The sequence below is a fragment of the Podarcis muralis genome, chromosome 12, assembly GCF_964188315.1.
Source record: "Podarcis muralis chromosome 12, rPodMur119.hap1.1, whole genome shotgun sequence".
NCBI classification, from domain to species: domain Eukaryota; kingdom Metazoa; phylum Chordata; class Lepidosauria; order Squamata; family Lacertidae; genus Podarcis; species Podarcis muralis.
Genome location: NC_135666.1, coordinates 11,963,437 through 13,098,659, shown reverse-complemented (window position 1 = coordinate 13,098,659; position 1,135,223 = coordinate 11,963,437). Strand labels below are relative to the sequence as shown.

General features: G+C 43.7%; 7 protein-coding genes, 3 long non-coding RNA genes and 1 pseudogene across 20 annotated transcripts in view; 5 read left to right on the top strand and 6 right to left on the bottom strand.

Annotated features, from left to right (window-relative positions):
• Positions 1-145,795, top strand: part of LOC114607742 (uncharacterized) — a 166,373-nt gene extending 20,578 nt beyond the window's left edge. Inside the window, exon 4 of one of the 2 annotated variants that reach the window (XR_013394776.1) lies at positions 145,592-145,795. This is a non-coding gene — a long non-coding RNA (uncharacterized LOC114607742). Of the gene's footprint in view, positions 1-83,524; positions 83,924-145,591 lie in introns of those variants that run through there. The other variant, XR_003709217.2, reaches the window with a different exon arrangement.
• Positions 6,629-13,203, bottom strand: EN2 (engrailed homeobox 2). The gene is made up of 2 exons (XM_028751173.2): positions 10,143-13,203; positions 6,629-7,419 (listed from the first exon to the last, which is right to left on the bottom strand). The coding sequence occupies exons 1-2, from the start codon at positions 10,729-10,731 to the stop codon at positions 7,103-7,105; spliced, it is 906 nt and encodes a 301-aa protein (XP_028607006.1). The 5' UTR covers positions 10,732-13,203; the 3' UTR covers positions 6,629-7,102.
• On the top strand, positions 24,315-28,646 carry LOC114607739 (uncharacterized). The gene is made up of 2 exons (XR_013394775.1): positions 24,315-24,572; positions 25,651-28,646. It is a non-coding gene; the product is annotated as an uncharacterized LOC114607739 (long non-coding RNA).
• LOC144329295 (uncharacterized) lies at positions 49,274-62,009 on the bottom strand. The gene is made up of 2 exons (XR_013394777.1): positions 59,085-62,009; positions 49,274-49,563 (listed from the first exon to the last, which is right to left on the bottom strand). It is a non-coding gene; the product is annotated as an uncharacterized LOC144329295 (long non-coding RNA).
• Positions 86,192-99,803, bottom strand: INSIG1 (insulin induced gene 1). 2 transcript variants are annotated; one of them, XM_028751171.2, is made up of 6 exons: positions 99,631-99,803; positions 96,055-96,461; positions 92,430-92,554; positions 91,026-91,192; positions 89,989-90,088; positions 86,192-89,197 (listed from the first exon to the last, which is right to left on the bottom strand). In XM_028751171.2, the coding sequence occupies exons 1-6, from the start codon at positions 99,786-99,788 to the stop codon at positions 89,168-89,170; spliced, it is 987 nt and encodes a 328-aa protein (XP_028607004.2). In that variant the 5' UTR covers positions 99,789-99,803; the 3' UTR covers positions 86,192-89,167. The 2 variants fall into 2 exon arrangements, with proteins under 2 accessions (XP_028607004.2, XP_028607005.2); XM_028751172.2 differs by having other exon boundaries at positions 99,499-99,638.
• Positions 145,796-197,494: 51,699 nt separating the features above from the next.
• On the bottom strand, positions 197,495-207,923 carry HTR5A (5-hydroxytryptamine receptor 5A). Of its 2 annotated transcripts, none has more exons than XM_028750985.2 (3): positions 207,097-207,923; positions 204,019-205,305; positions 197,495-197,983 (listed from the first exon to the last, which is right to left on the bottom strand). In XM_028750985.2, the coding sequence occupies exons 2-3, from the start codon at positions 204,760-204,762 to the stop codon at positions 197,651-197,653; spliced, it is 1,077 nt and encodes a 358-aa protein (XP_028606818.2). In that variant the 5' UTR covers positions 204,763-205,305; positions 207,097-207,923; the 3' UTR covers positions 197,495-197,650. The 2 variants fall into 2 exon arrangements, with proteins under 2 accessions (XP_028606818.2, XP_028606819.2); XM_028750986.2 differs by lacking the exon at positions 207,097-207,923 and adding an exon at positions 206,571-207,088.
• A 19,403-nt stretch (positions 207,924-227,326) lies between these two features.
• On the top strand, positions 227,327-250,616 carry PAXIP1 (PAX interacting protein 1). Its single transcript, XM_077936746.1, has 21 exons — positions 227,327-227,580; positions 229,439-229,573; positions 230,630-230,673; positions 231,872-231,935; positions 232,046-232,159; positions 233,526-234,146; positions 235,483-236,221; positions 237,132-237,226; positions 237,684-237,779; positions 238,636-238,773; positions 239,737-239,858; positions 240,218-240,402; positions 240,865-240,908; positions 241,619-241,686; positions 242,984-243,086; positions 244,066-244,234; positions 245,039-245,139; positions 247,179-247,313; positions 247,404-247,479; positions 249,292-249,356; positions 249,983-250,616. The coding sequence occupies exons 1-21, from the start codon at positions 227,488-227,490 to the stop codon at positions 249,992-249,994; spliced, it is 3,219 nt and encodes a 1,072-aa protein (XP_077792872.1). The 5' UTR covers positions 227,327-227,487; the 3' UTR covers positions 249,995-250,616.
• Positions 250,617-269,606: 18,990 nt separating this feature from the next.
• DPP6 (dipeptidyl peptidase like 6) lies at positions 269,607-780,574 on the bottom strand. Of its 6 annotated transcripts, none has more exons than XM_028749895.2 (26): positions 780,177-780,574; positions 428,877-428,991; positions 423,341-423,439; positions 396,505-396,599; positions 395,964-396,038; positions 371,008-371,060; positions 354,506-354,587; positions 339,604-339,724; positions 313,802-313,956; positions 312,722-312,819; positions 303,679-303,802; positions 302,574-302,612; positions 300,327-300,434; positions 299,108-299,199; positions 297,984-298,031; positions 296,759-296,877; positions 287,578-287,625; positions 284,148-284,246; positions 282,696-282,765; positions 277,288-277,482; positions 276,940-276,994; positions 275,714-275,825; positions 274,932-274,990; positions 273,994-274,066; positions 273,774-273,847; positions 269,607-271,916 (listed from the first exon to the last, which is right to left on the bottom strand). In XM_028749895.2, the coding sequence occupies exons 1-26, from the start codon at positions 780,234-780,236 to the stop codon at positions 271,770-271,772; spliced, it is 2,415 nt and encodes an 804-aa protein (XP_028605728.2). In that variant the 5' UTR covers positions 780,237-780,574; the 3' UTR covers positions 269,607-271,769. The 6 variants fall into 6 exon arrangements, with proteins under 6 accessions (XP_028605728.2, XP_028605730.2, XP_028605727.2 ...); XM_028749897.2 differs by lacking the exon at positions 780,177-780,574 and adding an exon at positions 725,930-726,400; XM_028749894.2 differs by lacking the exon at positions 780,177-780,574 and adding an exon at positions 683,419-683,847.
• LOC144329331 (uncharacterized) lies at positions 606,210-608,373 on the top strand (annotated as a pseudogene).
• A 217,666-nt stretch (positions 780,575-998,240) lies between the features above and the next one.
• On the top strand, positions 998,241-1,107,230 carry XRCC2 (X-ray repair cross complementing 2). 2 transcript variants are annotated; one of them, XM_077936745.1, is made up of 3 exons: positions 998,241-999,262; positions 1,104,674-1,104,755; positions 1,105,587-1,107,230. In XM_077936745.1, the coding sequence occupies exons 1-3, from the start codon at positions 998,474-998,476 to the stop codon at positions 1,106,294-1,106,296; spliced, it is 1,581 nt and encodes a 526-aa protein (XP_077792871.1). In that variant the 5' UTR covers positions 998,241-998,473; the 3' UTR covers positions 1,106,297-1,107,230. The 2 variants fall into 2 exon arrangements, with proteins under 2 accessions (XP_077792871.1, XP_028606628.2); XM_028750795.2 differs by lacking the exon at positions 998,241-999,262 and adding an exon at positions 1,097,536-1,097,691.
• On the bottom strand, positions 1,052,006-1,079,707 carry ACTR3B (actin related protein 3B). Of its 2 annotated transcripts, none has more exons than XM_077936744.1 (12): positions 1,079,469-1,079,707; positions 1,072,113-1,072,168; positions 1,071,526-1,071,650; positions 1,070,160-1,070,270; positions 1,069,707-1,069,802; positions 1,067,176-1,067,283; positions 1,065,342-1,065,485; positions 1,064,001-1,064,174; positions 1,060,907-1,060,999; positions 1,055,788-1,055,913; positions 1,054,372-1,054,455; positions 1,052,006-1,053,009 (listed from the first exon to the last, which is right to left on the bottom strand). In XM_077936744.1, exons 1-12 carry the CDS (start codon positions 1,079,510-1,079,512, stop codon positions 1,052,704-1,052,706), a joined length of 1,467 nt encoding a protein of 488 aa, XP_077792870.1. In that variant the 5' UTR covers positions 1,079,513-1,079,707; the 3' UTR covers positions 1,052,006-1,052,703. The 2 variants fall into 2 exon arrangements, with proteins under 2 accessions (XP_077792870.1, XP_028606345.2); XM_028750512.2 differs by having other exon boundaries at positions 1,052,769-1,053,013; positions 1,079,469-1,079,698.
• Positions 1,107,231-1,135,223: the final 27,993 nt, after the last annotated feature.

Below are 1,135,223 nucleotides of genomic sequence, written 5' to 3'. Positions count from 1 at the left end.
TGGGTCCTGATACTGTCAAGTATGTATGAGAAACCAGAGGAGATCCTTCACTCATTTCTGCACTGGAATTTAAAAGAAGTGGACTGTGATCCACAAAAACTTATAATAAATTTGTAAAGTCTTTAGCAAATCTAGTCTTTGGTCTTTAAAGATTCTTGGCTGCTTTACCTTTCCAGTGTACAAGAAACAGCAGCAGAGAACAGGTCAGAGCTGAAATTATGCATTTTATAATTTTGGCTTCTTGCTCTTGATAATCTCTTACAATGCTCAACATCCCAACTGCCCTCCCCGCCAAATAAACCACTGTAACTATTTATAAAGGTATAATGAATTGGAGGCAGTTGCTTTTGACTGAAACACCTCTGTAGAAGATACCATATCGTGTAAGATACATGAGACAAAAAGGAACTGGGCAGTCCTGAGGCTTTTAAAAAGAGACCACAACTGATGGACTTCGGCAAAACTTCAAATTTTTCCTTCTTAAGAAGGTCTGTTGGGAGATTCCGTGGAGGAAATGAACGGGTATCTTTCCCAGATTAAGGTACCCCAATTCTACGAAATCAGAGTTCGACAAAAGATTGGCATCTAGTTGGAAGAAGTGGAGAGGAAGAAAATAATCGGGATTGTTCAGGAGAAGTAAAGCAACATGAGACAGCAAGTAGATGCCGCCGTCGCTGGCGATGTTGCCGCTAAACCACGGTGTCGCTTGCCAAGGAAATCAAGACGCCGCCGAGAAAGCTCTCTGCAGCCTGGCAGTTGGATCTAGAGATTCAGAGGAGGAAAGATGTCCTGGGAAAGATGGTAGCATTTACATTGCAACCGCAGCGTCTGTCAAAGCGTGAAGGAAGGGCCTAATGAAACAGCTTGTTTTCCACACAGAAGAAAATCCAGAAAGGTTTTTCTAAATAAAGTATTGTAGGCGGACCCGATGCTGTAGAAGGACTTGTGTTGGCGCTTGGAGCAATGACAGTTCTGCATCCGACCAGCTGGTCTGTTGCTGAGCCTCGCTTCTCTTCCTTTCCCTAAATATTTATTAACTGGACAAATGCATGGTGTATTTCCAATAGACCCAGTAGTGTCGTAGGCATAGGCAAATAAAATCACGCGTGGTTCTAGGTACTCTTGTGTGTGCCTGGAAAGTCCGTGCTTTACAGAAGTTATAGCATTAAACTATATCAAAAATACAAAAGCTACAAATTCAACAGTGAGAAGGAAGGTGGGAGTGGAAGTCCATATTAGGAAGAAAGAGCATTATTTTTATGTTAGTCTTCTTAAACTGTAATCATTCTGTCTTGGCTGAACTAAATCAATGAGCTGGTGTTGATTTTACTATTAAAAACACTAAAACGAGCCTAAACTGGCATATCAACGAAAAATGCATTACGATGCTTTAAACAGGAGCAGCAAATGGGGCCAACGCGATCTACCAGATTGTAAATCACAAGCCACTTACACTGGAGTAGCCCTTTTGGTTAAATGGGAAATTTTACGCAAATTGATTGCATTCTTCCTCAGTTTGTTCCAAAGCAAGTTGTATCTTGGTCTGCAACTCAAAAAAGACCAAATGTGAAGAAGTGGGAGAGAAGAAACTGTGTCAACTCTAAGAGGCCGGGATCTTAGGGTCAACCAAGCTGGATCGCGCAAGTTTCTTCTTGCTCCCTCCAACTAGGTCACTCTGGCTCCCACATGGTTGTACAGAAACATAGCTGTACCGCCGCCCAAGCACTTCCTCGTAGTTCGAAATTTACCCTAAACCTAAGGTAGGCTATTGCTTAGAAAATCACACCCAGAGTCTACACTAGTTAGCCCAGTGCTGGTGGGTGAGCCCTGGGGACTTCCCAGCACCTTCTCACACCACAAAAGAGCTCCTGGGATGTTCCAGGAGTCTGAAATCCTGGCCACAGTTGAGGTATTTAAACCAGTAAGTCAAAAGGAATGCCCCGCTTGGAGCCAGGTACTGAGGCTTTCAGATCCTTTTCCAGCCTTCAAGAAATGACTTGGTCTTATCAATGCCTGGATTTTCCTAGGCTGTTATCCGTATGAAAGTGCTAGAGAAATCTTAGAAAACATGCATTACTTCTTCTCCCAGATGTCATAAAATTATTTTGCTTGGTTATTTTGTTGAAATCAGTCTGAATGTTTACCAAATTAAGTTGTGCCATCTTTACATTATCTCCTTACTTAGCATTTCATAGTTAGAGATGCTGGTCTAGAAATCATGATATCCCAGGGGCACTTTGTATGGCTGCATGGGCGGGGATTGAATAGACAGGTCGGATATTAAATCAGCGGGATGCAGAATGACTTTTTGCCACAACCCCAAGCTTGCTAAATAGTTTCGCCCTCTGAGGGGGCGACTCACTGACCACTTGCACAGAAGTAGTCTTATTACCCTTCGTAGGACTGCGCTAGTGTAAATAAACAACGAATCCATCTCTTTTACCTTATACCTATGGCACAATAGGGCAAGCACATTTGCATATATAGTGCCTGGAATATTGCCTGTGTGGGGCATTATAGAATGCAGTATTACTATGGAGCGGTTCCTGGAGCAGATCGTAGTGTTGAAAAAGAAATTGCTTATAAAACAAGCTACCTGCCTGAAGTTAAGATCCATATAAAACTTAATTGCATATTATTATGCTTTTAATTTTCAAAAAACACTTTTGTCAGATGATACGTGATATCACTTTCTTATAGGGCTTGCTGTTTGATATGATTAATTTATTTCCATGAGAAATACCATTATTTGTGAGTGCTCTGTTAAAATCCTGGAATGATAAAAACTTTTTCTTAAGCAATTAAGCGTTGTTAAGAAAGTAAATTCTGTTGTAATCAATGGAACTTACTACCAAGTAAATTGGTTTGAGAGTAGATTACAGGTGTAGATTGGTCGCATTCGTCTCAGAAACCTTCTAAGTTACGGAATTTAAGATCCGGATGGTTGTGTGCCTGCAGATACTTTTAAATGTGTGCATGGCTTCATTTCTACATCCTGCACCCTCAAGTTAAACTGCAACCCAATTAAAACTAAGTAGTAGGATTTAAGCTGATTTGGTCCCATTGATTTTAGTGGGACTAAAACTGGATTTAAATAGAAGCACTTTGGTTTAACTGGGCTGTAGGTGATCATATGTACAGTTAACTTTATGTATCTGCCCACGCATTACAATCTATATGCATTCCTAAGATGTAGAAACACACCGTATTTTCAGAGTTAATGCAGTTTTACATGTGAGCACGTTACAACTGTTGTGTTATTTGGCTGACTTGAGTGTAGTAGTGATTTATGCAATGAACATATCTGTCGTTGTAGAGTCTTTATTTTTAGGGGGGAAGCGAGTTAAATTAGAGGTTTTGTGGTTTGCCTTCGCTTTCATCCGGATCCAGTTTTACAAGGGCTGAAACTTTCAATATGCAGGACGTGCCCCTTTGAACAGAACAGCCCACACTTGGCCCTGTTCGCTTTTTCGCTTTCGCATTCCTGTTTAAAGGCCTCTTTCTCCGCGCGGAATGGCAACGTAATTCTTGATGGCCTGTTGTAAGCTTGCAGTTCAAGCTGCCTCAAAACATATTCTTCCTCCTCCTAATACTGCTGATTTTTTCCGAAAGGCTTAAGTTCTTGCAGTTTCCCATTCCAACTGCAAACTTTGTGCGATTGTGGTAGTTTCTGCGGCTGCTCTCTAAGGCTTCAATCCTATGGACATCTGCTTGGGCGTAAGCCCCATCGAACACAGTGGGACGTACTTCCGAATAAGCAAAAGCCCTTTGGATCGGGTTGCACAGACTCCCTGTCAGCCAATGCGTTTGCATACTAAAGGCTGCCCTGTAAGGTATTTGTATCTCGATGGGTGTGCTGAAATAATTCCCCTTTTCGTGCAATACACTTGTACAGCTCATGGAACTTGAGTGGCTTCATGTTGGTATTTTCTGTCTGGATCTTGAGCAGACAGTATTTCCTGCAAGACTGTTATGTTCTCCAAAAAGGATACGACAGCCTGCTCAGTCTCTTTAAATATTAGTTTTACAAATATTCCTGCTTTTTTTGGCATATTGTCTAAAGCCACTGCAATGAATTGATTGTATATATTAACGGTCTATACAGTATTTGCTTTGGGAAGTTGCAGCGAGGTTTAGAAGAATTCAGAATGCAAGACAATCCTATATACTCAGAAGTAAGTCTCACTGAGTTCAATTGGGCTTACTCCCAAGAATATTGGACTTTCTTTCTTTCTTTCTTTCTTTCTTTCTTTCTTTCTTTATTGTGTGGTAGGTAGAAATGCCAAATATGTTTTAAGAATTATGAAAAAGCAAGTTCAAAGATACCATTTGTGTTTAACATTTTGAAGCATTGACCTCTTATAGCAGAAACAAGGTCTAGTAGTATAATTTTGGTCTACAGCCTCTTTTTCTTTTTAAAAGAATCCTCCTTAAGAAATATTGCCAAAATATTTGGGAATAACATCTCTTTTATTGCACTAAAGCAAATGAGAACCACATTTATTTTAAATTCAGAATATTAAATTCAAATTGGATATTATTGTCTTTGGATTCGTATTTATGAATTTATATAACTTTAGGTTTTGCAAACATACTTTTCTAAATCACTTTCCCAGCTGTTCAGACATTGAAATGTATATATATTCACAAAAGAGGAAACTTGTTATATGTACAAAACATATTGTACATATATTACTGTCATGTTATATATTACTAGCCCTGAATGCTTCCAAGTTCTAATGTTTAAAAGTTTGCTTGCCCTTCTCATGTACAGATGTATTATCTAAAGTTTCTTAATTATTCAACAAATCGATTAACCATCTGGTAGCAAAATTGTTCTTCTTCTAACTTGACATTCACAACTCTTTTACACCTATGTACAATTCCCTTAGGACTCAGGAATCAACTTTAAGGACTATATATTGCTCCGGTTCAAAGTTTTGATGCACGCATTCTAGATTTCATAATAAATGTGGTTTTTTTTATTTAATGCAGTCTTCAAAGATTTAAACACACAAAATGCAGTGAAATTGTCCACAATTTTGAGACCACAGTTGTAAATAGAAACATTCATATTTCATAAGTTTATAAATATTTGATACTGCGAATTGTAAATGCACATGTTTTATAAACTGAAAAACACCTTTGTTTTCTTGCTAAAAGGCAATGTCATTGATTTCTGTCTCCTAAGCAGCTGATGGTTATTCACAGAATTTTAAATTACAGCATTGGTTGTATACTTTCTTTTCTTTCTTTTCAAAGTTGATACTACTATGTACAATATGTGTCTACTATAATTGTGAAATAAAGAGAGTTTTTAAGGCAAAGCGAGAAGTTTAACCTCAACAATCAAGAAGACTATAGTCCTGAATAATTGTACAGCATCCTCCCATGCGAGACCTCTGGCCAATATTTTGGAGACTTTTCCTTTCCCCAAGAAAAGGAGAAGGGTTGAAGTGTGGGAGAAAATTCTGAATAAAATACAAATAATTAGCTTCACTGTATCTCACATTAGAATCAGAAAATTTAAAAATGTTGGGCAAGGAAAGGGGGGCAATAAGAAATACACAAAAATCATTATGACTTTTATGAATTCTTCACAATTCTTCATAATGTATGTGCTCAATTAAAAATCTCTCCCATTTTCGGGAATGAAAGGCAACTTTTTTCCAACATGGGCTAGTGATTATTTCCCCTTAAAAGAAAAGGCCAGTTTCTAACCAAGCGACTTTAGAGACAACCCTAACCCTCCTCCTTTTATATCCTCTTGCATAATAGAAGTCAGTTAAGCTGAAAAGGTGCCCTAACTCTCTCTCCACCCTCCCTCCTCTAGATTTGTTCTTTTCCTGAGCCAGGCTGGTTGCATGGAAAAGCCTTCCCTAGCCCAAAAGCTAGTGATGCAGACTCCTCACCCCAACTCTCTTATGTGCACAAACATATACACACACACTGGCTCCCCGCCCCCACAAATGCCACAGGGGCCTGGTACATTTGTCCACAGCACTGCAAAGCTAAAGCGCCAGGCCAAGCTGCTTTCTGAGCAGCACTTTAAAAAGAAGCAACGAGCAAGCGCCAAAGCAAAACAATGTAGGGAACTAGCAGATGAGCTAATGGGACACAACAGCAAGGCAAGCTCCGAAGCGTGTGGGGTTACCCTCCCTCTGGCTTCTCACACTGGGCAATGTCCATCCTAAAACTACAAAGAAAAGACCTTCTTCCCTTTTTACTTCCCAGGACACGGTCCCGGAAGTTACGAGGTTTTATTCTAAACTTTTCCCATCACGCTCCTTAGGCTGGAATAATTACCGAATTAACATGTCCTTGATTGAAGTCGGCCACTATTTGTTTACCAACTTTTTCTGAGTCTCTAAATACTACCTCCCCTCACTCACACACACATCCTTTACTCCAGTCTAATGGAGAAATGAGGATAAATTCAAGAAACGTTCCTAAGGCTTAACATCATGTTTCAGTACTTCTTTCCCCCGATTTCTGAATGTGTTACTTGCAAACGGGCAGCATGTTTACATAGTTAGCTTATAATTTATATTGTGATAATTAAAGTTCTTCTATACCCATCCCAAAGGTAAACACAAGAGGAAGAAAAGAAAAAAAGAAACGTTAAAACTCATAGAACAAATAGGAGAACTATTTATTCGGTTCACAGCCTCGTGAAATGCAGCAATAAAAATCTTTGGACTTCAGCAAAAGTTGTCTTTAATATTTTGAATTTCAAAAAACAGTGTCCAATGTCCATTTAAAACAGTGCTTAAGTCTATAAAAAAGTAACTTAAGCTTTTAAAAAAATTGATAAAGTTAGCATCTAAAATTTCCATAGAACAAAAAGAAAATCAAAAAATATTTTATAATCAGATATTTTGGATATTTTTTTTACAACACCTTACCTGTAAATTATATATATACACAGAATATTGCAGAATTATATCTAATACACAATATTTCCCCACTATTTATGCTGGTATAGTTTTTTATACACTGGCCCTTATTTGTTTTTTGTTTTTAATTAAATTATTGCATTGTATAAACTCTGACTCGCCCCTTCCCCTCCCCTCCCCTGGCTTAACATCCCCCCCCCCCCCATCTACTCGCTGTCTGACTTGCCGTCTTTCGAGGCCGTGGAGTGGTTGTACAGTCCTTGTGCCATGAGGTGAACCGCCAGGGAGTTCTTGTTGCCGGTGGCTTTCTTGATTTTGGCCCGCTTGTTCTGAAACCAGATCTTGATCTGAGACTCGTTGAGGCTGAGTTCTTGAGCCAGGCTTTGCCTCCTCTGCTCTGTCAAGTATCTGTTCGTCTGAAACTCCGCTTTGAGTCTTTGCAGCTGCTCCGCCGTGAAGGCTGTCCGGGGACGTTTGTCCTCCTTGTTGGGGTTCTTCTTCTTTGGTTTGCGGGATCTGGGGCCTGCGGTCCGTGGCGAGAGAAGGAGACACAGAGAGCGAGAGAGGTTGAGTGGAGGGGCGCTTTGGAAGGGAGCCCAGAACGTGCCCTGGCTTGGAAGCTTAATTCAATTAGCAGCACCGGGCGAGGGAATTTGGGCGGGGAGGAGGGAGCGAGAGACGCAGAAAGAGAGTCTCAAATGTCCTTCGCTTTTCGAAGCTACGTGCCAGTTGGTTCCCTCTGCCCCTCGGGGACCAAGTTCAGCGCATGCCACCAATGCCCCTCTCGCTTTTTCTCCAAGCAGGGCCTTCCTCGTCAAATGGAAAGGGGCTGGATCGCCACCATCCCGAGGGTCGGTGCGAGGTGGGGTCCAAGAAGAGGGAGGGAGAGCCAAGGGGGAGAGGCGGACCCAGGCCAAGGACAAGGGGGCCTTTGCCTTACCCAGAGCAGTGCCCTCACACCACACCACCCCCCAAGTTCACTGCGTGTTTATCTCTGGGGATGAGGGGGTGTGGGGAGATAAGCAAGCGCCAAGATGGCCAGGGACTGAGCTCCATTTCTGCGGGAGGCCTGCGTGGGGCTCCTTTTCTCTGCGGAGGAGGCGCGTTTCGGGGACCAGCTCCACGCAGCCTCTACCACCCTTTGTTATGGGTGGCTGTGCCCGCTCCCCGAGGGGCTTTGCGCACCCTCGCCTGACCTTCCTCGGGGCCGTTTTACCACGGCTGCTGCCCCCGGGGCTCCCGCGGTTTGCGAGCGCGCAGCCTTGCTCCCCCGCCAACCGGGCTGCTGGGGGCGCGTCAGCCGGAGGGCAGAGCTCGCTTGCTCCCGCTTGCTCTCCCTAGCGACTAGGCCCGTCTCGGGCCGGGGCGACGCCGCAGCCTGGCCTAGGCCACAGCCTGGTTCTCGAGCTGGGTGCCAAGCCACGATGGCGCTCTCCCTCCTCCGCTACTCACGTCCATGGAAGCCCCTCAACTCAACCCGGCTGTGGCAGGCCTGTCCGAGAGGCGCTTCTTGGCAGCGCCTTTGCGGCCTTCCCCAATAATTACGAGGCTGGCGGACTGGGGTGGGGGAGGGGAAATCGCCTGAGAAAATGACTTGGAGATCCCGGGGCGACGGGGGGGGGGAGGGAGGGGGGGGAGAGGGAAGTTTTCTCTCACGTTTTCAAAAGGTGAACCAAGCGGAGCTTCAAAAAGGAATGGTGAGAACAATCTTCACAACAGCCTCTTCAAGTTTGCCCCGTTTTTTTTCCTCCCTTAACCCCGGAATGCACTAAATGTAAACAACACAAACACAAATCCGCCCTACTTTCCTTGCCTTTGGAAAGTAATCAGAAAAATATTCGGGATTAAATTCTCCCCTAGACAGGAGCTTGCACAACTCTCATCCTTCTTGCCAGCTCCATACTAAAATGGTAAACAGTCGCCTTTGCGACACTGAATGCATTTTCCCCTTCCTTAAAAACAGAGATATAATGCATTCATACAAAACTACAAATTAGAACTCTTCTTTTCCTCTAACAACATTGACCCCCAACATTTTAGAGATACCCTTTTTCTTCTACAGTGCAATGCACATTAAAATTTAAACGTTAGTTTTAAACTAGATCGCCTTGCAATTTTGTATTCTCCAAATGTTACACTTAAGAATGGTAATTATTCTGATGGGAAATATTCTCCGTCGTATTATAAGCATCTTTCGACAGGCTTTAACTTACTCGGTGGTTTGGGCCATGGTGAGAATCTATGATAATTTAATATTAACAAAGAAAGGGACTGGAGAACAATGGAGTAAATTTCGAATCAGACGGGAATATTATCCGGCAGCGAAGGAGGTTGCTGTCTCTCTAACTCATTTTTAACACCTATGAATTTATTCGACGATAAAATATATTGGAAGCAGGGTGGAAAGTCCTTTCGGAAAAATAAAACAAAAATCGAGATCCAATTGTTTTAAAACAAGAAAATTCTATTGAGCGAATTTGCAATTCTCGTTCAGGAAGACTAAAACACCCTCAAGTGTTCCAGGCACTCGGCGGCTCCTCGTCCCGGCTCTCTCTTCCCGAGGCAGGGCTGGAGAGATCCCCACTTCGCTCCCACCCCTGCAAGCAAGCAAGTCTTCCTTTTCAGCGGCTCTGCAATAACTTCCAGGGCCTTTTCGAGCGCGGCTGCTCCGCACGAGAAGCCAGGGAGAAAAGAAAAATACTTCCAAGGCCTGCTTATTTCTAGAGGCCGGAGAAGACAACTTCACAGGTCGGGCCTTGGCGACCAGCAGCTTAGCTAGCCAAAGAAGGGGGCAGAATAGGACGCCTCCAAGGATTGCTACTGACTTCTTTTCCATATTATCTTCTTGGTAAACGGAGAGAAGGGGAAATGAAAACAAACCCCACCTTGCAAACAGCCTCCTGGGCTTCAGATCCCGGCTATTTCTCCCAGCTGCCAAGAAGGAAATCGCTTTGTGTGCGGCTCGAGCCTTCGGCTCTTTCTCCCCGCGCCCTCCTGGAGTTTCGTCCTCACTGTATCAAAATCCCTCCTACGCCTGCCGCTGCCTCCCCACGTTTGTTTCAAAGCAGATAACTTTGTAAAACTGTCTTATTTTGCAAAGGGTGATTGCAACCCGCCGCCCCCTTTCGCCGCGATCGCCTTGCAGCCAAGTCGCCAGCTCTTTCGCTCGCGGGCGGGAGGTGGGTGGAGGGTCCAGAGACCCTCTTCTCGAGAGGCCAGCGACCTGGTCCAGAGCTGTTTGCTTACCTGACGAAGGCCTGTCCGAATAGCGGGTGCAGTAGACCCAGGCTGGCCACAGCATGGGCTGCGCGCTGGGGAAGGAGCTGGCCTGGGAGCTGTCCGAGTCGGAGCTCAGCGACTGATCGCCGCCGCCGCCACCGCCGCCGCTGCTGCCACTGCCGCGGGACTTCAAGGCTCCGTCGAGCGCGCCAGAGTCGCCGCCTTTCTTAGCCGGGGCTAGAGCTTTGGAGCCGCCGCCGCCTCCTCCTCCTCCGTCGGTCGGGGAACCGGAGGCTGGCGCCGCCGAGGGGCTCCGGGCGGTGAGGAGCTGCTGCTGCTGTTGCTGCTGCTGCTCCGGGTTAACGCTGCTGCCGCCGCCGCAGGTACCGCCGTCTTTCCTCCGGCCGAACTCCGGCCGCAGGATGTTGTCGATGAAAAAGTTCGTGATTCGGTGCGGCGGGTGCTGGTGCGGATGGTTGCCGGGCTCCTGGAGCGCCCGGGGCAGGAGCATCGCCCTCCGCCGGCTGGGCTCCCCGTCGCTGCCGCTGCTGGACTCCTCCGGCGGCGGCTGTTCGGCGCCTCCTTCGGCGCCCGGGCGCTGCTCGTTCTCCTCCATGCCGACCACGGAGTCCCCAAATGTTGTTCCCCTCCCGCTTTTGTCTGCGCGCGCTTCGGGGCTGCTCGGTTTGGGTTACCCCCCTCCACACCCCCTTCCGCCTGGGTCCGCGGAGCAATCCAAATCCAGACTTTGCAAAGCGAGCCAGATATAACTGAAAATATTTTAGATATATATATGTTGCCGCCGCTTCTCCTTCTCCCTTCGGCTGCTGTAGTTGGTTCCTCCTTCTGCCCCCTTCCAGCCTTTCAGTTCTGCAGCCCCCTCCTGCGTTCTTTGCCCCGCAATGTATTCATCATTAGGACTTTCATCCGCCACCCCCGCCCCCACTCTTGTCCGGCTTCCGAGGCTGGAGAAGAGACTGGCGGCAACCTGACAAAAAAATGGTGACGATCCTTCCACGGGGGAAAAGTCAATGGAGCCCCCTCTGCTGAGCTGGAGAAAGTGCCTTCCTCCTCTCTACAGCGCACAAGGCAAGCGCAGGCTCGAGACACACAGAGGCATCTGGACAATCACAGCCGATCTCTGGCTTCCTCCCTGCCTTTGAGCCAAATATTCCAAGTTGTACAGGAGGAGATAAGAGGGGAATCTCTCTCTCTTGCTCTTCCGGACTCGCTTTCCCTGGCTACCTATAGTGGGGGTGTAAATTTAGAAGCCACTTAAACTGAACCTGAAATACTTTCACTCTGGATTTTTGTTCTTATTTTTAATAGAGCTCCTCAAGTGACGTTGCAAGGCCGGTATCCTAGACACGTGCCTTTGGCCAATGACAGAAGAGCCTTTTGCACACGTGATACAGTAGCACTCTAGTAAATGACAGGAACAGCCCCCCTCCTCTCGTTTCCCAATGCCCCCACCTCCTGATTTTAAAGCTGCAGCGTCCTCTGCTTCTCAAGAGCCTTTTTTAATATATATAAAAAAGAAGGAATGCAGGAATACCTTCGTCTTCTAAACAAGGGATAGATTCATCACCCCTTGTCTTGCTAATCTGTTTCCTTTTATATCTTCGCCTGAAGAAGGGCTCCAGTACACACTGGTGGGGGTGGGGGGGTTCCTATATTGTTTACAATTGGAGTTGGGAGGGGGAAGGAGAAGACAGAATGAGAGGGGGCGAAATCCCACAATTCCTTGCAAAATGCATAAATAATATTAAATGAACCAGAGCGATACAAAGGGACTTTTTTGTGTTACCGATTTATTTTTGGGGGGGTGGGAGCGAGAGGAAGAATCAGAGGCAGTTAATTTTAAAGCAGACTCTCTCTTTCGCCGTCTTTTTGTCTTACTATTTCTCTGCGCGCGCGCACACACACGCACACCAACCAGTCCCAGCCCCCTCTTTTGTAATCCCGGAGCCTCGCCTGCAGGAAAAGACGGGCAAATATCGGGGGTTCCTGTTGGGGGGGGGCTTTTTAAATGCCAGACTGCACTGGGGCTGCTATTATTGGTAACTGCAGTGCAATAAACATAAGACGGTATGATAATTGATTCATTCAGCTGAAAACTGGACAGGAGCCTTTGATCATTTATTCCAGCTTCAAAAACAATATTAAACAGAGAGGTTTCCCATTGACAGGCAGGAGGACGTGAGAGTCCCCCTTCCCCCAAGCAGCTCTAATCAAAATAATCAAGCGATAGGGGTATTCACACACGAACACACACACACGCGCGGAATAGATACAGCCCTCCCATTTTTAATCTTGTTAAAAAAAATCTAAATAATAAGAACTCCAAATGTTGCATTAAGGTCTGTCTGGAGTCTGCAAGGAGTGCTCCTCACCGGAGTTGCAAAGAAGGCCCCCTCCACGGGGCCAGCCCTCTCCTTGAGCGTCTCCTCCTTCGGCCTGCGAAGGATTTTTCCCTCCCCAAACCTCCCGCTAAACACTCTGCCTGCAGACAGAACCAAAATAACCATCTCTTCCATGCCATCCGCGGGATCTTTGCTTGGCTGCTCTTGAATTTGTGAAAGTCACCCAAAGGTCACTGAAACGCTGGAGGGTGAGTGCAGCTTTAAACACACACACCATAAACCAGCCGAGGAGGAGAAAGCGATGGTGATGGCGATGATGGTGATGAGAACAACAACCTTGAGAAAGCAAAAGAAAAGCTTTTGTCAACAAACTCTGACGATGGGGGAGGGGCTGGAGAGTGACGGCACATGATCCAGTCAGCGCCAAAGACAAAAATGAAGCCAAAACATCCACGGCGGCGTCCAGGCAGCTGCTCCTGCCCCCTTTTGAAGATTTCCAAGGCAGACGTTGCCCACCCTGAGGCGGGCCGCTCAGCGCCTTTCGCCTTCTCTCCCGGAGGCCCGTTGCAAGTGCGGGGAAGCCAAGAGGTTGGGTGGGAAGAAGGGAAAGCAGGGTTAGGCAAAGCCGGGACAGAAAACCTGGGAAGGGTTGGGAGAGAGCAAGACGCGAGGATCGGAGGCCAGCGGCCCCGAGGGCAAGGAGCTGGCGGCGGCGGGGTAGGTGGGTGGGTGGAAGGCTGGGTCCCTAACTCCCCTCTCGCTGAGTCTCCACCGGTCTCGCCCTGGTGGTAGGCTTCGGACTTCTTTTTTCTTTGGGGGCGTCCTGTGGGTGGTGATTAATCCTGGAATTGCTTCAGATTAAAAGGGAGCAAAAATTGGGGGTAGCAAATCAAGCAGACCTTTCGGAAGTCTCAGCTGAAGACAAAAAGATAAAAAGCCTCACAAACATAATATATTAACGTACTACATCGCTCTCATCGAGTATTTATCCGTGCTGTTTAGTGTTGTCTGCGGGTCTGTTTGCTTGCTTTTTTTAAAAAAAAAATTAGCATTGGTAATGCTGGACTATTTTTAGCGCTCGACAGCTGGACTCAACTGGAGAATGCAAAATACTTGAGGGGGGGTTAAGACACAAGTCATTTCAGCAAACTGCGTTGCTCAATGCAGTATTGTGAATTTTAAAATAAATAGGTTACTTCAATTGGGCGAGCACGTCAAGTCCCCACACGCTGGTAATTGGAAGTGAGCCCCGTTTAAATAAACAATGGTAGCCTCCAAATTTTTGAACATTATTGAGTTAGCGGGAAGTAATCTGGAAGATTTTATCTTTCTGTAACTCAGAGCCTCCTTTCTACGACTTTGTTTAACTGTTGCTTTTGCGTAATCCAAAATGTGATACTGATTTCTGTTTGGATTTTTGCTCCCACCACAATTTTTAAAATCCTGTATAATTTACAGTATCTGGGCACACAAAGAGATCAAGTATCCCTGATCTAAAGGGTTTGTGCTCTAACAAGCACCTTGAGGTTAATTTCTTTAAGAGCCCCATGGAAAGCGATTAGGCTGTCTCCCAAGAAGTATTTTCTAATTACTGGGAAGACCTGGCTTTCCTCGTACCCCATAATTAAACGTGTCCAAGGTGTTGCACTTCAAATATTTCCCTTCAGGGCGGACCCCAAGTTATTGACTTGAGCTTAAAATATCTTGAAGTAAACATTAGCTGCCCAACGTATCAAGTAACACTTCTTGTCACTTAGCGCTGACCACACTTTAACATTTCTATTTGCTAAAATTACCTTGAGGTACTAAATACTCGACTACAGGCGAAGAATTCCTTCGGTAAAGTCCAAGGCAGATGATTAACAAAGGCTGTACACAAAACAGTTATTGCAATGGACTCTTCGTTTGGCTTAAATCCCAGTTTTATTCCCCTCCCCCGCAAAAAGACAGCAACGAGAGGGAATTCTGGGAGAAAGAATGGGGTGGTAGTGGGGAGTCTTGGAAAAATTAGTCGAGCCTATTTTCCAAAATACCTCAACATTATATCTATTTTATTCTAAAAAGCTGTCTGCAACAAGTTTTGTTTCAAAATGAAGTAAAATATAATATAATTATAATAATATAATATAATATAATATAATATAATATAATATAATATAATATAATATAATATAATATAATATAATATAATATAATAATAGTGTTGAAGTTGTTTATAATTGTAAATTGTCATAAGAAGAGACCAGGAAATTTGTTTTGAGAAGTTGGAGCTCTTTCAGTTTCTACTATCGAAAGAGAAGATAAGGTGATTGTGACGCAAATCTGCATGTGGAGATTTTTAATACGTGTATTTCCTCCCCAGTAAATACGTTGATGTCAATTTGTGTTGAGCAAACCGTCCCCTTTTTAGACTAACCCACAACCCAATTAAACCAGAATATCTGGCTTTGAAACCATTTACTCTTCTACCCTAACCGTATTTCTCGGAAATACACTTCAATGGAGTCAATGGGATTGAGGTCCTTCCGGTCAATATGTTTCGAACTGGAGCCTAATCCAAATACAGGCAATCAACTGGCGTCGAGGGCTGCAGCCTTTACCAACGCAGTTTCTTTTACTAGGGAACTTATATGAGCCACACCCAACATATCAGTCAGGAACTAGTTGGGCCGGGACAGTGTGTTTTTACTTTCGCTAGCACACATTCTTCGCAGAGAAAGTCGTTCTTAGCTTGACTGTTGAGGCTTCACTGGCCCTGCAGTTGCCTTACAGTGGGCGTATCAGTAGCGGCCTGCCAGGCGTTGCTTACCTGGCTTCCCAACTCTGCCTCAGGTCGCTGCCGGTCACCAAGAAAGAAAGGGGACCCTGCTGCCTTGCTCCTCCCCCTCTCGGTAACCGGCAGGGACCTGCGGAAGAGTTGAGAAGCCAGGTGAACAACACCTCCCTCCCTGCCAGGACTGCCCCACCGGTGGAAGAAGGAAGAGGAGACCCACGGGTATCGCAGACTGTCCTGTAGTTCTGTGGGAAACGCTGGACTGTCGTCCTGCAGGCGGGCTAAAGCGAGACGATTTGTATCGTGACTCCGCTAACCTTGTCTCTAACAGCTTGTACTGGCTGATGTGGTGAAAGTTACAAGTAATGAAAGCAATCAGACAGATCAGACTTTCTCTGGGCTCGTTTGTGGCAACGTCAGAGGAGATGCCCTGATCCTTCTGAAAGCTAATTCATAAAAGGGTTTTTGGGGAGTGGGGTTGAGGGAGAGAATAAAGGCAAGGCTTAGCAGAATCTGCAGAGATCTGTCTGCCTTGTAGCCTGGGACCTTTAGGGTCCAACATTCAGGAGGGGAAAACGAGAACCTGGTCAAAACAAGAATCAATTATATATTGTTTTAAATAAATAAAAAACACAAACACGCCTTTGCAACCCCATTTCTGTAACAAAACGCGAAAATATGGCCAATATTGTAGTTGGTGTACACCAAATTTCGCAGTGTTTTATCAGATTTCCATCTCACAAAACGCCTGGAATACCCCGAACACCTTCACAGAAAAACCCACATTTTAAGGTAGTTGATGAAAGGTCAGATCGAGCGCTAAGTACCGGTATGTTGGGTTTGGGAAACATCCACATCCAGTACGCAGGCACAGCCACCCCGCAAGCCATGGAGTTACCTTCAAAGTGAACAGCTCAATGGCGATTGCCATGAAACAGATCTACAAGACAAGAAGTTACTTTAAGCCGGTTTTGCAAACAGTTTGGAATCAACACTCCAAGCAGAATAGAGTGAAAGGTGGGGGGGGGGGGTGTCGTATGTATTTTGTATGTTAGAAAAAAAGTAATATATATCGCTTTGGCTGTGGTATCGAAATCAACAATAAATCAACTCTGTACCCAAGACAAAGAGGGGAGAAATTCAGAGAGTGAATGTAGCGTCAAGAAGTCGAACAGCAAGACGATAAACAGCAAAATCGTTTTCTTAAGGGTCATTGTTATTACCCTATTGCAGAGCATTTCAGGGCTCTCTCTCTCTCTCTCTCTCTCTCTCTCTCACACACACACACACACACACACACACACACACGAGAGAGAGAGAGAGAGAGAGAGAGAGAGAGAGAGAGAGAGAGAGACTGCATTCCTATACTTACCTAGGAGTAATCCTCATTGAATTCAATAATAGTTACTTCTGAGTAGGCATGTGTAGTGCAGCAGCCCGGTCCACAAATAAATTAGGCCCCTTTACTTGACAACTGCATCCTAAATAGTACCTTCGTCTGAAAACGTCATAAAAATACCAGTGGTCTTTATTTGTAAATCAGGTGTTTAAGACCATCCATGCCTTCATTTTTCAGATTTGTAACTCGCCTTTCTCTACGGTCATATACTCAAAGCGGCTTACAAGTATAGAACACAGCAATAACATTGGGAACTAGAATGCAAGAAAACAGTAAACAAAAACAAAAGCAGCAAATGCACCTTGATCTTAAACGCATTACCTGGGATTCATTTCCACTGGTTGGAAATATAAGACAGCACAACAAGTGCCATAGGATACAATATAACTTAGGGTAAAACGCCGTCCTCATTCAGGTAAATCGGAACTGTCTTAGCAAGACAATGCAGTATTTCAAAAAGTGATCCCCCTTAGGAGAAGTCTGACCAGGTGTTCCTTTCGCAAATAACTTTTAATTGAGAAGTAATCCCCAGCTGTACTAGGGGGTCAGGGTACTTCTCTACGTGTGCTAAACACGCATGATATTGCTTCTTCTCTCAGTCCATCCTTCCAAGTCTGATCATCCACATCCAGCAGGTTCTAGGTGTATAAGATTGAATTGGCCCGTAAAGGTACACAGGGATTATTTTGATATGTCCTTAGTCAGCTGCGCTCACTTTCACAGTATTTTAGGATTCTCTTCGGAATAGGAGAAGGGGCTCTTGGACTTCCGATGTGCGCGCTTATGTGTGCGTGTGTATGTACAGTGTGTGCGTGTGTAGCGAATATTAACAGCAAATTCCTTATTAACACAGATAATGTACAAAATGCGTTTTGGGGGTGACAAAGCATATTTACGATTTCCTGCTGACCCAAGGCATACAGGGGATATGAAGGATAGAGACTTCTAGGGACACTAGATTCTGCTCCGCATGAGGAAGAGAAATGTGGTCATTCCAAACCGTGGCGGTGGGGAGAGAGAAATAAGAAATGGGGAACATATTTCAATACAGATAAAGTCTTAAATCAGCTTCAGGCTGCAGCATAAAACAAGGAAGAAAACGATCTTTGCTCAAAAATACGTTATTCCTTGCTATTTCTATCAATAGCTTCTGATACGTTGTTCTATGTAACCTTGTCTCTCACACAAATTAATCTCTCCGTCCATCAAATTTTCTATCTGGCTATCTAGCTTTCTAGCTATCCAGCTAAATATCTAGCTATCTATCCTCTTCCTGAAGTTCTTATCAACTTCTCAGACTTTCGGTCTATATGCATACCTCTCCAGCAAAAATTAATTCCTTATAAAATGAGAACTATCCGAGATTATTTGCTTATCTTAAAGTATATATTGTGTGACGTAATTGTTCAAGGGTAACATATATAATTGCACATTCATCTTCAAAGGGCACATGCCTCTGTGGAACAAGGTAGCTATATTAGAAATAATTTCATAATGATACTTCTTAGAGAAGTGAGAGATAAACTTTGTGCACTGGATATAATCTGACTTTACATTAGCAGTCGATACAGAATTCAAATATGGGGCAACTCTGTTCCCCCCGCAATACTATTAAGTTTCGCCTGAACATAAACACTGCTAGAACGGTGCCTGTTCAGTTAAACACTGTAACACGTTACTTTTAATACCAGAAAGAAAAACCATTGCTTTCGAGCGAAATATGAAAGAAAGAAACACTATTATGTTTCTTTTAACTTAACTAAATCATATTGTTCCAATCGTGATAATAATTTCGTCTGCCTTTTAAAGTATATTTACAGCAGAAGACTGGTTTAAGTCTTGGAGACTTGCATTTCTTATTTCTTTTGTTACTTTTCTAGTCGAAGACCTAAAAGAGCGAGAGAAATCTTAAAATATGCGCAAAACTTGCTTCTTTCGCACAAGCTCTTTACTCTATATCCTCCCAGCGCCCTGCTCGTCATTTTTAAGGGTCTTGCATAAAGTTTCGTGTGTTTTTCCTAGGGTTTAGAAGAACTAATCCTTATAGACACAACAGTTTCTGTTGTGACGGTAGAGTCGAGCAATTCTATACCAGTTGGAGTATTAACAGAGTCTTGGAAAAGGAAAAGGAATCTCGTCCTGGACTTCCCACAAATGTAGCTAATTCCCTTAAACTCCTTTGGATTTACACCTCGGTAGTTAGTGGGAGACAGAAGCAGTCCTTGCTCTCATTAACGGCCTGATTTCTGTTCCAACTGCCACACCAGATAATCAACTTTTATGGTCTTCCATACATTACTTTCCAGCTGTTTAAGACCGTGGGGGCGGGGGGTAGGATTCTAGCCAGGGTTTGTGCACTTGCAACTCGATTTACAGTAGAAGTTTAACCCTGTCTACTCAGAAGTAAGCCCTAGTGACTTGAATGGGGCTCACTCACTCCTAGGCTGCAAACCTCTTATGTGGGAATAAATCCAATTTAATTCAATGGGTGCGACTTCTCAGTAGACACACTGCACAGTAACACGATCTGTCCTTTCATTCGCAGATTTTTCTAGTTTCCATCTCATAAGATATGCATAACATATAGAAAGAATATTTTGTGCATGTTTTGGAATGGAAAATTCGAATTCGCACCTCGGTTTCATTAGATCCGCCGCAATTCTAACAGCTCAGATGAGAACTAGGTTCTGGCAGCTTTTTAGAGATGTCAGTGCAGCCACAACTGGTATAAAAATTCGAATTGATTTTCCACACGTTAATTTTTTTTTTAAGTAAAACCCAAACAGATTGTATTTGACGCACTACAGAGAACGCAGACTACGGTCCATTAGTGCCACGGAACCCGAGAGGCAGACCTATCCCTACCTCGCAAGGTGCTGGGTAGCACTCACCTCAGGGAATGGGTCTAATCTCTCTGGAGGGAAACATTGCCCCTTACTTCGCTTTACTGGGGTGGCGGCCCAACTGGTCTCGTTTCTCGACCCTGCCAGGCTTCGACAAGAACCTCCACTGAAGAACCCAGCTGGATTTCCAAATCCATCCAACTTGCGATCCTAAGGGCAGAAGCAAAGTCCCATGAAACGACTTTAGGATAGGGCGCTATTGCTTGTTACACGAACCCCACAATCCCTTTAACTCCCCGACTTCGCTTGAAAAAACGCACATTTAGGGCAGAGCAGGGTTCAAGAGAACCTGGGTTTAAGCCCTTAGAGCTCTATTGCAGTCAGGGATACTAACACACCCCAATGCTAATTTCGGAAATTAACCCTATTCAACACAAGGGGGCTTGCTTCCAAAGAAACATGCTTAGGATTGGAGTGCTTGTGGTTAATATCCAAGCGCTATACGTAGTTTCAAAGGATAGTGAATGGAGCTGCAAGCTTTCAAACAGATACACACTTTCCCTAATATCTTTTTTTGTGGGGGATATTTGACGGCGAAGGAAGATAGCAAAACTAACAACAACAAAAAACCCAATAGCGCTAAATCCTCACGCCTGGAAATGACAACATCCACCTTGCTTGGTGTTTCCATTTCTGCATCCTTTTCAGCACCAATGAACCGCGCAGCCGGATCCTATGCAAGTCTGTAGCGATAAAATTAGCCCTGAGTTTGGTGCGACTAACTTCCAGGCAGGGTACATGAAAGGATTGCAGCCAACGGTAGTTTTACAAAGGGAACCATGCTTGCCTATCATTTAAACCTGCAATCCTAAACATATCCCCACAGGCCCACTGGTTGCCCTGAGGTTTGCTTCAGCTAAGTTTGTTGTCCATCAGTCTGTCGTAAAGCATTTTCCCATACCCTGATGCCCGGGAGCATTTCTTTACTTCCATGGAATTTGTTTAGGATGGGAAAGTCTCAATTCGATCCTCAATAACCGGTCTTTCCCTGGGTTATTATTCTCCTCCCCATGCTTAGTCGTTAGACCCCCCACACCACCCAAAAATCTGGAATTCATATAGAATACTTTGGTACAGAAGGTGTGTTAAGAATTATCAGAGTGCTCCTCAAAAACTCACAATTCTATCTCTTATCCAATATGCCCCTCCCACACATTACAGACAATCGTCTCAAATTTGGGCAGGTTTCGTTTCCATTTATTATCATATGACCTGAGCAGACGCTTGGAAAAAAAACAAAGATGTTTCATTCAACACAAATGAATTTTTTGCTTCCCAGTCTTTGTATAGGTTCGAGTTGTATAGGATCGCATGGAGTTTTGATCCCGCAATATTCTCGTTAATTTTTGCTGTCCATATGTAGAAAATGCAGCCCGTTAAAGTGAATGAATGTCGTCCCAAAACTTAAATAATTGTTAATATATTTAAATTAACAATAGTCACATATATTATTCTTTTGCGTTGGCTACAGCGAATGAATGAATTAAATATCTAAAGTAAGTATTCTCAGGACCTGAGTGTTAATCATGGGAAATACAAAACTATTTATTTTCCAAAGCAAGAAAAAAGTCGGTAACTTAAAAACAAGGAAGCAAACAAAGACGGTCTAGAGCTGCGATCCACAATGTATTTAAGCCATAACCTTCCAGTTTAATCAAGGGGAGACTGATATAAATGAGATGCGGGTCGGGTTGATGGATTTTCCTCCAAAGAAAATAAGATACTTCATTGCTTTTTATATAATTGTCAACATAAGATCGATAAAAACACTATAAGTAGGTAAAGTTTGGGTACAGATAACCCCGCTTTTTTATAGCAGTATTTTAAGAGATTTTTGAAGCGAACGGCTTTTCTAAGCCGATCCATAACTCGGCGAAATTACAACACCAGTATTGGAGTTATTTCACATCGTATTGATTTTGTCTTAATTGGGCTGTGGTTCGTGTTGTGTATTTTGAACCCGGCCTAAATGCAACACGTTTGCTTTCCTGCTTCTTATATCTTTTGGTTTTGCCTGTCCGCCTGACTCAACTTCAGCGGATCCGCAGCTTTGCGAGCTGGAAGCCGCGGTAGCTCGGCGCGGATGGGCGCGTTGAGCCAGTCCACGTGCAAACAGCTTTCATTGATAGAAGCAGCTCGCGGGAAGGCGAAGGGGAGGAGAGGCTCTTCGGGCAGCATCGCTATTTCTCTCCCGAAGAAGGACAGCCATTGGCGGGGGAAGTTTTGCAGAGGAGGGCTTGGCATTTGCCTATATGTAGAGGCATCTAATGCAATATTCATGGCGCAGCGTCACAGGCGATTCTGCCGGGTTCAGGGCTACCTTCGAGGCAGCCCCCCCCCCACGCTATAGGAGGACTATCCTCTTCCTTCCAACACTTTTTTGTGAATGAACGACAGCACCCCCTCCTCCTTTTTTTGCCAGCTCACAGATCAGAGAAAGCAGTGAGATCACTGCCTGGATCTGGTCCGGTGCTTCGCCGCAATCTCTTCTCGCTTTCAAAGCAGGGTTCATTCAAGACCTGCCAGTTCCGCTCGCCTGGGATAGACGTGGGGAGGGGGCGACTTCAAAGCCAGGTTGCAATGAAAAGGTTGCACTCCCCCCTTCAGAGGGGGCGCATCTTGTGTACGTTTTCACATTAATCGGGGGCGGGGGGCGGGGGCGGATTGGCGACTTGGCATAAACTGCTGGCTACTCCATAGCCAAAAGACATTGCTACAAGCCACCACTTTTTGCGCTGACATATGATAAGCCTGCCCTCCCCCCCCCCCCATTCAGCTTCCCCCACAGGCCATTCCTAGAGTGGGTGGAGCTTTCGGTTACTGCGTAAAGGGCGCGCCTGCACTCTTAGACTCCTCCAAAGAAGTATAACACCCCTTTCCCTCCCAAATCTTATTTTGTCGCGAGGAAAATCCGCAATATGGGGCGACTGCTGAAGTCAAGCAATTTTAATTTATTTATTTTTAATATACTTAGGCTGCAATCCTACACACATCACCTGGAAATAAGTCCCATTGAACCCATTGAGGATTATTTCTGAATAGGCAATGATGGGAAGTAAAATTTCCCTGAAAGCAACGAGACTTCCTTCCTCATCCTCTATATCCGGCGATGCCATATTCGCCGCCCTGTCCACAAAATAAATATTATGGCTGCTGTCTGTAACCCTATATTTGGGAATGATGTAGAGTAAGTAGCTTGCACCCGTAGCCTCTTCGCTGTGTGCACTTGCAGACCGCTAGCGGGCTTCCTTGCAACAATGACTTGGAGTTGGGTAGATCAGCATTAGCTCTTCCGCCTTGTACTTTTTTTTTTTTTTAACAGTACAATCCTATTCATGCATCAACTCTTTTTAGAATTTCGGTTGCACAGTAGTAAGATCCTAAAACATGTTTTTCTCATAAGTAAGTCCTACACTGGGACTTCATCCTGAAGAACAGGATAATGCTTAGTTTCATTGGTTGTATGTTTTTATGATTACCCTGCTTTGCTGTCCTTTTCAGCTAATTTTTGTAATGCTACTTCAATTGTTGAATGGCAGCGTATAAATCTTTAAAATAACCACCACACACTTGCATATACATGCATATTATGTTCTGCGTACGCGGTCTTAGCAGCAGATAACATTTCCTACAGAGGGTATAATGTTGGATGTATGCAGCAGCACAACCGGAGGCCTTCATCTGCCCCAGCTGCAACAAAACATGTCTCTCCCTTTAACGGGCTCTACAACCACAGCAGGCGCTGTAACTCTCCAACGGTTTGACTTCACCACCGAAGATGCACTCTTCCATTGTCTCCAGAGACAGACGATGCAAACAAGGTTACCAACTCACAAAGTTGTTTTGGGATACTTCGCTTTTGTTTTCACACATGTTCAGCACAATACTATGCATCTCTATCCATTGGGTCCATTGAGACTTACTCCCAGTAAAGTGTGTATAGGATTTCAGCCTTAATCCTAATTCACCCTACTTTTCAAACTCATCAAATAATTGGCCTGATCGGATACCCTATGGAACTTAGTACTTAGGTTCGTCCCATGTAACGGATGTAAAAGAAAAGCTGAGAAGGAGAGTCTAAACTGACCAAAGGGGATAAACCACACGTTGATCGTGCAGGGATTTCAGCAAGCTGAGTAGCCAAATATCGACGCGGCCGGATGCCCAGGAAAGTTCTGAAGCCTCTCCGCAGCTCCTTATCTGCTAATGAGCCTGTGTAGGATAGCAGCCTGCAGGTATAGAAACACATTGTGTGCTACTTGGCTGGATTCGTTCTGGGCATCTTGCAAGAGTCTCCGTGATGTGATCTCTCACATTCATTATGGCATATTACCTTCTATTGCACGTTTCTCAGCAGATAGTTCTCTGCGGTTATTCGCTTTTATTTTCATTTTTTTTTTAAAAAAAAATCTTTGTCCTCGAGGTTCTTCAGGAAGTATTTATCTTGTCTGTCTGAGACGCAGCACTCCGTAGCTGTCAATGGAAAGCCTCAACCATCCGTGCCCCTCTCCCCGTTCTTCCCAGCCTAGCCCGGCCCACCTTTTTTTTTTTAATTAAACCTTTTCAAGTTCCCTTCTGTTAAGGAAAGTGTCTAAACAAACAAGCCTCCCTGAAACTAAACGCTAGAAGAAGAGAACCGCCGCGCACCCTCGATTGTTTTTTAAAAAATAGCGAGGGGGGAGGCATTTCCCCATGTCGTGATTATAGTTCCAAAAGGAAATTGCTTTTATTTGTGAATGAGACTTTCAATAGGAAGGGACATGGAGGGGAAAAGCTCCTTAAGGGAAGGAGGTCACGGGGTTAGAGGGCGGATTAAAGGCCCCCACCTGTCTCGAAATCCCGGACAACCGTCCCAAAATCTGAAACATGGAGGGATCAAAACCGGACTTTTGGGACGTAGGGTGAAAAGGGAGTCACGGGAGATTTTTCAGCCTAAAACAAAAACATGAAGTCTGGGGACAAGCGACTGAGAAACCGGGACGTGTCATTCAGGTCCTGAACTCTTCCCAAGGAAATTCAGTGAGTGATCGATAAGTGTGTGTGTGTGTGTGTGTGTGTGTGTGTGTGTGTGTAGAAGAAAGAGGGTTTGGGGGTTCATTTAAAAAGCAGGAATTATATACACACTTACTTGGGAGTAAGTAAGCCTCACTGAAACCAGTGAGACTTCCTTCGGATGAAACGTGGCTGGGCTCTGGCTGCAAGAGCTGGTTTTATTTTCTTACGCTTTACCTCGAGTCTGAGCTAAAAAGAGGGAGTGGGGAGAGCTTCCTCCTTTTAGGCCTAAAAACTATGAAAAAACGGAGACCGTGCACAGACTCTGCCCAGCCGCTTAAAAACCTCCCTGCGGACTAGCTCCCATCGCCTCGTTTTCCCTCCGTCCTCTCCACGTCCGTTGCTGTTAAACTACAGCACTTAGACTGAATAGCCCGTCGCCATCCAAGTGCTAAAGAGAAATGGGGTGAAATGAACTCAATGCCACTTCCTTCACGAGAAAGGTGCTGGTGACTGAAGTGCTTGTCCTGTTGATTTTTCCTTTCGGTTGCTGTTAACTTTGTTTGTAATCGTGTATTCCAAAAGTGACCTGTCAAGGCGGCTTACAAATAATAGAAAGCGCAGAGAAAGCAACAGCAGCAGCACACCGCAATCACCTGCAACATCTGCATAGGCCGCAACACCGCCTTGTCGGTTGCTGTCTGGTAGAGAGTCCAAATCCACAATCGCTTTGGGTATTGGAGCGTAGCTAGTTCCAGGCTGCCTCGCTACAGAAAGTGCCTCTCGCCTTCACCTCAAGCTCCAACCTGGTCTTCCTCTGCACGTGAAGGACCAGGAGTTGATGGGGCTTGGTTCTGCCAGGATCCCAAAGTCCTGAGGAAACTTTGGTGAGAGCCTGAAGCGGAGATCTGTCAGTGCCTAAGAACTTCTTACCGCAAGGAGGCCGGAGAAAGAGCATAACGGGAGAGCCCCTTGCACTGTTTTGTGGGACAGAACTTTTTCCCACAGCCCAGAACAACTTGACAGATGGCCTGTGGGGTAGCCTAGGCAAGGCAGGAAGGAAAACACAGACGAGGCTGAATTTCTTTGTTTCTGTCTCCGCCAGGAGCCTTCTCTTTCTTCGCTTGGTCAACAAATAAACGGTGAAGGGAAGCCCACTGCGTCTCCTTCCGGATAGCTTTTGTTTGTCTGGGCAAGGCAAGGCACCATTTCCAGCATCATCTTAGCAGCCGAATGGATCGCTTTTTCTCCTCTTCATTGCAGATATAAATATGCGAAGCCCTTCAGGAGGAAGGAGCCATGAGTTAAAATTCTGGTTCCATCCAAGCCAATTACAAAACACCTATTGATTTTTTAGCCGAGCCAAAATTTCACCCATAATCCTTGCCCCTGGGACACAGATTCACGCGCCATTGGAGCTGGACAGTACCTCAAATGAGAGTCTGGCACAACTCAGGAGGAGGAAGTGAGGATAAAATGGTAGCCTCAGGGGCTGCAACTGATTTGCATAATCAATTTAATTTTTGCCATCTTGGAGGACTCCAACCACCAACCGCTTGAGCGGTCACACTCATCAGCCTACAATATCCTTGTTCTAAATGTGATAACCTCAGGTGTGGAAAAGGCTGCAGCCCTTTGACAGATCTTACAATATGGACATTACCACTTCAAGCAAAGACTTTTTTGGGGGGCACATCTGTTTTGAGATGCAGGCAATATAAACTCCATGAAATTTACACCCTCTGTGCCAAGATGTCATGAGAGTTATACCCACCTGTGTAAGCCAAAACCACAAAACTTTAAAAATTCCCTAGGAGTGTTTTAATGGAAAGAAGGAAGAGAGAGCCCATGTTACAGTTTCAGGCAGTGGAGAAGTTTTTGACTTAACAATTTTTAAGACAAATTGAGAACAAGGCCTCAATGAGATCATCCACTGATGTGGGGTAGAGAGGCATCCTTTCCACCCGTCCAGGGGTGGTCCTAGCTTGACAAACAAAGGAATTATCTATGGTGAATGCTTTTATTATTCTCTCAGACAACAGCAACAAGCCTACAAGGTCAGGAAGGCTGGCTAGGAGTGCAGGTAAGTTGTCAGTTGTACATAAAATTAATAAAGAAGGTTTTAAAAACCAGTATAATTTTTTATCACCAGAGCATATCACATGGTAGAAAGAATGTATAGAAAGGCCAGTGGATGTTTCCCAGGATACATCTAACATAGTTAGCATTTTGGATGTGATGCCTGCATAGAGTTCCAATAAATGAATCCAGAGTTTAATTCAGTTTAGCATTTGCATCCATTGAGGTCCAAAGGGACCTAAAACAGACTTGAAGCTTGTTTAAAAATCCATTGATATTGGATGAGAATGAGGAGATTAGAGAGCAACAGAAAGGGTTGTGTAGTCAGCAAATACAGGTGTTTAGCCTATTAAACCTGCAGAGTTTAGTTCTCACCCAAGCCGTTTCTCTACTACAAAATTTTATTCTTACTGAAGAATCCACCATCAACTTGTGGGAGCCTCATATTCCCTGCTAATGCTGGAAGCTTCTTCATCTGTGATTTCCTATAAGATTTCTTTTGGTGTTAGAATGGATGAAATTCTTTCCCCTACCCCAGATTTTGAGGCTTTACTTTTTTCTTCTCTCAGATAACAGAAATAAATTCTTGACTAGAAGATCAGTTGGAGACAGAGGTAGACAAATAGATACACCCACCCACCTCTCAGAGAGACAGGGCTGGGATCTGTGAGGTGGCAACTCACTTGCATACTCTTTCAGCAGCCTTTGCTAAAGATCCTGGAAATCAGTCACTATAAATATATGGGGGCTTAGACTTCTCGCTGCTCTGTGCTCTTCCCACTAGTGGGTCAAAAGGATTCCAGGAAAGAGAGGGAGGCAGGCAAAGGCTACCTTGGAACTTTGCACCAGCTGGACTTTCCTACCCCAAAATACTATGTACTATCAACAGTCCTGTGTGAAGGATTCTGGTGGCTTTTTATATGTTTTATATGTTGATATGTTGATATTGGTCATTATGTTTATGTATGTAAAAGTTTCTTGTAAGCCACATTGGAAGAAGCTATATTCTGAAACTCAGGATATAAATAACTGTACTAAATAAATAGTTGCATGCTGCAAATTGTATACTAAGTAGCAGCACGTCATGGGAACTCCGGCAAACTTCAAAGAATAAATGAAGGAAGAAGCAAAGACCACTTCAGCAGTAGTGGTAGAGGCTAAGATGTGATGAAGAGCTAAGAAGACAGACAGTGAGGGTTCTTTGGTGGTGCCCTGAAATGTGTGTGCTCTGCTTATTTTCTTGTCTGTCAGCATAGACTACACTTGCAGAAAATGTCAGGTGATTGTCTGCTGGGCCAGTAAGTAAGAAGGCAGCAGTGATGAGTTTCCATTCTTCATTTATGAAGACAATGACTTCTTGGGCAGGACGCGGGGTATTACAGAAAGGACAAAAGCAGTCAAGAAAATGAGAACTGTAGGATTGGGAAAACTGCATTGAAGACCATGACTGTAAAGAACATGACTATAAGGCAGCATTCTGAACCACTGGAACACAGTACAGTGGTACCTCAGGTTACATACGCTTCAGGTTACATACACTTCAGGTTACAGACTCCGCTAACCCAGAAACAGTGCTTCAGGTTAAGAACTTTGCTTCAGGATGAGAACAGAAATCATGCTCTGGCGGTGCGGCAGCAGCAGGAGGCTCCATTACCTAAAGTGGTCCTTCAGGTTAAGAACAGTTTCCGGTTAAGAACGGACCTCCAGAACGAATTAAGTACTTAACCCAAGGTACCACTGTATCTCTCTTTCCAGTGTCTCTGAGGAGCTGGTGGAAGACAGCAGCAGCAAGCTACATTAGCTAGGAAGGAAGACTCTCAACCCTTTAAGGACAGAGGTGACTCAATCTCCATATGCAGGAAGAGGAATAAAGTGGTGGTAATAATGTCTGGGAACTCCCTATTGAGAGATGAGTCTTCTGTGTTAAGTGAATCTGTTAACTTCTGAAGTATACTGTATCTCAAGTATTGGGACCCAGGATGTGATTGATAATTTACCAAGTTTTATCAAGCCCACTGATCATTATATATTTTTGCTCATCTGCGCAGGAATGAATGACACCACCAGGGATTACTATGAAAACATACCTGACTATAAAGTTCTGGGGAAGAAGATAAAGCATCTTGGGGCTCTGGTAAAGTTCTCATCAAGGTAGAGGACTACACAGAGAGATCACAGTTCAGGGGAACTATTCTCCTAAGTAGCAGCATGTTTCTTGGACTATTGTGTAAGCTTCCTAAAGAAGGAAGGTAGGCTGCACCTTGGGAAATGTATCTGGCAGAAGAATGGCAAACCTGAGCAAGAGGGGCATAATCAAATACTGTGTGGGATGGCTCCAATAGCCAAAAGCTAAGTACAAAATGAAGCACTAAATATATGGATGTGGCTGCTACTGGAGAAACTGGGAAAGTTGAGGAGATGCCCAGCAAACCCTATGCTAAAATAGCAGGAGAGATATCAGAGTAGAATATCCAAAGCTTCAAACTTCTATGCTAATGCATAGAGTATGGGAAATGAACAAGATGAACTTCAACTTCTTGAACGAGAAAGTAAATACAAATTGATCCACATAACTGAGACTTAGTGGGACATGATTAGAAAATAGCAATTGAAGGATGTAGCTTGTTCTAAAAAAAACCCCGATTTTCATATGCTGAAATAAATGCTAGGTAGAATTAAATGGCTATTTCTACTCATGAGAAAAGAAATCCAAGACAGGTGACAGTTCCCAAATAACAAATTACTAAAGGCACAATCACCAATAATTCCAAGGAGAATGAAAAATGTAGGATTTTTAAAAAGTCTGTGTGGCTGCACAAAAAGCTGAAAATAAAAAGGACATTCATGAGAAGAGGACTGAAGGATAAGTTAACAAGGATGAGTACAAGCAAGGCTTTTCTTTTTAGTTGGAAGTTGCTGGAACTCAGTTCTGGCACCTCTCAGGTGCCATAAAAAGCGAGTGGTGAGTTCTGGCACCTCTTTTTCTAGAAGAAAAGCATTGAGTACAAGTATCCTAGACTTGTTGGAACAGTGTCAGCAAAGCTAAAGCTCAGAAAGAATTGACGGTGGCAAGAAAAAGTGCCTTTTGGGGCATGTTCAGAATAAGAGAAGAGGAAGGAAACGGGGTATGTAGCTCAGTAGGAATTGTGAAATGTTAATGGGTGACAGCAAGAAGGTGGAATTGCTGAATTCCTATTTTTGCCTCTGTCTTTTCCCAAGGGGGAATTCTGTGCTAACCTGCATAATAGCATGACTGTTGAGGAGTCAGGACTGCAGTTCAAGTTTAATAAGGAGTTGTCAAAAAATATCTAGCTATTTTAAATGAGTTTTAGATTTCAAGGCCAGATGACTTGCATCTAGGGTACTAAAGAACTTGTTGATGTACTGTCAGAACCTCTGACTATCATCTTTAAGCAATCTAGAAAACAGGTAAAGTGCCACAGGACTGCAAACAAACATGAGGAAAGGAGAATCTGGCAACTTCGGGTAGTTCATTCTGACCAATTCCAGGGAAGATACTTGAACAGATTATAAAGAAGTCAGTTTGCAAGCACCTTGAGAACAATGAAGTTGTTAGTAGAAGTCAGCATGAATTTGTAAATAATAATGCCAAAGTAATTTAAACTTTGTTTTGATCAGTTTAGTAGATGGTGGGAATGCTGTAGATGTAAATTATCTTGATTTCAGCAAAATTCCCAGTGATATTTTGGTTAGCATAAACATTTAATAGTTGTGTAGAAGAGAGGTTTTAGGCAGGTGCAGCTTGTCATGCAGGAATATATTGCACCAGTTAAAATTTGCATCCACAATACTACTCAATTTCCTAAAACGTTCTTAAAGCAGAAAATGTCATCCTTTCAATTCCAACAGCCAGCTTGTTGCAAGAGTTTAATGGAATAAGTACAATAATATGCTATCCCCCAGAATTATTTTGTTGTCCTTAATGGCCATGTTGGAATTTAGGTCAGATGTGATCTGAAGCAATAAATAGCAATACAATTGCACTATGGTTTGTCATGTTGAAATGCTCCCATTGCTTGGAAGAGTGTCCTCATCTAATTAGTTACTTTGAGAAGAATTCTTACCCCATTAAGATATAATCTGATTTCAACAGTAGTTTTGAAATTGAGAATGCCCATGTTGCGTATAAAGTTCATTTATGCTTTTTGCTGCACAGGACTGAGGAAAATACATGATGTTTTTTAATGTCTCTTTCATATCTCAGTTATATATAAATGACTTTCGCCACTGCTGATGAGTAAGGAGAATTGGTCAAACTTTCTGCTAGGAAAAAAATATCTCAGCAAAAGTTATTTAAGCCAGCAATTTATGCCTTGGCATGATCTCTTGCTGCTTTTCTTGAACTGCTGTTATGATCACTTTAATTACCATTAATGTTTTTGTTGACCTGTTTTTCACCCTTTGTGAGAATCTGTAAGATATGGTTTCTGCTGTTTATCATTTTTTGTATTATATCTTCCTTGTTAAATATTGTCTATGGCCTAAACAAAACTTAACCCAATACATATATTAAAGTAGGCATATGAATATCCACTCACCAGGTGACCAGTCAAGATAGTTCAGATTTATGAATTTTATCTACTTTCTTTTAGGTCATGACTACCAAAGAAATGTGTTGGCTAGTAATTTCTGTGGATTTATTTGCATGACTATAAATATATAGAAGACTGCCATCCTTTTGCTCTGGCCACTCTTCAAATTTACTGCCGTTTTGAAAAATGTTTCTTTTTGTCTAAATACTCTAAATACTTCTTTTTGTTCTAAATACTCAGCTATTCTTCTCCGAGCTAATAATGTCCTGATTTCTCACATTTCTAGTCTTGGAATATGAAATCCTGCTGTGTCAAATGCAAGCCCTGAGAGAATAACAGACTCCCCAGGTGCTGAATGACATTTACAGTGTGACGTATGCAGCTGGCATTCTGCAGCTTTTCCTTCTCACTTCTGTTACTCAAAATGCTCGTCATTCTTTTCTCTAAAGTGCAGCAATTTCATTGTCGGTGATCTTCAGGGTGTGTGTGAGAGAGTGGAAGAGAGGAAGACTGAGAGGGAATACACTCCATGGGGGAGGATATTACTTTCCTAAATATGTGCATTTAGATTGTCCAAGGGAATTACTGACATTAGATGTATGCACTGTTTGTTTCCAGACTTTGCCAGTGTCATTCTGTGCAAAGCAGGAGTCATGTACAAATGCCAGCCATACCTAATGGGCATGCCATTTCAGGCTTCTCCTGCCAAGACACCCACTGCTCCAATGATAGAAAATGATATTAGTGTACTTCCTTCATATTTACCAAGAAAAGGAAGGGGAGCTTATTTAGTGGGAGTCACTACACTCTCACTCACATAACACTAACAAACTACATTGGTTTATTTCTCTCAGGCTTCTAACTATGTAGCAGCAGCTTAATTATTTCTGTTAATATTTTTTTAGCTTGCACACTTCCATTTTCCCCCACTGTTCCATTCCCAATAAGTCAAAAATTGAGACGGATGCCAAACTATGCTTCCCATATAAACTCAAAGTTTGCCTTCACCCACGTATACAAAATCAACTCCATGAGAAGGAGCTGGTGAACTGGGTGGCATCTTATTAACCAGCTGCTTGTGCAACTCCTCTTCATCCATCAGCACTGATGTTTTTATTTATCAAGTCAAGTTCATTAAATGCAACCTATTCCTTAATGCAAGCACCCAAGATATAGGTCTGAGTCAAACACATCTGAAGCAAAGCAGGAAAGAGTGAACCAACAGCCTCTCACAGATGACTAAATGTATAATATATTTCATGCTCCAGGAAACCTTTTTACTTGCTGAATCCCCTTCACTGTCCAATGATGTATCTACCTTTTTCATTAACATGATTGTTGCCAGAGTGCTGGCTATTGTCTCAGCATATCTTCTTATACCCCTCTGACACACCCTTCACTCCATGTGACTTGAATTTATTAGCACATCACCAATAGTGCCAACCTAGCAGTTCGAAAGCACCCCCGGGTGCAAGTAGATAAATAGGGACCGCTTTCTAGCGGGAAGGTAAACGGCGTTTCCATGTGCGGCTCTGGCTCGCCAGAGCAGCGAGATCACGCTGGCCACGTGACCCGGAAGTGTCTTCGGACAGCGCTGGCCCCTGGCCTCTTGAGTGAGATGGGCGCACAACCCCAGAGTCTGTCAAGACTGGCCCGTACGGGCAGGGGTACCTTTACCTTTACCTTTACCTTTAATAGTGCTTTTGTGGCAAAACCATGGTGCACAGGATGCAGACCCTCAGCACTTTTGCAGTATGGTGATGGATAACTCTCTGGCCTCCCTTTCCAGTGTATGTACCCCACCATGAAGACAGAGGCATAACAGGGAGTGATTTTATCCTGAGATTTTATCCTGGTATACAGCAATGATGATGATGATGATGATGATGATGATGATGATGATGATGTTGATGTTCTATCACGTTATTATTATTTTAGTTTGTAAACCACTTTGGGATTCAATTGAATGAAAAGCAGCATAGAAATATAATAAAGCATCAAATAAAACCAAACCCTATTTTGTGGGTAGTCAGAGGACCAAATCCACATAATATCCTGGTCCTTAAAAATCCTGTTGGAACTCTTGCCTGTATGGCATTGTGTTCCACCAGCTTTTGCTTAACATAAAAATTTTCATCAGGTTGGATGCACAAGGGGAAAAACATTATTTAACATCCATGTTGAGAAGAACTCTATGTAACTCAAAAGCCTTACATGCATAGATTTGAGCACTAGTTTGAATTAATAAAATATACTGGGAGAAATGAAGGAAATGAGACACTGTAAACTTGAACTATGTTGAACTGAGAGAGGAATAAGGCTACACTAATTCTCAATCCCCTTTTCAATTTAAATTTATATCAGATAGATCAAGGGGAATTTAATAATCATGAATGAAATAAGCTCACACAACTTTGCACATAATCTCAGTGGCAAAGCTGGTAAGAGATTCCAGCTCTCCTGATAATATTCAGTACTGTGCCCTAGGCACTTGAGGCCACCCATATCCTTCTGCTAACTAATGTTTCTCACAGGACAGCAGTCTAGAAGATGAGGCAAACTATTACATTTAGAAAGCACAATCTATCAGTGTCTCCTTGCAAGACTTTTTGAAAGGAACAGGAGCTGTGAAGAAAGCAGGGTCATTTTCATTCATTTCCAATGGAACTTGCTTGGGAAAACTTTGGGGTCTGGGTAAAAGATCCACTTGTTCTAAGATTCCTTGCTCCCTGTAATTTTCTGCTACAATCAATGGCAAATAGCGCTACTCAGTGCAATTTCTACATTATAGTGGTTCTTGCTCACCCTCGCCCTTGGGAACTCCAGAGTGTGTTTGGCTTTTCCAGCAGCACCCACTCATTGATCTCTTGTCTTAAACAATTTCAACAGGTGTGTCTGCTCCTTGGCAAAACATTTCCGCAGATGAATGCCCCAAGCTGTTCAGGCAGATAGTTATTCTTTAATATTATAGACTTCCATAAAGCATGCTTTGTATAATAACATTTGTGTTTACAGAATGTTTGACATTGCATGCTCCACAAACACTGAAGGCCAATTAAGAAGTAACCCTTTCCAGTGTCTACCTTGTGGGGATTTTGGAAGGGTGCAGCATGGGCAGAGAATAATTTTGCTTCTTCCAATGTGCATGTATATCTTGAAATACTGCATGGGAGCACTTCATAAACTGTTTTCCTTACTTCCCAGTCTCCTGGAATTAACTCAACAGGTCTTGCATCCCTAAATATTAAATTTGCACTCTTAGTTGACTTGATGGAATCATTCTTGCATTAATCTGTGTAGCACATGTATGTTGTATAGATAAGTCCCAATTTAAATGAGGGTTTCACTGACTAATTAGCAGACAGAAAATCAGTCCATGTGCATTTGGGCATAACATTTATTTGATAATAAGGATAACAACATTTATATATATATATATCAAAAAGGAAAATCCATGTTACTGCAGAATTGGGTATAAGATATCTTCAACTATTGGTGCAAAGAAATAAATTAATATTCTGTTTTTGGAGACTGTATCTGTGACATGAAGATGCAGATGCTCCCCCTGAAAGTTATTCAAAGGAATAGGGGTCAATAAATTCTCCACTACAGTCTGCAAATGATATCATATCATTTCCTTGCAATTCAGGTGGAAGAAGTTATAGTTATGGCAGGAGAGCATACTTGCTGACCGCTAATGGCCACTGCTGCAACGAGGTAATATTATACCCTGGATTTAACAGATTTCCCAGTCCCTTCTTTAGACTGCCTTGCATATGATGTCAATTGTGAATTAATTAATTAATTAATTAATTAATTCTCCCAAAATCTCATGCTTTACAGCTGCTATTAGAGCAGGAAATAAATACAAAACAAAACATTTCCCTGATTAAAAAAAAAAGATGAAGTCACAATCTGAGTATGTGCATTTTAAACTCACTTAAATCACAGCACCATCATGATTACAGAAATAAAATGGAATCTGCTTCTGTTGTCCTGATTCTAAGTACATTTATTTGGGAATGAGCACAGTTTTGTTGCAGAAAATTATAGTGTGTTTTTAAAGTAAAAAATAAAATAAAAAATTGCTCAGGACAAAATCATTCTAAAATGGATTGCAATTACCTGCACCAAGACCTGCCTCAGAGGCCAGGAAAACCGGGAATACTAAAAATAGCTTGCCACGAGTGAGCTGCCAAACCATTGCCACTTTCAGCAGCTTGACTATGATTTGTTTTTTTAAACGATAGCTGGCTCAGGTGCTGATGCTAGACGTGTTTGCCACTGCTCTATCATCTGCCACTTATTTGTGGTGGACATGTGAGGCCCCATGGACTGAGGAGCCCTCGAGGTCCAGCCCTAGCTGCACCACTAATCATGGATGATGTTCTTCATCAAACTCATTCTAGCACAATTCATAGTATCGTTGTGCTAACCAGAAGGGCTTCTAGCACTTAAGGAGCAAGTACACCAACTGCTACCTTGGTTGTGTTGTGGGATATGGTTACATAATGTGTCTTCCTGCAGAAGTTACAAGTGAGATTACGGCAATGCAACATTTCTAATAAATTACTTCAACAACCCCTCCCCCAATACCTTATTATACGCAAAAGTTCAGAATGTTCTCATACATCATTTTTCAGTTCCTACCTTCTTCCACTGTGTGGATGCGCAATTTCCTTTTATAAGTTGGTGGAAAACCTATGAAAGCTTTTATATTGTACTTTTTTAAACAATTGAACTGGTTTCAGCTGTCTCTGGTTTTATGCAATTTGATTGCTGTTGCAATCTCTTTTTTGTTGTTTTTGCTGTTGTTTTAACACTAGCTGATAAGTGAGATTTTAAAACGTTAATTTATAGTTATACCTTGGTTGTTATTCAACTTGTAGTCTTTTGTTGAAAGATTGGATATAAATATTTAATAATGTTAATTATAACATTAATAATAAATAAATAATGCAGACATGGGTAGGACTTATCTTAGTATTATTAATTCTGTTACAATTAAATTTTAGTATGCAAAATCCTTTCCAATTGTTCATTCTTCTCTAGTTTAATATTCCAGTTTAATGTTTCCATAGGAAGTCAAACCCTCCTCAGCAGAGCTGCTTTATTTTAAAATTCAACATAAAATTTAGCACAAGCATCAACTTGTTTATGCAAGTGAATTGGGGAAGGTTTTACACAATGTAGGTCATAGATCTGGGTAAGTGGTAGAGTTCTTGCCACAGAGATACACTAACACAAGTTACTGTGACTACCACACTGGATTCAGATTACTGTATGAGGAATTTTATGTAACAGGGTTTGGAGTTTTTTGTTTTATTTCAAAATGTGTGTTGGACAGCAGTGATTGAACTCATAGGTCACAATATATTCCTCTCTATTACTACTGTACAGCTTCCTGTGTCGATTTTACAAGTTTAAGAATGACTTCTGAGTTAATATTTTGTGACATTTGCTTAAAATTTAATCTTTCAGCAAACATTCCTGCCAGGAAACTCATTTATCAGACAGTCTCTTGGGGAACATGCATTAAAAGGGCATGGATAGAGCTAACACAAATTCCAATTTCAAATCTGAGTGAATATTGAAATATTCACCTGGTTTCAAGCAGGGTTGGTCCAAGATAATTTTGCAACTCCAAACAGCTGCAGTGCACAATCTGAGCTCCATGATTTTAAAGAACTTCCATTCATTTCAGCAAAGTGTGTGCAGGAGAACAGTCTGGTAAATTGTGTTCTGTGTTTGTCAGTACTAGGATGGGGAGTCATTTGGATCTTCTGTCCGAGGCACCAAAATATATTGGCTGGTGTTTGCTACCTTACTCTTGAAACATTTCATAGCACCCCTTCATGTGACCCCCCTCTTTTCAAACTGCACGTTGTGTGACCACTATCTGACAACCCACAAAAGCTCCATTATTAAAGTGCACTGTCCCAATAACATCCATGTGAAATACAGATTATGTTGGGGACATCCATTGCTGCAAATGATGTACAAAATATGCAACATAAGTCAGCTAATAAAACTTCCAAACACTTTTATTAACAGTGGAGGGGGGAAAGCAGTAGATGATATATATATGATGCTACATGTTTTTACCCAAAAGTCTCAGACAACATTATAAAAAGCAGACACAAACATGCTTAATGAGAAAGAAAACAGGAAATCTTCATGAGGTGGAGTTGTGAAGAAGAGAAGAGGTGGTTGCTCTTTTTTCTGCTTTACTTATGGAATTGACCCATAAGGAGTGTTGGGGGTGTCTTCTCTTCCTCTTCTTTAACTTTAAAGGCATATTCTGTGTTTTCTAAAGCCAAAATCCCTTCCTGAGGAGAAGATTGATTTAATTTGATCGGGGTGTGAATGGGTGGGTGAAGCAGAGTAGATTTCTGCAGGCCACTGTGAGTCCTGTGTTAAGCAAAAGAGGGGCGGTTCAGCAGGTCTAAGGCTGTTTGATCTGCCTTGATCCCCCTTCACAGAGGAAATGAAGCGGCAGTAACTTTGCTTCAGCACAGTGGATATTTTAAAAAAATGTTTTAGGGAGATAATTTATTGGGCTTAATTGCTCTTTAATCCTCCTCATTGGCCTGTCATAGAAAAATCTTTTCTGAATGAAGAAGCCAGCTTGAAAAGGCCATGAGGGGAAGGCAAGGGACAAGCAAGGTTTCTTCCTACCTCCATTGATGCAATCATTTCTTGGTACAGGACCTGACCAGTTCAATGAGGCTCCTTGCCCAGCAGAGTAATTGGATGCTATTGGTGCCCTTTGTCTTTTGAGACTCTACTGACAGGTTTACAGAGTAATCCTACACATATTTATTCTGAAGCAGGTATGTCTTCTATGGGCCTATGGACCTGCTCCCAGGAAAGTTTACAGCTTTAGGCCAAATTCCTGAATGTAACTTATTGGAAAGTATGGTCTGTTAGAATCAATCAGATGCTACTTCTGTTACAAAAAATTCAAGGCAGATTCTTTTTCTCCTCTTTCAAAACTCTGTGTTTATTTCTCCAGAATTGAACAAAATAAGGGAATGCAACATGATTTAGGGGGAGAAGAAATCATTTGGGTCACAGCAGACCAAATTTCAATTTTTAGCTGTGGTTGTAATGTGGTCATTTGCTGGACAAAAGCTCCAACCTCAGCCCATAGAGGAATAGTAGTATCATACCTGCAATGATATAAGAACTATCCAGACACTGGTCATCCAAATTATTTGGATGTATTCACAAAAATAATTTTCCCTAGGTAAATATTTACACATTCATATATAGTAGAACTCTTACCTTAGGAAAAAGAAAACACTCTGGCAAAAGCATTAGAGTGAGATAATCTACCTGATGGCTCATATCTGAAAACATGAGCTGCAGAGCTTTCACAACGGGGAGCTGAAACTTGAGAAGCCTGTGTGTGCTTGTTGGAGATGGCTAGTAGCAGCAGCAGCAACAAAAGTTGCAGGGAAGTTCTGCACTGATGAACAAGCTTAGGATCTCCCTCTAGGAGCAGAGAGAGGAAGGTTTATTGAACTGCATAAAGGACTGAACCTCATTGCTTGTTTATAAAGTGTTGCTTAGTTATTTTTTAATGTTTATTTTACTGTTTTGCGGTAAAGCTTTGAAACACATTATTGTGGAGAATTAATTTCTCCACAAGGTCCAGATCAGGAATTCTGCTGAATTCTAAGAAGTCCAGGGAGAGAAATCTGCTCCCCACACTGTGTAGGCCCTGTACTTTGCACAAATGCTGCTTGGCATCTCATCAGTTGGGTGGTATCTCCTGCATTCAATGAGGTGCTACTGAGAGCCTTCGAACCATCAGATTTTCTAAGTTTCAGGTGTTGTTAGATTACAGCTCCCATCATTCCTCACTATTGACTGTGCTGGCTGAGACCGCTGGTGATTGGAGTCCAACAACTGCTGGAGGGCTATAGGTTTTCCATCCCTGTTTTAATTCCTCTTGGGCAGCAACAAATTTGGGACCCTTGATGATATTATACTATGAACTAGCACCAATATGATATCTTCTATTTTTCACTCAGACCCTTTTAAAGTCAGAAGTGCTTTCAGTCTCATGTGAATAGCACAAAACCTAAAAGGCAGTTTGATGTGATCTACACAGCTGTGGGGATACTTAAGGTCAAACCAACGGAAGCTTGTTTTAAAAAGAATCACTGTCATGGTAATATTGCCAAAAGCTGTGGTATAGGGACATGTAAATATGTAGTCTGTTTTCATGTTAAAATCTGTTGGTTTCAGTAAACATAATTCTGGGGGTATCATTTAAGTAATTTGTTCTGCATTCCAAAATTAGGTTTTTTTTTCATATTTCACTGCAAGTCTCAATCTTATAGTTCCTGTAATCCTCTCTTATTCTGATTTTGCACCAAGGAAGCCATTTGGTAGGGAAATCATGCTTCTTTTATCTTGCCTTAAACTATTGCTTTGAAAGTTCATTTTCTGAAAGACTTGGCCTATGCACATGCCCATCTTCTACATGTGTTTAGGACTTAGGATTGCACTGTCTGGCCCTGCTCATGGCATCCCTGTTGTCCATGTACTGGACATCTGCACAAGGTCTTACACATTAAGGGACCACCCATGTATAGGCACAAACTGCATATATAGGCACAAATTATTCACTATAGGAAAGGGGCCCAGTGATTTATGGGGTTTGGCACCATCAGCGAGGCAGGAGCCAAAGCAGGAGTTGGGGAGAGGAAGGGTCTAAACTAAGAGGTCAGAGATGGAGGTGGGTGCATATGACATGTCAGAGGAAGAGGAAATGGTGGTTCAGGCAGATGGGCCAGTCAGAACCTTGCCATCCCCTGCTCTGCTGTCTCCTAGAATCAGGAGGAACCTGAAGAGAGAAGAACGGCGACTTCTGTGTAGGAGAAGCCTCAGGTTGCATGTGCACATCCCATCAGATAAGGGTACATAAGGTGGTGGTGAGGAGCTTGGTCCCACTGTTGCTGCAACTGCTCTGTGGGGCATGGACCTGGGGAAAGCTGCCTAGAAAGCTGTGTATCCATTGAACTTTAGGAGCTGCTGTAAGTGTGCTTGGATGTTTGCCTTCCTTGGCTGGTGTGCTGGGATATTAGGAAAATGAAATGCTTCTGAACAGTTGTTTGGAAACCAATGTTTCTGAAGCACAGAACAGAATTCTCATCCACACTGGCCAGGCTATATGCTCTGGTTTCAATTTCTTTTATGCATGTGTTACAAAATGTAAGCTAGCCAGTGAACAGTCTTATGGAAACAAGGCATTTTATAGAGACCTTCCCAGTGCTATTTTTCTTGAAAAATGAATGCCTCCTATGTTCTCTTATAATGGCAATGGTGCCCACCTGAGAGGTACCAGAACTGGGTTCTAGCAAGTTCTGGCTGGAAAAAAAAGTCCTGGTGCTCCCATACTTCAGTCCAATTATTTGTTATTTATTGATTGCACACACACACGGCAGGCACCTCATTGTATTGTTTCCTGTGCCTCCTAAAACCTTTTTTGTTTAGGCTAGCCTAGTCAGATATGTAAAGCTGACATGAATTTCAATAGATAGTTTTCATTTTTAACTATTGATTTTCTTTATATTTGGAATCATTTTTAGGCCAACTTATATTCAACTTCTGACTTTTATAGATAATTTTAATACATATTTTATTTTTTTTGTAAACAACTTAGAGGCTTTAACAATTAGCTATTCTACAAATATTATTAAATAGATCTTATGTCCAAATGATTTCAAAACAAAAGAGTCAAGCACATGCTCAAATCTTCAGTTAAAAACAATGGCGCCTAGCTTCACTTTAGTGGAATTATAACCATTGTGTATTTTTTGTTAGCTCCTGGTGTTTTAATTTGTTTTTGTGTGCGTTTGCACTTACACACGCACCAGTTCCATTAATTCTTTTTAGATTTACTTTCATAGCATTTTCTTTTTGTTATATACGACTGAATCTGTCACCTCATTTTATTTATCCTTGTGAACGGATATATTTAACAAACGGCCCACAGGTTTTCATGTTACACCTCCTATGCTGTTCAATTCCTGTAGCACATTTGGTCAGTTCAGTGCTCCCATCAAAACAGCAGAGGGAGCACAAGACATTTTCCAGAGGGTACTAAAAATACAGAACCGTGAATATTTTATTTGCAGCAGAGATCATTCACAAATAGCCCTTAGGCTTATTTCATAAATGAAAATAAGAATGACCTGCTTATGGCAGGAGCCATGTACGAAAAATACCAAGATAGACAGAAAACTGGTATAGAAGCATGTACAGAGTGGATGTAGTATACATATGTGGCATTAGCTGGAAGACTCAAACAAATTCTGGTTAAATTATCAGAGAACATTGTAGAAGCCAGTCTCCGTCTGTCAAGTCAAAGGATTGTAATGGATTCAGAGCTCTGAAGGAGGAAGAGCAAAAAATGTTTACCCTCCTCCCCTTTTTACTGGTTAGTGTAAGGGGAAAGAGACATGTACACCCAGAGCCTCAGTGAAAGCTAGAAAGTGCATGCCTCTCATTATAGATACGCTAAAACTATTGAAACTCAACATAAGCCACACATTTCAAGGATAGGTGATGGAATGCAACAGTGCAGCTTTCTGGGAAAAGTCTCCATGAAGGACTACTAGAGTTCAGCATACTGAAATCATGTACCGAATTCATTCCGTTAATGAATACTATTTCCCCCTCAAACCAGCCCCTAAATGACTGTTTCTGCAGTAAGAAATGACAGCTGTTGTGTGGAGGTAAAGGATCTGTAGAGATGCAATGGCCAGATATCTTCCTCTCATCTGGGTAGATTGTGTGACATAGGAGTTAGGATATCTGCTGTTCCTAAGAGGTTAAACCATTCTTGTCATCATGAGAGGCACATTCCCTGAGCTGACATGTTAGTCAAAGCAAGACAGTGAATCATTAAGTTACATTCCAAGTAAGAGACAGACAGAGGTGCCTCTGTGAGATTTACAGTGCCTCAGGTGAGATGTATAACAGAACCATATGCATTTGAGGGGAAGCAAAACTTCTCAGAGCTTGAAAATTAGCAACAGCATACAACATATATTAAAAGTTCATAAAATACAATTCTATAATGGCTAAATACTTCTGTAGGTTTTTATCACTCCAGTGTATCCCACGAAGTGGGATCTTAGTATCCCTGTTTGACAGTCCTTGAAGCAAAATTATAAAATATAAGTGAAGGTATGTGCCCTAAGGGCCATTTCACATGCTATGGGGTGGTGAAAAGGGGCAGAGAAGCAGAGAAACAAGAAGCATTAATGGCCACTTAGTATTTTCATATGTTTTTATTATAACACTCCGAAGAAAGGATCCTTGTATCTTGGTTATAGAAAAATCGCTGAATGCTGAATAATCCCATAGGGTTTTTTTAAATTAGAGGAAGCTTCCATGTGTGATTTTTCTTATATAATAAGAATAATAATGTCTGCCCAGCTGTATACTCATAGCTAAACATATTCAGTGACAGTCATGAGTGATGATGCATACGCTATTACCTAAAAAGAGACCATATTTGTTTAGGAAAATATATTACATATGTGTGGTCCACCCCATAGGTAAAACACAAGAGTATTTAGAACTGATGATGAATCTATCATCTATTTTCCCTAAAAGAGGCAGGTCGGTAGGGAGATTTTCCTGCTCTGATATCTATTCCAGGCTGACTATTATGCCTGAACCTTGTTATTATGAGTTCAGAAGGAGAAACCCTTTGTTGCTTAGTTTTTGTGCAATTTTATTGACCTATCTAGATGGAAATGGGATGCGGGTGGCGCTTTGGGTTAAACCACTGTGCCGCTTGGGTTTGCCAATCAGAAGGTCGGCAGTTCGAATCTTCGTGATGGAGTGAGCTCCCGTTGCTCAGTCCCTGCTCCTGCCAACCTAGCAGTTCTAAAGCATGCAGTGCAAGTAGATAAATAGGTACCGCTCCAGCGGGAAGGTAAACGGCATTTCTGTGCGCTGCTCTGGTTCGCCAGAAGCGGCTTAGTCATGCTGGCCACATGACCCAGAAGCTGTATGCCAGCTCCCTCAGCCAGTAAAGCGAGATGAGCGCCGCAACCCCAGAGTCGTCTGCAACTGGACCTAACGGTCAGGGGTCCCTTTACCTTTTTATCTAGATGGAAAGAAGGTCCACTCCATTGGTTCTGCCAAGAGATGTACCTTTGACTGGATTCCCTGCCATTGTGGGTGTTTCTGAAGTAATGCAGGACTTTAAGATGTGGCATCACTACACCACACTCATGTCCACCCTCTCTTTGCCTGCTTTGTCAGAACAAGTTGCCAGCAGAGCATCCAGCTTTATCAGTGTAGGCAGAATGACATACTGCTTCATAATGCTGCTTAGCTGGTGTAAGTGTGACATAGTATTGTGCCCTAAGCAGTGGTTGTGCAGTAGTGCGGGCCCTGCTGGCAGAGTCTAGTGGAGGGACGCTTCCATTGTATCCAACCACAGCACAGTTCTCAGGGTTCAAGATAGCTCTGTAAGAGGGCAAGTGATTGGAGAAAGTACGATGGCAAATTTTCAGGACTCTAAGAGCTTTCCAAACATTTCATGTTGGTGACACACTTTTGAGAGATGCATCATTTTGCGACACAGTAATCCAGTTTTACTAGCAAACCAGAGGTTAAACTAACCCCTTTCCAGCACGGGGAGGAGCACGGGGAGCATTTGCGCGACACACCTACACACTGCAGCCAACACACTAACGTGTCACTACACACAGTTTGGAAAGCTCTGCTGTAAGGAAAGGGTTCTTTTAAAAGGAGTTCTTACACTTTAAGAGGTTGTAAATTTTGTAAATGTCAAATGTAAGAGGCTTCTATGCCTTTAATGTCTATTTAGCATACAGATATTTAGCATACAGATACTTATTGGCATGAATATGAATGAATACATTCTATTTCAAACAATGTGTTTGTTTTTGTGAATGTAAGTTCTTTTAAACTGTTTTTAATAGCGTTTTAATTGTTGTAACCCACTCTGGAACCTTAGGATGAAGGGTAATAAATTAAAACAACAACGTGGAGTACTATTTTCCTGTTCCAAACATTCTTTTATAGTATATTTACAGTCCACTTACAGTATATATGTCTACTTAAAAGTAAGCAAGCCTGAATAGGATCCATGGGGTTTAATGTTAGGCAAATTAATGTTGCCAAGAATAAAATGTAGATTTTAGATAGCAGCCACCAAACATTCCTGGGCACATATCCCTGGTACAAAACCTGCCTCCTGGCACCAAACAGTGAGTATCTTCCTATGAAAACTGGCATCATGTATGCATAACTTTTTCATTAAAAAGTAAGATTATTTTCTATAGGCTTTTTGTCTGTGATTAAAGGAAAGTGTGATAAAAACAGCTAATATTAGATTATTTTTTATTAATAAAAGCTGTTTTCTTTTTGCTTTGTTTTTTTTAAAAAAACCCACAAACAAACCTCAAAATAAACAAACTAAATAGAATGCCATGATTAGTTTCTTTCAGAGAAAGCTGTCTTTTCATCCCTCTCTCTGCACTTCTGATGTGTTCAGTCCCCAATTTCCAAGGCTGGGAGTTGAGAGGTTGCACATAAAACCCTAGAGGTGAGGAGCTTTGATATAAGTATCAGCTCCAACAATTGGGATTTCTGCTACTTCTTTTTTTAAAAAAAGTGGCAAATCTGTCATAAAGTACTTACTGAAGATCCATGCTGAGCTCAAGGGTAAGCCCTGTGTGTTTATTAAACCTATGGCTTTTCAGGGGGGAAAGTGTTGGGCTGAATTGCAATAAAGAGCTGGTGAGAAATCCTCTGGCCGGGTTTACTGAATTATTGAATACAAGGATAAAGTGTTCATACTTGGCTTCTTGTGTTGTCTTGTGTCTAAGTACTCAGCACCATGCAGTGTATAATGGTTACTGTAGCAAACACTTAGGGCTTTGTTTGGGCTTATAAACAAAATCTGCATACTCGGTCTCCCCCCCCCCCGAAGGTCTTGCAAAGCAGCAAATATAGGAGATATATACATATATTGTGCAAAGGCCACGTGCAGGAGTGTGTTTCTAAAAGTAAATTCCCATCACAAGGTTCAAGGATTAGTTCATACAATTAGTTCATGCAATTTCCATTCGTGCTATTGGCAAGAAGCAGTGCATTTAGATAAGAATAAATGCAAAATACATATGCCGAGTTAGCAGGTCTAACAAGTAAAATAAGAGAGCAATAAATCAAGTATATAAAAAGGAGTGGGAAAACTTCGTGGAGTATTTGGAGGAGTGGAAAAACTTTGTGGAGTATTTGGAAAATAACTGTAAACAAGTGAAAATGCTAGCAGCATTAAGGTAAATTCCACAGTATAATATACATCATCATCAACATCAGCATCATCATCAGCATCGAAGAATGAGGGGAGAAAGTGATCTAAATGGATATATAAGAATACACAGGAATGGTAGGGAAATTAAAGGAACCAGGGAAGGGGAAGAAGGGAAGCCATTGAATGTTTTTATTAAAAGAAATATATCAATGGTGGAAATGTATGCTTGAATGTGAGTGTGATTTTGGAAATGGTAATAATGAAAATTACAAATAAAATTTTAAAATGAAATAAACACAAAATACTACACTTTGGCCATACTGCTAGGATTGGCAACAATTCTGACCATAATTTCGAGGACACTCATTTGATTTATAGAATCATAGAATTTGAAGTGACTTCAGAGATCCGACCCCTGTCCGATGCAGGAAGCCCCACTATTACAGGATTCTTGTTGGGTGGCTGTATACCCTCTGCTTTAAAACCTGTGATGAAAGGGAACCCACCACTGTTGAACAGCTACTACTATCAGGAAGTTCTTTCTAATGTTTTGTCTTAATTCCTTTTGCTTGTATTTTGAACCCATGGGTTTGCCCTATCATCTGGAGTAACAGAAAATAAATTTGCTCTATCATCTGACAGCCCTTCAAATATTGAAGCCCTATCACACCATCTCTGAATAATCTCCAGGCTACACATATTCACCTCCTTCAACTATTCCTCACAGGAGCTGGTCTTTTGGCTCCTCACCATCTTTGTTGTCCTCCACTGAAAACTTTGCAGTTTTCTGATATCCTTAAACTATGATGCCAAGGACTGGACAGAATATTTCTGGTAAGCAGAATAGAACAGTGGGTTGTAGTCAGTGCTAGTCCCACTCAGAGTAAACCCACTGAAATTAATGATGTGCTTAACTTAGGTTCATTTATTTTAGTGGGTCTACTCTGAGTAGAACATACTTGGAGATAGCATGGACTGATCAAGAGCCTGGATGAGTGAGTGCTGTACAGTATTGTTGTTTAGAAACAGGTGCTACCCGCCACAGAGGAGTGTGGATTTGCAATCCTGACATTCTTGTGAGTGAATCTGGCAATTGAGCACATCACACTTCATCTTTAAAAGTTTGGCAGGCAGGGCATAGGAGCTGTTAGGAGATCAGTTGTGCCAATCCAGTTCTGAACATGTCCAATTCCTGAACCCCTGAGTTGTGACTCCAATGCCAAGCCTCTACTGCTACTTGCCTGCCTGAATAAAAATCTCTTTCTTACCTACATGTAAGACCCTTTGCTTGTGTTACAAGAGGCAGGACAGCTGTAATGGAGACAAGCTCTTGAAATTTGGTGGGTTTCCCATTTTCCCATAAGAACATGCCTTAAAAGCTGCTGTTTTTCTGCTGATAAAATATGGAAGTTTTTGCTCAAATCTTGTGTTCCTCTTTCTACAAATGGGGAGACACCACTTTTTTACAATTGTGCAATATATCTGTATTGGAAAAATAGATATCTCTGCAAAAGAAACACAAGCACGAGGGAAGATTTGCAGACTGTATGCTACAAATAGGTGGCAACTGTGCATCTAGTGCACTGACACCTGCCTGTTTGTATCTGAATAGGACTGATATGGGTCAACATTGTGTATTTTTTCTCTGCCTTCCTTCTATGTGCTTTTTTCCTAGGCGGGTTCACCCCAAGTTAACAGAATCTGGCTCTAGGGGTGGGGAGGACTTGGGGGGATGATCTAAGAGGGTTAGAGTGGCAAGTGGGGGGGGGATTCCATGCCTACCCCATCCTACATCCTAACCTTGCTTTACATAGGATTGTGGCATGCCCACATTTGAAGGGATGGGTTTTTGCTGCCATTCTGTGTCAGTCGCATAGGTTTGGGATGCTCCTGGTTCCATCCATGAAGCACCTTGATTTTCAGGATGTAATTCTAGGTTTTGATGAGGAGCTTCTGGTACCTAGTGAGAAGGCTCCAACAATTTCCTTAAGATTTGGACTTAGTGTTTGTCTTTGTAAGGAAAGGCAGCTATAATTATGCCAGCAATGTACTCTCTCTTCTTCTTATCCCAGTGTCATGAGTCAGCCAAGAATACTGAATACTATTCTAAAAACACATTTCCCCCCTTATGAACATATATGTATTTTTTGGAAAATGCCTCTTCATTAAATGGCTTCACTCCTGTAACAGCAAACTCAGGTGGTGAGTGTTAACAGGCATATAGCTGAAATGCGATAACATGTCTGAGGGAACTGCAAGGTTTGCAGGGATGTAAGAAGAAAGTTTCATAAAAAGCTAAACATGGGGGGGGGGGGGCACCAAAAGCCAAATTTTGATATGTGGAATATTTTGTGTCCAAAATAAAATCAGAGGAGAAATAGATTTGAGCAGTGTGCTTGGGGGCATCATTTGAAAGACACTGAAGAAAGGTTCTTCTGTTGGAATGTGAGCATTCACTGCAACATTTTATGGTGGGTCCCACTTGTGTAGTACTCAAGAGTCAAAATGAGTGGTCTGGGAAGCGGCCCCTCCCCCAAGTTTGGACATTTTTGTTTAGGTCTCACTGTTGTCTAGTGATTCCACATGTCTGTGGCTCAAGATATAGTTCAAACCTGAAGATGTTTTGTGTCAAATATACCTAAACCTGTGTCTTCCTAAGTGTTGATCTTTGGGTCAATACTATTCCAACAGGCCTCACAAGAAAATCCCCAGCAAAAGCAAACAGATGTGATAGGGATTCTGCAGAGAAATCAACTTCATCTTTCTTCTAATCCTCCCTACTGGGGGAAATGTGAGAAATAATAACTGCAAAACCACACACAAAAGGAACTGTAGCTTCAAAAGTCATTGTCACATGATGTCTTACCTAGAGGTTCTACAATAATGCCTTTGGAGGTGCATGGACTACTTCATCCAAATAATAACTGATCCTGTGGTATCACACAAGCCTGGCCAATGTTGCAATATTTAAACCAAGCTTCCCTTCTGACTTCAAGCCTGATCCTGTATATATGTGGTTTATTGTCCTGCAATATGAAATGACAGATCTGAATGCAGATCTGATGCTGGCAGATAGTGTACTTTCCTCCTCTCAACATTTAGGGCTGTCAACAATTATTACGACTGAACTGTTCAGTCATCTGGTGGGATTCCAGGTGGCACACCTAGAATGCGCACAAATGCATAAGGCACTTTTAGATCCAAGACCTTTAATGAACGGCAATGCCGATAAATGTGAGCTTTTGGAGCAAAAGGAGATTAGAAGAAGTGCAATTACAATAAAACTATTATTTAATTTGAGAAGTGTGAAGGCAGTAAAGAGAAGTCTATGTAATTACTAGGCAATGAGGTTACAACTCTATAAAACTTCACGATGCCCATTTATCGGAAGGCAGTCTTCTGTTCATAGCAATACCTCCAGTAGTGGCAGATGTTCACTTCTTCAGGCCCATGCAGGAGCCCATACACCTTTAGCCACACTAGCTGAGATGTACTTCTGGCTTAGTGGTTGAGCGTATATCTCAGGTACTAAAATTGCCGTTGGTGGAAACCAAAGGCTGGATATATTTCTTCACTGAAGTTAATAACAGAAGAAACTGGACCAGTAGTAATTAATTGTCAGCTCCTACCACTACTTATATTGTTGCTAATAATGACTGGAGTGTTTTACAGTGTTTTCCTTCTCAACATCAATTGCCGCCACTGTTATAACTCTTTGTCTAGTTGTGTATTATAGGCCTGTGTCTGGAAGTGAAAAATGACTTAAGTGTGTTCTAGTGTCATAATGCAAAACAGAAACATGTTTATTTGTAAAGGCATATACAAACATAAACAGTAAATATTATTAGTACAAACTACATGTGCCAATAACATTTTTTAATGTACTCTTACCACTGTAAATGCAAAAGCAACATTTTCATTTGTGTCTAGAGAGAGAAAGGTGTATTAGTCTGTTGCAACAAAACCAACAGTCTTACTTCTGCATTCTAGAAATAACAAACAGGTCAGCCTCTACACAAAACAATACATGGACACAAGCTTGACACCAGAAACGTCAATATCCAAAGACCTGTTATAGTTCAGAATTTATCTGGTTAAATTCCCTGGTGTGTGTCACCTGCTGACGTCAGCTTACAGCTGGGCGGAGACAGAAGCTTTAGAAGCTGGGCGGGACTATTCCCTGTTTGTCCAGTTCCCCCTGTGACTCTGAGGGGAGAAGGATGTTTGCAGCAATGGCTGCCAGCAGTGACGGACTTTTGATGCTGAAATGTTGTAATAAAGAGCTGTAAATAGACGAACCTGTCTATGTGTGCTTACAAGGAATACGACTGCTTTACACGCTGTGTTTCTACTCTGCTAAAAGCCGTGACGGAGAAGAGACAGCAGGAGTTATTGCGCAGCTTGGGAGGAAGCGTGCCGGACCGCTGTAAGTGATTGATTGGGACCGTAAAGCTGTCTGAAGTCACGGCTCTATCGATCGATTTATCCGAACAGGTTATGGAGGTCAGCCAACGCCTGTAAAACAGTCGTAAATCAGCTTCAGGAGGCTTTGAAGCTGGGTTCTGAGGAACGGGAGCTGACCGGATGCCGGAGAGCAAAATGAGTAATTGCCTGCTTCTGAGAGGCATGAGGAGCTGCTGAAAGAGAGCTGCTGGGACACAGAGCTAAAAGAAAAAAGCAGCTGAGAAATCGTTTCTCCGGACAGGTGCTGGATAAGCTGTAAGTAGGCTTGGGCCCCCCGGGAGAACGGGAGAAGATGGCTGAAAGCCAGGATATGCCGGTGGAGCCTTTAACTCTAAAGAGTTGGGCAACCTGGAGCAAAAGAGTGAAGGGGTGGTTCCTGGTCCATGGGCTTTGGGAAGCATGGCAGAGGGAGCCCCTACCACCAACCCCCAGCGCTAAAGCGGCTGGAGACGTTGCAGGCTGTGAGGCTGCGTTGCCTGAAGATAGCCAGCAGAAAATGCAAAGAGAGCTGGAGATGCTCAAAGCATGCGTTGATGCATCACTGAGACCCCACCTAGAGGGTGTGAAATCAGCGTGGGCCGCCTGGAATTTGCTGAAAGGCTTGTGTGAGGCGTCAGCGAAAGGCCAGAGCCCTGGAGGAAGCCCTGGAGAGGCAGAAGGATGCCCAGAAAGCCCAATGGGGGCTGGGACAGTGTTGGGGAGCTGTTGTAATGCTTCTACACGTCTGTGTGATGGACTGAGTCCTGGAAAGGCTGGACTGGCAGGCCCTGTTCCCGATGTATTGGCCTCTAGGAGCGCTAGTGAGCAGATCGGGGGGGCGAAGAGTTCCAAAGGCAGGTTTGAAAAACTTTCCCTTTGTGCTGAAGCGGAGAGCAGCTTCAGGGGGGGCGAGGCTGGTGGGAGGCGCCGTTCCAGAAGGAGTAGGGCCAAGCCAGCTGGGAGCCCCGGGCAGTGTTTTTCCACTGGAGTTCGTCGATGCTACGTGTGCAATTCGGCGCAACATCTGAGTGGCAGTTGCCCCCACCGGTGCAGAGAGCCGCGGCAGGATGTTGTGAAGGACATTTCCCATGGGAATCAGGCGGGTTTCCATGGCAACAGGCCTGGGAAGACAGGCAGGCGTGGAACTGAGCCAGGTGGCCGTGGTAAACAGCAGGGAGAAGAGTCTTATCAAGTCTCAGCGAGTATGGCAGTGTTTGAGGAGGGCCGAGTGGAAAATTCCGAGATGGCCTTTGTAATAGACTCTGCAGCTAACCGCAACATGGTTCCAGAGACCCCTGCAGTCGAGAGGTGGAATTGCACGGCAGTTCCGAAGGGACAGTGTGATGGCCTGGGATTCCGAGTCTGAGAGCGATCCGGAGGAATCCCAGCCGGCACAGGAGTCCCCGCCTCCAGGGCCGGCTGAACTGGGGCAAGGCCTAGATGCTGAGGAAACTCAAGAGCAGGCACCAGGTGAAATCATTCAGGCCCCAGAGGTGCTGGAAGACTCAGTGGCTACAGGTGAGCCTCCCCCGGGGCCCAGTAACCCTTCGGCCTCTCCTGATCTGCAGAGGCTTAGGGCAGAGAGGCGAAGGGAACTGGTGTCTCCCAGGAGGAGTGCTCGCCTTAAGGCCAAGAGAGGCGGGGCTTCTGGGGGCCGGGACCGCCCCCGGCCTTAGAAGAAGATAAAGGTCAGGCAGCCCGGTCCCAGGTTGCGGGAGCAACGTCGTTGTGAAGTATCTGCTTTACCCAGTCCTTGTTCGGCACTCCCAGTGTGCCTGTTCCTCGCCCGGATTCCTGCTTCTGCCTTACCAGTGTTCCTGTTCCTCGCCTGGACTCCTGCTTCTGCCCTACCAGTGTTCCTGTTCCGCGCCTGGCTTCCTGCTTCTGCCCTACCATCGTTCCTGCTACCCCGCCCGGCTCCCTGTTGATCTTGGCCTACGGTAATAGTACCTTATCCCCCCTGGGACCAGCACAGTTTGCTCCCGCCACACCCGCACTCCCTCTTTGTTGGGGTGCGTTCGGGAAGAGTCAGAGGCCATGGCTAACCAAGCGGCTACATTGTTGGCAATAGCCCAGGAGAACCAGGCCTTGAGGCACACCGTGCAGCAGCTCAGTAACGTGGTTACGGCACTACAGCAGCGTTTGGACGCCCTACCGGCTCCTGGGGCCGACGCCCCGGCTTCTGGCAAGTACCCAGTGGCCTTGCCTGAGAAATTTGATGGGGCTCCGGCCAGCTTTCCCATGTTCCTTGCCCAGGCCAAGCTGTATATTCAGGGGCGCGCCCGGAACTTCCCTGACGACCGCACCAAGGTGCATTTTTTGATTAGTTTGTTAAAGGACCAGGCGGCCAAGTGGGCGTTGCCGCTGCTCAGGCAAGACTCCCCCTTGCTGGCAGACTACGGGGGGTTTTGCAATCTGTTGGAGGCCGCGTTCGGCAACCCTCAGAAGGGGAGTCAAGCCAACCGGGCGATTCGGCGGTTGAGACAGGGCAAGTCCAAGGTGGCCGCATACACCACAGAATTCCGGCTGCTGGCACAGGACTTGACCTGGAACGACTCTGCTCTTCGGGACCAGTATCTCGAGGGGCTTTCAGATGAGATACTGGACCAGCTGGCCACAATGGAACGCCCCACCACGCTAGACGCCCTTATTCAGCGGAGTCTACAGATAGACGATCGGCTAGAGGACCGGCGTCAGCCTCGGGGCCGCCGGCACCTCCAGTTCTCGGCCCCAGTGTCTACCAGCAGCCCCACAGGCCCAGCTGAGTCATTGGAGGAACCCATGCAGCTTGGGGCAGTGCGGCCACGCCTCTCCCCCGCAGAGAAGTCGCGGCGTCGGGAGGGGAATCTATGTCTCTATTGTGGCGGAAGCGGACACTATGCACGGTCCTGTCCTGAGAAACCGCCAACCCCAGTAGTGGATGGTCCTGGCTACCTGGGGTCCCAAACAGCACAGAATGGGGCCGCACCAATTGAATTACAACACCTTATGGTTCCGGTACATCTATACCCTCCAGGAGGGCCATGGATTCTTACCCATGCTCTGGTGGATTCAGGGGCAACCCGCTCTTATATGGACGCTGCTTTTGCTGCCCAGCATCGGGTGCCACTTCGGAACAAGCCAGAACCGGTACAGGTGGAGGCAATCGACGGACGGCCACTGCGTTCGGGCGCCGTTACTCAAGAGACCCAGCCCCTGGTCCTGTGCCTCCAGCAGCACCGTGAGATGCGAACTCTGGATATTGCCTCCATGCCCCGGTTCCCCCTGGTGCTTGGGATGGACTGGCTAGAGGCTCACAATGTGCAGATTGACTGGGTCAAACGGACTGTACACTTCCCAGACCCCAGTTCTCCTGCTGAGACTGAGATGCTAGCAGCTGCGCCCACTGAGGAGGCTGCTGCAACGCTCCCCGCTGAGTACCGGGACTATCACGACGTGTTCGAGGAACGGGGGGCAGACCAGCTGCCGCCGCATCGGTCCTTTGACTGCGGCATAGACCTCCAGCCCGGAGCGCCTCTACCGGTGAGTCGCTTATACTCGTTAACAGAGCCAGAGCGCGAGGCTTTGCAGGACTTCTTGCGCAAGAACCTGGAGCGTGGGTTCATTAGACCTTCTACCTCGCCCACTGCTGCGCCAGTGCTCTTTGTTAAAAAGAAATGTGGGGAGCTCCGCCTTTGCCATGATTACCGGGCCCTGAACAAAATTACCATCCCGGACCGGTACCCCTTGCCCCTTATTTCGGAGTTACTGGAGCGGGTGCAAGGGGCACAGGTGTTCACCAAGCTAGACCTCCGGGGAGCCTACAATTTGATTCGGATCCGCGCCGGGGATGAGTGGAAGACAGCATTCGGCACCCGGTACGGACAGTTCGAATACCTGGTTATGCCCTTTGGTTTGTGCAACGCGCCTGCTGTGTTCCAACGGTACATCAACCACGTGTTCCAGGACTTGCTAGACAAGTACGTGGTGGTGTACTTGGATGACATTCTGGTTTACTCCCGTGACCCGGCGTGCCACGAGGGCCATGTCCGGACCGTGCTGCAGCGCTTGCGCGAGCATCGTCTGTATGCAAAGCTCAGCAAGTGCGAGTTCCATCAGCAGTCAGTGGACTTCCTGGGTCATCGACTCTCACCAGGTGGGGTGCAGATGGATCCTGGGAAGGTGGCAGCGGTTCGAGAATGGGCGGCACCTCGGAACCGCAAGGACCTACAGCGTTTCCTGGGGTTCGCCAACTATTACCGGACCTTCATTGCGGATTATGCTCACCGCACCACCCCGTTGACCCGGCTTCTGCGCCCCAAGACGCCGTTTTCCTGGGACAAGGAGGCGGAGGAGGCATTTCAAGGGTTGAAGGCCTGTTTCCAGAGAGCGCCAATCTTGCAACATCCGGATCCTTCTCGACCCTTTGTGGTAGAGACTGACGCCTCCAGTACGGCTCTCGGTGCCGTCTTGTCTCAGCAGCACGAACCGGAAGCGCCACTCTTACCCTGCGCCTTCTATTCCCGCCAGCTCCTTCCAGCGGAGCGTAACTATACCGTGTGGGAGCGGGAACTACTGGCCATCAAGGTGGCCTTTGAGGTTTGGCGCCACCATCTTGAAGGAGCAAGACACCCAGTGGAGGTGAGAACCGACCACCGGAACCTGGAATACCTCCAGACCACCCGCAAGCTGAACCAAAGGCAGATCCGGTGGGCGTTGTTCTTTTCCCGGTTCCAGTTCCGGATCCGCTACATCCCTAGCTCCCAAAACCAGAAGGCGGATGCCCTGTCCCGGAAACCTGAAGACAACGCAGACACGGTTCAGCAAGCAGCACCCACCACGATCCTACCACCAGCTGCATTCCTGGCCACCCAGGAGGTTGAGCCACTGCAGGCTCGGGTGCGGGAACAGCAGCGGGTCGATGATTGGGCACAGGAACGACTCCGGGAACTGGCCGAAGGATCATGCCCTCAGTATCCAGGGCTGGTCTCGCATCAGGGTCTTCTGCTGCACCACGGGCGCCTGTACATCCCACCAGGGCCGCTGCGGGCTGAGGTTCTCCGGATGACCCATGACGCTCCAGCGGCGGGGCACTTTGGGCGGTATCGGACCACCCATCTGGTAAGCCGTGAGTTTTGGTGGCCCTGTTTGAAGGCTGACGTGGCTCGCTACGTCGCTGGTTGTGACGTCTGCAGGCGGGCCAAGGGGCCTACCGGGCGACCCCCCGGCCTTCTTCAGCCGTTGCCGGTTCCACCACGTCCTTGGCACACAGTTTCTCTAGACTTTGTAGTGGAGTTACCCCCGTCTCGTGGCTGCACCTGCCTTCTAGTTTTCTCCGACCACTTCACGAAGATGGTGCACTGTGCCCCCTGCCCATCCATACCCTCAGCTAAGGAAACCGCGCAGCTGTACCTTCAGCATGTCTTCCGCCTGCATGGCCTACCTGAGCGTGTAGTGTCCGACCGCGGCGTTCAGTTCACGTCCCGGTTTTGGCGTGCTTTGCACCAGGCCCTCGGAACAGAGGTCTGTCTCTCATCTGCTTACCACCCACAGACTGATGGCCAGACGGAACGGGCGAACGCGGTGCTGGGACAGTACCTCCGGTGTTACTGCAGCTACCAGCAGGACGACTGGGTCGACCACCTAGCATTGGCGGAGTTCGCTTATAACAACGCGGTGAATGCGTCCACCCAGCAGACCCCGTTCCAAGCCAGTTATGGCCTTCATCCACGGTTGTTTCCGGATGTGCTGCCGGCATCTGCGGTCCCTGCGGTGACAGAGTGGCTTCAGGAGCTCCAGTCCCAGCAACAGCTGTTGATGGAGCAGCTGCGCCAGGCCAAGGAGGCGTACAAGGTCCAGGCCGACCGCCACCGCCAGGTGGGGCCGGAACTTCACGTCGGTGACTTGGTATGGCTTTCCACTCGCCACCTCCACCCTTCTCGACCTTCGCGGAAGCTGGACGCCCGGTTCACCGGCCCGTTCCCTATCGTGGACCAGGTCTCGCCTGTGGCATTCCGTCTCCGGTTGCCAGCAAACCTGAAAGTTCACCCGGTATTCCACAGGTCCCTTCTGAGTCCGGTGGCCCCACCCGACGAGTTCCACCCGGACCGTCCCCGACCGCAGCCAGTTTTGGTGCAGGGAGAGCCTGAGTACGAGGTGGAACGCATTCTGGACTCCCGATACAGCAGGGGAAGGCTGCAGTATCTCATTGACTGGAAGGGGTATGGGCCAGAGGACCGTTCCTGGGAACCAGCGGTCAACGTCCACGCACCTGCCTGCATCCGGGAGTTTCATGCAGCGTACCCCAGCAAGCCGGGTCCGGACCCTCAAGTGAGGGGGGGGCCTGGGAGGGGGGATGGTGTGATGGCCTGGGATTCCGAGTCTGAGAGCGATCCGGAGGAATCCCAGCCGGCACAGGAGTCCCCGCCTCCAGGGCCGGCTGAACTGGGGCAAGGCCTAGATGCTGAGGAAACTCAAGAGCAGGCACCAGGTGAAATCATTCAGGCCCCAGAGGTGCTGGAAGACTCAGTGGCTACAGGTGAGCCTCCCCCGGGGCCCAGTAACCCTTCGGCCTCTCCTGATCTGCAGAGGCTTAGGGCAGAGAGGCGAAGGGAACTGGTGTCTCCCAGGAGGAGTGCTCGCCTTAAGGCCAAGAGAGGCGGGGCTTCTGGGGGCCGGGACCGCCCCCGGCCTTAGAAGAAGATAAAGGTCAGGCAGCCCGGTCCCAGGTTGCGGGAGCAACGTCGTTGTGAAGTATCTGCTTTACCCAGTCCTTGTTCGGCACTCCCAGTGTGCCTGTTCCTCGCCCGGATTCCTGCTTCTGCCTTACCAGTGTTCCTGTTCCTCGCCTGGACTCCTGCTTCTGCCCTACCAGTGTTCCTGTTCCGCGCCTGGCTTCCTGCTTCTGCCCTACCATCGTTCCTGCTACCCCGCCCGGCTCCCTGTTGATCTTGGCCTACGGTAATAGTACCTTATCCCCCCTGGGACCAGCACAGACAGACTATTAAGTTTGCAAATGGACAGAAAACTAGAGTTTCCAAGTGTACTAATGCCTATCTTTCTGTTTTACAGGAAACGGTGGATTTTTGTATTGTTCCAGAGATTCAACATTGTTTGTTATCTGTGCCTTATTTGTTAAGTAAGGGGTTCAAAGTTTGTTTTGAAAATGATGTCTGCACAATCTCCAAAGGGGGGAGGTTACTGGTCGAAGTGAAAAAGGGACAGAATGATCTTTTCATTCTTAAAACGTCTCTTGGAGGTGAGGGGAAGGTTGAGAAAGCACAAGCGTTGCGTGCTACAGTTCCCAACCAGCGTGCTACAATTCCCGCTCATAATGTTACATGTGCATGCGTATGGCATCAGAGAACGATTCACAATCCTTTAGAGGATTTGCAGGTGTTACCTGAGGTTGTTACAGGTTGTAAGATTAAAAATTGTCAAAGTGCCATTAATTGTGACACTTGCAAGCAGGCAAAGGTGAGAGGGTGCAGTTACCCAAAGGTGGAACGTGTAGCCGCTAAACCTTTTGAGCTGGTTCACATAGATTTGTCCGGTCCTGTCAAGGCACCAAGTCTAGGGGGGGCCAGGTTTCTGCTAACTTTTCTGGATGATTTCTCGCAGAATTCTTGGGCTCACGGTCTCAAATCCAGGGAGGATGCAGCACAGCTGATCAAGAGCTGGATTGAGGGGGTGGAACAGAGGTTCTCCACCAGGGTTCAAGCTATCATCAGTGACAGAAATGCTAAGTACACTGGTTCTGCTTTGCAGAAGTTCTTTCAACAGAAAGGGATACGACACACAGTTCTTTCACCCCAGCAAGGTGGAGTGGCAGAGCTGAGAAGTGGAGCTCTGATTAAGGCTGCACAGGTGATGCTAAAAGAAGCCAGGTTACCTCCTGAGTTTTGGCTGGAGGCTACGAGGGCTGTGTCATTCACCTGGAATCGTGTCTACAACTCATTGGTAGGTGACACACCGTTCTCTTTGTTAAATGGCCGAAAACCCCAGGTTCACTTTCTGCGGACGTTTGGGACTCCTGCGCTTGTCTCTGTGCCTGAGGCTTTGCGAGGGCCAGATGGAGCCAAAGTCCAGAAAATGATCTTCTGTGGGTATGAGCCAGAAGCCCGTGCATGGCGATTTGCTTACCCGTCAGGTGATCAGAGTAAGGTGCTGATCAGTAAACACGCTGAGTTCTTAGAGGAGGAGGTGAAGTCAAAGACTCCTGTTAGGCGTGATGTTCTCTCAGATTGTCTCTCTGATCCAGAAGACAGTTCTGATGAGGCAGAGGAAGAAGGGGCTGAGGCTGCTGATGACGACCAAAGTCAAGAGCAAAGTCAGGAGCAGGATGAGGTTTCGGTAGCTTCTCCAAAAGATGTTAAGAGAGCACCCAAAAGCGAGCCTAGTTCTCCTGTGAGTGTAATGGAGAGGATTCGAAAACGCTTTAAGTCAGAAGGAGAATCCCATGATGCAGAGGACACACCTGCTGATCAAAGTGAGTCAGAGGGAACACCTGAGTTTGTGCCTAGGAGGTCCAGTCGCCCAACAAAGGGTGTCCCACCAGAGAGGTATCAGGCCACAGGTGCGTGGATAAGTTTCGCACAGTGCGATTCTGAAAGTTGTGAGGTGGTTCCACAAATGCCAAACAGGTTTGCCAAGGGAAGGCGCAAGGCATTGGGGAAGGAATTGATCTCACAAGGTATTACTGAAGATGTTGCACAGGTATCACGCAGGGACACAAGGGGGGGTGTTATAGTTCAGAATTTATCTGGTTAAATTCCCTGGTGTGTGTCACCTGCTGACGTCAGCTTACAGCTGGGCGGAGACAGAAGCTTTAGAAGCTGGGCGGGACTATTCCCTGTTTGTCCAGTTCCCCCTGTGACTCTGAGGGGAGAAGGATGTTTGCAGCAATGGCTGCCAGCAGTGACGGACTTTTGATGCTGAAATGTTGTAATAAAGAGCTGTAAATAGACGAACCTGTCTATGTGTGCTTACAAGGAATACGACTGCTTTACACGCTGTGTTTCTACTCTGCTAAAAGCCGTGACGGAGAAGAGACAGCAGGAGTTATTGCGCAGCTTGGGAGGAAGCGTGCCGGACCGCTGTAAGTGATTGATTGGGACCGTAAAGCTGTCTGAAGTCACGGCTCTATCGATCGATTTATCCGAACAAGACCAATGGGGGCACTTTTCAACCTCTTCAACCAACTGTATCTGGTAGCCATCCTTGAACAAATAACATCAAAGGGAGACTGCTAATTATAATTCATCAAGTGGTTCAATGTGAATTGAATTGGGGCCCTTTTTATATTATATTTTATTTTTAAAATCACACTACCAGTGACTTACCAATGTCAGTATGTCTGTGTTATCAACAATGAATGGTTTTTGGCTTGTTTTGGTAGTCTCGTAATCTGGTGTGTGTAAATAAATAAATAAATAAATATCCTTTTTGCTGACTGAACTAATATTCCTTCCCAGAAAGAAGAGCTTCAAAGTATCCAAATCTTATATCTTCATAAATGGTGCATACAAACAAATAATACAGTAAGTCCTCCTCTACTTCTCCACATAAGCAAATTATCAGTTTAAGAGGAATTTATTATAATAGCCAATAAAAAAGGTAAAGGGACCCCTGACCATTAGGTCCAGTCGTGGCTGACTCTGGAGTTGCAGCACTCATCTCACTTTATTGGCCGAGGAAGCTGGCATACAGCTTCCGGGTCATGTGGCCAGCATGACTAAGCCGCTTCTGGCGAACCAGAGCAGCGCATGGAAACGCCATTTACCTTCCTGCCAGAGCGGTACCTATTTATCTACTTGCACTTTGACATGCTTTCGAACTGCTAGGTTGGCAGGAGCAGGGACCGAGCAACGGGAGCTCACCCCGTCGTGGGGATTCAAACCGCCGACCTTCTGATTGGCAAGTCCTAGGCTCTGTGGTTTAACCCACAGCGCCACCCGCGTCCCATAGTAGCCAGTAAAGACGGCTTAATACATTTTCTGGAAACAGAAATGATGTAAAATAGTAAGCATATGCTCCTAACAGCACATTCTAATTCTGGATTAATTGATCTGGAATGACTACCACCTTCAATTGTGCCATCACTACTATAGTAAAGCCACCACTTCACAAACAAATATTTATTCAAAAACTGGAAACAAAGCTGTGCTATTATTTCACTACTGTGCATGTACTAAGCAGTAGCTCGAAAACACACATTAAATGGGCTATAGTGAATTTGGGGTATTCCTTCTCACTTTTTTGCCCTAGTATTAACTATACAAATTCCATTTACCCTGCTTGGATAGGGGGCGGAGCATGTAGTTCTTTTGTTTACAACAAAGTTTGCTGTCAGTATTTGGACTGTTCTACTGCAACATCCATCCTATAGGTTGCAGGAAAGTGTATGAAGTTATTTCCTTGAGAAAACTGACAGCAGCCTCTAGGCTAAACTTTTGATCCGCCAGTTTTCTGCCATTTTCAAAACAGCAAAGATTTGCAGTTCTATGTGCCCTCATTGCTTATGATGGCAGATCTGCAGGAGGGAAGGGCCTGAAACAAAACTGACAATGTGACAGACAAAATGGGCAAACAGAGCACAATTTTTGAACCTAATTGTCACTTATTTAAAGAACAGCAGTATCCACAAATATGAGTATTGAATTGTACTGAACTAAGTCTGTTCGGAGGCATAACTTAAGAAGGTATGTAATTTCATAGGCGAACAAAGGGATGAATTAATGTACAAAGAAGTCAAGATTTTTATCACCACTGTCACAATTCTATGCATTTCTACTCAGAGGCAAGTCCCACTGAGATGAATGGGACTTACTTCTAGATAAGTGGTCTAGGATTCTAATCTTATGTATTGTCTTTCAGAAATATTCATGGGTAGAGGTTTGATATTTATTTATTCATCTATTTTACAACTTTATGAACAGCCCAAGACCAAAAACAGTATACAAGAAGACTGTACACCCTGTGCACCTACTGTACATATGCTTCAGTTACTGCCACTATCTTATGAAAATGATTCAAAAACCATATCAAAAAATGTATGGAAGGGTTCTTACACTTAACATTTAAGGAGCATGCAGTATTAATATGTGTGGTGCTAGCCAGGATGGAATTTAGGGCAGGCGACCCAGGCATCCACCTGGAATACAGAGTTTGTAGGGGCTGTCATGGGCTATTATGCACTCAGCAACTGAAACGCATAATACAAAAACTTTGTATGGCTTGGATAAATACAGATTATAGCAACTAGCATGCAAACACCTGCCTTAAATGACTGGGATAAATCATGCATGCTAACTGTGACTCAAAGTTGTAAAATGGGCTACAAATGAAATAGAAAACAAATTATTCAAAAGTTTAACAGATAGAGAAGGTGCCAAAAACGGCTCCTTGCTTGCAGCGCCATTTCCTCTAGAGCTGGGTCTGAGGTTAACACTAAATTTAATAGTATCTGGTGTGTTTCTGAAACTCTTTGAATTGTAGTTCTCTATACTTCTGGATACTATTTGTTGCTTGCCTCCTTTAAAAAAAATGATAACCCTTTTTTCTACCATATGTGCTGAATATCAGTTGAGCTAAAAAGTAACTCATCTAGGGAGGAGAACTGTTTTAAGGGTTGGCATTGTTGAATGAGTGTTTTGCATTGTTGTAGTCATAAAAATATCCCTTTAAAAGTACTTAAATAAAAATGATTTGAGAACAAGGAGAAGCAGTCCTGAAGGAGAGAGGCAAAGCCTTCACTCTTGTAACAGTGTAACACTCAGCACCCCAAATACCCACTCAAGGCAATGGATGCAAAGCATGCTGATGAGCCACCACCATCACTATTATGCAAATATCTTTGTGTAATTTTTACTATTTCTGTGATGTTACCAGAGACATCAGGGGTAGAAGCCATCATTAGTCAAGCTCATTTTCCTTAAGTAAGTAATGTTGAATGTCAGCCACTGATTTCATTTCACTTGGTAAATAAGTTAAAATGTGTAGTTTATCGAATAATAATAATAAAAACCAAAGTTTAAGAGAAAGTTTATGAAATGACTGCTCAGCTTGTTTAAATCAGTATCTGGTTTCAATGGATCTGCTATTTTGACGCCATTCATTTAATCACATCCTTGCCCATGCGGAAAGACTGGGCTCCCCCCCCCCCACCTCCAGAGCAATGAAATTCGTATAAACAACTTCCCAGTCATGAGGGACAAGGGATTAAGAATTATGGCTAACACAACTTGATACCTCAATGGTTGTTTTTAAAGAGAGTACAGCAGACTTTTCCAGACTTTTAAAAAACAATATTGTACAGAATTACTAACCTTACTATAATATTAAATGATTTTATTGCCTATTGTATAAAAAAGACATTGTATAAATAAGGCAGTCTTCCAAGAACGGTTATGCTTTTTGCGTCTCAGCTGACTGTAATGCTGACTGCATCTGCATGCGTTTCACTGAAAAGAATTCAACAGAACTTTTATTAGATGAAAACAACTTGCGTTTGTACATTTTCTCCCAGCCCGTCACAATGTGGCACTGGGATGGGTAACTCTAAGGCTGACACACGGAAATACCAGTGGCATGTAAACAGATGCCTAATGCTGCTCTGAGTGCCATTGATTTCAACAAATTTCTAGATCCTATTTTGGAGGTCCAGTTGCTAGTGTCAGAATCATCAGGGGGCTCTTAACCAAACTTTGACTGTAGATGTTGGTGTTACAGCTGGTTTTTCTTCTACCAATTCCTGAATATATTTGAAAAATAAGATGTAGCACCCACCCTCAGCCTTTTCCATACCTTAAAAACTTGCATACATTATTTGAATAGTGACTATGCATCCACAAGACTTGTATAGGGAAAGGAAAAGAAGGCAAGCCTATATAAGAGCATGAAATCCAACACACATTGCTTAGAAGTCTAAATAACTATTGCCTTTAACTGCTTTTTAAGGATGCACAAAAAGGAGACTTGTTTAAGAATTAAAAGATTTGTGTGTGTTATATTTCCTAAAGTATCTTTTCTCACACTATGTTGAAGACCTCACCCAAGTGCCATTAAATTAATAAAAAGCAGCTTTTAGAACAGGTATTGCCCCCACTGCAGAGCATCTACGGTAAGTATGCATCCAAGGGTGCAGCTAAGAGCTGGGATTAACCAGGGTAGGAAATCAATGATATTGACAATAAAAACACATAGCTTCTCTCCTGAAACTCTGCTTGACAGTGTTGAGTCTAATTATATAATCAGACCAACAGGACATATTTTGCCTTTGGTTGTGCCTTAAAATCCACATTAAAATCAATGATGACACAGAAGCGCATTATGAGGGTGAAGTCAGGAAGGTTTCAGCAGAGTCTGAACTGGGGAAACTCTACTGGAAGCTCCTGGGTGGTGAGCAGTGCTCCTCTTATTTGACTCAATTAAACACCATTTATAGTTAGGATATAGTTTGGAACCAATTGTGCTTTGCGGGGAGTGCAGATTATGGTATAATATCAGTATCAATGTTTTTAAAGGGAGGAGCAAAAACAAAGTAAAAGACACCACACATCCAAACCCCCAAGCTCAGGGTGCAAGGCTGAGTTGCAAATTTTATAAGTGGTGTTGTTCATATTTATTTGTTGCATTTTTACACTAAGTTGTCTCAAAACGACTTGCACATTGTTGGATGTTTCGCATGCCCCATTAAAATCACACTGTCCCCACCAACCAGCCTTTTAAAAGGCTTTTCTGGCATGATACCCCCATAAGCCCTGATCTGGTGCCAGTAGCACAATATCTCATTCCCATGTAATGGCTGAGGGTAGTCTTGCTGCAGGGGACAAACAGTGTTCCCTGCAACTTGTAATAAACAGAACTACGTATGTGCTGCTTTTAAAATTGTGGGAAGAACACAGCCTGAAAGGAATTGTTTTGATATTAAATACAAATAAAGGGTCTTGAAATAGTTGGACAGAGCAGTGGATAGCTTGGAGATTTTCTAAGCTATTGCTGGATGAGTTTAAGCTGAGATGTAGTGATTGGCCCAAGGCTATTCAGTAAGCTCTGTGGTTGAGTGGAAATTTGAAGGCGAGTCTCCAAGGTCCTAGTTTGAAACTCTAACCACTACCCCACATTGGCTCATACACATGGGCAAAATGGAAACCAACGTTTTGGAGCTCATTATTTTACTGGATTGTAAGCACAAAAGGGAGATGATGATAAAATTAATTTGCTTAAGTGCTTGAGATACAGTGATCTAAAACCCTGATGACAAAAACTGATTGCACAGTTTTATCTCCCACATATTGAAAAGTTACCTGTTCATTTTAAAAGATCATAAGATTAAACAAAGGAAAAGAGAAAGAAATCAGTTTGTTTGCCTTCAAAATAAGCTAGAGCCTTTGGCTACTCTGCCATCCCTCTTTATGACTTCTGCTACTCATCATTTTGGCCTGGTTAAAAACTTCCTTGAGATATACTATGGCAGGGCTGAGTCAACACATTTTGTTGCCAGAAATGGACAATGATGTCCTCTCTATTCTGTATACAAAGCGAACCAGTTTGGCAAATTAATCTTACTTCAACCCCTAGGAATGGGACAGAATTTTCCACCACACCCAAGGCTTAGTTCAGGGAGGCTCACACAACAGAATTTACTCTCCATCCCTCAGCATCTGCCATCTGAAGTGGCCGCCTTATTTTAATGGTAGAGCCAGCCCTGTACTGTAGAGAGAACGAAGCTTAGAATGTCTACCTTTTCTTCTATACAGTTCTCAAGCATATTTCAAATGCTTTATGAAAACATCCTAAAGGTTTAGAACTGCCAACTGGTTCTGAGAAGTTGCAATCAAATATGCGTGTTTTTCACAGATCAGTAGAAACCGGACTAAATTCTAGGGCAGGCTGGGTGTCTCTGTTCAGGCCAAGCAAGAGGAGGCAGCTTCAGCTCTCTTGGTCTTGAAGGGACCAAGATTCTGCATGGGTCAGTAGGTGGCATGTGAGCCCTGAGGAAAGGCTGCTGCTCTCAAGAGCACCGCACAATCCTTCTCCGGCAGAGCTGAGCTGAATTCTTGAGAGTGCATTTAAAGATGATGTAACAGACACATATGAATTGCAAAACAGACCCTTGGGGGATTATAGACGCAAAATGTTACATGATAGTGTGTTTATGTATGAGTTTGACTATAGAAGCATAGCTAGCATTGCATATGTATAGATGTATACGCTATACCGGGCTCCTCCATTTATGCTTTTGCACAGGGAAAAGACCTGTCATCCTGAGGGGGAAGTAAATGAGAAGCATACAGCCAGGCAATGGAACCTCTACCTGCTATCACTCAGCAGCTCCCCTGAAACAGCATGGCTGCTGTTAGTATTTCTTCCCTATCTGCCCTTAGACAGATAGGAATAAAAAGTGGGAATAAAAAGTGTGCAGTGCGGCAACAGATCACAAAATAGGAGTGTAATAGAACAAAAGGTGATGAGAACAATGGCCTAATAAGGTTGGGGATATACTATCCTAGAGCAATGCTAGGTGTCTGAGGGTGAAGATCTAGAAACAGCTGAAGTGTAAATGGATATGACTTACTTTTGAGGCAATCTACTTCAGGGATTCTTATAGAGCAATGGTTCCCAATTAGTTAAGTACTGCAGACCCCGTTTTTCAAAAGCTAAGCCATGGACCCCATTTTTGAAAAAAATGATATCTCTATGGTAGCTTTTGTTGCGAATGGTACCTGGGACCCCCCCCCGGGGGGGGGGGGAGAGGGGGTCCACAGACCACCAATTGGAAACCATTGCTGTAGAGCAAATAGCAGCTAGAAAGCAAATAAATGAAATAAATAGTCATGTACATGTGCATTGGTAACCTCAAGGCTTGATTACAATAACATTCTTTATGTGGGGCTGCCCTTGTATCTGGTGAGGAAGCTGCAGTGCAGAGTGCAGCAGCCAGACTGCTCATAGGAGAGAGCACGCTGCACTGGTTGCCAATTTGCTACCAGGCCAGGTTCAAGGTATTTGGGACAATTCACAAAGCCCTAACCACTTGAGCCTAAAGTACCTTAAGGACCCTCTTGTTTCCTGTTGCCCCACCTCAAACACTGAGATCGGATGGGACACTTCTGGTGCTTCTCCACACCCCTGAGGTTCAGCTGGCCTTCACTAAGGACTGAGCCTTTAGCGTGGCAGGCCCTGCCCTACCAAGAGAGGTTCAGCAGGCAGGATCAGTCTCTTCTTTCAGATGTCTTTTGAAAGCTATATTGTTTAGGCGGGCTTTTGCAATATGAATTTTCTCTTTTTAACCAATCAGTATTTACTAATTTTTATGGATGCCTTTTGCCGATTTCACTATTATATGTGGATATATTTTTATGAAAATGTGGATTATAAACAAGTAAATAAGTAATTTTTAAAAAGAAACAAACAGGAACTTGTGTAAAAATGGAAACATAACAAGCATGAGCATAAGCATTGGAGGTAATATTTTAAGCTGGCTTGTTGTTGTTGTTGTTTAGTCGTTTAGTCGTGTCCGACTCTTCGTGACCCCATGGACCAGAGCACGCCAGGCACCTCTGTCCTCCACTACCTCCCGCAGTTTGGTCAAACTCATGCTGGTAACCTCGAAAACACTATCCAACCATCTCGTCCTCTGTCGCCCCCTTCTCCTTGTGCCCTCCATCTTTCCCAGCACCAGTGTCTTCTCCAGGGAGTCTTCTCTTCTCATGAGGTGGCCAAAGTACTGGAGCCTCAGCTTCACGATCTGTCCTTCCAGTGAGCACTCAGGGCTGATTTCCTTAAGAATGGATGCGTTTGATCTTCTTGCAGTCCATGGGACTCTCAAGAGTCTTCTCCAGCACCATAATTCAAAAGCATCAATTCTTCGGCGATCAGCCTTCTTTATGAACATTTAAATAATTAATTGCAGCACACCTGAGTGCCGCCACCATCAGGTGCAGAATATTGGAGATGGAGGCAGAAAACCCCACACGTGCCTCTTTCCCTTAAAGCTGCAGCCACCATTTGTTGCCCTTTCGTGACACCCAGCACAGGCTGCTAGAGGAAGAGGCTCCCCAGCGGGCTCGCTTGGCGCTCAGGCCGCCGGCTGAGGTGAGAAGAAAGGGCTGCGTTGGCGCCATTTTCCTCCCCCTTCGCTGGCCTTAATGAGGCCAATTATTACTTCAAGTGAGGGAGCTGTGGGGGGCAGGGAGACCTGGAACTAGTACAGTTTCTAGCTGTGGGGCAGCCTTGGCTAGGGAGGGAGCAGGGAAGGAGCCAGCTAGCCTCTTCGTCCACACTCGCGCCCAGGGCGAGGAGGGGCCGCAGTTCCCACCTCAAGTCGAAGCGAAGCGGAGGAGGAGGAGGAGGAGGAGACGGGGCCGCCCTTAAGGCAGTAAGGGAAGCAGGCCTGTCCCTGGTCGGTCGCCGTCGCCTCCTTCCCTCTTCCCGGCCCGCTCTTTTTACGTTTGCGGGCGGGGCGGGGCATGGAAGTTGCCTTTTGTCTGGCCGGGGTCAGACGGAGCTGTTTTGTTCGATAAAGCTTTAACGCTTCGTGAACACGCAGAAAAGGCCGAGCCCAGCTCCACTCTGGCCATCGCCATTGTTGGGCGGCTTTTAAAACAAGGCAACCCTCCCTTCCCAAAGAAAAACCACCACCCAACCACCGGCTGGTTCGATCCCTGCGAAACCTCCAAGTTCATACCTCGCCCAGCTTCCTGTTAAGTTAACCAAGAAATGCCAGGCGAGAGAAAATGCACACCATAGGAGCCAACTCCTAGGGGTCGAGATCCGTTCGCCGCCTCCCCCGCCCCAATAAAAGATTTGAGGGCTCCCCCCCAAAAAATTGGTGGGCATTGCCATTCAAAGGGTGTGTGTGCACTGCGTCATGTGATCGATTATGCGGGACGAGGCTCACCTGCCCCCCCCCCCGCAATATTTTATTCAACTTGGCACTCCTGGACAGGTGGAAGTAGAGACGTGCAGGGTGTGTGTGCTAGGGGTGTGTGGAGAGAGGAAAGCAGTGCCCTCTTCCTGGGGAAGAGACAGAAGGTGGCCCATTTCAGCAGCACTGTGGGCTTCATTGTCTGCAAAAATGCGCCTGGCTCGTAATGCTCCAGTTGGCAAGGAAGCCGGGCGGGGGCGGCGGGAGGAGAGAGGCATCTCCTGCAAGACGCTCTTCCGAATGGTTTATTTAAACAACCCAGAAGGAGAGGAGTACGGGTGGGAAAGCGGGGTTTCCTCCAGCCAGGCTCCTTATGAGCTGGTGTGAAGGATATTTCCCTGTTTGGCTTCTGCAACGGGCGACCGCCAAACCAAATAAGTCAAGGGGGGGAAAGAGGAGGCAGGGAATTGAATGTGGTCTGCGTACGTGTGTGTTTTTGTCTGCAGCGAAGTTTCCCTTGAGTGGTTTCATTTGGATTCTGTCTAGCCTCGCAGGCTCCATAATTCTTAAGACCTCCAAGCCTGCACCACCACTGCCCCAAGGAAGAGACCCTTCCCCAGCTTTCTTGAGCTATGCCGACTGAAAAGGGAGAGAGGGAGAGAGAGGGAAGGAAGGAAGGAAGGAAGGAGAGAAAGCTTAAAGCAATATGTGTATCCTGTAAAACGTCCATTCAGAAGTATGTCATTAGAATGCACGGAGATCATAGGTTAAATATTTCGACAAGGTAAGTAGGATAAATGGCCAGGGATATGATCTGGTATATTTGAATATCATTCTTATTTAATGTGTTATATAGCTGCAGACAGGAAAGTGCCTAGCGTTGCTTCCGTCTGAACATGCTTGTGGGTGCCTAGGACAGCGTTTCTCTGTGCCCAAGGAAAATATTTTTATTTCATTTTTATTTATTTTGGCGGGGGGGGGGATAGGGAGCGAGAGCGGAAAATCCTTTGCAAATAGAAAAGAAGACCTTTGCAACCAGAGCATGTTTTTAAAAACGCTGTCTGCAGAGAGAAGCCCAGGGGATTGGCTCGTTGGGCCTTTGTTGGTGCCTCTTTGCCCCCTGGCGGCCATTCGCCGTTAGGGCAAGAGGAGGCCTTCAGTTAAGAATTTCAGAAACCCTGCAAAGTGGGATCCGCACCGCACTTGTCGTCATTGTTTTGGCTGCTTGCAGTTTAACTCCCAGCTGGAAATTTAGAAGGCAGACCGATGAAATCTAATGGTCGCGGGCGGGCGAGATAGGTGGAAGGCGTAGCTCTCCTTGAATATCCTACCTCTCTCTCTCAGATGAAAAAGCGGATGCTTTCCTTCAGAACTTCGTGTCTTTAAACATTTTTTCCCTGTAATAATAATATTTGTTTCTGTTTGAATTTACGTACTAAATAAACGGTATGTGGGACTAAACAATATTTCGAACGTTTCACGCCGCATAATTCTGGAAAAAGAAATGTCTAACTTAAACTGCATCCAAATAAAGTGACGTTGGCTGTAGTCACCTGGAAGTAAGTCCCACTGAATTCAATGGGGCTTACTTCTGAGTAGGCCTGTATAGGACAGCGCGGCGAAGCTGCAATTCTACTCACACTTCCTAGGAAGTAAGTCACGAGGAATTTAGTAAGATTTCCTTCTGAGTAGACATCCTTAGGGCAGCCCCACCTTTGCTTCCGATTAAGTTTATCTGTAAGAAATGGGACTTCCGATGACACTTGTGCATTTGGGGCCTCGACTATAAGCGGGTTTGTTTGGAAGTTGTTTCTTCATTTTATGCAAGAAATTTCGATGCTGCCTGCCGACATAAACAATCCCAGGGCGGTTTACACATACCCGTTGCAACCACCACTGCGTCTTACTTCCAAGTAATAGTTTAGAATGCGGCGAAAAAAATGGAAAATTTATGTTTGCAGGAGGGTAAATGTATTTGAAAGTACAAAAATGGCCCTGACAAAGACACGTTTGCTTGCTGTTTCAGAAAGGTTTTATACTGGTGTTTTTATTTTCCATAGCGAACATTGTGATGATATATGGGATAATAAATGTGCGAATCAAACAAAGTGGCCTTTAATATATACCGGGTGTCATTCAACAGAGTCAACCCCAGAGAAGACCCATTGAAATCTATGTGTCAATTTAAATCAGTGGGTCTACTCTGAGAATGGGTTTGTCGGATACCACCCAGTGAGTTCCATTTTCAGCTGCGACCCCAATAATCCACATAGTCAACATGATTCCAGCCCAATCCTATTAACACGCTTACTCGGAAGTAAGGCCTGCTTAATTCCTCCAGACATGCCTTGAGGAAACGAGTAGGATCGGGATACAAACCAATTTACGTGGGGTGCAAACGGCATAGGCAGACCACGGGCCCAGCCCCACCGCCTGGGAATGATTCTCCCAGCCAGCTCAGGGGAGGCCAACTCAGGTCAAAGTTATCATCCGCACATGGAGAGTGGAGCGAGCTGATGCAAATTCGCATCCGGTTTAAAGGGCTTCAAGGAGTCCGGGGAAAGAAGAGAGATATATAGGTGTCCCCTTGCTATCCTGAACCCACTTCCCCGCGGAACTTGCAGCCAACTTGCTGCGGCGTGGACAGCAAGGAGATCAGGCTGTGCCGGGGCTTCCTAGGCTCGGGGATCTAACCGAGGCACTTTATGTAGATCACTCGGCGTGTCTCTCCGTCTCCCCCCTCCCCTTTATTAACTCTTGCTGCCATGGGATCGCGCCATTTCGGAGTGCCTCCCTTAGCACACCGACCGACCTGCGTACCTGCTCACGTACCTACCTTCTTGGGGCCTGTAGCAAAGGAGAGCGACGCAGTTCTCCTTCGTTGCGCCGGACAACACCCTCGAGCAACTCGGGCTAGGTGGCTCCCCCCTCCGGCTGCTTTCCTTGCTGGAGACGCTTGACTGCTGCGGACAACATTTGGCAAAAGTCAGGGCTGCGCGCAAGCTCGCAGATAGCGCAAGCCAGCCGCCGCCCCTTTCATCTTTCCCCACCGACCCCAATGGATGGCCCCCAGCCCCCTCCCCACCTGCCCCAGGTGCGCGCATCTCCCCCGTCCTCCCTGAGCAGCGCCGTCATCCTCGCCCGGCTTTCTGGCTCCAAGTTCAATACTATGGGTGACATTTTAATTTTCTCTCTCCTGCCAAGCCGGGGAGCTTTGCGCGTCGCGGGGACAAAGCTGGCCAGGGTCACGGCGCCGCGGCCTGCTCTGTCAGCCCGTTCCGAGGCCTCGGATTGACGGACGTCTTTATCTGACACCGCCCCCCCCCACCCCAGCAGCTCCAGCTCCTCTCCCCGCCAGGCCAAGGATGACACGGGGGTCGATCGGACGAGCCCCGGATTTGGGGGCAGTTGGAGACGACGTGAGATGGATCAATTTTTCTCTATCTATGAACCCACCAGTCCACATTCTCTCCTCTCCTGCAGACAGCTGGCTTCCTCATTTCCATCCCTCTTTGGCCTTCACTGCCCTCCTGGGCCACAAATTTAGGCGCATTTCCTGACCACGTTGCCGCCTGCACGCGCGGATCTGGTTAGGTGGAGAAGGCTTAAGTGTGGGCGAGGCCACTCCGGGCCACAGGTGATCCCAGTCCAGTATTTCAGAATGCCACGGCCCTCCCCCCTTCCAAGCATTTCCCCCTTCACTTCGAATTCCCCTCGCCAATACTTCCCAAGTTCTGTATAGTTCCAATAATTGATTTTTTATTCAAGACAGCCTGCAACTTTGTACCAACTTACCTGGGAGTAAGCAACTGAACTCCCATAGACTTGCTTCTGAGCATACGTATTTTGATTTATCCCTCTGCTTTATTATCAGTGCGGCAATGACACACAGAGGCACCCTAGATAGGTTTACTCGGAAGTAACCACCGTGCTCAGCAGCAGCCTTGATTTTGGAGGAAGAGGAGGGACTATCAGCCAATCATGGGGAAGGAATATGGTACTACATGCTGGGGGGGGGGCATGGGCATAGTCAAGGGAGGGGCAGCTGCCCCAGTGTAAATCAATACAAAATACTTAATTAACTGAGGTTCTGCCGCCCCAAATATAGCCTGCCCCCCAACATAAATCCTGGCTACGTTCATGTTGGGGGGGTAGAGAAAATAATGCCCATTTCCTCCTATCGTTCCCGATCTAAGTAAACCGATTTCATTCCTCTGCTCAGCTGAATGAAGAATCTCTGGCTTTGTTTCAGACAAAAAATTAATCAGCTTTTATGCTTCCTTTTGCTGATTGGATTCACAAATACGAACGATGTACATGTTAATAAAGCAAGAAAGCTGAATAAAAATAACAATTGACCTGATAGCTAGGGTGTGTCTTAGGAAATTTCGATAGTTAGGAACTTTGGAGTTTCCTATGGACTCCCAGGGAACGCCTAACCTTCCCTTTTTAAAGAGAAGGGGGACTTAAAAGTGTTTGGCTTTCACTAGATTTGGTTCTTTATTTTTATTTTTCCTTCATTGTTTGTCTGCAGAGGAGTGGAACTTGGCAAAATTATGATGCAAAGTATGCATCCGGACAGTTAATAGTCCCTTTAAACAGCTGGATTCAGCTTCAATCGGTTCATTGGAAATAAATCGGTTTCTTTGGTCACATTTAACCGTGTTATGACACGAGACGACAAAAAGAGGCTGGAGATGTACAACGTAGTCATTTGTGAGAAGATAAAATCTAAGACCTTCGCTTTGAGAAGGCACCGAGTGCCATCCTCTTGAATCCATTATTTTGTGAAGATGGTGAACCAAACCGCTCTTTTGCTTTCTGAACAGCACTGGAGAGGGAGAGAACGAGAGAGACGAGGATAACGACCCGATACTTTCACTGAGCAAAATAAAATCGATGCCGCTCCTTGGGAAAGGGCCGCCATAAAGTTGGGGAACGTCTAGGAGCGAATGGGGGTCACCCGGTCCGAGCAGAGGCGCCGGGCCTTGAGCAGCAGGCGGGTTCTGTCGATACTACTGAACTGCGGCTGGGGTCGATACAGTAGGTTTGCCTTGGCAGGGCGAAGAACTTATCAATAGGGATTACGATCAAGTGTGTGGCGAGGTAATAAGGACGACTCTGTTGGAGCGCGGGCTATCAAACGGCAACCCTCACTCCAACTCCCCCCCCCCCCCCCGCGATGGGGAGTGCACATCCAGAGACCTATGAATATTGGATGTCTGCTACATTCAGCCCGGCTGATCTTACTTGCAGGACTCTTGTTGGGGCAGAATTTTTCATCAACCGGCTGATGACATTTCATTTCTTGCTGCCCCTTATGGGGAAGGGCGCGCGCGGAAACCCACACAATTCAGCGACCCAAGGGGCAAAGTTTGGATCTCGAAGTTTATTTTTTTTTAAATTGCCCATTTTTATATTTATTTTTAAAAGAACTGGTTCCACCAAATACTCTGCTTTTTCCATCATTAAAGTGCCTGAACCTTTCACATTGCCACACCAGCTTGCCCTTGCGCGCGAGGGAGGGGGATTGAGCGCATCTAGGAGGAATCCCTTTTGAAACCGCATCCAAGCCACTTCCCCTGGGTAGTCTAAAAGGGGCCGGGGAAGTCGCTCATTGAATATGCACTGTAAAAGTTTAACCGTGGTTGCAGCCGTGGGTTCAAAATTGCAAAGTTAAATATTTGTTTTTAATTTTCTGGCTCAGAAATTTTAACTACCAGTCAGGGTTCCTCCTGCGGCTGCTCTAATGGGCTTGCATAAATAGTTTTGTTATTACCACTTGTCTGCTAAAACAACATTGGCTTCGCATCCTGACACATCGTATTTAAAATCCTGGCAGCCGGGAGAAATCTCTCATCTCGGGTGTGCGTGTGTGTCGCGGGGTGGGGGGAAGAATGGAAATGAACTTGCTTCCGCATTGAGGGCGGAGGAGGGGAAGAAAGCTAGGTTGATAAATTTATATAGCCAGTCCGAAAAATTAACAAAACACACCGCTTCTATTAGTTTTTAATTAGGGTTTGTGATTTTCGACATGTTTAAAGGACAAGACTGTGTGCTTATGGAGAAATATTTCAGCAGGAAATTTATTTGATTAAATATATCTGCTGTGGGGTGAGATCCTGACCAATTGAAATGGAAATAGGCAGGGACGACTTTCACTACATTCAGTGGGGCTCGGATTACACCGAATAAAGCCAGTCTTTTTAAACAACGTCCCATTTTAGAGCGATTGTCGAACGCCTAAATTCACTATTAGAAATCGCCAAAAAGGCACTCTCATTCTACCTGCGTTTTAGGCGAACTCTTCTAACTGTCCCTCCTGGGCAAATATGGGCTCTATCCTTAAGACATTACTTAAACGCTTTGTTTGAATTTCGGAACGAATCTGGTGTGCACAAGAGGCATGGGAAATGTGAGGTTTTGGCTTTGGCGTTGTATTGCTATTAGAGATGCTTGTGGACAGGTTCTCAACTCAGGGGAGACATCCTCCTCCAGGGCGTGGGCGCCCTTCGGACAAGAAAGGGAGCTGCTTACGAGTAATTCCGGTTGAATTGTGCCCCTGGCCAGTGGCAAAAATCTCCCTCCGAAAGGAATGGGCCGCGGCTGCACACTTGATTTGCTTATTAAACTTAGCTACAATATATATACATTTCAAAGCAACAAAATCGTTTACTGTGTACTCAAACAACCATTGTACAGTAGTAGAAGTTTCCACTGGGAAGCAACCAACTCCTCTCCAAATCACTCCTTCCAAGGCTTGCGCTTCGTTGAACTAAAGTAATTTACAGTTGACTGGCCCTGCTTCGGATGGCGCTGTTGGCACTTTCCAGAGGCCCCGGGCTTTGGGGCGGAATCTGGCACGCACCAACTGTATGTCTGTATACCTCAAGCCCAGTTGAAAAGCTAAGAAAAGAGGGGTTCCCCTCTGCTGATAGTTGCGCAGCAGATCTGAATCTCCGGGAGCAACCATGAGTTGCAACAGGGCTTCTAAGGAGGAAAAGTGGTGCCTTCATTTCGACTGGGATCTTGGGCACATGCGGGGAGCGAGAGTGGGGAGAACAGTTAAATGGTTAAAATGCCCTGCCCTGGTCAGTTCCGTTTGCACGCACGGGCTGGGGTGTCCAGTCTTCCCCTCCTTTTCCGCAGGGCAAGACGCTGCCATACTGTCGATTCTTTTCGAAGCCGGAAAACCATTTGCTTTAAGACTTGGTTAAGACTTGCTTAGGGCTCTGTTGTCTTTCTGCTCCGCCCGGTTTGATCAGCCGATTCTATCGGCCTTTTCCAAAAGCTGGCGGCTGTCATCAAATGCTGGGGCCCCCTCACCCCGATCCCGGCAAGCGACTCCCTTGCTTTGGCCAACTATGCTGGGCAAGCTGTCGGACTGCGCGTTCTTCTTCGCGCACAACCGTGATGGAGATGAGCACTTGTTTTAAGACGCTTTTAAAATACAGTCACAACCACTGGAGCCAGATGCCCAAGACATGCCAGGCAGCTGCGGTTCCTGCAGCTCCACGCGCCAACAGCGCCACTTCCCTCGCTAGCTATGGCGGCTTCTCGCAGAGGCCAAGATCCAGGACCCGGTTAAGCCCAAGTGTCTCGTTTCCAAGGCGCGTGTGACACACCAGTGGCATTCCCGAAAGCAGTGGAGAAAGGGGCTAAGAAGCGATTGTTTTGGGGAGAACGCCGGCTGCCCAAATCGGTACTGCGTCTGCACCTGGTCGGGCTATTGGGTCCGGAAGAACACGTCGGACAACGGGAGAGTTGGGGGGGACGGGACCTGCCCCGTGGTTGAGGGTTTCGCTTTCAGTTCAGCAACTTTCTAGCCCTCGACGTTCAACCCATAAGTCATGAGAGAGATTCTTTTCTTACCCTTCCAGGAGTAACAAATTAGACGGCCCTGACTCCCGCAATTCTTTAATCCGAGGCTTGTTTGCTACTCAGCCGTCAGTTCTGATCTTAGTAAAATCCCTGTTCTTATAATCTACAAAAGGGGAAGTGAAAAGGGTCCTTTTGGGGATGGGGGGTATTATCCCAAGCAACCCAGTGACCTAAGCCTCCACCTCCCTCCTCTTTCTGTGTCTCTCCCCACCCCCGCCCCCCGCCCCAGCTCCGTATCTTTCCTAGGTCAGTGCAAAACGAACTATTAGGGGAAGCTATTGATCGCCCATCGCGAGGGCTCCCCTTCCCTATTCAGCCGGCCCGGCGTAATGAATTCGTCCATTTGAAAACATTACAAGGAATATTGGAGATTGACTGGGAGAGGAAGTGACACTTGACCCCTTTCGGATCCAGCCGCACCCGGCAGCAGAGGAGAGGGGAAAGAGCGCTTTCAAAATACGAGTCTACCCTGCTGGGAGGCAGCAAGCGCGCCGCCGATCTCTCCTCTTCCCTCGCTCCCTCGCCGCCGCCTTTCAGTCAGAGCTAGTGAGTCGGCCAAGCTCAGCAGTCCTGGGTCGGGAAAGGCTGCTGCAACAATGCGCGGCCCAACAACAGCCAAACCGCAGAGAGATTGTGTGGCGGCGGCTGGGTGGAAGCACTTCCCGCTCCCACTCACCAGGATCGTGGCCAGTTCTGGATGGGGCGCAAAAGATGCACGGCCAGGCATTCCGAGAGCAAGAAACCCAGAAGCCTGCGGAGCAAACGATGGCTTCCCTGAGTCACCCCAGGCAGCGGCTTGCCAAGGTCCATCACTGCCCGCAGAAAGGAGGCGGCAACTTGGCTCCTGCCTCTTTGCTGCAGGGAGGAGCGGGTCCTCCACCGGGGTGCCTGGCTGGCTGGAGGCAGAAGCCCGTGCCCTGCCTTGCACGCGCGATGCCCTCACATCCTGCCAGTTCCTCGCTCAGACAAGAGGGTCTTGCTCTCCCTCCCGCCCATTACTCAGGTCGGAGTAGGGCTGAGCAGTTAGGCAGCAATCCTATACAACTAACCTGAGAATAAGCCCTATCGAACTCCATGGGGTCTGCAGAGGATTGCAATGTTGGTGGATTTAGTTTGCATCGCTCGTGGAACCCTCTGCAAACCGTGCATTGTATTTCTGTGTATTGAAAACATGTCCAATATATGGCGGGGTGGGCTGGGCTTACTTTCTGAGTACGGTAATTTGGAGTGGCGCTCACTGGATTGCTTTCTAAAAATAAGAAAACCGCACCCCAAAATACTTCAGGGAGCAAAGGACCCGGCCTGTGCTCCAGTCTACGAGGCTTGCCAGGGTTCTGGCATCCCTTAACAGAGGAGATTTGTTGGGACCCAGTTTCACCCCAGATTTTGCGTCTTGGCCAGGCCTTGAGCTTGCACCGGTTAACTACGGCAGGGAGAGAGGCGTGCAGTCACACTGCTCACACCCCAGCCTTCTGGGGCCTTTTAGCCGTTAGTGGACTACAACTCCCATCGGTCCCTGCAGGGCCTGGCTGTGGCTGGTGGGAGTTGCGCGCGCACGGACATCAACAGGCGTCGGAACTCTGTCTCCTCCTTCCAAGGAGATTTTGGTCCTCTGTATGCATCCAGCCGGGTTATCTGTGGCCAGTGGCGTAGCGTGGGGGGTGCAGGGGGGGGGCCCGGCCGCACCGGGCGCAACATCTGGGGGTTAGGGTTAGGGGGCGCAAATCCATGGGTTAGGGGGCGCAAATCCACGGGTTAGGGGGCGCAAATTACTTGCCTTGCCCCGGGTGCTGACAACCCACGCTACGCCACTGTCTGTGGCAGTACCTCTCTCCTTTTTTGCCAGTCTAAAGGTCAAACTGTACGCTTGATTTTCTCGGCTGGATTTCAGATCCCTTTTCTCCCCGTCGCCCCATCTCTGTCCCAGTCGCGTGTGAACAGAGTTAAACCATTCAGCGAGGCACGCTCGTTCCGTAGAGGGCTCGGATCCGGCGAGTTAAAGCGAGGTCCAGCCGTCCAATTTTGTACAGTCGGGAGGACGCAGGTTGAATTTGTTAAAAGAACATCCCCCCGGTGCTGGTTTTCTTTAAAAAGTAAACAAACACTCGTTTTGGCTAACATTGAATTATCCACTCAGTCTCCTACCCCCCCCAAAGTTATTCTGACTGAACTAATCGACATGACACCTCGTTTCGCAAAAATCCAATTAATTAGAAAGAAAAGCAGAACGTTCTCGCCTCTCTTAAACTCTTCCCCAACCTGCAGGACTGGCGTCAAAAGGGTATTTCTTGCTGTTGGCTAGTAATTTCAGCCCCTCTTCATCCAGGAGACGACACCTATTCACTTCCAAGTCCAATTCAAGGTGCTCGGCCCTATCTTTAAATGCCAAAGAATATCCTTCAGAGCCGCATCGTATCCTTGACAGGGGTGGAAAACCTGTGGTCCTACAGCTGTTGCTGGAGCGCACAATCTCTGACGGTGGTCCATGCTCACAACTGGGGCTGATGAGATTTGGAATCCAGCCATATCTGGAGGAGAACCATGGGCTCCCCACTCTTGTCAAAATCTCTGAGGCCCTTTTCTAAGTTCCTTCCTTAGTGGAGGCACTTTACACAGTAACAAAGGAAAGGGTCTTTTCTGTGGTGGCACCTTGACTTTGGAATGCCTTCCCAAGAGGTGTTGCCGTAACAATATTTTCAGCTTTTCATTTGCCCAGGCAGTTAAAATGGCTAAGTTAATTGTCATTGACGCCTCTCATGTTGCTAATGGATTGTGAACGTTGATGATGATGGTTTTGTATTTGTATTTTTGTATTTGGATTTTGGATTTGTATATATGGCATGAGCAGGTTTATCCATGCCCCTAGGATCTGTTTGGATAAAGGCTGGTCTAGAAATATTTTAAATAACTTAATAATAAAATAAGAAAGTTGTTTGGTTGCTCACCAGAACACCACACCCCTGCCCAGTTCAGCTAAATATTTTGCTATGTGAATCAGCCTGTTTCTGTGACCTGAGTTATCTGACCAGGTACCACTGGAATTTTTGAGTGCACAAGAGGAGTTAAGGTCATATTTTCTTTTTCTTTTTAAAAAATATATGTTTTAATTAAATTTTACATAACAAAATTCAATTTAAACATATCAATCACCTTTACATTTAGGATTCTCAGAATCCCTTGACTTCCATCTGCCCTTCTCTGGTTTCCATTGTCCATTTCTTTTTATTCAACTTATCCTCCCCCCCCCCCAACTTATTGTATCTATTATTAACTTTTCCGGTATATTTTGTCTTTTACAAGTATTACTCTAATCCTGCCAAAGTTTTTAACTGTTTACAATGCTCTCTTAAATAGACTATAAATTTCCCCCCATTCTTTCCTAAACTTCTTCTGGTCCTAGTCTCTGATTCTCCCGGTCAATTTCACCATTTCGGCATAGTCCATCATCTTCATCAGCCATTCTTCCCTGGTTGGAACTTTGTCTTCTTTCCATCTCTGGACCAGTAGTATTCTTGCTGCTGTCATCGCATACATAGTCTTTTCTGCTGTTTCGGAATCCCTGTACCTATAATACCTAACAAAAAAGCCTCTGGTTTTTCCACAAATGTTATTTTAAACATTTTTTCCAACTCATTATATATCATTTCCCAGACTGCTTTTGCTACCTTGCACGTCCACCACATGTGGTAGAAAGTGCCTTCTTTTTCTTTACATTTCCAACATATGTTAGAAGCAGTTTTATACATCTTTGCTAGTTTTACCAGTGTTAAGTACCATCTATACATTATTTTCATATAATTTTCTTTCAATGAGCAGCATGCCATCCAAATCTATTGCCATGACCTTCAAGGTCTAAAATACTTGTGCTTTTCAAAGTTATCCATTCCTTTAGCCAGCAGAGACAGGACACCTCATAATACAATTTTAAATCTGGCAAAGCGAAGCCCCCTCTTTCTTTATCATCTGTTAATAATTTATACTTAATCCTTGGTTTCTTCCCTTGCCAGATAAATTTAGTTATATCTTTTTGCCATTGCTTGAAGTGTCCCTCCCCACTGGCCACAGGTATTGTCTGAAACAAAAACAACATTCTTCGCAATACATTCATCTTTATAACAGATTTTTTTCCCCAACCCAAACTGATAAATTCATTCTTCCCCAAATCTCCAAATTCCTCTTTATCTCTTTCCAAGTTATTACATAGTTATCCTTAATTATATTTATGTTCTTAAGTTAGCCATACACCCCAAAATTTCACCCTTTTAAAATTGTTAATTGCGTTGCTAGTTGTAATTCATTTATACTTTTTTCAGTCATATTTTTAACCAATACTTTCATTTTTTAATTATTTAACTTAAATCCTGCTACCTGTCCAACTTGTACATTTTATCCAGCCCCCTTGGTATACTCAGTTTATACTCTTTGCACCCAACTGTTACACCTTTTATTTCTTTTTCTGGTCTTATATTTCTCAACAGTATATCCAATACTAAAATAAACATTGATGGCGACAGGGGACAACCCTGTCTTGTCTCTTTTGTAATTGTACATATTTCTGATATTACATTATTCACTAATAACCTTGCCTGTTGGTCTGTATATATTGCATCAATTCCTCTTAAAAAAGTTTCTCCAAAATTCATCATCTCTATAATTTTTTTCATGAGACTCCAAGACACATTGTCAAAGACCTTCTCTGCATCCACAAGAATCAATGCTGCCTGCTTTTCATTCCTGACCTCCAGATATTCTATTATATCAATTATATTCCTTGTGTTATCCTTCATCTGTTGGCCAGGAAGAAAGCTGGCTTGATCATGGTGAATTAACTCTTTAAGCACCCCTTTCAAACAGTTTGCCATAATATTGGCAAATTGTTTATAGTCATTATTCAGCAGAGATATTGGCCTATCATTTTTTTACCAAAAGTAAATTTGTGTCTTGTTTCAGGAGTAATGTTATATATGCCTCTTTCCATTATTCAAGAATTTTCCCTGTGATCAGTATCTTGTCCATTATTTCCCTCAATGGTTGTATCAGAAAGTCCTGTAATTTTTTTAATAATATTTGGCTGATAAGCCATCTGGTCCTGGAGATTTGCCTATTTTAGAGTACTTGATCCCTTGTTGTATCTTTTGAATCACTATAGGTACATTTAGATCATTCATTTTTTCCTTCAGAATTTTAGGTAAATTACTTTTCATTAAATATTCTTCAATTATATCTTTATTTTCTTTGCCGGCTTAATATAACTTTGTATAATATATCACAAATAGTCTTCTAATGTCCTTCGGGTGATCTATTATTCTATCTTCTACCTCCAATTTATTTATCATATTTTGTCCTTGCTTCTTTTTTATTGCCAAGCAAGCAAGTTCCTTGGTTTATTTGCAAATTCAAAATTTCTTTGTTTCAACCTTTTAAATTTTCCATTCAATTTCTTTGTTCACTAACATTGAAAATTGTGCCTGTAACATTTTTATGTTATGTTTTATTTTGTCCTTTCCATTCCACTCTTTTTCATTTTTTATCAGCTCCTCTATAATTTCTCCCCACCCCTTCTCGGATTCATTTTTGGTATGCACTTTGCTGAATAAAAAAAGCCTCTCATTACTGCTTTGCTTGTATCCCATACAATATTTCGTTCTGTCCCTTTATGCAAATTCAATTCAAAATAGTCCTTCAGGATTTCCCCCACTTTTTGCATAGTTACTTGGTTGTCTAGAAGACTTTCATTTAGCCTCCATCTGAATGTGGAGTTTTCTTCTCCTTTTAACTCTGGTAACACTGGGTTGTGGTCTGATAAAGTCTTTGGTTGTATTTTGGTTCTTTTTCTCAATGTTAACTCATTTGATAGCCATATCAAGTCAATCTTCTGGCAGACTGATTTGGCTCTGATTAATGGGTATATTCTTTTTCAAATGGGTGTCTAAATCACCAAACATCAGTCAATTTTAAATTCTCCACCAAATTGAAAAAAGTCAGAGGTAGTCTTTCTTCTTTTGAATCCATTTTTCTTATTGTCCTATCCATTTCTAATGAGACTACCCCGTTTAAGTCACCCATTAAAATTATTTTTTGATCCATGAAATCAAACAATTTTTCTTCCAATTCTTTATAAAATTCCAATATTTTATCATTTAGTGTGTAGATTCCAATTATCAATCCCCCCCCACCTTGTAATGTTATCTCATTAGCAATCATTCTTTCATCCTCATCTTTAAATAGCTGTTTGGGGTTGTATTTGTCTTTTACATAAATTACCATGCCTCGTTTTTAGAATATTAAACACCATTTCATATCAACAGTCAAATAATGCAAACTATCAACTGCCAGGTATCAGATAGTGAAATCAAACATCATAACCAATATTGTGAAAACATTCAAAGAACATTCAAGCACCTGGAATTTGTTTGGTATCAACCTTTATAAAGGATAAAGCAGGGTATAAATTCATTTCAGCTCCATGAACCCCATTCAAAAGTCTATGAGAGATGCTCAGAGGCAATTGTAAGGGCCTTTTGGGGAAATGATCACATTTAAATGAACTTCTCCCCTTTCACATTTAGCTGTTCCTTAAAGAAGGAAGGTGATCTGGAAAATCCCCATCATGGCCTTCTTAGGAAGGAACCCACCACTGACCACCTGGGGAAATCTTCTGGAGCGGAACTCATATTACCTTAACTTGGGGGGGGGGGGGAGAGAGATGTATGGAAGCTGTAGGGAAGTAGCAGCAGCAGCAGCACCACCCCCTCCTCTTCCCAGAGCTGAAATGTTCATTTCCAGGCTGATTAATTAGAATGATGTTGTGCCCCACCCTCCCATCATTATTAGCTACACTGGCTTCTGATTAATTAGGCACTGGAATTTGGAGTCATATATTCGTTAGCAGATTGCCTGATTTTGTTTTTCTAAAAATATCCATGGGGGACCTTTTCCTGAGGAGCTTCATGGAAATTTTCTAACACACACCTCCTTCCCAGCTTGTTTTTTCTTCCTCTTTCTGCAAACTGCTTCCCCCAACCAGCAAGGAACCATCCTAATGACTGGAGAAAGGCAACCAGCGCCTTTTGTGCTCTTGAGGCACTCAAAGTCATTTTTGTCACGTGGTTGCAGAGAAAAGGAGGACTGCTCTCTTTAGGGCTATAGCCATGACCATTACCCAGAACCATCCAAATGCCACAGATCAAGGGCCAGGTTCCTAACTCGCAGGGAAGTCTACTTAAGGAGGGGATGCACGACTGCCTTCTTCAAGGGAGATTGTACTGCTCCCTTCTCAACTGAAGCATCCCCCTGGATCCATCTAGTCAACCCAAGTTTTATCCCCTTCTCTGGGAATGATGAGAGTTGGCATACAATAGCATAGCTTCCCTACCACTGGTCTACCCAGTGGCACAAAGTCAAGAGATAAAGCCAAAAAACAACAGCTGGAGAGTATCTGTTAACCATTTCCATGGTTCACTTCATCCCATCTTAAGTAACGGGGGGGGGGAGGGGCTGTATCACAATTCCTACTTCTGTTCTCTGAAGCCATTGACAAGAAGCTGATAGGCCTATAATTAAGTTTGGTTAGTAGCTCTGGGACACCCTTTGGATGTGTTTGGGAATATTGTCTGAATTCCTATGTGAGCAGCTGTTTGCTTGGTGGCATTTATATCTCCATAATTTGCCAGTAAACTGAAACCACCACAGGATAGCAGGAGGTGTTTGCCAGGTGCTAAAAGTGACACCAGAAACCAGGTTGATGTCCTTGGTGGCGCAGGCCCCTTTCCCTCTAGGATGTTTGGGGTTCATGTGATGCCTTTGGAGAGGCAGCTCAGGAATACTGGAGCTTAAACATCTTCCTTCCCCACTCCAGGTGTTCAAGCTGCTTCTCCAACTGACCAGTACAATGAAGCAAGACACATTTCTTCTGGATCCAAGAGTTTTGCAGATCAGAGAAGAATATGCAAACATTAATTTTTTTTCCAGAGCCCAAAGTGTTACTGAAGCAGTTACTGAAGCAATTAATTTTTTCTCCCCTGGTAGTCCCCACCCATTAGTAGTCTCAGTACAGAATAAATCTTTCCCTTTTGTAATCTTTCCCAGATGTTTGCTATTCATTTCTTTCTATTGAAGCTTCTGCTTCCAGAGGGCCTCCGTTAAAACGCATTTAGTCAGCAGGTACAACATCTGCCACATTCTTCTTCACCTGTGCCTCCAAGGTAAAGCCCCTTGCTTTCAGGCTTTGAAATAAGCATCTATTTCCCCCCTTTATGGGCTATGTACACAATGACTTGCAATTAATTTCAAAACCAGACTTTTCAGACAGGCCAACAGATTGCTCAGTTAGGGCTGGGCTCGGTTCAGCTGCTGATATACAGCAAAGGTGAAGGGAGACCAATCCTCACAGTGACTTCTGCACCACCAGGCCAAAGGGCATTGGGGTCTTCAGCACAGCACAATTGGGCCTCCCTACATTATCCTCACAAGAAGTCTGTGAGGTAGGTTAGGCTTGGAGGCAGTGCCTGGCCCAGCGTCCCCCAGTGTATTTCATGGCAGAGCAGGGATTTGAACCCAGGTCCTAGTCCAACATTCTAAACACTATGCCACTGGCTCTGTCACACCACAATACTCATTCTCTCTTCTCTATAGCATGGAAGTATTAGGTTATATACAGCTAGGAATCCCCCCCCTTCATTTCATGTTTTATTGTAAACATTGACATTTCAGTAGTTTGGTGGTCCTGTGAGAGAGAGAGAGAGGAGAAAAGCTATCCATACTTGAGGTTTTCATGATAGTATGTTTTTGTCTGAGCCATTTGGTTGAAAAATAAAGGGATTAGCATTGTGTGCTTTGCAGAAGACAGATTTTGTATGAGTTCTTTGGGCACCAGGTGACAGGAAGCCCTAGGACCCTAATGAACTGCCATTTCCCCTTCTTTACTGCACTTTCTCTGTTTCAAACAGCTATGTGGGAGACAAGAATCCAACAGGTTAAACATTTTCTAGAATGGCAATTATGGAGAAAGCTTTCCATTGAACAGGAAGCCTAGAAAGATTGAAAAGGACTCTGCATGGTTAACTGTGTTAAAGAAAGCATTCCCTTTGTATTTTGGGAATGAAGAACTTTTGCACAGATCAAACTCTCTGTAGATGTTTCAAGCTGACATGGACTCAATTAGTCACCAGAGGGAGCTCTTGCAAGCTGAAGAAACATTAGAATGATCATGACAAAAGGTTTCCCTTCATTTTTATCAAGTTAAACCTACAGGCAAATATAAGAAACTGCAGGGCATGCCATTTCAGTTGCTCAGTCAGAAGGGGCAATCTGCTATTATGATATCCATGGGCTATACCAATATTCTTCAGAATGGGAATGAGATAACAGCACTGAGGCTTTCTTGCAATAAATGGCTAGCGAAGACACCTCTGAGGGCCAGAATACATTTTGCTGGGTTGCCCTTTAAGAGGTGTTGTTCAAGGACAAAGCTCTGTATGTCAACTAAGGTTTTTAAGTTCATAAACACACCAGTTGTGAACTTCATAAACAACAAATGCTTTTCAGGGTGTAAAAAGTATTCGACAAAACCAAGACGGACAGTCATATCCACACCTGTTTAAGGCTGGTTTTAATTTTTCTCAGGGACACAATCGTCTAGATATTGCTGGACTACATCTTCAAGCAGCCCTTGGCAGCAGAGCCAATGATCAGAAATGGTAACAGCAGTCCTACAACTGGAGGGCCACAGGTTCTCCCACTGGAGACTGGTATTGGTTAGGACATCTGGCCTTGCCCTACTGTTTCCTTAAAGCATTCAGTTAGGAAGGCTATAGCCTTTTCTATTCCTGGTCTACAGCATTTGTTGCCATAGCTAGTGTGTATATGTTCAAACTTAGTTACCTATGTTTGCTTCTTGTGTCCACTGGCCTCCATCAGCACTTGAATATAAAACTTCTTTCCAACAGCGGTGGAAAGTGAGTTTTCTTCCTAGCTGTTCAAGAAAGCCAGTCCTCCTTAAGTAATGGCAGTATGGTGTTCCTAGCTGATGGGGTGAGAATAGCTATCTCAGAAAGATGCAATTTAGGCAGATACCTGGCAGCCAGCACCACTGGATTATTTAGCCTGGTGAGACACGCAGCTTGCTTCCATAAGGAAAATAGCCTCCATGGACTCTTCCTCGAAAATACTTCCAGATTTGCGGAGTTCGTAAACCAAATTGTTTGTAAACAGGACTGTTCTTAAACCGAGGTACCACTGTACACAAGTTAGATGCCAATACGAGATAGAAAGACTGTCCTTGGGCATCTGAGTAATAAGTTTGTACATAACTAAACTGCCTCAATTTGGATAAAGATGTAGAGCATGCCATTAGATAGCTTGATAGAATGCTAATTGTGGAGCTACCTGCCTCTTCACAGCTGAAAAGGCAGTTAAAATGAAGTGTTTGAGACAAGTTATTTAAGGTTTTAGCACTTTCCCCGTCAGATCATTCATTGCTGTCGTTCAAAAGGATTATAATATCTAAGTAAACAAGAGACAGAAATGGTTGTTTGAAACCTTTAATTTTTTTTAAAAAACCACCACTCACACACATTGTTGAAAAAAACTACCGAGTCTGAGAATCAAAGGATTCCAACCCAGAATAGTGCAATTCTCCCCCAACACATATTTTTCCATATAACACAAATTCTGATCACTTTGGTTCAGATACTTACAAGTATTGGCAAGATTGAACTTCTAGTGTATATTTTGGCTGTCTTGTCAAAACACCAATTTACAAATAAAATACTTATTGATTTCATGATTACATATTTACAGTTACAATTGTCCTCTTTAGTTACATGGGGTACTAAGGTGTTGACATGGAAAAGTAGTTATTTGCCTCCTGTGCCACAGTATCTCAAACTAAACTTAGAGAATACGGTGGCTTTTGTCTTGCAGATACATTTTCACGTGGGTATATTCACTTGAGAAACATCATTGGACTATTTAGATTGGTAAAGAAAGGGTTTTCCCCAAACCTTTTAAAAACCAATAAAGGCTGCACTTTATTATTCAGTAATACCACAGACTGTAATAAACGTCCTTCAGTGTAGTTTGTACCTTACTGCTTCAAGTCTTCCCTATCTCCCCTTTAAGAACAAAGAAACCACTAACATTTTTTAGCATTTTCCAAAAATATTTCAGATAGAGTTGAATGAGCACTCCTTACCTCACCTACAAGATGATCTGAAATGAACTCCTGTGTGCAACGAGATGGGAAAGTTGTTCCCTTACCTACCTCCTTCTGTCATCTTGTATATCTGATTGCAGTGTGCAAGGGGACTATGAAAGGTGTAGCTCTCTGGAGGAATGCTGCACTGTAAGGGCTAGTGGAAATATGAAAACAATTCTCCTCTAGCTTGGATTTTAATCCCATCAGGAGAAGAATTTCAGAGCTTGAAAATCTTGCTTTTCCTTTGCAGTAGGCTTTTACAAACCCATAAGCCCCTGAAGTTGATTTCTAAGCATCCCTAGGGTTTTTGGACAATGATTCTCAAACTATGCTCCTGAGAAGGCACAACACACCAGAGGTGGTAGGAATTCCAGAGTGGGGAAAATATATTGCAGCAGATAGAACCACTTTCCTCCCAGCAACAGAGCATAGTGTGGCAGTCACCTCAACTGCTATGGTAACCATGGACGCTACCACATAGTAGGCAATATATGGGAGTTTTGGAACAGAGACAGCTCCGCACCAGATGCCTGGTTTTTGGAGGGAGTCCAATATGTTTAGTCATTTCAAAAGCCAGCATTACTACCCCAGTCACAGAACCTTAGAACCACAGCAACAAGATGCATCTATATTGCTGTGTATAAGGATTCTGTGTACCCACATACCAAAGATCCAAGGGCTATCAGTAGGATGGGGGACCTGGAAGGTGCAGAAAATTAAGAAAGAGACCAGAGTTCAAACAGTTTGAGAAACACTGCTTTTGAGGAGGTTTCCTTGAACATAAACTGGAGGAAGGGTTTGTTTAGACTCAGTTTAGAACCTAAACAAATAAGAAGCCGCAAGAAGCTAAAACAGAAGAACGTCTAACTGCCTATTACAGAAAAATAGTCAGAAAGAGTCCCAGTTGTACACCATATCTACAAGACTGGAGTATTTCTTTTAAGACCAGGGTTTAGTAGACGATACAAACTAGCATTACTAGATAAATTATTGCTGATTTTTGCCTCCATGCAGCATTGAAATGAGTTCAAAACTCTTCTTCAATATCACCAAGAAATACTAAAGAGGAGACAACAAGGCTCAGATTTCTCTCAACTGTACATTGCACTTTACATTAGGTCAGCTGTTGTCTATATTATTTGAATGAATATTGTGCTCACCATGAAACTACTAAGAAACATCCAACGTGTATTGTAGTGACAAGCACTCTTCCTTACAAGGCAATCACAGATTGCAAGTTCTATAGGGTTGCGAAAAACAAACACTAAGCAGTGATCTGCTCCAAAACACACTGTAAAGCAAAATTCATTTAAGATAAGCCTTAAGTAACACTGTTGGCCTGCTCTGCACCTGTCATGGCCTCTACTGCTTGGGCCCTGAAACTAGTCCAGTTGCTATATAGTTTAACAGGAATCACATAGGAATGCCCTCCTCTTAGGCTGGTGTAACACTCCGAGGACAGGCTTATCAGTCAAGTCACTTGAGGGCCTGCCCAACAGAGTTGCAGTGACATACATTACTGAGCAAAAATCAATTTTGGCTGTGTGTATCCAATAGCAGGGAAGTGGTAAGGGACCATGCTATCAGTTTGATAAGCAGCTGACAGACCTATTGCTTTTCTGTCTGCAAGATAGTTTGCTTCCCACTTCCAAGGAGAACAGGTTTTCAAAAACCACAAATCAAAGCACTTCGGATAAGTACTCCTGTGCAAAGCACACTGAAATAGGTAGTTCCTTACACGTCTCTCCTTTATTTCAGTGGAGAAAGCGAAGAATGTTTTCCAAGCGAACTGTGATTTGTGCCTATAGTTATTATTCCTTCGTACAACATCTGAAGGATTGTACCTTTTACTCTAATCGCCTTCATTTTAAGGCAACCCTATGTTAAAAGAACATTTTGATAAATACTATTCCTATTAAACCCATCCATGTACTCCACCTTTCAGCACCAACCAACTTTCTTTGGGCACTTGTACAAAGCTTGTAATTATAAGTTTTGTTTCAAGGCTTTGAAATATGGCAGCTGGTTCAATGACTTCCAACAGGAACCTAGCACTTGGGAGAATGGCCACCAAGCATGGACTTGCTATGCATTATGTCTGTACTGACTTCTCCCACAGAACAGTCAAACCCAGAGGCTTCTAGGAAAAAACATCAAGGTAACCTCTTGGCCGCTCTAAGGTGAATAAGCATCTTTTCACCAGTCATTTGCGCAGGAAGCTCACGCAGGTTATTCAAGAAGAAAAAAATTCTAGTTCAGATTCAAGAACTGATCTTCGCCTGCCTTCAGTGCAGATCCAAATATTTAGTCACTGTGAGGCTTCTCAGGAACACCCTGTGGTCAAAACCAAAAGTGTTATTGCAGTTTAATGTTTAACATTATGCTGAAACCTAGCTGCATTCTTGTAAACAAGCTAAACCTGCACCAGCAGTTGGTACGTCCAGGAGAATGGGGAAGAGACTTACCATCACTGCCCTCCCTGACATTTGCCTTTTGCTACTGTATGCCTCTGGAGTAAGGATATGGGAGCCAGATATGTGGGTACCTGCCGCCACAATGTGGATGTGCTATGTCATACGCACACACCTGCATGTAGTGCATCATGTGATGTCATGTGCACTATGTGCAGGTGTGTGTGTGTGACATTGCACATCCACGTTGTGGCGGGGGGCAGCTCCTCTTCTTCCTCCTCCTCTGCAGCCAGCAAGGCACCCTTTTCTGTGGGGAGGGGCTCGGACTTGGAGGCAGAGAGACTCTGCCTTCGCTCCTGAGCTTCCCCCACTGGAAAAAGGTGTATTGCTGGCTGGCTACGGAGGGTGGAACTGAATTGCTTCTCTCTTGGAGGCAGCACTGCTGCCACCTTTTCTCATTGACATTGTGGGTGCCAGGTCCCCACAATTATATTATTGTGGGTGCTCAAACATCCATGGTCCCCTGGAGTTGGTTCCCATGCACCCAAAAGACCAAGGCTAGGATGATGTACTTCAGGTCACGTAGGTCACGCCCTCGTAAAGTACCAGTTACCCTTATTAGTCACCAAATAACATGTTCTGCATACAGGTTTAACACTCATCAACTTAATTTCCCTTTTTAAAACGGCTAAACACAGATTGTATGATAATTACCATAGCTAGCTGCCGTCCTATGTTTCCTACAGTCACACCTCCCGAGAAAAATATGCATGGTAACCAAGACCGGATGTAAAGGAAATCTGGGGATGTATACCTAAAGAAAGATATAAGAAAGTGAGACATGCCTTCAGTTTTAATATCTGTGCAACAAGGTTTGTCTTTTAATATGAACACTTAGCTATGCTGGAACATTCTGTGAATTTCGATATTGCTATCTTACATTTTGTCAGCAGAATTAAATATCTGATTGTAGAAGGTACAGTTCTATTTGTACAGTCACATCCTGTATTATTACCACAGGGGTGGTGAAAGGGATTAAACATCTCATGCTGTGTAAATAGGGAAAGCTTACAGAATGCTTAGAGGGATAGAAATTGAACAATTCATGTCTTCTCTGCACAAATGTCTCTTTCCTATTTTCTCAATGGAACACACCTAGAATGAAGCTTAAAGTGATCCAGGTAAAAGGTAAAGGTACCCCTGCCCATACGGGCCAGTCTTGACAGACTCTGGGGTTGTGCGCCCATCTCACTCAAGAGGCCGGGGGCCAGCGCTGTCCGGAGACACTTCCGGGTCACGTGGCCAGCGTGACATCGCTGCTCTGGCAAGCCAGAGCCGCACACGGAAACGCTGTTTACCTTCCCGCTAGTAAGCAGTCCCTATTTATCTACTTGCACCCGGGAGTGCTTTCGAACTGCTAGGTTGGCAGGCGCTGGGACCGAACAATAGGAGCTCACCCCGCCGCGGGGATTCGAACCGCCGACCTTTCGATCGGCAAGCCCTAGGCGCTGAGACTTTTACCCACAGCGCCACCCGCGTCCCCACTTAAAGTGATCCAACCACTTAGCAAAAAGACATTGTAATCTTGTACAAGGCAGCAGCACACTATCATTAAGACAGAGTGGCTTATAACTCTCATTTTTTTAGCAGCAGAGTGGGCACACACCTTTGCTTAAGAATGCAAGTCAAATTTAACTAATTATTACTTTAAAATAGTTAGACAATTTAAAGTCACAAGATGGGATACTTACTGATAAACTCCATTATAGACAAGGAACTGTGTAATCAGAGTAGCTACAAAAGCTATTGTAATTCCAAGACCAAGACCACTTCTTGAACGATCAAATGTCCACCAGAGACCCAGTGACAAAGCTGCCAGGGTCAAAGAGAGTTGGATATTGTTTGCAAAATCCAATTTCTGAGAAGAAAGTTAAGGAAAATTCTGCAGCCTTGAAGTCTGACAAGTTTCTTCTTGCTCATCATAACAATCTTCAGACACAGCCAGATTTAGTTTTCTGCTTCAGTGCTGTTAGATGGTGTCTACACCATCACCCCTTTCACATTTTATTTGTCTCTTGTGTTGCATACATTCCTCTTTTGTACATGTATACCTGTATATGCAGTATACAAATGCAAAAATCACTTCAAGCAAGGGTCAAAAGTAGCAAATGGGTACCATTAGCCTGCAGGGGACAATTTTCCCCATAGCTTCTGTCAAGATGTAACGAGGACCATTGCAAGTAAATTAGTGCCTCTTCAAATAAGGTGCTAATTTTCTTGTAATGAAATTCAAAGTGAACTCCTGGGACATATTTGAAGGAGAAGCTAGTGCAAAAAACACTAACAAGCTTTATTTGAGAAAAAGGCAAATGCTACATATTCATGCATGTGCCCTACTCGACTCTACTAACAAGTGAGGATTTGTGTGTGTGAAAATTTCAGACCACCGATTGAGTGAAGTCTGTGACATAATCTAATTCTATCCCAACATCCCAGATCTGTTATTCTGCTAAACAGGCTGGGCTGTAGCAAACTAAGTTTTACTCTGAGTAAACCCACTTGAAATTAATGGACACAATTAACGTAGGGTCTCATCTGAGTAACTAATGGAAAGGATTACTCAATGGGTCTACTCTGAGTAAAATTTAGTTGGCTACCACCTGCTCTTTTATTTTAAATCTCCTTTTACTCACAGCACTACTAATTTTTTGTGTGTCTTATAAACCACCCTAATCCTCAAGACCTTTTAGCTACCTTAATGGAGAAATTTGTGTTAACAGCAGCTGCAGCCCTAAGAACAGCAAATGCAGCTGATACAATCAGCAATGTCCTACTTGCCACTATCAAGCCCTTGTCTCACTATGGGCAGACAAGTGGTTTCTTTGTGACAGTCCAAGAAGCCTTATCCCAGATCCTTCAAAGCATTTCCTAGTACAGGACGTTGCTGTGAGACACACAATCCATTTCAAGTGACTATTCTAGAGGCACAAGTCCAGAAATAAGGATTTCAAAATGCAGTCATTTCTCCACATTCATGCTGAATTTCTCCACATTTCGGTTGAAGTTGGTCAAGTATAGACTGACAAGAACTTTAAAAATAAATTCCATTATAATTACACCAGATATGGACATTAATCACATCATTCTAAGGATACAGCACTTGCATGGTTAATGCCGACAAAGACTGCTATACATCGCATAACACTGGCCCATTCTCGCTTGAATTTGTGAGGCTCACCAAGATGACTGTCAATGCAGGGATACAGCAGGCCAATAACAGCTGTAAAAGAAAAAGGAGAAATTGTTCATATAGTTTTAATATCCAAGCTGTTGTAAATATAAATCTGTTCAGCACATGCCAAAGTCTTATGCAGACTAGAACCCATTTTCCCTACTGTTGTGTCTGCTAATGATATTTCACAAATTGTACCGTGTTTCACATATTCTTATGTTATGCTTCAAGATGTGGGACTATGGTGGAACATGTATGAATCTTAAAGTTACAAAAGGAACTCATTTCTTCCTGTATATACTACACTGCTTATATTAAAAAGAAGTTTGTTTCTGTTCCTTGGTAGAAAATGTAAGCCTCAGGTAGAAGCAGAATCAATATTTTAACAGTAATAATTAGCTGCCTAGACCAAGAGCCCAAATTTCTTCTGACTTTTTATTAGAGATATTTCACACATACACCCTCCCTTCCTCTGAAAAATATATCCACATGGAACACATTTAAGTACTACTGAATTTTTTAAAAATTCAAAGTTCAGGCATTTGACTTTCGCAGCACTTTTGCTAGTTAACAGGTAAACTATTGGCTGTAGGCACCACTGAAGAATGCATTCTAGAGCAACCAGCCAGTTTTTATTAGCAGAAGTTGCTTCCAATCATTCCAGTCATTCAGATTGTTACAGGACAGTGTACACCAGGGGTGCCTAATGTGTGGCCCTCCAAATGTTGATCAGCTCCACCTCCCAACATCCTTGATCACTGGCCATGCTGAGTAAAGCTGATGGAAGTTGGAGCCCAATACTACCTGGTAAGCTGCCAACACATACAGCAGCTGCTTAAATAGCCTCATCTGGTGACTTGGTTCCCACTCACTGCCACATATAAAGCTATTTTCCACAGTGTTTTTCCCCAGTATGAAGCGTTTCCTTATCAACATGGCAAACTGATGCTGGGCTGGAAACTCTTAATGCCAGACAGAACTATTGCTTTACATGTTTAGTTACAACAACAGGAGTACAGTGGTACCTCTGGTTAAGAACTTAATTCGTTCCGGAGGTCCGTTCTTAACCTGAAACTGTTCTTAACCTGAAGCACCACTTTAGCTAATGGGGCCTCCTGCTGCTGCCGCACCGCCGGAGCACAATTTCTGTTCTCATCCTGAAGCAAAGTCCTTAACACGAGATACTATTTCTGGGTTAGCGGAGTCTGTAACCTGAAGTGTATGTAACCTGAGGTACCACTGTATATTAAAAGGCTAAGTCCATTTCAACTGGCCTCTGAGTGACAGCAGTTAATATACAAGCTAGAACAGGGGTCAGCAAGGCTTACTGGGCATAGGTTGGATCACTCCCGCGGAGATCCTCCGTGGGCCGGACCGGTGCAGCGCAATGTCAGAAATCACGTCTGTGCATGTCTGCGGCACCCGAAATCACTTCTATGTATGCCCAGACGCCGAAAATCGAGCCTGTACAGAAGTGATTTCTGGTGCCGCGGAATAGTCCCTGCGCTGTGCTAGTTTAGAGCAGCGCACGGGGGCTCACCGAGCGGGCGGCTCGGTTCGGGGGCAGCTCATGGGCCGGTTAAATGGCCTCCATGGGCCTTAGGTTGGCGACACCTGGGCTAAAACTTGGTTTTGTTTCATTTCAGAGGGCACACAATACTATGGGACAAACACTGGCTGTTTCTGTGTAGCATATCTGAAGTTCACTGCTTTACTCATGATGCAGTAAAAGTACCCCTGCCCGTACGGGCCAGTCTTGCCAGACTCTAGGGTTGTGCGCTCATCTCACTCTATAGGCCGGGAGCCAGCGCTGTCCGCAGACACTTCCGGGTCACGTGGCCAGCATGACAAGCTGCTTCTGGCGAGCCAGCGCAGGACACAGAACGCCGTTTACCTTCCCGCTGGTAAGCGGTCCCTATTTATCTACTTGCACCCGGGGGTGCTTTCAAACTGCTAGGTTGGCAGGTGCTGAGACCGAGCAGCGGGAGCGCACCCCGCCGCGGGGATTCGAACCGCCGACCTTTCGATCGGCAAGCCCTAGGCGCTGAGGCTTTAACCCACAGTGCCACCTGCATCCCATGATGCAGAGAGTCTCATGATGCAGAGAGGTGGCTAAAACTAAAGCCACCCGTTTTGAGAAACACATACATATATATCCTGCTCTAGAGCAACACCTGCAGCCAAAGAGGCAGGTGCCACCCTGCACTAGCAAGAGCTGTTTTGTACTGCAGAAACTTATTTGAAAATTTTATGTTGCCAGAAAATAACATCTCGAATTCAGACAGTAATCAAAAGGAATGGCAGTAGCCAGTACGGTTCTGAGATTGGGTTAAACCTTCATTGGGTTAAAAATCATAGAACTGTAAAGTTGGAAGGGACCCCAAAGGTCATCTAGTCCAACTCCCTGCAATGCAGGAATCTCCGGTAAAGCATCCATGACATGATGAATTTTTGGGGTAGCTTGATAAATTTTGGCTTTTCTCCTTCGTCTTTTTTCTATGTTGCTCTCTTCAAAAGTTTTACCGATTGAGAAGCATGGGTACCCCCCATAAAAATTAATAATCTGGAAAATATTTGGACTTTATGATGTGTATTGATATAATTTGGAATAATTGGTATGATATGTGTAATTCGATAAATGGAAACTTAATAAAAATTATTTTTTTTAAAAAAAGTTTTACCAACATAAAGATTCATGTTTACACTTCAAACATTTCTGCCAAGCATTGCAACATTCTACTTAATAGAATACAGCTGTGTTTTAATGCTCCCCTATAGTGCCATTTGAATCCACTGTGTAGTTAAGCAGCAGGAGTTGTTTAACATTCAGCTATTTGTTCTGCTTCTTTATATAACAAAATAGATTTCTATTTTAACTAAGCGTTTTGTCCTAGGTATGCTACAGCTTTTGCAAGGGGGCAGTGCAGGAGGAAATCCCCTTACATTTCTGCTGGCAAATGAAGCTGCTGCAGCTGCTCTCAGAACAGGCAGCTAGCCAAGCTTCACTTCCCATCCTCTGCTGCCAGAACATGTGACTTCCTTGTTTTTGATTCAAGTATGTGGCATGTTCAGGCAGGCAACCAATAGGAGCGAGAACATGCGACTCACCAGTTTCAAAAGGGAACCAATCATAAGGCAGAGAGTGGTGATGAGTCACGCAAGCTCCTGTGCTAAAACTTTGACAGACAATAGCTTGGAGGAAACTCTTCCCTAATTCCAGGGCTAACCACAGTGACAACTCTTAAAGCAGCATCAGCCCACGAAGTAACCTGCTATACATCCCTGCTCTTTCCTAGACGACAACATGCTTCTGCTTAATCCGATTGTTCTCTCAATTTGCTCAGTAGCTAGATGGCATTAACAAAGCATGCAGACTCTTAAGTCATGGCCAATCCTGAAAAGAGTGCAGCAGACTGAAGAAGCAAACCCCAGCAAGTTGCGGGTCTCAAATACCACCCAGCGACAAAATACAACCCAACATCTAGAACTGCCAATGCCTTCTTTCCACAACGATTCCCAAACAACCAAAGTTTAGTCTGGTGACTTACCTGCTGCTGTCCCACAGCAAGGGGGCACCCACCAAGCAGAGGAGAAGATTGTAGAAATGACCTCCTCGGGGAAGAGTGTTACGTTCCTCTGGATCTGCAGCAAGTTCAGCACCAGGGCGAGGAAAGTGCCAACGACAAAGAGCACTAGGCTCCGTTGCACTACGTCCCTGCTCAAGTTCAAACTGCTGCTGGTGCCACTGCCAAGGTTTGAGCTGCTTGGGTTCCGCATGCTGTGACTCACTAGTTTTAGAGGAGAACTCGAGACAGACGAGCTCAACATTTCGCCCACTTTGGCTGCCAGCCCTGTGGCACTTCCACCTAAGGGGGTTCTCTGCCTTCTCCTGGCAGTACAGGAACAACTCCAGGTATGATCTTCTGTTCTGGACACAGGCTTCTCCATGAGATTTCTGAAAGGGGCATCAAGAAGTTATTAGTGCCAACATTAGGATGCAAAGCCAACCATCAAGTATGCCATGTGCTTTATCCGTGTAACTACTAATGGGTTGTACTTGTCTACCATGAGATATAGGAATTTTCTTTACAAATGAGAAGTCAGGGTCAGAAAAACATATGAAGAAAACCCAACAATCCTATGGTCATCTTCAGTACTTTAGGAAGTAAGAATATTCTATAGCCTTGCTTTGGACACTAGAGAATAGTTAAAGAGTTCACTTCCAGGTGAGGTGTGGAAGCCCAAGACAATTTTTGAATACGGGTAATACTCCACTGATGGATAGGATGCACTGTAGTTAATATAGCATAGTAGCTAAGAGAATGAGTTGCAACCTAGGAGGTCATTCATTTAAGTGATATCTCAGTCATGATTCAGAAAGTGACCTTAAGGAAAGAAATCTCAATTCTCATCCCATGATGTTGGGATAATGCTTGTTTACCATGCAGGGTTGTTGTAAGGATTGTTCTCATAATGTATGCAACTGTCATTCTGAACACCGAAAATGCTATATCGCTTGCCATTACTATTACTATTGCAAAACATTCTAAGCAACAGTATATGTAATGGCTGGAGCGCTTGACCAGACTGAGGAAAAACAGGTTCAAATCCCCACTCAGCCATGAAGCTCAAAGTGTGACCTTAGGCCAGTCACCCTCTCACAGTCCAACCTATCACATAAGGCTGTTTCAATGATAAAATGAGAATGGGACAGGGGACCATGTGCACTACCTTCAGCTTCTTAAAAGGAAGGGTAGGAATATCTACCTAGAGCTTTAAACATGCCCCTACATCATGACAAAATTATAAACAAGCATATAATAGCATGTTTTCAGACATTGCACATGAAGTTGTCAATTGCCATACAAACAGTGATGCTTATATAGTGACAAAAATACTGGATCCTTTAGATTCTTATACATATTAAGAGCATCAGTGACCTGGGACAGTTGATCAATACTTATAATACAGATTTTCAATGGCTTGGTCTAATAGCTAAAGAGTTCACAGTTTCATTTTCCCCCTCCAGCAGATTACTAACATCTCCAGTGAGTTGGCCCTTCCAATTCAGAAGAGAGAAAACTTTGAAGTGCCTCAAAAGAGCATTCATTACATACATGATCCAGAATCCATTCTGATGTTGTAAAACTAGACATGCTAGATGATCAAAATAACACATTTTGCTTTATAAGAACCTATTGCTTTCATAGCAATTTATACAAAGCTACAAGCAGCCCTTGTTATTTGTATAGACACAATATGAAGACAATGCCCTGATCTGGGAAAACCTTTAACAGACTACCTATACTGCTGTTAAGATGTCCACGTGCCTATTGGAACTTGCTAGGATCTTCCTTTTGGTGTTTGGGCAGCGGCTTCCAATACTGCCTTCTTTTAAAAGAAAGCAGTTTTGCTACACCTTAAAGACTAAAGTTTTATTATAAAATATGTTAGTCTTTAAGATGTCAAAAGACTGCTGTTGTTGCTGCAGCTGACTAACATGCCTGCCCCTGGAAATTATTTTAGTGAAAAGTTTTATCAACTGGATATTAATCTTTATCCACCTGAAGCTAACATTATTTCTGCTACAGTCCCCTGCCCTGGGAGGGATTACTTGAATTGTATTGCTTCCAGGGATCTCCTACTGCTGGAGGGCAATAGGTCCAATTTTTCTCTAGAATCAATAGCTTGACAATTCTCTTTCCCACATATGAGAGCTGGGTGCAACCCAAACCAAAAGTGCAAGCATTCCTAGACTGCTTTCATTCCTGGAAAAATTTCACCAGAGAGAAACTAGCCTTTCAGAAAGCTAGGAGTATTGAATGCCTATCAGGAGCAACTGATAGTTGCTCTATGATCTGTCCTCTACCCTTGTGTTAGGTTTTTCAAGTATCTATTTAGATCTTCCATCCCCATTTATTGAAAACACTTGGGGAGGACTTAAGTACCCGCTACCCATTCTTTCTGGAGAACTCTTAGATCTTCACCTGTAAAATAATGACAACAGGGTCAAAACTCCCAAGTGCTGAAGATTCACACATCCCTTCCATCTCTAAAAATCACAATCCTATGCATGCATACTTAAAAGAAAGACCCACAAGTCCGTGACAGCTGCTTCCAAGGAAACAGACAAAGAACAGAATCATAGAACTGTAGAGCTGGAAGGGACCCTGAGGGAGGGTCATCTAATCCAATCTTCTGCAATGCAGGAATCTCAACTAAATCATACATGACACGTGGCCATCCCAGGCCTTTTGCCCAGTTTGCTGCCTATGTGATGATTTGTGTGTGCAAGTACTCCAAAACCCACCCTGCCTTCCCCCGGCTCCTACAGATACATAACACCTTCATAGGATATGCCTGTTGCAACCAACCAAGGTGGGGAAGGTGCTGGCAAGCTTTTATCTTCCACACAGCTATATCTGGGGCTCACTACTGCTTCGAGGATCCGCCTAGACGGGATCAAAACGAGGGGAACATTTTCCACCGTCGTCCTCCTCCAGCAGCGGCCAGGCTAGATGACCGCCGAATGTTTTACTGCAAAAGGGCGCCTTTCTTTCTTTTTGTGCAAGGCATAGAGAACAAATGCGGGAGGGGGCGAGAGATAGGGCTGCGTGCTCGCGTCTCCTACTTGTTGGGTATCCCTCCTCCTGCAGGGGCAGGGGCGAAAACGCAGCAAAGGGGCTGGAGGAGCAAAGCTTTGATCCCCAACCCGCGCTCCCCGGTGAGAAGACCACTAAGGAGGGGCGAAGGCCGCAGCCATTTCTCTCCTTCCCCCATCCCCGCCATAACCTCCTCCTCCCCCATTGCTTGCCCGGCCCCGTCAGCACCTACCGCCCGGAGATAGACTCCCCCTGTATAGGGAGGCTCCGTGCCTGGGACTTACGGTCCTCAAGGCACCCGCAGCCGCCTCCATGAAGCGGGCAGGCGGGGGTGGCAGCCCCCCCCCGCCGCCCCTTTCCCCTACCCTTCGCTCCTGCCCGCCTGCCTACCTGCTCAGCCGGGCTCCGTCTCCCTCAGCCGCGCAGCTCCCTCCCTTCTCCCCGCTCGCGCGCCACCAGCGCCTGGCTGAAAGGCTTATAAAGCGGCAAGCCCCGAAGTCACGTTACTCGCAGCCGACCTACCCGCAGCCGCAGGGCCGGCCGCGCCAGAGCCCTCCCTCGCCTCTCTCCGCGGGAGGGGGCGCCGCGGCGCTGACGACTGTATCGGCGGCGGCGGCGGCGGCCGAAGGGGCGGGGGGAAGCCGACAGGGAGCTTTCCTGGGTAGCCCCGAGAACAACATTTCAGTCTGGTGAGGCCGCTCCAGCCAATGGGAGGCAGGCGGCCCATATGACGTCGGGGACACACCACTCGCCCGCCCTCAACTGACAGCTCGCGCGCTGACAGGGCGGGAACTGGGGTTGGGTGAGGTGGCGCTTCCCGCGGGGAGGGGGAGGGACGGGGACGGGTGTCCGAAGGGCGCGCTCGCGACGTGCCGTGGCGCGAGGCGGGTTCGCTCCGCACTGAACGTTCCATCCACAACTGCCAGTTGGCGGGCCTTGCGCAGCGCCTCCTCCCGCCCACACAGTTCTCTCGTGTTCATAACTAGGGGAGGCTTCGGTTTCCATATCTATCTATCTATCTATCTATCTATCTATCTATCTATCTATCTATCTATCTATCTATCTATCTATCTATCATTACCTAGCCGTTTTCTGCTTTCAGGGAGTAATTGGGTTGGCTCCTCTTCGTCGTCCCTCTTCTTATTATTATTATTATTATTATTATTATTATTATTATTATTACCACAATAACCCTGTGAGGTAGAGAGAAAGCGGCTGGGCTCAAGGTCACCCGATGAGCTTCACAGCTTGAGTTGGGGTTTAGCACTAGGCGAGGGTCTCCCTTGAGGCTTATTAAACATACTTAAGACTGCAGTCTGTGAGGCTTTTTTTATTTTTAAACAAAACACCTTCGCTTTCTTTCTGTTTGTACCCTAAAAATCGCCCTCCCCAAAATTGCCCTCCCACGGAGGATTAAGACCTTTAGAGGCCCTAAGCACTTAAAAGGTTTGGGTGCTCCCATATAGATCTAATTCAAAAGATAAACAACAATAAACCGTAAAATAAACTTCCATTTCTTTAAATGAAATGAAACCTACAGTAAGATGGAAAGTAGTGTTTATTTTTGTATACTTCCACTTTGCTTATATTAGAAAAGTTTTTATCCTACTTTTTCTAATTGCAAAGACTTTTATCAGATCCTCAAAACGAATCATACGTAACACATCTGATTCTATACTTAGTAGAGATAAAGCCTGTCTTGTTACATAGTTGTTTGATTGGGATTTTTAATATAGTTCATATGAGAAAATGAAGGCTCAGCTGAGCATTTTGAGACCATTAATGTTAAAAATCTGGCAATGGAAAATTTCTTTGGTATCCCCCTTTCCCTTGATGCCCTAAGCACGTTCTTGTTTTGTTTAATGGTTAATCCAGCCCCGCACCCTCTTCAGGCTGTGCTCCCCTTGGAGGAGATGAGCTCTGGATTAGATAGTTGTGTTGCTGGGGTATGTTGTTGTTGTTGCTGCTGCTTTTAAACACATTGATTGGAAACTAAGCAATTGTATCTGACCCCCCCCCCCAAAACCAAACAGTGCCCTCAGGGTAGAAGACACTTTTGCAGCTCCTGGGTGACTTGAGACTTCTCAGATCATATGGGAGACATCGATAATATGCTTCTTTCCTATACCAGCATTGGCCCAGGTTTCGGGAGAGGGCTATGTGGACGTGGGATGGGCTCTTGAGGGCTTTGCTATCCAAGAGCCACCGGAAGACCCATGCTGCTGTGTTTAGCACACAACAGGAAGGTAATGACATGAGAATTTTACCACTCTATTCCTCTACTTCCTCAGATTTCCTGAAGATTTCTGATCCAAGTGCAGATGCATGGTTAAATTCTCGTTACTTAAGATGCAAAAGGTGGTCAGTTACCCATGTGGTTGTATGCTCATCATTTAACATGTGCTCATCTGCATCCACACAATTTTTAATTTTAACAAAAGCCCTGAAATCTGTTTGCAGTGCCAATATAGGAGGCTTCTTCATGCACCTTTTCAGGCAACCTGTGTTTTTAGTCACAATACCACAGGCTATACTAGGGCTTGGAAAATTCATTTTAAAAATATTTTTTTTTAAAAAATAATTTTTATTGCATTTTTTCAGACATAGACAGAAAAAAAGAAGAAAAAAAAAGGAAAGAAAAAAAAAACAAAAAGCAGATACAAAGAATCATAACCTTTCAACAACTTATTTCTATCGAGCTTCCCCACATCTCCCGCACAATGCATTCTTAACAATAAATTTATCAGCAAATTATAACCTTGTTTCGTGTGTTTCTTTTATACTTTCAATTGCAGTTTAAGTTTAAATCCCTTGTTGTCCATTTACTCTAAAAACAGAATATATTATCATTTTTAACATTTAAACATTGATTCTTTCAATAATGTTATCCAATTCCGTAAATGTTGCATTCTCATTGCTGGGGCTAGCATTTCAAATTATGCATCATTTTATAGTTCATATAACTTATAAAGTTTTTGCAAGTAATTCTTGAATTTTTTCCAGTCCTCCTCCATTGCTTCTTCTCCCAGGTCTCGGATTCTGGCAGTCATTTCGGCCAATTCCATGTAGTCAATCAGTTGCGTTTGCCACTCTTCCAGCGTGGGTAAATCTTGAGTCTTCCAGTGTTTGGCGATCAAAATTCTTGCTGCAGTGGTAGCATACATAAAAAACGTTCTATCCTTCTTTAAAACCTTTTGGCCGACAATACCCAAGAGGAAGGCCTCCGGTTTTTTAGGGAAGGTGTACTTAAACACCTTTTTTAACTCGTTGTAGATCATTTCCCAGAAGGCCTTCACTCTTGGGCAAGTCCACCAAAGGTGAAAGAATGTTCCTTCAGCCTCTTTGCACTTCCAACATTTGTTATCAGACAAATGGTATATCTTAGCAAGCTTGACTGGGGTCATGTACCACCTGTATACCATTTTCATAATGTTTTCTTTCAAGGCATTACATGCCGTAAATTTCATACCGGTGGTCCATAACCTTTCCCAGTCTTCAAACATGATATTGTAACCAATGTCCTGAGCCCACTTTATCATGGCTGATTTAACTGTCTCATCCTGCGTATTCCACTTAAGCAGCAAGTTATACATTCTCGATAAAACCTTGGTCTTTGGTTCTAACAATTCTGTCTCAAGTTTCGATTTTTCCACCTGGAATCCTGTTTTTTTGTCCAACTTAACCACCTCGTTAATTTGGGCATAATGAAACCAATCTCGCACCTTATCTTTTAAATTTTCAAAGCTCCGCAACCTCCAATTGTCACCTACTTTTTCTATTAGTTCCCAATATTTCGGCCAGCCGGTCTCCATATTGGGTTTTTTCCACGCCTTAGCCTCCACTGGTGATAACCACCTCGGAGTCTTACTTTCAAGTAAGTCTTTGTATTTCAGCCAGACCATAAAAATTGCTTTCCTGACAATATGGTTTTTGAACATTCCATGTGTTTTTGCCTTGCCGTACCACAGATAAGCATGCCATCCTAACGAGTTATTAAAACCTTCCAGGTCTAGGACATCTGTATTCTCTAATAGAATCCAATCTTTCAACCAGCAGAAGGCTGCCGCCTCATAGTATAACCTTAAGTCTGGCAGGGCAAACCCCCCTCTTTCTTTTGCATCAGTTAGTATTTTGAACTTAATTCGGGGCTTTTTGCCCTGCCAGAAATTCATTTTAAAAATAAACTAGTCCAAGTTCAACATGTTCACAAAGGAACTAATTCCCGTTCATGTTTGTCCCTTTACAAAAACAATTACTGTAGTTTGGTTCACATTCAGTTCAAGTTCATCCAAATGATCCTCGGCAGTTTTTCAGCGTTCAGAATGTTACAAGCTGCTGTGCTGAAGTATAAAATATGCTTTAGAGGACTAAGAATACATCAACACACAGATATACTGTATGTATACACACAAAATTGTTTATTTTTTCCAATTATTCTATTTAAGCTTAAAGGCCAAAGTATCTAAAAAGTGGAAAAAAACACATGTAAGAGAACAAACTTGAAGATAAACTAGAAATTGTTCAAAGTTCTTCCCTAAAACGAATGTACCGTAATTCTCTTTCAGTTCACCCAGCAATTATGGGAACTACTTCTAGGTGTAGTTCAGAGATCTTTGAACTTATCCAGTGAACTTTATTAAACTGAAATAGTTCATTCAAAGCACTTGGATTTCTATGTTACTGTATATGCTGGTGTCACATACTGAAGTAGTTTGAAGTGCAAACCTATTCTGTAACAGGCAACTCCCTGTTTGCGTGGGATTTGCGTTCTGGGTTATAGTGCTTGTGTGAAACCGCATATAGTTGGAAGACCCATTAAAAAAGCCTGCAGACACCCTGTTCGCCCCTGCCCTGCCCTCTTCTACCCCTTTTTGTGACATTTTCAGGTGACTTCTGGGTTCGGCATGATGTACATGTATGTGGTCATGCAAATATTGGACATGCCGAAAACGGTTGCTGCCTGTATGTTGGGAGTAAGTCTGAGTTCAGTGAAACTTACTCCCAAGTAAATGAGTTTAGATAGCGCCTAGAAAAGCCTGAGTATTTCTTTAATAAATAAAAATTACCCAATGTTCTTTGTACTAGAACAGGGGTCAGCAAACATTTTCAGCAGGGGGTCGGTCCACTGTCCTTCAGACCTTGTGGGAGGCCAGATTATATTTTGGAAAAATATATATGAATGAATTCCTATGCCCCACAAATAACCCAGAGATGCATTTTAAATAAAAGGACACATTCTACTCATGTAAAAACACACTGATTCCCAGACCGTCCGCGGGCCAGATTTAGAAGGCAATTGGGCTAGATTCGGCACCTGGGCCTTAGTTTGCCTACCCATGTACCAGAACATATGAGGCAGTGGTAAGGTGTAGGTGAAAGTTCTTCTGTACAGTAGAACTTTACTGGTTTAGGTATTACTAAATACAAGGACTTGGGAGATTAACAGCCTCATCTTGTATGTTTCTTCCCCTTGTCACACAGATGGATTGAATTGGGATCTGGAATTCTGAGGTTATAACACAAACAGTTCAACTAGTTTTCAGGACTCAAAAATTCTAAACAATTCTAGTTCAAGACTAGAGAGTTAAGGTTAACTTTCCCATTTTTTCCTTAAGGCCAGCTTTTCCATTACTTCATTAAATGTTTGTCTGACAGGAAATCGGTAGAACATAGTTCATCACTTAGAAAGCATTGGTATGCAAAGCTAAACGTGACTGTAAAGACATCAACTCTGGGCAAAGTTCATCAGAGTTCTTAACTTCAGTGAACCTTTGTTGCAATGAAGCAATAGGGAAAGCTTGCCAAAGAACACTAAAAGGGACAGACCATTTATCTATTAAAATTAAGGCTCACCCAACCCAGGCCTCAGAAATGGTAGTAGCTTTACTGGGTAAAGGTGAACGTTATCCCGTGGTCACTGGTGACTCTTGTATATGTGTCATTGCAGTTCATTCTGGTCCTCCGGCAGGCTGCATGGTAATTAATTCCTTTCCCATGTCTCAGCTCAAATGCAGGTGACTTGCCTTTCTTTTTTCGTGAATACTTTTGTTGTAATTTCTGATTCTCTAAAAATAAAATTGATAATTCTTCTTGTTTCCATTTCCATATTGATTATGGGTTGTATCCAACATTAGTAATAGTCAGAACAGAACTACATGAATTAATACCTTAGGTTTATTCCTTTCAGTGGGTCTGCTCTGAGCATAATTTATTTGGATACAACCCTATAATTTTATCACAAGTCTGTATCTGATATATGAGAAAATCCTCGCTATTTGACAGAACCATAGTAGCTCCCCTCCCACCTCCGCCACCACAAATTAGGAGAGTTTATATCGAGGTACTTATGGGCTTAGGATCTATTTCAGACAATGCAGGAAGTGCTGGTAATAAAGCTTTTGCCAGTTAATTAGTAGGTGTATGGGACCAAAGGTGATAAAGAGCACTCCATGCCAGTGGGGTCAACTGAGTCTCTAACGACAGCAGTGGGGTGCTCCCTGACTATGTGACTGCTCCAGTGGAGGAGTGCAACCTTATCCAGAACAGGCAAGCACTTCAGTTTCCAGACCCGGGAGCCACCCACTCACAGGATCTTTCTCTTCTTCTTGTTGTTGTTGTTTAGTCGTTTAGTCGTGTCCGACTCTTCGTGACCCCATGGACCAGAGCACGCCAGGCACCTCTGTTCTCCACTACCTCCCGCAGTTTGGTCAAACTCATGCTGGTAACCTTGAAAACACTATCCAACCATCTCGTCCTCTGTCGCCCCCTTCTCCTTGTGCCCTCCATCTTTCCCAGCATCAGTGTCTTCTCCAGGGAGTCTTCTCTTCTCATGAGGTGGCCAAAGTACTGGAGCCTCAGCTTCACAATCTGTCCTTCCAGTGAGCACTCAGGGCTGATTTCCTTAAGAATGGATGCGTTTGATCTTCTTGCAGTCCATGGGACTCTCAAGAGTCTCCTCCAGCACCATAATTCAAAAGAATCAATTCTTCGGCGATCAGCCTTCTTTATGGTCCAGCTCTCACTTCCATACATCACTACTGGGAAAACCATGGCTTTAACTATACGGACCTTTGTTGGCAAGGTGACGTCTCTACTTCTCAAGATGCTGTCTAGGCCTGTCATTGCCCTTCTCCCAAGAAGCAGGCGTCTTTTAATTTCGTGGCTGCTGTCACCATCTGCAGTGATCATGGAGCCCAAGAAAGTAAAATCTCTCACTGCCTCCATTTCTTCCCCTTCTATTTGCCAGGAGGTGATGGGACCAGTGGCCATGATCTTCGTTTTTTTGATGTTGAGCTTCAGACCATATTTTGCGCTCTTCTCTTTCACCCTCATTAAAAGGTTCTTTAATTCCTCCTCACTTTCTGCCATCAAGGTTGTGTCATCTGCATATCTGAGGTTGTTGATATTTCTTCCGGCAATCTTAATTCCAGTTTGGGATTCATCCAGCCCAGCTTTTCGCATGATGAATTCTGCATATAAATTAAATAAGCAGGGAGACAAAATACAGCCTTGTCGTACTCCTTTCCCAATTTTGAACCAATCAGTTGTTCCATATCCAGTTCTAACTGTAGCTTCTTGTCCCACATAAAGATTTCTCAGGAGACAGATGAGGTGATCAGGCACTCCCATTTCTTTAAGAACTTGCCATAGTTTGCTGTGGTCGACACAGTCAAAGGCTTTTGCATAGTCAATGAAGCAGAAGTAGATGTCTTTCTGGAACTCTCTAGCTTTCTCCATAATCCAGCGCATGTTTGCAATTTGGTCTCTGGTTCCTCTGCCTCTTCTAAATCCAGCTTGCACTTCTGGGAGTTCTCTTTCTCTTATCAGGATTCATTTTCAGTTCATTAGCTGCATTCTAAACCATTCCTGTTTGTCCGCACTGGTTCATGGACATGCACACTCCTTCCTTACTCAGATGTTGCAGAAAAATAAAGCTGTCATCTACTTACTGGTGACACTTGCATCCCAAATCATGACCATTCCCAATGGCTGCAAATAGATGCTCAGTAGCATTGGGGATAATATAGTACATTGCAGCATTCTGCTGTTCAGCTGCCAGGAGGCTGAGATGCATAGCTCATCCACACTCATGCTTGTTCTACATCTCCTTCCTCATGTCCTGTGATTTCTATGCATGGGTCAAAGAGGGTTGTTGTTGTTGTGTTTTGCCCCACTGCTTTCCCCACAAAAACCTGCTGTTTATCGTTGAATCAGAACAAACACAAATCCACAGAAAACCCAATTGGTATTGTTACAATTCAGCCATAAACTTTCCAAATTTCCTCCTTGAATATTATTTGATACATATCCTGGTGGTTTAAATTTTCTTTTTCGAGGTGATATGCAAGTGGAAGCGTAAGAGTTCATTGACTAAACTAAGGTCAGTATCCTTCTGATACACTTGCATCAACATCTCAATGCTGTTGTGAATCTGTTCCTTGGTTGCTTGCAAAAAGGAAAAATTGCTAGCTACACTCCTATACAATGATGTTCTTCTGTCTAGTGTTTGGCCTCAAGAGCAACCATGACAAAGATAAGTGAATTTACCCTAAACTTGTCTCTTGAAGAAAGTTTGTCTAAGGCTTGGGTGCTGTCACATCATAGGCTTGTTTTTTTGTTTTTTTTTTTTTTGGTACTCTGCCTTATTTTGACAGTTTTATACTCAACATCCAGTAGAGTAAATTTTGCTTGCTGTTCAGTTTCATCAAAATTAGCTTGAATGTTTGATATGAACTGCAATAGCTGCTGTAAATATTTGCACATGTGCTGAAAGAAATTTGCAAACTTTGGTGTGCCTTGCTGTAGCAAATGGGTCCATAAATCCGGCACTATCTCTGGCCGAGTATGGATTTGAAGCTAACTATTTGGATTTGTGGACGCGGGTGGCGCTGTGGGTAAAAGCCTCAGCGCCTAGGGCTTGCCGATCGAAAGGTCGGCGGTTCGAATCCCCGCGGCAGGGTGCGCTCCCGTTGCTCGGTCCCAGCGCCTGCCAACCTAGCAGTTTGAAAGCACCTCCGGGTGCAAGTAGATAAATAGGGACCGCTTACTAGCGGGAAGGTAAACGGCGTTTCCGTGTGCGGCTCTGGCTCGCCAGAGCAGCGATGTCACGCTGGCCACGTGACCCGGAAGTGTCTCCAGACAGCACTGGCCCCCAGCCTCTTGAGTGAGATGGGCGCACAACCCTAGAGTCTGTCAAGACTGGCCCGTACGGGCAGGGGTACCTTTACCTTTTATTTGGATTTGAATCCAGTGTTTTACCAATCATGCCAAATGCCCTACACTGTACTTCAGTGCACTACACAAATCAGGCTTGATATATGAATTTTAAATTGTCTTTAGCAGTACACACCCCAGTGTTTGGAAGCAGTAATTTTTGTCCTCAATAACAGGTTGGTTTTAACAGTTAATTGTTATCCTTTGTTGTTGCCACTGCTGTTGTGTTGTTTTCATCTTTTACTTTATTTTTAAACCTGTATTTAGTTCCATTTGGTGGTTTCCCTGCCCCCCCCCCAGAACAAAGCAACAAAGGATAATTAAAAAGATGCTTCAGCCTGTGCATCTGTGCAAATTTCTATCATAACTCCTGTATCATTAACTCATCACCATCCCACACACAGCTGTGAACGAGAAAAGTTGCCTCTGCTGTATCCTCGAAGTTCAAATGTCATTAGCAATCAGCAAAGCTGCTCTAGCAAAATGTTGAAATGCTCTCTCCATGTGATACTGGATCCTGGAGCTTTCCAGTCATTCTGAGTGGCTGTGTGGCTTCCTAACCTTTTTGCAAGAAGTAAGAAACCCACTTAAGGTGTTCTGTGCAATGGCAATGAGATAGTCCAAGAACCCATCAGCAACAGAAGATTGGCCCATTTATACATCTTAAGAGACCTGTGACATTTCTAAAGGCTCCAGTCTTAGGAATGCTGCTGGCGTGTTTCAGGGATGGCAACTCTAACACATCAAGTTTAGGACGCCATATTTATATCATAAGGAGCACTGATGAATCTGGTGCCAGCTTGTAGAGATCTTCTCGTATCATAAAATAGCCAATATGACTATGTTAGAGGGGCCTGATGCCAAGTCAGACCACATAATGTGGTCAGTACCATTGCAGTTATCTATTATGGTTTATAATCAGGTTTGTTTGTTTGTTTGTTTGTTTGTTTGTTTACAGAAATATGAGGTGTGCAGCTAGCATGTATATATTAGCAGGATCGTTTCTCTTTGTTTGGCTGAGTGGTTTAAGAGGAAGTGACCATGCTTCTGGAGCTAACATAAAGGGGCAGGGGAATGCCTGCAGTTGCACTTCTGGGAGATCACAGAATCCATAGCATCAGAGAATGCATAGCGACTGAAGGGAGGGGCAAAAGGAGGGGGAAGCTGGGGTAACTGTCCTAAACATTAAAGGGGTGTGTGGCAGACTAGCCCTGTGTGACCCAGCAACCAGTGAGAGCTGGTGAGACCAACAATCTGGAGAGAGAGAGAAGAATGTCAGATGCTGACAGTTAAGGACTTTCTGCCAGTTCAGCTTTCACAGAAGTACATCTTGCTGATGAGAAATCATAAACATTGCCACATATAGCTAAGTCTAGACCTCTATGGAAGGACAGATCGTGAAGCTGAGGCTCCAGTACTTTAGCCACCTCATGAGAAGAGAAGACTCCCTGGAGAAGACACTGATGCTGGGAAAGATGGAGGGCACAAGGAGAAGGGGGCAACAGAGGACGAGATGGTTGGATAGTGTTTTCGAGGTTACCAGCATGAGTTTGACCAAACTGCGGGAGGTAGTGGAGGACAGAGGTGCCTGGCGTTCTCTGGTCCATGGGGTCACGAAGAGTCGGACACGACTAAACGACTAAACAACAACAACAACAACAAAGACCTCTGTTGTGTGAAAAGCCGGGAGAGTTCTATCAATTAATACACCCAACATATTGGTCATGTTTCCAAGTACCCATCTTCAGTGAGGGTGTCTATCACAGAGGGAACTTGACATAGGTCTGCCACTTACAACTGTACACCCATGATAACACAGTGTCTGGTTCCACTGGCAGTCTCTCCACTGTTATGTATTTATTTTATTCAACACCATAAATCCTATAGAAAGTTATCAGTGAAGAGCAGCTTCATAAGGCAGCCAGAACAGAGCACCTGCAGGGTAGCTCAGGGGGTAGAGCATGAGACTCTTAATTTCAGAGCTGTGGATTTGAGCCCCACATTGGGGGAAAGATTCCTGCATTGCAGGAGGTTGGATTAGATGACCCTCATGGTCCCTTCTGACTCTATTCTATCTTTTGTGTGTGTGTGGCATTGATCCAAGTGAACAATTAACCATGTTCTGAACTCATTCCCATGTGTAACATACATGGGTGTTCAAAGTGCTCCTGTTCTTAGGTAACAGCAGAGCACAGCAGGCCTGGCCAGTGGCCTGTAAAATGGAAAACAATATGCTCAGAAACAAACCCAGTACAATAGTGAGGGGGTTTCTCAGAAAACAAGCTGATGTGGAAAGTTTTCTGAAAACAAACAAAACACACCAGCATTGTATACTAAGATATCAGTGGACTCCCTCTGCGTATGACAGAATTGCCAGACTTTCCAGTCACAAATCCAGAACTGCAACTTCAATGCTGAAGCAGATCCTTCCTCTGCTGTACACACCCTGTGGGGAAAGCTTATCAGATATGCTGAACCAAAAGAAATGTGTGTCCTGGAAAGACAACAACTTTCTGCCCCAAGCACTGAGAAGCTGCTGTGTATTTTTAAACCCAATCCTGATGTTTCTTCATGAGAGTTTCTCTAGCCGGGAGATGTGATAACCATCTGTGCATTGGTTCCTATGAGGCACAATGAACATCCTGTCCAAAGAAGAGACCCAGATAGGGTTGCCTATTTTCACTTTTCAAAACGTGAAAATCTGGACACAAAAGTGTTGGGGTTTTTTTGGCCAAAGTTGTTGAGCAAAAAGAATTTGCAACCTCCCCCCCCCCCCCGACACTTCTGACATGGCAGCCCTACAGAAGATAAACTTGTAGCAAAAACTTTGCACAATTTAATCATTTTCAGTTTTATTTTGCAAACTTTTTAAAGACTTCTTTGGTAAGGCAGTATTATTATAATTTATTAAATTTATTGCTTGGTTTTTTCTTTACCAAGGTAACTCAAAGTGACATACAAAGTGAAATTAGCAGAAGAAAAACAAGAAAAAATCTAAAAGACAATCCTATTTTTAAAAGGATTAAAACATCCTGCCCACTCGAGACCACAGGCAATTAAGAGCCAAATGCCTAGCAAAAAAAGAATGGTTTTGCCTGGCGACTAAAGCTCTGCAGTGATGGCACCAGGCAGGCCTCCCCAGGGAGAGCATTCCACATGCAAGAAGCCAGCACTGAAATGGCGAGGGTCCGCCCATTTTTGTCTTGCTACCCTCTGGACCTCTCAGGAGAGGACATGCAAATATGGTTTTAAGGGCTGGGTTGGTTCATATGGGGTCCTAAGCCACATATGCCTTCATAGGTTATAACCAGCACTTTGTATTGGGCCTGGAAACAAATTGGTGACCAGTGCAATTGGGCCAGGATTGGTGTTACGTGCTTATACCGTCTTGCAACCTGGCTGCTGAAAAGAGCACCAACTGCTGTTGCTGAATGGCCTTCAAAGGCAGCCCTACATATAACACATTGCAGGAATCTTATCTACAGTTTACCTGAGCATAGACAACAGTAGTTAGGCTGTCCCTATCCAGATTAGGGCGTAGATGGACCACCAGCCAAAGCTGATGAAAGGCACTCCATGCCACTGAGGCTACCTGAGCCTCAAGTAACAATGATGGATCCAGGCGTAACCCCAATCAACACACCTCCTGCTCCTTTAGAGGGTGTGTAACCCCATCGAGAGCATCCAACCAGTGTATGGAACTACCCACAACAATAACTTCTTAAAACTATTGTTGAAAAGCCTAGACAAATTATAATAATAATTAGGGTTGCCACATTTCAAAAAAGCGAATATCTGGACAGAAAAGTTGTTGAGCTCTTTTGGCCAAAGTTGTTGAGCTTTTGCAAACATTTTTTTTAAAGCTTTTCCTCCATTTTTAAAGGAAATTGCCAAAAACACCACTGCCCTGTGCACTGAGATCATGCACTGATGCTATTTTCTCAGTACCTTCCCTAGTAGAAGTGAAGCAACTGGCAACTAGAGAGTGCCTTTTTGGGAAATGACTTCCCAAAGAAAACTAACTTGCCTCCTGTGTTGCTTTCTTTTAGACCAAATTGTACTCATGACAGCTATTTAAGTTTATTGTGGTGATCTTTTACCAGATGGCTTATTTTTCACTGTGGTTGTGTTTGGAATTTACATATCTGTGAACCGCCCTGGAATCAATTTAATGAAGTCAGGATATATATGTCTTTAATTAAATGACTGACAGCTTATATATGCATTTAATGAATCTTCTTTGCAGAGGAGAGCCAAGTTCTGCAGTATAAACAAACAATACAATTCAATATGTGTGTCAATGCTTTCTTCTGCACGAGGCTTTTGCATATTTTAATTCCAAATCTGACTTTCTAGTTATACTTGTTACAGAGATGTGGACTGTTTGGGGCAGTTGGGCGGATGCTGTTGAAAGGCAGCCTTACGTGTTTGGCTGTAGGATGGTGAAATGAACATGGCCAGAAGCCATGAGGAAGAGTCGGAGGAGACATGCAGGTTCAGGATCCCCATTCTCAGAAGACTGAAGACTTTGGGGATCTTTAGAAACATTTGTTTAAATGCTATTCATAACTAGAAAAGTAAGCTATAAACCTGGTGTGGGGAGCCTGAGGCTCAGGGGTCAAATGGAACCCTTCAAACCACTATACCAGGCCCCCCAAGAGGAAGAGATCCCCTCAGCCACACTACCTCTCCCAAGGCAGTGGTGGCCAAATTTGGCCCTCCAGCTGTTTTGGGACTACAGTTCCCATCACCCCTGGCCACTGGTCCTGTTAGCTAGGGATGATGGGAGTTGTAGTCCAAAAACAGCTGGAGGGCCAAGTTTGGCCATCACTGCCCTAGGCCATAGCCCTCACCAGCCCATTTTCATACATTCCTTATGTGCTTATACCTGACTAGAATGGGTCCTTGAGCTCTGATAAAGCCTCTTGATTTCCTCGGCCGAGTATACCTGAAGGATCATCTCCACCCCCATCGTTCAGCCCGGACACTAAGGTCCAGTTCTGAGGTCCTTCTGGCAGTTCCCTCACTGCGAGAAGTGAAGTTACAGGGAACCAGGCAGAGGGCCTTCTCTGTAGTGGCGCCCGCCCTGTGGAACGCCCTCCCATCAGATGTCAAGGAAATAAACAACTACCTGATTTTTAGAAGACATCTGAAGGCAGCCCTGTTTAGGGAAGTTTTTAATGTCTGATGCTTTATTGTATTTTTAATATTCTGTTGGGAGCCGCCCAGAGTGGCTGGGGAAACCCAGCCAGATGGGTGGCGTATAAATAATAAATTATTATTATTATAATATATTATTACTGGACGAAGGATAGAAAGGAATGTGTAGGAATGAGGGAAGTGTCCAAAGCTAACATTTGCATTTTGTTGCTTTTCTCACTTTTGCTTCCGGTCTTGCCCACTGCTGGGAAGTGCCCCCACGACCTGGAGGCTGCCCAAATATGAATGCAGGTCCTGTTCTGAAAAAGGTAGTCCTGGGGAGATAATGCATTCAAACCCCTACTGATTTGTGTTCAAATCCCCATCTCTTAGTCCAGCCTACCCCACAGGGTTGCTATGAGGAGTGTGGGAAGGGGAGGAGATCTATGGATGCTTTTCTGGTTGGGAAAGCACCCAGACACGTCTATATTTTCTGCTGAATTAGGATTTGATTTTGATTATTTAATTTCTATACCCCTTAATATATTAAAGATATATCTAAGCAGCATACAAAAAAGCAACAACAACAGACAGCTTGAACAAAATATTACAGAAACACACAGCTCCTGTGTTCCAAATCTGTTTATCATCCTGATTGCTCTCTTTCTGACATTTTTATCCTTCTGGAAAAGAGGTGACCAGAGCTACAGGGTACCTCAGCTGTGGCAGTGATCACTGGCAAACAGTTTCCCCAATGAGACCTTCAACCACTTTTGTAAACAACCTGGGCGACTGCACTCTCCACTGAGTGGCGTGACAAATGCAAACGACTGCTTAGTCACTCCAGTGAAACAGCATGCCAGAAAAAAGTGCAATATGCAGGAAGCATCCTACCTCTTATTAACAGTTTTACAAATATCCCGACTTGCTTCTGAAAAGCAGCCACGGATGTGAGTCAAATTGGATTGTGGCAGTTGTGGCAGTGAATGAGAATTATGCAACTATCATAAAGTAACTTGCCTGAGCCTTTGAACAAACATTGGGGAATAGGGTAGCCCAGCTTGTCTTTTGTTGTTAACACATCTTGAAACATCCATTTTGGCTTGTGGCAAACTGGACAGACTGCTAATATGAACCAAGGAAGCTGTTTTTAGGAAGAATTGCTTGTTTATCTCTCCCCACCCCCCATTTATATTTTATTAAATTTCAAGTTTCACATAATATTTTTTCCCTTTTGTTTTGTCGACTTCCCATCCCGTTTCCCATACTGTTTTTTTACCCCCCACCCTTGCTGCACCCAATCTTTTCTCTCTTATATATCATAACAACAATAGGAAGAATTGCTTGTTTATCACCAGCATAGCAGTTGATGCAGAGCGTATCTGTTAGTCAAATGAGAGGTTATCATGCTTAAAAGCACGCCACAGGCAACGTGGAGTTGTTATTCGTCCAGTGAGAAAATTAAGAGCTCTTTGTTTTTCAGAACCTGACAGTGCAGTTTTTATGTAAGCAAAAAACTACCTGAGCTCACTACGCACAGAAACATTAAAGGACGATTTGAACCTGAGCCCAAACTGGCTGCCAGTTCTTGAAACAATAATAAACAACCCCTGATACCTGAGCAAGCTTGGAGTGGAGAGCAAGTATAATGTAGCGGTGAAAGGGCTGGACTAGATCAGGGGTTGTCAACCTGGTCCCTACCACCCACTAGTGGACGTTTCAGGATTCTAGGTGGGTGGTAGGGGTCCTATGACACAAGCTGAATCCTCCTTCCATTGAGCACTGGTGGGCGGTAAGGAAATTTTACCATCAAGAAAGATGCTTTAGTGGGTGGTGGGTATAAAAAGGTTGACTACCCCTGGCCTAGATGAACATTTCTATTCAATTGCAAAATGTGCTGGCTAAGTGATGGGGCACAGTTGCTATCTCTCAGTTTAGCCTACCTCACATGGTTGTTGTGAAGATAGCATGGGCCATTGACACACAGTATTGCCAAAAAAGAGGAAACACATCCGCACAAAAGAGGGCACAGATATGCATAAGAATTGCACATGCTTTTTAAAATGTATAGATGCTATAATTTAAATAATGCTTTGCATGTGGAAAATCCTAGGTTCAGTCTCTGGCATCTCCAGACTGAGGAAGACCCCAGCTTGCCTGAGAGCAGCTGCCAGTCAGAGGAAATAATGTGGAACAAGGTGGTCTGATTCAGTATAAGGCAGCTTCCTGTTTCATAGAGGGTTTTTTCAGGGAAAGGGAGAGAGAGGTCTTGGGGCAAAGATTAGCAATTTTTGCAAGGTCTGGGGACGGACTCTAGCAGTTTTGGGTGGGTCTGTGGACAGAGCTTGGCATAAAAAGGTGGTTATTCTTATAATGTCACACTTAAAAAAAACAGAAATAAAAATTGGAGTGGCTGGCAGGGGTGGTGATTTTGCCCCTTTCTGCCAACTTGTCTAACAATCAATCAATCAATCAATCAATCAATCAATCAATCCGTCCATCCGTCCATCCATCCATCCATCAAACATACAAAATCTTAATTTCCTTAGAAACAACATTTTAATTTCTTAGACAATTCACTGTATAGTGTGCTAAGTTTGTAGAGGCTTTTTCATCATTATCTAGAATGATCACACACAGCCTCTTCTCAATAGCTCCTAAGCTCTTCAGTAAAAGAAAGGCAAGGACTGTGACTATGAAAATGGCACGTGAAATCAAAGAGGCCTCTCTGTTCTGTCTATGACTAAGGTGGAACAAGTAGCTGCATTTTCTTAGTGGAGTCCTTGAAGTATTCAGCTGGTGGGAACCCAGCCAGAATGAATGGGATGAAGCAGGTAGAACAGTCGGCGGCGGATCATCGCCTAGCATCCTCATGGTGTGGGTGGGTGTTGTGCCACAGACAGTTTGGATCTGTGCTTTTACCCTGTAACAGCAGCAGCAGAAAGGCATTGAGGAAGAGGCTTCCCTCCCTCTCGGTTTATCTAGACAAATTACAGGCTGCTTTCTTTTAGCACCACTGGTGGGGAAATGGACTAGAAAGGGGTGTGGGTGTGTTTTGCAAGACGAGGAGCTACCTCTGTGGCCATTTAAGCTAAGGGTGTCAGGCAGCAGAGGTGCCCGAAAGGGAAGTAGCTGCAGAATAGGCAGTGGAGTGCCTAACCTACCTCACAGGGTTGTTGTGAGGATAAAATGCGGAGACAGAGAACCATGTATGCCACCTTGAGCTCCTTGGAGGAAAGGCGGAATATAAATGTAATAAATGAACGGTTGGCATTCACCCCTGTCCCGCCATCCACCCGTAGAAGAGTTCTAAGCAAAACCCAAGAATATGCTGCGGATGTGCATTTCAAATTGACGGTCTGGCAACACTGTTGTTAGATTTGCTCTCCGACCCCCAGAAACAGCAGGGATTATAGCTTCTGTTTCTTGCCACATGCCTGCCACTTCTGCCTTGCTGCCACCCCCCTGCCCTGCTGAGGTAGGCAGCACAGCTCCCTCTGAAGTGCTCCAGGCACTGGGGTCATCATAAAAGCTGAACCCCACATGGGAAGGCCAAAGAGTGAGGGAATACAACCCAGGGCTGCTGTCCAGTCTGAGGCTGCGTACACACTGCATCTTTAAAGCCTATTTGAAGCTCATTCTTTCCCTCAAAGGATTCCGGGCTCTGTAGTTTGTTCAGGGTTGCTGGGAGAGGCAAACCACAGTGCCCAGAATTCTTTCAGAGAAAGAGTGTGTTTCAAGTGTGCTTTACAGGTATAGAGTGTACGCAGCCTGGAAATAGAATGAATCACAAAATCTGCACACTGAAGAATCACTGGATCACCCTTCTCAGCATCCTGTTGCTTTTCCAGACAAAGAGGAAGTTCTCCACATGAGACCAGTCACCATTTCCTTCGCTTCTTTTACTTCATTTAATTTAATACATTTTTTGTATTGCCCTATTCTTGGGGACAACAGATTGTACTCAGTAGAATACCAGATCTGGTTGGTTAGGCTTTCATTTTTTTATCTCATTTTGGGGCATGTATCTTGCTTCCTTGTTGTGTATATTTTCTGTTATGTACTAAGCTTGGATCCTAGAACAATAGGCAAGTAGGATCCTAGAATGCAACTACTGATTGGCTTGCAGGAAAAGACCAATCAGGCTCCAGGAGGAAGTTAATCAGCCTTTTAGGCTGGTAGGATCGTATATTTCATTATAAAACCAGTCAGTCAAACAAACAAACAAATGCCCTTGCCTAGCCTAAGTCCTTTGAGTCTCTGATACTCCTGTTTTGCTGACAGAACCCAAGAAAGAGGCATTTGATCAAACTCGGTCAGAGAGTTCATGGTCTCCCAGCTACAAGCCAAACACAACCCAACACTCTCTCCCCTCTGTTTATCTATCTTTAGCAAATGAGATTCCTGAGGTAAAGCTAGATGTTGCTTTTCTGCTTTGAAAGCATTTCCTGGGTTGTTGGAAACAAACGAACAAAAGTATCTCCCTTCCTGAGATTAGTATTCTGTGGCTGCTCCCTGCCTCTGACACGTTGTTCCTCCTGTTCCTCCTGTGTAAACACACCATAATTAGTAATAATCTAGCAGGCTGTCATTGACATCCTCTGTCAATCACCTATGGGACAAATTCCTCCCCCAGGCCTTAGCTCAGACTGCTCTTTCCATCACACTCTGCACTGACTGAGTTTCTCATCTTATTATGGTGATTTTCTCCCTCAAATATTTGACTGGCCTCTATTTTGTTTTCCTCTGTCTATGGTGGGCAACTAATCCTCAAAGCACCGTGCCGGCACAAACCCCACTGGCATGGGAAGTGGTGTGTGTGTGTGTGAATTTGCTGGCATATTTTTGGACATTTTATAATGTCCCTCATAAATTGGGTCTATTGTGGGGTTGTTTTGTTTTGTTTTGTTGCGACTTAACCACCAGGGCACACCTGCACCAAGGGTTCTTCAAAATGTAGTGTTGCCTCATCATCTATCTGACCATCCAAACACAAGGAGACCAGAATATATGTCTGTGCGTATCTGAGGTGCATTAGGGGAATTGAACCCTTGACTGGCGGGATACCCGGGAGTTGGCAGTACCAGGGTCATTGCTGGTTGAGCCACTCGGACATCTGATGGTGGTGCTGTAGAAAATATATGTTCTCTCCTTGCAGGAGTAAAAATAGGTGAGGGAGAAGACTAGGTGAGAAAACGGCTCAAGGGGAAAGGGTTAAGTAGTCCCTCTCCTGCTTCCCAAACCCATTCTTCAAACTGCAGTCACAGTGACAGCAACTTACAATGAGCCAACAAATGGTCTGCAAAATCTGCAGTTTACTTGATTTCCCTTTAGCTCTTATTAATATAGGTCGGATATAGGTTAATGTGATAAATCGAACCAGAATCCAATAAAACGTTCTGCTGACATCCGAAAGCTTTTCAGATTCTCTGCGCCTCTGGAGAACCATTTGTCAAAGTAAGAGAGTGAGTGAGTGAGTGGAAGATAAATTGTTGGCTCTGCATTGTAAGTTTCACAAGATGATGAGAGGCTCCTTTCCTCTACTTGGCTAGCTCAGGAATACCAAAACATTTTAAAATCATCGTCAGCTATAAACGTACCACATGAACTCCAGAAGGCTAGTACAAATCTGCAGACCCCTGTGCACCTCACCCTGTCCTGCCTCGAACAACCTCAAAGCAATAGGTTTGAGGAATGCTCCACTTTTATCACCACAACACTCTTGTGAGGTAGAACAGTGATCCACCCAAGAGGATCTACACAACTGAAACTTCATGCTGACAGGAGATTTGACTCTGGTTCACCCATATGAAGGCACAAGTTGCCCCTTTGACACTCATATTTTTATTAGAATCCAGAGGTCTTTCTCCTTGCAGATAGAGTACTGTATAGTAAAACCCAGCGGCTTTTTTGTGACATTGTTCCTCCCACCCGCACTGGTCTTTCCTCCCTAGATTTCAGCCTGCTGAATGGGGCAAGATGTCAGCAAGGTGAATTGGGAGGTAGCTGTACTGATCCCCAGCTTTTCCACAGTGAAACTAGCAGCTTGCTTGTCTGAGGATCTCAACATTTTCATGTCCGGTCAATCTGACTCAGAATCTTATGGCGTGTATGGAAGTGTTGCTGTAAAAGTTGGGCGCCACGCCCACTTTCTGCCGAGCAGTAGCAAGATGTTTAATGGCCAGGTCATTTTGCATAGGCTAGCTGGAAGCAAAACATGTTGCCTAATAACCAATGATAGTCGTACAATCAGTCTAAATATATTCTATTATAATTCTTTGGGTGTGATGGGTGTGCCATTTCCAAAATGCCCGTGACCATTTAAAGTGATATCACAATGCTTTAAAAGTACAGTGTGAATGTGGCCTAGATGCTACTCAGTGTGTTGTTTTTTAACACAGTTTTGTCTGAGTCTTTGACTTTTCCAAACACATTTCCCTTTCAAAGAGATGAATAATAAAACATCCTTATACTTTGCAGCAGGTATTTGGCTAGGCCTAAGAACAAGAATCCTGGCCAAAGTTACTGGATGTTTGAATTGGCAAGAGGCCACCATGACGCACAAGCCAAAGTGTGTTGCTCTTTAAAAGCACATGTGCATTTGCAGCCCACAAGAAGGACAGTCATTAACATTTTGTCGAAGGCTTTTTAACGCTCTTTGGCAAAACACTTTACGGAAGGATTGTTACAAAAGGAGGGAGATGTCCCGAAATGTTTCTTATTCCATCAGACAATCCATTAGGTTCAAAATACAAGATACCCCTGCTTCACACTGTTTGGCTTCTATTAAAAATATGTCAATACAGATGACCATTCAGAACATTAGTACCCCCTTCCTCCCCCCAACTGTTCCTGCAGGAGCACCTGAAGGACTACCTTTCTCTATTCCACTCAGGGCAAGGTGCTCCTTCAGAGAACCTTCATAGAATTGGAAGGGAACCTGAGGATCATCTAGTCCAACCCCCCCTGCAAGGCAGGACTATGCAACTGTCCCTTCTGGGGATCGAACCTGCAATCTTGGCATTATCAGTACCATCCTCTAACCAACTGAGCTGTGCGGTTGATACAGTGCTTTTCTGAATAAACAAGTTGTCTTTTACATTCTATTTTAACTTCTTTTAAAAAAATTGATGCTTCTTGTAAACATAATCTTCTGTAAACCACCTGTAAAGTGGCATATAACTGCTGTAAATAAATAATGCCAGATAAACACGACAGGTACAATATTTTCTGAAAGGTCATCAGGGAAGGTAGGGGAATGAAATTCCGTAGCTGAGGCAACCAGACTCCCTAAACCATGGGTAGGCAAACTAAGGCCTGGGGGCTGGATCCGGCCCAATCACCTTCTAAATCAGGCCTTTGGACGGTCCAGGAATCAGCGTATTTTTACATGAGTAGAATGTGTCCATTTATTTAAAATGCATCTCTGAGTTATTTGTGGGGCCTGCCTGGTGTTTTTACATGAGTAGAATGTGTGCTTTTATTTAAAACGCATCTCTGGGTTATTTGTGGGGCATAGGAATTCGTTCATTATTTTTTTCCAAAATATAGTTCAGCCCCCCAGAAGGTTTGAGGGACAGTGGACCAGCCCCCTGCTGAAAAAGTTTGCTGACCCCTGCCCTAAACAGTTTGAACCCTCACATATTCTTTTGAAAGCCTAAAGAAGATTTAAAATTAGCAAAATTCTTCATGAGGGTCTTCATATCCTTAGGTCATCACTAAATTCTGCCTAAAGTAAACTTGCAGGGGCCCTTCCAGACGCACATTTTTAATTGCAGATTTGTGATACTGTACTATCTGGGTGCGCATATGTTGCTTCCAAGGCTGCTTATTGCTTCCACCTGCAAGTGTTTGGCTGGTCAGACTGCTTTGTTTCCAGTCAGTGCATATCCTGCTGAAATCCTGTAACTTTATATACCACAAATGTTCTGGTGTAATTTTGCCCTGCTTTTCTTGTGCCATGGTCTCTCCAGACTGCAATAGAGTTGTAGCCCTGGGGAAGCATCGCAGAACACCCTGTAGCGGTGGCGGTGGCGGGGGGGGGGAGGATCCACCTAATGCATTATCACCATGTCAAGAACATGGTGCAGAATAATACCCACAATAAAATGCCAGTCTGAAGGGCCCTGAGGTGAATTTAGAGATTTCTGTTTGGGCAAAACATTTCTGCAGAATTTCAAACAAGTGAAATTTCTGAAGGATAGATATTTCACACACCTGTGATGAACTGAGTGTGCTTCAAATAATTATATACCGCCAAACATGTTTCTAGGGTGGTTTATATAAAGATTAAACACCCCACCCCCACACAAACTATTTTGAGCAAACCCAAACTACAGGAGAAAAATGATTTTCCATGCCATAACAGAATAGCAGCAATGAAAACACTTGAATTTCGAATCACCTGAGAGGGTAAGCATAATCATGCAAATGTCTTTGCCTGTCGCCAGAAAGATAATAATGCCCGTAAGCCTCCCACACATCACCTTTGAAAAGGCTCCCTCTCCAGTCACTGCCTGTCTAACTTCAGAGGATGTCTGGAGGAGAGGATGTGTGCAAGTAGATTGGTGTGAGTGCAGTTGCTCCTCAAAACCACAGTGTCTCTCCCACTGTTTGCATCCCAGAGTCCAAGGCAGGAGAACAAGTTAGAGATGGATTTTCAAATGTGTCCTTCCCTCATGAAGCCAGCACCAGTTTAACTATTTTGACGCCGCCTTCAATTTCCTGGATCTCTTCTAAAGACTAAAGTTTATAGTGTTACATTGGCTGTCTTCTAGTTCTCTGGTAAAGAGGCCAATCTTAAGTTATATGTATTTATTTTTCAATATTATCTGCGTATAATTTGGCCCCTGATGGAAGATTTGATGTTGAAATGCCTTTGGCCTTTGTTCTGACTTTTAGAATGCATTTATATCCCTTTATGGGCTGTTCTTTGGCTTCAGGAGTGCAGTGTAACATTTCACAGTTGGAATGAAATCTTATTTCTGAGATATATATGCATTTGTGTATGTGTGTCTTTTACCTAAACTTTATGTTTTGGCAACTGAGCTCAACAAAACTGAAAAAAAGAGAAGTAGCAAACTATACCAGCAGATGTTGGACAATGGCCAAATGTTGCATATATATGAAATTCAGAAAGAAGAAAAGTTTGAACAGGAAAAGCTGTTTTCCTTTTGACATTTGAGAAATGCAGATGTTGCAACAAGATCTCATTGCTTAATAATAGTTACATAAAAAATTCCTTTTTGTAGCACAAAGAGGAACTAAGAATTGCCATGTATTCGTTTCAATGTTCTAGTATTATGAGAGTAGAAAAATATCTTCGTTTCCCCACATAATACATAATTTTATAATTTTCTATCCTATCCAGCCCAGTCTTTTCTAATAACCCCAAATACTTTTTAGGGACGCGGGTGGCGCTGTGGGTTAAACCACAGAGCCTAGGACTTGCCGATCAGAAGGTCGGCGGTTCAAATCCCCACGACGGGGTGAGCTCCCGTTGCTCGGTCCCTGCTCCTGCCAACCTAGCAGTTCGAAAGCATGTCAAAGTGCAAGTAGATAAATAGGTACCGCTCCGGCAGGAAGGTAAACGGCGTTTCCGTGTGCTGCTCTGGTTCGCCAGAAGCGGCTTAGTCATTGCTCGGTCCCTGCTCCTGCCAACCTAGCAGTTCAAAAGCACGTCAAAGTGCAAGTAGATAAATAGGTACCGCTCCGGCAGGAAGGTAAACGGCGTTTCCGTGTGCTGCTCTGGTTCGCCAGAAGCGGCTTAGTCATGCTGGCCACATGACCTGGAAGCTGTACGCCGGCTCCCTCGGCCAATAAAGCGAGATGAGCGCCGCAACCCCAGAGTCGGCCACGACTGGACCTAATGGTCAGGGGTCCCTTTACCTTTACCTTTACTTTTTCCCTGGGACAGTCAACACACATTGCATGTTGGGTGATTTGATGGTGGGCAGGCCCTGTTTCAAAGGAATGCAGCCAGGTGAGTGAGTGGCCAGCACATTAAACAAAGGGGCTGCATTGCCCCACGGCTATCATACTACCTTTGAATCCATGGACTTCCAGGGCCTGTCTGGATGGATGCTCTCATCCTGCCCAGTACATCCAGTTGGGGTCCTGGAAGGAAGGGTGAGTCAGTGGGTCCTTGGCCAGCGCCCTGCCTGGCTTCTCTCTAGAGCTTATCCTGACTCCTGGAATGTGTTCATATGAAACCTATGCCTCCTAAGGAGGCTTGCTAGCACATTCCCTACCTTGCAGTGCTGTCATGAAAATAAAGGGGTGTGTTCACATGCTGGTTAAAAAAGCAACCCCCAGAACAAGAGCATAGCTGTCAACCGTCCCTTATTTGGCTGGAAAATCCCTTATCCCAGCGCCGTGTCCTGCTGCTGTCCCTTATTGATGATGTCCCTTAAATTTCCCGGGTTTCAAAGGAAGCAGCTCCTCTCCCTCCCTCCCTGCCGGCCAGGGAAGAGGCAGGCTCCAACTGTGTTGCTTGGATGTGTTGCTCACCCAATAAGGAGTCTAAGAATGACTGGGGGGTGGAGCTTGCATGCCTTGTGCCGATCAAATCGGCCACGTTGCCTGGGGACTCACCTTTGCTCAGCGCTTCCCAGCGGAGAGGTGATGGTGGTTTTCCTTGCTGCATCCCCTTTGCTGGGTTGCTGCGCTGTGGGAACCACCAATTGAGGCTTCGTTTGGCTGCTGGCTGGGCTTTCTGCTTTTGGCTCGGAGGGGCTCAGAAGTCGAACATACCTGTGCTCTGAAAATCCCTTATTTTGGCTGCTGATCCCTTATTTCCGAGGCTGCTGGTCCCTTATTTTCAAATCTGTAAGTTGACAGCTATGCAAGAGAGTGCTCCATATCTAAAGCTCCAGGTCACTTCACACTATCAGCAATGAAGCTTCTCTTGCCTATGGAGCTCTCTGGTCATGTGTAGAGTTCTGCATGGGGGAGATGATCCTCAAGGATTCTGTGGCCCTAACTTACCACCACCCCACTGCCCACCAACCGTGTGCTGCACATTTGATTTGAAAATCTGGGGATCTGACTAGAGCTTGTTCTCACCAGGGATGCATTTTAGCACTAGTAGCAATGTGCTTGATGATAATGAGATTTTAACTGGAGGCGGGGTGGAATTGCCAAATGGATGAATGGCGAGAAGATGTCTCAGCATTTCACTCTGTAGGAGTAGAGCTAAGGCTAGCTTAATAGCTCCAGTGCTAACATAATTCTGGGTTATGTTTGATTAATGAAGAGCAAGGCAGGGGAGCCCAATGAGCTCTGGAATGCCATTCAGAGAGTTACATCAAAACTGACAATTAATTACTCCATCTCTAGTGCCTCTCACATTAAGTACTGTTAGCCCAAGTCAATTTTTATTAGGTCTACTTGTATTATTTGCCAGTGGTTTGGGATCTTACTTCATTGCCGCTCTGTGTGTGCGTGTTTTAAATCCTTTTCATTTTAAGAACCAGAGGAACAGCACCGTCTGTTCTGTTTAACACAGAGCATAGTCATCATTAGCAGAGATTCATACAGAATCTGTTGCACCTGATAAGCCTACAATGAACACAATTCTGCTACTGTTGATTAATGCAAATAATAAAATATCACTGTGTACTTTATTAATTTGCTGTATCCTTGTGGTGGGATCCAGTACAATGGTGCTTTCCCCAGTATTTTATTACCATAGAATGCTCAAATTACATGCGTTCTGAAAGACAATGTTTTATAGTACATTCAAAGTTTGTCTCCCAAACACCTCCATTTTGGAACGTTTTGGCTCCTGAACACTGAAAACCCAGAAGTAAATGCTCCGGTTTTCCAATGTATTTCGGAAGTCGAACGTCCAAGGCAGCTTTTGCTTGAGTACAGGAGGCTCCTGCAACCAATCGGAAGCTGCGCCTCAATTGTCAAACATTTTGGAAGCCAAACGGGCTTCTGGAATGGATTACGTTCGACAACCGAGGTTTGACTGTATGTCATTCAATATTCATTCCCCTCTCCTTTGAAGTTGTACAATAACACTAGGAGCCAGCCTTGATTATCAGAGCCCTCAGCCCCACTTGTCAAAATGATAGTGCAACTTTTTAGATGAGCACTTCTTAAGACAGTTAAAGTTCATTTCCAGAACTCAAAATCACACACTAAGGAACGCTTTCTATAGCTTTCCCTAAAGATGGGGACCTGTTCTGAACTGCAGGCCCAAAGCAGGTCCCGTGGGAGTGGCTGGGTGCAGACATACAAAAAATATATATGCCCCAAACACCAGAGTGAGCAATTCTAGTGCTTTATTAAAGAAAGACGTAGACTTACAGCAAATCAGCCTGCCATGTCTCCCAGCCTTTTCAGACGAAGGACGGACACCACAGCAAGGAGAACGCATGTTAATGCCCAAACAAACATTCATAATTTTTTTTATACACAAAGCAGCATACATCATTTCACCTGACTAGATGAGGGCATAGGTGACAAATGCCCAACCTTACAGAGCCCAGCACCCCAAGCCCAGAGATATGGATAACATCAAAGCAAGCCAATTAATTTATATCAAAGCAAGTGAATATAAACATATATCAGCTCATTGCTACAGCAACTACCAATTAATTGTGAGGTTATCTTGACTACCAAGATGGTGTTGGCAGAGCTTCTGGAACAGTTCACCTTTGGTTCAACACAGGACCTCCAAGGCATTCATGACTTCTTGTTGGCATCTAAGGTAGGCCTGGGAGAGACTGAAACTGGTCAGTCACTGTAGACTAGAGCTGGATGGAGCCAATGGTCTGACTCAGTACACAGCAGTTTCCAGTGTTCCTATTTATAGTTATCTGATAGATGGATGGCTGACTTGAAATGGACATCTGTTCATTTAACCACTCAAGACAGGCAGAATTAAGTTCTAGAATATGGTGAAAATTGTGGTCAAATTTCAACATCAAAACCCAGATTTTGAAAGTTTGGTAGCATTTGAATGTTTCCAGAAATGTTTGCAACAGTTTACTTCTGCATGGAAGTAGGCATTTATTCACTAGTTCATTCTCATTTACAGTCTGTTCCATCTCATTATTAGCTTAACCCTTTAAAGCCATTCAAAAGGAACTTAAATAGAAACAAGCAGAAGATCTGTGAAGTTCTTGAGATACATGTATAGCAAAGGGGCTTCTTGGAGTCTTCTCTGGTGCATCAGGGCCAAAATATTCTCACATGACTGGTTTGGCAGAAAGCCCTGGTAAGGAAGTCCAGTTTGCAGAGCTTTGTGGCTGGGACCCGACCCTCCTTCTGGCCTCATCTTTTCGGCAGCCTCAGCACTAAATGAACAAACACTTGTCTTTTACTTCCTGTTTCTCAACATTTCTAGAGTCTCTTTCCATGCTCGGGCTTTAAGAGCCTAGTTCTGCAAGCCAGAGTTAAGGCCGATACTGGAAATCAAAAGGGAGATGAAGTAATAGCGCCAAGGATGCTCTGCAGCTACTAGATGTCACGTGTTCATTGAAGGCTTTGAGTAATTACAGTAATTTCAATGTCTGTCCAGCGACTATAAAATAACAGAAACACCTGATCCAATTAAGACTGTGAATTATACAATGATGGCGCAATTATTTGGAAAGCGAGTAAAGCCATTCATGGGAAAGAGTGAGCACTGTGTGTTAAAGGTCTCAAACTCTCTGGGCAAAACGTACTAGGAATTCCTCTCCGTCTATGCCCCCACCCTCCTGCTTAGAGTACCTTATAGAATTACAGAGTTGGGAGGGCCACTGAGAATCATCTAGTCCAGGCTTCCTCAACCTCGGCCCTCCATATGTTTTTGGCCTACAACTCCCATGATCCCTAGCTAGCAGGACCAGTGGTCAGGGATGATGGGAATTGTAGTCTCAAAACAACTGGAGGGCTGAGTTTGAGGAAGCCTGATCTAGTCCACCCCCCTGCAATGCAGGAATATGCAGATGTCCCATATGGGGATCAAACCTGAAACCTATCAACACCACACTCTAACCAAATGAGCTATCAGCCACCTGAAGCACAGCAGCCGGTGACTCCATACTGGTGCCCTTCTTAAGGAAATCCCTTCCAAGGGAAACCAACTTTTGGGATCTCCTCTGGTCTTTAGGAGACATGTCAAGAAGCCCATCCTTTCCTGAAAGCCATTTGACTCAGCAAGTGTGATTGGCTGGAAGAAGGTGGTCCCTTAAGCATGGTCAGAAAAGAGGAAATGAATCACCCCAAACAGAGGACACAAATGTGTGGAACATTTGAACATGCTCATTTAGCTGAAGATTTGGAAATAATTACTACAATTTAATCTGAAATACATCTCACCATAGTGAAGAAGGCTGTGACCACGTGACATGTGCCTGCTCAGCCTGTTGCCCAGATGCTCACTGTTCCTGGACAGTTTCACAACCTCTGCTCTCCTTTCTTATAGATTGTAATCCTGAAATTGGATTTGGGTCAGATAGCCCTTCAAACAGAGAACATGGCAAAACAGAGGAGTGACCTTTGGCAGCCTTTCCGAGGGAAGAGTGTCATCTGCCAAATAGGACACTGTGGCCACTCTAGCTGGAAGCTGCTTCTAAAACAATTGGATAAATTGATTGGCTGGCTGCCAATCTGTTCTGAATGTGGCTTTTGTGCATGCTAGCTACGAATGGGAAATGCTCTGGTCCTGATCAGGGCTCCACAGTCAGCCTGGGACTCCAGCACTTGCACTATTTACAGCTCAGGGCTAACAGAGTGTGTGAGAGGGGGAAATCTCAGGAAGGAGAAATATCTTTGCTTTCCACCCTCCTGAAAACTTCTGTTTCTATAACACTAAAGAACCCAAGTGTGGGGCTGGATGCTGTTTGTGTTCAGTTTACCCAGTAAAGTTTCTTTGCTCTCTGGAGTGCACCTGCATTACAGTATTCCTCTAAACTTTTTTTTACCATTCTTCTTCTTATTATTATTTCAGTGCAGGAATCTGCTGCAGCACAGCTGAACCAAATCTACTCAGGTGTGTGCACCCACCCACACCCCAGGCATTTTGGGCTCATCCATACTACTGTTTAATGTGGATTGTAAGCTTCCTGCACCTCCGTTAATTATCCATTGTCCATAAGATGTTCTCCTCCAAGGACCTGTCCATACCTCAGCTTCATGTGGATTCCTTTAAGTCCCCCTTGACCATGCAGCATTCTCCTCCAGCTACTGCTGTCCTGCATGCTCTCCTCCCTAAATCCGGGTGTCCCCTATGCAATCAATGTAGCTCTCCTCTTTGGATTTCAAAGCATAGGGAATATCTGGAAGGGAAAGTGTGAGACAGCAGGAGTTAGAGGAGGACGTGGTAAGGGAGAGGGGGACTTAAAGGAACCAGGAGGATTCCTTCAACCTGGATTTTCTCATACCAGGAGGGGTTCTTCGAAAAGGAGAAGCTATGAGAACTTCTGGAATGAGGGAGGGGAAAGTGCGAGAAGGCAATGATTTAGTTGAAAATATGATATGGACAACTGAGAATTAGTGGAATTACAAAAAGTTTACCATCCACACGTGCCAGATCAAACCCTATGGAGGCCCCTAGGCAGTTGAAATCTCAGGGCCCCCTTCGTGCTCGTGCTGTCGTGGGATAGCATTGAACTAAGAAGGCTTGATTGTAAATTTATTTCAATATCAAATCAGTATTATTTTGGTCCATTGTCTCGGGGGCCCCAAAAGGTGTACGGCCCATAGGCCAGTGCCTACTCTGCCTATTTGGTAATCTGGCACTGCTATCCACACTAAACGAAACTATGGATGAGCTCTTACCCCTCCAAAGAACCTCATCTTTTGAAAAGCTTGTCTAAAAGTTACAAGCTGAAGCGTTCAACCTTGCACAATGGTTAATTTGGCCTGTTTTTCTTCTACAAGCTGCCTGTCCTTTAGTGAAGAAAGAGGACAAAAGTGACAGAAATAAAAGACCACTGAAATCAAGGCTTACAACGGCAGCTCTCAGCGCAACCAGCTTCCTTCCTGGTCTCGCTGCAAAATGCCTTGATTGCCCTCTGTTGTATCCTTTTAATCCCTGCAAGCAGTGACGCTTCTGCAAAGAGCAGGAGGCGAGCCCTGATCCTTCCCAAGGCAGCTTGGCCGAGCTAGTGGGCGAATCGTGAATGGACTCGGAACCAGGTTGCTTCCTCTGTGTTCTTTCTATCGAGCCCTGTGAATTGTATCAGGAGATTAGATAGAGTATCTGAGCAGGGCATAATGTCGCATTGTAGAAACTCAAATTATGTACTCAGAGTGAGTTATTCTCAAACTTGTGTCATTGTGTCAGATTAGACCTGCTTTTAACCACGTTTTTATATCCTCTGCTTGGGATACAGTACTCCTTTTTCGAAACAAAAAATCCCTAATAGTCATTAAGAGGCAGCGCAGAATGAGAAGTTCTTTTTAAAACCTTTACCCTTGTGAGATTTTCCTGGTAAAAATCCCTATTATAGCAGCGAGGGTTTTGCTAGGGTAGGGTGGTGGTGGGAGTTAGCAGCCCATGCAGTTAGCAGCCTCTCACCCTTTTTTGAACACCCTCCCTTCTGGAGTGTTCCCTCGGCCTCCTCCTCTTTCCTTGGGAGTCCTCTGGGCAGCTGCAGCTGCCCCTCCCCCCCGGGCCCTGAGCTGCCCCTACCCCAAAGAGAGGTACCTCCTCACACTGCCCCACAGGGGCCTGAGAAGCACCCCCTAGCCAGCCCCAGAGGTACCATTCACCTAGGAAACTTGTAGCCAGGGCTGCTGCAACTAACAGCTGTACAAGCCTCTGGGAGGGAGAGACATGAGAGGGCATCAGAGGAAGGGAGGGAGGGAAGGAAAGAGGAACAGATGCCAGTGTTGCCCATGGCACTCATGGCCATCAATCAAGGCACCCTAGGGTGCCATGGCACAGTGGTTGAAAACCACTGTCCTGCACAGTTAAGGTAAAGGTAAAGGGACCCCTGACCGTTAGGTCCAGTCGCGGATGACTCTGGGGTTGCGGCGCTTATCTCGCTTTATTGGCCAAGGGAGCCGGTGTACAGCTTCTGGGTCATGTGGCCAGCATGACTAAGCCGCTTCTGACGAACCAGAGCAGCGCACAGAAACACCATTTACCTTCCCGCCGGAGTGGTACCTATTTATCTACTTGCTCTTTGACGTGCTTTCGAACTGCTAGGTTAGCAGGAGCAGGGACCGAGCAACGGGAGCTCACCCCATTGCGGGGATTCGAACCGCCGACCTTCTGATTGGCAAGCCCTAGGCTCTGTGGTTTATGTGTCCCATGAATCATAGAATCATAGAATGGTAGTATTGGAAGAGACGCCGGGGTCACCTAGTCCAACTCTTTGAAATGCAAAGTCCCTGGTTGCCAGGGATGATTGGGACTTAACATGGAACTTCTGCCAAGGTGAAGCAATGGGAAGGCACTTTCCCTGCCCTGTATTTCAACAGTAGCTATGCTCTGTGCATCAATAGGGGCCTGTGTCTTAGATGTGCATGTCAAATACATGTTTAACATCAGGACTAGTTTAAGGAAGGACTGCAACTCAATGCTAGAGCAGCTGCTTTGCATGCAGATGGCCCTGGGTTTAACCCCTGGCATCTCCAGGTAGGGCTGGGATAGAATCTTGCCTGAAGTCCTGGAGGGCCACTGCTGGTCAGTTTAATATCTAATATCTAACTGCTGCCTAAGGCCTATTAATTTGTTCTGTAATGGCTTGTTCCAAATTGGTTGGTGTTCTACACACTTATTTAATTTGTAAAATTACTTGCTATTCATGTTTAATCCCCAGGATTTATTTATTTATTTTTTAAAAAACAGGTCTTTTTTTTTTTAGAACAAGTCCTCTGATAACTACCTTACTTGTACCCCACATATTTGACCAGCTTTCATTGGGGTTTTTACATCAGGGTTGGCACTCACTGGGTGTTCACTTACTGATTTTTTTAAAAACCAAACCAGGTGAAACAAACAAACAAATTTATCTTTGAATAAGATTTGTTCGGCCAAGAATAGAATGTATAATCTTCAGCATTAGTATTAAAGAAATTCCCTGCCTCAATGATATATAAATCAAAGGATTGAAGCTACAAGTAAGGAGATTCCGACTAAACATCAGGAAAAAAATTCTGACGGTAAGAGCTGTTCAACGGTGGAACAGACTCCCTCGGAAGGTGGTGGACTCTCCTCTGCTGGAGGTTTTAAAGCAGAAGTTGGATGTCCGTGTACCGTGGATGCTTTATTTGAGATTTCCGGATTGCAGTGAGTTGGACTAGATGACTCTAGAGGTCCCTTCCAACTCTACAACTCTATGGTTCTATGTCCTTTGAAAACAGTTTCCAGGAGTAAACCACTTGTATTTTGATGTTGTTGGTGTTCTATGCAAACTTTTATATTGGATTCCAGGAAAGTCTCCTCCTTTAAAATAGTACAGTGGTACCTCAGGTTACATACGCTTCAGGTTACATACGCTTCAGGTTACAGACTCCGCTAACCCAGAAATAGTGCTTCAGGTTAAGAACTTTGCTTCAGGATGAGAACAGAAATCGTGCTCTGGCGGCGCGGCAGCAGCAGGAGGCCCCATTAGCTAAAGTGGTGCTTCAGGTTAAGAACAGTTTCAGGTTAAGAACGGACCTCCGGAACGAATTAAGTACTTAACCCGAGGTACCACTGTACTTCAGAATGCTCTTCAAGTTTGTCAAGAAAATTATGGTAAATGTTTGGATCAGAATTTGGGGCCTACCAATTAGCTAAAGTCTTATTGTGTCCTGTTGTTTTAACTAAAAGATAAACTAGTATAGTTAATGGGTTTTTATTTTCAGAATGAAACCAGTTTATTGAGAAGCACTTTCCAGGATTTTTTTAAAAATATGCAGGAGAAACAAGAGGGGGAAAAGCACTTGGTTTCCATTGATTTTAGAAGAAAATGTCCTATGTACATGGCCCTACACTGGAAGTGAAACAGAATAAGCTCTCTGTTGCACTTCCCAGCATCTTTCAGTACCATCAACCATGGGATCCTTCTGGATCATTTGGCTCATATTGGGCTGGAGGACACCATACTTGGGTGGATCTGGTCCCACAAATAATGTGTTTCACAAGTTGCGAAATGTTGTTGCAGCCTTTTGAGCCATAGTTCATATAATATCTAAGGCTGGCTTACTGGGGCAAACTTTGTGACAGCCCCAGTGGTGCCAATTTCTTAGGGGATGGGGAACTTGTGGCCCCTGGACAACCCCCTCCCATCCCAGCCAGAATGGCCAAAAGTCAAGGTTCAGTTATGAACTCCCTTTCACTAGAGCAAGGATGGGGGACCTGTGGTGTGTCAGATATTGTTGGACTGTAACTCCAGGGATCTCAACTAAAAGCATCCATGACAGATGGCCATCCAACCTCTGCTTAAAAACCTCCAAGGGAGGAGAGTCCACCACCATCTGAGGGAGACCACTCCACTCTCAAGCAGCTCTTACTGTCAAAAAGTTCTTCTTGATATTTAGTCAGAATCTCCTTCCTTGTAACTTGAATCCACCGGTTTGGGTCTATTTTTGGTAGTGCTGATTCTAATTGTTTTACTGCTGTGGTTTTTAAACTGTATGTCAGGATTTGCATTTACATTGTTTAGGTTTTGCATTCCTCCCAAGCAGCTGGTTTTCCCGTGAGCCGAAATCAGCAGCAGGCGATGTAAAACTAAGGGGGATCTTTGCAAAAGCTCAACTTTAAATTATAATATGAAAGGCTAATATTAGACACAGCTCCATACATGACACACTTTTTGTAGTGCAGTGCCACACTCAAGCCATGTTATCCTGACCATTAATATGAGGGTTTTTTTTATTAAAGATTTTCTTGTTTTACAGAAGTAAGTGTAATGCCTTGTATTTTTTCCATGTAACATTTTTACAAATCTGTTTCATTTGTTGAGACATTAGGGGGAGAAGAAAAAAATAAAGAAAAAAAGGGGGGTGGAGGGAGGGAAGATGGGTGAGGTCGGGTGGCGATCTTTCTATTATGCTTAATGTATGTAGGGTTTGGTGTCAGCGTTGCTTGTGCTGTTCACTTGTGTTCCTTTGGTGGTGAGAGAGGTTGGGGTTGGCCTGTGGTTGTTTGTTTGTGATTGGCTGTGGTGATCTTTGTTTTCGTGTGTGAGTGGGTTGGGTGGGTGTTTTGGATCAGGTTAGCCATATTGATTTGTATGCTGTTGGTGGATTATTGTCATTGTCTTGTTGGGCTGTGTATGTGATAAAGGGGAGCCATACCAGGATAAAGGCGTCTTCTTCTGTTTGTCCCTGTGTCAGTTCAGGAGTAAGCATGGACCAATGGTACCAAATAGTATGGGAAACAGCCCTACTAGAAAAATTAACCAATAAAGTAAATTAATATGAGGTTTTCATCCTGGCTGTACCAGAACCAACTAATTCCTGCCTCTGGAATATTTCTATGAAACACATTTGAAAGGCCCCTCTTCCTCACTTAGAACCCCAGGCAATTCCCTTTAAGTCAGTGGGAAGGCTTCTGCTGGTCCCTCAGGGACCCCAAAGAGGTCTTGAACTCTATCTGTTTGTTCCATTTCTTCCCCACGTCAGATGGCAATTTTTCCCGTGATTTATTATAAGCCACATGCATTTATCCAGCATGACATTTTAATCATGCAAATAAGGATTTCGCTAATGAATCGAAAATTAATTTGGCGACTGCTGCTGTGTACACAGTGACAGTTTTGCTAATGTTATTACACTTGTAATATGGTCAGTGGCTTCTCTGTAATTGCTATAAAGTGTTGCATTTAACACTTAGAATAAAGGTTACATTTATTTTTATTTATTTTTTTAAAAAACCACATAGTTGGAATGATCCCTAATTTAGTTTTCTTGGGTCTTGTTTACATCTTGCAATACCATCCTGTACCAAGTGGGAAGGAAAATGGACCAGATAATCCACTGCAGGAGCGGAAAACCTGTGCCCAGGTGTTGCGGGACTCCAACTTCCACCATCCCTGACTATTGACCTTGATGCCTGGGGGTTGGTGGGAGTCATAGCTGTCAACTTACAGATTTGAAAATAAGGGACCAGCAGCCTCGAAAATAAAGGATCAGCAGCCAAAATAAGGGATTTTCCGAGTGCAGGTATGTTCAACTTCTGAGCCCCTCCGAGCCAACGGCAGAAAGCCCAGCCAGCAGCCAAACGAAGCCTCAAGCGGTGGTTCCCACAGCGCAGCAACCCAGCAAAGGGGATACAGCAAGGAAAACCACCGTCACCTCTCCGCTGGGAAGCGCTGAGCAAAGGCAAGTCCCCAGGCAACGTGGCCGGGCACAAGGCATGCAAGCTCCACCCCCAGTTGTTCTTAGACTCCTTATTGGGTGAGCAATGCAGCCAAGCAACACAGTTGGAGCCTCCCTCCTCCCTGGCCGGCAGGGAGGGAGGGAGAGGAGCTGCTTCCTTTGAAACTCGGGAAATTTAAGGGACATAATTAGTAAGGGACAGCGGGACACGGCGCTGGAATAAGGGACTTTCCCGCCAAATAAGGGACGGTTGACAGCTATGGTGGGAGTCCAGCATCTTGTTCTCACAGTGGCCAAGCAGATGCCTGTGGGAAGCTTGAAGCAGTTCTCTTGGGATTCAGCCAGACTTGTTTGCAGCCCCACTAGCTGAGATCTTTATAGGTAAAGATGTGTGGGTGTGTGGAATTGAACCCAAGGCTTCTTGTTTGCCATTCAGATGAAATTAAAATCAAATCGTATTTTTGCAGTGTTCTGATTTCGCCCACTGGAGAGACCAAGTAGCTGAAACCTGTGCATCGAAGCCCTGAAAACTTGAAACGGAATCAATGCTAGTGGAATGATATTGACTTGTGCTGCCTTCTGACCATTTCCTCCCCCTAATCCTGCCAAAAAATAAATAGATATATATTAAAAACGATTTGTTGATGCTTGGAGTGCTGGGGGTGGGGGGTTAGGATTGGCATTTTTGAGACCTGTCAAGCGGATGGAGCCGAGATATTTTGAGCCTGTCTTAAGCAGGGATGATGGCAATTTAAAAAAGATGTTTTCCCCTCCCCTGTGTAGTAGTGAGATGTCAATTGGTGGTTTCGATGGATAGGGACTGCTGGTGGAGAAATGGTATTGAGCAGGAATAAACTCTAATCCAGCATGTGTGAGTGTGGCATTTTTAAAAGACAGAATATAAAATTCAAACTGCCTTAACGGTTTGAAGGAAATAGCACATGGGAGAAAATGTTTTTGCCTGTATCCTGAGAGCCTTCAGCCTAAAAATGCATCTGTATTGGAAACACAGCTGGTGGGCCAGATCCTTTATGTCTCTGCCGCTGGGCCAACTTTGACTGGTGGGCAACATTACCCTCCTCATGTCACCATTTATTTATTTTTTAAAAATTGATTTTCCCACACTTCCTCCCAGGGGAACCCATAGAAGCAAACACTTCTGCGATTAAAAAAAATACAATGAAAAATAACATTTAGACCTTTAAAGAATAATATATTTTTTAAAAAAAATCTCAAACCAATTGAAGGACAGATGTCACCAAATAATGTGCCTGGATAGGCCCACCAAAACAGAAAAAGGCTTTTCAGGAGGTGTCTAAAAGAGCACAGTGATGGAGTCTGCCTAATGTCAATAGGCAGGGAATTCCAAAGTACAGATGGTGCCACACTAAAGGAATGAGTCTGTCCAAACTCCATACAGAAATGATTCCATTTTCCATAGTTCAGTTGGTGGAGCATGAGATTCTTAATCTCAGGGCTGTGGATTCCCTCATTGCAGGGGGTTGGACTAGATGACCCTTGTGGTCCTTTCCAACTATTCTATTCTATTCTATTCTATTCTATTCTATTCTATTCTATTCTATTCTATTCTATTCTATTCTATTCTATTCTATTCTATTCCATTCCATTCCATTCCATTCCATTCTATTCTACTGATTCCTTTGCCCTCTTGCAAAGCCCTGCTGTCCCTTTGTGGTGCTTGCAGAGGCACAGAGCTTTGCTGACCGGCAGTGCCTACAAACCTCCATTTGGCAAGGAGCCACATCTTTACCTGCCCCACACCTGACATCATATATGACAACAGGTGTAGGACAGGTGGGTGTGACTTGGCTGAAGCAGCCTTGCAGGTAGAATGGGGGAGCCTGGTGGGCCTAATTCGGCCTCCAAGCAAGCGAGTTCCTCCACTGCTCTAGAGACACAAAATATAGGACATGCAGGGGGGCTGGGACAAGGCCCAAATCTTTCATGCCAGACCCACAATCCACTTTCCCTTCAAAGGAAAGAAAAGTGACAGAAAACTGCACTGGTAAGTGCAGACTAACAGTTACTGGTTGGCAACGTTGTATGGACCTCTGTGCAGATATACCAGGATCAGTGTCAATCGACACACATCATATAAGCTGTGCAAGTTCTGTGTGAACAGATCAGCATGAATGCTCAAATAAACAACTGATCTAGAAGCTCCCAGAGGGCGGGGGAGAGAGAGATTATATACAAGATTTTGGACAAGGTTTGTTTTAATTTAATATGTACATATGTTCTTGCCAAAAGATTGGGGTGGGTGTGGGGAAATCTAGAAACCGTATACCCAAATACCCACTTGCTCAGACTTACATTGTGACCGCAATATCCACAGGTTGTTTTTCCCCTCTGAAATTTGACCTAAATTTGCACCTAGATTTTATGCAAATATATGCTCCGGGTCTGTGCTCTGGGTCTTTTAGCAATGCCCCTGAATTCATTGCACTGAAAGTTTTCCACCTAACAGGCACCTGCTTGCACTAGGGAGGTGACTGAAGCACAGTGATGACACCCATCACACATGTGTCAATAGCAGTTACCTGGAAAATGGACACGGGTGGCACTGTGGTCTAAACCACTGAGTCTCTTGGCTTGCCGATCAGAGGGTCAGTGGTTTGAATCTGTGTGATGGAGTGAGCTCCCGTTGCTCTGTCCCAGCTCCTATCAACCTAGCAATTCGAAAGCATGCCAGTGCAAGTAGATAAATAGGTACTGCTGTGGTGGGAAGGTAAATGGCATTTCCGTGCACTCTGGCTTCCGTCATGGTGTCCTGTTGCAGCAGAAGCGGTTTAGTCATGCTGGCCACATGACCCAGAAAGCTGTCTGTGGACAATTGGCCTGAAAGCGAGATGAGCGCCACAACCCCAGAGTCACCTTTGACTGGACCTAACCTTTTTTTACCTTACCAGGCAAGTGGGGAAGAATGAAGGGATGCTATATCTGTGGGCACTTCTGGATTACCTGCTTATTGATTTGTTTGCAGAGACAGCAGGTGGCACTGGTTATCAGCTTCCTTTTCCTTGGCCTCAATACTGCCCTTGTAGCAGGAGGATGGGGGACACAAGGAGAATTAGTGGACTCCAACTGTCGTTGGTCCGGCCCCACCTACTGTTGGCCTCCCTAATTTCTGCTCCACTAGTCTCTTGGGCACCAGTCACCACTGCCAGAATCTGCAAGGAAGGAATAAGAAAGAGAGGAACCCTGGGCTATGAATCTAACCCTGGGCTATGAAGTTCATCTACCACTTTTTATCATTTATCACTTTTTATGTATATCTTGCTGCCTCTCTATTTTGGTTCATGTACACTGCAGTGGCAAAGAAATGACACTAGATAGCACACTCTACTGGTCATGAGAAACCCACTCAGAAATTGCATTGCTGTTCTCTGCTAAAGAGAAAGGCTGGCAGTCTGGGGGTGGCTTTGACAGGCTTCAAAAATAAATAAATCTACATGTTATTTCTTGCAGCACAGGGAGAAACAGTTGCTGCTTTTTAGCGGAGGTGCTAAGTAAAGACATTGTTAAAATGTGTGCCAGCCCCAAAGAGCAGGTACCGGTATATTTCAAACCCATATTCAGGCAATATCCTTCCTAGGCCAACCAAATACCATAAAGGCACTGCCCTAATATATCGTATTTTGGAATTGTTATGAGCTAACCTAGCCACCTCAGGCAAGGGTCCACCAGCATCCTACCCGTCCATCCTGAATGGTAAAAAGGATGGATGCTATCAGGTCCAGCTCCGAGGGCCTTCTGGCAGTCCCCTCACTGTGAGAAGTGAGGTTACAGGGAACCAGGCAGAGGGCCTTCTTGATAGTGGTGCCCTCCCTGTGGAACGCCCTCCCATCAGATGCCAAGGAAATAAACAACTATCTGACATCTGAAGGCAGCCCTGTTCAGGGAAGTTTTTAATGTTTTTAAGTTTTTGATGTTTTATAGTGTTTTTAATATTCGGTTGGGAGCCAGATGGGCAGGGTATAAATAATAAATTTATCATCATCATCATGGTGAGAGCCAGTGTGGTGTTGTGGTTAAGAGTGGTAGACTCGTAATCTGGGGAACCGGGTTCGTGTCTCCGTTCCTCCACATGCAGCTGCTGGGTGACCTTGGGCTAGTCACGCTTCTGTGAAGTCTCTCAGCCCCACTCACCTCACAGAGTGTTTGTTGTGGGGGAGGAAGGGAAAGGAGAATGTTAGCCACTTTGAGACTCCTTCGGGTAGTGATAAAGCGGGATATCAAATCCAAAGTCTTCATCATCATCATCATCCAACCCCCTTCCCCATATGCTTCTTCAACTGGATCATTCAGATCAGGTGCCCTAAGATGTTAGCTTCTGATTTTCTGGGGTGCTTAGTATGAAATAAAAGGGGGAGAAACCCAGGGATTCTCCAACAACTCACCCTCTAGACTTCACAGGCTGCTTGAGGGAGGGAACTGGGCTGTGTTCCCCTCTCTCTAACGGAAGTGTGATATGCAGAAATAAGAATATATGAAGAATGCAGCTGGACCAGGCCAAAGGCCCATCTAGCCTAGCATCCTGTTCTCTCACAGTGGCCAACCAGATGCATTTCTAAACTGTATGGAATCAGCTGACGAACAGTATCCACAAGGTTTCCCAAAGCTGGTTGACTCATACCCTGTTAACTTGAAGATGAATCTCTGTGCAGAGTTTAATGGAATGGGAAAAATGAAATTCAGTCACATTGAACTTCATCTTTCTTCTTCTTCTTCTTTGGCGATCACTTGTAGCCCAGTAAGATTGTCTTCCAAGAACACAGTTATAACAGTGAGTCCGTAAGTGACTGTGGAGGGCATATGGAAAGCTCTTTAATTTGAGTAGGCTGAAAGCAAAGAGTAAGGTTACCGTAACTTCCGTCATAGAGCTGACGTATGCTGACGACAACGTAGTGTGTGCACACTCAGAGGATGACCTCCAAACCATCCTAAATATCTTAGAAATCTCACCTAACTCTTGCATTAAAATCACACAGGAGGATAATTTTATCCTCCTTAGGTGTCTCTGATAGGATGGTATCCAGTTGAGAGTAAAATTGTTCTTTAATGTCTTCATCGGCATCCAGTGTTGGTGCACAAGCGCTTAGAATAGTAGCCTGTTGGTTTTTGGCATATTTCATTCAAAGGGTTGAAAGTCGCTCATTAATGCTGGTAGGGACTTCTGACAAGAGCTTCACAAGATCGTTTTTGATAGCAAAGCCTACTCCATGTATTCAATGTTCTTGTTCAGGAAGACCTTTCCAGAAGAAAGTGTAGCCTCCTTCCCCCCCCCCCTTCAGTTGTCCCTCACCTGCTCTTTGAGTTTCTTGACACGCTGCAATATTGATGTTAAAACATCACAACTCTCTTGCAGTGATATCAGTTCTGCATTTGGGATGCTCGTTATCTGCGTTATTCAACGAAGTCTGTATATTCCATGTTCCAAAGTTCAATTGTCTTTTACGATCGCTGGGTGGTGACCCCACTGGGCATGGTAATCCAGTCAGGGGGAAAGGGAGGCAGACTATGTTTAGGGCACCTTTTCTAGCCCCTCCCCCTTTTCGGGCTGAGCAGAGTGGATCCTAAATAGGGCTGCTCAGTCATGAATACAGCTGCCGAGCTGCTCAACTGCCTCGTTCCTTGAGTCAGAGTGACTGAATCTGTATCCACTGCCCATGTGCCCCTTCATGACTAGGGGCTTCCAGATTTCACAGTCCTGCCCCGGTTACCATTTGCCGATCGCCATGGGACTTTTGGGGTTTGGGTTTGGGATGGGTTTTTGGAAGATGCCTGTGCATGAATTTGTTTTATGTGTGTAGATCAGTGCATGCTGACCAACGCATAGTCTTCGCGGTAAGGCTCTATTCCAATGGCATGAGTATCACGCTGACCAATAGATTCTTATCTGCTGCAGCCTTCATCCGCCTTCACAGCCATTGTAACATACCATTTGTTATCTTCCACCTGTTCTGCCATTGAGGTCTTCTTGGATCATTCTTGGTCTAGCTCCTTCCCTTTGACTTACCGCCTTGGGTGACCCTGCTGAGAGTACGAGATTCCCAATGGCTTCGCTCACAAGGGTCATAGGAACATGCAAGCCCACTCACCACGACTAGGTGATGATCCAGCGACACAATAGCGAAAGGTGGAATACACTGCATTTCCAAATGTAGAGATCACACTGTGTATTTTTGTCACATTGTTGATGACTAACATGCTCCACAGAACACTCGTTTTCTCAGCTGGAAATAATAACCACAACCCAGAAAAAAAACAACAATGTGTCGGGACAGACTTGATTCACTTTCACTGCTGTGTATGGAGGTGGACATGTTTTGTCAAATCAATAAGGACATCTAGGAAGAAGCTGGTTTACTTTCAGCATACATGTACCTTTTGTGTCATTTTGTAAAGGAAAACTTTATCTTATGCCTTTTTTTATTATTTTGAATTACATCTGGGGGGGGGACACACACCAAAAACCTTTCAGTGCTCTGGGCTTTGTTGTTGTTGTTGTTTAGTCGTTTAGTCGTGTCCGACTCTTCGTGACCCCATGGACCAGAGCACGCCAGGCACTCCTGTCTTCCACTGCCTCCCACAGTTTGGTCAAACTCATGCTGGTAGCTTCAAGAAGACTGTCCAACCATCTCGTCCTCTGTCGTCCCCTTCTCCTTGTGCCCTCCATCTTTCCCAACATCAGAGTCTTTTCCAGGGAGTCTTCTCTTCTCATGAGGTGGCCAAAGTCTTGGAGCCTCAGCTTCACGATCTGTCCTTCCAGTGAGCACTCAGGGCTGATTTCCTTCAGAATGGATAGGTCTGATCTTCTTGCAGTCCACGGGACTCTTAAGAGCTCCGGGCTTCCAAAGGTCTTAATCAGGCCCTGAGTTCTAGTTTTATGAGAGGGAGAAAAACTTTTCACTGGATTCTTACTCCACACCATGTACAATTCTCTGCCCCCTTATCACACTCCCCTTACTTATCTTTTATCTAAACTAAAAACCCAAAATGCCTTAAGAGAAGCTTTTTCTTTAGCTTGGGATGAAATATTTTGACCTGCTAATGGCCACAGACCTTGTTAAACTACATCGAACTACATCCAAGCTAACAACAGCAACAATGATTTTATTTTTATTATTCCACACTAGATATAGCCTTATTTATAGCTCCTCTTCCTGAACATATCTTTTGATATAGCTTCAAACAATCCCATTTTAAGGTTTACTTGTAGCAAAAGCTTATACGAAAAGTGTGAGCTCCTTGCTGGACTCTAGGGGGTGATGTTGCTACATAGCTGTGTGCCTGCATAGTGGCTATATTAGGAGGTCGCTTGGTTGCTTGACTGAACGTTTTATGGAAAGAGCAAACTCGCAGCGTTGTTTCCTCGTTTCGTACCCTCCTCTAAGCCTGAACAATGGGATGACACTGAGGTTTGGTCCCATGGTCCCTGGGTCAGATCTGTCTCTTGGCTTGACACCTTCCCTGCACTTATCAACTTGGCAGCAGCAGAGGATTGTAGAGGATTGGCAGCTTTGGCAATAGGACTACCCAACCTGGCTGCTTTAGGTGGGTTATCTCAGCTAAAACGTGTTGCTGACCAAAGCTGCAGTTTTTTGTTGCTCCAGCACCACTAAATGGTCAAAGGAATCCCTTTCCCCTGTGTTACAGAGGCTTGACTAACCTCAACTGGAAGTTGGGCATTTAGTATCACTGATTCCATGCTGTGGGACACTCTTTCAGCAGAGATTTGGCAGGTGCATCTTTGCTTGTGACTTTCAGGAATCTTTTTATGTCAACAGGCCCACACAGCTGTTTCAGTGATTATTTTGTACTCTTTTTATGTGGTTTTCTATTTTATTGTACAGTGGTACCTCGGGTTACAGACGCTTCAGGTTATAGAGCTTCAGGTTACAGACTCCGCTAATCTAGAAATAGTACCTCGGGTTAAGAACTTTGCTGCAGGATGAGAACAGAAATTACACTGCGGCGGCAGCGGGAGGCCCCATTAGCTAAAGTGGTACCTCGGGTTAAGAACGGACCTCTGGAATGAATTGTTCTTAACCCGAGGCACCACTGTATATATACTATACTATCTTGCTAATTTGGGGTGTCTGGGGTGTTAGGGGAGGGGTAGTACCTCTGGCGAGGGACACGTCTTGCTCAGTGGTGGAACATATGCCCGTGCTGCCCAAGGTGGCCGCGCTCTTGAGGGGGGCAGGGCGTGAAGGGTGCCCTCCCAGGCACGGGATAGCCGCTCGGGTGCTTGGAGCGGTGCTTGTGCCCTGCAGTCAGGGGCGGAGTGAGTGCCCACGGGGGCGGAGCAAGCCGCCGATGGCAGACATTCAGCGCGCCACCCGCAACTGCCAAATGCCACCCTACTCAGTGAAGACACCTGGGGCGGTCCACCCCCACCGCACCCCCCTCCTCCACCCCTGGTCTTGCTTCTTCTGGGGTAGTTTGTCTACCTTTGAACCCCACTCTGCACTCAGCTCTCACCTGTGGCTCCTAGAAGCTGTCAGCATGTGACAACAGCCGCCACCATAATAATAATAATAATAATAATAATAATAATAATAATAATAATTTATTATTTATACCCCGCCCATCTGGCTGTGCTTCCCCAGTCACTCTGGGCAGCTTCCAACAAAATATTAAAATACAGTAATGCATCAAACATTAAAAGCTTCCCTAAACATGTCTTCTAAAAGTCTGGTAGTTGTTGTTCTCTTTTACATCTGGTGGGAGGGTGTTCCACAGGGCGGGTGCCACTACTGAGAAGGCCCTCTGCCTGGATCCCTGTAACTTGGGTTCTCGCAGTGAGGGAACTGCCAGAAGACCTTCGGCGCTGGACCTCAGTGTATGGGTGGAACGATGGGGGTAGAAACCCTCCTTCAGGTATACTGAACCAAGGCCACACATCAGGAAAGTCTTGACTGGCTGGCTAAACCAAGTGAGGATAGCCAAAGGGCCTCAAACCCTCAGTGATTTGGGGGCTTCCCCTGCATGAGAAGACAGGCGCTGGCAGATTGAACACACAAGACCAATAGTGGGTCTAACAGTTAAGAAGGCAGTTTCTGCACATGTTGTAGAGGGAAGTGAGGGGCAGATGGGGCTTGTCAACCTGGGAAGGTAGCCCCTCTAGGAGAAGGAAGACTCTTATCCTAAACCTCTGCTACCTTGTGGGATATCTTTGGGAGAAGAAAAGGCTAAAGAGTAAACCCTACACAAATCCACAGTGGAGTCCCTAAGATGGGTTCGATGGCGCCTTGTACACCTCCTTTTGGCAACTCCTGCAGCCAAGCTAGTCCTGGTGTCTTCCTCTGCTTGCCCACATCAGCAAGGCCAAAAGGGAAGGGTCGTATCACCTGGGAAGCCCAGGACCTCCAGACACACTGCCCAGGCTTGTGCTCCAGGGAGGTCACTTTACTGCTGCTAACGCAGCAGTTGGACTTCACCCCTTGAAGCGCACTCCATTGTCTTGAGACAGATGGATGCCAACAGCAACCTTGATATTGGGAGCCTAAAAACACTTTAAAAATAAATAAATAAGGAAATGCTCACTAGCTATACACTTCCATCAGCACAAATGAATGCCCTCATCTGCCCCAGCTGCAACAAATAAATATGCATAGCATTGGGCTGATTAACTGGATCCCATGTTGTAGGCAGACCATGTTCGACCATTGTAGCACTGACCGTTCTGACTGGCAGCAGCTCCCTGGGGTTCCAGGCAGGAGAATTTCCAAGGGGGCAATTGAACCTGCCAGGTAATAAAAAGAACTTGGAAATTCCTGCTTCAATGATCCCAGTGCCAGTGAAGTATATCACATAATCACAACTTAAGGAAGGAAGTGCCTATGACTTGATTGAACTCAACAGGCAGAAATCTCCAACAAAACTGCCGCCTTCTGTTTCAAACCAGCTGCACAGAAGGAAAGTTTAGCTGTGGGTAGCGGGGGGGGGGGGGGGGGGGAATGACACACACATTTGAGTAGCCTTAGGCCAGGGCATGACTCCTGCATCTATTTCCCTGTGGGCATCCCTGGAGATATTGCACAAAGCAATGTGACAAGCAGCCCCAGTAATTGGAAAGGATTGTTTTTTCCTGTCAAGGACAGTTAGCTTTGCAAACTTTGGTGGCGTTTCATGAGGATTTTTATTTTTTTTAGGCAGTGGAAGCTGGAGTGCTCTTCCTGACACTCCAACCCTCCGTAACAGAGTTTCTGTTCAGTGCTAACCTGTTGGGCTTTCCAGGATCTGAGCTTGCTCATGAAAAAAACATACCATCACTTTCAAGGCAGACTCAGAGCCCACTGCATGAAGTATATCTCTCTGGCAACAGAAAAGAGGCATCAGTTCCAGTATAAAAATTCACTGTGGGGCTTAAACTCTTTCAATGGGTGATTTCACAGATTACATTTTTGCAGCTGTAGGCACCCTTGATGATATATGTGTGCTGCACACCTAAAATATTATGGGGCGAATGCAACCACTTTGTATGTAAATGCAAACAGGTGTGATACAGGTGCACTTGGCAACCGAGTCTGGCTGCAGCTCCCTAACAGATACGCACTTGGCAGCCAGCCCAGGTTTCTTAAAACTTAGCATTGCAGCAAATACTCTGCAGTAAACAAATGGATTTGCCTGTCTGCTGCCTTCTGTTCATCTTCAATTCCCGATAATTTTCTACAAATGTGATCACACAGTAGCAAATGTACCTAAATATGTCACAAACAGGATGGGTGGGGAGAATGTTAGCTTATTATATTTTGCTGTGCATGGACCAGAGAGGGAGATAATGTTCCAAGGAGGGTTTTTTTTTTTTTAAAAAGGATTATTATTATTATTATTTTCACATATATAGCAAAACCAGAAGTGAAGCTAAATATAACAAGAGAAAAATCAACCTCCTCTTCCACCTGCACTAAAAGCCAGGTAAGTAATTATATTCATTCTCTTATATAATCACTGTTGTGTGTAATTTGCCTTCTGTGTTGCTTTTATAGAGACTTTATATAGAATGTCGTCAGAGCAATGTCATTGTCTTTATTGGCTAGAGGAAAGCAAGATATTTGAAGGCAGCATTCACAGTGGAAGCCCAGCCATGACATCCAGATTTGTACCGATGCCAGTGATAAAGGTGTCTTGTAGTCCTGATCTATTCGCATACATAAGAAATAGCCTCCAAAGAGCACAAAATGTGTCTGGTTTCTTTTCCCCCTTTCATAAGCACTGCATCATGGGACATTTTCTAAACAGTCGCTGGTCTCCAGACATTCTTAAACCATAGGTTGAGTCCCCAAGTATGAGATCTTGACGTGTAGTGAGGAAAAAGCCCATAGGTACTAGGGGGAGGGAAGTGGCAGAAGGTGATGATTTAGAGGTAAGGGGGGGGGGACACTTCTGTACAAGCTAGCAGGTTTTTTGTTTTAAAGGGACATGCCCTTTTCTTAGGTCAGCCTTTGCCAACCCGGTGCTTTTCAGATGTTTTGGACTACAATTCCCAGCAGGCTGGGGCTGATGGGAGTTGTAGTGCAAAACATCTGGAGAGCACTAAAGGTAAAGGTAAAGGGACCCCTGACCATTAGGTCCGGTCGTGGCCGACTCTGGGGTTGCGGCGTTCATCTCGCTTTATTGGTCGAGGGAGCCGGTGTTCAGCTTCCAGGTCATGTGGCCAGCATGACTAAGCCGCTTCTGGTGAACCAGAGCAGTGCACGGAAATGCTGTTTACCTTCCCGCCGGAGTGGTACCTATTTATCTACTTGCACTTGGTGCTTTCAAACTGCTAGGTTGGCAGGAGCTGGGACCGAGCAACGGGAGCTCACCCCGTCGCGGGGATTTGAACTGCCGACTTTCTGATCGGCAAGTCCTAGGCTCTGTGGTTTAACCCATAGCGCCACGCTGCACCAAATGTTCAGCAGAGGGTTCCGAAATGGAAGCCAAACACTGTAGATTGTGAGGCTGAGACATCTCTGGATTCTAACGAAGAGAATCACATGCCGAGGTGATGCTGAGACCGGTCCCCAGCAGGCTCACTGCACTGACGCCTTCAGTGTCCCACCTGCCAGGCCTCTTTTTGACCCGCGAAGCAGCAGCATCTCTTGAAATGTTAGTGCCAGGTCTTTGTAAACCTGCTGCGGCTTGATGAGATTGTCTCCTGCCGGGGCGCTAATTTTCTATTCTCAGCTTCCTTGCGGGATGCAATTAAATGAGGAAAGTTTTTGAAAGTCACTTTTTGTTGCAGGCTCTGTAAGAGGGAAGGAGACTGCCCCAAGCAATGGATTCATTGTAAATAACAAATGCTCTCCAATTATCTAGAAACGGTGGTTTCAGTTTTTTATTTGAAAGTGAATGTCTCCCTCTCTCTGTGTGTGATATAAAGCTTTTGCTTACAAACGTTGGAAGGAGAAAAGCACAAGGAATTATATTGGAATTATCACCAGTTACCCACCACCCACCCCCAATCCCTGCCTTACCAAAACTTAATCAATTGCCTGTCAAGATTATCTGCACTTACATTGTATTCAGTTCTTTCCATTAACCAATATGTCATGTGCTGAGGGGCAGGTCTCTCTTTGTTGGAAGAAAGGATAATACCTTGCATTTGCACAGTTTTGTGAAGTGCTCCAAGTACATCCCAGCCACACAATTCTCTCAGTATATTTTTAACAATTACGGTGCTGGAGGAAACTCTTGAGAGTCCCATGGACTGCAAGAAGATCAAACCTATCCATTCTGAAGGAAATCAGCCCTGAGTGCTCACTGGAAGGACAGATCGTGAAGCTGAGGCTCCAGTACTTTGGCCACCTCATGAGAAGAGAAGACTCCCCGGAAAAGACCCTGATGTTGGGAAAGATTGAGGGCACAAGGAGAAGGGGACGACAGAGGACGAGATGGTTGGACAGTGTTCTCGAAGCTACCAGCATGAGTTTGACCAAACTGCGGGAGGCAGTGGAAGACAGAAGTGCCTGGTGTGCTCTGGTCCATGGGGTCATGCAGAGTCGGACACGACTAAACGACTAAACAACAGCAACAACAATACTTTTAATTATAACGGACTATTACCGAGATACTTCATTCAACTGGCATTCTGAGCATGTCCTGGAATTATGGGATTCCTTTAGTTTCACTCTGCAGCAGCAGTGGGGAACTCTTCCAGCCATGGGCACAATTAGGTCTGCCAGGCCTCTGAATCTGACCTGCAATTTGGACAAGCCAGGCCTTTATCTCAGTCACCTGAAATCATATGGCATCGGGAAAGGAGAGATTTGTTACCTTGGTTTAAACACCAGCTGTAAGGGATCTCTGAACTCAGGGAACCAGGCAGAAGGCCTTCTTGGTAGTGGCGCCCACCCTGTGGAACGCCCTCCCATCAGATGTCAAGGAAATAAACAACTATCTGACTTTTAGAAGACATCTGAATGCAACCCTGTTTAGGGAAGTTTTTAATGTTTGATGTTTTATCATGTTTTTAATATTCTTTTGGGAGCTGCCCAGAGTGGCTGGGGAAACCCAGCCAGATGGGTGGGGTATAAATAATAAATTATTATTCTTATTTACTATCATCATCATCATCATCATCATCATCTCCTCAGTGTTGTGGTGCTAGTGCTAAGATAGGAGACAAAGCTCTGGTTGCTCTTTGACAGGGTCAGTATAAGAGGTAAGTGAAATGCCGTCTGATCTTTAAGAGCAAAAGGCATCATTTCACACTAACATCCACTCTGCTTTTTAAAGCAAAATGCTGTTTGTTTGTTTGTTTGTTTGTTTGTTTTCCTCTTGATGATCATAATCACCACTGTTTCCATTCCACTGCGGTTCAGTTATTACAGCCACAACCCCAAACTCTTAGGTCATGCGAAACTTACAAAACTCACTCCTTCTCTTGTCCTCTCCTTGGAGCAAATCACTGCTAGTGTTTCTTTGCTTCTGTTTCTATCGCCTATATATCAACAGTGAGATCCTCTGTGTCCATCTACTATGTTGAAGCTTTTGGTCCAATCAGGGTGGCTTTGGTGCAGCCTGAAATATATTTGTACCAGCACTTAAAGCAATCATAGGCAAACTCGGCCCTCCAGATGTTTAGGGACTACAACTCCCATCATCCCTGACCACTGGTCCTGTTCGCTAGGGATGGTGGGAGTTGTAGTCCCAAAACATCTGGAGGGCCGAGTTTGCCTATGCCTGACTTAAAGTCTAAATGATTCTGCCAACACTGCACTTCACGCTGCAAGGCCCTTTTACTTGCTGGTACCATTTCGATTCTGGAAAGAAATAAACATTTTTTCCTTCATTTTTGTATTCCAATTGGGATTCAGTAATTCTTCCTAATTCTCCTAAGTAATTATAGTGATTAAAGGTGCAGCACATTATCCCCATCACATGCAATGAACTCTGGATAAAGGATGCCAAATATCCTGCTTCCATGAGTATACCCAGGTTAGTATTATCTTTATGCAGGGACACATGCAGGCTTGGCAACACGCCCCTGTAAGGTAGGGCAACGTGACTACCCACATATTACAGATGCTGGGCTAAGAAAGAGAGTGCCTTGCCTGTGAGGCCACCTTTAGAGTTCATAGGAGAGGCAAAAATTGACTTTCCGCTTACAGCTCCGTTTCATAGCCACCGCACTGCCAACATGATTACAGGCACAGCTGTGCGTTTTCTGCATTAAAGGATCCAAATGGCAGACCAAGGAAATTGAAAATGAGTCTCTTTCTCTGCAATTTGCTCATTAAAATGTGTTGCCAAGATTCTGGTTTTCCGTATATTCTGATAGTGGCTGTTGTTGCAAGAACAGTGGGTAGGAGATGGGATAAAGAGGGTCACATGCAACCCCATCTCTGAGTGGTGAGAGACTGCTGGGGATTCAGCACTTACTCAGAGCTCTGTCTCATTGGAATCAAGGTCACTGGAGGCTGACGTTCTCTGGAAGGGGATGGAGCCCAGAGGAGTTTGTTTTTGAATCAAGAGGCCTGAAAGGTCTCAGTCTGCTCTTCCACTTCCTTAGAGCAAGTAGCTCACTTGGAGCTGCCATGGGCTGCAACCTTTGCCTTGCCTCCTCCATGGGATCTAGTATTGAACCAAAACACAGCAGGAAGAAGAGTTTGGATTTGATATCCCGCTTTATCACTACCCGAAGGAGTCTCAAAGCGGCTAACATTCTCCTTTCCCTTCCTCCCCCACAACAAACATTCTGTGAGGTGAGTGAGGCTGAGAGACTTCAAAGAAGTGTGACTAGCCCAAGGTCACCCAGCAGCTGCATGTGGAGGAGCGGAGACGCGAACCCAGTTCCCCAGATTACGAGACTACCGCTCTTAACCACTACACCACACTGGCTCTCAATATAGAGAAGCTTGCAACTGCTGGGCTTCTGGGAAAGGCTGGTGATGTACACAGGAGGTCAAAGGCATTCTGGATGTCTCCCTCCAGCATGACACAAGTTGGCAGGGGGAACTGGAAACTCTTGCAAGAGCTCAGCCACATGTTTGGCATAATGCATGGAGGAAGATAGGGTAAAGGGAAGGATTTAGCTGGGGCAGCCTGGTTACTATACCAGGAATTTTAAATATATAGCACAAGTCTGCAGAAAGAAGGCTCAGTTTGGTCCTGGCTAATGGCCTGGCTAATGTTGCAGTATTCTGTTTCCACTTGCTGTTGCAGGGATGGATGGGCTGGTTGGGAGAGTTCCCGTCTCCTGCAGCTGTAGAATCACAGAATGGATCATTTGTTTGGAGTGACTCCTCTGCGGTCTTCTCATTTATTTATAAAAATGTTTATACACCACCAATTCACAAAAACTGTACATGAAACCATACAGCAAAAACCATATTAAAAAGTTAAAATTAGAAATCATATGTGGGACAATGCATTCTTAATTGCCTGCATAAGCTTGATGGAATAGAGAAATATTCAGCAGGCATATAAAAGTTGGCAGAGACAATGTCTGCTGAATCTCTGTTGGCAGAGTATTCCAGAGGACTGGCCCAGTGACACTAAAGGCTTGGTTTCCTGTTGTTGTCAAATGAGCCTCACCAACTCAGGGAAGCACCAGTGATTGAGCTGAGGCACAAGAGTTTAGGCAGTCCCTGAAGTATCCTGGACCTAAGTTGTTCAAGGCTTTCTAAATTAACACAAGGACCTGGATAGCTCAGTTGGTTAGAATGTGGTGCTGATAACACCAAGGTTTCAGGTTCAATCACTGTATGGGACAGCTGCATATTCCTGCATTGCCGAGGGTTGGACTAGAACAGGCACCCCTGAACTTGGCCCTCCAGATGTTTTGGAACTACAACTCTCATAATCTGGCTACTGGAGTTTTCCACCACATCCGTAGATATCTGACGTCATAGGGAGGGATGTAAGAAGACATTGTTTCCCATTCTGCGCTGTATTTGTCACTGCAGCACTGTTTCAATTCCACTGCAATACATCTTCCACCCAAACCTACATCATTTGTCTCATTGTCTGCCATGCTGAAATTGCATAATATATGTAATTTACATAATTATGTGATTTATGTAACTTATGCTATCATTATGTTATTCTACTCATACTCATACAAAGATGATATGATGCAAATGGGGGGAAGCCATAATGGGCTGAAAGTAACAGCTATGGCCAGTGCCGATCGTATTTCCTGGACCGAATTCTATTCCAGACTTGAGATGAATAAACAAACATGGGCAATTTCCACTTCCACCTCCACTGGACTTTTCTGACAGTCCTAATCATAGGTAACATGGACTGCTAAGTGTGGTTTGGCTGAATCTGGAAAAGTACAATGGGTTCCCACCCCTCCCACCCCTCATATTAAAAAAGAACATTCTTATAAATGCAAAATGTAACCTTTGGCTTCTGTTTGCATTTGATTCACGCCTTTGCCAGCAGTGACAAGCTCTGGTATTTTTTCCGTTTCAGTTCCTTTGGTGGAATTAGAGTACCAGTGCTTGTGACAATGGAAAGTGGGAACAAAAGCTCTAATGAGCCGTTTTAGAAACACAGAATGCAAGGGGGTTCTGCAAAATGGTGAGATAATTAGAAAATGGAGCAGAGCTGGGGAGAGAGCGAGCCACATGCTTAACCCAGTGTTTAATCAAGAGCTGTGGTGTTCAATCTTTCATGGAACTAAATATGAAAGCAAGGGAAATGGCAGATTGGAGGAAGGAAAGACAGAGAGCCTGCCTTTGCGTCCAGTGCTAAAAATGCCCCTGTTATTGTAGCAAAGCATGAGATGTGCAGCCTGGAGATTGGATGTGTATTCTGCAGAAAATATTTACTGAGTGCACACACTGAAGAGCACAGAAATGTCAACAATGGAGCAAACCTGTTGGACAAATGAAGTTCCATCAATCATTGTTTAGCACCAGACCAAAAATAGGTTAATGCAGTGGTTTTCAAGCAGTGTGCTGTGGCATCCTGGGGTGCCCTGAATGATGGTCAGGGGTGCCACGGGCAACACTGACCTTTGTCCCTCCCTCCTTCCTTCCTTCCCTCCTCTCATGCCCTCTTGTGTCTCTGCCTCCCAAGGCTTGCACAGCTGTTTACTGCAGCAGCCTTGGCTATAACCTCCACAGGCGAATGGTGCTTCTGGGATGAGATACCTCTCTTTGGGGTGGGGGTGGGAGTAACTCAGAGACCAGAGTCAGCAGCAGCTGCTGCCTGGAGGAGTCCCAAGGAGAGGGGAGAGGAGAGGAGGCTGAGGGCACATGCCACAAGGGAGGGTGTCTGAAAAAGGGTGAGAGGCTGCCAGCTCTGCAGGCAAAGGGTGACATAACTGGGTTCCTGGGCCCCACAGGGGTGCTGCAGAAAGAATGTAGTTGGTTAAGGAAGCCATGGACTCAAAAAGGTTGAAAACATCTCAGTTAATGTCACACCACAGCGGCTTAAGTGCAAATGTGTTGCCTTCTGTTTACAGACTGAAAACAGTCTTGTCCAGAACTCCACTGGGGTAAAGAGCACCCTTCCTGGTCCTTTTTGGGCCAGTGAAAATATACATATGGAGCTGTCTCCAAAGCCCTTTGCAGATGTTTCAGTAGTGGGACATGGAATTATCTACATGGGTTATCTGATTAGTGAACGTTGAACATATGCCTAGTGAAATATACTCAGAGTCGAGTGTGAATTTCATGCTCTTTATTCAGCTCATAGTCGCAATGAATGAATCTTTCCCCAAAACGTTTAGCTATATATACATTATTTACACAATGGGCCCCGAGTGATTGGCAAATTCCAGGCTGCTGCTGTATGCCAATCAGGTTGCAGATTCACTTCATCCAGGAGCCTGATTGGCTGCTCCTGCAGGCCAATCAGGTTGCTGATTCATTTCATCCAGGAGCCTGATTGGCTGCTCCTGTATGCCAATCAGGTTGCGGATTCACTTCATCCAGAAGCCTGATTGGCTGCTCCTGAAGGCCAATCAGGTCGCTGATTCACTTCCACCTGGAGCTGGATTGCGTTGCTCCTGCGGACCAATCAGACTGCTGCATTCTGGATCCTATTGTTCTAGGATTCAGCTCAGTACATAACACCTAGATTGCTCTCTTTTGGACCCAGAGTAAGCTGCAATAACACTCTCAGAATCTGTAGAGCATTGTTGTGAGCTGTAAGGTACAGTACTGTTATAGCCTAATCTTTATCCCCTCTGTTACTCCCCTTCTCCCTCATCTCCTACTTCCGCATGTGTTAAATGTGTTACATAAAGGGGGGGGGGGGAGAAGCAATAAAGTATTAATTTGAAAAATAGCAATAACCTGATCAGCCAAGGAAATAATTATGCTTTACTAGTGACAATATCAGTGCATTATGCTAGGAGCATCTTCAAAACAGAAGGACTTCCCATTATGATACTGGGATTGTTTGCTTTAAATGTGTAAACAACTACATATTTGTTACTCAGCACCATCTGGATAGGCCCTAGGAATGAATGGCAAGCTTAACAGAAGTTAACCAAGTCGGTATTAGGTCAAAAACCAATATAAATTTGTATCATGGATATACCCAGAATGGTGAGACATTTGCCATGCTGGGTATAAACTGGAATAAAATATGCAGGATCCCTTACCTTGATTGCTGAGTTTTGCCTCCCAGTAGGGGAAGGGCTGTAACTCAGTGGTGGTGCATCGGCTTGGCATGCAAAAGGCCCTGGATTCAATCCCTGACATCTCCAGGAAGGCCTGTAAATGTTCCCTGCCTAAAAACCTGGAGAGCCACTGCTGGTCTGTATAGACCTGATGGACCAATAGTCTGATCTGGTCCTAACCTGGGGAGAAAACAGCAAAGACCTGAAAAGAGAGCACAGCAGAGGTTATATTTTCTGAGAATCCTCCAGAAAAATAATCTCTCAAAGGACCTGTTGATGGCATTTTACCATTGTATTGTTGAAAGTGTATTAACTTATGGTCTGTGTGTGTGGTTTGGGAGCTGCACGGTCAGGGAGAAAACAATGCTGTCCAAGGTTGTAAAGACTGTGGAGAGAATAATTGGGTGCATTCTTCCCACCTTGGATCAAATCTATGCTTCCAGGTGCCATAAGAAAGCTGCAGAGATAGTGCAGGACAGTGCGCACCCCGGAAATGATCTCTTTCAGCTTCTGCCTTCTGGAAGAAGGTACAGGGTTATAAAGACTAGGAATAGCCGCCTGAGAAACAGTTTCTATCCAAATGCGATTTCGGTTTTAAATGCAGTGTAAGGTAGTCTCTATGTGAGTATATGGTATTCAATTATGGGATATCAGAGTTTTTAGGGGTCTATCCAGGCTGGGATAGTTGGGATAGCAGGCTTGTTGGTTTTTGAATGTCTGATGTAGATTTTTCAATTTTGTTGTTCTGTATGGGACAATGGCAATAAAGATTATCGTATCGTAGAAAGCAGAGTCCTATGTTCCCAGTGATGTCTGGACATTTGCAGAAGCAAATGGTCCCATGTGGACTCATCTCAGAAACCATGCAGAAAAACGTGCAGACCGAGATTTTGCGAGGTATCTGGAAGAAATCTGTGCTAATGGGCCCACGTTCAACCAGAATTTTTGAGAAACAGGAACTGCGACATGTGAACAGTCTGCTGTCTCAAGAGCACCCCCCCCCAAAAAAAAGCCTTTCTGAAAGTGTGGTGTTTGAGGGTGGAGGATCAATGTTGATTTTAGCTCGCATTTTGACAGCTCAAGGGTGCGCAGCGATATACAAAATGTACATCAAATGCACCCGATTGCACTAGCAGAAGCAAAACAAAATAAAAGGAGATCCTTGGGGAAATTAAGATGATCACAATACTCTAGAGAGGCAAATTAAATAACTGCAAGGCAATTGGGGAGGTAAGCGGCACCATTCAAAGGCATTTGCAAAGGAACTCTTGGGACTGTCAGTGCTTAGCAGGGATGGGCATGGATGGGGAAAGGCTGCAGCTCAGGGGAAGAGCGTCTGCTCTGCCTGCAGAAGGTCCTGGGTTCAATCCCAATGGCATCTCCAGGTATGTCTGAAGCCCTGGAGATCCTACACTAGCAGTCTGTGTAGACCAGGGTTTCCCAAACTCAGATCTCCAGCTGTTGTTGGACTACATCTCCCATCATCCCTAGCTAGCAGGACCAGTGGTCAGGGATGATGGGAATTGTAGTCCAAAAACAGCTAGAGACCCAAGTTTGGGAAACCTTGGTGTGGTCAGTGCCAATCTAGGTAGGCTAATGGTCTGATTCAGCATGAAGCATCTTGCTGAGTTCTGTGTCTCTTGCAATGGGACTGGATCCCAGAGGGTTCTAGTGTATTGTGGCAAAGCTGTATTTTGTGATGTTGTAGAAATGTGAAATTGCAAAAATGGGACACTGAAACTGACAGATTCCTAGCCACCCACCCACCCACCAGTACCTGAACAGGCTGGGTCTAGGTACATACTTTTTTTCTTCTGTCCCACTACTCTCTTTAACAAAAATTGATAATTCCTTTCTATTCCTTACCAAATCATACATTACAGTAATTCAGCAGCTCACAGGCTGAGAACTGCCATAATCATAGTTACATTTCTCACACGAATTTCCCACTGGCAGTGCATCAGATTAAGTGTTCATAGTAAGTAGGAACTGTGCATGACTATAGATTTAATATGCCACTGTGGCATGCCTGGCTGTACGGGTGTCAAGAAATAAATGAGGAGGATATTGTGTCTGCTGCAGGGACTGGTTTAGAGTGATTTGATTCCCTGAAGATACCTTTCCGAAACTGTGGCTTTTAAATCTCATACTGTGCCTGGAAATTAGGCCGCCACTTTTACTTGCAAAACAAGAATACCTGGAATATCCAGCAAGTTTTACTGATCGAAAGAGGAGGTTGGAGGATTGCAATCGTTCACCCTGGGTGGAGGATCAAAATGTTGAATACTGCTCTATGACTGGGGGTGGGGGTGGGGGAACTTGGTTCTGTGTATATTTAAAGAGCAACCCATGTAATTCCTAATTTGCACTTCCTAAAACAACAAGCAAACTGAAAAGCATCCTTCCTCCAAAATTCACACTTCTCTGAATTTTGCAATGAGGTTCTCTATCCAAAGTCCAATGCCTGAGCCCAACCAGTCATGCAGAGCCGCTACTCACGAGGAAGTACATTGAGATTTCTTTACAAAAATGGCATTCTGCATGTTCTTGCCAAAGGTAGAAGATGCAGTGCCAGGGCAAAAAGCATAGCCTCATCTCACACTTTAGACAGGATTATGCCCTACATGTAAGTAATGCAGGGATAGTATTAGGAATCCTACAAGCAGATGCAATGTGTTTTTGTGCACAGAGAACAGCTCCCACAGTGCTCTCCTGCCTAACTCCTGCCACAACCATCCATCATAATGATTGGGCATCCTGCTAGTATATGAGATAATTGATAATCTGGCCACAATTTGACAGTACTCAGAATCCGCCACAACAGCTTCCATTTGCCAAGCAACAAGACAGGCCCTAGAGATACCAGAGAGAGAGGATGCTTTCTGTTGTTATTGTGCGTTGATTCATATTCTGATATTGAACAGAGCCTGGGTCTGTCCGTCTGACTGTCTCTCTGCCTCTCTCCATCCTGTTAGGGTATTCTTTTTCACCTCGTTGTTGGAAGTAGAACAGTCTGTTCTCAAAATACCCTGGCTAACAACCTCAATACGGCAGCTTCAGGTCAAATACTGGTGTTTGTCACCGGTATGTCCTGAGTGGGCATGATGTGATATCATTCCAGACCAAACAATTACATCCATAAAAACAAGAAGACTCCTATATTCTCATGGTATGTGAAAGCAATTTCCGCCCAAACTACAGTGGCTAGGAAGCGATGAAGGATTGCTGGAGCTGTTCAAAGACCTGCATTGACACACAATTGTCTAAAGACCACTTTTTGTAGCAAATGAACTTCAGCAGCATGGACTAAGCCACAGCTGTTAGCTCCAGAAATATTTTCATCCACAGGGAAGGACTTGATTGCTCTCTTCTTCCAAGAGAACTTGGGAACAATGCATGCCCTTTTTTGATGCCTCTGGTGGACGATCAAATGATTTCTGGGAAAAATGTATGTTTTATTCTAGGATGTCAAAGGGCTGGAAATACCTTCCTTTCTTCAGTTCACAAGGACTCTTCCGATCAAGTACAGTGGTACCTCGGGTTAAGTACTTAATTCGTTCCGGAGGTCCGCTCTTAACCTGAAACTGTTCTTAAGCTGAAGCACCACTTTAGCTAATGGGGCCTCCTGCTGCCACCGCGCCACCGGAACACGATTTCTGTTCTCATCCTGAAGCAAAGTTCTTAACCCAAGGTACTATTTCTGGGTTAGCGGAGTCTGTAACCTGAAGCGTATGTAACCTGAAGCGTATGTAACCCGAGGTACCACTGTAGTAGTAATTCTATTCCTGACAAAAGAGGAACCATCAACTACCACCAAATTTAATGCCCCCCTATACGAAACCCTCATCAGGTCAATGCTGCAACTGCTTTGTGTTCGTAGCCCCACACAAAATCCCCAATGACAAATGAGCAGGGCTGCTTGGCACCTTTTTAAAAAACCAGATCTCCTTCTGTGACTTCAGCAGCAGCTGGATACCTGGTAATTTGGATGGGGAAGCTTGCCCATCATTTTCTTATCTCTACCCCAGGGGAAGTTTTACATTGTCAATGTTCAATGGGTCATGCATGGAAGCAGAGTCTGTAACAAAAAACAGAAAAGTGCCTGGCAACTCTCTGATCTGAATAGTACATTCTCTGGGTGGTGATGGTTACATTTGTTAATCAACTTATACACACACACAAAAGTCTCAAAGTGACTTAACAAAACAGAATGCAAACTGATAAAAACTACTAATCAAAACCAGAAAATGCACAATACTGTACCTAAAATGCTCATCCAATAACATAACAACACAGACAAGTCCAGTAAGACCAGTAACCAGAAACTTTATTGTCTTTTTTAAAAAACATAATTTTTATTAACAGGCCAATCCAATCACATTATTTCCAAATCATATTACTTCCAAATTATACAGCCAGATTTTTAAATTTTGTTGGGGGTACCCTTACATCAAGCTCCAAACGAGAATCAAAACATCACTTCTGTTACTGCTTTTATCAAACGATTCTATCCAGCTCTGTCCAGATAGTCTCTTTATTACTTCTTCATCTTCTTGTTGTTATCATGTATTCCTTTCTTTGCAATCTCTGATAATCTTCGCAAGCAGGTTAGGAACAAACAACATCTGCGTGGATTTTGCACACTCCAAAAGTCATATCTCATAAGGACAGCCGCCATTACTCCCCTTCTTCAAAAATTTATCCTCGGTCCGTCCTATTAATTTTCCCAAGCTTGCCACATATATCACAAAGGGGCTCTGCCAGGTTATCACATTCAATCCATCATCTACATTCCAATGACCCTGGTCCTCCTCCCCTCGTCTTTCTTTGACAAGCCTGTCTTAGCAAGACGCCATTAACAACTGCGTCATAGAATTTTCCTTCCGCACTCCATATTTACTAGTCCTCTCTCCACTCAATAATTCACTCCACACAGCTCTTAAATTCTTGGTTGCGATTAGTAAAAGGCGATGATTCGTCTCTCTTGGGGTGGAGGTTTATAAATACTCACATGAGGCAAAGAAAATAAAAGTTTTTTACTCCACCCCCCCCTCTTTTTTCGCTCTGCACATACCGCTCCGCACATAATGGTGGTTCAGCACTTGATTTATTTGTCTCCTCCCGTCGCTCCAAACACAGAGATGCATTAATCAGCAGCCTTATCTCTCGAACTTTGCTTGTTGTAAGTGCTTCAGCTTCATTCCAATTATATATTTCCAATTATAATTCCGAGCTGAAGCTAACCAGCGTGCGCTGATTGGAATCGGCGTCAGGAAGAGCTGACTTCATCGAGGGCTCGTGCCAAGTGACCGGCACCCCCGACTCTCGGATCTGGGGGTGCATTGTGGACACCGCTGGCAAGGCAGCCCCCCCATCTCCTTGGGGGGGTAGGAAGACTGCATACTTCCCATAGCAGCCTCTTAATTACCTCGTATGGGTCAGAGAGATGTTATTGTCAGCCATCTTCCAATGCGCCACCTGGTGGCCCCCCCAGAAGAAACTTTATTGTCATTTTTGCTTTGCATTTATGTACTTATGCCTAAATTGGGGTTTTGTTTTTTTAAAAAAACTTTTTATTGGGTTTTGTAAACAAGTATCATAGGAATAACCAACAATACAAATAAATAGACCAAGTCTTTCCATATCATTTGTGTATCACAAAAATAACACAATAAATTTGCAGTAATATTGACAACATATGGTTCATTATTAGTGGTCAATTTACAAGTTATTGGTTCATGAATTGTTTTAAACAAAAACAAAGGGGAAAGAGCACAGATAACATTCAACATTGCATAGCTAAAAGCCTAATCAGGAGCCCTTGTGGTTGTGCATAGATTAAATATGAGTAATAGTCATTTTTTCTCTAATGTTACCAATGAAACAATATAAAGTGGTGGTATAGTGATGAATGTGGCAGGGGTTTTAAAATGAGGGTAATAATCAATGTTAAGTTTAAATTTAGATCTACCAGATTGAGCCAAATGCTGATGGAGGGCAGGATTGTTCATTTTCTGGAATACTGGCATACATTATGAAATTAAACCACATCGGGGTAAAGTCGTCTTTCTTGATCTGTCCACATGTCAACCGCAGTTTATTTGTTGATCTCTCAAAGGGGATTGTGGGGTTTTATTTACAGATGGGTGTGCCCTTTATGCAGTGGGGACTGGTACTCAGTATGACTGGTAGGGCGGAGGGCAGGGAGTCTAACAGGAAGTGCAGCCTCAGTCAATGACCAGGAGAGCCATTTCCTGATTGGTTGTCATTGAGGTCGGTGGGGGCCAGCTGAGGGCAGACTGAAGTTGGTGACACAGTGCTCCATTCATTTTAATGGACCAGCCTCCACTGCCTTTACAACTGATACACTGTGCATCAGTGTTCTCAGATATCTGCACCCATGTACAAAATGCAGGATGACAAAGGCCCCTTCTCAGATATTTTTGACAGACAAAATGTTTGTCCCACCCAACATAAGCCGTGAAGCGCCTTTGCTAATTAATTCTGGCGGTCTTGACTATGCTACCACTCAGTGGATTTGTAACTGGCTGACTGACCGAACCCAAAGGGTGCTCATCAATGGTTCCTCTTCATCCTGGAGAAGAGTGACTAGTGGGGTGCCACAGGGTTCTGTCTTGGGCCCGGTCTTATTCAACATCTTTATCAACGACTTGGATGATGGACTCAAGGGCATCCTGATCAAATTTGCAGATGACACCAAACTGGGAGGGGTGGCTAACACCCCAGAGGACAGGATCACACTTTAAAACGACCTTGACAGATTAGAGAACTGGGCCAAAACAAACAAGATGAACTTTAACAGGGAGAAATGTAAAGTATTGCACTTGGGCAAAAAAATGAGAGACACAAATACAAGATGGGTGACACCTGGCTTGAGAGCAGTACATGTGAAAAGGATCTAGGAGTCTTGGTTGACCACAAACTTGACATGAGCCAACAGTGTGACGCGGCAGCTAAAAAAGCCAATGCAATTCTGGGCTGCATCAATAGGCGTATAGCATCTAGATCAAGGGAAGTAATAGTGCCACTGTATTCTGCTCTGGTCAGACCTCACCTGGAGTACTGTGTCCAGTTCTGGGCACCACAGTTCAAGAAGGACACTGACAAACTGGAACGTGTCCAGAGGAGGGCAACCAAAATGGTCAAAGGCCTGGAAACGATGCCTTATGAGGAACGGCTAAGGGAGCTGGGCATGTTTAGCCTGAAGAAGAGGAGGTTAAGGGGTGATATGATAGCCATGTTCAAATATATAAAAGGATGTCACATAGAGGAGGGAGAAAGGTTGTTTTCTGCTGCTCCAGAGAAGCGGACACAGAGCAATGGATCCAAACTACAAGAAAGAAGATTCCACCTAAACATTAGGAAGAACTTCCTGACAGTAAGAGCTGTTCGACAGTGGAATTTGCTGCCAAGGAGTGTGGTGGAGTCTCCGTCTTTGGAGGTCTTTAAGCAGAGGCTTGACAACCATATGTCAGGAGTGCTCTGATGGTGTTTCCTGCTTGGCAGGGGGTTGGACTCGATGGCCCTTGTGGTCTCTTCCAACTCTATGATTCTATGATTCTATGATTCTGGCACATAACAGCCGATGCCTGTGCCACTGGTCTTTGGGAAATCACAGTCAATTGGCACCCCGGCACCCCAATGCAAAGAGACAGAAAACCAATTTCCTCCCCATCTTAATTTGACTGTTCTGATCTCTTACAGTAAACACTAAGCTGCTTCTCTAGGAATAAAAATGTCATTTTCATCCTGAAAGCCGGATGTCAATTTTAATTAAGCTGCTTATTTACAGATCTATATCGTGATTTGTGCCTCGCGGAGGAGCTCAAAGCAACGGGTGGTGTTTTTCTCTCCTGGTCTTTGCTTTCAGAGAAAAATAGCTGGTACAGTTTGTACAGCTACAAAGGCCCCTCTTTGTACCACATGTTTTCCGTCGCAAAAGGAAGCCTCTTTGAAAAGTGACAGACCTAGGAAGATGGGGAAATGTAGACAGATTTCTTATGAGATGCTATTTACCCTTTAAAAAGTATAAAGGATGCTGTCCTTCTTTAGAACTCATTCTCCTGGCTATCTCTGGTACAGAAACACTATCACATCCAACCCATATATTTTAAAGCACATTAAAATCGCATTGTTTCCCCCAAAGAATCCTGGGAACTGTTGTTTACCCTTCACAGAGCTGAAATTTTCAGAGCACTTGGCAAACTCCAGTTCCCAAGATCCTGGGGCAGAGGGCGCTGCAGGGGGTGGAGCCACTTCCTGTCCCTGAAATCCGCAGCTATGGAATTCTGGCAGTTGCTCAACAACTTTGATCCACTCCAGGCGCCGGTGGGCATTGCTATGCTGCTGATCCTTTGTGAGATACCATGGCCTTAAAATGTGTGCTAAACATGTGTTGGATGTTAGAATTCCTGATCTATGATTGCAGTCATGGGATTTTTGTCTTTCACATGACGGTATATGTTTTGACTCCACAGAGTGGGAAGTGATGGAGACAGGATGTTTGTGTTACTGTGTTCCGTGAAGTGGGACTATTGCCCTTTGTTCTTTTTCTCTTTGTTGTCTGATGCTAGAGAGAGAGGGAGCCATGTTGCAGTGCTCCTTGCATGTTTATATGTAAATAAAGTAGATTAGCCAAAATGCTGAGTTGCTGAGGTCTGTCATGCAAAATGCGCAAACTCTGCGGATCCCTAAGTGTGCCGGTGTCGGTTGGCATTGGTCGCTGTGATGTTCGGGCAGAAGAAAGCTTATGAAGCTCCTGAACGATTGACCAGGAGGGAGGGAACATGCCAGTTGGGCATGTGTCTCTGCCAGGGTCCTACTCGAGTGTAGGCTGAACTGACAATGCTGTGTGAATGTGAACTTTCTGACAGTAAGAGCTGTTCAGTAGTGGAATGGTCTCCCCACTCAGTGGATTCATGTAGATGTTAAACAGAATGGGGATAAAATCAAACCTTGAGAAACCCCACAATGAAGGCTCCACTGGGCCAAAGCATCACCCTCTGGAAATGGCCATCCAAGTAAGACCAGATCCATCACAAAGCAGTACCACCCACCTCTACCTCAGACAGCTGCTCTAGAAGGATACCATGGTTAATCTTCTGTAGATTCTGATGGATCCGTAATTCTAGACCTAAGATTACTGATTCAGGGCACTGCTGTCTTTAACAAAAAACTGTTTTTGATTTTTGGTTTTACTGCTATGATACTATATGCTTGTAAGATGATAGTTATACCCTTTAAAAAGAACTAAATGCAGTGAAGGGGGGGAAATTCTAGGCATGGAAATGGTAGTTGAAGTCAGCAGAACAGTTAGAGAGTTTATGGCTTCTGCTTCATCACTTCTATAAAAATCGGACATTAATCTCCTTACCTGCCAAAAGCAAGGTTTCTTTTCCTGCTGAGTCAGCAGGACCTGGGCAGGGGCTGAATTACTTAAATGAGTGATGGGAGCAGCAAAGCTTTGCACTCCGTGCAGGTTGTTACTGCCCCTTGCAGAAAGAGAGCTATTTATTTGCAAGTGGCATAATCGCATGAGACAGTTAGGAGAACTCCTCAAGAGAAGTGACAAGATTGGCTCTTGCATTCCCATCTCCTGGTCTGTGGCTCCTGTCAAACTGCATCAAAGGTCCAAAAGAAACAGGCAAGTTTCTTCTGCAGTGACTGCCTGCATCCTTTTTACACAGAAATGCCGATCCTATGCAGTATTAGCTCTGCATAGGATTGAGTCTAACTCTGTATTGAATTATGCTGAGAAAACATTGCAAAGCCCTGGCTGAGTTACCTTTGCAATCCAGGCTGGGGGACTGCAATTTCCTAGCAACCTAGACTGAACTCTGTCACTGATTTCTCATCTAGCCTCAGGCAAATATTCCTGTAGACAGTAGGGGCCCAGTGAAGAGGATGGGTGCTACAGCTTCATTTCCTCCTGCTGCCTCTGAACATTTAATGGAACAAGTGGGATTTGGGGGCTGAAACCTGACAACCTAAATGAATGAAAACAATGTGGTAGCCAATGTGCTAGAGACTTCCAGAAAGGTATAACCAGTGGGGGACCTTGGGGTCTCAAATTTCAGCAGTGCCTGCAATGCCAATATTCAGCACCCCCTGCCCTCCATTCTACATCATAGCTGTGGCGCTCCCAAGGCTCCATGCCCAGTGCGATTGAACTGGCCGTGCTCTCCTAAATTCGCCTCTGGTATAACCCGAGTCCTCATTGAGCTTGCTGGTTCAGAACTTGAGGTTTTCACTGTCCCTTTAAAACTTTGGTTTAAATGGGAGGAGCAGCAATCGTGGTTTTCGTCATAGGCTCCTTCCCAAGGACCAAGTAAGTGAGGGGCACCAGCAAAAGGATGAAGATGCCACAATAAATTAGTAGTTTTAAAACAGGGTGGCTATTATTTTTTTTTAATAGACCGAGGGCCACATTTCATTCTGGGAAGCCTTTCAAGGGCCTTATGCCAGTTGTGGGCAGAGCCAGAGACATAAATAATTGGAGTTGTTGTTGTTTAGTTGTTTAGTCGTGTCCGTCTCTTTGTGACCCCATGGACCAGAGCACACCAGGCCCTCCTGTCTTCCACTGCCTCCCACAGTTTGGTCAAACTCATGCTGGTAGCTTCCAGAACACTATCCAGCCATCTCGCCCTCTGTCGTCCCCTTCTCCTTGTGCCCTCCATCTTTCCCAACATCAGGGTCTTTTCCAGGAGTCTTCTCTTCTCATGAGGGGGCCAAAGTATTGGAGTCTCAGCTTCAGGATCTGTCCTTCCAGTGAGCACTCAGGGCTGATTTCCTTCAGAATGGATAGGTTTGATCTTCTTGCCGTCCATGGGACTCTCAAGACTCTCCTCCAGCACCATAATTCAAAAGCATCAATTCTTCGGCGATCAGCCTTCTTTATGGTCCAGCTCTCATTTCCATACATCACTACTGGGAAAACCATAGCTTTAACTATACAGACCTTTGTTGGCAAGGTGATGTCTCTGCTTTTTAAGATGCTGTCTAGGTTTGTCATTGCTTTGCTCCCAAGAAGCAGGCGTCTTTTAAAATAATTGGAATAACAAATGCAAATTTCACCTTTGTACAGTAGTTTAGCTTCTACACTCACCTCTTTATCCTCCATTCATACATGCGAAAGGCATTATCAGAGTTCAAGGAAACATTCCAGCCAGGCACAACCACTCACGGTGGGCAGGGCTTTTGAGGGGTGTGGCCTGGAGAGAGTTCCAAGGGCCACGATAAGCCTGGAGGGCCACATCTGTCCCCTGGCATTGAGCTTCCCCACCCCCGTTTTAAAGAGATAAGGCAAATCTCCAGACTCAGGAACTCTGGTGCTACTGATGATCAGGGAATTCTAGCTTGTGAAAAAAGATGGGTGGTTCTCTTTCAGTCTAGGAAGTGTTTACTATAAAGCCTAGATAGAGTGGGATGGAGTGGAGGAAAGATGACAGGCTCTACATTTTAAGGAAGATAGGAGTGAAGGGATGCAGCCAGACCTGCTGCCATCTAGGCTGGCTGAGAATAAATATGAGCCTCACCCAGTGACACCTTATCAAAGAGAGCAATGCTCAGTGACTGCAGCTTAGTGTCTGAGGGGAGTTGAAAAAACCGATTGCACATTTGCACACATTTGAGGGAGGTGAAATGAGGAAATAGCACTTCTTCCAAACAGTATTCAGCCTGATGGGGAAATCCAAGCTGTTGCCTTGACAACATTTCACTCTTAACATTTTAAAAAGACCACTTTAGCAAGGGGTTATCTGTAGCATATTATGAAGGGAAACTGCCAAGGGAATCTAAAGGTGTCAAGGAGACCAAATGCTGCTTGGCTTCTTGAACAACAATGAAATATTAAATGAAAATCCTGCAGATATTTATGCTGAGCTTCAGGACTAACACATGTTACTTAGCATATTTTTTAAAAAAACACAACGTATGTATTTTTTATTCTAAAATTGAATTGTATGAATAAGACCCAAATACTCATTGACGTGTAGGTGAGTTCAGGCGTGACCCAAGATTGAGATTCAGCTCAAAAAGGACTTACATCAGGAACAAGAACAAGAATGACAAATGGGGCACTTGGCCCAGTATACATACCTTAAGCCGGCCCAGACAAAACACACACACCGCCTGTGATAGGTCACCCTAATGCTGCAATCAGCGAATCACAACTCTGGCCCTATCTCAGCAGGGATTGGCTGCCTTCCAGCTCCTAACAATGTCATTGGAGGGTTTTAGAATCCTCTCTGTCTCTTGTTATGCAGATGAAGTTCCTGAGCTCCAGGAGGCCTGAAGGTCTAGACCTGCATTGCATGCATACAGCCTGGCTTTGGCCTACAATGCCTGCATACGTAACACTCATCACCAGTAAATTTTCTGTAGCTTTAGTCTCCTTCAGACATGCTAAGGCCATGCTGGCTGGGGTTGATGGGAGTTGTGGTCCAAACCACCTGGAAAGGTTCTTAAGGAATGTGTGTGTAGGTAGAGGGGGAGTTGGATTGCAAACCATCTCCTTCCTGGTTACTTGAATCCATTGGTTCAGATCCTCCCCTCCAAAGCAGCAGAAAACAAGTTTGTTCCATTTTCCATTTGACAACCCTTCCGATATTAGAAGATGGCTATCACTTTACTTCCTCATCTTCTCTTCTCCAGCGTAAACGTACCCAGCTCCCTCAACTGTTCTTCATAAGGCTTGGTTTCCAGACCCCTGATCATATTGGTTGCCCTCCTCTGAACACATCCCAGAAGGCACCTCCGTGAGCAGGTGGAGATGAGTGGAAAAGCAGCTGTGTGGAGTACCTGGCACAGGGATCAGCCCACGGCTGCCCAAGGTGCTCAGGTGAGGTTCCAACACCACACCTGAGCTGCCAGTCCCAGCACCTGCAGTGTCCTGTCTTTGCACCAGCAAGTCTGGTTTGGCCTGTTCTCTTGCAGCTTTGCCTGTGGTGGCTCACCTCATGTGGTCTCCCCCTCCCCACCATTCCTTTTTATGGCATCTTCCAGAAAACCCAGCACAGCACAACATGGAAACTGGCACTTATATGCTTGTTTCACAGTACTTTACCTAAATTATAATGAATCGCTTAGCGGCAAAGCGCTGTGTGCATTGGAGCAGGGGGAGCTTGTAAAACCCCCGGTTTCTCAGGTTCTCCAATTTTATATAAATGTGTCTTAGCAGTTGATTACATCTCGGCAACAAGTTGATAAGAACTACATTTTACAGGTACTTCACTCTCCTTCCTCTCTCGCTCCCCAATTCATATTCAGATCCCACCGCTCTCAAGTGCTCTCTGCATGCCTTTCTTTTGGAAACATGGTTCTCAGTTTTGATTCACTGGTATTTTCTCCACATGACCTAGATAGTGAAATGTCTTACGAAAGCCAAGACATGATTAGCTACCTGCGTGCGTGCTTGCATATCCAGAATTTAAATGAATCACCCACGATCACTGCAGGGCACAGCATCTGCAAATGATTTTGAAATCGGTAAGCTTTCTGGAACAATTGCTGGGTCCTTGGCATTTGTGACATAAAGGTTCACTTCCCCCTCCTGCACTGAAATCCCTGCAACAGGGTGGCATCTGGTCCCCAAACTTACTGGGAGCCCCTACCCATCCGTTACCCCAGGAATGGAGAACCTCTAGCCTGAAGGCAAAAACTAGCCCACTGGGGATTCACATTTGGCATGTGGTGCTGTTTTCCCCAAACCACAAGCCCCTATCCTCCCTCTGACATACTATGTGACATCAGGCAGAGATGTGGTGCCAGGGCATAATTGTGAGTCCTAAAGTGCGCTCCTGGTTGTGTCAAACCCTGCTGAATCAACTGTGTGAGCAAGTTTTCCCTGACAAACTTGTTCGTACAACCTATTATTATTATTATTATTATTATTATTATTATTATTATTATTATTATTACATTTCTATACCACCTTTCATCCAAGAATCACAGGGCAGTTTACCATATAAAAACAGAAAATGTGTAACGTAGCAACAAGCAAAAACAAGAACCCCCAGACCACACATAGTTTAAAAGGCCATAGATTGTTTAATTAGGCAAAGGCCTAGGTGAAAAGGAATGTTTTTGCCTGGTACCTAAAGATATGTAATGAAGGTACCAGGCAAGCTGCCCTTGGGAGAGCATTCCACAAACAGGGAGCCCCTGCAGAAAAGGCCTGTTCTCATGTCCCCATCCTCTGGACATCTCGTGGAAGAGGCACACAAAGAAGGACCTCAGATGATGATCTCAGGGTCCAGAGGCAGTCCTTGAGGTATTGTGGTCCTGGGCTGTTTAAGGCTTCATAGGTCAAAACCAGCACATTAAATTGGGCCCAGAAACTGATTGGCAGCCAATGCAGTCAGGCCAGGATCAGTGTAATATGCTCAAACCATTTTGCCCTGGTGAGCAATCGAGCGGGTGAATTCTGCACCAGCTGAACTTTCCAAACCATCTTTCTCCTGCTGAGCATCCCACCATCTGGGGAATTTTCTGGCTTATATGACTGGCACCCCTGTCAAAGCCCTAGCCCAGGGGTCTGCAACCCGCAGTTCCGGAGCCGCATGTGGCTCTTTTACACCTTTGCCACGGCTCCAGGGTGGATACTAGCGAGGGGAGGAGGCGCATTGTGCGCCCCGACACTCCCCACTGTGGCGGGCGCTGTACTGGCTGTGACGTCGCATGGGGGCGGTGCGTGTGTTAGTCATGCACCGTCCTGACGTCACCTTCCCGCCCGCCCGCTACATTGTAAGGGGCATGTATGCTGGTCACTGTTTTGAAGGGGAGTGAAGAACACACACACACACAAAGGTAACTTGTTAATTTAACGTTTATTTCTATGTGGAGGAGTAATTCTGAGGGTCAAACAAAGAAATAATAAAAAAGTGACAAAAAAGTTATTTTTATAATGACGAGTTTTGCGGCTCCCAGGTTTTTTTTCCTTCGGAAACGGGTCCAAGTGGCTCTTTTTGTCTTAAAGGTTGCAGACCCCTGCCCTAGCCGAACTCTGGAACATCTGAATGGCTCAGTCTATTGCAGTGTTTCCCAACCGGTGTTCCGCGGCACACTAGTGTGCCGCCGGACGTTGCCTAGTGTGCCGTGGGAGGGAGGCGGGCGAGTCGGGCTAATCCTCCGGCCCCGCTCCCCCGGGGAACGTGCCCCGTCATCCGCTTCTGCCTTGCTCCCTGTGACAGGAATTCCCCAAACTGCATCAGCATCTGCCGCTTGCCCAGCAGCCCCGGCGCTGCCTTGCGCCCGGCGCCCCCGCCATCCTCGGCGCAGGGAGCGAGGGGCGCGCAGGCAGGCGCTGCCCAGCGGAGCGACGGCTCCTTCCGAGCGGCTGGCAGTGTCTGGGCATGACTGGCCTCCCGCCTGGTCCCGCGGCGGCTGCAGACGCGGCCGAAGCAGCGCAGAGAAGGAGACGCCCGGCCGCCCAGCCCCGCCCCGCACGCTCCCACTCTCTCTCGGTGGCCGGGGAGCGGGGCCAAAGCGGGCCCCCACCTGAGTGGCGGCTGCGTGAGCCAATAGGCGAGCTGGGGCAGAGGGGGAGGCGGGGCTCCGGAGAACAAAGGAGGGAGGGGGCACCCGGGAGAAGGGGGCGGGGCGGGAGGAGCGGGGAGCATGGCGCTGCGCCCGGGACGCCCCAGTTCCGCCGGGTTAGAAGCCGGCGGCCTACCTCTGCTGGCCGTGGAAGGCAGCCGGGTCTGGGTCGCGCCCCGAGAGTGGCGGGGTCCGCGCACAGCCTGCCCTCCAGGCTGGGAAGTGGCTCCTAGGCTCCGCCTGAAGCCACGCAGAGCCCGCAAGGCGCCCTCGGCGCAACTTGGCCGGGGCAAAAGGCGAAGCTCTGGAGGGAAAGGCGGCCGGATTCCCCTCCTCGGCGGGTCCGGTGGTCTCCCGCCTCCTCTGAGGAAGGGTCTCTTCTTCAGCTTTTCTGATCCTTCGTGGCCCCGTTGGGAGAAGCCGAAATAAATAATGGCCGTGCCATTAAAGTTCTCTCTTTTATAAAAGGGATCCTAATAGAATCGTAGAGTTGGAAGGGATCCCCAGGGCTATCCAGTACTGTACAACCCCTGCAGTGCAGGAATCTCAGCCATAGCATCCATGGCAGACAGACATCCCACCTCTGCTTAAAAACCTCCAAGAAGGGAAAAACCTCCCGAGGGAGACCATTCCCCTGTTGAACAGCCCTTACCAGCAGAAGGTTCTTTCCCATGTTTAGTCAAAATCTTTATTGTAACGTGAATCCACTGGTTCGAGTCCTACCTTCTCTACCTTCTATGCTGTTACTATTTTTTTTTTATTTTTTTTACATAAGTAAAAAGTGACCTTTCCCCATCTGGCATGGTGGTGTGCCTCGAGATTTTTTTCATGAAACAAGTGTGCCTTTGCCCAAAAAAGGTTGGGAAACACTGGTCTATTGACACAATTGCTCCTGGATGGCCCACATAGAAGACTGAGTGCTTCTGAATCCACTTCCTGACCTGTCTCAAAGAGAGGAAATTAGAGAGGGATAGTTTGGAGTGGCTCTGGCCCCATCCTCTGCCAGCTCTGGTCTTGTCTGCCATTGGCATGTGGCACCCAAACATGTACCACCATGGGAATACAATCCTTGATGGAATAACCCCCCCCCCGCAACCTATGCATATCCCTGATGTTTGTGCAGGATCAGACAGGTGAAGGAGACACGCCTTATGTTACGCACAGTAACTCTGGTAACAAAGCCCTAAATGTCTGAGTCACAGCCTAGCTGCAATCTGATTTTGAGTTTCTTATCTATCTTTTGTTGGAATCCTGACATTATTGGTTTTGATAAACACACTTTTATATCCTCTCAGTGTGAGCTGTTGTGACACCGGAATGATGCAATATCTCTCAGGTCAGACCTGAGACAATTTTTTCCTGATGAAACTGTCAAGCCTTGTCCTTTCAGATTTCTCAGAGGAGACAGCAGTCATCTCAGCAATTTCCACACTGCACTCTATCACCCTACTCTAAAATTCACCCCTTGATTTAACTATCTCACTAGGCCTCCTGTTGGTCTGGGCAGAGAGGTAATTGACAGCTCCCTTACTCTCTGTTTTTCTTTTCTTTTTGAAGTTTCCTTTATGTTCCTGACTATCATTGTCTTGCAAAGTTCTGTTATTATTTATTTGCGGTCCTTGGGTGACACATCTTGAATTTTTTAGGTCACTGAGAAGCAATTATTGTTTTTCCTCTGTCACAAGAAGTACACACGTAGGCTATCTATTGTAATGCATCGTACATGGAGATGCAATTTTGAAATGTTCAGAAACTTCAGCTGGGGCAAAACAATCACCTGATGCTGTTTTCAACAGAAAAATGAAATTACTTGAACAGACTTCTTGCCTTTGCAGTGTTTGGCAAATAAGTTAGCAAAAGTTACTGGTCCTCAAGCAATTTTACCAGCTCATGCATAGCCATTCAAGGTAACTCGGTCACCAAGAAAAGGAAAACTTCTTGTGGGTAGGAAAATGATGGAGAAATGTATTGAAAAGTGTATAAGGAACAAATTTTTGACAGTCTGGGTTCTGTCAATTGCTATTCTGTCTATGAATGTGAACATAGGAAGGATTGAAATTGGATGAAAACCCCAAGGAAATTGTGGTCTGTGTTAAGTGAATGCACTGGAGGAGAGGTAACTCAAATTTCACTTTAGCCACCAGTTCTTTACGTGGCTTTAGGCATGCAAATTTTCTAATTGTAAAGAATTTTTTGTATGGAAAAGCATGCATGCATACAAGTTCTCACCTGCCATGGTACAGCCTAGATACAGGTGCAGCACCTCAGTGAGAGGTAGAAATCAGTCTTGGCACCTCTGGCAACCTGGTATAAAATTAGAAAGCTTCACATTCCTCTCCTTTTGTTCCCACCTGTCTAAGGACTATGGAGGGAGAGAACTGTTTGTTCCAAATCACACACTTTGCTAGAACAATCAATCTGTCAAAAGCTGTCAGTCCTCTGCAATTAGTTCCAAAGTTGATTGACTTACATCTCCACCTTTGTGTTTACTTTTCATTCCAAAAATTAAATACCAGAGGAAGGCTTCTGTCACCTACTTTAGGATGAAGTTTGTCTGTGTGTTGTCCTTTGCTCAAACAGTGGTTGTGTACGCACTCCTGTTTACTCTGCATCCAGTCCACTCCCGCATCCAGTCCACTCCCGCCACTGGTTTGGGAAGAGGTTATGATGTTAGCTACAAGTCACATCTATCCAGTATCTATCCTATCATTTATTATGAAACACGCTGTTTTGATGCGGCTTTCCCCCCAAACCAATACAATCTGAACTGAGAAAAAGAATGACCTTGCCACCTTTCAAGATGGCACTGTGTACACAGCCAGCAACAAGGAGACATGCTATCCCAAGCTGCTGGATCTCTTAAGAAAGAGGGAAACGAAGCCTGATTTTTCAGTATGTGACATGTGCTGCACAGCTGGTTCAAATGAGTTTAAAGGTAAAGGTAAAGAGACCCCTGACCATTAGGTCCAGTTGTGACCGACTCTGGGGTTGCGGCGCTCATCTCGCTTTATTGGCCGAGGGAGCTAGCGTATAGCTTCCGGGTCATGTGGCCAGCATGACTAAGCCGCTTCTGGCGAAGCAGGGCAGCGCACGGAAACGCTGTTTACCTTCCCGCTGGAGCGGTACCTATTTATCTCCTTGCACTTTGACATGCTTTCAAACTGCTAGGTGAGCAGGAGCAGGACAAGCAACAGGAGCTCACCCCGTCACAGGGATTCGAACCGCCGACCTTCTGATCAGCAAGTCCTAGGTCCTGTGGTTTAACCCACAGCGCCACCCGTGTCCCTTCAAATGAGTTTACTTGGTGCCAAATGCTGGGCTGATGTTAGCAGATGCAAGGCTTTTGAATTGGCTTGTTTGCAACAATGGCACAGCAAAATGGCATCCCACCAGGCCACATGTACCAGGATACCACCAGCAGCAGCACCAGCAGCAGCTATGGTGACATGATGCCAAAGAGGTCCGGACTCCTGTACTTTCAGTAGTTGTTAAAACTATTTGTTGCATGCCAAGCTACACCTGTTGAACACCCCTCTTCTATCTACACAGTTATTAAAGGTGCAGAAGCCCAGTCCCCTTACTGACAAGAAAAGCCAAGTTCAAACAAAGCACACACGAGTTTGGCGCACCAGTAATTAAAATTCTGGAGGAAGAGAATAACATTTTTCTTTGAGGTTCCAGCAAAGGGATCAGCCTGAAGTGACCCAGCTATAAATGCTTCCAGCCCACGAGATCTGTCATGCACTTAAGTGTTCTGTAAAGGCGCCAATTTGCCTTATAACTTTGGTGGCTAGTAGCAACGTCCCATTAAAACGGAAGCCACTTTATTAAAGCTGTCGACACACAACTGTTTATGTAACCCCAAGTAATATTTGCAGGTGCAGTCAGGAAACAAATTTCCATGAAGCTATGGTAGTGTACCCACTCACACAATGGCGAGAAACTCGTGACATGAAGTGACTGGCCAGTAATTATCGGGTGTCAAATAGATTCAGACCATCAATCGCTTAGAAACAACCCACTATCTCATAGCAAGCAAGGGAAGGTGTGCTAAGTTTCCTTTGTGCAGTTATACAAAAGGTACGCACCGATAATCATTTACCAGAAGTGGGGCTAATAGTTCAAGCTTTTAACTTTTGTTCCGCATCACTGGAGTTCTTCCTCCACACATCAATACAATCACACGCTTCTTTTAAAAAAATATTTAAAAAAATCCCCATGTTCCCCTTCTGTTATTTTCTTATTAAAAATTTCCCTCTCACTGCAGTTATTGTATTCCAGCAGTGGGCTCTGGTACCCAATGGGACTGTTAGATTGAGGTGGAGCCAATGACAGACAGAGCCTGATTGGATGTAGGCAGGCAGGTGGAGGAGGTGAGTAGCCTCATTTGCCCTGATGGACCAGGGCTGTAGTTGCTGTGGTGGCTCTGGGATGAGGAAAGGGCATTCTGCACACAATCAGAGGAATGATCCTGTCACTCTAAGACAGGGGTCAGCAAACTTTTTCAGCAGGGGGCTGGTTCACTGTCCCTCAGACCTTGTGGAGGGCCGGACTATATTCTGAAGGGGGAAAAAAGAACAAATTCCTATGCCCCACAAATAACCCAGAGATGCATTTTAAATAAAAGGACACATTCTATTCATGTAAAAACACACATTGAGAAGGCGATTGGGCCGAATCCGGCCCCCAGGCCTTAGTTTGCCTACCCATGCTCTAAGATGAACGGGGTAATTAGCTCTCTAGCCACATGTTATGAGTGATTCATATGGCAGGGCACACCACTGCCCTCTGAAACCTGGTCTGACAGAGCAGCAGAACTGAAATTCCATGCATGTTTGCAATTTGAACAAGTATACATTCAGATTCCTAAATAAAAGAGTAACTCACACTGAGTAAATTCTGGGTGAATGCATAGTGATGGGAAAAAAGTTAGCTCTGACTCATCATTATGACATTATCAGCTTACGTCTTTCCAGAGATCCCTAGGCTATATTTTTCATGAACTTGTCACTTTTTTTTTAGCCATAGATAGAATACCTTCGGAATTATTTAAATGTATATATACAGCTTGGAAAACTGCAGTAGAACAGGGGCTGGGAACCTTTTTCAGTCTGAGGGCCACACACTGGCAGAGGAAGAGGAATATGGGGGGCTTGCCGATCAGAAGGTCGGCTGTTCGAATCCCCGTGATGGAGTGAGCTCCTGTTGCTCAGTCCCTGTTCCTGCCAACCTAGCAGTTTGAAAGCACATCAAAGTGCAAGTAGATAAATAGGTACTGCTCCAGCGGGAAGGTAAACGGCATTTCCGTGCGCTGCTCTGGTTCTCCAGAAGCGGCTTAGTGATGCTGGCCACATGACCCAGAAAAACCATCTGCGGACAAATGTCAGCTCCCACGGCCAGTAAAGTGAGATGAGCGCCTCAACCCCAGAGTTGTCCACGACTGGACTTAAAGGTCAGGGGTCCCCTTTACCTTTACCTTTACAATACATGCCGCCAGGTCAGATCTGGCAAAATGGGTGTCAACACCGTATGACTACGCTGAGTTGCCAGTCGATGCTCTTGCTGCTGCATTCTCCACTTAGCTGCAGTTTCTGGAGCATTTTCAGGGGCAGCCCAAGATAGAGTGCATTATCGTAGTCTATATGGAAGGTACCTGGAGCACTCAGTAAGGATGTCTTGGTAAAGCTGCCCTGATCCAGCAGGCCACTGCTGTTGATATGCACATGCATTCATTTGCATTGTACAGATTATGCGCCATCTATTTGAGGACAAGTTCAATCTAATTCATATAAGCTTCCATGATGTACCTCCTGCTGACTGTTTGTACTGTGCCCATATAAATAAAATATCTGAGCACCTGTAGTGCAAATGAGGGAGGTGATCAAAGCTGCTTCCCGTACCCCATTCATAAAAGGATATTGCCATGCACAAAAGTTTTGAATGTGCCTTTTCAAACCTCAATTTAACTCCATAAAGATTTTAATTAGCTGCAGTCAGAAGATGCACTGTTATGTTCTAGCATTATGTGATGGTATGCTTTGATTCGTTTCAGCTTCTCACCTTGCTGTGCGAAATGAATGTTTACAGTCATGGGAATGTGGAAAGGCAGATTTTATTTTTTAAGTAATTATAAAATATAGAAATATGTTTTGTACCAAGTCAGACAGTGATATATGAACTGATAATGATACTGAACTAGGCTGACTAATGGTCTGATCCAGGAGGGCTCTTCTCATGCTCTTATTCCAATTCAGGTAGGAAGGAGCCAAATTGCATCTGGTCTGTCAGCCAAGCTGATTAAATGGACTTAGGTGATCCATCTCTCTGCTGCAGCCAGGTGGAATACTAACAGATCGCCTATTACCTATCGTCTAACTCAAATAGTGACAGATCACCTATTACCGTACCTATTCTTTATCTCAAATGTCTGCAGCATTTCTTTGTTCTTTCGGTACATTTCCCCCATTTTAAAGTTCCATTTTGTCGCATGTTAAATTTGCCTATCTGTTTATTTCCTGAGACATTTGCGCCCTCGTCACGTAGCATGAATATTTCCTTGCTAGAATGCACATGCTGATATTTGGCCTTTCAGCGGAATTAGAGCAAAACCTCTGAACCATCAGAAAAAAAGAAAGAAACCAGGACTTCTTCTTCTTCTTTTTTAAAGCGTTATTTTTGGCCACAAAGCTCAAGGAAAACATCAAACTCTTTTAATGACTCAGAGGATGCTAGACATCAAAGGCCCCAGCAAGCCAAGTGAGAAATAAAACTTACCCTAAACCCCGCAGGACAACTGGCTTCTCTGCACCCTAGTAAAGATTCTTGCAATTCTCCTTTCACAGACTTGATGACCTTTCACTCCTGGTTGTTCAGTCTGCAGTTTGCTTGCAATGGGGGTGGTGGGAAATTCCGGTGAAATATCCGCTGAACTTGCTTTTCTGAGTTTAAGTAAGGTAGCTGTATTCCGAGCTATCATAATTTCTAGATACTGATCCAAGGACTAAAACTGTTTGGTCCTCTCTAATGGATGTAGAGTCGCCAGGTCAGGAGCATCCCAGATCCTGAGATTTCAGGGACCAAACCTGAGATCTAGGGACCTTGATGTCATGGGGCAGTCCCTGGAAATGATGGTTAACTGGGAGATGGGAGAGGAGGAAGAGGGCAGATCCTTCAGAGTGTCTAGGCTATAATTTGTGGCCAGCTCCTGCTGGGTTGAAGTTTGTAAGTTGCATGCATTGTTGTTGTGGTTGGCGGTACTCTTGTCCACCTTCTCCACTCAGAGCCTCTAGATGAGCAAATTCTGAGAAAACAGGGAAGCTGAGTCACAATGGCTCCAGAGCAACTGGTTGCACTTAGCCGAGGGAAAGCTGAGCTGCGGAACTCCTTTCCACGAGGAAAATGCTGTGGCAAAGCGTTTAGCCATTTCTAGAGATAGTGGTAGAGTCAGCAATTGCATTCTAATTATGCCAAACTCTGCTTCCATCAACATCCTTTTGGGAATGTGGGGCCCTGGGAGTAGAAAGTTTGCAACACCCTGCTCCCTGTTGGAAGGGCTGCCAGTGGGACAGATCCACCCACTCAATTCCTCCAGCATGCTCAATTGCCACTGCTTCTACTCCTGCTCAGTTGTAGCACTGCTTTCGGCTCAGTGCCATGCCAGTGAGTTCTTCTGAGTACACAAATTCCCAATCCAATTGCATTCTCTCCTTCCTCCTCCTCCTACTCTCCCTTTCACTGTCTTTCTTTTTTGCTCCTTTAAATAAATAATAAAAAACTAACCTATTTCTTAGGGATGAGTCTCCATTTGAAATGACCACAGAAGTAAGCAAACGACTGGGTGTCCCACCACCTCTCTGAGAGCTCCCATCATCCCTGCCTGGTGAGGTCATATCCAGGATTTTCTTAGTGCTACATTCTGGCCAAGCAAGTCAGAAAGTGCCGCCTGCAAGATAGACGGCTGAAGTAAGTACAGAACATCACATTACTAAATGGTAGTAAGCACGATGCCTTTCCCCCTATTCTTCCGGCAAGAGCTACAAATCACCAGTTTAATATGTGACGAGAATACCCAAGGTAGATCCTGACTATGTGGGGACAATAAACTTTCTCGCTGATGCTGATAGGAGAGTCATTATGTGCACAGCAGGAAGGCTTTGGAGAATTTTATGCTGACTGTTTTTACCATTAATTGCAATCTGCCAGCCTCATGTTGGGTGAGGTGGCTCACTGGGAATCAGTCCTGAAATATGCCTTGAACTGTTGTCTAGAATGATGTCAGGCCAGGGGTTTAAGCCTGTGTCCTCCCAGCCAGCTCTGCCTCAAAGAGAGAAATCCAGGTAGACCAGCCCCTACCAGACCAACTAAGTGACATAAATCCTATAAGAACATCCTACTGGATCACAACAAAGGCCTAGCCAGTCCAGCATTCAGTTATCACAGCAACCAATCAAATGCCCCTGGGGAGCCCACAAACAGGGCATGAGCACCATATCCCCATCTGCAACCAATATCCCTGGGAACTAGTGCTCAGGCATGCAATAACAGCTTCTGGGTCAGGACTTCTTGTTGGTCTGAGCACTGAGGATGTCAAATATTTTCTGTTCACTACTGGAAATGGAACAATGGCCATGCTGCAGGAATGGGGTTGGCTGGTGTTCTCATTCTCCCCACCCCACAACACCGCAATGTTAGGAAGCTTCTTTGCTAAAAAAAGAAGAAACAAGCAAGCCAAGATTTATCCAATGGTTACAGATCATGGCTGAGGAAGAGAGACCTTGACTAAGTTCCTGGGTTTGGACGACAGGCTAAACCAATCTTTGGCTTAGCTGTCCCACCAAACCTGAAAGAACTGGAGAGGAGCAAAATAAGTGTGAGTTGTGTAAGTTTATTTATGTGGTCCTGGTAGACCATAGTTTGACATGTTAATAAGACTACTGAATGGCAGAGCCTTGGGTTCTTCTGAAACAGCAGTAGCACTAAGTGCTCCCCTTGGAAGAAAACTAACCATGTTCTCTTTACTATCTGCATCCTTTAAAAATCTTTCAGCTCTCTTCCTCTCTGTTGTAGTCTCTGAGTTGTGAGACTGCCTTCTTTGAAATCAATGATTCTTTCCAGGGTTTGGATTAACTGGAGGGCAGTCCTACCCATTTTGTTTCTTTGACATTTTAAAACCACTTGTTCGTTGTTATCTCAGATTGTTCCGTACAGTACAGTCAAGGAAAGCATTAATAATTTTGCCTGCTGACAGCTAAAGAGGTAAGTGCGTAATGCAGCATAATGCAGAGGGCTCTGTTGGAATTTTAAGGCACTTTTGAAAAGAAGCCGTAACTTTTGATAGGGAGATGTAAGTAGTACTTTTATATCAACCTTTGCCAACCTGGTGCCTTTCTGCAGAGGCAAAACTAGGCTTTATTTCACCTGGGTCAAAGACCCCGTTTGGCACCCCCCATCACACACACACACACACACACACACACACACAGTCTGGGGGCCTCGATGGTGCTCTTCTGGAAGCTTCACCTGAGGCAGAAAACCCCCTCCAGCTACAGCTCTTCTTTCTGATGCTTTAGACAACTCCTAGCAGTCCCAGCTAGCACAGCTTCATGGCTGGGATCAGGCAGGGTTGTGCGTACCCCACATCCTGCTCTGTGCCCACATACAGCCTCTCAAGGCTGGTGTTCATTGTTTGTATCCTGTAACATGTCATTGACACAATAATGATGCATGAATGGTGGATTTATTCCGGACCATCCACACATCATTCCCCTTTCTTTGTTGTTGTGATGCTTCCGCAATGTTGCCACATGATCGCTGTCTAGAGGGGCACATTTGTGTTGTGATGTCCTGTTGCAACAGGACAGGCACCAACTGGCAATGAAGCAGTATGGCTGCCCCCAAAGCTTTTGCAAGTGCAAACAGCATTGCAAGTGGGATCTTGCATAACCACCCCAATATCATCACGACCACAAATCATATAGAATGCCAAAGAAAAATGATGCCCTCATGTGCTATGGAAGATGTTGCTGCCCTCCACTGTTGTTGTTGTTGTTGTTGTTGTTTATATACCAACTGTCATCTGAAGATCTCAGGGCAGTTCGCAAGATAAAAATACAGGATAGAAGCACAAAATAAATAGTCAAAACAAAAACAAAACAATAACCCCAACCCCCACAAACACATTTTAAAGGCTGTAGAATATTAATCAGCCAAAGGCCTGGTTGAAGAGGAAGGTTTTTGCCTGGCACCTAAAATGTATAGTGAAGTTAAGTCTCAACTTTTGTACCTGGAGTGAGGAGAGGCATCCTCATATCTTGGGTCAGCCTTGCAATGCGGAGACCAACTCATTGGCACACCGTCCTTGAAAGAGCTCTCTCCACTAACTTCTGGCTCTTGGCTTGGAGAAGGGGAGCAAGGCTCACTATGAGGTTATACCTCTTGCCTACCAGGAAGGACATTCTGACAAGGGGAAGGCCATCTTGGTCCCATTGATCAGCCCATTGATCAAGCTCCAAGGCTTGATTTCTTCTTCCCTCCCCATTCCTATTCCTTATTCCATTTGTATCATGTCTGTTAGATTGTGAGCCTGCAGGCAAGGAGGGCCTTATTTATCTTCTCAATATTCATGCTTAGAAAATGTTGGGCACTTTGTAATAGGAAGAGGAGGAGAAGGAACAGCTGTTCCAAGTGGAATCAAACATTGTAAAGAGACACCGACTCCCCCATCCTTTCCATCACACACCTTTCAGAAGCTTGTGAGTGCCGTCTTAGCAAACAACTGTCATTCCGCTGTTGTAAGAAGAACTGTCATTCTATATTAAGTGAGTGTGGGCAGCTAATTAAACAACCTCACATTTCACGAAGGGCTTGTTTTGATAGAGAAAATGGGCTGCCAGTGACGAGAGAGAAACTTATGAAGATCCTCAGTTCTCTGCCTCACAAGGCCATTTCCCACATCCCATCAAAGTAAACGCACATATTTGCCACCGTCTTCCATTCTTCAGGATTCTGCAGCTGCCTGGCAAGGTACCTGTAAGATGCATGTGTTTGCACACTTAGCTGCTTTTGACACCAGGAATGTGGGGAAGTTCTCCTTCATAGCCCTGTGGCAGTGATGAAGTTAACAGGCCATTGAATCATAGAATCATAGAGTTGGAAGAGACCACAAGGGCCATCGAGTCCAACCCCCTGCCAAGCAGGAAACACCATCAGAGCACTCCTGACATATGGTTGTCAAGCCTCTGCTTAAAGACCTCCATTAACTCAGTGCTGAATTTACAGACTTGGAGAATGCTTCTTGCAATCAAAGGTTGACCTTTGTGGTCTCTTACACATCGTATATCCTCAATTATCCAAGTACCAGTCTTCGTATAGATAAAACAACAACACCAGCACACACAAAGAGAATATGAGCAGGCTAGGAAGACCACAAAGTTTTAAGTATGAGAATTTTTGTTTGTTGGGGGGGGGGGGGACAACACACCTAAGGGGAGGGGGAGTAAATGAGCCCCAATGCAGATGGAACGTGTTCAATGGCTGGCTATAGAATCCCGGGAGACTGTTGGGGTTTTGTTTTGGGAAAGCCGGGGGGAATGGGATGGAGTATCCTGAAAAAAGGGCATGGTTGGAGCTCGAATGTAAACAGGAGCACTCCACATGACAGTGTTGTGTTGTACAATGCATTTGTTTGACTCTAATGAGTTCACTTAAAAATCACCCCCTATCAAAAACAAATGACCTAGTAAATCCCAATAGAATTAAGTTCTCAGAAAGCCTAAAGTGATACCATGTTTTCTTCTCCTGTAACTTCTTTGTTGCAAATGTTAAGGCCAAACTCTGAATTTTAAGCAATAACCTTTTGATGCAGTCCCACATTTTTGCTTGTATTCCCCTCCCCACTTTGCCCTTCTCCAAGATGTAGCCCCTGAGAATTCTCAGTACTGCAGAAAAACATGAGAGTACGATGGTGGGAAAGCAATGAAATTATGTAAGGATGTTGTTAAGCACTTTTCTGAATCAAGGCTGTGAGGGTTAAATGGCAAAGGGAATTCAATGCTTCGTTTATTTGGGAGCAAATTTCCTTTCAGTTTTCCGACTTTACGAATAAATCTTTTTACAAATGAGCTATATTCAAATGAAGCAAGGTTACATTATTTTGGGTTTATGAAAGCATAGTTTGTGGCAGGATCTGAGTCAATATTTCAGTTCTCTCTCCCCCATTTTCCATAGTTTGGAAAATGCATGTGGCCTAATCTCCAGGTAGACCAGGTAGTAAGGTTGCCAGAATTCCACACTCCCTTCTGTGCCTTTAGCAATGACTTGATTAGCCGCAATTAGCAGGTAAAAATGTTTTAGGTCCATGCCTTGAAAAACTTCACTTAGTAATTCCTGCAGTAAATCAGGCTGTGGCTCAGGGCACAGGTGCAAGGGTTGATTAAAAAGTTGGCAACCCATTCTGGCATGTGACAGCCACACATGCACAGGCTTCTCAGTTCTGAAGTCTCACACTTTACTGTCAACATCCACGCATTATTTGTGAATGGTGATGCATAATGTGTCTGTCTGGCGATCACTGCAGAAACATGCATTGCTGTCAAATACATTAGGCACGAGGGCAACCCACATGCATGGCCCTTTAAGCTTTTAAAAGGGTGGTGCAAGAAGAACTTTGCAGTGCTCATGCTCAGTAGGGTTCTTTTGGGGTTTTTTTGTTTTTTTGTTTTCTAGTTTCATTCTGGTACATCTTGCTGGAGGAGGTGTATGTTACCCCCACCCCACAAGACAACCCACAGATAATTTGGGATGTTCCCTGTAGAGAATTGTGCTGTGTTAGCTTGCATGATGTGGCTATATGCACTCAGGTTTTGGGTATTTCTCCAGTATTGATGGATGGCAAATTCTGACTGGATGCAGTGCCCAGATTATACAGAGAAAAATAGGTAAAGGTAAAGGTACCCCTGCCCGTACGGGCCAGTCTTGCCAGACTCTAGGGTTGTGCGCTCATCTCACTCTATAGGCCGGGAGCCAGCGCTGTCCGAAGACACTTCCGGGTCACGTGGCCAGCGTGACATCGCTGCTCTGGCGAGCCAGAGCCGCACACGGAAACGCTGTTTACCTTCCCGCCAGTAAGCGGTCCCTATTTATCTACTTGCACCCGGGGGTGCTTTCGAACTGCTAGGTTGGCAGGCGCTGGGACTGAGCAGTGGGAGCGCACCCCGCCGCGGGGATTCGAACTGCCGACCTTTTGATCGGCAAGCCCTAGGCGCTGATGCTTTTACCCACAGCGCCACCCGCGTCCCACAGAGAAAAATAGGGGGCCCATAATGAAATCTACAGACCACCTTGACACCCGCTCCAGTTTTATCTAAATTATTATGCATTCCATACATAGCCTTAGAAAAGCAATAGCTAAGGCATCTATCACAAAAAGGCAAGGAGACTGGTGCTACAATTTGATCAATGATGTTCCGCCTTATGGGGGAAGTCGATTTGAGGGTCTGATATGTTCCATCTCTGTGACTCTGTGGCCATAGCTAAGTGGTAGAACACACACTTTATATGCAAAAAGTCTTATGTTCAATACTTTCATCTCCAGGTTAAGGTTGCGGGGGGGGGGGGAACCCTCCTGTCTAACAGCCTGGAGTTGTTGTCATCTGTTTGTCTTGAGAGACAATGGAGGAGTGTACCTTTGAGGGTGAAGTCTAACTGTTGGAGAGTTACAGCGCCTGCTGTGGCTGTAGAGACCAATATGGGAGAGACATGTTTTGTTGCAGCTGGGGAAGAGGAAAGCGTCTGGTTGTGCTGCTGCAGATGCACCATGGGGTATCTTTCCTCTGCACTCTTCCCAGGAGGTCATTCCTCCTTGTCTCCAGGCACTGCGGCCGCCTGCAAGGAATTCCCACATGGCAGGGGATGTTGCCAGCCTTCATGGGTCTGGTGCCAGAAGCCAGCTCCCTGTAGAGCATGTTCATATTCCATTCTGTGGACCAAGCCAGTATAGACATAGCTGAGAAAGGAGTACAAACATAGTGGGAATGTGGGATTGGGAGAGTGCACCTTTGCTTGAGATTCTGTCCTGCCATGCCCTGCCAATCAGTATAGACCAGAAGTGGGGCATCTGTGACTCTCTAGATGTCTCTGGACTACAGCTCCCATCATCCTTTGCCATTGGCTATGCTACTTAGGGCTGATGGGAGTTAGAGTCCAGCAGGTTCAGCAACTCTGGCAAAGACAGTAGTCAGCTAGATAGACCAAAGGACTGGCTTTGGAGAAGGCAACTTCCTCTGTTCAAATTGCTTTGTTTATTTTCCTGCAGCTCATCTCCAGAGGGGCACATAATAACACTCAAACAAATAGTGGGAGGCAGGCAGTCCTCCTCTGTCTCTTTAGATGACAAATTTGATTGCTGAAGTGTGACTCTTGCCTCAGCAGAGCCCCACGGAGAGACATTAAGCATTTCGGAAGCATTAGAAACATTTCTAAAAGGTCTTTTTATGTTTGCTGCCAGAGAGCTAGCTGGGGTGGCGGGGAGAGAAATCTGGCCTTGAAAAATGAGATTCTTATTTCATTTCTTGCTATTTGGCCTTCTCAGCATAAAATACAGTTTGACGCATTTGTTTTGTTCCTAGAAAGAAATGTGTGAGCAGAAACTTTTGTCATGCAAACAGAGAGGAAATAGATGATCATTGAAAGTATGCCTTCCAGCACTTGGTGATTCAGGGCAAAATGCTCCCATTTGACTTGGTTGCTCCTTACTGCTAGATGTCCTCCTTACTGTTAAGAGTAGACAGGAACAGTGAACCAATCCAGAGGATCCTTTCAGGCACCGTTGCTCCGGTGCACACATGGAGCTCCCCTGCAAGCAAGAACTTCCCCATTCAGTACAATGGCAGGTTTGGCTATATTGCACACATTCCTCTCTCATGCATGAAAATGCCTAAACAATGAATTGAATGAAGAAAACTGCTCACTTGAAGCTCTATATATGCTTTGGAGCACCCATGGAACACTGGATTGCATAGCAAATATTTCAATATTTGCTTATATTTATAAAGCATGTGCTTTCTATTCAGTGTCACTAACCAAAAGTATTTCTGGTTGCTCATAAATATTCAATCACTAGCATGTTAAGATACCCAGAATTAAGGGCATGATTTCAGCCAAAGCAGCATTCTAAGAACTGCTAATTAAATGCTTAGCTCTCCTATTGAAATCAATGGGCAAACTGTGCTTAAAGTTGGTCGGATGATGGATCATGCCTTGGGTTTATGTGGTGGCTCCAGATTACAATCCTACATGGGTGTTAAAAAGAGGGCAAAGGCATTGCATTGCTGTCCACTCTTACCTTGGAGTAAAGGTAAAGGTACCCCTGCCCATATGGGCCAGTCGTGTCCGACTCTAGGGTTGTGCGCCCATCTCACTTAAGAGGCTGGGGGCCAGCGCTGTCCAGAGACACTTTCGGGTCACGTGGCCAGCGTGACGAAGCTGCTCTGGCGAGCCGGCACCAGCGCAGCCCACGGAAACGCCGTTTACCTTCCCGCTATAAAGCAGTACCTATTTATCTACTTGCACTTATGGGTGCTTTCGAACTGCTAGGTGGGCAGGAGCTGGGACCGAAAGACGGGAGCTCACCCTGCTGCGGGGATTCGAACCACCGACCATGCCATCGGCAAGCCCTAGGCGCTGAGGTTTTACCCACAGTGCCACCTGCGTCCCTTACCTTGGAGTAGGCTTCACTAAACACAGTAGGACTTGCTTCTAAGCAAAGCTGTGGGCTACATGCATGCAAGCTGCACACTTCTAAATAAATACATATCACCACATTTTAAGATAAAACACTAAGACTAATTCCCATTATATTTTTGTTTGATCAAACCTTAGTTCTTGAAAGGCTGTAGGAGCCTATGTTAGAAAGCCAAGACCCACATTATGCATTATGAACATTGCCACTGAAGCCCTCTTAAACCTGCCATTTGGAGTACCCAATGCATATGCCCTGTTCCTTTTCCAAATTGTAGTTGGCCTCTTCAAAGGGTGCACAGAGCATTTTAACTAACTTCCTATCATTGGTGCCAAGCAACGGCATAGTTTGAAGGGCAGCCGACAAGTGTCTTCTGGCTGACAGCTGACACATTGATGCTACATGCCGGCAATTACAGGGCAGAAAAAGCGAGAGACTTGTTACGTAGGTGGGGAAGGAAGGGCTGAAGTTCTCAAAAACAATGATCTGCAAGTGGAATAATAAGGAGCTGCAGGAAATGCCACTCTGCTGATTGGAAGACTAGCCCAAAGGTATGTCTTGAGCTGGACTTGACTTGTGCTATGAACAATGTATAGCCAAGCAGCAGCACCTAGTTCATATTTGTGAAAAGGATGTATGGGCGACGAAGCTACGCAAGGATACATTTTAATGAGGCTGTATCTGCTTTTTCTTCTCTAGATGACAAGGACAAGTACAGTACATCTATGCTGCTTATTGTGACCCCTCTACATTTTTAAAAAAGTGATGGGAGTAGTACGGCAAAAATGGCAATACTACTTAGCATTTTTGCCATACCACGAAGAAAAGTTTCCAAATTTTCTTCTGAAACAGTATCTCAGGTTCTTGTTCAGTTGCTTTTGTGAGTTTTTAGCTCTGCCCAAGTTTTTAAAAATGGAGCTTAAAACACAACGCAGTTGAACATTCCCAGTCTCCCAAAAACCTGAATTTTGAGGTTTTCTTTTGAGTCCCTTCCAACTCTACAATTCTATGAATCTGTTTAACAGCACTACATCATGCTGATGAAGTTGCACATTCATCTGGAAGCTGAGATTAGCACCTGCCAGCAATAGGGAAGCTCACGTGACCTAATCTGAAAAGCTTTATCAAGCCCAGCTATCCCTGGACTTTTGCCCTGGCCTCATCTTTTCTACCACTGCAGAAAGCAAAAGAGAACAGTGCAAGCCTCTATCTTGTTAACTTCTTGAGTATTTTTAACCGTAAGCAGAAATGGAAAGGCAAAGCTTGGTCTGCCCCTATGCAGACCTTGGCCATTGCCTAGAATGAAACAAAAGGCCCACCTTGTGTATTACATAGGTACATCTTCTGCTTTTGAGTTCAGGAACAATGTCACAAATGCCACCTGGGTTCGGAGGATAAGGGCGCAGAGATTGATGCAATGAATGATACCAGTTTTCAAAAATTATTCAAATAATTCAAGAGCACTCAATCATACAAAGTGTTCACACATGTCCGCAAGGGATAGGAACTTAAGGAAGCTGACTGATACTAAGTCAGAACATTGGTCTGCCTAGCTCTGAATTGTCCACACTGATCCCCAGGGTTCCAGACTGGGGTCCCTCCCAGCCCTACCTGGAGATGTTAAAATGTAATAAATAGAAGCCACCCATCTTTCTCAGAAGCCATTTGTTATTTTCTTTCCCGCCCCATCTATTTGGACATCTGGATTGCAGAATATTCCCTGTTGCAGCGATGGACCAGAGGCACAATAGTTCCAAAAAATGAACAAAGCTGAATTCCATTAGCATTGTAGGAGACCGAGAACTGTTGCTGTTGATCTCAGCCAAACACTGTCAGCTTCAATTCCTTTGATTCTTACTGCTAGAAGCCCAAATCACCCCTTGCTGTGAATTATATCTCCTCGCTTTCAGTACTAGGTTGGTGGTAGGAAGCCTTGTTGTCTGCTTTTCATTGAGCTGAAAAGGAGAAGCTGGCATGCTCCTTCATGGCATCGTGTCCCTTGATCTCAGGCCCACGGGCTCATCAGGTAACTGTGTTGAATTCTAGTCTGCCATTAATTGCCCTAAGTTAAGTGCCCTCTGCTCAGTGAAAGGTTATGTACTATATCAGAGGTCAGCAAACCTTTTCAGCAGGGGGCTGGTCCACTGTCCCTCAGACCTTGTGGGGGCCCAGACTATATTTTGAAAAAGAAAAGAAAAAAAGAACAAATTCCTATGCCCCACAAATAATCCAGAGATGCATTTTAAATAAAAGGACAATTCTACAGTACATGTACAAACACACTGATTCCCGGACCATCCACGACCAGATTTAGAAGGTGATTGGGCTGGATCTGGCCCCCGGGCCTTAGTTTGCCTACCCATGTTGGGAATGGTGAGACAAGGTAAAAGGTAAAGGTAAAGGACTCCTGGACGGTTAAATCCAGTCAAAGGCGACGGTGGGGTTGCAGCGCTCATCTTGCCTTCAGGCCAAGAGAGCCAGCGTTTGTCCACAGACAGCTTTCCGGTCATGTGGTCAGCATGACTTAACCGCTTCTGGCGCAACAGGACACTGTGACAGAAACCAGAGCGCACAAAAACACCGTTTATCTTCCTGCCACGGTGGTACCTATTTATCTACTTGCACTGGCATGCTTTTGAACTGCTAGGTTGGCAGTAGCTGGGACCATAGCTGTCAACTTTTCCGTTTTCTTGCGAGGAATCCTATTCGGAATAAGGGAATTTCTCTTTTAAAAAGGGAAACATTGACAGCTATGGCTGGGACAGAGCAATGGGATCTCACCCCGTCGTGGGGATTCGAACTGCCAACCTTCTGATTGGCAAGCCCAAGAGGCTCAGTGGTTTAGACCGCAGCGCCACCCGCGTCCCTATGAAGGGTGAGACAACCACTTGGGTCTCATGAAATTATTCAGTAGTGGCTGCTGCACTGGGGCAAATGGGGCTCTGCCCCACCAACCTCAGTCTTCCCTCAGCGACACCTCACCTACCTTCCTGCCTTCTTACTTACAAGCTGCCCATCAGCTTCCTCCTCTTCTGTCTCTGTTGCCCTTGTGTAACTCTGCATGGAGGAAGATGGGGATAAAACTGGAATCAATTTGCTCTGCCTGCCATTGGCTCCAGCTTCACCTCCCATTGGTCTCTCTGTCGTTGGACTGATTGATTTGAGTTATTATATTTCTAAGCAACTTTCCGTTCCCATGAATAGAAAAGCGGTTTACAAACAATAAATAACAACAATATAATGGTACATCGAAGACAGGAGTGCCTGGCATGCTCTGGTCCATGGAGTCACGAAGAGTCGGACACGACTTAACGGCTAAACAACAGCAACAACAATGGGACATCACAAACTCAACGTAAATCATATGGAATAATTAACAGATCATCGGCAAAACAATTACAAAAAAAGCTAAACAGCACAATTACAACAATAGGATTCGCAAAGTACTGCAGCATTCATAATCTATAAAAAATTAACAAGATTAACACTATAGGAGCCAAAAGATAAACTAAGCACTGTTTGGTTCATACAGACATTTTCCCCACCCCCATGACAACATACTCCTTCACTCTATTCAGTTCATTAAATGCACATCCACATAATGCCCATGGCAGCAACTCCCTTCTGATTTTGTTCCCCCAAATATATATCTAATTCAAAATATAAACAATAATACAGTAAACTGTAAAATAACATTTTATTTTTTGAAATGAAACAAAATCTACAGTAAGGTGGAAAATTATGTTTATTTTTGTACACTTCCACTTTATTTATATTGGGGGGGGAGGGACTCCTACTTTCTCTAATTGCAAAGTCTTTGATCAGATCCTCCAAACTAATCTTACACAACTGGCTTCTATACTTAGTAGAGATAAGGCATCCAGCCTGCCTTGTTGCATAGTTGTTCTGTTGGGATTTTTAATATACGTCAACTGAGAAAATGAACGCTTGGCTGAGCAATTTGTGACCATGAATGCTAAAAATCCAACAGTGGAAAATTTCTGTAGTGCCCCCCCTTCCCTTGACGCCCTCGGCAAGTGCTTATTTTCCTTAATGGTTAATCCATCTTGTTGTTAGTAATAATATAAATAAATAACAATAGTTAATAATAATATAAATAATATAATACAATTATTATTACTACTGTTATTATTGGGATTGTATTTACACTCCCTGGGAGGGGTGCTTATGGAATTTTCTGTCTCAGGTCAACTTGGTCAACCTCGGGTGCTATGCTCTTGGGGGGGGTGTTTTAAGGGGGAGGTGGCATGTCCTGTTCTCCAGGAAGCAAAATGTCTTGGCTGCTTGTTTCTTACCATTTGCACATTTAGCCAACCTTGTGCTCTCCAGGCATTTGGGACTATAACTTCCCAAGTGGGACTGATGGGAGTTGTAGTCCAAGACACCTGGAGAGCATCAAGTTGGCAGAGGCTGATCTAGCCCATGAGTAGTGACAACTTTTCCAAGTTCTTTGGCAGAGAACTTGGAGCTTCTTTCAGCCTGCCTACCAAAATCCGGTTGACTGGAGGCCGAGCCTGGAACCTTCTGCATGTGAACCATGAGCTCTGCCACTGACCTATGGCCCCCATCCAAAGGCCTTGGGTGAGTCGCATACTGACTACCCATTGAAAAATTGAATCATATCCCCTGTTTTATATTTAGAAGCATACAAACAACTAGTGGGAAGGCTTTCGTCTTAGGAAATCATACCAGAGTAGATGGTCTCAAACAGCCTTTCCCCTTCTCCCAGTAATTGAAAATGCTATTGTTTTCAAGAGGCAGCCAGCAATTTTGCAGCTAAGGCATTTCTGAAATAGATACTAGAGGATGCTCGACAAAATGAGCATCAAGGCCTTTTGGTGGGTTGTTAGCTAGCCATTAGCTACTAGACCTCTGCCAGCTTGAGTAGGGCCTGAAGATAAATGGTTTAATAGCTGGGTTTTGGAGTATAGCCAGTGCAGGAGACAGTTTTGAATGTTTGCCTGGCTGGGCAGAGACATGGGGGACTTCATAAGCTACATGTTGCTTCTGGGGAACTGACACCCAGTGCTGGATTTATACGCGACAGGTTAGGGCCACAGATTATTAGTGGCCTCTAAAATCAATCTTTTAAAAACTAATTTTCAAGTTTTATATAATCCGTAACAAAAAAGGAAAGAAGAAAAGCAGACTCTGTTAGACAGACACTATTGTTCTGGTGTGAAAAAAAGATATATACCTAATGGCCATACAGCTATTTGTTGCAACTATTTTATAAATCTGTGCAGAACTAACTTATCAAAGTGTCCATAAGCTGCCAAAGAGCTCTGGTGAAAGGTGGGGCTTGTCTCAGGCTACAAGGCCTCTTAAACTTGGCATTTCTCAGGCTCCCTATATACATAGTACTTTCTTCACAAGGAAGCTGACCATGTAAAAAAGTCTGCTACCACTCAGGGAAGATCTAATGAAAATGGATGGGCAGAGTATTCAGGGAAGGCAAAATAAAGTAGATTTGAAGATGTCTACTACCTTAGGTGGATTTAATTCGGGGGGGGGGATAGAGTTTCAGGTATATTTCTCACCTAACCCTACCTGTAGATAATGAGGATTGAGCCCAGGACCTTCTACAGGATGCTGTACCACAGAGCAACAGCCCTTCCCTAGCAGTGAGCCCCATTGTACTTCTGAATAGACACATATGCATATAGGATTGTGCTGTAAGTGAAACCTCTCTACCTGGAGCCAAATTGCTGCTGAATATGAGTGGCAGGGGCTCCAATACTTTGGCCACTTCATGAGAAGAGAAGACTCCCTGGAAAAGACCCTGATGTTGGGAAAGATGGAGGGCACAAGGAGAAGGGGAGACAGAGGTGGTTGGATAGTGTTCTCAAAGCTACCAGCATGAGTTTGACCAAACTGCGGGAGGCAGTGGAAGACAGAAGTGCCTGGCGTGCTCTGGTCCATGGGGTCACGAAGAGTCGGACACAACTAAACGACTAAACAACAACATGAGTGGCAGGAGCAATATCAGGAGAAGGCTATTGCCCCCACAGTTCTGCCTGTTTGTGGGGTTCCCCAAGACCTAAGCCACTGTGGAAAATGGGGTGCTGGAGTGCATAACCCTTTTGCTTTGATCCACTTGGATTCTTATGCTCTTACAGAAAGCCAGCCAAGAATTAGTTTGCAGCATTTGCTTCTAAGCACCGTTTTTTGTACTTTTTCTTCCACAAAGGAAGCCAGTGCAAGCTAGAAGCTGTGTCTTAAAGCTGCTGTTTCCCTGAGCCTTGATTATACGCATTCAGTTATGTTCAGCGGCTGTGGGGGGTTGTACTAGGCAGCTTTCAAAACACAACCTCCAGGCTCTTGCTATTAACTTTCAGTCTGTAACATTCTGTACTTTTAACATTCTGAACCATCTGAGCATGTGAAGAGAAATCTTAATCTCCCAGTTGGGTAAAGGTTAGCTAAGTTGTTCCTTGAGTTCTCTTGAGCTTTGAAGGAGCAATAATAATACCCTTTCAAGATATTAAGTTAAAGAAAAACACGACTGCGATACTGCCTCACAGTCTTAATCATTCTTTTTCCTCTTCAAAGTGCTGTTGAATGGAACCTGTGGACTTGAGTATTGCAATGCTATTCGTTTACAGGAAAGGTTAGACGTGATTACCTAATAATAAGGACAACAGCATATGGCAGCTAGATACAGTGGTGGAGCTGATGGGGTGGAAGGCAGGGAGAGCAGCAGTGAGTGGAATCAGTCACAGGCAAAGCTGCCTCCTGATTGGTTCAAAGCAAGAGGATAGGGAGGTGGGGGCTGGCTCAGGGCAGACTTACGTTAGTGGGGCGGTGCTTGAGTCAGCCTCCACTAGCTGGAAATTAATCCTTAACCCCTACTGGTGCCCTCCAGATGTGCTGACTGGGGCTGATGGGAGTTGTAGTCCAAAACAAGTGGGCACCAGGCTGGAGAAGAATGTGTTGTACCATTGCCACTGCAAGCCACAAAACAGACCTGTCCTCCAGGCCAACACAATGTTCATGGAAGAAGAAGAAGAAGAAAGAAGAGTTTGGACTTGATATCCCGCCTTTCACTCCCCTTAAGGAGTCTCAAAGCGGCTAATATTCTCCTTTGCCTTCCTCCCCCACAACAAACACTCTGTGAGGTGAGCGGGGCTGAGAGACTTCAGAGAAGTGTGACTAGCCCAAGGTCACCCAGCAGCTGCATGTGGAGGAGTGGAGACACGAACCCGGTTCCCCAGATTACCAGTCCACTGCTCTTAACCACTACACCACGCTGGATGGGGAACTTGGAGTCCTCTACCTGTTTATTGCACTCCAGCTCCCACCTATTGTTGATCTGCCTGGATCCACATACAATCAGTCAAGTTTTGCCTGAGCCTGCTCCTGTCCAGTCTCTGTTCCAGACTTGGCCCTGACAGGAGGGACAATGTTTTTATTTTTTATTTAAAAAAATATTAACTCTTGCCAGTTCAAGTCCAGACATTAGCATCAGTTTATATAGATGCACTAGCCTTAGCTCAGAAACTATTCCGTTCTCTTGAATGCAACACACTCTTTACTATTCTGTCTACACATCTTGTTTCACATTTGAACAACTGAGTTGTGCTTCAGTCTGTGTGTAGGCAGGACTTGCATGCCCATTATACCTTTAGGTAGTCCTCTTTTTTTCTTGTTTACTCCTCTATCAAAACTTGAACTACTATAGAATGTACCCTTAGCACAGTTGTTCAGCAAGCTACAATCAGTTCCCACTCCCCAGCCCTTCATGCAAAAATCAGAGAGTCCTGGGGATAAAGGAGAAATTCTCCCTTATCACATGCTTAAGTTGAAGTGATATATTTTTATCCTTCGCTGGATTTAAAAGCCTGATATCTCAAAAAGCTGCAGCAATTGCCTGCTTTGCTTCAGCACAGACAAGATGCTTTCGAAATGTGCCCCAGACTGCTACGTAGTTCTTATCCTCAATACGGCTACTTGGAAATACGAACCATTTGATTTCCCTGGACATTGGGTGTTTGCAGAGAGTGCTAGGTTTTGTGTGTCGGTGCTGGGATTGCACAGCAGCTACAAGCTTCTGCAACAGACTTAGTCTGGTCGGCACCACAACACATTTGTTCCATTCACCTCTGCTGGCGTTTCTACTGCTGGCACATAAGAAAAACTTCAGCCAAAGGTAATTATCTTTTGGTGCGCTGTTCATTTCAGGTGCTGGGAAACCAATGAATCACATAGAATGAAAAACATACTTTTCCATATATTTTATTTTCCTCCAATACTTCTAAACTGCACTTTCATATAAAATGTCACAAGGTGGTACACAGTTTAAAACATAAAATTACAATAAAAACATCAAACACATCAGTAAGAGCTGGTTGGCAGAGAATCTCAAGTTTGAAAGGCCTGCCAGAATAACACAGTTTTAATACTCCGTGGGAATAATACTCCATCAGAAGACCTCAGATACTTAAAATTGCATAGCTGCAGATTTTTGTCCAGAAATGTTTTATTAGTACGAGCCTGATTCAGTCATGATGTTCACTTTTCCTATGCATGGAGTGCATACTTAGCACATACTTTACATTGTGCAGATTCTTCATAAGTTGCGTGGCCCAGGATTCAGACCTGCTGGTATTTGTGGATGAGTCTACTAACATGGATGTCAGAAATGACTGGCTGCAGGAAACATTCATGGAAAGAACCTCCAGTATCATTGCTTCACCAGAGGCTCCCTGGGAGGAAAGACCCATTAGATAGAGCTGCAGAGCTAGAGGAGTTAACTCTCCTCTTGACTCAGAGAACCCCTCCTCAGACATCTGTATAGTGTTTGAGGCAACCTCTGCACTAACCATCCAATTCCAGCTGGAACGACCTAGCTGCTCTGGAGAAAAAGAACGTGAGAAATAGAACAGGCCTCCTTTAAGTCCCCAGACTTTTTTTCTTAGGGTGCCGAGCTTGATACACTAACCTGATTGCAGGCCTACAGTACACTCACTTTTCTTATGTGATTGCAACCTTACAAAGGCAATTGAAAAAATCAATAAATAAATCAGAAAAACACAGGGAGAATCAAAATATGTGGTAGGAAGAGAGTGGTAGGGAGAGTGGGAAACAGCAGTTAGCAATCCCAGCAGCCATTGCACTCACCCTGGGAGTGTTCAGGCGTTGTCAGAGAGTCAGAGAGATGGAGATTTGGAGAGAGAAATTGGGCCTAGCAAGAGCACAGAGAGCAAGTGGAGGTGGTCTGAGAACTAGGGGAGCAGCTTGCAGGTTAAGGGGCCTTCCTGGCTTTATGCATTTTGCTTTTGCAGTTCCTGGGAACCGAACCCTTGCTTACGTTGTGGACTTACTATACAGTACTTAAATGCACAGGCTGTTGCTGGAGCAATTTTCCATACTCACTGCTCTGGATTGCCTTGTATTCTGACCTGATTCTGTTAGATGAGCTCTGCAGTGAGCTGACCATGGTGCTGATCTCTAGCAAACTAATCTGCTCTCCTACCTAGACGGCACCTCCTTGGGGACTATGCCTGGGACAGTATTTGTATATACAGTGGTACCTCGGGTTAAGAACTTAATTCGTTCTGGAGGTCTGTTCTTAACCTGAAACTGTTCTTAACCTGAAGCACCACTTTAGCTAATGGGGCCTCCTGCTGCCGTTGCGCCACTGCTGCACGATTTCTGTTCTCATCCTGAAGCAAAGTTCTTAACCCGAGGTAATATTTATGGGTTAGCGGAGTCTGTAACCTGAAGTGTATGTAACCTGAAGTGTATGTAACCAGAGGTACCACTGTACTACTCAGCAGGGCTTGGCCATGGGATATATAATAATAATGTGCACAAAACAGAATTAATACGGCATTCAACTGCACTTCAGTATGCATGAAATAATAAAGGGTGAAACATGAGGGGAATTGTGGAGAACAACATAGCTGAAACCAGTTGACAGGTAGAATGGGTAGAATGGAATGTTACCCAGTTGTAGCTAGAACAGCAGGTGGTTTGTCTAGATACCAACTTATTATTTGCCTTGTATTCTTTCTCATTTTAATCTGTGTGTGCATGTCAATTTAAGGCCACTTTCAAGGCTTTTCCTTTTTGAGAGACAGTGCGATGTAGTGATTAGAGTGTTGGACCATGGAAGATCCTGGTTCAAATCCCCACTCAGCCATGAAGTTCAGTGGGTGATCTTCTTGGGCCAGCCACTGCCTTTCAGCCTAACCTACCTCACAGGGTTGTTGTGGAGATTAACTGAGGAGGGGGAAGAACCATGTATGCCACGTAGAGTTCCTTGGAAAAAAAGGCAATTGAGAAGGTTGTGGTGGAACAACTGCAAGCATTCCTGGATAAAATTGATTATCTGGATCCATTTCAGTCTGGTTTCAAGCCTGGGTTTGGGATCAGATAAGCTTTGGTTGCCCTGACAGATGTACTTTATAGAGAGGAGGACAGAAGAAGCACAATCCTGCTCCTTCTGCTTGATCTCTGTGTCTTTTCGTACCATTGGCCATGGTATCCTTCTGGATGGTGTGGGATGTATGGTGGCTCTGCTACTTCTTTCAGGGCCGTGAGCAAAGGGTAGCACTGGGAGAGTTGCTCTTTGGCCTCTGGTGTTTAGGCTAATGAGTGCCACAAGGCACTATTCCACCCCCAGTGCTGTTTAGTATCCTTATGAAGCCATTGGGAGTGTTCATTGGGAGTTTCAAAGTGAAGTGTTAACAATATGCTGATGATACCCAACTCTGTTTCTCCATTACATCTGAGTCAGAATCCTGGACTGGTACATAAAGGCAGTGTGTTGGACTAGATGAGGATCCATAAGCTGAGTTTGAAGCCTGGAAAGATGGAGGCCTCCTTGTTCAGGGTGATTCTCGTGTCCAGGAGAAAGGTCAATGGCCTGTTTGCGATGGGGTTGCGTTCCTTCTGAGGTCCACAGCTTGGAGCAAACTCCTTGATCCATCTTTGTCACCAGAGGCCCAGATATGCTCTGTGGCCAGTAGTGTCTTCTGATATACCAGCTGTGACCATTCTTAGACTTCAATAGTTGGACCACAGTAGTCCATGTATTGTTAACCTCAAGACTTGGTTACTGTAACATGCTTCATGAGGGGCTCATCCAGAAGCTGCAGCGAGTGAAAATTGCAGGGAACAGACTGCTCACAGGCACAGATTACTGGCAACATGTTACTCTGCTGCCGAAAGAGCTGCTCCAGTTCCCAGGTTCTTGTGTTAAGCAACCTGAGCCAAAAATACCTTAAGGATTGTCTGAATCCTTAACCACCAAGATCCTCTGATAAAGCACTTCTAGTGCTTCTGAAATTTGGTCAGTCTTTACTAAGAACAGAACCTTTTGTGTGGCAGGTCCTACTCAGTGGAACTCCCTGCCACTAGAGGTTCAACATGTTTTTATCTTTGTAAACTGCGTAGAAGCCTATCTTGGCATTAAGCAGCTCATGGATTCATAAATAATAATTCACATGGGGAGGGGGGAGAGACAACCTGCCTGTCTCCCTCCCTCTGGGACCCCAAGCAGCTGTCCACCCCCTCCAGTCCTGCAGTCCTGGGCTTCTTCTTCTTGGATCCTCCATCCCTATCCCTTTAATCCCATATACTGCACAGCCCAGGAGCAGGGAAAGGGCTGGCCTGCAGGCAGGCTTCCCTGTGCATGCCTGACCAAGCCACAGAGTGCTGGCCCACCTCTGTATTTTTATTGCAGTTTATAGTAACTTAAATTGATGGTTTCCTTGTAGATTTTTATTAAATTTGTGCTTTTTAAAAAGTTGTATACCACTTAAGAGATTTATATATTAAGCAGAGCAGTATAGAAATTGTTGGTGTTGGCATCCATCTGTCTCGAGAGACCTGGTTTTCAGTTAATCAGTAAGTTCATGATAAAGAGTGGGATGGGGAACCTCGAGTTCACGAGGTCCACCAGGCCTCAAAGTGTGACTTCAGGTGTGGGGCAGATAGAATAATAGAATTGTAGAGTTGGAAGGGACCACAGGGGTCATTTAGTCCAACCTCTAGAAATGCAGGAATCCTTTGCCCCATGTGGGGCTCGAACCCACAGCCCTGAGTTTAAATCTTGTGCTCTACTGACTGAGCCAACTCTTGAGATATTAAGTGAGGCTTGGCCAAAAAGGGCTTTGTAGGTTAATGTTTCCTCTCCAATAAAAGGGTGTGGGCATGAGAAGAAATTGGCATAGCTCATTACACATGGCATCACACATTACTTCCCAGGGGGGAGACCATTCCATGGTGCTCAGAAACGTTATCTTCCACACAACATGAGCAAGGGAAAGCAGGTAATCCCAATAATAAAATGTTGCTTCTTTGTGCTGGGAAAACACAATCTCTTCACCAAGTACGTGCTTCAAGAAAGAAGTCTGAATGCCCTGTGACAATTGAGCGTTTATTGTGATATAAACTGATCATCTGGAAAGGCCTCACGTGCCTTTAAGGAGCCCTCCCCCCCTGCTGCTATGTCTCTTTAAGTAATGTAGGGAAGGGGAAAGTTTTTAGAAAGGCCTTCCTTCTTCCTTTGCCCTCCTCGCTTACTGCTGCCTGGAGAAGAGGTTCCGGAAAGCGTTGTTGTAGTTCTTGTTGAAGGCCGTATAGATCAGAGGGTTGAAGAAAGAATTGGAATAGCCGAGCCAAAGGAAAATGCTTTTCCAGAGCGGAGGTATGTCACAGGAACAGAGGGGGTTGATGAGTTCTGTGATAAAAAAGGGGATCCAGCACAGCACAAACACCCCAATGAGGATGCCCACCATAAGGGCAGCTCTCTTCTCTTTCTGCTCCCTCCACGTGTCTCCGTCCGTCTGGAAGGTGACCGTGGCGTGCCGGGCGGTGAACACCATCTGCGGCTGCTGGGAGGCTTCCTTCACCTGCCAAAGACAAACATAATCTTCAGATGCATGTGTGTGTGTGTGTTTGTTTTGCTGGCCAGCCTGCCACCTGCCAGTTGCCAAACACAAAATCCTGTGTGCTGCATGCTAATTTGCAAGATGATGCCCAGCAGAGGTTTGCCTGGAGTTTTGCAGTGGGGTGAGAGTTCCAAGTAGGTGCGCGCACACAGCTGAACACCTCCTATGCATACCCTCAATTTGGGGGGGGGGGGAGAGCAATATCTAGTGGTCACAGCCTCAATTTGGCTTGCACTCCTGAAGCATCCACCTTTCCACCCCCCTCTTACCTAAAAAGACACCACACCTTACCTTACAGAAGGTGGTGGAGGAGGTGGGGAGCCCCCCTACAGATACCCAGAGCACCATTTTTTCCTGCTGGGGGCCCCCTTTTGCCTTGGGAGAAGAGGGAGAGCCAAACACTCAAAAGACCTCAAGTACTTTCATGGACTGCAAGAAGATCAAACCTCTCCATTCTGAAGGAAATCAACCCTGAGTGCTCACTGGAAGGACAGATCCTGAAGCTGAGGCTCCAATACTTTGGCCCCACCTCATGAGAAGAGAAGACTCCCTGCAAAAGACCCTGATGTTGGGAAAGATGGAGGGCACAAGGAGAAGGGGACGACAGAGGACAAGATGGTTGGACAGTGTTCTTGAAGCTACCAGCATGAGTTTGACCAAACTGCGGGAGGCAGTGGAAGACAGGAGTGCCTGGCATGCTCTGGTCCATGGGGTCACGAAGAGTCGGACACGACTAAACGACTAAACAACAACAACAACTTTCAGGGCAAAGGGTTGGAAGGCCACCGGCTATCCAGAGCAGTTGTCCACCTTTGACTACCTCTAGTTCACACCACAATGCAAAAGCTAACCAGCGGAGAGTTATGCAACACCCCAGTGGAATGGGGTGACTTTTTTTTGCATCAATCACTGTCACTGCTGGGAAAGGCCGGGGGCTGCAGGCAGCCCAGCTGCCCAAATGAGAAGTCCACACTCCCTGTTGACAAGATCACCTGGTCCACAGGGAGATGTTTTCTACCAAGTCAGCTCATCTAACTTAGTATTGGTGACACTGACTGGCAGAAGCTATCTGAGGGTCAGATGGGGGGTCTTAGCCCTACCTGGAGATGCCAGAGATTAAACCTCATACCCTATGTATGCAAAAGATGGGCTCTACTACTAAGATACAGATTCCCTGCCCTGGATGACTTGTGCCCTACAAAAAGAAGTGTTTAACCTGCCCCGCTCATTTGATGGACTGTACATGGATCATGGATCACTGCCTGGTCATGGCAAAGGAGCTTGAATATCTCAGAGAAGCTATGATCTATGCCATGCAGAGCCACCCAAGACAGACAGGTCATGGCTGAGAGTTTAGACTAAATGTGATCCACCTGGAGAAGGAACCGACAATCCAGTCCAGTATCCCTGCCAAGAAAGCTCCATTGACAATAACAACAGGTATATAAAAGTCGAGTGCCTGGCGTACTCTGGTCCATGGGGTCCCGAAGAGTCAGACATGACTAATCGACTAAACAACAACACTAAAGTTACATCACTGGCAGATTGTATTTTCCCCCACCTATAAGATTTCCAACATTTTATTTTTGCCCCCCAATGTATTTTTCGTATTGATACGTTATGCTGTGACCGCAGCAACCTCACGCTTTTCTATAACGTTATGCACTCCTATGCATTAGATAAACAAGCAGCATCTATGGAGAGAGGCAGTGTACTTAGCAGATCCCTTATACTGAGATTATCTCTGGTGTGACTGCAGTTGGAATACTGTGGGTCGTTCTAGTCGCCTCGCCTCAAAAAGGATATGGCAGAGTTGAGAAAAGTTCAGAAAGGAGCAACTGAAATGATCAAACGATGGAGCAGCTCCCCCTACAAAAAAAGGCTGCCACATTTGGGACCAGTTGCAGATGGGTAGCCGTGTTGGTCTGCCATAGTCAAAACAAAAAAAATTCCTTCCAGTAGCACCTTAAAGACCAACTAAGTTAGTTCTTGGTATGAGCTTTCGTGTGCATGCACACTTCTTCAGATACCATATCTGAAGAAGTGTGCATGCACACGAAAGCTCATACCAAGAACTAACTTAGTTGGTCTTTAAGGTGCTACTGGAAGGAATTTTTTTTGTTTTGACATTTGGGACCTTTCAGTTTAGAGAAAAGGCAAGAGTAGGAGGTGGTGTGTTTATGGAAGTTTATAAAATCATGAATGGGATGGAGAAAGTGGATAGGGAAAGTTTTTCTCCCTCCCTCATAACACTAGGACGTCTAATTAAGCTGAATGTCAGAAGATTCAGGGCAGATAAAAGGAAGTATCCATTCATGCAACACATAATTAAAACTAGGGAACTTGCTCCCACAGGAAGCAGTAACGGCCATCAACTTGAATGGCTTTCAAAGGGAATTAGACAAATTCATGGAGCGTAAAGCTATCCATAAGGGACGCAGGTGGTGCTGTGGGTTAAACCACAGAGCCTAGGACTTGCCGATCAGAAGGTCAGCGGTTCGAATCCCTGCGACGGGGTGAGCTCCCGTTACTCAGTCCCTGCTCCTGCCAACCTAGCAGTTCGAAAGCACGTCAAAGTGCAAGTAGATAAATAGGTACCGCTCCAGTGGGAAGGTAAACAGCATTTCCGTGCACTGCTCTGGTTCGCCAGAAGCAGCTTAGTCATGCTAGCCACATGACCCGGAAGCTGTATGCCGGCTCCTTCAGCCAATGAAGCGAGATGAGCGCCGCAACCCCAGAGTCAGTCACGACTGGACCTAATGGTCAGGGGTCCTTTTACCTTTACCTTTAAAGCTGTCTATGGCTACTAGCCATGCTGGCTAAGCTCTTGTGCTCAGGTCCTGATGAAGGTTTCCCATGGACATCTGGCCTGCCACTGGGAGAAGAGGATGCAGAACTAGATGGGGCATTGCTAGATCCAGTAGGTTCTTCTTATGTTCCTCAGCGTCCACTGATTCCCCAAAGTCTTCCCCACACCCCAATTTGTAGCTTCACCTGTTCTGTGCTTTCCATCTCTCCGGCCCCTCCACTCCTCCAAGCCTGCCTGAGTTTTCATTTTGTTTTATCCTCTGGGCAGGGAGAATGTCAAGCCTTTGTGGTGTACGATGCCTAGCACAATAAAGATGCTAATTAAATGTTAAATAGGAGCTGCAGTATAATGTGCTGCTGGCCAGCCGGGGCTGAACTTGTGAGATTAAAAAGCAGGAGGTGCCAGGTCCCAAAGGGTGGGTCACAGCTGCCTTGGTGTGGGTCGCTTCCTAAGTGCCGTGTATTGTCAAGCTGCCAAATGTAGCTGTTGGCTGCAAGATGGTACTCTGGCGTGGAAGGCTAAGGGGCCAGGGCTGCGGAGGATCAACAAATGGATTCTTAATAAAGACAAGATTCAATTGGGATGTTCTGCAGATGAACCAATTGTTAACTGGTGACTTACGGAGTTTATGCAGAGACACTGAAAGGAACCCTACATAAATGGGCTGGGTTTTAAATTTTTGGCACTAAAATGAAAGTGTTAGCTTCTGTATAGCTCAGTTAACTGCCAAGGCTCATGGGAATGAAATATTTACAGACAATATTTAGATATTGCCTTTCATTTTGGCCACATTCACACCATAGGTTTATAGCACTATGATGCCATTTTTAACAGTCATAGTTTCCTCCCCCCCCCCCCAAAAAAAAGTATTCTGGGAACTGTAGTTTGTTAAGGGTGCTATTCCCATCTCAGAGCTACTGTTCTCTCAGTGGTTTAACAATCAATCCCTCTTCATAGGGAATTATAGCTCTAGGAGTGGAATAAATTCCTTGAGCTGAAGGAATTGGTGGCAAAATTTGCAAAGGGGAAGGCATGCAAAGTGAGATGTTGATGTGCCTGGAATTGAAACTTTAAAGAGATGTAAATTTTGACATCACAATTCGCAAGATTGTTCAAAATGATTTGGGTGCTGAAACATTTTTTTTAAAAAAAAATTGCATTTGAGAAAGGTAACCAAAGATGGTTGTGTTACTTATTCTTGCAATTTAAAGTAGATGTGGCAGTTTCGAGTTTTGTGCTGTTCACTTTTTCTGCAAGACATCTGTTTTTGAAAATTGAAGTTAGCAACTGGCAGGCGGGTGAGCAAGCATTTAGCCTTGCCAAGGGCTCAGAGTAGCCTGGCACCATGCAAAGGTCCCTGGTTCAATTCCACCCATCTCCAGGTAAGTGCAGGTGCCAACTTGGATAAAATATTGTGGGGGTCCAGGTAAGCCCCACTCTGCATAACCGATCACATGAGTCAGTGCACACACACCATTTGAATGGGAATGCCCATTACCTTTGTGGGGGCCCAGCCCCCTCAAATATTTTATTGTGGGGGCCGAAGCTCTCACAGCACCTAGGAATTGGCTCTTGTGCCAGGTAGTGTTAAGAAAGACTCCAGACTGAAAACCTGGAGAGCTTCTGCCAATCAGTGTAGGCAGCACAGAGCTACACAGACCAGTGATCTGACTTAGAATCCATTTCATTTGTCTTTAAAATGTTCCCCCATTACCACATCTCTGTATCAATAAAAGCTTCTGTTGATACCTGCCTGCCTGTCTGACAACTGTTAAAGGCACACTATCCTGTCTGTAAAAAGGTAGCAATTCTAGGATTAGTCTTTTTAGCAGCTATTCCCTACCCTTGCTATTTTCTTTTTCTTTTTAAGGCTGCTTAGGTTTCTAGTCCATATGACGCCCTAAAACAAACAAACAAGATTTTCAGTGGATGCTGTGTCCTAAATAAATGAAACCAATGACTTCCGAGGATACTGACGCTTATTTTCTGCCTTACAATTTCAAATTATTTTGTATGGATAGTCTTATGGTCCCAGACCTGTGTAAAAAGAAAAGCCTTTTGTGAGCTCTCCCTTGAGTGCTTTTAGGTAATGCATCCACAAGCAAAGACAAAGGGCTTGAATTGTGTAGGTTCTCCTATGTGTGAAATGTATCTCAGTTTTCATCCTGTTGGCTTAATTAAGGGATTAATATGATATACGCATAGCAAACTCATTCTTCATGCATGGAACCTTATGAAACCAAAACTGCACACCCACACACAAGAAGGGAGGTATAAACAGGCTTCAAGAAATGGCAATGTTTGCAGAACTACAAGAAAGGTACCATATTTTGCGGGGCTGGGGGAGGACTATGCAGGAGAGGGCAAAAAGCAGCTCATTGAGAACTGAGCAAGATCAGTGGACAAGGAATGCTGGATAGTAGGTAGCAGATTGGAGAATGGAATGGAATGGAATGGAATAACAGGGCATGGCTTGTTGGCTGGCTAGAATCGTGAACAAAGCAGCACTGGTCCAGCCCCAAAGAGAAAAAGAACGAAAGCCCTGACTGATGTCAAGAACATTGTTAAGATTAAACTTAAATATCTTTAGTGGGAGATAGCCCACAGAAGCCAATATGAGTCTTTTAATACTTGACACTTTCAAGTGTTCCAAGTGCTTCATAGATATTATCTTTGCAACAACCCTGTAAAGAAAACCAGGATTAATGCCTCCTTATTTCAGATTGAGCTGGGGGGGGGGGGAGGTGATGAGAAGTAAGGCAGAGGGAACAATGACTACCTAAGGATGGCTAGGGAGTTCCTGGCTGAGATGAAATATGAGCCAAGGGCTTGTGAGCTCACACACTCAGGCAGCAGACAGCAACAGCCATTGCATAAGATAAACAAATTCAGCAACTCGCTGTTAGCCACTGTGCTCAGGGCTCAAAGTGGTTGTTAGTCAAGGCCAGCCACAGACATTTGGGTGCCCAGCACAGAGCAGCAAGCAGTGCCCCTCCCTGAGTACAGTACAGTACAGTACAGTACACAAGGCCACCAGAAAAGTCCACAAGCGCCTCTCCCCAGTACTAAAAACACAACAACAGTAATAAATTATGGACAGCCACTTCACCCTGCCTAACAGAAGGTCTGCTGTGTGAATGTGCTGCCCAATTCTAGAGCAGACAGCAGCACCTGATGAAAAACTAACCTCCAGGGCTTCAGGTGTGATAGGAGTGATGGAGTTGCTTTTCCGGGATCCAATGCGAAACTTGGCTGCCTTGTAGATTTTCCAGTAGACAAAGAGCACCACGCAGAGGGGCAGGTAAAAAGCCCCAAAGGTAGAGAAGATGGTGTAAGAAGGCTCCTGGCTGACTTGGCATTCCTCGTTGCCCTCCGAATAAGTCTCCCCCCAGCCAAAGATCACTGGAGCCAGGGAGATGATGGCCGAGAGGACCCACGTCAGAGCAATCATAATGTTGGAGATGCGCCGGCGGGTCCTCAGGGTGTACTCTAGGTGGCGAGTGATGGACCAGTAGCGGTCCAGAGCGATGGCCGTGACGTTCCAGATGCTGGCCGTGCAGCACAGCACATCGCAGGAGATCCACACCTGGCACAGGATCCGCCCCAGCCTCCAGCGCCGCCCGGACAGTTCGTGGACCAGGCTGAGAGGCATCACCAAGGCAGCCACCATCACATCCGAGATGGCCATGGACGCCACCAGGTTGTGAGGAACCCTGTGGAAAGTGCGGACACGCAATATGGTCGCCAGGACCAGCACGTTCCAGAGGAAAGTGGCAATCACCAACATGGCCAACAGAGTCAAGACGAGGACGCTAAAGATAGACAAGGGTCCACGGGCGCCAGGGTGGTCCAGGAGGGAGCTGGAGCCCGTCCAGTTGGATTCTGCTGAAGTAGTGACTGAGAAGCAGGTGAAGTTGGGGCACCAATCCATTGTGCAAGGATGGGCAGTAGAAAGTTTCAGAAGGCAAAGTGGAGTGAAATGCTTCTTCTGGTTGTAAAAGGTGGTCTCCTCGTTATCCCCCAGGTTATATAGTTAAGGAAAAACCATTGTTCATTGGGGGGGGGGGGTTGCCAGGTTTTTTATTCAATCCAGAGTTTATCAGTTAGGCTGTTGTGACTTATCCTGGCTTGTCACCTGAACTGGGATCCGTTTATGAAATCTTCATTGCCAGGAAAGGCAGTGTCAATGGCTGCTGCCTTGCATTCCTTATTGTCATTTTTTAAGTGGTATTTGTCACAGCTTTAATACTGCCTGGTTTGCATACTGCCTGGTTTGCAAACCTCCCAGAGAATATCAACTGGTGGGTGGTGATATGCTTTTAATAAGTAATGATAATAGCAATAGTATTTCAGGCTCCAGAGCTCGGTCACACTCCTGGTTTGTGAAGCATCGATCCAGCAGGTGAAGGCCCGGGATACACACTAAGGAAATATTTGTGAGAGATTCCAAATTCTGTGTCGGAGTTTGCCGCATCTGTAAATTGAACAAAGAGAACCTGCATTAAGAACGAGACACATTCCACTGGAGAATGCCAAGTCTTCTGCTTTTCTGAAGCATTTTTGCAACGTTAGAAAGTTAACACATTGGTTGCAGGAAGTTTAGGGCAAAAGAGAAAGCAAGAGATAATGCCATTGCAGTGGAGGAAGGAGAAGAAAAAAACCATTACAAATACTGTACCAACAGTTCTGACTTTGTAGCCTCCTCTTCCCTCTCCCTTCACTTCTGTCTCCTTCTTTGAGAAATCTTAGATTTAATGTCATCTATTCTTGGTCAGGTCCATGCTTTACAGAAACAGATGTATTATACAATACAGGATCCTGGTGTGCCTTTGCCACATTTGCCACGGAGAAATCAAAGCGTGCAAAAACAGAATTAAGGACCCAGTCTCCCCTCCGGGGTAGATGGCAGGGCTCTCTACACAAGCCTGTGAGCCCTGTCAATTTTAATTCAGGTGCTAAACACAGACACCACCACCTTTGACATCTTTCTGAGAATGCAATAAAAAACAACAACCCAACTTGGAAACTTCTAAAGATCAGAGCCAATGATAGCTGCGGCCATGACAATTTAGACCAGGCTGACTATACTGTCTCGCTTTCCAGTGGGCATTTGTAATGCAATTGAGCAAACGTTGCCTGTATATTGCATTACAAAGCAACCAAGACAAGTTCTGTTGGGTGTGAAAATGCACTCTTAGGGATCCCTTTTGCATCTTCCACAAAAGCAGCTGAAAGAGGATGTTGGCCACTGCTTTCGCCAAAGCACTCCACAGGGGAAGATCAGCATTTGGAACATCTGCAACAGGAGATCACCTTGTCTGCCCTGGCTGGGGATTGACAGGAGATGCCGTTTGAAACACCTGTAGGCACCAGGTTAGTGAAGACCAGGACTTTTTCCCCAGCTGGAACTCAATTCTGACACCTCTCAGGTGGGCACCATTGCCATTCTAAGAGAACAAGGTTCATGGTGAGTTCCAGCACCTCTTTTTTTCTAGAGAAATAGCACTGCCAAAGACTACCCTACATAATGCCTGTGGGATCCTGGTGTGTTTGTGTGTGATCAGACAACCGTGCCACGGGACAGAGATATGGGCTCACACAAGGGTGATTGCACAAGCACACACAAAGAACAGACCAAAAAGCAAACGGCAAGTACGGACCCTGCAAAGAACTCTGCAAACACGAGGCTTCCCCCAACCCCAGGTGTGTCCCAGCCCCACCAGCACCTGAGAGACTCACCGTGGATTGAGAGTCCCTCGCTCTCATCGAACTGGGTACCTTCCATCGGATGAAGGTATCTTGCCACTGCCACAATAATTCCGCTAAAGCTGAACGCTGTTGTGCGCCCTTGCTCTGCTCCACGGGGCTGCAGCCTTGCCGTGCAAGTCCTAAGCACGCTTCCTCGGAAGGAAGCCCCCTCGAGGGTGTTTAGGATGCCGCTGTTCACTCAGCAAGCCCCGAGGAATTCGATGGCACTTGCTGCCAGACAACAGCCTGAAGTCGGAGAGGCGCAACGAGACTTTCTTTTTTTTAAGGCAGCGTTTCCAGGAAGGTAGACCCCGCTGGATTCAACGGGGCTCGCTTCCAGGAAGGAAGACAGGGTCGTGCGAGCCTGAAAGCCACGTTGAATTCGGTAGGACCTCCCTACCGTGTGTTTTTGTGTCCACACACAGCCTAGCGCTGCAACGCGGGTCTCTCTCTGCGCCCTTCCCCCCTCGCAACGCTTTATTTGGGAAACCGCGCCCGATCCACGCGATGGCAATACCTGCGGGGCGCCTGCTCTGCGGCTCCAGCGGCTGCGCTGCAGCAGCAAAGGGAAGCCGCCCTCCTCCTCCTCCTTCTTCTCTTCCTCTGAGTCCGCTGTCTCGCTCCTAAGCCGAGGCGCGCCCATCAGCTGACGGCGCCCGCCCGGCTCCCCAAGGGCTCCTCGCGGTCAGGAGGGCGCCTGGTCCCGGGAGGGGCTCCCTTCATCCGCGCATCGCGCGCCTTTCCGCCTGCCTCCTCTCCGACCTTCCTGTTCCAGGCAGAGAGAAAAGTCTCCCCAGCCCCGCCGAAGCTCTGCGAGCGCCGTCCCTCTCCACTCCCACGGCGTTGGTTTTTCCGGGGCGGGGGAGCCTCGCAGGCGCTCGGCAGGAAGCGCCGCAACACTTTGGCCCTGGGAGCCGCCTGCTTTGCTCCAAGTAATAGCAATCTTCAGGTATCCAAAGGGCTCTCATATAGAAGATAAGCAAGCTTGTTTTCTCCTCTTCCGGAGAAACAATGGCTTCAAGTTGCGGGAAAGAAGATTCCGACTAGACATACGGGAAAACTTTCTGACAGTACAAACAGCCAGCGGTTCTCAACCTGTGGGTTCCCAGATGTTGTTGGACTACAACTCCCGCCATCCCTGAGCTCTGGCCTTGCTAGCTAGGGGTGATGGGAGTTGTAGTTCAACAACATCTGGGGACCCACAGGTTGAGAAAGGCTGAACAGTGGAACGGACTTCCTCAGGAGGTGGTGGACTGTCTCTTGGAGGTTTCTTAGCAGAGGTTGGATGGTCATCAGTCATGGATGCCTTAGTTGAGATTCCTGCATTGCAGGGGTGGACTAGATGGCTCTTGGGTCCCTTTCAACTCTACGATTCGATGATTCTAAGTCAGACTGCTCAGTATTATCTGGCCAGATGCATCTCCAAGGTTTCAGGAGAGAGAAATGTGCAGGGGTGGGGAATTTGAAACTGGGACCTTCTGCCTGCAACCCAGGTGCTCTGCCTCTCAGCTATAGCCCTTGGAGCTTACAGGCTTCCCTCCCTCTTTTTGCACACATTAAAACATATACAGTGGTACCTCAGGTTACAGACGCTTCAGGTTACAGATGCTTCAGGTTACAGACGCTTCAGGTTACAGACTTCGCTAACCCAGAAATAGTGCTTCAAGAACTTTGCTTCAGGATGAGAAGAGAAATCGTGCTCCGGCAACGCGGCGGCAGCAGGAGGCCCCATTAGCTAAAGTGGTGCTTCAGGTTAAGAACAGTTTCAGGTTAAGTATGGACCTCCGGAATGAATTAAGTACTTAACCTGAGGTACCACTGTACTCGTTGCAATACAACAAACAGTTCTGCAAACATCACCACAAAAGCAAAGAGAAATTGATGGAATGATGAAACTCCACAAAGGGGAAAGGCCTGAGAAAAATTAAGGGTGTTTGCCTGGTGCTGGAAAGAGAATGGTGTTTGGGAGAGATCTGCCACCTCCAAGAAGGGCTTCCACAAATGGGTTGCCATATCAGAAACTGCCCTCTCCCCAGTCATCACCAACTTCACTTCCACTGTTGATGGGCAGTCAGAGAAGATACAGGAAGCTGCCATTGTTCTGAGATTTTTTGGGGTTAGGCTGAATGCCCAGGCCCTCTTATAATTCTTGGAAAAGTCAGACTAGCTTCCTGGTGATGTGATAGCCTGGGTGATGGGCCATTAAGAGGAACAAGGGAAGGGGCTCTGTGAAAGACAACAAATGGGTAGGGCCCCCTCCTTCAGCTCCAAGGTCCTTGGAAGGACAAAGACAGAGTTAAGAGCAGAGAGAGCTGAGCGATGTGAACTAGAAGCTAGAGGAGAAAAGGCTGCAGGCTGGGAAGTCAGAGAGTAGAGCCATGCCTGAGTTCTGTTTGAATCCAAGGCTGCAGCTATTGGGGAAACAAAGCCCTCTGGGGGTTTGTATACACATCAGGTTGTATAAACATAAACCACATGTCCTAAAGACACCGTCATCTCTGCTGTCCCTCATTCCAAGGAAACACGAACCCCGTCTATGTCAGTACTGTCAATGCCAACTGGTGATGGTTTCCCAGTTTCAGGGAGACATTCCCAGCCCTGCCTGGAAGCAAATATGGGAGCTTCTGCATAAAAGGTGCTGAGCTACTCTCCATCCCCAAGATGATTGACATGCCAGGGCCATGAAAGCAGAGGGTCCTCCTGGGTACAAGAAAGCCAGGATTAGCTGTAAAGAAAAGCACCAGCACTTTGAACTGGGCTCACTGGCTGGATGGCTATGGAACTGCTCTGTGGTGTTTGCAGTGCGGGAGCAAGGCAATAGTAAAAAGGTAAATGGACCACTAATCATTAAGTCCAGTCTCAGACGACTCTGGGGTTGGGGCGCTCATCTCGCTTTACTCGCCGAGGGAGCCGGCATTTGTGTGCAGACAGCTTCTACGTTATGTGGCCAGCATGACTAAGCCGCTTCTGGCAAACCAGAGCAGCGCACAGAAACGCTGTTTACCTTCCGGCCGGAGCGGTACCTATTTATCTACTTGCACTTTGACGTGCTTTCGAACTGCTAGGTTGGCAGGAGCTGGGACCGAGCAACGGGAGCTCACCCCGTTGCGGGGATTCGAACCGCTGACCTTCTGATCGGCAAGCCCTAGACTCTGTGGTTTAGACCACAGCGCCACCCGCGTCCCTCAAAGGCAATAGTAGTAGGAGTAATATTAATAATATATAGGCTGCTTAACACCCAGATGGCTTCTAAGCAGTTTAGAAAACATAGAAACCAATTAATTGCACAACATGATCAACAGCACTGGCCATCAGTTCCCCATCTGGCTTTCTGGGTCAAGGCTCAGAGCTGACTGTGGAAAATGGTGAGACCATTGCCCCTGAGATGGTTGCACAAGAACTCCCAGAGGAACCTTCCAGACCACCAGAGCCTGGACTCTCACAGATCTGGAAGACCCAGATGCCTCCCACCACACATCATCAATCCAGGAATACACCAGGAGGCTATGGAATGAAGCTGGAGTGTTCATTTTTGGGCCAGAAGGTTGCCCTTTAAGGCTCTGTAGTTCTCTCAAGGTGATGGAGCTTGAAGAAGCTAGTCTGGAGACAGAGGCATAGAAGGCCTCAGTCTGCCCCCAACCTGTGTTGGAGCAAATTGGTCACTTGGAGCTGCCAGAATATGACACCTGCAAGCTTGTCCTCCAGTTGCTTGTGCTGGATTGCAGTGTCTGGATTGGCAAGCTCCTTGTTGTTCTCACACCACTCGCAGGAGCACAATGAATCAAGCAAAGTAAACCTGACAGATGCAGATTGTTTAATTTGCATAATTTATACAGGCTAGAAAAGTTCGCTCTGTAGTTTGATTTTCTAGCACATACATGACAATGGTCTTACCTTTTGAGAAAATAAATGATACGCTGCTCAGAACCTAGCTATTTTCTAAAATGCTGACTATAAGGTTTTGAAGCACAGCAATTCATATCAGGCTATGTGATGCTGTAAATGTTTTGCCCTGTGCAAGATTAATATTTGGGTTTAGGGGAGGGAAATGATGATGATGATGGGGATTGTTTTTATCAGTGCTTTGTGATTTGTTGAGTTTAGATTGCTTCAATGGTTCTGTAACATATTATAAACACATTTGATAAAACAAACAATCCTTGAATCAAGAAGGCTGAAAAATGCAGTGAGAAATTATTGTCTGCTAGGATTTGGTAACTAAAAAGTCATACACAAGTTTTAATTTTTTAATTTTTGGTAAAGCAATGCTGTCAGAACCAACTGTGGAATCTGCCAAGGAGACAGATGGCCTTAATGACAGAAAACTGATGGCACTCTAAAACTCAATTACCATTGATTTGGGGGAGCCTTTCTTCTTAATGCCAAGATGTGGGGCTGATTTGTTTATTGCCAGGTTTTTGGCACCTTGGAGGACAACTGGCAACAGAGCCAGTAAACAATTGACATCATGGAAAATGATTAACTTGAGAAGATCAAAGGGAGAAGCAGCTATACAGGTGCTTTGATGGCCTCGTTATCAGTCGTCTTTACAATGCTTTGAACTCAGCACTTTCATGGGCCTAGTTTGACATCTATTTTATGCCATCAGAAGCTTTTCTTTTCCTCCACTTTCCTTCATAGTGAGAATTGTGTGCTTAGACTTTAGAAAGAATTTTGTAGAACTATTTCTCCAGTTGCTTCAAGTGTATTAAAATCATTACATTTCCATCCCATCCCATCCACCCCCATCCTTCCAGGAACTCACAAGGAATTTCATGGCAACCTTGTGCCATAGGTTAGGCCGAGAGAGTCCAAAGGAGAGATGACTGAAAAGCTTATTCAATACCATATGCATTGTGTATGTATCTTTTACATTGAAATGTGTATTTTTATGTGCACAAAACATGCATGGCAACATCTAGAGAAGTACATGATTTGGAGTTGCATTCCAATCTGCAAGCAAGTCAGCAAGCATAGGATTGGGTGTGTTGGTCCATTGCAAAAAAACAAACAACCAAACAAAAAACAGAGCAGGGCTGGTCCATAGGGAATCTGAAGGTTTATAAGGTAGCAGAATTGCTCTCCATCTTTGGAATGGATGTGATGACATAAAAGATGCTGGAAATATTGTTGTTTAGTCGTTTAGTCGTGTCCGACTCTTCGTGACCCCCTGGACCAGAGCACGCCAGGCCCTCCTGTCTTCCACCGCCTCCCGCAGTTTGGTCAGGCTCATGTTTGTAAGTTTGTAGCTGGAAATATTACAGGCAAGTAATTTCATGTTTTCTTTGGAGGGTGGGGGTGGTAAAAGTTATCAAAATATGTTGTCAGGTTATGAAATGTCTTATTAAACTTGATCCTGTGTTCTTCTTACAGGAATTGCTTTCACTGACTGGGAGGTAAACCCCATTTATTTCTGTAGTACAGTACTGGTTTTGTTTCATATATTATGTTTTGTGATTTTTGTTTGTTTAACAAAGGGCTGAATCCAGACTAGGTTTGTCACACTTCAGTCCCATTGAGCCTGCAATCCTATACACAACGTCCCTATACACAAAGTCTCACTCCTTCTCTGCAGGCATGTGTAGGATTGCAGTGTGAAGCATGACTAACTTAGTCGGGATGCAACCCACAGAATAGAGCATGCCACAAAGAGCAAGTCAAACTTGCTCAGTGATTGACAGAGGTTTCCAGAGAGCAAACTGACATTATGCATACTGGTAGCATTGAACATATGTATACACTCTGACGCTAGGAACAGAATTGTGGCTATGGGAGATCTAGTGCTTATATAACAAAGAGCCTTGTGGCACCTTCAAGAAGAACAGTTTCGTTGTAGAGCATTTTTTTTTAATGGCTGTGGGGAAAATGGCATTGTCTTTGCAGAAGAAAAAAGCAGAACTATTAGCAGCTTAAAATGTGGGGATGTCGTTTTCCTCCTGCTGTGTTTCAAATGGCATTTGCACTTGCTGCACACACAGAGGGGATGGGTCTGTCTTCCCCCAATGTGCATTATCTGATTTATTTCCCCATGCCGGCAACCCTTCCATCTCCCACTCCAGGAAGCTGTGATCTATACATGCATTGTCGACTGTGCATTTGGACTCTCTGTCATTGGAGTTTCTTAAGCAGAGGTTGGGTGGTCATCTGCATGGATGCTTTAGTTGAGATTCCTGCATTACAGGGGTTTAGTTGAGATTCTCTGATTCTGTGTGGAAAGGCAGTTTGAGCTGCATGCACTTCAGGTTAACTGCAGCTTGTGTTTTCCAGTGGGATGGAAGCTGGTTCAAGGCAACAGACAGGAGCATTCCTCCAGGATACATATGGATTAAATGTCCTGTGCACTTGGCTTCAGACACCAGCAGTGGGAGCCCATACTCAGGTTTTCTACACGCACTTGGAAGCATAGCCAAAGAAAACGCTTCACTTGCCATCCTTCCTGAGCAGGTTAAATCAGTTCTGAAACTATCCTGGAGGGAACTGTAATTACACCCGTGAGCAGCTAAGTGAGTTAGCCCAGCTTGGAAGTGAAGACACAGGCAAGCGCCAGTGTGTCTAATAAAATGCAAATCTCATTTTCTGTTTGTTGCGTGCGCCGTGAGATAACTGCTTTTGAAGAGTATAAAAAAATGTGATTTAATTCACGGGCATTTAAAATACAACAAGGCCAGCCAGGTCTTGCTACGCAGCAGCCTGGGGGCCAGAGAGGAGCAGCAACGTGTGCGTGCAAAGTGGGCAGAATGGAGGCAGGAAAGGAGAAGAAAAGGGCGCAGCAAGATGACAGGGAAATATAATGGAGCACAAGGCTGCATTAAAGCATTCCTTTTCCAGTCCTTCCATGCACCGGGAGGCAAACAGTGAGTGTTTGACACCCAGAGGGAAGATCATTACGGCAGTTGCATATTCAATCAAATGTCACACTCAAGGGTCTGGCTTCTTGCTTCCTGCTGCCACAGCAGTAGTAATTTATGCTGCACCTTAGCTTCTTCCAACCCTCTGGGCAGCATCATAACATGGAACAAAAGACAGTGATGGCTCACCGCCTAGCATCCAAACCAAAGTGGACACACGGCTCTGATTCGCCCCATCCTCACAGTGGCAAAATCTGATGTTTGTAGTGTTGGCCAGAGGCGGACTTTGTGTTCTCAAATTTCAGCGGCGCTCCATGCAGTGCTAAAATGTGGTACCCACAGTCCATTCTACAGCATTGTTGTGGCAGCCCCTGCAGCATGGCAGCCAGGACGGCTACACCAGTTGTGCTACCCTAAAACCGCCTCTGGTGTTGGCCTGTACCATTACAGGCTGCATGTAGGTGCGCAAATGTTTGGATGGTGAAATGTTGTTAAGGTCTTGGAAGAGCAATGTAGGTTGCTAGGGAGGGGTTTGCAAGCCAGGACCTTCAAGGCAGCTCTTTCTGAATGACTGGGTCTAGATGGCATCCTCACAACGATTCTTAAAGAACCCAAATGTAAAACTGCTGATCTGAGTAGCTCAGTCAGTACAGCCTGAGTCTCTTGATCTTGGGGTTGTGGGTTCATGTTGTGCAAAAGATTCCTGCATTGCAGGGGGTTGGACTAGATTTCCCTCATGGTTCCTACAGTTCTATGGTTCTAACAAAGATATGTAGCTTTCTCACAAAGTCTGCCTGCATACATTGGCTACTTTCCAGTCCTCAGGTGACACCAATTTTTAAAAGGATATCTGAGATGATGCAGAAAACGGCCGGCTGGTTAGTTCAATATCTGTTCCAGAAAAATTGGAGGAAAGCATCATTGCCAAACATATAGAATAACAGGGCTGTGCACAGACTAACCTTTCTGTAGCAAAAAAATGTAGTTTTTTCTTAGTATGCAGTATGCAGTCAACATGCTATTTTCAGTCTAGACTGATGCAATATCCTTCCATCCACCTGGGCAGGTGCGGCTACTTGATACATGTTTGAAAACCCTCCCTTTGGTTAGGTCACATGTGTCTTTTCCTCCTTGCACAAGCCCAGGTGAATGAAGAAGGAAGAGGTGGTGACTGAGGTCTTGGTGTCTGCCTGTCCCCAGTGTCATTAGGTAGGATGGCCTACACCTGTTTTCAACTGACACACTTCAGAGCTGTTACGGAAATTACTCCTTTGCCAAGTTCCTCCATTCCAACGCCATTTTGCCTTTGGAAAAATGACTCTTTCCCCTGCCACCTCCCCAAGCTTGAAGATATGTATACACACCTCGCACCCCAGAAAATGCCCAGAGGTGACAATTGCTGGGCTCATTGTTCTCCAAGGGATGCCAAATCACATCACCAGACTTGCCTCAGGCTCCAGACATGCAAAGGAAGTTCTAGTGTAACTTTGGGTGGTGGGTACTTAAGACATGTTTGCCTGTGCTAATCTTGTACAGTGGTACGTCGGGTTAAGTACTTAATTCGTTCTGGAGGTCCGTTCTTAACCTGAAACTGTTCTTAAGCTGAAGCACCACTTTAGCTAATGGGGCCTCCCACTGCTGCCGCGCTGCTGGAGCACAATTTCTGTTCTTATCCTGAAGCAAAGTTCTTAACCTGAAGCACTATTTCTGGGTTAGCAGAGTCTGTAACCTGAAGCGTATGTAACCTGAAGCGTCTGTAACCCGGGGTACCACTGTACTTGGGTGTTGCCCTGACATATCTGTCAATGCTGATCTTGTGCAACCCTCCCCTTTTGTGACATGCTAGTGATGTAGCAATGATGTATTGATGAGGATCTAAGTCAGGGGTAGGCAACCTAAGGCCCAGGGGCCAGATGCAGTCCAATCGCCTTCTCAATCCAGCTTGCAGACGGTCCGGGAATCAGCGTGTTTTTACATGAATAGAATGTGTCCTTTTATTTAAAATGCATCTCTGGGTTATTTGTGGGGCATAGGAATTCGTTCATTCCCCCCCCCCCTACCAAAAATAAATAAATACTCTGGCCCACCAAATAGTCTGAGGGACCAGCCCACTGCTGAAAAAGGTTGCTGACTCCTGATCTAAGTCTACGGGCTGCTGTTTTGCTCCAAATTGCTTGGCTGGAATGTCCATCTTTTACTGACCACATGGACCCGCGGTGGGACTTGTACCCGACGAGCTGGGCTGCTGAGTAGTCTCTCAACCCGGAATTTTCCTTAACAGAGCAATACAGAATTAATCTGCAGTAAGCTTTTATTTTTGGAATGAAACTATTTTCTCAGGGAGTGCTCCCCCTACTGTTGGTCTCTCTGCCTTCTCCCCTAGCAGTTCCAACGTGCACCAGCAGCCACCCTGCATTTCCATCACAATCTCATTTGCTTTTCTTTCTTCTAAAATAAAAACTCAGATATACTTTTACTGCTCTGAATGAGTCCAAAACACACACCACTGTTCATTTGCTAGTTCTTATAAAAGCAACTGAGGATCACATTCACTATTTCCACCCCAAAAATATATACTTGAAGTGCATCTAACCAGCAGAAATGCAAAATAAATGAAATCTTGCAAATGGCTGGAGCTTCCTTGCCTCTTCATTACTGCTAATGTGTGGAGATGATTAAAAGGGCTTATTCATGATGCCAAATCAATGCTTCTAATTTTTGTACCGAAAGCGAGCAGTTAATTAGGGACCGAAAGGGTTTGATATGCAAGTGAATAATGTTTTCTACCTACAAGATAATAAAAAGGGACTTGTTCTTAAATAGCCATCCTAATTAATGACGCTAAAGCAAAAATTTGAAGAATCCAATTGTTGGCCTGTTAGGAACCAGTGGGGGGGGGGGGTAGAGAAGACACATGCCCTTGTGGCAGCAGATTCAGAATATTTCTCTAAATGCTTCTACCAACTCATAGTGGATTCTTACATTTGGTGGAGTGGGAGCCTTTGCCTGCCTGCTCTTTTCTGTTCTGCCTCTTCACACACTTCTGAGATAGCACGAGAGGCTCAGCATCACTCCATAAAAGTCCTCGTACCTTCGGGACCGCCTCTCCTGGCATGCCCCACGGAGGACCTTATGGTCCGCAAATAATAACATTTTGGAGGTCCCAAGCCTCAAGGAGATTAGACTGGCCTCAACCAGGGCCAAGGCCTTTTCGGCTGTGGCCCCGGCCTGGTGGAACGCTCTGTGAGAAGAGACCAGGGCCCTGCGGGATTTGACATCTTTCCACGGGGCCTGCAAGACGGAGCTGTTCCACCAGGCCTTTGGTCAGGGTCCAGTCTGACTCCCCTTCTCTCTTTATAAGAACTTGCATGAAAGTGGCCCCCCAACTTTTCTCACAGGCTCATATAAGTTCAGCACAAACAGTTGGGCCTGGTGAGCATTTAAGGTCCCCAACCCTAATCTGCAGGTTGCCATCTAATTGGATTGTATTCTGATCCTGATCTGATTTTAGGATGTATATTTAACTGATTGTCTGATTTTATGTTAATGTGTTATACATTTGATGTTAGCTGCTCTGAGCCCGGTTTTGGCCAGGGAAAGCGGGATATAAATAAATTATTATTATTATTATTATTATTATTATTATTATTATTATTATTATTATTATTATTGGATCAGGCTGATGACACACCTAGTCCAGCATCCTGTTTTCATTGGCCAAACTGATGCCCACGAAGGACATGAGAGTTAACAGTTCCCCACTTGTGATTCCCAGCAACTGGTATTCCATAGCTTCCAACTTTTCCCACTGCAAAACAGGGCACAAGTCTTCAGGACACGTTCCCGGGCGACTAATGTGACCCACGCTTCTCTCTCCTTCAATGACAGAGCCCCTAGAAAAACCCCTTCAGCCGTGCCCATTGTCTGCATGTGGTCCCTGACACAGGTTGCCTCTGAGAGAACAGAGAAAAGGTTGCCCATCTCTGTCCTGTAAGAATCAAGTCTTAAGCAACAGTCCTAAGCGCACCAAGTTACTTTGGGGACAACACTGGTTGTTAAAAAAGAACACTGTTGCACTCAGTTTCTGCTGGAGGATTTCCCATTGGGGTTTTGGGTTGGTCACTGTGAAAACAGGATTCCAGACTAAATGGATCTTTGGCCTGATCCAAAAGGGCTTTCTTGTGTCCTTAAGTGGTTATGACTGGGCTGGGGGGCTTATGAGACATTTTTTTTTTTTGAACCCTTACTACTTAGTTGTAATCAATTTCTCATGTTTCTAAGCTGCCCTTCCTCCCAATAGCTCAGAGGGGCATTTTATGATCACAATCCCCTTTGCGAGGTAGGTAAGGAAGATAGCAATTCTGCCAGGATCTCCAGTGAGCTTTGTAGCTTGCCAGCAGCATGCCAATGCTAAGGAAACTTAGATTTCAAAAGCATATTGTGATGAATCAGTGCAACAGATAAATATATTGAATGAACAATATTTGGGTTGCAAATTCACAATATTGTTGATATTCAATGGGCACAGCTTTAACGAGCTTTCTAGTAGCAGAGCTAGGAATCGTGCATGTTGTGTCCAGCAGGGGGCAGCCGTGCACACACATCTACCCTGGAGAAAGAAAAATCGAAAGTGGGGGGACAGTTTTAAACTGGAATATTTTGTCCAATTCTGGTTGCCACATTTCCAGAAGGACATTGACAAAATGGGACAGTGTTCAGAGCAGCAGGAAGATGAGGGGTGTGCAAACCAAGTCCTATAAGGAATGGTTGGAAGGCCTGGCTATACACAGTTTGAGGGAAAAGCCCTGAAAGTTCCAAGCCGCTGGTCTATATACCCCTCCTTGTTAAATAAAATCAGAAAAATGAGTACAGCAAACTGTTGGAGGAAATGTGATCATTTTTGCTCCCCCCCCCCCCCCAATTTGTGGTGAATCTGCCCCTTAGTTAGTCAATTTGCGGTAAATGTTTCTCAACAAGTGGAACAGATGGCAAGCCAAAAGTTTCAGTTAAATCCCCCGCTCACTGTTCTTTTGCTATTTGAATTTTGAGGCCCGGGACTTGATCCACAAGGAACTTCCTGTTTAACTTTTGACAGCAGACTGACTTACAACTGCAAAGCATTGCAGAACTCTGAACGCTGAACTGATGCGAGGCAGGCAGCAGCAATTGTGGAATGTGGTTCCTGTGGTCAAATCAACTCACTGGTTGTGTGGCGGTGGAAGCGGGGTATGTGTGTGTGTGTCAAAATGTAGACAACTTCTATGCCGCTTGGCTTCCCTTTATTAATTCTGCAGCAAGGAAAGAAGAAGGGTTGCAATCTCCATGAACCCATGGGCACCCATTAAAAGAGCATTTCGGTATAAAAGGTACAAGCTGTGTCCACCCAAGCCAAACCAGTTGAGCATAGTCGATGGGTCTCAAACCCTCGGTGAGTTAGGGGCTTCCCCTGCATGAGAAGACAGGCTCTGGCAGATGGAGCGGACGAGACCAATAGTGGATCCAGTGGTCAAGAAGACGGTTTCTGCACGTGCTGTCAAGGGAAGCGAGGGGCAGATTTGGCTTGTCAACCTGGGAAGGGGGACCATCTAGGAGATGGGAAATCCAGATCTGAAATCTTTGCTGCCTTGTGGGATATCTTTGGGAGAATAAAAGGCTAAGAAGTTAACCCTACACAAATCCAGAGTGGAGTCCCTAAGACTGTTTGGATGGCGTCTTCCCTATCTCCTTCTGGCACCTTGTACGCCTCCTTTCAGCAACTCCTGCGGCCAAGTTGGTGCCAAATGTCTTGCTTTCCTTTCCTTTGGACCACATCAGTGAGGCCAAGGGGGGGGGGGGGTCTTGTCATCTGAGCAGCCCAGGACCTCCATATATAATGCCCAGGCTTGAGCCCCGGGGAGATCACTTCAGTGCTGCTAACACAGCGGTTTGACTTCAGCCCCAAAGCAGTGGCGTAGCGTGGGGGGTGCAGGGGGGGCCAGCCGCACCGGGCGCAACATCTGGGGTTAGGGCAAATCCACAGGTTAGGGGGTGCAAATCCATGGGTTAGGGGGCGCAAATTACTTGCCTTGCCCCGGGTGCTAACAACCCACGCTACGCCACTGCCCAAAGGCACACTCCATGGTCTCTTGAGACTGATGGATGCCAACAAGAACAAAAGACTATTTACTGACTCTTCAACAAGTACCAGGTACCCAGAATAATGTGCCGGGGAGGGGTGGCCTTGGCTCCCACAGCACCAGCAATACTGATCCATTCTTTATTAAAAGAGTACAGTGGTATCTCAGGTTAAGAACTTAATTCGTTCTGGAGGTCCGTTCTTAACCTGAAACTGTTCTTAACCTGAGGTACCGCTTTAGCTAATGGGGCCTCCCGCTGCTGCTGCACCACCGTCATGCGATTTCTGTTCTCACCCTGAAGCAAAGTTCTTAACCCGAGGTACTATTTCTGGGTTAGCAGAGTCTGTAACCTGAAGCGTCTGTAACTCGAGTTACCACCGTTAGGGAATTCTCAGCTAAATCAGCCCTCAGTTCAAATCTATAGTGGAGGACTTCAAACGTCCCGGTGCCTCACTCCATGATACAGTGGTACCTTGGTTCTCAAACTTAATCCATTCCGGGAGTCTGTTTGACTCCCGAAACCGTTCGGAAACCAAGGCGCGGCTTCCGATTGGCTGCAGGAGCTTCCTGCACTCAAGGAAAAGCCGTGTTGGATGTTCGGCTTCCAAAAAACGTTTGCAAACCGGAGACACTTCTTTCCGGGTTTTTGGCATTTGGGAGCCAATTTGTTCGGCAACTAAGCCTTTTGGGAACCAAGGTTCCACTGTAGTGGGGAAACAAAAGCAAGTATAATAGGAATAAGAGTAGAAGACTGTGGAACAGCTTTCCTAGGACGAATAAATATTTGGGAATGAATGTTTATGCATTGTCTTAGGCTAAAGTTATTTATGAAAAATAATCTTAAAAGGCATTGGAAGAAATGGTTCCAAGGAATATCCTGAAGCCATCTTTTCAAATGTCACTCATTGGTTTTTCACAGACCCCAACCTGAATTTTCTAAATTATATATCTTTTTTGCATGCTGTGTAAGTGAAGGCCATTGGTGAAATGATGTCTTAGAAAGCCTGCTGTTGCTATGATATTATGTATTATTAACACAGATTGAGTAGAGGCTTATGTTCACTAGAGCAAAACAAACAATTTATGTCTGAAATTTAGTTAGAATAGCTTTGAGGGCAAACTACACAAACCAATATAGCTGAATGTGATATGATGTGGGTTTGCATTCTTCCCCCCCCCCCATTACTGTACACCTTTGTAAATTCAAACAGCACACAGATCATTTTAGCATTGTGCAGTGGAGGGATGAGACTTATTGTAGTGACTCCCAAATGCCTGATAAACTTGCATGGGTTCAAGTTGCCAAATGTACAGCAATGTAAGAAGCGGATGAAATTGCTGGGTAATTCTCTCCTTGCTTTGTCCTTCTAGCTCTTTTAGCCTTTAAAAGGAGGCCCATTTTCACTTAGGAAAATGCTCCTGATAAGCTACATTTTACATGGGTCAAACAGGCTAGTCTCTGTGCAAAAGAATAAATGGACACAAATCTGAGATGAGAAATGACAGTGTGGAAAAGCCATTAAGATAAGGATATTCATGACTGACAGCACCATAGCTCAGTGGAAGGTCATCCACTTTGTGTGCAGAAGGTCCCTGATTCAATCCCCAGCTTCTCTTGGTAGGGCTGGGGATGTCCCCTGCCTAAAACCCTGGAGAGTAGTTGGCAATCAGCATAGACAATACTGAGCTGGATGGACCATTGGTTTGACACGGAAGAAGGCATCTTCCTGAGTTTGATGAGTTCCATTGCGTGTTTAGCCAAACTGGCAACAGCCATGCACATCAGGGAGATACCAAAAGTTTCAGTGGAACCCGAGTTTTGCAGAAGCATGGAAAATCTTTGTGAGAGAAACCCCAACACAGTGCAATGAGAACTGAGCCTGCTCAGAGGTCATGGCTAAAAATGGAAGCTGGAGTAGTGGTGGAATAGAAAGACTGGAATCCTGAGTAGAGAGCGCTTCTCACAGCAACATATATTATGACATTTGCTGTTACCATCTTAGAATTGGGAATGGCCCAGTACTCTTGAGTCGGCTTTCCACAGAATTCTCAGGTCAAACATTGAAATAAATGAGGTAGGGTGGAAAAAAAGACCACGTGCTGTTTAAAATCTGCTCTTTAATCTGCCATGAGAGAGAACCCCACTGAGTCATCCCCACCCTCGTACAATCAAGTGGTATACGAAATTTATGAAATAAAGTTATGAAGTAGGTTGGCTACATGAAACATTTATAAGCAGTATTCCAAACACTCAGGGATGAATCTCTGCCCGGGATACAAGCAACTCAAAATGTTCAATGACTTTAGAAGGAAGGAATTCCCTGGGGAAGGAGAGCTGTGTGAGCAACTGAAAATGACTGCAAAAGGGGGGGAAGGGGGGGGAGAGAATTGCAGATTTTGGCTTAAATGTGGTAAGTAATTTTCAAAGGAAATCATTTTTTTAAAAAAGGAGGAGTGTGAATACAGGTAGGAACCAGGGCTGAATGCTGCAATTTGAAAAGGGCTGAAAGCCACGGCAAGCTTTGAGGGGATTGTTTCCTATATTTTTTACTTTGACCCAAACTAAATCGGGGAACCTGTGGTCTTCCAGGAATTATTGGACTACATTTTCCACCATTGCTGAGCATCCACTATGTTGACTGGGGCTGATGGGAGTTGGAGTCCAGCAGCATCTGAGGGCCACAAGTCCTACCACGGCTGAAGTAAAGTCATGTAAATTCACTACCTGGGGGAAGTATCCTATCAGCTTACAAATAATGCACAAATAATGCACTATCTCCAAGCTTTTCTTTGGCTTTTTCTTAAACTGCTAGGGGGAAATACTGTACTGTAAATATTCTCTAAGCATACAGGTTAGGAGTTTAGATTATTTGGCACAGAAATTTGTTATAACAACATTTAGCCTTAAATGGGAAGGGTTCCACTCTAGAGAACTGTAAATAAAGGTATGTTGGAAATAACTTGATTTTCATGTCTCCTCTGTTTAAAATAAAATTGCCTTCTTGCTGTGAACATTATAAAGCTGATTTCTGTTTGTGGTTTTCTCTCTCCTTTGTCTCATCTCATTAAATATCCATGCTCCAGATGGAATTAAACTTCACCCTGAGATCTTTATCATAATTGGCCAAGAAGTGAAGTTTCAGTTAAGATTGACACCTTATTAATAGGATTTTTCCTTGCCGCAAACTGACTTTAGAGATGGCTCTCGATGATTTATACATGTGCAGTGCCCTGACCTTGCATGGTTAACATCTGATATTTTAAAGAGGGCTGTCAAGTTGATGGGATTTTAAATATCAGTTGGATCTCTTATTCTCCTGATTTGTCCTGCTGAATAAATATTGGAAGACCAAAGGGGTTTGTTCTGGCACTGCCCATCATGCTAATCAGGAAGAAGCTCATGCAAAAATATTAGCAATGAGGTGGTGGTGGGGAAATAATATAACACACTTTTCTCAATAAGCTGTCTGAGGTAGGTAAGACATTGCGTAAGATCTGGTGCTTTAGAAATCAGATAAGTACTTTAGTCCTTTGCATCCTTACCTGACAGTGAATACCACTGAACTCAGACTTATTTAGGAGTAAATATTTGCAGAAAGTTTGCAGAGATTTGGACAGGGTGGCTCTATGGTTCTGTCACACACACTGATGGTCATTACAGCATGGGAACTGCTGGCAAAGCATGGCAGTGGGACTACTCACTCCCACCAACAAGCAAAATAATACCAGCAGGATTGAGTTTCAGTTTGTTGCATGCAGATGTTAAACAGCATTAGCTTAACTGTCATGTGGATCCTTAACTGACAACTGAGAGTTAGAATTCTCAGTGTGGAAAAGAAGGATGGGAGATATGCACATTTTGATTGGTGGGTTAAGGTTTAGAATCCTCAGCTAGACAGCGTGATTGGCTGGAGCTGGACTACAGGGGCCAGAAGAACAGTATATATGGCCAAGTACTGGTCAGTAGGTGACAGTTAGTTGGTTGGAGTTGGTACTTGGTGTTTGTGGAGTCCAGCAGAAGACAGCAGAAGAAGAGGATCAGAGGAGGAGAAGGAAGACCTGAGAGGCTGGTGGAGTGGCTTGGTGCCAAAGGCTTGCTGGGGAGAGCTGATTCATATGGCTTAGGCTAGAGACAAGGGGAAATCCTGTTTGCAGCACCGAGGAGAAAAGCGGGAAGCAGGTGGGAATGTTGGTCTCTGCAGGACACCACAGGGAAGCTCCCATGGCACTGAACAGTGGTCTCTAATAACTACTTTCAGGAACTGGCCCTGAAGGTAGAGTAGGACCATGGAAGTATAGAGCCCACAAGCCCAACCCATGAGCTGTTCCAGAGCCACCAAAAGATCAAGAACAATCAGGGTCACACTCCCCCAATCTCTCTCCTGACAGGTTGACCATGGTATTTTCAGTGCCATGACTGGGCCTGAAGTCAGGCTGGAATGGACCCAAGTAATCCATTTCCTCCAAGCATGCTTGAAGCTGGATCGTCGCCACCTTTGTGAGCACCTTGCCCCAAAAGGGGATATTTGCAGTAGTTCTTTAACATTTATGTGTCTAGGGTGGTCTTCTCATGGAGGGAGCGCAGCATCTCCTCCTTTAAGGTGGATTGTTCCTCATTGTACAGCTATACTGAAGCTATTGGGGGAGGAATCGCAAAGAAAAGGGAGTAAAAAATGAGAAACAGAATCATACTGTACAAGTCAAACTTTTGCTTTAGAAAAACTTCCTACCCGTTTCCATGATTTGATTGATTTGATCAAACCAGCTGTGGAAGTCATGGGCGTTCATTTTTTTGAACTACTTTACTCATTGGAATTGAAACTGCTTTTGCTCATTATTGCCCCTCCTTTCTGCTTTGTAGGGTCATCATCCTTAGTGGCCATTCTGTTATCCATTTACAAGCACTAAGCGCCTGCCCAGACATCTATAAAAGTAAGTAATAAACAGCCAGTTATACTCTGTCTAAAATGCACAGCTCTGACAGCTCGCACTTCCTAGCACTAATTAAAGCTCACCATCTAAATGTCTCTTGTAACATCTGTGTGTCTGGCTTCAATCTTTGAACTAGCCATAAACCTAACACCTAGCCCTGCACCCTTCCTTGGGGCTTTCGAAATCTGTTCTGAAGAGGACACCACCTTTCCTGAAAGAACAGCTGTGTGAACCCAGGAGGCTAGATAGCTTCTTCCCACATTGTTTGGAAAGTCTATTCAGCACATAATAAATGGGAAGCTACTCACTCGCAGTGTTCATTCATTGCAAAAGCCTATGTTGGTGTATGTACATATAAGTGGGTTGAGAGGGGGCAAAGGGATGGATGGGGCATTCCACTTTGTCCCCTTCCCTTTATAAACCATCTGTGGGCTAGTTCATAGGGTTGCCATCTTTTCAAAAAGTGACAATCTGGACACTAAAGTTGTTGGGCTTTCTTTCTTTCTTTTTTGGCAAAGTTGTTGTTGAGCCTTTTTCAGTTTTGAAATTGGGCATTTACACTGTCAACATTTGTTGCCATATGTCCGGATTTTCCCAGACATTTAGCCGATTTCTGCCCAGATACTGCTTTCAGATACAGTATTCTGGTACCTTTTGCTCCCATATGTCTGTTATACAGTGGTACCTCGGGTTACATATGCTTCAGGTTACATACGCTTCAGGTTACAGACCCTGCTAACCCAGAAATAGTACCTCGGATTAAGAACTTTGCTTCAGGTTAAGAACAGTTTCAGGTTAAGAACGGACCTCTGGAACGAATTAAGTAACCAGAGGTACCACTGTATCTGGAATTCGATAAAATATGGTTTTAAAATGATGCATCAACAATGTGTATGTCTTTACCAGACAGTATGGCATAGCCAACGTGGTGGCCTCTAGATGCTGTTGAACTCCAACTCTCGTCAAGTCACAGCCTGCACAACCAATGGTCAGGGATGATGGGAGGTGTCCAACAACGTCAGGAGGGCATCACATTGGGTCTTAAAGAACCATAAGAAGGGAGAGCAACCTGGGCATTGCTTGTCAAGATTTAGTTTCTGGACAGCAGGCTAAGGAGGTACACAGGTGACCTGCCGCAGTCTTTCTCAGTGAATTACTGCAATTATTTCTATATTTGCATCTAATGGATATAAAGTTGCTCCTGCAATTTCCATACAAATCTGCATCTTCTTTCCCCGCTCTTTTTTGGTAATGCATTTATTTTCTTTCTTTCCTCTGCTCAAGCATCAGGAGTTAGATCACAAGTATCGCTCCTCCCTTAACTCCTAGTGAAAAATCCAGGTCATGTATGCACTGCTAACTTGCATTAGTTTCATACAGTTTATTACAAATGGAACAGACGCAGCAGCAATCTATTTTAAGGCCCAAGGAGGAAATATTTACACCAGCATCCACTCAAGAGTCTTCATCAGATATTGGTGTCCTTAAAAAAAAAAAAAAGCCCAAACCTTATAGTTATTATATATTATTCATGTAATTTAAGTAGAATTTGCTTTCTTTCTTCTTCTCTCCCCATTCCTTTTCATATTCTGTTTATTAGACTGTCTGCCTGCAGGCAGAGACTATGGTGCTTTTAATCTTGGTATGATGCTTATAGAACTTTAGATGTGTTAGGTGTGTTAGCAATAATTAGCCTAATAGTTTCTTCCCCCAAAGAATCCTGGTAGTTGTAGTTTAGCAAGGATGCTGAAGCTTCTGTGTTAGGAAAAGGTGGCTCATATTGTGCACATCTGTAAATGTCTACTCAGAAGGTGGCCCTGTTAGGTCCAATGGGGCTTACTCCCTGTCAAATGAGTGCAGGAGTGCAGCTTTCAAACACTTCCAGTCCTTCCTACGCCATCGCATTCTGGCCAAGCATCAGCCAGCAGGATTGCACTCTCTGCAATCAGCTCTTGGTGTTTGCTGCCCTGGGCTGCTTGGGAAGGGCAGTATATTAATTAACAAGTGAAATATAAGAACTAGAATTTTTAACTTTATATTTGACTTTATTCAGTAGTATTTTATTCTGAAATGTTCCATTTGATGTTTTAATGTAGGTTGTAAACTACTTTGAGATTTCCCCCTTTAAAATATGAAGCAGTATAGAAACAGAGTACTGACTTGCAACCTAGCTGTATAATTATTATTATTAAATTTTGCAGCTGTACAACTGAGGGCTAGGGAGGTGGAAGGGTGGGGAATTATTATGCATTAATTGTTTTTCTAGCTTTGTAAACTCATAAAATCAAATAAAAATAATTTTAAAAAGAAATGAAATTAGCCAGATCTACCAGTAGATCCTTATTTACTCACATCCCTGCTTTATGGGATAGAGGCCCAGTTGCAGGGTCATTACAACAGAGCGGGTGAAATTAGCGTGGGTGTTTGTTTTTTAATAAGGACCAGGCAGGAGGAGCGAACTAGGCCGCCGCGAGCCACAAGGCAGCGGAAGCTCCTTTCGCGGCGCAAGAAAGCAAAAGGCGAGGGGGCGGAGCTAAGGGCGGGAAGAGGCGGGGACTGCAGCAGCCCGGGCTTGCTCCCTGACTGCCGGTTGCTTTGTTGGTGGGCGGAATCCAGAAGAGTCCATTATTCCCACTAGCGAGGGGGAGCGCGGCTCTCCCTCAACCCCCTCCCCCCCCTCAGTCTTCAAAGACGGTTCAGACTTTCTGTCCGCGCGGGCTCCCCGCTAAGCTGACGGCAGGCTGCGAGCGGCGGGGCCGCCGAAGCACCCCGCGCTCCCTCCCTCCGCGTTGCTGCTTTCCTCACCCGTCCCCCCCCCGCCCTGCCGGAGGGAGATGGTTCGTTCCTCAGCGCGCGCGCGCCCTGATCCCGCGGTTCGGCGGCCGCCGCTGCCTGGGAGGGGGGAAGGGCGAGGGAGACCCGGGGCTTCGCGAGGGGAGCCTCGGCCCAGGACCCGAGGCGGCCGCTCTCCCCGCCCTTTCTCAAAAGCCGCCCAGCCGGGAGGGATCATCCATGGCGAAAGAAGCCGAAGAGCGGGAGCTGAAGGTTCCCGAGGAGATGTTCAAAGATGTCAAGTTCTTCGCCGTGGGAGACATAGGCGCCGAGGTGCGTTGCTCGGACGGGCTCCCCTCACGCGCGACCCCTCGCGTTCGGGCGCCTCAAATGCCCCCCCCCCCCCCGTAAGACGACGCGGGCCACGCGCTGACAGCGGCTCGCGCCGGTTTTTGGAGCGCGCGGCCTCTCGGGAAGGGAGGGGGGATTTGTGGGGCGCGTTCGAACCCCCCCCTCCCCCGCGCGCCTTGGCGGCCGTTAACGGCTCCCAACGGCCGCCTCCTCCCCCCCCACCTTTTTACAGTATTTCTGTTGCCGGTGTCTCGGCGTCCCGCGCGCCTCTTGGAGCCGGGCAGGCCTTACGGCGGCCTCTTGTTGCCTGGCTGACTTGACTGACCAGGGAGGCGGCAGAGGAGGCTCTTTTCCTCCCCTCACGGCTTCCCCAGAGTGTGGGACCTGCCCTGCGTCCCTTCCCTCCTGGCGCAAACTCGCGCTCTCCTCTTTTTCGGCCTGAGTTGGGGACGCGGCCAGGACTAGGCCCCGTCCTCGGTTTTCGCCGCCTGCTTTCCTCCTCTTCACCTGGCAGGCGTCCCCTCCTTTCCCCCAGGAGCTCAGTTTTATAAATCCGAGGGAAAGCGGAAGGAGGGCCAGTTCGAGTAAATGGCACCTAACCGTGTAGGGAAGCTTTTCCCGACGGTAGTCCGGCTGCAGGGGAGAGGCGCGGGTTCCTGCGTGTAAACAAACTTACCCCCGAATTAAAAAAAAAAAGGTTCGTAGGGAGAGGGCTTGGCTGTGTCCCTTCCCCTGAGGTGGTAGTTTTCTGCATCCAAGGCTGTGTAGGGGGAACATTAAATATCAGCCTGGAGTGGTACAGACAACGGGAGATCTTTTCTTCTTTATTAGCTGGCCCTGGCTGCATCAGGGTGTTCACAGCTGTCTTGAGGCAAGGCACAAGTCCCATTAACAATGTCCCTGGTTATTTACATCTCTTGCCATTTTGTCCCTTGATCCTATTTCTGTCCAGCCTTGTAGGCAAAATAATTCATCTCTACCTTCACTCTGATTGTTTTGGTAGCTTTTCTTAAATTCATACACACCCATATCAGTTTCTGGATCCTGGACAAGCTTCTCATCCTTTATTTTCAGTACCCTCTGTGTCTTGCTTCTTGTGTCTTGCTTTTGTGACTTGTTTCACACAAAAATGACTGAAAATGTCTCTCGGAACACCTCGGTTACACTGCCTCTCTTCCTTCAAACCTCTTCTTAAAACACATTTTCTGCAAAATGTTTAACTCAGCTACCAAACCTACATACTCTGTTCCAGCTAATCTTAAGTACATGCAAATGAAATAAATATTCTTCCTCTGTGCACCCTGGCCTCCATTTCTGTCACCTTTCTCTGGTGTAAACCTCTATATCATCCTATATGATAAAGATGTGAACAAATGCGTTATACTTAGATTTTCACACTGCTACTGGAAATCTTTCATATGCAATCCACAATCAGTGGTAAGCCTGCAACAACAGCATCAAAACAATGAAATGGAATAGTAAACAAAAGTGAATTTAGAATTCAGATTCCTTTCATGCAAAAAATTTGATTGGGAAAAGGCAATGAAAAGAAATGTTTGCATCACCTTGCATTTCACTTCCCACTGCAATAGCCTATAATGTGCCTATTTGTGCCTGCTTGTATTGCCACAGTAAAAGCTGGACATGATAGGAGACCAGGGTGAGTAGCTCAGAGTCCCATGGTTGTCTGTTGCAGTTTGGCTGTGCACAAGGAGTGCTTATCTGGGGAAAGATCTGGCTTTAATGTAAACAAGCCTCTAGGGAAAAACACTGGGCTTCAATAGTGTCTAACATCTGCATTTTCCTGAAAGTGAAAACCAAAAGCCCTCTTGTTTTGTAGGTTATTCAGCTTTTGAAAGATGGCAAGGCGAAGGAGGTTTCTTACAATGCTCTGGCATCACACATCATTTCAGAAGATGGAGACAATCCAGAAGTTGGTGAATCTCGTGAAGTCTTTGATCTTCCAGTAGTAAAAGTGAGTACCTACAACATTAGAATTGATACTTTTAACTACAGTAAACCTAATTTAAGTGCAGGACCTTCAGGGTTATTCATATCTTAGAATCAGCACTTGAGTGCAAAAAAAGTGTACTATATGTGGGTGTATCCAGAACCTGAAATGTGAATGCGGCGATCCATTTTACTGTAAGTGTGCTTATGATGAGAGTACTATATATTAATTCAGCACACTCCCTCTCATCCTCAAAATGGAATAATGCTAGCAAGATTGCTGTCAACAATTATCTGGCTGGCAAGGGAAAGATATTGCTTTATTTGTAAAATAATATAAAAATATACATTACCATGAACTTGTAGAAGTTTGCAGGATTCTTATGCAGTGCTTGGGAATGCTAATAACAAGGGAGTGGTCACAGCTCAGTGATAGATCACATGATTTGCATACAGAATGTTCCAGGTTCTGTTCCTCTCCTCTTCAGTTAGGAGTGGGGAAGCCTGCTCTCTGAAACGTTAGACAGCCACTGCCATTGTAGTGTAATATAGATAATATAGAATAGAATGAACCAATGTTGACTTAGTGACCTTGTTTCCACACCCTGATAAGCCAAACTATGACTTACAGAGAGTAGCTCGCAGCTGCTGTGCTCCTCCCTGGTATTTTTTTACTTCTGCACTGTGCTGTGCTAGGCCAAGGTTTGGTTTAGTAGTACATTGTCCAAACCTGGGCTTGTAATAAACCTGTCTCCTCAATAAGCATAAGCCGGCTTTGAAGACATGCTAAACCATACCTTGAATTAGTTCAGCACACAAGTAAAAAGTACTGGGGAAGAGCAAAGTGACAGTGAGCACCTCTCCAGCCTGCATGGTCTCAGTAAGCTTAGTTTGGCTTCCTATGCTGTGTGAAACCAGGGCGCTATAAGGCAAGTTCCTGTGTTCCTGTCAATAGATGTTAAATAGCTGATTGGTTAATTTAAATTTGGTACATATTTGTTAAATAGACAGCTATTTATAGGATGTAATGTGCATTGTCTATTGGCAACTCACTACATGCATTATTTTCACCTGTTTTTAGCCTTCTTGGGTAACTTTGTCGGTTCGATGTGGAGTTCTTCTGCCGTATCCTTTTTGGTTAAAATGTTAACATATGTTATGTTTATTTAAAACTTAATACCAGCAGAATGTTGGCTAGCACAGCAGCTGTTCTAGAGGATTAATTCTTTATATGACTGAGGCAGTGTTAGTGGATGGTTGCCTTGACTGGATAGATGGGAGGTTGCCTGCTCTTGATAGGGTTACACTCTCTCTGAAGACGTGAGTACACAGTTTACAGGTACCATTGCTGTCACTTGAGGCTCAGGTGGCCTCAGTGGTGTGGAGTGCCTTCCATCAGCTCTACCTGGTGGTCCAGCTGTGCCTCTTTCTGGACAGTGATAGCTTAACCTCTGTCATCTACGCTCTGGTAACCTCTAGGTTAGATTACTGCAACACATAATACGTTGGGCTGCCTCTGAAGACGGTTTGGAAACTTCAACAGGTGCAGAATTCTGCGGCCAAGTTGCTCACCAGTGCAAGATGGTTTGAGCATATCATACCAATCCTGGTCCAACTGCACTGACTGCCGGTTAGTTTCTGGGCCTAGTTAAAAGTGCTGGTTTTAACCTATTAAGACTTGTGGCTTAGGACCGCAATACCTTAAGGACCGTCTCTCCCTATATTAACTGCCCCAGACACTGCAGTCATCACCTGAGGCCCTTCTTCATGTGCCTCCTCTGTGAAAGGTCTGGAGGGGAACAACTTGAGAATGGACTGTTACAAGTGTGTACCTGGACTCACATGTGCACAGGCAGCACTTAGGTATGTTCAGTTACAGTGTAGTAGGTTAGAAAGTTAGAGGCAAAGGCTATAAACATGTACCAGGGAGTAGAGTAAGTATTGGGGAACTCAGGAGGACAAACCTCCAGATAAACATGCATAGGATTAAACTATTAAGTGATATGTTTGGACCACCCATTTATTTTTGTGGTTGATGTGTGACTCTAACCTGAATTGGTGAGACCCAAGTTGAAGATTAGGAAACAACCTATTATTATTACTTGTATTATTATTATTATTATTATTATTATTATTATTATTATTATTATTATTATTTGTATACCGCCCTATACCTGGAGGTCTCAGGGCAGTTCACAGAATAAAATACTTTTAGAAGTATTCATAAGATTTTTCTTAGCTATTTGAGAAGCTTTTCGTAAACTTGCACCAGTTATTCACTTTACATCTCATTTATATTATATCCTTGACTTAATTTTGTCAGAGTAAATGGTTTCTCCCCAGAATCCTGTCAGATATTTTTTGGAGTTGCTGCTTGTCTGTCTCAGGTAAGAAGTTTATCCAGATAGTTGCATGTTTGTGCTGATAGCCAAATGATGTGTCAGGAAGTGCTTTCCCCTAAATATCTAGTGGTAATTTTTTTTACCTTTTCTGATAGGTTTCCACTGAAGACCGAAGTACACTGTGGGCTTTGATTACGTTTTATGGTGGAGATTGCCGGCTGAGCCTCAATAAAAATTGCACTCATTTGATTGTGCCTGAGCCAAAAGGGGTAAGAGTTTTATTATGTGGACATATTTTCCCATTTTAATGTTACTTTGCCTTGCTGAGATAGAATCAGCATGATTTATACAAAAAGAGCTTCCCTTGTCAGGTTTTCCCTTTCCTTTTTGGAGGGATCAGTTCGATATGTAGCTGGGAGTGATTTATAAGCTTTTCATTTCAGAAAGCTTTTGATGAAATCAAAGAAAATTGGCATTCATGTTCATGAAGTACTGGTTCATTTGTGTTTTGGTAAAAGATTAAAATATAGGATGGAGAGTAGCAGTAAATTGCTAATTAATTTTCACAGTGGAAGGAAGTTAGACTGGGATCGCCTAATTATTTTTTATTTTGTGAAAAATAACCCAGTATTTAATTTTATAAATGATCTGAGGTTACAGTGGGATAGCCAATTTGCACTAAATATTCAGAAAGGTAAAACGGTGAGCAAATTATAAAGATCTTCTATCAGGCAGCAAATTATTTTGGGTAGTACAGCTAAATATGGATGTGGAACCAAGACAGCTTTAGTTTTTTGCTTATATCACATGAACCTCAGTTTATTCCAGCCTTCTAAAAGTCTGCAAAAGTTACTACCTTGTAATAGAAATCAGTAGCCATTTTTTTGCTGGGATCAGAAGTCGGTGTACCCCTTGCGTAGCAGCCTGTTCTGCTGGGTACAGGGAAGGAACCGAGGGCTGCAAACCTCCGCCAGTCTACTCACCTCCATGTGCTTATGTGCACGAAATTCCTTGCTGTGAATGGCTACCAGGCTAGTGCTTAAATAAAAGGTTGCTTTATTCCTGCTATTTAAGTCTCCAAGTTGCATTTATTTGGCTGGAAAGCCCTTCAGTGTTCTCAAGTACTGTATCAATACTTTTTTCAGCCTGTATTACACAAGAATTGCTGTGGTAGTTAAAACTTCCCCACATCAGGACTGCCTGATCACTAAAGTACCTAAATATAGGATGTTGGCACCTATAATTTCTAACTTTTTTGTATTTAGAAATTTAAAATGCTTATCTCTTTTTGCCAATTTTTCTCTTTGCCTTTCTCTCCCTTGTTGCCCAGCAGGCTGCAAGAAAAGGAAAAGATCACTCTTGTCAGAGGTCAGATTGATAGCTTTCAGAGGGTTTTTGAAATTGGTCTGAGGGCTGCAGGTTGTCCACTCACATTTTAGAGGACTGAGTAACTAACTTTTTAAGGAGTTTATAATCTTAGAAGGAGTTTATAATTTTATTTATTATTAGTAACCAGGAATGTAACTTGTTGAGCTGAAGTAAACCAATATAATTAAAATGAGTGTTTACAAAACTAAACATTAGTTATCTAAAAGCTAAATTGACTCATAATTGGAATGTTTTTGTTCTTCTCAGGAGAAATATGAATGCGCCTGTAAAAGAGAAAACATTAAAATTGTGACACCTGACTGGGTTTTGGATTCTGTATCTGATAAAACTAAAAAAGATGAGGCTTCCTATCATCCACGATTAATTATCTATGAGGAAGAGGAAGAAGAGGAGGAAAATGAAGATCAGGATTCTCAAAATGAAGCCAGCACAGATGAAAAGTTGTCAAGTCCAGCATCTTCTCGAGAAGGCTCACCTTTGGGTGATCGAGCTTTTTCACCTAAATCTATTGATGCTGATAAAACGAAAGGAGAACTGATGTTTGATGATTCATCAGATTCGTCTCCTGAAAAGCATGAAAGAAATTTGAACTGGACACCTGCTGAAGTTCCACAGAATACAGCAAAGCGCAGATTGCCTTCAGGCAAGGATTCTGGATTGATAAATTTGTGTGCCAATGTCCCACCTGTCCCAGGCAATATTTTGTCCTCTGAGATGAGAAGTAATATAATGGCTTCAGTACAAAGTCCTCAAAGTTCTGGACGTCCTGAAATGATGGCTGCATGGAGTCCTGCAGTACGGACATTAAGAAATATTACCAATAATGCTGATATTCAGCAGGTTAATAGACCATCAAATGTTGCGCATGTAAGTATCTTAAAGTACAATTTTTAAAAAATGTTTGGAAGTGAATAGTTTTTATGACTTGGATACTATAAAATACAAAGAGAATTGTTGTAAGGAGTACAACTAGATAACGCATGTGAAGTGGTTTTAGTTCCAGAAAACACTATACAAATGCTATGTTGCACTCACACAATTACAGAAGTTTTAGTACATTGATTGCAGTGGTAACTTGGTTTACAAACTTAATCCATTCTGGAAGTCCGTTCTTAAACCAAAGCGTTCTTAAATCAAGGTGTGCTTTCCCATAGCAGCAGGGGACTCAATTTACAAATGAAACACACTCAGCAGGAAGCGGAACATGTTTTGCTTCCAAGGCAAAGTTCACAAACCAAAACACCTACTTCCGGGTTTGCAGCGTTCTTAATCCAAGTTGTTCATAAACTCAGCTGTTCTTAAACGAAGGTACCACTGTATATGAGTTTAAATTTTCTTTCCGGTGATTTTTGAATCCTTTAATGTAGCTGGGCATAGTCTTTTCATATTTTATCCTATGCTTGTACGTGTGCAGAGCCACTTACTTGCCCTTTTACTTTACCAAGGCCTGCAACATGCAGAAGTCTTCTAAATTAAAAAGAAATAGATGATAGAAAATGTGAAAACATGTTCTTAATTGTGCAAGTGAGCAAATCAGACACAGTGCTGTGGAAATGAGGAGCAAATATGTAATTCATATGCAATTCGAAAGTATTCTTTAGATCAGTAAATATTTTCCCCCATGGTAACTTAACATTCCATGATTACTATTTGAGGGATTCCCTTCAGGGTTTTTTCCTTTAAAAAATTGTATTTCTTTACATTTTGTTGCCTGCCTTAGCCTTCTGATACATCTCTTAGGTGTGGATAGTGTCATTTGGCTGCATAAGTACCAATGCTCATCTCAACTTCAGAAATAGAAGAAACTACTTGAAGAGAAAAATGAGCACAGAGAATTTTTACTGTATATTTCTTTTTAATTATGCTAGCCTTTCTCTTAATGTGTGAAGTGTAGAAGCATAATGCTGTGTTGCATGTTTTATATCACACCTTCTACAACATTTACCTACCTCCATGCGATCTGTATATTGGGACCTCTTGAAAATTCTCCCATTTGCCAATGAATATAAACAAACTTTCTGTTAATTTGTATTCAAAATAACTGTTTTGTGGAATAACTCAATGCTTTCCTCTATTAATTAGACTTCTAATAAAGTACAGTTTTAGTTGAATACATCAGAAAGTTTTCAGATTTGATTTATGCTTTTCTGTTTTCAGTGAAATGTTTTGAAGGAAAGTTGACATGCATCCTTTTGTTTTCTAGATCTTGCAATCACTTTCTGCTCCTACAAAAACTTTGGAGCAGCAAGTAAACCATAGCCAGCAGGGACATTCAAATGCTGTGTTGCTTAGTCAAGTTAAATTGACTCCAGAGACACACTTACTACACCAGCAGCAGCATCCACCTCAGCAGTCACAGCAGCAGCAACAGCAACAACAACAGCAGCAGCAGCAGCAGCAGCAGCAGCACCTCCCTCTCTTGCATCTTCCATCCCAACAAATTGTGCAGTTGCAGCAACAGCAGCAGCCACAGCAGCCTCAGATTACTCAACAGTCTTTCTCTCAGCAGCCTCATCAGTTTGTGCAACAGCAAGTTCATCAACACCAATTCTCACAGCAGCAGTTACAGTTTTCTACACAACAGATACATTCTCAGCAGCAAGTACATCGTCCTCAACAACAGTTGCAATTTCAGCAGCAGCATGCCTTGCAACAGCAGTTGCATCAGCTACAGCAACAGCAGCTACAGCAACAGCAGCTGCAACTACAGCAGCAAAACCTTCAACAGCAGTTACAGCAGCAGCAACTACAGCAGCAACATTTGCAACGAATGCAGCAGCAGCAGCAGCAACAACAACAACAAATGCAAAATCAAGCATCTCAACTCTTGACCCAGACTTCTCAGACATTACAACATCAGGTTCCAGTTCAGCCATCGCAGCATCCTCAGCAGCAACAGTTGCAGCAGCAGCAGCTCTTTGGGCACGATCCATCCATAGAAAGTTAGTAATTTTGTTCTCGTGTATGTTAGCTGAGGCTTTAATTACACTTATATAAATAGTAGAACACTCCCCGCCCCCCTTTCTGACCCAGTGGGTCTACAGTGTGTCTTCCAAATATAATCAAAATATTCATGTTAAAACTGTAAGAGTGACGATATAAAACATTAGACAAGCAGTAAAAGCAGCTGAGATCAGAGCAAGCAATTCCCCAAACAAAATACCAATGGTGATCTGATTGTGACCCATCTTTGTTGACAGCTTGAAAACCAAGAGTAGAGTAAGGTAGAACAAACCACATCTGGAAGTGAGTTTCTCAACATGGTGCCATGGCCAAAAAATTGTTTCAGCTACAAACTTTAATGTAGGAAATTCTTCCAGTTCAAACATTTTCCAAGACTTTTGTATTTGATAATTTACATGTGTTATGGGGCCATTGTCAGTCCTCCATTTCTGTGGACATGCTCAAGTATAGAGCTTGTTGGAATGAACTCATGGCCTATTTTTATTAGACCCACCAGTGCTCTCATTGTTTACAGTCTACTAAGCATTTTTCACAATGCATCCAAATACTAGTGAAGGGCAGTCTCTGCGCGGTGCTCCTTCACTTTTGTATGTACGGTAATGGGCAGAGGGAATAACCCATGCACAGTCCCTGAGGTGATGTGTGCACAATGCATCTGCAGAACACTCTAAATTCAGCCACTTGCTTTCCAACACCGATCTAAAGTTTGCTGGGAAGTGGAGGACCTTGTAGGTGTGCTCATGTTCTGTGAGCTACAGCAAGTTTCACTCTTTGGAGAGATGAGTGTAGCGGCAAATGAAGACCTTTTTACTATTAATGGTAGCCCATTAAATAAGAGAAAATATGCTAGAGTATTTTGTATTAATTTAATTTTTATTACTCTTCTAGTTCCAGAAGACTATTTTCTGTTGGGTTGTGTCTTTGCAATTGCTGATTATCCTGAGCAGATGTCTGATAAACAGTTACTGGCAACATGGAAAAGGGTAATTATTTGTTCTGTTTGTGAATATTTTTCAGTTTTTTGTGTTAGTTTTTCAGTTTCTTAAACAAAAATAGGTATATTTAAAAACCAACAAATTGTTTTCTTTTTGACTTAACAGATTATTATATATATCCCATGTCCATAATATGTATGTTACCAACAAAGCACACAAAACTTCATCTTCTTTGTTCTCCTTTTAACTGATTTTTACTGTTACTAGCTTCAAACATAATTTCTGCCTTTCTTTGTTATCTGTTTATCAGAGGTCCATCTGCCAAAATTTCCCATTACTCTCAGGTAACAAGCTTACCAGTTAGGTTTTGTGCAAAATTCAGTGATGAGCCTGTATTACCTTCACAAGTTTTAAACTATGGCACATATATAACATGGCAAAAAAAATCAATGAGTGTTGTTTGATTAACAAACCTTTTAAGTGTGTCTAGTTTTTATTTTTCTAGATAATCCAAGCAAATGGCGGTACAGTAGATCCCACATTCACAAACCGGTGTACACATCTTCTCTGTGAAAGTCAGCTTAGTAATATGTATGCTCAGGTAAGACCAAATGGCACAAATGTACTTACCTATGTTTGTAAGAGCTGTTCATTTCCTTACATTGAATGATATAATAGTTCAGGAACAATTTCTTACGAAGGTGAAAGTATATAGAAACATAATTTATGTTCTCCTAGTCTTTTGCTGCTAGTAACCTCAAGGCAACTTAAAACTGTAAAATACAATTTTAAGCATATAGTTTCAAACAGCAATAACATAAGATTCTCCGTGCAGTCATGGCCTGTAGCTAGGTCTTCTCCCTCCTCCTGAGTAGACCATTCCTCCTAGGTATTCCCCTGCTGTTAGAGCTGTTTGGCAGCCAAACAAGTACTCATGCTATGACTTTGGGCTTCCCATCTGCTCTGTCACTGCTCTGTCACCACCTTTGTTCTGAGACTCTCTCTCTCCCCCCCCCCTCTCTCTCTCTCTCTCTCTCTCTGTGTGTGTGTGTGTGTGTGTGTGTGTGTGTGGAGAGAGAGAGGCTTGAATAGGAAAGAGACAGAATACAATATAGATAGATAGATAGATAGATAGATAGATAGATAGATATTTAGATATATAGATATAGATATATATAGTGTATCTTTTGGTGCTCTGTAGATTGTGGTAGTTGTATGCTCCCTACAGTTGAGAGTGGCAAACCTAAGGATTAGTGGGCCTATAGCAGAGATGGCACTCACTGCAGTCTGAGAACTTTGGTTCATCTGTATCCCATACCAACCTCATTTTTGTTTGAAAGTGGGTGGCTAAAAGCTTTATAAACCTAAAGCAGCAACATATATATATTTAAAATATTTTCATACATACCTACTAAAATTTATATGTACAGTGACAATGTTTTGCATTTGTGTTTCAGGCTTTGAGAGAAAGGAAGAGATGTATCACAGCACACTGGTTGAACTCTGTGCTAAAAAAGAAGAAAATGGTACCACCTCACCGAGCTCTTCATTTTCCTGTAGCATTTCCACCAGGAGGGAAACCATGTTCACAGCATGTAAGAAATTAACTCTAGCATTTTGCTTGGAAGGTGTTGTTGCTATTATTTCTTTTACTGCAAGCAGCTTTTTATGTCGGAAGATATAAAAATGAGCAAATATGTAACGTCCAGTCTCTGAGAATATTTTACAACTTTAATTGGAATTAATAAAATTACATGATTGAATTCAGGATTTTTTTGTACTGCACCTAAATATCTTTATGTGAATGGGATATATTTCCTTGCTGTGTAATTGAAGTTATCTTTAAATCTCAGGTGTGGAACTGGTTTGTTTGTTTGTTTGTTTGTTTGTTTGTTACTCCTTTTTATGCGAGGATTACTGCATTGTGAAGGGTTTTCTGTTCGATGGTAAATTTGGTTATCACATTGAGAGTTAGGCAAATGGTTCAGTTTATGAAAATGATATCATAAAGCAAGAATGGAGAACAGGGGCCCCTCTAACATTCCTGACCTTTGGCCATACTGACCATGACTGAGATTTGGAAGTCCAACAATATCTGGAGGGGCATAGATTATGAACCCCTGTCATAAAGTGACTAACTGAAAAATGTACCACTTCATATTCAAATGTTTGGTTTGGACCTTATCTGTCAATGGTTGCTTACACCTTGAATCTTCCTAGATCAATTAATAATTCCATGAAATGAACCTTGGAATCCTTTGGGGCTAAAAGGCAGTACGAAAAAATTTAGATAAATAGAAAAACGTCTGGCTGCAGTTATGTGAGAATGAGAAGAGCTACTGTTCCGTAGCATACTTCAAATTAACTGAAAACTTGGGAAGAAAAGGTTACCCATAGTATGTACTTAAAGAATAGGACACTTTTGGTAGGCATTGAAAGATGGGCAAGGAGACACATACTACAAATGACCAAGAGAGATTTACAACTTTTTCTGATAGCATTTATTTGAAATTTCTGTTTACTCATATTTCTGATGGTTGAATCATCTTCTGTTCCAGATAATCTCAGTGACAGGTTTTGTTGATAGTGACAGAGATGATCTCAAGCTGATGGCCTACCTCTCAGGTGCAAAATACACAGGCTATCTTTGTCGCAGCAACACAGTTCTCATCTGTAAAGAGTAAGTGGCTTATATATTTATTTTGATTTTTTTTATTAACCATGATATATAAATAATATTGTTACAATTTGTGAAAATATTAGTGAGTATAAAATTATAAGCTAAATAGAGAAGTTATTACATTCTAAAAAAAAATCCCAATTGGTATTTTTTGTTTTAAACACATCATATATATATATAAATAAAATGTTTCATAAATTGGTTTTATATGTGCAATTGTTTTAAATGTTTATGTATGCAATTGTTTTATATAAGTTTTTATTGTAAATGGCTTTGGGATGCCCCATGGGAAGCGATTCATAAATGAAAATAAATAAGATGTTTAGTATCATTTGTGTCTCTTTTCCCTCCATAACAAGGCCAGCTGGTTTAAAGTATGAGAAAGCCAAAGAGTGGAGGATACCATGTGTGAATGCGCAATGGCTCTGTGATATATTACTTGGAAATTTTGAAGCACTGCGGCAAATACAGCACAATCGATACACAGTATTCAATCTTCAAGAACCACTTGCTCCTAATCAACATCTGGTTTTAAACCTTCTTGGTAAGAAGAGTTGCCAGACATACAGCATAGCAAATGTTAGTTTTCTGCAGTAAAGAAATATATGAATAAATATATATGTTGCTCAGACTTACAAACTTTGCATGGCTTGGGACATGTCAGTATGGCTGTTGCTTGGGTTTCTGATTTACTGTTCTAACTAAGCAAGGTTTACTCAGAAGGAAGCCCCATAGGAAATGACATTCATTCCCTTTAAAGACTTTTAGGATTGCACTGCTAAAATGTTTGTGCAAAACTGGAAGCAACACATGAAATAAAGCGTAGTACATATTTACTTTCCTAATGTGAACTGCGCCACTTTTGCGGTATGTTCCATGCATACTTGTCAGATATGTGTGTGTAATTAGCATGAAAAGACTGTATGCACTGAATTAGTGTGGTGGAATGTAAAGAAAATATATGTCCTCATGTCAAAACTTGTTCTTTCCTGTTCACTGTTCCCAGATGCTTGGAGAGTTCCACTAAAAGTATCGTCAGAACTTCTAATGGTATGTGGATTTGCTAATAATTTATTTACTTTAACTGCTGTTTCAGTGGGAACATCATAAATCTGTTTGGACAAAGGAATATAAATGCTTAAAATATCCATTTGTTTAAGATACACTTATGTTGTCCTTTGTTTAAAATTGATTCCAGGGCAGTTTACATAATATAAGAATAAAGAATCCAATTTTAAAAATATGAATTGCTATTTAAATGATCTTTGAACGTGTTTGGATTTTTGTAGAGGCGTATTAGCAATACAACTTTGACAAGAGTGACAAGTGAAGTTCTTATGGCTGCATCAGGGTGGTGGGAGTACATACATTTGGGGCTGTGGCTTTTCTCATGCTAAACTATAGTTTAGTGTGGCGTTGACACCAGGCTGTGTCTTGAACAACCTTCAGTTTTGATACTGCTTTCTGTTGACAATTTCTAATACAATTATTTGATGACTGATGAAGCATATAAGGTTGCACAGTGTGCACATACACAAACTAATTAAAATATTATCTGAACCTTTCCCCAAAATAGACCTTTTAAACTGCATCTAGGCTCCTATGCTGAGGCATAAAGTATGCTAAATCTGTTTTTATTTTAGTTGCTATGACTAAAAGATTTTGCTGTGAAATAGTAAATAATTATTAGAGGGGAAGTGTGTGTGTGTTTTGTGTGTGTGTGTGCGCACGCTTATATATTTCTATATTATTTGTTGTAGGGTGTGAGATTACCACTAAAACCAAAGCAAAATGAATCGGTAATTCAACCGTCAAGCAAGCGGCCAAGGTGAGAGAGTGGCCATTCTCCAACGTGTCACATTCTTAGTCTATTAAATAAAATTATCAAAACTACTGCTAAAACTTATGGAAACCTCTCTGTCTGGAGTGGCAAACTGCAATCCTAGGGGACGAATGCAGCCTTTTGGGCCCCTCTGTCTCAGGACTCTCTCAGCGTTTCTCAAACTTGTGTTCCCAGCTGTTGTTGGACTACAACGGCTGAGGACCCAAGTTTGAGAAACACTGACTAGGCTATAGGAGTGCCTGGCATGCTCTGGTCCATGGGGTCACAAAGAGTCGGAAACGACTAACCAACAACAGGCTATATTGCCTTCCTAGTTCTCAACCGTGCTTTGCACCTTCCTTGTGTTCTTTTGCCTGGGTGGAATGCGCTCTTGAACTATGATGAGGTCTCTTGTTTGCATTGATGGAAGATTAAGAAATTTGTACTGTGTGCATGTAGAAACCTTTGGGCTGGACCTTTGTGTGTACTTTGCAAAGGTAAGAGTTGCACCTGCTGCTCCAACCACTTTTGCCTCTGGTCCATTCAACACTAGCATGTTGATCCCTGAAGATCCCCTATGAGGGCCCCTTCATGGCCTGAAAAACGTTATAATAATAATAATAATAATAATTTATTATTTATACCCCGCCCATCTGGCTGGGCCTCCCCAGCCACTCTGGGCGGCTTCCATAAAAACCAAAAATACAATAAAATATCACATGTTAAAAACTTCCCTGAACAGGGCTGCCTTAAGATGTCTCTTGAATGTCAGGTAGTTATTTATCACTTTGACATCTGCTGGAAGGGCGTTCCACAGGGTGGGCGCCACTACCGAGAAGGCCCTCTGCCTGGTTCCCTGTAGCTTTGCTTCTCGCAATGAGGGAACCGCCAGAGGGCCCTCGGCGCTGGACCTCAGTCCTGTTAAATTAGACCAAAGAACAGAATACTGTTCCCCAGCCCTGCTCTATATTATCATTCTGCTGATGATTATTTAGAGAGACACTTGTCCTTTGGAAAGTGAATAGTTTGGAGGGAGGAGGGAGGGTGCAAACTAAGTCAAAGTATGTAAGAAAACATGAACCTTGAAATAATGCCATACGTAGGCGCTTCAGAAATGAAATATTCTACAAAAGATGGCTGCACCAGCCAAATTCAAACAAAAGTTGCATATGGTGTGTTTCTACACACTTCATGGACCTTCTCTACATTTAGATATTAATCATGAAAACAGTATATCAAAATTGTGTTGAATTTTAAATCCAAAAATACCATGTTTTGTATTAACAGTATTTTGTATTTGTAGAATTGAAGACTTGCCAACTCCTAATAAAAACGTGACATCAGAATTGACACCAGTAGTGCTCTTCACGGGATTTGAGCCTTCCCAGGTGCATCAGTACATCAAGGTGACTTTTCTCTGTCTTAACAGAACAAACACTTTTGTAACATTTTTCTCTACTGAAAGCCCTGCAAAATGATATAATATGTTCGTCTTGTGATTCTATACCTCAGGTAGCCCATTCATGCAAGCAAGTTACCAGTTGCTGCAACGAAACATACATGTATGGAAACTCTCTTAGATCTACTGTATAGCTTTGTACAGAAACCTAAATCATCATAAGAGCCTGCGGGATCAGACCAAAGGCCTATCTCGGGGGTTGCTAATGAGGGGTACATGTGTCTGTAGAGACCTCTTCTGGCACCCACAGGCTTTCCTCCCTCACCCCCTCATGCTGAAATTAGGCTTGAAAGTAGTCTTCTGTTGTAACTCATAGAACAGGTTGCTGTGTGTGTTTAGTCTTGGTGTTTGTATGGTGCCCATGGCAATTTATTTAGTTTGCAAATCTATCAAGAGGCCCCCAAAATTTGACAATTGTTTGGGCTATCTGGTCCAGTATTCTGTTCTTTGGTCTAATTTAACAGGACTCAAATTTAACAGAAGTCAAAGACTTCTGGTTGCTAGGCTATATGGTATATCTAGGGGTAGTTTCGCACAATTATGTTTGTTGCAGTGACTGCTAATGTAATAGCATAAAAGACATCAGAGGTGTGGCATCACAGACATAGGTTTTATCACCTTACAGCAGCCTTTCTCAACCTTGGGTCCCCAGATGTTCCTGAACTACAACTCCCACCATCCCTGACCAGTGGCCATGCTGGCTAGGTATGATGGGAGTTGTAGTCCAACAACACACAAGGTTGAGAAAGATTGCCTTACATTGTTTTTCAGTGGAGCTGGTTCATGTGCTTGGTTACTGGTGATCAAATGTACGGTAATTATGTGTATGCTTGTGTGAACTAGGCTTAGTTTATCTTGCTTTTAGTTTGATTGAACTATTATGATGTGGCTGGAGGCTATAACCTTTTTTTAAATACCATTTTCAGAAACTCTACATTCTTGGAGGTGAAGTAGCAGAATCTGCCCAGAAATGCACTCACTTAATAGCGAGTAAAGTGACACGTACTGTAAAATTCCTTACAGCTATTTCAGTTGTAAAGCATATAGTAACCCCAGAATGGTTGGAAGAGTGTTTCAAGGGCCAGAAGTTTATAGGTAAGTAATTCTTAAAGTTTGTCAGTATAAGTGATATAAAGAGTCTCTCCTTTAAAACACAAAAATGAAGCATGCACAAAATAGTGTCCTTCTTGCTGTTAAGCAGGGGGACAACACTGAAACAATCAAATAAAAAAATGTTGAAATGGAAGTTTCCCCTGTGACCAGGGGAGTGAGTCAGAGGTGCAGTTTACAAAGCAGTGCTTAATATTTTACAAAATATTATTACTACTACTACTACTATTATTATTACTATTACTATTATTACGATTGTTAATTTATTATGCCACCCATCTGACTGGGTTGCCTCAGCCACTCTGGGCGGCTCCCAACATCCACCTTTATGGCTATGCATGTAGAACTTTAACATCTCTAGTGCCATTTTTAATGAGTGATTTCTTTTTCTAAATTTTCAGTGGTTTTAAAAGTAGTTCCTCTTCACTCAGCAATTTTCAAGTGTTAAATTTTTAAACAAACATAAAATTAAGGCAAGTACTTAACTCCAGCTTCTTATATTGAGTTGTGCTGCTTAATTTAAGGGTCCCAAGCAATTCTTAAAATTAAGCTATTGATTTTTAAAAGAAGACAATCGCTAGCTGCCCCATTGGCATCTTCCTTATTGATGGAACTTACAGTGGGGCAACTGAATCTAAATGCCCAAACTAAAGTAGTAGTATCTGATATGATAGTCTATAAATTCATAAATAATTATTTTTTTCTGATAACAAATTATTTTCTCTGTAGTAGATGCTTACATCTTTTTGTGCTATGAATAGTTACAGTTATATTTTTCCTCCACTTTAGAAGAGCAAAACTACATACTCAGGGATGCAGAAGCTGAAGTTCTTTTCTGTTTCAGCTTAGAAGAATCTCTAAAGAAAGCACAGGAGACACCGCTCTTCAAGGTACATCAGTTTTTAAAAAGCGCTAAATCCAGATTATTTGAACCAAGTGTTTAAACATGAGTGTTACCATCATGTATGCTAGCCTAGAAAAAAAGTATTTGCAACCACTTGTAGCTTTTATTTTGAAATATAAGTAGTTCAGTATAACTAAATGTTGTAGACTGGATTCCACCGAGGCATCACACCAACAGCCTGGTTGTAGCTTCCAAACATAATCATAATTTAGAATCATGCATGTGCTTTCATTTCCCATCTGCTTTGTAAGTTTGCTTATAGCAGTGTCTGCAAACAGAATGATCACTGTTAACTGCCCCCATGATTTGCAAACCCAATTCAAATCATGACTTTGGAATATGGTTTGCTAGCCAATTACAAACTGGTTTATCAGTGCAAAAGTCAGCATAATTCTTCCTTCGCCATAATTTGGCAGGTTTTCTGAATTGACTGTCTTTGAGAAGTACTTGGCCTGTAAATGACTTGTTATATTACTATTTATTTAGAGCCTTAGTACCCCTCTGTTCAGCCAAAAAGTCTCCCAGAGTAGCTTACATACAATCAATTAAAATAAGACAGTCCCTGCCTGCAGGCTTACAGTCTAAAAAATGATACTCAAGGGGAAAGGCAACTTTATGTAATTTATAAAACTCCCAGCACATGTGGTGTCTGCACCAGCATCCTTTGTTATACTTGTCACTTCAGCTAGTTCCTCACTGTCCTGGAACTTAACATTTTTTATTTTTTATTGGCTTTGGTAGGGGAAGAAATGGGAGCTTATCCATGTCGCCTCCACCCCTTTCTGCAGTTCCCAAGACATTGTTCTATCCTGATATCTATCTTTCTTCTTTATGCAATTCCTTGCAATCTGGTTTTGACTCTGTGTCCTTTTGGAACTTACATAATCTTTGATACCGGCAACTATCCACTTCTCTTTTCTTCTTTTAGTTTTCTCAAATCTCCCAAACCTTTGGTTTTATTCCTGCTTCTCAGTCCTTTTCAAGACCACTATTTCTTGATACTTAGCTGTTGGTTATTTTTCTCCTCTAGTTCAGAATCTTGACAGTTCTTTTAGGTTTTTCTATTTTCCTATGTACAAGTGATTATCAAGCCTCTTCTATTCAGCTCATAAATCCATAATTTTGTAATTATGGTCTAAAGCTCGGCTCTTTGTTACCCATTGAAACACCATTTTGAGAATGGCAACTAAGGTTTGACATTCATAATTTAAAAGTAATATTTCAAATTATGAAATTACCAAAAGTCAGCCCTTCATGCATTAACTCTTTACAAATAATGGAGAGTATTTATGCCTGATCATTTTAATGCTTTTCCATCTGTAATTTTAAAACATTCCATTTAATGAATGACTGTCCTTGTAGAACAGAAATAATCTGTCAGCCATGTCGTTTTATACTGCAGTTTGTGTAGGGAACCCAGAGACAGGCTGATTCTCTTCCTTTGTTAAAAATTATAACTGCAAGATCCACTGAAACTTGGTAATTCTTCTGTTTATTGATGCCTCTCTTTACGTTATTGATAAGATAGCTGAGTACTTTCTGTTTTAAGCAAACATTAGGAAGCAGGTAGTAAAGTAAGAACTTGCTGTAGGTTCCTCTGTAAACACAGTCTTATTTTGCTTATATCAAACTGCATTTATTTATTCATAATTCAAACTTGCTTTTATTATTGTAACATTCTTGTCTCCCCACCCACCCACTTTTACTTCTAAGTCTTCTTCTACTTGAGTACAGTGTATAAAAACTATGGGGTGGGTCTGCCTTGATACCTTGTAGTCAGAACCTTCTTCCTCCCTTGTAGAAGAAATTAGCAAGGTATCCATGGCGAACATCAGCTTTAGGGGGGGAAATGATAACATTAGAGAAGAGGCAGGAGAGGGTGAGAAGTTGATATACCAAAAAATGGAATCCTAATTAACAGGAAGTGGACAGACCACACTGGTACCTTGCTCTGTGACATAGTGGTCAGTGGCATAAATGCAGACATACAATGTGTTTTGTGTTTCATAAATGTTTTGATTTTAGGGAAAGTACTTCTATATTACACCTGGAATTTGCCCAAGCCTTTCCACTATGAAATCTATTGTGGAATGTGCAGGAGGAAAGGTATTGAACAAACAACCTTCTTTCCGAAAGCTCATGGAACACAAGCAAAACAAAGTGAGTGTGATCTTGATTGATTTTCTAACATCTTTCTGCTTAGAAAATGTGTCCTTTTGCGCTGACTCAGTTTCATTATTTTTAATACAGAGTTTATCAGAGATTATTCTGATTTCTTGCGAAAATGATCTTCACTTATGTCGAGAATATTTTGCCAGAGGCATAGGTATGTGTTCTTTATACTTATAACAATGTTTAACAATGCAACATGGCACTAGCACTTGAAGGAAAGAAATGTACCCTAGTCTAATAGTTTGGTTATATATCAAATCCTGGATGTGTGGGCTTGTGGGAGATTTTATACATACAATGGGCTTTTGCATAGTATTAGAAGAAAACACCTTTTGCTAGGGGTATCAGGTTCAGATAAATGCCAATGCAAAATGTTGGAGGTGAAACAGGATCTGTCAAACAGGATCAGCGTGAATCAAAATGAAGACCCCTGAAAGTTTCATTCCATTGTGATTCATTATTTGATTTGGTGCTGTTAAAGCCAGTGCTCTGTACAGTGGTACCTTGGGTTACAAATGCTTTGGGTTACGTGTTTTCAGGTTGCGGACTGCGGGAAACCTGGAAGTACTGGAAAGGGTTACTTCTGGGTTTTGCCCATTGCGCAGAAGCGCCAAATTGTGTAACGTGCAGGCGCAGCACTGCAGGTTATGAATGCTGAGGGTTGCGGACATGCCTCCATCACAGATTACGTCCGCAACCCGAGGTTCCACTGTAATGGAGAATCTAAAAAGGGAGCTATATTTCTCCCCCCTTTTCACTTGCTGGTGAAATTTGCAGGGAAAGGAAACCTACCAGAGTGTATTAAGACTGTGAACTTCAGGAAGATCCATTCAGGCTTCTTTGTCCACAGGACTCTTAAATTTATTTTATTTTTTAGAAGCAGGCGCACCAAGTGGTGGAGCCTGAGGGGTCTTCAGCCCCCCCCCATTTTTCAAGGGGGGGCTGGGCTCCCCCAAAATCCTGTGGCCCGCTCTGCCTCCTCCCTGCCGATGTTGCGCTGCGGGGAGAAGGCTGAGAGCAGAGCCCAGCTCTGCGTTCCCCATTCTCCACCCGGCACACAAGTGCCAGCATCGGCGGGACACCTGTTTGTCCCAACTTGTGCACTAGGTGGGGGTGGGATGCTTCACTTGATGCGCCCCGCAATGTGGGGGGGGGGGGCAAGTCAGCGCTCGTGGAAGCAGGCAACCTCAGTAGTCTTAACTGCTTATACTTTACCTTTATATGAAGAAAAGTTCTGCTTATTTATTTGAATGTCCCTCTACCTGAATGAAGTGTACTAGGAAATAATCAAAGGGATTGAAATCCAGACCTCTCTGTCAGCATAAAAGATACCCTTTCACCTGCAAGCTCCCCAGTGATCTTTAGTTTCACTTCTGAGAAAATAAAAGCGGTGTCTGTGTGACATAACAGATAACTTAATGGAATGACTAGGACCACAGTGCTACTTGAAAGGCTGGCAACTTGCTGATCCACCTCAGCATGCCTGTTAACAACACAGTCCAACTCAATAATATGAAAGACAACCTTGAATCACCTCAAATCGCATTGTTATTCAGGCTGCACACAGAGCCAATGTACACCCGTGGTGTATTTATAGCTTTACATTGAAGATGGCACTAGCCCAGCTTATGAGTGGCCACTTCCATGACTTGTCCAGCTCACCAGCTGCAAATGTGTCTGGCACAGGTCTGTTCCTGGCACCCAACTGCCAAGTATCCCTTAGGCACAATGCCTCTTAATCAGAATGTCAGTCTCCTTGAACATTAATGTTTTAGGGACACACACAGTGCCAGCTTCATAATTACCTTGAATAACTGCTGCCTCCGTCTTTCTTACTTTCAACTGGCAACTCCTCAATTCAAGTCCTTTTAGTCAAAACATAAACATTAAAAGATCAGTAGTTGCAATTAATTTACCATGGATGTCTTGATTAAGTTTTATTCCCCCCCCCCTCCTGTATTTCCAGATGTTCACAATGCAGAGTTTGTTTTGACTGGCGTTCTTACTCAGACACTGGATTATGAATCATATCCTTCATATGCTATATAAAATAAGATTGTGTTTTCTGTATTCTAGTCTCCCTTAAAGGGAACAGCTGGCAAAGTTCACATAATTTATTAGCCATCTATAGAGTTTCTAACTAATGAATGTAGATAATTGGAATTCAGGTAAGCTGGTATCACCTTTTACTGTTTTATTCCCTCTTTGCTCTCACAGGCTCATTGAAGTACAGGTTAATAGTTTTCACCTGTGTTTGCAAAAATACTTACTGGTTTTTACAGGAAGTTAGAATTGTTTGCTAGGATTCCCTGAAATTCAGGGCACATGCTTTAATCTTTTGTTGTGACTGTCCCTTTAATAATGTCTTAATGATTTATTCTAAAATATGCTGCCTCTAAAAAAAAAAAGGAATTAACATTTGAATTAAATGTTGAAACACATATATTCTAATCAAAGTATAGCCTGAAAAATACACATCACAGTGTTTTGTTGCTGAGTGCATATTTACCTTAGAAAGTTGTAAAACCATGTTGATGCATTTGGCTTAAGAAACAGATTCTCTCTCTCCTTATGTTACCCTTTTCTTGTACCAAAAAACCGATTATGGCAATCTGCACATTTCAGCATAGCTTTTTCCTTAACCCAAGTGTACATATAAATTCACTTGACTGGAAGTGAAAATGCCTTATTGCTGCAGACTCCTTGAATCCTTCCTTCCTTCCAGCTTTTTCAGCCTGTGGATCAGTTGGCACTTCTGGAGTTCTTGTCCCCTTCCTCCCTTGTTTTGCTGAAGGCCAATGAGCAGTTTGAGGCAGGAGAGCAAACGTTAATTGCATCTGTTTAAGATGTGCAGCATTTTATTATTAAAACATAATTAACTATGTTCTTTGTATTATACTAGAGAGAGGTTACTTTTTATATCACAAATTAGTTTTCCTATTTTTTTTTAGTTGTCACAACTGTTGGTACTTAAACACACAAAATTGGAATGTAAAGAGAAAGGGCTTGTGGTATGTAAATTATGGAAATAAAGTATTTTGTATTTTATTTTATTAAGCTCTGTTTCTTTTATATTACTAATATCCTGGTTTTTGTATAAATATACTTTTAAAATAATGTTTCTTTAAGATTTCGTAGTGGCTCCTTTCCTCTTCTTTTAAATATTGTGCAATTATGGCACTATGGTAAGAGTAAATTACTCTAAATCATTCTTTCAAATGCTGTAAGATAATCTTCCCTTTATTTTACAAGGTATGTTTTAATATTAAAAACCAAGTATTTTAAGCAGAATTTATTGTTAATGTTTTGTGTATTTCTACTGAAGTTAGGTTGAACTCATTCATATCTGCTGTTATAATTTTTCTTGAAATAATTTTTAATGAAATAAATATGCAAAAAATGAATTCACAGAACTAAACTCACTCAAGGTGAATTACATTTGCAAAATTATATTGTACATAATGGAACTAATTATAAATTGAGTATATGTTATTTAAAAACTAGTATCAAACTACTGTTTCAGCAAGAACAATGTCTGGTAAGGTGCAGCCAGTTCCCAAAGATTCTTTTAAAAAGTACAATTCCTTCCATGGATTATCTATGGATCCAATAACAAATCTCCATTCAGTGATTTTGAGGATTTCAATAATTTGGGTTTGGCAGTTACTACAGAACTCTTTAATTTATATAGGTTGAAATAATTAGCATTTGTCTCACCTGACAGCATGCCATGTTTTGTGCATTTGTGTTTCTGAAAGTGAAGGGCCATATATGACAAAAAACCCCCACATGATTCATGTGGAGCAGCTGCAGGTATAAATTCTGATGGTTTAATGTTTAAAACATGGCAGGTGGGACACGGAACACTACTGACAGACTTGCAATGCACTTTGAAGCCATTGTACTAAATGTTAGCGGAAGTTAGTTGATCTTTTCTCACACACTACATTTTTGCAAGGTATAGAAAGTACATACTTTAGCCAACATCTCTTTGTTCGTAACTGCCTTTTAAAGAAACCTCTTCACTGCTGAAACCTGGCAACTCGATCAGCGTACCTTTTTTAGACGTCATTGGCACCATAACTTTTGAAGGTGTTTGTACTTGTGTGCTCACACTGGAAAATGGCACAGCCAGAACAGAAAGTACAGCAGGTCCACCATCAAGGCATTGGCAATGATTTATAGGAAAAGCATATGGAAATACCTGCTGTCCTTAAAATGAACATGCTTTCCATGTGGCTTTCAGTGATGGTTGCCTCTTCTGCAGCATCTGTGTCATATTTCTTGCCTGTAAAACATTTGCCACATTTATGTTCTGTATAATTGCCACACTGAATATTTTATGTATGTTTATTCTTATAAAAGAGTTTTGGAACACTGCATAAAACCATGTCATTTTTCAGATTCAAAAAGCATGTGAACCTGTTCAGTGCTAAACATCTGGTAGGAACCCACCTTTCTCACTCGGTTTAAGAAATAGTAAAATGATCACTGTAAAATGGTCATCAGGTAGGTGAAATGTATTCAGAACTCAGGCCTTTAAATTTCAGGAATCAGGGTGGGGAAGCAGGTAGTCAAAACGTCCACCACTTGGAATTCCTAAACATGTTGCTGCAACCTCTGTTTCTAGGGGAGGCCCCCCTTGGGCCAGTGCACTGGACTTACTTTGTCACACAATTCAGTAAGGGCCACTGAGAACCTAAGAGCCTTTATCTCTCCCCCATCTTTCATCTAATCCACATGGCCCTGCGCCACCTTGCTCATGCTACAGTACAAGGAGATTTTTAAAGGTTGTAATCGGCAAAAAACCAAAAGCACCACAGCATTCATGGAGCTTCCAGTCTACACTTTCAACAAATCCGCTCCACTTCCCAGTGGGGAGGGTTAGGACCGAATGGCCACCCACTCCCCACTGGGGGGGCGTTTCCGGGACTGTTTAAATCAGAGCCGGAAGGCTTCCTCTTTGGCTCGCTTCCTCAATCACCCGACCTCCCTATTTTGCAGGTTTAGGCACTGGCCTTGCTATAGACCTCGGTCGGTTGCCATAGAGGGGCCTGGTAGAAATTTTTCCACTTGGCAAATTGGCACTGGCCATGTGGTTTTTGCCTACCTCGTAGCAATCGTCACAACTTTGTTAGGGTTGTGGTTAGGCATTGTTTGACCTTGTGATGGGGGAGGGGAGGGGAGGTGTGGCCATCACCTGCCCCTCCAAGCTTAAGGGTATTCCGTTAAAGGAATCCAGAGGTGTTGATCTTGTCTGAAGTCCAGGTCAGGGGCCAGGACCATGAGATGACCCCGACAGGGGGAGCTCGAGTTGGTATGCATTGGGCTCCCCCTTCCGGTGGTTTACCCTTACCAGACTTCCTGCGCATCGGGCAGGAGTCAGATATAGTCGGGTCCATTCAGTGCCTAAGCCAATACCGCTCACATTCTGTAATCAATAAAGTTGTGGCCAAATTTGCCCAATAACATAAACCTAATATCTGTGTCCTTGTGTGTGTTACTTCCCAATGAGGGGGTTGCTACGGGGTCTTGACACACAACTCTTGTTCCGTTCTCAACGTTACCAGGGCAGCATTCCATGCAGGACATAGCAGCTATGCTGCAAAGGTAGCGCTTGATACAGACCATTCTCAACAAATACGATTACTCCTTGTACTAGCACAGGGGTCAGCAACCTTTTTCAGCTGTGGGCCGGTCCACCGTCCCTCAGACCATGTGGTGGGCCAGACTATATTGGGGGGGGGGGTGAATGAATTCCTATGTCCCACAAATAGCCCAGAGATGCATTTTAAATAAAAGGACACATTCTACTCATGTAAAAACACTGATTCCCAGACCGCAGGCCGGATTGAGAAGGCAATTGGGCCGTATTCGGCCCCCAGGCCTTAGTTTGCGTACGCATGTACTAGCACCTTCCGCACCAACTCATCGACTTTCACTTGCCTTCGTCTTTTCCTCTGAAAGTGGAAATAAGAAACCACAATCTTCATGGTGCACTGTCCCCTTTCAGCTGAAGCCCAGTGCCATAAGGAATCTGGGGAGGATCCCAGAGGGTCAGAGACTGCCCTCTCCCAGGACTTGTGATAGATTACATCAGGCTGCCTTAGAGCTTCATATGAATTTCGAGGAAGCTAGCTATCTTAACACATTGTACACCAGTAAACCAACATTCATCTCAGTTGCAGTATTGAGTCTGCTAATGCTTTTATGGGTTGCTAATGAGAAAATGTGAACCACAGTTGAATGACCAAATAAACGTAACAGACAACTAATAATGTATTGCCAATTGCTTTGCTTGCACAAATAAAGGTTCCTTATCAGAAGAGCCAGCTGGATCAGGCCAATAGCCCATCTAGTCCAGCATCCTGTTGTCACAGTGGCCAACCAGACGCCTGTGGGAAACCCACAAACACGGCCTGAGCTCAAGAACATTCTCCCTTCCCTTGGCTTTCAGCAGTTGGTATTAGGAAGATTTACTGCCTCCAGCTGTTGGAGGTAGAGCAGAGTCATTGTGGCTAGTAACCACCAATAGCTATGAATTTATCTAATCTTTTAAAGCTGCGAAGTCCTTAATCTCAGGGCTGTGGGTTCAAACCCCATGTTGAGTGAAAGATTCCTGCATAGCAGAGGGTTGGGCTAGATGATCCTCGTGGTCCCTTCCAATTCTGTTATTTTATTTATTAAGTTGGTGGCCATCACTGCCTCCTGGGAGAGTTGAGTTCCATATTTTGACTATGCTCCATGAAGAAGTACTTCCTTTTATCTATCCTTGGTTTTGCATCTAGTAGATCTTAAGCACCAAAGCAGCCTACCATGAGGAAACCCATGAAACATATTTTCCTTTTTAAAGAGCAGATTACATATAAAATTACTTACCTCATACGTGGCCACCATAATAATTTGCATGCTGTTTTGCCCAGAGCCTGCTCACAAAATGCTTCAGGGAGGCTAACTTTGCCCTTGCAGCCAGGTTTTCCTGTGTACATAGATTTAAAATGCATAATTAGTTGCTCATGAAATCCACTTAAATCACCGTATTTTTCGCTCTATAAGACGCGCCAGACCACAAGACACACCTAGTTTTTGGAGGAGGAAAACAAGAAAAAAAATATTCTGAATCTCAGAAGCCAGAACAGCAAGAGGGATCGCTGCGCAGTGAAAGCAGCAATCCCTCTTGCTGTTCTGGTTCCTGTGATAGCTGCGCAGCCTGCATTCACTCCATAAGACGCACACACATTTCCCCTTACTTTTTAGGAGGGAAAAAGTGAGTCTTATAGAGCAAAAAAATACAGTAATTGATGTAGGTAGAAGTGTGATATTTAAGAAATTACAAGTGGATTTAGGCTCTCTAATTCAGTGGTAGAGCTCACCCTTTGCATACAGGTCTCGGCTTCAGTTCCCAACTTCTCCAGGTAGGGAAAGAATGGCTGCTCTCTGAAACCCTTTAGTTTTGGAGCAATGGTCTTTCTGATACAACTGGACTTCCAACCTCACCATTCCTGGCCAGCATGGCCAGTGGTCAGGTGCTAGGTGAGTTTTGGCCCAATATTTGACGGGCCAAACATTCCCAATCTCTGGCAAAGCCATTACAGAGCTAGATGTACGAATGGTCTGACTCAGTATACATAAAATCTTGCATAGAAAACAGAAATATTAACAGTCTTTCAAGTTGTGGCTGTTAAGATGGCTTCAGTTTAGAACAAAGTAGCCCAACAGAGTTGATAGGTGAATAAAATCAGCACCAGCCTACACCACCTGATGTGGCTTCAGTGTGACATGCAAAACAGTTCACAAGGGACAAAATAATAATAATACAGGAGACAGAGACTATGCACTTAATACTGCTCTCAAGGGATTTCAATCACCACCACGCCAGGTATGCTGGCGCAACTATTTCCTTTCAGCAGGAGAGTAAGCAGTTCAAGGAAAAGCAACAAATACTCAGTTTTCCCCACTCAGAATGCCAGTTCTCTATATTGTAATTCCAATTTCTCCAAGTGCCCTTCCTTATGCAGCTAAGAAGAGCAACAGACACATGTAAGAGAGAGGTATCAGCAGACTTGATGACACCAAGGTTTGCAGAAGGACAAAGTAGTCTTTAGAGGAGCAGGGACTCAAAGGTAAAGGTACCCCTGCCCGTACGGGCCAGTCTTGACAGACTCTGGGGTTGTGCGCTCATCTCACTCAAGAGGCCAGGGGCCAGCGCTGTCCGGAGACACTTCCGGGTCACGTGGCCAGCGTGACAAAGCTGCATCTGGCGAGCCAGCGCAGCACACGGAAACGCCGTTTACCTTCCCGCTAGTAAGCGGTCCCTATTTATCTACTTGCACCCGGGGGTGCTTTTGAACTGCTAGGTTGGCAGGCGCTGGGACCGAGCAACGGGAGCGCACCCCGCCACGGGGATTCGAACCGCCGACCTTTCGATCGGCAAGTCCTAGGTGCTGAGGCTTTAACCCACAGCGCCACCCGCGTCCCTAGGGACTCCAAGAGGGGACCCCAAAACAGCTCAAGGAGAACTGAGTTTGCATGCTGAGCAATGCTGCGGAGGGAAGGGGGGGGGAGCAATGTGAGCTTTCTAGAGAACCAGACGAAATGCAAGACCTGCCTGGGGGGTGGCGGGCTACTAAAATTTTAATTGGAACCAAATGGTACGGGTTGTGGGACTATTTTCTGCAGGTCCCAAGTAGTCTAGGAGGAGACGAATACCTGAATGACTGCTGCAAAGGCCAAATCTGAGGGGCAAATTTGTCTTATTGCCAGGTGGACTTGACGAAAAGGTCTTCAACCTATTGCAGAAACCACTGGGTAATTCGGTTAAATGTGGTGCTGAGAACGCCAGGTTCACAGGTTCAGTCCCCATAGGGGACAGCCACATGTCTTATTCCTGCATTGCTGGGGGTTAGACAGATGGTTCTCAGGGTCGCCTTCTAACTATGATTCCATGAAACTGGCCCATGATAGAGGAAAGTGTACTAAAGCTTGTGAAACAGTGGGCAGAATGTGCATCCATCTCCATCTCTCTCTTGCCTCAGGATCACAGGAGCAGCCATCTATTTTGGTCCCAGGTGGGAATGAGCTGCTTGTTGTTGTTGTTGTTGATGATGATGATGATGATGACATTATGCTCATCTGACTGGATTGCCCCAGCCACTTCGGGCGGCTTCCAACAAATTAAAATATAACATCAAAATAAAATCTGCCTACTTGCAATGAGTAACAAAAACACACAAATTTGTCCTTTGCTGCCATCTTGTGTTGGGCTATTGAATAACTCCTAATTATTTGAAGTTTGATATACTGTATTCATCAACCTAGGTGGAATCTACACACGTTTAAAACTTTCTCTTGTTGTGAAAATGTTTTTTTTCCCAAATCACTTTGAAAAATGCATTGAATTTGCTATAGCTCCAAGTTGCCATCTAGTACCACAATTGTATATTTCACTTTACAACACGTTCAAAATGTTTTATTTGAAGCTGTATAGCTGAGTCTCTAGTTTGACTATTTCCTAAATTCACTTTTATATATTAATTTCACTGTTTTATATTAATTTTTGGTTTTGACATTAGAAATGGCAGTGTACAATAGCAAACAATGTACTTTTTGTTATAGAGAAATGGTGCATAATTTCATATACAATTAAAGGGTAAATATTTTAGACCTTCTAAATAACATTTAATGAACTCTGACTTTATTTGATATCTGATCTTCATTGGTATTTTGCTTTGGTTTTTGATAGTTTGCATAATCAGGGTAAATATTATGGTGTCATCCATCACACAGTAATAAGTACTGGACATCATAGCATGTCAAGTATCAAAGCTATGAAATAATATTCAGCATTTACTACAATTTGATCACTGTTGCATCATAATACTTTCTGTATTGACAATATTTGAGACACTGAACACAGTCTTGTTCAGTAGCTGATGGTACTGAAAGCTAGCATTCAATAGTGTCTAGCGACTTACCAACAACATGCACTGTCATTTTTGAGGTAAAATATCATGTTCAAATTTCCAGTGCAATACAATAACTATATATTCGTTGTGGCCATAAAACTTGAGAAAATACACTTGCCATTTCAGATAAGAACAAAAATGATTAAATCATATTGAAATATCACTTAATTTCTGCTTACTCAGATTTCAAATTTAACAGTTTCCAACAGGTATCTGGTTGGCCACTGTGAAATTCAGAATTTGACAAAATTTGAAATTTTGTCACATTTCAAAAGTTTTGAAATTTATTTATTTTTTGGTTCCAGGTGTAGTTTGCTTATTCCCTGACACAAATATGAAATATACCAGAAAAGAGGTACAATGATTATTACTATTACATCTCAAACACCTCCTTGTTTTAAGAATGGCTGATGCATCACTGTTTTTCAAAGAAATGTTCTTCATTGCTAGGGCTGTTTAAAAATATCAAAGTCCTTTTGTGTTATGATTGCTGTGCCAGACACAGTCTTCCTGTGGTTTTACTATTTTCCTGTTTCTTCTGTGGTCCTGCATTAACATTGACAGTTTTGTCAGGCTCACACCAGTAAAACCACTGCAACCTGCCAGATTTCTTTGAGTCTTCATATTAAAATTCCTCTTGTCGTTCCATATTTTTGTCATTCTGTCAACAGCTTTGTGCAGTGCTAGTGGCTTAAGCTGGCTGCTTTCCAAGAGATCAAGACAGAGGACATTGGTAAAACAAAACACACCCAATGCCCTACTTCCTAAAGCCACTCTTATGACAGGGAGGGATTTGATTGGAAAATTTGATTCCATTAATAAAAAAAACTGGCCAAGTTTAACTTGTTTGCCAACTTAAAAGAGAAACCCCAAACTATATACACCTTTCTCTTCAGATATTTGCCATCCAAATATTTTTTTTTTGGGGGGGGGAGGAGTTTATATTGAAAGACAACTCAATATCTTAGAAATATAATTATTCCTAGGATATTTCCAAATTAAAGTCTGTGTGAAGCCAGGACGATCGTTTCACTGTTTTTCAAAGGCACCCCCTCCTCCCCGGATGAGAAGTCGCCTCCTGCAAATAGGGAAATATAAAGCACCATTCCATTAGCCATCTGTGGTGTTTGCCCGTTTGTTTAGAAAATGTCTCTACAGGGGAGAGAGAAAGGGTTAAAATGTAGACCAATAGGAAAGCCGGAGGCGGAGCCTACCTGTTTATAAAAAGGGCTTAGCCCAAGGTTTGGGTGTGGGTAGTTGGTTGGTTGGTTGGTTGGTTGGTTGGTTGGTTGGTTGGGAAAGGCAGTTGGAAAAGCAGTTGGCAGGCAGTTGGAAATAGAGAGACAGTTAAGGCAGTGGGTTCTTGTGTGAGGCGAGGTAGAAGAGATAGAGACAGGATAAAAATAAGACTAAGAAGGTAAAGAGTAACAACATTTTGAATGCAGTTAAAGTTTGTTTGTGTCTGCAATAAACGACACTCTTCTTTGTTGACTTGAGAACCTGACTGAGACGAAGTGATTTACCGGGGAGAACCTGGTTGGTGGCAGCAGATTAGTGGTGGACAGGTCAATAGTCCGTGAGACGACTGGAGGCTCCGTACGAACGCCACACCACCCTTTCTAAGCTAGTCACTGCTGACTAGCTTAGGGGTGAAGGAGCTCTCCTTGCACTTTTGCATCTGATCTAGGATTTAGGGGTGTGCGATCAGGGTGCATGCACTGGGGCACTGAGCCAAGAGGGCACCATCTTAGAGCCCGGTCAGTGAGACACCAGGCTTGGGGAACGAGGCATGAGGGTCTGACAGGGTCCTAGAATCCTCCCGCCTCCTTCCCAAAACCTAGGGAGAATCTACACTCACATTTTTTAACGCTAAAAAAGAGAGTTCAGGAATGGTTCTGATAAGCCATGTGACGTTCATTTTTAATGTTAATAATGTGTTATTAAAATGTGGTGCCAGAAGGCACTGCAGAGCAACACCCCCCCTCCAAAAACCAGGTAGACCTTGTGGAATGGGACTTTTTCTGTCTTGATGTTTTGGAACGGTATCTTTAATATCGTTCTGATAAAAGGTCGCATGTAGATCCAGCCCTCATTAGCACTTTTCCAGCTTTGGGAAGAAGGGAGGGCGGCTCTAGGACCCTGCCAGAGCCTCACGCCTCCTTACCAAAGCTGGGTACCTCCTTATCTGCCCTTTTGAAGTGTGTTGGGGGAAGGGGGTTTATTGGGTTATTTTTGTTTGTTTTTATTTTTAATGTATTTTGTGTTACAATCACCTCAAGACTATAATCGCCTCAAGACTTGTGGGTATAGGGCAGTATACTAACTAACTAGCTAACTAGTTAACTAATCTGGGAAAGCAGCACTAGGGCTGGGGAGGGCACCACATTTTGGCTTCACACAGGATGCTATTGTATCCAAGTCCGCCACTGATTATATGCTGCCCACTAGGTTAATATCAATTTACCATTTTGTCCACTTTCTCTTTGATTTTCTTTGCTACTTTGGGGGAACTTCAAACAGAGCTTGTTCCCCTTTGGTGTGGGGTGAGTTACAGCAAAAGTGTTTTTGGAACTAAATCTTAAATGTATTTAGGAAAGAGATTTTTTTTAAAAAAATAATGATGGCCCACATTTTCCGCTAGGGGGAGTGATGCCTGCATTCAGAGCGACACAACAAAACATCACAACTGGGACTGCAGCAACACTCAGTGAATTGATAGCATTACAAATTGCTCCTCGGTTTAAGAAGCTTCCAGTTAGCCTTTGCAGTTTGTTTTTTTTACAAGGCGCATCTTGCATCTAAAATGGAGCTGAAGAGAGACCCTGTGTGTACAAGACTGAAGGAATAAAGCTTTGTGATGGAACTGAAAGCCTCCTTATCTCAGCTGGAGTTGGCACTAGTCATTATATCCATAAAAATCACCCTTCAGCATCCGACGTCTTGATGAAGTGCTCTCTGCCTGCCCTGCTGGAGCTGACACAGAGCTTGGAAGCTGCAGGGTCACAGAGAGCGGAAGCAAAGGTGGCCATGTGCAAACAGTGGCACACATGCAGACAGAGCCCCAGTTATTTTTTAATTAGGACTGTGGCAATGTCATCATTACAAGCCAGACTGTCAGATATTCAGAAGAAGCAACAATGCCTTTCTGTGTAGGCCAGGGAAAGGGGAGAGGAGGAATGAGCATCCTAGGTAGTATGGTGTAGTGGTTGAAGTGCAGGCCTTAGAGCAGGGAGATCTGGGTACAAATCCTTGATCAGCCACAATGCACTCTCTCTCAGTCTAATTCACTTTGAAAGGCTGTTTTGAGCTTCTTGGACAAAGCATGAGATAAAAGCGCAAATAATAATGAAGTCTCTGACCTGGCATATTTTCCCTCTTCCGTATGCAATGGTTTTGCAAAAGTGGATCTTGATTAGCTATACTAAACTAAGTGATTCTTCATTCTTTCCTAGGAAGCTGCCTTGTTCCAGGTCAGACCATTTGTTCATCTGGCCAAGACCTGCCTACTCATGACTAAGCAGAGAGGCCTTCACCCACCATCACCTGCTACCCGACCCATACAATTTTATTTCATAGTATTGTAGAGGGACCCCCCAGGATCATCTAGTCCAACCCCTGCAATTATCTCCCACTTCTCCTCCAAGGAACTCAAAGTGACATGCATGATTCTGCCCATCCCACTTATTTATTATTGTTAATATTATTAATTGAATGTATATACCGGCGTATGGACGCAGGTAGCGCTGTGGGTTAAACCACAGAGCCTAGGACTTGCCAATCAGAATGTGAGGGTGAGCTCCTGTTGCTCGGTCCCTGCTCCTGCCAACCTAGCAGTTCGAAAGCACGTCAAAGTGCAAGTAGATAAATAGGTACCGCTCCGGCGAGAAGGTAAATGGCGTTTCCATGCGCTGCTCTGGTTCGCCAGAAGTGGCTTAGTCATGCTGGCCACAGGACCCAGAAGCTGTACGCCAGCTCCCTCAGCCAGTGAAGCAAGATGAGCGCCGCAACCTCAGAGTCGTCCACGACTGGACCTAACGGTCAGGGGTCCCTTTACCTTTACCTTATACCGCCCTATACCTGCAGGTCTCAGGATGGTTCACAGAGGAACAACCCTGTGAGGTAGGTTAGGCTGAATGACTGTGGCTTGCCCAAGATCACCCACTGAGAAGCATGGCTGAGCAAGGATTTGAACCCTGGTCTCAGGTTCTGGGGTTCTGCTGGCCTGGAAGAATCTCCTGCTCTGATCCAGCCGGGCTGGTTTCCTATAAAGCTGAAATGTCCCTTTGCTTGCAGTACCTGGGAAGAGAGTCTTCCCTTTTCCACCTGCCTTGACTTGTGTTAACTGTCATGCTGTGTTAATGAGCTTGTTTGTTACATATTTTAATTATGGATGTTTTAATGTAGGCGTTCTCTATATTTTAATTAAAGGTCTATGAGAACCTCAGAAACTGGAGGGGAACAGAAAATGAAAACCATACAGGTTTTTTTAAGTTTGGTAGAAAAGAGCCCGGACAGAGTGTTTGTGAGATTTCTGTCCATGCTGTCTTCTTTCCAAGAAGAGTGGCACAGATCCGGGACCAATTCTTGTATGTTGCCAGCACAGACTCAGGTTGTGATGACTGCCTGCACAGTGGAGATCTCTCTGCTTCACAACCTGACCCCTTCCATCATGCTCTTCTATGTCCAACTATAGGCAATGCTTATAAGTGGTGGTGGTGGGGTATATCATTAACTCATCGCTGTGGGTCTTCGGTTCAGACAGTTGCTTATGCAACTTCACCAGCTGGAGACACAGAGCTGTGGTTTCTGTGGTCAGTCCCTTAGGTGCAGACAATTTAGAGGCCACCTCAACCCCCTCCCCCGTGGTTAGAAACCTAACCACACTTCTAGCCTTGTGGTTTAGGGTCTTCTCTGGAGTAGGTCTAATATAATTCTGCCGTGTCTTTCTGTGCTCAAGTGCTGTGAAACACGACTCTTGGTGCAACATCCGTGTGTCAGAGATAATTCAACCAACTGTGGATTTGCATTGCTGCTTAGACAATATACTCAAGCAGGCAATTTCGTTAGCTAGCCGTGAGTGCACTGGATAATTTCATTAGCTTGATATGCGTGGTTACTTCTTCATTTCCTTCATGTGGTAATTGTTGCCTACTTTTCCTTGGATAGTTTCCTTCGCAGCGTTATCATTAACGTTGGTTCCAGTTATTCTGAAGGAACATTCCCCTCCTCCCGCAACTTATTATTATTGATGCATTCCACTCCCTACTGTCTTCTGAGTAAAATTAGTGCCATTCAGCTGTTTAGTTATAAATAGAAGAAGAAGAAGAAGAGTTTGGATTTGATATCCCGCCTTTCACTCCCCTTCAGGACTCTCAAAGCGGCTCACATTCTCCTTTCCCTTCCTCCCCCACAACAAACACTCTGTGAGGTGAGTGGGGCCGAGAGACTTCAAAGAAGTGTGACTGGCCCAAGGTCACCCAGCAGCTGCATGTGGAGGAGCGGAGACGCAAACCCAGTTCCCCAGATTACGAGACTACCGCTCTTAACCACTACACCACATTCACATCCTGGTACAGGTAGTTTAGTTTTGCCGAATAAATTTTCTGGAGCTGAGAGAGTCACTGTGCAGACCACAAAGTGTCAAGAGACCACAACACTTTTGCTAGATATACAGACTTTGATTCACAGCCAAGATAACAATGAGCAGAAGATTTTGAACTAGCCAATGGTTTATGTGTCTGGACTAATAGGCCAGCTCGTGTTGGCATCTAGATTGATCCTTCTAGTATTTTCTAAATATATATAAACTGCAAATTCTTCTATTCTAAACTCTCACCTGTTACGTTTCTGCTAATTCCTCCTTCTCTAGGCACAATTTGCCCTGTGGCGTACCTTGACTCTTAGCTAAAGACCCAAACACATATTCCTCCAATATGCGTGTTAGCACAGGGGTATATGGATAAAAAACAAATGGCAATCCTTGTCTCACTGACCATTGCCAGCCACTTGAAAGTCCCACACTGCTCCAGGATGACTGCAAATCTGCAAGATGTTATTTTGTGGTGGCAGGTTCAAGAATCTTCTGCCTATTCTACTCAAACAGATTGCTACTGCATGCCTTTTGGGGAGCCCCAATGAATTGGCCTTATGCACAATTGGCATTTGCCCAGTTTAGCCGCCTAGAAATGAAATGGAACAAAGCAGTGCTTAAAAGAAAGTGCTTTGTTTGGCTTTACTGCAGGCATAGGCAAACTCGGCCCTCCAGATGTTTTGGGACTACAACTCCCATCATCCCTAGCTAGCAGGACCAGTGGTCAGGGATGATGGGAATTGTAGTCTCAAAACATCTGGAGGTCCGAGTTTGCCTATGCCTGCTTTGCTGCAATGTGACTAGTCTTTCTTTGGTATTAAAGCGTGTTGCCTTATGGTGATTGAGTTCATCTCTAAGAAAAAGAGACAGTGGCAAATTACGGCACAAGATGAAAAAGTGTTATGGGGAATGGAGGGTGGATTTTGAAGGCAAAAAGGACAGGGGCTCATCATTGCTATGTGTAGGAAATCCCCTTTTTTGGTCCCAAGGACCCTCAGGGTCCTAGGTTGACTCTTAGTGTCATAGACTATTGTAGGTAGTCTACAATTAGTCTATACCAAGGGGGCTTAGATTTTTGTCACAGGATTGGTTTTTAATATTCTACAGTAATTGGTAATTACAGAATTCTTAAATATTCTCAACATATTCTATAGTGTAGGGCTTACTACCTAGCTACCCCCTATTTTCCTAGCGCCTAGTGGTCCCCTTAAGCATCCCACACTGGTCTCTTCCTGGATCCCTATAGGCTTAACAGCCAGAAATGCTCCCTTGCCTCAGATTCTACTTGCAGCCAATAGAGTTTCTTCCTGCCTTCACTGCCTTTTCTTCTATCTGCAAGGTTCTCTGAAACTGAAACACACGGATTTTGTTTGTCTGTGGCACAATGGCCCTTACAAGACATGGGAAACGCCAAGGTTCTCTGTCTTGTTCCTTTGACTCCTTCCGCTTCTCTTCCCTTTCACTCTCAGTTTTCTTGGTGACTTCCCCCTCATCACTCCTGTGTCCTGCATTTATGGCCACTATCAGCATGTGAGCAATGCTCCTCAGCTGTGGCCACCCTGCCACCACCTGTATTTTCCTTGGAGTGAGCTGGGAGATGAAGTGCCTAGAAGCCTGTGAGAACAGCAGCTCCAGCCTTCTCCTTGCATCCAAGCTCCAGGAAAGAAAGCCCTTGATTCATCCAAAGCAAACTAAATTTTTACTAGTGTAGGAGATGGGAATGGTTGCTGGACCACTAAATAGCTGCAGGCTGTGTGTTTCTGGGGACACTGGGTCCTCCATTTCCTTACTGCACAAAGTTTTAAAGGTGAATCAGAAACTGCCTTATATTCCAGGATTCCCTCACTTCCCACCCCCCAATACTAAGGGTTTGTGGACAAACAATTGATGCCCCATTCAGAAGTTGACAAACAACCTATGGCAGCGATTCTCAACCTGTGGGTCCCCATATGTTGTTGGTCTACAACTCCCATCACCCCTAGCTAGCAAGGCCAGAGCTCAGGGATGATGGGAGTTGTAGTCCAACAACATCTGGGGACCCACAGGTTGACCTATGGACTAAATACAGCTAGTGAATGAAGCCATTGAAGGAAGAACTCAGTCCGCAAGAAAACCAAACCAGCTTGTCCTTATTGAATCTCTGCAATTGTGCATGAAAACCATGGACGTGTAAATTCAGACCTATAAAAGTGCTCTGTTGTCATGTCTCCAAATCACCTAGCAGGATATTAAGAGGCTCAGTGATGTTAGGGTTGCCCTCAGCCACCCCTAGAAGCATCACTGGGTGAACAGGGGCTGGTTGCTCAGAAATATTCCCAGACAAATCCCCCATGGCTGGCCTGAGCTGTGTTGCATCATGAAGATAAGAATTAGCCAGAGGAGTCAATCATCTTGGCTAACCGGCTTGGGCATCTTGTGAAAGGGTAGTTAGGAATGCATAGGAAGATTGAACAACTGGCTCAATTAGTTGTTATTCTAACCTGGTCTCCCCCCGACACATTCAGTTCTGCACAACTGAAAACAGCCTCCTAAATGTCACGAACAGACATTATACTGCCAAGGGGAGGGGATTCCTTTTAAAAATGATTATCCTTTCTTTCTCTCTTTGCAAGGAGGTGTCGCAGAGCTGCAGTTTAAATCCTGCCAGGTCCCAGGAGCTGGAGCCGAAACCCTCCGGCAAGGTTGATTAAGTCCAGCAATAGACACCCGTCATCCCTGCAACGCAGTAGGGGTAAAATTAAATGAATGGTAGCTTGTCGTGGCCAGAACTCCAATATTAATAAGTGTCACGCTGAGCTCAATGCACCGGCCAATGCATAATTTATCTGGCTTCATAAATATCAAAACATGCCACAGCTGCTAGGACTTTTGGCGCAAACCCCACAAATATTGCTTTAATTATTCAGTGGCTCGGCTCGGCAGAAGCCAGTCAACCAACCACTTCAAAGGTAGAGTTTAATAAAGTATCATTTGCAAGAGACCATCCAGAAAGGGATGGTGGCACTGCCCTTTATTAAGGGATGCAGTGCAATGGGCTAAAAACCTTATCAGAGGGCAGAAATCCCACAGAAAGAGGCTTAAGGAGACCTGCTCAATGGGCTAAGTAAAACATCTGAACAGTGCCCTCGCTAGGAACTGAGACGCACCAAAAAATAATAACAAAAATCACAGACAGGTCTATTTTCTCAGAAGGAAACTGACTAATGTTAAATAGATTTGTAGGAGACTGGTGGTATAGGAGGGAGGGAAGCCTTCATGATTTAAACATATGCAACACAGGTTAACTAAATACATGTATAAATCTAATATAGAACAAGTATTTACATACACACCCAGCCAACTGAACAAAGTTGTTTAGTTCTTAAGACTGTAAACAATGCTCTCATTTGGAACTAGAAACAGCCGCACTGTTGGAATCAGCTAATTTTAGAATTCTACTGTTATGATTTATATCTCACCTTTTCTTCAAGGCATTTTTTATATTCAAGGCATGCATGGTTCTTCACTTGCCATCTTGCATCTACAAGCCTCCCAAACTCTCCTTCCCTTGCATCACTTAAAAAGCTATGGTTTTCCCCAAAGAACCGTGGGACCCAGAGTTCATTAAGGGTCTCCTAATAACTCTCAGCACCTGCACCAAACTACAGTCCCCAGAGGGCTGAGCCATTACTGTTAAAATGGCATAAGAGTGCTTTAAATGTTTGGTGTGGAAGTCGTAAAGCATTACAAATCATTTAACCTCACCCATTCTCCTGATCTGTCCTTCACCCGAGTCTGTTCCATGGCTATACCTAGCACAGAAGTCTGCCGCCTTCTAGATAATCCTGACCTTTGGCCATGCTGGCTGGGGTTGATGGGTTCTGTAGTCCAACAATACCTGGAAGGCTAGCAGGGCAGCTGTGTCTTCTAAGGTCTTTCACCCTGAACGGTAGCTGGAGGGAACTGACCAGAGCATTGCCCAAACTGTAAGCTCCTAAGTGAGTTTCCTTACAAGCTCATTCATCCTGAGCAAAGCCCCAGTGTGGTCTTCACTGAAAGGAGAGTGTCTGAATGAGACACAGGTGTGTTTGGAAACAGGTGTGCCATATTGGATCACTAATCAGAGAGCTCCCTGTAAGCTGGCCTCTCCAAGGGAAACCCAAGTTCACCAGCTTGTTTTCCTATGCTGAGCTTAGCTGAAAGGCAAGAGGATGTCCTTTTTGTTTCATAAATTCCATTACTTCATATATATTTGATATTCAGGTCTAGAAGGCTTTTCGTTCTTGTCTGTGGCATGAGAAAGGTCCCAGGTTTAATTCTCAGCATCTTCAAGGCAGGGATGAAATGGTTCCTGATCTAAAACCCTGGAGGGCCCCTGGCAGTCTGTAGATAATACTGAGCTATGAGGACCAATGGCCTGATATAATAATAATAATAATAATAATAATAATAATAATAATAATAATAATATCCCACCCGTCTGACTGGGTTTCCCCAGTATAAGGCAGCTCCCTATAGTCCTACATTCCTTTTTTTAAAAAAATCATTTTTATTAAATTTTCCACTTTTAACAATCCAATCAAATCACATTAAATATACATATACATATCAAATAATCCAAATATTCTGCCAAATTATAAATTTTTTAGTAGGACTTCCCATGCTTCAAGTTCGGAGGGCTCTGATCATCTCATATCTCTACTGCTTTTCATAGTCATTTCCGATGGTTCCTCTAATTCTTTCTGTTGTTAACCTTCCTTCTTTCACAGCCTCTGAGTTGTTCCCACAAGCGAGTTGAAACAAGCAGTGATATGTTTCTGTGTGGATTTTATGTCTATAGTCCTACATTCCTTTGCCCAACAACATTTGAAATCCTAGGGAAAAAATGTGCGGGTGTGTTCATGTCACACATGCTGCTGCCACGTCCCTGCTGCAGGAAGCCGGTAACGAGAATATTCAATGCTACACGTTTCCTGTACAAACTGTGTGTCAGTTCAAATACCCAGAGCAGATTGCATTTCAATTGTGAGGATGACAGATGCTACAATCACAAGGAACAGGTTGGGCTGTTGATGAACGAGAGAGAGAGAGAGAGCAGGAATTGGAGCCCGAAGCAAATGAATGATGCTCCTTGCATCTAGACAGACAAGAGGCAGGAACAGCTTGCTGTATCTCACATGAGTGTTTCATTGGGGAGGTGAGGGTGGGTGGAAAAAAAGCCAGGGCTGCATTTTGCGTTTCGTTGCTGTCTGCCCTTTCTGCAGCACACTGTCTTCTTCCAATCACACTGCTCTTGAATGAACAAGAAACTTTGCTAACCCACTGAGGCCAACTGATCTTCACAGGGTGTTTAATGGCATATATATATCCTTTCCCAGTAGTGCCTTGATTGTACCAAATAGTTATATCCAGTCACTGTATCCAACACACACCAACAACCAGAGAATTTATTAAATGATGATACAATGGGTACAATTAATAATGTATTACTAATTAGAACTATTATAGCCAATTATTACTATTTTTGCATGGCTCAGTCTGAAGGGAATAGCTAGTTATTCAACAGACTGGAAAATCACAAATTTACAGATCTCAAAAAGCTCTCTGATATTGAATCAGACCCCAGATTCATTTAGCCCCAATCCTATTTACTCTGCTTTTCAAAACTCTTCATTACATATTTTTAGGGGCCAGGCAAAAATGTCTCTCTGTAACCAGGTCTTTGGCTGATTCAGCAACCTATGGCCTTTTAAATGTGTTTGTGGGAAGAGGGGCTATTGGTTTGCTTTTGCTTTTTTGTGTTCCAATTTTGTATTTTTATATTGTAAAGCACCCTGTGATCTTTGGGTGAAGGGCAGTATAACAATTTAACAATTTAATAAATGATAGTAATAATAATATATGGTCCATGGGGTCAGAAGAGTCGGATACGACTAAATGACTAAACAACAACAATAATAATATAATGCACTTTTGTACTCTATTTTCACTAATCTATGCTTCTATATGTACCACACTCCATGCATTTTTATATACTTTACTTGGCTTGGAGAACTGCGTTGCAGAATTGGGAGAAGTTTGAATTTTGCAGGGTAGCTGTGTTTCAGTTGGCCTATTGTTTCTGAGAATGCATTTGGCAAGTTTGCTGTTAAATGCAAACTGAATCACATTTCTCTCCCACTCCCATAGGATGGGGTCCTGGGAGTTGTAGTCTAAAACAGCTGGAGGGCACCACGTTGACTATCCCTGGTGCAGAAGGCATGTGACAAAGCTGAAGGTGGATCAAAGCACCTTGATGTCAATGGCACTCAGTGTGGGGAAAATGTGAGTGAGAGTTGGGGCCTGTAATGAAGCCCCCATAAGCAGCAAAGGAGGAGCAGGGAAGCGTGGTGTAGTGGTTAAGAGCGGTGGACTGGTAATCTGGTGAACCAGGTTCGCTTCCCCGCTCCTCCACATGCAGCTGCTGGGTGACTTTGGGCTAGTCACACTTCTCTGAAGTCTCTCAGCTCCACTCACCTCACAGAGTGTTTGTTGTGGGGGAGGAAGGGAAAGGAGAATCTTAGCTGCTTTGAGACTCCTTAAGGGGAGTGAAAGGCGGGATATCAAATCCAAACTCCTCTTCTTCTCCTCCATTTGGCTTGCAGGGAAAATATTGAGGCGTATAGCACAGTGCAGACGGTCAAGGATGGTTTCAGTGCCTTCTACAAACGGCCACATATTATTGAACAAAAAGTAAGCACAGCAACCTGGTGGTAAAATAATGCTTTATTTTATGGATGAACAAACACTACTATGGCGCACCTGGGCTTTCCCTCTACAAAAGGTTATGAACAGAGCAGTCAGTGAGCTCCTCTGCTCAAATTCAGTTCAGGCATACCAGCCACAAAAAGTTTATTGAAACCTGGACATCTGTAGCATTCACATGGTCTATTTGGAATTTGGCCGGAGGAAGCAGCATTATTCTGCAATCCCTGTTCACGTGAATTCTGATGAACGATAAATTATGAGAGAGAGAGAGAGGAAGGAAGGAAGGAAGGAAGGAAGGAAGGAAGGAAGGAAGGAAGGGAAGAGAAGAGAAATGTCCTCACTCCCCACTGGAATTATCTCCCATGGTGATCTAATTACCACCAACAGCCAACAGACTGAACCTAAAACGAAACGGAGGAAAACGAGGAATGCTGCGAAAGTGATCTGCGTCGCACTGCTGCCTGAGATGGGCAATTTACCAACAGCCACAATGTAAAAATGTAGAAATTGGCATTGACATTCAAGCTGTCCAAATAATAATAATAATAATAATAGTAATAATAAAGGATCGCACAATTGATATAGTTCGAATGAATACCTCTAAGGGGTCTTAATAAACAAACAAGTGTTATTGCATGCATGCTGAACACAAGACGTAATAATACTGGATTGCAGAAGGGACTTAGGGAGGGAGACTCGACAAATCAAAGACTTACATTCCTGTTATATACAACAAAATGAATTATACAGTATTCATACTAGCTGTACATTTGGTCAGAATAATTTACATTAGCCAAAACAGACAAAGGAAGAAGAAAAGGTGTGAGGGGGTTCAAAATGGTTTGAAATATATTTGTCTCTCCCAGGACTCTAGCGAGCAGGGGTTGGGGCGTGGGGATAGGAGGAGGGAACTGTAGAGAGGAAGAGGGCTGCTTTTAGAAGCCAATGAGGAAAAAAGAAATGCAAACTTGCAATCCCAAAACCTAGGTTTCATCATCACAACAAGAGATAAGACCAAAAAAAAAAAAAAAGCACTTTTGTTAGCACTGATTAAAATGCATACGTTATTGTGATGGTAGTATCTGCAGAGTTGGGATGATTACAGTCAACACAGGTTGGAGCCGTGGAAGAGTTAGGGGAGAAGAAATTGCCGCACAACTGAGTAGGCCGTTAAACTATGTGGTGTGACAACTGTCAGGCAGATCTCGTTGCCCCTCCCCTGCCCCATTACGACTTTGTTGTTTTTTAAAAGCATAGGACAGATTGCTTAAAAGCCTGTTTCATGTTAACAAGACCCAAAAAGCTACGTTGTAATCAGTGCATTAAAGAAATCTCCAGAAAGAGAGTTCCTGCATGTTTTAGGAAGAAAGGGGACCCTACACCATGTAGTCTACTGTATTTAAGCAATTTCTCCCCTCTCCCCTTACCCAGAATACATTGCAGAGCTAAAGGATTAGTACAAGGCCGAAGGAAAAGGAAGTGGCAGATAAACACTATATACAGAAAGACCTATACAGTGCATGAACTTTAATTAAAAGTTAGTGTGACTACAGCAGGGCTTGCTACAAAGGAAACCTCTGCTTAGCGGAGCAGTTCTGTAGCAACGACCAATTATCCGAAATGCAGAGGACAATGGGCAAACAACACATAAATTGGTACCTTGGAAAAATAATTGTGCTATAATCTTTATTCCATGGTTGGTAGTCTTATCTGAGACAATGAGGTGCTAACTAAGGGAACCCTAACACAGACGGATGGTGGGTTTTTCATTCCTACCGCTTGAATACTTTCAATGCAAAGGGGTTTGTTTAATAGTCATCTTGGGGGAATCTCCTTCTAAGTCCAGTTTCCTGATTTGAGCATCTTACTCCAGAAGTCACTTTGTGGCAAGAGAAGACAAGAAGATCCTTTCTTTTCTTTTTCTCATTTTGAACAGCAGTTTCTGCTGCGTTCCTCATGCTTAAATGTTCTCCCGTTCAGGAAAGAGTCATGATCTAGTACAAGCAGCAGGCGGACTGCTTCTCCTTTTCAGTTTTTGTTAAATACATGCTCATGTAATGCTTCTTTCTCCGGGGGGGAAACAGAGAGATTCAGTTGCATATTATTATTATTATTATTATTTATTATAAACTGCCTTGTGCCCATGAGCACAAGCCTGAAGGGTTATTCCTCATCGTCTTCCTCTTTTGTTGATACTACGGGGGGTTTGTCCTGGGGTTTGAAACACTCCGCGAAGAAATTGACCACGGACTTGTACAGGTGCTGTTCCAGGGCTGGGTTGTTGAAGTAATGACCTTCATCGGGGTATATCTGAAAAGAAAGGAAGGCCTCCGTGAGCAGGTGGACAGGTAAAGATGTGCCACAGCTGGAGTTGAAATCCACCTTGAGAAACATCCAAGCTCATCCTCTCAAATCCAGAGCAGCTTTGCTATCCCCTGGGCTAAACGCAGAGATGGTGAGGGCATTTGACCCTTAAGAGATATGAAGTAAGCGGCAATGATTCATTGGGCAAGAGTTGTGGGACATAATATAGAGATGTCTTCGTGGGAGAAGTTGTGGAAGAATAACCCAAGATTTACTGCTTGTAACACTCTAAGAGTGAAGATTATGAAGATATGAAGATTATTTATAGACTGCATTTAACACCAAAAAAAAAGTTAGCCAAAATGTACAAAACAAAGTCAAGTATGTGTTAGAAGTGTAAAAGGATAGAAGGAACTTTTTTTTCCATATGTGGTGGCCTTGTAAAAAAAGCCAAGGGCTATTGGGAAATGATATATAATGAGATTAAAAAGATGTTCTAGTTGATGATTCCCAAGAAACCTGAAGCTTTTCTTCTAGGAATTATAGATAATGATGTACCCAAAGAGTTGGTTAACATTTTTATGTATATAACAACTGCAGCACAAATACTGTATGACCAAAGATGGAAAAGAGGAGAGGTTACAACAAAGGAAGAATGGCTTTTGACAATGATGGAGTACGTGGAACTGGCAAGATGAACAGCAATGATTAGAGACCAAAATGATGAAAAATTCACTGAGGACTGGAAGCCTTTTATTGAGTATCTAAAGAGCTACTATAGTGAGATGAAAATGCAAGCAGGGTTTGAAATATGAGCAACAGCATTATTAAGATAAATAGGTTAAAATTGATGTATTGAATAGTATATGTGAAATGTGCAACATTCAACGGTAAATATGGAAACCATGGAAGGGGAGGACAAGAAGTCAATGGATAAAGTAATTTATGGCCTTATTTACAAAGAAAGAAAGAAAGAAAGAAAGAAAGAAAGAAAGAAAGAAAGAAAGAAAGAAAGATGAACTAATTGGCAACTGGACAGCCACCTCTTTGTCTCAGGCATCCTTTGGCCTAACTGGGCAGCTGTAGCAGGAAGCCAAATGAAGTCTAGACGAGAACTTACCTTTGGATCTGGCTAAAGGGAAACTGCTGGTGGGAGGAGGTGCTCCCAGTGGGAGAGTGTGTTTTCCCGCCAGGCACAGAACTGGGGCTGGTTGGTTAATGACCCTGTTTATGACCATTCCCATGAGGGATGAAGGCCCTCTCCTGTGGGGCAAGCACTGTTGTCTTTCTTCCAAGGATTCTGGGACTGGAAAATACTCTGTGTTGGGACTCGGGGGGCACCTGCTGACGCCACTGCTGCTTCCCTCTTTTCTGGACCGAAAGGTGGATTTTGGGTCTTTTGGGGCTGGGGAAGTGGGAAGCAGAGGGGGGCCACAGAGGTCTTTTTTAATACATTGAATGTTCACAAAACCCCCGCCCTTTTGGGTCTTATTATAGGATGCTTGTGCACCCCTAACAGCTATCTCCTATGGCTTGCTACTTCATTGGTATAGTTGTGGAGTTTGCCGTTTTGAGGCTTTTAAAGCTGCATCCTTCCCTTCAATAGGCAAACCACAGAACAGAACATGCCTATTGATCCTCCTCCTTATAGCAGCCAGTTTCTATGCCCCAGCTTCTACTTTTCCATATTATTGCATGTTTGCAATGTGGGATTATCAATCTCTGGCAGCCACTAAGAGCCATGTGGTCAAAAAGTACACCACTGCAATTTCACTATAAAGCACTGCACTGACTGAATGCAAAGTTGCCTATGCAGATAATGTGCATTAATGAAAAGAACGTGAACACATAACAATACTTTACCTGCAAGCTGTAATTAGCCTTTGCCCTAATTAGGTGTGTGATGAGGTCAGCAGTGTGCTGGAAGTGGATTTTCTCTGTAAAATCAGATTAGGATCATTAAGTGCCAGAATAATAATAAAAACTGAATAATAATAATAATAATAATAATAATAATAATAATAATAATAATTTTAAACATGCAAAATGTACTGCTAACAGATTGTGTTCGCAGAGGCCTTACCATCAGCAGTTGCATGAATGATCAAAAACTTCTGATCTTTCATGGACATCGCTTTATGTGCCAGTTTAGTAGTCTGAGATTAAAACAGAGGTGAGTTTCAGCATTTTATGTCCTTGCACTAATAGTTCTTTGAGAACTTTACTGAGCATGAAAATTAACCAGTGGACTTAACAACAACGAGGCAGCACCTGCTGGGCTTTGGAACTGCCTTCCTATTGACATGCGACAGGCATCTTCACTCGGCTGTTTTAGATGCCTGCTGAAAACTGTTACTGTTTCTGCAAGCCCACCCAGACCTAGAATTTGGACTCATAAAGGCCCTCAGGAGAGGCAGCGCCACTTTCCAATCAAATTCACCTGGCACTATTTTAGTTTCCCTGCCAACCTAGCAGTTCAAAAGCACGTCAAAGTGCAAGTAGATAAATAGGTACCGCTCCGGCAGGAAGGTAAACGGCGTTTCCGTGTGCTGCTCTGGTTTGCCAGAAGCGGCTTAGTCATGCTGGCCACATGACCCGGAAGCTGTACGCCGGCTCCCTTGGCCAATAAAGCGAGATGAGTGCTGCAACCCCAGAGTCGGCCATGACTGGACCTAATGGTCAGGGGTCCCTTTACCTTTACTTTATTTTAGGTTCAGGTACTGCTCACCATTTTTGAGATCTTGTATTATCCAACGCTTAAATTTTTGGAAGCCATCCAGCAATTTATTTATTTTGCTGCATTGGAAGGCAAGATTTAAACCCCCTAAATGGATGAGCACACCTATGATAATGCACGAAACGCACACAGACACAGCCTCTGCCACCAGCGGATTCTCCTGCGACCCAAATTATGTGCCCGCAAGCAGCACCGAGAGGGCAGGGCTAAAAATCAAAGCTGTGTGTTGCATCTGTGCTAAAAATAGAGGCTCCTTCTGCCAGCTCCGTTATCCAAGTCATTACCTCATATGCTTTATTGTCAATCCCTTGTAATCCCAAGTATCTTTCTGAAAAGGCTGAAGCTGAAATAAACGAAGGGAAATCAGTGAGGCATTACCAAGCTCAGACCAATATTTCAAACAGCAAAAAAATAATAAAAATAAAACCAACTGTGCTTTCTTTGGCCTCGTTTCTTCTCTGAGGTGCTTGCAAGCTTTTTAATTTTGGAGGATTTTTGTCACTTTATTTATCTGGGCAAATAAAGATCTTTCAACAAAGATACCATTTTATCCTTTTGGGCATGTCGCTGGCCAAAGCTGAAAGGAATTATCTGTCCCAGACACCACTCAGGTGCTGAGATTATAACTGGAGTTTGTCCCCAAAGTGCCACCTGAAGTCAGGGATGGGGAGGCCACCACCTGGGGAGAAGATGGCCTTCTTAATTGTGGGCTCCTGATCAGGGAAATTTCTGCCTAAGTAGGCTGGCCTGGACTGCTTACTTTTTCTGAGGCCTTCAACTTTATTGCTGCTAGTTTTATCTGCTGCCATAATCCTTACACTGTTTTGCTGATGTTTATTGCTTATGGATGCAAGCAACATTGAGAATATTTGTATGGAAGGGTACCATCCAAACCCAATGCGGTGTAGCGGTTCAGGTGCCAGAATAGGACCTAGGAGACCTGGGTTCAAATCCCCCCGCCCTCAGCCATGAAGCTCACTTAGATTCTCAAAGCCCATGAGCACTTGCACAGTGTGATTACTGAGCCAATGAACCCATCCATGTCCCTGTGTCTGTCAGTATTTACCATATAATCTGAAGTCCGTTAGTGGGGAAAGAGCAGCGCCACAGGAGAAGACAGGGTCTTTATTCTCTTCTCCAGAAAGGAGGATGTAAGAGCTCAAGTAGCCTCCATAATCCTGAGAGGAAAGGGGAAGAAGCAACAAGATGAGGGCTGGAATGTAAAAACAATCCTTCTCAGATGGAGAGAACGCACCACATCACAATGCTGCCCATATTTTAATACCTCAGGAAATGGAAATCCAACAGGGAAAAGTTTCCAAATAAGCGGGAGATGCCCTAAATGGCCTCGGCCCAGTATACCTGAAGGAGCGTCTCCACCCCCATGGTTCTACCTGGACACTGAGGTCCAGCACCGAGGGCCTTCTGGCGGTTCCCTCACTGCGAGAAGCCAAGTTACAGGGAACCAAGCAGAGGGCCTTCTCGTAGTGGCACCCACCCTGTGGAACACCCTCCCACCAGATGTCAAAGAGAACAACAACTACCAAACTTTTAGAAGACATCTGAAGGCAGCCCTGTTTAGGGAAGCTTTTAATGTTTGATGTATTTACTGTATTTTAATATTTGGTTGGAAGCCGCCCAGAGTGGCTGGGGAAGCTCCTTATTCACAGGGTGGGGAATGGGGAAGCTCCTTATTCACCCTGCAGGTGCCATTGGACCACAGTGCCTATCATCCCTGACCACTGGCCATGCTGGCTGGAGCAGATGAGAGTTGGGAGTCCAGCAGTCTCTGGAGGGCCACAGTCATTTTTGTTGTTTGGTTACTTGAAATTACGCCTAGAGATTTAATGTTTTAGGGATTTATTATTATTATTATTTTGCATTTTACTGAATATCAGTGTGGCATCCCCTTTGAAAGGCACACCAGCAAACCTTATGTAGGTTTGAATCAATTCCACTTACAATTCAACAGGCCTCGAGAGAGAGAGAGGGAATGAATATTATCCAGGAATTAATGTGTAAAAATAAAGGCGAGAGGGCAAGGGAAAGCAAAGCCTCACAACACAGTATTTTCTCCCAAACACTTGGCATCTTCCTCTTCCAAGGCAGGATTTACAAGAAAACACAGATTGATGACTTGATTAAAAACCCAAGGCTCTCTCTCTCTCTCAGAATCAACAAGCAACGTGCCGCTGTTAAAAAGACGACCGTAATAAACCGCAGACACGCTCACTCAATCAAGATGCAGATCTAAACTCTTAAGGTGAAGGTGAAGGCTGAAAAGGAACTCACCTTTCCAAACACGCCGACTCTCGACTTATCAATGTATGTGTTTTGCAGCATTGTGCTGAAAAAAAAAGAAAGACAGCAGGACAATTTGATTATCTTAAAGTAAGAGGGTGCCTTGAATATTGCATCCAGGATGCATTAACAGCAGCACAGGCAGAATTCCAAGTTCATATGCAAAAGCATCAGCTGCCAAAAGGCAGAGGCGATGTTTGCTGTCCAGACACCATGTTCTTTTGCAACGCCACCACATTTAAAAAAACGGAATAGTACAAATCATTGAAAAGCAACAGCAGCAATTTCCAGGATGCAGTTACAAACAAAACCAATCCCCCAAAGGATTCTTTCATTCACCAGACAGCCTCCGTCTGGTCCTTTTCCTCGAAAACACCCAACCGCCTCTTCACGTCGTGGAGCAGCTTGGTCCCTTGGAAACCGCTTCCACGCCCATCAAACTTCATCACAATGGCACCATGCGAGCTGACCATGACGCTCTCCCAGTTCACCTCAAACTTTTCCGTCACGCTCTGTGTGCCCGGAGTCCCGTCGCTATAAAACAGGAACAAAGCAAGTGTTATCTCGTTACAATGCACAGTGACAACAAATAGTTTAGGGCAGTGTTCCCCAACCTTGGGCCTCCAGCTGTTTTTGGACTACAACTCCCATCATCCCTCAATAGCAAGACCAGTGGTCAAGGATGATGGGAATTGTAGTCCAAAAACAGCTGGAGGCCCAAGGTTGGGGAACACTGGTTTAGGGAAGCAACAGGAAAGGAAGGAACTGCAGCTCAGGGTTGCATCACGTGCTGTAAAAGCAGAAGGCTCCAGCTGCAACCTCTGGGGTCTCCAGTTGAAAGAGTCAAGGCAGCAGGCAATGGGAGAGACATCTGCTGGGGAGCCACTGCCAGTCAGAACAGACCAGCCTTTCTCAACCTGGGTCTCCCAGATGTTAGACTACCATCATCCGTGAATGACTAGGGCTGATGGGAGTGGTAATCCAACAACATCTGGGAAACCAAGGCTGAGAAAGGCTGGAGCAGATCCACTTAGTGCCCTCCATCAGCCCAAGTCAGCACGGCCAGTGGTCCAGGATTTTGGAAGCTCCAGCCCAAACATCTGGAGGGGAACAGGCCGAAGAAGGCTGGAGTAGACACGACTGAGGCAGATGGACCAAATAGTCTGATATAGGGGTGGGTGAATCTGTCACTTTCAGGCTCTCATTTTTCCAACCCTAAATTCATTTCTCCAAGTTTTTACATCAGCTTGCAATTATTCTCATTTTTTTAAAGTCCTCATGAAAATTGACCAGCATCTGACCAGGACTGACCAAGAGCATTTCCTCCTCCTAATACGCATGTCTATATGCAATTTTGTCAAATACGCACATTTTTGCAGCGCAATCATCTCCCATATAGTGCATTTTCATATACTGCTTTCACTAATACTACATGCGCATTACCCCACAACATGCATTTTTTGTACACATTACTCAGCCGGAGGGACTGCGTTTCAGAATTTGGAGAATTGCGAATTTTTGAAGGATGGTTGTGTTTCAGTTCTTGCTGTGTTTTGGAAAGTGCAAATTGGGCAATATTCACCTTTGAACAGAACTTCTCCTCCACTCCTGATGGTCTGACCTGCTTCCATTGCTCCTTCCTAAGTGCAAGTGAATGCAAAATCCCAACTTCTCACATTTATGGCTAACAGCTGAAAGAGCAGATTGCACATTCATAAAATGTGCATGCGCTCCCCTTACCTGGAGCTCATGAACCTCCTTGTACAAGGCCAGCAGCACATTTTTGTGGGCTAGCAGGCACACATACTGTGTGTCTTCATCCTGCCTCTCCCACCCCCAAATACAAGTCCTGTCCAGGTTTCATTCTGCTGGGAAATGTGGGAGATTGCCCCAGAGGCCCCGTAATGACAGATGCATCTTTTATGCATTTCATGCTGCTTTCAGACACCCCTACTATAGGAAATCAGTAGGTGACATCAGCTGGATAGCTTGGTTGGTTAGGGCAAGGTTGCAGGTTCAATCCCCGCATGGGACAGCTGCATATTCCAGCATTTCAGGAGGTTGGACGAGATGATCCTCAGGGTCCCTTCCAACTCTATGATCTCCAGGCCAACTCTATGATCTTCCAGCTCTATGATCTGCCAGGCCATGGGCCTCAATGGATACCCAAGCATGTTGCTGACTAGTCCTGGAACTACCACTCTGGCTGAGGTGCAAAAGCCCCTCCTCCAGAGCTGACACACAAGCATAGGAAGTCAGAGGCTTCCTGTTGCCCTACTTGTTTAATGGCTGAGCTTATTTTTTCTTTCTTTTTCAGGGTCGCAGCCAAACAGATAAGTTAACAGCAACGTGAAGTGTGATATATCACAATGCGTTTCTTTGCCAAGCCAAGATGTCAGATTTTATTTTCTTCGGGCAACAGCACATTTAACTTTTCGTGGTAGCAGCATATCCACTTCAGATTTCAAAAGGCAGTGATGGGTCTTTGGCAAAGCAGTGTGAACGCAGCAGCAATTTCATTTCGTCTTAAAATAAATTATTTTCATATCACCTTTCACCCTGAGACAAAAAAGGTCCTCAACTAAGTGTGTAACTGCCAGTTACAACAGCTCCTCAAGCAATTTCACCACAAATAATTTTTCTTTATTAAAAATTAAAAAATTATAATTCTATCTACATTAGGCCAGCCCAGAATGTTCTCACAGTCCACTAACTGCAACTTCCTCTCCCCCCAAAAACCCTTGCAAAAAACCAAAAAGGTTTAGGCCCCACTTCTGAAAATGCCCAGGTTGTTAGCTTTGTAGACATGCTGGGAGAAAGAATTTGATGGGAATGGTGCCACGCTATAAGAGGAAGAACACCAGTCTAACCCCCAGTGGAGGAAGCACCCAGAACAGAATCTGAAAATGTATCAGGGTGCAGGAAGAGGCCCACTCTTGAAATTTCCTGGGCTCAGTCTAGCTAGGGCGGGAACAGCAAACCTGTTGTGTTGTTGAATTACAACTCCCTTCACCATCCTTGACCACTCGCCATGATGGCTAGGACTGATGGGAGTTAATTAAGAGGGCTGCCAGTTCCCTGAGCCTAATTTAGGGCTTTGAAAGTTAAATTAGCACAATGAATTGAACTCAGAAGCTCAGTTGGTAGAACATGAGACTCCTAATATCAGGGTCATGGTTTGAGCCCCACACTGGGCAAGAGATTCCTGCATTGCAGAGGCTTGGGCACTTTCAACTATATAATTCTATGGTGCTATGTATCTCAAATGCATCTTCCACCAAGAAAATCTTGCAGGAAAGGATGGGGATGTTTGCTGGATTAGTTTGCTGGATTAGGCAGCACTCAGTGATACAGGAAAATTCTTTTCAGGTTGGTTGGATCCTGTGTGTGGGTTTCTCTCTCCCCCCCCCCAAATCTCCCGTGCGTACAGCTTTCCTGATTTGCATTTATTCAACACACAGCCCAGCAGTGCATCCTCATTCTGAGGCAGTCTAATCAAGTGTCGTTAGCTTGATGAGTACCAATCTTCCTCAAGCACTTGTATAATGAAGCACATTTCCCCAGAGATAATTTTTGACGTGGTACGGCAGGCTTCATGACAGAGCTTTTGTCCTCCCTTCAAGCCAGCTTCGGGGTGACATTTTGGAACACATGGGCAATGTCATGCCCTCTTTTCGCTTGCAAAGGAAAAATAATTGTTTGACTGTATTTATTTACTTTTCATCCTGCCAGCTCCACAATGGCTCAAGGTAACATCCCAGGAAGGATTATGTGAGACCAGCCAGGAAAGCGTTCAGACTCTGATCAGGCCCCCGTATATGCGGGAGAATTGGGCTGTCATAGAATGAAGTGTGCGACTTGTTTGTTGATGACTAGCCCACTTTTGAATGCTCCTTCACATTCGTAACAACACCTCCCTACAAATGGAAAGCAAGCACTGAAAAGGGAGAATATATTCTATCCCAGCCCCCAGCTGCTCTGGTTTTCTATTTGCTGGGAAGTTTTTAACATTGGTGAGCATTTAATAATGTGACTCTTCACCCCAACTTTATATTCTGCCTGTGCCTAAGTTCTGAAGCATGGGAACATCGTGGTTTTGTGCCACTGCTGTTTTTAATTAGCAAATATTTCTCAAGACCAGCCAGCATGAGCAGACTCAGCCCTGCCAATGAGGCAGCTGCTTCATGTGGTGATTTGATTTTTAAGGCTGGTAAGAAAGAGATACATCTTGTCTATCATAAATGAATGGAAGTTGGATAAGAGCAATGGTGTTTGGTTGGAAAATTCCCACTGGATTGTGTTGTATATCTGTGGTGAGGCTTTTTGGAGAATATATATATTTGGCTTAATTTAACCATATGCAATGGATATTAATAGGACCTCTCTTTCTTAACTATGCAACAAGAGGGCAAGTGGCTCAGAAGATCCAGTAAACTTCTGCATCTGCCACTGTCTGCCCTGACTCACGTAGGGAGGGACCACAGGGCACTGGCAGGAAGGGGTGGAGGAGAAATTCTGTCCAGCTTGCATTGATAAGCAAACTGTCCAGCTTGCATTGATAAGCAAACTGTCCAAATCCTTGCTTCCGGAAAGAAGCGAACTGAAAAGCAGCCACCCTTCAAAATCCCAACTTTTCTGAATTTTGCAAATGCAGTCTTCCAGCTAAGCAATGTGCACCCACTAGGCCAAAGCATGCAGATATAAATGTATATTTTAGGGGAAACAACATTCCAAAATGTATTGTGTCAGCCGAAATTGCTTACAAAAATGTGAACATTTCTCAAAACTGCATGAGTTTGTTACAATAAATTTGTACTAAAATGCTGAAGAAATTTCATGAGGATTTCTTTTAATTGCAGGAATGTGGAGGGCGGAATTGAGGACTGGAAAAACGAGAAACCGGGAGAACCGGAAATTGACACATTTGTCCACTCCTTATGGCAGAGCACATACTTTTCATGCAGAAGGTCCCAGGTTCAGTTGATGGCATCTCTAGCTTGAAGGATCAGACAGCAGGCAACGGGGGAAAAAGAGTCCTCCTCTCTGCTGGTCAGAGTAGACAATACTGGGCCAGATGGGGAAACTGTCTGGAAGGCAGGAAGATGGAGTAGTTGCCCTATGCTGAGTCAGGCCATTGGTGCCCCCAGTGTCTGGCTGGCAGGGCAGAGCACAGAGATGCCCACGGGAGGCGGAACAGGAGCCAATGGCAGGCAGAGTCAACTAACTCTTCTCTTGTCTTGCTCCCGGCTGCGTTCTATAAGGGCAACACTGAGATAAGGATGGGGAGGAAGCTGACAGGCAGTGCCACCCTCTGGACTGGCTGAAAGTAGGCAGATAGGAGCTCGTTGAAAACAGCGGTTGGTGGGCAGTGCCCCCTTCATGCTAATGGGGCAGACTCCAATCTAGCTCAGCATTGCCTACATTGCGACTGGAAGAGGCTCTCCAGGGATTCAGACAGATCTCAGCTCTACCTGCAATTGAAGCTGGGACCTGTTCTGCATGCAGAGTGGATGCTCTGGCCCTGAGCTATGGCCCCGATCCAGTATGGCAGTTTCCTGTTTGCTGCAACGGCCCCTTGTTCCTGCTCTATTCTGTCCTCAGCTAGTCAGCTTTTGCCTGGCTTTGCCAAGCACTGCTCCACTCTCTAACCTCGTATGTCCATGTTTCTCCTAGCAACAAGCAAAGCACAGCCTGGCTTGGGTGCCTGGATGTCCTCTGAAAACGATACGATTCATAATGTTACTCACACAACAAGAAGCAAGGGGTAGTGCATGTTTTCGGTGAAGATGGCCGGCTTTGAAATCTGCATCGGCAATTCTAGATAAGAGACATAAGGAAGCACTTAAGTTTGAGGAGGTTGTCATTATGCTGAATGATATTTTTCTTTTGCTGGTAACACGGCGGCGCTTCTCAGTGGGAACAAAATGGCGGTCCATAGACTAGCTTGGCAAATAACACCTTAACAGAATATCTACGCCTTCAAAGAGGAAGCCTGCCCAGCGTTATCAAAGATGACAAGGAATCTGGAGCCAAGGCGCGGTGTGTCGCTTGGTCATGCACCAAACATGCAATTAGTGGCCACTGACATGTATTATTTCCCCCTGTAGGCAGGTGGACGAGCTGCAGAACCGCAAAGCAATATTTTGGAAGCACTAGGGGAGGGAAAGAGAGATACTACGTGAAATAAAAATATCCCATGGCGAGGAGGAGAAAGCTGCTTTCCTCTTTTCCTGCTTTCAGGGTTTTTTGAAGACAAAGGGTTCTTCTTGTGCATTTTAAACACCAGGGGTTTGATTGCAACTTGCCCTGACAGAATAAAACGAAGCAGAAAAGACTTAATTGGATGAACTAAATTAAGAAGGCGCATTTGCAGGAACAGCACACTGGTTGAAGGAATGTGTCTTAGAAGAACAAATAATGGTGCTCCGCGTTTTTCACCCCCTTGGGTGCATATTGGTGCAGACATAAAGAGGCTGCTGCAGGAGATTCTTCCTGCCTTGGTTTATTTTCAAAATAAACTACAGTGTACAAGGACAACATCCTGGCAATCAGTAACCAGATTAGCCAATAGGTTTAAGCGGCTTGCTTTGCAATCTTCTCATGACACTCTTGCCTAATTAATTTATTCCATCAGACTTGCTAATAGATAGCTGATTTGTATCATTAGCCGCAGGACAGCCAACAACACGTGGCTTTAAATATATTTAAACCAAGGCAGAGATAATTCAGCATGTAAGACTGGTTTTGTACATACAGCTAGGTTCCGAGGAAACAGTTGTGCAATTACTGTCAGTATATATTTATGGCTCTGTCCATCAGCACATACCTATTCCAAGGCTCAAAGCAGATGATATATTTATATGTCCGATCGCATTTAATGTGTCAAGTTTTTTTCCTTTTAAATAAGGAGTTGGGAAACCCTTTGCATCCTACTGCAGTTCCTGCAAAAACCACCCTTCCTGAAGAAACTACTGTTGCTTCAGGCATAAAGCATTATTCCTGGGCCAAATAGAAGCTTCAGGGGAGCCACCTTTGTCAAGTCCATGCTGGGGGGCGGGTAAGGGTTAACCCCCTTCCTCCCCACAGAACATGCTCTTAAATCTGATAGAGCCTCCATGGGTTTATTTTTTAATTTGGGGGGTTTCAATTAAAGAGCAGAGACAAAAATACGTAAGACATAAAGAAAAGAAAAACCTTACTGTAATCATGAATCTTGATTTCTGTGTATTCCACTTTGGGCATCTGTCTATCTGCTACTGCTTTCTGGACCTTTTCATTTACCTCTAGGTCAAAGAGTTCTGGAAGAACAGGGAGAAAAAAATAATCCAAGATGTCATACAATGCATTTGTTAATTCTATACTGATAAAGAGCAGCCAATATATATATATATTTCATTATGCAAAACTGGAGGGCGGGAGAAGTGGAGAAACAGAAGCGCAGAATTTGCAAAATGGGCAATAACTAGTTGGAATATGATGGCTATTAGGAAGCTGACAGCGTAGGTGTGTGTTATGAGAGAAGTTCCTGGTATAGCTCAGTTGGCAGAATATGAGACCCCTAATCTCAAGGTTGTAGGTCTGAGCCCCACTCAATGATCCCTGCATTGGTCCCTTCCAACTCTAGTATTCTGTGATTTTGTAATCTCCGAACTTTTATTTTAGCACAAAGCAAAAGTCTGCTGAGTCTGCAGAAGACTGTCCTCTTCAAATAAGCCTTCTAAGAAGAGATTTTTTTTAAAAAAAATCCCAGTCGATACCTGTATTAGATTTGAAATAGTTTTTATATATGTAACCGTTTTAACTATTTTTACACACGTCATGGTTTTTATTGTTATTGTGCAATTGTTTTATATCTGCTTTTATGGCATTGTGGAATTTCTTCAAGATGCTTCATAGGAAGTGATCTATAAATGAATGAATAACCACCGTTCTGAAGCTTCAGCCCAACAATGCCCATTCAGAAAACCAACCAACTTATACTGATCCGCTGTTCGACATTTATGATCATCTTAATTATGTTCAGGAGCATTTCTTCTGCTGCCATTGATCAATACTGGCTGCTCCACTTTTTAGCTACCACTAACTGCAGGTTTTCATTGCGACTTTACTGTGTGGTGCTGTTTCTTTTTCAATTCCTTCAGTCAATCAATAGATAACTCAAGAGAGAGGGAGGCAGGGAGTCCTTAAATCCAGCCCTTCTCACACTTTTCCTTAGCAGCTGATCAGCACTACCGATGCCGCCTCCTCCTAATGCATGGCTTTACCTGGATCGGGGCATTGGAGCAGCTATACTCAGGAACCAACAAACACAGAATCCACGTGGTGCAAAGGAAAGGTCTACATTTGGTGTTCTTCAGAAGAAACACCAGTGTTATCTATCCTCATAATAACCTCAAGCTAAACTGTACTTTGTTGGTAACACTTTTTTTTTTAATCATGTGCATATTTGCAAAGTATTGATGATGCATCCTAGAGATTGATGCACATATTTGACAGGGAAGCCAGTGAGCTAACAGGCTGGGAATTTGGGGAGGAGAGATTTTCATTTATGCATGAATTATGATAATCTATGCATGGACCACCCTAAAAACGGGGGCGGGGGGGGGGCAAGGCTTCTTTCTGCCCTCCACCCAAGTGTATCGTTTCTGCAACTCGTAATCATATTCTGGGCTCAAGTGTTTGTCTCCAATGAATTAAAAAGGAGAAGAAGCTTCACAAAAGCCTGCCAATTCCAATCAGTGTGCCCCCCTCACTGCTATTTCAGCAGGTGGGTTTAATGGTTCAATGAGTATTCAGACTTGTTCCTGAAAAGCCTGCTCTCATCTTTATTGAAATCATAACCCCAGCGAAAGCTCCAAAGCAGCAGACTATTAAGTTTGGTTAAATGTTAGGATCCTCATTTAATTATGGCTCGCACAATTAGCTTTATCAGCAGAAAGAGGCTGGCCACGCCGGGACTCCAGAAAAGCCATTCTATTTGCTCACATAATTGCATCAAGAGGAAGGCGGGAGCTGAGTGGGAGAAACAAGAGGAGACTGACATATCTCCCAGAGAATTCTCAATTTATTTCCCTGCCTTGGGACCACTGGGAACTCTTGTCTGCGCAGTACAAATAGCCGGCTCTTAATTAAATGTAAGCACACCATAATATTTGGTGGGATTTACAGTTATCTGATTGCTGCAGAATAGTCCCTTAATGTGGCCTCGTATTATGAAGTAAATAGAACTTTGCTAAGAGGAGGCCATCACAATGGCTGTCTTTATCCAATATGGCAAGAGAGCACCGTATAAGAACCAGGCATATGATAATCAAATGCAAAGCGAGGCAATTTGGTAAAGCTTTGTGCTTGCCTATATTTATTTATATCACACTTATCTGGGAGTAAGGCTGCGTATACAGCATACATTTAGAGCACATGACTTCCCCCAAAGAATCCTGGGAACTATAAGGGTATTGGGAACTGTAGCCCTGTGAGGGGGGGGTAAACTGTGTTTCCCATTTTGCTTTGGGGGAAGCCATGTAGTTTAAATGCATTGTGTGTATGCAGCCCAAGTCCCACTGAACTTCAGAACAGACACGGCTAGGATTGCAATGGCTATATGGTTATTTTGCTTTTCCTTAGCCTTGGCTTACTCTATCCCATCTCCAGCTTCACCTTCCTCACCTCTAGCCTTGCTTGAATGCATTTTCTCAAAGGTAGTTCTGTGCTGAACTTTTGAAAGGTCTTGGTTTTGCTGCAAAAGTCAGTCATCTGCGGTGAGTGAAAAATCCTTACTTTCTAATCTTTTGTAAAATTGGTTCTGCATCTGTTTGTAGACCATATTCTCCTGGTCTGGTGCTTCTTAAGAGGACATTTGCCTCCACTGTTATTTCCTAAACTCAGCACTTCCCAAACTTGTTGGACCACTTGGAAATGAGGATCATTATTATTTAATGCATCTATAAACCACTTTTCTCCCAAGTTGGGATTCAAGGCAGCTTCCAACATGTAAAAACAACATAATAAAACATATTTAAAAACAACACAATGAAACAAAAAGTAAAAAACAAACTAGTAATTAAACTACACCAGAACACATTTAGAGCCAGAAATTAAAACACAGTTTGCCCAGTGATCAGCACCATTGGCAACTAACTTTCTGAACAGGAAGGCCTTAGCCTTCTGGTGAACAAAGAGGGAGTCAATCTAACCTCCCTTGGGAAAGAATTCCAGAGTATGGGAGCAGCTGCAGAAAAGGCTCTGTTTGCTGGGGATGTCAGCTGATCACTTAATAACTCCCCCCACTTAGTGCCACTATCGTCATCAACAAATCCAGCCCTGTATTATGAAAATCTTGGGCCCTTAGGATCAGGCTGCTGAGAAGTGCCAGGTGATGTCCTCTAGCCTTCCTTTCCCCTCTTCTGTCAACTGACATAATTGCTATTCAACACCCCAACTATTATTCCACACTTCTAAGCAACCTCTTCCCCCTCTTCTTCCAATCTAAACCCAAAACACGGTTCATTATATTGTCTTTCTGCGGGCCTTTGACCTCTGGTGGGATCCGTGCCTTTCTTTCCAATTTTTCCCCTCTCCCCAATTACCGAAGTCTGAAATGCTTTCTCCTACCATGTGATGACCACTTACTTTGTGCATCTGATGTGTTGTGGACTGTTACCAGTGGAACTCTTGGACCTTGAAAACAGGGAGAAAGAAATGCATCACATTAAAAGAGAGAGAGAGAGAGAGATGCATCTAAAAATTATATTTAAGAGCCTGATTCCGAATCCCTTGGAGCCGACCAAGGATTACATTTCATGGAAGGCTGATCTAAGCAGCAAATCACCCAGGGATAATTAGCAACCACCAAACAGAAAGATATGTAAGACAGACAGCCTTTCCCGATGGAGTGCTCAGTGTGTCTTCTCTAATTTGTCAATATTTTAATTAGCGCAAACACAATTAAAATCATTTGCTTTTCTTAGATGATTCCAACATCGTGCAATTTATGCCGCACAAAGCATTTCTATCTTTATGCACCTGATGGATGGGGTTCAAGGGAAATGAAAGCTTTAAAGATGCAAAAATTTCTGGGTAGTTTACTGCTAACAACAACAAGCTGTCATGGCCCCCTGGCTTCAGAAATCACTGCAGGACAGGATGCAGCAAGGTAGATTAATGCAATGTGCTGGAGGTGGAGAAGAGGAGGCAGTGATCACTGCTGTCAAAGAAAGCATGCAGACAGATCTAGACCATTAGATCAGTGGTATAAGTAAACCGCATTGCATTTTGTTTAGGTATACAGTTTTCTTTCCCAGCTTCAGCTCAAGGGAAACCAGAACACAGCTGTTCACAGCACTGATTGGCTGGAAAGAAACCAGTGATGTCACTAACACACACACACACACACACACACACACACACCCCTGAAGCTGTCTTTCAAGGTTGTAGAAATTGATTCTCAAAAAAGTTCAGAATGGAAAGAACTGCATGCTGCATTTTCAAATCACATGTGGTCCTTAAAAAATAAAGAAGCAGAGAGCTACCTGGAATGAAGGAAGGGCAAGACAGACTACCAAACCAGCAGTCAATCTGAATGCCAGCATGTCAGTCAAATGTGTTGCAATGAGCCTGAACGGCAGAAGGAAGAAAGAAAGAAAGAAACACAGGCACCTGCGTTTGCATGTGCATGTGCATCTGTCCCCACTCAGAGTGTGACAAATACTCAAGTGCCCCTGCTTTTCTTCTGTGAAACACTGGCGCATATGAATTTAATTATCCTGCTCACACATTCAAAATGCATGCAGGAAATGTAAATGATAAGCTCTTTGATGACTAAACATATTACGTGGAGTGTGAAATATTCTGTCGGAAATCAGCTTTCACTGTTTGCTCTCTTTCATTCTATTGAGAGGAGACAGGCCAGACAGAAAGTATGAGAATTTTGGAAGCACGCAGTCAATTGCAGCTCCTACTTTGCTTGTGCAGCAGCCCAGTGACTCTTGTTCTAGATCAGTGTTTCCCAAACCTGGGTCTCCTGCTGTTTTTCAACTACAATTCCCACCATCTATGATCATGGGTCCTGCTAGCTAGGGATGATGGGAGTTGTAGTCCCAAAACAGATGGAGGGCCGAGTTTGGCCATCACTGCCCTAGAGCATTCAGGAACATGCCGGATTCCATCAGTCTCCACTGGTGGGCCATCTGAATGGGGCCACCACCCTTACAAGGGGGAATTGCCTTCATCAGTCCAACATTAACCAGATAATGGTCCAACCATGACAAGGAAGTGCACTGCAGGACCCAAAGCTTTGCACACAAACACAGTAGATTTAATCTGACTTATTCACCATCAGTATCATCCATCCTTGAAAATCCCCTTCCCCTCAGGGTGAGAGGACCTCAGAGCAACACGCCATGCAATGAAAGGGCTGGCAGCATTAAGAAGAAAAATGTTATCTCCCTTTGCCTATGTGGAAGTGCTATGCGTGTATGTGTACAAGTCACTCCGAGTCCCAGCCTAAGTCATCTAAAGGCAAACGAAAACAGTGCACCAGGGAGCATCAGGTTAATGCTCTATTTTTGTCACAAATATCAATGGGGAAACGCTGTTTGAAAACTGCACCACTCTCTAGATAGTTGCTTAATTAACAAACATTAATCAGCGAGTCCAATACCGCTAGCCAATTTTTTAAAAAAGAAGTTAAAACATTGCCAAGCGCTTTTGGAGAAACCCGTGGTTTTATTTCCAAAGAGCGTCCAATGTTTTCCCCCTTTTAAAAATCTCGTGGAAATCATGTCAGCGAACTAATCTGTATTCAGCGACAGCTACGAAAACACAGAAACTGTACATGGGAGATGAGTGGAACAAAACGCAACAAAACGCAACGTAAAAGGAAAACCTGCTCTCTTTGGCTCAGCAGCAGTTATGTGCAGCCCATAATTTCAAACCACAAGTGAAACTCCCACTATGTAAACAATGAAAATTGAAATTGTCTCTGCCAGGCTCCAGCAGAGTATCTTTTAAGCAGCAATGAATGATTTAAAAGGGCAGCTGCAAGAGGGAAGAACTCAAAGGGCCTGAGTGCTGCCGGAGTATGATAATTGGCAACGGCCATCGTGCCCCAGCATACAGCTTCCAATATCTCTTTATTTGCTAAGCCATGCATTATGTATAGCTTAACGCACCCCAGTTCATACATGGATACCATATTATCATACTAATAAACAAAGGCGCTGCGAGCGTTGGGGAGCCACCGGCTGTAATTAAAAGATCTGTCCTATCATTGGTGTGTTCAGATTCAACACCAGAGACAGATGTTTGTGGCATGTGCTGGCAATCACCAATATCAAAAAAAGTATATTGAACTGCTTTCCTAAGCCTCCAAGGCATTTATGTCATCCCCCCCCCCTCACCGCCATGTTTCACATGCATCCTTCTTGAAAAGGCTATCAGTCGCTACTAGACACAATGGCCACACTCTTGTTTCCATTCTTGGGGGTATTCTGAATGCCAGATGCTGGTTATTACAGATGGGGAGAGTGCTGTTGTGCTTTTCGGACACGCATCTGGTTTGCCAACTTGAGAACAAGTTGAGGGCTGGATGAGCTTTTCTTTGGCCTGATCCAGCCGGGCTCCTATTCTAAGTATTAAGATCATGTCGTTCCACAGGTGTGCATACAGCAAAGCAAATCAATAACCACCTATGCTGCCCTATTTTCATGCAATTTAAGAAGATGGATTTGTTCTGGCAGTTCAGGGGCTAATTCAGAGATCCCATTTTACATTATGGATGACTGGAAGGAATTGCAAGTGTGCAACTCCCCATTCGTGGGGCAATCTGCTTATCTGACGGAACAGTTCAGGTCTTCTAGGCAGAGACCTGCTCCAAGGACCCTCTTCAGCAGAGGCATGCGGCTATATTTCTACAAAAGAGAGGGTCTTTTCTGTGGCGGCACCCCAACTGTGAAATGTCCTCTCTAAAGAGGCTCACTTCATGCTGACATTAGAAACTTTCAGAGCCAGGTGAAGTCCTTCGTCATTGGCCCAGGCATTTTGGATGGTAGTTGTTGTTGCTAGCATGTGTCTGATTTTTGGAACTGTTTCTTTTCTGTTTTTCTTTCTTTTTAGCTCTCGGGATGTTTGTTTCATCTTGCATTTTGTTATACTCCTTTATTGGTTTCAGATTGCATTTACATGTTGTGTGAATTGATTTTACACACACTTCTATACACTGATGTGGAATCTTTCAATGAAGGGTAGCTAAGAAATATTTTGAGTAAATAAGGAGAAAATACCTAGCTCAACATGCAGATCTCCTGCTCATTCTTATCTGGAGCCACTATACAATCAGGAGGACTAGATGCTTACTTTTTAAACCATCAGAATGAAAAAGAAAGCTGAAATCTCAGTTTTCTTTTAACAGATCTGCATGTCACACAGACAATGTTGATAAAGTGGCATTTTACATTTTGGGGGAAGGAAAGAACTTGCTTCCCCAAAATACATTTTACATTTGGTGGCTTCTCCCTCCTTTTGAGTCCTCCCCCCCCCCCAAACGCAAGAGATTCTTGAGTGCCTGTCTTTAGCATTCCTGCAGCGCTCACAAAAAGTTAAGCAGGTCTCTTGAAATCAGAAAACAATAAACCTAATAAAGACTCCAGCTGGCACAGAGGGTGAAAGATGCAGCTCTTCTCCAAGCTCTAAATCTTGAGGGATGGGAACATCTGCACTTAGACTCTCAAGAATAATGAGTTCAGCCAAGGTCATTCATCAAGCTGGAAATAAACACACACACCCCTCCTGTTCTCAGTACCGTGTGATGACACCTCCATTTCTTCAGCTTTGTTACTGAGGGCACTAGAGGGATTTAGCTGCTATTATCATTGATTGCTTGAAAGGGGAATTGGACCATTTAGGGCAAATCTGTGCTACTGAATTAAACTGGTTTCGCTGTCGATTTCCTCTGCCCAGAAAACCTGGGGACTATCTGGGAGGGAGAGCAACTAGGGATCTCTAACAGAGAACTATCAGCACCCTCTCCATCAACTATTCTTGCCAGGATTCTTTGGCAGAGGCCAGTGTGATTAGAGCTCAGGATTTGACCCAGGAGAAAAAAAAGAGACAGTCATAGAACCGGGAAATTAGACAAAACAAATGAAATACCGTGAAAATCCCTGAAACGAGAAGTAATCGACTAGAAATATTATCTTATGGGAAAAAACCTAAAATTGAACATAAAATTGAACAATTTTGGTCATTTAAGGTTTATGATTTCTCTATTTCCTTCTGAGGAAACTGAATAGTTCAGTGAAATGAGGTTTATAGCCGGCATCCCGTTAAGGCTTTGTTCAATTTTAGGTTTTTCTAATTCTAATTTTAAACTTTTTGATTTATATTATTTTGTTTATTTCCATAAGATAATATTTCTACTTGATTACTTCTCGTTTCAGGGATTTTTACGGTATTTCAGGATTTGACCCAGGCTGAACCATCTTCAAATCTCCACTCAGCCACCAAGTTGACTTGGTAGCCCTAATCCAGTCACTATCTCTTACACCAAGGGTACTGGCCAGACGGTCACAATTTTTGGTTGAGATTTGGGCCGCATTCACACCATACACTAAAAGCGCTCTTATACCACTTGAGCAGTCATGGGGAATCCTGGGAACTGAAGTTTAAGGGTGCTGGGAATCGTAGCTCTGGGTGAGGTCAGCATCCTTATAACAAGCTACAATTCCCAGATACTTTGGAGGAAGTCCCAACTGTTAACGTGGTATAAGAGTGCATTAAAAGTATGGTGTGGATGTGACCTCGATCATAAACCAGGAAATACAGGCAGCACAAGTTGCTTTGCAGCTGTTGTACAACAAAACTGCTTTCCCATAAAATTAGATTATTATTTTTTTACAGTACAGGCCTTGATCGTTTTAGGCTGGTCCAATATGTTCATGACTGCATGCACCGCTGCAACCCGGAAGGTGGTGGAACGGGACCTAATGCACTTATACGCACTTTGCCAATACAATCAGGGGTCAGGAATGTAACCCCCGTGCAAAAGAGCCATTGCCTGTATACAGAAAGTGATGTGGAAATGCATTGGAAAATGTGGGATAGCGACTGATACGTCATCTAACCTCCCCACAAACAAATCAGAATTAATATCAGTACGTAGCCACCATCATCTAACCTCCTTATAAACCTTGTGCAAACAAAATAGGCCGAATGCTCAATAAACAAGCTGTCTGGAAGCAACCTAACTTGCCTCTCAGAGTAGTTATTACCATGTTATGTAATTCAGCTCTAGCTAGCTGGAGAACTCCGTGGTGAATTATTTGCCTCAAGATGAATTGCACAGCTCAGTACCTGTGCGCTCTGCCATACCCCTTTCCTAAATATTTGCAAGTACAGTAAGGAGGCAAAACTGCTGCGCTGCAGAACCATCTGTTCTGGTCAATTAAACGGAGGCACAACGGCCAACCTTCACTCCATGTAAAAGTCACCGTTAAACTAGAAGCCGCCAATCGCTTTTCTCCATTTCCTTTTATTTATTTGTCTTTCACGTCAGCGAACAATTAAGGGTAATTTATGTTAAATTAATGGTGCTTCACACCACAATGAAGTATTTTATAACATACAAACGATTGGTCTGCTCAGAGGAAACAGAAACTTAATGCCGACATCCGCACAAGTGACAATTTGAATTAATCACAGCCTACTTTAATAACTATGTTGTTAAAGGGTGACAGAACAGATGTTCTCTTAAGAGAAAAAAATTAAGTGAGTTAATAGTATCCTACTTTTAATCTGGAGGAGCTGCGTTTGTGAAGCCTGGGGTTTGGGGGCAGGAGACCTCCGATCTGCCCTGTGTTTTAAAGTACTGCTTTAATGAAAGGGAACGAATTACTTTTCCCTCTCAAAGAGTTAACATGAGCCATGCACAGCGGAGGCTTATGACCTGACCATCACTCAGAATTAAGGGTACTAGTCCTCTGGAAAGAGGGACCAGCAAATAAATGCAAAAGATGGCCATGTGCAAAAGACTGATTTAGTCTGGCTGTGCTCTAAAACATCAGAAACTAATTTACGCTTCCCGAGCCACAGGAAAAGTGGCAAAAGGTCACAACTTGCCCCCCAGCACTAATTACATTTCTGTGCTGGAGGACTACACAAAGAAGGAGGTGGTGGTGGGGGAGAAGGACATCTTCATAATCAGCCTTCTGGAAGGGAATAATCTTGGCCGGAACAGTTAACACATTCAGTGACTTAATGTGTAAACGGCAAGCTATAATCCCTCCCAGGGAAGCATGTTAATGCACTGCTCAGTTCTCGACAGGATGAGCAGAGGGGGAATTCTGTCACACAGAGGTTTCTGAGTTGCTTGTTTATCACTGCGTCAATGCACTGGCCTGTCAATACTTTATTTTATGCTGGTACTTTGCAATTAAAGGACGCGGGTGGCGCTGTGGGTTAAACCACAGAGCCTAGGATTTGCCGATCAGAAGGTCGCGGTTCGAATCCCCACGATGGGGTGAGCTCCTGTTGCTCGGTCCCTGGTCCTGCCAACCTAGCAGTTCGAAAGTACGTCAAAGTGCAAGTAGATAAATAGGTACCGCTCTGGCGGGAAGGTAAACGGTGTTTCCGTGCGCTGCTCTGGTTCGCCAGAAGTGGCTTAGTCATGCTGGCCACACGACCCAGAAGCTGTACGCCGGCTCCCTCGGCCAATAAAGCAAGATGAGCGCTGCAACCCCAGAGTTGGTCATGACTGGACCTAATGGTCAGGGGTCCCTTTACCTTTACCTTTACTTTGCAATTAGCTCTGGCTCATTTGCACTTTTCAAAGTGCGGCTGTAGGTACAGACATGAAGGATATTTACCAGTAACAAGACCATTGGAAAATGTCAGAAACTTACGACATTTACCAAAATCAGGTTAACATTTAGGTCTTTGAGAACTATATTCACCGTATCTGAAAAGCAATACCTTTATTATAGTCGGTCCATATTAATAAAGCTAGATGCAAGACATGTGAGTTACACAGAACACTTCCTCAGGTAGGATATTCAAGAACATTTTTAAAAGGGGGAACATTAGGTGTATCTCCTCAAAGGCAGGTGATGTGAAGCCTTGCTTGTGTCTCCCTGCAGCTAGATCCTGTATAATAATCTAATGGGCCGGCACAGCTATCCGGTTTTGCTCTGCTTTGGAGAAAGCATGTAAATAACTGTGAATCAGCTCTTAATAACTGGCATGCCTCATGTTCCAGCTTTATTATTATTAAATATTATTCTTAAAGACACATGTACTATATCTATCAGGCATATCCAACAGGGTAAAAAGAGAATAAATGAACTCTGCAGGAAATACTTTAAAGAGCTTTAGATCTGTAGCTGCAGGGCAGAGTCTATAAATGCCAAGCTTGCGGCAAGGTTTAATTCTAACAAGTTCAACGGTGATATTTAATTCTAACAAGTTCGATGGTGACATGGGTGAGAAACAAGGAATCAAAACAACACATTCACATTGCCTTGAGCAAACATCCAAGAGCTTTCAGCTCCCCTCCTTTACATTGCTGCGCGTTACAGAGACCCTGCTGCAACCTGAACGTTTACAACCCTGCACCATACATGTTTAATCAGAAATAAGTCCCACTGAATTCAACAGGATATACTCTCAAGTAAAACTGCAACCTTCGTCTCCAAGCCCTACAGCATCTAGCAAAGTGTATCAATTTTGCTTGCTAAAATGATGAGAAAGCTGAAAGTCTGTCCAAGCCAGGTTGTCTTGAAAGCAGGCAAATGTTTATTGTGGCTTTCCTCATTTCTTATGGCAGCAAATTCCAGAAGCTGAGAGGTCCACAAACAGCTGTTCTACAATGGAAGGGTTGGCAGGGGCCTTGTTTCCATCTGGCTTAATGCTTGATGGAGTTGCAGGGTGGGGAGAGGAAGCGAAGGAGCAATGGCTGCTTAGCCCAGATCTCATTACCAGTGTTTTACATCATATATCCTGGAAGCAGCTGGCTGCCTAGTCCAGCCTTCCTCAAGCAGGTACCCTTCAGATACCTGGACTTTGGCTCCCATCAAGCCCAGCCACCAAGGTCATGCAGTGGCAGGGACTGGCTGGATGACGAGGAATGGTGTGAGGCACCAGCTGGGGAACCCCCAAGGGACACCCCAGAGGAGGAAGGCTCAGAGCCAAGGGATTGGTGGTGGGACACTGAGGAGATATCAGAGGGAGAAGAGTGGGGTGGTGGTTTTTGGATGCTGAAGAGGCAACGGGGTTTAGTGAGCAAGGAGAGCCTGTGACAGGGAGCGGCTCAGACTCAGAGGCTGAAGCAGAGAATATAGGGAGTCTGCCTCTCTTACTGTGACCAGCTTCCCTGCTGCCTTGTGGAACATGGCATGTGGAATGATGTGCAGAGCAGAACAGAGATTACAGGTACCCAGACACAGTTTGAGACTGCTTGGGAAACATCTGGCAGGGGAGGAGCCTTAGAGGGGGTTGAAGGCGGGGGCCATCAGTCCTGGCAACTGCTCTATAGGGGCAGGACCTGCCGGGAGTGTTGTGTGCCGTTTTCTTGAATACAGAATTTACTGCACTGAAAGACTCTGCTTCTTGTGTGCTGCCCTGCATCTTGACACGCACCCAAGGATGGTGGGAGCTGTATTCCAGCCACACCTGGAGACCACCTGGTTGGGGGTATCTGGCCCAGTCAGCCACGCTTGGCTGCTTTTAAAGCCTTGTACAGCTATAGAGTGATTCCTTTTCGGCACTATTAATAAGGTGGCCTGCTTTGCCGCATGGTTATAGAACAATACGAGAATCCTACCTTCGCAGGTCAGGATGAAATAGGCCATGTTGTGGCTGAAGGATGCACTGAAGTACGTGCAGTTGTTTATCAGGTCACAAGAGAGGCACTGCCTGTTGAAGGGCCCTTTAGTGCTGGCACTGAGAAAGAGGAGAAAACAACACGTCTGATTATTCTGTTGGCGCTGCTTAGAACAGGCATGTGGATTTGTGATGGCAGGACTTTGGACAGAGTTGGGTGCTTTCTCAACCAGGTGTTTAGGGGCTGCAGCTGCCCCTGGGCATGGTGTGATGGTCTAGTCCACAGCAGCTTTGGTTTTTAGAACTGGGAAATGGCCGTGGCTCAGTGGTCAGGAGAATCCCTTTCCCATGCAGAAGGCCTTGCAGCTCCAGGTAAACCTGGAAGAGACCCCTGCCTGAAACCCTGGAGAGCTGCTGCTGCCAGCCAGTGTAGGCAACACTGAGAAAGATAGCATAAGGCAGATTCCTATGTTCCTAATCCAGCCCACCCCCCACATCCCCATCTGAAGAATCTGGCAGGCCCCCGTTTCCTCTGCTGGTGGGTGACGCCTCCTCCTGTTGGGAAGCAGGAAATTGCCCCAAATCACGCACCTGCAGAGGAGTGTCGGCAGCATCAAAAACCAAAGGAAGCAAAAGAAGAGGCTTCTAAACAGTACTGGAAAATACCTTCCAAAAGCGATAGTTGCTGTGACAGCAGAGCCTTGGTCTTATGCCCCTAAGAAAGTTGGTCACCACCTGGGAATTTTATTGCTTTATCAGCACTATTATCATTTGAAAATGTTTTTCCTCCAGTACCATTTCAAGCATTTATCTCTTCGTTACTTTTCAACTATGCAGGTCCGGCCCCTCTTTTGTTCTACTGGAGCAGACCAGAGTGAAGCCTGCTTCGATTCGGTCCGCTCCGGATGCCCCGCCCCCCTCAGGCCGCCGTGGATAGGCCAGAATTTGAATCTGGGTTTGGTAGAACCCAGCAGGCTCCATGACAGCCAGGGGAGCGGAGCAATGGTCAGAAGGACGGCGTGGCTGCGGGAAAACCACTTGTAAATCTTTTGGGAAACTGATTGCTCTTTTGGGAAACTGAGTCCTCCCCCACTTCTGTGACACAATTCCATGTATCTTCTTTAGGCTTACTTTGCACTGAATTTGCTCAGGTGTAAGAAGAACTGATAACAACCTCTTTCAAGGAAAAGTCTGGACATTGTTTCTTCCATGAAAATAAATCATACCTGTATAAATGTCGTGTCCTTGGTAACTCTTCTGTGCTGAGGAAATAGCTAGAATAAAATGCACATAGATTATAACCAGATTTTTGAGAGCAGTATTTCATCTGGGTTATCTGCATAGGCACAAACTATTCAGAAGAAAGGTGGAAGAGATATGCCCCATGGACTCCTTGCACCCTAGAAACATTCTTCTGATGCCTTTTAAGTTCTAATTCCAGTTTTTGTTTTGTTTAAAAGAGAGTCTCTCTTCCTGTGGCTGCAAGTTTGGAATGGTAAAATGAACAGAAAAAAAGAGGCAAAATTATGGGGGGGGGCTTTCCCCCTAAAGCTCATGATTTTCACGTCTACATGATTTTCACCACTGCCTGTCCACATTTGGAAAGAACTTTAAAAGAAAATGCAATATGTTCACCAAATGCAGCTGAACACACATTTGTCAAAATCGTTAGCTACATGCAATTAAATACACAAAATTAGCCCAGCCTTCCAGCTGTCAGATGAAAATTTCTAAAGAAATTTTATTATTCATCAGTTATACAAAGCAACAGAAAAAGAGCTGTCCATTGTACTGGTTTTAAACGGATGTTCTATAAAAAAAAAAAGGCTGGATTAAAAGGCACCCAAATGCTTCAGAGATTCCATGTTTGCAATATGACAGCCCCCACCCCCGAGAAGCAGCATTGAATGTCTTTGAATACTCTTTTTACATTGGAAAAACTAGAAATCAATATAAATTTTGATTAGGACTAGTTTATGCGCATAGCAGTAAGCCAAAGGCCAAGCAAGATATATCCAAAATGCTCCTTAAGCGGCTGTCCTAAAGTTACTTATTCCACAGTAGTATGAATCATTTTAGTTGGTAAAACTTTGGACAGGAGCATCCTCACAATAATACTCTGATTCTTATGCTTACGCCCATTTCACAGAGGAGACTCTTATACTTACCAGAGTAATGCGAGGGAAGCCTAGCTTCTGTATTTAAGCACATTAATATCACAGGTTTCAATCCAGAGCAATGCCCACTGGGTCACACATAAGCGCTCCACTAATCCAGTTACCCTTGCAGTGCTGTCAACTGAAACTTCTAAGACATGGAAGCTGACTTGACACGATTTGGTGTTCCTTACATTTTATGGTGCCTTTCCTCATATCCCAAAATCCTGGTCACATCCCAGTCACCCGATGTGATGGACTGTAAATCATTGCTGCTGCTGTTGGGCTGCCGAGAAAGGAGGAAGAGATGAATTTCAAAACATAGAGCAAGGTGTTCTAACAATGATCAAACATATATCTGCATTATTTTCTTCAGAGCAAGTTTTCCTGATGCATTTTTTTTAAAAGACACTAATTTATTCTTCTTCTGTCCTCCTAGAAGTGAAAATAATAAATTGAGCCAAATTCATGCTTGGGATAGCCATATTTCAGAATTTCTCAAATTGTGCCATGGGGCTTCTGAAGCCTCTCCAAAAGTGGTGAAGATGAAGCAGAGACAGATGAGCCGAGTCTGACCGGGAAACTCTACTTATTGCCCTTCTGTCTCACTCTTTCTCCAAAGAGCTCAAGGTGGCTACAACCTTGTGAGGCAGCCTCTATTGAAAGACAGCGACTGGCCTACAGTTTCAGTGGGAATCTGAGCCCCTTCTCCCTAGCTTAAGTCCAGCACTTTGGCTACAAATGGATGCTCGTTTCAGGGTCATAGAAGTTGCATCTGAAAAACATACAGATTTCTTCTAAGGGGATCTAACCCACCCTGTACCCTAAGCCCTCAGTGCTCACACCCAAAGGAGCCTCCTATCCACTCTCTGTGCAACCCAGTCAAACCTGCTCACTCTGCGGGGCTACAGCTGTTCCTCAGCCCAATTCTCCATCAAAGGAGACCAGTTCATTTTTCTTTGGTTGTCGCCCATCAATCCTTCTTTCTTTGGTCTGCAAATTATGTTTTTCATTTAAACCCCTTTTGTATCAGTGCCAGCAGATTCCACTGACAGCAAGCCAGCCACAGGATTTCCTGCAAAACACTGTTTGTGTATCAACCCACTACAGTACTCAGATGTCATTGTCTTCAACAGATGCACATTTTCTTGGAAATGCTTTGCATGTGATATGTCTAGGTGTTGACTTGTTATATCGTCAAAACTGCCAATGTAAGTGTGTTACAGGGGTGGGGATTCTGTGGTCTTCCAGATGTTGTTGGACTACAACTCCCATCATCCATGACCACTGGCTATGCTGCCAGAGGCTGATGAGAGCTGGAGTCCAACAACATCCAGAGAGCCAATATTCTTGGTAAATTACTTTTCACCCACACCCAAAAAGGCGTTTAGCAGCAGCCGAGCTTTGTCTCACCTGCGATGAAGACATGGTAATGTGGTAAAACTCGCCTCTCCCTCCCTGAGGGATGGCTCGGACAAAGAAGAACCTCCTGCCATCTCTGGAGAAGACGGGCTCTTCGTTCTGCAAATACCAAGCAGTTGCAAATGAATGCACAGATAAATATTCATGAATCTTGAAATAAACCACTCAAGACAGCAACCGTGCCAGTCCCATCCTTCTGCCAGGCTCCTTCAGCCACATGTGGATTCAAACCATGTATCTTCTAGGATTGCGGCTGAAATCCAGCTCAGTGAAAATGAGGCTATCCTTGTGCAAAACACTGTGGGCACAGGTTGCAGCTTTATCAGCCCTTTGCTTTGGTCCACAACGCCCTCCTCCCTTGATTGGTTGCTCCCCTTTCCAGATGCAAAATAAACTGACCTGCTTCTCTTTATATGCTTGACTTGCCTGCCTGCTCTGTCCTTGGAAACTCAGGTCCCATCTGTACTATACAATTTAAAGCACTAAGCAGTCACAGCTTCCCACAGAGATCCCTGGGACCTGCAGTTTGCTAAAGGTGCTGAGAGTTTTTAGGAGACCCCTTATTTCCCCCACAGAGCTGCAATTCCCAGCATGGTCTAACAACCCATCCCTATTCCCAGGGAACTCTGGAAACTGTAGCCCATGGGTAGGCAAACTAAGGCCTGGGGGGCCGAATTCGGCCCAATCGCCTTTGGCTCGCAGACGGTCCAGGAATCAGCGTGTTTTTACATGAGTAGAATGTGCCCTTTTATTTAAAATGCATCTCTGGGTTATTTGTGGGGCATAGGAATTCATTCATTCCCCCCCCCAAATATATTCCAGCCCCCCACAAGGTCTGAGGGACAGTGACCCCTGCTGTAGCCCCATGAGGGGAACAGGGGTTTCTGAATTGAATAACTCTCAGCATCCTTAACAAGCTACAGTATTTGTTACACCTGAGCACATTTAGTCCCACTAAACTATGCCTTAGCATTCACAGGTCATACCCAGGAGCCCCTGACAAGAGCCGTAGTAAGGTAGCAGGGAGCTCCTTCCAGGTTCTAGGGCTATATCTTGTAAACAGCATACAACTGAGCTGGCTGATCCTTAGAATCTTGAAGCCCTGCAATTCCAAAGGCTTCTGCTGTTGCTGTTCATTGAGAAGCGGCTCTGTGACTCTGATCAAGAGAAATAACCCTCAGGAGATTTTGGGCATCGCAGCACTTTGATGTTCAAATATATTATCCCTTTGCACAGTTAAAACAAAAAATCACAGGCGCATACAATGGCCTACAGAGAAACAGCTAGAAGGCACCAATCGTATAGATTTCTGTTAAAAGAGGACACAGCTTAATGCTTTGTTTCTGCCAAAGGCTACCAACTAAGCTGGAACAGCTGATCCAGACTTTGCTATCTGTCTACATGCCTTCCTCTCGCAAAATGCTGGCATTCTGATTGACTCAATGTCAACACCAATAATAATTACTCTGAACCATGGGCTTTTGCTAATCATGGTTCAGAACCAAGAGCTGTTTGGCTGAGGAAACCTGCCCTGTTTTCAGGCAGGGCAGTCCATCTTCCAGTTTGAACATCTCCCTACCCCACCCCAGTGCCCCTGATGACTTAGTGCTCTGGGGGGGAAAGAACCCCTTTATTATGGCATAAGCTTCATAGACTAGAGTCTACTTTCTCCTGGGCCTGCAGCAGCCCTGTTATGTACTGAAGTTCTCACCCTGGGCCAGCAGGGGGATATGTAGATAGTTATGCAAATGAAGGATCGAAAGTGACGTTCAGTGATTGGATAGTTTGTATGCAAATGAAGGATCGAAAGTGACGTTCAGTGACTGGATAGTTTTAGAAAGTTGCTACAGTTAGGTTGTTCTGGAGCTCTATATAAGCAAGCTGACTGAGCCCTTCAGCTCAGTTTTGTTCTGGCCCCGGAATAAACAAGAGCTGTTTGAAGAATCGCTGTGTCGTCTGATATGCCCACCCACAACTTAACAAGCCCACTCTCAAGAAGGCCTCTGCTGAAGTGTACGCTGGCAGTCAACCGTTTTTCCAACCAACTCTTCCATCTCTTTTGCTGCGTCTAACACAAGTGCACAAAGTTAGCATCCCTAGACAAAGAGTAGCTTTATTATAGAAAGGTAGGTTCCTATGTATTGAAGTGTGTGTTTGCATCTCTCAATTTGCCCCTTTGTGGTTCTGCTCTATTGCTTTTGAGTGTGGAACCTTTTATTAAGGAGAGACCACTATTACCTGTCTGTGCAGCCAGGCTACACTCTCATCTTCATGTTTCTGAAACAAAGCAACATAATTAAAATATTATACTGTAGTTTGCATCTATTATACTTTGCTCATCAGGGCAGAAAGCTATTTGACTCAATTCCAACAATGGCTGAGAAAGAACAGAGGAGCCCATCTGAGCATGATTTATGAGCAGGCAACTTGAAAGGCCTTTGCTCTTGATTAAACAAGTGAATGTGTTTAAAGCATGGCAGTAATCTATGTGAGTAACAGTAAGCGGATAATTATTCACATTGTTTGTAAGCAGCCCAGGGTTTTGCTTGGTGGGTGAACACTGAAATCCCCCCTTCTACCACACACCTGAGCCAAGCTATGCCCCAGGCAACATATGAACACCTGTTTGAGTGGGGATCCTGAGTGTCAAATTTCTCCCCATCCCAATTTTTGTGTGGGAGATGAATAATGATGAGTAACATGGCCTGCATCAGGTGGAGCTTTTGCATGGAGGTCTAAGTTGGCTCCTATATTACATCACTGCATGGGGGAGGGGGTGGCCGTATGCCACACCTACACAACCACCCGAAAGACCTAAGTCTTCAGCTGGTGGGTCTGAACGTAATAGCAGGTTGCTGACTGATCTAAGGTAGGCTGAAACAGGAGCACTACCACCATACAAATGCATAGTGAAAAATTTAAGAAATGAGTTCCAAAATCCATGTTTGAATTAAAGCTGGACCCTGAGTCTCAAAAGACTGAAGAGTACTGGCCCAATTGGCACACTTTTAAAAAGGGATCCAGGGGGAATCCTGGAAATTATGGGCCAGTTAGCTTCACATCTGTCCCTGGGAAACTAGGGAGTTTCCTATTTCAATTCCAGTTGCATGCATCTTTTGCTTTCAATGCACACAAAATGTACCACGGGTCGCTCACCTTTTTCAGGCTTCAAAAAATTGGTGCAGGCTACAAACGCCAAACGAAAAGCTACGGGTGCTCAACTGCCTGGCATCAAAACACTGATACTACTATTGAACATTCAACTTGTTTTACTTGTAAGCTGCCCTGAGAACTTTATGTTGCACGTGGACGATACATGCTGCAGGTAAATAAAAATGAATACCTTTGTGCAGACTCCAGTTGTTGCATCACAGAGAGTCAGGATAGAAACATTCTGTGCCCTGTTCAGCCAGTTTACTGCAACTTTGGTACTGGTTGCCCACTTCACCATGGTTATATAGTACTCCCTAAAAAGAAATGAAGGCATGTGAGTGCTACTCTTACATGTACTTAGAACACAATTTCCCTTCACTGTACAGACCCAAATATTTGTTTTTGGAATGTGGACTATTAATAAACTTGATGCAGAATGAGACTACAATATGGCATGATTGTAACAAGTCCAGGATTCATTTTTGTGTTCCTCTCTTTGAACTTCGTCTGAATTCCCATACTACCTACATCATAATCAGGCCCTTGCCTGCTTATTGCTTTTTTATGTTCTCGAGGCATGCAGCGTGCCACTTCTCCCCCTTGAGCTAAGAAAGGGGTAAATGACTTGATAATGAATGAGTGTCGCAGTTGTAAGACTGACAAATCATGCAACATTATCATATTCAAGTGGAATGCACAGGTCAAAGTCATCTTTAAATTATAAGACAATGACTTTTCACAGTGTGTACAGTCCATAAAATTTTTATGAGTTCATTTGTTTGCCATAAAATATGTATAAAGGAGTTGTTGCTCTCGTTGGGATTAATGTGCTGCGTCGCCGGAGAAATCGCTTGCATTCTGGAAAGGATTTGCTGTGCATGCAGAGGAGGAAGGACTCAGAAGGATGAAGACGATCTGATTATCCAGCAAAATAAGAAGACAGAGCACAAGCATTCTGCTGCAGGGCAGAAGAACTGAGTTGCCCATGCCTAGCATTTGAAGTTTGGGAAATATAACGGTGCACTAGAAATTCAGTATCATAAACATTTTTTCTCTCCCTCTCTTTCACATGACAATTTGGCACCAGCATATTCTCTAGGGCAGTGGTTCACAGTTGGTACCATGGAGGCATCAATGTTTTCAAAAGCTTGGCTTTTGAATTAGCAATACTTAGCTAATTGAGCTAAGATGTATGGAAGTGAGAGCTGGACCATAAAGAAGGCTGATCACTGAAGAATTGATGCTTTTGGATTACGGTTCTAGAGGAGACTCTTGAGAGTCCCATGGACTGCAAGAAGATCAAACCTATCCATTCTGAAGGAAATCAGCCCTGAGTGCTCACTGGAAGGACAGATCTTGAAGCTGAGACTCCAATACTTTAGCCACCTCATGAGAAGAGAAGACTCCCTGGAAAAGACCCAGATGTTGGGAAAGATTGAGGGTACAAGGAGAAGGGGATGACAGAGGATGAGATGGTTGGACAGTGTTCTCGAAGCTACCAGCATGAGTCTGACCAAACTGCAGGAGGCAGTGGAAGACAGGAGTGCCTGGTGTGCTCTGGTCCATGAGGTCACAAAGAGTCGGACACAACTAAACAACAGCAAGCTAATTGAGAACCACTGCTCTAGAAAAACAGCTTGTTTTCCTTTTGTTAATAAAACTAAAATAAGCAGAGAATGGAAAACTCCTTCCGACAGCATTAAGAACACAATATAAGGACATAAGGAGAACCTGCTGGTTCAGGCAAGTGGCCCATGTAGTTCAGTATCATGTTCTCACAGGGACCACCCAGATGTCTGTGGGAAACCTGTAAGGGGGATCTGAGCACAACAGCACCCTCCTCTCTTGCAGTTCCACCAACTAAAAACATGCTGCTTCCAACTATGGAGGCACAGCTGTCACGGCGAGTGGCCATTGATAACAAGCTTGCACAATTTAAGAATCAATGTGAAAGTAGGACAAATTGTTGTCTCCTACGCCTTCTAGAAACCCAAAGCAGCTGGAATCAGGAAGTTTTCCAACATGGTGTGATGGCTATATTTATGTCTTTTCTTGAACTTGGTGGTGTGTTGTTGTTTTTTAATCGAAGTAGAGAGAGGCATTCAGACAATCCAAAACTGGGTCACAAAACTAAGGGTTTGATGACGACTGATGAGAACCAGGGATTCCAAATCTTGCACGAGGAATATGTTGGACCAGATCGTACGGTTTGTGTAATTATGATGGTGATGATATATTACTTTCTGGTTCAATATGATTTATTTTCAGTTGGATTAATGGTTACAGTGGATGAGACCCACATGGCAGAGGAGTGGTTCAGAACATAAAAAGAGTCCTGCTGGATCAGACCAAAGACTTATCTAGTCTAGCATTCTGTTATCGTAGTAGCTAAGCAGATGCCTATAGGAAGACCATGAGCACAATTGTGTCTTCCAGTAATTGTTATTCAAAGGCTCAGGCTCCCCAATAACTGGATGCAAATGTCAGAGATTATAAACTCAGAATTAAACATTGTTCTTTGCTCAGTCTGAGATTAGAGCTCATTTCAGCATATATTCTGGACCATTCTGAGGACTATGTATTTTATAAATAGTTCTAAGTCATGTCTAAATAGTTAACCTTTGAATGCCTAGGTCATCTGAGCAGACTTTAAGGTGAGCTTTGAACGTGCTAAATTAAATCTGAGACCTATAATATACTCCACAGAGTGCAGATAATTAACCTTAGCAATATACTGGACACACTAAACAGCACAAGCTCATTGATTCAACTACCCTGGAGGGTATCCAAAGCTTTTCGTTAATCAGGGGTTTCGAAGAAGATAAGCATCGTTTCCATAAGGTTACCCTGACATGAAATCCCACTGCTTTCAAAAGAATTCATTTTCAAACTAAAAAAACTACGGTATTTAGAATCACAGCGCTAAACATTTAATCTTAAATTTCACTGTTTTAACATTTTTGCTGTTTGCTGCCCATGGCTCCTTTGGAAGGGGTGGATACAAATTTAATAAATGATAACAGTAATAAAAAATAAAGGTCAGAAATGGAGGTCAGAATGGAGCAAACATTTGACGTTATGGCACAGGTGACATTAGGTATGGTAACCACCCTGGAAATGGCAATTCGACAGGCATAGTATACATTTGGGGTAAGTAGGTGTGTAGAGCTATACTTGTGGGTCAGTATGATCCAATTCATGTTCTACTCAGAAGAGTTCAGTAGGATTTATTTCCAAGCCAAGCATGCACAGGATTCCAGCCTTAGCATGGCATTACAGTGGTGCCTCGCAAGACGAAAAGAATCCGTTCCGCGATTCTCTTCGTCTAGCGGTTTTTTCGTCTTGCAAAGCAACCCTATTAGCGGCTTAGCGGATTAGCGCTATTAGCGGTTTAGCGGCTATTAAAGGCTTAGCGGCTTAGCTGCTAAAAGGCTATTAGCGGCTTAGCGGCTTAGAAAAAGGGGGGGGAGCGGGGAAAAAATCGCAAGACTAGCAAGATGTTTCGTCTTGCGAAGCAAGCCCATAGGGAAATTCGTCTTGCGAAGTGTTGGTTTCTGCTTTCCTTCACTGTGCAGCGAAAGGGCTTGTCACGAGACAGGTGTTTACATTCCACAGTCTGTACTGTTGGAGTTTCTCACGGGAAAGGGAGACTGGATGTGACGTACACTGGTTTCCTGTTTTTCACTGTGTGATTCTCTCCAAGCTGTCGAGGAGAGAGGATGCATTATCTGCTCCGGCAGAGGCAAGATGTTTTTCTGTAATATAACTGCTTTGAACTGTAAATAAAGCAATATAGAGTATGTAGTACGTACTCCTCATCCTTCTGCTGGGCACGGAACTCTGCTTTACACCAACACGTGGTTATGGGCCCAGAAGTCGAATCGGAGTGCCGGCAAAGCATCGGAATGCAGAGGGACAGATCGGATCGGAATCTGCTCTGCGCGTAAACATGATTGATGAGGTATGTGCTACTGCTCCGGGCAGCCTGCCAGCTTCTAGTTAATGGCTTTATGGCTGGACTTTGAACATTTAAAGCCGTTTTGCCGGGAATACGCAAAAGGCTCCCAGGCACAAGTTACTATGTTGGGGAAATCGAAAGTAACTTTTAAGTGCGCTTTTGGAATGAAGCAGCTGCAGCAGTGACGCAGCAAGATTTAAAGCAGCATATATAACGCTGAAGGCTAATGCCAGAGTCATGATGGCCCTTCAGGATGCTTGTGGGATTCCTAAGCTCAACAAGAAAAACTATGCGGACTGGGTTCTGTATGCAGAGGCAATTCTGCGGAAAGAGGGTTTGTTTGAGGTGATTACAGAAACCCCCCCAGCTCCAGTTACAGATGCATGGAAAGCTAAGGATTCCAAAGCACGGGGAACACTTACATTGATAGTATCCCCAGAAGAGCTCTGTCTATTGCGTGATAAGACCTCAGCCAGAGAAGTTTGGGACTCTTTGAGAGAGGCTCACTTAAGGACAGAAGCTGGATCTACTATGTTTTACTTTAACAAGCTGCATAATATGGCTCTTGCTGAAGGTGCAGATGTGCGTTTACATCTGATGGAGATGCAAAATCTGAGACATGAGCTGCAACAGAGAGGACTCAACTTTCCAGAGGCTGTGTATTCTTTCATGATACTACAATCTTTGGGTTCAGGTTGGGAGTCTGTTGCAACCCAGATTGCTGTGCAGCCAACAGCTCAGCTAACAGTGGACTTTGTTACTGCCGTGGTTTTAAATGAAGCAGATCGCCGGGGTGCTAGCTGCATGGGCAAGGGGGAGTCTTCACAGACGTCATCCCATAGTGCAGTGGAACCACCAGATGGCGCCAAAGCTTTGAAGGCAGTGAAATGCTACTCGTGTGGACGTCTAGGCCATATGAAGAGGGAATGCAGATATCCCAGGGCCAAGACAGAGCAGCGCAGCGAAAGCTCATCGCGTGGAAAAGGCCGAGGCAAAGGCAAAGGTCCGGTGTCTAGGACAACGCAGCACAAGGCTATGGTTTCACGCTTCACTCCAAAGGTTGCAGAGGTCCAGAAGACGTCTAAATCTTTCTTCGTTGTTGATTCAGCGGCGACCCACCACATGTGCAATGATAAAAGACTGTTTGTGTCTTTTACACCGCAGGAAGGTGCGATTCACCAGGCGGATGACCACACTATTCCCAGTAAAGGCTACGGAACTGTTGTTCTTCAAAGTTTGGACTTATCGATACAGAATGTCCTTTACGTGCCAGACGCCAAACATAATCTTCTCAGCGTTGGACAGCTAAATGAGCGGAACATTGACGTGTCCTTCAAGAACAAAAAGTGCATCATCACAAAGAAAAATGACTATGAATTGCATGCTGAATATGTTGATCGTTTGTTTGTTTTGTATTATGATGATGTTGTACAGGATGACACTTGTTGCATTGCAGATTCTAACAAAAGTTTGCATGCAGGATGTATTCATGATTTTCATCGAAAATTTGGACATTTGCATTTTGAGGCAGTATCTAAAATGCCTGCCTTGGTTGAAGGTATGACTATTAAACCCTGCAAGTACCACATGAAGTGCAAAGCATGCGCAGTAAACAAGGTGAAAATGGCTGCGAAAGGTAAGGTGTCTAGTAGGCAAGCTACGGAACCATACCAGATTGTTCATGCTGATTTGGTTGGACCACTATCGCCCTCTTTGGGTGGAAATAGGTACTTCATGGTTCTCATTGACGCATTTTCTAGATATATTTTTGTGTACAATCTCAAGCAGAAATCAGAGGCTTTTCCTAGGTTCAAGGAATTCTGTGCTTGGTTGGAAAATGTGCATGGTAAGAAGATAAAGACTCTTTTCAGTGATCGCGGGGGAGAATTCACTTCTCAGCAGTTTGAAGCTTTTCTGACTGAGAAAGGAATTCAACACGATTTGTCTAGTCCTCGCTCGCCATGGCAGAATGGACTTGCGGAACGGGCAAATCAGACATTGCTTCAAGGGTTAAAAACCTTGCTGCATGATGCCAATCTTCCAGAGAGTTATTGGGCCGAATCTCTCTCGTGTTTTGTTTACAGTTACAATCGCAGGTTATCTTCAGCGATTGGTTGTACCCCCTATGAGAAGATGTTTGGCAAGAAGCCATACGTCAAACACATGAAAATATTTGGTTCTGACATGTGGGTTCATTCACCACAAAACTCCAAGTTAGACAAGCGTGGATTGCATGGTATCTTTCTAGGTTATCAGAAAGGGTCTTACAGAATAATGATGACTGACTCTAAGACAATTAAGCTCACGAGAAGTGTTGAGTACAATGCAAAGTGGGGGGAGAATGTGGGAATTTTCCAATGTTATCCTGATGATGGTGATGAGACTGAGGATAGTCAAAAGCAACCACAACAACCCACACCCACTGATGAAGGTTCTGAGTCTGAATCTGAAACTGAATCGGGTGATTCAGAGGATTTCAAGAGTGCGAAAGCCTCTATGCGACCCTCTGAAAGCTCTGATCGAGAAGAATTGGAGGAACCATTGTTCACAATAGGTCGTTTTTCTCCTAAGAAGGAAGAGGAGAGTGTTGAAGACTTAAGGCTAATTCGTAGGTCACAGAGAGCCACAAAAGGCAAACCTCCAAAGAGATTTGCTGATGAATTTGCTACGATAGCAGTAACAGCTGTTAAAAGCTCCAAGAAGGTATTTGAACCTTCAAGTTTCCAAGAAATCCAGGGTTTGGATTCAAAGGAAGCTGAGCCATGGTTAAATGCCATGAAGGCTGAGCTTGATTCCTTAGAAAGGAACAAAACATGGGAGCTAGTTCCAGTAGTTCCAGGAATGAAACTGCTTGGAAGCAAATGGGTCTTCAAAGCGAAGACAGATCAAAATGGCAAGATAGTCAGACACAAAGCCAGATTGGTAGCCAGAGGTTTTGCACAGGTACCAGGTGAAGACTATCATGAGACCTACTCACCCACAGTGAGGTATGAAAGCATTAGGCTTATGCTCAAGCTAGCTGCAGAGGAAAATCTACACATTAGTCACCATGATATTAATACAGCTTTTCTGTACGGATCTCTAGATGAATCACTTTATATGCTTCCACCTGATGGCGTACAGGTAAAACAGGGATTTGTTTGTGCTCTGAAGAAATCCCTTTGTGGTCTCAAACAAAGTGCACGGTGTTGGCACACAAAACTCACTGAAGTATTGTTTTCTCTAGGTTTTCAGCAAGGGAAAGCTGATCCATGTGTATTTGTCAAAGAGGAGGGGCAAAAGAAACTGTACTGTTTGTTTTATGTTGATGATTTATTATTCTTTTGGAAAGATGTCGCAATGTACAATAACGCCCTAGCTCAACTGAAAGAGCACTTTGACATGAAAGATCTTGGTGAGGTAAACAACTACCTATCTCTGGAAATAGAGAGAGATCAAGATGGTAACATTCTAGTACACCAGTCACGGAAAATTGCTGATGTGTTAAGCAAACTAAACCTGATGGATGCTAACCCTGTAGACACACCGATGACAACAGGTTATCAGGTAGATGACACTGAAGAAGCATTTTCTGACACTACACTATACAGAAGTGTGCTAGGCAAGCTAAACTTCATTGCCAGATGTTCAAGACCAGACATTGCTGTTAGCTGTAATTTGCTAAGCAGACAAGTCAACAATCCTAGTGTCAAGGATTGGAAAGCTCTGAAACGCATAGCGCGGTATTTGAAAGGCACTATGCATTACAGACTGAGATTTAACAATCAGAAGTCTGGTGGTCTTGAAATATTTGCAGATGCAAGTTTGGGAAGTGACACTACAGACAGGAAAAGTACGTCTGGAGTTTGCTACATGTACAATCAAGGTCTGTTTGATTGGTCATGCAAGAAGCAAACAACAGTTAGCTTAAGTACTTGTGAAGCTGAACTGAATGCACTGTCTTATTCACTTAAGGATTGTGAATGGTTGATACAATTGTGCAAAGATATGAGAATTCCTGTCAAATGTCCAATCCAGGTTTACCAGGACAACAAAGCATGTTTGGCTTTGCTGAAGTCTAAAGGTTGTAAGCAAAGCACGAAGCACTTGCAATTAAAGTTGCAGCATGCTAGGGAATGTATTCAGAAGGGACTCGTAACGGTGTCCTATATGCCAGGTAATGAAATTCCTGCTGATGTATTGTCCAAGATTGTGTCAAGGGATCAACACTGTACCTATGTGCAGAAGTTGGGTTTGTACTGATATTGTACGAACACGCTGCCCAGTGATGTTCACAGAAAGGGGGAGGATGTTGGTTTCTGCTTTCCTTCACTGTGCAGCGAAAGGGCTTGTCACGAGACAGGTGTTTACATTCCACAGTCTGTACTGTTGGAGTTTCTCACGGGAAAGGGAGACTGGATGTGACGTACACTGGTTTCCTGTTTTTCACTGTGTGATTCTCTCCAAGCTGTCGAGGAGAGAGGATGCATTATCTGCTCCGGCAGAGGCAAGATGTTTTTCTGTAATATAACTGCTTTGAACTGTAAATAAAGCAATATAGAGTATGTAGTACGTACTCCTCATCCTTCTGCTGGGCACGGAACTCTGCTTTACACCAACAAGCAACTCAAAAATGGAAAACCCTTTCGTCTAGCGGGTTTTCTGTCTTGCGAGGCATTCGTCTTGCGGGGCACCACTGTATTGTGGCACAGCCTTTCCAGTTCTGGTGTAATAGACTCAGCAAGGAGTTGCTGGTTCAAATCATTGCTGAGCCACAAAGCTGGCTAGCCGGCTGCAGCCTAGTCTACCTCAACAGGGTTGTTGTGAGGATCAAATGGGAAAGCCTATTCTTTGCCGAAGAGCAGGATTCAAATTGAATATCAAATAATTTTTTTAACCGATGCCTTTAAATAGACTAAAGCTGTTTGGTCTTTAATTTACAGCCACAGTGCAATCCATAGGCATGGAGTGTTATCAGCTGGATTTTCATTTTAAAATAACCCTTCTGAGACCCCTGGACTGATCTGTGCCAACAAGCGGATGTTTTAATGGCCTCAGCAGGCTAGTAATTTCTTTTCAGTCTAGCAGTTTTTGCAACGGTAGCTAGAGGGGCCATGAAAAATTTGCATAGCCCAAGCCTCTCTGTCATCAAAGCAGATAAGCGCTCAAGACAAGAAGAGAGGAGGGGAAAGACAGTGGCATTAGAAACAATAATAATAGACAAAGGAGGTTTTATGGAAGGAGTGGTAGGTAACAACTTCAGGTCTTTGCCACAAGTAGCTAGTACAGCACAAACCTCATTCTTGAATCATCAGGAGGAGTCATTTCCAGATCATGAGTAGGCCCATTCAAACCAATGACGTGTAAGGAAATGCTCGGATTTTCTGTCCCAACCTAGAAGACAAAAGAAGACAGAATGGTAAAAAAGTGTTTAATAAATGATTTATTCTGTTTGTAAGTAAGAATGTATAAATGAGGATTTTAGTGCTGGACTTGGCAAACTTCAGAACCGGACTAAGGATTAGAAAAACAGAGAGAATGCAGATGTAGCTCAGAAATGTCACGCTACCTATAGCTCTGCAATTGTTCCCCAGTGATTATTATATTTTTTTAAAATACAAAGCCATTATGGTTGCTTCAGAAGGGAAAAATTCCCATGCAAAGTAGCCAGAGTGAAAAAAACAGCTGACAAATAAAAGGTGAAACAGCCCTCTCACCACCCCAGCCCCTCTGCCCCTTCTGCTCAACTGGAAGCCACGGAATGGCTTTGCAGGGAAAACCATCTACGAACTATATATGGTCATACAATTGGATCTCAAGTGATTAGGGCTGTGGTTAAAGATGCCTTGTATTTAATCACTAGGCAAGTGGTCACTGATGAGCAGGAACGAGGGGCTGGTGAGGGCATGGAATCCCATGCAAGAAGGGAGCAGGCATATAAAGAGGGGATGGACTGCATAGAAACAAAGGTCACATTTGCACCACACATTTAAAGCACATTAAATGCACATTTAAGGCACATGAGTTCCCACAAAAGAATCCTGGGAACTGTAGCTCTGGAGGCTACCGTAGCTGTAGCTCTGTAAGCTACAGTTCCCAGGCTTCTTTGAGGAGAGCCATGTACCATAAATATGGGGTGTGGATATGAGCTCAACACAGAAATATAGTGCTTTAACTTTTCTCCAGCAGCCCTCAGCAGGCTAGTAATTTCTTTTCAGTCTAGTAATTTTTGAAGACTTGTTTACTAGGATGACTTGTTTACTAGTATTCCGTGTAAAGCTAATGGGCTTTTCTGGTTACGTTGCTACATGTTCTTGTATTTTAACCAGGTGGAAGTAAAAAGATACAGGTGTTAAAGAGATCAAATCCATCCTACCTTTGGGTAATGATAGGTCTCCACTTTAGGGTAGAGGCTGCCTGTGAACATAGGTATTTCCATAGTGGGGACTCTGGAGTCATTGATAGTTGCATACGCTAATCTTGTGCCATCGGGGGACCACCAGTGTGCAATATGGGTCTTCAGGATCTCCTCTACATAAATAAAAAAAAGAAGAAAAGAAGATCATGAGATCCAAAAAAATTGTTAGCGTGGGAACTTAGGGTGGAGAGCTCTATGTACACCACATCACAGGGAGGAAAATTACTTTGGAAGAGGTTGTTTCTAAGGCTGCGATCCAATGGCCACTTATCTGAGAGTAAGCTCCATTGAACATAGTAAAAGTAAATATTAGGGCTGTGCACTGGATCCAGACGAATCCTGACTCAGTTAGGCCTGGGATTTGGCCAAATTGGGTTGAGGTTGCCCCAGATCATTCTGGGAAGGATTGGGTCCACCTGAAGGGAGGGGGAGCCTGACACTAAGAAGAAGGCACAGAACGAGACTCATAGGAAGTCTGCATGCATCTCCTTCTACCCCCTTCACAACTGCATGTTTAAACATTAATATTAGGGTTCAAAATCCCATGTGGTTGGCAGGGGAAAAAGGAGAGGCACTTCTTCTCTGGGTCCCTAGATCAGATGGGGGGGGGGGCTCATGCAAAACCCAACTAAATAAGCAAGTTTGATATAATCAGTCCTCCATTCTGGGATTAATGCCTACGTAGTGTTAGCTTCTATTCTGCAAGAAAAACATTGGGCACGGAATATTTCATTGGCTCGTTTTCATTTCATTCTTTGAATTTCTCTTTGAATTCCTTTTTTTGAAGCTTTTTATAATCAGGCACGGCTCAGCAATTAAATGCCTGATAGGAATACAACGAGAGGGCTGGCAAGTCCTTGACACTTCAGCATTAATCAGGAATTACTTTATTCTGCAAACATCTTTCTCAGATCTCTCAAGCTTAATGAAGCACTTCAAGAGACGATCATGTGAGATCCCAATGCAGGCTTTCTGGAGGACATTTCCACACGAGAATTTTACTGCTTAGATTTTTGTGGACACTGAAGCGTGGCGGATCTTTATGAAAAGGGGACCCCTCGCGTGAGCAATTCCAGACGAGTCATGTCACCCTGCAGAAATTACAAACATAAAAAGGACCTGCCAAAATAGCAACATTGTGGAAGCATCTTTGTGACTGTACATATGTATGATCAGGACCGAACCAATATAGTTCAGCACCTTAGGCAAACCACAAAATGGCAGCCTCCCCCTCCCCACCAGGGAAGAAAGGGTGAGTGAAGATCTACATAAGGAACAAGGAGGGGACTAAAGAGCTACATCAGGATCTGTTGCTGCTGTGGGTCCTGCTGCCCGAGGCAACTGCCTCACCTTGCCTCATGGGTGTGCCGGCCCTGTGTATGATGAACTTTGCAGGCAACAGCCTGCTTAATCAAATGCATAAAGCATGCTCAGAAAATTGTGAATGGCTATGTGTGTCTGCAGTACAGTGTAATATAAGTCAAGTTAACAAGACCATGGGAACAGCCTCTTGCCCATTTTGCGGTCCTGTATTCCAAATGACCATATAATTTTACAGCAGGGAAGGACTGTAGTTCAATGGTGGAGCATCTGCTTTGCATGCCTCAGGTACAATCTCCAGCATCTCCAGGTGAGTCAGAGCATTGGCCCATCTCCTCTAGCATTTTACAGTTAGTGGGGTGGAGGACTAGACCCGTGACATTGTGAATTCAAAGTTTCACTTGTGGACTGTGGACATGGTGCAGCACAGACCTAGATGCTATGCTGGTTTCAGTGGGAGACCTGTATGGAGAACTAGAATGTGACTTCTTTCTCTCTACTACATGGCAGACCCACATAGAGTGATTTGCAATGATCCAGTCTTGAAGTTACCAGAGCATGGCGTACAGTGGCTATGTCAGCTCTGTACTAAAGGAGCAGGAACAGGAGAAGCAACTGGAACTGGATATAGGCATGTCTACTCACTACTGAACCTTTGTTAATAATGCTAGACCCAAGCTACAGGCCTGCTCTTACCAGGGGAGCACAACTTTGTCCAGAGCAAGTTGCCTGCCAGCCTCTTAAACCCAAGAGCTCAGAGCACACAACAGCTCTGTCTTGTTCAAACTCATTTCTTTTTATTCTGTCACTGCCTGCCTTCAAAAGTCCTACCTGCTTTGATGACTTACACATGGCACATTCTGAGCTTCGCTACCAATTTACAGACTGCCTAGCCCTTTTGTTAGTATTTTCCAGCTATTTGTCTCCCTCAGAACACAGTGCAAAAACTTTATGCAGAATGCCCTATAAAACAAACCTGCAGCACAAAGATAAACTCCAAGGCACTCACAACATTCAATGAAGCAAAGAAAAACGCATTTCAGCTAAGATAAAGGTTGTGGATGGATCCTATCATTCAACCTGTAGGCTTGCATTTATAAGGAGGACATACTTTTCCAGTAAAAAAAAAAAAAGCAATTAGCTTTTGAAACATCAAGGACATGCCTCTGAAGAACAAGGGCAGTCGGAAAGTGACTGCAGAGAGTAAGAATAAGGAGACTGTTAAGTGCTCCACACCTTCAGGAAGTGGGGAAAGTTCAGGCTCATCCCTATAGTGTTTCATTTCCATTGAATGAATGAAAGAGTACTGCAGATGGATGGTGCTTTTGTAATATCTGCTCTACCTACGAACGTGTCAGCAGAGGGGAGTGCAAGAAATAAAGGCAGGCAGGAAACCACAGGGCTGCATCAGATTACAAAACAGCAGGTTGGACTCCAGCAGGCAGGCATCTTCCAGGCTGCTTCCAGTCCAACTAACTCCAGCTTAGACCCTCTCAGCACTCTCTGCCTCTGTCGGTGTCCAAATTAAAAACTGGAACAACTACTAGCTGTCTATCACATTCACAAGGCTAGAGAGAAAGAGACCAGGAGACGAACGACAGCGTTGCACCCAAAATCATTTCGTTACAGGTCCATTTATATTAATGGAGAAAGCCGAACTCATAACATCGTACTTGAGTCCTGAAACACCTTTCCTGTTTGTGTCACTCTACTATAGGTCCTATACAAAAACCACAGCCCACAAGCAAGGTTGCAGTGTCTGGGCGTGTCAGGCTATTGGCATGTCACACTGGTCCACGTTGATTTTGCATGTGATCATATGTTATATGTTTATATCAAACCGAATTTAAAAAACCCAAGCAAAGAGAAATGTTTTACATGTTTAAAAATGCATTTTATCACAAACAGAATATTTAAAATATACATTTTAGCTTCATGCACACATTTATCCTAGCAAAGAAATTTTGCAATGCATTTTGGCACATCTTTGAGTCATGTTCTGCACTGTAAAATCCAGAAGAAATTTGAAGGACAATTACATTCTAATGAAGATATTATTCCAGGAAATGCGAATTCACTTAAAACTGGAGATAGAATTACATTCTTCTTCAACCCTAGTCTGCACCGCTCTCTGTTCTGCCCTGTGTTTGTCTCACGCAGCGCTGTTTCCATTTGGCTGCAACTTGTCTACTGCCACAAAACTACATTATTTGTCTCATTGTTTGCTGCGGCAAAATTACGTAACTTGTGTAATTAATTACATAAATTACATTGCCATTACATTTCCCCTATTCACTTTAGTGCAAATGGATGAAAATGTAATCAGTTATGTATCATTTGTAGACTGAAAGCAACAACAACAACAACAACAGAAAGAGCAAATACTGATTGCATTGACTTCCATTTTGGATAGAGGACAAATAAGCAAATGTTAGCAATTTCTGCTCCCGTTTTCATTGGAATCCTCCAACATCCCTAGCTGAAGAAGGTTTTGTTGTACTGCCACAGAACCAGGCAGGACTGCTTGAGAGGGACCAGTGACTCTAGTATCTGGTTGCTTGTATTTGGTTGCCTAGCACCAAAATGCCTTAAGGGGAGCTCAGAGCTTGACCATTTCATTAAATCACCAAGAATTCAAGGCAACAGAATCCATACAGGCAGATCCCCAGGGATCCCTGCAGTGAAACCACTTTGTGTTGAGTACAGGATGAAATTCCAATTTTTATTGACAAGTCCAGTTGATTTCAATTTGTTGCCATTACAACAAAATTAGCTATCCTTCCACATCAACACTGCTATTGGAGGGCGTGAGCTTCTCTCATTACTATTGCTACTACATGCCAACTAATCGAACAAAGTGTTGCTGTTGTTGTTTGCCTGGCTCAGTTATGTCGTGAGAGGAGTGAAACAGGGAAGGATCATTCCTCACCACTCAAGACTAAAAGTCAGGACAAAAACTCTGCAGATTCTACTGAAAATATCCTTATATACAAATGCAGCAACAAAATAAAAAACAACTTCTGAAGAAAATGAGAACATGGAGGTGAATGCAACTTAGCTGCCAAAGAGCACTTTCCGTTGCCAGCTATTACAATAAGCCAGCTTCTAAACAACATAATAGCGTACAATATTCATTATAAGATGGAGAAAAAGGGCATAGCAGGCTACTGCAAATAAATACAGTAAACAGCCTGTTAGGAACAACACTCTCAGTTGCCAAACATGTAGTGGCACATCTTTAATGGCAAAGTAACTGCTTCAGAGTGGAGCCAGGGTTCCAGGATTGTTCACATAACAACAAAAACAATTTTATTATCTGTGCCCTGCCCATCTGACTGGGCTGCCCCAATCACTCTGGGCAGCTTCCAACAGAAAACAACAAACATTTAAAATTCCCCTACACAGGGCTGCCTTCAGATGTTTTCTAAAAGTTGTATACAGTGGTACCTTGGGTTACATACGCTTCAGGTTTCATATGCTTCAGGTTACAGACTCCGCTAACCCAGAAATAGTACCTCGGGTTAAGAACTTTGCTTCAGGATGAGAACAGAAATTGCATGGTGGCGGCGCGGCGGCAGCGGGAGGCCCCATTAGCTAAAGTGGTGCTTCAGGTTAAGAACAGTTTCAGGTTAAGAACGGACCTCCAGAAGAAATTAAGTACTTAACCCGAGGTACCACTGTAGTTTTTTTTCCTGTTTGACATCTGATGGGAGGGTGTTCCACAGGGCAGGTGCCACCACCGAAAAGGCCCTCTGCCTGGTCCCTGTGACCTCACTTCTCGCAATGAGAGAACTGTCAGGAGGCCTTGGAGCTGGACCTTCCTGTCCAGGCTGAATGCTGGGGGTGGAGACGCTCCTTCAGGTATACAGGGCAGTTCAGGACATCTGTAACAGACTGTATACGGCAACTGAGAACACTATTTGCAATAGGCTATGCCATTTTTTACAGTGCAGGTTGCTCCATGAGTGGGAACGGGGCACTACCGCACCAATCTCAGTCCACCCTCTCCCAGCCGGAACCAGCCTGCCTTACAACCAGGACTTACAACGAGACCTAGAGGTAGCAATGCCTATCAGTTTCCATCTCACTGTTGCCCCTTGCTCAGCAGGGAGGAAGATGAGGTTGGGCACAAAACTAGAATTATTTGGCTGGCTGGCTGTCATTGCCTTTGGTGCTATCGTTGACCTCCCTGCCTTCCACCCTTCCACCCACCAGCCACTGCTGCTGTCTTACAATGTCTCTTGAAGTGTTGTGATGTTTAGAAGCTAGTTCATCTTGATTTTTGGCAACTGAAAGCATTGCTTGAGCATCAAGCAATTAATTAATTAAATCTCATCAATTAATTGGTTAAAATGGGCCGGGCAATAGCTTTTCTATGCCTCTGATTCTGAGACAGGATAGGAAGAGCCAGGATTGCATGCTGCAGAGTAAGTAGCATGCTCTAAGCTGGAGCAGGAGAGAACCAGAAGACAGATGGAACAGAAAATGACTCTAAGGTCTGATAATGAAACAGCATGACTGTGAAGAGGTTAGCTTGACATTTGCAGCCCACTCTTTCCTTCTCCTCGAGTAAATAAAGAGTTGTGCTGTCTATGATGCTATGTTTGTCTTGTTTTCAATTCGGGGTGGGGGGAGGACATAATGGTGTCTGCAAAAGGAAATCCTGACCCACTGTCTTTCAAAACCATCAGCAAGGGTGTGGACAAAAACAATCTGACGGATATTATGCATGGACTTGCAAAGAATGTTTGACCATTAGTTCCTCTCTAATCTTAATAGTTGCAGCAGAATACACCGGCACTCCATGGAGATTAGCAATTGGTTAAACAACAGGGGAGAAGTAAACACGGTTCTCATAATGGAGGGAAGTAAGCAGTGAGCCCCCCCCCCCAATGAATAATCTGGAAGTAATGCCTGCAAATGAGAGCAAATTATTTAAAGATGGCAAAAACCCAGATGGACTGCAGCCTGCTTGGAGTTTATTTCCCCCAGCGTCCTTAGTAATGTAGCATCATCCACAAACATGGACTCATCACTGCTGGAAAATTGTGGAAATGGGCAACGAAATGGCACCTGAGATTATTTTGGTCTGTCTGGCCAATGTTGTAGTCAGAAAAGCTGTTACTTGATGGATGCGTGGGCTGATATAGCTGGGCGCTTACCAAGCACTCCTATATTTTGCATGAAAAAGGACTTGGGTTCAGTCCCTGGTACCTCAAGTTAAAGGGTTATCTGGCAGCAGGCTAAGGAAAGACCTTGGAGAACCGTGGTTACGAAAGGGGATTAGAGCAATTTGTGGAGGATTATCAATGGCTGCTACTCACAGTAGCTACATATTACTAGCAGGATCACAGGCCTCTGGATACCACTTCCTGGAGAACAGCAGCAGGGTAAGACTGCTGTGCTCATGTCCAGCTTGTGGGCTTTCCAAAGACATCAGGTTGGCTTAGAATGGCTGGACTAGATTGGCTTGATCCAGCCGGTCTCTGCTTATGTTCACAGCCAAACATCTGATTAAGCATAAGGCAACTTCATAAGTTTGTTGAACAGCTGCAGATACGCAATGCCATGGTGTGTCACTCAAGACTTGCAGATAAATCTGCAACCAGTGCAAACGCTGGTAAGTATTTGCAAACTTTGCATTGTTGTTATTTTAAAACAATGCTTAATTTCCTCTGAGGGTACAAATATTTTTGTTGATGGCTTTTCTTTAACAGCCGACTTATCTCACCACCAAGCAATCAGAAAACTTGAAATGAGAGAGCTTAATTGGATGGTGAAGTAAATGCCAAATGAGTTTTAAGGCTGCATGCTGGCAGAAGGGGGAAAAAAAGGAAAAAGAGCATTCAGGGTTTTACACATTTGGACTGATGGAAAGTTTTCCATTTCCCTGGTTGCTCCTTTAGAACTGCAGGATGGGACTGCTGTGTTTGGTAACACGGTTCAACAGAGAATATGTAAGAAATACATGCTCTATATAGGAACATAAAGAGCATGGTAATATATTTACTTATACATAAAGACAGCCTGCTTAAGTACTCAGGTAAGCTACTGCAGCTGTATTAAAAATCATTTTGGTCTAACATGAATGTTCAGCTTTGTACATAGATATCAGTGCATGGAATATTGGCGAGGGGGACTGGTGAAAGCTGTCAAATGAAAAAAAATATTAAAGTTTACATTCAATAAAAACCTGGAAGCAATTCTACTAGGGATTCTAACAAATAACATTCCAAGTGAAAGAAGAAGAAGATTTCTCTATGCAGTAACAGCAGCTAGAGTGTTAGTGGCAAAGTATTGGAAGAGCGAGCACATTTCATCAAGAGAGGAATGGCATAACCTCCAGATTATTTATTGGGCGGCGGGGGGTGGGGGGCTCACAAAATGACAGAATCAATAAGAAATAAGTCAGCAGATAATGTTTAAAAAGAGTGGAAATGCTTCAGTAGTTACTTGATGAAACAAGGTTCCACCTCTAAGATTTGGTTCTGTTTGGAATAATTCCGTTTATAGAGACACATCACTCTCTCATACCAAGATGAGGCGAAAATATTAAATACGGGGGGGGGGGATTAAATCAAAATGAACTGTTATGAGGTAGATGGAAGTCCACAACAATTAAAACATGCAAAGAGATTCAATCCATATGGAAAGGTATCCTATATGAGAAATACTACTATAGGACTGAATCGCACTGAATAGTATTGAATGGAAGAATCTTATATTGTTTTTGTCATTGTCTTTATTTTGTCTTTTTTCTGTTTGTTTCTTTTTTCTTTTTTATATGTAGACATGTGGTCTAAACCACAGAGCCTAGGGCTTGCCGATGAGAAGGTTGGCGGTCCGAATCCCCGTGACGGAGTGAGCTCCCGTTACTCGGTCCCTGCTCCTGCCAACCTTGCAGTTCGAAAGCACGTCAAAGTGCAAGTAGATAAATAGGCACCAGTCTGGCGGGAAGGTAAATGGCGTTTCTGTGCACTGCTCTGGTTCACCAGAAGCGGCTTAGTCATGCTGGCCACAGGACCTGGAAGCTGTCTGCGGACAAAACGCCAGCTCCCTTGGCCAGTAAAGCAAGATGAGCCCAGAGTCATCCATGACTGGATTTAACGGTCAGGGGTCCCTTTACCTTTATTTAAGGTTATTATGTCTGATATTATTTGATTTATGTAGTGATTATTAATGCATGTGTCTGTTATCTATGTATTTATTTTTTATATTTGAAATAAAAAATAATACAAAAAAGCTGTCAAGTGCTTTAAAAATGTGAAAGGGGAGAGAATTTGTGTGCCAGTTTGTAATGTACATCTGTACCGTAGGGATAACTATACAGGGATGGTTGTAAGATTTAGAGAAGGCAGTCATCTTCTGTTTAAACTTTTAAATACCTGCTGAAAACCTTTCTATTCCACCAGGCCTGTTCCAGCAATTAAGATTTTAACTTTTTAAATTTTTTTAACTGATTTTAACTTTTTGATGCCTGATTTTAACTTTTTAATATGGCCTTTACTATTTGGTTTTATGTTCTTTTGTTGTAAACCACTTTGCTATATTTTTTAATGAAAAAGCGGTATATGAATATTTTAAAATAATTTAATAAATGATATGTGTGAAGCGATTATAAAAGTGCAATAGGAATGCTCATTATAATTATTGTTTTTGTTACTCATGGCAACAGATGTTATTATTATCATCTCACTTTATAGATAAAGCCATGCAATGTTTGCAAGAAACCCAGGATCTGAACCCAGATCCAAGCCTAAGATTATAATCCAGGGCCACCCTAGCAATCACTGCTGGTTTGCAACAGCCAAGGATCTGTGAATTATTCTAGGGGATAATATATTTGGAATCTCAGCTTTGAATTGGTTATGCACCACTTGTCTTCAACTTTCATGTCTTTGCTTCTTAATATCATTTGATGCAAGGCTTTCATTAACCTTCGTGCAGCAAGATCACGCTATCAGATCCCTACTCCCTGTCTGCCATTGAAAAGGATCAATAGTGTTCTCTTACAAAGAGAAGAAAAACAACCATGTTTCCCTTCAACCTACACAGTTTCCAGTCTCACTGCAATTTTCTTCCAGCATGAACTGCCACTCAGATTTGATGTAGTGCGTGATATATTTATTACAGATAATCTTTGGGTTCTGTAATGGCTAGGTCATGCATTTCAACAGTGCTGAATGGCAGCTCACATGGAGAGGCAATAGACATTTATTAACTCTACATTTCAATATATGAGTGAATTCAGACCAGTAGTTTTTCTGCAATCTAGTTCTGACACCTACAGGAGTACAGTTCAGGACATTCTTGTTTCTTTTCTGCATTATTATTAATAATACTGAAACACCTGCATGTCATAAAAAGGTATAAGCTTTTTTATTGTATGTTTGCAAATATAACTTAAAGGGGGGGGGAGTGGGAGAAAATCATTGCCAGCTGATACTAACAATGCAAATATTCCATCAATCCCAATGTAAAGGTATGGATAAATATATGCAGTCCCTATGTACAAACAGGTATCTAAGTAAGGTTGACGATGATAAGCCATGCAATCAAACATACCAAAAGGCAATAGGATCTTCAGGGTAGTGGATAGTGGGTATTTATCCTTCCAGCCTCACAGTACAAGTCTCTCAACCACCATAAGGGCTCAAGGTACAAGCTTTTCTGCAGTTTCTCTGCACCTAAGAGGGTATGTGGTCTCTCTTCTTGGCCATTGTTCTGCACTCCAACAACGAGAGCTTTTTCACTTAGACTGGGTCAAAGGGTTGTTTTACGGCCCAATTCCTTCCACCAGAAGGTAAAACCTGTCGACATCCTTTGGGGGTCGAGATGCCAGCTGGCTAGCCCTCAGCTGGATCATGCCCTTCCAGCCGTGATGAACCCCTGACCTCTGGTGAGACGCAAATCAGCAACTCAGACTTCAAAGCCTGAGCACACTATATCAGCAGAGCATACTGTGCAAACAGAACAGGTGTGAGGCTTGTGGAAACATACTAACAAGCTACGGATTTCTTAAGCATAAATCAGGACAAAAGAAACATGTCGTCTCTCACTGCCGTCTCTTCAGAGAGAGAGTCAAAAGCAAAAGCAATACACAACGGAAGTTCCCAGCATACTGTGCTGGAACGTAAACAGACATGTGACATGTAACAATCTCACACATCTGCAACTTAAGGTGGAATGGAATTTTCCAACAAAACCTGGCTATTTCAGGACCCCAGCCAGTGAAGCATATAGGGTTGGCTCATGGGGCTGAAGGCAAGGAATTGGCTGCTTGGGCAGCCATCTGGAAGCACAAAAGAGGAGCCCAATGGGGTGGTTTCTTTTAGCCCAGATGACTTGCTCTGCCATGTCACCTTCAACGCTCTTAAAAATCCTGCCTGACACCAGCCCATATCCCATCAATTACTCCTAGCAAAGCGGGCAGTACGTTAATTCCAGAAGGCACATAGCCCAGTGACAGAGTCTTTGTTTTGCATGCAAAACACCCAAGGTTCAATCCCTGGCATCTCCAGACAGACTGTGCTGGGACTGTCCAACTGTCCTCTTGCTTGAATCCCTGAGGAGCTGCTGCCAGTCAGTGCAGGCAAGGCTGATCTGGATGGCCACAATGGTCTGACTCAGCACACAGCAGCTTCCTACCTTTCCACTGTGGAAATAACAAGAGGCTGGAAATCCAGCATGTGTTCAAGCTCACTGGTGCTCTGTTTATTTCACTGGGGCTTAAGCATATTTAGCAATTCACTGAATTGCCGCTGCAGCTGCTTACAAGCAACCTGTATCCCTTTCTACCCTAGGGCGCAGGGTGTACGCACGCATATATACAAACCATTCTCTGCTGGTTTGCTGTTATGTTCAAAAAGTACTGCAGCAAAGGAATCAACTTGCTAGTTTCTTTTTTGGTCCCTTTGCAATAATATCCAAATCTGTTTGTTGTTGCAAAAATCTGTTTTCAAAATTCCTGTTTTTGAAATGCTTATGTGCAACGAAGCACATAAAACCTTGTTAAATCTTGTAAAACTGAAAAAGCAAAGTTGCCTGGCTCAGATGTAATGGAAACCTGCAGGGACTCACACAGGAGGTTAGTTTGCCGAAACTACACCTGGGACCCTGATATTATTTGTTTGCATTAGTGGTACTTTTCCAAGGGAATCTGCTTCCAGAGTGGTCAATCCCTCTTCCCAGGGAACTCTGGGAATTGTAGCTCTGTGAGAGGAGTAGGGGTCCCCCAACAGCTCTCAGCACCCTTAACAAACTATGTAGGGTTCCCAGGAATCTTGGGGGCAAACCAGGACAATTAAAGCTATTTAAGGTTTGGGTGTGACTACTGCAGCAGGACTAATAGTAGCCAAATCAAAGTATGCTATAATTAAGTGAAATCACTAGATCGTGCACCTTTTGACTTCCCCTCCCTTTCAATATCTTTCCCATCCTAATTAAAAAACAAAGCTCGTGTAAAAAACAGAAATTGAAAAAAAGAGAGAATGGATAAACTCCTAACAGCTTCATTCCAACCCTCAAAAGAGTGCCAAAGGAAAAAGATCTAAGGCTGCTTTTGAAAGCTGCTTTAGTCTGGTATGTCCCCAAGGGAAGGGGTAATCTGTATGTTCATGAATGGAATAATCAAGAGCATTTCTCCATCGATCTGAGATGTTGTGACTGCACAGAGGGGATGGCACTCAGGAAGAATGGCAGTCCGTTGGAAAGCCCAGAGTTGGCATAGCACAGTGGGTAGGAAACAGGGCTACAGTATGGTGTGGTGGTTAGAGTGTTGGACTAGGACATGGGAGACCAGGGTTCAAATCCTTGCTCAGCCATGATACTTGCTGGGTGGCCTTGGGCCAGCCACAGATTTTCAGACTAACCTACTTCACAGGGTTGTTGTGAGGATAAAATGGAGAGGCAGAACCACGTACGCCACCTTGACCTTGAACAAACCAGGGAGTCCCTGCTTTGTATCTTGCCTCTGCCATGAATGGACTAGTGGCTGTAAGTAAGCCATTCTCTCTTTGCCTTGGCCTTCCCAACACCATTTGCAATGTGGGGGAAATATATTGACTGACAATAATGGTGGTATGATGAGATGATATGATATGATGTGATATATGATCTATTAGGTTAAAAGAGAGAGAACCATTTCATATGAAGCTGTCATGCTGAGACAGACTACCCAGCCAGGTTCAGTTGTGTTGCTGCAAGGACAACAAATAATAATGCGCATGAAGCCCTTTGAACTCTTGAAAGCACTATGCAAACACTAGGTATTATTATTAGATAAGTTGGGCTGAAAGTGTTTCGGGCTTATATCCAAATTCTAGCATGTTGAACAGTCCCTGGGATAGTCAATTAGTGATGTGATAAGTGCTAGACTACCAGTATAACAGGCAGACGACAAGTCACAGGCGAGCTTTCCATCAGCTAAGTTGAGAAGATCAGAGGCAGTGAACTTACATCTCAGTTGTGCCACAGGTCTGGAGATAGAGACCTGCCCCATGATGGAATGCTCTAATGCTACGTGCACTGAAAAGATCCCTGCACAGGGAAAACCAGCATGTCAGGAAGAAGGCCAGAAGAAACAGGGAACCTTCTGCTTGACATCTTGCTTTCTGTGTGAAGGATTTTATTTCATTTTGTTTTTGAGAGAGGGGGAGCAGACAATCAAAGCAACCTGAAGTGATGTGGTCCAGACCAGGGGGGGGGGCAGTGAAAACGAGGGTGGGGCTCCTGCACTTTTTAATAATTGTATAGAAGAGGGGGTTTCAGTGGGTGCTATGCTTTAAGACTGGGCCACAAATACATCATCAACAACAACCAAAACCATGCCATAGCCACAATAAATTATTTTTCAAAACGGAGAAACCTGAAGTTAATCACAACAAAAATAGCAGGAGATGGAGCTTTTCATTCAAGAAAGAATATAAAATGCTTTGGGTGATTAGGAGAACTCTATGGTTGTTGTTTTTTCCTTATTCTGCTCAGCTTTTGAATGAAATAAAACTGAATAAAACTGTTGATACTATTTTTAGCTGTGGTTGTCCTTACACTTTTTGATGTGCTTTTTACACCATAATTTTAAGTATTATTTTTTTTGGTATCTCAGCATGTGGTGAGTTGTTTTGAAAGGAGTAACCCTAAAGAGGCATCCTATAAATAAAGACTTAAAAATAGGTTAAGGAAATAACCTCCCCCCATAAAAACAAAAATAAATGCATGTGTTGCTTGGTCACCTTGCTTCTCTCCAATGAATTGTTTAATTCAAGAGAAGAAATGGTTTAAAATTAAAATTAGATTTCCCTATCCCCCTGCCATCTCCTGAAATCAGGGCTGCCCCAAATACAGATCAGAAGCAAGCCCTGGAACTTGGCTTGCAGTAACAATCATTTTTAATTAGAGCCATGTTATTTGGATTTACACTGTTCTCACATAATTAGAGAATATTATTCTCAGCTGGAACCTTTTCAAAGAAAAGCACGGTGTGGGAATTATCTTACCACAAGATGGTGCTATGATTTTTAGAATGATCTGGATTAAAGTAGGAAATAAGAGTTGTATATATTGTAGTTGATCATTTACTGACACAAATTGCTCAAATTACCAGCAGAATTGTGTGGGATCTCCACCTTCCTTAATAGTGGGAGAGGGCCACTGCATATCTGTTACAGACAATCAAATACAGTGGTACCTCAGGTTAAGTACTTATTATTACTTATTATTCGTTCCGGAGGTCTGTACTTAACCTGAAACTGTTCTTAACCTGAAGCACCACTTTAGCTAATGGGGCCTCCTGCTGCTGCCGTGCCGCCGGAGCACGATTTCTGTTCTCATCCTGAAGCAAAGTTCTTAACCTAAAGCACTATTTTGGGTTAGAACCTAAAGCACTATTTTGGGTTAGTCTGTAACCTGAAGCATATGTAACCTGAAGCGTATGTAACCTGAGGTACCACTGTACATGAGTGTTGAATGTATGGGTATGTTTAGACTCACATAATCTAAGCAGCGAACCCAATGCGGAAATAAATTCCCTGCACTAAGTTCAGGTGTTCCTTCTCTCCTGAATTGGTTTGCAGTAGAGCAAGGAGGCCACACAACTGTGTCCCACGTCTCTTTCACCTAAACAAATTTTAAGCCCCCAACTGAATAAACTACAAAAATAGTTATACAGGTACAAAGCCAGCAGGAGTGTGGGGGCTTTCTAGTTTATGGAACTGTATGTCACACGCATGACTAAGATACGGTTTGGCTTAGTGTTACGTTTGTATTTGGCTTGCTGGAAATAAATCGTGGGTGTGTCTTTGGTGCAATGAACTCTTAACCTCAGGGAACAGGTTTGTTCCTCTGAGGCCATGGTGGCTGACTAGAGAAGCTGAGAGGCAGAGAGATTAGTGGACGAGGACTTCAGCAATGTGATGCTCCTAGGATGACAGCTCCTAGGAAGGCTTCACACTGAGGAAAAGGGAAACGATCCCTTAGAAAGGACCCATTCCTTGGTGGATGAACAGTTATCCTCTCATGCTGATGATTCTTCAACATTTGGTTGAGGGATCCTCGTAGTGAGTTATCTGATCATTAGGAGCATAGAGAGCTGGGCTCCACTTGGATGGGGATGGATCCAGACTGTTAAAACTTTATAAATATATAAATAAATAAGGTGGCAGAGCAGCTTTTAAATTGAATGTGGGGAAAAGCCAACAGGAGCTGAAGAGGCTTCGGTTCAGAACAATGTCCTCTCACCCAGGAGATGAAAAAACTAGTGAAAAATTAGCTGGGAAGGCAGAGAATTAGGCAGTTTAAGTGTGGGAGCACATAATAACAATTGAGAGAGGCCAAGGCACCATAAGCTAAAATGTAAGTGCCATAGACACTTGGAGAAGGACTGATGGCCAAGGAGATGTGTATGAGAAGCCTGCAAGCAGGACCCGAGTTCAACAGCACTCTCCCAACTTCTGGTTTCCAGCAACTGGTATACAGTGGCATATTGCCTGTGTCAGTGGAGGATACAGATCAGGCATAGGCAAACTCAGCCCTCCCAATGTTTTGGGACTACAACTCCCATCACCCTGACCACTGGTCCTGTTAGCTAGGGGTGATGGGAGTTGTAGTCCCAAAACATCTGGAGGGCTGAGTTTGCCCATGCCTGATACAGATCATAGCCATCATGGCTAGCACCCAATGATAGCCTGATCCTCCACTAATTTCTCCAGTTCTCATTTAAGGCCATCCAAGTCTGCAATCCTCACTGTATCTTGTGGGAGTAATTTCCATTGTAATTATGCACCGGCTCAATTCACATACAGCACTTTGCCAAACCATTGCTTAGCATGAATGTGCAAACATGCAGGCTTCTGGAGAAGAGGTCTTTCTACCAGTGTGCAGGATGATGGCAAAGGACGCTCTCATATATCTCTTCATTTTGATCATCCTATCAAATGGTAAAATGCCCACACTCTATTTTTTTTCTTTTTATTAATTTCATTCAGCTGAAGTCATGCAAAATTCTACAATGATTTGGGGATAGAGGAAGGAAACCCGCTGACATATATACATAGCGCTGCCATATGTCTGGATTCCCCCAGACATTACTGGGATTTCAAAGGTGGAATTGCCGTCCGGGGGCGGGGGAGGGATTTCCGAAAGGTGGCACTTTGTCTTGGATCTTACTTAGGCAAATCAATTGAAAATTTCCTTTTGGGGGGGGGGTGTTTTTGAAAAAGAAGCTCAACGACTTTGGAGTGTCCTGGTTTTTACTTATTGAAATATGGCAGCCCTAATATACACCACTCATTGCGTCAACATGTTACAGAACACAGAAAACCCAAGAGGGAGATTTGTCTCAAGGAGAAAGCAAACCCTAACTTTCTTTCCAGAGAAACAAACAAAAATATTTTGCTTTGAAACCTAAAGGCAGCCTGTGGAGCTTGTAAAATGAGTTAAGGCTAGATTGCTGATTGGTTTTGCTCATTATATGCCCTCCCCCGCTTTCTTACAGGCTTCTAAACATGGTATCATTGAAGTTATTTTGATGGGGTGGGTGGGAAAAGCTCAAGTCTTACCACAAGGTGGCATGTAACATTCAGAAATCTGTGCTCAAGAATGATACAGCCTTCAGAATGAGGCCCATGAAACCATGGTGATGGAGAAGGGAGCTCTGTCATTGCTACTCCAGAAGAAAATTCGCTCTGCAAAAAATAGGGTATGAGAATCCAGGGCATCTCCATTCATTTGCTGGAAGGCATATTCAACATTGGTTTCCAACCTGCATATACCATTTGTTCCAAAATAGCTCAACAGGGAATAAACAGTTCCACGGTTGTATCTAATGGTGCATACTCAAAATCACTTAATGCAGATTAGTTACCCTTTAATGCTTTTCAATCACTCGGTCATACTCTTAGCAAAGGCAGGAAAAAGGTGAATTTGCGCCCACTTTTTCAGTGCATGCTTATGGACCGAGGAACCAGTTAATTGCATTAGTGATTGTGAATATTGAATCTGGATGTAGGTACCTGTTTCAGATTGATTAATGCAGAGCACACAGATTACGTCTTGTGCAAGTGAAGTCAAACTGCAATGACAGGAACATTATTATTATTAGTAGTAGTCATAATAAAAAGAGTGCCTTTGAGTGTGCACAAAATGTTTTTGCTCTCATCACTGAACAGCACCTATTCAGACAGAGGGAAGTCGGTCAGAAGGCACAATTTGCGCTCTGCACCTCTCAATTTGGTAATGTAGCAATGCCACCTGCTTGCCCCAATTTATGCATGTAGACAAGCTCATATGTTCTCAAATGCGCTCTTAAGCCTCTTGTTCCCATTATTGCTAATCGCCATAGATTTGCCAGCATTTTCTAATGAGCAAAGCCCCCAATATTTCAAATGACAAGTGAAGGACTATTGAGCCTTTAAGAGTAGACTGTTCTGGCTTTCAGTAATATGAAACATCAGCTGCTATAAACTTAATGAAGTCTGTGTGTTCAATGACTACTGTTTTTCATGCAGTTGAATGGTGCTTAAAAACCCAGCAGGGACAGATTGTAGCTGCAATATTACTTAAAATTCTCCGAGCAAATGATGCATGCTTACCACCATGGGGAATAATGGAAAAACGTCTGTTTGTTCCTCCTGACCTGCCATCATGACTCTTACTCATGAAAGGAATGAGCACTGAAGATGGTAGGCTGAACCTTCGCAAATGCAGACTGACAAGGCTGACTTCATTAGTGACACGGCCTGACTCTGCACCTGAGTCCCATTGATATCGATGGGATGTAAACGTCTAACATTTCTTGGATTATGCTAAGCAGGCGCTAGGGAGCAGAGTGATCTGTTTCTCTACTGGCATCTTGCTTTTAGTTCTGTGCTGAGATGCCAAGGGCAGCACTGGGAAATGCACTCAATGAGTCTGGTGGCCAAATTTGGCTTGTGGGACGTGACTGCAGTCCACAGTACACAGTATATGCTGTATTGATTAGAGGTTTGGCCTGGGAATAGCTGCGTTTGAATTCCATTCGGGGAAGTTGCCATCTCTCACCTACATCTACCTAGAATCATAGGACTGTAGAGTTGGAAGAGACCCAACCCAACAGTCTCCTTAAAGGCTCAATAGTAGGAATCACAGGGTTGTTATGAAGATGAAGGCAGAAGAAGGGCCATTTCAATTTACCATATTGGCCTGAATATAAGCCTCATTTCCCCCCCAAATTCCGACCGTGAAAAGTTAAAGTGCGGCTTAAATTCACGACCTTACAAAAATGGGATTTTACAGTATCGCTGCTGAAACAGACATACGGTAAAACGGAACGGGTGTGAGTGCCTGCAGAATTTTAATGGAGTGGCTTATATTTGGGTGTTGTCTTTTTATTTCTCTCTCTCCCCCCCCCCCCCAAATTTCAAAGGTGTGGCTTATATTCGGATGCGGCTTATATTCGGGCCAATACGGTAGTTTGATTTGATTTTTGTCATGCTCTTAGCTCTGTGGAAGGTTGTGATATAAAAGTAAATAAATAAGTACAGATTACAGGGCATTAGGTTTCATCAGATTTAAAAATGGTAGCGCTGGAGCTGGCTTAGTCAAGGATTTAACCACTTCCTTTGGAGCATGTGGCACAGAAAGGAGTGGGGCATGAACTGGGCATCTGAAGATGCGCTCAGCTTTTGGGGGCGACAAAATTCTTCTTGGACTAAACCACTTCAGACTGTCAATGGGCAATCATATCACAGAATGCTTTTCCATATATAAATTCTCACCTGCACGCCAACATCCAGATGTCAGGGAGAAGGGGTCAACCACAGCCTTCCCTCTGCAAAGCTCAGTTCCTATGCATGCTGTAAGTGCTTCTCAGAGGTGCATTTGAACCCCACCTTAAAGGTCTGCAGCTGAAGTGGTACCCACCAGAAAACAGTTTTGCCATCATATACGCTGTTTGTGTTGATCAAGTCTCAATCAGATGTGGAGCTCTTTGATGTGTGTGTGTGAGAGAGAGAGAGAGAGAGTGCGCACCTACCTAGCATTTTAAAATTTACAATGGAAGCTGGCATTTGGAATGATTGAAATCAAAGGAAGCTTAGCTCTTTACTTCAGTGGGATGTGCATTAATCCCCAAAGACACAGGAAGCAAGATCATCAAAAGTCTTGACTGTCCCCAAATTTAAAATTGCACACTTAGATCTTTTTCCCAGGCTGCTGTATGAATACTTCATATGACAGTACACTAAATATAGATAGTTAAAAAAAAAAGTGTCCCGTCTGTTTCCTTTACTAAAATACATAAAAGATGCTGCTTGAAACTAAAGCTATTTGACTTGACAAACACGGCAAAGGATCAGGCAACAAACAGAGCAGTGGGAAATTCTAAATATTCACTTTAATATTTCACACTAAGCAGGCTTGATTATTAGCATGGAGACCACATGCAATGTGGGACAAGCCTCCCAAATCTTTAAGAACAGATGTGCAGAAAAGCAAACTTCAGAAGGTGCAAGCTTGTTTTGCAGAGGTGAGAAAACCATTAGGTGCTTGAATTCTGTGTGCTGACATTGCTGGACTACAACTCCCAGCATCCCTCACCATTGGCTGGCTGGAGCTGATGGGAGCTGGAATCAAAGGCCATTTGGAGGGTCACATGTCCCCCAGCCATGCATGGGTGGGTTCCCCTTTGCATCTTGTCACCCCGATTACGAATTTCCTTATTGCATTATTTTCTAACAATTCAGGGACAGGGCCAGCCTTATGTGGCCATAATACTGCACAGTTCTGACACATTCAACAACCAGAACAGTGAGATTCTGGCCTCTTCCACCAGATGTCACTGCGAAGTTGCAATATCAAATAATGATAATGTGAGGCACAGAAACAGATAAGGATTAAGAGGTTACGGAAAAGCCATTGCTTTGCTACGGTAATCTCTCTTTGTTCCTTCCCTCTGGTTCCATACCCTAAAAGCAGAAATGACACAGTAATGATGCTTGAGACACAACCTGGTGCTAAGGGTAGCAAAGGACAAAGAACTGATTGAACACTGTTGGTACAAACACCTGTTTTGCGTAAGATATTTAAATGATAGATACTCCGGTGCTTATGCAGTCTCAAGCAGTGGGGCATTCTGTCCTGCCTTTTTGCACAAACACCAGAGAAGGAGATGTCCACTGGGCACCATTTCAGCATTTGAGCCTGTATTTTCATCCAGCCAAGCTATAACTGATGCTGCTACTGATTTTTTGATATTTGCATTCCAGTGCCACATCCTAAGTAAGTCACAAGGTCTCTTGAACTAGCTCTGTTATTTTTAACCGAGCAACAGGTTGCAAAGAGAATAACGAAAATTCATCTCTTTGTATTTTGGCTCTTTTGCAGGTTTCCACAGGCGAGTTCCTACCTCAATTTATCTGGAGGGCTTCTTAGTTTTCTGAAGTAAAGAGTTTTCAGCTGCTGGAACCCTTATGTGAAAGACTTATAATATTAAACATTGTTTATAGAAGCACACAAAAGGTGCGGGCCTCAACACTTGAAACATCTCAGTCATTCACATTCTTGTTCTTTTTAGGTCATCCAGTGAATGCAATTAATGGCTTTTTGGACATTTGTTTCCTTTGCATTGAAATGAATGAAAGTTCCATACATTACTTAAATAGTTACTTTAAACAGCAGACAGTTAGATGGATAACATAGCATTTGGTAGAAACTGAACTGCAGCAGAATGGAAACAGCATGACTGTGATGGACACATGCTGGAACGGAAATTGCTGCTTTCTTACATCCCCACTCAAAGAATTGGCATCTCTACGAAAGGCACATCTTGCCAACAGCTAGGTATGAGTGGCTATTGGGAGATGGAAGGTTAAGGTAAAATTAGTGCTAACAACAGGATTTTTTAGGCCAGGTACAAAATCTGTAACCACACTTAGGTTGTGGATATTTTGGGACTTGCTTTAATCTGAATGAGGCTCAGAAAGTTGCATTTTGCTTAATAAATGGGGTTGCAAGTAGTACAGATAATTGTATATTTCCTCAATTGTTGTTCTGGGCAAAATTGCTTGTTTTGCAACTACAAACTAACGGTACCCACAATCTTTAAAAAATAAGGATGCACAAGGAACATTGCACAAAGACTGCCTGGGTGGTTGATCATTAGACACCAACCTCTGATCCCTTTGCATCTGAGTGGGCCTGGGTTGTACTGCCAAATTCAATGCAGGATGAGTTTTCTGTGGTTTTTATTCTCGAACAGAGTTTTTTTTAAAGGGGGGTAACTTCCCATATTGCAGGCATGATCTCCCCCAGCTCTCACTATTCTGCAGCTGTGCTAGGTATTCCCCCCTGGGCACTTACACACTGGCAAAAAAGGAGGGGAATGCAATCACCAAGAAAAGAAATAAAGGATGAAAGAGGATACAGATTTGCATAAAATTTACATGGATCTGGAACCCCTTGAATCTCACACGGATCAGAGATTGGGGTGACATGCAAAAACCCTTTGCACACCCTGCAGTCTGCATTACCACCACAAAACCTCTCTTGAAGGTCAACAAATTTTGTCTCTCTCCCTCGCACCAATACCAAGCTGGAGGCCTGAAGTATCTGCCAACCAGGTTGTGCTTCTAATTTAAATGATTTCTACAGTGCATTGCAAACAAACGAACATCTGGAGCTGACTCCACAGGTGGTTATAGACCTTTGCTCTCCCCTCTTTGGAAGTTGCTTTGGTTTTTGTGCTAAAAACTCAAAGGATGCTGCTGCGAAAACAGAAGTTAGATCAGACTGTACAGATGCAATACTAATGTTTATTTTAGCTTCAAAAACCAGGCTTAATCTATCCTTTCATGTTATGTCTCAGCTTGCAAACCTTCCAGCTAAATTCACTAAGTAGATTATGCTACTACATCAGTGCTGATTGATTTGAATATATTTTTGTTCCTCCATACCATCAGGAGTCAACAGTTCAGCATAATACCTTGAAGAAAGTTTACCCAATGGCGGATTTACAAAAGCAAAAAAAGATTAGTCTGAATACCAACGAACTCCTGCATTTTAAACAGAAAAACTCCTTAAATCCGCTTCCGGATTTACGAAAGAAATGGGAGGTGGGTGGGTGGAAGGGAGATAGCCTGATTAATACCAGAACGTGTTTTCTTTACTGTGACAAAAGCACTCGTGCTCCAAGAAAGATGAAAAACCAACTTCCGTCTATTTGGGGTTTGCCATCTGTCTCAGTGCCTTGCTGTGTCACCAAGGTGGTAATGCTGGGACCATAATCTGCAAATTCTAATATGCATATGCAAAGCAACCTTACCCGGAAAAGAAAGCTGGGATCTTGCAAGCATATATTTACCACCTGCCCCTGCAAAAAAAGGAGCTTGACTTTGTTTTTGAAGGGGGAAGCTTGAAAAATAATCTTTGCATCCTACGTGGGAGAAAAGCATAAAGCGGATCATGAACCATGGCAAACAGCCACGTTTGGCTGGTTGCAAGCACTTGGTCTGCTAGCGTAAGGCGATGCAAACTGTCTCCAGGAACAACAAGAACACAAAGGGGACAGGAAGGGCGCCTCTGAGGGTGCTGCTGCTGCTGTCTACTTCATCTCAGGATAGTCATTGATGATATAGCACTGCAATGCTGGCACAGACGGGGAGAAGGTTGAGCATATGTTCGCAACCCACCTCGCCACAGCCACTTGCTAAAGCGATAGCAGGGTAAAAGAGTAATGACACAAGAGTGCAAATTCACAGGGACTGCCAGATCAAGAGGGCAAAAGTAAGGAAGGCAATAAGAGGACTGCTAGCTTCAGGGGAGCTGCAGAATGGCAAATCACTGCAGGGTTTGTGGCACACGGTCACATGTGCTGCCCACATTTAAAGAACTCTTAAAGCACTTTAGCAGCTCTGGCTTCTGCCAAAAAATCCTGGGAACTGTAGTCAAGGGAGCTGAGAGTTGTTAGGGAAACCCTCACAGAGCTATAATTCCCAGCATACATGCCAAACTACAGCTCCCAGGATTTTGGGCAGGGGTCAGGGGGAGGGAAAGTCATGACTGACATAAGAGTGCATTAAATGTAGGCTGTGGGTAGGATCTTTGATGCCATATTTCCCCATCACATGAATAAATATCTCCTTTCATGCATCACGGGGTCCCCACATGCAACGTTCCAGCTTCCATTCTACACATAAAGACATGCACCTCTTCAGTGGTAATGCTCATTTGCACTCACCCCATTTTAACCACAAATACAAACTTCCAAACTGGACCTCCTGTTTCTAGCTGCAGCTGGCTGGGAGCTCTGAGTGACTACACCGACCCACTTTGTTCCCCATCTTTGGTGCTTCCCTGCTGCTAAGTTCTCTGCTCTCACTTTGTGATCTCAGCCAATGGAGGGCAAGCATAACGATGTCATGATGCTATTTAGCCAATCAGATTTAGTCACCTAGTTTCATCACTGAGGGCCCTGGAAGCAGATGCCCCCAAAGGGTGGGAACATGTTCCTGCATTTCTAAAACGTTCTGCGGCTTTCCACAATGTGTTGTGAGGATCAATGAAACTACCCTTCCAGCACAGTGTGTGGAGACAAGGAAGGCATGGGGAGTCATGGCTGTGAGGCAGTTGCACTGGGTTACATCCAGTGCCAGCCCTACTTAGGGTAGACCCACTGAAATGAATGAACATGACTAGCTTAGTATCATTAATTTCATTGGGTGCCTCTCCATTATCAGTCTCTACAGCCACAGCAGGCACTGCAACCTTCCAATCATTTGACCTCACCCCCAAAGATGCACTCCTTCATTGTCTCCTGAGGCAGACGGATGATAAAAACAACAACTCCGAGTAGGACTCAGCTAAATACAACCCATTATTCCTAAAAGCATAGTGCAACAGGACAAGAAACCTTTCCCCGGGGCAACCAGGTGATGAACTGTGACTTTTGGAGATGTGAGGAATGACTGAACGGTCCATGCAGAACAGCACTAGAAGGTAGGGGTCGTTTTCTAGTTGCCTCGGCAACACAGTTGTGTCTTCCTATCCTTTTGGCCCTATGTTTTCTCACATTTTTGTATGCTTTGAAAGACTGCTGAAAGGTGGCTTCTTTTTGTATGTGTGTGTGTGGGGAAGGTTTTCTAAAAAGCCCCCTCGCCCTGTTGATTCAGCCCTAGGGTAGACCAGGGTGAAAGACCTTTATGACTGGATTCCCCTAGATAAACAAAGCGGGCCTGAAGCTGGATGGATGGATGGATGGATGGAGGGGGAGTAATATAGCTGGAAGGGTGAAATGACCTTGTGTTTGGGTGATTCAAGGAGATTTGAAAGCACTGTCTGCAGCCGTTGCTCTGCAATGGCCTTTTCCCAAATGCAAGACCTCTGCTGATGCTGCAGTCATCATTTAATGAAAGCATACGTCCACATTCACTCTAAATGTCACAGGTGTTCCAAAAGAAAGAGAAGAGATGTAGCCTGAAGACTTGGGTGATGCCTTGCTTTAATTAAACACGGATCACATCTGAAAAGAAGAGGGACCTGTTTCTCCAACTTTCATTTAAACAGCATTAAAAATGGAATGGTGACCTTTTCCACAGCTAACTTTTAGTGACATCCCCGCTTCATATCAGGTTCTGCAAGCTGCATTTTAACCTTCTCCAACCTGATGCTCTCCAGATATCATTGGCCCACAACTCTATTAATCTGTGATCGCTGCCCATGGCTGATGGGAGTTGTAGTCCAATGACATCTGAAGGCAAGTGGGTTAGGGAAGGAGACTGCATTGGATCTCAGTGCCATTTTGCTATCTCAGCAGATGAATGTGGCTTTGCTATGCCAATTCCTCATAAAGGACTGGCTTGAAAGTCAATGACAGTTAAAAGAACATTTTGAGCATTCCAGTAATGGAATAAAAATAGGTGTCAGCAACACTGTCCTCTTAGCCTCTGCCCTCTAAGCTTGCTATCACTATAATTTCTCTCAATCAGCAGTTTTCCAGGGGCAGGATACAGTCTCAGAGGACATTTAGTTATCCACCAAGTAAACTTTTTGATGCAGATAACGGCAGGGACAGGTTTGTAAAGCTAGCCTGCTGCCGTGGGCAGGAACATGGAGAAAGGAATCCTTGCTTATTTGCGAAGCTCACTCCAGGATCCTGGGCCAATGATCATATCTCAGGTTAACCTACCAAACAGTGAAGCCATGAGGAGAAAGTGGAATAACCCCATGAGCACTTTAGAGTAAGGGTAGGACATAAATCGGATATAATATAATATTCGTATTTGCCATCTTTCCCCCATCCTTTTCTCCTTTCATCCACTTACTCTAGATTTTTTCAGGCTTTGAGGGGAATGATTGCATCATTCCAAATGAAGCACTGTGTTACTTCAAAGCCCATGAGAGAAAGAGTGGTGTCTGAGAGAGGCATGCATCTAAATAAAAAAGCAATTGGCTATTAAATAGTGGCTGCCAAAACTGTATTCACAACTAACATCTTGCAGCACCTCATCAGTCACACTGGCCAACTGTAGTACCCAAAAGCTTACCAGGAAAAAGTCAGTTTATTATTAGATTCTTCACACATTTTTCAATATAAATGTCAAAATCTTTTTTGACATCAAAGTAAGTGTCACTTAGCAGCACCCTTTGCCACTGGAGGTATATGGACAAGATCCAATTACTCTAAGGAAGGACACCATGCGTACCCAGTGCTAATCAGAAAGAAGGGGCACAGAATATTCAGAATTGAATGAGGGACCAGAGTGGAATGATACTTCTAGATTGATGTGTCATGAAGCCCCTAAGTAGAATTCAAGGGTGTCCAGGAAGCTCTGCCTTTCACAGAAAACTACAGCTTTTGCTTGGGATCATTCATTAAATACCCGTCACTCTCTCTGTGTGCATGTAGTCAACAGACAGGCCCATTGGAAACACTCAAGGGCAGGCAGTGTTTTTATAACTTCCCATCCTACCTTCATACAGCCAGTCGCTGAGTCCATTGAAAATAACCTTGTCTTTCCCAGTGGAGACCACGCGGATGGCTTGCTTCCCCACATGGGCACAGTAGTAGATGTTGTTCTCAAAGATAAATATCTGCACAGAAACATAAGAGAGAACCAATAGGTTATTATGATCCAACAAATAAGACTCAACTGTGATCATGAGTACTGTACACTCATGGAAATAATTGGAGCCACTTTTTGTGTTGCTAAGAGGTCTCCCCCGTCCCTGTCCGCGTTCCACAGTAGAGGAAGTTCTGCCTTGCAAGGCTTCCACCATCACTGATGCCCTACTGCGATGGAGAAGGCTGCCCCTAGGGAAATCTGCTCTCTGAGCAACTCTTTGAAGCAAAGTGTTATCCACATTATAAAGCACCCTTTTCTGAATCAAAACTAGAGATGCGGTTTGAGGAAGGGGTTTTTGCTTAGTGGCAGAAAATGTACCTTGCATGCAGAAATTCGAGGTTCAGTTCTGGCACTTCCGATTTAGCAGAAATGACAATCATTTAGTAAGCAATGGGAAAGGCAAAAGCTCGTATGCTTTTCATGCAGGATAAGTCCCCAGCATCTTCAAGAGAACGGATCTCAGGCTGCAAAAGAACTCCACTCCACAAGCAGTGCCGGATTTACGTATAAGCTAAACAAGCTATAGCTTCGGGCCCCACTCTCTTGGGCCCCCCCCCAAAAAAAAAATTAAAGGAAAAAACCTGGATGTACATTTCCAAAATATAAGATAAAAAACAAATAAAATAAAACCTACATACAGCAACAGTGTTTTGTGTTGTGTAGGCTCCTATGATGTAAGTAATGTAGGCTCCTATGATGCTAGCCTGCTCCCTAAAATATCACTGGTTCGCTCATTTCTATATACAGGGGTATCTTGGTTCTCAAACTTAATCGTTCCAGAAGTCTGTCCCAAAACCAAAGCGTTCCAAAACCAAGGCACACTTTCCCATTGAAAGTAATTTGTTGTTGACAAAGGACAGCTGGACATATAAAGGGCCTCATTATCTTCGGTAGCTCTTAGGGTCTCATCAAACCTAAATCTGGCCCTGTTCACAAGCATCTTGCAGGATCAGACCAAGGCCCACCATCAGAAGAATTTTTGCAGCACATCTCCAGCTGTATAAATGGGTCTTTACCACAAGCGTCCTCTTATTAGGGTTTTAGTCTTGCTTTAAATGTATCTGTTGTCTTTGTGTCTTTAATTATATTGAGGTAGTGGTCTAAAAGGTGATTAATAAATCAATGCAAATAATAATATTATTGTTATAGGTATTATTTGTTATAGATTGGCTATGCCTATTCTGGTCATTTTCTTCTATATAAGAAGGCCTGCAGCAAAAATAAAATAAAAATAACAGAAACAGGATCTGATTAGCAATTAAGCCAGTCAGGATTCACCTGTTGGCTCACTTTTCTGTCCTCTTTGACTAAATGCTGTGATTCCTAATACCAACAGTATAGATCAATGCAGTTGATTCTTGTTGCAGAAAATGTACACTCATTTTACAAATGATAAATTTGCAATATCTCTCCAATTTAAGGCTCCAGGGCTATATGCAATAAACAGGCACGTCAACATCAAAACATTTAGATTTAAGGGTGCATTATGTATGACTTGCAGTAGATGCTTAAGGTTTGGATACTGGACACCCAAAGACATAAAGTTAGGCCTCTGCCCCAGTGATAAAGCTGCCGAGTTCCCCACATCATGCTTACAAAAGAGGCAAGAGAAGGAAATTAGATTTGCTTTTCACTCAGATTTCCTGAACTATAACAGTGTGAGCGTGTGCACACATTTCAACCAGAGAAAAACTGGAATGGATCCCAAAGTGAAGAGAGATTCAAATTTAATTTCAGCAGCTGTTCCAGCACGTTTGCCTAAGGCTAAAAAAATTACAGTGAAACTTTTAACTTTGTTTTTACGTATTTCAAATCTTTGTGGTTTTTGTTTTTTTTTAAAAAAAGGCATTAAAAAGAGCTGTGTCCAATTGATGCTTGCTGGGAGAAAATAAGCCACGGCATACATTAAATAATTTCCTCTTTCCTCTCTTTCAAACCCCATCTTCTTACCTAGATATTAAAAGTATGGTGAGGCACACAGAATAAAACCAGAGAAACGGGATAATGTAGTGTTTAGAGGGGAGGAACTGTAGCTCAGTAGTAGAGGGCATCTTTTACCTGCAGAAGATGCCACAGTTAATCCCAACTACCTCCAATTAATAAGCTCAATTAGCACTTTCGGAGCCTGCTGGAGACATTCTTACTTAGACAAGTCTACCCAGATGTTTATAAAGTTTGTAGGAGTTTTAATTTGTTTTAGTCTATTATATCACGATTTTAACCTTACGTATGTTTTTAATTACGGTTGTAATTTTGTTTAGTGATAGAGTTATCTTTTTTTGCAAACCATTTTGAGTTTTTTCTACAATCAAGTGGTATATAAATTTATTGGAATAAATAAATAAGTTTTGTTAAAAGCACTATCTAACCTTAAGACCTTGAAGAGCTGCTTCCCGTCACAGTGGACAATATGAGACTGGGTGAAAAAACATTCTATCCATATATAAGGGAGTTTCCTATGCTCTTTTTCAGAGTGTAGGATTAGAGTGAAGGCTGGAGCTGGATTCAAAATCCTCCTAAGCCACGAAGCTCATTGGATGACCTTGGACCCACCATATCTCAGCCTACCCCATTTCACGGGGTTGTGGTGAGGATAAAAGCAGAGTGGGAAGACCATGCATGCTACTCTGAATTTTGATCAAGGGTGAGATTAAAATAATTGTAATTATTACAATTGTTATGGCCTTGTATATCTGAAGTAGCGTCTCCATCCCAACGCTCAGCCCGGAACCTGAGGTCCAAAGCCGAGGGCCTTCTGGCAGTTCCTTCACTGCAAGAAGTGAAGTTACAGGGAACCAGGCAGAGGGCCTTCTCGGTGGTGGCGCCCACCCTGTGGAACACACTCCCATCAGATGTCAAGGAGATCAACAACTATCTGATGTTTAGAAGACATCTGAAGTTCAGGGAAGTTTGTAATGACTGATGTTTTAATGTATTTTTAATCTTTTGTTGGAAGCCGCCCAGAGTGGCTAGGGAAACCAAGCCAGATGGGTGGGGTATAAATTTATTATTATTATTATTATTATTATTATTATTATTATTATTATTATTATTATTATTTTAAAAATGGAAGCAATGATACGGCTTAGCATAACATCTGAACAAGTCCAGCATCTTGCAGGCAACCCATAAGGTAAGTAAAGCAGCAATCAAGATGCCATGGGAAGCCGTAGCTGGAACATATTTAAAAGCATTTAAACTTTTGATGTCTATCAACATAAATGGGTTTATATTCTTCAGGGTACCCATGACAAATACATTTTGAGATGCTTCATGAAATATGCTCCTAACATTTTAACTGCTTTGATCATTTTGACATCAAAAAGGGGACAGACGTATCCCAAAATAGCTTTAATTCTTGGAACTGGCCAATATATTATATGAATTACAGGCAATATAACTTTTAAGAGGCATTTGGTTCTCATTATGTTATGCATGCCGAATAATAGTCCATTACTTCCTCTAGTCCCCTCTAAAGAAAGATACGTTTTATGTGAAAACCCATGTCATCACCCAATACGGATGAGTCATTCAGATGCAGGCCTTGGCTGAATGAGGTCTAATCACAGATAAGAGGATCTCGCATGGCTGGGATAAAGTTTAAAGGGTACCACTGCTCTCTCCATCAAATCCTTGGGAGTATGGAATATGGAGCAACCCCATGCAAGGAAAAATAGGACAGCTAATGAAAAACAGATGTGGTCCATGAAGCCAGTGGTTAACATTGTCAGGGCAACATCTTAAAACATGCGTTAGAGGAGGGATTGTCCAAGCACCACCCGTGGCAACCAGCATGGCCAATGTTCAGGGATGATGGGAGTTGCAGACCAGCATGTTGCCAGCCCTCCCTGTGAGGGGGAGGTAGAAAAAAAACCCTCCGGGCTGCAGCAGAGTTTCAGCAGGAAGCAGACTGTTCAGATATGTAGCATTCTGAATTTCTTTATTTCTTTACAGTAAATTAAAACAACAAAGCATAGCTAGTGTGAGCTGAGTGCTTCACACACAAGTCTCCTCTACATGAGAGCGGAGAGAACAAAGAGCGGAAGTTACAGAAGTTTACTTCCGTTCTCGTACAGGAATGTAAACATGGATATCATGTTACATCAGCAATGGGGAATGAAATTACTGACACAGCATCACCTGGATGGACCAAGGTTAACCATCCTCAACAGGTACCTCTGTTGCGGTGGTCTCCAGTAGGCGCTAATAGACCAGGAAAATAGCAGGAGAGGGAAGGGTTACTGCCCCTTCCCCAGAGCTGTGATCCCAGTCACTTTATCAGCTCCCATCACCACTAGGGCTCCACTGAAATACAGTGGTACCTCAGGTTACAAACACTTCGGGTTACAGACTCCGCTAACCCAGAAGTAGTACCTTGGGTTAAGAACTTTACCTCAGGATGAGAACAGAAATTGCGCAGTGGCGGCGGGAGGCCCCATTAGCTAAAGTGGTACCTCAGGTTAAGAATGGTTTCAGGTTAAGAACGGACCTCCAGAATGAATTAAGTTCATAACCAGAGGTACCACTGTAAAAGCAAGGTAAAGGAGAGACTGCAGAAGAGGTAGCTGGAACTTATTTGCAATTCCTGAATCTTCAAGACGGACACAAATAAAGCCATACCTTTATGACAGAAATTATAGCCCTTGCCGTGACAAACAGCTCCAAGGAGTTACCGGATCCCTGTTGCCATGTGAGGAATTCAGTGTTAAGTCCCATTGAAATTAATGGACATGACTAGTTCAAGGGTATTAATTTAAACGAGTCTACTCTGAGTAAAAATTAGTTGACCAGAACCCAAAGTGTTGGAGTGTGTATCCATTCACACATATCAGCAAAGAGATGTGTACCACTTTATCAAGAAATTTTAAATCTCATGCAGCAACCTGATATAGCACAATATAACTGTTGGAAGATTTGGAGGGCTGATGGCATATTCACAGAGACACATTCAGTGACGATGCCAAGGAATGGGCATGTGCATAAGCTCTAAATGGGCTCATGCCATGAAAGGACAAAGCCTGGCAGAAGGATTTCCAGTTGGAGGAAATCAGTTTTAATACACAGCAACAGAAAGGAGATTCACGTATGTGGGTATCTGCCCTAGATGAAAGGGAGTCATCATAGTTTGCAGTTCTAATAACACTTACATAGGAGTAAAAGCCATTCAGTTCACTGGGACTAGCAAGAAAACATGCTGAGGACCACAGTGCAAGATACTCTATATATGTACTACACACATATGCGAACATTTGAAATTAGATTATATCTGGAAAAGTAAAACAGAAGACCAATTTCCCTATTATGGTGGCCATGTGGTATTCTTAAAAAAGAGATCTTCATGTCTGACTCTGCTTCTGGAAACTAGCAAATCAGGTTAGTGGAATTATTAGTTTCAAGTATTTCAAAACAGGCTCTGCAAGGACACCATAATTGTGAAATGCTCCATAGTTTGTATCAGGCAAAGCTGGTGCAGCCTGTGTCTTGTTCTGCACAATGTTTAGACAATCTTCCTTTTCAGGGTTTCCCCTATAGATTTCACATATGAAAACCTACGGCATATTTGAAAGCACTAATGGCACATTTGCAGGCTTCCCATCACCAGAAACTCTCAAAGCATATATGAGTGGCAAAGCAGGAAGAATACTAAATGAGAAACCTCCAGTTGCAGATGGTCACTCAGATATGCAGCCCCTTTCTCACATTCCTTAAGTGGTACAGTCCCATCAGAGCTACTCCACAGACCTTTCTGAAGGTGTAACTTACACAGCATCTTGCCACTGGAACCATCTAGGCCTGGACTGGAATAAAGCAAGAAATATTTCCCAGCAACACAACCTGAGGCTGGAGACTCCCTCTGCACTCCCAGAACTGAAGGCAAGTATATTCATCCCATTTTTGCATCTGGTAAACAGGTGCTGCTTTGTATATTATTTCAGATACCTGTTTGACCGGAAGCATCAGGGAGATATGTCCATGTCCATGCCATGGAAAAGGTAATCTTACTGAAACCACTTTGAATTATTTAAAGAATTATTGTCTGTTCTCAACTTCTTAACTGGAGATTGAAGTCTGAGACTGAAACCTTAATATCTGCAGAAGAAATGCATTGGCCCAGTGGTTTTCAACCACTGTGCCATGGCACCCTGGGGTGCCTTGAATGATGGTGGGCAACACTGGCCTCTGTCCCTCTTTCCTTCCCTCCCTCCTCTGATGCCCTCTTGTGTCTTGGCCTCCCAAAGGCTTAGATAGCTGTTGGTTGCAGCAGCCCTGGTTACAAGCTCTTCAGGTGCCTTTAGGGCTGGCCAGGGGTTGCTTCTCAGGCCCCTGTGGGGCAGTGTGAGGAGGTACCTCTCTTTGGGGCAAGGGGGCAGCTCAGAGGCCAGGGGCGGCAGTAGTGGCTGCCCAGAGAACTCCCAAGGAGAAGGGAGAGGAAGCTGAAGGAACACTTCACAAGGGAGGGTGTTCAAAAAAGGGTGAGAGGCTGCCAGCTCTGCAGGCAAGGGGTGACACAACTGGGTTCCTGAGCCCCACAGGGCTGCCGCAGAAAGAATGCAGTTGGTCAAGGGAGCCATGGACTCAAAAGGAACTGAAAACCTCTGCTTTAGCCACTAAGCTATGGCTTCTTCCTATATGTATTAAGGCTGACATTACTTGCTGAGGATGTGTCTGCTACAGTATTCCAACCAGTTCTAACAGCTTGCCTTAATTGTGCTTACGCTGTAATGTTGGTGAGTTGTGGAAAAGGTGTTTGTTTGTGAGAGTAACTCATATCCTCTTTAAAACTAGAACGATCTCTTGTATATGATTTCAAGCTTATTCTGTGAAAATTGTAAGCCGCCAAACTCAATATATACGAAGGAGATGTGGCAGGAATAATTTTATGGTACTCTAATTCAAAAATTCCTCCTTTCGGAGCAGACACTGAAGAAAAGATGTTTCATTCTTGTATTCTCCATCTACTTTTCAGATGTCATTGTAACACTGATTGTGAGGCCTCCTTTGCACGGCTCAGTCATTCGAGCATTATAAATACATCCTAGAGCACATTTATATGTTGAAAGCGGCCCCCTGCTCCTCTCCCCAGTGAATGTACACACTCTCTCTCTTCAGAACTATAACTTGGGCTTTGCAACCAAGCAGCTGCAATAATTTAGACACATTTAAAGAAATCTCTGCAGCTCATTTCAGCTGCCTTGCAGAACTAAAAAGAGCCTTTCAATGCGTCCGAATAGAATATTGGCTGGATACAATTTTGCATCCCAGGCTTCTAAAGTAGTCATTTTAAATGATAACTGCCTTGTTATATTACTTAAAGTATGTATCAGCAAATGTGTCCTTTATTATGAACCCTGAATTGTGCTTTTAAATTCTGCATGATGGATTATCTTGTATTCTGTAACCTAATATCACTGATGCTTATGTAGGGCACCACTGTAAATTAGATCTCTTCATGTGAAATGAAACATGCTGCTTCATTGATAATATTTTATTACATTAACGGGACATTAGAATAAGGAGAGAAGATGGCTCCGTGGTTAGCATAAATAATGAAGCCCTGGGAGTCCTGCTAGGCAACCTCTGGTGGGATGACTCAACAAGTTCAAGGCAAGGGAGAGATGGAGAACCCATAACAGCATTGCTATGAGGCCTGGGTTCAGATAATGGCTCGCTATCAAAGTCTCACCCTTTCGTTAAGCAAAACAGGATGGGAAGTTTTCTGTCCTTTTCTCACCAGGATGAGCAAGGTCAGAAATGGGCAGGAACTCTGAGGAAAATTGCTCATCTCAAATCCCCTCCTACTAAGGAGGCATTAGCCAAGAACATTATTAAAATTCCAGATTTTCCAGTAGTTGGCCACCTCTTCTAGTTCCAACAGGACAGCACTTACCCCCAAAGCTTCACTTTAAGGACAGGCATACTTTCCTCTTCGCCCCTCTTTCCACTCCTAGTGTGGGTTTATGGCAAAATTGCCACACTCACATTTCTGTAGGCCTTTTAGAACAAGTTAGGGGTTCTTTTACTCTTTAATCAAGGTGTGAATGTAGTGCAGGATTTGCTACCTGCTTAGATTGTAACTTTGTGGTCTGGAGCAGCATTTACCATATATATCGTCAGTCTTATTTCATATAATAAACCAAGCTTTCTTTATTCCTTTGTGTGAGGGCTTCTTGTGGGCATAAGGTTAACACACATCCATAACAAACACACGTCATAATGCCAGCAAAATATCCTAAACCTCTCAGCAGTGTATATATGGACATAAACAAGTGCTGGCGAGTCCAGGTACACACTTGCAATGCTTTCTCCAATTACTCAGTGATGCATTAGTGGCTGCTAGGGAGCGGAATATGAGGATCGACACCACAGTGTCTGGGTGAGATGTTGACAAAAGCTTCTCTCCGGGGAGAATAGCATGGGCATTTTCATCAGGCTACAGTGTGGAGGAAGGAAGGTTTATGTGCCCTGATTCCCCCCTCCTCCTCCATCCCAATGCTGCTATTTAAAAGTGGGCAATTTAATTATATTCATAAAACTAACACTGTGTCTAGCTTGGCACTCAATCCATGCCGAGTGACAGCCAAGTTTCCTTAGCCTTGCCTTAGGACTTTCATGAGTTCAGAGTGTACCCTGGAGTGCAAACAACACTCCTGTGTAGCTGCACATTGTATGGGAAAGTTGGCGATGATGGACGCACTACATTTGCAGCCGTGCTGAGCTTGGCTCCCTTCAGCTAGATTCAGAACTGGGTCAGCAATTATGAGCACCACTGGACTGTTCCAGGACTAAATTATGATTTATTTCTGAGAGTTCCAAATTGACCGGTAATGCTGCCTGCACCTTATTATACTGCCGGAGCCTCAAAATCCCTGATTCCTAGAGATTTAAAAACAATCCTTTTGGGCTCACTTGCTTTGAGCTCAGGTTAGTGAGGTGGGGTGGGTGGGAGGAAAAAGAGACTTAAAACTACATCTGTTCTCCATTTGTAATTGCAGACAAACTTGTCAAGTAAATGATGTTATATTATTAACACATGCGAGCACCACGGCATAGTAAATTCATAACCTGAACCAAGAAATGAGAACTTTGTAAGAACTTTTGTAAGAACTCGGTCGTTTAGTGTGGCAGGGTGTCAACTTTGGAACTCCCTGCCTATTGAGCTCAACCAGGCGGCTTCACTTTACACTTTTTGGTGCCTGCTAAAAACATCCTTGTTTAGACAAGCCTACCTTAGGTGCTTAGAAAGCTGAGGCAATTTTATTCTTTCTCAGTATATTAACTTTTGTATGTTTTAAAGTAACGTTTTGTTTTTTCTTGATTTTACAGTACTGTCTTATCTTTTTGTAACCTGCTTTGAAGTGTTTGGGGTTTTTTTAACAATCAAGTGGTGCATAAATTTTATGAAACAAATAAATAAAAATAAATGAACTTTGGCAGTTAACAGTTACAGTGGTACTTCGGGTTACATACGCTTCAGGTTACATATGCTTCAGGTTACACACTCCGCTAACCCAGAAATAGTGTTTCAGGTTAAGAACTTTGCTTCAGGATAAGAACAGAAATTGTGCTCCGGCGGCGCGGCGGCAGCAGGAATCCCCATTAGCTAAAGTGGTGCTTCAGGTTAAGAACAGTTTCAGATTAAGTACAGACTGAATTAAGTACTTAACCCGAGGTACCACTGTACAGCTGTCAGGAAGCCTGTCTGCCATTTCTGATCTTTTCACCAAAGATAAGCTTCTGAGGAACCACAGCATTCCTTAGAACAGGTTGGAGAGCCAGTGGCCTCCAGATGGCACTAGACCTCAAGTTTCAGCCCCAGTCAGCATGGCCAATAGTCAAGGATGATGGGAATTGTAGTTAAGCATCTTCTGAACAGCCATAGGTTAAGTTACCAGATTTTTTTCGATGAATACAGGGACACTTTTCAACTCCCTTCTAAATAGATGGATTTTGTCAGGGGACTGATTTACAAATCAGTCCCCAGGAAATGGGGATGTCTGGTAACCTTATCATAGGCTGCCCGCCCTAGCACAGTCTGAAAACTACCATTTTAGGTGTTATACAAAATTTCAGGCTCCTCACATCTTCCTCAAGCTAAAAGTAGCCATAATGAGATTCCTCCTTTGCCCTGACAGACTTCCCTTTCCCAATTGTTTAATGGATTGTTTCTCTTGAGGCTATCCCTTTGAAATCTCCTCCAAATGAACAGATAGGTATGGCTATTAAATATTATGATATTCTCCATTCCTGGCTTCCTGCTTACCTCCTACAAGTCACCTAAACCAACCCAATGACACATGGTGGGCTGCAGTTTAATTTTGACTCAGATGTCACCGCAAATGAAAAGATATGAGAGAATCGAATCGTGGAAAGTTAATGGTGCGGGCTCTGTGAAACCCGGCTCAAAAACAAACACACCCGCCAGGTTTATGTTCGTGCACAAATCGAAAGAGCTGGCTGGATTGAAATCAGCAACCAAAGAGCCTTTCATGAGGCTCTTCCCCACTTCCAAAACTGCCCTGTACAACTTCCTCAGACTCATTGAGACCCACAGGCCTGAGTTCAAGTCAGTGAAAAATATAATGAATGAGAAGTGTCAGAAGTGCCGCTGCCGCCTTGCGGTCCAGATGTAAGAGTCTGTGCCTCTAGCAATTCAGTGGCAGAGCGCATGCTTTGTGTGTAGATGGCGCCGTGAGCAATCCCATAAATTTTCACTTTAATGGACAGCAGCACCATGGAAGAGGTATCCGTCCCTGTCTTTGGAATGCTGATGCCCATCAAAATAGGCAGGCGTTAGATGCACCTGGGGCGAAGGCAGCTGCTGTGACTCGGTTGAGAATGCAGCTCTTTAGCCCTTAGCTTAGTTCATTCAGCAACTATTAGGGATGACCAAATCTGTCATTGTTGGTAACTCTCAGTTTCTCATTCCTCTAATCTTAAATTCAGTTGTCTACATTTCCACAGAAGTTTTCAATTTTTAAATAAAAGTCCTCATGAAAACGCACAAACATTTTAGAGCAGGGTTTCCCAAACCTGGGTCTCCAGCTGTTTTTTAGACCAAACTCCCTTCATCCCTAGCTAGCAGGACCAATGGTCAAGGATGATGGGAACTGTAGTTCCAAAACTGCTGGAGACCCAAGTTTTGGAAACCCTGTTTTAGAACAAATTTCTCCAATGTACATGTGTCTATATGCAATTTTGCCCAATATACACAGTTTCTGCATAACAAAATATCTCTCGATAGAACACATTTTTGTATATTGTTTTTCTAACATTATACACTGTACATTGTTATGCAAACTACACATTGCCTGGGTGGAGAAATATACTGCAAATTCGTAGAAGTGTGAATGTCAATTGTTGTCACACTCTCCTTCCACCTTCTCCACATTGCTTGACTTGAGAGCTGCACTGCAAAATACAGTGGTGCCTCAGGTTAAGTACTTAATTCGTTCCGGAGGTCCGTACTTAAACTGAAACTGTTCTTAACCTGAAGCACCACTTTAGTTAATGGGGCCTCTCGCTGCTGCTGTGCTGCCGGAGCCCGATTTCTGTTCTCATCCTGAAGCAAAGTTCTTAACCTGAAGCACTATTTCTGGGTTAGCGGAGTCTGTAACCTGAAGCGTATGTCACCTGAGGTATCACTGTAAGTGCAAATTTCAAATGATGACTGTGGTTCAATTTGTGTATTGTTTTGGAAAACAATGAATTTGGTAGGTTCACCTTTATTTGCAAACTTAATTGAATCCCTACCACGCCTGATTAGGGATTTATCTATGAGAAGCTCAGTTACAGGGAATAAACTTTCCTGGAAGTAGCCTTGTTCACAATTACCAATAGTGCAATATGTGAGCATGATCACAGAATCATAGAAGAGTTGGAAGGGACCCTGAGAGTTATCTAGTCCAACCTCCAGGAATCTCCAAAGGTGGTACCCCATCCAATCTGAAACCATACCAGACCCTGCTTAGCTTTGCAAATGTGCTAGCAGTTTTATTGCTGCGCCACTAGGGTGGTTTGCTTGTGTACAATATAGAGCCACGAGTGAGCATTGGCTGTGTTACAGGGTACATTCTCAAAAGGCCTGGACAATGAGTAATATCTCAGAATCTTCTAGAACACCCACCGTTTCCAAGGCAGGCAAGGAAAGATTGAAAATTTTCACTGAACGCAAACTATTTGTATGTCAGCACCTTAAGTAAACACTGGCAGCACCTGCTGCTTTCACAGTAAGGACAGAAAGGGATACATGCAGGATTGGTTGATCAGCTGTCTTCATCCATGGTGTATCATTCTATTACCTGCCCTAAGCACCAGATTGCAAACTGAGGCTTATTCCTCCCCAAAGCAGGTACTGTGCAGAATAAACGGAGAACACTCTCCCCACAGAGCTTATTGCAGCTTGTGGTCTGCACAGTTGTTTCCATCTGAACTGCTGGTGGAGGAGGGACCCAGATAGGACTTCCTGTGTGCCTAACTAATGCACAAGACTGAAAACAGAAATGCACATAATTTAATCACCCAGTCTCAACCGCAGATGCACTCTGTTCGTAGAAAGCAAAAACAAACAAACCAATCAAAGAAATGAATAATAGTAGTAAATCATTTTCTCCCTCCTAACTCCTTCAAGAGCTCCTGAAGTCAGTCTCTGGTTATTGCAGGAGTGCTTTATTTTATGCACAGCTGCATCATGTGGCACGGTGTTAATCCAATGATCGCGAAGAGCAAAAGGAAACCGACAAGAGATGTGGGGAAACTCAATGCACTAGACTGTCAGCATCACGGAGCATCCTTTGTGGGGCTACCTTTGAAGGTGACCCGGAAACTGCAATTAATCCAGAATGCGGCAGCTAGACTGGTGACTGGGAGTGGCTGCCGGGACCACATAACACCGGTTCTGAGAGATCTGCATTGGCTCCCAGTATGTTTCCGAGCACAATTCAAAGTGTTGGTGCTGACCTTTAAAGCCCTAAACGGCCTCCGTCCAGTATACCTGAAGGAGCGTCTCGACCCCATCGTTCAGCCTGGACACAGAGATCCAGCGCCGAGGGCCTTCTGGCGGTTCCCTCATTGCGAGAAGTAAGGTTACAGGGAACCAGGCAGAGGGTCTTCTCGGTAGTGGCGCCTGCCCTGTGGAATGCCCTCCCAGCAGATGTCAAAGCAATAAACAACTATTTTACTTTTAAAAGTCATCTGAAGGCAGCCCTCTTTAGGAAAGTTTTTAATGTTTGATGCTGTACTGTTTTTAATATTCAGTTGGAAGCTGCCCAGAGTGGCTGGGGAAACCCAGCCAGATGGGCGGGGTATAAATAATAAATTATTATTATTATTATTATTATTATTATTATTATTATCCTTAAAGGATCAGACTGAGCCATCAGCATTTCCTTCTCTCTCTCTCTTCTCTCCATCCCTGCCTCCTGTGCAAAACAGAGACTTCCCCACCCCACGGTTCTATCAGTGGTGAAACTGCTTGCTTAGTCTGCAGGAAGAGGGCCCGTTTCGAAATTATTCAAGGCACATAAAAAGATGAGGAAGCCATGCTACTCCATGAGAAAGCCCCTGAAATTCGGAGTTGTGCAATACCTACTTTGGGGAAGGGATATAGCTCAGAGGGAGAGCATCTGCTTCACATCCAGAAGGACCCAAATTCAGTTCCCAGCATCTCCAGGTATGGCTGTGAGAGAAGCCAGCCTGAAACCGTGGTGCATGGGAAGGCAAACTAAGGCCTGGGGGCCGGATCCGGCCCAATCACCTTCTAAATCCGGCCTCTGGACGGTCCAAGAATCAGCGTGTTTCTACATGAGTAGAACGTGTCCTTTTATTTAAAATGCATCTCTGGGTTATTTGTGGGGCCTGGCTGGTGTTTTAACATGAGTAGAATGTGTGCTTTTATTTAAAATGCATCTCTGGGTTATTTGTGGGGCATAGGAATCTGTTCATTCCCCCCCCCCCAAAAAAAAATATAGTCCAGCCTCCCACAAGGTCTGAGGGACAGTGGACCGGCCCCCTGCTGAAAAGGTTTGCTGACCCCTGCCCTGGAAGGTCCACTGCCAATCAGTGCAGACATTACTGAGCTAGGCGGAGGAATGGTCTGCCTCAGTCTGAAGTGGGTTCCTTTTATTAGAACCAACCACAAATGGCACAAAATAGTGAGCAACTATTGCTCACTTTTCTGACATTTTGGTTGCCTCTTATTAAGGTATTGTCCAGCTGTGGACTCTGGAATGCATAGAAATAGTATGTGCTTTAATTTGTTTACTATAATGCCAAAGGCTCCTATTGCTATGTCATTTTCATTATCCCTGAACCTCCAGTTTCAGGGGCACTCCACCTCTGAATACTCGTTACTGGAGGACAAACAACAGGGAAGGCTCTTGCCTTCGTGGCCTTATTTGTCGGGCTTCCCAGAAGCATCTGGCTGGCTGCTGCTGGGACTAGGCAGACCTCTGATTTTATCTAGCAGAGCAATTTTTATTTGCATGCATTATTTTTAAGCACGTAAATGCTCCCGCAGCCCAAAAGGTGTGTTTGCCACCCCGTTCTTGATAAACTTCACAAACAGCTGCATGACTCCCATTTTACAACTGGAGAAGCAGAGCCAGGTTTGGCCTAATCCACATCTCAGTGCTGCTTCTCATTTTACATGAAGTACTGTGTGCAGGTACCCGACTACCTGCTTGACAGCTGCAGCTCACATTGGTGCAAATGAATTTGCAACGAAACAGCCACTTGCAAAAGGTTTCCTTACCAGCTGTTGGCCTTTGGGTCCCCATCCTGCATACTGAAGCTTTGTATTGCTAACTTCGGGAGGATACAAATTTTGAGGTTCCCTGAAGATAAAAAGAAAAGAAAGGGGAGAAGTAAGAATTTCAGCTGCATTAATACCTGGGATCAAATTTTACAAGAGCCAGTATCCAAAAAGTTATTTTACGGTTTATCTCCAAGAGGTTGTGTGTGTCCAAAGAGCCCTTTTGACCATCCCACTTTTAGCAGCGGACAACCCCTTCCCTGCATTTATCGCCACAAACTTGCAAACACTTTTCCTTCTGGCTTCCATGATGCTGATTACAATGCAGCAAGGTGTGTTGTGTTAGGAGTAGGGATGGGAGGGTGTGTCAGTTTTGGTTCTCTTGGTTTCACATTATTCCAGTAATAGATTCAGTTCTCCACATTTGTGCAGTAATTTGTGGTATCCCCCCCCAAAAAAAAATTCTCATGAGAAAAATCCAGCATTTTAGTGTAAATTTCTTGTCTAACCCCCTGCAATGCAGGAATATGCAGGTATCCTATACGGGAATCAAACCTGCAACCTTGGCATTATCAACACCACGCTGTAACCAACTGAGCTACCCATGTGGCAGGCATAATGTTTTTGCATCGAAAGGGCAAACTATGCTGTTTCAAGAGGCTTGCAGATTATACGGATGGGACAGTGAAATTATATGCATGCCTACGAGAAGGGAGTCCCACTGCGTTCAATGAGGTTTAGCCCCAGATACGTGGATACCAGTCTTAAGTCTGCCATGGTTCGTCTGTCACATGCAGCAACAGTTTTGTGTTAGCGCAGTCACTTGGGTGGCAGGTTGGGCGAGACAGAGGTGAAACCATATGCCACTCTCTTCCTGTACACTTAGCCCATTTTCTCAGTATGTCAACTCGGTTGAAAGGGATAAAACAGAGATAGTAAGTAATGCACCGTGACAGCCCACTCTGTAGCAACTGATGCTAGCAATCTCAAGCCATGTGTTCACCCCCTAAACGGTGTTAATGTAGAACAAGCTGTGATTATAACTGTGCTTAGGAGAAGGGAAGGAACACACACACACAGACACACACACACACCAAGGTTGCTAATTTTTATTGCTGCTGGCAACACATACAAATTCAGGCAAGCTTTTCCTACCAAGAAGGTGAAGCAATGAGGGGAATTTAGGGCACAAAAACAGGGACAGTAAAATTATACCCTGCTTCTACTTCATTGTCCCTTTTTTAGAGGCTGATCTCATTTGAACCAGTCACTTCATCCACAGAGGGGGAATTAAGGCTTTATTCCTGGAAAAACTTCCAACGTGCATTACAACTGCACTAGATGCTCACATTGCCAACTCTATTGCAGGCAAGTGGGAGGTTTCCCTGTAATCAGCAAAGGACTGCACACAACACCAGGTTATCAATTAAATTAAATACTATTCTAATGTATCTAAATGAAGATCGTTCTGTGGAGAGAGAATGAAATGGTTGTGTCAGAAAAAGTTGCCTTGTAGACATGAAAGAGAGTTAGATCCACTTCCCTTAGGTACCCGCACAGACCTCATGAATTCACAAATTCCGAGCAGACTTCCTTCTACATTTCCATGCTTTAGTCAGCATAAAGCTTGCAAATATATTTTAATTAAAATTGGCTATGAAATATCTACCTAGCATCATGGGAGACCCCCACATTTGTTCTACTGCTGTTTAGAATCTGCTACCATAGAAGGAATTGTTCATCCTTTCTAATGCATTTGAGAAAATTATGTGTAGCAATACCACACATATTCTGCTGACTTTTGAAGCTGTGAGCTTTTTATGGTTCTGTACCTTCCAAGCCAACTTGGACTGGGCAGAGGACACCTTCAGACAGACGGCTGTCCTTTGACTGTCTTTCAAGAAAAGAGGACTGTAAAGTAGGACACATGGTAGTGACCCTAGCAGAGGGCAGAAAACAACAACAACAACCCACCCCAAAATCTTCAACAGGCTTTCTGAACACATGATCTTCTCTTGCCTAATAAAAATATTTGGGCAAGCGTTTCCCCTCTTGCTCAGAAAATGTTACAAAATGTTACGTTACACCTCCTATCCCCCATTTGCTGCCATTTTCCAAATCAACAGATTGTACACTTTACTTAAGGCTTGTAACGAAAGCTTCAGGGAACGAATGTAGCATCAAGAAGCCACAGTCCCAATTATTAGCAATCATCCAGAGCACATAACAGACAGGCCCTGTCAGTTCCATTCACTGCTTCATCTTTCAGGAGAGTGAGATTCTATTACTAGGAGAATCTGAAGCACAAACCTGCTTTGATAACGGATAAGGGGTAACATAACACAGATGAATGAAGGCTCCCCCCCTTTTGTAACTGCCATATACAAGTTCTGCTGCTTTTAAAAGCTTTGTTTCCCTCCCTCTTTCTCCCCCGTCACTCTCTGTTATCTATTTTTAAAGATGAAAAATAATTCTAGCTATTGATCTACCTTCTGGTTAATTTTCTGATGCCTGTGGATGAAGCAAGTCTGCAAAACATTTCTGGCTTGTTTCCAAATTCTACAGTGACTTTGCAAACAACAATAGATGAGGGAGAAATATAATATTGCAGCATTCAGGTGAATAATACATTGCCAAGCGATGCCTGGCTCAGCATCACTGCAGGTAACAATGGTTTATTGGTCTCACTTTTTAAAACTGGAGCGATTCCTTTTCAATTTATGATTAGACAAGCTGGAAAGGCTAGAGGCAGAAAAAAGTTTTCAACAGAGTTGAAAGTTCATAGGAGAAGAACTATTGTTACTCTTGATGTACACAGCAATTCATTGTGCCTCTGGTCAACCTCAGTAAGGGAATCTTATTTTTCAAGCATTAGAAAAACCTGCAGAAACAATGTGACCAGGCTGATGTTGGGGTAAGCCTGTAGAACAATGAACATTTTTCTTTATTGTACCAATTTCAACACCTGGAAAATGACTATTCTTTCTTAATGCAAGGTTAGGGAACCTATGGCCATGCTGGCTGGGACTGATGGGAGTTGTGAAGTCCAACTGCACCTGCAAAGCCATAGGTTCCCTGTCCCTGGGCTAATGAGATACCATCTACAATGCTTTCTAATCCTGCTTCTTCTTCTTTCCTTCAATAAGGCTTGAGTCTAAGCCTTTAGCCATGAATTAACTTAAGAGATCTGAGTTACTGTCAAGCCCCAGCTCCTTCCTCAGGGCAGCTTCCCCTTGTGCTGCTCTTTCAAAATATCTATTCATCTGACTCAGAGGTTGAACTGAACCCAGAGTCAACAATCCTTGCCGAGATCAGGGCTTGCTCTAAGTCATGGAAGCCATGAAATGGATTGTCATGTATTGTGGAGGAGTCTCTCCAACCTTGCTCTGCCCTCCAGCCGTTGTTGGGGTCTACAACTCTCATCATCCCTGACCACTTGGCCATACTGGCTGGGGCTGATGAGAGCTGGAGAACAGAATGTGGAGGCTACCACTTGCTGAAGCTTCTGTCTCTTCTCTTGGTTCTGACCTTAGTACAGTGTTTCCCAACCGGTGTTCCGCGGCACACTAGTGTGCCGCGAGACGTTACCTGGTGTGCCGTGGGAGGGAGGCGGGCGCTTTCTCGTTCGCACCCTGCAGCGAGAAGGGCAGCGCAGCGCCGCAGAAGAGGCCCAGGAGGCAGCAGGCGCCCAGCGCGCGCCCGAGTCCCGCCCAGCTCGCCATGTCCGCCCGCAGCATTGGTGACCCGAGCCAGGCTCCGCACGTGACGCCCGTCTTATGGCGTGCGCCTCTGCCGAACGCTCAGCCCCGGCGCGAGCGGCTTAGCAACGCCGTCCAATCAGGGCGCATCTCGGCTGGGCGGCCGCGGCATTCTGGGAAATGTAGTCCTCGGGCAGCAGCGGCATTCTGAGAAGGCGCGCTTCTTCGCCGCTGCGCCTTTTCTTCCTCATTCCTTCTTTGCTGGCAACGCAAAAAGAGGCGGAGGAGGAAGAGCTGCTGGAAATGCCTGCGTGGGCATCGGTGCGCGCAGGAGATTTAGGCCGGGTGGGGTTGTTAGAGTCAAGATTTTATTTTGTTTATGTCCATCTTGCTGTTCGTGATACTAAACTACTCTTTATAGATCTCGTTATAACTTGTGTGGGGATTGCTTAATTTCGTTGTGGGCGCTTTGATACGGTTTCTTATGAGTGCATTTGGGTAATTATGTAAATATTGCCATGTCGTAAGCCGCCTCGAGCATGGTTTTTAACTATGGAAACAGCATGCAAATGACGATGATATCTAGGGAGGTTTCAAAGGCTTTGTAAGCAGAGTGAAGGAAAGAAATCCAGATGTGATTGTTACGCATTGTTTTTTGCACCGTGAGGCCCTCGTAGCCAAGACTTTACCAGCAGACCTAGTTCATGTGTTGGATGATGTTGTGCGCATGGTAAACAGGCCCAGGTTGCGCACTGAATAAAGTATTTTATAATTTTTCATATTTCTGTTTACTTACTATTTCATAATAAAGTAATTATAAAATACTATCTTTGTGTTTATTTGATTCCTATTAAAGAGAGTTACTTTATATATAGTCAATATAGGCACAGAGTTAATTTTTTAAACATTTTCTAATGGTGGTGTGCCTCGAGATTTTTTTCATGAAACAAGTGTGCCTTTGCCCAAAAAAGGTTGGGAAACACTGCCTTAGTATTCTCTAAGAATTAAATTTAACTCAATAAACATTCTTCTATTGTTTCTCTGAGTCTTCCCTTGTGGTCTTATTTGTAGAACACAGGCACATAAACAAGCATTTGGAAGGTGGTCTTGAAATGCCACTGTATCATGGAACGCAGAGCCATGTTTCCAACAATCTCATTCATTTTTCTCTCGTGTTCCAGATCATTTATTATTTTCAGTATTTAACTACTCAGCCAGGGTTCAGTTAATTAATTTGCCTTCCATTCACTTCATTTCTGCCATGATATTTTGATTATAATTACTCTTGTCACTGTGCAAAAGGTGTGAGCTTCACGTATAATCTTCACCCAGAAGATGTGCTGACTTCTCTATGGAAGTCAGCATGCACGAAGATAAGTCAAGGGTTTATTTACATTCTTTCTTAATTTTTGCAAGTGATATCAATTAACGGGGAAGGCGAGAGTTACGGTGTTCTGTTTGAGATAACAAGTTGTTAAAGTGGTTAAGTATATTGCTGTTTAATGGCTGATAAGAGCTAATGGTTAGGAGGTAGTTGGAAACATCTTTGTGATTGAATTAGGGTGATCATTGCTTCTTTCTGCAAAACAAACAAAAAATAAAAATAAAACCAACCCTGCTGTGACTGGGGATACCTCTGTTCATTCTGCTGGACCTCTGCCTCAGAATCCTGCCCTGACAGCAATCCTTGCAATGGACTGTCCAGGAAGAGAGCACTGCTGGCTGGCACCCTGTACAGGAGCACCCAACACTCTAATCTGCTGTTGCAGCCCTGAGGCACCATGAAGATGACCAAGGCTGCAGTCTTACGCTTATTCGTTTGAGAGTAAGTCTCACTGAACGCATATATGCCTTAAAGGTAAAGGGACCCCTGACCATTAGGTCCAGTCGTGACCGACTCTGGGGTTGCGGCACTCATCTCGCTTTATTGGCCGAGGGAGCCAGCGTACAGCTTCCAGGTCATGTGGCTAGCATAACTAAGCAGCTTCTGGCGAACCAGAGCAGTGCACGGAAACGCCGTTTACTTTCCCGCCGGAGCGGTACCTATTTATCTACTTGCACTTTGACGTGCTTTTGAACTGCTAGGTTGTCAGGAGAAGGGGCCGAACAACGGGAGTTCACCCCGTCGCAGGGATTTGAACCGCCGACCTTCTGATCAGCAAAGTCCTAGGCTCTGTGGTTTAACCCACAGCGCCACCCGCGTCCCTATATATGCCTTACTTCTGAGCAAATGTGCTTAGAATTGGGTTTCCTCAAGTCTATGCACTGATTTGATGAATGGTTTATTAGGTTCAGTGAAGTATATGGATGCATATGTAACATTTTGCAAAATTAAAATCTAAAGATGAACAACTACAGACTGAAATCCAAAATCCTATATATGAGTCAATCAGTTAATGAGATTCATTCAGTAGGGACTGGGTGTCCATCAAGTTGGCATGCTGAACTCTAGCAGGCTGGTGCTCAGTTTTCTGCTCAGTGGGATAACTGCATGTGATATAATCAATGTTTGTAGTGCCTTAGCCAATATGGGTTGGTTCAGTTCCCCCACTGTCCTGCAAAAAATATGTCAAATATGCCAGACTGGCTCACTGCTCTTCCATTAATTCCTTGTGCATCTAACTGCCCTTCATCAGAAGTTGGACGGTATGGAGCATGGAGTCTCTTCCCTATGCACTTGGAGTTGTTCATTGCCTGGTTAAACTTACAGATGACTGCCTCTGCTTTGCAGTCTCTCAACTGCATTGGAACTGGGGCTGAAATGAAATGTCCCTATATAATGGCCAAGAAAGCGGGCAGTATAGAAACAAATTAATGTTAGTGGCAGGCTGGTGAGTGTTGAGAAAAACATAAGCTTCCAGAAGGCACCAAGACACTTTGACAGAAAGAAAAGGCCTTGTTAAAAAAATACATGATTTGTTTACTTCAACACTTGCAAATGAGGAAAGGAGAAAACCGACAGGATGAGAAGCACTTCCCAGCAGACACACAGAAGTACAAGGAGAAAGAAAAAACACAGGAACTGTAGAGCTTACCTGAACAGATCATCAAAAAACCCCACACTCTCTGAAACTGTGTCTCAGAGAATGAATGGCATTCTGAATTCTAACAGAGGGTTTTATAACTGGGAGAAAATCTCCCTGACTGGATGATATAACTTGAACTTTGATACAAAACGTGCAATTATTAGTATGTGAAAAAAGGTAATATTCCCTATGTGTTTGTTCAGGCAAGACATGGGTTCCTAAGAATGTAAGGAGAGCCCTGCTGCCTCAGCCCAAAGGCCCATGTAACCCAGCATCCTGTTCTCGCAATGTCCAACCAGATGCCTACAGGAAACCCACAAGCAACACCTGAGCACAGCAATGCTCTTTCCTGGCTCCTTTTTGGACAGAGTTGACTTGGCCACGGTTCTAAAGCAGCTGCATTGACTGCCTGTTTGTTTCCAGGTCAAATTCAAGGTGCTCATGTTAGTGTTTAAAGTCCTAGTTGACTTAGATCCCAAATATCCCCCAAATGACTTAGGTCCCAAATATGTGAAAGATCTCCTCCTTTCCTACAGACCATACCGGATGTTAAGATCAGCACTTGGTAGTTCTTCCAACCCCAGAAAGTTGGGGGGGGGGGATAACAGGAATGGGCATTCCCTGTGGCAACCCTTAAGTTGTGGAAGTCCCTCCCCACTGAGTTGTGTCTCGCTCAGGCTTTCTCAACCTCAGCCCTCCAGATGTTTTTGGCCTACAACTCCCATGATCCCTAGCTAGCAGGACCAGTGGTCAGGGATGATGGTAACTGCATTCTCAAAACATCTGGAGGGCTGAGGTTGAGGAAGCCTGGTCTAGCTTCTTCATTATACTGCTTTCCATGAATGCTGAAGATGCACCTCTTAACAACAACAACAACAACAACTTGATGGAGATAATGAAATAAGCCAGTGTCAGTCACAGAATAGCTGCAGTGGAAGAACAGTCTTCCAGAGGTAAAAGAGAATTTTAGACCACAGCAATGTTTTCATAATGCACGTTCACCCAGGATCATAGAGGGTGTTGGTGGCCATTTTTGCTTCTTTCATGATGGTATTGATGCATTGGTCAAGGTGTCCTCAAACAGTATGCTGCCTGGTGTCCTAAAGCATGTACAAGCTTGCTATGTAACTTGCAAGGCTCAGATCACAGCAGGAGCCAGTGTTTGTCCACTGGGGATACTACGCTGGCAGCCTTCTATTCCTTGTAAAATTCTGGAAGCAATTTGAAAATCTGGCAAGGGCTGGTGAACAATAGGGAGTTACAGTAATCCAGTCTGGATGACACAGAATCATTGATCAGGGCTGCAAGTTCTGCAGCGTAGATAACTTTGGCATCCCAAAAATGTTCTGTAGACAGAGATAAGATTCCCTTTCCTATAAGAGATGGTGGCATCATATTCCTCATTTGGCTTCTCTAATTCAACTTCTGACTCAGCTGCTATAAGCTATGCCTTATCCACCAAAGGGAAGGCAAGAAGCTGAAAGCAACCGAATGATAAAATGAACCACTTAGAAGGAAAGAGCTCTAAGAGGTATTAAATATTGTACAGATTTTGCAGGCCACTTGGTTTTCTGGGCTTCATAGCCACATGCCGAGAAGGATCACTGTTATCTCCAGCAGCATGTTCTAGCATTCAATTGCTGCAGGAATAACTGGCAATCCAGATGTTTAAACATGGGGGGGTTGTTTGCCTATTGAGTTTAGATGAGTTTTGTCAACAATGCCTGATTTGTGAGATACAGATGAATTTTGGCCACTACTGGGAGGAAGTGAACTCTCTGACACTTTTGTGTTTTGTGGAACACAAAAGATATCCAGACCAAACTGATATAAAAGGATTGTCTTGCAAAGAACTATTGGCAATCAGTTTCTGCACAAACTTTAACTAGCATGGAGCTGGAGATTCCGAATCTAAGCTTTAATACTTTGAATTTAATCGTCCTGAAGCATAGCAGCAAATCAAACATTCACAAGGCAGCAAATGCATCACTGGGTAACTCCAATAGGGCACAGCCAGATGAACGTAAAAAGATGTGTTGTTTTTTGTGCAAGACTGAAGGTGGAAGTGGCTGCGTCTGCACCATATTCCTTGACCTGGCTCTGTTTGTGCTCCAGTTTCTTTCTTTCTAGTACCGAAGATTGCGCCTCATTAAATAAATGATGGCTCTGCATAATTAGCCTGGAGTGCCTCTTCCTAATTATTCTTACCTTCCTTCTTCATTAACAGAGTAATTTAAAAAGGAAAGAAAAGATTGGGTTGAAACAGTGCATAGAAAGCTGTCTTCTACAGAGATAGATCATTGGTCCATCTAGTAACAGTGTCCTCCTACACTGGCTGGCAGCAGCTCTTCAGAGTTTCAGCAAAGGAGACTATCCCAGATGTTCCTGGAGTTGAGTAAAGCTGGAAGCTTTTGTATGTGAAGAAAATAAGTGCATTATTTGTTTCTTACTTCATCTTCATATTATTATTCTGTCATCCTCATTTAGTTGTTGTTGCTGGCATCCATCTGTCTCGGGAGACAATAGGAATGTGCCTTCAGGGGTGAAATCCAAGCACTGGAGAGTTACAGTGCCTGCTGTGGCTGTAGAGACCGATATGGGAGAGACATGTTTTGTTGCAGCTGGGGCACATTTAGCAATGCTCTGATAGAAATACATTGTCTGGAGGCCCTGTATAATCCTGTCCTTTCGGTTCTGCGGAAATATAATGGATTCAGCAACGAATGAAAGCAAAGAAGTCCGATAGACTTCGTGTCTACTGTGGGCTTTCTATGCACCTCTAATTCACCACATTATATAGATCACTTGTTAAATATAAAACCACGGCAAAGGAAGCGAGAGTGCCTGACAACTTTCCTAAATCTTCCAGGCTCACTCTGGATACATCTGCAGCCATCTCTCTGGTTTGCCTCGCCTGCTTCTGTCATCCAGAGTTCTCTGCTTTGCATGGAATTCATTACATCATACTTATTGATTACTCTGGTGCTTTTATTCTGCATTGTGGAGTTGCGTTACTATTGTTAAACTGGCTGTTTTGCCCCATTTATTATTGAATGCTGTTGCCTCCCCATAAGACTACTGAAGTTGAGGGGTATTCATCACAGAAACCATAGGAGCCAACTTTGGGGTCCCTTTGGCCCCTCCAATAAAATATTTAAGGGGTCTGCCCCCCAAAGTTGATGGGCATTGCTATTCAAATGGTATGGGTGATACAACTGATTATGTGGGGTGGGGCTTACCTGCCCCCTCTATATTTTATTTGGCATCCCTGACAAAAACAATGAATGCTGATTTGGTTGCAAAGATCCAAAGGGCTGTCACTGCAGAAGTTGGAGCAGGCTAGTCATCTGTTGCTCAAGAGAGCAAGACTAGAACCATTTGTAGGGAAGTACAAACTGGGCTGGACCATAAAGAAGGCTGATCACTGAAGAATTGATGCTTTTGAATTCTGGTGTTGGAGGAGACTCTTGAGAGTCCCATGGACTGCAAGAAGATCAAACCTCTCAATTCTTAAGGAAATCAGCCCTGAGTGCTCACTGGAAGGACAGATTGTGAAGCTGAGGCTCCAATCCTGAAGCTGAGGCTCCAATACTTTGGCCACCTCATGAGAAGAGAAGATTCCCTGGAAAAGACCCTGATGTTAGGAAAGATGGCAGGCACAAGGAGAAGGGGACGACAGAGGACGAGATGGTTGGACAGTGTTCTCGAAGCTACCAGCATGAGTTTGACCAAACTGCGGGAGGCAGTAGAAGACAGGAGTGCCTGGCGTGCTCTGGTCCATGGGGTCACGAAGAGTCGGACACGACTAAGCGATTAAACAACAACAACAACAACAACAAACTGCTGATTGCATGGGAAGTGATGAGCTTTCTTCGGCAGGCACCATGGACAGGGGTTCAATTGGAGGACCTCTAAGGTCCCTTTGAACTCTATGATGTTATGGTAACAATGATCATGGTTGTTGTTGTTGTTGTTGTTGTTGTTCCTGCTGCTGCTGCTGCTGCTGTACTCACGTGGCACAGAGTAACCACCCCACCAAAAAAGAATGTATTGAAAGGGAGGCTGGTTTTCATCCGGTTATGTGCCAGAGTCTGTTAATTTGCACTGAGTCACTTGGCCTTCAAGATGCTTGCAAGAGGCTGGATGGGAAATGGGGAAGTGATCAGGCCTTTTTATCCTCTTCAGTACCATTTTATAATGCCAGCAGAAGAACAGTATGATAACCTGCCACGCTAAAAGAAAATGAACCACAGGATTCTGCACAACACCATTATGACGGAGTAAAGCTGAATGTGTTTTGTAACGCTCTCAATGGAAAGACTGTTTGCATATGAAATAATACATATAAAAGAAATAATAATAATAAATGATGTGCAGTCTGTCGTGCAGTCAAACAGAGAGCTACACAAGGATCCTTGTCCTAAAATTTAGATTCTCCATAACTCAGAAGCATAGCACAGGGCAGTGGAACTGGAATCTGGCGTTAAGAAGAACACCACATTAACCATTTTGTGTGAATTGCTTTGTGGAGCAGCAAGACAGCAGCCCAAGTTACAGAAAGAAGAGAACCCACTAGATGGCAGCCTAGTGCAGCATGAACTTGATCCACAATATTATGGACTGAAAGGGGGGGGGGAGCAAATGAGAAGATGGACACGGGAGTCTGGAGGTTTTTTGCTGTGCTAATAAGCCCCTAATTTGAACACCTGCCGCTGAAAACAAGGGCATTAATGGACCATCCCTTTGCAAAATAAGAATAATAAAAGGTTTTCTTCTGGATAATGGTGGCTCGAACCTTAAGGTTCCACTCAAATGGCTGGAAAGCTCTCAGAGATAATATGAATGATAGGGTTTGCGGATAGAGGCACAGCCAGCAAAAAGGAATCAGAGCTCTATGATGTGTGATAGGGAAGACAGTGGATATTTGGTTCCCTAGCAGCATAAATAAACTGCATAATGGCTTAAATTCACAAACCTTAACCATTTATCAAAAATAATTTTAATAAAATGACACAAGCTAAACTGATTCTAGGAATGTGAAAGGCAGTTTGCAGCACACAGCATTTTCTTCAGATTTTATAAAATCCCTATACAGTGGTACCTCGGGTTACATACGCTTCAAGTTACATACGCTTCAGGTTACAGACTCCGCTAACCCAGAAATAGTACCTCAGGTTAAGAACTTTGCTTCAGGATGAGAAAAGAAATTGTGCAGCGGTGGTGCAGCGGCAGCAGGAGGCCCCATTAGCTAAAGTGGTGCTTCAGGTTAAGAACAGTTTCAGGTTAAGAATGGACCTCCAGAACAAATTAAGTACTTAACCAAGGTACCACTGTATCTTCAAATGAGGGACTGTAGCTCAGTGGCAAAAGACATTATTTGAGTGCTGAAGCTTCTGGGCATCACCGATTTAAAAGGCCAGTTAGGAAGTGATGGGAAAGACCTCTGCAAGAGGCTACAGAGCAGGGATAGCCAACACAGGGCCCTCCAGGTAGTGTTGGACCCCGTCTCCCATCAGCCCCAACCAGTATGGTCAATGGTTGAACAATACAGGAGATAGAGTCCAAGAATGTCTGGACTTCAGACTGGGCAGTTACATGTAGTTCCATTGGGACCAATAGGTTTAAGCCATTTCGACCCATTGGTGTCAATAGGTCTACAGTGAGGATGACTTAGTAGGATGACATCCTATGTTCCTAAGCGCAAATTATAAACTAACAATGGCAGATGAGATGAACCAACTCAAGCAACACAACTGGGAACATCTAAATATGAAGAAAGTTAAACTTGGGATCTGAATGGTTTTTTTAAAACAGCTTCTTTCAACCTTCTGCCTCCCTCATTTCCGCCACCACAATGCAGGGAGGTTTCTCCCATGGAGGAAATAAACCTGCAATACATAGTTCTTGTGGCCTGTGGCCTCAATGTACAAGAACATGTTTATTTATTATTATAACATAATGACCGTTGCTAACAACTCAAACAGAAGAATGGGTTTATCACGTGATTCTGCTTATTGCGTCAATCGGCCCTTGAGATGGACAGCAGAGTGAGAAGGGAATGGAGAGGTTGAGTCAGGGTTGAAACAAGTGTGGCGAGGGATATGGAGTCCAATGCCATGACCATATCAGTAAGTGGCAGCCATGAAGGATATAATAATCTTATTATTTGTACCCCACCCACTCTGGGCAGGCTGAAAATCCAGATTATGCAGACTTCTAACCACATCAGCCTGCAGCTAAACTATTGTAAGCATCCACCGGAATGTGAAGGATCAACTCATGACTTGGCAAAACCCTCTGCATACCAGCAGATGCAAACAACACAACTAGACGTAATGTCACTTCTATACACGGGTATTTCATTTTGCTGTTTTGACTGATAGCCATTGAAAGAGCTATCCTAACCTTGCAGAAGTGAGTATTTTTACCCTTCCCTATATTAAAAGGTCTCAGGGGCAGGTTACAATACCTGAAAGAGCAACAACATTCCATTTTTTAAAATAAAATAAATAAGAGGAAAATGCAAATTTAATATGAAAGGTTCAAACCTACCAGTGGGTTAAGTTTTCATAAATGTCTGGGCAGAACGAAAAAGAGAACTTTTCATAAATGTCTGGGCAGAAAGTCATAGAATCATAGAATCATAGAGTTGGAATAGACCACAAGGGCCATCGAGTCCAACCCCCTGCCAAGCAGGAAACACCATCAGAGCACTCCTGACATATGGTTGTCAAGCCTCTGCTTAAAGATCTCCAAAGAAGGAGACTCCACCACACTCCTTGGCAGCAAATTCCACTGTCGAACAGCTCTTACTGTCGTAGCTTTGTGCAAGAATGTAAAAAAAAGTTGGCACCTAGCGTATTTCCAGGGAAAGCCTTCCATAATTTGGGTGCATTGTCTGAAGAACAGCCCACACTTTCCTGATCGATCAACTTCACTGGGACACCCCGAAAAGGGGGGGGCGGGACTTGCTCCATCTACAGACCAACCCATGCTTACAAAACCTCTTTTGATGAAGAATACAATAGAAATCCAGGGAACACAGATCTGATCTAACAACAGACCAGTGAGTTGCAGTGTGCAGTGAACTACGGCTCTCATCTAAAAAGCCCTCACAGCAGGGAAGAATAGGCTGCTGTTTGAAATGTTGAATCTAATTTACTGTATGTCAGTCACAAAGAATTAGATTTCTCCTTTAAAAAAAAAAAAACCCCTACTGAAATCACTCTCTCTCTCTTGGGACAAGGATTCCCATTTGCTGAACTTTGCAATCAGTAACCAACAAGTAATCACTGTGCCGCCATATAACAGGGAAACCAACAAGCAAGTCTTAACTGCACTGGTTATTTGCTTGTGGATCCAATTCAAGGTGCTGACTTCTGTTGGTGCTGACCTTTAAAGCCCTAAATGGCCTCGGTCCAGTATACCTGAAGGAGCCTCTAAACCCCCATCATTCAACCCAGCGCCGAGGGGCTTCTGGCAGTTCCCTCACTGAGAGAAGCGAAGTTACAGGGAACCAGGCAGAGGGCCTTCTCGGTAGTGGCACCAGCCCTGTGGAACGCCCTCCCATCAGATGTCAAATAAATAAACAACTCTATGACATTTAGAAGACATCTGAAGGTTCAGGGAAGTTTTTAATGACTGATGTTTTAATGTATTTTTAATCTTTTGTTGGAAGCCGCCTAGAGTGGCTGGGGAAACCCAGCCAGATGGGCGGGGTATGTATGTATGTATGTATGTATGTATGTATGTATGTATAAATAAATAAATAGCTTTGAAAACCTAAACATCTTGGAACCATATAGTTGGTAGAGCAGCAGGCTGCCACTGTGCTAAAAATCTGCTGGGGAGGTTTTTCTACAAGTCAGTGAGAGATAGAGTGCCTTCTCTGATATAGCGTCAAAACTGTGGACCACTTTGCCCCTTGTTCTCATTGGCTATTTTAGTTGTTTAGCCATTGCTGTTGCTATTTACTGCCTTTTAAAGATGCTCTGATTATATTTTATGGTGATATGACTTTTTTTGGTCTTATTTTGTATACCACCCAGACGTTTTAAATATTTATTTATATGCATTTATAGCTCATCCTTTGCTATGCTGTCTCAGGGCTGGTTACGCACGGCTAAAAACAGCAAGTAAGCCAAGTAGTGTACAAGAATACTAATCCATCAATTAGGTCATATCAACCACACAGCAAGTAAGACCACGAGCAGCAATGCAGAGGGATTAATGCTCTAAACTCATCCTTCAACCAAAAGCTGAATACAAAAAGGTGCATCTTGGCCCACCAACAAAATGTATGCAATGGCGGGGCCGACACAGAAAAGGTCCTTCCATGCCGCATTGCATGGTACTTTTAAGGTCTACCTCTGCCTCCTTGCATATCTTAACACCCTAGAAGGTCTATCATGGGAAGAGATGAACCTTTAGGTGCTTTGGGGCCAAAACCAATGAAGGGTGGTTTAAAAATATTTTAATAAAGTAGATAATCAGTAAAACTAAAACTATATTTTCAAGGTTGATGCTCACGCAAACGGAAGGATTGAATCAGATGTGCAAATGATTCAGTGTGTGTCCACGCTGCAAGCTAATTTTTCTAAATTAATACCATTTTGAAAGGCTTTTTTGGGATGTGATAAGCCTCTGGACATCTGTTTTCAGAAAGAAATCTCTTTCCACTAGCTGCACCAGCCCCAAATCATATTACTATGTGATCCTGTTGTTACAGCCCCTGTGCAAATCAAAAACAGGTCAGTAACCAATGCACGAGGTGGCGTTTCACCTAAGATGTTATTCTGTGGCAACACGCCAGCTAGTGGAATTGTGTAACTGCATCGTGAGACACACTCTTGGCAAAGCAGGCATGTGCAGAGAGGAAGTGCAGAAGATCAGGTCCAACAAACGACTGGACGTTAAGTTCAAAAGGATGTGAATCCTTCTTTTATGCCAGTTGAATGCCGCAACATGAGGATGACCCAGAAGACGTTTGTTCCAAAACTTCAGAACAGCCAAAAGGAAGTGTTTCTTCACAAAGCACATAATGAGTTTGTGGAACTTGCTTCCAAAATATGTGATCACGGCCTTTAGCTTGGATAGCTTTGAAAGAGTAATAAACAAATTCATGGAGAATAAGGCTACCCACAACAGTTAGTCACGATGGCTATAACAGCAGAAGAGAGTTATTGTGCTTGGGTCCTGAATGTGGGCTTCCAACAGGAGGCAGGATGTTGGAGTAGATGGACCTTTGGTCTGATTCAGCAGGTTTCTCTCACTACAGTGGTACCTCAGGTTAAGTACTTAATTCGTTCCGGAGGTCTGTTCTTAACCTGAAATTGTTCTTAACCTGAAGCATCACTTTAGCTAATGGGCCTCCTGCTGCTGCTGCACCGCCGGAGCCCAATTTCTATTCTTATCTTGAAGCAAAGTTCTTAACCTGAAGCACTATTTCTGGGTTAGCGGAGTGTGTAACCTGAAGCGTATGTAACCTGAAGCGTATGTAATCCGAGGTACCACTGTATTCTAAAATGAAGGATGAAGGAAGGGACGTAGGTGGAGCTGACATCAGTGCAACACTTTGCTGCTCACTATTGGATCATGCCGTTCAACGTTGAGATTCATTGTGTTCCCTTTTCAAGGAAAGGCCCTTATTCCATTATAGGCTCTGCCAGTGTTGAATGGTTAAAGCACCGGGACACGAGCCCACATTGTTTAGGATGGTTCGCTTCCCAGCAGCTCTCCTAATCTGCAGATACCCCAGGTACCACATCATATCACTTACCCATCAGGCAGTTTTCGGAGGACATAAAAAGCTGTATACGAATGCTGATACGTCTGCGGAATGAAATTAAAGTGAGAGAGAAAAAGGGGATTAGTAATGTAAAGTGTCAGGATTCTGTTATCGCTACAGCTCTAGGAAGAGGAAATACCTGGTATTTGTTTTGTGCTTAATTGCATTTGCAAAGCGTGCGGGGGGGATGGGGATACAAAAACCAATTTCGTTCTGTCATAGAGAGGGAGAGAGAATTAATTCACCTAGCGCGGCTGTGTATTCTTTCCACCTCACACCTTATTAGAACGTTTGGCGAGTCCTATCACTCCAGATGCTCTCTGTCATCGCTGTGGATACAGGGCCTTTGATTATGCTAGGGGCACATGCTCCCAGCAATAGCTAAATTTGGAACAAGCTTTAATGAGGACACCTTGGTCCGGCAGAGGCAGGGTGCACAGCTATGACAGGCAAACAGTCCATCACTCTGTTCTATCCCACTGTAAATATGCCCAGGCATTACATCTGCTAGCACAGGAGAGAAAGTCATGGTGCCCTTTTCCAGCTGTGATGTGAGAGTTTATTGGCTTAAGCCTTGCTTCTGAACTGTAGGCTTGATCTCACTGTTTATTATCAGGGCTACCAACTTACAGCAACTCAAAAAAGCAAAAACTCTTGACCCCAGGAACTGAATTCTGGGAGTCCTGCAAGGATGAAATAAAAATTAAAGGAAGCTGGGGGTGGGGAGAGAAGTGTAAACCAGCCATGACAACCAGGTTGCTCACTCTTACTGAGTTATTCAGCTGGAAGGCAGGTCCTTCTAAGAGGCTTATTACTTTAAAAGAACAAAGATAGTTGTTGTTGCTGCTGCTGCTGCTGCTTTTGTTTTTTAAGTATCTCTCTCACCCTTCCTCCCAAGGGAGCCCAGGCAGCAAAGAACAACAGAGTAAAAGCAATACAATTAAAAACTGAACAAAACATAACCTAAACCATTTAAAAACAATTAAGAACATCTACAAACATTGAGAACATCTACAAACATTAAGAACATCTACAAACATTTTTAGATTACCAACAACCAAATCTATTGCGGGTTTGATATTAGAGCATGCGTTACATTTTCAATATTGCTGTTCACTTAAAGATCAAAAGGTTATAATAGTCATGGTCATTTCCTCTCCTGGGGTATCTTAAGAACGGTAGTTTTGTGTAGAGGAGAATTCTCACCATCTTCCTTGATGGAAGCCATGGCAGTTAAAGGAGAGTCACATAGACGTCAACTTCTTCCCCAGGCTCACCTGCAGATGTTGGGGATTGAACTTCTTGCATGCAAAGCGAATGCATCCATTGCTAAATGTCCTCTAATAGACATTGTTGCTCCAAGCAGACTTCCCACTAGGCTTCACTTCCTGGCTTGTAACTCTAGGCCATACAGAATTACCGTAGTTGCATATATCATGGATTACCAACATGGTGTCTTCTAGATCTCAGAATCATAGAATTGTAGAGCTGTAGAGTTGGAAGGGACTCTGAGGGTCATCAGCTATCTCTGGCAAATGATTGTAGCTGATAGTATTCTATATGTGACGCATTGGGAACAAGAAAAATAGCAATGGTTTGAACAGGAATGTCTAAAATTACAAATTTGTAAGATGGAAGGCAGAATTCAAAAATGTTTGATTTATATGGTTTCCTTCTCTACTTACTGATTTTATCACTTAAAGTTGGATATTTGCAATGTTAGAAGACCTGTATCTCAATATGCTGCGCTTAAACAGTTTGTAGTGAATGTAATAGTGTTGCTTCTGCAAGGTTTATAACAATTTAAGAGGGCAAAGCACAAAGATGCTTGGGGAACAATTTTTAATAGACTTTGCCTGGCTTTGACTCAGGGCTGACAGTTAAAGGTTGCTTCCCCTCAAATGGCCCAGTGAAATAATTTAGGCCAAGGGTACTCTCTGTTTACTAGTCCCAGAGGGCAGTCCTTATATTAACAAATACAGACCTAAGTGGCTGTGGTCTCCTTCCCAATCCCTGAGCCAGGATGAAAAGCTAGTTTCATTTCACCTTCCTTCTCCTCCTCATTCCCCAGCCTGTCCTGAGAATGCACATTCAATTGGATTTGGAACAACAGGGAGCTAATTGCTTCCCTGTAAACAACTTCTCTGTAGAACATGCTAAAACGTACTTGCGGTGTGCACTAGTGTCAGAGCCTTTGGTAATGAAATACTCCTGCTTCTAATTGCCATGATGCGTTTTCAATACTCATTAGCAACATTACTGAGCCATCTAAATTGTGGTGCTCAAAATGAGCCAGTTATATGTAGGCCTAACTGGGCAATCCAAACCAAATCTGTCCACATCTCCTCTTTCAAAGCCATCATTTAGAGAAGAACAAACCCTTCTGATGTATAAACAAAATTGTGATGTACAGTTATAACATTTCTCTTCGCATTTGTATCCTGTCCTTGCCTAAGGACCTCAGGCAACCTAATTTTATCCTCACAAAAACCTCTATGAAAAAGGTTTGGGTGATTGCAACCTGTCAAAAGAATGGCTGAAGGATTTAAACCAGGGATGGGGAATTTGAGGTCTACCAGATGCTGTTGGATTTCAACTCCCATCATGGGAGCCAGCAGGGTCAGTGGTCAGCGACAAGGGGAGCTGGAGTCCAAAAACATCTAGGGGGAGGTCACAAATCCTCCATCCCTAATTTACCTCTTCAACTGAAGAGAAGACCCAAAATTCAATTCAACCTGTTCCACTTCAGCTGTGGCTAACTTGTGGGTCTCCATACAATGAGCCCATGAAGACAACATTTTAGTACACATCAGCAGCCGATGCATGGCAGAATTCCCCTTACCACTTGGAAGGATCATAAAGGCACTCAAGATACCTGGATGGTATACCTGTGGGTATAGGGTGGGATTCAAATTTAATAAATAATGACGATGATGAGCATCAGGCTCCTGAAAGTTATGAGACTTGGAATGGCGTGGGAGCAACCTCAGAGGCAGTGGCAAGTTGTTGTTGTTGTTCCCCTCTACTCATCTGCAGCCTAGGCCTTAAATCTCCTTAAAACTGAATGATATTGGTAATGCACATCTTTTCAGAACAGCTTATTGCTAGGTAAGTGTGCATACTATTGGAGCCTTAACTGTCCTTGGCCCAGGTTGCTCACACTTAACTGGATATTAGATGGTTTCTCTTTCGTTGCTTCAGCACATCGCGGGGCACCACCTCTAAAATGAAGCCCCCACAGAGCAACTCAGTCCTTGTTCCTCTTGTCCTGCATCATCCATCAATCACTCAGCCAGCCTGTCACTAGAGGAGTTCATTTTCACTGCAGAATAACAAATGTTATTTCCCCCCCCCCTCTGGTTTTAAATCTTTTCGAGGCTGAAAGGACTAATTGTCAAATGAAAAACTCTCAGCGCTGCCTGGTCATGACATTCTGTAATGAATCGGAACCAATCTATGTCTAAATCGGCTTCATTACCCTTCTGGGATCAGTGCAAAAGCAGGCCATGAACATATACAGGCTCGCAATGTGGAGATACAGTTTTCTTCCATTAGTAAAAGCCTTTACATCATTATTTACTACTACTGATACTACTACAACTACTATCATTATCACCACCAATATTCTGCTCTTCCTTCTGAAGGTTCTCTAAGCAACTTGGGGACATGCTACCAGAAGGCTCTTTCTCTCCTATACATAGTTGCCTGGATCCCAATATTTTCTTGGGGTGCCCTTCTCCAAGTTCCCCCAATTAATTGTGGCAGATGGTTGCCAGGAAGGGTGGTGGTGCCTGATCTATGCAATCCCAGGGATGATCATCTGGTTTCCACACTATGGTCTTTAAGGCTCCAGGTGATGACCTCCTTGTCCTCCTTGTCACTACAACCCATCAGGTGCCTCAGTTTTTGCACCAAGCTCTCCCTTGCTGGTTTAAATTGTTTTACCAGCTGTGCATTTTATGCTGATTTTATGTCTTGCCGGGGACACATGCCAGCATAGAAAGATTTGTTTTATTCTGGTTTTAGCATTTTGCTGTGGCTTGTATCTTTTATGTCTCTGCCAACCACACGCAGAACTTGCTTGCAGGGGTGGTATGCAAAGACAACAAACAAACAAATGGATAAATTTGATGAGACTAGGGAGGATGGAAGTCAGGATCAGGAATAAAGAACTTCAGAATTCTGTATTGAGCCACCTCCTCCTGGAATTCTATCACACGTCTGACTATTATGCCTCATTTCTTCCATTGCGTTGGAGGGGGTCCAACTCTGTGTCTCATTCACCTGAAAACTAAAGATCAGCTGAAGCAACTGTAAGAGCATGGCAGTCTATGTACATACCATTATGGAATGCCCTGCCTCATGACTTTCACTTGGCACCATCTCTCTGGAGATTAAAAAGTGACTCTCCTGTGTTTTTAAGTTTTTGACTACCCTGGAAAGGTGCATATGAAATGGCTGCTTTTCTGAAGGCAACTGACTCCCTCCCTCTTTTATATAAGTTGTTATTTAGGGTGGGCACCTAATTCATCACCAAAAAAGAGGAAATTTTCTAACATTTGCTAATTTATGTGTGTTTTACACACACACACACACACACACACACACACACACACACACACACATGATACAGAGAAGTATACACAAATTTGGATATAACTACTATAATACAAATAGCAAAACATCTTGTCATACTGACCATAGGCTGCTACAGTCCCTCCCCCGATTGCTGAGCTATTTTTGTGGCACATAACAGCACAGACGACCTTCAAGTAAGCCATTTTGGCAGTTTATACAGCCTTAGCGTCTCCTCTTGATGATGACAGACTGTGTGGAGATCCCTTGCCACCTGTCATCATTAATAGGTTTTTCTATAGCGTTGGTGGCAGATATTTCACACAAATCTATTTCTGCCCCTAAAACTATAAAAATGCATGTATTTCTAGCAGTATCTGAGAAGTATTTTCTGCACAACCACATTGCAGACAGTTTTTTTTAAATTAAATCTCTGCTCATGTATTTAGACTGCCATACATGCACACCATTACTAAGGGATACAATGGTTGGTGGTGTCAAAAGCCACCAAGAGGTCCAGGAGAATTGGTAGGACTACAGTCCTCTGTCTTTCTTCTGACACAGGCCAGCCATCAGGGATGTGTAATCTCTTTTGTCTAATTCCTAATTGCTTTGTCACCCCAGGTTCTGGGTAAACTAAGGAGCTGGGCTGAACCAGGCTCCATGCAGTGGGGAAGAGTAGTTGGGAGCTGTTGTGTCAATGTCTACAATAACCTCAGTATCCCACAGAGAAACAAGGGCTTTATCAGGAACACGTCTACTGCAAACTCCTAGACAACTCTGAGAATCAATCTTTCCAGATAGGTCCACTACTCCTTTGGAAGGAAGTGGCCACTGTGAGTTTTACATCTCACCAGGGAATGTTCTGACCACAAAAAATGAATCAAGAAAAAAAACCCCATTCTCAAACCACCATCTTCCTGCTCAGACCCAAAGTGTGGGCAAGTCTATGGCTGCCATTAAAGCTATGAAGTCTTGAGACGCCCGTGGCAAGGCAGTCCTAGAATGAATGTTGAGGTTCTCCAGAACCATAAACCTAGATGTCTTTGGTAACATATCCAAGACCATCTCTGTCAGCTCAGGGAAGGGAACTTATTGGAAATTGGGGTGGTCAAGGTGCCACTTTCTGGGCCATGCATCTAACACCACGTATACTCACAGATAACCAGATCTTATCTTGACAGAGGCACCGGAAATGGAGAGAGATCACTGCTAATCCCTCACCCTAGGCCCTCAATTTTGTTTAGTGCTGCATCAAGAAATGGGGGTAAATTTGAGAAAGCTCAGCTCCTCCAGATCATCTAACTCAGCTAACAGTGATATAAGCCAAGTCAGTCATTCAATGTGGGATCAAGTCCTGTATAAGATTTGTTTTTAATATGGACTGATCTGGCATGTAACAGCAGTAACACCAGGACTGAGGGCAAATTGGCCGAGCAACTCTGGTCTCCTGTACTGGGACAAGGACTGGGAAATGACAGGACACTTTGAGATATACACCTGCCCCCCACCCCATTTCCTTCAGCTAGCTTATCGTACCTCCACTGCCATACCCACTTCTTCCCAAAACTACTTGAATCTGAACAAAACCCCTTCCCCCTTCCCCATATATTATCACAGTTGACCACCAACGTGCCGAATGTCCAGTCAGGTTAAAAAGGGGAAAGGGGGGGGGGCAGTAAATAGATTCAGCTAGGTAAAGCTAACAGATTGATCACAGTAGCAGCAGAATTGCAAAGTTGCAGCGGATGGTAAAATGCAATATATGGAATAGGAAAATAAATCAGTGCAGCAATAAGAGTGGAAGGCAAAGAGAATCCAACAGCTTCTTAAATATAACAATCTTCAGAGCATCTCCTCCCCCCTCCCCAAATAAGTAAATCAAGGTATAAAGTGCTCAGTACCAAAAGTAGACAGGGCACAAGCGCTGAACCTGAGCGGACAAACATTTGGCAGGGGGCAGAAAAAAATGACCACCAGGAGTTGCTGGTTAATGGGATAATTTTTTTTGCAATAAATAAAAATACACCCTGGTTGCATAATAATGTGTCTTAAGTATTATGTAATGGTTCCTGATTTGTAGCAGTATCAATATTGATTTCGATATATTCATATTTGCGTCTCTCTCTCTCTCTGATGCATAGCTACTCAGTATGGCTCAACCTCAAGGTATTTACCTACATGCCTAGTAGGTTCTGGCACTATTTATTATAAACATTTATATTCCACGTTTCATTTGTAGGAAAATACACCACTGGTTTCCAACATATTAAAATAATACAGAAGGAATTAAGATCAATGAATATAGTAGAACAGCAACAAAAGCAATTCCATTGGGCACTGGCACAACACAGATCGCTAAGGGAAGTGTATTGTAATTATTAATGCAAATATACCAGCACATTATTTTTTGCTAACAGTAATATTAATTCCAGTTCAATCAAAAGATTAAACATTTGACCATTTTAACAGCTCAGTTTCTGCAGGTAACTTTATTTAGCATTTCACTCCACACTTTATTTAGCTTCTTTCCCTTGGAAGTCCATGTTGCGGGTGGCCGGCCCCTGAGACACACTGATGTAGCTTTCTCAGGGAACCTGTTTCCTGCTACTATATTGTCATAAGAATCCTACTCGGTTCCTCATTTGTATGAACTTGATTGTTTCGTGTCTACTTTGGAACTCCCTGCCTATTGACATCAAGCCAAGGCGCCTTCGCTGTGCTCTTTTTGGCGCCTGATAAAAACATCCTTTTTTAAACAAGTCTACCCAGACACTTAGACAGTTGAGGCAACTTTTATCCTTTGCATGTTTTAATGTATGGTTGTGATTTTTTCTTGATTTTCTTGTTTAATTTTTATGAACTGCTTTGAGCCCCCCCCCCCTTTTACAATCAATTGGGGTATACATTTTACGGAATAAATAATAAATACCGGTAAGTAGGTTTGCTAGACAGCTGGTAGGGGCAGATGGCCGGCAGCATGCAGACATCTCTGCTAAAACATCTGCACTTTCTACCCATATACTGCTGGGCAAGGTTCAAAACCCTGAGCAGCTGGAGTCCAGGAAACACCTGAGCTTTTACATCCCAGCTTCATCACTGACATCGCTTGCAAGAGTGTGGTTAAATATCCCCTGGGTTTCAGAAGCCTGACCAGCTTCAACTAGAAGTCCGTTATCTAGTGTCTCTGGTAAAAAATGTAGTATACACACTGACAACTGGGAAACACTGGCCTGCAAGCGCTCCAGTTGGAGAACAGCCTTTACCAAAGGTGTCATGGGCTTTGAAGACACTCGAATTCAGGATGCAAGGGAGAAACGTGCTAAGATGAAGGCATGCTTGGCAAATCCACACAGTGATCAGATCCCACCCAGAAACCAATGTCCCCACTGTGGAAGGATGTGTGGATCCAGAGTTGGCCTCCACAGTTACTTACGGACTCATTGTTAAAACCGTGTTTATGGAAGACAATCTTACTCGGCTACGAGGGATCGCTGAAGACTTTGGCGTACTCTCCGAGCACAGAATCCACTGCTAACTTTCAAGCATCTTTTGAACAACTTTTGTTTCAACACCTTAAATCTTCTTAAGAATGCCAGTCATTTTAATATACATATTTGGTATTTTTTTTAATGGTATCTTATGTTCTGCTGTATTTCTTCGTATAGTGTTGCGCACTGCCTTGATATTTTTAACATGAGATGGTGGCGTATAGATTTTTTTTAAAATTATGAATAAATACATTGGGTGGGGGGGGAATTGGACTTTGGCAGGGAAAAGTTTTGCCTCCACATTAGGCTATAAAAAGCATTTGTGACAGCCACCCAAGTATTGAAAGGGAATAGTATTCCTTCCATTATATCTGGTCGTTCTGGTGCCAGACAGAACTGACTTTAAATGTAAGACATTATCTTAAACGACTTTCTTCACCTCACTTGTTTCCACCTGTCGCCTCAGAGATAGTTCACAAGTTATGTTTTTATGGGACACATATTTAAAATGTTTTAAATGCACACCTAAAACCATACCACAGGCACCAGGAAAAAGAATAGCTCAGTTGTTTAGAGCGTGGTGCTGACAACGCCAAGGTTGCAGGTTCGACCAGATGGCTCCAGGAAGCCCAGAAGCACTCTAAATCTTGTGACTCCCCTGTGATTTGTATTCAGAAGCGTGTTGCTACTGATCCTGGTAGTAGCATATTGCCATTATTTAATTTTATTTTAACTTTTTTATTCAAAATTAAAACAAAAGATATTATCCAGAAACATATCATCCTTATTTCTCCCCCATTTTTCCTCCCTCCCCCCCCCCCCCGGCTTCCCTCAGTTCCAGTCTTTGATTTCTCTAAGAATGCTGTTTTCTGCATGTTGCACAGTTGTATAGATCCTCAAACTTTTTAGCTGATTATCATCAATAGAAAAGTTTGTGAATATTTATTCAAAGCCAGCCAAGGAGTCCAGTTTGCTTTGTTGCATCTTCAAATACTTTGTAAAGGGTTCCCATTCATCTTTAAAGTTACCGTTATCCTTGTCCCGTAGCTTCTATGTCAGCATATTGCCATTATGACACGACTGCCTTCATGGCAGGCAAGCAGGCGGAACATATGCATTATAGGTTGTAGCCCTCAATAGCCTTACCCTCCATGAATTTGTCCTCTTTTCCTCTAATCCTCTTTTAAAGAGGATCCCACTGTTGACCATCACCACACTTTGTGCTAGCAAACTCCAAACTTAACTATGTATGTGCTGTGTGAAGAAGACCTTTTGCCTGTCCCAAATCTTCCAACATTCAGTTTCCTTGGATCTAATAATAATAATAATAATAATAATAATAATAATAATAATAATAATAATTTATACCCTGCCCATCTGGCTGGGTTTCCCCAGCCACTCTGGGTTCTAGTATTTTGAGAAAGGGAGAAAAGCTTCTTGCTTCCTTCATTTCATGTACAATTTTATACACACCTATCATGTCCACACTTACACACCAATTCCCACCCCGCCCCCCAACTAAAAAGCCCTAGGCATTCTAACCGTTTCCCATTGGGTAGTTCCTTCAGTTCTGAGATCATTTTGCTTGCCTTTTTCTGCCTCTTTTCCCATTCTGTAATATCCTTTTTTGAGATACAGCAGCCAGAACTCCTCACTGTATAACAAGCGTGCCCTAAGATGAACCTACTTTAAGAAAGATGTGCTTTGGAATCGGTTTTTTTTTAATTAAAAAAAATGGAGTTACATATCTTTAAAATTTTGCATCTTTTCATACTTCACGGGGTCAGGTCGCAGATGCACGCTCATCACCCGCAAATCAACTGAAGATTAATCAACACAGGCAAAACTTTCCCATCGCCCAGGGTTCAGTCTAATGAAACACCTTTCAACAAAGATGGGTCACATATTCAGCTTGGGTCATACTTGCTGTGCTCTCGCCTACAGATGTGGAAGGAAGGAAGCAGTGGGATACTAGCAAGCACAAACAGAGCTCTGCAGTCATCTAACAGCATGTGGATGTGCTCCCCGTATGCACAGTTGAGGGACCTTAACAGTCCACAGATCCCTTTCACATCAAAGAGCCTATGCGCATACAGTTCTAGACATGTAGAGCTTTGCTCACACCTAACATTGACCAAGCACAAGTGAAGCCAGCAGGTGAAATCCCCCTTCACTTTCAGAGAAAATGTGAACAGAGCTGAAGCATTGGCTAATCAAGTGATGAAGGGAGTTGCATGTTAGCCACACCAGTTCATGGACTCCATCTTGCGGAAATGGCAGAGGTATGCCCTCTCTGCCTCCAAGGATCTCATGACACTATTTGGAATCGCATCCAGAGTGGCTGTGTGCCCTTTATTTGTCAAGAGGATAATAATAATTTATTATTTATACCCTGCCCGTCTGGCTGGGCTTCCCCAGCCACTCTGGGCGGCTTTCAACAAAATATTAAAATACAGTAATGCATCAGACATTAAAAGCTTCCCTAAACAGGGTTGCCTTCAGATGTCTTCTAAAAGTCTGGTAGTTGTTGTTCTCTTTGACATCTGGTGGGAGGGTGTTCCACAGGGTGGGTGCCACTACCGAGAAGGCCCTCTGCCTGGTTCCCTGTAACTTGGCTTCTCGCAGATTGTCCTCTATTGGACTGTGTCCTTTATCTGGAGGGCTGAGTCTGGTTTAAAGATGTATAACCCATCAGAAGGGAGCTTTCAGGGGCCTTGAAGTTGTCTGACCAGTTGTCTGCCACACAATGATAGCTCAGTTGGGTAGAGCACGGTGCTCAAAATGCCAAGGTTGCAGGTTCGATCCCCGTAAGGAACAGCTGCATATTCCTGAATTGCAGGGGATTGGACTAGATGATCCTCAGGATCCCTTCCAACTCTACATTTCTGTGATTCATAGTCAGCACCTGGACAGCAGACTGAGGAGCAGAAATGTCCTCACCTGACCTCAGTCTTCTCCACCATTATCAGAGAAATTGTATTTCTATTTAAAGTGATTATTTGTAAACCTGTGTCTATACATATAAAGCCCTAGATGGATTAAACCCAAAATATCCAAGAGACTGCCTTCTTCCCTACAGAACCTTTTGGATATTGTTGGGGGGCGGGCTGGTAGTTCTGCTGCCCTAAGAGGTTCAGTAGTGGTGGCGGCCTGGGAGAGGGCCTCCTTAGTGGCAGCCCCTAAGCCACGAAACTCCTTCCCCACAGAGATGTGTCTGGCACCATCACTGCACAGCTTCCAACTGATGCTGAAGACACACCTCTTTGTCCTGGCTTTTGATACCGGAGCTTTGCATTTTTAGGACCTATCCTATTACTGGGACTGTTATGGGTTTTAGCTTCTTTTAATACTGAGTTTTAAATGGTTGTAACTTGCCCTAGGCCCTGCCGGTGCAGTAATAAGTATCATCACCATCACTTTTCAAATGCAAATGTGCATAATCTTTTGTCTCCTTTTGCGGTGAAGTCTTTGCTTTTTTGCTTTTTTCTGGCAACGCATAAGTGGCCACTCCAACACCATCCCTTGTAACGGGGTTTAGTTTGTACTTTTTAATGTTTGTAGAGGCAATCTGGAGTGCAGGTATTAAGCATACCCAAGCCAACCCGTAGGAAGACTTTAATCCAATCTGCCAACTGGTGCCTATGTTCCCGAGCACAGAGCTGACATGCCAAGCAATTACAAAAGCTTTCTTTTTTTGCTGCCCGGCCACCTGTCCCTCACAGCACCAAGTTAGCTCCACTGGAGTCAAGCTATTGGTAGTGACAGAGTGACTAAAAGGTGAAGCGCTTTCTTTCTTTTTTATTACTCCTTTTCTTTTTCTTCGAATAAATTAGGGGAGCTGCAAAGAAAGCAACAACACCTTAAGGGTCCTTAACAGAGTTTGCTGTGCCTGCTTGCTTCACAGCAGGTTAATTACGAAGGCTCTTTCGCTTCATGTGCAGCACATTGGCTGAATGCTCTGGCCCACTTCAGACAACTGACAGCACCCACCTGAGTCATGGGTGGGAGTGTTCAGGGGCCACACTGTGCTTGCAAGTATGGGTGATCTAGATCAGGGGTGCCCAAACTTTTTTCAAAGAGGGCCAAATTTGATGAAGTGAATATGCGTGAGGGCTGCCCGAAGTTCTTGATTTTTTCCTTAGGATTTTACTCCAAAGTTGTCGAGCTTTTTTTACAATTTTACCCCAAAGTGTGCAAATCACAGTGGTCCACATGCCTAGGAGGCATTGTTTGATAAAACAAATAGGTTATGTTAATGAAATGAAGAAAACGTTTAAATGGGCTATTCCTAAAAGGCCAGAAGTTTTCCTTATAGGAATACAGTGGTACCTCGGGTTATAAACGCTTTGGGTTACAAACTCTGCTAACCTGGAAGTAGCACCTCGGGTTGAGAACTTTGCCCCAGGATGAGAATGGAAATTGCGCACTGGTGGTGCAGTGGCAGCAGGAGGCACCTCAGGTTAAGAACCATTTTGGGTTAAGAACGGACCTCCAGAATGAATTAAGTTCATAACCTGAGGTACCACTGTATGTATGAGCTCCATCCAGGGCTGGTAGATTTTCATACTGTTAATTTACTTACTTCATATATTTATATACTGCTTAATACTCAAGTCAGTCTCTGTGCGGTTTGCAAAATAACAAATACAATATGTATATATAGCAAACAATGAAACAGAGAAACTACAATGCCATAGCAATGCAATGTTAAGCAAAACTACAATAAAACAATAAGACACCCCGTCCCCCAATAAAGCAGCACGTTTTGAATATTTAGGGTCAGCTGTTGCTAAGCAAACAAAGCCAATGCGTGTTTGCCGTTGAGGAAGGCAGAAAAGAGAAATTGCTTTACTCTGAGATGGGCAAAGAATGTCTAGACATAAGTCAAGCAAAATAGCTAATGCAAAGATGTGGCCTAATTTTGAAGGCTGAGCTCTCTCACAACAGAGCTAAACTAGACATTATTTGTTAGCCTAATACATAAGTGATCATCGTAAAGGACAAGCACTCAGTGTTTAACGGTGGTAAAAGCAAGCTGGATATAAGAGATGAATAATTAGAAATGAAAATATGCATTTCCCATTGGCTATAGATTGCAGCTTTTGATCACACACATTATCCAATCTAAACAGAAAAATTCAGCCATGAATTTTGAGGAATGGCCAGAAGGTAGATCAGGAACTACTGCTAGATCTCTAAGTGATTTGCAGTAGAAAGGATTCCCCCCATTGCCTGACGGTGCCAATATACTGAGAACAGAAACAGAATATTGCTCCAAAACTACCTGTTTTAAAACATACAACAATAAAATAAGGTGATGTTGATGTATTGTTCCTCACCTTTCAAAGGCAAGCAGCACCTTCTACACAGTGATTAAGGAAGGTCACTTAAGCAAGGAGCTGTAATTTAATCACAGGGTGTGGCATAGCTTAGCCGTAGTTCCTAAATCAATCCTTCCCCAGCCAATAATTGGGCTGGTTCTAATTACAGCAACGATTAATTTCCTCCATGTTTTTCAGCAATATGCAGTCACATCGCATTAACCAGAAAACAGATAACTTCTATTGTAGCAGCCCTAAAAGTCTCGGTGCATTATGTATGTTCCTGCAGAAATCTTGAATTTCTTAAGTTATTCAGTTGTACTTTAGTTAGCTAACACCACCATAATGGACTGCTAAATTAGAAACAAAGAACAAATAGCTTTATGGAAGATCTGGGCAATTCTTTATCTCTGTCACACCATTACAGCTTTAGCCATTCATAATAAAAGCAATTAAGTATTCTCCGTTTAATATCTCACTGTTGTCACTCAGCAAAGCCACTTTCCCCTTCATTTAGTTTCTGGTGTTCCTTTTATTACCAATTACACAAACTGCAGTGGTTAATTTAGATTACCATAAGGCCTTGCACAGCACTATACAGTGCTTACAAGTTATTAAGATCTATCCACTCAACAATCCCGTGGATCTTTGTACACGGCGTTAGAAGGTCTCTGTTTGCCCAGACAGTTTAAAATTCAATCTGCAATCTATAAATTATCCAGTTAGAAGTCTAGGCACAAAACCTGGCTCAAAACAAAACAAACCCTTCTTACTGTACACAAACATTGGAGAGTCCTTTGGCAAGAGGTGCTGCAGTCATGCAACTTATCACAATTAGGTGGCTTGAGCATGCCCACCAAGACACAGAAGTCTTAGTTCAGGAAACACTGTAACACTGTCTCTGGAGAATCCATCTTTGTAATAGAGAGTGCCAAAAATCCGGGAATGGCTTTGAATAGTGCAGGAATTGACTGCACTCTTACTCTAAAACGAGCTGCCAAGTCTCCACAAAAGACAATGCTGTTGGATTAAATTCTAAACACTTCACATTCCCATTACCTACTTGCCTGAATCGACAGCCAAAACAGGAGACGGGTAGAACATTACTTCTTTCAAACTTTCTTCTAGTGCACAATGATGGGTGCATGTGTCATCCTCATTACTGACTTTCAAGAGGAATTTAGAAACATTCCTTTTTGCCCAGACATTTGCTGGCTGAAATGCAGTGTTCCTGGAAACCTTAAAATCCTTGCCTGAGAGAATGCGATTGTTTTAAGCAGTTTTTGGAATGCTTTTAATGATATTGTTATTGAAGTGGTTTGCTGCTTGGGGCTCCTTTGGGAGGGAGGGAGGGAGGGAGGGAGGGAGGGAGGAATATACCATCAATGGAAATGAGGACGGCAACAATGGAGCTAAGTTAGAGCAATATTTATCATTCCAAAAACCGACACCTGAAGGATAGGAATCTTCACCTTTCCTTCAAAATATTCATTTCTTTAAGAAATAGGATTCCATTCAGATAGAAGGGGGCTATGAGCATTAAATATGAATGCAGATGTGGGAGAAATGCAATGAAAGAGTCCTAAGGCACCAAATAGTAATTGTTTTATTGCAGCACCAGCTTCGGTGGCATCAAGTGGCCTTACCAAGCGGGAAGACAATGAAAGTGATATGGGATAACGTGGTGGAGAGAAACAGGGAAGATATTATGAAAGAGAATCAAGGGAGAAAATCCACTCCACCCACAAGTCAGTTTCCCAAATAAAATAATAAGAGCTCTCGCTTCTTAGTGCTTGGTTTTGTTTATTTGTTTATTTATTATGGTCCAGTCGTTCCGTCGACCAATTAAATTAGCAAATGAGCAAATCAGTAGTTGTGTGCATGTGTGTGACAGGAAGTATCATCTCAGAAAGGGCATTCCTTTTTTTTTTTTTAATGGGGCTTGCCACCTGCCATGCTCATAAACACCTCCATTAAAAAAAAATTTTTTTTAACCCTCTTGCAAAATTAAACAAAGCCTCTTTTAGTCAACCCAAATTTTAACTGATTCATCTATTAAATCACCTACAAAAATAACCACTAACACATAAAGAATATTTAAAAGATTTATTTTTTTAAAAAACTGCAAAAATTAAGACGATCAGGGAGAACTTAAATCATTTTCAGGAACTGACAGGTGTAAAATCTCCGAGCATGAAAAGGATGCCCTTTAAACAAAACAAAACAAAACAAAACAAAACAAAACAAAACACCTGTGAGTGGGCAACCATTTGAGATAAGGGGAAAAGCTTCCATATCAAAGCAGGTGATTCCAGGTAGGTTTGCATCACCTCATCACTTTTGTTACCAATTAATTCCTGGCTGGTTCCTACATGTACTAAAGATTGGGGCACTTTAAATGAAAGATAGTGAATGGATTATATATATATACCGTATTTTTCGCTCTATTGGACGCACCGGACCACAGGACGCACCTAGTTTTTAGAGGGGGAAATCAAGGAAAAAAATATTATCCCCCCCCCAGCCCCAAAGAGCAACTTCTCCCAGAGCTTCTCGGGGCTGCGGGGGAAGCCCGGGTCCCCCCCCCCAGCCCCAAAGAGCAAAGAAGCCAAGACAGCGCGCGGGATCCATAGCCGCGCAACTTCTCCAGCCAGGAGCTAAACCTCTCCAGTGCAGCTAAAGAAGAAGACAAGGCAGCAAGCGCGATCCATCCCGCTCACTGCCTTGGCTTCTTCTTTAGCCTTGCGCAGCATCTTTAGTCTTGCGCAATGGGATGGATTGCGCCCGCTGTCCACCGGGGCTGGACTAGATGACTCCTGGGGTTCCCTTCCAACCCTGCAATTCTATGACCTCGGAAGGTGTTTGGGGTCTCCACCACTGGAGGCTTTTAAGCAGCGGTTGGGGGACCATCTGCCTGGCGTTCTTTAGCTGTGATTCCTACATTGTGAGGGGGCTGGGCTAGATGACACTTGGGTGGCCCTCCCAACTCTATACAGTCCTACAGTTCTGCGGCAGGAGATCCACAGCCACTTCACACAATGCTCACTCCCAATTTTCATCTAAGAGACATGTGGCTTCAGTGTCTAGGTAGGTACCCCCCTACCTGCCACGAGTGTAAGCTGCTCCCCTCCCACTTTCCTCCTTCAAAGCAACTACGGAGGAGGGAAGGAAGAGGACCATGGATCCTCCGCTGCTCGAGGCTGCAGCGGATTCCTCCTCCGTAATTGCTTTGAAGCAGGAAAGTGGGAGGGGGGCAGTTTACACTCGTGTAAGCAGTTCCTCTCCCACTTTCCTGCTTCAAAGCAACCACGGAGGGGGGAAGGAGGGGACCCATGGATCCTCTTCGCTGCTCGAGGCTGCAGCAGATTCCCTCGTCCCGGGCTCCCTTTGAAGCAGCAAAGTGGGAGGGGAGCAGCTTACACTCGTGCAAGCAGCTCCTCTCCCACTTTCCTCCTTCAAAGCAACTATGGAGGAGGGAAGGAAGAGGACCATGGATCCTCCGCTGCTGGAGGATTCAGCAGATTCCCCCCTCCGTGATTGCTTTGAAGCAGGAAAGTGGGAGGGGAGCAGCTTACCCTCCCACATTGCCGCTTCAAAGGGAGCCCGGGAGGAGGGAATCTGCTGCAGCTTCCCCCACCTCCCGCAGAAGCCGAACGCTCTTTAAAGGGGCTGTGCGGCTTCTCCTGGCTTTTCTGGGAGGTGGGGGGATTCCCCCACCTCGTAGAAAAGCCCGCAGGAGCCGCGCAGCCTTTAAAAAGGGTGCCGCTCTTGGGGGCTTTTCCCCCAGGAGGGAGAAGGGACTGCTGCAGCCAGTCAGTCCCTTCTCCCTCCTGGAGAAAAGCCCGCAAGAGCGCACAAAGCTTGTGTGCGGCTCTTGAGGGCTTTTCCCGCCTGCCTCCCCCCTGCATTCGCTCCATAGGACGCACACACATTTTCCCTTGCTTTTTAGGAGGGAAAAAGTGCGTCCTATGGTGCGAAAAATACGGTATATATATAAGTCCATGCCTGTCTGTCAAAGCAGCCAAAGAGAAACCGACTTGAAGAATTATACTTGGGCTTCTATATCCCACTGAGATGATGAGGTGGCCCTCGATCAAAACCCTCATACCAGCAGTTTCATCTATATAAATCCAGCATTTGTCCGTCTCTCACAAAAATATGGGAAAGAATGGCACTGCTTGGTGCCAACCTACTTGAGAAGTTCTCCCTCAGGTTTGATTGGAAAAAATAAATGTGTGTCGATTGCCCTTTTTAGCTATTCTAAAAGCAGACAACAAGCATGCATTATGAACTCATTAGAATAAACACACAGGCACTCCCTATGCACATTTTAATAGAATAAGATGAATGTGTATATACAGGCCTCCCCACACTTGTGTGTGATCAACTCTGCATTAGTGGCTGATACCCAATGGGGCTGGAATGACAGAAGGCAAGGAGTCCAACAGAGGATAGACCTGGAACCAATAATAACCAGGCACAAGTACCGTATTTTTCACTCCATAAGACGCACTTTTTTCTTCCTAAAAAGTAAGGGGAAATGTCTGTGCGTCTTATGGAGCAAATGCATGGTCCCTGGAGCCGAATTGCCCAGGGGCAAAAAGCAGATCATGCTTTTTTTTTTTGAAAGAGGGAAGTGGGTGTTGAAACAAAGCCGCTGATTGGCAAGCGATCAGAGAGGGAGATAAGGGACGCTAGAGATAAAGGAGGCTGCCTGGGAGGGAGAAGGTAAAGGCAGCAAACTTGCAAGGAGAGGAGACAGGAAGACTAAAACAATGAGGACAGAAATTAGAAGAAAAGGAGGAGCAAAAAACTGCTCCAGCTAAGGAAAAGACACTAAGGCAAACAAGAGGGAAGGGGGTGTTGAAAGGAAGCAGCTGATTGGCAAGCAATCGGGGAGGGAGATAAGGGACGCTAGAGATAAAGGAGGCTGGCTGGGAGGGGGGAGGTAAAAGCCCATGGATCCTCAGGATTTTGCATTGGGTCACCCCAAATTCACCATCAGATCACACAGCATTCTAATTTTCTCCCCATCTGCCTCCTACTGTGGAGTTCTACAAGGAAAACACTGAGACTAATGAGGGAGAAGCTGACAGGCAAGGCCATCAGTCCCTTAGACTAGTTGTAAGTAAGGCAGGAAGGCAGATGGGGGGGGGGCTGACTCAGGGGAGACCAATGTTGTTTGCTTATTACTTATTAAACTTACTGGCCGCTTGTCACCCAAAGGGTCTCCAAGCGACTTCCATTGAGAAAATATGCACAAATATGCTAAGAACATAAAAGGAGCCTGGTGGGTCAGGCTGGTGGCCCATAAAGTCCAGCATCCTGTTCTCACAGAGGCCAACCAGATGCCTATAGGAAAGCCGCAAGCAGGATTCAAACACAGGAGCTACTCTCCCCTCCTGTGGCTTCCAGCAACTGGTATTTGGAAGCACTTACTGCCTCCAACTGTAAAGGCAGAGCCTAGGCATCTTGGCTAGTAGCCACTGGTAGCCCTCTCCTCCATATAATAATAATAATAATAATTTATCATTTATACCCTGCCCATCTGGCTGAGTTTCCCCAGCCTCTCACTCCCAATCAAGTGTTAAAAACAGTACAGCGTTAAACATTAAAAGCTTCCCTAAACAGGGCTGCCTTCAGATGTCTTCTAAAAGTCTGGTAGTTGTTCTTCTCTTTGACATCTAATGGGAGGGCGTTCCACAGGGTGGGAGCCACTACCGAGAAGGCCCTCTGTCTGGTTCCCTGTAACCTCACTTCTCGCAATGAGGGAACCGCCAGAAGACCCTCGTCGCTGGATCTCAGTGTCCGGGCTGAACGATGGGGGTGGAGACGCTCCTTCAGGTATACTGGACCGAGGCCACACATCAGGAAAGTCTTGACTGGCTGGCTAAACCAAGTGAGGATAGCCAAAGGGCTTTAAAGGTCAGTACCAACACTTGGAATTTCCCTCCTCCTCTGCTTCCATAAAAGGTGTGTGTGTGTGTGTGTGTGTGTGTGTGTACTTATATAACACATCAATATTCCATACGGCACATTGGGAAAACAAAACCAAAACAACAGCCTTCCCCCATAACAGAGACAGAAAACATTAGCGGCATGCAAGCAACACACAAAACAACAGTCCCACCTACAAACTAGCAGATAAAACTATAAAGCTCAACACAGACCACCCCCTCCCTAGCCCTAAAATATGTAATTCGCAAGGGACTGGTGAAACTGCACCCTGTTTGCCCTAACAGGAACGCCTCTGCTGCTGTATCTGATGCATCGAGGATGATGGCGCTGGTATAAGACACTTTGGGAAGGTTTTGCCCTGAAAGGTGGAATATACATTTTTTGAAATAAATATAAATAAATGAAAAGATGCCACCTCTGCTTTTCTTTTCTTCTTCCTGGTCTCTGTGACTCAGAAGGCAACAAAGGCAGCCTATTCTAAGCTGCTCTCACCTAGTTTCCATTCCTTTCCTCTTACATGATTCTTTTAATATTATCAGAGACATTTTTGAAAAATGAGATCTGAGGGAGAGGCTTCACTTGCATAAGCCAGCAGAGAACTAGGCTTCTTAAAACTACTTGGGGGGGGGGGGGAATGGAAAAACCAACAGCTCCAAAACATTCATCTCAAAGACGCTGCCTACTTTCACTCAGAGGTGGGATAATCTTTTCAGCTAATGCACACTGTTAAGTAAGATTGCAAAGGCGCTCATCTTGCACGGTGGACCCAGCACAGAAGGCTCTGTCACAGCAGGAGCCCTCCAGCATTAAACGACATCATATTAGAAGTTTCCATTGCAACATCACCCGACTAATGGGCAGATTAAGGCCTTCGGTATCCTTAGCAATGCACAAGGGCATTCTCAGCTGCTTTTGTCCAGCTGGTATGTACATCTACAGTGGTACCTCGGGTTAAGTACTTAATTCATTCCGGAGGTCCGTACTTAACCTGAAACTGTTCTTAACCTGAAGCACCACTTTAGCTAATGGGGCCTCTTGCTGCCGCCATGCCGCCGGAGCATGATTTCTGTTCTCATCCTGAAGAAAAGTTCTTAACCCAAGGTACTATTTCTGGGTTAGCGGAGTCTGTAACCTGAAGCGTCTATAACCTGAAGCGTCTGTACCCCGAGGTACCACTGTGTATCTGTCTGTCTGTCTGTCTATTTATCTATCTTATCTATCTATCTTATCATCTATCTACAAATAATAAATTATTATTATCTATCTAAATTCCCAGAGGGATTTAACAACCAGTCCTTCTTCCTTGGGAACTCAGGGAATTGTATCTCTCTGAGGGAAATAGGGGATCGCCGTAGAACTCTCACTACAGTGGTACCTCAGGTTACATACGCTTCAGGTTACAGACTCCGCTAACCCAGAAATAGTGCTTCAGGTTAAGAACTTTGCTTCAGGATGAGAACAGAAATTGTGCAGCAGCAGGAGGCCCCATTAGCTAAAGTGGTGCTTCAGGTTAAGAACAGTTTCAGGTTAAGAACGGACCTCCAAAACGAATTAAGTACTTAGCCTGAGGTACCACTGTATCCTTAACAAACTACAGCTCTCTGGATTATTTGTGACTGCTTAAAGTAGTATGGTAAAGGTAAAGGGACCCCTGACCATTTGGTCCAGTCGTGACCGACTCTGGGGTTGCGGTGCTCATCTCGCTTTATTGGCCAAGGGAGCCAGCGTACAGCTTCCAGGTCATGTGGCCAGCATGACTAAGCCACTTCTGGTGAACCAGAGCAGCACACGGAAACGCCGTTTACCTTCCCACCAGAGGGGTACCTATTTATCTACTTGCACTTTGACGTGCTTTCGAACTGCTAGGTTGGCAGGAGCAGGGACCGAGCAATGGGAGCTTACCCCGTCGTGGGGATTCGAACCACCGACCTCCTGATTCGCAAGTCCTAGGCTCTGTGGTTTAACCCACAGCACTACCTGCGTCCCTAATGTAGTATGATACTGTTTCAAATGTATAGTGCCAATGGGACCACAATCTTAGTGACCAACTGGGTCTGTAGGGAGGAGAAGGCAATTTCTTAGGCATTCTGAGCTCAAGATGTTCAGGACTTCGTACAATAGTAACAAAAGCTTAACCTTGGTATGGTAACCAGTGCAATGTAGTGGTTAGTATGGACTAAATCTTGGGAAACCAAGGTTTGGGAAACAAGTGGAGATTTGATCTCCACTCAGCCATGAAGCTCACTCTGGGTGCCTTTGAGACAGTCACAGTCTCTTAGCCTAACCTACCTTAGAGGGTTGTTGTAGGGATAAATAAAAGGAAATGATGGCAGCTTGTATCCCTTGGAGGAAAGCTGGGATATAAATGTAATAACAAATAAATTAAAATAAAGAATATTGGCAGCCAATGCAGTTCTTTTACGTGCCGGCAGAATGATGCTCTGCTTAGTTCCATTGTTGCTAAATTCTGAATCATCACACAATCCTGAAAATTTAGAATTCCAGCTGGTTTTTAAAAAACGCATGTTTAACATTGCTTTGCCACTTTTTAGATATTCAGTAGAGCTGCCTGTTTCTAGACCTGCAACTCCACTTAAGTCTCTTTTGCTCTGCAGGCAAGAGAAAACATTGTGCCTAATGCACCTGTGATAAGGTGAGGGGATATACTGGCCTTTTAGGTTATTCTACAGATCGATTCTATGCATGTTTGCTTAGAAGCAGATCACCCTGACTTCAAAGGGACTTATGCATGAGTAAGAATGCACAGCATTGCAGCTATATTCTGTAGTCTGGCTTTTCTACAAAATGTGCCAAAAAAGAAAAGAGTTTATAAGGATTTATTTGTCCAGAGGTTTACTCTGCTGATTGCTTGCTATTTTGGTGCTACTGTAATGTTAAATCTCCTCAAAAGAAGGATAGCCATATTCCAGCTGCAAAACATTTTTTATTTCACACAGGACAGGGTAGGGATTACAAGCTTGCACCAAGTAACTTCAAACCTAAATGAATTATGCAACCCATATCAATTATACAAGCTGAGCACAATTTTTCACAATTTATTTTGCTTTGGCTGTTCTTAGGGATGGATAAAGGACTAAAGTCCTATCCTTGGCCTTCAGAATTTCCCTTAGCCCTACTGCCAAATATTATATCAGGCACTTTCAAGCCCAGGTGTTTTCGTTTAATTAAAAAAACCCCCATCTTGAATCTAAGTCGCTTAGGTTGTTGTGGGAGGCAATGGGCAGAAGAATATTGTTATTTGTATGTCTGAAATTTTTGGACATCTGAGGAACCAAATCCAGTAGTAATAAACGTTAATAGTTCATCCTTAACTCTAGCACTGGGAACAGAAGGATTAGAATTAATGTGTTATTTCAGCTGTGAGAGACATTGACATTTACCTTCTGTTTAAATTTATAGAGTGATTTAGGAAGGAGGCAAATTACAGTGGTACCTCGGGTTACAGATGCTTCAGGTTATGCATTTTTGGGTTGCGCACAGCACCGAACCCAGAAGTACCGGAACAGGTTACTTCCAGGTTTCGGCACTCACACATGCACAGAAGCACTAAATTGCGCTTTGTGCATGCACAGAAGCACCGAATCACGACCCACACGAGTGCAGTTGCGGCGCTGCGGGTTGCAAACGTGCCTCCCGCACAGATCATGTTTGCAACCCAAGGTTCCACTGTATAGAAAATTTCACAAAGGGGGAGACTGGAAATCACTGCAGCAAAGACTTGTCTGTACAGCTACAGGACCAACAACCTCCCTGTCTACTGAAGTTTGGTTTATGCCCTTCGCATCTGCTAGATGGCAGTGTGAGCCACTTGGGAAAATACAGATTTTTTGAGACAAACAGAAAAGCCCATTGAAGCTTCACCTGCTTAGTATCACCCACTTTCTGCTACATGTAGTGTATTCAACCAGATGTCCAGGTCCTGATGCACTTGGCTGGACTTCTAGCTTTCTTGGTTTGTTATGGGATTTCTTGGCATTGATGACCTATAATGAGTTTTCAGAGTCAGATTCTATAGCAGTTGGGAGCTTGCTAGAATCATATGAACTGTCCAGATAGCAGGTGTCCTTGTTCCACAGAGCTTTGCCCCTGGACACTCTCCACCCCCTAGGGGCAGGGAAGACTGGAGGCAAAAATGGGATGCAGAAGGCTGTGCTGCTCTGCTATAGCTGCTGCCTCCTCTGACCTGGGTTGCTTCTCTGGCGGTGGTGGGGCAGCTTCCTCTTGCATTTACACTGCCTGAGGCGGCTGCTTCATGCTACCAAACAGGTGGGCCGGCTCTGATAAAGAAGTATTTCATCTTGTCTGTCCAAAACTTTCCAACACTCAGCTTCCCTGAATGATCCCAGGCTCCAGTATTATGCAGCAAAAACCTCTCTCTTCACATCCTGAATAATTTCATGAGCAATTTTATTTCAAGTCCCTCCTTGCACACCTTATTCCTAGCTCCAAACGGTAACTTTTCTTCATGGGGGGTGTGTGGATTCCTCCTCCCTTTTCAGTTGCCCCTTTCCATAGCTTTTCCAGAACTGCCACAACCTTTTCATGATGAAGTTTTTCTGTAGTGAACGCCTTCTCTCAGAACTTTTCATTTGACAATTGGGAGTACACTATAATTTTCCATTTCCGTATCTACATTCCAGTGATGCAAAGAGGAGAAAAGGTCCCTGGGGTAACAGCGTAATTATTGAAAGGTATTGCTTCCCCTTTTCTAAGCCCATTGATTACGAGCCAGGATTTCATTGCATTTAAAAACACTTCTATTCATGCTGTGTTATACTGTGGCTGGTGACAGTACTCAGGTCTCCCTCTCTATATTGGCAAAGGCAAATTTTTATTTCAAACTAAAAAAAACAAACCTTCAAGTATTTAAAAAGAAGATGAAACATTTGACCTTTTTGTGTGTAGTGTTGGAAGTTGTACAGAAACAAAAGTGGAAGAAGCCCAGGTCTATAAGGAGATCTAGCATCTGGGATCTCAAGGCCCCTTCTCATGCACCCAACTAATTCCACAGCAGATATAAAGATAATTGTGGCCTTTGCAGCACTGGCTGTTATGCTCGTACATGCAGATAAAATCAGCAGCACTACACTGGTCAAATGGAGGAACCATCAATTAACATTCATAATGTGTGCTAGTAAGTAATGACCATTTCCCTGTCTTTACTCTAAACGGTGACTGCTTGCTGGGATATGTGCCAAATCCCATCAATGGCAACCAGCATGTCCAATGTCTGACAACATCTGAAGGGCCAAAGGTTGCCTCTCCCTGCATTGAGCATATCCCACTTTGAAAGAAGAATGCAATGTCGTTTTAGCTAATACTCCATCCCTCCTTTTTTCATAGCTTTTGCCAGCTATTCCCTCTTGCTCTCCATTTTGCAGTATTTGATTTTTAAGATACAACTGAGCTGCTATTTTTATTGTCTAAAATTATGTTTGAACAACCCCAAACTTCTTTAGCAACCAAAGTGTACCATTTCTGTAGGCATATCTGGGTAAAATGTAGACTGGAGCTACGGCCATCATGTCAGAGGAGGAAAATGCAGTTAATTATTTGCCTGTAACACAGTCTGTCTACTTACCGGTGCAATTTCATAGGCAAAAAGTCCGTATTTTTTGTCTGGTGAAACTTCATATCGAATAGCTTTCATAGACACCTAAACAGAAAAAAAATGTCACAAGTAAATTCATTTGAATGCATGTGCATAAATTTGAAATCCAAGAACATGACCATGATACATTTGCTTGCTTCTTTTAAGAAGATGAGATAAAGTTGCCTGTGTGTTTCACAATAGAACCTGCCATTATCACTGAATGCTCTGAAGGAAGGGCAGGACCCAAAAGCTAGGCTTGGCTCACATGTCTCATATGGCATACAGACTATTAAGCAGTTAGAAACGGAAAGATCAAAATGCTGCAGCTATCTGTCAAGCCAAGTATGGAATCTGAGCTCTAGGTATGTTAAAAGATCTGTGTTTTGCATTTTCTGCTGCTGCCAAGGCCAAGATATTTAATAAGTTTACTACTTATTCAAGGTGGTACAAGAAGTAAACTAAAGCCATTTTATTGGTCTGAAAACCAGACAACTGTGAAATAAACCTGCCCATTAAATGTGGTACTTACAATTATTTTGTTGTCTATTAGCACCGTTGAGTTGTTTGTTTCAACATTGTGCAGTATCACAGAGCCGTTCCGGTTTCTATAAATGAATTCTGTATCTAAAGATGAGAGGAGAGAACAGAACAACAGTGTGAAAGATGATTTGGGTAGAAACCAGGCTTAGGTAGAAGGCGATCCTGGAAGAAAGACCCTGTAGAGCAGGGATGGGCAAATCTGTTTGGCTCTTTACATTTATATATCTATTATTATTATTATTATTATTATTATTATTATTATTATTATTATTATTATCATGCTGCTCCTCTTCCTCCTCCTGTACATTCATCAGTGTTTTCTCCTAGTACACATTTTTGCATGCAATTTCCCCTAATATAATGTGGGTTTTATGTTATTTTCACCAATATATGCATTTATATAAACACTTTATTCTATTATATGCATTTTTGTAGCTATAACTTGGCCGGAGAACTGCATTGCAAAATTCAGAGAAGTGCTAAATTCAAAGGAGGGCTGTGTTACAGTTTGCCTATTGCTTTGGAAAGTGCAAACCAGGCAAGTCCACCTTTAAATTTGAACTGAATCCAATTTCTCATGGCTTCCCTGCTGGAGAACCTCTGTCAATAAGAACTAGCGCGTTGTGCTTGATGTGCAAATAGTCTGACCTGATATAGGCAGACTTCCTGGGTTCCTAATAGGCCCAGTATGTGTTTGTCATGAATGTGAACTAACTCGGAACCTCTAGGTTACACCTAGAATTTCATGCAGCATTCGGGGCCTTGGCAGATGCACAGAGGTCAGTGTTGAAAGAGTTCCATGAAAATGGCATGTATGAACTTCTATTGCCTTGAAATGCACAGCAATACTGTTTCCAGGCAATTTAACTCAAAGCAACTGGTACAGACTGAAAAGACAGCACTGCAGCACATGTGATAAATAACTGTCCACTTAAAACAGAAAGAAAGTTTGCAAACTACTGCTGTATATACTAGCAATAGCTGAATTCCTATGATCAAAACCAGAGCTTTTAAACATATCTCTTTCCGGTTCCACCCTGCCTGGATTTTAGTTGACCATTCTTTTGTTGGTAGTTAAAGTGCAGTAGGATTTGTTTTCATAATCTCTAATGTAGATTCAGATTCCCACAGGGAGCCTTGAAATGTTCTCTGAATTTGTCCCTCTTCAGCCAGCCCTGCTTGTGTAATAAAATGGCTTTGTGTGTTAAGAGGTAACTAAATCCATGTTACTGCAGATGAGTAACATATCCCCGAGGGCCACAAATCTAGGTATAGTTAAAATATTTTTTGAATGTCAAGTGATTCTTTTGTGAATGCATGTAACACTATCCGCCATACTTTCCTGGTTAGAGATCCATGAAGTGGATATATATTGCTGAAATTTTAATTGCATGGCTCCACATACAATATTTGACTTGTTACCTCTGTATCTCAGGAGCTCATAGTGACATACTGTAACCCTGGGCCATAGGTTCAAGCTTGCATGTTATAAGGCTGGGATGGGGAACCTCTGCTTCTCCAGATGTTGCTGGACTCCAACTCCCATCAGTCCCAGCCAGCATAGCCAATGGCCAGAGATGATGGGAGTTGTAGTCCAGCAACAGAGTTTCACCTCCCCCTGCTTTAAGAACTGGGCCATTGAATATTATTTTGTTCAGTGAAAGACTAAATAAATGTCCGTACTACAGATCAAACTGGTTTTGCCATTGTTCTGCTATCCAGGAATGTCTGAGAACTGTAATTCCGTTAGACAGAACTCAGAGAGTTCTCAGGGCTTCACCAAATCACAATTATAAGATTGTATTATTATTATTATTATTATTTTGTAAAATCCACAACAACCAAAGGGCCATTAAACTTACACAGATTTGTAGCACAAAAAGCACAACAAGAGAAGTGTGTTTGTGAGAGCACAAACTTAATATTGAGTGTATAAAAGAAAATCATGTCGGAAATTGACCATCTGAAATGCAGCCCCCAGTAGCAGAATAACAAGCATGCTAGAGCAGGGATGGGCACCATCTGTGACCCTCCGGATTGTTGGTGGAAATTCCTGGATACCAAGATCCAAGTTTAGGGGAAGAACTCTTTGGTGACAGAATCCCAGGGAAGATTTAAAGTCACAGAATATGCAGCAAAGTAAAGTGTAGACATATAGGCTGTTAGACCTTTAAAATACGCCCTTTAAAGTGACTTCCAAAATCCCCTCTTAAAAACTCTCCAGAGGTCAGATTCAGGTGCTTCAACAAAGGTTGCACAGGTAGTAAAGTTTAGCTTTCACAAACTGGTGAAAAGTTACTAAATTATTGCTTTAGGTCCTCAAGAGTGGCTGGTGAGAGCCATGCGGTCTGAGCTGTAGCAACCAGCGCAGACCTCTTCACATGTTGAGCTTCTCGGGAGGACAGGGGGGAAACAAAGACTTGATTACAACAACAACAACAACAATTTATTTATACCCCGCCCATCTGGCTGGGTTTCCCCAGCCACTCTGGGCGGCTTCCAACAAAGATTAAAAATACATTAAAACATCAGTCATTATAACTTCCCTAAACAGGGAAGTTCCTAGTTTTTCCCAAAGTGAAGGGAAATAGACATTGCTAAGCCTGGCAGGACAGCTTACTCTATGGCATTAACCCCTTCCTGCATTAATTGGACTTAGGCATGTTGATCATATGAGACTAGTTATCCCACCCAGATGTCCTATCACCTTGAGACAGCATAGCCAATGATCAAGGATGATGGGCATTGCAGTCCAACAGCACCTGGAGGTCCACATGTTCCCCCCTCTGGTCTAGAGCAGTGTTTCCCAACCGGTGTTCCGCGGCACACTCGTGTGCCGCGGAACGTTGCCTTGTGTTCCGTGGGAGGGAGGCGGGCGACTTGGGCGGCGAGAGGCGGGGCGGCGGCGGCGAGCATACGCGGGGCGGCGAGCGAGCTCCCTCCCACATCCCATCGCCGCTCGCTTCGGCCGGCCTACTGGAGCGAGCGGCGATGGGATGTGGGAGCTCGCTCGCTCGCCGCCCCGCGTGTGCTCGCCGCCGCCGCCCCGCCTCTCGCCGCCCACCTCCCTCCCACGGCACACCAGCCTACCTCCGTGTGCCTTTGCCCAAAAAAGGTTGGGAAACACTGGTCTAGAGCTACATGAGAAACCAAGCCACATGGTTATCCCCATGGCAATTGAGACAATGTGTTTATGAATGTTATACTCTGAATGATTAAACCATCTTTGAAGGATTTCACTTCTTTTTGGAAATTCGGACCCTACTGAAAAGAAGAGAAGAAAAGAAAAAAGTGAACCATCATTGATCTGCTGGGGCTGTAGATCTTGCTGCTACAGTCAATACGCGTCATCAGCAAAGGGTCGAAATTTAATGAAGAGCAAATTGGCTTGCTTTAAAGAAGCAGAAATTGATCGGCTTTGTGACCCAAAGCAAAACACAATAAGGCTTCAGTAGTCTCCAAGTCCTGTAATCATCGTTGTCCTAAGAATCAATGAGTAATAGGCCTCCTTTTGTGTTTTGAAATGTGTGATTCATATTATTGAAGCTGAATTCATTTTAATAGGGCGTCCCTCAATCAAAGACAGAAAATAACACAGCAATCTTGGTCTGTAATGAATTCTGTCCAGCAAGCTGATGAGAATTTCAGCCTGATTTATAGCTGTCATCAGAGCTGATAAAGGTCACCACTGAATCTCATTTCTTTAAAAAAATGTTTTCAATTTTATAGGGGGCTATTTTCAGCCAAAACGATGCTGAAAATACCTAATTCTCTAAGCAAAGAGCTGTTTGTTCAAGTACATATGAAGAATTATCCTGGAATCCCTTGACTCAACTATCTCCCTCGCTTACGATTTCTAGGAATCTGCCTGATAAAGCTCTTCCATGCCTGCACGTCAGGAAAGAGTGACAATTCCTTCCAATTGCAGACCTTTGCTTATGGGGGCTTGAAGGGGGCATTTTGGATGGCAGATGGATCTGCCGCAGGTGAGAAGCCCTTATGTGCAGGCAGAACTTTAGCTGCAGCACTTCAGATCTTGCCCACTGATGGGTTGTGGTTTTCCTAAGAACATATGAGCCTGCTGGATCAGGCCAATGGCTCATCTAGTCCATCATCGCATTCTCACAGGGTCCTGCGGAAAACCTGCAAGCAAGATTTGAGCACGAGAGCACTCTCCCCTCCTGTGGCTTCCAGCAACTGGTATTCAGAAGCACTGCTGCCTCCAACTGTGGTGGCAGAACATAGCCAATGTGACTAGCAGCCATCAACAGCCCTCTCCTCCATGAATTTGTTTAATCCTCTTTTAAAGCCATCCAAGGGTTGGTAGTTTTAAATATCTGGGCATTTATATCTCTGAGGACCTCTCATGGACTGCAAATATCAATATGGTTGTGAGGAAGGTGCAGGGGAGGTTGTATTTCCTGAGAATGCTCAAGGGACTGAATCTATCTCAGCACCTACTTTTGTCCTATTATCACAGTACCATCGAGAGCGTCTTAACCTATAGTATATTATCGTGGTATGGGAGCAACTCTGAAACGGATACAAAAGCTTTACAGAGAATAATTAAAATTGCCCAGAATGTTATTGGGCTCCAACTACCAACCCTGGATGAGATCTTCACGTCTCGCACTTTGAAGAAGTCACACAATATCCTGAGAGATCCCACCCATCCTGCTCACAACTTCTTTGAACTGTTGCATTCGGGCAGAAGATATAGGACAATGAAAACACGAACCACACGCCTTCTGAATAGTTTCTATCCAAGAGCTCTGATTGCATTAAATAATGATCTCAGGGCCAGTTGCAAGAAATAGCAAGCAGGGAGTAGGAAGGAATGAGATAGGTTTTAGGTTATGTTAGGCCTTTAATAGGTTATGTTATATTCTGGATTATGTTATGTTTTTATAGATTATGTCTGAATAGGATGAGAGTGTTGGAGATACGTGCAAATGTGTATGTGAACCCGGTCTTTGGGTGGGTGTTTGATTTTCGTTGTTGTGTATACTGTGTATATACGGACAATGACAATAAATTTATCTATCTATCTATCAAGTTGGTGGCCATCACTGCCTCTGGTGGCAATGATCTCCACGGTTTAACTATGTGTTGCATAATGCACTCAGTGAATGCTGACAGTCTCAAATGGATATCAATATCAACCAACGTATATTCTATACCTTATATCACATTTTCCGGAAACTGCAAACAGCACTGTGGGTTAAACCACAGAGCCTAGGACTTGCCGATCAGAAGGTCGGCGGTTCGAATCCCCGCGACGGGGTGAGCTCCCGTTGCTCGGTCGCTGCTCCTGCCAACCTAGCAGTTCGAAAGCACGTCAAAGTGCAAGTAGATAAATAGGTACCGCTCCGGCGGGAAGGTAAACGGCATTTCTGTGTGCTGCTCTGGTTCACCCGAAGCGGCGTAGTCATGCTGGCCACATGACCCGGAAGCTGTACGCCGGCTCCCTCGGCCAGTAAAGCGAGATGAGCGCCGCAACCCCAGAGTCTGTCACGACTGGACCTAATGGTCAGGGGTCCCTTTTCCTTTACCTATATATTGAGAGTCGCCAGATTTTGTGTGTGTATACATTATTATTACTTATTAAATTTGTATGCTGCCCTTCATCTGTAGATCTCAGGGTGGTTCACAACATAAAAATACAAGATAAAAACACAAAATGAATAATAATAATAATACCCACAAACTGATAAGTCCCTTCCCCCACCCCAGTCCTATATACTAATAGTAAAAGTGTACACAAGAAATGTAGATCAATAAATCTGACAGCAGCTTGGGGCCCTCTTTAGGGATGTTGCTATGGGGCTGTCATGCTGAGCTCCTGCACTTCTAAAACTTGCATTACGCAGCATTTGAATTACATTTCCCAACTGTCTGGAAAGGCTCGTTCTCTGGCCACAGAGAGGCAGTCTGCTGACACATATCCCAAGGAAGTGTGGTCAACACATTGCCACAAGTCTACTCAGCTCCAGCATGCAGCTCATGTGCTGCTCTATGGATCTGGAGGATGGAAGTATCCCATGGCTGTTACACAAGAGCTCAGTTCTAGGAGACTGGGTTCAAAAATGAATTAACTACTGATCCCACAGCACTAAAACACGGTCAGGACCATAAAAAACCTGCAAATGTTACTTATGATAAAGTACAATGGTACATTGGGGCCAGTAGCATCTAAAATTAGGCTAGGGGCTGCATGTGACACACGGGCCAACAATTGCCTGTCAGTGAGCTAAAACATGGCTGAGTTACACAATACCCTATTGGCTAAACAATGCATGTATTTGGCCCACGCACAAATTGAATGGTGACACAAGGAAGGGGCATAGCTCAATGGCAGAGCAATTCTGTTGCCTGCAGAAAGTCCCAGGTTCACTCCCTGCTGTTCTCCATTAAAGGTAAAGGTACCCCTGCCCGTACGGGCCAGTCATGTCCGACTCTAGGGTTGCGTGCTCATCTTGCTCTAGAGGCCGTGAGCCGGCGCCGTCCGAAGACACTTCCGGGTCACGTGGCCAGCGTGACGAAGCTGCTGCTGGCGAGCCAGCACCAGTGCAGCGCACGGAAACGCCGTTTACCTTCCCGCTATAAAGCGGTCCCTATTTATCTACTTGCACTTAAGAGTGCTTTCAAACTGCTAGGTGGGCAGGAGCTGGGACCGAACGACAGGAGCGCACCCCGCCACGGGGATTCGAACCACCGACCATACGATCAGCAAGTCCTAGGCACTGAGGTTTTACCAACAGTACCACCCACGTCCCTTTGTTCTCCATTAGGGCTGGGAAATATCCCTAGTCTGAAACCGTGGAAAGTCAACAACACTGAGCTAGAGAGGCCAAGGGTGTGATTTAGTATATGGGAGCTTCCTGTGTTTGATTAAACCAGCATTTTATGGCCTCTCTCTTCAACATCTCCCATCTCTTCCTATGAAATGAGAAATGGAAGCTAACGTTCAGGTGGCAAAAGGGACCCAAGGAAGAAAGATGCCAGATTGTCAGCAGCACATCCAAATCGTCGCCCCATCACAGCCGTATGTTCTGTGTGGCTCTAGCCTAGCAATTTGTATTCACAACATACCATTTTTTCACATAAAAGGCATTTGGCCGAGGTGTTGCAGCAGGCTGCAACGGCTGAATGTGTAGCAGGTTTACAGATTAAGAACAAATAAGCCATTTGCCTGCAAGTTCTTGAAGTCCCATATGTAATATGAACGGTGAAGGAAATGGAGGCAATTCTAGTTAAGAGAGGCCGTTGTTGAGTGATAGAAGAGAAGCCCACGACAGGTGGACGAGAACAATCTGGTTTTATTTCCAAATTGCACCAGCAATTAATGCCAGGCAAAAGCCCTAAACTGAGCTAGCACAACTCCCAACGACAGACGCTGATGGAATGGCTTAGCAAGAGCAAGTGCTGGTGGAGACCCAAGAAAATGCGAGCCAATAGCATCACAGTGGACAGAGAAAGACCAAACACATGTTGGTGCCCAAGGCAGAAAATGCAACTGATACCCCCATGGTGGGGGAAAAATATATAATAAGGAACTAAAGAATGACAATGACGATGGTGGTTTACAGAACACTACTGGTGTTCATGGCACTTGAAGAGGAGAAGTACGGTATATGAGTTCAAGCCTCTGCCCTGAAGAGCTTACAATCTAAAATTCTTCACAGGGGAAGCAATAGAGCAGGAAGGAAAAGAAATGGGAGGCAGTGGTAAATGAGGAAGCAGTGTGCAATTGTTTTGGTTGCACATGCTTGGGCTTAGTTGCAGACTGAGCTACAGTAGGATATGCAAACTATGGAGTTATGCCAAGGCCTTCATGATCAAGGTGGGTTTTGAAGGAAGTAAGAGAGGTAGCAGCAGGGCATGAGTTCCAAGAATATGGGGGTAGCAAGGAAGGGAAGGTGGAGTGCTTTGAGAGAGCAGACTAATGGTAGGACAAGGTCTGGTAGCAAAAGCACAAAACTACAGCAGAGGAGGGAATTCTAAGATAGATGTACACAGAAAAGAATAGATGAATCAAAGGTGAGTACACTTCCGTGTAGGAAGGTGGGATAGGAATTGCTGGGAGGAAGTAAGTAAGGACAAAGCGATATAGTCAAGTTTAGATAATCATGCAAGGTTCAGTTTGCATGCAAAGCTTTCCGCCTCCTTGTTTATAAAACTGGAGATTTGATTCTGCCTTAGGCCATGTCTATACCAATGCTTTCTCCAGACAAACCTGCCCTGTGGCAAGGTAGCACACAGGGCAAAGGGCTCCCAGAACTGCCAAGGGAAAGCTGCACACAATAAATAATTCCTCTCCTTTCTGGTTTCCATTCTCTTCCAGGGTCCAAGCATATTTTGGCTTCTCTATATCAAAAGAAGGATGGCAGCTTTCCACAAAGGGATGGCGCTTCTGTCCATTCAAGAGCTTTGAGCACAGCAACAACCCAAGTTCCACAGGTGTAAGCTTCTCCCATTAAATGCCGTCTGCTACAGAACTCCCAAATAACCTCTCCTGCTCAGAAGATGGTCACTATTCAGAGTCTTACTTCTCAATGCCAGTGCTGCAGAGGAATTAGCTGCAAAGAAAGACAGGAATGGATCCTGTAGCTTTAACAGTAAGCCACAAATCTAGTAAGGTAAAGGTAAACAGGGACGCGGGTGATGATGTGGTTTAAACAACTAAGCCTCCTGGGCTTGCAGATCAGGTCGGCGGTTCGAATCCCCACAACAGGGTGAGCTCCCGTTGCATCTGTCCCAGCTTCTGCCAATCTAGCAGTTCAAAAGCATGCCAGTGCAAGTAGATAAATAGGTACAGCTGCGGCGGGAAGGCAAACGGAGTTTCCGTGAGCTCCAGCACTCGTCATGGTCCTCCATGTGTCAGTAGCAGTTTAATCATGCTGGCCACATGACAAAAAAAGATGTCTGTGGACAAATACCAGCTCCCTTGGCCTGAAAAGTGAGATGAGTGCCACACCCCATAGCTGCCTTTGCCTTTGCCTTACCTTTACCTATTCTAGTAGAGGGATTTTCAACAGGGTCCACCTGCTAAGTCATAATGCAGCAAAGGTAGGAAACAGTACATTTTGCAGAAAGAGGAGTCTCATGCATAATAGCAATCTAGCTAGGAAGGGAGCAGATTGCAATGTATGTCTGGTGTGTGCCAATTTACGGAGTTTCCTTTCTGGCCTCAATGGGGTGTTGCTTGCATATAAAAAGCCCCTGGTCTTGCGCGCTGTGCCTGTACCTGGGGCTGGTGGGGAGGGAGGCTTGTGCAGCCAGACTACTGCAATGCAGAAATAAACTCCAGTTTCTTACAGTTCCATTTTATTAGTATGAGGAAGCAGATTGTAAGAGGGAACAGTTTGCTTGTAACATTAGGAACAGAGCCCTTAATTCCTGGAGACACGTGAAATCTTTTTTTATCTCACTGACATTATGGGCCATTATCTTTTAGTGTTTCTTCTTTTCCCTTCGGTAGAGCTTCTTTCCTCCTCCTCCCTTTTTAATATGAATAGGGGCAGGGACACCCCTCTAAACAGTTGATTTGCTGTAATTTACCTAAACAATGGACATCTCATCACATTGGTACATTAAGCCAGCATAACATGGCTTAGTGTGCTTTATTATGCAAGAAGTAGCTTGTTCTCCTGCAATGATTTTGCAAAGTTTTTTGCAGATAAAATCGCTCAGATTCGGGAAGAAGTAGACTCCACCGTGGGAGCAGGGCCGGGGCGGGAGAGTGCTAGAGTTCTGTCTAGTCAAGTTGAGTGGGATCAATTCCAATCTGTTACCGCCGAGGATGTGGACAGGCTGCTTGGACGAGTGAAACCAACCACCTGTCTCCTGGATCCTTGCCCATCCTGGCTTATAAAAGCTAGCCGGGAAGGACTGGGCGATGGGCTTTGTGGGGTGGTGAATGCTTCCCTCCGTGAGGGAGCCTTCCCAGACCCGCTGAAAGAGGCGGTTATTAAACCGCTTCTTAAAAAACCATCTTTAGATGCGGCCACGATGGCCAATTATCGCCCAGTCTCAAATCTTCCATTCTTGGGCAAGGTGATTGAGCGAGCGGTTGCCGAACAACTCCAGGCACGCCTGGAAGAAACGGACCATTTGGATCCCTTCCAGTCGGGATTCAGGCCTCATCATGGGACTGAAACTGCCTTGGTCGCACTGGTTGATGATCTCCGGCGGGCTAGGGACAAAGGTGAGAGCTGTTTCCTAGTTCTGCTGGATCTCTCAGCGGCGTTTGATACCATCGACCATAGCATCCTTCTGGACCATCTTGGGGGGCTGGGAGCTGGGGGCACTGTCATACAGTGGTTCCGCTCCTTCCTCCTGGGCCGTGTTCAGAAAGTGGTGGTGGGGATGAGTGTTCAGACCCCTGGGCTCTCACTTGTGGGGTGCCTCAGGGTTCTGTCCTCTCCCCCATGCTTTTCAACATTTACATGCAGCCGCTGGGAGAGATCATCAGGAGGTTTGGGCTGGGTGTTCATCAGTATGCCGATGATACCCAGCTCTACCTCTCTTTTAAATCAGAACCAGTGAAGGCGGTGAAGGTCCTGCGTGAGTGTCTGGAGGCGGTTGGAGGATGGATGGCAGCTAACAGATTGAGGTTGAATCCTGACAAGACAGAAGTACTGTTTTTGGGGGACAGGAGGCGGGCAGGTGTGGAGGATTCCCTGGTCCTGAATGGGGTAACTGTGCCCCTGAAGGACCAGGTGCGCAGCCTGGGAGTCATTTTGGACTCACAGCTGTCCATGGAGGCACAGGTCAAATCTGTGTCCAGGGCAGCTGTTTACCAGCTCCATCTGGTACGTAGGCTGAGACCCTATCTGCCTGCGGACTGTCTCGCCAGAGTGGTGCATGCTCTGGTTATCTCCCGCTTAGACTACTGCAATGCACTCTACGTGGGGCTACCTTTGAAGGTGACTCGGAAACTACAACTAATCCAGAATGCGGCAGCTAGACTGGTGACTGGGGGCGGCCGCCGAGACCATATAACACCGGTCTTGAAAGACCTACATTGGCTCCCAGTACGTTTCCGAGCACAATTCAAAGTGTTGGTGCTGACCTTTAAAGCCCTAAACGGCGTCGGTCCAGTATACCTGAAGGAGCGTCTCCACCCCCATCATTCTGCCCGGACGCTGAGGTCCAGCGCCGAGGGCCTTCTGGCAGTTCCCTCATTGCGAGAAGCAAAGCTACAGGGAACCAGGCAGAGGGCCTTTTCGGTAGTGGCGCCCGCCCTGTGGAACGCCCTTCCAGCAGATGTCAAAGCGATAAACAACTACCTGACATTCAGAAGACATCTTAAGGCAGCCCTGTTCAGGGAAGTTTTTAACGTGTGATTTTATTGTATTTTTGGTTTTTATGGAAGCCGCCCAGAGTGGCTGGGGAGGCCCAGCCAGATGGGCGGGGTATAAATAATAAATTATTATTATTATTATTATTAATCACTCTTCACTTTAATGCAGCAAGGACCCTTGCATTTAGTATGTTTTGTGCCAAGAACATTCAAGAGCAACACACATTTACTCCAAACAGGCCTTTCCAGAACCAAGCTCTTACAGGACGCAAATTCACCAGGACGGCAAGAAGAATGGGTGCGCTTCAGAAACAACAACAACAATCTAGGATATAATTTGATAGTAATTATAATATGCTAGGTCTGAGTCCAATAGCATCTTTAGAACTAATTCTGTTAATAGATAGGGAGATTTCTAAGGCCATGGCCTCTTGAAATGTTACCAAAAAGCAGCTGGAGGCAGTGCATAAACCCTTGACAATATATATTGCTCTGCCTTAGTTTTAAAATGGACACTTCCTTAGTGTGGCGAGTTACGTATTACCAAAAAGGAGAATTTGTATCATCAAAGAAGAGGGCATGTGGTAATGTCATAAGTTTAGTAATGGTCTGTTTGTTCCTTTTCCACAGGATTTGCCTGGTGGGTACCTATCCCTGGCTCATCAATGGATTTTTTTGGGTTGGGAGGTTTCTTTGTAGTTCACACACTACTCTGGTTTGCTGCTGAGATTATTGCCCAGGAACCTGCCTTGCAAGCCCCCCCCCCCCAATTCTTCTCTGTCCTTTCACCCTTCTACCTTTCTCAAGTAAGAAGCTTCTAGTTCAATTTTCCCAGTCCCTCATGCACCTGTGCGTCTCACCAATTGATTGATTAAATGTTGCAATCCTAAAATCAACCCCTCTTATGATTCTGTATCTTGTTCCTTGTGCTCTTCAGAGCCAGCCAAAGAAGAATTACCGGTAAGAAGCTATTAAGAGGAAGGTGGATTGGCTAACATCAAAGCTTTCAGGGAGCAAAGACAACAGCATCCTAGCCTAACATTTCTACCATCATCTTGCTCCTCTCTATGTCACCTCCATTATGCATTTGCCAGTTATTGACATCTCTCCTGTTACCTCTTCTTCATCTATTGTAGAATGTAAGCTGCCTGTGGAAGGACCATGTCGCCTCTTTTCTGTACAGCACACTCTTGGAAGTTGGAGCTATAGAAAATGTTAAATGGCACTCTTGGGATGCCAATGCCATGCAGCTCATGACCCAGAATTTGTGCACTTCTGACTTCTCTTCCACTCCCTACAAGGCTAAAGTAATAAAACAAAATAAATTGAAAAGGGTGGAATTCAATGTTGTGCTGTGATTAACATTCTTTCTGCACATTCCAGCTTCCCTCTCTTCACACTGAGTGTTGTTCTGGGGGTTCACTTGACCCCCCCTTGGAGCTATTTTTGGGGGGCACAAAGAAGAAAGATGGAAGGGGGAAGCATCATTGTGCAAGCAGGAGTCCTTGTTAGGTGAACCGTATGTTTAAAATCTTCTTCTTCTTTGGCAATCACTTGTAGCCGAGTAAGATTTTCTTGCATAAACACGGTTTTAACAATGAGTCCGTAAGTGACTGTGGAGGCCAATTCTGGATCCACATGTCCTTCCACAGTGGGGACATTGGTTTCCGGGCGGGAGTTGATCACAGTGTGGATTTGCCAGGCGTGCCTTCCTCTTAGCATGTTTCAGCCTGAGTTTGAGTGTCTTCAAAGCCCATGACACCTTTGTAAAGGCTGTTCTCAAACTGGAGTGCTCGCAGGCCAGTGTTTCCCAGTTGTCAGTGTTTATACTACATTTTTTAAGATTTGGCTTGAGACAGTCTTCAAACCTCTTTTGTTGACCACCAGCATTACGCTTTCCATTTTTAAGTTCGGAATAGAGTAGTTGCTTTGGAAGACGATCATCAGGCATCCACACAACATGACCAGTCCAACAAAGTTGATGTTGAAGAATCATTGCTTCAACACTGGTGATCTTTGCTTCTTCCAGTACACTGATATTATTGCACCTGTCTTCCTAAGTGATGTGTAAAATTTTTCTGAGACAACGTTGATGGAATCTTTCAAGGAGTTGGAGATGGTGTTTATAAGTGGTCCGTGTTTCACAAGCATACAGTAAGGTTGGTAGTACAATAGCTGTGTAAACAAGCATTTTGGTTTCCCCGCAAATGTTCCAGTCCTCAAACACTCTGCACTTCAATAGGGAGAAAGCTGCACTCGCAGGGAATGCTGGATTTCGGTATCAATGTTGGCTCTTTTGGAAAGATAACTCTCTAGGTAGGAGAAGTGATTGACATTTTCCAATGTTACACCACTGAGTTGGATTTGTGGCGCTGCAGAGGAATGCTATCTATTTTCAAGTGCAATAATAGTTGATCTACAAGGCGTGTGGTTGTGGTTGCTGTTTTGTAAAAAATATAAAAAAGACACTTTGCCCAGCTTCTTAAGAGCACGCACATACTGCTTATTACTTAAAGATAAATGTAGACAACTGCAATAACCAAAGCATGAAGCTAGAGTTTTAGCTGTGGGGACAGACATATTTTTTTTGCAGTGGTGTACAGGAAGAAGCAACATGATTTGACAACTGATTGAATGTGAGAAACAAGGAAGGAAGATGAGCTAAAATAATCCCCCAAGCCAAGGCTATCTGTCCAGTCAACAGAAGTCCCAAACCTTTTGCTATCAGGAAATTTGTTGCTTCAAATTTCATTTAAAAATGAAGCATGGCAAAGAGTATTTGGAATAAATGAGAAGAGTGCATGTAATGCGTGACTTGCTGAGCCCCACGAATCCCCACTTGTCAGCTAAGCTTCTGATTTTAGAATGCTGTGTTACTTTTATTGTTGTTAGCCGCTCTGAGCCCGGCTTCAGCTGGGGAGGGCGGGATATATATAAATAAATAAATAAATAAATAAATAAATATTATTATTATTATTATTATTATTATTATTATTATTATTATGCAATGAAGGGTCTCCTGAATTTAAAAGATGTGAAAGATGAAAAGCCCACCCCCAGCCTGCATTACAAACCAAACATTGCAGTTAGTTCTGAGAGTGGCAAATCACCAGTATTTCCCTCTTGCCGTCACCCCCGATTACCTCCAAGTCCACCTGATGCAAAGTGCCTGCTCTAGAGTAGCAGCGCAGCAGATGGATGAAAGCACAACTAGCATAACATCTAGGCAGTCAGCTGCAGCAGCACTGCAGTTGACTACCTGAATTTCATGCTGGAGCTGTTCTTTATCCAGCTGCAGCACTGACTTTAGGGAAGTTTTTAATGTCTGATGCTGTACTGTTTTTAATATTCTTTTGGAAGCCGCCCAGAGTGGCTGGGGAAACCCAGCCAGATGGGCGGGGTATAAATAAATTATTATTATTTATTATTATTATTATTATTATTATCATTATTATTATTATTAGACTTGTTTACATGTCCAGTCAGTCATACGCTTTGGTCACCTGCTTCTTAAGCAGTTGTTTGCGGCCACATTTTATTGTTTAAACGCTGATACTTTCTTCGGCAGCTCTTGGAAGAAGCTGTAAGCGCTTCCCTCCATGCTCATTTCCACCACAAAACTGATGGGAGATCAGTTTTATTCATTGACTCCAGCTTGGCTGTCTCAATTCCGCCCTCCCTTTCTTAATGACATTTACGTTCTTTGCTCAAGGAAACCCGGATGCAGTCCAAGCTCTGCAAGACATTACAGTAAAACGAGCCCTTTCCAATTAATTTGAATGCAATTATTACAGGTGCTTAAAATGCACAGACCTATCATAAAGTAGGAGTAATGGTATCATTAATAATGTTTATTCCTTATTGAGTGCCTAAACATTACTAGGTGGTTAAAAAAAATAACCCCTGCCTTATCTGCAGGTTTGCAATCTGAAAAAGAAGCACAGAAGGGGAGGGAGAGAGGAAAGGGAAACAGCAGTAATAGGAGAGGAAAGGTCAAGTAGAACCAATCAAGGTTTCCTGCAGGGGAACAAAAGGTCAACAGAGACCACAGCTTTGAGGGGATGGATTTTGAGGGTTTTTCAGAGAATGAACTTCTTCCAGTGGAGTCAAAGAAGCTTGAGAAAGATGAGGGACATAAGGAATGTTTGATGTTAGGGGGAAGAAAGGCATCAGAAGAGTATAGGAAACCAGATGAGGAATAAAGTAACTATTTTGCAAAAGAAGAGTTTTCCAGATCAGGCTAACGGCCACCTAGTCCAGCATTCTGGTGACTAGGTTTTGCATGCAATAACATTTCAGGACAAATCTTGAGACTCCTGCTTGGGCAAAACATCCAAATAATTTCAAGGTAAGCAAGCCTTTTGCTAAGACTCACAAAATCTGCCAGGAAGCTTCCCTATCCATCTTTAAAATTCACAGCAGGAAAATGGAAGCAATTAGGTGCAGGTGAGGCATACATGGTATATATATATACTATAGATCGCTGTTCTGTATAGTGTACTTTTGCTGGAGCTGACATAAGTTATAGTTTATTTCAGATGTGTGCACACACACAAAGCAAGCTAGGAAAAAAAGTGAGGCTTAAGAAGAAATAAAAACTTGATTCCCTTTGTTGAACTCCAAGGCTCAGTTTGTGTTTCTGTAGCAGATAGAAGATGTGTGTGAGCTACATCTTTCAAGTGTCTACATCAAACACTCTTTCCACTCCTACTGTCATCCTTTATAAAAAGAGGCTCCCTTTGAAAGCACAGAGCAATGGCAACGATTCCATCTTGTCTGACACAAAGAAATGATCGTATCACTATAATCAAATGCGATGCTGTGTCACCAAGGCTCCCACCCCATAATGGGGACTCTTCAGCAGGTTTGAAGACCACACAAAGGTGAGGGACAGAGTTTGAAAAACATGGCTTCGTGGCGAAGGGTTGAAAGATAAGCAAAACTTGTGCAACCCTGGGATGGCAGATCTAGAGAATGCACTGAATCTTTTCCTCCAACTCCGAAATAAACTATATACAGATCCCAGCCTCACCAATATTCTAAAAAGTGGTGGCTCATGCAAATTGAGGCAGCGAGTGGGAAAGGCATGGAGGCCAACAGTAGGGAGAGCCAGAGCCATTGATAGGCAGAGCCAACTAATTCTGGTCCTCTTCCCTGCTGAGTTCCACAAAGGCAACAATGAGGCTGAGGAGGAGGAGGAGGAGGAGGAGGAAGCGGACAGGCAGTGCCATCCCTTGGACTGGCTCTGAGAAAGCAGTGACTGGCTGAGGGCAGAGTGACATTGATGGGGCAGTGCCCTATGTTGGTGTGATACAAACAATGGACTAAATTACACAGCACGTGGTCTCAGGTCTTGAATCAGCACACACCCCACGTCCGCATGCACTGGTTTACCACAGCAACACCAGCAAGGTCAAGCGTACAAACCAACTCGGACTCCGCAGTCATCCTCTGAGGCCCTTCTTTGTGTGCTTCCTCCACATGAGGTCCGGAAAGTGACAACATGAGAACAGGTCTTTTCGGCAGCTGTTCCCTGTTTGTGGAATGCTCTCCCAAGGGAGGTTTGCCTGGCTACTTTATTATATGCACCAGGAGGAAAATTTCCTCTTCAACCAGGCCTTTGGCTGATTAATATTCTATGGCCTTTTAAATATGCTTGTGGGATGGAGGGTTATGTCTTGGTTTTGTTTTAAGAAGAGGAGTTTGGATTTGATATCCCGCCTTTCACTCCCTTTAAGGAGTCTCAAAGTGGCTAACAATCTCCTTTCCCTTCCTCCCCCACAACAAACACTCTGTGAGTGAGTGAGGCTGAGAGACTTCAGAGAAGTGTGACTGGCCCAAGGTCACCCAGCAGCTGCATGTGCTGGTCCCGGGGGGAAGGTTACTGTTATCGTAGTCAAAGTTCAGTCCTGAGTTACTAGCCTGGTAATAGTCCACAAGGTGCGAGGCGAGGTCTGAAACAGGGAGCCGGGCGGAGACAGGAACACTCAAAGATCAGAAGCAGGAAGCCGGGCGGGGAACAGGAACGCTGGAAGGTCAGAAGCAGGAAGCCGGGTGGGGAACAGGAACACTGGAGGAACAGGACTGGATGCTGGCCGAAACAGCTCTTCAATAACGACGTTGCTCCCGCAACCTGGGACTGGGCTGACTGGCCTTTATCTTCTCTAAGGCCAGGGGCGGTCCTGGCCCCCAGAAGCCCCGCCTCTCCTGGCCTTAAGGCGAGCACTCCTCCTGGGAGAAACCAGTTCCCTTCGCCTCTCTGTCCTAAGCCTCTGCAGTTCAGGAGAGGCCGAAGGGTTACTGGGTCCCGGGAGAAGCTCACCTGTAGACACTGAGTCCTCAAGCACCTCTGGGGCCAGAATGGATTCACCTGGTGCCTGCTCCTGAGGATCTGGCACAGGTGCAGGCTCCTCAGAATCCAGGCCTTGCCCCAGTTCAGCCGGCCCTGGAGGCGGGGACTCCTGTGCCGGCTGGGATTCCTCCGGTTCGCTCTCAGAATCAGAATCCCAGGCCATCACATGCATGTGGAGGAGCAGGGAAGCGAACCCAGTTCACCAGATTACCAGTCCACCGCTCTTAACCACAACACCACACTGGCTATTTACTTTGTGCTTTTATCCTGCATTTTTATCTTGTGAACTGCCCTGAGATCTTCAGATGAAGGATGGTATATAAATTTAATAAATAATAATAATGTGACTTGCTGAGCGATTCACCCTCCCATTGGTTCAGGAATGCAGAGACAGGTGTAACATTGCTAGGACATTGCTTTTATTATGTATTGTTCTGTGCTGTTTGTTTTCAGGGACTGACTCTGAAAGTAGCTGTGGGATTTACACAGCAGCGTCGGCTAGCATGGTGATAGTGTTAGCGGATCTCTCTGTACATATGTACATTTACTTCTAAGACCAGAAGAACTGTAGATAGTAGTGTTTCGCTTTGTCTTGTGTCTAGAGACAATAAACACTTTGCTACTTGTGGGAGAGGAGTTTTTCCCTTAACTTCTATAAGAAGTTGTTCTGCGGGGAGCAGGAAATCTCTGAAGACACTGCTGGGGCTCCAAATACTCTGCTGATACATCACACTGGTCGAAGTGTGGTGAGCTACCATCTGATTTCCAAACATCACCAACATTCACTCTAATGGACCCATCTCTACTAATTCATTTCTTTCTTTCTTTTTTACTTGATGGTGCTATCACAGCTTAGGTGCCACTACAGGGAAAAGAAACAAGGACTCTTAACTTCTTGCTATCAAAAGATGAAAGGGAAAGCAAGTCCTTTGTATGAAGCTGATTTCTATAAAGCTTAGAGCTGCTCTGTTTAATCTCAGGAGGAGCATGGCACGGAAAAGAATCAATCTAAGGTTGTGTTCCATCACGCTGTGAAGAAACACGTGTAGCATCCTGCAAGAGGACCTGCTGTTGCTGAAATAAACAAGGTTTCTGATGGACAGTGTATCTGTCATACAATTTTTAATGGAGGGACCATTTCAATCAGGATGCTATTTGGATAATGAGGAATAAATTGCATAAAGAGGCTTGCGGGGATGGTTTGAGGAGTGGGGAGTTAGACTGGAGGTTCATTACTGTCTTATGTGACATGCAGGCACAGATTATTTATTTGTTTAATTTGTGAGTCACTTCCCACAAGGCATCTTAAAGCTATTTACAATGTGACATGTAAAACAGTTGCGTATATAAAAACCGATGAAGATCACATGTAAAAGGGATTAGAAACTACCACAACTATAGATATATAAATGGTTTAAAACAGGCATAGGCAAACTTGGCCCTCCAGATGTTTTGAGACTGCAATTCCCATCATCCCTGACCACTGGTCCTGTTAGCTAGGGATGATGGGAGTTGTAGTCCCAAAACATCTGGAGGGCCTATGCCTGGTTTAAAACAACAACAACGTGTACATAAAATCAGCTCAGATTTAGGACAGATACCAACTGGAAATAAATAATTTAGAAGACTTGTTGAAAGAGGAACATATTTCGCAGGTGACAAAATGTCGTTTTGAAATGCAACGGGAGGGAGTTCAAAAGGGCAGGTCCTACCAAACTAAAGGCCCGATTCCAACATTGTGCAGAATGGTTTTGCTGCTGGGTGCCTTATCCTGCAGAATGCAGTAAATGGTGAAGTATGTAGCGGGAGTGGCAATCTTTTAGTTGCAAGCTGCATAGGGGTTTGTACACCAACACCAGTACCTTGAAGCTAGCCCGGTAGGTTCAAGTACAACCCAAAGAACTTTCATATCATCCAACCTTAAGCCAAAACACAGTGAATCTCCATGGTGTTAACTTGGCAAACCTCAGGCATAAACTGTTGTCAAACTCAACAGGCACTAAACAAAGAAGCCAGCCGAGGAGTTCTGTCCTATCAAATTTGGAACCCCATGACCCAGCTCACCAACTTCTGTGCATCCACCTGCTTCCCTCTTTGTAAGGTCACATCTTTTTCTGCTAATGACTTTGCTACCAGTTAATGTCCCTCTGCCATAAAACCTCCCTTGTCAGTGACCACATTCACCTGGCCTTTCAAAACTGACCTTCACTTCACCACCGTTGCCCTTTGGCTGCACTCTGCTCACTCAAAAGTGATCTATGCTGCGGCTATTTTTAAGCATTAAACGTTTTCAACTAAAGTGTTTTGGAACACACAAGGAACATATGGCCCAATTCATAAGTCACTGAGACTGTGATAGTTTCTGGAAAAGGGTGTGCACGTTGTCTCAATTAATGTATGGAAGCTACAATCCTATTGGGGATAATGTGATCTCCCTCATTTCTTCTCTCTGTCCAGCTGCTGACACTGGTCTGAGTATGGACAACATAATTAGTATGTTTCCATACTGAGGCAACATGGGAACTGGCCACTGGGAAGCCATAGTGGCAACGCATGACAATCGGCTAAATCTCAGACCCAATGCAAAGGTTGGATTAATGATGATACACAGCATCACCATTAACAATTGGCACAATGTTTAGCAGGACTCTCAAAACAGGCCTGGTACAGACATTCTGGATTATGAGACTAACTTTATAAAAGCTGCACAAACTTGGCCAGGGTACCTGTGAATTGCTGCAGTGATCTCTATGTACCGGGGAGATTTGTAAATACGTCCCCAGGATGACAGCAACGAGTGTTAAGTCTATAATAAAGACAAAATCCCCAGGAAGGACCCTCTTAAAGCATTTTTACATTGAGGATTTTTAGGAGTGCTTATTCCACTCATCCAGCACCCATAAGCCCCACCGGGTTGCACTGATCTCTGCCAGTCCACATTGGAAAAAAGGGCTAACAGTAAAGGTATAGCTAGGTTGAATTCCTGAGTTGCTTTCCCTGCTGGCAGCGAAAACAACTACTAAAAGCATGGGCTTGTTAGAAACGGGAGATTTTTGACCCACAAAGGATGTTATGTTAAGACAAGGCAAGTTCAAGTAACACAGCACACTTCTGGGTTTTAAATGTAGGGCACCAATTCATTTTTCAGCTTTGCATCCTTTGGAGGGGTTCAACTGAGTTAGTTAGGATCAGGAAGAAATTTTATTTGGGTCAACTTATCACTGAGTTCCACTGCCCCAAAAACAAATTGCTAGATAGTTCAGACAGGTCCCCCCTTCCCCCCGTGGAAGTCTTTATTTTCTCAAATCACCTGGAATTAATTGTGTGTAGAAGGTGCCTAGGTACATTTCACATTGTTGTTCACACACTGCTTATGGCACAGTATGTAAAATGCATTATTTAGGTGAAAAAAAAGGTAAAGGACCCCTGACAGTTAAGTCCAGTTGCAGACAAGCCTGGGGGTGTGGCGCTCATCTCGCTTTACAGGCCAAGGGAGCCAGCGTTTGTCCGCAGACAGTTTTTCCGGGTCATGTGGCTAGCATGACTAAGCTGCTTCTGGTGAAACCAGAGCAGTGCACGGAAATGCCGTTTACCTTCCTGCTGGAGCGCTACCTATTTATCTACTTGCACTTTTGGCATGCTTTCGAACTACTAGGTTGGCAGGAGCAGGGACTGAGCAATGGGAGCTCACCCCATCGCGGGGATTTGAACCACTGACCTTCTGATCGGCAAGCCCAAGTGACTGAGTGGTTTAGACCACAGCGCCACCCGCGTCCTCATAATTTAGGTTAGGGGTTCCCAACTAGCTAAGTACTGTGGACCTCCTGTTTTGCAAAAGCCAAGCCATGCACCCCTTACTTTTGAAAATGTTGACTATGGTAGTTTTTGTTATGTGAATGGTGCCACAGATCCCCTGGGTGGGGGAACCACAGATCTAAGTCAATCTGTGGGAAAGTAATGTATGGATGGCTCTGCCATGCTTGATAGGGTAGAGAAAAAGAAGGGAAAAGTTGAACTTGACAATCCTTTTGGTACCCTCCGGATTTACAATTCTGTGAACCTGTCAACTGAGAGTGAGTGAGTCCAATGCTTTCTGCATCAGTCATACAAACATTCCCCTCCCATGGGGGGAAGAAAAGTATGCTGCTCGTTGATAAAGATGTCACAGGCTGTATCCAAGAACTGCCCGAAACAGCAGTACATTGGTCTGTTGTGCTGTTGGGAGCTTTGCCCAGGTACAGCTTGAAGTGTTGCAAACAGCAGCTTAACCAGAAACTACCTCCAAATCTCTTAATCTCTCCCACCCAACACAAAGGCTAATGCAGTTCTGTCTCAACTCCTATTAAAAGATGAATGGCACAGCCAACTTGCTAAAGCTAAACTGGCCTGCACCTGGTCAGTTCCAGTTTGGGAAACTGTTCGGGAGTCCCACAAGCAATGCGTTGAGTTTCATGACAGAAGGAAGATCTACATTTGCTAAATAAACAAAGCATGTCAACAAGTATTATTTGCTAACTAGAAGACACAGAGAACTGAATTCCGGCCTACATATAAAGTCTGTATTTCATCATGGAGTGACATCCCCAATGAAAAACAAGCTGTCTATGTGCCACTTTAATTTGGGCTCCCCCCCTTTTTTTTGAAATCCTGAAAGTATTTGTGCATTTTATAAAAGCTCTTAAGTATTATGCAGAGTAAGCCATAAATAATTCATGGCCTGCCCACGCCTCTGAGCATCATTTGAGAAGCCTCCGTGGCTTTATCAGTCGAGTGCAATAAATTCACAATGCATGCTGTCAGTCTGAGGGCACTTACATAAAGCAATGGAAAATAAATAACCTCATTTATTGTGGAATAACTGATGGGACTCCCCCACCCACCCACCACACCCACCGGTGAGCACTCACTCCATATTTGTCAAACAAACCTGTCCCTGACCCCAGTGACCCACTAATTAAGAATCAAACCTGCTTTTAATTGTATAGCCTCATAGTGACATTATATGAAGAAAGAAGTTGCCTTATACTAGGTCAGACTAGGATAAAGTCTAGGCTAAAGTTGTCTACCATGACCTTCATTCAGTGTTCTATGTCAGATAGTTCTTGCACTAGCGGATGGGCGAGTTATAATGTTGAACAACAGAGGAATCCAATGCAACAATCCGTTACACAACAGAGCTACCAGGAACCCACTAATGCACTCTCTTGAGCATGACTGTTCCACCGGTGCAAAATTTTTCACCAGTGGAACAAGTATAGTGCTAAGTAACTTCAACTTAGTGCTGCACTGGATACAATCCCATTTGACTGGCTTGTTACTCTAAGATCCCAGGCAAAGGGTCTTTCCTAACAAGTGCTATTAGATACACTTCAAACTAGACATGACAGGGATTAAACCTGGGCCTTTGTGCATGCAAAGATGTGCTCTAGTGCTGAGCTATAGCGCCTCCCATCCTGGGTTCAGGTTCTTGGTCACACAATATAATGTGTAATATCATGTTGGGAACTGATTAACAGCAAGAGAAGAGGAGGCTTCTGGTCCATTAAGCTCCACATTAATCTGCAAAAGAGCCCCCAGGGTCTTCTTCATAATTTCATTAGTAAGCAATGCACTAAAAAGACAGAGAGAGCTTGTTTACTGCCTGGGATGTTATCTTTGGACATAGACGCCCAGATTAAAATTATTGCTCATCCTCATCAAACCGCCATCTCACAGCTTAGCCTATGTCACAACAGCTCTTGTGAATGGACTATCCCAAAGGCTCTTGGGATCGGGCAGAAAAGCAATCTGCATAAATAAAAGAAGCAATTACTTGCAGCTCATTACTGAACTGCTGTAGTCAGTTTGCTTGTTTGTTCCTGTAAGTCTTCTAGGGTTGATCATGTGGAAGAGAGTTAAGCCACATCCTTAAAGCCTAGTGATATGACTAGACGTAGAATAATCTTGCCAGGGGGTGGCTGGGTGGGGAGCACGGAGAACACTAAAACTGTAATAGTTTGCTTTCCCTTTTTATTTCTAGGGGCTTTGGAGGGGAGGTAGGAAGGGCAAATGAAACATCTGCATAAATAATTTTCTTTGTTGCATTTTATCCCAGTCTTCCTCCAAGACTGGATCTAGACGTGTCAAAGAAGCGATTCAGTTAAACACGTTGTAAACTCATTCAGGGAAATCCGGTAGGGAAATCCAGGCCTCCACAGCGCCATCTGGTGTCACAGTGTTATATCGCATACACAATGCATATAAAACACTTTTCCTTTACCAATCTAGCTGAGCCCCAAGTCACTCGTCTTTTGCCATTTGTACCTTGCCTGTGCATTGAGATAATAACCAGCACTTCTTGATCTTCTGACACTTGGTGGATGGTGAGCCATGAAGGGGTCTTTGCAAGCTTTAATGCTCTGGTTTTGTAAAGTTTCAAACATCTTCTCAGGGGATTTTTTGATATAACCTCTGCCAAGGACCGTTTCAAATCCTTTGAAACGATGCCATTTCAAATTGTTTCCTTGCATTTGCAAATAAAATGGTTTTAATTCATGCACAAATGCACATATTTTTTTCTGCACAGTCTCCAACATTGTTTTCTGCTACGTTAGGCTACCACATAACTGTTTCTCTGGAGAGCCTGCAAGATGAATCCAAGAGACTGGAAAACGCTGTTAGCAAGGAGCTGAAGCCTGCTGGAGACAGGGCAGTGTACCAGCTTATGTCTGGTGCACCATATTGTATTCCCACCTCATCTGCTGTCTTGCTGATGACCTTAAAGATTCATCACTCTGTTTTTGTTGTTTACCCAGCTGTAAAATGAGTGCAATAATAAAACTTGCCTGTCCCACAGGAGTGATGCAATAACTAATTAAGGCTGCAAAATTGTTCCGGTGACCTCTGATGAAAAGGATGGCATTTTAATATTTTTCTGCAAGACGCCCATCCCTGTAATACAGCCCTCATAAATGGGAAAGAATGCTGTGCTATGCCACAGAGACCCTCTGAGCCTTTGTGCCAAAAGTAACTGAAGTCAGAATTTGACACGTCATAATATAAAGCAGCAACAGTGAAAGGCCAAGCCATTCAGTTCAAAAACCTGCTTGACATTTATATAATGGCTTTCCCAGTGACAGTTCGCTATAGATCTTTTTCAGTGCTTGACCAACCTTTGGTCTTTTCAACCTGAACGAAAACGCAGTCAATGAATCCCATTCTGCTAAACCCGCCATACACATGACTCCATTCTCTCCAGCCAGACACAAGAGCCATAGCCATGTGTAACTTTCCCCACCATTTCTTAATAAAAGGAACCCACATTAGAATGCAGTGAAATGAAGAGAAAGGACAGGTGCGATTTGAGGACCTATTCCTGTAGGCTGTATTGCTTTCTCTTTAAATTGTCTGCCCTCACCCCAGCTGCTTTTCTCTTTGCAGAGAGAGAGAGAGAGAGAAAGGTTCATGTGCCTGTCTCATTTCCATCACCACTGCTTTGTGGCTCAGATTTCCCCACTGATTTTTTTTTCCAAAAAAAATTATTAGTTTCCCACAAAATTTTTTAAACACACAAACAAACAAATAAACAAACAAACATAAATCCTAATCTTGTTAAAACTAAACTTATTAACGTTGTTAAGCGACTTCCTTGTATCCCCTTGGTTGAATTTCAGTGTATATCATTTTAACGGTTTTCCAAAACCTATATTCTCATAAAATTAACTTAGTCACTTAACATCTTTCTTGCTTTCCCATTTGGCATTTCAACATGTTAATTTAACACATTACAAATTTAAATCCTAAGCCTATCTGATATTTGCAAGCTTTTCCAATTAGTCAACTGAGTGGTTTATAGCTGCTCTTCCTGGAGTGCCAACAAAGCGCATGTGGACAGAGCTTCTGCCTCACAAGTAGGACTCAGGAATGGGAGGCCTGATGATGCCAATCTGGGTATCTGCCAGGAGGCACGACTGCCCCTGTTCACAGGGGTGATGGGACGGTCTGGAGTTGTGGGTGGGGCGGTCAGCCATGTTACGTCAGGTCCCCTGAATCTGCAGCCTCCCAAGCAAAGCATCTTCCCAATCTAACAGTCTCAGGTTGGTACGAGAATCACGCGAGAACCATTGCATCTTGTATAATCCTTCTCTGTATGAAAGCAGTGCGTGAAAAGCGGGAGTATTTTTTCAACTTATGGAAGAAATCCATTAAAATAAAAATAGAAAAAACAAAAACAAACTATTGTTGTTTCCTGCTAGCTAACATGCGAGTGAGGTGACAAAGGTATTTGGTTGCAAATCTCCATTTTGAAGGGAGAAGCCTTTGTGTCTTTTGTCTCAAGATTGCCTAGAGTGAAGATGTAAATGAAGCTCCCAAAGAAAACAGCTCCAGGTGAAATGGATGCTGTTAGAGAGAGACCTTTGCTTATAGGTCTATTTGGATTATTTCATATTTTGCAAGATGCCGAGCCTGTGCTAGACAGCACAAGACACTATATGGATATTTTTGATGTAAAGTTGATGTTGCGAAGAAAGTTGTGCAAGTAAAACTTTGAATAATATTTTTATGGGTCTGGTAAATTTCTTCTAAAAGGAGTCAGTTTTTATTCTTCAAAAACTGTGCAAAATAAATAGCGAGAGGGGGCATAGCTCAGTGACAGACAATGTGCATTGCATGCAGAAGGTCCTAGGTCCTGTTCCTGCCATCTTCAGTTGAAAAGTCATGGGAACAGCATGTTCAGATCTTGGAGAGCAGTTGCCAGTTCCTAGAGGAACTAAATCCACCCCCCCCTAAACCGGGAAGAAGAGCAGCAAATATTGCAACATTGCACACATCTCAATATCAGTGTAGCGGCAACTGCCTCCTTCCCATGCATCTCAAGGTCCCTTACCTTTTTAAAAAAACCTTCTCTCATCTTGCTATCATCTTCCTACGTGTTTCCGGTAAGTTTTCTTTAAAAAAAAAAATTAAAAATCCTGCGAGAATTACAAATAGCTCCTGTTTTCTATGGCATGACAATAATATACCCCCCTCTCCCTGCTCTGATCTGCCAGCTATTCAGATGAGTCACTTTGGGAAACCTTGCTCAGAAAGCAGGGAAGTGAAACAAAAGGGGTGGTGGGAAAGGTATTTGAAACAGAAGTGGTGCAAGAGGTAACAGAAGTTATTTTCATATATGGTTATAAGACTCACCACTTATCCATTTAGCCTCTGGGTCATGAATTTTGAAATCTTCGCTGAACAGATCTTCCACTGTAATCTTCTTCTTTTGAGACTGGCTATTATCTTCGACTGTAAAACATCCAGAAGGGGGAAAAGAAGAAAAATGCCCATCCATTACTGCTAATTTGCAATTTTATCTGCACATTCAGCAAATGAGACCAGTTATCTCTTTTCATTTTGAACTGACCGATATTTGGGAATATGTGCATGAGAAGCATGGTAGACTTCTACGCCAGAGTAAAAGTTGGTCCTGTGGATTGTGGTCCAGTTCAAGTTGGAAATGGCCTAAGTGTGCATGGAAGCGAAAGCTCCTCTTGCACTGATCCAGCACAGTAGACTGCATGTGAAGCAATAGTGGAAACAGTGCGAGTATCGTGCCCCATGTCTCTCCTGTCCCCAGATGCAGCTGCCCACGTGTTTAATATGGGATGGAAAAAGAATTTATAAAGTAGAATCATGGCATTGGAAAAGACCCTGAGGAACATCTCATCCACCTTCCTACAATACAGGAATATGCAGCTGTCTCTTACAGGGATCTAACCTGCAACCTTGGTGTTATCAGCATCACGCTCCAACCAACTGGGCTATCCAGCAGGTTTTAAACCATAAATCATAGTAGCAATAATTCATTCTTGGAAACCATCTTGGAAAAGTTATCCTGAACTAGCCTTCTTCAGCTTGGTGTCTTCCAGATGTTTGATGCAACCAGTATCATCTGCCCCAGCCAGAGAGGCTGATGGGAGTTGTGATCCAAAACATCTGGAAGGCACCAGGTTGGGGAAGGATATCCTACTCCAAATAGATTTTAGACAAGTGAACACCAAGGTAGCTTCTGGTATGGGATACTCCATCTTAGGAGAGAGGGTTGCATTAAACTGTGGCTTGGGGGCTTTTAAGTAGCTCAAGAAGCCACACTGAACAAATGAAGTGTTGAAGAGCCAGAGGTTTCTTTGAGGTTGTTGCCATATGGTGAAAAGGCCCCCATTCATTTCAAACATCAGCCGTGCAGCTGATTGCACTTATGAACAGGGATGCAATGAGTTATAAATATTAATAATCAGTTTTATTTTGGGCAAATGCTTCAAGGGGTAGTTCAGGTTTTATCTCATAATGTGATAGCATTACAATTTTCCTCCCCCAGATGCATGTTTTCTGATTAAATATACATTAGCTACAGCCATGGCAATTATCCTTTTTTATGTTAACACCGTGCAACTATATATTTTGAATTCCTGCATTTTTATTGCACAGGGACTCATTTTTGAAAGCAAAAAATGGCACCACGCATGATTTCTACCAAATGATTTCTAATTAATGTTCACATTCATTAAGGACAGGTCAACAGAAGAGAGAGAGAAAAATCAATTAACACTTTTGACTGTCAAACCACAAATTACGTGCCCGGAATGGTACAGATGCTGTCACAGCAAAATGGTAGGGAGGGTGACCTCAGCACAGTTTACACTCCCTGATTAATCCCTGAAGCTTCTAGTTTGTTTGCCACTACTTAATAATTCGTCCAGCACAAACTCTGATGATTTCCCACTTGTGGTTGCATAGCATATTTATGCAATAGGCCAATGATGTCACTGTAGATTTCTAATGAACAACAACAAAATGCATCACTCCCCATCCCAAGTCCATTTCCTGGACTGCAGTTGAAAGAAGTGTCCAGGTGGAAATCTGCTAAAAGAAGTGTCCAGGCGGAAATCTGGATGTATGGCAACTGATGTTGGTAGTGTCGTTTTTGCCAATGTTCCTCAAAAATGTCAAATTTCTTTGCCTAACAACTTTCGGCAAAACTAAAAAAACCAACAACAACAACTCAACAACTTTTCTGTCTGGATTTTCACTTTTTGAAATATGGCAACCCTAGGATAATACTTCAGTGGCCTAATAACATGGATCCCTTCCTGGCTGAGTGCCAATTCTGATGACTGGCCTCCCTGGGGATCCTGTGAAATAATACACAGATAGTCTACATAGACTACAAGTGGCATAATTCCTGAGCGCTGGCCCTGCTCATTTGTGGCTGGGGTTGACATCTGGGCAGCCACAGGTTCCCTGCACCAATTTACCGTATTTTTTGCTCTAAGACATACCCCCTAAAAAGTAAGGGGAAATGTGTGTGCGTCTTATGGAGCGAATGCAGGCTGCACAGCTATCCCAGAAGCCAGAACAGCAAGAGGGATTGCTGCTTCCACTGTGCAGCGATCCCTCTTGCTGTTCTGACTTCGGAGATTCAGAATCCCCCCCCCCCCCGTTTTCCTCCGCCAAAAACTAGGTGTGTCTTGTGGTTTGGTGCGTCTTATAGAGCAAAAAATACAGGTAAATGTTTTCTCCAGCTGCACAGGACCCTCTAGCTAGCAGATAACCAGTTCCTGCACAGGACCCCTGGCTCCTGTATCATTTCCACATCAGAGAGACCTACTTTTGGCCCATATTTTCTAAGTGAGACCCATTTCTAATTTTGTAATTGCATATACTGGTTCTCTCTCTTGCTGCTCACATTCTTTCCATTTCCCCTCTTTTTTAAATAAAAAAGTGCTAATTGCACCACCTCTGCAACCCAACTTAAACTGGGCATTAGCCAAGCTGTGGATTTCAGTGCACTATCTACACACAAGTGGTAGATTTAGGGCTGTGTAGGCAGTGTGCATGGGCAGGAGGCTGAGCTGCGGAGGGCAGCTTCTCAAAGCCCGGTAAGCAAGAAGCTGGGTTTGGGGAAGGTGATGTGAGGCATCTAGTTCTCCTGCCTCCTTTCCAAGCCTAGTTAGTTCTTTGGGAAGGAGATGGGAGGGCTCTAGGACCCTGGCAGAGCCTTGCATCTCTTCCCCGGCTTTGGCAGCATGAAACATCAGATTTTGGCCTCCCAGAGGGCACCCATTATTATTATTATTATTATTATTATTAGTAGTAGTAGTAGTAGTAGTAGTAGTAGTAGTAGTAGTAGTATTATACTGCCCTATACCCAGGAGTCTGAGGGAGGTTCACAGAATAAAACCCAAGAAAACCCAAGGAAAAAACACAAAATACTACCCAAGTCCGCCACTGTACACACCCTAATACTGACATTTTCTTGTCCGGGAGCTTCGTTAAAATTAAAACTAAGCTGAAATTTCTCGAAAGACATTTTTTTTTCTAAGAAAATTTATGAGAATTGTTTTCCTCCCTCAACAAATAACTGCAACTTTACAGAATTTTCTCCAGATACCGGCCACTTTTTTTAAAAGCAGGGACCATTTTCGCCCCACAATGTTCTAGGACAATGCCAGGTCCAGAGCACTGTCAAAGATGGAAAATGGTGATCATGGTGTCAACAGTTTTTTAAATGTATCTTTTCAATATCTTTTAATGTTTTTATATTACGTTATCTTTTGCAAACTGTATTTAATGAATGGGGGGCGGGGAGAGGCCTAAGTTGGGGCAGAGCAGCTATGCTCTTGCCATTGCAAATCACGCGAGCACAACATTGAGAAAAAAGTTGGAGAATTACTCAAACCCTATTTAGCAAAATGGTTCCCCCATCCACGAGTTCTCTGTACTAAAACAGAGTGTAAAATTTCGAGAGGACATTTGCACACAGCTCTAAATTGGAACCAATGGGACAGATTCCAAGCCAATGCATTTAGAATCAGGGTGTTTATATCTAAGCACATCAGAGAAGCCTTGCAGCACTAAACATCTTTCCCATTGTTTAGTGCTAACTTGTTATGCAGGCTAAACACATCCCTGTTTAGAGATGCCATAAACAGACTCCATTGAGCCAATTAATGGAGGAGAAAATGGCTTTTTACTTCACTGGTCCCAAGGTACTTCAGCCACTTAAGATCTAGCCATGAAGCATGCATTATTTCGGTAACAGGCACACAAACCACCACTTGCAACATGATAATGGTTTAGTCCTAAGACTTAGCGTGCCAGTGCAGAAATGCTTGGGAGAGTGGGACAGAATCACAGAATTGCAGAGTTGGAAGGGACCCCGATGAACAGCGTGATGCCAGAACTTCATGAGATTGAAATAAAAGGGCAGCATGTCTAAGATTGTGCCTGTGAGGCAAGGAGACCTCAGTTCAAATCTCTCAGCTCATTTGCTACAGCTGGCAGTGCCAGAGAACAATGTTGAGGGTTACAGCCTAACTTCAGGAAAGTGGAACCTGTAGCCCTGTAGATGTTAATGGGCCACAGTTCTCATGTCTGGGGCTAACATCTGAAGAGCCACAGGTTCCCTGCCTGGAATGTTTTTCTACTTAGGGCAGACATTACTTTTGAATGGGACAATTCTGAAGACATATCATAAGATTAGATAGTTCTTCATTCTGTTTCCCCTTCCTTTTCCCCCACTTCTTGAGTGTTAGAACAAGGAATATTCTCTTCCCCCTTTCCCATGAAATCTCTATGTTATTTTTCTGCCTTGTTCTACTTTTGATCTTAGGTTTAAAATGGTATTTTTCTAGCATTAAAGAAAATTATTTGTTGGCAAATGGTTATCTCCACAGCCTTTCTCTTACGTACAGCAGAAAACTGTGTCTCATGGGATCACCCAGCCTAACCTTCTTGCCTTTTTCACTTAACTTTCCAGGGAAGAACATCTTTGCTAGGGACTTACTTGAGCTGAATGAGTTAATTTATCAATGTAGCTGAAGTCTGATAAGGGCGTCACTCTTTCTTTTCCTGACAAGACACCTATGCCTCCAACCTAGGGATGAGGGACAACTGTCAACCTGAGGGCCACATTATATTCTTGGCAACCTTATGGAGGCCGTATGCCAGTGGTTGGCAGAGTCAACATCAAAAGTTGGCAGATAATGAATGTGCATTTTACCTTCGTACAGTATGATGGTTTGTACACATCCACCCACCCACCTACCTCTCTCTAGCCTCCATTCAGGCAAGAAAGAGGCATTATCAGAGTTGAAGGACACATTCCAACCAGGCAAAAATACTCAAGGAGGGCTCATGAGAGATGTGGTCTTGGGAAAGGGTAAGGGTGTGCGTAATGCCCCAACAAGCAGACAGAGAGGTGCAGAAGGTTGCATTTGATCCCTGGGTTTGAGGTTCCTCAACTAACATCTGCTTGAGAGACAGCAACTCAAGGAGAAAACCTCACCCCTTGAATTTCTCTCTGCCATGTAGCTGTTGGGTAGCTGCCTTTCTTCTGGGCAGGGCATAATACGTTCTCTTAGAGAAATAATTGAGCAAGGAAGCCCCTAAACACAGCAGCTCTTTCTTACCATCTAGAGGGCCCTCCTGCCCCAGTAAGACCATTAAATCCTAGTCTAAAATTACCTAACCGCATCACTGTTCCACATTCGGTATCATTAAAAAACACAGTGAAGCACACCCCTGCTTTCAAGATTAAAAGAGCGGGGGAGAAATTTTCTCCATCTGATTGATCTATCCGTCAAGTTCAGTTTAATCAGGCCCCTGCCTTTTTAAAATGCATTTCCAAAGACACTGAAATTACAACAACAGCAGCAACTAAAACTAAAGGTTATATAAATACCTGGTGTCAGCAAGATAACTGAAGTGACAATCAAGGAGCAGATAACCAGAATAACAAGTAACGCAATTGCAATTCCTTTCCAGTTCCTTTGTGGAGGGTTGCTCCCCACCAGCTCCTGCAAACAGCAAAAGAAAAAAGGAACGGTTAAGCAGAGGCCATGAGCAACAAACGCATCCAAACACGATATAAGGTGAATCTAGTCAATTAGCAATTAGGTTCAGTAGCCATAGGGGCAGCTGTAAGCTTGCTTGTTGCAGATGCAAAGATATATTTGCCTAAGTAACTAGGAGAGCAAGGCAGCATGGGACAAACCAAATTGCAATAATAAGAGATTTGGTGATTTTAACCATTGGTGGTTCAAATCTGCTGTACAAGGACCAGCAAGCAGGGGCTTTGGACCACCTGTCTGCCATTGACTGAGCTGCGCTGATGTCGCAATGAGACTTTAGTTTGATGGAAAATAGTTTAGGATCCACTTACATAGTACCTCATCCCTCCACCTTGGAGAACCCTTTATTGCAAGGGTGAGGATCCTGTGGCCCTCCAGAGGTTGTTGGACTACAGTTCCCATCAACCCCAGTCAGTGTGGCAAGTGGTCAGTGATAGGAGATGAAGTTCAACAACATTGAAAGCAGGCTTCATCAACCTTGGCCCTCCAGATGTTTTGAGACTACAACTCCCATCATCCCTGACCACTGGTCCTGCTAGGTAGGGATCATGGGAGTTGTAGGCCAAAAACATCTGGAGGGCCGAGGTTGAAGAAGCCTGATTTAGAGGACCAAAAGCACCACATCCTTCTTGCTTAGCTCCATTCCAGCATGTTGGATAGCCAGCATAATAGAGGCCCCCATTATTTACACTATCTCCTACTCTGTTGCTTTGGTTTGGGTGGCAGGCAGCAGAGGAAGATATTGAAAAAAAGCAAGCAATTTTCTGAAAAAGGAAAATAAGAGGAAGAATGAGTTGGAAAATTTCATACTTTTTTTTTAAAAAAAGAAACCCTCAAAGCAACAAAATTAAGGGGAAATGATCAGCAATATTCATTTATATATGCAAATTCTATGCACTGTGGTAAAGGCATTTTGAAAATTGTAATAGATTCACCCTTCCCCTACCCTTGAGAGGCAAAGAACAACCACTATCTTAATCTCGCAGCAAAGGGCATGGAGATTTAGTGATTTCCCTAATGCGTGCCAATGTTAGCCAAAGAGTCAGGAAAACAATGTGGGTTTTGTTATCTCTGTTCACAGCCAACCCTTCCTTTCACATTAAAAAACAACAACCCAATAGAGGTCAAAAAGGAGAGGGAATCAGAGAGGCAGCTGGTGCCAATGTGAGTAGGCTGCCAAAGCCTAAATCAACTTCTCAAATAATCAAAAAACCCTTTAGACCCAAATGCATGCATGCTGTTGTTTTTGGTTCTTTAAAACTGGCAGAAATTCTAACAGAGAAGGGCAGAAACTATTAGACGCAGCTACTCCTCCCAGCCAGGGACAAAGGCAATGTTGCGGCCCCGTGATCAAGAGAGGGCAATGCTTAATCAGCTGTGAGTTGGCTCACCTGCATTAATGGTTGCCTATTACTGAGACATCAAAGAGGGTGGTTAGGGTGACTTTCAGGACAAACTGAAGAAAAATAGGCAATGCAAGTTTGATCTGAACAACCCTTTTGACTGCTACTGCTACACAATGAGACATCAACACCAGATCTAACACAGCTTCAGTAATGTGTGACCCTGAAATTCTGGATCCCCTCCAAACAGATGCCAAAGTTTTGTGCCATTTTGTGCCATGAACCCCATGTTTTGTGCTGCCCCCCAAGTTACTGACGCAGCAAACCGGGATCACAAGTTAATGCCCCAAAGTCCAATCTTGTTTGATAAGACTCCAGACTGTTGCCAAAGTTTTGTGTTAGTTTTGTGCCACAAACCTCACGTTTTGTGTCACCCCCCAACTAAGTAATCGACAAACGGAGCCATAGGTGTAGCCCCAAACCCAACATTGCCCAATTGGCTCCAAACTGGTGCCAGGGTTTTGTGCTAGTTTTATCCCTGTTTGGTTTTTATTGAATCAAAGGCGATCCAACACATTTTAGTGCTATGATGATAATAATAATAATAATAATAATAATAATAATAATAATATCCAGAGGGCAATGGCACTGTCTCCCCAGTGGTAATAAAAATACAACAATCAACTAAGTAATTGTAATTTTCTACATTTAGGGGGGAAACTTTCAACATGTGGAATGGTAGGCCTCATTTTATGTGAGGTAATTGACATTAGGCAGAATATCTAGCATTTTTGTTACAAGGCCATGAAATAAATACAAAAAAGTTCTGGACTCAGGAGCGCTTCATTTTATGTACTCAGAAGAACAAGGAACAGGAAAGACACCTGGGCCCAAGTAGGTAACCAGTATTTGCGAACCTGACTTTGGGAGCTAGAGGACTAACAGCCTCTGATTTACACAGCCACATTCCTTATAAGGAGAGAACTGCGCACGGTGCATCATTTGTAGTCATGTGCAAGGTTTCCAGAATGAACAGTGGTGTGAGTGGGGCCCATTAGGACTGATATGGCAGAAGGCAAGGAGCCCAACAGCAGGGGGCACTAGAGGCAAGTACTTCTAGTTTTGTCCCCCTCCTCCCCCACTCTGCTGAGCTCTACAAGGACAACACTGAGACCGATGAGGGGGAAGCTGTCAGGCAGGGCCATCACCCCATGGGCCTGGTTCTAAGTACTGTAGGAAGGAAGACAGTTGTGGGCTGGCTGGAGGCAAACTCAGCTTGGTGGGCCAGTGCCCTATTCACCCCTAATGAACCACCCTCCACTGAAATTGAAAGGGGGAGGAAGTGGGTGGACCAGGACCTTCAAATGGAGGCAGTTGAGTTCAACCCTTTTCTACCCACTGGAAGGAAGAGGGAAGCTCCAGTTAGCACTAATGGGAGTTTGCCTGCCCTGGGCTAAGAGTATCTGAAGGGTATTTTTATATAAATATAGAAAATCTAAATGCCATTTGTGTAGGAAAGGGTTAAAACCCACCAGCTATAGCATGCTGTGGACCTTATCCCACCCTTACCTGATATTTATCATTTTCAAAACAGGCACTCAACTACAGGTGATAGCATTTAGCTTCACATGTAGTTTCTTCCTGATATTCCACTTGAGTTAAGAAATTCATCTGGATATCTCAGAGTAGCCTAGATCATCACAATAGCAGCAGTAGAAACAGAAATAATGATACTATACTAAGCACCTAACACTATAATTCAGTGCTTAAAAACAACCAGCCTTGATAGATGCTCAGACATTATTACTACTATTATTATTTTAAAGGGGGGGGACGACCTCACAGGGTGAACAAAGTAATATTAAATGTACATCTAGTTTACATATAAATCTAGAAATCCATGCTGTTATTCTTAAATAAGTCTTGCAGAAGCCAGATCGATGCTCAGTAATATATTTGTTGGGGGGGGGGGAGAAGTCTTGGGGAAAAGATTATAATCAAGCTCTGCTAAGAAATATTTGGCTGAGCTGCTTTAAACTGCACAGCTCAGATTATTTTTCCATCTGCCCTATGTGAATGCTGAAAAGATACACCATAAATCCCCCTTTTATGTTCTATGGGCCATTTGCCATGGGTGGAGATGGTAACAGCACATTATAAAACCAACAGTGCATATATTTGGAGCTGGAGTCTAATCATTTCTGCTTCCTGTAGGAACACCCTAGAAGGTAGGGAAGGATGCTTAAAATAATTTCCATGACTCAAGAATTCTTTCGAAGATTTATGGCTTCCATCTCAATTTCATGATTACCACTGGTTAATTCATTATATCATGCCCACATCCACTCTCCAACTTCTTGAGATTTGATGTGCCCCCCCCTCATTAGGGATTCTTTGATCTAGGTTAAATAAGTCCAGCAATAATTCAATTCTGGCCTCCTGTTAAACATCTAGGGAGCATTGATAGTTCATTGATGGTTCCATCATGGAGTGTATAGGAGGGAACTGTTTCTTTGGAAAGCCTGGCCACCTTGGTTTACATAGAATCACATAGAATTGTAAAAGGTTCCCATCATAAACATCTCTAAGAATTTCTAGCATTGCCTACTTTCCAATCTGTAAAATGTCCATGTTGGGGAAATCTGTGGAAGATAAGGGTATCCATGGTTACTCATCGTGATGGCTACATTGCCTACAGGCTCAGTTGCAGGGACTCATGAACAGGAGACAGGCACTGCAATGTGTCTCTGTGTCTCTGAATACCAATCACTGAGGAACATGAATAGCGAGAGAGCCGTTGTACCCATGCGCTGCTTGCAAGCTTCACAGAGGCATCTGGCTGGGCACTGTGAGAACAGAATGCTGGATCTGATAGCCCTTTGTTCTGACCCAGCAGGGCTCTTAATGTAAGGTTACCAGATTTTTTTCAAAGAATCCAGGGACACTTTTAAAAAAAAAGAGAGAGAGAAAAAGTTTTTTTTTTTTTTTAAATATATATATAAAGAAGTAATATCTTCTCTTCAGTGGTCTCCTCTGTCACACGGCCTTCCTCTGGGCCCCGGCCTGCTCTCTTGGAGTGCTAGCCGCGTGGAGTAGGCTCGGGTTGGGCCTGGGCTCGGTCATGTGTCCTTGCCCTCCTGGTGCTCTCCTACCTCTCCTCCTCAGCGGCGGCAGTGGCAGTGGTGCGGCAAGGTCAGGGCTCCCCTCTTTTTTGTCCTTCCTCTTTCTCTCTCTTCCTTCTCCTTCTCCTCTCCTCCTTCTCCCTGCGTCGGCTCTGGGGTTTTCCTAGCCCCAGAGTGCCGCTGGGCAGTTGGCCAATGGCCAGGAGCTCTCGCTCCAGGCTCGATTTAGGTCGCAGGGGGAGGGTGTCTGCGGTTCCCCCAGTTGAACTGGTGTCCCCAGTTCCCCTTCAGCAGTGGTGCCAATGGCAGTCTCAGCAGCCCGGAGCCAGCCTGGTAGTGCAGTTGGCTATGGCTGGTTTCAGGAGCTGCTCGCTGCTGTGGCACCAACCATTTTGCTTCGCCTGAAGTCCCTATATGATGTGTCGTGTGCCACTGAACCAGTGACGCAGCATTCATTCCCTACTAATAAATCTACAACACTTGCAATATAAATCCGGGGACATTAAATGAAATCCGGGGACATTCCGGGGATGGATTTTGTCCGGGGACAGATTTGTAAATCCAGGGACCGTCCCCAGGAAGCAGAGACATCTGGTAACCATATCTTAATGGCTCTTTACACTCATGCAGCATTTGGATCTCACAGCTGGGGCTGCTCAGGTCAGACTTGAAGGAGCATAGCATGCTCTCCATGCACTTCAGGACTGCAACGCAAGCCACGAACTGCATACACAGTGAGTGCAAGGTTGGTATGGCATGGTGGAGATTATTTATAGACTGCTTTTTAGCCCAAAGTGACAAATGACACTGCTCCCCTTGTAAATCTCTCCTTGACAGATGCATAGTGCTGCTGCTTTGAATATCACCTCAGGTCCCATTTTCAAGGCCTGCTGCATCAGAGCATCTTCCAAGTGGGCGTCACCCGAGAAGAAATAATCAGAAGTCTGGTCCATCTCCCCCAGGTTCCTCCCACTGGGCCTAAGGTGGGCCTTTGGTCTGATCTGGAAGGATGCTTTGTAGTAGCAGTCAGTGGGACGTGGTGAGGTTTTGCTGCTTACTTGGTTTCCCAGTGCTGGAGTTTCTGCTGGTTACTGAGAGGGAGAGTGGTAGGGAAGGGGGGCACAGTGTGGGGCAGTTTAATTACAGTGGTGCAGCCACGCCATTGTTCCTGGTGTTGCCCCCACACCCCACCAACCTCCCCTCTACCTCCATCCTCTTGGTAACCAGCAGCTATTCAGGTATTGGGAAGACACACCAGCCCAATCCAACCTCACTGCTGACTGCTGACTACTACTGTTCCTATGTAAAATTTAGAGCACAAAATATTCCCCTTACATGCATTTTCAGGAGGCACAATCAGAAGTACTACCTTCCTGCCTGAAAAAGATTTTTCATCAGAATGGAAAAATGAAGTACTTAGACACTCTTTGGGGAAACAAGTGAAAGAACCAAATATCAGCATTCAGATAGATTTTTGCTAGTAATTTCTGCAGTACATCTCAGTGCATTAAAGGACTTGTTAATACTTCTTTATTGTACTTTATTTATTGGTAAGAAAAGTGAGTTGCTGGTACTCAGATCTTGCTGGTAGTGCCGGGAGTGCCAGGACAAAATGGCTGCCATCGGCAGCAAACAAAGAAGAGGGGCCAGCTTTTTTTATTTTCTCCTGACCTCAGGCCCATGGGGTAGCTTTGTTTTGCTTGATTTCCAAGGCCACACCATGTACATTGTGGATGACAGGAGTATGAATCTGGGTTTCTCGCATCCAAGCTGAACGCTACAACACCCCCTACAACGTACGACCCTTAAAATAAAAGTTACAAGTTAATAAATTTCTCTGCCACAGCTGCACTAAGGGGAACGGAGAACCTGAGGGTAATTGGGTTCATGGCCGCGAATAAAGTATTTATAGGTGGCCTGATTTAAAGGCATTCAAAGTCAGTGGAAGTTTCCTGGGCACTGTGACAAGCTGTGAGATTTTATAAAATATATTAAAACGGACGATTCCAAGGCCCGATATTCTTACAAATCTGTTGTGCCTAGGGCACTTTTAACGTATTTGTTTGAGAGCCGATCTGGATCTTGGGCTTCATTTGTAAAGAAGTTTCTAGTCCTCACGTATATGGGGGGCAATTATGGAGAACAGTGGTAGCAAGCAGGGAAATGCAGATGTTTAGGCCCAGGAATGAGAAAGCCAACAAAAGGGACCCCATTGTTATTTTTCTTTACAATGTGCTTCATGGCTCATCAATGCAGCACCTATAGGTGCACATGCAGTCAACAGATACATTCCCTGACACCCATCTTAAACCCCACTTGCACTGCCCCCTCCATGCTGAAGTGGGGTTTAAACGAAGCCTTCTCTTGGAGGGTTTGTGTCTGTCATTTGCAGAAGTGCCCAGGGCCCCAAAAGCTTGGCAACCCTTAATGTGGGCAGTTACACTCTGCTCCTGGTTGATCTAACTCTGACTGACCTGGTCCAGCCTTCTGCAGGGTCTCACCTGGCCAGACCAGAGCAGAGTGTTATAATCTGGAACAGAATTTAAGAAAGGGTCTTTCTAGCCCATGTCCCCACATTAAAAAATCTGTTTGTGAGACCAAGCGTGATATAATTTCCAACGTTGCTGTCATGTTCAGTTGTCACTTTGCTGTCACTTCTAACATCTCACCAGGAAGAAATTTGTCACACTTGTTAGTTATGCAGATTTAGTACCACTTCGAAACAGCTGGCTAGCAAAAGTTTTGTAGCAGGCTAAACGCTTCAAGAACTCAGCCCTCCCCAACCTTGGGTGAAGGTCATTAAAAAAAAAACTGTGCCAAAGATCACTGGGTTCGTGGTGGATAGCTCAATGAAAACATCGACCCAGAATGCAGCAGCTGTGAAAAAGCTGGATTCCATGCTAGGGATCATTAGGAAAGGAATAAGAAATTGACAATATTTGCAATGCCTTTATACAAATCTAAAATGTGACCAGAGAATAATTCTAGTTGCAGAAAAGGGTCATCATAACTCTTAAGAGGCTAGAAAAGGACCCCTAAGAGGAAAGGTTGCTAAGTCTGGGACTTTTAGGGTGGGTGGGTGGAAATACATAAGTGGGGTGGACATCAAAGAAATGCAAAACAAAAAACAAACAAAAAACAAACACCCACCCATGTGTGGAGAAAGTGGAAAGGGAAAAGCTTTGGAATAACCAGCCTCATATTACCAACATGCTTAAGTCTAATTAATGCATGAAGGAGTTAATACCATAAAATAAGCTGTCCTGCCGGACTTAGCTATGTTCACTTCCCTTACCTTGGGAGGAAATGGGTAATCAAACTTATTGTTTCCCCAGTCTACATGAGAAGCTCGATATGTGAAGAGGTTTGAGCTGGTTGCTCCAGCTCAGACTACATGGCTCTCACAAGCCACACTCGAGTTCCTATTCCAATAATTTAGAAACTTTCACCAATGTAACTAAGCCAAGCATTACTGCCTAACTTTTTCTGAATGCCGTATGGAAAAGCACATGAACCTGGCCTTTTGAGGGTTTGCAGGGAAACCATTTTTAACTTACCAAACGTGTGGTCTTTTTATATGCTGTGGAAGAGGAAAACTTTGGAACTCACTTTAAAGAGCCTACTTTAAAGGTCTATCAGCCTATCTTTCCATGTTTCACTTGTGCTGCATATTATTGACTTCAAATCTCTGCTGGGGTTTTCTCTTGGCATCCAGGAATTCTCCTTTATGTACCTATATTTTTCCTTGAACCAACAGAAGTTCCCTCCTACACGCTGCATAGTAAAACTGGAATCTGTTGTCACGATGGCCACCAATTTAAGGGATTAGACAACTTCATGGAGACGAAGGATAATAATGGCTACTAGCCATGATGACTACGGTATATTTGTACAGAATCATAGAACTGCAGAATTGGAAGGGACCACAAGGATCATCTAGTCTAACCCCCTACAATGCTGGAATCTGTTGCCCAACATGGGGCTCAAACCCATCACCCTGAGTCTCATGTTCTAGCAACAGAGCTAGACTAGTTTCTACAAAATATATTCAGCATGCCCCTGAATGCTAGTTGCTGGGGAGTTAAGAGAGTGCTTTGGTCCTCATGTCCTGCTTGTGAGCTTCCCAGAGGTCTCTGTCTGGTCACTGCAAAAAAGGAAGTTGTGGAACTGGACAGGACTTGGGTCTGATTCAGCCAGACTCTTGATAGATAGGCTTTCTGGGGAGTGGGGCTCAAATAGTGAGACTTAACCACGAGGAAGAGCTGTCATCCTTTATTGACTGCATCTAATTATACAAAACCTAAAGAAAGAAGGACTAATTCTCCACCATCTAATCTCAAGGAACCCACTTTGCTTTTATTATCGACGACACTGGAGTCCACACTGTTACTAATCCGAGGAAAAAAGCCCCCACACAAATTGGGTGTGCAAAGTTTCAGCTCTTAACAAAGCATCGGCAACACATATATAATGAGCAAGTGATCCTCTTAGACACTTGCTTTGTACTTTGTGTAATGCTGAATAATTAAAGCGAGGCCTAAATGGCCTTTGCGTATTAATCGAAACTGCGTTAAATCTTGCTGCACGGCTTCTCCGCTTTCTTTGTTGTTTGACTCATTTTCTCCTGCTTACATAATAGCTTCAAATTGGCCCAGAATTTGATGTGTAAAACAACCAGTTTCAAAGCTTGAGCACAGCTCTGTTACATCCATATGCAGCACTTTTTGAAAAAGAAGAAGAGAAAGTCAGATTTGTACCTATTAGTGTCTGCTTGCAAAACACCACATTACCCAACCTGCTCAGGTGTTAACTCCCTTCTGTCTGCATCACTTTCTAATACAGAGCCAGAAGCCTGTATTTTAATGTGATAGTGCCTGTTATCCGGATCCAAGATGGCACAGTTTCTGAATGTGAAAAGGATGATCGGATGGATGGAGTCTGGAACCCTTCCAGTGCAGGAGGCTGTCAGTGAAATCATTACTGGCATGTTTATCTCCAACCAGCCAAAAATCTGTCACCTAGATGACCATAGGATACATCTCCAGCCAACTTCAGACAAATGCTCTCCAATCACTGCTTCAATTTGCCCTTTAAATCATCTTGAAAATAAACAAAACATGCAGCTAAAACACACCTTTTGCCTATGACTAACCTCTCTCATTCCTTTTTAAAATTTTATTTTTTCAAAGAATCATATTTATATGCATATTAGTATCTCATGTCCGTTTATTATGGAATGTGGTTGCTGCTCTGCGAAGCATAAGATTGGGCCACAAATCAGTGATTCTCAAAGTCTTTGAGGGGCTTATGGGTGATTTGTGTGTTGCTCATTGAAAGCAAGCGTTGGGGGGCAAAACCTCTGAAACAACAGCTAGATAAGTTTAACTCCTGTTTCTGCAAATTTATTTATTTGTTAAATTTCAACATAAACACCTATTTTCAACTACTGAGTTCTCAAAACAGTTTGCAACATATAATGATGATGTATTTTTTCCCATAGTATAACAAACAACAAATATGTATTTTGTATGCAGTTTGGTATTTAAAAAACAACAATCCAAAAAACAACAACTGAGCACCACAACGGAAAATTTGGAGAAAATCTAAATCCAATCCACACGTTCATCCATGATATTTTAGTTTGACATTAGATTTTTTACTGATTTTTAAAATCTTTTCTGTATTTTATTCCTTGTACACTGCTTAGAGACACTTGTAGCTAAACAGTATATAAACTGTTTAAAGAAATAAGTGGGTCAGGTCAGTTTTTATCAGAATTTGCAAAGAACAAAGCCCTCAAGCTTCTTGCTAAGAAGTCAACTTAGTACAGAGTATTAACAAACCTCTGATGTATTCAAAGGATTTATGTAGGGGAAATGTTTAATGAACATCATTTGCATATCAAAACCAGTTAAAAAACTAGCAATCCACTAGCAATCCCGTGGAAAGAAAAATGATTTAAAAACAGAGGGTCTACCTTTAGCACATCCGAGTGCTACTTCTGGTGCAGGTAAACTTGGCTGCACTCTTGTATCACTTGGCTGTCATATAAACGTATACCGTATTTTTCCGTCTATAAGATGCCCCTTAGTGTATTTTTGGTTTCTATGGAAGCCGCCCAGAGTGGCTGGGGAAACCCAGCCAGATGGGCGGGGTACAAATAATAAATTATTATTATTATTATTATATAAGACACCCCCTGTTTTTGGGGACTCCGATTTAAGAAATTGGGGGAGATGCCCCCCATGTATAAGATGCCCCCAAATTTTGGACACTATTTTTTAAGGAAAAAAACCTAGTCTTATAGATGGAAAAATACAGTAAGCATCTATAACATTGTCCCAGTGAGGAGCAGCTACAGGTCATGCTGCAAATGGTAAGAAAAGATCTAAAATGGAGGGTTTTCAAACACTATTACAGCAAAACCCTTAATTCAGAAAAAGCAGCTGGACTTCCACAACGATAACTAACAACCTGGCCCTTATCTCCGCGGTGCACCACTTGCAGGACATATAGATCAGAGCTTTAGATTCCACACATGCGCACAAACACCCCACCGGGCATCTTAGTGTAGCTGTGATGCACATAAACCTCTCCCCCCCCCCCCAAGCACTGGTGCACATTTGCGCTGGCAAAGTTCTTCTGCCCAGAATCGGACACTACTTTTGCTCGTTCCTTCACTGCAAGCAGCTCAACGGCAGCCATAGGACAGAGGGCTGTAAATGACTGACTGGTAAATGGCCGCCTCTTGGTTTTCTGACCTAGATTTAGGCACATCGAAGGAAGTGAGGAACATCAGTGCTCCCTGGAGCCACAGATGGCCTGAAAAATAATAAACAATCAAACGGGACCTGCAACAGAATGTTGCAGTGCAGAGTGCTCCTGCTCAATGTCAGCTATGCACTTTTCAGGATACACTACTTAGGAGTAGCCTGTGCATAAGGTGAGGAGAAGCCATTTGCCTCAGGCAGCGGATCCAGCCCTCTACCAACCTCACTGCTGCTTGTGCCACGCCCTTGCTGCTGCCGCTGTGTTGTGAGGGTAAAAAAAGGTAAAGAGGCAAAGGACCCCTGGACGGTTAAGTCCAGTCAAAGGCAGCTATGGGGTTGCGGTGCTCATGTCGCTTTCAGGCTGAGGGAGCTAGCGTTTGTCCTCAGACAGCTTTCTGGGTCATGTGGGCAGCATGACTAAACTGCTTCTGGCGCAACGGGACACCGTGACGGAAACCAGAGCGCACAAAAATGCCGTTTACCTTCCTGCCGCAGTGGGACCTATTCATCTACTTGCACTAGTGTGCTTTCGAACTGCTAAGTTGACAGGAACTGGGACAGAGCAATGGGAGCTCACTCTGTGATGGAGCTGGCGGCAGCACGGGCACGATGGCGGGGACAGGGTGGGGACCCATATCTGTGGAATGTGTGTGTCTGGGTGTCAAAATGCCCTGACACCTTTCATTTTGTCTTATCACCCAATTTCCTATTCCCCCTCTTGCCACCTTCAACTATCAGTCAGCATTCTGTAGCCACTGAGTCCTTATTGGTCTGCTTTAGGAGTTCTTTTCTTAACATTTCTTTTAGGGGTTTCTCCAAGCCTGCTGATGCCTCCCTCTTGTAAGTGGCTGGTGCTGTTATGACTGTAAAAGTGGCGGCACTCCTGCCTGAAGTCCAGAAATAGAGGGGGCGACAAGATTCTCCCCAACCTCTCAGTGAATCAGTGCAGTAAATGGATGACACCATGACTTACGCTCGTGACTGAATACTGGAAGGGGATTTGTTGGCACCTGTAGCCCAATCAGGACTCACAGACACAAGGCTGAGACTCCCTTAGAAAGGTCTGTACCCAAGAGATCAAAATGATGAACTTTTTAAACAGGAACGGAGGCCTTTTGTGGACTATTAATAAAAAATACTCTAGTCAAATGAAATCGCAGGCAGGAGTCAAGATAAAAGCAGTGGAAGAAAAATGATAAAATAACAGTAATAGAGAAACTTTTTGCAATAGGTAAAGATATAATGCGGTAGAAAAGGTTTCAGTCAAAACACCGTGGAGCTGGGGGTGGATAGTCAACTTGTGAAACAACGTAATTATTTGATATGAAGATTATTGTGAAAATGTTTGAAAAAATTACACACACACACACACACACACACACCCCCACACACCAAAGATAAAAAGGAAAATAGCGTCTATACCTTCCTGTTCACTTGCTGCGAATTCTAAGGGAGATTATCTGCATTTTAGAAACTATGTATATTAATAGCCCATTTCCCCCTCTCAAATCTAGAGCTCCCTCTTCATTTTATCTCCAAATAAATTGTTTTCACAGCTACCTTTCAGACAGAAATCTGCAGAGCCAGAAGCAACAGTGTGCTGATGCTAGGGAAGAGCTTATTGCGATGCACAGTGAAGATGGGATGCATAATGGGCCTCCGTTTTATTTCTGCAGGTTCGAAAAGTGCCTGTCAAAATCAAGGCAGGAATATTAAGAAGAGAGTCTGTGTTATTTTTTGCTATTTGCTTGCAACAATCATTACGCTGGTAGGCAGGTGGATAATGAATGCTGAAGAGGCCTGCCAGGGTCTCTGCACCTTTGCCCCAATCCGGCAAGGAAATGTCAAAAGTGCGAAGCAGTGTTCTGCACGCGCAATTGCTTAGAGATGCATACCTGCAGCTGATGACAAATGAGCATTTGTTCAGAGGTGACAGTGGTTTGAGAGGGGCCTCTGTGGCCCACGGCCAACTCAGCTTGCTCTCCTGGAAGGCAGGTGTGGTGTCTAGAGTATTGGACTAAGACCTGGAGGACCAGGGCTCCAATACAACTAACTGGTGCTCCAGATATATATTGTGTTCGTGGGTGCAATCTTGAGACACACCAAAAAACTTGCCATGTGTAAACTATGCCTGCATATGTAGTGGTTAGGGTGTTGGAGTCTAAGGTTACCAGATGTCCCCGTTTCCCAGGGAAAGTCCCCGGATTTACAAATCAGTCCCCACACAAAATCTACTGAAGTTGAAAAGTGTCCCCGGATTCACTGAAAAAAATCTGGTAACCTTATGTTGGACTAGGACTCAGGGTAAAGGTAAAGGTACCCCTGCCCGTACGGGCCAGTCGTGACCGACTCTAGGGTTGCGCGCTCATCTCGCTTAAGAGGCCGGGAGCCGACGCCGTCTGAAGACACTTCCGGGTCATGTGGCCAGCGTGACAAAGCTGCAACTGGCAAGCCAGCACCAGCGCCGCACACGGAAACGCCGTTTACCTTCCCGCTATAAAGCGGTACCTATTTATCTACTTGCACTTAGGGGTGCTTTCGAACTGCTAGGTGGGCAGGAGCTGGGACCGAACGACGGGAGCTCACCCCGCCGCGGGGATTCGAACCACCGACCTTACGATCAGCAAGTCCTAGGCACTGAGGTTTTACCCACAACGCCACCCGCGTCCCACTAGGACTCAGGGTACCAGGGTTCAAATCCAAATTCAGCCATGAAGCTTGCTTGGTGCCATTGACCCAGTCACTGTTTCTCAGGCTAACCTAAGCACAGGATTTGTGTTAGGACAAAATGGAGAGAGGGGGGGGGGGAGAACCAAGTAAACCACTTTGAGTTCCTTTAAGGAAAAGTGGAATAGAAATGTAATGTAATGTAATAAAACATTTGTTCATAGGTTTTGTAGGTCTACCTAGTGCTCCAAAATCAGTTTGACCCAAGAAGACAGTGCGGCAAAATATTAGAGCATGTGCAGTGACACATTTTCCACCCTAAGAAGCAATCCCTCCTAGAGTTAATATACTAGCTTTATCTATCTCCAATCCCCATGCAGATCTGCAGCAGGATGCTCATTAAATGAGCTGGAAATGTTTTTGATATGGATAGAGATGCTCTTCCTTGTCCAAAGCATTAGCTGCTTTGCTACACTAGAGCTAGATCGAAGCTCCCATGCCTTCTTCTGTGTCATGGACTGGCTTGGATGCAGGTGGGGGGGGCACCAGCTAGGGAATCCCCAAGAGAACCCCCAAGGGATGAAGGCTCAGAGCCAGGGGACTGGTGGTGGGAGGAAAGAGGGAGAAGAGGGAGCAGGTGGGGAGGTGGGGCTGATGGTAGTTATGAATGCTCAGTTACTGGACAGCCACAGGTTCCTCATCCCTAAACTGAACTAAGTGCCTGACCAGGGATAGAAATATCTGTCAATAATGGTTTGCCTCCATTTTTGCACTTGTGAGCTTGCCTCATTTTAAACTCAGTGTGTGTGTTTGTGTGTGTGTGCGAGTGAAATATTCGTGAAAATTCATCAGCATGTTTCTGTGCAATTTAGCTTAATACATGCATTTTTGAAAGCAATTTTCTTTGAAGACAATGCATTTTGTATGTTATATTTTTTCACCCCTTTAAGCAATTTTATGCACATTTTGCCCCATAATATGCATTTCTGTATATATACTGTAGAATTCTTTTTCTTGCCAGCCTTCATCCAGCAAACCTGCAAGGAGGTACTTGCAAACTAAACTTATCAAAACGCAAGTCACTTGATTGTCACCGAGGGTCAGGGCACCAGCATTTGCTGAATCAGAAAATGAATCATACTGTTTAAGAAAGGACTCATAAAGAGCAAGGGAGTTTTCGTTTAGAAAATGATGGCTTGATGAACGATCTTTCAAAATGTAAACACTCAGAGACTTCCAGTGACACGTTTGACAGGTTTAAGCCAAAAGAAAGTCGCTAATTTATTGCTGCAGAATGTTGTGACAGCACAAGTAGCTTTAGAAAAGGACAGAGAAATCCATGGATGAGTAAGATCTGTCTACTACTACTAGATAATTGTATGGGGAAACTGCATATTCCTGCATTGCAGGGGTTTGGACTAGATGACCCCCAGCGCCCCTTCCAACTCCACAATTCTATGATTCTATGTAGAAGAAGGATTTCGGCACAACAATGCCGGGTGTTCCCTATAAAATCCTTGACAAATTTTCTATATTGTTACACTACGGAAAGCAAAACCTACTACAGATCCTAATGGGGAATTTAAAGCCTTCCAGCTTGCAGCACAACTGTTTGCAGAAAGTGCTTAAACAGCCATGAAAGATGGTAACTGAGCCACAGAAAAGATGCCTCAACTGCACACTGACCTATATTCTGCGGCTTTATGGCACAGTCTTTTGCTCCCCCCATTACATCACAAGCAATATACGACTCACAGTTATATGGGAAGACTGCGTTGAGTCATGGAATATTATTATTCTGAAATGACAAAAGACACTGCCAGAGAGGGAGAGAGAGGCTCCACTCCCCACAGTGGCGTAGCGTGGGTTGTCAGCACCCGGGGCAAGGCAAGTAATTTGCGCCCCCTAACCCGTGGATTTGCGCCCCCTAACCCGTGGATTTGCGCCCCCTAACCTGTGGATTTGCCCTAACCCCAGATGTTGCGCCCGGTGCGGCCGGCCCCCCCTGCACCCCCCACGCTACGCCACTGACTCCCCATTTTGCCAGGCAACCTAACCTCATATGAAGCTGAGAAGGAATAGCTTGCTCAGAACCACCTAGTGAGCTCAAGGTGTGAAATTAGACTTGTTGCGTCATGCTGGAGCAAGGACCAGGACCCAGCGATCCCACTGCCATTTCTGTGTACCACTGTATTGAGCACTACACAATACAGTGGTACCTCGGGTTACAGACGCTTCAGGTTACAGACTCCACTAACCCAGAAATATTACCTCGGGTTAAGAACTTTGCTTCAGGATGAGAACAGAAATCGTGCTCCGGCAGCGGGAGGCCCCATTAGCTAAATAACAGTTTCAGGTTAAGAACGGACCTCCAGAATGAATTAAGTACTTAACCTGAGGTACCACTGTATATTGTTGCAACAATTACAGCAAAAAGCCAAAATACATCGCAAGAATCCATGGATTTCTCACAGGTGAGGGGCCAAGGAAAGCAACACAAGCCTTTTCCCTTTTATGGCATTTGGGTTTTCACCCTTGGGGCCAATAGACTTTTCAAGGCCAGAACAAGGAGTATGGTGGAGTCTCCTTCTTTGGAGGTCTTTAAGCAGAGGCTTGACAGCCATATGTCAGGAGTGCTCTGATGGTGTTTCCTGCTTGGCAGGGGGTTGGACTCGATGGCCCTTGTGGTCTATTCCAACTCTATGATCCTATGATCACATTAATTTTCTGCCCTTCTCTTGCTGCACCCAATCTGTACCAGAGAACAAAACTCGGCTATTACTTCCAATCTCTGTAGCAGCCCAATTAAGTGGAAGTATTAGGCTGGATTGACTTAATCCCAGCGATTCCTAATGGATTAAACAATCTTAAATCTAAGGACTTCAGTTGAAGTATTTTGTGGACTGGAGATTTAGGTTTGGCAGATCACACAAGAGAAGAAGCAAACAACACATTTCAGATTCAGATCAGGCCAGAAGCAATATCCCAGGGCTGTGATTTATTTATTTAATTTAATGAATTCCACACATCTCCTCTGAAGCCAGATTATATTTTAGCTACACAGAGATAATCTGCCAAATGTTATTCATGCCTTCATCGTAGTCAGACTAGATTACTGAAATATATGAGACCACCTTCAGTAGTACAAGTAGCCTGGACACAACATGGATAGTGGCATAAAATTGGGAACGCCAATGGCTGTCTCATTTCAAAATGCCGGAATGCCAGTCATTAGCTTTGCTTGAGCAAACACAGGCAGTAATTTCACATATTACATGAGGGTTCCGTTGCAAGACTTATGTGCATACATAAAAATCACTTATAGTCAGACGCTTGGAGCTGCCCATGGCTAGTGGGTGAGGGCAGGGAGAGAGACTCCCTAGCACGCCCAGAACCTTAGCACCAAGTGGGCGTCCCTCAGAGTTTATTATTATTATTATCCATTAAATTTATATCCCACCTTTGCTCCCCGAAGCTCCTGGATTGGCAAAAAGATACACAATTTGAAAACAAAAACAAAGCAAAAACGTTCCAAAACAGTTAAAACATTCCAAAAACAATTGCAATTAAAACCATCTAAAAGCAGTTACTGTTGAAAACATTCTTCCATCCAATGATCTGGGGGCTGCCAGGAACAGATAACAAATGCCTGGCTATGATAGAATTGTGAAATATAAATCTACTAAAAATAAAAAAATAGTAATGCCTTAAGAGAGAATATTATGAAAATGATATACAGGTGGTACATGACACCAGTCAAGCTTGCAAAAATCTATCATTTGCCCGATAACAAATGTTGGAAATGTAAAGAAACTGAAGTAGGACGTGCCCAAGGATTAAGGCTTTCTGGGAGATGATCTATAATGAAATAAAAAAGGTATTTAAATATACCTTTCTGAAGAAACCAGAGGCCTTTCTCCTGGGCATGGTTGGCCAATTGGTGCCAAAGAAGGATAGAACTTTATGTATGCTACAACAGCAGCAAGAATACTTATTGCAAAGTATTGGAAGACACAAGATCTACCCACCCTGGAAGAATGGCAGATGAAGGTGATGGACTATATGGAACTGGCGGAAATGACCGGCAGAATCCGAGACCAGGGAGAAGAGTCAGTGGAAGAAGATTGGAAGAAATTTAAAGACTATTTACAGAAATACTGCAAAATTAATGAATGTTAGAATGATGTCGGAATGAAGTTAAGTGGTTTTTAGCAGCAATGTTATAAAGGAATATGTAAAAATGGATTGTTAACAGGTGATAATCTAAAGCTATAATATATCAAGATAAAGGATTAAGATAAAAACAAAGAGGGAAAGGATTTGCTGAATTAACTAATTGAACTAGAATACAAAAAAGGGAGGTGTGAGGAGGTCAGGGAAACAAGCAAATGAAAAATAAGATAAGGAAAGATTGATTTGTTTTTAACTGTTTTTATTTTTCTGTATTTTGTATTTTTTTCTTATTTTTGTAACATTTTGAAACTTTAATAAATATCTTTTAAAAAAATTAAAAATAAATAAATAAATACAATAATGGACACCTGTCCAAAGCTTTCGCCTCTTTCCTTCCCTGCTCCGATCACAGTGAAGGCAGATGGGTAACATTTTAGGACAGCCTGCCTCTTGAATCGCATCCTGTTGGTATCATCCTATCTGCTGGACCACTACCTTCCTTTTCCCAGGGCAGAATAATTAGATGCAATGTGCATGAGTCAGACGGTGAAGAAAGGCTACTGATCAAAATCTTTCACTTGGAACTGCTATCGGCTTACCTGATCCAAGAGTAGCAAAATCAGCACCATTTTTTCCTGGCAGACCAGCTGTCTGACCTTGTTATCTTTGAAAATTTGCTAGCTCTTCCCACCTCCTGGAGTAGATAAGGTAAAAGCAGTGTGTTGACTCGCCAAGAATGCAGTTCTTGACTTGTCAAGGATGGTTGCTTCTCTAGTCCAACACGCTAGCTCAGGGTTGGCTAACTCCCCACACACATTTCAAGGGCTATGTGGCCCTGTTACAACCTCGCTGAGGACTACACATATACATGCACAAAAATACGTATACACACCAGAGCACACTCTCACACACATCATAGTAGGGTTGCCAGGTTAGGAGCATCCCAGAATATTTCAGCTCCCAAACCTGAGACCTAGGGGCAGTACCTGGTGATGTCACAGGGGTGAATCTTGGAGATGGAGGTTAATTGGGAGAGGGCAATGGAGAAGATCTGACCCCCTCCCCTCTCCCAGAGAGCCTATGCTATAATTTGCACTGCCTGGATGAAACTTGCAAGCAGCAGCAGCAGCAGCAACAGATAATAATAATAATAATAATAATAATAATAATAATAATGGTACTCTTGACCACCTGGAGATTCAAGCTCTCTACCTGGAAGTCTGGCAACCCTACATCACACCCACAGACAGGCACAGATTTCTCACTTTGCTGACTGATCCATGCAGCTCAGCAGAGGAAGAGGGCGAATATTTTTTCTCCCCGTCATGGCACTGGCCTGCACAGAGATGTTGAAAGTTCTCCACCCAGCCCAGCATTGCATCATTGAGAAAGGCTAAGGGAAGTCTCTCATCTCCTTCATCAAGCACTCTGATCACTGCCAGCACTTGGGAAATTCTGGAGCACACTGAAAAACTCAATAAACAGAAAGAAGTGCTCCACTCTGCTAAGATGTTTCTCAAGCACAGGTAATGCCTTAGCACTTCTTCCTATTTCTGGAACTCTTGGCAAAGAAGAGGAGAGGCGTTTCACTGTAGTCTTTCTGTACCACCACCAATGAAGCCCCTTCAAGCAGAGGCTGCACAAAATCTGTTGAGGATGCTCTAGCAGTTTAGCTCTTGACTATCTGCACTGAGGAGGAGGTTGGATTAGGTGGCCCTCCTCCACCCTCCAACTATACAGAATGAAATCTGGGCAGAATCGAGGCAAATTGTAAGAGAAGAAGAAGAAGAGTTTGGATTTGATATCCTGCCTTTCACTCCCTTTAAGGAGTCTCAAAGCTGCTAACATTCTCCTTTCCCTTCCTCCCCCACAACAAACACTCTGTGAGGTGAGTGGGGCTGAGAGACTTCAAAGAAGTGTGACTAGCCCAAGGTCACCCAGCAGCTGCATGTGGAGGAGCGGAGACATGAACCCAGTTCCCCAGATTACGAGACTACCGCTCTTAACCACTACACCACACAAACCAGAAGCAGTTTCATTTTGCAGTGAAATGAAGAAATAGTTGGTGCTCATATTCTGGGCACCAACACCTCTCTGGAAATACTGAAGAGGCATTATTTCCCCTTTTCTCTGAAATAAAAGTAAAATGCTAGTGGAAGATGGTTAGAGAAGGCAATCACTGGATACTCTTCTGTAGTAACCCCAAAGCACTCTCTAGTTGATTCAGCATCTGGAAGCTGATCGGGATGCCCATGTTTTTAATGCACCGGCTGACAGGTTTCTTTTCGTGTTGCAATTTTGACTGCAGAAGATACTCTTGAGGGGGCATTCATTGGTAGAGACCTGACCATCTGAAACGGTGGCCCACTGTTCACAGACTTGAACCCTTTCCTCCAGGCTGCCATTAAGACATAAGGGTGGTCCCAAGTTACCATCCAGAGATCACAAGAGAAAATGAATGAACACACACTGATTATTTCTTTAATTTCAGTTGATCCAAGGCATTTTGGGATAAGAAATAAAAAGATTTAAAAATGCAAATGGCTCTTCTTCTAGTGGTAACCTCTCCCACCCCACCAAAAAACAAAACCAAAAAGACCCCAACCTCCCACACACTGGAAATTTGATGGCAATGAAAGCTGCCAACTGAAGCAGTCTAATGGTAAGGCCAGTTCTGACCATTGCCATTAGATTCATTTGTGGGTTTTAAAACAATTTATGGTCAAGCAGCACATCTCTCACACAATATTTAAATGGAAGCTGCACACCAATAGCCTCTCATATTTTTTTTTCTACACAATTTGTGAGCAGAGAAATTTGGGAGAACTGTTTCTCTGAATTCCTCCAGGTAGAGGAGGAATTCTCCAAGACTTGCTCAGGAATGGTGCTCATCGTGAGCCGGGGCAGTAGCACAGCTTCTTCCCCTTTCTGGGTTTACATATATATATATATTCATTGCTGCAGCTGCTTTAAAAAATGGCAGTGACAGCAGTTAAATGGGCAGCCTGGCACACAATTTGTATCCTCCCGAATCTCCTGGACCTAACAAAATTCCAGAGCAGCGTGTATGTGTATGGGGTGGTTGTGTTCTGTGTGCGGATTATGGCAAAGAATGGCAGAGAATGTCCTTTGGGGGAGGGCGTGAAGAAAAAAAGACTCTCAGATATTTACTCGGGAAAAATGTTTTTTAAGAATTCACCGCTCAGGTCAAGTTCAGATACCCTTTTAAAAGCACACCTATAAAAATTGTTTTGTTTTGAACAAGGTCTGTGAGTTTTCTATTACTTTCTCTAGGGAGGAAGTGGAGGGAGAAGCTGATAGGAATTGAGACTGACCACATCCCCATTTCCAATCTCCTTTCCCATCAGTTTTCAAACAACAGTGGCGGCAGCAATGTTCTCTTGTGGGAAATAAACACCGTTCAGCATTTCTCATAGCATAATCCCTCTGATGCTGTGGGTCTAGATGCAAGTTTCATGAGCTGAACACATTCAGTCAGTCGCAAAGCAAAGACCATTTCAGAACTGAAGATACAAAGTGGGAAATAATCAACCTTCCAAGGTCTTAGAAAGATTCCACATTATTGACTGCACTGCATGGGCGAATGACAGCAGAAAGATGTACCAAATGCTGTGCTCAAATACAAAGGCTCAAATCCAAGTCGTCCTCTGCCTTTGTTAAAGGAAACATAGGTAAAGGTAAAGGGACCCCTGACCATTAGGTCCAGTCGTGACCGACTCTGGGGTTGCGGCACTCATCTCGCTTTACTGGCCGAGGGAGCCGGCGTACAGCTTCCGGGTCATGTGGCCAGCATGACTAAGCCGCTTCTGGCGAACCAGAGCAGCGCACGGAAACACCGTTTACCTTCCCACCGGAGTGGTACCTATTTATCTACTTGCACTTTGAGGTGCTTTCGAACTGCTAGGTTGGCAGGAGCAGGGACCGAGCAACGGGAGCTCACTCCGTCACGGGGATTCGAACCGCCGACCTTCTGATTGGCAAGACCTAGGCTCTGTGGTTTAGAATACAGCGCCACCCGTGTCCCTTAAGGAAACATAACCTGTGCCTAACCAGCACTTCTTTTACCAGGCAAGAATCACGCATTATATCAGGCATCCCAAAACTCGGCCCTCCAGATGTTTTGGGACTACTATTCCCATCATCCCTGACCACTGGTCCTGTTAGCTAGGGATGATGGGAGCTGTAGTCCCACAACATCTGGAGGCCCAATTTTGGGGATGCCTGTGTTATATCAAGGGATTTTGTGGGGCGGGGTGGGGAACCAGCTGTTACCTATGGAAGGAAACCTTTCTTTCTCACTAGAGACCTGCTCTTAAAACCTCCAGGAGCCACTGATATAAATGGCCATGCTGTAAATGTAAGACCTTAAAAGGATCCAAACATTAAAAGGGGGATTCATGTTGTAAGCATGCTGCTGTCATATAAGGTTGTCATTCAGACATTAGCAACAGTGACAGCATTCTCATATCAGCTGCATTGTTCCTGCTCTTTTTGAAGGCTGGCCTTTCCAGACTCCTCACGTCCTCTCCTCTGTATTCCTTTCATTTTCCCCATCTTTACTGTTTATTTATGGTTGCTGATATTCTGGATTATAATATTAATCATTTAAAGTTTACTCATAATTTGACGCTTAGCTATCAACCTGTATGAACCTGGGAGTGCATATTAAATGGATGGGCAGATTTCAGACTTGATGGGTCTGGTTTTATTCTTTATTCCCTTTTTTATTTTTTCCTAGTATTGCACGTTCCACTAACCAGAGACGGTTGCAAAAGACATACAGTAAAGTTAAAATTAAAGAACAGGGTTTTTCTCAGCACATTCTGAGCCTAGGAAATTGCTTTCATTTCCAGAACTGAAGTGAACTGAACTCGCTGTCCTTTCGCACAAAACTCAGCATCCTTAGCAGACTCATTTAATTCTCATTTTGTTATTGCCTGTTCCAACACAAGATCACTTACCCTACTTTAAAAGATATCTTGCAAGGGGAAGAGCTACACTGAGGCCATCCTCAAGCTGCTGAAGAAACTCCCATTTGCTGCCCTTGCCCTATAAAATAACTGATATGGCATGGGATATTTTTGATATTAAAATGTTTGTGTGGAATACCCTTGATGGAAAATCACCCAGTTACAGCTCTCAAGCAGTGTCCTTCAGGTTAGCACTCTTAGAAGCCTGCACAATAAGCATTCAGAAATCCCACTCCTTTTATTTTGTCACAGGTGGTACATTACATGCCGTATGGGCTAAATGCTAGGCATACAGACAATCGCATGCGGAAAGGAAAATTCATATTCCGCACTGAACTCAAGGAACTCAAGAGTCTTTCTTTCTGGTAACCTCAAGAAGCACAGTACTTTCAAAGAACCCCAAGGAGGATAACATGCCAATGTGCAAAAATAATATTTCAAAATATAAATGAATTTCCAAATGGTTTCCTATCATAAAAATATTTGTGATGTGAATATATATATATATATATATATATATATATACACACACACACACATATATATATTGCGCACAGTAGTAATTCCAGAATGGCCAAACACTAGGCAAAAGATAATAATCAGCCAAAGGCCTTTTCTTTTAGACAATGGTCTTGTCTTTATCTGTTGCCCAGATCCATATGGTGATGATACCTGACACACTTACAGACAAGGTGGTTTTGTACAATGCTTGCTTGGGAGGCAGGGAGTTATAGCACTTCTTCCAGCTAGAGATTCCAGGGCAATTTCAGCTTCCTTCTTTCCATTATTAAGCTCCTCCAGAGGAAAGATCAATTCACGCATCACCACCAGCAGCAGAAAACTTAGCGGCAAGCGACTTCAGAGTACCAGCACTAGGGCCATGTGGGCTGCATTGGACTCACCAAGCTGGCATAATCCATAATGAGTTTTAGGTACTAATTTAAGACTTGATTATTTTAGCGAGCTTTCTTATGCAAATGATTCAGTGTTCTTATAACCTTCTTGTCAGGTGGCCCGTTTTGCACACCTGTTTCTTTTGATGCATTTTGCTTTGATTTGGTTTTAATCGAATTTTTGTACACTGCATGGATATATTTTTATATGAGCTGGTGGTATAGAAATGAATAAAATAATAACCAGGACTTACTCCTGAATAAGTTGGTCCCTATTTTTGCTTTTGGGGTTGTTGTCATTCTTCAGGGTTCAGTCTTTTCCCTGGGGAAGCGAGAGGGTAGATGCATTTTTTCTCTATTGTACACATGTGTTAATGCAAACACATACCAAGGGTGATTTCTAGCTGACTTATACGCAGAGCAGACTGGAATCAATTGACTTCAGTTACTAAACTCAACTAGTTTCAGTGGGTCTACTCTGGGTAGGACAAACTCTGGATACCAAAGCCACAGTACAGTGCACAGCCAGTCATTCTACTCAGGTATGCAACTGAAGTACAATTAATCTACTTTCCCCAGCATACCTTTAACTAAAACAATCACTACCACCCCATGGCTTACAGGACAGGCTATTGCACCACAAATGGTTACAATATACAGGAGACAGGAATGAGCATCCAATGAGCATGTCAGAGTCAATACATTAGAGAGAGAGAGAGGCTTGCGCAGTGATCCTTAGTATGAGACCAGAAGTGATAGCAAGCACATCCCATTTATGAATTACTAGAGGCAATGTTAGGCTTAGGATCATGCTGCAAGCCATCCAAAGAACAAAAGCAACTAATAATTCTCTGATCTCGATTATTAATGAGTAAAGAACCAATCTCCTTCTTTCTGTACCAATATATGAATTTCTGCAACAAGCACAAACATTAAAAATTGCTTGATTTTGAGGCGTCAGAAACTCTATTGCATTTCGTTGGAATTTGCATATGTGTGTGTTTCATAAATGTGTGATACCCATTACTTTATAGCTAGTATCTAAATTCTGGCAGGCTTCTCACTTCACTTAGCTTGGTTATATTTTCCAGGTAATTCTTGGTGGTGGTGACCAGAAGCGCTGCTTTGTAAAGGGCCATGCTGAGTAATTGCCTGCAGCAGTTTTACATGTTCAGCTTATCAAGTAACAAATACAATTACGGTATTTCATGGATAATAAAAAGTGCTGCAACATGCTCTCTCTTCTTTTAGGCAGTAGCCTACTTAATGAGATACTTAAGGTGGACAGAGTGTCATCGGTATATCCTGAAATCAGGTAGCATGGATAATAAACCTTTAAGTTTAAAAGGTAAAAGCAAAAATAAACAAATCCCCTTTCAAACCATCAGGTGCATACTATAATGTGAAGGGCATAAGCTTTCAGGAGACCTACTTTTCCAGGAATGTTGGGAAATTATTGCATCAAGAAGAGGGGTTTTATTCTAGCTGAGCCTTCCTGACATGCTAATTTTCTATGTGCATGGAATTCTTTTGTAGAAATGACATACAATCCTATGAACTCTGGCATTCTGACTGAGAGGTACAGCTCTCTCAGGTTTTCCATCTCAGTAGGAACTAGGCTTTCATCAGCAAATACTTATAGGCTTCCTCCTTCCAGTTTGGATGAAGAGCAAGCACAATTGCTGAGAAGGCCCTCCGCCTGGCTCCCTATAACCCCACTTCTCGCCAGAAGGCTCTTGGAGCCGGACCTCAGTGTCCGGGCTGAATGATGGGGATGGAGACACTCCTTCAAGGATACAGGGCCAAAGCTGTTAGGGCTTTAAAGATCAGATGTCACACTGAGTGTGTGGTTGTTGTAGGCTGGGGCTAGCAGCCTGTACAACAGCAGGGGCAAGGCCAGCCTGTGTAGCCCCTCTCCTCACTCCATGGAGGTGACTATGCGTGAGAGCAGAGTGCCTGATGTTGTATGCCTACTCCGTGCAAAGCAATCAAGGGATATCAAAAGCAGAGAAACGCTCGGATGCAATTCACTTTTGTTGTCACTAACTGTTAAAGGGTGCAAGAAGTCAAGCTGATATCAAATTAAATGCAAAGGGTGCCCTTGCAATAAACAAGAACAACTGTGCAATATTCGGTTACATGCTCCAAAGCTATTTGACCCCAGAGGCACCCTTCGGAATACAAAGGAAAGATAGAAAGCAGTCCTTAACATGTCTGGTTTCTGCATCCATACACAGTTACAGTTCATCTAAAGTGATGGCTGGATGAGGAAACTAAAGGCATGGTTTTGAATAATGTGCGATGGCAGTTCCTCTTAATCATCTGTCACTACTGCAGATGATCAGTGCTTTTTCACTAGCTTTGCCAAGAGGGGATGGAACATCCGAACTCCACTTGAAGAATACTACCAGGCATTACTGTTCCTTCTCTATTGTCTTACAGAGGTAGAGCCAACCCTTTTATATTTTATTATCTCCTTTTGTGCTGCATGAATGAATATCATGCTTGCTTTCAGCTCAATACCTTTGCTATCAGTTATGAAAAACATTTGCTGCAGGGAGAAGCTGGCTTCAGGGCCCTGGTGATGCAGGGATCCAGGCCGTGGAATGGAAAATCAAATGGCTTCTGTAGGGAGTTCTGACCCACAGATGTTCCAGCGCTTGCTCTAGCTTTGTCCAGGTTCTGGTGCTTAGTTCCAGAAAGGCCCTTGAGTTATGGGGAGGTGAGAAGTTGGAAATGGGATTAAAGCAAATGCATGATTCATATATATAGAGAGAGTTGCAGTTAGCATGCCTCCCCAGTCTTTGCCAATTACCACAAGGTGTTTTGGGAAGTGGCAGTGCCTCTTCGCTGCATTTTGACTGATGCAGCATTCATTTCCCAGCCTGGAAGCAGCTCCACCCCTTACAGACCTTTAAATATATGTGAGGAAGCCACAACTGATCTGTGGTACAGTTCTTGACCTGGGCTCCAACCCTCCTCTGTGGTCATGCCACCATGTTCAGGTAAGCAAGAGGAAAGGCCATCAGAGTAAATTCAGATTAGCCATGGGAGCAGGGGCTCAATCGGAACCAGAGACTATGTTCCCACATCCAGAGGACATTAAATGATATAGATATAAGGCTGCATTCAACAAAGTTCTACTCAGAGTATACCCACTACAATTAATAGGTCTAAGTTAGTTATGTCTTTGAATTTCAACTGGTCTACTCCTGAGTAGGAACCAGCACTGGATACAAGCCATAATCTGGATCCTGTGTACTGTTTCCTGTGTGGACTTGGCAGAAGAGTGCAAACGAATGAGATTTTAATATCTTTGCCTGCTTTGCGTCTGCTTGGCTCTAATGAGGAGCTATAAATAGTTAAACGTCTACTTCAAATCATTCATCTTATTACAAGGGGGAGGAGGAATTAAACTTTGGTATTGCTGCCCATGCTGTAATGTCTTATCAATCAGCAGATAATCAACCTTGATATTAACTGAATACCCTTGTGGTATATGACTGATTATATGAGCCACCATACTAATTTGTTCTAAAGAAATTACACCATCATGAATGTACAACATAACAATGCTTTAAAGCCCCCCCCCCCCCAAAAAAAAAACCACACACAGGTGCAACACTTCATAAAAGACATTATCATTCCTGGGGAAAAAATAATATTCTTTTTATATCAATTGATGAAACTCCATTTCCTCTTTCTTAATGGGTTTTGCTGGTGCTTTAAAATTATTACTTCCACCCTTTTCAAGGCTAGTCTGAGAATCATGTAACAGCAGCTCAGTAGTTCATTTTATACACAGTAAACAGATCTGCCATTCCAGTCTATGTGTCCTTAGAACTATAGCCCCTGAGCCAATATATCTACCCACCACCCCATTTCTCCAAGAAAACTAGCGCACAAAATTCCTGGCATTTTCGCATATACCGTCAGAAAGCTTCTATGACATTCCAAGGCAGTCCAATCTCCTTTCCAATTATTGCTGGCTGACCCCATCTCCTACTTTAAATGGGTGCTAAGAGTGCCTCCCTCCCTCCATGAAACCCATCTAATTCAGAGTTTCCCAGTGTCAGTTGACCCTGACCCTGCTGGGATTGATGGAACTGCGAAGTGGGTGAATAAAGACCTATGAGTCAAAAGAGGAGTCAAAAGGCGTCTAGGGGTGGAAAAGAAGTTTACAAGGTATAGTGTGAAAAATTATAATTATTTAGGAACTATGAGCATAGGCATATATAGAGTGCACTTCCCTTGCCAATGAGAAATGTCTGCAAGCTGAAGATGTACCACTTTATCCTAGCATTTGACACATAAGATACAGATCCAAGTTGTGATTGTAATGTGTTTATAACAGTTTCTAATGCTGTGTTTTATATTACTGTAATTTGCCTTGGGAACTTCTGTTGAGGGGCGGCTAATACAATATAATAAATAATGATAATTTCTACATTTTATGATTCCAAGTAATGGTGATTACTAAATGTTGATTAAATATTGGCATTTCTTGACTTTGTTTCATGTGCATCCCTAAGGTTTTTAGGTTGGGGAGGATGACAGCTCTGTAAGCTCATCAAGGGGTCAATGAACTCACAAGGTCTGGGAATCTTTGACCTAATTGAGTGCTTGTCACTCATAGCCACCAGGACTAAAACCTATTCCACTATCACCCTCCTCAACCATCCAAAGATGTCTTACCCAGAGGTGGTGCTGTGTTGGCAACAAAAGGATTCACCAAGAGAATGAGTTTGCTATTAGTATTGCTATAGATGTGGGGTAACAGAGTTTGGAGGTGCAAGGGCACCCATAACTGCTATAGTTAGTGAATGTTAGAAATTAATGAATGGTAGAATTTAGATAGTATTTGGATTATTGAACAGAAGATACCAAGCCAGTGAGAAATACTGGCTAAGCTTCTTTTCCAGGCCAGGACCTCACCGGGGTGAGGGGATAGAAGTTGTTCAAAATGAGTAAAGGTGTTGAAAGCAAGTCATTAACCCATCAATGGAAACCATCAACCAGGCAAGAGGCTCTGCCTATGAGCGGAGGAGGTTGCCAAGCTGATGAGAGAAGTGTGATGTCACACAGGAAAAATGTGTCCTTTTGAAATTTAGAGAAGGGGGATAACTTGATGAGCTTAGCAGGAGGCAGGCTAGGAGAGAGACATGGAGGTGCCTGGGAATTCAATGCTTGTCTGCTGTGAAGGACGGGCTCCTCCTGATGTGCGAATGCCGTGAACTCTATCTCTCCATTGAAAGCTTCTGGTGTAAATATGAGTGAATAAATCCTGTTTCAGAGACACTGAAGACTCTACTTGTGCCCCAAAGGAACACGGATCTTAGCTGAAAGCCGAGACCTCTTGGAATCTCATGCCTTGGCATCTCGCATTGGGGTGGCTAATAACAGTATACAGTATACTATAATGTGCTCCTACAACAGCAGGTCAGTCAATCACACACATTTGAGCTTATGCCTGAGTCCCCTTAACCGCAGCCTGAAGTTCCAAAAAATGCTACTTATGAGACATTCCATGCTTGAGCAGTGCCCATTAGGAGGTAGAGCTGGCAAGGAGAATTCACAGGAGGATATGCAGCTATTCACTTGAAGCTTTCGCATTTCCACCCATGTACAGCAGTTCAGCAGAGAAGCAAAGGAAATGAGACCTGGAGAGTATATTTATCATTTTATCTGCAGCCTGAGGGTACGTTCACATTACCACTTACTACACACCCAGGGTGCTACCACTGCTCATTTTTGAAGCCATATTGACATGACATTAGCCACAATCCACATCGAATCTGCAGTTTGTTTGTACGTTTGTTTCTTTGTTTTTACAAAACCTGCTGCTGTTCGATGCACACACAGAGCCCGCAAAAAAGCCAGCTTCAATCTGATAATAATACTGGGAGCAGAGTAATGTGAACTTACCCTAACAACCATCATGTATGCACAGATTGTGTAAGCACAAGTGACAGTTTAATGAACAGTACAGTTGTACCTCTGGTTACAAACTTGATTGGTTCTGGAGGTCTGTTCTTAACCTGAAACCGTTCTTAACCTGAGGTACCACTTTAGCTAATGGGGCCTCCTGCTGCCGCCACGCTGCCGGCGCCCTTATCATCCTGAGGTAAAATTCTTAACCTGAGGTACTACTTCCGGGTTAGCGGAGTCTGTAACCTGAAGTGTTTGTAACCTGAGGTGTTTGTAACCCGAGTTACCACTGTAGTTTGGGTGTGTGTATATGTTGCAGGGGAAACTCAAAAGACCATGAGCATTGGGTGAAGACATCTCTATCTCCTCTATGAGAAACAAGCCTGCTAATACGGTGTATTAGTGCATATCCTCCAACATTTCTTCAATGAAAATAGGGACGTCCTATTAATAATAATAATAATAATATCCTACCCATCTGATGGGACAGTGGCTTGCAACATAAATAAAAACATAAAAAAATAAACTTAAAAAAGACTCTCCTATACAGGGCTGCCTTCAGATGTCTTCTAAAGGTTTTTAGTTACTTATATCCTTGGCTCAGGGGTCACATAATTCCATCCCTCCAACACTTCTCAGATGAAAATAGGGATGTTCTAAGGAAAAGCAGGACATTCCAGGATCAAATCAGAAACCGGGATAGCTTTTGTAAATCCAGGACTTGCCCTGGAAAATAGGGACACTCGGAAGGTCTATTTGCGAGGCATGTATGTTTGTCACATTTCAAGCCACTAATGTGAGAATACTTAAATCTCTGGTGCTATGCAGACAAGCAGGTAGGAATCACAGAAGGTTTCTCCAGAGCCATTCGGAGCCTTAAAAGCCAGAGGGGCTGACAAAAAGTGCTGCTATTGAGGTAGGACTTTGGAGTAGAGGCTCAGACTGCCCCCAAATACACAGCTGAATATGGAGGAGCAAGTTCCCCAAACACAGAAGGGGCTGGCTTAACATATTTTGAAATAGGTGCAAAAATACATATTTCCATTGGGAAAAGGATGGATAATTAATTTGAGAGTTTAAAATTACCTAACAACACTCAAATACTTGGCACTGGTAAGAGACCTGCTCATATTGGTTTTCTTGATAGGTTTCTTTCAAAGAGCTTCTGGGTTAAGCAAGGGCACAGAGAAGGCATTTCAACTGCTCTGTCTAAAGCAGTGTTTCCCAACCTTTTTTGGGCAAAGGCACACTTGTTTCATGAAAAAAATATCGAGGCACACCACCATTACAGCCCCGTGACGTCAGCGCGCAGCGTCACGCCGGGAGGGACGCACGAAAGTGTAAGTTTCAATTTTTCCCCCTCCCCCTTGCCTTCCTTCTGTGCCAACCGCCAAAAAGCCAAGAAAAAAGCCAAGACTTTAGGGCAGCAGGTCGACACGGAAGAAGCTCCTACCTAAGGACAGGTGCGACGGCCGTGTCCTCTTCTGCCACACTTGGCAGCCCTGCCTCACGGTCGTGACTCCCACCCTGATTTCTCCCCGCAGTCTGTCCCCCGATCTCTTCTGAAGGCTGGGGGGGGGACAAGGGCTTTTCTTCCCACCCCCAGCATTTTAAAAAACCCCGGGACAGCGGAGGACTTCTCCGCTGTCCGGGACAATCTTAAAATGCTGGCGGGCGGCATTTTAAAATCGCCCGGGACAGCGGAGGACTTCTCCGCTGTCCGGGGCGATTTAAAAGCCCCTGGGAAGGCAGGCAGGGGGGACAAAGATTTTCGCCCCCCGCCCGCCTTCAGAAGAGGTCCAGCGCGCCATCCCGCTGTCCCCCGACTTGGCTGGAAGGCTGGCGGGGGGAGAAGCCTGCTCCTTCCCGTCGCCAGCCCCGCAAACTCGGGGGACAGCGGGAGAGGCGCAGCGCGCGCCATCCCGCTGTCCCCCGACTTGGCTGGAAGGCTGGCGGGGGGAGAAGCCTGCTCCTCCCCATCGCCAGCCCCGCAAACTCGGGGGACAGCGGGAGAGGCGCAGCTCGCCCTTCCCGCTGCCCCCCGACTTGGCTGGAAGGCTGGCGGGGGGAGAAGCCTGCTCCGCCGAGTCGCCAGCTCCGCAAACTCGGGGGACAGCGGGAGAGGCGCAGCGCGCCATCCCGCTGTCCCCCGACTTGGCTGGAAGGCTGGCGGGGGGAGAAGCCTGCTCCTCCCCATCGCCAGCCCCGCAAACTCGGAGGACAGCGGGAGAGGCGCAGCGCGCCATCCCGCTGTCCCCCGACTTGGCTGGAAGGCTGGCGGGGGGAGAAGCCTGCTCCTTCCCGTCGCCAGCCCCACAAACTCGGGGGACAGCGGGAGAGGCGCAGCGCGCCATCCCGCTGTCCCCCGACTTGGCTGGAAGGCTGGCGGGGGGAGAAGCCTGCTCCTTCCCGTCGCCAGCCCCGCAAACTCGGGGGACAGCGGGAGAGGCGCAGCGCGCCATCCCGCTGTCCCCCGACTTGGCTGGAAGGCTGGCGGGGGGAGAAGCCTGCTCCTTCCCGTCGCCAGCCCCGCAAACTCGGGGAACAGCGGGAGAGGCGCAGCGCGCCATCCCGCTGTCCCCCGACTTGGCTGGAAGGCTGGCGGGGGGAGAAGCCTGCTCCTTCCCGTCGCCAGCCCCGCAAACTCGGGGGACAGCGGGAGAGGCGCAGTGCGCCATCCCGCTGTCCCCCGACTTGGCTGGAAGGCTGGCGGGGGGAGAAGCCTGCTCCTTCCCGTCGCCAGCCCCGCAAACTCGGGGGACAGCGGGAGAGGCGCAGCGCGCCATCCCGCTGTCCCCCGACTTGGCTGGAAGGCTGGCGGGGGGAGAAGCCTGCTCCTCCCCATCGCCAGCCCTGCAAACTCGGGGGACAGCGGGAGAGGCGCAGCGCGCCATCCCGCTGTCTCCCGACATGGTTTGGAGGCTGGCGGAGGGCTTCCTCCTCCCCCAGCCCCGCAAGCTCCCAGAGCGATACCAAAGCTGCGCGCAGCTTCGGCATGGCTCTGGGTCCCGTTCTGGGGGAGGGGGAAGCTCGGGCTTCCCCCGCCCCAGCCCCACGCCTGGCGGTGGGGGAATAAATTTTTTCCCCTTTATTCCCCCCCCCCCGCCAATTTTTCCCGCGGCACACCAGGCAAAGTCTCGCGGCACAGTAGTGTGCCGCGGAACACCGGTTGGGAAACACTGGTCTAAAGGAGACTGAAGGCTTTGCAAACCATGTGCTTTCCATTCATCTGCTACTGCCACAGCAGGGGTGGGGGAAATAACTAAGTAAGAAAGAAGACAGATGCATGCAAAATGATGCCATTAGAGAATGCTTTGCACTGCCATTTAGTCAAGAATTAGGGCAAATTACGTTAATCTAGCCTGTCTTAATCATTACCATGTTACACTTCAGAGCTTAAAAGATTTAATCCCTTTTTATGAAATTCAATTAGGCTTTACGAAAATTAATCATAAATGTTTTATATAAATGGATCGTGGGTAAAAATAAACTTACATAACCATTTCAGCAGATTTTCTGTCTGCAAAGTGGCAATTTTTAAAAAAATCAATGTCTCATGCCATATTCCTTTGCCGTATTATTTACCACACAAATTGCTTTATCATTTGAATGAGGATATGCCACTGAAGGCCAATTTAAAAACCTGAGGTGACACAGCAAGTTAAGGAAGAACAGCACTATTCCTTTTATATTTTCTTAAAGGGCAGTGCTTTTTGAACCCCATTTGGCGGGAGGGACTTGACACTTTTGCCAGTTGCAAAGTTGGCCCCTATACTTGCAACTCACAACTCCTCATCCGCCACCCAGGTAAGCAAAATATATTGATAACAGTCCAAGGACATATACCAGCCAGGCAAAAGCACTTGAGGAGCGTATGGAGCAGGCTGCTGAAGGCTGTGCCCTAGGGACTCAGCGCCAAGTGCTGGACGAAGAAGCCCAGGGGGCCACACCCCTCAGCTAAATAAACTCCTCCTAAACACAAGGCAAGCAAGATTTTGACACTGTGGGGAAAACACAGTGGCATGTGATGTTAGGATATTTCCGTTCCACCTTAAGAGAGAGCAGGCTTGTGAGTCACAGAGTCTGCGTATTTCCTGTTGAGGATGTTTATGCTTGCTGTTTCCTTTCGATTTCAGTCGGTCAGAGACACTGACACAGAACGGTCATGTTTTCTCTTTGTTCTGTTCAACGCTAAATAAAATCTGTAAATTATGCTCTTCTTCGGTGCAAGCTTTCTGGCTGTGTTTTCTGCTGATAAAGAACAGTGTGCACAAGCCTAGAATGTGGCAATCTATTTCTAAGGCTTCGTGTCGCTAACTGCTGGATCTGCCTGGCTACGGGAGATCGATGGAAGTCCGGCAGCCGGCTTGGGGCCATGATGGACAATATCTCCCTGGCAGTTTCCCAACAACAAGGTTTCGGGCCCAGATTCACAGCACCTACAGGAGAGTAAAGCTGCAACAGACTGCGTTTGAGAGGTATGTGAAAAGCGAAAGCAGCGAGAGCGGAGGCTTTTCTGTTTACCTCAACAAGGAGCCTTTGAACTCCGGCAGGCTTAATTGGCCTGGGAGCCAAGCCAGGGAGTTCGTGATTAATGGGCTGCCGAGATAATAAGTCTTTGAAGGCATAAAGACTTGGGCTCACGTAAAGACCTGAGATGGATCTTTTACAATCCTCAGAAGTAGCTCCGTGTCCACCGAAGCTAAATGGCCACAACTATCAGACCTGGGCAAAATGGTGTGAGAGTTTGCTGCGTCAGTTTAGGGTGTGGCATACCGTGAGTGAGGCCCCCCCAGTTCCTCTGACAGAGAGATGGAAAGCCGATGATTCGAGGGCGATAGACGTAATAGTCTTATCCGTATCTCTTGAGGAAATTAAGACGCTGGCTGGCAACACCACTGCACGTGGAATGTGGTATGCTTTGATGAAAGCTCACAACTCAGTTGTCCCAGCCCAGAGTTTGACTGCATCGGAGGTCCAAGCTGTTTCCCAGAATGCGAGTGTATGCAGGGATGCTGAGGGCACCGGTTGCAAGCTGCAGGGGGAGCAGACTGTGATGTCATCCCAGGCAGCATTCCAGCCTCCAGGGGGAGCCAAGGAGTCGGCAGCTGAGAGCTCTGTTTCTCGTGAGAACCAAGGTCATCGCCTTTGCAGAGGCCGGAAAGGCAAAGGTAAACAGGCGTCTGCAGATGGCCCGAAGCAGAAGGGGGGTGAAGAGCCCACGCCAGTGGAAAACAAGGCTTTGTTAGCTGGCACTGCTTCACCAAAGGCTAAAGGCACGTCTGCTGACCAGAAGCAGGGGGGCAAGCTGCAAAAGCCCACGCCAGTGGAAGACAAGGTTATGTCTGCTGGCACAGCTTCACCAAAGGCTAAAGGCACGTCTGCTGGCCAGGAGCAGCAGGGGGGCAAGCTGCAAAAGCCCAAGCAAGTGGAAAACAAGGGTTTGCTTGCTGTGAAGGCTGCTCCAACAGCCAAAGGCAGCTTTGTTGTTGATTCGGGCTGTACCCGCCACATCTCAAAGGATCGGCACCTCTTTATCTCCTTCAAGCCTCAGGAAGGTGAGATCCACCTGGCTGATGGAAGGACGTTGCAAATTGCAGGAGAAGGGACTGTGAAACTTGCAAGTTTGCATACAACCATCAGTAATGTTCTGTATGTTCCTGGAGCTGCAAGCAATTTGTTGAGCGTCCCGCAGCTTACTGGACGTGGTTTTCAGATTTCCTTCAAGAGGAGCGTCTGTGTCATCAGTAAAGGCAAAGAGGACTATTTGCATGCAAAGTTTATGGATGGTTTGTTCCATATAACTTATGAGGACACTGCTGTTGTATCTAATGCTGATTCTTGTTGTGTTGCACAAACTAACAAAGTTCTTCATGCAGGTTGCATTCATGAAGCGCATCGAAGGTTTGGTCACCTCTCTTGGAAGGCACTGGCCAAGATGCCAGAGATGGTTGAGGGTTTGAACATCAAACCCTGTAAATTTCACATGAAATGTGTATCTTGTGCAGAGAACAAGGTGAAGGTTGCTCCAAAAGGCAAGGAGTCTAGCAGGCAGGCTTCCAAACCCTACCAGCTAGTGCATGCGGACCTGGTTGGGCCACTTACGCCCTCTTTAGGAGGAGCAAGGTTCTTCATGGTTCTAATTGATTCTTTTTCTAGGTACATTCATGTGTTTTTGCTCGAACAGAAATCGCAAGCGTTTCCGAAGTTTAAGGCATTCTGTGCTTGGTTGGAGAATGCTCACGGTAAACGTATTTCCTGTCTTTTTACCGATCGGGGCGGGGAATTCACTTCTCAGCAGTTTGAAGCTTTCCTGACTGAGAAGGGAATCCAGCATGACATGTCAACCCCCAGATCGCCATGGATGAATGGGCTTGCGGAGAGAGCAAATCAAACATTGCTGCAAGGAATGAAAACCTTGTTGCATGATGCCAATCTCCCTGATAAGTTTTGGGGGGAGGCTTTGGGGAATCTGGTTTACTCCGTTAATCGCAGATTGTCATCACCCATTGGTTGTACCCCCTATGAGAAGATGTTTGGCAAGAAACCCAACACCAAACACATGAGAATTTTTGGTTCTGACATGTGGGTACGCACCCCACAAACCAACAAGCTTGGGAAGCGTGGGGCACATGGTTTGTTCATGGGGTACGAAAAAGGTGCATACAGGGTATGGATGACTAACTCCAAATCCATTAAGTTCACAAGGAGTGTTGAGTACAATCCTAAGTGGGGGGAAAATGTGGGAATTTTCCAGAGTTACCCAGAGGAGGATGAAGGTGATGTCAAGCAAGCAGCTAAAGCTGAGGAAGCTGCTGAGGATGATGATGATGAGGATGATGATGATGATGATCAGAGTTCGGATTCCAGTTCAGTGGGCGGCGCGGCTGCTGGTGTCAGTGACAGTGATGACACAGCAGACTACCAGAGTGCAAAGGCCTCAGTCAGACCATCTGATGCGTCTGACAATGAACTGGAAGAACCACTGTTCACCATTGGTCATTTTTCTCCTAAGAAAGAGGAGATGAGTCCAGAAGACTTGCGTCTAGTACGCAGGTCTGAAAGGGCGACCAAAGGCAGACCTCCAAAGAGATTTGCTGATGAGTTTGCTAAGACTGCAACTGCTGTTCTTAGTAGCTCAGAGAAGGTGTGGGAACCTTCAAGCTTCAAAGAGGTTCAGGAGTTAACCTCTAAAGATGCTGAGCCTTGGCTTAATGCCATGAAGGCTGAAGTTGATTCCTTGAACAGGAACCAAACTTGGGAGCTGGTACCGGTAGTCCCAGGTATGAGACTGGTTGGCAGCAAATGGGTCTTCAAGGCCAAGACAGACCAGAATGGCAAGGTTGTCAGACACAAAGCCAGATTGGTTGCCAGAGGTTTTTCACAGGTACCAGGACAGGATTACCACGAGACCTACTCTCCCACTGTCAAATATGAGAGCATTCGGCTGATGCTCAAGATTGCTGCGGAGGAGAAACTGCATGTTTCTCATCATGACATTAATACAGCTTTTTTGTACGGGATTTTGAACGAGGAGCTGTTCATGCTTCCACCTGACGGGATGCAGATACAGAAGGGAATGGTCTGTAAACTGCGGAAATCCTTATATGGTCTCAAGCAGAGTGCCAGGTGTTGGAACACAAAACTCACTGAAACGTTGCTTTCTCTAGGTTTTCACCAGGGCAAGGCTGATCCATGTGTGTTTGTCAAGGAGGAGGGGCAAAACAAACTGTATTGTTTATGTTTTGTTGATGATCTTCTGATGTTTTGGAAGAATCAGGCTTTCTATCAAAGCACCCTAGCTCAGCTGAAGGAGCACTTTGACATGAAGGATCTTGGTGAGGTATCCAACTATCTTTCTCTGCAGGTGGAGAAGGACCAAGCAGGTAATTTTCTGGTACACCAAACACAGAAAATTGCTGATGTATTAACCAGGTTGAATTTGGTTGATGCAAACCCAGCAGACACACCGATGGTGACAGGTTACCAGGTAGATAGTACTGCTGAAGCGTTTTCTGACACAACGCTGTACAGATGCGTTCTAGGCAAGCTGAATTTCATTGCCAGATGTTCAAGACCTGACATAGCTGTAAGCTGTAATCTGCTTAGCAGACATGCCAACAATCCTACGGTTCAGGATTGGAAAGCTCTGAAGCGCATAGCCCGCTATTTGAAAGGGACTATGCACTACAGGCTGAGGTTCACCAGTCAGAAGACTGGAGGTCTTGAAATCTTTGCAGATGCAAGTTTTGGAAGTGACACCACAGATGGTACAAGCACTTCTGGAGTATGCTACATGTACAACCAATGCCTGTTTGACTGGTTGTGCAAGAAGCAAACAACAGTGAGCCTAAGTTCCTGTGAAGCAGAACTCAATGCTCTGTCATTTTCACTCATGGATTGTGAATGGTTGATGCAACTGTTTAAGGACATCGGGGTTTCTGTGAAATGTCCTATACAAGTGTATCAAGACAATAGATCGTGTTTGGCTTTGCTGAACTCTGAGAGTTGCAAGCAAAGAACCAAGTACTTGCAGATTAAGCTACATCGTGCAAGAGAGTGTATTCAGAAAGGACTGATTCGGGTGTCCTACATGGCAGGAAATGAAATTCCTGCTGATCTGTTGTCTAAGGTTGTTAACAGAGAACAACATAAGGTTTATGTACAAAGGTTGCAATTGAGTGAACCACAGGTACAACAGGTTACACGGAAAGGGGGAGGATGTTAGGATATTTCCGTTCCACCTTAAGAGAGAGCAGGCTTGTGAGTCACAGAGTCTGCGTATTTCCTGTTGAGGATGTTTATGCTTGCTGTTTCCTTTCGATTTCAGTCGGTCAGAGACACTGACACAGAACGGTCATGTTTTCTCTTTGTTCTGTTCAACGCTAAATAAAATCTGTAAATTATGCTCTTCTTCGGTGCAAGCTTTCTGGCTGTGTTTTCTGCTGATAAAGAACAGTGTGCACAAGCCTAGAATGTGGCAATCTATTTCTAAGGCTTCGTGTCGCTAACTGCTGGATCTGCCTGGCTACGGGAGATCGATGGAAGTCCGGCAGCCGGCTTGGGGCCATGATGGACAATATCTCCCTGGCAGTTTCCCAACATGTATGACCCTTGTGGTCTCTTCCAATTCTGCAATCCTATGTACTTAAAGTCTCAGTTCAGTTGAGGATGAAAAATTATCTGGTTAACCCAAAGACTTGATTGGAAGGTTCAGTTTAAGGAGCTATTTGAAGGAAGATGTAGCAACTCATAAATGAGCTGGAAGCAAATTCCAGGAAACAGCAAGAGAGGATGGGTGAAATTATTTTACTGAGCAGGAGACTTAAAAAGATTACATTAGAATTTGTTTTCCATGCATTTCTGGAGGAGAAGTCACAAGCAGTGTGGGATCTGTTCTGCAAATATGACATCCTTATGTAACTACAGGTGTCTTCTTGGTTTGTGGATCCCATGTGATAGCCAGACCTCACAGCAGAATAATAATAATAATAATAATAATAATAATAATAATAATAATAATTTATTATTTATTATTTATGCCTCAGGGACGCGGGTGGCGCTGTGGGTAAAAGCCTCAGCGCCTAGGGCTTGCTGATCGAAAAGTCGGCGGTTCGAATCCCCGCGGCGGGGTGTGCTCCCGTTGCTTGGTCCCAGTGCCTGCCAACCTAGCAGTTCGAAAGCACCCCCAGGTGCAAGTAGATAAATAGGGACCACTTACTGGCGGGAAGGTAAACGGCGTTTCCGTGTACTGCGCTGGCTCACCAGATGCAGCTTGTCACGCTGGCCACGTGACCCGGAAGTGTCTCCGGACAGCGCTGGCCCCCGGCCTCTTGAGTGAGAAGGGCGCACAACCCCAGAGTCTGTCAAGACTGGCCCGTACGGGCAGGGGTACCTTTACCTTTTTATTTATGCCTCACCCATCTGGCTGGGTTTCCCCAGCCACTCTGGGTGGCTTCCAACAAAATATTAAAATACAATAGTCTGTTAAACATTAAATTACTGCATTACTGTTTCATGGGATTTTAAAGCAAAACAAAACCCCAGGCCTCAAACAATTCTTTTTGCACATTATCTTCATATGCAGATATTACCTTGCAGAGGTGCCAGGAAAAAGCAATACTGGGCTATCTCCTTTCACTCTTGCACTTTTAACAGGAAGTGTCTCTTAAGAAGTGCTGAATATCAGCCAAGATTTCCAATGATTCTCAAAGTCGCTCCAGAACTGCTGACATCGGCAGGAATAGTGTTCTAAATAATTTATTGACATTTCTACATAAATTAGATACTTGGGGTGAAGATGCCATGAACCTTATGAAAGGCTGAGTGCTTGCTACACGGTCTACAATCTGTCAGCACCACGGACAAGATTCCAAAGAGGCTTCACCACCAGCTATGCTTCCAGCTGGGAGACAGTTCAAAGTGCTCTGGAGACTGCTTTATGTTGGCCACAAGGTCAGCCATAGGAAAACAGGAAGGGAAAATGACAGGCAATGTTAAATGTAAGTTAAAGTGATGCACATGGAGGCAAGCAATGATAACTGTATACGCTGATGGGGTTTGAGTTGGTGACCGCTAACTGGGACAGAGATCTAGGGTCATGGTGGGAAGCTCAGCATGTATACTCAGTGTGTAGCAGCAGTGAAAAAGGCAAGCTCCTTATTAATAAAAGAACAGAACATAAAACCGCCTGCACCATGCCTTTATATAGCAGATCCTTGGGTCCCCGATACTGTTGGGACTGCAGCTCCCATCATCCTCAGACAGGGCAGCCAATTGCCAGGGATGATGGGAGTTGTAGTCCAGCAACATCTGTAGACTCAAGGTTGAAGAACACTGCTATATTGACATCTATGGAACAGCTGTATTTGGAATAATGGTCTGGACAGCCTCTATATTGTTGCATGGGAAAAGGGCATCTGAAATGATCAAGGGACTGGGAAGTCTTCCATATGGGGGTGGGGTGGGGACTAAGGCATTTGGGCCTTTTTAATTTAAGGGATTCGTACAAAGATTACCATAATAAAGGACAAAAGTGGTAAGGACCTAACAGAAGCAGAAGACATCAAGAAGAGGTGGCAAGAATACACAGAGGAATTATACCAGAAAGATATGGATGTCTCGTACACCCCAAGTAGTGTGGCTGCTGACCTTGAGCCAGACATCCTGGAAAGTGAACAAGGCCAGTGGAAGTGATGGTATTCCAGCTGAACTATTTAAAATTTTAAAAGATGATGCTGTTAAGGTGCTACACTCAATATGCCAGCAAATTTGGAAAACTCAGCAGTGGCCAGAAGATTGGAGAAGATCAGTCTACATCCCAATCCCAAAGAAGGGCAGTGCCAAAGAATGCTCCAACTACCGCACAATTGCACTCATTTCACATGCTAGCAAGGTTATGCTTAAAATTCTACAAGGAAGGCTCAAGCAGTATGTGGATCGAGAACTCCCAGAAGTGCAAGCTGGATTTAGAAGAGGCAGAGGAACCAGAGACCAAATTGCAAACATGCGCTGGATTATGGAGAAAGCTAGAGAGTTCCAGAAAGACATCTACTTCTGCTTCATTGACTATGCAAAAGCCTTTGACTGTGTCGACCACAGCAAACTATGGCAAGTTCTTAAAGAAATGGGAGTGCCTGATCACCTCATCTGTCTCCTGAGAAATCTCTATGTGGGACAAGGAGCTACAGTTAGAACTGGATATGGAACAACTGATTGGTTCAAAATTGGGAAAGGAGTACGACAAGGCTTTATTTTGTCTCCCTGCTTATTTAATTTATATGCAGAATACATAATGCGAAAGGCTGGGCTGGATGAATCCCAAGCTGGAATTAAGATTGCCGGAAGAAATATCAACAACCTCAGATATGCAGATGACACAACCTTGATGGCAAAAAGTGAGGAAGAATTAAAGAACCTTTTAATGAGGGTGAAAGAGGAGAGCGCAAAATATGGTGTGAAGCTCAACATCAAAAAAACGAAGATCATGGCGACTGGTCCCATCACCTCCTGGCAAATAGAAGGGGAAGAAATGGAGGTAGTGAGAGATTTTACTTTCTTGGGCTCCATGATCACTGCAGATGGTGACAGCAGCCACGAAATTAAAAGACGCCTGCTTCTTGGGAGAAGGGCAATGACAGGCCTAGACAGCATCTTGAAAAGTAGAAATGTCACCTTGCCAACAAAGGTCCGTATAGTTAAAGCCATGGTTTTCCTAGTAGTGATGTATGGAAGTGAGAGCTGGACCATAAAGAAGGCTGATCGCCGAAGAATTGATGCTTTTGAATTATGGTGCTGGAGAAGACTCTTGAGAGTCCCATGGACTGCAAGAAGATCAAACGCATCCATTCTTAAGGAAATCAGCCCTGAGTGCTCACTGGAAGGACAGATCGTGAAGCTGAGGCTCCAGTACTTTGGCCACCTCATGAGAAGAGAAGACTCCCTGGAGAAGACACTGATGCTGGGAAAGATGGAGGGCACAAGGAGAAGGGGGCGACAGAGGACGAGATGGTTGGATAGTGTTTTCGAGGTTACCAGCATGGGTTTGACCAAACTGCGGGAGGTAGTGGAGGACAGGGGTGCCTGGCGTGTTCTGGTCCATGGGGTCACGAAGAGTCGGACACGACTAAACGACTAAACAACAAAAATTTAAGGGAGGAGTGGTGAGGCAACTGAGAGGGAGAAAACTGAGAGGGAGATGTTAAGAGAAGATTTCATGACAATGAACAGTATGAACACAGTGGATAAAAGTAGATTTTCATAATATTAGAACTTGGGGTCAGCCAAGGAAATTGTGGGACAGTAGGTTCAGAACTGTGAAAAGGAAGTGCATAATTCACCTATGGAATTAACTGCCCAGCATATATATTAGATCAGTGGTCCGGCGAAGTGCAAGTAATTAACTGAAAAAAACACAGCCATCAACACCGCAATTCCTGCCTTCCAAGCTCCATTTTGTATCTCCTTATCTTGTTCATTTGCTGTTTAACGCAGCTTTCATTACTGCTGCTCGTTCCTATAAAAGTACAAATAAATAAGCACCCTTGTGTGCTCCAGCTGAGCATCTTCATAAAACGAAAAGTACAGTTTCCTACTTTCTTTTTTTAAAATAAAAAATGGTTTTAAAATATTGATGCAATTAAAATTAATGTATTGCAACCATGGCCATTTGCTTGCAATATTTCCTACAGTGCTTAATCGGTTATTCTACGCTCACTCGCTCTTTTTTATTTTATAAACAGCCATGTGAAACAATCCATCCCAGAACTTCCTTTACCACTGGAGCCATCTGCTCACAGTCCGTCTTCACTACAAAGCTTCACGTGTCTAGCTAATTACCAATTACCAGTTGATTCTCAGAAGTGCCACAAGAACAATATGAACACCTCGCATATTTACTACAGATAAATGTCAATGCCTCCACAAATGCCAGTCCATTTGACTAAATGTTCAGCTTATCTCCACTACAGCAGTAGTTCCATTCCAGACACATCACAATTCCTCACTATTAGCAGCCAAAATGGGGGGGGGGGGGGGGATGGCAAGAAAAATTGGTGTGCTCCTGTAAATGTGTTCAGATGTTTAAACAAATGTTCAGCAGAAGAATTGCTAAATTATTCATACTTAGATGCTTTGATTGTACAGTCATCTGCCTACTTACCTTGCACAGTGGTGAATTGCTTTTGCGCAAGCAACGTTTTCGAAGCCATCTCAAAAATTGCTCATTTCTCAGTCATTGGCCTCAGAAAAAAAACAGCAGCTAAGTAAACCGTGTTTAGCTCTAAACAACCAAATCCTATCAAGGAAAGTACCTGCAAAGCCTGGCTTGAAAGCTGCATGAGGCAACTGGGGCAGAACTTCATGTTGAATTGCTCTGATGTCGACTCTGTGCTTAGAAATGAATTGCACATCTCCAGTCTATAATCCATTGCACATGCACCCCCCCCCCACCCTGCCATGCTAATTTCTGCAGCAAGCCCTTTTGTGAATTGCTTGGCATATTGGCATTTAGGACACATTGCACCAAGGGTGACTATTGTCAGGATAGTAGAACTGACCAATGAATGTTGAATGATGTTGGATTGAATTTAAGTGGTTTCTAGCTGTAATGGTTAAAAGAATATGGAAAAATGGTTTTTTTGTTTTATATAAGAAAAAGTTTAAGTTCAATGATTTAAGATAGAAAATATGGTGTTATTTAGTTGTAATGCTAGGAGATAAGGATTTGCTGGACAAATAATTTGAACTAGAAAACAAGAAGGGGAGGTATGAGGAGGTCAGGGAAATATGTTATTGAAATTAAGTTCTGAAATTTTATGTGTTTTTAATGTTTTTTCTTTTCTTTTTTACGTTTTTCTCTTTGTTTGTATAAAATTGGAAACTTTAATAAACATCTTATAAAAAAAAGAACTGACCCACACAATATTTCCCATGTCAGTTCATTGTTTTGATGTAGCAAGTCCCACATAGACCTGCATATCAACTAAGACCTCCTCCAAGAGCAGTTTTGTGGAAAATTGTGGAAACCTATTCCTAGGCATGTTCAGCTGCTGCCTTCATTGCTATCTTTTAGGTGGCAGGACAAGGTGTAATGACCCCAAGTCAAGCAGTGACCAGAACACTGAATATGAGACTACCATGTCTATGGCCAGGTGCTTGGCTCTGACCCTGATACTGGTGAACATCGATCCTGAGGCTAGAAGGCAAGATCTTACACTATCAGTGCCTGTATAAACCAGAGTCAGGACCCTCCCAAGTCCCTTGGAGCCAAGGAACTGAACGCTTCCTACAGAATCATAGAGTAGAGAGTAACCCCAAGGGTCATCAAGTCCAACCCCTTGCAATGCAGGAATCTCAGCAAAAGCATCCATGACAGATGACCATCCTACCTTTGCTAAAAACAACAACAACAAAGAAGGAGAGTCCATCATTTTTTGAGGGAGTCAATTCCACTGTTGAACAGCTTCTACTGTCAAAAAGGTCTTCCTAATACAGTGGTACCTCGGTTTTCAAACGTCTCCATTGATGAACATTTCGGTTTTCGAATGCCATAAACCCGTAAGTAAATGCTTTGGTTTTCGAACATGCCTCGGAAGTCAGACATGCCATGCAGCTTCCGCTGAGTGCAAGATCCTGAGGCCTAGCTGCCAGCTATTGAGTTTTCGGTCATCCAGAATGGATTACGTTCGAAAACCGAGGTACCACTGTATTTAGCTGAAATCTCCTTTCTTGTAACTTGCAGCCCTATAGATATTTGAAGGTGGCTATCATATCTCTTCTCAGCCTCTTCTTTTCTAGGCTAAACATACCCAACTCCCTCAACGATTCCTCATAAAGGGGCTTCCAGACCCTTGATCATTTTGGTTGCCCTTCTGGGCACCCGTTCCAGATTATCAATATCCTTCTTAAATTGTAGTGCCCAGAACTGAGACAGTACTCCAGGTGTAGTCTGACCAAGGCAGAATAAAAGGTAAAGGTACCCCTGCCCGTATGGACCAGTCTTGACAGACTCTATGGTTGTGCGCTCATCTCACTCTAGAGGCCGGGAGCCAGCGCTGTCCGCAGACACTTCCGGGTCACGTGGCCAGCGTGACATCGCTGCTCTGGCGAGCCAGAGCCGCACACGGAAACGCCGTTTACCTTCCCGCTAGTAAGCGGCCCCTATTTATCTACTTGCACCCAGGGGTGCTTTCGAACTGCTAGGTTGGCAGGCACTGGGACCGAGCAACGGGAGCGCACCCCGCGGCGGGGATTCGAACAGCCAACCATGTGATCGGCAAGTCCTAGGCGCTGAGGTTTTACCCACAGCGCCACCCGCGTCCCTCAAGGCAGAATAATGGTAATAACAATAATCAGACACTCTGCAACTGCAGTGTGTAATTAAACTGAAATAGCCTTTCATTTCTCCTGATAAGAGCAGGAGAAATGCAGAAAAAAACCACACAAGCTTCCAGATTCTTGCAAACTCCTCCCCAACTGTTCCCCCAGCCACCCACCACACAGAAATTCAAACCCAGAATTTTTTTCGTCTTGCGAAGCAAGCCCATAGGGAAATTCGTCTTGCGAAGCAGCTCGAAAAACAGAAAACCCTTTTGTCTAGAGAGTTTTTCGTCTTGCGAGGCATTTGTCTTGCGGGGCACCACTGTATCTCTAAAATAAGATCCAGAAATTTGTTGGCTACAAATCATCCAAAGTCAACACAGCGACTACATATATACATGCATAAAATGTGTAGGTACAATGAAATGATGGTGCCCCACCTCAAAACAGATAGGCCATAGAATCAGCATGAAAATAAGTGATTGATTGATTGATTGATTGATTGAAGCATTTTTATCCCCACTGTTCAGTCAAAAGAGGCTTCCGGAGCGATTTATAAATGCCAGTGATAAGACAGTCCTATCAGGATCCTTGATCCACTGTGCAGCCATAAAAGCATGGAGGTAACAGAAGGCCCTGCAGTTGTGGTGTACAATAATGTGAGAGTAGTACAACTGCACACCCACCCACAGGATGTTCCATGGAACCACCTGAGCTTCAGCAAAATCCACTTTGAAGATCACTGATCATCCAGCTTGCATCAGCAACGTGTGTGATGTGCCAAACTCCATTCATGACTTTGTTGCAACATGGAGGAATTTCAGAAGTTTCAAGATTATTTTACCCTTCCTGTTCCTGGGAAAGTGTTTCTGGATTTTGTGGGTTTGGGGGGGGGGTTAAAAAATGAAAGCAAGACAAAGGGTTTATTCTGATCTCAGCATCTAAACACTCAGTTGTCCCCAGAAAAATTTTGCCCTGGGAGAACAAACTTGCTGTCATTACTGCTCAGCACGTAGAACCCTAGAGATACAAAAGCAGCATGAGCCAAATACTAGTTTACAGGCTAGCAAAGCCATTGTTATTGTACCTGACTGCTGTGCTAAACACCGTGACAGAAATGCTATGAAATCTTTTCTTCCCCCTGATGTGGAAATATGTACCTCTTCTCCTAGTTCTCTCCAGGAGAAATCTCTCTTGCAGGATTTGCAATTCACACTGGGCTGGGCGCAATGCTAATTCGTAGTGTCACAAACCATCCCTATTTCCACAACAGTGAGAGATTTCAAGGGTTCCAGGCGTTTATCCAGGGTCTGTGTTTCTGTTGGAAATGAGGCACAGCAAGAGACTATGGCGTCTTTATGATATACGGTATTATGTAAACATATATACAACCTTAGCCTAGATGGAGGGAGTGCAGAACATTCACGTCCCAAGAGGGTCCTATTCCGGCCATTGCTGCAGCCTCAGATTCCAGGAACCCCAGACATCATGCCTGACTCTCTCTACAGCATAAAACAGATGACCCATCTGGGGCTCTGCACTCCCTCCAGCTTGCAAAGGGACACTTTTTCCTGTTGGTTACACTGCAATTCTGGAAACTTCCCCCTCCCAACTTTGGGATTATTTTTTGCTAATCGCCCAGAGCTCAGGACAGGGTCTTCCCCCTCTGTGTCTGGAAGAGTCTTTTGCCTCACTGATGGCTTTCACTGTTGGGTTAATAACTGGCCATCTTCTTTTGTCCTCCTAAGAAGTCACAGTCAGTGAGAAACAGCTGATTTTGAAACTATAATAACATTCTTGCACCACATGTGAAAAAACAAAGGTTTGTTTAAGCATTGGGGAGGCTGAGGCTGGGCTGGGCGGTGGGCAAATGGGATTCTTCCAGGCCTCTCTATCTGGTCTTCAGAACAGTCCCCAGGCTACACTGGCCCTGGTTGCGTGGAACTCTGGAAATGCTTTTGCTTGTCTGGGTGGAGGAGAGAGAGTGAAACTACTGACATGTACAAAGGTAATAATTATATTTGTTGCTCCGCCCACTTTGGGTTCTGGCCCCACCCACTGTTCGCATGGGGTCCTTGAGAAGTTGACCAGAATGGAATGTGGCACTTGGGCTGAAACAGGTTTCTTCTCATCCAGGATTTGCATATACCTTTCCTTCTGCAAGGTAAGCCAGGATATCCTGGAGAGACAATATTCTACTTTCCTCCTGAGAAAAAGGATGCAGTGGCTTTGAAATTGTGCAAGCATAGGGTGTTTTCATAATAATAATAATAATAATAATAATAATAATAATAATAATAATGTACTAAAATTTGGCTTTTGGGGAAGGGTTGCTTGCTTTCCAGGGCCTTGTAGATATGGAATATTTTTCTGAAAGCCATGGCCCATCAGGAGGGCTACCCGAGGCACAACGGCAAATTACGCCTCACTCCCCCAGTCAATATGCATAATGTCGAAAGTTATTTTTGCATGTCAGACAAAAAAAAAAAAAATCCCACAAGCCCCTCTCTCCTTCCATGGCAGTAAAAACACAACTACAAATTAAATTACTAACAATGCGCTGCCTTTTTTTACCTTTCCAAAATCAGATGCCTGAGGCTACTACCTCTCTGCCTAATGACAGGGCCAGCTCTGCCCATTAACACTTAACAAGTACTATAGAGAATATAAAATGGGAACTCATGTGCTCTGTTTTCATTGAGTGTGATCCCAGGACTGAGAGGGATTGTTGTATGAGGCCAAGGAGATAGCAACTGTAAAATAGTCCCTGGTGGCGGGGGGGGGGGGGGCAATCCTACCAGAAAAACAAATACTGAGGTGTGTAACCTCCTTCCTGCAAACAGCCCTCCTACACAGCAATGCTCTTACACTTTGTATGTGCTTGCATTCCACACAGAACATGGCCAACTGGGCTCCTTTCTCCCGCCTTTAAGAATCCTTGGTATGTGTGCTCAGAAGATTTCATTATGTGCATATTTCAAGACCTATTTGTCAGACCTTTCCATAGGGGTCAATTCACTGTGAAGGCTTGTTGCCTTCCTTCTGACAGCTGAACGACATAGAAGGAGCAAGGAAAACTATTGCCAGTAATAGGAAAACAAAGCTATTTCTTTGCTAATACGCTGGGAAATATTATGTTTGTCTGACAGTATCATACTGTTGGAGTCTACAAAATGCCTGTACACTATTTGTTTCCTTGCTGTAAGAAACAAACAAACATTCATTATTCTAATTTTGTCCTTCAGCCTCAGTAACCTTTGAATAAGGGAAATGAAACTTTCACAAAACAGCAGCAGCAACAAATTAGCAAGCCGGGGCTACGGAGATTTGTGTACCAGCAGTGCCCAAGAACAAAAATCATCAGTAATTACTGTGGTTAAATTTAGTTTTCTCACTAATCAGATATTACAGGTAATTAGCAGCCATCCAAGATTAATTATGGTTCATTGCATGCTCATATTGTGGCTTCTCAGAGAAGGTTTAACAGTGTGAATTCTTCTGTTGCTCCTCACACCCAGTGCTGGCCGTGTTATAATATTGGATCCTTTTTTTAAAAAAAAGTTATTGTTCTTAACTACACAAGGGAAGTACGTTTTCCCCCATTGGCAATAAAAATCCAGTTCAGATTCAGTCATGAAAGCTAGTATAGAGAGCCCCCGAACAGCATTGACCTTGGACATGCAATACTGACACTTGAGTAACAATAGCCATGGCCTCAGGTTGGCCTCGGCTAATTATCAGCTCCAGGTCACCTGTGGAAACAGGGATGAGAGCAACAAGGCTTCTTTAAGGAAGATGTCTGTGAAACACAGCACAGCAGTATAAATAATGCTAACACAGAGAACAGGCTGAAGGCACAAACTGGTGCTCTGTTGTTTAAAATGACAACTCCCATCAGCTGCATGGCCAATGGCTAGGGGTGATGGAGGTAGTAGTTCAAGAACTTCTGGAGGGCCAAAAAGGTTCCCCACACCTGGCTTAAATCAAGCAGGTAAAGCCATGTAAGTTTCTTGAATGGGAGACTACCTGGGAACTAAACACAATCTGTTCAACGGCAGGGGTCACTCAGAGAAGATTGGGAGCAGCACTCCCACTACTGAGCGATGCTAAATTAATAAATATAAGAAGTAGACTGAACAAGATCCAGTGTTCTACCTGTGAAGGTGACAAAATTCCCTTTCCTTCTCCCTGCACCCCAACTTGCTCCCCCAATGTTCTGTGGCAGACCAGGGGTTGTGGTAGAAGCCTAAGTCTCATTTGTGCGAACAGAGACACTGCAACTAGATATCACCCTCCAAATGCTGGTATGATGGATCATTTAGCTTGGAAATGTGTCAGAAATTTCTACTAACTTCTGCACTCATGGCAATTTGGCCCAATGGTTCACAAACTTCCCACCGACCCTTGTGCACCTTAATAGCACTTAATAAAGTGGGCTTAGTTTATGAAACTGAAAGCTTGTCGCACAATAAGTTTAGACTCCTGATAGTTCTCAAACAAAAAGTAAGTCACACGCTAGCTGCACTTACTCATGGCTTACTCAAACATGTGTGGTAGCTATAATTAGCTATAATGGACATTGCCTCATGGGAAATTACCCAGCAATGCAATCCTAGCAAAGAAGTAATAAGCCTTTAACATGTTCCCTAAATGTGGAGACTCACAGCACTCTCAAAATAATTACAGCTGGTGTTTCAAAAAAGAGAAGAGAAATAATCCATTTCCCAATTTTCTGCTTCCAACACAAACTTTCTCAGTCACATTCTTCCATACATACTAATACTGATGTTAGCAATTTAATCAACTCGCACAAAGATAAATTGGAAAATAGCTGTTTCCTTGAGTAGCACATTATTCACAGTAAGTCAAATCCTAAAAAAGAATCCCAGGGATTTCCAACTCTTGAGTGAGTTTCCACATGCACCTATGCAGGGCCGTCTTTACCCAGGGGTGCAAGGGGTGCGGGGCACCCAGGCGCTGAATTCTGGGGGGCACCGGGCGCTTGCCACTAAAGCCGCCTAAGCTCTTAACTATCTACCTGCTATGAAATAATAATTTTGATCAAGCTAGAAAAACAAAATACATATATACCTAGGTATTACCGAAATGTATACCTACTGTTTCACTAAAGGACCTTCCACTTTGTGTGCTCATTTACCAAACACGCACTGTGCCAGAGGCGGCGCTTGTCATTCACAACAGCGGCGCTTGTCAGACTTGGGGGCGCTGGGCGGATCTTTGCACCCTGGCGGATCTTTGCACCCCGGCGGCGCATATGCTAAAGACTCTCCTGCACCTATGTTTCCAAAAAGCTGGTGTAGCAGTGGCTAGAATGCTATGTTTAGATGTGGAATGGTACATTCAAATCTCTGTTCAGCTATGATGCTCACTGGGTGCTCCTGGGTAAGCTACTGTCTTAGCCTAACTAGCCTCATAGGAGCCTTGTTCATGTGGAATGGGATGTACAGAGAAAATGCATAAAGGGAGCAGAAATTTTGCCTGCTAGACCTGTTTCCGTCCTCCACAGATTTCGCAGATGTTCTGAATGGAGTCTGTGTAAGTGCAGTTGTATTTCTGCAACAAACAGGATTCTCCGGAGTGTGTACTGTCGCATTTATGTAGGTTCTATTCAGATGTTTCCCTGAACGTGCAGTGCTTTGAATTAGTGGATGAGAGATCTCTGACAGGTGGCCATTCAACTTCTGCTCTTAAAAGGAGAGTCTACCACCTTCCGAGGTAGTCTATTCCACTGTTGAACAGCTCTTATTATCAGAAAGTTCTTCCTAATGTTCAGCTGAAATCTCCTTTTCTGTAATTTGAATCCACTGGTTTAGGTCCTACCCTCTGGAGAGGCAGAAAACGAATTTGCTCCATCTTCCACGCGACAGCCCTTGAGATATTTGAAGATGGCTATCATATCTCCTCTCGGTCTCCTCTTTATCAGGCTAAACATACCCAACTCCCTCAACGGTTCCCCATAAGGCTTGGCTTCCAGACCCTTGATTATTTCGGTTGAACTTCTCTACCCATATTCCAGCTTGTCAACATCCTTAAACTGTGGTCTCCAGAACTAGAAACAGGACTCTATGTAGGGTGTGACCAAGGCAGAGCAGAGTAGTGCTATTACTTATGTCCGTTGGCTGATGCATGGAGGGACAGGGAAGCCTTGCCTCCAGACTGCAGTATATCAAAGTGTAAGGGGTGCCATAGACTCTTGGCTGTGTACATTCTGCCTTTCATCCTATTATATATACCAGGGTTCTTTACGCAAAACTTGATTATATCTTCTATGATTTCCAGAGTAATACTGTATTTTCTTTTAAGAAGGGACAGCTAACCTACCACCGCTACTGCATCAAACGATTTAATTTTTTTAAAATTAGGTACCTTATAATAAAATGATTTTTTAAAATAATAATAATAAAAATCTTCATTTTTGCCTAATAAGACCTTCCAAGGCGGCATTCTCCACATGTTGATTATGCATTGTGCCTAAAAGCCTAGTTCTGCGGTAGTCCTAATTTTTTTAAATTATAATTGCTCTGCTGGATAAATGCTTCCGAATGCTCCTAATTTCTGATGAAAAGTGCTCCGTTTGTGTCAGCTCAGTGGGGTGGTTCTGCAGTGCCAGAAATGCCCATTATGCGCAGGTGCTCACGCCACGCTCATTGCCGCAAGGACCACACACCTTCTCCAGTTATTCATCAGCAGGGAGACCAAGGGCTTTTGAGTGACATTTCTGCTTCTCTCAAGCTTCAAAAAGAGGGGCAGGACCAGCAACTCTTCTCCCCTCCCCCGCATCCCCCACCAAGGTCATTCCACATCCATTTTCTTTAATTTCATCAGGACCTCTTTTGTTTCCAGCAAATGGATGACATGGAGAAGGACACCACACCTTTGTTACAGATCTTGTAACTGATCATCCAGGAGAATATTTCAACTGATGTTGGAGGAAAAGAGCCTGATTAATAGGAACCCTGCAGGGATAAGGTTGGTGGGAGGCTGCATTTGAGGCAGTAGCTAGGGCAGAAAACACCCCTGCAGAGAAAAGAAGGGAACTTTCCAGCATGAAATGTATGGGGGAGGGAAAGACGGAGATCTTCAAACAAATCCCACAAATACAAGAAGATGCAAACCAGGACTCAGTCTTGTCACCTAACTGCATCCAATTCTCCCCTGCCAGTTTAGCTCAGTGTGTACCCCGAGGCCAACAGCTGCTGCCTCTTTCAGCAGACCCATCTCTCCCACATCGACAACCCGGCTCCCTGGAATCAAAACACACAGTGCGTGATTTAAAGATCTCCAGGAATAAATGGCATACATGGTAAATAACCTGCAAAAGATATTGCGGAACTACTGACCAAGGAGAAAGAACAAACAACTGGGGGGGGGGGGAACGCAGCCATCAAAGTTTTAAGAAGCAGAAACAAGAATCCCATGAAGACAACAGCCAGAGATATCATGTGCAATAATCCCATGCAGACAAAAAGCAAAGGGAAAACAACAACAACCCCGTAATACATATGCAATTGCAGATTTGTTTAAACAACTATCCTCCTTCATAGAATCATAACATGAAACACAGAGTAGTAGCATGAAGCACAACCTTGCAATCAATTAAAATATTCTAAGATGACAGGGTCTAAACAATAGCAATATCGAAGGACACATCATATGAAACTCTTAAGTAACACTGCGCAGGAGCCTGCAAGAGCCCCCTGGGAGAGATTTCAGCAAGTGCTTGAAACCAAGGGGGTCCTTCCAACTCAACTAACCACTTATTAACATAGCAACAATCCCAATCCAAGCAAGGAGACCCATGCCTCATGTATCACTTGCTGCAGGGGTCAGCAACCTTTTTCAGCGTCCCTCAGACCATGTGGTAGGCTGGACTATATTTGGGGGTGGGGGGAAATGAACGAATTCCTATGTCCCACAAATAACCCAGAGATGCATTTTAAATAAAAGCACACATTCTACTCATGTAAAAACACGCTGGTTCCTGGACTGTCCATGGACTGGATTGAGAAGGCGATTGGGCTGCATCCGGCCCCTGGTGACCCCTGACTTGCTGGATCAGAAACAGCAGACAAAAAGCAGAGGGGCACCATATTTACATCTGAATGTGGATGTTGTCCATCCACAATACTTCATGACTTTCCATGGGATGTGTGTTAAAATGCACATTTGCAATATACACCCCTAGCCACATTCTGACACAAGTAGGCCTGTATTTGGGTTGCCATACATCCAGAATTTCCCAGACATGGCCGCAATTTGGTCGTTGGCAACAGCATCCGGGCAGAAATTGCTGAAATGTCCAGAAAAATCCAGACATATGGCAGCCCATGCTGGAATCATACGTCAACCCTAGCCTGTATAAATACCATTTTTACTTACAATTAGTGGTGCCTCGCAAGACGAAATTAATTCGTTCCGCGAGTTTTGTCGTCTTGCGATTTTTTTCGTCTTGCGAAGCACAGTGTCGGGAAAGTTTTGGAAAAGCTTCAAAAATCACCAAAGTCTTTAAAAACCTCAAAAAAGGCTACCACACCGTCAGTCAAGTCACAACTGTATTAATGGTGTTAAGAAAAAGGAAACAAACTTGCAAGACGTTTCCGTCTTGCGAAGCAAGCCCATAGGGAAAATCGTCTTGCGAAGCAGCTCAAAAAATAAAAAACCCTTTCATCTTGCGAGTTTTTTGTCTTGCGAGGCATTCGTCTTGCGAGGTACCACTGTAGTTATACTGGGGAGCGAACTCATGTGTTCAGGTTGCGGATATTCATTAACTGATAAATGTATTCAGATCCAATGGAAACTTTAACATTTTACAATACAGGTGAGGGACTTGCAAAAAAATTTTGCTGCACATCCATGGTTACCACCTACACCTTCCTTGGGGATTCTCAATTCCACTACACTTCCCCGTTTTCTGTTTCTCCCACTCCTAAAACATTTAGCATTCTGCAGCTACAAAGCATGCTCAGTGAGCTCTTTTTGGCTCTCACTCTTTAGTGGATATATATATATATATATATATATATATATATATATATGCGTGTGTGTTTTGTTCTGCAAACCTGCAGTTTCCCTAAAGCCTGCTGGTATCTCCCCCGTATTCATGGGCAGTACAGGTTGTAAGCAGCAATATTCACAGCCTGGACATGAGATAAAGAGGGAATGAGTGGGGCTTGTAATGAAATGCTGAAGTGTTGAGTGTTCTTGTTTAGTGCAGCCAGGCCCAATTCCAGAACACTCCATTCCATTGCCCTCCCACTCCTGGTTTTCCACACAACTGCCGCCGCCACCAGCAGTTAGTTATGTGCTGTTTCGGCTCCGTAAGAACTGGGCCTCACCTTCGAACATAATACGGCTTAGTTTCAGAAAGCAGGCCAGGCCAGGGTATCACAGAATAAACCAGGCCAGGGTATCACAGAGAAGTGGACACGGAGCAATGGATCCAAACTACAAGAAAGAAGATTCCACCTAAACATTAGGAAGAACCTCCTGACAGTAAGAGCTGTTCAACAGTGGAATTTGCTGCCAAGGAGTGTGGTGGAGTCTCCTTCTTTGGAGGTCTTTAAGCAGAGGCTTGACAACCATATGTCAGGAGTGCTCTGATGGTGTTTCCTGCTTGGCAGGGGGTTGGACTCGATGGCCCTTGTGGTCTATTCCAACTCTATGATTCTATGAAATGAAATATGATATGCAGCAAGTGTAAAAGTGTCTTCTGGAGTAGGTAAAGGCAGAATGCCCATGGAGTGAAGACGGATCACTCTCTAGTGTTCTGTGAAATACTGGGGGGGGGGGGGGGTTGCTGGATTTTTGTCCCATCAGAGTGAGCGTACTTCCAGATGGGGGCTCAATCATATATCGCAATGGCTCAATAACTACAGGTTTGTTGTTGTCTTTAATAATACGTATTGGAAGGGTCCCAGATCCTCAGTTTTCTGGTTTTCTGATTCTCTGCCATAGGTGGGCAAAGCTGAAGGTGGATACAACACAAAAAGAGGACTACTGATTATGGGAAGAATGCATGGGAAAATATGGAGTTTCAGGAGTATCTCCTCAAGTAAAATCCGAGGCAAAAATCACAAATGGGTCACCCAGCCATGAACCAAACTGAAAACTGGGCAATGACGTACAGACTTAAGGGAAAGTGTGGCTGGACCTTAAGGTAGACTGGAAACTGCAACACATGGATTAAAACATGATGAGGGAAAATTACCCAGCATCTGATGCAAGCCTGGAAGGGAAGAATATCCCAGGTCTATCTGCATTACTCCATGGAAGAAGAAAGCAGCCCTTAGTAAATAATGGAAGTAAGTCAGGACTGAAACCAAGACAAGTAAAGAAATCAATGCCACTAAAAGTAGAGCATTCTTACTAATAGCTAGGCTAAGTGTCTTCTGCTGTATCCAGTTCTCTGGTAGATGCTTTTTAAATAATCCGGTCATTGGATGAGACTTGACATGTAATTACTGGTTAAATGGCATTATCTTTCTCACTGAATGCCAAGCAGTCCTAGTTCCTAGGATTAAAAAATTGTCTTTTATAATGATCTAGCCTTGAGTTTGCTGTTTGGAGAGGACTTTGGCTAAAAGCAAGGCTTATACTGAAGCCTGCTGTCAAATGACTTTTATTGTGTGTAACAGGGGTACAAGAACAGCCCACGTGGCAGGGAGCAGACAATGGTGAACAGTGTATCCAGCCCAATTCTTCCCCTTTTGAGGGACTCAGGTCATGAGCTGTTATAAAGCACAAGCCCACCTGCAAATTTCACTCAGAGAATGGGATGCATTGATGCATGCCTGCTGATAAAAAAAGGTGGGCTAGGCTTCCTTTGTCTTCGTTAACGTTTGACTTCTTTGGATATCCTTCCTTTATTCAGTCACACATTAAAAGCAGATTCTACAAGAAGTGTGACTTCTAATGCTCAAATACACTGCAGATTAATTGCCTGAATTTTCCGCTCTGGGGTCTATCTTCGGCTCTTGTGAAAGTCGACCCATGTGCACCTCTGAAGAAATGTGTCTGCAACAGCCAGCATCCCAGTTCCAAGTGATGAATTCAGCAGCAGCAGCAGGGAAGTATAGGAAGCTAAAACAACATTCTAAGGACTACATGTAGGGTTGAAACTATTTCCTGTAACACCTCACCAGGCCCCGCACAGACAGATGCCAGAAGTCCCTTAAGTCCCTTGATGAAGTGAAATTGTATACTTTTGACTGGGAAAGTGGCCAGGGACATCTGACAGCAGCCCTGTTTAGGGAAGTTTTTAATATTTGATGTTTTATTCTATTTTTAATCTGTTGGGAGCCGCCCAGAGTGGCTGGGGAAACCCAGCTGGATAGGTGGGGTATAATTAATTAATTAATAATGGTCCTCACCAGGAACCTGCCATGGGTTGAAAGGCAGGTGAGCTGATTAATTTACCGTATTTTTCGCTCCATTGGACGCAGTTTTTCCCCTCCAGAAATTGAGGGGAAATGTGTGTGCGTCCTATGGAGCAAATACAGGCTTGTTCCATAGCCGCGCGCAACCCCTCCAGCAGGGAGAGGCTGCACGGGGCTATGGCTTCTTTAGCTCCACACAGCCTCTCCTGGCAGGGAGAGATTGCGTGGGGCTAAAGAGGAAGCCAAAGCAGCCAGCAGGATCCATCCCGCTCGCTGCCTTGGCTTGTGCTATAGACGTGCGCAACCCCTCCGGCAGGGAGAGGTTGTGCGCAGCCTGTACGCTGCTCTTTGGGGCTGGGGGGGGGGGAATATTTTTTTTATTGATTTCCCCGTCTAAAAACTAGGTGCGCCCTATGGTCCGGTGCGCCCTATGGTGCGAAAAATATGGTACTTACTGTCTTCAGGAGAATGGTAAATAAAAAAAAGTTTAACATGGTAGGTACAGTGTATTTACTGTGAACTGTAAAAGTCATACCTCAATACCATAAAAATATTGTCAGTGGGTTGAAGTGATTATACTAACTCCTGGGCAGCCAGTTTGATCATCTGAGGTATACGTGCATGAGGATTAGCAACCATAATCACTGGTGCTTATGGAACCATATACAGCTGGTACAGGAAGCCTACCTTGGGGACAGAGCAATAAGGTGCAGGATTAGACTGTGGGACCAACTGGGCTGGAACTTCTCCCACTTGTGGTTCAAAGAGCAGTTCTAAAATGAAGGCACAACATTTTCTGGGCCATTCAAATGCAGGCATTCTATCTCAGGGTTTACAGATAGGTCTTGTGATTACTCCAATATGCCTTGCAGAAGGGCAAGAGACTAGATTGTATCCTTATCCTTATATATTATCATTAAATTTATATCCTGCCCTTTCCTCCCAAAGCAACCCAGAGTGGCAGACGCACAAGGGATAAAACAATTAGAACATCTAAAAACAATTCCAATACAGATGCGGACTGGGAAAGATCTCTGCTTCCTAAAGGCTTGCTGGAAGAGGCAGAATTTAAGTACAGTGGTGCCTCGCAAGACGAAATTAATTCGTTCCGCAAGTCTCTTCGTCTTCGAATGCATTGAAAATCAATTAATGCGTTCCTAGGGAAACCGCCTTCAGACCAGGTCCGGGGACAGTCTGTCCCCCGACCTCTTCTGAAGGCTGGGGGGGGGGGGGACAAGGGCTTTTCTTCCCACTGTCAGCCTTTAGAAGGCTGTTCTGAAGGCTGGCGGTGGGAAGAAAAGCACTTCTTCCCACCTCCCGCCCCGCAAGCTCCGGGGACAGGAGGGCTTTGCTGCCGACCGCCAGCATTTTAAAAGCCCCTGCTGTCCCGGGGCGATTTTAAAATGCTGGCGGGCGGGAGCGAAGTCTCCGCTGCCCCGAGGAGATTTTAAAATGCTGGGGGTTGGCAGCGAACGCTTCGCTCCCACCCGCCAGCATTTTAAGATCGCCCAGGGCAGCGGAGAAGTCTCCGCTGTCCCGGGAAGGCAGGCGGGGGGAGCAAAGACTTTTGCCCCCGCCTGCCTTCAGAAGAGGTCCAGGACCTCGTTCCGAAGCCCGGCGGCGGGGTGAGAGGTTCCCGCCCCCCCCGCCCCGCTTCGGAGCAGCGTTCCGAAGCGGGGCAGCTGGGGCAGGTGTTCCCGCCCCCCCCGCCCCGCTTCGGAGCAGCGTTCCGAAGCGGGGCGGCTGGGGCAGGTGTTCCCGCCCCCCCGCCCCGCTTCGGAGCAGCGTTCCGAAGCGGGGCGGCTGGGGCAGGTGTTCCCGCCCCCCCGCCCCGCTTCGGGGCAGCGTTCCGAAGCGGGGCGGCTGGGGCAGGTGTTCCCGCCCCGCTTCGGAGCAGCGTTCCGAAGCGGGGCGGCTGGGGCAGGTGTTCCCGCCCCCCCGCCCCGCTTCGGAGCAGCGTTCCGAAGCGGGGCGGCTGGGGCAGGTGTTCCCGCCCCCCCGCCCCGCTTCGGGGCAGCGTTCCGAAGCGGGGCGGCTGGGGCAGGTGTTCCCGCCCCCCCCGCCCCGCTTCAGAGCAGCGTTCCGAAGCCGGGCGGTGGGGGCAGGTGTTCCCTCCCCCCCGCCCTGCTTCGGAGCACCGGGAGAAGCGATCTCCCCGCAACCCCTTGCTTCAAAAGAGGTCCGGGGGCCCGGACCTCTTTTGAAGCAAGGGGCGGTGGGGAGAAGCGATCTCCCCGCAACCCCTTGCTTCAAAAGAGGTCCGGGGGCAGCGGGGAAGAAGCGCTGCGCTTCCCGCTGCCCCCGGACCTCTTTTGAAGCAAGGGGCTGCGGGGAGATCGCTTTTCCCCGCAACCCCTTGCTTCAAAAGAGGTCCGGGGGCAGCGTGAAGCGCTTCCCGCTGTCCCCGGACCTCTTTTGAAGGAAGGGGAGGTGGGGAGAAGCGATCTCCCCGCAGCCCCTTGCTTCAAAAGAGGTCCGGGGGCAGCGGGAAGCGCTTCCCGCTGTCCCCGGACCTGGGGCTGCGGGGAGAAGATCGCTTCTCCCCGCCGCCCCTTGCTTCAAAAGAGAAGACCCGCTGTCCCCTGGGCAAGCTTCGTTTTGCGAAGCAAGCCCATAGGGAAATTCGTCTTGCGAGGCAACTCGAAAACGAAAAAACCTTTCGTTTTGCGAGTTTTTCGTCTCGCGAGGCGTTCGTCTTGCGGGGTACCACTGTATGTGCCAAAAATACAACTGATACAGTGCTTGTCTAATGTTTGGTGGGTAATTGCAAATGGTATGTGTCTCAACACTGAAAGCCCGATTCCTTTTTTGTGTGGACCACCCAATAAGATGTATTTGCAGGAGGCCCCCTCCTGCAGAACACAGTGTATGCAAGAGGTGAGACCATCTTTCAGTTATCCCCTTCCCAAGCTGTATAGGTTGTTATACATCAGAACCAGAACATTGAACTTAGCCCAGTACCTAATTGGCAGTGAGTTCAATTCTTTTAGCAGTGGCGTAACATGGCCATGATATTGTGCCCCGTGAGCATTTTGCACTAGTTGCAGTTTCTGGACCAACTTCAAGGGCAGCTCCACAAAGAGCGCATTGCAGTAATCCAGCCCATGGAAGACCGTGGATGTGCTCTTACGATGCTCCAGATACACTGGAATAAGAGACCTATTATAATTCCCAGTTAGAAATCAAGAGAAGTGAAGAACATCAAGCTGTTCTTGTGGATGCTATTTCATGTTTCTTACTGTTCAACCTTTCCCCCTATTACATTTTCAAAAAAAATCCCACAAATCCGCAAAGCGTTATAAACTTATGTCATTTCCCTCGAGTAAGGGACCCATCTGCTTTCCTTATTCTCCTCCACCCCCCACTGTAAAGCAACCTGAGTTTTATTGGCACAATATAAATACCAACAAGAGTGCTTTCAAACACGAACCTTACACTGGTTTGTGCTTAAATCAATCTATAATATGAACGTTAACCTTGCAATGGGCTAAAACGTACCTGCGCTGCCACTTCCACATTCTATCCTGCGTGGCACAAAAACTGCAACAGAGGCTCAGACGTGCTGTTTAGAGGCACATGCGAAAATGTTCAAAAGTTCCTAAACCTAAGGGACAGAAGTAATATCTTTCGTCTAGTTAATGGACAACCTTCTTCATATTAAATGTATTCTATGCAAATCAACATTGCGCATTGGGATTCAAATGTCAGACCAATAAGTTTATAGTAAAGGTTAAGGAAAGGAATGATTAATTAGTGTGGTTTTTTTCCCTTTTGGATTTTTTCTTCCCTGTCAATAAGAAATAGTGTGTGAGCTGCCCAGACAACCCACCTCCGACGCCTGCACACCATATTCCTAGCTCCCTATCACTGAAGTTGAGGTGCAAGTTGATTTTGGCTGCTTTAATTTATTGTTTTAGAATCAAGATTCTGCAGGCAATCTTCTCTTGTCTGTTACCATCTACATTTCCCACAGCTATTTGTGTCTCCCCCGCTTGCCCAGCTTTTGAAACTAATTGGGCCAAGCTCCACATATCTACATATGCTTCTGTGCGTTTTCTTCTTTTGAATTATAATGGGAACTTCAGCATTCCATATTCTGCAAATCACGACAGAAGAAAGGTCGCTGGCTTTTGGGAAAGTTGCACGTTTGTATTAGAGGTTAACCTATGTTGTATTGCTGTGCTCTCGCTCTCTTTAAAGGCAAAGGGGTTACATTATGTTATAGTGGGAAACTGAACCCAGATCTTTAGCATCACAAAGCCTGGACCCTGGAGGCAGGCTTTAGTTGTGCAGACAGCTAAAAGTGGTGTGAGGTGGACATCATTACCCATGCTGCACACACTTGATTCTTTTGTTCCACTGTTTCCTCTGCTCAAAAAGATTTTGTATGTTTTTGAAGCACTGCAAAATATTGTTTAGCTGAGAAGATCAAGGAGGGAATATATAGCAACACCAGTGGCAACAATGCCTGATTCATACCACTTTCAACTCTCTGGAGGGCGGCAAAAAGACTCAACGCTGAAATGCTCCGCTTGCTTCCTGCAATCAGATCTTTTCATTCCTTGAACTGGAATTTGTTGGTCTAGAGGTGCATCTGCATAAAGCCTTTCTGATGACCAGGCGCCCTGATCTTTGCAAGCCACACATAATTTGAACTGAGCCCACATATGTCCAGTAGACAGTGGCAAAAATATGTACATATTGTCATGTTCAGGTGATAGTCTCTGAAGCCACTTTATATTTTTTTTGAAAATAATAATAATAAATTGACAGCATCTCCCACAATTCCTGCTTGGTGCTAGAGAACCAAAAGATGATGCCTAAAACCTAATTCTTATGTGCCATCATGTCTGAAGACCTGTTCTATGCAGCACAGAACAACAATTGGCCTGTCTAAATATTAGTCCATATTCTCCTATACTGTATGTTTTATAAGGATGGAAGACCCCAATTTACAGCCCCAGTACTTTCTCTACACTTGGTGAACTTGGATGAATTCCTTGATTCAGTTTTAATGGAAAACTGCAACTCTGAGATTTCAAGAAAATATAGCCAAATTCCTCACTTGTAGCCATCAAAACTAGGCCACAGTTATTAAAGTGACAATGAGTTATCAGAGTCAATTTTGTGTGTATTTTTAAAAACTGTTTCGATTGTTCTTGTGTTCCGTTGCATTCTTATTTTAAAAGGCACAATATCTGTGCATGGATATTATTCTGCTGTGCTTTGGTTTTTGATAACCCAATACTGTATTTATTGTCTGTAGACCGCATAAACTCAAATTGACTGATGGCTGACTGATAATGTAGGGTGGCACGTTGATTCAATCACTTTGCAGCTGACCTCTGGATCTGCAGTAGTACAGGAATTGCATTAGGGCCAAGATATTTCTTTCTCACTCCCCACTTTCTTCTTCAGCTTCTAATACAAACAACCTGTATTGGGCTAGCTGGTGGAAGAAGGGTCAGGGAGATGCCCAGCGCAATGATGTTACATCTCATATCACTCTGGTGTTGTTAGATGTCACAAGGAGGAATAGATAATAACAACAAGAGACTGGTAGTAGCACTGTCTCTCTGATAATACCTACTCGGTCCTTTGCAGCAGCAAAGTAACCTATACCTTGAATGGATATGCCACTTAAATTTGGGTATCTCCATGGATACCAAATCTCCATGGGTTGCAAATATACTGTATACTGGAAGATTATAACAGATTGCTGAAAGGACTTTGCAAAGTCACATCCTTTTTCTGTTCCTACTTTCATCTTTGGCTCTTCAGACATGTAAAACAGAATGTGAACATTTCTTAAATCAGTTGCAATGGTCAAGTTAGGATTATTATTAATCCCTAAAATTAATTGAAGCCATATTTAATCCTATTTTTGGCAGGGGTATTAAAATGTAAAGATATTGACCAGAAACTCTCAAAGTAATAAAAAATAATAATGAAATATAGGTGTAGTTTATTATTAATTTAGCGGTCAGGCATTTGAATAAAATGGTATTACTTTGGGGGAAATGTTGAGCAGCAATATAAGCACAGCAAGGTCGCTCACATGCATTCTATCAAGTTGCTTTGGTAGGAAACAAATAACAGAAAAGTTATTGGAAGTCACCAGGGCAGGGAAGGGAGAAAACCACCCACAGATTTGCTAGCACACTTGGAACAAATTTATTCCTTTCCTCCACTAAAACTACTATAAGCAAACATATTTTTTTTAAAAAAATCAATATGAGAAAATGCCACAAATATGAGCTTAAAGAAACAAGCATGTTCTCTTGCAGCAAAAGCCAAAATGTTCAGGATTCAGCATGGCAGGCATGTCACTCCACAGTTAATAAACTGGAACATTCTCCCCTTGTCCCACATTGCATGAAATATTTACAATTCCAGTTTGTCTGAGCTGGTAAGCAGAAGGGCAACCTAACTCTCTGGTGTGTAACCCATCCAGCTGCCACTTTCATCCGATAGCAGCTTGTACTGCACGTTGCCCTATGCACATACATTGCTTTCCCCTGCATTATTAAACATCAAAATCCTTCCACACCATCTGAGACATTACAGCCACACATGAAGAGCATCTGCAGTGGGACACAACCAATGGCCCATCCAGACTGATAGCTTCTCTCTAACATTGGCCAGGACTGGGTGTGACATTTAAGGTGAACCCTGGCAGGGCGCTAAGGGATGACTCCAATATTTGCAAAACAATTGCCTTTTTTTTTCAGTAGTCTAGCATTTAGGGATATTTTGGGCAAAATGTTGAGGAAATCAGCACCAGCCTCTATGTGTGTATGAGGCATGCACACTGAATCATTCAGCCAAATATTTGGATATTATTTTAGTAGGTCCCTAGTGGTTTCCCTGCTTTACGAATCTTCAAGAGGCGGCAGGATAACCAGCCTATTCCACACCTCTGAGTTATTCAGGTCAGAGATAGCAATTCATATTGCACTAGATTCTTAGTAGAAGAAGCCTGTTCACAGAAGGTGTTTTAACACACACACACACTCTTCCACCTTGTGCCTTGAAAGTTCTAACGAAAAATATAGTATTCTGGAACTTACCATTGTTAGTTTTCTGCCACCAAGTATAAGGGTATTTCTGCTCTTAAGCAGAACTTCTACAGAAATATTTCTAAATATACCCTGGGTGCGGGTCTACCACTACCTTTGCAATGTCTGTGGCTTGTTTCTATCTTCATCTGGTATCATTTCTAGATGGGTGATGTTACTTGGTGTTATTACTGATTTTGCAGAAATACACCAGATTCAAGCATTTGCACAGAGAAGGTTTTGTGGGGCTTTTTCCTTTTCTTTCTTTTTTTGTTGTTGTAAATTTGATAAAGTAAATAAAGGCAGGTTGGAAAAGAAACCAAGCAATCAACAGGATTCTGACTTGTACGCTCCATAGTGATAGGAATTTGCTGAACTGGAATTTAAGAACCGTGACACACAGTTTCTTGCTCCTGTCTGTTTAGCAGATAAGAACATAAGAAGGGGCTGCTGGATCAGGCCAATGGCCTATCTAGTCAAGCATCCTGTTCTCATGGTGGCCAAGCAGATATCTGTGGGAAACCTGAAAGCAGGATTTGAGCACAAAAGCACTCTCCCCTCCTGTGGTTTCCAGAAACTAATATTCAGAAGAATTACTGCCTCCAACTGTGGAGGCAGAACACAGCTATTATGGCTACCAGCCATTGATGAAGAAGAGTTTGGATTTGATATCCCGCCTTTCACTCCCTTTAAGGAGTCTCAAAGCGCCTAACATTCTCCTTTCCCTTTCTCCCCCACAACAAACACTCTGTGAGGTGAGTGGGGCTGAGAGACTTCAGAGAAGTGTGACTGGCCCAAGGTCACCCAGCAGCTGCATGTGGAGGAGCGGGGAAGCGAACCCGGTTCACCAGATTACGAGTCCACCGCTCTTAACCACTACACCACACTGGCTCTCCTGATAGCCCTCTCCTCCATGAATTTGTCTAATCCTCTTTTAAAGCCATCCAGGTCGGTGGCCATCATTGTCTCATGTGGAAGCAAGTTCTATAGTTCAACTATGCGCTGCATGAAGAAGTGCTTTCTTTTCCTGTCCTAAATCTTCCAACATTCAACTTCACTGGATGTCCATGAGTTCTACAGAGTTATGAGAGAGGGAGAGGGTAACACTTCTGTCCTGAAACTTTCCATATTTTCAGCCCTGCGGCTTTATGAATAAAGACCATGAGTGTGCAACTGCCAGTGATAAAAAGAAAGTGTTTGCAGTTCACATCTATAGATCCATCCACCAATGAAGTTGTAAAACCAGAGTTTGGGTCTTGTTCTCACATTAAATTGTGTCTTATTTGTTTTCACTTCTATGGCTACTTAAAAGCACAGAGACAGCATGCACTTACCCCAAATCCATCTCTGGATTTCTCAAAGTACTAAATCATTTTCACCATTAGAATAAAAACTGAGTTTGCTTTGGTATTTGAAACTGTAGAATGGATTTCCCCAACCTGGTGTCTTCCAGATATTTTAGGCAGCTCTCCTAAGTCCGAGTTAACAGGGCTGTACTGACTAGGGCTGCCGGGAGTTTTAGCCCAAGATATCTAGAACCCAGCAGGTTGGGGAAAGCTTTGTTTCTAGCTGACCCAAGGATATATGACTTGGTTCAGACATATGCAAGGTCTCATCTACTTCAGTTGTTCACAATCCTTATCTTCAAGGAGCGCTCTCTGGCTGATGATTGGAAATGGTGGGCAAATTGTCTCTGAGGGTGCCTTGCCTGCTATTGTTGATTTTCTGATTCCTCAATCAATACAAACCCAAGATTGCAGTCTGTATTCAAACATATTTGGAAGTAATCACCACAGTGGGACTTATGAGTGAACATGCACAGAATTGTTCTGCAGAATTCTAAGAACACAAAACAACTGATCTCCTTTAACATGGTTGTCTGATCATAGATAGCAGACTACATTTTGAGCAGCAACTACCTCTGAAAGACTTTTTCCTCTTACCCGGAAACATCTATGATCAGAACTAACGAATGCATCAGCCTTTCTTCTAGATATTTACTTCCTGCAAACACTTTTATCCAGTATTTGATTCATGGGCTCATAAAACAAGCACCACTAAGCATGCTGACTATGTGCTTATTTATTGCCTTTAAATGACACTGAAGTTAATATACATATTTGCCAAGATGGCTAAATAAATACTGTACTTTTTAATGACAACCAGTGTTTCTGAGAGGCTGCTGAGTGTTCAGGCAACAATGGTGAGCTGAGAAATGCTCAACCTTTCCTACAGTGAAAGTCAGGAAAGGTCCATTAATCAATAAACATTTTACTAATGGACAAGCCTTATGTGCTAAATACTTTCAGAGGATATTTCAGTCAATTTCTCCTTGGATTTTATTCCTTGCAAATTCATGACTTGTTTTCCTTCCCCCTCCCATCTTGCTGCCACTGTGCACATGGCACAATAAAACTCGCCACTGTAAAGAAATGCAACCCTAAAGGCTGGCTGTGTAAAACCTTGCATTACACCTTAAGAGGCAAAGACCACAGGAAAGAAACAGACGTAATTCTCCTGAATCTTGTACTGATTAAGCTTTGTCAAGATTAATCTCTAAGCCTTTACTTTCAGAAGATCATCATTCTAAGAAATGACAGCATGTTGAACTTTTTCATTAACCGCAGTAGAGTGAAAAAGAAGACCTGATTTTCTAATAGCGTAATAGTTTTTTCTGAAGGAGACTGCAATGTGAATTCCAGTAATACAGGCAGGTCCAGCCCTACTGTTAGGCAAAATGAGGTGACTGCCTCAGGCAGTGGATGGGGGGAGGCACACGGTGGTGGTGGATGTGTGGGAGGACAGAGCTATGGGTGTGCCATGTGACCTGCCCTTTAGCCCCGCCCCTGCCCTCAGATGTGGTGAGCAATGCTGCCTCATCACTAATGCTGAAGTAGGATTCAACTGCTACTCCAGTTGGCTTCTACAGTGGTACCTCGGGTTACATATGCTTCAGGTTACATACGCTTCAGGTTACAGACTCCACTAACCCAGAAATAGTACCTCGGGTTAAGAACTTTGCTTCAGGATGAGAACAGAAATTGCTGGATGTTGCCTGTTATTGAGGTAGCTAGCTAATATATAAATATATTTAATTTGAATTGATCATTATAAACAAACCTTGGCTTTTTATCTTACTAATAAATCACCATCTGATATTCAGAAAAAGTACTCCTATCTACTATTAGCAGTTTTCTTTATCTGATAAATGTTTTGTTGGTTTATCATGCATTTTTATCAATTAAATACATAGTTTGCATATTAATAAACAGTGATTCTGAAGCAAAATATTATTGAAAGAGATGAGAGATATTTACAAGTCAGGGATTATGCAAAATTAAAGCTATGCTATGGGCTTTGTGTAATAAGCACAGCATGCATTCACAGTCAACTCTACATTCATTACGGTATCTCTGCAAAACTATATCAACAATAAATCATCTAATAAACTGCATATTCCCTTTCGTCATGTAATGCAATGGAATAACTCTAAGCATGCAGGCGGAGCTTGTGGTGAGGAAGCTCAGTCGAGTCCTATCTTGGTGAGTTCACATGGTGAAAGAGAACAAAGGAGGAAACTTAAGTTCATTCCTTTCAGGAGGTGAGGGGCTGTGACTTGTAGCTGAGTCTGGGAGTACAGATCTGTGATCTTAATCCCTTAATGGATTAACTAGCCCTAAGATTGCTAGTCATGTTTGACTAGAATTTCCCACAAAGCCAAGGGATGAATGTGAATAAGTGCAGTTGTTGTGTCCTTAGATTTCGTTTAGGAGGACTAAGGATGCAAGCACACATTACAAAGGAAACACATTGCTAGCTTTGGCCCGTTAATTTCACTTGGTCTGCTCTAGAGTTGGGATACAATGTATTGCTCCCAGCCCTGTGTTTGCCTTATGATGCTCATGTTAGCATACGAAGCAACAGTGGCGTAGCGTGGGTTGTCAGCACCCGGGGCAAGGCAAGTAATTTGCGCCCCCAACCCGTGGATTTGCGCCCCCTAACCCGTGGATTTGCGCCCACTAACCCATGGATTTGCCCTAACCCCAGATGTTGCACCCGGTGCAGCCGGCCCCCCCTGCACCCCCCACGCTACGCCACTGCGAAGCAGCTTGCATTGAGAATCACAGGTGAGATGAGATGAGATGATTATCCCTTTGTCTTCCCACCTGTTCTCCACTACAACCTCTTCGCATCAAGACTAAAGGTTTCACAGAAGAAGTGGGCTTACTTCTGAGCTGAGGAAGAGAGATGTTGTGGGAGAAAGTGTGAGGCACAAAGAGCAGCAGTTGAAAAAGAGTGCAGTTATACGAAAGGAGAAGGTCAAAGTGAGAGACGATTGAAGGTGGTGGGCAGTGATATGTCGGGCCATGAGAGCAGAAAGACAGGATGTTTTCAAAGGAAATCTGAGTTCTGGTGCAGCATCACTATTTATGGCCTTGCACTGGCCTATCCTTAACTTCACACAGCCCTGTGCAGGAATAGGAAAAATAGAATGAGTGTCTTATCCTTGTCAGTTCTCACTGAGCTACATAAACTTGAGTAGTCAACAGTAGTTTAATTATTTAGGTACAAAAATATTTCTATAATGCTGTATCATAAAAATATATCACAGCGGTTTACAACAATACAAAAACAAAAAACCATACAGCAAAACCATAAAAAGTTAAAAGCAAGTTAAAACCAAAGGAATTAAAAACAAGCACCAGTAGGCCATTTGTGGATGATGCACTCTTAATTGCCTGCATAGGTCTGGCAGAAAAGTTTCCAGCAAGCATTTAAATGTTGGCACCGAAGGTGCCTGCTGGATCTCTAATGGCAGGATGTTCCACAGGACTGGCCCGTGACTCTAAAGGCTTGGTTGTCAAAGGAGCTCCATCAATTCAGGGAATGGCGAGAAATGTTTCTTGACCAAGTGGCAAAGTCAAGAGAGCACCAAAAACTAAGGAATATGCAACCCTCCCGCCACTAAAAATCACATTTAGACTATGCTTTCCGCAACACTGATTTTTTTTCTATTTTTTTGTACATATTATGGGCAGTTTGCAATGTTGCCTTTTTCTCCCCCTCCTTCCTTTCTGAATGTCAACATCTCCAGAAGGACATTCACCTCTCTGTTCCATAACTACATTAAAACAGAGCCAAAAGTGGGAAGTGGGTTTGGCAAAGAAACTTGGTACTCACAAGAAGGGACTCACCTCTGGGAGAGGACAGCCTCGGATTCAAGGCAATATTCAATAGGAGCCCTGAGATCGTAAGCTGCCAGGAGTAGAGACACTGACTTAGCAATCCTTCTGGCCACCTACCTCACCTGACTCTAAACCAACTTTTCCTTGGTCTCTCAGCCATATGATTCAGCAAAAACAATGCTAAATTCCTTGGTGTACCACTTGAAGTTACAGGGAGGGGAGTCACAATTTTGGCTGCCTCCTTCCATAAAACTCTGGTCATGTACAAAAACAGCATGCACTGTGATACCGGGACTTATTTTGTGTGTGTGGCCATCCCAAAATGCAACCCATCTCATTGGATGCATTATTGTACTGAAAGGACTGTCACATGCTTTTGCTAGATGCATCGCCTCTGCAGTTTTTCAGGGAACAAATGAATAAGTTGGTTATTGTAACCCACTCTGATGCATGCTCCGAGTTCCTCTGGCTTTTCTAGGGCTGCCATACACCTGGAATTTCCCCGGACATAGCCAGGATCATCAAAAATGGCGTCTGGGCAGATTTTTCAAAAATCAGATAAAATGTCTAGGAATACTTGGGCATATGGCAGTCCATATCAGAAGTGTTGATTGGTTTTGGCAATTAACTTTTGTGTCTGGATTTTCACTTTTGGAACTATGGCAACCCTACTTTCGGCACGTAGCCTTGCCACTTCATGTGGCTTTGTTCTGTTACCACAGAGACAAGAAATGTTCTTTGTTAAGAAGGATAGTAATTTAAATCTCACTTTTTCTACCATACTGGGGAAGAGGGAGAGATATGTCGGTGCCTTCCATTCCTCTGTTTGTTTAACCTGAACTGTAATATGTGCAATTAGAAGGTAGGAACGAAAACCAACAACCACCAATTTTGCATAGCCTTCTACTTAAGACTTTCATTCAGTTCAGTTAGACTTGCTGGAAAAAGGAGACATGCATCTACAGTGGTACCTCGGGTTAAGTACTTAATTCGTTCTGGAGGTCCGTTCTTAACCTGAAACTGTTCTTAACCTGAAGCACCATTTTAGCCAATGGGGCCTCCTGCTGCTGCTGCGCCGCCGGAGTACGATTTCTATTCTCATCCTGAAGCAAAGTTCTTAACCTGAAGCACTATTTCTGGGTTAGTGGAGTCTGTAACCTGAAGCGTATGTAACTTGAAGCATATGTAACCCGAGGTACCACTGTATTGCTGCTTTAGAACCAGGCCCAGCTGGTCGAAGTAACCCAAGCAATTGCTTGGGACGGCAATATGTTTAAAGGTGCCAACAAAGCACAAAGCGAACAAAAAGTTTTGATTCAGAGTTTATCTGTGGCATTGCAAATATATGTAACAAGCCGTACAGCTGCTCAGGGTAGCAAAATGACTTTGGCTGCCCCCTGCTTAGAGCATATGGGATGAAGCTACCAGTTTTTTATTTATTCTACATAAACAGTGCTAATCTTTGCAGTACATTGCTTTTTGTTTTCTTTCTTTTTTACAAAGAAGGGTACTACTAGCTAAACTCCTAAGGGCATACAAAGTTAACAGCTGCCTCCCTGCTTGCTCAAACGCAAGGATGCTCTCAAACTGTTGAAGAAAAATAGGAAATATGCCCCAGTAAGCATAATCTGTGACAGTGCAAGGTATTAAAATAAAGTGATCAGCCAATACTTACTGCAAGCAACACAGTTTACAGAAAGGGCATACAGTGGCTTCACCATCCTGAAATCCACAAGACATGGTGCCTCCTAGCTACTTTCAACTGCAGTTTGGTTTGACCAACAGGAGACACTCCCCAAATCCATTCCACAATTTAACTTCTTGGTAGGTTCACTGTATTCTGGCAGCAAGATTCTCTCCCTTCATAGTCATTCAACTAAAGAGCCCCAAAGAGGCCTAGACACAACCCTGGGCCAGAATTTCCCAGACCCTCCAAGTGTTCCTACTTTCCAGGGACGTCCCTGATTTAGAGAAGCCACCCCAGTTTCTGATTTCATCCCGGAATGCCCCACTTTTCCTTAGGATGTCCCTAAATTTTCATTGGCGAAATGTTGGAGGGTATGGAGTTATCCGACCCCTTAGCCGCCTGAAGGCAATCCTGTAAAGGTAAGGCTGTTTTTGTTTAACATTTAATATTTTATTATGTCTTTATATATGTTGGAAGCTGCCCAGAGTGGCTGGGGCAACCCAGTAAGACGTGTGAGGTATAAATAGTAAAATTATCATCATTATGGAATGGGACATCCCTATTCTCATTGGATAAATGTTGGAGGGCATGCCTTCAGTGAGAAGGACTTGTTATGATTGTGTAGGTTTAAGGGATGTGTTGCATGTCCCCCATTTCCACAATTGTCAGAGGGAATTGCAATGAATTTTGGCTTCCTTTGGACTAGTGAACACTGGAGACCTAAAGCATTTTTGTAACATTTGCAAATGTCCAAGCAGAGCATAAGGGAAGACACACATAAGACACTCCTGCCAGGCAGCAGATGTATTACTTTATATCAGGTATCCCAGAGAGATGTGTCTGGATTACTCATAGCTCTCTATCTCTCTGCGCTTGCTTCTTCCAAATTGCTCTTCCTTCTGCACACCCTGATAGCAATCTCGTTGTATCAAGACTCTCCTAATTAGTTCCCATCAGCTAATTATTCTGGGCAATTAGCAACCAATGTTCCTAACAAAGGCATGATCAGTATGTAGTCTTTACAGGTGTCACTATGGTTTGCGGAAATTGAAAATTCAACACAATAAATGAAAATACATGTCACTATGGTTTGCAGAAATTGAAAATGTCACCAAGGCTTCCTTCCTTCCTTTTTCTTTTTTAGTCAGGGCCTGTGGATTTAGGGTGGCCACAATTCTGCTTTACAGTCCTCTATTTGAAGGGGTGTCTGGGCCAACTTAGATTTAGGGATAGAAAACTGTAAGGGAGAGCTACAAGTTCCTTGAAGTTGCCCATCAACAGTCACCCAGAGTAAGCAGGCACACATATCACCTGGTCACAGTATTTTCCCTTTTGGTAAGATGTATAGCAGTTGTGTCTAAATTTGCATCTATATGCATAAATCGAAATATGCAAATGTTATGCAAATATGTGCCCTCTTTTGGTTTCTGCTTTTCAGAATGTGTGTTTTTAACTTGCTGGCCTGGTTTGTACATAATACCAAACTATAGTTAGTCATTGTCTTTGACTATGCCTGGCAGAGTGTGTGGCAGAGGCAGGAGATCAGGGAGCTGACCCAGGAGAGGGGACCAGTGACTAAGGGGTGTCATGACACCCACAAAGCAAGAGCCAGGGAAGGAGCCAGAGTCAGGGCAGACCAAGGCAGAGGAAGGTGTGCAGGATGTGGGGTAGGAAGAAGGGATGGGTCAGTAGATTCCAAACTTCCAACACCCGGCTGTCTCCTAGAACCAGGAGGGGCTTGAAAATGGAAGAGCAGCAATGACTTCCGTGCAGGAGAAGTCAGAGGAGGGTACATAAGCTGGAGGAGGGGCGCCCCCTCCATTGCTGCAACTGCTCCATAGGGCTCAGACCTGTGGACCAATGCCTAGAGGCTAGAAGTGCATGTATCCAGAGCATTGTGGAAGCTGCTGTAAGTGTTTCTCTTGCCACCAAAGAGTTAACTAGATGGGTGCCTTCATTATCTTAGACATGCTATGACAGTCATGCGCATGAGACTTCTGCACTCCCCCCACCCCCGCTTCTCCAGCACAGTCATAAGGAGATGAGAAGCCTTTGCTTTCACCTTCAGCTAACCACGGCTACACATTATGTCTTAACCAAGTTGACATTCACCACCGGCCAACCCGTGGAGTCCAAAGAACATACACGGACAATTGGCATACATTTTCTTTTATGGGCAGCAGGTCTGCATAGTTCATGTGTTGTGCAAAAGATAAATTCTATGGGTTTCTGAAAAATGGAGTGGAAAAGGCCATCCCTTCCAAAGTACTGAAGAAGGAAACTGAGCCTTCAGTGCATTCCTCATATTTTTCCTGCAATGCAATCATGCATGATGAGACATTCACCTCTAAATTCCGAGGCCACTTACACTTGTGTAAGCCCTACTGATTTCACTTGGATGACTGTCGTATAGAGAGGGCTTTGCATGACCAAACAATGGGGTTGCGGGGCTCTTGATGTTCTGCCCAAGTTAAGAACAAGAAAACTGCAGATCAGCCACGGTTTAAACTATCAGGCATGTTTAATTAAACTAGTGGTCTGAGTCATCTGGAGCTGAAGCTCCAGATCTTTACATTTCAATGCATAACCTCATGTTTAACTACTAAGACAGATCAAGGGTTTTTATGCAAAAGCATTTGGAGAATTAAGAAGGACAATATAATCACACCACCCCCTTGGCGCTACTTACTGGCCATTTTTAGTTTCCTTTTTGTATTGCAGAAAACCCAATTATACTTTAGCTAACTGTAATGCCTTAGTCCAAAAGTAATGCCATGACGGGGAATGCAAAAAGGGAAATGCTCGCAATGTCTTATATGACAGTAACAGTTTCTTCTAAAGTAGGCATAATCTTCAGCACAGTTACAGAAGTACTCCCATTGCATGACAGGCAATTTCTTCTCAATTAATTTCTATGTAAGGGGAGAGTGCCATTACTTTAATACCAGATCTATCCTCCCCCCCCATCACATAGACACACACAAGCACAAATCCACATGGAAACATTGAACTGTAGACCACTACAAATGACTTCTAAAGTATAATACCATTCAATATATATATATATTTAATCTTTGCTTTTTTTTCATGAAGGGGGGAATATCCCAAAAGGAAGATATGTGAATACTGGGAAATGGGGCTTTCAACTCTTACTAAGGGCTAATGCTTAGTTTATTTGTATGATTGTTTGACATAATTATGTGACAGCAACATCATAGCTGAGAGAGTATAACTATCAGTACTTTTACTTGGAACATTAAAGTACAATTTCTCAGATGCTCGGTAAACAGTTTTTATTTAAGAATTTCAACAGCATCTCTCTTTTGCATCCAGATCCCATCCATATTTACTTGGAAGTAAATCTCAATGATGTCAATAGGATTTCCAAGTAAAACAACAACAACAACAACAACAACAACAACAACAACAACAACAACAACAACGACAACGACAACGACAACTTCTTAATTGTTTATACCCCGCCCAGCTGGCTGGGTTTCCTCAGCCACTCTGGATGACTTCCAGCAAAATATAAAAAATAATAATAAAATGTGAGACATTAAAATAATGCACAGGGTTGCAGTCTGAGTCTGGGACTGAGTCGTTGGCAGATCCGCCCTTACAGAAATACAGTTTTTGGTCTGTTTAGAAATATAGAGAGACCAGCTTCCTTTATATAAGAACAGCAACTTACATAAAGGAGCAGGGGTTGGCTGCCTATTTCTTAAACCAGAACTCTCACAAGAAGGCCTACACACCATTTCACTGCCATGGAAACAGGATGAGCGATCTCAAGGATTGGACCAACTCCTGCTTCCTGTTAGCATATGGAAGCTTTGCACAGACACAGAATTCTTCAGCGTGTATAACAGAGATGAGGCTGAATCTAAAGTGAAGGGCACACAGGCAAAGTCCATGAATGATGCAAATGTTATTTCATTTGAGTCACTTTAGGTGGCAGCTTATTCACAAAGCTTTTAGCAGTGGGAGAGAGGGCCCATTAAGCAGCAGGAGGTTAAGGAAATGTTGCAAAACAAAACAAAACCTCACATCCAAGGCCTTTTGTCTGTTGTTGACAAAAAATAATAATCTTAATTTCAAGATTTTCAGCACGCTTGATCTAACAGCAAGCCTGATGTACAAAGAAACAATATTTTAAAAGAGAGCAAAAAAAGTCAATGGAAGTTTTTTGGTTTGTTTAAAAGAAAGGTGGAATTTCAGAGAAACAAAAGTGCGACAGGGATGGCGGAGGAGCATTGCTTCCCACTTAAGCAGAAAAGCTGATAAAGCTTTTTGCTTCAATAAAATGTCACCCTGAAAAGTCAGGTCCTTGTGTGCTATTTCTGATTGCACTGCACCTAATGAGGATCCAACCATCTGCCTTTCCAGCCTACCTTCAAATACAGACACATACACTTGAGGGAGAGAGAGAGAGAGAGAAGAAAAGAAAAGACTGCAACTCTCAGCATATCACTGGAAGAAAACTATGTTAAGAATTAATTTGTGTCTGGGGAGATCTATTTTAATTAGTCCCCTGTGCTATCCTAGTCAATGACTAAAGCAGCATTGTAATCTCAGTGACAAAGTGCTGGTTCAGACGTAACCCTAAACTATGTTTTAGCATTACAAGAGTGAGCTGCAATGAGTGCAGCCTCAAGGAAGAGTTTGTAAACTTAGACTCCCATTTTAAATTAACTGCAATTTGTGAACCCAGACAAAGTGTGGCTTAATCTTAATGATGATTAATTGAAGCAAGCCAACTTCAAGCCATAGTTTCTGAAGCTGGCTTATTTCAACAAACCATAGTTAAAGATAACCACAGTTCAGACTTTGGATGACATGTCAAACTGTGGTTAACCTAAAATGGAAATGGATGCTTCTGATCCCTTTGCAGCTGCACAGGAGAGGGTAGGGGGAGCATGCAAAATCAGGGGAGGGTGGACTAGGTTCATGGAAGTCCAACAACGTCTGGAAGGCTGTAGGTTCCACCATCTTGGTGCTAAACCATGGTTTATGCCTTACATCTGAACACGGTTAGTGAAAATATAAGAATGTGAAACCTGGAACAGATGGGTTAATCCTTCAGTTTCCAGTGGAGACTCTGCTACATGTGAACACAGAGAGGGATGGCAGGGCTTATTGGGGGAGGAGAGGAAACTCTACTCTGTTCTGCTGCTGTACAGAAGGCCCCTCTGAAGTGTTTGCAACATTCAGCTGCATCTCAGGTGTCTTAGCAATCTTTTCCTATATGTCAGCTATCGTTATCCTTGCCTATTACTCAGGACCAATGAAGTGGCTGTTGCTTTACCAGCAGTGAAAGTTGTTTCAATTGAGTCAAGAAGTCAAGCTGAGAAATACTCATTTTATGAACTGGACCAGAAAAAAACAATCATCCATCTGCTGGTACAAGTATATGGAGGCGATTCTTAGGTCTGACGACTTCTTCTTCCTCTTCTTTAACTGGCTTTTCTCCTGTGCATTTAACAACAGCCCAGGCACACACAAATTAAACAGCTGGCATGAAGCTAAATAGCAAAGGGAAGGAAGGAGAAGCTTCACCTGCTAAATTCCAGTGTGTCAGGGTTGCTGTATGTACATGAGAAGCCAGGGAGTGGGGATGTGGCAGCCCTGCTAAGTGTATGAAGACAAATATAGAATGTAGGTAGGTGTTCAGGATGGCTTGAATAGTCTGTGATTTCCCATTAAGAAAAGCTTAATTAAATTTGGACCATGATTGGAACAGGGTATCTCTATAGTTGCTCACACTTCATTCTTGAACAGAAACAACAATGCTAGATGGTGGTTTTACAGGTACAAGGAAAGCATGGGAAATCTGCTTTCGTTAGTCCAGGCACAACTTGGGGAAAGGAGAAATAAAGTAGTTAGGATGTCTACCCTTGTTAGCAAGCTGCAGATGCAGAACTGGGTTGATTCTAACAGGAAGAGACCCTCTCCCCACCCTTTGTCCCGCCTGGCAGTGTACAGTTAAACACAAAATACCCAGCAAGGTCCTGCACGAAATGCTCCTGCTCTACACATAACATGGGGCTAGAGGCATCATATTAACACACACACACACACACACATATTTATAGAGAATAGGCACATAACAGAATAAGTAGAAAACAGCACTGTCTTGGTGACTTGTATAGAAACACTAGTCACCCACTGCCATAAATGAAAAGCTAGCAAGCAAGCAAACAAACAAACCAACAAACCAAGAGGTATACAAATCTCTACGCTGCTCAAAAGAAAGTCAACAGCATTACCTGTTCTTGTTGCTGGACTGATTTCCCTGAAGCACTTTGCTCCTTAGCTGTTGTCATGTTCACCTACTTGTGCCCACTGCAGTGGCAAACAGGATTTCACAGGTCTGTGTGTATGTGGTTGCTTGAGTGTGCGTGCATGAGAGAGAGAAAGAAAGAGAGAGAATGTGTGTGCGTGTGTGCGTTCAACTGTGCAAGTGTTTCGAGTCACAAAAGCTAAAGGAATACAGATGAGTAACTAGCCCATCACTTAATCACCAGCTGAGAGAGCGGCTCTCTTCTCCTTCCCAATTAAAAATTTAATACCACCAAAATATATACCACCCTTAATCTCTACCCCCTTCTCTCTTTCTCTGTTCTTTCTGCCTCTAAAATTTAAATGAGGAGAGCGAAAGAGGAGAAAGGAGGATGCCGAGAAGGCTTCTTCAATTAGCAACAGCCTCCGCAATCGTCACAGAAACAATAACTGCTTGGCAACCAGGAACTGGCAGCTCGGAGCTAGAAGACCGCGATGTGGTACTCCTCTCCCCCCCCCCTCCACAGCCAGTTGAGGACTGGTGCTGCGCATGCTCACGGTTAGCATTGTAGCAGAAATGTGCAGGGGATAGCTCCAGCAGCCAATTTAAACTCCCGGCATTTGCAATAAGGAATCAATAGGGACAAATGCTGAGCAGGCACCTCAGATAAGCTGCCCCATTATTACGCTCACTCACTCTCAAGCCTGATCACACCGAATAAGCAGCTGTGCTGTGGCTCCTTTTAAAGAAGCCACATGGAGTATTCTCCGGGGAGTGATCTGTTTGTGCGCACCCAGCTGTTTTCACCTTGCCACTAGTCAGAGCACATGTTACAGTTCCCCACAGGGGTCACTCACACAGTAGCAATGCCATTTTCAATGACTTCCTTGTGGTAAGCGTTACGTGTGTCGTGGACCACTGTGTGAACTACTGTACCATGCACAGCACAGGATGATTAATCAGAAAAGCAACGGGGGGGGGGGGGGAACCCTATCTAACTTCTTAAAGATTTTTTGTAAAAATAGCAACAGAACAAGTTCTCCCTTTCAAAACAGTCATGTACATAAAGTTAAGCCAATTTACTTTGGATTAATAAAAACAGAACTGCTATGGACTATTTTGTATTCATGGCAATTAGTAGAGAGAAGAATCTCCATGAAACCAATAAGCATGCATTGGAAGTGCCCAAACAATACCCACACTTCTATTTCATTGCTATTGCAAAAAAGGGGAATTGGATAAAGGAAGTCTCCCAGAACTTAATTAAAGCCAAGGTCCAGGACCAGAATCAATGGCAAATGACAAGAGGGGGGAAAGTTACACATCTCCTTTCCTCTCACTTATCTTCTGGTTCTCAAACACTTCTCTTTTATTAAACAGATAATGTAAAGAACCACACAATTGAGTGACATATGCAGCTTGAACCTGAATACAGTAGCTATAATTATTAGGTTTGGCAAAATCTACCCTGTCCTTCTCAGCTAGAACTGTATATTTGCTGGCGAGGGCCAAATGCAAATGTTTTTTGGGGGGATGGAAGACCTTTTTTTCTTTTTCTTTGTTTTAGAGTGGCTCATTATTATTGTGCACTTGCAATTCATTTCCAGGAAAGATGCACATTCTTGCAACACCACTTTGGAATTATAGTGCACGGAAAGGGAACACTGCACCCTTTCTAAGGTAACCTTCTGACACTCTCTTTTCTGCCACGTACTACATGGCAGCTTCCGGGGGCAGAGCGTCAGCAGTAGTGTCCCCCATCAGATAAGTGGTGTTAGCTGCCTGGAAGGAGACACCAGCAATTTCTGTGGATTTTTTCCGTGTGAGTTACAGTGTGAGGGGTGGAAGTGGAGATTGAATTGTGAAGACTATGCTGTGGTTGTTGGACTGGGGTGGTGTTGGAGTGCACAAAAGAAACTGTGGGCGGCATCGCAGGATTGCCACAAACCACTGTTCTGTAGTCAGTCAGTACCTGCATCTCTAACTGTCATGGCCCTGGCCTCAAGCTCAGAGTTGTTGGAGAAGATACTGGCCTCTGGGGCTTCTGTACCACCAGCTCGGAGAATTGAACCAGCCCCTAATTTGGTTGGCTTGCAGCCAACTGAGCCCATGATGGATGGTTTAAAGCCAGTGGGAACCTTTGCTCCTCCAGATGCTGTTGGACTCAGCCCCAGCCAGCATGAAGGAAAACTCCTTCCAGATATAAGAAAAACTCCTAAACCTCCACTGCCTTCTGAGATATATTCAGGAGAAGAAAAGTTGAAGAAGCAAACCCTACACAAATCGGGAGTGGAGTCCCTAAGACGGTTGGATGGCACCTTGTACACCTCCTTCCAGCATCTCCCATAGCCAAGCTGGTGCCAGACATATTGGTCTGCTTTCCTTTGGACCATATCAGTGAGGCTGAGAGGGGGATCTTGTCATCTGGGCCGCTCAAGACCTCCATACTTGTGCCCCACAGAGGTCACTTTAGTGCTGCTAACTCAGTGGTTTGACGTTGCCCCTGGAGGCGCACTCCATTCTCTCCCAAGACAGATGGATGCCAACAGTGATACTTTTCTGCACCCATTGCCTATGCTTGTTTGTTCTTATTTTTGAGTATGCATCAAACTCTAGAGTTTGTGAAGCCTATATGCGAACTGGTAATGTCCTTCTCACCTCTAAGCCTACTGGATGTCCATGCACTGGGTGCAATGCTTCAACAAAGTTGTCATGAGCACTTTGTGCTGGTTACTCTGTTCAGTGCCACGCTGGCTTGTATAAAGTACTAGCCTTCCTTTACTCTAGAATCTCACTTTTGTGTAGATGCAAATAAATTCTAGAAAGTGGACATGGGCTCTAGGTTTAGGAGGTCGTTTGCCATCAGCTTCTCCTCACTAATAGTGCCTGCTTGCTTGCCAGGAAGGAAGCTGGCAAGTGACTAGGCAGCAGTTATTTCTGCTTCTTCTGCTATTGAGCTTTCCAGAAACCAAGGAAAAGGAAGGGTGGGCAGGGGGAGTGAGCAAGTGGCAATGGATCTATAGGGTACTCTTGGCAGTGAACCGCCTGCAAAGGTGTGGGTCTCAGTAGGTTGTCCAGTTATGCCAACTCCTGGCACTAGCGCCATAGCCACACATTTCTTTGAAGTATTAACCAACTCTATTAGTCTTACATTCAAAATTATATTGGGGGTAGGGAGAGGGGATATTTACATGATATCAACTAAATCTCATTCTAATAAGAATAAATCCCAAACAGCTTGGTTCTTAACCCACTCTGGGATGCCTTGTGGGCAACGAAGAGTGGCCTATACATATTTTAATAACCCAAACGCAATTCCAGAAATGGCAATGTGGTTGAGGCCTATATATATTTAGGGATTAATACATGCACTCATTGTATTCATCAGAGAGACATGTGACAGACCTGCCACCATTAACATTTGACTAAAACAGCCCTTAGCTTATACATGTGTGTGCATGTGTGTTATTATATTTAGAGGGTTCCACATAGCCGACTCCCAATAACACTGAAAGGTAAATAAGGAATTTTAGAAGATAACCTCCAATATTAGGTACACATTAAGCAGACACAATGTACAACGGGGGGGGGGGGGCGGGGAGTGAGCACTGCAATCACTGAATAGGTGAGATTCCAGAGGCATGGAACGCCTATATTTCAAAGCAGATGGTAGTCTAAAAGCATGACATCCTACCCACTATGAGGTGACAGCTTTAGCCACCTCATGGTGTGACCTACACAGTGAGATCTGAATGGAGGGTTGGAGTGGTAACAGGTAGAAAGGTGTTTGCAAAGCTTAGCCTGTATCTAATATCGCTAGGAGGGTGAAGCTTAAACAGAAAAGCAGGAGGTACTGCTTTATACAGTAGGAACATGGGAAGCTGCCTTATACCAAAAGCCAGATTGCTCCAGTATTGTTGACAAGCAGTGACTCTCCAGGGTTTCAGGCAGGTAACTCTCTTAGCCCTACCTAGAGATGCCAGAGGTTGGACCAGGGGCATTCTGCATACAAAGCCGTACTGCTTTGTGTATTCCCAATATTTGAACTCTGAGCATTTCATATTTTTTAAAAAAAGAATGACCAATTTGATTCTTTTGAAGGCAAGGTACTATGTGACTATTAAAACACACGTTTGAAATTCCCAAATGCAGAGCAAAGCATTTGATCCTGTTCATTTACCTTACTGCCATTCACCAATCTAGAAATCTCTGCTAGTTCTAGAAAGCGTTACTTCTGCGCAAGAAAGTGGATTCTCCTGGCTGTTCATGTACCGCATACCACAATTGGAAATGTCAGTATAGAGGCCAGGAACCACTTTGGGGGGCTAGCTGCTTTCATGGACCTATTTGTAAAGCCGAACGAAGCCATGGAAAACTTTCGAAACAAAAGGCCGTTCCTTAACTGGCACTGTGATTTGGGACTTGGAGCCCCATGAAGTGCTTTATACTGTAACAGTGAGGCTCCTATTGTAAGTTAGGTCTTACAGTTACCGCTATTCAGTGCTCAAAATGGTTTCTGCGTCATGGTGGAGGTAGGAGAGAGGCAAACAATTCCATGATTGTTTTCCCGTATATTCTTTCAGCTTTCCATTTGTTCCACAGCAACATTTTCATTTAGCTCCTTCTCTGAAGAAAACAATAATAAGGGGGAGAAATCGTTCTGCCTTTGAGAACATACAATGCTAGCCCTGCACTTTTCTAAGACTGGAATGGCATTATTGCAGTACTTCTCAAAGGCTCATGAATAAACTGAGAATACATGGGATAAGAGGACAGATACTCTCATGGATCAGCAAACTGTTAAAGAGCAGGAAGCATAAATAAACAAACACGTCTCACAATGGACAGACATAAGAAATAGGTTCTATATATCAGGGCTGCAGCTTTTTAACTTATTCATAAATGAACTGGAGTTAAGGGTGAGCAACAAGCAGTCAAGTTTGCTGATGACACTTCAGTAAAAACAAAAAAGAGCCATCAGGATATGTCTCCAAAGTAAATAGGCATTGAAATACCAAATGGGATTCAAATGGAGAGTGAAGCACATGAACAAGACATAAATAAATAAATCATAAATCCACATATACAATGATTGGAGCTGAAGTGGTGATGAGAGACCAGGAAAGAGATGTTGGAATCATGGTGGATAGCTCAATGAAAATGTTGACCATGTCTGAGGAAGCTGTGAAAAGGAAAATTACATTAGGGAAGGGATGAAAAATAAAACATCTCAAGTCATACTACCTTTGTTCAATCTCTCATGAGGCCATACTTGGAACACCATGTTCTGGTCCTCAGAAAAGATATTGTAGAGCTGGAAAAGGTGCTGAAAGGTTCGGCAAAAATCACCAAGAGGCTAAAGTAATTTGCCTGTGAGGAAAGGTTGCAATGGTTGAGGTTTCGTGGTGCATAAAATGGGTGAATAAGAGGGGACATAACAGAGGTGTATAAAATTGTTCATGCTGTGGCTAGGGAAGGATTTTTCCCTCTCTCATAGTACTAGAACATTCAGCCATCCAATGAAGCTGAATTTTGGAAGACTCAGTACAGACAGCAGGAAGTACTTCTTGACATAGCACATAAACTATGAAAGTCGTTGCTACAAGATGTGGTGATGACCAGCAACTGGTGGGTTATTGATAGATGATAGATAGATGATAGATAGATAGATAGATAGATAGATAGATAGATAGATGATAGATAGATAGATAGATAGATAGATAGATGATAGATAGATAGATAGATACTGTAGATAGATAGATAGATTTCTGTACTGCTTAATATATTAAAAATATCTCTAAAGGGTGTACAAAAAAACTTAAGTGGTGTACAGACAACTTTACAAAATATTACAAAATACACACATATAAAAGTGCTGCATTAATACAAAGTTACACACACATATCAGTTTATTTTCCTTTGACACACCCTCCCTCTCAGTCTCCGGGTTTTCATTCCGGGTCCAAACAAACTCTCAGCTCATCCACAAAAGTCTCACAACGAGAAGAGGTCCTAGGAGCAGTGGACATCACCCTCTGTCCTTTATGGGTGAACCTGGGGTAGATGGTACTTCCTCAGGCTGCCCACAGCTGTGTCCCAGTCAGCTGCACTCTCCACAGTCAGTTCCAGGTACAGCAGGTTTGAGTTTCCCAGGGGGTCCAAAGGATTGGAAGAGGGGGCCCCTCCACTCACAGCTATTTCTTTACCTCTCCTCCTCCAGCTGCTTTACTGCCCCATGCTATTTATTTTAGATAAATTCACATGACTACTAGTTATGATTGTCATGAAGCACCTCCAGTATTGAAGGCACCATATCTCTGAATACCAGTGGCTGGGAGGGGACTATTGCACTCATGCCCTGCTTGCAGGCTTTCCCTAGAGGCATCTGACTGGCCACAGTGAAAACAGGATAATGGACTAGAGGGGCCTTTGGCCTGATCCAGCAGATCTCCTATATTTTGAAGACTTGGGTGCTCCACCCACTCCTAAGCTTACGTCTTGGGGAGGCCTGTTAGAATTCCTGATCCATGATTGCAGTCAAGGGATTTTTGTCTTTTACATGACGGTATGTGTTTTGACTCCACAGAGTGGGAAGTGACGGAGACAGGATGTTTGTGTTACTGTGTTCCGTGAAGTAGGACTATTGTCCTTTGTCCTTTTTCTCTTTGCTGTCTGATGCTAGAGAGAGAGGGAGCCATGTTACAGTGCTCCGTGTGTGTTTATATGTAAATTAAGTAGATTAGCCAAAATGCTGAGTTACTGAGGTCTGTCACGCAAGGTGCGCAAACTCTGCGGATCCCTAAGTGTGCCGGTGTCGGTTGGCACTGGTCGCTGTGATGTTCAGGCTGAAGAAAGCTTATGAAGCTCCCGAACGATGGACCAGGAGGGAGAGAACATGCCAGTCGGGCATGTGTCTCTGCCAAGGTCCTACTTGAGTGTAGGCTGAACTCCTGACAGGGCCCATTCATCACTTCCACAGGTGACCAGGTTGAAATCCTTGCATGCGGTTCAGTGCATGCAGCTTCATTTACAGATCTGTGGACTTGGTCACAAATCCAACAATGGAATTAGAAAAATGATGTAACAGGACATGGATAATGCCAACTAAGACAACACACAGGAATGTATCGTATAAAGGAACCCTCTTGAAAATCAGATCGGGATGACAGCACAAGTGTCACCATCGCAAGTCCAGTGTGAATCGATGAGAATCTGCTGCTAGGGGACAGTCATTCGTTTGTCTTTGGTTGCTGAGAGGAGGGAGCCTTCATCCATTTGCTTCGAGATCCTATCTTTCTTTGAATGTTTGTATCCTCCCTGCCAAATAACTCCATGTATTACTCACCCCAATGGTGACCCACTGTACCGTTTGAGAAATAATACCTTACAGATAAAAAAATATTACAGTAATAACATGTGGAAGCAACAGAAAGCCTGGAATACTTTGTGTTAAGCTTAGTGCACACACATCTTCACGCCTGAGAAAGGCAGCAAGTATTTATAGCCATTACCTAGCTGCTACCTCCTACTCAGCTTGCCAGCCTATAAATCTTACTCATGCTGGTGGAGCAGACATCTAATAAACATTTATCCAGACTCACAGAGTCATACCCATCCTTTAACATGTGTGGCTATTTTTAAGGGCTTTTGTTTCCATTAAGTAAGTATATTGTGCTCTAAAGGAGGGGAAATGCAGCACGATTTAATGAAGTGTGTTAATGAGGTTTATCTTGCATTAGCCTTGCCCCTTCATATGCATTCATTATTCTGCCTGGTTCTGCTTCTGGGGAAGGAATCAAGCCCTCTCTGGTTCGGAGATTAAATCTGATAACACCTTTGTTTACTTCTTACATTCCTGACTCCTTGCCTTCTTCAGTGCTCTTCACTCCAGTGCACAGAACTGTATTTACATCCCTGTTTCTTTAAGCCTTTCAACATCCACTGCTTTTGCAAAGCGTTTCCCACACCAGGATTAATTCACTCATCCCAGTGCTCTCTGCTACAGCTCCTCCACCTGTGTATCCCTCATCCTTTATCTCTCTTAGTCCTCTCCATTTCCCCCCCTCTGTGACCACATTTGCAACTCCAGTGGGCAGGGACCATATGCAAATGGGAGTGTTCTGCAAAGCACCTTGGCAAGAAGTTGGCACTAAATAAATGATGTGTTAATACATGCCCTCATTAATATTCCATTAAGTTCATTACAGCACATATAAATGTTCACGCAAAATTTGACCTCGGGGATTTTGATTAGCTGGACCACTAGTACAGCCAAGATCAACTGAGTCACAACAATTCCACTTCATTGAGGAAGAAGCCTCTGCAAATGCATAATGTAGAAGACAGGTAGCCATTTATTTCTCACATTTTTTTTCCTCCCAGAAGCCCCCCAGCTTTATGGCCCACCTGATGCATGCATCCCTCTGGTGTCTAGGGCTTACTGGAACCTTCACTTGGGAAAGAGGAAGGTTAATAGAACATACCATATGAAATCTCCACACATCCAAACATCTTTATTTAGAATTTGTGTCTTAAACACGATCCTTTTCAGCACTTCAGTGTAAAACGCACAGATGCCCCCATACAGAACTACCATATGCACTTGGCATGCACTGTTTCCGATGCTGGTAGCTTAGACCAAGCTGGCAGCTTCCTCTCGGCTTCCTGTGTCTGTTCCAGCTGGTATGACCTTGACAGCTGTAACACAACAGGAGTCTAGTTGTGGCTTGCATATTTATGCTAGGGAGACTTCTGAGGCATCTTACAAATTCACTGGCAGCCCATACAAACTGCAGGGGAGAGAATTCAAAGGATAATTGTCATATAATGCCTTTATTATGACCAAAAGTTAGTGATGCTTCAGGAATACGATTTCTTTGAATTCTGGTGCAAGCTGACCTGTACTTCTCCGCCTGGATCAAAATGTGAGAGCCAGGATGTTGTTATGACCTTATTCTGATAACTTCTCCAAATTTTCAATGCGGTTTTTGGTTCCTGAACCATATCAAAATGCATTTATTTGGGATGGAATTTTAAGAAATGCGTATTTCGAGAGAAATTTATATTTTGTTATTAAAAAAGTTTGAAAATATACAATTGTAACTTTTCATCTGATTTTCTTTAAAAAAAAACAATTCTACATATTAATATTTAAATGGGGTGTAATGAATTAATGAATTAACACGTAGAAAAACTGCACAGACTGGAAATGGATGGATCCATCCATTTCTGATGAGCCACCTTTCAAGTCCCCCACCTGTCTTTTTCAGGACACATGTTGTGTTTAAAAAATGGTGAGGGAATATTATATTTCTGGCCATGGCAAAGCTCTGCAGACTGCAGCTTATAACATGGTGGAGAACAGGAGGCCTAACATAGACATTGTTAGGTTAGAACCTGCTACCTGCAAAGCCAGTTCTGGATTGTACCAAAGGCTCTTGGGATAAAGACAGAATGGCAGTTGTCCCTTTGGAAATAAGAGAAAAGTCAGCACTGAGTATTAGCAGGCTCTAATAAAGGTGTTATACTGATTACTGAACTGTGCACTGGAGTTAGAATGTTTCCACTCTACCAGAGAACATGAATGACAGATGTTTTTCATGGATGGCTCCATCGTAGCATTTTTGGCATTTGGGGGAAGAGAAAAACTGGCATGGAAAAACATTCTGGGGCCTTTGGAGAATTGGTGAGGAGCACTCTTTCTCTCAATTTTTGCCCTTCCTGACACTCAAATGAAGGGATGTACAAGTCCCCTCCCCACTTTAGGGGCACAAAAATGCCTCCTTACCTTTGCAACCCATTAACGGGTGTGGAGGCACCTACTGATCAATGGTACAGTCAAACCTCGGCTCCCGAACGCCTCCGTTTTGGAACATTTCAGCTCCCAAATGCCAAAAACCTGGAAGTAAATGCGCCAGTTTTCGAACGTTTTTTGGAAGCCGAACTGTCTGATGCAGCTTCTACTTCAGTGCAGGAAGCTCCTGCAACCAATTGGAAGCCACGCCTTCATTGTCAAACATTTCGGAAGCTGAATGGGCTTCCAAAACGAATTACGTTCGACGACCAAGGTTTGATTGTATTCCTTAGTGCTTTTGGCACTAGGTACTAAGATCATGGCCATTGGTCCCATCACCTCCTGGCAAATAGATGGGGAAGAAATGGAGGCAGTGAGAGAGTTTACTTTCTTGGGTTCCATGATCACTGCAGATGGTGACAACATCCATGAAATTAAAAGACGCCTGCTTCTTGGGAGAAAAGCAATGACAAACCTAGACAGCATCTTAAAAAGCAGAGACATCATCTTGCTGACAAAGGTTAAAGCTATGGTTTTCCCAGTAGTGATGTATGGAAGTGAGAGCTCGACCATAAAGAAGGCTGATCACCGAAGAATTGATGCTTTTGAATGATGGTGCTGGAGGAGACTCTTGAGAGTCCCATGGACTGCGAGAAGATCAAACCTATCCATTCTGAAGGAAATCAGCCCTGAGTGTTCACTGGAAGGACAGATCGTGAAGCTGAGGCTCCAGTACTTTGGCCACCTCATGAGAAGAGAAGACTCCCTGGAAAAGTCCCTGATGTTGGGAAAGATGGAGGGCACAAGGAGAAGGGGACGACAGAGGATGAGATGGTTGGACAGTGTTCTCGAAGCTACCAGCATGAGTTTGACCAAACTGCGGGAGGCAAGGGAAGACAGAAGTGCCTGGCCTGCTCTGGTCCATGGGGTCACGAAGAGTCGGACATGACTAAATGACTAAACAACAACCACTAGTTGAGCAAAGGAACCAAACTAAAACATCATAGTGACACCTAGTGGTAATGTACAAGCATTGTAAAAACTATTTCAATATTTAAAGGGCCAGTGAAAGTAACCTACTTAAGAGAGTGGATTCAAACTTCTAACCTATTTATAATCATGAGGTTCTATTTTTGCATGGATTCTTGCAATGCACATACATACCACATCTTATCGAGAAAGCTTCATCTTCACTTTCAGAGCAACTCAGAGGTGGCCCTACTATATGTAGTGAGTGTTACTCCCTAGCCGGTGCATTTACGATTGCAGTCTCAAATGCCTGGAGACCATGAACAAAGAGACACTTTGCCCCCCCCCCCTTTTTTAAGGGAAGGCTATTTTTACCCCAGTCAAACCATATTAGGAAAAAAGATCCCACAAGGGATTATGTCAAATTCTATTCTAGGGACATGGTTCAAAAACATTGTTGAGTGAATAAATGCTCAAGAAATAACTAAATAAAACATTTTACAATTCAGCAAGGAGTTCAGTTCTATTCATTGGGTTTGACTAGAGACAATGGTTACCTTTCCCAGCCTGATGCTGGTGTGAGTAAACCACTGAACTGAAGGCTGGAAGGCAGACTGAACCAGAAACCATAGCACCACATAGAGTGGGAGCCAAGACCCCCACAAATGCCTTCCCCTGAGCCAGAGGAACCAAATGTCTTGCCTAGTACCTCACCAGTGGTGCTATGTATCACACTGCACAACTGGCACGACTTGTGCAACTGACATGACTTGTGCAACAGGAGTTTCCCCCTTTCCTGCCCCCATACAGATTTAGGAGGTGCATAGGGGGAGAGTTGGGGAGAGAAACATGATGTGCTCTGAAAAGTGTGTGTGTGTGTGTGTGTGTGTGTGTGTGTGTGTGTGTAAATTTGTGGCAGACTGATGGATACATGGTCTTAACAGCAATGTTTAACTGAGAAGACGGGGGGGGGGGGCGGAGAGACTTTGATAAAGTTTAGCTGACTCCAAGCCTCTGATTCTATAATGAAAATACCATGATGAAAATGTTAGAGCACATAATTGAAACCCATATCTATTTTGGGCAGTGAAAGGCTGAGATAAAAATATTTACAGCATCGTTTACTAAGAACAAAAATTGGTTTCACACTTATCTGGGCATTTCAGTCCAATTTTGTTGCAGACATCCATTAGAGTTATTAGTTGTGAAATATAAACTCATCTGTGCTCAATCTGATATTCTTTTGATGTGACGTCTTATCTCATTCAATATGTTCTTGGAAGAGTAATCCAGCTGCTGGTTATTAATTCTCATTCTAAACAAGCCTCGGCTTCAGCATACTGTACATGGAAATTAAAACTTTTTCCTCCCTTGAGAAATTCAGTATCTTAAATCTGAGTTTATTGCATTTATTGAACCATTTTGTGCTCTTGCCAGTTAAGAATCACCGATGACAGCATTCTTGGAATAAATGTAAAAATAAAATAATAAAAAAGACCCTATGCAACACAGGGTCTTGGGACTATTGTGAACATAATTATTCTTCTAGTGCACTGTGTACAATGCTCATCATGTTGTAGACCTTGGGAGTCTGTATTATAACCTAAATATAATTATTTAATTTCATTCTAATGGGGGTGGGGCTGTCCTCCCCTTCCCCACTTTTCTCTGCCTACCCTACAACCTGTAAATTATGTCTCAAATTTGACGGTTGTGGGGAGTGACATTATCCAATCTACTTCCCTGCCAATAAAGGATCATACTTCTTATTAACCTCTAGCTCAACACAGCCAGAATATATGGCATGGGAAACCAGGTCTTAAGAAGAGAAATTACATATAGTGCATATGCGATTGCATAAACAAGATCAGAAATTGCAAGGCACTTTACAATGCAGGGGGCGGAAATGGTAAGTGCTGCAGCAATGATTTTCTTTTCTTCCCTTGATTGGTATTTTCTGCTACGGATCAGTTGCTTGGCAATTGTGCCAGATGTTTGTATTGGCCTTAGTGTTCCTACTGCAGTGGAATCCCTGATGTCAATGTGGAATTTACTAATCTAAGCCTCAAGGTTTAGGATATAATCCCTTCTCCTCCCCCTGCTGTTAAAGTTGTTCTTCTAAGAAAGCCACAATTAGCACAGAAGAAGAAGAAGAAGAAGAAGAAGAAGAAGAAGAAGAAGAAGAAGAAGAAGAAGAAGAAGAAGAAGAAGAAGCAGCCCACTTTCTGCACTGAGTTATTCTGTGCATTTGGGGCTACGGTAATGTAACTGAATGTCACAGAGTTGATGAATACGACACAAAAGGTTCCGGAATGTCGACCAGCAGAAGGAGAAAGGGTGGGTACAGCAGGAGGGACCCACAGTGAGAGTTTTATAATGGTATTACCCAGCTGTTGTGATATTTTGAAAGTAGGCAAGTTTAAATGCCAGTTTCTCCTTTTATAGTTTTCAGCAGCTCCTAACTGCTAACTGCTGTTTCTCTTCTCCCTGTAACTGGCTCTAGTCAGCAACTTTTCAAAGGCAGCCCCACATAGAGCATGTTACAGTACAATGGTACCTCGGGTTACAGACGCTTCAGGTTACAGACTCCGCTAACCCAGAAATAGTACCTCGGGTTAAGAACTTTGCTTCAGGATGAGGACAGAAATCGTGCAGTGGCGGCAGTGGGAGGCCCCATTAGCTAAAGTGGTACTTCAGGTTAAGAACTGTTTCAGGCTGAGAACAGACCTCCAGAAGGAATTCTTAACCCGAGGTACCACTGTAATTCAAGGGGGATGCAACTCATTGTATCAGCCTGGCCAGATCAGACACCTCCAGGAACTGGGCACATTGCATGCCAGGGATTAGAATAGGCTAGAACTCACCTCTTCAGACTAGCTTTGTGAAGACAGGGGTCTTTTAACATGGGGAAAGATTAAAACATGTGACATGCACACCCTACACATACACATCTCTGAGTGCTGTACCACATGACCCTCCTAAAAGTCCAGAGAAACTTTTAATCAAAGAATCATAGAACTGTAAACTTGGAAGGAACCATGTGGTTTGTCTGGTCCGACCTCATGCAAGGCAAGATTCTTTTGCCCAATGTGAGGCTCAAACCCACAACCCTCAGATTAAGAGCCTACATGCTGTACCCACTGAGCTACCCTTCGCTAGAAGCTGGGCAGGAAATTGCAAGTGTAGCTTTGTGTTATGTGCAACTCTGCTTCACAACTGGAATAGCACACAAATATTTCCTGTGGGATATTTTTGTCCACTTTTCAGTTTCAAAGGTACAAGGGAAAAAGCACTTTGAGTCATAGCACCTCCAGGTAGAAGGGAAGAAACAGCATGAAATGCAATTAAATGTAGTTTAAAAGAATTAAGCACATTTTCCCGCGGTTCACAGAAGACACCTGGCCAAAACAACAATGTTAAGCTTCCCCCCTCCCAATAAGCAATTGTTTTCCTTTTTACAACTTAAAGGTGCCTTTTCGTTTCCTGTCTTTAAAAAATACAGCTTTAAAAGGTTCAGGTAAATGCAGCAGTTTTATGGATGTGGCAACGAAGCTACCAGCACCATGTTGATGCCAGTGCAAAGGCATCTGACATAAATGAAAAATTATACATAGCCATTAGAGCGTAAGTGGGGCTGCTGTCAGTCAGTGCAGCTAATGCAGTACTGCACTGAACCAGATGCAACAACAGTCTGACTTGGTATAAGGCAGCTTCCTATGTTTCTACACCTCTCACAGTGAGAGGTTGGAAACATTAGGTCCCTAGGTGTGCATGAAAATGAATGCATGTACATCAACACTAAGAAACGACACAGTGAACAGACTGACATTTCACACATTACAGCTGCTGAATTAAATATTATGATAATATATTGTAGGACAATTACTGATGACAGCTGTGGGAGCTCTAAGCATATGAAGATGAGGTTGGTTGGAGCTCCTACAGCATTGCCATGCCCTCCACCCTCTGTCGCTGCCCTGTGTTTACTTTTCTGTCAGTGTTTTGCAGAGAGTCCACATAGAAGCCATCACATGGCAAGCTTTCCGGTGGCAACTGCATAGTAAGCAGCAGTTTGAATCCACCCGTAGTATTTTGAGTGATTCAGAGTATTCCCATCATTAATGACTTTATAAATCTTGATCATGTATGTGTTCACCGCTTCCCTCGTCAACTAAACAAAAACGAACAATTCATTAAGCCTTGTTTCAGTAAGGATGGAAGGTTAAGGCTGGGAGGCACAGGTTGCCACACTTTAGCCAGGACCAGATTAGGGTTAGGGGGGACTGCTTTTTATTTCACACAGAAGACTATATTCTGGAAATCATTACCACTCTTTCCTTTGCATTCCAAGCATGCATTCAACCTTAATTCCAAAGCCTGCTGCAGAATCTTATCAGCTCTTGTACCTTCAAGCAACTTCTGACAGCTCTAAAGGAATCAGCTTGAAACAGAGCAGAAGGGGTGGAAGATCTGCAGCAAAATGCTAAATGACACAGACTGTGGGGCATGGAGCAGCTTCTAGCCAGCTCAGCTGTGAGCCTCTGTTGGCAGCACTCACTTCCTCCACATCACCTGACATAGAACCTGAAAGTGGCCAGCGTCACACCAAATTGAAGCTGCACTAAAACTCAAAGCAGGTAGGTTTGCCTGTAGTTAGCAAATAAAAATCTAAAAGAAACTGTCAACACCACAGATAGGCTAGGATTGACCAGTGGAACAGATTAGCTAGGGACTGCTTTAAGGCAGTTTGGATCAAGATAAACATTGTCTTCAATAAAAGCATCCCTAAAAACTAGTTTATTTTGATCACAGCAACATTCATTGCTTTACGCTCAACTTATTAGCAACTTATAGTCATTGTTTATTTGGTTAATATTCCACATGCTGTTTTACTAGTGTTGTATCAAGTGTCAAAATGCCACCTGTTCATTCATCGTATTACTCATGACTGAATATGGACACTCATTTTTTAAAAAAAAATTAATTATGCACCAGATTCAAATTTTGCACTACAATGTACGGAACTCTAGCATAATGTATAAGTTATACCCAGCCCCCTGATGATCACTGAAAAATGTCCTGCTGAGCCCTTTCCTTCTGAGACCTCAACGGACAATGATTGCATGCACACTTTGAAACCTATCTCCACAATGCTCTTTCATAGTGTACAATACATATACAACCAGCACTGTCCACTTAAGGCCTATGAACTTGTGTATGTTTAAATGGCTACTGGGATTTTCAGGGTGTTCCATTCTGTACCAACACACTGCATTGGTGCAATACGATTTTGGAATTGCCCCTACACAAAGTGTGAGTGTGTGTGTTTGCCTCTAAGAATTGAACAGCAGGTGTTCTGGTTACTGCACCCACAGCAACAGACATCTTTTAAATTTCTTATTCTGTACAACACACCAAATTAGATCTCTTGTCATTTTACTGATAACTATTCATAAGAGATCTTGACATCCCATCCTGAGAGCTATAGTTTCTGACTACTGTTTTATGATGCCAGGAATGCAGAGAGGTGTGTGGGGAAACCAGCACAATGCATGTCACACACGGTGATGGAGTGCCTTGTCATTTTTCAAGATGCTCTTCACCACAGTTAGCTTCCTGACCTGACAAGATAGATTCTTTTATGCGGATAATTTCAATGAGGTTACCCTACCTCATCACTTTTCATATTTCTCATGCCACTAATTTCAGTGGCAAATTGATTCAGTGCAAGTTACAGTAAGCGGAAGGTCTGGAACAAGGAGCCTGTTATCAACTCTTGTCCACATGTAGCCTTCACATGTCCCAGACATTCCTGACCTACACAGCATTCCTCTGCAAAGCTTAGCCTTCACTTCAAAGGGAAATGTTTGTAGTCCTCATGAACTGGAAGATGGAATCTGAAGGCAGTGCACAATGGAAGGATAAGCAGAACCATCAAAGGGATTGCTTTGTGAAATAGTTATGGTAAATGTATATATAGCCATTCACTATGGGTACCCTAAGTGTCATAGAGAGACATAATCACCATGCTCTCTCTTGGATGTGTCAACTCTCCTGTAGAGTGCTTGGTTTGTTCCACAATTTTTTAACAGTTCGGTATTTTTAAAGCGTAGGTTCTTTTTTAACAGCCCGACCGAAGAAAAAACACATTGAACGTTGTTGTTGCCTGCAAAAATAAAAAGGCCATGTGTCATGAAATAACCTCCTGTCACCAGAGGGCATCACAAGGACAATATTCCAGTTGTACTTCAGAGAAGGAGATTTGCTGCTTCGATGTCCTGCATTGCAGGTTTCAAAGAACAGAAGCCAAGGGTGGGTGTGGATATATGGGGCAGGGTAATCCAACCAACTCTCACACTATACTGTGGGTGGTGGTGGATTAGCCAGAGGAGAGTCTCAGCTCAGCTTCTCTGGCCACTGAATGTGTGGGCAGCACATCCACTGGCAGCTATCTCTGCCAGCAGAGGTCAGCGGAAAACCTTGAAACAGAATATTCCAAAGGTGGGGAGAGGCAAGGCTGAGCCAACCCAGGATAGGCTGGATTCTGAGCCAGTCTCATAGCTGCTGACACATTGGGCTTGAGTCAAGCCCTATCATCCTTCTCATATGGCCACCATGAGTAGCAAAGCTCCAGATATGCTGGTCACCTTGTCTCGCCACCATGCCTCACAAGCAAGGGGGAGGGAGTTAGGATTGCACCACAAGAGTGTTTTATCTTCACTTATGTGAGGCTTTTATGAGGTAGCATCAACACATAACATATTTGGGCTGCTCCTGTGAGGGATCACTGCTAACGCCTGCTGAACTATTTCAAGCCTACTGCTCATCCTGACCTTCAAAGTCCAGCAGTGTCCAGGACACCATGTCGGATGGTTCAGGAACTGAGACACATCCATGGCTCTGAACTTACTGCTGGTGAACTCAAGGCTGGCTGGCAAAAGCCTACTGAACAACAGCAGGCACACTGAACCACAACCAGAACTTTTTCAGGCATCTTTCCCCACACTCAAGAAACTGAGTGTCTTCTACATCTCCCCAGTTCAGCAATGTAGGGGGCAAACCAGGTGGATGGCCGTGGAGTGCAGGAGATTCGCTCATCTTTAGGCCAAAGAGCTGGCCTCTAATGATCCAGCAAAGGAGGCAGAACATAACAGATGTGTATTGGTTCACATTCACCTTCATCACAGTGAGCTGCTCATTAGGAGCTGTCCTTGGTGCTGTGACAGCCAACCTTGTTTGCCTTGCCCCACGCTCCTCTTCCTCAGCACCGGAACAGAATATAGCATTAGCTGTAATATTAGCTGCTAGCAAGGGGCAAATTGGATCCCCAGGACACATCCAGAACATGCACCAAATCTACTGTGGCCACTATAGCCCCATCAAGAGCAACCCCTCTTCCCAAGAACATCCAGCTAACCCGGCAACATAATTTCTGGCTTGTCTAGATTCAACCTTGGCTCCTTGTCCTTCATTCACTTAAGCACTGTTTCCAAGCATTGCTTCAGAAATGTAAGCACGGTTTTCCCAATAATGGAAGATGGAGCAGACTGGGTGTCGTCAACACAGTGGTTTCACTTAGTGGCTTCGTGGATATGTTGGGAGCATTGGTCAACATTCAGGCATGTCCACATCTGGCCAATGTTGCTTCAAGATACACATATGCATGGTACTTTTAAAAAGAGCATAGAGAGAAGACCCAATGGAGCATACAAACAAGGAGTGATGGTGTCTGGGGCCAAGAAGTGAGAAATGGAACGAAAGCATGATAAAGCAGGGAACACTGTGAAGTTGGGTGAGTCTCCAGCAAAGCTAAGCACACCCACTGTGAATCAGGAATCCATTAAAATAGAACGGGGTAAACCTCAATTATCTTAATAATCATTATCATTAGATGAACTTGGCATGAATCATGACCAATTATTTCTGAACTGTTGCCTACAGTTGATCAGCCAGGCATTCAATGACTAGAATTTACTGCATCTTGTATCTTAAGTAACTATTGAGACTACATTTATCCTATTTCTTCCCCAGCCAGTTTCCCTCCCAATGCTGCTGAGCAACCTTGTACTTGGAGAGTGATTAGAAAATTCTGCCAGTGGATTTCAGTTTCACTTGCTGCTTTCCAACCATCACTTCTTGAGACGTAATTCATCTGGACCTGTTGCCTTGTCAACTTCGAACAGTTCTAATTGCTTGACTATCTGCTGCGGCATAATCGGCAAACCTTTTCACATTCTCCATTGCCCAGAGGAAAATGTATTCTGGGCTGGCAGATGTGACCTTCAGTTTTACTGCAAATGCTGAAGGGGAGGCATTCACCAGATCTTTCAGCTGCCCTGGCCCCTTTGCCCTCCTGGCTGATGGGCTGCCAGGGGGTCTCTGGGGTGTTTCCTGACAAGAGTTTTTCCCGAGCAGTAGGCATGGTGAATCAGCATGCCTGACACTTGCAAATCACATCGGGAACTGCACCAATTGCTGTTAACCCAAAGCAGGATTAGCATGGATGACAGAGTAAAGGGGGGAAAATGACTTTAAGCTATCACTCTAGTTGATATCTCTTTCTCAGTGTGTCTTTCCTCCTACTTGCGCTTTAGTACTGCCATCACTAACTCAGCCACAGGGAAGCTGCATTCTACACACAGCCTTAGGCAACTCATCCCACTACTGTTAAAAAACCCTCAAAGTTAGTTTTTGGGGTTTTTTTAATTAGGAGCCAAAATGTTATAAATATCATCCCCAGTGTGTATGGATATGCTTGTATTTGAGATGTTCCATGGTGGATTTTTCTACACATATTGCTACTGGTCAGTTGAGTATAATTGAGGCAAATTGTTCTGTGCAGTTTATTAATTTCCTAAGAATGCACACACAGTGGTTAATTAGGTGTGGGCACAGATGAGTGTTCTAGTTATGGTAGCAGTGGATGGTTTTCCATTCACCCAGTGCATGGACCACAGGCTCTTTGTAGATGCTGAAAGGAGGGAGGGAGAGACCTCCAGATGCAGGGAAGTTTTTATATTATTATTGAGTTCAACGCATGTGAAACTGAATTCACCTTCAGGGGGAACCACTTTCTGTCCTTTCTCTCCAAACTCTGTTGCAAATTGTTTGGGGTGCTCCTTCATTCCTCATCTTTAAACGCTGACACAACACTGAGATAGAATAGCTCTCATTTCAATGATGCAGAAGCCCACACAGGAACTCCAGGTGATTGAATGATATAGTGTACACACTTCTCATGAGACTCGCCATACTTACATGTGGAGAAACTCTGGCCCATGGCCCAATTTTGACCCAACAGACCTCTTCCATTTGAATCCCTGAGTCTGTTTTATCTAAACCATACCCACCTGAAATCATACCCTCCTGACATCATATGTGATATGCGGTGTGGCACAGTTACTGACGTGGCTACAGAGGAACATCGGGAGCTTAAAGTGAGCTCCTAATTGTTCCTTTTCTGGAACAACACAATCTTCCAAGCCCACCCACCAGCTGATGGGCGAGGGAGCACTCCTTGCTCCAGTGGCACCAAGCAGTTTGCATTGAAACCATGGCTAAAATGAAGACAGACCCTACCAGAAGCATGCAACTAATTATGTTTGATCATTATTTTGCAATCAGTTCTTGCACACATATACGTAGGCAAGCTATTATCCACATATGAAGGCAATATCAGCAACCACATCTGAAAAGGATGGCTTCTGTTTTACCTAATACAGGGGTCAGTTCCCCATTCTTCTTCCATGCTGTAATGCAGTCTATGCTTGATAGAAATTAAGTGTTCTTTATACACCCATCTGTATGTCAGAATATGTGGTTCTGAAAGCTGCTTGCTCCCCCATTGCCTATGATCATTTCTAATTACACAGAATTGCCCAAGTTAAGTCACGTATTTTATTGTGGCCTCTTTAACTGTACTAGATCTATTATTGCACAAAAGATCTCCATCCTCAGATCATATTGATTCATTTCATGCCATTCTCTGCTGCTCTCGGATTACTACTGCTCATATTACTGCAGCATCCCTCATGCGGTAGCTGCTATGCTACTTTTAAAAAGATTATCCATATCCTCGGAGCTTATTTAATGGGCAAAAAATGGCAAAAACATGCCTCTCTGCGATAAGAATATCCCCAGAGAAAGGATTATTCCTAAGCACAGGACACTTGGATTTCTCATGTTCTTTCACTGATGAAATAATCTAAGCATCAAACAGAAGTGCATGCGATGAAGATCCTACAACAGTTTTTAATGAAAATCAGCCTGCATGGACTGCGCTTTTGAGAGAAGCACCAGCAAAGGCAATGGGTGCTTAGTCCTTGTCTCATAGGCCATTTCCCCACACAAGTCACCTCTCGCCAACTTTTTATCACCAGAAATTCCAGATGCATATTCACAATAGCAAACAAACACCTGGAACACCATAGGGAGGGGGGACAGTTTAGGGGGTGATTTTGATCTGAAAACAACCAATCTGGGAAAGTATAAAGCACCTCTACTTTCTACCACTCCTCTGCTCAATTTTTCATTTAAAAGGGGGGGAAAACCACCCCTAGGGCTTCATTACATATAGTTGCACATATAGTTTGGCTTGCTTCTTAATGGAGAGCTAATGCAGTGTATTGGTTAGAGAGCTAGGTTTGGATGTCAGAAACCAGATCAATCTCATGCTGAGTTAGGAAATTTTCCGGGTAGGCATGGGAAAATTGCTACCTTAGTAGCTTGGGGGGGGGGGTTCAACTCTCCTTGAAAGAAGGGGAAATCACATAAAAATCCATAGTAAAGGTACCCCTGCCCGTACGGGCCAGTTGTGTCTGACTCTAGGGTTGCGCGCTCATCTCGCTTAAGAGGCCGGGAGCCAGCGCTGTCCGAAGACACTTCCGGGTCATGTGGCCAGCGTGACAAAGCTGTTTTGGCGAGCCGGCACCAGCGCAGCACATGGAAACGCCGTTTACCTTCCCGCTATAAAGCGGTACCTATTTATCTACTTGCACTTAAGGGTGCTTTCGAACTGCTAGGTGGGCAGGAGCTGGGACTGAACGACGAGAGCTCACCCAGGCACTGAGGTTTTACCCACAGTGCTACCCGCGTCCCCATAAAAAAAAAATCCATACCTTGGATTTAAAATATAAAAAAAAATGTGTTAGAAGGAAAAGCAGATGGGGCTAGAGAAGCAATGGTGGTTGAAAAAGGGATTCCTATTTTGACAGGACTCTTAAGGGCAAGCTACACATGACTGGGAAACATGTGCTACAAAGCCTCCAATGCTCTCTTCTAAAAAAGAAAATTGGTTCCGACCAGGAATTCATAGAATTATAGAATTGGAAGGGACCCCAAGGATCATCTAGTGATCATCCAATCCCCTGCAATGCAGGAATATGCAGTTGTCCCACACGGGGAACGAACCTGCAGCCTTGGCGTTATCATCACCATGCTCTAACCAACTGAGCTGGGAGTTGTGTTCCATAAAGAGAGTAATTTAGAACACAGAAGTTGAGTGGGTGGTAAGAATAATGATGCAACTGCCTTCTTGTTCTCCTGAGCCCTGTCCATCTTGGTTGGTGAAAGCCAGCTGGGAGGAGTTGATGGGATGGGCCCATGGTGTGGTGGATGGTCTTTATGTAATGGAGTGGTGCCTGCTGCCTTTAAACAGAAGGTACTGTACCATCTCCTAAAGAAACCCACCCTGTACCCTATGATTTATTTTTTTAAAAACCTGCCACCTGGATGCAAATACCCCATTTTGGGGTAAGGTGGTTGAGAGGGTGGTGGCCAAGCAGTTGCAGGAATTCCTGGAGGTTACAAATTACTTGAACCCATCTCAGTCTGGGTTCAGGTGCAGATCTGGAATTCAATCAGTCTCAGTCACCTTGATGGATAGATAACCTGTATGAAAAGCCTGTATCTAAAGCTCTTCTGCTTCTGCTTCTCTTTGTGGCTTTTGATGCCATAGATAACAGCATGATATTCTCCTGGACCGGTTCTGTTGGGTGGGTATTTGGGGCACTGTTTTTCAGCGGTTCTACTTATAGAGGGTTGCACTCCATCTGAAGGAACAGGTTTAAGTGTTTGGGAGTGTTCCTGGATTTGTCTTTCTCAGTGGAAGCTCAGGCAGCCTCAGCGACTAGGAGTGGCTTTTACCAGCTATGGCTGGCACATCAACCATGCCCATTTGTGGCCAGGGGTAGGCTCAACCCCATACACCTTGCCTTCTGTGGCTGCAGTGTGGCTGGTCCCTATAGCCTATATAAAGCTGCCTTCTCCCAAGTCAGACCACTGGTCCATCCATTTAGTTCAATACTGTCTACACTGACTGGCAGCAGCTCTCCAGCATTTCAGGCAGGAGTCTCTCCCAGTCCTACCTTGAGATGCTGGGGACTGAACCTGGGATCTTCTGTATGCAAAGCAGATTATCCACCACTAAGCTGTGGCCGTCACTGTTGGATTTTGCTCCAGGAATTCTGGACACCAGAGTCAAGATTAAAGAAGACCTTAGGTGTTCTATTGTCTGCTGAACTTTGCCTAGATAATTCAGGATCCACAGACGTTTACTGAGAGGGGTTTTACAGCTCCCTGGCAGAGCATGGTTTCTCTTAGGCCAACGGGACAGGGAGAGGCTGGAGAATCTGGAGGATGAGTTCTGCTTAAGGAATGAGTATAGTTTACTGGGCCAGAACAGAACAAGAGGAGTACTGTGCTCATAACCTGTAAGAATCTATTCTGTTTTCAGTCAGTTGCAAATGCACAATCACCACCACCAACACACCCATGATCCAGTATCTATCACAAAGGAGCTTGATGGACAGTTTTTGCTTTAAAAGATAGGAATAGCTGATCCAGGTTTCACTGTAGAGCCAGAAAAGGAAAAGAGAGCTGACAGTGGTATATCGGAACGATCGTTATAAATGATTTAAAATCTATCCCATTCTGTTAGCAACCAAATACAGTAATTGGAAATCCATTTATTTGACTTCGCGCTTCCACCAATGCTGCATTATGACAGTGAAAAATATATTCAGTGGGAGAAGAATAAAAAATAAAAAAGTCCAAAGGCAAGCAAGCCAGTGCTGTTGTGTTCACGGTGCCTGCTACTTTCTTGTGAAATCAATTTTCAAAGCCCATCAGGGATGAAGAATGGAATCATAAAGGATTATTTTTATCGCCATCATTGGCTGTTTTGTATAAATGCCTTTTCAAGAAAGATGTTTTATGACAACAACTGAGAATCTATTAAAGTATAATACTTACAAGCTACAATACCTTCAATTTGCGAACAAAATGGAACAGCTGAAGACTAATATACTTTGGGGAGGTTTTTCACTTTTTTGAAAAAAATCCAACAGTCATTCCATTCTAATTTGTAAAACTCCAAACTTTATCTTGATTTACTCAACCAAAAAAAAAGGGGGGGGGGAGAATTGAAAGCACACTGACACAAATGTAAATTGTGTAAGGCATGCGTTTAGTTTATGGCTTTACTTTTCTGCTGTTTTTTTGTGGCAGCTATCACATGCTGACAGTTTCTAGGAGCCGCAGGTAAGAGCTGAGTTCAGGGTGGGGACCAAAGGTGGACAGACTACCCCAGAAGAAGCACAGTGTGTCCCTCACCAGAAGTACAACCCCTCCCCTAAGACAAAAACAAACCAATAACCCCCCCAACACATTTTAAAAGGGCACTGAATGTCATCATGGCACCACATAGTTTTCAAATGCAACACCCCAAAAGTACACACAGTGGCCCCAAATCGAATGAAAGGGCTCCACACTTGCTAAAAGTGTTTGTTCCCTGCTTAGCCATGGGGTCAACAGGACTCCCTTCTCTGCAAAACTGAGCAAACGGGATGACTCCCAATAGATCATGATACAAATATTTGTATGTAATTATTATACTTATTTTTCTAAATGCAACTGCTGGGGATTCCGAATGACAGCAGTGGGGTGTTGGTTTCTGGAGTTCTGGCACCATATATAAAACAAAAGGACATGAACACGCATGATATTCTTGTGAGAAGCTGATGAATGGTGGGCTGCATGAGATTACCGTTGGGTGGATTTATAGCTGACTGAACCCAAAGAGTGCTCGCTAATGGTTCCTCACCACCCTGGAAAAGATGACATGTGGGTTGCCTGTGGGTTCTGTCCTGGATCCATTGTTGTTCAATGTCTCATCCAATCTGACACCAAACCGGGAGGGGTAGCCAATGACACAGAAGACAGAAACGGGATTCAATATGACATTAACAGATTGGAGAACTGGGGCAAAACTAACAAAACTAATTTCAGTAGGGGGAAATGCAAGGTTCTGTGCTTAGGCAGGAACTGTGCTTAGGCAGTTGCACAAATATAAGATGGGGGACACCTGGCTTTCCAGCAGTACATGTGAAAAGGATATAGGGGTCATAGTAGACCACAAGCTAAACATGAGATAAAGCAGCCAAAAAAGTGAATGCTACTCTAGGCTGCATCAACAGAAGTCTAGTGTCCTGATCAAGGGAAGTGACAGTTCTGCTCTACTCTGCCTTGGTCAGACCACATCTGGAATACTGTGTCCAGTTCTGGGCACCACAAATTAAGGATATTGACAAACTGGAATGTGTGCAGAGGAGGGCAACCAAGATGATCAAGGGTCTTGAAACCAAGCCCTATGAATAACAGTTGAAGGAGCTGGGTAAGTTTAGCCTGGTAAAGAGGAGACTGAGATAAAACATAATAGCCATCTTCAAATATTTAAAGGGATGTCACATGGAAGATGCAACAAGCTTTTTTTCTCCTGCTCTGGAGAGCAGGACTCGAACCGATGGATTCAACTTACGAGAAAGGAGATTCTAACTAAACAGGAGGAACTTTCTGAAAGTAAGAGCTGTTTGACAGCGGAACGGACTCCCTTGGAAGGTGGTGGACTCTCCTTCCTTGGAGGTTCTTAAGCAGAGGGTGGGTGGCTGTCTGTCACGCATGCTTCAGTTGAGATTCCAGCATTGCAGGGGGTTGGACTAGATGACCCTCATTGTCCCTTCCAACCCTACAATTCTATGATTCTATGAGTCTACAATTCCAACACAGCAATGAAAAATGTTAGTTATAATCCTAAATATCATACCATTCCCCTAAGTGGCAAGATCAATATTGCACTTTGGCATGTGCGCCAGTGACAGATGGTGTTATTAAAAAAAATTCAAGCAACATACATTTTACACAAGGTGGGGGGAAATATCAAATTTGCATCTGAGCTCCTGTGGGAGAAAAGCAGTGGAGGGAAATGAAGTTAACACAGCAATGAGCTTGGCTATCATCTCTCTCTTTTGGACGACTTGAATGTTGCCTATTACTTGCAACAGTTTCAAGACTGTTATAATTTAAAGAGGTTTATTTATATCGTCTTCTCAGCTGTCTCTTCCATTACAGCATTTTTGTACAAATTTGCCTGCTACTCCTCCTTCATATAGAATTTTGAAGGCTGTTCAGGTTAGTTTAGCTGTTTCTTTAAGTATCTGGTGAGCAGCTAGTACTGCCAATGGGTGAAAGGGTTTGTGTGGGATGAGCTGTGGTCCAGCTCTAAGGGCCTTCTGGTGGTTCCCTCACTGCGAGAAGTGAAGTTACATGGAACCAGGTGGAGGGCCCTCAGCAGTGGCGCCCTCCCATCAGATGTCAATGAGATAAAGAACTATACAACTTTCAGAAGACATCTGAAGGCAGCCCTGTATTGGGAAGTTTGTTTTTTAATTTTTGATGTTTTATTATATTTTTACATGTGCTGGAAACCCTAATCATCTGGCAACCCAGCCAGATGATTAGGGAAGAAGAAGAAGAAGAAGAAGAAGAAGAAGAAGAAGACCTGATTTCTTGCTCAAAGCCACTTCACTACACTGGGTTCACACTGGTTTCAAATACTGCCTAGAAAAATCCGTATTATCTAGATGCCTCTTATATGACCAGATGAGAGCAGAAGTGCCATTGGGCATCTAGTAGACAAAGTGCCATCCGTGGTGACAAACAACATGTCCCTTGCCCATCTCAGCTTTGAAATTTATCCTTTTCTTCAGTGAATGGTACATGCATTATCTATATCTACCTAAGCGTTTACGTTGTGGCTTTTAAAAAACAACCGTGCAAAGCTATCTGCTTCTCTCCAAAGCGGTGCTCCAACCTTTTCAAGAACTTTAAATAAAACATTGATCTATTTTTGAACAATGCACACTCCCCTTCTTCAGGCATTCAAGAATCTTTTGGGGTTTTTTCCTTGGAACTGAAATTGACTAGATTAGCAGCTGCATGCAGCCTGGTTTAATCAATTTCACTTCTATGGAACAATAGTGAAATGGCTGCAGAAAGTGAAGAATGGAGCAAGCAGATCATTTCCATCGAACTGCATTTCCTTCCTTCTTTCTGTTATGTTTCCACTGTTATCAGTGTCTACTCAAGTACAATCGGGTCTAATGCCACCATAGCTGATACTATACAGAAATGTACATAGCAAAGAATACCTGTTTGTGGCAGATTAGTTGAGCTGATGGGTCACATATGGGGGTACTTTATGTGACTTCTGATGTCAGTTTTCAGGTATCAACCTTTTAGAATTAAGGCATCACAGAGCTTTTAAGGGTTCATCCACACTTCTGCTTGTCCCGTGCCTAGAAAGCACAGGTCCAAGTGGTTTTTGACTTGCCCTGCTCCTTTCCAAGGGAAAACCCACTCTTTAGCTCTAAACTGGAGCAAGCATCAATCCGGAGAAAACCCAAATTGCCGTTTGCTCTGAATGAGCGCTAAAGAGCGGTTTTCCCTAAGGGAAAGCAGTGGGACAGGAGGAAGTGTGGCTAAGCCCTAAGTCAAGGTGCTCCAACAAGAGGTTGATTTGCCAAACTTTTGTCCTTTAATGATGGTTTAAATCTTTGCCGTTCTCTATGCATGTATCAATTGTCTCTAAAGAAGCACTGATATGATAAGGGCAGAGATAGACAGCAGCATTAGCTTTACAAGGCACTGGGGGAATCTTTCAGACACGAACCTATAAAAGATAGAACCATCTCTCCTTAAAGCAATCGAGAGGCAGGCTCTTGGCAATGAAAATTAGTTACATACTTTAGACCTCATTTTTAATGTGACAGTTAAAGGAAAGCAGCAGATGTTTTAGGAAAATCAGGGTTAACTGTCCCCTTTATGCTGGAAACTGCATGCATTTAAAAGAATTAAATAGAAGCTGATGCATATAACTGCTGTCTGAAGGGCTGCTGCAAGTCAGAGTAGACAATACCAGACTAATGGACCGGGCTTAAGGCACATCCATTGTTCCTACAGGTCCATGCTGACAGTTCAGGCTGGTACATCTCTTCGACTGGCCAGGACTGCCATGCCATGCTAGATTTTCACAGGCCACTTCCCTGAGAGATTACTGGCTGACAGACATACCTAGGTGTACAGTTAAGTAAACATGGTTTGGCCAGTTCAGTTAATAGCTGCCATTTATTCCAGATTGCCATGGACCAAGGATTATTTGATTTCAGTGTTCAGTTTCCTAGAATTTTGTAACAGTGTCCTAAATTATCTTAAATGCAGGTCCTGGCTAAGGTAAAGGTAAAGGTACCCCTGACTGTTAGGTCCAGTTGCGGATGACTCTGGGGTTGCGGCACTCATCTCGCATTACTGGCTGAGGGATCCGACGTTTGTCCGCAGACAGTTTTTTACCTTCCCCTCCAGAGCGGTACCTATTTATCTACTTGCACTTTGATGTGCTTTTGAACTGTTAGGTTGGCAGGAGCAGGGACTGAGCAACGGGAGCTCACCCCGTCATGGGGATTCGAACTGCCGACCTTCTGATTGGCAAGCCCTAGGCTCTGTGGTTTAGACACAGTGCCACCTGCGTCCCATGGTCCTGTTCATTAAGCCTCATCTCAATAAGGAAGAAAACTGCAACCCTCCCATTGCTCATTCACTCTGCATGTTTTATTGAATTCATTACACACACACATACACACCCCTCTTCTGCATCCCCATCAGCCATGAAAGATTCTAAACTTTAAAAGTAAAAGACTCTCCTTGTGTTTTTGCACAACCCTTCCATTCACCCCGATTCACAAAGCAATAGTACACTGTTGCAAGTACCTGCCTTCCTGTCATTTCCCCCCGCTGTTGCCGCTGTGTGTGTCTCCTTGCCTGACATCTCAATTCCAACATCTGCATTACAAACTCCTGCTAACTTTGGCCTTTGCCTTATTTCATCCTCTCTCAATTTCTCAGCACCTGTTCCTTGACATTCTCTATCTCTCTGTAACACAGATCCTACCCTGGTTCCTTCTGTCTCTGCTGCCTTTACACTTTTCTAAGTGAAATGATTGTATCCTACTGGCTCTTCCGAGCAAGGTAATTGGCAATTACTTATTTTTGGACATATGCGGGAAATCTAGTAAAATATGATTCAAATTCCGTTACCGGCGGTGACAAACCCCTCCTGCAGGTTGAACGGGGCTCATCTTGCATTACAATAACCCTAGCTCATTCTGTTGCAATAAATTGTTAAAAATATTCAGTATGTTGCTCCTTATCACTTCTTTCCATATTCTACAAAGTGTGCAGATTTTTGCTGCTTTCTCGCCTTCTTTTTTAAAAAGTTGGTTTTGCTACCCTTCTACTTCATTTGTTTGGTTTTTTTTAAGTATAGTTTCCCCACTTAAAGTCAGCCTGGAGAATAGCAAATGACCTTTCTCTGATATTGATCAGTATGAATAATACCAAATGAAACTTTGCCTAAAAAACACAACTATAGAATATTCAAGGGGAGGTTAGATGCTTAAGGTTGGGGCTGGGAAACCTGAGGCCCTCCAGATACTGTTTGAGTCTAACTCCCATCAGTCCCAACCAGCATGACCAATGGTCAGGGGTGATGCAAACCCAACATCTGGAGGACCAGATCCCCCTCCCTGTCCTCTAAGGAAGAGCCACCTTAAACTCTCTGTGTGTGATTAGTAGTGACACAACACGACTCTTGGTATCAAGTCCATTGCATAGAGACTATGAGATTTTCATTCCTATTCTGCCTATGATTTCAGCAAATGAATTATTTCAGTGCTGTGACATAAGACTGCTTCTGGCTGTCGCCAGGCAGACATGTCGACCCAGTTCTTTCCTAATGGAGAGCATTGTTATGCTCAGGTCCTGCTTGCAGGCTTCACATAGGCCATGTGAGAACAGGAAGCTAGACTAGATGGGCCTTTGGCCTGAACCAGCATGGCTTTTCTTGTTTGCATGGCTAATGGAACTGGAGGCATGCTCTGGGGTCTGTAGATGAGAGACAGACAACATCTTTTGTGAGAGTTGGAAATGGTTTGAGAGAGACATCCCTTTTTATCTCATTGTCATCTCTGATCAAAAGGGCTTTGCAAGCTTTTGAAATACAGAAATCTGTTTTGGTTTCGCTTTTTTGTATATGTCTATTATATTTAAATGCAATATAAAGAATGTTTAAAAAGAAACATATTTATTAAGGATGAAAGTGGGATGATCCCTTTTCCATTAACACTTTCCGCTCTCTGAAAAAGTTGTCTCTACCCTAAGCTGCTCTGACGAGCAGTTTGGTTGAAAGGTGGGTTCTAAAAGTAATATTGATAGGTTCTTACACACATGTTATTTGTTTCAACCCAACTGACTTGTGAAAAGAGATGTGTTTGTCAGTCATCACACCCTCTTTTTCAGAGGTCCTTTAACCTTAAGCCTTGTGTTAAGTCCTGCTAAGGTTATTATGTGGTACAAACCCATGGGATGGTCTTCAGCAACCTGGTGCCCTCCAGTTGTTTTGGATTACAACTCCCAGCCACATAGCCACACTGCCTGGGGTTGATGGGAGCTTTAGTCCAAACCATGTGGAATGTCAATCACCAGGTTGATGAAAGCTGGCACAGTACTTTGCCATAGTTCCGATCTTCCTGCTACATACAACTAAACCAAAGTATTCATAACTGAAGTAACAGCACAATTCGTTTGCTCCAGTCTCCATTTCCTTCATTTGCTCTGTTGTTTCTCCTGTGCTGAATTTTAGGTGGTAAACTAGCAGCAGGGACTTGTACTCTGCAAAAGACCAAGCATGTGATGATACAATCAATCAAAGTAATGGACAGTGCCTAACATGTGGCTGGAAAATACCCTCTCTGGCCACTTCCATATTTTTGAGAACCCTGGCAAGGATATCATGGAGTGGTTAACTGAAAAGCAATAAACTTTCAGTCATTGCTAGGGAACAGTAACACAGCACCAGCAGCTGCATATCAAGTTTATTCTGGTGGTGCACTGCATATGCGGAGCCACTGGAGGAGAGTGTGCTGTCATTCATCTTCAGTACAAGAACCCTCTGATTGATGGTACTCTGAAAGGTTGCCTGACCTCTCTATAGTCAACTTTATCTGTAGCTGTAAACCAAATATTTAGTTAACCCTATACCCCCCCCAAAAAAATGAGCAGGCAAGTAAAAGTCATTCACATGGACCAATGGTCTTATTTGCTATAACAACTTCTTTTTTTATTCAAAATTAAAACAAAACATATTATCCAAAACATATCATCCTTGTTTCCCCCCATTTTTCCTTCCTCCCCCACCCCCACCCCCCGACTTCCCTCAGTTCCAGTCTTTGGTTTCTCTAAGAATGCTGTTTTCTGCATGTTACAAAGTTGTATAGATCCTAAAACTATTTAGCTGATTATTATCAATAAAAAGTTTGTGAATGTTTATTCAAAACCTGCCAAGGAGTCCAGTTCACTTTGTTGCGTCTTCAGATACTTTGTAAAGGGTTCCCATTCATCTTTAAAGTCACAGTTATCCTTGTCCCGTAACTTATATGTCAGTTTTGCCAGTTCTGCATAGTCCGTCAATTTTTCTTGCCATGGTTCTTTAGTTGGGGTTTCTTCAGTCTTACATCCTTGTGTGCTATAACATATTCTTAAGTTACCATAGATGTGCTGCAGACCACTACCATGCCTGCTTACTTCAGACTCTACCATTCCTCTGCTGGGATAGCTAAATCAGTAAAGCACGAGACTCTTAATCTGAGGGTCATGAGTTCGAGCCCAACTTTGGAGAAATCCTGCATTGGAGTGGCTTGGAAGAGAAGACCCTCATAGTCCCTTCCAACTCTACAATTATAAGATTCTATGGAATCATCTTCACTGGACTGACCACTAGAAGAGAATCATCTTCTATCTTTCCGCCTCCCTGCATGTGACCACATGGGGATACAAACACAGAGAGGTAACGCAGGATGAGGCCAGAGGCCACAGAAGGAGGACTCAGCTATCAGATTACAAGATGCAAAAAAGAAGGGGCCATAGGATGCAACAATGATTTAATGCCAATCTGATGTCTGGCATTTATTGAACTTACAGTTCTTCCTCTGGGGAAACCGTCAAACAGTTGAACTGATATGAAAACATCATTCTGTTCAAATTATTTGCTGTTTTTTTTTTAAAAAGCTGCTCTCTCCAAGTCTGAATGCGGAACGCACAGCATGTAAGATGATAACATTTTATTAAGCAAACTGGCTTCGATCTAAACAAGAGCTGGTGGAAGGAGAAAATGTATCAGTGGTTTTTCAATGAACACCCGCACACACTAGTGACTAGTGGAAGGAGAAGCACCGCATGTGGTCACAGACTGTTCATATCCTGGATGGAAGGTGTTACCTAATAGTGAGTCACATTAAAAAATGAGTTACATCACAATATCTTCTGATGGAAAGTGGATCTCATAGGACCACAGGAACCAATGGTCTGACTCCTATAGGAAGCTGTCTTACAGGAGTCAGCCCATTGGTTCATCCAGCTCAGTACTGTCTATGCTGACTGGCAGCAGCTGGCCAAGATTTCAGGCCAGGTTCTCTCCTAGGCCTACCTGGAGATGTCAAAGATGAGCCTGTGATCTTCTGCATGCATGCCACTGAGCTATGGTCTTTCCTTTGAACTCAGGACTCACTCACACTATGGTTTGCCCTGCAATCTCTAGTCATGGCTTCTACTGCTTTTCTCAGGAAAACTTGCTGTTTACTGCTTAATCAGAACAAACACAAATCCACATAAAACCCGATTGATGTTTGTTCCAATTCAGCAGTAAAGAGCAGGTTTTCCTTGGGGAAGCAGTGGGACAAAAACAAAAACCCAATTGAACCCATGATTAGAAATCATGGGACAAAGGAAAGCACAGATTGGCCATTAGTTCTCAAAATAAGATATATCATAGGATTTTACTCTGTGACTAACAAGCCTTTTAAAAAAAGAAGTAATGCATTTTGTCAGCTTCAGCAAGTATGATGTAGTGGCTGGAATACTGAACTAAGGCTGGGGAAATGTGGGTTCGAATCCCCAATCAGCCATAATGGTTCTTGGATGACCTGGGACCAGACGGTATATTTTAGCCTAATCTACATCACAAGTTGTTGCTGTGAAGATAAACTAGGGGCAGGGTAATCACGTAGGAAACCTTGAGTTCCTTGGAGGGGTGGGGTGGGATATGCATGCATGCAATGAATAAACATATTGAAAACCATATATATAAATTCCATAAATGCATGCTACCATTGCTGGAGGAAATGCTGGTGCTACAGGAAATGCAACAAGGATAGCAGTCTCACATGTGCACCAAACAGTCTATTTGCTATAGAAATCATTGGTGCTTCTTGCAATTTAACATGTAGCACTGCCCTATGATTTGCCTTGCTCAGGGAACTCATATTATATCCAGTCCCACCTAAGAATGAGACAACACAGTTAATTTATAAATGATTGTACATCACTCAATGTCTCATCACCCAATGACTTGCAACTGAACGCATTAATTCAATTCTTTTACTGAAAACTGTTGTGTTAGAGATGACACAAGGGTGATATAGCAACAGGTTTGCTTGCATTTTTCCTGGCAAGGTTCAGGGGCCATTAATAGCTTCACGATGGGCAGGAATTCAAAATGTGAAATCCTTTCCATCGGTGCATGTCCACCATGGAAAAATTAACCTACTGAAAACCTGCTGCAGCTATTAAGAAGAGAGACAGCTTCCTGGAGCAAGCAGGGGGATGGTAACCAATACGGCCACTTGTATTATGGGGTGCCACAGGGGACGGTTCTGTTCCCGATGCTATATAACATTTATTTGTTCAAGGTTATGGTGCTAATATATAGCTCAGGACCAGATTAATTCAGAGACCACCTAATCCCTTATGTACCCAATAGGTCAGTGCATTCTCCAGTAGTTTCTCCTTCAAGTCACAAAAATATTGAAAGTCCGCTCCACAGTAATTCAGAACAGGGGTTTCACTGAGGATGCCCCTGTTCTGTGGAACAGTACTCCTGTTGAGATCTGACAACATTCCCTCCAACTTGGGACGTCCTATTCAATTATCACCATCATCATACCCCACCCATCTGACTAGGTTGCTCCAGCTGCTTTGGAGGCTTCCAGCGCGCATATATATATATATATATTATATATATATATAATTGAACATTTAAAAAAGTTCCCTATACAGAGCTGCCTTGAGATGACTTCCAAAGGTGTATAGTTACTTATCTCCTTGACTTGGGGGTTGCATAACTCCATACCCTCTAACATTTCTCCAATGAAAACAGGGATGTCCTAAGGAGAAGTGGGACATTGTGGGATCAAATCAGAAATCGGGACGGCTTCTGTAAATCCAGGGCTGTCCCTGGAAAACAAGGACTCTTGGAGGGTGTGCGACAAGCACCTACTATCTCTACTTTCTGGAAACAACTGAAGACATATTCATTTCGACAACAGAAAAGGTATGCCAACCTCAGTTTTAAAAAGAAATAGTCTGAGCATGTGCAGTGTTGTTAAATTCAGATTACAGCACCACTACTACAGAAATAAGGTAAAAAAAGTAAGGTAAAGGGCCCTTGGACTGTTAAGTCCAGTCAAAGGCAACTATGGGGTTGCAGCGCTCATCTCGCTTCAGGCCGAGGGACCCAAGACATTTGCTTCAAGAAGATCCACCGTTGTCACACCCAGATAAATTGCACCAACCTTGGCAGGCATGAGCTGAGCTGATGGATTTTTTTTTTTTTTTTACAGTGTGAAGTTATGTGTGGATTTGTAAATAGGAATATAGAATGATGAATAATATCCTCCTTAATGCAGAACTTCAAAATGTATAATTTAGCATTTATATTACTGCTGGCACCACCTATATATATATGCTTTAGTGCACAAAGCAGTCCATCAAGTACATTAGCAAACAAAATCTATATGGAGAACTCCTGGAAAATCAGAAAGCAACTTATGAATAATTCAGGATTCCATGCATTAAGAATTGTCTCGCTAAAAAGGCATAAAGTGCACTTAACTTGTCCTGCAGAAGAAGAAAAAACCCTGACAAATTACCAGAATAATTGTATACAATATCAACATATTATTTCAGTTACTCTGAAGGATAAAAGTTGCTTTCCCTGGATAACTCTGAAGGCAATTTGCAAGCTTGCTCAATTTCCGCTGACAGTAATTTGTGTACAGCTGGTTTGAATTGGATTGGTGTGGGAGAGAGTCTGCAGCAGAATGGAGTCTGGTAGCACACGGTGTTCAAAGCTGGAATCAAGGCAGAAGATGGTAGTCTGCTTACTTCTGACCTGTCTCTTGGACTTCATCCCCTTCCTGCCAACCCTGCAGAAATGAAAGCAGGCGGTGCAAGAGCTAATCTGTGTGTCAATTGAAATTAATTGCCTAAACAACTGTAGGCATTCACATTCAGATATGGCTGGCTATTCTTGGCATGAAGACCCATCAAACACCGTGCCATTCAATAAGTACAGGACACAGTTCACGAAGCACTTGTTTTCTGGACTCTGGACTATTGCCAAAAAACTGTCATTCTCCAAACAAGAAGTTACCAGCTCAAGCAAGAAACAGCAAATTATCAGAATGGACACCAGAGTCCTTTTGTTTTACTAGTGTAATAGATTGGTATTTTTTTCCATTCCAGAACATTGTGGGTCCATAACACGTTCTACAAAGAGGCTCAATACTGTGGACAGACCCCAGGAGTAGGGGAGTCATGCATTTCTGCATGCTGCTCCGCATAATCTAAGTTGGTGATCCTGTTCCTGTTCCTGTTAGTGGTGGAATGCAGGATGGCACATTATCACAAGCATTCACTTTTTCCATTGGAGCAGAATTTAGCTGCCAAATGTATCTGTATGGGAGAAAATAAAAGGGTCTCTTTGGAATGTTCAAGGCACAACTAAATCTTCCCAGTGTCTTGGTTGAAGGGTAGATTTGGCCCCTTCAGCTGTGTTCTAGATGACTTTGTTCCATAGAACTGAATGGGAATCCACTTTTGTTAGAGGTAGGTCACTCATGGCTGACACATATAGCTCACATCTGATTGGTATTCCAGAGAACTGCACTGGGCATTCTTTCAGGGACTCAGTCAGACAGACTGATAAAGAAAAAGTGATTTATATGCATTGCATGTGTGATATACCATTGTGCCACCAGATGGCAAAGTGGAGTCCTGTTTTTCTCTACCTGTTTTCCCTGTTTAAATTTACAATGCTTAAAACTGAAACGTTTATTTGATGTGTCTAGATCCAGCCCAGGACTTAGTAGTCAGCATGGGCACCAATTAAGTGGCAGGCTGGGGTTGCATCCAAGAATCACCATTCAGAAGTCTACATAAGCATATATTGAACAAAATGGAAAACTCACAGCTGACGTTTTTGCATTTCCCTAAAATGTTTTGGGTCATCAATGAAGGTGAGGTTCGGTAACTATGAACTTCATATTCAGGATATGCTCATTATTCTCAGACACGTTCTTCCCTCAAAGCGGTAGCTGGCTAATTATTGCAAAAATAAAATCTTGGATCAATTAAACGATACCAGACTGCTTTCCATCAAATGCCAAGCAGAGCACTTGACAGAATAACGGGGAATGGCTGGATCTACCACAGAAATTAATTGGAAGAATGCTTAATTGTCATCACATCTTGCTCCAAATAAAGAAACATTATGCTGAATTTGGTGACACCAGATCCCAGAAGGTCATAAATGTAAAAGGCCAACTGGTACACTCCTCTACTCTCCCAAAAAAAACAACACACCACTGGGCTAAAAAAATTACTCAAATCATATAACATAGTGAAGCTTCCTGTGTTAATCTCTATGTTTTTAAAAGAAATCATTGTATCATAAAACAAATACAAGAGACATTGAGAAAACTTCAAATGCATCCCATTTGTTAACATGGGATGCAAATACATAAAACAAGCTACAATCACTATTCAACATACTTTTCACCACAAATATTTCCAAATCCTATCTATCCATCCAAAACCCCTACAAAAAGTAGCCATCTTCAAGATCTCATATTATCAAGTGAATGGCTTTGAAGGCTTTTTATGTTATACAACTTGACTGCAATTGGTATGACCTTTGCCCCTGGAATCACTTTCTCTCTCTTGAAGTGCTTAATTTTAATCTTACATGACAGATTTAAAAAATACAGTATGTGAACTATATTTGTCCAATATGTCCCCATAGACTTAAAAGAGAGGGAAACATCTGATTAAATAGTTTGGGTCTCTCCCAGCACCCAGTCCGGTCTATTAACCCCGTGGAATGCCCTCCCATCAGATGTCAAAAACAACTACACAACTTTCCAAAGGCATCTGAAGTAGGGTTGCCATATTTCAAAAATTAAAAAACCAGGGCACCCTGAAGGTTGTTGAGCTTTTGGAAGACCCCAAAAATGGTGGAGCGGTTTTTCAATTGACTTGCTGCAACCTTTCCTCTGGGAATCAAGGTGTGTGCAGGAGCGGAGGAAGGGGGGTGTAGTAGATCCGGACTGCCCCAGGTGCCTGAGCAGCTTCCTCCAGCCCAGAGTGCAACCCAGTCAACAGGTAGATATAAGTAACACAGAAGAAGAAGAAGCCGCCGCCAAGTGAAAAATTAGCAGTAGGCATAAATTGCAATGTACAGTAACCTATTTTCAAGCAAATTCCCTTCCTTAAACTGAACCCAGGTCAACAAGTGAACAAGATGGGTTACAATACTTTTTCCTTATAGACAGCGGAGATTGAAGCGTCAAGGCTGTTACCCCAAAGCAATCTCTAAACCAGTGGTGTAGTGGTAAGCTCTTAGTAACGGAATAGTAAACTGGGCACATTCTCTGATTCACCATCAGAGCCATCCAAATCCCATTTGTATTGAGGTTGTGTGTGTGTGTGTGTGTGTGTGTGTGTGTGTGGAGGGGCTACTTCCCCTTCCCCTATACCACGGCTCTCAACCCCGATTTCTGTGCATGAAAGAATTCCTAATTAAATAAGATAAATCAGTGTTCCGTAATTCACGTTACTCAACCTGTTTTGTTTATCAAGTTTGGCTTGGAAGCGAATAGCCTTTTTGATAAGGAAACCATGTGCATGTGTTTTAATGAAAAAGAGCAGCTGTTGATGCTACAGAATGATTTTATACATATGCTGTCTAATTTCATATCCCTTCTCTTTTTAATTAAAAGGTTTCTTCTCACAAAACCTTCCCGTTGAAGAGATGTATCAATTCAAATCAGGCACTGGCAGATAACACGGAGCAAAAAAACCATGAATCTTTAATGATTAAATATGTCCACCAGGCTGTTGCCTTTCATTAAAAGAAGGGTGGGGGGGGGGAGCACACAAGAAAGAACCCAGCTATCTACTAGGGCATTGCAAAAACAATCAATGTCCAGGTTTTCCACTGCAGACGCCTCAGCAACACTGACGCTTCTGTTGAATGTCAGAAAGCTTTCATCCTACCTGCCCTTCAAATCAAGATTTACTGATCGTTGCCAGCATCTTTCCATCATATCCGTCAGGAAGGAGAGCTGCACACAGGCCAGCGCACCCATGTAATAATTCTCCTTTTGCACGATGGAATTGTGACTCATGTTCCAAAACAGGTACTCAGTACCTTGGCCAACAACCTTTTGTGAGAGTACGTCAGAATCTTATCCCCCCTAATCCTTCAGGGAAGAGGACACTGCCGGCCTGTTCAGTTTTTAATTATGTAGCTTGTTTATTCAGTTGTCCCAGCCTTGTGCTCCATGGAAGCCGGCTGGTGTTTGCATTTTGTAGTGCTTTGAAGTGTCGCATGTAAACTGCCTCAGTGAATAATATACGATTTAACAAATGCCTCCAGGTGCAGCATGCTCCATGACAACCCTTACACAGGGGCCATGCTAATCTCCTCTGACCCATTCCAATTTTTGGTTCTGGTGTATAAAATTTAATTTGGCTGTTTTTTATCTGCTTAGTTGTGTTTGTATGTTTGTACTTTGTACACAAATCACAACGGCCAGCAGCTTATCTAGCTAGCTCAGTGAGAAGAACTACTGTATTCTGTAACAGAATATTCTATCCTTTAAGACTTCTTTCTTTCTTTCTTTCTTTCTTTCTTTCTTTCTTTCTTTCTTTCTTTCTTCCTTCCTTCCTTCCTTCCTTCCTTCCTTCCTTCCTTCCTTCCTTCACTCACTCTCAGGCTTCTTCCATGCTTCTGTCTCTTATCATTTATCTTCTTGCTATTCACATTCTCTCTGCCAGGAAAGCTCTTTCTAGTACAGAGCCCCATTGGGACCCTCTTCTCTGGCATATATCCATAACCCACCTACAGCAAACAGTACTCTGAGCACTTCCATTATCTAAACAGGTATTTGGCTTGTTCTCTACTTAGCCTTTAAACAGAGCTTTAATGATTGAAAATAAATAGTTTCAATTTGACACAGGCTCTGTGACTGAAAACCTAGCAAAGGGCCATCATATTTCTCTCTCTCTCAACCTCCCCCTTCCATTCCAGATTAGCATTGACACCCAGTGTTCTGTTTTGGGGGGACAGGAGGCAGGCAAGTGTGGAGGACTCCCTGAATGGGGTAACTGTGCCCCTGAAGGACCAGGTGCGCAGCCTGGGAGTCATTTTGGACTCACAGCTGTCCATGGAGGTGCAGGTCAATTCTGTGTTCAGGGCAGCTGTTTACCAGCTCCATCTAGTCCGCAGGCTAAACCCTACCTGCTCGTGGACTGTCTCACCAGAGTGGAGCATGCTCTAGTTATCTCTCGCTTGGACTACTGCAATGTGCTCTATGTGGGGCTACCTTTGAAGATGACACGGAAACTACAACTAATCCAGAATGCAGCAGCTAGACTGGTGACTGGGAGCGGCCGCCGAGACTACATAACACCGGTCTTGAAAGACCTACATTGGCTCCCAGTACGTTTCCGAGCACAATTCAAAGTCTTGGTGCTGACCTTTAAAGCCCTAAACGGCCTTGGTCCAGTATACCTGAAGGAGCATCTCCACCTCCATCATTCAGCCTGGACACTGAGATCCAGCGCCAAGGGCCTTCTGGCAGTTCCCTCGCTGTGAGAAGCCAAGTTACAGGGAACCAGGCAGAGGGCCTTCTCAGTAGTGGCACCCGCCCTGTGGAACGCCCTCCCGCCAGATGTCAAAGAGAAGAACAACTACCAGACTTTTAGAAGACATCTGAAGGCAGTCCTGTTTAGGGAAGCTTCCAATGTTTAATAGACTATTGTATTTTAATATTCTATTGGAAGCCGCCCAGAGTGGCTGGGAAAGCCCAGCCAGATGGGCGGGGTATAAATAATAAATTTATTATTATTATTATTATTATTATTATTATTATTATTATTATTATTATGAAGTCCCTGGGGATATTGAGGACACAGACAGGTTGGTAAGATTCTGCAGAAAGGTAAAAGCGACAACACCTCTTCCTGAATCCAAGAGGCCCCACATGATTGTGAATAGACATGAGTATTGTGCTGGTCCATTAAAATTGGCAGACAGCACAACTCCAAAAGCTCTTTGCCTGGCTGGCCTGGGAAAACAGAGATACAGCAATGGGAGTGGGGGTGGCTTAGTGGTACAGCATCTCCTTTGCATGCAAAAGCTCCCAGGTTCAATCCCCAGGAACTCCTGTCTGAAATCGTGGGACTACATAGAACCACAGTCTAACTTGGTATATGGCAGTTCCCTTTGTGTTCTAGTGTTTGTCATCAATCAGATCTAAACTTAAAAGCTGAGCATAACCTACTAGAATTCACAACTTGTTCTTAAAACAGAACTGGGGTATACCTTCCTGCAATCATTTGTTTGCTTCTCCTGCTAAGGGAATAAGATGTCCACCACACAGCTTATCAAACTGCAGTTTTCTTATGGACTGGCTCTATAAATTGATGTAAAAATCAACCAGGTGACAGGACAGGGCACAAGAACTGCTGGAACCACACCATGGTACAATTTGCAGTTGTTGCACAAGTGTCATAACTTTTGAACTAAAACAACATTTTAAATGTTTTAAACAAACTTACTATGGACTATTTTCCACTCCCCAGACTTGATTTTTTCAAAGTTTTACTGAAAGATGTGACAACAGGCATTTTATTTCCTTTGTATTTTGATGGCCCATTTTCACTTTTATCTGACCATCACAAACTGTTATTAGATCAGGTTTTCTTGTACAGATTCAGAGAGTCTGAGGAGTGGAAGGTTGGCAGTTATTAAGGTTGTTCAAAGATATATACGAAAATGACTCCTGGTTTATGGAAGCCTGATTCTGATTATAGGATTCTGGAGCAACTACTAACCACTAACTGTAATTTATATGCCACTGAAGATGACCACAAAGTTGAAGCATATTTGAAATTGCTATTCACCATATACATTGGTGATTACAGTTATTACTCACTGTCTTGCAATAAGAATATTATACTACAGGGAGAGCTCAGAAATTGTATTTTGAAGTCTCATTTTTTAATTACAGGTTTTATGTCTAAATGGTAGTAAACGATCACTGTTATATTGTAATATTGTGTTGTTCTTGACTTTTACGTAGTTTGAGTGAAAATTCTTCTTTTTAGTTTTGGCTTAACCTCAAGAGCAAGAAATCAAGGAAGAAAGAGAGAGAAATTTCATGTTAGAATTAAGTTTGCCCCTGCAGTAACTCCTGTATCAAACTCCCTTAAACACTGTTTAAAACAAAACACATGCATTACTTTCATTAAACAATATATGAAGCAAAGAACTTATGCAAGTGATCAAAGAAGTAATGGCGTCTACGGAACTATTCTCTTCTGTGTTGGCAGATTGAGCCTGGAGTGTATCTTAATCCCCATTCTGTAGCTACTTATGAGCACGAGGACAGTTTTGCCTTGGCTCTATTCTTCCCTTTACCACCAAGGAAGGTGGTTCTTTGTCAATTCTGCTGAAGAATTTAGGACACAAAAGGGACCTTCTGGCCTGTGGATCATGACAACATCAGGTGACCAACAGATGGGCAGCCCCACCCACCTATCAAGGATAGCCCACAGAGGGGGAAACCAGTTCTTGATCTGAACCTTAGGCTGAAAAAGGTTCAGGAGAAGGCGAGCTTGCAATATAACAAGATCTGAATTGAACATTACCCACCCTCAAAAAGAAACGGCCTCCATGAACAAGCAGGGAATTACGCACAAACCTCCACGATACTAATGCTTATCCTTTTCCAGCCTTCGAACATCTACAGTGGAGTTCACACTTCAAAGACTTCCTCTTACTATTTAAGTTTCTACTTCAAAGGGCTCCACACTCTTCAGGGAGGTTTTTGTAGCCCACAGAGAGTTCATGTCTCTTGAGACTGTTCTTCCTCCAGAGTTCATACAACTAGAGCATGACTGCCCCTTTAACACACTTGCACTATCCAAAACTACCTTGTTTCAGGGTAAACAGGTCGTTCCTCCATGGAAACAACTTGGATTGTTTGTTTCAAATATATCTCTCCTTCAAAATAAGCTTATCCATATTAGTAGTTTACTGTGCCCACATCTCATGTTGAAGTAGCCCACAAGCACCATCTGACTTGCACTGAAAATCAGGACAAACCAGACATGGCAAACTGGCTACATATATTTTCTCCACTTGTTTCCACTGTTCATTTACAGAGCACAGTGAAGGTGCAGAGTCTTTACGTGAAAACAGCGAGCAGAGGAGGAAAGAAGCCCCTGCCCACCCCTCTCACATTGGAGTGATTATGGGAGCAGCTCAGGTAGGATCTGGTAGCAATTGGGAATACCCCAAGGAACCTGGTTATGACTAATTTTCCAAAGACTCAAGCATTTAGGACAACAAACAATGCATTACGACAGAGATGTCTTCCATCCACTTCTTCTTCTATTAGCCCTGCATCAGCATTCCTTGAAAGATACAGGACAGATTAGGTCACACCCACAACATACATTTAAAGCTAGGCACATGGCTTGCCCCAGAGAATCCCGGGTACCTTAGTTTCTTAAGGGAGCTGGGAACTGTAGCTCTGTGAAGGGAAATCTACAGCTCCCAGGATTTTTTGGAGGGAGCAATGTGCATTAAATGTATGTTGTGGATGCAACCTAGAAAGACTGGGTGCTCCCAGACAAAACCCAAGGAAATTGCATATATATAATACTGAAGGTGATATACAGGTTCTGATCTTCTTTTGGATGTCGGGAATGCTTCCATCAGTAGTGGCCAATATGTTGTGGTGGAGCTGTGAAGTTGCCCGCTGAATACCAACATTTACTGTAGCTTACCCAGAAGGGGTGGGGAGCAGCAGAGAAGTGGCAGGCTTGGGGATACATGGCCGCACCAGCAGAAGAGCGGGATTGGTTCTGCTGGTGCATCTGTGTAGCCCCACCCTTGCCACAGTCTTTTCCATCCAGGTTAATCTGCAGTTATGCCAGCATTGGGGTGGTGGCTCTATGGCTCTGCCCCACCGCACCAGCCTTTGCAGGTTGCCACCTGTCAAGAGCTGATGGACCCCACTAGTTTATAATGGAAATATAACACAGAAGCATAATAATCAGTAGCATAAGTCACAGGCTATGAATTCCCAGCTAGGTTGCAAGGAATAGGATGTAAAACGACGGCGATGGCGGCAGCAACCTAGGACCACCTGTTTATGATGTTTATGATTCAGGACTCAAAAAGTACTCTTTTGCACAGTGCATAGTTAAACTGTGGATCTTGCTCCCATAGGAGTCAGCATGGCCACCAACTTGGATGGCTTTAAAGTAGGAATGGACGAACTCATGGGGGATAAGGCTAGCAATGGCTAGTAACCATGATGGCTATGCTCTGCTTCCATGGTTGGAGCACTAACGCTTCTGAGTGGAAAGTGCTCTTGTGCTCCATCCCTGCTTGCAGTCTTCCTATCAGCAGATGACTGGCTACTGTGGTAACAGGTTGATGGACAGGTTGGGCTCCTGGCCCAATCCAGCAGGCTTGTCTTATGTTCTTAGGATGGTGTTGAAAGGTGCTAGTCGAAGTTTAATAAACCAAAAGTCCTTCTTGCAGTGTGGACCTAGACCTAAGTAATCTTCCAAACTTGCCTCCTGTTCATTAATGCTCTCCTTACCTCTTCTTCTCCCAGAAGACCAGAGACACCATTTTCTGGGTTCTCTGCAGCCAATAATGTATTATTCAGTATAATAAGAAAAAGCAAAGTATTTGGGGAGTCCACCACCATGAAATGAGGATTTTATGGTGGATCCAGAGCAGTTGAAGCATTTTTTGCTTTGCAGTGCATCATCTCCTGAAAGACAACATAGAACATAAATGGCTGTCTAGGAAAGCTCAGAGAATACAGTGGTATCTCGAGTTAAGTACTTAATTCGTTCCAGAGGTCCGTTCTTAACCTGAAACTGTTCTTAACCTGAAGCACCACTTTAGCTAATGGGGCCTCCCGCTGTTGCGCCGCTGCTGCACAATTTCTGTTCTCATCCTAAAGCAAAGTTCTTAACCCGAGGTACTATTTCTGGGTTAGTGGAGTCTGTAACCTGAAGCGTATGTAACCTGAAGCGTATGTAACCCGAGGTATCACTGTACAGTGGTACCTCAGTTTAAGAACAGTCCTGTTTACGAACGATTTGGTTTACGAACTACGCAAAACTGGAAATAGTGTCCCGGTTTGCGAACTTTACCTTAGTCTAAGAACGGAATCCAAACGGTGGAAGGGCACCGGCAGCGGGAGGCCTCATTAGGGGAAGCACGCCTCAGTTTAAGAATGGTTTCGGTTTAAGAACAGACTTCTGGAATGGATTAAGTTGGTAAACCGAGATACCACTGTACAGCAGTCCAGAAGATGGACAAGAATTTTACTGTTTCCTCCGACCAGAAAAGGAACAGCACCAGGAAGCTCCACCCTGATACAGCTAAGTCTTCTGCCACCTAGTGACTAAACTAAATAATGAGACCATCCTGAAGTAAGACCCATCCGCACATTACCCTGGGATGGTTATCTCATTAAAACTGGGGGAGGGGATGCCTATCATTCTCAGGAGTCAGGGGATAATAGAGTAGGTAAAGCAGGAAGAAGCGGTTTCAATTAAAGAAAAGACACAAAGCCATCTATCCAATCTCTCTGTGTTTCACAGATTGGGAAAGAAGTACAGTACAGCAAGTGGCCATGTGAACCTGGCTTGCTGTGTATATGCTAATAACAGTGTTCGCAGCAGTGGACAGTGGGGCACGTCTTATGCCAAAGAGGCATAGTGAATTGGATGGATGAGCCGGCTGTGTATATCCACGTCTAAAATCAAATTGTGGATTTATGCTAGTGTAGACACTTTGGCCAAAACTGCCAAACAATTGTGGGATTCCTCACCCACACACCCCACCCTTGCTACAGAATCACCAGGCAGATTTCTAAAGCTCCTTCCAACATGCCGAAGATCCCCATTATATAAGATATATTGTGAAGTGTACAGTAACCAGCAAAGACAACTCAAATTCAAACAAAACCTCAAATATGTTTATTAGGGACAAGCTGACAGTGAAATAAAACTTGAAGCCATAAAGAATTCATGAGTAACCACAAGCTGGACTGCAAAAGAAACAGCTGAAAGCCTTTGAAACAAACCTCAATCACTTCAAAAAATATTATTTAAGATGTTGTAAAATAAATAAATATTATTATACTGAATAATGCATAACATCAGCCTCAGGTTTTTGATGCAACATGTGACAGTGGCTGAAATGGCAGGAGAACGACTGATTGGGACAGCAAGGTGCCTATCATTCCCAGGGGATAATAGAATAGATTGGGGGGGGGGGTCAATGAATCAATGCAGTGCAGTATGAGAAGTCTAGTAGTCCCAAGGCAACAAGCAAACCACCACCTTTTCCAAAGTACAAAGAGGCTGTATACACACCATATATTTAATGCACACTTAAAGCACACTACTTTGCCCGCAGAATCCTTGGAACTATAGTTTTCAAAGGGTGCAGGGAACTGTAGTTCTGTGTGGGTAAACTATGATTCCCTGGATTCTTGGGGGAGGGAGAGTCATGTGCTTTAAATGTATGGTATGTACACAGCCGTGGTCTCACCAACCCAGCCAATTTTAATGTGTCTGTGCCAGTCAAGCACAGACTATAATTTTTAACATCAAAGGGAGTGCACAAGCAAGAGGAACTGACATTCCCCTCTGCTTCACCAGCTCATGGCCCATCATATCAGGCACCTTCCCTCAAGCTTGGCCCATTTCTAGTTTTGGAACCAGGCAAAGACAGGGATGACGGTACAGAGGAATCTGGACCATGGATAAGGAAGGGGAGCATTTTCCATCCCATACCAGAATGTGCCTTTTCATGTTAAACTCAGACTAGGGGTGTTTTTGCACAGGAACAGGGCAAGCACGTCAACAAATGCCACCTTCCCAATGACTTTGGCCCCAAGTATATCAGGCTGGGAGAGTGAAGTTGCAGGTGGCGAGAAGCCCAGGGAACAAAGGAGGAGCGCAGGAAGGCACAGTGGTTGCATCTCAAAAGGTTGCCATTCCTGTGGTTCTCGGATGCAGCAGCATGCAAGCGGTCTGGATGAGCCAGGAAACATAATAGGAAGCAAGAGCAGAAGGCAACACGTTGCAGACAGAAGTAGCAGAAATAGAGCCTAGAAATGAAAATGGGTTAACTAATAGTTTTGCGCATTAATAAGTGCCTGGGGAGAAAATATGCTGCCTGTCCTTTAAAAAACAACAACAACAACAACCCCATAAACTCCTATTGATAATAAAGGAACTGAAGGTCTATCTCTGGTGCCCAGATTTGGTTGCTGAGAATCTAGAATGGTATTTTTCCTCCTGCATATATCTCTTCGGCCTATCATTTGGTTCATCCCAGGGCTCATGCTGTTGCACTTGAGAGCCAAAGTCTGTGATAAGAGAGAAAAATAGCAAGCTTGCTAGCAGAAGCCCTGGCTGAATCAAGTGACATAAGAGGAGGGTGGAGAGGGAGACAGAGAACACCATTCAAAGCAGCTGCTTCCCTCCCTTAGCTAAGTCCAAGGAGGCATGAAACAGAGGCTGAACGGCTATATGTTTAACAGAAGGACATGGAGGCAACAGTTTCCCCCACTTTGTCCCCAGCACCTGGTAATCAGAAACTTACTACCTATGAGTTTAACAGGTTCAAATGATGTCATATACAGTGGACACTTGGGTTGTGAACGTGATCCGTGCGGGAGGCACGTTCTGAACCCGCAGCATTCGCAACCCACAGTGCCGCGCCTGCTCATGCGTGGGTTGCGATTCGGTGCTTGTGCGCATGTGCAAAGCGCGATTTAGTGCTCCTGTGCAGGTGCAACCGCCGAAACCCGGAAGTAACCCATTCCGGTACTTCCAGGTTCGGCGGGTCCATAACCTGAAAGAACGCAACCTGAAGCGTCTGTAACCCGAGGTATGACTGTAATGCATTTTGCTAATCATTTAGAAAGCAAGTTTCAGTATGTTTGCTATGGGCCATTGGGTAAGAGAAATCAGTGGGCCCCCTGCCTTGAAGAAAGAGCCCCAGTACACACTTCTCTCTCTCCAAAGAACATCTAGTCTGCCATCCTGATTTTGCAGGACTTGCACTCACACAGCTTGCCTTTGCTACTGATAGTCACATTGTAGAGGCAAGAAGGAGGTAATGGCTGCACTGGGCAACCCCTTTCCTTTCTTCCTCATCCACATTGCTCCTTCATCCTCTATTCAGCAAACACATGGAATCTGTATATTTTTTTAAGGTTGATCTCCCAATTCTGAGCTAGCTTGTACTTTAAGACGGCAACTATCCGAGCCAGAAAGAGGGTAGAGATGCACATTCCAATATTATAATTCACACCCCACTGGAAAAAAATGAATATATGGCACCAATTCTCAAACAATGAAACTTCTCAGGGTGTATCTGTTTTACGCCTATGGCCTCTGATTGGAGCAGGTGATGCATTCACATATCTGCTTAGTTAGATCAAGGAAGGTATCTGAGAAGGGCTGGAGGCCGAAGTGGCAACCCCAAAATCTGAATGCGCTTTACAAGGTTGCCACTTGCTCTAATTCCTGGCTACTGATGGACAGTGGACCTCATTAGGTAGTTCCAGTTATTTGTCGTAACATCAGAACATGCCCCACCTATAAGGTGCAGAATCAAGTTCAGGTAGTCTGAACGCTGAGAACATCCACAGAGAACAAAACAGCAGCTTTTTGGAGGGATCTAGCAAAGAGATTGTTTGGATTTTAAGGACAGAACTCTTATGCTGGGATTAACACTGTCTGCCTGTGTCATTATGTCTGCAACCCCATATTAGCCGCACAGCTTGTACATTTGCAAATCAGCAGATATCACCAAAGGGACCATAAATCTTCAATGCTTTCTTTTCCAAAGGAAATTTACTTTAAGAGCTGCCCTGGACTAACAATTGCACAGGGAAGATAACATGAAACAATAGATTAGTTTTGGCTTACTTGCTCTAAGCTACCTTGAGCACCTTATTACGGTAAATCAGTTTTAAAATAAACGAATTTGAAAATACTTTACTTGGAAAAGGTCTGTGCCTTGCAGTTATAATTTCCAAGCAAGTTAAGTCTCAGAGTTTAAGTGGTTGAAGACGCTGTATGGTACAGACATTGAAGCTTCTACAGCAGATTATGCCCAATTGCTCCTCTACTACATTCCATGGTGGTGACAATATATTTTATTCTAACACCAGCTCTTAAAATCATTTTTGGTTCAACTTCTTTCCCTTTAAGGGAGAAAAAGTGAAATACGTATCACCAAACTTTTCCCCATCTTTCAGAAGTTAACCTATTTAATTTAAGCATGGCATATAATAAGGGCAATGAACAGAATATAACCTCTTTAGAAAACCATGCAAGAAAAAGCATGAAATATAGCACTCTCAACTATTCAGCACTTGCTTTTTACAAAGGAAATTTTTGCATTCAGTGCTGAAAAGGCAAAGCATTCAACTGCAGAACACCTTAATAAAGCTAGACAGAAATAAAACATTTTTACTCTGTTCAAAAAAACCTGAGAACCTAATTGCTCCCTTAGCCTATTTAAGAGAGATTCTTTGGCAAGCAGTAATTATCTTTTGTCACTTGATATGATATAGTATCTACTTACGGGAAATGGATATGTCTTAATTTCTGTGTAAACTACATTTTGTTTTACACAACTAAGATCTGGCATTATTAAAACAATGTTTGCAAAAGCCATAACAGACTTCTTTTTACAACGAAAAACAAATCAAAGCCAAGCAATCTTTCTAATTCGTACAACAAAATGGGAACACTTGCTTTCATATTTTTAAACGGCATTTAGCTATGAAGTCAAATAAAACAGCTGCATTCATGCCACTGATGACACCTCAGAATACTCAACACCCTCATTTATCCAGGAATGCAATGCTATAATAGGAGCACATTCCACTTTCCAGCACCACACCTTGCCAAATAATGTCAACATATAACATTAAGCCATCTTGGAGCCCCGCTACATAAAAATGGGGTCCCACGCATGCAACAACACACATTCTACATTGTCACATTGCAAATTTAAATGTCAGGCTGAACAATGCATGGTGAGGTGGAGGGGTGGGGTCTGAAAAGTTCTCAGCTAAATTCCACTCTATTTAAGCTAAGATATATATATATACATATTAAAATACCCTTCATATTTTGAACAACTGCATCTGGTCCAACCCATTAGCATCCTTTAAGTTGCTTCGCTCGTGCTGTGAGTCATCTCCATTTAAGCTAGGAATTTGGAGTAGATAGCTCTTTGGGAACCAATTGCTCATTGGTGTCGGAACATATACAGCGATGGCTTTGCTCCAGTATTTTGGCAATAATTTCTAGCGATACTGCATGGAGTATCAGTTTAAAAACTTCCCAGTTCTGGGTTGAAAAAGAAAGAGAAAGAAATCATCGTAAAGGGACAGAGACCCAGCCATTTCACTTGTTGCTTGCATCATATAAAAGGTTCTTCTGTCACAAAAATGGCCGGCATGCTTCATTCATTGTAGTCTAGTGGTGGTTTGCATGCAGAAGGTTCCCGTTCATTCTCTGGCATCCACCAAGTAGGGTTGTGAGGACTCCAGAACCTTTGAGATCCACTCCTAGTCATAGTTGACAGTGCGGACCCAGATGGACCCGTAATTTGACTCAGTATGATAAAGCTTTATCGGTTCCAATGCGGAAGCCATAAAAAAAGAGCTGCTAGGATTAAAATGCTCATCATATTAAGTCTAATAAACTTCTGAATGCGGTGAAGAAGAATATAAGCCTACCTAGGGAAAGAGTATCTTCCCAGGTCACTTGATACTTCAAGAGTAACTACCTTTCAACAATACTCCAGACCTTCAGAGTTTTCCTTCCATTAGTTATATTTCAGCCCATGAGATAAGAAGAGAAATGCAACTACACATAAGGTTTATCTATTTTAGCAGCCTTTCCCTTAATAATTAAATATACAGCATCTGGCAAGGAGAATGAGATTGCCTGTAGGATTTTTAGTTGACTGTTGCTTTTTTTAATAAAAAAAACCCAAATCATTTTGTAGTTGATTTTTTTAAAAAAGCACACACAAAATTGTACAACAACACACTGAATAATGTGCTTCTCTTTCAAACTCTATAAAGGATTCTCTGTGGTAGATAAGTATATGGACACAGATAACACCTAAGGCACTAAACACTGGGTGGTGGTTGTTTTGCCATTTTTTGCTGATAAAAAAAAAATGGAACTAGTTTGCAAAGTTGTAAGCATCTGTATAAAATAACAGGAAACCCATGTAAGTTGTTTTTTTATAACAACCTCCCCCCCACACCCACAGCAAGAAAAAAACCCCTTGATTGTAATTTATTACCTATTTCATTACAACTATTTTGGTAAAAGAAAAACGTTATAATTTAACTCACCCTCCAAATTTGTTTAATTCTGCTAGCTCTGGACAATTTTGCTCTGTTCATCCCAAACGTCTTCAGTTCCAATATATATCCTATACAGGTGGAAGTTTGTTCTACAGTCAAGACTGTTTGGAAAATAAGCACGGCAGTAGAGTGATAGGTATATTCTTAAAAATAAAAGGCATTCCTTAGCTTTTACTGCTCCTTCCAATAGCCATGCAGTTCACAGCTCAGCATAAAATAGCCAATAACTGAACTTGGCATTAAGGGGAGGGGGGACGAAAGTCCTCCACGGAGAGCATGGGGCAGCAGGCTTCATCCGACCAACGCTAGGATTGGGTTAGAAGGAAGATAAAGTTGTCCCTGTGCCAGACATCCAACCTTAAGAAGAGGCATGAACTGAAATGATGTAGCTTTCAGACACTGTCAGGCTGAGCTCTTACTTAGGGGCTGTTTTAATCCTGCTCCCCCCCCTTTTTTTTTTTAAATGCAAATCTGCTTCAAGTCATACGGAAATGAAGAGAAGTTATTACAGAAATACTGGAAATAATCTGCAATGAAATAAAGTGATGATAAGGATATATTCCTCATGCGGTAGCTTCTAGGGTTTTACATGTTGCTAATGTTCCTTGCCCTAATTTCAGCAAATGGCAAATGAAGGGATTAAGAGCATTATAAATTGATTTTTTAAAACAGCAGCAGCAGCAACAACAACATAGCTATTTCTATTTCACCAGCCATTTCCTGCATAGGAAATTAAACAGCCTGACCATCCACTTTAGCCAGAAAAGGGTGACCCTGCAACAGTGCTGGATCAGATTGGGAGGGGCTGTGTGTGATCTGCCCTGGTTCAGGAAGGCTTTACTAAATGCTGGATTGTGACAAGGAGGGCAGCACAGATCAGTATAGAATGGAGCTGTTCCTTCTTCTTCCAGTTCCTTGAAACCAACTGGAACCACTTTAGAGCGTCTGTTTTATGAATGCATGCCTCTCCCCACTGTAAGTGTTAGTTCCCATCCTCCATCTGCTTAAAGGTAAAGGGACCCCTGACCATTAGGTCCAGTCGTGATTGACTCTGGGGTTGCGGCACTCATCTTGCTTTATTGGCCAAGGGAGCCTCCGTACAGCTTCTGGGTCATGTGGCCAGCATGACTAAGCCGCTTCTGACGAACCAGAGCAGAGCACGGAAATGCCGTTTACCTTCCCGCTGGAGTGGTACCTATTTATCTACTTGTACTTTGACGTGCTTTTGAACTGCTAGGTTGGCAGGAGCAGGGACTGAGCAACAGGAGCTCACCCCGTCGCGGGGATTCGAACCACCAACCTTCTGATCAGCAAGTCCTCCCTCGGCCAATAAAGCAAGATGAGTGCCGCAACCCCAGAGTCATCCGCGATTGGACCTAATGGCCAGGGGTCCCTTTACCTTAATACCAGGAACAGCTTCAATTGGCAGGCTAAACCAGGTGAGGGTAGCCGATGGGTCACAAACCCTTGGTGAGTTAGGGGCTTCCCCTGCATGTGAAGACAGGCTCTAGCAGGTGCAGCGGTCAAGAAGGCAGTTTCTGTATGTGCTGTAGAGGGAAGGGAGAGGCATGTCGACATGAGAAGGTAACCTATCTATGAGAAAGAAAACCTCCACTGCCTTGCAGGATATCTTCAAGAGGAGAAAAGGTTAAGGAGCAAGCCCTACACAAACGCGGAGTGAAGTCCCTAAGATGGTTGAATGGTGCCTTGTACGCATGCAGCCAAGCTGGTGCCAGACATATTGCCCTGCTTTCCTTTGGACCACAGCAGCGAGGCTGAGAGGGGGGGGGGTCTTGTTGTCTGGGCAGCCCAGGACCTCCAGACACACTGCCCAGGCTTGTACCCTGGAGAGGTCACTTTGGGGCTGCTAACACAGTGGTTTGACTTCACCCCCGGAGGCACATTCCATTGTTTCTCAAGACAGAGGAATGTCAAGAAACTTGGGCACAGAAATGCCATGTGAAAGCCTTGTGGAAGAGGGTGTGAGGTGGGACAGGTTCATCTCTAGCTACCTTAAGCAGTTTCAGAAGCCTAGAAAATCTGGTGGAGGCTCTCTGTGAGATTAGTTGGAAACATTTACAAACGTTTTACATTCCTACCAGCTCAAACAATTAAAAAGTATCCAGCTCAAACAATTAAAAATGAAACCAAGAAATGACAAAATATATATAAAGACGATGAGTAAAGCAGTCTGTGTGTGGAATGTTGACAGTACTAAAAATTAATAGTTTAATATTTTACAGCAGAAGGCAACATGTTTAGGCAACCAGTGAGGTTATAAGCCAAAGGTTTTCCTAAAAGGGAATTACTAGCTAGTATAGAAAGCTAGTGTCAGGGAGTCAGATAACCACTCCCAAAGCAAAGGCGCCACCACAGAGAAGGCTCAAGATTTCACTGCCTTTACCCATACCTGCACAAATGAGAAAGCCACCAGCACTTACGATTTCAGAATTGTGGAGGAACCAGTGTGGTCTAGCGGTTTATGTATTTGCTACATCTTGGGAGACCACGGTTCAAAACCCCACTCAGCTACGAAGCTCACTGGGTGAACTTGGACCAGTCTACGGTCTCTCAGCCTAACCCTACCTCACAGGGATGTTATGAGGATAAGATGGAGAGGCAGAGTGCCATTTTGAACTCCTTGGGACAGAAATGTAATATAAATACTTACATATGTCAAAATCACTGGCAGATGCAGGCAACTCTCCCCACTGCTCACTCAGAAAAGGCAAGTGGAAAAACAAAACTTCATGCAATTACAAGATCAAAATGTGACCAGAAGAGGCAGATTGCTTTTATAAAGTTACTTATTTATTGATAAGTTTCTCTCTGTGTTATGCCTGACGCTTACGGAAGTTTTTCATTAACTCTAGTTATAATAGGAGCCAGGTTTAATATAGCTGGATCCCCACCCACCCACCTCAGGCAGAGCAAAAGTATTACATTTCATTAAATGCTTTGTCTCACATTATTAATGAGTTTCCAAACATTTCTCATTGCTTGTTCAAGATGGGGTCCAAATTTAAATTGTCACTGAAGCCAGAAATGTCATTCCATTGCATCTCATTAAAAAAATATTGTTGGCGGGGAAATGGGGAAAATAATGTATTTCATATTCTTTTGATCCCGGGGAAACCAAAATACAATAATGGATGAAGTTGCAGGTTAGTTATGCTTAAGCCTGTGACAGTCACGCCTAAGCTAATGTTCTAGTAGACAGAGCGATGAGGAAACCCACTTATCATTCTTAACTACAATGCAATATAAGCATTTTTAACATTTTCAGACTTCTGTTGTGAAACAACCAAATGATTTAAGACAGTGTGCAGTTACCCAAAGTACAGGCAGCATGCAGGTACAAGTTTGAACATCCATTAGGACTTCCTGTAGAAAGGTAGTCCTAATGGATGTTGTTGACACCTAAAGTAAATAACAAAAGTTTGCTGGATCCTTGGGAACCAAAGCAATCTGGCTCTACATAAAAGCATTGCAGAGTGCTAACAGGTAATTTATTTATTTTTTTGTTTCTTGTTTTGCTCTGCCTCACACTCAACACATGCAGCCAGACACTCTTACATATACGAAAGAGATCTTTATCCAGGCAAGTAACCATAGTGGCTTGGCAGCAGACACAGAGTTTGTAGAGCCATGGTCTAGGAGTTCAGGCATCATGCAAGACATTCAAAACTGGATGGAAGCAATGAAGGTGTCCCAATCTTGCCTTGCCTTGCCTGCCAAGCTTTTAAAGATGAGGCACGACATGCTCACTCATTCACTTTGCGAAAATGTCAGGATTGCAAGTGCCCACTCCCATCTGCATACATTACCCTGCACTCTGATTCCTCAAGAATTACGAGTAGGGTAACCACAGTGATGTGAGGTGAGAATATTCTCTGGAGAATATTCTTGAGAATGAGAATATTCTCTGCTAGAAAATTCTCCGGAGAATATTCCCCACAAACTGTAAATTCTAATGTAAGAACCAGTTTTACAACCCACATTAAAAAAAAAAAATCTAGTAAATAATAAGTCAAGCTGTGATATTGCCAGTGTAAGTAATGAATAATGATTTTTTTTTTTTTATCCAGTTACATTACTGGGCATTGTGTCATTCACCATTGGCAGTTCTGAAATGTGAGCTACAGAAAACATTTTTTTTTTTAGTTTTAAAATTGCTATTCATTTAATTTGATGAACATTTGAATTTGTATGTATTTCAACTATATGTAATAGCCTTTTTTCTATTTTGGTGTGACCTTATTCTTAGTAATTTTGTACTCTTGGCCATACAGTGTGATTTTTTTTTTTAACAGAAAGTAGCTTTAAGGCTTTATACACTTAAAGTACCTAGGCCTATACAATTATGTGTAACAGCATGTGTGGTGGCCTTGATTTAAACAGTTGGCGTTTCTATATTTTTATTCAGTGCCAGTAACTGTTTTTTGCAGTGCCATTCAATGGTGCAAGGTGCCGTTTACCAGAGATTGCTATAGTGAAATATATTTTCGTATAATGATAATATATTTAATGGCTTCTTTTTTATATGTATACATAGAGTTTTGTCTATCAAACTGTGTTTTAGTCACCAAAACAGTTATTAAGTGTTAGAGCTATTAGAAGCACAAGATAGCCTATTACTGAATTTACTTGTATCAAACCTTAACATGCCAATTGTATTTTTTGACTTGTCCTATAACATGAACATGTTCTAATGGAAGAATAAAATAATGATTTAACTACTGAATTTCCTTATACCAAACCTTAACATGACAATTACTGGTGCCATCACCTTATTACATCATTTTCAATGCATTAAAATGAATATTCTCCTATTTTAAATTAAAATTCTGTAATATTCTCATCAATTGAGAATATTCTTGAGAATATTCTCCAAAAGATTATTCTCCAGAATTTAACATCACTAGGTAATCATACTTAACTGTCGTGAGTCCCACAGCTCTGTCGGGATCAGACTAAGGTTGGCAGATCCCAATACAGGAGGAAAAAGAGACAGAGGACATGGGCTGATTGGCAAGAACCTGAGTGGGGGCAGACGGCTCTACCCTGTGTGCTTTGGATTCTGGATTTAGCTGCTTCAGAAGGGGGGAGCAGGGATGCTGGCCCCTCCCCTGACTTCCTGTCTGGGAAGAGAGTCTCACTGGAGGTTGGGGAGGGCTGTGGGCAGCTGAGGGGGTTGGCAACTCAGGAAGAGGTGGCATTTTATCAGTAGCCTTAACAGGAGGGTACAATGTTGTTGTCTGGAACCAGCACACCATACTTTAAAAGAACATTTAAACCACACATACACCCTGAAAACTGTACTTTGTTAAGAGTTCTGGTAACTGTAGTTATGTGAGGGGAAACCAGAGTTCCCAGGACTCTTGGGAGTACAGTGGTACCTCGGGTTAAGTACTTAATTCGTTCCAGAGGTCCGTTCTTAACCTGAAACTGTTCTTAACCTGAAGCACCACTTTAGCTAATGGGGCCTCCCGCTGCTGCTGGGCCGCCGGAGCACGATTTCTGTTCTCATCCTGAAGCAAAGTTCTTAACCCGAGGTACTATTTCTGGGTTAGTGGAGTCCGTAACCTGAAGTGTATGTAACCCGGGGTGCCACTGTATTTGCATGGTGTGTATGCAACCTAGGTCATTTAGAACAATCTCTGTCATTAAGCTGGCAAGTACAGAGAAAGGGAAATTTAATACAAATCTCTCACTTTCCCATGACCCTTTTTTACTAATTTAATTTGACTATTAGTGGAAACAATAAGGCAGGAATGTGCAGCTAGAATGGTAATCTAGTCTGCTTTATCATTTCAATGAAGCACAGATTACAATGCTCTGCAAGCTTCCACATCATGAGATATTACATTCTGATCTTCAACATTTCCAACAAACGTTAGCTCAATTTTACTTTGAAGAAGAGTTTGGATTTGATATCCTGCTTTATCACTACCCTAAGGAGTCTCAAAGTGATTATCTCCTTTCCTTTCTTCCCCCACAACAAACACTCTGTGAGGTGAATGAGGCTGAGAGACTTCAGAGAAGTGTGACTAGCCCAAAGTCACCCAGCAGCTGCATGTGGAGGAGCGGGGAATTGAACCCGGTTCACCAGACTACAAGTCCACTGCTCTTAACCACTACACCACACTGGCTCTCACACTTTGCTTATGTTTCCCACCCCACTCCACCAGGCACCTCTTGTTTCAATACTTCCAACTGCCAAAAAGGATCAAATATTTTATTTGGCTGCTCTCCCCTACACTGCACCTTCTTGGCAGAGTTTTCTGTATGGTGTGTTGTTTTAATAACTTAACCTCCTGATCAGAGTCAAGTAGAATGTTTCTTATCTGATGTCCTTCAGTTTCCTACCTGTCTATTGCACTTTGCAGGCATAGCTTGTTATGAATGTTAATAGGCTTCAAGCTGAGGCATTATTATTTCAGAGTTGTTTGAGCTTTGATCAAGTTTAAGAATCCTAGGAGTAAATTAGCCTCCCACTACAGGCAAGCAAAATGTATTAAATACCTATCAACACGAGAGCATGGAATGAGCGAGTGGGGCTAATTATTTCTCCAGGAAAACAACTCAGTGCTTCAGTTAGAAGTGTATTTTTTTTTATTTTTAAAAAAGTTTGTATGTAGAATACTAAGTGCTTTCCCATTCTTACATTGTGTCTCCTTAGGGCCCATTCAAATATTACATTCCCACACAAAGACTGGCACAGCATATGTCCACGAGTGAATCCTCTGCTTGCGGGCTTTAATGTTTGCAAGTCACTTACCATACCGAAAAACTGTGATTACATACATTTTGCAGTCCTATATTACTTACTTGGGAGAAAACCCCACTGAACTCAATGGTACTTACAGGATTGCTAGACCACAGATGGAGAGTGTGGGGTGTTGTTGAACTCCCAACTCCTAGCAGCCCCAGCCTGCATAGGCAATGGTCAGGAATAACAGGAGTTATGATGCAGTCACACCCCCACACTCATGCATTAAACCAGGAGCTGCCCTGTTTTGACCAGGCTGAATATCCACTACACAAGGTATAGGGAACATGTGGGCGGGAACTGTAGTGCAACTTATGCAGCGCCACTGGTTCCCCAATCCCTATTTTACCCTAACTGGCTTCAGGACCTTGGAGAACGCCCAGGAACATCAGGAGTTGTTCTCACCAACCCAGCTGAATCCTTGTCTCTGAACAGAGCCCGATGCCTGTCAAGAATCATTGAATCATAGAATGATAGTGTTGGAAGAGACCCTGAGCATCATTGAGCCCAACCGCCTGTGATGAAGGAATCTTAACTAAATTATACATGGCAGATGGTCACCCAATCACTGCTTAAAAATCCCCAATGAAGGAGAAGCAACCACCTTCCAATAAAGTCTGTTCCACCATCAAACAGCTCTTCACAGAACCATGAAATTGTAGAGTTGGAAGGGACCCTGAGGGTCATATAGTTCAACTGTCCTACTGTTAGAAAGTTCTTCCTGATGTTTAGTCGGAATCTCCTTTCTTGTAACGTGAATCTATTGGTTCAGGTCCTAGCCTCCGGAGCAGGAGAAAACAAGCTTCCTCTCTGAGTGAAGTCGTAGAGATCAGACTTTTTCTGAGCAATGAAGCATTGTTTGATAACTTATTGCCTTTTCAGAAGGAAATATCTAGGGCAGCAAGCAGTCTTGAATGACTGTTGGTCTGATTCAGCCTACAGACCCAAAAGGTCAGAGCTGCCAGTCCCTGGTAATTTAACCTTCTGGTATATTCAGTCATGGCTTAAGGTAATCATCAAAGCAATCTAGAGGGCCAGGTAACAACAATGCAAGGAATATGCATGTGGAGACTTTCCATATGATTGATGGTATCAACCTGGTGAGTCATTTGCAAATGTTACAGCCCACTGTGAAGCACTGCAAAGATGAAGCAGTTTTCAACAGACGCCCACATGGTTGTCAAACAATTTGTAGCAGCCCTCAGCACAGCTATATAGAGATGGCATTTCTAATTTTTATTTGATATCTAAGGAACAAACGAGGAGAACAAAATCAAGCAATAGCTGCACAAGGAGCCCAGAAGGCAAGTCAGAAGTTTTCTTTAAAAAATCCAATCCTTTCAAGAAAGATTTCAATAAAAGTGTGTTTTTGAATGACGGTCAGCTTTCCAAATGAACTGTCTTTGGACCCCATCAAACAATCATGGAAGGAATGTTGTCCTGAAAGATGGGAAAGTCATGCTTATATATGTTTATATGATACTGAGGGCTACTTCCTTAAGTCAAGACAGTACAGGGCACTTTGGACCACCTGATCTTCTTAACCATAGTTTGCTTGTTTGTTTTAAAGCAGTTGAATTCCAATATCAATTCCATTTTGATTCCACCATGAACTAGAGGCTCCATGGGTTCACTTTCTCATAGCCTGGCTAGAATGCACTATTTATATATGCTTCTTTATTTTACCCGGGCCTTCAAGGGTGGCTTACTAAACACTATCAAACAAATTAAAAACCTACACAAATATACTACACACACACACACACACACACACACACACACACACCCCTGGCATTTCTAGGTAGGGCTGGAAGAGATCCCTGTCTGAGCTAGATAAACCCATGTCAGCATAAGGCAGCTTCCTGCATGCCTATCAAATCCAGTAGACATATATTTACTGGCCTTTGACATTGACAGATTTACAAGCCTTACAAACTATTGCTACTTTGACATTTGGGGGCAGTTCAAACCATCGTTTAGCATTTCTCTGCCTGAGCCACTGTGAGCCACAGGCTCGCTTGTTCCTCTTGCATGTAACAGAGGAGAACAGGAGCATCTGTTTTCCATTTAAAATGCTGACCTTCAGACTTGGGGAGCTCTGATAATTTTAAACTCCAGCTATGACAATGCCAGGATCATAAACCCATGGATTTGATTTTGGCTTGTTTGAACTAACAAATGCTTAAACCAACCAACCAGAGTTACTCCAGCTCAGATGCAACTGCAAACTCTAGTTAATTTTAAAAGCAAAAGAGGAGACACACACACACACACACACACACACACACACACACACGACAACCCTGATATTTACTATGTCTTGTGCATGCAAGAGTTATGTTTTGGTATTCTTTCTGAGCCAGTCCTATGTGTGTATTGGTCAGCATCTTGATTTGGTTTTAAAACAAGCTGCTTAGGCCTTGTTTTCATAATATATTTCTGCAGGGTCTGAGGTATGGTGGGAAGCAACAGCACTGAGGTATATATATATAGGTTTTATTCTCAAGATGCCCTGGACACAAATAGATGCTTAATGTCTTTTCCACAAGGTCAGCTGCTATGTGGGGTAATTCCACCTCCTATACCTGAAAATGTTTTCCCCCCTGGTACTTATCTGTCACAATTACTTCAAGTGAGTATAGAATCAATACTAATGGCTCAATAAAATACAGATAAATCTGTACAAGGAGGTAATTTACTGTTCTGCTTTAGCTTTAAAAATAGTTGACAAAGTGAGGAAGGCATATAGAAGCTAATAACATTATGAACAATGTGGAGAAATTGAGAATTTCCTTTCTTTTATGAAGTATTTTGAGTTTCGGGCCACTCAGTGAAACTGACTGGCAGTAGTATGTGCAAAGTGGTAAGGAGAAGCACTTCTTCCTTCACACAATGCGGAATTCAATTATGGAACCCATTTGTAATGACCACAGGATGGTTGTTAATAATATTGAATGACAGCTAAATTGTTGTGGGTTGTGCAGGAGGTGTACTTAGTGTAACTGTATCCTAAGACCGCAACCTGTTCAGCACAATAGTTCCACTTGTGGAAAATAGTGGGTTTAAAGGATTTGTCAATATTTCAGTCATGCTGCAAAATAACCTCAGTTTATTCCGTGATAAATTCTGAAAGTAAAGGAGCTCACTCTGAGAACCCACAGTCTCACCTCCAAGGAAAATCACAAAATCCAGCAAGTTGTTAGTCAGTTGTATCAGTGTTTCCCAAACTTGGGTCTCCAGCTGTTTTTGGACTACAATTCCAATCATCCCTAGCTAGCAAGAACAGCGGTCAGGGATGATGGGAATTGTATTTCAAAAGCAGCTGGAGACCCAAGTTTGGGAAACAATGAGATACAGTCATAAAGTGTTACAATTTAAACTGCTAGCATTAAATAGGAACCACGTCAAAAAAGAAGGGAAGAAGTAGCCAGCCTCTGCTTGAGTATTTCATTCATTCTCTGATTTCTTCTGTGTGAATCTGCCACAAACAATAATAAAACTTGAAAGCCTTGCTAAAACTTCATTCACTTGTCAGCTATCTTGGGGCTCCTGCAGATAATGCCATCATTCCTGCTCTGGAGGGGGAGAAATCCCAGAGTGCCACCCCACTGAATGCCTCCTTCACTATGCTACTGATATCATGACAACTGCAGGTTTATTAAATTGGTGGATAAGGGATTGGTTAAGTAACAATATAGTTTCTTCATTCCTCACAAAAAGATGGCACCTGCTAGAAACTGAATTATCAGTCAAAATATATGGTGCTTATTCAATTCTGCCTCTTTTTGTGTCAATTGAGACAACATTCTGAGACAAATGCAGGCTGCAAAGTCAAAGCTGCACCTTAAAATTTTTTTGTAAGGAATGTTTTCTTTCTCCTTATGCAAGGAGTTTTTTTTAATTAATCAATTGGATGATTACAAGTCTGTACTCAAAAATAGAATGAGTGGATTATATTGTATGCAGTAAAAACAACTCTACAGCTAGCGTAGGCTGCAGAAGGAAGCAGACTCAGCAATACAGGAATAAGGAGTTTGCTTCATGGGTTGTCAGTTGGGTCTGACAACTCACCCAGAGGCTGGTTGCACAGAAAATGGAAATATCCAACATTGCTTGACAATCCGGTGCTGTAATTCCACGGCCTGTAATCATGGAGAACAGGCTGATTTGAAGCAGATATTCCACTGCAGCTGATAATAGGCTCCCGCTCAGGAAAGATACGAGGTTGTGCACTGGCAATGCCTATGTTTCTTGAAAACCAGCAACATGTTAAAAAATGCAAAAGCTGAAAGAAGCTCTGCATCTGACACCCTGGGTCGAGTGAGTATAAAACACACCAGCCAAATAATCCCTGAAAACAGCAGAGGGAGATGGTAGGCAGGTGTTTTTCACTCTGCAAAGGGGAGATTAATGAGCTGCAGCTTTGTAACCTTTGCAGAACACTGTTGCATAATATTATCACAGAGAACTGGGCGAGACACTACCTTTCCTTTCCTGTCCCAGATACAGGGTGTGTGTGGTATTTCACACCTCTTGATCTCACATGTCAGATGGTCCAGTGTTGCACTAAGCAGGAGCTGATGAAAGGGCAGTCACATATGGTCCTGTATCCTAACTACAACCCATTCTATTGGCTGGCTGCACTGTCCCAGGCAGGCTCAGTCATAGAATTAGCCATCTATTGTGTCACCCACTGAAAATTTGGTGGCCCACAGAGTTCTCCATTCTACCATTGTGTCAATGTGCATGGTAGTGTCACCAGGTTCCAGCTTAATCAATGGAAGCCTCTCTCCTAGTTTCAATGCCCCTGAAAATCCAAAGGCAACTCCAACATGTTATGAAGTAATTAGTTCTCCCCACCCCCACTGCTGATTAAGAACTATTCATGAAGTGCTGAAACCATTATGAGATGTCAAAAGCACAATACCAGTAAGACAGGGGTTTAAAAGCAAACAGCAGTTCTAAAGCATAATATTTATGTTGTGTATGTATTTAAAGCATTCATACCACAGCCTTTCAGCATGTCTGCTCCCATGGCAGCTAACAGCAGAAAGTAAAAAATAAATTGAAATGGGACATCAAAACAATGAATAAAAGTTTATAAAAATAGCAGATGCAGTAAAAATGTTTTCAGGGTCTCTTGTTACGTAGGCTCCAACCCATTTCTAAATTTGGTTGCTTGCAAATGTAGTTTTAGTGCTTCAAAGGTGAGCACCAGCCAGGGCCAGATTTAGGTTTGATGAGGCTCTAAGCTACTGAAGATAATGGGGCCCTTTATATGTCCAGCTGTCCTTTGTCAACAACAAATTGTCACTATTTTTTGTGTGTGTTGAACGTATGCTATATGGTAATTTATGGAGCTAATAGGTATCTAAAGCCATTTGCACGTAACAAAATATGTATTTTATCAAAGTAATTATTGAACTTATCTTATATTTTGGAAATGTACATCCAGGTTGTTTTTTTCCTTTAAATTTTTGTGGGGCCCCCAACAGAGTGGGGCCCTAAGCTATAGTTTGTTTAGTTTATATGTAAATCCAGCACTGGCAACAGCACCTGAACTGTGTTCAAAATGGCCCTGCAGCCCATTGTAGTCATTTCAAAATGTACAATACGTCTTTTCTTGTGACAGTTCCAGTAGCCTAGCTGATGTATTTTGGACTAGCTGAAGTTTCCAAGTACTTCTTGCATGCCACAGCCTGGGCCCTAGGTGCTTCAGGCCATGTTGTGATCTTCACAACATGGATGGGAACTTTCTCAGGTGAAACCCCCCAATGTCTAGATGTGGACCTATGCAGCAGTGTCTAGAACTTTTGTCTTCAGCCTGGAAGATGAATGGCATGTGAATGGAGCCTTCCCTGACTTCCCACTTCCAATAAACCATGCTCTCTTCTTCTCTGGATTCTATGCTAACTTTCCAGACATCAAGGGGGAATACAAATATTCCACATTAGTCTTGAAGTGGATTATAAGGACATCATCCATCCCTACAAGAGACTGCCAAGTCATGAGAATTAATCAACTCAACAAAGTGAACCACTTCCATTAGTCTTGCACAGCCTCCCACATTATCTGAAACCATAAATTCAAAATATAATTTCCCAGAATGTACCACTTGATATTTGGATGTCACAAACGTGCATGTTTGACTGAGACAGCACATCTTACTTTCTACAAATTAAAACACTATAGGACTTCACAATTAAATACATACCAGCAATAAGTACCTAACATTACTTTGGGGTGGGGGGGTTATTGTTTTGTTTGTCACTGTGTTATATATTTGTGTGATTTTATTGAGAAGGCGATTGGGCCGCATCCGGCCCCCGGGCCTTAGGTTGCCTACCCCTGGCTTATGCCCAGCTGAGTAAGTTTCAGATTGGAGTCCAACAAAACAGTCCAAACGTCTCATCCGATGTAGTGGAGGGTTTTCTTTTATGAGGCCAAGGTGTCCCTGTGCCTTGCTGTGTGTGGTTCTACCAGTGGCGGAGGGGCTTCACACTTGTGAAGCTCCCTGACCAAACTGTGGATGAATGGAAGCAACCCCAGTTGTATTCCTCATGGCAGTAACAAGTATGTACCCCAAATACGGGATATTTGGGGATGAGAAGAGTGCAGAGCTACAATGCCCAAGGTTCCACTGAATCTTGAGCAGGGGAAGCTATAGGCAAATGTGCCTTTCTGTTGCATCAGCCTGGAGCTTGCTCTGTAAAGACATGATTTTTTCATGTCCCCAGCCTCCTTCTGCCCTGAGATGCAGGACTTCAGATTGCTCCACCTGTCAGTCAAAACAGTGCCCGCTCTGGAAAAGGAGAAGGAAGAGAAAGAAATCTGAAACACACCAGCAACCTATATACTTAATAAGAGTGTAAGTAGGTAGGTAGTTAGAAGGCATATCATTTTTCAGTGTCTGTGTTTAATAAACCCAATCATCATTACACAGCTCAGATTAGAGAAAGCATAAAGTATCATTTTAGACAAATCTTGGGCAGGCAGGCAGACTACAGCAACATGTATTATGCAAAAGCCTACATAGCTTTAGCATTTTTTGACAAATCCTGTGCAGAGTGTAATCCGGAATTTACTAAATTCTATGTGATTCTCAGAAAAAGTACTTCGACAGTCTGATTCAAAGCTTTTCTTTTCTAGCTCGGGTGGATTTTATAAGTAAGGCTCTGCTAACATGTGGAGTGCACTTAGAAGTGCCTAGCAGAAATCACTTGTGCGTCACAGCACTCCTTTTAAAATACACCCTTTTCCTTCTCTGAGGTGAACAAAAAATGCTTAGAAAAAGTGTTGGGTGAGGGGTAGAAATTAAAATGCATTTGCCAATTATTGCTTTTAATGATGCATGTTACTTTCCCCCCTGAAATCTTGTAAACTGCACTGAGCACTGGTGTAAACACTGGAGAATCAACCATAAGAAAAAATTCCATCTGTTTATCAGTAAGATTCTGCTATGATGGCATCAATAAATGAATGGAGCCAAGAGCATCTATGGCATTCATGAAAAGCTTTGCAGACACTATTATGGGCTGAATGAGAAAATATTTCAAAAGCTTAATCCATGTCCCCCTTGAGAATCCACGTTCCCATTGAGAGGTCAGTTTCTGGTTTTACTCCTAGATACACGTTCTGGTCATAGCCTAAAGCAGCCTTCACAGATCTGATGCCCTCCAGATGTTCTGCGCTATAACTCCCAACAACCCCAGCAAGCACACTTGTGGGCTACAGATCAGCATACAGACACACACTCCTTCCTGAAGAATCAGGCTGCGGCTGGAATAATACATACCCCCATAACATCTCAGCTGCAAAGACTACAGTATTTGGAAATTGTAGCTGAGACATCATTAGCTGTATTGATTTTGGCCAATACAAGTAATATGCTCTATTTTGACTATTAAAGACTTAACTGGCTTGCATTCTGCATATGTTCAGGAGCAGTTTCTCCTGTGTGGGCCCTCACACACACACACCCTCCAGCACTTGCAAAGCTTGGGTGGCCAGCCTTTGAAACTTCTAGATTATAATATTAAGACAAAGAAAATGAAGTGTTTCTTCACACAACACTTAATTAACTTACATAATTATTTGCCACTGAATGTTACGATGGTTCCTAGCATTAATGGCTTCCGGCTGCGGCACTATTCACACATAACTGGGAGTAATGCATTTATTTATTCAATGAAATACATGGGGTTTGATTCTATGTAAACATGCATACAATCACACTATTAGAAAAGGATTAGACAAATACACATGAATGGGTCTTACTCATAGCTGTCAACCGTCCCTTATTTGGCGGGAAAGTACCTTATCCCAGCGCTGTGTCCCGCTGCTGTCCCTTATTGATGATGTCCCTTAAATTTCCAGGGTTTCAAAGGAAGCAGCTCCTCTCCCTCTCTCCCTGCCGGCCAGGGAGGAGGGAGGCTCCAACTGTGTTGCTTGGCTGCATTGCTCACCCAATAAGGAGTCTAAGAATGACTGCGGGCTGGAGCTTGCATGCCTTGTGCCGATCAAATCGGCCGCGTTGCCTGTGGACTCGCCTTTGCTCAGCGCTTCCCAGTGGAGAGGTGACGGTGGTTTTCCTTGCTGCATCCCCTTTGCTGTGTTGCTGCGCTGTGGGAACCACCACTTGAGGCTTTGTTTGGCTGCTGGCTGGGCTTTCTGCCTTTGGCTTGGAGGGGCTCCAAGTTGGACATACCTGTGCTTGGAAAATCCCATATTTTGGCTGCTGATCCCTTATTTTCAAATCTGTAAGTTGACAGCTATGCTTACTAGTGGCTATTCTGTTCAGTCTTCCCCTGCTGCCTTGCAGGATATATTCAGGAGAAGAAAAGGTTAAGGAGTAAACCCTACACAAATCCGAAGTAGAGTCCCTAAAGTGGTTGGGTGGTGCCTTGGACACCTCTTTCCAACAACTGCTGCAGCCCAGCTGGTGCCAAAGGTATTGCTCTGCTTTCTTTTGGACCACAAGATTTGGGTCATCATATGGGCAGCCCAGGACACAGAAAGGGTGGGAGCTTCGCCATTGTTATGCTGGTCCCAAAATCCTTTTGCCAAGCAGGCAGGCAGGCAAGTGGTGGCAACAACGGCAGAAAATTAAGCTGCTAGACCACAAGAGACCCTCTCAGAAAATCAGCCCAGAGACACAAAAGCCAGTCTTTATGAAAAATCACTCAGAAAGCCCAGCAGTGCCCCATCCACAAGTCAAATTGCAAAAGCAAGAGAGATAGTGAGAGAACTGGACATCTTCATATTTGTTCTCCCCACCACAGGGCTGTCTTTTCTAGCCTCTCCCTTTCTTACTGGTAAAAGCAACACAATGTTAAGGAAGCTCCACTAGAGAGGCAGGAAACAGTACCAGCTGTGCTACTGAATATTTTTTAAAGCATCTCTAGGGCCACTTCTCCAGTGTGGCTCTCTGCTGCCCACCATCCAAGCCCAAGGCCCTGTAGGAAGCTGCTTTTTTACTGAGTCTCACTATTGGCCCATCTTGCTCAATGCTGCCTGCCCTACTCTAACTGGCAGTGGCTCTGTGGGGTTTCAGATGGGGTCCTCTCTCAGCCCTACATGTATATTCTGGGTCTGAACCTGGGACATTTTGTATGCAAAGCAGATGATCTAACACTGAGTCATGGCTCTTCCTCTGTAGATGCCCTGCGCCTAAATGGTATTAGGTTTGTGCCCAGTTTTGGTTTGAGATTACTGTTGTTGTATTGGGAAATGATTGGGGGAGATACTTCCTTGTTGATGCTGATATATCTCTTGATTACATTTGATCTGAATGTGGAACTTGTGCACTTTTTTCTTTTTGCAGGGGTGTGTGTGGGTTGCCTGGGACTGCCTTTGCTCCTACCTGTCAGGTAAGATTCCTAATAGTACAGGAAGCACCTGAAGACATTAAGGGAGTCCCATTTCCTAGTCTGGCTGTGATGCCTGGATTCAGCCACTCTGACATATGCGTTCCACTTCCTTTTCCCAAGCTTCCATGTCTACTACTCATAAATTCTCATTGTGAATACAGTTAATTGCCTGTTAAATTTTTATTTTTCCTTCTGGGAATAATTGGGACTGTGCATTTTCAAAATTAATTAGATTGCAAGCTCACTTCTAAACACCTTGGTGCTACAGCATTCAGTGACAAAATACTTTGAATGGAGATGCATCAAAATGCCTCGTAAAAATGAATTAAGTGAAACTTAATGGGGAATACTGGTTAGCTTTACTGGTACCTCTAGTATTTTTAAACAATGTTCTCAAGCAACTCCCAAAAGTACATAGTGAGAAAACGTTGTTCTTTAAGGGGAATCAAGCATGGGTTAGTTAAAGTCAAGCTTGAATGTGAAGTCTCTGTCAGCTAATTCCTAACAATCAGAATGGCTTGGCATAGCCTGTGAAGTTGGGCTTGTTACATACCTGACTCAAGTGTCACATTGAACTAATGAGTTAAGCAATGAGCTTGTTAATAGCTTTCAGTCACTGAAAATAGCTTTTGCACATTGCAGCTATTGGTGTTCAGTGAATATAATAGCTTTAGCCATTTAAAAGGGGCACTTTGCTTAAATTACTGCATTATATGGTGTAGAAAAAGACTGTTTACATTATCTAATGCCTTCACACAAAAGGTCAGAGAATCTTTCCTAACTAAAATATAAGGGAGGAAAACACTTAGATACCATCTGCCTTTTCCAAGACTCCCTTTTTAATGAATGAAAGCTTCAGTTAGAATGTGAGGAGTAGAACTGGTCCAGCCCTACCATTAGCTGAAGTGACCACCTTGTCTCAGGTAGGAAATTGGGAGGAACAGAAGATCAGCATCCCCAGCCCAGCTAATGCTGTCTCTTGCCACCCACTGCTGATGTTTTGCTCATTCACTTGCATGTTACTGCCAGCTGCCTCCAGACAAACATACCCATGTGTATATATTTGGTCCATGGTGAAGTGGGAGTCAGTGATTGCCTATCCACAAGCACCCGAACTGATTTGCCACTCCAGCAAAATGGCCAGCTGCACTCCTACAGGGTTCTCAGCATCACAAAGGTCTCACTCTGAGGAAGGACCATTGCAGCTGCCACAGGGTTTAAAACCCTGAAGCATGGCTCCCAGCCAGTGTTGATAACACTGAGCTAAATGAACCAATGATCTGACTCAGGCAGCTTCCTATGGTGCCCTTTCACCCAAAAATTGAATTGGCAAGACTAGGGATATCACAGAAGGAGCTTCTATGTCTACCCTTGGGCACCATACAATGATCCACTGCCCTTTAATTAAACTGAGTTCAGGACATATTGCTTTGTTTTCACTTGAGTCAGCATGGTGTTGTTGTTGTTTTTTAAAAAAGTGTCTCGAGAAAATACAGGAGGATCATGCTGTCATTGCCATACCCTTGAGCTTCCTGTATTACTAAAAGCTATGGTATAAAAACAACAACATCATAGCTTTCATCACATGCTGAAGTGTTAGAGCGAGAAAGAACCATTCATTTCCAGAAACTGTGAGAAGATTCTTAAAGATTCTTGAAGCATCGAGGGGCAAGATTGTTTTGTCTACAGCAGCTACGAGTAGCTTAGGAGGACTTATCTATGGGAATGCGCGATTCCTGCAGGGGATTCCTGTGTGCAGGCAGCATGTGGAACTGAACTTTGCCTGACTATCTGTGTGGTTTTAAAGTTGTAAATAGTCTTCTACCAACAAGATTGTTAATACCTTTCAAGTAAGCAATGCTGGATTGAGCTTGATTGATTTCATGAGCATTTTATTGCCATTGGCCCTGCGCAACTTGATCCTTTCAATGCTTAAGCTGTGCGACCGTCACTCTGCTATGCAAAGGAACTAGCATACACGCAAGGAAGTGTTCTGGACCACCCTCAAGATGTACCACTGGAGATCGTAAAATCTTCTTCATGCACTGTGTTACCCTGGACTTTGACACTTGAGGTGTGTATTTTGAGGGTCCAACCTGTTGTTCTGGTTGCAAATTGTGTAAGCAGATTCTCGTCTTGTTTTGTTATATTGTTGTAACCCATCACGGAACCGTGTGGTGAACAGTAGGTAAGAAATCCAGCAAGTTGCTGAATTTTGCTATGTTTTGTTATATAGCAAAAATAAATCTATTCAAACTTTTCAAATGTATGGAACATGAATAGAAAAAAATGTATCATGTGAAACCACTTCTTCACAGCAATAAAGAATTACCTCTGGTTGACAAATGTTTTTCTGCCCTATCAACAGGAAATAGAGTGGGCAATGGAAAACATTGCATTTCATTTTTAGCTTCAAAGACACATTTATTTCCTTTTCCTTTTATTTCTTTGATCAAAGTAATTTTCATGGGCAGCCTTTCGACTCAAGAAACTGAAAGGAATGGTAACATAATGGAACAGTCATAGCTGATCAAAACATGTCAGCATTTATAAAAAGTGCATATATCTTATTATTTATTATTTATTAAATTTATATACTGCCCTGCATCCGTTGACCTCAGGGCGGTTCACAACATAAAATTACAGTATAATAAAACACAAAATACATAATAAAAATAAGACAAAACCCCCCTCCCACAACACATTTAAAAGGGGCCTTATCTTGATACTATATAGATTAGGATTAAGCCAAAGCTACTTGCTGTATTTGTGGCTTATGAATGTCGAAAATATTCTGTTGTTTCAGAGATTTGCAACTCATAAGCCACATTTGTCCACAACTCCATCAACCATCAAATTCCTGGCTTATCCTGGATTCATTTTCATTTTACCTCTGTTCCCCTCCCCCAGGGCTTTCAAAGAACATCTACCCTGTCTTCTGCTGCCTGTAACTTTGGTATTTTCTGCATAGCATGCTATTTGCATACTTTGTACTGCTCCTTTGAGGTACTACATATATCAGATAGCGAATTCAACAAAGGGTGCACACTGTGGAAACAGCTTAAAAAGAGTGCCACCCTAAAAGCTTTCTGTGACATTCAGTGAAGACCCACCACCTGGTTTCCCACTGCTTCTAATTTTGATATTTTCTTTCCAAATTTGCGAACATTGCAGAATTTCCCCTCAGGGCACTAGTTCTGCCAAATTTCAAGATTGGACAAAACCAATGTGCAACAAAACATTTGTTTTGCAGATTTAAAAAAATAAATTCTGTTACTACTGTACATTAAAACAAGCATAAAATGAATGCATAGTGGAAGGGAGAGGACACTTGCATTTTTAAATAAATGCACACAGCAGTCTAGAAGAGAACTAGTTTGGTCCACCATTGTTGTGGCATAAATGCTTGGCACTGCTATATGTATGCTAGTAAAACTCTTACATTTTGTGGACATGCTGAGGAGGATGGTTCAGTTCTGTGTGTGGCTTTCCTTTGCCACACCCTCTCTACATCCACTTTTCTGCCACAGACTCACACTGTACATACAGAATCTCATTCAGAGTCAAAGGATCTGGGTTATTAGGTGTTAGGATGTTAGAATCATTGGCCATGCCTCTTGGGCCTCAGCGTTTATCTGGCATTCATGAGCTAAGACTTAGAAAACATCCAATACTTTCCTGTGTGTGACTGCATATTTCAGAGGAAGTTGATATTTGTGGGCTAGCTACCTTCTGCAGAAGCTTTCCTGGAATTACAGACCTTCTCACTGAATAATCCCAATAAACTTCCAGAATACCCCCAACAAGATTTGAAAACCACCATGTGCATGACTAAATGTTACCTGGTATGTATCCCCATAGTATACCTTGTGCTTGTGGCTTATCAAAGAGGAATTTATTCTGCACAAGGTCACTCCAGAGAAGTCCAGGGGGAAAATGGTCTTTTGCTTTCTCCTAACAATTTTACAGTTAGAAAATATTACACATCCCACTAGCTTGTTAATAAAAAACCATTATTTCCTTTCAGTTTAATTAAATGTCTGTCTAGCTCCTGCAATAGTTCCTACTAAGGGAATAGACTTACCAGCAGCATGTACAACTAGGGGGCTGTATCTCATAAAGAGTTATGTTTGATCCTCGTGGTCCCCTCTCAAAGATGTTAAATATTGGGAAAGCAGAGACATCCTTTTCCTCCTTTAGACACAAAGGCAGCTCAAAAAGGAGAATGTAAATCATATGGGAACCACCAGTTCTGAAAGGAAACTCATTAAATAATACAAGACCTTTTATATAACCAATGCAAACATTACCATTCTCCATTGTTTCGTTATTATATCCAGGACTGGGAAAAACTGCCTGACTAGTTCAGCAATGGAGTCTTCTATTAGATTTTTAACCCTTGCTGGATCTAGGATGCCAGGTTTTAGAAAGGACTCAGGCATCATGCAGACTTCTGCCCACCCATGCTCACAACATTATATACCTGCCTAATGAGGATAACTGGACACAGGTGGCACTGTGGGTTAAACCACAGAGCCTAGGACTTGCCGATCAGAAGGTTGGTGGTTCGAATCCCCGCAACGGGGTGAGCTCCTGTTGCTCTGTCCCAGCTCCTGTCAACCTAGCAGTTTCGAAAGCACGTGAAAGTGCAAGTAGATAAATAGGTGCCGCTCTGGCGGGAAGGTAAATGGCATTTCCGTGTGCTGCTCTGGTTCACCAGAAGCGGCTTAGTCATGCTGCCCCATGACCTGGAAGCTGTACGCCGGCTCCCTTGGCCAATAAAGTGAGATGAGCGCCACAACCCCAGAGTCGGCCACGACTGGACCTAATGGTCAGGGGTCCTTTTACCTTTACCTAATGAGGATAACATCCCACACGTCTGACAAAGTTCGCTCTTGTCCATGAAATCTTATTTCTGGGGGGAAATACACTAGCAATATATTTGACATCATTTATGCAAGCTCTTTACCATTTAGGAGAGGAGATGTCTGTGATCACAGAGAGTATTCAATATATCTATGCCATGTTTCTAAAATGCAATTAAACTTTTCATGCACCCATCTGCACATTTGCCAAGCCTTTTCTAAGCTAGACCACAGTGAGCCAAAGCCACAAAGAAGCATTAAAGGAGCTACCTTTAAGGAGCACATTTGAATACCATTTTTATATCAGTGATACGACTGATGATGTACTTACATCTAAATGTCAAATATAATAGCATTTAGTGGAGATATAAAACAGAAAGGGGCAACTAAGTCGTTAAAAGCAGGTATTGAAGCTACCACAGCCACACTAAAAAACGTATACACCAGCAACAAACCCCTCAAACTCAAGACTGTATTTTTTCCCGTTTGCCAAGAGACTTCTCTTTTTCCCCTCACACTGTTAATTTAGACGGCTTGCTGCAGAGATGGAAGCTGATTGCACCTTGTGATATTGTTGTGCCAGTTGTGCTTTATGACTTGCTAAGAGCACCTGCAGAATAGCGCAGTAATGGGGAGCTGGGAACACACAACCACCCTGAAGAAAAGACGCTTCTTCGCCATGGTTGGAATGGCTATAAGAACAGGAGTTCGAGATGTAATTCTGCACTGAATTGGCAGAGAAACATTTCCACCATGAAGGAGACAGTGCAGATTCAGAAGGTGCCTTGTTGTCTTAATACACCACAGCCTACCATAAGGCCTGCTGGCAAGGATGGAAGTGGGGAACCTTTTTCAGCCGGAGGGCCAGATGCTCTTGTAGGCAAGCTTCTGAGGGCCACATGCCAGAGGGGGGCGGGACCAAAGGCAAAAGTGGGCAGAGCAAAGAATATAAATTTTACCTTTGTACAGTAGTACACACACAACTGCATCACTCCTTTGGAAAGAAGAGCAGGATATAAATAGGAAGGATGATGATGATGATGATGATGATGATGATGATGATGATGATGATGATATCCTCCATCCAGGCAAGCGAGAGACATTATTACAGTTCAAAGATGCATTTCAACAAGGTGGAGACATTCAAGGATAGTGCAAGTTTGGGTGAGGGGTGTGGTCTAGCTAGACTCTCAAGGCACAAATGGGGAAGTTTAAGAGGGGGACATTTGGGCCTAGGTTCCCCTATCCTTGGGATAAAAGATGGGAAACTTATACCTAGCAAACTTAGGGCTAATTAATGCATGAAAGACATTAGATCTGTATTCCTAGACTCCTGGATGAAAGACTTCCTAGAAGGAAGGAATTTAAGTTTCCTTCTTTATTCATTCTCTTTCACCATGTCAACTCACCAAGATAGGACACACATGGGCTTGCTCACTACAAGCTCAGACCATATGCTTAAAGCTATTTCACCAATATTTGTATCCCAGTATTTCTGTCCATGTTTCTTTGCTGCTGCATGGATAAATGCATGAACTTGACCTTTGGAATTTTGGAAGTAAAGCATTTTAAAACTTACTAAGGTGTGTAGTTAGTTCAATTCTAAGAGGAATAGAAATGGAGGAGTGCTTTAGGTGGCTAGAACGGAATCTTTAAAAGGTCTATTATTCCCATGATACACAGTGCTGCATGATTCTGTGTTTTTAAGCTCTGCTATGGGCTTTCTCTTGCTGGAGAGTGGGTTTAGCCCCGTGCTTTGGATGCAAGGATCCAGCCAAGTCTTTTATTGATTACCCTACACGGGGGGGGGAGGGTATTTATATTTCCCCCACAGCACGCACTCATCTCCCAGGTGTTGCAGAGTATTCATCTGCCATGCACACATTGCAAATTTATGTATGCCATAAGCTAATAAGTGCAGCGGGCATTGAGAACAAATGTTTCAGTGTTTTTGTACCAAGTGAAATACTATTCAAGAACATTTTCAATGCACTGTGTTTATGTGTAAGCACTTACACCAGGCATAGAGCCTAAGGGAACGGGAGTCTCAGGAAAGGGGATAGGATAGAATAGCCACAGCTGCTTCAAGCCAAAGGCAGAGGAGCAAAACAGAGGGCTGGGGTGGAAGAGAGGAAGATATTATTATTTAATCCATGTAATTATTTGATGTAGCACCAATATAATAGACTTTAAGGAGAATTATTAAAGGCAATTCAGCCTAGTGGAGTTCAGTTCCCATGTAATGCTCCATTTCCCCCGAGGTTCCAATTCAATTGTGTTATTCATAACTCAAGAGCCTGAGACTCAGTAAGAATCTCTCGGGGGATTTCAGCCTATTTGATTGTTTTAATGGAAGAAAGCTATATGACACCTCTCTCACATTTTGGCTCTTTGTAAGAGCTGCGCTACTTCACTACAATTCCAGTTTCACACTTGGCAAGTCGGTTTTCTTATTTTTATATTCAATGGATAGCTCTTGCAGAACCCTGGCCTGGTTTCTCCCCTGCACAGCAGAGAAAGGTGAAATGTCACGGAAGAGCATGATTGAAGTTCCCTGTATAAATTAAACCAGGATGTTCTTGCCAGACCTGCTAGCACTTGTAATTTTGAGAAGGTGCCACAGAAGACAGGCTTAAGCACATAAAAGGATCTATGCCCCAAATAACTTGCAAACTAATGCTTGTCACTGGGGAAAAGAGTGCACAGGGAGGGGAGTCAGTGGAAAAAGGCAAGTGAATAAGGGGCGAGTGGAAGAAAATATAGTTACGCATGCTTTGAGATTTCATTGATGTTGGGACAATAAAATATTTAAGAAGCTGGACTCACTCCACCGTCACTTTAGTAATATGATATAATACTTATATGCCTGTGGTCATTCTTGTAACCAAAGCTTATGTTTTCTACTTACTTTAGCAGCTCTCAATGAAAGAGCTAAGGGGTTGGATCCAGCCCAGAAACAGTGGGTGCAACAAGGTGTTGAGCATCAGTGGCTGTAGACAAAATATGGTGGCGAACGTCACCCCCCCCAAGTGCAGTGGGAAAGTACAGCCCCACCCACCTCTCACAGTACAGATGAGAGCTGCCTTTGATGTCTTGAGTACACATGCAAACATGGTGTTCCTGAGCCTGCAAAGAATATTGCTGTGCAGATGCTCTCAATGTGTACATCTATCCCAAGGGTAGGTAAACTAAGGCCCGGGGGCCAGATCCAGCCTTCTAAATCCAGCCCACGGACGGTCCGGGAATCAGCTTGTTTTTACATGAGTAAAATCATCTCTGGGTTATTTGTGGGGCATAGGAATTTGTTCTTTTTCCCCCAAAAAAATATAGTCCGGCCCCCCATAAGGTCTGAGGGACAGGGACTGGCCCCCTGCTGAAAAAATTTGCTGACCCCTGATCTATCCCCTTGCTAGACTGAGATGATTAACCTGCATTTCAGTTAGAAGTACAACTGGTACGGCCTTTAAAAATTGCACTCCTTGCCATGTCCTTGCTAGATGCAGCTTTTAAAACTCAGTCTGAACTGAAGATGAGAAAATGCGGAAAGCAACAATCTGCCAAACATTTTTATATGTTCCCCATCTTTTATAAATATGCTATTGTTTCATTAAAACATGGTCTAAAATCATCTCATCACTTGAATATGCAGACAGGTTTCTGTATTTCACTCTTAGCCTTTACATGTTGGATCTTGTACCAAATCTCTCTCCCTCCCTCTCTTTCCCTCACGTAAAAGCATTTTATACTTCAGATGACGTGGGGTTAGGATTGCAGCCTACCTTATTTAGTCCTATGCAGATTTAATAGTTTTAGAGTATAACAGGAGGTATAAGGCTTGTGGAAATCTATTGTGTGTATGTCTCCTTCCATGTTTGGTTTTATTATTTGATTAGGTTGCTGTATCTTCACAATCCCAGAGCAGCGTAGGAAAAAATTCTTACCCTACAATCTCTATTAAGTGGGGGGGGGGGGGCGGACTCGAGTAATGATTTCTTGCATAGACCTAGGAGCAAAAATTATGGATTACATTTCCCACCAGAACTGTTATCTGGAAGCCTAATGGAATTCTTCCTTATGTGCATTTATTAAATTCTGATAATCTAACACTAGTTTGGCAGTCAGGATATACAAAACAAGCTTAAAATCACACCCTCTGCTAAGCTTGTATTAAGTCAAGAATCTTCTGTATCGAATTAAAAGAAAAGCCATGAATACCGAATTCACTGCCACCGACTTAGGCAACAGATTCACCATCACCTAACTTAGCCAACAGAAAAACAGATCATATAGCAATTATGAAGGCAGAGGTCTAATTTTCACACTCTTCATTGTGCACATATAAGCATAGAATTGGAAGGGACCCTGAGGATCATCTGGTTCAGTGCAGGGATATCCAGATCGAACCTGCAACTTCGGTGTTATCATCACTATGCTCTAACCAGCTGACACCTTCCAACCATACTTTGATTTACTTAATCCAGCATTTAACATGATAAACACCTATTTCTTAATATGTGTGTCAGTGTATCTCAACACCCCAGTTCTGAACAATGCATTAATTGCTGCTTTGGTTATAACTGCTTGGTTATAACTGATGTGTAGAATTGTCGTGTCATGTCGTGTTGTGTTTAGAGTTCTGGTCCTGGCCAGAGGCATGGAGTGGACAGACAGAAGAGGCAGAGCTGGGAAGGAAAGCAGAAAATATTTTATTTCCCCACCCATTTCTAGTGCATGAAGTAGCACTTCAGTGTGATCCCTGAAAACAAGAATTACACGTGATTAAAGGTACCCCTGCCTGTACGGGCCAGTCTTGACAGACTCTAGGGTTGTGCGCCCATCTCACTCTAGAGGCCGGGGGCCAGCGCTGTCCGCAGACACTTCCGGGTCACGTGGCCAGCGTGACAAGCTGCATCTGGCGAGCCAGCGCAGCACACGGAACGCCGTTTACCTTCCCGCTAGTAAGCGGTCCCTATTTATCTACTTGCACCCGGGGGTGCTTTCGAACTGCTAGGTTGGCAGGCGCTGGGACCGAGCAACGGGAGCGCACCCCGCCGCGGGGATTCGAACCGCCGACCTTTCGATCGGCAAGTCCTAGGTGCTGAGGCTTTAACCCACAGCGCCACCCGCGTCCCTACACGTGATTAGAATATCCTATAATTCCTTGCGATTAAAGCGGTTTTCCAAAGTCACCCACATGTTACCCAAATCAGTCAAGTGGGTCAAGTAATTATTTTTGATAGATGAGTAAATGGTCATAAGATATCCCCAACACACACCGCAGCTTCATTCAAAACCGAGAGATTAGGCTCTCACGACTAATTTCCATGGCACAATGACAGAGCTGAATTAAATCTTTAAAAAAGGAATGAAACTTTATTGGTCTTCAAATCTGTGCACAGAATATGTCATGAGATGTTAAGACCTGTCACTCTTCCTTAAAAAGGGAGTCTTGCATGATCAGAAAATGGACAGCTGAAGATTACATGAGATAACTAAAAAGGTTTCCATACAGCTTGGATTGCCTAACTTCAGTGCGGGGGACAGGAATAAAATTATTCTTGATCTGCCTTCGATCTAAAGAAGCACTGGCGGAAGGAGAAAATGTATCAGTGATTTTTCAATGAACTCCTGCACATACTAGTGGAAGGAGAAGCACCACATGTGGTCATAGAGACTGTTCATATCCTGGATGGAAGGCGTTACCTAATAGTGAGTCACATAAAAAATGAGTTACATCACAATATCTTCTGATGGGAAGTGGATCTCATGGGACGATAGGAACCAATGGTCTGACTCCTATAGGAAGCTGCCTGATACTGAGTCAGACCATTGGACCATCTGGCTCAGTATTGTATACACCGATGGGCAGTGACTGTGCAGGGTTTCAGGATGAGGTCTCTCCCAGTATGCAAATGTCAGGAGTCCAGGTTCCCAGCTTGATAACACAGTAAGCGTAGCTAATTAAAAAGGATTTATTGCAAAAACAAACAGATAGCTCCGGACAGCTCTGACAAGCCTCTGGCCCCCATTACTCATGATGACCCTTCTGAAGTCTCCTTCTTATGATGACACAAGATATTGAACTTACGAACCCGCCATCTCTTGTTTTGCTTCCTGTCTAACAGCCCTTCCCTGAGCCGACTCTGAGGAGGGATTGGATCAGCTCCCCCCTCCCTTTCCCCAGAGTTTTGACTGGGTTCATTCTCTTATCAGCCGGCATTCCTAAGGGTGGGGGAGTTAGCTCTCTCTGCTGTTCATCCTGTATGAAAGTTAACCCTTTCTGTTCCTGGCTGCTCCCTTTAGTTCTCTGCAAACCTTCACTGAGAGCTGCCTGTAATCCTTCACTGGGAGCTGGCTCATTCCTGACAGCAAAGCAGATTGCCAAGCCACCAAGGTATGTTCTTTCCCCATAAAAATCATATTCAGCAAAAAATGTTAAAATATTCAACATGAACTTGCTAAACTTCAGAACTGAGACTTTCCTGTTGTCCAGCAGGCAGTTTTATGATGTACATTTATTCATTGCCCCATTTTCTGAGGATTTTGTTACATACACCGCTTAAAAATGTGAATAATTGTTGCATAATAAGTGCCTGAAATAATAAACAAAACAGTATAAGCAGGCCAGACTTGGCACTGAAATATAGCCATTGTTGGTGCCAGCTGGGCTTTCTAGAACCAGGGTGCCCCAATAGAAAAGGCTCTTTATCATACTTACACACACACACACACACACACACACACACACAGCACACAGAGGAATGATGTGGAAGGCATTCCGCCCCCCCCTTCCTAAAACAACACATAGGAAGCTGCCTTTACGTTGTGTCAGGCCATTGGTCCACCTAGCTCAGTACTGTCCATTCTGACTAGAAGCAGCTCTTCAGGGTCTTTCCCATCCCTACCTGCAGATGCTGGGGATTGAACCTGTGACCTTCTGCATGCAAAGCAGATGTCCTGCCACTAAGCTATGGCCGCTCCCCAATTGAGTCCTGAGGTTACCATTGCACGAGTCACTGTGGACCTTCAGTTGCCGCGGTTCCACGTTCAAAATGTTATGCATTGCTTTTTAGTGCACCTTCTTAATGGACTGTAGTAATTCTACACCTCATCCACTGGAGATGAAAAACAACTGCAAATGATCTTATTCAAACCTTTCCTTTTAGCTAACACAGAGAGGATCCCTTGCAGCATGCATCTGTGCAGAAACTTTCAGGCTTCCTCTAACAGCAATAAACCTTTGTTTTGAAAGGAAGCAATGAGATTGCATACTTTTTACTAACGAGAAGAATGTACAAGCAAATATATCATCCTGCATAGAATACAGGAACATATTGAATATTTATGAAGGCCGCCCCCTCCCAATATCCTTAGTGAGTATAATCATTTTAAAATCAGACTTCACTTATTAATCACTGGAGCACATCCGACCCAAGTTACTGATGCAGGGACTGGCTTATGGGCAGTGTACCAGACTTTGACAAAGCGCTAAAGAAAGAGGTCATTAGTCTCCCAGAGCCATAAATCTAGGGTGTCCAATTTTCAAACCACTGACAAGCTATCTCCATAAAAATGACTAAATTTCTCACACGGCAAATCCTCCAAAGGTTCAGGACTGGGGGGAAATACGGGAAGATTCATAACGGATCCCTGCTTTTTCAAATACCAGTTTGCCTTGTGATTTACTGTGAAATCTTAAGCAAAATTGTTATCTCCTGGACTAAAATGATTGTTTCAGTCTAAGCTGGACTGCAGGTTTATGAAGTGAGCAACCAAAATGCATTTCTCTCTTTTGGAGAGCAGAATTCCTGGAAGACAGTTATTTCAGTTTTCTTACCTGGCTGATCCATGTTTCTAAGGATGCTGCTAATGACCTGAAATGCCACCCACCTTGTGCCCGTAGTCGCCAGAAGCCATGTTCCTACTCTTGGTTCCCAAATGCAAAAGCAGTGAATAGAAGACTGGTGAGCTTGCAGGGCAGCAGCTGAAGGAGGAGCAAAACGGTTTTCTTGTGTGTGTGTGTTTCTTTGTGGCTGATTAGCTGCTCTCCCTGTGCAAAGGTCAGAGGGGGCAGGGTTTCTGTTGAGTCAGGTGATTAGCTGTGGGAGGAGCTTATCAGAGCTTGCAGGGCAGCGGTTTGATCCATCTTTTAGATTTAGGGGAGCTAGTCTCAAACGTTTGTTGGGGGAGACCTAGGTTTTTTTGGGGGGGTTATTTGTCCTGTCTTCACGCTTTTTAAGATGGAGGACCACTGTAGCCACCCCCAACGACACGTTCTCAAGATGGAGGGTGAGGGAACAGCTGCAGTCGCCTGCGGTTCCTGCGCAATGTTTGCCATCTTGCCAAAGGTTGCAGGCAGCTTTACCTGCAGCAATTGTATGTTGATTGCCCTCTTAGAAGACAAAGTCCAGCAACTGGAGGAACGTGTAGCTACGCTCCAAAGAATTAGAGAGCTGGAGCTCTTCTTGGAAGCAACAGAGAACACCGTCTCCACCAAGGAGGAGACAGGGGACACCCCTGAGAAGGAGGCTAGTTCACCAACACAGGGGCCAGATATATGGAGAAACGTGACTCAAAGAAGTAGGAGGCCCAGGGTTCGCTCTGATTGTTTAGAAATACACAATCGCTTTGAAGTCCTCTCCCCTAGCATGGAAGACGAAGAACAGACTCCATTTGAGGATCTCTCCCTCATTACAGTCGATCAGGTATATGAAGACGAGCAGCAAATTCAGTCCTCAGGGAATGTGCAGGCGACCTTGGAACGGACAGCTCACGGAAGAACCCCGACCAAACCTAAGAGGAGGCGTGTAGAGCAAAACCAACCCCTGTATATGGCGTTCATTGGACTAAGGCTTTCGACACTGTAAATCGTAATGCCCTGTGGACTGTCCTTCTGAAAAGTGGCTGCCCAGATAAATTTGCAAACATCATTCAGCTCCTCCATGATAATATGACAGCAACAATGGCTCTCAAAGTGAACCATTCACAGTCGGATCAGGTGTTAAACAGGATTGTGTTATTGCCCCAACTCTATTCATTGTTTTCATTGCCATGATCCTACACTTTGTCGAAGGGAAACTCCCCACCGGAGTAGAAATCATATATTGAACAGATGGAAAGCTCTTCAGTCTGAGCAGGCTGAAAGCAAAGAGAAAGGTTACCGTAACTTCCGTTATAGAGCTTCAGTATGCTGATGACAACGTAGTGTGCGCATGCTCAGAGGATGACCTCTAAACCATCCTAAATATCTTTGCAGAAGCTTACTAAAAGCTTGGCCTATCACTCAACATCCAAAAAACCAAAGTGCTGCACCAACACGTACAAAATAACCACTCTATGCTTGTGAAACATGGACCACTTATAAAAGCCATCTCTAACCATCAATGGTGTCTCAAAAAAAAAAATATGACACATCACTTGGGAAGACAGGCGAACTACTGGAAGAAGCAAAGATCACCAGTGTTGAAGCAATGATTCTTCAACATCAACTTTGTTGGACTGGTCATGTTGTGTGAATGCCTGATGATCATCTTCCAAAGCAACTACTCTATTCCGAATTTAAAAATGGAAAGCGTAATGCTGGTGGTCAACAAAAGAGGTTTAAAGACTGTCTCAAGGCAAATCTAAAAAAATGTAGTATAAACACTGATAACTGGGAAAAACTGGCCTGTGAGCGCTTCAGTTGGAGAACAGCGTTTACCAAAGGTGTCATGGGCTTTGAAGACACTCGAACTCAGGACACAAGGGAGAAACGTGCTAAGAGGAAGCCCGCTTGGCAAATCCACACCGTGATCAACTCCTGCCCAGGAACCAATGTCCCCACTGTGGAAGGGCATCTGGCCTCCACAGTCACTTACGGACTCATTGTTAAAACCATGTTTATGGAAGACAATCTTACTTGGCTACGAGTGATCGCCAAAGAGAAGAAGAAGAAGAAGAAGAAGAAGAAGAAGATTTCAATATATCCAATTAAGTAACCCTTGTCTTTTTCTATGAAAGGCTTCAGGTATTTTGGGGACAGGGAAGCAGGTGGTGGTAAAAGTATCTTGGTGTTTGAAAAAATGTCACAGGGAATGAGTAGCTGAACAATATGAGCCATATGGAGACTTGTGGAAAGAGAGAAACTAATGCAAGTTCCTTTTTGTCCTGGTGTGAAATTATTTACTGGAAAATAATAATAATAATAATAATAATAATAATAATAATAATAATAATAATAATAATAGAATTTCACAATTCACATGACTAGGGTGCACTTGTCGGGTAGAAAATATTACCACTCACAAATAAATAGATACATTTTCTATTATCCAGAGGGGTTATTTGTAATGACCTTAATAATCTCTTCTTATTATTATTATTATTATACTGTATGTAGCATGCACCAAATTGCCCCGAGGGAAATAGCATGTTACTTTATTTGTTAACCTCAGGAGTTGTCATTGTTTAGAAATACACAATCGCTTTGAAGTCCTCTCCCCTAGCATGGAAGACGAAGAACAGACTCCATTTGAGGATCTCTCCCTCATTACAGTCGATCAGGTATATGAAGACGAGCAGCAAATTCAGTCCTCAGGGAATGTGCAGGCGACCTTGGAACGGACAGCTCACGGAAGAACCCCGACCAAACCTAAGAGGAGGCGTGTAGAAGAAGAAGAAGAAGAAGAAGAAGAGTTTGGATTTGATATCCCGCTTTATCACTACCCGAAGGAGTCTCAAAGCGGCTAACAATCTCCTTTCCCTTCCTCCCCCACAACAAACACTCTGTGAGGTGAGTGGGGCTGAGAGACTTCAGAGAAGTGTGATTGGCCCAAGGTCACCCAGCAGCTGCATGTGGAGGAGCGGGGAATTGAACCCGGTTCCCCAGATTACAAGACTACCGCTCTTAACCACTACATAGGGGATTCCCTACTGAGGGGAACAGAAGCAGTGATCTGTGGGCCTGACAAGATGTCTCGGGAGGTGTGCTGTCTCCCCGGGGCTAAGATCCAAGATGTAACTGAACGACTGCAAGGAATCATAAAACCCACTGACAAATACCCCTTCCTCTTGGTTCATGTGGGAACCAATGACACTGCAAGCAATAGCCTCCAGAAGATCAAAAGAGACTACAAGGCTCTGGGCAGGAAATTGAAGCAATTAAATGCACAAATTGTCATCTCATCTGTCCTCCCAGTTGAACGACGTGGCCCAGGGAGAGAGGGAAAAATAGTGGAAGTGAACAGCTGGCTTCGCAAATGGTGTAAACAGGAACGGTTTGGATTCTTAGATCACGGACTGCAGTTTCTTGAAGATGGACTTCTGGCAAGCGATGGGCTGCACCTCACAACGGTTGGGAGGAATGTTTTTGCCAAAAATCTCAGAAACCTCATCAGGAGGGCTTTAAACTAACTAATGTGGGGGAAGGAGACAGTGCTCCTGAAGGTAGGAGTCTATCAACTGATGAAGATGATCATCCAAATGTCATAGACCAAATGGAGCAAACAGCACGCAGACCTAGTGGTGGGAGGAAAAAATCCTTAAATAAGAGATTAATGGACTTCACTGTCTGTACACTAATGCGCAAAGCATGGGAAATAAACAAGATGAGCTTGAGTTCTTGGTACAGCAAACTAAATATGACATAATAGGCATCACTGAAACCTGGTGGGATAAGTCCCACGATTGGAATGTAATAATGGAGGGATACAATCTATTTCAGAGAAACAGACCAGACAAGAAAGGAGGAGGAGTGGCGTTATATGTCAGGGATGTGTATACCTGTGAAGAGATCCAAGATTTAGAACCTCAAAGCCAAAGTGAGAGAATTTGGGTCAAAATTAAGGGAGAGAAGAATAACAGAGACCTCATTGTGGGAGTTTACTATAGATCCCCAAGCCAAACGGAGGACATAGATGATGCCTTCCTGGAACAGATGGCCAAGCATGCAAAAGGAAGGGAGATAGTAGTGATGGGGGACTTCAATTACCCGGATATTTGTTGGATGTCAAACTTAGCCAAGAGCATAAGGTCAAACAGATTCCTCACTGGCCTTGCAGACAACTTCATTGTCCAGAAAGTGGGAGAAGCAACAAGAGGAATAGCCATTTTAGATCTGGTCCTAACCAATATTGATGACCTGGTTAGTGGGGTAGAAGTGGAAGGATCATTAGGTGCGAGTGATCATGCTCTTCTGAAGTTTACTATACAGCGGAAAGGAGCAGCCAAGCATATTAGGACTCAATTTCTTGACTTTAAGAAAGCTGACTTCATAAAACTTAGGGAAGTGCTGGGTGAGATCCCATGGACAGTAATACTAAAAGGAAAGGGAGTTCATGATGGCTGGGAGTTTGTTAAGAGGGAGATAGTAAAAGCACAACTTCAGGCAATACCAATGAGACGGAAACATGGAAGGTGCCTAAAGAAGCCAGGGTGGCTATCTAAAGAACTTTTAACTGAGTTAAGATTAAAAAAGGATGTGTACAAAAAATGGAAAAGGGGGGAAACCACCAAAGAGGAATTCAAACAAATAGCCAGCACATATAGACACAAAGTCAGAAAAGCTAAAGCACAAAATGAACTCAGGCTTGCTAGAGAGGTTAAAAGCAACAAAAAAGGCTTTTATGGGTATGTCCGTAGCAAAAGGCAAAACAAAGAAACAGTGGGGTCACTCAGAGGAGAAGATGGTGAAATGCAAACAGGGGACACAGAAAGGGCTGAACTCCTCAATGCCTTCTTTGCCTCAGTCTTCTCCGATAAAGAAAACAATGCCCGACCTGAAGAATTTGGAGCAAATGATTCAGCAGAGGAAACACAGCCCAGAATAACTAAGGAGATAGTACAAGAATACTTGGCTAGTTTAGATGTATTCAGGTCTCCAGGGCCAGATGAACTGCATCCAATAATATTAAAAGAACTGGCAGATGTGATTTCAGAACCACTGGCAGTCATCTTTGAGAATTCCTGGAGAACAGGCGAAGTCCCGGCAGACTGGAGGAGGGCAAATGTTGTCCCTATTTTCAAAAAGGGGAAAAGAGAGGACCCAAATAATTATCGCCCAGTCAGTCTGACATCAATACCAGGGAAGATTCTGGAGCAGATCATTAAGCAAACAGTCTGTGAGCACCTAGAAAGGAATGCTGTGATCACCAATAGTCAGCATGGATTTCTGAAAAATAAGTCATGTCAGACTAACCTGATCTCGTTTTTTGACAGAATTACAAGCCTGGTAGATGAAGGGAACACAGTGGATGTAGCCTACCTTGATTTCAGCAAGGCATTTGACAAGGTGCCCCATGATATTCTTGTAAAGAAGCTGATAAACTGCGGTCTTGACTATGCTACCACTCAGTGGATTTGTAACTGACTGACTGACCGAACCCAAAGGGTGCTCATCAATGGTTCCTCTTCATCCTGGAGAAGAGTGACTAGTGGGGTGCCACAGGGTTCTGTCTTGGGCCCGGTCTTATTCAACATCTTTATCAACGACTTGGATGATGGACTCAAGAGCATCCTGATCAAATTTGCAGATGACACCAAACTGGGAGGGGTGCCTAACACCCCAGAGGACAGGATCACACTTCAAAACGACCTTGACAGATTAGAGAACTGGGCCAAAACAAACAAGATGAACTTTAACAGGGAGAAATGTAAAGTATTGCACTTGGGCAAAAAAAAATGAGAGGCACAAATACAAGATGGGGGACACCTGGCTTGAGAGCAGTACATGTGAAAAGGAACTAGGAGTCTTGGTTGACCACAAACTTGACATGAGTCAACAGTGTGACGCGGCAGCTAAAAAAGCCAATGCAATTCTGGGCTGCATCAATAGGAGTATAGCATCTAGATCAAAGGAAGTAATAGTGCCACTGTATTCTGCTCTGGTCAGACCACACCTGGAGTACTGTGTCCAGTTCTGGGCACCACAGTTCAAGGAGGACACTGACAAACTGGAACGTGTCCAGAGGAGGGCAACCAAAATGGTCAAAGGTCTGGAAACGATGCCTTATAAGGAATGGCTAAGGGAGCTGGGCATGTTTAGCCTGGAGAAGAGGAGCTTAAGGGGTGATATGATAGCCATGTTCAAATATATAAAAGGATGTCATATGGAGGAGGGAGAAAGGTTGTTTTCTGCTGCTCCAGAGAAGCGGACACGGAGCAATGGATCCAAACTACAAGAAAGAAGATTCCACCTAAACATTAGGAAGAACTTCCTGACAGTAAGAGCTGTTCGACAGTGGAATTTGCTGCCAAGGAGTGTGGTGGAGTCTCCTTCTTTGGAGGTCTTTAAGCAGAGGCTTGACAACCATATGTCAGGAGTGCTCTGATGGTGTTTCCTGCTTGGCAGGGGGTTGGACTCGATGGCCCTTGTGGTCTATTCCAACTCTATGATTCTATGAGTCAAACTTCAACAAGATTAATTTCCAATATGTTCTACAAGGGGCTGGGAGGAACATGAAGAAACTTGGTGTGTGGCATGTATGTATGGATGAATGAAATGGATGATTGCAGGAACTGTTTTTTTTATTTATTTCTTAGGGTTTTTTTGTGGGGGTGTTTTCTGCCCTGCCTATTTCCCACCCACCCACTACTGGAATATAGACCAAGGAAGGTTGGCCCTAAAACTGAAGGCAGCTCCCCAATGCTGCCTCATTTAATCCCTCGCCCCAATGGCTGTTTCTATTTAATAAAGTAGGGAGATCAAGTTACAAATAGCCTGTATGACTTGTCATTTATTTATTTTTTATTTATGAACAGTATTTACAGGCAGCCTGTCAGGGAACTGCCATCAGTGCCGGAGGGAGAGAGCAAAAGCCAGAGGGATTCCAGAGAGCGTCCAGGGATCGGGAGAAGCAGCCCATCTTCTGGGGAAGAGAATCAGCGTAGCACCAGTGCAGATGGGGGAAGCGGCGAGGCGGTCCCATGACTCCTTGCCTGGGACCAGCAGGGAGAGCATCTGCAGAAAATAGTAGCAGGAGACTCTTTCAGGTGGTCCGCAATTTAACGGAACCACCTTTAACATCGGGGCCTTGTAAAGACCCCAAGATCTCCTGCAACGATTTTGCAAAGTTTTTTGCAGATAAAATCACTCATATTCGGAAGGAGCTAGACACCACCGTGGGAGCAGGGCTGGGGCGGGAGAGTGCTAGAGCTCTGTCTGGTCAAGTTGCATGGAACCAATTTCAATCCGTTACCCCCGAGGATGTGGACAGGCTGCTTGGACGCGTGAAACCAACCACCTGTCTTTTTGATCCTTGCCCATCCTGGCTAATAAAAGCAAGCCGGGAAGGGCTGGGCGATGGGCTCTGTGGGGTGGTGAATGCTTCCCTCTGTGAGGGAACATTCCCAGATCCGCTGAAAGAGGCGGTCATTAAACCGCTTCTTAAAAAACCATCTTTAGACCCGGCCAGTATGGCCAACTATCGCCCAGTCTCAAATCTTCCATTCTTGGGCAAGGTGATTGAGCGTGTGGTTGCTGAACAACTCCAGGCACGCCTGGAGGATGCGGACCATTTGGATCCCTTCCAATCGGGGTTCAGGCCTCATCATGGGACTGAAACTGCCTTGGTCGCACTGGTTGATGATCTCCGGCGAGCTAGGGACAAAGGTGAGAGCTGTTTCCTAGTTCTGCTGGATCTCTCAGCGGCCTTTGATACAATCGACCATAACATCCTTCTGGACCGTCTAGAGGGGTTGGGAGCTGGGGGCACTGTTATACAGTGGTTCCGCTCCTTCCTCCTGGGCCGTGTTCAGAAAGTGGTGGGGGGGGATGAGTGTTCAGACCCTTGGGCCCTCACTTGTGGGGTACCTCAGGGTTCCGTCCTCTCCCCCATGCTTTTTAACATCTATATGAAGCCGCTGGGAGAGATCATCAGGGGGTTTGGACTGGGTGTCCATCAATATGCAGATGATACCCAGCTCTACCTCTCTTTCAAATCAGAGCCAGTGAAGGCGGTGAAGGTCCTGTGTGAGTGCCTGGAGGCGGTTGGAGGATGGATGGCGGCTAATGGGTTGAAGTTGAATCCTGACAAGACAGAAGTACTGTTTGTGGGGGACAGGGGGCGGGCTGGTGTGGAGGACTCCCTGGTCCTGAATGGGGTAACTGTGCCCCTGAAGGACCAGGTGCGTAGCCTGGGAGTCATTTTGGACTCACAGCTGTCCATGGAGGCGCAGGTCAATTCTGTATCCAGGGCAGCTGTCTACCAACTCCACCTGGTACGCAGGCTGAGACCCTACCTGCCCGCGGGCTGTCTCGCCAGAGTGGTGCATGCTCTAGTTATCTCCCGCTTGGACTACTGCAATGCGCTCTACGTGGGGCTACCTTTGAAGGTGACTCGGAAACTACAGCTAATCCAGAATGCGGCAGCTAGACTGGTGACTGGGGGCAGCCGCCGAGACCACATAACACCGGTCTTGAAAGACCTACATTGGCTCCCAGTACGTTTCCGAGCACAATTCAAAGTGTTGGTGTTGACCTTTAAAGCCCTAAATGGCCTCGGCCCAGTATACCTGAAGGAGCGTCTCCACCCCCATCGTTCTGCCCGGACGCTGAGGTCCAGCGCCGAGGGCCTTCTGGCGGTTCCCTCATTGCGAGAAGCAAAGCTACAGGGAACCAGGCAGAGGGCCTTTTCGGTAGTGGCGCCTGCCCTGTGGAATGCCCTCCCATCAGATGTCAAAACGATAAACAACTACCTGACATTCAGAAGACATCTTAAGGCAGCCCTGTTCAGGGAAGTTTTTAATGTATGATATTTTAGTGGGGTTTTTGGTTTCTATGGAAGCCGCCCAGAGTGGCTGGGGAAACCCAGCCAGATGGGCGGGGTACAAATAATAAATTATTATTATTATTATTATTATTACGGGTCCTCTGTTGCCTACGGCCTCCTTGCGCAGAAGGCTTTCGCGCAGAGAGAGTAGGAGGAGACTAGGCGTCAAAGAGCTTCTTTGCTGGAAGAAGTTTAAGAAACGCCCACTGACGGATTCTGCCAGCGATTGAGTCAGCCACGGGTGAGTGGCTGTCCGGACAGAAAAGGTTCACTTTGGCAATCCAGCAAGGTGTTTAAATACAACAATAAACAATAGGAGGAATATAAAATACAGCATAAAAACTCCAGCAGCAGATGGTGGAGTTGGAAAGGAACCCTGAGGATCATCTAGTCCCACTCCCTACAGTGCAGGAATATGCAGCTGTCCTGTTTGGGGATCGAACCTGTGACCTTGACATTATCAGCACCACACTCTAACCAACTGAGCTATCCAGTGATAACAAAAACAACAGCCCCAAACTCTCGAACAAAAGCACCAATATTTTAAACCTTTTTAAAATGTTTTTTAATGTGTTGAAAGGACTGGGAAAATAATAATGTTCTCACCTGGTATCAAATGGCCATGGAAGAGCCACTACACCCTCTTCCTGGCAAATGGGTCACTATTGGTTACTGGGAGGAAGATGGAAGAAGTGGCAGAGAGGTCTGCATGGTGCAAACTCACTGGCAGATTGTTCCAGATTGGCTCTGCCAGTATGTCTGCACTGCGCTGACCTCCCTTGCCATCTCTCCCTCCCACTAAGCAACAGTAATCCACCTGCTCCCAAGCTAGTGTGGCTGCTCTAGCATACCCGGTGTGGCATTTCTACCAAGGGCTTTTAAAACCAAGCTGCTAAGTAAGAAATGGGCATGGAAACCGACTGGAATCTTGACCCCTATACTTAAGAAAGAAAGGGAGAGTTCCCAGGCTATATTTCAAGAGAAGAGCTATAAAATGTGCCCACGGATTTCCTTCCTACCTGCTCTATTTCTCAAGTAACCAGTTTATTGCACTTCTATATCAGCTTCTGACAGAGCAAAGGAGAGATAAGCAGAGCTATGGTTAATTCCTTCCTCAATGGCAGTCTGAGCCCTAACGTAAGAAGTGAGCAATTCTTCAAAGCGGCTATACTTCTGCAATTTCAAAACCCTATCCTCCTGATATACACCTCCATCAAAGTGAAGCCTTGTCCTGCTTAGCACCTACCATAAGCGCACACACGTGAACGCAGCTGAAAAATGAGCCAAGGAACATTTGATTGCCCTAGCGGTGAGAATTACAAGATTATCTAAATCACTTAAATAAATCTGCTTAAAGACATTTGCAGTTCATTACCAATCTGTGTGATCTGATGTTTTCCTCAAGAAGCAGAGCAAAGCAGCTCATCCTCCTTTCAGATACTTAGGGCCCTCCAAGGCAGCAGAAAAGCTATCAAGATTTGCCATTTTGGACAAGCGTGCCACCCCAGCCTGAGGCAGTTTGCACTCCAATTCCCCATTCATATACAACAGGGCTATTCTTTCTGCATGGAGAAATATCCATGCTACTAGAGATGGGAAGAGGTGTTGCCTCTCCACTCTTTATTCCTTTACTGCTTTATTGGATGGCTCTGAAAGAGGATTAGACAAATTCATGGAGGATAAGGCTATCGTAGAATTGAAAGGGACCCTGAGGCTCATTCAGTCCAACTCCTTGCAATGCAGGAATTGTTTGCCCAACTTTGGGCTCGAACCCACGACCCTGAGATTAAGATCTCATGCTGTACCGACTGAGCTATCACAGACCTTAATAGCTACTATTTTATGGTAGCTATGCTCTGCCTCCATGGTCTGAGGCAGCAATGCTTCTGAATACCAGTTGCTGCTGGAAACCACAGGTAGGGCAAGTGTTCTTGTGCTCAGGACCTTCTTATGGGCTTCTCAAGGTGGCATCTGGCTGGCTGCTGTGGGAATAGGATGCTGGACTAGATGGGCAGCTGGCCTGATCCAGCAGGGCTATTCTTATGTTATTACAGTGCATATTCCTTTTTCAACATAAAATAATGCACATATAATGAGGGAATGCACAGACATTAACTAAATGGCAAGAGGGGGATTAAGGAAGAGACCGTTCCTGTTAAGGCAAAGCTGCAGGCAGGAATGCTTGAGGAAATTGAGCTTTGCGAATTCCAGTTTGAACTGACCTGATCTGCCCCTGCCAGACTAATGTGTGGATTGACTCCTAGTGATCTACCAGCTTTCCTACTTCCCAAATGTTCCAACACAGCATTTGGATCAAAAGTATTTTAAAAATACATGTTTAGAGAGAAAATACATTTAGAAATATGCATTTCAAGACAGAACACATTTGAAAATGTGTATTATTAAAAAAAAAAACAACCCACAGAAATGGCATAGAATAGACTTATAAGTGAGTACATGCCAAAGTGACACAGACCTGATATGCGGGATGCTATTTTTATACCCTCCAACATCCCTCAGATGAAAATAGGGATGTTTCTCACTCCCCACCCCCTTCACTGACCCTCCTCAAACCCACCCACCCCCATTTTTGTCTCCCCTACCCCACAAAGCATTTGTTATCAGAAGAAGGGCGAGTGCCACCAGTACACCGATGGGACACAGCACACATAACCTCCACTGTCCTGAGAAAACTCCTTAATCCTGAATTTATTTCATTTTATTCTTTGGTAGATTTACAAAAAGAAAAACACACACCAATAACTATATTTTAGAAACAGGCAAGATTGTATAAGGCTATATCAACCCCCCACCCCTTTATATAAAAAAGCTACAGCAAAGAGCTGCAATGCAAGTATGGAAAATCTAGGGTTTATTTCTAATTCTCTAAGGCATTTCTAAAAGTTTCAGATTCACTTATACAAGCTAAACATTATTTCAGACACACCATCTGCATTGCTTTGTTTTCACTCTAGGCACATACATATCTGTTGCGGAACTCAGTAATGCGATTTCAGCCGTTCCCGCTTTGATAGCATGAGTGGGCAGGAACCACCAAGGAAGGAGGGTGGATGACAATCTCTCTGTGCTAATGCTTTCAAGGGCTATTCAAGCATCAACAAAGCCCTGTATACATTACCAGTACAGTAGAACAGAATCCCTAATGTGTTTATAAAAAAATACATCCATTATTTAAATTGAAGGCTATGCATTATTAATATTGCTCCCATTACTTTCCAAACACAACTCCTTGGAAATATCAATACTCTTTTTAAGCATCTTGTCAAAGCCCATTGTTGCAAGCTTTCCCTAGTATTGCATGGCCTAAACTCACAGGCAGGAGTGGGCAAAATAGTTCAGTGCAAAATTCTGAGTAGCTCCGAGAGTAAGGAAAGGTAAGGATTCTCCCCGTTCTAAGTGTATCATTACCTTCCATTGATGTATTATGCTTGCACTCAATCTTTTGCATTGCATGGAATGTAGTGAGGGTCACTGAACAATGGAAGCATGAGAAAAAGTAGCTAACTCAAACATTGGACATCAAGAAGGCTCTCCAATTTAAATTGAGATATGTTTCTCACTCACTGAGGTCCACTACACCCTTGTACCACCCACTACACACATATTCTAAATTCTCTGTTTGCCATTCAATGAATACTTGACTGAACTTCTCCCTCACCCCTCCCTTCTTAAATCTTCTTGCTCTTCTGTGACTGCTGGTCTCTATGTGGCAACAATTTTGTTTTACCCTATGCAGATAGCATACTAACGCACCGTACTTATTCACAGAGACCTACGCCAGTTGATCCTACTGCTTCATCAGCTGCTCAACACTGGAACAAAATCGAAGTTCAGTGCAAGAGGGATGTTGACAAACTGGAAAGCTAAAATGATGGTTTACTTACTTATATTTATTTTATAGGCCTACGTGTCATTATGAAAAAAGCAAGAGAGTGGTTTACAAAATGAAACTAATGCATTAAAGTAACACTAAAACATAATATGAAGAATTCAGTAATGCAGGTACCTAAGGACCAGTGCCTGGAAAAGGTCATGTGAACAGGAAGGTGACTTGCTCATGTAAAAACCTGCACCCTCGGCATCTGTCATATATATAAGGGGAGACATAATGTGGTGGCAACTGCAGAGAAGGCGCTTCGAGTCACCAAATGTGACAACTCATTAGCAGTCCAGTATCTTATAAGTCAACAACAAAATATTTAACTCAGCTTCGTAAAGAGTACATAGTTCCCTCTGCACTGGTGCAATATGTGCATGATAGTGTGTTTCGGTATGCATCCTAAACACTGCATTTTGCACTAGATACAGATTACAAACTGACCCTAAGGAAAGCCCCACACAGAGTGGATTGCAAAATCCAGTATAAACTTTAGGTATGAAAAACTACTGTCTCCAAGCTGGTGAAAGGCGCTTCAAGTCTCTGAGGACACATGAGCCTTCCGTCAGAAATATGTATCATGGAACACCCCAAAAGTTTTGAACATGCTCCTTCAAGAAGAGTCCAAGACCCTCCAGAAGAGGGAAACTACCAAGATAAAGGGCCTAAGGTGGCAAAAAAGGCAACATTTTATGAATTATAAAAGAAGGATGCTGTGAATGAAAGAACCGCCCCCCCCGAATGCACAGAGCAGCATGCTATACTGTAAATGACCAAACAGAAATGCTTCCTAGCTATTCTTACCTTGGCCTGCTTGCTTTAGGTTCCTCAGCTGTGCTAAAGACCCAGGATGTGCTACCTACCTGATAAGTAACAGGAGCTATCCCTTCAACAAAGAACTCCATAGCCAAAGGAACTGGGGAGACCAGAAAAGCTGGCGGAACTCTGCTGCAGCAATTGCAGTGGCAGAACAGCCAGCATCTTCAAACTAACAGGACATACGTAGAAATTATGTAATATTTATTTTAATTAATTAATTAATTACATGAGAAGCAACAACATCCCAAAACAAGCCATAAATTTTCTGATTGGGGGTTTTGTGTGTTTTTTTTTAATGCTCATTACCCTCCAACTCTGTGAAGGGTTTCAAAGGTTTCTTCGCTCAAATACTCTTCCCGCTCCCTGGGCAACAACGGCAGCAACAACTTTGAAGAAAGAAAAACAACTTCTCTCTGGTATCAGGATTTGTAGACACAAGATTCAAGATGCACCAAAAGCAGCAGAAAGAAGCTGAAATCATATTGAGACTGAGAGGAGCACTGAGGAAGTCACTTTATAATGTCTGACCTTGGAATGTCCAAAGCAGCTCAAGAGGGAAGAAAATGCAAAGCCCTCTCTCAAAGGTGGATCTTAATCCATGTCACAAACAGAAAGGGGTGGACCCTCCCAGCTCTCACCTGGGAGCTTCCCTTTCTTTTCCCAGGCTTCCACCCTGGGAGATCAGGGTCCTTCACCAACAACCCATCCCACCATGTTCAGTTCCTACAGATACTGCATGCATCCTGGAAGATGTGGCCATGACTAATACCCACATCTCTGAAACATTAAGGCATGCGTAGATAGTGACAAGCATTTCCAGGATAGCAAAGTTCTCATCCGGCATGAGCCTCCTTGTCTTAGATAACCCTTTGAAAGCACAATCCCACCACTGAAAATGCAGAAGTATAGCAAACAAGTTTGCGTTCTACACTGACATGACAATCACCTTCCACCAGCAGAATTCTGCCTCATCATCTAAACTTTGCAGAAGTGGCCTACAGTTATTTTAGCCCATGTGGGCAGTGTTCCATTCCTGGGTTTCATTATTCTTCAGAAGACTGTTTAAAGGAAGGCTCATTTCAATATGCGGACAAAAATACGCAGAGAAAAATACAGAGAGCAAAACCAACCCCTGTATATGGCGTTCATTGGACTAAGGCTTTCGACACTGTAAATTGTAATGCCCTGTGGACTGTCCTTCTGAAAAGTGGCTGCCCAGATAAATTTGCAAACATCATTCAGCTCCTCCATGATAATATGACAGCAACAATGGCTCTCAAAGTGAACCATTCACAGTGGGATCAGGTGTTAAACAGGGTTGTGTTATTGCCCCAACTCTATTCATTGTTTTCATTGCCATGATCCTACACTTTGTCGAAGGGAAACTCCCCACCGGAGTAGAAATCATATATTGAACAGATGGAAAGCTCTTCAATCTGAACAGGCTGAAAGCAAAGAGAAAGGTTACCGTAACTTCCATCATAGAGCTTCAGTATGCTGATGACAACGTAGCATGCACATGCTCAGAGGATGACCTCTAAACCATCCTAAATATCTTTGCAGAAGCTTACTAAAAGCTTGGCCTATCACTCAACATCCAAAAAACCAAAGTGCTGCACCAACACGTACAAAATAACCACTTTATGCTTGTGAAACATGAACCACTTATAAAAGCCATCTCTAACCATCAATGGTATCTCCAAAAAAATTTACACATCACTTGGGAAGACAGGCAAACTACTGGAAGAAGCAAAGATCACCAGTGTTGAAGCAATGATTCTTCAACATCAACTTCGTTGGACTGGTCATGTTGTGCGAATGCCTGATGATCATCTTCCAAAGCAACTACTCTATTCCGAATTTAAAAATGGAAAGCGTAATGCTGGTGGTCAACAAAAGAGGTTTAAAGACTGTCTCAAGGCAAATCTAAAAAAATTAAGTATAAACACTGATAACTGGGAAACACTAGCCTGTGAGCGCTTCAGTTGGAGAACAGCCTTTACCAAAGGTGTCATGGGCTTTGAAGACACTCGAACTCAGGACACAAGGGAGAAACGTGCTAAGAGGAAGCCCGCTTGGCAAATGTCCCCACTGTGGAAGGACGTGTGGATCCAGAACTGGCCTCTACAGTCACTTGCGGACTCATAGTTAAAACCGTGTTTATGAAAGACAATCTTACTTGGCTACGAGTGATCGCCAAAGAGAAGAAGAAGAAGAAGAAGAAGAAGAAGAAGAAGAAGAAGAAGAAGAAGAAGAAGAAGAAGAAGAAGATTTCAATATATCCAATTAAGTAACCCTTGTCTTCTTCTATGAAAGGCTTCAGGTATTTTGGGGACAGGGAAGCAGGTGGTGGTAAAAGTATCTTGGTGTTTGAAAAAATATCACAGGAAATGAGTAGCTGAACAATATGAGCCATATGAAGACTTGTGGAAAGAGAGAAACTAATGCAAGTTCCTTTTTGTCCTGGTGTGAAATTATTTACTGGAATATATGTATAATAATAATAATAATAATAATAATAATAATAATAATAATAATAATAGAATTTCACAATTCACATGACTAGGGTGCAATTGTCGGGTAGAAAATATTACCACTCACAAATAAATAGATACATTTTCTATTATCCAGAGGGGTTATTTGTAATGACCTTAATAATCTCTTATTATTATTATACTGTATGTAGCATGCACCAAATTGCCCCGAGGGAAATAGCATGTTACTTTATTTGTTAACCTCAGGAGTTGTCATTTTCTGCAAAAACCTGGGGCGACAGAAAAACACATTCCCACTAATAATTAGCATTTGGCATTAAGCGACGTTTCTCAAGTAGGCTGGCATGGCCTTAAATAGCACATTGAGAAGTATTGGACAATTTTAATAAGAGGCTAGAGCACGGTTTGGCCTCACCTATTAATTTTGCTTTTGTGAGTTTTAAAGTCAGGTCCTCATGGGTGCTTTTTTTGGTTTTGTTTTAAATATTTAATAGCTCCTGCGACTGATGACATGCTTTGCAGATAGAATAGAAAGGATGTTGGGAAGTTTCTTGGTTTGAGAAGCAGTTATAGAGGAAAACTCTGGCTTGGCAAGTCGCCACTGATCAGTTTTGAAAATGAGAACTGCTGGGATTCAAGTGTGCATTTTTTTGTGTTCTTTTTTTAACACATTAGCATCCCACACTTCCTGCAAGCAGCTCAGTATGCTGTACAGAGAATTTGCTTCATTTTACCTCTCTCAAAAAAAACTCCAAAAAAACTGTGTGTGACCAGAAAAAGGGTTAGCTGGTAAGATTCACTGCTTAACAAGATTTAAACCCAGGACTCGCATTGTATGTCCACCATCATTCTATCTATAGCACCATATTAGCTGACTAATGTTTGGGTTGCAAGTCAAGCTCTCCACCCAGGAATCCTTTTCAGCCATCGCAGATTTGCAAGGAGATAGTTGTAGTCAAGCTCTCCATGATCCCTGAATCCTTTTCAGTCCTCACATATTTACAGGAAGTTAGCTGGCAATAGCCTGTGAGAATTATATCAATTCTTGTACATCATTCAATCCTTGAAAATGTCAGATGATTATACTCATGAAACTGTTCCAGGGGCATGTGCACACAGAAGCATTTCAAGAATCTATTTGCAAGTGCCAACTGATAAGTGTGAGAACCGGCCTTCATGGGCCAGAGATGTGGAACTGCAGAGAGTGATTCAGCACAGAACATAGCATGTCCTTTCAGTCAGCCCCATCTGCTCTGAGCTCCTGGGAAGAAGGCTTAGGTGAGATTTACTTTTCTAGTACAGTGGTAGCTCGGGTTAAGAACTGAATTCGTTCTGGAGGTCTGTTCTTAACCTGAAACTGTTCTTAACCTGAAGCATCACTGCTGAAGCACCACAATGGGGCCTCCTGCTGCTGCCACGCCGCCGCCGCACAATTTCTGTTCTCATCCTGAAGCAAAGTTCATAACCCGAGGTAATATTTCTGGTTTAGCGGAGTCTGTAACCTGAAGCGTCTGTAACCTGAAGCGTCTGTAACCGGAGGTACCACTGTATGGCGTGCTGGTTCCAGGCAACAATATTGCATCCTCCTGCTAAGTCTGTAACCTGAAGCGTATGTAACCTGAGGTACCACTGTAAATATATTTTCTCCCTTATTGCCCCCCCCCCACTCCATAACCCATTCAGTATCATTAAGATTCAACTGAGAACATTTTCTCCCCTGAATAAAATATACCCACCACCATGGTCTGGACCAAAATATCTATAACAGCGAAGCTAGAAAATTGCAAGCTATCTGGTCTTTCCTCTCTGTCTCTCTCTTGTGCATGCGCATGCACATGACATGTCACTTTGGGCACAGGTCAGACTCTTGATATAAACTCAATTCCAGTAGCAGCTGTTGTTGTGAGGCAAAGCCATGGAGCTGCCATCTCAACCCTGGCATTGCTGCAGCTTACTCTGATAGGGATGGGGCAGCGTAGTTGCAAGGCTGGGGCAGTGTGGATCTACCACAAGGACTAATCTGGCAGCTGCTGATGCATACATGCGCCCTAGCCTCATTACACTCCAGTCCCATCCAGGTAAACTGCAGTGACTCTGGTGTCTGGAAGGCAGCTACATGGCTCTGTGCCACCACACCAGACATTCCTGTTCGGCTCAGGGAATGAGGGAGGTTGTGCCTTTGAAAACTCAGTATTGAATGCTAAGTATTATATATAAAACATGCTTTGTGTGCAGAAGAACTCTTGTTCAGTTTCCAGCTGAAAGGACCCCGGATTGGGAAAGATCCTTGCCTGAGATGTGGGAGAGCTGCTGCCAGTCAAGGATAATAGAATTAGGCGAGGGACCTATAGTCAGTCTTCACTTGAAGAAAACAATGAATTTCAGTACGCAACTCAACAAATATAAGTCTAACTTTGAAAATCTCCAACCAATATAAGCAAGCATTAATAACACCTATCTATATCCATATTCGAGGGACACGGGTGGCGCTGTGGGTAAAACCTCAGTGCCTAGGACTTGCTGATCGCATGGTCGGCGGTTCGAATCCCCGCGGCGGGGTGCGCTCCCGTCGTTCGGTCCCAGCGCCTGCCAACCTAGCAGTTCGAAAGCACCCCCGGGTGCAAGTAGATAAATAGGGACCGCTTACCAGCGGGAAGGTAAACGGCGTTCCGTGTGCTGCGCTGGCTCGCCAGATGCAGCTTGTCACGCTGGCCACGTGACCCGGAAGTGTCTGCGGACAGTGCTGGCTCCCGGCCTATAGAGTGAGATGAGCGCACAACCCTAGAGTCTGGCAAGACTGGCCTGTACGGCCAGGGGTACCTTTACCTTTACCTTTTATATCCATATTCATAGTTATACCTACACAGTGTTTGATATAATAATAGGCAGCATACAGATGTTTGCCAACACCTCAGGAATGCTGTGATGTTCTGCTTATATTTGGAGCTCAAAGAATTGAGCAACAATGACTGGCTGAATTGGGTCTGCTTTGGTTCCGTGTACAAACCATTATTTAAAAAATGAGTCGTTACCTTTCTTTGCCATTTTGCTGTACAGTCTTGTAAGTATCTGCACGAGTGCGAGAGGTGTGCAGGGGTACACCCAGCCATAGCGTGTTACAAAGGGAAGCAGCCCTTTCGGGGAGGTGGGGTTCCAGTTCCAGAGAAGCCCCCGCAGCAGGAAACAGGCGATAGGGACCCTCCAGGTCTAGCATTTTCCCTCATCCAGCTCACTAAGGGCACTAAGACTTATCTGGAATTTTGGTCACGAGGCACTCTTGGCAAAATGTGACATAGAGTCAGCCTTCTGTCTATTGCCGGTTCATCCCAATGACTTCCATTTGCTGGGATTCAAATTTCAAGGGAAGTATTACATTGTCAAGGCTATGTCGGTGGCCTTGCACTACAGAACCAACTCACCTGGGGTTACACGTTACCTCGGTGACTTTCTACTCATTGGGAAGCCCATTACCGGCGAATGTGCCTCCCTTCTGGAGGCCTTTTCAGCTTTGGCCCAGGAGCTGGGAGTTCCCCTCACGGCAGATAAGACGGACCCTCAACGCATCTTACTTACCTGGGTATAAAGCTTGACACAGCAGCTCAATCTGCCCGCCTGCCAGAGGGTAAAATAGTTGCCCTTAAGGAAACAATTCGTCAAACCCTTCCCAAAATAATAATAATAATAATAAAGTCGCTCTTAGACAGGTCCAGTCCTTGCTAGATCATTTCAACTTGGCATGTAGAGTAGTTTCACCAGGCCGCCCATTTCGCTCCCGCTTAGCCAGGCTGTCAGCGGGCCTCAAGCATCCGCACCGTAGAGTAAGACTCCCCAAGTCGGTCAAGGTGGATTTTGAGATGTGGATCAGATTTCTGGAACACTACAACGGAGTCTCCCTATGGCAGGAAATCCTTAATTTGGCCTCTGATTTCCAGGTCCACTCCAATGCGGCAGGGTCCCTGGGCTTTGGTCTGTTCTTTAAGGGACGTTGGTGCGCGCAACAATGGCCAGCAGAGTGGCAAGGGGAGGCCATCATTTGGGATCTCACTTTTCTGGAATTTTTTCTCATAGTTGTGGCGGTTCACATATGGACCGAGGAGTTCCGGAATCGCCGGGTGTGCTTCAGAACTGATAACCAGGCCGTGGTTAACATACTGGCTAGCAGTCATTGCGTTCTGAGAGGGGTCTCGCCTACTTCGATCATTTGTGCTCCGATGCCTTGCTTCCGGTCGTTAGCACCTTGGGCTCAGCTGCTGCCAGAACCCTTTCCGGATCACCTACGGAACCTTGGAGACGCGAAGTGATCAAGGGAGTATTAGCATCTGTTGCACCCTCTACCCTCAGGTCTTATAAGAAAGTATGGTGCGACTTCACAGGTTTCAGTTCCAAAGTATCGTCCCTTTCCCCTATCGTATGAAACTTAGGTCAATTTGCTGGTCCAAGTTTGAGGCCCGGCTGTTCTCTGTGGCATACGCTATAGCCTTCTTTGGTGCCTTGTGGGTTGGCGAGGTGGTAGCAGAAGCTACCTCGAGTGGAACAACGCGCAGCCACCTCCTGGAGGACGTGCAGGTGTCCAGTTCAGGTGTGATGGTGCGGGTGCATCAGTCTAAGATGGACCAGGGCGATAAGGGCACTGTAGTACAACTCACGGCCTCCGGTCAGAAGGGCCCATGCCCAGTAAAGGACACCAGGCGATACCTTTACCTCAGACCTCCCAGCCTTGGCCCGCTCTTCATTCATGAGGATGGGACCGGTTGATGAGGCACCAATTCACCAGGGCACTTTGCAAAGCGATAGATGCCTGCGCTTTCCCTTCCAAAAGACTACGCGGCACATTCATTTAGGATTGGTGTGGCCACAACGGCCTCATGGGCCTTCCGGCAGACAGGATCAAGGAGATGGGCCGCTGGAAATCTAATGCCTACAAAAGTATTCTGAGAACACTCCGCTTACCTGTCTTTTCTTTCTTTATTCTTAGCTGTCTTCGGTAGTCCAGTGTGGATTTGCAGCCATAGTATCGTGCATTGGGCCCGCCTCCAGTCAGCAAGTTCCGGCTTCATGTCTAATCTGGGGCTACCATCGTGGGTGCGAGTTTCCTGGTTGTTGAGAAGGGGCATGCGCTGGCAAGAACTCATGCCACTGCTGAAGGCCAAAGCTGCGCTGTTGGGCCCCCCAACATTCTAATCATTCAGCTGGGTGAGAGCGACCTGGCTAGCAGGAAGAGTGTGGACTTGCTGTGGAACATGAGAAAGGTCTTGGATGAGTTGGCTGCCTTATTTCCCAGAACAACCCTGTTCTGGTCCTCTCTCTTGAAGAGAAAGGTTTGGCGCGGTGTGCATGACATTATGGCCTTTGAGAAATCCAGTAAACTCTTGAATCACGCGGTAGCGTGCAAAGTGCGTTTTATGAATGGCCTAGTTATATCTCATGATGATATCCAGATTGGTGACCAGACCCTATTCCAGGATGACGGCGTTCACCTTTCAGATTGTGGAAACAACATATGGCTGGCTAACATATCCAATAGTCTCAGGGATTGGTGGCAGCTGTGAGGGTATTGGCGGCGAGCCTTTTGGCTCGGGTAGCGGTTAGACACTGGAATGTGTTGTTGGTGTTTCGGGGGGCAAGGTGTGGCCATCGCCTTCCCCGACAATTTTGGGTATCCGGCGGTCGTGGATCCTGTCCGATGCCCGTGTGGCGGGGGGCCATGGCACGACCCTCGGTGACATCAGAAAGAGAGCCTATAGTTGGATTAGCATCAACAGGCTTCCCCTACTGGTGGTTAACCTCTCCTCAGACTCACCCCTCTATGAGTGGGTGGAGTCTAATGTTCCATGGTCCAATGCCTAAGCCAATACCTTCTCACATGCTGTAATCAATAAAGTTGTGGCCTTTACCTTACCTTACCCTTACTCTTACCTTACCTTTACTCTTTATTCCCCAAGCAGGGATCAGGTCCTCGAATCACAAACCATTATTAAAAAAACGAGTCGTTATCTTTCTTTGCCATTTTGCTGTACAGTCTTAGAACTCCCAGTTGTCCCCTTTCAAAAGAAAATTATTGTTTATGCCAACAAGCATAATTTAGTTTTGATTTTTTTTTTCCTTGCTGAATGGTTTGGGGACGAGTAGGCTATGCTGTGGAAGAAAAAAAATATCTAAATAAGAAGTTGAAGTGTGATACCTTCTTTGATATGATTCTCTCTTTATGTGTGTGCAGTATATGAGCACCCTATGAGAGGGAGGTTGCCATGACAATTACTCATTATTTTCCCATAGTAAGCTAGATACTTTTTACCAAAAAAAAAGAGAGAGAAAATCAGCCAATGTACCTTTTTAGTCCCTAGAGATACCTAATTTATATTGTACACAGAGCTTTCCTTTTTGACACTTCTCTAAATATTTAGTGGACTGCAGAATACCATAATCCCAATGACTCTTAACAAAATGGCCAATGTGCTTCTTGAAAGCAGTTCCCAGCACACGGTTTGAGTCAAATATACTGGCTAATGCATCTCTCATTCCCTTCTATTAGAAAGGCTTTATTGCCGTGATGCCTCAGGCAAATCTAAAATGGAATGCGGGGTGGGGAAAACATCTAAAATATTTTGATTAAGGCAGATGCAAAGAATCTCAGGTAGCTCAGAAATGGAGGTCATTTGCAACTGTAATATGTATATGAAAAACCGAGCATTTCCCTGCCACTGTTCATCATTGCTATCTATATACTAATAAATAGTGATCTGAGTCATCCTGTACATGTGCTTATGTATGAGATACCTACCCATCACACCCACACACATACTGCAGGTCAGGCGTTGGGCAGAATCTGAGTGAGTAGCTTAGAACCCCTGCACAATTCAGTTATACCCTTATTGCAGGTTGAAAGGCTGTGCTGAGAAAGAATGCAGCTTACAGAAGCCTTCAATGTAATCCACTGTTCAATTTCAGGCTGTAGGTGTTTATTTTTAAAAAATAAAAAAAAACATCACCTTAAGACAGACACTAATACAGTGGTGCCTCGCAAGATGAAATTAATTCGTTCTGAAAGTTTTTTCGTCTTGCGAATTTTTCGTCTTGCGAAGCATGGTTTCGGAAAAGTTTTGGAAAAGCTTCAAAAATCACCAAAGTCTTCAAAAACCTCAAAAAAGGCTACCACACCGCGTGCTATGAGTTGCTCCTCGAAGTCAAGTCGCAACTGTATTAACGGTTTTAAGAAAAAGGAAACAACCTTGCAAGACGTTTTCATCTTGCGAAGCAAGCCCATAGGGAAATTCGTCTTGCGAAGCAACTCAAAAAACCAAAAACCCTTTCGTCTTGCGAGTTTTTCGTCTTGCGAGGCATTCATCTTGCGAGGTACCACTGTAATTAATAATAATAATAATAATAATAATAATAATAATAATAATATGCTGCCTATCTGACTGGGTTGCCACAGCCATGCCGGGCAGCTCCCAACAGGGACTCCTGTCTTTGATGTTAATTTTTATTTTTCAGTCCCCTCTGTCACATTCTCAAGTAACACACGCAGACACAGAAGCTCCATGAAAAACTTAACATGCTCAGTTGCAACAGAATGAGGACTGAAAGTTGAAGGAGGAATAGAAATCTAGTAGGAGGGGAAATGGAATGGAGTATCCTGCACAGGGGAAAGTCACACTCCAAAATTTGCTGCAGTTCCCCACCACTCTGTCCTCCATCTCTCCCAACTCCCCCTACTTCATATCCAAATTTCTCTTTTTAGCAGCGGCCGCAAGAGGCCCCATTAGCGAAAGCACACCTCTAGTTAAGAACGGTTTCAGATTAAGAACGGACCTCCGGAACGAATTAAGTTCGTAACTAGAGGTACCACTGTAAATCTGTAGAGCCTTGGCCAAACTCTTATTTTCTTGATCACAAGCCTTTTACAGTTAAACAGGCTTTAAATTGTTCCCCTTCCATATATCTGGTGTGTGAGAACGAGACTGCCACTCTAGTTTGCATTCGATAGTTTTAGCCTAACAGAGAAAAACACATCAAAAAGTGAACCACCTGTGAGGCCACAGACTAAAGATCAGGGGGGCAGAGGGAGTGAACTGTGAGCAGGGAAAGGAACAGCAACAGGGCTGGGGGGGATCTCTGGTGGTCAGCTGTGGGTCCCCCTTGGCATAGGGGCCTCAGCAGTGATTCTAGCCCTGATAGCTAGTATTTTTGGAGGAGGAAGGGCAAGCCACGTGTCTCATATAGCACATTTTCATACACCCTTTACTGTCTTCTAAATGAAAAAGAAGAAGAAGAGTTTGGATTTGATATCCCGCCTTTCACTCCCTTTAAGGAGTCTCAAAGCAGCTAACATTCTCCTTTCCCTTACTCCCCCACAACAAACACTCTGTGAGGTGAGTGGGGCTGAGAGACTTCAAAGAAGTGTGACTGGCCCAAGGTCACCCAGCAGCTGCACGTGGAGGAGCGGAGACGCGAACCCGGTTCCCCAGATTATGAGACTACCGCTCTTAACCACTACACCACACTGGCTCTTATGAGCATTCAAACATCAAATTTGCATCTTTAAAACAACAAGGCTTCTATAAAAACCCTTCTTCAATTATATATATATATATATATATATATATATATATATGCTTTCGTAGATTTTCACGGGTATAGGAATGCAGGTTTTGGTGTCCTCGGGTGTCTTCCCGTGTAAAAGTTGGGGTGTCTAGGCGACGTTTCGACGAGGTCTCACTCGTCATCTTCAGGCTGCTTGAACCAAACGCCTGGCTGACAAAGACCACTTGACAACTGAGTTACAGAATCTCTCAAATGTGTTAATTGCCAATGGATACCAGCAAAACAGGGTTACGAAGCTAATCCAAAAAGAAACACCCCCCAAAAACCAAGACACAGAAGAAAACAATGGCATGGCCCTCCTTCCTTATATCAAGGGCACTACAGATAAAATTAGCAAAATCCTCCATAAACACAATATCAAAACAGCCTTTTGCGCCAACCAAAAGATAGCCAATATCCTCAGAAACCCCAAGGATAAAATCCAGTTGGAAAACCAAGGGGTCTATGAAATACCCTGCAAAGTCTGCCCAGCCACGTACATTGGACAAACAAACAGACGAATAAATGCACGTATCGCAGAACACAAGAATGCCGTCAAAAAAGAAGAAAAAACTTCCTCTCTTTTCCAACACATAAAAGAAACAGGACACGAAATTAATTTTGCAGATTCCAAATTGCTCTCTAACTTGGAACATCACCACAAGAGAATAATCATGGAAGCCATCGAGATAGAGAAACACCCTCACAACATGAACAAGCGTGACGACACATCCCGCTTGCCAGACATCTGGAAATTAGCCCTCCCCACAAAAACTGACACCAGATCCAGAGGCACACAGAACGCCATCACCAATCAACCACACCAGACCCAAACCCAGACCCTCTCCACAGATAAATTACAGACACCATCCAGTAGCCAAACCATGGTGGCACCTCCGGATGCTGCACCCCCCTGCAATCCCTACACAGATCTGGCTGGCACAGGCCACAAAACCACAGCTCGCCCCTATACACGAAGCCAAGCCAGAGCACAACTAAGTGCAGTACAGCCATCTTCTCAGAAAAACTCTTCACAAAGTTCAAGAGGTCAAGACACAAAGGCTTTAGCAACTAATCCACACCTAATGACCCACCTAAGTGGTACTCAGGATATCACTCAAGAAATCACTCAAGATATCCCTCAAGCAATTAAGGAACAAAAGAAGAAAAGACACACTAGCCTGGGAACTTCCTCTCGGCCCAGAACATTGGAGGCTATACACCACACCTCCTCAACAGTATTTATAGGAACTCAAACACTGAGATCCTGCTCTGTTCCAGTAACAAGAAGCCGAAAGCACCAGCCTGAAGATGACGAGTGAGACCTCGTCGAAACGTCGCCTAGACACCCCAACTTTTACACGGGAAGACACCCGAGGACACCAAAACCTGCATATATATATATATATATATATGCATACACACACACACACACACACACATATATATATATATATATATATATAAACAGTGCACATTTCTAAGCTTCTGGTACTTCATAAAAACAAGGATGGCTCCCTCTGGCTTCCACCAAGTGTCTTCCTCAGCTTCTTCCCAGTACCATTTCATTATTGATGGATATGTAATACAAACCACTTTCTTAAAAGAGCAAGCCAAACAGAAACATAGAGCGCAATCCAGACAAGTTAGGCACTTGCAAGACCTACTGATTTCAATCTGAGAGTTAAAATCATTTCAGTTTAACTGTGTGCTTAACTTTGGCTGTACTCTGCTCATAAAGCCAGGTGCGTTAACTTTCTAATCAAGCATCGTTTATCTGTTTTAGGCACCCCACCCACCACAAATAAGTGTAATCGTTCCACTAAAGGCAATGGCAATAATTTAATACGTTTATGTTAGTGGCACTTCTAAGTGAGGACAGAGACTGTTTGCAAATGCAATGCAATGCTGACAATTATACATGCATTAGGCATATATAGAGTTACATTTGAACAGAATGTCGACAATAGCTATTAAGTGGTTGTCTCGCCGTACCTTGTCCAGCTCTGAGTCTTCTAGAACAGCCTTCAATGATGTGGTGCCCTCCAGATGTTTTGAACTACAACTCCCACCATCCTCAAGCAGCAGATGGGAGTTGTGGTTTAAAAAACATCTGGAGAGCACAAATTAGTTCTAGGGCACAAGCTCTCTCTTCTACATTTTGGACAGGTTCAAGTTCCCCTACAGTGTGAGGGTCAATCACTGGCACCTCCAATTAAAAGAACACTGGGAAATGTGGGAATTAAACTCTAGTTCCCATTTAGCAGAGTTTTGTGTAAGTCAGCGCAAAGGGTCATTTGACCCTTTAATTAGTTCTCTCTTTCCCTCCTATAAATTGCGCTAGACACTCTCTTTTAGAGTATAAGTATCCACTAACTTTTACTTACAAATTTGCACTTGCAGATTAAATATACAATGCAGGAAGGTGATACCTCAGTTGCTAAAACATAGATAGATTTGTATCTAAGACTAACAAACCTTTACAGACAGACTGATACTCTGACTCTGAGGCAGACAGCAGCACAACAGACAGCATACCTGCTGCTCTAACTGTTAAGACGGTTCTACTAACTGTCATAACTGTACCAACTGTCCTAACTGCCAGTTTACATATGTGCATTTCGGATGCTAACATCCCAGAGGAAAGACCACTGCCTTCAGATCTTCTGATTGCTGCTCTAAGCCATTGGGAAAAAATCAGCACATACCAGGGGCGGGGATTGGTCTGACTATGCAACCCTTTACTTAATTAATTAGGTAAAGGGACCCCTGACCATTAGGTCCAGTCGTGACCGACTCTGGGGTTGCGGCGCTCATCTCGCTTTATTGGCCGACGGAGCCGGTGTACAGCTTCCGGGTCATGTGGCCAGCATGACTAAGCCACTTCTGGCGAACCAGAGCAGCGCATGGAAACGCTGTTTACCTTCCCGCCAGAGCGGTACCTATTTATCTACTTGCACTTTGAAGTGCTTTCGAACTGCTAGGTTGGCAGGAGCAGGGACCGAGCGATGGGAGCTCACCCCGTCGCGGGGATTCAAACCGCCAACCTTCTGATTGGCAAGTCCTAGGCTCTGTGGTTTAACCCACAGCACCACCTGCGTCCCTAATTAATTACATATAGCTAATATTTCTATTACAAGGGACGCGGGTGGCGCTGTGGGTAAAAGCCTCAGCACCTAGGGCTTGCCGATCGAAAGGTTGGCGGTTCGAATCCCCGCAGTGGGGTGCGCTCCCGTTGTTCTGTCCCAGCGCCTGCCAACCTAGCAGTTCAAAAGCACTCCTGGGTGCAAGTAGATAAATAGGGACCGCTTACTAGCGGGAAGGTAAACGGCGTTTCCGTGTGCGGCTCTGGCTCGCCAGAGCAGCGATGTCACGCTGGCCACGTGACCTGGAAGTGTCTTCGGACAGCGCTGGCCCCCGGCCTCTTAAGTGAGATGGGCGCACAACCCTAGAGTCTGTCAAGACTGGCCCGTACGGGCAGGGGTGTCTTTACCTTTAATATTTCTATTAGAGCGGCCTTGGGAATCCATGGCCCTCCAGATGTTGTTGGACTCCAACTCTCATTAGCCACAACTGGCATGGGAAATGGTCTGGGATGAGAGGAGCTGTAGTCCAGCAAAATCCCCACCCCTGCGTTGGAGGATTATGTTGGGAGTCCTCATGTATATATAACCTGCAGCCAACGCACATCCCTCCTACTGCTTTCATGGTAATATATTGCTAATTCAACATGCAATGAATTACAGATGAGGAATATATTTCACCTAAAATGCAGGAAATGAGATGGCATGATGATGGTGATGAAGGAAGACGGGGAGGATTTGCTTATTGCCCATAGCAATTCCTTCTTCACACGCTGCTATTTTCTAAGACTTTATTCCTCACTCCATTTCTGATTTCTGCACAGCAAACCCTGCCCTCTGCTGGCTAAATAAAATCAAAGCTGCATCTATTTCAGTTCTGTGGTTTTGGACCCTATATTTGCATTTAGATTGCAGTGAAAACACTGGCGCTATTTAGAATGCTTTCGTGGGAACTTCGTATGGTACACTCCGCGGGGCCTTAATCAGGCATAATAAATAAGACCGTGCTTTTTTCAATCAATTTTTCAGTTTCATTATACGGTACAAAAGTGATGAATATGGCGCTGAGATGTTCATATGCAAATTATGCATTTCATATTCATACATCTTATCTTGGCCCCTCCAAAAAAGGAGATCCCTGTGCCCTTGATTTGCTCAAAAAGTATGGATAAACACGAAATGCTTTTTAAAACTTTGCTGAAAAAGGAAAAAAATTGTTCAATGGAAACAAAACAGAGAAAAGAAGCTTAGTACTTCCAACTTTCTAAAGACCCACTTAAAGATACAATTGTATTTATTTATTAAGAATGAAACTGCTTTTGGATAGAACTATATCCAAAACAGATTACAAAAAAATTAGACTTCTGATTATAATGTTTATGTGCTCAAAAGGTTGAGGATGTCCTTGTTGGGGGATGAGGGACTGTGGAAATTATTTAAAATAATATTTGATATTAATATGAATTTATTATAGAGCTTCAGCTGTTAGAATGAACTGTTTATTCCATGTCTCTTTGATTTCATAGAAAACCTCTTAATCAAATGTGAAGTACCTATAATGTAAAAGTATCCTTGAGGACTACTGACTTGGGGAGGAAAGGAAAAATCTGTGTGCGCATTATTGTATCTGAGGAAATGATGGGAATGTTATAGGAAACTGAGAGAACGGGCAGTCTATAATGCATTGTCATGTTTTTTCAATAGGCACAGCCCCATTATTACTCAAATGTATCCACACAGGACACCTCAAGAGCACATTTTACTTGCAGCACGATCTCAAGTATATTTATTATGATGCAACCTCATTGAGTTCAGTAGGGCAAAGGGTTGTATCCAATGCTGCGATATGTGGATGTTCCATCAGCACAATGATTTCTGCTGGTCCAATAGAATGTCCTTCCCCCTCTTGCCCTGCCACATGTCCCCTAGATGTGTTCTAGGGGTTCCCCCAACTCTCTGGAGCAAACTTGGGCAGGGTGCAAGGAACACACAGGGGGAGGAGTGGGGGAACAGTCCCATCGCACATGGAAATCCTTGCCCTGACAGTATGAGTTACAGTGGTACCTCAGGTTACAGATGCTTGACTCCGCTAACCCAGAAATAGTACCTCGGGTTAAGAACTTTGCTTCAGGATGAGAACAGAAATCCCGCAGTGGCGGTGTAGCGGCCGTGGGAAGCCCCATTAGCTAAAGTGGTACCTCAGGTTAAGAACAGTTTCAGGTTAAAAACGGACCTGCAGAACTAATTAAGTTCTTAAGCCGAGGTAAAAGGTAAAGGTAAAGGGATCCCTGACCATTAGGTCCAGTCGTGACCGACTCTGGGGTTGCGGCGGTCATCTTGCTTTATTGACCAAGGGAGCCGGCGTACAGCTTCTGGGTCATGTGGCCAGCATGACTAAGCCACTTCTGGAGAACCAGAGCAGCGCACGGAAATGCCGTTTTCCTTCCCGCCGGAGCGGTACCTATTTATCTACTTGCACTTTGACGTGCTTTCGAACTGCTAGGTTGGCAGGAGCAGGGACCAAGCAACGGGAGCTCACCCTGTTGCGGGGATTCGAACCGCCGACCTTCTGATTGGCAAGTCCTAGGCCAGGGGTCTGCAACCTTTAAGACAAAAAGAGCCACTTGGACCAGTTTCTGAAGAAGAAAAAACTGGGAGCCGCAAAACCATTGCGACATTTAAAACAAATATAACATGGCATATATTGTTTCTTACCTTAATGTCCGATCTGACAGCGGGCAGGAAGGTGACGTCGGGACGGTGCGTAACTAATGCACGCACCACCCCCATGCGACGTCACAGCCAGTACAGCGCCCGCCACAGTGGGGAGTGTCGGGCCGCACAATGCGCCTCCTCCCCTTGCTAGTATCCGCCCCGGAGCCGCGGCAAAGGTGTAAAAGAGCCACATGTGGCTCCGGAGCCACGGGTTGCAGACCCCTGTCCTAGGTTCTGTGGTTTATCCCACAGCTCCACCCGAGGTACCACTGTACTTAACAGTAAACATGTGTAGTGTTTTAAGCGTATATCCACACAGCAGTTTCCTTAAGTCTAATTGCAATGCTTGGGAACTAACCAAAGGAGTGGGAAGCCAGTACTTATGAAGTGCAAGTAGCTCTGGGGAAGCATTATCATAGAGTTATGCCAACCATGCTGGTTGTAGGAATGGGTGGAATTGCTCAGCTCTGCTATTTGAAGTTCAGAATGACTACCTAATCATGAACCCTGACCCTGGAGTCTCACAGGCATGGAGGAACACTCAGGTGAGGTTTGTTTATTTGCTACTTTTATACCCCACCCTTCCTCCCAAAGGAGTCCAGGGCAATAAATACTTCTGTGTTACAAAATACAATTAAAAATGAAAGCAAAACATATTTGAAACATTTTTAATTCCGTGAAAAGCATCTAAATAGAATAGAACAATAAAACTAAAACAAATTTAAGAACAAACATAACCAAATCACATGTCTGGATCAGCCTGCCAAAAGAGAAAGGTTTTCAGCAGCTGTCTAAAAGAGTAGAGTGATGGTGCCGGACTTATGTCATAAAGCACTGGGTTTGGGTGCGTTATGGAAATGCTTCTGCCTGCACCCGAAATGGTTCTAACCTGGATTCTGGTGGGAATGGTACTTCACACATCCTTAACCAGTTGTGGTGCTGGGCCTGTTATGGAAGGCTATGGAAGACACACTAGTCCAAAAAGAAGGCAAGAACATTAACATCTCTCTCAAATAAGAATGGAACAGTATCAGAAAAGTCCTGGCTCCACACAGATGCAAGTAAATCCAGTGCCATCCATATAATGCCATTATTCACATAGGGTCTGTTCATAAATGTCTGCATTTCAAGCAAACAAATTGATTCTAATTGGATTTTTATTCTCAACACCAACAATAGGTGTCCTTGGACTTCATAGATTTCAGCAATGGCAATGTACGATCTAATAAGAAGGGAAAGGTCAACAGTTCACTTCCATTCCCAGTCGCACACAAGGCATTTCGGAGCACCTGAGACAACAAGAGAACCTGCAACTGAGGTCCTAATATTAACAGCCCACACCATACATTGTATCCCTCGCTTGCATGACCACAGGAAGGCACGAGTATCACCCAATGTAATGTTTGAACCACTTTTGCTGCTACTGCAGCTTTGCATTGCAGACAGGAATGGTAAAGCCAGGCTCTTATATGCCTGTTTAAAATCAAGGGTAAAAGAAGATCGAAATGTGATGAGTTTGCAAACTGGTGGGTGGGTTGGCAGAAGATGTGGGATATTATGGCTGGGGAAACATTTTAAAAGCAAAGAAGGCAGTGAACAGGAAGAAGTGTTAGGAATCAAAGGAAGCAAGGAAGAACAGCATCAGAGACAAATGCACAAATTGTCCTTGGTAAACATGCAAGGAACAGGAGTACAATTAGCATTGTGTAATCATTATTGGCAATCTAATTTGGACCATTTCAAGGAGAAAGGATGGAAATTATGGTAACAGATGCACAACTTTATGCATGTGCTGTTTGTAAGTTTATTATAGCTGCAGGCTGAACCAGCTGCAAGTTGTGCGGTATTAGGCACAAGTTAGCCTTTGGCACGCCTCTCTTCCCATGCATTTCAAGCACTTATTTTTATGGAAGGCCTACTAAATTCAAGAAAACTAACTCTCTAGTAAATGCATGGAGGAAAGCAGCCCTAAGCGCATATTCGGACATCAGCTTTTCATTTTTATTTATTTTTATTTTAAATCATGTTTATTAAAATTTCCAAAAATTCCAAAAAGAAAGAAAAGAAAAAGAAAAAGAGAACAGGAACATTTAAAACCATATTTTCATTAACATCTTTTCAGGACTTCCCCCACCCCTCTCCCTATTGTATTCCCTTTCCACTAAATTAGATCCCACAAGTTTTACCCCAAATTTAAAACTTATTATGTTTAACCCAATATTCAAATTTAATTCATCTTATATAACCACTTTCCCTTAAAAATCCACCTTTTTTCAACTTTTAAATTTTCCCTTCCCCTAAGAACGACCCCAGTTCCCTTCCACGATTTCCCCTTTTTAATACACATATAGATTAAAAGATATAAAAGAAAAAGAAAGGTTCAAGATATAATTTACACCCTTTGGATTCCAAATCTCCCTCCCCCCTTTTCCGGTATCGATCCCCAATGACCAACAGCCTAACTACTATCAGCCTGGAATCCTCACACCCCAACCAATCCCTCTTGGTTCCACTTTGCTGGTTTTTCTTGGTAGTCTTTAATTTCAAAACACCCAATCTTAAAGAAGACTCTATCACAAGAAAGTCCATCTTTTCCATTCAGACCTCTATCTTTAAAAGTAATAACTCAAATTCTGTTTCTTAATCCTTTTTTGGTCTGAATGTCCCAAATGTTCTAACTCAACTTAGTCCAATTCTTGTTTCCCTTTGCGTCTTCCCTGTCAGTCCTTTGGCCTTCCTTGGTCTTTCACAATGATTTGGCTCCTCCTTCGTTCTCTTCCGAATCGTCGGGGGTTCCTTGTTCTTTTTCCTCACTTTTCTCAGATTTCTTTCCCTGTTACGCTGCAAAAACATGCTAGTTCAGAAACTTCTGGTTCCTCTACAGAGGCGTTATTTGTTCAGGAACAAAACTTACGTCAAGTCCCTTCCATTCTTCAATAGATATATCTATTGTCTCCTTTAGTGTAGAGCCTCTGTAGACAAAATAAATGATTCATTTTTGCAGCTTTCCCAGGAGATAAGAAGTCCAGTCCCATTCCATGAGTAATTTTCCACTTACAGTTATTTTTGTAATGTCCTGAAGCCCCGGACATCAGCTTTTCAGAGTGTCTTGATTTATGCCTGGGTATTAACTGAAAATATGGGAAGCCAACGAAGTGGGCACTTATACACCGAATCATAGAATTATACCATTGGAAAGTACATTTGTAGAAGCCTCCCATTGTTCCATTACTGTTACGCCAAACATACTCAAAGATCAGTGCCATGACCTAGGGACCTTGCAGTGCACAGTAGAGGACTCTGGTGAGGAAGAGGTTCAAGCTATTTCCACAGATGAAGAGCCACTAGTACCTTAATGAAGGGCCTCCTGACCAGAGGACACAGCACTGCTACCATCCTCTGATTGAGAGGATTAATCTCTTGCAGTATCTCCCAGCTCCCGAGCAGCACAGAAACTAAAGACTGAAGAATAAAGTGAGGGCCCATTAGCCATGCACCTAGCTTCTCCAGGGTTGCAGAGCCCACCACACTCCAGGCCTGCTCGGCCTATATCAGGGCTTCAATTGGATTCAGCTCTCTGCAGAGATAGCATCTGTGGCTAGCTCACTTAGCAGAATGCTTCAACCTGCAGAACCCCTTTAGAGCTGTCCATGGTCCTGTTGTTGTATGTTCTTGGCTTTGCTTTGACTTGAAGCCCATCACTAATCTAGGTGATGGCTTGGTTTCTGGCAGCAAGGCAGCAGTTTAGCTGTGTGCCCACCTTCAAGCCATAGTTTTGTTTGACTGCGGTTTAAGGTGATGTGCCACTGTATTTATTTAAAAGAAAGCTGAATGAGCCATGAAATTGGAATCTCTTCATTCAGAAATGTGTGTGTGTGTGTGTGTGCAACTCACACCTGTCCATTCAGCGAGCATGATTTTTGCTAGCATCCCATTCAGTGTGGCCTTCAGCACAAGCCCATCAAACCCATTTGCAAGTTCTGGAAGGTCTTGATGACACATGTGCCCATGAAGCACTCCAGAAATATGGCCGGATGAAAAGCTGGGTAACTTCCAGACTCTGGAGAAATGAAAATGAATTATGACACAGTCAGAACTGGCAGAGCTTCTGGCATCTCCACCTGCTCCAGTTTCCAGCCAATCAAGGCATCATGGCTGGTGCACAATGAACCAGGTGTGGCTCTCTCTGCACTTTGTTTCCACAATGACAATGCAAGAACTCATGTGCCAAAACATTACAGGCCAATTAACCCTCCCCCCCCAAAAAAAAACATTTGCAGAGGAAGCTTGTAATTAGCAGCCCAAACAAGATGTGAGAGTGGGGGGGGGGAGGATGTTCACGCATTGCTAGCATCTTTTCTATGTGTGCCTATTATGAAGATGTGATTCTTTTGGTACAAGGAGTAGGGTATGAGAGTAATGTTGCTGCAGCCCATCAGCATTTACAAATTATTCTCTTCCAAATCTCTATGATTCTTCAGTGCCTGGCAAAGCTTTGAGTCTGTTTCTCCCCGTTCCCAAACAATTCCCGTCTTTATCTGAGTGCTCCTGTTTCCCCAAGTACATAAATTGTCACCAAGCAGATACTAGAACAGAGCATTTCCCAGCAGTCATCGTAAAGAGCAACTATCAAAATAAGTACTTTGCCAAGATGGCTCTCTCTGTCAGTTTAAGGGACACTTTGCTGATGTACACACTGAAGGTGGGCAATTTATTACTGACTATTGGGTAAAATGTTCTTACACTATCCAGGAGGGAGCTTCTTGCTCTGACCAGATCCAACAGAGCTCATGTTACACTTCTAAAGGATGAATTTGCTCATTTCCCATATTCCCAAGCAGCTGCATTACAAATTAGTCATTTGGCACATCTGGCATGCTTTCATCCTACTCTCCCACCCCTCTGCAAAGCATTGCTAATATATTGAACTAAAACACCATCTTGGCTGTGATTCCTGGAAGACCTGCTCCCTGCCTTGCAGGCCTTTTCCCCACCTGTCCATCTTGGCTTGGTGCAGACCCAGGCCATTGAGCCTGAGCTTCAGCAGCCACCGCCTGCCATGAATCACAGTTCCTATCAGGGAAATAGGCGTGGTATAAATAAAAGTGATGGTGATGATGTTGAACATCCTGAATCCATTCTTAGGCCTGGCTCATCATGAAAGCATGTCACTCAGACACTTAGCACTCAGACACTTGGCACATCACGACTTGTGGCTGAATGGCACATTGCAACTAAAATAACAGTGACTGGGTCGCATGAAAGTAATATCTTTTCCACACATGTAACCCACATATTGACTCCACAAATCAACGAGTACTGAACATGCATGTGTGCACTGACGCATGCACACTAGGTGATACCTTTATTTGCATGTTTTAAAAGCATGGGATGGGTATGGAAACCTTTGACTTCTGCTTGGTTGGAATGCATCCTGCTTTAGAAAATTAAGAGTCTTGTTCATTGCTCAACCCACTTTTACCTCTAAGCCCTGCACACTGCTGGCATGTGGATCTCAGAAGATTGTCTATTAGGCAATGTAGACTAAATAAGTTCCTCCAGTTTTTTTTTTTAAATGATGTGTTCTACATCAGCTTAAAGCATCAGGTGCTGCCTGTAGGCTGACATTTCAATTGCAAGCTCATTATTAGAAATAGGGTAGACTCAATGCGGGAAAATGTATTTTGGGTCTCTGTATTTGCATTTGGATGCTGCAGGACACAATTCTGGACAGGAGTACAGAAGCACAACTTTAAAACAAAAACTTAACAAGAGTGCCCAGCATGGAGTCACCTAAGCCCAGCTATAATTGACAGAGGGCTGGATCTCCAGAGAGCTCTAGTAGCAGATAGAATAATAAAGGTTAACACATAACTGAAAGCAAGAGAAGGATCTCTAGATTAAAGCGAACATCTCACAGGCATATACAGTACACTCAGTCCTCTTAACACACCGGAGGGATAAATGAAGGGAACATCCAGAGATCAAAATTCTGCTCATAGAGAACTATGGAAAGACAAGGCATGGAAAACATGCAAAACATCTTCGTGGTCAAGATTTCTTTCACCATACTGAAGAACATGCCTGACAAGAGCAGCATTTGTCCCAGAGGAAAAGACCACACAGAGAAATTTCTGAGAAATACTGTCAACCTGCTGGTAAATCTGACAAAGCATGATTAATAGTCTAGACTCTAGAGCCTACTGCATGGTGATTACGGGGGAAAACATGGCTACAGAGACAAAAATGTCCAAGAAAACAACACTCGCTGTGATTTGAACCAAAATCTTGCTGTGTTTTCGCTTCACCTTACCAAAAAACAAAAAACAACCCTTCATTTGTTTCTTCAATTACATCTGGAAATTCCTTGAGACTTTAGGACTGCTTGAAGGGGCAACAGTTGCAGAAATGTCTACTTTCCAGTAGTTTAGCATGAAATCTCAGAATGTCTGGATTTTGTCTGCCAGAAAGTCAAGCTTGTATGTTGTTTTTAACCTAAGTATCCACATTTACATGTGTGTTATTTTTACCTTTATAACGAAATCATTTTAGTCATTTCTCAGGCAACAAGTGAAATGGCCCTGATGATCACAAACTATGGAAGTGCAGCAGAGGCTGTTTAAATTCGTGGCTCTGGATTCAGGTATGTAAATTGACCATAAATCCACTGACAGAAGGCTTAGAATTCTCCCTGCACCACACAAATGTTACTTTCAAGCTTTGGATTTTGATAACCATCGCCTTCCCTTACAAACCCTTAGCAATCTCTAATTCAACCCATGGCTATATAACCTCATAATATTACAGAAAGCCTGGTGAATGAGATTTCCCCCGCCCCCTCCTCCAGAATACTCTCTGATAATATACACTTGGAGTGTTTTTAATCAATCCCTTTATGAAGTTACAGAAATTGTCTCCTATTGAACTCCAGCAGAGCAAAGAGAAATTTTACGGTTTGCCAGTAGGCAGATCAAATGAAAGAAATGCAAAATAACGACTTTCAAATTAAATTAGGGCTTTCTCAGGTTGGAAAGGCACACTGTGCTTTTTAACAAGAGAAGAATCCTTTGGGGAATATTGAGAGCAAACTCCAGATGCACAATGCAGCACTATCTAATTTACAATAAATCACAGGATAAGGAGCTGGCAGTGAAGTCCCTCTTACAGCTCTGGGCCTTCTTGAATATTGTATTCCTCCTAAAAGTTCAGATCATCAGGTAAACAGGGGGTTCTTGTAACATGGATTAATGCAACAGGAGCACATAGTCCTCCTCCTCCTCCTCCCTTCAATTGATATATATATTAGGTATAAAAGTTAGGGTATATCCAGGTAGCAGGGGATAAGAAAGAGAAGACTCAGTAGGATCTAAATTCCATCCACTCTTGCACAGTTTCACCTTGAACCAGTTTAACCAAGATAGTAAAGTATTTTAATGGCACAGAGCGTACTTGTCTTTTATTGTTTTAGTGTTAATAGCTACGGTGACAAACAAATTGCTTATTGTCTTCAACCAGAACAAACAAACCTGGCAATGCAACTTCTTGAAATGCAACTTGGATGGGCATTGTCAGGAACATATTAGGGAGAAAAAAATAGTTAAAACTTCCCCTTCCCACCCACCTGCACCTCCTATGGGTCTAGACTCTAAAACTCCCCCCCATTGCTGTTATTTAGATACCAAAAGCCTGGACATTGATCGAGTTGTCTAGTTTGCCATTAATCATACGGTAATTGCAAGCACGCACCATTCTGTGCACAGTGAAAATCACTGATAATTTCAAATTCATGTCCTTTCCATATACTGGGGTTTGTTTGGTTTTGGCACATTTCCACTGCTTTGGAAAGATCCATGAGCATACAAAGTTGAGAAGTGAAGAAGCAGAACTTGTTTGCAGTGATTTTCCTGGGAACCAGAGAGCTACCAGATGACCCAAGATGAGCAATGACAATAAGGTGACACCACATCTCCAAATTTATCATTTATAACTTGAAGAAAGGACAAGTATGCTGCCAGAGATATCTTCTTAATCTTTTGCAATTTCATTCCTCCTCGACTTTCTCTAACCCTATAAATATCCGACTTGTAGCCCAGGCAACCCTCCATCCATCAAGTGCCTGAAAAGTACAGCCTGCATGTTCCCCCAAGACTAACCTTGTCACTTCATCACATTAGCTCTTGTTTCCATCTCTGACAATCTCTGGCCCTCTGCTGAAGAGCCAGAAAGCCACTTGCTTTTGTAACAGAACACTTTTACAAGGGGGTGGGGTTAGGGGGAAAGCAGCAGCATGCCTGTCCTCGCTTATCTGCTATATTATCCTTATCTAATTGCATGCACTTTGGCTCTATCTGACATTTTCCAAACAGCAGATGCTTATTAGCTCTTGTTAGATAAAAGAACGCTTGTATTTAGAGTGATTATCAGTTCCCAGACCTGACTTGCTGTAACAGATGGAGAAACCTTTCGCCCACCTAGTGTGGAAGGCAAAAAAAACTAGCTGGTTTTTGTTGCATTCCTAACAATGAAGTAAGTTTTATTGAATTCAGTGAAGCTTACTACCAGGAAAGTCAGGTTAGGGTTGCAGGGCTGTATCAATACTGAAGCTTATTTCAACTAGGGAGGGGGCACGTCATCTGGGATCCTGTTATCAACACAGCTCCAGTATTAACGAATTATTCCTAGTGTGGTTTTAACAATTAATCTCTCTCCCCAGGGGACTCTGGGGAATGTGAGGGGGATAAGGGTTTTCTGATTACTCTCAGCACCCTTAACAAACTACAGTTCCCAGGATTCTTTGGAGGGGAGCCATGGCTGTTAAAATGACATAATAGTTCTTTAAATGTATGGGATGGATGTGGGCTTGGAATTAAAAAAAATAAATATCAGGAATATGTTATTTTCCACACAAAAATCCACTCCTAGGATTGTATCCAATGCAAATTCTACTCAGAGTACACCCACTGAAATTAATGGACAGGACTAACTCAATTCCACTCATTTCAATGGGTCTACTCTTCAGCAATGCTTGGTTACCCCACTCCCACCGCTTTCCTTCACTTTAGCACTATAGTTTAGCAGGAATAATAGTGTTGTTGCCATTGTTAGACAAGTGAGAAACTCCTGGCCATCTATGTGCAGAGATCAACCAGTTGATCCTAATCTAGCTTCTGAGCACCCCTGAACTACATAGCATGCAGGGAAGGGAAGAGCAATACTAGCATCATCTGCAATACTTATAAACTTATATTATAAACTATATACGATGGTTATCTCAGATTAAGGATTGGGGAAAGCTTCTTAACCCGTATTAAAAAGAAGCTACATCGGGGTACATGAGTTCTGAAGGTTAAGAGAAGTGCTATTTCTCTCCAGTGTGCATTGTCTTTTAATATGTAATTTTATTTCATAATGTGTGTTATAACCGATTTTATTTCTATTATGATTTTTTTTAGGTCAGCTTGTTTCTAACATCTGATCTTATCAGTATTTCTAATGTATATTTTATGTAGAGGTTACAATGATTGTGCAGTATAAAAATCCTGTTATATAATAAACAAACAAACAAAATCTCTATAATATTAACTCTGTAACTAGTTTTCTATCACTCTCATTTTTCTGGGCACTGAAGAATAATGCTGTGTTGCGTTTCACTAACAGTGACAGTCAGTAGCTTAGATGGCTTTTTAAATAGGGATTAGACAAATTCACTTCAAATAGGTCTGTCAATAGCTATTAGCCATGAAGACTAAATGGAATCTCCATGCATGGAAGAAGATGGGAACAGAATGTGGGGCTTCTTAGACTAAATGGACCTTGGCCTCATTCCCAAAGGCAAGTCTTAATTAATTTGGCCTAACGGACCCACCTAAGGCATGGTTTGACTCAGCATGTCATCCAAACCTGTGCTCATGGTTTAGCTCTCCCAGACAAACCATGAGCTTTAAACTATAGGATAAACCTCTGTTACATCTCATGGTATGTCTGGCGAGAGCTAAAACAGGAGCCTAGCTTTGGATAGCATGCTAAACCAAAACCAACAGAGGAGCAAAGCAGCTGCAATCTTCTCTCTGGGAGCCTGTATGTTTGCTTGTTCATGTTAAGCCATGGTTTGGCTTAGTGTGACATGCAAACCAGGCTGTTGTTTCTCTAAATTATTAATAAATATCAATAAATCAAATCTACTCTGCAGCCATACAAATGTCGATGCCATACAAATGCCAGCATGGGTTTCTTAAAAATAAGTCGTGCCAGACCAATCTGATTTCTGTTTTTTTTGATGGAATACCAACTTGGTGGATCAGGGAAATGAGGTGGACATAATGTATCTTGATTTCAGTAAGGCTTTTGACAAAGTCTCCCATGATATTCTCGTGAGGAAGCTAGTAAAATGTGGGTTGAACAAGGTAACTATTAGGTGGATTTGTAGCTGGTTGACTGACCGAACCCAAAGAGTACTCATTAATGGTTCCTTGTCATCCTGGGGGAAAGTGACAAGCAGGGTACTGCAGGGTTCTGTCCAGGGCCCATTGTTATTCAGTGTCTTTATAAACGACTTGGATGAAGGATTTGAGGGGATGCTCATCAAATTTGCAGGTGACACCAAACTGGGACGAGTAGCTAATGCTGCAAAAGACAGAATGAGAATTCTTAACAGATTGGAGAACTGGGCGCAAGTGAACAAAATGAATTTCAGTAAGGACAAATGTAAGGTTCTGCACTTAGGCAGGAAGAACCAGGTGCACAAATATAGGATGGGGGACACCTGGCTTACAAGCAGTACATGGGAAAAGGATCTAGGGGTCTTGGTGGACCACAAGCTACAGTCTGGTACAGCAACAAAAAAAGCTAATTCTATTCTAGGCTGCATCAACAGAAGTATAGTGCCCCAATCAAGAAATGTAATAGCCCCACTCTAGTCTGCCTTGGTCAGACCACACCTGGAATACTGTGTCCAATTCTAGACACCACAATTTAAGAAGGATGTTGACAAGCTGGAACATGTGCAGAGGAAGGCAACCCAGATGATCAAGGGTCTGGAAATTAAGCCTTATGAGGAGCGCTTGAAGGAGCTGGGTATGTTTAGGATGGAAAACAGGAGACTGAGAGGAGATATGATAGCCATCTTCAGATATGTTAAGGGCTGTCACATGGAGGAGGGAGCATGCTTGTTTTCTCCTGATCTGGAGGGGAGGACTCAAACCAATGGCTTCAAGTTCAAGAAAGGGGACACCAACTAAACATTTGGAAAAACTTTCTGACGGTAAGACATGTTGAGCCATGGGACAGACTCCCAATAGGTGGTGGACTCTCCTCCCTTGGAGGTTTTTAAGAAGAGGTTGGGTGGCCATCTGTCATGAATTCCTTAGCTGAGATTCCTACATGGAGGGGTTGGGCTGGATGACCCTTGAGGTCCCTTTCAACTCTAAGATTCTACGATTCTATGGATCTCTGTGGAGACAGAAGGATCTCATGGCACTGCTTCAAATTCAGAAGATTTTTCTCCTTAATACTAACACAGTTGCTGAGCCATCTAGTAAATATTCAAATAATGAGGTTATGATGCCATTTGCAAGGATGCTACATCAGTGCTACAGAGAGATGTGCCAATGCAAATGTTTCATATCCTCTGTGTGTATTTTTTTAAATTCTTGATTGTTTACTGAAAATATAGATGCTTACTGCAGCAGACTGCTAGCCTGAGGGAAGTATTTTCTTATTGTCCTTCATAAAACCTGCATCTTCCTTGCGATTTCCCCAACAATCACTTTCAGAACCTTGAATGCCAGGTTGCTAACACTTTCACTTTGTCCATAATCATTCCTTCAATCTGCTGAAAAATGAATTTTGAAGAACATTCCAATTTGCTTCTGCCTGGGGGTGACCATATTTCCTTCCTACGTTCTCCTGCCAGTACAAGGTAAAGTCTGCATATTATATTTTATATAACTTGTGGACCCATTGCTAGGATGTGCTGTGCAATCACTGCATAGACAAGTTAGCTTCTCACAAGGTGAGGTGTGTGTATGCATGCTTAAAATAAGAGTTGCAAAAAAAAAAACAGTTTTAGAGATAGCAAATAATAATCAAAGACCTAATTACTATTACTGTACAAAGATTTGCATGAACAGGTGTGCTATTTTTAAACCAACAAAGAAACATGACCATGAAATTGATTTTGAGTGGCGGAATGACTTGACTTCATCCAATGTTGACTACAATTTGCTTGCTGATCTCTACTGCTCTGCCACTGAGTTTTACCACTACAGAGAGGAATGTCTGGTGAGACAGTGAAGTCAGTAACATTACAGTACGTTGTCCTAGAAGGCTAGTTAACCTGAGCACCATATATGGGCTAATCAGGCAGAAGAGGACAGATTCCAGGGTCAAAATAAAGCTGGAGAAGGCAAGGTGAGGGTGATTTTAAGCTGAAACAGAGGGCAGCGAAGGAAGCTAAATGAAGATCGGATAACACAGTTGGAGTGCAGGCTATACTTTTTTGCACAGAAAGAGGCTGCATGAATTAGAAGGAAGCTATTCAGAGGGCCTTGGAAGCAGAAGTGATACCAGTGACTTCAATTTTATACACCTTTACTTGAAAGCTTAAGCACAGTGGGACTTCCACAATGCCAGGCATAATTCGGTTATGATATTAAACCAGTTATCCTAGCTTTCAGACCACTATAGTAAGTCTTGATCAGGGATTTGCTTCAAAACGCTTTTTAATAAATAAATTATTTCAGAAAACGATTGGCCTACTTAGGTTGCTCAAATGTCCAGGCCAAAACTTAAAAAAATAAATCATGCCTGGGGTTAGGGAGTAGCAAAATCAGTTGCCTACCAGGGCATATGCCCCACTAGAGAACCCACTAATGTACTAATGGCCTCTAAATCACCATCATATATAACTTACATTTTCTTGCCACTGCAGTGCAGCTGAATGGAAGAGGTGAGGAGTTGGCCACTGCCTGAGCGCTACACAGGCTCAGACCCATGCAGTTCTAGAACTGGCTTGCTTCCTCTCCTGGCTGGTTGTTGGGTCAGGGCTCTTTTACTCTGCAGGTTCTTTGGTTCTCCACACGGCCACCTGACTCTCTGCTGACACTGGGAGGGGAGGTGGCTATGTGCAAGAGGATCTGCTGGGCACTGCAGTCTCTCGTATGGAACCCGATAAAACCCAGCACTGTAGAACAATGCTTAACTCCAAAGCAGCGAGCAGTATTTTTTCCCTTGGCATCATAATTGTTTCACATTACACATTTTTAGGACCTACACAGTCTACACAACTTTGACTTTAAAGTCTGCTTTAAAACACCCCCAATCAACAGCCTGAGCTATTGGCAGCTATTTCTTTGATTCATAACCTGCCCATCTCTTTAAGCCTCAAAGCAAGAAACCGCTTTTATAAGCGAGTGTAAAATATCCACAGTTAAAGGGACAACTTGTGCGCGACGCGAGGTGAAGCCATTTGGCTCAGGTGGCGGATCTAAACCCTTCCCTTGCCGTTGCGCCACTGCCAGCCCTGCTGGGGCTGACCACACCATTGACACAGAGCTGTTGCCCTCACTGCTACTGGATCTGTGGGTGGTGGTGGAAGCATGGAGGACATTTTGGCTACTGTGGCAAAAGGTCTCAGGATAGCCCTGCTAAACAGGGAACAAATATATGGGAATGCAGCCAAGCGGAAGTGTTCTGCCAATCGGTTATAATCAGTGCTTAGCAAAAGTGGCCCCACTTTCCTTAGTGAAATTTAATCTCCATTACAATTAGGAACCTAGGAAGGTATCTTGTGCCAATGAAGACCGCTGGCCCATCTGGCTCAGGATTGCTGACAGTGACTATCTGTGGTTCCCCAGCAGAGGTGGTTTTAGGATAACACAACCGGTTTGGCTGTACTACATGCCGTGCTGCAGTGGGAGCCACAACAATGCTGTAGAATGAAGCAAGGGAGGGCGGCTGAATTTTAGCACCACACAGGATGCCACTGGAATTTGAGAGCCCAAAGTCCACCACTGTCCCCAGGGGTTTCAGCAGAACTCCCTAGACACAACAGTGATTGAACCTGGAATCTTCTACATGCAGAACATGTGCTCTGCCACCAATCTATGACCTTTCCCACTCATCAGTAGTTTTCATCAACTGGTAGCATGGCCCTTCAGTGGGATCTTGGAATGGGACCTCATTCCATGCGCTGTATTGCAATCTCACTAGCCGTTTGGGGCCAGATGGCTTCGTGTTATCATACACCGTTATGCAATACTGAATTAACTCCAAGCTCATTAGCACTTGGCATCCGAGTTCATTATTAGAAGGAGCGGAAGCGCTATTAAGAGTGGCTACTTAGTTTCACATTATTATAGCTTTTGATAGCTATTGCCAACTATATATACAAAGGTAAGGGCCAAACTGGACAGGACATTACCATACATTAAATGTAACTAGCGTCAGATTCAGAGGTGTGATGCAATATAAGGAGCATCTGCTGGAGAAGTTTATAATTCCTGTTCAGCCAGCAGGCCTAGCAGGGATGTAAACATTTCCACTTCAGCTACAGTCCCATGGGAAATCCCATTTGCTTTGGGAGGAGGAGGAAGAGGTTAAATTTCCACTCCATGCTGGCTGGGATCCCAATATTTATAAATACATACATGCAGCTGATGGTATTAGCATTTTTAGGAAAAAAAACCTATATGTTCAATGCAAAGATACACATAGTATCCCATCCAACTGGCCCTAGAAGAGTGCAGAAATGAATGCCAATCTTATCCAGATCATCATCAGCTTCTTATCTTCTGTGGCCCTATGCCAATCGGCAGTCCCCCAGTTTTAGAAGAGGCCACAAAAATACTGCTGGACCATATTTTACTCAGGGAAAATCCCCACTGTAGCAAAAGAGCAGATTATACCAAATGATGAATAAGAGAAGGCTGAAGTATTTGGCTAACTTTATAGACCCGATCTCTGACATTCAATCCCCTTTAACAGAAATAACTTATCATTGTGAATTTAATTTTAAAGGATTACTGTGATTATCGCTTTTATTCTCAATGTTTTATGAAATTAATCAATATTTTGCATTAGAGAGAAGTGCTGAATTTCTCGTGCACTTGATTAATGCATTATTATCATCCCAGTAATTAAAAGTAACAGGGCTATACACAATCAGCATGTACATCTTACTCAGCACCTTTGGCAGTTGCCTGCAGAAATTAAGCTCATTAATCACCCTGACCACAAAGAAAAGTAAGCTGGGGAAAGCAACAGAAAAAAGCTCTGTTTCATTGGTGGGGGGGGGGGGATGTTCAAAGCCAATATCGAGAAAACCATTAGACTATATTCCAATATGGAAAACATTAATCTCAAAAGGAAAAAGTATGAGTGTGCTGCCAAAATTATAAATTAATGTTCTCCTGTTGCACTGTTCTGCAGTTACTTCACATTTCTTCACCAGATACTGTATCATATCCATATCAATTAATCTGGGCAGGCAGGTCTGCAACTAAGGGAGAATGTTTTACACATACAGTATGTGTATTTGCAGTCTCCCAAGTTTGGAAATGAACGTGCCATGCCATACAAAGCTTCATACTATTTACCATTTATATAACTTTTTAGAATTTTAGAATCACAGGTATTAACTCAATTTAAAAAATTCCTCCCAGTAGCACCTTAGAGACCAACTAAGTTTGTTATTGGTATCCTTACAACAATGTTGTCAAATAGACTAGCATTATTCTCTCAGGTGGGGGGGGGGGAGAGAAGGAAATAAGCCCATAGCTGAGATAATGATGGCTTTGCCTAAAGGCTGCCTAGTGAGCCTGGGTTTCGCATATCACAAAGGCGCACCTTTCTTTTTCCTTTCTCTCATGCCAGCGGCTATCACCTTTGCAGGCCATACTTCAGACTCCAGTCTCTCACAAAGTAAGAACTGCTTGAGCCTTTACATCAATTACCTCTCCAAGACTGTGAAATGAACGCCTGTGATGCTGCATTATTTCCTCTATCAATTTTCCGTGGGGGAGAAAGAAGAGTGCAAAACAAATCTCTAACATCTGGCCTTTGTTGTGGTCAGACAGCTGGTTTATTTTTCATTCCGGGTGCTGCTTCATTTGTTCCTCTCTTTTTGAATCTGTTTTAGCTACTATTATAAGCTTCCTTCCAAAGCTAGCAGGTTTTTTTTTAAAAAAAATAATTCTTACAAGCCACTGTGGTGCAGACTATGAATGAGAAGGGGTGGGGAGCTGAGTTCAAGTCTCCAATCAGCTATGAAGCTCATCTTCAGCCAGTCACTCCCTCTCAACCTAACCCACTTCACAGATTAGTTATGGGGATAAAAATTGGGGAGTGGGAGTAACATAACAAGGTTGCTGGGAAGATAAAGGAGGATAGTCATGTACAACTCATTGGAGTGTGAAGAAGAAGAAGAAGAAGAAGAAGAAGAAGAAGAAGAAGAAGAAGAAGAAGAGGAGGAGTAGGAGTTGTTGTTTGGATTTGATATCCCACTTTATCACTACCGTAAGTAGCCTCAAAGTGGCTAACAACCTCCTTTCCCTTCCTCCCCCACAACAAACACTCTGTGAGGTGAGTGAGGCTGAGAGACTTCAGAGAAGTGTGACTAGCCCAAGGTCACCCAGCAGCTGCATGTGGAGGAGCGGGGAATCGAACCCAGTTCACCAGATTACGAGTCCACTGCTCTTAACCACTACACCACAGAAGGAAAGAGAGCACAAATAAAAGACAGAATAAAATAACTGGGAACGTCCTAGCTCACACTCATAGCAATTATGCTAACTTGCTCTCCAGGTGCACCATGTGAGAAAGGCTAGCTAGCAGGGCACAAATGATGAACAAGACAACGTGTTGTGGTGGTTAGAGACTGGAATCTAGTGGACCAGGTTTCAAATCCCCCCTCAGCCATGAAACTCACTGGGTGACCTTAGGCCAGTCACTGCCTCTCAGCCTAACCTACCTTACAGGGTTGTCGTGAAGATTAAATAAGAAGTGGGGCGATCATGTATGTCACCTTGAGATCACTGGAGAAAAAAGGTGGGATATAAATGCAATAAACAAATAAATGGGTTCCCATATAATGGAATTACAATCAAAAAAATAATGTGTAGCTGCTACAAGGAGGAGAAGCTGCATGCTGGATGGGGATGTCCCCAGGGCACGAACCAGTGGTTCACATACCTCTGGTGTAACAAAACAAAGAAGGGACCATGCTCTAGGCTAGGCATGGCCAAACGTGGCCCTCCAGCTGTTTTGGGACTACAACTCCCATCATGCCTAGCTAACAGGACCAGTGGTCAGGGATGATGGGAACTGTAGTCCCAAAACAGCTGGAGGGCTGAGTTTGGCCATGCCTGCTCTAGGCATCCTAACCCAATACTTATTGTAGATATGTTTCATTTTTAAATGAAAACTCAATGAATTGAACAAATACTGAGCTAGTGAACAGGGCATTTTGTGGAACAATATACTCTTAAGCTGTTCCCTTATATGAAGTAGAACCTGTATATCAGTCTCGATATATTTTAATTGGGCTGAACCTGTGTGACAAATGCTCAACCACTTTTATGGGAATGCTCTCATTAAAAACAAGAGCTCCCTCACCCAGTTTTAGCCTTTAATATGAAATTTATATTAGAAGCCTAATCCTTCTATAAAGGGGTTCATAATGCAATCACCAACAGAGCAGCCAGTTATCAAGCATCATTGCATACAATATTAGCAGGATTTAGCAGGATTTTCAGCAGCCAGGATTTCCAGCTACTGTGCAAAGCAGATTCTGCAGAAACCTACCAAAATCACAGCTCTCTGCACCTCATTTAGCTGCTTTTATTGTTGCACATCACCTTTCCTTCCCTCTTAATGTCGAAATTGACACTAATTTACATTAAATCTACATTTAAAAGTCCTTGCTAGCATCACTATTCTGAGCACTGCTTTTGCAAGGAAGAACTTTGATTTCTGTTCTTTGCCATTTTTTACCAGTTTGCCAAGGTCAGAAATCCTGCCTTGGCTCATAAGCCAAACACTCTTCACTAGCTGACAGCAAGCCACTGAAGGCCAATAAAGCCGCCAGTTCCCTTTAAATGACCCAATGCAAAGTATGCCAGCAAGCAAGATCTCCCAGTGGTAGAGCTGGAAAGGTTTCAGTACCTGAGACAGCTCCCCAAGAGAAGCACTTTTCAGAATGATCGGAGACAGGAAGAAAAACACAGGATTTCCACATTGCTGTCACTTAGCACTTGAACACTTAAACAGCTCTTTTTTAAAAAAAAAAATGAATTCATCCTAACCCTGCCAGATTAATACATGTTGTAACTCTAAATAGCTCCCACTTTATCTAAACTTATTATAAGCTTATATGTTGCAGTGTTCTATTTCCAAAAGCCTGGCTCTACACTTTCTCTACCCACAATTCAAATGTTAATACAACATATTCTGATGACATGTAGGTCTGCTTTTGTCTCCCAGATCCTAGAATTTGTTAACTTTGGGGAAGAGCTGAAACAGCGACTAGGGTAAAAGCAGACAGAAGCAGCTAACCATCTAATATACAGTTGTTATATCTGTGACTATAGGAGTAAAGGAGGATGTATATTCTCATTAATAAATAAGAATAAGAATAATAAAATTTTATTCATACCCAGCCCTCCCCAGCCAGGGCCGGACTCAGGGCAGCTGAAACCAAATATAAATTACAATAAAATGGTAATAGAAAACAACAACAAAAAACAAACAAACAAACAAACAAACAGTTAATTAAAATATGGCTTAAAATACAGCTTTAAATTAATTCCCACCATATTGTTTTTAAGCCTTCAGGGAAATTGTGTTTCATGCTCTGATTCCTTTTCTTTCTACAGTTCAGTAGACTATTAGGAAATGGAAGGAATGGACCAGGTGAGAGGTGTGTGTGCCTGCCCAACAGGTCTTACTCACTAGTAAATGTGTTCAAAATCTCAGCCTTAATGAAGCTAACTTGGAAGGATAAGTAGTGTCAACAAAAATGTCATGCACACAATAAATCGACTATTTGTGCTACAGTTTTTGATTATCAGAGACAGCTCCAGACATCTGTCATATTCAGAACTGGGGCTGGGGCGGAAAAAACATAAGCTCCAAGCAAAGTATTACAGAGAGAGAGAGAAACAGTCAGTGGAGGGATATACCTTTCCTTTCTTTCTTTTTAAAAAAGTCATTTCTTTGCTTTATCATGCCGCCATCTAGTGGTTAAAGCCTGAGATAGGATGGACAGCCGTCAGACAAACACAAAAACATTTTCATCGTTTTGTTTCAAAAGGATAACCCCTAGGATTCCGAGTTAATTAAATTTAGATCTTTCTTTACCCTCCACTAAATATTACAGTGATACTAAATAGGATTTAGTTTTAGGATCCTTTTTTTAAGGGAGTGGAAGTTAACTCCCCTTTTCCATCTACTGGTTCTTAGGAAATAGACCCTCCTCCTCTGTGGACTCTTTCCATGAATTTTTGTGCTTATCTCCTTGCTGGGAGGAGGGGAAAAGAGAAGCCCATCCCTCCAGCTACCTCCCACAAAACACGTTCTCGATCAGGAAATAAACAGGCACAAAAGAAAATCCTACGACTTTCCTTGGCAATCTCTCTCTCCGCGGGGATCTTAAGTGAGTGAAGCCGAAAGGAATTGTTTTCCTCCTGCCCCCACCAAGTTCCAGGCAATCACCAGTTTGTGATAATTACTAGTGACTTCTATAATTAAAGGCTGAGCACAGCTGCAGCTCTAATGGAAACTTCAGATGAAACAATGCTGAGAAACACGTATTCTTCGCGGATGGAGCGAAACAACCTCAGACGCGAAGAGCCATTATGGTGGTGCGCCGCCGCCCACCCCCGAAAAAACTTTTAAGTTACACATTTATTTAACATGCACAAAGACACACACACACTACCACGGAGCTGCATCTGAATAGGAAACCTAATAATAAGGGCATCACTACAGGCTAACGGTGGCGATGGTACACAACCTGTCTAATTCTCTTCTTCCAAATCAATCCAAGAGGATTTTAACTCCCCCCCCCCTCCCCGTTCGCGCCATCATCAACCCCAAGCAGCCAAGCAAGTACCCTGGATGAGTCACTCGTTACTAAGGCAATATGCAAATACAAACTCTTTGAAATCTCTGCTCCCATCAGCAGGAAAGAGGGGATGGCGGGGCGGAGGGTGGGGAGAGAGAGAGAGGAAGAGGAAGGGAAACGTGTTTGCTCCAATTTACACTTCAGCACCTCCTTGGAGCTTAATATAGCCTTCCAGTTGCCTGCTTCGTTTCTTGGCAGTTTTAAAGCAGCAAAGGGCGGAGGAAGAGAAGCTGGAGGCTTCGACAAGGGGCCAGAAAAAGTTATCACCGGAAGAACTGAAGAATTTCCTAACAACCTACAAGAGTCAGGGCAGTTTGGTAGGAAACAGCCCGAGCCGTCTGCATTTTGACTCTGTGCTGCTGCTGAGTTCAGTGGGACTGCCTCCCCCCCCCCCGGAAGTTTATGGCCAATTCAGATCAATGGGGGGATGTGTCTCCACCATATCTTCACTCTCGAAAGGGAGAGCGGAATTCCCTTTCTGAGGTGCACAACGTAATTAAAACCCACAGGGTTTATTATTTTTTTAGAAAAAAGAAGCGGAAGAGTGGTGGCTGGCAGCAGAAAGTAGGTTCAGAAGACGGGGAAAGATCTCTCTCTCTCTCTTTCTCTCTCTCTCACACACACACACACAAACACACACACACACGCACACGTGTCCATCGAGGCAACTAAGGACTCCCCTCCTAAAGACCCACGAGCTCCCGCGCTACTTGTGGCAGGTGCTGGAACGCGCCCCCCGCGCACGGCCACTCGGGCAGCCCCAGAGGCTGCGCGCACATCACCTCCGTGGCTAGAATCCCATATGGAGGGGATGAGCCAAAACAAAACACCCGGGTTGGGAGGGGGGGGGAGCAGGCATCACAACGCGACCCAGACAAAAGGAAAATAGGACACCATTCCAAAAAAGGAAAAGGATGGGGAGCAGCAGCAGCAACCCCGAACCCGCATCCACCGAGCGTCACCCAACCCAGGTAGGCAGGGGCTGGCTTACATCTTCTTCCTCGCAGTCACTCCTCCTCGCCTGGTATTGGAAGCGGGGTCGGGGGTTGTCTTGTTGCAATGGACGCGACGCTTTCCCTTCTCCGCCGGCTGCGTTGGCCGCCGCCGCCGCCGCGGAACTGTCCTCTTCGGCGCATTGGGGACCCAGCAGGTGACTCGCCTCGGGAGTCACCGGGAAGGATCTGGAGGTGTTGATCTTCCCGCCGAATCTCTGGTACAAGGAAGCCATTCAGTCAATCCAGGACGGAGGGGGGGAGGTATTCTCTCACTCCCTCTCTTTAATTAATTACTATGATTACTATCCATACATATAAGGAGAGGCTGTTTGTAATCGGCAGATTTGGAGCCTGCGCCGCCTCGCTCTCTTTTCCCCTAGCCTCGGATCGCCTTCTACCACGTCGAGTCAAGCCCTCCTCAATAACAGATCAGTGGAGCTGGCGAAGCGCGCGCTCCCTCCCTCGCGCTCCCTCTTCCTTCAACAGCATTAGGAGAAAACCCAGGCGGGGTGAGAGAAGAGTTGATGGAATAACCCAAAACACACATATACACACGCCGGGGAGCCCCCGCTTGAGGAACGCTGTACAATCCGGAAGAGATCCTGCTTTCACACACCCTCCTCTAAAACGGAGAGAGAGAAAGAAGGAAAAAAAGATGTCCCCAGATGGCGGAGCCGGAGCGGAATTAGACGGGGGTGTGGAGGGAAAGGGGGCTTGGCTGGCTCGCCCGGAGGCGACGGAGCAGCCGCCTGCGAGGTCTCATGCCGGCCGCGTCCGAGAGGCGAAAGTGGCGGCGGGTGGGGAGGGGAGGCCAGGGTGTTGTGCGCGCGTTCAGGGGCCGGGCGGGGGGCGATGGAAACACCAGGAGGGGAGAGACCTCCTTGCGAGCACGCTGCTCGCCCTGGAGAAGGAAGAGGAATCCGAGGCGCGCACCAAGGAGGGAGGGGATCGCTGCTGCTGCTGCTGCTTTCTCCGTAAGGCTTTCCTGGGGAGGGGGCTTGAGTCTCCTTCCCCTTGGAGAACTTGAAAAGGGAACCAGAAGCGAGAGGGTAAGGTGGGGATTCGCTGGCCAAGCAGGGCTTAAAAGGCAACACAGAGGAGGGGAGGCAGAGCCACAACCCAACGCCCGCAGCTTCGTTTCGGTGTCTAATGCCTGTCTTTTGATCTCTGGCAAGAGGGAATTAACCGGGTCCCTTCCCTCCAAGACGCGGAACCGATCCTTGGGGCATCAGGGATTTTCCAGAGCGGCTTTCCTCCTCATCCTCTCTTGTCCCCCAATTTGTCTCTCTCTCCCCCCCCCCCCGGCTTCCTCCTCCCCACAACTCGCTTGTTTAATCAACCAAAGTGTCTCGTAATATTTCGCTCTTAATTCATTTTGCTGCATTAAAACGTGCTTCAGCGCCCCTCTGTGGAAACACGAGCAAACTGTTTCTCCAGGAGTAATCCTCTGGAATAAACAAAATGCGAGACGGAGGAACCTCCAGCCCAGAGCCCGCCGCTGGGGATACTGGGACCCGCGAGGGTGCTGGCTGGCAGCAGCGGCGGGTAAAACAGATTAAGAGGCTCTGCCCTCTTTTCCTGCGCGGCTGCAGTTTAGCCGCTGAGGAGAGAGACTCTGGCTTTGTGCAGCGGCAGGCAGGGCACCCAGTACTTAACGGATGGTCTCTCCGGGCTAATGAAGCCGGGGACTCGCAGGGCATTGGGGGCGCGACTGGTCCTGCGATGGGCAGCTAACGAGGTTACTTGGAGAGAAAAAGGGCGCCCACTCCCAAGCCTTCCCCCGGTCTGGCTGCTGGGTTTCCATAGCAACAGATGCTTATGATCTTTATTTTATTGTTTTAAGAGTCAGGAGTCACGGAGAGAAGGAAAACAGCCCGAGATATCAGTTACACACACAAGCTTCGACCTTCATTCTGCTTGGCGCCTCCTGCACGCGTTGTTGTTTGTAAGGAACGTGAAAATTAAGTTCTCAAGTTGGCCCCTTGGATGCGAAAGTCTTTCCCGTTTACAGAATGCGCAAGTGTGTGATTCTCTCTCATACAGAGAGACACTAGAAAATTATCGCCTTAGAATAAAATCTGACCGATAGAATAAAAAATGGTCTCCCTCCCCCACTTGAACTTTGTCTCCCTTTGCAAATAAAAAGAACGCCCAGCTCTACGATTCTATGGTTCTGTGTCAATAATATCAGTTGTTGTAAGCCTCTTACGTTTTATTTGCTCGTCACTGCAAAATTCCTTCCTCAAAACAAGCTGCTTAATGACGGAGCGTTTTCCCTCTTTGCACCCCAACGACCCCCCCCTCCCCGCAAACTGCTGGTTTTGCTGCACCCTTCAAAGCTGGTGATGGAAGCCATAATAACATTTAGATGAAAACGGAGTACCAGCCCCTCAGGAGGGGCCCCTGCAGTCCTGCTTTCTGAAGTTGAAAGAAAGGAACGATCATTTTGATCTTCAGAGCTCAGGTCTTGACATTTAATTAAAAGAAAGCTAGAAAGTCAACTTGTGACTCTCCGAAGTATTAAGTCAGGCATCCCATCACAAGGTGCACAGACTGCCACATAAACCACTGGAAGTTTCCACAGTCCACTGGCCCATGAGATTGATTCATGGCTGTGCCTTCAACAGACTACACACTGGTGAGGAATTCTTGTCACACCCTTCATAAAAAATAAAAAAAAGCATTTTGGCTGAAGAGGGCCAGCGAAAAAAATATTGTCGCATTTTTGTGTAGAAGCACAGGGCTCACACCTTGCTCTAACCCTGAACTTTCTTAAAGAAGGCACTCGATCCCAGAAAAACAATTTTCCACCTATAAATGGAGGGATAATACTGCAGCAGCAATGGGAAAGCACTGTTCATGGGGTCACCTTTGAATGCAAGTCAGCCCTACACTCAAAAAACTCTTGACTTAAAGGCCATATTAAGTCAATAATCTGAGAATTAAGGCTTGCAGCTCTCCTTATTTTACCCGCAACTCTAATTAGCCTCTACATGTGCCTTTGAATACAACAATCCTTTTAGTAAAACAAACAAAGTGGAAGGCAGAGCCATGGCTACAACTGCTGCAGTCTTCCTTATTTTCCCCAGCACCTAAATCCAAGAGGTTCTTTCTTATTCTACAGTTCTATGCCTCATTCCACACTGTGCTGAAAATGCAAGGCTCATCTGGAGCCGGAAGCCTCTTAATCATTTAATTAGAGAAGGGGACCTGCCATGGTAATTCAGACCAATGGCCCATCTACCTCAGATTTCCTTTCCCAGACAGTGCCAAGGACTGAATTGTTTGATGCAGCCAGAGGCAATTATAGAATTATAACCCTTGGCTGTCACTCATTTTCTGCTTCCAAGAGTCAGAGGTGGAAGGCAACGTCTTAAAGGGGGCAGATTTCCAGAGCTAAAATCTCATGCTTAACGGTGGAGCCTTTCATATCCCAAGTAACTCGGGTGCTGCTGTGCACACACAGTTCTAGCCAGCTAGATCTACTCCCAACTGGATGACAAATGGGAACTATTGCAAGCAATTCCACCATCCCACCCCTTGCAAAAAAAACCAACAATATTTCTCTAGGTGAACAAGATTACAGGAGGGGAGTCCATCGACTCTCCCTAGTGCATAGCATGGCTTATTTGCTGAGGTCATCTGTCACTACTTGATGTGCAGGTATCTTCCTGCACAGTAGCAGACCCCTCTGGTTGTGCGCAGTATGGCATTGAGTTGCTTATGGCAGCGTGTTGTAGTGGTCAGAGTATCAGACTAGCACTTGGGAAACCAGGGTTCAGATCCCCACCCAGCCACTGGATGACCTGGGGTCAGTTGCTGCCTCTCAGCCTAAGCTATATCACACGGTAGTTGCGGGCATTAAATGAGGAAGGGGAGAACTTATGTACCTCACCTTGAGCTCCTTGGCAAAAAGCTGAGATTTAAAAGTTAAATAAATAAAGGGATATGGATGGTCCGGGCTCTGTGGGTTGAAAAAGGATTTGAAATGACCTTTGGCACCTTCTGTGCCATAACTTGCTCTTTTCACCCAAAAGGGACAGTGCCAATCATACTTCCCTGATGGAGACATTTCAAAGTCATGGTGGCATCAGAGCAAAGGCCATTTCCTTTGTATAAACACAGCAAACTTCCTCTAGGAAATAACATGCAGAGAAAGGTGTCAGCCAATAAGCTTAAGGCAGGGCAAGGTGGACTCATGTGAGAAGATGTGCTGCTTCAGGTAATTGAATTCGAAGCCTTTTAGAGCTTTAAAGATAAGTACCAATGTGTTGAAGGGACACAGGTGGCACTGTGGGTTAAACCACAGAGCCTAGGGCTTGCCGATCAGAAGGTCAATGGTTCGAATCCCTGTGACGGGGTGACCTCCTGTTGCTTGGTCCCTGCTCCTGCCAACCTAGCAGTTTGAAAGCATGAAGTGCAAGTAGATAAATAGGTACTGCTCCAGCGGGAAGGTAAACGACGTTTCCATGCGCTGCTCTGGTTTGCCAGAAGCGGCTTAGTCATGCTGGCCACATGACCTGGAAGCTGTAGAGCAAGATGAGCGCTTCAACCCCAGAGTCAAAGGTAAATGGTAGGGGTCCCTTTACCTTTACCAATGTGTTGAAGTTTGCGCAAATAGGCACCCAATGTAGTTCTTTCAAAACTGAATACTTATTTAATTCATTTTTGTTGCACTCTTACAGAGCACGTCTAACCATGTCTACTCAGAAGTAAGTCCTGTTGAATTTAGTGGGACTTACTCCCAGGTAAGCAAGGTTAATATTTCAGGCTAAGTCTGCTATTCTTTGTATACAATCAAACGTTGGCAAAGTTATAAACCAGGGATGTCCAACTCCCAATAGACTGTGATCTACTCACAGTATAAAAAAACTGGCAGTGATCTACCCATTGTCATTGGATGGACAAAAATTGTTGAGCTTTCTGTAGAAAGTCAAAGGTGTTGAGCTTTTTTGGGGAGGGGCAGAGATCTACCAGGAACACCCCACGCGATCTGTGTTGGACATGCCTGTTATAAGCCAATGAAAACGAGTTCTTATCACTAAGAAAAGTTTAGAATACATTAAGACAAGGATCAATATAAGTGCTGCCAAAAAGGAAGAAAGGAAGAATGAATTGCAGACATAAATGGTTTACAAGTGAAGTTTTATGGGAGTTTCGACAGTGACTTTCACAGAGGAAGGGAAAGCATTTTTAAGATATGCAAATGGAACCAAATTCTGAAAGGTAAGTCAAAACAGCAGTAAATCTAGAGATTGCTGTAACTCTGGCTTTGCTACAAAGAAAGTAGAAACTAGTGATGCAATCCTAAATGTAATTACTCAGAAGTAAGTCTCAATGGAGACAATGAGTCTTACTTCCTGGTAAGGTATGCTTCAGTTCAGATTGCAATTTTTTGTTAGCTTGTCATCATTCTCAAAGTTAGAAGTCAAATTTGCAGGCCCCAACAACACAAGTACTTCAAATCAGCATTACTGAATAATTATATAGTGGTACCTCGGGTTAAGTACTTAACTCATTCTGGAGGTCCGTTCTTAACCTGAAACTGTTATTAACCTTAAGCACCACTTTAGCTAATGGGGCCTCCCACTGCTGCTGTGCCACCGGAGCACGATTTCTGTTCTCATCCTGAAGCAAAGTTCTTAACCCGAGGTACTATTTCTGGGTTAGCGGAGTCTCTAATCTGAAGCGTATGTAACCTGAAGCGTATGTAACCCGAGGTACCACTGTATCTGACTCTAAATGTATTATATCATATTTGTTTCAGCTAACATATTTCAAATATGAATAAATATGAATTAAGAAGATCAAACAATCCCCAAAAAGAAATAAATATTTCTAAAGCTTTATTTAAACTATGCCTACATGAATAGTCCCATGCATGGATCACTGACTTGTCATGGCAAAGGGGCTTGAATAACTCAGAGAAGCTATGAGCTATGCCGTGCAGGGTCATCCAAGACGGACAGGTAATAGCTGAGAGTTTAGACTAAATGTGATCCACCTGGAGAAGGAACTGGCAAACCACTCCAGTATTTTGCCAAGAAAACTCCATGGACATAAAAAAAGAAGTTTTTAGAGGAAAGTGAGAGTTTCCAAGGCATGCTCTGGCTCATGGGGTCACAGAGAGTCGAACACGACTAAGACGACTAAACAACAACATGAATACAGTAGTTTTGTCCATATCAGGGCTGAAGCCAGACCTAGTTAAGCTTAGAATAGACCCACTGAAATCAAAGGAATTAATTAGTCAGACTTAGAGTAGACCAACTGAGATCAATGGGATGCAACTTGATTTATTTATTTTATTCATTTTATTTTATTCATTTAAATTAACCACATCCCTACATGTACTCATTAAAAACTGCAGTAGCTACTGGGTGGGGCAGAGAATGCAATGCCAACATATTTTCCAGAGTCTTTCCAGAAAAGGTCTATGGATCTGCTTCCATAGCCCAGGAAAGCTGGGATGGATGATTACTTGAGGACATAATAGAGGCAGCAAAGTAGGAGTTCTTCACTGCCCTTATTGCCACACAGTAGGTGCAATGATGCTCTCTAATCAGTGCTCAGTTGGCCTTGGACCAAGGTCTACAACACCAGTGCTCTAGCCATCCTATCTATTTCATTGCCCATAGCTCTCTAGAAGAGAAGTGGAGAGTGCACTCAGGAGCAATCGTGTCACCAACCCTCCACATTAGCCATTCCATAACAAGATGAGATCCTTCGCAGAATCATCTGCTTTGTCCCCAGAGCACTCAGGAATCCACCAGGATCCACAAATCTCCAGCGGTGGACCATCTTAATCAGTTCCTCGCCCTCACAGAGGGTACAATTGTTGTAAGTCCAAACTCCACAAGGATCTTCTTATGAAGTTCTTTATTTTAAGCACAATAAAGTCTGGATCAGAATTAATAACATTTGGGGATTTTCAGTTGCATAAAAGCAAACATTCTGGTATATGCACTAGTTTCTTCCATTTGTTTCCTGCAGGGCTGAGCCAAGATATTTTGGTCCGTCACGTGCAAAATCTACATTTTAGAAAGGTCATATTTAATGCAGGGCACAATCCATAAGATTATTTTCATCCAAGATCCTGATTGTGGTCAGAAAGAATTGCACACAAGCCTCTTCTCCTTCTCCCAACTTCTCCTTGCATTTTACCCCATAAATGTCTGTCTCTCACTCTGTCTTCCTCAATGGTCCCCCAATCCATCATCTACTTAACGGTCCCTCCTTCTTTGAATTCCTTCTGTAAAAGTAATTTACAGTGCAATTCTATGCATGTTTATTCTGAAATGAGTTCCAATATGCGCAAAACAGGCTTACACACTAATGCAATGGTAAAGGTAAAGGGACCCCTGACCATTAGCTCTGTGGTTTAACCCACAGCACCACCCACGCCCTCTAAATAATGCAATGGTGATTTGCACCAATTTCTCCCATTGCACCTTATTTAAATTGTTCTTTTCTTATTTCCCATTCCTTATTAGAGACTAACAAGTGTGTTTAGGATTTCAGCCTTAAAGCCTGGGCTGCCATCTAACTGACATGGGAGCAGGGCCATAGCTAGGGGATGGCGAAATGGGCCACCACCAGGGGTGCAGGTGGGGGGGGCCACAAAATCGACTAAAAATATGTCCATAAATATGTCTATAAATATTTATAGGTTGGAGGAGAGGCGGAAAGAAGAGCTAATTTGTCCGTGGCTAGGGGGCGCAATCTGGGCGGTTCTGCCAGGGGCACAAGATCACCTAGTTACAGCTCTACATGGGAGCAGGGGAATGATACATCCCAATCCTACAGACTGACTGCAAAATTAAATGCAAACTCACCCCTCACTTTTGAACAAGGCTTGCCAAAAATAACAGATAGGAAAATAAAACCCACCAGAATTCCCTCTCCAATTTCCATGATTATTTTACACAGTGACTAACTACAAGCATAGAAAACAGAATAGAAAGCATTGTGTGTTCTCTTTCTGGGCAATTTATGCCTCTATCTAATTCTGAACTTGGCAATGAGGTGTCGCCTTGTTTATTGCATAAAAATTAATATCAGAGGGAACAGATTGAATTCATCTAGCTAAGCAGCTGGATGGATCCAAATGTGCTTCCTGTTTTCATCGTTCTGACTTAGTAAAGAGCTTTCTTTTCCCCCCTTGTTTTTTGCAGGGGAAACACATGTACTAAATTCACAATCTAATAAAACTAATATGCCTCAGTATTGATGGCATAACTCTATCATGCACAAAATTGGGGCAACAAGAATGTACTCCCAAATGGCCCACAAACTGCTCCAAATTGCCCCTTTAAATGCAAGCAAGCCTTTCTAGCCATCAGGAAAACTATTTAAAAGCCTTCACCTTTCATCCATTAGCCCATTTGTCAATACCACTAGTCCTGCTGAACATGGTGCCATTGGTGCAGTAGAGTCAAAACCATTTGACTAAGGTTGTGGAGGCTGTCAGTTACTTCTCAGAATTGTATCTGAAACAAGCCATGCTGTTGGGCAAAAAAGCAACAACAACACTAATGGAAGGCCCAGTGTGCTAAGGTAGCCAAGAGTTAGCCATTTCCCACCCACTCAGCCCTGCTATGTAGAAATGGGATATGGCAGAATCAAGAGTATAGATCACAGGATAACTGGTAGGGAAGATGGATCACTCAGTCCGATCAGTTGCCCAAAGGCTGCATTTCTTTTCTTTGTCTCTGCCTCTCTCTCCTGGCACCTATCATTCCTGATTTTGAAGTGTTCGCTACTGATGTGTGCTCCCCCCCCCCCCATATAGGAACATCTTTAAAACTTCAGTTAGCATAGACTACCAACACCTGCACGTCCCAGCAAGCTAGGATAACAGAATACCGCAGAAGTTCCTTGTTAGGATGCCTCAGACTTTGACTAGGGACTTTAAGATCTGAAGCTGGAACCTAGCCTTCTAAGCTACCCTAATGCATACCCTCTGGGTCTACAGTCTTCAGCACAGCAGGACATTGGGTATAAGTATTCAACAATGGATGCTGTGTTTGGCAGGCAGCATGGTACTTCTAGAGTGGAAAGGTTTCGCTCATAAGAGCCCGATAGTCTGTTTCCAATGCATCCACAAAGAAAAAACTTCTGCCATCTTCACACACTAACTGCTGACTGTGAGACCTTGTTAGAAAACATGCACTCTGCATTCACTTCCAGATACCCCCAGCATGTGGCTGATATGATTGGATACAGATTGGATAGCAGCCAATACAGATTGGATGCTTGGAATAGCCGAAGGACGGTCTTCAACCTACTGTTGTGGAAATCGAACCACAATACAACTTTTGTTTCATGTCTGAGGCACCTCTTTATTCCAAGTAGAGTTGTACCTTGGATCTCGAACGCCTTGGCTCCTGAACAAATCGGCTCCTGAACAACTAAAACCCAGAAGTGAGTGTTCTGGTTTTTGAACGATTTTTGGAAGCCAAATGTCTGACAGGGCTTTTGCAGCTTCCAATTGGTTGCAGGAGCTTCCTCAAGTCAATCAGAAGCCATGCTTTGGTTTTTGAACATTTTGGAAGTCGAACAGACTTCCAGAACAGATTCCGTTTGACTTCCAAGGTATGACTGTACCTGGGAGAGGCCTCAAACATATGAGAGTCCTCTGAACACCTTACAAAGTGCATAATATTTATATAGCAATTGTCACACAAAGCTCAGAGACTAACTTCCTCGAACGTATTGGAATACTACAGAAAAGTTCAAAGCAATATTGCTGAAATAGTTGTTTACCCTTTAGATTCAGCTTGTGTAGCAGTTATCTTGCTTTTCTGGCCATCTGAGATTACACATGTTAGAACATTTTTGCACAACTTGGTTCTTTGTGGCCAAAGCAGTACATGAATCATCAAATGTCACCCTCGCCCATATCCCATGTCACCTTCACTTTTATTGTTGCTCACAGCAAAGTTCATTATCCTTAATCCTGTAGCCAAACTTCATTGATTGATCTAACACTGCAAAACCCTCAATGTCTTTTAAAAAAATGTACAGTAGCTTTCCCCAACCTGATGCCCTCAAGGTATTGTTGAACTACAACTCTAAACATCACTGACCATATGGCTGGTGGAAGCTGTAATCCAAAACATCTGGAGGGCACCAGGTTGGGGAGGGATGTTATATGCCTTAGACACTGCCTCCCCACTTATGTTCTGAAAAAAAATTTCTCAAAACTGCCAAGAACACTTTCTTAATTATTCTTTCTATATGTTAAATCCATACAGTGCAGACAGGAATTCTTAATAAGTGCCCCAAGAAGTCTTGAGTTTGAGCATTTTCTGGAAGTGATCTAAGGACCATTTCAACGCAGTGGTATATCCAGGACCATGGATTTGCATGGTAATTTGAACTGGACTCTCAACTTCTGGGAAGAAGTTTCTTTTCTTTTCTTTTCTTTTTTTAGAGACAAAGAGAACTTGAGACATCTAATGAGAGAATATCAAAATACCTGAAAATGTCAGGTAATGTGGATAAAAAGCTCTTCCTAAACTTTGAATTTATAATTCTGGCGGCTATGCAAAGATATACTTGCTGTCATAGCAGTGATTTACAAAAAGAAGTGTCTTCAGCTGAGGATGTCAGGACCAAATGTCCATACCTTGCCCTTCTGGGAGGGTGGCAGGAAAACTAGCCCTTCATAGTAGCAAACATCAGTTGGCCATCACAACACAGCTTGTTAAACATCAGTACTACTACAGCGAAGAGAAACCAGGGAGGGAGAAGTAACCAAAGCCTACACACACATATTCACCATCACACTGCTTTCATTCATAAAATGATTTAACCCTCCCAGCACATTGTATCTACCCTGTTGTTCACATAATTGGAGTGATAAATGGGGAAATGAGCCTCATTTTACTTTTGCAAGATGTTTATGGTTATAGACCAGCAGAGTGATTCTACTTTGGGTGTTGGGCAGAAAAGTAGACAGTGATGTTTATTATACATTGATTAATTGATACTAAAAGAATATGTCCTTCAGAATGTAGTCTAGAATTTATGTGTCACTGACTACAAATTTTCTGTCCTTGAAGGCACAGCAGAAAACATTAGGTGGATCATGGCAGGTATGGAGGGAACGGAAGTATTTCATACATACATATTTGCTGTTTATGAAGTAGAACATCAGGTCTTTTTAAGAAAACCAGAATTACAGTTTTGCATAAATAAAGGGAGTAAACCATTTAAGGCTTCTGTCTTTCTATCATTTGCTTTGGGTACCCTTGAAGTCTGTTACCTAAATAACTTTTGAATTCTTTTCTTTTGAACTCACCAGAGCATCACAACATGGTGCAGCACTGCTGAAGTTTGATGGAACAGCTAACTGAAAAGAACAAATATTGCAGATCTGTTTCACTAAAGGCACAGTTACAGCTCCGTGCTATTCTCCCCTCTTGCCTTGTCCCACTTAAAACTCATCCACGAGGGAACCTAAATTCCGCAGCAAGAAACAGCTGAATTCTGCAACACACAAAATATGCAAATTAACCAAGTCTGCTTACTCTGTTCTGTTTTTGCTAGTTATCCAGAGGGTGGAGATATTCAGGGCACCCCACCCATCAGGCCAATATAAAGTCTAATCCAGTCACCAGTTTGGGTTTCTGAGATCCTCCCCATACACAGGCAAACCTACCTTCAGACTCATTAGGGTCAGATAACTTGCTCTTTTAAGAAGAAGAAACATCTTTCTAGCTTGACTTCTCATAGGGGACAGGTACTGTAGTCAGTACCACATTTCATCCTTGCACAGAAGTGGTGGGATGCATACTCTCTTGCATTGCACCTGCAGTGAAATCCTATGCATAAATATTCAAGGAGTCCCAGGTTCAATCCCCAGCATCTCCAGGTAGGGATGTCTGCAATGCTGAAGAGCTGTTGCCTGTCATCATAGACAGTGCACAGCTAGATGGACCAATGGACCAATTCACAGCCGTCCATGGAGGCGCAGGTCACTTCTGTGTCCAGGGCAGCTGTTTATCAGCTCCATCTGGTAGGCAGGCTGAGACCTTACCTGCCCACAGACTGTCTTGCCAGAGTGGTGCATGCTCTAGTTATTTCTCGCTTGGACTACTGCAATGCGCTCTACCTGGGGCTACCTTTGAAGGTGACCTGGAAACTACATCTAATCCAGAATGCGGCAGCTAGACTGGTGACTGGGAGCAGCCGCCGAGACCACATAACACCAGTCCTGAAAGACCTACATTGGCTCCCAGTACATTTCCAAGCACAATTCAAAGTGTTGGTGCTGACCTTTAAAGCCCTAAACGGCCTCGGCCCAGTATACCTGAAGGAGCGTCTCCACCCCCATCGTTCTGCCCAGACACTGAGGTCCAGCGCCGAGGGCCTTCTGGTGATTCCCTCGCTGCGAGAAGCCAAGTTATAGGGAACCAAGCAGAGGGCCTTCTTGGTAGTGGCACGCACCCTGTGGAACGCCCTCCCACCAGATGTCAAAGAGAAGAACAACTACCAGACTTTTATTATTATTAGTGTGTTGAGGATTTCGGCCTTAGGTCTACAACCCCACAAGCAACAATTTCTAATTACAGGCTTCACATGAAAAATGCCCCAGGCTCCACAACAGCTACTTTCATGGGAAGTTGTCTTAACACACTGTTGGTTCATCTTCAGTGGTTTTGCCAGCTTTGCCTGCTCTCCAAAGCAGCTCTCCAAAGTCTCAGGCAGAAATATCTCCCATCACCTGCTACCTGAGATCCTTTTAATTAGAAATTCTAGGGGACTGATGCTGGTCTAAAGCTTAAATTCTTGCATGTAAAGCATCTGTTTCACCACTGAGCTTTGGTCCCTCTCTTTCAAATAAACCTTAAAAAAAAGAAGAACACAAGTATTTAAGGTCAGTATGCATAATTTTAAAAAAATCTTATTTTCACCCTTCTAAAACGTACTACGGAAAACTGTACATACAGATTAGCATCACCACTGGAGGGTGCTCCTGTAGTTCCTAAATTTGAACACAAAGATGTTCTTTTCTACGTTTCTTTCCATGCAGAATTGCACTGCAGTAGTTAATTCAATCAATTTATGCCCCTAACATTTAGAATGAAAAATGCTCTCAGCAAACAAACGTTCTGAACGAGGCAGCTTCAGGTAAGAAGAATTTAAATCAGGAGGCATTTCTTGGTAGCTGAGCTGTCCATGTGTTGTCGTTTTGAGTAAGAGGGGGATTTTCAGGATTCTCCCCAAAACGGAGGACCGTTGTCGCAAGATCTGCAGTAGCTGATCACAAATTCAAACTCAGGCTGCATGCAAGCATTTCCTCTGAATCCCACAAAACAAAATGTTTGCTATTACAGCCTTTTTTTTTTGCTGGCAGCAATTCTGTGGCAATGGGACATCTGAATAGTGTCTGCCAGAAGCAAGAAAAACCCACAGCATGAGTCCCTATGGATAGGCATAAATAAATGGCACAAAATATGAAGTACAAGCACACAAGGCAACAGTTTTGCAGAAGCTATGGTGACAGGGCAAGCGCACACTGCTTATATTGTCTCGGCTATCTTCCAAACTGCTTAGTGCATCTATCTTTCCACAGAAACAGGGAAGATGTACAAACTACACCAAGGAGGAGAAAAAACCCAAAGCAACTCCCATAATCCATGGCTATTGGCCATGCTTTCTGATGGGAACTGTAGTTCAGCAACACCCGGAGGGACGTGGGTGGCACTGTGGGTTAAACCACAGAGCCTAGGACTTGCCGATCAGAAGGTCGGCGGTTCGAATCCCCACGGCGGGGTGAGCTCCCGTTGCTCGGTCCCTGCTCCTGCCAACCTAGCAGTCAATGTGCAAGTAGATAAATAGGTACCGCTCTGACAGGAAGGTAAACGGCGTTTCCGTGCGCTGCTCTGGTTCGCCAGAAGTGGCTTAGTCATGCTGGCCACATGCCCCAGAAGCTGTATGCCGGCTCCCTTGGCCAATAAAGCGAGATGAGCGCCGCAACCCCAGAGTCAGCCACGACTGGACCTAATAGTCAGGGGTCCCTTTACCTTTACCTTTAACACCTGGAGGACCAAAGGTTCCCCAACCCTGATGGAGTGATGATCTTATTAAAACATATTACAGGATAAGTTCCAGAGATGACTTTGAATGTGCTAAGAGACTCTTAAGAGGATTTGCTTTAAAGGGGAAATTGGGGTTTGTTCAACCAAGACCAATGGTGCACCTAGAGTATATCTAAGCAAGTTCTGAATCTGGTTCTTCGGAGTTCTGGGGGCAGTTGCCTTTCTGAGGATTGTGACAGAAGATCCCTTTATTGGAAGCATTCAATTTTTACTAAAGCACAATAATTTTCATTTTATCTATGCAAACATGCCCACCTTGAATCTATATTCTAATTCTGATTCAGTTATTTGATAACTGTGCCTTATGTAGTCAAAAACACAACAGTCAAAGACAAGAAAGAGGTATTGGGAAATCCAGGAGAATGTATTTATATGAAGCAAACCCTAAGCCCTGCCCACCCCACAAAGAAAAAACCAGACAAGCAAGGACTAAGCATTTTCAGTGATCACAATGCTGGCTATGGAGCCAGGAAAACTGTGACCCCAATGGAAGGGGCTTGTTAAAAGAGGATGGAGAGGATGAAAAAGGAGAATGGAGGAAGAGACACATAGATTTAAAAGTGCAGAGAGAACCATCTCGGTGTCTAACAGGTCATTTCCTGTTCCACACTGCAAAGCTATTTCCTGAGCTATTTCCTAAAATTCTCCCTGTATCAATTTCTATGTCCCAGTAGGAGCCCTGAACCCATATTGCAAGTCCCATATGGGGGACGGGAGATAAAAATCCCCCTCTCACACAAAATGCCTGAATATAAAGCAGTATAACAATAGCACAAGTTAGCTGAGTGTCTCACTCCCCAATAATGTGCAAAGCAAGGACTCATTGGTCATGCTCAAAGGTGAGAACCACACTTTGTTGCTTTGCTCACCACAGCAGATAAGTCATGCCTCATATTTTGGCTTCTTCAAATTCATGAAGCTTAGGACTTGTTTGAAAAAGGATGGAATTCGGGAAAGAAGAAGGGCAGGAGGTAAGTGAGCAGCTCCAACGTCAACCTTCTCACTTGAGTTATTCCCGTTGCTAAGCCACTAGCCCTCTCTGCCTTTCTTGCTTTCAAAAGAACATTCAATGTTCTCTCAGTGCGAACACTCTGCAAGCATCAGGGAAACAGATCATCTCCATCCTCAGAATGCAAAGCAAGACAACACCAGGGCACACCAGAGCACAGGACTGGGCCAATTAGTAATCTGCATTTCCTGAAGCACAAAAAAGTATAATAAACCATCTAACATTGCGCTCTCAAGAAATACAGGATGCTAAAGAGGACAAGATGGGAAAACAAGAGGAGATTGCCTGCAGCAGTGGCAGGTAACGTGACTGAAAGGTGAAGGTAAGGGTTTAAAATAACACTGTTTTCTCAGTGTTCTTCCGCCTTTACTTCATTGTCCTCAGCTAGGTGTTTTGCATCTGTCTTTAATCATTTGCACACTGCTGTTTTGTTATGATTATGCGTCCTACTTCTCCCCTAGAAAAACAAATGGATGGGAAGAGAGGCTAGAAAAATTACCTGAGAAATGCACTACCTATTTCAATGAATCAAGATTTAACACAATACATCCAGATAAAACTTTAAGAATCACACAGGTGACACAATTAACAAACGATCCCAAGCAATGTCGTAAACAGAACTGATTACGTAAAAGGTCATTATAATAAAACATGATGCATCCTCCGCTATTAAGCCAACTCACACAGCCGATTAATTTGCTTTGGCTATTTATCCTTGTAATTATAGTTATGTTTTATTGCATCTCACATAGGAAAGAAAATAGGTTTAACAAAAAGCAAAAAAACAACACAGTAGCTTTTATTAACTGTTTTATCGCCACTCAAACTACTCCTCTGTTGTCATTCATTAAGGTCTTTTGATGGCTCTTACTTATTGCATCCCATGTCCATTTTATCTGCTTGCTGGTTTATCTTGTTTTCTTATTGGTTTGCTCCTTTTGTAAATGACTTCAAAATATTTTATTAAAAGGCAGTCTCTAAATATTTTAAAGACACGGGAGTGTACATGAAAATGGGGGGGGGGAGAGAACTCTGGTTCACAATTTGAAGGGTTATTTTCAAAAACTCTTCACTATTCATGCCAACTCACTGCCAGAAACATATAGTTTAAATTGCAAAAGGTACTATAAAAATAAATGGACACTCACACAAGGATGATCAGTTAAGTAGTGGAAGGCATTAGTGATAGGCATTTTTAGCATTTGTTAGCTCTTAAAGTTTCAGTGCTCCTACCATTTAAAAAGCAAATGGCATCATTATTCTGGTCTCCTAATGTGACCAAGATCAATCTAATGTCAGCACATTAAATAGCTTGCCCACTGACGATGCACTTGTGCTGAAAAGTATTCTTGCCTTCTTTATGGTGACTGACATTTAAGGATTTGATCACTTCTTTTGATCTTAATTGTTGTCTGGAGAAACGAAATGCATATTCACACTACAGATTTCATACCAGTCACCCTAAGCAGATAACTCTTTGAACTGTGCATCTGCAAGGAAGTCTAGTTCCCCAACAGAGAATTCTCAGCACCCTCACCAAATTATAATTCCTGAAATTATCTGTGGGGATCCATGCCAGGACACTTAAAGAGGAATAAAACTAGTACAAATTTGTTGTGTAGATATATTTCTGTAGCTCACTGAAGGCTACATCAACTAGCTTGCAGCTTCCTATGGAACCCCCTATGCATGCAGTAGCCACCAGAGCAGGGTTTTACTCTACATGACTACGATGAGTATTTATTTATTTAGTGCGTGTATTTATTTTATCTCACTCTGCCAAGATCACACAATGAGTTTAATGGCTAAGTAGGCATTTGAATCTATGGAGCTACATTACTAGCTGCCCTTCACTGCATGTTTATTGTTAGTTGCCAAGCTATTTTAGAAATCAAAACGCAGAAGGCCAAATTAGTTGATAAATTCACTGCACATTTTCAGCACAGTGCACAGCATTACTTCTACTTAAACCACTGTGAATTTGAAAGAACAGAGAGCACCAAATCTCGCTTAAGACAACCAATGTGGTTAGCTAACACAGCTATAAACATGAATCTGAAGTGTTGTATTGCTCTTTGCTCTTCTCATTTGTAGAAAAGAGGCCTCCTCTATTCCTGGAGTATGAAGTCATAAGGCTATGAAAGCTTAAAATGTATTTACTCTTCTATTCTTCTAATGCCAGGATGGGGAACTTGTGCTCCTCTAGATGTTGCTGGAGTCCAAGTCCCATCATCCCCAACAGCCATGGGGGCTGGTGCTGATGGGAGTTGAATCCAGAAATGTCTGGCAGTCCACAGGTTCCCCATCCCTGTTATGTTTTGTTATCCCTTCCCTCTCTTGGCTGCAAAGGTTGTCCCAGGGTTCTAGTATCACACCACATGGTGAGCTCTTCATCACGAAATGTACAATTCTGTGATGATGCCAGGAGTTTGTCAGGTACACATTCCTTAACTTAAAACATGGTAAGTTTCAGTTATTCCTAAAATATTTTAGCGAGTCGTGCACTCTAAATCTTTTCCCATTTTACAGATTAGTGAACTGAAGCAAAGTGAAGTAAGCCCTGTCAAAGAGCACCGGATGACTCCAGAGGAGAGCTGGCATTTGAACCCAAACTAAAATGTGTTTATTTGATGGTGGAAACAGGTACTCGAAACCAGACTGAAAACAGGGGCATTTCTCAAGCAGTACCACTCAGTGGGTGGGGAGGAAAAATTACATGAGCTAATCTTAGAAAGGAAATAATGTTTTCCCTTTTTATTACTTATCAGCATTTTCATTGCTTTCAGGCTCTAATTTATAAGACATTTATAATTCATAAACATGATAGGCTGCCCTTTGCTAATCGCCTAACTTCCCCATCCATAATTAATGCTCAGATATGAAGTTTAATTATATTTTTAACAACTCATTTAAAGGAAAAGAAGCATGATCAACAACAACAACAAAATCCAGACCTCCCACATGGGCCCAAAGTATTAAATCACCAATGGTGGGAATAATAACACTGTAGTCATAGTTTATCTTTAAAACTTTGGTATTAAACTATTTTTCATCCAATGTCTCAGTGTACTACACAGAACCATTTATCTAGCAAGGCAAAAATGAGGCAAAAGAGTAACCAAGGGAAACAACAATTCTCATGCCAGCATGATGGTCAAAAATCCAAGAGGACATTGCTAAAAAATACCATCTTAATGTCAAGTTAGGTCATGTAGAGAATGGATGAGTGGCTGAAGTGGAAAGGGAAGTTAGGGGTGGCAGTGTCTAGCTGTCCTTCCTTTGTTCCTTCCTGGCTGTGCCATGTAGTTAGCCCTGTACAACTGACTCCCCTTTGCATGCAGCTAGACCCAAGGTCTAAACTAGACCATGGGGGTCACCAATCCTTTCAGGCCAATGGGCACATGTGAACTGTTGAGCAAGTTGCCTGTGCTCCACCTCCCCTCTATTCCTTTCTCTTTCTCCTCCCACAGATGAGACCTACTGCCCAAGGGACATAAAGGGTGAATATAGCAACTTTGCTTTTCTAAGGGATCAGGGTAAAAGGTGGGTCCATAGAATTTAGCTGAACACTGAAAAGCACATCAAGGCGAGAGAGGAAGTGGGAAAGAGCAGCACTCTTCCAGTTTCCCCCTTCAGCTCTAATGCGCTCTTCAAGAGAGAGAAAAGCAACCCCGCCCCACTTCATTACCAAAGGGGCAGTGGGGGTGCTCAGGCTTTGTGGGTGCGAGCAGAAGACCTCATAGGTGCCACCCTTAGACAAGATTCTAGTCACAAACCCACTGAATGGGAACAAGGAAGTGGCGAAGCTGACCTGCAGCACATTTATAAAACAACAATAACAATGGCTCCAATGGTCATCTGTTGTAGCTTCCACAGCTGGGCAACTATGGAATTTTCTCACCCTTAATTCACAATCCCTACGTTTTAGCATCTTCCACAGCCATTTTAATTTTATTTTGATTTCAGGTCAGCAAGACTGACTTTCTAGGATGTGCCTTTTTTACTTTAGCTAATTATAATTAGATCTTGAGCCAAATCTATGTATTTTTGCACATGCTATCACCTGCACAAAGGAAAGCCTCAGCTTGCCCAAAAGAACACAGGGGATTTGCTGAGAACATTTTTTATGCTACTTCAGTTAAATATCTGAGCAAAAGTAAAGTGTGCTATGTGCTGTCCAGGGTCCTGAAGAGAAATGGTAAATGCTTAACCGATAAACTGTCATATAATTGCTCCGAGCGAAGACATATCAGTTTTCAGAACTCAGAGGGTGATTTTCTGAAATCCACTGATTTCAATAGGTCAGCACTGGGCATGACTAACAGTGGGTATCACTCACCTTAGAGCATGTGAGGGGGGGACAAATCAAGTAAGCGATTCAGAACAAAGTCTACTTTAAGGTGTTAAATTTGCTGAATGTGCAATCCTGAACTAGAGCCGTGTGATCTAAGAAACTATAGATTATTTAGTCTTTTAACAGCAAGATAAAAGGGAAAGTGTTTCGCCATACTTACAATGGTGGAACTCTGTCCCTTTTATCTTTCTGCTAAAAGACGAAGGAATTATGGTCACATGACATTTCATCCTAGAATCAATAGAAACTGAGTACAGTACTTGTCTTTTCTACATAGTCCACACACAATCTAGGTCTACTGTTGCATATTATTTTGCCCCTGAAAAGATCTTATTGCGAAACTGGTTTCATTCCAAAAATAAACATTAATTGCAGGTTGATTCTGCATAACTCTGCAGTGTGTCCATTTGAAAACAGGTGTAGGTGGTTCTGGCAGTAGGAGTGGGTGTTTGTGTATACACACCTGCCCAGTGACATTCTATATATGTGTGTGTACCAATATCACAATCACCACTTGTTTCTTCATTCACCTGGGGCATGTGCAGGGAGTAAAAGGTGTGGATAACCTAATCAAGGAGAGAGTTTTCAAGTAACCGCACCCACTCTTGCACATGGTAGGAGCTAGAACATAAATGATTCTGGATTGCAGAAAAACGAAGTTTTTGCGCTACAGACAGGTTAGTATGTATACAGCCAATGTTAGGGAGAAAGAGTTAGCTTCCCAAGGTTTTTTTCTTTTTAAAAAATGTGACCATCAGGAACACTGGGTTTAATAGAGCTCCATATTTTGTTGGCCACAGATGGGTTTATGAGAAAAGAACTGCAATAAGCAGAGATGGTTTAATTTCTTTGCAGACTGTGGCTAGATCAATATCAAATATTGCCCGCAGAGGTTTTGAAGAATAGCACAGTAAGTCTTCTGTATGCCAACCTCCTTGGTAATCTATAGTAAAACTTTCAGCCTGAAGTTGTAAAAATCCCCAACATTTTAGTAAAAATTTGTTTTAGTGTATGTCTCCATTGACTTAAGAGTATTGTATGAATGGTCAATATTTAATCACAGGACACATGCAAGAGAAGGGGAAGGTCGTCTCTGTAGCCCCCCTTTGGGGATGATGGAATTCTGCTTTCCAAATTAATTGACCCCTCTTATGCACAGTTAGCTGCTGCCTATTTTTATTAAAACAAGTTAGATTTCAGCCATTTCAACCAGATAGAAAAACACTCTGTCTTCTGATGGAATGGTGTCAAGTCTCCACTGAGAAGCAATTCCCCTACCACAACATTTGAGCTAAATTCCTCAAACCATCCATGTATCTGAATGGCTTAATTCTTAACACTGAAAAGCAGTCCATGCTTGTGTTAGAGAGACATGACCTGACCAATGGTGGTTTCAGTGAATAGGGATCAGAGGCTTCTTCAGAAACAGGTGGGACTAAGGATGTGCAGTTTCAGCTCCTGTCTGTGGTTGGCAGTTCAAGGCTATAGATTGCCCAGGCCTTATACAAACACCATGGAACTGGTCTTCTGCCCTTCTGCCTGATCAATACAACAGAATCTTCTGCCCACTGTAGTTTAGACTGTTGCTCAGGAGCAGCCAATTTGGTGCTCTCCAGATCTTGTGGGATTATGACTCCAACCACCCTTGACCAATGACCATGCTGGTCAGGGATGATGGGAATTGGCTATCCTTGCTCTAGGTCCAGCCTTGAGCAACAGGCACAATGAATCCTGAATTTCCAGGTCTGGTCTGAATATGCAATACAGCTCACAGAGATTAGGAGGCAAGAAAAAGGCACTGCTTCTGGAATCTGCTGCCCAAGGAGGCTGCTTCCTCAACTCCTGGCAAGGACAACCATGTTCAAAAGCAAGACTGCACAGGAGACTTTGTATCTATCTAGATGGAAGCACAGTATAATCTCCTCACCCCTCATATTCATAAGTTGCAGACACATTTAATGTTCCCTAATAAATACTGAAAAACCAATCTGAAATATTCCCTTTAAGCAGTTGTGACATGCAGCTCAAATCCAAATGGAGACTGAAGCACAGGAGTAGTGATCCACTCCATTTTTAGTCGGGCGTGCCATATAAATTCTATTTTGTGTGCATAGGCAAAACAAACCACTTTGGAAACCAAACTCATCATTTCATTTTCTGGCTCTCTCTTCGCAGAGATGCAGTTTCCTTACAGCCTAAATTCATATTCTCATCATGAATTTCTTCCTGCAGCACTGTATTTGATGGTCTTGAGTTCACCTTGATTTTGTCTACAGATAATAGTATTATAGAAGGTGCAGCAGGGGGGAGTTGTGTTTTCTCTTCCCCACCTCCAGTTTGCCTGGAGCTTGAGAAATATTTATAAAATACCTTTCCATGGAAAGCTTAGACATACTGTTTTTTTTCTATCACTGTCACACACTATCTGCTGTGTATTAGCAAGATGGTTTTGGAATGACACAATCTAGGTTGTTTATTTAGAAAATACAACTGACGCAGCTGCATTCTATGAAGTGTGAAGCATTCTTAGCTCCTACTGACAAACGTGGTCAATTTGGGCATTTAAAGATAATGTACAACCACGTCTCTTAAAATGGTGGTCTTCCTTTGGGAAGGGGGCGGCAGAATAAAATCATGTTTTCAATTAGATACTCTGGGCCATCTCTGCTGCCATTTCACCCTGATTTGCCCTGAGAGAGAAAAGTGGGGCCCAGTGCTCTTGATGCATCCAAGTATTAGAAGTTACAAGTCCTGTGAAGGTGGAATTAAAGGGATGTTTCTATCTTCCACTGGTGTTAGTAATTTCTCTGAATCTAGTGCACAAGCAGAACTGTTAATGCACAGTACATACTGTCATGACATCTTGGTTGGTTTATTGCAGGGGCAAGGAACTTTTGGATCCCCAGCTACCATTGGACTACAACTCCCATCATCCCCAGTCACTGGCTATACTGGCTGAGAGTTCATTGGGAAAGCTGCAGTCTCCCTATCCCTGGTTTACTGCAATGTGATCTACACGGCCATCTTGGGAAAATATTCAGAAACTTCAGCTGACCCATAATGCTGAAGCCAGTTTGTTGGCTTTTTTCTTCTTCTTAAGAGCATATTATTATTCTGTTGCAAAAAGTTTCAGATTAGTTTCCAAGCATGCTTCCATGTGCTGCTTGTGACATTGAAAGCCTTTATAGCTTGGGCACAATTTCATGCAAACTGAAAGGGACATGCGGAAAAGTTGAGAGAATGAGCAAGATAATTCCTCAACCCATACTCAGTTTCTCTACAAACCCTCTCCTTAGAACAGCTGAAAGGGATATATCCTGACTTGTGAGGTGCAATCTCACAGCGACTGTTAAGTGTGGGTGGTGGAGGGAGAACTCTTCTCACTATTGAGCATGCTTCTGTCATTGACCACATAAGGGGCAGGCAGACCCTGCTACATTCTCACCAACCACGGTGGCCTGGAAGGGAGACATGCAAGGAATGAATAAAAGCCGTCCACCTCGGCCCATTGTATTGAAGTTGGGATGTGTGCAATTCAGTAAGGCTCACACAGGAGAAGCTGAAAAATACTCTCTCTCCACCCAATAGATTTCAAGACCCCAGCTCTTTCCATTGACCATAGCTTTACCACTTTCTAGGGCAGCCTCTTCCAGTCAGGAGATACCACTTACAGATGTAATAATGGAGGCTAATGGCCACAGCTGTCACCTGGGCGTATCAAATTCAGTGACCTGCCCTTGAAGATCTTTATATAAGCTCCTATTAAATCAGATCCTGGATCTATTTATTTTCTTTGTGCTTTTGCATATTTTCGATGCACATTGTTTATTAGCATAAATACAGAATTATATTAAGCATAAGTGCAATCTATCCGTATTATGCAAACAGGATGCCAATTTTGCCATTTGACATACTGACAATCAATCTGCTGATGCCCTCTAGGTTTCAAGCATAAGTGTTGATAAAGAGCTTTTTAAAGGCCTTTGATGAGAGCAGCACACCCTGGCAACTGATGCTTTTCCTGACACCATTTCAAAAGGCAGATCAACTGCAGCACAACTCTGTGGACACAGCCGGAGCAGTTTGAAAAACTACTCTTGCACCATTTACTTAAGTGCAGGTAAATCAAGTACAATTCAGCACACTTTTCAATAAACCAGGCCTTTGTTTTGTATTAAATCAGTTTTTTTAAAAAAGTTTGTACAGTCACAACATGATCACACTTGGGGGGGGGGGGTTATTGTTATGATAGTGCACACAAGCATACAAAGAGAATCCAAGATACAATTTCAGTCCTCAACACTAGGGATTGGGTGGGGTTGAAGTGATGTGTGCATTTATTCTAGATGTGTTATATGGCAGCATGTTACTAACCAGCAGATAGCATCACTTGTGAGTATATACTGGAAAAAGCACCAATTAAACACACCAAAAACCCTGCAAAAATGAACAAAAACGAACACCTAAGTCTGCTCCTATCAATGAATGTATCAAGTTCATTTTTGTGATTTATTAAAAGGTTCTTCCCCCCGCCCCTCAAAAAAATCCTCTCTTGATGAATTAATTATGGAACTACACCGTCAGAAGATTATGGGAGAAAATGTGGGAGAAAAAAACTGCATTAATTATGCAACCAGAAAGTTGCACAGCTTCTCCCTAAAATAATAATAATAATATTAATATTTCAATATACCCTAAAGGTCAAGTGCAGGTTGGAAGAGCTTAAAAACTGATGCACACTTTTGAAACAGCTTTCAGAACTTGGGAGCACTGACCACTTTGTGATTGTTGATGTAACAGGTAAATGCGGTTAGCCACTGGGGTGAAGGAGACTCATGTTCCAGAAAGGAAGAAACATGAAATCTTGTAACTCTCTTCCAATTGCTTAAACTTGGTTAAGTGGGCATGACAGCTGCAGCTGCTCCTGAACTGGAATAAGCTGACCACAGCAGTCCAGATATTGGTAATTACAAAACTGAATTACTGCAGGGCACTCTATGTGGACCTCCCTGTGCGGTTGGTGTGGAAAGTTCAGTTGGTGCAGAATGCTATGGCATGACAGCAGACAGGCATGAGATCCTAGCAGCTTGTTTGTATTTGTTTGACTCACACCCTACACCTTCCACCAAAGTTGTCCAGGGCAGAATATTATACCCTCTGCACTAGCTGCCGATTTCTTACTGAGCCACATTCAAGGTTTTACCATCGTTCTTGAAAGAAATGTCTTGTTGCATATTTGCCTACTTGATTGCTTTGAACTGCAAAACCTGAACTTCTGCAGGTGCCAGATAATGTTTTTTTAGGAGTCAATATTTCAGTGTGGCAGCACCTATACTACAGAACTCCCTGGCAATTAACATTAGGAAAATGCCCTCACTATACTGTTTTAGATGCTTGCGGAAACTTTTCTTTTTAGTTCAGCAACCCTACCTAGAGCCATAATTTAGTAATGTATACTTGTTCTTACTATTTTCTGATTTCCCCCTCCCCTGTGTATTATTGATAATTTTTAAAGCTTTATGTACACTGATTATATATGTTTTAAAAAAATTAATTAAGCAGCATCAGTAACAGTTTCCAGTGGGATAACAAATTTTGTGGCAGCAAAATCCACCAAGGTGCTTGAGGACCCTTAAAGTCAAACAAATGTTAGAGCCAGAGAAAAATCTATGTAATATAATTACAGTGTTCATTCAAAAAAAACACTGGTGATAGTAACACAAACCACCTGGCACTGGTGAACTTTATCTTATAATTCAGCAGTTTCATGCTAAAGTCTCCCTCTGAAGGTCTTCTGTTCAAGAATGATCACTTCAACGTCAGTAACAATGTCCTATGTGCTAGAAATATTCTCCCACTTTTTCTGAACATGTAGTAAACATTACTGCTTATTTCCAGAATATGCTTCTATGCCTGATGTAAATCACTACATTGTGAGTCTCTGTCTGGCAGCATTTGGAAGTCAGGGCTTTCATCTAACAAATATTAGGGAACACTTAGCTTGAATAGAAAGGTAACTAACAGATTCACAATGCAGTCCTAAGCGTAAGTCCCATTCAGTTCAATAGGATTTATTCCCCAAACTACACCCTTATGCTTAGATCCAAGATCCCCTAAGTAAATAGAAGATTCTTCCACTTATATGCGACAGGTGCACATGTGTTATTTTCCCCTACCTGCAGTCCTGTGCTGGCAGTTCCCTCAACTCTTATTTGGAGACAAACAGAGAAGGAAGTCTGCAAACCCCCAGCTTCTGTCTGACTCCCCATTTGCACAGCAGGATATTTGGAGCCAAGCCTCAGTGTTTTTTTTACGCTATATATTATGTGTGTTTTTTAAGGCAATGTGTTCTGTTTTCCAACTGATAACAGACATTAAAGGCCTGAATCCAGGAAACTGACACATATGCAGCTGGTTTGGGTAATGTGTGCAGGAAAAAAATGTTATGGAAACCGTAAACACAGTTACGGTTGCTCTTCTGTTTTGAAGCCTGGCATGCTTGCTTGTGGGTGATATAGTGGGGAGTGTGTTGCCTCCCCAAACTGGACCCCTCCCATCTCCATCGCCAAAGAAAGCTTCCATTTATAAATTTCTGGAATGACCCTTTTTTTCGTGCAGCCCCTCATCTCCCAATCTATTTAACAGCTTCTTCCCCCACACATTTTTTTCTCCAGATGGCAGGCATTAAATATTTCCTAACCAAGCAAGGGAGAGGAGGGAGTGATGGAGAAAGAAATTGGAACCAATTCCATGCTACTCATTAGTGCCTTGGATGCTGGGTGCATGAGATATGCCCTGTGGTTCCTCATTTCCTTCCTAGCAATCTGAACTAGCATGAAAAGCAGACTGGAAAAGGACCAAAAAGAATGGGCTGCAGAATAATTCTGCTTCCATATATATGTGCTTCAGACCTAACTGAACTCATTAAACTTGATGCTTATATAACTGTGTGAAGGGCTGAAACCTAAGCTTCAATAAAATTCAAAATTCCCAGACTGGCTTTATATCAAAGGTCCATCCAGCCAGAATTCTGTCTCTAATAAGTGTCCAGTCAGATACCACAGAGAAAACTCACAAGCAGTTTGGGAAGGAACATTATTGTTTGCAGTGATTTCACAATAATTAAGAGTTAAACTTCTGCTAAATATGGATCCATAACTAAGATGGTCAATCACTACTGCATATACACTTGTTCTCCTTCCACCTTCCCACCCATTGAGCCTAATCTTCTTTTGTCAATTATGCTAACCACCACTGCAAGCCTCCTGTGGATATAAAAATATAAGTATTTGATAGAAGATGCGTGTTTAAGGAGTTGCATGCAGATATCTGATGTGAACTCTTGGGGAAAGAGCTGCTCTGTCCAAGTGAAGACTTTCAAGTTCCTTTTAAGAGGAATATCTTCATATCTCTCACACTCCCTCCCCCCAAAAACCTCATTATTATTGGGAAAAGGAAGTGTGTGTGTGTCTATATATATCTATATATATATCCATCTTCCATGGACAGCCCTCTAGATCAGGCTTCCTCAAACTCGGCCCTCCAGATGTTTTGAGACTACAATTCCCATCATCCCTGACCACTGGTCCTGTTAGCTAGGGATGATGGGAGTTGTAGTCCCAAAACATCTGGAGGGCCGAATTTGAGGAAGCCTGCTCTAGGTGTTATTGGGCTCCAACACCCATCAGCATCGGCAAGCACATCTCATAGCCAGGGACTATTGAGTTCAACATCACCTGAAAGACCAGGGGTTCCCCAACCCTGGTCTATTTCCACAGGACTTTTCCTAATATCATCTATGTGGTTGTGTGCATCTCCCCCCACAAGCTTGTGCAACGTTTGCATACCCAGCCACCAGTCATGAAAAGTTCAGCATTTATTGCATATTATCTCTAGCTAAAAAGAGGAGCTGTGAAATGGAAGCATTTTTAGCAGGGAAATGTGAATCGCTCCACTGAGAAATCAGACAAGCTACCCCCACTCTAGGTGGACAGCAAACCTTGAAAGGTCCGTTTCAGCTCTACAGAGAAGGAAGGGCAATTTTAAAGCATCTTGTCAACTTCATCACTATAAGGAAAGATCATAGGCAGGCTGTGACCAGAAGAATGAATATTAAAAGCTGGGGACCACTTGCAGGGAGCAGTTTTATAAAGCATTAATGTTGTCTGTCTACAGCCACCCATCTTCCCTTACCCAATATATCCCATGGTGTCCCACTCCATGAAGCCGAGATCATGCAAGACAATCAATACAAACTGCTTTTTAACTCCAGTATTTCCTACACTAGGTAACTTTGGGAGGTTGCAGAATACAATTCTGGTTTCCCCCAGCTTTCTGACCATCTCAGGCATCCAACTCCAACCAGCTGTCCAACCCCCAATCACCAGATGACAGGCTCCCTTTCTCATGCTGACAGATGGCAGAGCTTCCTTACCTTGTTCGTTAGAGGAATTATGAGCACCAAAAACCTCCTTCCCCAAGGTGTTGCTATACATGCTCAGAGGTACTGCTAATTGCAGGACCCATTTGAGGTTTGTTTTTTAAAAAAACCACAACTTTTATTTTATGTGTTTTATTATTCAGTCAAAATTACTCTGCCTTTTAATCTTTAGTGAGTGTGAATGCAAGGCATTTAATACTAGACTATCTTAGTGTGACAACTACATTGGAAGCCACATATGGCAACGTGACAAGGCTGGGAACTCTTGGGAAATACATTTTTTCAAATTACATCGGGTATAACTAAACAGAACATTAAAGCCACACAGACATTGGCTACACTTTCACTACTTATCTCTCCTAGTGACAACTTGGTACACAAAGACTTTGATTTTAAACATTTCTAGCTGCCACCAAGAGGGAAATTGCGAAATTTTGGAAGGATGCCAAAGGGCTGACAATTTGGGAATGGCCTGAAAGAATATGGCACATAGCTTAGGCAGAAAAGCTTGCATACATACAACAACAAGAAAAGTCTGAGGAAGTAAGATTTATTCATATCAATGTGGTTTATAGCTACTCACTATGCAGTGGTACTTCAGGTTACAAACACCTTGGGTTAGAGTGGGGTAGCATGTGGCATTCTGAATGCCAGACTGATATTTTTAAAATGCATTCTTCCTCTGCCCACCCACCCCCCAAATTTTTATAAATCACAGGAGTTTCAGGTAGCCACTGTCATCTTTAAAAATGGTCTGAGTGACCAGTGCCATGTAGGACCGAAGGAACTAAGCAGCCTTCCATATTTTGGGCAAATCCTGCTTGTTATTTTATCTTCTTCTGCCTGTTTTACTCAAAATAAAAGCTGGTGGCCTTGCAGAGAAGAGGAGAACTTCTCCTTCCCACGAACACCCTTGTACCTCCTTAATTCTGATATTTTGGCTGATTTTTATCTTTACTGTGCAGAGTTGCACAGTTACACTAGCTTAAAGATGGCCACAATTTAGCGGTATATGAATTGTTGAGATTAAATAACTTTACGTATGTACATATGAACCTATCATGAAGATGCTTAATCAGACAATGGAACAATCCCTATTCTGGCGAACCACACATGTGTCCTATCAATCCATGAGCAGCACTGTCTAATCCCACCCGCTGGCATCACACATTCTTGATTAGCTCAACCCCCTGCCATCTGCATGCATGCCACAGACATCTGCAGGAAGGGAATCACTGAGTGTGTACCTGTATTCCTGTAGGTGTTTATGTTGTACAGGTAATTCTCAACTTACACACATCCCAGGGATAGCGCACATACTCAAAAGACACTCTCTCCCTGTGCCTTCAAATGTTCTTCCATGGGTAGTGCAGCTGCCCCCCGGGTGCTCGCGCCCTTTTATTTTTTGGCCAGACACCTAAAGTTGAATTCAAGCAAGTTAAAAATGGCTAAATTGCAAGCTGACTCTATATGTGGCCGCTGGGGCAGAGGCAGTCAGTGCAGTTCGGCCTGCCCAAGGCTACAGGCAGGCTGCCACATTAGTGGGCCCGGAAGGATGAAGAAACCAGGAAAGGAGTTGTTTAACCAATTTGTGCTAGGGTGTTTTATTTTGGGGTGGGGGGTGGGGTTAGTCTAATTTGTAGCACAATTCAGCAACAACTTGTTGTTGTTGTTTAGTCGTTTAGTCGTGTCCGACTCTTCGTGACCCCATGGACCAGAGCACGCCAGGCACCTCTGTCCTCCACTACCTCCCGCAGTTTGGTCAAACTCATGCTGGTAACCTCAAAAACACTATCCAACCATCTCATCCTCTGTCGTCCCCTTCTCCTTGTGCCCTCCATCTTTCCCAGCATCAGTGTCTTCTCCAGGGAGTCTTCTCTTCTCATGAGGTGGCCAAAGTACTGGAGCCTCAGCTTCACGATCTGTCCTTCCAGTGAGCACTCAGGGCTGATTTCAACAACTAGCAGCACTTAAAACCATTGAAATTAAATATCATTTATGATACTGTAGAATATATACAAACTTTAATTTGCACATTTCCTTTATAAATGTAGTGTGTGCATGGCTACAAAACAGCAGGCTCTTAATAATTAAACATCTCTATGTTATTTTTCTTATATTGCCTTAACAGCCTCTTTTTCATAACCTATCACTGAATTACAAAAAATTAAATATTCAAAACTGAGATACGAGAATGTGAGGTCAACAAAGAGGTCTTCTACAATGTCTAATAATGATTGGTGTGTCCATGTAATCATTCTTAATATCCCTTAGGTTCCTTTGTTTTGCATGATCAAATATTCATTTGAAAAGATAAGCACTCAAAAAACAACAAAAGCAGACTCTTTGTGGGCACCATAATGGGCTTTCTAAATGCCAAAGAACTACTATATATTTTTATGCATTAGGAATGTTTGTTTTGTATAATTAAACATTTTATTTTTAAAAAGCTAAGAAACAGAAATAAAAAATATGATATTTAGTAGGGCTAAAAGCCCCCTTTCCATAAATAAAACATGACTGCATATTTATGCGTCCTTTTAAATTTTTTCCCATAACAGTTAATGACAACCATTGTACAAAGTTTGGTACATCGGTGCTTGATTACAAGAAATATACTTTCTTAAAACATTAAAAAATAATAATTGTCCTCCCTCCAGACCAATTAACAATTACAGTGGTACCTTGGTTCTCGAACTTAATATTGTTCCGGGAGTCCATTCGACTCCCAAAACCATTAGAAAACCAAGGCGTGGCGAGACTTCCGGTCGGCGCCAGCGCTTAATGGCGGTCCTTGCCTCGAGCTCCGAGGCAGGACTGCTCCGCGAGTTCGGGTCTGACCCGCTACAGCGAGCGGGGGACCCCTAAAATCACAGGCGCAGAAGCCTGTGAACAAGGAGACTCGGCGGGCACCTTTTGCGCCCCCCGGTACTGCAAAAGAGCCTTTTTAAAGGCTCCGGAGCGGCATCGGGTGTGAGCGCGGTGCTGAGAGTCGTAACCCAGCCCGCGGAGTGAAGCCGCGTCGCCATTGAACGGAGAGCGCCGATTCCTTCCTGAAACTGGAATTTGACCATAAAACCCGTGAGTAAGACTGACAGACGGGAACGGGATATTTAAAGTGAATTTTGGAAATTTGGCTGAAAACGGGAAAGGCATAAAGTAAGGAAGTCTGCCTCCCCGGACTGCATGGCAATTAAAGCAACGAAAGAGCAAAGCTGCACTTAAATGAAGGCTAACTTTTAAGCTGTCAAAACCTGACATCTGACTTAAACTTCCCCCCAGTAAGCAGGAGAAGGGGGGAAGGAAATTGGACATTGTAAACCTGCTTGAAGTAAAGTGAGGATAAAGATCTTTCACTGTCAAAACCCTGGGACGGGCTGCCGAAGTAAGGCACCGGGAAAGTGAACTGTGAACTGTCAATTTAAATTGGATACAAAGTTGGGGTTTTGACTGAAACAAAGTTATGAGACTTTAATGGAGTTATTTTGTTGAACATCTGAGGATATTGAAACTGTAATAAGAACTTTAACTGTGGACTTTTGGACTCTTTGTTTCTGGACTCTTTGTTCTCTGCCTCATGTTTTTTTTTGACTTTTCTAATTGGATACAATTAAATGCTCCCTCTAGAGGATTTAAAGAGAATCTGCTACAGTGAGAGGAAAAGAGTGGAATTCTCCACTTGCAAGCCTTTCCTGTGAGAACTGACCTTGAGGATATGAGTGGCCAACCAGAAGAGATAACAACTAGATCAAAAGCAAAACAAACTCAGCAAGCTCAAAAGAAAAGGGGTTCGATGCAAGGCACAACACCAGCTGGACAGGAAAAAGTGGCAACCGCATCTATGGAATCAATGACACAGGCATTGCTTAAAATAAACCAGTCTTTGGAAGCATTGACAAAGCAGTCAGCGGAGAATTCAAAAAAATTGAATGATTTGACAACAAGACTGGACTTGAACACGGCAAGTGTAGCTTCTAATACAGAATCTATAAATAAATTGATTCAAGAAAATTCTGAAACAAGAAAGATTGCTCAAAGTGCAAAAGATACTGCAGATGAGACAAAGAAGGAGCTTGCACCAATTGCAAAAAAGGTGAATGAGGTGATTGACTATATGGGAATGGCAGAGATGACCGGCAGAATTCGGGACCAGAGGAGTGAGACAGTGGAAGAAGATTGGAAGAAATTTAAAATATATATTAAAAACTGTTGTAAAATTGAGGAGTGCTGAGATGTTACGGCGTTAAGAAACAGAGAATTGCAGCTGTAAATCATAAGTCTAAGGAAATTATAATGAAAATGAGTCAATTAATGAAATAGAGGGTTGCTGAGAAAGGGTAAAAATAAGGATGCAGAAAAAGGGAGGTATGGGGAAGTCCGGGAAGTAAGGTGAAGGAAAGTAAGTTTAAGAAATTATATATGTTTATTTGTTTGTATGTTTTGTTTTGTTTTGTTTTATTGTTTGTTTTTATTACATGTTTGGAAAATTAATAAAAATTATTTAAAAAAAGAAAAAAAAGAAAAGAAAACCAAGGCGTGGCTTCCGATTGTCTGCAGGAGCTTCCTGCAGTCAAGCAGAAGCTGTGTTGGATGTTCGGCATCCGAAAAACATTTGCAAACCGGAACACTTAGTTCGGCAACTAAGCTGTTCGAGAACCAAGGTATGACTGTACTGGTGTCATAAGGCTCATTAATGAGAGACTGATGAAATAGTGGAACGCTTGTTCAGAAAAATTATTATATAATCATCAAATGCTATTAAGCAACTATATTTTCCTGACCTGTTCCTGGAACAGAAGCAACTTTTATGCAGAAGGTAGTAGGGCAATCTGGATTATACCACACCACTCCATTATTAGCAGCACAGACCATACGGTTATGGCACATTTCCCCCACACCAAAAGAATTCTGAGAACTATAGCTTCTTAAGGGTGCTGAGAACTGCAGCTCTGTGAGCAATAAACTACAGCTCCCAGATTCTTGAAAGAGATGTGTTTTTAAAGTCCTTTGCATGGTGCATATGCAGCCCCAGTGTGTTGGATGACTTGATTTAAAGTGCTTTAAAGTCCTTAACTCAGAGATAGGGAGTTCTCTGACTTCCAACAAGCCATGATGTCATTTTTCCTTTGCAGGGCAATGTGAGTTCTAGCCATGCTGCAAAGAAAGATCCAAGCCAATCCAAGCCAGACTTGAAGTCACTGCCAAATAACTGATCACCACTATCTTCAAACAGTGCTTATGACAGGAACTGGCTACACAGCTGAGTCCCCTTAACAACTTTGGCCCAGTATGAAAGATCTCTTCCTTCCCTATATACATACACAAACATAAAGATCCTTTTCATAAACCCAGCTCTATATGCCTCTGCTAAGTGAAGTGAAATGGGTAGTTACAAGGGAGAGGGCCTTCTCAGTGGTGTCACCCCAGCTACAGAATCACCACTCTGGAAAGGCTCTTCTGGGTACCTTCTCTATGGTCATATCAGCACCAGGTGATGACCTTCCCGTTCACCAAGGCCTTTCAAAAGCCTTTAGAACATATTTCAAGGCTGAGTTTATTTCAAGGTTGAGTTTTCCTTCATTTTAGATCATGAGTTTTATCACTGTTTTTAATTTTCTGGTTCTAGATAGAAAAAGTTTTAGACTGCATTCTATTTTATTACTGTATTTTATTTTATTTTGTTCTGTACGCCTCCCAGAGAACATATGTTAATGGACAGCCATAGAATTATGGTAAATAAAATATTAAAGAAATAGATGCCATGACTGGGGACATGTGTTCAAAGCTTTTTTTGCAGGCTTGGTTGGACCAGGAAGCATGGAGATGGATTTTTTATTATTACTGAATGAAGAAGTCACTTCCATCTTATCAGTCTGAGGTGCACAATCACTGGTATTCACTGAAGGTTTCATTTCCTCATTTGGTAAATTGGGGTAGCCATAATGGAGGTCTGTTGCTAAAGCAGGCAGGCTGATAACTTTCTAGCAGCAAGCTTAGTTCCTTTTGCCTTCCTCCAGCTGTCTGTCATATTGCTCCATCACTAATCTTTGATGGCCTATAAGAGGAGTGCATAACCCCCAAGGCACACCTGCCAACAGTCAAGATTTCATCCAGTCCTCTGGGTCCCATCAGCTGCTCAGCAGAGACTAAAGGTTTTGATGTTGTGCAAAAAGTGTAATTGCAGCTCCTTTCTCTACAAAAACTTTAAGCAGAGGGGGGAAATGCTTCAACAGGCTTGTGTTTCTTGCAGGAAGTAGTCTACACAGCTTGTAATTGTATGCATGCAATTTTTAGAATACAATTGCATTCTGACGTTTGAGGATTTCCATAGCTGCAAGGATAAGACTTGCAGTTCTGCTGTGCATTGACCTTATTCATGTTCTTCAGCTGGGATTACTGAGACTTCCCCACTTTTTACTCAGTAAAGACAGATAAAGATGTTGGAGCATATACATGTGTGCCTTCTTAAAAAGTCTATGAAAGGAATGGAAGGTAAAACTCAAGTGGGGTTACTAAGAATTAAATATATGCCTCTCTTTCTATGGTAAATAGCTTTGTGCATGTGTGTGTGTGTGTGTGTGTGTGTGTGTAACTGTGTGTGTGGATCTGAACACACCAACTACTGGAATGTGGCCCTCAACAGCTTTCCACTGGAGTAATGTGGCCCTTCGCTCCAAAAAGGTTTATCACCCTTGGCTTATGGCATTTGCATTGTCACAACCAGGTTTACCTTCTCTCCATCTCCACAGCAACAATTATTCAGTTGGTCTGCGCTTTGGATCCTTGATCAGCTATGCATCCTCAAAAGAAATTTGCAATGAACCCTGATCATTTGTGATTTTAAAAATGGTGGAAGCAAGACCTAGCGGCTGGCACAAAAGACCTGGGACTCACTCCCCCCTCCAAAAAATAAACAAAAACAAAAAACCCACCCACAACATTTCTGCACTGGGCAGACATGCAATGCTGAGGAATTAGCAACTATTACCCTGGACGGCTGTGCCATGGTAGAGAAAGTTATGCCTTGCTAAGAACTCTGAGTGTGCAATACACACACACATTATATGTCTCCATTCCTTGATCTTTCTAAGACATAAAAAAGAGATATGTAAGCAATATTCCACCTACACTCATCAAGAAAGAAACCTCATGCCTTCAAGCGCTCCAGCCAATAGTTGCAAAAGAAATGAATGACTGCAGCTTTTTAATTCTTAGCATTTTATATTTATTGCATGACACTGTGTTGCTGGTAGCAATACCACATGGGTTTTCAGGATGGTTCTGTGCGTAGCCTGCATGCTTTCAAAATGGATAGCAAGAATCCTTGAGGAATGAGTAGATAAGCAAGATTTCACACACACAATGTTTTCATATCATTGTTGACTGAATAAGTGCTATAGTCACTGTTTGCGCTTCTCCAATACACAGAGATCTCTCTGCCTCATTATGCACAGCACTGCAGAAACAAGGAGGGGAACCCATGTACTTCAAGCACCTCAATCAAAAGCCTTAATATAGTTCGGAAACACTGACTTCTGTGATTTCATTCCAATTTCCACTGCACAAACGCCACATTAAGAATTCCACAGGAAATCGGGTGTAAGAAGGACTGGGAAGGAGAGCAAAGTGCTTCATTTTAGAACACCTTTATGCAGAAACAGAATTTCAACAGGAAAGCAGAGAACAGGTTTGGTTTTTCATTGGATTGGCCCATCACCATGGCACTATCTTTCTAACCAATCTAGACCCTACTTTAATGTGCACATAGGTGCATGCACACATGTGTGAAAGGATAGCTACCTTTCATTTCAGCGTTCAGCTAGAGAAATATACTGCATAATAAACCAGAGGTAGTGCAATGTGGTGGCAAAAAGAGTGAGCCATGCATCAAAAAGTCTCTGGATAAGAGATTCCCTGTGCTAAGGACTTCATAAACCAGGCATAGGCAAACTCGGCCCTCCAGATGTTTTGAGACTACAATTCCCATCAACCCTGACCACTGGTCCTGTTAGCTAGGGATGATGGGAGTTGTAGTCCCAAAACATATGGAGGGCCGAGTTTGCCTATGCCTGTCGTAAACCAGTATCACTAAGCTGGTGAATATGGAGAAAGCAGTGTCCCATGCAGAGGGGGTGGAATTAAGGATCACTGAGATAAGCATCTGTGAAACATCTGTATATGTAAAACACACAGCATATGAATGCTGAAGTATTATTATAATCATTCACTTATCGATCAATCAATCAGTCATTTTATTTGTATTCCGCCTTTCCAAAGCTAAATCATGTTCAAGGTACCTGACAACTTATTAAAAAAATTACATAATTACAAGCATAGCAAAAGTGGAAATAAACAATAAACATCAAAAAGTACACAACCAAACTGAACAGTTTCCACATAAATCATAAGAATATCATAAGAAGATATTATTATTATTATTATTATTATTATTATTATTATTATTATTAGCAAGACCTCTCCGCAAAACAAGACCCCCTAAACATTATCCTAGCTCAAGCCCAGCACCCTCAGCTTTTTGTAGTTGGAGTCAGTCAGGGCCCTACCCTCCCAGGTCAGGTGGGGAAAGGCCTGCAAGGCAGGCAGCAGGTCTTCCAGAACTCACAGCCAAGATGGTCTCTGGACGGTCTCTGGCAGCCTCAGCTTCTGCAGCTGGAGTCAGGGCCTAGTCTTAGGCTCAGTCAAGGGGAAATTTGAGTATGAATTTGAAACCAGTTGTGACATTCAGTTAATGAGCATAATCTGTATCCCTTCTAGACAAAAAGTATGGTTTGGGATGTAAAACGGGATAATTCAAGACTGTGCAGCCACAATTTTAATAGGAGATGTACATCATTTGCAAGTACTGAAACTTTTTGCCTCAGAAAACACAATTTCATGTTTTCTACAGAAGTATCCCGCACAAATGATTCACAATTGCTTTCCATTTTTATTGCTTATTAATTGTACTGTCCCAATTTTATATTCTTCCTCCTCTGTAACTGACTGTTGGAAAGGTACAGTCAATGAGACCCTGTAATGGCAGCCAAATTAGTTTCCACTGCACTTCATAGGCGGACAGAGCCAAGTTGAAAAGTGATTCTAACTATGCCCACAATATAAAACTTCATACAATGTAGCCAGAAGCAACACAAGCTGTTTGATCCTTGCTTTGTGGGGAGAAGGACAAAAATGCAAGCCACAGTCATCTCTCCCAATTTCATGCTTTGGGGGAAAATGTTGTTGAGCTAGTAAAAAGGCATGAAGAAACACTTGGAAACATACTCTGTATGCTTTAAGGAACAAAACTGGTGGGGCGGGGCTGGCTAAACCTTGTGCTCAAAAGTGTTGCTGAAATGTGTACACCATCCTCCCCGATCAACAAGAACATCGGTCTTAAAAAGAGCAGAATAGCAGTGAAACAACAAAATATATAAAAGCAATCTCACACTCTCAGAGCTAATAATTTCTGTTCCAGGGACAGAAACTTTCAGCCATCAGATGCCTGGGTAAACAGGGAGGGCATAAAAAAACTGGGGACCCACCACTGAAAAGACCCTGTCACCAACCAGGTAGCAGCAATTGTCCCCACCCCCTCTTTTGCTTATGCTAGAAGGTATTCAATGTCAACCCAAGATATTCAGCTGCCTGAAGCATTATTCAGATGGTGCTAATTCTGCCTTAGGACGAGCCGAAATGAATCTCCTTCCCTGCTGCAAATATGAATACTAGTCTTGCTGCATCATCCAGAAGCCATTCCTACCTTCATGTATTGTTCCCTTCATGGTGCCAGAGAGAGCAGGATGTTGCATAGCATGGGTAGCCCTGAAAGCATTATTGCTGCATGAACTACAGCTTCCCCCACCAGCCTTACACAGATGGCATTATAGTACACATGTGTAGGACGAGGGTGCAATGCAACAAATCTAAGCACACACATCTGGAAGCTGAATTAAAAGAACTTATAGCTCATGCTTGGCATGAATGAAGGGCAGGGTTCAATCCTTGGAATTTCCTTGAATAATAGGCCAAGAAAGACCTATTTGAGAGTTGTCAATCAGAACAAGCTATGGCTTCCGGTCCCACCTGCCTTAATGGGGGCAGCTCCCACAACAGCGGGGGATCATTGACAAATGAAAAAGAAGAATAGCAGAGGGTAAATCATCCTTGCAAATTTCCCCCAGGGATGGGGAATAGGCTTCACTCTCAGTCCGTCTCTGTACCTGGCTCTCGCTCTGGCATGGAAAGGGAGGCGCCAAGTGCAAAAGCACTTCGCCTAGCGAAAACCGTCCTACGCCGCCATTAAGAAGCAGAGACTCTCTGTTTAATTGGATATTTCATTGGCTTTGAAATACTGGCATGTGATGGGAAAGGGTTGCAACAACATACTGCCAAATATACCAGCTACATGAATCAAAGGTTTGAACTGAGATAAGATTTTATTTGATGTGAGAGTCGGTTGGGGAGAGGGAAGCCTGTGGTTTGTTTATTCTAAGCTTCTTTTATATATTTATGATTCGGCAACCCCCTCCAGAATATAAGATAAAAAGATATTTACAAGTGAAGAAGGGACATTGGAGTAGTATAGCTATTAGCAAGCAAAAATGGAAACTGTGTGTGATTTGAAATGAAGAAAGGAGGGGGAGGGGAAGCTCAAGTACAACTGTGTTGGAAAGAGAGAGTAATTCCCCTAAAGTTATAATATAGTAAGATAAAGGATTAAGATAAAAACAAAGAGGGAAAGGATTTGCTGAAATAACTAACTGAACCGGAATACAAAAAAGGGAGGTGTGAGGAGGTCAGGGAAACAAGTAAATGAAAGACAAGACATGGAAAGATTGATTTGTTCTAAATTGTTTTTATTTTTTTTGTATTTTGTATTTTCTTTTTTCTTTTTCTCTTTTTCATATTTTTGTAACCTTTTCTGAAACTTTAATAAATATCATTTAAAAAGAAAGAGAGAGTAATTCCCCTCACCTCTGTTTAAAAACAACAGACAAGGAAAAAGAGACTGAGATTTGTGTGTGCTACTGACAGAATGTAATCTAAGATAAAGTTTAATTGGGCCATACATCTCATGCTGGAAGGAAAAGAATTTGGGGGCTGTGATAAGAATGCTGCAGAGATTCTGGGAGTTGGAAGGGAGTATCAAATCTTTTGAAAACTGCCCACCTTTTCCTAGGTTGAGGGGGAAATGGCAAAGATCTGCAGCATGTTTTACTAGTGAGAGAGAATGGTTTCTAGCGGACTGTTCCCTGTTCCAATACATCGAAGTAAGGGATGGAGAGATAGGACCTCTGAGAAACTTTGAGATTCAAATCTGCCCCAAGCCACGATGTGAGAAAACAACAGCTGGGAAGTGAAATAATTTGGCTATTATTGGGGGTATATTGGTAAACTAATAAAAAAAATTAAAAATCAGAACAAGGTATACACAGCTGAAAGGGCTAGCATGGCTCTGTATAAGGCAGCTTCATATGTTATTTTTCAAGTTCAGAGATGTGTGCCTTGGAATATTAGCTGCTGAACAGCAAGCAATGGAGGGGGGCTGTGTTCTCGATCCACCTATTGACATCCTAAAAGTACTGGGAGAGTCACCATTTACAATGGGATACTGGACAAAATTGACACTTTGACCAAGGAGAACCATTCTTACGTTCCTGAGGAGCTAGCCTTTTTGAACCTATATCCCTGACTTAACAAGTTTGTAGACTTGTCTTCTTCAAACAGATAGGAAGACTTCAAAGAAAGCTAGGAAAGTAAGTTCATTTTTCTGAAAGACTTTCTCTACTTGCTGCAGTCGGTTACACAAATTGTCTCCCTAAATCAATATTGACGTATTTTTCTCCCTCCATCTAGCATGGAGCTATTTTTTATCTAATGGCGCAGTCTGCTGTTGGGAGAGGTTTTTCCTCTGCTGCAATTTTTTATATGGAACTGGAATTCTCTTTTCCCCCATGCGGTTCAGGTGCTCTGAAGCATATTTTATGTAGTGACTAAATGTACAGTACTCCAGTCAGACATCCACATCAAATGCTCATATCGGTCTTCAAATCTATTTCCAGGACTATATATATTCCATGATCATACCGCAGGAACCTAACAATCTCATTCTCAGCCTTTAAAAGTTTCTAGTCCTTAAGACTACAAGGAAAGATTTCAAAGTGTGTAGTCAAATGTCTGGTGAAGTCTCAGAAGCTGATGGGTAAAAGCAAGTGCATATTGTACATGTGCATGATTTCTTATGATGAACACAATGGGCCTAGCAAAAGTGCTCCGTGTATCTCTTTGAGAATAATGCATATTTAATGCAATTATGTAAAGTATGCACATTTGCATAATTCATACAGATCACAGAATTAAATTCTGTTTCAGCAGAATTTGAATATGTAATAAATTTTAATTAATTTTGTTTAGCTCCCGGTCTATATTATTTTACTTATTTCTAATTGGCCAGTACAAAATTCTAGCAATGGCAACACATTTTAATCGATAAATAATATGTTGGGGAAGTACATAATATATTAAGAACTGAAAATCTATTCTCAAAAGACACAATGATTTCTCAAAACAAACTGAATGAAACCAGCCACACACACACACGTAATAATTTATCATCCTACTCCATTACATCCAGAAGCAAGTCTTATAAAAGACAAGCAAACAACAACATGATTTTGTGTCTCATATTCACTGGGACCAATATGACAATTACTAATGATAAATAACATCCAATAGTTGTTCACAGCTGTGCAATAGATAATACCTTGACAGGTCTCGTATCGCCATCAAAATAATTAAATGTGCCATCAAATATTATTAAAAAGCATTTCTGCACATTACCCAGGCATGGCCTAATGCATATAACGTCAACTCAAAATCTCATGAGGTGAAATATTTGTTTCTTTTCTTAAGAAGTGCCTGCCTACTAGCTTGTCTTTTGGTCACAATTCGTCCTGGTGCAGTGTCCCTCCTCCACTGTAGAGAGCATATACACAGAAGTTCTGTGCGACAAGGGCTGAGAGACACAATCCTTCTCTGTGTTGCTCTCCACCTTTTGTACAGAGCCCTGCACAGTTCTTACCACTTCCATTTCCAACAGAGATCAGTGCTCTCCATTGACTTCCCTATGAGAAATTTACATTAATGCAGCAGGGAAAAACAATTGTGACAAAAGCAAAGCATGTGTCTCTGAATTCACTGTCTCCGGTGGGGATGGCAGTCAATTTTGTCCTTTCTTCATGCGCATCCACCTTTACTTTCTCATACAGAAGCGAAATACTTATTTTGCATTTACAGCAATGATGCCTTTACTGAAACATTAGACAAGCTCTCTGTTTGCATCCAGAAGTTAGTAACCTGAAGGCAGTACTCCTGAAGCCCTACCACTCCAGCAAACTCACAAGCTGGTCTTAGACAAGGTGCTATCTCTCTCAGACAAATCTGAAGTCTCTCACCCCTTCCCAGCAACCCACAATAATGGAATCAATGCTTACAGGACTGGTGCAAGACTTACTGAGAAAGTATGCAAAGTGCCTTAAACAATCTAAGGCACTACACACATGTCATGCATTATTATTTTGTGGCTTGACTTTCTAATGGTTAGAACCTGCTTCACATTTCCACATAATGTGGAACAACATAAAGGGGATATAATCAACAAGGAGGAAAACCTTCCTCCTACCCTCAGCATGAATGACCAGAGTTATCTAGTGCAGTAATTTGCCTTCAGTTGACTGTGTTCCTGTATGCACTCAGTTTAGTTCCTCCCACAGAATGGATAGCTCCCATTGATTTATTTGACAGAAATGAAATATGCAGTCTGTCATCATGAATCTGTCCATCAAATGAGAGCACCATCAGATGCTCTGGGTCCTCACCTTTAGAGACACCTTTAGAGGGTGGGTAATTACAAAAAGTGGGACTGTGGGCTTGCCGATCAAAAGGTTGGTGGTTTGAATCCCTGCGCCGGGGTGAGCTTCTGTTGCTCGGTCCCAGCTTCTGCCAACCTAGCAATTCGAAAGCACGGCAAAAAGTGCAAGTAGATTAGTAGGTACCACTCTGGCAGGAAGGTAAAAGGCGTTTCCGTGCGCTGCTCTGGTGTCGGTGTTCCATTGCACCAGAAGCGGCTTAGTCATGCTGGCCACATGACCCAGAAAAACTGCCTGTGGAGCGGGAAAACACCAGTTCCCTCGGCCTGTAAAGCGAGATGAGTGCCACAACCCCAGAGTTGTTTGCGACTGGACTTCACTGTCAGGGGTCCCTTTACCCTTTACCTAATTACAAAAAGTAGTGCCTTTTTGTGTTGGCACCTAAGCTGTGTCTCTTCAGCCTATCCACCTGGTTTCATCTCTTTTAGGTGCCAGGCAAAAGTCCATCCAGTTCTCTCATGCTGTAAATGGTACTCAATATCATGTGTGTTTGGTTTTTAAGCTGCACCTTTTATCTCTGCTCCTATTCTGTTTTTACTGATGTTTAATGTTGAAACGTTATGTTAATGTTTTGTATGACTCCCTGTTTGGAAACCATCCTAGCTCTGAAAGGATGGGAATAAATCCAATCTATAAATCAATACAAACGCCCCCTTTGCTAATATTCATGAACAGTTGTGGTTTAAGGTGGTTTGCTTGCAAAAGTGCAGCTCACATCATTTGGTAGCAAACAAAATGCGTACCTTCCTTAAAACAAAGTCAGTGTTTTTTATAAACCTTTGCTTTCCTGGGCTGAATGCTAAAACATGCCTCATCAATTTTTAAAATTTCCACTTGCAGATACATTCTGTCATAAGGTAACATTTCCAACAAGCCAGTTGTAATATGCATTCCAAAACTACAATCATGTGAGGAGCGAACCATGTGCCCACAGGAAATAGCTTTGAATCAGCTCTGTGTACAAGGGAGAAATTAACTTGGAAAATGCTCTGCGCCGCCCCCCCCATGCCTCTGACAAACCTACCTGCTAGCTTTCACTTGGGAAGTACAGTGGTTAAAAATACAGTAGTACCTCAGGTTACATACGCTTCAGATTACAGACACTTCAGATTACAGACTCCGCTAACCCAGAAATAGTACCTCGGGTTAAGAACTTTGCTTCAGGATGAGAACAGAAATCATGTGGCGGCAGAGGGAGGCCCCATTAGCTAAAGTGGTGCTTCAGGTTAAGAACAGTTTCAGGTTAAGAACGGACCTCCAGAATGAATTAAGTTCTTAACCGTAGGTACCACTGTATTTTTAAATCCAATGATTTGGTTTGGTTTGGTTGTTTTGCAGTTAGACCTGCAGGTGACAAATGCAACTTCTGGAAGTAAGGAACTTTCAGATCTATACCAGGTAGCAGGAGAGTGATCTGGGAAAGAAATCCCTCCTCTCCCCCTTCAATAGAAAAATATTTTATTAGCTGCAAGAGTAATAAAGCAAACCTGCTGATAGCAGGGGATATTACTAGAGTAAAGAGAGACAATAACCACGTTTTAGGCTGCACTGCAGCGACACAAATACACTGGCAATGATTTTGTCAAATCATCTATCTGCCTACCTCAGTGTAATTTCAAATTATTGGCTGTGAACTACTTTGCCAAGGGAAGCTTTTAGAAAAAAATATGCCCCTGGGGGTTCATCTCGCAGAAACAGCAGGTAAGGAAAGGATTAATATATCCCTGCAGCAAATGCAGCTCTGGAGAGTTCCTTTGTACTGGCCTCCAGCTTAGCCTGCTGCAAAGAGAGATGGGAATTGTGTGTCCAAATGTAAAGGGGAAGCACAAGGGGAGGGTGCATGGAGGGGGTGACCTTTCAGTTTAAAGGCAAAGGCTGTGCTCCCCTAGCCTGATCCAAAGGAGCAATCAATATTAATTAAGTGGTGATGCAGTCAATAAAGGTGCTGGGCTTGAGGTTCAGGGGAGTGGTGTTTGGTGAAGTGATTTAGGACTTGGCCAAAGGACTACTCACCGCAGTGCTGCCTTCTGATGGATTGGCCAGTCCTTGGGTGCTGCTTTCCTGCTATGTGACCCTGGGCCCTCCTGTCCTGAGTGCGCCTCACATCTTTTCCTAGCAGCCTCCAGACTGGAGGCTAGGGCTGGCGCCTCAAACAAATAGGTTTGGGTTGATGATTTATCAGGTGAGAAAGGAAGACTGTAATTGACTTCAGAAACCCAGGAGCTAAATTGCTGGCGGAGCTGTTAGAGAAGACAGCAGAGGTTTCAAAGAAAAGCTATATATGCCTCTCTGCCTTACCTATGTTGCATGAGAAGAGAGGAGCCCCACATCGACGGTGTGTGTGCTTGCATACGTGTGCATGTTCCTGTATCACAAAGGATGAGAAGCCCCCTCTCTGTGGTTTTGTTTCCAGGGTGTGTGCATGTTTAAAAGGCATGATTTCCCCACCCGCCAAAGCAGCAGCAGCAGCAGCCTTGCGGAAGTACAGAGCAAAATTGCTGATCCAGAGCTTTACAACAAAAAGAAGGCTGTTGCTGTTGTTAGTTTAAATGAATTGAGTAATTCATCTCTCCCTGCTCTCCCCACCTCCCCTCTCCAGTTGCTCAGCGCACCTCTATACATCATGCACTAAATTTCAGCTGACTCCTCGTTTTAAAGCCTTGGGAGGAGAGAGAAAAAGAGAATGGGGAAGGAAAGAAAAGGGGGAGGGGGAAAATGAATTTCCATAATAATTTGTAGCTGAGCTGAAACAGAACAACTGCAGCCTAGAAATTAATTTATTCCTTCATTCCATGACGTTCTTGCGAGCTCCTCGCTCCTACTCTGTCCTCCACCTTATTAGCATGCACTTAAGCACAAATTGAATTTTGAATAATTCCTGTGCCTCTAGCAAAGTTCCTTTCCCCCTGGTTTTTCTCTCTCACGCCCACCACACCCACTGCCCCTCTGCCACCCACCCCAAACTGCTGCTGTATTTTCCTGTGCAACACTACAGACATCAGCAAATGCAAAAATGCAAAGGCAAAAACCCCCACAAGTTTAACAAAAAAAGAGAAAAGTTTTAACTCTGTGTAACGTGCACTCGGTTACTACTACTCTATGCAGACCAAAGGAAACAGCCATGCATTCAGGATATGCATTCTTAAGACTGCAGAGAACACAGAATTTATTTTGCAACATTTATTTATTTGTTTCAACAGGGACATTTCTGGATGTAGTGCCTTGGAAACATGCAAACCAATGGAAGAACAGTTACCTACCAGTTTACTGATGGCAGAGGCTGCTGAAGAAAAGGTGGTGCTGGTAGTAGTGGTCACTTTTTGGTGCGCTGATATCATCATGGACATGGTGGCAAAAATGACAAGAGATCCCCTTTTACTCTTAAATCAGATCAAAGCCATGCTCTGCCTTTCCACCACACAAAATGCTTCTGGATCCTCTCCTGCACTCAGCATGCCTTCTCCTTTCCATTAGGAAATCATGCCCAAATAATCCAACATCTTTCTCATATGTGGTTTTGCTCCTCTTCCTCCAGGGCTTTGTAACACCAAGATAAAGTAACCTCTCTCCCACTCCTTCCCAATAGCAAGTCCACAGGAAATTTTTGTGAATGGCTTGCACAAAGATGAAATCAAGCCACTTACAGGCACAACTGCTCGCTTCACCCCAACTTAGCTCTGCAAATTCTCTCTGTGATATCTAGCTAGCTAGATATTTTACAACCCACCCACCGTCTCTCCCCCCTCTCTCTTTTCTCCTCTTCCCCAAGCCCACCGGCTCCAAATGCGGCTTATAGTCTTTGGTTGTGATAAACCCCCAACAATATTTATGCTGTTGCCTTAGCCTGTCGTAAATTATTTCAGCTCCCAGGAAGAGATAGCCCCTCTGGCTCTGCTGGGTATGCCATTTTATTTATGTTGCACTTACATACCTGAATACTGAACTCTGTATTTAAATAAGACAACAAATCAATGCTACAAGGAAGGAGAAAGGGGGAGGGAGGGAGACTAGCAAGTCACTAGGTCTTTCCTTTTCAAAGTGCTGAAATAACAAATAGATTTAAATAAACTGTTGAGCAGGTGAGAAAATATCACTGTTGCAATATAGGGGTGTGCCTCTTATATATCAGAGGGAGTGGGCATGAGACTCACCATTAACATTTCAGTTAAGTCTCTGCTATGGGTAGTGCATTATCAATGGGGTATAACCAAATAGGATATTGCTACAGTCAGTATCTCCTGCCAACCTAGCAGTTCGAAAGCATGTCAAAGTGCAAGTAGATAAACAGGTACCGCTCCAGCGGGAAGGTAAACGCCATTTCTGTGCGCTGCTCTAGTTCGCCAGAAGCGGCTTAGTCATGCTGGCCACATGATCCGGAAGCTGTACGCCAGCTCCCTCAGCCAATAAAGCAAGATGAGTGCCGCAACAGTCATCTGTGACTGGACCTAATGGTCAGGGGTCCCTTTACCTTTACAGTCAGTATATCTTTTTGAGCTTGAGCTTCTCAGAAAGGTTGGAGGGTTACCAGTTGGTTCCATATTATGATGGGTTTGAAGGTGTACTCAGGTGGCAATTTAGACCAACTTCCTTAACCGCCCCCAAATGCACTCAAGACACCCCTGAAAGCAGCTTCATGCAAGAATGTTTCCAGAAAGGTAGCTGTGTTTGCTGGTTTTGCTGCAACAGACTAAAAGCCTTGTGGGACCATGCAGACTAGCAAATTTATTATGGCATAAAGTTTTCATGAAATAGAGTTCACGTCTCCAGATGTATGATGCACTATCCTACACTGGCAAGCAGATATATATTTTACTCTACATTGCAGAGTCCCACAGCTATGTGCATATACAACTGTCAACTTGAGAAAATGCTCCATGTATCTGATACAGTGGGCTTTGTCCCATGAAAGCTTGTGCCACAACAATTTGCTAGTCCCTATGAAGTACCACAAAAGTGACTGCTGTTTTCATAGGAAGATTTCCTACACAGGTTACCACACTTTTGTAGCATGCAATGCAGACACTTGTCTGTTCTCACTTGTGTACAGGCAGCAGGAAGCCACAACTGGCAATGAATTCCTATCAAGTTTACCATGCAGCCCAAATGTTTTGCCACGCATGTTTCCTAAATAATATGTGTTCTTTAAATGGTAAGAATGCAAGAAGCGCCTGCTGGCCCACCTAAGCCAGCATCTTGCTCTCATGGTGGTTATCCTGTGGGAAACTCTAAAGCAGAACTCAGGCACAAGAGCATTCTCCACTCCTGTGGTTTTCAGCAACCAATAATAGCAATGTATACAGGAAAATAGTCTTGTGGGAAGCAGCCCTCAGAGGCAAGCTTATTTCTAGTTTTGCTCTTTCTTACTTTTAATTCTTTAATTCTTGAAAACCACACATTTGTCACTGGTAAATGAAGGGGAGCTATGAGCTTGCTGGATGTTCGGAGGTGGGCAGAAGGTGGAGCTTAATTACTCCTTAATAGCTGTACTTTGTCTCATTTGCAAAATAAAAACTTAACAAAAAATTACAGTTTATTGTTTTCAGCTGAAATGAGTAGATACCACAGTGTTTTCCTTTGGTCTCAAGAAATGTCACAGCTATTCTTTCTATAATGAGTTGTGGTGCTGTAATAAAGGGTGGGGCGAAAGCCCTACTTTAGAAACATTTTGTAAAATAGTACAAGGACCTAGGTAAATTCCTCTTGATTTATCTATTTCAGTAACAGAACAGGTGTGAATGCAAATTAAAGAGCTGTCATATAGAAATAACCACGTGAACCACCAAGAGAAATATCTGAGTGAAGGAAAACCCAATGTATATACTCCTCTTTAAAGAACATTGTAAGAACACGTAAAGAGCCCTGATGGATTGGACCAAAGACTCATCTAGCTAGTCCAGCAGCTTGTTCCCACAATGGCCACCCAGATGTCTATGAGAAGCCAGCATCCAGGAACCAAGCAGTTTTGTCCTTAGTTCAATACTGCCCTCTTGCTTGCATGATAACAGGCTATCATGGCTAGAGAGAACTTGTACTGCACAATGCATTACTTGGGTCATACAGAAAACATGTGTAGCACACTAAAATCAGAAAGGAATTACTTTCACTTGTTTTCCAGAACAATAGGTGCACTAGGATCAGGATTTGTTCTTATTGGTCTCTATCTTTCAATAGGAAGAATCGGGTCTGGATACAAATTAAGGAATTTGTCAGATAGCTAGGGATAGATCAGCGGGAAGGGCCATAGCTCAGTGATGAGAGACTGTTCTCTGAAATACTGAAAACCTGCTTCTGGTCAGTGTGAGCAATACAGAATTAGATGGAACAACTGTCTGACTTGGTATAAGGCAGCTTCCTGTGTTCCTAAAAGGTTTTCAACCTCAGGGATTCAAAACCCTGCCTCAAAAGGCATGGCTCAGTCAGCCTGACCACAATAATATCTTTTGTTGTAAGCTGGCATCTGTCTCGGAAGACAATGGAGGAGTGTGCCTTTGGGAGTGAAGTCAAACCACTGGAGAGTTACAGCACCTGCTATGGCTTTAGAGACAGATACGGGAGAGACATGTTTTGTTGCAGCTGGGGCAGATGAAGGCGTCTGGTTCTGCTGATACAGATGCACCATGGGGTATCTTTCCTCTGCACTCCTCCTCTGGCCACTGCTGTGGATCCACGACATGACCGTCTGTCTCCAGGCACTGTGCTCGTCTGCAAGGGATTTTCACACAGCAGGATTGATGCTGCCAGGCTTCTCATTTGCAAACATCTTTGTAACACAGAGTTGGTCTGCCAACAGACCTGGGGATCCTGCTATCTTCCATTCTGCAGCCATGATCAAGCCAGCATAGACGTCACCGAGAGAGGAATGTGAACATGCTGGGAATGTAGGCTTGGAAGAGCTTGTTTGAGACTCTGTTCCACCATGTGGTGCCCGAAATCTTCCACTCCCAAAATTTGCAATGGCTACTTTCAAAACACAATACCAATTGTTACTTTTCTGAAGAGTATGTGCTTCCTCTTATATATAGCTTAAAAAAAAAAATTCACAAGGATTATAAAATTTATGCCACTGTATGTGGTTGACAGAAATACAGGCTCAGGGTATAGCACAAAGGGACATGGCGCTGCAAGCTTGCTGAAGCTAACCTGGTCTACGTATGGTCAGTAACTGTATGTGAGACCACCTGGGAAACTGATATACAGCTCCATGATTTCCATCATAGAATAAAAGCAATATATAAATGCGATAAAATAAATCATATTCCTTAATATGAAATAAAACTGAACGTCAAGAGCAAGATTTGCAGAAGGCACAATCTATCAAAGTAATCTCATGTGTAACATTTGAATGAAACATTGCAAAACATAAAACCACAGCCCTTTCACAAAATACTTTCCGCCTCCAAACAACCAACCAACACATTCCAGATGAGGCACAAATGCAGCATCGGAAAAAAAATATCTCCGACAGAATAAAACTCATCATCAGTTTTATGAGCTATTCCACCCAAAGAGAAATATCTTTATTTTAATACCCAGTTATCCTATGCTTTTTATGCATATAAGCTGCCCATTAAACGAAGCCGTATTGAATGGGAAAAGGGTAATCATAATTATAATACAAACTTGATTTTTCCAGTTTTGTATGACTTATTTGGCATGCTGAATTGCTATGGTATTTGACTGCCTTATATTTCAAATGGCTCTGCTCACTTAGTCTCGCACAGGACAGGGGCCTCGCACGGTTCATTCATCAGAACAAATTGACACATTAGCAGCTTGGTGCATAACAAATTGACTGGCCATTCCCAATTATCTCTACCCTCACAGTTGTGCTATTCTGAAGAAGGAAAGCATGTCCATTATGAACATACGAAGCTGCCTTAGACTAAGTTCCTTGGTGCATCTAGCCCAGTGCTGTCAATTACAGGTGTGGGAAACCTGTGACCACCCAGATGTTCTCCAATTCCAGTTCTCATCAGCTGCAGCTAGCATAGCCAAAGATAAAGTATGATGAGAGTTGGAATCAAGCAAGATATGGAGGGCCACAGTTTTCCCACCCCTAGTCTACAGTGACTAGCAGCTGCTCGCCAAGATCACAATCAGATGTCTTTCATACCACCCGCAACTTGATCCTTGCATCTGAAGGTACCTGGTTTTGAACCCAGAAACTTTTGTGTACAATGTGTTTTACCCCCGAGGTTCCTCTCCAGACTACTCGGGTAGGTCAGTATCTTTAGAATGCATAATAGCCCCATCGTGTCCAGATAGCCACTTTCAGGTAATATTGTTGTTGTTGTTTAGTTGTTTAGTTATGTCCAACTTTTCATGACCCCATGGACCAGAGCACGCCAAGCACTCCTGTCTTCCACTGCCTCCCGCAGTTTGGTCAAACTCATGTTGGTAGCTTCGAGAACACTGTCCAACCATCTCGTCCTCTGTCGCCCCCTTCTCCTTCTGCCCTCCATCTTTCCCAGCATCAGGATCTTTTCCAGGGAGTCTTCTCTTCTCATGAGGTGGCCAAAGTATTGGAGCCTAAGCTTCACGATCTGTCCTTCCAGTGAGCACTCAGGGCTGATTTCCTTAAGAATGGGTAGGTTTGATCTTCTTGCAGTCCATGGGACTCTCAAGAGTCTCCTCCAGCACATCTGGTTTAAAAGGAAATACACTAGCTTCCATAGTTTTAGACTGCACAACCGTTGTTCACATGGACTGTAAAAACTGTTGTCATGTTTTTGCTTACTTGGTTTTGTCAATTGTGGGAGGTCTGTAGCTCAGTGATTTGCATGCAAGAGATCCTTGGTTCAGTTCGTTGTGCTTCCAGGTGGAGCTGTGGGAAAGCTTCTCCTTCATTTGGTCCTTCCTGAAACCCTGCAGATCCACTGCCAATCAGTGTTGACAATACTGAACTAGATGGACCACAGGCCAGACTTGAAGCTGAACTAAAGTTTCCTTATTACCTGGATTTTCTTGAGTTCTGTTCTCTGTTCTGATGGTTGTTTTGGTTATTATGCTGTTTTAATATTGGTCTAAAGGATTGGAACCGTTCTATTGCTTCACTCAGTGAATGGTGGTTCAGACTAGGATTAAATAGATAAGACCAAGCATTCTTCTGGCTTACTTGGTTTGTGGATCACATTTGTAGACATCAACATTTTTTTCTCTTTTAAAATATAAAATTAAAGGTCCCTAAATAAACTTGGTGCTTCAGCCACCTCTAGATCCAAAAGGATTCCTACCTGTGGCGATATCTGCGGGGTGCTCTTGTCAATCACTGCCAAAGTAATCTTTAATATCTTGATCTTGCAGCCTTGTCTTCCTAAGAGACTTTCTCTAAAGTGCAGAAGTAATCGCCGCCAGAGCTGCCATTCGAACTGTTATCAATCCCTTGGCTTTTCTGTTGGACTACTGCTAAGCCTTCCAGCATTTCTTTAAAAATGTAAGGCGCAGAGTGGGGTAGCATGTGGCATTCTGAATGCCAGACCAATATTTTTAAAATGCATTCTCCCTCTGCCCACCCATCCCCTAAATATTTACAAATCACAGGAGTTTCAGGTAGCCACTGCCATCATTAAAAATGGTCCTAGTGACCAATGCCATGTAGGACCAAAGGAACTGAGCAGCCTTCCATATTTTGGGCAAATCCTGCTTGTTATTTTATCTTCTTCTGCCTGTTTTAAAAGGTAAAGGTAAAGGTACCCCTGCCCATACGGGCCAGTCGTGTCCGACTCTAGGGTTGTGCGCCCATCTCACTTAAGAGGCCGGGGGCCAGCGCTGTCCAGAGACACTTCCGGGTCACGTGGCCAGCGTGACGAAGCTGCTCTGGCGAGCCAGCACCAGCGCAGCACACGGAAACGCCGTTTACCTTCCCGCTAGAAAGCAGTACCTATTTATCTACTTGCACTTAGGGGTGCTTTCGAACTGCTAGGTGGGCAGGAGCTGGGACTGAAAGACGGGAGCTCACCCCACCGCGGGGATTCGAACCTCCAACCATGCGATCAGCAAGTCCTAGGCGCTGAGGTTTTACCCACAGTGCCACCCGCATCCCATTTCTGCCTGTTTTACTCAGAGGCAAAACAAAAGCTGGTTGCCTTGCAGAGAAGAGAGCTTCTCCTTCCCATGATCACCCTTGTACCTCCTTAATTCTGATATTTTGACTGATTTTTATCCTTTCTGTGCAGAGTTGCTTGTACACTAGGTTAGAGATGACTGCAATTTAGTGGCATATGAATTGTCGAGATTAAATAACTGTAATTCAAATAGAACAGAATACATTGTGCCATAGTGTGGAAGGCTGTGATCTGCTGACCTTTGTGTCTGCTGTCTGAGATGCTAAATGTTAACTGGCCAATTTCAAGGCTCTCTCCCCTTATGCTTCTTTTTCTTTAAAGTGGACTTATGCAATATTAAAGAGAAAGGATGCCCTCTGACAGAGAGACAACTCCTCTGTAAAGTCGGACACACCTTACAAAGATCTGGCTTTGGGGACAGGAAGACAGGCGGCGACAGGCAAGTGACCTGCCCACCTCAGGAAAAGGCCATGTGTGGAAAGCAACTGTGACTCAAAGAAGTAGCTTAGTTCCACTCTGAGATTTAGCAGTAAAATACTTCATTCCTACACTCAAACTGAAAATGGCTTTTTAAATACTGGTAAGTTTGCAGGCAGATACAATAAGCTTCATGGCAACTAACAGTACTTGGGAGTTGAGTGATCAGATGCATTTGGCTTAGCCTCTCTGGGAGATGCTTAGCAGCAACTGCAATTTTTCAGTTTAGATTTTTCCTCTTTTAGCTGCCTTTTCCACGTCTCCTTTCACCTCTTGGATGCTCAGGAGTAAGCAATGAACTAGATGACTCCTGCTTTAATGGATACTGCTACGTAAATTCCCATCTGCTTTGTCCACAGGCTGAGAAGACAAAAGCAGCAGCAACCTTTGCATTGAGTAAGGGACTGCACGGCAGCCTTCTGAAAAAAGGAGATGCCACCTAATTGTTTCTGCCCAAGGGAACAGAACTAGTTACACCTTTCTCCCGAACAGTTTGAGCTGTCTCCTTCAATCAACCCAGGAGAACTAGCAATAAGCTACTGTTAGATCTTCCAAGAGCAATTTGAAGCAGCAAATCAGCATCTAGAAATGTACAAAACCTTTAAGCAGTAGTGCATTCAGTAGAGGATACAGCCGTAAAGTGTCCGTGTGAGAACAGCCCCCACAAAAGAAGTGGGGATAAAACCTAACTACAAAATCCCGTCCTCTGTACTAAAAAAGCTTGCCCCTAATTCCAGGCATATGGGAGATTACTTCAGTCCTGATTTGTTCACAAGTAAGTACCTCTCCACTTGCTGAAATTAATGTAGTCTCCTTATTATCATAATCATTTCACAGGTCCAGAGCCTGCATTTTGATATTGTGCATTTGCAAAGAAGTGCCAAAGTTAAGCCTTGATTAAACTAAAAAAAAAAAAAATGACAGCGCTGACTACTGGTAATGACCTTGAGTGACTCAGTTTTTAAGGTGGGGGATAAAAAAAAATACTTCAGAGATATAACTCAGAATAGGTTTATAGGACATTGTTTCCAATGAATTCCCTACTCCAGATAATTCACAAAATTTATTCATGAACTTGAAACGGTAGGGATGCAGTGTGGCACTGGGGATGGCAGGTACTAATAAGTAACTGGACCCCTCACATTGCTGGCTGTGGTGTTCTGATTAGTTTTTGTGTTGAACCTTGCCTCAGTCACTGGATGGCAGAGGTCAGACTTCAATACCTGTGCCGCCTTCTGTGGTTAGATTTATACATGTTATGTTACCAAGAAAGCAGCCCCCTCATATACCGTTTAGAGAGGCCATATGTCTTATTTTACAAATGGCACTCCTATATTCCAAGTCTAGTTTAAAGAACCATAATGAGGGTGCTCAGGAGGCCTTGAAATTGACCATTAACCAGACAGCAGGTTAATGAAACATACAAACCACCTGATCACAGTTCGGTCACATCCATCTCCCACTTCAGTGAAATGCGTTTCTACTTGACTGTAGCAACTATTTTGCACAAACGCATATAAACTATAGCATATTCAAACATTAAGCAAATCCATGTCCTCTTTTTGCTAACGCATTCTCTTTTTGGAGACACATGTGTAAGTAGCCAGCCTATCTAAAAGGTAAAGGGACCCCTGACAATTAAGTTCAGTCGCAAACGACTCTGGGGTTGCGGCGCTCATGTCGCTTTACAGGCCGAGGGAGCTGTCAGTTTTTCCAGGTCATGTGGCCAGCATGACTAAGCCACTTCTGGTGAAACCAGAGCAGTGCATGGAAACGCCATTTATCTTCCTGCTGGAATGGTACCTATTTATCTACTTGCACTGTATGCTTTCGAACTGCTAGGTTGGCAGGAGCAGGGACCGAGCAACGGGAGCTCACCCCGTCACGGGGATTCGAACCGCCGACCTTTTGATCGGCAAGCCCAAGCAGCACAGTGGTTTAATCCACAGCGCCACCCGTGTCTCATAACTACAGTGGAGTTATTGCAAAACACATGTGAATTCCATGCTGGCTTTGTTACAGTGAATAGAGAGGGAGGCGATGAGACAAATATATATAATTTAACCACTGTTGGCATTACCAGGTGGCTATGAACATGAGCATGAAGAGAAGGACTGGAGGACATCATCTGTGAGGAAGTGGAACAGAAAATTACTAAAGGGTAGATATAGCTTAAGATCTATATATGACTGTGGCAACAGGACATGAGGCCGAATTTTTGTCAACCTGTTGATTAGGATACTATTATTGCAGGATAGCACAGGGAGTAGCTTGACTCTGCTGGTTTTGCTGAAAATAGCATGAAAGAACAGCTGGCAGAAGGGGGACTTCTAAGAGAGAACTATCTAAGGGAATTAGCCTCAGTTTTATTGACTGAAGACAAAGTGACAATGTTTTAAAAAATAATTCCGGGGGGGGGGGGGTGGATTCAAGGATGCTCTGCCTGTCCCATCAGCAAAGCCTCACTTTGGGCTGACCGGGAGAGGTCTAGATCTTGTTTCCACCGGAGGATGAGAGACATGGGTCATCCTCTTTTGTTACAGCTGTCCAGGAGACACAATGAATTATTGCTATTTGGGAGTTATCAGGTATGGTGGTTGAATTCTTATGGGCAAATTCACAGCAGTGTCGGATGCCCAAGTTCCTTCTTTGAAACATCATCCCATTACATTTAGGATGGGTGATGTCTCTATTATCTCTTGGGTGCCTCCACTGGACTCCAATTTATTTTTATATATGTGTTTATTGTTGATGTATTTTGGGAGTTGGTTGCTTTAGGATGCTTCATGGGAAGCAGTAAATAACTAATAGCCTTTATTGCACTTGTAGTTGCTACATTGGGGAACAAAACTAGTTGTGTGTTTTCCTTTCTGTGGTCTGGATTTTTGTTTCCCAGCCTGCTTAACCCTTACACTTCCCTGTGCCAGTGTTTACAGTGCTGAAATGAATGTGTGAGCTAGAAAAACGGTCAGGGAGTCTTTAATCAATAGTGGGAACCGGGGGAGCCTTAATACATCACATCATGGTGTAACATAGAACTTGGTGAAAAGTCCTTATTTCAGAATGCTGCCTAGGCATAGAACACTATGAAACAGATGCCAGTTCTTTCCAGCCTCATCAACTGGAAGTTTCCTGTGGCCACACTAATTATTCAACACCTTCCAAAATGGCACGGGTGAATAAGCTGGGTGTGTGTTTATTATTTGAACAAAATGGGAAGGAAACGAAACACTTTGGAGGACAGGGTGAAAACGCATGGTGAGAACTACCCACGAAAGAAGAGTGGCAAATGAAATTAATGGACTATGCAGAATTAGATAAGATGACAGGAAGGATCCGAAACCTGCGGGACCAGAGATTCTTAGAGGACTGGAGTAAATATTTGAACTATTTGAAAAGCAATTGTAATAAACAGATTACGCTAGTAGGACTGCAAGAAGTTTTGTAAGGAGGACTATTGCAATGAAGACTATGAAGAGAGTTGGACGATTAAAAGTAATAGAGAAATTAAGAAATGTAGACAAAGTGATAAAGATTGAAAAATCTTCAGATGTGGCCGATGGAAGCCCAAAACATTGTATAAGATAAGAAAAATATATATATATATATATATATATATATATATATGCATAATGAGTTTGACAAATTAGAGCACTCAGTTGGAAGGAACGACGTCAAATTCATATGTGACCTAACTGAAATATGGCAAGAAAAGCTGAAATGTTTGAATACATAGAGTGTGGGGAAATCTGACAAGACATCCGACATTTCTACTAATGTAGAGTCAGCAATGCAATCCTGTTAGAAAAAAGGAAATTCTATTTTTAGTTGTACGTATTAAGAATAAACTGAATGCAATGCCTGAGAAATAATGGCATCAATGTTCTCAGCATATGCTGCATGTCAACCAGAAACTATTTGGTCACAGATGGAAGTCGATTGACATTTGTTGTTGTTTTTGTCAATGGCTGCCATTCAAAAGCCCTGCTTAGCAGCAAAAAATGCCTGCATCATGCAACTCATTTCACATGGGTGTACGATCTGCACGCCTGTTAGCACTGTTCATAGCCGGCAGGGACAGGTGACACGTAAATGCCACATGCATTTATATGGGCCAGGATGGAAGAATATATGTTGAACTTATTATTGCACAGGTGGTATTAAGCTCCAATTTTCTCAAATGAAGTAAGTGCAAGGACAGCCAACCAAACATGTAACTTTCTGCTCTAAATATTTATTATTTCAGAAGAGAAAGTCAACAATGCTTGGATCACCACTGCCTCTTATTAAAACAGAAACAGAAACAGAAACACCTACTGTTTGTGGTCCCCGCTTCTCTCCACAGGAATGTTTGCCTGTATTAATGGGCACAGGCTTGATTTTTAAAAGGCTGTATTTATTTATAACTGGTGTATATATACTATACACCACATTTTAGGGCACAATTAACAAAGGCAGTTTCGTAAAATATAATAAACTAACCATCCAATTAAAATCACATTGCACCCCCTTAAAACTGAACAACAGCAGTTAAAACATTGGCTGCACTTAATAAAAGCAGCAGAAATTAATAAAAACAACCTGTTTTTTTTAAAAGAGTTTTACATACTTAAAAGAAAAACCTAAATCTTTCTAGGGGAGAGAGCTGCTTAAGTGTGGGACCTCTGCCGAAAAAGTTGTGCAATGAATTACAGTTTTCACATGAATAACACATAACCATCCAAATTTGCATTTAATTAAGCAAGCCTATGTGAAGTTCATGTAGGGTCAGGTCACTATGACTCTCCTTATAAGAACATCCCCATTTACCTGAGCGCGTGCACATTTTATTATGTAAATATTTTCACTTTCCCCAGGACATATGGATAAGTGGAGCTGGACTGCAACAGCTTAGAAAACCTTTGGCCCTCCGGGTATTGCTGGACTACATATCCCACAATGCCTGCTCATTGCTCATAGTGGCAGGGGATAACTGAAGTTCAGCAAACATGTTAAGCCAAACCTTAGCAGCAGCATGGTTATGATGAGATAGCATGGTAGGGAGGCACCACACAAGAGGAAAAGCAGCAACTGCAGTATATTCAACATACATTACTTCCGCGAGAGTGGCTTCGTATTTTGATTTTACACAGGTGGCGAGTGTACCTTTACCGCTCATTGCACAGAGCTGCTTATACCGGGGAAGTTTTGATAGGGAAAACAGGATGTTTAGTGGATTTCCTTTTAATAAGATTAAATTATATGATGCATGTAGGAGAGATTAACGTGCTTAGCCTTTAAAACACAAATCACACTCCCTGAAAAGTCTTAAGAGTTTTGAATTAGAAGGATTTGCAAAGCTGAAGTGAGCTTGTGCATCTGCAGCCTCTTGTTGATTGTGGGATTTAATTAGCCCACTCTGGGTCCTGATTGTGTGTGGAAGGGAGGGGAAAATGTATTTTGCTAATTCACTAGCTGTTTTGTGAGGTTTGTCTACCTCTCTCTCTCTCTCTCTTTCCAGAACATGACTGACAGCCTGTTTACAACACATCCCTGATGTCATTCTCCTGATGCTACACCAGTAACAGGATAAACCTCCTTCAGTGGAATCTTTTTTTCCAAGTGCAAAAATGAGAGTGTTAAAGAAGAATTGAAAAACAAGGGTTCTCCATCTGTGAAATCAATATGCCCAGTTTTGTTGGGGTGTAGCTGCCTCTTTGCTTTCTTCTGCTCAACACAGACAACAGAGATTCTTAGATCAATAGCTTCCCTACCTTCTACTAAAGACATTAACATGTGTTATATATATAAAATTTTACAGCTCATACACACATACTCACAAAACTAAACATAAAAGTAACAATACACAATCAAAGAAATACAAATAAAACATAGTATCGTATGGAAACTTACACAGATCAAATAGTCAACAATATATATATATACTGTATCATATTTCAATTCTTCTTTTCTTCCAATTGACTTCCTTCATCCTGAACACAGTTCTCTTTTCGTTTTTGGTAAACTATCTCCTTCTTAGTTCATTATTACCCATTTTCTTTTTGTTTTTAACTTTTATGCCATAATTTATTTTGCAGAAGTTAATCGAAACAAGTCCAAGTATTAATTAGAGGGCACCGCTTTTTAAGGCATTCGCTATATTCTCCCCATTCTTTTTGAAATTTTTGCTTGGGCTGACCCCTAATGGCTTCTGTCAATCTAGCCAATTCAATATAGTCAAATAGTTTATCTTGTCACTCTTTTTTGTTGGTATTGTTTCCTTTTCCCAAATTTTGGCAATTAGTGTTCTCGCAGCCCCTGTAGCATAAAGGAATATTTTCTTATTAACTCTGGCTATATCTGTGTCTAATATCCCGAATAAAAAGCTTATTTTGTTCTTTTTCTTTTTATTTTGTTGCAAATACATACAAATCAAAACTTACAAACTTGAAAAGGAAAAAAGAAATTAAGAAATACTACAAAAAAAAAAAAGAAAAGAAAAACAGAAACATAAATATCATACACTGATACAGTTAAATCTTAATAAAGAAAAAAGAAAATCATAAATAAAATGACATTAAGTCATTCATTATTAAACTAATACTTTACAGATCAAACACATATGTTTTAAACAATTACCTCTTCTGTGTCATCCATTTTCCTAATAAACTGACATTTCTTAAATATTTCATTTCTTTCATGTTTTTTGTTCTTTCGTTCTTTAGGCTTCTGTCAATCTCACAACAGTTCATTATTCCTAATTGAAACTAACTTTATCTGTAATTTAGTGTTTTCTTAACAAAGTTTTGTTCAAACATTTTCTTTAGCTCTTCATACACCATATCCCAGAAGCCTTTAATTTTATCACCTGTCCACCACATATGTATGAGTGTCCCCTCTACTTGACTACACCTCCAACACAGATCTGATTTTGTTTTATACGTTTTACATATTTTGGTTGGTGTCAAATACCATCTGTAAAACATCTTTATTAGATTTTCCTTTGTCACTTCACAAGCCGTAAATTTCCAACTTTCCATCCATAATTTTTCCCATGATGAAAATTCAATAGTTTTACCTATGTCCATAGCCCATCTAATCATTACCTCTTTTACTTGTTCATCCTTAACCTCCCATTCCAGTAATGTTCCAACATAACACGTGTGTGTTTTGCCTGTGCATCAAATTTAAACTGTCCTTTCCTCCCCTCCCCATAATTTTTGCATTTGCTCTGTGAATGACTCAAGAATGGTCCAAAACCCATGGCAAGTTCTCCAGTTATGCTGTGTGGGAACAGCATGCTGTGTGAGAACCACAAGGAGGCAGCTCTGAGTTCCTATTGGAAGAATTATTGGGTGCTAGAAATGCAAGGATGTCAGAAAGTGTCCATTGTACAGTAGAACACATCAATTTACACATCCATTGAGAAGTGAGGCTGTCCTCTGAGTGCACCTGCATTGTGAGACAAGATGGTTTGTACCCGGAGAAAGGGCCTTTTCAATTATGACTCATCTGTGAAATTCTCTCTGCAGAGAAGATTACTTGGCGCCTACATTGCTGCCTTGTTGGTGCCAAGCAATACATTTTTATTCTCTGAGGCTTATTGAGTTTTAATTGTTCTAATCTGCTGTCCTAATTGCAGGTTTTTATCATTTCTTTTACGGTCGATCTGTGCCACCAAGCTGATTTTGATTTGATTTTGTCTTGTTGTTTACTGTTTGGGGAACCATTCCATTGGAGAGCTGTATATAGATATATAAAATAATTGTTTATTGTAAGCCACCCAGAGAACCTTGTGTTGTGGAGTGGCACGCAAGTGTTATTAATAACCAACCAAATAAATACTTCACTGCTGCCACATGCAATGGAACATTTCAGGCAACAAAACTGGTAGAGTAACATTTCCGGGGGAGTCGGGGGGGAGAGATACTAAAAACTGGAATTGACATAGACATTTCCAGTTATATAATTTTTCAGCAGCAAACATCTATCTGAGAATGTCATTTTAACCATTGACACTTGCAGAGACCTCTAGGGGCATCATTTAACAACAGTTAACCAAGACCCAGCCATGACACAGTGTCATGATTTTTCTCCCTTTGCCTATCTGTACATTTTATTTTCAGTAGGATTTTATTTCATTTTTTTTTTTTAATGTTTATTTTGTGTCTTGGGAAATCAGCCTTCACGGACATTTATCACTGGAAATATAATCCTCGTAAGCCAACCTCCATCCACATATCTACAGCAATCAGATAGGCTGGCCTGCCTGGCTCTGTGTTCCACTCTTTCCATTTGGCTTTGTTCAGCACACCATACCAAGATTTTATGCAAGAGTCAATATTTAGAGATTATCACCAGCTTTGTAGCTCAAAAGGGATTTTTCAAAGGAAGGTGTGGGAGCTAGCTTCCCCATTCCCTGGGCTGCCTTATAAGTCAATGGGAGTTAGTTTTTAATGCCTCCCCACCGTCACCAAAAATAAAATCAGCCAGGTTTTAATTTTGCTTTCGTCACTGGGTGATTTTCAATACTCAGAGGCACATAGAGACTTTCCAAGTTTGCTACATTCAACACAGAGTCACACCCAGTCACAACCCCCTAAAAGGAACCTGTCTGCAAAGACAGGTTTGTTGCTTTCATAATTTATACTTGCCTCTAAGCATATACCATTAAAAATGTGTTAAGAGTAAAGGTAAAGCGACCCCTGACCATTAGGTCCAGTCATGACCAACTCTGGGGTTGTGGCGCTCATCTCCTTTTATTGGCCGAGGGAGCCGGCATACAGCTTCCGGGTCATGTGGCCAGCATGACTAAGCTGCTTCTGGCGAACCAGAGCAGCACACGGAAATGCCATTTACCTTCCCGCCGGAGCGGTACCTATTTATCTACTTGCACTTTGACGTGCTTTCAAACTGCTAGGTGGGCAGGAGCAGGGACTGAGCAACGGGAGCTCACCCCTTTGCGGGGATTCAAACCGCCGACCTTCGGATCGACAAGTCCTAGGTTCTGTGGTTTAACCCACAGCGCCACCCGTGTCCCATGTTAAGAGTAGGGGTGGGCAAATCAGTTGATCTTGGGTTCTCATTTTTCCCATCTTAAGTTCAGTTTTCCTTATATCCACAACAGTTTGCAATGGTCCTCCTCGGCTATTCCAAACATCTCTGTCCAAGACTTATTCCACCGTGAGCCGATGCTAAGAGAAAAGCTGTGGCTGGACCAGAGCCACGACCGCTCAAGATTCTACCACCACCTGTGCAGGTGTGCCCTCCCCTGTCTTACTATCTACCACAGTTATAAAACCCACATTATGTGTGGGCAGGCAGTGTCTTGGGGATGCAATCCCTTCCTGACTCAACCAGACCCTCTGCCGTTCTGTCGCTCAGTACTTAGCAGAATCCCTCAGATCAGGAAGACACCGTGAAAAGCCATTTCTATTTTAATTCTGAACACAGGCACACAATCACAGTGTGCCAAAAGGAAGAGACCACAGCTGGTACGGAAATTAAATTTACTTGCATGCTTCCAATAATGTATTAGACACAGTGCAAATGATAGAGGGATAACAATAAAGAAAACACATTGGAAATTTAGGCCTAGCAGGGGACTTAAGAAGTTTAGGGCATTCTATTGAATAAATTTTGTGACTCCTAAAAAAACACACACCCCAAAATGCATTTATTTCTGCTCTTTGTGTAAGCATATGGAAAATAATGATAAACCGGTTCTCTAATGGTCACATTTTATGTCCTCGTTTTAAAAATGGGAACAAACTGTTAGGAAAGGAACTTTAACCCCAATGGTTAGATTTTTCTTTCTCTTCACAGTTGCACTTTTTCAGATATCAAGACATTTCCAGACATTTCACTTTTAAAGATAATTCTGAAACTTAATTTGTTTATTTAAATGTGTATTTTATGCTGCCTGCCATAAAATCCCAAGATGGTATACAGCAGGGGTAGGCAACCTAAGGCCCGTGGGCCAGATGCAGCCCAATCGCCTTCTCAATCTGGCCCGTAGACAGTCTGGGAATCAGCGTGTTTTTACATGAGTAGAATGTGTCCTTTTATTTAAAATGCATCTCTGGGTTATTTGTGGGGCATAGGACCTCGTTAATCCATATATATATATATATATATATATATATATATATACATACATACAGTGATGCCCCGCAAGACGAATGCCTCGCAAGACGAAAAACTCACTAGACGAAAGGGTTTTCCGTTTTTTGAGTCGTTCCGCAAGACGAATTTCCCTATGGGCTTACGAGGCACCACTGTATCCATATATATATATATATATATATATATATATATATATATATATATGCTTTCGTAGATTTTCACGGGTACAGGAATGCAGGTTTTGGTGTCCTCGGGTATCTTCCCGTGTAAAAGTTGGGGTGTCTAGGCGACGTTTCGACGAGGTCTCACTCGTCATCTTCAGGCTGGTGCTTTCGGCTTCTTGTTACTGGAACAGAGCAGGATCTCAGTGTTTGAGTTCCTATAAATACTGTTGAGGAGGTGTGGCCTCCTATGTTCTGGGCAGAGAGGAAGTTCCCAGGCTAGTGTGCCTTTTCTTCTTTTGTTCCTTAATTGCTTGAGGGATATCTTGAGTGATTTCTTGAGTGATATCCTGAGTACCACTTAGGTGGGTCATTAGGTGTGGATTAGTTGTGTATGTATATATATATCTCCATATATATATATCTCCATATATACATACACAGTCCAGCCCATCACATGGTCTGAGGGACGGTGGACTGGCCCACAGCTGAAAAAGGTTGCTGACCCCTGGTATACAGCAATAGCATTCAAAACACAACAATAAACTCCACACACAGAAGCAGTAGTGGGCAGCAAGGTGGGGTTCTGCCAGTCATCTGATCTTTGTCCATATGAGTCACTGAAGAAAACCTGGATGTAGAAGGGTACAGCAGCAGTGAGGCTGGCACAGAAAGGTCAAGTAAGAGGCACAGCCCCACCACACCAGCCACTGAAATACAAAACAGCAAAATGTCCCACCTGACAAAAAAAATTAAACCAAATGGTACTAAAAGCCAGAGGGCGTTTGGGGCAAAGTATCTGTTTGCAGGAGTTGCCTGAACCAACAGTTCCTGCTGCAACTAAAAAGGGAGATGATTTCATAGGGAGGAAGCCACTGCAAAAGAAAAGCTCTTCTCCTTGTCTCTACAAAATAGACTTCAGCAGGCTGTGCCACACCTGGACAGCCCTCATTAGCTGATATCAGTGGCTCAGCAGTTCAGTATGGGGGAAGATGCTCCCTCAGGTGGCTGGGTCCCAAAGTTGTTTAGGACTTTATAAGCCAACAGAAGAACCTTAAATATGGCCTGGTAGCATAATGGCAGCCAGTGAAGTTATTTCATGAATGGCATTATATGGGGGCATGTGAGGATGCTCTGGTCAACATCTGCAATAACTGCAGCTCCTGGAAGCTGCTACTGCATGTACACAATGGAGGGTTTTCTCCACCCAATGAGGAACTCTGAAACAGGAGGTTCCATCACAGGGAGAGAGGGATCTCTCCATGCACAGCTGCATGAGTGTAGACTTTCCAAATATATTCTAAATGAATGTATATAAACTGGGAGTTTATATACTGTCACTGTAATACCACATTCTCCCATATGCAATTGCTGTGCACGCAAATGAAGTCTGTATCTTACTTGTGGGATTCATGTCACCTTCCAGGTCAAAGCTCTCAAGAAGTAGATTATAAAAAACTGGCTAAAACAGGGGTTGAAAAACAACAACAACAATCCAATTCGAAACTAAAAACAGCAAGCTAAAAATGTGTCACCTCAATAAGGCAGAAGAGGTTTTAAGGTCCATTTAAAAACTGATATAAATGGGGCCATGTGAGTGTACCTCTTTCACAATAGTTCCAAAAGATGAGGGGGCTAACACTGAAAAAGTCCTGCCTCTAGTGCTCTATATTTGTCTGACAGAGGGACAGCATGCAGTCTCTAAAGCAGGCAACCCAAGAAGATGAGGTTAATATCCTGGTTCAGTCATGTACTCACTAAATAGCCTTAAGCAAGTCACTGTTGCTTCGCTGCTCCACTAGTAAAACATGGATAAGACAGACCTATTGCACAATTGTAAGAATTACTGAGATAATATACATGAAGTGATTGAAACACACTCCTACGTCATTACTCAAACTGCCTATACAAAAATCCAACCATGGGTAGCGGATGCATCATTAGCACAATATGAAAACATGTAAAATGCATTGCTGTATGCTAATAATTAAAAATGAGGGAGAAAGCAATGTATACAAGCACAAGACACTCAATTTGAAATGAAGACTTTGAACAACCTTATTATTACAGGTTGCCAGTTACCCTGTGGTCATTTACTGCTTTATAGGAAAAAAGATACATACAATCTGCTTTTCCAGCATGTCTTCTATCTTGCAATATAGGTGGTTATAAACAAACACTACAATAATAAAACCAACTTCAAAAATTAAAAAGCCAATAACTAGCTACAAAATGTACCACCTTGTTGTGAAAATTGCTCTAGGGAGAAACCTCAAAAGCCAAATGAAATAAGGAAGGTTTCACAGCCCTTTTACGATGAAAATGGAGAAGAACATTTTCAGAGGCACATAATTCCACATTTGGTGTGTTCATCCATATACTGAAGAATGCTTTCACCAGACCCCCTCCTCCTACCAAATATAAATGTCATTTTAATACCCCTGTTTGTCACCATACTTCATCTGTCTAATAACAATTAATGAGGCTTGCAAAACAGCAATTCCTGAGTGTTGGCTAAGTCAATGTTCAGTCTGAAAATCAATCTTTAGACCGGCCGGGGTGGACAGACTTCAGGCTTGTGAGATCTACTTTGTTCTTTTGCTAGACCCTCACAGTCCACCAACCAGAGTCAATCACTCGCAGTCCTCCAACCAGACTCACAGTGTCATAATTAAAGAACTGTGTGTTTTTCAGCACATCTTGAGCCTATACATTTGTTTTCAGTACCAGAAATGAAATGGAGTTAAAGTCAGTCAGTCAGTCTCTGTCTGTCTGTCTGTCTGTCTGTCTGTCTGTCTCTCTCGCTCTGTGTGTGTGTGTGTGGTTAGCTTTCTTCATTTCAACAGCCCAGATTTTGCAGATGAATAGGAATTTTGTTGCTGCTATGGTTTGAAGTCAGAAATGCTTGTCCATCTGTGGCAATTCACCCAGTCTACCATCTGCACACACTTGTTCTAGTTCATAAAGAGAGGATGCTAAAGTACCCAGGACACACCTTTGTTCCCAGCGATTCCTGACCCCAATTTACACAGCCCTATTCTGCCATCATGTGGCAAATCACCTAGAGGTCACATTCAGGAAGGAAAGCTTCAGTAGGCTGGTTAGTATGAACAGTGACCTTTTATACAGTCTGAAAACGCTATAAACAGCAGAGATCAGCATCATGATACACTGAAGAGGTTTATTCCGTCCATTTCCTAATGTTGCATAATGCTAGATATTGGTTATTATAGGAGCTAGAAAATGAGACAAGGATAATATATGCCAATTTCTGTGCTCCTACGATAACTGCAAATCAAATCAGCAATATCCCAACCACAGTGAGATAACTGACTCAGCTTTTTCTCCTCTTCTCCCCATAAATTTCCTCCAACTTTAATAGCCAGGCTGAAACGCAAATATGCTTTATGTATTTTCTACTGAATATTGGGTCTTTGTGGAAGAAAATAATTGAGATACTAAAAATCTACAAACCAATTGTTTAGACTTTGCTCTTCAGGGTATCTCCATAAAAATGTTTGTAAAACCAATTGAAATGCATTGCTCGGAGCTATAATAAATGTTCAGGAACAGCGTATTAGAAAGTTCCAATTTATATGGGAGAAAAATACGGCTGTGAAGTATTTATGCATGCAGGATACAATATTAAACTGTGGAGCGAAGCTGCTTGCACTTATAGCCACTGAGAGCCTCAGTTACAAATGACAGGATAATTATTTTAAACAGCACTCCACAAGAATACAGTAACAAAAAGGGTAAAGTAATTCATGTTTTGAGGTAAGTGCTAAGCAATGCACCTGTACATCAAATGAAATACAGTACAATTTCAGAGTTACAAATACTTTGGGGATGAAGGGCCATTGGCGGGAGACAGACAGTATATTTGCACCTTTCTCTCCTGAGGAACTTCAGCTTCCTCAGAAGTGATCTGCCACATTATTGAGAAGCCAAACTCTTTCCCCAGGTATCTGATGTTCTTGTTTGTACCTGTTATGAATTCCAGTCACCAGTAGTCTATCCTCTATAAAGTGTGTTGGCAATTTCTATCAGGAAATTAACCTCAAACCCAGACCAAAAAAAAAAAATGTTCAGAGAGGGTTTTCCCCCCCTCCCCAAGCAATTCAACTGTAAAGTGGGATTTAAAATCTCTCAGCTGCCTTAAATCCAAACTAAACCCTTAACACCTACAAAAACCCAACAACCAACTATCTGAATCAGAACCTTGGAGTTTCAATCAGCAGAACCGAAAAAAGTCCCAAGCAGCATGTGAGGATGATTACAAAGATCTGCTCAATTTCTCCAAAGATTCTGGCATTCCTCTAGGGTTATATTTCCAGAGTGTCCGCAGGAAATCAGTGTGTGTGTAAAATTTCAGAGCAAAGCAATTATTATTTTCTATTCAAGATATTTTCTATTCAAGATTTGCTGTTTTACATTTTACTTTATGGTGCAGACCTCCGGAAAGGCAACAACTAACAAAAAGGTCTCTCTCTTTCTTGGGCTCTCAACTATTTATACATCAAAAGAATGAACACGACACCTTTTATAGGTTTACCATCGACATTCCGAAATTCTACTTTCTTGCTGTATGGAAATCAGAGCAGAACCAAATAACTATGAAATAATGGAGCAAGAACTAAAGGAATCTACTCATCCCTGGGTTGATGTACTTCTCTGTTGCATGTATTCCATGCTTGTGGAAATAGAAAGGCTGCATGTATGAATGTAGCAAACACACGTTTGACATCTATGCAATGGCCTCATATTTCTAGCTTTGCCCTGAGGCCGGATAGCTCAGTCAGTAGAGCATGAGACTCTTAATCCCAGGGCTGTGGGTTCAAGCCCCACGGTGGGTGAAAGATTCCTACACTGCAGGGGGTTGGACTAGATGACCCTTGTGGCCCCTTTCCAACTATACCATTTTAGGATTCTATGATATGCTAAGTGTTTGATGAAAAGGACTCGCCCTCAGTCAAGTTGGCTACATGGTGTTAACTAATGGTTTCATCTCCTTTACCTCCTATAGAAAAGAAGTTAGTTTTTAAGGAATTAAGAGATTGCATTAATAGTGTATCATTGTTGCATTATTAACATATGTATCTTGTGGGCCTTGTATTTTGTAACGCCTCTTCTGCTGACTTTACAAAAAACTACTATTATCCATGATAATCCAAGGCATTAAATGGAGGAAAACCTACAACCTTCATTGATGGTTTCCAATGTGACTTTTATATACAAGTTGCTATGGTGTTTTGTTTTGTTGTTTTGTTTTGTTTTGTTTTGTAACATGCTTCTAGCCTTCCTTCAGTTCATTCATGCCCCAAGCAGAAGCTGGAAATGAAAACATAGCTCATACTTACTTTCCCCCTTTTTTAGCATCTGTTGGAAGTGAACTAGCTAAAACGTATCTGCTGTTACTACAATAACAGTTTGAATTCAAGGTCAGGAAATCAATTCCTTGCATGTGGAAGTTGTAAATACCGAAATGATAATTCAAAGCACCTTCTTTTTGGGTGGAGGGCTCCAATTTGGGGGGAGGCTGCCCTACATGACAGAATGACTCTCCCCACTTTCAAAAACTAAGGTATCTGAATGAGATGTTTGATGTGACAAAGTGTCATGATTTCCCCTAGGGTGGCAAGAGGACACTTTTGAATCATTACTTCCATGGAAAATCATCACTGCTGGTTGCAGTGAAATACATTAATAGCCTTTTTTTTGCTTCCTGGGGATAATAGCACTATTAATGCATGTCAGTCCCCCAGCCTCCTCCATGATGAAGGCCTCCTTTATTGATAGCCATTTGTATGTAAGCAATTTTTTTAATAATAAAAACTCTACTGGAAAGGCTGCCTATTGCATGCTAGCAGCAGATTAAAGATGGCCTTAATGAATAAGTAATAAACAACTTTAATTAAAAAAAATGGGGGGTCACTTCAAAATCCTCCCACAGCCTGCGATAAAGCAGTGATCAGTAAGTAATCTGCTTTCTGCAATAGCAGCTCTAATACACTAAGGACTCAGTTCAGCAGAAATACTGTATCATCTCTACTCTGATGTATAATTTCAAGGGTGGGGGGTGGAACTGAGATATTGTATTAGTGAGAAAGGGTCTCACGATCCCTTTTCTTTAAATTACATGCCTTGAGCCTACCTGTATGGTTGGGGGGGGGGGGTGATATAGACTAGCAAACTATAGTCCTAATTCTGGAAAGTGTCTTAAACCAATAATTCTAGTTACAGGTAGGCAGCTGTGTTGGTCTGCCATAGTCGAAACAAAATTAAAAAAACTCCTTCCAGTAGCACCTTAGAGACCAACTAAGTTTGTTATTGGTATGAACTTTCATGTGCATGAATACTTCTTCAGATACACATTTAAACCAATAAGTTTCACTGAATTTCATAGCTTATGCCAATTTTCAAAAACCTATGAACTTTTAATGTTAAGGAACTACAACTCCCATCATCCTTGGAAACTGGGTATGCTAGCTAGACTGAGCTGAAGTGCTATAGTTTCCCTGGCTCTGGCTGAAAGTAAGTTAAGGCCTCTGGTCTATACAGTCCATTCAGCATTCCATTTCTTTATTCCTCTCTTGGACAGTGACACTGCAGAAGGGTTGCTCACCGAGTTCCAAGGGGGTGGCAGTTGCGGCCTGGCCCAGCTTTTCTCCTTGGGACATGGAGGAAACCATTTCCCCTTGCAGTTGGCCATTGGAATCGCCTTGGCCAGCCACAGGGGCTTGCATTCAAACTGGCCAATAAAGGCTGTTGAAGTAGTCCTGGCAAGAGCGGTGGACCAGAGTGCAAAAGTCTTCACTTGGTGCATCACTCCAACCCCATGCAGGCACAATATCACAGTAAAGGGGTCTGGGTAGAAGTTCTGTCCTGAAGCCAAGTGGAGGGCAGATGAGCCATAGAACTTCCAATAGTAGCCTGGAGGGGTCCAGCTTAGTTGACCTGCATCTTGAGATAGTCCTTAACCCAACCATTAGCTGTATTATCTTTGCTGTTTATTTTGTTGCTTCTTCGGGTTGTAAACTGCCTTGTGTATAGTAATATAGAAAGGTTTGAAAGTGAAATGAAATATCTGAGGTGGCTGGCCGTAGACCAGAGTTCTGCTTTGCTCTAAACTTACTCTGTAAAAGCGCCCTGGTCGCTGCCCACATTATATACAAAATAAATATTTTGTATATAATGTGGGTAGCGACCAGGGCGCTTTTACAGAGTAAGTTTAGAACAAAGCAGAACTCTGCCCTGATATTTTTTTTATCTGAATGTTGACAGCAGAGAGGGATAAGGGAACAAATAAATTAAACTGCCAGGGGGTGAATATACACACATTTCTTACATTTATATACTGACTTTCTTCTGTCATGGAACTCAAGGCTGCATAAGTAGGGCTTCTAGGAAGTATTCCATCCAGGTAATCACTATCACTATCATCATCATCATCATCATCATCGTCTGGGTTGCCAGACATGGCTCTCCAGCACTGAAGTGTTGGTGCAGTCCTCTGGAAAGGGAGCAAAACTATTTTTCTCTTTTGGTGAACCTGGTATACATAGACAGACAATCTCAAAAGGACTATTGTGGTTTGTTGCTTTGCTTCAGCCCATTGTGGTCCGCGACCTCCATTCAGCTGGTTTGTGGAAAGGCTGTTGAACAATCAATAGTTATTGTACCTTGCCCCACACTTGATTTCCTCCCTCCCCTCCTGACAGCAGATATTGAGGCCATTCTGGCCAGGACCTGAATAGCCAAGCAAGTTAACAAGGCTCTGATGGCAGTGGTTTTGACAATCATGCTGGCATGGAAGGGAAAACATGTTATGAAAGTGTGAGTTATATGCTTCACTCTGTAGAACAAAAAAAAAAGTTTACTGAGGAGCCCATCAAGACATCCACCAATTTCCAGCTGGTCTGCAGTGGTGGGAAATTTGAGAAGTGCTGCAATACAGCATCCACTACACCACATTGTCCTTAGTTTATTGATGTTTGCATTCTTTATTTCTTGACAAATGTAAAATAATGCTCAGTAGAATGTGTTTAAGCAGGCCAATGTATTGAATTTAAATTTGAAGCCTAATGCATTCTCAAAACCAGAAAAGGTCACAGTTTTCCAAAGTGGGGAGTGGTCTTTCCTACAGAGTTATATGAAGGCTGCATTGACTGTCCTGTTTCCTAGAGTGGTCAGCAAATTCCTGTTGTTTAATAAAACTTTCGCCCAGCATAACTCGCAACTGTTTTTGTTGTACTTCCATACAGTCCCACCACAATCACAGTCTCATAGCTAAAATGGGATAATTAAAAGGAACAGGAATTTGAGAAGAGTAATCATTTGCATTTATACAGCATCTTTCATCCAAAAAAAAAAAAAAAATCCATGTATTCTCCAAAGTACCAATTCATTAAATTTCTCACACAACAAATGGATAAACAAGGAACATTTTAAAAAGTTAATTCCCATAATGGGAATTTTTGGTATTGCTTTTATATTATAAGTATGTGGCTGACGTGGTTCATCTCAAAAACAAACAGAAGCTGGATGCTTACCAGCTGCCTTGCACACTGAAGCTCCCTGCTTCAGTTTGATTGGCTTGCTTAGGGTGGAGCTTCAGGGAGGCAGCAGCAGGTGACCACACAAATTCATGGGAAAATCTGATGAGTGGGAAATAAAAATTTGGGTAGGGAACAGTGCCCATGAACATAGTGCTCCTCCAGACTTCCTTTTGCAACATGCTTTCCAGGTCCAAGCAGTTTCTTCTTTGTCCCACTGCTTCCCCCAGGAAAACCCACTGTTTACCACTGAACTGGAACAAATGGTACAGTGGTACCTTGGGTTACAGACGCTTCAGGTTACAGACTCCGCTAACCCAGAAATAGTACCTCGGGTTAAGAACTTTTCTTCAGGATGAGAACAGAAATCGCATGGCGGCAGCGCGGCGGCCCCATCAGCTAAAGTGGTACCTCAGGTTAAGAACAATTTCAGGTTAAGAATAGGGACAGAGGTGGCGCTGTGGGTTAAACCACAGAGCCTAGGACTTACTGATCAGAAGGTCGGCAGTTCGAATCCCTGTGACGGGGTGAGCTCCCGTTGCTCGGTCCCTGCTCCTGCCAACCTAGCAGTTCGAAAGCACGTCAAAAGTGCAAGTAGATAAATAGGTACCGCTCCAGCGGGAAGGTAAACGGTGTTTCCGTGCACTGCTCTGGTTCACCAGAAGCGGCTTAGTCATGCTGGCACATGACCCGGAAGCTGTACGCCAGCTCCCTCGGCCAATAAAGCGAGATGAGCGCTGCTACCCCAGAGTCGGTCACGTCACGACTGGACCTAATGGTCAGGGGTCCCTTTACCTTTACCTTTTTACCACTGTAATCCACAGAAACCCCAGCTGCTGTTTGTTTCAATTCAGTGGTATAACCAGTGGGTTTTCTTGGGGAAAGTGACAGGATGAAAAATACCCACACAGACAGACGTGGAAAGTGCAGGCCTTTGCCTGGAAAGTGTGGCACAAAAGAAAGTCTGGGTGAGCCCTTAATCTGTATTGCTTCTAAATCCATACATGTAATAGTACTGTATTCCATATTAATGGGATAAAGGCCATGCTCTGCAATGTAGCAAGTTTCCCAAACAGCAAAATTTGTTCAGAAAAAGCTAAGATAAGAACCGTTGCAAATGCCAAATCTGCCCAGGACAAAATACAAATTACAAGTCAATACGGAGCATGCGCTGAAATATTGTGATTTTAGCCCTTGGGTCTAATGCAAGCAGACGCTTCCCTGCATAGGTCAGAGTTCAGGAAACCTATTAAATCAATAGCAAAACTCTTACGAGAGAAGGCTAAAGCAACTTCCACTGCAGGCTCTAGCAAAACTTTTCCAACTACACGTTCAGCTGCTTGAACAGATCAGCCCAATGCTGTTTGCACAGAGACCATCAAATGGGTTCAAAATCAGACTGAACATCCTTTGAACAAATATTTGCTTGACAAGTGCCTTATTTATTTCAAGCAAATTCCAGTTCAGTTTTCTGCCCTTGCCTGATAAGATTTTCCTACTGAGATGTTCTGCCTCTGTCTTCAATATCAGCATTCAGTACAAATACATCTAACACACCATGTAGCTATTAATCCAAAGCATCATTAACCTGTACAGTATTAACCTATAGTTTGAACTAATCTTGATCAACTATTCAAAGTTAACCTAATGGGTAGGGGAATTGACTATTCAATCACTTCACCTTTACCATTGCCAGCTAACCTCGCTCTAACCGAGTAATCTTAAAACTTTTCAGGCGTAAGACCCACCTTCAGCCAAAGCAACCATTTGGTGACCTGGTTCTTAATTTTTCAAAACCATTTTATTTCTTTTTAGAACATTTATTCACTGCCCAGTCAACAAAGTCTGGTTCACACAGAGTTAAAGACAACACACAATTAAAACTCGTTCAACGAATTAATTCAATTTAATGATGAAAAACAAGCATAAGAAGCAAAACAGCATTTAAAATCCAGCAGAAATAATCTGTTCCAAGACAATATAACATGGCTTTAAAATGCCTGTTATGACCCACCTTAGGCTGGGTTGCAGTGCAATAGGTGCCAGCCCACCAGTTGGACAATGCTTTAATCAAGAGATGAACCCTCCAGACATTGCTGGACTACAGCTCCCATCATCCCTGAGCATGCACCATACTGGCTGAGGATGATGGAAGCTGTAGTCCAACAGCATCTGGAGACCAATGGATTCCCACCCCTGCTCCAACTACCCCCTTAATCCTCACAGATCTTCCACTTCCGACTCATTCAGCCTCTTTGCCCAGTATCTTTTGCAGATTGTAAATTCCTCAGGCAGGAACTGTGTTGCTTCTTGTACTCCCCTCAGTGCCTGCTGGCACTGAATGCCTGTTAAATAACTGCAGTCGTCAGTTTGTGAATTAAGACAATTTTCTACAAGCCAATTCACACACGCGTTTCTGTGCATTACTGGATGCACAAAACGCCTCCATTTCATAGTATTGTGTCAGAGGCCAAAGGTGCATTGGAGACATTCAGTCTGCAGAAGCTGTTTTATACAGACAATTTCATGTCTCAGTCAATCAAAAGGAAAACTGATTTGAAATAAACACATAGGGATTCCAGGCAGAAATTCATGACTGGACATAATGGAGGAGAAGGAGAATAGTCTTGATGAAGGTTGTCAATGAAAGCACTACCACAAAAAATTCCAATAAGAAAGAAAAATGGGAGGCGTATTTAAGAAAACTCAATGTGGCTGCACAAAAAGCTTTGTAATGAGCTGTTTGGGTTGGGGGGTATTTTTAAAAGACATGTACAACAAATGCAAGGAAGGGACAGGCAGCCAATGATAAATACAGACAAAGAGCCTTGACTTGTAGGGACAAGGTCAGGAGAACTAAAGCTCAGGATGCCAAAGGATACCAAGAATGACAATAAGGGATTTTCCAGGTGTGCTGAAAGCAGGAGGAAGACTAAAGAAATGGTAGACCTGCTGCTCAGTAAGGATGGTGAAATGTTAATGGAACTGCTCAACTCCTGCTTTGCTTCCTCTTCTCCCAAAGAAGGAAACTTCAACCTCTCATAAGCAGCAGGGCTGCCGAGAGGTCAGGACTGCAGTTAAAAAGTTGGTCAGGAAATGCCTAGCTAAGTAAGCTCAGGGCCAGACGAACTGCACCTTAGGGATACCAAGCAACTCTGTCTACCTGTACAAATCCTGGAAAATGGAATAGATGCCAAAGGACTAGAGACATATCCTCCTCACCACTCCCCCCCCCCCCGCCCCAGAGACTGAGGCAAGGAGTAAACTACAGCAGGTTACATAAGATTAATGTATATAATAATCAGTTATCAAGATAATTAGTACAAACCACTGTATTTTCAAGAATAACTGCTGCCAGATTGATCTCCTCTCTCAGTTTAGTGGACTGTGGGAATGCTATGGACATAGTTTAAGCTTGCTTTCAGCAAAGCATTTGGCAAAATCCCCCACAATATTTTGGTTAGCAAACTGGTTAAATGCAAGGTAGATGATGGCAGTGCCAGCTGGGTTCGCAGGTGGCTGGAAAATAGTACTCAGCATCTTCCATTAATCAAACTGGACAGAGGTTTTGAGTAGGGTTCACAATCATTTTTATCAATGACTCGTGGAGTGGAGGGAATCCTCATTAAATCTGCAGATGGCACAAATTGGGAGGGATAGCCAACACCTCTGAAGACTGGAAGAAAATCCAAATAACCTTGATAGAACAGAAAACAGGGATGAAACTAACAGAGTTACATTCAGCAGACACAGTTACAAAGTTCTGCATTTATTGTTATGAAACTTGTTAATCATTTGTTATGCAAAGGTCTCCAAACATGTTACAATACATTTAAAAAAACATAATACACTAATACATTTTACTGTTAACAGAATCCTTACATTTAGGCAAAGTATGCACAGCTACACACGGAGAATACTAGGCTGGGCAGTAGTATACATGAAAAGGATCTCAGGGCTGTGGTCTAACACATGTTAAACATTTGTCGCAGGACTCATCCATACTTCACTTTGTCTCATGATTTCTAGGCACAGGTCTGAGAGGTTTTAGTTCTGTCCTGCAGTTTTCCCAGGTAAATCCCACTGTTTCGTACTGAATCGGAACAAAATGTCAATGGATTTTTCTGTGGACTGACTTCCAGTCCAATTTTGCAGTAAACAGCGGGTTTTCCTCCAGAAAGCAACTAAAATCTTTCAGACCCATAACTAGGAATCGTGGGACAAATGGCAGTGCGGGGGTGAGCCCTCAGTTGTGATGTGACCTAGAAGAAAAGCAGCAAGCTGGAGAGCTAGTCAGAACAGCGTTTGAGGGCAGTGTTGGGTTTTTTGTTTGAATCCAAGGCTGTCGCTATGGGGAGAAGCAAGACCCTTTTGGAATGCTGATGCTCTGAACCCTTCCATCGCAGGTTCAGGTTGTGTATGTGTGTAAATAAACCATAGATCGCAAAGGCACCACGGTCTCCTCTGTGCCTCATTTACAAAAGGAATCATGGACCCTGGGTAAATGCCTGGAACCCCTGGAATCTTGCACCGTTTGGGAAATGGGGTGGCGTGCAAAAACTCAGCCAAAATATGCAACATCCTCCCAAATTTAGTGTGTGATGTTCACGATTCACTCTGGTTGTTGACACCATTAACACCATTCTCTTTTCATATAAATGCTTATTTAAAACGAGTAACCCAAGAACTGTTTTTAGGGTCCTCTTCTGATTCAGGTTCAACAGAGTGCTCTAAACAATAGTTCAGCTTTGTGCGGGACGGGGGGGGAGAATTAAAGCTTTGGGTTTTGGTTCAAGTTTCGGTTCCCATTTAAATAGGAATTGATGAATGTCCAGAGCATCATTTATATAAATCTCCCCCTGCTTCATGTCATCAGCATGAATCACTTTTGCTTCCAGATAAGTGTCTTACAATGTCCACTGAAACTAATTTGATATACTTCACACCATCTCTGCTTCCCGCCTACAAGGACATGCTGGCTCAGACTAATTACTCTCCCTGAAAAGTGTTTAACCAGGCTGTCTCATTAATATTAGTACAGTCTCCTTAACATTAGTACTATTAAATTCTTTTTTAAAAGAGAGAGAGAGAAAGGCCACAGTGTATTAGAACTATGGTGAATAAGATACCCTGCAAAGTGGGGCTTGCAGACAAAAAACCAAGCAAGATATTAAAGTTTAGTGAAAATCATGATAACGGTGGGGGAAGGTAAACAAGTAATAGACAGCAGAGGGAAGTTGCATTTATCCAAGGCAGATGGGGCAAAAACCAACGCTTTGAAGAGGATAAATGCAAACTTAAACAATCCATCAGAATATTTAACACCACAAATTTAGCAGTGGATGCTATTTAGAAAACTCTAAATACAGAAGGGCAGATTAGCATTGGACTATTGTGTCTATAGTGCATTTTCTTCTTAAGTTACAGTTTCAGCTAACTAGAAATTCATGCAGTCTGATCCTATGAGCGACAGCCCAGCAATGCTCTCACAGTTAAGGTGCGAGGTGGCCTGAACTCTTCTAAGGATGCAGAGGCTGCCATCAGCGATTCCCTCCTGTAATGCAGCAACTGGGTTGTACAAGGACAACTACGTGGCACCAGCAAGGGTTAGTCAGTCCACAATTCACCTCTACATAGTTCCACCCTTATTTCGGACATCATGATATATCAATATATTGCAACGTTTAGTGGGTGATATGTTGCAATGCTGAAAACCAGATATCGCCCAGCCCTAGTGCATGCACATGGCTGAAAGAAGAAACAAGGGCTCATTCACACTTTCATTTGTCATGTGATCTCTTCTGCTTGTCATGTGATTTGCTGCCACAGGCCCAATAGGTGTTTTAGTTTTGGGGGTTGTTGTTGTTGTTGTTGTTGCCCCTCTACTTTCCCAAGGAAAACCCACTGTTTATTGCTGAATTGGAATGAACATCAATCTGCCAAAAAAAAAACCCCAATCAATGTTTGTTCCAATACAGCAGTAATCATTGGTTATTCCTGGGGAAAGTGGGACTACAGAAGAAAATCATGGGACAAATGGCAGTGTGGATGGCATATCTTGGCCACTTGGAAGGGACTCTTACTCACTAAAATGTGGGTGGCTATTTAGTCTTGCACTGAATTTTTTTCCCTAGTATATTTTGCAAACTTTCCAAGATCTAGTCTTTGGTGTTTTTATTTTATTTTATTTTTTCCGAATTGTGAAGAATTATTTTTGCCAAACTTCCTGCAAAATGTTATTTTTAACAGCATGAGTATATACAGTTCATTAAAAGAAACAGTTCTTCCATCCAAATACTTATTCTACCTACCAAATCCTCACAAAAATAATTTCCAGCCCCCAGAGCATATTATAAGAAGGCATTAGCAAAAGCATTTTTCACGCTCTCATAATTAGGTTTTCATTGCTGGAGGAGGAGGAGGGGAAAGCTGTACAAACCCACTCATGGGATGTTGTGGTTGCTTTATCTCTTATAGGAAGCCTATTCAATAAACATGTAGTAAAGAAATAATGATGAAGTGCCATTTCAAAAAAAAAAAATCCCCTTCCATTTTCATGTGGGCATCAACCCTTCACCCAATTTCACCCAGATTTGAAGGGTGTTCCACATATTGTTCTTAGGTGCACACCAAAAATGAAATCTTAAGGGATGACCACTGTGAGGAGCACAGAGAGAAGAAACTCCTTGGTGCATCTGCAGCAGCACAACCAGACGCCTTCATTTGCCCCAACTGCAACAACAACAACAACAACAACAAAATGTCTCTCCCATATCAGTATCTACAGCCACAGCAGGTGCTGCAACCAGCCAACAGTTTGACTTCACCCCCAAAAGTCACACTCCTCCATTGTCTTCTGAAACAGATGGATGCTAATACTCCAAAAATATAAATCATGAATACAGAAAACAGGCATTGTGAGAGGGGCAATAGCCAAGCATACTCTATAGCAAAACTGGGTTGGTTGATGTGTTCTTTGTAAACAACCCAAGGGGTATGTTCTGCATATTCTGGGGGCTACATACAGGTGGTGGGCATGACCAAAGGCAAAAATGGATGTGCCTCTTACCTTTGCACAGATATTTCTACACACACACACACACACACACACACACACACACACATCTCCACATCCAAGTAAACAAGAGAAATTATCAATCAATCAATCATTCATTTTATTTGTATGCCACCTTTCCGAAGTTAAAACCATACTCAAGGCGGCTTACAACATATAAAAAATTACCGTATTTTTTGCTCTATAAGACTCACTTTTTCCCTCCTAAAAAGTAAGTGGAAATGTGTGTGCGTCTTATGGAGCACATGCAGGCTGCACAGCTATCCCAGAAGCCAGAACAGCAAGAGGGATTGCTGCTTTCACTCCGTAGTGATCCCTCTTGCTGTTCTGGCTTCTGAGATTCAGAATTTTTTTCTTTATTGTTTTCCTCCTCCAAAAACCAGGTGCGTCTTGTGGTCTGGTGCGTCTTATAGAGCGAAAAATACGGTACATCATTACAAACATAACAAATGTAAACAACAACACTCAAGTAGGGTTCAGAGCAAGACCAGTGTGGGAAGGAGAGTTTGGCTTAAGGACCATTCCATGGGTTGGATAAAGATCCCTGGATGGCCACATTCAGTCCCTGAGCCTTAGGTTCCTCACCACAGTGCAATGCAACTGCCCTTCATTTTCCGCACCGATGCATTACCCAACTGAATATTGGAATCATGTCAAAGGGGGGGGGGGATGTCCTCATTTCCACAGCCTGTGCAAACATATGTACAACTCAAAATGCCACAAATACCACAGTGGACAGGCCTCTTGTGCAGTTTTCGGATGTTATCGCCCACGTGTTCTTTTGCATAGCTGAAACAATTAGTGTAATTGCAAGGAACTGTTCTCATACGAGCTATTTGGGTGGAAAGAAAGCGGCCAATATGCTAAGCTCAAACCTAGCTAATGTAACTCTATGGAACAGCCAAGCACGATGCAGAGTGCAAAAGGAGCAAAGAGGAAGCAATAAGAGATGTTACAAAAAGCAAGTGTACAACTAGCAAATGTACAGCCAGCAGAGTCACAGTGTACAAGTATTTCCAAGAAGTCTTAACTAGTGAGATATGTTGGGGGGGTGTCATATGAGAAATGAACCTCTCAGTCATCAAATAATCCCAAAAATATTTTGCAATGGTTGTATTCAGTTTATATCCAACATACGATGATTGTATCTAGTGTTTTCTAATGGTGTAAGAAATGCATACTGTCATGTCTGACTCAGTGCTATTTTTCTAGAAAAAGAGGTGCTGGAACTCACCACAAACACCCCTCTTGCTCTCTTATAATGGCAATGGCACCCACAATGAGAGGTGCTGGAACGGAGATCCTGTGAGTTCCAGTTGAAACAAAGCCCTGTCTTACTATATGACTTGTCTTAATTCTGGAATTTGTGGAGTCCTATTAAAGTTAACAGGGCACAGCTAATCGATTTTTTGGTGTTCTGTTGTAAGATTCCGTGTGATTAGGAAATTGAATGGGATGGGGTAATGTTTCTTCACGGCCAATGAAAGAAAAACCAGCCCCATATTTCCCCTGCTATTCAATCATCATTAGCCATTAAAGCCACAAGATAATGAATTCAAACATTTTATGCAATCTTCGGAGAATAATGGAACTTAAAAAAATAGGCCATTATAAAGATTATTTATATGTTCTCACAGGTCATAAACGCAGAATCAACTACATTATTCAGTGTGTAATCTAGCTGGAATCTGAGCCCAGTATCAGCAATACAATCAAGATCTGAAGCAATCATTATGTAGTCACATAGCCTTTGCCATTAATCCCCGAGTAGCCTACAAAAAATGTTGACTGCACCCAGAGGGCAACACTGGTGCTGTTGTCTTGATACTGGAATCAAAACAGACAAACAACAACCCATACATACATACAAAGACAAAAGAATGGAAATAATGACTTAACAAAATTCAGGATATGGCAAAAAATAACATCTTATCTGAGAATGAGAATTATAAGTGAATATGTAAATCAGTTCTGGGTATCCCGGTTGCCCTTTATACAATAATGTTAAGAAAACAATTACCTCCCACAAAAGAAAATTCAAGTAGGTTTTGAATTCAAGTAGATTGGAACCTAGTGGAAATTAGCATGGGGCTGTTAATCCAAGACAACCAATTATACAGTTAGAATTCCTATGCTACCATCACTAAGATATGGCTTGAGTTGATCAGTTTGCATTACTTTTATCATAATGCAATGTTTATTTAAGTGCTGGCATCCTGAGCATCATATAAAAAATAAAATGATAGGACCTCGTGAAAAGGAATTAATATTTACATTAGATAAGGCAAGGTAGGAAGGAGGGAGGGGGAAAGGCTCCCAAATTAAGCTAAAAGAAGACTAATCATATTCGCGCACAGCTCTCTTAAATTCTACAGGATTTCTGCCCATTTAATATTTATTTAGCGACCGCAATAGGAGATGCAACCGTAAGTTGGACAGAAGCCCTAGAAAATAAGAACTCACAAGAACTAGAATGCTGTCCCTATTTGCCATTTACAGTTAACCAAAATAGTAAGATTCAGGAACCAAAGAACCAGTACCGTTCCGTTTGTTACCAGAAGTAGGAGCGATGGAATAGCTATACCAAAATTTTTACTTGAAAGCACTGGGAAGGAATGCACTCCCTGTAGTCACTGCCATTCTACCAGCTCACAGTTTGGAGAGATGCCTTTAACTGAAAGAGAGACAAGCCATTAGGCTAAATTCTGACCTCAATTAAGTCTGTTTCACGTCAGTAAAATTATTCCCTCTTTGTGTGCCAAATTCATAACTCATTACAAGTGGATACAACTGCATAAATTCCAGTGCAATTGTGCCTTTTTGGAAGTGTGGCTCATTGATTTGCAAAAATGCCAGAAAGGATAGCATTTAGTCCCAATAGGGTTTATTACCATCGTAATACTCATCTCACCTCGCAAATCGTAACTGGCTCCTCCTTCTGTGCATGTGTGCAAGAGAATATTTATGCAAGTGGAGATGTCCATTGTCAACATGAAGGTCTTCCAGTTACCAAGCACAAAAAACTGCCTACTAAAGGTGGCCTGAGAGGTAGTTAAGCCCCTAGTGAAAGCAGCTAGTAAGGGCACCAAGTGAGTAAAGCAACTATTGAATGAAATGGGTTTACTCCTGATGGAAGCAATTATTATACCCTACAACCCAACAGCTTTCCTGAATTAAATTTACCCACAGTCAATTCTGAACAACTCAGATTTAAGTTAAAGGAAGATGATCCCGTTGACAAAAAAGAGTATCTCAAATGCAAGAGCTGAACAGGGAGCATTTAAGTTATACCAAAAGGACCGTCTGAAGTGGAGGAACAATGGCAATAGTTTTAAATGATATTGAAAGAATATGAAAATGAAGTAAGTGAGCAATTGTTCACGAGTTCTCCCGAGATTAGTAGTTATATGTTACAGTGATATTCAGCAAGAAATCAACTCAGGGAAGTTAGGAAACTGAACATTAACTCTCAGGGAAATCATCCTTACCTTAGGCAAGAGGTAACACAAGATGCTCTGCAGATGTTGCTGCACTACAGCTCCCAGTAGTCATCTCAGGCCATGAGAGCTGAAGCCCAGCAACATCTGGTGGGCATCATGTTGGGTACCTCTGGCAGTAGAGCTTCAATAGAGACGACGGCATGGAAAACACCCCAGCCCAAAACTATAAGCCAGGGGTGGGGAGCCTCTGGCCCACCATATGTTGCTTGACTACAACTCCCATCATCCCTCACCATTCACAATGCTGCCTGGGGCTGATGGGAGTTGGAGCCCAACGACGTCAGGAGGGACATAGGTTCTGTGCCCCATTATATACAGGGGGGAAACCAAAATCCTCACACCCCGATAATTTCCCACAACATCAAGGATCCAAGTACAAGCTCCTCTTGTTCTTGATTACTCTGATTTAAAACAAAAAATCAGTACTACTCTATATAAATGTATTCAGTGGCCATCTATTATTATTATTTTTACAAGTATTTGCTTCCTCATTGCTAACAATTCCATGGATTGAACTATGAGCATAGCTATAGAGATAGGGAAGGAACCACCCCCTAATCTAGGAACTGAGGTTAGATGAACGTAAGTAGACAAGAGGAGCTGGCTGGATCAGACCAATGGCCCATCTAGTCCAGCATCCTGTTCTCGCAACAGCCAACCAGATGCCTGTAGGCAACACATAAGGAGGCACCAAGCACAAGAGCACTCTCCACCCCTATGGTGTTCGGCAACTAGTATTCAGAAGCATTACTGCCTCTGAACATGGGGAAAGAGCATAGCCATTGTGGCTAGTGGCAGCTTTCTATCTGCCTCCCTGCATTTCTCAAAATCCACAGTTGCCAGACCCACTAAGAGTAAAAATGAAAACCAGCAAGAGTATTGTTAGCCCAGAAATGGAAGCAAGAAGAAATTCTGACGAAAGAAGAACGGCAGATGAAAATGATGGACTATGCAGAATTGGACAAAATGACAGGAAGGATTCGAAACCTGGGGGAACAGAGATTTACAGAAGATTGGAAGAAGTATACGAACTATTTGAAGAGCAATTGTAATCAACAAATTACACTAGTAGGATTGCAAGAAGTTTTGCAGGGAGAAATATATGAAGTGCTAGAAAGCAGATAAAGACTAGAGATATTGGTTATGAGCTTTAAATGTAACAGGGAAAATAAAAAATGCATACTAAGAGATTAGATTGGAAAATTTTTAGACTGGACTTATGGAAGTCAAAATATTGAATAAGATGTAAAAAAAATATGTTTAACTACTGTTGAAAATGGTATGTTAAAAAAACTAATAAAAATTTATATAAAAAAGAGTAAAAATGAAAACAGTGACAGTGGCCACTGTTGCCTAGCACAACCGATTAAAGGAAACACATATGCTTACTCGAGAGCAATCAAACACTTCTTAAATTTCACTACTCAAATCACTTTGGCATGTCTGGGATCTCTTGCTGTAGGGTGGAGTGAAGCTTCTGCATTTCTCCTTCTTTTAAGGCGAGTTTTTTATGCACATAATTCTCCCACCCAACAGTTGGGCTACGTACTCAAAACAAATTTGCGTGTCATTGCACACATGAGGACACTTGGATGTACGTCCTTCTTGGGACGTTTTTAAAACAGAAGTTGAATGGCCATCTGGTCAGTGATTCTTTAGCTGTGATTCCTGAATTGAAGCGGGTTGGATTAGATGGCCCTTGGGGTCCCTTCCAACCATACCATTCTATGGTTTTATTATTTCCAAGTTGCCCGTCTGTCTGTCTGTCTGTCTACACCAGTGGGCGGTGAATGGGCACAGACATCATACATATGGTTACATTTTCAAATTGAATAGAAAGTGTTTTGGCAGAAGGGGGAACATATCAAAACACAGTATTTCTCAAGGAACTGCAGGAAATGTGTGGATTGTGTACACAGTTTCACAAACCAGTCGTGGGAGTGCACTGAATGCAGAATAAACAGGAGCGTGTACACAGCCTTAGTCCCAGGTAGCACCAATGGCAGTTCAATCCTATAAACACACAGAGAGAGAAGAGTCCATGTCCACTCAGGAGTAAACTAGACTGAGTTCAATTAGACTTAGTCCCAGGCATGTGGTGTATCAGGTTGCAACCTGAGCTATGGAATAGAATAGTCTCTACCACAACACAGCAATTATGGAGCTATTTATGTTCTCCATTTGAAGCATATGCAAATTTATTTTAAAAAATAAGTGATTATATGGAAGGAAACCTATGCCACTTACCAAAGCATTCAACTGAAATAATGAACTGACATACTCAGAGTGCCTGGGAGCTTTGCCTCCTTCATGATATTCCCTCTGCTAGTTTGATGAATGAGGAATGCGATAGAGTAAAAATAGAAGCTTTTCCAGGCTGCACAATATGTGTGTGGGGGGGGGGGGGGACACCAAAAATAAATGCAACTTTTATCTGTGTGTCACAAGGTCTAGTTTTTACAAAAGCTGGTTTAATTAAAAAAACTTAAGACATCAAAAAGGTGTAGGGGCACTGAAATATAGTTACAGGGTTTTCATAACAAGACAACAGGCTGCGTTACAGAGTTTTCACAGGTTGTCTTTCACACATGAATGAAATAGTTCAATTTAACAAGAACCTTTCAATGAGAGAGAGAGAGAGAGATCAATAAATACTCAGCAAGTTGTCAGGAAACTTACAATCAAATTGCTCATAGGAATACCGCCCGAAAGCTGTTTGATTACTTTCCACAACCAAGCAGGTAGCAGTGTGTTTATGAACGAAAGACGGACACACACTTTAGAATTTGGAGGGACCCCTCCCCCACCCCTGAGAAGAGCAGTTCATCACCTGCCACCAAACATTACACAGAGTGACTGGAGCATTGCTGATAGGCAAAATTACAGTAGAGATTTGGTCTATCAACTGTTTTCAAGATAAATGTACTATGACATATGTCTATAGGAAAAATCCTGAAAGGGCACAATAATTGGTGAGTGTGTTGTTGTTGTTTTAAAAAAGGAAGAAAAAAGTTTTGTTAAGTGGGCAACAGGAATGAGAAAAGTTCAGAATGGAGTAGAACGGAAACACAATGTGTTGGATACCTTTGGCCTGCAGACCAAATTTGATGTCTCTCCCCAGGACTCACCTCTGGCCAGGTCTCCTTACTGGCTCTGTCTCACCCTCCTCAAGTGCCTTTCCCTAACTGGAACGTGGCCTTGAAAATCCGCTGCTTCCCTGGATGCGGAGATTGCTTGTGCGTGCTTGTGTGTGTGTGTAGGGAACATAGAAGTGTATAGCTTTGCCTTGGCTGAAATGTAGGCTACTGTACAAAGTAAGAGACACATCTATTGTTCTGCCAACTTTGGGGTTTAGTGCCACCGGCATGTGTCCCCTTGAAGGTTGCCCAGCATTCAATGTGGCCCTTAGGCTGGAAAGAAAGGCTCTCTCCTCCTAGTCTAGCCACTTTGGAAATGTCAACATTAACAAAGAATAGATTCCATGGCAAAATGCCCTTTCAAAATTAAACCAGCAGCACAGTACCTTGAAAACATCATTGAGCAGAGCTATTATGTCTTATGTTTTCCAACTGTCCATTAGTAGTGCTCAAATGCATTAGGACAGATGACACGTGTTGCTGCAAACCAGATTACAGGTTGCAATGGCCAAACACCAGCTCCCCTTACAACCAATACAATACTTACTAACGAAGACAAAGCGTAACAGACAAATCAGGGGTAATATTTAAAGCTAAGTGTCAGTACTCCAGACCTGTGACTCAACAATTTTGGCTGAACAGATCTCCACTAAAGTCGAGACATCTGCACGCACTCAGTACAGCCCCACAAGACTTCAGAACAGACAACTGTGGAATTAATGGAGTCTGTGGATCGCAGCCAGTTTTAGCACTGATTTCAATGAAAGAAATTGATCCGGTAGTGCTTACCTCTTGCTCTACAGCTATGTTCCTAGTTCATTCACTATGTGACCTAGAATTAAGTGTGTTGATCTGTTCCACTCTAGCACCTAGCAGAACTTATGGCAACTAACAGGGAAAGAGGAAACCCCTGCCAGAAATAATACAGATCAGTTTCTTTAGCAGGAGCAGGGAAACCTATTCCTTCCCTTTAAAGAGATCATTAAAACATAATGAGCAATAAGTTTCTCTTTATTAATACTGCAACACTGTACATGCAAATCAGGCTAAGGCTGCAGCATAATCAGCTGGAAAGCATGTCAAGCAGGCTAGCTGTTCTTTTAGTCACAGCCAAGTCAAAAGAAGCTATAGTGACCTTTAGAGAGGGAGAGGGTAGGTGGGAGAAACCCTAAGCCTCTGTTTCAAGACAATAGAGATGGCAACAGTCATGTTTAATGCAATGTTCCATTTTGAAAACTGATTCCATAACTTCCTGTTCAGTCCCCTTCGTTGGATTCACAGGTCACATAGTACTGCACCTTCCTGTTGAAAGAAAGGGGGTAGGCAGGGAGCACGATTGTGCTAGAAAGAGCATTTCCTTTCAACAACAAAAAGGAGAGGATCGTGAGTCACCAACAGGGGCTTCAGTGAAAGGACGCAAAGTACTTGAATTGCTGTATTTAAGTACCTCAGAAGAGACAGAGGCCGACCTCCAAGCACGCACGCACACCTTTCACTTAAGCATTAGCCATTTCCTAAGTAATGAGCGTGCAAGATAGTTTGCCGAAAAAAGCAGCTACTAACAGGTAATTTTTAAGCGTTTACATAAAAGCCTCAATAGTTATTTTTTATTAAGTTAAAAGAAGAAACATGTCACCTATGAAGACATCACGTGCCACCAAACAAGCCAGACAGCCACAAGGGCACACACTCTCACAAAAATCCCATCAGCATACCCACAGCCAGTACAGCCCATAAAGCACACCCCCCACCACCACCCGCAACGAACCACTAAACAAACCAAACCCTCCCTCGATGGAAGGAGGGCAAAACAAACGCGTTTCCATCAGCGCCAAGATGGCATCCGGAGCTTCCCCAGGAGAACTCAGCAAATTTTATTGCTAAAAAAAAGTACCCGACCAAGAATAAATAGATGGGAGGGAGGGGGATTGGGAAGGAAGGAAGGAAGGGAGAATTGTTGCTTAAAATAAAGGCAGAAAACGGGAGGTGGGGAGGAAGACCCCCCCCACACACACACACTCCGGTGCTCAAGTTGTCAAAGTTGTCAACGAGGCGCTGCTGCTGATCTTGGTTTCAATTCCCCCAAAATTCAACACCTCCAGACATCTTGTAATCCCCGGGGAAGCGTTCGGCGCTGCCACCTGAGACCAGGCACTGAACCCTTCGCTTTGTACCTTCCGCCAGGTCCGAGTGAGAGAGAGAGGGGGGAAAAAACAGGAACAGCCAGAGCGCTTATCAAACTGGAAACAATGGACTGGGAGGAGGAGTAAGCAGGTGGGGGCGAGGAAGAAGCAAGATCTTTCAAATCCTGAGGTTCAAGTTCAACCTCCGCGCACTCTGCTTCTCCCATATTCCCCGTTACGATAGCTAGATGGAATATTTATATATTCCATCAATCTTGATATAAATATATAGAGAGAATGGGTTTCCAAGCCCACAATAGAAGCATCTACACAGACAAAGATCATCGCCATCCGGTTTGGGGGGGGGGGGGAATCCACCTTAGGCAGACCCATCTAGTATTTAAGGAGGTGGGCTCCAAATGCAAAAAGCGTGGGGGAGATCCTGTGGACTGCCCAGATCACGCTTCCCCTAAGAAGAGGCATTGCATATATATATATAGTATCAAACAAACGCCGAGAAAAGACGCCCCGGAGTTACTGAGGCGCAGGCGGCGGCGGGAGTCGTCGTCACTTACCATCATGTTGCCTTGCATTTTAGCGGTTTTAATCATTGCTTTCTCCTTCATTTTGCCTTTGGATGGGGAGACGGTGCTGATGGAAAGCGCGTGCCTGCCAGTCTCCTTACAATACAGGCTTACTACTTAATAATCCATCGGCTTGGTCACTTTAGTCAGGAAGCTCGGCTTTTTACACTTGCGAGGAGATGTTTATTCGTGGGGAGGGGGGAAGGAAACGGGAGCGGGGAGGAGGGAAAAGAGTTCTGATTTCCAACCCCTTCACCCCCCCCCCTCATTTAAGCTCAACGCCCTTTAAAAAAACAAATTCACATAGGATTTTTTTTGGTGGGGTTGTAGAGGTACCCGCCGTCCTCATCATTCTTCCGCTCTCCCCATTCCCCTTGCAACAAAGACTCCAGAAACGTTTAAGGGGAAGAAAAAGAGGGAGATGCCCAAGCTTTGAATCGCGTCCTGCGAGAACTCTGAGTAAACATTGGCGGTGGGGGGGGGGGGAGAGAAGGAGAGAGAGGAAGCTCGTCCCCTATCGCACACTCGCCGCCACATCACAAACACACACCGCTGTCGCGAAGAAGGAAAGCGTCGCTGTCGTGATAATATGGTGAGGCTTGCCTCGGTGCACGTGCTAAACGCTTTCTTCTCTTTCTCTCTCTCACAGACCACAGACACCGGCAAAAAGAAAAGAGAGCCGCTGCTTTTTATTTATTTTTTAATCAAGGTTAAGCAGATTTTCGGATGGAAAGAATAAAAAAGGGTGATGTATGTATGGGTTGACTCTTCTCCAAACGCATTTCTATTTATGCATTTGCACACTGAGGAGTGTCATGCCAGGGAAGAAGATACAAACCCCCTTTTTTCTGCACATGAAGCTGACACTCTAGGACACTAGGTGCAGGAGCGCCCCCCTCCATCGCGGTTTCCTCCTCTGTCTTCCCTGGCCAGATCAGCCTGGGAGCGAACAGCCAGGAGCAAGCGGGGCCACGTCTGCTGCAAGCGAGGAGAGAGGGAAGGACTGGTATCAATAACGTTGTTGTTGCAGGTTACTATGGGACACCCGCTACGTTTCCATGGTTGCACTCGTTTGGGTCTGCATCTGAATCAGCTGCTGCTGTTCCCACCGCCCGGGAGGGAAAGAGGCGTGGCACTTTCCCCGCAGCACCCTTCCCGAGGTGCCCGTGGGCCGCCAGCCCTCCATACAAACTCCCCGGGTAAGATGCTGTTCCAGTTCCTCCTGAGCCACATCTTTGCTACGCTGCCTCTCTGCTCTCCCTAAGCATCCCTGTCTGATTCCTCCCTTCATTCTATCAAGAATTAGTTCGGATCCCTTTGGAGCTGCTTGCCACGCCCACTTCAGGATCCCTCTTTGTTGTTGCATTTCCGGGACACACACACACACACACGGTGCTCACCGGCCTTTCCCAGCTGCTCCGGAGACACACCCAAAACCCTGTCTCTAGACCCACTTCACCTTTGCGCGCGCGCACGAACACACACACAAGCTGCTGCTGCTACAGCATGCACCGTTCAGTCTTCCCTCCCCATCTTCCCAGGATGCCCTGCTGCTTCTGTAATCCCCTCCATTCATCAATCACCACCGTGGTGGGGGTGTCTTGCGGTCGCTCTTTGCATTCTTCCATCCCCCCCCCCCCAGCTAGGAAGTCATCGATAGGGCTGGAAAGCGCGCGTATCGCTGTGCTCCTGCCCTTATTCCTCCCCTGCCCACACTCTCTGAGCGTCCAGCCGTTCAAAAGCGCGCTCTGTTCTCCTTAAAAACAAAGCGGGGTTCATTTTACAGTCTAGTCACGCCAATAGCTAGAAAATGCTGCGAGGAGAAGACGTTTCGACTGCAGTTTTCTTTTCCCCTTCAGGCGCCGCCAGCAAATGGGAGGACACGCGACTTACAGCTCCCCTGTTGCAGCGCGCGCGCGCACAATTCACTTACCCTTGAAAGAGTATTTGGGTCCTTTAGCTGTTCGGCATGTAACTGAGCCAAGAAGGTAGGAAAACAAGCGGCTGATTTGCAAGAGATAATTGCGGGACCACACTTAGCCTCTCCGAGGAGGGTTTCAGTTTTATTTATTTTTAAAACTATATTCTCTGCTAGAAGCTTAGGGGAGAAAGGTTGGCCGAGAGTTTAAAATCATAACACACTTGGGAAGGTTTATGGTATTAACATTTTTTTCACAAAAAAGCTTGCAAACTTGTCACCTAAATCAGAGATGGGAAACCCCTAGACTAGTCCTCAGTTGGACTCAAGACCAGTCAAAACATGACTCCTTTTCCCATCAGCCACAGCCAGCACAGCTAGTGGTCACACATGATGGGAGTTTTTATCAACAAGAGCTGAAGGGCCACAGGTCCCCCGGCCTAAAGCTAAGTTTTCAGTCAACCTTCCAGATGAAAGAAAAAAACACCTGATCATCTTTAACAGTAAAACCACTTCCCAACCTTCACAAAATCCTGAGCTGCAGCAATCAAGTGGTCCTACTGAAATCAGAAAATTTGCGGGGAGGGGTTTTTTAAATCAACAGAGTAACCAAAGTGCATTTTTGACCCAAATCTGTGTGCATAAAACAACAGCAAATGGTCTGCCCTTCTGATGTGATAAAACATATGAACTTATCACTTAGAAGATGAATGTTCTCTCTTTTTCACTTCCTTAGTAAAGCTAGCAATGTCACATGAGAGTTCATGACAACGATATACATTGGCTTAAGAGCCTTGTAGACCAACTCCCTCCAAGAAGAGACAAACTCAGATAAACTTTGTTGAAACCAATCAACATGAAACTACAGTAATTTTGATTCACTGTCTTCTTTTGAAAGTGGAAGAGTTTTTCTTCTTCTCTCACAATTCCCCAGTGGAGTCATCCAATGAAGTTTTTGGCGGACCATTCAGGACAGACAAAAGGAAGCACTTCTTCACACAGCACATGGTTAAATTATGGAATTCAGTACCAAAGTATGTGGTGGTGGCCACTAGGGCTGGGCGATATCTGGTTTTCAACATCACAATATATCTCCAGCTAAATTTCACAACATCTCGATATACCACAATATATATCTGCAGTGGCGGAGGGTCTTGCTGGGCCTCCCCACAGCAGCAGAGGGTCCTGCCATACCTCATTAATTAATAAATAATAATAATAATAATTTTATTATTTATACCCCGCCCATCTGGCTGGGTTTCCCCAGCCACTCTGGCGATAGAGGGTGCACCGCACTTCCCCGCAACAGCAGAGGGCTTTGACAAGGTGGAAGGCCTTAAAATGCAAGGGAAGTAGTAGTTTTAATTTAAAAAAAATAAACTTCCATATATTATGTTTAATATATTTTCAACTAATTTATGAGTAGTTTAAGTGATTTACAAGTCAAGTTGCATCTACTTCCCCACTCAGAGGTCTAAGTGGAATCTACACATGCATAAGCCCTACTGAGTTCAACTAAACTTCTACCTTCCTGGGGGTAAGCCTCATTGAATTCAATAGGGCTTGCTTGTGAGTAGACACACATTTCCTTGCACTGCTTACTGAAAAACACCCTCACCATCATTCTCACATAGTACCTAACGTCCCATTTCAGCATAAGGCAGGCAGATAAATCTTCTCCCCTCCACCCCCACCCCCAGAAGGGCTCCCCCAGAAGTCCCCATACCACCAATATCTCCCTTTTTATCAAAGGGAGGGAGGGCAAGCAAGCAAACAGTCTCCTTTAAATATATAAAAAACCCAAACCTTCCTTTTTAATATGTCCAGAGCCAGGGCCTTCTGGTGGTTCCCTCACTGAGAGAAGCCAAGTTACAGGGAACCAGGCAGAGGGCCTTCTCAGTAGTGGCACCCGCCCTGTGGAACGCCCTCCCACCAGATGTCAAAGAGAACAACAACTACCAGACATCTGAAGGCCTGTTTAGGGAAGCTTTTAATTTTTGATGCATTACTGTACAGTATTTTAATATTTTGTTGGAAGCCGCCCAGAGTGGCTGGGGAAGCCCGGCCAGATGTGCAGGGTATAAATGCTAAATGCTACTACTACTACTACTACTACTACTACTACTACTACTACTATCCAGGGGAAACCAACATAAACACCACATTGCTTCTTTGTCTAGCCATGGAGGTTCCTCCTGGATTGTTAGCAGGCTCTGCATAATTAGCTGAGCTCTTAAGTGAAAAGATACTGGTGAAGCTGAAAGAGTTTGCTGGTTTATGTGAGGACTTACTGTCATTTTTCATGGGTTAGGAGGGAGGAGAGAGCAAACAAAACTGGAGACACCCCCTGGGAAGCTGTTCAGTCTCCACCTTTTGTTCACAGGTATATTGCCTTGTTGAAACACTTATCACAATGTTCAATACCGGTACTGTATTCAACAGTGTGGCAATTTATTGCACAGCCCTAGCCTGGCCACCAACTTGGACTTGGGGATTAGGCAAAATCATGGAAAATATAGCTATGATGGATATGTTCTACCTCCAATACCAGTTTCTGGGACTATGAGATCTGTAAGTCACTGTGAGCCCCTTGACAGAAAGGTGGGGGAAAATATAATGAAACAGCCAACAATGGGCGCACAAGAGCAAACACAGCTACACACTATATAGTGAATGCGCCAACGTAAATACTACTGTAAGAAAGGTAGTCTCCTAATAACCTCAAGCACATAAAACTTTTTAGCACACAACAAATTTGTATTCTTTTGCTCCCTGGATGCTTTTGCATACCACATGCCGTAGGTCTTCTACCTCTTCTCCCTACCCCACCCTGGTTTATTTCTAATGGAGTCATTGGTTGTATCTTATTTCACTTAATTTAATGTGGTTTTGGCACTGCAGTAGCAATTGCTATGATTAAAAAGAATTTTGTTCTAATCTCCAGGCTGCTGGCAAGTACTTGCTATCACTTTTAATCCCATCTATCAATCTATCTATCTATCTAGATGTTTGTAATTGTGTTTAAGATTCTCTTTTCCGTTTGGGCCAAAGCATTCTCTCTCTACAAATGTCTCTTCCGCTTCTCACAACTGGATATTCTACCCATTGCATTCCACAACACAATGTCTGGCGTTTGCAACTAAAGCCTGAAATAACTTTTAGGCATCAATAACTTGTCATTGCAATTTTTATTTTCCTTATTTTTTCTTTCTTACAATAACACATTAAGGCTCAACTAGTCCAGAATTATCCCTCCATTACATATTGGGGGTGGGGGGGTGGGAAGAGGAAGACAAAATCTAAAGCTCAAGTAACAGTCAGACCATTTGTATATCTATCCTTCTACATTGAATCAAGAACTTCATAGATCATACCCTTAAGCAGGGGTGGTGAGAAACCCATGCCTTGAGAGGAAGACAAAGCAAAGACCCTGTGTGCAAGATACACACAAAGCAGTTATTATACCACTTTCAGCAATTATAGAAGAAGAAGAAGAAGAAGAAGAAGAAGAAGAAGAAGAAGAAGAAGAAGAAGAAGGAGGAGGAGGAGGAGGAGGAGGAGTAGTAGTAGTAGTAGTAGTAGTAGTAGTAGTAGTAGTAGTAGTTTGGATTTGATATCCCGCCTTTCACTCCCTTTAAGGAGTCTCAAAGCGGCTAACAATCTCCTTTCCCTTCCTCCCCCACAACAAACACTCTGTGAGGTGAGTGGGGCTGAGAGACTTCAGAGAAGTGTGACTGGCCCAAGGTCACCCAGCAGCTGCATGTGGAGGAGCGGAGACACGAACCCGGTTCCCCAGATTACGAGACCACCACTCTTAACCACTACACCACACTGGCTCTTCCCCCCACCAAAGAATCCTGGGAGATATAGTTTGTTAAGGGTGTCAAGCGTTGTTAGAAGACCCCTATTAGAAGACCTCACAGAGCTACAATTCTCAGTAACAATCCATTCATCTTGCCAGGGGGATCTGGGAATTGTATCCATCTTGGGGGCGTGGAATAGGGCTTTCCTAACAAGTCTATAGTTCCTGGGATTTTGGAGTATGCCATGACTGTTTAAAGTAGTATTTAGTTGGCATCCATCTGTCTCGGGTGACAATGCAAAAGTGCACCTCTCTCTGACGGTGAAGTCAAACCGTTGAAGAGTGACAGTTTTGTTGCAGCTGGGGCATTAAAGTGGTATAATACTCTTTTAAATGTATAGTGCAGATGAGGCCTAAGGCAGGAAAATAAGTTTAGAATTTTGTACTACAAATGCCCACCCATGATTTCAACAGATGGTGTAGCGTACCCACTGAAATCCCATCCATGTGACACATTTTGAGTTTCAGGAATGTGTAAAATTTCACTGATTGGCTTCCCTCCACTTCCTGCCCATCTAGACAAGCCTATGGACAAAAAAACTGACATGCTCAGATTCTGTTCATGGTGCATTCCAGATGTTGTCCAACTGCCTTTGGGCATGCAAGCTGGGACTGGTGGAAAGCAGAGCCTAACAACTTCTGGAGGCTACTCTGTTGGCTACTCTGTTTGGAGGATGGGGTTATTGGCCATCATCCTGTTGTCGCCCCCCCCCCCACCTGTGTATTCTTAACAGAATAGGGCCATTTGGGGTATTAAATCAATCATGTCACTTTTCAAGACACCAGTTGTCTTCCACCAGCAACTGATCGTCTTGAAAATTGACATGATTGATTTAATACCCCAAACGGCCCTATTCTGCTTTGTCACTTTCCCCAATCCATTATTTCATTTGTTCTTAAGAAAAGAAAAGGGGGAAAAACCTGGAGCATAGTATAAATGAGTCAACACCTCACCATCAATGACAGCTTAAGAGCCAAAATATTCAAACTCACTGCCCAATTCCTGCAAGAACTGCATCAGCAATCAACTTTTATTGGCCTCTGAGCCTTCCAGAAGGCTACTTAGTGAATTCAAGGCAAGGGGTAGACAAATGAGAGATGGCCACAATATTAACTTTTAAGTGTACAGCAAACAATGTGTAATACACTCAAAAGGAGAAAAGCCTTTATTTATTACCTTTTTCTCTAACATTTCCTCCCCAAAGTCCATAGTAGCATACATGGTCTCTTTCCTCTTCCTTTTATCCTTGCAAGCCACCCTTTGAGGTAAGTTAGGCTGAGGAACTGCAGTACACCTTGTGGCCGGGCAGGGATTTGAAGCCAGCCCTCTCTGGACTAAAGACCAGGGAAGGTCAGCGTGTCACACTGTGGGTGTCAGATACACCGCTATACAAAATGTAACTTAACTTGAAGGAATGCCTTTCCCCGGATGTTGCTCCTCATGCTTCCTTTCTCCTACTTCACATGGTCCTCCCTTCCAAGAGTCCATGGTCCGCTTCTCAGCGGCTTCACTCTCCCCATGGCTTTACCAAGTTAGAGAAATTCAAGACTTCTAGAAAACTGACAAAATCCTCTTCATTCAGGCAAATACTGATATTTTACAGCGGCCCTCCCAAACCTGACATCTTCCAGATACAGTGGTACCTTGGTTTTAGAACAGCTTAGTTTATGAACAACTTGGATTAAGAACACTGCAAACATGGAAGTAGGTGTTTTGGTTTGTGAACTTTGCCTTGGAAGCAGAACATGTTTCGCTTCCTGTGAATTGAGTCCCCCGCTGCTATGGGAAAGCATGCCTTGGTTTAAGAACGCTTTGGTTTAAGAACGGACTTCCAGAACGGATTAAGTTCGTAAACCAAGGTACCACTGTATTTTGGAGCATGACTCCCATAAGTCCCAGCCAGAGTGGCAGACTGTCAAGGATGCTGGGAATTGTATTCCAAAACATCTGGAGACAAATTTTCAGTTCATTTTATGATAGCATCTTAGATATTGGTTTTAATTAATTGTGAGCCACAAGAATTTAATTGTGAACACTGCAGAGATTGGCTAGTGAGATAAAACTTCAAGAAATAAAAATAATGAAAGGAAAAGGGGTCAGATTTACTGGCAATAGTGATCTGTCCTGCAGTTATGTCCTGAATACAATTCTAAATAGATGCTACAGCTTCAGATCGTTTATTTAAAGCTGGATTGAATAGCAACGATGATTATAGGTACTAGCTGAATACACAATTGAGTGCTATTTCCTTTAATATGGATTCTATTGGGGAGAAAGTAAACATCTCCCATGCTCTTTTCCAAGGTGAGGCATACCCAATTCTTAATCATCAAGAGCCTGCAATGTGGATAAAATAGCAATGAATTGCCTGCCGATGCACAGAAATAATGATAGCAATTCTGGAAGTCCATTATGCTGTTCTAAGATCCTAGACATCAGACAACACTCCTGAGGGTTATAATTGTCTGGCTGAGCTAACATGCACAGCGGAGACTGGAGGGACGCACAGGAGAATGGCCTCATCCTATAGAAATTCCAGGTATAAAGAACGTACAAATGTGTGAGAGCATTCAACTGTTAGGAGCTTTTAGCACCAAATAATGCACAGTTGTGTTTTTGTACTCCGTTGGAAGTCACCTAGAGTGGTTGGGGCAACCCAGTCAGATGGATGGGATATAAATAATGAATTATTATTATTATTATTATTATCATCATTATCATCATCATGATGCATCATGATGCAAATCCATTAATGCTTAGGGCAGGGAGTCCCTGTCGTAATATTTTGTAGAATATGCACCAGTTTAAAGGGCGTTTCTCCAAAGTGATTCTTTGAACAGCCAGATATACCTCCTGCTTCCCTCGCAAGAAGCAAGAATCTATTTAACTGTGTGAAAGAGCTTATTTGAAACAGTATGTTTGCAGGGGTTCGAAATTAGGAGGGCGCCAGGCACATTTTGCGCCTAAAGAGTCTCCATTTGAGAGCACCTCAAAAAGTCAAGGATTACTACAATGCATGTGTTTTGAAGCCTCAAAGCATATGTTAAGGATAGACATTATGTTAAGGAGATTAACAATAAAGACTAGAGTGTTTTGAAAACTGAAGTGTGGCACCAATATTTTTATTGCAAACACCAAATTAAACAGGTAGGTAGCTGTGTTGGTCTGACGCAGTTGAAATATATATATATAAAATTAAAAATTGTGTGCATACACATGAAAGCTTATACCAAGAACAAACTTACTTAGTCTCTAAGGTGCTATGGGACAATAGTTTTTATTTATATATATATATTGACCAAATTAAACATATTAACAATTTCTGATAAAAATATGATATTAACAATGCGTCTCTTATGTGAATTTTGTATTAGTTCATGCTTTAATAAATAAAAAGTGTTGTCGACACCCTCCCCACCCCCAAATGGCAACTAGACATTCTGTTTTGGCGCCCAGAACCCAGGTGCCATTTGGCTACTAGCTTTTCTATCCCAGTTTCTAACACTGTTTTGCAAACGATCTGTATGCAGTTCGTACAACAATGAATAGGTCCCCTCTTCTTCAGCTCAGGTGGAGGAAGGTCTCGGTCACAAACCATACAACCAAAAATCTCAATTTGGTCACAACTGCAACTTGACAACTAGTTAAATTTGAACACTAATGGCAAGGCTTTTATGGAATGCATGCCTCTGATTGGAAAAGTTTACCAACCCTTGCGCTAGACCAGGCACAGGCAAACTCAGCCCTCCAGATGTTTTGGGACTTCAACTCCCATCATCCCTGACCACAGGGTCCTGTTAGCTAGGTAGGGATGATGGGAGTTGTAGTCCCAAAACATCTGGAGGGCTGAGTTTGCCTATGCCTGTGCTAAACAAAGAGGGAAAGGCTAGCCTGTGTAACAATTTCTGCGTAGCAACTCCAGCCTACTGCTTGTTGTGTGCACTCAATGCCATGATTTCAGAGCATACCACTGTTAACCTACTGTGGCTGTTTCCTACAGCTCTGCCCTCAAACTACTATTTAAAGAACAACAACTGTTTCATTTCCCTACCCTAAGAGATGGATGGTTTAGCAAACAAAGAAATAAGGGTGCTTTAGTACTCCAGATATGCTGGTTGACTGTGCCCTTCAAAGTATCCTAAAGACATTATTTACTATTAGCACAAATTGATATCTCATCAAGGGATGCTCATTAACATCAGCAGCACATCATTAAAAAATCATTTCAGGAGAGGCTGGTGAATGCAGCACACTTTGCTCTCGGACAGCTCCATCTGAAGTCTGCAGAATTCAGTACAGTTTTTGTTTTGCTGTACTGTAGATATTATGCAGTATATCTGCAGATGATTTCAATGCCTGCCAATTCCCATCCATTCACAGCCAAACTCTGGTCCAGAAGGAACAGTTTCCGCCTATGTTTAGAACATTTTTCTGTCAAATTGCAAGGGATTTGTTTAAGTTTCCATTAAAACATCACGACTTCCCTGTCACATTTTGCTGGTTAAAAATATTTATGTAATGCTTCGTTCAAGACAACTCCCTTGCCAAAAAAGGCCACAAAACAATTGCATAAGAATAAACCTAATGTAGGACGCAACATCTGCCTTTACCTTAATGGTGAATTTTTCCTTCCAAACCTTTCCTGCCCTGCCTCTTTTGGTTTTGCAGTCACCCGACTGTATAAATTGCCCATTACAACTATTTCTGTAACCATACTTGGAAAGCAGGTAGGATTGGTAAGGGCCAAACATAGTGTTAAAAGACTGAAGGCCATGGAGCCAGGGAAATTAAACAATTTTCTTGATTAAAACCCCATCTAAAAGCTGCTGTTTGCTCAGAGCAAACCATTACAGGTGTCATGGAGTTATCTGTCTGTTTTGTCCCATAGGGTAAGTAGCAATTTCCATCCCACCCTCCCAGACTCCCAGCCCCATGACACCAATCCAAAAACTGTACCCCCGTTTACATTTGTTATTAGAAAAAAATATTGAGATCTTCCAACTTCACATCTAGTTTGGCCTTCAGGCTAGAGCATTGCTGCCCATATAGACAGACACAACATTTGTGACTGATCTCATACTGGATCCTTTTTTAAATTTAAATGATAGATGTTTGCATCTTCCAGGAAGTAATTCAAATGCTATGGTGAATGTATGTGCAGAGGAGCATACAGGCTGATCCCTGTACTCAAAGGCAACACAAGGTATATGGATCACAACCAACCATACTGGAGATCATAGCAATAGGTTTCCTGGAACTTCATCCCACTGGGATTGCAAGAGGAAGGATGCAAGTTCTGGAGTCGGACCAGAACAGGTGCAGCAGCATACGACACACAGTGAGGTTGCACCACTTACCTGGCTGCCAACCATGAAAGGGAGGGGATGGCAACAGCAATGTTGGTGTGATGTAAATGTGCTGGCAGGAGCACTGTACTGGTTCCACTTGTGTGTTTCCCCTGCCTTGTTTTCTCCATCTTTGTATACAAAAGGCAACTCAGCCAGAGGGAGACTGGGTAAGTGCCACAGTCTCACTGTGCCATTCACAACTGAGCAGGAGTAATGACCAGTGCTGGAGAAGAGGCAGAAACTGTGCAGGCTCACATATACACACAGCACAGTGTTAATGTGGCAGAGGTATGATTATAGCAGGGGCTGGGGAAACTGCTGCCATCTAGCTATTTTTGGACTCCAACTCACATCAGCCCCAGACAGCATAGCTAATGGTCAAGGATGTTGGGTACTGGAGTCCAATTGACAGCCACAGGTCCCTTGACCCCACATTAGAGGGTCTGCTTCTGTGGGCATGGATTTCCCTGTATTAAAATGTAGTAAGTGTCTTATTTCAAAGAACATGCTTTAACAATGTTTAAAGATGGGTGGCCATGACATCGTGCAAATATGGGGAAATGGAACAGATACAAAAAACCTCCCTTAGAATAAGAAATTAGGAGGAGTTACAAAGACAGAAGAGCTAGTTTCATTCCAAGTGTATGAATCACAAATTTACATTTATGCTTCCAGGAAAAATCTGTTTCTAAAGCAAAAGGCCTATACATTTGGATAACATGTACATTATTCACACATGTGGGATTATTTGGTTACATTTTAAAATATATTTGAAAACAATGTGCAATTAAAAAAGCAAATGACTGCACCACAGTTGGCTGTTGCTTTCCTATAGAGAGAAACTGCAAACTGTAGCAATGTGACCTAGCTCCACCTGATCAGGGGGTGGGGGAAATAGTCTAAACTAGCACTAGTGTATAATCTACTAGTTCTCATGCTGCATTCTAAAGAATTCTGGTTTTCCTTTGGAAGCCTATCTGGAGCTTCTCCATGAGAGCATTAATAGTGGCAGATAACGTTCATGTTAAATTGCTCTCTACTATTATCCAATAAGGGACGCGGGTGGCTCTCTGGCCGGGGAGGGCGGGGTATAAATAATAATAATAATAATAATAATAATAATAATAATAATAATAATTACTATTACTATTATTATTATACCACTGTGCCACTTGGGCTTGCCAATCAAAAGGTCGCGGTTCGAATCCCCGCAACGGGGTGAGCTCCCATTCCTCGGTCCCTGCTCCTGCCAACCTAGTAGACGTGAAAGCACGTCAAAGTGCAAGTAGATAAATAGGTACAGCTTCGGCGGGAAGGTAAACGGCGTTTCCATCCACTGCTCTGGTTTCACCAGAAGCAGCTTAGTCATGCTGGCCACATGACCCGGAAAAACTGTCTGAGGAAGCGGACAAACACTGGCTCCCTTGGCCAGTAAAGCGAGATGAGCACCGCAACCCCAGAGTCGTTTGTGACTGGACTTAATGGCCAGGGGTCCCTTTACCTTTACCTATATTATCCAATAGTAAGCCACTGGGAATGTTCAGTACATGCGGGATGACAAGGTCAAATACTCTCTAGAAAAGCCTTTCACAATCTTTGGTTCCTGGATCTTGTGGGACCACATCTCCCATCATCATTGGCCATTGGTCACATGGGCTGGGGAGATGATGATGAGGGTCCAACATCTGGGTATCACAGGCTCCCCACTGCTGCCCTTTCACTCAACAGAGAATTGTCCACTTCTGGTCTTACTATTTGTGTCCCTAGATTGCGATTCTCTCTTTCAGAACAAATGCTCAGTCCATTGCATTTTCCAGCTGGCAACTTTTTTTGTATGTAATGAAAAAAATTAGATATGAAGGAAGACTATGACCAAAGGAGGAGACATTTATTCCCTCCTGTGCATTTCCTGTGTACTCATTTCATGGCTACCCTAATGTAATAAGGAATATGAATGTATTTTTCTTACATTTGATAGGAAGCATGACTAAAATAAAATTAAGCACTGCTTTCTAAGCAATGTGCGTAATTCAGGGGATAATAACGGCTCTCAAGACAAAAACTAGGGAAGTGGTTATGTACTTGCCCCTCTGTAATGTGAGGATATAATGCATGCATGGTGTCCATGCTTTACAAATTTGCTGCAGACCAAGGCTCTGGGAACAGAATTACTGACTGATATTTGTCCAAGCACCTTCACTGAAAAAAATTCATTGATCAAGTATAACTATCCTTCAACTGCACAGCTGTCATTCTACATCCAACAGCAAACTGCCATTTTTACTAAAAGTTTTAAGAAAAGCAACCCCACGATTTGTGCAGGGGTTGCATTCCGGGTCACCGCATGTGATGGCGGAGTATGCAGTGTTCACAATGCGCCAGGCGCATTTTGCTTCTGGTGCAGGTCCAATTGCAACTATGTGGAGATTTCTTGGAACCAGGCTGGCAACCACTGTTGTAAAACCTCTGTCTTAGTCCATCGTTAATACCATTTCCATTTCCACCCTGTGTGATTCTCCTCCTTGCACTGGGACAAGTGATTTGTTGTAAGAGCAAGGCTACAATCAAGCAATGTAGTTGAGATCATAGAATTATAGCACTGGAAGAGATCCCAAGGGTCATATAGTCCAACCCCCTGGTGAATAGACATTCTGCTGTGGTGAATGCAACCTACCTAGATTCAAGGTGCCATTTGGCACCTATAATAATAATAATATAATTTATTATTTATACGCCGCCCATCTGGCTGGGTTTCCCCAGCCACCCTGGGCAGCTTTCAACAGAATATTAAAATACAATAGTCTATTAAACATTAAAAGCTTCCCTAAACAGGGCTGCCTTCAGATGTCTTCTAAAAGTCTGGTAGTTGTTTTTCTCTTTGACATCTGGTGGGAGGGCATTCCACAGGGCGGGTGCCACTACCGAGAAGGCCCTTTGCCTGGTTCCCTGTAACTTGGCTTCTCACAGCAAAGGAACCGCCATAAGGCCCTTGGCACTAGACCTCAGTTACCGGTATATACCCGAGTTTCTAACACTGAGAACACGCATAAGCCTGTTACACCGCCACTTCCGGGTCACCGTGATGTGCGCAGGCATATATCAACTGGACACACATAAATCAGTCACTGCCTGTAATTCATTCCTTAGGTGTTTTAATGAATGTTGGAATCATTAAACATTGGGGGATGTGATTCGATTTATTTTTGTACAATGTAGGCTGCAATTTATTTCTCTCACACACACACACATATATATAATGGTGCCATTTCCATTATTAAATGCAGGAAGAAGTTGTATGTGTCTGGTGCACAAGTTTAGTTTGTCTTATTGTCTTTGCATATGCCGAGTATCAGGTATAGCTAAAAACTGGTGCAATACAAGATATCTTTCAGTTGATACCAGGGCCCTTGATATGGTAAAAAGACTGTTCCCTTTAAATATCTATTTATTTGCACTTCTGGTTCACCTCCTGCACCTCAAAGTTATTTTAACAATAAAAAATGCCAACAGTAAAAGCAGTCAGAACAATTTTATATGTAAATTTTTATACGTAAAATTTTATATGTAAATAGAATTTCAAATCAAGTAGAGACATACAACATTAATAAAATTAAGTCATGTACCATACTGCATTTTTATAAGCAACCAAAATCTAAGAAATACCTACGTTATCCTCCTCTAAGCAAGTATATTGATACTAGGTTTTGTTGGTGGTTTTAGTTTATTTTCAAAATGGTCATTATGCCAGGATATTAACGTGGCAAACCAGCAGAGGGCAAACTCAGTCTGCATATTCTCTCTGTGTGTGTTCACCCTGGAAGTCAGAACAAGCAACTGTTTTGCATATTTATCTTTTATCCAATAGCCAATACAGACACCTGGCAAATATAATGCATCTTATCTTACAGCAAAATGTATCAGCATTAATCACAACTGTCAGGAAACCCAGTTAAAATTTATTACAACCTACAAATCTGAAGGGTGAAGATGGCAAGGAAACTCGATGCAAAGTAATTTTGTCTCATTAAGAACAATATGTTTTATTTCACCATGGTCTTTATACTACTATATTAGATTTGAATTATCTAAATACACATGAATATAAATACAATGAAAACATGTAATATTGTTTATTTTATCATCTATTATGTTCTATAATTTAAGGTATCAGCTTATATAATTGACAATGTCATCTTAGGAACACAGAATCAGACCATTGGTCCATCTAACTCAGGCATCCCCAACCTGCGGCCCTCCAGATGTTTTGGCATACAATTCCCATGTTCCCTAGCTAACAGGACCAGTGGTCAGGGATGATGGGAATTGTAGTCCAAAACCTCTGGAGGGCCGGAGGTTGGGGATGCCAACTGTCCACTCGGACTGGAAGCAGCTCTCTAGAGTTTTAGGCAGGATCCAGCCCATAGTTTCAGCATTCCTAGTCCTGCCTGGAGATGTTGGGGATTGAACCTGGGACATTCTGGATGCAAAGCAGATGTTCTACTTCTGAGGTACTACCTTCCACATTTCGCTTAGCCCACCTGTTAGATCTCAGAGCAGCACACTGTATCCTGAATAACAATACATTAAAAAAAACTAAAGGATCTCACAGGTAACCTCCAAATGGTCCACTGACAGTGAGATGGAATTACAAGGTATGGCATCTTTCCTTACAAATATGGGCAGCTCTCAGCTGCTGGGTTTCTGTCTAGCAGCTCACAAAGCTGTCACTTCCATCCTTCGTTTAAGGCAGCGGTGTGGTCTTCATCAACCTCTCAAATCACCGACCGCCCCCTCTTGAAGGCATCGCACTGTCTGTCCAAATTTCTTATCTGATCCATCATTTCCTGAGTGACAACACTTCATGCAGCAAACATTCTGTCATCTCCAACAAACTAACCAGAAGTGTTTTACATTAATCTCTAAATATGTATTGCATTAAAAAAAAAAAATGTTGACATGGCTGAGGCAAAGATTATAGAAGGAAAATTATATTTCCTCTCTCCCCATCAGTGCTTCCTGTGCAGTAAGAAAAATTGTGCCGAAAGTCCAAAATCTATTACTACTTAACTGTACTACTGAATGGATTTGGTGCAGTTTGTGGAAGATTAAGAGTTGAGTTGATTTAGTATCTTTTTATCCTGCTTTTCCAACAAGAAATGTTGAGCTCAAAGCAGCTCACGATAATCACAACAGCATTTAAAGAAACAACACAACTGCAATCACTATAATATCAAACACAACAGCATATAAAGCAAACAACAGCGAATTTATCAAAACAATTAATGCAATTCAATAAAATCACCCATGAGCCTTCCTCAGATCAGGAAGTGCTGGTAGCCAGGAGTTTCCTGGAGTAAATGTTTCCTGAAAAGAAACGCACATGGAACCAAGCTCAAGCGCCCTGAGAATGAGGCAGAAAAATGGAACACCTTGTCAAAGAAAATGGGAAGACAGATTTTCCAACAGCATTTCTTACAGCCCTGAGAACGGGATCCCAATTAGGTGTTGTATCCCCTGAACCTGATTAGAAACGTGCCCAAGATTATTTTAAACTCAAGAATTTGAACATACCAGTAAGTTAAGTGACCTAGAATCAAAAGTGAAGTTCTGAGATCTGAGTCTCTGAGAATTAAAGGCTTTTTGCCCTCCTTCTTAAAAAGCTTTTTGTTCTCTAGGAAGCTTCAGTTATTTTATATGCCATCAGTTTCTTTCATGTATTTGACCTTGCTTAGAGCAAATGAAAGTTATCCCTTGAAATGTTTCAAGTCTCGAGTGAACTTTTCTTTTAGGCTAGTTACTTCTACCCTGCCTTCACTTATTCTCCCTTCAAAACACCTCTTTAAAAAAGAGGAGGGGGCAGTCGAGTTCTCTCTTTTCAAATTTCAATTACATCCAGGAGTGACACATATGTTGCTACCTTATCCATTCAGAGACACACACTTAAGTATTTCGAGGATGGAAGGGGTTGGACTAGATGAGCCTCAGAGGCACCTTCCAACTCTGCCATTCTATTATTTTATTTGTATGCTGCTTATCCACAAAAAGTATCACGCTGAAAGCAACTTACAACAAAGAAAACAGGAATTCGTTTCAAAATCAAACAATGCAAGAACTGTTTCATAACAACAACAACACAATAGCAGTGCCTTTGCATCAGAGATCAAATTCCCCATCCAGCTTCCCTAGCAAAACGTTGAGTGCACCATGCCAAGTGTGTCTCTATTCCACACCCCAAGCCAATGGCTAAAATACATCTTAGCTTTTACAGCAAATTGCAAACGCAAATGCAGAAAAGCAATCCTGAAAGATGCCACCAACCAACATATGGGGAAATATAACCAAAGGCTTTGCTGGTAACTGTTCCACCCTCCCCATAACTGAAAGCTTGCATGCTCTGTGTTCAAGAAAACACCATCTGAAAGTATGCATCCATCCTTTCTCCACATGCTAATGGAGGTTATATCGTTTGATTGCTAGAATGTATACACACACACAGAGAGAGAGAGAGGTATCATACACCAATTATCAGTTACCTGCTGATCAGTTACCTGCTGCAGAAAACACACTAGAATAAGCCCCTTTTGCATGTTTGCTAGCATGAATCCTCCTTGGGGTGAGAGCTCCCAACCAGGTGAAGTTGTAGTTATCAAGTATTAAGCTTATCACATCCCAGCATTCCTCTCAGTGATAACTACTGCATTCATGAGATAAGAAACCTCCTCTAACTATGGTGGCTATATTGAAGTAGCTATTGCTTGTATCCAAGGTATCAAGTTATGATGACAACCCTAATGTGAGAAGCCTCTCTCTCTCTCTCTCTCTCTCTCTCTCTCTCACACACACACACACACACACACACACACACACACCCCTAAGATTGCCAGATATCGGGATTTAACCACGGTGCTTTGAATATGGCAATGAGAAGTCTCTGAGCTAATTCGGTCATGATCCGGTTCTACGTTTTAATAGCTTTCTAACACCTTGGGCTTTACCAGTTGCTGCAAGACAAAAATAAAACCTGTTTTAAGCTGCTGCAGCTGCAGCAGTGACTTAAACATGGAAATTACTAAGCATGTCATGTCATTATCCATAACGCTCCTCTAGGTTCTGGTGAGATCCATCAGCATATAACACCTACACTCAGAGAGCTCCACTGGCTGCCAATTTGCTACCTGGCCAAGTTGAAGGTGTTCAGCTTGGGTTCAGTTCGCTAGTGAGAGCCCCTTGCCCCATATGCCCACTCAACTGCTTCGTTCTGCACTTGTAAGAAATCAGTCTTTCAGTTTGGCAACACACTTTGGAACTCCTTGCTTACTAGCACCTGACAGATGCCTTACCTGTACTCTTTTAGGTGCCTGCAGAAAACATTTTTGTTTAAGGCAAGCCTATATGGACAGGTCGAACACTGACAGGTGTTTAAATCTGGTTTTTAGCTTTGTTGATTTTAATTTCCCCCCCCCCCCCAATGTTTCAAATAGTTGTTGTAAGGGGGTTTTGGGGTTTCTTTTACTGATATTTTAATTGTTCTATCCTTTTGTACACCACTTTACAATCAAGTGGTGTCAGATGGCAATGGTGGTTGCTCGTGAGTAACCAGGCAGGACTCAGACCTGTCTTTTGCAGGTTTTATTTTGGTGCAAACTATTTACAGTGCAGAGCCACAAGTTCATGTCTGCCTCAATCACTAGCAGAATCTGGGAGTAGTTGTTTCCTGGACCTCCCCCAACATAAAAGTCTCTTACTCCCAGCCTTTTCCTTCCCCCTTTGTGCTTTAGACCTCTGCGCAGGGTGGGAGACGGAAGGGGCATGCTTCCCTCCTGGCCGGCTTGGCCAGGAGCGGTGCTGAGGCTCCTTGCAGCATCCTCAGGTCCTTTTGCCTCTTCCCAACTGGAGGTGTGGCTTTCCTCATCACCAGAAGAAGAACTGCTTCGCAAGATTTTCGGAGACTCCCTGTAACACGACTGCCCCTCCATTTCCTGCACCTGATCCGATGGCAAGTGGAATATAAGTTTTGTAAAATGGATAAAAATTCATTAGCACCTAAACTTGTTGACCTAGACTGACGGATGCCCATACCCACCCACCAACCACATTCCAAGATCTGCAGCTTGAGTTGGGAGAAAATGAAGCCAGGCGTGCATATGGTCAGCTTTCTAGTATTTACACCAGGCATGATCAAACCAGAGGCTTCCCCATTCTCTGCCAGTTGCAAGGGCCAGAATTTTCTTGTTGTCATTCTCACCCTCTTTTTCTTTTTTATTTGCAATTGAAAGAGAGAGAAAACAAACAAGCAGGAATTATAATTAAGATAATGATCATTTGTAAAAATATTTGTACCCCGCCCATCTGACTGGGTTGCCCCAGCCACACTGTGGACAGCTTACAACAAAATATAAAAGCACAGTGAGACATGAAACATTAAAAACTTCCCTACACAGTACAGGGATTCAAAAACAAAGAACTACTGCCAGCTGAGCAGTGGCAATAAAAAATATTCCCTCAATCCTGTTTCAAACATATGAATTAATATAGGCAGGCCAAAGAGGTGTCTAAATGAAACTGATGTGCGTTCAAACTCAAAAAGGGCACTGAGAACCTGAAACCATTGGATGGTAAATGGTGGATGTTCATCCTCCCAGCTTTGCGGTATAAGTCACTTACTGGTAAGCCACCATAAGGGCTCACAAAATCCACTTTTGCTGTCTCCACACCACAGCAATATAATTTGAGAGTGCTTAAGCACACACAAATATCAAGTCAAGGCTGAAATGAGCAATCATTTCCAACTAAAAAAGAAAACCTCACAGGACATGCCATAGCATAAGTGTTTTCAGCATTCCACACCAACATCTATCCAATCTAACCAGCGTTGGACAGTGCTGTTTCCTTCTGCGTCTCTGAGGGTTTGAGTGTGCAAACAATCCCCGTAAGCTCATTAGGTTAAGTTTCAGACCCAGGACCCAAGACTCTCAAGGCAAGATGCCCAGGACAATTTCTGATGGCGCACACACACAAAAAACCCACCCACCCAAAACCCCAGACACTGCAGTGCCACTGTACTAGAACCAAGTACAAACAAAACAAATTGACAAGCGACAAATAAATTGTATGAACGAATGAATTGATGTGACAGTGTAGCGATGTTAGAACCAAACCCAAGTCAAGTGAAGTTTCGCAAACTCTTCTTCAGGCAAGATGTTAAAGGGATAGAAATGCTGCTGGGAGAGAAAGAGAGAGAAAATGATATTCCTCGTACAGCGATGAGCCCTACCTACAGTAGCCTAAGCAGGAGGTCACTACAGCATGTGTAACAACTTCTCAATTTGCTGGGGAGCACGCACAGTACAGCAAGGTTCACTATGGCCAGAATCATGTAACACCAGTTCTGAAGGATTTATACTGGCTGCCTACATACTTCTAAGGGAAATTTAACGTGATAGTATTGACCAGGCATCCCCAAACTTGACCCTCCAGCTGTTTTGGGACTACAGTTCCCATCACCCCTAACCACTGGGTCCTGTTAGCTAGGTATGATGGGAGTTGTAGTCCCAAAACATCTGGAGGGCCGAGTTTGGGGATGCCTGGTATTGACTAATAAAGGCCTACACAACTTAATATATACCTAAACACCTGATGGAGAAACTTTCCCTTTACCAGCCTGCCTGTGTATTAAGATGTGCAGAGGAAGCCCCGTCGTTATGCAAGAAATGGTCTTTTCTTAGTTGTCTATTTTGTTCCCAGAAGTGTAAAGCCCACTCTGCATTTTACATACGGGTGATTTGCATTATGGTGCTTTTCCTGCTCTTCTGTTTGGTGTAATTGGTATGGGGTTTTATTGATAATGCCCTAACTGGGATGTTTGTTTATACTATACACACACACACACCAGATGTCAGCTGATTAAGGTACAGTATATATTAAATAACTGCAATGCAGAGAACTGTGATGCAAAATATTAAGTCAAGGACCAACACACCCTCACTCCTAGCAAGGTGTATGACAAACTGCTTTTGACACTGAGTAAGAGTTTAAAAAGCACTTTGTGTTATGGCAGCTTTTCAATGGGTCAGGGAAAATGCAGCATTCTGCTAAGCTAATGTGAGCCCATGCATAAAGCCAAGGCAATGCTTTGGATTCTAGCCCATAATTACTATTTATAAGAAATCTGATATTTTAAAAAAAACCATGGTGTGTATTTTATGGGCCATAAATGTATGTGAGACAAACGTTTTATAAATAGGAAGTCAAACAAAAAAAATTCAATTAGAGAGTTTCTGCCACCTCCAGATGGCTCTGTCACCATAAGAGCTGTTTGATTTCAGAACAGAGAACTGTGCTAGATAAATATAGGATGAAAACGTAATAAATGAATGTCTCAACTGCAGAGACAAACACAGAAGATAAGTGTACTTCACATTTGTTTGCATTAGAGAGTGAAATGCACAATTAATTTCTTAAAAGGGTTTGCAACAGAAGAGAAGCTTTTATTTAGAACAGAATGGACGAAGTTTGTTAGAAGGAGAATTTAGCATGAGAATTTTGGTTGTTTTCATGTTGTATTTGTCTTACTGCAACTAAACATAAACACGTCTAACTGAAACAACCATATATTTTCTCTCTTCTTTTCCTTTCTCTACCCTTTGAAAGTTTAGGTTTTATGGACTTCAGTGCATCACCTGTTTTCTGCACACAGAGATGGCACCATACAACCCCATCATTAGCTTCTGCATAGGCTTAGACAATACTTCTGTTAAACTCCCAGTGCCTTGAAGTACATGCCAGTCAATTAAACTCTTCACTCACTTTTTTATGCTATAGTACATGGCTTGCTGGTGGATATTTTATTTCTATTTTACTGTGATTACTTGTTTTAAAAAATATGTATTATGGCTTGTAAGTTTTACTGTTCACTGCTCAGAGCACATTAAGTTATTGGGCAGTATACAATTGTTGTAAATAATTACAGTATACTGGTTGGTATCCAACTGTTTGTTCTTCCAATAATGGAGGGCGTCCATCTGCAAAATGGGGAAGCAGTTTTCAGCTATGTGTCCTTCCCCACCCCCTCTAAACACCTCTCATTGCTCTGGGCAGATTTTTTGGGGGGAGAGGGGATGTCTGCAAATCTGAAGGATGGACGGAGAATCATAAAAATTGCCTTCCTTCCACATTCTGCCCTGTTGTGGACCTTGGGATGGGGGATTACGGCAGTCCCAGAAGTCTCTGCACTAGTACTTAATGCATCATTTCAGTTAGTGTAAATGTACTTGGGAAATTTTTTTGCTGCCTAAGCAGCCTGCCCAGTAGTATTTGCTACACGACTGGATTGTTACCCATTATCTCACAGGACTATTAACAGAGAGGATGAAAATATAAGTTACATTCATTCTTACATTTAGCTTGATATAGACAACCATTTGTTTCTGCCTTTTTTACCCTGGCTTATTCAGCTATTTGCTATCAGTTTCTGCTTGATATTTGTTGTATTCCTGTTTCCCAAAAAGTGTAAAGACAGACGTTAAGTGGAAGGAACTTGGTTCAGCTGGTATTGTTGTTGCTCCCTCCCTCCTTAATCTTTTTGTTTTCTTAGCTGGTACTGTTGGTATTGCTTGCTAACATGGCAAGATGAGCACATAGTGGGAATATTTTAGGAGCTTCAAAGCAGTTACCGTATTTTTCCGTGTCTAAGACAAGGGTTTTTTATTATTAAATATTGTTAAAAATTAGGGGTCGTCTTATACACAGGTAGGGACGCTGGTGGCGCTGTGGGTTAAACCACAGAGCCTAGGGCTTGCCGATCAGAAGGTCGGTGGTTCGAATCCCTGCGACGGGATGAGCTCCCGTTGTTCAGTCCCTGCTCCTGCCAACCTAGCAGTTCAAAAGCACGTCAAAGTGCAAGTAGATAAATAGGTACTGCTCCGGCGGGAAGGTAAACGGCGTTTCCATGTGCTGCTCTGGTTCACCAGAAGCGGCTTAGTCATGCTGGCCACATGACCTGGAAGCTGTACGCCGGCCCCTCGGCCAATAAAGCGAGATGAGCGCAGCAACCCCAGAGTCGGCCACGACTGGACCTAATGGTCAGGGGTCCCTTTACCTTTACCTATACACAGGTAGTGCATAGGGGTTGCAGGCAATTGTTGGCAGCTACGAGTAGGATATATACAGCGGGGACTGGACAGGTGATTGGTGTATGTGCCAAGGGCTGTTTGGGGTTGGGTGTTGTTGCAGCTATTGGGCGGGCGATTTCTGGCTGCTGGCGGTGATCGGGCAGACAATTCTTTTCTTATGTGAGGCGTGTGATTGGCAGCTATGGTCAGGCATGTGAATGATTGACAGCAACCCCCCCCCTCAAGAAGATCAAGAAGTCTGGGCATTCCCCCCTCAAAAAAAAAAAACCCTCAACAACCCTGGGCAATCTCCCCCCATTTTCTTAATTCGGAGTCCCCTAAAATAGGTGGGTGTTATACATGGAAAAATACGGTATATTGAGGGTCATTCAAACCTGACCTAAAGTCAAGTATTTACTTTAAACCATAGGTGTTTAGGAAATGCTGACATGTAAGTGTTAAAATTGAATTAAGACAATTCATTATTTAATAATATAATGAACAAATATCTATTTGTGTAGCTAAAGACATTACAAAAACCGGAATACATAGAACAGAATTCTGATAGATAAGCTAAATTCTCCCTAAACTGAAAACTTCCCCACAAACTTTTCTCTTTAAAATTGCTGCTCTAAAGGCAAAACAGGCCACCCTACAGAAATGTAGGGCAATCTGTCCCATTAAAGAGTTAATCAGATACCGAATCCATCTCTCAACTGGGAGATTTAAATCTCTGACCAAGGCTGCTCTTAAGTCCTCGTAGATTGGGCAAACCAGTAAGTAGTGGAGTAAACCTTCAAGAACATTACATCCACGCATGGGCAAACACTCTCTTCATACAACTATGGCGAAGAGCATAGACTGGAATCGCACGACTGTAAAGGATTTTCTCCATTTGACCTTCATGGTGCTGGTTACATAGCGAGGGTGAAGTGACTGAATGTAGTTTGGCATACCAAGAGACACATTTGAGCAGACAGGCAGAAGTGTGATTGGCACAAAACTCACGCTTTAAAATGTAAAATTGCATGTTGTGAAATGCTATCTCAAAGTCTAATGAGCTTAGAATGCCTGAAATGAGGCCATACATGTCAGAAACTTGTGGTATTTCCTGTAATGGCTTCATCTACAAAAATAAGTAATATCTTCTCACATTTAAGAACGGTGACCCACAACATTTTTAAAAATTAGAGGTTATTACTAATTGAGTTTAAGGGGATGAATATTGGGGCCAGTATAGTGAAAATTTTCAGAGGCTTTTGAAATCTTTGACCCTCCTTCATTTGGGATACGTTCAGAAAAACCACTTGGGTAAAACTTTTTAAAGAAAGGCTATATTCCTAAGTAACATTAGAAAGCTTTTGAAGTTGTTTATGGCAGCCACCATAACCCTAACCAAGATCACAAGTTGAGATATAGTAAGAGTACTTGTGAGGACATGTGAGAGGGTGATGGGAGGAGCACCTTTCATGGCATCATTAACTATGATTCATGAAACCTCAAACAGGCATCCCAACAGGGCCATGTGGGCAAGCTGAGTGGGAATAATATTCCATATCCATGTCCCAGATTATCTGAAATTTTGATTGGCTATTTATGGCACAGGGCCTTAAGAAGAATACCAAATCCCAAGAATTTAAGTCAAGAGAGGCTCAAAGGAAATACAGTGGTACCTCGAGTAAGTACTTAATGTGTTCCAGAGGTCCGTTCTTAACCTGAAACTGTTCTTAACCTGAAGCACCACTTTAGCTAATGGGGCCTCCTGCTGCTGCTGCGCCGCCGCTGCACGATTTCTGTTCTCATCCTAAAGCAAAGTTCTTAACCCAAGGTACTATTTCTGGGTTAGCGGAGTCTGCAACCTGAAGCGTATGTAACATGAAGCGTATGTAACCCGAGGTACCACTGTATATGGATCTTGCCCTAATTTCATGTGCATGGCAAACTGCACGGGGGGAGGGAGAGGGAGGGAGGGAGGGAGGGAGGGAGGGAGGGAGGGAGAGAGAGAGAGAGAGAGAGAGAGAGACTAGAAGAGAAGTGAGTAGCAAGGAAGGAAAATGAGTTGGGTCAGAGAGAAATAAGGAGTGATTCAACCATTTTTGCTCCAGCCACAAGCACCACCAGCATGCAGCCTCCCAGCTCAATATCCCCAAGAGAACAGGAAGGGGGGGGGGTTCCCTATCCTCAGTTTGAGGACACATGTCAGAAGTTTCATATTTCTGTTTACACCAGTCTATTTTAGGCTGCTTATTACAGATTTGTGATCAAGCTGGATTCAAGATGCATATTCATACTCTGACAAGTTCATTGCCATGCCTTGAAAAGAAGAATGACAACTAATTTGTAGGGAGGAGTGGTGGGAGATTTGGGGGGGGGGCTGCTGTCAGATATTTTCTAGTAATTAAGAGTCAGAAATTGCCAAGGTCTCTTTTGCTACAACAGGAGCACATCATAAATGTATTGAACATAAGTCCTAGAGCCAACTGGCTGATCAGTGTGATAAAGGCATCCGTGGAGAGTTTCAATAGCCCCCAAAGAAATTAATGCAAGAGAGAGAGAGAGAGAGAGAGAGAGAGAGAGAGAGAGAAGGAGCCGAATAAAATATTCTCTCGGAATCACAGAATGAAGCTTTAGATTCAGATCACACTGTGCATTAACACACGCTTTGTGAGGACCATTTTCATTTGAGTTAGAGAAAGGTCGGTACACGCTTACCTCTTAATGGCCTTGGATCGGGAGCCAACTTAAAGGGATTGGAGGTTCAGACTCTCCACAGTTTAGCCTGCAAGACAGGCTATAACCACACTCATTGCCCCACAACTGACATCAGGTGTGGGACAGATAGAGACGTGCAGAGTCAGGAGCCTTCAAGTGTGTTCCTGGTTGCTCATTGACAAGGGGGCTTAAGTGTCACAGCCATACATAGCGAGAGCAAGCCTTGTGGGAATGGCTGTGCTACTGAGCTCCCCATGGGCAATAAGCAGTAACCTTCAAGCCCCACATGGCCGGGTTTGAATTTTCATTTGCAGAGCCAACTGTTTTCATAGTGACAGTAAGTGATTGACATGGGCATGGGCTCTGCCTGCCAGGGCATGGGGGAACCCCGGATCTGCCCTCACCACCTGCAACTCTCTCTTGCTTTCCAGGCAGCCTTCTCACATGCCACAGGAGAGTGCTCCTGCTGGAGCGTTTCCCACAGGCGTCTGGTTGGCCACTGTGAAAACAGGATGCTGGACTAGATGGGTAATGGACCTGATCCAACAGGCTCTTCTTATATTCTCATATTATGTTCTCAAGTTGGCTACTACCTCAGCCATCGTCTTCAGCACACCACCCATCCCACATCATTCTCTCTTGAATAACTGCTTTTTTTAATTGCAGACATTTTTTGCTTATGCTATTGTGTCTCAATAGCATAAGCAAATAATAAATAACACGAATAAATATTTCCTTTTAACACCACAATATTATGCAGATTTAGAAGTGTTCTATATTGTGAATTGTGTCTGTTGTTCTAATGATAGTCATCATTTATGCATTTCTGATTGTGGGGAAGTAGGGCAGAAAACAGATCTACACACACCTTGGAAACACTCTTGCAAAACACTCTTCATGCAGCGGTTCCTGAGAACCACTACAAAATACAGCTGATGCAAATGAAGAGTTGTGGTCAGAAAAAATTGTGGTGTCTTATTTTCTGAGCATTATCACCTGCCTTGTTTAAATTGCACTGGCTTCCAGTTCATTTCTAGGTCCTGTTCAAAGTGTTGGTTATGATCAACAAAGCTGTAAGTAGACTGGGACCCATATGTTTGAAAGACTGTCTCTTCCCCCATGAGCCTTGCCTTTCAGTTTGCAGACAACTTTGGAAGCCCTGCTGCACATTCACATTCCACTGCCAAGAGAGGTGCAAACTGGACCAGGATTTTATTGGTGGCAGCACTCCATTTACAAAATTCCATCCCAAGATATGGGAGACTAGCCCATTCAGTGTTATATTTTAGGACCTGACTTTTTATCATATTAAGTAGCAAGTCCACACCCGAGTCCATTCCTTTTTTTTCTAGTTTATTGATTAAAGGTTGTTGTTTTCTTTTGTCTTTTGAACCCATCTCTAACCTGTAAGATGGAAAACTTCTCAACTACAAAGTTCCATCTTCAGTTTCCATTTGGTAACACAGTGAATTATTAAGTCTAGATAATTTATTGAACAAAGTCACCACATTATTTCTGTCACACTGAAGAGCTACACTGATGGAAGAAAAAAAATTCATTCATTGCTTTAAGGATGCACAGTTCCCTGAAGGCATGTTAAAAACCAATACAACATCCCCTCTGGGTTCTGAAATATGAATTTTGATTTCAAAGCTTGCTCAAAGTTATTTGGGCAAGAGAGGAAGGCACACATAGGCAAGTATTTCCCTAATGGCTCTGTATTCAAGGCAGCTCCTCTGAATTCCCTTGTTACTGCTGGTAAAAAGGGGGGGGGGGAATAATATTTCAAGCATAAAATATCCACCAGAATTACAGTAATTCTAGGACTACTATATGAAAGTATTGGACAAGGCTAAGCGTGAGAGGCTACGGTCAAGATTTTGATATTATCAACTATGCTAAATCAAATCTAACTTTCTATTAATTTATGAGACTCCGGATTTTTTGAAGAAGCCCAATTTTTAGGAACTTAAGAACAGCCCTGCAGGATCAAGCCAAAAGTTCATCTAGTCCAGCCAACTGGACTCACAGTGTCCAACCAGATGCCAAAGAGAAGCCCATGAAAGCACGACTGTAGTACAACACCCCTCTCCCCACTTGTGATTTCCAGCCACTGGTATTCTGAGTGGGCTGAGTGGGCTAATAGATTTGTCTCCAGGACAATGTTTTATTGTCTTAAGGATAAGAAAGCACAAAGGGAATTCAGCTTGAGTAGAACCTAGTGTCAGGGACTGGCTAGGAGAAGAGTGGTAGGAGGCACCTGCTGGGGAACTCCCAAAGGAAATTGCAGAGGACGAAGGCCAGGGGATTGGTGGTGGGAGAGGTCAGAGGGGGAAGACTGGGAGGAGGTGCCAGATGCTGAAGGGGCAGCAGGGTTTAGTGAGCAGGAAGAACCTGTGACAGGGAGCAGTACAGACTTCAAGTCTGAAGCAGATGAGGGGGAGGTCAAGAGACTGCAGAAGAATCCAGGGAGTCTCCCTCTCCAGCACATGGGTGTGGGGCAAGGGAATGTCTACTTGGAGTTTGTATCCACATGGAACAGTGTGTGCCAGGCATAGGCAAACTCGGCCCTCCAGTTGTTTGGGGACTACAACTCCCATTATCCCTAGCTAACAGGACCAGTGGTCAGGGAGGATGGGAATTGTAGTCCCAAAAACATCTGGAGAGCCGAGTTTCCCTATGCCTGTTGCATGCAGCATGCCAAACACCTCTGCTAAGTGCATTTCACAGTGCTTAGATTCCAGGTGCAGGCCTTGAGCAGGCTAGCTAACAGTAGCTGCCACAAGGTATAAAAAGCATGCACAACAACAGAGGTAGAATTTAAAGTAACAGACGCTGGTCTAAGAAACATACGAGAAGCTGCCGATTGCCCCTTCCAACGGTAAAACAGAACTGCAACAGTTGTTTCACTGCAGAAACTATTTATGGATTCCTGACTTTTAGGAAACTGTGTTCCTTATCTTAGTTTTTAATGAGGAAAAAACTCATTGAGAAGGGAAACTGCAATGCAGTTTGTTTCCTTCAAGCAATGTGCTATTAAATGCATACATCTTAAGATACATTTTTAACATTCAAATGTCTAGGCTTCTTGCATTTACCATAGTCAGCCAGTTGGGGTTCATAGTCTAAAATGGCAATTTCTCTTGCTCACTATTGAATACATAACACTTTAAAAATGACTGAAAGGTAAATTGCAGAAGCAAGGGAAGCATAAATAGCAGTCTCAGAAAAAGAACCAATTACTAACCACCTATCACAGTTGTGATACTAGTTTCACAGCTGAAAACCAGCTGTGACATCTGTTGAAATTACCAAATCAAACATTGCTTTGTTAAAAATGTTATTATTATTTAGCAGGTCTGCAAATTCCAAGTCAGTACTTGAAACCCAGTATAGCATATTCAGTTTTTTATAGCTCCACCCCATATCCCAGTTGCTATATATATATATATATCCAACACATAACATTGTAGAGCCTATTTTCCACAGCCTGCAAACTGAATGACTGTCAGCAAAACTGTGTCATGATGATCAACAGTGATCAAGGCTACCTCGTTGACAGAGCAAATAAACAGATGCATGGAAGTTATGGATCTGTTACAGGTTAAAAACAGCAACACCTAAAATCCTTTCTTCCTCTTTCTTCAAAAGGTTAAATCACAACACTTGTTTGCCAATGCAGTATTTGATCAATAGCTGTGGATCAGAAGTTTCAACATGTAAGATGAAATTAGTTAACACAGCAAGAAGTTGCACAAAGTGGGCTTTATGTGCGCTGCCAAATTGTGCCTCCAGCCTGTCAGCATTTTGTGGGAGGGATTCAATTTGCAGAAAATAAAGTGCTCTATATCCTTACTGCAACAAATCCATATTTAAAAAAATAAACAGACTTTTTGAGGTTAGGAAAGTGACAGGGAGATGCACTGAGCAATGTGGAATGCAGAAACAGTAAACCGAAAGACAAACACCTCACAAGCAAACCAGGATGAATTGCTCATTGTCATAAAATATTCCCATAAACAAATAAGAATGGAGTCTCATAACCACCACATCTGAAGAAGACCACACAATCACAGCCCAAACAGGAATTAAACTGCAGACCTCCCATATCTAAATATGGGACAGACTATTCACTGGTTTTAAATATTTTTTGGGATGGGTCCATGATTTCAGGATAAATTTATTCTGGGGAGATTGCTAGCCTGTGAATAGGGAGTACCTTTTCTTAATAGACTGTACATAAGAAGCTCTAGAATCTTTTTTTGGTCAAGTGGTTTAAAACCACTCCATAAATAAATAAATAAATAAATAAATAAATAAATAAATAAATAAATAAATAAATAAATAAACAAACAAACAAACAAAAAAAATTTCAGGAAGTTTCAAGTCTCACTTTAATGTTATTTATGTATTCACTAGTAGGAATTTAGGAGATATTTTCAGGGAAGGGAATGCAGGGTTTGAAAATGAGAACCACGGAAGCATGGACTGTAAATAGTCAATGTAAACATTACAAGGCTGCAATCCTATGGCAACTTGGCCTTCCAGATATTGACTCCTAACTCCTGTTAGCTCCAGCAAGCATGGCCAATGTTCATGGATTATGGGAGTTGTAGTCCAGCAACATCTAGTGGCCACAGGTTCCCCCAGCCCCTATGCAAAGCCTTCTTGGGCACTTAAAAAAAAAGTATTATATTGAGTGTTCTACAATCTAAATAGTGCACAAACAGTAATTAAAACAAAACAAATAGAGATCTCTTGCAATTTGTTCCATAAACTAATAGATATATAGGGAAGACAAAAATAATGAATGTGAACAAAGATGGGATCACATTATTTTATCAAACCTCTCCAGAAATCTGCATGTAAGACTGGGTTGTTTCGGACCCACAGATGAGCAACAGATAAAATGTGAGAAATGGAAGCCATACATTTATAAATGCATCAGGTTTAGACCGACCCTTGACTTATCTGACATTATGGGTTAGTTTTTCCATCAAGGCTAATCTCCAAACATCTTCATACCAGTTACTTCAAGAAAATTCAATGGACATTTTCCTTGCTACTAATGAAAAGAATACTGAGATTTTTATGGAGCGATTTGGGACCAGTGAAAAGGGAGAGTAAGGCTAATGAGAGAGTTCTGTGAACAGCCTTATAACGTGAAGCCACAGTGCAGGCAACAAAGACTCTCCCCTTTTCTGCCGGCTCTGCTTTGGGCCATTCTTGTGCAGATCAGCATATGACATTTCCCCATCCCACACGTAAGCAATTCCCATCTTTTGGCACAGAAGGAGCTTCTACACCATTCAACGATTCCCGGAGTGGTTTAAAATTCAGCTCACACACCACAACAATACTGAGCAAACACTTATATAGAGTAAGCACACTGTCTACAAAATCACCGAGCGATAGGCTTTTATTGCCAGACATTTCTACATCAAGGAAAAGAACAGCAGTTGCAAATTTGTAGAAGGAAGGGAGGGGGGTGCACACGTGGTAACAGCAACACCCTCTGGTCGAAGACAACACAGGGAAATCATCATTGATACCAAATTTTCTGCAGTATCAGCTACAATGTGCAAATTATTTAACCTGCAAATCACTCCCATGACAGAAATCATAACATGTTAAGGATGAAAACCAGTGTCCACTTGCAGGTTTGCTGTGCGAATGCTGAATATGAAGTTTAGCTCAGCACACCCAGCGGCAATATAAATCCTTCCCTTGTTATGCTCATCATAGGGGCAACAGAAGCACTCTTGCAAATTAAGGTAATGAGAACTTGACCTTCCCAAGATCTTACGTGGAAGGGTGGAAGATAGTTTCTGTTTACACTAATGCAATAGTAAGTCTAGTCCATTGATTCACATAAAATAAGTTAGATTCTATAGACTCACTCTTAGGAAATAATAATGGAAGATACCAGTATGGTGTCAGCAAAATTAGCCAATATCGGAATACACCACTTGAAATCCTAAAGCAGGAATCAAGGCCCTGTGAAGCTCCAGGTGTTGCTGGTCTACAACTCCCATCACCACCTGCGTCCCTATAAATAATTACTAAGCTATAGTAAATAAAAATAACAGCATCACAATACATAAAATACCACAATACATACAAAACCATGTAAAAGGATTAAATTGAGAAACAAAAGACACACAACTTATAAAATTATTTTTTAAAAAATAATCCCTGAGCTCCTCTTCTCTCTTCCCAGCCACTTCTGCTGTTCTTAAAAAGCATGGTCTGGGAAAGGCTCCTGGGGCTGGAGGGTGGGGCAAGGCCAGTGGAAAAAGCCATTGCCTGATGGCCAGCACAAAGTCTCTCCTCCCTCATTTAGGGGAGGAACCCCTTGTAAAATATTGGCATGTGGGAACAGGCTTTTGCATGCTAAGGAAGCAGCATTCAAAAAGCACATGGGCAATATTAGAGTACTCTTGTTTCTTGGCATGATTTCCAAGGGTCTAAAGTTTAGAAAAGAGCGCTACTTGGTTTACAGCTACTGATATTGATTGTTCATGAGTTTGTCAGGCCATTTAAAAACTAGAAAAGCCAATCTCTATACTAGAAAAGCCAATCTCTATGCACAGCCAGAATCTTCTCTGGGGGGTCTCCCAACTCTCAAGAGGATTTTGAGAATGAGAGGCTGCAGGGGACGGGGGGGGGGTGGGAATCTCCATTCCACTAGAGCGGGGTGGCCAACTCTATGGCCAACATCCAAAGGAAAAGCAGGACATTCTGGGACTAAATTAGAAAACGAGACGGCTTCTGCAAATCCAGGACTGTCCTTGGAAAAGAGGGAGACTTGGAAGGTCTGCACTTGTCAGTCCCCCACTTTCCAGTTTACGTAAATATCATAAGCAGGACATCTGGTTTCACTGAACCTTTTCACAGAGAATCATGTATGCTCACCAGTATCTTGAACACTTAATAAAGTAAAAGAAACAGAGAAGGATAGTGCAAGAAGGTGTTCATCCCATTTGTCATGGCTTCAGAAACTAATTTGTGACACCTGGCCACAGCTTAGCAGCCTCACCAACATCAAGATCTGATTAATTACTTTTCTCCATGCCAAGTCCAAAGGATATTACATATTTAATTGCAACAGACATGCCAAGAAAAAAATTCAAGCCCACTGGGAGATTATAACAGAAACCAAAGTGCTACCATGAATCCCAGATAGCGAAGCCATATTAAGAAAAGTCAAAGGGCCAGTTTCTTAGAGGGCTTAAACTAGGACTCAGGAGTTCATGTGGTTCAGGATTTTGTCATGTAAATCAATTTTGTGAGATGTCCTTTTAGATACGGACTTCAAGCCCCTAATGTTGACTGCCTGGGGCACTGGCAAGCATCAAAGCTGCTTCAGAACTGGAATCTCACACTTTCCCTTTCTAACACTCACCATACTGCTGAGCAGCCAACTTTTCAAGCTTAAGTACCATTCTGATGTAGATCATTTATTCAGAGAGCCATTTCCCTTCCCTGGGGAAATGTTGTTGCAGGATGGACACAATCTCACCCTGTGCGCAGGGGTGTGGCTAGCCCCCAAATCATAGGGAGTCCCCTCCACGCCGCGCCCTAGGCCAACCAATCTGGGCAGCTAGGGGGCATGGCATACAACATTTAAGCAGCCCGCGGGCAGGAATGCACCCCCTTATTTCTGGTTCCCGCTCGTGCAGTTCACCATTAACAGAAAAGGTATACCCACTGAATGCAAGTGGTGTAGAAATGTAAATTACTAAGCTCACAAACTGTGCTGTGTACCTGAAGTATCTGGACAGACGTCATTGTCTTCTAGGCAGAAATATATTATTGAGGCAGCTGGTGCCTTTGCTCTCCAACAACCAAGACCCAAATGAACTGAATGCTTCTTGCCAGAGGACCCTCACTGACCCACTTTGGATTTGAAAGGGCATCTCAGTGTGTCCCATCATTCTATCCCCCCCCAACAAGGTGCTTTACAAATAGAGTTTACTTTGTCCTTGTCTCTCTCTGTGCATGGTTTCAGGAAGTTCTTGGAAGTTTCCTGTTCTTTTAATGTAGCTTTGAGAGTTATTGGCTGCTTGGAAAGTTATTGTAATAGATCCACAGGGTGTAAATATTAAACCTAATCTGTTACTAAATCCACAGGTGTTTACACACAAAAACAAGCTATATGCACATGTCCTCATAATGATCTCAGTATGGCTACTTGTGGAAGAGGCTGGTGCTGTGTTGAGAGGCCCTAGGACATGGGTAGGCAAACTAAGGCCCAGGAGCTTGAAGAGGCCCAGTCGCTTTCTAAATCCAGCCTGCAGTCGGTCAGAGAATCAGCGTGTTTTTACATGAGTAGAATGTGTCCTTTTATTTAAAATGCATCTCTGGGTTATTTGTGGGGCATAGGAATGTGTTCATTTCCCCCCCCCAAAAAAATAGTCTGCCCCCCCCCCCAAGGTCTAAGGGACAGTGGACCGGCCCCCTGCTGAAAAAGTTTGCTGACCTCTGTCCTAGGAGGCTGAAGGGACTCCCTGCTGCCACGTTAAAGAAAGAACACTAATGTACACTCTAACAGATCTATGTCCATACGGTACACAGATGACAGAAAGATCATCAGCATCAAAGACCCTTGGGGTCCCTTCCAACTATACAATTCTATGATTCTATACTCATTGATATATACATTGATGGTGCAATGTCACCTTGTATTGTCCTGGTTGCTCTGAAGAATATATGCAAGAGACAGTCACAAGTTCATTGTGAGTTACATGTGGATTTGCATTTATGTAAGCTGTGGGAGATGAGACAGACCTGTATCTGTCCATCACCAGTATGGAAGCAAAGACTTACAGAGGGTAAGGAGAGAGTCACCCCAAAGTCCTCTTATATTCCATTCATTATTATTTGAGCAGCACATTAATATCATATGCTTCTTCCGCTTAAAAGTTCCTTAGGACACCAATGTGGGGGAAAGCTTTATATAGTGACTTTCCTGTAATTTCCCACCCACCAAAGCTTGACAATGAGAAGTTACCTTATCTAAATCTTAGCTTTATATCAAGGTAGTGAAATACTGTATGTGGTCCTCCAAATATTGTTGGACTCTCAATTGCCATCTGCCTCAGACAGCATAGCCAATGGTGAGGAGTGATGGGAATTGAAGTTCTGAAACAGCTGGAGAACCAGAGCTTCCTTGCCCCTGCAATGTGAATGCGCATTAGGGGTCACAAGCGCTTGTCTTAGACATTAGGATTATGTATAGCACTGAAAGTCAGTCCTTAGCAAATGCAACACTGTACATACTCAGCATTAAATGCAGTTTTAATTTGGCTAGTGCCTCCAGCCAAAGCACAAATCAATGCTAACATTCAGGAAATGCTTTGATGTGCCAAGAATATATTTTTTTCAAAATCCGTGTGCGCACTATTGTGTGCCTTATTAGTGATGTGCCTGTAAAACTATCAAGGCTTGAGTTGCCAAAGGGTGGATCACAACTTCAGGAGGATTTCTGATGGGGAATGCTGCTCAGCAATACCACTTTAGCGACAGAATTGACAGTGGGAGAAGAGGGCTGCTAGAGCACAGTAGGGGTAAAAGAAATATAGCTGGCAATAAGCCAATACAGTACAGAATGAGGTTTCCAAATACGTTTTTCATTTATGATTTTAATATTTCTAAATCACAATTATGTTTTGTAGCAATCAAGTCATATATAAATGTTGTTAAATAAACATCTGGAGGACAATGGTCTCCCCATTCCTGGTTTGGTCCAAGCAAACTACTTTTTAATTAACACCATTCCAGGCTCATCTCCGGGTTCCAAAAAATGTTAAGGGTGATTTCCTGGCTACAAGCAAGTCAACCCACCAGTGGCACCTGGCAACCTGTCATTTCAAGTCCCTCTGGGCTCACACACCATAAATATGGAGTACTGTGCCCCTATCCTTTGACCATCCAACAGCAAATCTACATTGAGTAACCCTACATGTGTAATTAGGACTCTCTCCAATGATCTTCTGTAGGATCTTTAGCTTCTTGATTGTTTTAGAACAGGAATGAGGAGCTGATCCGGCCACTTTGGCAGGTGCTGCCTGTCAGACCCCTTGACATCACCATCATGTTGGCTGAAGTGTTGTCCTTTGTAGACTAGCTCAAATTCAAGCTGGTCTGAAAAGGATAAAATACTCCTCTCCCCTGCAAGTCAAATTAATCCTACAGGTGGCAAGCTCTCCACAGCCCCTTTAGAAAATAAAGTACTGTTCTGTTTATTTTTTTTTTAACCTATTAGATCCTATTCTTGGTTTTAAAAATCCTTCTAATTGTGCCTATTGGAAAGTATGAGAACAGCAAGCTTGTTACTACCTCCACCCAAATAAACATACAGCCCTTAATTCTGGCCTCTCCCGTAGCCAAGGGCTGAAGGAAAAATGGAAGTAGTGCCAAAAACAAGTATAAAATGTGTACAGCTGGCCTGCTCACTAGTCCATCGGGACATGGACGGGACATGGAGATTAAAGCAGCCTCTGTCAACCACAGCAGTGCTTGAAGTAGCCTTAACCTAACCTTGTTGCTTCATACTATCCATAGTGACCCTTATTTGAGAAATGTGAGGTCTTATCTGATGCCCCAAAGTGTAGTTAAAACTGCAACAGAGTGTTCTGATTACAATTTCAGCACCATGGACACCTCCATCACAAGGAGGCCTGAAAACCCATTAAATACTTTTAGGTTAGCGAAACCCACTTATAAGCTAATAGTTGATTGACTTTTGATGTTCATGATCACCAAAACAATACAGGTGCCTTTCTGACATACTGAAATGCAAGTCTTAAGGGCTGCAGGCACCCAACCCCTTCGAAGAGAAAGCATGTGGCAGGAAGAGTGAAAGTCTTAATCGTAGACACAGTTGCATATGTGTAAATCCTCTAGAACTCATGGGAACTTGATTTCAAGTAAGCTTACATAAGAATGGCCTATAACCAAGTATCTGTCCCATGTCTGGCTCTTTTCTCCACTCACCTCCTTTTAGATTAATGCACACACTATTAGTGGGGAAGCTTCTCTACCACAAATGCAATTGAATTTTCTCAAAAGCTATTTTGAGTTTTCTGTTTATTGTTAGAAGGCATTCTTAAACTTATCTTTATTGATGTAAAGAAGAAGGCATGTGCTCCTAATACCATCAAGTTGATGGTTTGATTAATACCTAACTTTGAACTTTTAGTTGACTTATCCAAGTTAAAACTTGGAGCCCTGATTATAAGGCAGCAGAAATGGGCATATGAATCAGCTGCTGCTCTGGATTATATCAACTCAGGCTTTGCCCAGTCTTTCCATCTCTAACTGGAAACAACTCACAGCAGAAGTCCTTCCCATCTTCTGCTGACTACTTATCTAGGTAAAGGTAAAGGGACCCCTGACCATTAGGTCCAGTTGTGACCAACTCTGGGGTTGCAGCGCTCATCTCGCTTTATTGGCCAAGGGAGCCGGCATACAGCTTCCAGGTCATGTGGCCAGCATGACTAAGCTGCTTCTGGCAAACCAGAGAAGCACATGGAAATGCCGTTTACCTTCCTGCCAGAGCGGTACCTATTTATCTACTTGCACTTTGACGTGCTTTCGAACTGCTAGGTTGGCAGGAGCAGGGACCGAGCAATGGGAGCTCTCCCCGTCGCGGGGATTTGAACTGCCGACCTTCTGATCAGCAAGTCCTAGGCTCTGTGGTTTAACCCACAGCGCCACCCGCGTCCCTCTGACTACTTATCTAGGAATGGGTTAAAATGCATCTTCCATTATCTGCTGGTCCTGACCAACTGCACCTTTATTTCAAGGGCCTGCCTTCAGAACTGCACCCTTGCCTGAGGAAGCTCTTCAGTTTAGTTTGCTCTGTAAACTTTAACACACATTTTCTGAATCATGTTTGCACATGTCAGTCACCAGCTCCTTCCTATTTTAACAACAACAAAAATCCTCTGCTGTTGGCAAGGACAGAAATCAGATCAGATCAAGTATTTATTATTAGTGAAGGAGACGCCACACACATTCTTTGTAAAGAGAACCAGTGTGAGCATTAAACTCACTTCCGCTTCCTCGTGGGATTTTAATATCCCCCCTATTCTTCATACTAGGTCAGGGACACAGTTTCTATGCCTCTCCTTTGATGCTGCAGTGTGAAAATATTTGAAGTCCATCTGTTTCACCATAAACAAGACCAATTCTGTATTGTTTCTAGCAGTTACTCTAAAGGACATGGCACACAATAAAGACAACTAAAGAAAATGGTGGCACCTTAAAGTCAAACAAATTTATTATGGCATGGGCTTTCATGGCTTTCAGAGTCCATTCATCTGATAAAGGGGCCCATGAAAGCTTATGCTTTTAAAAAAAAGCATTTAAGGTGTTATTTTTTTGCTGCAATAGACTTTAACACAGCTACCTTTCTGGAACGGGTACAATAAGTCTCTTTCCTGGAATCTCCCATCTGCTGCATATGGCCAGGAGCTCCTCTTCTCCTGAGCAGCATATGCATAAGAATCCGGAAAATAGCTTTGCTGCATATTTAACCATTCTGCCTTCAGGTTTCAGTGTTACCCAATAATGACAGTGCTTATGCTAAACACAGGACTTGTGTGCAGCTAATTACCAGCCGTGGCCAGGATCCAAGAAGCTACTTTAGGTTCACCCAAGAGCTTGTACTTGGCCTTGTGGGATTTAAAAAACAAAAAACTTTTCTTCATTTGAACAGCAGGCTCTCTACCACTGTGCTGTAATGCAAAATACTTTCTGAAATTCTACTCCGTTTTTCTTTCTTTTTCTTAAAGTTTCCTACATAGCTTGGGAACTATTATTTAAAATAACACAAGTCCAAAAAATCTCCCGAGTACACAGAGTAGTTTGGCAGATCCTTAGATCTTGGCCTATTTATATGTGCGGCGTATTTTATAATCCTGTTAATATTCCTCCTTTTCACAACCAGCCCATGATGCAAGCCATTCATTATTCATGTTCTACAAGTGGGAAAGTTTGACTTAGAGGAACTGACTTGTCCAAAGCAGCCCCATTTCTTTATGGAGAAGTTTGCTGTGAATCTGTGGCTTTAGCAGTCTTTTAAGTACTGGGTTAAACCACAGAGCCTTGGGCTTGCCAATCGGAAGGTCGGCGGTTCGAATCCCCGTGACGGGGTGAGCTCCCGTTGCTCGGTCCCTGCTCCTGCCAACCTAGCAGTTCGAAAGCACATCAAAGTGCAAGTAGATAAATAAGTACATGACCCGGAAGCTGTACGCTGGCTCCCTTGGCCAATAAAGCGAGATGAGCACTGCAACCCCAGAGTCGGGCACGACTGTACCTAATTACTGGGGCACATTTGGACAAATATTAATACCTTCCTGTATTAGTCAACTGAACAAAATAAGCTGTCAGACCACAGGTTCATCCAGCCTACTCTGTCAGGTAGTAGTAATGCTATCTCCTGCAGTGTTTTGTGAAGAGTTAATTCAAAATAATACTAATCGGGTTTTTAAAATATAAGTTGGAAGCCACATTGGAATAGTATGGACAAAAGAGAGGGTCAAAATATTTAATACTCCCTGCCATACAAGGAAATGTTGCTGCCATCATCAATAAATCTATTAACCTTCTCCTTCTAATTCTCTCCACCACAGCAGCCAGCCATTGCCCCTTCTTTCATGTTTTAATCTCTTTATGTTCTTCTTTTGAATACTCAATTTATCGATGTCCATAGTTCAAATAAAAGAATATTGGTTTCCTAGTTACATGTTTAAAAAAATAACTGCCGAGTCCTCACCTTAGGATTTACTAAGTTTCTACAAGCTAAAGCTTTGAAGATTTTAATTAATTGCTACCCCGTTCATTTAATAATCCCCACTTTTAAGATATCAAAGCAATCTTTTTCACCCACTTTTTAAATTCTGAAGCAAACTCCACCACACACTGGGAATGATAATGCAATTATTCGTGACCAGTTGCTGGTTTTCTATCGTGTCTTGGGTTCAGATTTCAAAGCCAGAATGAAAAGTTATGAAAAGTGTTAATATCTCTAAAAGCTATAATTTAAACGTGTTGCCAGCTATTGAGGTTTTTCTACAATCACTAAAGCTTAAGCACAAAGAACATGGCCCTTCATTACTCGGTCGTTCCATAAACTTGACGATTCCTACTTTTTTGGGAAAAGAGGGCAATTGTCCATGCTCATTAGCACACAAGATGTTACACTTACTACCATGAACTTTTACTGGAATTGAGCATGTAATTCCGGTGCAAAAAGCAGAAATACCCTTTCCTAGCAAACTACCAATACAAATCACAATTCAGCCTTCAGGTAAAGGGACCCCTGACCATTAGGTCCAGTCGTGACCGACTCTGGGGTTGCGGCGCTCATCTCATTCTATGGGCCAAGGGAGCCGGCGTTTGTCCGCAGACAGCTTCCGGGTCATGGGGCCAGCATGACTAAGCCACTTCTGGTGGACCAGAGCAGCGCACGGAAACACCGTTTACCTTCCCGTCGGAGCGGTTCCTATTTATCTACTTGCACTTTTGACGTGCTTTTGAACTGCTAGGTTGGCAGGAGCTGGGACCGAGCAACGGGAGCTCACCCCGTCACGGGGATTCGAACTGCCGACCTTCTGATCGGCAAGTCCTAGGCTCTGCGGTTTAACCCACAGCGCCACCTGCGTCCCTAATTCAGCCTTACCCCAAGGGAAACTTGTTGTCAGGGACTGGCAGGGCTCCAAAGAGTGTGAGGTGGAAGCAGGGGACCAGGAGAGTGATCCAGGAGATGGGGTCAGTGATATATGGGGACTGACACCACCTGCTAGACGAGAGCCAAGACAGAGGGGAGAGTCAGGGCAGTGAGAAATGGAGGTGCACCAGATGTGGCAGAAGAAGAAGAAGCTGTTCAGCCAACAGACAGGTCAATAGACTCCCCACTTCCTCGCTATCTCCTAGAACCGGGAGGGGCTTGAAGCAGGAAGAGTAGCAGCAACTTCTGTACAGGAGAAGTCTAAGGCTATAGGTGTGTAACCCATCAGCAGTGGATACACTCCTGGGGGGGGGCAGGGTCTCCATGTTTCTGCAGCTGTGCTGCAGGGCCTCAATCTGTAGACCACTGCCTGGAGGATAGCAGCATGCATGTCTATCCAGAGCACTGTGGAAGCTGCTGTAAAAGTCCTTTTCTTGTCAATAATGACCGCTCCCCACATTAAATGGGGGCACCCTTTGCGTGGTCACGCACAGCCCCCTGGACCCTATGTGGCACCATTAGCACAGGCTTGGCTTCGCCTCCCCCCAGGTAGGATACCTGGAGGTCTCCGCCTACCTCAGTCAGTTGCCCAATCCCACCTGGGGAGGCGTTGCCAAGGTGATTGAGCCAGGTGGGGGGAGGGACTACCTGCCCACACAATAGGGGGAGGATCTTACCTGGGAATCGTCAATTGGCTCCAGAGCCTGTCCACACAAAGAGTTAACTATCAGACATGCTTTCCTTGTCTATATTGACTGATGGGCCAAAGTACTCCTGAATGTGTGCATTGACATGGGACACCGACCACATCTGATGAGCCTCCCTATCAGCTTGCAAGTACCAAGAGTCACCTTAGAATGCAACTGATTTGGCCCTGCCAGGAAAGATTAGTAGCGATACATAAGCTGTCTTTCAGAGAGGGTATACGCTGTTACTGATCAACTGAGCTTATGCAAGGTAAGTTTCTGAGAAAATCCAGGCTTCCATGGAACATGTTCTGAAACTATTTCAATACACAGAAAACACAACTATAGCAAGAAGATACTGAACGTAAGGAGGCCAATATCTATGTCCTCTGGTGTTGAAAACAAGATATATTTTTATATAAGGAGATAAAATGAGGACTTCATAAATTCTACTTGATTCCAAGGCTGCAATGAAGCAGTAAATTCTGGTGCAAATGTAAGAAATAGCTCGCTTCATATATTACCGCAAATGAATGCTGTGGCAATTCTATCAATTGCAACCTTTAAGGAACTCTCCTCACAGGCTTAAACTCAAAAATCTCATCTGTAAAAAAAATGTACGTAAGTGTCTGGGCAGGCTTATGAAGTGAGCACCTTTACCTTTGATGAGGAGACCCATGCAAAGGTAAACCTTCAGAAACAGAATCAAGTCACAGGGATGTCTCTGTCCAGTTAAGGACCAGCCCTGTTTGCACATTAGTATTCCAGTTACAGTTCCATGCATAGGTAGGCAAAGATGGATACCAAGAGGACGAGTCCACAAAACGTTTGCCTTGCTTATTAGCTAACCATTTACAGTGGTACCTCAGGTTACATACGCTTCAGGTTACAGACTCCGCTAACCCAGAAATAGTGCTTCAGGTTAAGTACTTTGCTTCAGGATGAGAACAGAAATTGTGTGGTGGCGGCGTGGCGGCAGCAGGAGGCCCCATTAGCTAAAGTGGTGCTTCAGGTTAAGAACAGTTTCAGGTTAAATATACGGACCTCCAGAACGAATTAAGTACTTAACCTGAGGTACCACTGTATTTGCAACTGCCAACCCTCTCCAATACAGATAGAGGGCTTGAAAGAAAGGCAGAGCCTTCTCTCATTTGCACTGTTGCATGCAGAACTTAACAATGGGAGAGACTCCTACTGTTTTTTACCTTCAAAGCACAATGTAAATGAGACTTCATGGTGGGAACACGAATCCTACTTGTTGCCAGCCAGCAAGCAGATGTAAAGGTAGTATGTAAAGTTGGCATGTGTTTTAATCTATAATTGAAGCCTCCAATGTATATTTTTAAAGGTTGGTTTAATCCTTTGGGGAGGTTAAACTGTTTCTAATACTACTACTACTAATAATAATAATTTTTACTTATACACCGCCCTCCCCAGCCAGAGCCGGGCTCAGGGTGGCAGACACCAATAAAATCACAGTAAAAACATAATAGGGGAGGGGGGGGAAACCAAATTAAAATACAGGTTAAAATGCAATTTAAAATGCAGCCTCACTTTAAAAGTAGCTAATAGATCAAGACCATAAGGGAAGGGAAACATAAGGGTTGCTTTTCTAGTGTTGTTTTTTTATTGACAATTTTAATTATTGGTTTTATTCTTGACAAACTACATATAGGTTTTATTTACTATTAAGCAGAACATAATTTTGATTTTTTAAAAATGTGTTTAGATTAGACTAGCATAGGTTCTGATTAAAATTATCTAGCTAGAAGCAAGCATAAATTATAAAGTTGCTTCCTTCTCTCCCACAGATATATTGTTGCTGGCACCCATATGTCTTAAGAGGCAATGGACTGCACCTCCAGGGATGAAGTAAAACCACTGCAGTAGCAGTGCCAACGTGATCTCCCTGGGGTGCAAGCCTGGGCAACGTGTATGGAGCTTCTGGGTTGCCCAGACGACAAGACCCCCCCTCTCGGCCTTGCTGATGTGGTCCAAAGGAAAGCAGAGAAATACGTTTGGCACCAGCTCGGCTGCAGGAGTTGCTGGAAGGAAGTATATAAAGGCACCATCCAACCATCTTTGAGACTCCACTCTGGATTTGTGTAGGGTTTACTTCTGAGACCCATTGACTGCCCTCACCTGATTTAGCCAGCCAGCTGAAGCCGTTTCCCAGGGTTTGACTGCTGTCACATGCTAACACTTCTAGGAGCCACAGGTGAGAGCCAAGTGCAGGATGGGGACCAAAGGTGGGCAAACTACCTCAGAAGGAGCATGGTGTGTTCCCCCACCAGAGTTACAACCCCTCCCCAAACACCAGATGATGCTTAACATTAACACTGCTATTCCCCTTTTGCAACTCTACACACACTCAAGATTTTGTCCAGCATGAATGTAACCAGTACAAGGGTATCACAACTGAATTCCATATAAAAGTTGAAAGACCCAGATCAGAATGCCTTAGCATGGCTGGTTTTGAGTCCAAGCTAGTTTATGCAGTGCTGTGCTCTTACAATGCAGAGCCACATTTCACAATTCAATCACAGGAGATTAGGGATCAGAATAAAGTCATATGGCAACCAAATTAACTGTTCTGCTAACGCTAACACAGAGAAAAAGTAAGGCTTTTCTTAACTTTGCTGTCACACATCCTAGAGTACAGCAACATTGATATTCAGATAATGCACTGTTCATTTCTAAATTGCTGTTTTGAGGTCAAACATCAGTAGAGGGCAACTACATTATACCCTGTGTGTTTTTTAAAGTTTTATAATATGTGCTAGAGAAGCAGTATTCAGTGATTCTGCCTGGTTTTAAAGCACCAAATTTAACTTAATTTTGTAAGTGGGAACATCCAATAAAATTTTACTATGTGTTTAGCTCTCATTAAAGATGAAAACCAGCAGTAAAGATCACTACCCAAAAATAAAAGTCAGAACACAACCAAACCTGAATTTGGACTTACAGTACGTCTTTTTATAGACCTCATCCTTATCTCCAATATCAAATAGATATGATCTGGATATGTACAATAAGGGGAACAGTCTGTTCACAGGCAAAATTACAGTTCACTGAACACTGTTTTTAACTACTATTTGAATGACTGAAAACCAACATAATAGTGGCATTTGTGTGTTTTGACAGCTAGTTTCCACGGAACGAACAGACACCAACTGAATTTATGGTTCACATAACAGACTGGAACCCAGCTGAAACCTCAAGGGCCACCAATTTCTGCTATCTGTTACTACAAAAAAAAATGTGAGAGTGGAGAGAAGAGTTGGCAATGGGAAAGATAGTTGGAGAGGCTGGCTGCAAGTTTTACCAAGCAGGCTGTGTTCAAGTCACATGGGAAACACAGGATGATATTGCTAGAAATCATTTCTCTTAAAACAATTTGAACTCTGGGTTCTGGCCCACATTCAACAAGTACCACATATTGTATAAATTACATCATTATGGGGATCATAATTTTCCTGCATATTTTCCTTCAGATATTCTTTTACTTAAAATACAGAACACAGACTATGGTACAGTGGTACCTCGGGTTAAGTACTTAATTCGTTCCAGAGGTCCGTACTTAACCTGAAACTGTTCTTAACCTGAAGCACCACTTTAGCTAAAGGGGCCTCCCGCTGCTGCCGCACCGCCAGAGCACAATTTCTGTTCTCATCCTGAAGCAAAGTTCTTAACCCAAGGTACTATTTCTGGGTTAGCGGAGTCTGTAACCTGAAGCGTATGTAACCTGAAGTGTATGTAACCCGAGGTACCACTGTACTGAGTTTGTTTCCTTCTGTTGACTTCAATAGAACTGACGGCATTGCTAGTCAAGAGATGCCAGTAACAGCACAAGAAGGATGCTTCTATTAAGAAATTATGTAACCTTGCAAATAATTCCCAGAATCAAGATCAGACCACGAACAGCTTAGGATACCTGAATATATTGATGACAGTCATCTTCAACACATCAATGGTTTGGGGGGAAACAGAATCACACCAACTACCTTCCAATATAACAAGCGTCTCAGCCTGGAAACAATTCCAACTCAATACAAATAACCAGATTACTAGCTATCTAGAATCTGGTTTGCGAGGAACACAGAAAGTTGTCTTATGCCAAGCCAGAACATTAGCCTATCTTGCTCAGCCTTGCTTATGCTGACCGGAAGCAGCTGTCCAGGTTTTCAGACAAGAGTCATTCACAGCTCTAACTGGAAATTGTCTGGGATTGTAGATACAGTATTTTGTATACAAAACTGTGCGAGCCCAACATAAACTTAAGATATAACATTACATTGACTGTATATTTCTTCCAACCAATGCTGTAAGGCACAAGAGAATAAGGATAGTCACTCCAAGAGTGACATTGCTAGGACAGAAGCAATTGACAATCCTTCTCTCACTTCCCATCTTGTGCTGCAATTTACAGTACAGTGCAGGAAGGGAAAACATAATCCCCTAGCTGCATGGGCAGTAGAGTAAAGCCATGAGCTTCCTTTCTCCAACGCCAGGAAAAGGAGCAAGCTTTGCTAAGGAAAGCAGTTATCAGGTTAATTCTATTGCGAGGAAAGAGCTGCCTTATTCCCAGTATGTACCTGGCTGAATCTGGTGACTTCCTTATTAGTGTTACTGAGCACAGTTAGCCATATAACTTTATGTATAAAAGGACTCAGATTTCAGCACTGGTTGCAAGTTGTTGGAAATGGGCTACTGGTCATTATCAGGAAAAAGGGGGTTGTGGCAGAACTGTGGAGTTATCTGAACACTTTGAGAAGAGCTCATCTGAGAAGAAGACTTGGAGAGTTGCCAGACTTCAAGACTCTAAGTTGTTGCAGAACTCTGTGCAAATTGTCTTAGAACTCTTGGACCAGAAGGAGAAAAGCCTTCATGTAACCTGTATAGAGTAGTACCTTGGTACTCGAATGGCTTGGCTCCCAAACAATCAGCTCCCGAACTCCGCAAACCCGGAAGTAAGTGTTCCGGTTTGCAAACGTCTTTCAGAAGCCAAACATCCGACGCAGCTTCTGCTGGAGTGCAGGAAGCTTCTGCAGCCAATCGAAAGCCGCACCTTGCTTTTCGAACAGTTTCAGGAGTTGAACGGACTCCCGGAATGGATTAAGGTTGAGTACCAAGGTACCGCCTATATAGTGTGTAACTATGGAGTGTTTGTTTTATGTGTGCCAAGTAGAACAACTCTGCTTAAAACAAGTGTTTTGTGTTGGTGGGCTTAACAGCTTTACTGAAGCTTCCATGGTGCATGCACAGAGAGCAAGATTTATGGGTTGAAGATAAACACATACCCTAACAAACTTCACCCATTTTCAAGCAATCCCTCCAAGCATCAACTCTCTTTAAATTTGATGGGCAAGCGAGGTTGAGAAATTAGCATTTTTTAAGGTTCAGCCTTATGTTGCTAAGGAGGGGGAGTCTGTATCAGGTGTCCATTAGAAAGAGGGCAACTTTGTACTGTATCAGATTAGATTATGAGCCTTTTAGATTTACAAGGTATCCTTTGATCACACAGGTGTTCACAGCTGTCAGATGCTAACACTTTCTTTAAAGAAACTTTCCTCTTTTTTAAATAAAAAAAAGCAAACTGCCAAGTAACAGAGTTCAGTTTTTCTTTTTCAGGAGGTGGGGAGAAAGTACCCAGCATGCTCAGTTAGATTGTGGTTACCTGCCCCCAAGCCATTGGGCTAGAATGGGCTAGAATTTTAAAGAAAGAATCATGCATTGCTCTCCTACAAGGTAATGGGAGGTCTGGCAGCAGAACAGAGAATTGCTGGAACGCAATCATAAAGTGTGAAATAAAATGAGCTTGCAAGAACCACTCACAAAAGTCATTAGTATTAGTCACAGTTGTCAGAAGGAACGAAGGAAACTCTGTAGCAAGTCCGAGTGACAGGTCTGTTACTTCGCTCTCATGGTAGGGATTCCCTCCTTGAAAATTCAAAACATTTCACGTGAACTAGGATGGAACCAGACTCTTCGTGCTTTGAGAAAGAGAGAGAGAGAGATGGTAGAGCAGCTTTTAAACTAATCATTCTGAGAAAGCTGATAGGCACTGACGATTTTGTTCTGGACAAAATCATCCCTAAAAGACAAGGATGGAAATGTTTATGACTGTAAAAATAGGAGAGAGGTAGAAGTAGGCAATAAAAGTACAGTACAGTAGGATATGATAGTGATTCAAAAGAGGCCAAAGTGCATTAGGGAAAGACACATGTGTCAGACACATTGGAGAGAGATGCTGTGTATCGGTGCTCTTAATGCAAATACTAGGAGCCTATAAACCAAGACGGGAAAGCTAGAGAGCACAGATATAGTTGCCATAATGGAAGCCTGGTGGAATGGAGGGGACCAATGAGACACAGTTATCTCTGGAGGAAGGATAGGAAGGAGTGTACTGGAGGTGGTGTTACTTTATAAAGAAATAATAATAATAATGGGTGGTGATATTGTTTTTGTTTGTCACTGCAGTATGTATTTTTATATTGTAAACCACCTGTGATCCTTGGTTTTACAGGCAGTATAGACATTTAATAAATAACAAATACCAATGATGTAATGCATCAAGCAACTCCTTAGAGTCCAACAAAGTAGAAATCTCAGAAGGGGCATTGTGGGTAGCAAAATCAGACCCAAAAATAAGACATTGCCAGTGCTTTCAAAGAAATCAAGGGATGCCTCAAATCTTTAAAAAAAAGGGGGGTTATAAGCCCAGCTCTTAAGAAAATGCCAAATCTGCCACTTGCTCTTCAAAGCTTGGAAAGCAGGACGACAGTGAGCTGGAGGTGGAGTGAGAGATGGGCGTAGCATCTACCACGCACCCTTCACACTGCTGATCCAGACACTTCTCACTCACAAATCAATTTCCCCACGGTTGCCTATAATATATCATCTCTGTGCCCCCCAAAACATTTCATTGTGCATTTTTTTCATTGTAATGCAGAAGAATTGTCCCCGCTGGAAGATAATAGCTACAAGAAATAAATATACCGTATTTTTTGCTCTATAAGACACACTTTTTCCCTCCTAAAAAGTAAGGGGAAATGTGTGTGCGTCTTATGGAGCGAATGCAGGCTGCGCAGCTATCACAGAAGCCAGAACAGCAAGAGGGATCGCTGCTTTCGCTGTGCAGCGATCCTTCTGGCTGCTCTGGCTTCTGGGATAGCAACGCAAAGCCTCTTCAGGGCAGCAGGAAAAACGCTCCCCCTGCCCTGAAGAGGCTTCACGCAGCTGTTCAATCCCTCTTGCTCTTCTGGCTTCTGGGATTCAGAATATTTTTTTTCTTGTTTTCCTCCTCCAAAAACTATGTGCGTCTTATGGTCTGGTGCATCTTATAGCATGAAAAATAGGGTGATTACGCCTATCTTTGTTCTTTGTTCTTTCTTTGTTCTTTAGCTGTGCTCCAGAAGCAGACATCCTGAATGCCTTACTGGGCTTGCAAGAGTATATTACCCTGATAAGAGAGACCTATTGCTCCTTAAGATCTAAGATCTGTGTAAAAGTGGGAGGATTGTACACTAGGGCAAGTTGGGCACCACTCCACCAAGTTCAGCCTGCCTTCAGTGAGCCCCCACCTGTCTACTGCCTTAGTTACAACCAGTCTAGGAGGTGACACTGGCCATCAGCATCCCACTTCATAGTCTTGGTGTTGCCTCTTGTAGAACAGCAGGGAGGGGAATGGAGACAAAACTAGAATTAGTTGGCTCTGCTGTCATTGACTTTAGCCTCCACAGGTAATACATTATGGTTGTGCTTGCAGTTAATATAAAAAAGCATGGGTGATATACTGCAGTGCACTCCAATAACTAAAGAGAGGTTGTCTTGACTGGATGCTGAGGGCCACATGCCTGCTCAAGGAGACTCGCCCAGCCAATACTTAAGGGTCCATTACAGAGCTGGTACTTTAAAAAAAAGAGTTGCCTGCAGCTTTTCAAATAGGGGCTGCAGTGACACTGATATCCCAACCGCCCAGAGTGGCTGGGGAGGTCCAGCCAGATGGGCAGGGTATAAATAATAAAATTATAATTATCATCATCATCCCTTGCCTTGGCACTTTTCTCATGGCATAGCCTTGCTGCTTTGCTGTGTTGTTGCTCTAGTATGTATGCTTTGATGCCAATTTTATTGTTATTCACGTCCAAGGGTTCCTATGATGGATCCATTTGGTGGGATAGGAATTTTAGTATTTTAATTGTTGAATTTATATCCTGACATTCCTCCTGAAGGTGTCCAGGATAGCAAACTCATCCACATTTTTTTCTTAAGGGGAAAAAAACATTCTAAGAACAGTTAATTAAAAATATTCTAAAAGCAGTTACAACTATAAACAATATTCTTTAGCCACCAATTGTCCGGGCAAACTAGAATGTGTTCAGATTCTTCCTGAGAGTTAATAAGGATAGAGATAGATGCACCTCACAAGGAAGATCATTACACAAATAGGGAATCAACACTTAAAAGCTTCTGTCATGGGTCAATGCCAACTGGGAAGGCCCAGTAGTGACACCGCCATCAAGGCCATACTTGCAGACCATAGAGTCCAAAATGTCTGATACTGGGGAAGACATGTGTAGGTATTTGAGTCCCAAGTCATTTAGGGCTTTATGTGCTAGTGCTAACACCTTGAATTGGGTTCACTAGCAGCCAGGGAAGTGCATTCAAGACCAGTGATTCCTGATCCTCTCATGTTGCCTCCATTCACCAACCCAGCATCTGCATTCTGCACAAGCTACAGCCTCTGGACAGTCTTCAAGGGCAGAACTAGTCTAAGCTGGATATTAACACTTCTAGCCAAGAAGCTACTTGAGATTCCAGTGATAGGTTGGAACAAATGGAGAATAAGGACAGTAGGTGTACAGATGTGCTCAATCCTTTATGAAAGCAGTGTGGGCTGGTTGGAAAATAGCTGTTTTCTGTTCTGTGGTGCAGAACCACCCAACAATGATATCTGTTCATTCTCTTACTCATTCTGGATCATCTCTTTTTGTTTTCAGTCCTTTGTTGCATGGTATTATTTCTGAACTTTGACAGGCTTCTTTGCAGCAAATCCAGTCATACAGAAAGCTTTTGTCTTCAATTAAGTATCTTAAATTATGAAAGGGGGAGGAAGTAAACCACTTTTTCAATAGAAATTGTAACTAGCTAGGGCGTTTGTAGAAGCAGCTGTTGTAGGGATTTAATCGTTCACTTAACAAATTCAATTGGAATGCTGACATTTAAGCCACGACTACTATGACTCTTCTCAAACAGTCTTTCATTGAACTTTAAGTTGCTACACTGCATAGCAAATTGGGATGGTTCACTGTGTTCTGTTGTTATTATTATAAACAGACTCTTATTCATCCTAAGGTCCCAGACAGTGGTCATCCCCGCCCCAGCCATCTATGACATTAGAAACTGGCCCTGGGGACTTGTACAAACACAAAAAAAGTATGCAACATAGTGCTTAGCTGCTGCACCTTCCCAGTGAATGGCAAGCAAGGTTTTGCCTATCTTATTTCTGCAGAAGAATTAAATCACACAGATGGGGGAAAATAAGGCAGGAGTGGGCTGGGAAAGCTAGAAAGCTAGCAACTCCACTTGTAGAGCACTGAAGCCTACTTCAGTAAGCCAACCCCAATTTTCACACAACAAGAAATTTGATGCTGGTGGAGAACACACACAAAACACCTTCATCTCTAACACCAGTTATATATTACATCATTGTTGCTTTATTCTGTTTGTAAACCACTCTGAGGGTTTGGTTTTGTTTTTTTACAATCAAGCAGTGTATAAATTATATGAAATGAAATAAGTATGCACCTGTAATTCCTATTTTTGCCTTTTGAAGGAACCTGTCTTTATAAATTTCATAAACATACCATACAGTACCATTTTATGCACCAAGCTATGCATAATATATTTAACGTTCTTAATGTAGCAGAGTTAAGTTTAGGTTTGCTAAATATTGCAAACCTAACTATTTTAATAGTTCTGTTTTTGTCTTGGGAAAAAACTGAGGGGTAAATGGGGAAAGAGAGTTCATGAGTTTTACTCACATCAGGAGTTACTGATCAAATTATTATTTAAGTTTGTATATTTGCATATTTAAACATACCATGATGATCAAAAAGTATCCAAAGCCAAACCTGTCAACTGCATGGCAACTGCTTTCCTAGACTGCAAAACTTGGAATGCTCCCCTATGTACCAAAATGAGCTTCTCCAAGAAAGTTACACAAGAGTTCTTCCCAACATCTAGTTTCTATTTGTAGGAAGTTTAAAAATAAACAATGGACCACACTTGAAGTAATAAATGTTACAGTGTCACCGTAACTAAATGTTTTTCCACAGACCAATGAAGAAATACCAAAAGTGTGTGTGTGTGTGTGTTAGCTATGAGTATGACTTACTGAACAGAACCTGCCTTTGGCCCTTTTTCTGGGATGGGGGCAAGTATCAGAATAGTGTCCTGGGCTCACAAAATGAGAGGCACATAATGCTTTCTCTCCTTTGACTATCAAAATTGTTCAAGAGTCGCAAGCTTTCAAGCCTCATAAACCTCTCTTCAGGTGCTCAGATCTAACCTAAAGATGGTGAAATGTCTTTCACATCCAACAACTGTCTGGTAGCTAGCCAGGAATATCAACAAAAAGGGGCATGTTGTGTTCCATTTGAAGAGGCACTGCCACTTTCCCAGCATTCCAAGGCAAATGTTGTGTACCAGTGAAATTGCAGTTTGTTTCCCCAGATCGCACAACAAATGCACCTGTCTTGTGGCGTGCTAATGTGAATAGCATTCAGCTCCTATTTCTTATTTTGGATAAATATAACCATATTGTATGTATGACCTGTGATAAGAATGGTGGCAGGTAATTTAACTGCACCATTTCAGTCCCTCTTTAGCTTTCTTTTTATATACAGTTATTAAATGCTTTAGAATAGCCTTCCCCAACCTCGTGCTTTCAACTCCCATCAGCCCCAGCTAATGGCTGATGGGAATTGTAGTCCAAAACCTCTGGCAGACATCAGGCTGGGGAAGGCTGCTTTAGAAGCCACAGACCTGCCACTTGCAGTGAGGTTCTGCTTGTATCATCTTTGAATTTCTATTTGCTTATTTTATTTTATATGCCACTTTTCAAAGCAGACTTCTCTCAACATGCCTTACAGTTAGCATAACAATAACATTTAAAGCAAACATCCAAAATGCATTTAATGTTAGACCAGCAGCAAAGTCTAACTTTTAAAAGGTGACCACCAAGGCTACCCTGTTGGGGTTTTTCTGAAGGCTGTGTGCATCCTCTCAACAGCAGTGGGTTGCATATGCATATTGGGGGGGGGGGGGCACACAGGTGCAAAACTATTGGCTAGCACTATCCTCTTTGGCTGAAGACTAAATTATACACAGTGCTTAATACATACAGAAAAACAGATGCCAGTATCACCTTCAGTTTGGAAGCACCTTCCCTAATCACAGTTTATGGGAGCTCTCAGTTGCCTCAGTGACAAGGGAGATGTACACTTTCATATGTTCATCATTTATTCCAGGGTTAGGCCTTGGCTTCCAAAAATGGATGGCGGGGCACAAAAATAACATGACAATCCTATCTGCGCCTACTCAGAAGTAAATACTACAGAATTCAATAGGGCTTGTTCTTAGGTAAATGGAGTTAGGACTACAGCCTAAGCGTTAACTGCAGTATGGCGTGCCTTCAGGTAGGGAAATATAGCTTTGGGATTCAAACTTTAACCCCACTTCTTGCTTGAGCAGGAAGTGCAACAATAACTTTTGAGTTAGACAGGAATAGCTTTGCTTACACTGCCTTGCAAGCCTGGAAGCACTAATGCCCCCAGCCCAAGATTTTAAAAGGTGTAAATTAATACAATGCAGTTCTTCCCTCCTTAACAAGGCTTAAGATTCTGCTGACCTCTGGGATTTACAGCAGAGTAAAAGTGCAGAGGATTACACTCCGAGGACCAGAACTAACAGAGTGTGAATACGGATTCTGTCCAGTCATGGGACTTGGACGATGAGAAGGCTAGATGAAGCTTGACAACAATTCATTACATGATGTAGTATATGTGCACGAACGCAGAGAGCGCTCCATTGCAAACCAGGACGCTGAACTTCCAGAAGTTAACTAGGGAACCAGAAACGGGTGCTTGCAATCGTGCCGTGCAACAAAGCCCCGATTACAAGATGAAGCACACCTCTAATTGCACAGATAAGGCGCTTGCATGTCTTCGACCGTCTTCTGCTCACACTCAAGCAGAAAACCCCAAGGGACGTTTCCTTTGAGCCTCCACTGTATTACATGTGTTCTCATGTAGGCGATGTATCGATTTCAAGGTTCTCCCCTTAGGTCGGCTGGTTTAGCAAATGATCGCAAGCAGATTGGTGGAAGGCGAGCGTGCTCAGCACAAAGTGGGGGGGGGGGAGAGGGGTGTCCAGTCATAAAAGGCAAGGAACCCCACCCCTAGCAACAAAAACACCCTCAGACGCTTCCGAATTCGGGTCGCCCCCTGATCTTGGGGTTGCCCAGTCTGCTCTTCCAAACTCTCCACGAGGAATCGATTCGAAGCAACACCCACAGACACCCCCACCCCTGCTGTTTTACGCGCTACAGCTACAGGCGTTTCCCCCCGACCGCGCGCAGGCAGAGAATCCCGACCTGAACACATTCTGGCAAAGGCAAGCCCAAACTGCAGGCAAAACAGCAGGGCGGCGGCGTGGAAGCCCTGCGCCGTCCCGCAAAGAAGGCGGCGGCAGTCAAGAAGACCATTACGCGGCGGGCGCCGGCCCTCCTTCCTCTGCCCCCCCCCCCGCCCGCTCGCCCGCCTTTGCACCACAACTTTCCCACGGCAACGCTGCCCCTACCTTGGCTCCTTTGCCGCTGGGGCAGCGGACGCTGTTGGAGACTCCGGCCGTCTGGTTCATCTCGGCAAGTTCGCTGGGGGGGGGGGGGGGAGGTGCGCGCGCTGCTCCAAAGTTTTCCCGGCGCGCTTTCTCCTGGCGGGAAGGGCGGCCAGAGAGAGCTGCTGGCCCTCAGCCCCTTCCTTCTCTCGCCGTCTAACGTGACCACCCCGTGGAGGAATCTGCAGTCGCAACCGGCGCAGCCGCCGAGCTGCCTCCTCGAGCCCGAAGGGAGAGCCGCGCGCTTTCAGCGGGAGGAGGAAGCCCCGCGAATGGAAAACCCGGAGGCTCGCACGAGGGAGCGAGTCGTCCCCTCAGAACTGCAGGGAAAGGGGGCTCTTTCGCCCAGCAAAACGGCTTGCCCGCTCTTTGGGTTGGGGGCGGGGGCGGCGGGGAGATTAACCTCCCCAGGGGCCAATGACAGAAGTTTTGGAGACGAACGAGGTTGGGGGAAAGCCGGGGAGACGAGCTGCTGCTTTCGTCTCCTCAGGAAGCCGAGCTGAGGCCCAGAAACGTGCGCCTCAGGAACGCTCTTCAAGAAAATGGGTCCATTTCCCACCCTCGGGGCAGCGCCATTTCCGCCTCCTCTTTAAAAAAAAATATTACGCCCCAGACAGGAGTCTTTATGTCGCGGAAGCTCTGAGGGTTAAACAAGTGTGCCCCCCGGCGGGCGGTTCTCTCAGCTTGGGGCGCTGCCTCTCTCTTACTCGCTCTCTCCCTCCCTCCGCCGCTGCCTCTGAGGCGAGGCTGCTCCCTCCTTGCCAGCCGGCGGCGCCTCTGCCAAAGGCGCGCGCGGGAGGGAGACGGGCTGAGGCGATATTAGTGGGAACATCAGCAGCTGCTACTGTACAGCCAGCCCTTTCCTATCTACTTTAATGCGTGCGCGTGTGTGCGCGCGCACTCTCCCCCGAACTCTCCCGCCCTTTTCTCTGTGGGTTTCCAGCCCTCCCCGTGGGAGGAATTCCTCAATGAGCGGCTCGCGCGCGCCCGACCCAGCGCTGGCCAGAGTCAAGCGAGACGGCGCCGAGGCGGGACGAGGAGCAGAGACAACCGGGTTCAGGAAGAAATTTCCTCTGACTACATTGGCCACTTGCCCTAAGAACTAGAACCCGCGCACGCACTCAGCCCTCCGACGCTGGCCCATGCAAATCTTATTTATGAATCTTTTCCAGCACACTTTCCAAAGACTTATAGCGTGTTTTTCTTATGCAGGGTTGTAGTAGCATAAATGCTGCTGGGCTCAGTGGGATTTGGTATTCCCAGATACGTGTGCGCTGGATAAGTGGCAACAGGTTTTTGAAAACCTGCAAGCATGCACAGAGCTGGATTTTGCAAGAGCTCTAGCTAAGGGGTAGAGATTTTACTTTCTTGGGCTCCATGATCACTGCAGATGGTGACAGCAGCCACGAAATTAAAAGACGCCTGTTTCTTGGGAGAAAAGCAATGACAAACCTGGACAGCATCTTAAAAAGCAGAGACATCACCTTGCTAACAAAGGTCCGTATAGTTAAAGCTATGGTTTTCCCAGTAGTGATGTATGGAAGTGAGAGCTGGACCATAAAGAAGGCTGATCGCCGAAGAATTGATGCTTTTGAATTATAGTGGTGGAGGAGACTCTTGAAGATCAAATCTATCCATTCTGAAGGAAATCAGCCCTGAGTGCTCATTGGAAGGACAGATTGTGAAGCTGAGGCTCTAATACTTTGGCCACCTCATGAGTAGAGAAGACTCCCTGGAAAAGACCCTGATGTTGGGAAAGATCGAGGGCACAAGGAGAAGGGGAAGACAGAGGACGAGATGGTTGGATAGTGTTCTCAAAGCTACCAGCATAAGTTTGACCAAACTGCGGGAGGCAGTGGAAGACAGAAGTGCCTGGCGTGCTCTGGTCCATGGGGTCACGAAGAGTCGGACACGACTAAACAACAACAACAAAGGGGTAGAACACCTGCTTTGTATGCAGAAGGTCCTAGAGGTTCGATCCCTGGCATCTCCCCTACCTGAAACCCTGGAGAGTCACTGCTAGCCCGTGAAGACAAGACTGAACTAGATGGACTCTGTAAAAGGCAGCTTTCTATGTATATTGTTCCAGAAGGTCCCTGTCATTTAAAAATGGGGGGGGGGGAATACCAATATCGCACCCAAATAGGGGGTCCTGTGCTTTTAACAGCTGTGTGGCAGTTATCAAGATTGGCAGGTTCTCCACTCACTCAGTACTGCCCATAGGCTCCTTTGCATCTCCTCACTGACTTCCCATGTCCACGCAGGTGCGTCCTGCAAGGCCAGGTGATGGTACTGCAGGGTGATCAGTTGTGAAAGAGAGAGAAGGCTCCCGTCACAAGCATTATGCAGAATATGAGATGTAGGTGGGCACATCCTGTCACGAGCAAGAGCCCCCCCCCTCCCAGTGCCAGGTTTAGCAATGTTTCGTAAAATACATCACATTTTTTTGCCTGCACACTTATTTAGGAGTAATTCTGATTAATGGGGCAGTGGTGGGTCTTATTTCCAAGTATGCGTGCATAATATCTTATTGCTAAACACCCTTGTGACCCCTAATACACACACACACACACCAGGTCACACTGTGCCCCATTCTAGCCAGTGCCCACATTTTTAACTTGTCATGATTTTGTTAGTCTGCCCCTTGATGTATATCATACTCTGTGAATGATTCTTGAGGAAAAGCTGCATCTTCTGTGCAACCACTGAAAGAACAGAAATCCTCTTTTCCCAAATGGTTGCCCTAATGGTAGCAGATTTTCTGAAAGCTAGATGACAAACTGCATCTGCTGAAATGCTCTGCTTAGTACACCTGCATGGGAATCCCATTCTCCTTTGGGTTCCCTCACCATGAGAGCATAGAACCCTTTCCAACCCCGCCAACACCACAAAACATTGAATCTTTTCCCTTTTTTTGGGAGTAAGCCAGGGGTTGTCAATCTTTTGGGGCCCATAGGCAAATTTGTAAAGCAGAAAAACTGTTATGTCACATACACATACCAACCAAGCACATACCACAACCTATTCTACTAGCTGCAGTAGAATGCTTCTTTTAAGCATGATTTTTGCAAGGGGAAGGGAGAAGGCCTTTGTAGCAAATATATGCATCTATGGACACCAGGTTGGTAACGCCTGCTCTGAACTGCCCACCAAATGCTTTTTTTCCAGATGAGAAGAAAAGGTGTAAATTTGCAGAGTAGAGTTGAAAAGTTGAGTTGAAAAGAATACCTTCCAAAAGCCCACATTTGGCCTTGACTTCCCATAACTAAAACATTCAAGTTGCCATTGTCCCCCAAGACAGACAGGTGCCAACTCAACTCATCAGTTGCCTGACTCAAAAGTCCCTTGATAGCTTGGGGGCATGGGCAGAAAGTGCTTTTACAAGTTGGAAAGTTCTCTCTAGACTGCAGTAAGCACACTTACTAGTGAGCAAAATTGCATCCAGCTTGGTGAAAATTACTTCTAAATAAATAAGATATTGTTCAACTTGAAATTATCTCTTTGTAAGGTAAAACCACTGGGTATGACATGAAAGGCTGGAAATATTTAGCCATGCCTGAATAGCTCAATTGGTTAGAGCAGGGTGCTGGTAATGTCAAGGTTTCAGGTTTGATCCCCATATGGGACAGCTGCATATTACTGCATTGCAGTGGCTTGGACTAGATGATCCTCAGGGTCCCTTCCAACTCTACAGTTTTATGTTTCCATGCCTGCTATAACTTGTTTAAAGAAAACAGGTAAGTTTCACATGAAAGCCTTGGTCAATTCACACAATTGGAGCTTGATTCTCCATCCAAAAAGAATCTGCCCCACCTCATTTATTCACCATAGTTTGAGTGATGGGCCCATGATGGACAGTTCTCTTTTTTGTGCACAGTCTATTACACACTTAAATATATATATTCAAATTACTATATCTTCACAACATCCACCACTTCATATTCCCAAACATCTCCAGAGACAATAGTGATTATGAGAATATTCAACAGAGGAACTATTCATAAACAAGGAGGCATTGTCAAAGCCTTCCATGACTGTCAATCTCTTCTGGGAAAGTATTATTAGTCTCAGTAATACCTGAGCAACTACACTTTGACCAATAAATCCAGTGGTGGGATACACAAACTGAAAGACTCTGCCATAAATTTGGCGGTTCCTCCCTCCTTTGTACACAGTGTTGTCGGATCTTAGTTATCTGCCATCAGCCAAGATTTAAAGTATGCTGCTCTGGACTCATAGTTTAGTGGCTTGGTATCCATACTTTACTGAGCAAGGTGGTTACGTGGCAGTAAATCAAGCCACAGGACTTTGTGAGCAGCATGTCTTAAAAAAATATTATTTGGTTGAGGCTGTTGACCATGGAGAAGCAAATACAATATGCCTTCAAGGGCGGGCAGGATAGCCATTATGGCTGAGAAAATGAATTCACGCTTAGCATTCTGTGGCTTACTCTCAACTAAATGGGGTTTGCTTCTGAGTAGGTATTTATAGACTTAGGCTGTACATCAGTGGTAGGGAATCCCGTGGCCCTCCTGGTGTTGTTGGACAGCAACACCCATCAAATCCAGCCATAATGGCCAACAGCCAGGGATGATTAGAGTTGTAGTCCAGCGTTTTCTGGACAGTGAAAGGTCCCCCATGCCTGTTGTGCATGCTGGGTTAAGTCATAAGGCTACAACTATCACAATAGGAAATGAGAAGCTGAACAAGTCCCAGCCCTTGTCTTTTAGAATAGTAGCCTTAACTCTGCAATGTGATATGGGATAGTGAAAGACAGAGGCAATGAACCTCAGCGGCCAAATGTGGTCCTCAGGACTGTGCTGAGGCGACATACCCCACTAGCTCTACCTTGGGCCTTTCTTTTGCTAGACAGGAATGTGTCTGTGAACTGTGACAATGTCTCTTTCTTAAATGGATGGAGGGGCTTATGTCCAGAAACTTCTGGCTTTTCTGTGACTGGATAGCCTGCTGTACAAGTTAAGAGCTGTATCCATTGCTCTGCCTACTTTTCACGCTAGCTCTTCCCGTCACCAGCATGCAGCCTCTGGATGGTTGCCCACGAGAGAATGCAGACTCAAAAGGGTCCCCCACACCCCTTGCTGAAAGGAATAAACATTAATTGGCTGGTGTCGTACTTAAGGCTCAGGCATAATTAAATATATCCATGCCTTGAGAGTACATAACGGTTCTCCAATCCTCCCAAATAGTCATAATATTGATCACAGCACAATATAAGCTGGAGACAGAAAATGCTTTTAAAAGAGCTGGAAATCGCACGAGAGGCATTTTTAACCTTGGTGCATGCCGAGCAACACAAACACTGGGTAAAAGAACCCTGCTGTGATTTCCGGTCAGACAGGTGTTTTTGAAACACTTCGAAACCCTACTATCAAAATCTGCGTGATAGTAGAATGAGGGAATACACTACAAGTAGTGATGTTTTTATCGTGCCACCTCCATTATTGGGGGGGGGGGCGGAATCTCTATCCCATATTTATCATGGGCACCTGCTTTTTAAAATCATCCATTTTCTTTATAGTTAACAACTCCTATAAAAAAGGCAGCTGCAACCAGGGATCCCGTTATCCTCCTGTCTGCAGGCTCCCTTGCTTACACAAGCACATCCTTTTACAGGTTTGTATTTGACTTTGATTTTCTGACAAGGTTCTTTAGCTTTGACTTTGTATTTAGAAAACTAGGGAGCTTTGGAAACTGGAGAGTTGCCTTTTATTAGGAAAGCCAGTGATGCCAGACTGCAAGGCATCATGACATTCAGACCATATGTTTGTGCACATGGCAGAAGTCTGCCCAGAGCGCTGTTTAGCTTAGGCACAGGCCCTTTCAAAGTTCAAAGGCAAGTCTTGGGTCTCATGAAGCTTCAGGCTAGACAATGTCCCAAAGTCTTGCAGTGGAAGTCTCAATGCCACCTCTCCTCTCCTCACTGCCCCCTTTCCCCCCACAGGCTTAATTATGGCAGAAGCTAATTATTTTATAGGGGAAAACCCTGCTTTTAACAAGACATGGTGTGCATGGGGTTCAAACATACCATTGCCCAACAGGCAAACCCCGTGGGCAACAGCAATGCTCCCTCATGACTAATCCTACTGTTCTGACATCAGTGGCTCCAGGAAGACAAATGCAATCTAGCAATACCTTCAAATAATAGTCAATGAGTAATGACTTTAATCCTATACACAATTTCCTAGGAGCAGGCCTCACTCAACGCACTGGGGTCTAATTCTGAATAACCATGTATAGCAGGCCTGTCAAACTAGTCGATCGTAGGATGCCCCTGGTGATCTTCCTTGATAAACTCTGGTCAGTCTCCTAAAAAAAAAATTGAAAAAAATCAACAACTTTGGTCAATCCAATGGGTAGATCACTGACAATTTATTTATAGTGGGGGTAGATTGCAGTCTCTTGGAAGTTTGATACCCCTGATGTATAGGATCGCTATTAAAATATATATATGCAGATTAAGTATAAAGCAAGTGCTACAAACCATTATATAACTTTAGGAAGTATCAGACATCTTCAGAGCAGTATGAGGAGGTTTTTGTTCAGCTCAGTCTTCCAAGCTTGTCCCTCTTCAACAAGGTTCAATATTTTCAGGGTAAGGAATCTAAAGAGGTGAGGCAGATCCCAAAATGACCGAGCTTTCTCATGAGCTTTTTAGCTCAGTGGCAGAGCAACAACTTCACATGTAGAAAGAACTCCCTTCTATTATATATCATCCAGGCACATTCTCTATTGCTTTTTGGGTGCCTGTGCTGAAAACATTTCTCTTTCAACAAGCCTTGTAAATGGCAATCTTTATTCCAGTTGGTTTCTGCATTGAATATGAATTGATTTTATGTCTGTGCTGTTGTTGTTTTAGTGTGTGTGTGTGGTTTTTAAAAATGGTTTTATATATAATTGTTTTAACTGTAACTGTTTTGTATATTATATTGTGAAATGCTTTGACATGTCTTGTGGGAAGCAATTCATAAATGGAATTATTATTATCATTATCATTATCATTATCATTACTATTGCTATTATTATTATTAGGAAGAAGAAGAAGCTGAAGTAGCAGCTGCAATTCCCAGCTTTTCTGGGTAGGGCTGGAAAAAACTCCTCTCTGAACACTTGGGAGAACTGCTGTCAATTATGGCAGACAATATTGATTTAGATGGGCAAATGGTCTTCCTTAGTTCCTATCACATAAATATCACTCACAGGTTGCTTGAAAAACTGGCTGTTGTTTGGATCAGCCCATACAGGCAAAAGGAAAAGAAGTAGAATAATTTATCAATTATCACAGGCTGGCTGAACAGCAAAGTGCAAGAGAGCAGAGCAGAAAAGTGCTCTCTAGAATACCTTGTCTTGCAAACATCCTAAGGCATTATATTTTGTGAAAAGGGTTTTACATCGGCTCAGCTAAAAGCAATATTAAAGCAGAGGCAAGGAACATTTTACAAGAGAGAGTTCAAGGCTCAGCTAGAATTATATATAACAGCCCCAAGAAAACTCAGAACTTATATTAAAGCAGAGCTGCCCATTTCATGGGATCCTGGTGAGCTGCAATTATGGTATGAACACGCATGGACCTCATGTACACATGTCCAATGTGACTGGTGGGTATTTGGTGATTTTTGCTATCATTTATGGTTTGGATTGATTGATTATGTGTGTTGCATTCTTAATGCATCTTTCTTTTGTTTGAATACGTTGCTCACCACTTGGCCTGGGGGCCAAAGGAGGAACATATAAATAAATCATATCATAAAAGAGCACGTATTCCAAAACCTTGAAAGATTTCTGAAGAAAATGCCCAATTCTTTAAATATTTTAGAAAATAACATGTTAGCTGTTAGTGTAGTTTCTAGCTCTTGAGTCATTTGAGTGTGGGGTTTGGTTTTTTTAGTATACGGTAATTTTACAGGTGATGAGTCCTTAGCACTATATAATTTAAAAGGAGGAAATAATAGCATAAATTATTACACAATCATTAAACTTTAAACTTTAAAGGAAAAGCAAATCTGTTCCATGGTTTGTGTTAGACTGGAAAAGTCATATTATTTATCATTTAGGTTCCAATTTAGCTTGGTCACTTCCAGAACCTCATGGAACAAGATGGCTTCCAGAATCCTTATGGAAATATAATGAGTGAACTTTCTCAATAGTCTATAGCTGTTGTGGCACTGTTAGGGACTAGACTTGATATCAGCTACTATAATGATGATGATGATGATAAATTTATTATTTATACCCTGCCTATCTGACTGGGTTTCCCCAGCCACTCTGGGCGGCTCCCAACGGACTATTAAAAGCACGATAAAAGATCAAACATTAAAAACTTCCCTAAACAGGGCTGCCTTCAGATGTATTCTAAATGTCAGATAGTTGTTTATTTCCTTGACATTGATGGGAGGGTGTTCCACAAGGAGGGTGCCACTACCGAGAAGGCCCTCTGCCTGGTTCCCTTTAACCGCACTTCTCGCAGTGAGGGAACCGCCAGAAGGTCCTCGGAGCAGGACCTCAGCATCCTGGCTGAATCATGGTGGAGACGCTCCTTCAGGTATACTGGACCGAGGCCGTTTAGGGCTTTAAAGGTCAGCACCAACACTTTGAATTGTGTTCGGAAACATACTGTTCCTTGGTGGTGGGTATAATGGCACCAAAACTTCATCTCTCACCAGTAAGGAAATGCATACCCCACTGGAACCCAACAAGAATGGAGCAACAGGATCAATGGCTAGAGCATAAGCTAAACTCAGCCTATATGAAAGCTTTAAAAATCATACACAGATTTTAAAATCATGCTAGCTTTCACCCCTGCTGCTGCTGCTGGAACTGTCCCAGGTGCTGAACGGCCTGCTAAAGGTAAGCTGCTGTCTTTCATATATTTTTAAAGAGAAATATGATCCCTAATCAAGGGTTTAGAAACCGAGTGTGAAAACATGCCAGCAGCCCTCAATATCCCCACCACAGCTTCACCTCTGACCTTTGCTCATTCTTTGGGAGAAGCAGGACGAAAATTAATTGCACTTTTAGCTAAACACATTGAGAACCCTGACTATGGGGAGGATCCCAGGCATGCTCATCTGAATGCACAAATAATCCCCCCTCCAATTGAGAGTGAGGGGATTGAGCCAATGGGAACACTGGGAGCAAGGCTGGTGTGTGCTCCACATGTTCCCTCTACACCAGGTGTGGGGAGCCTTTGACCCTCCAGATGTTGTTAGCCTACAACTCCCATTTCCCCAGCAAGCACGGCCAGGGATGACAGGAGTTGTCATTTAGCAACATCTGGAGTGGTAAAGGTTCTCCACACCTGCTCTAAGCATCATTCCTACCCACATTCTTTGAATGTCCAAATAACCTGTATGATACCTGGGGTGGAATTTACATCCCAAACCAAAACAGCTAGCTTGCCTGTTGAATACGAGTCACAGAGGACTTCAGCCATTTCCTGTTTTTATAACTTAGTTCCCATTTATATTGACCATAGTTGGAAGGAATCCCAGATACACAACATCAGGTGCTGCCTGAATCCATTGTCACCCTGCTTTCTGAAGACAAACAGGGAGAGAGAGTATATTTGGCTGATGGCCTCAAGCTTATGACTTCCAGCCATAGCCAAACAGTCCAAAATTTGTTGGTAATTGTCATGCCAGCTAGCCCCACATCTAGCCCCACATCTCTTTGGGGGGATACGTTCTTACACTGTTGCAGATTAATGTGCCCCTGGACATGTTAAATTCCTGCACAACTGGTCTAGTCTAATCCTGTTTTATTGTTGCTTCTGTGCTGCTTTGGGTGATTTTTTTTAACAACAGGTATGATCTATAAATCAAGAATTTCTGAGCAACTAGTAACTCAGGCTTGAGCTATGGCATAGCTGAGCTGGATCTGGGGTTTTTTTTTTATTCCTGAGGGCTTAGTAACTTTGAGGCTGTTGTAGAATTATGTTGTGTTTATATATCATGTATTATAGATATTGTATTGAATTATTATTATTTGAACTGGCTTCCATGAGATGTACCTATAAAGTATAGGCACCTATAAAGTCAGCCTACAAATATTTTATTTAAAAAAAATACCTATGGAGAAGTTTTAGGTGTTGGCCTTGATATTTGTTCAGGATTTGTTCAGGAATGCCATCAGAACACATTTCATAGAATCATGTCCATAGTGTTAAGAAATGATGGTTAGTCCTGTTTCAGACCTACCTACCATAAAACTTCATTCTTGTTAGATGCTGTTCCAGTATATTTGGTGAACTGTGACCAAATGTGTGTTTAGTCGTTTAGTCGTGTCCGACTCTTCGTGACGCCATGGACCAGAGCATGCCAGGCACTCCTGTCTTCCACTGCCTCCCGCAGTTTGGTCAGACTCATGTTTGCAGCTTCGAGGACACCGTCCAACCATCTCATCCTCTGTCGTCCCCTTCTCCTTGTGCCCTCAATCTTTCCCAACATCAGGGTCTTTTCCAGGGAGTCTTCTCTTCTCATGAGGTGGCCAAAGTACTGGAGTCTCAGCTTCAGGATCTGTCCTTCCAGTGAGCACTCAGGGCTGATTTCCTGAAGAATGGATACATTTGATCTTCTTGCAGTCCATGGGACTCTCAAGAGTCTCCTCCAGACCATAATTCAAAAGCATCAATTCTTCAGGGATCAGCCTTCTTTATGGTCCAGCTCTCACTTCCATACATCACTACTGGGAAAACCATGGCTTTAACTATACGGACCTTTGTTGGCAAGGTGATGTCTCTGCTTTTTAAGATACTGTCTAGGTTTGCCATCGCCTTTCTCCCAAGGAGCAGGCGTCTTTTAATTTCGTGACTGCTGTGACCAAATAATGATGGCATTTACTAAGAGTGGGCACAGGCCCCAATATTTTTCTTCTATCTGTGAGGTCCAGTTTGCTTCTGAATCACCCTCTGCTTTCTCCACCTCAGTCTGTATTCCCATTCACTATAACAGGGAATCTAAAAATGGTTGTAACCCACCCACCCCCCGTTGCCCGAAGTGTATGAAATTTGCAGGCATGAGAGCTCATCTAGAATTTCAGACAAGTAGATACAGGAGATTTTTCGGGAAATTCACTTTCCTCCATTATCCATCATTGTTTCATATCTTTGAGGAAGAGGCGGTTTATCCCTTTCTCTTTCTTACCTTAAAATAATTATTACATGGCCAAGTCGTGTAAATTCTTGCTTGTGCATTAAAAAAACCTTTGATGTTTCACACCAGCCTTTCCAGTACTAGGCCGTACAGGCTTCCAATAGAGTTTACAATGTGAGACTGTCTAGAACACAACTTTCCAAACTGTCTGTTGCAACACAGTGTGTTGGCTGCAGTGTGTAGATGTATTGCACAAACGCTCCCTGCGCTCCTCCCGGGGCTGGAAAGGGTTAGTTTAACCTCCAATAAAACCGAATTACTGTGTCTTGAAATGATGCATGACCAAAAAATGTGTCACCAACTTGAAAAGTTTGGTAAGGTCTGGTCTAGAATGTTTCCTACAGAGAGCTGGAAAGCTCTAGGGATTTTATTTTATTTTATTATTTTATTTTATTGTACAGGTGGTGACCATTTTAGGATCATCCAGCTGATGCATGATGAATGACACATAGGTCCTTTTGGAGTTGGAAGGAAGGGACCACGCAGGTCATCTAGTCCAACCCCACGCAATGCAGGAAATTTTTGCTCAAGGTGGGGCTCGAACCCATGACCTAAGATTAAAAGCCTCATGTGTTATCCCTGCTGTTTTGCACTATAAGGTACAAAACATACAGGAAAAACCCCAGAGCAACAGAAAGACAAGGCTTTGGAGGAGTCCTGATCTGGCTGCTGGTGGTGTGTTGACATTGTACAAGGTGGATAAGACCCCTGAATTATCCTGATTCACCTAATTATTTGGCCCCCATATAGAACTGATGCACACCCCTGTCATAGACATGGATATTCTCATTCGTCCCTCAATGGTTTTGAAACCCAGAAGATTCACTAAAGTCTAAGCATTTTCTGGAAGCTAAGAAAGGCCTTTTCCATCTATTGTTTACACAGAGAATTGAATGCATGCAAGATCATTTCGTTTTTGAATATTTGATGTCTAACCTTTTTAAAATGTAGTAATTCATCCTGAGCCCCAGTGATAGGGTGAGTAATAAATCTAAATACTATACACAGATAAATAAAGCACCAGAGTTCCAAAGCAATGCCCTTATAAAGAATTATTTAAAGCCTTTTGATGAAAACCTAGCTTTGATGTTTTGCATTAGTGTTATTCAAAAATATGGAGCAGGTTTTGGATTCTTTTCTTTTTATCATTATCCAAAATGTTATTTCCCCCTGCTCCTTTTCAGTTAAGGGATGCATTTCTGCAAGGGCAATCCGTTGGGGGCTGCATGCCAGAGGTGGGTGTGCCCGGAGCCAAGAGTGAGTTCTCACAGCGATTAGTAGGTCTCTGTTAGCTGAAGTGGTATATAGCCATCCAGGTCCAGCCCAAGACATTTTGGCACCTGATGTGAACCACAAAATGGCACCCTCCATCCATGCCAGGTAAGAAGGGGTGAGTGAAGATCTACTGTGAAAAGATCTATCACAAGGGGGGGGGCACAAAGATTTACGTTGGTATCTGCTGCCCCTGTGGATCCTGTTGCCTAGGGCCGTCACCTCCCCTTGCCTTGTGAGCCGGCCTTATGATGAGCAGCCACATCCTCCATGAATTTGTCTCATTCTCTTGCTTAAAGCCAGTTGGTGGCCAACACCACATCTTGTGGGAGAAACTTCCATAGTTTAATCATGTTTAAATCGTGTGAGGTACTAGTGCAAGAGGACAAGCTTTTGCACGTATAAAGTTGCTGGTTGGTACTTTCACTTAAAGGCTCCTATAGATATGGCTATGGAAAACCCTTTGCTACATACATGACAAAAATTACTGGCAGTTAGAGACGACAGCACTGAACCACACAGACCAGTGATCTCAGGCTCCACCTGGAATTTATCTCGAGCAAGCCCCACTGAATTGCAATAATGTTATTGCTCAGCTTTGATTTACTTTAGTAGGGTTTGCACAAGAAACATTCCCAGCGGTTTGTACTAAATTTAGCTGATGTTCATAGTGTAATATATTTTGCTAATAAAATACCTTTCACTTTATAAACCCTTTCCTGGGGATTAATGCTCAGTCGCCTCAGTCCCAAGGCTCACGCAAATTTACTGACGTAATCGTAAAAAATCTACCAACTAGCTTAACTAGCCTGTGGAACAAATTAGACCAACCCCAGCAAGCAATAGGGACCATGTGACTGTTTTCTGATGACCAATGCTTTTTTTTAAAAGAAAACAAGGTTCCGATACTCACCATAAAGTTGTTACAGTAAGCGCCATGCTTTTAACATTTGGGGGGGGGGGAGGTGCAAGTACTGTGAACCCCTGAGTACCCCCAGAAAAAGCACTGCTGATGACCAAACTCCGTCCCTCACCTGATAGCACGCGCAGGGCACATAAAACCTCTCCAGGTTAGTCACAGCTGGCAAGGAGCGATTGGAGGCACATAAAGGAACATTAGCGTTTCAGTCCAAAAGAATGCATAAATAGCCCTTTGAAAAAAAGACTGAAGTCCTTTTGATCAGCTGTCAGACAGGGAGCAGGAGGATCTAGATGCAATCTCCTCTTCCTCTCAAACACCTGATCTTTGGCATGGTTCAACCTCCTTGAAAGGGCTCCATATGCACAGCTCCAGCTGCTGTATCAGGCAGGATCCATTTGCATGGTATTTGTGTGCATGCAGGGCCCTCCGCTGAGTTTGGGGCACATGCATAGAAAACCCATATATTGTTTCTAGCTGGATTGGGGTATTTTTGAAGTGGGGTTCTCTGCTTCTGAGACTAGAAATCTTAATCTCTGATGGAAAGTAAAAAGCAGCTGGGGACTCTGGATCCTGTGTGTGTCATGAATATGATAGAAGAAGATATGAAAAAGTCGGTCATAAAATTTGAGAGTCCTAATCCTGCCATCTGCTGGAGACTGTATTTTATCATTGCAGATGCTGTCTTTTTTAAACAAAAGAGCAAAAAACCACAATTATATCATTTGTTGCCTGGAAAGAAGATCAAAATGCCATGCAGGTGCTAGGGCATGTCACTATAGAAAGATCAACTTGATCACAAATACAAGAGCATAAATAGCTGGGAAAGTGCCTTAGATCACCCCTACTGCTTACCTAACCACACCATGCCACACATATACACATCTTGTGGAATTGCCTTTATTGTAAGCTGCTCCAGGAGCTCATCTTGGCTGAAAGGTGGAGTATAAATATACTTAGCTGGTCTACTTAAATAGGGAAGAGTTGGGTGTGTCCAGAATGCCAAGTCAAGGTACCTGTTAGCATCCTAGGTGGAGAGGTGTGTGCAATGCATTCAGTTTCCTTTGTTGTTAAGGTCAGGCTATTCTGTGCAGAATGTATTTTGTATATTTGCTTGCTTGCTTTTTAAAAAAAAAACCTATTACCAAAATGCAACCTTGAGAGGAGAGGTGTTGGGCAGTATCCAGCTAACGTATGTATCCCATTAGCACAAGGATTTTCATTTGTGCAACAGGACTTTCCCCCTCTCCTACCCGCCCATGCCCTGCACTCTCCTCAAAACTGTCCCGGGGGGTTTGGGGATCCCTAGAACAGATTTGCACTGTTGCACAAGTGGAAAACCTTGTGCCGACAAGACCATGACTTCATGCTGGTTTGGGTACAACCCATAGTCTCATGTAGCACAGACTATCATATTGAGTTGTGGCAGTGGTGCACTGTGATTGAATGCTGACTATGTGGCAATGTGGGTAGGGCAGCTTTTTAAAAAGTCAATGGGAGGGACTTCTTTTTGCATCAGGTTTCAAGCTACCATTGACAGGGGCACAGCCATGGAGGCCGTAAGATACAGTGCAACTGTCTTCTTCCTTTATGCTGCCCACATTCCCATGACCACACCTGGTTTTAGCAGTTTTGCTAACATATCTTTGACAGCATGTCTTGAGTCCTGTCTTGGAGGGATGGTCAGAGAAGCTTGGAAGAAGAAGAAGAAAAGTTTGGATTTGATATCCTGCTTTATCACTACGCGAAGGAGTCTCAAAGCGGCTAACATTCTCCTTTCCCTTCCTCCCCCACAACAAACACTCTGTGAGGTGAGTGGGGCTGAGAGACTTCAGAGAAGTGTGACTGGCCCAAGGTCACCCAGCAGCTGCAGGTGGAGGAGCAGGGAAGCAAACCTGGTTCACCAGATTACGAGTCCACCACTCTTAACCACTACACCACACTTGAGACCTTGAGGACCCTGTGGAGGGTCTCAGCAAGATGGTGGTAGCAGATTCTGAGCTCCAATACATGCTTTATCCTGGGCAGGTCCCAGCTGGTTAAAATATGGAGACCCACTCTCCAAAGGAGACCCAGGCTCTCGCCTCCCATTACCTCCCTTCCAGACATGCCTGACTCAGCTTCTCTAGCCAGGGAAGCACACTTCTTCATCATTTAAATGCAGAGCAGCACTTTTGCTGCTAAGCCACTGGGCATGCTCAGTCTTCACTGGACTGTTGAGGTGGGGGCTCCTATAGCTCTCCCCCCTAAATAGGTATGTACTTCTGAAAATCTGGGGGCTCCCCCAAGCCTGATCCCTCCATCTGGTCAATGGGTGGCACCATTTTGGTTCCATAAGCAATTGCACTCACTCAGGAATGGATTCCCAATACAAATCTGTTGGGCTATAATTAATCCTCTTTTTTTTCATATACTGGGTAGGAGCAATAACCTTTGGCCTTTAAGATTCCCTTCTAGCTGTAATATCCTATATGCTACCACATAATGCATGCAATAATTGCAGAGAAATACATTGCCTTCCGTGTATCTTAAGTATTTTACTCTGCAGAGTGTGGTACAAATTGCATTGGGTTGTACATAATTTATCTCATAATTATCTTAAGAGATACTATTGACTTTTTTCTTCTGTAGTGCAGAAAGCAACAAGAAGTGTGGCTTACCACTGAGGCTTTTTAAAAGATGACAGAAGACAAGATTTTGACATTAAGAATTGTAACTAACCCCAAAACCCAGTGCCTTTTTTTAAAAAAAACTGCAAATCAGTGCATTTCTCATTTCATTTTAGGTAGCCTTTGTAAACACAACAGAAAATCCGCCGTTCAACCTTAGCAGGGATGCTTTCAAAGTTCTTCACATCCAAATTTCTCCCTGGGTGTTGGATTCCTGAATGGTCTCATTTCTGAAATGGAAGAAAAATAATAATGATACACTAAGAATTGTTCTGGCTTTTATCTCATTTGTTTAGAACATTGTGCATGTGGAATTTGCTCCGATTTCTGTAGGTATGCATTTGCAATTATCATTGCTAATATTCATAGGTATGCATGCTCTGCAGGTATGCATGCAAATGTTTATCTACAAATTATTTAAGACCTATGGAGGTATTATTATGTGAATGAATTCTGTCATTGGCCTGGTTCTTTATTGTGCTTGTGTTTATTATATATGCATTGTAACGCTTCACGATTCACTAAACCCATTTTGCAAAAGCTCACAAAGTTCAGAATTGCAGCAATTCAGAAACAACATTTCTTGACTAATTCAAAGGCACCTGGAAGATGGAGCCATTCTGTGGACTGTGGGAGGGTTAAGGGTATTTTATAAAGGTGTTCAGCATTAAGTTGCAAAGAACTAGAACAGAGAATGGAAGCTATTATAAGAAATTCAGGCAGTGCCTCTCCTCCCCAGTGAGTTAAATGTAGTGATCATCTCTGAAAAGTCCATTATATTATCAGTGGAATTAATCAAGTGTCGCATTGTTACTTGCTATTTCAAAATGGAAAGAAGAGATTCATTTGCACTTTCTCTCTCATCTGTTCATCTATTCCTGTGTATTAAAGGAAAGAAACCCCTTGCAGATGCATTCTGTAGAAGATCAGGCTTGGTTCATCTGCATCCTTATCCATAACACTTGCTGATTTCAGAGTATCAGCTCCCTAAACAGCAGCTGCTCTACACAAAATTCAATCTTGATTTCTTCCCAGGCACCAGAGATCAATAAAGACTAATTTGCATTAAGATGTATAAAGCATTCAGGGGAACACATCCAAATGATGGTGTGGGGAAGGAGCAGATAGTATCTAATTCTAATTAATATTAAAAAGGAAATGGCCCCAGCTTCCAGCCTTAAAAATTTTCATATAACATTTTCCATAGCTAAAATTGTCATTGGCAATTCGAGACAACAAAGAAAGCTGAGGTAGAGCTCCAGCAACAGACTAATTGCTTTATTCAGAAACATATTTTTCATAAGCTGCTTTAGACGATGCGTGGAATGGGCATGAGTGCTCTCAATTAGCGCTCTGCACCGCGACGCCCACAATGAAGAGACGAGACAACAGTTGGGGATTTAAGCTGAGCAAGAAATTTGATTAAATACAAAGCAAAGGATATGCAATAGGTAATGAGAGCTAACTACTAACTCCCCCCCTCTCCTGTGCAAGTTCCTATTAATCTGAAGCTTTGGACCCTTTCCCTTTTAGCTCAAATTTTTCAGTTATTCCCCCCCCCCCGCCCAGCCGTTGACTGAGGGTTTTGAAATAGTTGCCTCCTTACTTCGAGTATGTTCACATTTAATGTGCATTCTTCATGTTTCTAGTGGTGCATTTTAAAGCTGTGTTCACACAGCATTCTTAGAAATGTGTGCGCACATCCTGTTTCTGTCCCACCCCCCCTTCCAAACCAACTTTATAGCAATTGGAAACCACAAGCCCATGCAATTTAGGGTTGCCCTGTGTCCTTTTGTTTCCCTGGACACGTTTTCTTTTTCATGGGTAGAGTCATCAGAGCAATCCATAGTTAAAAGTAGAAGTGGGCAAATGTGTCCTTTTTTTCCTCTCTCTTCAAAATATGGCAACCCTACACCTTTAAGTATACCAGAAGAAGTGACTCCCACCCACCCACCCATTGTTCAATCCAGACACTGAGGTCCAGCGCCGAGGGCCTTCTGGCGGTTCCCTCACTGTGAGAAGCAAAGTTACAAGGAACCAGGCAGAGGGCCTTCTTGGTAGTGGCGCCCACCCTGTCAAAGATGTCAAAGAGAACAACAACTACCAAACTTTTAGAAGACATCTGAAGGCAACCCTATTTAGGAAAGTTTTTTATGACTGATGTTTTAATGAAGAGCTAAACAAGCTAAACAAGCTATAGCTTAGTGCCCCACTCTCTTGGGCCCCCCCCCCAAAAAAAAAATTAAAGGAAAAAAAACCCTGGATGTACATTTCCAAAATATAAGATAAAAAAATAAAACCTATATACAGCAACAGTGTTGTGTGTTGTGTAGGCTCCTATTTGTTATGTGCAAATGGCTTTAGATATCTATTAGGTCCATAAATTACCAGATAGCATATATTCAACACAAAAAACAGCGACAATTTGTTGTTGACAAAGGACAGCTGGACATATAAAGGGCCCCATTACCTTCAGTAGCTTGGGGCCTCATCAAACCTAAATCTGGCCCTGTTTTAATGCATTTTTAATCTTTTGTTGGAATATTATTATTATTATTATTATTAAGCCTTGTGAGCCCCTTTACCAAAGCCACCTCTTCTGCTGTGGGGGGGTCCTATAGTGATGTCATTGTGAGAGTGAAAGGACCAAATTCAAAAAGCCTCTCCAGAGTGCGGCCAGACTGCACATGCTCAGATATGTACCTGATGCCCACTAGTATTTCCCTGCAATGTCATATCCAGGTAACCACTGTTACTGTTGAACGATTAAGTGCACACAGGTGAGTTCAATGGTACAAGCGCACATCAGCTACGGGTGAGTTAAAAACAGCACCACTCTGTTATCCTCGGTTGAAAGGCAGTATAGGTATTTAAATAAAGAAATAAATGCCCCCTGCATTGGGGAACCTGTGGTGATTTGGGGGGGGGGGGAGGGTTCATTTTGCAGCACAATGGGAAAATCAGACTTATTGCTTTCTAAGGTGAAAATGTGAACATTCCCTTGGAGGTGTATGGGCTAGCCTTCTCGGTTTCCCCCCTTTTTTCCTTCCCTTCATTACCTACTTTGCCCAAGGCAAAATCTCAGCATTTTCCTCAAAATGTTGCATTAGGCATAATTAGATGATAGCTCTAAAGATTTCATTTTTAAAAAAAAACCTCGCAGGGGACCCAACAAGTCATATGCTTTATATGCAGTATGGAAACTGCATCTTTCCTTTTCTCTAACCCACTGACAGAAGGATGGGATCCTGAGTCTCATTGTGAAGGCAACATGTAGGAATGGAGGACCACCCTCTTCATTAATGGAAGGTAACAAAGGTCCATATAGTTAAAGCCATGGTTTTCCCAGTAGTGATGTATGGAAGTGAGAGCTGGACCATAAAGAAGGCTGATTGCCGAAGAATTGATGCTTTTGAATTATGGTGCTGGAAGAGACTCTTGAGAGTCCCATGGACTGCAAGAAGATCAAACCTCTCCATTCTTAAGGAAATCAGCCCTGAGTGCTCACTGGAAGGACAGATCCTGAAGCTGAGGCTCCAATACTTTGGCCACCTCATGAGAAGAGAAGACTCCCTGGAAAAGACCCTGATGTTGGGAAAGATGGAGGGCACAAGGAGAAGGGGACGACATGGGACAAGATGGTTGGATAGTGTTCTCGAAGCTACCAGCATGAGTTTGACCAAACTGCGGGAGGCAGTGGAAGACAGGAGTGCCTGGCGTGCTCTGGTCCAGGGGGTCACGAAGAGTCAGACACGACTAAACGACTAAACAACAACAACAAAGTCCAATAATGGTTGCTAATCTTGAATGGCTATATGCAATATGAAACTAGGATAAAATTCGCAGGGAGATAACAGTGGGGAAACTCCTAGAAAGTCCTTTGGCCTCATCCAACAGAGTCCTTTCTGTGTTCTCATGTAATTTGCTGAAATGTTACATTTCTTAGCCAACAAACGTGGCCTTCACACAGTGCAGACTATGGGATTTTCTCCATGGGATGTATCGATGGCCACTGACTTGGATCACTTTAAAAGGATATTTGACAGATTAATGAAGAATAAGGCTTTCAGTAGCTACTAGCCACGAGAGCTATGGTCTCCTTCTGAAGGCCAGTTTCCGGGTAGAACAAATAGGGAGAACGCTGCTGTTCTCAGTTCCTTCTTGCAGGCTCCCAATGTGAGAACAGGTTAATGGACTAGATAAGTATTTGGCCTGTTCCACCAGGGCATTCCTTGTTTCTTATTTTTGTCATACATGGATCTTTGCCCTCTATCTCTGTATTTTGAAAAGTGACATCAGAATTCCAGCCTGTGTGGGGAGTGGAGTTTAGTCACATAAGGCTAAAAAGGTTATTTTTTATTTTATTTTATTATTTTAAAAAAGATTGATGACACTGTAATTGCAATTCTGTGTAAGAGTTCAATGCACTAAAAATTGTCACTGTAACCGTTACAATTACAATAGTAGTTTTGAATTGTTTATGCCTCCAATTACTGTAGTCCCACTTGCTTGATTAATCAAATTTATTCCTACTCTGCCTATTTCTTCTTTTCTGCATGGAGTCCTTGAGGGGTTTAGACAAATTAATAACACTTTCCGTATTTCTGAATATGATATTGCTGAACTTTCAAAAATCGTGCCTCTGTAATTCATTAGTCCTTCAGCGACTGGGCCCTATTCTGCAAAGGCTGAAACCTACAGTATCTTGATTTTAGGTGCTGTGTGATGTAGACAGCTGCCCTTTTGATTTGCAGCTTCATTTGCAAATGCTTGGTAGAATAACTGGGGGCAAAAATACTTGACATCTATAAAATAGGTTCAGAGCATTTACAGCACTTCACATAGGTCAGTCCCATTTACGTGGAGATACCCTTGTGCCTTCCTGCCAACCTAGCAGTTCGAAAGCACGTCAAAGTGCAAATAAATAGGTACCACTCCAGCGAGAAGGTAAACGGCGTTTCCATGCGCTGCTCTGGTTCTCCAGAAGCGGCTTAGTTATGCTGGCCACATGACCCAGAAGCTGTACGCCGGCTCCCTCGGCCAATAAAGCGAGATGAGCGCCGCAACCCCAGAGTCGGTCACAACTGGACCTAATGGTCAGGGGTCCCTTTACCTTTCCCTTGTGCCTGGTCTGGAAACTCCAGCTGGTGCAGAATTCAGTGGCTAGACCAGAGCTTCCAAACTGTGTGTCGCAACACGTTAGTGTGTCGGCTGCAAACGCTCCCCACGCTCCTCCTGCGGCTGGAAAGGGGTCAGTTTAACCTCCGGTTTGCTAGCAAAACTGAATTGCTGTGTTGTGAAATGATGCATGTCTAAAAAAGTGTGTTACTAACGTGAAAAGTTTGGAAAGCTCTGGGCTAGACTGCTGTCGGGAGCAAACAGCCGGCAGCATGGGACACCTCTGCTAAAACATCTGCATATGCTACCGGGCCAAGTTCAATGTCTTTGTGTTGATATACAAAGCCTTGAACAACTTAGTCCTAGCATATCTTAAGGACCACCTGAACCCGTATAATCTAACACGATCACTGAGATCATCCAGAGGAGTGCTGTCAGTTGTTCCCCACATTGCAGGGCCTCAATTAGAAGTTGGGCATTTTAGTGTCGCTGGTCCCTTCTGGTTAAGAGTGGTAGACTCATAATCTGGTGAATCGGGTTTGCATCTCCGCTGCTCCACATGCAGCTGCTGGGTGACCTTGGGCCAGTCACACTTCTCTGAAGTCTCTCAGCTCCACTCACCTCACATAGTGTTTGTTGTGGGGGAGGAAGGGAAACGGGGAATGTTAGCCGCTTTGAGACTCCTTCGGGTAGTGATAAAGCGGGATATCAAATCCAAAACTCTTCTTCTTCTTCTTCTCTTCTGTGGGACGCACTCTTCCAGCAGAGATTTGGCAGGCATCCTTGCTGTGGACTTTCAGGCATCTCTTAAATACCTTTTTACCCCAATAGACATTTTTAGCTGTTAATTTTCAATTTGATAATAATAATAATAATAATAATTTATTATTTATACCCCGCCCATCTGGCTGAGTTTCCCCAGCCACTCTGGGCGGCTCCCAATCAGTGTTAAAACAGTACAGCGTTACATATTAAAAACTTCCCTGACTGATTAGCCAGTCACCTTAAACATTTTATGTACAGTGGTACCTCGGGTTACAGACGCTTCAGGTTACAGGCTCTGCTAACCCAGAAATAGTACCTTGCGTTAAGAACTTTACCTCAGGATGAGAACAGAAATTGCGCGGCGGTAGCAGCAGGAAGCCCTATTAGCTAAAGTGGTGTCTCAGGTTAAGAACACTTTCAGGTTAAGAACGGTCCTCCGGAACAAATTAAGTTCTTAACCCAAGGTACCAATGTATTTTTATTTTATAATTTTTTATTTTATAATTTTTTTATTGTGTTCTGTTTTTAACACTATACACTGTCCTGATATCTTATTATATGGCAGCGTAGCAAAAAATAATGATGATGCAGATGCAAAGGGGTTTCAGACAGTATATATATTGAAATAATAATAATAATAATAATAATAATAATAATAATAATAATAATACTTTGAGTTAGTCTTTGCCATTATGCTGCTAAAACTAAACCTTGCTGTGTTTTAAGCTTTATAATGCTATCTTAAAAATTCTATCTTAAATAGGCAAAAAGCTGTTAATTTTTAAAATGCTCCAGGGACTTAATAATACCCCTTTACAGCAGCCACATGCAGAGTTGGTCTTGCAAGACTATGTGAGGTTGCTAGCTAGTTGAAAGCTTGATTCCATGCATGTTTATTTGGAAGTAATAGCGGCAATATTCCTTGCTAACAAAGCAACCAATCACCCAACTGATACTTAAAAATTAATACGTAATGTGTGTATGGTTTCATTAGTGGCAATGGAAATTGTTGCCTGTTAAAATGGTTATCTGCCATATACTCGCGACAAGCAAATGATATTACATGCTCTGCCAGTTCAGCAGTCAGATGTAGAAGTTATCCGGGGTGTTTCTTGTCAGAGGGAGCAGCTCCCAGGATTCTTACAGATCCTGAAACCTTCTAGAATCATAGAATCATAGAATAGAATCATAGAGTTGGAAGAGACCACAAGGGCCATCGAGTCCAACCCCCTGCCAAGCAGGAAACACCATCAGAGCACTCCTGACATATGGTTGTCAAGCCTCTGCTTAAAGACCTCCAAAGAAGGAGACTCCACCACACTCCTTGGCAGCAAATTCCACTGTCGAGCAGCTCTTACTGTCAGGAAGTTCTTCCTAATGTTTAGGTGGAATCTTCTTTCTTGTAGTTTGGATCCATTGCTCCGTGTCCGCTTCTCTGGAGCAGCAGAAAACAACCTTTCTCCCTCCTCTATATGACATCCTTTTATATATTTGAACATGGCTATCATATCACCCCTTAACCTCCTCTTCTCCAGGCTAAACATGCCCAGCTCCGTTAGCCGTAATTATCCCTTCTAGTTGGATAATTTCATAGATCTCCCACAGCCATGTCAGAACTTCCAGTAACCCCCTGTTACCAACAGCCTGGCACCACTGAGAAGGGGCAAGCCAGTCTACCATTCTGTTTCTGGTGGTGATGCCTCTGGAAGCTGATGAATAAAGTATGGTAATGGGCCTCCCCTGCTATTTCTTTGCAGCATCTTCCCTTCATGAATCTACCATGTCTGTGCATGCAGGTTCTGTGGAACAACAAATACTGTTGATCAAGAAAGGAGACAGAATGCAGTGGTAGGCTCAGGCAGAAGAGTCCTGGACTTAGATACCATTTAGATCTATAGGTGGGAGTATCAAGTGAATGTTCCATCATGCCTTGGCCAGAGCCAGGGCCTTTTTGGCCGTGGCCCCAGCCTGGTGGAATGCTCTATCACAAGAGACTAGGGCCCTGCGAGATTTGACATCTTTCCGCAGGGCCTGCAAGACGGAGCTGTTCCGCCGGGCCTTTGGTCGGGGTTCAGTCTGACTCATTTTCTCCTTGTATAAGAACAAGCATGAAGGAGGTTCCCAGAATGCTCATAGGTGCTTATAATATCAGTGGAAACAGTTGGTAACCGCCTTCCATTTTAACCTGAAGATTGCCACTTGTCCAGTTTTAATTTTAATTTGTTTGAATTAATTGTGTGGGATGTATCTTAATTTATAGATCGCTTGTTTTTATGCATTGTCTTACTTGTATGATGTTAGCCACTCTGAGCCTGCTTTTGGCTGGGGAGGGCGGGAAATAAATAAATAAATAAATAAAATTCTGTTTTTTAATTGAAAGAGGCCTTCCTAGCAGAGGCGTAGCTAGCTGCTCCAGCACCCGGAGCGGCTGTTGCAGGGCTATCCGCCCAGGGGGACACCGCAGCGAGCTGCCCTCGGAGTCCGCCTGGTGGACGCAAGCCCCGCGCTGCTGTTTTGGGCAGTGCTGGGCCCCGAGCCACTGCGTCACTCCTAGGAGATGTGGGGTTATGCAGGCCATAGCCATAACCTGTGGAATTTCAACGTCTGGTACGCTTCCACTGCGACTCAGTGTTTTCCCGGCATTTAGCAGAGATTGTGCACAGAGGTGTGTGTTCTGTGTGGAGGCATGCAGAAAAGACTCTGTACGCAGCTTCTTTCCTAATCTACGAAGCGTTTATTGTACAGCAGCAATAAATCAGCATTCCGGGAGAACGAGCAGGCATTGCTGTCTCCCTTTTGTCAGCCAAAACCAAAGGTATTCTCACATAACAAAGATATGTGGGCACACCCTGCAGTGGGCAGGACACACACTCTGAGCTATTAACTCAATAAGTTCTGGTTCTCCTCACAGGAGAAACGTGTGGCTTGGGCGCACTGCAGCCGCTCCGTGTGGTGAGCAATTTTCTCACCCCCTCAGGGATGACACCCGGGGCGAACTGCACCCCCCTTCCTACACCCTGCTTCCTGGCATGCAGAAAACTAGTGCATCCCTTAAGATCCCAAGGCTTCTGTCCTAACTTTGCTACCTGGAAGCCCAAGGAGGGAAGCAATAAACCCTAAAATGGGGCATTTGGAGCAGGGTACCGGTGGCTTGGGACGTGGGTGGCACTGTGGGTTAAACCACAGAGCCTAGGACTTGCCGATCAGAAGGTCGGCAGTTCGAATCCTCGCAACAGGGTGAGCTCCCGTTGCTCGGTCCCTGCTCTGGCCAACCTAGCAGTTCGAAAGCACATCAAAGTGCAAGTAGATAAATAGGCACCGCTCCGGCGGGAAGGTAAACGGCGTTTCCGTGTTCTACTCTGGTTCGCCAGAAGCAGCTTAGTCATGCTGGCCACATGACCCGGAAGCTGTACGCCGGCTCCCTCAGCCAGTAAAGCGAGATGAGCACCACAACCACAGAGTCGGCCACGACTGGTCCTAATGGTCAGGGGTCCCTTTACCTTTACCTTACCGGTGGCTTGGAGTACAAAGCTCTTTGAATCCAAGCTGGTGTGAAAACAGGGTGGTGGGGCGCACACCCAACTTCTGCCTTGGTTGGCACAAACCAGCAGGGCTTGGGGTATTTCAGTAGATCTGCCTTCCCCCACCTCCCGTTGCCCCTCCTTGACTCCCTTGATGTTAGTAACATTGAGCAAAATTGCACAGTCTCCTTGGGTAAAAAAAAAGGAAAACGGACAGAATAAATCGAGCCGAATAGGACTGGAATGCCTTTAAGTGATTTTGGAATGCTAAGAAAACTGTAGGAAGTGGCAATCCATTCTCTTTATTATAATGTGAAATGTAGTCTTTAAATGAAAGAAATACAAAATATATATTTGGAAGTCGCATTTGTAGTTGGTTTTACAAGCGTTCACAGATGGAATTAGAATTAAGTTGCTGGTGTCCTTAGTATGATATGTGAACGACAGCATTTTACGTTTAGTGTATTTTAGGCAAATATTAATGCTGTCTAAAAAGCATCTGCGTTTTTAATGGTACCATGTTTTAATATTTAAGAGAAGTCTTAACATTTTATGCCCTGGAAATTGTTCCTTACCTCAGATTTATATTTCTAATAAGTGTAAGTTTTCTAACACATAGTGGTAGGAATTAATGTGTTGTAGTTACGATTTACGTATAATTATGTACAATAATCCTGATTAATTATGTATGGTTATGTATAATAATTATGACTAAATCAACGTTTTAGTAAACATAGCACATATGTGTGAGAAAAGGATGGAGAAAGTTAATGTAATCCTCTCCCAGAGGTGCTAGGGGTTTTGTTTTGTTTTTACACAGAGGGAGCTTTTTATGTGAGGGAACATGAAAAACCTCACCACACACACACACACACACACACACACACAACCATAGGCCTCATCTGCACTATACCTTAAAAGCAGCAGCATCCCAAAGAATTATGGGAACTTTCATTTGTCCAGAAAGATAATGGCTGTTAATCCTTGCCAGTCTACATCCAGCTGAGGTGTATCAACTCCTGACAACTTCAAACCTGAAAATATTCTACAGCCTTGTAAATTTATGTAATTAATTTAAAGAGGCAAGGTTATTTCCCTAGAAATGGAGCTGTTTGTGTGGACGCACTAGTGTTATGGTTCACTGGCCACAGTGCCCAGAATCAAAAGGTTAATTATTACCAGTGCATGGTCTGAGATCTTCCTAAGGCCTACCCAGGCCTCCTTCAAGCCCTCCTAGAAAGAATAGGACATAATCCTTTCTGGAAAGGGACCCATAGTGAGAGGAACAGAAAGTGAAACCAGGGCCATCAGGCTGTCTCTTCTGCCATCAAGCCATGAGAGACTAAAAGATTTGCAAATTTGCACTCCCTAGATGGAGAAATCAGAGCTTCCTGGCCCTTCCTGTCCAAACCCTCATGACATATAAAGCGTCCCTATTTTCCAGGGCTGTCCCTGATTTGCAGAAGCTGTCCCAGTTTCTGATTCGGTTCTGGAATGTCCTGCTTTTCCTTAGGATGTCCCTATTTTCATTGGAGAAATGTTGGAGGGTATGTAGTTATCCAACCCCCCGAGCCATTTGAAGGCAATCCTGTATAGGGAAGTTTTTTAAGTGTTTAATGTTTTATTATGTTTTTGTATATGTTGGAATTTGCCCCGAGTGGCTGGGCAACACGGTAAGGTGTTGGGGGTATAAATAGTAAAATTATCATTATGGAATGGGATGTCCCTATTCATCATAGAAATGTTGGAAGGTATGATGAAGATCACCACCAATCAAGACCACACCCTCCTTAAATTTCTCCAAAAGGAAAAGAATAGAAACTTCCACTGAACACTGCTGCCTTGAGCTCATTGGTGGAAAGGCAGGATGAAAAATTCTCCTGCTGTGGAGGATACGAGATATCTAAACTCTTTCTTACCTTTCCCTAATCGGTCACAATATACAATAATTGACTGAATATCATCCTTGAGAGGCTCTCTTGTGCATCTACAAAGCCTTGATAAAGCCATAAGTATTCAAGAAGAAGCTACAGAGACAACGAACAACTAAGAGAGATTGGAGCAGGGAAATAGAAAGGAGATTAACCCCTCTTAAAATAAGGACCAGGGGAGAAACTGTTGGCATCCATCTGCATTAGCAGCACCTAAGTGACATTCCTGGGGCACAAGCTTGGGCAGGGTGCATGGAGATCATGGGCTGTGATCCTCCAGCCATGAAAAGTCTGTCCCCAGTTCAGTAAGTGTCATTGAAAGCCTAGGCTGGTCTGCTGGGAATGCCAGTGCCCTCCCATGAAACAGGCCACCAGCACAAGTGAGTGGTGGATATACAGCAGCTGTGTCTGGAGAATTGCTCCCTTTTATTAATATATGCCTGTTGTCTTTGTCCATGGAGTTTTCTTGGCAAGGATACTGGAGTGGCTTGCCGGTTCTACCTCAGATATGCAGATGACACAACCTTGATGGCAGAAAGTGAGGAGGAATTAAAGAACCTTTTAATGAGGGTGAAAGAGGAGAGCACAAAATATGGTCTGAAGCTCAACATAAAAAAAACGAAGATCATGGCCACTGGTCCCATCACCTCCTGGCAAATAGAAGGGGAAGAAATGGAGGCAGTGAGAGATTTTACTTTCTTGGGCTCCATGATCACTGCAGATGGTGACAGCAGCCACAAAATTAAAAGACGCCTGCTTCTTGGGAGAAAAGCAATGACAAACCTGGACAGCATCTTGAGAAGTAGAGACGTCACCTTGCCAACAAAGGTCCGTATAGTTAAAGCCATGGTTTTCCTAGTAGTGATGTATGGAAGTGAGAGCTGGACCATAAAGAAGGCTGGTCGCCGAAGAATTGATGCTTTTGAATTATGGTGCTGGAGGAGACTCTTGAGAGTCCCATGGACTGCAAGAAGATCAAACCTCTCCATTCTGAAGGAAATCAGCCTTGAGTGCTCACTGGAAGGACAGATCGTGAAGCTGAGGCTCCAATACTATGACCACCTCATGAGAAGAGAAGACTCCCTGGAGAAGACTCTGATGCTGGGAAAGATGGAGGGCACAAGGAGAAGGGGACGACAGAGGACGAGATGGTTGGATAATGTTTTCGAGGTTACCAGCATGAGTTTGACCAAACTGCGGGAGGTAGTGGAGGACAGAGGTGCCTGGCGTGCTCTGGTCCATGGGGTCACGAAGAGTCGGACACGACTAAACGACTAAACAACAACAACATTAATATACTTTTCATACTACAAAGGAAAAGCAGTGACAGGTTATATTCCACATTCTGGCAAAAGATGCTCTGTATGAATAGAAGCAGGAGGGAGGCCCTGTGCAAAAGATGTTTCTTCCCAGGTAATGACAAATAACTTATTTATCCTTGTGTTGTGAAAGGGGAGTGGGGGAGTTTTCTGACTGAGCAAGTCACAGCACTCTTTACCTTCTCTCCCTCCCTCTCTCTAGCACATCCTTCCCCCTTATCTGCACAAAGAGAGAGAGAGAGAGACAGACAGAGAGAGGCTACAATTGAGCTTTCAAACTTTTCAGAGAATGCAGAGGCTGGTGGGAGGTGAAATGAAAAGCCGGAGAGCAAGAGAGCCAAGCAAAATGTTTTCACCCAAGTGATGCACGGGTACCTACAAAGCAGCATTGCAATGCTGTTTGCATGAATGTGCAGGGGGGTAAATTGCTCGCATGCGTGCACATGCACACACATACACCCCCTGCTCCAAGAAACACACTTGACAATTTGTTTCTGATTACTGTTGATGCTTGATCACTTATTCAGCTCCGCCACCAAAAGAAGACACAAGCAAAAGGAGCAAAGATATTTAAGGAGAGAAACGATAAGCCAGAGACAGCTTGTTGCATATTCATTCCTTTGAAATAAGCAGGACTTAAGAGAGCTGGTGCACATGTCTAGGAAGACGTTCAGTGGCCCAGTTTGCAATGATTCCTGCTGAATTTCGCCAGACCAAATAAACAAGTGTTTGGGTTACATTTGTTCATAAACTTGATTTAGATTTTCTGCTGTGTTTTATTGTTTTAAAGATGTTTTAAACAGTTTTAGAAATGCTATAATTGTTTTTACTGTATTTTAGTTTTAACTGTATTTTTTAAAAATTACAGATATGTCTGCTGTCCTGGAGACTTTGTGAAGAGGGGTGGTGTCAGGAAACTGCCATCAGCTCAGAGGCGAGAGGTGGAAGGGCAGTTGGGTTACAGGGAGCCTCCAAAGATCGTGAGAAGCAGCACTTCCTCCATGGAGGAGGGAAGCCACGCCTCCAGTGGGGAAGGGATGCAGGGCTCGGAGGATGCAAGGGAGAGCCACAGCACTGAGCATGAACAAAGCGGGGGGGAGGCAGGTCCCCCTCTGCCCATGCCCTCTCTGCGCAGTTGGTTTATGCGCAGAGAGGGGAGGCGTAGGATGGGGGTCAAAAGACTGCTCTGCTGGGGAAAGTTTAAGGACCGCCCACTTCCAGATTCTGCTAGTGACTGAGACATGGAATTGAGGCGTTCTGCGCTGTGAATGTTTTGTACAGATAATAAAGCCTTGAAAAGAGCAGTGGGGGTCTTGCCTGTTCGCTCTCGAGCAACCACGCCGGCACACATAACAGGTGGGATGCAAATTTAATGAAACAAATATAATAAAGTTCAGCAAGGCTAGGGCCTGCTAACTAAGATCCAGAGCAAATTTGCCTCTTTTAATTTTTTAAAACATTTTTCTTGTTGCAGATGTGCATGGTCTGCCCTAAAGGCCCTTCACCACCCCATGTATTCTCGCAGTCCACCTTAGGTAACTTATTACACATGCCACCCTGTTGCTTATATGGGAGAGTCTGGTCCTCCCCTCTTCCACATCATCCTTTCTAGCATGCTTCTTCCATGGCATGTGGGGAATTTATGGTGTATTTTTTTTTCTTTTAAAAAGAAAGAGAAGCATCAGGCGCTGAATGGAAGAAAGCTGGTCTGGAAAGTAAAAGAAAAGCAGGGTGATGCACAGGTCATGTTGCCAAAATAGATAGATAGCAGATGGAGGCAGATAATCTTGGATCTGATACAGAGCAAAAAATAAATAAAAATAAACCCAAACAAACAATGCAGTGGAGCAGCTGAAGTGTCAATACATGCCATGGAACAACATCCTACTCCTGCCACAAAAGAGAAACAGGCAACAATTCTAGGGAAAGAATGCAGGAAAAAAATCATTAATGCTAGAGCCTTCCTGTATAGTCAGAGATATGCAGAACTTCCTGAAAAAATCCATTAATTTTAGTGGAATGCCCCAAACCCTGCAAATCCTGGGGTATTTTTCCTTAAGCAGGTGCATCTAAATTTGCTTCCAAATTCTCCTTTAGGTGCCAGCAGCATCTCTAGTTCCAGAAGGGTATGCCAGCTGTTCGCATGATATGGATAATTTCTTCACCAGCAGCAGACTCTCAAATATAAACCCAGTGGTGATAGGAAGGAGGAAGGGGATGCTAAGAGCCTAGCCGTGACTATGGAAAGAACCTCCATGTTTTCAGTGGGTCCCAGATTGCGATATGTGAACAACTCCCCCTTCCCTGCTGAGATATTTTGCTAGCCTTACCCGGAGAAATTTAGATCAGTTTGCTACCATCTTCTCTCTTTCAATTTAAGCTTTTGAGCCTCTTCACAGACTATTTAATGCCTGTTTCAGACTATTTATGTCCTCCCCTCCCACGGCATGCACAGTGCTCAGGGCAGCTTACAACAATATTTTAGGGAGCAATATAAAATAATGAAAAACGTAGCATGTAATGCCCATCTTAAAAAGCAAAAATTGGAATTTATTTATATGTTTATAAAACCAGTTAGTTGCTTGTTACACAAATGACTTGCAGCATATTTCAAAAGAATAAGAATAAGTAAATATTAGATTATAACATGGACACTTTCGCATAAACATATATGGAATTTAGAAAAATGCACAAAAGTCTCCCCTCCACTCCAAGAACAGCAGAAGGAAGCCTCTGCAGCACACAGACAGCAAAACAACATCATCATAGTTTATCAAAAGTCCTGGAAAAGAGGTGTTGGTGGGGAAAGATCCTGACAAACATATAGTGCCTTCCAACTGTAAATATTTTGCAGGAGGGGAGGCAGATCTACTGACATACACCATTTTGCAGGAGGGATGTTAAGTGTAATTATTTAACTGACACTGAAAGGGGAATAGCTATGTGTGTTGCTGAAAGGTTTGACATTGCAAAATACCCTTGAAACTAAAGAAAACCAAGAAGTGGTCTCTGAGTTCCTTAATGGGTTGATAACTAACTGTTGTTGTTCTCTGGTAGATAACATGTGAGTGTTTAACCTTAGATCAGGGAACAAGGGCATTTGGCTGCAAATCTCCAGTTGCCTTTAGTCTTTGTTCTCAGCCTCTGTGAGAGTAAGATGTGATAACTGAACTCACTCCAAGAGCATGCAACTTCAGGCAAAATGGAGGCGGTAAGGAGAGACACCTTTGCTTATAAGTCAATTTGGAATTTAACTTTATTTTTAGGATGCTGAGCCTGTGCTGGACAGCACAAGAAATTGTATGGAACTATTTGGATGCATCTTTGATGTTTGTGTTCTATTTTGAAGAAAGTTCTGCAAATAAAGTTTTGAATAATATCTAATGGGTCTGGACAATGCTTCGGTCCAAAAGCGGTCAGTTTTTATGCACCCAGTTGCTTCAAGCTGTGCAATATTAATATTTGCAATAGTGCACACCAGAGCTTTCAGTTTGTGCGTTTGAAGTGGATTAAGGTGCTCTGTTGTCCTAGCACAACAAATCTACATTTTAAAAAGCTGGACTTTTTGCAGTTTGGAAAGTGATGGGGAAATGCATTGAAAAGTTATAGGGTGAGCGAATGACTAACAGGAAGATGTGTGAACACCCCCCACAGGCAAATCGGGATAAATGCAGCCTCATAGTCAAATAAACACCATGCAAACAAATCAGAATGTGAATGATCAAGAAGAAGAAAAATAGATCAGACATAATCTCACCTCTCCATAAGCTTTTGTAAGCAAATCAAAATAAATGCTTAATAAACAGATAACCTGCAAGGGTCTATAGACCAACATAGACTGTGTACACACTGTACAGCACACTCAAAGCTCATAACCATGCAAATAATCCTGGGAACTGTAGTTTAACTCCCACAGAGTACAATTACAAACTACAGTTTCCAGGATGGGGGTGGGTGGGTTGTGCTTTAAATATGCATTAAATGTATGATGTGTACGCAGCCACATATATAAACACAGTTGTTATGAAACTAGGATTGGCTGACTGTGGCAGACCCGGGTTTGCACTGTGCAAAGTGTGAAATGGCCCTGTGAGAGTCAGATCAGAAAAGAGGGAGGGGGAGAAGCCAACATTCCCTTCTATTTCAATCACGGCAGTTTGCAGAAACATTGCAGGAAAAGTGAATTATTGTCACTGCTTTTCTCCTTCATTTGATTAAATATATTCCACGAGATGTAGGATTTGCTCTGCAAGTCCTCTGCTGCTGTGATCTCCCTACTTATCCAGAGCGTTGCGTCATATCAATGCAACTCAACCTTCCTGTTTAGGGATTAGAGTACATTAGGGACTCGGATGAGGCTGCTAAGACTCAATTCCCTTTGGACATCTCACGGATAGTCGGTAGTGATTTTCACTCGCTTGGTTTAGAAGGGGATATGAAGCAGGGTCACCATCTAATCCTGCAAATCAGTGGATCCCATTTGTATGGGGATATATTGTAAATACAGCACATGTGGGCTATTATAATAACAAAGTAGTTCCTGGCATCTGCATCTAGAAAAGAATAAGGCAGACGTGCGAGGAAAAGAAACTCTCAGGAGTGAAATAAATATCTATAGGAATTATCTCCAGGGGGGTTGCCCTGGTGCAGTAAATCTGGCAAGAGTCTTGTCACATGACTAACAAATATATCAAGGAGGGGGGAATTTTTCTCAGCTCAAGGGCCACATTGCAACATAGGCAAGCTTCCAGGGGCCACATACCTGTAGTGGGTATGGCAAGAAGTGGCTGGAGCAACAGGTGAAATTCTTCCCTTTGTACGTAAGCTACATTTGACCCATGCTTAATCCAGAGGTTTCTGTACACACTTCTCTCCATCTGGCAAGTAGAAGAGGAGGAGTTTGGATTTGATATCCCGCTTTATCACTACCTGAAGGAGTTTCAAAGCGGCTAACATTCTCCTTTCCCTTCCTCCCCCACAACAAACACTCTGTGAGGTGAGTGGGGCTGAGAGACTTCAGAGAAGTGTGACTAGCCCAAGGTCACCCAGCAGCTGCATGTGGAGGAGCGGGGAAGCGAACCCAGTTCACCAGATTACAAGTCCACCGCTCTTAACCACTACACCACCTCAAGTAAAAGGCATGATCACATTTCAAGGACAAGCAGGTGGAGCCAGGCCAATGCGGGGTGTGGCCTGGCCTGGGGAGAGTCCCAAGGGGCAGTCAGAAAAGTCTGCACGGCAGCATTTGGCTTCTGAACCTGAAATTCCCCAGCCCTGAAATATATCAGAGCATAAGGTTTTGTGTACCTTGTGTCCATAAACTACTGAATTGCGATTCATCAAGTGGTTCAGTGTTTGCACCTGTAGCTGCTGCAGGAGAGGGACTGTGAGCAACATCTTAAGAGGGGTGTTTCTTGGACTAAGGTGAAACTGCAAAGGTCCCTTGTTATTTTTGCTATTGAATGTAACATGTTATTTATATCAATAGTATTGCGATGTGGGGTGGGTTTTTTTGCACATTATTAAATTTGCTATTGTTTTGCTATGTTATTACAAAGTTGTTTTTGCAATGTTTGTTTGAAATGCTTTCCTGTTTCATTTGAGCATGATTTGGTTTTGTGGGAAAGCGGCATGCAAATATTATGAAGGGATGAATGTGGCTTGAATTGGGATAAAGAACTGTGTGCCGGAGTGTCACTTGGCTGACAGTAAGACTTCCATCAGTGGAGTAGAGAGGGAAGCGGGTTTTCAGTGATTCCTCCCCGCTGGAGCCCCTCTCCCCTAAAACTGCTCCAGAGGGATAACCAAGGATAACCGCTTCATGCATCTGATAATACTTCATGCATCTGATGAAATGGACTTTAGTCCATAAAAGCTTGGGCCATAATAAATGTGTTCTTGCTTCTGCTGCAACAGACGTAACACAGCTCCCTTTCTGGAAGGAGTGCAATAAGTCTTTTTCCTGAAATCTCTTGCCACCCACACAGAGCCAGGGGCTCCTCTTTTCCAGAACATTACCTTCTGTTAGCGGTTACATGTTGTAAATTTGTCTGTGTTGTGTTTTTGTCTTTATATTTCGGAAATGAAAAATAAAAAAGAAGGCTCTTGTTTATATCTGTTGAAATACATTCCTTAGTCACCTTGTGTGAGAGGCAGGGAAGGGACGAACTCCCAGGGCATTCAGAAATGCATTCTGTAGTCAACACAGGACATGTCAGGTGGAAGCTTACAGGTGAAACTGGCTCTGGGGACTTTCATTCACTTGGTACAAAGAGGATTCCCAGCAAAGAGGAAAGGGTTCTGCATTGCGTCAGAGGCTGATCATAGATCAAAGAGGTACCAACAATTTAGTCTGCATTTTATATAAGGGGAGGAATGGGGCACTCATTAATTTTTTTATGGTGGACAGGATGAGATGAATCGGAGCTGAGATGTCCACACTTGCTCAGCATAAATGATCAGCATTGGGACTGGCTTGAGCCAGAAGAGCTTGGGAAATCAGAAGTATAAGGAAAAAACAAAATCCAATAACAAATTATTATTAGAAGAAGTGGGAGCCAATGGCAGCCTTGGAGATGATGAAGCAATAGATGATGCCTTTGCTTTTGGGAATGACCAAAGGCTCAGCTTCTGCTACTGGGCTTAAACGACTCAAGGATCTTGTTTCCAGTGAGGATGCAGCAGTTGGATCCCAGCAACCAAGATCATTTTTCAGTACCTCTGGTACTTATGGCTATAAAAAGGGCCTTTCAGTTATGTGTTTTTCTAAAATGTCCACCATGTTCCAGTTCCTTTCCAGTGCAGGAGGGGGGACACCCCCCATCATCAGGGCTACATTCCATTAGTCTTGCCTACAGAATACTGAAATGGACAATACACATCTCAAGAAACAGCATTATCTGATAATGATGCAACAAACCCAGGCATAGGCCTGCATTAAACAGACATGTTGTTAGAAGACTGTTGTGCACACATACCTATGGGACAAGCTCTTAGGAGTTCACAAAAGCACATAGCAATTCAAAGCTATCAGGCTGTCCACTTCAGTACTGAGTGCTTGAATGGACCCTGTAGAAAGTCGAGGCTAATGCATAATTGAAACAGCGCAACGATGCTTTGATGCTCTAAATATGTCTAAATCTGCCTTTTCACTAGGTACGGAAGGTCAAATTCTGGCAGAGCCAGTATTCATCATTAGCAGGAATTGTGGCTATTCTCTACTGTTTTTTGAGCTTTCTGCACTGCTTCAATCACTTTGCCCTCACTTACACCTGCTTTCAATTGCCATCACTTGCTCTCAGTGACATGTTGAGTGGTGCAAGTGAACTCTCCATAGCATTGCAATTAATACCCCATTCACTATGTGAGTCCTGTTTGGGTGGGAACACTCATTTGAAAAAGTGCCAGCGATGCAGCAGCCAGGAAAAGCAATTGTGCTCAACGCAATTTACCTTTTGAAAGGTAAATATTTGTACAGAGTTGTCTTTGGGGGGGGGGGGATATCTGACCAGCTCAAATGGCTAATATCTGCTCTGAAGTGGAGTCTATTCAATACAGCTCAAATATTACATCCGGAAAAGCATGATCAGAATCTTCTGCAAATCACATGGAACATAAAGGATGTTGGTTTTCGTTGGCTGAAGAATTGCAACTATCAAATACTTGTCTACTCAGTAAGGTGGCTGGTTTTGTATTTTCCCCCCCCCACACACACAAAAAGGATTATTACCACCAAAAGAAAAGCAGACAAAAGATGTCACCAATTTGCAAGAAATTTGCACATGGTACTTTAGAAATAACCAGTGCTTTTTGGGCAAACTTAGAAATAACCAGGGCTTTTTGTCAGCTGGGAGTCACCAGCTGTTCTGGAACCTCTTGGGTGGGTGCCATTATAAGAGAACAAGGGAGGTGTTCATAGTGAGTTCCACCATCCTCTTTCCTAGAAAAATAGCACTGGAAATAATAGCTGTCATCTCTCTCTCACCATACTGATGGCCAATTGCCAGGCTCCTCCTCATGAGAGGAGGGCTTCAAACAGAGGGCTGTCCTCTGCAAAGTAGGACACATGGCCAGCCTACTACTCAGAAGTAAATCCCATTTGTTCATCTAGGGCAGACCTATGGGTCCCCAGATGTTGTTGGACTACAACTCCCATCATTCCTGAGCTCTGGCCTTGCTGGACCCACAGGTTGAGAAAGGCTGATTTAGGGGCATGCTACTCACTATGGATGTGAAGAAGAGAAGAGAAGAGTTTTGGACTTGATATCCCGCCTTTCACTCCCTTTAAGGAGTCTCAAAGCAGCTAACAATCTCCTTTCCCTTCCTCCACCACAACAAACACTCTGTGAGGTGAGTGGGGCTGAGAGACTTCAGAGAAGTGTGAGTAGCCCAAGATCACCCAGCAGCTGCAGGTGGAGGAGCAGAGACGCGAACCCGGTTCCCCAGATTACAAGTCCACTGCTCTTAACCACTACACTACATCCAGGAGAAGTCCTGGATTCAATTTCCAGACAAATCCAGGCACTAGGGGGAAAGGACCCCATGTTAGGGGAAGCAGCCAACACTCCGTAGTAGAGCACATCCTTCGCCTGCAGAAATTTAAGCCCTGGCATCTCTAGTTAAAAGAGGCAGGGAGCAGGTGCTGGGAAAGACTATTCTCTAATGGAGCCTCTGGGTAGCTGCTGACGCCAGCCAAGATAGACAATACTGGGCAAAAGGACCAAGCGTCTGAGCTGGTATAAGGGATGCAAATGGGTCTGACTTTCCCATCAGTGTGTTTAGGATTGCAGCCTTAGGCTCTAATCCATGCTCAGCAATTAAACTTTGTGGGTGGCCTTGTGACTGTCGTTCCTGGTTTAATGCACCACACAGAGATTGTTATGGAGCTGCCGCGGAATTGCACTGTACCAGTGCTATAGAAATGAGGAATTGGTTGTAACCCAGAGCACAGTTTGACTGCTTAAATCTCAGAGACTTTGCTGGGATTTAGGAAGCCTTAATGTAGGCAAGATTGCAGCCAGAAACGTTAACGTGAAAATATGCAAATCTCATTCACATCTTCAGCACTGCTTAGTTCTTTCAGAAAATCAAGTTAAGAGGCCTATTTTGTTGCATTGGGATAGAGTACTTTAAGTATAAGTATAAAGACTATTAAATTGGAGTGTGTGTACACACCCACACCCACACACCCACCCACACACACACCATAGCTGTCAAGCGTCCCTTATTTGGCGGGACAGTCCCTTATCCCAGCGCCATGTCCCGCTGCTGTCCCTTATTGATGATGTCCCTTAAATAAGCTACTGAAGGTAATGGGGCCCTTTCTATGTCCAGCTGTCCTTTGTCAACAACAAATTGTTGCTGGGTTTTTTTTGTTGAATATATGCTATATGGTAATTTATGGACCTAATAGGTATCTAAAAACATTTGCATGCAACAAAATATGTATTTTATCAAAGTAATTGTTGATCCCTTATTTTGGCTGCTGATCCCTTATTTTCGAGGCTGCTGGTCCCTTATTTTCAAATCTGTAAGTTGACGGCTATGACACACACAGGCAAACCAGCATGCCCCCATGATTGAGGGGGCTTGCGCCATGCGACTTGCTCACATCATGTGCACACGCCACAAGGCGTGCTTGCGTGTTGTGTGCACACTGTGGCTTGTGCAGCGTTTGTGAGCAAAGTGAGCATGTTGGGTGGTGTGAACGCACAGCGTGTACACGTTGCTGTGGGGCCCCTCCTTGAAAATTTTGAGGGGGCCCAAGGCATCTCTAGGTAAATCTGGGAAAGATCCTTGCCTGAAAGTTCCGAAGAGCTTCTGCCGGTCGGTGTAGACAATACTAAGGTAGATGGACCAGTCATCTGACTCAGTATAAGTCAGCTTCCTAGGTTCCTATGCGTTTTCATTTCAGGAATACTGTTTTTATCTGTATGCAAATGGATGGGAACGGTGTGCTAGATTCACCAGCTAAAACTCACATGAATATTCAGTTAATCGAGTTGCAGCCCTATAAATTATGCAAATCAATATATGGATCCTTTACATACCGTCAGTTACCTGCTTCCTTCTGTTTCAGACATAACGTCTGAGCTCTGGACCTATACAGTGGTACCTCGGGTTACATACGCTTCAGGTTACAGACTCTGCAAACCCAGAAATAGTGCTTCAGGTTAAGAACTTTGCTTCAGCATGAGAACAGAAATATTGCTCCGGCGGCACGGCAGCAGCAGGAGGCCCCATTAGCTAAAGTGGTGCTTTAGGTTAAGAACAGTTTCAGGTTAAGAACGGACCTCCGGAACAAATTAAGTACTTAACCTGAGGTACCACTGTACTTTCTACCCCATCCTCCACTTGTTCGCCAGCTTTGGCACTCCTGTCCTGGACTTTTAAAGCCAAGTTCCCACCTTATATCTGAAATGGGGAACTGTGGCTTAATGTCACTTTGCTAACCAAGATCTGAAAGCACATTTGAACAGCAGTCTGGTTTAGAAAAGGGGGGGGGGGGGGAAGAAGCCTGGTATTACTAATTTACTTTCTGATTTTCTATAGGCATCTGGTTGGCCACTGTGAGAACAGGTCTCTCTCTCTCTCTCTCTCTCTCTCTCTCTCTCTCTCTCTCTCTCTCTCTCTCTCTCCTTTCAGGATTTATATCCTGACCCTTCAGCCAAAAATGCTTTCAATGAAGGCTCCAAAAACAGGTAGTAAGTACTTAAAATATTGAGACAAGAAAGCCTTGCTAATCTGCTCCAAATAACTCAGGAGATCAAGGTAGACATTTTGCATTGGTATACCCAGGAACCAGTTTAAACCTATAAACGAATAACCTGCAATATTATGCAAGAACACTGCAAAAAAAAGAACCACCACAAAATAATTCAGTTTTTTAAAAAATAAAATAACAGAAAATAGAATGCAGAGTACTTAGAGCAAAGAATAAAGTGGGAGATGAAAAAGACTGAATGCTGCCAGAACACTCATAAGTCTTAGCAGTTAGGAATGGACAAATGTGCCCGTCGTGTTTGTCTCAGTTTCTGATTTCTCCAGTCTTAATTCCATCGGCCACATTTCCTCACTAGTTTGTGATTTTGTTTTATTTTTTAAAAGTCCTCACAAATTTTCAACAGGATTTTAGTGGTCATATCTCCTAGCATAGAGATTTTTGAAAGCAATTTCCCCTAATGTTGGGCTGCCATGCGTCTAGGATCTTCCAGGCATATCCGGAATTTGTTTCCGGATTTTCACTTTTTGAAATATGGCAACCATACCCTAATGCAATGCTTTTTTCTGTGCCCCCCACCGCACAAATATAATCTTTTAAAATGCTTCCTTTCCCCTTATATACATATTTGCACTCACATATTTTTTTGGCCAGAGAGGTGCATTGCAAAAGCCAAGAAAGTTCATGTTTCGAGGGATAGCTGTGTTTTTGGCCCATGCCTTGTTTCAGGAAGTGAGGAGGTTCACAATAAAATTAAAACTAGACTGAATTTCTCCCCAGTCCCCAAGTACAGAGCATGGAAGTTTGGTTGCCATGTGCACATTAGCCCTGGCAAGGAGGACCTGAGATTTAGTACTTTTAATAGCATTTGTGTTACAGAACCATTCCCACCCCCCATAAAGCAAGCAGGCCCAGCCGAAAATGATACTTCCAGCGCACTCTGTGCTGAATTAACATTTACGCAAGATAATCAAGCCTTGCAACTTTCCTGCACAGGGGCCCGCAATAAAGGGATTTTACATTTATCATCCCAGTTAATTGTAATGAGCCTAAAACTAATGAGCCGTACCTCTAAACTCCATTTAAGACAATAGCTAATTGCTTCATTTTAATAAGTGTTGACAGAAAAGAGGGCAGAACAATGACTGAACGCTCAATTACTACACAGGCCAGAAAATGAAGATACAGAATATTAGTGATGTATACACACAATCTGAAACGCAATTAGAACCCAGAAAGTAAGTATGGGGAATACTTAGGGAATGAGCCCGCAAATAGACTTGTCTGCTTTCTGAACATATCGCTGGGGTTGAGAGGAGGAGGAAGGTCCCTTAATGAGGGAGTGTGCAACTGGGGAAAGGGTTTTGGCTCAGCAACACAGTGCAAGTTCAATTCCTGGCGGCTCCAGTTAGGGATGCGAAAGACGCCTCTTTTAAACCCCAGAGAGCTACTGCCAGTTCGTGCAGAGAGTACTGAGTTAGATGGACCAATGATCTGACTAGACATGGAGCAGTTTACTATGCTACCATGCCAAGCTCAAGGTGTTACAATCAGTATAAAGGTAAAGGGACACCTGACCATTAGGTCCAGTTGTGGCCGACTCTAGGGTTGCCGCGCTCATCTCGCTTTATTGGCCGAGGGAGCCGGCATACAGCTTCCGGGTCATGTGGCCAGCATGACTAAGCCGCTTCTGGTGAACCAGAGCAGCACACGGAAACGCTGTTTACCTTCCTGCCAGAGCGGTACCTATTTATCTACTTGCAGTTTGATGTGCTTTCGAACTGCTAGGTTGGCAGGAGCAGGGACCAAGCAACAGGAGCTCACCCCATCTCTGGGATTTGAACCACCGACCTTCTGATCCTCAAGTCCTAGGCTCTGTGGTTTAACCCACAGCGCCACCCGCATCCCTTTACAATCAGTATATAAAGCTCTTAACAGCTTGGGACCAGTTGACCTGCAAGATTGCCTTGCAGGTTGGCACGATTGCAAGTGACACAGAACACTCGTTCTGGATTCATAAGAAACTGATATTTTAGCCTGGCTGCACCACCTGGAACCCACTGCCTACTGATGTCAGGCAGGCTCCTTCACTGTACTCTTTTGTGGCCAGCTAAAAGCATTTTCCAAACATGCAGAATGTTGCCGTATGTTTCCATACATGCAATGTAGAATCATACAACTGTAGAATTGGAAGGGACTGTCAGTCTTTTCATCCTTCCCATTGCAAGGATCACCAGATCATGTTTGTTTCGCTTTCTGTCTGAGAGAAAGGTGGGAGCAGAAGCTACTCTTTCAGACTTCTGTCCCTAGTACTGTGTGGTTCTTCTTTGAGCTGTCTAGAGACAAGATGGCAGTATGAGAGAGCTGTTTCTCTCATGCATGTTTGTTATGTTCTTCTATTTGTTTAATTAGAAGAAATAAATTAGGTATGCAACAAAACCTCCACAGCTTTGCTGCCATTACTCTGCTGCATTTGAGGTGCTCACATGAGCAAATGTGAGTCTACTGCACCAGGACCTATTCCACGGAAATGCTGTGTTGCTGTTCCTACGTTCCTGTGATCGGAAGGTTGGAGAAGGTGCTCCCGACACCCAACCCATGCAGGTGCTGACGACATGGGCTGTACAAGGGTGTACAGAAAGGGACCGCGGGGGTCATCTAGTCCAACCCCCTCTAATGCAGGAATCTTCTGTCCAATGTGGGGCTTGAACCATGACCCTGAGATAGAGTCTCGTGCTCTGCTGGCTGAACTGTCCCAGTTTTTAGCTTATTTTTTATTTTAATTATTTTTTCTTGTTTTGAATAGTTTTTTAAAACTTTTTTTTTTACTGGTAGTTTATTGAGGTATTCTTTTGTAAACTGCTTTGGGTGGTGTATAAACTTTTGTGAAATAAACAAACAAAAAATGTTCTTAAAAGAGCAAAAAATAATAATAATCATGGCATGGAATGAGTGGTGTGGTTGCTGATTCTGATGCATCTCCACTTCATACGGCTCCTCTAATGTGAAGCCTGGTTTATTCATGGGAAATGCTCCACAGCGACTCCCCCCCCCCCATCCCTCTCCTAGGATACCTGGATGGAAGAGTGGCTCCTTTGCAGTACGAGAGATGTATGATCTGAGCCCAACTGTCAAGGGTGCTTCCCAGTCAAAGGAATGCGCACAGCAGATAGTTAAGTATTTACTGTCAAAAACAACACAACTGCTTCTACAGCTCTGGGCATCTACATGCATCAATCTGACAGCTAGGCAGCTATTCCCAGGTCCACGCTCTATGGAGCAGTTGCAGCCACATGGGACCATTCCCACCCCCACCAGTTTACTCGATGGGCAGCTAGAGACTGCATCTGCGTGGAAACGTCCTCTGCTCCTCCCTTTTCAGTTCCCTCCTAGATCTGGGATACAGTGATGCAGAAGGTGGGGGAAGCACCTGACCCTTCACTTGCCCTACCTGCCTCTTCCTCCCCTTCTTCCAACCCATCCTGCACTCCACCCTCTAGCTCTGACCTTCCCCTGCCTCCAACTCTTGCTTCTTGGCTGGTACAGGCCCCTACAAACCACTGCCTCCCTTTCTCTGAGTCCGACTCCAGCCCCCCCTTTCCCCATTACACATTCCTCAGCATTCTGCCAGCCCCTGACGTCAAAGGGGAAGGCCAATAGTGCCTCTCCCATGGGATTTCGCCCATTCTGAGGTGGGATGGCGCAATGGGGACAAGGCCAACCACTGGAGTCTGTTAACAGAAGGCTTCGGGGCACCCTGGATAAAATAGTAAAACACAACCCCTATGCCCGCCTACCCACAGTTCCTGCCTCCTGTTTCTGGGGTCTCCACACTGCTGATCTCCCTTGTCCAGTGGTTTGTCAACCACTGCTGTGTGCTTTTCACAGTTGCATGACCGCCAGCTGGACCCTGTTGGGAACCTCCAGTTGCACACTTCTCTCACACGCAACATGCAGAACTGATGTATCTTTATTTGCAGTGATTCCACCCTCTTCTTCTCCTGCAATGCAGGTTCTCTTTGAAGTAGAGCTTACTGAATGGAATGTGTTTCCCCTGTCTGTTATTGAGCCTACAGGGACTGTTGGTTTTGAGGTGTTTCATCAATACTGATTGAGGAGAGAGCCCTTCAACTTTATTAACCATGCAGTCTTGGGGCAATTAAGATATAATAATAATAATAAACACTTACACACAACTCCCTTTCAATTGCTTTGTTCAACATTCGCAAGTGTTTCAGGTGCCTGCTTGTGCCAAACTGTGAACTACCGTATTTTTTCCTCTATAAGACTCACTTTTTCCCTCCTAAAAAGTAAGGGGAAATGTGTGTGCATCTTATGGAGCGAATGCAGGCTGCGCAGCTATCACAAGAACCAGAACAGCAAGAGGGATTGCTGCTTTCACTGCACAGCGATCCCTCTTGCTGTTCTGGCTTCTGAGATTCAGAATATATTTTTTTTTCTTGTTTTCCTCCTCCAAAAACTAGGTGCGTCTTGTGGCCTGGTGCGTCTTATAGAGCGAAAAATATGGTATATTATTTCCAAGGTGTTGCGAAGCGAGAGTTTTTCTAGGTGACCTAGAACCGGTGCCTTTATACAGCAGTGCTGCTTATTATAATCTCCTTTGATTTAGTGCATATTAGGTGAGCTCAACGGTGTGCTTTCGTTAATAAAGCTTCAGAAACTCTCTTCAGCACTAGACAGGATTTGATTTCATTGCCTCCTCCCAATTCTCTTTTCTTGGCAATCAGCACCTGTGCATATTTGTTCTGTGATTCCTGTTTTCAATACTTCGTTCCAGGACCAATTGCACTGTGTTTATGCATCCTTAATTATATTTGCCACATAAGATATGACTTTGGAGTCCCATTTTGAAGCTTATACTCATCTGCTGGGCCCCAGCGTAATTTACAAACCTGGAAAAACCTGGATTCCAGCATCATTGTACATGATGGTGACATGAACAATGGCAACAAAGGTGTCCGTCCCGTGTTGATTCCTTGTAAACATTTATCAGCCAGTCTTTTACAAGCAGGCACAGAAGGGATTTTCTGTTTCGAGCTCTAGCTAATTTTTAAAGATCTCTGCTAATGCGTTTCAGCTCCATGACTGTGTCTTCTTATTATTTTAATTAGCAACTGAAGAATTGTGTTGGGAGCTTAATGGATATCTGAGTACTTTGTAGTTTTCCATTTCATTACAGAAGCATTTGAAATTAGGGGCTGCGTAGAATATTTTCCCCTTTTGAGTTGAAAATATGCTGCTGAGGAGTTAAAATGTTCACCTAAAATTCCTTCCCTAATGGTGGTGAGATCTGCTTGTTTGTTTGTTTTTGGCTGTTTGTTTGTCCTCCTTATAGGGTTGCCATATGTCCTCTTTTTCCAGGACACACCCTCTCTTTCATGGGTATGTGAAATGAGAGTTGTCATAGAGATCTATAGTTAAAAGTAGAAGTCGGCAAATGTGTCCTCTTTTTTTGCTCTTCAGAATATGGCAACCCCACCTCTAGTTAGGTTGCTTTCCTGATGTGATCCCAGGCAATCAGGGAACACAGAGGAAGCGATGATATCACAGCACTGCATAGCAGATTGGGCTGTGTAAAAACTTTACTGAGGGACAACAAAGCTGACTGAGAGTGTGAGGGCCATACCTACTGTCCTGGTCACATGAAGGATCCCAAATAATCAGACCACTGGGTGTCCTCATCACATTTCACAATCTTTCACAAGACACCACCCCCCCCCAAACAACAACAACAACAACAACAACACTGGGGTGCATTGTGAGCCTCTCCATCATAGGATCGGGTTGTGTATACAGTTGTACCTTGGAAGTCGAACGGAATCCATTCTGGAAGTCGAACGGAACTTCCAAAACGTTCGGAAACCAAAGCATGGCTTCTGATTGGCTGCAGGAAGCTCCTGTAGCCATTCGGAAGCCACGGAACCCCCTTCAGACATTCGGCTTCGAAAAATAGTTCGCAAACCAGAACAGTCACTTCCGGGTTTGTGGCATTTGGGAGCCAAAACATTCGAGAACTAAGCTGTTTGACTTCCAGGGTACAACTGTATATGTAAATAAACCACGTATCCTAAAGACACCACAGCCTCCATTGTGTCTCATGCTGAAGGAAACATGGTAAGCGAACCCATGGAATCTCACAATGCTCAGAGATTGGGGTGGCATGCAACAATATAGAAAAATATATTGTCCAGACATTTGTGGTGTCCATTAAAAAAAAAAAGCATTAGTGTCCCCGTCCCACCGCAATGTATGGTCAAATGGCCAAACATTTCATTTCTGGAGATCAATGATCTTCTTATCTTCAGAGAGACTGTCCTTAATGATCCTATAATCTGCTTTAGGCTGCAGTCGTATCCAGACTTATCAGGAAGTTAGCCCTAATAAACCCAGTAGGATTTACAGCTCATAGTAGTCCTCAGTCCTAGCAGCCCCCACCAGCATGGCCAATGGCCACGGGTGGTGGTGGTGGGGTTGTAGTTCAACAACATCTGGAGGAAACCCTATTGGCTAGCCCTGATACATATACAACTTCACAGTTGGTGTCTCTGCAAGTGTGAGTTGTTTCCTTACTCCCCAGAACCTAGCTTGTGATGGAGAAGAATATGAAAGTAACAGAAGAGAAGTGGATAAAATAGGGAGAGTAATTAGAAATGCTTGAGGTGGTAAGCTGTTTTCTGAAGCAGTCAAGCAGTAAAATAGCAAATTCTAGAAAAAGCAAAATAAATTTGGAAGTTGTAAACCAGGCGTCCCCAACCTGCGGCCCTCCAGATGTTTTGGCCTACAACTCCCATGATCCCTAGCTAACAGGACCAGTGGTCAGGGATGATGGGAATTGTAGTCCAAAACATCTGGAGGGCTGAAGGTTGGGGATACCTGTTGTAAACTATAAAGTGTCATGGAGTTTCTACCCTGAGTTTTATAACATTATTAGCCAGGATGTACAACCAAGCTGGGCTAAAGTACTAACCCCAGCCTTTTCTAATTAACACACACACACACACACACACACACACACACACACACCGAGTGGAGAATCAGTGGTCTGTCATACTCAATCCCCTTTCATTCTTGACTACTGAACATGCCGGCTGGAAGTTCAACAACATCTGGAGAGTCCCTATCCTGGCCCTAAAGTAAAAGATTACATTTTTCTTTTTCTAGGTAGAAAACAATGAACAACTTCAGAGCTTAGCATCTCAACAATGAAAACACCCACAGGAGCCTTCCACATTTTTCCTTGCAAGCTTTGTTTATACAGATGAATCACACATAACATTTACGTTTAATAAACTATGCTGATTCTAACACCTGCATTTCTTCTCTATTTTGAAACACAGAAATCTGCGATGGAGGATTGGATTAAAAAGGTGGGGGGAGCTTAACTAAAAACAAAGCCAACTCTCCAGCATATGCTGTGATGATGCACAGAGAAGAATGTGATGATATTTTGAGAATAACATTGACAAGTGGAGTGGAGTTCTCTAGGTGTGACACGAAGAATTCATTATTGCTACCAGTGGGATAAAGGGTGATTGTGACTATTTCTATAGAAATGTTGCCATGTCCCCAGAGTTCCATTCTGCATCCAGTGCCACATCCTGTGATTTTTCTGTGCTTGCATAAGATTGTGACAGTCAAGCACAACTTTCATTATAAATGTCTGGGTGAGCTCTGTGTCAAGAAGACCGGGAGTGCAGTTGGTGAAGAAAGGAATGCACTAAGAATATTAACTTCTGAGGGCTTCCAGGATTAACTCAGAATCCACCTTACCAGCAGAAATGGATTTTTTATAATCCAAACAAACAACAGCAACTGTCAAGTATATTTACTTAAGATGAAATAACCCAAGCTCATAAATAAATAGGTAATTCTACAGAGATAATCATAACCCTGCCATTGCAGAGAATCGCTCGTGAACTTTGCTTCAACTGTGGCATTAGACAAGATTCTCAGTAGGGTTAGCCACAACAACAAGGACACTTATTTTCATGCAAATGGGCCTATCTTTCACTAGAACAACCTACTCAGAACAGATGGAAGTAATTTTCTTCCCAAGGAAATATTTGAGGAGGCTTAGGGGACAAAGTATCAATTTGTTTATTTATTACCTCCCAAAGCCAAGACAGGCTTTTTCACACACAAAGGAACTGAAATGCATTGCCAGAAGCACTGGCCTGCCCTTGGTTTTTATAGGTTAGGAAGAACAACTTAGTGGCTAAGGGTGGGGACACCCACAAATGTTAAAATGCTTTTGCTGCCTTCCTCAGATGCATTGTGGTCAGGGCCCTACATTACCACAATCACAAACAGAGATGGGGAACATTGTCAGCTTGAGGGCCATATTCCTGCATGGCTATGATTCCAAGGGTTAGATGCTGGTGATGGTTGCAAAAAGCAATCAGGGCAACATCAACACACACTCTGACACACACACACACACATCCATACATATGTACACACCACACACACTTACTTTCTACTATCAAATGCACCTGGAAATAATATACCGTATTTTTTGCTGTATAAGACGCACCAGACCACAAGACGCACCTAGTTTTTGGAGGAGGAAAACAAGAAAAAAAATATTCTGAATCTCAGAAGCCAGAACAGCAAGAGGGATCGCTGCGCAGTGAAAGCAGCAATCCCTCTTGCTGTTGTGGCTTCTGGGATAGCTGCGCAGCCTGCATTCGCTCCATAAGATGCACACACATTTCCCCTTACTTTTTAGGAGGGAAAAAGCGAGTCTTATAGAGCAAAAAATACGGTATTCAAGTCTTTATTATGTGTTTGCTATCTTATTGGCAGTATCAGTCTCACAGTTTCTTTCTGGCTTTCCAAGAACCCATAGGGTTCATATAGACAAATGCCACTAATGTCCTCCCCACTGCTTCATTCATCACGATTGTTTTACTTCCTTGGTAAATCAGAGAAGTGAGAACTCTACCTGGTGCACGGTACACAGTACTAAGTTTCATCAATAGTCTACCCCTGGGAGAATCATTGATTGATGACATGTCTATTACCCACCCATGGTCATTGATTGTGACTAATTTTGGGAGAGTTTGCAGCAGGCTGGTGAAAAAAGAATCAGAGTTTCTGCATGGTGAGTGATGGCTCAGATTAATGGCTTGTCATGCAAAGCATCTTTCTCCCACGCCTTTAGCCAAATTTAAAGCAGCTATAAAACAATTGGCAGCATATCTGGAGTTCTTATGCAACTTTATCAATCAACACTAATGTAAAGGAAGCATAACACAAACTCTCAGTAGGCTGTCCATTATCCCACTGCAAGGCTTCATCTAATACTCCCAAACAATAGTCAGAATTTGGGAAAGGGGTGTGTTCATATTATTCAACTTTGGTAGGGATGTCAAACAGTGTGGGGATTTTGGAACATGGGGTTGGATCCAAGCTAAGCTAAGGTTTCACTGAAATCAATGGGGCAAGTTAGTCAAGACTAAATGAAGTCCCATTGGTTTCAATGGAAGTTAACTTTGCTAAACTTAGTCTGAATTGCAGATTGTAAGAATAAATAAATACCGGTAAATATGTGAACTTCTTCCACACTTGAGAGATCACTAGATGAGCAGCAACCTTTAAGCAGAGGCTTGACAACCATATGTCAGGAGTGCTCTGATGGTGTTTCCTGCTTGGCAGGGGGTTGGACTCGATGGCCCTTGTGGTCCATTCCAACTCTATGATTCTATGATTCTAACCAACAGCTACAGAAATAATTGTTGAGAAGTAAGGTCAACATTGGCACCATCAAAAATGTATGAGAGACATAGCTTAGCATCAAAGGTCATCAGTTTGCCAACAAGAATGTCAATCTCCATTACAACCCGCTTCCAAGAACTTGCATACATAATTACACACCCATCACATCTGCTGATATGCTCCTTGTCCCTTACAATCCCATTAGCATAAAAACCAAAGTTTTATTTAATTCTGTTTCCTGGTGGCTCTCTAGGAGAGGCTTTTTAAGTATTGTTTTGTTTGTACTGTGTTATGTATTTTTTTTTGGGGGGGGGGTTATATCGTAAACCACACTGTGATCTTCGGGTGAAGGGCAGCATAGAAATTTAATAAATAAATAAAATAACTTATGTCCACTTATTTCAGCGAGTCTTTATCAAGCCTAGTTGTATTCAAGATAAGCACAATGACAATTCAGATGAGTAGTCACGTTAGGAGGAGTCAATTACCATAGCAAGACTAGGGTGACTGTGCTATCACCAGTTGCTTCAACTGAGAATGGTCACCATGCTTATCTGACTCCAGACTGCAGTCAAGCTGTCCCTGCAAGTTGTTGTGTTGCAAACTTCATTTCATAAATAGTTTTATCCATATCTATAGTGATACATCCACAGTAAAGTGAGAGATTGTTTCAAAGAGAAATAAATCTCACCTGCACTGCAAGATCAGGAAATCTCAGTCCTGTAAGAGAGATGGTTAAAGGTACTTTTGAGTGACACTGAGCTGTGCTTGAGAAATCCCAGCTAAGCCATTTGCATCCTTCCCTGTTTGCCTGGCTTCACTCCTAATGCTAATCCTTGGAAGGATTCAGAGACAGCCGTGGGGAAATAGAGGATGAGCCATTGTAAGCAAAGCTCGTTTAGATCCTAAAGACAAGCAACTTATATTGAATCTTACCTGCCTGGCTGACCCATTCGTTTTGATGCCAGCTTTGCCTTTTGCCTTCTGCATGCGCAGAAAGAGAGAGTGTCTTCAGCAAACAGGATTTACCAAGCGGGTCATTTCCATAAAGACAAATACAGGAAGTGTAGAGCTACCCTCAAGACATTTTGCTGCAGCAAATGACCCTTCAGCCTGCCCACCCCACTCAAGGTAATAGTGGCTAAACTGGTCAAGTTATTTTTACACCTGAGGCAGAAAGACTCTTCCCCTCCCTGGCAGGGAAAATAAATAAATAAAATAAAGTACTCTTTCGTGACAATGCTGGGTCTTTTGTGACACTGCTGGGTGAATCAGCAGCTTGCAACAGCTTCCTTCCTCTGTCCAACAGTAGGGCTGGCCCTCTGAGAATGACTAAGCCAGGCACAGGCAAACCTGGCCCTCCAGATGTTTTGAGACTACAATTCCCATCATCCCTGACCACTGGTCCTGTTAAATTCCCATCATCCCTGACCACTGGTCCTGTTAGCTAAGGATGATGGGAGTTGTAGTCCCAAAACATCTGGAGGGCCGAGTTTGCCTATGCATGGACTAAGCTTTTGGGAACTGACTGCTTTTAATTAAAGGAGTGGTGTCATGCTGATTTTATTGGAATTATTTGTATGTTTTAATGTAACACGTTATATATGTATTTAGTTTTAAATAGATCAGTAGAATAATAATGACAATGACGGTGGTGTTGATAATAGTAGTAGTAGTAGTAGTAGTAGTAGTAGTAGTAGTAGTCTCAAGCCCTGAAAGCTTTATATCTCCTGAGTGGATTCCATGTTCATCCTGTACTTTCCTGAATGATCAGCATCTGGCTACCCTGGGACCACAATTCTCTATCATATGCTATGTGATCTGACAGCACATGAGTCTGTCACCTTGCTGACTCTGGTCAGTGCCTAGATCGGAAACCACATCTCTCAAATTTGCTGAGCTCAAACTGCTCTTAAAGGCATGGAGAAAAGGTGGCAGCCTTAACCCTCTGCCTGTTGTTGCATAGGGGCTGCTCTACAAATCCACTGATCTTAAAACATTGTTTTTCCCTGTTCTTAAGGTTCTTTTAGCCTAAAAGGTAAAGGGACCCCTGACCGTTAAGCCCAGTCGTGGCTGACTCTGGGGTTGTGGCGCTCATCCTGCTTTATTGGCCGAGGGAGCTGGCGTACAGCTTCCAGGTCATGTGGCCAGGAAGACTAAGCCGCTTCTGGCGAACCAGAGCAGCGCACGGAAACACCGTTTTTTTTAGCCTAAATCAAGGAGGTCTCCTAGGAAGCAGCTGCAACTGAGGGCAGGTAATCAGGAGCCCTTAGAGGACTGGGTCATTCTGTACCAGACCATAACAGATGGGAAGGATGACTTTCAGTTTTTCCCGGAGAGCTTGAGAAGGATTTATAGTATCAAAGCGCATAAACATTATTTCACTCAGCTCATGCTCTCCTGCACAGCTGGCTTTAGCAGCAGTGCAGTGACATTGGTGTGCTTTTCTTCTCTGGCTTCAGTTTGATTCATTGCTGCATTATTCTTGGATAGTCCGTTAATCTGTGGGAAATAATCTTCAGAAGCTGGTAGAGATTCAGAAACCCTGATTTAAAACTCTGTATGCATGTGCGATCCCAGATAGTTAATAGGAGGGTTTTACATCTGACTCGAATGAATGCTGAACTGAACTGGGAGTTTTGTCAGTGGCAAAGCAGGATATCCCCACTGTGGAAGGACGTGTGGATCCAGAATTGGCCTCCACAGTCACCTACGGACTCATTGCTAAAACCGTGTTTATGGAAGACATTCTTACTTGGCTACGAGTGATCGAAGAAGAAGAAGAAGAAGAAGAAGAAGAAGAAGAAGAAGAAGAAGAAATAATAATAATAAAATAATAATAATAATAATTTATTTATACCCGCCCATCAGGCTGGGTTTCCCCAGCCACTCTGGACGGCTTCCAACAAAACACTAAAATACAATAACCTATTAAACATTAAAAGCTTCCCTAAACAGGGCTGCCTTCAGATGTCTTCTAAAAGTTTGGTAAGTTATTTTTCTCTTTGACATCTGGTGGGAGGGCGTTCCACAAGGTGGGTGCCACTGCTGAGAAGGCCCTCTGCCTGGTTCCCTGTAACTTGGCTTCTCGCAGCGAGGGAACCGCCAGAAGGCCCTCCGAGCAGAACGAAGAAGAAGAAGAAGAAGAAGAAGAAGAAGAAGAAGAAGAAGAAGAAGAAGAAGAAGCAGCATCAGCAGCAGCTATATGAGTTGGCAGAAGTCAAACTGGGGACCCCTAAACCATTTTGCAGTGCCTTGGGGTTCTAGATGCACCCATAAAACTGCAGAAGTATCTCCTGAAAGTAGAACTAAATTTCTCAGAACTTACACCAGAGAGGAGGAATGGGGGAGGAAGAACAAATACAGTACCAAGGTGGAGAGAGGGCAGGGGGAAAAACCTCTTGCAAATTCCTTTTGAGGCACCCCTACCCTGCCAAATCAACTTTAAAGATGCCTGGCACAAAAGTCCCTGGACCTATTTGTCGGCAATCTTTGCAGTTTTCTGACCATTTGCCCACAAAACACGAGCTTCCTTTCTCAACCATGCCAAAACTGCAATGACTGCCTTTGTGGAATTATCATTGCCACTATCCTGCTGGTTTTTTTAAGGATTTGTATGCTCAGAAGAGGTGACCGTTCCTGCGAATTTCATCTGATTCTGCCCCCAACCCAATCCTTTTTTAAAAATACCAGTGCAATGGTTCAATGCAGCATCAACAACTAATAATACTTGTTCAGGTACTGTGCTTGCAGAATATGGCTGCAATGGTGTTCCCTACCTGTGTTTACATGGCTCTTGTTTTGATTTAGGAGAGCAGAATAGTTGTATTCTGAAAATAACCAGTGACCTCCCAATTCTTTTTTATTTTTTAGGGTGGGGGAGCTATTACATCTGCCTTCATTCCCTACAGCAAAATCAGCCACATGTAAAACAGCAAGGCAGAGAGGAAAGGTAACCTCTAGCTACCAGAATGTTTCTTACGATATGAAGACGCTGCTTACCTAGGGGCAAGGGTATATGAGTTGCTTCTGAGTGGGCAACATGCCAGGCCGGCATATGGTGATAGAAAAATGCAAGAGGCGATGTGTAAAGTGAAGGTGCCAAGGGCAAGAACATTTAAGCTGATTTATCTGCATGGAAGAAGCAGGGGTGTGCTTTGGGGTAGGAGACAGATTGTGCTTTGGGCTAGTTCATCATTATTTACTATCATTTTGTTACCCATTTACTTGGGCATGGAGAGTTGCAGAGCAGCCTTCCTAGGGTCCAGGCAGCCCGGGAACTTGTGCCTTTGAAAAGAAACATGAAATCTGCTTGCTTAACATATATCTGCCCACCCTTTCGCCAAGGAGCTAGGATAACTGTTTTAGTCCCTCAAGAACCCTGTGAGGTAGGGTAGGATGAAAGACGATGCCTTGGCCAAGGCAAATTCATAGCTCCGCCAGGTTTTGAAGCTGGATTTCTCACATTCAGACCCAACACTCGTATGTTTGCATCACACAGCCTTTTCCACAGATATGTTATGGCAAGATCAGGAATGACAGAGGAGCAACGGCCAGTACAGAAAATGTTGGTCTGCAGACGTTTTGCTCAAATTCATGCAACCTTAATCATCTCAAAATGGGAGCAGGTTGCCCTTCAAGTCTGCTTCAATGGTGTCTGGTTGTTGTTGTTGTTTAGTTGTGTCCAACTCTTCATGACCCCATGGACCGGAGCACGCCAGGCACTCCTGTCTTCCACTGCCTCCCACAGTTTGGTCAAACTTATGCTGGTAGCTTCGAGAACACTGTCCAACTATCTCGTCCTCTGTCATCCCCTTCTCCTTGTGCCCTCAATCTTTCCCAATATCAGGGACTTTTCCAGGGAGTCTTCTCTTCTCATGAGGTGGCCAAAGTATTGGAGCCTCAGCTTCAGGATCTGTCCTTCCAGTGAGCACTCAGGGCTGATTTTCTTAAGAATGGAGAGGTTTGATCTTCTTGCAGTCCATGGGACTCTCAAGAGTCTCCTCCAGCACCATAATTCAAAAGCATCAATTCTTCGGCAATCAGCCTTCTTTATGGTCCAGCTCTCACTTCCATACTTCCATATGGCATTGCCAAAAAAAAGGGGGGGTTACATTACGAAAACATTAGGACAAAATGGGACACCAAGTTGCATAAAATTAGAATATATGTATAGATGCAAATGTAGAAATAAGGACTATAATTCAAGTAGAAATGAAAGAAATTCCACCACAGTGGGGAAGGCATGAGCTATGTGCCTCTTCAGTCTGAGGATCTGGTGCTGCAAAATAATGGTTTAGGGATAGCTTCAAGGCTCCTGCTCTGCCTTCTTATGGTTCATTACCTTTAATCTACACTTGGTCTGGATAGTTCTCCAACAGAGGGCACCTTCAGAGAGAAGACTGTCCTCTAGGGTGAGGACCTTGCAGCCTTGCAGTCTTTCAAATGGCCGTTTCCAAAATAATCAAAACAGCTTTCCAACCAGTAAATTGTAAAAATATTTTATGAGTACCTTGATAAGAGGGAGGGAACTTTGGCTAATAAGTTTCGACCAGGGTTGTCATGGACACAAAAATTCATTATGGACCAATGAAATGACTCTTCAAATCCTGCCTATTTTACAACCCGTTGATAATATATTTCCCTGAAATTCAAGTACAAAAATAAAATTTGATTTACCGCGGCACTAAAAATATTGAAATTTTACACAAATCATTAACAGTATTTCACACTGGAGATTCATTGTATTAGAAAGCTATAAAGGTGAGACTCACTGAGTAGCTATTCCTTTATGCAGAATACCAAGATGTAATTAAATTTGTATGTAAAGGGGACGTTTGTTAAAAGACCAGTTCTCTATGCTGTGCTGTACTTTGGAACTTGATTCAACTAGCAGTTTTTTGGTTTTGTGTTTTGTCTATTTCATAATATTTTGTGCTCCGGAATTCCACACAGGAACTGAAGTTAATTCATGATGTTATAATTCTGAGATTTATGGTCATGATGGCTGTGAGAGCTGCACAAATTCTATATAAAGGGGTGCAAGCTTTCTTTGCAAAAAGTCTGTAGCAAGGAAGAGAATGTATGTAGATATGGAGGGTCTATATATCTATAATCTATCTATCATCTGTCTATCTATCTATCATCTATCTATCTATCATCTATCTATCTATCATCTATCTATCTATCTATCTATCTATCATCTATCTATCTATCTATCATCTATCTATCTATCTATCTATCTATCTAATCTATCTATCTATCTATCATCTATCTATCTATCTATCATCTATCTATCTATCTATCTATCTATCATCTATCTATCTATCTATCTATCTATCTAATCTATCTATCTATCTATCATCTATCTATCTATCTATCATCTATCTATCTATCTATCTATCTATCTAATCTATCTATCTATCTATCATCTATCTATCTATCTATCTATCTATCTATCTATCTATCTAATCTATCTATCTATCTATCATCTATCTATCTATCTATCATCTATCTATCTATCTATCTATCTATCTATCTATCTATCTATCTAATCTATCTATCTATCTATCATCTATCTATCTATCTATCATCTATCTATCTATCATCTATCACTAATCTGAGGAACATTTCATTATGATATATCTATTTGAGTAGTTAAATTAAATTAACTCAACTCATCACTGCACAGTTTTTACAGAGATAAATTCCTTCCCGATATAGTCAGTTAGGTGTGAACATGAAAGGAACATTTACAACTTTTGAAGTTGTGATAGCCACTTCATAGAAGATTCTGCACAACATGAAAACACGTATTTTCCTTCTCTGTCTCCTTCCAAGAAATTGTAAAGTGTTTACAATAGAGCAGGGGGAAGGTGCAGACTCTGCCCCCACCCAGAGCTAATCATGAGTAGCCCCAACTCTTACAGGTTTGAATTAATGAATCAGGGAACAACAGCGACACAGACAGAGTGACAGAGATGCTGAACTATCACCAACCCTGAAGCAAGGTCCACTAGAAAAGAATATTCACTTTTAAAAATACCTTCCCAAATTTCCATTTTCAAATTTTAATGTAATATTTAACTTCAAAACCTACGCAATTTAGACTTGCTGGCATCTCTTGATTGTTTTGATTCTGGTGGGCAATAAACAGGTAACCTCAGCAACTGCTAGTGGTCAAATACTATATACCACTGCATGTCATCTTTCAGATCCTGTCAGGTAATGAATACTAATAAATTTATATGCCGACTGTCAATTGCTATTGAAAACTAAATACAATTCTAAGCCAGCTATTGAAAATAATCAGATACTGAATAATGATAGGCTTCGTATTTCACAGAGCACTGATAAGTTCCAACAACAATCCTTCAGGGTTCAAGCTGCAATTTTAAACACACTTACCTGCAAGTAAGTCCTATTAAACTGAACTGAGAAGATGTGTATAGAATTGCTTTTGGAATGAGACAGAACTGGAGATTTATGGTAGTATTATAAATATATGTAATATTTGTTTTCTTTGTAAATATTCAAGCAGAGACAAGTGGAAGCAGGCAGATGTGAAACTCCTATTTACAAATACTCAGCAAATAATCAGAGACCATGCAATTAATATTCAGTATTAAAAAACTTGCTGCTCATATATGCCTAAAGATTGATGCGACTTTCTTGTGCTCAAAATAACCTTATGACAAACTGTGACCGTTTGAAAATGAAAACTTTTAAAATTTAGACTGTTGCAAAACACCATTTTTTTAAAGCCAGTATTTTAAAGAAAAAATGGAATAATAATAATAATAATAATAATAATAATAATAATAATAATAATAATAATAATTTTAAAACTATAGGATCCCAGGTTGCTTGTCTCTGGCATTGGCTAATAGTGCTGCTTTTTAATTTCATTTTTCATTCATGGGAGCCAAGATACACAGCTCATTTTTCTTTTCTGCCCTGGCAATAGTACAGCGACAAGATTAAATACTTCTCAAAATAAATTAATATGCTGTCTGCTTGTTGATCCATTGATTTTTAAGTAAGCCTGGCTGGCTCGGTAAGACTGATGTTTAAGTCAAAATTTTCAGAATTAGTGAAACATCACTCCATTTGGGTAGCAACAGATGCACTGATTAGACAAGAAGCTCTGTTCAATAACTGTCAGAACCATGTGCAACTGTAGTAATCTAGTTATAGACAGGAAAGTAATGGAGCTAAGGGATCGTACTGCTTGAGGTCAGAGAATTACATTGTTAATCCATTTAAGTCATAATTTCCAGAAGGCAGAATTAGCCTCAAATCCCCATCACTCAGCACAGATTCTAAAGTTTCTGAGTCCCACTTATGACTAATCATCACAAGTAAAGTCCATATAGTAAGGTAAAGGGACCCCTGACCATTAGGTGCAGTCGTGGCCACTCTGGGGTTGCGTCGCTCATCTCGCTTTATTGGCCGAGGGAGCCGGTCCATATAGCTTGATATTATTTACACTGGTTGACAGCGGATCTCCAGGATCTCAGACAGAGTTCTCTCCCAGCCGTACCTGGAGACGCCAGGGATCGAACCTGCAATGTTCTGCTTGGAAGACAGATGCTCTAACCCTGATCCATGGCCCTTTCCTAATGATAAATGTGGGTGGAATACTGGTAGTTCTGATATTCTGCAACATTGTTTTCTGTTATGTTATAACCACTACACTCACTGCTTAAGGGTTTGTCTTTATCCAGTTGTGGTGATGGTGGGAGTCACAGTGCTACTGCAGAAGGCGACAAAGTTTAGTGTCCAGATGAAGGGAAGTGATAGTCCCACTCTATTCTTCGGTGGTCAAACCACACCTGGAATACTGTGTCCAATTCTGGGCACCACAATTTAAGAAGGATGTTGACAAGCTGGCATGGGTGCAGAGGAGGGTAACCAAGATGATCAAGGGTCTGGAAACCAAGCCTGATGAGGAATGGTTGAAGGAGCTGTGTATGTTTAGCCTGGAAAAGAGGAGGCTGAGGGGAGATATGATAGCCATCTTCAAATATCTCAAGGGCTTTTATATGGAGGAGGCAGCATGTTTGTTGTCTCCTGCCCTGGAGGGTAGTCGAATCAATGGCTTCAAGTTACAAGAAAGGAGATTCTGACTAAACATATAGAAAAAACTTGCAGACAGTAAGAACTGTTCAGCCACTTTGGGAGGTTGTGGACTTCATTGGAGGTTTCTAAGTAGAGGTTGACTGTCCTGTATGATCTAGCAGAGATTCCTGCATTGCAGGGACTGAACTCGATGACCCTTGGGGTCCCTTCACTCTTCAATTCTATGATTTTGTGAAGACAAATTCCACATAAAATCACACCCTTCAAACTGGAACAAATTAGCATGAAAAGAAAAGAAAAAACTCATTTTTTTACACCATTTATTCAGACTGGAGAATTTGAGGTGGTCCACCTGCAAGACTAGGAGTGTATTAGCCAAGGTTAGCCTAAGATTTTTGCTGCCTGAGGCATAGGACATACTTTGAGCTTCCGTCCAGGCACTGACCACACTGCTTAGTTTCAGAAACGCTGCCATATACTTTGCACCTTCAGACCATGCCTCCGTGCCAATGAAGGCTGCTAAATAATGTTGCATTTTCTTGGTACTTCATCAAGGCGTTTGCCTTCTTCGCAGCAAGGTGGAGTGTAGGGGAGTTAATTGCACTAAGAAAAATGGAGATTTGTGTTTGTACAATCTATCTAAGCGCCATCTCACCCTTGACATTGCAGACTAATAGGATTTCAATAGTATAATGGCACCCAACCTCTTTTAAAAGATTGGATCTAAATTATGGGACAAAGGATTCAAGGACATCACTTTTGTCCTTGTGTGTATATATAATGGAACAAGCCTTTCAGGTACAGGACAATTGTTCTGTCTAGTTGCAGAGATTATCCCAAAACAATAGTTTAGGTTATCATAGAGAGAATTGTGCTGTGTGGCTTATTAAGGGTGAGGAATACAGAAAATGATTTTCTTTTTCAGCCAGTTGATGGAAAGACTTTGCACCAAGGTCCGATTGCTATACCACGTTTTCATATATGCAGGCACATAACCTTGTACGGGAATATGTAAAGTATTCTGATGATTTTATTATTAATCACCTTCTATACAATTGTCTCAGGCAAATGTACCATAAAAACTGCTAAACACAACCACACACAGCTGAAACATTAAAAACTAAACTTGCCCACGGCAAGGACCCATTTATCCCTCTGGAAAAGCCTGTTGGAAGAAAAATGTCTTCAATTGTTTCCATAAGAAGAGCCTGCTGGATCAGGCCAGTAGTCCATCGAGGCCAGCATCCTTTTCTCGCAGTGGCCAACCACATACCTGTAGGAAACCTACAAGCAGGACCTGAAGATAAGCACACTTTCCCCTGCTGCAGCTTCCAGCAACTGATATTCAGAAGCATCCCTGCCTCCTGCTGTGGAATCAGGGCGTAGGTTTCATGGCTAGTAGCCTTCGAGAGCCCTCTGTCCTCCATGAATTTGACTAATCCTCTTCTAAAGCCATCCAAGTTGCTGGACATCGCTGCCTCGTGTGGGAGCTAGTTCTATAGTTTAACTAAGCTCTGTGTGAAGAACAGGGCCGTCTTTACCTGGGGGTGCAAGGTGTTAGGATATTGATGTTCCGTTCCACCTTAACAGACGTGTGGAATTGCTGTATGTCACATGTCTGTTTACACTCCAGCACAGCTTGCTGGGAACTTCCGTTCGTGTGTATAGCTTTTGCTTATGCTGCTTGCTCTTGGACACGAAAGGGAGAAGACATGTTTTTTCCTTTGTCCTGTGTTAATATGCTTTATACAGTCTCTATCTGCCCTTCTGTTGCGTGTTAATTACTCTGCTGAGCATGAGAGCATTAGAGCATGCTTCAGCTTCTGAAGGCTTCTGAAGCTGCAGGTCGCTGTTTCATGCTGAGCCAAGGACTGGAGATCGCCTGGCTACTGGCCGGTGGGCTGGAGCCAGCTGTGGGCTTGCCTAATGCCCCCAATTCCTTGGAAGCATGCTGAATTCTGTGGGGCACCAAATATATACCTACTGTATACCGGTCCCTCTTGATCGGTGGCAGTGAAAAGCAATGGAGCGAAAGTCCCCGCCCACCCCTTTGCCGCTGTGTTACTCTGTAGTGTCAAATATTCCTGCAGTTATTTCTGCTGCGCCGTTGTTACAGGTGAATGATTTTCCTCCCCACAAAAATCTCAACAACTTTGCGTTCACCCCCTCTAAAAAATTTGGGGGCAGCTAAACTAAATTTGCTAAAGACGGCCCTGGTGAAGAAGTACTCTCTTCCAGAAAGTGGAAACAGTAGGTGCCTCTTGCATCTTGACAGGAATGCTGTTCCACAGAACAGGAGCAGCCACGTTGAAAGCCCTGCTCTGACTTACGGACTTGGGTAGTCTTTCGTAATATGTCACACTGTGTGAGGCCAGAATTTGGCGGCTCCAAATGGATCTTTTCCATTATGGGTCTTCTCAATTTTGTGCCTCCTCAGCTCAGTACCCTGTGCAGCAGAACCGACTTCACTGCCCTAAATCCAGCTCTGCATAGACCTGTATATATCTCCTCTCTCTGACCTGAATAATGTGCTGGAAAATTGATCCCTGCATGGATCAGGAACTGCCAGGGAAGGAGTGCAACTTCTAGTGCGGAGGGAAACCTTCCTTCCTTCCTATGTCATCCTGTTCTGCAAAAATATATGATTGTTAGAATAATTTTGAAAGATTTCTAGGCTTGGAAGTCTTTGATGTGAGCCATAGATGATTTGGTTTAGCATACCGAAGGTACTTTCGGTCTTTATGGTGAGAAGCAAAGGCCTCACTCATTCTATGATGTGATCTGTGCATGAGAAATTGGGCCGTGCTGCTATTAAGAAAGGTTAACAGGTTTGATAGTAAAGCTACTGATGGATGAGAACAGTCAAATCTCAGAGGTTCATTTTATGGTGCCACTAAAACTTTAAAATGACCCAGCTCCTCTTTCTGAACCCTCCAATAAATGCAACAAAAAGTTTATATTTCATCGTTGTAGAAAGATTTGTTTCTCTCCCCGCCCCCCACAAGGAACAGTCATCATTGTCAATAAATAATTTCTGAAGCTCTGGTTACCTTTAATAATAGTACTATTGTGCTTAGATCTGCCTGCTAACTGATCTATTTTTACAGGGTTGCTTAGTGATGCAATAGAAACTGCTACCGTGTGAAAGAAGGGCTGCCCTTATGGAGAGCAAAAGTGGCTGATGTATAATGACCGATCCCATTATATCATTAGCTGACTTATTCCAAGCAATTATAGCTTTTCACATTTACAGATGGTGCTAGTTATCAATTGCAATACGTCGCTCATAAATCCGCCCCCTCCACATCTTATATTGATAGACATCCTTCATCCATTTTATCCAGTTCTATTTGTGATTTAGTGGCAGACTATTTCTATAGCTCCAAGGGAGGGGCAGACTATTTCTATAGCTCCAAGCATCTGCCCTGGAGCAAGTTATCCTGTACCCCAAACCTTCGGAACAGGCGCCTGCCCAATTTTAAAAAACAAAGTCTAAGAAAAGATATTCCACAACCACCTTAGCTAGTTTATTGTTCAAACGCTAAACAGCTGCAATAAGGAACTTTACCTAATGCTCAGCCTGTATCTCTATGAGGGTTAAAGCCATTGTTCTTGGGCTGATCCTTTGGAGACTGAGAGATCAACTGCCATCCTTCTCTGCTTACTTGCTGACTCTTGAGTTCACCTTTGTTATTTGGCTGGCTTGGCCAGTTAGTAGCCACTCTGCACCTTTAGGCAGTCCTGTTCAGCTTGGCTTCATCCATGCTCAAGGCCAACCCAACCACATGAGAATCCCAAGTATATATTATAAGATGCACAATTTAACTACTATGTGACCTGGCAATTGCTATGTCCCAGAGGATGCTGGGGGCACAATGCCCATATGACCACCAGCTGCACACTTGACCCAAGAGCTGCGCCACCACTTCATCTGTGACATTGCAAGGATTCCGAGGAAGCAGCCATGGGACCATGGGGTCAGCAACATGCCTTGGGTCTGCCTTATGGGTGCTTATTAAATGATTAATAAAGAAAATAGGAAAGCCTACACAGATGTGTAACCTTTAATACGTAAATTTGCAATTTTATCTACATTATGACGAATTTTATGACCACTTGTTTTTAAAAACTGTATTTTATAATGAATATTTTTGTAGTGTTGTTTTAAATGCATTTGTTGTTCTCTGTGTTTTTAGTTATCTTATACGGAAATTGCCTTTAGAAAGGCAATTCATAAATCAAGGCCCACAATAAAGATACTGCTTTATGTAAACCACTTTGAGGTTTAAAAAAATATATATATTATTAAATGGCATATAAATCTTGTTAAACAAACAAACAAACAAACAAACAAAACTCTCCCTCCTTGGAGGTTTTTGAGCAGAAGCTGGACGGCCATCTGTAATGATTGCTTTAGCTGAGATTCCTGCATTGCAGCAAGGGTTTGGACCAGTTCAGGTCCCTTCCAACTCTATACGTCTATGATTCCATGAAAATTATCAGACAGAGAGTCTTAGGCATCTGAGCCTCATTTACATTCTCACTGCTGGATCAGCCAAGTGCCCTCAGCCTGGACTAAGAAAGAGGAATATGTGTCCTTCCATATGTTGCTGAGCTCCAGCCCCTATCAGTAGAGCTGATGCTCCAGAGATACAGATTATTACTGGTTTCCCTTGCACCAGCTAGCATTCCTATCAACAAGAGCACTGTGTTGGCTATGCCTGCTCTAGGGATATTCCACCCCTGGCTACTGGTGACTCATTAGCTCACCCATCACCTGCCTCTAAATTTTTCATATGTCCTGTAGATGTTTTCTACCTCTTTGCTGGCTGGGGAGATGAGCATTGTGGTCCAAGACCTCCAAAGGCTGCCAAGTTGATAAAGGCTGGAAATATCCGGGATAGAACCCGGGACCTTATGCAGGCAAACCATGTGCTCATCTTACCTGCAATTTAGCCACAGGCCTTTCCCTTTAAAAGGGAGGCTGATTCCAAGGCACAGGCTCTCGATAGCGGAACTACCAGCCGATAAGCAGGAACACAGGACGAAGCTGTCAATCTTTTCCTCTTCAGCAAGTCATTCTTTTGCCACCTCTGTCAACATCCCTGCCGCACGGGACCTCCCAGCAACACACAGTGACTGCGTTACATGAATGCAACTCTTTAATGCTTAAAAACCCCTCCAGTTTCTATTGCCACATATACCAGCCTGGTACGCTGATTAAAGATGATCACTATCCTGGATTTTTTTGACAGTTGTGTAAGGAAATGCTGATTAACTATGCAGTCAACCTTGCACAAAGGAATTACAGAGCAGGCAAGGGAGAGAAATTGGAACAATCTGAAAGCAAAAATAACAGTTTCCATCCTTCAAGCAGCAACATTTGAAGTAGCAATGATGGTGGATGTCTAGAGTACGGCAAACAAAAATAGAGGCGTGAATAAGGAGTAGAGCAGGGCTTCCAAAGTAAGTTCTCACTTAGAGCTTAGAGGCCTTTCTTCTCCCTGAACAAAAATAGGAGGCACAGCTTACTTTTAAATCCTAGAAAGATGCCTTTTTAGAGTGTGAAAAAATAAGAACTACCTCTTTTTGCCTGTTTCACACTTTCACAGGTGACAGGATTTCAGAAATGGTTTGTTGAATACCTGAGCCATTTGTAGTCAAGGGTTCTCCTTAATCACCTACCATTGGCCAATGCCTTTGCGGGTCCTGGACATACCCTTTAGGCCTGGCAATCTCACAGGGGTGAACGCTGGCTGGTGGGGCCATGGAGGGTGTGTCAGGCTCACCCCCCCCCCCCCAGGATGTATGCAGCAGAGAGGGAGGATTCTTCCTAAACCTGTCTTTAGCATCCAGCTGTAAACCTGTGCAGGATATGGGAGGGACAGAATCCACTACCATTTATTACAATTCACCTGCCCAAACCAAGTTAACTGGCTCATCTGGTTAATTTGGCCGAGTGCAGATAATTTGTTGCGTTTAATAAACATAACCTGTTTCCCCATAAGTTTGTCTCTAGTCTTCTTTCAGGTGTGATGGCAATCAAAGATAAAAAGTGTTCCAGCTAAAGGGATTGAATACAGTACTGAAACTCACAGAAATGCTGCAAAACAAAATGGGGGAAAAAATGATACAAAATGAGAGGAAAGAGAAATGAGGATTGGAAATGCACTATAATAAGAGAACAAATAACTCCAGAGTGATAAGAAGAGACCAAAAATAGGATGGGAGCAGATGAATAAAAAGCAGAAGATGATGGAGGAGAGAAAACGGGTATTGACAACCACAATGTAAACTTTTCTGCAAATGGGCAGGGGGGTAAGTACTCCACAAAGCTACAAATGATAGAGGAAGATGTTCTGCTGCAGAAAATGCACACAGAGGAAAACTGAATTGCAGAGATAACGAGCAATCACGTGAAAGCCAAAGCATATAAGGCAGGGGGAGAGAACATCCCTAAAGAATCGGTCCTTGAGATGAGCACAGAGCTAAGCTAGAAGGGGTGCGGGGAGAGAGGGGGCTTCCGCTAAACAAAGCAATTCGAGGCAGATGTCGAAAACAATGCAGACGAAACAATGCTCACAATGAAACATAGCTTTAAAATAAAGAAGGCTTCTTATTTGCTGACAGTGGGGCAGAGAAGCAAAGCCGAAGGAAATGAGTCACAAAAGAGATGGGGAGATGTGGTAAGAAACCAAGAGAAAATATTCCTGATGAGGCAGAGCTGGGGAAGAAACTGGAACAAATGTTAAATGATAGTCAAAGGTTTTCCAGTCTATCTGCGTAGAGAAGCTATGAGGGCATCTGTGTGCCACTGGCAACAAAACAAGGTGTGTGTGTGTAAATAAGGAAGCCAACTTGCCTAGTCCAATTTTCAAACCTTCTGCTTTCGGGGGACACTTTCTGCACTGCCAGTGAGCCCCTTCCAACATCTGCCACAAAATTTGTGGCCTGTTGCCAGGGGTGAGGTTCTGGAGGACGTATTTCTTCAGCGCACACTCAGTTTGCTCAGGGCGCCAGACTTGCTCTGTATGAATTATAAATCTACCCTGCAGCACAGCCAACGGTCCTCTGCACCTGTGTAATTGCAGCAGTTCAGTAATAAACAGGTGGCCTCTCTTTCACAGGAGCATATCTGTTTCTACTGTCTTCTCACTGAGAAGACAGGCTCTGATAAGCTTCCCCCTGCCAGGCACCCCCTGGGTGTCACCTGAACACAGTTTGACAACCACAGGCCTGTTATTCCAGGTTTTCTCACCTCTCTACCCCTCTTCAGCAGGGTGACTGACTAGCAGGGCATCTTAAGACATTTTGCTGCTGGGGGCTGAGTAGCAAATGGTGCCAACCTCCATGGTGCCTTGTGTCTAAGGCCAGCCACCTTTATTTGGGCACCTGAAGCAGAAACTGCATAGCCACCTCTCCTCCCAATCAGCAGAAATATGCACCAACTTAACCTTGCAAACTGTGATACCCCAAATCAGATGCCTGGGGTGGTGGCTTCTCTCTGCCTTGTGATAGGACCAGGGGTAGTAGGGCAGGAAAGGGAACTTCTGTGGGTGTTGCCTTTTTTGACCTCTGCTGTAAGTAGCTTCTTTGCAACTGTTCCTCCAAGGAGCTTGAGGTGGCATAGATGGCTCTCCCTTTGCATTTTATCATTGCAACTACCCTGTGAGCTACGTTAGGGTGACATGGAGTGAGTGGTCCGAGGGTACCTAGTGAGCTTGATGGCTGAGCAGTGGTTTGAACCTAGATCTCCCCATTCCTAGAGTCTGGTATCCCATCCAGTATATCACACTGGCTCTCGTGCTTTACAGTAACAGGGCCCCAGTCCTCCTGTTGGGATTGGCTAGATATTTTTAACTGTCTTCTTCAGCTTAACAACTCAGTGTGCTTCTCTTTATCAAAAAGGGTGTGGGTTTTGCTAATTGATCAAAACCAACATGAGGAATGGTTGCATTTTTTGATCCTGTGGACGGGACCCGCCTTGTGGCAGGATTTGGGCCAGGAGGTTCTGTCACTCCTTCCTAACTTTCATTCTGAAATTGTTGTGTCCAGTAAATTGATGGTACTGCATCCCCTAATTCAAAGCCAGGCATTTTGGCATGTGATTGTAGTGTGTAGCTTAGATGGCTTTCTCAGTACAAAGCTATTAGCTTTCTATACGTAATACAACAACAACAACCTATCTCTATTAGGTGCTAAATGGAGTTTCTATACTTGGAAGCAGGGATGCGGGTGGCGCTGTGGGTTAAACCACAGAGCCTAGGACTTGCCGATCAGAAGGTCAGCGGTTCGAATCCCCGCGACAGGGTGAGCTCTTGTTACTCAATTCCTGCTCCTGCCAACCTAGCAGTTTAAAAGCACATCAAAGTGCAAGTAGATAAATAGGTACCACTCTGGCGGGAAGGTAAACGGTAGTCCGTACGCTGCTCTGGCTCGCCAGAAGCGGCTTAGTCATGCTGCCACATGACCCGGAAGCTGTATGCCGGCTCCCTCGGCCAATAAAGCGAGATGAGCTCCGCAATCCCAGAGTTGGCCACGACTGAATCCAATGGTCAGGGGTCCCCTTTACCTTATACTTCAAAGCAGTCTATATTTATTTCCTTAAGGTTTCCTGGAACCACTAGACTCAACTGCCAATTGGCTGCTCTTTCCTGGATTCAATCACCATGTGCCCATAACTTCCACCGATCCCCAAAATGTGATGGATGCATGATGGAATAGCACCCGTGCAATACTCAACTCACTCAATGTGGCCTCCTGCAATAGGCTATGCACCTGTCAGGTGGCAGTAAGTAACTCCCATGGCCAGTTGCCAGGAATGTACAAGACAAGGAAAAGTTCTTACCATCTGTTTTTTATTCAATATTTCCCATTATTTCCCAGCTTTCCCCCTCATCTGTCTCTGAGCAGTGACCTCCCTCAAACCCCTGTCTTCTTCTTCTTCTTCTCTGGAAGGGTCAGGCTGGGGAGGCGGTCTCCACCATTCCTCCTCTGCCCAGTCCCTGACACCACCTATGTGTACCTAGTGGTAGGACTGGCTCTGAAGGCATTTATTGGTTTCTCATGTCAACCTTTTTAAATATGTCCCTCTATTCTAATGGTTCAACAATGTGCTTTCTAAAGCAGGTCAGCCTTCTTGTCTCATCTCCAAACCACAAAACTCTGGCTATAGTTTTTATGCATTAATGGATCAGTCAGCATTACGCATCTAGAAATGACACACCTTGGGTTTGAACATTCCCAAACAGGAGATCTCGTCGTCAATTACCAAACCGCAGTGTTTAAAAATAAAACCCTCCCAGGCTTCATTTAAGATCTTCTAGACAGACACAATCAGCAGACGATACCATCTGATGGATCTGTTGCCAGCATGTATATTTGGGAGACTGCAGGGGGCAGGGAGAATGCTTCTCTAAAAGACACAAATTGCCTTGACATATAAGCCTAGTGTGCACAAAATGGTAAGCCAAACTGTGGTTTACAAAGACTGTGCTAATGTGTGGACTCCCAGAGAGAAACTTGCAGCCCTTTTGCCAGCATGTATGCTTGAGATACTGCAGGGAGGGGGGGAATTGAGTGTTTGAATGTTCTCCTGTACATCTACCTCTTTACAATGACACACACAAAATGTAAACTACCCTGATAGGTAGACCTGGTAAGTACAACAGGGTTCAGCCAAACCATGGTTTGCTGGGACAGCACAAAGCCGTGGGCTCCCAAAGAGATGCTTGCAGCTGCTTTGCTCCCCATGAGCCCCTTTTGCTCCTGTGCCACACTGAGTTGAGCTAAAGTTTGGCTTTGCACATCATCCATACATAGGCTCATGACTCAGCACCCTGCTCACTAATCACAAGGTCAAACCTTGGCTACAGCTTGCGGTTGGTGAGGACAGATCAAAACCACAAGCCCCAGTTTGGGAGACGTGTTGCATGTGACACAGGAGAGGCTAAGGATCAGGGAGTAGCAAAGCAGCTGCATGCTTCTTTCTGGGATCCTGCACGTATGCACAGACCAAGCAAACCATAGTTTACTGTGTCATGCAAACCGGGCTATTATTTTGGTAAGAACAAATTGCTGTGCCATGTGTGCCTTAAGACTAAAACTGTATACTCACCATACATTTAATAGAATCATAGAGTTGGAAGGAACTCCCCCCCCCCCCAAAAAAAGAATGTGGGAATTGTAGTTTGTAGCTCTGTAAAAGGCAAACTACACTTCACAGTACTATTTGTTAAGGTGTACTATATGTGTGCTTCACATACGTTTATATGATTGATGTATATGCATCCTAGATGTCCTGGGGGCATCTAGTATCAGTCTATCTTTGTTGAAGTATCTTGCTGGTTTAGGTCTGCATCAATGACTATTCACTGGGCATGAGCAAATATTTACCATGCCAACACCAGCTGACAGATGACCACAGAGCAGTCCATCGTATGTGCCTTTATCAGGCCTGACAAGGCACAAAAGCATTCACTGCTAGTGAGAAGAGTGGATTATTATTATTTTAGTGACCCAAGCAGAGGGGCAGGGGGGAGGGAGGAGCTGATCAAATGCACAGTGCAGTGCCCAGGCAAGATAACTATCCAAAAAGTGCCATTTCCTCTGTTTGTTGTCTGCCCGTTATTTGTATTGCTTTTCCTCCTAGTGCTTTTATCTTCATAATACAATCTGCCCTGGGCAAAAATAAATCTCTTAGTGGAGAACAAAGGACCAGAGGAACACACGTTAAAAGCTCTATAGTCACACCGTTGACAATTATTTTTATCAATATTTTAAGAAGGGACTTTTTGCTTCTAAGTGCAGAGCGTTCATTTTCTCTTTCTTCTCTTAAAAACAAAAGATTATTTCATTTCTGCTCTGCTCTTTCCAAAATCCAATTGTGAGTCTTAAATAACTTTGCACAAGTGAAAAGCTGTTTCTGTGCCTTGCGAGAAATATCTCACAAAGCTACAGATCTTCTAGGGGTGCGTAGTTCCATCAGCCCCCTGCTATTTCCTGCAGCGGAGAATGAAATGGTCAAGCAGAGATCCTAAGAAGAGGGAAAGGGTTGGGGGGGAGTTGGGCAATTGTCTTAAATGCAGAAGGTCCCAGGATCAATCCCCCAAGCAGGGTTGCCTCAAACCCTGTGCAGCTGCTGCCAGTCAGTGTAGACAATGCTCAGATACATAGACCACTGGGCCTGACTTGGTATGAGGCAGCTTCCTGTGCCCTCTGCATCCATCCCTGTGGGTCTGTTTGAAAGGCAGCTGTCAGAGAGGCAGCTACAGCAGGGTTTACAGGTAGCATTTCAGGTACCAGATCCTGACAGGTAGCATTTTAGGGAATGCAAGGCATTCGACAAGGTGCCCCATGATATTCTTGTAAAGAAGCTGGTCTTGACTATGCTACCACTCAGTGGATTTGTAACTGGCTGACTGACCAAACCTAAAGGGTGCTCATCAATGGTTCCTCTTCATCCTGGAGAAGAGTGACTAGTGGGGTGCCACAGGGTTCTGTCTTGGGCCTGGTCTTATTCAACATCTTTATCAACGACTTGGATGATGGACTCAAGGGTATCCTGATCAAATTTGCAGATGACACCAAACTGGGGGGGGGGGGGTGGCTAACACCCCAGAGGACAGGATCACACTTCAAAACGACCTTGACAGATTAGAGAACTGGGCCAAAACAAACAAGATGAACTTTAACAGGGAGAAATGTAAAGTATTGCACTTGGGCAAAAAAAATGAGAGGCACAAATACAAGATGGGGGACACCTGGCTTGAGAGCAGTACATGTGAAAAGGATCTAGGAGTCTTGGTTGACCACAAACTTGACATGAGCCAACAGTGTGACGCGGCAGCTAAAAAAGCCAATGCAATTCTGGGCTGCATCAATAGGAGTATAGCATCTAGATCAAGGGAAGTAATAGTGCCACTGTATTCTGCTCTGGTCAGACCTCACCTGGAGTACTGTGTGCAGTTCTGGGCACCACAGTTCAAGAAGGACACTGACAAACTGGAACGTGTCCAGAGGAGGGCAACCAAAATGGTCAAAGACCTGGAAACGATGCCTTATGAGGAACGGCTAAGGGAGCTGGGCATGTTTAGCCTGGAGAAGAGGAAGTTAAGGGGTGATATGATAGCCATGTTCAAATATATAAAAGGATGTCATATGGAGGAGGGAGAAAGGTTGTTTTCTGCTGCTCCAGAGAAGCGGACACGGAGCAATGGATCCAAACTACAAGAAAGAAGATTCCACCTAAACATTAGGAAGAACTTCCTGACAGTAAGAGCTGTTCGACAGTGGAATTTGCTGCCAAGGAGTGTGGTGGAGTCTCCTTCTTTGGAGGTCTTTAAGCAGAGGCTTGACAACCATATGTCAGGAGTGCTCTGATGGTGTTTCCTGCTTGGCAGGGGGTTGGACTCGATGGCCCTTGTGGTCTATTCCAACTCTATGATTCTATGATTCTATGTTTAGGGAAGCTTTTAATATTTGATGAATTGTTGTATTTTAGTATTTTACTGGAAGCAGCCCAGAGTGGCTGGGAAAACCTAGCCAGATGGGCGGGGTAAAAATAATTCATTATTATTATTATTATTATTATTATTATTATTATTATTATTATTTCCTGCTTACCAATATGCCTGAAGGAGCGTCTCCACCCCCATCATTCTGCCCGGACGCTGAGGTCCAGTGCTGAGGGCCTTCTGGCAGTTCCCTCACTCCGAGAAGCAAAGCTACAGGGAACCAGGCAGAGGGCCTTCTCGGTAGTGGCGCCCTCCCTGTGGAACGCCCTCCCATCAGATTTCAAAGAGATAAACAACTACCTGACATTTAGAAGACATCTGAAGGCAGCCCTGTTCAGGGAAGCTTTTATTGTGTGACATTTTGATGTATTTTTAATCCTTGTTGGAAGCCATCCAGAGTGGCTGGGGAAACCAGCCAGATGGGCGGGGTACAAATAAATTAGTAGTAGTATTACTGTCAAAGTGATGGGCTCTACATGATGGGGAACTCCCTAGCCAATCACAGTGGGGTTTCCTGTCAGTCAAGGAACAATCAAGAGTGCACTTTAACCTCCCAGTTGTGCCTTCACCATCTTTACTTGCTCGACACCTGGTGTCAGGTGTGGAGAAGGTGAGCGTGGTTTGGGGAAAAACTGCCATTGGACCAAATTAAAATCCCTGCTGGGATTAATTTGGTCTTAATCTCACTTTGCTTGTGGATCTCAGCTAGGATGGGGAAAAGTCAGTGATCCCCACCCTGGCTTGGTGGAACAGGTGATTCCTGTATAAGGTGATCCTTTTGCCTAAATGTGCGGTGAGCTCCTCAGGTGCTTGTTGAACTTGATCTAATACTGAACAGTTTACCGAGCTGATCAGATGCTGTGAGGGTGCAAATCAGTTTGAGGGAGCCCTTACTCAAAATGGCCTTGAGTGCACTTGCAGAAAGATGGTAGATAAATTTGTGTTAAAATAAACTGATGTTTGAATCCATGGTAGTAAAAAGGTACCCCTGCCCGTACGGGCCAGTCGTGTCCGACTTTAGAGTTGTGCGCCCATCTCACTTAAGAGGCCGGGGGCCAGCGCTGTCCGGAGACACTTCTGGGTCACGTGGCCAGCGTGACAAAGCTGCTCTGGCGAGCCGGCACCAGCGCAGCACACGGAAACGCCGTTTACCTTCCCGCTATAAAGCGGTACCTATTTATCTACTTGCACTTAGGGGTGCTTTCGAACTGCTAGGTGGGCAGGAGCTGGGACCGAAAGACGGGAGCTCACCCCGCCGCGGGGATTCGAACTGCCGACCATGCGATCGGCAAGCCCTTGGCTCTGTGGTTTAACCCACAGTGCCACCCGCGTCCCTTGAATCCATGGTAGCAGAATTCATTTCATTAGCAATCAAGGGGCTAAAGGAACAAAAGCAATAATAAGTAATGAAGTTGTTTCCATTTACATTGGAATAATTGAGAAAAGAGCCTGGAACTTTGCCATTAAAGTCTGTGACAGAAAGCCAATGACAAGCTCGGATTCTAGTAAATGACAATATAAAGCTTAACTTTTATCCCTTGACTTCACTTGGCCTCTGAACAGCACATATTTATGTGAGGTGTGCGGGTGCAAAAATGCCATTTCACAATACAAATTGAAATAATAATTTAGACTTCAATTTAAAAAGAGAGAGGGAAGCACTATTAGACATGGGATTTATTGGCAGTACATAACCATCTCAGCATATCTGATGAAGCCTTGTCTTTTGAAGTCAGGTGTAATGGGATTTTCTGAGGGAAATGGAGCATCAATAATTATTTCAGCATGTATTGTGCGACACTTTATCATGGCATTCAAATAAAAGTCACCATGCTCTGAAAGCTATGATGGCGGCACTAAAGGCACGCAGCCTTCTGCTGAAAGAACATGGAAGGGAGAGATTGTCAAGACCCCAGATTAGATTTTAAGAACGCTGTTTAAAATTTAGTAGAATTTAAGGCCTACTTCCCTCTACCTAGACATGGCCATGTGAATTCCCTTGTAAAAAGAAAAATGCAGATTAATCAGCTACATTCAATCAGGCTGTTATCAAATGGTTACAAAGGACAAATAATGTTCATGTATCTGGAACCATAGGTTCCTGATACATGAACATTAATCTTGGGTTCCATGATCACTGCAGATGGTGACAGCAGTCACGAAATTAAAAGACGCCTGCTTCTTGGGAGAAAAGCAATGACAAACCTAGACAGCATCTTAAAAAGCAGAGGCATCACCTGGCCGACAAAGGTCCGTATAGTTAAAGCTATTGTTTTCCCAGTAGTGATGTATGGAAGTGAGAGCTGGACCATAAAGAAGGCTTATCGCCGAAGAATTGATGCTTTTGAATTATGGTGCTGGAGGAGACTCTTGAGAGTCCCATGGACTGCAAGAAGATCAAACCTATCCATTCTTAAGGAAATCAGCCCTGAGTGCTCACTGGAAGGACAGATCGTGAAGCTGAGGCTCCACTACTTTGGCCACCTCATGAGAAGAGAAGACTCCCTGGAAAAGACCCTGATGTTGGGAAAGATGGAGGGCACAAGGAGAAGGGGACGACAGAGGACGAGATGGCTGGACAGTGTTCTCGAAGCTTCCAGCATGAGTTTGACCAAACTGCGGAGGCAGTGGAAGACAGGAGTGCTTGATGTGCTCTGGTCCATGGGGTCACGAAGAGTTGGACACGACTAAATGACTAAAAAACAAAATCAAGAACAAGCACCTAAAGATTTCTGAGTTTGGGTCATTTTGGTGCTATATGATAGATAGCTCAGTCAGTAGATCACGAGACACTTAATCTCAGGGTCATGCGTTTGAGCTCCACATTGGGCAAAAGATTTCTGCATTGCCAGGAGTTGGACTTGGCCCTTGTAGCCCCTTCCAACTCTACAATTATATATGATTCACTGCATCCGTAGCATGGATATGGGGGACCCACCCACCATGTTCATATTTGTTCTACAGCTACAGAAAGGTTGCACAACCTTCAAAGAACTAAATTAAATTTTTAAAAGCTACATTCAGATTTAAAGCTCCATGAAGCAAAATTTCTGTAGGGAAAGGGATAGCCTAGCCAGTATTTTCTAAAGGGTATCAGCCCCCTTAAGAACGCGCCATTTTGAAAGGGAGGGTGTAAAATGCTAAAATAAATACATAAATAAATAGCCTGTTCATCGGGGTAGGGAAAGTAATGTTTACCTTAAAATAGGAACTTGAGCATGTTTGACTGCAGCGCCTTGCATCTGGCAAAACAGCACCTTCCTGGTTGTCAAACAGTCGTTTTCATTGAAGCTTGTCTGAGTCAGCAGCATAACTCCTCCTCCTGTTTATCTGCACGATCATTTTGGAGGTTAAAATGACCTCCTACTGATTGATAGCCTCCACAGTGGCAGTCACTGTGGAGGCTATCAATCAGTAGGCGGCCATTTTGGCCTGCTGGCAGTCACTGTGGAGGTAGCTAAGCTGACTGCAATTTTCAAAAAGGGGAGGGGATTGGCTCTGACTGTACAAACAAAGCTCAGAGAAGTATGTGTGCATGTAGATTGATTATCATTACGTAGTTGGCTCCTCAAATGACCTTTTTTATTGCTGCATTCTAAGGCAAGGGACTTAAACCTGCTTAGCCTTTCTACGCTTACATAAAAATTCAGCCAGGATTTCTGCGTGACTTCATATTGTCGATTTGGAAGCAACAGAATAAATAAAAACTGACTCTTCTTGAAATAAAAATTGCCCAGTCCAAAAATATGGTTTAAAAGCTTTACTAACAGAACTTGCTTCAAAACAAACATAAAACAAATAATGGTAAATCCAGATAATTGCATAATATCATGTGCTGATCACAGCACAGGCGAAACATCTTAGAAATATGAAATACAGTGGTGCCCCGCAAGACGAAATTAATTCGTTCTGCAAGTTTTGTCGTCTAGCGAATTTTTCGTCTTGCGAATTATTATTTAGACAAAGGAAACAAAGTCGCGAGACGTTTTCGTCTTGCGAAGCAAGCCCATAGGGAAATTCGTCTTGCGAGGCAACTCGAAAACGGAAAAACCTTTCGTCTAGCGAGTTTTTTGTCTTGCGAGGCATTCGTCTTGCGAGGTACCACTGTAACTTCATCCAGAGCTGAAATCAAAGCCCTGCTTCTCCAGCACAGATTCCATTAGCTTGAGGCTGTGTTCTCCTGGAGAATCATTTGCGCATCCTTGCTTCTTTAGTGCTTCAGAACAAAAACCTAGCTGACACTCCCAAATTGGAGACTTGTAACTGAATACTTCATGTGATCTAAGTTAAACACACATCTAACAGAGATACAATCACACTAATCATGAACTTGTTAGGCACTCTGCTTTTCTAGTGTTTAGATTCAGTGCAAGTTTCCATACCATGCTTTCAGCAGTACACATTGTTGTTGTTGTTGTTGTTGTTGTTGTTTAGTCGTTTAGTCGTGTCCGACTCTTCGTGACCCCATGGACCAGAGCACGCCAGGCACCATAATTCAAAAGCACAATTCAAGAGCAGTACACATACGGAGTTATTTTCCATTGCAATGTACAATTATACTTAACACTGCAGTCTTTCATTGGTACCTTTTTTGCGCAAGTTATACACATTTCTCACACATCGCTGTTTTTTGCATGCCTTGGCTTGATTCTGCAGGTCTTGGAGAGGGCCCACAGCTTAGGGGCTGGGCATCTGTTTTGTCTGCCCAGGGGGGGTCCCAAGGTTTAATCCCAAATCTCTAGTTAGAAGGTCTCCGAGAGCAGGTATGGGAAAGCCTTCGCTCTGCTTGGGATCTTGGATAACTTCCCGAAGCCAGGGAACAGTAGAGAGCTGAATGGAACAATGATCTGATAGTATAAGGCAGCTTAATATGTTCGCATTCTGCAAGAGTATTGTGTCCTTTCCTTGCAAAGTACACGATCAATCAAGTTTACACAGTGTACAATAACTTGCCTGCACACCCCTGGCTGAAGATTTAACCATATATCCCCAGCCAGAGTGAGGATCTATTGTTAGGAAGCCATCTTTCATACCCAGGAGGCAAATGAATGAAAGGAGCTGTGCGCTTTTTATTACACCTGCAGAGCCTGGAAGTGCAGCCAGGAGACAACTGTCCAGAATGTTCACGATTGCCAGTTTAAGCAGCCTTGGAGGTGTAATACGCTTTTATGCTCACCCAACTAGAAAGGATGCATTTTCTGGCACGATGGAGAAGTTTCAATGTTATTACAAGCCCTGTGAGCAAAAAAAAAAAGTGTTAAGGTTATAGAGTTTCAAAATCTGAACTGATCGAGCGATACTCCAGGTATTCAGGGTTGAAATGCAAGCTGCGCCCACCTGTGATGGCAAAGATCAAGGTATGCTTAAGCAAGCATGTTGAGATCCATCTCCTTCTCCTTAAAGAAGCTGGCCATTGCAGAAGATACTTTAAATTAGCTGGAGATTCTGTACAAGCAAACAGCCCCCTCCCAAACTCACACACAACCCAACTCTTTTCTCTGAAAAAGTTTGTTCTGTTTGGTATTGATCAAAGTCTAAATACAAAAGCAACAAATAATCTCATGGCATGTTAGCCTAACGCATTTCTGGAGACATGGGCTTGAGTCCTCTTTATCTGATCCTTGAAGTCTTATATGCCAGCATGTATGAGATGATAGATAGATATAGACAGATGATAGATAGATAGATGATAGATAGATAGATGATAGATAGATAGATGATAGATAGATAGATGATAGATAGATAGATAGATAGATAGATAGATAGATAGATAGATGATAGATGATAGATGATAGATGATAGATAGATGATAGATAGATAGATAGATAGATAGATAGATAGATAGATAGACAGATGATAGATAGATTATAGATATATAGACCCTCCATATCTTCCTTGCTACAGACTTTCTGCAAAGAAAGCTTGCACCCCTTTATATAGAATTTGTGCAGATGATAGATTAGATAGATAGATAGATGATAGATAGATAGATAGATAGATAGATGATAGATAGATAGATAGATAGATAGATAGATAGATAGATGATAGATAGATAGATAGATAGAGAGAGAGAGAGAGAGAGAGAAATAGATAGAAAGATAGATATAGATAGATAGATGATAGATGATAGATGATAGATGATAGATGATAGATAGATAGATAGATAGATAGATGATAGATAGATGATAGATAGATTAGATAGATAGATAGATAGATAGATAGATAGATAGATATAGATAGATGATGATAGATAGATAGATAGATAGATAGATAGATAGATAGATGATAGATAGATAGATAGATAGATAGATGATAGATAGATAGATAGATAGATAGATAGATAGATAGATAGATGATAGATAGATAGATAGATAGATGATAGATAGATAGATGATGATAGATAGATGATAGATGATAGATGATAGATATAGATAGATAGATAGATAGATAGATAGATAGATGATAGATAGATAGATAGATAGATAGATAGATAGATAGATGATAGATAGATAGATGATAGATAGATAGATAGATAGATAGATGATAGATGATATAGATAGATGGCACATACATACATACATACATACAGTGGGTTTGTTGACAGTGCTCACCAGCACCTGTTCTTTTGCTGTCCATGTAAGCCATTTTGGGCAGGCACCAACAGCACTTTTCACAATATGAGCAAAGTACTGGCACCTCTCTTTTTTTTACCAAAAAGCAGCAACACACACATATCACACAGATAACAAACAATTCTCTAGGGAACTGGTGCTGTAGACACTGGTGAAAAGGTAAAGCCATTTTCACTAAACACTGACCTTTCCTAAGCTGGTCAGATCAGAAGCCAGGGTGGCTTTTGTAATTCTGGGACTGTCCCTGGAAAAGATAAAGTGCATTAAACACTTTATACTCTAAACTAAACTGAGTAGGAAAGGTTACAGGTAGGTAGCTGTGTTGGTCTGCCGTCGTCAAAACAAAATTTAAAAAAATCCTTCCAGTAGCACCTTAGAGACCAACTAAGTTTGTTATTGGTATGAGCTTTTGTGTGCATGCACACTTCTTCAGATACACTGAAACAGAAAGGAGTTTTCTTAACCTGGAACTCTGGAAAAGCAAGACCCTTCAAGTGTCTCTATTTTCCAGGTATTTACAGAAGCCGTCCTGGTTTCTGAATTGATGCTGGAATGTCCCATTTTCCCTTAGGACACCCCTGTTTTCATCAAAGAAATGTTGAGGTGTATGGGTGTTATGCAACCCCTGAGCCAAGGAGATACAACCTTTAGAAGACATCTGAAGGCAGCCCTGTATGGGGGAGGTTTTTTATTGTGTGATGTTTTATTATGTTTTTATATATGTTGGAAGCCACGCAGAGTGTCTGGGGCAAGCCAGGCAGATGTGTGGGTTATAGATAGTGAAATGATGATGATGAAATAGGACGTCCCTATTTTCACACAAAAAAATCGGTGGGGATGGAAAAGGCTGACCACTGGAAAGCAGGAAAACTGATGATCTGCTGGAAGACTCTGCTGGAGCTGTGCACACATTGCTGATCACACTGGTCCACGTGTGGTGTAGTGTCAACACCAGATGGAGGGCCCAAGTCTAACAGGTTATGGGCCAAATGACTTCTACAAATCATAACATGGTGGTCTTTAGAAATCAGTTCCTCTGCATTTTATCTAAATCCCTTTTTATTGATGAGAAAGTGGCCCAAGGATGATATAAAAATAAGACAGTGCTAATCTATTTAATAAGTAGATAAAAGAGGCCAATTATTATCTCCCCAAGAACCGTTCATTTCATCACTGTGGTGAGAGCAGCTGCTTTGATGTTCCTCTGGCTTGTACCTTAATTGCCAGGCTGTGAGAGAACCAATTTAGGTGGCTGAGCTCTTGTTTCCTAATGACCTTTGCAAAGATTCTTTACTCTGATTAATGTGTCCATCTTTCAAGATATTTCACTACTGTAAAAAAAAAAAAGGAAAGGAAAGGAAAGAGGGGGAAGGAAAGATTACTGTGAAGCATGATAGTGGATATAACTCAACAGTCACCCGCTGCAGGCAAATTGGATGGAAAGATAAGCACATTCTCAAGGACCGCAAGAGGATGTTAAAACCAAAAACGAAGATAAATGGAAGAAAACTGTGTAGCTGGGAGGTGAGTTGTCAGCACACATAGTGCCCCTTGCCTGTGAAATAACAGAAAAACAATGGGGGAAGTCCAGGGGCATAAAAGATGCCTTTGATAGGCTGGAAGGAATCTTAATGTGCCATGTTTCTCTTCCCCATGGAACTGGTGGGAAATCTCAGGCAGAGAGGCAGAAGGCAGCTCTACAGTCCTCTTCCCAATCCATCCCCTCTCCACGCTTTATGTGCTGCTTGAATGATTGTATTGAGCTGGAAATGTCCTTAAATTGTGAGATTGCCTCTTACATCCCCTGATGGCGGAATGTGTTGTCTGCGCATGTAGAAAACGCTTCTTGGTTGTTGCAAGACTGGAAAATAACTTGCTGCACAAAGGTAAGAGTCACACCTGTTTCTCTGCCAACTTATTGGGCTTTTTGCCTCCAACCACATCCACGCTTGACTTTGCCCCTCCCTCCCTATCATGTGACCCCAGGAAGGTTTTACCTTGAGGTAAAATGAGTTCCCTACTGACTCCCTGTTCTACACCAGTCATTTGCTCCTGGAAAGATGAGCTTGAGCCACGTTGCCAACTCCCTGAGAACAGAAATGGATGAAAAAGGAACTGAAGAGCTGGGGGCTGATGGGAGTTGTGGTTCAAAACCTCTGGATGGCCCCAGATTGCTGAAGGCTGTCCCACACTATCTGGGTGAAAAATGGCCAGGTGGCAGCAACCCTATGTGAAAGGGAAGTACCCCTTTGGCATTCCAGATTCTGTGCACTTCAGTAGCACAGTAGCAATATAGTATTCAGACAGGTTGTTAGAGTAACTGAACACACCTGAAAAATGGGGCATGCAAGGCTGTGTACATTTTTAGTACCAAAATTATGGTGATGATAAATTATCTTGAACTTTGAAAACCACAGTACTAACTCCATAGAGAGACTGAGACGTATCTTGCAGTGGAAGGAATAAAGAAATTCTAAGCTAAAAATGCTCCTCTTGGCATCTGTATGACATCCGTTCAAATCTGTGATGGTATCTTTTCTCCTATTGTGCTCTCTGTTCAAGACCAATGCTTTTAAGCAAGGGATGATATTGTACTCGTTGACTAGTGTCAATGTTATCATATCTATTTCATAGAAGAGGAGCATTCAGTAGGCATGGACTCTCCTGTAGTTTTTGACAGGATTGCTTGTTCAACCAGCATAAGAAAGAACAGAATGGGGGTGTATAATAGGCAGAGAGAGTCAACGACTTTAATGACATTTGAATCCTGTCTTGAAAACAACAGGGAGTTAGGAAGCCAAGAGACAGGAAGATGATTCTTTCAGGAGAGGAAAGATTACTAAGGGCAAAATGAATGAGCTGGTTCCAGATTGGGGATAATAATAATAATAATAATAATAATAATAATAATAATAATAATGGTCAGTTGAAGCTAACTTTTCACATTAAAAAAAATACCTTGGCATATGGTTTGGCCCTTAGGTGGTCCTTGAAAACCTACCAATTCAAAGAGGACCTTAATGTTTACTACTTTGCTGTTTTTAGAGTTGTTTTTATCTAATGCTGCTGTTTTATAGTTTTAATTGTAGTACCGTGAATTGGATGCTGCTTGTCATATTTACACAGTTTTAATTAGTAGATTGATAGTGTTTTATAGGTATTCATATTTTATGAAAAGAGGGACATATACTGAAAGCAAAACATAATACAAATTGAAATAATGATAATGAGGATGAGGATGATAAAAGGGCATATAATAATAATAATAATAATAATAATAATAATAATAATAATAATAATAATTTATTATTTGTACCCCGCCCATCTGGCTGGGTTTCCCCAGCCACTCTGGGCGGCTTCCATAGAAACCAAAAACCCCACTAAAATATCATACATTAAAAACTTCCCTGAACAGGGCTGCCTTAAGATGTCTTCTGAATGTTAGGTAGTTGTTTATCGCTTTGACATCTGCTGGAAGGGCGTTCCACAGGGCAGGCGCCACTACCGAGAAGGCCCTCTGCCTGGTTCCCTGTAGCTTTGCTTCTCGCAATGAGGGAACCGCCAGAAGGCCCTCGGCGCTGGACCTCAGCGTCCGGGCAGAACGATGGGGGTGGAGACGCTCCTTCATTATATAACACAATGCACGTACAATTGGAGTGTGTGTGTGTGTGTGTGTGTGTGTGTGTGTGTATACACACACATTTTAATATTCAGAGTGCTATCAAAAAGTTTGAAGTGTCACAGGGGCATTTGCCCAAAGCTTAAGTTTTGTTAGCTTAGCTTTCAAGCTGAAGTCAATGCTCGGATAAACTTTTAATGACTGAACAGATTCAAACTCAAATGCTGCTATCATTAAAAACCAATAATCTAACAAACTAACATTACACTGCAAATTTGTGACAGCTGGTCATTAGGTATTTAATTACTGTTCATTGAATTAGTGCATCCAGTTCCTAGTGAATATTAGATCTTATTAAATAATTTACTTTTTTTTTTTAAAAAAAAAGCAAAACTAAAATAAGTGGTGATCAAACAGTTCCGCCCCCTTCCAAAATATGCTTACGAACCAAACATAAGCTTTCAGGGAAATGCAAGCAACCCGTTGAAAAAATGTTAGCTTTGAAAAGAAAGGGGGTACGTAAAAAGCCCAAGTATTTTTCATCTAAAACTATAAATGTGCTTTAGCTGCCATGGTGACAAAGTGTGCATTAGGTCAAACTGTGCATTAGATCAAGATGGCTAGGGAAGCATGAATGTAATGCCATCTTTTTAAAGGTTTTGCATATAGAAGCCTCTGGGGGTCTCTGTTCTGGATCAGGACCATAGTGTGGAGAGAGGGCTTCATTCATTCCCCAATTGATACCCCGACTCTGGAATTTGCTGTTTGCCCCTTTGATAAAAATATATGGACACAGAGACCCACTTAGCTTAGGCAGATATGACCTCAGGCACACCTGCTTTCTCCCACGCCTAACCAAGGTGAAGAGAGAAGGTTCTACCTTCTCTGCTTTCTCCTCTCCTCTCCCATTGCATCTGCTGCAATGAAAAACACAAAACAACCCACAACAACTTCAAGCTCTTCCATTCTGTTCAAGCTTTCCAGTGTCATTGTCAAAGGAGTGATGCACAGCCCACAATCCCCTTAGTGAAACGAAGATGGATCAGAATATTGCATGACCTTTTGGCAACCTATAGGGTGACTGAGCCATACAGAGTGAAGGAGCCTTTAGGAAAGCCATAAGGTGTCAGGGAAACGCCCAGCAGAGAGGAATCTCCAGAGGAAGAGGAATTGGCTACACCTGAGTCGCCAAGAAGTAGGCAGAGCAAGTGATTAGAGCAGAGGCGGGCTAGCAGGAGGCGGGGGAGGACGTGGCATATATCTGGCCTTGGGAGGGGTCAGAAGCCAGTCGAGTCAACTGACTCCGATGGTGAAGGATGAGTTGTGGAAGCTTGGACTGCTGTAAGCCTGTTATTGAGAAATAAACCTCAGCTACTTAAACTGCCGGGACGCGCGTTAAACCACAGAGCCTAGGACTTGCCGATCAGAAGGTTGGTGGTTCGAATCCCCATGACGGGGTGAGCTCCTGTTGCTCAGTCCCTGTTCCTGCCCACCTAGCAGTTCGAAAGCACGTCAAAGTGCAAGTAGATAAATAGATACCGCTCCGGCGGGAAAGTAAACGGCGTTTCCATGCACTGCTCTGGTTCTCCAGAAGTGGCTTAGTCATGCTGGCCACATGACCCGGAAGCTGTACGCCGGCTCCCTCGGCCAATAAAGCGAGATGAGCACCGCAACCCCAGAGTTGGCCACGACTGGACCTAATGGTCAGAGGTCCCTTTACCTTTACCTTACTTAAACTGCCAGCGTTCCGTGTCTTGAGTGGGAGAAGCGCTAAACCTGACATAAGGTTACCCCATCTCCCCCACCTGCCTCGAAGGAGGCAGTAAAACCTGTCACCCAGGTCAGGGAGGCGTGAACTGATGGGACTAGCTCAGCCTTCTTGGGAAAGTGCTACGTTGCTTGCCCAGTCTAAGGATTAGAACCATTTGCCATGTTAAGTTGTGCCCACCCTTTCCCCTTATAACAGGGTTGCAGGGTGTGTGTTACTGTTGGATCAATGTATGTGCTTGTGTAGCCACGGGCAGCACCTGCTGTGCCTTTGAACATCATAGAATCATAGAATTGTGGAGCTGGAAGGGACCCTGAAGATCATCTCATCCAATCCCCTGGAATGCAGGGATGTGTAGCTGTCCCATGTGTGGATGTAATCCACTGAGAGCAGTCAAGTACAACATTCCTTGTTTTCCTAGAGTGGACATGCAAGGGAATGTTTGGTCCAGCCAGTCAAAACTTCCTGTTCCTCCTGACCTGGAGCATCCTTCCTTGCATGTGAATAGTGGGTGGGCGTGACTTTTCCAAACCTGGTAAAAGGACAAGGCATGCTGCCACTCTCTCTCTTTTCCATCTTCTTTTCGTCCTGCGAACTTCCTGGAATGAACTGCTGGCTGCCTTATGGGGTAAACCTGTTAGTATAACTTTGTAACTTTAAGCCTAAAGCCTGCCTTCAGGGATCTGCTCTGCCTGATCGTGAAAAAACTTTATTTTTATTGCTTATGAATAAGATGGTGGTGTCTTTATTCTTTTAGGAGGGATTTAAAAGGGGATCTTGGGACGCGGGTGGCGCTGTAGGTTAAACCGCAGAGCCTAGGACTTGCTGATCAGAAGGTTGGCGGTTCGAATCCCTGCAACGGGGTGAGCTCCCGTTGCTTGGTCCCTGCTCCTGCCAACCTAGCAGTTCGAAAGCACGTCAAAGTGCAAGTAGATAAAGGTAAAGTAGCGGGAAGGTAAATGGTGTTTCCGTGCGCTGCTCTGGTTCACCAGAAGCGGCTTAGTCATACTGGCCACATGACCCGGAAGCTGTACGCCGGCTCCCTCGGCCAATAAAGCGAGATGAGCCATGACTGGACCTAATGGTCAGGGGTTCCTTTACCTTTACCTTTAAAAGGGGAACATACAATTCAATCTGAGGGAGATCGAATTGCATAATAGTAAGAGGTTCTAACGAGCCTGCAGCCAGCTTTCTGCTGTGCATGAGAAGGGGAATGTAAACTCTGCCAAGTAAAGGACCTAGCGCAGGTTAGGAAGGATATTAATAAACTATATATCCTCTCCTGCCACCCTGAACATTCCCACACCATACAGGGATTGAACCTGCAACTTTGGCATTATCAGCACCACGCTCTAACCAACTGAGCTATGCAGCTATCCTGTGCTTCACTTTGAGCAATAGAGATTTTGGTAGAAACCTCACCCTGAGTTTGAGTTCTTCATGGAGCAGGAGCCAGGACACGGACACTTGGAGTCAGCATGGAGAGAGCCTGTGTCCTCCAGCCTTTGACAGACCCATACTGCTCCTGCTTTATCTCCTTCCTCTCATCCTCACCTACCTGGGGCTGCCAAACCACACCAGATCCTGACAAAACAAAGAGGCCCATAACACTGCCAGTGCAATGGGGTAGTGCATGAAGCCACCTTCATGTAACTGGTGTCACCACTGCTTACCAGGATAGTGCAGGGTTGATGTTTTGCAAGTGCACTGGTGCAACCAATCTGGGGCTCCTTCCACTGTGCCCATGCTGCCCCAACTTTGCCACTACCCTGCCTGCCCCTGCACTGTCCCAATTTGTGGCAGCGATGCCGGTATTGTGTGGGTGTGACCCCCACAGAACCACCCCACTGTGCTGGCTATGCCTGTTATCAATTCTTATGAGCAGCAGTATAATACAGTACTGCACTTTTTTCTTGCATGATTGTTAGCTGCCAAGGTAACATATCTGTGTTGAAGGTGTGGGGTATAAATAGTGCAAATAAATTAAATTCATTTATGTGGGGGTGGGAAACTAAAGAGGGAATGGGGACAGAAGTGCTTGGAAAGGTTATTAGTGGGTTTTAGTTTTCCCTGGGAGTGAGGACTAGCCTTGCCTATAGGACTAGGGAGAATTACGTGGAGGAAATGACTATTTCATTTGCCAACAACATAAAATGAAATCCGTCATCACTAGAGAAAGCAGAACTTTAATCAATAGGCAAAGGAGAGGTACTTTGGCTCATGAAATCAGGTGGCTTTCAGAAATAATGCAGTCCTTCAATACCCCTATTCATAAATGTCACACATTCCTTCTAGGAGAGCTAAGATACTACTGAGCCTTGAAATGATGTTATTGACTGTGGTGTATTTCTAATGCAATGCTTCACAAATCAGGATGGTGCGCTTGAACAAAACTTCTGGACCAATTTCTTGACTCTCACTTCCAACTATTTCACACTTTGCTCCCGTGCTCTGAACTCCAACACTCACACATACTGTTGTGGTTCAGCGGCTAAGAGGGCTTCCAAGCTTAGGCTGAACCTCAGCCCTCCCTCTGTAATGCAGCAAAAATAACACACAGTTGTTGTGGGGATAATTGAGAGCACTCAACGTGGAAAATGCCATGGAAATGTGAAATAAATGTTTTTAACCATTATTCATTCTAGATGCTGGTGGCAGGAGAGGTGAAAAAGAGGTGACAGAATGTAACTAATTTTGGATATTAAAATAACATTTGGCATTTTAATGGAATTTCTCCTAAGTGCTCAGAGTGCGATATGTTATTTCAGTAATTGTTAACAACCATGTAACACGATAGAAATACCAGCGTAGGTTACCTTTCCTTCTACCAGTATATAGTAGAATTAATAATCTCAGTTTGGCAATGAGCTCACTTGAATGGCTGTAAGACAGCCTTCCCCAAATGTTCCCCCCAGATCTCACTGGACTTCTATGTGACTGTTGACCGTGGTAGCTGGGGCTGATGAGAGTGGTTGTCCAAGAAATCTGGAAGGCACCAGGTTGAGGGAGACTGTTGTAGTGTGGGCTCTATTAGAGGTGGGAGAACAAGGCCAGGAGAAAGTGTCTACAGCCGCCTTCATCAATCTGGTGTTTTCAGATGATTTGGGCTACGGTTCTCATCAGCCCCAGCTAGCACGGCCAGTGATCGGGGCTGATGGGAGCTGTAGTCTTTAACTGTAGGGGAAGGTGAAAGGGGGCCTTAGTAGTTGCATGAGAGAGGAAAGAGAAGGTTTAGGGTCTTACAGGGGCAGAGATGAGTGGTGGAAGGTTGGCCAACAGAGTGAGCAACAAGGAGGAGCCCCATAGATATACACACATGTACAGTAAAAGCATCCGTATTTAGTATATACTATCCAGTTTATTGGCACCTGCATGACAGCAATCCCGGGCACAGTTACCTGGGAGTAAGCGCCATTGAACTCAGTGGTACTTCTGACTGCAAAGCTTTTAAGTTGCAAAACACACTGCACTTTAATAAAAGATTTTCAGCCTGATGAAATTTAGCCTCTAATTAATTAGCAATGCAAAGCATCTTGCATAGAAGTTTTATAATTTAAACGGCTAGTATGAAGCAGGAACCCCATAAAAGTACCCAGCCTCAGCTTGATAAATCTCCTCCTTTTCTGACACAGGTGCAGCTGGCTTGCATTGCTGCAGAGCCACTGTCCCAAAAGCAGTGCCACTGCCAGTTACCTGGATGCTGCAGGGGTGGGGCTGTGATGAGTTTGGGCTGCATGGATTCACCAATGGGAGTGCCTGATTGGCTCCGCTGGTGCACCTGTGCAGCCCTGAGCTCACCAGCACTTTATCCTGCTCACACACTGTCCAGGTAAGTGGCATTGATGTGACTGTCAGAAGCTCTGTGGCACTAGCTGCTCCTGCACAAATCTTATCATCTCATTCATTTGCCAGAGCAATCCTATCCTCTTCCTCCGATAGATGATATCATTGCTCCTAATTTGGAAAAAACAAAAAGTCTCAGAGCTGTGCTTTCTCTCTCCACTACACCAGTGGAGGTTTGCTTGAGAGATCATTAAACATTGGAGTAATTGAAGAAAATAGACTTATGGGCAAGGATGTACCAATAAACATATTTCTTAGAAGCATCATGGAGATCCTTAAAGTTGCCAAGGAACTCATGAGCAGGCAAGGAAGTAAACGGGCCAGGGGACAAATGAGAAATTAGGCATGATCAAAGCACCAGGCAGCTTAAGGGATTTAACATAATAGAGAACCTTTTCATGCTTATAAATAGCTGTATGTAATTGGCATGCTCCAAGCTGGAGTAAAGGACTCTGAAACCAGGACTCAAATAAATCCCAGCTTGGTTGTGCACTAACTAAATGGCCTTGGGCAAGCTACTATCTCCCACATACAGTGCTCCATTTGTAAAATGTGATTAAGAACACCAGATTTCCTACATCATAAAGATGTTGAGAGGTTAAATGGTGTCATACTGGAGGGCTCCTGGAAAGCCGCTCCATGGTGTTGGTTGCAGTCTGAATTTGGGAGGGGAGAATCAGACGAAAACACTGGAAATTAGTTTGCATTCACTGAATGCTCAGTGCAAGGGCACACAGAGGTTCATCTCTGGGAGTCTCGTGCAGGATTAGCCATTGTACTGCCTGCTTCAACGGTCTGCTTGCTTCCAAACTGCCCTGCCTATATTTTTTCTAAATGTTGTTCTTGTTTAGTTGTTTAGTCATGTCCGACTCTCCATGACCCCATGGACCAGAGCACATCAAGCACTCCTGTCTTCCACTGCCTCCCGCAGTTTGGTCAAACTCATGCTGGTAGCTTCAAGAACGCTGTCCAACCATCTCTGTCGTCTCCTTCTCCTTGTGCCCTCCATCTTTCCCAACATCAGGGTCTTTTCCAAGGAGTCTTCTCTTCTCATGAGGTGGCCAAAGTATTGGAGCCTCAGCTTCACGATCTGCCCTTCCAGTGAGCACTCAGAGCTGATTTCCTTGAGAATGGATGCGTTTGATCTTCTTGCAGTCCATGGGACTCTCAAGAGTCTCCTCCAGCACCATAATTCAGAAGCATCAATTCTTCGGCGATCAGCCTTCTTTATGGTCCAGCTCTCGCTTCCATACATCACTACTGGGGAAACCATGGCTTTTACAATACGGACCTTTGTTGGCAAGGTGATGTCTCTGCTTTTTAAGATGTTGTCTAGGTTTGCCATCGCCTTTCTCCCAAGGAGCAGGCGTCTTTTAATTTCGTGGCTAATTTTTCTAAATTTCGTGGCTTATTTTTCTAAATAAGGAGGTGTTAAAGGACACCAGCAGTCTGCAAAAGTTGCAAGAAGCAGATTCCAGCTAAGCATCAGAAAGAACTTTATGGCAGTAAGAGCTGTTTGATGGACTGCCTTGGAGGTTTTTAAGCAAAGGCTGGATGGATTTCCAGAATATTGGCCTTGTTTCACCGTCCTGGGCTTCATCAGACCGCAGCTACTACTATGCCATAAGATCCACTGTCCTGTAACATAACATATGAGCTTTAACTACTGATGAAGCCCAGGACAGCGAAACAAGCCCAATATTCCGAAAATCCTTGTCTTAGACTCTGTGAAAGGATTTTGTAGAACTGTAACAACCTTTCATGTGGATGGTTTGGACTTTATGAAGAGACAGGTGGAATAGACACCATTACACAGAAGGACCTTATGCATTAACTGACTAGAGAATGATCTGATCCACTGGGTCTTCCGCTTTGTTCGTTTATTGAACATTATGAGTTACATCTGTTTAAATTTACAGCTGGATACAATGAATAGTATACCTTATTTATCTAAGAACACAGCCGGTTACGTCTCGTTTATTTAGTTGAGATTCCTGCATTGCAGAGCGTGGGATTAGATGACCCTCAAGGTTGCTTCCAATTCTATGAATTATGAGGGCAACCCTGAAATTCCCTATCACTTATGGGAGTGCAATGTGGCACCCTTTTTGCAATACAGTGGTACCTATAGTTACCAACTTAATTCGTTCCAGAGGTCCGTTCTTAACCTGAAACTGTTCTTAACTAGAGGCGTGCTTTCGCTAATGGGGCCTCTTGTGGCCGCTGCACCGCTGGCACACGATTTCCATTCACATCCTGGGGCAAAGTTCTCAACTCGAGGTAACTCTTCCCGGTTAGCGGAGTTTGTAACCTGAAGCGTTTGTAACCTGAGGCGTTTGTAACTCGAGGTACCACTGTAGTAGGAAGTGACTCAAAGCCAGTGTTTCCAGAAGGAGAAAAAGTAGCTTGTCTCTATTCATCCCAAGAAGATAGTTAGCCAGGACAGAATGGCAAAAGCATGAGGTAAAGTATGCAGTATGTTAAAGCCTGTTGAAATTCCGCTTACATTGGCAAAGGGATTTTAGGTCAGTGATGGAGCATGTGCTTGACATGCGGAAGGTTCCAGGTTTAATCCCCAGCATCTCCAGGTAAGACTGGGAGAGCTGCTGCCAATTAGGGTAGCACAGAGTTTCCCCAGATATGGGTCTCTAGCTGTTTTGGGACTACAATTCCCATCATCCCTGACCACTGGTTCTACTAGCTAGGGATGATGGGAGTTGTAGTCCAACAACAGCTGGAGAACCATGTGTGGGAAACCACAGAATACTGAGATAGATGGACCAATGTCATAAGAAACATTCCAAGAGTTTTATTCCCGCCCACTCCGCTGAGATTTTTAGTTTTGAAAAACTTAGTATTGTTCATTTTTTAAAAAGTTTGAAAACCGTTTAGCTGTAAGCATTGTGGGCTACGCTCACAAAAACTGCTTGCTATTATACTTTCTATAAAAGATGCTGAGAACTCCATAATATGCTACAGCAACTTTTCCACCCTCACAATCACTAAGCAAAAAAGTTAGTTAAAAAGGCATGAAATTGCTCTATTAATACTTGGGGAGAAGGAAAGACATCACACACACACACACACACACACACACACACACACACACACGAGTGAATAGAGAATTAATATGGTGGTTGATTTTCTCTGCTAAATTATTAATTGCTGAAAACTGGAAGTGTGCAGAAAAGTTTTCCACTGATGAATGGTTAAGAAGTAATTGGGATTCAATCATAATGGGAAAACCAAGCTTCTATATTAAATTGCATTAGGGGATTTTGTGTAAAAGCTTCTTTGCAGATAATTGGTTACCTTCCGTTCAATTTCAGAGTTGGGAGGTATAATACGAATTGCATATCAGAGCCTGTTCTATCTTTATTCTGCATTTTAATTTTAATGCTTTCCTTTCATTTAAGACAATGACATTCTTTTATTTATTTAGCTAGTTAGGTGGGTAAAATATACAGCAGCGGACATCCCATAATAAAGGCATAAGTAATGTACATAACATGACCCGGAAGCTGTACGCCGGCTCCCTCGGCCAATAAAGCGAGATGAGTGCCGCAACCCCAGAGTCGGCCACGACTGGACCTAATAGTCAGGGGTCCCTTTACCTTTTTAAAATGTACATAAAATAAGTGGGAGTGTTGCAGAATGTTTCTGATTACTCCATTCCATCCCTCTTCTTTCCCCTTTTCTACCCCCAAGAGTCAATCAGCCTTTCATTGCCATTGAGCCTACTCAATCTTCATTGAGCTATTTGGTGGGCTTTTTTAGGATTTCAATGTTTCTTTTATTGTATTTCTGCCATCATTTGGCAGCACTGGGCTTGAGCTGAGCCTGACTGCCCTCCACCTTCGTTCCCAGCCAACAAGAACAATAGGACAAAACAGCCATGGTTCCACCATTCTCTTACAATCCAGCTCTGCTTAGCCAGGGTTTGCATTGCTCGAACACACAGCTAACCCACTGGAATTACATCAAGTTGTACCCAAGGAATGGCTATACACTGAGACCAGTGCCACCCTTTCTTGCACTAAGGCTACATCTGCCCCAAACATTTAAAGCACTATTATACTACTTTAAACAGGAATGGTTCCCCCCAGAGAATCCTGGGAACTTCCCCTCGTAGAGTTAAACCAGAGTGGTTTAACAATAAACCACAGGCCCTTTAAGTGCCCCTGTTTTCCAGGGACAGTCCCGGATTTACAGAGTCCATCCTGGTTTCTGATTTGATCCCAGAATGCCTCGTTTTTCCTTAGGACATGGACATCCCTATTTTCATTGGAGAAATGTTGGAGGGCATGGAGTTACTGGCGATACCAGTGATACTGGTGAAGGGAGGAGCTTCAGAATGGGCAGCTCTGACATGACCTAGTCATTTAAGAAATGATGCCACCACCAGAAAGGCAATGTAATGAACGGCGCCTGTGTTTTTCATAATTATATTTCATTTCTTTTCAGGCACGGGATTAAAAACTTGGTTTGGCGTTGTGCCAGTAGAACCCAGCCCTTATGCAGACAAAACTTTTTACTTAGCACAATTGGCCGTATTTTATCATAATGATTATTGTTGCTGTTTGTTAGCTTTACAGCCCCTGCAGCATTCCAAGATCCCAGAGTGGTGTGGGTTTCATTAAAAATGATAGATTTACATCAAAAAGAGCATTCAATTCAACAATATGAGTTAGGGACCACATTAAACAATGGCAGGTCATTTCTCAGCTCTTTGTTATTTTTTCCTCAATAAGGTTCCATCGGTCATAATTTTTAATATGCTGCCTTTATTTATGTGCCTTCTGATGCGTGTCGGCATCTCCTGAGATTTATTTTCAATTCAGGTGGGCATAGGGTGAAAAATACTTTTACAATTAGGTCTTTTCAAAAACTAAAATATTAAAACCAAGTTCCAAGAAGAATGGGAAAATGATGTTCACAAATAAACGCTCCTTGTTTTCTCAAGGACTCATCTGTAAAATGCAAGAATGTTGAAAACGTTCCAAAGCTGTAGCTAGAATGTTGCAATCTAGGTTTTATGGCCAATAAATCATTCAGTTCACAAGACTCATATTGCAGCAGTTGGACAGTTCTCTATTCCCAGTAGCCCCAGCCCCCAAGTCCTGACTTGGTATCCATTCCCATATGCATGTTACATCATTCTCATATACAGTGGTACCTCGGGTTAAGTACTTAATTCGTTCCAGAGGACCGTTCTTAACCTGAAACTGTTCTTAACCTGAGGTACCACTTTAGCTAATGGGGCCTCCTGCTGCCGCCACGCCGCCAGAGCACGATTTCTGTTCTTATCCTGAAGCAAAGTTCTTAACCTGAAGCACTATTTCTGGATTAGCGAAGTCTGTAACCTGAAGCGTATGTAACCTGAAGCGCATGTAACCCGAGGTACCACTGTACATTGGCATAGAGATATCTTGAATGTGTGACTGGTCAGGACTTTAACAAGGGACAGCAGGCCTTGAAGAAAACAAACCACTTTTATTATCGCTTCAAATGCAATGGCTGGTTGTTTTGATCACTTGGTGATGAATGGACTGCCTCAAATGAATAGAATAAAAATATATAAGTAGACACTATAATGTTATAAAAGCCTGGCACATGGATTAGTAATATTATTAATTAATTAATTAAATTTGTATACCACCCTTCATCTGAAGATGGCAGAATACCTCTCAACAGAGAAACACAAAATGAGAATACAACAAAAAACCAATAACCCCATCCCATAAACACATTAATAAAGCCATTGAATGTTAATCAGCTGTATTATTTTTTTACCACTGCAATGAATGACCACTACTGTCACACATTAAGAGTTTCCACACCTCTTTTCCACATTCCTGATGGCCACTAAGTTGGAGAATTCCAATACATACTGTAATACATAATGCAGTGATCCATAGGGAAAGTCATTCTACACATTATGGCTGGGACAGGGATCACTGACTATAAGAATGATTTATTTGGTAACATCCCTGTTAGACCTCTGCTCTAGCTCTGAAAACCCAAGAGAACTAGAAAACTTACCAGCTACAAGGCAGGGACATTTATTGATGTAAGGTTCTATTTTCTGGACCACTAAAACCAACCTAATCCAATTTTATTCAGACTTCCACACTTTCTAAATCCAGTTGCAGCACTTTATTACACAAGCACACCCAACCAAGACTGATTCTAACAGCTCCCTTTCCAGCAAGAAAATCCTTATGTAGCAATTTTTTAGTTCCTTGAATCTAGAAATCTTCGCTTTCTTCCATCCTGTGTACTACTAAACTGTTAGATATACTGAACTTGTCTTGATCTTATGTTCAGAATCAGAGGAGTAGGAAGGTTTGCTTAATAAAGTGTCACACACACACACACACACACACACACACACACAGACACAAGCAGACAGAGGATATACCAGTTCCCTGCTAACACTGACTAAACCATAAGGATCACACAGTCCCCTTTGAGGAGCCCAGACTAACCCTTTTAGAGTTGTTCCATCTTACAGGCAGTGGTGCAAAGTTTCACCACCAAAAAGGTCTTACAAAGGAAATCACTGTTAGTTTCTGTTCTTATCACTGTGCAGCTGCTTGGAGTCACAAGGCTCTGTTTACATTCCAGAGACAGTCCAGACTGTTGGAAGTCTCACGGGAAGGGAGACGGGATGTGACGTTAGTGGTTTTCTGTTTCTTTTGTTCCTTTGTTCCTTTGTTCAGTTGCTCTCTGCTTTTCGTAGCGAGAGGATGTCTTTTCTGTCTGTCTTTGCAATGTAGCCCAAAACTCTCATCACTTCCACATGCTGCTGGAAACTCTGCTTAATGGAATGTGCCTGAGGCCTCATCAAAGGCTCAGGTCATTATTTGTCGGAGGCGATTCCGGAGACTCGGCTGGAGGAAGATGAGCCTTATCAGCTTGGCCGAGTGGAGATTCCGACAATCACGACATAAGATACAAGCAGCAGGTAAGCCAGGGCTGTCCCAAGATATTTTGACACCTGAGGCAAACCACAAAATGTTGCCCCACCTCCCTGCCAAAAAAAGAAGGAACAAGAGAGGAATAAAGATCTACATCAGATCTGCTGCCCAAATGGATCTTGCTACCTGAGGTGGTTACCTCACCTTGCATCATGGGTGGGCTAGCTCTGAAGTAGACAGACTGAAAAAAACAAATAAATAAATATCCAAGAAAACACAGTGGTACTCAAGTATATAAGAACAACACAACCTCGGCAAGACTGAAAAATTATGCAAGGCTGTGTATTGGTGAAGTTAGTTTTCTGTGGGGGAAAATGTAAGTCCCTCCTGTTTGTTGCCCTATAACATTCCAGACAAGAACATGGTCTAATGCAGAATATGTCCGCATGGTGGATCAACACCTAACCATAAAATAACCCTATGCTCAGTCCTATATTTGCCAAAATCTAATACAGCGGGTGGCGCTGTGGGTAAAAGCCTCAGCGCCTAGGACTTGCCGATCGCAAGGTCGGCGGTTCGAATCCCCGCGGCGGGGTGCGCTCCCATTGCTCGGTCCCAGCGCCTGCCAACCTAGCAGTTCGAAAGCACCTTCGGGTGCAAGTAGATAAATAGGGACCGCTTACTAGCGGGAAGGTAAACAGCGTTCCGTGTGCTGCGCTGGCTCGCCAGATGCAGCTTGTCACGCTGGCCACGTGACCCGGAAGTGTCTGCGGACAGCGCTGGCTCCCGGACTATAGAGTGAGATGAGCGCACAACCCTAGAGTCTGTCAAGACTGGCCCGAATGGGCAGGGGTACCTTTACCTTTTAATACAAAACACTGAATGGCAGTTGTGCTGTTGAAGCTAATGATTGTTTTAATGGACTTTCATTTTGTAGTCACTTACAAATGCAATGCTAAGTTCCCTCATTTGGAAGCTGTCAGTCTAGGAATTTAATTAGAATGACATCCATGAGTACAAGAACACTGAACAGCAACAAAAATGACTGGGAACAACTCTGCAAAGTCAACATAATTTCATTTATTTTCCTAAGGAATGATGGAAGGACCAAAGTCAAGGTTAACCTCATTTGCTGTGTATATATCCATTGCAAATGCAAAAGATCAGAGCCATAATGTTCATGGTGCCCTTGTGGTTGCATTAAAATTCTTTGCAAGGTGTTGATCAATAAATTCTGAACTTCCAGGGTTGCCAAACCCTGTGCGAATAAGAGTGGGGGGATGTGGGTGTTCATTTCTCTAAAGATTAAAATTAGGTACAGAAAAGAATTGCTATGTTAATAAAGAAAACCGTAATCAAGTTTAAGGAATTTAAGGATTAACAGTGACCTACATTAAGCACTGAATGCTTAAGACAGGGGTCTGCAACCTGCGGCTCCGGAGCCGCATGTGGCTCTTTTACACCTTTGCCGCGGCTCCGGGGCGGATACTAGCGAGGGGAGGAGGCGCATTGTGTGCCCCGACACTCCCCACTGTGGCGGGCGCTGTACTGGCTGTGACGTCGCATGGGGGCGGTGCGTGCATTAGTTTTGCGGCTCCCAGTTTTTTTTCCCCTTCGGAAACGGGTCCAAGTGGCTCTTTTTGTCTTAAAGGTTGCAGACCCCTGGCTTAAGATAACAGTCAAGGAAGATAAAAACCCTCTAAGTTCAGCATCACAGTTCATGAATAACAGTTAGTTTGGCACGTGTTTTGAAGAACTGTTAAGTATACACATCTTCTCAAGAGAGAGAGCTTTTGAGAGATCAGGTGGTGTGGAACCAGGGATGATACAATTACTGGCCATGTTTGCCACTGAGACCTTTTTTTCTTTTCTTTATAGGCCTAGAGTCAATCAGATGGGTTGCAGGTCAGTCCTCTTCAACCATCCTGTCTCCACATTGTTGCAGGAACTGAAACCCATCCTTACTCAGTGCTGCTGTGGGACCATTCAGAATTTGCACTGTATCTAAACCAAAGTCTCAATCAGAGGAGGTGTGAGTGATTTTCTCTCTGAAGTGTTTAACAAAAGAGCTACAGAAGACTGCTGAAGACTCAGCTGAATCTTCCTGGGAATCAAGGTAAAAAGGATTGCTCAGAAAAGTTCCACTGGACTGCACTCATAGACACAATGGTGGTGTAAAAGTAGTAAGTCTTCTTTGCCACCATTGCCACCACTGAAAAGACCTTCTCACAGGATCTAGCCAATATTTACGACTCAGCAAATAAAATGTTTAAAATGTGTTGTAAAGTGCAATGTACAAATGCGGTGATACAAAATCCAATGCATTTTTCAAAATGTTTTATTTAAAAAGCATTTTCACAGCGTTTTTATATGTCTGTAGATTCCATCTTAGTCAGACTCATTCCCAGTTTTCCTTATTTGCTTGTCTCCCTAACTTGTTGCATTGTCCCTAAAGTCCCCCCCCCTGCCAAAAAAAATCAGGGAGCCTATTGCATCTGAGTGAGCATTTCAATTGGCTGAGTCTACTTTGATGTATTTACTTATTTATGTAATAGATTTATATCCCGCTTTTATCACAGAGCAACAAAATTCACAAATTAAGTAATACATGAGGCCACCTCCTTGCTGAAGCTAAGCAGGCCAGCATCTCATCAGGGCCTGGGTGGGTAAGCACCTGCACATCAGGTTCCATGGCAGAAGAAAGGCAGCACCTGAATTTTAAGAAAATAAATAAAATTTATACATAAACCAGGCTGCAAGTGGGATTAACCATGTTGTTGACAGGAACACCAGCCACCATCAGGAAATTATCCCAGAGCAACCTGAAATCCGGTTTGATGTGTTGAGCAGTGGGGGCAGCTAGCTCAAAAAATCAGGAGACAGTATCAGAAAATGATCCATCCTTGACATTGCAGAAATCTCTCCCAAACATCATCATATTGCCCAGACCAGATGAAGAACAACATGGTCAGCAAGTTATGTAGACTAAACTCAAGGTGATCTGAGATAGACCCATAGATGTCATGGTGGCCAGGAAAGCCTATGATCCTCCAATCAAGGGGTTTTGCATATATGTTTAGGTCCTCTGAGACTAGCAGCTTTGTCCAGCATTTAAGGTATGTGAAGGAAAGACCCCTATGAAGAATAATCCTACGGGAACAAGTCTATTTCATTTGCTTTCATTAGCCTATGTGAAGAAGCAAGGAGTCCACATGACTACTGAATTGTGTAGATCAGTTTTCCCCCAGCTAGTGTCTCCCAGATGTTTTGGCCTAGCATCCTCATCAACTCTGTACTCCAAAATATCTGGAGAACATAAGGTTAGCAGGAGGCTGATGTAGATTAATCACTCTAAATCTCCCTGTTTTAAAACACCTTTACTACTGCTGGCGCATAACTGTGCTGGTATAATAATTTAAATCTGCTTTGGATACTCATCTAATGGCACGGGCTGGTACTACAATTATAGCACTAGATCCTAAATATCTGTCTGTACAGTGAATCACATAATCAGGATTTAAAGACAATGCAATTAAAAATTAAGACTATAATCCGTTCTGCACCATGACGGGATTAAAAATTCTGATTTCTACACCTAATTGGAGGGATAAATGTGAGTTATCTACCCAAATGCAGGTATTTTTCTCATTATCTAGTCAGCGAGAGATAGCGGTTAGCTGAGCTCATATTATTTCTCTTATTTACAGCAAGGTTTGGAGTAGGAGAGATTGTTATTACAAATAGTAAATAATACTTCTCAGGTTTTATTGTTAACATAAACTAGCTCAGGTAGCTGAATGGCACAATGCACATCAGTTAAAAATATTCACTATAAAAGAACACAGTGGAGTAATTTATCAATTGTTAATGACTGATTTTATTCTGTCAATCAACGTAGATGATATGGTCTGTTGGTTTTCTAATTAACAGTTTAATTTAGAGACTGAGCATAGAATTCTGCTTGTCTGAGAGCATTAATATTTCTAATAAGAGGCATGGTGTGAATTACGTTGTTAGTTTTCAGCTTAGAAGAAAGATGTGCCTCATCAGGCAAACATTTTAGTGTCATATCTGGTCCTGTGAAACCACATTTCCAAGAGGAATTCAATGTGCAGTGTAAACAGAAGAATGTTGCTTATGTGATGCAGAAATTTCTTTGGGCTGCTCAGCGCCATCCTTAACCAACCAACCCAATGACAAGCACAGTTGTGTTGCATTAAAATTCCTAATGATAGACAAACTTTGGCAGGTAAGTTCTCATCAATGAGTAGGTTTCCCACCTCTCAATACCCACAATGCACTGGAGCTGTTGTAGAATCCTAGCCTACAAGAAGAATTCTGTGTCCTGTGTGTTTATAATTGGAGTTTGGTTTTGATTTAAAACATCTTGATCTTGCATTTTTAAAATTTATTTTAATAACATTCATCCTCCAGAGAACTGAGCTAATGGCTGCTATAGAAATGTAATAAATAAATAAATGTCTCATAGAATTGTGAATATCATCTTGGGCCTCATGTTTTACAAGGTCAAGAAGAAACCAATTGGCATGTTATCATAACTGTCAAACAGAATGTGAATATTCATTGAATGTGATTATTCATCAGACATAGCTATGACCTTTCAATGTTTTAGTTCTATGCTTCATACATGAGTATAGAATGCAGATTCTGAGACATAAACAGACACTATTGCACATGGGTATCTGTGAATATTTGTAGATTAAATGCCTCCTTGATACCCACACTCCTTTCTCACATATGCACATTCTTGTGCTACTCAACACCTCAGATGTACTCAGAAAAACCCTCAGACATACTCCAGGAAGTGTTGGAGTGTCTCAGACTGAAAAGGCAGTCTGACAGTATATTTGAAGGCATTTCCATACATTATTCTAAAAGCATCCTTTGTATTCCCAGGGCACATGCAGATCAGGTTGGTTCATACTGAAATTCATAAAGACCAAATTCATCAAGCATCTGTGTGTTCACCTTTGTGCCGTTATGCTTGTATCCAGCCTAAATATTTAGTCCACAAAAAGCTCTGTTGGTCTCCTAGCACAATGCCATTGAAATATACTTGGAGTTGAGAGTGGATTTCATGCTCTTTATTCAGCTCATAGTGGTGAGGAGGAATGGATGTTCCCCCAGAATGTCGGCTTTATATACATTATTTACACAATGGGCCCCACGTGATTGGCTAATTCCGGGATTCTCCTGTAGGCCAATCAGGTTGCGGATTCACTTCTACCTGGAGCTGGATTGGGTGGCTCCTGTGGACCAATCAGACTGCTGCATTCTGAATCCTATTGTTCTAGGACCAATCAGACTGCTGCCTTTTGCATCCTATTCAACTCACTACATAACAGCAATTTAATCCCAGGCTGGACAAATTAAGAAGCACAACACTTTTTTATTACAAGCATCGTATCAGGGGAAAGTGATAATTATAAACTGTGTATGAGTTAGTAAATTACACATTGTAAAGCTCCTTCACAGAAGAGGGGAGGTGTAAAAGCTGAGCTAAAGCTCATTCAGAATGTAATTCTGAAATACCAAGGCGGAATTTTACTTAGTGCATGACTGCACACAGTTTTCATGAAAAAGCAATAATTATGTCAACGCATCATGTGCAATTATATAAGCAAGGCTGCTGTGCTCCGTCTCACTTAAGGCCTCATGCTTAACAGCTTAACAACAACAACAACAACAATGTATTCATCTAAACAACTGTCACCATAGTATTCAGCACAGAGGGCTGCTTTAAAAGTGACATTTCCCCACACTTGTCATGCAGTGTTTGATCCAAAGCACACGCCATGTTGGAAGAATAGGGTAAGAGAGTTTATATTGCCACCAGACCAAGGAAAGGGCCGCATGAATGGGCTATCTCAGATGTGTATGCAGTGCTTGTGAAGAGTCTAAATTAAGAGCTGAAAGTTCCTGGATTCACATTTCAGCCCACCCACAACTTATACAATGGCATTAGACAACCTGCTGTCTCTAAGACTTAGGTGGCATATGTCATTTTATGTATAAAGAAAGGCCTTTGATGCTGATTGATTGATAGGAATGTACCAGCATTACGACGGCACTTCTCTACAAGCGATTAACCTGAAATGTTCTCCCTTTCTCACAATACGAGAATCTGGGGTCACCCAATGAACACAAAGTGCTTTTTCACTCCACACATAGTTAGACATTTGGAATTTGCTATCATAAGATGTGATGACCATCAACTTAGGCAATTTTTAGAGGGGACTGGACCTTCCATAGATATCAGAAGGCAGGCATGCATGGGGAAGTTTTTAATGTGTGATGTTCTGTTATGTTTTTGTATATTTTGTTGGAAGCTGCCAGAAGTTGCTGGGGCAAACCAGCAGATGGGTGGGATACAACAACAGCAACAGCAACAGCAATTATTATTATTATTATTATTATTATTATATTAAATTCATGAAAGATAAGGCTATGCCTTCCTTGTTAAAGGTAAAGGGACCCCTGACCATTATGTCCAGTCGTGGCTGACTCTGGGGTTGCAGTGCTCATCTCACTTTATTGGCCGAGGGAGCCGGCATACAGCTTCCGGGTCATGTGGCCAGCATGACTAAGCCGCTTCTGGCGAACCAGAGCAGCGCACAGAAACGTCGTTTAGCTTCCCGCCGGAGTGGTACCTATTTATCTACTTGCACTTTGTCGTGCTTTCGAACTGCTAGGTTGGCAGGAGCAGGGACCGAGCAACGGGAGCTCACCCCGTCGTGGGGATTCAAACCGCTGACCTTCTGATCGGCAAGTCCTAGGCTCTGTGGTTTAACCCACAGCGCCACCCGTGTCCCTGCCTTCCTTGTTAGGAGACCCCTATTCCTCTTATGGAACTACAGTTCCGAGAGCTCCCTGGGAAAAGGGATTTATTGTTTGAGAATTGTAACCATGTAAAAGGAATAGGGTCGCCTAACAACAAACTACAGTTCCCAGGATTCTTTGAGAGGAAGCCATGATTGCTTAAAGCAGTAGAATAGTACTTCAGATGAGTGGTGCCAATGTGGCTTAAGGCCATGGAGCTCAGTACTGTCTACACAAGGGCTGGAGAACCTTTGGTCATCTATATGTTGCTGCACTACAACGTTCATCATGCGGATTTGAGCGGATGAGAACTGTAGTCCAAAAACAGCTGCAGGGCCAAATGTTCTGGGCCGCACTATCTGGGTTCAGGCATGAGCCTTGCCCGGCCCTTCCTGGGACTGAGTTTTGGACCTTCTGCATGCAAAGCAAGTGTCCTGCCATTGTGTTGTGCCCTGTTCTCATCTGGGCATGCAGATTGCAAGCTAAATTTATTAGGGTAGAATATAAATGCTGGCCTATGTCATAGGGTTATTTCAAAGTTTACTGCTTTTAGAGGCTGTAATATGACCTACTTCAAACACTTAAATATTCATAAGGCACATTGGTTCCACATATGTTAGGATAATAGCCTTTTGTCCACAAGAGCAATTCTTTAAAAGAAAAGTGTAAATTAAACATGGATTGCAAGAAGGAACAGAGATTTCCTTGACCACGGAAAGTATTACTGAGAGTCTGAAATAAATTTACATTTGTTGCTTTGTTGTTCCATAAATTAATAAATGTTTCATTAACACTGTTACATTTTTGCCTGGCTCAAACATAATTTGATAATTTACCTGCAGTTGCATACTCATTTTTCTATTGATAGTATTTCTCAGTGCTATTTTTCTGGAAGAAAAAGTGCCAGAACTCACCGTGTTCTCTTATGGTGCCCACCTGAGAGGTGCCGGAACCGAGTTCCAGTGAGTTCCAGCTGGGGGGGGGAAGCTTTGGTATTCCCACATATTTAGCATTCAGAATTCTTGTAATCATATAAAATGAAGCTGATTGTGTCTATTATTTATTGATTTCACATGTGTTGCCAAAAAATTCAAAGGTTTCAAAGATACATGCATTCCAGTAATTCTGTCAGTTATATGAACAATATTATACCAGGTGCTTAATTAATTTATATTTCATTTATTTTTCAATTAAACTGTACATGTTCAGACACAACAAAGAGTCTTGTAGCACCCATTCCTATGACTACGCTGAAGTAAGTCCCAGGGGGTTCAGTGGGGCTTACTCCCAGGTAAATAGGGTTAGGATTGCAACCTTTATTAGGGATCAGGTGTATGGAATGTAAACCATGAAAATTTATGCCGAAATAGTATTTGTTAGTCCTTATGGTGACACAAGATACTTTGTTGTTTTTGTGGCAGCAAACAGACATGGATACTCCATTTACAGAAAATATGCAGACACATAGCTGTAGTGGGATTTGTGCCGCTACACAAAATGGATTATGTGCAACATGTTTTTTATTATTTAAAAAACCCTACAAAACCCAGTTAATGGAAAAAACATAATTCAAACACAGGAAATACGATTCCAGGATTATAAATATTAAACAATCCTAATACTGAAAAACTACACTGTGGCCACATTCACTCCACACATTTAAAGCACATCTTTGAACATTCCTCAAATATCTCTGGGAGTTGTAGTTCATTAGGGGTTCACAGTGTTGTTCAGAGACCCCTATTCCCAAAGCTACAGGGCTTTAAAGAAACAATCCTTCACAGGGAACTCTGGAAATTGTAGCTCTGCGAGGGGAATAGGTGGTTTCGCTTTCAGCACCCCTAACAAAGGACAGCTCCCAGAATTCTTTGGGGGAAGCCCCAGCTGTTTAAAGTGCCATCATAGTGCATTATACTCATTAGTAGTATTCATTATGTTTGTTCAGCAGCAACACTGCGAGGTAGACCCATAAAATGATTGCCAATTTCCAAGTGGGAAACTGAGGCTAAGAGATATCCATAAAAAATTAGATCACAGTATCTTTGCGTTTCATATTCGATCTATATATCGAATGGGCTGTACTACATAGATACAGTGGTACCTGGTCATGGGACCGAGACAGCTCTGGTCGCCTTAACAGATGATCTCCGTAGGCAGCTGGATCGAGGCGGGTCGGGGCTGCTGATTCTTCTAGACCTGTCAGCAGCCTTCGACATGGTCGATCACGAACTCCTGGACCACCGCCTTGCCGACATGGGGATCCAGGGCACAGCCCTTCAATGGCTGCACTCGTTTCTCTCTGGTCGGGGACAGAGGGTGGCGCTTGGGGGGGAATTGTCATCCCGCCACTCCTTGGTGTGTGGAGTGCCTCAGGGTGCGATTCTCTCCCCAATGCTTTTTAACATCTTTATGCGCCCCCTTGCCCAGCTTGTCCGGAGTTTTGGGCTGGGCTGCCATCAGTATGCTGATGACACCCAACTCTATCTGTTGATGGATGGCCATCCTGACTCGGCCCCAGACACACTGATCAGATGCTTGGAAGCTGTGGCTGGATGGTTACGTGGGAGCCGGTTGAAGTTAAATCCTTCGAAGACAGAGGTCCTCTGGCTGGGACGGGATGATATGAGATTGAGGGGGCAACTCCCTTCTCTTGCGGGGGTGCAATTAATGCCAGCACCGTCCGTTAAGAGTTTGGGTGTAATCTTCGATACCTCCCTCTCCATGGAGGCGCAGATTGCAGCTATAACAAAGGCGGCATTTTTTCATCTCCGCCAGGCTAAGCAGTTGGCTCCTTACCTCTCTCGCCCTGACCTAGCCACTGTGATCCACGCGACGGTCACCTCCAGACTGGATTATTGTAACTCGCTCTACGTGGGGCTGCCCTTGAGACTGACCCAGAAACTCCAGCGGGTGCAGAATGCCGCAGCGAGACTCCTTATGGGGTCTTCGCTGCGAGATCACATTCATCCGGTGCTATACCAGCTGCACTGGCTCCCGGTGGAGTACAGGATCAGGTTTAAGGTGCTGGTTTTAACCTTCAAAGCCCTATACGGCCTAGGACCCTCGTACCTACGGGACCGCCTCTCCTGGTATGCCCCACAGAGGAACTTACGGTCTTCAAATAAAAACATCTTGAAGGTCCCAGGCCACAGAGAGGTTAGGCTGGCCTCAACTAGAGCCAGAGCTTTTTCGGCTGCGGCTCCAACCTGGTGGAACGCCCTGTCGCAAGAGACAAGGGCCCTGCAGGACTTGACATCTTTTCGCAGGGCCTGTAAGACAGAGCTGTTCCACCAGGCCTTTGGTCAGGGCGCAACCTGACTCCCTCCTTTGGCAATCTCTACAAAGCTTTAGTCTATGGTTGCCATCAATTTGTATTTTAATTAATTTTTAGAATGTATTTATAATGTTGTACTGTTTTAGTGTTGTTAGCCGCCCTGAGCCCGGCTTCGGCTGGGGAGGGCGGGATATAAATAAAATTTATTATTATTATTATTATTATTATTATTATTATTACCTCGGGTTACATACACTTCAGGTTACATACGCTTCAGGTTACACACTCCGCTAACCCAGAAATAGTGCTTCAGGTTAAGAACTTTGCTTCAGGATAAGAACAGAAATCAGGCTCCAGCGGCGCAGCAGCAGCAGGAGGCCCCATTAGCTAAAGTGGTCTTCAGGTTAAGAACAGTTTCAGGTTAAGAACGGACCTCCAGAACGAATTAAGTACTTAACCTGAGGTACCACTGTATTGATACACAGTTATGTGGATATGTGCTGGAAGAACAGAACAATGTTTGCGGGGGGAAGTGAGGGTTGATCACTGAAGCGCTGTGTATGCATAGTTTAAACTCCGTTCAGGCCGAAGGGGGGGGGGGATTACTAGAATGTTTTACATAATGTCTGTTTCAAACAGGAAGGCAGAAATGAGCACTCAAATGGCAAACTGTGCACACCAGCAGATTTTATGCCTCCTCCTCCAAGCTATGCAGAATTGTTGCTCTCTCAAGAACTGCTGGCAATCATTTAAATAGATTCTGAAGCACCCCCTTTCAGTTTGGCACATTGATTATTTATTACCATCCAGCCATATATTAGCATAAGACAATGCAATTTGGCATATAACTTAAATGGGATATATTTCAGTGCTGGGTCTTTTGCGAAAATGAGGGCTTATAAAGATAACTTCATTCACGGGGCAAGTGATAAGAGTTCCTTGAATGAGTGGAATGAGATAGCTTGGCTTTAGATAAAGAGCTCTGAATCAGGAAGCTCCGTGGGATAAGATGGTGAAAACAATCTGCTTAAATGATACAGCATTTTGCAAAGGAAGCCAATCAACATTTGCAGCAGAACGAGGGGGGAAATATTAAGCATGCAGACCTGTGTTCTTGGATAGTCACTCAGCTATAATGAGCTTGAGAAAAGTAACCCGTTGCTTTTTTTTTGCCAGGGTTGGGAGTGAGATTCGACATCATATAGCCAAAGTGTACACTATTGACTAAATGAATTAGCTTGCATTTATCTCCATAAATCAAAATGAAAAGCCGATTCAGCCGTTCCACTGAAAAACACTGTTATGAGCTGACACTAGAAAAGCATTGCTTCTATTTACAACAGGGGGAGAGGTTCACCCTGGTGTATACATGATCAGAACATAACCAGATAAATTATTTGAAGACAAGTATCTCTATTTCCAACATTCAGAGGTGAGCAATTGCCACTCCTTATGTTCTCAAAATCTTATCCGTGCATAACAAGGAGATTTCAGCAGGCATGAAGGAACTGGAAGGTTTGCAAAAATGCACAAGTACTCGTTTAATAGATTGCTATCCTATCCTTCCTTCAAAAGGAGCCCAGGGTGGAAAACACACCAGCCTTCAAATAATACAAGAAAAAGTAAAGTAACATCTCTAAAAACAACAAAAAGCAACCAAATACTCTCACAGCTAATAATTTCTAGATTTCCAGGAATGGAAACTCAGTCATCAAATGCCAGGGTAAACAGGAGTGTTTTAAAATCCCTCCTTGTAGTTAATAAAGGGGGGGACAGGTGCAATTCACATGGGAGGTCATTCCACAAATGGGGAACCACCACCAAGAAGGCCCTGTGCCAACCCTAAAGCGGGGGGGGGGGGGTGATCCCAAATTAGCTCACTGAAGATTGAGTATGATCAGTGGCCATGGAATGCTGCCTGGCTGTTTGGAGGGAAACTAGCTGAGAGGGTTAATGGAATGGAACATCCTGAAAGAAAAAATGGCTCATGGGAATACTCTGTAGCAATATCCTGTACTGCAATACCTTGTTGCAGTTATAGTCCTCATTGCAATTCAAACCCTAAACATGGAACATTCTTCCTATATCCATGTCAAATATAATCTCGGCCAATTTTGTCTCCCATTCTCATTTATTACTGTTGTGCACTGATTAAAATGCCAGTGGAATAAGGGTTGCTATGCTTAAAGTTGTGTCAGAAAAATATTATTGCCTAGGGTTGCCATATGTCCAGAATTTCCTGGATATACTCGGAATACCACAGTCAAAAGCAGTGTGGGCAGAAATCGGCTAAATGTCCAGTGTCATTTTAGCCAATTTTCCTTTTGCGGTTTGGCCAAAAAACCCTAAAAACTTTTCTGTCCAGATTTTTGCTATGGATGTTTTGTGATGTTTTATTATACTTGTAATGCCTAATAAAAGTTTGATGATGATGATGAAGAAGAAGCTCTTTTTGAAATATGGCAACCCTATTATTGTCCTCCTGGGTCTTTTGCCCAGACTGTGCACTGCATGGTGGTTTACTGCCCATGCCAATGTAATGTACTTACATGTACACTAGAGACTAGATGACTCTGAAAAATGATAGCTGTAGCAACTGACATCAAATATGAACAAGGTTTCCCCATGAAGAAAAGCAGGGGCATCATATTTTGTTGTTGTTTAGTCATTTAGTCATGTCCGACTCTTCGTGACCCCATGGACCAGAGCACACCAGGCACTCCTGTCTTCCACTGCCTCCCACAGCTTGGTCAAACTCATGTTGGTAGCTTCGAGAACACTGTCCAACCATCTCGTCCTCTGTCGTCCCCTTCTCCTTGTGCCCTCCATCTTTCCCAACATCAGGGTCTTTTCCAGGGAGTCTTCTCTTCTCATGAGGTGGCCAAAGTATTAGAGCGTCAGCTTCAGGATCTGTCCTTCCAGGGAGCACTCAGGGCTGATTTCCTTAAGAATGGATCGGTTTGATCTTCCTGCAGTCCATGGGACTCTCAAGAGGCTCCTCCAGCACCATAATTCAAAAGCATCCATTCTTCGTAGAGGATATATTAATTGGAATTCATCCCTCCAGGTGCACATGTGTGATTTGAACAATTTCAAAATCCCATCCTTGGCAGCAAAAAATTATAAGCATGGGAAATATGTTGGAAAGCCTTGTTTTGAGCAAGTCCAGCTATGGGGTAATCTGTCTCCCATTTCCTACCCTGCTTAACAAGGAATTAGGCACAGTGGAGTAGCTAGCCACTCGGGCGCCTGGGGGGGCCCATGTGCTCTGTGCCTGGGGGCGGGACGAGCCGCCCATGGGGGTGGGGCAAGTCGCCCATTGGGTGTGGGGAGGCAGCGGCAGACGCAAGCCCCACACTGCCATTTCGGGCAGCATAGAGCATGGAGGCGTCCCAGCCACTGCGTCCCTCCCAGGAGAGACACGTGGCTTGGGTGCGCTGCAGGCTCCATGGTAAGTGCTGCCTCCATAATGTGGCCCTAGCCGCCCCCCGCCGCCCCCTCTGATCAGGCAACAACTTGGGAAGTAAGTTTTAAAATATAATTTACTTACTTATAATCTCACATTAGTTCACAGCAACGGCAGCAGCAGTAAAAACTATGCAGGCACAGTACTTATATTTACAGTATAACCAACTTCAGGAATGTACCTAAAGCTGGAGCAAAAGGAGGCAATGTCCAAGGAAGAGAGAGAGGGGGGAACATACATCACACAGAGTCCTCTCTACCAATTGTATTTTTATGGTCTGAGTATTTGCCCCTCAGCAGTACAGCTCTGTATTTTTAGCCCCTTCTCATGCCAACTAGCAAGAATATGCATTTGTTAGGTTTGGCTGCCAATCTGCCAGCCATGTCTGTTGCTAGTAAATAAGGACATCTGGAGCATGTAACATCCTTAAGAGAAATGATGCCTAAATGCATGCAGCTGCAACTTGTTCACATTCTGCCTCGATCATTTCACTTTCCTTCCTTGCTTCTAACCCCTCCATTGTATTTACTGTCTCCCCAGTGGGGCAGCATGCCTGAATTTGTCTTGCTTATAGAACTCTGCAAATATATATTTTTTAATTGTGTGATTATATATATCACATGCATCAAGCATTGCATTATAATGAGGCCATCGCTCTAGTGTGTGCATGTGTCGTCTGTAGCTATATCTATCTGTTAGAGAGGACTATCTATCCAATGTTAAGCAATGCAAATGAATCAGAGTGCAGAAGAAAATGGCAATTCTCATCTGCACTTGCACTCATTTTCCCATTAAGTTTTGTTTAACAAACAGAGATCCCTTGGGGGATATTAGCTGCTGGGCCACTAAGCTTCTCTCCATTTATTCTTTTTTTTATCCTTTTTAAAGCAAAGCCCTCTAAACAGTACTAAAAGCTAATCTTTATTTTTAGCCCAGTTTCCTAAGTGATCTTGAATGCGTTATTTTTACCCTTGCGGTCTGGATTACGTTTAGTGTTATATTGATTGGGAAGGGTTTGATGAAAGGCACTTGTGGGCTGCGGGTATTCTTTACCTCTTTGTCATTGGTACATCATTTTGCCAACACTTTCAGCAGCTTTCTCCTTTGCTTTGGTTCCCAGAAAAGCCCTAAAATCAAGGTTTCTGTCCTTCCACTTAAAGAAAAATGCAGCTATTTTGCATACTAAAGAAACACCAGCTGTAGATCGCGGCATTATGACATTAAAGATCATTAGATGTGGCCTGTACAAATCAAGTGCAGCCAAGCAGGTTCTCCTCAAAGAGGTAATGAGTTTGCACTGCACATATTAATTGCATGGCCATCGTGGTGGTAAGTGTTTTGAACAAGGCCATAGTGGTTTGCCCATATGTGGCTCCAAAATGATCCATCCTACTTCTGAACAAAGGGCAGTTTCAGACACATGAGCAATCTCCAGCAAAAAATAAATAAATTATGGTACAGCTTATCTGATATGGTGGGAAACCTTGGAGAGTGTCATTTGGATTTCAAATAGCAAGACTAGGCAAAGCCATTGACTGAGGTTACTATCATTCAGTGGTAGAACATTGCCTTTGTATGCAAAATGTCCAGGTTCCTTCCCTCGTGTTTCCCAGCTGAAATTGTTGTTGTTGTTTAGTCATTTAGTCATGTCTGAAGCACGCCAGGCACTCCTGTCTTCCACTGCCTCCTGCAGTTTGGTCAAACTCATGCTCATAGGCGCCGACTCCATGGGGCTTGAGGGGGCCCGAGCCCCCTCAAAAATTCGTTTGGGGGGGCTCAGCCCCCCCAATAATCTCCGGCGCCCCTCCAGCAGAGCGCCATCGCCGCCCCTCCCCCAGCCCAAAATGCACAGGGAGGGGCGGGCTGCATGCCTCCTGCCCTCCCTCCCGAGCAAAAGCTCCACCCAATTTCCTTTGGAGCTGATTAATAGGCGCAGCACGCTCTCCCCTATTCGCTCACGAGGAGGCGGCGCCACTTTATTTGCATATTCATGAGCTTATTTATTATTCATGAGCTTTCCCGGGCCCCCCCAATATTTTTTATAAGTCCGCGTCCCTGCTCATGCTGGTAGCTTCGAGAACACTGTCCAACCATCTCGTCCTCTGTCGTCCCCTTCTCCTTGCGCCCTCAATCTTTCCCAACATCAGGGTCTTTTCCAGGGAGTCTTCTCTTCTCATGAGGTGGCCAAAGTATTGGAGCCTCAGCTTCAGGATCTGTCCTTCCAGTGAGCACTCAGGGCTCTCCTTCAGAATGGAGAGGTTTGATCTTCTTACAGTCCATGGGACTCTCAAGAGTCTCCTCCAGCACCATAATTCAAAAGCATCAATTCTTTGGCGATCAGCCTTCTTTATGGTCCAACTCTCACTTCCATACATCACTACTGGGAAAACCATAGCTTTAACTATATGGTCCTTTGTTGGCAAGGTGACGTCTCTGCTTTTTAAGATGCTGTCTAGGTTTGTCTAAAACCCTTGCTCACTGGGACAAGATGGTTTGAGCATGTTACACTGATCCTGGCCCAACTGCACTGGCTGCCAATTAGTTTCTGGGCCCAATTCAAAGTGCTGCTTTTGACCTATAAAGCCTTAAGTGGCTCAGGATCGCAATACCTCAAGGACTGCCTCTCTCCATATAAACCGCCCTGGACTCTGTGTTCATCATCTGAGGCCCTTCTTCATGTGCCTCCTCCACGTGAGCTCTGGAGGCTGGCAACACGAGAAGGGCCTTCTCTGTAGTGGCTCCCCATTTGTGGAATGCTCTCCCCAGGAAGGCTTGCCTGGCACCTTCATTACATATATTAAGGCACCAGGCAAAAAAACCCCGTTCCTCTTCAACTAGGCCTTTGGCGGATTAATATTCTACAGCCTTTAAATGTGTCTGTGGGAAGGGGGTGTTATTGCATTGCTGTTTTGTTTTAATTATTGACTTGTTTTTATTCTGTATTTTATTCTGTGAACTGCCTTGAGATGTTATGGTGAAGGGCGGTATATAAATCAAATAAATAAATAAATAAAATAACAAAACCCTGGAGAAATTGCTGCTAGTCAGGCAATACTGAGGCAGATGAACCAATGATCTGGCTCTGTAGAAGTCACCTAGCTTCTTGTGTTGCTAAGATCTGTTCCTGCCTACAGGAGGCATGAATTTACCTCTTAAAGGACAGCAGTGCCAGGAATTAAGAAAAGTTCTGCACTTATTATAATGTTGTCTAGGAAATTGTCAATCAGCAAGTCAAAGATGGATGGTAAGTGGTGAAGAGTAGTCACCTGATAGAATGCCATATTTCTGCACTTGCTGTTCAAAATTAAGCTGTGTTTTGTTCTGACAGAACAAAGTTTCTCAAACAAAGTGGGGTGTTTCAGGGACTTGGATAAAATCTGGGATTTATTAACCTCCTTGTCTTGCACCTTCATCCAGTTCTTAGTTTTTAAAGAAGCAAATAAATTATGTATATGGTAGTAACTGTTGCCAGTGCTCCAAATGGATGCTTAATAATTCATGTTTTTAAATTAATATTTTTCAATCTGCTGTTTAGGTACTTGGGTGTGCCTCATTTATTTATTTCTGAAATGTGTGTGTGCACCCCCACCCCATATATCTATCCGTAACCATGAGTGCAAAAGCAGGGCTGAACTGTGAAATCCTATGTGTGCCTAAGCAGAAGTCCCATTTAGTTCAATGGGGCTTTGTCCCCTGTAGTAAGTGAGTGTAGGACTGCAGCCTGGAAAGATGTAAAGATGTAAAGAAGGCTTATCGTTTAGGAAAATAGGTTTCACAAAGAGAAACTATATGGCATTATATCATAATAGGAAAAATGAAAATTCAGAGTCAGATTGAAAAGCTACTAGCCCTCATTGTTTTAAAATACATGGTTCTTCAAAAGAAGAAACAAGGACAGCAGCAAACTCAAATTGCATCTGAATCTGACGTTCAACTTTCCTCAGATGATGATGATGATGATAATAATAATAATAATAATAATAATAATAATAATAATAATAATAATTTATTAAAAACACAATAAAACATGAAACATTAAAAAATTCCCTAAATAGGGCTGCCTTCAGATGTCTTCTAAAAGTCAGATAGTTGCTTATTTACTTGATATCTGATGGGAAGGCATTCCACAGGGCAGGCACCACCACCGAGAAGGCCCTCTGCCTGGTTCCCTGTAACCTCACTTCTTGCAGTGAGGGAACTGCCAGAAGGCCCTCGGAGCTGGACCTCAGTGTCCGGGCAGAACGATGGTGGTGGAGACGCTCCTTCAGAACAAACACCCCACCTTTTAAAAAGGAAAATCTTTGTGACTAGCAAAACCGTGCTCACCCTCATGGTTCTATGAATGAATGACTGTTGTACAAAGGGCAAGATGCAGGGGCTTGTGAGAAGACTATCTCAACAGGAGAAGGGTAACGTGATGCCATGCATCTTCAGCTAAGCAACCACATTCTCTGCTGAGTAAACCACACCAATGAACACTTCAGTTGGATAAAACAAGGGATCAAGAAGACTGACACAGTACACAGTCACTTTCTGGAACACCACGCTCAGGGGAAAAGATGTGACGGGGCTCTTCTGTTGTGTGACAAACACAGAATACCTAAAAGCCAGGACAGCTTTCCTGACTCCCCAGAATGGAATGGGAGGCTTGTTAAAACTGGAAGCCAGAATCTGAGACTAGGCTAACATGTGCAATGCAGGCTGGTTAAGCTTTTCTATCATCCACCCAGCAAGGATGCTTAATTTGTGCATGATAGGGGTCTACTTCCCCTGAGAAATAAGAAGCAATGCATTAGCCTTTATCAGTACTGGACACAATACAGATCTTATTGTGTATAATAGCCTGCCAGACTATGAAAGAAACATCCCATCTAGCTTTCGTGCCATTATCATCATTACTTTTCACAGCTTACAAAAGTAAGATTGGAAGTCATAATATCTCAGGATTATAATTGAACAGAAGGAGCGGGATGAAGGACTATAGGAAACACCTTAGAAATGATGATAAAGTTGCAATCCAGTACACACATACCTGTGAACAAGCCTCATTGAACACAGTAAGATTATTCCTACATGCGTTGGATTCAACAACATGTGAAAAACTATCCTTTCTTATCTTCTGAAGTGCTCTAAGCTAATTGCTTTCACAATTCTCAACTTTTTTTTTTCTTAGCAACCAATGAGGACATGGAACTTGACTCTTAATGAAGTTAGTGAAAAACTGAGATTCCCCCAAAGTTCACTATATTAGAGTCCATGTTCTGCTAACAGCAATATGTCAGGTTCTGGACACTTTGCAGTTTGGGAATAAAATCAAATTATCAACACCTTCGGTCTCTTGGTTAAACTCCCATAATAAATCAAATCACCATATTGCTTGATCTCTTGAACTAAACTTTGCTAGCAAATTAAAGTATCAGATTCCCGGGACAATTTAGGAAAGTTTGCAGTTTTTCAAAGTCCACATTTAAATGATTAAACAAAATCACCCAGTTCTGCTGTGCAGTGTTAACTGAAAAGCCCTGCCACTGGGAACTCATAATCCTTGCAGAAGACTTCAAAAGATGTGAAACTTTCAATTCTGGCCTCAGGGGAAGAAGAAGTACTGCCAAGTGGATTAACCTTTCCAAATACAGTATGCATTTCCTAAAGCAGTTATTGACATGGACCTTCCAGCTCCTTTCTTCTCTCAGAGCCCAGAATGTGGGAGGAAGTGACCTTCCTCTCAGGATTTAGAGAAAGCAGAGCAACTAACATAGCAAGATAAAAGTAAGTAAAATCCTTGCGAACTTAATGAAGGTGAATTAAATATCACCAACACAAAGAAGTTGGCCTTAAATGTTCCAACCACAAACTGACACACATTGAATGAACTATTTCTAACGCACATCTTGGCCTGATGAAAAAATAGGAACCCCTCTCTGAAACTTTTGTGCATCAAGGAAGCTGCCTTTGAAAAGCACATCACAAACTTACATCTAAAGAAAACCTGCCGCACCTTTTGACCCTGCTCTTCGCACAAATTGCTCAGAGCAGCTTGCCTGCAGTTACAGGTAAGTCTTCCTGCTAAGCAGCTTTGAGAGACACTGCCCTGCTTAGACATAGGGGAGAGTTACGATATGAAACATGGAGAATAAGTAAAGTCGGAGTGATGAGATGAAGTGACTTCTGCTGCATCGGCCCACAACTTGACCACAGTCATAACAGTTTGAAAAGAATAGGTCATTTCCCTCTGTTTCCCGCCTTCTGTGGGAGAGTGCTGTTGCTTATGTAACAGCACCACTCATGCTCAAAAGCAAGGTATTTGCACGCTTGGGGAAACCGTATGTTTTGGAGAAATACAGAAAGCTTCCTATATTCCTGTGGCCTCAAGAAAGATCTTATTTCTGCAGAGGATTTTAATTTCAGACTCTCCAGCTCTATGAATTCAAAATCTCAATACAGATCAAATGACATTGCTGTCTTAAAAGTGGATTACTTCATTTTCAGAAAAAGAAAAAGAGAAGGGGCTGGTGATGTTAAAAAGAGGTAAAAGGTTTGGACAGTGGCTCTTCAAAGGGCCACTAAGCAAAATGTGTGTCTATGGGGGGGGGGGAGAAAGAGGAGAGGGAGAGAGCTCTCTTGTAAACTGGAATACCATTTCCATCCATTAAAAAACAACCACCAAGAGAGTCAGGTATCAGATTAGCACAACACTGCTAGTTTGCCTATAGGGGGCACTGTGCCTCCAGTCTCCTGTAATCTCTATGTGTGTGAAAATCGCTGCATTTTCCCTAGAAATTCTCGATTCATTGGCCAGAAACATCATAGTCTAGCTTGTTGGGGTTTTATTTGTTTTTGCTTTTTGAATTATACACATTGTGGCCTGTTCTCAAAACATGCCTGCATGGTCCCCCTCCCATGGTCTTTCTTTCCTATGGAGTGCTCATCCTCACAGCATTACCTGTTCATATGGCCAGGTTCACCTGGAGAAATGGACCTGGAGAAAGGGACTGCTTTCTGGGCGAGTGTTAAAAACCCCAAAACAACAATCCAATGACATCCCTGTAAGGGATGGAGGCGCAACAAGACGCGGGAACAAGGAGTTTCTCCAAAAAAAAAAAAGAACTATGGTTATCCTTTAAAATTCAAGGGGCAGAGATATTACAGAAATCAGTTATGAATACTGTGCATAAACAGCATTGGGGAAAAGCAGAGCCATTAGATTCCTCCAGGGGAGTGAAAAAGGTATCTGATGGACTGCTTATACCCTTATGTACCTCACCATAACGTAAGATCAGCATTGGAGGTCTTCTGGTACACTAGGAGGAGTTATTAGGTTAGTGAGTAGCACATGCAGGGCCTTCTCTGTGGTGGCCCTGCTATCTTTGGAATACCTTCCCTAGGTGGGATACAAATGGGCTGCCATTATCTCCTTAAGAAAAAAATCCAGTCTGCTTTGGGATGGTTTTATGGATCTGCATTTTAAGAATGATTGTCTCTCCTGCTGTTATAGTAATATTATTCAATGCAGTTTAGCATTTTATTTTATACTTTAAAAAAAAAAACCACAGAGTTGCTGAAACTGGTGACTTTCAAACTTCTTGGACTACAACTTGCATCAGCCTGAGCCTACAATGGACAACGATGATGGGAGTTGGAGTCCACTGGCACCTGCGAGGAATCAGGTTGTACACCTGCGGATGAGCAGATAGCAAATTAACGATGCTGCTTCATCTCCTTGCTCTAGTCCAGGGGTCGGCAAAGTTTTTGTGGCTTGGGCCGGTTCATGGTCCCGCAGACGAAGCAGTGGGCAGAATGCGCACACACACATGGACAAATGCTATTTCCGGCGCTTCTTCCAGCGCAGAGGAGGCTTGTGCAGCTTCCCATTGGCTGCAGGAGCTTCCTGCAGCCAATGGGAAGCTGGCCAGTGTCACAGAAGGTGGTCCCTGCTCTGCTCCACGCTGGTTTAGCACGGCGCATGGGAGCCGACCGAGTGGGCAGTGGGGGTCCCCGAGTAGGTAGCGAGGGTCCATGGGCTGGTTAAATGACCCCCATGGGCCACTTTTGGCCCATGGGCCTTAGGTTGCCGACCCCTGCTCTAGTCATTGCTTGTGTAACCAGGATGTTCTTGCTCATGGGAAGACTTCAAAGATGCTGATCTCTGATGCAGATTTCTCTTTGTCCTGCCCAGAGTGCCCTAGGTCTGGGTAAAGGTAAAGGTAAAGGGACTCCTGACCATTAGGTCCAGTCACGGACGACTCTGGGGTTGCGGCGCTCATCTCGCTTTACTGGCCGAGGGAGCTGGCGTACAGCTTCCGGGTCATGTGGCCAGCATGACTAAGCCACTTCTGGCGAACCAGAGCAGCGCACAAAAACGCCGTTTACCTTCCCACCGGAGTGGTACCTATTTATCTACTTGCACTTTGATGTGCTTTTGAACTGCTAGGTTGGCAGGAGCAGGGAACGAGCAATGGGAGCAAACCCCGTCGTGGGGATTCAAACTGCTGACCTTCTGTTCGGCAAGTCCTAGGCTCTGTGGTTTAACCCACAGCGCCTGGGTACAGTCCTGTAAATGCCCAATGTTCTGGTCGTAGCGCAACCCAACGCACATTGACTCAAGCAGCAAGCATCAGACAAAAAACGCAGCAAGAATATCAAGAACAGCAAGCAGGGCATGGAGGCACCTGTCTACACTTCACACTCTCACCTACGTTAATGCTTTTAGCTTTATGGAAGTGGATGGCACAACTTCCTTGCTTGTCAGCTAGAATGCAAGGCTGCTTTTAAAATACTGTGCTCTGGCTGTCATGGATCAGAGCTGCATAAGGGGCTTCTTCAGGGCATGAATACAGAACAGTTTGTGCTGGAAGATGATGGCAAGGAAGGTTTACTGGACGTAAAAGAGCAGGCATGAAGTCCAGTGTTGCTGACGTAGGCATCTCCACCCAGGCACCTCCTTTTATTATTATTATTACATTTTTATTTCCAAATATACAAATAATGCATAGATAACAAATACATACATTGATATCTTCTGTATGACTCAAATAACAATGACCAAATCAAATAATATCAAACTCAGAAAAACCTTACATCTCTATATTGTATACGAGAAAGGAAAAAAGATAACACTTAAATAATGACAAGAACACGCACTTTCTAAAATAGAAAAAGAAAACAAAAAATAAAAACACACACACAGACAGACAAAGTCCTTATGTTTCTTTTATTAGATACAATTCAATCCTCTATTAGTATTTCTCGTAAATAATACCTTTCATATGGATTGAATCCTTTTTCATATTTACTTGTTGTGGACTTCCATCTACCTCGAAACGGTTCATTTTTTCTTACTAAAATATTTCCTGTATTTAATGTTTTCTCCTCCTATCACCACATATGATTGCCTATGCTTTCCACCCCAAGATGTGGTTTTAAAACTGTGTCCACAGACCTCTGAATGATTGACAATATTGAAACAAGTGAAAGATTTTTGGGTGCGCTTATGTTCCTATTTCCTGGGATCTGTAATACAGATAGACAGGGTTTCCACAGCTATCAGCTCAACATTAATGACTCAGTAAACATTATTTGGTTTTTCTTTCCAAAGGGGTTTCCCCAAGGGAAGCTCCAGGTTTGCAAATAATTGAAAACTGCAGAAGAAAACTTTGGGGGGGGGGGAGGACAAAACTGATTTCCTGTCATTAAGCAGCTAAGCTCCCCGAGTCTCTAGAGGAGGTGGCAATTCAAAAAACATGCAAAGTCATCGGGAAAAGTTGGCATGCTCTTCAGGTACCTGCGGAAGATTCATTAGCACAACACAATTCAAACTGCAGCTATTCAAGAGGGACCTTGCTGCCTAAAAAGGGTCTTTTGCTATCTTATTAGCTGCCCTGAGCTCTGCTTGCTAGTGTAGTGGAGCCTAAAGAGTGGAGGAGACTTTTTCAGAGCAGAATGCCATCCACTAGACAGCCAGGTTAGCTGTTGGTTCTGGCAAGTGAACGGGCGTGCAGATTTTACTGTTGTTTGTGACACATTAGCATAGAGAAATTCAGAGTATGAGGGAAATAATCAAACAAAGGCTGGATACTTCTTTTCTTTTCTTTGATAGAGTTCCTACTCCATGCTATCAATTTACATGGTAACACGTCTTGGCAAAATTGTCTGAATTTCTAAATAAAAGCTAAATTGAGAGAAATTTAAATTGACAGATTTGCCCATCCTTTGTGCCAAATGAAGTTAAAGAAATAAACAAGGTGATGCATTTAGTCTATAATTTGCGGGGGAGGGGTATAGAGCCAGATACACAAGTCAACACCACAATCTACACTTTGCTTTTTAAAAAACTGCATACAAAGATGGGAGTGAGTTTAAATATTGTGAATGGCACATACTTGTTTATAACAGCTAGATTTCCCCAGGATAAACAGGGGACTGGTGAATGGGAACAACCAGCTTCATGCTTCTGTATTTATAGCTGGAGAGACGCATGTAAAAGTACATGCATCACTTAAGGCAATAAATGTGTTGCTTGCTTTATTTATTTACTTAAATATTTCTACCCACTTTTCTTCTCACAAATGAGAACCCCGCTAAGGCAGCTAAAAACCAAAGGCTAAGAACAATAAAACTGCAATAAAAAATACAGCACATCCGATAAAACAGCAATAGAGAAGTTACCCTAAAACATAAAAAAGGGAGAACAGTATGCTAGAAGCACACATAGTTTTGCTACTGAAATTCACATGTTTTTTCTACAGAGATTTAAAAAGTAAAGTATAAATTGGTGAGCCAGTGTGGTGTAGTGGTTAAGAGCGGTAGTCACGTAATCTGGGTAACCGGGTTCGCTTCCCTGCTCCTCCACATGCAGCTGCTGGGTGACCTTGGGCCAGTCACACTTCTTTGAAGTCTCTCAGCCCCACTCACCTCACAGAGTGTTTGTTGTGGGGGAGGAAGGGAAAGGAGATTGTTAGCCGCTTTGAGACTCCTGAAGGGGAGTGAAAGGCGGGATATCAAATCCAAACTCTTCTTCTCTTCTTCTTAAGGCTGCCCACACTGATTAGATTGCTGGAGACGTTTTTTGTAACCTTTAACATCTATCGGCGCAATCATCCCCAGCTCTGACTGGTGCTTTTGCAATCACTGCAGAAACGTATGTAACTGGTACATCAAACAGCAAATTTCAAATCAAAGGTGACTTTTGGCAAACAGCAATTGTATAAACATGTAGCTTAAAATCTTAACATTTGTGTCAGTCAAATTCAACTATATGTCATCTGGGACAACTTCCTTCTGTTTTGAAGTCTGCCCTTTTATCTATTTATCTATCTATTCATCTTTATGTTTACCATATTTGTATGGCACCTAATGACAGAGGCTATCTGCTCCAGGAAATTTGCAACAGCAAGATGAGCATTAAAATGCAGTTATAAACATGAGGACGGGGGCGGATCTAATGCTGCTTAAAAAAAACCTTCAGACAGCAGAGAATTCAAACCAATAATTTAAAAATATGTAGGAAGCCAGGGAAATTAAAAAGAGGTATTTAACCTGGCACTTAAACAACAACCCCAGCACCACCAAAAAAGGCACCAGGCAAGTCTCGGGGGGGGGGGGGCAGCAAGCCACTGCCAGGGTACCACTTTCCAAAATGCCACCTGCTGCATCTTACCTGTCAGGAAGGATGAAGGATGACGGTGATGGATTGATTATCTCCCTTTCACCAAAAAGTCCCAGGGTGGCTCACAACAATGTTAAAACACAATGTTAAAACAGTTTTATCTTTGAGGAGTAGGCTAGCTTCAGAGCCAGCCCACTCATGAGGCGGGGTGAAGCAGCTGCCTCAGGCGGTGGAAGTGCCCAAGGCAGTGGCCCATGGGCTACCACTTCTGCCCTCATTGCTTGTTGGTGGGAGAAGGTGGGAGGGAAATCCTTATACCTGTCCTCCATACGGAACCATTCTGATGACAAGGCTCTCATAGTCGTCTTAAGCTGTGCCATGCACAGCACAGGGGTCAGCCCAGTCCTACTCAGCTGACATTCTGTTTCCTGCCAGTCAGCAGTGAATGCAGATGCACAAAGACGCCAGCTAAGCACAATGCCAGGATTTCAGCAGGCAGACTGAAAGGTAGTGGGAGCAGCCCTGACAGCAGGGAGAATGAATAACATCCATTCATTCTTAAAAAATTGATCTCTAGAAGCTGCAGTTGGAGCAATGGAGCGCTATCCAGCTCAGCTCCTACAGTGCGACCAGATGTTCCCGAGGCTCATATGGGGAGATGAGCAGAGCACATGAATGTGATGGGCAGGAAAAGCCACAGGAAAGGTTTGCCTGCTCTGCTTCAAAGAGGCATAATATCCAACCGGGTAGGAAGGTACTGACAGATTAGTTTAGAGACCTTAGAGGCAGTGGCGTAGCGTGGGGGGTGCAGGGGGGGCCGGCCGCACCGGGTGCAACATCTGGGGTTAGGTCAAATCCATAGGTTAGGGGGCGCAAATCCACGGGTTAGGGGGCACAAATCCACGGGTTAGGGGGCGCAAATTACTTGCCTTGCCCCGGGTGCTGACAACCCACGCTACGCCACTGCTTAGAGGAAGCCACAGAGGATCAGAAATTGAATTGGTTCAAAAGGATAGGGAAGGGGGCACTTTCGGGAAAAGGCACAGGAAATTGTGATGACTTGATAGGCGCAGATGCTGTAACAGTGAGGCCCAAATCAGATCAGATCTATTAGTTCAGGAAAGGCCTGGAAATTAGATCAGGTTCCTCAATCCTTTCTCCTTCCTTCCAGCATGAAATCGGAATTCTGCATTTGCATTGCCATGAAATTTACATTTGCCTTCTCAGCTTGGGGTCACGGAGACTTATAATTAAACTTTGAAAGTGACGGGCCTTGGAGACAAATGAGGGTATGGGGACAAATATGCGAGTCCCTTGAACTGCAGAATCCAAAGTGTAAAGGGAAGCCAGGCTTGCAATATACCCAGGAAGGGATGCAGCAAATTCACTTTGGAACACTGCAGCCAAGGCTGTTATCTTACCTGATTCAGCATCTGTAGCCTGTTCCCGTGCAAAGTCTGGTGAGGAATTCCCGACAATGGATCCCTGACAATCTCAGATTCTGCTGCTACAATTTTCACAAGCATTTCCCTCCCCAATAAATCTCACCACTCCCTGCCTATCTGCCATGAGTGCCTTATCCTGGTGGCCAGGTCCTGAATGCCCCCCTGCTGCCCAACTTGGAGTCGGTGCTGTTGTGGTGGTTAGCAAGTCTTGCCTATTGCCTGTCCTAATCTTCTTCTGTAGGACTTTGGTGATGATCATGTAAAGTAGGCAGCCTCGCCATACCTGATGCGGCCCTCCAGACGTGATTGCACTACAGTTCCCATCAGCCCCAGCCAGAATGGTCAATGGAAGGGATGATGGGAGTTGTAGTACCTCCCTCCAAAAATTTTTGGAGAGCACCAGATTGGGGAAGGCTGAATTGCATGTCAACCATTTGATATTTGCTGGCTAGAGTCAGCCCTGTCTTCCTAGCCAATGTTTTACATATACAGTAGCTAATTTTGTTGACATGTCATGCAACAGCCTATGAGTGGGGTGGAGAATCCAGATGTTGATGGATCCCAGTTCCAGTTAGCCTCAGACTGCATGGACAATAGTCAGGGGTGATGGGACTTGTTGTCCTGGAACATCTGTGGGGCCACAGGTTAATCACCCCTTGCAAATGAAGGCACAGAGATATCACAAATGCCGTCCTCCAAGGCACTCATAATGCCTTGGCATACTGAGAGAGTATGGTCACTGAGAGAGAGAGAGGGGGGGGGAGAGGGAGGGACGGAGAGAGAGCTTCATAACTGAGTGTGAGTTTAAATGTGAGTCTCTTCAACCCTCCTCTAGGACTCTAACCAATGTACAAACATTGGCTGGAGAGTATCCAACATGACTGGTCCAAAGGTCAACCAAGGTTGTGAAAACTGACCTCTATTCTCCAATGTCAAGCCAACGCCTCAACACTCTTCCCTCCTTATGATTATCCCCACAAGTGACCCTTGGTCCTTTGTGAAGCCAGAAATAGGGTGTTTGAAAATAACTGCAGACATCAGATCACATCTTGCAGATTAGCGGAGGTGGAGACGCCTTAGTGTCTACGCCTTGAAGCATATTTATAGACCTACTAAAGGTGGGTCTAATTTATGTGTTCCTTCCTTATAAATATCCCTGTGGTAAAGGTAGGCTTGCTAGATTACCTTCCGGAAACTTGTCTGAGTTAGATGCTTCCAAGAGAGCTGCGATATTAAGCCGAGGGAGAGGGAGCTGCCTCATTTGCAGGTATCCGTTGAGGCAGTCATATGGGAAATGTTAAATTACGCTTGCAGAGTCTTCTGTACGTGCTTTTATTTCCTGATCCCATGGTGCCTCAGAAAAGTAACAAATGGGTGACACCATCCCCCTGGTTTTGGTGCTACATCCTTAATACAGAGATGTCAGGAGAGAGTTAGGGAAATCAGACCTGTCCCGCTCCAACAATTATGAAGCCTTTGGCTTTTTCTGGAAGGAGCTCAAGGTGACATACACGGTTCTCGCCCTCCACAACAACCCTGTGAGGTAGGTTAGGCTGAGAGGCAGTGACCGGCCCAATGCCATCCAAGTGGGGATTTGAACCCTGGTCTCCCAGGTCCTAGTCCAACACTCCAACCACACACTACACTGCTTCTTTACAAGGAGCTGAGAGAAGGCGGCCCATTGGCATTGTGCTGATATTTCCTGCAGCAGAAACACTAAAATGTGGATGGCCATGCCTCTTTTAACACTTGTGTACACATGTCTGTAAAGTCCAGGGATGGGCAACTCGGGTTCCTTCAGATGCTTTTGGACTACAACTGCCATCTTCCCTGAACATTGGCAGTGCTGGAGGGAACTGTAGTCTTGGCAGTGGTGGCATGAATGCTACTGAAAATAGCTATGCACAATGCAGGGAAGGGGGGGCACCTTTGTGCCCCATTTGTGTGGAGTGCCTGCACTTTGTACTCTCTGGGATTCGCATTACTTTAGCTAAATACACAAGTAAATAGTCAAGGTGTCTTTGATAGTGAAGAAGAGCGGGCAGTTCAATACAGTTGATGGAGAATGAGATCATTAAAAAGGTAAAGGACCCCTGACTGTTAAGTCCGGTCGTGGACGACTCTGGGGTTGCAGCGCTCATCTACCTTTACTGGCTGAGGGAGCCGACGTTTGTCTGCAGACAGTTTTTCCGGGTCATGTGGCCAGCATGACGAAGCCGCTTCTGGCGAAACCAGAGCAGTGCACGGAAACATCGTTTAGCTTCCCGCCGGAGCGGTACCTATTTATCTACTTGCACTTTTGGCGTGCTTTCGAACTGCTAGGTTGGCAGGAGCTGGGACCGAGCGATGGGAGCTCACCCCGTCGCGGGGATTTGAACCTCTGACCTTCCAATCAAAAGCCCTAGGTTCAGTGGTTTAGATCATTACACAACCATAAAAAAAGATTCCAGATCTACATTTTTATGCACCTTGATGTTTCCCAGCCTCCCCCGACATCTCCTACCAGTGTATGATGCAAACTCTCCAACTGCATGCCTATCTGCAATGGGGAAATTAATTTTAAAGGATTTATATGGCGCTTTCCCAAGCAAAGCCCATTCAAAGTGGTTTACGACAACAAAGAGCACAACTGTAGCCAAGAATGCAAATTGATTCATAGAAAGAAAAACAGGCTTGGAATTCCAGTAACCCACCAAGAGGGACAAGTACTACTCAGGAGAAGGGCAATCGCAATAAACATTAAGGGTTTCTTGGGAAGAGGCATCGATGCTTAAACCGCTTGGGGGATTGTAGTTCTGTAAGGGGAATAGTGTTCTCCTAGCAACTCTCAGCATCCTAAATGACAGTTCCCAATATTCTTTGGGGGGAAGTCATGGCTGTGTGAAGTGGCATGACACTGCTTTAAGCGAATAGTGCGGATGGCGCCTATGTCATGAGCAGAACAACCACAAATTTCAATGGGCAGGAGCACAAACATGTGACAAAAAGAGAACAGCATCAGAGTCCCATGAGAAGCAACTGTGAAGGAAGAGAGTCAGAAGATGGGCAGGTGATGCTATCAGTGGAGGGAGGGGACACCAATATTTATCCCTTTTGTTTTAATTTAGAATACTGGCATTTGCCCTTTCAGGAGGAAGCCCTACAACTCGCAGCACTCTTAATAGAATGTAGGTTCAAGCAAATAAGGTCTTAAGGTCTGTTTTTTTAAAAAAAAACTAATGAAAATGGGGCCGTATGTGCTTCATTGTGGAGAGAGTTCCAAAGATACAGGGCCACTACTGAGAAGGCCCTGTCGCTAATGTCCAGCAGTCTGAAGGATCTGGATGGCCCATCTTAAGGCTTGGGCAGGTTCATTTGGGTACAGAAGGTCCTTCAAATCACTTGTTGTAGGCTTACTTGGGGGTCTGGGTTTAAAAATGAAGGCGCAAGCTAAGGACCCGTTTGCACAGTCATAGCTACATTGGATTGGGACGCGGGTGGCACTGTGGGTAAAAGCCTCAGCGCCTAGGGCTTGCCGATCAAAAGGTCGGCGGTTCGAATCCCCACGGCGGGGTGCGCTCCCGTTGCTCGGTCCCAGCGCCTGCCAACCTAGCAGTTCGAAAGCACCCCCGGGTGCAAGTAGATAAATAGGGACCGCTTACGGCGTTTCCGTGTGCTGCGCTGGCTCACCAGATGCAGCTTTGTCACGCTGGCCACGTGACCTGGAAGTGTCTCCGGACAGCGCTGGCCCTCGGCCTCTTAAGTGAGATGGGCGCACAACCCTAGAGTCTGTCAAGACTGGCCCGTACGGGCAGGGGTACCTTTACCTTTTTTTAGCTACATTGGATTAATAGGACCAAGTTAGCTTTAAGACTTTGTACACGCTCACTTTGAAGTCCCAGTGGGACTTATTTCCAATAAAAACAATGCATAGCTTATGTACGGAAACATTAATAGTCCAGCATTGGTGTCTCTGTCTGCATTTTCACTGTTACCCTCACACCTATCAAGCAACACAAGTTTAGCATCCTGCTTTGTGCCATTGTTCTCAGTCATAGCGGGCAACAAACATCTCAGCAAATAGATTCAATTTTTGCTGCAACAAATTTTATGATCGGGCCATAAGTCACTGAAATGGAATTCAGAATGAAAACTGTATTGATTCATAGAACACCAAAAGATAAAAACTTCTGTGTTTTGCGTGTCCTGGAAAAATGATTAGATTTGTGTATGTGCAGCAAGAAATATTAAGAGGCAACGAGTCATTTTGCACAAATGCCTGATTACATGAATACTTAATTATCTGTCACTTAATTAAAAAAAAAGAACAAAGTATTAGAATTGAAAGTGGGTGGGTTTTTTTAAAAAAAGCACAGCATATTAAATTTCGTATATTTCTGCTGGGCTTTTTATACACACCCACATTACTTACCTCGAGACAGCTTCATGCCAATTTTAATAGCTTTTGCTAAACCTCTGGATGAGCGGGAGAGTGCCTTGAGGGGGGAAATGGCAAGTATTAAAAATGGGATTGTGCGGCAGAGATGATTATTCCTTATAAGATATTTCCCCACAAATCATCTTAACTTTTGTAGTTAAACAAATGCTCTGAAAATGAAACACTAAAGCTATCACAAGGATGACTGCTTGGGTCTCTGTACCCTTTAGCTGATGACAAAAATAAATGAACAGGAGAGTTTAAAGGATACAACCATCTTATAGCATTCGGTGATGGAACTTGTTGATCCTACTGACTGACCACCCCGCCCCCATGCCATATTCCCTTTTATGTTTTCCCAGACCCTCCAAGTGTCCCTGTTTTCTAGGGGCATCCCTGATTTAGAGAAGTCATCCTGGTTTCTGATTTGATCCTGGAATGTCCCACTTTTCCTTAAAGGTAAAGGGACCCCTGACCGTTAGGTCCAGGCACGGACGACTCTGGGGTTGCGGCACTCATCTCGCTTTATTGGCCGAAGGAGCCGGCGTTTGTCCGCAGACAGCTTTTCGGGTCATGTGGCCAGCATGACGAAGCTGCTTCTGGTGAACCAGAGCAGCACACAGAAATGGTGTTTTCCTTCCCGTCGGAGCGGTACCCATTTATCTACTTGCACTTGACGTGCTTTCAAACTGCTAGGTGGGCAGGAGCAGGGACCGAGCAACAGGAGCTCACCCCGTCGCAGGGATTCGAACCACCGGCCTTCTGATCGGCAAGTCCTAGGCTCTGTGGTTTAACTCACAGCGCCACCCACATCCCCGCTTTTCCTTAGGATGTCCCTTTTTCCACTGGAAAAATGTTGGAGGGTTTGGAGTTATCTGACCCCCAAGCCATCTGAAGGCAATGTATAGGGAAGTTTTTTTAAATGTTTAATGTTTTATTATGTTTTTATATGTGCTGGAAGCTGCCCAGAGTGACTGGGGCAACCCAATAAGATGTGTGGGATATAAATAGTAAAATAATCATTATGGAATGAGACGTCCCTATTTTCATTGGAGAAATGTTGAAGGGTATGGTTTTCTTCATACACTGTCCAGTCTAGAGCCCAGAAAGTTGTCCATTGCCGTTAAGGACACACACACACACACACACACACACACACACACACACACACACACCATACATTTAAAGCACATGGCTTTCCCAAAAAATCTTGGGAAATGTAGCAGACCCCTCACAGAGCTACAATTCCCTGCACCCTTAACAAACCACAGTTCCCAGGACTCTCTGGGGAGAGCAAGGTGCTTTAAATATGTGGTACGGATGTGACCATGGCATAGAGAAAGTTCAAGAAAACCGTGTTGATGCCTTTCACACCTTCCCTTCACACTGAAGGGAAGGGGAGAGCAGGGTTATGTCTCTAAGCTCTGTCCTGTTCTCACTACATTCAATACAAGGTATGAAAGGATCACGTCTGTGTCAACCTGCTGGTACATGAGCTCTGATGGCTCAGGATTCCTATGCATTCTGTTTTGGCCATGCTGCATATTGCTCAACATTAGACAATGGGTCCATATAGTTCAATACTGCCCACACTGATTGGCAGCAGTTCTTCAGAATTTCAGGTAGGGATCTTTGCTAGCACTACCCAGATGCCAAGGGTTCAACTTGGGACCTTTTGTGTATGCAGCTGGAATTGTACACCGAGCCCATTGTTTTTATTTTATTTTAATTATTTATTTATTTTAAAAAATACGCTGCTTGATACAATAAAAATCTCTGAACAGTTTACAGGCATGTGGGTTTTAAATTAAGTGAGCAAGTGGTCCGTTGTGCAGCTCGCACCAAGGCAGAAGGTACAAGATGTTCCCAGTGAGTCCTCTTCTGGTACATTTTGAGGACATTAATTTCGAAACATATATTTCTTAGCCATTCTCAAAAGCACATTTTTTAGCATTTACAAGTCGTAAACGTATAGATGTTTAATGTTCAGTGCATCACCGTGAGAATATTAATATCTCCTCGAGGAGCTGGAGCTGGCTTGAAATGGCAGCAATCATTTCAAAGTTCTTCCATTCCCATTAAAATGGTTTGCTCCAGTTCATCAATTTTTGGCGAAAACCATTTTGATGTAACTGAAACAGCTTCAGAACGATCATTGTCACACCCAGCCAGCCCTAATTTACTGGGAAGCTATTAATATGTCTTGCAACCTCACCCACCTCCAAGATGCTTTAGTTGAAAGTGAACCCTCCTATATTGTTTTCCAGACTGGTGGGCAGGGGGATACGAGATTGGCGGCGTAATCAATAGCAGTCAGCATGGTGGGGGAGGCAGTGCTTGCCTGACCTCTGGTCAGCTGCACTATCAGAATGCACCAGAATGTAACAGATATTTCCACATTCGGGTGGGCAGAGGACAGGACTGCAGCTTGAAAGGGCATAATAGCTATTCTTTCTTAAATAAGATTTTAAAACTCAAGGGTGACTGGGCTGGGATATGCTTTGCCAAATAGGCCTCCGTGTTCTTCTCTGCTGCTATTTTTGTCTTCAGGGTCACGTTGCTTTGAAATGCAACTTGTGGTAAGAAATCAGAAACCAGATGACCGGGGTGGGAGTGGGAGTGGGAGACTTTGACAGGCAGTGGTCATATGGGACAGGCCTCCTGTCTGATAGGATAAGGCAGGTGTTGCTATTGTTGCCTTTCTGTGCAGACTGCCCAACGTCCTTAATTGACAGTGGTGGCGCATGCAGAATTGGCAACATTTAACTCCTGCCAACCTAGCAGTTCGAAAGCACGAAGTGCAAGTAGATAAATAGGTACCGCTCCGGCGGGAAGGTAAACGGCGTTTCCGTGCGCTGCTCTGGTTTGCCAGAAGCGGTTTAGTCATGCTGGCCACATGACCCGGAAGCTGTATGCCGGCTCCCTCGGCCAGTAAAGCGAGATGAGTGCCGCAACCCCAGAGTCGGTCACGACTGGACCTAAGGGTCAGGGGTCCCTTTACCTTTACCTTTTTAACTGATGCAAACAGTGCACATGCTGGGGCTGTCTAGAAATATGCCTGTGCAGATATGCAGATTCTGAATACAATTGGACAGTGCATGCAGACATGACTACTTCTGCATGGTCTTAATGCATCCCTAAGGAAATTCAATCCATGCCACATGGAGAGACAAGGGGCGAGGCTCGTGATTCTAAACACCCATGATCTTTGGGAGCTGGCAAGATCCATTCTGAAGCACATTAATTGCACTCATTAATGACAAGATAGATGGATACATAAATAAAGTGTCTGTCGAGTTCCTCATTTGCAAATCTTGCAATGAAATTATTACCCAGTTCAAACATTCATTTAAGGTAATTCATTTCTCAGACTGCTTCAGAGTGTTATATTCTCCTTGATTAACATTTCCCTGATTACTTCCATTATTGCAGCAGCAGCATGACGTTAATTTGTTTTAGGTAGATGGAAAGCACAGAAAGGCATAAATCTTCTCATTACAGCAGTGGCTTTTCAAGTTCCTTGCTTTGGAAGATGGACAACCACAGATGTATTTACCATTCTCCAAATGTGGCCTGGTGGTATTTATCAATTAGGAGGCATCGGCTGTTGGCTGACTTGAAACACTCCAAATAGCTTGCTGATTGACACCTTTATAATTTTCCTTTTCATATGAACAAGTTTCCAACAATTTCCTGGTGTTCTTCATGTAAAATAGAATATACAGATTCTAAGCCTAATTGGTCTCTGCTTACATCTAATTTAATATTCTACTTTTTCCTTTTTTTAGGATTAATTTTGATTGGCCACTGAGAGATTCTTTTCAGCAGTTGCAGTCAAGCTGGAGATCTTCCAAGCTAGAGAGGCTCACAGGGCCAAACTAGACATAAAAATTTTCATGCTTTTAGCCCTCTTTTTCTGAAAAAAATGTGCATGTTCTCTAGCCATTAAACCACACTGTCCTCCAGGCCCTGCTCTGCCCACCATTAGGCTATTTTTTATCTCCTCCTTCCTTAGGTTCTGCCCCGCTGCTGCCACCGCCATTTCATGATTTTGGGATTCTTTGTACTTTTGCAAACTTTGGACTTCCCCTGAGACCTCCCTCCTACATAGGTGGGAGAAGCCCACTGTTAAAGAAGAGCCCTCAGACCTTGTAGGAACAGAATGCCTTGCCCTGTAGTACGTGGCTTCCTTATGCTGCTTGTTCCCCCAACATAACACATTTTTCATGCTATCTTCATTGATACGTGTACAGTGGTACCTCAGGTTAAGTACTTAATTCGTTCCAGAGGTCCGTTCTTAACCTGAAACTGTTCTTAACCTGAAGCACCACTTTAGCTAATGGGGCCTCCTGCTGCTCCTGCTGCCGCACCGCCAGAGCACGATTTCTGTTCTTATCCTGAAGCAAAGTTCTTAACCTGAAGCACTATTTCTGGGTTAGCAGAGTGTGTAACCTGAAGCGTATGTAACCTGAAGCGTATGTAACCTGAAGCGTATGTAACCCGAGGTACCACTGTATTTATACACACACTTTCCCCCTAGTATAAGTACTTCTGTATGCATGTACTTGGCTGGAGAACTGCATTGCAAAATTCAGATAAATGCAAAGTTCAAACTGTGGCTGTGTTTTGGTTTGCATATTGTTTCCGAAAGAGTGGATTGACTTGTTTTGCTTTAAATGCAAACTCAGTAGAATTTCTCCCCCATCTTTCCCCTGTAGTTTGGAGAGTGTGGGTTGGCTGATTGATTGGGGAATAAACTGATGAATGAATTGCCCTGCCATTGGGTATGAGATTAATTTTCCTCCTTCTAACTAAGTCAGAAATTCTATTGCGAGATCTTCCTTTTACTACCTGTTGATGGGAACAAGAATTTAAATCAAACATTGTACATTTCCCTGCACATAGAGGGTAAACACGGCGCTCGGATGCATCACATTCTCAGCTCTGAATCTGAGCAGATTATATCTTTGACTGCCTGGAACTGTTTAGAAATACACATCATGCTGGCAAATGCTTGCACAACACTTCAGAGGCATGTTATTTCATTGATCAGAATTTAAAAATTTAGAGTCCTTCTGCTCTGGGAAGAAATATGGCAAAACAAAAGTGGAGGAAATTGGCAGCCCGGCTGTAAACAGTTCAGCCAATGAAAGCTTTATTTGGGCAAAAGTTTCATAAATTGCGGGGAATGAGTCCATATTGATCAATCCTGCAGTAGTTGCCAACATTTAACAAAGGAAAATCACAGGATCTCCCATTTAAAAGGAGGAGTTTTGTCCTATAACCACAAACCGGTGCTTTGTCAGAACATAATAGCCAATTATATAGATAGGAATGTAACAAACCGGGTTTGGGTCATGCTGATTGAGGTTTGAGCACCTTGACATGACTAGATTCCAATTTAAAAGGGGGTGGGGAAGTCCATTTATTGAGTCAGAAACACTCACCAAGACTGGTGTTACTGGATATGTGCACATGCCTGGCATTTATTTAGTTTAATCTTGACTGCAAGCAAATCCGTATTGTGTGTCTGCCTGCCTTTATAAGCTTTCCAGTTCAAATGCCACCAAGTTTGTTTCCAGCAGAGGTGTGCAACAGCATGCATGACTTGTCCTCCTGTTGAGGTGCGTTGATGTTGTGTGGCAAGACCCTCAAGTTGACCCCCCATTAAGATAAATAAATTCGCACGGACACAGATATTTTGTTTAAGGTTTTGGGGCAAAACTTTGGCCACAACTTTATTGATTACAGGAATGAGAGCGGTATTGGCTTAGGCATTGGCAAGACTATATCTGACTCCTGTCCCCTTTGCAGGAAGTCTGTAAGGGTAAACCACCCAAAGGGAAATTGCTTTGGGGGAATTCGCCTGCATCTCCCCTGGTGTTCTCAGACACCTGGCATGGCCCTCACCCTTCAAGAGGACTTCGGACAGGAACCAGGTCCAGCTTCCTTTAGCAGAATACCCTTGACACTGGAGGGGCAGGCGATGGCCGATCTCCCCTCCCCCATTCACAATAAGTCAATGCCTAACCGCCTAACCTTACAAAGTTGTGACGATTGCTAAGAGGTAGGCAAAAACCAAGTGGCCCATGCCAATTTGCCAAATGGAAAAAATTCCTACCCGGCCCCCGACTCAAGACGGGCAACCAACCAAAGTCCAAAGCAAGGCCAAAGGATCTAAATTAAAGGGAGGGTGGGCGGGTGTTCAGCAATGCGAAGCAGAGCCTGGCACACATCGCGCTGCTGCTTTTATACTTTCCCCCACTATCACCCTTTGACATGATTGGGCAATAGCCCTGGGTGGTTGTGGTGCCACCCCGGCGTGCGTGCGACAGCTCCACCCACGCCAGAGTGGGGGGAACCAGGTTGAGAGCCTGCCCGCAACCAGGGCCATCTGTTAAGATGATCCCATTTACTACAAACAGACATTGAATACTTACCTAGTCTGGGGTGCTTCTGGACTCAGCATTCTCTTCTTCTTTTTTATAATTAATTCTTATTTAAAGTTTTCAACATAAAATATGAAAAATGCCAAACTAATCTGGGGGGGGGGGTGTAAGAAAAAAGCAAGAATAATAAACAGAAGAAAATAAGGAAGAAAAAGAAGAGAAAAGGAGAATACAAGGCCCCCTTTTCTACACACAGAAGAGAAACCCTCTCACCTCAGAGTTTCCACCTCTTTTGCCAGCCTTCTACCCTGGGAAATCCTCTCTGTCCTGCCTCTCCCACAGGGCCCTGCATCTTCCATCCATTACCTTCATGTTTGTATCTTTGCTAATCTAAAACAGGGAACTGCAAAAAACAAAGCATAAATGTACATAGGATTAACAGAAAGAAATCAAGAATTAGAGATCATAGAAAGGGAAGTTGGTAAAAAGAAGAAAAGAAATAAGAAGGTCTTCTGCTTTTCTGTCTAAGCCAATTATGTATATGATAATTATTCAAAATAGTCAAAGTATGTACTCAAGGATAACCTCTGGCTGCATTGATGTCCAGCTGTTCTCTCAATCTGCCTGCCATTGTTTTCTCAATCTTCAATCCCAGGCATCTCAAATTCACCTTTTTCCACCCCAAAAGCTGGACTCAGCATTCTCAAAGGAGGTGCAGGCTGCTTCAATGACTAATTCTGCTTTTCACCAGCTTTAACCAGTTTGCCAGCTGTCACCATACCTGGAGAAACTGAGCCCAGCTCATGTTCTTCTGTCATATCCAGGTTGGGTTATTGTAATGCATTCTATCCTTTAAAGATGGCTGGGAATCAGTGTAGAATGTGTCAGCAAGAACGCCTGTAGGGGATTAAGCATTCGGAACACATTACACCAATTTTGTACCAATTATGTTGGCTGCCTGTTTGTTTCAAGGCCCAGTTTAAATGTGGAGGGCTGCTTGTGCCCACATGAGTGGAGCGAGCCGATTGTACCTCCAGCAGTTTATTTAATTCAAGAGGTGCAGTGTTAAATACTACTCCAAAAGAAAGGGCAGCTATTGAAGTAGGCTTGTTAAAAAGTAATAGCCTGCCATTCAATGCAACCCTATTTTTAAGCCTGAAATGCTACCATATGTTTGGATTTCTTTTATTTAAAGAAATAAGTAAAATGTTCTGCAAACCCCCCATGTGCTTTATTTAAAAGCAGATACAAACGTTTTAAAAGATATCCCATGCCACCTTTTTTGGTGGGGGGGGTCAGAAGTACCCCCCCCTGGACTTACTCCCAAGTAAACATCCTGACAAATGGGTGAAATGATTCAGCAACACAAAACTGTTTCTCCTCTAATTACTGGGTCCATTTCACAAATTCGAATTACCATACTTTCCTCACAGCCCTAGACTTCTTGCTCGGTGTCAAAACCTCTGAACTGGGTTCCTCTATCAGTCTTTACCACAATTTCCTCCTTCCTAGTTGATCAACAGTGCTCTTAACGGCGAGTCCTTCTCTTCATTCTTCATTGTAGACAAAAATATAATAGAACTGTTTGTGCTCTCTAGAGTAAAAGCTGCAAAAGCTAAAATGCAGTTGCAGTCTCAGAGCAATTATATTCTCTTTTATGTGGGAAGCCTAAAACCACTGATCTTCCATCAGTATATGACTCTGTGTTGTTCGCTGTATATTGTTAATAGATGAAAACCAGCAATGACTTAATAAGCATACAAATGTCACCAAACAGCTGTTTGGGGCTCCCTTCACTCACACATGTGCACTTTTAATGGTTTCGGCAAATGACTCCTCTTTAAAAATGAAGTCAGCTTTAATCCCTGTTTGAAGCTGAGCTAATATATTTCTCCATCTTCTAAAGCAGGAGTCGCCAAGCTTTTTGGAGACAGTGGGAACATTTTGAATTTTTCCAATGAAAATAGGAGAACATCCATCATTTCTCCAATAAAAACAGGGACATCTTACTCCATCATCACCATCATTTTATTATTTATACCCCATGTATTCAACATTAAAGAGCTTCCCTAGACAGGGCTGCCTTCAGATGTCTTCTAAAGGTTGTATAGTTACTTATCTCCTTGGCTCCGGGGATCACATAACTCCATAACCCCCCAACATTTCTCTGATGAAAATAGGGGTATCCTAAGGAAAAACGGGACATTCCAGGATCAGATTAGAAACCAGGACAGATTTTCTAAATCTGGGACTGTCCCTGGAAAATAGGGACACCTGGAAGCTCTGAGAGTGTGCTGTGAGAGCCAGCCACAAACTGGTTACTGTGAGGTCAAGGGCTAGAGACTTATTTTTATAAAAAAAAAGATAAAAGAAAGAAAGAAAAAGCTACAGTCTGGGGCACCTTCCCAGGTTGGGGACCCTGGCAAAGCCTCTCTAAAATTCACTGTGGGGTGGCAGCGATGGGTGCACCTGTCAATTTCAGCTTTTCTGTAGTTTTAAAATTAGTTTTCTTAAGTTCTTCTTAGGTTCTTACAGTCAGCTGAATCCCAGAATCTTTTTGGGCCTTGTGGTCGTATGGAGTCCAAATTATGGAGCCAGTGGTATGTTTATTCATAAAAAACAACAGAAAGTTAATGCATGCAAGTCTGGAAAAGGGGAAATGTCTATGCCTAGGTAAATGCACAGCTATTATTTCAGATCAGCAAAGGATTACATCAAAACTTTATCTCCACAGTGATTTCCATTGCGATCAAAAGAATGTTTCAGAAGACTCTGGGTCATCACAGAACCCCTTGAAACAGATGAAGGTTTCCTGAAAGAAACCAAGTCTCAGGCCTTTCCCAAAGCCAGTCACAGCTAGTCTTGCCCAGCCCTTCAGAGCAGTTTCCCAGCAGCTCCCGACTCCTGATCGCAATCAGCATCTCTTCAAGGGTTACACCTCCCTTTGAAATCGTGAAGGTGCTCTACTTTGAAAACAAAGTTTCCTACAAGAGAGGCAAATCTCCCTCTGATCAATATTTCATGCTGCCTTTCCTCTATTCTCAAACCCTGCTGGGATTTGATGGCGATTTTCAGCTGATGATGACCTAGTGGAGTCAGCAGCACACATTTTATTTTCTGCTGAACTGTCATTAGGAAGAACGTTTATTCTTCCAGACAAATTGTGCACTCCTTTTAGGCAAAGCTTTGTTTCGAGGGGGGGTAATGTCTCCCCACCCCCTTTCCTTGGCTCAGCATGCAACAGTTCTTTCTGCCGGTTGCAGACTAGAGCATCCAAGCCCATCAGGGGCCAGGCGGACAGGGACACAGAGCTGTCCAGGTCTAAATTTGCCTACGGCTCGTTGCTCCAGCCTTAAACATAACCAATGCCAAGCTATTCAAGTAACCTGCAGGGGTTCATAAAATCTGAATAATGTTCATCAAAATCGGAACATTATTCTGCTTATTGTAGTGTGTTTCAATATTTTATTGCTTGCTTCTCAGTTCTTTAAAGCCTCCCAGCCTCACTTCATTTTTTCAGTTCTTCCTCGTTTAACTTAGAAGGCCTAAATAGCTTATTCCTTGAGCATGTCAGTCCCTACGCTCTCTCCATTCAGTGAAAGTCTGGGCATAGAAGACAAAGAAATATGCAACAGTTTCTGCCCCACCTTCTCTTGGCTTTAGTTAAAATCTTCTCTTCAGCCCAAATATTGGGGTCAGGAAAAACACAGGAAGGTACAATCTGCATTTGCCCACATTCTCACTTCTGTGTACATCCCAGATACACCCCACTCCACCCATATATACCCAGAGTGGCTGGGGCAATCCTGTCAGATGGGTGGGGTACTACTACTACTACTAATAATAATAATAATAATTTCTCAAATCAGCCATGGAAACCTGTTTGATCAGAGATTGTGGGGGCAAGGGGATAGGAAAGTATATTTACACAAAGGCAGCAATGGCTCCATCATATCACTTCCAGCTGTCACTGGCCATGAGAAACTTAGACTATGACGTCATTTCATTTAGCAAAGGTCACATCCACAGCATAGAATCTAAAGCACTCTTCCATCACTTTAACAGTCATGGAGAGTCTTGGGAACTGCTGTTTCCTAAGGGTGTTGGGAACTGTCGCTCTGTGAGGCCAACACCCTTAACAAGCTACAGTTCCCAGGATTCTCTTAAAGTGGTATAGGATTGCTTTTAAGGTTTGGCGTTGCTGTGACCCATATGTACTAGGATCAATGTACTGAAGGCAATGATTTGATCTGCCTAGGTACCCATTTTTATTAGTGGCTTTGTTTAAATTTTAGATTCTGCATGGCAGATCAATAAAATGGAATAACATGCACCTCATGACGTTATTGACAGTTTCATTAATATTAACGGTCTTGCGACAGACACTGCTTGCCAGCGCTGTCACGATTTAGACAAAAACGCTGCATGAAAAGATGCAAATGTTGACAGTAAACTGCCACCAAGTGAGGTGATGATTATTTATATAAACAGCAGAGAGTTCTAAAATTTCCCTGGGATAATGGGAGCAGATGTTACAATAATGCATTATTTAAGGATAAATGTCAATGCAAATCTTATTTATAAGAGAACATTGCTTAATTTTCAATTAAATACGCAGCGTTTTCTTGAATCTCCATAAATACAATGGAGCACATTCAGCATTTGTTAAGCATTCGTGGAGGTCTACAGTTTAGGGCTTATGAAAGCTGTAGATCATGTCTCCCTCTGTGGTATACAAGGATGTTTACTGCTGAAGGCTGGGGTGCTGTGGAGCCTGTAAATCGTCTGCCAAAACTCCTCTCTTTCACATCTGCAGAGGAGATATGGGAGACGGGGAGAGAAAATAATTATCTCCTCTTGGACCATTACACTCTCAGTAGCAAAACAATTTTCCAGAATGAGTCGGTTAGAACACAATGACGGTGATAGAAGCCAACCACTCTCCTGTTTTGGAATAATGTAATAACAGAGTTCTCTATGCAGGTTTTATCTGGGGCAGAAAGGGGTTATATGTAAGATCTTGCTCTCTCTCTTTTCCAGCTATAAATTCCTCCAACCCACATCAACATACCATATTTCATATCATTGCCACTGCCGTCCTTTGTTTTAGTATATGTTCTGAGGAAAAGGAGGAAAAAACTGAAATGTACAGAGATGAAACCTACCGTAAAATGTAAACATGCCCAGTAAGGCCATCTATAAATCAGGTATTCAGTCAATCAATCAATCAATCAATCAATAAATGTTGAAGTATCTTGGCTATGGATCTCTTCCTGCTTCCCACCTACCTTTAATCCCTAGTTATATAAACTAGATCGACGGTAACCAACATTGTATCTTTCTTTCTTTTTTTTAAGAGATATTTATTCAGATTTTACAAAAAAGAAAACATAAGTTTACAAAATAGAGAAAATTATAACAACAATTAACAAACTAAAATTATAACAACAATTAACAAACTAAAAAACACACACATAGAAAAAAGAATAAAAAGGGTACAACTTACAAAAAACATGCAGCTGAAAAAGAAATTTAAAAAGAAAAAACATCCACTTTTCAATATCTTTAGACTCATTTACTTGTTTCCTTGACCTCCTCTCACCTCCCCTTTTTGTATTCCCATTCACAAAGACATTTCAGCAAATCCTTACCCTCTTTCAACCATCTTTACTCTATATCTTAACTTATTATAACTATATATTTTCATTCATTATCAATCCATATTTGCATGTTCTTGTTAATCTTAATACCAGGTAACCAACATTGTATCATCTGGATGATCTACAAATCCCTTCATGTTTGAGAGCTAGTGTGGTGTGGTGGGTGGAGTGCTAGATTTTGACCTGAGCAATCCAAACACATATCCCCACTCAGCCCAAAAAAAACCTTTGTGACCACAGGCCAATCATTCTCTCTCAGCCTAGCCTACCTCTCAGGGTTGTTGTGAGAATAAAAGGGAAATCTGGGCTTTCCGGAGGAAAGGTGGAATAAAAATGCAATGATGAAAATATTAGTGTTCGGAGTGGCTTAGATAGTAAGAAAGAAAGAAAAGAAATGTTTATCTTAGAGAAACGAGAGCTAAACTTCACAGTAGGACCAAGGACAGCTCTTTATCTCCTTCCCATGTCTGCAATAATAGGGGAGACCCAACAGGGAGGACAGTTACTGTGAAGAAAACCCACGTTATCCCCCAATGGATGTACAGCAAAGACATGGCAAATAGACCTTCACCATGTCCCCAACAAATGCAGCACAAAAATATTTCAGATTCCAGTGGGAGGGATAATATTGTTATGGGTTAGTGGGGATAAGGACCCCCCAGATTCCTGGGTGCCAGGTATTCTCCTCTAGATTCTTGGGTGCTGGTTTAATCAGAGTTGACAGGCAGAGTTTGTTTTTCCTGCCATAAAAAGGGTCAGAGGGAGATGGTGGCCCTGCCATTAACCCATTGCAAACACCATCTACAAGACAAAGACCCTATTGTAACCGAGGGGGAGGTTGCCATGGCAACATGGGCGTGATGTCACACTGGGAAAAGTTGTCCTTTTACACAGAGGGTTTTTTTTTGGCAAGGTGTTCTGGGAACAAGAAGGAAGGGAGAACTCCATGCAGGACTAGCTGGAAGAGGCTGCAGCAATAGACCAGAGGCCATGATTGGCTGCTGCTTTTGACCCAAGCTTGCTGAGCTAGATGGCCTGATTCGATATAAGACAATTTCTTAATGTTCCTAATGTGGATTGAAATCAAGATAGAGACTTTTGTGTGTGTTACCAGCTCTGCAATTTTTACTGTAGCATCAATGGAGATGGACATGCTCTGAGATTTGATGGGAGGGGGTGGATGTTGGAATTCTGCCCGGTCAGAGGAATGTGCCATAGCGTAGGCACCGGCAGATATTCCTGTCGACCTCCCCGCGTTTCCCTCTGCTAAGCAGGCGAGGTCCCGGCGATTCTTCTCAGATGTGTGAGAGGAACACACCGTTCTTCCTCTCTCCCCTTTGGTGTCCCCCAGGGAGGGGAAAGAAGCAGACAGAAAACTATTTACATTGTTTATTTCTGCCTCTCATATCAGTACAGAGAAACATGTCTGCACTCGACAACAGCAAGAAGAAACTCCACCCATGTACATCCAGTACGGGTCATATGATACACCCACTGAGCTAACATCTGGTGCTCAGTACAGAATGTACTGCCCCTTTGTTTCCATGGCAACAGTTACAAACATCCTGTCTGGCTTTCCAGCCACAAGCAGCTGACTGAGCTGCTGGAGCCTTTGCTTGCTGCAGCATTGGTGCTTTATGGTAACATACTCCCCCTAAAGTATCAATGCTTGCTGCGAGCAAAGCGTCATCCAGAGAAGAAAACAAACAGTTGTTATACTTATAACATTCCCCTGTTGTTTCAGTTCCACCCTTGGAACTACCCGCCACTGGTTTAACCAATGTACCTCTCTGGTTGTGTGACTTCACATTACCTTGGTTAACAACTCTCTGTTGTGCCTTTGTCTCTGACTCAGACACTGCTTCAATCTGTCCTTGGTCGTTTACAACAGCAACATATGCTAGGTTAGCAAACTCCTTTGAATACCTCTTGGGTGGTACACCCTTTGTAGCTCTCTCAGACCTACGTAAGAGTTGCTTCTCTTCTCTGCTTTCTGGTTCAGCCTTTGAACTCTCTGGAGAACCAGTACCAAGCTTAATCAGTGGTTCATCCTCCTCTTCTGAGGGTCTAGTCATTATTTGAGATTTCCTCTCAATGACTGTGACAACTGAGCTGTCTGAGCTATCGCTGTCATCATCAGTACCACTGAACTCAATAAGATCAAACTCATCATCAGAATCATCAGAATTATCTGTGGGAAAAGTGTGAACAATCACTCTCTCTTGTTCAGGAGCACTCTCTAGAGATTTTGTGAGAATCACCTGACCAGATTCAGACAAAATTACTCTATAGAGACCTTTTTCATAACCCACAAAAATGCCTCTGGCATTCTTTACCCCACTTGGAGCTTCTGTTCTCACATGAGACCCGAAAACCTTAAAATAGGCAACAGAAGGTTTTCTATTGAACAGCTTCTCAAAAGGAGAACATCCCAACTCTGTTGAGACTTTTCTCAACCACACATGAAGATAGGACGCTAGCGACTCGGCCCAATATTCATGTGGTAAATGTGAACTAAGCAATTGCGCATGCATTCCCTTTTGCAATTCTTTGTTCACTTTTACACAGACACATTTCTTCCATGCTTCTTCGGAACTAGCAAGTTTGTGTCTTATCCCTTTTCCATCCAGGAACCTCTGGAAATCCTGTAACAGAAAAACTGGCTTGTCATCTGTGAAAAGACAATCAATGTTAGCATCATGCATACTTTTAACCTTGTCACAAAACTCCTGAAACTTTTCTAAAGTTTCCTGCGGTTTCTTCATCATATAAACCCAAGAATAATTAGTGTAACAATCAACACACAAAAGGTAATATTTTGCACTGCCTCTAGATGGTTCTAAAGGACCAATCACATCAGCATACACCCGCTGAAACGCTCTGTCGACCTTCTTAGCCACCTTCTTGGTGTCCTTGTTGGTCGGATCTGCAAGAGAAATTTCGTTAAAATCAAAAGTATTACATTTCATGTAATCACTTTGATCAAAAGTTAACAAATACAGTCCATCTTTCTCTTTGGCAGTAAGAAATAGTTCTCCATCTTTGTAGATCTTGCATCTTTTAGCATCATAGTACAGTTTTAGCCCTTTCTTTGCAATCTGCGAAGCACTCAGCAGACTAAATCTCAGTTCTGGAACCAGGTAAACATCGCTTATAGTCAAGTTCAGACTCTCAAGATACACAGTCCCAATTCCGGTCGCTTCTAGTTCTTGACCGTTGGCTTGTTTCACAGTGAAGCTTTGCTTCTTCAACGTCAAAAACAGTTGTCTGTGTGGGCAGAGATGCTTCGTTGCACCCGTGTCGATTATGAACGCGTTCCCAACATCTGGCGTGGTTCCTTTCGCCATCATAGCCTTTGCAGGTTTCACCTGGCAGTTGGTACGGCTTTTGCTTGACGCCTCAGGCTTCGTAGAGCTGTTCCAGGCTCCTTCTGACTGTCGCGGCTTCCTACAGTTCCGTTGTAGATGCCCAGTCTGTCCACAATTGTAGCATCGGACAGCGCTCAATGCTACAGCATGCTCTCCAGTAGCATCAGCAGTGGGAAGATTTGAACTCTGTTCTTGCCTCCCTCTGTCTTTCACTTCCAGTGCAGCAAGTCTGTCGTGTTCGTTAAGGACCACCGCACACACTCTTTCCGCGGTCAGGTCTTGAGCCGGTAACGAACCAAGCTGACTGGCAACAACCTTGTAAGTCCGGTTCAGGCTGTTTATCATCATGAAGCAAAACACTTCCTCCTGTAGACGGAAATTGCGTTCCACCATCTGTTGACGCAGAAACTTCATTTCTGTCAGGTGCGCTTGAACATCACCATCAGGCGCTAATCTCAGATTGGTCAACTTCTCAAAATACAGCAACGCTGAAGAACCGGCATCTCTCTGATGCGTTGTACGCAGCGTATCCCAAACCTCTTGCGCATATTCCAAATGCTGAATATGCACCAATTGATCATCTGAGACGCACAGAATTATAGCAGTCCTAGCCTTCACATTCTGTGACTCCCAAGCACGCGTTGGTGCAGCAGGAATGGGGTTCTCAATCACCCCAAACAGTCTCTGATTCTGCAGCAGGGCCTTCATCTTTACAGACCAAGATGCATAATTGTCATTGGTCAGGAGGGGTGGAAAAGGCAGGCCTCCCCCCTTCTTAGTATCCATTTTGAGTCCTTGCACTGACTCTCAAACACAAGCCTCTAAAATCCAATAGCTGGCTTGTTTACTTCCTTTGCACCTGGCAGCTCTGACTCTGGCTGCGTTGGAAAGTCCCTTCCACCAGTTCGTGAGGACCTAGTCATAACAAAACTTTGTTTTCGCCTCTCTGAGGCATAGACTGACTGTCCAGCCCTCTCGATATAACTTTCCAGTCCTCCTTCACTGAAGGACGTCGCTTAGCAACAGCGCATATCTTTCCTCGGACAGGAAACCACAAAAATGTTTGGAATGCAGGCCTCTTCTAAGTTGGAGCTGCTTTCCCATACACGCTCTCCGTGAAGCAGAGAATGAATCAATCTGCATTCACACTTTAAGCCCTTATATAAATCCCATACCTTGGGCATCGTGGCTTGGCTGTCAGCTTCTTCTGGTCAGCTTCTGGCTGCAGAGAATCAGCCTCTCACAACAGGCTTCCATGGAGCAGAGGAGGATTCACCAGCCTCTCATGCAGATGTCCGATGAATCGAAACCATCCTCTGCTACCACTGTTGGAATTCTGCCCGGTCAGAGGAATGTGCCATAGCGTAGGCACCGGCAGATATTCCTGTCGACCTCCCCGCGTTTCCCTCTGCTGATAAGCAGGCGAGGTCCCGGCGATTCTTCTCAGATGTGTGAGAGGAACACACCGTTCTTCCTCTCTCCCCTTTGGTGTCCCCCAGGGAGGGGAAAGAAGCAGACAGAAAACTATTTACATTGTTTATTTCTGCCTCTCATATCAGTACAGAGAAACATGTCTGCACTCGACAACAGCAAGAAGAAACTCCACCCATGTACATCCAGTACGGGTCATATGATACACCCACTGAGCTAACATCCGGTGCTCAGTACAGAATGTACTGCCCCTTTGTTTCCATGGCAACAGTTACAAACATCCTGTCTGGCTTTCCAGCCACAAGCAGCTGACTGAGCTGCTGGAGCCTTTGCTTGCTGCAGCATTGGTGCTTTATGGTAACAGTGGACCCATGGAAAAAAATATGCAATTTCAAGAGGATCCATTGTATTCACCGTGTGTGTGTGTGTGTGTGTGTGTGTGTGTGTGTACCCATGCCCCCCCCCTCTCTCTCTGGCAGATTTAAGGCAGTGAGGAGTGTAATGGCTCTGACAGGGTCCCAGAGTCTCCTTTCTCCTTCCCAAAGCTGGACAAGTGCTTAAGGACACAGAAGGGCTCTAGGACTCTACCAGAGCCTCACTTCTTCCCAAAGCCTAGCTTAAGCCAGCACCGCAAGGGCTGGGAGGAGAGAGTCAAATGGCCTTGTACAGGGTAGCATATTACCAAGGTCTGCTCTTGCCTCTCTAACTTTCTGTCTCACACACCATTCCCCCTCTCTCAGGTGCCAAACTGAAAAACACACATGGCTGAAGGAAGTGAGAAGGAATGTTGCTCATCTAACTTCCTCCTTCAGCTCTATGTATTTTTCAGAGGAGAGAAGGTAAACCCACCCACCCATCTCTTGACAAAGGTGGCCATCATATTAAAGGCACCAAGCGAAGACCTCAAGGGCACCATTGCACTCACAGATGCTGCGTAGGGGAATCACACACCAGCCATTAAAAAGTCATTGACATTTTATATCCATATCTCTTTACATATGAATTCTCTCTCTCTCTCTCTCTCTCTCTCTCTCTCTCTCTCTCTCTCTCTCTCTCTCTTACATGCACACCCACATCTGAATTATGCAGCCAACTGCTGGAAAAACAAACCACCAACTTCCATCTGTTTTATTTTTCTTCCATCAGACAAATCCAAACAGCAGAGAAGCACAGTTTAACATCTGCCAGCTGTATAATAGGTTCTCAGTGGATGGCACTCACTGGCAACTAGCTTCAAGCCCACCTGGTCTGTGGTAGAACAAACATTGGAGTTGCCAAACGTTTTGGTGAAAGAAGCAGAAAGCAAATCAACAACCTCCAGATGGCCCAGTTGTCTGGCTTAGTATAATAATAATAATAATAATAATAATAATAATAATACAATTTATTATTTATACCCCGCCCATCTGGCTGGGTTTCCCCAGTCGCTCTGGGCAGCTTCTAGCAAAAGATTAAAAATACATTAAAACATATATAACATAGCTTCTTCCTGTGTTGCTAAGCATGATGGAACTGTGGGAGAATGGGAGGGGGTTAAAGGGGGGGAATAATTGGTTTGATGCAAATAATTTTTGTACTCAGGAGAGGTTGTGCTTTTGTTTATTTTTGTTTATTTGATACTTAGTGGGACTGAGTATTGCTTCGCTTTTTATTTGAGTATGGTTTTTTTAATGGATGTTATGATATATGAAACATTCATATATTATATGATTCCATCCACTCCCCTCACTATGGTAATATGTATTGTATATCTTTTCTTGTTGTAAGTCGCTTGGAGACCTTTGGGTGACAAGCGACTAATAAGTCTAATGTATGTATGAATGAATGAATGAATGAATGAATGAATAAACTGGGGTGGAGAGAAAGATGGCAGATCATGGGGCATTGTGCAAAGATACCTCAGCTTCCATTTGGTACAGTTACTAGAAGTCACCAGCACCGAGTAGGAGGGGCAGGGGGCCAGAGCTCCTCCAACATTTTAAACGAAAGGCCTCCCCACCAAACGTTTTGTGGTGGTGAGACATGGCAGTATGCCCCATGGTATGTGCAAGTGACGTCTGCACACCATGGAGCATGCTGATGTCATGCATGCATGCCGCAGGGCCTGAGCGCAGGGCATGATGGTGTCATTGAGCCCTGGGCCCCCTCAATCTGGCCTTGGTCCAGTATACCTGAAGGAGCGACTCCACCCCCATCGTTCTGTCCAGACACTGAGGTCCAGCGCTGAGGGCCTTCTGGTGGTTCCCTCACTGCGAGAAGCCAAGTTACAGGGAACCAGGCAGAGGGCCTTCTTGGTAGTGGCACCTGCCCTGTGAAACGCCCTCCCACCAGATGTCAAAGAGAACAACAACTACCAGACCTTTAGAAGACATCTGAAGGCAGCCCTGTTTAGGGAAGTTTTTAATGTTTAATAGACTATTGTATTTTAATATTCTGTTGGAAGCCGCCCAGAGTGGCTGGGGAAATCCAGCCAGATGGGCGGGGTATAAATAATAAATTGTTGTTGTTGTTGTTGTTGTTGTTGTAGTTGTTGTTGTTATCTTAGGGACAAGGCCAGAGGACAGGATTGGCAGTGGCACACGTTGGGCTCTCACATTTCAGTCGCGACCCTGTGAGATGCTAAAATTCGGCATTGTTGTGGCACCCCCCTGCAACGTGGCACCCAGTGTGGCAGAATTGGTCACACTACCCTAAAACTGCCTCTGGGATTGGTCTGGTTTTATACCAGGGTTTTGTTGCTAAACAAAACGGCAAAAGTAAGGTGCGGGGAGGAGGGTCAGAGCAAGCACTATCGATCCCTGGCTAATAGTAAACACCCTGCTGCTGTTTGCACACAAGACCTGAGCCGTGGTTACCAAATGGATGCTTTGCTAACAGTAACAGGAAACAAACGTGGAAGTAATAGGTAACGGCTATTTAAAAGTGAATGATTCCAAGTGTCTTCCATTACAGCGGCAGAAGTTTCTAAGTGCTGTGGCAGTTGTATAACCAGAATACGCCAGCTTTCCTTCCTAGCTCTTTCTCCTCACAAGAAAGGAAATGGATCAGGTGAAAGACAGAAAATCTATAGCAATTTTGTCCTAAATGGCCTATTACATCAAAATAACAGCTCCATATCATATTAGCAATTTTATCCCCTTTTCCTATTAGCATTGCATCAAGAGAGAGATTGATTGGTATTACTTATAGTGCAGCTGCAGTGATGGGAAGAGCTGAGCCTGCTGGTTGCTGGCCTGCTGGGAAGATCTTTTAAAGAGGCAGGAGTCCTGCTGGAACCTTCTCAGTCTGCATCCTGGGCTACTGCAGCTGTCCCAGGTGAGATTGGGTTTGTACACATACAGCTTGACTAGTCATATTTACCAGTATTTCAAAGGCAGGGGAGCAGGTGATAGAACCATAGATTTGTAGAGTTGTGGGTCATCTAGTCCAACCCCCTGCAATGCAGGAATCTCAACTAAACCACCCATGACAAATGGCCACCCAACCTCTGCTTAAAAACCTCCAAGGACGGGGAGTCCACCACTTTACAGGGGAGTCCATTCCACTGTTGAACAGCTCTATATTCTGCTCTGGTCAGACCTCACCTGGAGTACTGTGCCCAGTTCTGGGCACCACAGTTCAAGAGTACTGTGTCCAGTTCTGGGCACCACAGTTCAAGAAGGACACTGACAAACTGGAACGTGTCAGAGGAGGGCAACCAAAATGGTCAAAGGTCTGGAAACAATGCCTTATGAGGAACGGCTAAGGGAGCTGGGCATGTTTAGCCTGGAGAAGAGGAGGTTAAGGGGTGATATGATAGCCATGTTCAAATATATAAAAGGATGCCACATAGAGGAGGGAGAAAGGTTGTTTTCTGCTGCTCCAGAGAAGCGGACACGGAGCAATGGATCCAAACTACAAGAAAGAAGATTCCACCTAAACATTAGGAAGAACTTCCTGACAGTAAGAGCTGTTCAACAGTGGAATTTGCTGCCAAGGAGTGTGGTGGAGTCTCCGTCTTTGGAGGTCTTTAAGCAGAGGCTTGACAACCATATGTCAGGAGTGCTCTGATGGTGTTTCCTGCTTGGCAGGGGGTTGGACTCGATGGCCCTTGTGGTCTCTTCCAAATCTATGATTCTATGATTCTATCTTTTTTCCTAACATTTTGAACCAAAAGAACCATTCACCCACTTGGCCTTTAAATCCATACAGGTATAAATGGAGACACTGGAGCGGGTGGAGCATTGTATAACAATAGGAGAATCATTAGGACAGACATATTTTCACCTATAGAATGTCGGTGGGTGTATTATTGGTAAACGAGAATCTAAGCAGGAGTGAGTAAAGCTACTTCATTGCATAAGTGTTCACCAGGCTCAGAAACTTATAGTTGCAAATTGAGCAGGTGGGATGGCTACAGGAGTGAAACCAAATTTTAGCCTTTCTAGCTAAGCCAACGGAGGAGACCTTGCTATGTCCTCTTTTCATAAGATACAATCCGGTGAGATGGCTTCTGATGGAGCTAATAGCAGGAGAGGAACCTAACAGCAGTTGGTTGCTGCTGGGTACATGGACAGGCACCGTGCTGTTGCTAGCAAAGTCACTAAAATAATGCAGATGGAGTCCAGAGAGAGAATAAATCCTGATGACACTTTACTGAGGAGACTAAACAAAAACAGTATATAATTTGAGGAGGAAGGAACAGAGAGACCTTGTACATAGCAAGGAGACAACAAAACAAGAAGAGGAAAACTTCCTCCGAACTACACAACCAATCAGAGCACCCATCTCCCTCTTGGCTAGTTGACTGTAACACTAACAGAATCAACACTTAAGTTGCACACATGATTTTTGCAGAAAATAAATAAATAAATATCTCTGTAGTTGCATTTCCAACAGTTGCACCAGATGCAATTGTATTACTCTCCCTCACAGACCAACAGCTCTCTTGGTCCCCTCCTTTGCTTGCCCTCAAATCTCTATTAGAGTTTCTCTCCCTTAAAAAAACAAAAACAAAAATAATTTCCTCCATTTACTCTGACAGCCCCTCAGGCCCCATACGGTGGCTCCCTTTGGTCTGTGTTGTGCTGTCTTCTCTGATTTTGGGAGCTGCCATTTGGGAACAGGCCTCATCAGAGAGAGCAGTGACTGGCGCATGTTTGCTGATGTTCTACTGGTGTCTATTGAAACTGATTGCTCCAGGGGTATCCCCCAGGGTGCCTGACTGCCTGTCAGATCTTCACAGTTGGGTAAGCAGCAGAGAAGGGGGAAACAAACACAATCCCTGGGATCCAAGTCGCTCTCAAGTCCCTGACATTTCGATCTGACTTTGGAGGTTGCTATTCCTCTCTTTCGAAGGCATTTGATTTCCCCGCCATCTCTAAGCCACTGAGAAACAGAAGGCTTTGTGGCACAAGTACGCTTTTGAATTCTTGTGTGCAAGGATTTCTATCCATTCAAAACATGTTCCTGAAAATAAAATGGTAAGAGATATAATCTAATGGGGGAGGTGAAAGACAGCAGTTATTCATGAACAGGATTCCACAAGGTGCTTCCGAAAGCAATGACCAGAGGTCAGGGTTGAACCCATGCTTTGCAAACAGGATGTCTCAGAGTTAATCCATGACATCTCCTGTTAAAAGAAGCTGGATTCCCATATACGAAGGATCTGTGAGTTGCTTCCATGGAAAGAACATCATATGTCATATTGCTAACGTATAATTTTCTAATATCTTTTCCTTACTTGATTCAAATGCTGAATACTCAAAAATGAACATCTCTAGGTGCGCTGTGATTAAGTTTTGACATGTTTGTCCTCTCAGCTGCATAGTAGATTCTTGCAAGCACCAAACATTTTTTTAAAAAAATTACACACACACACACACACGCACACACACACACACACACACACCCTTTTGCTTGTATTGTAATATGGTTTTCCTGCTGCATCCATACTATACCTACAACAGGACTGAAATAGCTGGTTGCTGGTCTGCTTCCTAGTTTAATTGTTGCTAGTATGCTCAATTCAAAGTGCTGGTTTTGAACTTCAGAGTCCTAAATGACCTGGGTCTCTAAAGATCCACTTTCTACCCTATGAACCTGCCTGCCATTTAAGCCTCTGGCACAGTGGGTGACCACAGAAGAAAGAACCTTTTCAGTGGTGGCACCCATTTATGGAATTCCCTTCACAAGGGTCTTTTAGGTGCTGTCAAAGCCAGTCCTGTTTTCATATGCCTTTAATGCCCTTTAAGTACACTGGAGCCTCAGTTATCTGCTGGTTATGTTGTGGTTTCAACTGTTGCCTTTATAATCTCATGTTTTATTGTTTCATCTGCTTCATTACTGCTGTGCCTGCCATGATCTTTTATTACATATTTTATACTTCTAATTTGTCAGGGGGCTATTTTGCAAATGCTTTCAATAATAATAATAATAATAATAATAATAATAATAATAATAATAATGTCTTGCCCAGGGTTCTGTGCCAGAACAACTGATTGTGATGACATATATGTAGACTTGTGCAGTCAGGTAAATTGATTGCAGATGGATTGCCACATAAATTAAGGCATGTAAACACACAGCAATGGTCTTTATTCCCAAGGCAATGCTCCTTTATAAAGACCTCAGCAGATAGAATATGAGCTTTATTGATCTAAGACTGATCAAATATTTATCATATAGCAGCTTACTGATATACACTGGGAATTTAAATGTGAACTTTACTTACATTTCACAGATCCCAGGACATCTTTATGCACTGTGGACCAGCAGAACACACGGCTGTCACTTACAATCCCAGAAGCCAATCGCCAGATTAAAGGTCTAGGATTTTACAAACAGGTGAGCAAGCATGTGCACACACAGATACATGGAATTTCATTCTGACTTATCACCCAATAAATCTTCATGGTTGCCTGTGACTATAAGCCCTTTTCCTTACATTGCAATCAAGGGGCTCTAGGGGGGGAAATCAGAATGGACTGAAAAGGGTGTGTGTTTTCTAATCCCAATTGGCCACTATTGAAATCCCTAATTAAACTACATCAGCCATGAAGTATCCTTCAGAAATAAATCCTACTTAGTTGAACAGCTAATGAAATATTTCCCTCTGTGACTATCTCAGGCTCTCAGTGAACATCCCTGAGTGCTTGTTCACCTGATAGAAGATTTGATACTGTGCACTGCAGAAACAGAGTTACAGAAATGAGAGCCCCAGGAAATGGTATTACACACAAAACATGCCTGCCATTCTGGGGTTTGCCTTGTGTGTCCTCTTTTGTTGTGTCCCTCAACAGTAAGCAAACACACAGCCGGGTCAGGTGCATTTTCAATAGGGAGTGTGTTTGGAAAGGGAAAGGGATGACGCCTGCGGTCTTCCAAGGAGCCAGCCCCACAGACTGGGAGCTGAATCCCAGATCAATGCAATGCAAATATACATTTGCCTCCCCAGCAGCCTCCCCCACCTCCTCATCCTTCCTAACTCTGCTTCCCGGTGAGCAGCAGAAACATGACCAACCACAGCTCAGGCAAAGGGTGGCACCCAACCACATCACCCACTACTGATTAGCAGCTAGGGTGCTTCCAGAGCACCTCTTTTGGGGCATTCATCTTGATTTGCTTGCAGCAAGAGTAGATAATGTTAGCCATGCAGTCAGCATTCCTTCTGGTTTCTTTGTGGGACGTTAGATGGCATTGCATGAAAGCAAGTCTGCCCCACACTTTCCAGCACAATTCACCGTCATGTTTCTTATTGCAAGAAGTCTAGTGTTGGGGGGGGGGGTGAGTTTGTTACAGAAGACTTCCAAATCAACTTTAATGGTGGTTTTTCCGGTATGTGACTGCTTTGTGCCCCCAAATAGTGACAGTGTGGAAGTGCCTCCTTCCATCACAGTTGCCATCACAGATGAGCCATTGAGGTGGAGAATGGCTTAGGGGCTCCATCTGTTCTACCCTTTTCACAGGTGGTGAGCGGAAATTCAACAGGTGAAGCTTTCCCTGGAATACAGTTTAAGGACAGGGTGAAAGCTGAAGAAGCAGGTGTGTGTGTGTGTGTGTGTGTGTGTGTGTGTGTGTGTGTGTCCCCTATTAAAAACTGCACAGTTTCCCTCCACAATAAAAATTACATCCTTGTGATAACAGAAATATGTGATCTTTTGTTCAGGATGGCATGGCAAACAACTTCACGCTGAATGGCTGCCTATAGTTTTTCAGGTATCTATTTATTAAATCAAGTGCTTTTCACCAAGCTTCCTTACATGCTGGCTGGGGGCATTAAGACTAACACATATTTCTGGTAAACAAAGATAGAATGCACTGGTTCTAACCCCAATGTGAACCAACATAGACCATCTTGTCATCTTAACACAAATCAAGGGAGTTGCTCCCAGTGCCATATCAGCAATGTTTGTGACAGGCGGCTAAAGTCTGCATTGCTTCTCCCTAAAGGGGGCAAAGAATCATAGGGTGGGGTGGGGTTTAAAATTATGGGATGCTCTGTAACAACATACTATAACTGTGTATATGTATATGTATATAGTATAGTAATATGTGTATCTGTGTTTCTCTCTCTCTCTCTCTCTCTCTCTCTCTCTCTCTCTCTGTGTGTGTGTAGAACATATGGAGGATCAGGTCAGCAGGAAATGTTTCTAAATGAGCCCTAGGTCATCTCATAAAGTCTCAGTTTTTCCTAGGAAAAAAGTGGAACAAATATATGCATGAAATTAATAGAGGAGAAACTGGGATTGAGGCAAAACTGTAAAGGGGAGTCTCAGATTGTCAGTCATTTTTCACATACAAAAACTAAGTGGTTTTTAAATGCTTACTACTCGTGGCATATTGAGCAACCAGAGAGACTTGCATCCAAATCCCCACTCAGCAAGAAGCTCACTCCTTGGGCCTGCCCCCCCCCCCGACCCTGCCTACCTAACAAGGTTGCCATGACAGGGGAAGTGGGGGAAGAACCCTGAGGTCCTTGAAGACTGTGGAAAACATGCAATTAACAATACAGTGGTACCTCGGGTTACATACGCTTCATGTTACATACGCTTCAGGTTACAGACTTCGCTAACCCAGAAATAGTACCTCGGGTTAAGAACTTTGCTTCAAGATGAGAACAGAAATCGTGCTCTGGCAGCACAGTGGCAGCAGGAGGCCCCATTAGCTAAAGTGGTGCTTCAGGTTAAGAACAGTTTCAGGTTAAGAACGGACCTCCGGAACAAATTAAGTACTTAACCTGAGGTACCACTGTAGAATAGTTGCACTACAGGCTGAAACTGGTTTAATCGTCTTCCCTTTCCCTCAGAAAACCCTGGATCTCTAGATCTGCAAGGGAAGGACAGAGATTTTCAGCACCCTAAAGCAAAGGACAGCTACTAGGAGTTCCTGGGGACATCTGCAATAGTTAAAGTGGTATAGAACCACTTTGCAGTATCCATACTTTAAATGCTTGCTGCTGAAATTTTTTGAACTGCACCTTGCTCAGGTTCTATTCTTGCACTGAAGGTACTCTCATCACAATAAAAAAATGCAGCAAAACAATATGGCACAAAAGGTGGGTGCTTGCAAGAATACAGGTGGTTGATTACTTGCTGCATTTTAAAGGCATGGAACTCAGCCGCTGCTATGCTTACTTAGGCATGAAATAGAGTATCTTCCACCCCACACCCCACACCTGGAAAGTTGAAGGAGGTTGATTGTTGCCCATAGAAAGCACATACCATTTTTCAGTTCCATTATATCCTCTGGGTTTCACAGGTTTAACGGGTTTTGCTGGTGCTTCTTGTGCTGTAAAACCAGGGAAATAATACCAGGATAACAGGAATGTGGGATGAGACATGCCACTCTCTTATTTCTTCCAGCTCTGTTGAAAACTATGGCCTGTCTCCAACCCTAGGGCCAAACTGCATGAGACATAGAGTTACAGTTTTTCTTTGAAGTTCTGTGTGTGTGATAAATGAAATGCAGATGTAGAGTCCAAAGTGGAAGACCCACAAGGGGGAGGGCTTCCTAGTCCTATCCTCCAGGGTGTGTTTTTGTTATGAAAATCACACACACATTTCTTTTTCTTCCCATGAGTGTGACAGCCTGGGCGGGGTATTTTTTCAGCCACAAATTGAAGGAGAAAGGGTTAAAAAGTTCATTTGAGCAGAATTCTAGGAGGCAGCAGCAATGTCTATTTAGTTGAAGACTCAGGTACCATTGCCTCCAGGTAGCAACTGGAAGCCACTCTGAGAAACGCCAATTTATGACCTACATGGAATTGATTTTAGTCCTCCAATAACTTCCCTACAGCCCATAACAGTCTCCTTTTCTCTACCTGTTTTTCTCTGAACAGGTTTATGTTGAATCTCCTGGCTTTTAAGAAATTAATTGTTTCTCAGCCCTGAATCAATTAAGTTATTCATCTAAGCATCACTACCTGTGGACTGCGCCAATGAGAGGGCTCAGGAACAGAACTGGAAGGCAACTTGAATCCTGCTCTGAAGATGGCATGAAATTGTAAGTAGCAAAGGAGTGAGCCAGCCATGAATTAAAGGGCTACCTTGTGCAGTAAAAATAAAGGTCATGGAGATGGCAGCGTAATGCTGTGCTTGGGAGGGAAAGCCGCTGCAGTCAATCAAGTGTGCAACTCTTTCATCTTCAAATTACACACTCAGTTACACCTACAGAAGAATCGTATAATCTCTCACTAGGAAAGCCTTTATTACTGGTTATGCAGCATAGCAAAGAAATAATTTGAACCTGGCTTCCTGGATCAAAGCTTGAAAAGTTGGAGGCTGGTACTTAGAGCCTCCTTAGTTGTTTGCCATGTAAACATGGGACCTTCAGGTGCTGCTACAATACAGGGCTGGAGTCAAGAGATCTGCGAAGTGTCAATAGGGAGCCTGTAGACAAGAGCCTTCAGAGTTTCAGCAGCAGAGTTGCTTCTTGCACCAGTGCCTTTCTACAGATCAGAAGCCATCATGGAATCCTGGCCTCCTTTGTGCCACCAGAATCAGTGGCTCCTACAGCAGGCTGGACACCTTTAAGATCAGAAGCGCCACTCGTCAGAGATGGACCTTGCTGCTCAAAGCTGCACTTCTGTTTAAGGCTCAGGCCTGGTTTCCACATCATGCATTTTCAGGAGGCAATTGGCAGGAATGTTTTCTGAATGCTTCTGCATGTCTGCCAGTTCTTCCCTCTAATGCCTTCTGCATGGAACTGGTTGGGTGTGGTGGGGTAATGGACTCAGGAGAACAGTTGCAGAGAAAACCAGTAAGTTTGAGAGAGATAGGCTTCCCTCATCTAGGCCAATCTTCTCCTTTAAGTGCTCCCCTTTTCCTCCATGACCTCAGAAAACACGAGGCTGAGGCAAGAGAACAGCTCTGTTGGCATTAGGGAAATTCAAGGAAGATTTACTATTTGCCATGACAAACAAAATTCCCTCTTCTACACAGCTATTAGATGCACAGAACCAAACCTTCCTTATCTGCATAATGTCTTTTATTTTCTCTTCTCTTCTTTCCTGTAGATTTCCCTCCAGCCTAATAAGGATATTTTTGTCCACAGTGATGTATCTTTCAACAGATGGAAAACTACACAATTTGCCAGGATCACAATCTCCAAAAGTCAATTTTCTGTTTGGGGTTGTTCTTTTTTAATGCATCAAACAAACCTGTTCTTGGCAAACTACCAATGAATCATTTTATAAACCTAGAAGATGGAAGAAAGTGATTTTTAAGACACTTCACAACATATAAGACAGACAGATTATAGGATGCCTCTGTGATGAGGAGGGGGGATGTTGGGGGGAAACAAGAAGTTGAAAGAGAATAGGAGAATACAGAAGCAACATCCTGAATAATAGAATAGGATCTCCATTAACAAAACATTTTGAAAAGCGTAAACACGATGGGAAAAATACATACAGGGATTGAGAAACAAATACTAAGGAGAAGGGTAATTTGGGTTATAAAACTTCCCAGAATTAAACCCAAGGGATGAGATGGATGGAACAAGGGGTAGGAGACACATCTGGCTGCTCAAGGGCTGAGTTTTGCTCCCTGCATATTCCCACGTGTCGCCCAGTGTAGCTCCAGACACCCAAACCTGTTGTCATTTCCTGCAGCCACTTTGTTCTGCTCAGCTGAGACACAGGCAAAGGGCTCTTTAACCCTATTTCTCCCAGTGTGAACAGCAGCAGGGGTTTCGTGGAGCCCTTTGCCCTCTTAGGTGCTTTGGCCATTTTTTCTCAAGTAGCAGCTGCTGTGGTGTAGCGGCGCCACCCTCCCAACATGGGTGCCACTACATTTTAGGGTGGGGCAGGCCACACTAGTGAAGTGGAAAATGTGCACTTACCGAAAGGCTGGCTTGGGACATATTCACACAACCATCTGGATACAGATAGGTAGCCGTGTTGGTCTGCCATAGTCAAAACAAAAAAAATTCCTTCCAGTAGCACCTTAAAGACCAACTACCGTAAGTTAGTTCTTGGTATGAGCTTTCGTGTGCATGCACACTTCTTCAGATACACTGAAACAGAAGTTGCCAGATCCTTCACGAAAGCTCATGCCAAGAACTGACTTAGTTGGTCTTTAAGGTGCTACTGGAAACCATCTGGATGTTTGTGTAGTAACCGCAGAGAAAGCCGACACACGCTGGTCCCGAGTGCTTTTGCAATCTGTTTGTGTCTGCTGGCACCAGCAAGATTGAACTTTTGGCACAGTGATGCAAATACCATTTCTTGGGTGTTTGAGGTGGCATGGCAAAGCTGAAGGCAGTGCATGGTCCCAAATGCATGTGGCAAGCCTCACCTAGCTGTGAGTCAACAAGTGCCTCCTGGTATGACCAGGAGCTAAATAGCATTAAAGCTTTGATGGACTAGGAGGCAGTGGAAGACAGGAGGGCCTGGCGTGCTCTGTTCCATGGGGTCATGAAGAGTCGGACACGACTAAACGACTAAACAACAACAACCCTTTGCAAAATTAACTGGGTCAAATTATGGAGCGTGATCACCAATACTGGCACAGAGAGCAATTGTCCCACAGAGATGTAGGGTTAGTGTGGCTTTCCCAGCTGCTTTGTAATCCTAGCACCATTCACATAGAAGGAGGAAGTGAGGGCTGGGTGCTACTCTTGTTTATCTCTATGCTATCTCTATTGCCCATTCAAGGCTGGTCTACGATACAGATTCACAGAATTGTAGAGTTGGAAGGGACCCTGAGGGTCTTGTCCAACACCCTGCAATGCAAGAATCTCAACTAAAGCATTATTAAGAGCTCAAATTCATCTTGCTTGTTTCCCATACTCTATGCATTAGTATAGAGACTATTGAAACCACAAGTCATTTCCTCCAACTGCTCCCTTCTTGTAGTTTCCTGCCCTTTAGCAGTTTCTGGAGCACCACCTCAGTTTCTTGGGCATCAATGATTATACCCAGTACCAGATGTTCTTCTGATTCCAGGAACTTCATCAGTGGAACTAGGACTTCAGCCAACTTCTTGGTAGACCATCTGTGTCTGCCAAACCTTTTTTGGCAATTGGAACTATGAAGTACTGCCCACTTTTAATCCTGACTGGACTCAGGGCATATTTAAGGATAAAACATGGATTTGCATGTATCAAGGCAAAGGTCAAGGTCTGGATTAAGTAACTATAGTTTAGGGAAGAACACATCCCTTGGTGAATTTATTTTAATGGTAAAAATTAAAGCCTGTTTTGTTATGAGAATCAAAGCATTATTTATCTCCTTAACAGCCCCTTTCTTTTACCGAATTAGGCCTAATAGGCCTATTAAGAATTAGATCACTTCTAACAGCAGTGGATTCCCAAGGGCAGAGTCATTAAATTTTCCAAAATACTTACCATAATTGTGTTTTGTTCAGAGATTAGTTCTGTTTTACTCTTGGGATCAATTACAGCTCAAGTTAGAGCTGGAAGGAAAAGGTTTCCTTCCTTCCTTTTTCTTTAACCAAATCCTGCTGGAAAACATGCCAACTACTCAGCAGAGAGAACCAATTTAATGTAGTGAAGTCACTTATCTTTCTCTGTCATTTTGGACCTATCTGTTTAGATGTGCATCCCATCTCAATCTTCTCTGCAACTTACTAGCTTGGCTGGGCCATCTAAGGCTGTTTACATACAATACATTTAAAGCACATCCTCCTTCCACTAAGAATCCTGGGAATTCTTAGTGGAAGGAGGATTGTGGTTTGTTGAGGGTGTTGGGAACTGTAGCTCTGCAAAGGGTAAACAGTTATGGAAGCTATTTTCAAGGGGTGCTCGGGGATTTCTGAAGCACTGGTGAGGGATGATGGTGCTTTGTGAGAAAGCTTAATTCACCCCTAAATGCCAGAACAGGCATAGGCAAACTCGGCCCTCCAGATGTTTTGGGACTACAACTCCCATCATCCCTGACCACTGGTCCTGTTAGCTAGGGATGATGGGAGTTGTAGTCCCAAAACATCTGGAGGGATGAGTTTGCCTATGCCTGATCTAGGGTCATCAAGTGAAATTAGCTGGCTGAGATATGAGTTCACAAGCTGCTCCGTGTTGATCAGCGGCCGTTGTCAAAGGCAGAAGCCCAAAAGAAGACTGGAAAAGAGAACTTTCCAGAGCCAATTCTCTCAGCTCAGCTTTTACTGACCTCTCCCTTAAATTTGGGATTATTTTTCAGCGTTTCCCCTTTAACAGAATTTCTTTTCTTGGAAATGCGGAAAGGAGAGAGGGCTCCAGAGAGAGCAACCAAAATATTTTTGCTTTTGCAAGCTAAAGTCGTAACAGCCTTTCATCAGCAGCAGCAGTGAGTGTGACAAGGCTACTTATCTGCGTGAGCAGAATCCCTCGCTGCAAAGAAAAGGACATACTTCTTCCGCCAGACTCCCTGCGCTAAGAAATGGCTGCATCTCTTCAGCATTCCTCAAAAAAAAAACCACTAGTCCACCAACAGTAAAGGAAGCTCAGTGCCACGAGCCAAGTAGATCAGTAACAAAAGGAGCTATTTAATTTGTTTTATTTCGCTTTATTTTTCCATGAGCAGCCAGCAAGCAGCGTGACATCAATAAGTCTCCCAGGCTACGATGACCTATGTCATCATGAGAGATAATTGGGAGTAATTACGAATATTAGATTTCAGAGTGTACAGAGGCACGAGCAAAGCACCGGTGGCTTGCTCTGGTAACAAAACAATTTGTCAAACCACCAAAGGAGCAAGCGCAAACCCAAGAAGGAAAAACCTGTTGCCTCTTCAGTTATTGTGCATTCATGCTAGGAGGGATTTATGGAGCTAGGAGTAGCTGGGCATGGCTGGGCCAACTTTCCACTTCCTGTAGCATTCAAATTCAGCATGAGGTACTGAGCTAAGAGATGGAGAGTCATTGCTTTCTCCTCCATCGACCTGATCTCCTTTTAAGGTCAGGAGAGTCAGCAGGCACAGCCGTAATGAGCTGATTTGATTTAATTGAATGTATTTCTGCTCCACTTTCCATTCAAATGAATCCCAAAGTGGCATGCAAACAATGAACCACAGCAACATAACAGAGCGTTATCGTTACAGCACGGTGACAGTGTCTGGGCCAATAAAAACTGACCCAACCAAGTTATGTAATATAATTAGCAATATAATATAATGCTGCCATTCTCTGGCATGGGAAGATCAATGCAAACAAGAGTGCAGTGGATTTTCTTACCGTTATTTATCTACATATTTGTTTGATTTCTTTATACTGCCTTTAATTACAACACTGGCAAGGCAGCTCAGAACAAGATAAAAACAATCCAATAAAACCCAATAAAATATAAATGCTGTCTGGGGCTGAAGGGAGCTGGAGTCTAAAAGATCTGGAAGGCACTGGGTAGGGAAGGCAGTTTTATACTGAGTAATGAACTTTCAAAAGAGCAGATACAGCAATAGCTTTCATAGGCTATTTGTCCTAACCTCTTCCGCCCATTTCAATGGAACTTCCCCAGCAGCATTTATGAGTGGATTGTTCCCAGTGTCATTTCCATCTTAAACCTTGATGGGACCATTTGAGATGTTGGCTTGCTTGAGTTCCATACTCTGTCTCCACCTTTAGTATGTAAGAGTTTTCACATCAACTTGAAATGAAAACAATATGACCATACATCAACAGTGCAATCCTAGGAATGTCTACTCCAGGCATTTTCCAAAGTCCATTTCGGGGGCCTAATCCAGCCTGCCAGTCAGTTTAATCCGGCCCCCGTGGCAGTTTGTTGGCTGGCCCCCACAGCCCTCCACTTCATCAGATCTGGCCCCCTTTGAAAAAAGTTTGGATACCACTGGTCTACTCAGAGAGAAGACATTGAATTACGAGGGGTTTGCTCCCAGGTACATGCGCATTGGGAAATAATAATAATAATAATAATAATAATAATAATAATATATTTATACCTCACCCATCTGGAGAGCGGGGAAGTGCTCAAGGACTGCCTCTCCCCATATGAACAAACCTGGACCCTGCAATCATCATCTAAGGCCCTTCTTCATGTGCCTCCTTCATGAGAGGTCCAGAGAGTGGCAACACAAGAACTGGCCTTTTCTGTAGTGGCACCCCACTTGTGGAATGCTCTCTCCAGGGAGACTCGCCTAGCACCTTTGTTACACATTGTTAGGTACCAGGCAAAAATGTACATTTCCGAGCACAATTCAAAGTGTTGGTGCTGACCTTTAAAGCCCTAAACGGCCTTGGTCCAGTATATCTGAAGGAGCGTCTCCACCCCCATCATTCAGCCCGGACACTGAGGTCCAGCGCCAAGGGCCTTCTGGCGGTTCCCTCATTGTGAGAAGTGAGGTTACAGGGAACCAGACAGAGGGCCTTTTTGGTAGTGGCGCCCGCCCTGTGGAACGCCCTCCCTGCAGATGTGAAGAAAATAAGCAGCTATCTTCTCTTTAAATGACATCTGAAGGCAGCCCTGTTTAGGGAAGTTTTTAATATTTGATTCTGTATTGTTTTTAACACTTGATTGGAAGCCGCCCAGAGTGGCTGGGGAAACTCAGCCAGATGGGCGGGGTATAAATAAATTATTATTATTATTATTATTATTATTATTATTATTATTATTATTATTATTATTATATTCCTCTTCTCCCAGGCCTTTTGCTGATTAACAGCTGTGGGGCAGTGTTGTTTTTGTCTGTTACTATGTCATGTATTTTTGTCTTTTATATTGTAAACCGTCCTGTGATCCTCGGATGAAGGGTGGTATAGAAAATATAGTAAATAATACCATGGTGGTCCTTGCCTGCCTCTAAGGAAGATCTTAATAAATGGGCCGGTTCATAAGGAGAACGGTGGTCCTTCAGGTTGCCTTCGGGTTCCACATTTAAGAGTTTAAATGTTAAGAACTTAAAACTAAGCCAGGAAACCGACCAAGAGATAATACAGTTGTTTTAAGACTTTCAAGTTGCATAACATATGTCTGATTCCAGTTAGTAGTGCAGCAGATGGATTTTGTACCACCTGCAGTTTCTAAACTTCCTGCGAGGGAACACCTGTAGTCAGGGTGTAGTACAGGGGCCCAACTTGTTGTAGGTTAACAGACATAAAATATAGCAGCAAGACTTTCATAGAATCATGTGAGTGTAGAATTGGAAGGTACCACAAGGACCATCTAGTCCAACCCGCTGCAATGCAGGAATCTTTTTGCCCAATGTGGGGCTCAAACCCACGACTCTGAGATTAAGAGTCTCATGCTTTACCAACTGAGCTAAATTGTAGTGTCCGACAGAGGCTGGAACTGGTGCATCATCCTTCTCTGGTGAAAGGCACTTCATGCCACTGAGACCACTTGGGCTTCTAAAGGAAGGGCCAGATCAAATAGAAAATTGTATATTATTGTATTGTATTGTATTGTATTATAATATTATTATATTATATTATATTATATTATATTATATTATATTATATTATATTATATTATATTATATTATATTATTATTATATTATATTTATATTATATTATATTATATTATATTATATTATATTATATTATATTATATTATATTATATTATTATTATATTATATTATATTATATTATATTATTATATTATATTATATTATATTATATTATATTATATTATATTATATTATATTATGGTGGCAGCTAACAGATTGAGGGTGAATCCTGACAAGACAGAAGTACTGTTTTTGGGGGACAGGTGGCGGGCAGGTGTGGAGGATTCCCTCGTCCTGAATGGGGTAACTGTGCCCCTGAAGGACCAGGTGCGCAGGCTGGGAGTCATTCTGGACTCACAGCTGTCCATGGAGGCGCAGGTTAATTCTGTGTCCAGGGCAGCGGTTCATCAGCTCCATCTGGTATGCAGGCTGAGACCCTACCTGCCCGCGGACTGTCTCGCCAGAGTGGTGCATGCTCTGGTTATCTCTCTCTTGGACTACTGCAATGTGCTCTGTGTGGGGCTACCTTTGAAGGAAACTACCCGGAAACTACAATTAATCCAGAATGTGGCAGCTAGACTGGTGACTGGGAGCGAGCGCCGAGACCATATAACACCGGTCTTGAAAGACCTACACTGGCTCCCAGTACGTTTCCAGGCACAATTCAAAGAGTTGGTGCTGACCTTTAAAGCCCTTAATGGCCTCGGTCCACAAGACCTGAAGGAGCATCTCCACCTCCATCGTTCTGCCCGGACACTGAGGTCCAGCACCGAGGGCCTTCTGGCAGTTCCCTTGCTGCAAGAAGGCAAGTTACAGGGAACCAGGCAGAGGGCCTTCTCGATAGTGGTGCCCGCCCTGTGGAACGCCCGCCCACCAGATGTCAAAGAGAAAAATAACTACCAAACTTTTAGAAGACATCTGAAGGCAGCCCTGTTTAGGGAAGCTTTTAATGTTTAATAGGTTATTGTATTTTAGTGTTTTGTTGGAAGCCGCCCAGAGTGGCTGGGGTATAAATAATAAATGGGTGGGGTATAAATAATAAATTGTTGTTGTTGTTGTTGTTGTTGTTGTTGTTGTTATATCCTTGAGGTTTATTATGAGGATGCAATCTAGATATCTGCAAATATATTTTGTTTAATGATATTTATTAGGGGTTTAATAGTTACAGAAAAAAGAGACAATAAAAAATTACAATACATCAAAAAGAAAAAGAAAAAGAAAAAACAATACAACAAAGCAATAAGAAAAACAAAAACACTTAAAAGCACACCCAATATTTCGGTATCTTTGCTTTTCATTTACTTGTTTCATCGACCTCCTCACACCTCCCTTTTTTGTATTCTAGTTCAGTTAGCTATTTCAGCAAATCCTTTCCATCTTTCTCAATTTTTGTTCTATAATTTATCTTAGCACAATCTAACCTTAAGTTTTCCACTTTGGCCCATTAACAATCTATTTTTACTTAATTCTTTATAACATTTCTGCTAACGCCATATAACTTCATTCCAACATCCTTCTAACATTCATTAATTTTGCAATATTTCTGTAAATATACTTTAAATTTTTCCCAATCTTCTTCCACCAACTCTTCTCCCTGGTCTTGGATTCTGCCTGTCATTTCCGCCAATTCCATGTAGTCCATCAGCTTCATCTGCCATTCTTCCCGGGTGGCTAGATCTTGTGTCTTCCTAGATATCTGCAAATATTGAAGTATCTGTGCTCGTTTTCTCATCTTTACATTTATGTATGGGTCAGGGTTGGCTGGTGTGATGGCTGGGAAGATGAATTGCTGGTCTTCAGTAGGAACTTCTGCATGTGCCTCCTTTGAAAGCTCAGATGTGGACAGATGAGCAGAACAATGGAACTCCATTAGGTGCAATGAAGCCTTCACATCAGACTAAAGAGGATTGCTGAGTTTTCCTATGAAAGCCACTGCATTCATTTGTGCAGCTACTTCTTTTGCAAGAAAAATATATACTTGCATGAGAATAAGTGAGGGACAACAACCTGGCTTCTTGGAGATATCCAAGCAATGAGACAGGTCTGTGACACAGAGAGATTGAAAGACAATCTTCATGGAAGATGGAGAGGCCACTTAACTGTGCCCCAAAGAACACTGCCATTATAACAGAATTTGGTTTTAACGACCCCTACTTAGAGTCATCATATGGTCTTAATGAACAATTTGTCCTTGCCAAAAACAGCTCACACAGTAATGGTAGCCACCATATTTGATGCCCTTTTAATGGTCCGTGAGTTTCATTTGTAACGATCCAATTAAGAGCAAGGGCTCGGGTGCCTCTAATCATCGACTCCTAATATTGTTTCTGCAGCATCACATTATTATTTCACACTCTGTTAGAGTGCCTTCTGAACAATGGAGGCTTTGCCTCACCAACATAAAAAAAAAATCAAAGAGTTTAGCAGCTTGTTAAGCCTGGGCTTTGGAAAGGGGTATTGGAAAAAGATGAGGAGAATACAGATCCGATGTGAACAATAGAAGTAGCCTCTTGCTGCAGGGTCTCATTCTGTGTGTGTGTTTTAAAGGGCATATTATGTAAACACTTTGAAGAAGACAAGGGCAAAGGCAGCCTGTGATTTTATTAGAGACATTCACAGAAAGGCATAAAGAAAAGCAATGAAATCATTCAGCAGAGTGGTATTAAAAAAATAAATAGGCTCTCTAGCAAACCACCCTTGTTCTTCTTGGCAATGCTTTGGGTTACTTCATATGCAACTTTTTCACCTGAGTGTGCAGAATGGGAAGCCTGTTTAGTGGTAAAGCCTCAGCATTTCATGCCAAAGGTCCTGGCTTTAATTCTCCAGGTAAAGCTGGGAAACTCTCCCTTGTCTGAAACCATGAAGAGCTTCTGCCGTCAGTGTAGACAATTTTGAGCTAGATGGACCAATGGTCTGGCTCAGTATAAGGGAGATAGATAGCTGAAGCTAAGCAGGTCCGTGTCTGGTCAACGCCTGAATGTGTGACTGCCTTGGAACCACAAATTGGCTGCCTTGGGTTCCAAGACAGTATGGACATGCCAGAGTCCAGCTTTCTTAATTTAGGAAAAACATGTCATAGTCAAGGGGTGGTTTCCAGGAATGTGTGTAATTAAGGATGCTCACTTCACATCTAAAGTTATACACACGGCCATCTAAAGGCCTTTCTCCCATAGGACCATTAATACAGGGTCTAAAATTGACTGGCCTGATGAAGAGGGAAGGAAAGACTAGCAACAATTGATATCACTCTTTCCCAGCAAGAAGATTTTGACTGGATCTCTTAATTCTCTTCTAGAGTATTTCAGACACTTCAGTGAGATCTCTCTAAGTTCTGGTCTCTGTCTCTATCACACAGAAGTCTAACTTTTCCCCACATATTTTACTTAAATCAGTCCATCTCAGGGAGAGGGAAATTCTTCTGTATATTGGTGGACTGAGTACAATCTCCTCCCCCACCCTCCCCGAAGTATCCAAGCATTGCTCATGCAAAAATGCATTGTAGCAATAGAATGAGAACATGTGGCCACTTGCTCCTCCAGTTCTTCAAGAATCAACAGGGAACGTACAAGCCAAGCTGTCTTGGCTTGCAACTGTGGCTAAAGGTGCGATCCTTGAGGCAAACCAATGTATTAGAGTGCTGAACTCTATTTTGTTTTGAAGCGAAGGGCTCAGTTTCTTGTAGGTCTCAGATTCTTGCGCATTCTGCTCGAGTGTTACAAGACTGTCAACCAGGGAAGCATATCATATGGTGACAATTCATTTCATTCTATCTTCTAATGACCACCACAGAGACTGTGGGAGGTTTTATTTCCAGCTGATAGCCAGTGTAGCAGCTCATTTTGTTTTCCCCGTGGTGATTTTATGACTGGTGCTGAAGTTTTAGGTGGGTGATTATTTGCACCCTTTGATTTGTAACACGAGTTCCTATCCATCTCCCAGCATCCTCAGTCAAGAACAGATCAGCTTCGCTGTGCATCCTGGAGGACCTGATCCCTGTGTTGCAGGCCTTTTCCACCTGGCCTGGGAGGGCAGGGCCTGGACTGACTCCAGCTACAAAGGCTGAGGCTGCTATCTGATGTGTTTTAAGATCTGGCGGTTTTGTTGTTTTTCAAATCAAGAGATGTAAGATGTGCCTGGAGGCAAGGTATGGTGGGGGAGGGGTGGGCAGGCCAGAAAGGAGCACATGACACAGGCAGTTGGTGACTACATTGTGTGCCAACCACTCCTCCAACCCTAGGAATTGCAATTGTCATATCAGCCAGCCCTCAGGTCTGTGGCTGCTGTTGTTGAATGCCAGGTCAGGTTTGAGGAAGACCTCCCACATCTGTTGTTGTTGTTATTGTTGTTGTTGTTTTTGTTGTTGTATCCCTCTCATTTGACTGGATTGTCCCAGCCATTCTGGATGAGGAGGCCAGTGTGGTCTGTATCACTGAGACCTGGGTAGTGAACAGGGTGGTGTTGGTCTTACCCAGCTGTGCCCATGTATGTACTTGGGGCAACATCAGGGTAGATTTGAGGGTTGGGGAAAGGAAGTTGCTGTAGTCTATAGAGATTGTCTGTCTGTCTGCCTGCCTGTCTGTCTGTCTGCCTGTCTCTCTCCAAGCTCTCTGTCCAACTGAGTGTGTGTTCCTGGCAGTGGGCAATCAGGACAAATTGGGGATTCTGTTGGTTCACCACCTGCCTTGCTGCCCAGCAGTCTCCCTGCCTGAGCCGACAGAGCTTGGGGGGTGGGATTTTCCAGCGCTCCTGTCAGAGCCCTGGCCAACCTGTGAAATATCAGAATGGCTGGGACCATTGACATGATCACTCCTGAGTATCCTCTCCCACTTCATGGAGCCCACTTGGCTCCCTGGTATCCTCGAGCTTAGGGTGAGGAAACAAGCTGGGAGGCAACTTGAACATGAATGGAGGAAACTCTGATTGAATGCAATTGAACACTAGTGAGGGCACCTACTTAGTGGCAGTGAAGGTAGCAATGAAGGCAAGGCAGAGGGTTCAGACTGCTCCCCAGGGTTTACTCTCAAAACCTTTCTCATGAGTGAGTATAGCTGCAAGGCAAGTGGAAGTTTAGGCTCAGAGTTTTGTTTCTCCTAGATAGGCTACCGTCCCAGGTTGACAAGCCCCATCTGCCCCATAGTAATAATAACATTTCCCAGGGAAAACTAGCTGTATACCATGTTGTTGCTTTCTGAGCTCATTTTACTATGTAAGACAGAAAATTGCTATGGAGGTCAGAAAATTGCAGCTGAAATCAACTATTATTATTATTATTATTATTATTATTATTATTATAATTTATATACCGCCCTATACCCAGAGATCTCAGGGGGGTTCACAGAATAAAATCAAAATTAAAAACCACAAAATACATAATCAAAAGAAAAGCAATAACCCAATAATGCCCTCCCCACCCCCCAAAAACCCCCACATTTTAAAAGGGCATAGGATGTCAATCAAATCAACCAAAGGGCTGGTTAAAAATGAATGTTTTTGCCTGGTGCCTAAAGGTGTATAATGAAGGCACCAGGTAAACGTCCCTGGGAGAGAATTCCACAGGTGGGGAGCCACTGCAGAGAAGGCCCTGTTCTCGTGTTGCCACCCTCCAGACCTCTTGAGGCGGAGGCACACAAAGAAGGGCCTCAGAAGATGATCTCAGGGTCTGGGTAGTTTCATATGGAAAGAGGCGGTCCTTGAGGTATTGCAGTTCTGAGCCACTTAAGACTTTATAGGTCAAAACCAGCACTTTGAATTGGGCCCAGAAACTATTTGGTAACCGTTGCAGTCAGACCAGGATCAGTGTAATATGCTCAAACTGTCTTGCTCTGGTGAGCAACCCAGCCGCTGAATTCTACACTAGCTGAAATATCCAAACTGTCTTCAGAGGCAGGGGCAGCACTACATAGAACGCATTGCTGTAATCTAACCTCGAGGCTACCAGAGCACAGACAACAGTAATTTGGCTATCCCTGTCCAAATAGTGGCATAGCTGAGCCACCAACCAAAGCTGATGGGAGGCACGCCGGGTCACAGAGGCCACCTGAGCCTCAAGTGACAGCAAAGGATCCAGGAGTATCCCCAAGCTATGAACCTGCTCCAACAGAGGAAGTGTAACCCCATCAAGAACTGGTGATCTCCCACCCATCCAGACTAGGGAACCACCCACTAACAGTGCTTCGGTCTTATCTGGATTGAGCTTCAGTTTGTTGGCTCTCATCCAGTCCATTGCCAAGGCAAGACACTGGTCCAGCATTTCCACTGCCTCAGCTGCAGATGTAGATGAGAAATACAGCTGAGTGTCATCAGCATACTGTTGACAATGTACTGCAAACTTCCGGATAACCCCAGTTTCAGGTAGATGTTAAACAACATAGCAGATAGGATTGAGACCTGCAGAACCCCACATTGAAGGGGCAAAGTGGTGCCAACCTCCCCTAGTTTAGATAGTTGCTCCAGACCATGGTCAATGGTACTGAATGGTATTGAAAAACACTGAGAGGTCAATAAGAATTAACAGGGACATGTTTCTCTTGTCTTTCTTGACACAGGTCGACCAAAGCAGCTTCTGTACCAAAACCAGGCCTAAACCCTGACTGAAATGGATCCAGAAAATCAGTTTCTTCCAAAAGCACCTGGATCTAACAACTAGACTGTAATTGTATATCCACCTGTTTTATTAGAACTTGTCTGTGGGTGCTTAAAACAGTGTGTGTGTGTGTGTGTGTGTGTGTGTGTGTGTGTGTGTGTGTGTAAGTGTAAGCATAGAGCTGTGAAATTAACTTTAGACATGTTTATAAATGATACAATCTTGAGTTTAAGTGCAGCTTGCAGGATCCTTGAAGTGAGTTCCAAAACTGGTCATTCAGGATCTGGCCATTTTTCTTTTCAAATCCTGGTTTTGATGTCGATATTGGTCTTTTCTACACAGGGCAAGGGCAAGACTGATAAACCAATAACTAATACTGCAGTTCTATACATGTGTGGAGAAACTGAATTTAGGGAAGTTTCCTCCTCCCCCTCCCTCCCTCTCTCCCTCCCTCTCTCTCTCTCTCTCTCTCTCTCTCTCTCATAGCACTAGAAATCAAGGACATTCAATTACACTGAATGTTGGAAGATTCCAGACAGAGAAAAGAAATATCTTCTTCCCATAGTATGTAACGAAACCATGGAATCTGTTCTCACAAGATGTAGTGGTGGCAACCAACTTTAAAAGATAATTGGACAAATTCACAGAAAGACAATAAAGCTACCAATGGCTTCTTGCTATGATGACCACATCCTGCCTTCATTGTGGCTTGCAGCATTCCTCCGAATGTCAGTTGGGTTATTTTTACTACAAGTCCCTTGATCCCTGGCAGGAAAACAATACTCTGAACAACATTTGCAACTACGCAGAAGCCTTTACAGGTCTTCTCCTGTGTCTAAGTGAACCCTCTATTTGCTTGTTCATCTCCCCACCTTCCCCATAGGAAGGCTTTTTTTCCTTTTTGGGGACCAGCTCAGAAATCAAACACTTCTGTTGAATGCTCACAACACCCCCTCAAAGCCTAACAGGTTTGAGAGATGAGCCAGAGTGAACTTGCAGCTTGCGATTCAAATGTCTTCTCCATGGGCCTTTGTGGCAGTGTCCAGAATTTTGAAACCTTAAAAGCAAGGCATTCAAACCCTAAGAGCAGAGAACCTAAGATTGTGTGAAGCTGTGGACTGCAGGATCACTTGTGAGATTAACTGTTTGCAGTGGAGGGGGGACACAAAATAATTCAGCTCTGTGAGTTTTTTTCAGAGCAGGAGCAATGACAGTATGTTTACATCTGGGGCACCCACTTTATCCATTTAAGAATAACCCTATGAAGTAGACACAATAGCTAGCTCAAGGTCACACAGGGAACTCAGTGACTGACAGAAATGTGTGCCCAGGTGTGTCCAGCTATCCTTTGCTTGCTTACTGTGTTCTGGCTATAAACTGATCCCTATAAATTGGGTGTGTGGGTGTAATAGATCAACACAGCTATCAGCATTTTTAGACTTTCCTCAGAGACATGGCTACAAAGGCTGCCACAAGAAATTCCTGCACTCCAAAATGTACCACCATACCACAGGATTTTGGAGGCGGTAGGTGGGCTGATGTAGGTGGGCTACAAAGCTTAATAGTGTGTGTGAAATTGAGAGGTGTGTGGAATAGGCTGCCATTCCTTTGGACACAACTGTTTTGTACATTTCATACTTGGCACTTAAATACTTGAGGACCTTGGACAGCGTACATAAAAAATGGAAGTTAAAAGAAGCCAGGAAGCCACTGCAACATGACATCCAAGCTCCTTGCTTGTTCAGCTTTAAACATGCAAATATGAAATGTTTTCATTGACTACCATGCATTAGATAACAGAATAAAGGAGTGGCTAAACAAACAAACAAAAAACAGCCCTTTGCCGTCAACCTACTATCTGGGAATAAAATGTTTTTAATTAGTACCATTTAAATTATTTATGAACGAGTTTGTTCATAAAAACTGTACTGATTTTATGACTAGAGAGTGGGATACAGATTTAGCCCTTAATTTCTTCCTCCCTCTTTTTAAAGAGTGCCCCAGGATCCATCTTTCTTGTCGCAAACAAGCAGATCAGATAAGAAATCCCATAATCAAAGCACAGCAATGAACTATGCAGGGTAGAAAGGCTTCCACAACACAAGAAAATAAATTGTTGTTTAATTATCTAGCTAAAAGGAAAGCAAGCCGCACCACTGTTATTAACATTTGCATTAATACAACTGGCATTTTTAATTTGTGCTACTTCATTATTATTTCTGTTTCTACTCTAAGGACCTGTGATTAGACACTAACTATATTAAGAAGCCCATATCAAACCCCTCACATAAATACTCTGGAGAAAGGCAACATATATATTCTGAGTCATTATAGCAAGGCTTCTCAGGATACAAGGTTTTCTCTCTGTGTGTTGAACAAATTAGGAAGAATCGCAATTTCCCCTGACAGTTGTCCTAAGAAACAGAAGAGATTGTGATGGGTGATGGACTGAGCTTGTAGATATCTTACCAATATCTCAACATAAAAGCATAGGCGGAAGAGGACTCCTGACCTAGTTAAATGACGGAACTCAGTTCTAGAAGGGTGGACCAGACTCAAGCTCCATTTTGAACAATAGAATCATAGAATTTTGTTCCATTAGAAGTTATTTAGAAGGCTCAAGGAATGGTGTCATGTCTACCATGATAATGTCACCGCACAGTGTGTCAGGACTGCTAGCATTCTTGAAAAGAGTGTTTCTAGGAGCTAAGCTGGCAGATCAAGGATCCATTGAGTCACAAACAAGCAGATTTAGGCAGCCTCAGGGTTGATCCACCCCTTTCTTAAGTGACTGGTCACTACCTTTAATAATAATAATAATTTTGTCATTTCTACCCTGCCCATCTGGCTGGATTTCCCCAGCCACTCTGGGGAAATAAAACATATATAAACATATAAAACATAATGAAACATCAAATATTAAAAACATAATGATATAAAACATATACATATAAAACATAATGAAACATCAAACATTAAAGACATAAGAACCCACACAGAAACACACTGTTTTGATTTATCTCGCTTGCTGGACAAACTCAGAGGCTGTTGAAAACAATGAAGGATTAACATCAGAATGACTTATGGGAACTATATGAGATAAATACGAAAAGCAGCAGAAATATGAGAGCAAGGGAACCTCAGAGCAAGGGAAGTCGGCCTAAAAATTTATAATTTGGCATAACATGCGGATTGTTTGATTATTGGATAATTTGTATAATTTGGAATGCTTAATGTGGTTTGATTGAATTGTTAAAATGGAAACTTTAATAAATATCATTTATTAAAAAAGGAAATATCAAACATTAAAAACATAATGATATAAAACATATACATATAAAACATAATGAAAAATCAAACATTAAAAACCTCCCAATATAGGGCTGCCTTCAGATGTCTTCTAAAAGTCAGACAGTTGTTCATTTCCTTGACATCTGATGGAAGGATGTTCCACAGGGAGGGCACCACTACTGAAAAGACCCTCTGCCTGGTTCCCTGTAACCTCACTTCTCGCAGTGAGGGAACCACCAAAAGACCCTTGGAGGAGGACCTCAGTGTCCGGCTCTTACATAAACATTTGCTTGTTGTCCACAGACATTGTCTGCATAATGAAGCATATCCCTCATGAAGCTTGCAGGCTCAGGATATCACATCTCTCCTTACCCTAATGTACTTCTCATCAGCAACCAAAGACCTTACTCAGGGGTAGCCCATCCCATTTCACTGCCTGAGGTGGGAAGGCACCACACAAACAAACCCACTGCCCTACCACTACCCCCTCCTGAAGCCTTGTTTATGGGGTCACGTGGCTGTGGCTTCTGTGTTCCAGCATGATCTCACAAGAGCTCCACAAAATCTTGCTAGAAGCTGTAGTCAATTCTCCTTGCTTATCTGGCAGCAACAGTGATGGGGGCAGGTCTCCCCCTGCCATGGGAGAAGTAAGGAGAAGGGGCAGCTGTGGTGACATCTTGTTGGAAGCTGCAACTTCTCTAGCAGAAGGGGTGGATGTGGCTCCCACAGAAGTACCACCCCTGTGGGATTCCACCACCCAAAATACTTGCCTCAGTCTACCTCATGGATGGGCTAGCCCTGACCTAGGTCTTTGAGGGAGTCACTGGACCCCCTCTAAGGTGTGAGGCAGGGGTTTTTTGGGGGGGGGACATTTGGAGCACAGGTGAATATTCTTTTTCTTGAGTGAACCCATGCAAGATCTGCCACACAAGAGAGATCCAAAGTTTCCAGGACCACATGGCAATGCGGACACAGAAATGTTCATCATCCTAAAATGACAGATAAATGATAGGTTGAAGCATACGACCATAAGACTCGCACCTTTGAGTGGAGATGGAAGAAAAGTGTAGGTAGGAACAGGCCATCTAAATCGTACAAGAGGGATGAGGCAGAAAGCGCCACACAGAGAAGAAACCAATCAAACTTTGTCCTGTCTACTGCATAATGAGCAGATCATTTCTGAAACTGAAAGGTTTCCTGGCTAAGCCCTGGCTAAGAACTTGTCTGGAGGACTACACTCAAATGTGATGACTTGCTGACAAGTTGGAAAGGAGAACTGTGATGATAATACCATGTTAAATCATGTGTGGGATGTACAGAGAAAATGAGTAAAGAGGTACTAGGAAAAAATAGCTCTCTTTACATACAGATGCCGTGCAGATGCGTGACAGAAGAAGGGGAAATCTGCAGCTCTTGGCAATATTTCACAGAAATGCCTCTTCATTGCTTCCTAGTAATTGCAATATTCACCTTTTGCACCTGGAAGCAGGCAGCATTAGATGTGCTGTTTGCATTATTCTCTAGAGAATAAGCTCTCTGGACAATTTCCTATCCTCCAAGTGCACATTTTGCTAGAAGGCTAATCAAGCAGCAGCAATGCCCAGTCTGGGGTCAGTTTCAACCTTACATTTTAGTCCTTGCAGTAACTGCATTAAGAGATGAGCCGTGGCTCAGGGGCAGAGCATCTGCTTAGCACGCAGAAGGCCTCAAGTTCACTTCCACAGCATCTCCAGTTAAAAGGGTCAGGATGGAGCTGATGGGAAGAAGCCCTGAGTGAGGCCTTGAAGAACACCTGTTAGGCAAAAGAGACTGGATGGACCAGGTGAAGGCATCTTTCCTAGGCTAAGCTGACCAATATGGCAAGGGGGGGGTCTTTGTGAGATCTTCTGGAGCCTCCCCTCTAGGCTTTCCATTGCAATGAAGGTTCGTTCATTTGCCTACTTTCCACTCAGTTCTCCAGTGGAGCTTTTAAGTGGCAGGCAGAGGGATGGAGCACTGAAATCTGCCCAAAGCATGAAGGAGCCATTTAAAAGCATTTGAAGAATGTATAGCATTGGACACATTATACAGTGGATGCTCGGGTTGCGAACATGAGCCATGCGGAATGCACATTCACAACCCGCAGCATTCACAACCCAAGTCTGTGCACACGCAGGTTGCGATTTAGAGCTTCTGCGCATGCGCAACTGCCAAAACCCGGAAGTAACCTGTTCCAGTACTTCTGGGTTTCGGCAGTCCGCAACCTGAAACAACGCAACCTGAAGTGGCCGCAACATGAGGTATGACACAATTATGTCTTCCAAGGGGCCACAACTACGTCTTCCAAGCAGGGGCATAGGAAGGGGGGCGGTGGGGGCGAACTGCCCCAGGTGCCCTCACTGAGAGGGTGACATTTGGCGTGCCACCCGCCCACGACTCTCAAGCCTACCCCAAGCCATCAGGGTAAGGGGGGGGGAGATGTGCTGCTTTGCTGGCGGCATTCCCCCCTTCCCCTTTCGTTTTGACAGCTTGGGGGAGGCTTGGGAGTCACAGGCAGGCAGAACACCGAATGTCCGACATGGATGGCTTGCTCCGTCCCTGCATGCAGGGCGCACATGCCGCCCTGGGCACCCAAGTGACTATCCCATGCCTGGGAGGGCACCCTCTGCACCACACACCCCTAGGCAGCACAGGTATATGCTCCACCGCTGCTTCCAAGAGACTTCTAGAAGAGTAGTCATGTTGACCTCTTGAAGCAAAACTGAAAAGAGTCTTGTCACACATTAAAAACTAGTATGTTTATTAAGGAACAAGCATTTGTGTCCAGCATCCACTTCATCAGGTGCATGGAGGATTATACTAAATTTGCAGATTTATGTGTACGCAGTATGTGTGTGTTTATGTACACAGGCAGGTGTAGAGGGGGGAAATGTAAAAACGGGGGTCAAATGGCAACAAAAAGCCTCCCCTAAAAGTACCATCTGTGACAGTAGTTTAGGCACACAAAGTAAGCCCAGTGGCCATTCATGGCAGCAATAACTGGTGGTCGTGTACAGGCTGAGAGGGAAGGGGGCTGGTGCTTTCCAGATTGTTCTCTGGTATGCTAAAGTGGAGACAAGCATTAAGAAATTGATATCTGCACATGAAAATGCAACCACCAGACAACTTCACAGTGTGCACAAAATCAGCGCATCTTTAGCTTGCATAGCACTCTTTCATGGTGGATTGCCAATGAAATGTATTGTGTGTACTATAAAACTATCAACAGGTGACCTGTTCCATTGGTTTTCATCTGGTGTGTTGTGATCCCACTACCTGATCTAAGTTGGAAGATTGCAACAGCAGCACTTCCACCAATATATATTGTAAAACATTAAGAACTGGTTCCTAAAATGCCTGTTTGGACCATCGCTGAAAAGGCTGGAGGCTACTAGCCACTGTAAAGACAAAAACATATCTGTGTCTTGCTCTAGGATCTAGGATCTCCCCCCCCCCTTTTTTTTTTTTTTTAAATGCAGAACATTCATCAATGGGTTGCTGCATAGCTTTCAGAAGCACCCACAATGGTCCCCAGACATCTTGCATTCTATGGTAATATGTCACCCCCCACCAGAAAATATCTCAATGGTGATGAGTTTGAAGTGTGAAGGACGCTAGGAAGGTCACAAAACGGACTCTTGGGAGACCATAGAAGGGATCTGTAGTCACACTTTCCTTGTATTCTGCTGATAGCCAGGGCAGTTCAATTCCCCTCTCGTTGAAAAGCAGAAAATCACATGCAATTTTTTTCCTTCCAACAATTGATACCTCTTGAAATATCTATGCAGAGAAACTCTGCACCAGCAATTTCACCAGAACTGATGGACTGTAGTACATATTTGCTGGGTTCATGTTCTGATTTAAAAGAGAAGGTTCTTCTTCCACCCCCACCCACAAGTAGGGGGGGAAAGTGCAGTAGATAAATGCATCTGTAATATATATATCCACTATAAATCGCTGTGTCTCCCCCCACCATTTTGCTATCTTTGTAGCTCATCTGCCACCTTGTGGCTACTCAAGAAACTTGGGGGGAGGACAAAAATACAGGATACCTGTGATAATAGCACCAACCTAAGAAAAGAAGCTGTATTATATATTTTATTATTACAGCGTACTGCTTCTAATAAGAAACATCACTTCCATCTGGTTAGTGAAGGCTTACCACACTCAGTATCCAACAATGAACCCATTTAATATATTTGTAAGTACCAAGGCTGGATGTGTGATATTTTTTGGCCACAAACCATGGTCCAAATTTTTGCATATTAGGAACACCTGACTGGACCATTCTTTCTATGTCTGGATCAGGGCATATTGTTCACAGCATATCAGAAAGTCAGTCACTTTCCCCCATGGGAGGGGAATGTTTGTATGACTGATGCAGAAAGCATTGGAACTCTCAGTTGACAGGTTCACAGAATTGTAAACCCGGAGGGTACCAAAAGGATTGTCAAATTCAACTTTTCCCTTCTGAAATATACTCAGAAATATACACATGTTGCCATGTGTAATGTAAATTTAGAAGACAGTGTGAGGGAAATGAAGAATCGATAATGGCACTAGCCATTGTGCACACCCAAAGGCTTTGGAAAAAGTTGTGTGTCTATTAGTAGCATGAACAGGGAACTGGGCGCATTGTCCAATCAATCTGCGCCATCGCTAAGTGGTGATGGAGAATGTAAATATTTCACAGGCTGATCAACAAATGTGGATAGTGTCCAATAAAAAATGCACAGAGAGTGGGAAATGTATGAAATTGTCTGTTTAATGCTGTCAAGTTGTACAGCAACTTGTTGTCAAGTTGTACAGCCCTCACTTGTGGGGTGCCTCAGGGTTCCGTCCTCTCCCCCATGCTTTTTAACATCTATATGAAGCCGCTGGGGGAGATCATCAGGGGGTTTGGACTGGGTGTCCATCAATATGCAGATGATACCCAGCTCTACCTCTCAAATCAGAACCAGTGAAGGCGGTGAAGGTCCTGTGTGAGTGCCTAGAGGCGGTTGGAGGATGGATGGCGGCTAATGGATTGAAGTTGAATCCTGACAAGACAGAACTACTGTTTTGGGGGGACAGGGGGCGGGCTGGTGTGGAGGACTCCCTGGTCCTGAATAGGGTAACTGTGCCCCTGAAGGACCAGGTGCGCAGCCTGGGAGTCATTTTGGACTCACAGCTGTCCATGGAGGCGCAGGTCAATTCTGTATCCAGGGCAACTGTCTACCAGCTCCATCTGGTACGTATGCTGAGACCCTATCTACCCACGGACTGTCTCGCCAGAGTGGTGCATGCTCTAGTTATTTCCCGCTTGGACTACTGCAATGCGCTCTACGTGGGGCTACCTTTGAAGGTGACTCGGAAACTACAACTAATCCAGAATGCGGCAGCTAGACTGGTGACTGGGGGCGGCCGCCGAGAGCACATAGCACCGGTATTGAAAGACCTACATTGGCTCCCAGTACGTTTCCGAGCACAATTCAAAGTGCTGGTGTTGACCTTTAAAGCCCTAAACGGCCTCGGCCCAGTATACCTGAAGGAGTGTCTCCACCCCCATTGTTCTGCCCGGACGCTGAGGTCCATGATATTTTAGTGTTTTTTGGTTTCTATGGAAGCCGCCCAGAGTGGCTGGGGAGACCCAGCCAGATGGGCGGGGTACAAATAATAAATTATTATTATTATTATTATTATTATTATTATTATTATTATTACATGTTCCACAAAATCATTTAGAGACTGCACACCGACCAGACAGTACATATACAAAATCCACAGTTAATGCTATTCACTGATGCAAATCCTCCATCATGTCTGGTCAACATGTACAGTGGCTAGCCTTTATACCCATTCTCCATTTAACACATCCTTTTTATCTGCAGTGATATTTTAAAACCAAGCAATTCTCCAGAGTCTATCTAAAGCAATGTTTCAGAACATGCTATAGCAAAGGGCCAAGAAAAAATACGCTGATTTCCCCTTTCTTTTGTTTCACAAGTCTACACAGAAGCAGCCAGAATGTTGCCAGAATGTGTAATGTAAATTTGGGGGATAGTGTGAACGAAATGAAGAATCAACACTGCCACTAGCCATTATGCACACCCAAATCACTGCATATTTTTTCTTGGATTCTTTGCTATAGCAAAGAGAGCCAGTATGGTGTAGTGGTTAAGAGCAGTGGACTCGTAATCTGGTGAACTGGGTTCGTGTCTCCGCTCCTCCACAAGCAGCTGCTGGGTGACCTTGGGCCAGTCACACTTCTTTGTAGTCTCTCAGCCCCACTCACTTCACAGAGTGTTTGTTGTGGGGGAGGAAGGGAAAGGAGAATGTTAGCCGCTTTGAGACTCCGTAAGGGGAGTGAAAGGCGGGATATCAAATACAAACTCCTCCTCTTCTTCTTCTTCTTCTTCTTCTTCTTCTTCTTCTTCTTCTTCTTCTTCTTCTTCTGTGGGGCAGGTGTCCAGGGCCTCAATCAGCAGAATGAGCAGAAGTGGAATGGGCAAACAAATAGGGATGATGCTTATCACATTTTGAAGTGAAACAATGCACATTATCTTCTAAAGAGCGCCACACACACACACACACACACACACTCCAAAGTCAAAAAGTTACTTAACTGAACTGCTGCAGAAGGAACTCCTGGTTCATGTGTTGTTACTGTAACATGCACAGCGCACCACGAGCTGGATGCCAATATGTGCCCATGCCTTGCTTGTTCCATCTAAGGGGCAGACACAGAGTCATGCCTATTTGCCATGAGGCAAGCAAGGAACCCCAAAACAATAGGTTATGGTAGAAGAAATGAAGGAAGGAAGGAAAATCACTTTAGAAAGGTAGCAAAAGGCATCAAAAATAAATTTACTAAAATAAAATAAAATAATAATAATAATAAATTTTATTTATACCCTGCCCATCTGGCTGGGCTTCCCCAGCCACTCTGGGCAACTTTCAACAAAACATTAAAATACAGTAATGCATCAAACATTAAAAGCTTCTCTAAACAGGGAACCTAACCAATTTTCATTATGCTTTCATTATCTATTTGCATATTAGAATTTCTAATGGGGTTTAGCCATTGCAACAGCAAAAAATGAGCACATTTCACATTACATGTGTTATGAGACAAGCAAGTAAATATTCTGTTTTCACTTGCAGAGTCGAGCAGCTCACAACAGTCAAAATCTCAGTTAATTAATTGTTCTGTCACTTTCATAAACAGGAAGGCTAAACAAATAATGGAGGAGATTCTCAGCAACTTGACCCTTATCATTTACAATTAAGATCAATACAGTGTTTCTGTATAGGTGATCATATGAGGTTGTTTGCAAGGTACATTGAAGTAACCAACCAAATAAAAAAGGAAAATCAATTGTTCAGAAAATTATCTTTAAGACATCTTCTGGATCGATACAATAAAAATAAGAAAATGAAAAGTTCAGACTTTGCAATTCCAATTAAAATTTGGAATTTGACAGGAAAATAGGCTTCCAGGTGGAAAAATCAAAATTGGAAACTGAACTGTTAGAATCCAATACTAAAAATCTGTCAAAAATGTATAACTTGCTGTTGAAATGGAATACACAAGATGAAACGGTTAAATCAGTAATGATTAAGTGGGCACAGGATATTGGTCATAACATTATGTTTGCTGACTGGGAAAAGTTGTGGACCACCGGGATGAAATTTACGGCATGTAATGCCCTAAGAGAAAATATTATGAAAATGATTTATAGGTGGTACATGACCCCGGTCAAGCTTGCAAAAATTTATCACCTGCCTGACAATAAATGTTGGAAATGTAAAGAAAATGAAGGTACATTCTTTCACCTCTGGTGGACGTGCCCAAAGATTAAGGCGTTCTGGGAAATGATCTATAACGAATTGAAAAAGGTATTTAAATATACCTTCCTGAAGAAACCAGAGGCCTTTCTCTTGGGTATTGTTGGCCAAGGGGTGTTAAAGAAGGACAGAACATTTTTTATGTATGCCACAACAGCAGCAAGAATACTCATCGCAAAGTATTGGAAGACACAAGAATTACCCACTCTGGAAGAATGGCAGATGAAGGTGATAGACTATATGGGCCTGGCAGAGATGACGTGCAGAATCCGAAACCAGGGAAGAGAAACAGCGGAAGAAGATTGGAAAAAATTTAAGGACTATTTAAAGAAATATTGCAAAATCAATGACTGTTAAAATGACGCTGGATTTGAAAACATGTGGTTATTAGTGGTAATGGTAAAGTTAAAGAGAAAAAGTAAGATTAACATTAAGTTAAAACTAAGGGAAGGATTTGCTGAACAATTAATTAGAAATTGGAATACAGAAAGGGGAGGTATGAGGAAGTCGGGAAAGTAAGATACAAGAAATAAGGGTTGAAATTATACGTGTTTTTATGTTTTGTTTTGTTTACTGTATAGTTTTGTTTGTTTTTGTTGTGATAAAAAACTTTTGAAACGCTTAATAAAAATTTATATAAAAGAAAGAAAATGAAAAGTTCAGACTTTGCAATTCCAATTAAAATTTGACTTAAATCAACGTATTTTAACCTGCCAATGCTGAAGTCGTTAATCACAGAAGTTAATCAATTTCTGTCTTCCTAACCCAAAAAATCTACTCAGATATACTGATTTGGGATATTGTAGTAATATAGATAGAATCACAGGTTCACAGAGGTCAATAGATATCATATTCAACCACCTGAAGCAAAGCTAGGCCGTTCATGCCACAAACCTCCCCATCACACACATTCACACACCATATTTACAGTATGTTTACTATATACTCAGACTAGAACCACCAAGCCAGACCCATGTATCCTGTACTTGACAATCCTCCTGTTTTGCAGTCCCAAGCAACATAATCAGGTGGTTTATTGGGCCTTTTGTGAAATAAATAAATAAATAAATAAATAAAAACTTGTGCCACTAGGAGCCTCAAACCTGGCATTGCTTGGGAACTCCATGAAACAACAAAAAAAATCTGAGCAGTTTTGAAAGATTTAGTCCACCATCTTGATTCAAAATGGCTTCCAATTGTATCTAAACATAGATGAAAACCTGCTCCTTGATCTTGGGAGCCATCATGCGAAAAGAATATACCTTAAAAGGGGTCCACAGACAAACAACATTCTGAAAGACAGAGCAGATTTACTTATCTCCTCTTTACCAGGCTAAATATACCCGGCTCCTTCAATCGTTCCTCATAAGGCTTGGTTTCCAGACCGTTGATTATCTTGGTTGCCCTCCTCTGGTCACGTTTCAGGTGTGTGCTAGCACTCATTCATATTCAAGCCTTGCTATTATTAAGTGCATTTTTAACCCGCCATTCTAGGAAATAATCCAAGGCCCTATGCACAACTCCACCTTCCTCACAACTTTGTGAGGTAGATCATAGAATCATAGAATTGTAAAGTCGAAAGGGACTCTGAGGACCATCTAGTTCAACCCGCTAAGAACCCATACAGGAATCAAACTTGCAACCTTGGCGTTATCAACACCACGCAGTTGGCCAGGGGTAGGCAACCTAAGCCCCGGGGGCCGGATGCGGCCCAATCACCTTCTCAATCCAGCCCACAGACGGTCCAGGAATCAGTGTGTTATTATATGAATGGAATGTGTCCTTTTATTTAAAATGCATCTCTGGGTTATTTGTGGGGCCTGCCTGGTGTTTTTACATGAGTAGAATGTGTGCTGTTATTTCAAATGCATCTCTGGGTTATTTGTGGGGCATAGGAATTCGTTCATATTTTTTTCCAAAATATAGTCCGGCCCACCACATGGTCTGAAGGATAGTGGACCAGCCCACAGCTGGAAAAGGTTGCTGACCCCTGCTCTGGGCAACTCAGTTAGAGGTGGTGACTGGCCCAAGGCTGAGAGGACATTTGAACCCTGCTCTACCCTCCCCCACCCTGGTCTGAATCCAACATTACGACACCCCACTGCTATCCTTCCTCTTCCTTCCCTCCCCCTTTCTCCATTGTCTTCCCCAGGGTCAAAACGTAGATTTCAACCTGTCTTTTGTCTTCTGCTTATAAATCTTTAGTAAACCACCCAAGCACGTTGATGGAGCTCTGTAAATAATGCAATGGCCACAATAGTTCAGCGACTCCACGTGTCCATGAGCAGAACAGAAGAAGCCAGAGGAACCTTTCCATCCACACCCCTTTGTACATTCCTCACACACAAACAAGGGGTAGACGAAAGCATAGGAGGATCAGAGGGACACAGTGTCTTCTACAGGTGGATAAGCTGCTCTCGTTGTCCATAGGCTCTCATCGTTTCCTGAATGCAAGTCCTGGTGGTGGTGCGACAGGGCTCCATTTCCATTCAGTAGGTGGAAAGATTTGTTTTGTCTGATGAGAACATACTTATCTCTAATTATAGCAGCAGAATCCTGAACAAGGCACACAAAGGTAAGCGATAGCACAGTGTTTTCTGAGCTATCCCTGAGTCTGTGCTATCCTTTACAACACTAGCCAAATACAAGTGGGGAGGGGGTAGAGCAGGGACACGGATCAGGATGATATGTTGCAGCTTGTATTGTGTTTCATCCATCGGCAGAATGTACCAGTTTGCAAACAATGAGCGTCATTAATGATTTGTCATGGCAAAGATGCATCTTCATATTCAGGGCAATGGTCTGTGATCCATTACTGGTGTTGTGGGTGTAAAGAAACGATTAGTGCCATTCTTTCCATGAGAAACTGAATGGTTGATCTGACCTTTAAGACTATATTGCACATACTCGGCCGTAACAATTTCTTAATCATTAAAGAGAGAACGTGATAATGGGAAGAGAGATGAGCATAAGGCTCCTTTGTCTTTCTTCAGGGGAGGGCAAGGTGGAGATATGTATTCCAGATCATCGCTCTGGCTCTCAGTGATAAAATCAGATATGTGTTTGTTTTCCCAGGTAAAACATCCACCTCCTACACCTAATTCAATTCTAATAAGCCTGCATGGATATTGGACTCCCACAGTTCTTGGGTATTGATCTCCTCAGGTTCAAAGATAGTTGCCCCAATTAAAGTCTTTAAAATCCTTTAGCTGCCTCCACTGGAGAATAAGCATGTGACTGACAGCACTCTTACCTGAAAATATACAACTAAATCAAATGAAAGCACAGGATCCCAGATTGAAGATGATCAATTTAAAGGCAGTTTGCAAAACTGTACTGAAGATACTTAGTGTGGAAGATGGCAAATCAAATAATTGACTTTAGCTTGCAAAATATTGTACACAACTTCCCATACTAGGGCAAGGCCATTAATGCTTTCTTATTCAGAAGGGAGTCTTTGATTTAGCAGTTTGAATTTGACAACAATACTCTGCTTGTTACATTGGGTGTCACACCTTATTTACACCATGTAACAATGGTAATCAGGCTTCAAAATGAATTCCTTAATGTCATATTTCTAAGGATCCACAGAGTGTAGCACCACGTAATGTACACCGTTCCTTATTTCCAATAACTTTAATTCTCACTGTTAGTGTAGCCATCTCAGCATATTCCATCATCTTCATAAGCCATTCTTCTTTCGTTGGGACTTCCTCTTCTTTCCATTTTTGTGGGTAGACTATTTTTGCCACTGCCGTAGCATACATAAACAAATAAAACAATTCCTTTGGAAGCTCTGGTCCAATTATACATCACAGAAAGGCCTCAGGTTTCTTGGGAATCATCACTTTAAACATTTTTTAAACTCATTATAAATCAATTCCCAATAACCTTTCACCTTTGTGTGTCTTCCTACTATCAACAAGGCCTGCTATAAACAAATAAACAGAGTTTTTGTCTTTCTTTTTTTTCTTATTTAAATAAAATTTTATTAGTTTTCCATACAATTATACATTTTTATCCAAATTTCAACAAATTGTCTCTTTTTGAACTTCCTTCAACGTCTCTGAAAATCATCCATATTTATATCTTTAATACACATTCCCTTCATTCGTATTGCCATTAAACTTCCCTTCTCCATCTATTTCATATTAACAATACTTCTCTGTTTTTACAGTGCCTCTTGAAATCCCACTAGCGTTGTATTCACGTCACATACATTTTTCAGATAATCTACGAACTTTCCCCAGTCTTCGGTGAACTTTTGGTCTTTGGTGTATCTAATTTTCCCAGTTAGTTTGTCCAATTCCGCGTAATCTGTCAGTTTCATTCTCCATTCTTCTATCGTCGGTATTTCCTCTTGTTTCCATTTCTGGGCCAACAGTATTCTGGCTGCCGTAACGAGTTTTTGTCTTTCTTTATTATTTCTCCTTGCATTATGTACTGTTTTGTTCAGTTTACCCAGTAAAATATTAACAGTTTCTTTTCTCTCCAGACTCCAACTGCATCTAAATGACTCTGCTAACCCTGCTTGCATTCAAAAACAACAAAATGGATGTAATGTTGCTGAAGACTAAGGACTCCTGAGATCAAGGGATACCTTTGAATGAGGCCGAATTGACCATAAATTACGTAGATTTCCCAAGCCACATTTTTTGAGCTCAAGAATGATACTGAGCCTTTGCACCAACCTTATAAAGGCTTGCAAGGGCAAAACCTGCCCTGTAATGGAATTTCCAAAGCCATTAACTACTCTTTTAATACAGGGGTGGGGGGGAAATACGATCAACAGAAAATAAAGGAGCACTTTTTAATTAACAAGGGCAATTACTTCTAATTGCAAAGCTCATACATTTTTCAAAAGGGGAGATATTTTCTCCTTAATTGCAATAGGTGCATTTGAATAGGCAATTAAAAACACATTAAAATGGGGGACTATAGATAACAGGGCTTGGATTTCTGCACCAGGCAGATTAAGGATGAATACTGTGGCAGTACCTCAGTTTCCACTTTACCAGTAACAAGGACCTTGCTTGTTCTTTGTTTCTCTGTTCCAGGCAATGCAAATAGAATGGAGATTGTTCTCTGTTACAAGGGCTTGTTGCAAGTTATGGAGCAGTTCTTCCAGACCACCTGTACACTTACTCTTGAAAAAGTAGATGTCGATATAATTCAGCCTGCAAAACGTTGCTGTGTTTAGCGATTTGTTTTAATGCTCACTTGTTAACAAGAGGTTAAAAAGCTGGGGATGGCATGGTGGGACTTGCAACCCTAAACCCTGGCCAGCAATGCTAGGATTTCATGGAGCAATGCAGCCAGCACCACAGCCTCACTGCCAGGGTAGAAGGTGGAGGCAGGACAAACATGCCGCTTTGCTGCACCAGCTCCCGGCTGGCAAAGCAAAGAGGCCTGGATCAGGCATGTTGCCATCATAGGATAGCAGCAGAAGCAGCTCAGAATGCAAATAATACAGTCCCAGCCCTGCCCCTGAAATCCACTGCTGGTTGCCAGAAATGGGGCTGCCAGTGATATCCACGTGCCTGCTGTATGGGTGAGTACATTGGGGCACTCCTTGCCAGCCGATTTGGTGGAGTCAGGCTGGGCTGAGTGGAGAGACATCTCTGCTCCGCTCATACCCCTCCAATAGGGTAGACTGCAGTTTTGATTGCTCTGTGAATATTTCTCGAAGGAGCTGATAGATCAGGCTTCCTCAACCTCGGCCCTCCAGATGTTTTTGGCCTACAACTCCCATGATCCCTAGCTAGCAGGACCAGTGGTCAGGGATGATGGGAATTGTAGTCTTGAAACATCTGGAGGGCCAAGGTTCAGGAAGCCTGTGATAGATGATGGATAGATGATAGATAGATAGATAGATATAGATAGATAGATAGATAGATAGATAGATAGATAGATAGATGATAGATAGATAGATAGATAGATAGATAGATGATAGATAGATAGATAGATAGATAGATGGATGATAGATAGATAGATAGATAGATAGATGATAGATAGATGATATAGATAGATGATAGGTAGATGATAGATAGATAGATAGATAGATAGATAGATAGATAGATAGATAGATAGACAGACAGACAGACACACAGGTTTATATTAGGAGCAGCAGAACTTATATTGGAAAAATACTGAAGACTAATCATAGTACCAATTCGGGGGAAATGGCTGCCTAGACACTGGTCGCCGACCAATTTTCATAAGTTTAAAATGATTTTGTGTTGGATTTTATTATTGAGATGTGTCTGTTTGTTACAAATGCTAATTTTAGTCTATTATGCAAAATTCTCTTTTTCTTTCTTCTTTTGTATAACTAGTTTTATAATCATTGTATACTTCAGTTATGAGATTCCTATTTTCAGCAATATGCAAGAAACCTGAGCATCATTAAATAGCTCAATAAGTCTAGTTTTACCTGGCTTTGGTGTTCATTGATTTCTTGTTGATCTGATTTATGGCCACACTGACATAACCTTATGCAGAGATTCTTGCAGAATTAATAGTTGAAGGAAAAGTGATTAGAAAGGCCGCTCGTCCTACAAACAGTAACAGATGAGGTGTGTGACTGCAGTTTCTCCCTTCTTACCAGAAATGTAAGATACTGCAAGGTGATTGTTAAGGAGTCTGTAGCCATCCTTAGCTTAAGCATTCCTAAATTCAATGATACAGCTCCACTGTTTTTATATTGAAATAAACATGGCATGCCTGGAGCAGTCATAGCAGTTCCTACACTCATGGTGTAAACTAAGGGAGAAAATGTCAGAATGGCATTAAACATTCAAATGAAGTATCTTCGTGTTTTGCGGGGTAGACATGCTTCAATTATTTTTTAAATAAAATAAATAAATCCAAACATTAAAAATAGGGTGGCACGGATTGGCACACTCTGACTTTATGTTTCTAACAAGCCTGCTTCAATTCTTTAGCTCCTGAGAGTGGAGAATGAGAAGCCCACACACACATTGTATTTCAACATCTGTCCGTTGCAATGCCAGCCCCCAATGGTCAGCAAAAAAAGGAGCCGATTTAATTGTGATGACCATCTTGAACTTTCCAAAATTCAAAAAGCATCTCAGAATTGGGTGTGTGGAACTTTCTTTATGTATGCGACAACAGCAGCAAGAATACTTATTGCAAACTACTGGAAGACACAAGAGCTACCCACTCTGGAAGAATGGCAGATGAAGGTGATGGACTTTATGGAATTGGCTGAAATGACTGGCAGAATCCGAGACCTGGGAGAAGAGTTGGTGGAAGAAGATTGGAAGAAATTTAAGGACTATCTGCAGAAATACTGTAAAATTAATGAATGTTAAATTGATGTTGGATTGAAAATAAGAGGTTTTAGTAACAAAGTTAAAAAGAATATGTAAAAAATAGATTGACAAAGGATGAAAATATTTAATTATAATATGTCAAGATATAGAGTTAAGATAAATGAAAGAGGCCAAGGATTTGCTGAATTGATTATGTAAATGGGAATACAAAAAGGGGAGGCGGGAGCAAATGAATCAAAAGATATAAAAATGGATTCGTTTTAAAATTTTCTTTTTCTTTTAATTATGTGTCTTTACTTTTTCGATTATTGTATTTTTCTTTTTTGTATTTTTCTTTTTATTTTTCTTTGTAAACTTTTGTCTATTTTTTGTAAAATCTCAATAAATATCTTATAAAAAAAAGAGAGAATTGGGTGTGTGTGTGGAGCAGGCATGGAGATTGCTCTGGTTCTCTTCCTACCACAGAAAAGATTCACTTAAACCCTGGAAATTTACTGAAACAATGTCAGGGTGGGCGAAACAACTGATTAATTGTCCTTGTCCATTTGGTCCAGCCCTAATATACACCCAGCCTTGCCGCTTGTGTGACAGATGTATGATAGTCACCAACTTGGATGGGTTTCAAAGAGGATTAGAGAAATTCACGGAGGATAAGGCTATCAGTAGCTACTGGCCATGGCAGCTGTGTCCGACCTCCGCTGTTGCTCGGACTAACTGGCATGGTGAGTGCTGTTACACTCAGGTTCTCTTTGCAAGCCTCCCATTGGGTGTCAGCCTTCGGGGAATCAGATACCTCGCATGGTGGCAGCCCAGAATCAGCGAAACAATAAAAGTTCTTACCAAGCATTTTATTCAATAATTCAGAGAGAACAACGAAGGAATGCAGCCTTCCCTAATAATGGCGTTGCTCCAAGTCCCACCCCCCTACGTCTCCCCTATTTGACGTCACTCCTGTGTCAGTTAATCTGAGCTTTCTGCCTCTGAGCTCTCTGTGCTAATACCCTCAATGTCCGCCTGGTCCTGGGAGAGGGAGGTTCAGGAATGCTTTCCAAGGACACTGAGTCTGTCAGCTGTCTCTCCCCTGGTGCTTCTCCTTCCTCTTGCTGTTCCTCTTCCAATATTTCCCAGCTTCTCCCCTCTGCAGCCTCTGAACTATGCCCTTCTGCAAACCACTGTTCTAAATCTATACTGCCGTCCTGTTCTCAGGGAAGTTCAGGAGAAGGGGGGGCAGTCCTCACCATTCCTCCTCAGTCCAGACCCTGACATTGGGAGATCTAGTTGGCCACTGTGATGACAGATCAAAGGATAATGCAGCCCTGTGGCCTGATCCAACAGGGCTCTTCTTATGTTCTGATTGATATAAAAGCAAGCCAACCGATGACCTGACACATTGCTTCCCATGCCCAGAAATGTTGTCAGCCCTCATTCTTGCCAGACGGTTCATGCCTCAGACAGGTTGTCCAAGTACACAGGCAGGCTGAGCCCAGAAGCGCAGGCTCTCACCTGTACCACCTGTCCAAGGGGACAGACCTCCACATGAAAACAAACACTACTTCTAAATTACAATTTGTGTTCCTAGTGCTCCTGAGTTGCAGCCTGCTATTTGTCTTCAAAAGAAAAGAAAAAAGTTCTGCTGACAGTAGCTTTGGTTTGCAAGCAAACTGCAGCCGTCTCATTTAGGATCCATACGTTCAAAACACCATTGTTAAAAGCCTTGATTAATTTGTATTTTACTGCACAGTGTGAGATTGCCCACGCACTTATGTACCATTGCTTAACTGGAGAATATGGGAAGATTAATCAAGCGCAATATTTTTTCATTACGCGAATACTGAGGTGACAACTGCATAAATTATGGCACATAAACATTTTTAATAAAAGATGAATGGCCATCAGATTTAATTTTTAAAAAGACAAGTGTAGACTTATCGCCCCCACAAGTAAAATATATGGGCAATAAACAAGCATGCAAACAAATGTTTTACTAGTTGCCCCTAAAATTATTCATATGTATAATCCAGTTATAATAATGAATACTCTCAGACTCCTTAGCATTACAATTATTGCTCTCTCAAGAGTGGGATGCTATACAACTTTATGGCAAGTTTGTTCTTGCATTACGACATATATAAAGCATCCTTAAGACAGCTGATGCAGTTTTAGGATAATCCTCTTTCTTTCATTGCAGAAACTGAAGATAGACATTGAGGAGTCACCCTTCGCAGCAGCCGTGATGGCTGCCTTCAGTCAAAAGATTTCCTCCCTGTTGATCCATTGCAATATGGTGGCACTGGGACAGGCCGGGTCCCACATTGTTACAATGGGGAGGAAGACCAAACTGGGCAATTTTCCTCTTCATCTCCTTTCTGCCCAGCCCAGAGTGCCAACAGGGAGGAGACTCACCCTTTCCATACTTCACATTATCAATCTGAAAGGCAGGAAGGATAAGCTGTCCTTGGACCTGATCCAGGAACTCAAGTTGTGCAGAATGCAGCAGCTAGACTGCTGATGTGCGGAAGATGGCTGATAATATGTGAGATCTGCACTGGCTACCTGTATGCTATCAAGCCATGTTCAAGGCTCTTGTATTAGTATGAAGAAAGTCCTGAACCACTTGGGTGCAGGGTATCTTGAGGACCACCTATCTCAATCAGTGAGACCACCTAAAGGAGTGCTGTTGGTTGTCCTCCATGTTATAGAGGCCCAAACGGCCTCAACTAAATCTCAGGCGTTTAGTGTTGCTGGTCCCATGAGGCAGAGCTCTCTCTTCCAGCAGAGATTCGGGCTATTCTGTTTACATTATTTTAAGTCCTCCCATTCATTTTTATGATTGTTTTGTACTGTTTTGCAGGGTATGATAAGTCTTGGTGTGTCTTTATATAGTTTTATACACCACCTTGATCTTTTACATGATATGACAATTGATTATGTAAGTAAGTAAGTAAGTAAGTAAGTAAGTAACTTTTATAAATAAATGACTAAACCCTAAAAAGCAGCCTTAAATGTCTGTGGACCATCCAAAATGGAACCCAATAATGGGGAACACTCTACCCCTCCAAAGGCCCCTCAAAAGCACCCTCCCCCCCACTTGTGCATCTTTAGGGAGGGATGTTATTGGATGACTGCATTACAATATCTCTACCTTGCTGTCCTTATTAATATTATTTACTGTCCTCTTAGTGTTGTGTGATGAAACACTTTATAATGGAGAACCTCCTTTTACTTGTTCCACAAGTATATTTTGCTTGCCACAACTGAACGTGAAAGGAATCTATGCTCCATTTCCTTATTTTGTTTTGTTTTGTTTCATGATGTTCCTTTAGCAATTGCTTTATGCATTATTTTCCTTGCTAAGATTAATTTATCTTGTCATTGATGGCATCTAGCCATATATACTACTTCTTTTTGTATCGAAAAAAATCCAATAAATACCATGTGTGGTTTCTTAAAAAGAGCACATTTCAGCTGTGCATGCACAGAAGTGTATTGTGTGATAGCGAGCTACCTTGGGTAATAGAGAGCTATTTGTCCATCTATCCCTGTAATGTCTACTCTGATGGGCAGCTGCTCTCCTGAAATCTGAGATCCTTCTAACTGGAGGTGGTAGGGATATGCTAGTCTACCCCAGAGTTGTGTCTTTCCCCTTTGCACATGGGCTGCTTTGGATCCCAGACGTTGCAGTCAGACTCAATCCCTTGGAAAGCCCTTCATTAAGGACCAGGATACAGAGATTTAGGTAGTTTTGCCAGAGGGATGCTGATGACAATATGAATGGGCTCCACATAATGAGTGAGCTGTACATGCTGGCTGTAACACTGTGATGGCCTGGGAATCTGATTCAGAGGCTGAACCGGAGGAATCCCAGCCTGCACAGGAGTCCCCGCCTCCAGGGCCGGCTGAGCCGGGGCAGGGCCTTGAATCTGAAGGGCCTGCACCTGTGCCAGATCCTCAGGAGCAGACACCAGATGAATCCACTCTGGCTCTGGAGGTGACTGAGGACCCATTGCCTGCAGGTGCTCCTCTCCCAGCTCTGTCAGGAGAAGGTGAGGCTGCCTCTGGGTCCAGTAACCCTCCAGCCTCTCCTGAGCTGCAGAGGCTCAGGGCAGAGAGGTGGAGGGAACTAGGTTCTCTCAGGAGGAGTGCTCACCTTAAGGCCAGGAGAGGCGAGTCACCTGTGGGCCGGGATTGCCCTAGGCCCCAGAGGAGATAAAGGCCAGTCAGCCCAGTCCCAGGTTGCGGGAGCAACGACGTTGGAAACCTGTTTCTGCCAGCACCCAGACCTGTTTTTCCGGAGTTCCCGACCACGCCTGGCTTCTTGCTTTGGACCCCGCTTCGCCCTTGGTGGACAGACACTCGGCCCAGGACCAGACTCTGACCACGCCTCATGGTAACTCCCCCCCCCTGGGACCAGCACAAACACAAAGGTATGCTTGCCAAGTGGAGCTCTATCATGTCATGATGAACCTTCACACCTCCAATCTATGTACCTAGCAAACTCTGAAGGTTGGGGCATGGAGAGGGAGAATGGAAATTTTAATATAATTGTAGGGTTTCATATGTTAACTGCTCTATGCATAATGACCAAGTGTCAGGCTTCAGGGACCCGGCTTCCTCCCCCCATTTGGCCGTAGATAAGCAGGATAAAGTGAAAAGAGTCGCTTACCATTTAAAGAGTCTTTAATGATCACAGCAAAAGAACAAAGCGGCCATTCTTGGAATGAAGGTGTTCCCAATTAAGGTTTCCACCCACTTCCCCCCCAGTTACTTCCATCTTGCAACCTGATGTCGCAACCACTGTGCTTTTTGTGTAGCCACCTAATCTTCTCTACCTGACCTTGTACTGGTAGGCTGGACACTTCACAGCAAGAGTGAGTCTGTTAGCTCTCTCTCTCTTCCAGTTCTTCTTCACTTTCCTGTTCACCACCCAAGTTCATTCCAACTTTTGTCTTCTGAAGTATGCCCCTCTGCAAACCACTGTTCCAAATCTATACTGCTCCACTGCTCCTGGGCAGCTTCAGTATCCTGGTCAGGAGCAGGGGGAGGGGGAGGCTGCCACCATTCCTCCTCAGCCTGGTCTCTGACACCAGGAGTGGTGGGAGGCACCAGCCAGTGAACCCCCAAGGGGAACCCCAGAGGAGGAAGGCTCAGAGCCAGGGGACACTAAGGAGAGGACAGAGGGAGAGGCTTGGGAGGAAAGACTAGATGCTGAAGAGGCAACAGAGTTTAGTGAACAGGAAGAGCCAGTGACAGGGAGCAGTTCAGACTCTGAGGCTGAAGCAGTGGAGAGGGGTCAAGAGACTGCTGAAAAATCCAGGGAGTCTCCCTCTCCTGCTGTGACAATCTTCCCTCCACCCTGGTCTCCAAGAACATGCAGAAAAACGAGGAGGGCGGAACAGAGACCAGAGGTGCACAGATGCAATTTGAGACTGCTTGGGAAACATCTGGGAGAGGAGGAGCCTTAGAAAGAGTGGACGGCAAGGACTTTCAGTCCTGGCAACTGCTCCGTAGGGGCAAGACCTGCTGGGAAGTGTTGCTGAGTTGTATGTCATTTCCTCAAATAAAGAGAGTTAACTTCACTGACAACAGAGCCTTGCGTCTTTCACACTGACTCCTGACAGGTGGGGAGCACTTGCCACAGCAAGGACATTTTTTAGAATTGTTTTGGAATTATTTTATTTCCTTGCTGTGGCTTGATTAAACTTTAAAAAGAAAATCTGGTAACATGCCTGGAGCTTAAGTATAATCATTGAGTTTTAATATATGTATGCTGGTGCTGAAATAAGTAAAATAAATAAATGATCAGCCAAGGTGTGCTATCGTGGTCCTCAAATGTTTGGCATGGCTTAAATAAAACATAGCTTCTTAACAGTCTGCATGATTTCTCATTTCAAATCAAATCAAACTACTGTTGACATACTTATTTCTTTCTTTCTTTTTTAAAAAATTATTTATTCCTAACACTTTCTACGGCTGCATTTATGAACTTCTTCTTCCCTAAGGTATGTGGTTTCTTTAACACACATTTCATGGAGAAAATTTAGTCTACTCTGTACCAGATCTGGTTACAGTGCAAAGGACTTGATAGAATGCAAAGCAGTTTCTCTGTGCATTGAGCATTTTGAAGTAGTGCACTGGTTCTTCTGCTTGTTTCCTTTTTAGCCCACCCCACATCCCAAGGACTTGGGGGTGGATGAATAAAAATTAGGGAAGGAGTGGAATCCAATTCATGTCTCATTTGAAGCTGAAACTATCAAATTTGCACCTTCTGACAGGGCTGGAGCTAAGGGGTGGCGAGGTGGGCCACCGCCAGGAGCGCAGGCAAGCGGGGGGGGGGACAAAATCGGATACAAATATGTCCATAAATAAATATATTGATTATTGCCTCATAAGAAGAGGTTTTAAATAGAGGGTGAATTGAAGGGGGTGGAGGAGAGGCGGAAAGAAGAGCTAATTTGTCAGTGGCTAGGGGGCGCAATCTGGATGGCTCTGCCAGGGGCGCAAGATCACCTAGGCTCTGCCTTCTGATACAATATATGAACTGAAACACAGCTATCCTTGGAAAGTCACACTTATCCCATTTTTGCTATGCAGCTTCCCAACCAATGTTTTTAAAAATCCATATAAGTGTGAATAAAAATGATTTTGTTGGTGATAGTAACAAACTAAAGGACATTGCATTGGGGGAAATGCCTGCCAAAATGTGTACATCGGTCAAAATGTGTACATCGGTCAAAACTGCATGCAAAAGGTGCATTGTTAAGAGAAATTCACGCTAAATTGCTGGTGAATTTTCGTACAGTTAAATAAAAGATCTGAAAATTGCTGCGAAATGTGAAGAATTGGATTTAAGATTGGAAAAATGAGAAACAGAGAGAAGTGAAAAAGACATGTCCCTCTATCCCTTATAATAATATGTTAAAATTATAGAACCCATCACAGTTACTAATCCCATCCTGTCCCTGACTATCAAATACCAACTGAAATCATCATCATTATCATATAATAATATAAGTTGCCACAAAAGCCATGACTTCCATCAGTCCCATGGGGACATTTAGCTAAAACTGAGCTAAAATGCCTATGTGACTGCCAAGCAGCAACATTTCTGTGCCTCAACTTTCACATTCCAGTGCAAACCCCACAAAACTTTGGGGCATTTGAGTGCCAAAAGCCAATCTATCTATACGTTTTCATCTGACTGTGTTATTCCCCATATGAACATTCTTGCTTATGTGCAACAATTTCCGCAACTGTGACATCTTTTAAAAAATGCTTCACCAAAGCAGAAATGAATCTGAATCACACAAGATATGCTATATCTATGTTATCATGTTACTTTCTCCATGCCTATGCCTGAGAAGGACCATGCATCCCCAAATACGATACGATAATCTTTATTGTCATTGTCCCATACAGAGCAACAAAATTGAAAAAATCTACATCAGACCTTCAAAAACCAACAAGCCTGCTATCCCAGCTTGATTAACCCCCTGAAAACTCTGGTACCCCATAATTAAATACAAAATACTCCCACAGACAGGTGGAGAAATCGAAATTGGAGACAGAACTGTTAGAACCCAAAACTAAGAACTTGTCAAAAATGTACAACTTGCTGTTGGAATGGAATACACAGGATGAAACAGTTAAATCAGCTATGATCAAGTGAGCACAAGATATTGGTCATAACATTATGTTTGAAGACTGGGAACGGTTATGGACCACCGGTATAAAATTTACGGCATGTAATGCCTTAAAAGAAAATATTATGAAAATGATTTATAGGTGGTACATGACCCCAGTCAAACTTGCAAAAATATACCACTTGTCTGATAATAAATGTTGGAAATGTAAAGAGACTGAAGGTACATTCTTTCACCTTTGGTGGACGTGCCCAAGGATTAAGGCTTTCTGGGAGAAGATTTATAATGAAATGAAAAAGGTATTTAAATATACCTTCTTAAAGAAACCAGAGGCCTTTCTCCTGGGTATGGTCGGCCAATTGGTGTTAAAGAAGGACAGGACATTTTTTATGTATGCCACAACAGCAGCAAGAATACTTATCGCAAAGTATTGGAAGACAGAAGAACTACCCACTGTGGAAGAATGGCAGATGAAAGTTATAGACTATATGGGACTGGCAGAGATGACTGGCAGAATCCGAGACCAGGGGAAAGAGTCGGCGGCAGAAGATTGGAAGAAATTTAAAGACTATCTTAAGAAATATTGTAAAATTGTTGAATGTTAAGACGATGTTGATTCTGAAATTAAGGAGTTGCTAGCTGTAATTATTATGTAATATGAAAAGAAAGCTTAAAAATTTAACCGAAATTAAGGGAAGGATTTGTTGAAGAGAATTAATCAGAGAATGGAATGCAGTAAGGAGAGGTATGAGGAGGTCGGGAAAGTAATCTTCACGAACATAAGGGAATGAAGTTATACATGTGGTTTCTTTTTGCTTTTTTGTATGCATTTTTGATTTTTTTTTAATGTTTTGTTTGTGTGTGATTTTTATGTTTTATAAAACTTGTGAAAATGCTAATAAATATCTTATAAAAAAAAACCAAAATACTCCCACAGAGACTCCTTACACTGTGTTTAAAACCAAAATGGCATTTGGATAGAAACTGTTTCTCAGGCAGCTAGTCCTAGTCTTTATAACCCTGTACCTTCTTCTAGAAGGCAGAAGCTGAAAGAGATCATTTCTAGGGTGTGCACTATCCTGCACTATCTCAGCAGCTTTCTTATGGCACCTGGAAGCATAGATTTGATCCAAGGTGGGAAGAGTGCACCCAAGTAACTGTGAACATGCTCAGAAACAAATACAATATACCAAAGGCCAGAGTCGGCCCACCCATGAAGTAACCACCTCAGGTAGCAGGAACCAGAGGGCAGCAGATCTGGCCTTGCCTGCTGCTGCTATACTCGTTGTGGGCTGGAACTGCCGCCTCCTTGGCAGCCCCTTCTAATTCTGCCTCTATGGCAACCTCTTGGCAAACTGGGAGTGTTCCTGGTCTCCCTCTGGGAGAAAATGGCAGGGGCTGCCCTCTGGGGTCTCCTGGGCTCAGCACCCTCCCAGTGTAGGTGGCCATTTTGTGGGTTTGCCTCAGGCGCCAAAATGTCTTGGGCCAGCCCTGCCGAAGGCAAATCTTCCCCTTGTTGGGATAATAATGTCTAAATCAACTTGTAGTTTCTGTGTGGTTCCCATAAAAATGAGTTATAACCTGATACCCGGCTAATTAAGAAGCATTAATATGATCGATTTAGGCAGAAGCCCTTATTACTTCTTGGTTGTGTCAGCAGCTTAACTGTTGTTTCCTTGACCTACACAGTCTTGGCTCTATGATGAAGGTCTTAGATCCTGGGCACCCCACCATCATATCATCAGCTCCTAGATGATTAAAGAGTAGTTCCATCAAAACATTTCCATGCCCTTTCCCAACCCCATTCAGACTGTTACACTTTCATCACCCCAATCTGCAACGTTTAATTACTTCTCTACTCGACTTCTAATTCTTTGTGCACAGATTGTCCCTTATTCATGGGATGTTGTAGTTTAATGTTAGAAGATCATAGGGCTACCTCACTCAACAATATAAATGAGGCAGAATTGAGAGTTTATTGGGCACTGTGAACTGACTGGTATGAATAACTGTACTGAATCTCAGATATATATCTCACAAATCAAGGTGTGCACAATGTTTTTCCCATAGCGGGGCTGTAAAACTGCCTTACCATTGCTGAAAAGAAAAGGGGGGAAAAACAACCCAAAAGATTTTGCAGATATAACCCTCACTCTCAGCATGTGTATACACAAACTCACACATGCACACACACACACACACACACACACACACACACACACACACACACGTAGTCTCTCTTGTGCAAACCCCAAAGAGGAAAATAAGCTGATTTGCACAAACATTTCAAAGAAGATGATATCAAAAATACCACCTAACTGGATCCAGCTGAAACTGGGTGTAAGGTGACAGGAAAGGGAGAGTCTTTAGCAAGGTGTGCTGGGGAGAAGAAATATTAGGATCCATCTTGGGCAGGCTGGCTGAAGGCTGATTGGAAAGTATGCCTTTGACTCCAGAGCTGCACTGCTGTGGGGAACAAACCCCTCTTGAAATGACCATGCTGTAACATCTGGACTCCAGAGCCAGTGTGGTGTAGTGGTTAGGAGCGGTAGACTCGTAATCTGGTGAACTGGGTCTCCGCTCTCCGCTCCTCCACATGCAGCTGCTGGTTGACCTTGGGCCAGTCACACTTCTTTGAAGTCTCTCAGCCCCACTCACCTCACAGGGTGTTTGTTGTGGGGGAAGAAGGGAAAGGAGAATGTTAGCCACTTTGAGACTCCTTCAGGTAGTGATAAAGCGGGATATCAAATCCAAACTACTACTACTCCTTTTCTTCTTCTTCTTCTTCTGGACTCCATGCAGATGGAAGTTGTAAATAGGTGAATAAACCAAATTTCTTAAAGCTACGACAGTCTCCACTGTGTCTCAAATCTCCAAAGGAACACAGACCCTGTGTGAGTGCCTAGAACCCCCTAGAATCTTGCTACCACTCGGCAGAGAGTTGGGGTGGCACCCAACTTTTGTAGCACAGCAAAGAAACCTTTAGCATAATGGTCTTTTCTTCTACCAGCGACAGTAAGGTCCAAACCTACTACATTTACAGTTGTACCTTGGAAGTTGAACGGAATACATTCCGGAATTCCGTTTGACTTCCAAATCATTCAACTTCCAAATTGCAGCTTCTGATTGGCTGCAGGAAGCTCCTGCAGCCAATCAGAAGCCGTGGAAGTCCCGTCGGACATTTGGCTTCCAAAAGAACATTTGAAAACCAGAACAGTCACTTCCAGGTTTTGTTTGGGTTTTTTTATAATTAATTTTTATTCAATTTCCAATATACATTCCATCCATGTTTAACATCCACTTCTAACATATACATCTTTTAGACTTCCTTTAGCCTATCTGACAATTTTCCATATTATCACAATTACTCACATTTCTTAAATTTATATTGCGCTTTAACAATCTTAATCTTATCATATCTTTTACGCAACATTTCTATCAATCATTTTCACAGAGCTTCTTGAAAGCCAACAAGCGTTAATTGCTCCTCACATACATTTTTTATATACTCTGTAAATTTATTCCAGTCCTCGGTGAATCTCTGATCACGTTGGTTCCGAATTTTCCCCGTTAATTTGTCCATTTCTGCATATTCCATCAATTTCATTCTCCATTCTTCCCTCGTCGGCATTTCTTCCTGTTTCCATTTCTGGGCCATCAAAATTCTAGCTGCTGTCACTGCATACCTAAATAACTTCACATCCTTCTTTTTAATTTCATTCCCTAATATTCCTAATAAAAATGCTTCTGGTTTCTTAACAAAAGTATATTTCAACATTTTCTTCATTTCATTATAAATCATTTCCCAGAAACCTTTCACTTTCTTACACTCCCACCACAGTCACTTCCAGGTTTTGATCATTAGGGAGCCAAAATGTCCGAGTTCCAGGGCATTCAACAACCAAGGTACAACTGTATTTAAAAGCATGCTTACACTGGCAACATATTTTGAATAGATAGCAGCAGTGAGGCCTCAAATGTAGGACATGCTTCTTATTTGAGTCATAAATTAGTTTTCTGCAGAAAATCATCATCTCCTGGGTTGCTGTTTGTCCCCAGAGGTGCATCCCAACATGCAGTTGAGTGATGGCAACTAAATGTTGCACTTTCAAGAAACTATCCTCTTTCTTCCAGGATCCTAAAAATGGCACCTTTGCTGAAGGGTTGCATTCATTAAAGGATCGTAGAAAAGCTAGATATATCCCAAGTGATTCAAATTGAGGTCCTCTGGCAGTGAGACTGGGAAAGCTGGATTGAATTTGGCCCTCCAAGACTTTTTATTTGGCCCCTCAGACTCTCCACAACATACCACCCCGCTTTGCCACCCCTGGCTAGCAGCTTAAACTCTGCTGTTACTCATGAGGTCACTTGCCTAGATGGACTGATGGTTTGAATCAATCAATGGGACCTTTATATATCCCCAGTTGATACAGGAAAATGAGAATTTAGCTGGAGCCATAAAAAGTATGCAAGGAAGAGGGAAGTCACTTACTTGCAGGAAGCACACCAAGTGAGTAACATATAGACCCTCTCAAACAATGACTTTTGACTTGTTCTAGTGTGTGTCCTGATTTTCAGGATTGCTGAGAGCTTTAAAAAGAAAGAGAACTAAGGCACATCAGCAAAGAGGCACTTGAAAGTTTTGAAATAAAATAATCCTGTACTCTTTGTTGCAGAGAGAGAAATGTGTTGTTTTGATTGTTACTTTTTTAGTTGTGCGTTCCCCGCAATCCCTTTCTATCTAAGAAGGAACATCAAACAACAGCGAAGAAGATGGGAAGAAAAAGGAGGCAATGCTGTGATCATCCCTATTGTGCTCCCATCCAAGAAGAGTGGCCTAGCTTCATTTTGTTTAGAAAAAATGACATCAAAAGCTCACAAAAGAATAACACTTGAGTGGAGATGTCCTTGTGGCATCGTCTGTGATGCTGCAATACTTTGTGGAGAGGCTCCTCTTAGCAACTCACAGAGAAACCTATGAAGCTGGGCTGAGGCTGACCCATTTTTATGGTACTGATGGTGACCTTCCTGTTCTCTGGTGCTGATGCTGATGCAATTTAAAGTAAGTAGCCGTGGGCATGTCAGCCAACCCAGAGAATGGTTCTGGCCTGTTTCTTTGGGTTGAGGTGGGGGCATAAACAGCACTGGTTGCCCTTGTGGATGACAGAAGGGGCTTAAGCCTGGTGGAGAGCACAGTCACAGCAGTAGCTTCCCTGCAGGTGGGTCACTGTCTCTTACTGGGAGTGGAGAGGCAGCAAAGCAATTAAAGGTAAAGGGACCCCTCACCATTAGGTCCAGTCGTGACCGACTCTGGGGTTGCGGCGCTCATCTTGCTTTATTGGCTTTACAGGTCATGTGGCCAGCATGACTAAGCCGCTTCTGGCAAACCAGAGCAGCACACGGAAACACCATTTACCTTCCCGCCAGAGTGGTACCTATTTATCTACTTGCACTTTGACGTGCTTTCGAACTGCTAGGTTGGCAGGAGGAGGGACTGAGCAACGGGAGCTCACCCTATCGTGGTGATTCAAACCACCAACCTTCTGATTGGCAAGTCCTAGGCTCTGTGGTTTAACCCACAGCGCCACCCGCGATGGTGCAAATGCACCAGTGGAGCCAATTCATGCATTTGCACCATGCCAGGATCCCCACTGTCTCCTCCTTTCCACACTGCAGGTCCCCCAGAAAGATACTGGAAACCCACCTTTTCTCCATCGATTTCTCTTAAACAATAGTTTCCCAACAATAGCTATCGGAAGCCAATTGGAGAAGCAGGCAGAAATTGTGCTTCTTTTTCTCTTCCAGACAGAAAGAGCTCCTTCAGGTGTCTTTTTTTCAGGAAGCAGACCCGCCTTGAAACACAAAGGGCAGCTATATATGTATAACTACCTTCTAATGACAATGAGGTCCATTTGGTAATGAATTACTCTCAATGTTCTCTGACTTCTGTTTCCAAGAATTCAGCCAGCAGCAATCCCTCGGCAGCTATATGTATTGCCGTTTCCTGGATTTCCTCTACCTCAGCAACACATGCATAATTCTTTCTCAATGATCTTATTATATAAAGCCATCACAATTGACCAGGGCTCGGTGTTAACGAGATTTTGGAAGCCATACAAAGATGTGGGAGGGGTTCTAATTGGACTCTATTGGATGCTTTTCAGATGATGAGAGCCTTAAAAAAAGAAAAACGAAAAACAGGCACACGCTATGAATCTTTAATCCATTTGTTATTTCATTCTCCCAACTGCTTCCCTGCACCCACCACACTGCAGAATTACTGCTGGGACCACTGACAGAAATCTGTCTGAAAGGGCCTTTCAGAAGCCAGGCTGAACAAGGAAGTGAGTTGGGAAAGAGTTAGGAGCCAGCAGCAGTTCTGTTTTGCTGGTTGCAACCTCTGGAAGCTCATGATCAGGACTTGAAAATGGGGATTTGTGAGGGTGTTTTGAGGGAGAAGCCCAAGTGCTGTCTCACATGTACGTAGGACCAAGAGACATGGATGGTGAGGCAGCTGCTGTAGTGGCCTGCTTGATTTATAACACAGAACACAACTACTTTATGAATATGATCATGGGGCATCCAGAAAGTATCTAACAATGATACGATGATACGATACGATACGATACGAATAATCTTTATTGTCATTGTCCCACACAGAACAACGAAACTGAAAAAATCTACATAAGACATTCAAAAACCAACAAGCCTGCTATCCCAGCTATCCCAACCTGGTTAGCCCCCTAAAAACACTGATACCCCATTTTTAAATACAATATACTCCCATAGAGACTCCTTAGGTAAAGGTAAAGGGACCCCTGACCATTAGGTCCAGTCGTGACCAACTCTGGGGTTGCGGCACTCATCTCGCTTTATTGGCCAAGGGAGCCGGCGTACAGCTTCCCGCTGGAGCGGTACCTATTTATCTACTTGCACTTTGATGTGCTTTGAAACTGCTAGGTTGGCAGGAGCAGGAACTAAGCAATGGAAGCTCACCCCATCGCGGGGATTCGAACCGTGACCTTCTGATCAGCAAGTCCTAGGCTCTGACCAGAAGGTCGGCAGTTCGAATCCCTTGTGACAGGGTGAGCTCCCGTTGTTCAGTCTTACACTGCGTTTAAAACCAAAATCGCACCAATCTATGTGGAAGAATAGTATTAAATGCAGAACTAAAATGCAGCTAAAGAGGGACAAGAATCATCCCCAAAAGTATAATATTGGCTGTCCTTGACTCTTCCCACCACACTTGCCATCCTCTCCTGCCGCTCCCTTTGAGAACCACTGATCTTGGTGGAACGACACTGAAAAACTGGAAGCAGTGACAAAGGATGGGTTCACAGCTAATGGCCTGACTGCAGAATCAAGCCAGTGCAAATCAAACACTGCAAATGTAATGGGAAAACAATGCTTTCAGTATTTTCCTTCTTCCCTCTCCCTATAGTTTTGTGTCACATTTTAGATTGCAAGCCCATTTTTATGTAAGGAGTTCTGAGTGGTGGGGGCAGGGGGCTTGGTTGAAGAGCGAACCCAAAAGTGCCCTAGAATATAAACAAATAATTCCACAAAGACCAAGCGTCAAGGAGGGAGCACGTCACGTGAATACACCTACGACCAAGCAGAGAAGTGGCTGTTGCTCTTCCTTCCCAAAGACTGGTGTAGAAGGTGATATTGATTAATTCTTTTTAAAACAACAAACCCTTAAGAGCATAAAGGTGTGCAGCTTTTTAAAACGTTTGTTTTCCTTCTCCCCAATTACCTTTTATTATTGCATTTTGCTACAGCTGGCACTAATTGTGTAGGAAAGAAGAGGGGCGGCTGCTTGATTGATTTGGTGCAGCTGCTGCTGATTGCTGTTAATTGTCTTTCATTTTAAATTGCTGCCTTCTCACCCTGTTTGCTGTGCTTTAAAAAAAAAAGGCACTGAGCTGTACTTTAATTAAAACACCATCAGCAAAGGGAATACACCTTAGTGTGTTCAGAGGTATGTAAGCAAAAAAAATAAAAAAAAATTCAAGGCAGCCCTGTGTTGTGCACCCTGTCTGTGGATCCAAATAATTCCCACCATAATATTTTTCTGCCTCATATCCATGCCAACATGTTATAATAAACATCTAGGGTGGGGTGTTGTTGTTGTTTAGTCGTTTAGTCGTGTCCGACTCTTCGTGACCCCATGGACCAGAGCACGCCAGGCACCTCTGTCCTCCACTACCTCCCATAGTTTGGTCAAACTCATGCTGGTAACCTCGAAAACACTATCCAACCATCTCGTCCTCTGTCGCCCCCTTCTCCTTGTGCCCTCCATCTTTCCCAGCATCAGTGTCTTCTCCAGGGAGTCTTCTCTTCTCATGAGGTGGCCAAAGTACTGGAGCCTCAGCTTCACGATCTGTTCTTCCAGTGAACACTCAGGGCTGATTTCCTTCAGAATGGATGCGTTTGATCTTCTTGCAGTCCATGGGACTCTCAAGAGTCTCCTCCAGCACCATAATTCAAAAGCATCAATTCTTCGGCGATCAGCCTTCTTTATGGTCCAGCTCTCACTTCCATACATCACTACCGGGAAAACCATGGCTTTAACTATACGGACCTTTGTTGGCAAGGTGACGTCTCTACTTCTCAAGATGCTGTCTAGGCCTGTCATTGCCCTTCTCCCAAGAAGCAGGCGTCTTTTAATTTCATGGCTGCTGTCACCATTTGCAGTGATCATGGAGCCCAAGAAAGTAAAATCTTTCACTGCCTCCATTTCTTCCCCTTCTATTTGCCAGGAGGTGATGGGACCAGTGGTCATGATGTTGAGCTTCAGACCATATTTTGCGCTCTCCTCTTTCACCCTCATTAAAAGGTTCTTTAATTCCTCCTCACTTTCTGCCATCAAGGTTGTGTCATCTGCATATCTGAGGTTGTTGATATTTCTTCCGGCAATCTTAATTCCAGCTTGGGATTCATCCAGCCCAGCTTTTCGCATGATGAATTCTGCATATAAATTAAATAAGCAGGGAGACAAAATACAGCCTTGTATACAGGGTGGGGTGGGGAAGCTCAAATGCAGCCCTCCAAGCACCTGTCTGACTCTCAGGACTCTTTCCAGCATTAGCAAAGTCATTTAAATAATGCAGGTGGAGTCCAGAGACCAAAGCCCTAACAACACATTACTGAGCAAAACAGAACAAAAACAGTATATAATTTGTGGGAAAATAAACAGAGAGATTTTGTCTTTCTTAGGTCAGACCTTCTACATAGCAGGGAGACATGCAACCCAACATACAGAGGAAAGCCTCCTCTGCTGCATGTCCAACACCCACTCTCCAGTCACACCCTACTTGAATGTCTTTGGCTGGCTGGATTGTGTCCTTGAGCTCTAATAATGCCTCCTGATAATCTGAACAGAGGATAGAGGGAGGGTGTTTGTACAAACGAGCCTACTGTACAAAGGTAAAGTTCACATCCATTGCCCACTTCTGCCCTTGTGCCGCCAACACCACTGATAAAGGCCCTCTCAGAGGTAGCCCAGAAGGGAATGCAGCCCTTGGCCTTAAAGAGGTGCCCTGCCCTGATCCCCATACACACTACAGTGGTACCTTGGTTTAAGAACAGCTTAGTTTATGAACAACTTGGCTTAAGAACGCTGCAAGCCCGGAAGTAGGTGTTTTGGTTTGTGAACTTTGCCTTGAAAGCAGAACATGTTTCGCTTCCTGTTGAGTGTGTTCCATTTCTAAATTGAGTCCCTTGCTGTTATAGGAAAGCATGCCTTGGTTTAAGAATGCTTCGGTTTAAGAATGGACTTCCGGAACGGATTAAGTTCGTAAACCAAGGTACCACTGTACTCAACAGAACTTACTCATAGTCTATGAAGAACTTCAGCACTTTGGACAGCTCAGTGCTCAAGGATGTATGTGGGCATTTTGGCACCATTTAAACATGCTGAAGAAAGTGTGCAATCACTTTGATTTGAGCAAGAAAAGCTACCACCCTATTTATTTGTTTTCAAAGTCACCTTTAATGCTTCATTTTTCATTTTCTGTTATAACAAATCTGAAGCAAAATTAGCTGCATTTCTTTTTAGCAAGTCTTACCTTAAAGGTAAAGATAAAGGGACCCCTGACCGTTAGGTCCAGTTGCGAACGACTCTGGGGTTGCAGCTCTCATCTCGCTTTACTGGCTGAGGGAGCCAGCGTTTGTCCACAAACAGCTTTCTGGTTCATGTGGCCGACATAACTAAGCCGCTTCTGGCGAAGCAGAGCAGCGCACGGAAACGCCGTTTACCTTCCCACCGGAGCGGTACCTATTTATCTACTTGCACTTGATGTGCTTTTGAACTGCTAAGTTGGCAGGAGCAGGGACCGAGCAATGGGAGCTCACCTCATCACGGGGTTATGAACCGCCAACCTTCTAATCAGCAAGTCCTAGGGTCTGTGGTTTAGACCACAGAGCCACCCGCGTCCTTCTAGTCTTACCTTAACTCTAGGCTTTACTGATTAAATTGACACCCCCCTACTCTCTAAATACCACAGCAAGGGTGGACTGTTGTTTCCTTCACAGATAGCTGTGGGGTTGCTCAGAAGCATCTGATTGGCCAGTGCTCAACACAGGAACATATGGATGGATAAATATTTGGTCTGATTCCGCAGTAGCCAAGCACTTCTATGGAAGGACCATAGCTCAGTGGTAGAGCATCTGCCTTGCATTCAGAAGCTCCAAGGTTTAATCCTCAGCATCTCCAGGAAGGGCAGAGAGAGAACTCTGTCTGAAACAGGGGAGCTGCAGGCAGTCAGGGTAGTCCTGGCGTGGGGAACATTTGGCCTGCCAACTCTTGCTGAACTTCAACACCCATTCGCCCCAGCAAGTGTGGCCAATGGCCAAGGATGATGGGAGTTGTAGTTCAGCAGCGTCTGGAGGGCCAAAGGGTCCCCCCCCACACACACACATGGAGCAGGAAATACTGAACTAGATGGGCCAATGTTGTAACTGTCATAAAGGGAAAGGGAAAGGGACCCCTGACCATTGGGTCCAGTCGTGGCCGACTCTGGGGTTGCAGCGCTCATCTCGCTTTATTGGCCGAGGGAGCCGGCGTACAGCTTCCGGGTCATGTGGCCAGCATGACTAAGCCGCTTCTGGCGAACCAGAGCAGCGCACGGAAATGCCGGTTACCTTCCCGCCGGAGCGGTACCTATTTATCTACTTGCACTTTGACGTGCTTTCAAACTGCTCGGTTAGCAGGAGCTGGGACCGAGCAACAGGAGCTCATCCTGTTGTGGGGATTCGAACTGCCGACCTTTTGATCGGCAAGTCCCAGGCTCTGTGGTTTAACCCACAGAGCCACCTGTGTCCCCGTAACTGTCATAGCTGTCAACTTTTCCCTTTTCTTGTGAGGAATCCTATTTGGAATAAGGGAATTTCCCTTTATAAAAGGGAAACGTTGGCAGCTATGGTAACTGTGTGTAAGCCGACTTCCTGTGTTTTGGGCTGCCTGTCTCCAAGTCAGCTTAGATTCTGTGTGACAGCTTGAAACCACACAATGCAATACAGGATGCCAGCTTTAAAGTGGCAAAACAGATCCAGCTGTTGGAGCTGGATCCTTTTTGCCACTTTGAAGTTGGCATCCCATATTGCACTGTGTGTTTTCAAGCTCCTTTTGCTATCAGTTCCACTTTCTGTAGCTGTCCGCTCCCCTCAGGCTGCCCTTGTCTCAAAAAGAAAAATTCAAGCATATAGGTGGCCAACAGCAATGAAAATCTGTGCAGCACATGTTTTGGCAATGAAGAAAATCTGGGCCTTGGTTCTTTGGGCATGGTGACCTATTAACAGCCCGATGCAAGAGGCAAACCATAATTCACACTCATGGCAATTCTCCTACTGAACCTTTGTAAACGCCTCAGCACTAAATCAGCTGTCCGTCCTCAGGAGTATTGGAGGAGTAGTGAAAATCCCGAGCAAATGAAGGCAAAATCTGCTGAGTTTTTATATTTCACTGTAACTGATTGCATTGAATTCCTAGGCACCAAAGGAGGGAGCTCATTCTCACATGGTGACGAAGATATGGACAGTTCATACACAATCCTGCTATGTACATGCTTCATAGGTAAAGGTAAAGGGACCCCTGACCATTAGGTCCAGTCGCGGACGACTCTGGGGTTGCGGCGCTCATCTCGCTTTACTGGCCGAGGGAGCCGGCGTACAGCTTCCGGGTCATGTGGCCAGCATGACTAAGCCGCTTCTGGTGAACCAGAGCAGTGCACGGAAACGCCGGTTACCTTCCCGCCAGAGCGGTACCTATTTATCTACTTGCACTTTGACATGCTTTCGAACTGCTGGGTTGGCAGGAGCAGGAACCGAGCAACAGGAGCTCACCCCGTTGTGGGGATTCAAACTGCCGACCTTCTGATCGACAAGTCCTAGGCTCTGTGGTTTAACCCACAGCGCCACCCACATGGTTCATACCCAAGTGCTAGTTTTCCTGAAGGGCAGTTTTATGGGGAGACCTCAAGCTGATAACATGGCAGGGGTCATTATGGCCTTTTGACTTTCTTTCCCCACCTTCGTCCTCAATGTGGGGCGTCCAGGAACGCTGACTGGTGGGATGGAGGTGAGGTAAGTGACATCATGTCAAGGTAAAATCCTGTACTTTTAATGAAGAAGTCATTTTAACCCACAGCCCCTTTTGTCTGACAACTCACTGAGCAACTTGTTTTAATATCCAACAGAGGCTATCAATGCAGTCCCACGTCTCTCCACTCAAGAGCAAGTCTCACGGAATTCAATAGGACTTTTCCCTGCCAAGTGTGTGCAGAAGTGCAGTCTATATAAATTGCTAATTCCTTCTTTTATGAACCTCCTGCTCCGTTGCCTAATCTTCCCCAGCCTTTCACCTGGTTGTCTGATGGACAGCATACCTAGGCAACACAACATATGTGAAATGCAATTAGGCCTGGTTTGCAATGCCGTATTTCAAAAGGCACCTTCACAAGGGCAGAAGGACAGTGGCGCGATTTGCAAAGGATACGAAATAAATCTGCTGTAACCAAAAGGATGCCTTGGTTAGCAGGCAAAGTAAGTGGAGCTCTAATGTACTTGACAAGCAGAAATATCAAAGCTAATCAGGTGCAGCTGTGTGAGGTTGAGTCAGCTACCTTAGCTTCTGAATCATTTATTACAAGCTCATTTTTTGTGGCCTGTCAGAATATTAGCATATTTAAGGAGACTTAATCCAGTTTCATCACTGTGATTAAAACGGCTGACAAGGATGGAAACTTCCGATAAGCAGCAAAGAATGCAGAAGCAGTGAGAATATAAATACTAAGCACTGTGGATTGCTTTAGAAAAACAGGCTGGAAGAAGAATCCCATAGGAAGAGGATATGTACTGAGTCAGACTATTGTTTCATCTAATCCAGTATTATCTACATTGGCCTGCAGCAGTATCTCCTCGGTTTCAGGCAAGGAATACCGTATTTTTCGCTCTATAACACGCAGCAGACCATAACACGCACGTAGTTTTTAGAGGAGGAAAAAATATTCGAAACAAAATAGTGGATATATGATTTTTGTGGTTCATGCTGTGGCCACAGACATGTGATATGACAGTGAGTTTGGAGTAGCCCAATGCAAAAATCCTGAGGATCCATGTGGATCCATGCTTTGTAACCACGGAGAAGGAAAGGAAGGGGAACCATGGATCCTCTGCTCACGACTGCAGCAGATCCCCCCCGCCACCTGCAGGCATTCGCTCCATAACACGCACAGACATTTCCCCTTTCTAGGAGGAAAAAAGTGAGTGTTATGGTGCAAAAAATACGGTAATTCCCAGCCCTCCCGTGGCTCTTCCCTCTTAATCCTACCCACCCCAAAATATTCCAAAATTATAGGAGTCAAGAAGGTGGTTTCTGCATGTGCTCTAGAGGGAAGTGAGGGGTAGATGGGGCTAGTCAACCAGGGAAGGTAACCCATGTAGGTCGTAGGAGAAGAAAACTCTGGTCCTAAACTTCCACTGCCTTGTGGGATATCTTTGGGAGAAGAAAAGGCTAAGGGTTAACCCTCCACAAATCCAAAGAGGAGTCCCTAAAATGGTTGGATGGCATCTTGTCTGCCTTCTTCAGGCAAACCAGTCCAGTATACCTGAAGGAGCGTCTCCTCCCCCATTATTCTGCCCAGACACAGGTCCATTGCCGAGGGCTTTCTGGCGGTTCCCTCACTGCAAGAAGCCAAGTTGCAGGGAACCAGGCAGAGGGCCTTCTTGGTAGTGGCAACCGCCCTGTGAAACGCCCTCCCACCAGATGTCAAAGGGAAAAACAACTACCAGACTTTTAGAAGACATCTGAAGGCAGCCCTGTTTAGGGAAGCTTTTAATGTTTAATAGGTTATTTTATTTTAATATTCTGTTGGAAGCCGCCCAGAGTGGCTGGGGAAACCCTGCCAGATGGGCAGGGTATAAATAAATTATTATTATTATTATTATTATTATTATTATTATTATTATTATTAACCCTGCAGCCAAGCTGGTACCAAACATATTGCTCTGCTTTCCTTTGGACCACTTTGACATATCCACAACAAAATAAGCAAAAATAAGTTTTCCTTTGTGTTGTGTTGTGGTTTCAGCGAGACCGAGGGGGGAGGTCCTTGTTGTCTTGGCAGCCCACAACCTCCACACACACTGCCCAGCTTCCACCCCAGGGAGGTCGCTTCAGTGCTGCTAATGCAGAGGTTTGACTCCACCCCTAGAGGTTTACTCCATTGTCTCTCAAGACAGACAGATGCCAGCAACATTTACAAACCATGCATTGTTCCCCCATAAAAGTTCTTATCAAGATTGGAATGAAAGATGAGATTCTGTGCATGCAGAGTCAGCAGACCAGGCACCCAAGGCCAGCTGCCTTGCAGGCAAAAGGCACGGAAGCTCATTCGTGTTAATAATGTTCCCGATAAAACTCTCACTTTAATTGTACATCAAGCTCAGAACCAATAACGGGGAGGAGAGAAGTGGAGAAGGCTTGGAAGAAGCTGGTGATTTCTTTCTGCACATCTAGAGGAAGGAAACACTCCTAACCCATATTTTTCTTCTAAGAACTTTTTCTAAGGAAGAAAAATATTTTTAGAAGAAGAATCGACCATGGGCCACGGTCCTCCCCTATATAACCTTTTAAAACACTTTCCCTTTGCAGGTCTTACAGTAAAAGAAGGAAAATCAATGCTATTGAATACATGGAATGTGGCAATTTTCAGGAATACATATATATTTTTACTAGAATTGCACCTGTGCATTCTAACCCTGCTTAGGGGGGGGGGGACTTTCATTAGAGCCTGAATTATTACAATAAAACATAATACAATAGAAGACTATATAAAATTTATGGAGCACCTTTTATGAGAACATTGCAAAGGGGCCCGATGTAATGGCTATAAAACAGTCAAGCACATTCTGTGTGGCACGGATTTAATTTTTAGAGTAGCAGGTAGCACAACATGCACATGATTTACCGTCAGTACTGTTCACTGGGAGTTTTTATGAATGCAAAGCTAATCTACTGAAAGCTGCCTTGCATTTCAATAATACAACAACCCCATAGTCTACATTTACTGTCTCTGTGTTGGAAGTAGTAATGTCTCCGCTGGAACAGACAACGCTGCCTTGCACCAAATCAGGCAATTGGTCCATTTAGTTTTCTTCATTGACTAGCAGCAACTCCTAGAGGTGGGGGGGTGGGATTTGATTCCACACTTAAAGATGAACCTACCTAATTTGCACTTTCTGCAACAATAGGTGAAAACAAACAATGGTTGCTGAGCTAAATGTGCTAGTGTTATAATCAGGAAAACCAATGCAACCACCCCCATGTCTGAATGCACCCCAAATGTGTCTTCTTGCCATATTTTGGGTGCGACGGCATTGCGGGCTGGCCACTTTGTCTCCATGCTTTCCAACGCAGCAACTGCACAGGAAAGCTTCCTGGCCAATGGGGAACCAAAACAGCCCTCCCCATTGGTCAGGAAGAGGATTGTAAATCTGCCAGCTGAGTTGGCCAATGGCCAGCAGCCTAAGAGGTAGACATTTGCTGGGGGCAGTCCAAACTGAGCTTCACTTGGGTCCGTGTCCAAAACATTTAAGGAGGCTCGCCTCTCCCCTTCTGTGCAGTTCCTCATCGGATCCCACGCCCAATCTCCCTTGCATTTTCTGTGTTGTTTTATCTGTGCTGTTTTACCTGACCTTGCTATAGAGATTGATGGTCACCCATATTCGGGGCCAGGCAGGAATTTTCCTCCAGACTAAATTGGCCCAGTCTGGGGGTTTTACCAACCTCATAGCAATTGTCAAAACTTTGACAGTTTGGCATTGGGTTGGCCTTTGTCTTGGTTGGAGGGGAGGTTGTAATCCTCTGCCTGCCCCTCTGAAGGAAAGGGGCATCCCATTAAAGGCATCTGGGAGGAGGTGCTTCTGTCTGGACACCCAGATGGGGGCTAAGGTAAAGGTAAAGGGACCCCTGACCATTAGGTCCAGTCATGACCGACTCTGGGGTTGCGGTGCTCATCTCGCTTTATTGGCTGAGGGAGCAGGCGTACAGCTTCCGGGTCACGTGGCTGGCATGACTTAGCCTCTTCTGGCGAACCAGAGCAGCACACGGCAATGCTGTTTACCTTCCCGCCGGAGCAGTACCTATTTATCTACTTGAACTTTGACATGCTTTCGAACTGCTAGGTTGGCAGGAGAAGGGACCAATCGATGGGAGCTCACCCCATCGCGGGGATTCGAACCACCAACCTTCTGATCGGCAAGTCCTAGGCTCTGTGGTTTAACCCACAGCGCCACCTGCGTCCCTAGATGGGGGCTAGCACTCCTCAAAACAGTGATCACGTGGGGATGATCCCATTTGGTGAAAGTCATAGGACCTCCTTCCTGGAGTCGATCCCTTCGGGTACTGCCAGCAGGTGCACTGGTGGTTTAATGGTTAGACCCAATGCCTATGCCAAACTATTGACTTCTGTAATCAATAAAGTTGTGGGCTTATTCAGTCCAATCTATGGCGTCTGTCTGGTTCTTAAATGTTAGTCAGGGCACTGGAGGGCAGCGGTGCCTGGGCATGCAATTTGCTGTTTTGGACCCTGCCTTCTATGCCCAAGCAGAAGCTTGGCTAGAATACTTTTGCCAATATGACTGCGTGGATGGAGGCAGAGAAAGGCTACTCTCCAAACAACCTCACATACCACACAGCCTTGGAATAATAAGTAGCCTTTGGCCATGGAACCAAAGAGACACACACAACTCCCATGGGTTATTTGCTACGGAAGTATTTTTCTGCTGAATCTGCCTCCAAGCTTTTTTAAATTAGAGCCAGCACCAGAAAGTTTAATAGCGGGCTTTGACTGCAGCTACTGCAAATGAGTTGTTTGAAGGGAGATAAGCCAAGCATGATACAACACAAAATTAATAGGCTGCATGAATTATAAACTCACCTCGGGGAATAAAAAGAATATGGGATGAAGGGTTTTTAGTGCTTTGATTTTTATTTTTTTAGAAGAACTGAGGAAGGGGAAAGGATGAAATCGTAGTCAAAAGCCAAGGGACCTAAAGCAGAAGAAAGATAATACCATAAGAAATAGGAAATGTTACACGTGTTAGCTGTAGCGACATTTCGGCAATGAAGAAGAGTGCAAAGGAAGGTCTTGGTAAAAGGTAAAGGTACCCCTGCCCGTACGGGCCAGTCTTGACAGACTCTAGGGTTCTGCGCTCATCTCACTCTATAGGCCGGGAGCCAGCGCTGTCCGGAGACACTTCCGGGTCACGTGGCCAGCGTGACAAAGCTGCATCTGGCGAGCCAGCGCAGCACACGGAAACGCCGTTTACCTTCCCGCCAGTAAGCGGTCCCTATTTATCTACTTGCACCCGGCGGTGCTTTCGAACTGCTAGGTTGGCAGGGGCTGGGACCGAGCAACGGGAGCGCACCCCGCCGCGGGGATTCGAACCGCCGACCTTTCGATCGGCAAGCCCTAGGCGCTGAGGCTTTTACCCACAGCGCCACCCGCGTCCCTTAAGGACGGTCTTGACACGCATCTAATTACACACATCTAATTAAGGAAGGTCTTGACATGCATCTAATTACATGCAAATTGATGCATGGAGGGGCGGGTCATGATGCACTAGCCACACCCCCAACCACTTTTGAGGATTGTGTTGCTAGTTACAATATTTATTGATAGCTGGCCATGCACTGGAGAAATTCGTCACAGCTGACTGGTGTTTATGTATTTTAATAGAAATTATATCAATTGATATGTGTTTTAATGATTTATATTGCCTGTTTTAAAATTAAAGTACAGAATAGGATTGTGTTTCTTTGGATTGTGAGGTTACACTGTGAAATTTGTTGTTATTAGGCTTTTCATTACCATGACGTCTTGATAGGTATTTTTGCTGTTGTATTGGTATCACTGTTGTGTACACAATAGCTGACCTGTACAAATCACTCTTTCACACAAACATGTGCACATGTGTACATGTGCAGAGGCAGCTGGCACCTGAGTTCAGTGAAGCATGTGAACAAGTCTAGTATTCCAAGCATGGTCTCACCATGTGATCAGTTGTTTGTCTAAGAGCTTGTCAAACCTCCAATCTGTAAAGTAGGATTAAGAGTGATGCACCTCATAGGATTGTTGTGAAAATTAATTAAACGTAGAAATATTGTTAGGAACCTTGAACCTCTGAGGTGGGGTGGGGTGGGGGGAAATTAGATTATCAAAAGCTATTAAAATCCATCCTTAGCCTTCCAGCAGCTGGTGCTTTGGAAATCACAGAGGTGCTGAAAATGAATTGAAGCAGAATGCAAGAAAGTGGGAAAATTCCCTTCACCCAAAGTGGCATATCCCTTGCTATCTTCCCATAAGCAATGCACCCACAATTACATTGCGCAATTATTGACTAAATGGGCACCTCAATGGTTTCCACTGGAAATAACAAGTCAGGTAAGGTTTGGTCTTTGATCTCACCAAGACGTAACGGTTAATGCTCCACATGAGTGAAATTGTCAGATAATTATATCACCCAGCAGGCTAAATAATCCCGGCTGATCTGAAAGCTGCAAATGAATGAATGAAATTGGCATGTTTTACAACAATGAGTGCGTAATCAATGTCCTGCAGTACAGAACTGATAAACTCTGGGACACACCAGAGACGAAAGCTCCTTATTGCTTAAATCCCCAGCTCTTGAACAAGACAGATCTAAAATCCTTTAATCAAACCTAATAACCTGGGCTAATCTTCAAAATAATGACTGCAAAAGGAATATCCAGCAACTATTTCCAATTACCCGCACAGGTTCCTAGGGTTTAGAAAATTGATTCCCGCCCTCGCTCACTTGCTCTGCAGCCGCTGACTTCAATTTATTGAAATGTTGTCTGATGCATAAACATTAACTAACTCAAAGTAAATGCAGTAAAAGGAAAATGTTATTGTGTGTACATATATACTGAATTGAGGGCAATGCAAGTAATAAAGGAAATGCTATTTGCTGGATAAGAATATATTAATTCATTAAATTATTTGTATACCACCAATCTCATCTGGAATGTCCATAGAAATAAATGAGTAAATTTTCATCCATGTGGCTGAAAATATAATTCTGGTGTACTCACCATTCATGACTCGGGCTCCTTGAAGCTAGGCAGCTTATCTTATTATTTGGGGAGTGACAGCTTTTTAATATCACTATAAGTTGTTGTTTTTTTAAGCATTCAATTGTTATAGCCTATATAAGCCAAATCTTCCATCCCCCAAAATAAAATATAATAATAATAATAATAATAATAATAATAATAATAGGGCTCACTTTGTCATTAAAAATGAAAAACAACCCTCACATAGCAAGATTTTGTGTGCCTTTTTCACTGTCACTGAAAAGAAGAGGAGGAGGAGGAAGAGGAAGAGGAAGAGGAAGAGGAAGAAGAAGAAGAAGAAGAAGAAGAAGAAGAAGAGAGTCTCAAAGCAGCTAACAATCTCCTTTCCCTTCCTTCCCCACAACAAACACTCTGTGAGGTGAGTGAGGCTGAGAGACTTCAGAGAAGTGTGACTAGCCCAAGGTCACCCAGCATGTGGAGGAGCAGGGAATCGAACCTGGTTCACCAGATTACGTCTCCACTGCTCTTAACCACTACACCACGCAGGCTCTCATATGAATGTATTGTTATGAGTTTTTTGAGGAGCAGACCCCCCCCCCAAATGGATGGAGGATGGATGGCGGCTAACAGATTGAGGCTGAATCATGACAAAACAGAAGTACTGTTTTGGGGGGACAGGGGGCGGGCAGGTGTGGAGGATTCCCTGGTTCTGAATGGGGTAACTGTGCCCCTGAAGGACCAGGTGCGCAGCATGGGAGTCATTTTGGACTCACAGCTGTCCATGGAGGCGCAGGTCAATTCTGTATCCAGGGCAGCTGTCTACCAACTCCACCTGGTACGCAGGCTGAGACCCTACCTGCCTGCGGACTGTCTCGCCAGAGTGGTGCATGCTCTGATTATCTCCTGCTTGGACTACCGCAATGAGCTCTTTGTGGGGCTACCTTTGAAGGTGACCCGGAAACTACAACTAATCCAGAATGCGGCAGCTAGACTGGTGACTGGGAGTGGCCACCGAGACCACATAACACCGGTCTTGAAAGACCTACATTGGCTCCCAGTACGTTTCCGGGCACGATTCAAAGTGTTGGTGCTGACCTTTAAAGTCCTAAACGGCCTTGGTCCAGTAGACCTGAAGGAGCGTCTCCACCCCCGGACACTGAGGTCCAGCAGCAAGGGCCTTCTGGCAGTTCCCTCGCTGCAAGAAGGCAAGTTCTGTCGTTGGGGTGGGTTATTGAAGAAAGGAAAGACTGATAATGGCCTGGTTTGTTTGTTTGTTTGTTTGTTTGTTTGTTTGTTTGTTGGCAAAACAAAAGGTATTCTGCCCAGTAGCTTTGGGGATAGGATTACCAGAGGGCTGCATTTGGTCCCGTCAGGTCACGCTGGGCGGGCCTGATCCATAGGATTACTTTGTTGACAAAAATAGATTCAGGTAGAGACAGAAACTGAGTTTCCCCTGGAGTGGCTAGATTGAAGGGCCATTTGGCTTTTATGAGTAACAAGCTGCGAATCCCGTTTTTTTTTGAGCACTGCATAGATTGTAAACAGCTGCTGGAGGAACTTTTGTCTTCCAGTGTTTGTAGACTGGGGGGCTGTGGGGAGAGAGATGTTATTGACAATAGGAAAATAAAGAGAGACTCAAAGAACAATGTAACAGCATGGAGGCGTAAATAGATTTAATGACTTGTGAAATTATCATAAATTGGGAAGAGGATAATGAGCTCCCCCCAGGCTGGCACTGTGCTTCTCAGGTGCCATTATCTACTAAAATCACTTTCTGTGGGGAGTGGGGGTGGGTGGGACATAGATTAAACTGAAATCATGTGACCTAAAACTAATGTAAACCTCACTGTAATTAACAAAATATTTCTAGGTAGCAATAAGCATCAGCATTAGTTGAGTAGCTGATGTGGAACATGCGGCTACAGAGGAGAATTGTGTTCTGTAATTAATGGGCTGCATTGGCATAATGAGTGTGGTTTTCCTCTGCTTGGTATAAATCAGCTTTCGACAACCCGGTGCCCTCCAGATGTTTAGGACTACAACTCCTATCAGCCCCAATCAATATGGAGAGTGCCAGGGTGCTTAAAGCTAGTACTGTCTCTTTCTTGTTTTTGCTGGAAGACCTGCTTTCTGGGGTTGGGGAAACTAAGACGACCCCTCTATGCACAGCGAGAGCGGCGTGAATAAAGTGTGTGGGGTCTATGGGGCCATGTGGGCCAGATCCATCTTCTGCAAGCATCCATCCCACATGTCATCAAAGGGGGCAGCCCACACAGCCCTGTGACTCTCCCCACACACACACACACTTTCTTGCAATGTGTGGGCGAATGTTGGACCCTCCACTTAGAAGTCTTCCACCATGTAACATCAAAAAGAGACACAGCCACAGGGAAATTTATTTGCTTGGTTGGTTATGTGTTGCTGCCCAGCAGGGCTGCCTTCCTTAGAAGGAGACTCCAGGTCCCTCAGGTAAACTCAGGCATGTACAATTAACACAGAAATGAAAGCTAAACTTCCAGATTTCCAGAAGTGGTTTATTCATAAAATAGAATCTTAGAACTGTAGAGCTGGAAGGGACCCTGAGGTCATCAGGAATCTCAACTAAACACAGGGGTGGCCAACACCCAAGAGCCTGAGATCTTGTTGTTGTTTAGTCGTTTAGTCGTGTCCGACTCTTCGTGACCCCATGGACCAGCGCACACCAGGCACTCCTGTCTTCCACTGCTTCCTGCAGTTTGGTCAAACTCATGATGGTAGCTTCAAGAACACTGTCCAACCATCTCATCCTCTGTCGTCCCCTTCTCCTTGTGCCCTCCATCTTTCCCAGCATCAGGGTATTTTCCAGGGAGTCTTCTCTTCTCATGAGGTGGCCAAAGTATTGGAGCCTCAGCTTCAGGATCTGTCCTTCCAGTGGGCACTCAGGGCTGATTTCCTTCAGAATGGAGAGGTTTGATCTTCTTGCAGTCCATGGGACTCTCAAGAGTCTCCTCCAGCACCATAATTCAAAAGCATCAATTCTTCGGCGATCAGCCTTCTTTATGGTCCAGCTCTCACTTCCATACATCACTACTGGGAAAACCATAGCTTTAACTATACAGACCTTTGTTGGCAAGGTGATGTCTCTGCTTTTTAGGATATCACAGAGTTAAAAACTTTCGAGGGGTTCAGGTCAAAGTTGTTGAGCATTTTGTAGGAAGGAAAGCCCTGTTTGTTGGGGTTCCGGTCACAGATGCTGAGCTTTTTTTTTAGGAAAGTGGGAAGTCCCATTTTTGGGAGGTGAAAGGCAAGAATGTTGAGCTTCTTTTAGGGGAGCCAAAGTTGTTCAGCTTCTTTGGGGGGAGCCACTGATCTAACCAGTGATCTACCACGGACATCCAGTGATCTACTGGTAGATTGCGATCTACTTGTTGGACGTGCCTGAACTAAAGCACCCACAACAGATGGCCATCCAACCAGTGGCGTAGCGTGGGTTGTCAGCACCCGGGGCAAGGCAAGTAATTTGCGCCCCCTAACCCATGGATTTGCGCCCCCTAATCCGTGGATTTGCCCTATCCCCAGATGTTGCGCCCGGTGCGGCCGGCCCCCCCTGCACCCCCCACGCTACGCTACTGCATCCAACCACTTTATTCTCAATAGCCTCTAAGACAGAGTTATGCAATAACCTCCAGGCCTTTGGACTTCCTTTGATCAGGTGCTTTTCTTTCTTTTTCTTTAAAATAATAATGTTTTTATTGATTTCCAATATGGTTCCAATAGCAGAGGCGTCCATCCCCTGGCGGACAGGAAACAAGAAGTCTGATCAGGTGCTTTTGGGACAAGTCCTCAAATGACCGACTTATGAACGCTAAGGAAATACCGCTACATTATGAATTCAACCATTACAATCAAACCCAAATTAAAAACATGGGTTTAAAAACAAAGGCTCAGGAAGCATAAAGTTGTGTGGATGTGGCTTTTGTGACCAAGAAAGAACCCCCAAAATGGCACCAACTGAGGATCCCTTGGAAAGCTATTCCAGGACCAAATAACGCCCTCTTCCCACTGGAAATTCAACATCGGTTTTCAGCAATAGCATTTATTTTGTCTACATCCCAGTTTCACCAAAGGAGGGAAGGCGGGAATACACACACACACACACACACACACACACAGCAATTGCAGCAGAATTGTCACCTCGGATGCAATTTCCTCATAAAAACAGACCACAGATCAATTCATTCTTAGCAGCAAGCAAATTCAGAATGTCTGCTTCACCTCTTCCCTCCGAATTCAGATAGGCTCAGTACACTTCAGCAAAAGATGCCGTCTGTCCTGATACGAGACTATTGTGAGGCTATTGTCTCTTATACAAAAGAGGCTCTTATGTTGTTATGGATCATTAGAGTATAATGGATTTTCTGAAGATGCTATTTCCCAACTCAGAATTTCGGATACAGTAGCCTGAGCCTTTTCATGAAGGTATTTCTTTGTTTAGTTCATTTTCCCTTTCTTCTGACAGCAAATTTTCTGGAGGCTCAGAATCCGGTTGCAACAATAAGATTCTACAATGAGAGAGTGGAGTCTCTTTATTGTCCAAGGTACAATGAAATGCCAATCGTGCCCTAATTTACCCACCTCCAATTCTTGCTGAAGTAGTTTGTCACAGAAGCATAGAGAGCCATCTTTATAGTGAACCAAACCATTGGTCCATCTAACCCTGTATTTGCCAACAAATAGCAGCAGACCAGCATTTAAGACAGGGAATCTTTCCTAGCCGTTTCTGGAGATGCTAGGATTTGAACCCAGATCCTTTGGTAATCAAAGGGTATGCTCTACTCCTCTTCCATGGTGTCAATTATGCCAACGGGATGGATATGCTACAAATGTATGTCAGGGTTTACGCCATGTGAACTGTCACTGTTTCCCACAAAGAAGTCTGGGAACTGCAGCCTAACAGCATATTTCAAAACTTATTTTTGTTAATAATTTTACACATTTGTACTCTGGCTTAAAAAAAAAAATCTGCAAGGCAGCATACTAATGCAGCAATAAAATCATTAAAAACACAAAATAACAATAAATCACATTTTAAAAAAGCAGTTTATAAGAAATAAAACAAGTCAGCATACAACAGAAATTAATCATTAAAAGGCTCCTGGAATAAACATGTTCTGAGAGTCTGTTCCCCATGCCTGTTTTCTATGCACAAACAGGTGCATGAAAGAAGTGGACTATTTTATCACCTTGTTCTTGGCACTGAAATAAATCCAGTGCATTTGGAAACAGCCATGCTATCCGTCATTAGCAGGATTCATGTGCCCTCGTTCTGAGTTTCCAACTGAATCTGGAAACCTTTGAGGAACCAGAAGTCTCAAGGGACAAATTAAGCAGCAGCAATAATTCAATCATCTGTCAAGAGCCAGTCATCATATATCCATTATGTCTGCAGGCGAGGGTGGCATCCCACACATTTGGAGCATAAAGCAAAAGCAACGCCATTTAGTACTCAGTGTAAATTAAAAGTCAGATAATTCTGTGATCATTCCATGGTCACGATTTTGTCTGTACGGGAAAACTTGCATTAGAATATACTGCCCTATTACTAGATAATGGGTAATATATACACCCACACCCACACACCCACACACCAGTGAGTTGTAGTGGTGAAGAGCGGTAGACTCGTAATCTGGTGAACTAGGTTCGCTTCCCCGCTCCTCCACATGCAGCTGCTGGGTGACCTTGGGCCAGTCACACTTCTCTGAAGTCCCTCAGCCCCACTCACCTCACAGAGTGTTTGTTGTGGGGGAGGAAGGGAAAGGAGAGTGTTAGCCGCTTTGAGACTCCTTAGGGTAGTGATAAAGCGGGATATCAAATCCAAACTCCTCTTCTTCTTCTTCTCTTCTAAATGTGAAATTCAAATCAATAAGTTGTGAGATAGATGATATAGGTAGATAGATGATAGATAGATAGATGATAGATAGATGATAGATAGATAGATGGATAGATAGATAGATAGATAGATAGATAGATAGATAGATAGATGATAGATAGATAGATGATAGATAGATAGATAGATGATAGATAGATGATGATAGATGATAGATAGATAGATAGATAGATAGATAGATAGATATAGATAGATGATGATAGATAGATAGATAGATAGATAGATAGATAGATAATAGATAGATAGATAGATGCTAGATAGATAGATAGATCGATAGATCGATAGATCGATAGATAGATGATAGATAGATGATAGATAGATAGATAGATAGATAGATAGATAGATAGATAGATAGATAGATATAGATAGATAGATAGATAGATAGATAGATAGATAGATAGATGATAGATAGATAGATGATAGATAGATAGATAGATAGATAGATAGATAGATAGATAGATAGATGATAGATAGATAGATGATAGATAGATAGATGATAGATAGATGATAGATAGATAGATAGATAGATAGATAGATAGATAGATAGATAGATAGAAAGCACTGCAAATAACAAGGCCAGTGGAAGTGATGGTATTCCAGCTGAACTATTTAAAATTTTAAAAGATGATGCTGTTAAGGTGCTACACTCAATATGCCAGCAAATTTGGAAAACTCAGCAGTGGCCAGAAGATTGGAGAAGATCAGTCTACATCCCAATCCCAAAGAAGGGCAGTGCCAAAGAATGCTCCAACTACCGCACAATTGCACTTATTTCACACGCTAGCAAGGTTATGCTTAAAATTCTACAAGGAAGGCTCAAGCAGTATGTGGATCGAGAACTCCCAGAAGTGCAAGCTGGATTTAGAAGAGGCAGAGGAACCAGAGACCAAATTGCAAACATGCGCTGGATTATGGAGAAAGCTAGAGAGTTCCAGAAAGACATCTACTTCTGCTTCATTGACTATGCAAAAGCCTTTGACTGTGTCGACCACAGCAAACTATGGCAAGTTCTTAAAGAAATGGGAGTGCCTGATCACCTCATCTGTCTCCTGAGAAATCTCTATGTGGGACAAGAAGCTACAGTTAGAACTGGATATGGAACAACTGATTGGTTCAAAATTGGGAAAGGAGTACGACAAGGCTGTATTTTGTCTCCCTGCTTATTTAATTTATATGCAGAATACATCATGCGAAAGGCTGGGCTGGATGAATCCCAAACTGGAATTAAGATTGCCGGAAGAATTATCAACAACCTCAGATATGCAGATGACACAACCTTGATGGCAGAAAGTGAGGAGGAATTGAAGAACCTTTTAATGAGGGTGAAAGAGGAGAGCGCAAAATATGGTCTGAAGCTCAAGATAAAAAAAACGAAGATCATGGCCACTGGTCCCATCACCTCCTGGCAAATAGAAGGGGAAGAAATGGAAGCAGTGAGAGATTTTACTTTCTTGGGCTCCATGATCACTGCAGATGGTGACAGCAGCCACGAAATTAAAAGACGCCTGCTTCTTGGGAGAAGGGCAATGACAGGCCTAGACAGCATCTTGAGAAGTAGAGATGTCACCTTGCCAACAAAGGTCCGTATAGTTAAAGCCATGGTCTTCCCAGTAGTGATGTATGGAAGTGAGAGCTGGACCATAAAGAAGGCTGATCGCCGAAGAATTGATGCTTTTGAATTATGGTGCTGGAGAAGACTCTTGAGAGTCCCATGGACGGCAAGAAGATCAAATGCATCCATTCTTAAGGAAATCAGCCCTGAGTGCTCACTGGAAGGACAGATCGTGAAGCTGAGGCTCCAGTACTTTGGCCACCTCATGAGAAGAGAAGATTCCCTGGAGAAGACACTGATGCTGGGAAAGATGGAGGGCACAAGGAGAAGGGGGCGACAGAGGACGAGATGGTTGGATAGTGTTTTCGAGGTTACCAGCATGAGTTTGACCAAACTGCGGGAGGTAGTGGAGGACAGAGGTGCCTGGCGTGCTCTGGTCCATGGGGTCACGAAGAGTCGGACACGACTAAACGACTAAACAACAACAACAGGGGGGGAAACTAGCAAATGCTCTCTTTTATTCTTCATTACTGTCCTTTACCGGCCTTCATTCTAATTAATGTAATGGGAAGCATTCTGTATTATGCTGTTAGAGAGGCAATCAGGAAGCCTGATTGGGTGAGAAAAAGTTTCCTTTAAAGGAAGGAAATGTTGAAGAAATTGGGGGATTTTTTAACATCATAACAAGAGAGCTAAACAGAAGAAGCCATACAATAGATTGCGTTTTTTTCAAAGGTAAACAAGATGACAACCAATGTTTCTCAACCACACACAGAAATGGCCCTTATCTGTCCAATGTCTGCTCTAATGTGCGCGTCTCCCCATTATCTTCCATGGATGGGGCAGCAGATTGAGGACTGTGCAACCATTCCTTTGCATAAGCAGAGGTGCTCATGACACTGAAAGTCCATCAGAGCAGATGAGTTCTACATCAGCATTGCCGTACCCAAGAGGACTTGATAGATTCTTCTCAAAGATCGGGCTGTCACATGCAAGATGGAGCAGGCTTGTTTTCTCCCACTCAGGAGAGCAGGACTTGCACCAATGGCTTCAAGCTACAAGAAAGGAGATTCTGACTATGTGGGATGTGATACATAGATAGCAGTCAAGTACAACATTCCTTGTTTTCCTAGAGTGGATGTGCGGGGGAATGTTTGGTCCAGCCAGTCGAAACTTCCTGTTTCCTCCTGGCTGTGACATAGTTCCTTTGCATGTGGCTAGAGGTGGACGTGACCTTACCTGTCCAGGTAACAAAAGGACAAGGCATGCTGCCACCCTCTCTCTTTTTGACTTCCTCCGTCATTGGAGCAACTTTTTAGCTAGAGATGTTCTGTTGGCTTCCAGCCAACAGAGGACACTGGTATTATTCCCATATGGGATAGCTCCACATGTATATACTTTGTAACTAAGTCTGCCTTCAGGGATCCAACTGTGGACTGAATGTGAGTAAAGTACTTTTATATACTTTACACAAGATTGTGGCGTGTTTATTCTTTTAAAAGGGATATAAGGGAACTTAAAGGTAAAGGGAGCCGGTAAAGGGAGCTGACCATTAAGTCCAGTCATGACCGACTCTGGGGTTCCGGCGCTCATCTCGCTTTATTGGCCGATGGAGCCGGCGTATAGCTTCCGGGTCATGTGGCTAGCATGACTAAGCCGCTTCTGGCAAACCACAGCAGCGCACGGAAACGCCGTTTACCTTCCCGCCAGAGCGGTACCTATTTATCTACTTGCACTTGACATGCTTTCGAACTGCTAGGTTGGCAGGAGCAGGGACCGAGCAACGGGAGCTCACCCCGTCATGGGGATTCAAACCGCCGACCTTCTGCTCAGCAAGCCCTAGGCTCTGTGGTTTAACCCACAGCGCCACCCACGTCCCTATATAAGGGAACTTACCAGGAACCAAATGGTGAGAGGCTTACACAAGCCTGCAACCAGCTACCTGCTGTGCGTTTAAAAAGGGAATGTGAAGCTCTGCTAAGTAAAGGAACTTGCTAGCACAAGTTAGGAAGGATATTAATAAACAATATATCCTCTCCTGCCTCCCTGAACATTCCCACAGACTAAACTTCAGGAAGAACTTTCTGGCAGTAAGAGCTGTTCAACAGTGGAACGGTCTCCCTTGGGAGGTGGCGGACTCTCCTTCCTTGGAGGTTTTTAAGCAGAGGTTGGATGGCCATCTGTCATGGACGCTTTAGTTGAGATTCCTGCATTGAAAGGGGGTTGGACCAGATGACTCTTGGGTGGTGCCTTCCAACTCTATGATTCTATAAAATATTTATACCCTCCCTGCCCCTTTCAGTCCCAAAGAGGAAGACCATCTCTCACGGAAGGTCACCACGGCCACGCTTTTAAAAGGCTTTATGGCACTATATAATATAGATAAATAAAAAATTAAGAATCATATTGTTATGGAGAGCTGGTCATCCTGCGCCAGGCCCTCTGGCCATATCCTTTGCCAAATAAAAGAATGGCAATGGCTGATGTTTCTTTATGGTTTGTTTGGTTTTTTTTAAAAAATAATTTATTATTATTTAAAAATTTTATGGAGATAATTCCACAGTAATACACTTATACATACATATTACGGATATACAAACATACATTTCATACAATCCTAAAAAATATTCATACATACCCACCTTTAATCCCGCACATACTTCCTTTTGATTGGAAGATTGGAAGTCTAGTACAGGGTGGGGTGGGGGGTGAGGGACGGTGGTGGGAAAATGATGTTTCTTTATGGTTAGTGAATGTCTGTTTATCATAGCTGGTTGTTAAACAATTGTCTCTTGGTACCCCAACCTCTCTCTGTGAGAGCAGAAAGCAACCGAAACAAAGGAACAGGAAACCAGTAAACATCACATTTGTCTCCCATCTCCCGTCTCCCGTGAGACTTCCAACAGTATGGAAAGTGTGGAATGTAAACAGAGTCTTGCGACTCCAAAGCACTGCACAGTGGCTAACAGAAACTAACATCAAGACCCCTCTGGAATAGTCTTCTGACTGGGAAGAAGCCATCATAAGAAGAGCCTGCAGCTGGGTCAGGCCCATCCAGGCCAGCATGCTGTTCTCACAGTGGCCGACCAGATGCCCTAGATCAGCCTTTCTCAACCTGTGGGTCCCCAGATGCTGTTGGACTACAACTCCCATCACCCCTAGCTAGCAAGGCCAGAGCTCAGGGATGATGGGAGTTGTAGTCCAACAACATCTGGGGACCCACAGGCTGAGAACCGCTGGCCTAGTGGGAAGTCTGCAAGCAGGACGTGAGCACAACAGTACGTTCTGCACTTGTGATTCCCAGCAACTGCCATACAGAGGCATACTTGTTGTGTTCGCAAAGTAAAGGAAGGATTGAACTCTGATTAATAAGAATACATACAGAGGCTTGAACCAGCAAGACTCTGGGAAGGGTGCGTATCATCGTGTCTCTCTGTGCCTGTCCTCGTGCAGCCCCTGGCCCAGGTAGTTTTATTCACAAAAGAACTTTTTACAGAGTTCGTAAGAACCAATCAGATTTCTTTTGAGCATTTCCACAAACCCACGTGGGGACAAGTTAAACTACTAAAACCAATTAAGCACAGGGTAAACAAAGAACAGAACTACAAAGAAGAGCATTTGGCAACCCCGGAGGTGATAAACAAGCAATACACATGATAAGGAGGATGGCCAGGAGGACAGTGACCATTATCACCTTCATGTGAGATCTGTTTCCTGGCCCTAAGATTAACATCCTAAGATTAATATACATTAAAGAAACTTGCCCACTATGGCTAAGCAACTGGGCTGTGTACGTGACAAGAGAAATGGGCAGCAGAGGCAAAAGGGCATGAAAAGGGCACAAATGTAGAATCTTATGGGATTTACTGTATTTTTCGCCCCATAGGGCACACCGGCCCATAAGACGCACCTAGTTTTTTGGGGGGAAAATAAAGGAAAAAAATTATTTCCCCCCCACAAGGCGCTAGGCTGGGGCCCCCAGAACAGGCTGCTCTCCGCAAGCCGTGGGAGCCCTCCTGCGGCTTGTGCAGAGCTACCCAAAGCCCCGGCGTGACTGCTCAGCGTGCCAGGGCTTCAGGATAAGAGGCAGCTCTGCAAAAGCCGGGGGAGGGCTCCACCGGCTTGCGCAGAGCTACCCGAAGCCCTGGTGTGACTGCTCAGCGCGCCGGGGCTTCGGGGTGCAGGCAGCGCTGCGCAAGCCATGGGAGCCCAGGGGGAACTCCCGCGGGCTCCCATGGCTTGCGGATGGCTTCCTGAAGCCTGGAGAGCGAGAGGGGTCGGTGCGCACCGACCCCTCTCACTCTCCAGGCTTCAGCGAAAGCCTATCGTGGATAGCTTTCTCCTCCATGAATTTGTCCAGACCTCTTTTAAAGCCATCCAAATTGGCGGCCGTCGTGTTCTAGCAAATCCCCCAGTCTAATTGTGCTCTGTGTGAAGAAGTCCTTCTTTTTGTCTGTTCTGAATCTTCCAATATTCAGCTTGCGCACGGGATTCGTCCCCGGTGTTTGTGTGTGCAAATATATTATGCAGATAATATTTGATTGCAGCTGAATGTTCTCTGCCAGGATTGAGTTGGGAAAGCCAGCCTTAGAAACATGTGTTTTGTTTTTTTGTTTTTGAAGCAGCAACAGTAGATTTTGTTTTTTAAAAAGTGCTAAAACAGCCTGGAAGTTTAAAAATATAACTCATAGGTAGATAGAATGTCAGTACTTAAATAATTCTGGCTGCTTACCAGCTTATTATGCAACCGTTAAAATGAAAATGAAAATAATAAAGCTGTAATTCTATGGTTAAAACACATCTGCTCGCATTTCACTTAATAGCCACCCAGCACTCTCTTTTTGAAACGACTACTTTGTGCCATATGCTGTATGAGAAAACTGCAAAAAAAAAACATTGGTAGCCACTTATTGAATGCAATTTTATGCCCAAGCAATGCTTCTTGCCTGGCCTTCCTGAGGTCAATGTGACTTGCTCTTTATGAAGTCTACCTAGGATCATAGCTTTGGTTTCTGAGCCATTTTAGGTCTGCAAGTTTCGGGATAAATGAATTATTGACTGCCTTCATACATTTATTCACATTTTCCCCCAACAAGTAAAAAGAGATGCTGTTCATGTGAATATTTATTCCTTGAAGAAGGTGAGGGAAGAGGAGGGCAGGCAGCAGAAAAGCAAGACAGTCTGAAAGTATCCACACATCAACCTATGCCCATGCACTAGTATCTAGTAGTGCAGTGATAGAATCATAGAACATAGAATTGTGGAGGTAGGAAGGGACCCTGAGGGTCATCTAGTCCAACCCCCTGAAACGCAGGAATCTCTGCATCCATGGCAGATGCCCATCCAACCTCTGCTTAAAATCCTTCAAAGAAGGAGAGTCCACAACCTCCCAAGGGAGAAGAAGAAGAAGAAGAAGAAGAAGAAGAGTTTGGATTTGATATCCCGCCTTTCACTCCCTTTAAGGAGTCTCAAAGCGGCTAACATTCTCCTTTCCCTTCCTCCACCACAACAAACACTCTGTGAGGTGAGTGGGGCTGAGAGACTTCAGAGAAGTGTGACTGGCCCAAGGTCACCCAGCAGCTGCATGTGGAGGAGCGGAGACGCGAACCCGGTTCCCCAGATTACGAGTCTACCGCTCTTAACCACTATACCACACTGGCTCTTCCATGGTCAAACTGCTCTTACGGTTAGAAAGTATTTGTGATTTGAGGACCCGCCCCCCGCTTGGGAATAATAAAGACACATGGAGACGGCATATAAGGTTAAGGTTAATGGGCTAGAAAAGGCCACAACTTTATTGATTACAGCATGTGAGAAGGTATTGGCTTAGGCATTGGACAAGAGCAATTTGACTCCACCCACTCAGGATGAGGGGTGAGTCTAACGAGGGGTTAACCACCAGTAGGGGGAGCCTGTTGATGCAAATTCAACTATAAGCTCTCCCCTGATGTCACCGGGGGTCGTGCCATGGCCCCCCGCCACAGAGGGCATCGGACAGGATCCACGACCGCCGGATTCCTTTAACGGAATACCCATAAGTGAAGGGGTAGGCGATGGCCACACCTTGCCCTTCCATACACCAACAACACATTCCAATGCCTAACCCGCAGGTATTGGCAGGGCACTGGCGGGGGAGAGCCGGCGCGGCCAAATTTGAATGGCTAGACCACGCCCCCCGCGGTGTCTCCCGATTGGGAGACCGGCTGGGAGGCGCGGCACACCAGCGGTGATGGCTGGGAAGGGGGCAGAACGCCCCCTGCGTGATGTGGGAGTCGGCTCCCGCTCACAACAACTCCCCTCCGGGAGGTGTTGAGACCCTGCAACCACCCCCTTGTAAAGACTAAGACACCAGGACACAGATATTATGTTAATGTTATTGGGCAAATTTTGGCCACAACTTTATTGATTACAGACTGTGAGCGGTATTGGCTTAGGCATTGAATGGACCTGACTATATCTGACTCCTGCCCGCTGCGCAGTGTAAACCACCAAAAAGGGGAGCCCCATCGATGCAGACCAACTCGAGCTCCCCCAGATGTTCCCGTCGGGGTCTTGTCATGGCCCTCGCCCCACCCCGGGCTTCAGACAAGATGAGCACCCCCAGATTCCTTGAACGAAATACACATAAGCTTGGAGGGGCAGGTGATGGCCACACCTCCCCTCCCCCATCATAAGGTCAAACAATGCCTAACCGCAAAACCTTACAAAGTTGTGACATTTGCTACGAGTCAAGCATCTTGTTCAGAATCCTGAGCATTTTTAGAAAAATCAGTAACCCTCATAGTTCAGAATCTGCTTTCTTTCTCCAAGCCAGTCATTGCATACATTTTGTTTACAATCAGCTGCCTGGTTGTAAAAAGAGAACAAATCTAATGTAAATAAGGGAGGATAGAGGAGTGGCAAAATTAATTAAAAGCACAGAAGGGGAGAGAATGAGTATTCGTTCAATAATTTTAAAGGAGACGATCGCGGCTCACCACCCCTTGAGAACTACCATGTGCAAAGTCATGAATTACGAGCAATCTTCCAAAAATTGAGGATACACATATGAAGTATTTCAAATGCCTTCTACTCCACTTGCCTTATTACTGTACTTGTGTGACTTTGACGCATGAGGTTATATAATGTACCATAAAAATTAATTAAATCGCATTAATGTGAACATTACAGGGGCAAGATGCCATTTTTAATGCTTCACCTTCTTCGAAGGTTTGCAGTGAATGCTGCACACAAACCCTGAGCCACAAATTCAGTGGCGAGGCCCATTCCTCCACAACCTGCAGCCATCAGGCTGGGAGTGGTCTCACTCTGGCTCCTTAGAGCCTGATTCCAAATAGACATGATCCCTACTATTGACTGTACATGGATGATGGGAGCTGGAGTGCACTGGAGAATGCAGCCCTAGGCAGGAAAAAAAAACCTCCTCACCCCGGCACTACATCACCCTAGGCCTTGAGGTGGTCACTGTTTTCGAAAAAGCCAAGCAGTTGAGTCAAGCAAAGCAAACAGATCTTACTTACATAAGCAATACACTATCTGCCGGTGGTGAATAAAAATCAACTCCAAATAAGCTAATGGAGTACAGTGGAACCTTCATTCTTGAACTTAACCCATTCCGGAAGTCCGTTTGACTCCCCAAACCATCCAAAAACAAAGGCGCGACTTCCGATTGGCTGCAGGAGCTTCCTGCGTTCAAGCAGAAGCCGCGTCGGACGTTCGGCTTCCGAAAAAATGTTCAAAAACCGGAGCACTTACTTCTGGTTTTTCAGTGTTCAGGAGCCGATTTGTTCATCAACTAAGCAGTTCGAGAACCAAGGTTCCACTGTAAAGCAAAAAAATGAATCATCTACTGTTATAAGTATCATATACTGCTGAGGTCCCAACATGGTGCTCTTGGTGCCCACCAGGGCCCCCCCCCCCCATTTAAAAAAATTTAATTTAGGGGTTTGGGGCTTTTTATATTGTTTGGTTGAGGTGTTGCCTGTTTGTGGGAGCAGGATGCCTGAGGTTTTTGGGGGTTTTTGTCTGTGTTTGTTTTGGCATAGGGTGCAGTTGTTTTGCCTGGTTCAGGAAGGTTCTGAGCACTGTCAGTTTTTCTTCTGAGAAATGGACATGTTGTGGTACCCATAACAGTTTCTTCTGGATCCAGAAAATTTGTGGATGCTTGATCTATTATTCATGCTCATGCTATTCATGCTATTGTCCTTACATCAACAATTAGCTCTTCTCTCAGCAATAGCAGATAAAAACATGGTTCATTTTCTGACATATCTAGGTAATAGATGGTCTAGCTTATTACGGGTGTACAAACTGATCCAGTCTATGCACATGTTTTTAATGACTGGTGTTTTAATGTATTTTGTTTTTCAAAAATGTTATTGATTTTCCACATTTATCACAAAAATGACATAACAAAACACACAACAAAGAAAAACACATTACACTACAATAAACTAAACACAAAGAAAAATTATTTCTTCATCTACCTAATTCTCATTACATTGATAACTGACTTCCTCAAATCCCCTCTAACTGAATTTCATTATATCACCTTATAACAGTTCTCCAAATTCGTATTTCTAATAATATTAACTCCTTTCACTTACTAACGTCTTCTCCTTTATTAATATTTTAATCCTTAAAGTTTTAATGTATTTTTAACCTTCTGTTGGAAGCCGCCCAGAATGGCTGGGGAAACCCAGCCAAGATGGGCAGGGTAGAAATAATAAACTACTGTGGTTGTTGTTGTTGTTATATAACACAACTTTGCAGTCATGAAAGTTCCCTAGCATAAGCTTGCTTAAAACAGCACCTTCTTAGAATTGTGCAATCACAGAATTGTAGAATTGGAAGGGGTTCCTAGGGTCATCTAGTCCAACCCCTTGCAATGCAGGAATCTCAATGAAAGCATACATGACAGATGACATGCAACTTCTGCTTAAAAACCTCCATAGAATCTTCATCAGATTGCTCACTTGCACCATGTGCTTAATTACTTCAACCAATAAGAAATTATGTATCCGCACAAATTCTTGCCTTTTTGCAAAACTTTTTTTTAAAAGAAAAACTAATTCTGGCCCAGCTCCCTGGTGTACCTTGATGCAATATTTAGTTTTGCACAATAGTTAAGCAGCCTTGTTAAAGGGAGAGCTGATAACTTAATGATAATAAAATATTTATACCAGCAAACATTCCATAAACACTCTTGGCTTATCCTTATGCAAATCGCCTCTACAGTTGGTATAAACTTTCATAAAGCAAAGCAAACAAAAGCAGCCGAAAACTCAATAATGTAGATGAGGCCAATCTGAAAGCACTTGAGAGGTGATTCAGAATGCATAGATTTTCAAGATTGTTGGTAATACAGTAAGGGTGAATACTCAGTAACACTGCATACAAAAACTGCTGGGGGAAATTGCTGTAAGAGAAAGTAAGGCAGTGGTAGACTATGTGACTGTCTTCCAGATGTTGCAATTTGCGTCAGGTTCAGTCAGTTCAGCCAACCATCAGGATTTATTGGATTTGCAGTCCACGACAGGTGGAGAATGCCACACTGGAATAAGCATTGAAAAACACCAGACCAGAGAATGAAAGGAATCTCCTTAACATTTACATCTTCAGTGCAAAGCAGAAGGAAGTCTATTTAGCAACCTGCTGCCACTGTGTCCGGTTTACTAGAGATGTAATCAAGTATCTTTCCTAATGGACATAAATATTTTTGATAGGTGTCTGATGGGCCACTTAAGGAAAGAGCGTTTTCCAAAATTGATTTGCCAGAGAAGACCTGAAACAAACCAACAAGACTAGCCTATAAATCTGACTTTATGAACTGCTAAAAGAAATGTTAAGCGTGGCAATATTGTTATTTATAGTAAACGTTTTACATTTGTTGTGTAACCAGTGTAATAATAATACACATTTCAGAAATTTAAAATACAAAGTTTTTTAAAAAATTTCTTAAATCTACAAATCGCATTGGGTTCACTTCAGGATCAGGTAATTCATCTGCACAGAGAATGGTGTATAACATCTTGTGCCATTCCTGAAAATTAGCTGGGAATAAAACCACATTGTGTGACACGCCATTGGCTTTGCATCAGTTCCGCTCATGATAACAATTTGCCGTTCATATGCATATTATTCATCTGAAAGCAGGGGCTTGGAATATCCATTTGAAATGCTGTCGAACCGAGGCACTCTGTGAGAACTGCAGGTCAGAAGGAAGCCCCACTGGAAAAACAACAGCATCCTCTAATGTGAGGTGCTCAATGGAACTGAGCCAACAGTCTACAATTGCTGGCAACAATAGAAGGCAGGCTGGTAAACAGCCAGGTACAGATGCAACTGTTCTCCTAACCCTTTCTCAGGGATAGCTGCTACTCTCCTGATCAGGCCTGGGTTGGGTGGTGATGTACACAGCTGCACTAGCAGGACCACCATTGCTAATCCAGTGCTCCCACCAGAGCATCTACTTGGCCTTGACATCACCACTCTGCCCCCATCCAGGTAAGCAGCACAGGTGTCTGTTTCAGGAGGGTGAATCCTCAGCTCCACCACAACACAGGTGCTGCTACTGGCTAGTTACTCGCCCAGTTTACCTGTGACAAGTAAGAAAGGCACTTATGTGACCATGAAGAGGAGGTTTCATACACTAGAACAGGACTGAAAGAGGAGCCCACCACCATAGGAAGGGGGTCACCAAAGGCCACTTGGCCAGAACCCCACTAAACATGGGACCATCCCTTTGTGGCTGTATGTGGGAATCTAGGATAGGCTGGGGTTTTTTTGTAAGGCTGGTCTAAGCATATTCTGTGAGGATCAAGCCAAATGCATCTATTTAATAAAATGTTTGCTACCTCCACCTTTCGGTTTTACAGTTCCCAAAGTTTATAGCCCAGAATTAAAATCCATTTAATTCAGGGCTTCTTGCAGCTCTGTGCCACCCTCCGGATCCCGGCGCGAAGCCGCGCGGGGCTCCGGAGGGTAGCGCAGAGCTGCCTGCATTCCGAAGCCTGGTGCGCGCTGAAGAGCGCCCCCGGGCTTCGCGCACCTCTCCGCAAGCCTGGGGAGACCAGTGCGGCTCCCTAGGCTTGCGGATATCAGGCTGTTCTGGGGGCTGGGGTCGGGGGAAGCTCAGGCTTCCCCCGCGCCTGCCCCGTGCCTGGGGAGGGAAAATTTTTTTTTTCTTTATTTCCCCCAAAAAAATTAGGTGCGTCCTATGGGGTGGTGCGTCCTATGGGGCGAAAAATACGGTATGTAAGAAGCCACCCAGAGTGGCTGGGGCAGCCCAGTCAGATGGGCAGGATATAAATAATAAAATTGTTATTATTGTTGTGGAATAGGATGTCCCCATATTCATCGGAGAAATGTTGGGGGGGCCTGGCCATACCTGCTCATTTCAATTTGTCTAGCAGACACTGATGCTCATGACTTAAATCACTGTTAATGGTTTTCTAAAACTTCCCCATTCTCTTTTCTTTTTTGCAGGCCAAGTAATGGAAGGATCTGCCTTGCAATCCTCACACACGGCGCCTTTTCACCTCTGCCTCTGCCTCTGGGCTTTTCCCCTTTCAAAGCAATCTTGTAGCTGTAATTTGGGGATCAGCCGCTTCAGGTTTCCAATTCTTTTCCTGACAGACTCCTTTTGGAGTCCAGTTCATTCGCTTTAATGGCGATTCACCTTTTGCCACCCTGCAGAATAAGGTTTACCGCTTTCATAAATCCAGAGCAGGCTCAAGATGACACCTTCTGTTCCTGGTGTTTCCCGGTGATGTGGAAGTTACATCAAAACAGGGCAGGCTACTGAACTTTAGTCTGGGAACTTCTCTTCTCACTGACTGGGGCCTTTCGTTTGTGAGGGAAGTTGTGTAAGCACAGTTGTCCATCTTTCACATGTCCTCACGTGTTCATTGAGTTACTCTGGAATAAATTACTCTGCAAGCAGTTTCTCTGGAAGAAATTGAACTCCTCAGACATTGAAGGATGAGCCTGCTGGTGTCCACCGCTGGTAGGCCAAAGGTAGATCTTATGGCAAGAGAAAGGATAAAGTGAATAGGACTTGTACTGTATACACTCCTATTATCTTAGTTTCCTGGGACCACTCCGTTTGCTTTTGTTATCTGCCCCTGGTGAACCAGTCCTTATTTTGTCTTTGGGTGGAGAAGCTGTGGATATCCTCAGATTGTTTTGCTTTGAGCAAGGATGGTGATGGTGGTGATTAATTGAATTTATATACCGCCCTATACCCGGAGGTCTCTGGGTGGTTCACATAAAAAGATCACAGTGTATAAAATAAAAATAAAAGCAATAACCCAATAATACCCCCCAAAAAGAGCCACATTTTAAAAGGATAAGGGATGTTGATCAGTACAACCAAACGCCTGTTTAAAAAGGAACGTTTTTGCCTGGCGCCTATAAGTGTATAATGAAGGCGCCAGGTGAACTTCCCTGGGGAGAGCATTCCACAGATGGGGAGCCACTGCAGAGAAGGCCCTGTTCTCGTGTTGCCACCCTCCGGACCTCTTGAGGAGGCGGCACACGAAGGAGGGCCTCAGAAGATGATCTCAGGGTCTGGATAGGTTCATATGGAAAGAGGCGTGCTTGAGGAGAGCCAGTGTGGTGTAGTGGTTAAGAGTGGTGGACTCGTAATCTGGGGAACCGGGTTCGTGTCTCCGCTCCTCCACATGCAGCTGCTGGGTGACCTTGGGCCAGTCACACTTCTCTGAAGTCTCTCAGCCTCACTCACCTCAATCAGAGCAAACATCAATTTGGGTTTCCTGCAGATTGCCATTTGCTCTGACTGAGCAAAAGAAAGTGTGCTTTAACACAGAGCTTTAAAGCTCCGACTGTGCCTGGAAAGAGCGATGGAAAGGCAAGCTCTCCCAAATAAGAGCTGTCTTCTTTTTGATTAAAAACAGGCGAAATTAAGACACCTGCAACTTCGAAAGAGTTTGTTAAAAGCTTTGCTGCTGGCCCTGTAACTAGCTGCAGATGCCCTTTCCATAACCACCCACATTTACATTCCCCGAGCGAAAGGCACAGCCTCTTTGAGTGAATTCTGTGATTTTCTGTCTGATGGGCTTTCATTTCACACTCCTTTGTTTTAATTACATTTTAAGATTAAGTGTGTGGATTGCAGTTAGTTATATCCAGCGGATATTGTACTGATTAGAAGGGTCATCGCAAAGAGGACTGGAGGAGAAGAGAAAAAGGCCAATTTTGATGTAATTGTTGGAAACAGCCACTGGAGCATGAGCAGTCAAGCATAGAGAGGGATTTAATAGAAATCTGGTTTGATTGTGATGAAGGGGAGAACTCGCTGAATGAATTCCTCAGCTCAGAAGTTTGGCTTCCTTTCCCATCACTTTAAAAGTATCGTGTTGGACCAAAGAAAAGCTGAATCTGCAATGCTTCCCCTGACCTTCCCGATTTCAATAGCAAAAGGCTGACATTGTAATGTTGCCGCAAGTCCCTGTCTTTATAAGAAGTTGTAACCAAGGCTGCAAGTGTGCAGATGTGTACATTTTGCAGCATTGCATTAAAAAAAATGTGTAAATTAGGAGACAGGCACACTAAAATGATGGCAAATTTTCACAAGCACTTCTTTTGGGTGGGGGACAAAAATCACAGTCTGGTATTGAACAGATGTCATACTAATGCAAGTCAAGCACTGGGAGTCCAGGTCAGGTGATTAGATGTTAGATTGGTACCAGCAATTGTGGTTTGTCACATTGATGGAGAAACTGAATAATAAAATTAAAGCACACAGAATCAATAAGCAATCTGGTGACTTTTATGATATGTGGAATGGCTTTATTTTATGTGCAAGAGCTAAGGAACACAGTTATCAACTTCCCCCCACGCACGTACTCCAGCAGAAAGCCACACAAACTGGACACTAATATGAGAGCTCTATGTTGTGTTGTATTGTATTGAATCTCTTTTGCACAGAAGAAATCCAAAAAGATACCCGAACAGTTGTGTTTGATGCTTCTGTTTTCTTTGTTGACTTTTCTCATAGACTTTTTAAAAAGTACAAAGAAATGTCATACAGAAAGGGAAGTAGAAGAAGCAGCCAACATCAGCAGTGAACACTGAGGCACTTAGGAGGTTTCAACAGTCTTGTATAGGTGTGTCCCCTCCTCTGTGCTGCATCGCCATGCTATCCAGAGAGAGAAGACAGGTGTGTTTGACGCTTCTGCGGCCCAGAGAAAGAAGACAGGTGCACAAGCAAATCCCCTTGCAGCTGGGGCAGGGAAAAGGACAGGGACACCCCAAAACCTGGGGGGAAGGATGTGGGGTGCTTTGGTTGCAAATGAGGCCAGACGGTTGTTTGTTGAAAGAAAGTGGGATGGTTTTAGTAAAGGTAAAGGGACCCCTGACCATCAGGTCCAGTCGTGACCGACTCTGGGGTTACGGCGCTCATCTCGCTTTATTGGCCGAGGGAGCCGGCGTACAGCTTCCTGGTCATGTGGCCAGCATGACTAAGCCACTTCTGGTGAACCAGAGCAGTGCACGGAAACGCCATTTACCTTGCCGCCAGAGCGGTACCTATTTATCTACTTGCACTTTGACATGCTTTCGAACTGCTAGGTTGGCAGGAGCAGGGACCAAGCAACGGGAGCTCACAGGGTTCGCAGGGATTCAAACTGCCAACCTTCTGATCGGCAAGTCCAAGGCTCTGTGGTTTAACCCACAGCGCCACCTGCGTCCCTGGGATGGTTATAGGTCTGGCTAAAAAGGCCTAGGATGTCATCCTACCTTGTCCCATCCCACACTGAGCACCATCGGTCCCAGGCATTGAAGACTCTCCTGTCCTCATATCCTAGTGACCAAAGTTCCTGTTCATCGCCCACTCTATTATATAATGTTGATCCAGCAAAATCAACCAACCAGGCCCTTGTCAAGTATTTCTTCTTTGAGGCAAGTCCATGTGTAGCCCTGCAATGTCAAAATAAAAAGAGTCTGAGGAATAGTGTTGATCAAGGCTGCAGAAATTCCACTGCAATGGGAAGTGTAATGAACATGGTAAAAGGCCACTTATTTGCAGGAGTTAATTATTAATTGCGTGCCAGAGCCATGAAATTAGCTTGTAACAGATGGGAGAATAAAAGACCGAGTAGCTCAGATCTGCGTAAGATTTGTCAATGGTGATCAACTGGATACTTTTATATTTGAAATAAATGCAAAAGGGAGGGCAGGGCATGCCAGTGCTTGAGAACAAACCCTGGGAATCACTGGCTATGTGCCCTTGCAGTTTGAACCCAGGTGCACAGGAGGTAGTGTTTTGAGCATACCTTCGATCTATCTCACATGATCCAACATGGCGGGAATAAGTAGAATGGGACTGTGAAAATGCAGAGCCCAACCAGTAATTTGAATTATAGCCAGAAGACTATAGAAACCTACTTCCAAAGGTCAAAATGGTTCTTAACGTGAGCTGAATGGAGGACATGGATATGCATATCAGCAGCCACACACACCCATGAACATTGTGCATAAACTGGTAGCCTAAGAGGAGGAATAGCATATTGCCCTTTCAATGCAACCCTGTAAATGCAGGGATGGAGAATCTGCTGCCCTCCAGGTCTTGTTGGACTACAGTTCTCAACACACCTGACCATAGACCAGGCTGGCTGGGGCTGGCAGGAGTTGGAATCCAACAACATTTAGAGCAGGCTTCCTCAAACTCAGCCTTCCAGATGTTTTTTGAGACTACAATTCCCATCATCCCTGACCACTGGTCCCGCTAGCTAGGGATCATGGGAGTTGTAGGCCAAAAACATCTGGAGGGCTGAGTTTGAGGAAGCCTGATTTAGAGGGTCACAGGTTCCCCACCCCTGCTGCAAGGCATTCGTTAATGAGTCTGAGAGAGAGTGGCTCACCCCCCCTAGTTAAAGGCAGTGATTTGAACTAGGCGCTTTCTGAGTCATCACCTCTTACTTAGGAAGCTGCTTGTACCAAATCAAACCATTGGCCCATCCAGATAACTATTATTATTATTATTATTATTATTATTATTATTATTATTATTTATACCCCGCCCATCTGGCTGGGTTTCCGCAGCCACTCTGTGTGGCTTCCAACAGAATATTAAAATACTCAGCACAGTCTGCTAAGTTTCAGGCAAGGAATATTTCCTAGCCCTACCTGAGGATGTCAGGGGTGGGGATAGAATCTTGAAAACACTGATGTCCTAGATTTGGAAGGTTTTAACAACGCTTTTGGATGGCATGCATATTTGTGGTATGACAAGGTTAAAAGTCATAAGGCTTTCAAGAACCATATTGTTAGGAAAGCACTGTTTAATGTCTGGATAAAATACAAAGACCTACTAGAGAATAAGACTCCAAGGTGGCTGTCACCAATGGAAGCTAAGGCCCACAAAAGACTCAATATGGAGGCCAAATGGCCGAAATATTGGGAAATATTAGAAAAGGATGGAGACTCTTGGAAGCTGCAGAGTTTGGAAAAACTAAAAGATAAAGTGAGAGATTGGCTACACTACGCTCAGATTAAAGAGGTTTTTAATTTGGACAAAAAGATAGGATTCCAGGTGGAAAAGTCAAAGTTAGAAACAGAACTGTTAGAACCTAAAACTAAGGTTCTTTCAAAAATGTACAACTTGCTGCTAAAATGGAATACACAAGATGAAACGGTCAAATCAGCTATGATAAAATGGGCACAGGACATTGGGTATAACATTATGTTTGCTGACTGGGAAATGTTATGGACCACCGGTGTGAAGTTTACGGCATGCAATGCCTTAAAAGAAAACATTATGAAAATGATATACAGGTGGTACATGACCCCAGTCAAGCTTGCAAAAATATACCATTTGCCTGATAACAAATGTTGGAAATGCAAAGAAACTGAAGGAACGTTCTTTCACCTCTGGTGGACTTGCCCTAAGGTTAAGGCTTTCTGGGAAATGATATATAATGAGCTGAAAAAGGTATTTAAGTATACCTTTCCTAAGAAACCAGAGGCCTTGCTTTTGGGCATTGTCGGCCAGAGGGTGTTAAAGAAGGATTATACATTTTTCATGTATGCAACAACAGCAGCAAGGATACTGATAGCTAAACACTGGAAAACTCAAGACTTGCCCACGCTGGAAGAATGGCAGATGCAACTAATAGACTATATGGAACTAGCAGAAATGACTGGCAGAATCCGCGACCTGGGAGAGGAAGCAGTGGAAAAGGACTGGAAGAAATTCAAGGACTACTTACAAAAACATTGTAAATTGTATGAGTGTTAAGATGATGCAAGAGTAAAAATAAATGTGGCATCAGTAAGTTAGTTGATAAGAATTTGAGAATAGGTGAAATTTGAGAAAAAGTTAATTTTTTGGTTAATATTATGCCTAATTAAGTATTCAAGCTTTTGGAAAATAAACTTAAATTTAGAGACATAATATGGGGAAAATACAAATAAGAAATTGAAACAAGGTGATAATTTGCTGTTTTGAATTTTACAAACCTGGAAAGCAGGAACGGAAGATGTGAGGAAGTCCAAAAGTGAGGAAAGTATGAACATTAAGAATTTGGATTTGATGTTATAATTTTTTTCTCTTTTTTGTATGTCTTTTTTTGTTTTTTGTTTTTTGTTTGTTTATTGTATTGTTGGGGATGGGATTATATGTGTTGGGTGATAAATGTAAAAAACTTTGAATAAATATTTTTTTTAAAAAAAAAAAGAATCTGGGAACACAGAGCTACAGCCCTTCCCTTTTACAGTGCAACTCTGCGTTCACTACTCAAAAGTAAGCCTCATTGACTTCAGTGAGACTGACTCACAGGTAAGTGCAGATAGGATTGCAGTCTCAGGCTTCATAGCCAGGGTTCTAAACTGCATGGATCCTACAATAGTACGGCACGCTTCTCATTGGAGAAGTTCATCCTGCAACATGGGTTCATCCCCACATTCTCGATGCATGCATTCTTTTGCCCTGTTTCCTAAATAACTGAACAGAGCTTAGCCACCAGGCTGCAGCAAGCACAGTATTGCCGTAAGACTGGAAAGTTGGACTGGACCAGGCTAGTGGGCCTAAAGTGCTGCTTACCTTTGTTCCAGCTGGCCAGCCACACCCTGGAACTAAATAGTTGCACAATTGCTTTTTGATCTACAGACATTTGGGAAATGGTTCTGCATAGGAAAAACTTGTCAAAGAAGAGGGAAGACCTTCTCTCCCCAGCTAAGTGTGAGATTATGCAGGTGTCTGTGCATGAAGGGAGATTGAGGGCTTTGAGACAAAGACTAAGAAGGATGCAAGCAGAGAGCTGTGTTTGGCTTCTGGGACCACCTTAAGGTGTTAAGGTGTTGCCCCTAGAGAGCAGTGGGAGCAGTGGACTTTGACTGCCTGCTGAGAGTGTTTAAACTGGCCTCCACCTATGCTTACCCTGCCAGTTTGCAAATAAATTCTGATGTTGCAAAATGCCACTAAGCCTCTAGTGACTTTCCAAATTCAGAACCAAAGTTGGGTCAGCATTGCACTTGTGGAGCTTCTCACTGGCTAGAAAAGTGCGATGAGCGAACGATATTCTGGTGTCTGCTGCAGCAAGATCATTTTCTTTAAAAGTAACGGCAACAGTGGGTTGATGAGCATAATAAAAAGCAGTGGGGGCTGCTTGAAAACAGGGGGCCGAGTGCAAAGCCCCCCAAGAAAACCGGTCCTGCCTGGACCCAGCCATGGCAACTTGTACAGGCTCACTTTTTTAGAAGTTCTACTTTTTGCATTTGAAGCACCACGGCTGGTGATAAAAACAAATAGACTTGCGCTAATTAAATCAATAGCCCAAGCAAATGAGTTTTTCAAGTGGAAGTTTTATTAAGCCTTATTTTATTTTAGTGGGAGTCTATTACGAGAAGAAGGGGCGAGGTGTGGGTTGCTGCCGACCCCCGTGTTATTAGGCTTCTCACCCAATTAAGGGTTTTATAAAGTATGAGCGCCTAGTTAGACACCAAAGGAAAAGCAATAATGTTTTTAAGCGAGTGAGAGAGATTATTGAGATTGTCAGCGTGATGTCCCAGCAACATCCACAGCAGCCACTTTCAACAGGAGGAAACAGATGTGGCGTTGAAAGTGAATGAATGGGTCCAGCGCAGCCAAACATGGTGCAGCCATTTCCCACATTTCCCCCTGTTTTGGAAGGAGAGGGTTTGCAACAACCCGTGCCATAGACTGAAATATACTCAGAGTCGAGTGTGGATTTCATGCTCTTTATTCAGCTCAGAGTAGTGAGGAATGGAAGTTCCCCTGAAATGTCTGCTTTATATACATTATTTACACAATGGGCCCCACGTGATTGGCTAATTCTGGGATTCTCCTGTAGGCCAATCAGGCTGCAGATTCACTTCCACCCGGAGTTGGATTGGGTGGCTCCTGCGGACCAATCAGACTGCTGCATTCTGGATCCTATTGTTCTAGGACCAATCAGACTGCTGCATTCTGGATTCTATTGTTCTAGGACCCATCAGACTGCTGCATTCTGGATCCTATTGTTCTAGGACCCATCAGACTGCTGAATTCGGAATCCTATTGTTCTAGGACCAATCAGACTGCTGCATTCTGAATCCTATTGTTCTAGGACCCATCAGACTGCTGTATTTTGGATCCTATTCAACTTAGTACATAAACATAGACCTTACCCATTGAGCCCTCCTTTGTCTGTTTGTTTGTTTGTTTGTTTGTTTGTTTGTTTGTTTGTTTGTTTGTTTGTTTGTTTGTTTCAATTATATCCCACCTTTTTCTCCAAGAAGCGCAAGGTGGTGAACGTAGTTCTTCTCCTAATTTAATCCCCATAACAGAACATATGCAAACAGAAGGAGGAATGCAGAGAACTGAACTTAAGATTGGGAAAAAGAAAAACTGAGAGAAACTAGAATCGGCAGATCCATCCAACCTGCACCTTCAAGTGGGGCTGGTTTAAAGGCCTGGTGGCATGGGGTATTGGAGAGAGAGCTTTTGCTACTGTGGTGCAAGTGGTACTGTTTTGCTACCTGCCTCCGCCACCCTCAAAATGGGAGGGAGGTGTCTGTTTTGTAAGGGAGATGAGAGAATCATGTGTCTCTCCAAGGTATTGCCCCCTCGGCCATCACAAGGTCGCCTTTGTCGCTTTATATTACGTTTAATAAAAGCCCTCCATTTCCCGGGAAGGTTTTTACGACAGAGGCTAATACTCCTTCAGAAAATCACCTGCTTGTGTTTTATCTGTTTAAATTTAGCAGCCACAAATTCCTGCTCAGAAGATAAAGCAAGGAAAATAGACCCCTTTAAAAAGGCAATTGCTTTTTGGACATAATAGATGGCGAAAGAGCGACCAAGTGCTTTGTCACCCAACTTTTGACATCCCTCCACCCAGTTCTTAAAGTCCTTGTTTGTAATTCAGCTTGGGTGGCCTGGGTTATGTCTCGTGTTCCCTATTTTGCTTGTCCCATGGTGATACAGTGGCTTTTAGATTTGCAAAAGTAACTCAGAGACCCCAATGAGTTGCCCACTTGTGGGGGGGGGGCAAAATGTGTCCTGTCCTGTACATGCTGACCTTCAAATCTGTGGAAGTTTCACAGTCCTGGGAAATTTCACACACATTTTGATAGAATATGCACCCCAGTCCGCATGTGACTGTGGTCCCTTCATAACTAAAGTTCTTGTGAAGGCTGTTATCTATCCATCCATTCCATTTTTAGCCCACTCGTCCTCTAAAAAACTAGCATGTGTGAATCTGTCTCCCACTGTTTTCTCTCAGAGCAATCCTGTAAGGTCGCTCAGGCTGAGAGAGGGCAATTGGTCCACAGCCACCCAGTAAGCTTGTGACTGAGAATTTGAACCCAAGACTCCCAGGTTGGCCAACATGTTAACCATCAAACCACCCCCCTACAACTGTCCTTCTTCAAATATTTCACTTTGACGTATCCACCTTCTAGAGTGATTGAGAATATCTTCTCTGCTAAAGCATCATCACCTTTCCCTCATAAACATCAGAAATTAATTTGAGCCAAATCTCAGCCTTGAATTCTTTCCCCAGCATCAAAGATCAGCCCAGGGCCATATGCAGTCATAAATAATGATGTGCCACTGCGCATGCGCAAAGGGCATTTTCCTCATTAGAGAGTTTCTAGCAATCAGCCTTGCATCTCTGGAATCAGACGAAAGGGGTTTCATGTGAAAGGGTGTGATCTGATCCATTTCCCCCTACTGTATTATGATTGCATCCCTTGAAAATGTACAAAAGTGGAACCCTTCTGGCTCAGCCAAAATGTCCATTTACTCCAAGATGTTGCCTCCTAAACATCCTGGTTGATGATCTCCAGTGTGCTAGGGACAGAGGTGAAAGCTGTTTCCTGGTCCTGCTGGATCTCTCAGCAGCCTTTGATACCATCGACCATGACATCCTTCTGAACAGTCTAAAGGAGTTGGAAGCTGGGAGCACTCTTATGCAGTGGTTCTGCTCTTTTCTCCTGGGCCATGTCCAGAAAGTGGTGTTGGGGGATGAGTGTTCAGATCTCTGGGCTCTCACTTGTGGGATGCCTCGGGGATCCATCCTCCCCCAATGCTTTTCAACATCTATATGAAGCCGCTGGGAGAGATCATCAGGTGGTTTTGGCTGGGTGTTCACCAGTATGCAGATGATACCCAGCTCTACCTCTCCTTCAGATCGGAGTGTCTGGAGGCGGTTGGATAATGGATGGAGGCTAACAGATTGAGGTTGAATCCTGACAAAACAGAAGTACTGTTTTGGGGGGACAAAGGGCCAGCAGGTGTGGAGGACTCCCTGGTCCTGAATGGAGTAACTGTGCCCCTGAAGGACCAGGTGCGCAGCCTGGGAGTCATTTTGGACTCACAATTGTCCATGGAGACACCGGTCAATTCTGTGTCCAGGGCAGCTGTCTACCAGCTCCACCTGGTACGCTGACTGAGGCCCTACCTGCCTGCATACTGTCTCGCCAGAGTAGTGCATGCTCTGATTATCTCTCGCGTGGACTACTGCAATGCGCTCTATGTGCGGCTTCCTTTGAAGGTGACTCAGAAAGTACAATTAATCCAGGTGACTGGGAGTGGCTGCCGGCACCATATAACACCGGCCCTAAAGGATCTTCATTGGCTCCCAGTGCGTTTTCAAGCACAGTTCAAAGTGTTGGTGCTGACCTTTAAAGCCCTAAACAGCCCCGGTCCAGTATACCTAAAGCAGCGTCTCCACCCCATCGCTCAGCACTGAGGTCCACTTCTGAGAGTCTTCTTCTGGTTCCCTCACTGCAAGAAACAGAGTTACAGGAACCAGGCAGAGGACCTTCTCAGTAGTGGCACCCTCCTTGTGGAATGCCCTCCTGTCAGATGTCAAGGAGATAAAGAACTACACAACTTTTAGGAGGCATCTGAAGGCAGCCCTGTATTGGGACGTTTTAATGCTTGATGCTTTATTATGTTTTATATATTCTGTAAGCCGCCCAGAGTGGCTAGAGAAACTCAGCCAGATGGGTAGGGTATAAATAATAATGTTGTTGTTGTTGGAGTTTGAACCCTTAGATTCAGCAATTGTGAACTGCCACTAGATGAATATCCACACATATTTCCTAACTGAATCCAACTTCCTTTAGACCTGAGCTGGCCAGCTTTGTCAACTCAGCATCTGCAATATACCTCAGCTGCTCCCTGGACAGCTAAAATACAATATATTGACTGGATCTAACAAATGCAGCGACTTAATCAGATTAGCTAAGAAGACTGTGGTGAGTTCCTCCAGAGTAGCTCCATTGGCTTTGGCAGGATTGCTCCCCGATAATTAAGTGGTTTGATGGCATCGGCCTAAACATTTCAACTCAAGTTAAGGCATGCTTTCTGACAGCAAATCCAGTCGAAAGAGAGATAGAGTCATTCGTTTTTGCATCAGCTCAACAGACTGGCTCGGAGGTTAGGTTGCCACTAAGGAAGATATTTTCTGGTTTGGATGGAAATGTGTGCAAAGAGGCCTTCTCTGAGAGGGCTTCAGGCAAATGTGAAAACCCAGATTCCAGCATGTCAGGGGAGGAGGGGGCTTAGGCACGGCAGAGGTGTGCCCTTGCCATGGATCATTGAATATTCCTGTAGAAAACCGACACAAACTGTGATTATTTACACAGCAAAGCACATTCAGCTGTTGAAAAGGGGATGAGAGAATCTCTCTCTCTCTCTCTCTCTCTCTCTCTCTCACACACACACACACACACACACACATAAATAAAAAATTAAAATGCTTAAAATGTAGCATTTTTAAGATTATATATGTACATTACTGGGAGTCTGCCTCAGATGTGCCCTTTTTGCCCAATTTTGGAATCAGGTTTTGCAATATGTGGGCAAACTAAGACCCAAACTACTCACTAAGGCCCCCATCTGAACTATAAATTTAAAGCAGTATCGTACTGCATTAAACAGTCATGCTTTCCCCTCCATCCCCAGGAATCCTGAAAACCATCTTGTTAGAGGGGCTAAGAGTTGTCAAGAGACCCCTGTTCCCCTCACAGAGCTATAATTTGCAGAGGCACCTGCAAAGAGGAATCAACGGTTGAACCACTCTGGAATTGTATCTCTGTGAGGACAGTAGGGGTCTTCTTAGCATCCCTAACAAACTGCATTTTCCCAGATTTTGGGGGGAGAAGCCAAGGTTGTTCAAAGTGGCTTGATGCTGCTTTAAATGTATAGTGCAGATGGAGCCTAGGTTAGGTGTGTGGTCTGTTGGTGGCAAGGAAAAATAGGTTAAGAAAATGAGAATTCCTGGATGCCAAGATCCAAGTTTGGGGCAAGTACTCTTTAGTGAGAGAACCCCAGCAGAGATTTAAAATAGTAAAATATGCAGCAAAGTAAAGCATGGAACTATGGACTGTTAGAACATTAAAATATACCCTTGTGAGTTCCAAAACTTCCTTCTTCCGTTAGCATACAGAAGACCACAAATTTGGTAAGTTTAAAACGGTTTACTTACAAACTGCAAAGGTCAGGTTCATGTGCTTTTCCATACATCAGTCAGATATCATAGGCAGTGTTAGCTTAGTTACAGTGGTGAAAGTTCCTAAATGATTGATATAGGAACACAAATGGCTTGTAAGAGCCATGCAGTTTGAGCTTGGAACAACCGGATCAGACTTCTTTACACGCTGAGCTTCTCAAGTAGCGAAATGACCTTGCTAAGTCTGGCAGGTCAGCTTCCTCTATCATATTAACCCCTTTGTGCATTAATTAGACTTAAGCACATTGGTTACATGAGGCTGGTTATCCCACATGGTTTGGCATTGCTTGTTGACATGGGATGGAAGCTGCTGTTGGCTAGCAGCAGTGGCAGCTATTCTCCCATGCTGAACAGAAGAACCAGAGACCACAGTCTGCAAAGAAAGGGTTAAGCATGCCATGTTCCCCATAGTGATTGGGGAATCTTGCAGCTGCTCCTTACAATTTTTTTTTAAAAAAAACACACACATCATACCACAGCAAAATTATTTATCATAATGCTGTGTTTGGCTGAAGTCTAAATTAGGAGAAAGAGGATCAAAAATTAGGCAGTGTGCTATTTTCTACTCAAATAACACTAAAACTTACATGGTGTTGTTTATTGTGAGAAGTTTGCAATTCCACCAAAGTGCTGGCAAGAACAGAGTATGTTCAGCCTCTCCCATAATGTACCATATTTTTCGCCCTATAGGACGCACTTTTCCCCCTCCAAAAATGAAGGGGAAATGTGTGTGTGTCCTATGGGCGAATGCAGGCTTTCACTAAAGCCTGGAGAGCGAGAGGGGTCGGCTTCAGGAAGCTATCCGCAAGCCGTGGGAGCCTGGCGGGAAGTCAGACAGCTTTCCCAAGGCTTGCGGAGAGCTGCCTGCATCCTGAAGCCTGGGGCATGCTCAGCGCGCCCCGGGCTTCGGGCAGGTATTCGCAAGCCTGGGGAGACCGGCACGACTTCCCGCCAGGCTCCCACGGCTTGCGGATAGCAACCTGTTCTGGGGGCTGGGGTCGGGGGAAGCTTGGCCTTCCCCCGCCCCAGCCCCGTGCCTGGGGGGGAAATAAATTTATTTATTTCCCCCAAAAAAAACTAAGTGCGCCCAAAGAGCCGGTGTGCCCTATGGGGCGAAAAATACAGTAATCTCTGCTCTTACTTGCTGTCAACAAGAGCTACCCCCCTCAGGCCCAGCCAGCATAGAAAACAATCAGAAATCCTAGTCCAGCCCATGTCTGAAGGGCCACCAGTATCCTGCCCCTGTTGCAATGTGTCATCTTAAAGCAAAGGAAGCCAATCTGGCAGCCTCTCAGTGCTGTTTGACTACAGCTCCCATCATTCCTGACTGTTAGCCATGCTGGCTGAGGTTGGTGGGAATTGTTGTCCAAAATATCTAGAGGGCATCAGGTCAGGGTAGCCTGCCCTAGAGGGAAAGCCAATAGTTCAGACAGGAGATATGCCATTACCAAAATCTGACTCAATGGCATTCCTTGGATCTCCTGATGGGCAAATCCTTTCCCAGAGGCAGCTGTTGAGCCACTGTGAGAAGAAAAGATGCTGAACTAGATGGATGGACAAATGAATGAATCTTTATTTGCATCAGCCATCGGCCATAGCCATAAAACAACAATACGATATACAAAGAATAGAAATAAAAAGTCAGTTATATAAAAATATATAAAATACATTTTAGGGTTTTGAATCAGCAGTCTAATAATAATGATGATGATGATGATGATGATAATGATAAATTTATTTATACCCTGCCCTCCCTGGCCAGAGCCGGGCTCAGGGCAGCTAACACCAATAAAATCACAGTAAAAAACATGATGGGGGGGGGGGACCAATTTAAAATGTATATACAGGTTAATAAGGGTCAGACTTAGTCCAAACCAAAGGCCAGGCGGAACAGCTCTGTCTTGCAAGCCCTGCGGAAAGATGTCAAGTCCCGCAGGGCCCTAGTCTCTTGTGACTAGAAAATTCCACCAAGTCGGGGCCAGTACCAAAAAGGCCCTGGCCCTAGTTGAGACCAATCTAACCACCTTGTGACCTGGGACCTCCAAAATGTTATCATTTGTGGACTTTAAGGTTCTCCGCGGGGCATACCAGGAGAAATAGTGGATCTTATTCTGATTGCCCCAGCTAAAAACCTTGCAACCTTTGCTGTCACCTTCTCATCTTGATCTGCCAAGAGGAAGGACATTGTGGCAGTGGTTGGGCGAGCCAGAATGGACAATAAAAGTGGGGTGATAATCTCATTCCTCAAGTCTTTATAAAGAGTGCAAGCCAGAAGGGCATGCGCCACCGATTCGGTACTGCCATCTCCACAGGGACATAAGCGTTTTTCGTGTGGAATCTGTTGGAATCGTCCCTCAAGTACAGCCGAGGGCAATACAGTACATTCAATCTTGCGAGAGTAAAAGCACGTCTATATTTTAGATGCTGGACTAGATAAGCCACTGGCCTGATCCTGCAGGCTCTTCTTCTGCTCTTTACAGTCCGTCTTTTCCTGAGAGGGGGTTCTGCCTCAGCCATTAAGAGCACAGAACTCACACTATTACTTTTACAGGGAAGCAACGAGGATCCTGATGCCTGCCGCTCAGTAATTAACATGCAGCATAAGAAAACAGCAGGGAAATTAGAACTTCTTGGTGCATTCAATCATGCTGCCAGGAGATTATTCTCTGGGGGTTTTTTCGTTCTTGTTGAAGACTCAGCACATTAGAGGTAGAGGCTCGATCACGTTAGAGGGAGAAAGCAGCGCTCAAATGAATATGTGCAGGCATTACAAAGTTTGTATGAGAAGGAATTACTTTTGCATCTGCTTCAGTTCTTTGGAGGCTTCTGCAGCAAAGCCCCTCTCCAGGCACAGTCAATGGCACTCATTCATTTAAGTCAGGGATCGCCAGCACCACTGCCATCCTAAGATTCCCATCAGCCAAAAGCAGCATGGCAAATGGTCAAGTATTATGGAAGTTGTGGTCCAACCATATCTGGAAAGGTTACAGGTTCCCTTCTCTTGACCTATGCAGAAGGAAGTAAAGAAAGAAAGAAGCAAACATATACCATATTTTTCGCTCCATAAGACGCACTTTTTCCCTCCTAAAAAGTAAGGGGAAATGTGTGTGCATCTTATGGAGCGAATGCAGGGGGGGAGGCAGGCAGGAAAATCCCCCGCGGCCAGTCAGTCCCTTCTCCCTCCTCGTAGAAAAGCCCGCAGGAGCCGCGAGCTCCTTAAAGGGTGTGCGGCTCCTGTGGGCTTTTGCGGGCGGTGGGGAAATGCCATAGCCGTGCGCAGCCTCTCCTGGCTAGAGAGGCTGCGTGCAACTAAAGAAGCCAAGACAGAGAGCAGGATCCATCCCGCTGGCTGTCTTGGCTTTCTCTTTAGCCACGCGCAGCCCCTCCGGCCTGGCAGAAGCCAAGACAGCGAGCAGGATGGATGCCGCTCGCTGTCTTGGCTTCTTTGCTCTTTGTGGCCTGGGGTGGGGGGGAGCTGGGCTTCCCCCGGCAGTCCCGAGAAGCTCTGGGAGAAGCGGACAGGCTGCGCGCAGCCTGTCTGCTGCTCTTTGGGGCTGGGGGGGGAAATATTTTTTTTCTTCTTGATTTCCCCCTCTAAAAACTAGGTGCGCCTTATGGTCCGGTGCACCTTATGGAGCGAAAAATACAGTAATTCACCAGCGTATTAACCAGAGGAAGCAATGCAATTGTGTGAAAATGAAAAATAATTTTCAGACCCCAAAGAACAGCCCAGTGAGGCTTGAGCATGCTCAGATGCTACAAAATACTGTGCGACTCTTGGGGACTTGGGAGGGTGCATGAAAACTAGGAAAGGGAGAATGGAATGGAATAATGTACAGTGGTACCTCAGGTTACAAACACCTCAGGTCACAAACGCTTCGAGTTACAGACTCCGCTAACCCGGAAGTAGTACCTCAGGTTAAGAACTTTACCTCAGGATGAGTAGAGAAATCAGGCGGCGGGGCGGTGGCAGCGGGAGGCCCCATTAGCTAAAGTTATACCTCAGGTTAAGAACGGTTTCAGGTTAAGAACGGACCTCCGGAACAAATTAAGTTCATAACCAGAGGTACCACTGTATCTTAGAAAAGGGCCTGGCTGGCTGGAACCCAGAACAGGAACACTCCATGCTACATTTTGTAGGAGCCCCCCCCCCCAAGAGTAAGTGCCATGGAGTGATTAAAGTGCTGCAGTGGCCTCAGCATTAAATTCCCACTCTGCCATGAAGCTTACTAGGTGACGTTGCATCGGACGCCATTTCTCAACTACCTTACAGGGTTATAGTGAAAATAAAATTACCGGTAAGTGTGTACGTGCACCACCCTCGAGGGAAGAGGAAGGATGGGATAAAAATATTATGAATTCCAAACAGGATTTGGGTGTGAGTACAGAAGTATATACATGTTTTTACCTTCTTTACCATATACATGTTTATTAAATGAGCATAAATCAGGCATGCATTTACTGATGGCCCTTTGATCTGATCTGCAAGGACATTCTTATTTACAAGTCTAGTATAAATTAAAGTTACATGGATGCACCTATTTGCCCTTACCTTTGACCGTTGAAATGTATTTATTCAGAACTCACCTTATTCTTATGACTGTGATTTGTCTTGAGCTGTTTTTAATGTTGTATTTTAATTTTTTGGGACCTGCCTTGGGAACTTAGGGTGAAGAGTGAGTAATAAATCAAATTAGTAGTAGTAGTAGTAGTAATTTCAAGACAAAACACCCATATCTACATCTTTTTACACTTGCTGAGAGTTTACACCTTCTTTCACCCTTCCTCAGAATAGCTCATCTTCTGAAGCCCCTTTCCCCCCTTGTGTTGACAATGCAAAAACACCCCCAGAAGGAAAGAATGTAAATGTTGTTCCGTGTGGGCTGTTTGTTTAATTCAGGTAACAGATTGGGAAAGGCATCTGTTCACGGCCTCTCTCTCTTTTATTAATGTTACATAACTTGTCTGTCTCCCCAGCGTTATTTACACTCGAGTGTATGCGGTGTGTCTTGTAGATAAAGTGCAGGCATTCAGCTTTTAACTTTTCCCTATATATCATTCCCTCAAGCCTATTATTAAGAGCAACTTCACTTCATCCAATTTTTAGTACCTCCCACAGGATGTCATAATATCCCAGCCCAAGGGATGCCATGGCACCGTTTAAGCACTCTGTCCTCTTGATATAAGAAAGACACTTTGATCTCCTGGCTTAAGGAGAGGTAAACTTTGGCTCAGCTCAGGGAGAGTCACTCTTCCATCTGGAAACACAGGTGAGAAGGATAATTAGGTGTGGCAACCACATCAAAGAAATCAGGAGTGTTTCCACCATCACTCCCAACCCGTCTAGTAAAATCGCTCATTGCCTTACGCTTGCATGGAAACAACTAATTTCATATCACATTCTTAAAAGCAAGCTTGCATCCCATGTCCATTGATCTATGAAGCGACTGCACTTGGAATGTGACGTATAACTCTGGCCACCTGAAAAAGGATCTTTCAGAGCTGAAAAGGACATAGGTAAACTCTGGACGTCACTGCCACAAGATGCAATCATGGCCACCAACATGGACAGATTTAAAACAAGGTTAGACAAATCTGTTGGTGGTTACTAGCCATGGTGTGTATGTTCTCCCTCCATCATTGGAGGCAATATGTTTCAGAGTACCAGCTGCTACGCTCAGATCTTGCTTGAGAATAGGATGCTAGACTAGATGGGCTTTCTGTCTGCTGGCCTGATGTTCTTCCCTAAATGTAAAACTCACTACTGTTTGTTGATCTATAACAGGCACATCCAACTCCCAAGAGACTGTGATATACTCCCAGTATAAAAAAACTGGCAGTGATCTACCCATTGTCATTGGAGGGAAGAAGAAGAAGAAGAAGAAGAAGAGGAGGAGGAGGAGGAGGAGGAGGAGGAGGAGGAGGAGGAGGAGGAGGAGTTTGGATTTGATATCCCGCTTTATCACTACCCAAAGGAGTCTCAAAATGGCTAACATTCTCCCTTCACCTGTGAGGTGAGCGGGGCTGAGAGACGTCAGAGAAGTGTGACTAGCCCAAGGTCACCCAGCAGCTGCATGTGGAGGAGCAGGGAAGCGAACCCGGTTCCCCAGATTACGAGTATACTGCTCTTAACCACTACACCACACTGGCTCTCCTCTGGAGGAGGAGCATGGGTGGGATGGGTGGGTGGGTGGAAGGGGAGGATTGCCCAGAGTTGTTGAGCTTTTTGGGGGGAGGATGTAAGAATCTTGCATACCATAGAAGTCCATCCTGAAGCAAGGTCAACTGGTAACTGGTATGTGTATGTGCTTAACTCAGAGGAACTGGAGATTTGCTCACTCCCACCCAAGCACTGCAAACCATCCCTCCTTTCAACTCAGCTGGGGGCTTGGATTGGGTCCCTCCACCCAGCCCTGCTGGCCTCCACCTGCTGAACATTCTGATGGGCCCCAGCTGGCCAGCCTCCTTGCTGTGTCACATGATGGCATCAGGCTGAATTCGGGCACCAGCATGAGTGGCAGGGCTGTGAGTGCTTTGGTGACCCCACAGCTCTGCTAATGACTGCCAAGTAGCAACCGAGATTTGGATGGCACCCGAAGTTCCTTTGTTCCAGGATGCAATGGAATGACCTTTCACTGAAGAAAGGGTGGGTACAAATGTATGTCCATAGGTATCGATAGACATTTCATTACATGCAGAGCAGGAGAGTAGGGAAATGCAGAGCAGGAGAGTAGGGAAGCAGGGTTATTCCATTGCTGGAATGAGCGGCCAGCTGCCTTTGCTTCTTCCCCCTCATCTGTCAGCTAGCAGTAGCAATTACATCAGATCTGTAAATTTAGGAAGGGTGCCTGAGTTGGCTTTTTTCCCTCCTCCCTCGCCACCTCCTTGGTTTAATTCCTTTTCAAATACAGTTGTACCTTGGATCCCGCAGGAATTGTGTTGGTCTGTAAGCTGCTCTGAGAGCCTTCTTGGCTAACAAACAGAGTAAAAGTGCTTCAGGTAATAAATAAAGTAATAAATCCAGTGCTTTTTTTCCTATTAAAAAATGTTTAGGGGTACTCTCATTTTGACTCAAGGAAATCACCATTTTATAGTTCAAATCGGGGGAAATAAATAGAGTAAATGGGCAAAAGTACAAAGATTCACAAAATGTTTAGGGGTATGTGTACCCCCCCCCCAGAAAAAAAGCACTGGCTGTATCCTTTCTCATCACCTCAGTAAGGAGTTGTGGGGAGAACACCACAGCTTCCCCCCTCCCAAAACCTCTACATGGAACTAAGCAGAACAATTTTATGTTAACTCCCAAATCCATTTCACATTGCCAGGCTGTTTTTACAAAGCAGGGTCTTCTTGAATTACTAGGCCACAGGGGGGGGGGGGGAGTTATTTATTATTTTAACATTTGCATCAAAAACCAAGCTGTACTTAACATTCACGAAGCCACCCAAGGTAATGCGAGAGCCCAGGGAATGATGAGATTCTCGCTTGGGTTGCAATTTATCCCCCTAAATCACATCAGTGGCACAATTTATAACCGGTTTTATTGTATTTACTGTTTTAATATGGCTAAGGTCAAGCGTAATGGGGAGGGGGAAGTTTACTTTGGGCTTTAAATCAGCAGTGAAGCAGAGATCGAGCTGTCGCTGACCAAAATTTTCCTCCGCTCGGAGCAGTTCAGATTTATTGTGGCTGAGGAATTTGTAAATGTATGAAGAATCGGCAACTTTGTGCATGATTTAATGTGCATCAGTTTCATTATCAAGGAAAAAGCAAGCAAGCTCTCAGATTGCAAGGTCTGTGTCTCCTTGCTGCTAGCGGAACAATCCGCAGAGGCCAGGTTCTCTTTATATTCAAGGAAACGCAACGCCATTGAACTTTAATTAGTGGTGAAATATAATCCTGGCTAAGTCAAACAGGACTCCTGTTTATTCTTGTAGAATTCAAATCAATAACTCCCAACTCCCCATGTGCCTGTAATTCCTATTTAGTGTTTAATTGTATCTATTTAATTTTAACTGCTGAAGGCCTCCCAAGTGGAGGCAGCAATGACTCCTGCTGTTGCTAGGAAGCAGCTCGCAGACAACAGTGGCACATGCGTAAATGGGACAAACGTCTCGGGTGCCATTTCTGCCACTCTGAAAAAATCCACAAGCCAGACTCCAGAAGCAATGCCAAAGGACCAATTTGCACTGTGTTGTCTTTTCAGCATCAACTCCTGATTAGGATTCCAGATCCTCCAAGTGTCCCTGTTTTCCAGGGACAGTCCCAGAATTACAGAAGCCATCCCAGTTTCTGAATTAATATAGGAATGTCAGTGTGGTGTAGTGGTTAAGAGTGTGGTGTAGTGGTTAAGAGCGGTAGTCTCGTAATCTGGGGAGCCGGGTTCGCGTCTCCGCTCCTCCACATGCAGCTGCTGGGTGACCTTGGGCCAGTCACACTTCTTTGAAGTCTCTCAGCCCCACTCACCTCACAGAGTGTTTGTTGTGGGGGAGGAAGGGAAAGGAGAATGTTAGCCGCTTTGAGACTCCTTAAAGGAAGTGAAAGGCGGGATATCAAATCCAAACTACTCCTCCTCCTCCTCTTCTTCTTCTTCTTCTTCTTCTTCTTCTTCTTCTTCTTCTTCTTCCTTATAATGCCCCTGTTTTCATCAGAGGAATGTTGGAGGGTAGGGAGTTATGTGACCCCAAAGCCAAGGAGATAAGTAACTGGACTTTAGAAGACATCTGAAGGCAGCCCTGTATAGGGAATTTTTTTTTATGTTTGGTGTTTTATTATGTTTTTATATATTGGAAGTCACCCAGAGTGGTTGAGACAACTCAGTCAGATGGATAGGGAAGAAATGTTGGAGGATATGAGATTCCACCTAGCTATTTGTGATGCAACTTGGTTATCTATAGCCTGGTGGGAGGGTTCTTAACACAGGTCTGCAATAGGGTTTCTTCAAGGGACGCGGATGGCACGGTGGTCTAAACCACTGAGCCTCTTGGGCTTGCCGATTGGAAGGTCAGCGGTTCAAATCCCCACGATGGAGTGAGCTCCCATTGCTTGGTCCCAGCTCCTGCCAACCTAGCAGTTCGAAAGCATGCCAGTGCAAGTAGATAAATAGGTACCACTCTGGCGGGAAGGTAATCAGCATTTCCATGCTCTCTGGTTTCCATCACGGTGTTCCATTGCGCCAGAAGAGGATTAGTCATGCTGGCCACATGCCCAGAATGCTGTCTGCAACATATGCCGGCTCCCTCGGCTTGAAAGCGAGATGAGCGCCATAACCCCATAGTCAGCCAGGAGTCCTTTACCTATCCAAGTACAAAGGAAGTCTTAAACAGATACACCAAACCATGTATTATTATTATTATTATTATTATTATTATTATTATTATTATTATTATTTCTTTTCTTTATACCCCACCTGTCAGGAGCCAAAGTCAGGAGTCAGGCTCTTATTATGTTCTTATGACTCATTGTCTGGGGGGGGCAGCTTCTGACACCTCCTCCTCCCAGTCTGCTCTCTCTTCTCCCTCTGACCCCTCTTTAGCCTCCTTCCCCTGGGGGTTCCCTTGGGGGTTCCCCAGCTGGTGCCTCCCCCACTCCTCTGCATCCAGCCAATCCATGACACCGCCTTTCTCCCAGAACTGGGACTCAAGGCAGCTTACAAAACTTAAGACAAGCATGGATGAAATGCAGAAAGCTAAAAACATAAAAAAGATAACACAGTCGTACCTTGGAAGTTGAACGAAATCCGTTCCGGAGGTCCATTCGACTTCCAAAATGTTCAGAAACCAAAGCGTGGCTTCTGATTGGCTGCGGGAAGCTCCTGCAGCCAATCGGAAGCAGCGGAAGCCCCGTCGGATGTTCAGGTTCCAAAGAACATTCGCAAACCGGAACACTCACTTCCGGGTTTGCGGCGTTCGGGAGCCAAAATGTTTGACTTGCAAGGCGTTTGGGATCCAAGGTACGACTGTATTTGAAAAGGAATTAAACCATGATGGAATTAAAACCATGATGGAATAAAAATAAAAATTAAAACCGTGATGGAAATAAAAAGGATAAAAACAGCACAGCACTATTAAAAGCAGCCAGTTCCCCAAAGCCTTCTAGGAATAAAACAGTCTTCACTTGCTAATGGAAAGACAACAAGGAGAGAACTAGTCTAGTTCTCTCTCGTTGCCTGGAAAATGTTCTCTGTGCATTGCAGAACTCGGCATTATCCTGGGGTTTAAAAGTTTTGTCAGTGCTAAAGCCCAGCAACAGAGCGTTGTGAAATAATAAAGAGGGGGATAACCCCTCGAGCATGTACAGAGTGCCTTCTCGCCACTGAGTAACACCTGCCAGCTTCTGTGCATCCGAGATAAGAGTTTCTGAGGCAGAGCACGTGGTTTCCAGGAGAAAACCAAACTGCCATTTTATAAAAATGTAAAATAAGCAAGGTTGGGAATGACATTTTCATCTTCAGCTACTAAAAAGATGGAGAGAGAGAGAGAGAGAGCGCGCTGAAGTGAAGGGTACCTCAGCAAGAAACGATGCTTCGGTCTCAAGAAGATATTGCCAAGAAGGATCCTAAACTTCCACCTCTTAAAAAATAATAAACTGCCATCTTCTGACTTTATTGGATATCTCCTCCTGCCTCAGATTCTTTAGTGCTAGATAATAACTTCTGATAAAACTTCCTGTTTCGCTGAGAAAATTGCATTTGTCTCTGTACTTTATATTTTATTTCTTGTCTATCAAGGCACTTCAAGCTACTCGGTCCCTTTTCACTGACTTTTTATTTCTCTAATGGTTTTGTTACGTATCCAACCTATCTGCCCAGGAACTCTCTTATCTTCTACCTTTTTTTTCTTTTTCCTCTTCAGTTATGAAAAGGTCATGTTCTCCCTTCATAAAGAACACAATAGCCAAAATAAGTGTGCACGTAATGCCCCCTTTGCATTATTCATGCCTCTTCTGACATGCGGAATCTGGATTTTTCAGGGAACAGGAACTGGGGTCTCAAATGGCAAGTGGCAAAAGGGGGGGGGAGCAGCATGGGAAGTAGCGTTAAGAGATCAGTAAGAAAAGGGGTGTGGTGCAGATAATATAAAGGAAAGGTTTTTAAGACACTGAGGGCATATCAGCACTACAAACACTGCATGACAGGTTGATTGGCGTGGCTTCTCCAAAGGAATCCTGGGTAACTGTTGGTGAACGTGTTAGATAGTTACCGTATTTTTCGCTCTATAGGACGCACCAGACCACAAGACGCACCTAGTTTTTAGAGGGGGGAAATCAAGAAAAAAAATATTATCCCCCCCCCCAGCCCCAAAGAGCAGCGGACAGGGCTTCTCAGGGCTGCCGGGGGAAGGCCAGGTTCCCCCCCCCCCCAGCCCCAAAGAAGCCAAGACAGCGAGCACAATCCATCCCACTGGCTGTCTTGGCTTCTTTAGCCGCGCGCAGCCCCTTCGGTCAGGAGAGGCTGCACGAGGCTATGGCAATTCCCCCACCTCCCGCAAAAGCCCACAGGAGCCGCACACCCTTTAAGGAGCGGGCGGCTCCTGCAGGCTTTTCTACGAAGAGGGAGAAGGGACTGACTCTTGGGGGCTTTGGGGGGCTTTTCCTGCCTGCCTCCCCCCTGCATTTACTCCAGAAGACACACACACATTTCCCCTTACATTTTAGGAGGGGAAAAGTGTGTCTTATGGAGCGAAAAATACGGTAGATAGAACTACAGTTTCCAGAGTTCCTGGGGAGAGGCTGGAGGTTTATCATAGAATGGTAGAGATGGAAGGGACCAGGAGGGTCATCTAGTCTAACCCCCGGCAATGCAGAAATCTTTTGCCCAACGTGGGGCTCGAACCCTCAACCCTGAGATTGAGAGTCCCATGGTCTACCGACTGAGCTATCCCAACGAGAAAGAAAGAAAGTTGCCCTTTTCTGCTCTGTTTTCTAAACCTTCACCCCGCCTGGACATCCCCCGTCATTTTTTTGGAGAACGATGACGTGATCTAGAAACTTTCTTTCTGTCTTTTAAACAAATACTTTCTCACAAGGTTACCATTTGTTTTTCTGGGTCTGTTATTCTGCCATGCAGTTGGAGAAGCACTTATGAAAAAGAGAAAGGTTTGCTTTTGCTCTTGAGTATTTGGGGGTTTGTTTTTGTTCTTCATTCAGGTTCTTAGTTCACAAGGAAAAAATAAAAACTTCACACAATAGAACTGCAGGGCAAAACACAGGCATAAGTAAAGTTGGGATTAGTATGCACATAAGTGGTGATTATGATTTCCATTGTCCTTGAGCATTTGTTTTAGTGTTCTGTATTGTTTTCAGAGTTGCAAAACAGGTGCCACTCTGAAACCCATTCATAGAAGCCAGGCCTCTGCAGGCGACAGTCCTCAGACCTCTTTTCAATGTCAGGGCTTATCCCAGGGAAACATGAAATTCTGATCCAGGACAGAGCGTCTCTGAGCAACGGCACGAACTATGCATGATCAAGCATATTTACATCCTATTGATCTTAATGGAATGAATGCTAAGAGTGCTGGACTTTGGCTGGGTCACTTAATACTTTGTTTATCTTAGGGTTTTTGGATCTTAATTTTTGCCTTCATTGAAACAACCAGGGTACACAAGGTTATTCAAAATTATTTGTGCTGAAACATTTACTATTGTATTTGAAAAAGACAAAGATTGTTGTACAGTGGTACCTCAGGTTACATATGCTTCAGGTTACATACACTTCAGGTTACAGACTCCGCTAGCCCAGAAATAGTACCTCGGGTTAAGAACATTGCTTTAGGATGAGAACAGAAATCATGTGATGGCGGCGCGGTGGCAGCAGGAGGCCCCATTAGCTAAAGTTGTTCTTCAGGTTAAGAACAGTTTCAGGTTAAGAACAGACCTCCGGAACGAATTAAGTACTTAACCCGAGGTACCACTGTATTATTACTGCAATTTCAAATAAATTCATCAATGTCAAGATTTGTGCTTTTCATTTTTTCTACAAGACACCTGTTTTTGAAATGTGAAATTAACAGGGTTGGGGGGTGTTTTTTGGAGGGGGAGGCTGCATACATGAGTACTTGACATAGAAAATGACATCCATCATGAAAACAGACACAACTTATTAAAATGCACAGTGCTGCCTGCTAGAGATGCAATGCATTTAAAACAAATATTGTACAGTCCTGAAGGCTTCAGAGATGTACTGCATGATTATTCATTCCTTGGCTTAAAGTTAATTGGGTGAAAGAGAAAATGTTACATTGTCGAATGAGCCTCTAATGCCAGAAAGGGGGTTCCGATCGGCGCAGCGGCTTGGCTTTATTTTCTTGTTGTTCATTTTCAGGCTGCCAGATGGAATGCTCCTCAGCCTTTTATGGCTTCTATATCCATTTTATTAGCCATATGTTTTGATTGATCTTGTTATTCCTGACAAGAAATCAATTGAAGGGGGTAGGGGAGGAATACTGTGCTGGAATAGATCTCTTCCTTGATGGAACAGAACAGACTTACAAAAACAAAACAAAAAACAGTACAGTTACAACAGGCAATGCTTTCTAGGTCTTACCAAGACACATCTAGTGACAAAGGCCGCATTCACCCCAAACATTTAAAGCACTATGATACCACTTTAAATGCTCACAGTTTCCCCCAATTCTTTATGGGAGCTGTAGTGCTTTAAGAGTGCTGAGCGTTGATAGGAAACTCCTATTTGATTGGCTGGCTAAACCAGGTGAGGGTAGCCGGTGGGTCTCAAACCCTCAGTAAGTTACGGACTTCCCCTGCATGTGAAGACAGGCTCTGGAGGATTGAATGGATGAGACCAAGGACTCAGCTAGACTGGTAAAGAAAATCCATTGTATATGCATTATAACACTGTAACACCAGATGGCACTGTGGAGTTCCATTTTTGCCAACCCGATTTGTCATACAAAGTTTACAGCACGTTTTCCTGAAACTTTTTTTTTATGTGTCTCCTAGGAGCCTACTCCAGGGGGCTATGAGTGCCTGGGCACCCACAATAATATAATTGTGGGAGCAGGCCACCCACAAAGTCAATGAGAAAAGCCAGCAGGTGTCAGTGATGCCTCAAAGAGAAGCAGTTCAGCTCCACAGCAAGCCAATGAGGCACCAGGGGAAGGGCGAACACAGAGGCAGAGTCTTTCTGTAGAAAAGGGTGTCTTGCTAGCTGTGGAGAGGAGAAGGAAGAGGAGCCACCTGTAAGGAGCACCATGAGTATTTGCAAGGGCCGGGCCCTGAACGCAGTGAGGAGTTGCAGAACCAGGCCCTTGCTGTGTTTGTCTTGGGGGAGTTGGGTGTGGCCTGGCAGATGTGCCCAGATCAGGAAATGTGCCACACCTGGAGACAATCCCAATATGAAGTCCAGCATTTTGCCCTGGTTCCGTTGCAACAGCAATGTGGTTTACTCCCTGCTGTTGCCAGTTCCTGCTCCTTCCTTCTGTTCTTTCATTCTAGCCTCATTGAGTTTCCTAGGGTAGAATGTGCATATAATGTGACTATATTCATGACAATTGCATACAAAAAAAATGCATGGCATTTGGGGAAAGTGCTTTGCAAAAATGCGCAAATTAGACAAAATTCGCACTAAAGTGCTTATGAACTTTCAGGAGGACTTTTTTGGAAAAATTGCAGGTTCATGTGGAAATGTGGAGAACTGAATTTACGATTTGAAAAATGAGGAACTGTGGGAAATCACCATGGACAGTTTCACACAGTCCCTACCAGTAAGCCACCTAGAGAGGAATCCTGAAAGACAATATGCAAATTGTTGTTTAGGAAAAGAGTGTTGCTGGATAATCTTATCTGACCCTACTTTGACTGCCTTTTGCTCCTTGGAGCAAAGTGGAATAGAAATCTGATGCACAACGAAAGCTGAGAATTAGAATTCAGGTCCACTGGTGGAAGTCCAGAACATCCAATCACTTTCAAGACGTAGTAGCCTATGATGGATTCATTGAGCAACATACTTGGTTCAGCAAGCAGTAATTTGAGTTACGGCCATGAATTTGGGCCAACAGACAATCAATGTTCCTTTCTCCATGTATTTATTTGTAAGGGAATGATTTATGTACTTGAGGGGAGAGTGGATTCAATCCCTTTGTACTCAGTATCCCTTGCAGTGTGTCAGAATTGCCTTCTGCTTAATATATAGCTCCTCTCAATTTCAGGACTTACTGACATCCCGTAAAATGACACTTCATTAAGAATCAACCAGGAATAATCCATCCAGAACTATTTTTTTATCGATAAAATTTGAGCAGAGAAATATCAGGGTCACTTATCACTTTCCACATAGGGAAGGGACAATGAAATCTTTATTGGAAAAATCTAGCTGGCAGGACTGTGTTCAATCTTGTCAGGGATAGCACAGCCACCGAAATATATTGCCTGAGCTTTGCAGCGGTTACTCTAACCAAACATGCCATGTCAGCAAAATTACAAAGCTTAAAATGACTTTCATGTCAAAGTGTCGCCGGGGTTTTCATTTCTCCATATTTTTGCCAGCAAAAAAAATAAAATAAATTTCAATGAAGCACTTTGTATATGGACTTTGAAAAGTTGCCCTGATGTATCGCAGACCTTGTCATGCAAAGTAGGCCAAGATCAAGATTTATGAATCACCAAGACCTAAAGATTTTACACACACACACACACACACACACACAATGTAAAGAATTCATCTTCCAAATTTCATATCACATTAGCCACTCAGAACCAGACTATGAGCCAAGCAAGACCCATTCAGTCTCATTCTCTCTCTCGCTCGCTCTCTCAAATACATACTCCTCCATGTATAAGTGTGGATCTGCTCGGAGTATAACTGTATCTATTCCATTTATACTTTGGGCGCAGCTACACAATACATTTAAAGCACATTCACCGCACATTTAAAGCATATGACTTCCCTCAAAGAATCCCAGGAGCTGTATTTCCCCCCAAAGTGCTACAATTCCCAGCACCCTTAACAAATACAGTTCCTAGGATTCTTTGGGGGAAGTTGTTGTTGTTTAGTCATTTAGTGGTGTCCGACTCTTCGTGACCCCATGGACCAGAGCACGCCAGGCACTCCTGTCTTCCACTGCCTCCCGCAGTTTGGTCAAACTCATGCTGGTAGCTTCGAGAACACTATCCAACCATCTCGTCCTCTGTCGTCCCCTTCTCCCTGTGCCCTCCATCTTTCCCAACATCAGGGTCTTTTCCAGGGAGTCTTCTCTTCTCATGAGGTGGCCAAAGTATTGGAGCCTCAGCTTCAGGATCTGTACTTCCAGTGAGCACTCAGGGCTGATTTCCTTAAGAATGGAGAGGTTTGATCTTCTCAGGGGGAGTAATGTGCTTTAAATGTATGGTGTGTATCCACCTTTTTTTACCTTTTTAGAATACCACTGAAAATGTTATATGTAGGGTAGAGGGTAGCCTCCCATCCAAGCACTCTGGATTAAAGTTATGTGCCCAGCAAATGCTCTGCAGCATATGTGCATCACACGCTCATGAACACAATACCTTGATTTGTCCATCAAGCCTAGAACTGTATACTCCTGATTGGCACAGCTCTCCAACATCTCAGGCAGAGGTATTTTCTACCATCTGTTATCTGGTCTTCTTTTAACTGGAGATGCCCAAGATTAAACCTAGGACAACTTGTGTTCCACAATTGAGCTCCACTCCCATTTCTTATACAGTCATTCCATTTTCTCCAGAGATCCTTGGGATCTATAGTTCTACCCTGGAGTTGAGGAATGCCTCGTGGAAAACATCTTGGCACTCTCACCAACCTACAAATCCTAAAGTTACAAAAATGCATGTCTTAGGGGGGAAATGTCCAAAACAACAATGAATGGATTGGGGGGGGGGTGTAACAGAAATGTGTTATACGAAGAGAAATTCACATCCAAATGCGGAATTTTCAAAAGTAAATAATTCGCAAATTACTGAAGAAATGTGGAGAACTGGATTTAAAATTGGAAAACTTAAAAACTGAGAGAATAAAAATTGACAGGTTTTAAAAACATCCTTAGGGAACACTGTGGGGAAACCTCCAGACAGGCACATTGCAGATTCCACAACAATCTCCCATAAACATGCATGTGATTTGGCTGCAGTTTTGGAAGCCAGCAATGTTACAGATGCTATTTGAGTCTTCTCTCGCCTCCCCCCCCCTTTTTTTTTTCCAGTGCTAGACTCAATATGTCTTTTGCACAATGAAAGAGCTCCCTCTAAAGTGCTTTCTGTTAAATAAAGATCCATCGAACACCAACCCAGAAATAACGCTTCGCAGGGCCATTGAGCCTCAAAGTTTAATTTGAAACTCTGCTCGTTAAGGGCACTCTGCTCAGAGCCTATTTTCCAGACAAAGCCCCACTCTTCGTTATTAAAGCATTGCTTTTTTGCAGGAGCTGTTAGTCCTGGAAGAATAAACTAAAATATGACTGGAGACCCACACAAATTTTAAATGAATTTTCATTTGTAATAACTCTTTTGTCTATCTCCTATTCACTTCTCACCCAAATATTGTTCTCATTCACACACCCCATTCACACACACACACAAACACCTCTATCTCTGCCTATCTGTCTCTCTCACACACACAAACACACATGAATAAGGCAACGATCACTAGGACAGTGCTGTCTCTTTCCTTATCACCACTGAATTCATCCAAACCCGCAGCTCTAAAGTGCTGATAATCTAACTTTTCAACCGTTGAAATCCTTATAAGCATTCTGTAACACCTCAGCTGAGGAAGGTATCTTTTCAAAGAATTGTATAATCAGAAAACTTCAGAGTTGGAAAAGTCTCCTGTGGGTCATCTAGTTCCACCCCCTGCAATACAGGAATCTCCATTAAAGTGTTAACGGAGAAATCTGAGGGCTACCTTGGACAAAAAACAAGGACACCAGCCAGGAATACCAGAGCAAAACAGCAGCCAGTAGGCTTGGTCTTTATTGAAGACTGTCACGACAGGACTCTCACCTGCCACAAGGTGAAACAAGATGAAAGCCCCGAACAAAAGAGAACCCAAACTTTTATTAGTTGCTAATCCCCATGCTACACCCCCCAAAAGTACATCACTAATACATCATGGTTACATCATGAAAGGGGAGTTCTGGTAGCACTAATCTGAGCATCCTGGATCCTGCCCCATGGTTCCCCTTGCCCTCCACCAAACACCCATCAAGTGTAACAAAAGAGATATTTACCGTACATTCCCCTGTTTCCCAGCCAAATTAATCACACCCTTTTGTCTTCATCTGGGTTTCTTATTTCTGGAATGGCTACCTGTCTGGCACTCAGGTATCAGGATGCCAGGAATTATCACTCATGCAGAGGGGCTGCTGAGTAGCTGAGCTCACATGTCTATATGAAATTCTGAAGTTTTCCCAGTGAGCCAGTAAAGGTTAGGTCCAGTCGTGACCGACTCTGGGGTTGCGGCGCTCATCTCACTTTATTGGCCAAGGGAGCCGGCGTACAGCTTCTGGGTCATGTGGCCAGCATGTCTAAGCCACTTCTGGCGAACCAGAGCAGCACATGGAAACGCCGTTTATCTTCCCGCCAGAGTGGTACCTATTTATCTACTTGCACTTTGATGTGCTTTCAAACTGCTAGGTTGGCAGGAGCAGGGACCGAGCAACAGGAGCTCACCCTGTCGTGGGGATTCGAACCGCCGACCTTCTGATCGGCAAGTCCTAGGCTTTGTGGTTTAACCCACAGCGCCACCCGCGTCCTTATAGTGAGCCAGTACATATGTAGTGAGACAGTACATGGATACATTTATCAGTGAAGTGTTACATTTGGTATTGTGCAGCAGAGGCCCTTTGAACAGATAGGAAGAAACTGTGATGAAGTGTTTTGTGGGGACAAATCACAAAAGTCACAAAAGTGATTGTGCTGATTTTGGTAGTGGGCTGTATGTGCATGATATCTGCTGGAGGGGCAACCGCCCCCCAACCTATACATAAATTCCTGCAACAAAAGCATCTATGACAAGATGGCCACCCAACCTCTGCTTAAAACTTCCAGCGAAGTTGGGGTCCCTTCCAGCTCTACAAGTCAATATGATTCTATGAAAGCAGCTGGAAAGTTCACCCACAAGACATCCATTCACACTGGGCTTTGAATTTTTATACGCCTCTTCTCTAAAAGCCAAGCCCCGCAGAAAAGCTCGCTGGTGCCGAAAGAGAGGCTTGAAAGATCTGTTGCATCACAGTGCAGTTGGATTTTGGAGATTAATTGCAAAGACGTTTCATTCATCTACATTTTAATTAATGTGCATTGTTATCGGGATCTAAGGCTTGCTGAGGAATCATATGCACAGCGCAAAAAGCATTTTTGAAGACCATAATGGCCTAGCATCCCCTTCGTGCTTGGGAAGATAAAAGCTTCACTTTCATATAGGCTTCCTAATAGTCTCATCAACTGCAACTAACCGATTTTCTATTAAGGCCAAAAGGCAGCCATTAATACAGAAAATCATCTTCTATCACTTTCACCCTCTATAAGAAGTAATGTATAGATGCAATAAGAAAGTTAATTGGTTTCCTGTGGCTTGGGATGTACACAAACGCAGGAGAAGAAAGACCCCCATTTCTATTTCTAATTAAAATTTATGAATAGGGCCATTGTGGAAATGGATTTCTGGCTTCCTGGGGCCCTGCCTGCTCATTCTGCTCAAACACGCATGTGCCCACTGCCATCACTCTTCTTTTATCACCATGAAACTGTGAGTTTGCGTGTTATTTCACACATCTACCCAACAGAGAATGAGGGACGTGGAGGGAGCTTCTTTTGGAAGAAAGTTCTCAGGGACATGTTGTCGTGCACAACACACTCAGCCAAGGAAGGCAAACGGCCGATAGTTAATTCTTCATTGACAAAAGCACACATATGCAGCAGCTCCTCAGGTGCACAGGGCACACACACACACACACACACACTTTTCTAGCATCTACATGCATTCAACCTGAGACATCTCCTACATGGACGTCGTCATTGCACTTCCCTCTTCAGACCCCTCCTGGATCTTGGAGGCAGCAGGGCAGGGGACAGTGTGGATTCAACTGACCTGCCCCTCACCTGAAAAGCCTTTTCCTCCGCTTTTGACGCACCCTGCGCCCCCTCCTCCATCTCTGAGTGCTCAGACCCTTTCCCTCACCCTGGCTAGTGCCTCGCGGGGGGCACCAAACCCCATTAAATCACTGGCCTCCTTCTCTCCTGGGTCGGCCTCCATCAATCACTCGTCAGAGCCCTGCCAGGTCTGTGACACGTGGGCTTTACAAATGGTAACCTCCCTTGGCCCAAAGGCTCCAGCTCTGGTGCATGAGAGAGTTCAGGAAGTTTCTTTGTCCTCCTCCTATCCTCCTGTCAGTGGCTTGTTTGCTCTTAAGACCTGAGCCAATTGTTGAAAATCAAAACTGTAAGGCAAGAAAAGAAAAGACTCTGCATAGATAAGGGATGGAGAAACGTGCAAGGAAATTTCTGAGGGCTGCACAGCCAGAGGGCAAAAGTCAGCAGGCCAACAGATGTGAGCCTTACCATTGTGGATTCTGTTGCATTCCAGTCATACAGAAGTCAGACATTTCTAAACACCTATCCCTCTTCATTAAGGATGGCGCTGTGGGTTAAACCACAGAGCCTAGGACTTGCTGATCAGAAGGTCGGCGGTTCGAATCCCCGCAATGGGATGAGCTCCTGTTGCTCGGTCCCTGCTCCTGCCCACCTAGCAGTTCGAAAGCACGTCAAAGTGCAAGTAGATAAGTAGGTACCGCTCCAGCGGGAAGGTAAACGGCGTTTCCGTGCGCTGCTCTGGTTCGCCAGAAGCGGCTTAGTCATGCTGGCCACATGACCCAGAAGCTGTACCGGAAGCTCCCTCGGCCAGTAAAGCGAGATGAGCGCCGCAACCCCAGAGTCGGCCACGACTGGACCTAATGGTCAGGGGTCCCTTTACCTTTACCTTTATCCCTCTTCATTTGAGAGAGCAGGAGGCATTGTCCCAGATCCCAAGGATATATCCTAGCCAAGCAAAAGCACTGAAGGAAGGTTTGAAGCAGGGCCGGCAAGAAGTGTGACCTACGGTTGAGGACCACATTTGGCCTGCAATCTTGATGTTCCCCTCGCCCACTGAAGATGAACACTGACGGCCCATTCACACATGCAAAGCCATTACCAGATGCTGCAGTCATCAAGCGAAGACTGCATGTGTGAACCAGAGCAGACCCACACCATACATTTAAAACACACCCAACACACTTTAAAAGCACCTTGCTTCCACAAAGAATCCTAAGGACTATAGTTTTCCCCTCACAGAGCTACAGTTCCCAGACCCATTAATAAACTACAGTGCCCAGGATTCTTTGAGGGAAGTCGCAGACTTTGAATATGCATTGAACATTCTTTAAGTGTATGCTTTGGGTCTGCCCTCATCAGTCTCAATAATCTCCCATATAAGCAATTTGTTTTTGCTTGTCTGCCTAATGAAAGCTTTCCCCACCTCAAGGCTAATAGCAGCAGCAGGCAGATTTTAATTGGGATCGCAGTGCAGGAAAGGATTAAACCACCCATCCCCACAGGCCACAGTCCCACTACTGCAACTCTGATTTAGAAACGGCAGGGGGAAGGGGGTGGATTTGACATGATACAGGCAATTCTATCTATAATGTTACACCTTGTTGTTGTTTAGTCATTCAGTCGTGTCTAACTCTTCATGATCCCATGGACCAGAGCACGCCACGCACTCCTGTCTTCCACTGCCTCCCGCAGTTTGGTCAAACTCATGTTGATAGCTTTGAGAACACTGTCCCACCATTTCGTCCTCTGTCGTCCCCTTCTCCTTGTGCCCTCCATCTTTCCCAACATCAGGGTCTTTTCCAGGGAGTCTTCTCTTCTCATGAGGTGGCCAAAGTATTGGAGCCTCAGCTTCAGGATCTGTCCTTCCAGTGAGCACTCAGGGCTGATTTCCTTCAGAATGGATAGGTTTGATCCTCTTGCAGGTCACGGGACTCTCAAGAGTCTCCTCCAGCACCATAATTCAAAAGCATCAATTCTTCACCTAGGCCACATTTAAAGCACTACAATACCACTTCCCCCAAGAATTCTGTTTGCTGTGGTTTGTTACTGATGCAGAGAGCTATTAGGAAACTTTTTGCCTCCCCAAGCTACAATTCCCGAAGTGCTCTGGGGAAAGGGATTTATTGTTGAACCACTCTGAGAATTGTAGCTCTGTGAAGGGAACAGGGGTCTCCGGGCAGCTAGCAGCGCCCTGAACAAACTTCAGTTCCCAGAATTCTTTGAAGGAAGTCAGGGGTGTTTAAAGTGGCATCATAGTACTTTAAATGTATGGGGTGAACAAGGTCATAGTGTGGGCCTTCTTGACGGGGGTCATGATGAGACCGCTGGCTAAGGAGACACCAACCTTTCCAAAGCTGCTCAGCAAAGTTCACTGGGCAATTATTAGCATGAATAAGTCAGCTTCATCTTAAGTGACACTTTGCTAACCAAGAGGCGATTTTGTTTGAAATTAAAATAAACATGGGGATTTGGGGGGAAGAAATGTAGAGCACCGTGTTGCGTCTCCAAAGGTGTACATAAAACAATTTCACGCAAGGACAGCCAAGCACAACAGAATTGGGCACAGCTAAGGGAAACGGGATTACTAAGATGTACTAAAGGGACAGCTACAGCCTCTCCTTCTAGCCTAGGTGGCAGCTCCTTTGCACACATTTGCCCTAGTTTCCCATTCCTGCAACAGGCTTCTCAGATCTAAGGCCAGTATAAAGTTTAATCAGTTAGGATTTGTTATGCATCAGTTATCAAAAACTGTACAATCTAATTGTGGGAGATTAGCAGCCAAACCGAACAAGTGCATATTCTTGCTAGTTATCATGAGAAGGGGCCAGTACCACAGAGCTGTATTGCTGAGAGGCAAATATTCAGACCATAGAAATGCCGTTGGTAGAGTGGGCTCTGTATGATGTCATTTCCCCTCCTCTTCCTGGAGAGGAAGAAGCATATGGTGTGTTCCTCTCTTTCCCTTCCTGTGACCAGGGTTGGATACAGACCTGCCTCCGCTTGCTCCAGCTTGAAGTTGGTTATACTGTAAATGTGTTTTGCCTGCATGGTTTCTGCTGCTGCCATTGCTATGAACCAGTGCAAGATAATAAGTAAATTATATTTTTAAGCTTACTTGCCAAGCTGTTGCCAAGCAGAAGATGAAAGGGAAAGCCAGTTTACTACAGAGCTAGAATTGCTCAAAACAAGTCTAATTCCTATGCTTTAACTTTTGCTGCCAAGGATGGGATTTTGAAACTTTATTCTACCCACACATGTGGGCATCTGGAGGGATAAATTGCAATTAATATATCCTCTCCTACCCATTAAATCCATCACACACTTATTGCACACATACAAAATCTAAGGATTTTTTTTAAAAAAACTGCCATTAAAAGTTTTCACCTGTTTTATCATATCACTGCCTGTTTGTAGCTACTGTAAAATATCTCATAGCAAACCTGTGTCTGGAGCTTAAGTTGACATTAATTCATTCATTCATTCATTCAGTGAATGAATAGGTACCATATGTATCTGGACAGGGATGTAGGATCTACCTTTATTTTTAACAGAACTCTTTAACTGCTCCACACCAGTCAACTAACAGAAACCCAGCAGCGCTACACAACCTTAAGCAGTTGTTCATAATGGAAGTTCCCTGCACCATTGAGACAGTAATGGCACTGCTGGCTCCATTATAACACCTTTTAGCAGGGAAATTCAGCGGAGGTGAGGCAGCCCCTCTCTTCCACCTGGAGCTCCCTGTCCATGCATTGTCAGAACAGATGGTGCTGGACCGATGTGGATAGTAAGATACATACAAAAACCCTCCAAACCTCTCCTCTTATACCTCGAATGAGAAGGCACAGCTCAGTCATGGAACATATGTGCTTGAGGCATACGATCCCAAGTTAAAAAGAGAAACCGCCTGTAAAAGGCCTTTTTTAAGAAGTGTATTGGGTTAACAAAATTCATTTCTCTGGAGAGTTAGCTGCTATTCAAAGCAGACCATTGTATTCTGTCAGACAGGCCAATGGTCTGAAAAGGCAGCTATGTTCAGTTTGACTGGCAAAAGACCAGTCAAAATATTGTAATTAGCCTAATGACTAGTATCAATGTTGATGCATTCTTAAGAAGCCTTTAAAAGATCAAAGCACGGAATATTTTTTAAAGACAGCTTTAGTAGGTCATACTTTTATAACGTATTATGATTTGAATCTGACTCTGCTGTGATGAGAGGCAGTTCGGCACTGTGGGCAGCCAGGGTCAACCTAATGTCCTTCTGATTAAAAGCCGCCTTTCTTGGGGAAAAGCACAGGGCGCCTCCTTATCGCCACTGAAACGCAAACTGCTTAGCGGTGAACTGCGTGTTCAATGTGAACCATTTGCAAGCCCCACACAATTAATCCTAGCTCATCAGGGCACGGGCAGAATAATTACAGTATAGGCAGCACCAAACCCATTTAAGAACTTATTCCACAGGGCTGTAATTATAGCCTGTCCCTAATCCTTTAATTGCCACTAGCATTTGATGTGTTGCGGGCGATACCACAGGATGAATGGGGGTGGAGGGGTCTCAGCATAGTCCAAGGCACCAAGCGGAGCCGGCAGCAAAGGCAAGTAGTTGCCTGATAAAAAGAAGGTATGGCAGCCAAACTAGACAAAATGTGTATTTGCCTATAACATGGGTGCTGCTGCAATTTATAAATTGCAAACAGCAACCACTGAGGATGGCAGTCAATAATTATCGGGGGTTAACCCTTTCCTCCCTGATACAGTCCTGATTAAAATTGCTCCTCTGTAGCTGCCATTTGTTTTTCTGGACATATGATGAAAACAAAGAAAGGAATACAATAATTTGGAACTGTGTGTGAAAAAACTGTAGAAATAATAATATAATGAGTCTAATCAAAAGTCAAATATGTTTGTTTTGCTTTATTTTTTTCTTTTTCTCTCTTTCCCCCTCCCTTTTTCTGTTTTCCCTTACCTCCACCACCCCCCCCCCCTTCTTCTTCCTTTTCTTTCTTTTTGTGTTTCCTTTCTTGGTCTTTCTGTTTTCGATATGCTATGAAAAAGATAAAGAGATAAAAGTGTAGTATGAAAACCTTAGTAAATTAAAAGTGATGCTATGTAATTTCTTTAGTAGTATCTACAAAATGTTTAAACTGGTTGACTGTCATGATCTGATGTAGCAACCACCGTGGTTTTTTTCTCTCTGTGTGTTATTGTTGAATTCTAAATAAAGTTTTATTCACTTTTTTTAAAAGGGGGGGAGTGGAATGCCCCCTCCCATTGCTATCGATAGGAGTTTGCATGGCAAGATTATCTTTCTCCGATCCCCGCTTACATGCTGCAGCCCTTTGTGCAATAGCCCAAATGGTCCCCAAAGCTCCATAGGAGTTTTTGGGTGGTGGGCATGGGAAGCTGCAGTGGGTGGGACATGCTTTGTGCTAGTGCAAAGCTGGCGCTGGAAATGTACGCGTTCCCCCTCTTGTAATATTGTTATTTCTGCAGGTATGGCTAGCGTGGTACTGCATTGGAATGGGGCTTCCATAGCCAGAGGCACCATAACTCTGTATAAGAGAAGCTGGGGGCATACCATGGAGAAGGGCTTTTGCCTTCATACCCTATTTGTATGGGTACGAAGAGGCATTTTGTCTGACTGTAGCTGGAAAGAGAATACAGTGGTACCTCTGGTTAAGAACTTAATTCGTTCTGGAGGTCCATTGTATTTTAATATTTTGTTGGAAGGCACCCAGAGTGGCTCGGAAAACCCAGCCAGATGGGCGGGGTATAAATAATAAATTATTATTATTATTATTATAACCTGAAACTGTTCTTTACCTGAGGTACCACTTTAGCCACCATGTGATTTCTGTTCTCATCCTGAAGCAAAGTTCTTAACCTGAGGTACTATTTCTGGGTTAGTGGAGTCTGTAATCTGAAGCATCTGTAACCCGAGGTACCACTGTACTGGGCTACTGGGCTTTGTCTGGCCCAACAGGGGAGCACATATATATTCAAAAGCAAAAGATGACAACTGGGGCACAAACAGTATGTGTATAGTATTTCAGTGTCTATCTTTATTATCCTTCTGAGGCAGAAAAGGGAGGATATTCCCAATGGATACTTAAAGCCCAGCACACCTTCATACATTTTGCCTTATGATTGTCCAGGTATCTTTAGGTGATTTCCCATAAATGCTGACTGAAATAGAGACTGCAGGGCAACTTCTATGCTCTCTTCAGATTCCTGCCAATTCCCCATCCGGTCACAATAGACTCCACAAGCAATTTCCACAGAAATACACCTTTTATGGAGGGGAAAATAAACCGTGATATATATATATTACTGCAATTCGGTTACACTCATGGGACTCAGCTATACAGCTACAAATAAAATGTTTTAAGTGTGTTTTAAGTGCAATATACAATGTGACACTAAATGGCGATGGGGAGCCTTATGGAAAATTCAATGTATTTTTAAAAAAAAAATTGAAAAAGCATTTTCAGAATGGTTTTTATGTGTGTGTGGATTCCACCTTGCTTTAAGTACCGAAGAGCAGAACTGCAAGTTTGCACAAACTTGAAATCTAGAAAAAAAATCAGAGTAGAGTACTGATTTTTGGATTTTGAAGCTCTGCTAAATGATCCTACTTTCTAGCTTGGCAATAATGCTATACTGTTAATACAACTGAAAAGCACTGCTGGTCTTTGTGTCATACACCTAGTATCCTTTTAGAATGACTCTTCTTTGCCTGTTATCTCCACATCCTGTATTTTTCATTTGGTTCATTTTTCAGAGTTGTGCTTTTTTAGGTATTCTACTGAAGATTATTTTAAGCTATCTAAAATGTTTGCAGTCTTACTCAGTTTTGTGTCACCAGCTAATTTGCTAATATCCCTTCCCCTCAGCAGGCTCACTAATGAAGATATCAATACTTAATAATAATAATAATTTATTATTTATACCCCGCCTATCTGGCTGAGTTTCCCCAGCCACTCTGGGCAGCTCCCAATCAAGTGTTAAAAACAGTACAGAACTGCACCCTGACCAGACTATTGCTGATTACTTCTTTCCAGTTTGGTGACAAGCTTTTACTACCTATTGAAAATATATTTTCAATCAAATGTACATGTAGATTGTTGTTTTTATGCAGTCTACCTTTCCCAAACTGTGCTACAAGAGTATCAAAGTGTTTCTTGAAGTTTTTGACTGCTTCGCTTTGCTCCCACAAAACTCCTCTTGCCTTCCCTTGCCCTTCCACAAAGCCCGTAACAAAAATTTGTTAAAACAAATTCTGTTCAAAAAGAAAAATTGACATTACTGGTCACAGGCGTACCAGACTGTATTACTTCAGCAACTCCGACATTATGTAATGCTTTTCAATTAAGCAGAAGATTATACATTCCTGCTTCCATCCCTTTCCCTAGTGGTTTTGAGTAAGCTTTTCGCTCTGGCATCTTCAGACACTCGTTTGGCAGAACTGCGTTTTTTTTCCAGATGAGAGAGAACAGCATGATCATAAAGAATGAATTATTTACAGGAAGATCAGCACTTCAAGTCACGTCAAGGCTTTGCTAATTGTATTTAATTGAAAGTTCCATGGTGAGACATATGCACAATGTTCTTCAGATTTATAACAAGGAAACCCAAGACATTTACTAGTGAGACAACCCAATGGATAGGCTGGTGGGATGGAAAGCCAACCACCTCTAATTAACAATTTAAAAAAAAAATCCAGCTCAAATTTGTTGACAATAAACTATTTGGTGTTCGGGAGTTTGCATTCTTTAGGATTGTACGTTAGACACAATGGGTTAGATCCTGACCGAGTTGGTTGCACTTAGTGCCTACTGAAATCAATGCAACTTTCTACATTGATTTCCATGGGAACTAAGTGCAATGAAGTCAGGATCTCATCAAGAATATATGCATTGGATGTGTTAACCAAGGACACCAATTCACCTGAGATTTGACCGGCAAATGCAGGTAATCTCTTCTAACATAGGACAGGATTTCAAAGCTCCAACAACTTGAACTTCATAACTTTTCCTGAATTCTTATGGTTGTCACTGAATGTCTTCAGCCCATGTTTTATGAAGAAAACATTTGTTATGGGAATTATACAAGTATTATTTCACTGTTTCTTGCATATGACCAGAGGAGCTCTGGAGGTTTACCACCTTTCGCATAATTCCCACATTTGTGCATAAATATACAATAAAAGGCAGTGGGGAGAGCAGGCTTATTTACAGTCATTTGCACTCAGTGGTTCCTTCTGCCCACGCAACCCAATTTTCCCTGATCCCTGTACCTACTGCAGACCTTTTTGCCATATCCAGAACTATTCTAGAGGGTCCCCTAACCCTCAGCATCAAGGTTTTGGGTGTGGCAATTAAGTGGGTAGGAGGGAACAGCAAAAATAGTGGGGGGGGGGGCTCCTTGCATGAGTGGAATATGCTTTCCGCTACTGCTTACAACCCACTATGTCAAAGTGCCAACCTGAGATTATGTATTTACTTTAATATAGCAGCACCAACAAACCAAATCTTCTACATTCTTCTACTGCTACTGTTGGTACACGAGAGATTATCAGTAGGACTGATCTATTTATAGTCATAAAGCTTATATCTGTGACCCCCGGGCATGCTCTTTCCCAAACGTATAGGGACAAACTAGCCCATTCTTGAGCAAATGTGGAATTTCCCAGAAACAGAACCTTCAACAGGAAGCAATTTAACCACGAGAACAGTTATCTGTGTGAACATGTTCACAGCTTTTATTTGATCAGTAGCCAACTACTACTCACTAGTCCCCAAATTAAAAAAAAGAAAACACGAATTCAATAAATAGCAGGAATTAATATCATACATTACTTTCAGAGGCTTAAAAATTCATCTCACTCACATAAAAAGCAGTACCATTTTCAAAAACACACTTACATACTCAGAGAGAGCCCCACTGGGTTGTCTTCTTGCTTCACCAAGGCAACCAGCCTTCTTGCTCAACCAGAAAGCGGCATCGCTCCCACAATCCTCATGCATCGCTAGTTCTTTGTGCTCACTCAGAAAACCCACCCGATAATTGTCGTAAAATACAAAATTCTCCAAAATAAAACATTTGTATTGCAAGGTTACAGTACTTTTAATTTTTCTACAAACTAAGGCCCCATTTTACAATCTCATCTGTTTAGGGAAGACCATGAAGTCTCAACAGGACCCACTGAAATCGAAGGGGTAATTTTCAAGCATAAAATCTCCTCCTTGCATATTGGGCTGCAGGGCTGAGATCAATGCAGGAAACTTTTGTGCACTCTTCCCTGTTTCAGACGTTTTACAGCAATTTGGGCTTTTTTTTTTTCTTGGCCTCTGTTTATCCCTTCAATTCCTGTTTCCACCATCTTCCAAACAGGAGCTGCCCCGTACGTCTAGAAGCTAACGCATCGTCAGCATACGTGTGACTTTTGTTCAAAAGGTTCTGGGTTGTCCATTTCATTGCAATGCATGATTCCACTGCACACGGTAGGACTGAAGTCTTCCTCCCCAAGGCAAGCGAACATCCACACTTGTGTTCTGATATTTACACAAAGTGCTTTCTTCTCCTCGCCAGCAAAAGGATCTCCATTAGACACAAGAGCAGGCACCACCACATGACGAGAATTAAGACATAACTCCAAAGACAGGATTGTGGCGGCAAATACCAGGACCGTATTCCTCATAATCTTTCTTGGTGTGACATACTTCAAAGAACTCTGACTGAGAAAACAAACAGAGAAAAGGAGCTGCATATGGAGAAGCAAACAAACCAAGATTAATAACAAAGCATACGACAAAGCAAGTACGAAACAAGTGTGGTAAGTGCAAAATAAGGTCAATCAATGTACAGTGGAACCTCGGTTTTGGAGCATCTTGGAAGCTGGATGGTTCGAAACCTGAATGCCGAAAACTCAGAAGTGAATGCTTCCGTTTCCAAACGTGCCTTGGAAGTCAAACGGCTTCCGATGTGCGTTTCTCCATTTTCTCCATTGAAATTGCTGACCGCCCATTGTATCTTGGTTGTCAAACGTTTCGGAAGTTGAACCTCTTCTGGAATGGATTACGTTCAACAACCAAGGTTCCACTGTACTCTAATTCCCCTTTTGGATGTTGGATTGGAAGCAGTGATAGTAGCAGAGAGTCTGGACTTCGGAAACAACAGTAGCCAATTGTCTCGGTTATAGGCATAAATATACACACACACTCCAAAATGCATTGCTACCTCAACAGCCCACATTACTTGATAAAGAGGTGAAGGTAAAGGGACCCCTGACCATTAGGTCCAGTCGTGGCCGACTCTGGGGTTGCGGTGCTCATCTTGGTTTATTGGTCGAGGGAGCCAGCGTACAGCTTCCAGGTCATGTGGCCAGCATGACTAAGCTGCTTCTGGCGAACCAGAGCAGTGCACGGAAACGCCGTTTACCTTCCACCGGAGCGGTACCTATTTATCTACTTGCACTCTGACGTGCTTTCGAACTGCTAGGTTGGCAGGAGCAGGGAACGAGCAACGGGAGCTCACCCCATCACGGGGATTCGAACCGCTGACCTTCTGATCGGCAAGCCCTAGGCTCTGTGGTTTAACCCACAGTGCCACCTGTGTCCCGAACATTACTTAATAATACAATACAATTCAGGAGAGGTCAAGGCATACCTTCCTACAATTCTCCACAAATTATGCCACATTGAGTAAATATGAATGTAAAATTTCAGATCTGTCCTGCAAAATTGAACAAAACAGAAAATAAAAAGTGGTGCCCTCCCGACATTTTTGGAGTAAAACTCCCACCCCTTGACTATTGGTCATGCTGGCTAGAGCTGATGGGACTTGAAGTCAAACAACATCTGGAGGAAACCATGTTGGCTACCCCTGAAACAGAAGACAGAAGAACTCCATGCGATAATGCAAAATAAAAATAAAAATCCAGCAATGGAAAGAACACTAAACAAAAGTTAATCTTTTAATAATTCTCCTTTATCTAAGGAGAATTATGCCACCGTGCATGGGACTGGAGGAGATGGCCTCTGATTATTTTCCAGTAATGTTATTCTATAACAAAGTGTTTTCATAAGAGACATACTGTTGATGCAAGCATTGATCCTCCGAACCAGACTGCATAGCGCTGCATATGGTGGCTTATCACTTGAACTTCCACAGGTTTCGGCTGAAAAAGCAAACACAACCAGCAGTTCAGTATATCATCAAAACACAGCATGACCTTGATTATCTGAACCTGGTCAGAGCAGCAACTGTACCTTAATCCCAGATGGTTGCTATGAGAGAAGGGAAGGAGAATTCTGAATGTCCAGCTATGCAGAGACAAACAGATGTACTAAGGCTGGTACATATTACTTATCCAGCATTCACGCAGCTTGCCCTGTCTGGGTCCCACACACTGTTGCAAGTCCCCACTGCTTCAAACAGCTTCTACCTCCTATCCTGCATAGTTGGCACATGCCAGAGCCAAGCACCTCAAAACACATTCTCAGCTCCCAACCCGCACATCCCACCTTCTTGCAAAAGGACGCTAGAATCACAGCAGTGTCATCTACAGTCCAGAGGGGAATGGACAAGGAAATGCAGAAGTATCCCTGCTTCTATCATTTCTATACTGAGGGCAGTGGCTCCATTTTGCAGGTCTAAATGTTCACAACAGCACCTCCAACTGCTGAAGAGACCTAGTTCAGTTATGAACCAGCAGCACCTTGCAAAATGGAAACTCTAGAGAACAGATATTGGAGGAATGAGCTAAAATGCTTGGGAGGGAAACAAAGAAGCAAAGCTATATCTGGCGCTGCTGAATGTATATGATGGTCAGAAACAAGACTCTCCATATAAAAAAATATTTATGTTTATCCTGGTGATGGCGAATAATTGGTAGTATAAGGGAGGAAGTACAATGGAATGGCGTAGTTATATGAGGCATGTTGATTTCTTAGAGAAATTAACAAAGTGCAAACATTATGGAGGATGACTTTACAGGTAATTGGTATGACTTTTTGCAGCAGGCTTGAAATTCTTCGAATACAGCAATTATTTTGGTCACCCATGGCACACTGTGGAAAGACCCGTGAGGATAAGTGGACTATTAGTTATTGGATATGGGGACTATTTTTGTATTTCTTTGTATTATTGTATTTATCATGTTATTGTACTGTTTTTGTTGTTCAAACAATAATAATGTTTCCTATAAAGGAAAGGAAAGGAAAGGAAAGAAAGAAAATTCTAGAGGCCTTCTGAATGTTGCGATTCCTTTGGATTGGGAAAAATCCAGAAGCAGTCAGAAGCAGTGCTCATCACATCACCTCCTCAAGTGCTAGAGCCAGTTAAAGCCATCTCCCCTTTGCTGCAGCATCTCAGGTCTGGGCTTTGGCTTCACTAGATGCTTTTAGTACACTAGTAAAAATGTCATCTGATTTAAAGGCCTCATTAACAGAGCTACATGTGCACTTGCTTTGCTCGTTCAGGCATTTAATAGACAGTAAAACCCGTTTACCTTTATCCGACCACCACTGAGCTCTTCGCTGGTTTTCAGTCGAGCATCTACGACCCTCTTCAAGTCTCTCTGCAGCCGGCGCCCAAAATCCCTGAACATGGTGGATCCTCCTGAAAGAACCACATTCTATAGGGCAAAGAAATGGAACAGTTTTTGCCCTTTAGGCTATATGACCCAGGAGCAGCACTGAGCACATGGCAATTCTGAGATAAAGCGCCATGTGCACGGCCACTGGAGGAAGAAAAGGGCACAAATATGCTAAAGCCACGTTACATTTGGTCATTTGGAAAACTGGTCATGCCAATGGCCCTTCCTGTAGCCATAAGCAGACAACCCGCTTACCAAGCTAGCAACTATAAAATGCTGCAAGTTTACAACACGCTCAAGGCTGTTTTGGGGTTATGTAAATCTGCCCTTAGCCTTAACAACACAGAGAGACTTTGAAAATAAACACGAGGAAAGGGAGTGCAATCCTGAAAGACCTAAGACAGACCTGCCCTGCCTCAATAGGCACAGAAACACATGCAGGGTCAACTAAAAGCAACATTAATGCAACAGCATAGGTGGCTTTTAAAGGTATATAGCAGGACTGAAGGGGTGGTTCAAACTGGCTCATCTAGTCCAGCATCCTGTGCTCACATTGACCAACCCACAAGCAGGACAGAAGCAAAAGAGCAATCTCCCCTCCTGAAGTTCTCAGCAACTGGAATACAAAAGCATACCACCTCCAAGGTCCCTGGAGGCAGAGCATAGCCTCTATCATGGCTTGTAGTCATTGACAGAATTACCCTCAAGTAATTGGTCTAATCCTTTTTTAAAAGCCATCCAAGTTGGTGGCCATTACTGCCTCCTGTTGGCTTATCTCACACATGGGGTGATTTGCACTCATGAACGGCCTCTGTCCTGTATACCTGAAGGAGCGTCTCTACCCCCATCGTCCAGCCCAGACACTGAGGTCAGACTCCGAGGGCCTTCTGGCGGTTCCCTCACTGTGAGAAGTGAGATTAAAGGGAACCAGGCAGAGGGCCTTCTCGGTAGTGGCGCCTGCCCTGTGGGATGCCCTCCCAGCAGATGTCAAGGCAATAAACAACTATTTTACTTTTAAAAGACAACTGAAGGCGGCCCCGTTTAGGGAAGTTTTTAATGTTTTATGCTGTATTGTTTTTAATATTTGGCTTTGGGGGAACCTAGCCAGATGGGCAGGGTATAAATAATAAATTATTATTATTACGAAGGAAATTAACCTCTTCCTCCATGCCCAGTTCTTCCAAAACTTTATTGTTTGTGTATCTTCAAATATTGTATCTTCTGCATGTTTTCCTTACTCTTAAAATACATATGACTGGGGGAGAGAGGAAGGCACTTGGGTCTCCCATAGCAACAGCCTGTATCTTCTTGGACAGACCCTGACTTTTGAGTGCCATGAGTCTTAGCGACATTTTTTTAAAGTGCTCTAAAAAGTACAGAATGTATATGTATTGTGACCTAATGATGAGAGTCTGTCTGCACCCGAATCTTCATTATTCCTCACTCTCCCCCTTGAGCTGACCCACTTTCATATCAGCAAAAGAAGTTGAGCTACCCTGCCATCATTTCAGCACCTTGCATGCTGCAATCTATATTCTGCAGTTTTCACTGTGCTGCACAAGAACATTCAAGTAAGTATAGTCCTACCATGAACCAAGGGCAGCTTTTGAAAAAGAACACCAGTTGTAGTCAAAAGAAATACCATATTTCATTATTAGGCAGTGCAGCCAGGTGTGTCATGTTGATCAGACAGTGCCACCTATCTATCACGGTCAGTTTTTAAGCTAACATCTTTAAACAGCCTTAATGGTTTGAAGGCACTTCTTTAATCAGCCTTCACAGTTTAGGACCTTTGTTTTTATCCAGCAGACAGTAGGGGTGTGTGATAAATCGCCATATCATTGAATACCGGTACGTACTGAAATAACATCATGATAAGTGTTTCAATAAGGCAATATACCAGCGACTAGTAAATCACTTAAACTACTCTTAAAATTAGTTGTAAATATATTATATGGAAGTTTATTTAAAGTTTTTATTAAATCTACTACTTCCTTGCATTTTAAAGCCTTCCATCGCCGCAGGGAGCCTCATCAAGGTCCTCGGCTGCTGCGGGGAAGCGCAGCACACCCTCCACTGCTGCGGGGAGGTATGGCGGGACCCTATGTTGTCGCTGGGAGACTCAGCAAGGCCCTCCGCTGCCACAGATATATATCACAATATTGATATTGTGATATTTAGCTGCTGATATATCGTAATGTTGAAAACCAGGTATCGCCCAGCCCTAGCAGACTGCCTTTTGTCCAGCAAGACAATAGAGCTATTTAAGTCAAATATATTGATTTCCATCACATTTGGACTTCAGAAAAGGAAAACTTCCCAAAACAGAGGAGCTTGGTAAAAAAGGGAAGTTGGCAAAAAGAATGGGAATAAGATCAAATCTCTCCAGAATGGTGTTGGGTGAGTGTCAAAACAACAACAACAGAAGCTCAGCTAGAATGCATACAGCAGCTCAAGAAAGGTACCACTGAGAGCAAGAGGATGCCAGCATGGCTAATGGGCAGAGTGAAGAAAGCTAGCTGAGGGGGAAAGGCTTCTATCTTCCGAACAAAAAGGAACATAAAACTCTGGTAAAAGAAAAGGAAGCAGACAATAAGGCGTTCAAATTAGAAGAGCGCACCACGAAAAAAATAAGGGCCACCACTAACAAAATGTTTTAATATATTATGAGAAGCTTGAATTGTGCTAGGGAGGTGGCTGGACCTTTGGACAAAAAGGGAATCAAAAGTGTGCAAAAGGAGGAAAAGGAGATTGCAGTGAAGCTGAATTCTTCCAATCTGTCTTCACAGTGGAAGATGTATGACAGATCCCTGTGCCTGAACTAACTTTCTCAGGAAGGAAATCTGAGGAACTGAGGCAAACGGTTATGACAAGAGACAAAGTTCTAGGCCTTACTGACAAACTGGAATTTGAAAAATCACTGCATCCAAATGGCATCCACTTGAGAGCTTTTAAGGAACTCAAAGGTGAAAATTGCTGATCTTTTAACAAAAAAACCCAGACACCACCGCTGAGCAGGCCCATCGCACATGTCCCATCTGCTGTATTTCAAGCAGTGCAAGGTTACAGAGCATAGTTACACCCATGGTGTGTTTCAAAATTGCATCAGTCACCAACTATAATAGTATCTGATCACTTAAATTTCTTTTTTTAGAAAGAAACAATTGATTTTCATCCATATGTTTCCTTTAATGTTCAACCTCCCTTGTTCTATTACAATCAACTACAATTCCAAAATAAAATACTATTTAAATTGTGCAATTTTATTTTTATTTTTAAAAGATAAGAAAGTACCCAAAACGAGGGTGATTAGAACCCTGTACGATTGGGGAGAGCTGGGACACTCTGAGATGCAGAATGCAGGTGATCATCTTTGATTACTGCCTCACATGGCCAGCCATGTTGAAAAGAGCACAATTTTGTCAGCTGAGTGTAAGAGAACATTGACTGATGCTCAGAAAGCAGCATAACAGGGAAAAATATGGAGCACTCCGGGGAAGATCTAAGTAATTTAATCCCAGCTGGAAAAGATTTAAGAAAGAGAAACCAACGGAAAGACAGAAATTAATAAAAGCAGACTTCAGCTAGGCTCCCTGCTATGGAGAGTGCAGTGGGACTCCCAAATACAGTGTTTAGCATTTAAATTACTAACATACCCTAGAAATACAAAAAGGAAGGAGCCAGCAGGGAAGGAGCAGCACTCTTTGTTATTACCAGAGTGCTAACAATCAATTTCTTCTCAGAGAATCCACATGACAATAAGGCTCCCATTTTCCTTCAGTTCTTTTCTCTCAGGGTTGCCTCCCAGCTTATTTTCCTTCAATGCTTTAGACACATCTAGGGAAGTAGCCAAATAATACCCAGAAACTGGCATCATTAATGCATGAATAGCCAGACAAGCTAAGGGCTGCATCTTCAACCTACACATAATTAGCTTATACAATTCACAAACATCAATGGGGTTAGGTACAGGAGAGAATTCACAAACAAAAGCTAGCTACCAGATTAGGTGGCTTTCAAAACCTATTACAGAAAGATTCATGGAGGGGAGAGGGATCCATCCACAGTCATTACTGAAGCAGAATCTCCACAGACAGTGTACATCTGAAGAGTCTGCTATTTACTAAGTTTCTGGAAAGGTATGTTTACATGGCAAATGCCAGATCTTGCCACACTATGGACATTCTGAGATGACTCTATATATATATATATATATAGTCTCATCTAGTATTATCATGCTAATGAATAGCTTGAGAACCAGCCTGGGGAAGTCAAACCTATCAAAAGCACTCACTCTCACTTTATGTCTACACAAACCTTCAGGAACGTTTCACCAACATTCTTACCTATTTTAAGGGAAATTAATGCAGAAAGTGCCTCTCAAAGTTTAAGTTTTCCCCAATTCCCACCCCTGGCTGCATTTGGATGGTTGTATTGCAGCTTAATAAGCCCAAATATGCATTCCCTGCTCTCCTCTTCCTGCAGGGCACATCAACAGAGTGAGTTCTCCAAGGAACCATAATTTTCTGTTTTGTCCAAACAGAAAACTATGGTTATCACCTTCGGAATAAGTCAGGCTCTGTGAGATTATTTCTCCCGCCATGTGATCTTTAGATGATGAGTGGCATACAAATTTAATAAATAATAATAATAATACAATCAACTTCTAGGGATTGAAGTTGGTTAATATTACTTGTACTGCCAATCTATCACAGCAGCAAGACAAGACCATTGCTCTATTAAAGGATTAAGGGCTTCTGTCACTTATAAAACTAACTGCTTTCACTCTTTGTTCATTCGTTTTGGGATTTGTACACATAATACGGCTGCTTTACAGAGGCTCCTCTGAATCTATGTCAGAGGTGGCTCAAGCGTGGTCCTCCAGGTGGTGCTGGATTAGAGTTCCCTCCCATCATTGATGACCACTGGCCATACTGGATGGGGCTGATGGCGTCCAACAATATCTGGGAGACCAAATGAACATGTATTAAGTCCCCCCCCAAAAAAAAAACAACCCCCCACAAAACTGTACCTTATATAAAGGGCGCCGAACATCAATGGGGCAGTTCTGTACAACGTCATCAACGACATTTGAAATGGATTCCATAAAGTCTGGATTGGCAAACTAAAAGAAACGTAGGTAGAAACACAGGTGATGGGTTAATTATATGCACACACAAGCAAGGCTGCGGTGAAAAGGCTAAAGAGACGTGGTTTAGAGCAGTGTTTCCCAACCGGTGTTCCGCGGCACACTAGTGTGCCGCGAGACGTTGCCTGGTGTGCCGTGGGAGGGAGGCGGGCGAGGCGGGCGGCGAGAGGCAGGGCGGCGGCGGCATCTCCTGCTGGATGCAAATCCAAACATGGCGGGCGCCTCCCTCGCTCCTTTGTAGGCGGACCATCGAGAGAGAAAGAAAAGGAGGCGAAAGAGCGAGAGAAGGCGCCTGCGCGGAAAGAGGAGCGAGCAGTGCGCCTGCGCGCCGCGGCGCCCGAGTGCAGTGAAATTCCGTGAAGAGGGGAGGGGGGGCTGGAAAAGAGAGAAAGGAAAGATTTTTCATTTTTTTAAAAAAAAAAAAAGGAAGAGGGAAAGAAGAGAAAAAGCGGCAGAAGCTGAGGGGAAGGTTTCCGTGAGGAAGGGAGAGAGAGAAACGCGGGGCTGGCGGGACCCCTCCTCTTCCGCCACGCGTCGCCCGCCACCGCCTCAGAATCTCCTCAGGAGCGGCGGCGGCTGCTCCCCCTCGCCCCCTTCCTCCCCCCCAGCCCCCTCCCAACCCCCGGACGAGGGACGCGAGGCGCCGCCGCTGAGAGGACGGGAAGGCCCCCGGCGGCGGGGTCGGCTCGAGCAAGGAGGGGCGAGCGCTAGCCAGCTGGCTCTAGCCCGGCAAGAGGAGGAGGAGGAGCACGCCGTCGCTTCCACAGCGGCCGCCCCACACTCCCCTCCCCGGGCACCGGCGGGGAGAATGACGGAGCTCCAGTCCGCGCTGCTACTGCGGAGACAGCTGGCAGGTCGGTCCGTCCGTCGGTCGGGGCAAAACACACCACAGCGCAGGCAGAGGCAGGCAGGCCCGTCTCTCCCTGCCCCCCCTCGGACCTGGCCGGCCTGGGGTTTGCACCCCAAACATTCATGTCCACCCCAGCTACACAAGCCACACCTTGCTCTCAGTTCGATCTGTCAAATAACTCACCTATCATTCACATAAAGAACCTAGTCTATCCTCAAACGTCAGAATGTACCTCCTCTCTAGCTTCCCCCACTTCATCTAGGCACTTTCAGCCCTTACTTAACCCACCCCAGCCTGCTTACTCTTCCTTCATTTGCTATAAAAACTAAATACAGAGAGAGACTGAGAGCTGTTGACGAAGAGCTACGTGTGTGTCTTTCTTCGATTCCAGCCAGAATATCAGCTTTGTGTTCAGCCAAACAGGCCCAGGTTGCGCACTGAATAAAGTATTTTATAATTTTTCATATTTCTGTTTACTTACTATTTCATAATAAAGTAATTATAAAATACTTTATTTGTGTTTATTTGATTACTATTAAAGAGAGTTACTTTATATATAGTCAATATAGGCACAGAGTTAATTTTTTAAACATTTTCTAATGGTGGTGTGCCTCGAGATTTTTTTCATGAAACAAGTGTGCCTTTGCCCAAAAAAGGTTGGGAAACACTGGTTTAGAGGACTATGTTAGCCCATTGCAACAAGAAACGTCTCAGAGTGCTGTGCCACAATGAAGACTGACAAGGTGCTTTTGCAGACAACAACCTACTTCATCAGATCCACCCAAAAGACAAAATTGACATTGGCAATAGCACCTCCTTACTGCTTAAACCTCACACGTGCAGCCACAGTAGTAATTAATACCGTTTTTCTACCACCAGTTTGTCCCACAGATAATCAGTGGGTGTTAACTTTCTTTTCTTTCTTTTTTTCATTTTCATTCACTTTGTTTGTATGTCGTTTTCCACACATGAAAAAATCATGCTCAAAGCAGCTTTCAACAAAGAAAGCAGGAATGCATTAAAAAAAACCAACCCAGTACAAAAACACAGGGGAGCAATAAGTAACTTCTGTAATACATTGGCATCAGTGCAGTCACCACAAATGTATCTGCAACAGTTATAAGTTAACGTGATATGTTAATATATTATCATGGAAGAAGTGCTTCTTCCATGGCTTATACAATGCTTAATACCCATTCCTAGTTGTTCTCAGTATAGAGACTGCAGGAGATTAAGGGCTAACTCCTTCGTAAATTCTCCAGTGTTACATGGTAAGCTCCCCTAAACTAGAAAGCATAGAGAACTGTTAATAACAGTTGTGTGTGTACATTTAATTCTAATGCATCTTACTATGATTCAGCCACAAGGTGGTGCTCTCTCACAAGAAGTGCCATTACATTCCTTCCTAATATGACTAGTACAATTATTACTTTTAATATTATTGTTGTTGTATAGAGTGTTAGAGGAGGGGCAGTACCTCATGCTCCTTCTGGGGTAGTCTGTCCACCTGTAGCTCTTAGACACTGTCAGCATGTGACAGTGGACACACACTGGAAACAGCTTTAACTGGCCGGCTAAACCAGGTGAGGGTAGCTGATGGGTCTCAAACCCTCAGTGAGTCAGGGGCATGCAAAGACATGCTCCGGTGGATTGAGCAGATAAGACCAATAGTGGGTCTAACAGTCAAGAAGGCAGGTTTCTGCAAATACTATAGAGGGAAGTGAGGGGCAGATGGGGCTCGCCAACCTGGGAAGGGAGTCCATCTAAGAGAAGGAAAGCTCTGATCATAACCTCTTATGCCTTGCAGGGTATCTTCAGGAGAAGAAAAGGATAAGGAGTTAACCCTACACAAATACAGAGTGGAGTCCCTAAGGTGCTTGGATGGCGCCTTGTACGCCTCCTTCCAGCAACTCCTGCAGTCAAGATGGTGCCAAACGCATTGCTTTCTCTGAGAGGAGGGTCCTGTCATCTGGGCAGCCCAGGACCTCCATACACACTGCCCTGGCTTGTGTCCTAGAGAGCTCACTCCAGTGCCACAGTGGCCTGTCTTCACCCCCTGAGGCACACTCCATTGTCTCTCGAGAAAGATGGATGCCAGCAACATGCACTACTACAGCAGACTCTTACCTCTGGATGAAAGAAGATTTCTGGCCCAAGAAACCTTTCATAACCAACATCTATGATGAATTTATTTTTGTTGATTGAATTGATGCCTGTATATTGCTTTATCCACTTGCGTGGATCTGTATCATACTTGGCAAATTCCTTCACTATGTCTGGACAAATATAACAGTACTTTTCCTATGAAGAAATACAAAGATGAAGAAACACAATTATTTTATTGAATTAAAGGGATAGGCCATCTGAATGCAAGAAGGTCTCATTCCCAATAAAGTGTACAACTGTGGCCTTAGGCATGCAATTGAGAAGAGACACAGCAGCATCCGAATCAGTAGGAATCTGTCTTAAAAATGCTACAATCAACTGCTTGTGAGCAAATGGCACTCTGTGCTTGTGAATAAGCATTCTCCTCTCTGGCTGATCTGCAGTCGAAGAGAGAGAATATCCCTTGCAACACAGCTATGTGGGAAACACCACTGGGAGGGTATGCCATTTGAACCAAAATCCAGGGTCTCAACCCCTTGAAGCCCATAATAAGCACAAGTAAAAAAAGTGGAACTGCAGCATATCTGACTGTCTGTTTGCTCAAAATATGATCTTTCTATGTTGCCAGTAACATTAGCTCCTGCAGGCAATTATGGCCAGAAGCAATTCCCATGCGTAGCCAGTGCAGAGAAAAACATAGCTCACACGAATTGCTTGCAGGCATGCCTGCAATCACCTCATGTGACTGGATAGCCAAGGGGCTTATGCCACTGAAGTTGATGCCCTTCCCTATGCCTGGCAAGCAGGACAGATCTAGCTGGCTGGCTTTGCTCTGGTTGTCAATAAGCACCATCTCTCCCTTTCTGTTATAAGGAAGAAGAGGACCAGAACTCTGAGGACACCTTGTTGAAACAGAACATATAGAACCATTGCCCCAGAGAAAAAATGCTTGCCAAATAAAAAGTTTGGGGCTTTTGAAATCAGTTTAATAAAAGTCTCATCTCTGCACCAGTTTTGAGTTTCACCTCTTCTTGCTTTCTCAGTCACCGCTGCCCTAGTTTCCCTTTCACAACTTATTTTTCCCATCAACCCCCTCTCTTATGGGACACAAAGGGACAAGAGTGTGTGCAAGATGACAGGAGATTATCCTGCTCACTTCCTTCCCCCAAGTCCCAAAAACTCTAACTAGCTGTCTATGCATGGCACCACTGTGCTGCAACAATCACAGAACACAGCCACTAGTAATAAACAATTGAGAAAAGATGTGGCAGGGGGAATATTTTACTACAAAGTTGTTATATTTCAATGATTCACTGGCAATCTATTTCTGGACAGGCTGGTTAGTTTCACAAAAGTGTTTACCTTTATGGCTTTAGCTGTCTCCAATGATTGTTCGGGTGGAATTCCCACCTCCCTCTCCCTTAGGAGCTGTTGAATGAAATATGTAATATCTCTACCTGCAATGGGGATGTGTTTGATGCAACTGCCAATTACATAACCTTCCGCCTATAGGAAAAGGAGAAAAGGGGGTTATGAGTAGTAGATCCATAGCAACATGTTCAAACAGTTGCTTCTATCTAGCGTTTATAGCTCAAGAGAAGCCATACTGATAGCACAATCCTATACATACGTCTATTAGACATAAGCCCCATTTAGTTCATTGGACTGACTCCCAGGTAAGTTGGTATCAAGCAACTACAACCTCTCTTGCAGGTGACCAACTTTTTTCTCCCTCAACTTGGATTGCACTGGGCCCACAGCAAACCAGTCCCTGAGATGCCAACTGCTACAAGAAGCCACCATTTGGCACTGCTGTCGCCTAAAGCATAATAGGCAGGCATGCAAAATATGTACTCATGGGGAATGCTCAAGACAACCCATTTGCCAAGCGCATAGTATAAACTGGGATGGAAATAAGAAGGGCCCTGGTTCAAGCAAAACAGTTGTGCGAACCAGTTCTTACTTTCATGCTCTAAATGGAAGTTTAGCTTCTTCAGGGTCCCAAAAGAATTAAGCTGCAGTGACAGCAGCACAGTTGAAAGCATGCCCTAAGGGAGAAGCAGCTATTTTAATCAACCTGGGCAGGGATCCAAAAAGCTACTTTTCATGCACCCAAAGGTTTGCATGGTCCCAGTGGGGATTTTGCCCTTTTCTTTCATCCACGTCACCACCTTGCCATACTGCACTAGAAATTACTGCAAAGCACTCTTCTTCGTGAGCCTGCCTTTGAAAAGCGTTCAGAAACTACAGCTGGGGCAAAACGAGATGCCCTTTTTGGGCTTCCACAGATGGAGCCCTCTTTGAAGAGCACATTAGTCAAGCTTTGCATAATCTCCTGTTCATTTCCAGCTGCAATTCAAAATGCCAGTTATAACCTACGAAGCCCTGAACAGTTTGGGACTAGGATACTTGAAGGATCACATCCTACCACATGAATCTGCCCTACCACTGCGTTCAACATTCAAGGCCCTTCTCCATGCTTGACACCTTCAGAGGCATGTGGGGGACACAGGACAAGGCTTTTTTGGTTGCAATACCCAGACAATGAAACCCCAACCCTAAAGAGAGGGTTTTATTTCTCCAGGCATTTGGCATGTGTTGAATTTTTGTTCCACCTTTCTGCGTTGGTTTTGGTTTAATGCGCTGTCTGCTGCTTTATTTGTCATTTTTATTGTGTCTTAGATTTTATTGTATGTGCTATTTAAGTGGAAGCTACACTGAGGAGTCTTCCAAAGCAGGATATAAATCTTTTAAATGCAATACTACTTGTATTGCATTTTAAACGCATACTACTTGTAAATCTGAATGGACTTTCAAAGTGGTTTACAATAAAACAAAAGAGTCTTTTGTTCAAGAAACAGGAATCAAAATTTCTTCTGGGTTCTTTGACTTAATGTATAGATTCTGAGATCCTGGACAACTTAGTTTATCCTACACAACACCGTTTTTATATGTCCTTCTTTTCAAAAGGCAAGCAAGATCTTCACATGCTTCACTTAAAAGCATGGTCTTATTTGAGATCAAATCAGTGTGTGTCTACCACATTCTGATACTAAATGTTAAATGTGTTGATTTAATAAATTCCCTTCCTTATTATTTCAAAAATTCACATAATAATATGCCTGTGCTTTTCAGCTGTGGTAAGCAAAGCACATAATGTTGAATATACATGATGCAGAACACATATACCACTTACCACTGGAATGACATGGGTCACACCATCACCACTGTCAACAACAGTTCCAGTTAAAGTACGTTCCCCAACTTGCCGTGAAGTCCAAGACGCAGCTAAAGCCAACACGGCCTGCACAGGGTAAAAGATTACAACCGCAACCATTCAGAAGCCATAAAGCCACCACCCAAATTCCAGCCAAATTGAGAACTAACAGATTAAAAACTAGAAACCTAAGAGCTGCTAGGAACTTAAGCTATGAAACAGGAAGTCTTCCATTCAAATCCATCTTAAGCCAAGAGTTAGCCTGAGGGTAAAACCAGCCGCCATGATAATTGCATGAATGCAATTCACATTTAGGGACGCAGGTGGCGGTGTGGGTTAAAGCCTCAGCACCTAGGACTTGCCGATCGAAAGGTCGGCGGTTCGAATCCCTGCGGCGGGGTGCGCTCCTGTCGTTCGGTCCCAGCGCCTGCCAACCTAGCAGTTCGAAAGCACCTTCGGGTGCAAGTAGATAAATAGGGACCGCTTACTAGCGGGAAGGTAAACGGTGTTCCGTGTGCTGCGCTGGCTTGCCAGAGCAGCGATGTCACGCTGGCCACGTGACCCGGAAGCGTCTGCAGACAGCACTGGCTCCCGGCCTATAGAGTGAGATGAGCGCACAACCCTAGAGTCTGGCAAGACTGGCCCGTACGGGCAGGGGTACCTTTACCTTTACCTTTAATTCACATTTGCTTTTTTGTTGTGTAAATAGAGTGAAAGCCTGAACAGCTAAAACTACTATTTGTAGTTCAAGGAAAGCTTGTATTGGCGGCAACAGTGGCTTCATTCAAGATGCAAGTAGCAACTTTCAAGAGGCCAGTTTTTTCCACTGTGATGGGGTGGGAAGAGAAGTGACGTTATAAAGAGATGATAAAATGATAGAACCATAGAGTTAAAATGGACCTCATATCTAGTCCAGGCTTCCTCAACCTCGGCCCTCCAGATGTTTTGAGACTACAATTCCCATCATCCCTGACCACTGGTCCTGCTAGCTAGGGATCATGGGAGTTGTAGGCCAAAAACATCTGGAGGGCCGAGGGTGAGGAAGCCTGATCTGGTCCAACTCCCACCAATGCAGGATATGCACCCATACAGGGATCAAACCCATGATCTTGGTATTATCAGCACCACGCTCTAACCAACTGAGCTAACCAGCAACTTCCCCTCCTTAGCTCCTCTGCCACAGTCCAGGGTTTGCCCAGGATTCCCCATAGGTGCTATTAACACAACAAACTAACAAAAAGCAAGCATGTGGGGCAGCAGTGGCCCATGCAGCAGTGAAGGTGAGGTACCCTAGCCCTCCTGGCTTCCGAACACAACATGAGGGGAACGGACAAGGCACAGGGAGCTCAGCATTGTGTGGTGCAGCAGAGCTAATCCAGCATTTATATATCTGCCCAGCACCAAGCTCCCTGCACCTTGCACCTTCCCTTTCTGGTAAACACTAGAGCCACGCTGTGTTCAGAAGCCACAAGGACACTGATGTTGTGGTGGAGCCACAACACAGGCTGCTACTGATGTGGGAAAACATATGGGGATAATAATGCCAGCGTTAAACAGCCTGTTAAAGGGATTGCCAAGACAGCAATACGTTAAGAACTTTAAACATTGGGAAGGAGTTACGTCTTATCTAAAAGAAATAAAATCTCCATCTGCTATATAAAGCAAGCAGAAAGGTTGCCTGCTGGGCCACCTGGGAGAGGAGGGAAGAGAGAAAGAGAGAGATTTCACATTATGCCACTTCTAAGAAAAGTCTGTCCCAGTACCATTAGATGTAGCTTCTTGAAATGCAAAGTTTAGAGCTTAACGTTTTTTTATCAATCACTCCCCACAAACATAAGTAAAACAAGAACATCTAGATTGAGTTGTAGCAAAATCAGAGGTAAATAGCAGGAACATAGCATGCATTAAAATCCACATAAAAAGGTAGTTCATGTACAAAACAGATACAGGAATGCTCAATTGGTCCTGTTCACCTTCAGTTTAACAAATGATCTATTTGCTTCCTTCTCTCCCTCATTAGCTATCCTTTAGCTGGTACTCTACCTAGCCACATTAGAAGGAGAGGTGAGGCCACAGGACCCACTCCACTGGTTCAGCTGAGAGCCCCATCAAACCACACTTGGCTCCTCCTCTCCCCTCAAGTGTTTCCATTTAAGCTGATCATTATAAAAACATCATAATTTTAAGAACTGGTGCTTGAGTTTGCTTACTTTCATCTTCCCTCCCAATTCCTTTGATGTTCCATCCTTTAAATTGCAAACCTACAGGATGCAACGATATAGTTTCTCACTTATTGTTTGTAAGGTGCTTTTTGTAAGCCTTTTTGGCTGAACAATAGATATAAAAGTACTAAATAAATATGGATTTCATCACATCTAACAAAAGTTTTCGCCTACAAATTAAAGCAACATTCACACTCTAAAAATCCTTAATTTAGGTAATACGCGCAGAGATTTCCATACTTTATTCTGCAAAGATATTGTTCACTGTTAGAGAGATTCACTGTTTACCTGAACCGCAATGTAAAGTCCTGGCACGTTAAAAGATTCAAACATGATTTCTGCGAGGTATTCTCTGTTCTCAGGAGTATTCAGTGGTGGCTCAGTCTGTTTTTAAAATATATTATTAAATTATAAAAGCATAAAACACAGTTTATTAAACTTGGCATTGACACTCTGTGTGTGTGTGTGTGTGTGTGTGTGTGTGTGTGTGTGTGTGTTTAGCAGTCCTGTTTTCATAAAGATATGTGAATCTAAGACAGCCTTCCCCAACCTGGTGCCTTCTAGATGTTTGTATTGCAATGCTATTCAACCCCATCAGGGACAATGCAGTCCAAAACATCCACAGGGGAGAAGATGAGGAATACTGACCTAAGAGAACATGGGACTAACTATTCCCCAGTTTTTAAAAAAGTTGTAAAATGTACATTTAAGAATGGCAAACCTTTGGCCTGTTCCTCTTACCATCAAGAAGTAGTGATCTTCTGGTTCAGCTCGAAGATATTTAAAAATAACCTGCTCCATGAATCTTTCCATAAGATCCCAGTCTTCCACAAGACCATGTCGTATAGGCCACTGAAGCAAAGGTAATTGGAAAAATATCACACTACTGAACAAGCATGTCACTTTTGCATAATATGAGCAGGTTTGTATTCTGTTGTCTCAATCCAGCAGACACGCTGCACACAAGGAACTCATCATGAGCAGGGCCTGCCCCAGTTGGCTTCCAAATAAGAAAAACAAGTCATGCCCAACACTGAAATTTCCTGCTTGGCAGGGGGTTGGACTCGATGGCCCTTGTGGTCTCTTCCAACTCTATGATTCTATGATTCTATGATTCTATGATTCTATGAAATGCTGAAGGGAAGAGTCCCTTTGCATGCCATGTTCTGTGTACACATCATAATTCAATGGCTTTCAGTTGGCAAATAATATGAAACTGTCAAGGCAGAGTGTGCTCTGACCTTGCCAGACCCTACATACACCAAGTGAGAGTGTTCTCAAAGTCCTTTGCAACACCTTAACTCAGACAGCAGTCAGAAAGGCAACAGTACCAGGACAGGAGACAGGAGATGCAGCATGGGAAGGGAAGAACCCTTGCAATGCTTGGCCTCTGCCTGATCAGGAGAAAGCCAACATAAACCTGAATAAAACATGTAGACACAGTGCCATGGTTTATGGAGTCACGCATGCAAGGAGCTTGCAGTCTAGGTTGCAACAGCGGAAGAGAGAAGTAAAGAGAAAGGCAAGGGTAACAGGGGACAAATACATATGTACACATAACCTTGATTGAAATGAAAAGGAAGGACTAAGGGTTGAGCTAAAGACTTCACAGGTTTTAAAGAGAGATTTGAAGGAAAGAGGCACCAAGTACTGGGAAGGGCTTCAAGCATATGGGGCAGCAAAAGAGGAAGAGTGGAGGTGATTAAAGGAGCAAGATACTTTTGCGTGGTAAAGGATAATCAAGTCAGAACTCTCAAATACCCAATTCTTCTCTGTGCATTGGTCATACCCACTCTGAGGTTGCTACATCTTAACAACACATCCATAAAAGAAGTATTGTGGAATCAGATTGGTTAAAAACATGTGTCCTCACTAAACTGCACTGCGCTACATCTTGCAACAGCCTGCCGCTACATCTTGCAAGAGCAAAGATCAGCCTGCCCACAGCTCCTTCCTTCCTTCCTTCCTTCCTTCCTTCCTTCCTTTCTTTCTTTCTTTCTTTCTTTCTTTCTTTCTTTCTTCCTTTCTTCCTTCCTTCCTTCCTTCCTTCCTTCCTTCCTTCCTTCTTTTTTTTTGAAGGGTGCTTCATTTTTTACTCCAGCCTTACCTTTGTAGCATAGGTAGGTTTATCTACGGCTTCATCTCCAATGAAAAAGTCTAGATCATCAATTCCTTGGGTAAGCCTCCTCTGTGCTTGGTCACCAACTTTTGCCGATTCTCTTATTGCAATACCTACATTAAAAGAATTACAAGAAGCCATCCCATTAACACCACCCTTTTCTAAACTCTAAAATCCTAGCCAAATATGTACCATTTCACAGCCAGGTGGCATCTGCAATTCAGTATATAAATGGACTGGAAGATTATTCAAGTTGTATCCATGGTGTCAGGTAAAGAGGAAGCCCCTTGTCTGCTAAGGCAGATCCCTGGCAGCAACACAATGGATAGGCAGGAAACAGGACTTGTCATAGCAACCAGAAACTGGTCTAATGGGGGCCGGACCTGGCAAAGAAGGAAAGCAAGCTTTTCTCTTCAGTTATCCACTAGCCAAGCACAGTAGTGTAGTAAATACCATTTCTCAAAAAAGAGCAAAATGTACCCCACCCAAAGAAAGCTGAGCTAGAGAGCTGAAAAGCAGTCGCCTCTCTTCATCAATCAGCACATATTTTATAACGAAGAGTAAAAATTACTTACATGATGGGATAATGAATTGTGGTTCTGTATTCCCTGCATAACCCAGTTTTGTATACCTAAAACAAGAAAGTGAACCAGTCTTCAAATGTGTATTGTGGAACAACAAAGCTGCTGTTATACAAAATACTGTATAATTAGTGACTCACACAACACTTAGTGTTTGGACTAGCCTTGTGTTTTAACAACTCGCTTGGTAGCCAAAAGTGATGAGCTATATTCCCTGAAAGTCTGTAAGTTGGCTGGCAAAGCAAGGATAGGTCCCTTCAACCAGGTAAGAACCAGTAACCATTTCACCAGGCTACAGTTTAACCCTGTTCTTCAAGAGACAATCTGAGGACCTCATCAAGGACCGCTACGCCTCCCATAAGATGCTAGTAAAACTGAATTGCCATGTCATGAAATGGTGCATGTCTAAAAAGTGTGTCACCAACATGAAAAATTTGGAAAACTCTGGTCTATGGTGTACTCGGGGCAGCATCAGGGCCAACTTGAGGGCCAGGGAAGGGGAGCTGCTGTTCTATAGAAACTCTCTCTGTGTCTCCAGTGTCTCTGTCAAGTTGTGGGGGGATCTAGGCTGTGTGTTCCTGACACTGGGCAATCAGGACAGATTAGAGATTCTGCTGGTTTACCACCCACCTCGCTGCCCAGCAGTCTCCCAACCTGAGCTGACAGCTGGTCTTGGAGGCAGTACTGAGGACTCACAGACTGCTGGTTTGGGGGGACTTCAACATCCATGCTGAAGCGACTGGTCCTGGGGTGGCTTAGGACTTCATGGCTTCCATGATAACCATGGGGCTGTCCTGACATGTCTCTTGCTCAATGCAAGGCACACTCTAGAGTGACCTTGTTTTCTCAACAGGGTAGGAAGAGGGTGATCTGAAAGTGGGGGAATCGTGCCAATCCTGGCCCAATTGCACTGGCTGCCAATTCATTTCCAGGCCCAATTGAAAGTGCTGGTTTTGACTTATAAAGGCTTAAATGGATCAGGAACACAACACCTCAAGGACTGCCTCTCCTCATATGAACCGACCCAGACCTTGCCATCATCATCTGAGGCCCTCCTTCACATGCCCCCTCCATGAGAGGTCTGGAGGGTGACAACATGAGAATGGGTCTTTTCTGCAGTAGCCCCCTGCTTGTGGAATGCTCTCCCAAGGGTGCCAGGCAATCATTCCTCTTCTTCCAGGCCTTTGGTTAATTAAACAATTATGTGGAGTGGGCATTATTTTTTTCTTTTTGTATTGCAAACCACCTTGTGATCTTCAGATGAAAGGCAGCATAGAAAATGAATAAATAACAATGATAGTATACCACCACTTTTGAGAAGTTGTATTAATTTACAGCAGAGTCCTGAGCATGCTTTCCTAGAAATAAGTCCCACCAATTTCAGTGGGACTTGTTCCCCAGGCATGTATGTTTTGGGGCACACCCTTAATCCAAATGCAGCAAGGCCTCAACAGTACAAAGTTATAAGGCTCCCAAGGAGACCTTACACTGCTGAAACTAACAGTTAATATGAAATGCAGTTTGACTTCAACATCAAGGCACATGTCATTCCAAACAATCTTAATATAGATCATTCTGACCATGTGAAATCAGGGGCATGTAAACTGATCGCTAGGGAAACTTGTCAGAGAGAGAGATGATTTATACAACTGAAAGAGGAGCAGAACCTGGCAGACAGTGCGTTTAGGCAGAAGAAATGCAGTAAAATAAAAAATTCAAATCATGGCTTGGGAATGAGATACAGGATGAGTGATTATTAATCAAAGGATCAAGCAATTGCTGAAATCATTTTGGGTTCTACTAATGAAACACATGCCTGCAATCTAAAGGGCTCACATCTGAAGACTGCTTAGTTGGGGTGTCTAGAGGGCACTATCTTATTATATCCAGTGCTAGCTAATATGTATATGAAGCCACTGGGAGTGGCCATTAGGAATCTTTGGGCCAGGAGCCATCCATATGCTGATAACACTCAGCTTTATTTCTCCATAACATCTTGAGTCGGGAGAGGCCATGAAGTCCCTGGACAGGTGCCTGGAAGCATTGGCAGGATAGATTTGGGAAAACAAGCTGAGCTTGAATGCTGGCAAAATGGAGCCACTATGGGTGAGTGGTTTCCATGTCTGAGACACTGGTCAACTCTCTACCCTGGGTGGGATTACACTCCCCCTGAAGGGCTAGGTTTACACTCCGGGTGTGCTTCTGGATCAGTCTTTGTCACTGGAGGCCCAAGAAGCCTCAGTGGCTAGAAACACCTTTTACCAGTTGTGCCTGGCACAACTATAGCTGCTACTGGACCAGGAAAGCTTGGCTACAGTAGTTCATGCACTGGTTACTGCAAGTCTGGATTACTGCGATGTTCTCTATGTGGGGCATCCCTTGCGCTTGATCTGGAAGCTTCAATTAGTGCTGCAACACAATTGCTGGCAAGAGTGAAACCCTTTCAGCAAGTAATTATCTTTGCTCAGAGACCAGAAACTGGTTGCTGATTTGCTACCAGGCCAAGTACAAGGTGTTAGTATATTTATTTATTTGCTTGTTTTATTTATTTAATATAATTTATACTCCACTTGATTTTTGTTTTAAAAAAACAACTTCCTAATGGTTTACAAGAGATAAAACAGTAAAATAAAGCCCTTAACAGCTTGGGGCCAGTTTACTTGTGAGATCACCTTACCCCATATGTGCATATGCAACCACTAATCTGTGGAAATGGCACTGTTATAGGTCCCACATAATACAGTACTTGTTCTACATATATAAGAAATCAATAATTTAGTGTGGCAGCTCTCAATGTCAATATACAAATGCATACAATAATGATATGCTTATTTCCAGAACTAGAAAAATTTCAGGCACGTAGTTTTGGGCACAATTTGACATTTTTCATGACATTTTTCAAACTAAACTCATTTTGTCCTATAAACATTTTACACAAATGCTCAAATTATGGGGAGGCTTTTTGGAGTTTAGGTGTTTGTGAGAAGTGAGAGCATTTTAATGGCATCTTGAAAACATCTGTTAAAAAGCAATCCACTAACTGCTTTTTATAGCTCAGTCAGTAGAGCATGAGACTCTTAATCTCAGGGTTGTGGGTTTGAGCCCCATGTTGGGCAAAAGATTGCATTGGAGGGGTTGGACTAAATGACCCTCATGGCTCCTTCCAACTCTACAATTGTATGAGATCCCTGACTGCCCCCTCCAAGCAAAATGTTAGCCAATCTACAGCCTCGCTGTAGCCTGTGTCTCCTCTGCTCTCTGTGTAATTTGAACATTGGCCAAATACCAAGGAGAGCACCTTCTCCACTATGCAATCTCCATGATCCACCAAGGAGGCCTGCTTTTACCAAACAGAGAAAAAAGGGCACACAGAAAGGCATTTTTAGTTACTCCCCCACTTATGGAACTCTTTTTCACTTGCCACATCCAAACCAGCATTTGTTTTTATTTTATTTTTTATAAATATTCTCTCTATTGGAGCTGCTTTCCAGTGAACAGGTTTAAATAAGCAGATAGATTAGAATTTTTACTTTTCTACATATTCTGAACTTTCAGCATAGAGCAGACCATAAAACCGAAACAAATGGATCTTCCAAATCATTTGAAGAAGGAAGGAGGGGGCGAAAAAGATTCCAGAGAAGAACTCGTTTTCATTTCCTAAATTAACAAGAGTGTGTGTACATACTACAGATGGCATCTAAAGAGCAAAACTAGTCTCTGGAATTCTACACTAAAGGAAAAAGTCAATTTCACCTGTAAGCACAATAACCAACACCTGACATCAGAATACTATCACCAATTGTGCAGTTACACTTAATTTGCGTATTTTAAACCAAATGGCCCAGATCACAAGAACTGAACAACTAGCTATGTGTGTCCAGCAGGGCTTTGGACTCATGTTTCTCAAACCCTGGTCCCCCACTTTGCATGGCAAATCTTTCAAAAGGAGTAATGTTTTAAAAGTAGCTTGTGTTGTGGCCTCTAAAAGCCAAGTGCTCTATGGGCACACCCAAGCCCTGAGGGGGCACTAAAAATAGGATAGATCCAGGCCTTTTTCTTCTAGACTTTTACAGTCTGGTTAGAGTCGTTTATTGGTCATGTTACTTAAAAAGGAAAGTCTAAAAATAAATGCAATGGGTCGTGAGGGAGGGGCATTGGAAGAGGCACCGCTGTTAAGAAGCATGGTGCTGAATTTCCAGAGGGGCAGTTGTGTTAGCCGGCTATAACACGAAACAGCAGAGAGTCCTGCAGCAGCTTTAAGTCTAACAAATTTATTATGGCATAAGTTTCAATGGACTGCAGTCCACTTCATCAGATGCATGAAGTGCTCCCTAGAGTTGCAGGTATAATGGCTGTAGTAGGTTGTAAACAATAAGGTTAGAAGGAAATTAAATGCAGAAAAACAACAACTACATTAACAGTGGTCATCATAAACAGTTGTTGTTGATAACACAGGCATCCTGGCATTGGAAATCCAATTTACACCTAAATGGTTTTTATTACACTTTTTCTCGATTCCATCATCATCCTCATCAAACCTTTATTGGCATCACTTCTCGATTCCATATGGATACAGAAGATACAGTCAAAATTAATCACCTTCACAATGTTTTATGGGTTTCATACTCTCCGGGCAACAGAGGGAGACTGACACAGACTCCAGCCTTACTTGTTCAACTAGGACTTGCTTATCTGTGACTGTGACATCAATCATATGTCTTGGCAAGAAAGCACTGGACAATTGCTATACAATTCCTACCCTATGGCACATGTGCACTTCCTAAGAGAGTTCTATCCAGTGTTACTCAAATTCAGAACAGACCAACTAAAATGAATAGATATGTTTAACTTACATCCATTAATTATCAAGGATCTACTCCAAGTAGAAATTTGTTGGCTACAACCCAAGAATCCTGCAATCCAGAACTCTAGGTGATCAGCCAGCACTTGCCAGAAAGCCTGGAAAGTGGCAGGTCTCCAGCAAGCCAGCCAGACTTAAGAGGGGTTTGCCTTCTTGGCAAAGCTTGGCCAATCATACACTTGCAAAATGTGAAGTGTGTGTGGAGTAAATTGGGCAGGGCTTTCAGGAAGGTGTTGGCAGAACTTGTAGTTGTGGGATTTGGGGATGCATGTGCAAGAGGACTCCAAAAAGAAGGGTTGTAACTTGGGTAAATATTATTCCAAACACAGGAAGAACTACATTGTTGCCCATCTGGTGACCATATACCCCCCAAAAAACCCACACCTTTTAACAGTTGTACAGAGAGGTGGTAATTTAAGAAGATCCCTCATCTGCAGCGCTAGAAAGTGACAAGCTGCACATGTCCAAGTGCTACAAATAAGAACCATATTAAGTCAAAAATTCCCCTACCCAGTGACTACTGGAATTATCACCCCTCCACCTGTTGCTTCTATGGGTCAGTTCCAGACTAATGTAGCGGCAGTGAGTTCACCTTCACCTTAATATCAATGTAACAGCTGATTCATGATCAATTTAAGTACCATTTATTTTAATTAGAACTAAGTGTGACTAACAAAGATCCAGTCCTATGGTTTTAACCTTCCCCCACCACTACTATTCTTTTAAACCAATATGGGTGTAAAAACTTGATTTTCCCCCCTTTTACAAGAAAGCTGCAAGAGTTATTATAAATCAAAGATTTATACAACCTGTAGCACACAACTGCAGGTATGCACACACATTTCAAAAAGTATTCAATGAATAGATAATTGCAGGCTTATAACACTGATAAATTTCCACAATGTGAGAATCAAATACTTTAGCACATATGACCAAAAGTTTCTGTGGTCACCAATTCTTCTACAGGAGGTTAAGCAAGAAAACAGAGGGTGGGGGACTGGATGGGGTACAAGGGCTTTACATTCTGGCTTAAGAGATGGATTTTGAAATCAATTTGTGATTTAACCCTGTCATTTGCATAAGGGAACAGGTGAGGAGAGGGGGAAGGATAACATCATCACACTGTACATATAAAACACTTTCTGCTTCCTACAAGAAACTCCTTCAACAAATTCCAGAAACTGACCAAGTGGTGGGGAGCCACAACATGCCAGCATATTCTCAACATCTTCTGAATATACAATCAATCATATCAAAAAATATGAAATATGAGGTTGGAGGAAGAGTTTAAGAGGTAGCAAAGCTGGCAAAATAATATAATTGGGAGAAAATCTACAAGAAGAACAAAAGGGATGACAGTAGGGCAGAAACCCAACAGAGGCAATCATTTTAAAGATGCTAAATTGTGGGTATGGCAGGCAAAGATTCCATGGAGTGAATGCTGAGCTAAGGGTGCCTCAAAAGCATGATGAAGGTCAATCCAGGTAAATACACCACTAAAGGTCTTGCTTTGGAGATAGCCCTGGTTCAGGGGAGGGTTTGCTGTTTGTGTAAAACAAGGATGGCACAAATTAGCGAGGCAGGGGTGAGGAGAAGTATTATGAGTTCATTTTGGACACTTTGAAAGCACTGGCAATCGAGGACAAGAGAGCAGGAAGGGCAGAACAGAGAACAGAGAATCCTTAGGATTTCAGACTCCTGGCACCTCTGATCATAAGAGGGAAACCTAGACAGAGGCTTGCTTCTTAAAGCTGCGGAGATGAAGGAGCATTTCTAGAGGAGATAAAGCAAAGCAGCTATTATTATTTTTAAATTTATATACTGCTTATGTGCCGAAATGACTTCTTATTAATAGAGGCCACCGAAGGCATCAAAGATAGAAGGGAGAGCGAACGGACCCTGGGGTGCAACCCTTCACTAATCTCTTTCGGCTAACTGCTTTCAAGGAATAAATAGGCCATTAAAACCTGACACTATAGCAGCAGGAAGGGGAGAAGAGGTACCACGAGAAATCTCACATCCTTTGGGGAAGGGAAGATGCCGGAGGAGGTTAGCCTAAGAGCAAGCATCCCTGGGTGGGTGGAAGAGAAAGACGAAAAGGCAAAACTGGTGGTGGCAAGTATGGAATTTGGGGTGGGGGGTTGACAATGAGAACACGTACCCCCAACCTGAGGAGAAGGGGATCAAATACTAAGCTGTATCAGTATTTGGGGTAGGGTGGGGTGGGAAGATGCTGGCAGGGTGGTCAACCCCGAGACGGAAAGAGGAGATCGAGAGGAGAGGCAGCGAGTCTTTTTAGGGGTGAAAGAGAACATGCTAAGGAAAGGGGGCTATATATGGAAGGGCCTTAGTAATGGGAGGAGGGGGCTGGCTCCTCTGGGGGAGAAGGCGCCCCAGTTCTCCGAGAGAAGGTGCCCATTCTGGGGCGAAGGAGAGGAGGGTTTGGGGCCGCCGCGCAACGCCTGAGGCCGGCGCCCGCCTTCACTCACCCGGTGCCGCCGTCCACGACGCACGGCGGCAGGTGGCTCGCCATTTTCGGGGAGGCGGAGGGGCCTGGGAAAGCCGCCCACCACCACCAGCACCAGCCGCCGCCGCCGCCACAGCAACGCTCCGCAGCCGACGAGCCTGACAGCGGCGGCCGCAGCAGCAGCACGCTTGCGCCAAGGCCCACGCTTCTCCCGCCGCCACCCCCCACCCCGCTCCTCCGCACCCGCCGCGGCGGTTTTAAGCGAGGCGACGCAAAAGCCACCCGCCGGCGGCGGCGGCGGCGCCTCCCCTGGCGGCCATTTTGGCATGTGGCCCAGGCTAGGCCTTTGCCCTTGGTGTCAGCGGTCGCCTAGCAACAGGCGCGGCTGAGGCTGGAGGGAGAGGAGAGGGCCGGCGCGCCCGGGGAAAAGCCCAGGGGCGAACAGCGGGAAATGTGCCTCGTGTTGTTTTCTTGTTTATAAATAAAGTGGCATTTAAAAACGAGAATATATATATAGTATGACCCGTAATACTGGCTGTTCCCATCTATCTGGGCAACCAAACCAACTGCCATCTTCATGCTTTTCTCCCTCCACCAAAGCCTTCCTCGTCTTGTGTCATGGCTTTTAGATTGCAAGCCCGAAAGCAGGGCCTGCCTTGTAATAAGAAATTCTAAGGTCTCAAATATATAATAAATATTGATAAATGCACATACGTAAATATATAAACCATGTGTGTGAAACAGTACAGGAGAGCAATCCTGAGGCCATTTTGACTCTCCCAATGACCTCAAATATTCCTCCTGTCTTAAGGGCGTATTTGTGTATGAATAGGGTGAGCCTGTGACTTGGATTCAGGAACTAAAGAATTAACCATCACAAGAAAATGGCCAGGCTGCCCAGGTAATGCAATCAGCAACCATTATCAGGTATCCTGGCAGACAGGATTTCTGCGGTAGACTGCCTCCTGTGATGTATGTATGATGATTTTGGGGTGGTCTTTGGCTAAGGGGGTTGGGCAATGTCAAAAGTCTTAAAAAGGTTCCCGTAGTGCTTTTTTTCAAGGGGGACACAGGGGGACACATACCCCTAAACAATTTGTGAATCTAAGTTTGGCCTCATTGAGGGGCAGTATTTCAATATAAGTAGAAAAATGAGAGGACCCCTATTTTTTTTAAGAAAAAAAGCACTGGATTCCTGCTCACTTTTGTTTAGGGTCTCTCCTTCCTTGGAAGGAGGGGAGGGAACTCTGCTTTGCGATGCTGCCTCCATCCATTTGCCAAACCCCAATTTTTATATCAATCTTCTTTCTTTCTTCTTTTTTGTAAGCTGCCCTGAAAGCCTTTTTTTTGGCTGTGTGGGGGTGGGAGCTGGATATGCTTATTTTAATAAACAAACAGGAGCAGGGAAGGGGAGTTGGGATCTGGAGGCTTTGGGGCTTTTTCCTCAGGGTTCGTTCTTGCACAGTCCTAACACATGCGGTAAGAAAATGCTATAGGCTGCAACATGCATCTTCTTCACAGGCATGCAGCAATGCCTTCCAGCAACCGTCTAAATGCCAACGAAAGACTCCAGGACATAAACCAGCTTTAAGATGCAGCAAGGGTGTTATTTCAATGGCTGCTGTTGTGGTGTTTTTCAGGGTCCTTAATGTTGAACAACACATTTTGAAAAAACAAAAAAAATTCCTTGCAGTAGCACCTTAAAGACCAACTAAGTTAGTTCTTGGTATGAGCTTTCGTGTGCATGCACACTTCTTCAGATATACAAGTGTGCATGCACACGAAAGCTCATACCAAGAACTAACTTAGTTGGTCTTTAAGGTGCTACTGCAAGGAATTTTTTTTGTTTTGACTATGGCAGACCAACACGGCTACCCATCTGTAACTGGAACACATTTTGAAAACATTGATACATATAGTAGCACTCAAATATTGCAGCACATGAGAATACTATAACAATAGATTGCCACTTTTTATAGACATTATGTCCAGAGCAATGTTGTACGTTTCTAGGAAACCTTTCTAATATGAAAGGAGTTCTCTTGAGAACATTTTTGCAGCAGTGAGTTGCCATGGGGTGGGGTAGGGATACAGATACAGATTATACAGATACAGATATATAGATACAATATAGATGATACTGATTTGTCTTCTGTTGCTTACCTAGGGAAGGTACAGGATCAGGATTTTGTTTTGTTTCATAGGTTGATTTTGATATAAGTAAAAAAAAAAAACCTGCTCCTTTTCCCTTATGGGGCCATATAGAGTCCCTTTGTAGGTTCTCTATCAGTAGGAGAAAATAACAGAGACCAACCAGAGAATAAGGTAAAGGTAAAGGTACCCCTGCCCGTACGGGCCAGTCTTGCCAGACTCTAGGGTTGTGCGCTCATCTCACTCTATAGGCCGGGAGCCAGCGCTGTCCGCAGACACTTCCGGGTCACGTGGCCAGCGTGACAAGCTGCATCTCGCGAGCCAGCGCAGCACACGGAACGCCGTTTACCTTCCCGCTGGTAAGCGGTCCCTATTTATCTACTTGCACCCGAGGGTGCTTTCGAACTGCTAGGTTGGCAGGCGCTGGGACCAAACGACAGGAGCGCACCCCGCCGCGGGATTTGAACCGTCGACCATGCGATCAGCAAGTCCTAGGCGCTGAGGTTTTACCCACAGCGCCACCCGCGTCCCATCCAGAGAATATTGAGAAGCAAAGCAGCTAGTAAGCCTGAACTTTATTGACTGTTGCAACAGGGTGCTCCCCCACACGCAGGAGAGAGGAGGAGGGGGACCACGAAGCACGTGTGCTTGCCCTTATATAACCATTTTGAAATTCCCTGCCCTGGAGCTCAAGACCACCCCTCCATACATCATACATAAATCACAGGAGAGGTGTAGCCAAAGACCACCCCCCACAAACATCATACCTATATCACATAAAAGGTGGTCTACAACAGAAATTTGAATGTTGTTGTTTTTCCCTGTCTGCCAGGTTATCTGATAATGCCTTATCTGATTGCCTTTTCTGGTAGTCTGGCCATTCCTTTGAGATGGTAATTACTTAATTCCTGAAGCAATGGGAAGGTTTTTTCATTTCCTCCCTTCTTGCAGAGAAACATTTGGTCAGTTTGGGAGTTAAAATGGTTTCAGGACTGTCTTCCTGTGCTGCTTCACACATGTGGTTTATATATTTATGTACGTGTTTGCTTGGTACATTTATGACAGTAACTGAATCCATTTCAGTTAAACTTCCTTAGTCACCCTGGTTGATGAGATTTGTTGGGAGAAAGATCAAGGGAGTGTGACTGCTCGTTCTTCTTGACCATACTTGACCCTATTACACAAGAGTTACCTTCTGAGGCACCACACGTGCCAGTGATACCATATATACTTGAAGCGCAATTGGAAAAGGCAGCAAACACTCTGTTCCGCCCCCACCCCATTCCACCCCTCTTTATGATGTTTTTGAGTCATTTCCATGTTTGGTGCAATGCGCATGTGCGTGGATGCGCACATATTTAACGTGCACAAATGGGGCTTATTTCCTAAGTAAGGTGGTTCATTTTCTAATGAACCTCCAATTCGAAAACACTTTTAATTGCAAACACACTATCACTTCAAATTCAAATTCTGTCTGATAAGGAATTACCTGGGGCAAATTCCCATGAAAGGTGGTATAAATGCAATTTAATTTTACCTAATCTATCCATCTTTCAGTGTTGTGAAACAAGGTGGAAATGTTTATATAAGAGAAATTATGAAGAAAACACAATGAGGATTCAGAGAAATGAAGTCCTTAGGCAGGTAACAAAGGTACGTAATGCTGCCAGATTAAAAGTCTGGCAGCTATTGTTAAGATTTATCAGAAGCATCTCCACGATGCAGCTCTTTAACATCACTTTCCATGATGTTCTTGTTAAGACCTGAAAAGTCTGGAAAAGTGTTGAAGGTGTAGATTTGTGCATGAATACATCCTGTTAGCAGCAACGTCAAATCCTACCATGAGAATAAATTAAATAATGCCCTGGAATTATCTTTCTTAAATCATTTCATTTGTGAAAGCTGTGCAGGAGTAGGAATGTTTGGGAAAGATGCAGAAGGGAAATTAAGGCAACAGTAAGGGGATGCGGGTGGCGCTGTGGGTTAAACCACAGAGCCTAGGACTTGCCGATCGGAAGGTCAGCGGTTCGAATCCCCGCAACGGGGTGAGCTCCCGTTGCTCGGTCCCTGCTCCTGCCAACCTAGCAGTTCGAAAGTACATCAAAGTGCAAGTAGATAAATAGGTACCACTCCGGCGGGAAGGTAAACGGCATTTCCGTGTGCTGCTCTGGTTTGCCAGAAGCGGCTTAGTCATGCTGGCCACATGACCCGGAAGCTGTATGCCGGCTCCCTCGACCAATAAAGCGAGATGAGAGCCGCAACCCCAGAGTCGGCCACAACTGGACGTAATGGTCAGGGGTTCCTTTACCTTTTTAAGGGGTGTGTGAAGAAAATGGCCACAATAACTTTAAAGAGACCAGCAAATTTCTGTTCTCCAGAGCCAAGCTGCAAACGGAACTATGGGAGCTCATAAAGCTTACCTGCTTCCCCAATCTTTTCCACACCCACCCAATCCCTAAAACAGAGCTTTCCAAACATTTCATGCTAGGGACACACTTTTTAGACATGCATCATTTCAAGACACAGTAATTCAGTTTTGCTAGCAAACCGGAGGTTAAACTAACCCCTTTCCAGCCCCAGGAGGAATGCGGGGAGCGTTTGCGCAACACAGCTACACATTGCAGCGGACACACTAACGTGTCACGACACACAGTTTGAAAAGCTCTGCCCTAAGAGATTCCTGCAAACACCCACACAGACTGCAAACTAACCTTGGGGAAACTTATCTGTTTTTTCCCACACTCCAGCTTACTCTTAGACCACATAATTGGGTGATAGAGGTTGAAGAAGGGGGAATGTTTTCTTCTCTTATTGTTTGTCTTTGCTGCTGCTCCTTTGTTGTCTGTCTCCAATTTAATGTTTGGAGATGCAGAGGTTGGCAGAAGAACTGTAGTTTCCCCAGTATTTTGGAAAATTCCCAAGTGAATCTTCTAAGAAGAGCTTTAGATAGCTCACCCATCTCTGGTGGCCAGTTTGTGCCAGGAAGCTAGTGGTCTGGGGTACTCACTCACATTTGAACCACACATCCAGAAAATTCAGTGGGGAACAGATTAATAATAATAATTTATAACATCACAAATATACATGCACATCCAGATATGCGTCAACTGCACATCTGGAACTACCTTACTAGATGGAGACAAATGCACGTAACCCAATCCAAGTAATGCCACAATCTCTGCATTCATATTTTTCCTTAAATATCATGCAGAGCTATTTACATACTCCTCTTTGGACGCGGGTGGCACTGTGAGTTAAACCACAGGGCTTGGGCCTTGCCAATCAGAAGGTTGGCGGTTCAAATCCCCGCGACGGGGTGAGCTCCTGTTGCTCGGTCCCAGCTCCTGCCAACCTAGCAGTTTGAAAGCACGTCAAAGTGCAAGTAGATAAATAGGTACCGCTGCAGCGGGAAGGTAAACGGTGTTTCCGTGCGCTGCTCTGGTTCGCAAAAGAAGTGGCTTAGTCATGCTGGCCACATGACCCAGAAGCTGTATGCCAGCTCCCTCAGCCAATAAAGCGAGATGAGCGCCATAACCCCAGAGTCGGCCACGACTGGACCTAATGGTCAGGGGTCCCTTTCCCTTTCCCTTTGAATCTTTCATAATGCAGTTAGTAAGAGAGCTAGTGGATGGCTACATTTGATCCATAGGTATGTCCAGCGCTGGTGACAGCATTTGCTCTAATTTTCTCTGAATTTATAAAATAAATATAGGGCAGTCAAGTATACTTTTTCTTACTAGTGGACGAAAATAAGCAAGTTCATGTCCACCCGCCCCTTTAAGGAAATGCATCAAGCTCTGGAATCTTGGGGAAGAGGGAGGAATTCTCCCTTTTACACAAATTTAGCATTAAAGTTTCTAGACTTTTGTAATCCCAGTGGACCATATGCCACAATATAATATACATTTGATTATTTTCTTTTTGATCTTAACATTTGTAAGCCATAAATAATAGATTGCAAATGGAATTCTGGGAGTGAATTCATTTTAAGCTGAGCACTAAACTATTTGCAAATGTACTTAGGCAACAATCCAAGAGAAACATTAAAAAATGTCAATCGGCTATTGGGAAGCAAAGTGTCACCATATGTTAGATTAGGAAATATAAATTATAAGTAATATCTGTCAGATCTACTAAGAGTAAAAGTAAGGAAAGATGTTATTAGGGGCTTAGGAAAACCTCTGTTCAAACAAGACCAGACTTTCAACTGAGGATGGCTTCACATGCTGTGTTTCATACACAGAAAGCACTTCTGTGTAGGGTAATAAATCATGAAATATGAATGGGGATTGTGTGATGAATGTGACAGGTAAAGCAACAAGCCAGCAGTGTTTGTAGAAAAGAGACACCCAAGCTTTTGAAAGGTAATGAGTAAACTGCATTATTTCAAGAGCTCATCAGAATAGCCACATCAGACTCTTGACCTGGAAATCCCAGCTGAGAGGGTGGGTATAGCATAGCGTCTCAAGGATTCTGGCAACCCTGTAACTCTGGTTGTGAAAAGAGGCTGCTAAATAGGTTAAGCTTAGCCTGCTAGATTCCCTTTTCCTGGGAGGACTGTCTTTTGCATAATTAAATATATGGTCACGTACAGGTGGTTTGTTGCCATAGGGCAATGGTGGCCAGGTGCCGCCTTCCAGATGTTGGTGTTGTTTGACTTCAGCTCCCATCACTCCTGACCACTGACCACTCTCCCACAGGAGGTAATGATGGCCATCGACTTGGATGGCTTTAAGAGAGGATTAGATAAATGAATAGGATAAAGTTATCAGCAGATACTAGCCGCGATGGCCCTGTTCTTCCCGCCTTTTTCCAGTGTTGTTCTCATGTTTACTATCTGGAGTTCACCATGTTGGCTATTCCTGCAACAGAAGCGAATCAGGTTTACGGTGCTGGTTTTAACCTTTAAAGCCCTATATGGCCTAGGACCCTCGTACCTATGGGACCGCCTCTCCTGGTATGTCCCACGGAGGATCTTATGGTCTTCAAACAAAAACACCTTGGAGGTCCCTGGCCACAGAGAGGTTAGGCTGGCCTCAACCATAGCCAGGGCTTTTTCGGCTGTGGCTCCAATCTGGTGGAACACTCTGTCACAAGAGACTAGGGCCCTGCAGGACTTGACATCCTTCCGCAGGGCCTGCAAGACAAAGCTGTTCCACCAGGCCTTTGGCCAGGGCACAGCCTGACTCCCTCCTTTGGCAATCCTCACAGAACTCTAGCCCAATGGTTGCCATAAATTTGATTTGAATTAATTTTAGAATGAAATGATTTTAGAATGTTGTATTATTTTACTGTTGTTAGCCACTCTGAGCCCGGCTTTGGCTGGGGAGGGCGGGATATAAATAAATTATTATTATTATTATTATTATTATTATTATTATTATTAGTCAGAGAACCTTTTGAAAGGGGACTGGTCTTTCTTTCCCCCTCCTCAGGCTGGAGGTGGCATCGTCAAGGATCTGCATGTGTGAAAGAGAACAAAAGACTGGAAGTGCTGGAAATTCGTCTGAAAGAGACACAGAGGCAAGAGTCCACTGCTGTGGTTCGGGAAGGGCCAAAGCTCAGTGGCAGACCATATGCCTTATGCCCAGGTAGGACTGGGAGAGAGTCCCGCCTGCAATCCTGGACAGCTGCTTCCTGTCAGTGTACTGTACACAATACTGAGCGGGAAGCCAAGTTACAGGGAACCAGGCAGAGGGCCTTCTCGGTAGTGGCACCCACCCTGTGGAATGCCCTCCCACCAGATGTCAAAGAGAACAACAACTACCAGACTTTTAGAAGACATCTGAAGGCAGCCCTGTTTAGAGAAGCTTTTAATGTTTAATAGACTATTGTATTTCAATATTTTGTTGGAAGCCACCCAGAGTGGCTGGGGAAACCCAGTCATATGGGTGGGGTATAAGTAATAAATTAGTAGTAGTAGTAGTAGTAGCCCCCTGGAAAGCTAAATGGGGAGCAGGATCTGCTGCAGTATTCACGCTGTGAACCCCATGCTTACTGTATGTTCAGCCTGTATATAAAAGGTAAAGGGACCCCTGACCATTAGGTCCAGTCGTGACCGACTCTGGGGTTGCGGCGCTCATCTCACTTTATTGGCTGAGGGAGCCGGCGTACAGCTTCCGGGTCATGTGACCAGCATGACTAAGCTGCTTCTGGCGAACCAGAGCTGTGCACGGAAACACTGTTTACCTTCCTGCTGGAGTGGTACCTATTTATCTACTTACATTTTGACGTGCTTTCGAACTGCTAGGTTGGCAGGAGAAGGGACAGAGCAACGGGAGCTCACTCCAACATGGGGATTAGAACCACCGACCTTCTGATCGGCAAGTCCTAGGCTCTGTGGTTTAACCCACAGCACCACCCACGTCCCCATATATACTTATGTATATACAGGCTTTTACACTTATGTATATACAGCCTGTATATACTTATGTGTAAATGAAACTTGGCATCCCATAAATGCCTCAAGTCTCCAGTGACCTCTTTCCAGGAAAACCAACCCAGAATGCATGCTGGAACCCCTGGAACTTCTCAGCGTAATGTGTGACATTATGTAGGATATGGTTATAGTTGTATTCCATGCAAAGGGAGCAGAAGAATCCAAAAATATGGCACTGTGCAAGAAATATTAGCTCAGCCCAAGAAGTTCATAAATATTTTTGACGATTGCCATAAGCCAAACTCCCTTAGTTTTTGCAAACAAGGGAATTAGAATTTTCACTTTCACGTCTTGCTTCACATACAAAAGAGTTTCCCATAGCAGTTGATTTCTCATTAATTGGTGGCACCTGTTATAAGAAAAGAGATCAAACAGAGCTCACATGGAGATGATGAAGCAGAAACAACCATAAAGTCCACCACAATTGATTTTCTGCCTTATGTAAATCTAGGGAGGAAAGTGTTGTCGGATCTAACTGTCATTTTTGAGCTACTATCGTCCATTATAAAATGAAGGGTTGCTTTTTTGAACGGAGAACTCCTGAGTTTAATGTGGTGTTTTATCTTTTGTTTGTTTTGATCCATCAATATATTAATGGGCTTTGAACACCAAATGCATTTTAACACATTAGCCATTACAAAGCTAAGCCTTCTTCCATAAGTTATACAGAAACTCACAGGTAAACTTTTGAAATTATGAAATCAAAGGAGAGCCTACAACACTCACATTTAAGTCCTTCTTCCTCTTGTTCTTGCAGTTTGATTCTATTTAGAGCTTTTACAAATGCTATCTTGTTTAGTCTCTTAACAGGCTCTGTTATCCTTCTCACAGTAGACAAAGCTAAGATGAACTTTGGGAGCAAAAAGATGAAGGGGAGAAAAATTCACCAGACAATTGATAAAAAAATATTACAGGATGCACCATAAGGCAGTGGGAGGGACATTTACGCATCTGTATAGTGTTCAGAATTTAAAATATGTATTTACAGTGCAAACCTAATTGTGTGCACTCAAAAGTAAGCCCTGTTAAATTCAGTGAGGCTTACTCTCAGGTAGGTGGGGCTAGGCAGCCTTATTTAAGATATTGTTGCACACCACCCCAGCCTATTATTATTATTATTATTATTATTATTATTATTATTATTAGTTGCCTCAATCATTCTGACCAGCTTCCAGCATATATAAAAACATAATAAACATTAAACATTGAAAAGCTTCCCTACACAGGTTTGCCTTCAGGTGTCTTCTAAAGATTCCAGCTTACCCAAGGTTCATGTTTCCTTCTGGAAAATGAGGAGCAGTGGAGACTGTAGTGTTTTATGATACAGTATATGGTTTATTTACATATATATACAACCTGAGCCTATGATGGAGGGGATCATAGCATTGACACCGCAAGAGGGTCATACTTCTCCCATAGCCGCAGCAGCCTTGGATTAAAAAAAGACACCAGCCACGGTTCTGTCTCTTTCCAGCTTGCTGCGTTTTACAGACTACCCCCATTGAACATCCCCAACTGCAATCTGAAACTCCCCACTTTGCGTTCTCTCTGCTATCTCAGAGCTCAGGGAGGGTGTGCTGGTCCCGGGGGGAGGTTACCGTGGGGCGAGGTCCAGGACCCGAGTCGAGGGTCGGCAGACAGTCCTCCACAGGCGAAGCGGGGTCCACAGCGAGGAGCCGGGCAAGGACAGGAACACTGGAGGAACAGGACTGGATGCTGGCCGAAACAGCTCTACAATGACGACGTTGCTCCCGCAACCTGGGACCGGGCTGACTGGCCTTTATCTTCTCTGAGGCCAGGGGCGGTCCCGGCCCCCAGGAGACCCGCCTCTCCTGGCCTTAAGGCGAGCACTCCTCCTGGGAGAAACCAGTTCCCTTCGCCTCTCTGCCCTGAGCCTCTGCAGTTCAGGAGAGGCTGAAAGGTTACTGGGCCCAGGGGGAGGCTCACCTGTAGGCACTGAGTCCTCAACTACCTCTGGAGCCAGAATGGGTTCACCTGGTGCCTGCTCCTGAGGATCCGGCACAGGTGCAGGCGCCTCAGAATCAAGGCCCTGCCCCAGTTCAGCCGGCCCTGGAGGTGGGGATTCCTGTGCAGGCTGGGATTCCTCCGGTTCATCCTCTGAATCGGATTCCCAGGCCATCACAGAGGGGCTCCACCCATTTGCTGGCTGGCACAGAGTCTCTGCTTTGATGATGGCCCATCTCCCTGTGTTTGCTCTTTGTTAATGGCTCTCTCAGGCGATCGGCTGAACACGGGAATCTATTAAGAGTCTGACTTCCAGTTTAATTCTCCACATGCTGATTAAATTCTAACACCTACCAAATCCAGGAATTATGGGTGCCTGGCACCCACAAACTCATTTTAAAAAATTGTATTACTTACATCTTGCTTTTCAGTCAAACCTCCCAAAGCAGTTTACGAAGAAATATTAAAACAACTCACATTGATTAAAACTATATAATCAAACAGCCAAGAATGGGGGAATGGACTATTTGAAACTTGGGCTGTGTAAATACTATGCCTTTAAAGTTCCTTCCCGCAAAGAATTCTGGGCAGTACATACCCCTCACAGAGTTACAATTCCCCGCAACCCTTCACAAACTACAGTGCCCAGAAATCTTTGAGAGAAGGAATGTGTTTTTAAAGATATAGTGTGTACACAACCTAGATTTCACATCTGGACAACATGTTCCTTAGGTGGTGGCGATCGTGGGAGGGAGAAGCCATCTCACCTGGAACCTTTGCAAGTAGGTAATGGGCAGCTCTCTGTGCTGTCATTCCCATCTTTCTCTCTTTCCCTTCAAGGCAAAATGGTTCTCAGAAGCCCTACACTGGCAGTTGCAGGATGGAGAGGCCATCTTCCTCCTGTTAACAGGTCCTCCTAGAACATTGTATTAAGTGGCAAACACATTCCAGCATTAGGTCCAATCTTAATATATCCCAGAGGGTCTGGGGCAACCCAGTCAGATGGGCAGAGTACAAATAAAATAATATTAACGTTAATAAACATGTAAACATGGGTCAGTTCCTCCATGATGCAGAGGTAAAAATAAATAAATGAAAGGGTAGATCATATACCATGTATTCAGACCAGCCTTTGGTGGAGAAAAATAGGCATTCCTTGTCATAGGACTGCAGCAATAATGTAAAACAACTAAGCCACGCTTGACACAGTGAATGCAAATACACACAAGTCCACACAACAAGGTGATTCATACTAGGGCAGTGAGCATGTGAAAATAAATGCCCATTGATTCATGTGGGGGCATTTGTTCCCTTTCTCCCCAGCTCCTGCAGGTATCGCCAGCTGGCTTCCATTTTGGATTTGCCCCAATGAAGGCAAACAGATCAGAAGGTGGTGCAAGTTCAAGGGCTGCTACCCTCAGGGAGCTAGAGCAGTCTCATGCCATATAAATCGGGGTGGGCAGATGTGTCGAACCAAAGATAAATGTTCCAGAAGCTTTGCGAACGCCATCTTGGCAGTCAAGATAACCCCACAATTAATTGGTAGTTGTTGTAGCAATGAGCTCATACGTGCTTATATTCACTTGCTCTGAGATAAAGCTAATTGGCGTGCTTTGATGTTATCCTTGTGGGCTTGGGGTGCTGGGATCTGAGCCCAGAAAGGGGAGCTATCTGTAAGGTTTGGGTATTTGCCACCTGTGCCCTCATCTAGTCAGGTGGAATGACAGGTGCTGCTTTGTGTATAAAGAATGGATGCACGTTTGCTTGGGCACGGACAAGCCACCTCCTTGCTGCAGTGCCCATCCCTTGTCAGCAAAGACTAGGCAACCTGGCAGGCTTCTTTAATATGTCTTTAATAAAAAACTAGAACTGGCCATTCTGCTGTTTTTGGCATCCTTCTTTGGTATCGCTGCACCCAACCACTCCCACACGCCCTCCTTTGGGTCTACAGTTTGGAACAGCAGACTTCAGACATGTCAGATGAGCCTTGTTTAGTTTTTTACTAGAACCGCAGAGCCAGGTGCAAAAGACATATTGCTGAGAATTAAAGAATAGGGTGTCTCTGAGCACACTAGAAGCCTAGGAATTTGTTTGCAGTAGCAGAACTGAAGTGCTTTCACACAAAAGTCCATTCCTGGGCAGCAAACACATGACTTTCCTCAAAAAAAAACCTAGGCACTGTTGTAGCTTATTAAAGGTGCTGGGAATTGTAGTTCTGTGGAGGGTAAACTACATTCCCAGGCTTCTTTGTGGGGCATTCATGCACTCTCAAATACCTCATTTCACTGAAATGATTTCAGTAGCCTGAAAAGCCGTTTCTGCCATTAAAGAATTGTGAGTCATGCATTTATGGTATTTCAAGCTATGAAAGGCACACTTACCCAGAAGTGTTAAAGGAGCTCCCTTGTCGCTGCCTGTAGTGCAAAGCTTCGCTTTCATCAGGTTTCTCATCACAAACGACCCACATTTGCTGTGTGTGACTCATGGAAACAAGTGTCCCTCTTGGCCCGAGCTTGTGGGGAATGACATGTAATCTTAGTTAGAAAATGAGCAGGGGGAAAATTCACAGGCAGCTTCTTCTGCCCTCAGGCTGCTATTCAACTTTAAACATTCCCTTCTTAAAGCACAGCCCACATATGCCTTCCTTATGCAGCATAAACTGGCCTGCAGGGGTGCTGACTTGAGCTTACTAAACATACTACTCATTTCCTAGTAGACAACATGGCGAGTGGAGGAGGGGAGAGATGTGAACATCTATCAAGGATGCGGGGAGCATTATTACGGTTTAAGTTGTACAGAATGCAAACTGCCGGTGCTGTTACAACACAGGCAGCGCTGACAGTCAGGTTGTGAATCCACAGCAGTGACCAGAAGAGGAATGACCGCTGGGAGGAGCGCAGAGAGAAGAAACTCCATGGTGCATCTGCAGCACTACAGCCGTTCATCTGCCCCAGCTGCAACAAAACATGTCTCTCCTGTATCAGTCTCTATAGCCACAGCAGGTGCTGTCTCCTGAGACAGATGGATGTCAACATGCCGAGAGCTGTGGGGACCGCCCTAGACTTTGCACATAGGAGTGTGCCAATCTGAACTTTTCCAGAAATTACTGTAGATCATGGCATGAGTAAAAAGATTGGCATAACTTAATATGACAGGTGGCGCTAAAGGGAAGCGGGTGGTGCTGTGGTGTAAACCACTGAGCCTTGGGCTTGCCGATCAGAAGGTCGGCGGTTCGAATCCCTGTGGCGGGGTGAGCTCCCATTGCTCAGTCCCTGCTCCTGCCAACCCAGCAGTTCGAAAGCACATCAAAGTGCAAGTAGATAAATAGGTACCGCTCCGATGGGAAGGTAAACGGCGTTTCCATGCGCTGCTCTGGTTTCGCCAGAAGCGGCTTAGTCATGCTGGCCACATGACCTGGAAAAACTGTCTGTGGACAAACATCAGCTCCCTCGGCCAGTAAAGCGAGATGAGCGCCACAACCCCAGAGTCGTTGGTGACTGGAGTTAACTGTCAGGGGTCCTTCACCTTTACCTTTAATATGACAGGAGAGACCTTACATTATGAACTTCCTTGAACCCTGGTATCTGCCGTAAAACCAGGCCTGAGATCTGCTATCAGGGATTGTCTAGCATCTTCAAAAAGCATTCATTTCCTAGGGTGGTGAAGGCCAGGGCAAGCTGATAGTGCTTTATTTATTTAGTCAAAGCATTTGCTCCCGTTCTTCAGCCAAAAAGGTTCCCAGAGCAGCTTACATACAATCAAAACAAGACAGTCCCTACCCGCAGGCTCACAATCTAAAAAACAACAACATGACACACAAGGGGAAAAGGATAATAAAAATCAAAACTCAGGCACCAGTTTCTAAACAGTTATTCCCGTAATGACCAGCTGGCACAGTTCAGGGGCAGGAAGTGCCTGATGGAGCTGGGCCTCCAGCAAAGCTAATGAAATGTACCTTCTGCTTCTATCTCTCCCACTGAGAAGATAGGCAGCCTGATGGAATGGCTGGCCCCAGATGTCAGTTGAGGGAAGAGCAGGCCTAATGGAGAGACGTACTTTCCCACTGGTGAAGTCAAAATCTCTGCATCGATACATATAGCTGCAAACAGGCTCTGCATATTTTCGTTGGGATAACATGAATATAATATACCTGTGTTTGGGGGGATATGGAGGTTTAAGTAACGAATGGCTTAGAACTCATGACTGTTCTAATGTTGGATGATTTTCATCCTCTTGCATACGCCCCATGAGAAAGGCTGCTGTCGATAGTTAACAAAGTGCTCTTTTTCTTACATGGTTTAAAGAGCAAAAGACATTTAAAATGCCAGTTAATTATAACTGGCATCTGGGTGAGCAGCCATAGAAATAGGATATTGCTACTCTTCTCACCTTTTCCTATATCTGCAATAAGAGATCTTATGCAAACAAGCTGCTTCAATTTGCCATCTTTCTTTTACGCTTTATGGTTGATTAGTCTGAGCCATTTTGGCTGGTTTCCACTGTGCCATTCTTCATGCATTATGTTTTGACTGTGGCTTGTAGTTTTATCTTTCTAGCAATCCAATCTCGTCTCAGTTGCATCATAGTGCAGATGGACAGCATAACAAGGCCTTACATTGATTCAGACTCTTGTCCATCTAGTCTTTTCTGATGCTTGAAATCCTTTTACTGGAGGTGCACTCTGGGGCATGGGGGAAGTTTGAGCCTGGAACATTTCTGCATGCAATGCATGTACTCTACCTACTGCTTTATAACATACATCTCCTTTCTATCACATCTTAAAACAAAGTTGGTTCCAGAGGAGCTGCAGTACTGCACAGAATAGAGGGGAAATCCCAAATTATACAAACACTTCACGTTACATGGAGAGAACTTGCCTAAATTAGATTAAATATACACTTCTGCCCTTTCCTTTCCAAATTTTCCATTTAGTAATGATGGCTAGAAACTTCTTCTTTAAAGAATGGATATTTGTGATTTTACAGATTCAGCTGCATGCCAGGTTCTGTATTATTCACAGCTGGGAAAGAGCTCTAGCTCAGGGGTCAGCAACCTTTTTCAGCAAGGGGCCGGTCCACCGTCCCTCAGTCCATGAGGTGGGCCGGACTATATTTTTTTGGGGGGGGGATAAATGAACAAATTCTTATGCACCACAAATAACCCAGAGATGCATTTTAAATAAAAGGACACATTCTACTCATGTAAAAACACGCTGGTTCCCAAACCATCCGTGGGCTGGATTGAGAAGGCATTTGGGCTAGGACTTGTCTTGGACACCATGGACAGCCCCTGCCAGGCAGTTTAGAAAATACTGAGCTAGGCAGACCCAGTACAATAGTTTCCTGTGTTTCTAGATTTCTACCCCACCATCCCCATGCACCTTGCTCTCTCCTTCTTTAGAGAAGAGCTGTAGCTCAGTGGTAGAGCATTTGCCTTGCATGCGGAAAGTCCAAAGTTTATATCCCCTGCATCTCCAGGTACCAACCACCTAGCAGCGGATATGGATGATACAGATAATTCTAACTGCTAGTCAAATCTGTCTGCTTTGAGCGCCTCCCATCTGAGTATTAGCAGGGATCATCATTCCATATGGGTTACCTCTGTTAGTGTTAAGGGTCATCTAACCATGGTGGGGAATGGATATGTTGCTTAGCAACTAGGCAGAGTGGCATGATGTTCATGAAGGTAACATGCACTCTGACTGGCTGTCTAGTTCTGAAGGAACCTCCTTCTCTGTATGTTTGGTTGAATGGCTCCCTGATATGTACATGGCCTTAAGTAAGAATGACAAAAAAACTTTCTCCTCAAATTACAGTTTTCATTCAGTTTCAGCAGAGTGTTTTCAGGATTTTCTTTCCTCTCTGGATTCTGTCTGCTTTATTTATGATACTTTGTTAATTGAGGGGTGGGGCTGAAGATGCAGAACCTGAGGTAAAGCTATTCTCATCACTGTCCCAGGAATGGATACTCCTGCTCAAATTTTCTTCTATCAAAGGCATAGGAGCAGGCTCAGTAAAACAGGAAATCCTATTAATCATACCCAGGACTCCCTCTCAACAATAAAATCTTATATATGCCTAATGCCCCATGTTAAAAGTTGCAGCTGGAAATCTGATTGAACAGGTGCTGTTTATTTCAGGGGAAATTGCACAGTCACACACAGAGAGAAATTGGAAATATCTCCTTCCCTGCACAATAGTCCATGGAATGATTGCATTGGTTCTTGCAGTTCCTCTGCTAGACAAAGGTAATTGTATCTTTGTTCAATTACCTTAGTAATTTAATGTATGCTCTCTCTTGGGATATTAAGAGGATTAATTTGCTCTTATTTGCAAAGTGCTTAAGGATCCTGCCATGGAATGCACCATGAATGCAATTAAAAGGAAAGTGTGTCTTTATAAGCAGCAAGAGAAATACGAAATATGATTGATCCTCCCCCCCCCCCCCCCGCAAGTTCTGGTCAGGCTCTTGCCTTGCTGCTATTCAACATTTCAGGGGTTTTACTTGTTCACACTAAGGCTCACCTTGTAACAAGTTTTAATTCTAATCATTTGTATATAGTATGCCCACAACTTACATGGGGATTATGTTCTGGGGATCACGCCTAAAGCCAAGTCTCAACCCATTGGGTTCAATGGTGAGTGAGATTGCCATAAATCATTTTTCCGGTGGCAGCGGCTTCCCACCCCCCCTTTTTTTTGACACACCTGGCTTGCCAGAGCAGCGATGTCACGCTGGCCACGTGACCCGGAAGTGTCTGCGGACAGCACTGGCTCCCGGCCTATAGAGTGAGATGAGCGCACAACCCTAGAGTCTGGCAAGACTGGCCCGTACGGGCAGGGGTACCTTTACCTTTACTTTAAAACAGAATGCACAAAAATTAAATGCGCATAAATTGTGGGTTTACTGTATGCACCTAAAATGGAAATCTTACACTATTTACTCATTTATCGCATTATGTTCAACGGGTTTTACACCTCACGTAAGTTTGCTTAAAATGGTTTTTGGCCGAAATCCTAACGGCTAATCCGAAGTACAGTAAATCCTACTGAATCCAGTGGATTTTACTCCCGGGTAAATAAGTGGAGGCTAAGATTTGTTCGTATGAGCAAGCCCCACCGAACATAGAGTGATTTCCGAGCAAACACGCCAAGGATTTCACTGTCAGGCTACTGAATTCAGGTTACTCGTGAGTAAGCGCGCCCGGAACTGCTGGGCACGAGCAACCAGCGTGCCCGCCCTGCAGAGCAGGAGGTTGAGCACCAAGCAAGACCCCCGCTGGAAATGTAAAACATGAAATCGAAACCCTTCGGTCGCATTGCAAAAAGAAAGAAAGAAAGAAGCCTCCACTCAGGAGCGCTTCCATAGACGCAGCGGGAGATGCTCCAAACTGGAAAGCGTCGGAATAAGCTGTCAGTCAGAGACGCGCCCGAACTACGCATGCGCGAGGCAGAGCATCCGCGAAGGAGGCCTGGACGCCCCGTAATGAAGTTTCCTTCCTTTTCGCCCCACCCACCCCCACCTCCAGATCCGAGAAGAGCGCATGCGCGGCAGTTCAGGCGGCGCCTGCGCGCGGAAGTGTGAGGCCGTTGGCGCCTCCCTCCTTTTACGGTTATGAGCTGCCGTTGCTGCGGGTTTCCCTCCGCGAGCGATGACTGACGGGCTCGGGAAGGCGGAGTCGGGCGCCCAGGTGAGGCAGAGAATGACGCACGCGCACGCCCCCTCCCCCGGCCACTCTCTCGCCGTAAGGGGAGCCGGGGGAGGGTCTCTCCCATTGCCTCTAGCGGGTGGGGAAGACTGACACAACCCAGCATCCTGTTTCCAGCAGGGGTCAGCTACAGGCGGTGTCGGGAAGCCCTCAAGCTGGGCTTCTGCCTCTTCCCAGCCACACGCACACATACACACAGTGGTACACAGTCTCTGAAGGTGAAATATAGAAAAGAAAACAGAAAAAGGCAGCCAACGATATATTTTTAAAACCTTCAGGAACCTTCTCCACAGGATGGTTGATGGGGGGTTACCTTGTGGAGGTGTGCAGCTGGAATAGGCCTTGACACTTGGAAATTTTCTAACTCATCTTTCACCTCTCACACAGCGGCTTATATGAGCCCCTCACACGGGTTTTTGTTTCTTACTTGTTTTTCCACCTGCATTTCAATGACGCCTTCCTTTCTAAAACCGAAGGGTGGTATAAAAAGACTTTAAATAAACTGAGGATAAAGCAACAAACAAAAGTTCGTATATGTTCACCCAGCAGCTGCCTTTGGACTGCCATGTCTATGCTTCATAAACTGAGATGTGGGCCTGTTCAGTTAAGTGTTGTTTACCATTACAGTGGTACCTCGGGTTACATACGCTTCAGGTTACATACGCTTCAGGTTACAGACTCCGCTAACCCAGAAATAATACCTCGGGTTAAGAACTTTGCTTCAGGATGAGAACAGAAATTGTGCTCCGGCGGCGCGGTGGCAGCAGGAGGCCCCATTAGCTAAAGTAGTGCTTCAGGTTAAGAACAGTTTCAGGTTAAGAACGGACCTCCGGAATGAATTAAGTACTTAACCTGAGGTACCACTGTATGTCTGAAAAGGAAAGCTCTGTTTAACGGCTTCCAAACAACCCTGGATATAAAGCCCTAGTTTAGTGTTCTTGCTTGGACGTCATTAACGAGGATAATGGAAAGCCATAGTTAACTGAAGACCTGTTTCCCTGTCTGCAGCTTGCAGCAGGGAGGAGCAGAACACCTGCCTTGCGGGCCCTGGAGTTCATATCTTGGCTTATTAAGGTGATTGACAGCCATCCAAATACAGCCAGAATCTGCTACAGACTGTCTCCAACCAACCTCACAATCAGCAGCAAGCTGGCCCGGTGGACTTCTCTGGGAAGTGGCTCCAGAAAAGAAGGTCCTGGATATAGTATTGCCACATTTTTTCCTATCTTTGTGTCTTATGTCATAGCAGCATGACAAACAGATTTTGAGGCCAGGAAAAGCTCCACCCGCCTAATTAAGTAGTCAGGGGAAAGCATCGTAATGACAGGTGAATATGGAAAATGTGAATTATTTGCCCTGTCAATGCCGTAATGGGCAAATTTCTGCCAGTCATTTATCTTCTACAATCACTTCCAAGGGGTGGGGAGGAAGATGGCAGGGCCAGGTTTAGAAGATGCTACTGAGTCAGTGACAGCACTATGCAAACCTAACTTGACACACACCCTGGTTTCAGGATGGCAGTTGTGAGCTCTGGTCCCTGGTGGCTGTACCAAAACTTGGGGAGGAGCCATGACTCAGTGGTAGAACATTTGCTTTGTATGCAGATTTAATCCTTGGCATCTCCAGGCAGGACTGTCTGCAGTCCTGGATAGCTGCTGCCAATCATCGTAGTCTGATCTAGTGTGAGGCAGTTCCCTGTGTTTACAGATGATAAAGAGATTTGACTCCTCTTCTTTTTTACATACAGAACTCTACAATTTTATTGTTTGTAGATTTAATATATGTCTGAAGTGCATTTGCTCCATAAATGGAAGCTGTTACTAATTTATTTAGGGTATTCCATATCCTACTTGAAAGCCCCAAGAGGTTCTCAGAGTGGCAGACAAAAAGTTTGTACAGTACAACTGCATCCAAAAAGATTAGCACATATAATAAGAAATAACATGACGCCAGGTTTATTCAGACTTTTTTGCCCTCATTCTTGGACTTCCCACTAAGGAACTCTAAGGCGAGTGGTTTGAGCCGCTAGACTTCACTGTCCACGATGAAGCCAAGTACTCCTTTGGCCATTGGCAGTTCCCAGACAACAGTTCCCAGCAAGGACCTCTGACCTCGCTCAGTCCAAAGTGGAGCCAAGTCTTACTGATAGATGCCAGCTTCAGAATACAGTAAAACCAACCCCACTCTGAGCCTTGGGAACTGCTGTCTTCAGTACAGACTGGCTCCTGGGGGTACAGAAATTGGCAGTCTCCATTTTCCAAAAGTTTATATAACCATCAAATGATGATTAAGAAGAGTACTTCATTTCCATTACATCTGAGTTCCATTTTGACCATTTGTCCATGTCTCTAGTGTGCTGTAGAGGTTAGGCATGTTGGACTACAAAAGCCTTACTTTGGTCCAGTTGCTATCTTAGCCTAGCCTACCTCACAGGGCTGTTGTGAAAATATAATGATGGAGGGGAGAGAGAATGCTATGAAGTCCTTTCAGCAACAGTGGGAGTAAATAAAAGCTGGGGGTGTTCTTGCAGTGGAATTTGTTAGGTTCGTAAAAATTTCAAGCTCTCTTTGGAATGGATAAAAAATACAGTATTTAATAGTCCTTTGTAGGGATTAATATTTAATATCCTAACAGTTTGGCTTAAGACGGTTAGCACAGAGGCTGGCTTTTGTTGGGTTTTTCTTTCTGTAAAACTGTTAGCTGACTCCCCTGGGATGTTGCCCATCGTACACAGCATGATGCTAAATGGCTGCAGTTGTTTTGCTTTAAAACCTAGAAAGTAAACATACATCAGAAGCACAGGTGCATTAGTACTTAAATTATCGTAATAATTTGCATATGCTGTTCTCCAGATAAGCACCTGCTGTTATATGAGAAAAATATGTGAACCTTTATTATAATATAATCGTATTTAGCCTGTAACAAACAGTGAGTAGGATACTTCTTGAGAGTGGCTAGCAAAGGGGAAGGAGGTAGAACAGCAGCCATGGAGTTGCATAGCAAGCTGCCTTGCACTAGATCAGACAAGCTAAGTATTATCTACTCTGACTGGTGGTGGCTCCCCAGGGCCTCTTCACATTACCTGCTTCCAGATCCTTTTCATTGGAGATTCCAGGGACTGAACCAGGGACCTTCTACATGCCAAGTGTCTGTGCTGTCACTAACTAAAGCCCCTCCTTCAGATAGTCTGTGCAGAATGTATTGGCTGTGAACTCAGATGTAATGGTTTCCATATAGGTATGTAGTTTACAGGTCTCCTGGATCCATTACTGTCGCTTGTGACCTTGGTGGCACAGAGGGCCTTCTATCAGCTTCAGCTGGTGGCCTAGCTACACCCCTATCTGGTCAGGGATAGCCTAACCTTTGTGGCCCATGCGTGGCCCATGCTCTGGTAACCTCTAGGTTGGATTACTGCAATACATTATACATGGGGCTGCCTCTGTAGACCTTTCAGAAACTTCAGTTGGTGCAAAATTTGATGGCCAGGTTGCCCACCAGAACAAGATGGTTTGAGCATATAACCCCAGTCCTGGGCCAGCTGCACTGGCTGCCAATTACGGTAGTTTTCAGGCTCAATTCAAAGTGCTTAGGACCTGAGGACCTTAAGGACTGCCTGTCCCCATACGAACCAAGTCAGACCCGGTGCTTGTCATCCAAAGCCCTTCTCTCTGCCCTCCCCCTGAAAGCTTCAAAGGGTGACAACACGAGAATGGGCCTTTTCTATGGTGACTTCCCATCTGTGGACTGCTCTCCCCAGAGAGGCTTGCATGGTGCCATCATTAGATTCCTTTAGGCGCCAGGCAAAAACATTCCTCTTTACCCAGGCCTTTGGCCATTAAATAATCTATAGCTTCTTAAATATTTTGGAGGGGACTGTTATCATGATTATTTTATTATTATGCTCTGTATTATGTTTTTCATGTTGTGCAATACACTGTCCTGGGATCTTTGGATAAATAAAATAAATAATAATGAATAATAATGAAGTGACTGTAACCTTTGTCCCTTAAATCTCTTAGACACTGTGAGGACCCCCTCACACATACTGTACATCTCCAAATATATAGAATACAGATAAAAAGAAGAATGAGTTGCTCTAGTCTCTTACACAGACCATACGAGTGTGCTGTTTTTTAAAAAAATAAATTAATTCCTGTTAAAATCATAATTGTAATTAAAAGTACTAACACATCATAAAACCAGCAAAGTATCGGTCACAATTTCGGGGAAATTAATCCAGCCCCACCTCAAAGGCGTTTTGATATATTACAAAAATGAAGTCTTGAATTAAAAAAAACAACTAATACACTAAATAAAATGTCATTCTCTACCTTTGTGCTGGCTAAGACACAAACAGATACAGCTTAGGTTGAATGCATTTATCAGGAGGTTTGTCATATTCAAACACTGGCCCCTACACATCATCCTCCAAAATCAAAGTGTCGTTTTTGCAGTTCTTGTGTAACGTTCCGGTATGTGATGTTTCCACTTCCACACTTGTCTTTGTGTCTCATATGAAGTATATTTGCTTGTGCATTTTAACTTTGGTTAAGTATTCTATATTCGTTTTGTTAATCCTAGATTCTCTCTGTGTGTGGGAGATACACTGGAATATGTCATAATTATTTGCAATATTACTGCTTTAAAGGTCTTCAATACCCACCTTCTTGTGCAGAAGATGGCATGAGGAGCAGAACTTATATAATAAAATTGCAGATTGACTATCAAAATTAATGCAAATTAAAGAGTGAAATCACCTTGGATGCAAGACAATTAGGGCAGAATATTCCCCTGTATATAGTGCCTAGTCATGGTGACTATGTTTTGTGTGTGTCTTTTTCCTCGTACCCCAGGACATTTGTGGTATTGATACAAAACACACCATTAAATTGAGAGACTTGTCCATCTAACACAAAAATCCATATTGCATTAGGCTCCCTGGCTGTGCTGTCCATGAATTTCTTGGTAAATGTCATGAAGCTTGCAGACCAAAATAAATGGCCTGTTTGTATCTAGAAAGCTTCAGCAGAAGACAAATGGGCAAATAAAGAAGAAAGATAGTTTGACCTTTTCTTGACTGCCTCCATGCATGTGTTTCAATCCAGCCTGCATTTGGAACCAAAGCTGCTTTAGTTGCCCCAGTTGGATTATCATTTCCCTTGACCGAAAAGGACTGGACAGTACAATTCTCTTAGTCTTTCTATATCACTCAAATTTAGGCACAGCCAACAACCAGATAAGGTGAGACCACAATCTTTTTTGTCGGGGAGTAGTAATGGAGGAAGATGTTTTATGGAAGTCGTCAGGTTAACAGTTCCTCTACCTTGCTGTTAAGTTTATCTGTCTGAAATTACAGAGAGATCTTCTGGAGGTATTGGCACACTGAGGACCCTCAAATATATTTTTCCCCCAGGTGGTCCAGATCGAAGAGGACAAACAAGCAGCAACTCACTCTAGGCAGGATGGAATGGGATTGTTTTAGGGATCCTGGGTGCTTAGGAAAGAAAGTTGTCCAGTATTTATCTGCATCTTCATCCTTGATGAATCCTGTTCAGTGCTTAGGAGCATTGCCTGATACTCTTTTTAGAAAATGTGTTGGTGGCAGTGGATTGAACCATTGTTTTGCCAGCTTTGTTTAATGTGTAGACTAACATTTGCTGGGCTGGGGGAATCTAGCAATCACCATCACCATGCATGCCTTTGTTACACTGAAGGTCCAATGTGTAATAATGCCTTTCATGCAGGACATTTGCTGTCAAAATTCCTGGAAGCTAACAGCTGGTGCAGAATGTGGCAACCACTTTCTTGATAGGAGTTGGGGGGGGGGGAGCCACATACATGCTGCATACTGAACAAAATGCATTCCCTGAAAATCATTTGTTAAACAAGCATTCGTATAATGAGTCCACATTTCCATGGATTCCTGTGGGAGTATTTCTAATATGTAATTTGTACTATCTCTCCTCCTCCCTGATTTCTCCAAGCTCTCCCTGCTCCCTACATGCATGGTTTCTGCCCAAAAATGACTACCGCTAACCAGCAAACCACAAACAAGGAAGTGGGCAAACTTGGATATCTGAATCTGTAGCATGTATAGCAAGGTTTGGACACCATTCTTTTGATTTGGATAACTGATTTTTTGCATAATGAGCAGGCAGATAGCAGGCCCTGTGTGTACATGCTGGTCTGTGCTCTGTTGAATTTCAGATTCAATTCAAGGTGCTGGCTTTGAACTATGTAGCCTGGCTGGGCCCAATCTGCATTTGACAGCCCCACTCCCTATATGAGGCTTTCCATCTTCCATAATCAAGAGGATCCTGGCAATAGCCATCTTTAATCAGGAAGCTAAGATCAGTGGGGAGATGCAGCAGGGCTTTCTTAGTGACCTCAACACTATGGCACTCACTGTTGCAACTCAAGAGTCCTACCTCAGCACTAGCCTGCAAACTTTTAAAAATCACCGTGGTCATATTTAGGAGGAATTTGCAATTCTGTATTTATTTTATGTCTGGTTTAATATATCTCTTACTCTAACACTTATAACTGATCCATTATATGCTAATACAATATAATAGAATGTTGCTTTTGGAGCATTAAGACTTTATTGCTGGATTTCAGATTGTAACAGAGTTTCTTTTATAAGCTGCTTTAAATAATTTTGGTGAAAATACATAGAAATCAACCAAAATAGCAAGTTTTATTGAACTGACTTCACTGAGGATACAGTGTATTCTGTTTATGCATGCTTTTTCTGCCCACAGGTTTTTATTTGGATTCTATAGGTGGTGCCATGTCTAGAAATTTAAAAGTAATTGAGATATACTTTTAATTGCACATGCAGCAGTGCAGTTAAAACCAGCTGCTGGGAAGCCATTGAACTCACACTAAGTTTTGTGCACAATCAATACATTTAGCTTGTTGACTCATTAATTTCAGTAAAGTTGACTTTCTCTTTGTTTCAAAGCTGCTTGCACGACTTGAGGGCAGAAGTTCTCTGAAGACGCTGGAACCTTGTCTGTTTGCTGATGAAGGATATCCTATTCATGGTAAATAAATACACATCCTTTAAAATATTCACAGTAATAATTGTCTGGCATAAAGGTAAAGGTAAAGGTACCCCTGCCCGTACGGGCCAGTCTTGACAGACTCTAGGGTTGTGCGCCCATCTCACTCAAGAGGTCGGGGGCCAGCGCTGTCCGGAGACACTTCCGGGTCACGTGGCCAGCGTGACATCGCTGCTCTGGCGAGCCAGAGCCGCACACGGAAACGCCGTTTACCTTCCCGCTAGTAAGCGGTCCCTATTTATCTACTTGCACCCAGGAGTGCTTTTGAACTGCTAGGTTGGCAGGCGCTGGGACCGAACAACGGGAGCGCACCCCGCCGCGGGGATTCGAACCGCCAACCTTTCGATCGGCAAGCCCTAGGCGCTGAGGCTTTTACCCACAGCGCCACCCGCGTCCAATTGTCTGGCATATTGGAAGATAAATGGTAAACAAACAAACAAATTAAAATTTATGCTCCCCATTTTCTTTTTATCTTAGCTTTGGAAGGGAAAGGTTTTTTTTCTCTTGCTGCCTGAGAACAAATTGGTTGGCATGAGTGTGTGTTACACACGTCAAGAAAAGAAAATATATTCACTTGTTTCTCAGAAGTGTAGCTGTATTGGTTTGTTGTATTAAAATAAAATAATCAAATCCAGTGGGCCTTGCTTCTAAATAGACCTGCATAGGATTGGGAATTTGATTGTTCTGAAAAGTTGCACATGATTTCAGGTAGAGGTGTGTGTGTGTTACAGCTGAAAGCTGAGCCGTTTGAAAGGTGTCTTGAATAGCAAATGCCTTCCTAGCTTAAACATTTGCTTCTTCATTATTAAACAGGAGATATTGTTGAATTCCATGGTCCAGAAGGAACAGGAAAAACAGAAATGCTCTATCATCTTATTGCCCGCTGCATTCTTCCAAAATCTGGTGGTGGCTTGGATGTTGGTGTGCTTTTTATTGATACAGACTTCCATTTTGACCTGTTGCGTTTAGTGACTATTCTGGAGCACAGATTGCCCCAAGGCACAGAAGAGATGATAAAGCAGTGTCTGGGGAGGTTTTTCCTTGTTAATTGCAGCAGCAGCCCTCAGCTGCTTCTTACTCTTTTCTCTTTGGAAAACATGTTTTGCTCTCACCCTTCCCTGTGCCTCTTGATTATTGACAGTATATCAGCCTTTTATTGGATTGACAGAGTCAATGGAGGGGAGAACCTTAGCCAGCAGGAAGCAAACCTAAAGAGATGTGCGCAGTTCCTGGGGAAGCTTGTAAGAGAGCACCACTTAGTTTTGTTTGCAACAACTCAAACAATCATGCAGAAATCACTGAACACATCTGAAAGTTCAGGAAAACACCACAGTGAAGCAGATATGGACTACCGGCCTTACCTCTGTCAGTCGTGGCAACGGCTGATAACTCATCGAATATTTTTCTCCAAACAGTGCCATTCAGGCAGCACAAAAGGATTTTCAATTACCGCTTGTCATGTAAGAAATAACAGTGTTGTAAAACGCCCATTTAGCATTACAGAATGTGGGATCCAGTTTTGACAGTGGACTGTTTTTTAAAAAGTAGACTACAATTTGACACTACAGTCAAGTTAGTCTTTAAAAAACTTGTGCCAATTTTTTATTAAAAAAGGTTTAATTTTTTATGCCAATATTTTCTAAAATGTAAATAATAAAGGTTCAGGATTGTCAGACTTTGTGTCATGCAGTATTGAAGCCTTTAAAAAGAGACCTGCCATTCCAAAAAAGATCATTTATCCATAGTATGTTATTAGCTGCTTTTGGTGCTCATCCCGTAGAAATGGAAGCTGTTTTGAAGCTGAGCACTGCACGGTTGAGCTTGATTCTTTGTTATGTAAGTGCATTAGCTGACACTCGGCACTGCACACATTTGAACTTAATAGGAAGAACATAAGACAAGCTTGTTGGATCAGGCCAGTGGCCATCTAGTCCAGCATTCTGTTCTCACAGCAGCCAACCAGATGCCCATGGCAAGCTCAACAGAAGCACAACAGCACTCTGGCCACCTGTGATTCTCAGCAACTGGCGTTTAGAGGCATACTGCTGCCAACGGGGGAGGTAAAACAGCTATCAGCGGATACACACTAAGGTCCCACCCCACTCACCTACTGCTTTTATCCATATTTACCCTTTCAGATGGGATAGTATTGGGGTTAAATTGGGTTGCTTACTTTTGGCCTGTAACTTGAGTTGCAGTTCTAAAGACTACTGAAAAACTATGCATGCAATGGTAGAACAAATAAAGTCACTGTCCTGCATAAGATCCAAGGAGAACATTTGTGTTTGGAATGCAGCATGCAACTCATCAAAATTCTGGCAGACCAGTTTCATCTAATGAGAAATGACCCGCAGCTCTGGCAAGAAGAAAACCATATTGAATCAGTAAAGCAAATGCTAATTGTATTGGCTTTGGAAAGCTTCAAATCCTTTGCGAAATAAACTGTCTTCTGCATTATTTACAAATCCAGTACATACAACGGCTCCAAAAAGAGGAAGGTTCTCAACAAACATGGGCAGTAGTTCAGATGACCTTCCATTAATTGATGGTGGAAATGTATATTTTTGACTGCTCAGTGTGTATCGTGTACGTTAATATACTGCAACCCTTGATAGGTCGGTTCTGTAATCTACACATTATGGATGGAGTGGTTGAGGTCCCCTCTTGATAACTCTGGCTGAACAGGAAGGTGCTGTGGAGTGATTTTGAACAGGAATTCATAGATTTCCCTATGAAATTTCTATTATGGACTAAAAAGAAAAGCCATCCACTAGATTTTCTTTTAATAATGATTCTTGATTCCATACTCAGGGATAAAGTTAAGGAGCTATTAAACCCTGGATTTTCTCAATTAACTACTTAAATTAATGATCATAAAGTATTACTACCTTGGTACTAACAAAAAAAATTCCTTCCAGTAGCACCTTAAAGACCAACTAAGTTAGTTCTTGGTATGAGCTTTCGTGTGCATGCACACTTCTTCAGATACACTGAAGTCAGTGTATCTGAAGTGTACAGTGGTCAGTGTATCTGAAGAAGTGTGCATGCACACGAAAGCTCATACCAAGAACTAACTTAGTTGGTCTTTAAGGTGCTACTGGAAGGAATTTTTTTTGTTTTGACTATGGCAGACCAACACGGCTACCCATCTGTACCTTGGTACTGTTGTAAGATGATTTATGAAGAGACTGTCAGAAGCTTGAATGAAAGGCACTCTTTCATTTATTTTAAGATTAGATCTTACTTGACTCATGAGTTGAAAGTTCGTTATATGGAGTGTTCTCCTAGATCAGACCAAAGACCTATCCTGTCCAGCACCCTGTTCCTCAGATGCCTGCAGGAAGTCCACAAACAGGAAGTGGTCAAGGTGCTTAGATGAGTCCAGCCACCCGTGTGTATGCTTGACCCTTTTGGCAAAAATACTGGAAGATAAAGAAGATTGAGTTTTCTTCCCTAGAACATCAAAATTAATCCCCAGCTTTGCTAAATCAAAGACCGCCATGTTTTTCCTTGTTTCTGCTGTCTGTTTACCCCAGAAACCTGTGTGTTTCATTTAAGGGCCAGGACAGGTCAGGGCTATAAGCCAGTCTCCAGTTTCTTAGAGATGGGGAGCCCCTTGCCTGCTAAAGAGTTCTGGAAAATTAAAATGTCTGTCAGATTTTTACGAATCTCTGGTCCCTTTAAATTTCCCTTTTGCTAGTGGTCCAGAGAGCCATGCTGAAAGACCGTATCATCCTGTTTTACTAGTTTGTTTTTTTGGACCAAGCACCTTCCATCATTGGTTTTGGCCTTGGGAAAGTATTTGCATACATGGCTCCCGAGCCCTAGCAAAAAAAAAATGTTATCTTTTTATTGTCTACCCTATAAATTATTTTCACTGTGTGTTTGGGAATTGTAAACATGATTTATTTTTTAAATGAAGAAGAAGAAACCAGAAATTTGGTTATATTCATTAAAATGGCAATTAGCAAGCCTGTTATACTGGAGCTCTTGGACTGAAAGAGGCATTACCATGGCAGGGATTCTTCATAGTATGCCAGCTGAACAGGTTTGTGGCTTAGGCTGCTCTGTCTGTGTCAGCCCCCAAAAATATTTTCACAGCCTATATTTAAGGGTATCTTTGTGTCTCTTTCTCTTCCTCTTCCACTGAGGGGAGTTTGCTTAAATATTTTATAGCTGAGACTTCTGCTGCTAAAAGAACGAGTTAAACTCCACTGCATTTTTTACCTGGAGGGGGTGCGGATACTAGTGCATATTTGGTGCAAACTAGAGGAGCGTTACTCTTTTCCCAGGTGGAAACACCATGCCAATTCATCTCTGAGTTAAGTGGTGACTGAACTGCAACTATTTTAGGTCTCAAATGAGCCGGCATTGCTCATCTGGAAGCTCTAATGCACCTCTCCAGTGGATGCCATTCACATGTCGTTATTTAATTAATTAACAGCTCCGCCAAGGGAGCCAATAATGAGTCCATTAAAGCTTTTCCTTTTTTTCCCCCTCTCTCCTTTCCTCCCTCCACTTTCCCCTAAAAGGTAACTAACTAACTTGTATGGTAGGAACATATGTTGCACTCTGTTTCCTCCTTTGAGAGTGCTTAAAAGTGCGATCTGTTTATATTTTGAACAATTTCATTTTATTTTAAATCCACCTAACTCAAGCTGCCTCTGCTCCCATTTGGAATGCGTTCTGCAGAAAGCTGGTGTGAGTCCTTGCTCTCTAGAAATAGCAAAGGAGCCTTCGCATGGTTCAAATGCCAAGCCCCTTGAAAGAGCCTGGCAGTCTCAACACAGTTCCATCATGCCATATGCAAGACTGGTGCCTATTACTACACCGAGGGGGAAAGAAGAGAGCTCCTTGCAGTAAGTAAAATACTCGTGTGCAAATACCAGTATCTTGCCAACAGCTCGAGGGGATTAGTTGGCCCAGACCACCAACACAAATGAGAGCTCAGATATATGGTGGGGAGAATCGAGGGACCTCAGTCTGACAGAAATGGTCTGAAAGAAGCACCTTTTGCTCACATAATGGCAGCACTGCGTTGATCACAATCAAGTCCCCAAGACCTTGTGGCATGCAGTCCTTCAGTATCTTAGGGTGGCTCACCATGTACTAGACTGCTTTTGCGGTTTCAGACAGGCAACAACAAAGGTCCACCAGGCAAGGCTAGTGGGCTTCATTACACTTGGCAAGCCACAAGTTGAATCCCTGCTGTGATTCATCCCTGTCCTTTGTTGCCCCATATAAACTTTCTCTTTCTGTTAAGATACAGTATTTTCCTTTGTGCAACAGATCTATGTGTGACTCTCAGACTCCGTTCCTCACTCTGCCTTTGCCTGCTATTGCTTTCCTTTCTGGCTGTGCAAATTTTCCTGGTTCCTTGGCTCCACCACTCTTGTTACCTGCTTTCATGCATGCAGGCCTTTTGAATCTGAGCTCCACCTGCTCCCATGCTTTATTGCATTGGTTTCGTATTGTAAACATCTTCAGATATCTGAAGGGTTGTTGATTGATGGAGCAAGCTTGTTTTCTGGGCCTTAAGGGGTAGGACCCAAACCATGGAGTCAAATTGCAAGTCAGGAGATTCCAACTAAACATTAGGAGGAACTTTCTGGTGGCAAGATCTGTTTGAAAGTGGAATATATGACGGTTTGCTTGTTTGCTTGCTTGTTTTGTATACTGCCCTTCATCCGAAGATCACAGGGTGGTTTACAGCATAAAAATACAAAATGAGAGCACCTCAGAAGATGGAGGTTTTATACAGAGGTCTGATTGCTATCTGTCAGCGATTTTTTAGTTGTGACTAAGTTCTGCATGCTTTTGAATTCTGGTGCTGGAGGAGACTCTTGAGAGTCCCATGGACTGCAAGAAGATCAAACCTATCCATTCTTAAGGAAATCAGCCCAGAGTGCTCACTGGAGGGACAGATCCTGAGGCTCCAATACTTTGGCCACCTCATGAGAAGAGAAGACTCCCTGGAAAAGACCCTGATGTTGGGAAAGATGGAGGGCACAAGGAGAAGGGGAAGACAGAGGACGAGATGGTTGGACAGTGCTCTTGAAGCTACCGGCATGAGTTTGACCAAACTGCGGGAGGCAGTGGAAGACAGGAGTGCCTGGTGTGCTCTGGTCCATGGGGTCACGAAGAGTCAGACACGACTAAACGACTAAACAACAACAAAGTTCTGCATTGCAGGGGGTTGGACTAGATGACCCTCATGATCCCTTCCAACCCTACAGTTCTGTGGTTCTATGAACTGCCTCCCTAACTTACAATGGAGGGTGTTCTATAAACATTGTCATAAAATAATAATAAAAAGGTAAACTGGGACATTTGCCGTGTAACTGCCATGCCACACCACCACCCCTCCCCACCCACCCCCGCCCTGCCAAATGAGCCTGGCAAAGAGAGAGCTAATCGCAGTGCCATCTGTGGCGGTTCCACAAACAACCGGGACCACAGTCAGTATTTGCACACCACTAAGCGAAATTTCCTTTGCGGCCTGGTCTGCGTTCAGACTTCTGCCCCCAGAGACCAGCGAGGAGGCCCTCTTGGTTTCCGACGGTTACTTCTAGGGATGAGAATCCAACTTGTTTATTAACTTGTCAAGTTAAAAATGTGCAGTTTGGTGCTTTCTTTCCTGGCTTGTTTTTCCCACTTAGGGTCCAAGCTGGGGCTGTGTAGCGACTTTGTGTTCCACGCTGCCCCCTCCCCACTCTTCCCCCCTTCACCTCCCCTCCCAGCATGGACCAAAAAAAAAAGTACTGTGCTGTTTTTCTAAACGTCTCTCAGGCATTGCCAGGGCACTGGCAGCAAAGCAGGCTGGCAAGAGACAGGCTCTGTCTCTGTTCTGCATCACGGAAGTCGAAGCATATCCCAAAGGCCTCAGGCCAGCGCCTCCCTTCGAGGGGAAGGCGACCAATCAGCTCCCCGATGATATCATTACATGGCAAAGGCGCTTCCCTCTTCTAGCACTTACTACGATGCCAACTCCAACCCTCAGTGTGTTTCGCCTCAGCCTGGTCCATGCACTGTAATAATTAAGTCAACTGGAAAAAATATTGAAGAAAAGAACTGAGGGAAAACAGCATGTAGAGGCAGCTGGAGGCAGCAAAGAAGGCCCACAGAGAGCTATAAAGGGCCATTGTGTAGAAGCTACTCCTGACTTCAGGATGTTTAGTTCCTTGCAGGAGCTGGAGAAGATGGGTAATAAGCTGCCCTTTATTTCCAGAGGTGTCCTTCGCAGCCCCAGCTGCGTCAAGATCAGCCTTGGAGATATGTGGGAACAGTGCTAGCACTCTATCTCTTCCTCTCTTGGCGCTTCCCACTCGATTGAATGGCCTTGGTCCAGGAAAACAAAATAGCCTCTGTGCAGAAAACAGCCATTGAGCTAGGAAAGAGATGAAGTGGCAATGAAAACAGCTTGGGAGGAAATGATGACTCCCTGTGTGAAAATGCCTTTTGCCAAAACCACGAGCACCATTGAGAAGAAAAGCCCTCTTGGGTTCGCTGATAAGGAGCGATGGAGCAAGCAAAGCGGGCTATCGCGTTCTTTTGCCAGTTCACACACTGCCCGCCATGCACAGCAATGGGACCTGTTGTCAGCAAAGCAGCCTGCGGACTGGGGTGTGGGCGGCAGTGGGTTGTTTCGCAAATGGAAAAGGAAGTGCTTTCCATGCCCTGATTCCAGGTGTGTGAGGGTCGGGTGAAGTTGCTGGTTGTGCATGTTCAGTGGGACCATAGCTCAGGGCTAGAGCCCTTGCTATGCATGCAGAAGACCCCAAAGTTAATACTTAAACTTTAAAAGGTTTGTCCAGGGGGAGAATGCCATTGGCCGAGATCCTGAAGAGCCACTATCAGGTCATAAGTAGAACTAGATGGACGATGAAAAGACATGGAAAATTTGGTTGATACTGAAAATTCTGAAAAACCAGTTTTGTGCATTCGTATTTAGCTGCGATTCTTGCATTGCAAGGGGCTGAGCTAGATGAGCCTGGGGTCCCTTCCAGCTCTACAGTTCTATGAGTCTAAATATGACCTGTAATAAAAGAGCTTCCAATGTCTGTAGGAACTGTAGCCAGCCTCCATGTACTAGGCACCAGTATGTGCAGGTTCTGCTATCTTGGGCAACAGATATTTCATATTATAATTTTTAAAACACCACACTTTTCAAGAGAAGAAGTTCACATACAGTGGTACCTCGGGTTAAGTACTTAATTTGTTCCAGAGGTCCGTTCTTAACCTGGAATTATTCTTAACCTGAAGCACCACTTTAGCTAATGGGGCCTCCCTCTGCTGCAGTGCCGCCGGAGCACGATTTCTGTTCTCATTCTGAAGCAAAATTCTTAACCCGAGGTACTATTTCTGGGTTAGCGGAGTCTGTAACCTGAAGCGTATGTAACCTGAAGCGTATGAAACCCGAGGTACCACTGTGCTCAGTTTAGAGTCATTGAATGATGTATATGTGAATCATTCCTCCAGCTTTTGGCCTATTCCGGCTTGCTGTCAAATGGTGTCCTGCCCTGACTGCATTTCATTATCCTTCAAGTGATAATCCTGCAGCCCCCAGCAGACCCTACAACGTTCGGGGGATCCAAATTGCAACACTCGTTTTTGGTCAGCCACCCCGGCACAAGCCAACTGACTCCCACAAGAGCACCCAGCCAAAAAATGAGCCCCTTTTGGTCAGCTGCTCTGGTGTGAGTCAGAGCACCAGTCCAAAATGCAGGACATTTCAGGATCCAAACAGAAGCCAGGGTGGCTTCTGTCATTCCAGGATGTCCCACTTAAATCAGGGCAGTTGAGCGGCATGCCCTAGATGCAAAGGCAATATTCAGTCTGCAAGTAATGGATGAGATGTTGCCCTGCTGAAGGTAACGCATATACCCATTATCCATTGGTTCTCAATTGGTGGTTTGCGAACCCCAGGTGGTCCACGTAACCCACCCAGGGGGTCTGCGGCACCATTCACATAACAAAAACACCGTAGAAATACAATTTTTTTTTCAAAAGTAGGGTCTCCATGGCTTGGTTTTTGAAAAACGGAGTCCACCATACTTAGCTAATTGGGAACCATTGCCATAATCCATTATATGAGACTCATTTCCTTTGTTGGGCAGAAAGGGCATACGTCTTTCAATTTTTTATTTTTTAAAATCAGGAGAGGCAGAACAAACTAAATTAGTTCTACAAACAAGCAGAGCATTGCAGTGGAAGGAGAGGATAACCTTACTAATGTTCATCCGCATTATTACTTTTTAAACGAGAGCAGCATGAATGTTGCAGCATCTAAGTGGTACAACAGGAAGGCATTCTACTGTTAAAGAATGAATCACCATCAAAATAATGTTAAAAGTTAAACATTTTGAAATGTCACTTTATGAACAATTTGTGACCCAGGGAGCTGAGCATAGGCCACCAGTGTGCCTCAGACATCAAAAGCTGGAGATTTGTTAAGGAACAGCTGGGCCGAAAGCAACGTCTAGTGGGCTGGTTGTAGCTTGTGCAGATTGTTCCAAATTATGCCAGCTTCTTTTATGGGCTCTAAATAGGAAAGTATGTGACTCGTTATAAGCCATGTGATCTGCACTAGTTCTGGTTGCTTCACCCTCAAAGGGATATTGTGGAGTTAGAAAAAGGTTCAGAAAAGGGTAACCCAAATATCAAGGTGATGGTGTGGATCTCCTATGAGGAACTATTGCAGCATTTTAGACTTTTTCGTTTAAAGGGTTGCAAGAGGCATCATGATAAAAGTTTTTACAAAATTGGATATGGCCATAGGCGTCAACGCTATGGGGCTCCCCACCCCCAACATATGCAGGGACAAGGCAACGAAGGGCTCCGATGGGCCACCCTGTGGTGGCAGAGGGCTCTCCAAACCTCCTAACATCACACATGTGACATCACGCGATGAGCCCCCGCAATGTCATGCAGTACTTAGCACCTCTGGATATGGTCCAAAGTAGATTGAAGGGGGGGGATTACTCTCATAACACTAGAATTTGCGGACATCCAGTGAAGCTGAATATTGGCAGATTCAGAACAGAAAAAAGAAAGTACAGTGGAACCTCGACTTACATATGGCTCTACTTACGTACGATTCCAGTTACAACCTTCAGTAGGTGCTTTGACTTATGAACTTTCCTCTAGATACGAAGAGAGGCCTTGCCAGCAGCCTGGAGCTCGCCTGGCCGGCTGTGGGGCAGCACTGGGGCCTCTGCCGCCAGGGAGAGGCCTCCGGTTTGCTGGAGCTCACCCCACTGGCTGCAGAGCACTTGTTTTTGTAACTGTGCGGCACCCAGTTCAGCTACTGGTTGTTTGTGTGACTGAATAAATGGATAAAAGCCCCCCCCCCCATCCAAACAATGACTGCTGTATCATCAGTGTGTGTGTATCTACAATACTGTCTTATTTATTTTATAGTACTGTGCATTGATTATTGCCTTCATTTTATGGATCTATGGTCTCGTTAGACAGTAAAATTTGTGTTAAATTGCTGTTTTAGGGAGTGTTTTTCATCATCTAGAACGGATCAATTCACTTTTCCATTCCTTTCTATGGAAAAGTGCGCCCCTACTTGTATACATTTCTAGTTATGACCGGACCTCCGGAACGGATTATGGTTGTGAGCAGAGGTTCCACTGTACCTCTTCACACAGTGCATAGTTCAAACACAGAACTCGCTCCCAAAGCAGGCAGTGATGTCTACCAACTTGAATGGCTTTAAGAGAAGAACAGATTCATGGAGGAGGAGAACAAATTCATGGAGGATAAGGCTATCAATGAATCACAGAACTGTGGAAGGGACCCAGGGTCATGTAGTCCAGCCCCCTGCAATGTAGGAATCTCAGCTAAAACATCCATGACAGGTGGCCATCCAACCGCTGCTTAACAAACCTCCAAGGAAAGAGAGTTCACAACCCCCCGAGGTTACACTGTAGGAATCTCCTTTCTTGTAACTTGAAGCCATTGGTTTGCGTCTTACCCTCCAGGGCAGGAGAAAACAAGCTTGCTCCATCTTCCATTTGACAGCCCTTGAGATATTTGAAGGTTGCTACCCTATCTCCTCTCTGTGACTACTACCATGATGGCTCTGCTGTGCTTCCATGGTCAGAGGAAGTAATGCTTCTGAGTACCAGTTCCTGGAAGCCACATTGGCGCAGTGTTCTTGTGCTTGGGTCCTGTTTGCAGGTCACTGTGAGAATAGGGTGTTGGGCCATTAGCCTGATCAAGCATACACTTCTTATGCTTTGGTTGGTTGGGCTATTATTGCATTTATACCCCACCTATTACCCAAAGGACGTGGGTGGCGCTGTGGGTTAAACCACAGAGCCTAGGACTTGCCGATCAGAAGGTCGGCGGTTCGAATCCCCACGATGGGGTGAGCTCCCATTGCTCGGTCACTGCTCCTGCCAACCTAGCAGTTTGAAAGCACGTCAAAGTGCAAGTAGATAAATAGGTACCGCTCCGGCGGGAAGGTAAACGGCGTTTCCGTGCGCTGCTCTGGTTCGCCAGAAGTGGCTTAGTCATGCTGGCCACATGACCCAGAAGCTGTACACTGGGTCCCTCGGCCAAAAAAGCGAGATGAGCGCCGCAACCCCAGAGTCGGCCATGACTGGACATAATGGTCAGGGGTCCCTTTACCTTTACCTTTATTACCCCAAAGAGCTCAAGGCAACATAAATGGTTCTCCCACTTTTCATTTAATTCACACAACAACCCTGTGAGGTAGATTTGGCTGAGAGGCAGTGACTGGCTCCAGGTAAGCTAGTGAGCTTCATGGCTGAGTGGGGATTTGAACCCTGTTCTCCCAGATTGTAGTCCAGCACTCTAACCACTGTACCACATGCACAACTGTCATCCGCACCACACTTTCTGAAACCAATGTACTGTCTTCGGAGAAACAGTTGCCTAGGGTAGTATTTTGCAGGGTGCTGGCGAAACGCAACATCGGCCCAGCAGAAGAAGCACTACTTTAAGAAAAGATTCCTTGCAACAAATGAGTAACAGCTGCACATTTCTTGCTCTACAAACCTAATCATCTGCGAAAGGGTCCTTTGAGACCCTTGAAAATAAAATATACCGAGTTAGTGTCCTGTTCTTCTAACTGAACCTCACCAGTATAAACTAATGAATACTCCTGTAACAACCAGAATTCACTAGAAGAGCAACAAATTCCCATTACACCTCGTTGGCTTCTCCTATTGAAGTTATTTCCAAGTCCATCAGTTTTGCTACAAATGTTCCTGGAATAGGATCTACCTGGCCAGCCATTCCAAGGATTTGTCTGCCTGTGATAAATGCAATTCATCTAAATCCAGATTATCTCAGCCTTTGGACATGGCCCAGTTGAACAGGTGGCTGGCCTCTGTCTCTTGAGATGCAGCCACATACTTTTCTGCAAGGATAAAATAGTTTTAGAGGCCATTAGGGGCTGCTATAGTTCAGATATTTGTTTCTTCCTTTTTCACCCCCAATAAATTATTATAAAAGAGAACCAGAAAACTGTAGGAAAATAGAATATGTGACTGCGTGTCACAGTTTTGTACCCAAACCATAACTTTGTTTAACATTTCATGTATCTGATGAAGTAGACGCCAACCAAAGCTTATGCCATAATGATTCTTTAAGGTGCCACAAGATTTTTGATGAGTTTATCTAGTTAGCTTATTGCCTGGTTTCCGGTAACACACATGATTTTATATACATATATTAACTTCAATTTAAGTTAGCATGTTTTTGGTGATGGTGTCACCTCCACCAAATTCTGCATTATTTCTGCAATCTCTGGATAAGCATTGACACCAGAGAATGCTACATTTTCTGCCCGTCAGTGTAGTCAGCGTTAACCTAGATTAGACATCCCCAAACTCAGCCCTCCAAATGTTTTGGGACTACAATTCCCATCATCCCTGACCACTAGTCCCGTTAGCTAGGGATGATGGGAGCTGTAGTCCCAAAACATCTGGAGGGCCGAGTTTGGGGGTGCCTGACCTAGATGGACCAATGGTCTGACTTGGTTTCCTGTCCCTGCCTAAGATTTCATCAATTGCCTTGGCATATTATGTACAAGAATTACTAATGAGATTATACAACTTCCCCAATGGTAGAGATGTAAGAAGGCAGCAATTTCCATTCCATCCTGACTTAATCACAATCGGCACTGTTTCTATTCTGCTGCATTTCAGTTTCCATCAAGTACTACATTATTCATCTTACTCTGTTATTCAATGTAATTAATATAATGTACATAAGTTATGAATTTCCCCTAATTAATGACGTAATTACAGTAGTTGTACACTATTCATTTCAATGCAAAGAAAACACCATTTAATTTTTTTAAAAATAAAGATTTTATTGAGGTTTTACATAAGATAATACAATTAAAAAATCAAGTTATCTAAATGAAAACAGAAAAAGGAAGAAAAATGCAAGGTCTTCTCTCAAAGGTAGATCTTAACCCTTGTCTCACACAGAAAGAGGTAGACCCTTCCATCTCTCAGCTGGGAGCTTACCTTTCTTCTCTCAGCCTTCTTAACTGGGAGATCTTCCCTTCCCTGCCTCTCACACAGGGTCCTTCACCAGCCCTCCACCATCTTCCTCTGCATATAAATGGGGCAGAAGATAGAGATGTTTGCTGCTTCTGTTTCCATTTTTGTTGGAATTCTCTGACATCACCACCAATAGGAACTTTCCTATTTTCTGCACCTCTCCCTCCCCTGATCTCACACAGTGGATTTAAGAATGGAAATCCAAATAGTATATACTTTTCTAAATGTACCACATTTTCAGTGGCACCCTCCAAACAAATGCCATGCACAGTGATTCTTGGTTTTGCTGTGTCTCTTTACACTGAAGCACTGCTGTCAGGTTGTCAAAACCACACCGAGATGGCTAAAGTCAAATTGCCAGAGGCTGCAAAATCAGCCAAGCCTAAATTGGAATTAACTTGCTTGCAAGAAAGATGACAGCCTTCCAGCCTCTCCACCTTATTACCCATATCCCAGTCATCATTAGCATACAGGTAAAATACCCAAGCCACAAAAGTAACAAAATAATTTGTAGAGATGGAAAAGGGTTTGTCTTCATCCATAACTATGCAACTGTCTGGGTGAAAAAGAGGTACAAATCATTGTTTCATAACCTCATCACTGGTACGAAACTCCTTAATAAATGCTGGGGCTTTATTTTTAGGGAGGGTGAGAGAGAGAGAGAATGTTTCCGATGTGGCAAACGCCACCACCATCACCTGTAACATGCAGGCAATATGCACATACAGCATATTCAAAATCAAGAGTGTGCCTGGCCTAGTCTTAAGAATTTATAGCAGTCCAGCATCTCACCTGAAGGACCACAAGTTATCCATCTCTGGGCACTGCTTGATTAAAGATTGTGTGAATACATATTTGATTTTATTGTTTTATCTGGTTGTAAACCCCTCTGAATGTTTTTTAAAAAAAAACAAGCCGTGTATAAATCCTTTGAAATAAATAACAAAAAAATAATACTTGATGGATGATCTGCAGACAGCAAGTCTGAGTGTGCTGGCTTCCCTGGGCTTCACTCACCATTCTCCACTCCCACCTTGCCTTATTCTTCTAGAAAACTACCGTATTTTTTGCTCTATAGGACACACCCGACCATAGGATGCACCTTGTTTTAGAGGGGAAGAACAAGAAAAAAAAATTCTCTCCCTCTCTGTGCAGCGCCCCTTCAGCGAAGCGGCAGGAGAAACGGAGCCCCTTCCATTTCTCCTCCCGCTTGGCTGAAGGGGCGCTGCGCAGAGAGGGAAAGCTGTGCAGCACTTATCCAGCGAAGCGAAGCCAGGAGAGCAAGAGGGATCGGTGCGCATTGACCCCTCTCGCTCTCCAGAGGCTTCAGCAAAAGCAACGCGAAGCCTCCGGAGCACAGCGGGAGCGCTCCCACTGTGCTTCAGAGGCTTCGCGTTGCTACCGCTGAAGCCTTGGAGCCTGCATTCGCTCCATAAGACACACACACATTTCCCTTTAATTTTTGGAGGGGGAAAAGTGCGTCTGATAGAGCGAAAAATACGGTGCCTCCTTAAAGCATTGAGTTCTGCTTTCAGCCTTAACCTAGTTCAAGGTATGAACTCTTATCAGACCCATCCAGCACACAACTCCAGATCACAGCCACTATCTGCCAGGTTCTTGCCTTTGAACATTTGGAAACCCCAAGCTTTGGGTGTTTTGAAAAAAACCAAAACACCCCACCTTAAACAAGCAGGGTGCAGATGATTCAGCTATCCAGTGGGGCCTAGTTTATAATCTAGCTCACAGATGCAAATTGTAATCGGCAGGTACTTCCTAAATAGGTGGCTTGGTAGGTCTGGCTGTCTCTGTTTAGAGCTGGCCAGGGTTTCTTCAGTTCAAGGCTACATACACACACACACACTCTTCCTTTTACTAAACTTTGTACAAAAGCTTGTAAAGGGAAGTTAAGTCGGATATGATAAAGACAGATGAAGTCTTTAATCCTTTTGGAGTGACTGTGCCACAGTGAAAAGTGTAGTATCTGAATGTTTCCTTGCTGTGCGTAAGGGGATTAGCATGAAATATGAAGATTCCGGAACAAAAATGGTCATTATATCTCAGCGATTCAAGAGATTACAGCTATGAGTCTATTTGCACATCCTTGGGAAAACCCAATGCTCAAAAGGCTGTGTTGTGCTTGAGATGCCTGAAAAATGATTTGGGCTGTGGCAAGCTCCCAGCTTCTTTTCATTACACGTCTTACGGCTGTGAACTGGCCCTTCATCTTGCACCAGTCCTATAAAGACGACCAGGAGTGACTGTAAATGTGTCCCTTGTAGCATATTATGGAGGACATTACAGGAAGGCTGGTCCGGTGCCAGCTTTTCCCTAGCTTAATGAATTTCTTTCAGGAATTGTGAACACTGCACTGAGACCACCAGTGAATATCCCCTAAACCTCCTTGGTTAATCTTTGTAAGGAGCCTCTCATGCAATTGAATTCTGATTCTTCCCCCTTCTTGAGGAGGCGAAGCAATTGAAAACACGGACACTCAGACATTTTTCGTGGTGAAAGATGTTGGTTTCTGCTTTCCTTCACTGTGCAGCGAAAGGGCTTGTCACGAGACAGGTGTTTACATTCCACAGTCTGTACTGTTGGAGTTTCTCACGGGAAAGGGAGACTGGATGTGACGTACACTGGTTTCCTGTTTTTCACTGTGTGATTCTCTCCGAGCTGCCGAGGAGAGAGGATGCATTATCTGCTCCGGCAGAGGCAAGATGTCTTTCTGTAATATAACTGCTTTGAACTGTAAATAAAGCAATATTGAGTATGTAGTACGTACTCCTCATCCTTCCGCTGGGCACGGAACTCTGCTTTACACCAACACGTGGTTATGGGCTCCAGAAGTAGAATCGGAGTGCCGGCAAAGGATCGGAATGCAGAGGGTCAGATCGGATCGGAATCTGCTCTGCGCGTAAAAATGATTGATGAGGTATGTGCTACTGCTCCGGGCAGCCTGCCAGCTTCTAGTTAATGGCTTTATGGCTGGACTTTGAACTTTTAAAGCCGTTTTGCCGGGAATACGCAAAAGGCTCCCAGGCTCAAGTTACTATGCTGGGGAAATCGAAAGTAACTTTTAAGTGTGCCTTTGGACTAAAGCAGCTGCAGCAGTGACGCAGCAAGATTTAAAGCAGCATATATCACGCTGAAGGCTAATGCCAGAGTCATGATGGCCCTTCAGGATGCTTGTGGGATTCCTAAGCTCAACAAGAAGAATTATGCGGACTGGGTTTTGTATGCAGAGGCAATTCTGCGGAAAGAGGGTTTGTTTGAGGTGATTACAGAAACCCCCCCAGCTCCAGTTACAGATGCATGGAAAGCTAAGGATTCCAAAGCACGGGGAACACTTACATTGATAGTATCCCCAGAAGAGCTCTGTCTATTGCGTGATAAGACCTCAGCCAGAGAAATTTGGGAATCTTTGAGGGAGGCTCACTTAAGGACAGAAGCTGGATCTACTATGTTTTACTTTAACAAGCTGCATAATATGGCCCTTGCTGAAGGTGGAGATGTGCGTTTACATCTGATGGAGATGCAAAATCTGAGACATGAGCTGCAACAGAGAGGACTCAACTTTCCAGAGGCTGTGTACTCTTTCATGATACTACAATCTTTGGGTTCAGGTTGGGAGTCTGTTGCAACCCAGATTGCTGTGCAGCCAACAGCTCAGCTGACAGTGGACTTTGTTACTGCCGTGGTATTAAATGAAGCAGATCGCCGGGGTGCTAGCTGCATGGGCAAGGGGGAGTCTTCACAGACGTCATCCCATAGTGCAGTGGAACCACCAGATGGCGCCAAAGCTTTGAAGGCAGTGAAATGCTACTCGTGTGGACGTCTAGGCCATATGAAGAGGGAATGCAGATATCCCAAGGCCAAGACAGAGCAGCGCAGCGAAAGCTCATCGCGTGGAAAAGGCCGAGGCAAAGGCAAAGGTCCGGTGTCTAGGACAACGCAGCACAAGGCTATGGTTTCACGCTTCACTCCAAAGGTTGCAGAGGTCCAGAAGACGTCTAGATCTTTCTTCGTTGTTGATTCAGCGGCAACCCACCACATGTGCAACGACAAGAGACTATTTGTGTCTTTTACACCACAGGAAGGTGCGATTCACCAGGCGGATGACCACACTATTCCCAGTAAAGGCTACGGAACTGTTGTTCTTCACAGTTTGGACTTATCGATACAGAATGTCCTTTACGTGCCAGACGCTAAACATAATCTTCTCAGCGTTGGACAGCTAATTGAGCGGAACATTGACGTGTCCTTCAAGAACAAGAAGTGCATCATCACAAAGAAAAATGACTATGAATTGCATGCTGAATATGTTGATCGTTTGTTTGTTTTGTATTATGATGATGTTGTGCAGGATGACACTTGTTGCATTGCAGGTTCTAACAAAAGTTTGCATGCAGAATGTATTCATGATTTTCATCGAAAATTTGGTCATTTGCATTTTGAGGCAGTATCTAAAATGCCTGCCTTGGTTGAAGGTATGACTATTAAACCCTGCAGGTACCACATGAAGTGCAAAGCATGCGCAGCAAACAAGGTGAAAATGGCTGCGAAAGGTAAGGTGTCTAGTAGGCAAGCTACGGAACCATACCAAATTGTTCATGCTGATTTGGTTGGACCACTATCACCCTCTTTAGGTGGAAATAGGTACTTCATGGTTCTCATTGACGCATTTTCGAGATATATTTTTGTGTACAATCTCAAGCAGAAATCAGAGGCTTTTCCTAGGTTCAAGGAATTCTGTGCTTGGTTGGAAAATGTGCATGGTAAGAAGATAAAGACTCTTTTCAGTGATCGCGGGGGAGAATTCACTTCTCAGCAGTTTGAAGCTTTTCTGACTGAGAAAGGAATTCAACACGATTTGTCTAGTCCTCGCTCGCCATGGCAGAATGGACTTGCGGAACGGGCAAATCAGACATTGCTTCAAGGGTTAAAAACCTTGCTGCATGATGCCAATCTTCCAGAGAGTTATTGGGCCGAATCTCTCTCGTGTTTTGTTTACAGTTACAATCGCAGGTTATCTTCAGCGATTGGTTGTACCCCCTATGAGAAGATGTTTGGCAAGAAGCCATACATCAAACACATGAAAATTTTTGGTTCTGACATGTGGATTCACTCACCACAAAACTCCAAGTTAGACAAGCGTGGATTGCATGGTATCTTTCTAGGTTATCAGAAAGGGTCTTACAGAATAATGATGACTGACTCTAAGACAATTAAGCTCACGAGAAGTGTTGAGTACAATGCAAAGTGGGGGGAGAATGTGGGAATTTTCCAATGTTATCCTGATGACGGTGATGAGACTGAGGATAGTCAAAAGCAACCACAACAACCCACTGATGAAGGTTCTGAGTCTGAATCTGAAACTGAATCAGGTGATTCAGAGGATTTCAAGAGTGCGAAAGCCTCTATGCGACCCTCTGAAAGCTCTGATCAAGAATTGGAGGAACCATTGTTCACAATAGGTCGTTTTTCTCCCAAGAAGGAAGAGGAGAGTGTTGAGGACTTAAGGCTAATTCGTAGGTCACAAAGAGCCACAAAAGGCAAACCTCCAAAGAGATTTGCTGATGAGTTTGCTACGATAGCAGTAACAGCTGTCAAAAGCTCCAAGAAGGTATTTGAACCTTCAAGTTTCCAAGAAATCCAGGGTTTGGATTCAAAGGAAGCTGAGCCATGGTTAAATGCCATGAAGGCTGAGCTTGATTCCTTAGAAAGGAACAAAACATGGGAACTAGTTCCAGTAGTTCCAGGAATGAAACTGCTTGGAAGCAAATGGGTCTTCAAAGCGAAGACAGATCAAAATGGCAAGATAGTCAGACACAAAGCCAGATTGGTAGCCAGAGGTTTTGCACAGGTACCAGGTGAAGACTATCACGAGACCTACTCACCCACAGTGAGGTATGAAAGCATTAGGCTTATGCTCAAGCTAGCTGCAGAAGAAAATCTACACATTAGTCACCATGATATTAATACAGCTTTTCTGTACGGATCTCTGGATGAATCACTTTATATGCTTCCACCTGATGGCGTTCAGGTAAAACAGGGATTTGTTTGTGCTCTGAAGAAATCCCTTTATGGTCTCAAACAAAGTGCACGGTGTTGGCACACAAAACTCACTGAAGTATTGTTTTCTCTAGGTTTTCAGCAAGGGAAAGCTGATCCATGTGTATTTGTCAAAGAGGAGGGGCAAAAGAAACTGTACTGTTTGTTTTATGTTGATGATTTATTATTCTTTTGGAAAGATGTCGCAATGTACAATAACGCCCTAGCTCAACTGAAAGAGCACTTTGACATGAAAGATCTTGGTGAGGTAAACAACTACCTATCTCTGGAAATAGAGAGAGATCAAGATGGTAACATTCTAGTACACCAGTCACGGAAAATTGCTGATGTGTTAAGCAAACTAAACCTGATGGATGCTAACCCTGTAGACACACCGATGACAACAGGTTATCAGGTAGATGACACTGAAGAAGCATTTTCTGACACTACACTGTACAGAAGTGTGCTAGGCAAGCTAAACTTCATTGCCAGATGTTCAAGACCAGACATTGCTGTTAGCTGTAATTTGCTAAGCAGACAAGTCAACAATCCTAGTGTCAAGGATTGGAAAACTCTGAAACGCATAGCGCGGTATTTGAAAGGCACTATGCATTACAGACTGAGATTTAACAATCAGAAGTCTGGTGGTCTTGAGATATTTGCAGATGCAAGTTTTGGAAGTGACACTGCAGACAGGAAAAGTACGTCTGGAGTTTGCTACATGTACAATCAGGGTCTGTTTGATTGGTCATGCAAGAAGCAAACAACAGTTAGCTTAAGTACTTGTGAAGCCGAACTGAATGCACTGTCTTATTCACTTAAGGATTGTGAATGGTTGATACAATTGTGCAAAGATATGAAAATTCCTGTCAAATGTCCAATCCAGGTTTACCAGGACAACAAAGCATGTTTGGCTTTGCTGAAGTCTGAAGGTTGTAAGCAAAGCACGAAGCACTTGCAATTAAAGTTGCAGCATGCTAGGGAATGTATTCAGAAGGGACTCGTAACGGTGTCCTATATGCCAGGTAATGAAATTCCTGCTGATGTATTGTCCAAGATTGTATCAAGGGATCAACACTGTACCTATGTGCAGAAGTTGGGTTTGTACTGATATTGTACGAACACGCTGCCCAGTGATGTTCACAGAAAGGGGGAGGATGTTGGTTTCTGCTTTCCTTCACTGTGCAGCGAAAGGGCTTGTCACGAGACAGGTATTTACATTCCACAGTCTGTACTGTTGGAGTTTCTCACGGGAAAGGGAGACTGGATGTGACGTACACTGGTTTCCTGTTTTTCACTGTGTGATTCTCTCCGAGCTGCCGAGGAGAGAGGATGCATTATCTGCTCCGGCAGAGGCAAGATGTCTTTCTGTAATATAACTGCTTTGAACTGTAAATAAAGCAATATTGAGTATGTAGTACGTACTCCTCATCCTTCCGCTGGGCACGGAACTCTGCTTTACACCAACAGTCCCAGCGCGGCCCATGAAGAGCCGGGATATGGATGATTCTGCGAAAGCTGCATCGCATCATCGTAACTATCAGCATAAAGGTAGAGAATTCTCTCTGCTGCTGCACCAGAGAGCAAGAAAACAGTCTCTGCAATTTATCACAGCCACAGAGAGCAGCTTTATGGACTCAGAAGCCCAGCCTAACAATTCCGACAGAGCATGTTTCCGAGATATTTATTTACAAGTTTCACAACTGTAGACTCTGTCATAGACACAGGGTAGAAGTAGCACTGGATACAACTCTTAGTTTTGACTTCTATCTATCTATCTATCTATCTATCTATCATCTATCTATCTATCTATCTATCTATCTATCTATCTATCTATCTATCATCTATCATTCATTCATTTAAAGGTTCCACCACTTCAGTTACAGCTGGACAAGTGTTAAGACTGAAAAGATCTCTGCTGACTTTAATAAGACCAGTTGGAGGTTTTATTTACAACTAAGTGGTAGGGACGTGGGTGGCGCTGTGGGTAAAAAGCCTCAGCGCCTAGGGCTTGCTGATTGAAAGGTCGGCGGTTCGAATCCCCGCGGCAGGGTGCGCTCCCGTTGCTCAGTCCCAGTGCCTGCCAACCTAGCAGTTCGAAAGTACCCCCGGGTGCAAGTAGATAAATAGGGACCGCTTACTAGCGGGAAGGTAAACGGCGTTTCCGTGTGCGGCTCTGGCTCGCCAGAGCAGCGATGTCACGCTGGCCACGTGACCCGGAAGTGTCTCCGGACGGCGCTGGCCCCCAGCCTCTTGAGTGAGATGGGCGCACAACCCTTGAGTCTGACAAGACTGGCCCGTACGGGCAGGGGTACCTTTACCTTTACCTTTAAGTGGTATATAAATGTTATTAAATCAACCAAGCAAGCAACTTCAAACAAGTTTCCATGCAAAGTTCAACAAGCAAGAGCAAGCCCAGAATTCTCTCTTGAGCCCTGTCCTCATAGAGCCAGAGGGTAACATTGACCCTTGCCAGGACATTTTTGGAGGACTTATACAAATCCGTGTTATGGAAAGGAATTAGGCATGCTTTGCTCAGGCCGAACAGTTATTCCCTTTATGCATACACCCATTCTTGTAATCCCACAATCAACAAGGTATTAGTCATAAAGGAGATGCAAGCACTGAAAACTCTTTACGTATGTTGCTTTCTGTAGCATGGGTGGCATTCAGCTAAGTTTTACTCATTGAGTAAATCCACTGAAATTAATGAACATGACTGAGTTAGATCCACACGTTACAATGGGTCAGCTCGGAGCAAAACTTAGCTGAATACCATCCCCATATGTTGTTAAACAGAGACTAGCTGGGAAGGTAAGAGAATGAGGGAATGGAATACAGAAGTTAAGAATACAGAAGAACTCAGGTGGAAAGCATTTTTCCGCTTTTAAGCTTCTGAATTTCTTTGGTTGTAAGTTGGTTTGAGTTGCCTTGGGCAAGATAAACCATACTAACAAATTTAATTAATAATAGTATACAGGAGCCTCCATGCATATGCCCAAGCCTGCATACAGGGGTGCCAACTTTAATAAAATATGGGGGGACAGGTAAGCCCCATGAGAGACACTACAGCAGGGGCCAGCAAACTAAGGTATGTAGGCCGGATCAGGCCCCATTGCCATCAGGATCCGGCCCGCGGACTGTCTGTGGATCGGCGTGGGGATTCTGTTCGTTCAGGCTGTGCCATTCCCTGCGCCATTCCATTCCCCCCCCTCCCTCACACACGCTGTGGTGGCGCCTCCTCCCTCCTTCCGGCTTCTCCCTGCCCTGCCTAGAGGAGGAAGGGGGCTGGATTGAGCGCCATTTTAAGCAATCCCTCTCCAGAGTCAGCCCTTTTGCACTGCTCATCTTCCCTCTGCCACCGCCCTGGTGCTCCTGTGGGCCAGAGAGCAGAGCAGACAAGCTCACTCTGTCTACCCACGAGAAGCAGCAGTGGCAGCGGCAGCCCCTGGGAAGGTAAGCACAGCGGTGGGGGGTGGGGAGGACTACTTGCCCCCCTTGCCTCTTCTTCAAGCTCCCCCCACCCCGGTGCCACTGGGGGGTATAAATAATAAATTATTATTATTATTCTCCAGCCTGCCACAAGGTCTGAGGGACAGTGGACCAGCCCACTGCTAAAAAATTTTGCTGACCCCTGCACTACAGTGTGCATGGGTGAACACTGGAGGAAGAAGTAATGTATATGCTTACAAAAGAGCAGAGACCCTGGTCCCCAATATGCCATAGAAATGTCGCCTGGAAAAGTAGGGAAAGGGGGACCTGCTTTAGCCCCTAACAGTGCATGGCATTCTGGAGGAAGACATGGCTGACTGGCAAGCTAGTTAGAACCCAGAACATGAGCACTTCTCTTAGGCTTAGGGAGTGATGATATGCCGCAACATTGTGTTGCAGATCTTATTTGTATGTGTAACATTCAAACTATTCACTTACTGTTTGCAGCATATTTCCCCTCTGTACTGTGCACACAAAACACGGGAACAGTTGCTTTAATATATAGCGTAAAAGAAATAAATATCAAATAATGCTCAGGAAAGTTGTGCCCATTTTCTTCACTGGGGATATTTGACACATTTGTATCCGGTGCCAAAATATATTTCCTCTTATACACGAAAACCATTTGTGGCTTAGCCAGTGGCGTAGTCGTAGAGTGGGTTGTCAGCACCCGGGGCAAGGCAAGTAATTTGCGCCCCCTAACCCGTGGATTTGCGCCCCCTAGCCCGTGGATTTGCGCCCCCTAACCTGTGGATTTGCCCTAACCCCAGATGTTGCGGCCGGTGCGGCCGCCCCCCCCCTACACCCCCCACGCTACGCCACTGGGCTTAGCGATCGTTTGTGCAAATATACAATTAGACTCTCCTATAAATAAATTTATAAGGCTATAAGTGTCAGCAGGAGATTGGGTTCTTGCTTCAGCAGTGCACAAAACCACCCAACTAGATGACAAACAGCTGTCAAACACCATCATTTCCTTTCTCTTTTGGGGCTCAGTTGCAACTAATACACATGATGTCGCGGGCCGAAAGTGCATTTGCAAGAGAACAGAAAGGACGCCGTCACATCCTCCCCAGTCCTTGCCTTCTCTTATGGCAGAAGGGGCTTATAAATATACACACGTGTACACAGAGGTTGCACAGTCATCGCACGGGAGGTTTCCCAACTCACGCTACAATATAAAAAAAAGGAAAAGGAGTAACCCGCCTAGCTGCCTCCAACACGGCACGTAAATGGCAAGCCGCATCACCTTCCTCGGAGTTAGTATCCTTCCGCAGAAAAGAGTGCCTCTGCCATTCTTCAATTTCCCCTGCGAATAACAGATCGCAGTCGGGGGAGGGAACTTCTCGGAGCACTGAAAGTACGGGGGGCGGGAGGGGGGCTAAAAGAGGCGGAAGTGAAGAAGGGAAGGGATTTTTGCTTTCCGCCACAGCTGGGATCAGAAAATTGCAATGGGAGGCACCACAGCCTTGCTCCCTTTAGCAGCCAGGATCCGGAGCAGTGCGGGAGGGGAGAGTAGCAACATGTCCCTGATTTGCATTTTATTTATTTTTTGCAAAAGCACATCTCTTATCTCCCAACGCCAACTTTGCGAGGCCAAACAAACCCAGCCGGGGGAGCCTTGGCAAGGCGTGACGCAGCAGCAGCAAGCAGCAACAACAAGCTCTCTTTTGCAAAACAGCCTCGGCGGCGGCGGCAGAAAAACACCACGCCTTGAGAGCCGCCAGCCAGCCAGCCAGCGAGCTGGGCCCGCCTGGGCGAATTGGGAAAGCGGCAGGCTCGGCTGGCAGCTCCTCCCCGTTTGCAAGCCGGGAGGGGACCAGGCCTCTCCTCCTCCTCCCCATTGGAGCTTCCTTGCCTTCCGCGATGCACATAGCAGGGGGGAGGGCGCCGGAGAAGAGGCTTGCAGGGGAGGCCAAGGAAAGGGAGGGAGGCAGGGAGGAGGCCGCCTTGCTTGGGCAGCGCTGCCTTTTTCAGATCCAGAGGAGGCGAGCAAAGATGCAAAGCCCGATCTTCCTCCTTTCTCTCTCTTCTGCCCGCTTCCCCTCCCAGCTCCCCGCCTGGCTGCGTGTCAGGGCTCTCTCTGCCTCCTCCTGGGCCTGCCCGGTGCCCCGCGGGGGAGGGGAACCCCTGGCTTGACCTACTTTGTCCTAAAGTGGATTTGACAGGTTGGTCGCTGGCCCAGCTCCCCCTGCCTGGTACCTCTCGCGAAGCAGCCAGCTTGCCAGCCAGCCACAGCTCTCTCTCGGCTTCACTCTCGGCCAACCCACGCCCTGCGTGCTTTCCCCGTTCCCAGGGAAAAGCTTCATGCCCAGGCTCCAGAAAAACGTCTTGTGGTGCCATCAGGCTAAGCGATTATATATATGCATACAATATACTTTCCTTTATAGAAAAGGTGTATCTGCACGCTCCCATCCCACGCGCGTTTTCTCTCGAAGGGAGCCCTATTGATCCCGGTGGAGATGCTGGAAGGCTTGCTGAGGATCGCAGCCTTATTTTCATTGCCAGTCGACGGGCCTTTTATTTTATTTTTTTCTTTTTATTTTTTTAAAAAATATTGATACAGCAAGAAAAAAGAAAAAACACAAATAACAAATTACACACAGTAATAACCATAGACACATAATTTTCTTAACAAACAATAAAACATATATTGGTCTTAACACTAAAGACCCAACCTCCCGTCTATTCCATATTTCGATTTCATATTACTTATTGCCAATACACACTTTTATCATAATTAAACTTTTTCTTAATATATCGAATTTCTTATATCTAGGTAAAGGTAAAGGGACGCCTGACCATTAGGTCCAGTCGTGACCGACTCTGGGGTTGCGGCGCTCATCTCGCTTTATTGGCCGAGGGAGGCGGCGTACAGCTTCTGGGTCATGTGGCCAGCATGACTAAGCTACATCTGGCGAACTAGAGCAGCACACGGAAACGCCGTTTACCTTCCCGCCGGAGCGGTACCTATTTATCTACTTGCACTTTGGCGTGCTTTCAAACTGCTAGGTTGGCAGGAGCAGGGACCGAGCAGCGGGAGCTCACCCCGTCGCAGGGATTCGAACCGCCAACCTTCTGATCGGCAAGCCCTAGGCTCTGTGGTTTAACCCACAACGCCACCCGCGTCCCTTAATTTCTTATATCTACCTTGCAACTATTACTGAAGTTCCTCGAATGCTGCCTTTTAAAAGTATCCAGATGCTTGCATGCACACCATACATTTAAAGTACATCTTCCTCCCACCCCACAAATCCTGGGAATTGTAGTTCCCTCCCCCCGCAGAGCTACACTTCCCAGCACCCTTAAGTGACAGTTACCAGGATTTTTGGGGGGAGAGGGGGGAAGCCTTGTATGGTGGGTGCATATGTATGTGCTGTTCTGACTAGGGAATATTAATGGGGTTTTGTTTTCATTTGCCCTGCAGAAACTAATCTCTATGACTAGTGGGGTAGGAAATGAGCTGCTGCTTTGGAGGCACCATCACCCCACTCTGACACCTTATTGCCACAGTTGTATATGACTGACCACAGGTAAAAACAAAGCCACAAAGAAGTCTGCCCCCCCCCCCACCGAAAACACATTTACCTAAGTATTATAATAGTCACGTTCACTCCACTGTCATTAAAGCTGCTACCAGGTATGTAATCAGACACCTGATCTTAAGTCAGAAGGATAATGAGTAGAGCAAGGACATTCAGTGTGTTCGTGGTTGAGAGAGACTCCAAGGCTAAACCATCTCCCTCCCTGGGGCACAGCCAGATGGCAATAACTGGTGACTTGGGATGGTGTTGAATCAGTGCATCAGAGTAGTGAGTGTCCATCTGCATTTGTCTTCCAGCGGTCTGAACGGCTGGGAGGCACCAGCTTAGGTTTGCAGTCCACAAATCTGGCCTCCCGTTCTAAGTCTGGAACTTGTCTGGAAATTGTGCAAGCCATTTTCAGGGATATTTTCCACACTATTCAGTTGTCTCTCCCACCCACTCAAAGAAAACCCCCAGGTGTCATCTCAATTATTTTGTGCCACAGAACACACTGGGCCCATCTCTCTCTGCATGCATCCAGCCTCATTTATATTTGTTGCTTGCACTAAATGTTGACAAGCAAATCGAGGAGGTTCTTCCCAAACAACCTATTAAGCAATCATCCCAATTTGTTTGCACCAAGTTTGCCAGGAGGTTGGATGAAGTCAATTTTTTATTGAGCGTTTGTTCTGCTTTATTTGTTTGCGAGGGTGGTATGCAATGTTTCATCAGGCAAGTGTTATCCCACACTTTCTGGTGCATTTTTCTGTCACTTTCCTTATTGTGAAAAGTCTGGGTTTGGGGGAGAAGGGTGTTGGCTTTGTAGTGCAAGAGGATCAAGTCAGATTTAATTGTGCACCCTGGATCTACTTGTATATGATTGTATCCTTCCCCCAAACCATGACAGCCTGGAATTACCCTAACTTTGTTATATATGATCATTGCTTGGAAGTAACTAACAGGGCATAAAGATCCAAATTGTGACTGAAACTTGGAAATAAGTGCCACAGTGCTTCAAAGGTAGCATCTTTATTATTATTTATTGTATTTGTATTTCACCCTTCATCTGAAGAGCTCAGGGCATTTCACAGCATAAAAATACAAACTAAAAACACAAAATAAATAATAAGAACAAGGAAAAAACCTAACTCATAAACCCCCCTCCCACTTATGAGAGTTTGTCATGCACATATCTTCCTCTCAGGCAATTACCGGTATTTGTGAAGCAGTGCTCCACTGAGGATTACGTTTATATATCAGTAAGCTATATAATATAACTGAAAGGTTTAATAAAGTGGTGGTGGAAGAGCGTAAGTCCTGCAATATCAGGTGAAGCATTTGCAATAGACTTGACCTCATGCAACCCCAAACCTGCTGTAGCACTGCAAGTCCAGGCCTGCATCATACTCCAAAGAGGGCGGACAGCAAAGCAACAACTCTGGAGCACTCTTCCTACTCTTGCTTGCGCTTATTGGTTACGATGCTCTGTCCTTCATTCTTTCCCAAGTGCTATTCCTCCTAGAGGTGCCATTCAAACTAAGAGAGTTGTTCAACATTCTATAGACCACTTTTTAAAAAAGCTTTCATTGTACTCCAGCAATTTCACAACCAATAAGTATAAGTTCAAATTATGTGAACTTGCCTGGGGAAAGGATGGTATCTGGTGGCCCTAAAAGATTTCAATGCAAACTATATACCCCTTGTGGATCCTAACAATGTTCATTTGGAAGTAAGTGAGATAGTCCCAAGTATGCAGCTCAACCCTATACAAATTTACTAAAAAGTTAAATCCCACAAGGTTTATTGAGGTTTAGTCTGAAGTAAATGTGCAACCTCAGTTGTCTCCCAACACCCAAGGCAAGCCTCCAGAGGGTGCCCATTATAGAAGCACTCATAGCCTGCAATAAATGATTGTGCAATTGTTACCCCATGGCTTTTCTGTGAAAACTCTCTACTGTTATCACACAATCACAGTGTATGCCATTGTGCAACATTTCATTGTGTGGAAGCCTCATAAAAGCTAGCACGACGTACTCTGTGTGAAGGACTTTGTTGATTTGTCATAGACTTCTTATATTTTATATATAAGAAAATGCACCAGTTTAGAAGCAGCAGTGTCAAAGATAGCCTTCCGTATGTTGCTGGACTACAGCTCCCATCATCCCAGCCAACTGGTCATGCTGCTTAGGGCTGATGAGAGCTGGAGTCCACATGTGCAGAGCCACAGGGTCCCCACTCCCGAGATACACAATACTTTCGAAAATGGACATGGGTGTTACATTTCTATCCATTTTTCTTTTCGTTTAATCTCTCTCCCTGTATGCTGCTAAAGCTGTACCCAGCCATAAACTCACAAAATAGTCACGCTCTCAGCCTCCGCAGCTCCATGCACAGTATGGGGAAAATAATGCTGTCTATCTCTCAAGGTTATTGTAAAGCTTACTGAGATAATGCATGTAAAATACTGATATAATGCACACTCAAAAAGCCATATACAAATGCTAAATACTATTATTATGCATAAACCAATAGGAACCCTTTTAAACAAAGCTCTACATTCACTTTGGATTAATGAAACTTTTATAATGACCACCAACTGTTTAAAAATATTGGCTAATATGAGGTCACTGGATGTGTTTTTTTTAAAAAAATCCAAATTCTGCATCCAGGGTCATGCAAATTATGCAATCAGAGTCATCCAGCTGCAATTTTGATTATGGCTACGCAGAATTCCTACTGATTTCAATGGGGCTTATTCCCAAGTAAATGGGGTTAGGATTGCCGCCTTAATTTACCCAGGAGTAAGTCTTGTTGAATTCAGTAGCTCTTAGTTCTGAACAGAGGTGGCTAAAATTGCACTGTTATTTTCTGCCTCTAAAATCCTATGGCTCATTCAAAAGGTTCGAGGGTTAATTCTTTTATTGCCCCTAGCTCTGGTTGCATGACTCAGCAGCTGTGATGTGGTAACTCAAACAATAGTTAAACCCAAATCTAGTGTCAGGAGAAGGGGAGAAAGATTCTAAAAGGCCATAAAAAGCAAAAGAAGCTTACTTGGCGCTAGATCAGGTGAGAATGACATGCACCCCACCTTCGAGGCAGATTGTTGCCCCTTTCAAGCTCCACCCCACTCCCGCCCTACATTGTCGCCCCATGTCCTGGTATCAGGACAGAGGGCACCACGGAGCGAGCGTCTCCTCCTCCGAGCCAGTCTCGGGCTGTACTCTGGGACAAGTTAAATCCCATGTAATGAGGCTTAACCCCCGAGCCGAGCCTCAGAGAATCTGGGCAGGTAGCCAGCCAGCTAGGCCCCTATCCCAGGGGGAGTGGGGAGCAGGATTAGCGCCATCGCCAGCCCCCTCCACCTCCGCCCCCCCAAGCAGCAGCCCCAGCAGCTGCTGCAACCAGAGATGCTGGAAAGCATCCCTCTCCCCAGGCGATCTCCCTTGCTGGTGCCGCGCTCTCCCCACGCGCAGCCCCTTGCCAATCGCGGCTCCCCACCCTCCAGGCTTCAGTCAGTGAAAGCTGACCGGGGCGGGTCTGTAATGTTGTTGGACCGAGCAACTACAACCTACATGTGCGAGGTGTGTATGTGTGTACAGCCGTCCAATCGACGGTGCCTTCTCTGCGCCCAGGTGAAATGTCACGCCCACGGCCTGCCAGCGCTTTCTCCGCGCACACCCTCCGCCGATCCCTCCCTCCCTGCCTTCCCCTACACGTCTGCAGAGCTATTCCCTGCTCAACCTCCGCTGACCTCGCAGGGGCTGGAACAATCGCGCGGCCGAAGCGCCTCCCACTTCGCGCCTGGGATCTTGTGCGAGAGAGAGGTCTGGGCAGGG

Coding starts and splice junctions, on each gene's coding strand:
- EN2 (XM_028751173.2), bottom strand. CDS start 10,731: ATGGAGGAGAACGAGCAGCGCCCGGGCGCCGAAGGAGGCGCCGAACAG. Junction 7,420..10,142: donor TTCGGACAGGCCTTCGTCAG/GTAAGCAAACAG, acceptor CACGGACCGCAG/GCCCCAGATCCCGCAAACCA.
- INSIG1 (XM_028751171.2), bottom strand. CDS start 99,788: ATGTTGTTCTCGGGGCTACCCAGGAAAGCTCCCTGTCGGCTTCCCCCC. Junction 96,462..99,630: donor GGCCGGCCCTGCGGCTGCGG/GTAGGTCGGCTG, acceptor TGCCCCTTTCAG/AAATCTCATGGAGAAGCCTG. Junction 92,555..96,054: donor TTGCTGTGGGACAGCAGCAG/GTAAGTCACCAG, acceptor TTTCTTTTACAG/CTGTTATTGGCCTGCTGTAT.
- HTR5A (XM_028750985.2), bottom strand. CDS start 204,762: ATGGATTGGTGCCCCAACTTCACCTGCTTCTCAGTCACTACTTCAGCA. Junction 197,984..204,018: donor TCACACCTGAAGCCCTGGAG/GTTAGTTTTTCA, acceptor TGTCTTTGGCAG/GTGAAGGAAGCCTCCCAGCA.
- PAXIP1 (XM_077936746.1), top strand. CDS start 227,488: ATGGCGAAAGAAGCCGAAGAGCGGGAGCTGAAGGTTCCCGAGGAGATG. Junction 227,581..229,438: donor TGGGAGACATAGGCGCCGAG/GTGCGTTGCTCG, acceptor CTTGTTTTGTAG/GTTATTCAGCTTTTGAAAGA. Junction 230,674..231,871: donor CGATGTGGAGTTCTTCTGCC/GTATCCTTTTTG, acceptor TAATTTTGTCAG/AGTAAATGGTTTCTCCCCAG.
- DPP6 (XM_028749893.2), bottom strand. CDS start 638,552: ATGGCTTCCTTGTACCAGAGATTCGGCGGGAAGATCAACACCTCCAGA. Junction 302,613..303,678: donor CAACTGGAGTCTGCACAAAG/GTATTCATTTTT, acceptor GCTTTGTTTCAG/AAACATGAAGATGAGAGTGT. Junction 271,917..273,773: donor AGGCTAATTACAGCTTGCAG/GTAAAGTATTGT, acceptor CTTTCTTTTCAG/ATATACCCCGATGAAGGTCA.
- XRCC2 (XM_077936745.1), top strand. CDS start 998,474: ATGCTTAAAATTCTACAAGGAAGGCTCAAGCAGTATGTGGATCGAGAA. Junction 999,263..1,104,673: donor ATGTCACCTTGCCAACAAAG/GTCCGTATAGTT, acceptor TTTGTTTCAAAG/CTGCTTGCACGACTTGAGGG. Junction 1,104,756..1,105,586: donor TGAAGGATATCCTATTCATG/GTAAATAAATAC, acceptor ATTATTAAACAG/GAGATATTGTTGAATTCCAT.
- ACTR3B (XM_077936744.1), bottom strand. CDS start 1,079,512: ATGGCGAGCCACCTGCCGCCGTGCGTCGTGGACGGCGGCACCGG. Junction 1,067,284..1,069,706: donor GACTTTACATTGCGGTTCAG/GTAAACAGTGAA, acceptor TACCCTGTGCAG/GCCGTGTTGGCTTTAGCTGC. Junction 1,055,914..1,060,906: donor TTCGGCGCCCTTTATATAAG/GTACAGTTTTGT, acceptor TTTGCCCTATAG/AATGTGGTTCTTTCAGGAGG.